This window comes from Tripterygium wilfordii, chromosome 13 (assembly GCF_013401445.1).
Source record: "Tripterygium wilfordii isolate XIE 37 chromosome 13, ASM1340144v1, whole genome shotgun sequence".
Lineage (NCBI taxonomy): Eukaryota > Viridiplantae > Streptophyta > Magnoliopsida > Celastrales > Celastraceae > Tripterygium > Tripterygium wilfordii.
The window spans coordinates 2,309,420-3,288,282 of record NC_052244.1 but is presented as its reverse complement, the minus strand read 5'-3'; the positions used below and the strand labels follow the sequence as shown (position 1 = coordinate 3,288,282).

Sequence of the window (978,863 nt, the reverse complement as noted above, 5' to 3'; positions counted from 1 at the left end):
TAAGGTTGAAAGGCAACGACGAGTCTCGATCTCTCTCTTCAGCCCAGGATCAGCATCTCAGCTCACATCCTTCCATTTAGATGTGTAGTATAGTTTGGGTTATTGAATTTGAGCTTTCTACTGCCTTGAGACTTGAATTCATGCCTGATAATGCTCAACATCTGTCTTGAATTCACAGCGGGAGTCTAGGCGATGGAGTATGCGACTCTGTAGTCTGTAATCTGCCGTGATGGAGGAGAATGAGAGAAGAACAACTTATCTGTAAAGAAACGTAATTGTTGTAAAAAGTATTTCTTCATTATGATGTAAACCGATGTTATATACAAGAGTGAGATCATTCTATGACATACGTTTTCCTATTCTAAATATTACAGTCAACCCATATGATTACAATCAATCAAGGTCTGGTCACTCCCCTTGATTAATGGAGGAATATTAGCATAAAGTTGCCAGCTAGCGGTTCTGTCCCGTTGATCCAGTCATCATAATCAGCTGCTTGATTAATGGAGGAATATTAGTATAAAATTGCCAGCTACGTTATAGGTAAGAGTCAAGCGACAACAGTAGGAGAATAATATTTAATACTCCCCTTCAAGTTGGAATAGATATTGATCATTCCTAACTTGCATAATAAATTTGAAAATTGCGGGAGACCCAAAGATTTGGTAAATATATCTGCTGGCTGCTTCAATGTGGATATGTGAAAGGTTTTAATTGTCCCAGCTTGTATCTTCTCTCTCACAAGATGACAATCTATCTCTATATGCTTAGTACGCTCATGAAACACAGGATTGGAGGCAATGTGAAGAGCCGCTTTATTGTCGCAATACAATCTGACCGCCTGTGGATGTCTTACTCCCAAATCATGTAGAACATATTTAAGCCAAGTTATTTCACAAGCAACTGATGCCATAGATCGATATTCTGCTTCCGCACTGGAGCGTGATACTGTGGTTTGCCTCTTAGTTTTCCATGAGACGAGTGAGTGACCGAGGAAGATACAAAAACCTGTTGTAGATCTTCGTGTGTCTCGGCATCGGGCCCAATCTGCATCACAATATGCATTCAACTGTAATGAACTATTTGCAGCAAGAAAAATTCCTTGTCCTGGCGTGTGTTTAAGATAGCGTAAGACTCGGTGGGCTGCTTCTAGATGTGGGACCCGAGGCTTGTTCATAAATTGGCTAAGGATGTGCACTGCATACACCAAATCTGGCCGTGTGATGGTTAAATATATTAGCCTCCCAACAAGTCGGCGATAAGAAGAAGGATCTTTAATGTACTCGCCTTCATCCTTGCTAAGTGATGGATTTTGTTCCATTGGTGAATTTGCAGGCTTGACTCCCAAGTATCCAGAATCATCTAATATTTCAAGTGCGTATTTTCGTTGAGAAAGAGCAATTCCTTTTGTGGATCGCGCTATTTCCAATCCCAAGAAATACTTCAGATCACCCAAATCTTTTAACTTGAAATGTTGCATGAGATGAGCCTTTGTGTCTTCGATATCTTGTAAATTATCGCCAGTTAAAATAATGTCATCCACGTATACAAGTAGGGCAGTGAGAGAATTCCCACGGGTTCGGACAAACAATGAGTGATCTGATCGGGAGGAATGAAAACCGGCATGTTTGAGAGCAGAGGACAGTTTGATAAACCATTGACGAGAAGCTTGCTTGAGGCCATATAGAGACTTGTGTAGCTTGCATACTCGTGTCTCCCCTTTTTGTCCGAAACCGGGATGAAGAGACATATAAACATCCTCGTCGAGATCACCATGAAGAAAGGCGTTGCTAACGTCGAGTTGGCGAAGAAACCAATTCTTGGTGGCAGCAATGGCAAGTAAAAGACGGACGGTGACCAACTTGGCAACCGGTGCAAAAGTTTCCCGATAGTCGAACCCTTCAATTTGACTATAACCCTTGGCAACCAAACGAGCTTTGTAGCGATCAATAGTGCCATCAGGAAGGAATTTGATTTTGTAAACCCATTTGCAGCCGACAGCTTTCTTGTTTGAAGGTAAGGATTGAAGAGACCAAGTACCATTTGCTGTGAGGGCATGAAGTTCGTCATCCATGGCAGCACGCCATTTGGGATCCTGAATTGCTTGGGCAAAGGAAGTGGGTTCCTTGACAGCTGAAATGGAAGCGGCAAAAACACGGTGTGTAGGAGAGAGTCTATCATAGGTAATACAGGTAGATAAAGGGTAAGAGATACCTTTGTGGTCAGTCGACACTGAGTTGGACGAAGGGAGAGACCGAGACGGTAAGGAAGCCTCTACGTGGTAATGCTGAAGATAGCTGGGTGCTTGAGTTGATCGACGCAACCGTGGTGCAGGAGAAAGAGAGACTAGAGGAGAGGGAGGCAATGTGGGAGGGGAGGCAATAGGTTGTGGAACGGCATAAGAAGAAAGATCAGAATCGGGGATGGGGGTTGGTGTGGGGACAAGAGTAGGAGGAGAGTCTGGTTCAGGTGGGGAAATGAGTGGGGCAGGTGTCCAATCTTCATAAGGAGGAGTGGATAGAAGTCGGGAGGGTGGATGTGTTTGGTGGGGAATTGGGGGATAGTGAGGGAAAATATGTTCATGGAAAATGACATCTCTTGAGAGAAAAATTTTTCTTGTATCTAATGCATATACCCGGTAACCTTTGGTGGCATAGGGATAACCAAGGAATAAACAGGGAACAGAGCGAGGCTCAAATTTGGCTGGACGGTGAGGGTAAGTAGAGGCAAAACAGAGACAACCAAAAACACGAAGGTGAGAGTAGGTTGGTGGTTTGTTAAAAAGAACTTCAAACGGAGTTCGGCCGTGAAGTACTGGCGTGGGTGTTCGATTAATGAGATATGTAGCAGTGAGGATTGCATCACCCCAAAAATGCTTGGGTAGATGGGCTTGAAAAAGGAGAGCTCGGGCAACATTGAGGAGGTGTCGATGTTTACGTTCAACCACTCCATTTTGTTGTGGAGTAGAGACACAACTGGTTTGATGGAGGATACCCTTGTCAGAAAAAAATTGGGGCATGGAAAACTCAGGGCCATTGTCACTGCGAACGATTTTTACTCGAGATGAAAATTGCGTTGCAACAAAATTAATGAATGTAATGAGAGAATCACGGGCATCGGATTTTCGAAGTAATAAATAGACCCATGTTCATCGCGAAAAATCATCAACAATGGTAAGAAAATACTTTGACCCAGTGAGTGTGGGTGTATGGTAACCCCCCCATATATCAACATGAATTAATTCAAAAACTGCATTTGTATTGATAGAACTCAAACTAAAAGGTTTGCGAGTCTGTTTAGCAAGGGGACAAATTGAACAACTATCAACAGAACAAAATGGAATAGTCTTGGTAAGTAAAGACAGAGCTTGCAAACTCTTATTGGAAGGATGACCAAGACGTTGATGCCAAAGATCAGGATTGGTGGAGACGGCTGCCGAAACAGAGAAGCACCCAGATGTTTTCGTGATATCCAAGTAGTAGAGGCCTTCTCGCTCAATGCCCGTCCCAATCGTCTTCCCCGAGTGTCGGTCCTGAATGAAACAAAGATGATTAGTGAAGGTAGCAGTACAGGAGGAAGTCTTGGTAAGATTTGCGACAGATATTAAATTTAAGCGAAAAGAGGGAACACAAAGCACATTATATAGGATAAAATTTTCGGAGAACCGTATTGTGCCTATGTGGGTGACACGAGCAAGAGCTTGGTTTGGCAAATGTACATGACGATTGGAAATGGGAGTGCTGGAGTACATAAACCTGGTTGAGCATACCATGTGATCGGTTGCTCCTGTATCAAAGAACCAATCAGTTTCGGAACTAAAAACATTGACACATGGCGTAGTACCTGAAAGGTTGCTTATTGTTGAGGCTGAGCTCACTTGATTTGCCATGGAAGTTGTCTTGGTCTGATCAATGAGAGCAAGTAAATTATGATATTGAAATTAGAGTTTATAATTTTTCTATCTAATGTATAATTTAATCATTTTATAAATTGATGTATAATTTAATCCTATCAAATATTTGAAAAGAATATGAAATTAGGCTTGTATAATATAATATTTGTAATAATATGTCTAGATTACCCCCAATTAAAATGAGAGTGAGAGTCTTTTTTGTCATTTGATATGTTATTTTTTATACTAAGTGTTTCATATAAAATAAAAACTAATCGAATGTGTTTTGATATTGTATGACTGACATCGTATAAGAATCACTTTTCTATAAAGTTATATTTTTTATTTTAAAAATCGTCTAAACACATGATAACTTCATGAGATGATAGTTTTATATTATACGGAGTCTTATCCGCCCATCTAAACAGAGTCTAATACGATGGAGTCGATAGCGTTGTGCCTCACTGCCATCGACATAAAGAGTGTGTGTTTGACAAAGCGGTTATGTTGATTTTCAACGCTAACTGAAAAAAACTAAACTTAAAGCTCTGAAATAAGCTTATGAGAACTTTGATAGAGTTTTTTTTTTTTTTTTTGAAGGGTCCACAGGCCACACACACGCTAAGCCATGCCCAAGGGGCATGAAGGCCACCATAACGGATGGAAAACTACCCAAATCCCAAACCCCCTGGTGAGCCCCTGGTAAGAATAGAACTCTGAACCTCAAGGTCCTGGACAAAGAACCTGACCAACCAGGCTATCTCTCATTCTTAGAATTTTGATAGAGTTGTTAACTGTTGTTAGCAGTTAAATTGTGTAAAATATATGTTATTTGTATTTTTTAAAATTTTATTTATTTCATTTGAATATAAATATTAATTATTATATTTATTTCATTTTATTAAATTAATCTATTTAATATAAATATTAATATATTTAATATTAATAATATACAATATTTAAATATATTTAATAAAAAGTCCTAAACCCACAAAAAAGAAATATAAAAAATATATCCATCATGATACAGAACCCACAGCAAAAAAAACTTTAAAAAAAAAAAACCCTTACCTTTTGGCGTGAGACCCACTCAAAAAGACATGGGACACATATCAAAAGAGGTACCGCCCAAAAAAAAAAAAAAAACTCGCTTTGGAAGGTTTTTTTGGGAGGGTCCGTGTTTGGGCTCCAGGGTCTTTCTGACATGTTACATCAATCAGCCTTATTTTCTTTTTCTTTTTAAATGGCAGTGTTCGAAAACATAATTTTTAAACCTGGATTGACCTATCGGTTCGATCGTGAAATTCGTGAACAGACGATGTCCACGATTTTTTACATGAAAAATATCGTTTTTACGTTGAACCATGAGGTACCGTGAATTAACTCGTAAAATCATAAAACTCATGAGCCGATGATTTTCACGAAAAATCGCTTGACAATAAAAATACTTAAAATTGCCCCAAGTCTTCTCTGCTTCTCTCGAGTCTTGATCTCTCTCCAACCTCCACTCAGTTCTCACGACGGCAACCAGTGACCACAATGGCACCCCCAACTCTAAGGTTGAAAGGCAACGACGAGTCTCGATCTCTCTCTTCAGCCCAGGATCAGCATCTCAGCTCACATCCTTCCATTTAGATGTGTAGTATAGTTTGGGTTATTGAATTTGAGCTTTCTACTGCCTTGAGACTTGAATTCATGCCTGATAATGCTCAACATCTGTCTTGAATTCACAGCGGGAGTCTAGGCGATGGAGTATGCGACTCTGTAGTCTGTAATCTGCCGTGATGGAGGAGAATGAGAGAAGAACAACTTATCTGTAAAGAAACGTAATTGTTGTAAAAAGTATTTCTTCATTATGATGTAAACCGATGTTATATACAAGAGTGAGATCATTCTATGACATACGTTTTCCTATTCTAAATATTACAGTCAACCCATATGATTACAATCAATCAAGGTCTGGTCACTCCCCTTGATTAATGGAGGAATATTAGCATAAAGTTGCCAGCTAGCGGTTCTGTCCCGTTGATCCAGTCATCATAATCAGCTGCTTGATTAATGGAGGAATATTAGTATAAAATTGCCAGCTACGTTATAGGTAAGAGTCAAGCGACAACAGTAGGAGAATAATATTTAATACTCCCCTTCAAGTTGGAATAGATATTGATCATTCCTAACTTGCATAATAAATTTGAAAATTGCGGGAGACCCAAAGATTTGGTAAATATATCTGCTGGCTGCTTCAATGTGGATATGTGAAAGGTTTTAATTGTCCCAGCTTGTATCTTCTCTCTCACAAGATGACAATCTATCTCTATATGCTTAGTACGCTCATGAAACACAGGATTGGAGGCAATGTGAAGAGCCGCTTTATTGTCGCAATACAATCTGACCGCCTGTGGATGTCTTACTCCCAAATCATGTAGAACATATTTAAGCCAAGTTATTTCACAAGCAACTGATGCCATAGATCGATATTCTGCTTCCGCACTGGAGCGTGATACTGTGGTTTGCCTCTTAGTTTTCCATGAGACGAGTGAGTGACCGAGGAAGATACAAAAACCTGTTGTAGATCTTCGTGTGTCTCGGCATCGGGCCCAATCTGCATCACAATATGCATTCAACTGTAATGAACTATTTGCAGCAAGAAAAATTCCTTGTCCTGGCGTGTGTTTAAGATAGCGTAAGACTCGGTGGGCTGCTTCTAGATGTGGGACCCGAGGCTTGTTCATAAATTGGCTAAGGATGTGCACTGCATACACCAAATCTGGCCGTGTGATGGTTAAATATATTAGCCTCCCAACAAGTCGGCGATAAGAAGAAGGATCTTTAATGTACTCGCCTTCATCCTTGCTAAGTGATGGATTTTGTTCCATTGGTGAATTTGCAGGCTTGACTCCCAAGTATCCAGAATCATCTAATATTTCAAGTGCGTATTTTCGTTGAGAAAGAGCAATTCCTTTTGTGGATCGCGCTATTTCCAATCCCAAGAAATACTTCAGATCACCCAAATCTTTTAACTTGAAATGTTGCATGAGATGAGCCTTTGTGTCTTCGATATCTTGTAAATTATCGCCAGTTAAAATAATGTCATCCACGTATACAAGTAGGGCAGTGAGAGAATTCCCACGGGTTCGGACAAACAATGAGTGATCTGATCGGGAGGAATGAAAACCGGCATGTTTGAGAGCAGAGGACAGTTTGATAAACCATTGACGAGAAGCTTGCTTGAGGCCATATAGAGACTTGTGTAGCTTGCATACTCGTGTCTCCCCTTTTTGTCCGAAACCGGGATGAAGAGACATATAAACATCCTCGTCGAGATCACCATGAAGAAAGGCGTTGCTAACGTCGAGTTGGCGAAGAAACCAATTCTTGGTGGCAGCAATGGCAAGTAAAAGACGGACGGTGACCAACTTGGCAACCGGTGCAAAAGTTTCCCGATAGTCGAACCCTTCAATTTGACTATAACCCTTGGCAACCAAACGAGCTTTGTAGCGATCAATAGTGCCATCAGGAAGGAATTTGATTTTGTAAACCCATTTGCAGCCGACAGCTTTCTTGTTTGAAGGTAAGGATTGAAGAGACCAAGTACCATTTGCTGTGAGGGCATGAAGTTCGTCATCCATGGCAGCACGCCATTTGGGATCCTGAATTGCTTGGGCAAAGGAAGTGGGTTCCTTGACAGCTGAAATGGAAGCGGCAAAAACACGGTGTGTAGGAGAGAGTCTATCATAGGTAATACAGGTAGATAAAGGGTAAGAGATACCTTTGTGGTCAGTCGACACTGAGTTGGACGAAGGGAGAGACCGAGACGGTAAGGAAGCCTCTACGTGGTAATGCTGAAGATAGCTGGGTGCTTGAGTTGATCGACGCAACCGTGGTGCAGGAGAAAGAGAGACTAGAGGAGAGGGAGGCAATGTGGGAGGGGAGGCAATAGGTTGTGGAACGGCATAAGAAGAAAGATCAGAATCGGGGATGGGGGTTGGTGTGGGGACAAGAGTAGGAGGAGAGTCTGGTTCAGGTGGGGAAATGAGTGGGGCAGGTGTCCAATCTTCATAAGGAGGAGTGGATAGAAGTCGGGAGGGTGGATGTGTTTGGTGGGGAATTGGGGGATAGTGAGGGAAAATATGTTCATGGAAAATGACATCTCTTGAGAGAAAAATTTTTCTTGTATCTAATGCATATACCCGGTAACCTTTGGTGGCATAGGGATAACCAAGGAATAAACAGGGAACAGAGCGAGGCTCAAATTTGGCTGGACGGTGAGGGTAAGTAGAGGCAAAACAGAGACAACCAAAAACACGAAGGTGAGAGTAGGTTGGTGGTTTGTTAAAAAGAACTTCAAACGGAGTTCGGCCGTGAAGTACTGGCGTGGGTGTTCGATTAATGAGATATGTAGCAGTGAGGATTGCATCACCCCAAAAATGCTTGGGTAGATGGGCTTGAAAAAGGAGAGCTCGGGCAACATTGAGGAGGTGTCGATGTTTACGTTCAACCACTCCATTTTGTTGTGGAGTAGAGACACAACTGGTTTGATGGAGGATACCCTTGTCAGAAAAAAATTGGGGCATGGAAAACTCAGGGCCATTGTCACTGCGAACGATTTTTACTCGAGATGAAAATTGCGTTGCAACAAAATTAATGAATGTAATGAGAGAATCACGGGCATCGGATTTTCGAAGTAATAAATAGACCCATGTTCATCGCGAAAAATCATCAACAATGGTAAGAAAATACTTTGACCCAGTGAGTGTGGGTGTATGGTAACCCCCCCATATATCAACATGAATTAATTCAAAAACTGCATTTGTATTGATAGAACTCAAACTAAAAGGTTTGCGAGTCTGTTTAGCAAGGGGACAAATTGAACAACTATCAACAGAACAAAATGGAATAGTCTTGGTAAGTAAAGACAGAGCTTGCAAACTCTTATTGGAAGGATGACCAAGACGTTGATGCCAAAGATCAGGATTGGTGGAGACGGCTGCCGAAACAGAGAAGCACCCAGATGTTTTCGTGATATCCAAGTAGTAGAGGCCTTCTCGCTCAATGCCCGTCCCAATCGTCTTCCCCGAGTGTCGGTCCTGAATGAAACAAAGATGATTAGTGAAGGTAGCAGTACAGGAGGAAGTCTTGGTAAGATTTGCGACAGATATTAAATTTAAGCGAAAAGAGGGAACACAAAGCACATTATATAGGATAAAATTTTCGGAGAACCGTATTGTGCCTATGTGGGTGACACGAGCAAGAGCTTGGTTTGGCAAATGTACATGACGATTGGAAATGGGAGTGCTGGAGTACATAAACCTGGTTGAGCATACCATGTGATCGGTTGCTCCTGTATCAAAGAACCAATCAGTTTCGGAACTAAAAACATTGACACATGGCGTAGTACCTGAAAGGTTGCTTATTGTTGAGGCTGAGCTCACTTGATTTGCCATGGAAGTTGTCTTGGTCTGATCAATGAGAGCAAGTAAATTATGATATTGAAATTAGAGTTTATAATTTTTCTATCTAATGTATAATTTAATCATTTTATAAATTGATGTATAATTTAATCCTATCAAATATTTGAAAAGAATATGAAATTAGGCTTGTATAATATAATATTTGTAATAATATGTCTAGATTACCCCCAATTAAAATGAGAGTGAGAGTCTTTTTTGTCATTTGATATGTTATTTTTTATACTAAGTGTTTCATATAAAATAAAAACTAATCGAATGTGTTTTGATATTGTATGACTGACATCGTATAAGAATCACTTTTCTATAAAGTTATATTTTTTATTTTAAAAATCGTCTAAACACATGATAACTTCATGAGATGATAGTTTTATATTATACGGAGTCTTATCCGCCCATCTAAACAGAGTCTAATACGATGGAGTCGATAGCGTTGTGCCTCACTGCCATCGACATAAAGAGTGTGTGTTTGACAAAGCGGTTATGTTGATTTTCAACGCTAACTGAAAAAAACTAAACTTAAAGCTCTGAAATAAGCTTATGAGAACTTTGATAGAGTTTTTTTTTTTTTTTTTTGAAGGGTCCACAGGCCACACACACGCTAAGCCATGCCCAAGGGGCATGAAGGCCACCATAACGGATGGAAAACTACCCAAATCCCAAACCCCCTGGTGAGCCCCTGGTAAGAATAGAACTCTGAACCTCAAGGTCCTGGACAAAGAACCTGACCAACCAGGCTATCTCTCATTCTTAGAATTTTGATAGAGTTGTTAACTGTTGTTAGCAGTTAAATTGTGTAAAATATATGTTATTTGTATTTTTTAAAATTTTATTTATTTCATTTGAATATAAATATTAATTATTATATTTATTTCATTTTATTAAATTAATCTATTTAATATAAATATTAATATATTTAATATTAATAATATACAATATTTAAATATATTTAATAAAAAGTCCTAAACCCACAAAAAAGAAATATAAAAAATATATCCATCATGATACAGAACCCACAGCAAAAAAAACTTTAAAAAAAAAAACCCTTACCTTTTGGCGTGAGACCCACTCAAAAAGACATGGGACACATATCAAAAGAGGTACCGCCCAAAAAAAAAAAAAAACTCGCTTTGGAAGGTTTTTTTTGGGAGGGTCCGTGTTTGGGCTCCAGGGTCTTTCTGACATGTTACATCAATCAGCCTTATTTTCTTTTTCTTTTTAAATGGCAGTGTTCGAAAACATAATTTTTAAACCTGGATTGACCTATCGGTTCGATCGTGAAATTCGTGAACAGACGATGTCCACGATTTTTTACATGAAAAATATCGTTTTTACGTTGAACCATGAGGTACCGTGAATTAACTCGTAAAATCATAAAACTCATGAGCCGATGATTTTCACGAAAAATCGCTTGACAATAAAAATACTTAAAATTGCCCCAAGTCTTCTCTGCTTCTCTCGAGTCTTGATCTCTCTCCAACCTCCACTCAGTTCTCACGACGGCAACCAGTGACCACAATGGCACCCCCAACTCTAAGGTTGAAAGGCAACGACGAGTCTCGATCTCTCTCTTCAGCCCAGGATCAGCATCTCAGCTCACATCCTTCCATTTAGATGTGTAGTATAGTTTGGGTTATTGAATTTGAGCTTTCTACTGCCTTGAGACTTGAATTCATGCCTGATAATGCTCAACATCTGTCTTGAATTCACAGCGGGAGTCTAGGCGATGGAGTATGCGACTCTGTAGTCTGTAATCTGCCGTGATGGAGGAGAATGAGAGAAGAACAACTTATCTGTAAAGAAACGTAATTGTTGTAAAAAGTATTTCTTCATTATGATGTAAACCGATGTTATATACAAGAGTGAGATCATTCTATGACATACGTTTTCCTATTCTAAATATTACAGTCAACCCATATGATTACAATCAATCAAGGTCTGGTCACTCCCCTTGATTAATGGAGGAATATTAGCATAAAGTTGCCAGCTAGCGGTTCTGTCCCGTTGATCCAGTCATCATAATCAGCTGCTTGATTAATGGAGGAATATTAGTATAAAATTGCCAGCTACGTTATAGGTAAGAGTCAAGCGACAACAGTAGGAGAATAATATTTAATACTCCCCTTCAAGTTGGAATAGATATTGATCATTCCTAACTTGCATAATAAATTTGAAAATTGCGGGAGACCCAAAGATTTGGTAAATATATCTGCTGGCTGCTTCAATGTGGATATGTGAAAGGTTTTAATTGTCCCAGCTTGTATCTTCTCTCTCACAAGATGACAATCTATCTCTATATGCTTAGTACGCTCATGAAACACAGGATTGGAGGCAATGTGAAGAGCCGCTTTATTGTCGCAATACAATCTGACCGCCTGTGGATGTCTTACTCCCAAATCATGTAGAACATATTTAAGCCAAGTTATTTCACAAGCAACTGATGCCATAGATCGATATTCTGCTTCCGCACTGGAGCGTGATACTGTGGTTTGCCTCTTAGTTTTCCATGAGACGAGTGAGTGACCGAGGAAGATACAAAAACCTGTTGTAGATCTTCGTGTGTCTCGGCATCGGGCCCAATCTGCATCACAATATGCATTCAACTGTAATGAACTATTTGCAGCAAGAAAAATTCCTTGTCCTGGCGTGTGTTTAAGATAGCGTAAGACTCGGTGGGCTGCTTCTAGATGTGGGACCCGAGGCTTGTTCATAAATTGGCTAAGGATGTGCACTGCATACACCAAATCTGGCCGTGTGATGGTTAAATATATTAGCCTCCCAACAAGTCGGCGATAAGAAGAAGGATCTTTAATGTACTCGCCTTCATCCTTGCTAAGTGATGGATTTTGTTCCATTGGTGAATTTGCAGGCTTGACTCCCAAGTATCCAGAATCATCTAATATTTCAAGTGCGTATTTTCGTTGAGAAAGAGCAATTCCTTTTGTGGATCGCGCTATTTCCAATCCCAAGAAATACTTCAGATCACCCAAATCTTTTAACTTGAAATGTTGCATGAGATGAGCCTTTGTGTCTTCGATATCTTGTAAATTATCGCCAGTTAAAATAATGTCATCCACGTATACAAGTAGGGCAGTGAGAGAATTCCCACGGGTTCGGACAAACAATGAGTGATCTGATCGGGAGGAATGAAAACCGGCATGTTTGAGAGCAGAGGACAGTTTGATAAACCATTGACGAGAAGCTTGCTTGAGGCCATATAGAGACTTGTGTAGCTTGCATACTCGTGTCTCCCCTTTTTGTCCGAAACCGGGATGAAGAGACATATAAACATCCTCGTCGAGATCACCATGAAGAAAGGCGTTGCTAACGTCGAGTTGGCGAAGAAACCAATTCTTGGTGGCAGCAATGGCAAGTAAAAGACGGACGGTGACCAACTTGGCAACCGGTGCAAAAGTTTCCCGATAGTCGAACCCTTCAATTTGACTATAACCCTTGGCAACCAAACGAGCTTTGTAGCGATCAATAGTGCCATCAGGAAGGAATTTGATTTTGTAAACCCATTTGCAGCCGACAGCTTTCTTGTTTGAAGGTAAGGATTGAAGAGACCAAGTACCATTTGCTGTGAGGGCATGAAGTTCGTCATCCATGGCAGCACGCCATTTGGGATCCTGAATTGCTTGGGCAAAGGAAGTGGGTTCCTTGACAGCTGAAATGGAAGCGGCAAAAACACGGTGTGTAGGAGAGAGTCTATCATAGGTAATACAGGTAGATAAAGGGTAAGAGATACCTTTGTGGTCAGTCGACACTGAGTTGGACGAAGGGAGAGACCGAGACGGTAAGGAAGCCTCTACGTGGTAATGCTGAAGATAGCTGGGTGCTTGAGTTGATCGACGCAACCGTGGTGCAGGAGAAAGAGAGACTAGAGGAGAGGGAGGCAATGTGGGAGGGGAGGCAATAGGTTGTGGAACGGCATAAGAAGAAAGATCAGAATCGGGGATGGGGGTTGGTGTGGGGACAAGAGTAGGAGGAGAGTCTGGTTCAGGTGGGGAAATGAGTGGGGCAGGTGTCCAATCTTCATAAGGAGGAGTGGATAGAAGTCGGGAGGGTGGATGTGTTTGGTGGGGAATTGGGGGATAGTGAGGGAAAATATGTTCATGGAAAATGACATCTCTTGAGAGAAAAATTTTTCTTGTATCTAATGCATATACCCGGTAACCTTTGGTGGCATAGGGATAACCAAGGAATAAACAGGGAACAGAGCGAGGCTCAAATTTGGCTGGACGGTGAGGGTAAGTAGAGGCAAAACAGAGACAACCAAAAACACGAAGGTGAGAGTAGGTTGGTGGTTTGTTAAAAAGAACTTCAAACGGAGTTCGGCCGTGAAGTACTGGCGTGGGTGTTCGATTAATGAGATATGTAGCAGTGAGGATTGCATCACCCCAAAAATGCTTGGGTAGATGGGCTTGAAAAAGGAGAGCTCGGGCAACATTGAGGAGGTGTCGATGTTTACGTTCAACCACTCCATTTTGTTGTGGAGTAGAGACACAACTGGTTTGATGGAGGATACCCTTGTCAGAAAAAAATTGGGGCATGGAAAACTCAGGGCCATTGTCACTGCGAACGATTTTTACTCGAGATGAAAATTGCGTTGCAACAAAATTAATGAATGTAATGAGAGAATCACGGGCATCGGATTTTCGAAGTAATAAATAGACCCATGTTCATCGCGAAAAATCATCAACAATGGTAAGAAAATACTTTGACCCAGTGAGTGTGGGTGTATGGTAACCCCCCCATATATCAACATGAATTAATTCAAAAACTGCATTTGTATTGATAGAACTCAAACTAAAAGGTTTGCGAGTCTGTTTAGCAAGGGGACAAATTGAACAACTATCAACAGAACAAAATGGAATAGTCTTGGTAAGTAAAGACAGAGCTTGCAAACTCTTATTGGAAGGATGACCAAGACGTTGATGCCAAAGATCAGGATTGGTGGAGACGGCTGCCGAAACAGAGAAGCACCCAGATGTTTTCGTGATATCCAAGTAGTAGAGGCCTTCTCGCTCAATGCCCGTCCCAATCGTCTTCCCCGAGTGTCGGTCCTGAATGAAACAAAGATGATTAGTGAAGGTAGCAGTACAGGAGGAAGTCTTGGTAAGATTTGCGACAGATATTAAATTTAAGCGAAAAGAGGGAACACAAAGCACATTATATAGGATAAAATTTTCGGAGAACCGTATTGTGCCTATGTGGGTGACACGAGCAAGAGCTTGGTTTGGCAAATGTACATGACGATTGGAAATGGGAGTGCTGGAGTACATAAACCTGGTTGAGCATACCATGTGATCGGTTGCTCCTGTATCAAAGAACCAATCAGTTTCGGAACTAAAAACATTGACACATGGCGTAGTACCTGAAAGGTTGCTTATTGTTGAGGCTGAGCTCACTTGATTTGCCATGGAAGTTGTCTTGGTCTGATCAATGAGAGCAAGTAAATTATGATATTGATCTGCAGTGAGGTGGTAAGATGGAGATTCTGATGTAGAATTGTCAGGCTTGTATTCAGCATAATGGGCTTTGGAAGAAAAACCCGAGTTCCCCTTTTTGTCTCCATGGAAGTTGGCTCGCTTCAATTTACGACATGCATCAACAGTATGGCCTTTAAAACCACAATAGTCACACTTTAGATGTGCTCGACAGTTATCAGTAGTGTGTCCCGTGATATTGCATCGGTCACATTTGAGATGGGCGTTCCTTGGGGCATATGATCTATTAGAATGGGATATTCCATTCTTGACAGCGAAGGCCACAGATTCTGGTGTCCTGCCCACAACCTGCGAAGAAATAGCCCGTTGTTTTTCATCCTGAGTAATGAGAGAGAATACCTTGTTGACCGATGGTAGAGGATCCATAAGTAGAAATTGTCCGCGAGCCGGGGCATAAACTTCATTAAGTCCCATGAGGAACTTTATGGTGCGCTGCGTTTGTTGATATTGGAATAGTGCCTTTGCTGTGTCACCAGTGCAAGGTGGAAGAGGGCTTAATGCATCTCGCTTATCCCATAGAGTTTTTAGCTTGGTGTAGTATTCACCAATATTTGTGCCACCTTGGACACAGTCATGAATTTCTTGTTCAATATGAAAGAGATCCACACTATTGTTTTGAGAGAATCACTCTTGAAGCTCGTTCCAAAGTGCTAAAGCAGTGTCATTGTACATGACACTTTCTGCAATGGCCGGGGAAATTGTGTTGAGAATCCATCCTTTGACGAGTAGATTACAACGAGTCCACTGTCGGACTGCTTCTGCTGTTCCAGAAAGAGGTTTTGTGATAACACCATTGACAAACCCGTCTTTGTTCTTGGTGGTGAGAGCCATGAGCATGGCATGGCTCCAGATAGGGTAATTGTTCTGAGTTAAGAGCTGTGTAACAAGGACCAATCCTGGTTGATCCGAGTGATGGAGGTACAAAGGATTGTTCGGATCATCGAACTTGTTGGCAGCGGAATTGTTGAGTGTCTCGGATTTCTCCGGTGTCTTCTCACCGTCGGTGGACATTGAAAATAGGATGACTGAAGAATGATGATGGTGTTTTAGGAGAAAGAGAAACCTAAAGGCTCCGATACCATATAAAGAAACGTAATTGTTGTAAAAAGTATATCTTCATTATGATGTAAACCGATGTTATATACAAGAGTGAGATCATTCTATGACATGCGTTTTCCTATTCTAAATATTACAGTCAACCCATATGATTACAATCAATCAAGGTCTGGTCACTCCCCTTGATTAATGGAGGAATATTAGCATAAAGTTGCCAGCTAGCGGTTCTGTCCCGTTGATCCAGTCATCATAATCAGCTGCTTGATTAATGGAGGAATATTAGTATAAAATTGCCAGCTACGTTATAGGTAAGAGTCAAGCAACAACAGTAGGAGAATAATATTTAATATTATCATTATGGATCTTGTGAAGTGTGTGGCAGATTGGAATGGTGTAAGAAGAGAGGAGATCATGATTCACGAGAGAGAGCCGGCGGAGAGTTCAAAGAGATGAAAAAGGGAGAGGAATTTAGGGTTTTGTATTTTAGTGCATTTGAGGATGAATTAAATCCATTTTTGCACTAGTGGGCATGTGGCCCGTGTGTGTGGGTGCCAAAATGAGATTTGAATTGGGCTAACAAAGGAGCCTTATTCAGGTTTGAGCCCATTTCTTGGATTATGTCAAGCTTTTAACTCAAAGCACAAGTTTGTCAAAAATTCAAGTAACATAAGATATATTAATTTATGGCATTGATCGATATATTTCATTTTTTATTTTTGAGTTATGTATAGTTAGTATATTTCTAAATATTATTATTTTATTATTTATTAAAAATTTACTATTCGATTTTAAAAATTATGTTGTGAGTCAACCATTCCCTCGAACATTTTCTCTTTCATTTGCTTTCCTGGATTTGCAGATCTGTCGATCCTTCGCTCTAGGGTTATCATTCTTATGGTTTCTACTACTGCGATTGCAGTTCCGATTTGAGAATCCGCACTTCGTTATGGACCCTTCAAAGTCTCAGGAGTTTTGTTTACCTTCATCTCCAATTTCTGAAGACGACATGGCTTTCGCGGATTACGTGTTGACCTTTCAGAAGCAGCAGCGGTCGTCCGAAGATGATAGCCCCGATAGTTCCGAGGGCACTGAGGTGGGACAGACTGCAGTGGAGCCCATAATTGAACCGAAAAAACGGCTCCGGCCTTCTCAAACTGAGTGGACGGTTGTTCTTCCTCTTCCTCTTGATGGCGGTAGTGTATTACCTGAAGATGGATTTACATGGAGGAAGTATGGGCAAAAAGATGTAATAGGCGAGATCGCTCCTAGAAGTTATTACAGGTGTACGCATAGACATAACTTAGGATGTTTCGCTACGAAGGTAGCGCAACCTAAAAAGGATACAGTAGAGGTGGTGTACAGGGGACAACATAATTGTCGAAATCTGCTTAAGAGGTCGAAGGTGGACGGCACCAATAGTTCACAAACATCTTCGCAGCGGTCGTCCAAAGATGATAGCCCCGATCGTTCTGAGGGCACTGAGGTGGGGCAGACAGCAGTGGAGCCCATAATTGAACTGAAAAAAGGACTCCGGCCTTCTGAAACTAAGTGGACGGTTGTTCATCCTCTTCCTCTTGATGGCAGTAGTGTATTACCTGAAGATGGATTTACATGGAGGAAATATGGGCAAAAAGATGTACTAGGCGAGATCGCTCCTAGAAGTTATTACAAGTGTACGCATGGACATACCTTAGGATGTTTCGCTAAGAAGGTAGCGCAACCTAAAAAGGATACAGTAGAGGTGGTGTACAGGGGACAACATAATTGTGGAAATCGGCTTAAGAGGTCGAAGGTGGACGACACCAATAGTTCACAAACATCTTCTGGTGGGATTCCCGTCGGTTGGAATTCAGTCGATTGTAGCTCTATGCCCTCCATTGTGAATCCGTACACCCCCGACAAGATGGAGTTCGTGTTCGGCCCAGAGCCTGCAGCAAGTGCAGCGGATGTCCTGCCTGATAATGAATTCTTGGTACATCTGGATCTGGATCGACGGTTTGATCATCTGGAATGGAATAATTTAAGCTTGCCTTTTGCTCCCAAAACTGTTAACCTCTCCGCTGGAAAAAGGGCTATCACAGCCGGTTTCCCGAGATCCAATGAGACCTATCAATCGAATGTGAGGCCTACGGACTGTGATCAATCAGCTAGTCTAGCAACTGATCTGAGGATTCCTTTACCTGAGGATTTGAAAGGGTATTTTTCTCTCTTCCCTTTAGATTACGAGTTTGATAAAGATTCATTGATTCAGTTATGGATAGCTGAAGGTTTTATCATGTATGAATCAACAACATTGAGAAAGGAAGACTTAGGCAGAAAGTATTTCGATCGTCTGTTAGGTGAGGGATTTATAGTAACTTCTGGATACTATCATAGTTGTGACAAGTTCAAGTACAAAGTGAATGAGGCTAAGATTGGGGAACGTTTGATGTTTGATGGTAACAAGCTGGATGATATCCCTGCAAGTTCACGTCGTTTGTCACTGCGCTGCATGGACATCAATCATAGGACATCTGTGGCTATCAAAAAATGTGAGCTTCTATCGTCGTTGCTTTTATTTCCACATCATGGCTCCTGCATCAAGCACATTCCTCGTGATATCTTTTTGAGCTTAAAGGGTTTGCTTGTCTTGAATTTGAGTCAGTTAGACATACTTGAAATTCCAAGCTCTATCGGGGGCATGATGTCTCTGCTTTACCTTGATGTCTCTGAGACTCCAATCAAATGGTTGCCCGAATCAGTTGGTTGCCTTCAAAAGTTGCAGACTCTAAAACTCAGATGTTGTTTCAACCTTCTTGGATTACCGAAAGCCACAAAAAAACTAATAAATCTGCGGCATCTTGATTTAGATGTGGTCCGCCAATTGAATTCAATGCCTGCAAGTTTGGGATACTTGATCAACCTTCAGACCTTGTCAGCATTTATTATTGGTGAATACGATGGGTGTCGAATTGGGGAACTGAAGAATATGAGTAACCTTAGTGGAGAGTTTTGCTTGGTAAGGCTGGAAAATGTGGTCAATTCGAAAGAGGCTATTGAAGCAGCATTGTGGGAGAAAAGGTACATTCAAAAGTTGGAGTTAAAATGGAGTGATTCGTGTTCTGAAACAATTAATGAACAAGAGGAAATTCTTGAACATCTTCGACCCCATAAAAATCTTCAGGAGTTGAAAATGAATTTCTATAGTGGTTCGAAGCTTCCAAGTTGGATCAGCAGTCCATCATATTTCAACCTTGTCAGTATCTCCTTCTACAAGTGCAGAAATTGTCAATTTCTCCCCTCTATTGGTACTTTACCTTCGCTCAAGTTTCTTCACATAAATGAAATGAACTGCGTGAAAGAGATCAGCCGACAGTTTTTCAAAAACAACAACCCAGGTCATGTGGATTGTGCATTTTCAAAACTAGAGAAACTGTCAATTGATGTAATGCTTGGTTTGGAAGAATGGAAGGAAATAGAGCTTGGTGATCTGCCATGCTTACTTAAACTGACCATGCAGTGCTGCCCGAAACTTGTTACTCTTCCTTCATTTTCAGGCCTGGACTCACTCAAGCATTTGGAAATAATTGACTGCCCGAAGCTTCCTTCCTTGCCTGAAGGACTACCAACATCACTTGAGTTTCTTCTTGTAAAAGATTGCCCTGTACTTAAGGAACGGTGTAGCTCTGAGAGTGGTGAAGATTGGCAGAAAGTATCTCATGTGCCCCATGTTTGGATTGATCTTGAGGAGATTTCCTCTCAAATATAGATCGTTACTCAAAGTGCTGATTGCCGGATAAGGAAAACAAAAAGAAGCTGCTACTCCAATAAGGCAATACTGTATTGTTAATGTTTATTATATTTGTAAATGTAACTTAAAATATGCTTTTGTACAGGTCGATTTGCCTGTTTGAATTTCAAATCTTAGAATGAATTGCAATAAGAACTGTATTGAAGAACTTTCAGGTCAAGGGAATGGATTTTATTTTGTTTTTCTTCAAATATTGTACAGGCTGATCTGTGTGATTGATGCATTCAAAAACTATCATCATTTGGTTCCAAGTTTGATCTTTTTCCCTCTCTGATTACAAATAATAAATCATAATGTGTTTTTGTGACCATGAAAAAATTGCTCTCTCGGTTTGCAGTATGAGTTTTGTATCTGCATCCTTCTTGTGATCATTATTCTTGACAACTTGAGACTGTGAGAGGATTGATTTCTCTGCTTACTTAAAACTTGTTCTTTTGAAACTTTCTGGTGTTTTCATGTTTTATCAACTTATTGAAGTTGATTTTTAAATTCTAGATTGTGTATAGATTTTCCATATCCAGGTCCAGAATTGATAGCTTCCTGTTTAGTTGGCTAAAAGCTGTTCCAACAAGAAGAAGATCTGGGTACCAAACGGTTGGAACCCGCCAGAACAAGGGTGGCTTAAGTTGAACACTGGTTTGTCTCTTGGGAAACCTGGAAGGCCATGTGGGGGTGGAGAATCACCAAGACCTCAGTCCCATTGAAATATATAGTTGTGTTTTTGTCCATGAGTGTAGAGAATTGAACATGGTAGCAGATGAGCAGAATATCGGACTTTATTGCATGGGTTTGACAGGCTAATTCCTCGTGTTTGGCTCCTTTATTTCTCTTTTCATGTCCTAGAATTGTTGTTTAATTGTTTTGCTGTTTCTTCCTTCTCTTCTTCTAGGTGTAACCATAATTTGCCTCCCTTATATTTGAGGGAGGGGATAATAGGAGTGACAAAATTTTATCCGATTCGAATGACTCAATTTGTCAGATTCGAATTAAATCAAGTTTGAACATCAGCTATATGTTCGAAATCCAGGTCCAAAAGCAAAATTTTTTGTCTTGTTTAAAATCGGGTTCTGGTCCTAACACAATAATCTTGTCCGATTTACTTGTTTGATCCTTAATCCGGATTAGGTTATTGTTCTATTTACTTGTCCAAATTTAAACCCCATCCGGGTTTGGTCAATTAAGTACGTCCGAAATCCAATTTGATTTAGAGTCAGAACATATAAATATTTCATAAATACGTGTTATTGTCCGACCACGAACCGTCCTGGAATCTTTTTTATTTTTTTTCTTCAGAGGTAACCACCCTCTTTTATAAAAATAAAAAATTACAGGCTTAAGTTTGTCTAAATCCGCTTATCAAAAAAAGCTTGTCTAAATCTGGTCCCGTGGGCCCATTACTCATCACCATTGATTGAAAGCCCACCAAATGCAATGGGCTTGGACTTTTAGAAGTACTGCTCAATACACATTATTCGTAAGCCCATGAACCAAACTCATATTAAGTTTCTGAAAACTCGAATTTGAATAGTACTCTTCACACAATAGTTTCTGTTTTTGGTAATAATTATGTTAAAACTCATTTCCATATATTTATAATAAAAGACTGTATTCAATAATGGTTATGACTTTGTCTTCTCAAAAAAAAAAAATAATGGTTATGACTTATAATGTCCCACATCACTTGGGTTTATAATATCACAAGTCAAGATGATTCGGATCAACACCTTCTTCTTACACCAAATATCTTATCATTTTCAAAAGAATTGGAGTCACATTGCTTGGATAACGCAAGGGATATGAGTTTATAAGAAATTCATGCCCCCTACTACTATAGTGAAGCCTTTTTTAGGCTCAAATACCATTAAGTTAAATGGCCTATGGAGAAACAAAATCATACAGAATCGATGTATCCACGGAATCGAATAACCCAAAAACATACAATATCTTTGAACGTGAGTAGGCTGAAATTTTCAACAACAATCTCTATACTTTTCAAAAATCGACCTTCAATCTCATAATTCACATAAAAAGAGAAGGAAGAAGAAAAAAGCCCTTTAACCTCATAAATACATCTAATTAATATCTATTTGTCGCCCTATTTATAGGTCCAATACTGAACATTTCTTTTGGCGATCCCGAGAAAGAACTTTAATTCTATAGAATTATGGATAGATACTTAAATTAATAACTTTAATTATTATCCTCTCAAGGTATTATTAGGGTTAGGTTGAACCAGCTAAAAAAGAAGCAAAGAATATTCCATTTCAAGATAAAATGAGAAAGAAAAATAAAGGTTAGAGAGCGACTTCGTGTGTGTGTGTATATATATGTATATATATATATATTCTTCCTTTTATCCGATTAGTTTTGCCTTTTCTCTTTATCTTTTTCTTGTGATGAACGGATACCGTCAGATAATCATGTTCACCTTTTTTAATTTAAAATCAAATTCACCTTTTTGTTATTTCATTGTTCAATCTTTAAAGAAATTAATAATAAAGAAAATAAAATAATAACCTAAAAACTTATCTTCCACTAGTTTCTAATGACCATACATGATAATGAGTTGACAAATTCTAACAACGTATTTCTTTCATTCTTTCTTGCTCTTTTTTGGAGATTTTTGCTTTTCTTTAATTTGGTTCATTATACATTGAGCCATAAAAAAAAATTTACATTATCAAATTGCTTGGAGTAGAGCAATTTGTAAATGAGGAACAAATATTACGAAGTTAACTAATAACTAACGTGTTATATATATAGGAATTCTCACATGCACACAAAGTATACGCACTTGAAATCCAATAGTTATAATAAACCACAACAAAAATGTGGGCTACATATTTGTTATGGGACTCGTTACATCTATGATTGAAAAATAAGTTCGTAAAGTTGATGCGCATGTGAAAATTCCTCTATCTATATATGTATATATAATGCTCAGAAACCAATATCAAACTCACATTAAAGATAGGACATTAATTAGCTATCTTATAAAATTACTAAATGTATGTGCCAAAAAAGTATAATAATATTGGCTATATATCTCTACATAATAACAAATTAGCATGCCCTAGCTAGCTAGATAATTTGTTAACCAAGGACACAAATTAAAACCAACTAGCTCCGACTTCAAACCTTCAAAGAAGCTAGCTACGTCAAGGTATTTTGTGGTTTTGTATTGCTCAACACAAGGAAGTTTCCAATAAAAGCAAGCAAAGCAATGAAGTTGCCATAACTTTTGATCCGCTTGGAGTTATGAGACCCAAATATCTTTTTAATGACTGAATTGAAATCTAGCTAGGGCAGTCCGGGTGAAACCCAGTTGAAGAGTTCAAATGAAGGCCGGAAAGTAACGTTTTCCCTATTTACGGGGGAGTTTTAGTCTCTTTTGAATTTCTTTATTTGTTTCCAAGTAGTATTCGATTTTCTATACTTATTAGGTTTCCTATTCATATATATATATCATTACGAGGGTTTTGTAGACATAATTTTTACTTTGCCTTTTTTCCAAAACTCTTTGAATTAACTTCCGGTTGCATGCGTCAGGAAATATGTATAAGAGGTCAAAGGTGGAGGGCACCAGTAGTTCACAAACATCTTCAGTTGGGATTCCCGTCAGTTGGGATTCAGTCGATTGTGGCTCAATATCCTCCATTGCGAATCCTTACACTCCCAACAAGATGGAGTTCGTGTCCGACCCAGAGCCTGCTGCAAGCGCAGTGGATGTCATGCCTGATAATGAATTTTTGGTACTTTTCGGGCAAAATCTACGGTTTGATAATCTGGAATTGGATAATTTAAGCTTACCTTTTGCTCACAAATCTGTTAACCTCTCCGCTGGAAAAAGTGCTATCAGAGCCGGTTTCCCGAGGAGATCCGATTCCGATGATACATATCAATCGAATGTGAGGACTACGGACTGTGATCAATCAGCTAGTCTAGCAACTGATCTGACGTTTCCTTTAGCTCAGGATTTGAAAAGTTATTTTTCTCTCTTTCCTTTAGATTACGAGTTTGATAAAGATTCATTGATTCAGTTATGGATAGCTGAAGGTTTTATCATGAATGAATCAACAACATTGAGAATGGAAGACTTAGGCAGTCTGTATTTCAGTCGTCTGTTAGATGAGGGATTTATAGTAACTTCTGGATACTATCATAGTTGTGACAAGTTCAAGTACAAAGTGGATGAGGCTAAGACTGGGGAACGTTTGATGTTTGATGGTAACAAGCTGGATGATATCCCTGCAAGTTCACGCCGTTTGTCACTGCGCTGCATGGACATCAATCATAGGACATCTGTGGCTATCAAAAAATGTGAGCTTCTATCGACATTGCTTTTATTTCCACATCATGGCTCATGCATCAAGCACATTCCTCGTGATATCTTTTTGAGCTTAAAGGGTTTGCTTGTCTTGAATTTGAGTCAGTTAGACATACTTGAAATTCCAAGCTCTATCGGGGGCATGACGTCTCTGCTTTACCTTGATGTCTCTGAGACTCCAATCAAATGGTTGCCCGAATCAGTTGGTTGCCTTCAAAAGTTGCAGACTCTAAAACTCAGATGTTGTTTCAACCTTCTTGGATTACCGAAAGCCACAAAAAAACTAATAAATCTGCGGCATCTTGATTTAGATGTGGTCAGCCAATTGAATTCGATGCCTGCAAGTTTGGGATGCTTGATCAACCTTCAGACCTTGTCGGCATTTATTATTGGTGAATACGATGGGTGCCGAATTGGGGAGCTGAAGAATATGAGTAACCTTAGTGGAGAGTTTTGCTTGGTAAGGCTGGAAAATGTGGTCAATTCGAAAGAGGCTATTGAAGCAGCATTGTGGGAGAAAAGGTACATTCAAAAGTTGGAGTTAAACTGGAGTGATTCATGTTCTGAAACAATTAATGAACAAGAGGAAATTCTTGAACATCTTCGACCCCATAAAGATCTTCAGGAGTTGAAAATAAATTTTTATAGTGGTTCGAAGCTTCCAAGTTGGATCAGCAGTCCATCATATTTCAACCTTGTCAGTATCTCCTTCTACAAGTGCATAAATTGTCAATTTCTCCCCTCTATTGGTACTTTACCTTCACTCAAGTTTCTTTACATAAATGAAATGAACTGCGTGAAAGAGATCAGCCAACAGTTTTTCAAAAACAACAACCAAGGTCAAGTGGTTTATGCATTTCCAAAACTAGAGAAACTGTCAATCGATGTCATGCTTGGTTTGGAAGAATGGAAGGAAATAGAGCTTGGTGATCTGCCATGCTTACTTAAACTGACCATGCAGTGCTGCCCGGAACTTGTTACTCTTCCTTCATTTGCAGGCCTGGACTCACTCAAGCATTTGGAAATAATTGACTGCCCGAAGCTTCCTTCCTTGCCTGAAGGACTACCAACATCACTTGAGTTTCTTCTTGTAAAAGATTGCCCTATACTTAAGGAACGGTGCAACTCTGAGAGTGGCGAAGATTGGCAGAAAGTGTCTCATGTGCCCCATATTTGGATTGATCTTGAGGAGATTTCCTCTGTTAACTCAAAGTGCTGATTGCTGGATGGGGAAAAAAGAAGCAGCCTACTCCAATACTGTAATATGCTTTTGTACAGGTAGGTTTGCATGTTTGAATTTGAAATCTTAGACTGAATTGCAATAATAACTGTATTGAAGAACTTTCAGTTCGGGTCAGGGGATGGATTTTATTTTGTTTCTTCAGATATGCTTTTGTACATGCTGATCTGTGTGATTGATGCATTCAAAAACTATCATCATTTGGTTCCACGTTTGATCTTTTTCTCTCTCTGATTACAAATGATACAAAAGAAAATTGCTCTTTCGGATTGTAGTATGTATGTGTTTTCTATCAGTTTCCTTCTTGTGATCATTATTCTTTGACTACTTGAGATTATACGAGGGATTGATTTATCTACTTACATAGAACTTGTTATTTTGAACTTCTCTAGTGTTTTCATGTTTTATCAACTTAATTAAAGTTGATTTTTAAATTCTAGACTGTGTATAGATTTTCCATATCCAGGTCCAGAATTGATAGCTTCCCGCTTGGTTGGCTAAAAGCGGTTCGAACAAGAAGAAGATCTGGGTACCAAATGGTTGGAACCCGCCAGAGCAAGGGTGGCTGAAGTTGAACACTGGTTTGTCTCTTGGGAAACCTGGGAGGGCATGTGGGGGTGGAGCATCACCAAGACCTCAATCCCATTGAAATATATATATAGTTGTGTTTTTGTCCATGAGTGTAGAGAATTGAACATGGGTGCAGATGAGCAAAATATCGGACTTTATTGCATGGGTTTGACAGGCTAAACCCTCGTGTTTGGCTCCATTATTTCTCTCTTTTCATGTCCTAGAATTGTTGTTTAATTGTTTTGCTATTTCTTCCTTCTCTTCTTCTAGGTGTAACCATAATTTTAATTTTCCTCCCTTACATTTGAGGGAGGGGTTAATAGGAGTGACAAAATTCTATCCGATTCAAATGATTCAATTTGTCGGATTCGAATTAAATCAAGTTTAAACATCAGTTATATGTTCGAAATCCAGGTTAAAAACAAAATTTTTGTCTTGTTTAAAATCGGGTTCTGATCCAAACACAATAATCTTGTCCGATTTACTTGTTTGAACCTTAATCCGGATTAGGTTATTGTTCGATTTACTTGTCCAAATTTAAATCCATCCGAGTTTCGTCAATTAAGTACATCCGAAATCCAATTTGATTTAGAGTCCGAACATGTAAATATTTTATAAATACGTGTTGTTGTCCGACCACGAACCGTCCTGGAATCTTTGAACACGATAGTTTCTGTTTTTGGTAATTTCTAATTCAAATATTTAAACATATATTTATAATAAAAGACTGTATTCAATAATGGTTATGACTTTGTCTTCTCAAAAAAAAAATAATGGTTATGACTTATAATGTCCCACATCACTTGGGTTTATAATATGACAAGTCAAGATGATTCGGATCAAAACCTTCTTCTTACGTCAAATATCTTATCATTTTCAAAAGAACTCGAGTCGCATTGCTTGGATAACGCAAGGGATATGAGTTTATAAGAAATTCATGCCCCTACTATATTGAAGCCTTTTTTAGGCTCAAATACCATTAAGTTAAATTGCCTTTGAAGAAACAAAATCATACAGAATCGATGTATTGACGGAACCGAATAACTCAAAGCATACAATATCTTCGATTCACGAAACCAAGTAACTCAAAGCATACAATATCTTTGAACGTGAGTAGGCTGAAATTTTCAACAACATCCTCTATGCTTTTCAAAAATCAACCTTCAATCTCATAATTCACATAAAAAGAAAAGGAAGAAGAAAAAGTCCTTTAATCTCATAAATACATCTAATTTGGCGATCCCGAGAAAGAACTTTAATTATATAGAATTATAGATAGATACTTAAATTAATAACTTTAATTATCATCTTCTCAAGGTATTATTAGGGTTAGGTTGAACCAGCTAAAAAAAGAAGCAAAGAATATTCCATTTCAAGATAAAATGAGAAAGAAAAATAAAGGTTAGAGAGCGACGTCGTGTGTGTGTGTATATATATGTATATATATATATTCTTCCTTTTATCCGATTAGTTTTGCTTTTTCTCTTTATACTTTTCTTGTGATGAACGGATACCGTAAGATAATCATTTCACCTTTTTTAATTTAAAATCAAATTCACCTTTTTGTTATTTCATAGTTCAATCTTTAAAGAAATTAATAATAAAGAAAATAAAATAATAACCTAAAAACATATCTTCGTTTCTGATGACCATACATGATAATGAGTTGACAAATTCTATTTTTCTAAATAGGACAACGTATTTCTTTCATTCTTTCTTGCTCTTTTTTGGAGATTTTTGCTTTTCTTTAATTTTGGTTCATTATACATTGAGCCATAAAAAAATTTACATTATCAATGTGCTTGGAGTAGAGCAATTTGTAAATGAGGAACAAATATTATGAAGTTAACTAATAACTAACGTGCTATATATATAGAGGAATTTTCACATGCACACATCAACTATACACACTCGAAATCCAATAAAATCACAACAAAAATGGGGGCTACAGATTTGTTGTGAGACCCGCCACGTCTATGATTGAAAAACAATTACGTAAAGTTGATGCACATATAAAAATTCCTCTATCTATATATGTATATATAATTCTCGGAAACGAATATCAAACTCACATTAAAGATAGGATATTAATTAGCTATATTATAAAATTACTAAATATATGTGCCAAAAAATATAATAATATTGGCTATATATCTCTACATAATAACTAATTAGCATGCCCTAGCTAGCTAGATAATTTGTTAACCAAGGACACAAATTAAAACCAACTAGCTCCGACTTCAAACCTTCAAAGAAGCTAGCTAGGTCAAGGTATTTTGTGGTATTGTATTGCTAAACACGAGGAAGTTTCCAATACAAGCAAGCAAAGCAATGAAGTTGATAAGGATATATACATACACACACACACATACATACATACATATATATATATATATATTGTGATTTGTGACCACTAAAATCCTCCCCAAGAACACGAAAACAAAATAGGCCCACAATATTTATATATTTGTTAAGGGAATCGTGATGTCATGATAATTAAAGCTAGAAGAAAAGGTCTTTCATGGATGGAAGCCACCCACCCACCCTACATGTTTCAATCAACCAAGACGACTTTGCAATCTCTGGTCATTTTGAAAGCTCGTGGAAGCTAGCTTGGGTTTTGAGTTTTGACTCAAAAAACTAGTCTTTCAGTACTGTGTCTCACTATAACTAACAACATAAATATAGTATTCATGCATAAACTAAATCTAGCTAGTTAGAATGATCAATAAATCATTAATTACTACTACTCAACATATATAGTAAAAGAAATTTATGGTTTTTCACGGTAAACTTTGTAAGATTTGAATAAGTGTAATAACAAGTGAGGTCTAATAACAACTTTAAATAGAAAAAATTATAATTTGAAGAAATTGAGAGGGGCGGTCGAGAAGTAAGATAAGGGAGATGAGAGAGAGGTTTAGCTCAATCCACCTGTAGATGGATTGTCTGCTTTGGGCCTAGCTAAGGCCAAAGTATAGCTAAGACCGATATGATTTTATTCTTAAAAAGACCGTTTACGTTTAATAGGAGTTGGACCCAAACTTATGAACTATATGGTTAGCTCTCATCAAGCGAAATTTTGTATTTCTAAAAGCAACTATTGCTTGCAAGTTATATAAGGATTGATTGATGTGTCGATACAAAATAAAATGGTTGGTGAAGTATGCATTGCCACCCCAAAATTAAAACAGGACAGCAAGAATTGATTGAGGGAATCACGTCCTAATCTAAACAAAGTTGACGGGGAATAAGACACACAAGCCATACGTGGCGTGTGTATCGGGATGGGACGATAAGATAACATGACAAAATAAAGTGTTATTTTAATTCCGTGTTTGGATGGGTTTACTTCTATATTTTTGGCTCTATTATCAAGTCAATGCAAAGATTTTGTTTTTATATAAGTGGGTTTTAATTTTTATCATAATATTCGGATTAATAATGCATTTACTTGGTTGTGAGATGCTACTTGGCATTTGAATTAACCTAAAAAAAGTGTTAACTTTAATAAATTATTCATAAAGTGATATTGTTTATTACTCACTTTTTTTTTAAATCATACAAGTTTGTCATTTGAACATCTAATATGGATCTAAACTCGCACAAAAATTTCTTATATAACAAAAGGGTAAATTGAGTAAAAGATCAATGCTTAACCCCAAAGATATTGTTCCTGGTGGGAATTGCACTCAAGACCTTTGAATCGAAAATATGTACATTTACACGGTTTTCAATTATTGGTCAAATTACGTACTCGATTAGAATCCAAATGTAATTGACTAAGGCTTATAAAATTTGCACCCAAATTATTTTTATGACGAAATAAGAACATATATTTTCTAGTGTCTGGATTGACCTACCCTCTTCAAATATTTTAGTAAGTATGAAGCTCAAGAGTTAAATTTAGGCTTTTTAATTAGAATAATTTACTTCAAACCAGTTCAACTATATGGGTGGTTATATATATATATATATAGTATATATATATAGTATATATATATATATATACTATATATATCTTCATTACTTGAAAGTTGAACTGTTCAACAGTTAAGCTATAACTAATTTTAACCCTTCCGGAAAATATGGTTTTTTTATATTTATAATAATACTACAGTATGCCGTTATCACTAATAAAGAGGCTTAAAGAGAAGCCGAGCCGAGCAGGAAAGGAATGGCTTGGCGTACTTGTGCAACGAATAGGATTATAGGAATATACAAACCGGAACATTTTTGAATCTCCGATTATTTTTTTAAAAACAAATTTCTTTTGCACGTCACTGTTTCGTCACCGCTGATGCGCTTTAGCCCTCTGATTTTATTTTGAAACCAGAGAGAGGTTTCCTTCTTTTCTTCTAGAAAGTAGTGTGTGCGCCCCACTTAACGACTCCTCTGGCCGTCCGATTAGATCTCTCCTCACCCTTGATTTCAAGAGTTATTATTAATGACACACATTATGCTCACTAATCAAGATTAAGTAACCCTATGTTAATTAATTAATTAATTGATTAAGGAAGGTGTGTATGTGTTAGGGGGACAGAACACACATGCATAATGCATTCCAATGTTACCTAACTTCACTTGTCATGTCCTTGCATTGTAATATGCCATTCCTTTCACAATTCACATGCTTCATCCCGTGTGGACCCTAATATAATTAAGGCTACTTAAAATTAAACATTATTGTTTATGTTTATTTAGGGTTTCACCAAGCACACTAGTTTTACATAATTAAACGTCTCATAAGGGTTATTATTACTCATCTCGGATAATTGACACAGCCTACTTGGTGAATTTTTATGGGATCAAACTATATGGATATGGGAGATCCTGAGTTCGATTCTCATCATGAGCAATATTTTTATGGTAACACACGAATGTTATACTTTTCATGAACTCATTTTTCAAGGATAACTTTTCAACGGAAAATCCAATTAGTAACTTATTTGACATGCAATTTGAAATATAAATTCATGAGAATTTAACAATTATATTCATAAGCTATTCATGTTCACCTTTAAATCTAATAATGAACATCTACGAATGTATTTGGTGATGGAATGCAACCTATATATTAGAGTAATTTTAATTGTCTTCAGACAAAATAATATGAGATATTGGGAGAAATTGTAGTGATTTGACTATTTTAATTCATTGTATTAATTGTAAGATGATCTCATGCATCATATATGAATAAAAGTATATTTTTTAAATATTGTTGAGAAATTTGTTTCTCATTGGAATTAAACATTGGGCACATACATGCCTAACCCAATCGATTACCAACTGAGTCACCTCTCATTGATGAATAAAAGTAATATTTGATAACGTGCCCATATCAAATGTTTATGCTAATCAAAGATATGTCGCAATGAAGGAGCATACCTTGATGATGCCCACATCTTAAAAACACTACTTAAACTAATTTTTGAGAAAGAACTACTAGATAGAAATTCATCTTCTTCTTTATTTGTGATTTAGGCAACTTTTCAAAATATGTATTAATCAGATTAATATCTGGTTTTCTCTAAAAAATTGTTAGCAACTTATTTTCTTTTATTCCATTCGCAAAAAAAAATTTAAATTATAAGTGCAAAGTAACGAATTAATACATATTTCGAATTATGCAAGTCTAAAATTAAAATAATATAGAAAATTTCATAAATCTATAAACTGGTAATGATAAATTATAATTACAAAATTTAAACAATCTGAACACAACTCCTCCATGGTTGACTAGATGTTGAGTGACCACGAGAGGATTTTTTGATTGTATAAAATAAATAGGAAAAAAAAAAAGATAAGATGAAAAAAGTTAATAATGATCAGATATGTATGGAGCCCACACGCTTTACAACATTGTGGCCCATACACTGTGGCCACGTGAACGGCACCTGCATGGATTACAGCAAAATTATACAACTAGAGATAAAAAAAAATATTGTATAGACCGACCATATTTCACTATTTATTTTAGATGATTAAAAGAATCAATAATGATCAGCCTATTCCTATCATATCATATGTGATTATATAAAAATGATTGATCTATATTAGTTTCAAATAAAGCCCCGCCAAATTTATTTTTTATAAACTAGATACTCGTGAAAATACCGTATAAATTTAAATTTTTATAAACTAAATACTCGTGAAAACACCGTATAAATTTAAATCAAAGCAAGTCGAGCGTTGTTTTCGATGAGCTAGAGAGAAGGAAAGGGGGCGCCTAGCTAAAGGGAGCTTGTCTCTCCCGGGAGGTGGGAAGCTGCTCAAAACCCGCACTATTTTGTCCTTAAAATGATACATTTGGTTGAGAATGATTGAACATTTATTTATAAGTCACATCATCGATAATTTACACCAAATCGATCTAGAATATAAATTTTAAAATATTTTAAAATTTAAATAAATTTCAAGGGCATGTTACCAATTAAAAATAATCAAATATTGGGACAAATATGCGTAGCTCACACGCCTACTATACTCATTTGCCATATCATTAAAAAAATTTTAAAAAGGAATAATCAAAATGTTGTTGTTTTCTTTCATTTAAAAAATAAAAAAAATAAATATTGGGGCAAGGGAGAACGCGTAAAAGTGCAGTCGACGCCGAACGACGCGGCTTGACTGTCAAAGCTGCACTAACGGCTACACTGTCGTACACTATTAGTAAACTCAAAACAGTCAAATACTACCAACAGGCAGCAGCAGCCCTAAACCATGGTTAGTTGTTGTGTAAAATACCTTAAACCTTTATACACCTCATGGTCCGTACAGTCTTAGCTGACGCGTGTCCCCCCAAACCACGCGGTTTCTTCTTCTCCATGCCCCCTACTTAACTTCATCTTCAACCTTCATTCTCTCTCCCAATCGCCTCCCTCTCTCCAATCCTTTCAAAAACAACCCACACAGTCCTCTTCTCTAAGACTCTTAACACTCTCTCTGGACTCTGTAAATGCATTAACTGAACAAATTCTCTCAAATCGTCTTCTTATTCTTCCTTCATTTATGTTATGGCGTCATCAGAGAACTTGGCGAGTATTGAACCATGGTTGTTCCGAACAAATTTTGCAGACTCTTGGTTTTCGGAGACGTATGCTCGCGATACCGAGACGCTGACTAAGGCGCTGCAGAAATCGATGTCTGACAATACGAATACGAGCAACAACTCTGGGACGCTCACTTCTGATTCCATATCCCAGTTTTTTGGGGGCGTGATGAAGCCGGAGGCCACACCTACTGCATCGAACGTGTCTGGTTCCGAGCAGGAAACTGCGCCGAAGTGGCAGAGGAGTGCGATCCCGGTGTCGCGCACTGGGACGAAGGCTACGAAGCGGAAATCGCGCGCTTCTTCGAAGAGGTCGCAGACGACGTTTATTACGGCGGATCCGGCGAATTTCAGGCAGATGGTGCAACAGGTGACGGGAGTGAAATTCGGTAGCTCACAGATGTCGATGGCGCCGGTACTGAAACCGGAGCCGCAGAGACCCAGTGGGCGGTTAGTAGGGGCGGGTGGGTTTCTGCCTACGCTTGACACGTCGGCGTTTTTGTTGGACCGACATCAGCAGCAGGGAGCAGTTGGGCCCACAGCTGGGATCGGGCCTGTCATTGGTTCCGGCCCACTGTCTTATGCGCCCACAATGGGATTAGCTGATGGAAGCGGTGCTACTGGTTTAGAATTCGACACTTTCCCGAGCTTTCCCACTCTAGAATCCTGGAAAGTCATGTGATATTTTGATTTTCTAGTCTTACCCTACTTTTTTTTTTTAATCTCCCTTTCTTTATTTTCAGTAATGTAGTGAGGTATGTTGTGGCTGATCTGTTTATATTCTTATTGGGAAGCCTTTGTATGGTTAATTAGTTCTTTTTGTTTAATATATATATCATCATTATAATCTCATTTGATGTTGTTTTTGGGATTTTCAAATCCAGCAAAGGTTCATGCATGCATATTGGGCATCAATGTGATATTGTTGTTAATAGTTTTGAATTTTTCGCTGTCACCATGAAAACAACATTTCGATTGTAATGAATTTTAGGTGAATGGTGACAAAGTCTAAGCTGTCAAAAATGTGGGAAATGCCTTCCTTGGTGATTAAGCACACCCAAATTCCAAACATGTATAGAGACAATAACATCCATTCATGACAAGCAATGTAATCTACTTACCATAAGTGAAATGGTCCCTTATTGGTGTATGAAGAAAAGTTTAACTAATGTTCAACAATGGGTTGTTAAGACTTTTTCATCCCACTCAGAATTGGTATAACTTAACCGAGCGATATATAAACAAATATGTTGTCCTTTCAACACAACCAATTCGTTTTTTGGGTCTAAGAACTAATGTCAAACGGTCAAATAAAAGCAAAACAATCCATTTGGACATAACTCTACTTGTTCAATTGTTTGGTGTATGATAACTCATCTCACAAGCGTGAGAGAGTGTTAAAAACTTAAGATTTTATTCAACTTCGGATTGATATATAACTCAATTGAGTGACATAAAAATAAAGGTTGAGTTCACCTCATTCGACAAACGCATTTTTTATATCTAAAAAATCAAAGGCGACCATTCAAGAAAAATAACTGGTGTAGCGTTTGGGCGTGATTTTTCTAAACAATATGGTAAATCTAGCACATTTGGCCGTACTAGGTTAAAGAGTCAAATAGCAAAAAGTTGTATACAGAAACCGAAATTTGTGAGTTCAAAGAAGGAGGCCACTTCAGTCAAAGCGACAGGACTCAGCCCACGTGAACACCTTTGTATCTTCTTCTTTTATTTGTCATGTTTTGCTTTTAAACTTTTAAGGTATAATGATTTATGTGAAGGATAATTATTACCAAGGACACTAAAGAGATTCAATTTGACCCAATTAATGAAGAATAAATTGAAATTTCTACACTAATTTCTTTTCATTTGTCAAATGCTACTTGATAACATTGATTTTTTTTAAAATACTGAAAAAAGGACGAGGGATGCTCGAACTCAATAACTCTATAAAATTATTAAGATACCATACACATGAGTATCATATGAGCTACTCGTGATTCTCAATAAGATTAAGTTAAAAGCATCTGTTCATTTATTTATATATATCACACTTTAGACGGAGTTTATATCATATTCTAGAAACTCTTAGTATAATAATAAGTAAGGAAGATTCCATTTAGTTTAAAGTAATCCGTGAGATGGAAACTCATATTGTGACTTGATTTTAATACATTTATCTTCATGAACAAGTAGAGATTAAACAATAATTAATATAGTGCTAGCTAGGTGATAACACAGGCTGACTTGGGTCATTTTGATTTTCTCTAAACTATATTTGTTTACTAACCCCAATAAATATAAAAAAAATCGAGAATATTAGTTGAAGAGGGTGCATGTGTTGACTTGCCCCCATTTAAAATAAAATATATAATAAAAAACAATAATTATAGTACTATTGTTTGTTCTAATTGAAAATGTCATGTTCCATAACCCAAATTGTTTGCTATTTAGCTTAATTAAAGAAAGTAGTTGAAAAGATCAAAAGTTGTTATAAATATTTATGGCTAAAAGAAGGAAAGCGTACATGGTTTAATCATCTAACCATATGGTCTTGCGAGATAGGTGGTATGGATTTGGCTTCTTTTTGGTGTCACAATCATCGTGACAATGATCCTTATAACACCTAATTATATTTTTATAGTACTTAATTGAGCAATTGTAATTTGAAAAGAAAAAAAAAAAGGTTTTTATATTATATACGATTAAATTTAGGCGGCCATGCTCATACAAGTTTTCTTAGCATATATATGAGTTGTTGCTAACATATTTTCGAATTCGAGACCTCCATGAGATATTACACATATGAGTGTCATATGAGATATTTCGGTACATAACTTGCATAAATAATTTAGAGAATAAATAAATAAATCTTTGTCAAAGAAGGAATCCAAGTATGTTGCAATAATTTGGGCCATAAGGGGGTTGGGTTTCTTGTGAAACATCGAACATGCACATAGAATTAATTAGGTCAACGTCAAAAAACAAATACTTTGATATTACAAAGAGTTGATTAGACAAAAGGTAACGTATGCTCTAACGTAAGCAATTTGATTTTATTTTCCTCTTGTGTTTTCTGAGTTGGCGAATCGACTTATGCATAATAAAATGTGAGATTTTTTCTAGAAAAAAAGCTTATCTTTTATTTTCTCCAATTCAATCCAATCCAATAAATAAATAAATTGCTTTTGTGCAAGTGCTTAGAATAATATGATTGATTACGATTATATAATTTATTTCTATATTTATTTAAAATAACGTCAACAATGATCATGAAAGAATATTTGCAAGGAGATCTATAAGAGATCTTTAGGGGATTCACTTTCAAAAATTTCCTTCGCAATCAACGATAATCGGTATTTCAAAATTCATATAAAATGAGCCTCCACTTAAGTAAATCTCTCACACTTTTCATTATTTACTACTAGCTAAAGATGAAGCTCTAAATATCGAGTTATCTCGCGAACCTTATTACTTGTAAAACTAACTTGAGTATCATATCGTATCCCCTGAGGTACATCTCGGGGACCTCAAAACTTACGTTTTCTATCTGTGTAGAGAGAACAACAGCCTCCTGATCCCTAATCTGATTAACTGAGACGTCTACAGAATCAAACAACCGGTTACCAAACTATTGGAAAGTCGATCCGATTTTGCACGTCATCAATATAGACTAGTATTATTTTTTTTCCAATTTTTGTTCATGTGTTTAGATGTAATTTCCCAATCAAAGAAACCATATGAAAGGGAATTGAAGTGTTAAATAAATAAGTGGAGAGAAGGGGCATATATGGCATTTTAGGAAGTCAAGAATGGTGGGGTACGTACTCGACTACTTTGCTTGCACAGTTGCACAGTCTTGTCCTTTTCTTCTTGACTGAATGTGACATGCCTCCTCTACAACCACCACACCATTCATGCAATTGCAATCGGAGACCATTGACTTTGAATCTTTGATGCACTTCTTCACCGTTGATTTTTTTATTATATCACAAATCCAACTCCCAATTATCTCCTGTTGACTTCTTGGACACCGGTAATTTCCAAGCTCATTAGGTCGGATTAGGCTCTGCGATTCGTTTAAAATTCATAATTTTAATACAATAATTTAGAAGGTGTGTCATAATATATTATTTTTTTTATTTTTTTATTTTTAAAATTTATTTGATTTTTTCTCCACTATTAGACTCAAACCTTAAATTCTAAAAAGTTATGGAAACCCCAAATCAGGTCAGGTCAATATATTTTTATGCACTCTCTCTTTGTGGTTCGTTTGTTGGTTAATGAATTTTTCCTTCGAAAAAATAATAATAATCAGTACGATTACTTAATAAATATTTGTTAAAAGAATATTTTCTCAATAAAGCTTTTTTTTTTTCACAAAATAGGTTTGTTTATAATATGATGACTTAATTTTAATGGATAAAGATTCTCATAGCAATGAATACTTCTATTGATGTTTTTTTTTACTGTTCAAGTCTTGTGAGGACATTTTGAAAGAATTTTTTGTTCCTATTATGGGATTCTTTAAAATAATTTGGTCTTCCCAAATTTTAAAAAATATTTAGCTAAAATAATCAAAATTAATCTCTTGATTAACCTAATCATGTGACGTAAAAAAATTTGAAATAAATATAAAGAACATAAACCTATGAGTGAATAGTTCAAGGCAGTCCTTGATAAATAATAAAAACTAGCTCCCAAACTAATAATTAGAAGAGAGTTTGTTCTCTTTCTATAACGGGATATGGAGCTCTAATTCCTAACTCTAATGTTGACTCCAATTCTATCTTAAAATTATGTTAAATTATTAATTAAAATATGTGATTGAATATTTTGATATTCATAATTAAAATATTATAGATTTTGAAAAAAAAAATTCTAAATCATAAACCATAAACCCTAAAAACTTAAAATGAAGACCTAAATCTTAAATTTTAAACTTTAATTTTTTTTTTGTAAGTCTCTAATATCATGATTAACATTATTTTTGAAGGAATTAAAGTTAAAATTGAAGCTAAGAATCGGAACCCCTCCCATTATTATAACATAGCATGGAGAGAGAATAGTGGGGGAGGTTGTTAACAAAAGACTACGAGGAGGAGGGGAGGTAGTTTCTAGGGAACGGCGAGGACCAGAAAGCTGACGTGTTCGACGACTGTTGTTAGTCATAGTCAAAGCTTTTCTTTCTCTTTATGTGACGGTGGGTTTTGTTGTTTTTTGTATTGGATTATCTTTTACGTCATGCTTACATTCACATCTAGTCATGATTGTCACAAGTTATGGAGCCGATCAAGCTCAACTAGAAGTCTAGAACCGTATTAGAAGCTAAGCTTATATGATTTTTTTTCCATGGAAATCAAGAAGCAGCTATTTCATTGACAAATTGAGCACATCTTTTCATATTCATAAACAATTCTGGGTTCATTTATATGGGCCAGACCAAATATTGAAACAGTGAAAGAGCAAAAAGAGAGAGATTCCTATATCGGATGTCCAAAATAGTGAATCTCTTCGGGACCAAACCCTACGAACTCTGGAGATCCTAAATTCGATTCTCATTGAGAACAATACTCTTGTGGCCACGTGTGCATGCAAGCTTGACGTCCTTGAGTTTAAGTTTATAATGGATGTTGCAAAGAAGAGCTTACTAACAAACTATTACGGATTTTGGTGGCTTTTGCTACTTATGATCAGTATTAACCAGAGCATCTGATAAAAATGGATATAACTACCTCACAAAACATAAAATCACTATGAAACACCGACATAACTTACATAAGACTAGAACCAAACTTCTCAGAAATTTGAACATAGATAAATTAGGGCATCAAGGCAAATTATATAGATAAATTAAGAAAAAACATTCAAGATTGGTATTATCAGACTTCAAACCTTCTTATGTCTCTTTGATGTCAAGAAGCCGGTATGGGGATGGTCCTCATGTAATTAATCTCAACTTTCAAAACTATACAACCATCAATGACACATATAGTGGCCTTAAAGAGCTCAAACACATTGTGCCAGTCAAACCTGAAATTGCTGTGGGACGAATAGGAAGTTCAGAAATTGGAATGGTATATATCCACAGCTTCCAATTTGCAATAACAGAAGATAACCACTCCTACACAACAACATTTCAGCATAAACAAGCGCATACCTAGAATAAAACAAACTATCTTCCCAATAAGATAACATATTCATAAAAAGCTAGGAGCAACAATCAACCCCAGAAAAAAAAATTTGTTCATGCCCCTGATAGTACCTGTTCAAGGCCTGGGTATGACTTCTGATGGCCTTCCCTCAAGTGTTACCAATGTGGATAAGAAAAACCCAATGAAGGGTGGAGAAAATAGATTTTGCAATTAAAATCATTGTATTTGAAGACCAATGCATCAATACCATGACCTGTATGGTTCATATTAGAGCCAAATGATTGAATGAAAGAAGTCATGAGTTCACCTGATCAAGCATGAGGCCCAAGAATGCTCCTGATGCTCCAGGCAGCGTCACCAATTTACTCAAAGACAAGTACCTAAGAGACACCAAGTTTTAAAAGGGAACAAAGACAGTGACAAACTGGCACTACATTACCAAGAGAGGAAGGACCAGATATTTACACCAGCACCACCATCACCATAGGCACCAGTTTTCCCCCGCCCCCCGAAGTGGCCAAAACTCGGAAAACGATCAAAACGTAGTTGCCAAATTCCTTTTTCGAATGAAAAAATCTTGAAACCAGCTCCATAACCAAAGTTAGGATATAAATAAGTCGAGAACTAAGAACTTAAACCCAGTTATCCGTATCCTTTTTGCCGGAATTCCAGTCGGTAGAACATAGCCCCAAACAGGTCTACAAGTTGAGCTCACGAAAGGGCTAAAGATTGGGGAATTGGGGGCAAGTGTTGCCACCATTCTTACCACGAACGAGTATAAGGAGTTCTTGAGACTAAAGGGAGAGGGGCTCATAGCAGTGAAGGAAGTCTCACTGTTGTAATTTATGATGGTTAAACGCACAGTCCCGCCATCAAAGGTTTCCAGTTTTCTTTTTTAAAATTTTCAGAAATATGATTATTAATTATTTCTAAAGTAGGAGAACCTAACATCAACAGTCGTTGTAGTATAGTGGTGAGTATTCCCGCCTGTCACGCGGGTGACCCGGGTTCGATCCCCGGCAACGGCGTTTTTTTGTCAAATCACTTTTTTAATTTCAATTTTTTTTTACCGTTTCTGACACAAAACCCCTGTTCTCGACACGTGTCGTTTAGTCATGGTTCTTAATTGCACATTGATTCGCAAACGGACAATGCCGCTACCGACTTGTCTCGGATCCCGATCGTTCATTTGATTAAGATCCTTATTGCATTCATGCCACCTACTGCGACTCTGCGACTTCCCCTTCTGGATTTCCGGGTCAACCTCTCACATTTTCTGGGAATTCTCCAATTATTCCTGTCTTTCATCTTCATTCTGAAGCTGCCATTTTGAGGTAATTCAATTTAATCGCCAATCTGTTGTTGCATAAAGTGAACATCTAGCATCACTAATATTTCACGATTACGTCTGTGAATGGTTTAGGTATTTCTCCTCACAAATTGTCTCTCGCAAGCTGCGCAATCGTAGATTAGAATTCTGGATTTACAGGTTAACCAGCAAATTAGTTCCATTGAAAATGGAATTCTGTGATGTGTTTTTTATGCGTAATTTATGATTGGCTTGATTATGTTGGGGTTTAGATTATCTAGATCACTTAAGAAATTTTATGTAAATTTAGAGGACGTGGTTTGAGCTTCAACTTTAGTTGAACTTTTTCCGTCCCTTTATGAGCCGTGTGATGTGTGATTGTTGATCTAATAATTAGGACCTGACATTGATTCTGTGGGGTTAGTTTACCACAAGCTTGGATGAATTCTTGTACAAGCTAGCTAGTTGGGCTAATGACCCGCCTAGGTCTTGAAGTGGTTTAGAGCTTAGGAGACTGTACAACTGAACTGGAGTGATGCAATGCAACTAACCCTATTGACCCCCCATCTAGCTCTAGCAGTGGTTTGCCCCTTATTTGGCAAATGATTGATGCAGATAACGTGATTGTCAAGGGAAAGCATGCTAAGACATTAATAATTAAGTATAAAGGATTGGTGAAGTCAATTTAACAAGTCCTACTATTATCTTCCTTTAGATAAGCAGGCTATTGCTTTTATAATTTGTATTTGAACTTTAAAAGTAGAGTATTTGGGAATTACAAGGTTTTGCTGGATATGAGGTGCCTAAAAAATGGGTAACCAACTTCTGGCGGGGTCAGGGAGAAACAAGTATACGCAGCCTTCCCCGTGCATAATATGGGGAAATGTTGTTTTTGGGTTTGAACTGTGACCTCAAAGTTGCACCTCTACCACTTAACTGGTGGGCCACATGTTCGCCTGTTGGATATGAGCTGCCTGTGGAGTTCAAATTATATATACTAGTGTATGTGCAGTGTACCATGGCCTGACACTTTCAAAGGCATAATTCTAACAAAGTTATTATCAATCAAAAGAAGCGCTTGCAATCATCAAAACCACAGAGTTGCCAGCTCAAATTAGCAGGCTGGCTGTACAGGGTTGGATGTCAATTAATTAAAATATATAATAAAGTAATCTTATGGAGGGAAATATTTAATGTGCCAAATCACTTTCTTTTCTATAAAGAAGCATTTTCATTTTGTTTAATGAAGAAGTTGTTTTCCATGTGACTAATAACATAAAATACTAATTGGTGTATGTGTTTTTATGCTTGAACCAACTTCTACCTATATGTAATGAGCAATCCTGGAAGGGAGAGTGTATGAGATATTGAGGCAAGGACATCGCAATACGCCTCTTTTTTCAGTGTATGCAGATTCCTTGCACATTGAGATATTTCATCTATCTGTTTTCTATCTCTCTCTTTGTATTTTTTTTTCATTCCTTAATCTTGATATTTGTTGACGCATAATGAGAACTTAATTTAATCAAACCATCTGAAAGGTTAACATACATTCAGTTCTCATCATTCTAAAACTAAAAGTTTTAATGTGTTTGAAAACTCTGTATTGTATTTTTTAGTTGCAATGGCATCTCCTGCTGAGTCTTGGACCCGAGAATTCAATGAAGCATCAAAACTTGCTGCTGATATCAATGGTATGATTTCTGGAAGGAGTTCGTTACCTCCATCAGGGCCAGAAACACAACGTCATTTGTCTGCAACTCGGAGAAAAATAACAATTCTAAGGACGAAAATTGATACTTTGCAGACACTTCTACATCAGCTTCCTGCCAAGCAGAAAATGTTAGTATTCTAATTGACCTTTAGTGTTATGGCAGGAAAGCAACCTGGCTCAGTGAGACAAATAAAACAACTGTGTTTCTTGAATTATCCGCTTTCAGTGAAATCATGCCGGGCATTCTTTTACTAAATATATCTTCAAGCGCTCCTTTTCATTCAACTGCATTTAAAAAAAAAAACTACTTTGTTGTGGTACCTGCAAAATGTTTCATACAATAATGCTAGCATTGGCTGTGTAAACAAGAAAGTTGCTGTTGTCATGCTGGATCTCAGCTGTCTTCTACAGAAAGGGGGGGGAATAAACCTTTTTAGTAACACCTTTAGCTGTACGAGAAGAAAATTATGCATTGCCTTTGTCGCTCTAGGAACCATCTTAACCTTAATAATTAGCTTGTAACAGATCAAAGGTAGGCCATTAGGGCAACCTATGTTAGATTTGAAGGGTTGTTTTGTACACGATCTCATTGCTCTTGAAGCTGGTTGATGTTTTTTTTTTTGTCCGAATGTTAGCATGTGTAGGGTAATAAATGAAAGAAGCACTATGATTAGGATTGTGCTACTACTTTCTTCTGCAATTCCTCCTTGATGACACACTGCCGTAATTTTAATGTGATATGAATTTAGATCACGCATGTTTTCCACATCTTAATTATTTAAACTTGTAAGCTAAGGTATATTGCACATATAAGATTGGTCACTTGTGCTGCAGTTTAAAGATGTTCCATTATTCTGATATTTTAAAAAAAGATGATCCATTATTTTGTAAGATTTGGAAGTCGTGTGCATATTCTTTTGTGGCTCTCTTCCTGAGTTCCATCATATTTCAAGATTTTGGAAACTGAAGCTTGAAGTTGTGGCATTATGAATAGGCTCTATCGGAGAGGTGCAAATTTGTTTTGCACCTTTTAAAGGAGCAGTGTATGCATTGGTTTCCAAATAAAATTTACACTGGAACCTATTGAATGAGACCTCTAAAGTTGGCACTTGGCAACCAGTTTGCTTTGTTTTAGTTGATGTTTGATGTTGTTTTTGTTTTACAGATCTGCAAAGGAAATAAATCGGCGCCAAGAAATGCTTAAAAATTTGACTTCTAAAGCCAACCAGATGGCTACAACTCTCAATATGTCTGGTTTTGGCAACCGAGATAGCTTACTTGGCCCTGATAGAAAGTCTGATGATCTCATTAGCAGAACAACTGGCTTGGACAACCAAGGTCTTGTTGGCTTTCAACGGCAAATTATGAGAGGTGTATGATTGTGATAAGGCATTTTTTTGGTTAGATATTTTGTTTAAAGAAAGCAGAGCTGTAACTTGATTTGCTTCTTATAACAGAACAAGATGATGGGCTTGAAAAATTGGAGGGGACAGTCACAAGCACAAAGCACATTGCATTGGCTATAAATGAGGAACTTAAACTACATACTGGGCTTCTGGTTGGTTCATCTGCTAATTGCTGTTTCCATTTTTTCATGACGTTCTTTCATGTTTCATATTTTTGGAAGACACGTGACTCAATTTTCCTCCCTCTACCACCAACACAGGATGACTTGGATGAGCATGTGGATGGAACAAACTCTCGTCTACAGGTAATACTGTAACCATCATACAACATTTCCTGTACCCCTGAAGACAGATTTCTTGAATTCGTAATCGTTTTTGAGTATCGCATTCAAATTTCTAATGTTCAGTTTTGCAAAATCAGGGTTTGGCCAGGCCAATGGTAAAGGCTAATTACTAAAATAGTGTTAGGGGTAACATCCTATATGAGGAAGACAGAGGCATAATCATACGTTTTTATTCAGACATAGCATTTGGTTCAGGCTTTTGTGGCATGCTTTAGCATTAGAAGAGAGTCAACATTATTTACATTGCAGAGAATGCAAGGTGCTACACTAGGGCTGATAAAAGGCTAGTTGTCGTGCCTATGGAATATCTATGTCTTAGAGAGAGAGAGATGCCACTTTCAATTTTTGATGTGAACTTAATCACTGAAATTACAATTTCCTCGGAAATCATACATTTTGGCTCATTACTTCTGTAATTATTTTGATGCAGCGAGTCCAAAGGAAGCTGGCCATACTAAATAGAAATACCAAAGGTGGTTGCTCTTGTTTGATTCTGTTGGTCATTGGTGTTGTCATTCTGATTGTTGTTATATGGGCAATGATTAAATATTTGTAAACTTTTATATATAAGTTCTTCTATTAGAGTTTATTTTTATCCAAATGTGGCCTTTGCTGGAGCAGCCTGCCCTTGCATTGCTGTATGGGTCTTCTGCGATAATGGTGTAAATTGCAATTGACCAGTTGTTACAGATATCAATTATAGATATGAACTTTCTTATTTCTACATGCCCCCAATATGTGATAAATACTGCAGATTAATGGTGCCTCATCTCTTTTTAAGTATGCTTGATGTAGTGCACTGCTCGGGTTTTTGAGGTGCCGAAAGAGTTGTTCTCCTGCTGAAGTAAGGGCACAAGATGAAGAACGAGGTGCAAAAGGAATAGGAAGCTATGAAGACAAATTCAAGTATGAACTTAAATTTTGCATTTTATATGATTATGCTTGTTTTTAAAAGAAATTTCTAAAATTTAGAAAGAAAAAAGGCATAACGTGCCCAATTCGTTGGATGCGAATTACGGACACCGGAAAAATTACGGAGCCCCAAGATCCAATAAACTTATCCGGAGACTCTTGTGTTATTTAAAATTAACAGTGCACCAGTTTGAGCCATTCATCACCATCAACTTCTTTGAACTATGAGTCATAGACCTAATCATTAGGTCCTTACAGGAAGCCTCCATGAGGTACCATTGCTCGTCCAAATACTTAATTTTAATCAATACCATAGCCTCCACCTTCAAGGAGAATGCATGAGCAGCCTCTACACTCCTCTCATTAGCCGCCTTCATTTTCTTCAAAGATAAGACTGAAGCCCTAGCCTTCATAGAGCCATTCTTCCCTGCATCTAGATGGTAAGAATCCGCGACCGTCAACCCGACACGTCTCTTCCCTTGATCAAGAACAGAAACCACAGTCATCTTGTAGCTAATGCTCGAAAACCGATTAGGGTTTCTTAGGAAGAAAGTAATGTCCCAGTTGGAGCTCATTTCACCAGAAGAGAGATTGACAGAGATGGAGTCAACACGAACCTTTGGGTCACTCAGTTGGGAAATGAAAAACAATTTAACACCCAAGAAGAAGATGAGGATAGTGAAGACTGGAATGAGAAAACACAGGAGGCCTTTAGTACATTTGATGAGAGTACTTCTGGGTTGGTTGCTGGAGGCATGAGAGGGAGATGGTGGAGGTTGATTTAGTTGATGAACATGGTAATAAGGGTAGCCAACGGCCACCATTTCTTCATCATCATAAGGATCCATGTTTAGATGAGATGAGAATATTGCTAGGGTTTTCTGCTTATATTGTTACTTGATCTGTAAATGGTGTGGAATTAAGTCAGTTTGAGATTACAAGAAAGGAAGTGGAAGATTTGTATGTGTATTTTTTGATAATGATTTGTGTTTGGTTAAGGAAAGTCAAGATTCTGAATGATACTTTTGTGTCAACTTAATGAACCAAAGCTTTGTCTAAGTTTTGCTTGCAATTTAAAATGGCTTTGTTTAAGGAGAGAAGATAGAATTTAAAAAGTTAATGTGTTTTTTTTTTTTTTAAATTATTTTTTTATGATTTGATCACATTCACAATCACTGTCCACTGATTGTGGAAGAGGACAACTTTGCCTATCCCATTTGTGTGGGCTTTATTTTGGTCCCTGTTAAATTTGGCTAGTAAGTGGTGTATATATACACTCTCTTTAAAAGGACATGTTAGCTATCTCCTTCCTTGTAGGTTTGACAATCCGAAAGCTTAACAAGTGTAACAAACATGCATATAATGTGATTCCAAGAAACGGGTGGAGGTAAGGTAGTCCAAGAACTCATTGTTAGGGTCTGCTCCGATAATATGTTAAATTTGGCTAATAAGTGGCTAATACGCTTTCTCTACAAAGATATATTGGATAGATGAGTGGGTACTACATATATGTAAATACTATTCAACCCATCAATGATGTGAAACATTTATCTCTTGGTAGTCCCAAATTGAAGTGATCAGAATTTTTGATAGTAAAATATCACATCTAGCATGTATATGGATTTGGGAAGTCTAGTGTTATCAGAATCGACTCGCACATCGACTCACGACAATAATTTTTGAAGGTTCAACCAGTTATTGGAAGTGTCAAGGGTTGAACCACACAATTTTTAAAACAATTTATTCATAAATAACAATACTAATAATAATAGTATAAAAAATTAAATCTTCCCTTACTTAATTAAAGGGAAAACAATAGTGCTATGTAGCCCATATAGTGGTAAATCATGGAGCCCAATATCTTAGACGAAATTTTAAAACGTTTTAACTATTAAAATACATGTTAGATTTTTTTAAAAATTTATATATACAGAATCAACGCATAAAACTCTTTCTAACAAGATCCATTATCGATGAGTTTTATCGGGTAAATCTTAATTCCATTGTTCTTTTCAATGAAATTTCAAAAACAAATGAATTTTAGAACTAAAACAATGAATTCTAGAGAGTGCTTTAAAAAACAATGGAATATATATTAAAATAATAAATTTTGGATAATGAATTATGGGATAAAAGGGTGGAATAAAATTATTCCATTGATTAAATCAATAAAATAAATTTGTTGGGCTCCCATGAACCATCAAACTAATGTGTTATATGTCATTTTCGAAGGCAAAATACTGACAAAAAAACACAGAATAAATAAATAAAATGAAGAAAATGACAGACAGGGTTATTTGCTATTTCTCATGACTAAATTTTAATCATTTGGCATTAAATTTTAAAATCCCAAATCCTTTTTTTGTACAAATAACACAACAATCGATAAAACCTATAAATAAATAAAACTACTCGGATTTTTTTTCTTCACACGCTTTAATCGCAGTATTTTGGAATATGAAAAATAAGTAGTAAATCATAAGAGATTTTATTACTGTTTCTAGTAAAAACTAAAAAGTTAAAAGCCCTTCCTTTTTTGGTTTTTCAGTACTTAACTTTTCTATCGTTTCCTTCCTTCGCTGGGATTCTTTCCTTATTTCTTCTCTCTGAAACCGGTCCCCTCAAAAACTCATCCAAACAGAGTCTGCATCACCCGCAAACACAGAGAGACTGATCGCCGCGTGTAAGGATCCAAATCTCTCCTTCGATTTCTTCGCTCATGGCTTTCGCTTTTACGCTTCTTTGTTAATCGTTTATGTCTTGCGAGTTTTCTTTGTTACGCTCAAGCTAAGAACACTTTCTGGCGATGTCTTTATTTGGTTGGATTTTGTTTTCTGATTCAATGCCCTGTATACCTTTGCTATTCGTTGTGTGATTTCTTGAATTGTTGAAGCATCATTAATTGGTGATGTTCGTGTTCCAGTTTGGTCAGGAAAGCCGGGTTGTAACTCATTCGTTATGGTCTTAATGTTATGTCCTTTACTATATGTTTTTTTAAAATAATCCGTTCGTGGAACTGTCATCTAGTTTCCGAGCACTACTTGGCCATGTAGGGTTCATAGAGTTCATTATGTTTGGTTGAATTCGTTGTTTTGATTTCATGAAGCATCATGCATCTGATTCTTGAGGTGTCCTTGTTTGATAACTTTGTTACTGTGTGTGAATTCATTGTTTATTATATTCTTATGGAATAGTCTTTGTTCATGTCCCTGTCGAATCTGATTTTACGTTTTTAGACCTGAGGTCAGTCCCTTGATTGGCAATGTAGTCTTCATTGGTTTGATTTTGTTCTTTGTTTTAATGCACGATATACACGTGTTACTCGTTGTTCCATTGTTCAGTATCTTGATTCTTGAAGCATCATTTCTTGCTAATTGTATTTGTCAGAGTTGATTCAATCACGAAGGCCTGAATAATTTGTCTTTTTTTTATATATTATTTTTAAAGAATTTGTTTATGTCACTGTTGGTATTCAATTTTTTTTATATTACCCTGAGCTCTGAGTTTGCGTAGTGATTTATGCATCATTTAGTTCAACCATTTTCTTTGTTTCAAAGCACACCATATGTAGGCCACTCATTGTTTCATTTTTGAAGCATCATTTCAAGGTAATTATGTTTTCACTTGACTGGAAATACCACTATGTAAATTGCCTGCAATGGTCTGTTTGGAGCATCATTATGCATATGCGTTGGTAGTGATGATGAATCATTGATGTTTTGGTTGCAATGAAGCCACTTGGTGCTAAGCTTCGTTCTTAGGTTGGTTACATGAATCTGTAATGGAAAATTTGGATTCCATTATGTGGATTCTCTTCATCAATTTAGTTTCAAGTTACAGTGTCGACTTTCTATCTTTTTCATATCCTTCTTTTTCATTCCATTTATGTCTTTTGCAAGCCATTTATTCTCTTTTTCTCATCTCAGACTTGAATTTTCTCCTTTTTTTGGCATTTGAGCGCTCACCTCTGTATAATGTACATGCACATGTCATCTTAGCCGATCCAGTGCGGTGTGTGCGTAGGGGATGGACCCATTGATATTTACTTTCAGTTTGAAGTAAATATTTACATAGGCTATTATTTGCTACAAGTCTTTTTCCTTTATTTGTGCCAGTTGCTGACTGTGTTACTAGGCAGAGTAAGCGCTTGCTGATTTAGGACATAGTTAAGAGGTTTCTTTGGTTGCTATAATTTCTTTTTATTCATTTAGTGACAGTTATATTTTTGTATATGTTGCAAATCGTAATCTAATAAGGTTGGTTTTATTGTTTATTGAGGCTTTTTTTATGCTAAGATGGTTTGCCCTATTCAATGTAGATATTTCGTGGGTTCTGGTGCAAAAAATTGAGATAATAGTAGTAAGGAATATTAAAAAGAATAGAGGGAGGCTAATGAAGACATATAATTATAGGAAAGGATATGAATGCTATTGAATTAGTAGAGAGTATTTTTATAGACCAAATTAAATAATGGCGAAGAAGAATCCTTTTAGTGGTCCAACCGCTTCTTCTTATGGATAATTGGATACACTAAGCTGACACCAAATTGTTTGGGGCAAAGGCTTTAATGATAATGATGAATGTTTTCCTAGTACTTGTGAGATTAGGTTTTGCAAGTCTACATGAAGGCATAAGTGGTTTTTTAATTAAGACAACTCAAATATTAATGTAGTTCTTCTTGAAGAGTTATTCCCCCCTATATGTTAGTGGACTCTAGAATTTATTTGCATGTGGGTTCGAAGATCCCATTGTTATTCAAGGGTTGCTTGCATGTTGCCATGTGTCACTCAAGCTGAGGCTTGTAAAATATGTACAAGTAATTTTCTTGAAAGGCAGGTATTGATTTGTACCACAATGGTAGCTTTTCTTACTGGACTATTACAATAATTTGCTTGGGATGGCCGAAAAAGGCGGAAAATGCAGAAGTTATTAACAAGCTATCCTTCTAAATATTATGTCTTGCTCATTGGTGTTTCAGCGAATCATTCCATAACCAAAGATTTACGTGTTTTGCCATTTGTAGACAGCAAATCTGCAAAAATTTGCGTGAAGTTTCTGATGGACAATTTAAGAAATCTTTTTTCGACATATTTGTGATGGTTGTTAATATGTTATTCTTCAATGAGTTTGAACCAAAGGGAAATGAAGGAAGCAAAGGTGCAAATGCATGCTTGTTATTTATTCAAATTTTACCGGAAGCTGCCTATGAGATATTATATGTTGTATGTTACAAATTTCTACGCTCATTTAATTAGATCTTTAAAATAAACTACCACTAAAACATGCAACACATGGTTTGATTTTCGTTAGTTATGTTTTGCTGTATTTTGCTTGGCATTTACCCATATGTTTATTCATTTTTTTTGTTATCTTATCTTCTGAATTATGTATTTTGTAACGTCTGTCAACTTATTAATTGTGAACTTGTTTTATTTGTGAGAAGTTGTTCATGGAATGCCTTCTATGTCATTGAATAGTATTAAGTGCAATTTTCGTGGCATTATGGACACTTATGGGTCATATACTCATATGCTTGAATACTTTCCTTTTGAGGAACACCAGATGGAGTCTTTTTGTTGGTTATATGGAATTAGGATATTTTAAAACAGCATACGAACGCCTTCTTCACACAGTTTTAGAATTTCGATATACAACTGTTTAATATTGACATTCAATTTCTTGTGTATCAGGTTTTTTCCGGCCAGTTTGTCCTGTACTAGTGCAGTAGTCGCTGTTGCGTTGCTGATGACTGCTTATTTGGCTCCCTCATCTTGAGTTGTCATTGTACTTTGGACTTCACTTGTAATTGCAAACATATTTTAGACTTAAATACAGTGTTCTGTACATACATTTGTAAACATTTATCCAAGTGTTACAGTTTCAAATTTAGCTCTTCAACTATAGTTGCAGTCATATTATTAACTGGAATCTTTCTATAAGAGTTATTTTCATTCCCCTCTAAATACATTCTCGTTTCGAGGCAAATTCTAGAAAGACATTTGACTTCTTTATGTTGGGTGCATGATCACTTAATTCTGGAAAACTCTTCTAAAGTTGTAGATTATGGAGAGCTTGGCCCAGTTGGAAGCAGCATGTGAAACACTTTACAATTCCCAGAATTCGGCTGAACGAGCTCAGGTTGAGAGCGCACTTAAATGCTTTTCTGAGAACACTGACTACATTATGCAATGCCAGTTGATTCTGGACAACGCATCAAGTTCTTATGCGCTAATGCTGGCTAGTTCGAGCTTATTGAAGCAAGTGACAGAGCATAGCCTTCCTTTGCAGCTTCGGCTTGATATTCGTAATATTCTTATTATTTGCTTGTGGATAATTTACCTTTGAATGTTATATGTGGAACTTTTATAAGAATGTGTTGCACTATGGCAAGTCTCATTTTTTCCCCTGGATAATCTGCCGTCTATGTTCTATGAGAAATTTAAGTGATTGTGTTCCACTGTTAATATCTTTTGAGGCACTGCTCAACAAGTGATCATTGTTGTGGTCATGTTGATATCTATTATCTATGGCTTTATCCGCGATAGTTGGATCAATCCAAGTCGCTAGGTGCTGTTGTTTCTTATTCTTTCCATCGTTTCATTTCTTTTGGCTTTATATATCTGGTTTGGGAGTGGGGCTTCGAAACTGCGTTTTTTGTTGTTGTTTTGTTTATTTTAATATGGTCCACAAATTTTTGCAATAAAGTTTAGATTTCTTCCTCGACAGCTTTGTTCTTATACCACACTTGTTAATTCTATTTCCATTAAGTTCTCTATTTGACTCTTTCAACTTGACCTATTGTACTTTGTCTGAAGGAAATTACATTATGAAGTATCTGGCCAATAGAGGGCCTGACTTGGAGCACTTTGTCGTTGTATCTATAATCCAACTATTTTGTCGAGTTACAAAGCTTGGGTGGCTCGATGATGAAAGATTTAGGGAAGTGGTTAATGGGGTTATGGACTTTCTGAGTCAGGTAAAATGATTTTTGACTTTTTTTTTTTTTGCTTCTTTGATCTTTCTATACTTAGATATCTGTTTCTTTGTTGACATTTTTTAAAAATATTTCATTTTAATTGTTACTTTATTTTATTCTGTTTTCTATACAAACTTGGAGGATAGTTATAATGTCAGATAAATTCCTGTTGTTGATGCTTATTTGGTATTTGATATCTTGTTTCTTTCATGATTAAGGATTCTTAGTTTTTTGTTTGGTGCTTTATGATGTCTATGAATCCCAATTTCATGCGAAAATGTGTTTATTAGACAGCGGTATGACGAACCCCAGGTCCCCAACACACCCTCTTTTTTTAAAAATTCTGCTCCAGCTGTTGAAACATGCATGGAATCAGTTCGAAGTATTTGATGGGAGGTCAACTATAATAGTTGTCCTGTCCTTGAGCAACAGGTTTGGCTTGAGGCTTTAGTACTCGAGGAAGACATATTCCTTGTCTGGTCCGTACTCCGGTAGTAGGACTTGCATAGAAGGTATTCTTGTCATGTAGGAATAGTGATTTGATTGCCTTACACTGACGAATTACATTGGACTTTATATATTTTTATCTAGTAACCTTCTCGAAATTATCTCTTCATCAGTCCAGCAGCCCCCATGGATCCTAGCTTTCATTCGCCGCCTCATTCATCATCCTTGTTTCTTCATTTTCTGTTGATTTATAAGTTTTTTATTTGGCATGATCCTGCTTTCTGTTTTGTTTGGAATTTATTGTAGAAGTTCTTTTTATGTTTCTTAAAACAATTGCTTTTTCTGCCTTCTTTCCTTTTCTTATGATTCTTCAATGCAGAGATAAGCTTCCTAAAAGTTATTATGTGCTTTTATCAGGCACCACGTCATTATGCCATTGGTTTGATGATATTGAATCAACTTGTCTCTGAGATGAATGAGGTTAGCCTGCTCGATCTATTTTACTTTGATGGAACGAATTAAATTTTAGTGTTACTGAGATTGTGTATCGTGGAGATCTATTTTACTTTCTCTATCTTGAAGCATTACTGGTCGGCATAACATTTTAATGATTACATGACAGAGCCATTTTATCTGTCTAATTACAGTTGATTGGAGATAATTGACTCCCCAAGAAGAGTCCTTTTAACCTTATTCTGTTTAGTATGTGAATATTTGTTTTTCTATTTTTGATTCCTTAATTAGGTGAAAAGCTGTCGAGCTGCAGGATTGATATTAATTGCGCATGCTTTTTTTTTTAATCGCTTCTGACTTATAAGTTACCGTTTCTTCATGATTGGATTACTAATAAGATTTGATATCTCAAAATTATGCAGTGCAAGACAGGATTGCCTGCTATTATGCAACGCAAAATATCCAGTGACTTCAGGGACAAGTCACTCTTCCAGATTTTCAAAATCTCTCTAACATCTCTGAATCAAGTTAAAAATGATGGTAATGCATATTCTTTTGTTTTTAGCTCGGCAGATTATTGTTTTTGATGTTTATATAATTATATTGATGGGTTTTCATTTGTCCTATTCATATTTTATCTTCACAATCTTGTGGGATTGAAAACAGTTGGAAGCAAGCTGCAGGAGCTTTCTCTGTCTCTTTCCCTTAAATGTTTGTCATTTGATTTTATGGGGTCATCTTATGATGAAAGTTCAGATGAGATTGGTAGCATCCAGGTATATTGAACACAATTGTGCTGTATATTTTGCCTTTGGTTTTACTCATTTGGAAATGTATCTCCTCTCTACAGCTTTTGCAATTTGGTATTCTTTAATTTACAATCTTCTTACCTCGGAGTTGACAGATCCCTATGTCCTGGAGACCAGTTATGGAGGACCCCTTGACTCTACAGATCTTTTTTGATTATTATGAGAACTATTTTTCAAAGGAGGTTTGTAAAAGTTATATTTCAAAATAGCGTTGGTGTTTGGTGCATTTGATTTCAGTATGCTTTGGAGTGTTAAATGGACTGGTTCTGAACTTTGAAGTCTGGGCTAGACCTACTTCTATTTTAATAGCCCTCTGGGATCTCTTAGTTGTTCTCTTGCCACCCAAATGCTTTGGAGTAAGATAATTGAAGATCTCATGTCTGTATGGCTGAAGCCGAACCTGTGTAAAGAAACAGAAAATTGACAGTTCAAAAGATTCTAGAGTTGCTCTTTATTTTTGAAGTTATAGATTCTTTCCTAGTTTCAGTAATTTATTTTACATTCAAAAAAAATGTTGGGTCACTTTGATTAAGTTTTCTTTACGGGTACGGCAATTCTCGCAATTTCTTAGTTTGATAGAATTTATGTATTAATTATAATGCGTATTAATATAAGTCTTTTATTATGGTATTCTATTAAGTCTAGTCCTACTCAAAATCACAGTCGGGTTAGTTTCTTTCCAGTTCCTCTTTTATTGAACAGCAGTTAAAGGTTTATTTTTAGGACTTGGGGGTTAAAGTATATTTTTGTAAAATAATTCTGATAGAATTCATATTATCAAGGAGTCTGCCAGCCTAATATGATATATGACTCTTTGCTAAGAGTTGTTTTACTAATGATTCAGAATTTTAGTGGTGTTAAATTTGAGAGTCTATTTGTCTGTTTCCTTCTTCAATTTTAGATGTTCAAGTCTCTTTTTTCTGCTTTTGTTGCTGCCATTCTCTTAGAACTTCATGACTGTACCCTAGTGGTAAAAGGTTGCTTAACCACAACCTAAGAGTCACAGTTTCTATTTTTGGAAACAAGCTTTCCACAAATGCGGAGGTTAAGGCCCCCGCCACTGGCAGCCGGCACCCTAGTAGCAAAGTTGTTTCACAGCCCCTTAAGGATCGCAAGTTCAAAATCCTGAAAATAGCCTCTCCTCATATTTCTGAGATCTTTTCCACAAGATTTGTTTAGCCTTATTATAAATACTGTTGAGGCTAGAAACTGGCGGCCTTTTAGGACGTGACAATTATTAGGCCTCCCAGCTTAGTGGCTAGGATATAAATGTAGAACTTTTCTGGCTAAATTTACAACTCTCTGCATAATGTGTGGGCCGAGGTTAGCAGATTTGATCCTGCCCATTGCTTGTGTGAATTTGCGTATGTAAAAGAAAACAGAAAATTTCTACTCGGGGACTGATCATCAATTTCTCAGTCTTTTACTTAATCATGTTGCTTATTAGACACTTGATCTAAAACTAGGTTCTTGCTTCTCTTTTATTTCTCCTTATCCATCATTAAGATCTTGAAGATCTTGATGGCATATAATAGTATATGCTAGATGATAAATAAAATATGTATAATATAAGAGTATAAGACCAACTTGGCTATCTTTGTAATGCTTCTAAATTAGTGATCCAATATTTTGGTATTGCTCCAAGTCTTATTTTTGTATTAATTGAAAGCCGGTGGCATTTTTCTTACTTTGATTTATATTTATTACATAATCAGATACAATCGCATGATTATCTCTCATCTTACTTTCCGTACCCTGATTTTAGTTTTTGTCCATCTCCTTCTTTTGATTTTTAGACCTCGCTTTACTAGCGTGCTGGTATTCCCACATGTTAGGTTTCGTATCTGCCATTTTGCCCACCCCCCCTTTTTCCGTGAATTTGATGTTTCATGGATCCATTTGTTTGGATTTGATATGGTATCTGTTAATTAGGATATTGAACGTTGCTATTTATTTATTGTATTTTATGACTTCTTTGCATGATATATAAAGTTTTCAGCATTGCAACTAAAGAAGATTTTAGTTATTTACTATTTTATTTGTACATGTATAATTCAGGCTTTAGAGTGCTTGGTGCGAATGGCTTCCATAAGACGATCCTTGATTACAGATGATTCGACTCGAAAGAAGTTTTTAGCCCAATTAATGGCCGGAACCAAAGAAATTCTACAGAGGGAGATAGGTTAGTAGAAATTCACATGCATCTTTTGTTTTTCTGTTTTATGTTATCCTCGACAATTATATGTTGTGTCGTATTTTCGATTGACTGATTTTGTGTTTCAATTAAAATGACATTTATTTCTCTCTACTAGGGATTATAAATCTATCAAGTATAGTACTTTAACTTAAAAACCCTTCGGGTTAACCATATTAGAAAATGTCTTTTTCTTTATTTCCTTTTGAAGTTGTCATTATGCTCGTGATTTCTTTCAAAAGGCATGCACTTGATTTTGAGTTGTTCCGATATACAGATACAAGACACAACAAGGTGCTTGTTATTAAAAAGTGGTTTAATATTGTTATAAAACTCATCCTTATCTTGGAATGACCCCTTTTAGTTTTTATTGTTGCACTGTCTTCGTGCTTGATAAAAATTCTTTGCGTCCAAAAAAAAAAAATGATGTGAGCAACAAGATGCCGAATAAGGAGACAAGCAAAAGGATGGTGATACTCATATTATCATTTTACTCCAGTAGTCCAGTACATGATAATTTGGCCTCTATCTTTCTACCATATATTTGGTTTAAGTTTTGTGTTTCGTTAGGTAAAGCTTAATTTTAAATTGAGGTTTCTACCCTAATATTCAAATTCTTGGTAATTTTGAAAGATAGTGGTCCATGAGTTCTATTTCAGGTTTCAATGGTCTTCTCTATGATCTTTCCTAGCACAAATGCTGTTTCATTACTTCCTAGAAGTGCAAATCCTTGTAACTAGGAATTACCACGAAATTTATCAATATGCATGAATTTTCATGTTTATGAATGAAGACTGATTTATAGAGGTTTTAGCAGTTATGAAGAACTTTTTCTGTCTAGGTATGATGTTGAAAGAATTTTGGATGTAACATCGTCAAAGTCTTAAATCCCAAACAATTCTGCGGAAATAACTTGGCATTCACTATGTGGATTTTCCTTCATTTTTTATTCTGATCTAAAGTTATATTCTTAACTAATCTTATTAAGTCGTCCGTATCTCTTCAATCTTCATGCATGTGGTTTTAGGTGTCCCTCTTATCTTTTAGTGTCTCGTAACCTAATTTTCTCAATTTGTCACTTGCTGCACCAAGATCTCTGAGCTATACATGGCCAAACCATTTTAGACTATTTTCACACATCTTATCTTCAATCGGTGCTTGTACCACCCTAGGTTGAATAGTGTTGTTTTTTACCCTAAAATTTTCCGTTGCACACGCAAAGCCACTTTCTCATTTCGTTTGCATTCATTTTTGAGCATGTTTGTCTCTAAACTGCCAAATAATCTTTCCTGTGTAATGTTGTGGGGCTTATAGCAAACCTCCTGAACTTATCTTTTAAATCTCACAGTATCCTATTGCTGCACATAATCTCATAAGGGACCTTTCCACTTCCTCGAACCAACTTTAATCTTGTTCAATATATCCTTCTAATATTTTTTTCGTTCTTCTTAAATATGGGCCAAGATTTTTAATCTCAAATTTTAAACTTCTTTTCCTTCTATTTTTAATCAGTCGCTCGATTTTAGCTTTTGTATAAAATGCAAACAGATACACACACACTCTCTAACATATATATGTGCACATGTGTTGAGCATATCTTTTTCTGTGTTTATCAATCACTGCATTATTTTCTTCAGCTATGTCGCCCATTACAAAAATAGTCAATTCCAATGCTTCGGACAAGTGCAAATATTCAGTTAGTAACTTCTTGGCACTTGGCTGATTCAACAACTGAGCACAAGTAGGATTATAATTGTGTTGACATATATAACATTGGGAATTATCATATAGATGATCATAACAAACACCGGGCAGGGAATTATCATTGTTTTCATGATCGTTGTGATACTGTTTGAAAGTTTAGGGTTTAGTCCTCATTCTATTAGTAACACGTCAATATATTGATTTAGTTTCATTTTATTAACATGTGTTTGTTCTTATACAAAATGTTGCTAAATGCTTTGGCCCCATGGTTTTGGTCGCGTAAGGTCTTGCTGATCATGATAACTATCACGTCTATTGTCGTCTTCTGGGACGGTTTAAGTTGAACTATCAGGTACACCTCTGTCTCTCTCTCTCACATTGACTTTGACACACCCCATACTCATTACATACATGCAGACGAGTTTATACCCATCTGGAGATATAGAAAGATTAAAGTTGATTATGTGCAATCTATATGTGCACGGATGCTTAATTATGCATATTTTTGTGTAACTAATTAAATGTTGCATATGCACATGTATGCTCATGTTGTGTTCCTTATCCTGCACTGCTATTTTTGGTTATCTAAACTTGATATGGTATATATAGTGCATACTAATGTCTGTATATGTCATGTTCACTTACTTCCATTTATAATAATTAGAAGATCCAATTTTACACGTCTCGAGTAATATCACGCAAATCTTACTTTTACCTGAAGAGTGTCCTCTTTGAAAAAGCTCAAAGTTTAAGGAGAAGAAATAATAGCATTTTTTCCCATTACATATAAAAGAAGAAGCAATTGTAGCTTTTATACCAGGCGTTTATTACTTAGTCACAGTATTGATACCAATGTGGCTTGGCGAGAAATGGAAATTTTTTGAAGTAACTATTGATACTTTCACTTTGTGTTGTGGCGCCAGTCATTTTGATAAATGTGAAAGGAAAGAAGGAACTCTATGTTGAATGAAATGAGTGTAAATGAATAGCAATTCTGTGCTCTCAAATAAATATTCTACCACGAACCAGTCATGTCCAAAAGGTCTATTTCTATATTTGACAGGATATATAGTTTATATGTGCAGTAGTTGATCTGTTAGGCAGATGTTGCAATTCCTAGCAGAAGTGGCCTCGTCAATAATGGGTGCATTCAAATATATACCATATGAAATTACTATGTAGAAAGATTCTTAGAAAGCTTCTAGGTAGTTTGGTCTTGTAAGTTCCATTATTGGTGCCAAAAGGATTTTAGTCCATGACTATTTAAAAATGGCAAAAACTATTACAATATAGTAAATAACACTTAGTAGTAGCTTGAAAAGCCTCTATAACTGCCCAAATAAGAGTAAATCCAGTTTACATCATGACTCAGTGGCAGCTTGAAAAGACAATGTTTCTGTTGTAATCTCTCTAATTCTTTGAGACAATCAGGCCCCGTTTGTAGCCCTGGATTAGGAGTACATGTATCCCCTTCTTGATGTTTGAGTCCCTAGGCAGTAGCATTGTCTCTGTAAGACTTTAATCCAATCCTAGGTTAATGAGACGAATATGGGAAGATAAAATAGTTAAGTTGTAAAGTGGAACTGCAGTTACAGTGGGAATAACCCAAAACTAGATACAAACTGTATTATTCCAGCCAAGTAACAAACCAAAAATTAGCAAGCAGATAACTCCCCCAACTCTTAATCTATCCACTACTAAGGACATCAAGCAATGATGAACTAGGGCAATGATCAAGGAGATGAAAAAGAAAATTGGTTAGGGGAGCACCATAACTTGAAGTTGAAATTGTAGAAAATCAATCACAGGATAAGCTGCAGTAAGGGAAGTTAAAATCAGGTTATGGTAATTATGACCAAGAAAGCCATGTTTCAGCATCAGAATCAGTGTGCAGAAAAAGAAATTTAACAGAAGAAGGCTAACAGCGTAGCAAGGAAAAAGCTAGAAATGAGTGAGAAAGAGGTTGAGACAGGTTCTGCAAACAACAACATCAAGGAGTCCCCCCTGGAAAAGGTTTCCATAGTCTCTCATCAGTTCTCCACCTTTTGGAAAAGTTAGCTGCAGTTTTACAAGTTGGCAAATAGTTAAATCCACGTTCTCTTTCTAGGTGTCTATTAGAATATGGTATACAAGATGTGAAGTGAAATGCCCCAACCCAATAAGTCAATTTAATTGGGTTGAATGTCAAAGTAAATGTCAGAATATGTATAAATGATGTGAAATGCCCTAACCCAACAAGTTAACTTATTAGGTTAAATAGCAAAGTAACTAATCTTAACATGGTATCCGAGCGGATGTCTTGGGTTCAAACCTTAGCTTCCGCTATTTAAACCCCCATTTGTTGTTGCCCTAAGTGAGGGCCTTGTGTGAGAGTAGTCATAGTGTTGGGCCTCGTATGTTGTGTATGTGTTGGGCCGTCGGATTGTCCAACCTACACTTGAGGGAGAGGGTTAGAAAATGTTAAATGATGACGCCCAACCCAACAAGTTAAATTATTGGGTTGAATGTTAAAGTATCTAATCTTAACAGTAACAAATTATAAGATGGTATCTGAGCAAGGTTTTGGGTTCAAACCTTAGCTTCCACAATTGATAAACTCCCATTTCTTTGAATTCCCCACATATTGGGTACCTAATGAGAAGTTGGGCCATATGTTTGGGCATTTGCTTGTAACAGGCTTTGAATTTTCACGTGTTGGGTCGTCAGATTGTTCAGCCCAAACGTGATGGGGAGTGTTAATTAGAATATGGTATAAATGGTGTGAAATGCCCAAACTCAGCAAGTTAACTTATTTGGGTTGAATGGCAAAGTAACAAATTATAAAATATATACCGGTTAATCATATGCGGCATACTATGTGAAACTTGTTGGTTTGGGGCATTTCACGTCATTTATACCATATTCTAACCGTGTCAAACTAGTTGCCAACCTAAAATCATATAAAAGGAAGATATGGGCACCCCCACATCATAGCTTATAATATAAACTCACAAAAGAGACACGAATTAGAAATCTAAATCCTAAACCACATTAACATTTCTCTTCATCTGATCCATTGTGTTGCAGTTGAGGTGTTTTTTATTCTGTACTCTTCTACTCCTGGTGCAACCCAACTATTTGTAACCTGTTGAGATCCATACGTGAATTATGAACACACGAATTTCATTTTAAATTATGAAGCAGCTTTAAGAGTGTGAAACACCAATTTATGGATGGTGGTCTTTTAGGGGCAGGATTATGCGCTTCCTGATTCCCGCATTGTGATGTGGTGTTTCTTTTAAATTTGTGTTCTTCAGTTGGAATTTACTTTATCTTTTCTCCATGATGATTCCCCCTCACCACCCCACCCCACCAAAAAAAAATGTTAAGATTTCATCTTCATCACATGATTTATTGGGTTTTTAATTTCATCACAACCGCAAAAAAGTGGATCAGGCAATTAATTTTGTAATTTGCTTAGAAGTAGAGCTATTTCCCTTTATATATGATCTTTATGCTAGAAAAATTGCAGAAGTTCCTGTTTTCTCTCCCCATTACTCACGTATTCTTCAAAAATTATACTTTACAGTGAAAACTCTTACATTTCTTGCCATCAGCACACATTTTGCCCCTATATGTGCATAAGTTGGCTACTAGTCCATATGTTTGTTTTGCCCACAATATCCCGTTATTAACCAATAAAATTGGAGTCGTAGGAATCTTTTTCCCCTGTGACAAGTATAATTTATACTAAAGGGAACACCAGTGGCAGGCAACCCTTGTTTATAAGAAAAGCATTTAAAAGAGTTTTAAAGTGGTTCAAAGTTAGCGAGGAAAATTATACTGTTGCTGTTATTGTTAATACACTTCTCAGCGAAAAATAATGTATGCCCATCGATTGTTTGATCCCGCCCAGAAAGAATATCTTTTTCTAAGAGGTTATTGCTGTCATCACTATTGAATGATGTTCCTGATTATGTGGAACGTTATTGACATGCACTTTCATACATCCCACGTGTCCAGCATTTGGTGTCTGCTAACGAGAAAACTATGTGTTGCAGTTACCAGAACTTATAAGCGATGAAAGCTTTAGTGATTGGATGCATTTAGTGGCGGAGTTCACATTGAAGTCTTTGCGGTCATGGCAGGTTCGTTTCTGCCTTTTTATTCCTGTTACTTTTCTGTTATAAATTATTTTGTATTATATTCTCTAATATGAAAGAATAATTTGTTGTCTGAAATTGATTTATTCGATTGTCTTTTGTTCCAGTGGGCCAGCACTAGTGTTTACTACCTCCTTGGGCTGTGGTCCAGATTGGTGTCATCTGTACAGTATTTGAAGACTGACTCACCAAACAATTTGCACGAATATGTGCCCAAAATAATAGAAGTTTTCATTTCTTCAAGATTTGATTCTTTTCTGGTTAGTTTGTGACTGTGTCTGAGCAAATGCATTTAGATTTACCTCAATCTCCTGTATGATTGACATTGCTATCTGTCTTACCATATATCCGCTGCAGTCCAAGGTTTCAGATGAACTTTCCGAGGATCCACTTGACAATCCTGAACTTCTTCAGGATCAGCTTGATTTCTTTCCTCACCTCTGCAGATTTCAGGTTATTACTCCTCTGTGTTTCTACTGGGATAAGTTTTGAGTCCCATTTGTTTGAGGTTTTATGTTATCAAGTGATTGAGAGAAGTAAGGCGATGGTATCTTGAAAGTTTTTATTTGGATTGGTACCTCTTTTCAATTTTGTTGATTGGTATGGTTCTCTGAGCTGCAGTATGAAAGCTGTGGTACGTATATAATCAAGATAATGGAGGCGCTAATGCATACATATATAGTATGTATTCTTTAATCATTTATCGGTTTGCTCATATACTAGTAAGCTTTGACTGATGGTTCTTTGGTTAATGATAAATTTGATTTGAGTAGGGGGCAGCAAGCCTTAAGACCCTTGCACATGGTAATGAACTATCTATTATTGAAGGAAAACTTTCTTGGATGGTGCATATAGTTGCTGCTATTCTCAGGACCAATTATAATGGCACTAGGTAAAGATTTTGCTAATGCTGGTTGCAGTAGTACTTAAACAGAAGACAGTGCTCTAATCTGACCTTGTTTTCCTTTTTCTTCCAGTGGGGAATCGCAGGAAATTTTTGATGCAGAACTTTCAGCTCGTGTTTTGCAGTTGATAAATGTCATGGACACAGGGCTACACAGTCAGGTACATTCTCAAGTGGAGATGGCATTGCATTTTCCTTTTTTTTATGAGGGAACATACCTGACCATGCTATGGTGTAAATATTTTACAATTTATTGAATGTTTTCTTCTTAAATTTTGTTTTGATGCACCTTTTGTAGTGAAAGCCTATATGCTTGAAGTTTTAATTAAAGATACTGGTAATGTTTAAAATTAAAATAAGTGACTCTGACAATTTGGTTTAGGGTGATGTAAACTAATTACAACTGTACACATGTGTTGCATTATTCTGAGTTTTCTTCCTTCTGAGAAGCATTTTTCCAGTGCTCCATTGGTAATATTCTGATTTATGGGAGGATCTGCGGCTGGAAGAGACCTTTTTGAACTTGACAAGATTTCTTTCTTAGCCTTTGCTGGGTACATCATACCAGAAGACGTCTTTCTGCAGAGGAGATTCTATTTCAATATCCCCCTCATAACTATTTATTTTTTGTCTGCATTTCTGTGAGTTCACAAGGATGAATATATCCATTGTCTGTTGAAACTTGAGTTTGCCTTTACGATGATATTGGTATCCATTGCTTGATATTGGCATTTATGGAAGATGGTTTGAACAATCTGTCACGGTTGTTGCCTTATTGTTTTGAACCTGTTATGGATGCTTGAATTCCATTTTTTAAGAACAAACGAAATTACCTTAGGCCCATATATGAAGACAGGAGTTATTAACTCTCAAATATGTGGACTTATGTGGCTATGTAATGTATATGAGATTGTGATATTGTCTTTCTCGTGGTTATTATTTCCCTATTTTTATTTCATATGATATAGTGTAGCATATTACTAGAAGCAAACAGCCCCTTGCATTTTTTGATATTTTGGTTGTCCTTACCGAATTTTTTGGGTCATGATTGTGCGATTCTTCAAAAATGTTTCTGTGGTAACTTTTTCTTGCTCATCAAACCAACTCTGTTTTTTCAAAACTTGAGGTTTATAGAGTGCTTCTGAAGATCAGCTTGATATTGACCACATCCTGAATGCAGGTGGCAGTCTTTGTTTGAAATTTGATTAATTTCTAACTCTGTAAATGATTTGTAGTCCTTGTGTTAATTTTACCTGTTAGGCTTGGACCATGCCCAAGCATAACTATTTTTGAGTTTTCGGAGCTCAGATATCCACAATTGTTGGTGTCATTCCCTATGCATTCTGATGATGAACCTCTAAACCCTATATCTGTATTAAATTAAAAGAATTTAATTGCTAGATTGATAAATTTGAGTAAAATTGATAGGCTTAAGTGGTTCCGTCTCCTCTCTCTAAAAGGTCCTTTTAGAGAGTGTAGGGGCCACTTATAAGCCAAATTTAACATGGTATCGGAGTGGCCCCCTAGCTATGTGTTCTTGGACGACTTTACCTCCACCCTTTCCTTGGGTCATGGTTTGCCCGTTTGTTGCACTTGTTGAGCTTTCGGATTGTCCAGCCCACAAGTGATGGGGAGTGTTAAGTGATAAATGTCTCACATTGTCTAGTTTGGGTGAATTGTATGTGCATATATGTGGTACCCTCTCCTCTCTCTAACATGTCCTCTTAGGGGATAAACCAAATTTAACAGTTTATAGTAAAATTCGCAAATCATGTTCTGCACTTTCCAGTAACTAGTTTGATAGAATGTCTCTTATAGAAAAGAATAGTTAATTGGGTCTTCTCTATTTTGAATCCAAAGAACATAGAAGAACATAAATTTAATATTTGAGATGCGCGGCATAAACTATTGGTATATGACGTGTTTCTGCCTATCATTAGGGAGTTCCTCCCATCCCTCTTATAAATCATTACTTGTATACTTTAGTTTGATTGTGTTTCTCTCCATTTACTTCTAATCCATTTAAAGTGATGAAATCTCCCTATTGCTTCTTCGGGCCCAAAGTGATTGCTATCAATTCCCTTTGCTCTCATTAGGCCAAAATCTAACAATCACTTTACATTGCTTAGTTGCTATGGAGATTTGGAGTAGCAGGTTGTGCCACATACAATTTCCAATATTATAGTGTTGGGAATGGTCTTGGTGAGGAGATGGATTATAGCCACCAGGCGAGCATGTGGTCTAGTGGTAGAGATGCAGGGGTGCAACATAGAGGTCACAAGTTCAATTCTTGGAAACAGTCTCTCCATATATTATGTGAGGGTAAGGTTTGCGTACATCCTGCATGTCCCCGATCCCACCCACTGTGGGAGCCTTGTGCACGAGAATGGTTTGTTTTTGCATTTATGGAACTCGTGGTGCAAAGGTTTATGGAGATTTTAAGGGGGTAAGAAAAGATTGAGGGGGGAGAAACGCTCTATATGACATTTGGAGGCATTTGACGACTGTCTTTAAAGTTTTGCTTATTATTATTTTTACGTTGTATATTCTATATTTTCCTCTAGTGCTGCTTGTTTTTTATATTGTTAGGGAATAATCTTTATTTTCCTTTAGTGCTTCTTCTCTATATAAGTTGTGTACTATATTGGTTAGGCCACAAAGGCTTTTAGTGACTTGTCGCTTATTATGAACATATTGTCATTGTTTCTGTTGGAATTTGCAGAGGTATTGTGAGTTAAGCAAACAAAGACTTGATCGTGCAATTCTGATATTCTTTCAACTTCTGAAGAAATCTTACATCGGAGATCAAGCTATGCATTCTTCCAAAGTAAATAAATTTGAATCTAGCTCACTTTTTTTTCTTCAGAGTTTTCAATAACCATTATGTCTCTTGATGCTTTCTTCATTTGGTGCAGCAGTTTTATGATCTACTTTCTAAGAGTCTTGGTATCCATGATCATCTTATGCTTTTGAATACTATTGCTGCAAAAATTGCTATAAACCTCCAGTCTTATGCAGAGGTAACAAATTAAAAATTCTATCTAATTTCTTGGGCTTGAATATGGTACTAAAAATCGTCCTTGTACGCAGAGTGAAGAGGTTATCAATGAAACCTTAAGTCTCTTTTTGGAATTGGCATCTGGGTTAGTTACATTTCTTACAGGATTCTTATTATTCGTGAATTGTTATATATTTCCTAGGTTCTTGTTCGACCTCCATTAAAAAAATTATATTTTATTTTGCAGATATATGACAGGAAAGCTCCTCCTGAAGTTGGACAGAATTGAATTCATAATCACACATCACAAAGTAAAGATGACTTTGAGCAATCTGTGTTATCTTTCAGATTCTATGTCCTTGATCAATGCATTTTCAGATGAATAAATGATCTTGAATTCTTTTTTTTATATCTTCAGGGAAAGCATTTCACTTTCTTAGAAGATTACAGACACTCCCGTAGCAGAACAACTTTCTATTACGCCATTGGTCTGTTGATATTCATGGAAGACAGCATCTTGAAATTTAAGTCTTCAATGGATAGTCTTTTGCAGGTACATATGTTCATACTTTTGCATGTTCAGGAGTAAAAATGCCTATGGGTTTGTCAATTCACATGGAGGATAGTATATTGGTATTTATTTCTTTCATGGATCCATCATGAATTGATGGAAAACCCTCTGGACAGAAGTTCAGTTGTAATGTTAGCGCTCAAACATTTCTTTGAATGGATGTTCTCATGATATGCTGATTTGCATTTGATTGACTTCTCTCTCTTTCTCTCTTCTTTTTTAGAAAGATACTTTTGCTGAACTGTTGGTTACACTTCCCAGGTATCTGTTCATTTGGAGTCGATTCCTGATGCTATTTTCCGCTCGGATACTGTAAAATATGCATTGATTGGTTTGATGCGAGATCTTAGAGGAATAGCAATGGCCACAAATAGGTATTTGAGCATTTATGTTCTTCGCACAATCATGTTTGCTTGTGGCAATGATTTATTAACTTTTTACCTTCCTGCTTTCCAGCCGCAGAACATATGGATTCTTTTTTGATTGGCTATATCCAGCACACATGCCACTTCTATTGAGAGGCATTGCACATTGGACCGATACCCCAGAGGTGAGGTCCAACTCACTATATTGATGACGATTCTCTTACTTAGATTACACTCCTGCTCAAAAGTGGCAAGTTTATTCTTTTTAAATGTGATTTAGCATTCATGAAAAGTATTGATAGGTACCTGCCCTGTTCTTGGTGCTCTAAAAGGTGCCTGTGTATTTGCAATACTTTTATTAAACATTGTATTCGTAGTCTCTTGAGGCAAAAACTTGAGCTTATTCTCTGGCTTACTATTTATTACTGTAGTCATTACATACCAAATGCCAAAGGTACTTGTATTTTTGTGTGGGAATAATCGTGAGAAGTGGATCCATTTTTTCCATTGATTTTCCTCGTCTCTCTTTTTTGTTCTGGCAACACACCCCTTTCTAGTTTTATCACTGCTGGAGTTTTTGTATCTTGAAATGTTCAAGTGAGAAATCTATGTTATAAGTAGATGAGAGATCTCAAATTTATTGCTTGGCATTCTAGATCCTTTAGGCAGTTGAACATTTGGCCCAGTTGCAGGGGTGCAACCTAGGTCCTTCTTTGATTTAGCATTGTAGGTTTGACTCCAGGCATTCCTTCTTGGTTTTAATTATTGTATTCAACTCTTCTGCCGTTGACTTTATATCAGGCCAAATTATTGAACATGCTCCTAAATTACTGCTTTAATGACTAAAATTTGAGCCCGTTTTGGCCAAGTAATATTGGTTACATACCTTCTTGGTGGCGTTGACGTAGTTTGAAGATAGTGTTGGCTTTGTTTTCCCAAGACAAATGTAATTGAATCTATTAAGATTAGTTACCACTCAACACCTCCATATTTTTCCAATGTGGGACTTCTTGTGTGGGTTCCAACAAATTAACAGAATCACTATCATGTGGTATATGATGCATGATTCCTATGGTAATGGTGATGGTTTCTGATCGGATGGCTGAATCTTTTTATTTTTAAACCATTGACTCTTAACACGATTTAGTAAATTTCTTCATCACTCGTTTTACTCTGAATTTAGCTTTGATTTCAAAATTTCAAAAACAGCCTCTTATTTGATGCAAGAATACTGCAGGTTACAACCCCGTTGTTGAAATTTATAGCTGAGCTGGTGCTGAACAAGTCACAAAGATTGACTTTCCATTCATCATCTGCTAATGGTATATTGCTTTTTCGAGAAGTCAGCAAAATAATTGTAGCTTATGGATCAAGGATTTTGTCTCTTTCGAACCAAGCAGATATGTATACCTTCAAATACAAGGGTACATGGATTTGCTTGACTATTCTTACTAGAGGTATGCATTTAAAAGTCTCCAACCTTCTACTAGTAATTTGTTCTCTTGATGGTGTGCTTAAACTTCATAATGTTGCTGGCAATCCATTCAAGGAAAATAAATTTATGATTAGTTTTTAAATTATTAGTTTTTTCAAAAGGGATTCCTTAAATTGGTTTCCGATACTTTTCTGGTGTTTTCTTAAAAAAAAAATCTAGTGCACTTACTACTACCTGCTGATTAACCATTGATAATACAATGAATAATTTGCAGGGAAAATGCAGTTAAACAACCGACCAGAAAGCTTGAATTCTAATTGTTCTGCTGTTCTACTCATGCACTGATTCAGTCTCTCTCACTTCCATCATGATGATTCACGATTATGCACTCCTTCTTGAACTTAGATGCAAAGTAAAATCAAATACATGCAATATAAACATGACGCAGAAGAGAAGTGTGGAATATACTAGATATTGTTTTAGCTGCATGAACCCTTGAATCCACTTGGAAAATATAATTCTAGAATCCTCTAGAATTAAGGGAACTCTGAAGGAGAAATTTTATTACTACATGAAGACTTCTCTATAACAAGATTACTCATGCCTTTAGCAAACCCTAATCCTACTAGATCTATGAAAGTAATTATAATGTCAGTAAATACAAACACTCCTTATTTGCCAAGAATTTCTATTCACAACCAAGAATAATAACAAAAGACAATGATTCATAGTAATTAAAGAAATGTACTAACTGTGTCCTACACCAAAACATTATAGTGTGTTACAAAGTTGGTTTCAGTTGAATTTCTTCCTCTTATTCTTTGAAGGTCATCTATAACAAGTTGGTTTCAGTTGAAACAACTTTTAATCCCTGGTTCTTTACTTGTTTCTGCTATTTGAGACTTTGTTTATGTCTAATTCTTTCTGCCATTTGAGGTTTCCCATATGTGCTTTTCATTCTGGGTGCCAGCTGCAGCTTATGGTTTGATTTTGTATGACAGCAATGGCTGGAAATTACGTCAACTTTGGTGTGTTTGAACTTTATGGCGACAGAGCACTTGTTGATGCACTTGATATTGCACTAAAGATGACATTATCCATTCCTTTGTCTGATATATTGGCATTTCAAAAGGTATGACTATTGCACATCAAATTTTTTATGCCAAGATTTTTGCTTAAGATTTTCACTCCCCCTACCACCACCCTTCTTTTTTGGTTGGATTGTGAGGAGGAGATTGTGGTGGAACTTTGCTTAACCAATCAATTCAGGTGAGATGGTGTAAGAAGTTGGCATTTACAACTGTTCTGCATAGCAGATCTCCTTGATTCATCTCAACTGTTCCTAATGTGGAATTTGTTATTTTAGAATTCAAATATCTCTAAGAGGCTGAGATGCATTCAGTATGCCTAGGGAGGTGGTTGATTCCACCTTGAGTCCACTAAATTCTTTCATGATCTGATTCTTTATTAACCATAATTGCCTAAAGATAGGATTGGGCAAATTATACAATTGTCACACTTTACTATATGAGCTTTCTTTCTCTCTGTTTTGGTGTTCATTGGATTTCTGATTAGTATTTTTTCTTTCTTCTTTTCATTTTATTGATGTATCTATTCTGTTCATAAACTGTACTAGACCTTGTAGACATTATTTTTCTTTACTATAGCGCATCAGAAATATATGTGAAATCTAAATACAGGTGTTCTTGAGGATTAATGGAGCATGAAGCATTATTTTTGACACTGATGATTAGCTAGTGATCTATTTATAGAATAAATACGTTAAAGAAACTCGAGGGTTATTTTTCTTAATATATTTGTTGACTAATTACTTTTTTACAGCTTATGGTGGCGTACTTTGCATTTTTGGAGGTCCTGTTGAGCAATCATTTGGGATTCATGTCTAATCTAGATACAAGCACTTTCACCTACTTTGTTGGATCGCTTGGTGGAGGCCTTAAAAGCTTGAATGCAAATATCTCTACACAGGTCTTTATAATGTTTGCAATTTATTTGACGTATATTCTCCTGTGATGGATCATTATTTCTTAATTTAAAGATTAAAAGGTCTTTTTGAGGTTAATATTCGGCTAGTGTTAAATTACAAAATCCTTATTGCATAAGACTGTGTTGGTTATATCATACTGTACTTTTTCTTTATAGATGTCTGATGTCATAATGTACTTGCTATGTGAGGTCATTACTTCATAATCATCTTTCAATGTTATTGCAGTGTGCTTCAGCCGTTGATAGCTTGGCTTCCTTTTATTTCATCCACATTACAATGGGGGAGTCACCCGCTTCAACCACTGCCCTTAATCTTGCTCGACATATTTCAGATTGTCCTGGTTTACTTCCAGAAGTAAGTACATCTTTGGCTAGCAACTGGATACCTTTTTTTTTTTAAAGGTGATAGCCCATTTTTTGTGATATTGATCATCATCCATGGTGGCAAAATATCATATATGTCACACCCCCAACACTTATTAATGTTTATTTTTTGGCTTGATTTAGGCTGAAAAGCTGAACTGTTTTTAAGTCTCTCTGTATAATTAAAATGTACAAATAGTGTATGAGTTGAAGTACAATGCCAGTTGATTATCTTATGCATTTCAAAATCCTCAAGTACTAAAGATCATACTGTTTTTTATTCAAAGCAGAAAAGACCTATTTTCTCCACTATAAAAAAACAGAAAAAACTTAAAAACCTATTGGCTCGTCTCTATAGTGGAGTTTCTCTCTCTAAAGCCAAACTAAAAGCCTCTCTCTTTGATTGGCCTTTGGGGAGTGGGAGAAGAGATCAGCCAGTCCTCCTCCTCCTCCCCTTACTTCGACCTTCTACTTACTGCATTCAAAATTCTGTTGTTCTGAAGCAGTTTTTAGCTTTTTGTATATTTTTATTGTTTGATAAGCAAATTTTGGTATTCTTATCTTCTGGTTTATGCTTGTGGTGTTCGTATTCTATATAGATTTTGAAGACTCTCTTTGAGATAATTTTATTTGAAGACCGTGGCAATCAGTGGAGTCTTAGCAGAGCAATGCTGAGCTTGATACTTATAAATGAAGAGGTGATAATTCAAATTCTCTTATATATTTAATTTAGTCTCTTATGCATTCTAACTTGTACTTGATTATTTTAAATATTATGGGGTAAATCTACAGTTAGTGTTAATCACCGAATCACATGGTGATGCAATACATACTGCTATGATACCTATACTCTAGTACGGGTGTCGGGTATGGGTATATATTCGAGTGTCAGATTCTTCAATTTAAAAATTGATGGGTACGTGGACACCGTCCAAAAACTAGGATACGGGTACGTGGGTACGTCATCTTAATGTGTTAGGATTATTATATAAAATTATTAATGTTATGTTACGTTCCATGCAATTTTGTAATGATTTTCTTATTTTTCATACATTTTTTTTATCAAATGAAGTTTAGTAGTCTTATCAAGTAATAATTTAAATAATTTTGTTATACAATTAATGAATATATACTAACTGCTATATATGGAAGAATTGGTTCAAAGGCATAATATGGTCTCTCTAATTGAGTTTTCACATTTAGAAAGTGGAATCATTAGAAAGGAAAAAAAGAAAAACGAAGTGTCCAAATTTTTTTGGAGGATCCAACACGGATCCCATACCCATATCATGTCGTATCGACACAGGTATGGCGGGTTATATTGAAGAGTCCAGATGTATATATGGTCTCTTTGCTATGGTACTTGGATGGTTGGTGCACTTATTTCATGTAGTCAATGCTTGTTTGTTGTCCAAACTTGGTTAAAAATTATTGGGAATCAATTTCAACAAGTGACCATGACAGAAAATTATTATGAGACCTGCTAGAGTTCTAAATGTGTATTGCTTGCAGTTGCGAAGATTATGGATTGCTATGTTGCATATTTTTGGCAGGGAGTTTGCATTTGGCTCAAAATATTGCCTCGCAATTAAGTTGTTACCTTCACGTTTTCATGATACCTGTTGATTTTGCTTCACTTCATGTATAGGATTATTTTATTCAAGATTTTAATTGGATGTTGCTCTCTCTTTTTCCCTGAGGTTTTGGATGAGCTAGGAATTTCAGTTCATATCTTAAGAGGGAAATTTTTTAGGTCGGGGGAAGTTTGTCTAATTTGCACACATAGGAAGTGCTAGTCAAGTCTCACTTAAAATTTAATTTCTGAAATATTTGGTGGCATTAATACACTGTTTCTCTTATTATTTAAACCGGCATGTTTATGTTTTCTTGCAGATGTTCACCAACGTGAAGGCCTCACTTTTAGCTTCACAAGTAAGTCAAGTTCTCGCCGCTAAATTTGTCTCCCCTTATTGTTGATTGTGTTTAAAAAGAGCTTGAATGAACAGTGGACATGTTTAGTGTGTTTAATTGGTTCAATTCCTCAAAGCATGTTTCAGATGTTTAGTGGATAAGATAGCAGCGCAAAACTGATAAAGTACTCTGTCTCTATAACTGGACTTCCGAGCTCTCCCATGCTGGGGTGGAAATCTTTTGTACTAAATCTCTCTGTCAATTCTAGGAAGCTTGACAAATCTGAAATGTGTCCTAGGCTCTTAGCGCTTAGGGTGGACCTTGGTGGTTACTGATTATTCACTTGTGGAAGTACAAGGGGAAAGGAATAAGTTGACTTGTCAAGTGTTTCACATCGACCACCCCGGTGTTTTTTTGTACTTTATCTAATTGCTCCAGGAATGTTACTAACCTTCAATTTATTACCATTGTTCATTTATATAAGACCGACTTGGTGATGGGTATATATTTAATCAAATGTTATTCGAGTCTTCTAATGATCTGATGGTTGATGGTTTCTGTTGCTTGGATTTAAAATGTTATTTGTGATCATTTCCTTTTCTTGTTTTCTTTATTTTTCAGCCAGCAGATCAGCAACAGAGGCTCTCCTTGGGCTTTGAGAAATTGATGGCTGACATAAGCCGGAGTGTAGATACGAAGAACAGGGAAAGATTTTCACAAAATCTGACCAAGTTCAAGAATGAATTCCGCTTCAAATAATTTGAAATGTACCGGTGTACATAAGGGCCAGAGATTCCACCGTAAGAAAAAATAAAGAAAACAAAAGGTTTTTTAAAAAAAGGTAGGAAAACGTGCAAAAGAAATCTGAGTGAACTACTGAAGTAGAAGAAAATTTTGAAAAGAGACATCCTCGCGTGCTGCTTGATGTCTTGTGTGAAAAATGTTATTATTTTCTTGTAGTATATTTTATCATAGTGTTAGAAAATATGGGATGGTTTAGTGGATATTTGTTTTGGTGGCGGATGTTGCGGTTGTCAGATGAAGCTGCCTCCTGTTACAATTTTTGTGTCAAAGATGCGCTTGAGAGTGTAAAAGTTACTTATATTCAAAGGTATTTTTGCTCTCATTTACTTCTGCAAAAGCTTATACAATAAAGATGATACGTTTTCATCTTGGTTTTATTGTCGAGGCTTAAGGTGATTTTGATTTAATTTGTTTAGTTTGTATACCCATGGAAGTTGGGTGCTTGGCCTATCAGGCTTATTTGGTATTTGCTGCCATGTAGAAAGATTGTGCGACCATTTGAAGGCCATTGTACATTGTAAAATCATTAGTGACTTGTTGGAACTGCCCTTGTCAACAGGCTAAGGGTTATAGTGATTACAAAAGAAAATGCTTGCCAAAAGTAAACGATTACAAAACATAAATAAATAAGAAGGCTAAGATGACACTCATGTGTATGGTCTCTTATAAAGGTATTGAGTTTCAGTCTTCCCATCGCCCGCCTTAAGGAGAAAAGAAAAAAGAAAAAAGAAAAAAGAAAAAGGAAAAGCTAAGCACCATGAAGATTGATATGCAACAAATGATGCATTGCTTTGAAAGAAAAGCTGTCAATATGGCAGATTAATGCCAAGTTTTCTGTTCCAAGCTCTTGTTGCACAGAAGTTCAAATTCATGAGCAGATGGTTCATTAACATCAATATTGTCATTTTGAGACCGAGACCGAGACCAGCGAAGCAGATTAGCAAGTTGTGCAAGTATCTGCAACTAGATCAGTAGTATCCTCATGATGGGCTCCAGAAGGCTTGCCTCATTTTTCGGCTAAATGCTCCTGTGAAGGCTTGACGATATATTCATTATGGGTACTTAGTTACTTACCGGTGGCGTTTGTATTGATGCCACAAAATGGATGAGATTCGTAGAGACTTCCCTGTAGAGCTTTGATATTCTGAGATCACAAGCAACTAGGGAGAGGTAATTACAGTTGCTGCGACTGATTCCAATAAAACTCATCACTGCAAATGGTGTATAGACCTGCAAAATGATGATGGAAAAATAAATTAAGTAAATCAAAAGGTTAAGAAAATTACAAAAACCTCAGAGCTCAACGGGGGGAAAGGAGAAAAAGAATGGTAGACCAAGGAAAAACCATGTATCATGTAGTGTAACCGACTCTCAATAACAGTCGAGTTCAACTATATTGGCCACAGCTTGGCAACAAAGTTTAGATCAGGATTCACATAATCCTTAGGATATCAAATTCCAATGGAACAAAATTATATTAATATTCGTGGCAGCATGGATTTAGTTATTTGCGAATATATTGAAGCATGACTTCTCTTCATGTAACAGGTAGATGGTATAGTTTTATGCAGAGGAAGCCACAAAAAATTCACAACATAAACAAATTATCTTAAAAATTGTTTCCCACCTTAAACAAACATTAAAGAAAAAAAAAACAAATACTTAAAGGGAAGAAGCAACTAACACTGTTGATATTCCAAATCCAAGGTGAGTTACTGTCTTGACACCTGAACAGTCTGCTGGAGAGTTGCCTTGTTATTCATAGGAACAACATCCAGAGTTATTAAAGAGAATACCATAGACTAACCATGTCACAGTTGATTTGCTTCTTCAGTATGCATCATTTCACCATATTCATCAAACTCTTCAGATAAGTCACTAGTCTCACCAACATTCTTCTGAGTTCCATTATAAGAACCCTCTAACAAAGGAATGACCCAATCTCCCTCCCTCGGGCCTCTTCCATCCACTTTACAACCTAAATTGTTTTTCCCCTCTTCTATTTTCTCTTCTGTTTTCTCTTCAGGTCGTGATTCTGTTGTATTTCGACACCCTAGCAACACAAGGTCTAACATTTTCCGACGAACAAGGTAAATTGGGTTTGGCTCAACCAAATGCCCTTTGCTATATGCTTCTCGGAGAAAAACAATCTGAGAGCTTCCCTTCGTAGAGATGTAAAAGATACCAGGATGCTTCAGAAGAACTTCACGCACATTGACTTCCATGCCAAAATCCTTCCTAAAATGAGTCAATCTTTCGGCCCTAACCATCTTCCCCACTGTCAAGCTCAACAACTCATGAATCATCCCAACAGCTCGCTTCTCATATCGCTCAATCCCTCCACAAGTACGCACCCGAACAACCTCCTTTCTCTCATAAGGTTTCATATAAGGAAGCCTGTGCCAATTCCTCAGCTTCTCCCTAAACCCAGCAACGATCCTAAAACCTGTAGGAAAATTAATAGGAAATGCATACCTGGTTTCAAACTCACTCAACCACTTCTCCCTGTACTCTTTCTCTCTCCATTTCTCAATTTCAGCCACCCCCAAATCCTCATCCCCATCCACTAATTCCACTATCTCCAAATCAATTAACCTAAAATCTTCTGTGTACTTCCCTAAAATTGCATCCCTGAAATCCTCGGGCAATCCCAATTCTCTCCTAATCAACCTCAAAGCCTGAACATGAAGCCTTCCTTGTTTTGACATCATTAACAATTTCTTCACTCTCCTTACAGCATCCAATTCACACTCTTTCATAACACTCTCCTCCTCACGAAGCAAATCCCTCATGTTCCTCGTAACCCTACAACACAAATTTCTCTTCACCCGGTGACTGAACACCTCAAAAACATGAGGGTATTTGTGAATGAACTCCCCAATACCAACATTCAATCCTAGAATATTTTTCCAGCGAGACATCAATTGCACAGATACAAAGCGTCCACGTTTGCGCGTGTCCATGAGATGCTTGATTTCGAGGATGGTTTCAAGCTTCTTGAGATGGGTCACAAGTTTATCTAGCTTAAGGTCTCTCGTTCTGTTCTCTAATCGAGTTTGGGCTGTATCTGCTGGCTTTTTCCATCTCTTTTGGATACAAGAATTAAACGGACCAAATTGAATTCTGGGTAAGTTCAAAAATCTCGAAGTGTACCTCATTGTTTCCAGTATCATATTGTTCTAATCATAACAAAACGTATACATAAATAAACAAGCGTAATACACAGTTGCAGAGAGGTTTCTGATTGACTTACTGATGACAGTGAAGATTGGCGACGTGAAACACTCAGTAATTGATGACTACACACTTACACAGGGGAGGAGAGAGTTGAAAATGGCAGGGGGCAGGGCAGAGACGAAAGAGTAGCGAATCCAACCCGATGACGCCATAACGGAGTCCGAAGAAATTAATGGGCCTCAGATAGGCCCACTTACATACGGGTTAAGCGGTTCAACCCAGCCCATGAAGCTAATTCCAAGTAAACTATATATATAATGACCAGTGTTCACTTCCTGTTAGCACTTACGCCGGCAACTTGCCTTTCCTTCTCATATTCTCGGGAAAATTCTCTCTGAAATCTGAGTTGTGGAAGAAAATTTTCGAGGAAAGCTCGAACAGTAATGGAAGCAAAAAGAAAGAGGATCCCGATGAACTCAGAAGGAAAGAAGAAGATGAAGATGAAGAGACGTCTCATTCAGCTAATAATCCGCCTGAAAAGAGAACGCTCTGTCGGTTATAATCCTCTCCTCTGCCTCCGAGCCTGCAAGGAATTATCGGAGAACAGAGATTGGCGAGGACTGACGTGACGGAGAACTACATATCTCCATTACGAAAGCAGACTTTGATGAGTTTATCAAGCCTTTCTTAAACGAAGATGATGAAGAGGATCTCAAGGAGGAGAATCGGATTCCGGTGACATTCTACCCTAATTCCCGAAATTGAATTACTGCAAATTAATGCATGTGAGAAGAAGGATCTGGTGACATTGACAATTTGACATGTATGTACCCAATGAAACAGAGTACTGGAAAGAATTTTGCAAAGAAGATTAATCTGTCATCAAATTTAATGAATTTGTCCAGATTTGATGTTTCGCCATGCCCGATAGCAGGATCTCTGCTCTATCATCACTTCAGGCCTCAGGGAGATGGGAATTAGGGTTTGATTAAGAAAACATGCAGATTCAAAAACTGAGGTGGTCTTACTTGGGTGACGAACATCATTACCGGCCCATTATTAAAGGATGTATTATGGGCCTTTCTGAAAGGTATCTATGGGCCTCGTGTAGGCCCAATCGTGTAAGCCTCTAACCCAGCCCAGCTTTCTTTTCAAAATATTGGATTGGCGCATTATAACTGTATATACAGACTGTTTACTTCCCTAAACTTCGATTGATCATTCCAAAAGATGGGAAGCAAGAAAGTTGCAGAGAAACGAAGAATGGGTGGAGAAGAAGAAGAAGCGGGAGATCAAAGAAGTCGTTATAAGTTTGAAGAAGAGAAGCCAAAAGGAAAACGCTCGAAGGGTGAACAATCTGCAGCTTCTTCATCACCACAAATGGAAGAAGCCAAATTTTCAGGGTCCAATAATCCGCCAGAAAATCAGAGCCAGAATAGAAAACACCAATCAAGAACTGGGTTTTCTTCTATTGGGTCCAAGCGTCGTCAGCCTTTTGATGTTTTTGGAGAAGAAGAAGTCCATTATTTAGAGCGAATAAGTATTGATAAGTATGAAAAAAAGGAGCCAAAAAGAGAATGCTCGAGGAATCAACCATCTGCAGCTTCTTCAAAACCAAAAATGGAAGAAAACCAGAGCCAGGAAAGAAAACACCAGTCAAGAATTCATGAAACCCAAGTTTCTGGTGCAGGGTCCAATAGAAGTCGAGGAGCCCATTTTGAGCAAAGAAGTGTTGATAAGTTGGAAATAGAGCCGAGGGTTCAACCATATGCACCAGCTTCATCATCACGAAAAATGGAAGAAACCAAGTCTCGAGGATCCAAAAACTCACCTGCAGAAAACCAGTGCCTGGAAAGAAAACACCAGTCAAGAATTCAAGAAACCCAAGTTTCTGGTGCAGGGTCCAATAGAAGTCGAGGAGCCCATTTTGAGCAAAGAAGTGTTGATAAGTTGGAAATAGAGAATCCAAAAATAAGAGACCCGAGGGTTCAACCATATGCACCAGCTTCATCATCACGAAAAATGGAAGAAATCAAGTCTCGAGGATCCAAAAACTCACCTGCAGAAAACCAGAGCCAGGAAAGAAAACACCAGTCAAGAATTCAAGAAACCCAAGCTTCTGGTGCAGGGTCCAATAGAAGTCGAGGAGCACAATTAGAGCAAAGTGGTGTTGATAAGTTGGAAATAGAGAATCAAAAAAGAAGAGACCCGAGGATTCAACCATCTGCACCAGCTTCATCATCACGAAAACTGGAAGAAACCGAGTCTCAAGGATCCAATAATTCAAGAACTCAAGAAACCCTGGTTCCTGCTGCAGGGTCCAAACCCAGAGTTAATGATCCTCGAAGGCAATTTGCTGGCCTTATTGAAGATTGCAGAGGACCTTTTGAGCATAGATTGACAAATGCTGACTTGAAGGAGCAGTGGCTCTCTATTACTAAACACAACTACAACAAATATTTCGAGCCTTTCTTTGGGGATAATGGTGGAGATGGGGCTAAGATGACATTGTACAATGGTGAAGATGAGATGGAGAGGAGTAGAGAATACGCCATGACTCTCAAGCTCAATGGATCCAAATATCTAATTGGTGGAGAGTGGAAAAGGTTCCGAGAAGAACAAAAATCTCTGATCAAAGTTAATAAAATTCTCAAGATATGGACATTTCGCCATCTCGAAAATCGGAGTATTTACTGTGCCATTGCTTCAGGGACAGGGAGTTCATTGGACAGGTTTGACCCACCTCGGACGAAATACAAGTATAAGAAGAAGTAGTGTGAATTCTCTGCGTTATGAGGTCTCAAATGCACACTCATTGACACGGTAATACTGTAAAATACAAAGTTTGCAGGTACTATACTGAGGTTGAAGAACTGATATTAGTAGAATTTGAATTGGGTGTTGGTCTAATTAGCCAAAAATGAACTGATATTAGTAGAAATATAGATTCTTGATTTCTAGTAGTGTATGTTAGTGACAGTATTGATTTTTAGCACTACTATATTGGTGTTGACTGTTGAATTGGTAGCAGTGATGCGTAGAATTCTTAGCAGAAATCAGTATGGGGGAAGAGACCCAGTTTTTTGTACAGCAAATCTGATATGTGAACAACATTCTTCCTGCATGAATGATCAGAATATGCTTTTCTTGTTAACCTCTGTTCTAGTGATGCTTGTTCATCATGAGACTTTTTTCAGCAAACAGCGGGGAAACAGGAGCACATAAGAAAACCATTCGAGAAGCCACATGATCACCCCTTTCATCTCTAACAATAATGATGCAAAAAAGTCTGGTTTTTTTTTTTTTTTATCTCTGTTATAATATTTGTTTGATCTATTTGATCATTTATGAAAGATCATAATTATCAATGTTTATCTATTATTATTCTTCAATTGGGTGTTTTCTTGAAATGGGTGTTTTTATATAATTGTTTTCCATTTCTCTGTTTATGTACAAGTTAGTGTTCTGATCTCTCTGGATTTCTGTTGAGATCAATACTTCTGGTTTTACATATCTGTAACATCATTTAATAGATTGTCACATTGACAGATGATTAAGAAAAAAATTTCCTAGAAATTGTTTTATATATATATTATAATTTTGGAAATTAATTAAATTATGCCTCTAGTTTTATTTTAGTCTCTAAATTATTATTATTTTTGATCTATTTTAATCCTCAACTATCCCAAAGTACCCCAATAAGCCCAATGTGGGCTTAGCCTAGGCTGGGTTTCATGCACTTAACTTTCTTACCAGTGGGACTCAACCATCTTAGATTTGGGTTAGAATAAGGTCTACGGGCTTAGTTTGGGCTGGGCTCCTCACTCAAAACAAACGGTTGAGTAGTTGACCCATCAACTATATTGTGTCATGGAAAACTTTAGTCACACCTCAGTTTTTATTAAAGACACCTCAATTTGAGTTGATCATCCCTTGTATAATGCTGTTAATGGGGTGTTTAGTAAAAAATGGGATGTGATTAAAATTTTCCTTGTGGCATTGTGCACAACGTCCATGGGCTTATTTTGGGCCGCGGACTCGCAATCTGCTTTTCCCTCTTCGTTATCCTTGACGTTTCAGTTTTCATCGAGAATTCAGAAGGTGAAGAAACAGAGGAGAGGAGGAGTTTGTTCGATAGGCTTATCCAATCCAAACCCAGAAGCCGCCAATGATTTGAACCGAGACTGGAGATAAGACTGCAAACAATATGTCTGTCCTTCACTGCTTCAATGCTACACCGTCCCTCTCTTCACAATCCTTTCTATCGTCTACTCTTGCCATCTCCGCTACCCCTAGTAAGCGCACGTCTACCATTTTTTTCAGTAATTTTGTGGATGAATGAGAGATTTAGTTGATGCTTGGTATTGGTGTTCTTTCTTTCGGAACCTTTTTGCATTCTCTGCTGATTTGGGCTATCTGAGTACTTGCGGTTTCTTGACTCTCCCTCCCATTCTTTTGTAGTATATTCATATGGTGGTTTGTGAGAGCCGAATAAAATCAATTGGGGCTATAAATTTTGTTCTAAAGACATTTTCTTGAATTGAAGCTATTTGGTTGCTCTGTATGCTGGGTTAGGCATTTTATCGAACATCTTGGACCTGTCCCCTCTTGTCTATGAGTCTATGTGGGTGGGGATATTGAACCCACAATATAGTAGGTCTTTGAAATGCATAAAATTCCCTCTTGGTCTGCGATTCATCCGTTCCTTTGGATTATATGATAATGTGTGGATTTTGGGTTGATGTTAAAACGCTTGCATAAACTAAACTGAACTAGAAGAACTTCCATTGTATAGGTGATTCCTCTTCACAGTCACATATCATAACACAAGAAGGATGCGATAGAGATTTCTCTTCATTGTTACATCCTGTTAATTGATCTTTGTATCTTCTTAATTATGGTTTTCTGCATTTCTTTTGCCTGTATTTCACATTGAACAGTTCATTTGGAATATTTGTTTCCAGTTTCTAGGTTGCCCTTGAGGCCCATCGGTCAGAACCCAACATCTTTCAATGGAATTCGATCTTTTGTGCCCCTTAATGTTAGAAAAAGTGGGGTAGTAATTGTCAGAGCTTCATCCGAGACTGATGAAACTGGTCCCAATGATGCTGTTGAACCTCCTTCAGATAACAAAGAAGTGTCTGTTCCTATTGACAAACTTCCCTTAGAGTCGAAGTTGCAAGAGAGGATGGAGCAAAAGATGAAGATGAAGATGGCAAAGAAGATAAGGCTCCGTAGAAAGCGGCTTGTTCGCAAGCGAAGGCTGAGGAAGAAGGGCCGGTGGCCTCCTTCAAAGATGAAGAAATTGAAAAATGTATAACCTTTGCCTCAGTCAGCAGGTGAAGTACTGAGCTTTGTATCTCCTGTCATTTTGATTTGTTTATCATAAGTTGCAAGATTGAATATACTGGCATTGGTAACCAGATGGAACAATGAGCTAGAAGTTATTTGGTGTTTTTGTCTGTTTCCCTGATCTTATTACACCATAGCCTGTTAGGGTTTAATATCTGAGGGTCTAAACTTTGAAAGCAGCTCAACTACTTGTTGACATCACCAATGAGAGGCAATTGAAAACACTAGATTTGAAAGGCTTCTATAACATGTTTGCCTTTCCTTGACCTTTCAGCTAAGCTTTTGGGGTTTTGGGGAAGGATTTAAACTCTTTTCCTCATTGAATAAATGGTGGGAGTTCAACTCTTAGTCCTTAGATTAGAAGATACCATATGATATCCTTCTGTATCAAGAAGAACCCCTAAAAATTTTCATGACAGTTTAGTGATAGGTTGTGTCAAGCCTGATCATGAGGCAGTTGGGTTCGGGGGTCGGTATTGTAGCATCTCTGTTGCCCTAAGGGTTATTAACTCTAAATTTTCTGAAATCTCATTCTTGACATAGTAAAAACTGCGACGATTCTGATGGACGTAACCTATGTAGGTTGAACCACGTAAAAATCCTGTGTTTATTTTCTATTAATCCAACGCCCTATTTATTCATTCCCCTATATTGTAAGTTTGTAACAGGCTAGCTGCTGTAGTCAAAGTTTATCAATATAGTGCAGCTCCCATATACTTGCAACAAAGCAATCCTTTGTCGGGATTTTAACATAAACAATGGCTACTAATGCAGCACAGCAATCCTTCTTAATACATTAGAGTTTTGCAACATCAATTTCCAGGAAAATTGATTGCTCTAATATCACATTAACAAACAATAATAACAGCAGCCAGAGAAAGATCTGCAGAAAAATCATTTACAAATTACTTGCTGCAGACATTTCTGGATGTCGCGGGAACATGCCAATTTTCATGCTTTCGAACTTCCAATTCAATCACAAAAAGGGTCAAAGGATGAGAGGTCAAGAGGGGTTTAGCTCCAATTTGAATGTTATTACTAAAACTCACATCTACAAGTTATTACTAAAACTCACATCTACAAAATATACAAAAATCAAGTTGAGAAAGAAACCAATTCTATTAACAAAAGAGAGTCAATGGGAAAATGCCAAAGCTTTTACAGATTCCAATCACGGAAAACTCCTCCCTTTTTTACCTTCCCTTTCATATACTTATACTACCAATAGTTGATCGGCAAGAAGAATGGCCGGCCAGGCTGCGCTGTTACTCTGAATCCCCCTCTAAAGAGTTATTGAGCCTGTGTGTGTCGAAGTCAAATTCTCAAATGAGGAGGAAAGTAGGTCAAACCAGTGTGTCACCCCTGCTAATGTTAAGTTTGCAGAGAGGGCAAATTGCATTTATCCGGAGCCATTTGCTGATGCATCCACAATGGAAATGGTGGTTGCAGGGAAGGGAATACAGCTCTGCTCCATCTATGTATCCGGAAAGGCAAATGCAGCACTTCTGGAAAGCCAACAAATTTCAAGTAAAATTATATACTCTTTTAGCAGGGGGGAAAAAGGATGGTGAGTAAGATCTCATATGTGCATCTGGTTTGTGGTGAAAAAGGTAGAAAAGGAAAAATAGAAGAAAACGGATAAATATAAATGATTTGATCATGAAAAGATAAGCCTTCAAGTTCAAGCAAAGAAAATGCACGGCACAGTACAAGCATAAAACAAAATCAATTTACATGTCATCTGGTTAGTTTAAAAACTATAGTCATCAATCGTGCAGACAGAAGTTGTAGTTGATGATGTGAACAGTATTTTTATCCCTGTGAAACTTAAAGGCATGATTGCGGGCTTCTAGAAACAGGATGCTCATTCTTCTTTCCTATACGGCAAGCCAAAATGAGGCTCAAAGATTTACGTGTCTGGGGGTCAAAGTATAATAATGCAGGAACATCTCTAAACTGCATGACCATTACGTTTAAAATAACTCCAGTGTTGTAAATTTATTATAGTTGACTTGCACTTGCAACTTCAGTGTATTCACATCATACAGTTAATACTTAATATTACTTAGTTGCATGGGTGCAACCGAGGTCACACTTGGAAACAGTGTCTACACATATTCTATGGGAGTAAAGTCTGTGTACATCTTGCATGTCCCCAATCTCGCCCACCGTGGGAGCGAGAGTTGTTTACATTTTTTTTATCTAGTGTCCTGTACTCCTGTGTCTTCCAACATTGGAATTTGGTGTCAATAATTCACCCACTAATGTCAAGAAGATAAGCAGAAAACAATGTGTTATATACTATACACTTGAGAAAATAAAAGAAAAGGCAAAATATCGCCCACATGCAGTTGCATACACTCACAAGAAGAAGTCCGGCACAAATAAAATCAAAAGGTGGGAAAGAAAAGAGGCAATATACTTACAGAATCATCTGGATGAAGAGAAAGTTCATTAGAAGAACTATCATTGCCCAACCCCAACCTTGCCCCAAAGGCTTCTTGCTTCTCATCAATGTCCAATGTTCTAAATTGACCATCTTGCCGGTATCTATACCTTGGTAGAGTCCTGATATCAGCTTCAGAAGCACCTCGTCGAGCTGCTACAGCATAGGCAATAGCTACAAGTGGAATGCAGCAAAAGATGGCAAAGAAAACAGCTAACGCCATTCCGATGCAAAAGATTATAAAGAACACGTCAAAGGATAGAAATACCACTGTTAACCTGCACTTCATGCACAAGAATCCATTATTTAAGTTACTACATGTATGTCAGCAAGTAACGCATAAAAGCACATCAAGATGTAAAACAGTTTCATGAATTCCAAAAGACTTTTCCAAGCTTCAAGAATCACAAGCCTGAGTGAACAAAATCCAAATTCTAGTTTTCAAATTTCATAGAACCATTCGCATATAGTCAGGAGAATGTGATGAACTAAAAGAGTTAAATTAGACGGGAAAGTAAGAAAATTGTTCTAAGTTAATGGAAAAAATATAGCTTCCCAACTTTCAGTTAGGGTGATTTGTAAATCATGACAGTTGGAACCCACAACGGATTTTAAAACCTGCAATTCTATGACAATACAGTTTTCGGATTTATGTTCTTCTGTTGCAAAAGCAAAGGAAGAGGGATAAATGATATGATTGAATAAACCTCCACCAGTTCATGTGTGCAGAATTGCATAGGATGATAGGTGCCTCTCAGGTGAACCTATAATGCAACTAACTCCCTACTTGACTGTTGGAAAACTAGTTTTTCTCAACTCAATAACTATTATTTATACACTCACGCGCAGTTTTTTAAGCATATATTTAGTGAGCATTATTTAAAGCATTATATGGCACCAAATGTTGCAGCAGTGGCAAAAGACTAAGTGGCTATAAAACAACAGGCAAAAATCTCAAACATGGCACTTACCAGTAGAGACGAGGAGAATCTTGTAGAAGGGGTTGGCCACCTGCTACTATCCAATAACATCCAATTACCCACCAGATGGATGATATCACAGTGTTAAGTGACTCCAATCATTTCACAATGCTGAAAAATAAGCAGAGAGATTGCATTATACATGATTCACTTACTAAGACAAGTTTCTAGATCCAACAGCATAATCCACGACGAGTGAGTATTTTCTAGCACGGCAAATTCACAAAAGGGTAGGAAGTGCATAAGTAGGAAAACATTTCAGTATCACAGTATCACCTTACTTGGAGAAATATAAGTAACGTGATAGCTAACAAAAGTCCACTCCCCCCACCCCACCCTTCATCTCTCTTTCTCTCTATGTCTTCATGCATCATCGGCTTTAACATAACACAACCCGACAGCAAAACACCCTATTATCCTCAAAGTAAAACTGCCAATCTCTTCCAACTTCCCTAAATCTAAAACAATGAGGTCACACATTTAAAAGATTGTATACTTCCAAGTTATAAATGCTCCATGAATCCAAGGTTCCACATGACCAGGTGTCTATCGGATCCTAAACAATCATTGCAACTAGATAACCTCCCAATAAGATTCTAACCAAATATATGTCCTTTATTAAAACTAAAAAGAAATAGAAAGTGGGTGCCCGTCTCTCTCTCAGAATACCCCTTCTCATCCACTTTTCATTTCTACAATGCAGGTTAGAAATTTTTTTATAGGTATATCTGGAACATCCAAACATCATAACCTCCTTGTATGAACTACACAATGTCTTAAGAAAATATGCACGCTTCACTTATAAAGACTCCAAAAGGTTTAACATGAAAAGCTGACAAGCATTGATTGAACAAAAATGTCAAAAATATCATAATTTTCTCAGTATCCAAACAAAATCTTGCAAAAACAGGAGAATTCAAAAAATGGAAAGGAAATGTGGTTCACAAAAAATTTACCTGCTTTGACGCTGCGAAGGCGACAGCTCCCCCAAACCAGCACGATCATCACCCCGATCATACCGACCCCGAAATTCAAAGTACACGAAACCCAAATGCAATAAGCACTGAACAGCATACCCACAAACCCAGACCCTCAACGGAGAAGAGGGTCTCTCTTTGACAGATGACAGGAGAACCACCAAGGACACCGCCACAAACGCGAGGTTCCATATTACGTCGAGCACTACGATCGGCCTCGAGTAGTAGTGATAATTGCAGCAATTTTCACCGTAGAATTCGTGATCGTCGTCCGATCGTGGAGTGATGAGACGGCTGAGAGGTAGGAAGAGCGTGGTAGTAATGGTGGGGTGCCGGAGCAGCGAATAACTGCAACTGTTACTGCCTCTTCGTACTTCCATTTCTTCTGCTTTTGGTGTTTAACACTGACACAGGTAGAGAGAGGTTTTAAAACAGAGTGGGTGTAGTTGTTTACTGGTGTAGTCCTTTCTGTAGATTAGTTGTTAGAAACTTGTTGAAACGCTGTCGTATTTGACCTTCAAATTGTTTCTCCATTTATTATTTTATATGTTGGTTGTGATGGGACCCATCGATGTTTGTTAGGTTTTTGGATAATTGGGTGGGTCAAGTCTAGTGGAACCATGCAATCCCACTTCAATAATATGTTTATTCATTATAATTAATTGGAACAAGACCTAAATAAATTAGATAAATTTTAAGTATCTAATCTAGATAATCAACCATGTTCAAAAATTAAAATCGTACAGACTTTGGGAGTTCTTGATTTCGATTCCCACCTAGAATAATACCCTTATGACCAGTGTTTTGTTACAACTTACACTGTCATCAGGTGAGAAACTTTTGTGCACGGGTTTTCGGTTAAAAAAATTCAAAAAGTGAAAAACTAACGTTTATTAATTATTACAGTTATTTTTTATCTGGAAAAGAATCCTTATGATTTATAGCCTTAATTGAATGAAATCAATGATGGGTTAACTAAACAGATATTAAATGATAGTTTTGGTGTCATTTGGTCCAGTAAGTCACTGTCTAGTCTAGATCATCAACAATATTATAATAAAAAAATGTCTAATACAGCCCCTTTTTTATTTGGCAATAAACACTTAAAATAAATTGAAAGTTCAGTTTAATGTTTTGTTTAAATTTATCTAAACACTTTTTAAATCACCTAATTAAACAGCTTTATTTAAATGCTTAAAATAGTATTTGCTCCTAATAATTCTTGTTCCAAACACGTTTTAATGGCCTATCAAGAAAAAACAGCAAAACATGACCAAGAAAACAAGAGAAATACTGGGAATAATTTACCGGCTTGGAATAGAAAATGATAACAATAATCCATTTTTAGGTATAATTTACAACTTCACACACCGGCCAAACCAAACTAATTACATAGTAGCAAGCAAAGAATCTTCTTCTTTTTCTTTTGAGATTGAGGCCCTAGAAGAAGAATCTGCCGTAGGAGAAGAATATGTTGCTTTGGTGAGGAGATGGTTTGATTCTGTCAAGAAATCGAATGAATTGATAGAATATGGAGAGAGCACAACATCCATGTCCTTGGTTACATCTTCAAACAATGTTTGAGTTCGCACCACCTGAAAAAATATAAGAGAAAGGAAACACAAACATTAAGATTTAAGGGAGTGTACCGCCTTAATCAACCTTACTTGGCCGCTAATTATCATTCGTAATATATTCGACTCTGGAAGTGGGTAGGCTCATAGAATCAGGAAAACCCAGGAAAAGACTAGGTTCGAATTCCCGACTTTAGCCGTCATTTGCCTTAAGACTAAAGATATAAGCCAACTGAGCTATTGCTCCGTGGTTGTAATATTCGACTCGATCAAGGCAATGAGACTATTTCTATCACATATTCTGAGGTGAGAACTGTTTTTTGGGTATGTATGAGCATTCATTACTCATACATAGAAGTGAAAAATGATTCAGATATATTTTACCTTCTTTGGTTCCTCGAATGAATTCTCGTCCATCAAATCAGCAGCTGTGTATACAGTCTGAGATGATCCCAACGAGTTCAACTTCAGCCCGTCCACGTCAATTCTGAGATTCACTGTGCTGCTTCCAAAGTTCACAATCTGCAAGCATTAGTTATCAAAGAAAAAAAAAATGATTAGCCAAAATGTTTCAACATGATCGATCGGAGGTGTCGACAGAAGATGCAAATGTGCGTAAAAGAAAACCGGGAACCTTTATTTTGAGGTAACTTTTCATGTCATCAGTTTGCCAAGCAATTGCAGATGCAATAAGCGAACTAGAGGAATCGCTTTGGAGAGTGGCATTCAGTAGAGTTGCTCCACTGGACTCTTTGAAGAGATGATGCACCCAGTAGCTAGGAGTTCCATAGAGCTGCCAAGAGTTGAAGACGATCGCATCGGGGTTCCATCTTTAGAAACAGAAAGGGATCAATCATCAGATGACAGATAGATAAAAATGATAGTGCAAGTCTGTAAAAGCCTCCAAAGGAAAGAGAGAAGAAGAGGTGAGAAAAGTACCGCCTGTCATTGGAATTTACAAAGAGAGGTGCGTAGCTTGCCATCTCAATGATATCACTGGAGTGGGAAAATAATTCTCATTAGCTTCCATAATCACGGACGTAGAGTTTTCCAATCAAGAATATCATGACCGAACCAGAGACATCATGAGAAGCATATCAGAAATTATCAAGATCTTAAAGCATCAGAGAGTTACATCGTCCCCAACAGAAAAAGGAAAAGTAAAACAGTCATCTCAACGTGTTTCAGTCTGAACATTAACATACATATTGGCAAATATAGAAAATCTAAGTTCTTGCAAACAAGTACAAACCTGTTCTTTTCCAGTCCAATAAGGAATCCAGCTTCAGCTAATGCTGCTAGAAAACTTCCTGTCTCGGCATCTTTTCCAGTCACAGCGTACTCACTGACAAAAGCCTGAAATCAATTGACGGCCTTACAGTCACAACTTTCTTTGACACTTTACAAACAAAACTATAGGTCATTAACGAGTACAGAAAAAATACCTTTGGACCCTTACGTGGAGCAAGATTAAATCTACTAGACTTCGAGAACAAGTCACTCGCAGATGTATAGATCTGTTGAAGGTGAGGAAAATGTTATTTAAGTGTTGCCCAACCAGTAATCCAGTACATTAAAGATATAATAAAAGAAGAAAGTTAGATACACTTAGTACTTAACCATAATTGATAAATATGTGCATCGAAAGAATTACATGATAGTCATAGATATCAGCAGGGTGGTCTAACGGTTGGGAAGATCCATCACAGTTCGAGATTATTTTGATGTCTGGATAGGCACGCTTTATGGCATCATAGAACCTAAGGTAATTTCCTGGACACATCAAAAATAAGTGGGTGGCAGTGAGTATTTCGATACCTTTATCATCCAGAATCTAGAAGCCATAATACAACTAGAAAATCTTCTAGGAAGGTTACTGCAAGCTTTGGAACCAAAGAAAAAGGCATGCAGACTTGTTTATTTTTGTAAAAGAGGTCTCGATTGGACTCTAAGTTACCTCGATAATTCTTTTTCCCACAGTCCTCATTCCCAATAGCCATATATCTCAAGTCAAAGGGTTCTGGGTGACCCATTGCAGCTCGGACAGAACCCCATTTCGAATTGGAATCACCTCTAGCAAACTCAATACTGTCAAGGGCTTCCTGCAGTCAAGACAAAAAAATTTATTAATTCAAGCAAGAAAAACTATTAATTTAAGCACTTACACGTGCACTAAGACCATGCAATAAAGTTCGCAAAACTGAAAATCAAATATTAGCAGACATACTTGTATAAAAGGTAGGACGTTGGAAGTGTCTACTTGATCTTGATGGCTGATTCCTGCAAAATTGACGTAACCCAGAAAACAAGGATACGGTCAACTTAATCAATCACAGGTTCCAATGAGAAACACAGGTTTACAAAATTAAGCACACAAAAGAGTACCATTGTTAATCACCCATACTGGCAATGCCCCAAGGTCTTCTGCTAGCTGCAAAGATGATTAAACGTTCAAACTGTTGGGTGCAAAAGAAACAAGAATTGAAGCCTTCTAAGAATTCTAAACAATCAATCGTCGAGAAAGAAACAAGATACCTACTTGAAGAAACTCAAGATACCCAAGTCCATCATCAGTCCAGTACATCCAAACATCACCGAAATGGCCAGGTCTCTCCTCCCAGGGCCCAATGGATTCTTTCCAGCGAAATGCATCTCTTAACCACTCACCTTCGACAAAGCAGCCACCTAGTAAACCATAATAACTTAGTGCAATCTCATGGAGAAAAGAAAGAGGATGAGACTTAAAGGCTATGCTAAACAATGCAGAGGATTAGCATTTATGATTGTTATTTATATTGACCCAAGGAAAAGGAGAACAAAAGGGAAAAGGATTAAAAGGAAATTCTTGAAATTTCTACAAAATTTCATGTGCTCTTAGTGAAAAACTTCTTACAGTGCAGACCTTCAATAATGTAAACAGAAGCCTAATGAAATATACCAAATGGAAGGTCATGGGTAAGAAACAATATTACTATAAATAAATATATGAAACAGGTGGAGGAAAAAAAATTCAATTACGGATCTCAAAAAATTCAGTTTCACTGAATTCAATCTTATATATCCCGTAATGGCATATGGCAACTCTTATAAAATAATCCAAGCTCTGCTAGAATCTACTTGCACACAAAATTGATACCTGGAAATCTGATGAATCGAGGCTTTATATCTGCCAGCATTTTAAAAAGATCATTTCGGAAACCATGACCCTGTTCCAAGATAAAGTTTGTAGTAAGAATTACTGATATATAGCATACAGATGGCATGGAACAACAAAGAATTGTTTCTGAATAAACTTTTCAGATGCGAGCATTTCATTCAATAACTTGTTTAACTTCTGGCACAACTTAAGTCAATCCTAAAGTTTCAAAAGCTACATGCAAACCTCCCAAATTTTGGTTTTGTTGGATCCTTATACAGCCAGAAAATATAAAAACAATTCTGGGGAAGTTACCAATTTAAACATCCCAAAGTCAAACATAACCCCATGCTTTTCTGTCCATGCATTCAACCATATCAAGAAGTAAAGATACCCCTGTTTGTTTCAACAAGAGTATTTCTCATGCAATAACACATAATTGAGTACTGGAAGGAAGAGAGTAAAGAGTGATACCTTGTAGGTGTCCAAAGGCATAGCTGATACTTGATCGAACCATATTACCCCTTTTTGGGATGTTGTCAACTGAAGTCTTGAACTATGATCTGTTCCTACAGCTTTCAACAGAACTTCTGCCTTAGTCCAGTTTGATACATCAGCAGCAGCAGCTCTGCAAGTTAAAGGAATTTAAATTTTCAGCATGAAAAACGAAAATTCACGAATTACAAGAATAGTCCAATTGTCCAAAGGTATTACGCCGACAGAACAAGAATAAATCATTCTACTCAGATGGTGCTCACATGATGTTTGCAGTAGCCAGAGTTTTCAAGCCATCCGAGCTAGTTAATGATACAGACACATTAATCGATTCTGATGAGCGAACATAAAGAATCACCTTGTAGGTCTTCCCTTGTTCAATATTCTGAAGTAAACATAAGGAAAGGAATTTCAATTACAAAAGAATCATCAGCTGAAAGTGGAGGAAGAACAAAGATTTCACACATTCGGAGATCTAATGATCCATAGAATACAATAACACCTTTATTTTCTCTGTAGGCAAATTCATGGTCTTAAGTTGAGGCACAATTAATAACTAAAATAGCGTACTGCTAAACATGTTCAGATATTAAAAAGTTCGGCAGAAAATATCATAATCCATAGACATGAATAGTTTGAAAATGGGAACGCACAAGATTCATTATAAGACAATAGGTCTCAAATTCTCATTTCTCACCATGCCCCAGAATCCAGGATTATATAGACCAACACCGCCAGATGGACAGATATTACTGCCCTGGCTATCACAAAGCACATCGATTCTTAGTGCAACCTTATTACGTTCAAAGCATGATGAGCGGTCTGTTGTTAAGATTACAGAAGACTCATCTCCAATTACAGACCACGGATCAATATTTGAGGGAGTATTAGGGCCCCCAGCTTCAAAACCTGTAACAAAAGTTGTATCACAAACTTCAGCTTCGAAACATTTGGAAGACATAACTTAAATTTTAAAAAAGAAAGAAAATTAATTGACTTAATTGCCACATAACAACTCCCAAATAAGCTGATTCCCCAACAAAATATTATAAATCAATTTAGTCTATGTTGTCATTGTTAACGATGTTCCTTACCAGGTCTAACACCTGAAAGTTTTAATTGAAAGTGATAATTCCAAAAATCTTAGTCCCATAAAGGAGCTAATTTGTTAGAAAGATCCAGATATTTCTTCCCAAATTGCTGTGTTTGTTGGGGACTTGGTAAGGCCTTATTGATCTAAAGATTTCATATTCCAGCCAAAACCAGATTTAGCTTTTTCGAGCAAGCAATTGCTGTTACTTGTGTCCCACATTTCACCACATGGTTCCAGATTTCAAACCTGCTTTGATTTTTCACAGTTTAATGACATTTGTGATTTGTGAAAGCACCTAGCAGGTCCAGCCAAGATAAACAACCAAACATCACAAACCATTATGAGAAATTTATTCTTTCTGTTTCCAACTTTTGGAAGTTAAAAGAATCAGGGATTGACCTCTGTTGCTGACAAGCTCCGCCCACAGCCCGCCAGCCCCGGCATGGTTTATCTCCTGAAGAAGAAAATACCAAATAAGCTCACTTCTCCCACCAAGGGGCAGAAAACGTTTCTTAAAAGCCACCAAATATATAAATTATATGGAAACTACAATTAAATCAATTCATTGATTGGATTTCTCCAAGTTCATATCTCAATGCCTGTGTGCGCATACATAAAAAACTTAGCATCTGACTGTTTGAAGTAACATTAAAAAAAACGAGCTAAAAAGAAAGTAGTTCAAGAACAATGAAGGCTACAAAAGAAGCATACATTTGTAATAGAGCTAAGACAGAAAGCAGCATGAGAACAATGAAAGAAACAAAAGATGCATCAGTGGCAAACAGCATATAAACTGCAGAAGCAATGGTAAACCAATGTAAACCAAAGGAGGATCCACCCTCACACGTTGAGAAACCAACCTCAAAGAATATTCCAAATAGTGTTTCAGGTATTGGCCGGCTTGCTGCTTCAGATGCATCTACAAGCAGCCGCGCAGTCAGGTTTGCATCAAGTCCAGCAGAACATTGATACACGGAACAACAACCAAAGATTAAGAAAACCAAAAGAAGACTCCAAGAAACCTTGCAAGAAGCCATTGTTTGTTCACCACATTCAAAATCTCGAAGGCCTGATATACCCACAAAGGTTTGGTCTGCTCCACAAGGGATCTCATATAGTTACAATCTGATCAGTTCACATAAAAAGGCATAACAAGCACTAATGCACTATAGACAGAAACTACATGACCCATTTTTTATCAGGATTTTGTATTTGGACTCAACCAAACAACAATGGTGCAAAAATAAACCTAAATTCGTTTATTGAATGCGCTATAATTGGAAACTCCAAGACCCACTATGAAGTATGAACAGCATTGTTCTGAACCAGATAGTATTGTTTAAGCTACATAGAAGTCAAACTGGTGCCAATTGTGCTGCGATTCACATAATGAATACAAAAGAGAAACAAAAACAGATAAAAACACTTGAACAAAACCCAAATTTTTCTATAAAAAAAAGAGCATTAATTGAGAATTCGAAACAGAACCCAGATAAAATTAGCTGCAAACATTATCAAACAACGCCATTAAAACAACATATTCCAAACCAACGTTCAGTTCTCTCATAAAGATCACAAATTTACCTGGAACAAAGACCAAACAATCTTGTGGGTGTTCCTCGGAGATATCAAACAGAGCGAGTGAGAGTTTGATGACTGAGGATATTTGGTTGTCGCGTGAGTTTTGACTCGGCTTTTGAAGGGTTTAAGAAGGAGATTGGCAATAAAACAGGCGCCGAGTGCTTCGCCCTTTTGGGTTTATTGGCAGAATGCCTTGCTTACACGTAACCAAATGGTCCATCGATGCGGATTAATTAAAGCTTTGAAGCAACTGCTACATCTTGATTAAGAATTTTTTTTTCCCTGTGGGTCACCAGACAAACATGATCCACCCTTCAGTTCTGTTCATGTCTTCATGATCTCTCACTTGCCAAAAAAAAGTTCTGTTCATGATCTCTTTATCTGGAAGAGGGTATGCTAGACTCCCTAATTTTTTTTTTAAATATCGCCGACAAATATGTTTTAAAATCGAACCTTCGATATACATATATCAACTATCCTCAGTACTCGACTCGCTATTTTATTTGCCATTTTGTTCAGTTTATACTTTATACATTTATTTATTTGTAATCATTTGTGTATTTATTACTAATGAGAAAACAACCCTCCTTAAAAAAGGATTAACAAAACTTTGATTTTTGTAACGTATAATCTAGAAATGATTGTATTTTTGACGTGCATAAGTGTCTAAGAAGAAAAATTGCGGAAAGAAACTGAAGGGAGACTTGTTTAGCAATTATAGAATAGAATAATAATAATAATAATGTCTAAGAAAGTAAATAAATCATAAGAGTAATTAATACTACGAATCCCTCAATTTTTGACCCTCAATTTATCTCAAATTGTATGTGACATGTTTTATAGTCATTTGATTATAAATACGCATGTAAAGCGCATTTAACATTCAACGCTCCTCCTGAATTAGAGATAAAGATCTCAATAATTTTTCATAAATAAATGGGCATTGTATTCTATAAATACCATGTTTTTTTTTTATAAACCCATAGAAAGAGAAATATAATGTGTTTGTTCATTGTTGAATTAATTAATCCCCATTCAATCCTATCACCTTATCTTGATTTTTGGATTTTTTTTTCCTTAGAAAATAATATTAAAAGTGATAGTGATTGGTACTTTGGTATCCAATTCAAGCAAAAAGGAATATTTGTCCAATGATAGTGTCCTTTCTCTCCCAAAGTTGGTAAATTTGATATGGTGGAGTGTTTTTTATTTGATGCCAAGCCTCCACTCCAACACATAACCACAAACAATTATCCTTCATCCAATAGAGCAGTCCTTTTGAATGAGCCAATTAAACTGTATTTCAAGTTTCAACAAATATGTTATTTGTTGAACTAGATGACCGAGTTAGTTGGAAATGAATTTTTACAATTGAACTAAGTTTGAAGCATTATGCAATCGTTATCACATCTGGGGGTTCGAGTTTTGCTTGATGGCTTGATTAGGTATACAAGTAATTTAGATTCACCATGTTGAAATATCATATTTTCCGTTGTCCGAAATTAGACTTTGATCATTCCTTTACTCAAATGTTTATCTTCCCATATTGAATAAAAAATCAAGCAATACTGGTTTCCACATCACCATTATTTTTTATTTCTTTTATATATATATTTTGACACCCAAATGGATTACACTGGCGGCCCAAGATTTTAGGAGATTCTCTTGCGGCCCATTCACGAAAAGCCCAAGTTAGAGGAGAAAAACATCAACAATTATTTATTTTTGCTTTAAAACACCAAATGGAAATCTTATTGTTGGAAATTTATTAATTTATTCTCAAACAATGCTATAAATGATTAAATGTTAAGCATGCCTAGGGTAATTAAGGATTTAAATTCTTAAACATAATATTTATTTTCAATAAACTCATATTAGTAAAAGAGCAACGCATATCATTATCATTATCATCTTGAGTTATTATCTCTAAAATTTGGGATCGACTACATGAGTATATGATAAAATTATCTAAAACCCAATACGTTAATTCTTCTTCACCATTCATTTGTATTTAGGATCATACTTTTAACAACTAGTATTAAACTCATATACTTTTGTACCACTTCAAGTCATGTCTTTTTAAGTCTTCATATTCACTTTTTACTCTCTTCTATACTAATTTTCTCGATTCTCCTCACCACCAATATATTATTTTTACAATCTTAAATAGTTTTCTCGCAACTTATCTTCAATTATTATTACTCATACCTTAAATATAATAATATAATTTCTTATACTGTATCTTTTTTTCCGTGTGCTCACACATCCAATAAAATATTCGCCTATGTGTTACATGTTGTTTTGTGAATATCTTGTCGAATACTTTTTTAAGGAATCAATAGTTTTCATCTATTTTTGGGACCCATTGGAGAAGCTCTAATGTGAGTCCAAAATGATGCTTGTTTTTCTATGATAACACGTGTGTAATAATTTGTCCCCCCATACGATGCCGTGTTAAGCAGCGTATTTCCTCACTATCACCAAGGTAAAAACAACAAATCGAGAGTTGGAATTTTAGAACTCAGTAAGAAAAACCCACACAGATCTTATGGGTTTTCGGTCTTGAAGTTGAAGATGTGGGTATCTACTTAAAACAGCTAATCTAAATCAGGTATATTTAGATTATCTATAGTTCCTGTTGTTTCCTCGATTTGTTTTCAAACAGATTGCATGCTCAAAGCAGATAGTTTCATTCAAAGTCTTCTATTTTTTGGGACTTTTATCACTTCACTTCTCTGTGTCAAAGGATTTTATTTAACCACTTCTTTTTTTGTTTCTCCGCGATCTGCTTGGCTGTTTCTCTCGATCTTGTTTTCCGTATTGCTGTGAATGCTTGGCTGTATGTTTTGTTTAATTTTTCTTGTGAATGCGTTTGATTTTTCCTATTATGAGTTCTGGGTCTGACATTTTACTGGTTTTCGTCTCGGTATTGCAGGAATTTCGTTTTCTGACACCGACCTAACCAAAAGTTCGGTTCTTTCAGAGGCTATTGGGTGTTGTCAGATTTGGGTATGGCTTGTATGTTACTGAGATGAATTTTGGGTTAAGAAATGTTGTTGTATTTGTTATCAGTAGATGTAAATTCAGCAATTTTTGTGAAAATTTTAGCTTTTTCTTCAGTGGAGATGTGTTAGAAGAGAAGTAAGACATGCATATAGATCTATAGTGCTGAAGGTTTTATTTGCTATATAAACTGTTGTATTTTTGTTTGGAAGATATTATAATGGAACAATTCCAAGGGCGAGACTCAACTCCACGGGCTGGGTCGATTGATAAATCCAGGGTTTTGGAGATAAAGCCATTGCGGTGTCTTGTTCCAATATTCCCCTCTCAACCAAATTTTACTTCATTCAATACACCTCAGGGTGCTGCCCCCTTTGTTTGTTCCAGCCCATCTGGTCCTTTCCCTCCTGGGGCTACATCTTTCTTTCCATTTTTTGGTGCACCGGGGTCTCAAGGGACCTCTGGACATAACCCGCAAACTACACCTGGTCAAACTCCACCTTTTCCCTTCAACACACCCGTGTCAGATGCAGTGCCCATCACTTCTTTTCGGGCATCGTCTCCTCCAAGAGCTGGAGCCACTTCTTATCATCATTCAAGAGCTGCAAATGGAGATACAACATCATCTGGGAGGGTCACCAGAAGAAGTGCTAAATCACAACTTCAAGATGGTGTTGCAGGGGAAGCTGGGAACGGTAATGCTGAGGGGGAAAGGACTAGGTTCCGGAAAAAGGGTTCTATGGATCCAGAAGTAGATGATATTCTCACATCTTTTAATATCATAGAATTCAATTCCGCTAGGCAAAATGATGGTGACAAGGACTCAGTTGAATATGTACTACTGATATTTGATTTACTACGAAGGAAGATTGCACAGATTGAAGACTCAAAGGTCTCCTCCCCTGGAGTAATCAAACGCCCTGACCTAAGAGCTGGTACATTCTTGATGACAAAAAATATACGAACAAATGCTACGAAGAGAATGGGATCTGTGCCTGGAGTTGAAGTTGGGGATATTTTCTTTTTCAGGTTTGAGCTTTGCTTGGTGGGATTGCATTCACCATCAATGGCTGGAATTGATTATCTTAGGGTGAATCTGCAAGAAGAGCCTGTAGCTGTCAGCGTTGTTTCATCTGGAGGATACGAGGATGATGTAGAGGACGGGAATGTATTAATATACAGTGGTCAAGGTGGGAATCTAAATATAGATCAGAAGCTTGAAAGGGGTAATCTTGCTTTGAAGAATGGCTTGGACAGGGGTAATGAAGTGAGAGTAATCCGGGGTGTGAAGGATCTAGCAAGTCTTGGGAAAGTTTATGTCTACGACGGTCTTTATAAAGTTGAGGAGTCATGGGTGGAAAAAGGAAGATCTGGTTGCAATGTGTTTAAGTTTAAATTAATTAGACTCCGTGGTCAGCCTGAAGCATTCACGACGTGGAAATTGATTCAGCAATGGAAAGATGGCATCTCTTCAAGAATTGGGGTTATCTTGCCTGATCTTACTTCTGGGGCTGAGAGTTTACCTGTTTCCCTGGTAAATGAGGTTGACAATGAGAAGGGCCCAGAATACTTCACGTATTTTTCCACTATCAAGTATTCAAAAGAAGCAAATTCAGCAGATTCTTCTAGTGGCTGTGCCTGTGCTGGTGGTTGTCTGCCTGGTAATCTGAACTGTTATTGCATTCAGAAAAATGGAGGCTATCTTCCATATGTTGCAAATGGGGTTGTTGCAAACGCAGGGCAATTAATTTATGAGTGTGGACCTTCCTGCCTGTGCCCTCCTAATTGCAAGAACCGAGTATCCCAAGGAGGCTTGAAAGTTCGCTTCGAAGTTTTTAAAACTAAGGATAAAGGTTGGGGTTTGCGATCCTGGGACCCCATTCGAGGCGGAGCTTATATATGTGAATATGCAGGGGAAGCCATTGATAATTCTAAGGTCGAGGCTCTACACAGTGACATGGATGATTACCTTTTTGATGCTACCCGCTCTTGTCCTCCGATCCTGCCCAGTGATTCCAATGAGGCTCCAAAGTTGCCATTTCCTTTAGCTATTAGTGCAAAGAATATTGGGAATGTAGCTCGTTTTATGAATCACAGTTGCTCTCCGAATGTAATCTGGCAGCCGGTTTTACGCACAAACAATAGGGAGTCGGATCTCCATGTTGCGTTTCATGCCGTTAGACACATCCCTCCAATGACTGAGTTAACATATGATTATGGGATGGTCCCGCCTGAAGAAATGGGCAGGCAGAAGAAACTTTGCTTATGTGGGTCTTCAAAGTGCAGAGGATTTTTCCATTGAAGCTATGCTTACTGGATAATTTCGATGTGGATTGTCCTTTGTAACTTGAGCCTCAGAGGGAAGGTTAGAGCTCTTAATTATCTAATTTAGAATCTTGCTTTGCCCGGGATAAAATGTTTACCGTTTATGCTGTCTTCTTTTTTCAATTTAAACATGTTTATGATGTTGGCTTTGAATTTTATTATATTGTCTAGTATTTGGTTCAATTATTTTTTTAGAAGTTTGTAGATTTTTTCTCTTCAAATTATAAATAATTACCACAATATCTCATAATTACTATTTTTTACAAAACGTTTTTTTTTTTTATAGGAAGTTTTATACAAAATGTTAAGCATGTTTAAGAAGTTTAACCTGTCCCAAGAAAATAACGTGGCTACAGCCTCTTCTTTTCTCCCTTTCCTTTTTCTGGTTATCAATAATGTTAGCCATCCAACGATGATAATGCGCGGCTGCTAATGGTGAAAGGAGTTTATATTGCATTTGCATGGTGAATGCTCTTGGCGGGACTAACCCTGTAAAAGTTACTTGTGGGTGCTGGCGTAGATCCCCTCTATCAAGATCATGTAGCAATCATTAACGCGCTGTGAATTTAGTGCTACTGAGCTTGTTACACATTTAGAGTAGCATTTTCCGCTGATGTACTGCTTCATTTATGTAATTTTCTCACCCTTCTCTATTGCTTGGTCCTTTCTCAGATGACTCCTAGCTGGCATGTAGAGAAAGAGCTTCAACTTAACTTGGTCAATTTTCTGAATATAATATCCTAGGAGGGGTTTTGTATTTAAGGCTTTGCAGAGCCGGTAACATCAAGTTCTCTTTCTGTAACTGTAGTCGGAAGGCGCTTGGAAGGTTTTGATCTTCCAGAGTTGTCATGTACTAAAGTCACGTTGTAATGTTAGCTGTATGGTCAACTTTCCATTTTCTCTTCTAAAATGAATGCAGATGTATCAAGATGGATAGTTAGCATGTTCAATGGTGCAAAGTTTGAACTCCTTTGATCTGTTTTGCTTCTGATGTCCCTATACTGTGGTGAGCCTGTTTCTTTGTCAAAAAATGATATCCCGATGGGAGAATTTGTTGGTTATGGTCTGATTCTTCTTCCTGGCTAAAATGGAATTTGTAGTTGTCCGGTTTGATGCGAGAAAAGCAGTTGGCATGAGTTGATGGCGCGATAGCTGATTGCAGGGGACTTATGGTTTTGGATCAAGTAGGATGCAAGTTTGTATTTGTACTGAAGATGAATGAAAAGGCTGTGTACAAAAATTCCTTATGGTCATGGATTCTATGGGGTTTGAGTCTCCCATTGGACATTGGACTGCCTTCAATTTTTTTTAGTCTACCATACAAGTTTGCTCTTTTCACCGACTTGATAAGTTGAGTTAAAGTCTTACTCGTGGTCATAATAATATTATTTTTTCATTCTGAATGGAACTCGTGGTTATAATGATGTTATTCTCAGTGTGAATCAATCTCTAAACTCTCTGAGTTCATACGGTTTGGTGGTATGTCTATGATATTGGCTATAAATCTGAGTATATGTGATTTTTTTTTCCTCTTAAACAATTATTGAATACATGATCCAACGGTCGGAAATTCTATGTATTTGCTATGTATTTATGTTGGATATGTACATTATACCGTTATGAGAAAAAATATAAAATAAAATATGGAGTGTTAATAAAGACTACCTTTTATCATATGTGATATTTTGCCCGCGGAAATCCCGCTGGATTTTAAATGGCACTGGATCAACGGCAATGTCCGTGATAGAGAGAGGGGATTGTTAAGGATCGCATTGATGATGTAATATGGGTAGCTGGAATTTGGATCCAAAATAGACACACAGAGAGAAAGAGAGAGAGGGGGGGAGAGGGAAAGGGAGAGAGGGAGGTGAGGAGGGAGAGAGACATGTACCAAAAAGGGAAAACACCCAGAAACAGTTTTTGATATCATTTCAAAACAACTAATTTGGGAGACCAATCTGGTTGATGTTGATTTTCATCTTGTTTTGATTTGATTATTCTATTTGGGTGTTTGCCTTTCATGGTGATGTTTTTGCTGCGACAACAAAATTAGAGACGGAAAGCAAAAATGGGAATAGACAAATCCCAGAATTGGAACTCTCCCTGCAGAGACTTGTCCATGGCCACTTCCAAATCCAAACCCAAGCGGCTCTACCAAGTTTGGAAGGGTAACAATGTAAGTCATATTTTTTTAAAAAAATATTTCTAGGGCTAGAAATGATCTCCTTGTTATGAAATTCATAGATTGAAATGACTGAAGTTTTTGGGGTATTTTTTTTTCTTCTTATTGATCTCCTTGTGACAATGCCAAATAAAGCTGTTCTGCTTAATTTGGGGGACAAATTCTGATTGATAAGTTTGTTTCTTTGATAATATACCCACATTTTAAATTTGATTTGGTTTCATTTAACAATCAGATCGTTCATTCCTTGGGATTTGATTATTTTTCTTGTAGAAGTTAAGTGATGGGTTTTCTTCCTTTTGGTCAAATTAGTGATAGGTTTAGCAGCAACGGTGGTAAAGGATCATTACATTATTCCTCTGGTATATAGAGATTTTGTTAGCTTGAAGTGTTTGTGCAGTTTAGTATAAATGCACTCAAACCAAATGTTAAGTTTTTTTCAAGGATTTTCATATCAAGATTGACTATCTAGTGTTGGTATTGCATATTATAGGTTCAGTTGCACTCAACGTTTCCGTTACAATCTTTTCTTTTTTCACTTTTGGGTGGTAAGAAACATGACAAATTATCTTATGTTTAAGCCTTTAAGGATTCTCTATTATTGTAAAAAACTTTGTTTTATGGCAGTCATACATGCTTATAGAATTGGAAGATTTTCTAGTATTGATAAGCTCTATGATGAAGCTTCTTTTTGATGTGACAGAAATTTCTCTGTGGCGGAAGACTGATCTTAGGTCCCGATGCAGCTTCACTATTCTTAACTGCATTTCTTATCGGAGGTCCTGCAATGGCATTTTGCGTAAAGATGCTGGTTATAGCGGGACAATATGATCAACTATTTGACTACACCGTTTTTATTGGGGGATTGGTCCTAACTGTTTTGGTTGGTAAAGTGAAGATTTTCCTTTGTGTAAATGGAATCTTGCTTTTGGCAAATGATCTTTGAACCTGACCTATTTCATGTTCCATGCAGGACCTCATGTTTCTCTCCTTGACGTCCAGCCGAGATCCAGGAATTATACCCAGGAACTCACAAGCACCTGATGCAGATGACTCCCTTGAATTCACCACTCCCTCTATGGAGTGGGTTAATAGTAAAACTCCCAACTTGAAGATACCACGGACAAAGGATGTAATGGTCAATAACCACACAGTTAAAGTGAAGTTTTGTGACACTTGTTTGCTATATCGTCCGCCACGTGCCTCTCATTGCTCTATCTGCAACAATTGTGTGCAGAAGTTTGATCACCACTGTCCATGGGTTGGTCAGTGCATCGGAGCAGTAAGTAATCCTCAATTGCACTGTACCTTCAAGGTTTACTAATTATTCTTAGCCAGTCGTACAATGATCACAAATGAGTGTATTGTGTTATACAAGTTGAATTAAGGAAATCTTTTATATATTTGTTTTTGCTTTCATGTTCAAAAGTATATACTATTTTCTCTTTCACTTTTTGTAAGGAAGATAAAATATCTGTACAAATGCTAATAAAACACTGCAACACACACAGGTTTTATCCCACGGTCAACCATCATTCCATATTTTTTTCCTGATAGAGACATATAATGGGGTTGGCATATGGTTTGGTTTCTAATAATCAGTTTTTGAGATGATTGTGAGATGAACTCTTACATCATGAGGACGTGACTCGGTTTCCTTGCTATATTTAAGTTATTTATTAGTAAATATCCTGGCATGCATAACATGCTGGAAATATTGCAAATTTATTGGTTCTTTTCTCATCCTTTATGGTTGCTTTCTTCAAAACCAATTTCCTGGTCACATCTTTCCCTATGTTTGGAATCAAACTTTTAAGGGCTTGCTTCATTTATTTGCATGCTTGCAAGATACTAACGACCTGCTTCCACGTTGACTCAATTGCAGCGCAACTACCCATTTTTCATATGTTTTATATCATCATCAACCCTATTGTGCCTATACGTCTTTGTGTTTTCGTGGATCAACATCCTTCGGCAAGAGGGAAATTTGTGGGGCATCATGTCACGCGATATTGTATCAGTCGTTCTCATTGTCTATTGCTTCATCGCTATCTGGTTTGTTGGTGGCCTCACAGTTTTCCACTTTTATCTTATTTTCTCAAACCAGGTGATGTTCTTGCTCTTTGTAATATTTATATCCTGTGCATATGTGGTACCATCTTTTGTAGAAATAGATGGACAAGAAATCTAGCTTTATTTTTTTGGTTGAAGACCATGTATACATATGATTTTTTCCCCTTTTCTGATATATAGATACACAGTATATGCAATATGAATGCTTTGGAACTCTTCAGATATCTTTTTCATGGTTTTGTCAATTTTCTCATTTGTAGAACAAGATCAAATTAGTTGTTATAGTTGGATTCTTAAGTTTCATCTTTTTTTTTATTTGCAGACAACATATGAGAATTTCCGTTACCGCTATGATAAGAAGGAAAACCCCTTTAGCAAAGGGTTGATAGGTAATCTTAAAGAAGTCTTCTGCTCAGGGATCCCTAGTGGGATGATAAATCTCCGAGCATGGGCACCGGAGGATTATGATCCAAGCATGGGATCAATTTCATCTGAACTAGGTGGAGGCTTCATTGGCTCAAAAGACAAATTTGACATAGAAATGGGGGGAAAGCTTGGCAAGGATGGTATCCTGAAAATGCCAAGTATCTTGCATAATCTGGATTATAGTGGTCACGACGACAATTTGAAGACGAAGAGTAGAGACATGAATGCTTCATTTGATCCATTTTTCTTTCCCACTGATCGTCAACTAAAAATGCAGCCGAAATCCACTTTCGGAGGTCATTCCATAGACGATAAAAGGATGCAATAGCTTACCTCATACCAGTCCGAGTCTCTGAACATGTAGGTATGCAATAAAATGCGAAATGCTTCTTCTCCCTTCAAAATAACCCTTGAATCTCTAATCAAAATCAGTATGAAAGCCATATAATTTACTTCCAAATACAGAGAACTTTATCCTAATTCGATGACAGGTCTTGTTTGTCCTGTTTAATAGAATTCTACAGCTTTAAGTCTAATAACTGGATATAACTTGATTGAAGCTCAACAGAAACTGATACCCAAATAACAGCATTTTGAGCTTCTTGATTTGCTCTTTATACCCATATGAAACTTAGTCTCCGTCTTTCTTGTTTTTGTTTAGCAGGTTTGGCTGGACAAGAAACTAATCAGTGGATAACTGTCAAAGACATCTGTTGATGGTTTGGGGTCGTATAATTTGTTAGAAGGTCAGTGATGTAAGTAAACTGAAACGAAACAATGTAGCGAATTATTAAACTCGTTTTATGTTCTTGTTCAGATATTTTGTTTAAACAAAAAAACAGAGAAAGAAATGAGAGAGAAATAGAGGAGAAGTTGTGACTTCATATTTGGCACTTTATGGTTGCAGAACAAAGTTTCTGTGTACTTTACATGGAAGTTTGGCAAGCATTGCAAGGAAGTTCAGAGGAAATATTTAATGTTCTGTTGTGCGATGTCATACATTGACGTGGTATACCATATCGTCAGTAGCATTATGATCTTTTATAAGAGGTTGATACTTGATATCAACTCATAATTGGTTGGGAATTATTTGAAATTTGAATTATAAACTAACTACTTTCATCCTCAACCACCCATGATTTGACATCACAATCCATGAATTGTCGTCATTCTATTGGTCATGTAACGACACATTATGACATGGGTCACATGGCATACCATGATTGAATATTTTCTCCATTAAGGGATCTTAATGTCACACGAAAAATGAGTTTTTAAATTTTTTTTTTTTATAAAATTAGTTTAAATGAGTTTTTTTTTAAATGCTGGCCTATTAAACGGTTCTCGTTAAAAAAAATTTAAAAGCAAGAATTTAAAGAATAAGTAAAATTCTCTATTTATTTAAATAATAAATTAATAAAGAAAAATTAATACTTCCCATTTAAATCATGTAAATAAAATATAATAGTAATAATTACTAATTAGTAAAGAAATTAAAAGTTAAAACAAGACACCCGCGTGAAAGCCGCGAGAAATTGAAACATCCGCCCGGACGTCATCCTTGCCAGCGTTTCTTGCATCAGAGGGACATAGATGGAGAATCTATGTCTTGGTATAATCTCCGTGATATACAGAAAAAGCTAAGTAAAGATAAAAGGGGAATAATTTTGGCGAGCAGAGAGAGGCTGCTGGTTTTTTATCCAAAAACCTCTCTACCTCTTCGTTCCTCTCTTCACTCCTCATTTGATACGCTTATACACAAGATTTATGGACTACCCAGATTGGAGAGTCAGAGTCTTGTTCTCTTTTTTTATATTGGTTCTTGGATTTCCTATATTCATAGTGTGAGGATAGAGAGAGAAATTTTGTGATTGGAAGAAGAGGATGAGGAGAGGTGAGTTGTTGTTGTTGTGATAAGGTATCCAAAATCATCAGCGAGAGGGGGGATGGCCCAGGATAAACCTGTGAGACTCTATCAAGCTGGGAAAGGAAGCAACGTAAGTCTCCGGCTCTATTTTCCAATTGGGTTTTCTTTTCTCGTTCATTTAATCCTACTGGTTGATCATGAATTGAATAGCGTGTTTGTTATTTCTTTTGTCTGAATATGACGATTAGATCTATCTGTTCTTTCACTTTCCTTAGATATGGGATCCTTTATTCTTTATTGGGTGCGAATTCGATTTTAAGCTTTTGTAGTTTTTGGATTCTGTTTGTAAAGTATGGTCTGGATCTATATACTAGGATCAACTCTGTGGGGGACTAAAGACAAGGGGACTGCTTTTTTTTTTTTACTGAATTTTGATTTTATCTATGCTTAGTTGATTTGTCAGGCTGTCTTATGGTTCTTTAAATTTTTTAGTGCAGTTCACTATATATGGCTTTTCTCAATTTTCAAGTGGCAACCTGGTTTCCCACTCTTTTTTTTCCCACTTCTGTAGTATTTCTGGTGATTTTTACTGATTATCAAAGGATTTTCTGTGGGGGAAGGTTGATCTTCGGTCCTGATGGCCCATCATTGTTTCTGACTGTACTCCTGATTGCTGGCCCTGCAGTCTTTTTTTGCGTAAATATCTATTCTAAGATCAATGACAAGCTCATCAGACATCCTGGGAGTTGGTATGCTGTATTATTTGTTGGCGCTGCTCTCACAGTTATGGTAGGTACACATTCACAGCCTGGCTACAATTTGTATTTTAGTATTTCTGTAACTATCCTTTACTGCAAAAAGGGTTGCAAAACCAGGTGACTTTCTTTCTTAAAAATATCGAAATTAAACTTACATACTTGATACGTTGCTGGATTACAGAAGCTTGTTTTATTATTATGCTTTGTTCTAGGAACACATAAAAAAAATATCACCTATTTGGAAAAATGTGCAGTTGTTAGTTTTCTTGTGTGCCTTAGTCTGTGCATACATGAATAATATATGTAGATACTAGTTAGATTTGCAGATTCCCTCACATCCCCAGAAGCAACAAAATGTATAATGTTTACCTGGTTTCTTTCTTTCGACCTTAGATTTGTCATTTTGATCCTTGTTTTTGCAGACTACATATGAGAACTTCCGATAAAAAACTCAATCCATATAATAAGGGACTGATGAGAAATATTGGTGAAACAATTTTCTCCAAGATCCCACCTTCAATGAATAACTTCCGGTCTTTTGTTGAGGAAGATGAGCATAAGGCTGTGGGATCCCCTAATTATGGAGAGGGTATTGTTAGCTCCAAGGAGAAAATTGACATTGAACTGGCAAATAACCTTGCAGACGATTGTTCTTATTCACTTCCTGAAATTCTACAAAATTTGGATTATAATGATGAGGATGACTCGAAAACAAAAGAGGACGGAAGAAAACCTGCTTTTGGCCCACTGTTCTGGACTGAGCAACATAAGCTAGAATCAGGGCAAGTCTGTATTATTGCAGATGAAGTAACTGAATCCATTCAAAGTACTACATCTGGAGGTGGAGGAAGAGAATCTGCACAAATCTTGAATTCTGAAGATGGAGCAAGAGCTTCTGTTCAAATTTCCACTTCCAGTGAGGAGATTACGCCTGTGGAAGAAACTAGTGATAATTGCAGCTCCCATCAAACTGCAACACCAGTTCTCCAAGCATAGAGGTAAATATCTCACATTCCTTTCATTGTTTGTTAGATAAGGTATATTATTCTTGGACGTCTAAAGTAGAGTAGTATCACTTTTAGATATGTAGTTTAGTTGTTCAGTTTTTATTTACTGATGGTGTAAAGAACAGTTATTTTCGAATGTATTCGAGTTGGTTGGGTTACTTACAGAACATACCCTGATAGTTAAAATAAGACAAAGTTTCAAAGAAGGTTTTCAATAAAAGAGAAAAAAATGCTATCAGCCAAGACTCTTGGATTATTTATGAATTAGCTTTCCCCGACAGATATGTTGTGACAGTATGCAACAAAGCACACTCAAACTGCTTTGCCTACTTGAATGCTCTGGATTGTAATACTTAGTATACGTATATCTTGCATGTCATCTGTGAATATGTTATTGTTGTTTAATGAAGCAAAAACTAGCGAGTAAAAACTTTGATAATTTGATTTCTTTTAATCCAAATGCCATACACATGTTTAAAAAGTAAGAAATATTTTATTGGAGTTTATTTTGTCTTTCGTACCATATCACATGCGAGGTCAATCTTATTGTCTCTGAAGTTTACCCCTAATACTTCGTCTCTTATGTCTGCTCGACAGTAGGTTCTTCCATCCTCTTCTATTATTGTGGAACCATTATTTTCAATATATCTACATCGTTCGATAATGTTTTCTTCAATGATCTTCTTCTTACGTCATTATATAATTACGTGACACGGCAAAGCTAAGCTTAACACAAGCTGGAGCTCCTTACAGCATATGGAACATAAATTTTATACCAAGGTCAAATTTATTTATTTTTTTGCAGGATTTAATATTTCTCTTGTTGACATCTGGTAGAGATCCTGGAATGGTCCCCAGAAATTTAAAGCCTCAAGAAGCAGATGAAGCATTGGAAGTAACAACACAATCAATGGAATGGGTTAATGGTAGAACCCCTCACATGAAATTACTTAAAGATGTGATTGTGAATGGCCACTCAGTAAAAGTGAAGTTTTGTGACACTTGTTTGCTCTATCGTTCTCCTCGTGCTTCCCACTGTTCAATATGCAACAACTGTGTTCAGATATTTGATCATCACTGTCCATGGGTTGGTCAATGCATTGGAAATTTGGAATAGTAAGTATATTCTTGCATTAGATTTTCAACATGAAACTGAATGTTTGCTATTAAATAGCAAATTGGAGTTTCTTGTCATTCCATGAGTTCCACCAAAATTTATTTTTGGAAAGTAAAGTTGGTAAAGCTGAGACTAAGCACTTCTTCTTTTTTTTTTTTCCCTTCTGGATGTGATTGGTATAAAACTGTTGATGCAATGATTGAGTAGGTTATTGTCTTACCAAATGACCTTAAAGAACTAGAAAATAACCTACTCTCTTGAGTACTTAATATGCTGCGCATATGCTAATTTCTGTTCCATCCATTATTAGAATGTCATCTAAATTGCTTCGCAGTTGTTAGAAACTGACATTGCTCTTCATATTGATTTGGTTGCAGCGCAACTATCGGTTGTTCATCATGTTTATATCAACAGCAACTATTTTGTGCTCTTATGTCTTTGTTTTTTCATGGATCAACATTCTTGAAAAAGAGAAGAATATCTGGAAGGCCACGTCACATGATGTACTGTCAGATTTGCTCATAGTCTACTGCTTTCTGGCTGTGTGGTTTGTTGGTGGCCTTCCATTTTTTCCATTTATATTTGATTTGCAAAAACCAGGTGACTTTCTTTCTTAAAAATATCCAAAATTAAACTTACATACTTGATACGTTGCTGGATTACAGAAGCTTGTTTTATTATTATGCTTTGTTCTAGGAACACATAAAAAAAATATCACCTATTTGGAAAAATGTGCAGTTGTTAGTTTTCTTGTGTGCCTTAGTCTGTGCATACATGAATAATATATGTAGATACTAGTTAGATTTGCAGATTCCCTCACATCCCCAGAAGCAACAAAATGTATAATGTTTACCTGGTTTCTTTCTTTGGACCTTAGATTTCTCATTTTGATCCTTGTTTTTGCAGACTACATATGAGAACTTCCGATAAAAAACTCAATCCATATAATAAGGGTCTGATGAGAAATATTGGTGAAACTTTTTTCTCCAAGATCCCACCTTCAATGAATAACTTCTGGTCTTTTGTTGAGGAAGATGAGCATAAGGCTGAGGGATCTTTTACCCCTAATTATGGAGAGGCCATTGTTAGCTCCAAGGAGAAAATTGACATTGAACTGGCAAATAACCTTGCAGACGATTGTTCTTATTCACTTCCTGAAATTCTACGAAATTTGGATTATAATGATGAGGATGACTCGAAAACAAAAGAGGACGGAAGAAAACCTGCTTTTGGCCCACTGTTCTGGACTGAGCAAGATAAGCTAGAATCAGGGCAAGTCTGTATTATTGCAGATGAAGTAACCGAATCTGTTCAAAGTACTACATCTGGAGGTGGAGGAAGAGAATCTGCACAAATCTTGAATTCTGAAGATGGAGCAAGAGCTTCTGTTCAAATTTCCACTTCCAGTGAGGAGATTACGCCTGTGGAAGAAACTAGTGATAATTGCAGCTCCCATCAAACTGCAACACCAGTTCTCCAAGCATAGAGGTTAATATCTCACATTCCTTTCATTGTTTGTTAGATAAGGTATATTATTCTTGGACGTCTAAAGTAGAAGTAGTATCACTTTTAGATATGTAGTTTAGTTGTTCAGTTTTTATTTACTGATAGCGTAAAGAACAGTTATTTTCGAATGTATTCGAGTTGGTTGGGTTTTTTATAGAACATACCCTGATGGTTAAAATAAGACAAAGTTGTAAAGAAAGTTTTCAATAAAAGAGAGAAAAAAAATGCTATCAGCCAAGACTCTTGGATTATTTATGAATTAGCATTCCCCAACAGATATGTTGTGACAGTATGCAACAAAGCACACTCAAACTGCCTTGCCTACTTGAATGCTCTGGATTGTAATACTTAGCACACGTATATCTTGCATGTCATCTGTGAATATGTTATTGTTGTTTAATGCAGCAAAAACTAGCGAGTAAAAACTTTGATAATTTGATTTCTTTTAATCCAAATGCCATACACATGTTTAAATTAGGAAGTCATTTCACAAAAGAAATAAGTTGAACTCTAATGCCAAGCGAGAACAAATAAAAATTTTTCCTTCTGATATTATTTCTATTGTGTCCAGATGTTCATATTTCTCAATGGATCATCTTTGATTTAGTCTCCATTCTCATCTAACCTTCAATTCAACTCTGGTATTTTCGGTTTTTTTCCCTTTCGTATCCTCTTGCTGGTATTGTTACATCTTGATGACAGGTTCTGCTGTGAAACATCTCTTCTTTGGCTCTAACATTTGGAAGGGGTTAAGTGCATATAGGTCACTGAAAGATACCCCAGTTTACAATTAGGTCACTCAAAGAAAAAAATTTCTAATTAGGTCACTCAATGTTCCAATTTTGAGCAATTAGGTCATCACGCTCTAATTCCGGCCAATTGATCGCCGGAACTTGCTGACATGTCCACTTTTGCATATGTGGACCAAATTGACGTGGAATTTTGTGATGACGTGGATTTTTTTAATAAAAAAAAATTGAATAAAGAGGAGAGATTTGATTTGATATACCGTATACATTTCCACCTTCCCACCATAACCCATCTTCTCGAAAACACTTCTAAACCCTATTTCTCTCTCTGCCCGATTTCTCTCTGCGTGGAACGCAGATTTCTTCAATCGTCTTCACCGGTTAACTCGTGTACCTTTCGTCTTGGGTTTACGGCCATCGGATAATCGCAGGAGTCGTAGGTCTCGCAAGCTTCAGTAGTTCCAGAAGTAAAAGGTATAACCTAAACCCATCTTTCTTCTGAGTTAGGTCGATTGGGTCAAGTCCTTCTGGGTTAGCTCATATATCTTTCGTCTAGGCTTATTGATTGTCTTGTGCCCATGATTGGTGCTTAGTTCTTGACCTGTTAGTGTTGTATTGTTTATGGTGGCATTTTTTTGTGCAAATGTAATATGTGTGACTTTGTCTATATGGGATTTGATGTAAATCATGCATGTACGAGATAGTATGATTGATATATTTTACTGGGTATTTTGCTTTTCACTTGTAGGTTAATGGACTCCATTTATTTTGACATGGTCTTACACCATGGGGGTAAACTAGCGAAAAATAATATATCACAAAAGATTGAATATGTTGGAGGGGATGTTTCATGTTGGGAGAATTGTAATTCAGATATGTTTAGTTTATTTGAAATATTGAAATGTTTGAGAGAGGTAGGGTATAACAGTTTGAAGAATTGTAGTTTCTTGCTGCCCAATAAGAGTTTTGAGGATGGTCTAAAACCCATAAGGAATGACCAGGATGTCCTTCACATGATAGAGTGTATCAAAGGGGAAGATCATGTAGATGTCTATGTTGAGCACCCTGTGGAGGTTCCTATATTTTATGATGGCCCAATACCTGATCCTAAAGCTGTTATTGATGTGGATATTGATGTTGAGGAATTGACTGATTCAGAGCACTATGTAGAGGTGGAGACTGATGAGGAGGAGAATGAGTCTTATGAGCAAGATGATGAGGGTGGGCAGCAAGATGATGAGGGTGGGCAGCAAGAGAATGATGATGGGCAGCAAGAGAATGAGGATGAGGTGGTTATGGAGGATGACTCAGATAGTGATTATGCTAAAGATTTATTGAATGAGTATGACTGTGACCATTTAGAGGATCTTGATTATCATTTGCCTATTGATTCTGATGACAGTGAGGTAGAACAGAGAAGTAAGAGGAGAGTGCCTAGGGGACCTGTACACAATCCAAATTTGCCTATGAAAGAAGTTAGATTAGAGCTAGGGATGCAGTTTAATAGTTTAAAAGAGTTCAAGATTGCTGTGAAAGACTATGCTATTGCTGGAGGATTTCAGCTTAAATATTATGTAAATAACAAGGACAGATGCCAGATGAAATGTGAGGGAAAGGTTGATTGTCCATGGAAGATTTGGTGTAGCCAAATCAAAGGAGAACAAACATTTCAAATCAAGACTCTGGTTGAGTCACATAGTTGTACTAGGTTGTTTGTCAACAAGCAAGCATCAACAAATTGGTTGGCATTCAGAATTGCTGATAAGATTAGACTAGAACCAGATATCAAACTGATTGACTTAATACCATGGGTTAGTGAGAATTTGCAGTTGGACATTACAATTTCACAGGCATATAGAGCCAAATTGAAGGCTAAGGAGATGATTGAGGGTACAGCCAAAGAACAATATGCCAGGTTGAGAGACTACTGTGCAGAGATAAGGAACAAAAATGTGGGGAGCACATGCATTGTGCATGTGAATAGGGTTACAGCTGACAGTCCACCTCAATTTAATAGGATATACATATGTTTAGATGCTTTGAAAAGGGGTTTTTTGGATGGTTGCAGACCACTGATTGGTTTGGATGGATGTTTTTTAAAAGGATGCTATAAAGGACAGCTTCTTACAGCAATTGGCCAAGATGGGGATGGACACATATATCCAATTGCATGGGCAGTTGTCTTGGTTGAAAATACTGAAAATTGGAGGTGGTTTTTGATGCATTTAATGGGTGATTTGGGGATGGATAGAGAGTGGACCTTCATTTCAGACCAACAAAAGGTACTAACCTCATTCATTCACAAAATTGGTTCATAATAATTCTTTGTTGTTCCCACATTCACTAACATCATGCATTGACAATATTTGTTTTGTAGGGATTGGAGAATGTATTCAACATAGTGCTAACTGGTTTTGAGCACAGAATATGTGCTAGACACCTGTATAATAATTTCAGCAAAGAACACAAGGGAGTGCAACTTAAAAGCCAGTTCTACAAGATTATTGCAAGGACTACAATTCCTGAATTTGAGCATGAGATGTGTGTAATGAAGACACTTTCTGAACCTGCATGGAAGTGGCTGGATGATAGGGCTGACAAGTTGTGGAGTAGAGCTAAGATTAGGACTACTTGTAAGAATGATATGTTGCTTAACAATATTTCAGAGAGCTATAATGGTAGCATTCTAAAACATAGAGGAAAACCTATTATTACATTTCTAGAAGAATTGAGGAAGGATGCAATGAAGAGAATTGTAAAGTTGAGAAAGGATATGTTGGATTCTAATTCCAACAGCCCACTGGTGCCAAATGTTGCAAAGAGGATTGTGAAACTAGTGGATCTTAGTGGGAGATGGGAAGTTATCTGGAGTGGGGATAATGCACATTCACTTTTTGAGGTAACCTGTAGACCAGAGAAGTATGTTGTGCACATAGTGGAAAGAACATGTAGTTGCAGGGTTTGGGATCTCACAGGGATACCTTGCTGCCATGCAATTGCAGCTCTCAGGTACATTGGACATCCTATTGTTGAATATGTAAGTCATTATTACACAAAAGAAACATACTTGAGAGGGTATAGCCACTTTGTTCATCCTCTTAATGATATGAATATGTATCCCAATACTCATGCTGAAGCTGTGCTTCCACCACCGCCAAGGAAAAAAATGGGTAGGCCGCAAGTAAAAAGGAGAAGGGAAGCTGGGGAGAGTCAAGATCCATCGAGGTTGAGGAGGGCTTATCCTGTGATTAAATGTGGCAAATGTGGACAACCAGGGCATAATAGGAGAGGTTGTAGATCTGATGGTGCAGCAGGGATGGTAGGAGGAAATCCTAATATGGTAATGGTTCATATAACTTTAGTTTTGTAATTGTCTGACATTTGTATTTGATGCAACTTGTTTTATATTTGTATGTTTACAGGCTGGTACCTCTACAGCTGCAAGTACAAGGCCTGTTAGAAGTGGTGTTAGAGGTGGCTCCTCAAGAGGAGGTGGTGTTAGAAGAGGTGGATCAAGAGGAGGTGGTGTGCCCAGAAGAGGTGGGATACGAAGGAGGGGTGTTGTGCCAATGAGAGTAGGATCCAACTTAACAAGTGATACTGTTGGTGCTGCAACATCATCAACTAGAGTTGCCTCAATCCTACAAGCATCTCAAGAATCTGTTTGCACAAATGGTGATAGAAATTAAGGAGCACTAAATATCTTTTTGGTCTCATTTTGTATGTATGTCTATTGGCAGTATTTTAAATGCTTTACATGTATATTTCTTATGTATTTTGGATTATGTGTAAGTTTATTATTTATGTCTTTTGGATGATGTTGATGGATTAGTACTTGGTGATAGAAATCAATGTTGTATTTGATTTTATCGGTTTACATATATGAAATACATAACAAGTATATTCTGTGACAATTTGGGTCATAAACATAAATTTAATGACTTATTTGCAAATAAACATTCTGTTAAAATATAAGGTTTTATATACTTTTTCATAATTTTTTTACAAGTTCATATTTCAGGGAAAAAATAAATTTTTTATTAAAAAAATCCACGTCATCACAAAATTCCACGTCAGTTTAGTCCACATATGCAAAAGTGGACATGTCAGCAAGTTCCGGCGATCGATTGGCCGGAATTAGAGCGTGATGACCTAATTGCTCAAAATTGGAACATTGAGTGACCTAATTAGAAATTTTTTTCTTTGAGTGACCTAATTGCAAACTGGGGTATCTTTCAGTGACCTATATGCACTTAACCCCATTTGGAAGTGGATGTTAAAGTTATCATTTTCTTGGAGCAGCTGTAACCCTGTTGGTATCCAAGTCTTGAGGTTGAATGCAGATTGTGTCGCTGGGAAATAAGAGGAATTTGATTATCTTCTTGCGTCAGTTTGTTCATCATAAAGTTCAGGCGCCTGTTTGTTTTAAGTTTGTAGATGTCACATTTGTCCAATAACGCAGAAAACCCGCAGGTGAAGGTATCTGTAAGGCTGTAAGGGTAAAAGGGTCTGTAGATACTGTTGTAGCTAAGCTACCACCCTGTTTTCTTTGTTTTTGTGTCCTTTCATATTTGAAGATTTTCTATGAATTTAATTAGACTTGTAGGACTGTCATGGAATTTTACTCAAATCACAGAAAATTTGTATTGAGTCTATTGACTCAATTTTGAATTGGTTCAGTTTGCTTTACCCTCTGTCTTTCTATCAGAGCATTAGTAATGGTTGTCATAATTTGAAGTTATATTCTTCCCTTTTAAGACCAATATATCTTGTATTTTAGATGTCAATGCTGGATCAAGCATATGATAAGTCGTAAGATGTCAGTCTAGTTTTGGGGGTCGATCATCCCTCTAACTTCGCAGGCCGACCCCCCAAAACTATTTGTTATATAGTTGTTGGGGGTATTTTAAATATTTCAAATAAAAAATTTGCCGTTACTTTGCCGTGCCCGAGACTGGTAGGGTCAGCTCGTCTCGGGCCCGATTCATGGGCTGGATTGAAAACATCAACCCAGACTGTGAAGGATAAATGGGCCAAGCCATTGCGGTTTCATGAATTCTAAACCCTAAACTCCGACCCGGTTCGCCAACTCTACCATACAAAAAAACCAACTATTTTGCAATCATATAAAAATCTCTCAGCGAGAATCTGCTGTAATGAAAATACCACCACTAGTTTTTGCCCAAATTCATTACAAAGTTGTCACACCCCACCAAAGAAGCAATCAAGACAGTCCTATAATTATGTGCCACGTGTCAAATATTCACATGATCTCATAGATTTCCTAGGATGAGATTCAGTCATGAGGATACCAATTATAAACTCCACCCTTATCCAACACTCTCTTTAGTCCCTCCTTCCCCAAAGAAGCTCAAAGCTTACAACTTTGCTCCCAAAAATGGCAGCAGAGATGGCGCTGGTGAAACCCATCTCCAAATTCAGTTCCACCACACCCAAATTTGGCAGCCCCAAAAGCAGACTCTCATACCCAAAGTTCACCACCATTAAAATGACAGCCACTTCACAGCCAACCACAGCAAAGCCAAGCAAGAAAGCTGCAAAAACTGCACCCAAGGAGACCCTTTTGGCACCAAGGTTCTACACCACAGATTTTGATGAGATGGAGACGCTCTTCAATACTGAGATTAACAAGAATCTCAACCAGGATGAGTTTGAGGCTCTGTTGCAGGAATTCAAGACTGATTATAACCAGACTCACTTTGTCAGGAACAAGGAGTTCAAGGAAGCTGCTGACAAAATGCAAGGGCCTCTCAGGCAGATTTTTGTGGAGTTCTTGGAGAGGTCTTGCACTGCTGAGTTCTCTGGATTCCTTCTCTACAAAGAGCTCGGCAGGAGGCTCAAGGTCTGGTTCTCATATAGTTCTTAAGCTTTTTGATAATATGCACAGCTGAAAATGCATCCCAATCTTTCCTCTCTTGCATTATATTGGGTTCTCTGAATGGCAAATGCTTCTTAAATTAACCATTTTTTCATTCCTTGCTTAACTTAAAAAGTGAATTTAGCTAAGACTTGAATACTGAGTTCTTTCCTGTTCACTGATTTTTGTGATTTAATTTTTACTCACATTACATTCTGAATATGGGTTAGAATTGAGCTCAAATTGACACCAACTCTTTTAATGGTCGATGTTCAGAAAACCAATCCAGTGGTAGCTGAGATTTTCTCTCTAATGTCCAGGGATGAAGCCAGGCATGCAGGGTATGCTAAATTAGATCTTCCTTTTTCTCTCATGGTCATCAATTCTTCTAACAACCATTAGTTCAGTATTACATAAATGACTGTATTTTTAACTGTTTTCAGGTTTTTGAACAAGGGTTTATCTGATTTTAACTTGGCATTGGATTTGGGTTTCCTGACGAAGGCTAGGAAATACACATTCTTCAAGCCCAAGTTCATTTTTTATGCTACCTATTTATCTGAGAAAATTGGGTACTGGAGATACATCACCATTTACAGGCATCTCAAGGCCAATCCTGAGTACCAATGCTATCCTATTTTCAAGTACTTTGAGAACTGGTGCCAGGATGAGAATCGCCATGGAGATTTCTTCTCTGCATTGATGAAGGCACAGCCCCAGTTTCTCAATGACTGGAAGGCCAAGCTTTGGGCTCGATTCTTCTGCCTTTCGGTAATCTTGTCATACCATATAAACTCAGATACTCTCATCCCACTTAAACATCAGATTGATCTTCTATCTATTAGTTTTTGCATCTTTTGACAATGTGATAAATATGTTTTGCTTGCAGGTCTACGTGACTATGTACCTAAATGACTGCCAGCGCACAGCTTTCTATGAAGGCATTGGACTTAACACTAAGGAATTTGACATGCATGTCATCATTGAGGTAAGACTATACTTATATCGCATTTTCATTTCTATGTGATGACACTAAGCTCATTACCATCTATATAAGTGCCTTTGGATGTCTTAAAACCGCCATTACCGTCTAACTCATAATGTTAATGAGCTTAACATTCACTTTGTTAGTGTTTCTGAGGAACCTAATGGTACTTCAAGAAAAGGAGTACTTTATATCCATATTGAATCCATTGTCAGTCAATAGTTTGTTCCCATGTCTCTCACAGATACGCACGAGTAACATTAGCTTTCTAAACTGGCCGAGCATACTTTGGACTACTGAACTTTTGTTCCTAATCAAGTTGTTTATCTGGAATTCTCTTTATGCAGACAAACCGTACAACGGCTAGGGTTTTCCCAGCTGTGCTCGATGTTGAGAACCCAGAATTCAAGAGGAAGTTGGATCGGATGGTCGAGATTAACGAGAAACTGATTGCAGTTGGACAGAGCGAGGAGAGTTCCTTGGTCAAGAACTTCAAGAGAATTCCCCTTGTTGCAGCATTGGTTTCTGAGCTCTTGGCAGCATATCTAATGCCACCAATAGAGTCTGGATCAGTCGATATCGCTGAGTTCGATCCACAGCTTGTGTATTGAATATTGATACTCCTTTTTTTCAACTTTCATCCCTTCTTTTCATGTTTAGCTTGAGTACTGCATCATAGTTACATTGCAGGGCTGGACCTATGAAACTGAGGAATCATACTTATGAAGAGCGCATATTTATTTCTTCTAATGATAGTGCACACATTTTCAGTTCCCCTTACTCTTGCCCATTCAAATTCAGTTGGTCATATATGGTTGCACTTAACCACAGAGCAATAGCACAATTAGTTATATCTCTGGGCTTAAGGCGAATGATGCTAAGGTCAGGAGTATTTGCCTGGGTTTTTTGGGTTCCGTGGGCAAAAAAAAAAAAGGAAGCAAGAATATTTAGAAGAGTTAGAACACAAACAGTGAAAAATTCAGGGTAAAGTGTGCGTCTTTCCTTATTTTAGAAACTGTTATTACATACTATTAAACAAAACTATATATGTCTATATGATATATAGTTTTTCAGTTTCTAAGGCCAAGAACAACACTTCATCACATGAAGACGCACACACATATATAGTAATTGCTTCTTAGACATTCTTAAAGGATGAGAACTCCCACATCCCCCAGTAGTAATGCGATCCTATCCAGAGTCTGAGTAACAAGGTCGAGAACACCTATGAGTATTCCACCAGTTGCAGGCAAGAGGTTGCAAGTGCGGATAGGGAGCTGAGCCTGCACAACACAATTAGTAGATGGAAGAGAGGGACGATTAACAAGTGGAATATTGGAGGCACTAAGATTGAAGAAGCCAGTGTTTGAGGTTATAGCAGTGGCAAGTGTAGTTCTCCCTCCATCGCATGTCAAGTTAACTCCAACACCAACCAAGCCTGGGTTGGCCGATCCAGATGTTATTAATCCAGTTCGAGAGCAAACCAGAAACCCCACAGCCTGGATATTCCCGACCCTTGCAACTATTGTAGCATTGGCAGCAAAAAGCAGAGAGAAGAGGAGGAGCATGGCCATGGATTGCTTGTGGTTACTCATCCTTTTTTTTTTTTTTTCCTTCTGTAAATCAAGTTGTAGAAAGAAACTCTGCTTTTGCTCTGCGTCTGTCGTATCACAAGTTTGAAACAAGGATACCCCTTATTTATAGGGTTTTTTTTTCAATGGAAGAACCTTTGTGTTATTGTGTACATTAAGGCGCACGTGGTTATTGAATCCGTTTGGTAAACCTTATAAGGTGTCAAAATAAACTAATTTATAAATTGTTAAAAATAAATTAGTTTATAAGCTATAAAATATGCGATCCAATGTTTTTCTGGTGAAAACTATATCTAACACTAATTTAAAAGATGTGGATAAATTTATTACATTTAGTTTAAAAGATAAAATAAAAATTACACAAAAATATATAAACCATTGTAGTTTATTATTTTATGATTTTTATTAGTAAATTTAATTTCAAGTTCAAACTCTTATAAACTACTGGGTACTTTTATATAAATTAAATTACGTTAATATTAAAAAGATCTATAATATTATCTTAATAGAATAAAAGATAAATTAAAAAAAAACAAATCCTCTTAAATAAGCTTCAACTTGATTTTTTTTAACGTTTTGTAGCTTATAATTTTAAGCTTGGTTAATCGTATAGAAATCATAACTGAAAATTTCGATTTTACTCATGATATTATATATCAAGCATGTAAGAATGTTCATATAAAATTTCATAACAGACGGAATACATATGATAACTCAAATAATAAATTTCATTATTCCCATAATAGTGAATTTTCATTGTTGTCTTTCTACAGTTTTCTGTCAATATCTCATTTTCTCACCAATAATATATCGATTTCATTGAATTTTCAATTCTCTACAGGACTCTCACAATTTCACTTTGATAGCCTTAGTGTCTTTAACAACCAGGATGAAACCCAACACAATTAGTCGACCAAGGCTAGCCCAGAAGAGCTGAACGAAAGGCTAACCCACCCAAACAAATAGATAAACCCGAAAAACTAGGAAAACTAAAATTGAAACACATAATACATCTACATATGACTTCTTTTTTCAAGAACAATATAAAATCTGCGAGACTCCCTGAATTGTCTCATTTTGAAACATTGGATAATGACATCATAACAAAATTTCTTTGGATGACTAAACTGTAATAATCCCCATCTTTCAATGCTATAAAGTGTAATTGACCCAACATTAAAGTGTTTATTTATTACACTAACTAAATTAAACCTTGACTTAAAGACCAATTCATGCCTTGCAAGTTGAGCTAGACCACACACTCTAGGGCCAACTAGCTAGACAACTAGTGGTGTCCCCATGGGTTGCATACCACCCATATATCTTACCCTATGACTTCTATACTATAAGGCTGTTGGGATTACCTACACATTATACCATTACTATTAGTATTATCAGTATGGAATGAGATTACCTATTTTTTCCATTTTTTCTCACAACTCTTAATCCCAAGATCGGTAATCACTACGTTTCATTACAACACCACTATAAAATTGGAGCCTAAAACATATTGTAGGCTACTCCAATCCAATTGTAGGCTCTTCCAATCCAAACCAAATCGACATAGTGTGAGAGTTTGGCTTGCATGAGAAGTTGGTGCCAAGTTGCAACCATGTACTAGAGATTTAATGGCGACCATGTCCTAGAGATCATGTGGTACCCCATGTCCTAGAGGTCTAGCGGGTGTCCATTAATGAATCATCTACCATGTCAAAGAGAGAGTGAGAGAAGGGAGAGAGATTTGTGAGAGAAGGGAGAGAGATTTGAGGTAGGAGATGATATAAAGTGTATTAGGGTTATGTTATATTTAAGGGCATTTTTTTTTTGATAAAAGATTCAAGGATGTATTGGTGTAATATGTCTGGCCTTAGATTTAATGGTGCATTGTTTTTAACTCGTGTAACTCTTATTAGTAAATTTTCATTAATTTTAAGTTTGAAATTATTATATGAAAAAAGCTTATAATATTATATATAAAATTATTGTTTAAAGGGAAAATTAGAGATAAGTCCCTCTCACTAAAATTTTTGTTCCATTAAGGACACTCAAATAAGTTTTGTTCGTTAAAGTTCATAAAGTTTAAAATAATATTCCATAGAGAACAAAAAATCATAACATTTATTTTATTGATAGAAATACTCTCATCTTCCCCATTTGACACCTAAATCAGAGCTTTCTCTTCTGACTACTATTCTAGGTAGCCAATGGATAGGAATGGTGCGCCTAGGTTTGGGTTACATTCCCGTGGTGGCGGCTTGTGGAGGTGTTATCTCCAGCGGTTGGATTGGGCAATTTTCTTCATAGATGACCGAAACTTCAAGGTCAAATTATGGTGGAATCAGCAATTGACGGCGGTGAATGATAGTTGGGGGTTGGTCGTGGTGCTCCAACGCTTCTATTTGATGGGTCAGTGGGCTAACGATGGTAGTCTACCATGCCCACAAACCTGCGTCATGTGTTATCTGTTTCATATGTTATTTATTTAATATGTTATCTGTTTTATTATATATGTTTTCTTATATCCGTTTTATTGTATCTATTTGAATACTGAAATACGAGAATTTCATTTGGTAATATCATCACAATAAAAGTTGAAACACAAAAATTTCGTTTAAACATATATAATATCATCAGATGCAAAACATATATAATATCAGCATATTTTAAACAAATAACATATAATCATATATAAAAATTAGAACAATTTTAACTCATTTTATCAGATCGAGTTCCAAATATAATGTGTCTTGGTCCATGGAGTAGATTGGTGGCTTTGATAGTCATCAGCGTTGGTTGTATTGACCGGATCGAGCTCTTTTTCAAACGTTGATCGTGATTTCGTAAAATTTTTCTGGAGACTCAAGTATAATCGACGTCGTTGATGACTGGGTTTTGGTCAGGCTATCATGGAGCTTCATTTCGGTGGTTCGTAAATCGAAAACGATGGTCAGATGACCAACTTCAGTCTGACGATGTCATGGAAGAAAAAGAAGAAAGAGAAAATGAGGAGGAAGAAGAAGCAACGTTTTTAATGTCATCATAGGCATTTTTTTAAGCTTTGTTCTTTTTTAAAGTTTTTTAAGTTTTCATTGTTGAAATATAATTTTTATCCTTATGTGAAATTTCCCTTTATGTAAAAAGTTATTATTTTTTGAAATTATTATTTTAACAAATGAAAATATACTATTATATATGATATAACCAAATAGGTAAAAAAAAAAAAGAAAAGAAAAGTGTAACAGCTCTCAAATAAGCTTTGAATTGAAGTTTATCATAAATTAGCATAACCACTAGCATATGCGAGGTGTTTGGTAGAATGGGGATCTTTATCAGTACCATTATCTTATAAGCTTTCATCCCCACTCTACCAAACACTGTTTGAGTCCCGTAAAGTGTGGACTTTGTTTAAAATTTCTTACAAGATGTCCTCAATAAGGCGCTTCTCTAAGAGTGTGTTTAAATTGAGGGATTTAGGGAGAAAGAAAGAGAAGAGAAATGCATTTTTCTTCTAATTCTCTTGTTTGGAAAGTTTATAAAAAAATTAAGAGAGAGATTTGACGGGATTTTGGAGGAAGATTTCATTAAATTTTTATCAAGATTCTTCCTCCAAAAATGGAGTCATTTGGAGGGAAGAGATGACTATTTAAGTTATTTATAAGTTAAAAATCTATTTTACCCCTTGTACATAACACTTTAACATAAAAATAATGATAAATTAGTAAATTAAACTAATTTTCTTCTCCTTCTTTTTATATCTATCCAAACATGGGAGAGGGAAAATCTTATTCTTTCCCTTTCTCTTCCCTTCCCCTCCCCCACATCCTTCAATCCAAACACACTCTAAAAACCAATTCATGCCATGCAAGTTGAGTTAGCACTGAATTAATTAGACATCAATTCAGTGCTATGTATGCATTAATGCATGCCACCACACACACACGCACATATATAATAATTCTCTCATGAAGTTCTAAAGTAAGATCCTAAAATGAGGTCCTAATTTTTAGGGATTAAAACATTTTTTTAAAAATTTGGAAAAAATATCCTATGCGCACTTAAAATAGGCACCTATGTTTTCACTATTGATTTGAAATATGTGGGACCCAAAAAAATGGGCCCCACTTGTCATTTCACTCATCCACACCCTTAAAAAATTGTGCGTATTTTAAGTACGCAATTTAGGTGCACATAGGAGAATTTATATATATATATATATATTTCTTACCCTATACCTTACAATATCCTCCTATACTATAAGGCTATCAGTGTGGAAAGAGTTTACCTTTTTTTCCCCCCTTTTTCTCGCTTAACTTCTTAACTCCAAGATTGTTAATCACTAAGTTTCATTACAACACCATTATAAAATTGGAGCCTAAAAGATATTGTAGGGTACTCCAACCCAATCAAATCGTCAAAATGTGAGAGTTTGGCTTGCATGACAAGTTCTTGCGAAGTTGCAACCATGTCCTAGAGATTTAAAGTGTGTTTGGATAGAGGAATTTGGGGGAAGGGAAAGTGAGTTTCTTTTCAAATCCCTTGTTTGGATAGTTTATAAAAAATTAAGGGGAAAGATTTGAGGGGAATTGAGAGAAAATTTTCATTAAACTTTGTCTTCCCCAAAATGGGGTCATTTGAAGGGAATGAATGACTAATTAAATTATTTATAGGTAAATCCCTATTTTACCAATGTACATAATACTTAAATATAAAAAGTAAGGATAAATTAGTAAATTAAAACAAATTTATTCTCTCTTTTTTTTTATCTATCCAAATATGAAAGAGGAAAATTTTTGTTTCACCAAAGATACTACATTTTAATTTTGATGATTGTATCATGTTACGCTATTTGATTAGATGTGCTATGTGATGATTTGACTGCAAATTGATTGAATTTGAAATTGAAAGTTAGCCAAAATCGATTTTTATTAGGATTCTTTATCGCTAATCCTAGAATCAAGCTCAATTCTTTCATATCATATCAATCCCGTTTGAGTTGAAATTTTACAGATACCTTATTTTCATCATTATGAACATATTTTTCGAGCAATGTACGAGAAATTTTGATATTTACCCACTGTGCCCTAATTTATGACCGAGCAATGACCATGTTTTGCGGCTCGATGTGATTTTTCTCAATTCTGCTATGTTTGATCGATCTGAAATTTGGCATGGATACTCTTACAAATGTCTATTAAAAGATTGTTAGGAGAACCTGTACGTAAAGTATTGTTCAATGTTCCCGGACTATTTGTACAGGCTATAGTCCAAAGACAAACACTTATCTAAAAACTTTCTGCCAAAGAAGATTGGATCACATTAGAGCTCATATTTTATAACCATGTCATATTACTTGAAAACTAATTAATTTCTTGGGATTGTGTTTCTTTTTAAACCCAAAAAAAAAGAAAAAAGAAAAAGAAAAAACAGGAAGCAAGAATATTTAGAAGAGTTAGAACACAAACAAACAGTGAAAATTTCAGGGTAAAGTGTGCATGCATCTTTCCTTATTTTAGAAACTGTTATTACATACTATTAAACAAAACTATATATGTCTATATGATATATAGTTTTTCAGTTTCTAAGGCCAAGAACAACACTTCATTACATTAAGACGCACACACATATATATAGTAATATTGCTTGTTAGAGATATTGCTTAAACGATAGCTGTCACAGTAGTCGCCAGTAGAAATGCGAAACCATTCACAGACCGAGTAACAAGGTTGAGAGCAGCTTGGAGTATTCCACCAGTTGCAGGCAAGAGGTTGCAACCGGCGATCGGGAGCTGAGTCTGCACAACACAACGAATAGGTGGAAGTAAAACATTAACAGCAGTCAGATTGAAGAAGCCAGTGATTGAGGTGTTAGCAGTGGCAAGTGTAGTTCTCCCTCCATCGCATGTCAAGTTAACTCTAACGCCAACCAAGGGTTGTCTGGCCAATCCAGGTGTTACTAATCCGGTTGGAGAGCAAGCAAGAAACCCCACAGCCTGGATATTAATGTTCCCTTCAACTATTGAAGCTGTCGTAGCAAAAAGCAGAGCGAAGAGGAGGAGAATGGCCATGGATTGCTGCTGGTTACTCATCATCCTTTTTCTTCTGTTAATGAAGTTATAGAAATAAACTATGCTTTTGCTCTGTGTCTGTCTCACAAATTTGAAGCGGGGGTACCCCTTATTTATAGGTTTTTTTCAATGGAAGAACCTTTCTGTACATTAAAGGCGTGTTTATTTACCATCACAGGTGGCGGGTGGCCGAGTCATTGAATCCATTCGTTTGGTAAAGTTTATATGATATTAAAATAGGTTAACTTATAAATTGTGAAAAATAAATTGGTTTATAAGTTGTGAAATAAGATTTTGCGTGTTTGGTGAAATGTATTTCTAATATTAAAATATTGAATAAAAATTACACAGAAATATATAAATCATTGTAGTTCATTATTTTTTGATAAATTCTGTTTATTTTATTATGAATAGTTCTTATTACATTTAATTTTAAGTTCAAACTCTTTATAAACTACAAGATATTTTTATATAAATAAAATTAAAAAATCCATAGTATTATCTTAATAAAATAAAAGAAAAAAAAAAGCAAATCTCTTAAATAAGCTTCAACTTCAAACTTATTTTTTTTGAACGTTTTGGAAATTATAGTTTTGTGCTTGGTTAATCGTATAGAAATCTTAATTAATTAAAATTTTCAATTTTACTCATGATATGATATATTAAGAATGTAAGAATGTTCATATGAAACTTCATAGCAAATGGAGTACATATGATCACTCAAGCAAGAAATTTCAATGTTCCCATAACAATGAATTTGCACTACTGTTTTTCTGCAGCCTCTATTTTTCTCCCATAATATATCAATTTCATGGGATTTTCAATTCTCTACAGGACTCTCATGGTCTCACCTTTAGGTGATAGCCTAAGTGTTTTTAACCCAAGAATATGACTTTTTTTTTCAATAATAATATGAAACCTGCCCGAGTCACTGAATTGTCTCATTTTGAAATATTGGATGATGACATCATAGTAAAATTTCTTTGGGTGACTAAAGTGTAACAACCATTATCTTTCGATACTGTAAAATATAATTAACCAGCATTAAAGTGTTTATTTATTACACTATCTAAATTAAACCTTGACTTAAAGACCAGTTCATGCCATGCAAGTTGAGCTAGACCACACACTCCAGGGCCAACTAGACGACTAGTGGTGTCCCCATGGGTTGCATACCACCCATATATCTTACCCTATGACTTCTATACTATAAGGCTGTTGGGATTACCTACACATGCATTATACTATTAATATTAGTATTATCAGTATGGAACGAGATTACCTATTTTTTCTATTTTTCTCACAACTCTTAATTCCAAGATTGGTAATCACTACGTTTCATTACAACACCACTATAAAATTGGAGCCTAAAACATATTGTAGGCTACTCCAATCCAATAGTAGGCTCTTCCAGTCCAAACCAAACCAAATCGACATAGTGTGAGAGTTTGTCTTGCATGAGAAGTTGGTGCCAAGTTGCAACCATGTACTAGAGATTTAGTGGCGACCATGTCCTAGAGATCATGTGGTACCCCATGTCCTAGAGATCTAGCGGGTGTCCATTAATGAATCATCTACCATGTCAAAGAGAGAGTGAGAGAAGGGAGAGAGATTTGAGGTAGGAGATGATATAAAGTGTACTAGGGTTATGTTATATTTAAGGGCATTTTTTTCAATAAAAGATTCAAGGACGTATAGGTGTAATATGTTTGGCCTTAGATTTAATGGTGTATTGTTTTTAACTCGTGTAACTCTTATTAGTAAATTTCCATTAATTTTAAGTTTGAAATTATTATATGAAAGAAGCTTATAATACTATATATAAAATTATTGTTTAAAGGGAAAATTAGAGATAATTCCCTCCACTAAAATTTTTGTTCCATTAAAGACACTCAAATAAGTTTTATTAGTTAAAATTCATAAACTTTAAAAATATTCCATAGAGAACAAAAAGTCATAAACATTTATTTTATTGATAGAAATATCCTCATCTTCCCCATTTGACACCTAAATCAAAACTTTCTCTTCTGACTACTATTCTAGGTAGTCAATGGATGAGAATGGTGCACCTAGGTTTGGGTTACACTCCCGTGGCGACGACTTGTGGAGGTGTTATCTCCAGCGGTTGGATTGGGCAACTTTCTTCACAGATGACCGAAACTTCTAGGTCAAATTCTGGTGGAATCAGCAACTGACGGCGGTGAATGATGGTCGGGGGTTGGTCGTGGTGCTCCAACGCTTCTATTTGATGAGTCTGTGGGCTGACAATGGTTGTCTACCATGCCCACAAACCTGCGTCATGTGTTATCTATTTCATATGTTATTTGTTTTATTATATATGTTTTCTTATATCCATTTTATTGTATCTATTTGAATACTGAAAGACGAGAATTTCATTTGGTCTCAATGAAAGTTGAAACACAAAAATTTTGTTTAAACAGATATAGTATCATCAGATGCAAAACATACATAATATCAGCATATCTGAAACAAATAATAAATAATCATATCTAAAAATTTGAACAATTTTAACTCATTTTATCATATCAAATTCCAAATATAATGTGTCTTGGTCCGTGGAGTATATTGGTGGTTTTGATAGTCATCAGCGTTAGTTGTATTGACTGGATCGAGCTCTTTTTCAAACGTTGGCCGTGATTTCGTAAAATATTTCTGGAGACTCAGGTATAATCGACGGTCGTTGTTGACTGGGTTTTGGTCAAGCTATCATGGAGCTTCATTTCGGTGGTTCATTAATCGAAAACGATGGTCAGATGACCAACTTCAGTCTGACGATGTCATGGAAGAAGAGAGAGAAAATGAGGAGGAAGAAGAATCAACGTTTTTAATGTCAGCATAGGCATTTTTTTAAGCTTTGTTATTTTTTTAAAAAAAAAAATGTTTTCTAAGTTTTCATTGTTGAAATATAATTTTAGTTTTTATCCTTGTGTGAAATTTCCCTTTATTTAAAAAGTTTTTTTTTAAATTAAAATTTTGAAATTATTATTTTAACAAATGAAAATATACTATCATATATGATATAACCAAATAGGTATAAAAAAAAGAAAAGAAATATGGAACAGCTCTCAAATAAGCTTCGAATTGAAGTTTATCATAAATTAGCAGATCGACTAGCATATATGCGAGGTGTTTAGTAGAATCGGGACCTTTATCGGCTTTCATCCCCACTCTACCAAACACTATTTGAGTCCCGTAAAGTGTGGACTTTTTAACAATTTCTTACAAGATGTCCTCAATAAGGCGCTTCTCTAAGAGTGTGTTTGGATTGAGGGATTTGAGGGAAGGAAAGAGAAATGAAATGTGTTTCCTTTCAATTCCTTTGTTTGGATAGTTTATAAAAAAATTAAGGGAGAGAGATTTGAGAGGATTTTGGAGGAAGATTTCATTAAATTTTTTGTCAAAAATCTTCCTCACAAAATGGAGTCATTTGGAGGGAAGGAAAGACTATTTAAGTTATTTATAAGTTAAAAATCTATTTTACCCATTGTACATAACACTTTAACATAAAAATAAGAATAAATTAGTAAATTAAACTAATTTTCTTCCCTTTCTTTTTATATCTATCCAAACATGGAGAGGGAAAGTATTATTCTTTCCCTTCTCTGCCCTCCTCTTCTCTTCTTTTCTCTTCCCTTTCCTTTCCCCAAATCCTTCAATCCAAACACACTCTAAAGACCAATTCATGCCATGCAAGTTGAGTTAGCACTGAATTAATTAGACACCAATTCAGTGCTATGTATGCATTAATGCATGCCAAAATTTATATATAATAATAATAATTCTCTCATGAGGTTCTAAAGTGAGATCTTAAAATGAGGTCTTAACTTTTAGGGATCAAAATATTTTTAAAAGAATTTGGAAAAAATATCCTATGCGCATTTAAAATAGGCACCTATGTTTTCACTATTAATTTGAAATATGTGGGACCTAAAATAACGGACTTCATTTGTCATTTCACTCATTAACACCCTTCAAAAGTTGTGCATATTTTAAGTACACAATTTAGATGCACATAGGAGAATTTTTTTAAAATACATACGTGTGTGTGTGTATATATATATATATATATATATATATCTTACCCTATACCTTACAATATGCTCCTATACTATAAGGCTATCAGTGTGGAAAGAGATTACCAATTTTTCCCCCTTTTTCTCGCTTAACTTCTTAACTCCAAGATTGTTAATCACTAAGTTTCATTACAACACCATTATAAAATTGGAGCCTAAAAGATATTGTAGGCTACTCCAACCCAATCAAATCGTCAAAATGTGAGGGTTTGGCTTGCATGACAAGTTCATGCGAAGTTGCAACCATGTCCTAGAGATTTAAGGTGTGTTTGGATTGAGGAATTTAGGGGAAATGAAAGGGAAGAGAAGGGAAAGGGAGTTTCTTTTCAAATTCTTTGTTTGGATAGTTTATAAAAAAATTAAGGGGAGAAATTTGAGAGGAAATGAGAAAAATTTCATTAAACTTTTGTCTTTCCCAAAATCCCAAAATGGGGTTATTTGGAGGGAATGAATGACTAATTAAATTATTTATAGGTAAATCTTTATTTTATCATTGGACATAATACTTAAATATAAAAAGTAAGGATAAATTAGTAAATTAAAACAAATTTCTTCCCTTTTTTTTATCTATCCAAATATGAAAAAGGAAAATTTTTGTTTCACCAAAGATACCACATTTTAATTTTGATAATTGTATCATGTTATGCTATTTGATTAGATGTGCTATGTGATGATTTGATTGCAAATTGATTGAATTTGAATTTGAAAGTTAGCCAAAATCGATTTTTATTAGGATTCTTTATCGCTAACCCTAGAATCAAACTCAATTCTTTCATATCATATCAATCCCGTTTGAGTTGACATTTTACAGATACCTTATTTTCATTATTATGAACATATTTTTCGAGCAATGTGCGAGACATTTTGATATTTACGCACTGTGCCCTAATTTATGACCGAGCAATGAGCATGTTTTGCGGCTCGATGTGATTTTTCTCAATTCTGCTATGTTTGATCGATCTGAAATTTGGCATGGGTACTCTTACAAATGTCTATTAGAAGATTCTTAGGAGAACCCGTACTTAAAGTTATGTTCAATATTCCCGGACAATTTGTACAGGCTATAGTCCAAAGACAAACACTTATCTAAAAACTTTCTGCCAAAACAGATTGGATCATATTAGAGCTCATATATATTTTATAACCATGCCATATTACTTGAAACTTAATTTCTTGGAATTGTGTTTCTTTTTAAACCCAAAAAAAAAGAAAAAAAGAAAAAGAAAGAACGGGATGCAAGAATATTTAGAAGAGTTAGAACACAAACAAACAGTGAAAATTTCAGGGTAAAGTCTGCATGTATCTTTCCTTATTTTAGAAACTGTTATTACATACTATTAAACAAAACTATATATGTCTATATGATATATATAGTTTTTCAGTTTCTAAGGCCAAGAACAACACTTCATTACATTAAGACGCACACACATACATATAGTAATATTGCTTGTTAGAGATATTGCTTAAACGATAGTTGTCACAGTAGTCGCCAGTAGAAATGCGAAACCATTCAGAGTCCGAGTAACAAGGTTGAGAGCAGCTTGGAGTATTCCACCAGTTGCAGGTAAGAGGTTGCAACCGGCAATCGGGAGCTGAGTCCGCACAACACAACGAATAGGTGGAAGTAAAACATTAACAGCAGTCAGATTGAAGAAGCCAGTGATTGAGGTGTTAGCAGTGGCAAGTGTAGTTCTCCCTCCATCGCATGTCAAGTTAACTCTAACACCAACCAAGGGTTGTCTGGCCAATCCAGGTGTTACTAATCCGGTTGGAGAGCAAGCCAGAAACCCCACAGCCTGGATATTAATGTTCCCTTCAACTATTGAAGCTGTGGTAGCAAAAAGCAGAGCGAAGAGGAGGAGCATTGCCATGGATTGCTGCTGGTTACTCATCATCCTTTTTCTTTTGTTAATCAAGTTATAGAAATAAACTCTGCTTTTGCTCTGTGTCTGTCTCACAAATTTGAAGCGGGGGTACCCCTTATTTATAGGGTTTTTTCAATGGAGGAACCTTTCTGTACATTAAACTATTAAAGGCGTGTTTGTTTACCATCACAGGTGGCGGGTGGCCGAGTCACTGAATCCGTTCGTTTGGTAAAGTTTATATGATGTGAAAATAAATTAACTTATAAATTGTGAAAAATAAAATGGTTTATAAATTGTGAAATAAGATTTTCGGTGTTTGGTGAAAGTATATCTAATATTAAAATATTGAATAGAAATTACACAAACATATATAAATCATTGTTGTTTATTATTTTTTGATAAATTTTGTTTATTTTATTATAAATAGTTATTATTAAATTTAATTTTTAGTTTAAACTCTTTATAAACTACAAGATATTTTTATATAAATAAAATTAAAAATCTATAATATTATATTAATAAAATAAAAAATAAAAAAAGGCAAATCTCTTAAATGAGCTTCAACTACAAATTAACTTATTTTTTTTGAACATTTTGGAGCTTATAGTTTTACGTTTGGTTAATTGTATAGAAATCCTAACTAAAAATTTCAATTTTACTCATGATATGATATATTAAGAATGTAAGAATGTTCATATGAAATTTTATAGCAAATGGAGGACATATGATCACTCAAGCATGAAATTTCAATGTTCCCTGAAGAATGAATTTGCACTATTATTTTTTCTGCAGCCTTTGTTTTTCGCCTATAATATATTGATTTCATGGGATTTTCAATTCTTTACAGGACTCTCACGATCTCACCTTTAGGTGATAGTCTCAATGTTTTTAACCCAAAATGTGACTTTTTTTTTCAAGAACAATATGATATCTGTCAGAGTCCCTGAATTGTCTCATTTTACAATATTGGATGATGATATCGTAACAAAATTTCTTTGGGTGATTAAAGTGTAACAAACCCCTGTCTTTCGATACTATAAAGTATAATTAAACCGCATTAAAGTGTTTATTTATTACACTATCTAAATTAAACATCGACTTAAAGACCAATTCATGCCATGCAAGTTGAGCTAGACCACACTCAAGCGCCAACTAGACAATTACCACTAGTGGTGTCCCCATGGGTTGCATACCACCCATATATCTTACCCTATGACTTCTGTTGGGATTACCTACACATTATACTATTAGTATTAGTTCTATCAGTATGGAATGAGTTCCCTTTTTTTTTTCTCACGACTATTGATTCCAAGATTGTTAATCTCTACGTTTCATTAAAACACCACTATAAAATTTTAGCCTAAAAAATATTGTAGGCTACTCCAATCCAAACCTAATTGTTTTAGTGTGAGAGTAGTTTAGCTTGCATGAGAAGTTGGTGCCAAGTTGCAACCATGTTCTAGAGATCTAGTGGTGTCCCCATGTCCTAGAGATCTAGCGGTGTCCATTAATGAATCATCTACCATGCCAAATCTTGTCCATGCCTACCTATATATTTTTGTATACTACAGCCCCAAAAATTACTGTCCATTTTATTCCTCAATCCATGTGGCATGTGGGTATCCGTTGATTATGAACACAGATGTAGGATCCCCTAAACATCCAACACTTATGAACGAGGTTTAAAATGGAGTTAAGCAAATTGGGGGGCGAAACATTTTTCATTTTCATTTTGTATATTATGATTGAGATGTTTGTATACTCCTCTACAATATTTTGTCCTCTGCAATTTCAATATTATTGGGTCTATTTGGACATGTGTTGTATTTTCACTTTCTACGGTAAGATGGGGTGACTTCTAAAATTGTGGTGATTTGAGGTGAGTTTTGTTGGAAAAAGGTGTTTGGAGTGTCTGATTAGATCCCACGTCGATAAATAAAGGAAGGAGCAGATAAGGAGTTTCCACAATCTAACACAATATGATCGGTTTTATGGGCCTAAGCGAGGAATTGGGCTTGGAGGAGCAAATCTGTGAGTGCTTCGGCCCAGAGCGGACAATAGCATACTATTTTTGGGCTTGTGGGGTACGTCAAATCTATCCAGATTCTAACCCAACTCGTCGGAAGGTATGAAAGTCTTCATCATTGGTGCTTTCATTGAGACTTGAGAGAACTCTACGAAGGTTGTGGGGTGTTAGTTGAGCTTGTGATGAGCAGACAGTGGGCCACTATTTCGCATGGGCATGCCTTAAAAAAGAAAAAGAAAAGCGAGAATCATAGTAGTTGGAGAATGGCAAGACTATGAACGAAGGGTATCTAACTACTACCCGATGACATGCAGACTCTTACTTAAGGGGGTGGAATGATAAGATTCCACATTGGTAATTAAAGGAAGGAGCGGCTAGTAGATAAGGAGTTCCCACAACCTAACACAGTATGATAGGTTTTCTGGGCCTGAGCAGGGACGTTAGGCTTGGAGGAGTAAATCGGTGAGGGCTTTAGCCCAGAGTGTACAATATCATACTGTTCTTGGACATGTCGGGTATGTCGAATCTATCTAGAGTCCAACCCAATTTGTAGGAAAGAATCACTAGAAAAACAATGAAATTACAAACAATGTAATAACAATATGTAATACTAAAAAAACAATGAAAATACATTCTTTTAAAATAATGGAATTTATTAAAACATTAAAATTAAATCTTAATAGGTGAAATTTAAACTAAATTCACATTCCATAGAAGTATAAATCACCTCACCACATCACACTACAATTTATTTAGTGACACACCCAAACACTTGTTCTCACTGAAAATTCTAGTCACCTCACCATAGTTTTAGAACTCACCTCGCCTCACCTTATTGTAGGAGGTGAAAAATAACTTATGTCCAAACGGATTGAATAATATTGAAATTTCAAAGGACAAAAAATTGTGTAGAGTATACATATATCTCAATCATCATATAAAAAATGAAAATGAAAATGAAAATGCTTCATCCCCAATTTTTATCTCCATTTTAAATTTCGTCTATAAGTGTTAGATGTTTAGGAGGCCTTAGATCCGTGTTGAATGGATACGATATGCCACATGGATTGAAGATTAAAATGGTGAACAATTTTTGGGATGTATTATTGCTCATACAACAAATATATATATATATATAGGTAGGCATGGACAAGATTTGGCATGGTTGATGAATCATTAATGGACAACCCTAGATCTCTAGGACATGGTTAATAATATTATTAGTATAAAGTGTAGATAATCCCAATAAACTTAATTATAGTATATAAAGGTATATATGGGTAGTATGCAATGCATATAAATATATTTTTTTTATTTTTTTTGATAAGCAATGCAATGCATATATAGCACTTACTTGATGTCTAATAAATAAACCCATGGGGAGACCACTAGTTGGGCCTTGAGTGTGGTCTAGCTAATTAACTTGCATGGCATGAATTGGTCACTAAGTCAAGGTTTAATTTAGATTGTGTTATAACAAATTTAATGTCTTACAGTTAGAGAAAGAGAAACCCCTTATTCAGGGGCATCTAGTTAGAACGTTTTGTGGTAAATTTTAAACAAAGTCCACTAGCTCTTTACGTGCCTTGAATACGGGTGTGTTTGGTAGAGTGGGCCTACAAATTTATAAACTAGTAGTATTGCTAATGACCCCCGCTCTAACAAACACCTCGCTTAAGTTGCTAGTTTATGATAAACTGATAAACTTCAATATGAAGCTCATATGAGAGCAATTACATTTTTTTTTCTTTTTTTTTGTGCTATTTAGTTATATTATATATTATATAGCGTTAAAAATGATAAAATTAATAAGCTCTACCAAATGGGCTCGTGGCTGTTAAGAAGGAAAGGATTTTAAGATTGTGTTCAGTAAAATTTATTTTGCAGCTTATAAGTTAGCAGGAGACGATGTACCAAACATCTCAAGCTTATAAGCTCTAAAATGTTCTACAAAATAAGTGAGTTTATTTAAGAGAGTTTGTCTTTTTTTATTATATTTTACTAAGATAATATTATAAAAAATATTGTAAATTTTTAAATATTATTTCAATTTTATTTATATAAAAATATCTTATATTTTATATTAATAATAAAAATAAACGAAATTTTTGGAAAAAATAAAAAATCATAAAATAACAAACCACAATGATTTATACATTTCTCATATTTTCGTATGATTTGTATTCTATCTTTTAAACTAAACATAATAGAATATTTTATTTTACATGTTTAAATTAGTTACGTTTCACCAAACACCTAACAATTTATTTTACACTTATAAATAAAAACTATTTTCTCTCACAGTTTATAAATTAACTTATTTTGACAATTTATAAACTTTACCAAATGGATAACTCGGCTACCACTTTTAGTGGTAAATAAACACCTTTAATGTACACAGATTATCTTTCACGTCACCACATATTGGAAAAACCCTATAAATAAGGGGTACCCTTGTTTCAAATTTGTGAGACAGACAGAGAGCAAAAGCAGAGTTTCTTTCTACAACTTGATTAACAGAACAGAAAGCAGAAAGGATGATGAGTAACCAGCAGCAATCCATGGCCATGCTCCTCCTCTTCTCTGTGGTTTTTGGTACCATAGCTTCAACAGTTGAAGGGAACACTAATATCCAGGCTGTGGGGTTTCTGGTTTGCTCTCCAACAGGATTAGCAACACCTGGAGTGCCCGGACGACCCTTGGTTGGTGTTGGAGTTAACTTGACATGCGATGGAGGGAGAACTACACTTGCCATTTCTACAACCTCAAACACTGGCTTCTTCAATCTTAGTGCCTCTAATGCTCCACTTGTTCTGAGTCCCTCTCTTCCATCTGTTAAATGTTCTGTGCAGGCTCAGCTCCCGATTCCCGGTTGCAACCTCTTGCCTGCAACTGCTGGAACACTCCGAGGTACTCTCACCATTGTTACTCAGACTCTGAATGATATCGCATTACTCCTGGAGACTGCGAGAGCTATCCTTTAAGCATCTCTAACAAGCAATATTACTATATATGTGTGCGTCTTAATGTAATAAATTAAAGTGGTGTTCTTGGCCGGAACGCCTGAGAAACTTCTTATAAACTATATATCATAAATAGACATATATAGTTTTGTTTAATAGTATGTAATAAAAGTTTCTTAAATAAGGAAAGATGCACGCTTTCCCCTGAATTTTTACTGTTTCTTTGTGTTCTTTCTAACCCTTCTAAATATTCTGGCTTCCTCTCCATTAAGAGGCATTTTCCTTGGGTTTAAGTACCAAAGTGTGATGGCCCCACAAGAACAAAGTCGTGCAGGCCTAATATATCCACGGCAAAATCAATATTTGGGCCGGACATTAATAGATAATGCTGATGGTAAATTGTCCAAGCTTCTTCCGAATATTTTTCTATCAGCTGGTCAGATATTTGTCATATTTTCATTCTGCTTTCTTTTGGGTATGCGTCATATTTTATCATCTCACTACATTGCTCTACAGCTTATGGACTAATGCCATAGCATAGCAAGGGTCTATGTCTCATCAGATGAGGTTTTTTATGTCCTTGTCCTAGTTCAGACAATGAAAACAAAGACTTACACACGGTGACAGGACGCTCATGCATTACGCTACCGTTTTGGTTCTAAAACCTTCCTACCTTACTAAGGCCAACCCTAGCCACTTTGGTGCCAAAACGTAAAATAGTGCCCAATGAGCTAACGCTGTAAGATAACTCACAAGCTCCACCAATGGGGCTAGCATTAGAAATAGAATATACGACATGAAATTCATAAACTCTATTACATCAAATAGAGTATAGAAATCATTTACAACAACAAAAAATGGCGGAATACAGGAAACCGTGGATTCCTATCATTGAGCTTACAAGCTAAACAATTACACAAGCTTCAGGATAATCTGAATGGTTCATAAATTTACAAAGGAAAGAGAGCAACTAATACAATATTTGACAAAAGAAAATTGGTCACAGCAGCAAAAGGAGAGAATCCCTGAAAGATCTTCTTTTTGGACGTGTAGACTTCATGAAAATATATCCAGAAAAATTTAGAAACTGGGCCAAGAACGCCCGATAACCAGATAACCAGAAGGTGTCGTAGAATTATATGTGCATAAATCAACGAGCTATCCATGTAAACTTCCAAGATGGAAAAAGATAGCCCATCCAACAGCTAGAAAGAATCATGATTAATCCGTTTCACGGGGTGCAATCAAACCATCTTCAAATTTGCCTGAGGATATATATTCCGGGTCCTCCATGGGGTTCAACAAATCAAGTACGAGTGTCAGAATCGGAGACTTCCCCAGTGTCTCATATTGCTCAAAACATTATGTGTTTTGATGATTCATGCTGATCCGGAAGGTACATGAAAATTTGACCAGAAGAAAAAAGGCTCAGCCTGATGTATCTACTTCCTTACCATGATCTTCCTCTTGAATATTTCTCCTCAACCTTCTCAGCCATATATCATAATCGATTGGATATGGAGTACCACAGAGACTATCTACATAATCAGCAAATGCTTTCAACACTGTCGAGACATCACCGAGCTTCTGCTGAATCAACCTCCTTGACCATGCTTAACACAAGCTGGAGCTCCTTACAGCATATGGAACATAAATTTTATACCAAGGTCAATTTTTTTTTTTTTTTGCAGGATTTAATATTTCTCTTGTTGACATCTGGTAGAGATCCTGGAATGGTCCCCAGAAATTTAAAGCCTCAAGAAGCAGATGAAGCATTGGAAGTAACAACACAATCAATGGAATGGGTTAATGGTAGAACCCCTCACATGAAATTACTTAAAGATGTGATTGTGAATGGCCACTCAGTAAAAGTGAAGTTTTGTGACACTTGTTTGCTCTATCGTTCTCCTCGTGCTTCCCACTGTTCAATATGCAGCAACTGTGTTCAGATATTTGATCATCACTGTCCATGGGTTGGTCAATGCATTGGAAATTTGAAATAGTAAGTATATTCTTGCATTAGATTTTCAACATGAAACTGAATGTTTGTTATTAAATAGAAAATTGGAGTTTCTTGTCATTCCATGAGTTCCACCAAAATTTATTTTTGGAAAGTAAAGTTGGTAAAGCTGAGACTAAGCACTTCTTCTTCTTCTTTTTTTCCCTTCTGGATGTGATTGGTATAAAACTGTTGATGCAATGATTGAGTAGGTTATTGTCTTACCAAATGACCTTAAAGAACTAGAAAATAACCTACTCTCTTGAGTACTTAATATGCTGCGCATATGCTAATTTCTGTTCCATCCATTATTACTTTATTAGAATGTGATACGGGACTACGAAGAGGATTCGCAATCTCGTATCTAAGATAGAAGAGAAATTACGAACAACTGGGTTGACAAGAAAAATAACTTGATTTTGTCGAATAAATCCTCCGGATACAGAACTCACCACCGAATGATTCGACACAAAGTCAAGGATCTAGTGACGAATGGATTCGATACAGAAACACCACGAGTCCACACTCACTATCTAGCCTGATCGTTGATACAGAAGCACCACAACGATAAAACTAGGGTTTTGGAAGTTTTTCACAACCAAGAAAGAGAAAACCTCTCAATTTGATTAAGCACCAGAATTCTAAATCCCATACAAACTAGGGCCTTTAAATAGTTGTGAAATAAATCCCCACAAATTAGGTTTAGGAAAACCTATTAAAAAAAACAACAAAAATACCAAAATTCATGCTAGCTAAAAAAAGGAAACAAACTCGAAATAAAATAGGACGCAACATAACAAAGTCAATCGTCGGCAAATTTGGCTCGAGCTACCAAAGTTTGCCTCGAGTTAAAACACGCAATTCTCACATGAACTGCTACTGATGCAAAACTTTGTTATGGATCCGACGTCCGCGTCAGAATGTCATCTAAATTGCTTCGCAGTTGATAGAAACTGACATTGCTCTTCATATTGATTTGGTTGCAGCGCAACTATCGGTTGTTCATCATGTTTATATCAACAGCAACTATTTTGTGCTCTTATGTCTTTGTTTTTTCATGGATCAACATTCTCGAAAAAGAGAAGAATATCTGGAAGGCCACGTCACATGATGTACTGTCAGATTTGCTCATAGTCTACTGCTTTCTGGCTGTGTGGTTTGTTGGTGGCCTTCCATTTTTTCCATTTATATTTGATTTGCAAAAACCAGGTGACTTTCTTTCTTAAAAATATCGAAATTAAACTTACATTCTTGATACGTTGCTGGATTACAGAAGCTTGTTTTATTATTATGCTTTGTTTTTCTACAACTTTCGATTTCGTTGAATTTTCAATTCTCTACAAGACTCACAATTTCACTTTCAGGTGATAGCCTTAGTGTCTTTAACAACCAGGATGAAACCCAACACAATTAGTCGACCAAGGCTAGCCCAGAAGAGCTGAACTAAGGGCTAACCCACCCAAACAAACAGATAAACCCGAAAATTAGGAAAACTAAAATTGAAACACATAATACATCTAGATATGATTTCTTTTCTCAAGAACAATATAAAATCCGTCAGACTCCCTGAATTGTCTCATTTTGAAACATTGGATAATGACATGATAACAAAATTTCTTTGGATGACTAAACTGTAATAATCCCTATCTTTCAATGTTATAAAGTGTAATTAACCCAACATTAAAGTGTTTATTTATTACACTAACTAAATTAAACCTTGACTAAAAGACCAATTCATGCCATGCAAGTTGAGCTAGACCACACACTCCATGGCCAACTAGCTAGACAACTAGTGGTGCCCCATGGGTTGCATACCACCCATATATCTTACCCTATGACTTCTATACTATAAGGCTGTTGGGATTACCTACACATTATACTATTAATATTAGTATCATCAGTATGGAATGAGATTACCCATTTTTTCCATTTTTTCTCACAACTCTTAATTCCAAGATCGGTAATCACTACGTTTCATTACAACACCATTATAAAATTGGAGCCTAAAACATATTGTAGGCTACTCCAATCCAATTGTAGGCTCTTCCAATCCAAACCAAATCGACATAGTGTGAGAGTTTGGCTTGCATGAGAAGTTGGTGCCAAGTTGCAACCATGTACTAGAGATTTAGTGGCGACCATGTCCTAGAGATCATGTGGTACCCCATGTCCTAGAGATCTAGCGGGTGTCCATTAATGAATCATCTACCATGTCAAAGAGAGAGTGAGAGAAGGGAGAGAGATTTGAGGTAGGAGATGATATAAAGTGTATTAGGGTTATGTTATATTTAAGGGCATTTTTCCAATAAAAGATTCAAAGATGTATTGGTGTAATATGTTTAGCCTTAGATTTAATAGTGCATTGTTTTTAACTCGTGTAACTCTTATTAGTAAATTTCCATTAATTTTAAGTTTGAAATTATTATATGAAAAAAGCTTATAATATTATATATAAAATTATTGTTTGAAGGTAGAGATAAGTCCCTCCACTAAAATTTTGTTCTATTAAGGACACTCAAATAAGTTTTGTTCGTTAAAGTTCATAAAGTTTAAAATAATATTCCATAGAGAACAAAAAATCATAACATTTATTTTATTGATAGAAATACCCTCATCTTCCCCATTTGACACCTAAATCAGAGCTTTCTTTTCTGACTACTATTCTAGGTAGCCAATGGGTGGGAATGGTGCTCCTAGGTCTAGGTTATATTCCCGTGGTGACGGCTTGTGGAGGTGTTATCTCCAGCGGTTGGATTGGGCAATTTTCTTCAGAGATAACCGAAACTTCAAGGTCAAATTCTGGTGGAATCAACAATTGACGACGGTGAATATAATGATTACTGGAGGTTGGTTGTGGTGCTCCGACGCTTCTATTTGATGGGTCCGTGGGCTGATGATGGTAGTCTACCATGCCCACAAACCTACGTCATGTGTTATATGTTTCATATGTTATTTATTTCATATGTTATCTATTTTATTATATATGTTTTCTTATATCCATTTTATTGTATCTCTTTGAATACTGAAAGACGAGAATTTCATTTGGTAATATCATCACAATGAAAGTTGAAACACAAAAATTTCGTTTAAACAGATATAATATCATCAGATGCAAAACATATATAATATCAGCATATCTGAAACAAATAACATATAATCATATCTAAAAATCAGAACAATTTTAACTCATTTTATCAGATCGAGTTCCAAATATAATGTGTCTTGGTCCATGGAGTAGATTGGTGGCTTTGATGGTCATCAGCGTTGGCTGTATTGACCAGATCGAGCTCTTTTTCAAACGTTGACGGTGATTTCGTAAAATTTTTTTGGAGACTCAAGTATAATCGACGGTCGTTGATGACTGGGTTTTGGTCAAGCTATCATGGAGCTTCATTTCGATGGTTCGTTAATCGAAAACGATGGCCAGATGATCAACTTCAGTCTGACGTTGTCATGGAAGAAGCAGAAGAGAGAGAAAATGAGGAGGAAGAAGAAGCAACGTTTTTAATGTCAGCATAGACATTTTTTTAAGCTTTGTTATTTTTTTTAAAAAAAATGTTTTTTAAGTTTTTATTGTTGAAATATAATTTTAGTTTTTATCCTTATGTGAAATTTCGCTTTATTTAAAAAGTTATTATTTTTTGAAATTAAAAAAATTTGAAATTATTATTTTAACAAATGAAAATATACTATTATATATGATATAACCAAATAGGTAAAAAAAAAAGAGAAGTGGAACATCTCTCAAATAAGCTTCGAATTGAAGTTTATCATAAATTAGTAGAACCACTAATGTATGCGAGGTGTTTGGTAGAATGGGGACCTTTATCGGTACCATTATCTTATAAGCTTTTGTCCCCACTCTACCAAACACTGTTTGAGTCTCGTAAAGTGTGGACTTTGTTTAAAATTTCTTACAAGATGTTCTCAATAAGGCGCTTCTCTAAGAGTGTGTTTCGATTGATTGAGGGATTTAGAGGAAAGGAAGAGAAGGAAAATACAGTTTCTTTCTAATTCCTTTGTTTAAATAGTTTACAAAAAATTAAGGGAGAGATTTGAGGGGATTTTGGATGAAGATTTCATTAAATTTTTGTCAAAATTCTTCCTCCCAAAATGGAGTCATTTGGAGGGAAGGAATGACTATTTAAGTTATTTATAAGTTAAAAATCTATTTTACCCATTGTACATAACACTTTAACATAAAAGTAAGGATAAATTAATAAATTAAACTAATTTTCTTCCCCTTCTTTTTATATCTATCCAAACATGACAGAGGGAAAGTATTATTCTTTCCCTTTCTCTTCCCCTCCTCTCCCCCAAATCTCTTAATCCAAACACACTCTAAAGACCAATTCATGTCATGCAAGTTGAGTTAGCGCTGAATTAATTAGACATCAATTCAGTGCTATGAATGCATTAATGCATGCCACCATATATATATGTATATCTAATAATTCTCTCATGAGATTTCTAAAGTGAGATCCTAAAATGAGATCTTAACTTTTAGGGATCAAAATATTTCTTTTAAAATTTGGAAAAAATATCCTATGCGCATTTAAAATAGGCACCTATGTTGTCACCATTAATTTGAAATATGTGAGACCCAAAATAATGGGTTTCACTTGTCATTTCACTTATCTACACTCTTAAAAAGTTGTGCGTATTTTAAGTACTCAATTTAGGTGCACATAGGAGAATTTTTTTTATATACATACATGCGTACATCTATATATAGATATAGATATATATATATATCTCTTACCCTATACCTTACAATATGCTCCTATACTATAAGGCTATCAGTGTGGAAAGAGATTACCTATTTTTCCCCCCTTTTTCTCGCTTAACTTCTTAACTTCAAGATTGTTAATCACTAAGTTTCATTACAACACCATTATAAAATTGGAGCCTAAAAGATATTGTAGGCTACTCCAACCCAATCAAATCATCAAATGTGAGAGTTTCGCTTGCATGACAAGTTCATGCGAAGTTGCAACCATGTCCTAGAGATATAAAGTGTGTTTGGATTAAGGAATTTGGGGGGAAGGGAAGAGAAGGAAAAGTGAGTTTCTTTTCAATTTTTTTGTTTGGATAGTTTATAAAAAATTAAGGGGAGAGATTTGGGGGGAATTGAGAGAAAATTTTCTTTAAACTTTTGTCTTCCCCAAAATGGGGTCATTTGGAGAGAAGGGATAACTAATTAAATTATTTATAGGTAAATCCTTATTTTATCATTGGACATAATACTAAAATATAAAAAGTAAGGATAAATTAGTAAATTAAAACAAATTTCTTCATTTTTTTTTATCTATCCAAATATGAAAGAGGAAAAATTTTGTTTCACCACAGATACTACATGTTAATTTTGGTGATTGTATCATGTTATGCTATTTGATTAGATGTGCTATGTGATAATTTCACTGCAAATTGATTGAATTTGAAATTGAAAGTCAGCCAAAATTGATTTTTATTAGGATTCTTTATCGCTAACCCTTATTATAATGCTGGGCCCCTTGGGTCTCCCTCCTAAAAGGCCTATTAAGAGGGTGAAGGGCTTGCTCCTATATGTTGCACTTCACATGGGTTTTTATCCGATGTGGGACATTTCGTCTTAACACCCCCTGTACTCTCCCTCCTAAAAGGCCTATTAAGAGGGAGAAGGGCTTGCTCTTATATATTGCACTTCACATGGGTTTTTACCCGATGTGGGACATTTCATCCTAACACCCCCCTGTACTCGTGGAGTGGGTATCAAAGCCCAAGACCCAACGAGTGGACTTCTTACCAGGGACAAGCGTACACCTGCTCCGATACCATAATATAATTCTGGACCCCTTGGGCCTCCCTCCTAAAAGGCCTATTAAGAGGGAGAAGGGCTTGCTCTTATATATTGCACTTCACATGGGTTTTTACCCGATGTGGGACATTTCATCCTAACAACCCTAGAATCAAGCTCAATTCTTTCATATCATATCAATCCCGTTTGAGTTGAAATTTTACAGATTCCTTATTTTCATCATTATGAACATATTTGGTCGAGCAATGTGCGAGACATTTTGATATTTACCCACTGAAAATCTCTGCCCTAATTTATGACCGAGCAATGACCATGTTTTGTGGCTCGATGTGATTTTTCTCAATTCTGCTATGTTTGATCGATCTGAAATTTGGCATGGGGACTCTTACAAATGTCTATTAAAAGATTGTTAGGAGAACCTGTACGTAAAGTATTGTTCAATATTCCCGGACTATTTGTACAGGCTATAGTCCAAAGACAAACAGTTATCTAAAAACTTTCTGCCAAGAAAGATTGGATCACATTAGAGCTCATATTTTATAACCATGTCATATTACTTGAAAACTAATTAATTTCTTGGGATTGTGTTTCTTTTTAAACCCAAAAAAAAAGAAAAAGAAAAAACAGGAAGCAAGAATATTTGGAAGAGTTAGAACACAAACAAACAGTGAAAAATCAGGGTAAAGTGTGCATGCATCTTTCCTTATTTTAGAAACTGTTATTACATACTATTAAACAAAACTATATATGTCTATATGATATATATAGTTTTTCAGTTTCTAAGGCCAAGAACAACACTTCATTACATTAAGACGCACACACATATATATAGTAATATTGCTTGTTAGAGATATTGCTTAAACGATAGCTGTCACAGTAGTCGCCAGTAGAAATGCGAAACCATTCAGAGTCCGAGTAACAAGGTTGAGAGCAGCTTGGAGTGTTCCAGCAGTTGCAGGCAAGAGGTTGCAACCGGCGATCGGGAGCTGAGTCCGCACAACACAACGAATAGGTGGAAGTAAAACATTAACAGCAGTCAGATTGAAGAAGCCAGTGATTGAGGTGTTAGCAGTGGCAAGTGTAGTTCTCCCTCCATCGCATGTCAAGTTAACTCTGACACCAACCAAGGGTTGTCTGGCCAATCTAGGTGTTACTAATCCGGTTGGAGAGCAAGCAAGAAACCCCACAGCCTGGATACTAATGTTCCCTTCAACTATTGAAGCCGTGGTAGCAAAAAGCAGAGCGAAAAGGAGGAGCATGGCCATGGATTGCTGCTGGTTACTCATCATCCTTTTTCTTTTGTTAATCAAGTTATAGAAATAAACTCTGCTTTTGCTCTGTGTCTGTCTCACAAATTTGAAGCGGGGTACCCCTTATTTATAGGTTTTTTTCAATGGAAGAACCTTTCTGTACATTAAAGGCGTGTTTGTTTACCATCATAGGTGGCGGGTGGCCGAGTCATTGAATCCGTTCGTTTGGTAAAGTTTATATGATGTGAAAATAAATTAACTTATAAATTGTGAAAATTAAAATGGTTTATAAATTGTGAAATAAAATTTTCGGTGTTTGGTGAAACGTATATCTAATATTAAAATATTGAATAAAAATTACACAAAAATATATAAATCATTGTAGTTCATTCTTTTTTGATAAATTTTGTTTATTTTATTATAAATAGTTATTATTAAATTTAATTTTAAGTTCAAACTCTTTATAAACATATTTTTATATAAATAAAATTAAAAAATCTATAGTATTATCTTAATAAAACAAAACAAAAAATAAGCAAATCTCTTAAATAAGCTTCAACTTCAAACTTTTTTTTTTTTAACGTTTTGGAGCTTATAGTTTTGCGCTTGGTTAATCATATAGAAATCCTAATTAAAAGTTTCAATTTTACTCATGAAATGATATATTAAGAATGTAAGAATGTTGATATGAAATTTCATAGCAAATGGAATACATATGATCACTCAAGCAAGAAATTTCAATGTTCCCTGAACAATGAATTTGTACTATTATTTTTCTGCAGCCTTTGTTTTTCGCCTATAATATATCGATTTCATGGGATTTTCAATTCTCTATGGGACTCTCACGATCTCACCTTTAGGTGATAGTCTCAATGTTTTTAACCCAAAATGTGACTTTTTTTTTCAAGAACATTATGAAATCTGCCAGAGTCCTTGAATTGTCTCATTTTGGAATATTGGATGATGATATCGTAACAAAATTTCTTTGGGTGACTAAATTGTAACAAACCTCTATCTTTCGATACTATAAAGTATAATTAAACCGCATTAAAGTGTTTATTTATTACACTATCTAAATTAAACATCGACTTAAAGACCAATTCATGCCATGCAAGTTGAGCTAGACCAGACACTCCAGGGCCAACTATACAACTAGTGGTGTCCCCATGGGTTGCATACCACCCATATATCTTACCCTATGAGCTCTGTTGGGATTACCTACACATTATACTATTAGTATTAGTTCTATCAGTATGGAATGAGTTCCCTTTTTTTTTCTCACGACTATTGATTCCAAGATTGTTAATCTCTACGTTTCATTACAACACCACTATAAAATTTTAGCCTAAAAAATATTGTAGGCTACTCCAATCCAAACCAAATTGTTTTAGTGTGAGAGTAGTTTGGCTTGCATGAGAAGTTGGTGCCAAGTTGCAAGCATGTCCTAGAGACCTAGTGGTGTCCCCATGTCCTAGAGATCTAGCAGTGTCCATTATAGTGTGTTTGGATTGAGAGATTAGGAAGGAATAGAAGGGAAGGGAAGGGAAGGGAAATAGAGGTTCCTTCCAATTCTCTTATTTGGATAGTTTATAAAAAAATTAAGAGGAAGAATTTGGAGGGAAGATTTCGTTAAATTTTTGTCAAAATTCTTCTTCCTCAAAATGGAGTCATTTAGATGGAAGAAATTACAAATTAAGTCATTTATAAGTTAAATATCTATTTTACCCTAGTACATAATATTTTAACATAAAAATAAGGATAAATAAGTAAATTAAACAGATTTTCTTTCCTTCGTTTTTTTATCTATCCAAACATGGGAGAGGGAAAAATATTCTCCCTTCCCTTCTCTGCCCCTCCCCTCCCTTCCTCCCAAATCCCTCAATCCAAACACACTCTTAATGAATCATCTACCATGCCAAATCTTGTCCATGCCTACCTATATATTCCTAGTGATTAACAATCTTGGAATTAAGAGTTAAGTGAGAAAAAATGAAAAAAAAAAAAAAATAGGTAATCTCATTCTGTACTGATAATAATAATATTATTAGTATAAAGTGTAGATAATCCCAATAACCTTAATTACAGTATATAAAGGTACAGGGTTAGATATATGGGTGGTATGTAATGTATATATAGCACTGACTTGATGTCTAATTAATAAACCCATGGGGAGACCACTAGTTTTAGGCCTTGAGTGTGGTCTAGCTTAACTTGCATGGCATGAATTGTGGTCATTAAGTCAAGGTTTAACTTAGATTGTGTTATAACAAATTTAATGTCGTACAGTTAGAGAAAGAGAAGCCCCCTTATTCAGGGCATCTAGTTAGAACTTTTGTAATAAGTTTTAAACAAAGTCCACTCTTTTCGTGCCTTGAATATGTGGGGTGTGTTTGGTAGAGCGGACCTCCAAGTTTATAAGCTAGTGGTATTGCTAACGGTCCCCGCTCTAACAAACACCTCGCACAAGCTGCTAGTTTATGGTAAACTTCAATCCGAAGTTTATATGAGAGCGGTTTCACTTTTTATCTTTTTCTTTTCGTGTTATTTAGTTATATTATATATTATATAGCATTAAAAATGATAAAATAAGCTCTACCAAATGGACTTATGGCTGTTAAGAAGGGAAAGGATTTTAAGGGTGTGTTTGGTAAATTTTATTTTGCAGCTTATAAGCTAGTAGGAGTCGTTGTACCAAACATCTCAATCTTATACATTTTTAAATATTATTTCAATTTTATTATATAAAAATATCTTGTATTTTATATTAATAATAAAATAAACAAAATTTATAGAAAAAATTAAAAAAAATCATAAAATAACAAACCACAATGACTTTTACAATTCTCATATTTTCGTATGATTTTTATTCTATCTTTTAAACTAAACGTAATAGAATATTTTATTTTACATGTTTAAATTAGTGTTAGATATACGTTTCATCAAACACTTAACAATTTATTTCACACTTATAAAATAAAATTGTTTTTTCTCACAGTTTATAAATTAACTTATTTTGACAATTTATAAACTTTATCAAATGGATTCATTCTAAACTATCTCGGCTACCACTTTTGGTGGTAAATAAACACCTTTAATGTACACAGATTCTCTGTCACGTCACCACATATTGGAAAAAACCTATAAATAAGGGGTGCCCTTGTTTCAAATTTGTGAGACAGACAAAGAGCAAAAGCAGAGTTTCTTTCTACAACTTGATTAACAGAACAGAAAGCAGAAAGGATGATGAGTAACCAGCAGCAATCCATGGCCATGCTCCTCCTCTTCTCTGTGGTTTTTGGTACCATAGCTTCAACAGTTGAAGGGAACACTAATATCCAGGCTGTGGGGTTTCTGGTTTGCTCTCCAACAGGATTGGCAACACCTGGAGTGCCCATACGACCCTTGGTTGGTGTTGGAGTTAACTTGACATGCGATGGAGGGAGAACTACACTTGCCATTGCTACAACCTCAAACACTGGCTTCTTCAATCTTAATGCCTCTAATGTTCCACTTGTTCTGAGTCCCTCTCTTCCATCTGTTAATTGTTCTGTGCAGGCTCAGCTCCCGATTCCCGGTTGCAACCTCTTGCCTGCAACTGCTGGAATACTCCGAGGTACTCTCACCCTTGTTACTGAGACTCTGAATGATATCGCATTACTCCTGGAGACTGTGAGAGCTATCCTTTAAGCATCTCTAACAAGCAATATTACTATATATGTGTGCGTCTTAATGTAATAAATTAAAGTGGTGTTCTTGGCCGGGACGCCTGAGAAACTTCTTATAAACTATATATCATATATAGACATATAGTTTTGTTTAATAGTATGAATAAAAGTTTCTTAAATAAGGAAAGATGCACACTTTCCCCTGAATTTTCACTGTTTGTTTGTGTTCTTTCTAACCCTTCTAAATATTCTTGCTTCCTCTCCAAGAGACATTTTCCTTGGGTTTAAGTACCAAAGTGTGATGGCCCCACAAGAACAAAGTCGTGCGAATCCAATATATCCACGGCAAATTCAATATTTGAGCCAGACTTTAATAGATAATTCTGATAGTTGTCATATTTTCATTCTGCTTTCTTTTGGGTATGCGTCATATTTTATCATCTCACTACATTGCTCTACAGCTTATGAACTAATGCCATAGCATAGCAAGGGTCTATGTCTCATCAGATGAGGTTGTTTATGTCCTTGTCCTAGTTCAGACAATGAAAACAAAGACTTACACACGGTGACAGGACGCTCATGCATTACGCTACCATTTTGGTTCTAAAACCTTCCTACCTTACTAAGGCCGACCCTAGCCACTTTGGTGCCAAAACGGCACCGTAAAATAGTGCCCAATGAGCTAACGCTGTAAGATAACTCACAAGCTCCACCAAGGGGGCTAGCATTAGAAATAGAATATACGGCATGAAATTCATAACTCTATTACATCAAATAGAGTATAGAAATCATTTACAACAACAAAAAATGGCAGAATACAGGAAACCGTGGATTCGTATCATTGAGCTTACAAGCTAAACAATTACACAAGCTTCAGGATAATCTGAATGGTTCATTACTTTACAAACGAAAGAGAGCAACTAATACAATATTTGACAAAAGAAAATTGGTCACAGCAGCAAAAGGAGAGAATCCCTGAAAGATCTTCTTTTTGGAACGTGTAGACTTCATGAAAATATATCCAGAAAAATTTAGAAACGGGGCCAAGAACGCCCGATAACCAGAAGGTGTCGTAGAATTATATGTGCATAAATCAACGAGCTATCCATGTAAACTTCCAAGATGGAAAAAGATAGCCCATCCAACAGCTAGAAAGAATCATGATTAATCTGTTTCACGGGGTGCAATCAAACCATCTTCAAATTTGCCTGAGGATATATATTCCGGGTCCTCCATGGGGTTCAACAAATCAAGTACGAGTGTCAGAATCGGAGACTTCCCCAGTGTCTCATATTGCTCAAAACATTATGTGTTTTGATGATTCATGCTGATCCGGAAGGTACATGAAAATTTGACCAGAAGAAAAAAGGCTCAGCCTGATGTATCTACTTCCTTACCATGATCTTCCTCTTGAATATTTCTCCTCAACCTTCTCAGCCATATATCATAATCGATTGGATATGGAGTACCACAGAGACTATCTACATAATCAGCAAATGCTTTCAACACTGTCGAGACATCACCGAGCTTCTGCTGAATCAACCTCCTTGACCATGCATTCTCTCTCCACTGTAATGCCCCCTCTACTGAATCCAAGTCAGGTAAAGACCCGCCACAGGAAAAATAAAGCATGTATACCAAGCTCTCTGCATCTGAAGTCGAGCACAACTTTCCCTCCTGCAGAGCATAAGTTGATGAAAAATGAAGATTCATAGCGGGACGGTCCCTATCTTCAAGAATGGCACGGCCCCATCCAACAAGGACAAAGTAAGGATGCCTCACACCAGATCTCACGCATACAATATTCTCCGGCCTGATGTCTCCATGCCGAATGCCGGCAGAAGAGGCAGTCGAAAGTGCAGTTAGGCAATTGTGGCAACACCTGATAGCCTCATCCAAGCCAAATCGCCCTTCACTGACCATATCAGTAACTGTTTCACCAACTGGGCTTGTAACGAGAATTGGGGTGCCACACCAAGGGTGGTCACAGTTTCCACCTGAAGAGGGTCTTCGACGCTGACCAGGGTGAATAATCTTTCCAGAAACACTCAACCGTGGGAGATACTTGCTGGACAGACCTTTCTGTTTCATAATAGTCAATATTTTAGTCTGCCTCTGAACTTGATACCACAAATTCATATCTTCCAACGCTGGCTCTATTTGAGTAGGATGAGAACCAACATATAGAAACATAGAGTTTCCCGGCTCTTCAGTAGGAGATGCAACATAATATGGAAGCTCACCATTACTTAGGACCTTATTTATCTGATAACCAGTTTGCCCATTTGGATCCTCCAACCATAAAACAGACCCTATTCCCAGCTTCATTGACTCTTTACTTTCACGTTTGATGAGTTCATCCAGAACTTCAACAATTTCAGGAGAAACACTGCGCTGTTGGAACCGGAATAGACCATTTCCATTAACTTTGGTATCCCCTAACTGCCTCTCTATTCTTCTTGCTTGGAGGCGAGAGCCATGGTCAGCAGCCAAATCTTCGATCGAGTGCTTGGGTAATCCAGCATATTGGATTATACTTTGGAAGGTTGCAAAAAGTAACTGTAGAGCGCCGATATCTCTCCAGTTGGCATTTCCAAGCTTGTTCCAGATCCTATCAATTGGAGAGACTGTGATTCTAGAATGTTTTTTAATCCACTCAGCAGCCCGCTCATAAACAGTATTCACGTCAAAGTCTAATTTATTCACATCTCCTTCAAGTTTTATAACACCACCATATTGAGAATCAACAAGAATAATAAAGACACAGTTTGGACTTTGCGAAAATTCCAATCTGCTAAAGTTTCTTGATAATAGAATGCGAAGACCATAGAATAGAGCCTCACCTAGAACAGATAAAGAAAGCCGCAAATCACTTTGCACAGCAAAGCTTCCGATATCAGGTCTAAGAAGAGCCATCTGGAGGATATGGTCCCATTTTCCATGTGGATGTCTAGGGTTTTTTAGCAATATTCCGGTGGCACAAAGGCCTTCAAGCTTTTGATTGGCTATTGCCTTCTCAGCCTGATAGAATTTTAAGTTGGCATTGTATAGACAAGCAATGGAAAAAGGCATCGGATCATCCAGCCCCCAAAATGCCTCCCACAAGCCCTTCACACTTGAATGTAGGAAATCTTCAATAGCAAGATAAGCAGTTGCTTCCACTGCATCTGAAGTTGAAGCATAGACAGCATTGGGCATCCGAATTAGTTGCCGAAATGAAACCCCTTCCAGTGCATAGTCAAATTTTTGAAGTTCTATCAACTCAAATGGGACATCAAAGGCAGGATTCTCTGGTCCTGACTCTTCTGACATTGACTCAATCCAGTCTCGAAGTTCCAAGGTTAGACGTTCACTGTCCATAAACCTATAAAGAAATTCCTTTTGATGACGAGCCCTGCTGCCTGATGAAACACTGGACCTTTTCGTCCCAGACCCTATTGAGTCCTGATCTGGGGATCCACCTGCTGTCACAACTGTTTGGTCAATTACAGATACTTACAAGCAATGACTACTTGATACAAGAAGACCAAAAACCAGTAAATAAATTCTAAAAGCTAGCAAAAAAGTCTGACCATTTTAGTGGTCAAATGCATAAAGAAAGGTCAAGTAACTAGGAAGGAAACTAAAGAGAAGTATGCTAGTTATTAATCACAATGGTTTCATTTGAAGGCTTTACATGGTTTTTAAAAGCAGAGCACATGCTCACAATTAGTTGACAACAATAGTTGGATAATAAAGGCTTCATAAGGATTTACTAAGCTGTTGGATTCCTATGTTAACTTTTAAGAAATTAAAAAGCTTTGGCAAGGCAGTTCATAAAGTTATAACCTCTTTCGGCCCTTTCATTGAAACATTTTTCTATAGTTCGGAGGAGAAAAGGAAAATGGCACAAAATTCGTGAATTTTTTTAGACCCAGGGGAAAAATGAAAGAGTTTTCTTCGTTTAGGAAATAAAGAAATGGAGATTGCCGAATCTGTTGTATACTATGGGAAACAGCTGACACCCATAAATACGACTTGAACAACACATGAACACACATACAATGGAAAAAGGCTAAGAAAAACGAGCTCTTGGCCTAGTGGTAGCCACCCCTCAAGAAAGTTGCCAACTACCAGATAGCCAAATTTCAGTTCCTCAACTCAGGTGGAAACAAATACAGATACCTTAATTAAATTCATCTAAACGCCATTCTCAATAAGTCTGCAGCACCACCGGAGAGTTATAACTGGGTCAGTTGTAAAGTTTGGGGAAAAAATGAAGCCAGTAAATATTAACTCCTCTTGGGCCGCACGAAGATCATAATCCAAAGTATCCTTGAGCAAATCTAAGTCTACCAATCTCTGTGATTCTGATGGCATCTCTAACAAAGATATGCCAAGTTCCAAAGCAACAAAATCAACGGAATTGATCCAACCATTAATTGGTGATTTATCCCCTCCCCAGATATTGCAAAAAATTATAAGACCAAACAGTCCTCAGAAATGAGTTGTCTGCATATTCATCTGCTTCAACCGCAATTACTATGCCAAACCAGTAACTTAATTATCTTATAGAAGTAACAATCTAAAAAAAAACACTTCCAGGAAACAAAAAACCATGACAAAGGAAAACAAGGAGAATAAATTTTTAAAAAATAAAAAACTAAAAAGAATGAAAAGAAAAAAGACATGCAAATGGTAAAGAAACAACACTGGAAACTGAACACACTCCTCAGCAATGAGTTCCCCATCATTCCACGAAGTCAGTAAATAATATTTTGACCATCTGCCCATGTCACCCTGTTTAACCTCCACTCTTTCTCTCTGTCTTTCAACTAATCACCAGTTTCTAAAAATTGTATTATCCATAGAACCCCCAGCATATAACAGGTGCGGCTATCTTTTCTTGTTTTCTTATAATTCTTCAGCAAAATTTTATTTTATGCTTGCATTAGTCAGCAAAATTAAGTGGAGGAAAAGAATCATGGGGACCTTAAATGGAACTCCGACTATGTAAAATGTAATCAAGAGATGTGCATAATTGTCAATACATACACAGGCATTAATTCACTTGTTGCATCTGCAGAAATACATAGTTCAAGAATCCTGATTAACCAAGTAAATGTCTTTGTTGCAGATAATCCAGTATCTATCCAAAGAACTCTCCGTCCAGTCTCGGTGGATTTTTTTAAAAAAAAAGAGAATAATTTTAAGGAAAACATAAAATTGTTTCATTGCAACCAAAAAGCAAAACAAACACAGACACAGTAGAATTGAATCAAAATCGAAGTAAAATTGAATCAAAGGAAATAGAATTTAGGGTTTAGAGAAACAGAATATACCTTCCATTACGGTTTCAGAGTATCGTCTTTCCAGAGCTTATTCAGATCTTCCTCGTCGTCTCGTCTGGTCTCCCACCCGATGTTTTTGTTTATCCTACTTTCTCTCTCTAAAAACTCACTCTTACTTTCTCTCTCTAAATACCAGACTTTGACTTCTTTGTTCCATCGTCCTTAGCTGCTCACGGTCCACTGAGAATGACTCGGGTTCTGTTATTTTTAATATTTTTTTAAGAGAGTGGTACTAAGAACATCTACATTGGACTCGACTCTTATGGACTCTTGTGCTCACATTACATGCATCTCAACTCTTCTACATCTATTGATTGATATCAAGTGTTACACTCTAATATACCCACATACCCACACCACATTGACTACTCGAGCTAGTACTCCAAATATTTAATTGGTTTAGTGGGTCTCATAAGAGTAATTGTAGTAGTGATAATTTGCTGGGTCAACAAAATTTTATATTGGGTTCCACTTCTATTACAGGAAAAAGTCAAGTCAAACACGTCTATCAATACAACCACATCAACAAAACAAATCTCTCAATATAACCACATCAACAAAACACTAATTTCTATACATTTTCCTTCCCATCCAACATGGTGGCCAACAAATTCTCATGCCCTCCATGTTATCCCCAATAAAATTACACCAAAACACAATCTTTCAATATAAAACACATCTCCCAATACAGCCACGTCAGTAAAACACAAAACCAATACAACCACATCAACAAAACACAAAACCTCATACATATTTGTTGGCCCAGACAAAATAACACCATTACAAGTGCTCTAAAAGATAGAAAAACAAAAGCAAAACAGAGGACAATGGTTGATGTGACATCAGTTAATTGGTTGAGTGGATCTCATAATAATTACTATTCATCAAATTAAAATCACTCCAAATACGGAATATGGATAAAAAATTTACATGTTTTCAAGTCTGAAATGTTGTCCACGGTAAAACAACTACTGGCACTTCGTCTATAATGTGGGAGCCATTTCAAGTGTCTATCATGTGGGAGCCATTTTCAAGTGCTTGAGGAGGCTCCCACACTGTGGATGCTATGAGATTAATATTTACTATTACCATTTGCAACTGGAACCACTCAAAATAGGGTGGTGGGAAGATGCTTTCTACGTCAGACACTCAAGAATTTCCTTCAGCAGGAAATAAATATTCTTTCTGGGAAGTCCTGTATATAATGCCAGCATTTTACAGTTTTTAGTTTCATTTCATATAGTATACATATATGTATGTATACGTTAATCGGTATGCAAGTTGTTAGTGTGTCTTGATATATACATTTTCACTTCAATTTCATACTAGTAAGTAGTATGGGAATGAAATTCTTGGTCCCACAACAATGTCTGCTATGATTTCAAACCAAATTAATAGGTATTGCAGTTTACCAGTGCTTCAACTAGTTGCAGAAAACAGGACTCCAAATGCTATAAATATAATAGACGACCATGGCCCAGTGGTTCAATTGGGCTGGCTCTTTGAGCCCATAAAAGATTCACGTTTCCTTTCTCAAAGAAAATAAAAATAGGCCGGTCAATTTTTGGGCCTAAGCCTAAGATAGCCCAACTCAGTTGGCCCAAAAAGGAAGCACAGATAGGGGATGTCAATCATATAAGAAAATACGCAGCAGGAGTACCGCTAACGGCTAGCTGGGAAGACGACCCTCCAACGGTCACCAGCCCAAAAGAAATTCAAATTATTTCTTCCAAAAAAACGAGGTGGGGCCCGCCATCCGACAAATGAAAGACTTTGAACGTCCCACCTATCCTTTAATTAATTAATATTATTATTTAAATGGAATGCTTTCGATTGCATGACTCAACTACCCATGCCCCTCCCCCTCAATTACGGCTTTTGCCATTATCGCTTTTCTTTTGAAATAGGGGAGGGGAGACTCGAACCCTGATAACCAAGGTGATACACACAATCTTCATCACTCTAATTAGTGGCTCAGATGTATTATCCCTTCTTCTTTGACTTCAATCAGCGTTGCGTTGATAGCAATTACCCTCCTCACCTCATAAATTTTCCCACTTATATAAAGCTAATGACATAGATGTAGATAATCTCATTTATTTTGGTCGAGAAATATATGATTGAATTGGGTTTGTCATGTTTTTTTTTAATATCATTGAGAAATTTGTTTCTCATTGAAATCGAACTTTGAGCACACATATGCTTAACTCAATCGATTACTAACCGAGTCACCTCTTGTTAGTCGGATTTGTCGTATTGGTATCTCACAAGTTATATTAAGTTGGAGAATGATTAAGCCAATTAAGCATTCGAAAATTCATGCACCATTAAAATCACATCCATATCTTGTTGGTCTTCTCTCTAATTCTTTATTGTAAAGAATTATTTTCCATTAAATTGTTTCGCTACTAAATTATAGTAAAATAATTTTATTCTAATACTATATTTCATGTACATTGATATCGGGTTGGTGCGCCTCTTGGGAGTCATACCTATAGGAACAATTGATGTTGTGACTATCTGTTGGGATTGTGGTGATGAATTTTGCCCTTTAAACAGTAAATATGTCATTCAAATTTTTAGAAGTAGAATTAACGACGTCATTTGAAAGAATGTTATTGTAAATAATACAAAGATTATTGTCGGTCATAAACAAGATTGAACTCAATATATTTAGAGTTGAATACATTTATATATTTCCTTAATAATATTTATTTGGGCTGTATTTTTTTTTCTCATAATGAAATACACCCTATTTTCGTAGTTTCTCTACATATGAGGGTATAGATTAGTCATTTCACTTTCTAACGTCAATAATTGGAATCACAAATCGTGTTGCTTCCACCAAATACATTTGTAGTAGCTAAGAAGAGTTAAACGGCAATACCACGCGCGTTTCCAGATTTAGAAATACAAACGTTATTCTTTCAGGGGTGGCAAAAAAGGGGTTACGGATCGGTTTCGGATGGACAACAACATATATTTACGAAATATCTATATGTTCGGACCCAAATTTGGATTGAATTTCTAACATACTTAATTGATCATACCCGGATCGGTTTAAATCTGGACAAATAAATCAGACAATAACCTAATTCGGGTTAAGGTCTGGACAAATAAATTGGATAAGATTTATATGTTTAGACTCGGACTAGATTTTAAATCGGAATTTCTTTTTTGTATTTGAGCTCAGATTTCGAACATATAATTTACTTTCAAACTTAATTTAATCATGTCAGACAAATTCAGTCATCGGAATTTGTCACCTCTCCTTCCAGCCCAACCTAGCCCTAAAGCGCGTGACGATACTCTCCCTGAAACCAAATATATAAAAACGAATCCAACGACTACACATCCTGAATATTTCGTCCTACCGACACGTCACTTCAAATTCATTCTTTGATTTAAGAATTATTAGATTTATTCTTTTTTCCTATATAAAATTAAAAAAAAAAACGCAGAAAGTAAAAAATAATTCTTTCTTCTCTCCTCAAAATCAACCATTCAATCATTCCAAGGAGAGATCGCTTCAGTCTCTCTGCAACATTCGCGACCCTGTGTAGAGAAGAACGAAGATAAGGTGATTTCTTATCTGGGTTTGTTGAACTTGTTTGGCTTTCTTCAATTTTCGGTTTGATCAATCCCTTTTGAAGTGTGAAATCGATTATATTTTTAATTAGTGTGAGTTGGATCGGTCGATTTGTTTGTGTCAGTGGGTATTCTGTGCTTGTTTGTTAGTTGATTCTTCACTTCTTTGTCGGTTCTTTTCTTGTTCAGTTTTTAATGGATGTTAAATTTTATTTTTTTTTGTTCAGTTTTTAATAGATGTTAAATTAAATGTTCTTTTCTTGTTCAGTTTTTTATGGATGTTAAATTAAATATTGCTTGTCAATGTGGTCTAATTGCTTTCTTGTAGGCATGGGTGAGAATCTAGGTTTACAAAGGGGTGTGAAAGAAGTTCTTCGTTTATTTTCAAATTCTTGTTTCCTCTATCTGCTGGGTTTTGGTTATCGATGACTAGTTGGTGAGTGCAGCGTTGGCTTTCTGATCAGTTTAGACATGAATTCTGGAGGTGAAATTTTGTGTTTTTGGACCTGTTGATTTGTTTCTGTGGTGAGTGACTGTTTGGTTGACGAGATTTACATCTCTTGGGAGGGTTTGGATGGATGTGTGCATTAGATTATATGTGGTTTTGGGTTATATTTTTTAGGTTTCCTTCGCATCCCTTGGAATTTAACCTTTCTTTCTGTCCGTTATGTGTGAGATTTTATGATATTTCTAAGTAGCTGAACTTTGAATGTTTTCTGTGAGTTGTCAGTTGGACATTTACCTGCGTTGTACTAAAATTTTTATTGTTTATTAGTTGTTTCATGTGCTTCGTTTTTATGTTCATTTCTTGAGATGCAGAATGATAAAATGGGAAAAGTGCATTTCTGTTTGAGTATCTATAATATGGAATCATATAAGTGTCAGATGAACCTATAAAGAACTTAGGTGAAAAGATTTTGAGAACTTGGCTGGTAAACAAAATGCTAGGGCAGGAGCTCTATGCATTACGGAATAGTTTATGGAAGGAGATCCAGATTACCTTAAGGATGAGAAGATAATCCTGGAATCAGGAGTATTGGAAACTTCATTCTATGATTTTATAGTAAGCTGTTGACTGTTCTTCCTATTTGGTAGATGTTGCTGTGTTATGGACAAATTACTGAAAGTGAAGTTTTTTCTCTGAATATTTTGATGTCTATTGTCATTTCAGTTTTTTTTCTTGGTTGACCTATCATCACTTTGGACAGCAAGGTTGGAGTAGATTTGGCACTTCTTTTGCTGAAGTACTGATTCCGTACTGTTGGAACTTGAAATTCACAAGCTTGGTGCAAGGATCCCATTTTATTTTGTGGCTATGGTAATTTATATCTTCTCCCATAACAGATTATCTTTGTTTTCTTTTGATTATCAATGCATCCATATATTGGTAAGAGTGTAAGACTAAAACTTTTCCTGATTAGACATACTAGGTAAGAAATGCATAGAAAGAGAAATGATATAATACGAAAAATGACCATACAATAATTTGAGGTTTTTGTGATGGAACTAAACTTCATATACGTTCGTAAAAATGCTGATTGGCCCATTGAATAAGTTTCAAAATGATATCAGATCTGGCAATGCCTCTAATTCTTAACGGATGTTGGAAATAGTGAAGCTATGTTTCACATGCTCTAGCTTTGTACACTGCCTAAGGAACTCATAGCTAAGTGTTCAATAGGGTGGAAATATAGTGGTTTGCACTTTGCAGGCAGTTTGCCTTGTAAGACCAAAAATTTTGTGTCCAGGAATGCTTGACTTTATCTTATTTTTTGTTGTTTTCTGTTGTAGGCAACTAATGAGAATCTTCCACCAAATGTAATAAAGCAACTTGCAAAGGAGTTGAAGAATCTTGATGAATCTCCACCAGAGGGCATTAAAGTTGGAGTAAATGATGACGATTTTTCAAACATATATGCTGATATCGAAGGCCCAGGCATGCGACCTTTTCTTTGAAATGCTATTTTCCTAATTCTGACGTAAGTTTCATGCTAGAGTAAGATTTTTTACCTTGCAGGTGGGACTCCATATGAGAATGGCGTTTTCCGAATGAAGTTGTTACTTTCTCACGACTTCCCACACTCACCTCCTAAAGGTGAGGAACTATTTATGAATTTGTATGGTTTCTAGAATAGAATGCAAGTTTATAAGGCAAATATTTTTTTCAAAAAGATAGGCGTTCACTTTTTATTTTCTGCCACCCTTTTCTGTGTAACCCAGATTTGTATTATATCTACCTACATGGGCTGTTGATTTTATATATTTTGGCCACCATTTTGCGTAATCCATGTTCTTTTCGATCATTTTTGTGAGCTATTTTTGTGGTTTTACTGAACGCTTGCAGGATATTTTTTAACTAAGATTTTCCATCCAAACATTGCTTCAAATGGTGAGATATGTGTCAATACATTGAAAAAGGATTGGAACCCAAGTCTTGGATTACGACATGTTCTCCTTGTAAGTTAACATGACATAATTGGTATTCTTTCTTTATGAACTTTCTATGTTTTACTGGTTATTTGATTAGAGCTGTTTCAAATGGACCGTTTTAGTTAAACTTTAATGTAGATTTTTGGGTTAGTTCTTAATATTATATATCCTCAAGTCAAGCATGGGCTGTATGATAACAGGTAGTCAGGTGTTTATTGATTGAACCATTTCCAGAGTCAGCCTTGAATGAACAGGCTGGCAAGATGCTGCTTGAAAACTATGAGGAGTATGCCAGACATGCCAGGTAAGCAAGTCCATCTACTTATTTTGCTTCCCGTCTTATTAACTGAAGACAGGGGAACCATACATGTGATGTTAGGCAGTTTTTGGTCTTAGGACTGCATTTGGCCCTGGAAATAAGCATGTGATGTAGGACCTTTGGTTTTTTGGAGGAGCACATTTGGAAACTTTCAAGTTTGTTTTGTTATGGAGGAACTTATTTCATCTCTGACTTATTTCGCTGTGCGTCCTTTAAAAATAGTTTTAATTGAGCTCATTATGCCCATTCAAGGTTAAGATGCGGTTTGGAATTCTGAGGCTCAAGCGAGTTGACTTGGTGGTGTTGAATTTTTTAAGATAGTTCTGGCAGATAATAGATTGTCATCATTGGTATACGCCTTGATGCATTTTTGCCAAGCTTAAGGAAGAGAGTTGTCCCATAAAGTATGCTTTTAGAAACTTAACCATGCTTTGATCTTTGAAAAGCTTTCGCAATTTAATCGAGGTTCCAATTTTTTTTCCTTTCAATGCTTTCACCAACACTTTCTCAAGCAAAAGAAAATTATGCATGAACCATTGATTTTGATGGCACTTGTCAACCATGTTCTGTCATTGTTATGGAACTAATTAGAAAAGGTTGGGTTATTCTTGTTTCCTTCCCTCAACTCATTTGCAGGCTTTATACTGGAATTCATGCTAAGCCAAAACCCAAGTTTAAATCAGGGGCAATTTCGGAGTCAACTACTGTACTGAATGTTGATCAAACCAATGCCTCCATCCTCAAAGTCGACCAGAAGACCAGTGCAAATGGTGCTGTATTGCCACCGCCATCACCATTGGCCCCTTCGACTACAGTCAGCAAAGTAGGAAATAACCATGATCAGCTAGCGACTGCAGTTCCAACGTCTGAGACAGGAATTAGTGGATCTGCTGCCGCCCTGGCCCCAATGACCACAATGCAGAAAAGGGATGGTGCGGTAACAAAACTGCCAGCGGACAAGAAGAAAATGGATGCAAGAAAGAAAAGCTTGAAGAGATTATAGTTTTCTTGAATATGATTTGAGCTTCCCTCATGGAACACTTTCTTTTCCTTTTTGTTGATGAAAGGGGGGGAAAGCATAATCATTGTAGTCGGGAGATAGTGGATACATTTTCCTTGCCTAAAGAAATGATGGATCTGATTCTCCTTACCCCATTAATAAAATTTGCATTGTCCCTGATTTGGTATGGATTTCTTGTGAAGAAATCTTGCATGCTTCTATGCAGTTCTACTTTTAAGTTCATGCTCTAGAGGAGGTATATTATGTACAGACTTCTTAAAAAAAACAAAAAAAAGAGTTCCGAAGAGATCGGATGCACGAAGAAATTATTCGAACCATCCATCAACAGATATGCAAATCTTCCAAGGTGAATAAAGATCCAAAAAAGGCCAGAAAAGACTAATATAAAACTGCAAAGACCTTTTAGTCACAAGACATTGCAGCAGGAGACGTTACACTAAACAAGTAAACATAAACACAAAGACCGCTACTTGAGACTTAATACTAAAGACATGGAATAAAAATTGACAAAAAGGGAAACAGGGAGTCACACCATAATAGCCAACAACCCTGTTCTCCTTTCCTGTTCTTTTTTTAAAAACGTTTTATGTTGAAATGGCCTATGATAATCACTTGGCCATCATAACCTTGACAAACTCCTCGTAGTTAATCTGGCCATCACCGTCAACATCTGCTTCCCTAATCATCTCATCAACCTCCTCATCAGTGAGCTTCTCACCAAGGTTTGTCATCACATGGCGGAGCTCAGCAGCAGAGATGAAACCATTCTGATCCTTGTCAAAAACTCTGAAGGCCTCTTTCAGCTCCTCCTCAGAGTCGGTATCCTTCATCTTCCTAGCCATCAGGTTCAGAAACTCCGGAAAGTCAATGGTCCCATTACCATCAGCGTCAACTTCATTAATCATGTCCTGGAGTTCAGCCTCAGTAGGGTTCTGGCCCAATGATCTCATAACGGTTCCAAGTTCCTTGGTGGTGATGCAACCTGGAAAATCAAATGACACAAGAATTCTTAGTAAAGGATGAACATCTTACTCAACAAGAAAGGAACATACAACTAGGGCATCAAAATGACAGGCGAATTTTGGTACGTAATTATATAAACTAATCTAACAAGCAAATGTAGGAGAAAATTTTGATCCAGAATCTATTGTTTCACATCTGAACAACGGTACAGTTGCTCCATCCAAGCTGTAAATATGGCCACTACACTTAAAGATCCCCCACAAATTCAATTTTTCTCACAGCACATGATAAACCGCTGAGAATATGAAGGCATACCAGATTTTATAGTGAAAAATGGAAACTATCACGGACAAAATACTTCCTTGATCTCCACAGATTATTACCCAATTAACACCAGTACGTTACAAACTAACATAATTAGGATCCTCGTCAATTCAAATACTAGTCCACAGAGTAATTAACGACAAAGTATAGCCATGGGCGCAACGGCGACAGTCCTTCAAATCACCAACAAATAAATTTTCACATTCTGGATTACATGTTCCATCCATACATACAGCTAATACTTCATGTCACATTCACACAGATATGATCTTAGGTTAACAACCTATAACTGAAACTTCCACAATCCAAAGGACTCCACGACCAAGTAAACTTGCATCCATCGAACAGTTCTATCTTGATTTGGTTAAACCAAAAGATAAAGAAGTTCAAATCTGTCATCAATTCATCATCACTAACATATAAAGACGAAAATCACATTCTCATCACGGATTCCATCACAGTCCTTCAAATTTCGCAACACAGAAAAGAAAATAAAAAGCGATCTGAAAACCAGAACAAATACAGAACCAGATCTAATAATCAAAAACAATAAAGCAAGTATGTATGAATAGAGAAAAAGAGAGGGATACGAACCATCGCCATCCTTATCAAACAAACTGAAGGCTTCCTTGAACTCAGAGATTTGGTCGTCGGAGAGTTGTTCCGCCATATCTGATTTACTGATTCAAACGTAAATGCTTTTCTTCTTCTGCTTTTTCAAAGAAATGCAGAGAGCAAGTAATAAGACCCAATCAAACACCCAGAGAGAAAGTTGCGATTGGCTGGCGAGAAAATGCTAGTGGCGCTTTTTATATGAACCTTGCCTTTTCTTTTCAATATATTCTCAGCATCCGGACGTAACTACTTTATCAATTCCGCCTCAATACGAAATACCCATTCTACCCTTCCTTTTGAATATAAGAGTGTCAAATGACCATTCTACCCCTATCATTCTTTACTCCATTTATTTTATCAAGGGTAAAATAGGAAACAAATGAGACGCGAACGAGCATATAAGAATCGCAAGGGACCGGGCATTGCTGAAAAGTACGCTGCAATTACTCATAACCTCCGGCATCTATGAGATGGTGCCACGTGTCCAATTCCGGTTTCTGTGTATGCATCCTACGGACCAAAACAAAGCTAACCCTACACGTGGTTCTCGCTGGTCCATTATATTTATTTTTTTCCCGTTATAGTAATTATTTATTTTTTTTTAAAAAAAATTAAATTTTGTAAATGATTAACGCGTATACGCGGTTTAAACGCGGCGTGTGAGGAGGTCCACATGTCTTAAGTTGACTTCGACGTCAATTTTGCGTCGCGCTCGCAGTATTCTCAGGCGGCCATATCGAATCCACCCAATTAGTTATTATCATGTAAAATTACTTAAATGCCCATTTCTTTCTTTAGCTTATTATTTCTTTGTCTTGTCTGATTTATTTTAATTCGAGGATAAGATTTATCAGTTCGAATATAATCAGAATATACGCTGTTTTCCAATTGTCTTATGTGCGGCGAAGATCTATACACCACTGGATAGGCCATATTTGTCGAGCTGCCGACCAAGGCACAGTCGAGGTGTCGAATAGAGCAAACGATATCCGAGGGCTCGTCTAACAGTGCACCCGAGTAGTGTAGCTGATACAAGCCTTCAGCCTTAACCTAATTGATGTATGAGGAAGAGAGAAAGCAGAGAGAATTCCAGAGAAAGAGAGTGAAAATGAGTGTGTATTATTATTCGCTTCAATAACTGCCTCTTAACAAACTAAACCATTCCCTCTTATACTACAAGTAACCGACATAAGCCAGGCTTAACGGACGCTAAGTACTTAATACAAAAGGTAACCACACTTAAGAGACTTATTAACAGTCTTAACAAACAGTGAAACTAAATGCATGGTTACGTAACAATGGCCGAGCTGAGAACATCTCAACTAAACGAGATGCCACCTCGGAAATCCTGGGTGAGTGGGTGACCGAACGTCATTGGGAACCATGAATTCTAAGGGAATCATACTCCTTTTAGGAAAGGAATCAAGACGATGATTCATGACCCTCTGGAAAATCCTTCTAAAAATTAGGGAGGAAGATATATTCTCCGACCTAAATTGGACTACCCAATACCATATTAAGGGGGCTTCCGTGCTAGGTAATTGTAACTCTGAGTATTCATTACTTTCAATTACAAGCAAAAGGAGAGCTCTGAGCTGAAGAGTACTCTCGACCTCCAATGACTATCGAGCTTACTTGAGTGTCAGAGAGGTCTCGTTCTGATACTCAGGTCCCCCATAGCTCACCTTACTTCCTTCGAAGATTACCGAAGCACAACCGAGATGTCATCTCCTGACAGCTAGTCCGACCACCTGATACATCAACACGACCGAACGAGTTTTTGATGTCATCATTATTAGTTCATATGCTATATTATCCGTAAATAAATTTAATCATGTTATATTGGTTTTCAGTAACTTGAAAAGAGAGTGAATTCCAATATTTTGTATTGCATATTGTAACTATCATAATATGGTAATAAAAGTCTATTAATATTACATGATCGATAATATTAGTGATGAGATAGATTGAAAGAATCAATGATCACACGGGATTAGAGTTGGGTGAGTATATCGTTGAAAAGAATAAAGAATAGAGACAGAAGATGGAATTTGCTTTCCATATATTAGTAGGGCTAAATGTTTAGCATGGTGTTCAATTCAACTTTTTTTATATGTTGCTACATACGGATGGTTGTCTTTCTCGTTGAGAATTGACATCAACAATAGAAAAAAACTAATATTAGACACCCAATCATCACCTCTATAAATCGAAAATGATGGATATGGTTGAGACACTAGTTAGAATCTTTTGATGTAGCTTTTTCTTAGAATAAGGATAAAATGTCCTCACCTAATGGGTCTACTTATTAGATACAAATGGCAAATCAATTTTCTTAAGACTTTCATGTCTTATAGATTTGGTATGAACAAATATGCTCAAGTCTTTTTTTGGCTATAACACGTTTTTCTTCAACATTTTGACGTGGAATGATGTAAGTTTGTAGCTCACCGTGTACTGGTTCATCGTCATATGAGTTTTTATCTCAAAAGTTTGGGGTCGACTTTATGAGAAAATCAATAGAAATCTACTATGTATATTCGTTTCCTCTGTTCACTTCTATCTAGGATTAGACTCTCATCAACTCCAATTGAATCTTATATTATCTTACCACTTCAAACCATATTTCTTTATATCTTTTTCTATGTTTTGTACTCCCATATATACATATTCTCTCGATTCTCCTCAATGTTGCACGTTATCTCTATGTTGTTTGCTCATATATACTATCTTAAACAATTTTCTCACAACTTATCTTCAGTTGGTGCAACTCCTAGCTTAGATTTAATAATATCATTTATTATTCTATATTTTCTTGTGTTACCATATATCCAATGAAATATTCGCATTCATGCTATATGCATTTTGTGAATATATTGTCACTTAATAATCTAATATTCGGAATCATAGATCATCGCAGATTAGCTGTCTTTGTTGTTGTTATCAGTCGATCTACCGTACAGATGAGTAATTGAGTATATCCATAAGTGTAGATATTTTCGATTTTAATCATAGAAATACCAAAAACCGAATTGAACTAATTTTAATTCTTTTGTATTCGAAATTTTTAATTATTCGAAGATTGTAGCAGAAATGCCCTTATAGCTCAGTGGTAGAGCGCCAGTCTTGTAAACTGGAGGTCCGTAGTTCGATCCTGCGTGAGGGCATTTAAATTTTTTTATACTAAGTCTTCTTAATTTTTATTTTAATGAACATTATTTATCAAAATATTCATTAGGATTTTAGGGGAGGCCATATTCAATCAAATTATAGGCCTAGCAGTGGACATGAGTCCCTTTTCTTTTCTTTTTTTAAATATCCGGGTCGACTTTAAATCCCAAACGAGTTTAACATTAGACCCAAACTCGGCCCCTTTATCTTATGGGCCGAGTCTAAATAGGGCCGTCCATGAGCGATCGGCCCATTTTCATCCCTAACAATACTTAATAAACCATTCACAAATTTTGTAAATTCTCCATGTCTTTTGTAGTTTTGTGGACGTTTACAGGTCCAAGAGTAAGCTTGTAATCTAGGTTTTTGGTAATTGGTTACTTGGCTTTGAAGAATAAGAATATTATTGTCAATAAAATGACAAATCTCAATCAAATACTTATGATAAATCTATGATACCTTCATCAAGCACAATACCATATTACCATTATTGCAACGGAAGAACATACATGGAAGGAAACACCCAGAAAACAAAACACACACACACACCTTTAAAAACAAGTTCATTTAGCTTCATTGCTTGGTCTTGTTCTCAGGCTGCTGGTGTAAGAAAGTAGCCTCAGCATTCTCATCACTGCAATATAGACAAGGGTGTTGCTCAAACCCTTGTTCCTTTAAGAGCTTCCTAGCCATCATCACAACCTGTTTATTGGTCAATGGACCTGAATGCTCTTTCAACACCAACTGCACTGCATTGCTAAATGCACCATAAGCTTTCCCTCCTTGTTCCGTTGGGCTCATGTCCGCGGATGTTTCATTTTCTTGACACCCACTAAGCAGAATTCCCTCATCAGGTTTCAGTGGTGGGAACGAGTCCAGTTCATACTTTGCCGATCGAAACTTGAGACTTGCATCGCCTCCAAAGGATTCTAACAAGTGGGTGCTAATGTCGGATGTGTTGATGCTGGTTTGGGAAGATAAGTGTTGGAGTACAGACTCGTAAGGGATGGTTTTGGGACGGATATGAGAGTTGATGGTAGAAGTGTTGGTGGTAGAATGAGGTCCAATCTGCTCTTTTTCTTTGTCTATTAGGCCTCCACTGTGGCATGAATCCGAGAAAATTATGAAGCTTGCTCCTTTCGGAACGCGGTTCACTATATGCCTGAAATCTACATCTGCATAATTCCATAAATGTCATCATCATCGTCGTCAAGTCTTAACCTCATATTAATCAGTACAGCATTAGTATGAACACACCAGTGATGAGATTGAAATCGCAGGGCACAATTGCTTCATCCTGCTTGGAGGGATGACCAGGCTTTGGAATTCTTGTTCCATGTCCACTATAGTGAAAAAACAGGACATCTCCATCCTTGGCTTGACCGGCCATCTTCTCCAGCGCCTTCTTGATGTTTGCACCGGTGGGCATGACGGGCGATCCAGCTGCATCTGTCAAGAGCTCAATGTTTGTGTGATCAAACCCAAATCGTTTGATCAGCACCTCTTTCATAGCAAGAACATCATTTATGCATCCATGCAATTCATTCCTAGTGTGTGCATAGTTGCACCCTACCAGAACTGCGAATCTCTTCATTCTTTTGGACAATAATACAAAATTCAAAAAGCTAAAGAATTTGCCTTTCAAGTTTCAATCCTCAATTGCTTGATTTCTCCTTCATTACCTGCTATGTATTTATAGTCTCAGCTTATGCATACTATATGAAACGTCACACGCATTTCCCTTGCAAGTTGGGTCAAGCAAAGTATTAAACTGACCTTTTAGTTGGCTTACAAGGGTAGGTATTAGTAGGGGTGACAAAACGCTGTCCGATCTGGATGACTGAATTTGTCCAACCCAGAATAAACCGAGTTTGGACATAAAATTATATGTCCGAAATCCGGGTCCAAAGACAAATTTTTTTTTTCTAGTTTGAAATAGGATTAGGCTCCAACACAGAAATCTTATCCGGACCCTAACTTGAATCAGATTATTGTCAAATTTAGTTGTCTGAATTTAAATCAATCTAGGTTTGGTTAATTAAGTACGTCCGTAATCCAATCCGGGTTAGGGTACGGATATATAAATATTTCGTAAACACATGCTCTTGTCTGACATAAATACGACCCGGAACCGAATTTTTGCTACCCTAGGTATTAATACCCTAATTGAAAAGGAATATTTAATGATATATATATATCATTATAGAGTCATAGCAGTAGCTTCCACGTTCTATTAAATAAGGAAAAGATTGGCTTTTGGGCAAAGAAAGAAAGGAGATTAACGATTAGGGAAATGGAAGCAACAACTAGCTTGCAAGATTCTACAAGAAAACCATCACATTCTGCAGTGTATAAACTACCTTAAATGAAACGAACATGTTTATGGCCACATCAACAGCTAACCACTTTTGAGTGATGTTTTAATCCCTACACTGTTGATGACCAAGGTCAATGAGCATGTCCATCTCTGTGCTCTACATCAATGACCATCAAGACTTTTCTTTTTTTGGGTAAGCGTAGGAATCATTCAACCCAATATGCACGTCGGACAATTGGATAACGTAGGAATCTCTCAACCTAATATGCATGTCGGACAACTGGGTGGGGATAAACCTTGAAAGAATAACCCTCACCACGGATTAGATTATTGTCCAATTTAGTTGTTTGAATTTAAAGCAATCCGGATTTGGTTAATTAAGTATGTCCGTAATCCAATCTGGGTTAGGGTACGGACATATAAATATTTCGTAAACACGTGCTCTTGTTGACATAAATACGATCCGGAACTGAATTTTTGCTAACCCTAAGTATTAATATCCTAATTGAAAAGGAATATTTAATGATATATATATCATTTTAGAGTCATAGCAGTAGCTTCCACGTTCTATTAAATGAGGAAAAAGATTGGCTTTTGGGCAAAGAAAGAAAGGAGATTAACGATTAAGGAAATGAAAGCAACAACTAGCTTGCAAGATTCTACAAGAAAACCATCACATTCTGTAGTGTATAAGTAAACTGCCTTAAATGAAACGAACATGTCTATGGCCACATCAACAGCTAACCACTTTTGAGTTTGACGTTTTATTCCCTACACTATTGATGACCAAGGTCAATGAGCATGTCCATCTCTGTTCTCTACATCAATGACCATCAAGACTTATCTTTTTTTGGTTAACATTCAACCCAATATGCACGTCGGACAACTGGGTAACAGAACAATGACCATCAAGACATTTCTATTTTTTTTGATAACGTAGGAATCACTCAACCCAATATGCACGTTGGACAACTAAGTAACATAGGAAGCTCTCAGCTTAATATGCACGTCGAACAACTGAGTGGGGATAAACCTCGAAAGAATAGCCCTCACCACACTGGCCCACCTCCAATTCTTTTTACCTAGGATTCTATCTTGAAGAATCATGGGTGTTGGTTTTGTCATAGAACCTTTTATTTTGAAGATAGAGAACACAACACACAGGTGCTAGCATATGATCTACCTGATCATCTTGTTTTTTTAGAAGGATTGGTGTTCACTGTCAAAGCTGCATTGACCGCTGAACACTTCTTGAAAATGTGAGAGTTCATACATAATAAAGCAGGAGCCTTTCCTTTGTCTATTCCTTATCTTCTATAGTCAAATAAATATCATCAAACAAATGCCCTCATCCAGTGCTGTATACATAATACTCAAAGCAGGTTACAGAAAAACGATCGCGGATAAATAAAAACAACGAAACTGCAACCGAGCCATACGTACAGATCTGCTAACTTGAACTGTGATGCCAAAATCACATTGGGAAAAAATAAACTTGGAAAGAAGCAGACATATACAAGAAGTAACATCTAGAGATCGTTCCATACGTTGAAATTGGTTGTTGAACTTGAACCATTATAGTTTATCAATTTGTCCTGGCACCCAATAAAATATGTCGTACGTACAGGATCAATATTCATCAAAGCATGAGCAGTTCCGCTTGGACTGGCTACGACAGCAACCTCCTCTGCATCAATTATCGCTTCAGCATAACCTTTACCTGCTATTTGATTGTTCTCCAGCTGTAATTATTAATTCATGAAGAAAATGAAAAAGTCACATTATTGCAATCACCGCTGAGGGATATCATGCATACACATACAGCAATTATCGATTGGACAGAAATTGTATTCCTATGCTGTGCTTCTGCCACATGGATAACATATTTCAAATACAAATCCAGGAAAAATTACCTTCCCTTAATGCCCACATAAAATTGAACCCAACACACAAACATTGCACATGTTTGTAAACGTAGTGAACACAAAGGCAAGTTATGATGCACAGAACATCACTAGACCTGCATCTTGTAAGCATCTTAGAACAATTTTCAGTACATACCCACCGAAGAAACCTATTCGAATAGTAATAACTGATTCATAAACTCAGTTCAGAAAGGGAACAGCTAAAAAATGTCGTCTTCCAAAATATTTAGCATATTATATCTTGATAAACAAGAACTTATCTACAACCTTTAAGTCATGGCATCTTAGAACCATTTTCAACATACACCCACCATTAGAACCTATTCAAATAGTAATCACTGATTCATAAACTTAATTCACAGTGGGAACAACTTAAAAACGACTTCTACAAAAAAAAATTAGCATATCATATCTCAACAAGAGAATGAACAAACGATTGAATTAGATGGAGAGAGGTAACAAAAAGTAAGATTTCTAAATGCTTAGCTCAATTTTCAAAGGTGACGGAGACATTAGTGAAGACGTAGCAAATATGATTAAAAACATGTGGATGAAGTAGAGAAGTCCATCCAGAGTTATACGACCAAAGAATCCCTTTAAGGTTAAAGGGAAAATTCAATAGGTAAGCTATGTGACACGTGATTTTCATGAAATAAACAGCAGGACAAAGTCATTATCCTTATCCTTCTACATAATATATAGAGCATACCCGAAATTTTGTCTTAGCGCCCCAAATGACAAACGTCTCATTACAATCATGGTGCCGGTGGTTCCCTCTCATAGCTCCAGGTTGCATCTCACCGATATGAACTGAAGCACATGACACCGCTCCACCTGCAAGAAACAACCTTCCTCTTCAGGAAAAAGGGACTTCAAGCAATCTTTACAATGTGTCAGAGAACCAGAAATTTTAATTTGGACAGCAAGTAAAAAAACACTCTCTAACAAAACAAGAGTGCCAGAAACCAAATAACTATTCATATAATGCAACAATGTCTGTCCTCCACTTAATCGCTAACCTAAAAAATGAAATAAGAGAACTCATTCTAATTCCAAACAAGAGTTGGCCACCATGTGATGACACTCAACTATTCAAGTACTAGGGCATCACAGTCACTAGCTACTATGCCTTTCTGTTTTACCTTTCTTTCATCATTGTTCACTAAAATGGTAATATGGTTTCTCTAGGTACATAATATATTACGTTTATATCAGAATTCAAAGTTAACATTCAGAAAAAAAAAATTGGAGAATTTGGGGCTCCCTATGTGATTATGATAAACTACAAAGGGAAAGATGATGCGTAAAGACGGAGGGAAAGACATGGTTTTTTAATTGTTCAAAGTCGTTCCCTTTCCTCTTTCCCTAAAATTTTCATAGAACCAAACAAATAACAACGAAACCAAAAGGAATAACAAAATCCAAAATCTCTACGAATCAACAGTATGTAAAAAACACACCAGAAACACCATAAGTGATTGACCAAATTTCATATCCGTAAGCAAGTGTACCTTTAATTCCAGAATCAAGGGCAAGAGAGACCGGGTTGAGCAACCAACCACGCTTATCTGTGGCGATGGGCGAAGGGAACCCAGATTTGAATCGGACCAGATTCACCTTCTCATCATCCTCTGCGCTCGATATCTCCTCCTTTCTCTGCTGGGCATTGTTTGGGAGTTGGTTATGGGACGAGCGTTGGAGATTGAGAGAAGCCCAGGTGAGGAAAACAAAGATTGAGAGCAGAAGAGGGATTGCTTGCGGTCTCTTCAGGAACTGCTCGAGAGAGGAGATGATCGAGTGGTTCTGATGGAATGGGTTCTCCGTGCTTTGGCCGCCTGAATAGGAATTTCTTCTGGGGTTCGGCATAGCTAGTCAGTCATATAGATTCTCTCATAGAGACAGTAATCTATATGTCTCTGTTTGTCCGTTCGGATTTTCATTAATATTCCCTTCTTGGTCTTATCAAATGAAATTATTGCTACTCTCGTACTTCTCGCAGCGCCTGGAGCCTGTTGGGATATACTAATCGAGTGAAGCCAAAACCTTACAGAAGCCCGGATGTTTGAGCCCATTTACAGCCCTAACACATTTCTCAGTCCATTAACAGAATAAGCGGTCCAGTTAGGGTTAGCAACTCAAGAAGCCCGAACTTGTTCCTCGATTGCCTGGCATCAATTTCATTTAAGGATAATGCTTGAATTCCAATCACATCCAATGGCAAAGAAAAAATGCAGTGCGCTCACTCCTTGTGAGACCGTCTAGGGTTTGCATTTTAAAATGAGAACTAGTTGCATGCTCGCGCTTTATGTGACACATAATTAAGTTAAAAAATACAGATTTTTGATAATTTTTCGATACTTTGTTTCCATGATGAACAACAGAGTTTGAATTATAGAAAATCAAGATAATTGTGAGATTAACAAATAACTACAATACATTTTTCTCAATATGTTAAGAAATAATTTTCTAAGAGGGAGCGAAAAATTTGATGCATAAGAAAAAAATATGCTAAGAGTTTAACAATTATTGTTTGCGTTGGTTTTTTGAACAAAGTTGTAAAATAACTAAAAAACATCTCATAAATTCTAAATTTTATAGAAAATATAACGCACCTCCTTTGTCTCCTAGTTTTTACATCTCATTTATTATTGCTCTTTATGTCAGCAAGCCACAATTTTTCATACTATGTCAATAAGCATATATAATATATAATTTGTTGTACTTTGTATTTCACATTTGATTAAATTCCTCATTTGTACGATCATCCACTAAGGGATTATCTTATACGGGATCATCCTCTATGAAATCTCCTAAGAATGCATCCTCATTGGATCTTTTTCATCATCAGAGTTTATTGAATTGTATAATTTGGTTGTTGTTTGACAACTAATATCATGATTTGTAGGGTCATATCGTTAGGAATTTTGTTGAAATTATTCATTTTTCCCATGAAGTTTTTGTGGGTCTTAAAATTATTCAATATATTTAACTTTTTCTTTTGTCAAGGCATCCACGTGACACCAAAGAGAAGTCTTTTAGAGGATCCTCAGTTATATATATAGATTGACATAGACATATAGATATAGATATAGATATATAGATATCGATATAGATTGATGATTGATAGATTGATGATGATTGATTGATGTGATCACAACCAATAACTAAGCTACAAAATCAAAAACAATAATGTAATGGCAAACTGATAACGTTCAAAACTATCTTCAATCTTAATGGTGTATCAGACAGTAAAACTATCTTCTTCGATGTTAGTACGTATCATCAATGTTAGTGATGTATAAGACAATGCAATAGGACTGGTGTCCTTGCTCGGTTGAGATGGACTGCACAATAGAAATAGAACACTGACCTCTCCAACGCTAATAGGTTACGGGAGAGTCCTTCGGTGCTCGATAATATGCCGAGGGGCTTCCAGTCTTTGTCGAGATGTTCTCTCATCGGTTAGCCCGTCTTTCGTGGACTCTTTTGTGACTTCTTTTTTGACGGGGCACCTCGGCTCTTGATTGTCAGTGGACGAGAGAGATGATATATACAAAGATTAGATCATGGCAGACAAAGGAATAATTTGATTGATTGGAAAAAGCGAAGCGAAATCCGTCTAAAAGGCCTCTGATTCGGCGATTAACCCTATCAAGCCGACTGGGTTTTTGATTCAAATCGGTTTGGCTGGTAGCAGGAGAGACGGCGAAAAGAATTAAGAACCCAAATTCTTAATAACCCATTGTCTACCCTTCAGGGCTGTAATCTTCCCATAACAAAGCACAATTCCACTTCAACGACCCAACAAACGGCGCCAGGCTTTCCCCGCTAACTTCTACACAGAGAGACGGCGTTGTCGACGACTTTCCCCCTCTCTCTCCCTCTGTTCCTCTCAAATCAGAATCCAAATTCCAGATTATCATTGTCAGAATTCAGAGCCAACTAATCCGAAACCGTAATTTCCAACGTCCCCTGGGTTTCACGGAAAGCGCTCGCGATTCCCCGCTTTTCCGACTGTCCACCTCTTCAATTAATAGTTGCCGTTTTGAGACCTCAATTCGATTCTCTTTGTGGGTTGTTAAACCGAAAGCATCTGATAGAACCCGGAAGCTCACTTGCTCGCGCTTGAGTCTGTAGAGGTAAATTCCGGTTTTAAGTCTTCTTTTTATCTCAATTTTCCATTTTTGGGTTGAATTTGCCTTTATGTCAACTGCTGCTGATAATTAATTCCGTATATGTTTCGTTTAAGATTCACAAAATTTTCGAATGGAGTTTTTAGGAATTTTCGATCATTAATTATAGCGTTTTTAAATGTTAAAATTGAACTTTGGTGGGTTCTTTGCTTGGTAATGCTTATGGCTGCTGAAGGATCAGCACTATACTGGAGTTTCATGGTCGCTGTTAATCTTTGATTTTATCTTGAATAAGAATTATTTTTATTTGTTATATGAAAAGTTGTTATGTACGATGTTGCTACGTGATAGGGTATTTCCTTATATATTTGCTTTATTAGTTGATTTTATTTCTACAATCCAACATATTTATATGATGTGTCCTCCCATTCGAGGAAATCAGAGCTGATTTCTATGATTTTCCTTATGGTGTATATGCTAAATTGTAGTCTGGGACACAAATATGTATCATGCGAACAAAGTTTCAACTGTGAGCTTAGTGCCGCGTAGAACTCAAGATGCTGAACAAGTTTCCAATGTTGAAAGCTTAGGTGGAGCTGGAGTAAAGACTATCACTCCTCTTGGAGGTGCTGGGAAACAGCGTTTGCGGTGGACTTCAGATCTTCATGACCGCTTTGTGGACGCAATCACACAACTAGGGGGACCAGACAGTGGGTATCTTGCTTTAGTTTCTGAACTTGTTGTACATTGTTTTCCCCTTTCTTTTATTAAATGGCTATTTCCTTATCTTCGTATTGCTAGCAAGCAAAGGGGACTGTATTCGGTTACTATGGTGGTCCATTGATCTTTCTGCAATTATGGATTGAGTGCTTTAACTTTAAGATATAGGATTGATATTTGTCACTGGTTTTGTAGTTTACATTAGGTATGTTCTAGGGAAATGATGCCTTATATGGTAACTTTGTTGATAAGCTTTTGTGGCTGCAATTCTTTTTTTAGCCCTGAAGTGGTGTGCTTCATTTGCAGCAAAGTTTGTTAGATCTGATTGCTTTCTTTTTGTTTTTTAAATGTCATCCTTTTCTCTGGTTTGCTACAATCTACTAGAATTGTCAAAAATTTTGATAGTTAATACGTTTTTCAACCTTATCTCGTTATGGTGGCTCCTAAGTTTCAAAATGATACAATCAAACTTTCCCTGCTTTTATATTTATTTTAAAAAAGCAATGGAAAGTTAGTAGCGTGTATAACTATTTTTAAGCATTATAAGATTAGGGCATTTTTGGTTTTGTACTGACAGATTGGTGTTATTCTTGTGCCATTTTCTAATGAATTATTTTCTAGTCTTCATTCATAATTAATAAATTAGTTTTGTTGCATTAAAAAATTAAAAAAGAAGCTCAGACATGTCGTCTTTAGGTTTTAACTACATTCATTTTTAGTGAGGAGGTGGTCTAGTTTCTGTGATATAAGGCTTCTCAATCTATGCTATCATTGTCTCAATGCCACTTCTGCATCAATTTTAAGCTTACATGCATGGAAAGCCTTTTCATTGATGTACATATTCTTTGATGTTTTGTTTTAGAGGCAACACCGAAAGGTGTCCTAAGCTTGATGTGTGTCCCTGGACTTACCATTTATCACGTGAAAAGCCATTTACAGGTATATAATGCGGCCTTAACATTTTCTTTGTCTACGTAGACATTGTGTTGGTGTTGATATTTCTGCCTGCATCGAAAGTAAATATAATTGTTTTTCATTATTGTTTTTACAGAAGTGTCGCCTTGCAAAATACCTGCCAGAGTCTTCAGCTTATGGTAAGAGTGCCTTATTTTCTCTTATATTTTTGTGCCAGTCATTCCTTCCTTGCTCTTCTTCCTCTCAACATTGAACAAAATGGATCTGAAGTTTGAAAGTTTCTCGATAAGTTTTAGGTTCCAAAGACGAGAAGAAAGGCTCTGCAGAAAGCCCCTCTGACATGGATTCTTCCTCGTGAGTACTTTGTCTTCTGCCAGAGTTGTTTTACATCTAAAATTCTATGACTCGTCTCTCATGTTCTCGACATGGAAGGATGCAACTGGGAAATGAAAATTACGAATTCCCTGGCTTTCCACGCTAACATAATCATAATTTCATTCAGGGGAGTTCAAATCAATGAAGCATTGAGATTGCAGATGGAGGTCCAGAAGCGTTTACATGAACAACTTGAGGTTCGTGTTTTATACTCGCTTTTAATGAAAGATGGTTTTTTCTGCAACCTTAAATCATGTATAGGGGGGTGGGGCAATGTCAGGTTTTGTTTGTCCAGGGAATTGGGGTTCTTGGGGTTCCGATTGCCTTATGTGGGTTGGGTTTTTTTCTCTTTGTTGTCTTCTCCATTTGGTGGGCTTGTTCTTCTTGTATTGGTGAGTCTCTCGAATTGTAACTTCTCCAAATAGTGAAACTGAATATTTACTGCCCATGGACGTAGGCTTTTTGCCGAACCACGTATATTGCTTGTGTTCTTTACTGCTTTGATGTATTGCTTCATTCTCTGCATTATTTTGCTTGGATGGTTTGATTCTGTCAATCGATGTGGTGCTTTGTCTAGGGGTTTGGTGATTTAGCACAACAATTAGACCCATCTCAAGTTTTTGAGAGTTCGTTTGGGTTGTGTTGCAGCCATCTTCTCATAGTCATAGGGTACCTGGAATCAAATTAATATTTTGTTCTCTAGCATGTTCTACATCCTGTAAAAATGTTGCTTGAATTATTCATTTCAAGCAAGCTTGTTCAGGAAGATAATACGATATTACGATATCTTGGAGAATGTCCTATGGTATGAGGAGCAACATTTTTACATAATCCTCTCTTTTTTCCAGGTGCAGAGGCAGTTACAAGTAAGGATAGAAGCCCAGGGTAAATACTTGCAGAAGATCGTTGAGGAGCAGCAGAAACTAGGTGGGGTGCTAAAAGATTCCAAGCCACTGGTCGAGGAGAACAAAACGGCCTCTCCAACTGAGATGCCTAGAACTGGCCCAACAGAAGCGTCTTCTCCCCGTAAGAAACCAAGGATGGATGATGGTTTGAGAGATGACAGCTGCTGTTCTCTATTTCCTGCAGAAACCCGACCAGAAGAAATATCTTAATTGGGACCAAAACTTGTGTCTTGGACATGGGATTGACTAGCTATCTGACACCCTACAGCTTGCATTGATGCTGAGAATGGACAGATCCAAGAACTCCACAAATCATAAGAGCAAAGATGAAATCAATGTTGCATTGGCGGGAAACTTGACTTGCCATACATGGTGAAAGCACTGTATATGGTCTCATTTAGTATGCTTTTCTAAGAGTGTAATAAGATGTAAAATCTATTCTATCAATTCTCAGTCACTATTTCGAACTCCTACTCTGAAACTCCTATTTATTAACGTTATTCCAAAGGACTTGCACAAAATAGCCTGTGCAGAAACGAAGTATTGGGGACTACGGTTCCTCAGCGATATCACTATCTACCACAATGAACAGTTATCATACATGCTTTATGGCAAAGATTGATGAAAGTCAGTTTTGTATGAGAAAAACTAGGAAATTCCCTTGTGCATCATGACTCCAATTTAAGCGATAAAATGTACATACAAGGAAATGGTTCACATTGGGGGGGCTTGGGGGCGAGTAAAGAGAATTATCAGCAGAACTAGAGACAAAAAAGCTCGAGAGGAGAGGCTCCAGTGGCAGTCACCTGAATAATGCATCTTTTAACCATTATGTAGTGACAAGAAAAATATCAGAAAGGGGCTGAACTCGTTCTCCGAAGCTGATGCTTAGGCTCAATGGGAGGAGCACTAGGCAAGACCTTATCCAATTCCTGAAAGAAGAATTTAATAGGAAAAACAAAATCAGAGAGTTAATTCTGATATTCAGTATGAAAAAACATATTATTTCTTTGTCCACTATCAAAAGAAAAAATAGGGCAAAGCACACGCATGCACTCAGGTTTTATGCCTGCACTGAGATATCAAAGCTAACAGAAACACTTCAAGAAACAATAATAGAAATTTTTTAAATGTCAACCTTACTATGTTGATCCCAAGTCCAGATAGATTTGCATGGAGTGCAGAAAAAATGGTGCAGCAAATATCATTAATGCAAATATCTTCGGCAAGAGAACATGGACACTGGGTAAACATGGATAAAGACTGAAACTCAGTAAGAAGTAGTATATTAGCGCAACTACCATCATGAGCAAATCTGAAACAGACTTCTGTATAATTACTCAAGTTTATTCGGACAAGTTGATTCATCAAGCAAATAGTGAAGAATGGGTAGCCCTACTTTCGTTACAACTGCAAATGCCACCATTAACTAAGTATGTATAGTAGAACTTACTTCTTATGTTATGGACTTATGGCTTTTTTCTAATCTATGGTCATAATAAGCAAACTACTGACCTTTCTGCAGCATTATGTAACATGTTCATGAGTAATTTTCCAACAGTACATGGCAGCTATTCATAGGAATGTTTTAAGCACAGAAAATAAGAATTGAAGAATGTTAAGAGAGAGAGAAAGAGCTTGCTACTGTTTGTCCCATTGTGGATAATTAAAGATGTATCAACCTACAAGTTTATTCTTACAGGCAATCTTGTAATCCACAAATGAACTCATGCACTTTGGACTATGTTGAAAGAAAGAGTTCAATATGTTTTTTACTTCAGCAGATACACAAAAGAAGGCTGCTGCTGCTGAACAAAGAACCAGGGGAAAAAATCTCAAATTTAGACAAATATTCCACTGGTTTTGACATGGATACTAATACCCTAACCTGCATAAGATGTAGCTACCAGTATCTTTTTGCGTATGGCACTTCCTTTGGCAGCATCTACTAATTCCGAACTTAATTTGAAAGCCATATTTCGACCCGGACGTTTTTGGGAAGAAAGGCTTCCACAATGAAGTTTCACTTCAACTCAATTTAAATTGGCCAGAGCAATTAGATTTTAACAAGTGAATTGCATGACTAAAAACATGTAATAACTTTCAACGGCTTTGATCTTTATCCTTCTAATGAACAATATATAATTTCAATTCTCTGTTCATTATCTTGAGGTCTTTATGGGGATAACTTCCCAACAGAACCACAAAAGGGAACTGAATTTATGCACTGCACTTACCACAACCACTCCGAGATCCATCAGAGTTAAAAACAACTTGTGTTGTTTATATTCAGTCATAAATCTACAGACCCACTCCCAGAAAAGAAGCCCTTTCACCCATATAAACCCACAAACACAAGCACCCTAAGATCCGTCAAAGCTAGCCCTTAAAACAACTTTTATTGTTTTATCCAGAATCTCCTGCATGTATTCTCTCATTCATCCTTTAACTAATCATCATCAAGCCTTGCCTTTTAAAACATTCACGAAAACTATTAATCAATAGCCCACAAGCCCCTAGTCAGATACTAACACTGATTCTCATCCAAAACCTTCATAACACATAACAACAGTAAACATATTTCCCAAATCTAACCTACAGCAGTGATTTCAGTAAAACTTACCTGTAGCCCTATGCTTAAATTATTATGTGGAAAGATAACTTGGCCATCAGAAATTTATATGTTTGTCACATATAGAGATAAAATACCCTGGCCATCAGATTTGGCACAGAACTGAAGTACAAAACGCCACCGAAGAAAAGGTTTTAGCTGGGTTAAAAAAACCTTACTCATAGGCCTCTCAAGAAATGTATCAAAGGTAGATGGTTGAACAGATTTTTGTTGTGGTAATAATATCAAGAAACAAATTCACAACAACTTATTCATAGGAGTCTCAAACCTCCATTTCAAAAAATTAAAATATGAAAGTAAGCAGCTTACTAAGACTCGAAGAGATTGAAGAATGTATCAACTGGGAAGACAAAACATGTCCTATCCAATAAAAAAGGTCACAAAAACCACATTGAAAACACCGAAATGATTGCTTAATCTATATTTCTAGATCGACAATGAGATCAATCTATCTATCCATGTAGAGATAATCTACAGATGGGTTAAACCATAATGCGGTGCAACAGATGAAGACTGTTATTTCAGCATTCAACAAACAATGAGTGGATTGTGAATTATTTATTGATTACATACTAGAATAATCCATCACAGAATAATGTCGATGACTACATAGTAGAGGACATGAACTAACAACCTGCATCCATTTCTTGAACTACAATGAATGAAAAATCAAGAGGCAAGGCATAATTAAACTACTAAGATACACATGAGTCAATACAACAAAATATATCCTAGTAATTACAAAAGCTTCAAGTAATATGAAAATAAAGCTTACACTTTGTCTTCTGAGTATTTTGTTTTCCTCTTCCAAATGCGAGATCTTGATCTCTAGCTCATGTGTATAAGCCTGTCCTTCAAAACATACACTCTCTTAAGTACATATACTAAGATTAATAATTATCAACAAACAAATTTGATCAAATCTTAACTTGTTTCCTGGCTCGTGACCGCGCCGCAGATTCCCTGTTCTTAATCATTCTCTTATGCCTCCTTTCAACAGTCTTCTCAACCACGTTTCCTCCAGGAGCAGCCCTTTTCCGCGTGGCTGCTGCCTGTGTATCTGAAAGAGTGCCCATCAAAGAAGAGGGTGACACGTTCACTTGAACATCAGCATAAGGGCCTTCCATCATACTCAAAGCCATAGGCTGTTGAATCGGATGGTTTGGCATAAAAACAGGCATCATATCATGTTGATGATGCTGTTGCTGAGGCTGCTGTACTGAAGGGAGCTGGAATTGCATCCATTGATTCTCTTGTTGTTGGGTATTTTGTTGCGGCATCAGAATTGAATCAGCAACAACGCCTGCTCTCGCCAAGAAATCTTCAAGGGTCATCTTCCCAAGAGTTGGATGTCTTTCTGCGTCATTATTCCATTGTTCTTCCTTGTCATTCTTCTTTAGTTGTATGTCTTTCCATAACTCATCGACAGTCTTCTTACTAAGATCTCTGGACAATGTGAGGCTCCCTTGCCGAGGCAAAGACGATCCTGAATGATTTTGGGGTGCACCACCATTGTCGATGCTTTTGAGAAGCTCATCGAGATTCATGCTCCCCAATGGTTTCCCCAAATTACCCAATTGGTTCTGGACCTCATCGAGGGTGAGACTGAACATTGAGCCTTGCCTTGCCAAAGATGGAAGATTTGGCTCTTGAACTGCTTCACCTTCAGAATCCATTGTCTCAATATATCATTTATTATATAAATAAATCTCCAGAGGCCTATATGAACCGTAGAACACTAAATACCTTCAATCTCAACCTCAGACTCGGATCAAAAAAACTATCTAAACGTATTAAATTAAAACCCAAATAAATATAAGAACACTTATGAATGGCTCAAAATTTCCGACAAAAAACAAACCTAGATGCCCATTAAAGCTTAAATGTCAAAAAAAAAAAAACCACTTAGGTGCATTAAGAGAGACTGAAAGATTCAGAACAGAAAAGCAGGGAAGTCGAAATGAAACCCAGATCAAATAAAAAAACTAGAGACTGCACACAGTAACGGCTGCAAAAACTAGATATCAGCCCCTCAGATAATAGGAACAAAATGAAAAATCTTCAAAAAGTCATCTTGCATGGACTAGGTTTCAACATTCTCCACAAAAGAACAAGAACCCAGATATCAAGCTGCAAATAACCAGAGCCAGAGCGGAATATAAATAGACTCTATTAAGAAAAACACCCACAAAAAAAAAAACTATACAAAAGAAAGAAAGAAGGGACCTACATTTTCTACTAGAAGCAAACAATGTATGAACTTTGCAGACGGGAAACGTGAAAAGGAAAGTGAAATTTCGAGGACAAAATGAGTGAAGAATCCACAGTTGTGACTGTGAATTAAAACAAAACACCCAAAAACAGAACAAAATCTCAGAGAGACTTCACTCACTTGTCGCAGGATCCGATCTGAATCTATAAAAGGAATTCTTTTTTTTTTTAAAAGTGCAAGAGTGGGGACGCTTTCCAAGCGAACCCACATTTCCATCTTAATTCCCATTTTTTCTTTTTTCTTTTTGAAGTTTTTATTTTTTATTTTTTCTATACTCTCTCCAACAAGTGACTTGTAAAACCGTCTCTATTATTTTTGTTATATTATTGATATCAGACATTTAACGAATCAATTTTTTTTAAATATCATAAAAATTACTTTTACAATTGAAATCGAACTTGGACAAACATATGTCAAATCCAGTCGATTGTCAACCGAACCAATTGGTAACGAATCAATTATAATTAATTAAATATAACAAATTCAGTTTATGGAAATACTCATAATATATAAATGATTTCTTTCCTTTTCCTTGTATTTTTTTCTTTTTAAATATTAAATAATTAAAATTAATATATAGATCATAATTAAATTGGAATAAAAAATTTAAAAATAAATTTCTACACTTAATAATTTTAATTTATGTTGATATTTTTCAAGTACTCATTTAATATTTTAAGTAGATATCATGTAAAAAAATATTAAAATTTAATATTTTAACACAATATATATATATATATATATATATATACACACACACATATATATACCCTTATTTTACACCCTTACATTAAACCTTTATGTGAGAATTCTTTAATATATATATATATATATATATATTAAAGGAGAAAAAGAATTTTATTAATTTTAAATAAAATTGTATTTAATAACTTTCCGATGTACATAAAAATACGTGAGAAAAATATTTATTTGATTATAAAACACTTGATGAGATGAAGAGGAACAAGAGGGGAACAACCCATGCAGCATAATACTACATTTCTATTAGATGCAAGGGTTTTTGGTAGGGGAAAAAAACAGGAAGTAAAATAGAAGAGTGCATGCTAGTGGGTTGAGCTACACACTCCAAGGTTTGAGGGGGAATATTCTTATAAAAACGCACGTGATAACAGGAACAAACTCTTAGCTTCAATACGTACATCTAGGTCCATAACCACTTATTTATTTGTCTCTCTATATATTAACTTTAATTTACTTTTAGTTCCTTTCAAAGAAGATTAATTAGTTGTTGACAAAAGCCAATGGGGGGTGTCAGGTCAGGTGGGGGGGGGGGGGGGAGGGGCAACCAAGCCCACTCTTGGTGGGCACACACATAAGACAGCTTGCTAGACAATACTGAAAATCTACTATTATTTTAATTAGCTTTCTCTTAATTAAGAGGTTATAATTAGCTTTCTCTATTTTTAATATTTAAAATACCATTTTACATCATGTTAAGAAAGTGCTTGAGTATACATAATTCACAACATGATGAGAAAGCAAGAGACAAGATAATGAAATTAACACTAACCTAGTACTCCACCAACCAATCACAACCTGGTACTCAACGAAATACATATATGTATGTATGTATGTATGTATATATATATATAAATATATTACACCAAAGCTGCAAATAAAATATGCACTTACATCTCCACCAAATACAATGATCATGTACTATAAACATCGCTGGCCTGAGCACTATCTTTACCAAGTTGGAAGGGAACTAGGGAAGGTGGCTTATGAAATGCATCCCACCAAATATGCAGTCCAATTGCAAATAAATAATCAAGGCCTCCACCATTTAAATCAACAAACACATCAACAAAATAATAAACGAGGAAAAAGAACAAGTCCAACAAACTCATATCATATCCCACAACTATGCACAGGTTATCTTGAAAAATCTACTTCTAATACAGGCACCATCGAAACGGTAGGCGAAGAGCTAAAAACAATATCAAACTCTCAACAAATTCAAGCAAACTAAAAGATTTAACTTTCAAGTCAAAACTCACTGACTGCGCATTCCAAGGATGTGCTAAGCTTGCACCATTTCCCCCTTTTACAATAGCTACAACATCTATAAAATAGACCAAACCCACCTCATCCCTGTCATTGAAAAATGAAAATTAAGACATAGGCTACTTGCACCATTTCCCCCTTGATTAGATTTCTAGTGCTAAGCCCAGGGAACCCAAAATAGTCGTGATACACAATACAAACAACTGAAACGCAAGGAAAAAGTAAGTTCTGACAAATATTCTTCTGAGATGAACTCTACCACCAAAGGACCAAAGAAAGTGGAGCCTAAGACAATGAAACACAAATGTTCCAAAATGTGTCTTACCGCTTTGTAACACTTGAAGCCTAAAAAACAAGACATATTTCAGTTGAAAACTTTCGAATGTAAGGCGACAGATTAAAGGCCAAAAGAGGCACATATAACCTCCAAGTACTAGAAATTAATGGGTTTTTTCTGCCCTAGATTTGCTATTTTGCTGATTTATCTAAGTAAGGCTAGTAAGCCCATTATATTATGCTCTACATAGTCCAGAGACAATGTGAGTTTCCCAATATTACTTACCAAAAAAAAAAAGTTTCCCAATATTAAATCTAACTCAACTGAAAATATTCAAGAAATTATTAATGTAAGTTCAATTTCTTACCTTCCACGCATGTCATCTAGTCTGCAGACACCAACACCAACAAGTGCATTCTTGAAAGTTGAGCAATGTAATGTTGGTTGTTTAGTGCATGAAGACAAGTTTAATCAAAACCTAAGCAAACAGTTAATTGTACTCAACTTATATCCATATTCTCCCATCTCTTAAAAATATGAGTGAACTTCAAGTTTTATAAGGCTAAAACAGGTAAATTTTTGGTCAATGCAAAACAATCTTCAAAAGTTATTTGAAAAGGTCCAATTGCAAAGACAGTACCAAGGTAAACAATAGTTGATGTTTACAAAAAATAACCAACACAAAGTTTGATGAAGATGTTAAACATTTGATTCAAGTAAGGCGACAAAGAAAACACTTGGAAACACCAAAAATAGTACTTCTAAAGCAGCTGCTCAATTTACGCACACAAAGTAATTTTAAAGCAGTATTTTATCCCAAGAAATAGGAAATGTTTCCTCAGTTCTATACTATACTCTATTTTTTTGCTTTAAAAAACCACATGACACGTTTTCCAAGGAAATGAACTCTGAAATCAATCTGAAGATCTCAGTTATCTTATTCAATCTAACATTCTAACCATATGAAAAAAATCATTAGTGCAAGTAAGCCATAATAATTACGGTTGCTCAACCTGCATCAAGGTCACCTGCAGTACAAAATGAGACATAAAATCTGAGCAAGATTCATTAGATAGACAAACACTGAGGCTCATATATCTTGAACACACCATGCATTAATGTCGCAAGTTATTCATAAATATTCACTTCTAAATTACAGCTGGATAAAACATTATTTGCAAAATCATAATTCATAAATAAGAACAATTAAAACTAAGGAATCAATGACAAACAACCGTCTTACATCAAAAAAGACAGGCACTTTGGAAATATAGAACAATACTTAAAAAAAGTGCATAAAATTAATTAATTCTAAAGAATAAATGTGCAAGCAGTATTTAATTAACAACCAAATAGATTTGTAGTTTGGTTCAACTTCACCGACTCCACATAGATACATAACGAAAAATACAAAGAATGTTCTCAAAGCTTTGAAATCAAATATCAAATACCCAAGTAGTACAACATTTTGGAACAGATTAAAGGTAAGTCAACAAAACAAATAGAGAAAACCAAAACTCCATTTAACAGTTTTAAGAGTTTGCTCTCTGTTGTAAGCAAAGAGTAACTTTTCAGCATAAAACAAAGACTTCATTTGCATCATCTCCTTAAAACTTCAGCAGATTCACCAGGGCAGTACTAAAAGACTGATGAACAAAAGGAATCTGCACAATGCATAAAAAGATTATTTCGTAAAAAAGATTTCAGAAACAAATCCATTAGAAATTAGCAAAAACTTTGATTAATGAAGGTCAAGATTAAAGCTCTGGAAAATAATCATTTCAGCATTTAACCATACCAACGAATGCTACTTTACTTTTGCAGTAAAACTATTTTAAAAACTTTAGAAAGGCTGAATAAAAACACGATACTTCAGAAAACGATCTGAAATCATTTGTTGAAGTACAATGTAAAGCACTGCTTAGCTCCATACAAAACGAAAACAAGTCAGGACTCAGAACCACAATGACAAGTATCAATTTGCTTCCATACCTTGTATTAGCAGATCAACTGGTAATACATTGTGCCTCAAATGAAGTCTAAATACATAATATCAAAAAAAAAAAAAATACTAACCAACAAAGTTTCATGATTCCATTTTAGCATCTAAGCACAAACCTATGGAAGCTAATATCACTTATTCATAACCAACAGGCCTGCAAATTAGCTGCCATAGCATTGATACTGACAAAACATATTCAGCATGTTAGGCTGAGATACCAGAATAAGGTAAGAAATATTCAGCATGTTAGCAAGCTACAAAAGCAATAACCATGCTACTTCCAAAGAAATTTGGCTAGTTCTTTGTAGATGCATATTTATTTAGTCTATATCCTACCAGAAAACAGCAAGGAACGCAAAGCAACAAAGAGGAGGAGTAAATCAGTCATACCTGAGGGACACCTAATGCCCCATATAAGGTCCAACACCACCAAATTGGCCAACACCATGCTGCCCCCTTCCAGACCCGCCCTGCCCTATCTGCTGATTTGGATAGGGTCCCTGCATCCCAGCCTGATTACCGTATCCTCCCACCACTCCAGGGCTTATATTTGTCTGGGTCCCATACACAGCCTGTAGTCCAGTAGCTGAACTTGGCACAGCCTGTAGTCCGGTAGCTGCAGAACCCAATGTCCCAAGCAGATTACTTAGTCCCAAGCCGGCACCCTGTGTTGCCAGCAATGCTGTCAGTGCCTGCCCAAGAGCTGCATTGAATGCCTGTGGTGCAGCGCCCCCTTGGTTGAATCCAATACCAGCAGCCGGTGCCATTAGATGCCCACCCCCCGCAGCAGCTCCACCCACAAATCCCTGATTATCATTCCTTTGAAATTGCGAATTGTGCTGTCCATGATGCTGCCGCGGATGACCTTTACCTGGTTTCCGCCCATCAATAGCCTTCTGGCAGTGCAAGATATGCCCCTCAAAGTTCTTGTGCGGCTCCTCTAGGGCCATTTTTGCGCTCTCAACTGTCTTATACACAAACAAGCAAAATCCTTTGGGCTTCCCAGTCATCTTATCGAGCCCCAATGGCCCTTCCTCAATCTCTCCAAACTTGGAAAAGAAGGCTAGTAACTTCTGTGGATCCAATTCAGCCCCAACATTGCTCACATATATCTTTCTCAGTGTATACTCGGACAACAGCTGCTGCTGAGGCTGAACGGCGGGGGCAGTGCCGGGTGCGGGGACTGGGCCAATAGATGCAAGCTGGCAAGCAGTCATCCTATTGCCAATTTTCTTCTGGGGCTGCTTCAAGGCCTCACGAGCTCCGCGTCTACTCTTGAAGAGGATGAAACCGTATCCCTTTGATTTCCCCGAAATCTTGTCACGGACGGCCTTGCAGTCCTCAATCTCCCCGTACTGCTTGAACTCGCTCCTAAGAATCTCGCCGTTAGTGTCCCTGCCAAGTCCGTGAACAAAGATCTTACGGTGCACATGGTCCTCATCGGCCACTACCAGAATTCGATCCGCGACATCGCGGTGAGAATCCGCGGCTTCGCATAGCAGCATAACAAGTTGTTCTTTACTGAACGGCTCCAGGAGCTTCGATATCGGTTCATCCTCATCATCGCCCTCTTCGACTGCTCCAAGATTCGACGTGGACGCATTCTGTAACGTCTGATTGCTGGCATTCTGATCTTCATGGTCGTTCTCTTCCTCCTCCTCCACTTCCTCTTCTTCTTCGATTTCTTCGTATTCCTCCTCGTACTCTTCTTCCACGGTTTGTTCGTTTTGAGTTGTGGGTTCTAGTTTCACAGCGACTGGTTCCAGATTCTGCTGCTGTTGTTTCTGCGGGGGGGTTTGTTCGTTCTGAGTTGTGGGTTCTAGTTTCACAGCGACTGGTTCCAGCTTCTGCTGCTGTTGTTTCTGCGGGGCGGTTTGTTCGTTTTGAGTTGTGGGTTCTCGTTTCACATAGACTGGTTCCCGCTGCTGCTGCTGTTGTTTCTGCGGGGGGGTTTGTTCGTTTTGAGTTGTGGGTTCTCGTTTCACAGCGACTGGTTCCAGCTTCTGCTGCTGTTGTTTCTGCGGGGGCGCGGTTGGGTCTATGGACTCGGAATCGTGCTTCCGCTTCTTTGCCATTTTGTAACGAGAAAGCGAGCGTTGCGTTGGTATTCAGAGACGATAATCGATTTGAAGGCTAGGGTTTTGGAGGGCTTATTATAATTTTTTCTTTTTTATTTTATTTTAATGTGAAAAATAGATTAAAGTCAATGATCGCCGAAATAGAAAATCGATTTTCTCAAATTGCTCTTGATTGAAATTCCACTTAAAAATAAACAAATAAATAATATTACTGGAATATTTACAATAATAATATAGGACTTTTCAAATGCTTAAAAATAAACCAAGCAATGTCTATTACATAACCAAACAAGCAAACCTAAGCACGCTTACTTAATAATGCAAATAAATTTTTTTAAAAAAATCTTCACTTGTTTTCTTCAGCTTCAGGCTTCGGATTGCCATGAATTTGAGTATTACAGTTTTGAAGGTTGTTCAAGGAAGTACGGTGGTGCATCCGACACCGAAACGATCCTTCATGCTTCGTCGGAGCGCACACACAGGTTCTTCCAATGGCACTGCTTGATAAAGAATCAGTTGACCATGATTTCCTCATTGTACCATCCTTGAGAGCATTTTCTTTGGTATTAACCTCCCTCTTTGTTTTCTCTTCTGACATTGTTTCCCTGCGAAGTTAATTCAATTAAAAAAAAAAGACATAGATGAGAAAGATGAACAATTGAGATAATATGTAAAACTTGGATGGATTCCCAAAATTAATTTTGAGTCATACAAAACAAAACTAGAATAAGGTTGTATTTGGTAGAGTCTGCCTAGCAATACCACTAACGGGATACGTTAAATCATGCTCTACAACAAAACATACAGGCAGAAAAACGGCAACATATAGCTGTCGTTTTCGCCTAAAAATACATGGTCACTAAGACATGAACATTGTCACATCCAGGCCGGTCATGAAGACAAGAGAAAAAGAAAAAAACATTGCTTGGATTTTGATTTGAAATGGGAAGTTATCAGGGATTGAAAATCCCCAATCACTATTGGAAAAATCTCTCCCAAAACTATAAAGCATGATGAGATCAGAGAAACAACAAACTATTTAGCAATCTAAAAGAAACACAAATAAATTGCACATGTTTGCATACCTTGTTGGTTTCACCAAAAAAATGAGAATTCAACAGAAACTGAAGAGATTTTGGCTTGGAATACAAAGAAATGGAGATGAGACTGACAAAGGAAGGAAGGGTTTAGAGGATGAGCCTTAGACGTGAATGCTACAGAAACACTTAATTATTCAATAATTCAAATCTTTGAAAAGTTATGGTCAACTAATATTGGCATCTTCTAGACTTGGATACCATTTTTATTTCCTATTCAAAATTGCTCAATTAAGAGGCCAAGTCAAATGCAGATGTTTCTCAATTATTGGAGAAAATTAAATTGGGTTTAAAGTCAAAATTATTTATATATTTAATTTAAATATATTAATATTTCTATATAATATATTAGCTTACTATTTTCCATCCCTCTGTCATACCCTGCGGCCTGCATTAGGTCCATTTGAATCCACAAATAATTTTAAAAAAAAAAGTCAATATATAATTTATGGAATATAGGTATATGTCATCATTATGTAATTTTTTTTAAGGCTAAAATTTTTAATTCATTGACAAAAAATAACAAGCCAAATAGGTATTTGATCCAACGATAAAAAAATGTTTCATATTTGTATCAATCTTTTATCAAGGACTTGAGGGTTTTTTTCCCCTAAAAAATACATTATGATTATTTATACCTCATATATTTTGTATTGATTATTCTTAAAAAACATTTGTGGATTCAAATGGACCCAATGTAGACCCTGCAGTAAGGCCCTAACCAACTAACCATTTTCATGGGTCCCTTTAATTGTACTAGCTTGGATCGTGCTCTATTTGTATTTATTTAAGTTTGTTGGGTTTTTGTTGTGTGTGTGAATTCGGTTTATCCCAAACCAAATCGAATATATATATACTTACAAGCTTAGTAGACATCGGGTTTCAGCATTGATTTATTATTATTATTATTCTCTTGATATAGTGTGATTTTTTTTAATTATAGGTGTTTTTTTAAAAAATTTTATTATTATTATCAACATGACAAAAAGAATATTGGAATTACAGCTACTGGAAATGAGAACCTGATGCTGATAATTAGAGTTACTCAACACAAAATATGCAAATTTAACTTGATATTTCAGAAAAACCACGAAAAATATGTTATAATCGAAACCAAAACTTCTAGTCACTCCCTCATAGACGATGCTACATAGATGGTGTAGCAAAATTACCTTTTTTGACGTGGAATCCATCCAATTGCCTATCGGACAATTGATTGGTAAATTTCGGGTTATATGAAAGACCATGCAACTCCCATGGACCATGTGGAAAAATAATGCATGATGTCATTCGCACAAGCTAGGTTGAGCAATGATCCATCTCGCAAATCGCTATAATGAAAACACTCATAAACTTGGAGTCACGACATTCCATTTGCGCTAAGCCATCCAAAAACAACCAAATGGCGTTTATTCGTACCAACCTTCACTCTCTACCGTAGTTAGGATGAAACAAGAGAGGAGAAGAAAAAGAAATCCCAACTAATCGGAACCACTATTACCCACCAACTTCTCCTTTACCTCCTCAACATCATCTGCCTCTACTTTCCCTCCCTTCTGCGACCCAGTCATCCTTGCTAACGCCACAAACGAAACCCCACCAAGGACATTATTCAAACACCTTAAGATCACTACAGACACTTTGAAGACCAGAGGCGGAACTCCTTTAGCCAACACGAACTCAATCCCATTCAATGTTTGGTACCTCAAGTTGCTGCTCAAACCCAGGTGAAGCGCCCAAGTGCCTGCATTCAGCAGAATTGGTGGTGGCTTGTTTGGGGTCTCAAATAACGGATCCATCTTCTTCCTCATCCCCATCAATCCGTTCGATAAGGCAGTACCCACCAGCCCAGCTGCGAAGCCAACTGCCGCGAATAGTACACCCTTGTACAGAAAAGCACCCAATCGGTCAAACACAGAGAATGCTCCCGGTTCAAACATCGAACGTAGACCTGAAGATGCAGAGGCGCCTGCAGTTGGTGCTAGAATGTACATAAGAACGAAATTCAAAATTGAATTAACTACGAGTGTGGAGAAAACGAAATCCAATTCGTTAAGGCCAAAGTTCGGGCGAGAGGCCATATCTCCTAGCACACAAGCAGTCACGCCTACTATTTCCTCCATCAGGACCTTGAATGGGAATTGCGGGTCTGCTTGAACCCTAGATCTCCATCCATTCAAAAACAGCCCCAATGGTCCAAAAGCGTCTTTCTTATTCTCCGAACTTTCGTCTCCGCCTTCAGAGCTCCACCTATCACCGCCGCCGGGACCCCCAGTGCCGCCACCGGATCCGATCCCGATACCTCCATCACCTGAGGCCAAAAGTTTGAAACTGGAAGGGCGATCGCGGGTCTTAAAATATAGAGGAGGGAGATGGGGATTGTTAGGAGAAATAGCAAGATTTGGAGAAGTTTGGATCGGGGATTGGCGATCTAAAGAGTAGCTACTGCAATGGGAGATCGGGGAGTGGAGGAGACGGATCATAGCGGCGGCCATGCTGCTCTGGCGGGTACCGAGGAGAGAAGCTGGTGGCTTTGGGTTTACTGGTTGGCTCTATTACTCTACTAGGGTGGTTGTGAACGTGAACTGTTTGTATAAATGACAAGAACTCACCAACCCACTAAATTGGATCTTGTGGTTGTATATACCTGTATGAGGACTCTTTCGTTGAAGTTAGTTGAAGGGGGAAGGACTATGAGTATTGACACTCGGAGTGAATTAGAGGCCAAAACTCACTCTTGGACACTAAAAAATTGAACCAAACAAAGGATGCTAATGACATGTAAATATTCGAGGTTTGTCTTTGAACATTCGATATAGACCTAAATTCATACCGTTAAACCTACATGCACAAAAAAACTCAGCTGATGACATACTAAGTTAGGCTCAAGGCTAGAGCATGGCTAAATTAATTTTTCATTCGGTATTGTGTGACCCATAACATAAACTTATACAACCTAAGGAAAATAGTAAAATACACAGGAAATGATCTTTCATAAGCTGAATTGGGCATCAACAGTTGCAAATCATTGGATCGCTCAACCAAAAGCTCTTCTACTTCCACGGTTCCACCAGGTGCGTATGTCTCCAACAAATTAAGGCCGGACGGTGTCAATAACACAAATCCTTATATCCTGCAAATCCATGGAGACATCAGGCTCGCTGTACTCGTCTCTTGTCGCACATTTGTCACCGAAACATGGTCTCCCGACAAAAGAAGAATGTTGATTTGTTGCAGAAGTAGGGTTTGAGATTTGAGCCCGAAAGAATTCAGATACGAGAAGAACCAGAGAAGCCATACCAATTAATGCGCTGAAGCTTTCTCTGCGCTGTGGTTTTCTTCAGTTTCGCAGTCTCTGTAGCTTAAATGAATTTCCAGAATTGGCGCGACGTCGATACAGAGAACCACGAACCTAAGACATCTGGTTGTTGTCGTTTAGTACATTTGGATGTTGTTTTACTTTGCATGGTTGCCAAGTGCAAGGCTTGATAAAAATACCCAAAACGACAATTGTTGTAAATAATACGACAAATAGCCGTTCGGCTCGAGATTCTTTGAACTGTGATCCATTTTGGACAAAACTCTGACTTCAATTAGCTAGCATGCGATTAAAAATTAAAACAAAAGAACAATACAATAGTGAGGCACGAAAATCATCAAAATATACTTTTTGTCGTACTAGGCTGACACCATGAGGCCCAAGCCCAGTGTAGTAGTCTGGCCCAGTTAGTGCCATCCAAGCCCACTAATAGCGCCCGAGAAAGATACGTATTGAGCTTTATCAGCTAAGTTGCAACAATAGTCGGTGTTGGCTAGGGCCGTGCAAAACGGCATATGACCCGACCCAATCCCACCGATCCGATCCGATTAACCCGATCGCTATCCATATAGTTGAGGATTGGATAAGAGTTTGTTCAAGGGTAACCCGACCTTATGCGAGTCGAATGAGGTATCTATCTTAACCCGACCCAATCTCATTTTATTATATAATGTTGTTTTATGCTTGTATAGACAATATCCATTAATATATTAACACCTATTAGGCTATTAGGCTATTAGTCTATCTATTAGTTTATTAATATGATGAGGCTTGAGTATTTAATGGGTCAAGTGCCCAACCCACTTAATATGAGGCTTGAGTATTTAATTACACTATAATGATTTAGGTAGAGAATTTTAGGAAAAATTTTAAACTTAGTGACAGGTACTGACTTGACTCAACCCAATCCATCGTTAAATGAGGTTGGTTAAGGGTTGAAGTAAACCTCACCCGACCTTATGTGGGTCGGGATAAGGTCGGGTGAGGTTTTTCCGTAAACCCGACCCATATTCAGCCCTAGACTGCTGGCCACCAAATTAACTTATGGTGGGCAATCTTGGAAACCCAAACCCAAACATATTAAGGATATTGTTTATTCTCAATCATGGGTCCGTAAAGATTTATTCTTAATTTGATATTGGTTTTTAGTTCTTAATGGACTGTCTTGGGCCCATACAACGCGCCCTTGTGTCAGATTTACCAGCCATTTATTTTGGACCTTAATTGAAGTTGACATAGAGGCATTAGTAATTTTTATTTTTTTTAGCTCACTAGGAAAAAGAAAGAAAAAAAGAAAATCACAAACATTATTGGTAATTAAGTTGTAAATGGTAATTACAAAAAAGGAGGGCAAAAACATTAAAATAGGCATGAATCAACAAATTTCTATGAATTATGCCTTCGATGAGAACTTCGGAAATTCTTCCGCATAAACACCAAACAATCTACGGCCAAACATGGTCTACACGAACTCTCCACTCCCGCGGATCTTCGGTCACAGTCTCTAACTGATCAGTTTTATTAGTCTCCGTCCTCCTCGAACTCATGGAAGCCACAGATGCAGCAGCAGAAGACGATGAAATTGCTGTTACAATACCCAGATTTGGATTTCTGGGTCGAACGAGAGCTGATAGAAGCAGCACTAGAGAAGCCATGAAAGTGGTTTTCTTTTCCTTTTTTCTGTTAATAATAACAAAACAGGGAAACGAATGGATTTATAGGTCAGAATGGCCCATTGGATTGATTTACTTTTCTTGTTTTTGACGGTTCATGGGTTGCTGTTTTATTAATGCCATGGATAGAGAAAAGTGGGTCAACGAGAGCCGTTGATCTGAATTCAACGGGTGATCCTAGTCGTAGTTTTGCTGCCAGTGGTTTTTGTTGTATCTTTATTAGCGGCGTTAATGACATTAGGTGGGTTTCTAGTGATGTATAACGCTACACCGACAAAACATTGTGCACTTTGTTTTTAAGATAATAATAATAATAATATAATATAATAAATTATCACATAAAGGTATAATGTAATAGTGTAAAATAAGGGTATATATTTACACCATTGATTTGAAACATGTTGGACCCAAAATAGTGAACCCCATTTATCATCTTATTCATCCAGACCATTAAAAAATAACTTTTATTTTACATTTTTACATTACACCCTTATGTGATAATTCATCATATATATATATATATATATATAATCAAATTGGAATCACCATCCCAATTTTGTTGGTATGACTAAGCTCAATTCATAAAATTTTATCAAATATATCATGTAATCTACAAACCTAGGATGGGTTCGGACAGTAACTTGGGGATGGTTTTCCCGAATCCTGGGTGGCTGTGTTTTTGTGTGCCCATAGCTTGTAGGGGTGCACAAAACCTGACTTTGACCCGACCCGACCTCATTGACCCGACCCACGTAAACCGACCCATACCCACATAGTTGAGGGTTGGTTAAGGGTTGGTTAGAGGGCAACCCGACCTTATACGGGTTGGATGAGACATGTACCCCAACCCGACCCTTATTAACCCGACCCGACCTCATATCAATGATACTATGTCTTTTTATCCTTTATATTGATATATAATTATAAGCCCATAGTCCATACTACTCTAATACTTGTTTTGTGTTTACTAATTAGTATTGTATGATGTATTTGCATATTTTAGAATTTAGAGTATGGACTATTGTTAAATTTTGTCAATTTGTGAACTGTCATTTGTTCGAACTGTTGGTATTTTTGGATTATTTTGGACTATTGCAAGTCTGCAATTTAATGAGCAGATTGGAGTGGATGAATGTGAAATGATGTTTCTAATTTCTATTATTCTGCAATCTGTATCAACCAAAGTAGGTTTTTAGACTATTTTTTGGAGTATTTTTCTATTAAGTATTAACATTGGCATATTATTCTATAACCCGACCCGACCTCATTGACCCGACCCAACCCGTTTGACCCAACTCGACCCAACCCGACATCAAAAGAGGGTCAGGTGAGGGTTGGTAAAACACTAACCCGACCCCATGCGGGTCAGGTGAGATATGTCCATAAACCCAACCCAACCCAACCCGACCCATGTGCACCCCTAATAGCTTGGTTGGGAACAAAAGCATGAGATAAGGGTATAAGGCAAATGTCATCCACATGTCACATTGACTGAATATACGAACTTTCATTATAGGACCTTAAATTACTTTTTTCCTTCATCAATGGAAAGGGTTGTCACGTGACTCACGTCTATCGACTTCCACATCTCCTCACACGAGCAACTCCAATGGGAGAAATTTGGAGTGCTCTAAATATTACTTTCTTCATATATCTAGCACTTTAATGTTCACAATGAATATGTTTTGACTCTTGAAAAGAGTAAAAAGATTGACACTCCATATTTGGAGTGTTTGTTAAATGATAAATAGTGAATAAAACGGGACTCATACATCCAATTAATGGACGTCACGTGTTGTTCACATCACCCCCATATATGAATCAAGAGATATAAAGAGGAGAGACCAACTTGGAGTGTTTGAAATGTTAACCATTGTAAGACAACACTTTAAAATTGAGAGTTTGCACAAGTATCAAGGAATTTGAAGTGGCGACTTCCACATGGCTTGCCAAACATCAAACAGGAGTTGGTACCGAGCATCCACAATGGGCAATTGGGCATTGTATCATGTGCTTGAAACTACATTTTATGGTGAAACTCAGTGATAAAGCTCTATAATGAGACAAAACCATACTTGAAAATATTTAGTAAATTAAGACAAACTCCATTTATGGAGTACACTCTAAAAATTTGAAAGTGCACATAAGCGGAATCCACATGTGGTAATTGATACTTTATACACAATTTCAAGTGCTTGATATTGTGTGTGTTAGCATGTCCAATGGACACTTGAAACATATTTTTCAAGTGTTCAAAAGTGAATTTTATGGAAAATTTAGAGTGCTAGAGTTCTACAATGGATGACAATGAATACTTGAAAACACACTTCCTTGATAATGACACTTGTTTTATAGGTTGTTGTGGAAAATGACACTTGAAATATGAAGTATGTATATAGTTGAGGAATAGTGAAGAGAGTTTTATAGGTTGTTGTGGAAAATGACACTTGAAATATGAAGTATGTATATAGTTGATAAATAGTGAAAAGAGATGATAAAAAAGAAGATAGAGGTGATAAAAGGAAGAGAGATGTGATGAAAAGTAAAAAAAAGATGATGAAAAGTAAGAGAGAGAAAATAGAGAAAATAAGTATGAAGTGTTGATGAATAGTGTATATTGTGAGACTCACTCACCCAATTAAATTATGCCACGTAGGAGAGATAATAAGAGAGATAATGGTTTTGGAGTGTTTGATATTGTATTTGTCATTGAAGTTGCTTACATATGAAGTATCCATCAAGTGTCCACCACTATGGATCTTAGGGTGCGAAGAAGCACATTGTCCCAACCGTACAATAAAAAAGGACAACCGTTGATCCTATAGTATTTCTAAACCAGTGGTCTTAAATCCACAAAAGAGGCGGAAAATTATAACGATCCCAACAGTTAATATCACATTCATATCAATTGTTAAGCGTACAATATACAAGTGAATTCGTGAGTTTTACATCTCCCAGAATATACACATGAAATTTCATGCATACAACTCATTAATCAGAATAACTAGCTCCTGTAATGTTTATCATAACTGCCACGTGTAACACGCTGTCGTTACATCCAGGAGCCCAGCCCAGCCCAGGGAGGTGAGTCAGGTGACATGCTATCGTTGGCTGTCAGATTTGTGGACTGAAAGGACTCGCAGGTAGCCATCACGTATCGCCGGTGGACCCTACATTCTTTTTTGGGTATTAACGATTAATCGTTCAAAAAAGTGAAAACAATTAATCGGCACCACACAAACGCGGAACGCTGCCCGCCAAGAAAACACAAACAGCTATTCACCTCTTCCACTGACACTCTTCGAGAATTTCGTACTAAAATTCTGCAATTGCAATTTGTATGGGTTTGATCGTGGATCCAGAGATAAATAGATAGATAGGTATGAACGTGAACGCATCATCGTCGTCGTCATCGGCAGCGGTCCACCCGAATCCTCCTCAATCGTCGGGCTCTGATGCGTCGGGCAAGAAGGTCCGGAAACCCTACACCATCACCAAATCACGCGAAAGCTGGACCGACGAGGAGCACGACAAGTTCCTTGAAGCTCTTCAACTGTATGCCCACTGTATTCGCCATTATCAGTAAAAGGCTAATTTAGTGTTCTTAATAATTTAGCGGTAGTATTTAGGTTCTTCATTCGGTATTTCATATGGGATTGCATATTTTATTAGGATTTTGAAGTTATTCAGTTTATTTGTTTGCTATGTTGTGAGGATGTAGATGGATTTTAAAGTCACTGATAATCTGTTTTTTTTTCCTTGGGAGTATGATATGGTATTATAGTTGATGAACTGATGGGTAACTATGCTAGTAATTCATGAAGCTAAAACATTACTTTTGGGTTACGTATGTTTAAATTGGATGTTTTAATTGCAGTGATATCCTCATGTAGGCGCGTTGAGCTGATTGTAGTTTGTGTTGACTGTTGAGTTATTATTGTATCTATGTTGTAAGTACTTGGGTCACTGATCATTATCAATTCGAGTCGCTTGAACATTGCATATGATGATGTCAATGTGGTTTGATCCTTTGTAGTGAAATTTTGGTTGACCATCCCATTTCATGTAAGTTTGAAGTTTGAACATTTTTTGTAGTACTCAATTTCTGAATTGTGTCCCCTCCACCCCACCCACCTTTCTGTTCCATCTCCAGATTTGACCGTGACTGGAAAAAAATTGAAGATTTTGTGGGTTCAAAGACAGTAATCCAGGTTTGAAAACTGATTTAGCTCTGTGCAATTTTTTTCTGGTTCCTTTTTCTTGTAGGTGCAACTGATGAAGGTTCGCGTTTGCAGATTCGGAGTCATGCACAAAAGTACTTCCTGAAGGTCCAAAAGAATGGGACACTAGCACATGTGCCTCCTCCTCGCCCTAAACGCAAAGCTACTCATCCATACCCACATAAGGCATCTAGAAATGGTCTGTCTACCACTCTACCCGAATGACAACAACTTTCTTTTTGAACTGTTTGAAATGCGACTTTGACATCATGTTTTTTACTGCAATTCTAGTGCCATTGCAAGCATATACGGCTTATCCTTCTTCAATGAATACCCTTGTACCCGGGTACGGTACATGGGATGACGCCTCTTTGCTGATAAACTGTGCAAGTAGCGAAGCCATGACATCCCAAGACGAATTTGCCAATCTTAGAACAGTTCCTGGTTCTAAGATACCTAAGCAAGGGAAACAAGCTCCAATGCTTCATGGTAATAATCTGGAAACGATTGGTATTCCTCATATTTTGCTATTCTTACACTTGGTGGAAAGGGTGGGCTCTTTTTCATTTTACTTCTGTTTACAGGTATACCAGACTTTGCTGAAGTGTATAGCTTCATTGGAAGTTTATTTGATCCAGACACTGAAGGTCATGTGCAAAAGCTCAAGGAAATGGATCCCATAAATTTTGAAACTGTAAGTTAAATTGAAATTATTTCGCTTTTTTGTGGTCTCATATTTTGTGGCGTATGTTTTTGGAAATTATATATATTTCATTTTTTTAATTGCAGTATATGCCTTGCATATTTGTTTACATTTTTCTCACTGACATGGTTTTATTACAGAAGCTAAGTAATTTTGAGATGTGAGTTAACCGTACTATTCTTCCACACGAATAATAAATTTGAATCCGGGGATTATGGAATTGCTTGGATCATCTGCAAACAGACTTTACAGTGTTACCTCCAGTGTCCTTTAGCCTTAGATAAGTGGCCCTCTAGCATGTTAGCTAATAATAAAGTGACTCACCAATTTAGTATAGATGTTTTGTCTCTTTAAAGTTCGCCGAGCTAGCTGATTGCCTACATTATTGTCACCTAAGTAACAGTCTCCTGCTTCATACTTGGGATAAGATACTGACAACCATGATTTATTTTGTGAATATCAAGATTTTTCTTTCAAGGGTCTATTTCTTTTTTTAATTGTGTTTGTGTTTGTGCGAGCAATGTTACGTAGTTCCGTCTAGACAAGGAACTGTGTTAATTCTTTCATTTGGTGCCATCTGCAGGTTTTGTTATTGATGAGGAACCTCACTGGTAACTTGTGTAGTCCCGATATTGAGCCGATTGTAAGCACTTGAATTTAGCGGCACTTGAATTTTCTTAAGATAAATTAATATTTTTTGCTATGCTATGCATTAAATTCTCCTGCTCGTCTTCCTAACCTGAATTAAATGAAGCAAAATAATTTACTTTTTTCTTTTCTTTTCGCTTGTTAGTTAATTCTCATATCCCCCCTGAAGGTTATATGTTTCTTCCAATTATGAAATTTCTATGATACCATAAAGGAATGCCAACGTGGTTACTTAGTTTTCCAATGCTAAGTTTGTTTAGTGTTGACTATTTACTTATGTATCTGCAAGTCCCAAGAGTAACTTAAAAATGACCAAGTCAATGTAGTTAACTTGCAAGACTAATTTCTTTCAGTTGTTTACTTTTGTGAGGAGCTCACATTACATCTGCTGTTATGAACAAACACCACAGATCTTTTTAACTCAATAATAGGGCAACAGTGAAGTTTTGATGTCAAGTTAACTACAAAGGAGTGAGTCTATTTGTTGGAATTTTCTGTTTGCAGTATTTTATGATTATTCATTGAGTCATAGGTTTTCTTAGGTTACTGGGCAGTATCAAAATATAATCATCATAAATCCTATTCAGAATCAAATTCAAGAGTTCCCTCACAACAATTAACATTCGCTTTGAAATAAAATCTAAAAGAAATATTGTTATTGATAGTGTGAAGCAGTGAAGGGAGAAAATGACTCATCTGACCTGTTTAAACATGCTTTCAACTTTATTTCAAATGCTTCCACCGTAACTATTCTATCTGATATTAGAATTGAACATCTTGGAGGATTGTATGAACATTGTGAATAAATGTGGAAATCAGAAGTGGAATACACCAATCATTGCTGCCTTTTGATGTGTATCTTCTTGGTATTGAAGACGAAGGAAAATTGATAAGAATTAAGAATTGCAATGTTTGACACTTGAAAGCCAGCTTTATAATCTTATGACTTTCCTATTCTTGAAAACGTTTACGTTCGTTTAAGAGATTGTCCTTTAACTTTGCTAGTTGGTCTCCTTGGTTGGCTCAGAGGAAGGTCCTTTCTTCGTATGACGTCTATACTGAAACCGTGGGAGCTGGTGTAGGTACTGTTGCAAAGAACCAATCCAATGATTTACCATATTGAACTTTTTGCCACGCCCAATTTGTCAACTAGTGGGTTTTTTTAGTCTTGCTCCTATACTTTTTTTAAATCTTTTAAGTTTCAAATAGACTTCCTAAAATGTCCTCTCAATAATTCTGTGAGATCTAAACCTTAGAATTATGCTTTATGGTTTCTTATGCAGGATTCTTAGATGTATGTTGGAGGCGGATTTTGCAGCAAAAATCATGGGAGTGTGCTAATGATGTCGAATGGGAGAAAATTCTCAACTGATTCTGGAGAAGTCTGAAGCTTGATTTCCAGAGAACACAGTAGGAATTCCATTCTACTGATTTTACTTTCTCCCTATAGTGTGTAAATGTAGTTAAATTTTCTGGATGGCTATTATGTAAATGTTGAAGATAATGCCATCTTAAATTTTGGGGTATGTCATATGTGTTACCTGAGGGTAACTAGAATAATCTCAAATGATGATAAGGGCCATGCTCCTTGTTTTTCACTTTCTGGAATTTTCTTCAATTGTCAATGACAATGTGTGTGATTTTTTCTTTACTCTTGCTCATCTTTTTTGCCTCTTCTTTTGGCCCCCTCCCCTAACCTTTGGGTGCTAGCAGAAGCTGTGGCAGAGGTCATTGATGCAGATGAAACTCTATTTCAGGAAGGAGAAACACCTCAGAATTGGGTGGAAGCTGTTGAATGGATTGAAACCTATGCACAAGGCATCTTTCACTGCATCTGCAAGGTATGAGGAGGATAAATGTACTTAGCTTTATTTTTGTGTGAAAAGTTCATGTAATCTGTGATATCAATGATGATATTTTTGTGAAGAGGAATTTTCAGGGTTAACTTTCCTAGTTGTTTTGTACCATCCATATTCTCTTGCGCAGGTGTGTCCAAGACTCCAAGCAATGGAAAAGATTTTCCCACTGTTGGTTAGGAAGCCCAATGTGTAGAGTTCAAAACCCAGAGTCAACTCATATTCCATCTCAAACTGCCTGAGTGAAGTTTTAGGGTCCATTTGGTATGATGAAAAACAAAAAAAACGTCTATTTTTTCGTTTTTGGTTTTCATTTTAACCACTTTTCTGTTTTTTTTTAATAATTTTTTAACCAAATATGTTTTTGAGTTATTTTTTGTTGTCCAAAAAATACGAAAAACAAGTATACCAAATTGATGTCGGAATTGAACCTAGGAACTCTTACTTTTATGGGTATTGATAATGTCTTGTGTGATGAACATTTTCTTGCTTAAATGCATATTTTTCATCCTTATTTAGTATTTTAAACCCTTATTATCATTTTTCATTTTTTAATTGGGAATTGATTTGTCAATAATGGAAGTAACTTGAAAATTTAAAATCTATTGGACTGCTTATTTCTCTCTTTAATTAATTATCTTGGGAAAAAAATATAAATAAAATTAATTTTTTTTTTAAAAATAAAAAAAAGCTAACTAGGGTAGTAGAGAGGAGAGAGGACCAAATTCCTTCCTCGCTCCGACGCACAAAACTTTCTAGGACTACTAATGGGATCATCAGAAACTGCCTTGCCTGAAGAAATCTAGGGTTTCTTTTCTGGATCACTGATTTTGTGTTCTGAAGGGTTTGTTCCAACAATGCTTCAACACCAAATTGTACAGTCACCGGCGAGGCTTGGCCTCTCCAACCCAACTTCACCGTCTCTGCAAAACCCTACCCCTACACCTCCCAAATTCCCCTCCTCCCAAACCCCGCCACCGTCTCAACACAACCAGAATCAATCCAACCTCTCAACCACCACATCTTCCGCCCTCCTCTCTCTTCTTCCTCCACTCCCTCGCGCACAGTCAATCCTCCTCCAGATGGCCTCTCTCGCCTCCAAACTCTTCGAGGTCTCCCCCAACCGTGCTCTCTGGCTCACCGCCTTCCGCGGTTCTATCCCCACCTTTCTCTCCTCCCAATCCCAACACTCCCCTCACGATTCCTCCTCCTCCTCCTCTCCTTCCTCTACCAAAGAAATTCTGATCCAATTCACTACCCTCCAGACCCAGCTCTTTGAGGCTGTTGCTGAATTACAAGAGATTCTAGACCTCCAAGATGCGAAGGTCAAACTCTCCCGTGAAATTCGTGCCAAGGATTCTGCCATTCTCGCCTTTGCCAACAAGCTGAAGGATGCCGAGCGCGTTCTTGATGTGCTCGTTGATGATTATTCCGATTATCGCCGACCCAAGAGAGGGAAAGTGGAGGATGGTGGTGCCGACGATGAAGATAATGGTGAGGACTCTTCTCGTATCACCACTGTTTCTACTCAGTTGAAGTTATCGGACATTTTATCTTATGCGCATAGGATAAGCTACACGACCTTTGCTCCACCGGAGTTTGGGGCTAACCAAGCTCCTCTCCGAGGGGCACTCCCGCCAGCACCACAAGACGAGCAACTGCGGGCTTCTCAGTTATATAGTTTTGCTGATCTCGATGTGGGATTGCCTAAGATTGTGGACACCAGGGAGAAGACGATTGAGCCAATGATAGAGCCTCCGCCACCTCCAGCAGATACAAATCCTCTTTCGAACCTACCAGGAATTCAGGGTCTTCTTCCTCCGAATATTACTGTCCCTTCTGGATGGAAACCTGGGATGCCTGTGGAGCTGCCAACCGATTTGGCGTCCATTGTACCACCTCCAGGATGGAAACCTGGGGATCCTGTGTCGTTGCCACCTTTGGATTCCCTTCCTTTGCCACCCAAAATGCTGGAGCAACCTTTGCGTCCCATTCCTCCTCAAGGATTGCAAAGGCAACCTGAGACAATTCAGGTTAGACATGTTCAGCTCGATATTCTGGATCAAGATGATGACAGTAGTGATTACACTAGCGATGAGGGAAGCTCGGATGATGATGAGTGAGACAAGCAAGCTCTTGGAGAAATACAGGTATTGTTCTTATGAATTTTTTTTTGAATAAAAGAAGACTATGGATTGTATTGTATTGTATATTAAAAGTAACATCCTTTTAGGTTAGGTATTATTAACATGCTCGGCGTTTTTTATCATCCTTTTCCTTTTCCTTTTCCTTTTCAATGTGCATTCTACTATTTGAGTTCAGCTAGAATTTTTTGGTTTTGCTAATGATTTATTGAACAAGAAACTAGATTTTCCTGTTTCCTTATTTCATGAGTTATGTTGTAATTAGCCCAAACTGTTGTTTGTGACTGGGGTTTGCATCACATTTTGGTCTCTCTTAAAGATATCATTCCATTTGTTAAGGCCATGGGAAAGGAAACTTGCTAGGAAACACAGTGTCTTTTGTCACTCAAGTGTGCTATTGATTACCATATGGTCGGTACCTTGATCTTCCCTAGGTGCAAACTTTGAAGATTTATTCCTTTGGGATTCTTTTATTGAAAAATTTGAAAGAATTCTCACTGAGAAAAAAAGGTTATCTTCAAAGAAGATGCTCAATCTGATTTAGACCGCCCTTGGTTGTTTACCCATGGTTATGGTAGCTCTCATTCTTTTCTGTGAAGCTTTATCATTCAAATTGCTTTGGAAATTACTAAGATTGTTTCCACCCTTGAAGTAATGTGGTGCTAGTGAAATATGACCTGGGACAATTTGGTTGGATTTCCAATTGGAGTAGAGATAACCCTATGGAGAGGGGGTTTGGGAAGTACTCAGGTGAGAATCCAATCCTTAGGACCCTTGTACGTTCTATAAAGTGGGTTACAGTTAGATGCTGGGAGGATGCTTGGGTTTGTAAAGTTCTTTTGAAGACTCAACCATCAGAGTTATTTGGAATTGCTGTTAGAGAAGTGGTGAAGGACCTGAGGAAGACTACCAATGGTAGATTATTTTGGGACATGGTTTCGAAGACGTGCTTTGGATTGGTTAATGGTTTGTTATAGTAATTTATGGAAGTTGGTAGATGAAATCTCCATGAATCTTGGGGAAAGGATAGTCATATTTGGAAGTTCTTTACAAATGGAAATGTTGACGTTAAGAGCTATTATAGATTGCTCAAGGAAAATGGTGGGAACATTGGTAAAGAAAATTCCCTTGGGAGACTTTGTGTCGATAACCAAAAGCTCCTCCCAAGGCTTTCTTTATTCTTTAGGGAAGTTTTCTAGGGGAGAATTTTAACTATAGACAATTTATTCTAGAAGAGGATCATGAGTATATGTTTCCTTCACAAAGAGAGAGGGAACAATTAATTGCATGTGGTTTTTTGGTGAACATATATTCTTTTTAATATATGTTAATTTAGCGTGTGTGAGGATTCGAACCTTCTACCTGTTCGAAATCCTAAGGAGTGGCTACCAAACTGCATGTTGTTTCCTTGATTTTGTTTGTTTGTGCCCTTTATTAACTAGTTGGAGTATTTGGATGGAGAACCAAAGGAGAGCTTTTGATGGTTCTCAATCTTCTTTGGGGGAAATTGTTGACTTACCCCAACATTTTAGATAGCAATAGAGTTGTGTAACCAATCATTTGTGCTTGGATGTGGCATATAGTTTTCCCTAAAAGAAAAAAACTTCTTAGATGATGATAGTCTTACCAGAGTTGGTAGTCTCTCTTGCCTGGCTTGAGTAATTGACTCTTTCCTGACGGAGCAAGTGGTCCAACTCCTCACCACTGATCCCAAGGGCACAGGTTCAAATCACCACCCCCGTTGAAAAATATATAAAAAATGTTATGGTGTTCTTTGATTGGATCCTTTAGGATGTTCAAAATTGACGTGAATCTCACTGGTTTTCAAAGTTGACCTTAGAATTCTGTGACATGTGGGATTGAGTCTTGACCATTATGATATGTTAACTTTTCTAGTTCATCTGCTAAACAAGCTTTAAGTGGCGTACTTGATGTCTAGTTATAGATTAGTTTGATATAGGCAAACTCTCCTCTGTGTATAGCTTGTGACTGAAGTTTCTGAAAGGCAAGGATATCATTTTTGTGCGTCTTTTCTTGCAATGTCATTCTGTTGGTCGTTTGGTTTTGGGTGAAGTTAATACTACTGTACAGCCTTATGATTTGTAGGTCAAACTTTTTTGAATTTGTTTCATGTTGAACTTTTATATGATCCTGTTTTTATGAAATTGTTGTTGTTCTTGATTTTCTTACTTGCACAAAACTGCAGTCCATTAGCCGAGAGAGTGACAGGACCGATTTGAGGTCTGAAGCTATAAAGTTGTGGCTCTGCTGAACACTTGAAGATTATCTGGGAATCAAAGCCACAGTTGAAGAAATTTGCAATTGAATTTTGAGAGTTATATATACAGGTTTATTGACCTGTAGAGTCCATGTTCAATAGTTGCTTGAAACAAATCAGGCGAGTTTTTCTTTGGTCCCCTGTTATAACAAACTCTGACATTCCTGGTTCTAGTTCACAGAGTGAATCCAGAGGACATATTATCTGTGTAAATTTAAATTATGGAGTTTGTCACACTGTTGCTCCTAAACGTTGATCTTGTTCATGACGATCAATAGCAGTCTATATATATCATTATATATTGACCAATTTGCTGCTCATTCATAGGGGAGCTCTTTCTCAATTGAGTTCGCCAGGTGTATTTGTTCTGCAAAAAAATATGCCAAATAGAAGGAAAGAATGATTAATGTGCGAATGTCATCCTACAACGGTTCATGTTTCAATTGGTCTATGGGATTGCAGGGTTTTCATGTGGCCCGGAGTTTATCGGTCTGGGTTTCAGGTTTTAAAAAAATGGAAGAACCTACCAAGTGCTATGGCTGAGATCATTGCCAGAGATGGAGAGGTGAAGAAATTGAAACAAAATGGAGAAGGGTGTTACTTGGCGCATCAGAAGTCCATATTAAAATAACTGGGGACCTGAACCAGCAATTACAAAGCAAGCAGATGCCGAGTCGTAATAACATTTTGGCCCATCACTTAATTTAAAAGGCCCAGTATTCCCCATTTGATAGGCCTAGCCCATACATCATGTCAAAGCCCACAAAAGAATAGCCCAGGTAGAGGGGGTTGGAATTTGGAACTTGGGTGGGCCTTATAAATTGTCACTGCAAAACCCTAGCTCTTCACTCGGTCTCACTTCCCTCATTTCCCAATCCCCCAACATTCCAATGGCAGCAGCTGCTGCGCGACCCCTCGTGACGGTGCAGTCCCTTGAGGGCGACATGGCCACCGATTCGGCGTCCACTGTAGCCCTCCCCGATGTCATGAAGTCGACGATTCGACCAGACATCGTCAACTTTGTCCACTCAAATATCTCGAAAAACAAGAGGCAGCCCTACGCCGTCTCCAAGCGTGCTGGCCACCAGACCTCAGCTGAGTCATGGGGAACAGGTAGAGCCGTTTCACGTATTCCTCGTGTTCCTGGTGGCGGTACACACCGAGCTGGACAGGGTGCCTTTGGTAACATGTGTCGTGGTGGTCGCATGTTCGCCCCTACCAAGATCTGGCGTAAATGGCATCGCAAGATCAATGTCAACCAGAAGCGCTATGCAGTGGTTTCGGCTATAGCTGCTTCTGCTGTTCCTGCTCTCGTCATGGCACGTGGCCACCGCATCGAACAAGTTCCCGAGATGCCACTCGTTATCAGCGATTCTGCTGAGACCGTGGAGAAGACTTCTGCTGCTATCAAGGTCCTTAAACATATCGGAGCCTATGCCGACGCAGAGAAATCCAAGGACAGCCACGCCATTCGTCCAGGTAAGGGGAAGATGAGGAATCGCCGTTACATCTCGCGGAAGGGTCCTCTGATTGTCTATGGTACTGAGGGATCTAAACTTGCTAAGGCGTTCAGAAACATCCCTGGAGTTGAGGTCTTGAACGTAGAAAGGCTCAACCTGCTAAAGCTTGCTCCCGGTGGTCACCTTGGCAGGTTCGTGATCTGGACCAAATCTGCTTTTGAAAAGCTGGACTCCATCTATGGTTCGTTTGAGAAGTCCTCTGAGAAGAAGACTGGGTATGTGCTGCCTCGTTCCAAGATGGTGAACGCTGACTTGGCCAGAATTATCAACTCCGACGAGGTGCAGTCAGTAGTGAAGCCCATTAAGAAGGAGGTGAAGAGGGCTCCACTCAAGAAGAATCCATTGAAGAATTTGAATATCATGCTCAAGCTTAACCCCTATGCCAAGACAGCAAAGAGAATGACACTTTTAGCTGAGGCTGAGCGTGTCAAGGCAAAGAAGGAAAAGCTGGAAAAGAAGAGGAAGCCCATTTCCAAGGTATATCGATTGCCTTTTTATCATATGTCGCAAAATAATTTTATGTTCTATTCAATTTCTTTTACCTTTACAATTAGAATTTGTCAAATATGAATTACATTCTCTTGGCCGATGATTTTTTTACTTGGTTATTAATGATTAAATGACGTAGTATTTTAGCTGGTTATAATGATCAAAAACAGTTTTAATTGTTCTCCTTAACCCCTCGTCTATATAAATCTTAATTTTGCTTCTATTGTGTGAATTTGATAGAGCTCATGTGCTTGTTTGTTATCTCAATTAATTGTCCTGTATGCCTTATCCAACATTGTTTCATGGTTTTTGTTGTATATTTTTCAGTGTCTCATTGCCGGTTTGGCCATTTGCTAGTTTACTTTTTTTGAAATGTTTGATTACTTTGAAATGTGAATGCTGGGGCCGTTTTATGATGCATTCATTGACATTAGATAAATCAGTTTAAGTTTTCTTTATAATTGGTGTTTAGTTTGTGATAGTTAACTGTTTGTTTCCCTTTGTTTTGATTTGCTTGTGAGTTCTTTTCTGTAGAAGTGGCTGATGTGACTCCTTTTTTTTCTTTTTTACACTTCAAAATCTTAAAACAACATTATTCTGTCTAATTTCTGTATATTTATTTGACTGTGCTATTAGTCATATGCTTTTGACCTTTTTTGGAGTTCTATACATTTTGAACAGATTATTCTCATGAATTTTTCAACAAATATATATTTACAAGACCTTGTTAAGCTTGATTAATTTTATAAATTGTATCTCAAATATTGGGGCTGTTTGCATGTTCGCTTGACAACTAAAATATTAAGGCAGGCTTAAAAATTGAAATCATGATTTAATCCTGTTACATATATTGTGCCATCAAAGCTTTTCAGTTGACTTTTTTTTCCCCTTCACCCAACCTTGCAGGAGGAGGCTGCTGCAATCAGGGCAGCAGGCAAGCAATGGTTCCAGACCATGATCTCAGACAGTGATTATACAGAGTTCGATAACTTCTCAAAGTGGCTCGGGGTCTCTCAGTAAACCAGTTTGCTACTTTTGAAATTTACTTAGAGCATATGTCATATTCATTTTTGCCATGGTGTTGACTTTCGATTTATTTTGTTATTTCTGCAACAAAGACAAGACTTTCTCGGCAGACAGTTTCTTTATGGATGTTTTTAAACATGGTTTTATTTTGTGCCTTTATGTCTTATGGATGACTTTTCTAAGGTAATTTGAATTAGTACGATTTAGCCCCGTGTGGTATTACACTTTCCTCTGCAGATTTTAATGGTGGTTTTGCGTAGATAAGGCCCTTGCAGATTGATAGTCCTTGCCATCCTCGTTTTCTGCCGAGTCCTAAGGCTAGTTTTCTTGCTTGTTTAGTTTCTATATTCAGGACGATTGTGGTACATTGCACATCATTGAGTATTAGGGTTACTCTATTATGCAGCATCTCCTGTAGTTTTAAACTATAAACTCTAGTCTGTATTTCTGGCTGGGAAAATAAGGTGCTATGAGATGTGTATCTAATATGTTGCAACTAGTGGATTAGGATTTTGATAATTTGGATTCCATCTATAAACCATCTAAAAGGTAGTGCCTGGCAATTGTTGGATATGAGATGGCGAATTGTTGAGGAAGATGATATGCAATTTGTAGTTCCTGTGTCGGTCTGAGTTGGCTTTGGAACAATTGTGTTATTGTTGATAGCCTTGCCCCTTTATGGAAGAGATCCAATGCCCCATACGTGTCGTATCCTAATTTCCTGATTCTAATATTCGGCTTATCCAGCGGGTCTTTCTTGTTCGGTTTAGATTCAGTTTATATTTTATAAACAAGTCGGTTTAGATGGTCTCTTGATTTGTTCAGTTAAAAAAAAAAACTAAAACAATCATATTTATGCACTTATGGAAAGTCGACAATTCTGCAATTCAGTCTCGCAGAAAACCACTGAGCAAATGGCGCAGCGCGCAATACAAGCATGATTTATGTGATCTCTAGAAAAACTTATGGGCAGTGTCCTTTCCTTTTGTTGCAGGATAAGGATCATACTCATAACCTATCCAAGTGAATTACGTCTACAGCACCAGAAAGTACTGGAATTCGGACAATTGTCACCGTGGGGAAAAAACAAAAAGGTCCTCACACCTGCTCATAATAATACAAAACAGTCTATTGAGGCAATGAACCTTGTTTTTCATGCTAGAGTTGGCCCGAAAAGCATTTCTTAAGCGCAGCAGGATGAAAAAGGCTCCAGTTGTTGACTTTGAAGGTAGAAACGGCAAGTTTGAATACCTCAGCCATTGATAAGAATCCAGACTGTGCTGCAGGAACAGCTAAACCAGGACCAACTGAACTAGCACTTTCACTTAAAGGGCTGCAACAACAACAGCATGAAAGCAAATCAAGCTCCTGACACAAAAGTAACACCACACAGGAAGGTGTAACCAACCACTTTGTGGTTATGACTCACGAGTTTATGAATTTCCTTTTCTTTCTCACTTGCCAGACTAGTGAAGCAGGCATGAACATAGGTGAGCAAAAGTATTAACAATATATAAACAGATGATAAGCAACTTAGGAGGAGTTCGGCATTGCTCATCTCTGCCTGCTTTTACTTATTTTAGTTACTTAGAAAGAAGCAGAAGCATTTACGGCAATCCTATTCTTCTGTATTGCTAATTCGCCAACTTTAAGAGACGATGATCAATTGTATATCGTACTTCTAACTGGCCTCGTAAAGCAAAAGGTAATCCAAATTTTCTACAATGCGTATTGATACTTACTTTATTAAGATAGGTTCATAAGCAGTTATTAGCACATCCGTCGCAACTTCCTTAAGTCGCAGATTTGCCAGATACAACTGCAGAAAATCATCACAAATTCTAGTTAACTAATCAAAAGCAACTAAGAGAAGGTAGAAAATGTGAGAGGAAAAAAGTACCCTGACAATATTCTGGGCATTCATTCGCTGTCGTCCCTTAGAAATCGCCTATTCACAAGTGGAAACACAAATTATTCCCAAGACTCTTCAGAAAATCAAAGGCAAAACAAGTATGCAAGTAATAGGCATGCTTGCCATGCACAATCAAATAATCAACTGAACACGTACCATTTGGCCAACTGCGGTGGTAACAACCGCGGGCATATTCCTGTAACACAATCCAGGGACCTCAACCACTCCTGAATGCTCTATCATCTGAGGCACACAGTACAGAGAATGTTATATTCTAGATCAACAAACAAAAAAAAAAAAACACATAGTTTTCATTGTTTTCAGGTTAAACATAGGATATTAATCCCTAATCATGGAGCTTACCGTGAAACCTTCGGCCTCCTGTTCATTTGCAAGGTCCTGGAGAAACCAGGCTGCACTTCCAACATCTCCAACTTCATGTTTGAAATCCAGTAGCTCGATTATCAAGCTTTCATCTCGAGCGGGGTCCACAAACACCTCCTTTTACAACCAAACAAAAAGCAGAAAATTAAAACCAAAGCATAAACACAGGAAAACAAATCTGAATTTTCCTTTGTAAGTAAAACAAATCTGGAGTTGTTAAAAGGCACATCAGAACCGCTAAGCCGACCTGATGATCAGGAACTTGACGAACGTTGCTCAGATCCTGCAAAATCAAACACTCCAGTAAATATACTTGCCCCGCCTGATCAAAAACCAAATCACGTCGATTGTAATTAACGGACTCACCTGAAACCTTATCGGCAATGTACTTGTAATCGCGCCTCCAAACAGATGGCGTTCCGTGCAAAAATCTTGTATCATTCTTGCGGCGGCAGGAGCAGTAAAATCAGGAAGAACGGTTGTCATATACAATACCTCAACAGAGAAGAGAAACCGACTTCAATTTGGTTTGAAGGAAGAAGAAGAGCAAAATATATAACCGCTAGAAATCGGAAGAACGCGCGTTATATATACGCAGAAGAGAGAGTCCATGGTACGCTATCCATAAAAAAAAATAATGGGCCGACTTTGGCAAAATGGGCTGCTGCGGACTCGGGTCCGATAGAGTTGCAAGTTTGTTTAAAGTGGGCTTGAACCTGCTGGGCATGACTTTGGGCTTAAGCCCCTTGGTTTGTTCTTCCTCTTTGTGCTTTAAAAATTTGTACGCTTATAGTGTTGGCCCAGTGGTTGTACGGGCTTTAAATCAGTATCAATGTCATCCTCAGCAAGTCAGCATAACATGTCCACGGCCTAGAAGACTTCATAGACCCACGGCTAAGAAAACCCCAATAGGCCCATGGCTTGGGTAGTCGATATTACAGGCCCACGACCTGCAAGAGCCCAATAGACCCATGGTCTAAGGCTCTAAGCAACCGCCATCAACACATGCCCACAGCCTAGGCAGCCACTCTATGAGCCGTGGCCCCTTCGAGAGGCCAACAGGCCCACGACCTCGGAAGTAGCCAACTCAACAGGTTTATGGCCTTAGCATATCAACAAGCTAGCCCAATTCTTAAAATACCAAGGTGATGACCGTGTCCAAGTGATGTTCACCATGGCCTTTAAAATACCGAGGTTCCCCACTTGAAGGGATCTCGAGTTCGGAGGTATTAATTGCTCTCACTCGCTCTAGAATTATGTCTCTCTAAATTACTCAGTCACGTTACCATTCGTCTAAAATCCCTTGGCTGGCATCGCAATGGCGTCAAGTTTTCGCACTACAACTCTTTCCTTGATTTTTGTAGATTGCTAGTGTCATAACCAGAGCCACGATGCATGTGCATACTCAAGCTGTCAAGCATGTCATCACAACCCATATGAGCACGTTTGAAGTCATCACCAATTGATTTTAAAGACGCAATTGGACGTCCAACAATCTAGGCTTGGTCTGCATATATATATCCGAGATTCATGAGTGTTCGAGGTCTGATTATGTGTGGAAAAGGTATCAATCACCCCACATCTATCCTAAATGGACATTTGCCACCTGAGATATAATGAGTTCCAAGTGTTGTCGTTGCTATAGAAAATAACGTATATATATATATATATATATATATATATATATATATATATATATTCACAATATAAATCATGCAAGAGAGATGGATTGGGAGTCGGTAGGACCAAATGTTCCACTCGGGGTCTATGCAACCATATGAAGACAGCACACGTGACCTATGAGTGGCGGCGTAAAACCTTTCTGTTGGGGGAATAATATGTCACAGTATGAGATACAGATGAGAATATGCATGATGTATAGTGAATGCACGAAACATGAGTGTGTGCCAAAAACGTGAGACACTGCCTATTCTCGATCGATGAATAGGAGACACGGATGGATGCAGGACGTGTGAGACACTACCTATTTCCTTATTGATGAAATAAGGGACGCGGATGTATGCGTGATGAATGAAATGCTGCCCGTTTCTTGACGGATTTCACATGAGTATTTCCACTGCCATTTTCATATGTAGGTTCCAATGACCATGTGGAAGCCTTGTGAATGATCATTTCGGAAAATACAGAAAATGGAATTAAGCGATTTTAGAGAAACACCTTACAAGGACCTCAAAAATGGAACTTTTGTGTTACTACGATGATTCTGAAAATGCATGATTATGAGATTTCATCCAACTCCCTCCTTCATGACAATGTTCGGTGATTGTCGGACTATTCCCCCTTTTTAATTCTGAATAAGGTTGCTTTCTTGTCAATTTCAAGGCATATACCTAAGTGTGGATCTCGCAGTTGCGACCTCGCGAATCTCGTCACCGGCTCCCTTGCTCTTTTTTTTCTTTTGTTTCTGGATCCCCTTCCAACAAGCCTCCTCATCTTTCTTTTTTTTCCTTAGAGAGGTCTCCCTCTATTTGACCTTTTAAGATTGTTCTCTATCTGTCTTTTCAGTCCGAACTGGTCTATCACATGGTCTAACTTCCTGTCAAGAATTTACGGGAAACTTTACTTAGCTCTGAAAGTATGAGAAGTAGTTGGGCCTATTTTTCATTGGGTCACATATGCATTTGATAGTTAGTGAGTCGGCCTTGAGGTTGGCTTAGTCAAAGGGTCACCAGAAGACTCCGTTTTTCCATGGAGAACCAGTGTCCCTCTGTGAGAGACGTCGTTGAAGAAACAAAAACTTCGACTGTATGATGTCCTTGAAGACTTTGATCTCCCTCTCGAGCGACACTTCAGTTCCTCTAATGTGCCGGACATGGGGGATTATTTTTAGGCACTTGGTGATAATATCTTAATTCATAAATGTATGCATTTGCCCGGTGTGCAATTTCTTGGTTTCCCTGACCAATCAAACTTGACTTCAGAGCAATCCCTTCTTCAGTAGCAAGTGTCAACTGTCAAGTGCCATTGCTGAAGGAAAGTTAGATCCAACAAACATGGAGGCCTTCGACTGTTCTTCAAGTGAACGTTGTCCATACGCTTGTCATTTAAACTCACTACGTTCAGAACACTAAAACTGCTGCTGCATCCATGATCCATGTGAGAGACTAGAACATTCTTCCCGTAAAACCCCAAAGGATCTTACAGGCAAGTATTCTACTCAATACGATGTGCAGTACTATTATCTATTTCAAATTGAATTGCCGAATTCAAGTCCTTTTCTGTCTGAATAGAGACACGATTAAGGAGCATATTCACGATGCATAGCTAGCAATATTTTATTAAAGACTCCAAACAACAATCCATTTAAGCAAAAGAAAGCTGATGTATATAAGTTAGAAGAGGAGCTCAGTTCCGCTGAAGACATCTCACTTGTGACCGCGAACGAGCCTCGGGAGATTCTGTGTAAACCATGACGGCAAAACACAGTTCTACAACAATTACCCATGGAACAACCGTAAGGAGAATTTCCTTATCATGCATAAACTCCTTATTCCAACTCTCTTTCTAATAATATTTGAAAATCACCCACTGTTTTGGTGATCAATCGCAGTGGCAAATGTAATATATAAGTAAATAAACTTTGCTCTTTTGCTTTGGCATCAATGAGAAGTATCCAGATGCACTAAGTTAGGATACATAAATTTGTATCTTCATAGAGGTAATACCACCATAAGATCATTCACCAATGATTTTTATTTCATCTGACAGTTCACTAAATACCGATGTACCAAAATTGGTTGTACATTCTAGCAGTGAATTCACCCGTTCCATAACTAACTTTGATAAGGCGGAACATCAATTCTGCTTTCACTTTGGCATCCACAAATTGACTTCATTGAACCACCAAATCAAGAAGTTGTGTAGAATATATAAACCTCCCACCCTCTTCCTTGGGGTTACAAAACGAAATTGCAGATTTTTGGTCAATCATAAAAAGCCAAGGTAACCCAAAAATATCAAAGTAACCTTCATTCCTTTCACCACTGCCAAAAATATCAAAGTAACCTTCATTCCTTTCACCACTGCGACTCTAAAAGCAAAACTACGAGCAGTCATCACATAGAAATGTTCAAATAATCTGAGTTCAACAATCAGTAGTTAACATTTTTCTTTTTAGATAGCTTTGGAAACTGTCCAAGGTTGAGCCACATTTGACCCATACCTGTAGGGTAGTAAACTCTGGATTCTAACAGTTACCCACAAATGACTAAAATCACTTTAAATCAAGGTGATCCAGGAGAGATTCAAACCATCTCCAAGTTTACCGATGGTACCAGATTCTCATTCTCAAACCACAGATTATGAAAAAAAAATTCTCATTAAAGATCCAGGAGGGGCGATTTAGAGACTAGATTGTGGTCGGAACAGGGAACCTTAATAATAAAATAGGTAAACAACTTTGCCACAATATTGTCTGCCAATTTTATGGTCACCTCCACGAATGTTTCTCACTTCTACCAACAAAAACAGACACTAAAAATGACCTCATCAAATAAACCAAAATTCAGGCATGCAATTAGGAGTGTAATCAAAACCATAAATATTAACTTCTAGAAGTCATACCAGACTTGTTTTTTCACCACATTGGCTTCGAACTTGAGGCACGATCCAAACCTAATAAGGAAACTTTTAGCATATGGAAACTACAAGACGACGTTAATAAACCCGAACAGACATTTCAGTAGCTTGATGCAACCAATAAGATATCTAATATCGAAACAAGGGTTTTCTCTTTCAGCGTTTAATCTTTTCAAATTTCAAAAGCTATATTTCAAGAGAGTAATTCAGAGTATGATTTCCGCATTATCCACACCATAAGGCGCGATTTGCATTCAATTCTCATTTGCCAAAAATATGTATGAATAGAAGGAACTGCCAAAAGGCAATCTACCAGCATCTCTCAGTTCTGTATTCGTACCAGCTTCTCAAGCCTGTTCAACAGAAACTACATTCGATATTGAATCTAGTTTATTAGGCCGCTTGAAAACAGTTAACCACCTTTTGCACTGTTTTCACCTTTTGCACCCTACCTGATAGTGGATCCCTTGGGCCCCTTTCTGTTTGCACCTTACCTGATGGTGGTTGTGATTTGTTGAGCGGAAGATCATAACTACGGCTTGATCTGAAACTTTTGGATGAATAAAAAATTATAGAAGCAACAAAACAGAACAGAATACAAAAATATGGAACCATGATGCTCACAAACACCGTATGAAAGAACTGAGCCAATGTGAGCCATGAAACAATACAATATGGGTTGCTTTACCAATAAAAATGTTTAGAACATTTAAAAACTGCATTCTACAGGGAGTGCTGGAAGAAAGTGTATGCAGATACCTAAATTTGCACTTGTCTTTGCGTAGGCATGTACAAAATGAATGTTCTTATTTCCATGAATCATTTAACAAAGATGTTCTCTTTATAAAATCCAAGTGCAAACATAATCAAAACTGCAGCCTTATCAAAGTGGAACCTCTTATTCCTGCTGCAGAGCAGTGATGACATAGCTAAGGGAGTTGCATGTTTAAACGGACATAAAGAGTTCTAGTACCATTAATTTAAAAGCAGTCTAATGGCCTTTTTCCTATATAGTAGATTAGTAAAGCACTAACATAAGCATTCTTTAATTGTCTGAATCTAACAAGTGTGCAAGTGCCTGTAGTCGACCATAAAGACAATCAGGTAATGACAAAGCCAGATACATCTTCCATGCAAAAAAAGACGAAATACAAGTACCATTTGAGGAATGACCATCATATGCACAGTTAGACTTGTTCTGTCCTCCATTGCGTTGGAAAAAAGACTTGGACAAGCTTCACTTCAGCACCATAAAAAATACTAATCCATAACATTGTTTTAGGGCATAGTTACTCCACGCATCAGCAATTATTCTCAAGTTGGCAGCTGGGTATTTATTAAATGCTCCCAGAACAACAATAAAGACTCCTTTCCTGTTTGCCTCATTATAGCCCATTCCAGGGAAAAAATAGTTCAATCATCAATGATCCCTCAGGCTTGAAAAAGACAGCATTTAAGAAATGACCATCCCAAGTGGAACCACAAGACAGGATTAAAGACAATAATCTTCTAATTTTGGCCTTGAGAAATAGGAATTCTCCTACCTTTTGTTTTATTCACATAGACTTTACCCTTATAATTTATATCAAAAAGTTATTACCCGTCACGGTTGTTTGCCTGTCCTACATATTTGGACACCAATATAAGGTTCATCAAATGCCAACCAAGAGAGCAAGATTTACCAGGTAGTTAATCACTTGGACACTGACATCATGTGCTCGAGGAATATAGGTTGTGAGAATTAAGTAGCTCGAAGCACCTTCTCCGCCAGATTGCTTTCTTGTAAATTTTCCTTTCTACAACTTTTCAATTTGAAAAACTATGATGTTAACTCTTCAAAAGAGCCAAATCAACAAAAAGGGATAAGGTCGAAAAATATGCGAAACTCCCAAAGGCATTGGCATATCAGCCTTCAGCCCCAACCCTAACACCGTGCCAAAAGAACACATGTATGACCACAAAATAGAAAAGAAATGGATAAGACCGGAAAATATGTGAACATCTACCACCGAGAGTATATCAACGCCTTTCCGAGCCTGCAACAATATTTGTACTCACTTTGATTAAGCTAAAGCATCTTTAATTAGTTCGGTGTCCTCAACATGAACAAACTCAGCACCATCAGGTATTGGTCCAGATATTTTTAAAAAGAAAATTCCAAAATGAGAGCAAAAAGAGGTCAAAGAAAGTCAAGAATAAACAGACCTCCACGAAAAATCCCTGAGACATTAAACTCTAACATTTGATACTACTTTGTAGGGAAGTTAACCTATATTTAGTAAAACTCTTGTCAACTTTTATAGACAAGGTGGAATGCATCAGATGGAATAATTCTTAGAGCTTCAACGCTTCCCCAATCACTAGGCCATGTTTTCCATTGTCATGAATTCTTTATTCTCAAAACCATAATTCAAGTATTCACTTATTTCCTGCTTCCCAAGAAGTCAGAACTATTGTTCTATTTTTAGAAGTTTCAACATACCTACTAATGCTTCCTCAACTTTGGGTAAATCAAAATACAATCTCTCGTATGGCTTAGTGGACTCAGTAAAATATTCCCTCTTCGCGTTCAGAGGCTCCTCTTGTCACAATATAGCCAACAAAATGGTTTCAAAGGCAACAAACTTAACTTCCAATACATTGCTGCTTTCAATGCATGCATATCTGACAATCTCTTATATAGTTTAACGGACTGGATAAATTGCCCCTTGCTTTTATAGGCTCCTCTTGTCACAATATAACCAATAAATTGGTTTCGATGGCAAAACATTTAACTTCCAACACATTGTTGCTTTCAATGCATGCATTTTGACAATCTCTTATATGGTTTAGTGGACTTGTTAAATATTTTGCCCTTTTGCTACGATAGGCTCATTCTTGTCACAATATAACAGATAAACTGGTTTCAATGGCAAAATATTTAACTTCCAACACATTGTTGCTTTCAATGCACGCATTCTGACAATTTCTTATATGGTTTAGTGGACTCGTTAAATATTTTGCCCTTTTGCTATGATAGGCTCCCTCTTGTCACAATATAACCGATAAACTATTTTCATTGGCAAAATATTTAACTTCCAATGCATTGCCGCTTTCAATGCATAGATTGTCTGATGTGGTTTAGAGGACTCGTTAAATATTTTGCCCTTTTGATTCTATAGGCTCCCATTGTCACGATATAACCAATCAATGGGTTGCAAGCGCAAAATATTTAACTTCCAATGCATTGCCGCTTTCAATGCATGCGTTCCGACAATCTCTTAAATGGTTTAGTGGACTCGTTAACCAATAAATTGATTTCAAGGGCAAAATATTTAACTTCCCATGCATTGCCGCTTTCAATGCATGGATTGTCTTATATGGTTTAGAGGACTCATTAAATATTTTGCCCGTTCGATTCTATAGGCTCCCATCTTGTCACGATATAACCAATAAATTGGTTTCAATGGCAAAATATTTAACTTCCACTGCATTGCCGCTTTCAATGCATGCGTTCCGACAATCTCTTAAATGGTTTAGTGGACTCGTTAACCAATAAATTGGTTTCCAGGGCAAAATATTTAACTTCCAATGCATTCCCGCTTTCAATGCATGCATTCCGACAATCTCTTAAACCCATTTAGTGGACTCGGTGACCAATAAATTGGATTCAAGGGCAAAATATTTAACTTCTAATGCATCGTTGCTTTCAATGTATGCATTCCGACAATCTCTTAAATCGTTTAGTGGACTCGATAAATATTTTGCCCTTTTGCTTTTGTAGGCTCCTCTTGTCACAATATAACCAATAATTTGGTTTCAAGGGCGAAAACTGTTTAATGTAACTGCAACTTCTAATGCATTGCTTTGAATGCATGCATTCTGATGCCAAAACCATACTGATTAAACAACCTGTCTAGATTGATAAAGGGTAATTGCAACTTTTCTCTGTTTTGAGATAAGAGGACCCAAACTGAAACATTTTCTCTCTGTTTTGCGATTTAAGGACAACTGCAACTTCTATTTTCAGTTTGCCTACGATCAGATTCCAATTATAAAATAATCATGGATTCACTTAACCTTCCACGAAATAGGGATGAAATAGATTGTAAAATCATGTGTACATCAACAGCACAATACCTTAACATTATGCATACAAGCACATTACCAGTTTGACCAGCATCCAGTGGTTACATATGCAACAGTCCAAGGAATGATAGTGACACCAAATCCATCATTCCAACTCTTGATTCAATAATCACATGATATTCACGGGGCCCATTGGAAGCAACGACCGCATAACCATCCTGTGTCACATAGATTTTTATTCTACCAATTCGATCTTCACTCCATCAGTGAGAACAATCACCAAGAAAAGGGAAATTATACTGAAATCATGGTGAAAAACGAAAAAAGAAAACGAGTTTCGCTTTTAGGGTTTACCTTGAATGACCACCACCTAATTCTTTCCTCGAACAATGACATGCATGTGAAGAAGATTTGCATATTGCCTACCTCCCAAATCCCAATGACACCAGAGAAGATCATTTCCTTTCTTCTGGCCATGATCCAGAAGAATCAAAGCTTCTATTAAAAAATACATATAATACATCATGTTTATAGGAATATCTACATATATAAAACACAAATTACATGGTAGCTACTCTAGAAATGGCAAATCCCGTACCTTCATTCTCACTGATGTTTGATAGTAACTTGATTATCCTCTCTACCAAAGAATAGGAAATAGCCAAGTTCATTTGGTTTAAGAAAATATTTTCAGTAGTTGATGAACTGTTTGAAAATTCAGGTTTCAAATAGGCACCTTCAGCAACACAACAACTTCAACTCTCGGAGACTATAAGACATGTAAGATGTAACCGATGACCTGAATAAGAATATGGCAACAAAATGCATTATGTGAACTAGCAATCAGAAATTTCTGGATAAAGCAACCATAATTATAACATGCACAATATACCTCTCGGCAGGAATTGCACATCAGCCCTCCCCCATAATAGGTATTGTAGATTCACCCAAAATAAGGGTATGAAGCTTTCAGCAGCTGTTGCACATTAAATGAAGGCCAAAAAAGGAACATCATATTGAAGAAAATCAAAACTTACTAAATGGAAAACTCAAGTTACCGAAGAGCTCCTTCATGTAATGAACAGGCACACATTTTTCATTGAGTTGTAAGAAACATAAAATCCAGCAGGAAACAAAGAGATATCTTACATGACCCCAACCCCGCGAAAGCTTTGTGCGTGAGTGTTGTTTACCTTTAAACATGTCAAAGAATACATAAAAGAAAAATAAAATAGGATCAGTGCATCTACCAACAAGATTTTGTAAAATGACCGCAAAACCAACGCGTATGTAAATTGTTCATTTCTTACTAGATGTTACGTGAAGTGTGCCAGTAAATGTTTCCTGAAAAGGGCAAGAAAGACAGATTCAGTACATCAAACTACATAAGAGCATATGAGAAATAAAAGTAGATACTAGTAGTACAACAAAGGATTTCATGATCTAAGTTCCCTCACCAGCCACCAAACAAAAAGGAAAGAAAATAAAGCCGAAGTGCATCCACCAAAGGAATAGGTTAAATTCAAGCAAATACACGCCAACCATATCGTGAAAGAAAAATCCAACGGTACAGCTATTTCTATTAGATGAGACATTCATACTTCACAGATAGGGAAAAAAAACGACATATTAATGGATGAAACCAACAAGATATAATGCTTTAATTAAGTTGAATTTCCTCAATTTACGGAAAGAGCACACGACAAAAAGTAAGAGTTAGAGGCGATCAAGAAACCAAACGCGTGGTAAACAGGGAAAAAAAACTGCAAAGCTACACGACAAGGAGTAAGAGAGTACCAGACACGAGAAGCGATCACGAAACCTTACAGAGTGCATAGTAAACCCTAACAACCGAAAACTACACAGCAAGGAGTAAGAGCGTACGAGTCATGCCTGTAAACCCTAAAGACAGAAACGCGGACTAAGACAGTAGCAGACATGAGAATGCGATCAAGAAACTAATTACCAACGGCATTGTAAACACTAATAACCAAAACAAACGAAAAGGAGTAAGAGAGTACCAGACATGAGAAGGGGATCAAGAAAACCAATTACCGACGCCATCATAATTCGTAAACCCTACAAACTGCAAGCAAACTACAAGAAGAAGTAAGAAAGTACCAGTCATGATAAGGCGATCCAGAAACCGACTACCAACGACATCGTAATTCGTAAACCTAGCGAAAGCAAGATCTGTTCCTTCACAAAACTTGGTCACCAGCTTTACGTTGCTCGTCTCTCTCCTTTCAACAGCTTCAAGGGCTGTGACAATTTCTGTCGCGAGTCCATTTCTGGAATTAGGATTTCGTGCGCAAGAGTTTCCTTTATTTGAACAACCAAGGGCAAATAAGGAAGAGTATAATATTTCCTAAATAGTTTCCTACAAAGGTCGGTTATACACTTATATTAACCCCATCCAACACTTTCCTTTATTTGAACAACCAAGCCCATGTTAGATGGGCTTAGGCTTCGGCCAACCACATGAAAAGCCTCAGCTGGAATTAGTACGATGTTTTGGCCCACTAAAGTGTACAGTTTAGTCCAAAAATAATGGACTTGGGCGTAAAATGGGCCTCCTATAAGATAATAAGTTAAAACCGGCTTAATTATTAACAAACCACTATCAGTCAACAAACCCGGAATGCCTTCCTAGCCACTGTACTCTACTGATAGAATTGAGCCTTATTTTATTGGTGGCTTTCGAGGGTCAATCACGTATTTTTCTTTAACATTCTAATTTGAAATTTGCAGAAGTCATACCTGGTTTGTCTTACACCTTGTGAGCTTGGAACTCGAGGATCGACCTTAACCTAATAAGGAAGCGCTATAAGCACTCGGACTCTCGGAGACCACACGGCAAGAAGAATCAAGATATAACTGAAACAAGGGTTTTCACTTCTCTTTCATCCTTCATTCTTTTCAAATTTCAAAAAACTGAATTTCAAGAGAGTAAATCACCGTCTGTATCTATATCTGATTCTGAACCAGCTTTAAGGGCCTTAAATTCTAAACCTCACCCCAAATGGGCCCATTCCCACAAATCCAACAAGAATAACCCAACAAGAACATCACAACCCGGGAGTTTATTTGACCTAAACTTTAAACACGTAGACGCAGCATACTCTCATGCCAGAAAAACATACATTTGTCTATTCCTGTTTGCTTCATTTTGTCAAATAGATTATTTTTGCTATGCAATCCGCCAATCCCTATACTTTCCCAGATTTTGAAATCAGACAACATCGAATTTGATGGCATACGGTTGCCCAGCTTGCAAGGCTTCTTCCGAAACCAGCTGTAAAGGTGGAATAGCAGCAGCCTGAGAAATTTGATTTTGTAGTCTTACTATGAGAACGACATCCAGAACTGGGCTGACTATATGGCTACCGCACAACGAATTTACATCGCAATGCTTTGTGGATTCTGTTCCTGGAACCGAAATTGCAAAGGCGCCTATTTTTTTATTTCACAGTACGGCAATCTAGACCATGCAAGTATATGCTTCATCTCGTGCAATTGTGGAGATTCCTCTTGTGAAGTGTACCAGTGATCATCTGCATTTAGGTAAACATGCATGCCCCTCCACATTTGTGTATGTACGATACTGAGACTAAGATGATAAAATACAAGACACCTCTCTCGCAACAGCTCCTGTACCCCTAGATGGGGAGCCCGATTTCTTCGGACCGAATCCTCCTTCCGTTATTCAATTTTATCTTTCAAACCCCACTGCATATTGTTCATTTAGATATCCAATATTTGTATCATTTGACATCATTCGATCAGGTAAGCTCTATCATCTATTCAAATTGATTTGCTGAACACAAATCCTTTTCTGTCTTTAATAGAGACGAGGTTAAGGAGCATATTCACGATGCCTAGCAATATTTCATTGAAGACTCCGAACAACAATCCATTCACGAAAAAGAAAGCTGATGTAAGTAAGTTGGAAGAGGAGCCTCAGTTCTGCGGAAGAGATCTCACTCGTATCACACACGATGAGATCACATCAAAAATTCATTTCAATCACTCACCAAAGGAAAAGGAAACACAGAAGGCCTACAACTGTCTGTGCATATTGCACATGATGAGATCCCATAAAGGATTCATTTCAATCACTCATCAAGGAAAACCAAACACAAAAGGCCTACAACTGTCTCTGGTTACTGAGGAAGAAAATTTCGGCAGGGCCACTCTACCACATTATACGAGAGCCACAGGCTCAATAGCCCAATGCCATTGACGCGCATGACCGATGATTCATGTCCAAAGTCAAAACTGAAGCAAACATGGACTACTATATTCAAGGCAAAATTACAATGCACACTAGCAATGACTGTAATATGTGGTCAGAAAGAGCAAGGACGATGCACAGCATTCAAAGACTATCTTAAAAGTCCTGGAGATGACTAGCTAAATGATTTAGCAAATACTGTAGCGAAGAGTGTAGTACTTCACTACTACTTCCCATGTTTCACTTTGGCGATGAAAAATCAACTTTTCTCTTTTGCTTTAGCATCAACCAAGTGACCTCTAAGAAACATCTAAGAAACAGTGATTCAAAGAGGAGTATCTAGATGCACCAAGTTAAGATCATTCACCAAGGATTTTTATTTCATCTTATAGTTCACTAAATACTGATGTACCAAAATTGGCTTTATATTCTAGCAGAGCAGTCACCTGTTCCGTATCCAACTTTGATAAGGGGGGACGTCAATTCGGCTTTCACTTTGGCATCCACAAAGTGACTTCAGCAAACCACCAAATCAAGAAGTTGTGTCAGAATGCTTTTAATATTGAGCATAAACCTCCCACCCTCTTCCATGGAGATACAGATCGAAAATGCAGATTTTCATCGGTCAATCATAAAAAGCCAAGGTACCTCAAAAATATCAAAGTATCCTCCATTCCTTTGACCACCGTGAATCTAAAGCAAAACTACAAGCAGTCATTAAACAGAAACATTCGAATAATCTGATTTGAGTGTATTTGACAATCAGTAATTAACATTTTCTTTTTGGACACCTTTGGAACCTGTCCAAGATTGAGCCACATTGAACCCATACATGTAGAGTAAACTCTGGATTTTAGTAGTCACCCACAAATGACTAGAAAGAATGGCTTTAAATCAAAGGTGCTCCAGGAGCGATTCGAACCAAGGATCTCCCAGTTTACCGATGGTACTAGAGTCTCATTCTTAAACCACAGATTATGTGATTTTTTCGCAGAAGAGGGGCGATTTAGAGACTAGGGGTAACTACCGCAGAAAATGTCCTTTCAACATCATAGAAAAATTCACTAATTTGGGCCAGCCAATACAACACTTTACTCCTTTTGTCTTACCCATCAACTCATTTAGGTGCACCATTGCACTCCTTCAAGAGACCAACCAACAACCCCCATACTCTAATTGCCTGCTCAGGGACCAAATTTACATCTCTTACACCCAGTCCACCCAAAAAATTGTTTCAAGGCCGACACACATGGATAGGGAACCTTAATAATTAAAAAAAAAATGTAAACTTTGCCACAATATCGTCGGTCAATTTTAAGAAAACCTCCAAGAATGTTTTTTTCTCACTTCTACTACCAACAAAAACAGACACTAACAATGACCACATCAAATAAATCAAAAATCAGGCATCCAATTAGAAATGTAATCAAAACATAAATATTAATACGTATAAGTCAAAGTCATACCAGGTTCGGTTTGATAGGGAACTCGAGGCAAGACCCAAGCCTCATAAGGAAGTTGTCCGCATTATCCACGCCATAAGGCGCAATTTGCACTTAATTCTCATTCGCCAATAATAAAAATGAATAGTGAAGCAACCGGCTTGAAAAACAATGAAGTCGTCACCAATTGATTTTTAGGGATGCAATTGGACATCCATTCTAGTCTGCGAGAAAAATGGGCAAGGGGGTCTATTGAGCATGGGGAAGGTGTTAGGCACCCCACAACTCCCGAAATTGGTTACCTTTAAATGTTTTCCTATTTGGCTCTAATTTGTTTTTGAAAATCCCATTTTGATGGGTCTTATTGGAATGTAAATGAAAAATCCACTTGGAGTGGTTTGGAGAACAAGGTGCACGGGATCATTGGGGCCATTCCCGGCTTGGCCAAGGATTGGAGAAAACACCACTTGGAGTGGGTTTGGGGGTTTTGAAAAAAGGGGTTGCACGGGATCATTGGGGCCATTCCCGGCTTGGCCAAAGGTTGGATAAGGTACCACTTGGAGTGGGTTTGGATATTTGGGGAAAAAGGATTTTTTTGGGGACTTGGTTGATGTACCAAAAGGGCCCACAATCAAGGAATAATGTTCAATTCAAGTCTTACTCACAATTATGTTCTTCATGAGAAAAGAAAGAATCCATTTATGGCTCATTGAATGGGTCAAATATCTTTAAACCCACCGTTGAGTCCGTAAATAAATTCTCCTAATCCCTAAAAACACATTTGCTTTCCGGATCCACGAAATCCAAATGTTTTCAATGAATGCCAATGGAACCCCAATATCTTGAAGGCTCTTTGGTATTTAATCAAAACATAAGGATTCCATAATTTAATCTTGATGTGTTTTATTAATGTGAGACGGCTTGGATTAATCCAATGACTAACGCGTTGCATTTATTTTCATGACATTCAAATAATCCTAGCATACGTCTAAGCATCATGGCATGGTGTGAAAAATCAAAATCCTAAGCATGCATTCTAATGCAATCGTCATTCACAAAATCATCTCCTAATGTCTATATGCTTCTAGCACCCTAAACATTTATGTATGCATTTCCACTATTTTCCACTATACTATTACAAAGATTTACATTTTACAAGGATACGTGACAAAAACGAAATTTATACAAATGTACAAAAACCCAATATTGCCCTTGAGACCCATTGCTCAAATCCGGCCCAAATCCTCTAAGTTGCCCTTCGGCCCATGCGGTCACAAGCCCGATCCAAGCCCAACAAACACAAACATAAACACAAGAATGGGTCAAATGGGATCCAACGTCATAAAAACTCAAATCAAATTAAGTCAATATACATTATAGATATGCATACATAAACACATATATACAAATATACAAACTAGAATATATACATATACGAACACATATACAATCTATATATATATACACACACGCCGTATGCACGCATGCGCACACTCACCATATAATACACATATACATGATCACAATATATATATACACAACACTGTATACATATATATATACATATATATATACACACGAACACACATGCTATATATATATATATATATATACACACCACACATATACATATACACGCACACTATACATAACATATATATATACACATCCCATATATATATACACGCACACTATACATAACATATATATATACACATCCCATATATATATACACGCGCACACACAGCCTATAATATATACACATCATATATATTTACATATATAATGTATGGACACAAACAAACTCATATATATATATATATATATATATATATATATATATATATATATATATATATATATATATATACAGGAATTCTCCTATGTGGACCAAAAAGTGTGGACCAAGTTTGTGGACCAAAATCCAATGGTTGTAATCAATCACAACATAAGTGGGGGCCACACATTTATTATGGGACTCACCACATCTATGGTTGAAAAACAAGTCCACAAACTTGGTCCACACTTTTGGTCCACATAGGAGAATTTCTGTATATATATATATATATATATATCCACCATATAAACATGTACATGACAGACCCATATCCATATGCAAACACATATACACTAGTGGCATATAATAGATATACAAATTGAGCATAAGCAAATGTTTGTACAGACTGGATCTTTATGCAATTCCTATATGCGCCTATAACCCACATACAGACATCAACCTTAATAATATGTTTAAACCGGACATCAACAACAAAGAACAAATAAACATCCTTCAAATCCAAAACGTATTATAGATCCTACACATTGGAATAGAACCAGGAAGAACATATCCGAAAGCTTTACAAAACCACAACCATGAAATCGAACCAATGATATTGAAACAGGATCCGGTATGACACGATTCACACTGGTATGGGTCAAAGAAATAAATCCGGCTTAAGCATGGGGGTAGGGAGCAACATATGGGTTTAGCAAATAGATATCCAAAAATTTGCAGAGATTGAAACACACACACAAAAAAAAAATCATAACTAAAGTTAAAAGTGTGTGTGAATCATCACCTTTTTCTTCTTCTTGCTGATTCTCTTGCCGTTCTGCCCAACACGCCTCTCCTCTCCTTCTACTTTTTTTTCTTTCCTTTGGCCTCCCGGTTTTCTTTTCTCTCTCCTCCCCTTCTTCCCCCTTTTCCCCTTCTTCTCTTCCGATCTCCTTCCCCTTTTCTCTCCTCCTCCTCCTTTTCTTCTTTTTTTCTTTTTTATTTACCCAATTTCCCCCTACTTTTTCTCTCTTTCTCCCCTACCTTTTCTCTCCTTTCTTCTCTCCCGATCTCCTTCCCCTTTTCTCTCCTCCTCCTCCTTTTCTTCTTTTTTTCTTTTTTATTTACCCAATTTCCCCCTACTTTTTCTCTCTTTCTCCCCTACCTTTTCTTTCCTTTCTTCTCCTTTTTCTTTTCCACTTTCGGCCACTTTTTCTTTTTTTATTTTTTTTGTTATTTTTTTGTTATTTTTTAATATATTTTATATATTTTTTATTTTTTTTATTTTTGTATTTTTTTTTTGGCCGGACGAAAACCGGTTACTACAGCTGCCCCCCTTTGTATGTCTTTTATGAAATAAAAGGCAGACAAAGGTGTAGTTAACCGAATTTCGTACGGAAAGGATAAGGAAAGATGCTCGGGATCACTGTAGCCATTCCCGGCTTGACTGAAAAAGTGCTCGGGATCATTGGGGCCATTCCCGGCTTGGCCGATGCTTGAATGAAATCCCACTTGGAGTGGGTTTTGTAAATTGAAAAAAACAGTGTGCACGGGATCATAGGGCCATCCCCGGCTTGGCCAATGCTTGAATGAAATCCCACTTGGAGTGGGTTTTGTAAATTGAAAAAGACAATGTGCACGGGATCATAGGGCCATCCCCGGCTTGGCCAATGCTTGAATGAAATCCCACTTGGAGTGGGTTTTGTAAATTGAAAAAACAGTGTGCTCGGGATCATTGGGGCCATTCCCGGCTTGGCCAATGCTTGAATGAAATCCCACTTGGAGTGGGTGTTGTAAATTGAAAAAGACAATGTGCACGGGATCATAGGGCCATCCCCGGCTTGGCCAATGCTTGAATGAAATCCCACTTGGAGTGGGTTTTGTAAATTGAAAAAACAGTGTGCACGGGATCATTGGGGCCATTCCCGGCTTGGCCAATGCTTGAATGAAATCCCACTTGGAGTGGGTTTTGTAAATTGAAAAAACAGTGTGCTCGGGATCATTGGGGCCATTCCCGGCTTGGCCAATGCTTGAATGAAATCCCACTTGGAGTGGGTTTTGTAAATTGAAAAAACAGTGTGCTCGGGATCATTGGGGCCATTCCCGGCTTGGCCAATGCTTGAATGAAATCCCACTTGAAGTGGGTGTTGTAAATTGAAAAAGACAATGTGCACGGGATCATAGGGCCATCCCCGGCTTGGCCAATGCTTGAATGAAATCCCACTTGGAGTGGGTTTTGTAATTTAAAAAACAGTGTGCTCGGGATCATTGGGGCCATTCCCGGCTTGGCCAATGCTTGAATGAAATCCCACTTGGAGTGGGTGTTGTAAATTGAAAAAGACAATGTGCACGGGATCATAGGGCCATCCCCGGCTTGGCCAATGCTTGAATGAAATCCCACTTGGAGTGGGTTTTGTAATTTAAAAAACAGTGTGCTCGGGATCATTGGGGCCATTCCCGGCTTGGCCAATGCTTGAATGAAATCCCACTTGGAGTGGGTTTTGTAATTTGAAAAACGGTGTGCTCGGGATCATTGGGGCCATTCCCGGCTTGGCCAATGCTTGAATGAAATCCCACTTGGAGTGGGTTTTGTAAATTGAAAAAACGATGTGCTCGGGATCATTGGGGCCATTCCCGGCTTGGCCAATGCTTGAATGAAATCCCACTTGGAGTGGGTTTTGTAATTTGAAAAAACGTGTGCTCGGGATCATTGGGGCCATTCCCGGCTTGGCCAAAAAAGTGCTTGGGATCACTGTAGCCATTCCCAGCTTGGCTGATGGTGCTCGGGATCATTGGGGCCATTCCCGGCTTGGCCAAATTTTTTTTTTTTTTTTTTTTTTTTTTTTTTTGAGAAAAGCTGCTCGGGAGCTTTTGTAATCTCACCTTGACAGAAAGATGTTTCGAGCAGATGATATGCTTTGATTTGAGGAGAATGACTACGTCCAAGCTGTATCTTTTGCATAAACCTGCCATAATACAAAAAGGACAAACCATATGCAACAATGATGCATGTAATGACCGATTTTGTTCAAATATGAATGTTTCATTAATGAGTGAATGTATGCTCTCTTAAGGCTGTGCCGTCCTCAGTCACGCGTACAGTTGCGAATTGCTAGAACAAATCTGCTTCTTTGTAGGGTTTGACCTTCTGATTATGGATTTTCGATGCATCTTCTCTATACTGATTAGCAAAAGCCTTCGCTCATTCCCAAACCCAACTCTTCAGCTATCTCTTTTCTTCTCTGCATGTGTGCCCACTTTTGAGCTCAAGGCTGCCAATTCATCTGGATTTATTTTCATTTCGTTGTGCGCGTCACATGATTATGATCTTCCCTTTCCTGCTAATGCTTACCTCGGCTTCAAGTCTTTTATTCAAATCCTTTCCAGCTTAGGATGCCAAAATCCAATCAAATTCCTAGCAAGAGTAATGTCCTAATGCATATTCCACATTTCCTGTCAAAACTTTATCAGTGATAAATTCAATAGTATAGCCATGCATGTCAATTAATGAATGCAGGTGATAAACTTTTTGGAACATGGATTGAGAATGGAGTTGGGGTATGGAAAACAGATGCCACAAGTGACAAAACTACAGAAATGAATTTCTTCACCATTTTTATTGAAAGGACGAGTGCCGATTGACAAAGGTATGTACAAGAATGTAGAGAAGTCAAAGGAAGAAGGGACAAACCCAACTTCTCCAAGATGAAATATGTAATAATTCAAAGATTCCACCAAAACTGCCCCAGTTTTGGTGTGCACCCAATTAACAATGATCAAATCTGACTCGTCTGAGACTGTCTCTGAGTCCTCCATTTCTGCTAACAAACTTCTCATTCTGTTTAACGAACAAACAAATGATAGTATAAAGAGCATCCTGAGAACTGCCCCAGTTTTGGATGTTTGCCCAAATAACTGTCCTCCAATCTGGCAACTATGAGGTCGATTCTGTACTCTGCCCGAATGTCAATGCAAGACAAGTTAACAACCAACAGACTCATGTCTCAACCTCCTTTCTTCAAACAATCTGCAACCGAAATTTGCAGCCATAATTAAAGTACCCGTGAGGGTTTTCACTTCAATAAAATTTCTTATTGTCCCTAATTTTGCCTAGAGCGCCCTTTCAGGTTTTCACTCTAACGGGATTTTTTTTTTGCCTAGAGCACCCTTTTCGGGTTTTCACTCTAGCGGGTTTTTTTTTTTTTTTTTTTTTTTTTTTTTAAGCATAATACTGCCTGAGAACATCGACATTTACTGGGTGAGGCAAATCATCTCCATCCATCCTTGTCAAAATTACTGCTCCACCAGAGAATGCTTTCTTCACCACATATGGTCCCTCGTAGGTAGGAGTCCATTTTCCACGGTGATCTTTTTGAGGTGGCTGAATCATCTTTAGCACTAAATCCCCTTCTCTGAAACAACGAGGACGCACCTTCTTGCGATGTGCTCTTATCATTCGTCTTTGATAAAGTTGTCCTCTACAAAGTGCCCCTAATCTTCTCTCCTCAATAAAATTTAGATGTTCATAACGGGCTCGGACCCACTCCGTCTCCTCCAAGTTGGCCTCCATCACTACTCTTAGCGAAGGGATTTCTACTTCAATGGGAAGGACCGCCTCTGTCCCATATACTAAAGCAAAAGGACTTTCACCAGTGGATGTACGCACCGAAGTTCGGTACCCATATAAAGCGAAAGGAAGCTTTTCATGCCAATCTTTGTAATTCTCTGTCATCTTCTGGATGATTTTCTTGATATTTTTGTTAGCCGCCTCAACAGCCCCGTTCATCTTGGGACGATAAGGAGATGAATTATGATGCTTGATCTTGAACTGCTCGCATAAATCATTTACTATCTTGCTGTTGAAATTCGTGCCATTGTCAGTAATGATCCTTTCGGGAACCCCATAGCGACATACAATATCTTTTCTCAAGAACCGGGCGATAACGTTACTTGTCACTTTAGCATAAGAATTTGCTTCCACCCACTTTGTAAAATAATCAATTGCAACCAGGATAAAGCGATGTCCATTGGAGGCTTTGGGCTCGATAGGACCAATAACATCAATACCCCACATCGAAAAAGGCCAAGGCGCTGCTAATACTCGTAGAGGGTTTACTGGCACATGAGTTTTATCAGCATAAATTTGGCACTTATGGCATCTGATCGCATAGTTAATACAATCTCTTTCCATGGTAAGCCAATAGTAGCCTGCTCGCAATATCTTCCTTGCCATTGAATACCCACCTGCATGAGTACCACATATTCCTTCATGAATATCTTCCATAATCTGTTTGGCTCCATCAGTATCCACGCATCGAAGAAGTACAAATCCCGAGCTTCTCTTATACAACACGTCTTTATCCAAGAAAAAGGAGCTTGAGAGCCTTCGGATGGTGCGTTTGTCATTATCTGAGGCCTCTGGAGGGTATTCTCCTTTCTCCAAATACTGCTTCACATCATAATACCAGGGTTTGCCATCAGGTTCTGCTACTATATTCAAACAGTGCGCCTGAATTTTACGCTTCTCAATCCTGATAACCTCTACTTCTCCTCGAGGGTCCAAATCAAACATAGCTGCCAGAGTGGCCAAAGCATCTGCCATCTGGTTTTCTTCTCTTGGAATATGATCAAATTCTACACAATCGAAAAACTTCATCAATTCCTTGATATGCTGATAATACGGGACTAACTTGGCATCCCTGGTTTCCCATTCGTCACACAATTGCCTGATCACCAATTGAGAGTCACCATAAACCTGAAGCTTTTTAATCCCAACATCAACAGCAGCTTGAATTCCCATGGCACAGGCCTCATACTCGGACACATTATTGGTACAGTTGAAATAAAGCTTAGCAGTAAACGGGGTAACTTTTCCTTCTGGAGAAATAAGCACAGCCCCAATCCCATTACCAACGATATTAGAAGCGCCATCAAACAACATAACCCATCTGTCAATATCTTTCCGACTCTCCATCTCTAAGGACAAGATTTCTCCATCTGGGAACCCTGGATTCATAGGCTGAGAGTCATCAATCGCCTGCTCTGCTAAGTAATCTACTATTGCACTTCCCTTCACTGCCTTCTGAGCAACATACAAAATATCGTATTCTGACAACAGCATCTGCCATTTTGCAATCCTCCCCGAAAGAGATGGTTTTTCAAAAATATACTTGATCGGATCCATCCTCGAGATCAACCAAGTAGTGTGATAAAGCATATATTGCCTGAGCCTATGCGCAGCCCATGCCAATGAACAACAAGTTTTCTCCAACATGGAGTAGTTTGCCTCACAACTGGTGAATTTCTTGCTCAAGTAGTAGATCGCATGCTCTATCCTCCCTGATGAATCGTGCTGCCCTAACATACACCCCATCGAATTGTCCGATATAGTCAGGTAGAGAATAAGTGGTTTCCCAACAACCGGAGGCATCAAGACCTGTGGATTTTGTAAATACTGTTTAATTCTCTCAAAGGCACTTTGACATTCATCATTCCATTCTGATGGGTTATTCTTCCGAAGTAACTTAAAAATTGGCTCACACGTAGTTGTCAACTGTGAAATGAATCTTGCAATGTAATTGAGTCTGCCCAAGAAACCTCTGACTTCTTTCTCGGTGCGAGGGGTCGGCATCTCTATAATCGCCTTCACTTTATCCGGGTCTACTTCAATACCTCTTCTACTGACAATAAAACCCAACAACTTCCCTGAGGTTGCCCCAAATGTGCATTTCGAGGGATTCAACTTCAATTGGTGCCTTCTCAACCTCTTGAACAACTTCTCCAGGTTAATCACGTGATCTTCATCCTCCTTTGACTTAGCAATCATGTCATCCACATACACCTCAATCTCTTTATGCATCATATCATGAAACAGAGTAACCATTGCTCGCTGATAAGTAGCTCCCGCATTTTTGAGACCAAATGGCATGACTTTGTAACAAAAGGTACCCCATAAAGTGATGAAAGTAGTTTTCTCCTGATCTTCCGGTGCCATCTTGATCTGGTTATATCCTGAGAATCCATCCATGAAGGAGAACGCAAAATGTTTAGCAGTGTTGTCTACTAGTATATCAATTTGGGGTAAAGGAAAGTCATCTTTCGGGCTCGCCCGATTAAGATCCCTGTAATCCACGCACATCCGAACCTTACCGTCTTTCTTTGGGACTGGTACGATATTCGCAACCCACTCGGGGTATTTTGCCACAGCGAAGAATCCTGCATCAAACTGCTTTTTCACTTCATCTCTAATCTTCAAAAGCATCTCCGGCTTCAATCTTCTCAACTTTTGCTTCACTGGCAGACAATTTGGTTTTAATGGCAATTTATGGACCACTATGTTTGTATCAAGTCCTGGCATATCCTGATATGGCCATGCAAAAACACCCTGATATTCATGTAGCAAACCTATCAATTTGTCTCTATCTTCTCCTTCCAAAGCTGCACCAATCCTAACCTCCTTTTTCTGATCTTCAGTTCCCAAGTTAACAACCTCAGTAATTTCTTGGTGTGGCTGAATTATCTTTTCTTCTTGATTAACTTGTCGCAACATTTCTGGCGATATCTCAAATTCATCTTCAGTGTCGGAATCAGATTCAACATTGTTAATGGGTGCCCCAAAATCTGGTTCATTCGGTTCATCTTTTTTATTATCATCAATTTCAGTCCTGTTAAAATGGAATGTGTGAGATTTGGATTTTTTAGAAGTGATGTGTGAAATGAAATGAATAGATGTGAGAATTATGAGCAACGATTTTTGTGTATGATAAGCATATCAGAATCATCAGAAACATGAGAACATGCAAAGGCCTTACTATGCGAATTCATCAAAAGATAAAGTAAAGACATGCTCATTACAAAAACCCAATCAGTGGCCATGAGCTGGGTCACAGATCATAGTGCACATGGATATTACTCTTGAAGGCTGTTGATAGAGACTGGCAATTCAAAACTGGTCCAGTTGTTGAGCTTAAAACCTGAAGGACATGGCAAGGCTTAACAGCAAAGTTTTGATCATTCCCCATAATAGCAACATAGAATTCCTCAAACTGCTCACATAACTCCCCAAAATTTCTGACTGTTGGATTGCTATGTTTTCACTTCCGTATCATATCCATGACTGCTACCAACATGTGCTCCAGCCTGTGCTGTCCATCTTCTAGTGTTTGTAGCCCCATCTCTAGCCGGGCTATCGCTGCACGCATGCGATCTGATTGTGGAGATGCTGCAATTACTGATGAGGAATCACCAGGTGGTGATGCTGAGGGACCCTCTTGGGTCTGCTTCTTTCCAGCAGAAGTTGTTTTCAAATGGTTGATGCTCTGAAGCCATGTCCTTCTTTCTAGCATGGTGACCTGATATCCCAAAGATGCTTGAGGCCGAGGAGGTCGAATGCTTTTGAACAAAAGCAACCTTGTGATAAGCCGTGGGAAAAATAACTTCCCCGCCTTTGTTGGCTTCGTCTCGACAAAATCCTTGGCTTTGAAGATAATGGCCAGATAGATCTTCCCAATATCAAACCACTGCCCTTTATACATAGAGTATAAGACTGACAAGAATGTTCCTCGTCGTTCTTGCTCATGGCTAATAGGGCACAGATTTTTCCTGACAGCATCATCCAGCAACCACATCTTTGAAGGCAAGTAAGCACGACGTGTAGCGTTGCTGTGCCTATTCTTTTTTCCTCCACACATATCATCAACAATTTTCTGCTTTGACGCACAGATCGGTTGTCGAGATCCAGTGGGCTTATCATCTACTGGTGGATATCCCAAGCAGCAACACAGATCTGCTGTCGTGAATTGAACTTTTATACCACCTAGAATGACCTGATAAACCAGTTGATTCCTAGTCCGCTCACTTCGTGGTAGCTCGATGAGAGTGTGATAGAAGGAGCGAACGATCTGAGGATACACCAGTAAGTCATTTTCTGGATCTGGGTCTACTAGAAACAGCAAGGAATGCTCCCTCAAGTAGCGCATCGCCCATTTGTTGAGTGCTTCTCGCTGTACCGTTTCGTCGATTCTACATTCAGGAATAATTTCAGCTTTGTTGAACAACGCAAGCCTGGACTGTAATCTTGAGGCGATGGTGCGCGAGCGTCTCGGCATAGCTCTTGATCTTTGTGAGAGAACACACTTTTGTCAGGAATGATTGAGATGAAGATGGAGATGGAGATGGTGATGAAGATAGCTCAGAGAGAAAACACACTTTTGCAATTGAGATGGAGATGAAGACGGAAATGGCTCTGCATATATGAAGACATTTGCGGTGCCTGTCACATCAGTACTTACTTTACTGTCACCATCCACTGTTATTTTCCCGCTTGAGGACAACTCTTTTCTTCCTTCTTTTTTTCAACTAGATGATAATAAAAAACAAAACTATCACACTCAACTATTCATTTCCCGCTTGAGGACAAACTTTTTTTTTTCTTTTTTTTTTTCTTCAAATAGATAATAATAAAAACAAAACTGTCACACTCAACTATTCATTTCCCGACAAACTTTTTCTTTCTTTCTTTTTTTTTTTTTTCAAATAGATAATAATAAAAACAAAACTGTCACACTCAACTATTCATTTCCCGACAAACTTTTTCTTTCTTTTTTTTTTTTTTCTCTTTTTTTTTTTTCAACTCAAATAAAAATAAAATAGAATAATAAAAAAAAACTTTCGCACTCCCCGAGAAATTATGAATATTTGCACAATGAGACAGGGTACATAACGGACGGTCAAGACCTAATCCAAGTGGGATCTTTTAAACCGTCTGATAGGAGATTCCAACAGTGGTAGAGAACACGGCTCTAATGGTGATGATGGTAGTGACGGAGAATCTGACCGCTATGGGGGCGGAGAGCTGAGAGTAGAAGATGACGGTGATGATGAACATAGATCACAAGTCTCTGGAAGCTCTCTCTTGTTGTTGATGCATCCCTCTTGGTTTCCGTCTTTGGCCATGTAATCTTTCAAGCGCTTCATATCTGACAACTTCACTGGCTTTACAATAGATTCCTCTGCTCCTCCTCCCAAGCATCTGTCAATTCGAGCCACTACGGTCTCAGATGACATGATTACTCTCAAATGACATGATTAACACCGGAATCTCTCTCAAGGCAAACGATCCCTTGATTTTCTTCAACAACTCATATCTTGTCATTCCAGGCATACAGTAGTTGGTGATGATCAGATCCACCTTCAAACTATCAAACCCAATAGAACAATTATTCTCCTCGTTTAAACCCAGAAACTGAAGTACTCTTATTCCACTATCCACCGCAGTCACTTTACAGGAAGTAATCTTGAGCAAACTATTCTATCAACAAGGCTGTCATCGATAGCCAAAACATGAATCTCTTCAGAATCAGACAAAGAATGATCCATTCCAACCCCATCAACAAGAAAATTAAGAGTCAATTTCCTCAAAAACTGCACCAGTATTTTTTGCTGTTCATTTTTCATTGTTTGAGCTATGCACAACTGTAATCTTGTGTAATAAGGATGGCAATGACATGAGTGAAATGGTTTCTTTTTTTTCTTTTTTTCTTTTTTTTTTTTTGTTTTTTTTTTTTTTGTTTTTTTTTTTTGTTTTTTTTTTTCATGCATGACTATGAACTTATTAGTTTGTCAAAATGCAAAAAATGTGTGTAGTGAATGCATGGTAGTATTAAAAGAACGAGCGTAAGATGTGTATAAACATGTATGAGTGATTAACAATCATGCAAGTATATATGGACATGTATGGATGATTAACAGATGTACAAGTACATATGGACAAGTATGGATAATTAGCAGATGTACAAGTATATATGGGCATATATGAGTATTCAAGTATATATGGACATGTATGGGCCATTATGCTTGTGCATGATCATAACCTAGGCTAACATATATGACAAATGTATATGGTTCAATGAATGTATATACACAGGTATGTATCAAGTACATATAAACATGTAAATGAGGAATAAAGGTACATGGTATTTAAATGTACAGGAAATAAATAGAGTTAAGGATAGGAGAATCCCCCATTGTTCCTAACAAAATCAGGTTCCTACCAATTTCTGAAGGTCTCGAACCGGATCTAGGGTTATGTAATGTGCATATGGGTGGCATATCTAACTATAACGCGGCTACGCGAGAGGCCACTGGATCAGGTTAGTTCACACCCCATATCTGGAAGTGGAACCCATCCCCCAATATCTTGAAGGGACGTCAATCCAGGAGGATGTTTTTCCTTGCTTACGTGAGGACAAAATCCATCAAAAGCAAAGATCAACCCTCACTAATCACTAGTAGGACCCGGTTTTTATGGGTCATTTGTGTGCATGTGAATAGTGATGTGTGTGCGGGGGAATCATACCATATCCTCAACAAACACTCAAATTTCATGAAACCAAAAACCTGTCATTTTATCTACAATCATGAACAAACACATTAGATTCTTCAAAAATGTTGAAACAAAAATGTACAACAAAATAAAAAAAATCAACCAAATAGGAAAACCACAAGACAACAAGGTCCGACCCCTTTGGTACAACAACCAGACATTCCCCAGTGAAGTCGCCAGCTGAAGCAACCGGCTTGAAAAACAATGAAGTCGCCACCAATTGATTTTTAGGGATGCAATTGGACATCCATTCTAGTCTGCGAGAAAAATGGGCAAGGGGGTCTATTGAGCATGGGGAAGGTGTTAGGCACCCCACAACTCCCGAAATTGGTTACCTTTAAATGTTTTCCTATTTGGCTCTAATTTGTTTTTGAAAATCCCATTTTGATGGGTCTTATTGGAATGTAAATGAAAAATCCACTTGGAGTGGTTTGGAGAACAAGGTGCACGGGATCATTGGGGCCATTCCCGGCTTGGCCAAGGATTGGAGAAAACACCACTTGGAGTGGGTTTGGGGGTTTTGAAAAAAGGGGTTGCACGGGATCATTGGGGCCATTCCCGGCTTGGCCAAAGGTTGGATAAGGTACCACTTGGAGTGGGTTTGGATATTTGGGGAAAAAGGATTTTTTTGGGGACTTGGTTGATGTACCAAAAGGGCCCACAATCAAGGAATAATGTTCAATTCAAGTCTTACTCACAATTATGTTCTTCATGAGAAAAGAAAGAATCCATTTATGGCTCATTGAATGGGTCAAATATCTTTAAACCCACCGTTGAGTCCGTAAATAAATTCTCCTAATCCCTAAAAACACATTTGCTTTCCGGATCCACGAAATCCAAATGTTTTCAATGAATGCCAATGGAACCCCAATATCTTGAAGGCTCTTTGGTATTTAATCAAAACATAAGGATTCCATAATTTAATCTTGATGTGTTTTATTAATGTGAGACGGCTTGGATTAATCCAATGACTAACGCGTTGCATTTATTTTCATGACATTCAAATAATCCTAGCATACGTCTAAGCATCATGGCATGGTGTGAAAAATCAAAATCCTAAGCATGCATTCTAATGCAATCGTCATTCACAAAATCATCTCCTAATGTCTATATGCTTCTAGCACCCTAAACATTTATGTATGCATTTCCACTATTTTCCACTATACTATTACAAAGATTTACATTTTACAAGGATACGTGACAAAAACGAAATTTATACAAATGTACAAAAACCCAATATTGCCCTTGAGACCCATTGCTCAAATCCGGCCCAAATCCTCTAAGTTGCCCTTCGGCCCATGCGGTCACAAGCCCGATCCAAGCCCAACAAACACAAACATAAACACAAGAATGGGTCAAATGGGATCCAACGTCATAAAAACTCAAATCAAATTAAGTCAATATACATTATAGATATGCATACATAAACACATATATACAAATATACAAACTAGAATATATACATATACGAACACATATACAATCTATATATATACACACACGCCGTATGCACGCATGCGCACACTCACCATATAATACACATATACATGATCACAATATATATATACACAACACTGTATACATATATATATACATATATATATACACACGAACACACATGCTATATATATATATATATATATACACACCACACATATACATATACACGCACACTATACATAACATATATATATACACATCCCATATATATATACACGCACACTATACATAACATATATATATACACATCCCATATATATATACACGCGCACACACAGCCTATAATATATACACATCATATATATTTACATATATAATGTATGGACACAAACAAACTCATATATATATATATATATATATATATATATATATATATATATATATATATATATATATATATATATATATATATATATATATATATATATATATATATACAGGAATTCTCCTATGTGGACCCAAAAGTGTGGACCAAGTTTGTGGACCAAAATCCAATGGTTGTAATCAATCACAACATAAGTGGGGGCCACACATTTATTATGGGACTCACCACATCTATGGTTGAAAAACAAGTCCACAAACTTGGTCCACACTTTTGGTCCACATAGGAGAATTTCTGTATATATATATATATATATATATCCACCATATAAACATGTACATGACAGACTCATATCCATATGCAAACACATATACACTAGTGGCATATAATAGATATACAAATTGAGCATAAGCAAATGTTTGTACAGACTGGATCTTTATGCAATTCCTATATGCGCCTATAACCCACATACAGACATCAACCTTAATAATATGTTTAAACCGGACATCAACAACAAAGAACAAATAAACATCCTTCAAATCCAAAACGTATTATAGATCCTACACATTGGAATAGAACCAGGAAGAACATATCCGAAAGCTTTACAAAACCACAACCATGAAATCGAACCAATGATATTGAAACAGGATCCGGTATGACACGATTCACACTGGTATGGGTCAAAGAAATAAATCCGGCTTAAGCATGGGGGTAGGGAGCAACATATGGGTTTAGCAAATAGATATCCAAAAATTTGCAGAGATTGAAACACACACACAAACAAAAATCATAACTAAAGTTAAAAGTGTGTGTGAATCATCACCTTTTTCTTCTTCTTGCTGATTCTCTTGCCGTTCTGCCCAACACGCCTCTCCTCTCCTTCTACTTTTTTTTCTTTCCTTTGGCCTCCCGGTTTTCTTTTCTCTCTCCTCCCCTTCTTCCCCCTTTTCCCCTTCTTCTCTTCCGATCTCCTTCCCCTTTTCTCTCCTCCTCCTCCTTTTCTTCTTTTTTTCTTTTTTATTTACCCAATTTCCCCCTACTTTTTCTCTCTTTCTCCCCTACCTTTTCTCTCCTTTCTTCTCTCCCGATCTCCTTCCCCTTTTCTCTCCTCCTCCTCCTTTTCTTCTTTTTTTCTTTTTTATTTACCCAATTTCCCCCTACTTTTTCTCTCTTTCTCCCCTACCTTTTCTTTCCTTTCTTCTCCTTTTTCTTTTCCACTTTCGGCCACTTTTTCTTTTTTTATTTTTTTTGTTATTTTTTTGTTATTTTTTAATATATTTTATATATTTTTTATTTTTTTTATTTTTGTATTTTTTTTTTGGCCGGACGAAAACCGGTTACTACAAATAGAAGGAACCGCCAAAAGGCAATCTACCTGTCCTTGTGAACAGGCCAGTCCTAACTGGACTTCTCCAATTCTCGGAGACCCCATATTATACCAGCATCTATTTTGGTTCTGTCCTCGTACCTGCTTCTCAAGTCTGTTCAATATAGACTAAATTTGATATTGAATCTAGTTTGTTAGGCAGCTTGAAAACAGTTAACCGACTTTTGCACCCTACCTGATGGCTGATCCCTTGGACCCCTTTCTGTTTGCACCCACCTGATGGTGGTTGTGATTCGTTGAGCGGAAGACCGTGACTATGGCTTGATCTGAACTTCCGGATGAATAAAAAATGATAGAAGCACAGAATACAAAAATCAGTACCCATGATCCTCACAAACACCATATGAAAGAACTGAGCCAATATGAGCCATGAAACAATACAACATGGGGTTACTCTACCAATAAATTTTTAAAAAAACTGCACCATAAAAATAACTAAAGGGCTCAAAACATTGTTATTAATGCATACTTACTCTATGCAGTAACAATTATTCTCAAGTTATCAGCTGGGTATTTATTAAATGCGACCAGAATAGCAATAAAGACTCCTCTCCTGTTTGCCTCATCGTACCTCATTCCAGGAAAAAAATTAGTTCAATCATCTGTGCTCCCTCAAGCTTGAGAAAGATAGCATTTAAGAAATGACCATCCCAGGTGGAACTACAAGACAGCATTAAAGACAATAATCTTCTAACTTTGGCCTCGAGAAATTGAAATTTTGAATTAAATCCGCCTTAAACTTATATTTAGTAAAACTCTTGTCAATTAAAGCAAAAACGTGAAGACTTTTGTAGACAAGATGGAATGCATCAGATGGAATAATTCTTGGAGCTTGCACTGCTTCCCCAATCACTAGGCCATGTTTTACAGTGTCATGAATTCTTTATTCTCAAAACCATAATTCAAGTACTCACTTATTTTGTGCTTCCCAAGAAGTCAGAACTATTGTTCTATTCTTAGAAGTTTCAACATAGCTACTAATGCTTCCTTAACTTTGGGTAAATCAAAATACAATCTCTCGTATGGCTTAGTGGACTTAGTAAAATATTTCACTTTTCGCGTCCATGGGCTCCTCTTGTCACAATATAACCAACAAATTGGTTTCAACGGCAAAATATTTAACTTCTAATACATTGCTGCTTTCAATGCATGCATTCTGACAATCACTTATATGGTTTAGTGGATTTGTTAAATATTTTGCCCTTTTGCTACGATAGGCTCCCTCTTGTCACAATATAATTTGACAATCTCTTATGGTTTAGAGGACTAGTTAAATATTTTGCCCCTTTGATACGATAGGCTCCCTCTTGTGACAATATAACCAATACACTGGTTTCAATGGCAAAATATTTAACTTCCAATGCATTGCCGCTTTCAATGCATGAATTTGACAATCTCTTATATGGTTAAGAGGACTCATTAAATATTTTGCCCTCTTGATTCTATAGGCTCCCCTCTTGTCACGATATAACCAATAAATTTGTTTCAAGGGCAAAATATTTAACTTCCTATGCATTGACGCTTTCAATGCATGTGTTCCGACAATCTCTTAAAACGTTTGGCGGACTCGTTAACCAATAAATTGGTTTCAATGGCAAAATATTTAACTTCCAATGCATTGCCGCTTTCAATGCATGAATTTGACAATCTCTTATATGGTTTAGAGGACTCATTAAATATTTTGCCCTTTTGATTCTATAGGCTCCCCTCTTGTCACGATATAACCAATAAATTGGTTTCAAGGGCAAAATATTTAACTTCCTATGCATTGCCGCTTTCAATGCATGCGTTTCGACAATCTCTTAAATGGTTTAGTGGACTCGTTAACCAATAAATTGGTTTCAAGGGCAAAATATTTAACTTCCAATGCATTGCCGCTTTCAATGCATGCATTTCAACAATCTCTTAAATGGTTTAGTGGACTCGTTAAATATTTTCGCATTAATAGGCACCTCTTGTCACAATATAACCAATAAATTGGTTTCAACAACAAAATATTTAAATTCCAATGCATTGCCACTTTCAATACGTGCATTCTGAAAATCTCTTATATGGTTTAATGGGCTCTTTAAATATTTTGTCATTTTGCTTTTATAGGCTCCTCTTGTCACAATATAACCAACAAAATGGTTTCAAAGGCAACAAACTAACTTCCAATGCATTGTTGCTTTCAATGCATGCATATCTAACATTCTCTTATAGGTTTAATGGACTAGATAAATATTTTGCCCTTCGCTTTTATAGGCTCCTCTTGTCACAATATAACTAATAAATTGGTTTCAACAGCAAAATATTTAACTTCCAATACATTACTGCTTTTAATGTATTCTGACAATCACTTATATGGTTTAGTGGACTAGTTAAATATTTTGCCCTTTTGCTACTATAGGCTCCCCCTTGTCACAATATAACCAATAAATTGGTTTCAATGACAAAATATTTAACTTTCAATGCATTGCCGCTTTCAATGCATGAATTTGACAATCTCCTATATGGTTTAGAGGACTAGTTAAATATTTTGCCCTTTCAATTCTATAGGCTCCCCTTGTCACGATATAACCAATAAATTGGTTTCAAGGGCAAAATATTTAACTTCCTATGCATTGCCGCTTTCAATGCATGCGTTCCGACAATCTCTTAAATGGTTTAGTGGACTCGTTAACCAATAAATTGGTTTCAAGAGCAAAATATTTAACTTCCAATGCATTGCCGCTTTCAATGCATGCATTCCGACAATCTTTTAAATGGTTTAGTGGACTTGTTAAATATTTTGCCCTTTTGCTTTTGTAGGCTCCTCTTGTCACAATATAACCAATAAATTGGTTTCAAGGGCAAAACCTGTTTAATGAAACTTCCAATGCATTGCTTGAATTTCAGATGCCAAAACCATATCCTGATTAAACAATATGTTAAGATTGATTGGAGATAAGTGGATCCAAACTGAAACAATTTCACTCTAATTTTTTATCAAGGGTAGCTCCAACTTCCATTTTCAGTTTGCCTACGATCAGACTCCAATTATAAATTAATCATGGATTCACTTAACCTTCCACGAAATAGGGATGAAATAGACTGTAAAACTGTGTGTACATCAACATCACCATACCTTAACATTATGCGTGCAAGCACATTACCAGTTTACAAACATGTCAAAGAACGCATAAAAGAAAATTAAAATAGGATTAGTGCATCATACCAACACGATTTTGTAAAATGGCCACAAAACCAACGCGCATGTAAATTGGTAATTTCTTACTAGCTGTTGCAAGAAGTGTGGCGGTAAATGTTTCCTGAAAAGGACAAGAAAGACAGATTTAGTATATTAAACTTCATAAGAGCATATGAGTAGTAAATGTAGATACTAGTAGACTAGTAGTACAACAAAGGATTTCACGATCTAAGTTCCCTCACCAGTTACCAAACAAAATGTAAAGAAAATAAAACCAAAGTGCATCCACCAAAGGAATAGATTGAGACTAAACATTCTTAGCAAATAGAAGTTAAGATATCTAGCGAGCCAAGCCTTTACATGACAAAGCTATCAACTAAATTTTTAGTGCCAAATCCAATAATAGAGTCAGTAAAAACTGTCCAAGAAATTTGAATTTTATTTGCGAGTCAACAACCTGAAACTTCGAGTTAAAAAATGAAACAAACTATAAACTTTTCAGATCCTAAGCCACAACGAAAACAGCTACATGTTTCCAAGACTAGCCGGCAGATAACATAAATACTTTGATTGTCACCATACAACCCTGATTATGTAGAGCAACAAACATTTAGAAATCACTTCATAAGTAGTAGTTGGAAGATCCTGAACTCGTGTTTTGAAGATACCAAAACAATAAGACAATATCATTCCGAATACTCCGAGAAGAACATAGAGAGGACGTGAAGCACTTCTAATTTAGGGCATTTTGCACCACAGCTAATTGTCTCACTATTGTAGCTGTCCACACCAAGAGGAAAAGGCAATGTAGGAGTAAAATATTAAGAGGGAAAAACACTGGAGTTGAGGAAACATTCAGGATATTTAAGTGTAGAAGGTAATATAATGTAAAAATACACACAATGATGAAAAACTCAAGCCACCGTCATTGACAACTCTGATTATAACTGACAACCGTTGCAAACTCTGGCCAAAGACAGCTCATTAAGAATAAATTAGACAAGTCTCACTGATTTACTTGACTGACTTAAGGAAACATTCAGGATATTTAACCCCCACCCATCATATCGTGAAAAAAAAAAATCCAACTAGTAGCACCGTACAGCAATATCCATTAGATGATTATATAATATTTCAATTTTGAATTCTTAAAAATGATAAATACTCTACAATCAGAAACAGCCAATGACACGGCTAGAAAACGACATCCAAAGACCGTAAAATATGCAAGGAGTATTACCAACAATCATGATGAGGCGATCAAGAAACCGAACGGCATGGAAAACCGTAAAAAAGGGGGCAAAGCTACACGACAAGGAGTAACAGAGTACCAGACATGACAAGCAATCGCGATCCCGATTACCGAGTGCATAGAAAACCCTAACAACCGCAAACTACACAGCAAGGAGTAAGAGCGTACGAGTCATGCCTGTAAACCCTAAAGATCGAAACGCGGACTAAGACAGTAGCAGACGTGAGAATACAATCAAGAAACTAATTACCAACGGCATCGTAAACCCTAAAAACCACAACTACACGAAAAGGAGTAAGAGAGTACCAGAAATCATAAGGAGTACTAATAGAGTACCAGACATGAGAAGGGGATCGAAAACCAATTACCGACACCATCGTAAACCCTACAAACTACAACACGGAGTAAGAGAGTACCAGTCATGAGAAGGCGATCAAGAAACCGATTACGAACGGCGTTGTGAACCCTGACGACGACCGCAAACTACGCGACGATCATTGAGAAAGCACAAAAGGCGATCAAGAAACCGACTACCAAAGACATAGTAAACCTAGCGAAAAGAGAAGCGATATCGGCTCTTTCACAAAGCGATGGCTGCGACGGCTTATGCCGCGAGTCCGTTTCTGGAATTAGGATTTCATGCTCAAGGTTTTAGTGAGGTTTCCTTTGTCTGAGATATGTCGTTACGGGTCTAAAATAGTCCAATAGTCCCCTTTATCAATGGCAAATAAGGAAAAGTATTAACTTTTTCCTAAATAGTTTCCTTCATTTCAAATTTTGAACCACCAAGATTTCCTTTGTCTGAACGACTAAGGGCAAATTAGGAAAAGTAACCTACAAAGGTCGGTTACAGTAGTCCAAAAGTTTATTTCCTTGGAACAACCAAGGGCAAATAAGGAAAGTTCTTAACTTTTTGTCCTAAATAAAAAAACAAAGCATAAAACACAGGAAAACAAATCTGAATTTTCTTTTTGCAAGTAAAACAAATCTGAAATTGTTAAAAGGCACATCAGAAACGCTTAGCCGACCTGATAATCAGGAACTTAACGAACGTTGCTCACATCCTATCAAAAACAGTTCAATCAACACATTGGAACCACCCGATCACAAACTAAATCACATCGATTGTAATTAATGGACTCACCTGAAATTTATCGGGAATGTACTTGTAATCGCGCAACCGAACAGAGAGCGTTCCCTGCAAAAATCTAGTATCATTCTTGCGTGCGGGAGTAGTAAAATCAGAACGAACGGTTGGCATATATAACACCTCACCGGAGAAGAGAAAGCGACTTCCATTTGGTTTGAAGGAAGAAGAAGAGCAAAATAGAACCGCTAAAAATCAGAAGAATGCGCGTTATATATATAGTTATATACGCAGACTAATTAATTAATTATAATGTCACTGATTTTCATTTTTATATTATGCTTATATTGTATGCTATAAATCAAAAGCAATGGGCTGACTCTTTGGCAAAATGGGCTACTGCGGGCCTCGGGTCCGATAGCGTTCCCAAGGTTTTCCTCCCTCAATTGCAAGTTTATTTAGATAGTGGGCTTGAACCCGCTGGACATGCCTTTGGGCTTAAGCCCCATTGGTTTGTTCTTCATCTTTGAGGTTTAAAAAACATGTACGCTTGTATATATCCAAAGGTAAACTTTAGTCACACCCTTAAATTTATTAAAAACACTCCAACTTAAATTGATCATCTCTCATAAAAATCAGTTGACCGGGTGTCTTTAGTAAAAGTATAGGTATGACCAAAGTTTACCATATCCAAACTTGCAATGGCCAATGACACTATTGGCCTAGTGGTTGTAGCGGTAGGGGCCAAAATCAGTATCAATACCATCTCCAGTAAATAGAGACCCACGGCTTAGTAGAGTCCAACAGTCATACGGTTTGGACATTCGACATTACTGACCCATGGCCTAAGCAGCCACTATACTAGCTCATGGCCCCCTCGAGAGCCCAATAGACCTAAGATCCAGGCACTGGCCGACTCAATAGGCCCATGGCCTTGGAATTTCGACAAGCCCACCCTTCAACATGCTCGTCCAACGCATTAAGCCCAGATGTGTGATGTCCGTGACCAAGTCACCTGCATCCATTGCCTATAAATACCAAGGTCCCCCACTTTGGAGGAATCATGGGTTTGGAGGTATTAATCACTCTCCCTTTTCCTTTAGAATTTTGTTTCTCTCACTAAAACATTCAATCACGTTATTAACTTGATCGTTAAAACTCCCCCACCAACACCACACCAATGTCACACTGTAACTCGATGATTCTCTCATAGTCACAATTAATCATGAAGGTCAAATCATATGACTAGACTAATCCTATTGAAACCAGTCTAAAAAGACTATTAAATTAACTTGTAAGTAACATTGTCGGTTTCCCAATCCTAATTGGATTGTGATACCTAATTCTAATCCTTTACAATTATTACTTATTTATAAAAACAGTAGAACCCAAACAGGACGATGTGAAATACAACTTTATATTATTTTTGATGTAAAAATAAAAAATGAGAGAAATACGATTTACAAATTTACATAATGTCGAAATACAATTTTCAATATACGAATATCAATAGATTAAAAAAATTATAATAATTACTTTAACAATTATATTTAAATAGAAAAATCATCATCTTAATTTTAAGAACACTTAATAATCAAAATATTTAATATTTCCCTGTGTATCGTCCCCAATTGGGAAAATTCATATAGGTCCATTCCCGAAAGAAAGCCACTTGAGAGAAGTGGAAGTAGAATTAGTGTTTCGATCACTAATGACAAGCCAAATTAATTGCTTAGAAAAAAGTATTGAAATTAATTATTAGAAAAGAAAAAAAAAACAAAAGTTGAGTAAAGTATAGATGGGTAGTTAAATAACATAAAATAATTGGGTTTCTTTTACTTTGGAAGCTGCCAAAAGTTGTTGGCGACGTGTACGGATATTGCCCGTTAGAACCTAAGACATTGTAGAAATATATTTTATTCAGCGAATCTAGGCTTCAAGATTTCTTGATTTCCTTTTCTTTTTTTTTTTGTCTCAAAGCAACCAACCATAGGCTTTATTATTATTTAAATGCACTCAATTAAAAATCTTCGACATGAACTATTGTGACGTTGCCTTATGCTAGTGAATTACTAGACATCCCGCATTAATTCATTTGGTGGATCTAATTTATTCAGTGTTGCAATTTGATCAAATTGCAGCGACAAATAAAGGTAGATTAAACTTTAGTGTAAATAGCGTGGACTCCACCCAGAATCACTTTGCAACAAAACTTTTGTAGTCACGTTCTGAGTTTTGATTACATAAGAATTATTATGGGCGAGTTGAGTTTTTACATGTTTAAGCTCAGTTTTGCACATTAGGGTTCAACTTTAACGTAGCTAGATTTGTGTCTTGTTATTTTTTTTTAATAAAGAAGAAAGTGATGGAGGATATTCGAGCTCGAGATTTTTATGAAATATCATACATATGAATGTCATCTGAATTAATTGTACTTCCTTTTGTATGCAACACGAGTCGCAATTGGCCGGCCCGGCGACAGGTTGGCCTTGTTTTAGAAATAATTCCTAATTAAAATATCCAAAATTTATTTGACATTGTAAAACCGGTCGGCGCCAATAAAAATAAGGTTGGTTTTGGTGATCCAAATTCCAAAATGGCCGATGGCTAAGGCCTACTTATTCTCTCACACGTCCCATCGCCATTTTTAGACTATCCTTGTCTCTCTTCCTCCTCTCCCTCTCGCTCTTTCTCTCTCTCTAAGCATCCCTTTGTACTTTGTGTCGTCGCCAAGAACCACCACCACCGGCAACATAAGCACACACTCGCTCTGGAAAATGACTTTCTAAGAGCTCTCACTTTTTACCAGTCATAGCCTAGTGGTACACTGATTGGTCGAATACAATTACGCAATGCTGGATCTCAATCTCAGTATGGTTTCAAGTACTGATCGGTCCAGCTCCACTTCAATCGATAAGAAGTTTCCGGAGCTTTTCAGCAACCAATTGGAAAGTTCTGGAAGCTTCAATTCCTCTCCAGTTGTCAACGCCGGCGACGAGGACGCCTCCTCCAACGCTGACGCGCTTGCCTACTCTTTCAGCATCTTGAACAACAACGGCGGAAGTGTTGCAGTTGTTGATCATGGTGACGATGACGACGACAGCGGTGACCGAACGATCCAGCTTTTCCCTGTGGATGGTGGCGCCTGCTGGGGACAGAGCATCGGGGAGGATATTCGCGGGAGAGAATGGTTGGATCTGAGAAGTAGGGCGGCGGAGTACGGAGGTCTTGCTGAGCAGAGGAGCGTTCCACCGGCTCAGCAACAGCGCCTGCAGCAGGTGAAGAAGAGCCGGCGTGGGCCTAGGTCACGGAGTTCTCAGTATCGTGGCGTTACGTTTTATAGAAGGACTGGTCGATGGGAATCTCATATTTGGTTAGCGTTATATTATCAGTCACTGTTGAGTATGCGAGATAGAGAGTAGTAATTTGCATTTTAGTCTCATATAATTATGTTGTATTTGGACTAATTTGCTGATCTTTCTTAATTTCGTTCTATCCAGGGATTGTGGCAAACAAGTGTACTTGGGTAAGGGGACTTTCTGATTAAAATATTTGTTTAATTTCTGATCGCAATTTACTACAATGTTTAACGGTGGCTAAAGTGGGGTTTGCTTTGTGGTTTTGGTTCACTGGTATCTTAATTTTACAGGTGGATTTGACACCGCTCATGCTGCAGCTAGGTAACAATGTTTCTGTTGTATAAATATCATAGCAAGCATCTTTGATTACTCGATTAGCTGTGGTCTGCTGTCATGTGGAGATGTACTGTGTTTTTTATAAATTTTCTTTTTCAGATTTTGTTGGTGTTTGTATTTTGTGTGTTAAATTTGTTGTATGATATGGCAGGGCATATGATCGAGCTGCGATCAAGTTTCGTGGAGTTGATGCTGATATCAATTTCACTGTCAGTGATTATGCTGAAGACATCAAGAAGGTAGAAATGGATTATAGGCGTTACTGGTGGATTTTGGTCTGATTTGTTTGCACTGTCATGTAATGAATATTTTTCAATCGTTCTACAGATGAGTAACTTTACGAAGGAGGAATTTGTCCATATCCTGCGTCGCCAAAGCACAGGTTTCTCTCGAGGAAGTTCAAAATATAGGGGAGTGACCCTTCACAAATGTGGGCGATGGGAGGCTCGTATGGGACAGCTTCTGGGCAAGAAGTGAGGAATACTTCCTTATTTGATGTTTTAAGCCGATTTTTTTTCTTATTTCTTGATTCAGCTGCTATCAGAAATAGCTTTCTCGCTATTCCCTGATTTCAAGTTGTGAAATCAACGAAGGAGTTACATTAGGTTCATGATAACAGTTTGAATTTGGTTTTTATGGAGAAGTATGCGTTGCTTGCCTTTGCAGGTATATATACCTTGGGCTATTCGATAGCGAGATAGAAGCTGCAAGGTCCTAATAAACATATATCTTTTCACCCTTCGTGTACTTGTCTTGATTTGGCTTCTCGAGCTTTACTTGCATTTTATGTATTACTCTCTGGCTATCAGGGCTTATGACAAGGCTGCTATAAAATGCAATGGTAGGGAAGCAGTCACTAACTTTGAGCCTGGCACATACGATGGGGAGATTATCTCTGAGGCTAATGATGGGGGTACTTCCAATTACAACTGTGTTAAAGAATTTTGAATTTTATTGTTGACCCTTGGTGTATCATATTTAGTGATATCACAATATAACCTTTTGTTACAGTTCACAGTCAAAATCTTGATCTGAACTTGGGAATTGCTCCCCCTCATGTGGAGGATGACGTAAATGGGGACAAAATTATGGGCGGCCCATGTTTCCAGCATGGCTTGGATGGAATCGACAAGGGAGAGAAGGTAACAGTGACATCATTTTTAGATTTCCTCTTATTTCTGTTTATCTCTGTTTTTGTGAATCTTGAAGAACTTGTTTGATTTCAAAGTACTACCTCATTTTGGAATTAGTGTGGCTTTTGTGATTAGTTCACTTTGGAAATCCTTTGTTTGTTGTTCTGTGACAGACTGGATTTTCTGGTTCTGCATCGGTGGGGGTTCTACCTCTCCTCGGCCCTTCTGTGGCATCTGAGCACTCTTCCATGTGGAATGGTGCCAATTTCAGTTTCTATCCCCTCTATAAGGTGATCCTTATTTTGTGTGATAATTGCAATCTACAAAATGCCTTGTTTTTCTTGTTTTCTTCTGAAATATTTAGTTAGTTTGAATAAGAAAGTGTGTTTTTAACACTATCTTGTCTGGTTTGCTTAGTTGGTTAGTGTCTAGGTATAACAGCAGGCACACACTCCTACACTTCTATCATTTAGCTCCTTGCTGGCGGCTTGTAACCTGCCTCTTAATCCTTGTACCAACACATTCATCTTTAACAGATTTCCCTTCTGACCAATTATGAAATGCAAGTAAAGTTGTTGAGGCTATAGCTGCCATTGAAGGGCCTAAGCTTAAATGGGGTATCTGATTCACTAATACGATGTTTTAAAGGTTCATGGGATTCAGTGGACCCAGACAAGCAATTCTTGTGGTTAATATGAATGACTATTAGTTTTAGAAATTGACATACTGGAAGTAGAGAGAAGGAAAGGGTGAGATACATAGTGTGCGTATTTATTTGTGGAGACATCTATTATGCGATAACTTATGTAATTATTTGTTATGTTGTTTGTAGGGAAGAGCAATAGAGAAGAGGATGGAAGTAGATCCTCCACTAAATCGGGCATGGCAAATCCAAACACCGTATAGTGAGGCTATTTCAGTGCCATTCTACTCTACTGCAGCATCATCAGGATTCGCTTTTTCAACAATTCACAATGCACCATCAGCTTCCTCTGCTCAATTTCACTTTCCAAATGCTGCTATGATCCACCATGATTTTTCTCCTTCATTCATCAACCCAAACATACCCAATTTCTATTGCAAGAGCTGAGAGGTAGATTGTATCGACTATCTTTACTGTTCCTTTATTGGAAGGAGGATGCAGGTAGGGAAACCAAAGAATGTACCTAGTGGTAGTCATTAACTACGTTTATATGTTCAATAGCACTCATGTATTAGGCTCTCCGCGTAACCATGTTACACGCATCTCGTTTTCTTAACTGAAAAGGTAACCATGTTACAAGGCCTATACTTTGAAGTTTCACAATTTTTCGATGAGGAACCAGCTTCTATTTCCTCTACTCAGCGAAGATGGTTTATCGGATATTATGATGTTGGTTATTAGGAGTGAACTTTATTCTTCGCATTGCAATTTACTAATATTGTTTTATCATTGGTTAACATGTAAGAAATTGGGGATTCAAAGCTCATGCTTTATGATCTGTTTAGGGTACATTGTTGCAGAATGTTATAACCTCGTTATTGATATATTAGTCTTCCTTTCAGGTTTTGGCAGTAGCACAAAATTTGTTGAACTTGAAATAGCATACAAAATGTTTCTTGAGATACTCCATCCCAGTGAATGAATGCTAACCTTAAAAAAAATGTTGAGAGTATCAGGTTTGCCAATGTTAGCCAGTCTACTAAAGTCAAACTCGTCCGATAAATTAGTTTAGTTGGGTTGAATCTTAACACAAATTACTTGAAAATAGTGACGCTAGCTTAGAATCGGATTCCAATAATCTTTATGCCCTAAAGTGGTTCAAATCACAAGATGTACACGAACAATTAGTACCCAATCATCCAGCAAAACTTGTGCCAAAGCAAGTCACTGAGGGGAAAAAAAAAAATACAAAATCAAACAAAGCATTGAACAAAAAAGACAATTTATGCATATGTAGCTTGATGTGTCTAATGTTTCTAATCTTCTTTACCAATGTAATTGAAAGCCACGTGTTAAAATTGCGAGAGGTAAGCTTCTTCTGGGTCGACCTTTTTTTCTCTTCGTTTAAAGCAATTCCGCATTCCTCGGCTTTGCTTTTGTGTAGTCGTACACCTGCAAAGAAAAGAGAGTTGAGACGAAAAGGAAAAGACCATCTGTCTGTGTCTGTCTGTATCATAAGCAAACATCAAAAGCTATTGCATGTTGTGGCCCTTGTGGGTACACTCTGTACTGTTCATATATGAACAGTATATATATATAAATGAGATGCTGATCATTCTAGGTTTTTAGAAAGACTGGCCCCTACCAATAATACATGTGTGATCATTCTAGGTTTTTACGTGCTTCATGCTTTGCTCCAATGGGAAACCACCTGTTTGATGATATGTCTAAGTGAGTTTTGGTAATTTAGCTGGCTGCTGCTGACCCCCCCCCCCCCCCACCTCCCCCAAGCTAGTTGTTCAAGGTTACTGTTTGTGGCCTTTGTAGGTAGCTATATATGTGTGTGTATAACTGTATATATATAGTTTGCAGTACCATAGGTTCACAACAAAAGCTAAGAAAGTCATCTTACACATTGTGTCTGAAGCAATGCTCTTGTAAAGTATCGTTTAATGTTCTATTGGATAATGAAACTCACTCCATTTTGTCTGGGATTTTTAAGGTGTATCATGGATAGATATTTGTTGTCAGCTCTGGCCTCTTCACTCTTCAGTCATCCATGCATGCTCCTCCTCTGCTCTACTGAGTAGTCACCTAACTAAACAAAAACAATACTGTTTTTTTTCAGTTTTTGGGTCTTAGAGAATTTTGCTGGAATGACACATGTACATAACTTGTAGTATATTGACAAAGAGGTCTGATTAGCTGGTCTATAGAGAGGCTCTATCTCCAATTAATATGATGGAACTGGAACCAGCTCACACATTGACCTATCCTACTGTATGATCATTGTTTTGGGATACCTTTGAATTGCATCAACAAATTAAGTTCCACAGTAACACTATGGGCAAGCAGTCTAGCTTTTGAAAAAATCATCAACGGTCTTTTTTTTTTTTCCTTTCTCAAATCTTGATTAGGATTTGGGTGGATCAATTGATTTGGTTGGTCCAACTATCTCTTTTCAATGTACATCTCTCTGTTATGTTCTGAGAAACACTGCATGAATGAATATGCCTATCTACCAAGCTAGCTAGCTCCTCTAATGTATACACAGTAGTGTCGGTGCAACTGTTTTACCATATGAACGAGCCAAGCATCACACTCATGATCCCCTGTATCGTTTAGGATCTAGCTGGTGTGTCAATGTATATATGTACATGCGTGCATCTTTCAGTAATGAGTCTGATCTGGTTTGAATGATCTAGCTACTTGCATTGTCCATGCAGTCAAATTTCATGCTATTTTTCAATGTACATCTCTCTGTATATAGTTAATTCTTCTACTTTTCTTCGTCAAATAAGGTTTTCAATTCATTAATAGAGACTCTGTAGTCTGTAGCTGAAAGAACAGGACCCTTTTTGTACGCTAGCTTCAACACAAGCACAGATAGGTGGACACATATGGTTCATGTGAAATTATGGACCCCACATGATCCATATGAAATCATGTCCATCTATTTCATCTCAGTATATGGGGTGAATGAGAAAAAAAAATGAACAACTCAGATTTCGGAATAAGCTCTCGGGTTGGTTGGGTTGGACTAGAACCTACCATTTGGGCTTGAAGTCATGGAACATAAGTGTCGCCAAATAACTTGAGCTCAATCTAAATCAAACAATCCAAATGCAAAAGTAGCCTGGTTAATTATACTTTACAGCAATGAAAGATAAGGGTTATTACATTTTAGTTATCCAAATAAATTTTGTTACGATGTTATCATCCAATGTTTCAAAAGAAAACATACGAACTAGACCCGATCATGGGCCTCGCCGGCATTCATCACGGGCTTGGGCAAAACTTTAAGACCGAAATTATTTTTGGACCGGATTTGTGTTTGAGACTCTTAGATTGGGCCCTTTAATTGTTTTGACTGTTTGAGACCCTAAGCTTTCAAACTTATCGTAAGTTGGGCTCCAAATCCGGGCCAATACCTAATACCTTTCCTACTCAACAGCCCGGCGCCAGCACAACTTTGATCAGGCCTTCCGGCATAGTGTGGGACTTCAGACTTCTCGGGACCCAAAGGCCCAAAATATATTTTGATGGGCCTAACATGAGGCCTAGTCTTCATTTCTTAATGGTGAGCTTTAATTACACCCCAGTTTTTACTAATTACATCTCAACTCTAGTCAATTTACCTTTGACCATATGTTTTTCTAAGTATAGGATTAACACACCCCACTCTAAACCTAACTTGCAACTTATCTCTGGTATCCAGTTCTTGATCTCCAGAATCCTCCCGACTCCTTCATTTGTCCTCATCGTTCTCAAAAGGCTCATGTGGATTCTCTCGGAAACAATAAATCGATGACTTCAACTTCTTTATCAGGGACAATGATGATATGCAGATTTTGGAGCTGTATTATGCAGATTTTGGGGTTGCTTTGGTTCAGATTTTGAAGCTATTTGTGCAGAATTTTGGAGTTGTTTTGTGCAAAATTTTGGAGTTAGTTTATGCATATTTTGCATTTTCTAGGATACAACTTTTATAGCTTCTTAGTTAACTTGGCCTACATGTTGTGGAAGTTTTATCTTTTCATTTGAAAATTTATTTTTCGGACTTTCTTGGGAAATGCCCTCGTGTATTGTACATCTTTTTTTATCAAAAAAATGAGATCATTGTTTGCTATGCTTTTTTGTCATTGGGGTGTGTTTAATAAATGTGTCAATTTTTTATTATTTGGGGTGTGATTAGTTATTTTTCAATTTTTATGGTGTGTAGATATATCGGGGTGTGATTGTTAAAAACTGAGGTGTAAATAAAGCTCACCTTTCTTAATTGGTACTACTAGTCTACTACCAAGTTAACTAAGTTTCTTGGCCCACAATCAAAAATAAATAAATAAGGTATTAGACAGAATCCTCAAAGTCTCGAACCCTATTTAAAACTAACCCCGTCGATTCTAGCTTCGTGAAGGCGGCCTAGATGATCACTAAAAATTGGAAGAGTTAAGGAGAAATAACTAAACACTTAATTAATCATGTTTTAGACTCATAACGAACAATATGTTTTGGGTTGAATAACCTCACATTGGACGAGTCCATTGCGTGAACAACTCAATAGTTAGTACTTTTCAACCTGCTCAAACTCATACTTCTTTCTTGTTTCCTTTGCTTTCCTTTTAGAATCTCCTTAGTAGTTCATATCCTTTTCATGGGTAGAAATACACCGTTGAATGTCCTGAAGAGGGGGAAAACAACGTCAAGCAACTTGTAAATTTTCCAAGCTTTTGTTTATTACTATGTTATTTTGATTGTATTATGTTATCTAGTTGAATACATGATCCGACGGTCAAAAAAAATCTTAGATGCTTTCTATTTATTAAGTTTTGAAAAATTCAATTTTTTTTAGAAGCATTCACTTAATGTCAAAAATTAATGTAAAACGACGTTGGATTTGTCGTAGAGGGTTGAAGCCCAGAAGGGTAAGAACCTGAACAACTGTCAACAGCATAAGGGCAGTAGGGCACGTGAAAAACGATTTCCATTAAAATAAAAACTACAAAAGAGAGGCGAAGAAAAACGGAACAAAAAAAAAAGAGAGGAAAGGAACGAACGGTGTTGATAAACCTTGTTCTCTCATCCCAGTCGTCTCCTATCTCCTATCCTCTCCAGCGTCCGATCCCTTCTCTTTCTCCTTCAATCCCAGACATCTCCTTCACTCGCGCCCATTTACAAATTCCCCGCTTCACAGGTGACTCCACTTTCACTAATTTCACACACAAAACACATCGCGCGATCTTCTCTCTAGGGTTTCTGGTTTGGTTGATCATGTCGATCGATTATGATGTTGATAATTGTTTTGTGGTGCTAGGGTTTATTTGTCGGCGAGGATGGCAGCGGCGGACCAACCAACGAGTCCTGGCGGGGGGAGCCACGAGAGCGGCGGCGACCAGAGCCCGCGATCTAATTCTAACGTGCGGGAGCAGGACAGGTATCTTCCGATCGCGAATATAAGCAGGATCATGAAGAAGGCGCTCCCTGCCAACGGCAAGATCGCGAAAGACGCCAAGGAGACCGTACAGGAATGTGTCTCCGAGTTCATCAGCTTCATCACCAGCGAGTAAGATAACTATTGTTTTTTTAGATTGGTGATTGTGGTTTTTGGATCTGTTTGTTATTCTGTTTTTTGTTTTGATTTTGGGGGTTTTGGTGGCTGGCGATTGATTATTGATTATTTGTTAGGGCAAGTGATAAGTGCCAGAGAGAGAAGAGGAAGACCGTTAATGGTGATGATTTGCTCTGGGCGATGGCCACATTAGGGTTTGAGGATTATATCGAACCCCTAAAGATTTACCTCGGTCGATACAGAGAGGTATATTCATTTTTTTTCCCTAAATTATATTGGGAATCATGGAATTGTACCTAGTTTCTCTTAAGCAGATTTTTGTTTTGATTTTCTCTAATTTATTTTGGATCATTGAGATTTAACTGACAGATTAATTTTCCTTGATTCTTTTCTGGATCCAACTGTTGTTTGCAGATGGAGGTTAGATAATATTCCCTGCTTTAATTACTTCAATTATGAAATTATTGTGATGTTTTTTTAGCAATAAGGTTTTTGAATTGCATTGTTTGGCAGGGTGACACCAAGGGGTCTGCAAAGGGTGGAGATGCATCTGGTAAGAAGGATGTTCAACCAAGTCCAAATTCCCAGGTAACATGAGGTGTTTCAAATGAACCAGTTTCTTTATGACTTTTGTACTAAAGCTTATGAGATGGAGCTTATTTGGACGCTTCTAATTTTTTAACTTTGCAGATTTCTCATCAAGGGTCTTTCACACAAGGTGTTAGCTATGCGAACTCTCAAGTAATCTCTCTCTCTCTCTCTCTCTCTCTCTCACACACACACACACACACACACACACACACAATAACTGTTATCAGTTTAAATAAATAAATTGAAGTATCCATCTGTGTTTACTGTTGGGCAATTGGAATGTACATGGTAATGGGATGTGGCATTCATGAATTAACTATTATTATAAATAAATTGAAGTATTTATCTGTGGTTGCTGTGGGGATGTTAGAATGTGCATGGCAATGACATGTATGCATGAATTAACTTTAATTTGTCTGTGCATGGGAATAAGAGCACAATAGACGGCAGTTTTATTTCACTTTGATTGTGGGCAGCAAAGTTCCTGCAACATTCAATTAAAAATGGAAGAAAAAATCTACCTAGCCGCATTCTTTTAGGTATTGTTAAATATCAATATTTGATACACATAATCTGGGTCATGCTAAGTCTGGAGTTTTGATCCATTAAATTAGTGTAAACATCTCTGATCTTCCCAGAATGTTTTAACTGACAGCACTACCACATGGAGCACATGGTACCAGACCAATCTTGACCTTACTTTTCTTGTTACCACTGCTACTACCACTCACATTAACTTACATGTAATTGTTTGGATGATGATGTTTAAATTTTGAGAATATATGACATCTTTGTATCCAATTTTTTCATGCATGTGCACATAGATGATTATATATGTATCTATTTAGGTTGGTACATATTTATGTTGATATGCATGAGTACGTTTTGTTTTAAGTGGTTATCGTTGTGTCTCCTAGATAACTTTGGCTAACAAAACAGTTGAGTTCTTTCTCTATTAGAGTTTGTTCCAAATTTTTGTGTGTAATACCATTTGTTGTATTCTTGGGATGTTTGTAGTCACAGGCACAGCATATGATGGTTCCAATGCAAGGCACCGAGTAGGGATACACTCCACTTCACTTCGACCTCTTAATTCGGATATCCCATTTCTGATCTGGTTTGGTGCCAACAAAAATATTGTGTGCAAAGATTGATCTGATTTGAGCACTGCTGTTTTCAATGGTTGTGCCCTTGTTGAATCCTGGGTTAATTAGTTTATGGCATGGTTGTATATTAAGGCGTTTTTCAGATTAGAAGAGACTGCCATAGGGGCATTAAATTATAAGTCCTGGGAGAATTCAGAATTGTTTCTTATGATTTGTAGAGCGCAGAAATGATGAATTTCTGTTATTGAGTCATCAGAAAACTATTTATGCTCTAACTGGTGCCAGTGTTCTTTTCTCCCCTTTTTTCCTGATGAATATCCTGTACACCATACAGGCGGATGCTAGTTTTTCTCCATTGCCAGCAAACTGATTTGGAAACTTACAGTGGGTATAAATAATTTTCTCATCAGATTTACCGAAGAAATTGAAGCATGAATAGACTTTTGAGGCTATTGGATTGACTGTTATTTGATATGGGTATGTTAAATGTGACAAGATGATTTATAGTTTGGTCATTTGAAGTGTTTTCTTTGTGCATATTGAACTTTTGGAATGGTTTCTATCACCCTGGGGCCTAGGCTTGGTAGAAAATTACCAAAATACATATAGGGTTTATAGGCTTTACTTTGGAATAAACCTAGTTGGAATAAACTAATATATATGCTGGAATATAATCTGTTCTATGGGGAAACTAAAAAGACATATAAAGATCATTTGATTAAGGAATATATAGACAAATGGCAATTTGACTAACATAGGAAACAATAAAGGCATTTGACATCTATTGCCTCTGGACCAACGAAGACAAATGCTTATTGATTCCTCAATGTCTCTTCTATACCCATGTTGCAAATTCTTTAGCTCATCAAAAGTCATGCCTATCTCCCTAAGATAAGGTATACTGCTATTGTTTATACAGAACATGATTTTGTGTTGCTTAACGTATCAAATTGGCCAAAAGAAAATACTATGTGATTTCCAGTGTAAATAAATTAGGATGAAATTCTACTTAAAAGAAAATACAAATTTTGTGAGAAGCCCATTAATCATAAAATAACTAGCGTGGGTCCCATGTCAGGACACCTCCTTACAGACGGTCCAAAATTGATTGTGATTAATCAACAAGTTTAGCAGGTTTGATACTCAAGGGACCAACATGAATGCTGGTGTACCGCACAAACAGAGGATGACCACCTGCCGGTGATAGAAGCTGAATTAACATCTTTCTCCTTTAATATATTTTTGTTGAGATATATATGGGGACTTATAAAAACACACAGTTCATCATCATCGTCACCTACACCTGTATACGGAGAGAACACGTACATATGTCTAAGGGAAAGAGCTTAAACGTGAAGGAATTGAAAACCCTAGATTGAAATTCTTCTCAGTCTTCGGCCGATTAACAGGCGTTAGAGCAAACAATTTAGGTACTTTTGTAGGGAGTATCAGAATTTCTGAATGTGATCATCGTTATTTTCTTTGGTAATCACTTGTTTTCCGTTTCACTTTCTCTTACTTTGTTTTCTGTTCTTTTTTTTTTTCCCCTTGTTTTCTTCTGGTTTGTTCTTATTGGGGGTGTTTCTCAGGGAGTGATTTTGTTGTTGATACTTTTTTTTTTGTGTGTGTGATGAATCCGTTGATGTTTGAACAAGTTCTGATTCTTGATGTTTAGGGGTTTTATGCATCCATTGCCCATGGTGGTTTGAGTTTTGATTTCGTCTTTAGTTGTTGACTGAACTAGCAATATGCATTGATTGTGATTTTGTGAAATGAAAGCTGTTTCCTTCTTTTCTTTGTGAAAGAGTTTTGACTTTGGGGATGTTGTGGTGTTAGATTCTTCTTAGGCTGTACAGATGTCTGCTGATGCTAGGGTTTGTGGCTGTTGATGGATGACATTGGCAATTTGTGTAGTGAGTTTCATCTATTAAGAATTTTTTAAAAACTTTTCAGGGTTTAATATTGCATAAGAATTAACTTTCGATAAGCCTAAGGAAATTGGCACTTAAATGGGAAGTCGTGGCCAAAAGCGTGCAGAAATGGTTGATGAATTACCTGCTGATAAGCGAGCTTGTAATTCGTTGGATTTTAGAGCTGGTTCGTCGAACTCATCAAATCACAGTCACTTGATCTCTCCTAATTCAGCATCTGAAAACCATGACAATGATATGGATACATCCTCATCTGCTTCGGGTTCCTCAGATGGAGAACCGGAGAGGGATTCTGCATATGGGTCCTGCGATTCTGATGATGTAAACTTGAGACAAGGCAGCCTCAAGGAGTACCAGAGGAGGAGATCCTCTAGTGATCTTGGAAAATTAAAGAGTATATTGGGGAGTTTGAGTGAAGAGACTGACTCCTCTAAGCAGTTAGTTATGCTGACAGAGCTATGCGAAGTGTTGTCGTTTTGTACAGAGAACTCTCTTTCCAGTATGATGGCAAACTTGTTGTCTCCTGTTCTTGTAAAGCTTGCTAAGGATGAGAACAATCCGGATATAATGCTGTTGGCTATAAGGGCTATAACTTATTTATGCGACGTGTTTCCTCGATCTTCGGGTTTCCTTGTTCGACACGATGCAATTTCTGCGCTTTGTCAAAGATTAATGGCTATCGAGTACTTGGATCTAGCTGAAGAGGTAAGTTTTTCGATATTTGTCCCTTTTTGCATGTAATTTGTCGTTTTATTTGCATTAGGAATTAGGAACAAACATAGCAATTCTATTATTAACTGCATATGTGTTGGTTCTAAATAGTGTCTTCAAGCGCTGGAGAAATTATCACGAGATCAACCACTTGCATGTTTAAATGCTGGGGCAATTATGGCTGTACTAACTTATATTGATTTCTTCTCGACCAGTGTACAGGTAAGCCAATATGCGGTCTGATATTTATTTCCATATCTATCTTGTTCTGTATTTCCATATATCTATATTAATCTTTATGACTTTATGTTGTAAACCTTGATTGTGAATAATTATGTCGGGATCCTCGTTTGGTAATATTAATCTTTTGCTTTTGCATAGAGAGTAGCGGTTTCTATTGTTGTGAACATATGCAAAAAACTTCCTTCAGAATGTGATGCACCTTTCATGGATGCTGTTCCGGTGTTGTCCAATCTTCTCCAATATGAGGATCTGCAGGTTGGAGTTATTGTAGATAGCCGCTGAATGACATATTTAGTCTAATCTTTTATTTAAAAAAAAAAAACTTTTCAGCTAATAATCGTATTTACATTTGTCAGCTTGTTGAAAATGTAGCTGTCTGCTTGATTAAAATAGTGGAGCGGATGAGTCATTCCTCAGAAATGCTTGATGAACTCTGTAAGCATGGGCTAATTCATCAAGCTACAAAACTCATAAGCATAAATGGCAGAAAAGCTCTGCCGCAGCCAATTTACAATGTATGCAAGCATTGGCTTTCCATGTTTTCCATTTAAAGTTTTTGATGATTCTTGTTTCTGAGCATGATTCCTTTCACCTTCATTGCAGAGTCTGATTGGACTACTTGTCAAACTCTGTTCTGGCTCAGTTTTAGCTTTCAAGACTTTACATGAGCTTAATATCAGTGGTATACTGAAGGATATATTATCTACTTATGACCTCTCACATGGAGTGTCTTCTCCATCTATGGTTGATGGGCATTGTAATCAGGTTTTTATTTTAAACCATATATTATTTTTTCTCTGTCTTATGTAGCAATATTGTTCCATTTCCAGTGGCTGGAAATAGATTGAGCATTAATCCTGAATATGCTTCTACCACACATTAAAGTCTTGTGAAAAATGAAAGATACTAACTGATAATATACACATACCACTACAATTATGAAATTTGGGTTGTCTTTAGTTGATATCATACCTTTTAACGAGAACCTTGGCGTAGAGGTAAAAGTTGGTGTCACTGGTTCAGACTTCAAACAGAAAATTCTGCGATAGATGGTAAGACTGTCCACATTTGACCTCTGGGTGCCCAATGCTATGCAAGAGCATGCACAGGGTGTTTTTCTTGTGCAAAAAACTCATGAGAACTGTGTTCCAAAACCAAAGAAAGTTGTTTTACCCAGTTTTATTGCTCCAAAAAACACCTGTTTTTGTTTGGAAAAAAAATGTGAACCTCGGGAAATAACCCGTAGCAGTAAATCCTTCAAAGACAGTATTTAACCGTTTTAGTATAGTCTTGAACAGACAGGCCAGTGTAATGTTAACATGATGAATTGTAATTGCAATTACGTCATATTCATGGCTCTGTTTTTTATGGTTAAATAATAATATCCAGATTATTAGTTAGTGGTGGGAGTGGTAATAGACTGCTGATAGTCCTGTCTGCAAATGATGATGATAATTTTATGGCTGGAGTGACAAATTGGTGGTGGTCTATGAACTTTGGGACTGTTAAATATATATAGGGTGCTTAGTTTTGGCCCATAAACTTCTTTTAATTATTCCCAATATACTAATTTATTTTGAAATTTTGACATTCAAAAATTAAAAAATTTAACTCAATTGCTTGACTTGGAAAAATCTTCTCCTCTTATCTTCCAATGTTGCACTAGACTTACTGTATGTAATTTTCCAAAAAATTTCCCTTTCAAACCTTGAAACATAGCTGTACTGGTTTTGTTAGATGGGTTCCTTTGTTGGTGGAACGATGAAAGATTTCCAGACATCAATGCAATGATCCTAAAAAGGAAGATTTCCAGACATCAATGCTATGATCCTAAAAAGGAAAAACCCAACATGTTAGCAGCTGCTCATATGGTTATCTTCATATGCAGAGAGCACTAACTTGTGATAGGCTTACCAAAAAAAAGGGACTCGTGATAGATTTTCCCACATTCCAGAGACTTCTTTATTGCTTGACATTCCCCAAAGAATCAGGGCGAGCATAGGTGGGAATTTCATAATTTGGACATACAGAGACATCTGAAGATCTATCATAAATTTTATGTTCCGTTCAGAGAGAGAGAGAGAGAGGGGGGGGGGGGGGAAGCCTTTTATGAGAAGCTCGAAGAACATTGGGTCCTATCGAGCTGTTTTGTATAGAATTTTAGTAATTTTTTTTACGTACATTATCGTTTCCAAGCCTTTAAAAGCTGAAATGTCTTTCTTTTCTTTTAGTTTACCTTGTATTTATGGCAAACTGCTAGCTTAATAAGACATTCCAGCAAATGCCCTCACTGTGAAAAAACCTGATGTGTTGTATAATTATAACTGGTTTGTTGAACACACTCCAACTCATTTTTAATTTCATATGCCCGACGTTGGTTGCAGAACTTCCAGAAATCTTAGCTGGTGATCAGTCATGTTCACGTTGCTCATTTTGGCAGTTTGATATGGTCATTGTGCTTTAAAGATGCTAGGAGAGCGATATCCTTTAATCTATGGTACTTCTAGGAGTGTTCCCTATATTTCAGTGTAAACGTTAAGTCTGGGGGCAAGGGGCAAGGGTGATGGCTGCCATGAATACTGGCATAGATAATTGAAGAGAACGTGAGGATTTAAAGTTTGCTTCGTCCCTAACTTTAATAAAATTACTGTTTCTATGTTATATATTGTTTCTGCATCAATACTATTAACGTTTTAATCTTACTAATGAATTGGAGTTATACTATTGATTGTAATATTTTCTGCTTCAGGTACATGAAGTTCTTAAGTTGCTGAATGAGCTTCTCCCTACTTCAGATAGAGATCAATGTGTCCAGCAGCTGTCTGATAAGGAATCATTCTTAGTCAATCACCCTGATCTTCTGCAGAAGTTTGGAGTAGACATATTTCCCATGCTGATTCAGGTATTTCCATCGATCTTCACCTTTATTGCTCTTCATGTTCCTGTAGATGACCTTGGTATTTTTTCTTCACCCCTACAGGTGGTTAATTCTGGTGCCAATATATATGTTTGCTACGGCTGCCTATCCGTGATCAACAAATATGTTTACTTGAGCAAATCTGACATACTCATTGAATTGCTTAAGAATGCGAATATTCCAAGGTGACTATGCGTCTTGTATTTGCATGATCAAATCTTAAAATGTCCATGACTAATGTAATAGTTGTCTCTGGATAATGTTGCAGTTTTCTAGCTGGGGTCTTTACTAGAAAGGATCAGCATGTGCTTATATTAGCCCTGCAGATTACTGAGATAATTCTGCAAAAGCATCCTGACTTGTTCTTGAGCTCATTTATAAAAGAAGGTGTTTTCTTTGCTATTGATGCTCTTCTATCACCTGAAAAATGTCAACACATGATCTTTCCTGTGTTCAATGGCATCCAGCTGCCTGTTGACTCTAGCCAAAAATCTGCAACGAGTGTGGTCCGCAGATGCTTATGTTATGCTTTTGATACTGTTCAGCATACTTCAGTGTCAGAAACAAAAACATGCAAGCTTGAAAAGGATAGGGTTCAAGATCTTGCAAAGCACATAAGAACCAGTTACTTCACTCTAGAAGTTTGTGATTCTGAGAAAGGGTTGACTGATATTCTTCAAAAGCTCAGAACTCTTTCTGCTGCTTTGAGTGATTTGATGAACGTGTCTGGGAATACCGAACCTGCCACTCAAGATGAAGAAAAGTTCTACTGTATATTGCATCAAATCGTGTTCAATCTAAGTGGAAGGGAATCTGTTTCCACATTTGAATTCATTGAAAGTGGTATTGTGAAATCAGTACTGAACTACATCTCAAACGGATTCTATTTGAAAGGAAACATAGAGGGTAATGTTTCATGTAGTTATTTCTATGTGATAGCAAAAAGGTTTGAGGTGTTTGCTAGGCTATTTTTGTCTTCTTCAGACACCCTTGGCGAGGGCCCACCTTCGTTAGTTTTAATACAGAAATTACAGAATGCCCTTTCTTCCTTGGAAAACTTTCCTGTCATTTTAACACATGCATCTAGGCTCAGGAATTCATTTGCTACTGTCCCAAATGAGCGTTCCAACAAGTATCCATCCCTAAGAATTCTTTTTGTGAGGGGAGACGGCGAGTCATGCCTCAGTGATTACTCTGGAGATGTTGTGACTGTTGACCCTTTCTCTTCATTGGATGCTATTGAAGGATATCTGTGGCCTAAAGTAGGCATAAAAAGAAATGAACAAAGAGAATCGACTCTTCAAGCTATGGAGCCAATTGACAGTGCACCATCAGGATTGGCACCAAATGCAAATTCCAGCCAAGGCAAATGTCCAGGTGATACAGAGCCTGACAGCATGTCCGCTGCTTTGCGTGAGATGCAGGTTGGTTGTTTTTTGTCCTACTGACAGACTTTTAGCTTGTCACTGGGGCCGCCAAAACAATTTTTCTTTTCTTTGACTTTAATTTTCCGTTGATTTTGTTTGTTTTGTTTTCCAGAAATAGTTTTTGTATTGACATTAAATTCAATTTAAACAATCTACAGGTAGAGGAGGCTAACTTATTACCATCCACATCCGAACAAGTTATTAATTCAAGAGAGAGAAATTCTGGTGAAATAACCTTAGATGAAACTCGTACTGTAAGTAGTTTTTCCCTTCAATCATAAGTGTTCGGGCTTGTAGGTTCAATCAAAATCAGCAGTGTTTCTATGGACATACTTTATTAATCTTGTCAAAATCTGGTTATGGGTACATTATAGGATGTTGTAAGATGTTCCTCTACCTGACTAAAATTTTGTCTGGCTCATTTAAAAAAAAAGTCCGGCTAGATCAGATGAATGAGTATTGGTTTTATAATGTTTTAATATCATGTTTTCTGACTCATCTTGTTTGGAATTATAAATATCAAAAAAATTCATGGTCTTCTGTCCAACTACCTGAACTTTTCTTGTTTGTACTGACATTGAAAGAAATGTGGTTGTATGTTATTTATTAGCGGAATAACCTGTTCATTGATTGTACTCAAATATCTTTTTTAATCTCCTTCAAGGCCTATCCGTTTCTTATAGAGAGAACTCTTTGTTTTCTCAGATTAAGATTTTTTTTTTGCCTTATGTTATCATTGATTTTGTTATGTGTCAGGCCTCTACAGGGCAGGAACTACAGTTTTCCTCTGAAGTAGTTACAAATGTGAAAAGTGAGAACCCTGAATCCTGTAGCATTACAGCTTCCTCTCCAAAACTGGTATTTTACCTGGAAGGAGAACAGCTGGACCGATCCTCGACAATATATCAAGCGATTCTCCAGCAACAAATACAATTAGGCGATGAAGTTATTGCTGGGGCAAAACTGTGGAGTCAAGTATACACAATAACTTATGGAATGGCTGTAAAATCTATCCAGGAAGACCATCAAATATCTCTTCATTCAGCTGAAAATTTCCCTGTGTCAAATAATTTTGACACACAACTGCAGAATAGCCCTTTCCTTTCTCGCATGTTTGCTTCTGGGGTTGCTTCTGACTTGGATAACTCAAACCCCACTTATGACATTTTATTTCTGCTTAAAATTTTGGAAGGATTAAATAGGTTTGCGTCTCATCTGATCTCCCACAAAAGAATATGTGATTTTGCAGAAGGGTTGATTGATGACATGGATAATTTAAGGTTGGTAGTTCCTTCTGTAGCACAGAATGAATTTATGTGCAGTAAATTAACAGAAAAATTAGAGCAGCAAATGCGGGATAGTTTAGCTGTGTCTGTTGGCGGTTTGCCTTTGTGGTGTAATCAGTTAATGGCTTCATGCCCATTTCTGTTCAGTTTTGAAGTAAAATGTAAGTACTTTCAACTGTCAGCCTTTGGTCGTCAGCAACTTCAAGCTCATGTACCTTCGCAAACTAATTTGGGTGGTTCAAGAGACAGGAGATCTAGTGGTGGCAGTTTACCTCGGAAGAAGTTCTTAGTTTTGCGGAACCAGATTCTGGAGTCTGCAACCAAAATGATGAACTTGCATGCTCATAATAAAGTTCTTCTTGAAGTGGAGTATGATGAAGAAGTTGGTACTGGCCTTGGTCCAACACTGGAATTCTATACCCTGGTTTGTCATGAGTTTCAGAAACCTGGCCTTGGAATGTGGAGAGAGGATCTTGGTTCGTTTACCACCAGGAAAATCTTGCAAACTGATGATTTGGGAGTTGTGATGTCTTCTCTTGGACTTTTTCCCTGCCCATGGCCCTCTATGGTAGTTACATCCGATGGGATGCAGTTTTCAGAAGTGAAAAAAAGATTTTACCTTTTGGGGCAAGTAGTGGCAAAGGCTCTTCAAGATGGAAGGGTTTTGGATCTGCCCTTCTCCAAGGCCTTCTATAAACTTATCCTTGGGCAGGTATCAAATATTAAAGAATATCAAATATTAAAGAATTGGGGAACTATTTGTGTAAATTTTTCCAATTTTAAGAATGCTTGTAATCTAATTTATTTATTATTTCTTGTACAGGATCTTAGTTTATATGATATACGGTCATTCGATCCTGAGCTTGGCAGGACACTGCTAGAGTTTCAGGCTCTTGTTAATAGGAAGAAACATTTGGCCTCCTGTGGCAACCAGTCGGCTTTAAAAGTTGAATCATGCTATCGTAACACCAGAATTGAGGATCTTTATCTTGACTTTACGCTCCCTGGTTATCCTTTTTATGTTCTTACTTCTGGACCGGATCATAAAATGGTAAGGCATACCTTGGAACAATTGATTGTATTTTTACTGAGATTCATTGATTATTCTGACTTTCTTCTCTTTTGATGTTGTATCGTTTCTGTATAGGTAAATATAGATAACTTGGGGGACTATATCATGCTTGTTGTGGATGCTACTGTGCATTCAGGAATATCAAGACAATTTGAAGCTTTCAAATCCGGATTTAACCAGGTTTGTTCCTGCAGATTTTGCACCTAGCCCCACATGTCCTCACCCTGAATTTCTTCCTCTATGTTTGAAAGATGTTGAGGGGTGTGTTTCACCTTTATCTTAAAATCTTCAGTTCTGTACTTTGGTCCCAAATATTTTAGCTTCAGCCAGGTCTATGCGTTACTTATGTAGCAGTCTATTTTATTTTTCAACTGTCTCTTTGGAACAAGCCATAAGAGAAGATGACATCCATCATAAGAAACAACGATAAAAAAATCTCGAGGTTGTGAACTGACATTGACCAAGATAGATATTTTAATGTTCTTGCTGCCCCCTCAGTTGATGCTTTGTTGCTTTCTGTGGTGAAAAATACCATTGCACCTAGTTGCAGACCTTCCAGTGCACATATTGAACTACATCTTTTTAATGGATAGGAGAATACCATTGAATAGGTGCACCTATTCAACTTCATGGGCACAAGTAATTTGCTATTGCATTTTTTACCAATTTCTGCTATACATAAAAGCGTCACTTTTTCCCAATTTAGGTGGAAATAAAGGAAATTTAGAAGCATTGTTGATGGTATTTTTTTTATAGATCTTTATACTAAGGTACTTGAAGCAGTCTTCTTGGTCCATTTTTTCCCCAGATGTCTTAGTTTGTTGCTTCATTACTTCCTTTCGGTTTTCCTTTGTGTTATCCCCAAATTTTCACATTGAGAGAATTTTTATTGCTTGAGTTGTTTTTCTGTCTTGATGCCGTCATTTTTATTTAACTTGTTATCTTCTTGATGATGATGAGCTGATCTGGTTGTTTAATTTTATTCCTATGACTCTTTTATTTTGTACTTTCAGCTTATATTTGCGTTGCTTCCAGGTTTTTCCAATTGAGCGGCTTCAAATTTTCACAGAGGAGGAACTTGAGCGTTTACTATGTGGAGAACATGACTTTTGGGCTGTATGGATACTCATATCTTGATTAGCAAGTTCTTAGATGTTCTTCAAACACTTTTTTCTTATAAACTCACAATTTCTTACCTATATTAAAACAGTTCAACGAGCTCTTGGATCATATCAAGTTTGACCATGGATACACCGCTAGCAGCCCACCGGTCATCAGTGTTAGTTCTCTCTCTCTCTCACCGCTTTCCTTTTCCCTTGTGTATTTTTTACCTCATTGATCTGAAAAATCCTCAATTACTGTTTGGAATGTCAGTTACTAGAAATTATACAGGAGTTCGATTATGAACAAAGAAGAGCGTTCTTACAATTTGTGACTGGAGCACCTCGGCTCCCTCCAGGAGGTTTGGCATCTCTTAATCCAAAACTGACAATTGTTCGAAAGGTATGTACCCAATGATTCTCTGATTCCTACATGAAACACCGCTCATTTTGTTTTGTTAGCATTTTATCAATTTACTATCTTGGTGCTTTCTACAGCATTGTAGCAGTTGTGCAGATGGAGACCTGCCGAGCGTGATGACATGTGCCAATTACTTGAAGTTGCCACCTTACAGTTCAAAAGTAAAATTTCTTGCCACTCTCTCTTGGTTTGTTATTTTTTGGAGTTTGATGGTGTATAATTTCTCATGATGATTTTTTGGCAGGAGAGGATGAAGGAGAAACTCTTGTATGCAATAACAGAAGGACAAGGTTCATTCCACCTTTCATAGCTTTCACAGGTACATAAATTGTGGTGGTGTAATTACTGGTTGTGTAGATGGTAGAATCATGGCGGATCAATAGAGGAGCTGATTGTTTGGAATAACAAGAGGATGCTCCTGTCATTGCTGCCCCATGCGTAAATTGGTGGAAAATGCAGGCAATTGGTTTACTTAAGTTGGATAGATGTACAAAAATAAATATTGGGGATTCTGGTTGCCATGCTGACATTTCAAGGTTACTTATGTACATAAATTTTTATCACCCAGATGAATTTTTTTGAAGGTGATGCAAATTGGTTTTCTAAACAGAAGATGTTTTTGAATTTGCTTGTTACTGAGCACTTCATGCTACAATCATGAGATGAATTCCATCTCCGCTGGAGTGAATTTCCGTTGGACTCCATTTTTAAACCACGCAAGTTTCATGATACCGAGTTCCCTACTCAGTGCCTCTGTTGGCAAGCAATCAGTCCAAATGTCTGCATAAATTGTGTTGGCTTGTTGAATGAAGTATCTCATGCGACTCATCATATTTCTGGCTTGTTAATGTTATGGTTATATAGTGGTTGAGTCCACTTATCTGACAAAATTCAACACACTCTTATTTGTTGCGACATGGAGCGCCCTAATAATGACAATAAATTCACAGAATAATGGCTCCACCGAGTCTGCTTTAATTTCAGTTATAGCATTACACTCCTTGAACAAAGCCCCTTATCGACATTCAATTTCAGTTGGCCACCCTCAAGTGGTGTCCATGCAACAGTACGAGTCATGTCTAAGGGTATTACATTCCTTGAGCAAAATCACATCAACATTCAATTTCAGTTGGCCACCCACTGGTGGTATCTATGCAACAAATGGAGACATATCTAACAACATTACACACCTTTGAACAAAGCCTCATTAGCATTCAATTTCAGTTGGCCACCTATGGTGTCTATGCAACAGACCGACACATATCTAACAACATAGGAGCATAGGAGACGATTGCATAGCCGAGCAAGTGATTGCATAGCTGAGCGAGTGACTGTCATTGCGTTGGATGAAAAATTATTTTCGTGCTTTGCAACAAATTGTAATTTGATAAATTATAAATATTTAGAAAATTAATTATCATATTATATTGATATTTTATAAAAGTAGAGAAGATATTTAGAAGAAAAAAAAAATTGGACGATTCCAAGTTTCCAACCATCTCATATTTCTCTACCCAAAATGCCCTTAGATTCATTGTAGACGGAACGCTGCAATAGATTTATTAAGATTTAAGCAGTATGAGAGAAACAAGAGGACAGAATAAAACAACGTAGTTCCATTTCCGCCCAAACCAACCTGAATCCTGAATCTCTATCCCCCCCGCTCCTTTCCTCTCCCTTTCTATCACTACAATTCAAACCTTTCTTGCTTCCTTTCATTACTCTTCCTCCTCCCAAACGGACCGCCACCAGCCATGACTTCAGCTCTACCATTATCTTCCCCATGCTCCTCCTCCTACACACTCCCAAACACTTTCCCTTCAACCAACACTTTCTCTCTTCACTGTAAACCCTCTAAACAAGCTCGCGCATCTGGTTCACTGAATTCAACCACCAACCAAACTAACCCCACAATAATTACAGCAAGCAATGATGAGGACTACAATGAAACACTTCTATTTCTCCTTCGCCAGAGGAGAACTGAAGAGGCCTGGATAAAGTACACGCAGTGCCCTGACCTGCCCAACCCTACTTGTCTTAGCCGATTAGTGTCTCAATTGTCATATCAGAATTCTCCCACCAGTCTCAATCGAGCTCAGGCTATACTCACGCGCCTCCGCAATGAGCAGCAGCTCCACCGCCTTGATGCTAATTCTCTGGGTCTCCTTGCCGTGGCTGCTTCCAAGGCCGGCAACACCCACTATGCCTCCTCTATTATCAAGTCTATGCTAAGGTCTGGTTACCTTCCTCACGTTAAGGCCTGGAGCGCTGTAGTCAGCCGACTTGCTGCCTCAGGTGATGATGGGCCTAATGAGGCTATTAAACTATTTGGGTCTGTGATTCGTCGGATTCAGAGCTTCACAGACCCTGAAATGGTTGTGGCCTCGAAGCCTGACACTGCTGCTTTTAATGCTGTGCTGAATGCTTGTGCCAATTTGGGTTATGCAAAGAAGTTCTTGCAGTTGTTTGATAAAATGCCTGACTACGGTGCTGAACCTGATGTCTTGACATATAATGTGATGATTAAGTTGTGTGCAAGAGTTGGACGGAAAGATTTGCTCGTCTTTGTGTTGGAAAGGATTCTGGAGACGAGAATTCGGTTTTGTATGACTACACTGCATTCCCTTGTTGCTGCCTATCTTGGGTTTGGAGATTTGGATACAGCACAGAGAATGGTTCAAGCGTTGAGGGAAGGTAGGAGAGACCTTTGCAAGATTCTTAGGGATTCAAATTCCGAAGATTTTAGTGAGAGCGAGGAGGATATGGTTGAGAATTTTAATTCAAGTTGCGAACACGAAGATATATTTCAGAAGCTGCTTCCTAATTCAACTGATGCAGGTGACGATGAACCACCGTTATTGCCAAAAGCTTATGCACCCGACACTAGAATTTACACGACATTGATGAAGGGTTATATGAAATCTGGTCGGGTCACTGACACAGTAAGAATGCTGGAGGCAATGCGCCATCAGGGTGATACTACAAGTCATCCTGATCATGTTACATATACAACTGTTGTTTCTGCTCTTGTTAAGGCAGGATCTATGGATCGTGCTCGTCAGGTCCTAGCTGAGATGACTAGAATTGGTGTGCAAGCCAATCGAGTTACCTATAATATTCTCCTGAAGGGTTACAGCCGGCTACTGCAGATAGGTAACGCAAAGGAACTGCTAAGGGAGATGGTCAATGCAGGTATTGAGCCAGATGTAGTATCATACAATACTCTGATTGATGGTTGTATCCTGGTTGATGACAGTGCAGGGGCTCTTGCATTCTTTAATGAAATGCGAGGAAAAGGAATTGCACCCACCAAGATCAGCTATACGACTTTGATGAAAGCATTTGCATCATCAGGTCAACCAAAGCTGGCTAACAAGGTTTTTGACGAGATGCTCAATGACCCTCGAGTGAAAGTTGATTTGATTGCTTGGAACATGTTAATCGAGGGTTATTGTCGGTTGGGATTGATAGAAATAGCAAAGAACATAGTTCAGAGGATGAAAGACAGTGGCTTATACCCTAATGTGTCTACTTATGGTAGTCTTGCAAATGGGATTGCATTGGCTAGAAAACCAGGGGAGGCTCTCTTGCTTTGGAAGGAAGTAAAAGAACGCTTTGAGATGATAAGGGGAGAGAATTCTGCATCAGAACCACCTTCTCCGCCACCATTAAAACCTGATGAAGGGTTGTTAGATACACTGGCTGATATATGTGTGAGGGCTGCTTTCTTCCAGAAGGCCTTAGAAATTGTGGCATGTATGGAAGAGAATCGAATACCGCCTAATAAGACCAAGTATAAAAGAATTTATGTGGAAATGCATTCCAGAATGTTTACAAGTAAGCATGCCTCACAAGCTAGACAGGACAGGAGGAGGGAGAGAAAGAGAGCAGCTGAGGCTTTCAAATTTTGGTTGGGTTTACCCAACGAATATTATGGGAGCGAGTGGCGATTAGACTCTATTGGAGATGATTATGCTTCCAGCTAAGTTTGATTACTTTGTAGTTTGTATATTACTCTATACTGTATAACTGGGATTTTTGTTCCCTCAAAAAACAAAAGTGGCTGGGTTCTGCATTTACAGAATCTAAATACAAGTTTCATATCTATGTACTGTGATTTTTTTTTTTCCCCTCAGGATGCAGGAGTTAAATCATGCACAGATGAGAATAACATGCGATGGGTTTCATAAGCTTTTTACCTAATTCTTGTACGATATAAACTTGAGAAGAAAAGGCAAAAAAGAAAAAAAAAAACAGGGCATGAAAGATGTGGATTGAAAATCAGTTTATGTTTGTATTAGTTTTATTCAAATGGATGATGCAGGATGCAGATATGTTACAACTATTGAGGTTGAGAAGCTTCTCAACTCATTGGCAATGAACCATGCATCATTTTTTACCTTTTTCTTCTTTTTTTGATGGCGATGATTTTTTTTGATAAAGCAGCAGTATATCCAAACCGAAAACAGGGAAAACAACAGGGCATCAGGGTGGATGGCTTGAAAGATGCATCAAGCAAGAGCAAAACAAGAAAAAACAAAGCGGAAGAAGAGAAACAAAACAAAGACGATAAAGCTACAGACATCAAAATGAATCATTTTTTACCATTAGCTGCTGAAGCAGGCATGCAATCAAGGGAAAAGGTAATTGGTCACACAAATGGTGATGGCAATGAACCATGCATCATCTTCATAGGAATGAGCCTTCAATGGAAAAGAATATGGTATGGTTTATGCATTAGCAGCTCTTTTTTGTTAACAATCATGGCGTTGACAAATACGTTTACTTGAAAGAAAATATATTTGACATTATTGCCTCTATTTTTGTTTCTGCTAGCAATCTTCCATATTTGTGTTGCTGATATTCATGACTTTCAAATTGGTTCTACAACTAGAAATATTGGGTTCTTTCATGCTCCACAAACTGCTTTGATTCTTTTGTGCACTGTGTCAACCTTCGGCTGTCATTCATATGCATATGATATAATTAATTATTCACTCATGTGAAATACAAGAGCAGAGCCTCTCTTTCGGAGTGGCAAGTTGCTAGCCTTGCAATCATTCATCAACTTCACGGCGAGTTCATCTTTTTAGCAAGAAATAAAGCCTCCAAAACGGTTCTAAATGGTCACAACTGGAGCAATTCCGGACATTCAAAATCTTGCACAAGTCTATTAATCAGACAGCTTCAACTACGGTATCTAAAGGGCCAAAGGGGCAGGGCGGGCTAAGGCACAGTAAGGTCGGTAAACTACTCAATTCTGCCCTCTCAAAGGTATGCATCTATAATTCACTAACACATCAAAGGCAAGGCATCTTGAAGCTCACTAAATAACAGAAACCAGGGTAAATCGAGGTCATTTAGCGAAGAGACAATATGTATGGACCAGAAAATAGCGTAGAGAATAAATGATAAACAATTCATAATGGTAAAACATATTATGAATCCCAGTAATACTCCAAATGTTAACCATATATGACAGAAAGGTTGACAGTTCAATAGGAGTCCGCAAAATTGGCAATCTAAGTAAGAAAATAACCCGAATATTCAATACATTAACTGGAAATAAAATCAACTCATCTGCAAACAAGTAGCATTCCACAACTTTTAAAAGTATCAGAACACTGCAGGAGAAAACTTCTCCGTTGTTAATTTAAGACCTTGGCTTCTCCTTCTTCTCCTTGAAGAGAGCAAGAAGTGATACTCCAGACACCTTCACAACCTTGAATCGTACACCGGGAATATCACCCACGGCATGCCCTTTACGTCCAAATCCAGCAATCAACACTTCATCCTACAGCCACATATTTTTACCTCACAATCAGTACAAACTCAAGAACAGAAAACCAAAAGAGTTAAATTTTATGACCAATTTTTATGCTGTTACTTACATTCTCTTCAATGTAGTTCAAGCAACCATCATTGGGAACAAATGCAGCAATCTTCTTTCCATTTTTGATCAGTTGAACTCTAGCACATTTTCTAATAGCAGAGTTTGGCTGCTTAGCCTCAATACCGCTGCATATTCAAAAACGTTTTAGCGAGAGTTAATATTAGATTTCAAAAAGTCATATTAAAATTAGAGCTAAAAAATTTGAAGCATGGAAAGAAACATCCACATGGTCTCACATCTTCTCAAGGACAATGCCTTTAGCATGGGAAGACCCAGCAAATGGCTTCTTCCATTCATTTCCAAGATTGGATTTCTTGTATGCCTTGTCAGCCCACCTTTGCCTTCTGCGGTGGGACTTGAGCTTGCGACCAGCTCCAATACCACGTGTCTTCCTGTCATATGAAGGCAATTCAATTGTAAACAAAATTAACCAGAGAAAGATTTAAGTGAAAAGGGGAAAAAAGCCTATCTTGTGGTTATAGGTCACACAAATGTGAGACGAATGTCAGTAACTAAGAACTCTTAAAGACAAAAAATAGACTGCGAGTCTTTCCCATAGATCTAAATACTTTACCGCAAACCAACTTGTAGCAAAAACTATACATTTCACCAGACATAGATTATACCAATTAACAAAGGACAAATTTTCATTGGCCAGGCATCATTAATTGATGCCTGGAAACACTTCCTAAGGGGAAAAAGAAGATGACTTCATATTTTAGTTATAAATAACACAGCACCAATACACAAAGATCAACCAGCGGATCAGACAATGCAACATTCACGGTCATCGAAACATCTACATCAAAATCTTAGCATCCTTCATAAAGAAACAATTTCAGCAACCATTGCAAACTTCATATTTAGATTAGAATCAAAATATCTTTGCACAAGCAATATTCTAAAATTCAGTCTCAGCAACAAATCTAGAGTCTAAGGCAAAGAATCCAGCAATTCATTTTCGTTGGCGAAAAATCGATCCATCTAGCATTTATCTGTGAATTCAAAATATCAAATGCTTTCTCGGATTAATCGACTATAACAATTGCTTGTCTTCCAGTTAAGATGAAAAAATATTCGGATCCTAAGAAAATGGCGATAAGCTGAATCCCAAAAAAAAAAAAAAAGCTTTGCAACACTAAAACCCTCCCGACCTAAGCTTAGTACAGCACTACAGCTAAATTAAAGTAAGATTTTCTCACTAAAACAAAAACACATAACGGTTTTCGTACAACAAACCCCAATCAAACAAGTCCACCAAATTAACACGAATCCAAGATTCCCAGACTTCCGAAACAGATCATCATATTCATACACAATACGAATAAACATACGCTTACATATGCCGAGATACATCTAGGAAAGGAATCATACCCCATGATTGCTGAAGTTCTTCGACTGCGACGAGGGTTCTAAGAGCTCCGGAATGCAGAGAAGTAGCCGCTGAAACGTAAAAACCCTAGCCATACAGAAACGTTTGCTCCGTTTATATAGAGATCTCGAAATAGTTTTGTTAATTAGCTGGGCTTGGGTTGAATTCGGATTGCATTATTGGGCCTTTAAAATGGACCACAGCGCCTTTTATATAAAAGCCCAGTCACTTCTCTTTAGCTTTGAAGAGAAAATAACCTGGGTTTGGGCTAGGCTAGGCAGACGTATTTGGGCCTACCATAAAGCCCGTATGCAATACTTTTTGGACCGGACTCAAAACTGGAAAGAAAGCCCAGATGCAGAATAATGTTCATCTGCATTGTTATTATTTATTAACATACTCAATTTTTTTTTGGTGACAAGATAACCCATCGAAAGCACAGTCAATCGGACTCTACCTTAATGATAAACTTACAAGCCACATATAATACCCGCAAACCACATGAATCGGTTAAATCTTGGGTTGAAATCCAGTGCGAAAATAACCCTAAATCGCGTCAGAATGGGTATTAATCTTGACTCTACCTTAATGGTAAACTTACATGCCACAGATAATACCCACAAACCACATGAGTCGGTTAAGTCTTGGGTCGAAATTCAATGCGAAAATAACCCTAAATCACATCAGAGTGGTTATTAATCTGTAACCCCACGCACATGCACTCAAAATTTCAAACAACTAACTTAATCATTCAACCAACCATTTTTTATTTTCCACTGAAAACCAAGTTTCACTATGAACAAGCTTTACTAGTAATTAAGAAGAAAAACCGATTCTGATCATTGAAACAATCTGTAGATACATGTGTTTGTCTTCTCATATCATATTTTCTACACAATAAAAGGGTTTCTTTCTAACCCCAAAAGCAAATTAAAATTCTCCTCACCAGTTCATTTTTTTCAATTACAGCAAAACTTACTGAAATCTACTCTCAGTTCTTCATCCTCGATACTATACTAGTCATTCTAGTTTCAGAATTACCAGATTGCAGTAGTTTCACTGCATCCCCTGCTTTTCCCCACGAAGTAATCCCATGGTGGAAATGATGGCAAAGCAGAGCTTCTGGTCTACTTTATTGCGAAACATCCATATGACAAATTCCTGATCTATGATCAGATTGTGCTCTCTGCAGAACTCAATCCATCCTTCAGTGAGCAAACGCGCCCCGGACGTCCCTTTGTGGAGATTCATTGAAAAATCCCTCCCATCTGCATCGTAGACTGTCACCGGAATGCTCTCTGATTCTTTTTCTCCCTCGTTCAACAAAGGCTCAAGATACGTAACAACATTATTTTTGCTAATGTGGAGAATTTTTTGTCTTTCACTCACATCACTCCTTGTCAACCTCTTCACAAAAGGTTTACTGCACTTCTCAATAAGGCTATTCAGGGATGACACCGGAGGGAATTCCGGTTTTTCTTCTTCTACCACTCTTCCTGAAGTGATGATAGAGCAAAGATTCTGGTTTTCTTTACCAAGAAAAATCCAGAGTGTAACAAATACATCAGCTTTGATCAGAGATTCATGTATTTGGCAGAATTCTTTCCACCCATCAGTGAGTACATGCCGCCGCTGGGTGGTTCCCCGGACCTTGAGTTTCATCAAGAACTCTTCCTTTCCATATGCAGTACTGTACATTGTCAACTGAACTCCCTTCTTGAGATCAACGTCAAGATTCTTCAACAAAGGCTCGATGAATTCTTCAGAGTGTTTTTTGTGAAAGATGAGCGCTGGCTTCTCCATCTTCACGTCACGATTTGTCAATTGCTTTGAAAAGGGTCGACTGCATTTTCCGATAATGTCAAGATACTGGCTTGGAGGCTTCTGGTTTTGTTGGATTATTGTCGCTGAAGTGATGGCAGAGCAAAGATTCCGGCCTCCGGCATGGCGAAACATCCAGATATTGATAAAAGCATTAACTTTGACCAGAATTTTGCAAGTGTCTTTCCAGGCCTGCGATCCAGTGAGTACATACTGCATTACGCCATGGGAATCTTCATATTTATGGTCTTTGACTTTGAGAATCATGTCCAACTCTTTCTCGACATCATGATAACAGTACATTGTCACCGGAATCCCATCCTTCTTGACATTTTCTTGGTCATCTTCAGTCAAGAAAGGCTTGATAAACTCATCAAAATCTGGTTTGGTGATGGTGATCGAGTACTCCTCCTCTTCAGTGTCTGTCAATTGGGTCGCAAAAGGACCTTTACATTCTTCTACAATAAATTCTCTCAGCCTCGGCGACGGATTAGCGTACTGCAGGGAAACAAGCGCTTGGGAAGCAATAGCTTCAGCTATTCTCACACTTTCGCTCTTCGGTGTGCCAGGATCACCATCTTCGTTGCTTCCAGTTGGGTTTTTCTCCATGGTTGTTCTCTATCTCTACTTTCTTTCTTCACAATTTTCAGAGAGAATTTTTTCTGTTTGTTCGAAAAGTATTGAATGTGTTCGAGAGGGAGTACATATATATATATATATATATCTAGAGAGAGAGAGAGAGAGAGAGAGAGAGAGAGTCTAATTGGTTTTGATTGGTGTACACTTTCTTGCTTTCTTGAAAAAAATGCGGAACCGTTGATCTGTTGAGAACAACGGTCGAGAGTCGAGACATGCGGTTGGGCCTATATCAAAGCCAGTAAATATAATTGGGCCAGAGTCAAGATACAACAAAAGCCCCGTATATTGGAATTAATGTTGAACAGAAAGTGGGTTCGGCTTGAAGGGTTTGTGTTATGGGGCCCATAAGAGCCCATGAATTCATTTTCGCAGGGTTGGACCGAACTCAAAGCGTGAAAGAAAGCCCAGTTCATTGGGTCTACATAAGGGCCCACAAATACATTCTATTATTGAATATAACGGAATTAAAATATGAAACTACTTCGATGGTTCAATCATTCTTAGTACAAGGTTCCAGAAAACCTATTCATATCTCTGGATAATACAAAATCTCATCACCGAAAGATAGACCCTGTTGCAATTTGACGGTCAACTTGTCACATAGATGGATTGATAGACAAAAACTCAGAAAGTACCAAATTTTACCCAAATTATCAATGTGTGTAAATTGGAACACGGTCTTTCTTTTGGTGAAGAAGATCTTGTATTAACTCATTCATATATTCTCTAACAAATTCATATGGTAGTTTTTGTATCCACATGCGGAGCAATAGGACTGTCCACGGTCATTTTTTTTTCTTTTAATTATTTTTTGACATAAATTAAACGATCTATTGGTCAGTTATTAATTTATTATCGGCACTGTTACATGCGGATCGGGGGCTCTACGCAATAGTTTGGCTAATTAGCTGGGCTCAGGTTGAATCCGATTTGCATTGTTGGGCCTTTAAAATGGACCACAACGCCTTTTACATAGAAGCCCAGTCAATTCTCTTTAGCTTGGAACTTGGAAGAGCCGAAGAGGAAATAACCTGGGTTTGGGTTACGCTAGGCAGCCTTTTTTGGGCCTACATAAAGCCCGTTAGCACCTTGTATTGTGCTCAATACTTTTACTGTTACTTGCGGATCTGGGAGCTCTGCGCAATTTGCTCCGGATATGGGGTTTAAAATTATAACGTCTATAATTTAAAACTAATGGTTTGCAAGATATATCAGATCGCACCACATTTTCATATAAACAATGGTTAATTATACTTTTCGTCACTAAAAGATCGGCTTCGTTCACATTTAGCACCTAAAGATTTTTTGTTACAAAGTGGTTATCCATTGTTCAAAAATGAGATAATTAGGGGATTCGGTCAGATTTGCTACAGTAATGGGCAGGTTTCCGCTGACGTGGCATCCACTCAACATATTTGGGTCAACATCTGCTTATGTGGCAACAAAAGGAAAATTAATAAAAATGACGTCATTAATTCTTTGCCTCTCTCATCTACCTCCCTTCCACCCTCTCATCTCTCTCTACTGGTTCAGCAATGCAATCACTAAGATCATGCTCAATTGGTAATTATTTGTCAGACATGGCTTCAATAAGCCTACTTGCAATATAACCCACTCTCTAGATAAAAAAAAAAAAAAAAAAAGATAAAAAGGCTCAAGGAATCAGATTTCTAGATCTAGGTTTCAATCCAAGCGTGGAATAGATGAGAGAGAGGCCAAGTAAGTATCGATTTCAGATGACCTGCTCAAAATCCACCTCTGTGTAGGAGGGAGAGACGATGACAGTGGAGTGAACTCCCTAAGACACTTGGATTCATGGAGATTATTCAAAAAAAAAAAATATCAAACTCAAAGAAACATAAATTGGTATCAACAGCAACTTCCCAATAATAGTTGAAGAACGACTGGGATTTTATTGAAGAATATTTTGCTTCTATGAGAGAGATGAGAGAAAGTTGCATAGAATTTTTTTGATGGAAAATTATTTTTTATTAATAATCTAATTGGAATTTCCATGTCATATGTCAAAGATAAGGTTTGTTGTCACATAAGCATTTTTTACCAATAATAGTTAAATAGATGTCACGTCAGCGAAAGCCCTGCCTGAAATTGTATCAATTCTGACCGAGTCCCCTAATTGTCTCATTTTGGAACAATAGATGACTATTTTGTAACAAAAAATCTTTCGGTGTTAAATGTGAACGAAGCCAATCTTTCAGTGACTAAAAGTATAATTAACCCTATAAACAAATTAATAGTTTTTAAAACATGTCTAATTTTTTCTCTACCATTAAATATGAATTGTAAACTATAGGAATTGCGCAGCGGCCAAATCCGCTATTCCCTCAAGGTGGATATCTATATTTTCATGAATATCCACTACTAAAAATCAAGTTTCACCATGAATGAACAAGCTTTACTAGTAATTAAGAGGAAAAACAGATTCTGATCATTGATAAAATGTGCAGATACATGTGTTCGTCTTCTTCATATCAAAATTTCTACACAACAAAAAGGGTTTTTTCTACCCCAAAAAAGCAAACCCAAAAGAATTATGTACCAATGACCATTATTGTCATGAACCTACATTAATGCTAAACAATTAAAATTCTACTCAGCAGTTCTACTATCAGTTCTTCATCCTCAATACTATACTAGTCATTCTGGTTTCAGAATTACCATGAGATTGCATTAGTTCCTCTGCAACCCCGGATTTCCCCCCTGAAGCAGTGCCAGTTCAGCCTCTGCAGTTGTATTCAATTCGCCGGTGGAAATGATGACGAAGCAGAGCTTCTTGTCTCCTGTATTTCGAAACATCCATATGACCAATTCTTGTTCTATGATCAGATTGTGCTCTCTGCAGAACTCAATCCATCCTTCAGTCAGCGAATGCGCCCCGGACGTTCCTTTGTTGAGAGTCATTGAAAAATTCTTCCCATCTGCATCGTAGACTGTCACCGGAATGGTCTCTGCTTCTTTTTCTCCCTCGTTCAACAAAGGCTCAAGATACGTCACAAAATTATTTTTGTGAATGAGGAGCATTTTTTTTGTTCCATTCACATCGCTCTTTGTCAACGTCTTCACAAAAGGTTTACTGCACTTCACAATAAGGTTGTTCAGGGATGCCACCGGAGGGAATGTGATGCAGCGGGCCCCACCCCACAGAGGTCCTCCCTCTCGAGGGCGTGGGCTGTCAACCCCGAGCCCGTCGAAACCCCTCCATGGGCCACGGGCCTAAGGGCCTAGCCCAACTACATCAGGCCTGCAGGCCGCACACTCCAACCCATCTGGATGCATTCCTGCAGCTCGATGGTTGATGCTAAGGCGTAACGCCTTAGTGTTAAAGGGTGCTGGGGTTCGACTCCCAGCACCAACAACCTTGGCTTGCAGAAATGCATCCAGATGGGTTGGGGTGTATGGTCTGCAGGCCTGATGTGGTTGGGCTAGGCCCTTAGGCCCGTGGCCCATGGAGGGGTTTCGACGGGCTCGGGGTTGACAGCCCACGCCCTCGAGAGGGAGGACCTCTGTGGGGTGGGGCCCACCTGCATCAGAATGCTGGTAGCTTGTATTTTTCTTCTTCTTCCACTCTCCCTGAAGTGATGATCGAGCAAAGTGTCGGGGTTTCTTCGTTATTTCTAATAAACATCCAGAGTGTAACAAATTCACCAACTTTGATCATAAATGGATGTTTTTGGCAGAATTCTTTCCACCCATCAGTGAGAACATACTGGTTGGATCCCCGGAGCTTAAGATTCATCAAGAACTCTTTCTTTACATTTGGAGTAGCAGTTCTGTACATTGTCACCTGAACCCCATTCTTGAGATCAATTTCATAATTCATCAATAACGGCTCGATAAATTCTTCGTAGTGTTTTCTTAGAAAGATGAGGGCTGGCTTATTCAGCTGCATGTCACTATTTCTCAATTGCTTTGAAAAGGGTCCACTCCATTTTCCAACAATGTCCTGATACGGGCTTGGAGGCAGTTGGTTTCTTTGGATTATTATTTTTGAGGATGGCAGTCCGAATCTCGCTAAAGTGATAGCAGAGCAAAGATTCCGGCCTCCGGCTCGGCGAAACATCCAAATATTCACAAACGCATCAACTTGGATCAGAATATCACACAAATCTTTCCAGTTCTGTGATCCAGTGAGTACATAGATGGCATCAGAATCTCCGGATTTATGCTCTTTGAGAATCATGGGCAGCTCCTTCTTGACATCTTGATAACAGTACATGGTCACCGGAATCCCATCATTCTTGACATTTTCTTGATCATTTTCAGTCAAGAAAGGCTTGATAAACTCGTCATACTCCGGTTTGGTAATGGTGATCAAGTACTCCTTCGCTACAGTCTCCGACTCCGTCAATTGTGTCTCCAAAGGCCCTTTACATTCTTCTCCAATAATCTCTGCCAGGGTTGGCGACTCCAGAACCAGCAGGTTTGCTTTAATCTGTAATTTATGGTAATTAATAGCCGTGAGTCTTTTCGTTATTTCTCGCGACTCATTAAGATCTTCCGATGTCGTCGGTGTGTTCTTCATATGAAGAAGGTTTAGAGCGGCCTCTCTCTTCAATCTGTCTTCTTCAGAATACACAGTTTCCTGCTGCGCAATAGCTCCATCTATTCTCACATTTTCGCTCTCCGGTGTGCCGGTATCACCATCTTCGTTGCTTCCAGTTGGGTTTTGCTCCATGGTTGTTCTCTACTTTCTTTCTTCACAATTTTCAGAGAGAATTTTTCCTGATCCGTTCGAAAAGTATTGAATGCGTTTGAGAGGGAGAGTGAATTTATTATATATATGTATGTATGTATGTATGTATATGCATATGTATAAGAGCAGAGTCTGATTGGTTTACACTTTCTTGCTTTTCTTGAAAAAAATGCGGAACCGTTAAATCTGTTGAGAACAACGGTCGAGGCATGCGGTTGGGCCTATATCAAAGCCCGTAGGCCGTAACTAACATTAGGCCAGTCAAAGATAAAACAAAAGCCTCGTGTATTTGAATTAACGTTGAAGAGAAAGTGAGTTCGGCTTGAAGGCTTTGTGTTATTGGGCCTACAAGAGCCCATGAATACATTTTAAATGTTTTGGACCGGACTCAAAAAGTGAAAAGAAAGCCCAGTTTTTTGGGTCTACCTAAGGGCCATAGATACATTTTATTATTGAATAATGGAATTAAAATATTAAACTATTCAAATAATAGAAGTTTTCAGAAACCTATTCACTTCCTGTAAGGATGACAAAATTTTGTCCGATCCAAATGATTGAATTTATTCGACTCGAACTAAACTAAGTTATATATTCAAAATTCAGATCCAAACACAAAATTTTGTCCGATTTAAAACTGGGTTCGGATTCAAACACAGAAATATGATCCGGATTTAAACCAATCCGAATTTGATCCATTAAATATGTCTTAAATTCAATCCGTGTTAAATTTTAGACATATAAATATTTCGTAAACAAGTGATGTCGGATCCCTAATCGATTTTTGTTTCCCCACCTCTAACTTTTTGTTTCCACTTATAATTAACCCACATTGAACACATGTCTCATACTTTTGTGTTTGTCATTTTTTACTAGCTTTTAGTGCTTTAGTGGAGAAATGAGGACCGAGCACCATCACTAGTGGCTTCTCTGTCCTCTCCATTATTGTAAACCCCCTCCCTCCTATAAAATGCTATCTCTACCAACTTTACTCTCAATATCATCAAATTGGTCTGTCTAATTGAATCCAATTTGGCAGGAAACAAACAATTAGCAAGTGATATAATTCTCTGATGCAAATGGCGAAGAAGATCAATTATGTGAATTCTTGGACTGAAGTTGCACCAGCTCTTGTCATTTCTTTCACAAAAGCTTCAAATTCTCCTGGTCTGGAGACCATAACAGAGGAAGAGCCTGAGGATTGCGATGATGAATCATAGGAGTTGTTGAATTTTTCTCTCAAGTTCCTATTTTTTTTAGTTCTCTGTTGCAATTGTTGACCTGATTGGAGAGTTTTCTAATCAAATCTTCATGGTTGATGCAGTAAATTGTGAATTCAAGATAACTCTGTTTCTGTATGTTCAATGGTTTTTTTTGCCAATATTCTTTGTTCATTTCAATCCCATGTTTAGTAGTAATGATGTTTGCTGGCTCACTGAATTTATTATTTTTTTTCTCACGGTAATTTCAAGCCAATTCAACCAATCTATCGATAGTAAATTGAACGATAAAAAGGGGGATTAAGTGTTCGAATTATTGAATTTCAAGGGGTTGCTTTTCTTACTAGCCAAGCGAAGTGATTTATACGAAAAGCTTATGTCCCTCTCATTTAACGAGGTTTTGGAAGAACAAAGACGTGTGGATTGAATATATATATTGGAATCGGTAAATTTAAAATAGATAATATTGTTGGTGTGAGTGAATTGAAATTTTTGATAAATTGGTCAAAATAAACTCTTATCAAATACGAAGGATACTGGGTTCTAACTCTTTTGATGGACCAACTTCTTTGGAGTCATCTTTATGGATCAAGGCTTATAATTGTCTGATGCGTAGGACACGAAGGGACTTGAGTAGAAGTTGCACCAGCTTCTCTTATTTCTTTCACAGAGATTTCAACTTCTCCTTGTTTGGAGGAACTTTTTCTGTTCGTCTCTGTTTCTTCTTCTATTTATTTACCATAATTCATCCGCATGTCTTCTTTGTAATCTAAGTAGTTTCATGGGAACAATTGGATTAAAAAAAAAAGTTTCACGGGTGTATTTTTGTTTTCTAGGCAAGGTTTCATGGGAACAAGCTCATTGGTGAATACTTGTCACACGGGATGAGGATCCAAGTCTAACATTACAAGTTTGGACTTAAAACTCTATCGAAAACCCAAGTTGACAGTAGAAAGTTTGACTTTCCTTATACCCTATACTCCAAATCCACCATCTTTCGATGTGAGATTCTCATCAATCCTCCCCCTTGGGAGCATGCACGTCCTCGTGCATGGCCCGGGCTAGACCATTTCGATGGTCAGCCCACTTGCCAATCCAGTGGATCAGGGTTTTCTCATTTACTTGAACGACATCTTCTTTCTTTTTACTCCAAATCCACCATTTTCCAATGTGGGATTCTCATCAATCCTCCCTCTTGGGAGCATGCACGTCCTCGTGCATGGTCCTAGCTGGACCATTTCGATGGTTGGCCCACTTGCCAATCCAGTATATCAGGGTTTTCCCAATTACTTGAACGACATTTTTTTCTTTTTTTTAACGCCGTTTTCTCTTTTCCAACCCGTCCACTATAAATATAACCCATTGTCTGCTAACTCAACTCAACAAGGGATGGGCCCGCCTATGATAGCATTAGTCCACGGGCCTGCATGCGGGTCAACGCATGCTCAATGAAAACACCAATGATGAATACCCGTAGGTCTCAAGTCTAGTATCACAAGTTTGGACTTAACTCTCTATTGAAAACCTAGGTTGACAATAGAAGAATTTGCCCTCCTTTATAATCTAGGCTATAAACTCACAATCTTTCAATGTGAGATTCTCATCACCCATCCCAAGCATATTTAGCTCTGAACATGGGAAAACCAGGTGCTCCATATTCTTCCAAGTTCCAACTTCCAATAGGCCATGATGAGGACGGGCCTGCCACTAGCGACCATCTATCCCAATAAATAAAATGGGCTCCACTATTCTCGATAACAGACAAATTTAGCACGATTGTTTTACTGGGAGATCAATAAGAAATTGGACTACAAGTTCTGTCGCTAATGTTAGTTGATCATACATAAGTTTCTTAAAAAAAGGTTCGGCAAGTAATCTTTTAGGGATTCTCAATCTCAGGTAATCTCTACGTTATTGGACTATTAGATATATATATATATACTAAACAAAATATAGACAAGCTTGATAATCAAATAAAAGATGTATTAAGGAAAAGATTTTATTGAATTCACTACAAGTTCACATTCTAGCCATATTTTTGTGGTTAGAAACTCAAGTGAAAACTGTGAAATTTATGAGAGGAAGAGTCAGAATGGTGGTAAATTATAAAAAAAGTTAAATAAGAGTTTAAATTTCGATTGATATTTTATTCTTTAAAAATATGTCTTAGTTAATCTAACTAAGGGAGGTAAGTTTAGTGAGGTGCAACCGAAAAATAGAAAAAACTGACCAAACTGACTAATCGATTAAATTTATGTCAAAAAATTGAGGAAAAAAAAATACCAAACGTGGATATCCCTAGTCTATAGTGATGATAATCTAGTTCTTATAAGACCAGAGAACAATATAAGAGGTATATTAGGATTATTTGTGGAAAATTCTAAAAACATGAAATTCTACCTTTAGCTAAGAAGATGGAAGTAAGAAAAAGAAAATATCGATTTTATTTGGGCATGTGATTTTATCTTGGCATGGATATTCGATGCACATTCAATTCCCACTTGAGCAACACAATCTAAGATGAGTTTCATGTGTTACTTCCCCTCAAAAACAGATCACATGCAAGCAGCAAGCTCAATCCCTTCCAAACATGTGGGTGGGTTCCCACTCCCCATTTCCCCTTTTTCATCAAAACGTGACAATTCCCCACCATTGGACTTCGGCTTTCATGCTAGATTTGAAGTTCTATCGGGACCCATAATTGCACTCGTTTTGTATCTTCTGGATAATTTCAGTGGGTGCCGACAAGATAAGGCATAAATCCCCTACAAAACCCTATGAAATGAAATGTGATTTTTGTAAGATGAGGACAAACCAGGCTTGACTTTGTTGACCAAAACGAAAAGGACAACGTAGTATATGGTGGGACGTCATGGTGAGTTGCTGACCGTATAAGGCCAAATAGATGACAATGCGACCACGTGATCCGATCGGCGGTTGCCAGATGACTCGGAATCCTTTGTCCAATGTGGAATATAAAACAAAAATAGACTAGTCTTTTACTTCATTAATCCATCCTATGTCTACTCAGATTTCTTTATCAAACAAAAAACATTGACGGTAAAATCCTAGGTAGATTCGGATCACAATCCAGTCATAGTTCAGTGTATTACGTGAACTGAAGTAACAGTGATGAGTTACTGAACTTGTCTACTTCCTTCTGGATAAAACTTGTTTAGTGAATCACAGCGGGCTCTGGATCCAAAATGACTAGAATGGCAATATATATGTAATTTCCATTAGCGGTAAATGTTGTGTTGTACCTTGGAAGTTCGGTCATTAGAACTGTAAAAATGGCGACACCCACGTTCTTTCATAGCCACCATCAGCATCATCACCAGCAACACAAACAACAATACCCAGCACTGCACCCCATGACACCCTCTAATCCAAGTTCACCACCACCTTCACTATCGACATCTCGACCCACGATCCAATATGCAATCTTCGCTCATTATTCCTCTACTGCTACTGCTTTTCTGCTCTGCTGCATCTGGGTTTGGCTCCATGGGCCCAATCGCAGCTGCTTTAGGTGATGACGGATTCTTCTGCGCCATTGATGCCGGCGGAACGCAGGAAGTCATCTGCTGGACCAAGAACAATAGCTCCCTCTCAGCACCCATGTCTGGGTCATCATCGTCAGCCGCATCTGCATTTTCTAGTAGTATTCCCCCGATGGCCGCCCTATCTGGAGGCGAAGGGTTTCTGTGCGGCATTGCGGCGAACACTTCACAAGCATTGTGTTGGAACTCCTTTTCTTCAGATCTTGTCCCTTCTACCTATCGAACCGTTGCTTATTGCCACATTGCTGCTGGCAAGAACCATGTGTGTGCTATCAGAGGTGCTTACTACTCCGATAACGATTCGGGTACCGTTGATTGCTGGGATATCGTGAGACATTCGAATAATAGTTTAAGAGCTAAAGAAAGTAGTCTGTTTTATAATCAATCTATAAGTAACCTTGTTTTGAAGAAGGTTGTGTCTGGTGATGGGTTTAGTTGTGGTGGAGTGAAAGGAGGGATTGTTTGTTGGGGACCAAATTTGACGAGTTTGGGAATGCCTGTGATGACAGAGAATTTTGCTGTTCTAGCTTCAGGGAGAGGTTCTCTTTGTGGGATCTTGGAAGGATCTCGTAAAGTTGAATGTGGGGGTGGTAATGCTGATTCGTTTCTAGGTCCTCCCGTTGGGATTGGGTTTGTGTCCTTATCAGCTGGTCCTAACCATTTTTGTGGTATAAGAGAAGATAATCATGCTGTTGAGTGTTGGGGAAGCTTCAATTTGTCATTGAATCCAAAGGGTGGTTCAGGATTCATGGCCATTGCTTCATCTGATTTTACTACATGTGGGATCAGGGAGGATGATCTGGTTCTTGATTGCTCGTTTGTTAATGCCTCCATGCTGCCAGAGTTTAATCCTCCATTAGAGTTGTGCAGTCCAGGTCTTTGTAGCCCTGGTTCTTGTGGTGAGGGAGAGTTTGCATTCAATGCAAGTCTGCTAAACGAGGCAGATTTGACAAGTTTATGCGTTAGAAAAGATTTAAAGATTTGTTCTCCTTGTGGGTCAAATTGTACTGAAGGGTTCTTCTTGTCTAGTCAATGTACTGCAAATGCTGACAGAGTATGCACCCCTTGCACTCTTTGCCAGAACAGTTCTTGTTGGGAGGTTTGTGGGCTAAAATCCACACCTGAGAAGCATTGGGATCACTGGCATAGATTAGCAATCATAATTGGGTCTTGTGCTTCTGTTTTCATTTTGATCTTGATGTGCTGGTGTCTTCTTCCTTATCTGATTGGGACTCGGAAAGAAGAAGGGGGTAAAAAGCATTTTAAATCTTGCATTGGAAAGCCAGAGTTGGAAACTGACAATATTGCCAATAACCTTTCTCCTTCTGTGGCTTCATGTCCTGGTATGGCTCAAGTTTTTCGACTTTCAGAGCTCAAAGATGCCACCAATGGATTCAAGGAGTTCAATGAACTTGGCCGGGGAAGTTATGGTTTTGTTTACAAAGCAATCTTGGCAGATGGGCACCAAGTTGCTGTGAAGAGGGCCAATGCTGCCACAATAATACATACCAGTAGCCGGGATTTTGAAATGGAGTTAGAAATCCTCTGCAAAATCCGCCATTGCAATATTGTAAACTTGCTGGGTTACTGCTCAGAGTTGGGAGAGAGACTGCTTGTTTACGAGTATATGCCCCGTGGAACTCTTTACGACCATCTTCATAGTGGGCTTTCTCCTCTGAATTGGAACCTCAGATTAAACATTTCAATGCAGGCTGCAAAGGGGCTACAGTACCTGCACAAGGAATTTGTGCCTCCGGTTGTCCATCGGGACATTAAGACCTCAAACATTCTTCTAGATTCCGATTGGGGAGCACGAATTGCAGATTTTGGCCTTCTTACATCAAATGAAAAGGATCTTAATGAAGAAATGAAGAATGATGTTTACAACTTTGGGATTGTACTGCTGGAGATTCTTAGTGGAAGAAAATCATATGATGTAGATTATACACCCCCAAGTATAGTTGAGTGGGCAATACCCTTAATCAAACTGGGTAAGGCAGCTGCCCTTATTGATCAGTATGTGGCTCTTCCGAGAAACGTCGAGCCTCTCCTTAAACTAGCTGATATAGCAGAGCTAGCAGTCAGGCAAAATCCTAGTGAGCGTCCTACAATGTCAGTGATAGCAACATGGCTGGAGCAAATTGTGAAGGAAGGACTTATCTTGTAGTCTTGAAGCTGAGTCCTCAGCTTGCACAAGATGCAACTGACGGCCAGCCAAAGAAAGTAGGCATTTCAGGAATTTTGGTGAGTACTGCTATTTTGGAATTGTACATTTGTATTCAAATCTTTCTGCAGCAATGCAATGCATCATTTGATAGTCATGATGTTGATCCTCTTTGTATGCGATGAGATTCTTTTCTAGGCTCTATATGTTCTCATAGTGTATGTCCAAGGGGAGGAAGTTGATTCTAAAGAGGATGTAAAAAGCCACTGTATTCTACCATGAGGATTTCCTCTCCACATATTATATTGGAGTAAGGTCTCTATACATCTTGCATGTTCCCGATATCACCCATTGTGAGAGCCTTCTGCATGAGAGTTTTGACAGAGAATTTCCAAATGGCTTAAACCAATTATATCTTTTTTCCAACATGCCCACTGGATAGCTAAGCCAACTCTAAACTTGGGCCGCCAACCCAGCCCACTTCACTCTGACGATAATTTAGACCGGGCCAAAACCGTGCGGGGAGAATCTCCCGACTCCCATGAGCCTTTGGCCCATGCAAGTAAATAACGCCGAAACTATTGAATGATGTCAACTTCACCATCCCAATATTTTCTTTTCTTGCTTATACGGTACTCGACGTACAAAACTATGTATATGATGTATCTGGCCCTGAAAGATAATTGGTGGCCTAAATTGTCATTTGTCAAGGAAAAGTTAACCTGCAAGACTTAGCAATTGAAGTCTTAGAAACAAGTGAGAAACTGTATCTGGTCACCTGTGATTATAGTTTGCTGGACATCGACTTCATAAAGACAAAAACTGAAATAATTGATACTCAGAGTATATGGTTGGCTTTGCACTTGCAGATAAAGTATAATGTGAAGTGACAGAGAATCTGTGCGGAAAAGGATCCCACAGGCCACAACACCAACAATAGGACTGGGAATATTTGGGGAGAATATATAAGTGAGTGAGGCTAAAGTTAGAAATGACAGAGAACTTGTTCTTTCAAAAAACGCAAGCTATGGAGATATATGGGAATCTATAGTGATCCAAGAACTCCAAGACAAATTGGTTTTGTAAGAGAGAAAAAAAAGAAAACAACTTTGCTTTATGATCCGGAAAATAAGCTTAAATTTTGGTTTTTACATCATCTCTATCTCTCTCACTCCATCCCCACAGCTTCTTCCTTACTCTATTAAGCTCACACACAATGCCCTTTTCGAAAAAGAAATAGACTTTCAGGTGGAGTTGGTTTCTTGAGCTGTATTTGCTATCATGCCAAGTTGCCAACTCAACCGCTAGTTGGCTGTTTCTGGGAAAAACGGTGGGGGAAAAAGGAGAAGTATAGGAAGAGGAATGCTTGCTTAGAAGCCAATATTTTGATGTCTATGGAGTGGCCTCATATATACACACACACAAATTAAATCTCCATTACCTCCTTGTATGCCATTTACAAACTATGCCTGGCTCCCTGTATGCCATTTGCAAAGCCCATCAAGATATTGGTGGCCTCAGCAGATGGCGTGCGAGGAGTCATGCATGCCAGTGGAACTACTGTACTGTGTTAATATTTCTTTCTTGGTAGCTTACACAGTTATTTATCCACACAGTTGCTTAGAGAGACTGCTGTTTAGACAATGTTGCATTCGAGCTACACTCTTCCAGCATAAAATGGCAAGAACTCAGTCTTTAAGCACAATTTGCAGAAAGGTTAGTCATTTCAAAATGTTGCCATGTCTCCATTAATTGTTTTTGAACAGGTAAGAACACTTTAGGCTGAGGAGACTGCTTTCTTCCCTTGTTTTTGTTGTGGGTTTTTCTTCTCTCTTTTTTTAAAAATTCTTAGACCAAGAAATCTAATGGGTTCTTTACTAGAGGTTGAAATTTAACTAAATATTAAAGGAAAATGACAAAGAGCCCAAAATTTGGTAACCCAAAAGAACCCAAATCTAGTTGGCATGTCTATATCAGCATCCTATGTGGATAAAATTTGAAATTTGAAAATTTCACACAAATATTCACTCTCTCCCCTCCCCCTCACACACACACACACTCACTCTCTCTCTCTCTCTCTCCCCTTTCTCTTCCTCTCACTGTCGGTGGCTGGGTCACAACATGGGTCAAGCACCTCCGGTGGTTGTTCCTACTGATAGATGGTTGGGCTAGGTGCTCCTCAATGCGGGGAGTCCAGTGGTGGTGCCCGTTTGCAAAGGCAGCGTCGGAGGCTGCCGAATCTGATGTTCGAAAGTCCGACTCCATGGCAAATTCCTTTGGATTTTCTGGTCAATCTTGCTACTAGATCCGGTTGATGAGGGTTGGATTGTGTTCATGATTATTGTCTAATCATTTTGGGACCAACACGAACACCAAACATTGCCGGACGTCAGAGTTGTCGTCGGCCAGTGGTGGAAGCGGGGAGAGAAGAAAGAAGGGGAAAGAGAGTTAGCTGTTGCTCACATGTGCCACAGCAAACTCTAAAGCAGAGATGAGTTCTTCCTAACTAATCCACTTGAATGGGTCAAGGGTATGGGTGAGAATCCATTGTGTGCTATATGTGGGTTTGGTTACAGGAGGATCTTTGTACGATGAAGGAGCCATACTAAATAAACAATTCTTTCTCATTCTATTTTTTTGAATTTATTTTGTTTTCCTCTAAATATTCAATTTGCTTCTCAGATAAAATCAATGGAATATCCCCATTCCATTGATTTTATCAATGGAATAGCCCAAATCCATTGATAAAATCAATGGAATAAGTTATTTTGTTGATATAAATCAGCAAAATTATTAATTTGATTGTTCTTAGTTCATATTGAAAAAAAAATCAGATTGGTGTGTTGACAGCCATGATCGGTGGTTGGATGATTGATTTTTGTTTTCACCGTGAAAATAAGAGAGATGGAATGAGAGAGAGAAAGTAGGGATCTCTCCGTCTCTACCATCTATGAGATAAGAGAATGAAAGTTTTTGAATTTTAATTTTCTCTCACTTGTACAATCATCAGCTGAGTCATACTGTCACCTAGATTTGGGCTATTTGGGCTACCATAATTTTGGGCCGACTAGCACCATTGATAACTTCTACGTCGTCTGAAGTCTCATGGCAGGAAGGATCATATGAAGGTTGGTTCTTGGATATAGAATTGCACACTGAAATTGACTCTATAGAATGCAACAAACTTCAACACTTTTACCTTCTATATCAGTATGATGAATATCAGAACACAATTTACATTAAAAAAATGCACCCAATATTTGAAAAAAAAAAAAGAGGTGCTCTCAAACTAGACCTAACTGGAAAGTTGTACAAATTTCTTTTGGTATGTAGAACAAGCTGTAATTGTCAAAACTCAAAAGTACGAAGTATTGGTCGCGGTGGTGATCGAGCTCTTGGAGGATGAAGTTTTACTGCCTAGTTTTATTTTCATTAGATCAGCAACGAGTCCGGGCTGGGAAATCTTAAAATCTCTGATGTCAATTTCATTAGTCATCATCTTGACAGCCGTTGACATCGATGGCCTGAGCCTCGCTGTTTCTTGCACGCAAAGTAGGCCTAACATTAGGAACCGAACGGCTTCTTCTTCTCCTTTTGATAAATTCAAACCCGGCATAGGATCTATTAGCCGTGCAAGATCGCTTGCCTGGTATGCTTCCCATGCCTGCACATTGTTAAAACACAGTGCGTCAGTTTTTTTCATATGATCATCGAAAACGTGACATTGTTTGTTGGTAATGTACCTACCAGCTGAACAAGGTACTTTTGTCCCTCTAGCAGATCAAAATTCACCACGGACTGACCACTAATAGTTTCCATTAACAGCACTCCAAAACTGTAGACATCTGATTTTCGTGTCAAATGTCCGGTAATGGCGTATTCTGGAGCAAGGTAGCCCCTTTTTAGCATAAGCAATTGCAGTAAAACCCAATTAGCTATGTTTTCTTGCAAGAAAAAGTATACCAGAAACAACATTACAGGACATGATTCCACTTACAATGTCCCTGCAACACGAGTACTAATGTATGAATGGTTGTCCCTAAGTAGCCTCGACAACCCGAAATCAGACACCTTTGGAGTAAAATCTCGATCAAGTAGTATATTGCTTGCTTTGATGTCTCGATGAACAATATGAGGCGTAACCTCTTCATGAAGATAAGCAAGTCCGCGAGCAACACCTATCAATATTTTTTGCCTTACTTGCCAGCTGAATTTCATCCTGTTTTGCTCTCCCCCTATTAATAAGAATACTAGGATTAAAGAGGCCGATGATAACGGAGGCTTAATCGAACAATGAAGAGAAAGAAAGTGATTACCAAGCAATGTGTGAGCCAGGCTATTGTTTTCCATGTAATCATACACAATTAATCTGTAAGTTTCCTCGACACAACATCCTTGTAATGTAATGAGATTTTCATGCTTAATATTGGAGAAAACAGCTAATTCTGATACGAATTCCCTTTCGCCTTGCATCGATTCAAGCTCAACGGATAGAACTTTTACAGCCACAACAGTACCATCTTGTAGGAATCCCTGGCAAAAGTTAAATCAAAGCATCAAACAAGAAACAGACAATCTGATAAGCCCTTAGATAAGCCAAATGTCCTATTCAGTCTTGAGTCTTGACTGGACCTTGTAGACAGAGCCAAAGCCTCCTTCTCCAATCTTGTTTGAGGCAGAGAAATTATCAGTGGCAATCTTGAGTTCATCATAGGAGAACAATCGCAAATTTTCATGGGTTTGTTGTCCTGGTTCAGATTCACCATAAAAGCATATGAATTCAAGAATACCATGATACCCAGACTCATAAAAACAATGTAAAACAAAAGGGAAAAGCAAAAGTGGGTTACCAAGACGACTTCCATTGGTGGGGGCGGCGGCCGAGGTAGAAGAAAAACAACAGAAAGGGAACTTCATTTCATTGATCCGTGTGTCTGCTTTTAACCAATTTGGGCTAATCCACAAGAATTGTTCTGTTGAGGGACATGTTAAGAAAAAGCAACAAACCAAACTTTCATAGAAGGAAAGGAATACAGATTGGAACAGCCATGCCTGTGGTTTTTGACTTCTTCGATGGCAGTTCTGAATTTTTTTTCCTATTTGGCATGATAGATTTGATGGGTTTATATATATTTATATATATATACACACACATTGCCAAACCTGAAACCCCTCTTGGCATTAGGTTTTGGTCTTTGTTCTTGTCTTATCCAATTATTCAGAGTTGGAGAATTGGGGCAATGATTTAAGACTTGCTGTATCTGTTACTCATTAATTAATACCCTCATTTAATTTATCAATAATGACTTGAGACAGGAAGACAAGAATTAGAACCATGATTTAACACTGGCTGCATAATTTATTTATTTTTAATCGAGGAACCACTCAATTCAACATTTATTTCAGATAGTTGAAAAGTCCGCACCCACATGTGATGACAAATAAGATTTGGTTGAAACCCATACGGGTAGGGGTAGGCGTTGTAAGTGGGACAAATCCACGAAACTGAAATTCCACACAGAAATATCCCAGTTGATTGGTTCTCAGGCACTGTGCATATTAATTAATACTCTCATTTAATTTATCAGTAATGACTTGAGAAAGGAATTAGGACAATGACTTAAGACTGGTTGTATAATTTTAATTTTTTTATCGAGAAACCACCCAACCCTACATGTTTTTCGGATAGTTAAAATGTCGGCGTCCACACATGATGATAGGTCAGATTGGGCCGAAACCCATACGAATAGGGGTCAAAAGTGAGACAAATCCACGAAACCAAAATTCCACAAAGAAAATTCCAATTGATTGGTTCAAACTTCCAACCTCGAGCACTGTACACCCTTAAGTCCATAAGAATAACCATTTAGATCATCGTCGAGTGATTAGACTGGCAGTATCTGTTAGACTGTTATTCATTAATAAGTTCTCTCATTTAATTTATCAATAATGTAGAACATGTTTCCTCCGCTATATTTGGTTTTGGTTTTTGTTTTAATTTCAATTAACAAAGATAATGATCTACCAAGATTACATCTTATTTTTTTGACCATCACTTAGCTTAATAATTCTACGCGGAATGTCTCTATGACCCTCTTGAATGAGTCAGTTTCAAATTTCAAATCAGGGTAAGATATTCTGGAAGTTTCTACTGAAGAAGTCAATAGAAACCTTGGACGGTGCCCTGTGAATTGTTCAAAGTGTTGGAAGACGTATCTTTGATCCATATTGATTTGATTTCTGCATGGAGAGGAAAACAGAAACTTCCAACCAAAGACCACCTGAAAACTTGGAAGCTGCGAGTGGAGGAGTAATCAACTTGGCTGGGCCCTCCCTCTATTACAGGGGCCCAACATGTAGGAGGCATTAGGTAAGAGCATCCACCACAATAACTCTTGTACATTGATCCTGTATCCTATTTTACAGGATGAAACATCACAAATTATAACAAAAGCAGCCACAATAGTCCCCCTATATTACAGGAGGGGCCCACTTTTTTCCCATGATGCTATAGTGCTCTGCTAAAGGTAGAGGAGCACTATAGCTCTTGTTAGCAATTTTTTAATATTAAATTCTTTGACAGACAATTTTTTAATATTAAACTATAGGAGTTTGCCAAACCGCATTCTATCTAATTTTTTTTGCTTTTATTTGACCTAAATTTATTTAATTATAGACAACATTTATTGTTTTATATTTGTATTTTCTATTTAACATAAACCTTAAAACAAATAAGTTTCTTTCTAAAAAAAATAATAAATTTATTGATAATTAAGTGTAAACAACATTGCATTTTCACAATTTTTTATATTAAAATAATAAGAGCATATGATATTGTGAAATATATATCTAATATTTTTAATATTTAGAAAATAAAATATCTTGTGAAATATATATCTAATATTTTTAATATTTAAAAAATAAAATATCTTGTGAGATATATATCTAATCTTTTTAATATTTTAAAAAATAAAATATCTTGAGAAATATATATCTAATATTTTTAATATTTAAAAAATAAAAATATCTTGTGAAATATATATCTAATATTTTTTATCTTTATTTTATATATTATTTTGTTAAAAAAATGATATTGTCAAAAATATATTTGTTATTATATAATGTAATTGATAAAAATTAAACATAAAAAATTTTAAAATTGATTGGAGAAATGAATATTGTAAGTGATAGATGATGGTTTAGAGAAGCTATTGTGGAGTGCTGTTGAATTATAATTCTGTAAAACTGTAAAATGACTCATTTTACTGTATTTTAGAAAATCTGTTAAGAGAAGCCAATGTGGGTGCTCTAAGAAACACAAAGCCTTCTAATATAACTAATAATTAATTCATGCGATGCACGAGATTGTATTAAATATTTAATTATCAAGTATTATTGAATTATTATTATACTTTTGTTACTTTATTTTCATTATTAAGGTAATTTACTATTATTTTTATTTCATTGAATTCGTATACTGACATCATATTGAACATTAGATATATTATGCAAATTTGTAAATCATATATTTATTTATTTGTTCCTCTCTTTGCCGTGTTCGAATGAGCCATTTTGTCGAACACTTGGTGTACACCAGCAAGTGGACTCTCTAATGTGAACAAACGAATTGATCGCGACGTGGCATCTTATACCAAACTAATAGTGCTCAATAACATTATATTTTAATGGATTTTGAGATGCTTAATCAACTTTCATTTTTTATGTTAATGTTTTTTTTAAAAAAACTTTCTTATAAAAAGAATTAACAATGGCCGAATAATTAATGACATAATTAACAACCTTAAACCTCCATATTTTGATGCCTAAAAAGGCTCGTCCCTAGTTGGGAGTTTTTTTATTTGGTTATGTATAGTTTTTTTGGAACATTGTGGGGCTAGTACCACAACTTGGGCTATTCTATATATATAATGAAGATCACATCAACTTTGCAGTATAAACTAACACCACAATTATATTATGATTGGACTTGGGCCGCAATTTCTTACTGTTTAGACCATGGGCCCGCTTGCCTAAGCTATGGGCATGTTAGGCTGATGATTTTAGATAATAACTTATTAAGATGTTGCTTAGGTCGTTGGTAGGACTCGACATTGGGCCGGACCAGGTCGGCCCCGAAATATGAGATCCGGGCCCGATTTTGATAATCGAGCTTTGGGTAGGGCTTGACTCTCAAAATGAGGCTCATGCCCTTAAGGCTTAGGCCTTTGGATCGGGTCGGGCCCGACATTTTGATTATATATGTATTTTTTTGAGGGAAATGTATTATATATGATGAACATTATTTACACCCTATTTTTTATTAAGTATACTCCAATCTAGTGTGTTTTTAAAGAGTTAATGGGGTGTACTTAGTAAAAAATGTGGTGCAAATAATGTTCATTATTATATATATGCATATGTGTAATATATATGTATTATGTGTATATATATACACATACATTGCAATAATATATATATATGTGTGTGTGTGTGTACACAGTGCATGCACTGTCTGTATATGTATATATATATAATGTATGTTATAGTCGGGTTTGAGTCGACCTCTGGCCGGACCTAACCCCAAAAATGGAGCCCAGGCCCGGTCTAATTTAAGGTTGGGCCAGGGTCGGGCTCTGACCTAGACCCGTAGGTCAAATGGTGACCCTTAGTCGTTGGCCTTTTAAGCTTGTGTTTGCTTGCACCATAAGTGCTGGGTCATCTGGACTGATGACCTTTGCCTGGGTTGTAGACCGTCTAAGCTGATATTTTTGCCTAGATCACCATCGTCTAGGTTGATTATGAGTATTTTAAATTTCTGATAGAATCTATTTACTTACATTTTTTTGATAAAAATAATTTAATTCTTAAATTTTAAATGAAGAACTACATCATAAATAATTTAATTGGTATAGTTTTATGAATTTCTTTGTAGAGCTAATGCATTTTTAACTGATTTCTCAAAAATATTTTATACTTTATCTTATTTATAACAACTTATTGAAAAGTGAAAACAACGCGATAGTATCCAAGAATGACCACAATTGATAAATGTTGAGTTCAATGCATGCTTTGTTTTATTGTGTAGATTTCACATTTTTCATGTCACTATTTTTTTTTTCAAAAGAGGGCCCGACTAAATTGTTCAAGAATAGTGGCATTAAGTTTATCAATCTTCCGTCTTAGAATGAGATAGTTCTATTTTTGGATGATTTTAAAAAAATCATTTAAAACCAAACAATCAATCAAATTGAATCAATGCATTCAATCTTCCCTATTGATTGTTTAATTCTTGAAAGGAAAGTTAAAGCAAACATTGTGCACTATACTTTTCAATTTCCCAAAAATAAAATTTGTGCATATGCAATGTATAGTGTATAAATACACCCGAATCACTAATCAAACCACTAATTGAAATCATAAAAATTATATGTATCATCCGTACACGTTGGTGATTAGGGTTCGAATCGCCAAATACCGTCTCGAAAAATAAAATGATGTGTATAACTGCATTATTGGTAATAAGGAAAGTTAATGCGGTAATAATTAATTAATTAAAATAATAAAAAAGAGGATAAAAAGAAAAAGGAGATCACATTCACTTTAGTCTTTTAGCATAATCTCTATCGCCCATCAATGGTGGTTTTGATGTTGGGTGGAGCTTCACGCAATCCCATTATACCTTCCACCCCCACTCCCCCCACCAATCCCAACCCCCATTATCGGAATCTTTCTTCTTCTCCCGTATTTTCTCTCTCGTTTTCACTACCAAATCTTCATTTCATTATCAGAGACCGACTAACTAAGCAGGGCAACAAGCCAAGTTAAGTTTCTCTTGCTATTTATAGCATTTCAGTTTCCCCTTTTATGTTGTTTTGCTACCCACTTCTGTGAAAGCAGAGAGAGAAAGAGGGAATGGGCAATACCAGCAGCAGCGGCGGGCACGGTCGCCGGAGACATGGTAGCAGGAGGAATCATCCACCGCTGCCTCCGGCCGTGCCTCCTCAGCCGGAAACCTCAGCGAATCGTTACGTATTCGCGGCGGCCACACCGTACCCGGCGCAGCACCCGAACCCTAACCCTCCACCGTACTACCAGTACCCGGGATACTACCCGCCTCCTCCGCCCTCCATGCCGATGTCGCTTCCGGCTCCGTACGATCACCATCACCGGATGGAACCGGGCCATTGGGGGAGATATCCGTGTGGGCCCATGATGCAGCCCCCGGCGCCTTACGTCGAGCACCAGAAGGCTGTGACAATACGCAATGATGTTAATCTCAAGAAGGAGACTTTGCGGCTCGAACCAGACGGTGAGAATCCTGGGAAGTTCCTTGTCTCTTTCACGTTCGATGCCACTGTCTCCGGGAGGTAATTTCGATTTTATTTTATATGGATCTGTGTTTTATCATTTTTTATGTGTTTTCATTATTAATGTTGATATTGTTTCTTCGATGAGTCCACACGTGTTGGAAAATTATGTGCAGTGTCGTTTCTCATTAGTTCAAGGAAGGTATCTGTTTGGTTGACGATTGGCCTCAAAGTTTTTGACTGCTGATGTTTGAACTGGACCTTTTCGAATGCTTGCTGTCTTTTGAATGATACAATTTCAATTTTCACAGCGATTTCTTCAAACTTGCCTGCATGTGGATAAACACGTGTTTAAACCTGGATCGGTAAAGTTTCAATTTTGAATGCTTTGTTGTTTGAAGATTATCTCCAATAGTAGTAAGGGTGCAGGCTTGGAAATTAAGAAGCCGGAATGTCAGGCTAAGGAAATTAAGTTTGCTGCGGGGAAGTAGCAGGGTTGAGGATGAGGTGAAAAGGATACGTAGTTGGAGATATTACAATTTTGTCTGCTTTTGCAGTTTCTGTAATGAAAGCAGACAATATGACTGAACAGGAGGTTAAAATGATAAATCACCTGTTTTAGATTTGGCTTGGTGTTAGGGTGAACAATGTGTCAGTTACCATGGGTTTCTTGCTAAATTATGTGACAAAACTCAACCAGAAAAAGAAGAAGGAAAAAAAAGATCAGCGTTGGGAGATCAAGGCTTTGTATGAGATAGTATTCCAAAGCAGCAAGTATATATGTCTCATTGATAAACATCTATTTTTGTGATGACAATCATGGATGTGTGTTAGTTTGCTTATATGTGGCCATTTGACTATACTATTTTGCTTTTCCGACATTTTTTTAAATCATAAAAAGTGCACACTTGTCTTCAAAGAATCTTCTTTGTCGTAGATATTGTTTCTTATAATTCAGGCTGCATGACATTCTTGGTACAAAGTGAAATATTGCCTGTTGTAAGATCTTCAACTGAATATAGTTTGTGTTTTGTTCTCTCTACAAACAGCATCACTATTATGTTTTTCGCAAAAGAAGGCGAAGATTGTAAACTGACACCTATGAAGGAACAGCTGCTTGCACCAGTGGTGGTAAACTTTCAAAAAGGTCTGGGCCAAAAGTTCAGACAGTCCTCTGGAACCGGAATTGACTTCTCAATGTTTGAGGAGACTCAGTTACTGAAAGAAGGTGATTCAGATGTCTATCCTTTAGCAGTGAAGGCAGATGCATCCCCCGCTGATCAAAGTGGCTCGGATGGAAACCAAACTTCTGGATCCCCAAATTCTCAGATTACTCAGGCAGTATTTGAGAAGGAGAAAGGCGAATATCAAGCGAGGGTAATGAAGCAGATTCTGTGGGTGAATGAGATGAGGTATGAGCTGCAGGAGATATATGGCATTGGGAACTCTGTTGAAGGTGACGTTGATGCAAATGATCCTGGAAAAGAATGTGTCATTTGTCTGTCAGAACTACGGGATACAACCGTTCTTCCCTGCCGACACATGGTATGCAAATAATTGCTAGTTTCTCTTTTTGGAGTGCATTTCTCAAATAAGGGAAAGGACTTGGTATACTAATCCGTGTCTGCTTTGCAATGTCATAATCTTCGCAAAACTTGTTCTTACATGGGGGAGTAGTTGCCATTAAAAAGAAAAAGAAGGAAAAAAATCAATGGGGAGTAGTTTCTTGTAGATGGTTTATAATTTCCACACCTGCCAATCACGGCTATCTGTTTCTGTGGGCGTTTTTGTTTTAGAAAATGCCTTGAATCACTTATCAGGTTTGTTGATATGCAGCAGCTGGCAGAATGAGATTCTTATAGCCAGCTCATACTTCTAATTAAAGCTGAAGTATATCATATGCTAATATGAACATGAGTACAGACTGTACAGTATGTTGATTTTTCCTTTCATGATACAAAATGTTGATGAGGTAGAGTTTGTTGATGAGAGATTACTGAATCCAGCATAAATGATGTTTTCTGTCATTGGAAACTGCAGCAATTTTATCAGCCAAACCTAAATACTAGTAATTTACTAACTGGTTGATATAACATTTTTGGTTGGTTTTTGACCTTCTGCTCTATGTTGCAGTGCATGTGTAGTGGATGTGCAAAGGTTTTACGGTTCCAGACAAATAGATGTCCAATCTGCAGACAACCAGTTGAGAGGCTTTTGGAGATTAAGGTCAATAATGGGCATGAGGAATAAGTAAGATAGAATATGTGCTGCTGCCGCTGCTTGTTGTATAGTATCATGTTGTTTTCTTTCTTTTTTGCTTCACTTGTAATTTTCATTCTACGTCTTTTCCCTTGCCTAATGCTCAAAATAGAAAAGTGTGACCAATATGCTGCATAACATGGAGAATGCTGGCATTACACAAAAATTTATGAGCCAATGCCTTCCTTTTGGACGTGTGAGTTTAGTGCCAATTCCTCTGAATACTTGCTATTGGATAAGAAATATATAGTATTATCGTATTATGTTTTGGTTTCTTTTGAATTGTTGAGCCTTCCTTTCCATGTCAGGATGTTCAATGACTCGACTCTCTTGGTTGAGTCATGAATATGTTGCTGTTTCTTGTTGCCAGTGCTTTTTGTTGAGTAACCAGCAGAAACCAACCTATTTTTTGTCATTATTTTCGAGAGGGAAAATGAAGGCTGTTAAATTAGGTCGTCTACTTATGGATTGATGGCCACATGCTTTTACAGGATGGTTGCTATATGTATGTTAAGGAGAATAGAGTTGCTGTGAGTGTTTTATCTATTACTTGGCGATAGTCTGATTGGTTATTTATCCGGACTTAGAGTGTATGATGTCGGAGGTCGAGAGTTCAAACCAATCAATTAAGATATTTTTTTGTAGAATCTTGGTTCTGTGAACTTGTTCCACTTCTGATCCCCTATCAGTATGGGCTCGGCTTAGTCTCACCTTTGATGCATACTGTTCTGGCGACATGAAGCTGGGCGACATTGGGCTGAGTGAATGATCGATGACCAAGGAAAAGGTTTTTGTAGTTGAAACTTGTAATTGTTATTGTTTCCCTTTGTGCGTCCTCTGCAAAACTCATCGACAGTCATAGAAGTGAGAGAAAAACTGATATTCCCCCTCTTCTAAAGTAACAGCAAAACTTGCAAAGTGAATGAATAACATGAGAGATTGAGTTACCCAGTTCATTTTGATGATATAGGTTCTATTTCGTAGAGCAATTGGATTGATTTTTAATGCTAATGGAAAAATTGTGGAAAAAAAAATTGAGTTTAAAATTGTATAAGTTTTACTCGGCGAATGATGTTAACATGAGAGATGTTGAGTTACCCAATTCATTTTGATGATAATAGGCTCCGTTTGTTAGAACGATAGTGAAAAAAATATGAATATTAAGACAAAATGTGGGGCCCACTGTTTTTGAAAAAGAAGATTAATGAAGTTACACTTTATCCCACATGAGATTTTGCAGCGGAGCTACAAAAACATGCGGGGACTGCTATTTTGTCATTAATTTCACATGACATGGTCTCATATTCAATCAAAGACGTTAGCTTGCAAATTCAATTTTCTATTTGCAATCCATCAGGTACCCATTACCAAATCTTAACAGATAATATTATAACGTACAGATATATTAACAGATCATATTATAAAGTACATCTGTTACATGTGAACACCTGAAAGAAAAGGAAAGTTTTTTCAAATATTTAACATGAACCAATTATTTATTGACCGTCAAGAGTAGTTGGCAAATAAATTAACTAAAGCAGTCACCGTGGGTCATAATCATATAAGCATGTTTCAAACTTAAACAAGACAAACCAAGCACACAACACACTTTTTATTCAACAAAACACAAAGCAAAATGGTTCCTTATTTAGCATAAGTGCCCAACCACAAAGCACTTGGATGTCTTCAACACATCCTACAGCAGAAACTTCAACAACAACAACAACAACAGACATAACACAATCAAAGAGAGTTCAAATGACACAGCATTCAAACTAGAGTTTACTGAACGACAGACTCTGTTCAGTCTCCCACCATTGATGGGCAAATACACCTCTGCTTCTGAGACCCTTGAAGAGGTCCAAGCATTGTCCCTCCACAGCACCCTTCCCATACACTTGGTCTGAGCAAACAAGGAACAGCTCGTCGACCATGCATATCGCACCACTTTTAAACAGTTCAGCCAGAAATTCAAGTTCCACCTTCCCTGCATTCATTTTTAGTACCATAAAATCTGCATGCTGCGCTGTTTCCTTGAACCAAGCAAGAAAATCAAAGCTGCCATATTCAACATACGGATCTAATTCTTCAATAGCATCTGGCATTGCTGTGGCCTTGTTTCCAGCAAGGTCTGGGTAATAAACAAATGTGATGCCGGGCTTTTTGACATAAGATAGCATAACTGAAGTGTTATGATCGACAAAATATGAACTGAAAGCTTTGCGATCCACAGGATATGATGGAAAGAACCAATTTTCATCACCGGACTTTAAGTGCTCCCCTGCGCCAATGTCGATATAGACCATATGCTTCTTAGAAGAAATATCCATGAGCTTTGGCAAGTAAGCAATTCTTTTTTCAAATTCCACTGGCTTTCCATCCACAAGAGGCTCTAAGTAGTCCATGAGAGGTTTGCTATCCATAACAGATTGGCAATCAGCTGGCAGTTCAAATTGCTCAAAATAACCAACATTTTCGTTTTTCTTCTTGAACACAACCAGAATCAACTCAGCAACATAACCAACATGCACAACCCTGGAATCTCTCAGTAATATAGAAACTGGGGTAGCGGCACCAATCAAGCCATTCGGGTTTAACGCCCAGCCACCCACAAGCACAGCCCCAATTCCACTGGGCTTAAGAACACGCTCAATCTCAAGCACCAGAATTGCAGGGACCAAAAACTTGTCCATCTCATTGAACAGTACAAAGTCATAAGAATTTCCTTCAAAGTCAAGCTGGTAAACAAGGTTCTTATGCTTAAGCAAGGAGAAGGGGCTCTTATTAACCCCACAAACATGAGAGAATCCCAAATCCCGCAATGCCATAACTGCGGAGGCTGATCCTTCCCCGAGACAGAGAGCTTTCGCACTATAATTCGTCAACATTTGCATTCTCATTAGCTCTCTGACCACATCAACGGTCAAATTAACATTTTCCATGTAGCGCACTGACCCAGATGAGCCCGGTATCAACAATCGATTCATCAGCCAATTCGTACCATAATCAAAGGCACACTCAGGAGTGGTCAATGGATCCAACAGTCCCAAATTTGACCCAGAGAGTATGTGCACCAGAGGCACAATGGACATAACCAAGGCAAGCAAGAAAGCGCGTAAAATCACACGCCTCGCTATAGACCCACCAAATACATGCATTTTTCAAGGACTCCAAATCCACAAATACGAAGATTGCAAATTCTAGAGAGTAATCGAGAACGTTTACAACAGACAAAGAGAGAGATTTAAGCCAAACGGAGAGAGGGGAAATAATTAGCGAGTGCAAAACCTGGAGGAGGTGTGATTTCCACCCACGAGGAGCACGATTGATTTTTGAATCCCTAACCACATCCTTCTTGGAATCATTGTTTTCGGGTCGAACCAATTCATCTTTGCAACTCTGAAACCAATCATTTCACTTCAGATCTTCTACATTACATTCTTCCTGGTCTTTGCTTCACCGTCAATACATTTGAAGAACGGATTCGCCCCAATAAACAAGAAGTTGAATTTGAAGAATGTAATGCAGGGCTCTGAGGAGGATGAGGAGGAGGAGGGCTTTACGAATGAGGGTTTCAGCGAAGTGTGAAGTTAGAGTCTTAAACAGATATGAGAGTAGCGACAATAGTACAGTGGTAGTGGTGGATGGTTGATTGATTTACGTGGCAGAAGATTAAAGCCTTGCTGAATTATTGTGTTGATAAAAACAAGATTCCGAGTCGGCATCTTCATTAAAGGTTGACAGAAGCGCGTAGGCCGTGGGGCCATATGGCTGATCGATCTATCTTTTATTATTTTTACTTTTTATTCTGTTTATCCTTTACAGTATTAATATTACAGTTTAAAAGATCCAACCATCCAATGGAGGGCATGATGACTTCGTTACTAGAGCGATTGTTGTGAGTTTTAATATTAAGTTGTGTAATAAAAATTTATATAAAAATTTGTGTAATAAGTTGTGAGATGTTTGATAGATTAAAAAATTATTTGTAGCTTATAAGCTATTGAATGTATTGGGTAATGTTTGATTAATCTAATTAATTAATTTGAATATCAAATACGTATTAATATAATTAGTATTCTATGTTATTTAATTTATAATTTAAAAATTTTACAAGGTTTATATTCAGTTTTAGAAAGAAAAAAAAAGAGCACAAACAAGTAATAAAACATCAAAGGTGATGTGTCTTGGTCCGTGAAATTGATTGGTGGTGTTGATGGTCATTGGCGTTGTCTATATTAGTCGGATCGAGTTATTTCTCAAACGATGACCATGATTTCACGAAACTTTTTCTGTGACTCAAGTGATAATCGATGGTCAGTGATGACTGGGCTTTGGTCGAACTGACCTAGAGCTTCATTTCGATGGTTCATTCGTTGAAAACGATGGTCGGACGATCAATTTCCAGTTGTGAGCGTGAAGAGAGAAGAAGAAAGAGGGGCATTTTGATAAGTTTACAAGTATTCCTTTTTTTCTAAAGTTTTTTTTGATTTGTGCTTGTTGAAATATTTTTTTAAAAAATATTTGTAGTTGTTATCGTTACGGATAAAAAATCCTTAAGTAAACTTAAAATGTTCAGTAATAATAAAAAATTAATCAAAAAATATTAAGTAACCAATTAATTTTTATGTAAAATATAAACTTATAAACACCAATCTTCCAGGTGAGCTCTACTGTTTTTAAAAGAAATATTAAAAAACTTACACACATTAGAATGATTAACATGGACCCCACGTGACTTTTTTTTTTTTTTTTCCCAAAAAAAGGAAAAAAAACCTGAACCGTTGAAAAGAAAGTCGACTTTAGACTTTAGAGTACCCAGCCATTTCGCTGGTGGATTGATCCAGTTTGGTGAAGCGTCACATGCTAACGAGCTGCACAACTTAAAAACTGTGACTAACGCCTCACCAAACAGGCATGATGTCATCTCATAATTGAGGCCCATTATTTACAGCGGTTTCATGTCCCATATTGGTTTGTGGGCTTCAATAGTTGATGTGGTTTTGCGACTTGGGCTGTCATGGTCATGGGGAGCAGGTCTATTCACTTGATAATCACCATTGGCTTGGCTGAATATTGAAGAAAGAATTCAATAAGAGCATCCACAATTATGGTATATTTAACATTGTTAACAACAGTTTTTGAATAAGTATAGTGCTATATCATCACAATAGATATAATGGAGTGTATTTGAAGTATTTGAAATGTTATTTTTTTGATAAATATAACGTTACATACACACAATGAGTGAAAAATGACACTTAAAAATTTAGTTATGAAAAAATGATACTTGAGAGTTTGAGTATGTATATAGTTGATGAATACTGAAGAGATAGATAATGAAAGGGAAGAGAGAGATGATGGAAAGAAATATAGTGAAGATGAAAAGGAAGAGAGATGTGATGGAAAGGAAGAGAGAAAAGATGAGTATAGAGTGTTAGAATGTATGGAGTGTTGATGAATAGTGTTCATTGTGGGATCCATCCACCCACCTAATTAAATTGTGTCACATAAGAGAGAGAAGAAGAGAGAATGATTTTGAAGTGTTGGATATTTATTTTATTACTGTGGATGCTTAATGCCATTAAGCTAATTGTTATTGAGAACCACACACTCATGTACTGTCACTTCTTCTCATCTCCTATGTTGCTGCTCCTCATATAGACATAGTGGAGAGGGGGGGCAGGGGGGTCCTTGTCAAATATGAAGCGATTGAAAGAGATGTTCAATCGTAGTCAGAAGAAGTGATTGGTGTCATGCTTTTCATGGTTGAGAGACTTTGTGGCGATTGGCAACTGAAGTTTCGGTGAATCAAAACTTTCCATTTGTGTGGTTTCAATCCAATTCTTCAATTGATTCAATATATGGATGTATGGAACTCGCAAAACTTTATTTTTCACCTATTGTCTCCTGGTACTTTAGTCCAAAAAATATGTTTTTAATGTGTGAAGAGTTAAGACTTTACTTATAAATCATTATGTTGAGTTATGACAGACCGATGTGAGATTTAAGTATTGACATTCCCCTGCATTTGTTGGACTGAGTTATGTCATGATTAGCAATGGAGTAGTGACCATGCCCAAATGGGTTGATCGCTCAATACCACATTGAAACTCTCAACACTTATGAGTTATGTTATGTTAGGTCCAACAAATAAAGTAGAGGTCATGTCCAACCGGACCAATTGCTCTGATATCATGTTGAATTCTTAGCTAAAACACATTGATAATATTGTACTATTTGGGTTAATCGGATCACTAATTCACTATGGATACATTGAGTCCGTAAAGATTTGTTCTTCACATGTTGTATCTTTTAATGGTACTTGAGCACAAAAAACACGTTGTTAATGTGTGTGTAAGTAGTCCGACTTAACTTATAAATCACTCGATTAGATTATACCTGATATGAGATTTAAGTCTTGAGAATAAATAAATAAAAAAAAAAGTAAACAACGCACGTCAACGTGGATTTCAAACTTTGAACCTGACGTTGATTGGGATATGCACGCATCTCTTTGTAAAAGTATGAATCACTCTCTTTTATCAAACATTCTGTAATCATCTATAGAAATCAAAATCTAAAAAAGAATTCTCAAATGCACATATGTAACGATCTGATCGTCTATGAAGAAAACAGGAGAGATCCCAACCAGAGAGTAAGTGAAGGATCAAGAAACCGAGTGACGAAAAACCCTAGCTCGAGTCGCAACGCACCTTTGCCTTTGTGTGAGGAGGAGACGAATGCGTTCCAACGTGTCACATAAACGGAAGTCATAGAACCAATCGGGTTTTCGACTTTTGCCAGCGGAGCCAGCTCGACTGGGCTGGGTCTAATAAATAACTTGGGCCTACTCTTAATTAATTACCAACGCCCACGAACCCACCTAACAGGTGTGCCATTTATATTGTGAAATTGGACAAAATTGTAATTAACCGTTGAATGAATGACACAACTTTGTTTATTTTTTTTCCCACTCAATTTGGGATTTGAGAATTAATGATTTTGACATCTTTAATTATTATTCTAATTTTTTGGTTCATCAACGTACCCAAATCTTTCCTTAGGAGATGACAAGAAAACAGATAAATCCATACTTCAATATAATTAAATAAAAATAATTTAATTAATTATGAAAGTCTTAATCACATATGTCAACTTCAACATAACAATTAGCCGCCATTGAGACTGGTTTTCCATAAATGAATAAATATATGTACCCATATGCTTTTTATGTAATCTACCAAAAAAAACCTCATAGTTTTGATACCTCAAGTACATGATACAATCACTTTTAATCACTCGAGAAGTCCTGATTTCGATTTATTCTAGAAACAATACCCTTGTAAATTATACGAAATCTAGATTGAGTAGATCCACTAGTGACGAGGCAAATCATAAATGAACGGATTACATAACATTAAAAAGAAAAAAGAGCGCTACCATGAAGGTTTTTTTTTTAATACAGGAGAGGGGATGGGAAGGCTCAAATTTAAGACTTCTATGAGATACCACACACATAAATGTCATTTCAACTATTTATGATTCTCGCCATTACTATGAAGGTTGAAATACTTTAACAGCAGCTTTCATCTCATATTACCACTATCAAATACTAACTCATACTCTCATGGGCGTTTGACAAGGATTAAGAAAGAGAAATGATAGAAATCATAAACCGGCCATACACAACATTTGATCTTCCCCAAAATTTTGTGGTTCAGATTCAGAAAAGTACTAAACCAATTCCAGTAGCAGGCAGGTTTACGACACCCAAAACAGAATGAAACGAGCCCTAATGCAGCCTCTAAGAAATACAAATGTCATAGAAGCAACTTCTTCACATTATTTGCGTCAATAATTAAATATATATATATCCTACCAACAGCCGTTTTGTACTTACAAAGGCGCTTCCTTCATTCTCCCAAACTGTAATACCATCATCGATCGAAACTTTAACCCAGAATATACAATGGAACTAGTTGCTTAATCTCACAACCATCAGGTCACATTCGACAGTCCCGATCCTGAGAACAACCAGCGGCTAAGAGATGAACGGCCACTCTATCAATAAGATTGCAACTCCATTGAAAGAAGCCAGTTTTGCAGATATCTTACTGACAATTTGGTCATTGCCTATAACTAGAGCCTCCAACCTTGCTGGATGGCAGCGTTTTCTCTTTCAAACTGGTACTTAGCACGTTCTCAGGGTTGCCTGCTTGGTTGTCCGCAACCCCAGGCCTCGTCCAGATCTTTATGTGCCCTTCTCGACAAACAGTAAGCACAGAATCTTGGGTAAATATTACACCAGAGAGGGGTTCAGTGTGAACTCGGTGCGTAACCATAGGAGAGAGCTTAGGAACATCTCGCATGCTTGGAGCAGGTTGGAGAGTCCCAACCGGGGAAACAGTGTCCCAATGAGATGACTGGCTTCCAGTACTGAAAGTAGGAGACCCACCGGTATATCGACGTAGTGGCACCACAATCTCATCCATTTCCAGGTCCCACAAAAGCAACTGTGTGTCCTAATCACAATCAAGTAAATTGTAGCCACAGTGAACAAATATTCCAAAAAATAATTGCACAATAATGTGAAAACAATAAAATACCGAAAATAATGATTATCAATGACCAAAAGGTCATCATTTCACTACTTGGAGCCTTGCTTACAATCCAACTCAAGTTGCTCAATGTAACAGTGGCCATTTTTATTAGTCTACTGTGCATCCCTCAACTATCACAGTTGAGTGTGCAACCCTTTTCGATTTTTAATATTCATTGCCGGAAATAAAATTTATAACAAATATAACAAATAAAAAGGCCAAAGAACCAGCACAGGGAAAGCTTACAAGGACCTAAAACTTTCTCGTCTTGGTCTGCCTTGACTCAACCATATATTCTATTTAATATAAGAACCTGTCCAGGTAACAGAAGTTGGGAGGACTACAAATGTAAAAGTACAAGGAAAGGCTAATCTTAGAGAGGAGTCAAAATGCCAAATAGAGGAAAGCTTCGCACATATAATGCTTGATATCTACACCTCTTTCAAACTACTTTCATACCTTTACTTCCCCCCAAAGATAAAGATAGCTATCAGCAGATCTGACAAAGCAGACTAAGAATGACAGTATCAGATGAACTGACACATTGATAATGCAGATTTAAGTATCAAAATGCATGGGACTTCCTGAAATGCCAAACTTAAGTGAGATGTCGACCTACATCAGTGCAATCAACAAATTCTTAAGCATTTTACAATGAATTTTAGATGTTAAATCACCATTATGCCAATAATAATAAAAGCTAAACAGCCATCAGTATCTCAAGATACCTGACCAACGGATCCAAATCGGTACATGACAGTCTCTCCAGAGCCATCTGAATTTGGTGATGTCCAATACGAATCAAAAGCGACTCCACTGACCTGCCACCATCATCAAGCACTTAGTGAGTTCATCATGCGTAATATAGAGATATTGAGAGCACATCAGTAACTGCATAGAAATCCTACCCATGAGTTATGCCCCTCACCCCACGCTACAACTTTCCTGTCCTCCATGCTCCAAACTTGAACTAAATCGTCTTCACCACCGGTCAAAATGTATTTTCCATCCATGCTGTTGAGCAGAAAATTGTCAGAAGTCATACTTCTCAATCTATTTAAAAAATAAATTATAACTGTAGTCACCTCCAAGCACAACATAGTAGAGCACCATAGTAGCTTTTGCCTCCACAGATAAGTTGTTCCTTTGTATAGTCAAAAACACGGAGATAACCTGCATTCAGCAAAAGACTAAATCTCAATCATATAATTGACAAATAAAACAAAAAGAGAAAGCATCACGAAGGTATCATGCACATAATACGTGGTCAGGACATAATACCATCTCTTCCAACAGTTGCTAAGTAGGCCCCATCAGATGAGAAAGCAATGTTATTGATAGAACCTTGGCAAATATGCCACCTTGCAATTGGATTACTCTGCATATGATCAATAAGAAGTCAACAAACAAAGTTATGCGGAAGTAAAACAGGAAAATTATCCAACAAAACAATAAGCATTGTTCTAGCATCCCTTGTAATGTAATTGTCAGCCAAACTATCATGTAAACATAAAATACACAGAGCTCAATTAAGTCATTGCAGGGAAATCCCAAGGTCCCAAACAACAAAGACCCTATAAAAGCCACTCTAGGTTATATATTTTGTGCTCATACATAAATGCATATATGAAGCATAACTACATAATTGACTATAACTCTTAGGTAAAAAGTATTCCCACACATACACACATACAGAGATTAAGAGTGTTACATGCAGCCTGCATATGCAGCGAATCAAATGAACAAGGATGTGCACTCACGCATTTGAAACTAAATCAAACATAAATTTCCTTTTAATTTTAGTGTGAAGGTGTGTAGCATTGAAAAAACTTTAAGCATGAAAAGATAAAAAGAAAGGGGGAGACCAACAAGGACATGGGTGAAAGCGATAAGAACACAGACTCTTAAGGGACTAGTCAAGAGTGTGGATTTGGATGGAAAAGAATTCTAAAGGAGGACTTAGGTGCGAATTCTCACTTATTTCTCATATGGATTCACATAGCTGACCGCAACATTGTTTTGTAAAGGCATTGATGACGATAAATTTTGTCTTAGGTTGTATAGTGGTGACATAATTTACACTACAGAGATAACAGCTACCAGAATTGCATTCTTTTTTCCATTTTTGGCTCATCATATTTTTGTTCAAGGTTGCTGATCTAAGGCCACACACCCTGGACTTAATCAACAATCATAGGCATAGACCAATAAATCCAATATAAGACAAATGCTAGAAGGTAGATATATTTGCATTAGTAAATTTGATGGTTTTGACAAATCCATCAAATACAATTAGATAGACAGACAGGAAAGATTAGTCTAGTTATTACACCATGAAGAAAATTCCTCCCAGAACCAATCATACGGACTATTATTTTCAGCACAACCCAGTCTTCTATAATAGCCATGAAAAGCAGGCTGATAGACAGACGAGTCAAAGTGACAAGCAAGAGGTAAAGCTAAGACAAATGAAATATGGCCAAATGGCCAAATCCCAAAGACGGAAGATTAATTATGCACTTAGTTATATCCAAAATGCAGGAAGGACTTGGATACCAAAAACTAACAGTAAAGTGTTTTGCGACCAAAAGGACATTCAATGCATTACCTTACTGTAACGTGCATGCGCAACAGAAAATTGAGTTGGGTCTTTGATGACAGGAAATGAAGAATCACCTGCCCCGTCCTTGCTCTAGAAAATTAAAATTATGAAGAGAAAGTATTCAAGTTAGTAAATAGGATGTCATTAACGCGAATGTAAACAGGTGCAATCCGCTCTTTTTAGTGGTTCGAGGCTTGCCTTTTCATACACGTACAAATTCCCATCTGCATGAGCAACAACAAAAGCGCCATCACCTCCAGGCAGCCATGCAATACTAGCACAACGGCTGTTACCAACAACTAGAATCAATCAAATCGGCCTACAAAAATGAATATCTTGTATGCAAAACTAAGTCAAGTAGAAGCCTCATAGCCACATAATGATATATTGCTAGTTATTTCAGAGTATAAGTGTCGTTTCTGTATGTAGTGTAGATACCTTGAAAGCTTCTTAATGCCATTTCAAGCAAAAGGTTCTACTTCTAACGGATATAAAATGTTCCTCCACAAATCTCAACTTTTACTCAAGCCAAAGCCTTGCACTTTAAAAGGATATACAAACTAAGTAATTCAATAACTAAAGGTATAGTACAAAGAGTGACTCATGAAGTCTCACCACATGAGATTCACACTGGGAAGAATACCAAAGCAGGTTGATAACTATTTACCAAACAACTCATGCTAACAGATAACAACCAATACGTAAGCAGCAAGGGAAAAAACAAACTATAGGAAAAAAAAACTAGTACCCGAGGACAAATAGGTAAAGCAAAAGAACTGGACACAGAGTATACTGTTTTTATGATCAAACCCTACCTTAGAGATTACATAATCCAATACAATGCTTATAATCATTTTCATGCATATAGTGGACATCATTCTAGTACCGAGCCTTATAGTTAGATTGTCTTATGTTTGAACAACACATATACTCAATATGGTCACTCTTCCATATAGTACCACCAAAATTAAATATTTCAATTAATTCTTGACATGAAAACCAAGCGTATATGACCTAACATTAATATTTAAGCGCTAAAATTACTACAAAACTATGCTTCATGGAACATGTCTTCCTAATTGTATGCCAATTTGAGAGGAATAATGTCTTTGTGAATGCCAGCATCTTTGCTTTCATCATAAATGACACAAGGCATGAAAAGGCTGTGACATTTGAAAGATAAAAAAGGTAGGCGACAGCATGCAAGTGAAGGAGTTCATCTGACAACCAAAGCATACTTCCCCTTCCGTACAACCTATCTTCAATCCTCATACTCTTTAAATCACCAATGACATAGTACAAAATAACTGTATGAAACATCATTCAAATTAATTGGCAGTTCAATGTGGGTGAGCATGGGCATACATAAGGGATATACTTGATAAGTTCGGTCAGCTTTGAGGACAATAAAATGTTTTTACATATCAGTAACATGTACAGTAAAAAAACCAAAAAAAAATAATAATAATGAGGGTATTGATAAGGCCTTGCCTAATATTAACAGAACCATCTTTGTTGTAATGCTGAGCCCCCACAAGCTTCTTTCCAACATCCTGTAATTGCTGTCTCAGTGATACTGAGTAGACTACAATACAATAAATTTATTGAGCTTAAATTTCAAGAGGATAAAAAAACAAAACTCTTTATGCAAAAATCTTACCGTCACCAGAATTCAATCCAATAAGCAAATCATGGCCATCCTTTGCGTCCTGATCAAAGGCGTGGCACACCGGGTTTGAATTACTAAAATGGATAGATTTAATTGGATCCTACATTCAACGAGAACCTTTTATAAACCAGCTGAAAACAACCACAACATGTAAGAAGCTCATAACCCAGTAAATAAATTACCTAATTACCTTATCTTGAGAATTCAGATCACTAATAAATATAGCATCACCGACATTGAAGATCAAGTAAGTGCCTTTCCCATCAAAATTTGTGGTATTGATTGAATTGCTTGAATTCAATGAACCCAATGACCCAGCCTTGCTGTTCCCACTAACACTTTTACTGCTACCATTACCTCCAACAAAGCTAAGAGCACGATTCCCATTACCAGCACCCAGCAGTCTAGCTGCTGCGGAACGTACTCCGATGCTAGCACTGAAGCTTGAAGATGAGGCGGTCGGGGTTGATGGGGCAGGCTTGTCCTTGAGATGTGCCAGGGTTACCTGATAATCATGTTTGACCAAATTTTCTCTTAAAAATAGATTCTGGCATAGGGCATTGACCAACCACAATCAGCCCAACGGGTATGCAAATTAATATTCTCGTGCAAAAAAAAAAAAAATTTTGAGGAAAAGCCCTAATATCTAACTAATCAACAATACTCCCAGAATTCAATTTCGAGCACCAGATAGCAACAAACCCGGTCCCAGAGTAATCCAAGAAAAGGGAAATAATTGAAACAATTCTTACAAATAGGATTAGATAACGTTAAAAATCTTTAAATGTAATAAAAGAAGATTCTAACCAGGTAGAAATCAATCAAAATCTCTAATGTAATTACGATAAGACAGCAAACAGCTTCAGAAACTGAACTAACGAATGTAATAAAAACGGCAGAAGGAAATACCTGAGTAGCGGTTTTTCCATGGGCGTAGTGGAGGAGGCCGGAAGGGTGAGTCTTCTCGTACTGAAGCTTGTAACGGCCCTCTGGGGTCTTGAAATAGGTTTTGAGCCCCGGAGATTGCGCGTTCACCGACGAAGACGATGCTGAAATCATGCCGTTTGATGTGTTGATCATTGTGCCGGTCTCTATAGACCCGAAAGCTTGTGATCATGAAGTCCGCCTTAACTTACACAATTTCGAGGGTTTTGTCTTCCACAAAGACGAAGTATGGGTTTTTCTCGGTCTATGCTCTGTGTTTCTTCAGTGCTCTCCTGGGTTCTCCAATGGAGATCACGACGAATGGATCCTGCGACTTGCGGCTTACGGGGAACTATCTCCAGTTCGTGTCTTCGTTTCCGAAAGGGGCTAATGTTTATTGGATTTGACTTTTGCGTAGAAATGTCAACGCAATGGACGGCAGAGATTAAAGCATCTCAATCTCTCTCTCTGACTTTCACGAGCCAGCGAATAACTCAAGGCGATGGTGTGAACTGTGAAGCAGGATGTGGGCCGTAACTTACGAAAATAAGAAGGATGTGGGCCTTACAGATGTCGATAAGATTGGGCTAGCCCAGAAAAGTAAAGGCCCTAAATCTTGGTTCCAAAACCAAAACAGATGCCCATTTAGAGAACAATATGGGTCAAAAGAAGTTCCGATATGTATCTATTGGGCCAGTCCAATTTCTCTTGCTTTAAGGCCCAATTGATGTTGGCCTTAATTCAATAATTCCCAAAGAAAGCCACTGTGAATTTGAAAATTGATAGTGAAAGAACTAATGATGGCGATCATGAGGAACCCACAATGGTCAATTCGATCAACCACTAGTCTTCTTTATTTTTAATCAAGAGTTAACATATAAGTTGTCATTTTGAACATTCAATATGCATTTAAACTCGAGCTATTAGACCCGTGCATAAAAATTTTCCACCTAACAACAAGGTAAGTCAAGGCAAGTCCAACGCATGACCATGAGAATATTATGACTCCTACTTCTAGTGAGAATTGAACTCAAAACTTCCTAAATCCATACGGTTTGGTTCCGTAGAAATTCATCAACTAGACTATCAGAACCCCTGACCCCCTTATAACAGAGCATCATGATCACAATCATTCCCAGTTTTAACAACTGCATCTATGACTAACTTGAAGTGTAAGGTTTCTCTATAAAGTTTGTTTGCCCATCTCTACAAGCAAAACTAACACACACTTCAGTTCCAACCCACACTCCACTCACACAATTGAAGAACAAAACCCAGTTGTCTTTCCTGTCTTGCAAAGCAAAATCCAATTATGTCAATACCTTACCAATAAAGCCTGGCACTGAAATTCTCTCCTCACCATAAACTTGCAAACCTTTCACCTAACTTCAAACCTCCATTGCCATCTCAAATCCTCAATGTATTATATATACCCCTCACATCCTAACACTTGCTCATCACTACTAGTAAAACTGTCAAATTTATTGCCTAAAGAAATGACAAAGCAAGTTGCCCTACCATTCTTTCTTCTGTCAATCTTTTTCTTCCTTTGCACCACAACTTTGGCTCAAACGCCAGCTCCGGCGCCTGCAGGTCCAACCAACATCACTGCAGTGCTTGAGAAGGCAGGGCAGTTCACAACCTTCACCCGGCTACTAAAAGCGACGCAAATGGCTGATCAAATCAATACCCAGCTCAACAACTCAAACCAGGGTCTTACCATATTTGCACCAACAGATAATGCATTTTCTAGTCTAAAATCAGGCACATTGAACTCACTCACTGATCAACAAAAGGTCCAGTTGGTGCAATTCCATGTCCTTCCTAATATCTACTCCACGTCGCAGTTTCAAACTGTAAGCAATCCATTGCGAACGCAGGCAGGTAACAGTGGCAATGGCGAGTTCCCACTGAATGTCACCACATCAGGGAATAATCAAGTGAACATATCAACAGGGGTTAATACTGCAACAGTGGCTAATACTATCTATACTGATAGTCAACTAGCTGTTTATCAGGTTGATCAGGTTCTTCTTCCATTGGACATTTTCGGGGTACAAGCACCTGCTCCTGCTCCAGTGACAGCAGATAAGGATCTTCCATCAAAAGCTCCATCAAAGTCCTCAGACACTACCAATGATGGTGATACTTCTGGTGCAATGAGTCTGAGTTACAATGTTGTTGCTGTTATATCCTTCAGTTTTGCGCTCATTGCGGCTACTTCTTTGCAGCTATGATTACTATTGTGTTTGATGATCATGAGATTGGGTGTTGCCTACTACTTCTGTTTTGTGATTTGTACCCAATTAGTCCATTCTTTGAATGCTGTAATTCCTTTTTGTTAAGTTTTCATGAACCCAATTTTGTTAATGTAGTGCCATGTATTTCTGTTCAGAACTCGTACCACACAAATAAATTTACAGTTAAATGTTCCAGAGCAGTCTTGGATTGAGAGATTGACTGTGATAACTCCTTTAAGTATGGAAGATCGCAAATTCAACTCTCATGTTCAACGCAGGTTCAACTCTCACGTTCAACAGTTTCACCGTTATTTCCTTGCATGGCCTAAAGGCCCATGAAAGGTTTTTCCCACACGGGTTTCAATCCGGTCTAAACTATAATCAACGTCGATCAGGCTGGGTTGACAGCCCAAGTGTAGAGCTGGCCGGTTGGCCCAACCATCCGATTGGCATGTGAGCTAAGGAATTCTTAGTTACAAAAAAAAATAAAAAAATTGCAGTGTTGGAAGTAGTATATGGCTAAATTCCGTCACATAGTCATATGAACCTGATCCAAAGAAAGGAGCACAAGGAAGGGGTAGCCAATTGTTGTCCTTGTCCATATTGCCCAAAAGACTGAAATACACTGGCTTGGCTACTTGGCTGGTATATAAATGACACAAATCACACTAATTACTAATACAAAAAGTAAGGTTGCCATTTGGGCTGTGTAAGACATCAATGGAGCAGGTTGCAAACCAAAATCACAAGCAAAGGTGCAAAAATAAAAGATTGATGGATAATAACATAACTGGGTTGAAGGCTTTCCTGAAATTAACTGATAGAAGTCCAGGATTAAAGCAAAACTTCTCAATGATACAAATTCATGTAACACTCCACTTGAAGGCCTTTACACTCCCCGATGTATTGGTCAGCATCAGTCGAGTTGATGTTAGGGGCTGAACTTGTATATCTACAGCTACGTATCAGGAATAAATAAATCCCATGCTTCACTACATCAAAATTGGAAATTAAATCCTCCTCCTCCTCCTCCAGGAAAGCCTCCATCAAATCCACCAAAGCCGCCAGGAAAGCCTCCTTCGAAATGGAATGAGTACTTTTGTCCGCCACCACCACCACCACCTCCACCCATTCCCATGTCTTCAATGTCTTCCCCTCTATCATATCTTGTACGCTTTTCTTCATCTCCGAGAACCTGTTGAGGACGAACGAATTGTAAGATTCATTTTTATGCGGTATCAAACAACTAAGTTCAATTTCTGCTTAGTGGAAGACTACAGACCGTCAATGAACAAATATTTTGCAGAAAGTTTCAACAGCCAGCACGATAGTGATTCATTAACATGTATGATTATGACTAACAACCAAAGTTACTTCACTGCAGGGAACAGGTTGTAGTTTAAAAAGATTATAAGAAAAATCAAAATCACTTCATCAAACCTCATAAGCAGCAGCGATCTCTCGGAATTTGGCCTCGGCTTCTTCTCTATTATCAACATTCTTATCTGGATGCCACTGAAGTGCAAGTTTTTTGTATGCCCGCTTGATCTCAGATACAGATGAAGTTTTTGAAACTCCAAGAATCTTGTACCAGTCCTTGCGTTTGCTCATCTTCAAAGCCTTCTCAGCCCTCATCAAAGCTTCCCTGATATTCATGTCCTGAAACTCAGTAAATTTACTTCAAACATTCAGACAATATGAAGATTAAAGGAATGTTCAAAACTAAACACAGACATAAACACTAGACAATGACCTGAAAACAGACAGCTGGTGGTGTATGAGTCAGTATAAAAAAGTACAGTCAATTAACACTTGGGACAGCAAATAGCAACTAAAGGGCGAAAAGCTGACAGGAATAAGGTAAGAGCGCAGAAGATGAAGGCTCAAAGATACTCTTATATCATATCTGCTCTACCAATTATCCTGTCGAACTCTAAACTCCAAGATTAGTCTGTGGAATAACCCCAGCATAAATATACAGACTAGTGGATATTCAACAAGAAAAAAGAGAAGCAATAAGCAGTAAGAGTCAATTAGGCCTTCTAACTTGGAAGCAATGTGATTGTCCAATTTCAACATTCTTATTAGTCCAGAAAGCTAGCCATAAAGTTATGACAGACTTATCAAAGCATAACTGAGGTTTAGGCTAGTCCTATGAAGACTATCAACAAAATATAAGAACTCGCCTAGGACCCTCAGGCTTCACCTTTCTATCCACGGGCAAGTCTCGTCTAAAAAAAGAAACATTGAGGTACCATATCAGTAAGACAGTAACTTTATGGTCTTCTGAAGCTTACTATACAGTTTGGACTAATATAGGATGATTATTCAAGGCAAGTCTCATGTGCAACAATTACTTCTTGAGGTAACATATCAGCATGATAGGATATTGTGAAGCCTACCATGTACAAAGGTAACACTATAGTTTAGCCTTACTATGTCCAACTGAAACCTAATATAGGATGACTATGACTGACCTGGGGTGAATTTTGGGCTGCTTCATGCAGATCTGCCACGGCTCCTTCCCAATCCTCTGTCAAAAGTTTAGCCTCACCCCTCTGAAAAGCAGAATAAGTCAACATCCAGTTAAAAACTCTACTTGTGGGATACGTTACAAAAGAACTGATCCTATCTGTTAGCTTTCATCGGTATGAAATTCCAAAGAAAGAAATAATAATTGAAATCAACTATAGCAGTACCTGAACTAAAGCTTCAAGAAGCTCTCCATCAATGTTAAGAGCCTCAGTGCAACTATCAAGTGCATCTTTTCCCCTGCCAAGCTTGACCAAGACCTTACACAAGCCAAGATGAAGATGTACATTATGTGCAAGATGATCAGGGTCCAATGCTAGAGCTCCTTTATACTCCTCAACTGCCAGGCGCAATTTCCCCTTATTTGCATTATCTTCTGCCTGTGTTGAACATAAACTTCAAAACACAGAATATTTGACCAAAATAAAAGGTTACAAGTTCACATGTAGAAACCATCCAAGTTCCCCCACAGCAGTAGAGAAATAAAAAGAAACGAGGGTTCATTAAACACAAGTTCACACGAAGAAACCATCCAAGCCTCGAGAGGCATAAGCATAAGCAGCAGATAACTTACACTTTTAGTCCTCTTTAGTAAATTCTTCAAACCAAAATATGCTTTCTTCAATTCACTATGCTCTGGATCTAGGCGGAGACCTTTCTGGAAATGTCTGAAGTGCACAGCAATCTATATAAAAATTTAATTTTGAACAAATTGACAAATTCCATCAACATTTAACTATTCCGACAATATCTTGTCAATTAACCTTATCGCAACATCATGATCTGCCAAGTAATAGTATGCCCTGCCACGAAGTAGTAATGCCTCTAGATTATTCTCATCTTCCTTGAGAATATATCCAGTTTCAGAGATGGCACTGGAATAGTCTTTAGTAGCTAACAGCAACTTCACTTTGAGGAATTTGGCCTGCGGAAAAAAAAAAGTGTAGATAGTTATAGGCAGCTGTTGGTTGCCACTATAGGCAATTAACTAAGGCTCTACTCGCAAACCACAATTGAAATGCATGGTACGAAAATCTTGAGAATACATAGAAGTAGGATCTACCTTTGAGCATGCCGGAGAGAAAACAAGCACTACTTTATCTATATATTCCAGGGATTTTGTATGATCGCCTGAGTCAAAGAGAGTAAAAGCCGTGTGAAGAGCATTCTGCGCCTGAACCAATTGAGAAAGTTCCTTTTCTGCGATTGAATCTCCGGGTTTCAGCTCAAGAAACATTTTGTAATTCCCCTCCGACTCCTGATATCTACATCAGCCAATACTCAATGAAGTTGTTGATTTTCCAAAAGAGATTTGGAAGAAAACAAATGCCTTCTTAACTAATTCATGGGATTTCCCTATACTTTTTTTTTTCTTTTTTCTTTTTCTACTTCGCAACAGATATTTATTGAGATAGAATGGCTTGTGGGAAGCATCATTATCCACATTCATAGTCCATTCAAAATCTCGCAGTTGATGAGAGGAATCATCAAGAAGCAATTGGATTAAAGGGAGAACAGTAATTTAAACAAATCGACAGTCCAGTTCAATAATTCTCAAGCAGGCATAGGTTGGAAGAGCCTCCACTCTTACTGATATGCTAGCACTAAAGCAGTTTTCAAAGCTCTAGGAAAAGCATATAAGATTGCATATCAAATCATGACCATTACAGGCATAATAGTATAATACACCATCAGATTCACAAAACAGAAGTTATCATGGCACAAGCAGGAATGGGCACTCAAAGGAAAAATGAAATGGTCAAGCTAGCAGTTAAAGAATCAGAAGATCAGAATCAATCAGACCCTTCCACTTTTTTCCCTTTTCTTTTCGATTAAGCCATTAAGGTTTATTTGAGGAAAAAAAATTTGCATAGTCCCAGTACAACATATGAGAATATATATATAAATGATGTGAAATGCCCCAACCCAACAAGTTACCTTATTGGGTTGAATGGCAAAACAACTAATCTTAACATAGTATCGGAGCGGAAGGTCTTGGGTTCAAACCTTAATTTTAAAAATTAAACTCCCATTTATTGTTACCCCAAGGGTGTGAGGGAGAGTATTAGAATATGTATAAATGATGTAAAATGCCAAAGTTCAACAAGTTAATTAATGGATTGAATGACAAAGTAACTAAACTTAACACAACAAAAGAAGATGAACAATGGTCATAGCATCCAATATTTAAGTTAAATCAAAAGTAGTGAGTAGTAAAACCCAATGATTCATCATTATATAATCTAGATAAAAAAGATAAAAGAATCTAGCGAAAAATATGTCATCTTGATAAATTTCCATAACCAAGGACAATCAGCAAATGCACCAAAATAAGTAATGAACCAATATGATTCCTCCTGATGTAATGAAAGTTTGGTAATGGAACTATGACCAGCTGGATGCAGCAGGATATGAAATCGATTTCATACCCTTAAGCATAAAAGAAAAGACAAAACAACGAAATTCTTTAGTATTAGAAAGTGCAAAAAGAATTAAAAATTGAAACAAACCTGCATAACTGACGGAGAATGGTTGCCCGACGGAAATATGCTTCTGAAAGAGTTGAATCTGCTTCAATAGCAGCATTAAGATCATCGAGCGCTTCACTATAACGCTTCACCTTTACACTTTTGGAAACCCTCTCAAACAACTCAGCAGCATTCCCCGGTTTGGCATCTGCATATCCAAGATTTACATGGGTAGGATGTGGTTAACACTTAACACTACAGTGCTGCTAAAATCAAAAATATAATAGAAGGAACATCTAAGAAGAAATGAATCGAGCAAAGATTGCAGGCAGTTAACAATCAATGATGTACCTTACTTCTAAAAAGCACCAAAATTTTAACAGCAGAAGATTCCATAGAATGCCAGACCAAATCAATAACCCAATATTGTATTTATCTTCAAGAGGACAGTTACACATTGTAATTCAAAATGAATCAATGGGTAATCTACACACCAACTACATGACACATTCAATCATGCCAAGGAAAGCCAAAATCCAATTACAACCCGAAAGTCATGCCATCGAGCATATAACAATGCAAATACAAATTGGGTAACTTTGATAATTTAATTCCATACTAAAATTACCACAGGATCCACAAACAGCAATAGATCCAGCAATCAAACGAACAACGACTACTCTCCCAGAAGGAAAAAAAACCCGACAAATCCAACAACACATAGTAGAAGTAAGAAAATTAACCTGAAGCGGAGACAAGAGGTTGCAGGAGGAGAAGCTGACAAGCGAACACAAAATGGAGTATAAATAACGTGTAACCCAATCCTCTCCATGCGACTCCATCCATTGCACGAGACAGGTTCACCAGATTCAACATCTCTCTCGCCTTTCATATGCAGTGTGGAGATTCGTAATATATATGTTTTATACGTATGGAAAATTGGCAATCAATATGATATGACCCAATTTGGAGTTTGAAACGGAGATGACCATAGACAACCTTCTGCAACTCAATAAACCTGTTTTCCAATTTGGGGGAAGAACGGCAAGTCATTCCACGTATCTATGACCTATCAGATTTCTCCACGTGGATTTTGTATGTTTGTCTTCTCAGATTGTTACGAACACCTGGCCAGATTAATCCAGTGAAGCTTCGCCACGTAACATCCCCTATCGGATCTACAATCGGACTCCAATTTACCGGTATCGGGTCTGGGCTTGATCTGGGCATGACACCAAGTGATTTATGTCCAATTGTCCAGGCCAATAAAGCCCAGCTCAAAAAAGATCACAGTGGGCCTCTAAATGGGTCAAACAAGCAAACACAAATTCGCTTTTATCTATTTATTTGGGCCTAAACCCAATTAAAAGCCCAAGAATTTACAGAGCTATCTCGACTATGCCAGTGCTCGGTTTACTATCAATATAAAGAATCAGCAAATGAGTCGTTGGTTGAGTGACAATGACTTTGTATGTCCCTGACTTCAGGTCGGGTTCGAGTATCACCTCCTCCGAATATTTATAAAGAGGTGTGTAGGCTTAATCTACCCCTACGTGAGGCCTGTTGACACACGTACTTTCATAGGCTTGATATGATGGTGTGTCGTATAATGTATTTCTACTTGTACTCAAAAAAATATAAAGAATCATACATTACCCGATGGTTAAATTCTTGTACCTCGCCAAATGCAATCACAAATATTAATAAATTAAATCATTATGCGACATTGGCTTCATCTGTGACGTCATTCAATCAAAATCTCAAATGGGTTTTTAGCACAGGAATTTTCAGCGACAGAGGCTTCTCTATTTGTTTTTCATTGCTATCTCTGGGTGTGTCGGTCTATTTGTGAGAACATAGGAATCTTCTGGTTTCTTGGAGAGATGGGTTGTCCTCCCTTGTGAGTGGGTTTGCGGGTTTCATGGTTAAAACTTAAAAAAGAAGAAATTTGATCCTCTTTGAAATGGTGGGATACAAGAAGAGTCAAAGGAACTGTAAATTGTAATGATTGAATGGAGTTTGAGAGACAAAGAAGAAAGAGTCTATATTTTTGCTTTCAATTCCAGATGAAGAGATTGGGTATGATGATAAGAGACTAAGAGAGAGTAAAGTTTTTAGAGAGAGAGGAGAGGAAGTTGCAGAGAATTTTTTTTTAATTTTAGTTTCAGAAAATCTAGCTGGATATTTCTAAATCAGGGTTTGCTGCCACATAAGCAATTGTTGACCAAAATATGTTTATTGATTGCCACATCAGCGAGGACTCTGACCGAAAATGAGTGAAATCTGACCGAATCCCTTAAATGTCTCATTTTGAAACAATGGATGACGATTTTGTAACAAAAAATCTTTTGGTGTTAAAAATGAACGACGCCTATCTTTCGGTGACTAAAAGTATAATTAACCCTTATTTAAAATATGTACAGTACAACCTTTTAAGTTTTAACCATTGGAGCCAATTCATGAACCTTTGAAATTCATCATCGTGGGTTGACACAGACCGGATCGGGTCTGATAACTATAATCTAACCTTCTCTCTCTCTTTTTTCATTTTTTGCGCAACATGAAGCAAACCTGACAGTATGCTTGGAAACTCATTGAAATAGCGGAGACAAAACACACGGTATCTGTTAGACCGCTGAATAAAAAATATTCAAATTTCAAAGATATGGTCGCGACCCAGCCCCAAAAGGCTGGTGACAATTCAAGTACCAATAAAAAGGTGTCACTCATTACAATAAAGTTTGTCACTTCTTTATATATTTTCTCCAAGAAAAAAAAAATGGGGAGACCTCTCTCTCCCCCTTCCTCTTCGTGCATTCCCAATCACTAATTCGTCCAAAGATTTTGTCTGGATGAAGACCCATTGGTTCTTAAAGAACCAAAAAAAAAGTTATAGTTTGTAAATTAATCTTCCAACTTTCTATATAATATCCCTACAAAATAGGGCTCTATGTCCTATCCATAAAGGGCATTGGAAAGTCAAAGCACTAGTGAACTAGGGATCACACAGTGCCCTACACTACCAGGTAGCTAGGAGGGATGCCCTATACCGAATCGCTGACAAAAGAAAACCATTGTTAATGTCTAGGTTTTCTTTTCTTTTTTTTTTGTGATAGATTATGAGAAATTGAGAACTACTACATATAATTGTATACTGTCTCATATGAAGATATTTGTTTGTTGAAAGATGTTGGAATTAAAGACACTTATTTTGGACATTTAGTCTCTGTTTTATAGTTTATACATCTTTTCCCTATAATTATGCATTGAAAGTATGAACTTGAAACCATAAGCATATATATACATATATTTTTACATCTTTAGACATCTATGGAAATTAGACAAAAAGGCTTAGCAACTAAGTTGAACTTGGCGACATGCACGTTAATATTTGGTCCAACTTAGTATGTCATTATGTGAAAAATTTATGTACGTGTCATCTTGATAATTCCCGAATTTAGTCATATATCGAATTATTAAAAGGTTAACTTGTATGGTGTAGAGAGGTGAATTTAGAAATTTCATGTTGGAAGTATTTTATTTCTAGCCAATTCAATCATGATCTCTAGGATAACTCTTAACCTGGAAATTTTAAGTACAATCAACAATTAGCTAAACCTAGATTCTTGCCTCGCTAGTCCAACAACCCTCAAATTAAGTACATGTAAAATTTAATCCTTTAGGGTTGAAATTTTCAAAATCTAACAACTAACCTAAAGAAATATATATATACATATGCATGCAGAGCTTAAACACGTTGAAGATAAAAATCATAGTCATAAATTCACAATAACAAGAACAATTTTTCAAAAACCTAGCAACTTTTCTGTGTTGTCTATAGAAACAGAAGTGATGAGGATATCAGTAAAAAGCATCTCAGTCATCTCAGTAGTGGATGTGTGACTCTCTGGTTCAATCATCAGGTTTTGTGGATCCCCTACATTTATATCAATCAATAAACAAGATCCACTACCGAGATTATTGAGATGCTTTTTATCGAGATCTCAAACATTTTTGTTATAAAAAATAAAAGACATTGTAATATTATTACCGACTTAGGGTAAAAAAGTGGAGTAAGAAAGAAACAAAAAGAAAACAACAAGAACAAGAAAACATGGATATGACTTGAAGTACAATCACTGCCTCATCCGTCTCGACACATGCAGATCGATATCTTGGATTCCCAAAATGATAAAATATCCCAGTAGTCTGAGACCTTAGTTATCCCAGTAGTTGGAAGCACATGATTCAAGTGAACTCTCAACATATCCCAGTAGTTGGAAGCACATGATTCAAGTGAACTCTCAACATATCGATCGCATCACACGATGCGCACAAAATTTTATGCGTATAATTCAACAATTGAGATAATTGAAATACCTACGGTAACAATTGAGATAATTGAAATACCTGCGGTTTGAGATCTCTATCATTACTGATTTACTGCTTTGGTTCCAGCTGTAACTCTAACTGGCTAAGATTTGAATGGTTGCCACTGAATAGGCTCAACCCCCATCGCCGAGCTCATGGAAGCGAACTTTGCAAGCTCTTGTGCTAAGAACGGACGACTAGAATCTCCACTCATGCCAAGAAAATCTCTAGTAAGACCATTCTCGAAAGAACTACGCATCTGATGATCAATCTGTACTTTCTGACTCTGAATCATCAGCTGATCCAGAGTAGCAGTACTAGTCGATGCACTTGTGAGCAATACTTCTTGATCAACTCTGTTTATTGGCTTAGCATTTTGAAAAACCCTCTGCAATTCACTCCTGGACGATGAAGAAGGAGAAGAAGAACACACTGCACCAAAAATGGAATTATTGTTGGTTCTGGTAGAACCCATTTGGGCTGCTTTTTGTAATAAAGCTGTGGCAGACATAGGAGCAGGAGGTGGTTTTGATTGCTTGAAGATCTGGGTATCAGAGTATAGGCAGCTCGAGCTTTCCTCCTTTAACCCATGAGACTGCAATGGCGGCATTGATGGGTTACTAATGTTGGTCAGATTAGCAGATCCCAATTGCACCATATCGGGCAAATTAGTACTCGCTGCTGCATAAAGATTGTTTGGAATATTGATATGTGAATTTGCAGCCTGGTTTAGCCACAATTGCAATCCATGTGACATGTTCACTGTGCCATTTCCACTGAAATTGAGATCTGTCGCTGCTGCTGCTGCTGCTGCTACTGGAGTAAGTTCTACTTCACTCTCTTTAGTTAATGCATCACAAAATGCTCTGTGTGTTATGAAGCTGTCTTTCCTGTTCAATTAATGCATTAAATTCAACCCAAAAAACCCAAGAATGTCTGTATAGGTGAGCATTTATTTCTTCTATTAATTAATAAAAAACACAAGATAAGAATTGCAATTCTAATAGGAATCCTAGCAGATTGAGTTGGACGTACAAGATTCAAGTGAATTCATGGTTCATCAACTGAGATAAATGGAATGTCAACTATTATTATTTTCATAAGAATTGAAATTAATTAATCTATATGTATATATGTATGTATATATACCTGGAAAATAAGGTTCCACAATCACATTTGTACTCTCTAGTCCCACAAGTCTTGGAGTGAGCTTTCCAGTCAGATTGAACAGCATATTTCTTCGAACACTTATCACACTTCCACTTCTTCTCTCCATGCTTTCTGCTAAAATGCTTCTTTATCCCAGTGAGGTCTCCAAGAGCTCTTGATGGGTCATGGTGAACACATGTCTTTTCAGGGCATATGTAGACCTTCTTCTTGATTTCTTTGTTTGTCCTTTGCTTTAGCTTCCATGGAAGATTGTGTCCTCTTCTATGGAGTTGTAGGTTCTGGTCTCTTTGGAATCCTTTGTTGCATACATCGCAAATGAACCGGTTTGTGGCCATGAGAGACTTGGGAGATAGAGCAATGACCTCTGCATCTGGGTCTGCAAGTAAATAAAAAAAGAATTAAAAACCCATCAACAGATTTTTGAAAAAATATTGAAATTCAGTTAAGAAGATAGATAATAAAGCTTAGCTTGCCTGGTGTTCCTGGTAGATTTCTCTTCTTCTTGGCTGCTGAATTAGATTTAGGGTTTGGGATTTGTGGGTCTTGAAGAACAAACCCTCCTAGTGGGGATGGTAATGAAAATGAATCACCAGACATCATTTGCATCTGAATTTCAACCTATGATCACGACATCTGACTATCAAAATTATTATGGGAAAGGACAAGAAAAAACACAAAACTCAAACTTGGGGAAGACAACACAAGTATTGGAAGAGAAAAATACACAACAGCTAGCTGACTGGTGTTCCGCTGTTGCAGGGATCTGGCCTTTACTGCCTCAAAACAAAAAAACACCAAAAAACCCTAATATCTATATATAGAGATATATGCATATATCTCTCTCTGTATGGTCTTCGTCTCTTTAAAGTATCTAACTGGTATATATCCTGAAAGTTTTGGACCTTTGGTCAGCCATAGATTTGAAAGTGGGCCACCACCTACTATTTTCACACGCATCCACATGTGTGGATGTAATAGAGAGAGAGTGACAGGGAGTAGTCAGCTGGTAAGCAGAATGTGTAGGGTTGTGTGTCGTTTTTTGAATCTCAAACTCCAATAATTATGTGCTTTAAAGAGATACTATGCAGAACACAAAACAAAGCACAAGATCCTACCATATATATATATACACATGTATATGTATGTGCATGGATGTAAAATGGCAAGTGATGTGATTGCCTAATAATAACGGATGATGGTGTTTCAAGTCAAAAAGAGAAGTGGGTTTTTGAAAAGTCACTTGCCTTTACAGCCCTTTATTTTGTACAGGAAAGATTAAATCATTGATTAAGTAAACACCCAATCCAGCATGCATGGATCCACCCACTCACTAGTCAGTAGCAATGGTGATAAAATTCTGTTCGGAACATATGACTAAATTTGTTTGATTTGGAGTAAATTAAGTTTGGACATAAATTATATGTTCGAAATTAGGGTCAAAACATATAAAATTTGTCCGATTTAAAACTGAATCATGGTCCAAACATAGAAATCTTATCTGATTTACTTGTTTGAACCCTAACTCGGATTATGTTATTCGATTTGCTTGTTTAAATTTAAACTAATTCAAGTTTGGTGAATTAAGTATATCCGAAATCCTATCCGAATTAAGGTTTGACATGTAAATATTTCATGAGCACGTGATCTTATCCGATTGAAAACCGATTCGGAACTGATTTTTTTACCACCCTAGTCAGTGGTGTGTATGTATAGAGAGAGAAGGGTGGATGGGTTACGACTTCCGAGGCAGTGAAAGGACAGTCCGTGATACCTGTATCACCGTGTGGGAGCCAAGCTAGCTAGCTTGGACTGTGAATTCTGACTGCTGGTGGTGCCGGAGCTGTACCTAAGGATTTATGACTTTCATAATAAGCTAGTTAGCTTGGACTGTCAAAAACTCCTGCAACTCCGAGCCTAATCACTAGTATTTATATATATCTACCACGCGTATGTATAGTTAAATGGCTAACATGATAAACTTATGGCTGTAATTATTATCGTAAGTGGGAAGTTATGATTTTAAGTTTCATAAGTGTTTTCGTTATTGCAATTTGTATGATGGGTCATTGCTCAACCTAACGTGTGCGAATATCATTTCACGTTATATTTCCACATTGCTCAAGTCTCAACTGATTCATAGGGACTGGTTATAGGGTTTTCTATCTAGCTCGAGATCTATCAATCAATTGTCCAGTAAACAATTGGGTGGATTTCATGTTTAAAAAAAAATAAAAAATGTGGGGTCGTAAAGTTTGATAGATCTTATCAACTATCAGGTGTATCGGACTAGATACCGACATTATTGACAAAAATGTGGCAATGCCATGCCAGTTGCACGTACTATGTTTACAAGACAAGACTAAATATGTGGATCTCCAAACAAGTTTTTTTTCTTAATTATTAGTTGGGTTTTCTTGATGATGATGTCGTTTTGAGTAGTCTCATCAACATTTATATCAATAATTACGTGATTGATGGTTAGCTTAGCTGGTCAATCTCTTTAGGAGTAAACCGTACAGATTCTAAAAGTCATAAACTCAAGTCTCATTGGGAGTCATGTTTTGAGCTTTGCCCCAATTTACATTTTCGTCATGTGAAATTTTTTTGTATAAGTTGGCCCGATACCCCAAATATAAGTTCATATTAAATGTTCAAATGATAAACTTGTACATTATCGTTCTCGGTAAAAAATATGTATTAATAACATTAATCTAAAGGAAAGTATATAGATAGATTATTACAAAGATAAATAATTAGATAATATATTCGACCACTTTTGGCTCCATGCTTTCGGAGCTTCTACCAATCAATTGATACTTCCTCATCCCTATAAGGTATCCAAAGCTCACTTCCTTTTTAAAATTAGGACAAACACATGCATACGTATATATATGTGTGTGTGTGAAAACACACCACTCCATCACTCCATGTGTTACTTTCATTTATTAATCAAAACCCTAATTCCTAGGCAAGGAAGAGAAATGAGATTCTATTCTATATCATACATATTTGTATTATTATTATTATTATTATTATTATTATTATTATTATATATATATATATATAGATATTGATATATAGATATTCCTGGATCCGACCAGATACGACATCTCCAACATTACCCAGTCTATTTCGTTGAAGAATAATGCCCATGCTCTTTCTTCATTCCTTTGAACCCTGTTTGGGGCTTGTTTGGTAATTTGAAAACGAAAATTCTTATATTAATTATGAGATTTGATTCATTGCTCGTGCACAAGAAGAGTAAAACACCGATAAAACGGAGAAAAAGCAGAAGAGGAAGAAGAAGTTGTAAATTACAATTAGAAGAAAATTAAATCACAAATTTTTATGAAGAATATATATAGCCATGTAGACATATGCACTTTACCATACTTTTTTTTTCATACATTGGATGGAGGAGGGGGATCAAATCCTAAACCTAATGTTTAGGTATCGGAATGCATTACCAACTAAACTCGAGGTCGTTCCCTGCACCTTGCCATACTTAGATATGCAAATCGGAATAATTAATTTAATTTAACTAATTAATTATAAGAAATTGAACTTGACAAATTTGGTTTGCACCTTACCATACTTAGATATGCAAATAGGATTAATTGATTGATTTAACTAATTAATTATAAGAAATTGAACTTGACAAATTTGGTTTGATTCAGTGAATTTGACTAATTGGGTCCAATCTATGGAGCATCACTTAATGGAGTTACCATAGGAGAATGATTGATAATGAAAATTAATTAATCATACTATATATATATATATATATATCAGTTGCTCACCAGACTATGAACATCACACTTTAAGAAAAACTGTACTCTCTGAGTTGCACAGAAACCTGCAGACATAAGCAGTATGGTTCCTAATATGTGTGTGTGTATATATATATATTTCTGCTTTGAGGGCATACAAAGTTTAACATTTTTTAGACCAATATCTTTGTAGATATATCTGTTTTTGAATAAGGTCAAGAAGTAGCAAACAGTGCAGTATATTCGTTTGAGCTCATCAAAGATTTTTACAAGTAACTTCTAGGCCCAAGAGGATCTAAGGTCCACAAAACCAAGCCCAAAAAGTTAAGAGAAGAAACCCAATAGGAGGCCCAAAACCCTGGTCAGCAAGAGATCCGTCGGAGTAACCAATGAAAACATTTGTTTATTTATAAAATATATAAAAAGATATCTGGCAACATGTATGTTTTGACATATCAAGCATTTGTTCAATGTGTGATATATGGGAGAAGAATATTAATGGAGCCTAAACAACAGGCGAATGTAACCAACCATTCTGCTTAGTTTGACGTATTTTCCTATATATGTATATGTATACTTATATAGTGACATTGAAAGAGAAACCTCGACTTGTTCAAGGCACAAATAATTAGAATGTTTTTTTCTTTTAGGCTCATATCGGGTATTCAAAAAGTAATTTTGTTTGGTGTTATTCTCGGTTAGAAAAAAATTAAATACGGGAGCATCCATATGTTCTTCCAAAACAATGATTCCTCTACGGCCATATATATCTATAGATTACTTAAAAGTAAAAACGTATAGAGTTTATACCTCCCATCAACTCAAGTGTGTTAACATTTCATCATCAATAGCTAAAACAAAGACATCATGCACCGATGTGGGATTATGTTCTTCACAATGCTTGTATATCTTCTTTTGAATTGGGTGAAATTTATATCTTCATGTTTTGACATTCACTTAATTAATGGCATGGGACACCGTTGGTCATGTTGGGAAGAACGAATTTCTTCTTTTAAGCACAGGACTGATAGCCACCTCGAAGATGCTATAGATATATATACATCGCCAATATCCCAATTACCCAAATAAATTATAAAGCTTTGAAAGTGATGACTAAAATAATGTGAATTGCATGTCACATTCATCACAGAATGTCTGGTAATCAATGATTCCAAGCTAGGACAAATGTGTTGCTTTCCATCGCATTTCTCTTACAACCCGAAATCAGCATATACAAGTTCTGTCTCATTTAACCTCACAATGTCCAAACCTATTCATTACAGAAACACCTTATGGCTTATATAACCTTTTGCACAGTGTTTCCAGCTAAAGAATACAGCCATACCAATCGATAAAACCTGTGGTTGATTTCTCCGTCTTCAAGACTACAGCCTAGCTCTTCCTGCATTCCTATGGAGACAACAAAATCCAGCTCAGATCATCTTCATCTTCATCTCCCTCCCGGTTTCCGATTTCACCCATCCGATGAAGAGCTCATAGTCCATTACTTGAAGAACAAAGTCACTTCAAGTCCACTTCCAGCTTCTATCATTGCAGATATTGATCTTTACAAGTACAATCCATGGGAGCTACCAAGTTTGTATCCCACACTAGTTATATATTTTCACTATTTTCTCTGTTTAACATACTAACAGACACCAGTTTTTTTTTCCTTTTGAGTAGCAAAAGCTTTGTATGGAGATGATGGATGGTACTTCTTCTCCCCAAGGGATAGGAAGTATCCCAATGGAGCAAGGCCTAATAGAGCAGCTGCTTCAGGTTACTGGAAGGCGACGGGGACAGATAAGCCGATACTCAGTTCATGTGGAAAGAAGAGCGTTGGAGTCAAGAAAGCTCTTGTCTTCTACAAGGGACGTCCCCCGAAAGGACTCAAGACTGACTGGATCATGCATGAGTATAGGCTGCTTGATTCCATGGCGCCTTGGACAGACAAGCGAAAAGGGTCTATGAGGGTATACTAATTAAGACTTAACTAGATACAAAAGATACAATATTGGATTGGATATTCAACAACTAATTCTTGCATCTTTTCATTTCCAGTTGGATGATTGGGTGCTGTGTCGAGTTAGGCAGAAGAGCAGCATCTCTTTAAGTACTTGGGAAGATCGAAACGATCAGAACAGTGCACCAGTAGCAGAATATATCTCAAAAGAAAGTGAACTACGTCCTATGAATATGAATCATAACATAAAGATTGTCCAAAATTGTCCGATGTTACCTTATATCTTCGCCTCTCAAGATCTCCCTTACATGGAAACAGCCTCAAGCATAAGCTTCCAGAACAGCAATAGGACTACCCCCGATGACATCTCTAATAAGAGCTTGCAGTTTTCAGTGTCTTCTCTTGAGAGCTTCTTTGACCCTCTTAAGAGAAGGTTCGTGGAGGAATATCAAGGGGAGATTTTTGTCCCGCCAAGCAAGAAGATCGCAAAGAGAGACACTGCAAAGGAGGAAGCTGTAATATCCATTAGCAGTGGTACTGCTGACATGAGCCTATTTGGGATTGGGCAGTCTGAGGATAAAGATTTCAGTCAAGAATGGAGTTCCATCATGCAATATCAAGAACCGAGTCAATTAGTTTTCACAGGAAGGGCTTAGATTCCTGGAGAACAGATGACTGCAAATAATAGTGATTTCTCCATGCAAATCTGCGTTGTAAATAAAGAAAAATGCGACCACCACCACCACTGAAAGTCTAAGACAGGAAATGTTAGCAGTTCGAACCAGTACGGGCTGTACAGATATGATGATTCATTTCATCATGATTAGTGTGCATTTTTAGTAGGGTTTGTTGAGGAGATTGAGCTACTCAATCCCATCTATGTATGTAATTTCATGTTATGTACGTATATACCAATGCACAAAACAACCAAACAAGTGAAGCAGTCTTATAAAAGTATAAAAAGTATAATACAAATGGTCTGCTATCAAGGGGTGCTTCATCTCCAGCCATATGATGTTAATTTGGAGTTTGAATTAAGTTAAAATTACCCAACCTCCTCAAGTGTTTCTCAGGTCTCCCATATTTTGGAGTTCAAATGGTAATATTTGTCATCCTCTTCCCTTACGTAATACAGTACATCCCAAAATTTTCATTGTTTCTGTATATGAGGTGTTTGCAATTTGGTCACTGACCACCTGACCGGAAAACTTTTTCAATCAGGTAATGTTCCAAATTTCAACAATTAGATCACTCCGGACCAATTTCAGTCAATTTTCCGGTATATATGATTATATTCTCACACTATTGCACTATAGTTGAGTAATTAAATTCCTCAATTCCTGAAAAAAGAAATCCATAATAAAGTATACAATCCTACTTCTTCCTCTTATAAAGCTACTTTAACAGGAGATCACAAGTTTTCAAAAATATATCCACTGGCTATCAACACAAGACCCCGCTTCTTCAATCTCTTTGAAAACAGAGATACTAAACGACATCCATTAAGTGTTGGCATCTCCACACATGGATAGCAACTCTTCCGATATGGTAACTTAAAACAATCAAGTGGGCAGAAGATATCAAGTAAAGCCAGGAAACTTAAGGGGAAATAAAGAGGAAAATAGCATATATTAATTTTGTACATGAAATAAGCAAACATTTTTTAAGCATGTCCAACAACATGGGATAAACAAATGAAAAAATAAACCAAGCACCAAGACAACTCCTCAATGAATAATGATGGAAGTAGAAATTCTAAAACCACACCAGAATGACAGGTGACGAAGCTCTTTGTATCGTTTCACTTCTTCAGCACACTGCAAAAGAAACAAAATATCAGAACTAGTCCCAGAGGGTAACCAAAAAGTACATTTAAAACTTGCTAATTCATCACCAACAGCTTCAACAAAGACCGAAGATGTCAAGGAATTAGACTCTAGAGGGAGGGTTAAGCAGGAAAAGACTGGCAGTGAAAATTGTCCAGGCTAATCTAATATTTTCTGCATATATTCACCCCCAAAGGCTGTAAAAACTTCTAGCTTAGCAACTAGACTTTCCAAACTTCTATTTTCAATGAGTTATCATTGATACCAATAAAATTTTCTGCATATATTCAGCCCTAAATGCTGTAAAAAGTTCTAGCTTAGCAACTAGACTTTCCAAACTTCTATTTTCAATGAGTTATCATTGATACCAATAAAATTTTTCCCATATTGTACTTAACTTACCACGAAACATGCAGTAGTGAGCATAACCTCACATTGATGAATTTTGCATCTACATTATCCATGTCAACACATGCATTGTACACGCTACTTAAGAAGGTTATGGAGACTTACTTGTATAAGTAGGCAGCAATTCCCAAAATTATACACAATAAAACAATATCAATACAGAAATTCCGGCTGGATCTCAGCTGGAACATAACCAAAACTTTAGTTAGAGCTGGAGGAAACCAACAATTGGTCATAGATGAAAACTGAAAGAAAAATAAGCATCAAAATTTGCAGAACAATCACCTGGTTAACAGTGTCTTTAAGTCTAACATTGGTGTTCTTAATGTCAGAAGTCGCCTTGTCGACCTACAAAAAAGTGTGTATTAAAATTAGTGAGACTTTTGTCCCTACCAAGAGGTTATTAAATAATAAACACCAATTCACCCAAGCAGCTTTGAAATAGTTAAGAGACAAAAAAAATGCCATTCACCTTGGTATCTATTTCATCCATCAACGGCACTTGTCTATCCAATTCCTGTACATATCACAACTTTCTTTATTTACTCGTGTGGATATTGCAACCATGCTACAACCAAAGTTTAAGACAACTAAACATATTCCTCGACAACCAATACAGCTTTAAAGATTGATCGGGGCTTGCTTACCTCATCCATATCTCGAGCCATGTTTTTCAGTGTATCCAAACCTTCTGAAATCATGTCCAGACCTTGATCCTAAAAAGTGTCAAAATAGATGAATGATAAAAACGTCTGGACATCAGATGCAGTGATCAAACAAATAGATACTTCTTTCTTTCAGAAAACCAGCCTCAGTGCAACTACAAGTAGATGGCTTGCCTACTTAATTTTCCGCATCTCATGCTCCTGCCTAAATTGACTTGATGACTCGGAATGTTGAAAGTACTCGTCATCAAAATGTCCATCTACAGCCAAACGGAAGACAACCGAATAAATAAATAAGCATATTTTTTATAAAAAAAAAACCACGAACTTTGAAACTTTCCCATCCCAACAAAGTTCATGGCCATGGCGAGTAGTATCCCCAATCTTGCAACTAATTGAGACTAATATTACTTCACTTCCCCAAATTTATTCCTTTATTCCATTTATTATTTATCTATTTCAGGTCAGCTAAACATGAAAAATAACTCCAAACATTATTACAATGCTAGTAGATATTCTCACACCGTATCTTTGAGGAACTCCTACCTAGTCTAGAGTCTAGACTTAACATAACAAATTGCTCCAAAAGCTAACCTAATCTCATCCACCAAGACAATATTATCTATGAACAACATGAAGGGAATCATTCTCAATGAATCTCATGCATATCAATCACTATGTAAAGGAAAAAGAAACGCCTGAAACAGATACTTATAAAGTAAATAAACAAGTCCTCTCCTGTTCGTCAAATCCAGATTCCAGAGGCGCATTTCAGCTCCTTGATAATTCTTTCAGAATCTCAATAAAAAAGACTTAATGTACTTCAAAGAAAAAACCCTATTCACTAGGAAGTTTCTCATAAAGCAAGCACGTCTACATATCATGTGAAGTTAAGGAGTGAAAAGGCAGTATCAGATCATGAAGCACAAGAAAGATGGCCAATAACTTTCGTAGGCATCAATGTTGAGGGTTTTGTCAGTTCCCAAAGACCAATAGCCCTTCCAACGGATTTGTGCACAATCAGTACCACTAGTTCTCACAGCCATCAAGATTTTGATTTATCATACTAAGTACGTGTAAAGTGTTAACTAACTAGAAACCTCCCAACCTACAAAAATGACAGAAATTGAAAATGATAACCAGCAACATGTATAACCTCAATAAAGATAATAATCACCTGAATCAAACTTTATTTCAGCACGAGGGGCAGAAGATGTCCAGCCCCCACATTTTTTGGGTGCAGCCGTAGTTCCATCTGGTATTGCTTGAATCCTATCTGGCAATGCAAGGACCAAATCATTACGAGCAGCAAACTCTTCTGAGGAAAGCCCCTTGACCTAACAATGTACCTACACAATTTTAGGACCAATGTGCTTTGGCATGAAAAAAGCATTTATAAAAAAAAGTACAATTACAAAATGTTGTACTTCTGCAGTTCTGCAATCAATAACACCAACAAAATTCACATTCTTAGCCACGTTAAACAATATTCCAAATACAATATTGTAACTTTTAGAATGATAATAAACTGTTTATATGTTGCCTCGGAGAGGGGGTGGCATTGTAGATGCAGATGAAGGCCAAACAGGCTATGAGCTACTGGGCCAGCCAATAGAGTGCTAGTACTCTTTTGCCATAACATCATTCTAGGTTTACTCATCTTATTTGAAGTATTAAAGTTATTAACTGTGGTAGTCTCCCAAGTACAATTGAGGACTAAATTATAGATCGTAAGTAAAACCAAGGACTAAATGCCGGTCTTCCCACTTGGTATTAGTGGTCCTTTTTGACTTGGTATTAGAGTCTTCTATTATTCTTTTAGCTGATCAAACATATGTACCAAAGTTGATATTCACCCTCTTTAAACCATGGCATGAGGTAAAACTGTAAGAGTAACAAGGGAAATTTGGAACAGTAAACAAAGATGGAAGAGATGCTACCTAAAAATGAATATTTGTCGTGAGCTTTACAAAAAATTTCAAAGGAAGGAAAGAATGAACGACGAAATTGTCATAAAGTGGCCTAGATCCTTTAGGTTGACTAACTAAATAGAAGAAAATCCCCTTCATGACACTACAACTACAGATCATGCAGCGGGCATATAGGAAGAACAATGAGTACATGTGCAACCTTTGAGCCGTGAAATCGAAAGGGAAAGCTAAGCATACAAAAGACTATCTGTCACTAGGTCATAACAACTTTTACGAGAAACTATAGGCGTGTTATCTTTTTATTAAGAAAATCCTGACAAAATCTTATTTGGAGCTTTCTATAGGCTCATATCAAGTTCATATACAACTTATAAAAAAAAAAAGTTCCTATCCAATTTTACGCAATTCTCTGCTGTTTTCAGTTGTTCCTTCTGCAGGAGGTATGTACTCTTACATCTGGATCCTAAATTCCATAGTAGGTAGCAACATTGTCAATGGTACTTTGTTAAACAAACCTATGCAACTACGCCTACTCAAAATTTTAAACAAACACAAATAAGCATTCCAAAGAAATCAACAGCATTCTCTGCCGTTTTACAGTTGTTCCTTCTGCAGGAGGTACGCAGTTTTACATCTGGATCCCAAATTCCATAGTAGGAAGTAACCTTGTCAATGGTACTTGGTTAAACAAACCTACGCCTACTCAAAATCATAAACAAACACAAATAAGCATTCCAAAGAAATCAATGCATATGACGGACGTACTTCGTTTCACTGTGATGTCTTACTCCAAACAACTTGATCACGAGAAAATTATGTAAAAGGAGTTAAACATGAGATCAAATACAAACCTTCTTCAGGGACAGCCGCTGCAACTTTGGAACCTCTTCTAGCAATCGAGCCTTGACCCTCCTAATCTCAGCATTCAGAGCAACCGCAGATGCTCTATTCTTCTCGTTTGAAGTAACTCTGCCTTCTGCAGACAAAATCGCTACAAGTTAAGTACAATTAGAATGAAGAAAAAGTAAAAACAGTAGTTCTCCTTTCAATTTTGATTTTCAGATGAAATGCAGGCACAAAAATCCAACTTCAAACGCAAATCTGCTATGCAACTGAAGCAAACAGCAAGTAGTACACTGAATTTGCGGATAAATTCCACTAGTTCCAACAAGATCTAATAAGTGAAAAAGAAAATGCGATACAGAAGGAGATCTGATCGGGACCTGCAGAACGGCTTCGATGTCGGCTTCGACGGCAGCGTAGAGACGAGCAAAGGCATCCTCGCCGGAAACATTAGAATCCTTCTGCTTTACGGTATCGTATTTGTCGTACTTCTTGCAGATAGTGTCTACTCTGGTTAAAATGTCGATCACGGTCATCTTCTGCTTCCTTTTGGATCCTTGAATTCAGAAATTGTGTGAAGAAGACTTCCAGGGATTCTCTAGCTCGATTTCTCTAATTCAGCTTGAATTGGCATTCACTTTAAATTACCAGTTTCAGCTTTCGACTTTCAAGAACCCATTTTATTTTGTTTTTTAAAATCTTTGAACCTTATTTCGCGGTTCATACTTAGCCATAAGCCAGGTAGTAAAAACTCACTAATTTGCTCTCTTGCTTTTCCCAGTTAATGAAAACAAAAAAATTATAGCTTAAGCATATAATTGACTGAGTTTAGAGTTTAAGGATAGAATGTAGAAAACAGAGATAATTTAAGAACATAAATAATATTTTTGTCATAAATAAAGTTTACCTACCTCTAATCTTTTACAGCTCCCAACTAAATATTTTCTCGTTTATTACGGACATACTTTATTGAAATACAGTTGAGAAAACCGTGATAGTTTTAAGGACATAGATAATATTTTTACCATAAATAAAGTTTACCTAACTCTAATATTATCGGTTTATTACGAACGTACTTTCTTGAAATACCGTTGAGAAAACGGTGATAGTTTAAGTATATAGATAATATTTTTACCATAAATAAAGTTTACCTACCTCTAATCTTATCCGTTTATTACGGACGTACTTTTAATAATATAGATAATATTTTTATTACAAATAAAGTTTACATACCTCTAATTTTATCCATTTATTACAGATGTACTTTATTGAAATACGCTCAAAAATATGATTTTAGTTGTAATCGAACCTTAAGTACACATATGCCTAATCTAATTGTAGAGAAAATGATGATAGTTTAAGGATATATATAATAATATTTTTATCATAAATAAAGTTTACCTACCTCTAATCTTATCCGTTTATTACGGACGTACTTTTATTAATATAGATAATATTTTTACGGAAGCACTACACATCCATGAAATAAACATTCATAAACTTACATAAACATGTGGTATGCCTATGTGACTTCTTTAATAAAGTTTGTTTTTTTTTAATCTATGTAAGTTTATGAATGAGAAAATTATGCACATATCATTTTGGATATTTTTACCATAAATAAAGTTTACCTACCTCTGATTTTATCCCTTTTTTCCGGACGCACTTTATTGAAATACGCTCAAAAATATGTTTATAGTTGTAATTGAATCTTAAACACACATATGTCTAACCTAATTGTATTAGTTCTTGAAATACCACTCAAAAAATATGTTTTTAATTGGAATCGAACCTTAATAACACATATGCCTAACCCAATTATCCAACCGAGCCACCTCGCGTTAGTATTATAGGAGTCCATGCTTGGAAAAGCTGTATATATGTTCATTATCTAGCCTAATTATGTTGATGTCGAAAGAAATAGTTTGATCAATTTTATTGGTTTTCTTTGATACGTTAAAACTATAATTAATACTGTCCACAGTCCACACAGTTTACTGCGAAATTGAATTAACAATCATAACAAACTAGACCACTAGTGTTCCAAACGAAATTAACCTTGCAAGTTTATTCATTACTGTACCTTGTATTGGTTGGCACTACACCTTTCGTATCTCGAAACGCCAGGCCAAGAATAATACCATTTCCTTTGCATGAAATCACCGCCTTCCCTCGTTAGAATTGCTTAGAGAATTATTATTTTTTTGATCAATCACTTTCTTATTACAATGATCAGGAACCAAACAAATTGGCAGAAACAACTATTTTTCTAATGACTTTAGAAAATTCCGTTCATAACATTGATGTTATTGTCCGTTCTGTGCTCGCAGAAATTTGTTTTTCTCGAACCGTCCCAAAATATTTAGACCCGAAAAATACATTGTTGGTGTTACAATTCATTGCAATAAATATCAATAAAAAATGACTCGGTCGATATAGTTAGGCATACGTGTGTTTCGATTAGTAGCGTATTCCTCTCAGCGGTGTTTAATAAAAATTTCATTACAATAGTGAATAGACAAAAATTATTATACGTAAACGGGATTTCCGCATTAATTATTTGGGGTCCATAAGCCCCAATATTTCCTCCTCATCTTTATTGTTCTCCTCATAAGTCATAAACACTGAACCCAAACCATCTCTGACGCGGAACAGGGCTCTGCCCTTTTTCTCTCTAAGATTGTCGCTCTGTAAACCCTTGCCTTAGACCCCCACCGATCTTCGTCAAATTTCAAGGTGCTTCTTACCATTTGATCGTCTATGTCGAGTTCATAGGTACAAGTATTTGGTGCAATTGATTGTGCATTTGTTCGATCGTTGTATTTTTCTATGCAAGTTTGTTAGTCTCTTCATTGGATTGTCTTTTTTTGAACTTGATTATTTGCGTTTTTATATTTATTTCAGAATTAATTTATTTTTCTTGAACTCTGCATTCAGTGGATTAGGTGAATGGTTCTTTTGCTTTTCATTTGTTCTCTAAATTCCGTTTATCTGTTTGGTTGATTACTTTTTAAGCTATATTTGGATTTCTTTAAAGAACACCTGGTCTGGATCGCTTTCTGTTGTTCGTTAGGTAGGAATTTTATGAAAATAATTATGCTTCTGACTAATCGCGAGGGGAATGTTTACTATCAGTTCTTTCTTTCTTTCTTTCTTTTTTTATTGGAATACTATCAGCATGTTCTTTTTTGAATACTTGATAGTCGTGCATAGGCAACAATTTTTGGTGTAGTATATTTGAATTCGTTTGTTTTTCATATTGGTTTAAAGATTGATTTGTTGTGTGATAGTATGATTGTATTTACTGTCTTTTCTACCTATTAGTGCAGACAGAATTTGACATGGTACTGTGGATACTTTGACACTAATTGGAATTGGTTATCATGTGTGTTTGAAACAAGTTCATGCGAAAGTTAAAACAATGTTCAAGTTGATTTATTATATGCTAACGTGTATTCTATTGTTAATTGTTTAGCAGTGCAGTTATATTCATGATCATGTTTGATTCAAATTCAAACCCCCTTCTTGAAAAGTATTTTTCACTGGGTCTTATCGTTCTTTTTCTTCTGCATTGCAAAATATTGGTAAACCATTATGCAAATCTCAGTATTATAGCAAATGTTCTTTTCTCGGGTCCATCTCAGATTTTGTTTTTTCGATTTCGTATCCTTGGAAGTGCCAATGGCTTGTCACCATGTTGAAAAATTAGACTTTTCTGTTGGCTGGTATGGAAGAGCTTTTGATGCATCATGCTGACTATATTTGTGAAAATGGACATAGATGGTCTAGAAGATTACCTTCAATTTTCTACACCCTTTGGTTTAGAAGAATGATTATTCATTATTTGATATGCATACATCGTAGTTTGTGGATATCTCTCATGTCTCCTTTACTCCAATGGCTGCATGTTGGATGGTGGCCAACTCAAAAACCTTAGTGATAGTTTTAATGTGATTATTATACAATCAACTAGGTTTAGATCTTGCTTGTAATGCATGTTTCTGGGGCTCTTGTGACTCTGAACTCGAGAGCAGTTATTCGTTGCTATGGAAGTTTTTGAATCTGTTTGCAGATGCAAGTGAGAAATTTTTTTAGCATCAATTATTTTTCTCTCTTTTATTTTATTATGTTTGTGGTGGGTAAGTGTCAGAGCCCTCAGTGTTTCATTTCTTCTCCAAACAGTTCTTTAGAATATTTTATGTTCACCATGGACAGTATGATGGCTCTGTACCTTTTGGCTATGTGCATAACTCTTAACTCAAGAACATTTGTTCATTATTATGAGTATTTGTGGAATTACTGCTTGTTGTAGCAGGTTAGGAGTTTTTATAGAATGAAGTTTTGTCTCTCTCTTGTTCTCTTCTTGCGTGGCGGGTGGGTGTCATTGTAGAGTTTTCTTTTCTCAGATAGTTATTTTGAATATTTTGCATTTTCTGTTTACTGTATGAGAGTTCTGTCACTCTTGCATTGAGTGCAATGGAATCATGTATTCATCATAGCTCTAGCATCCTTGTTTCTGTGGCATTTTTTCAGCAGAAGTTTTGTTTCAATTCAGGTCATGCGCTCGTCATAACTTTTTTTTCCTTGTTTTTTGTTTTTTCTGTACCATAAATTTGATTTATTCTACTCCCTTTTGGTAATTATAGTAGCTATGCCGCATGTTAGTTGTGGCATGATAGTGTTTTTATGCCCCTTTAGAGTTTAGACTGACCATACACATAGGGTAGTGTGTTTGTGGTATCTTAGTTTTGGCCTTTCTGTGTGCATTTTCTGAATCACCAATGGTGTTGCAGGCTCTTTTTGGTCGATTGGGCTGCTGAAGAACAGATTTGAATTAAACCCCTGTGTTCGCTTTATGATGTATTGACATGCTTAAGTGCCAGTTGCAAGTTAGATGCTGACCCCCACCTTGGGACTTGAGAGCAAAGTAGGTGGTACTAAAGATTCTTTTCCTAGCTTGTGGAAATTTATTAGATCTTGTTTGTATGGGTTTTCCTGTTTCAGTCAGGTTATTCTACTCCACTGTTTGGAGACTGTCTTGAAACAAAGAGAAGTAAGACTAGCAATAGTGCTGAGGGTCATGGCCTTTAATTTCGTGTATGAGATTGTGATTAGCGATGCATGCAAGATCTTTATGCATAGAGATGTGCAGTGAATTTAGGAATTAGGAGTGACAAGGATATCAGACCAAGTGGGATGATCAAATTTTGTATTTTGTTTTCTGATAAGTGCTGAGAAGATGGAGGTTGGTTATCCTATGACTCCAGAGTATCTTATATGGCTTCTGAAAGTCATATTACTCTGCTTTTTACCTGACCTTGTATGGTATCTGAAGTCTGTGGCGGAGATGTGAGGTCTGGGTGTGATGATTGGAGCGAAAAATCTCTCTTTTGTTAGCTGATGTCAGCTGGGCAGTGTACTAATTAGCTTTTGTGCCATTAACCTGTGCTGTTTCTGGGAGCTTGTCTGTGGAGCCTTATGCTCTTTGAACTTGTTTCTTCTGAGTTCTGATGATTGCAGTATGCTTGCTTGGATGGAGGCACATGCTGGTGTCCGGTATTTACTTACGGGCTAAATGACTTAACGCTTGGCCAAGCATTAAGTGATGTAGTTAACGCAGTGGTGACTAGGTGCCTATGAGTTAAGAGATGACATAAATAACAGCGTAAAGATGCTGTTGTTAATATGACCTGGCGTAGAGGGCTTATGCCTTGGTTGATTTATTCAGAACTGTTGAGTAGAGGAAGTTTTACTTCATATGTGGTCACCTCCTGATTCTGCCATGATTCTAAACTATGTAGCACGGACACTCTGTTTTGGTCAGAGTGTCGGTGTCCGACACGTGTCCGACACGGACACGTCCCGACACGCTCAAAATACGTCTGGGACACGTGAATTTGAGTATCCGATTTTTTTTTTTTTTTTTATAATATTGGACACGTTTTCGACACGTTGGGGACACGTTGGGACTGACTCGGTATTTCATTTAATTCACACGACAGAAGCCTAAAACTCAAGAATCGACCCTCTCCTTCTTCGTCGTGACTTCTCCGCGTGAGTCGTTACTCACTGCTACGACTGCTTCGCCTTCTCTGGATCTCCTTCTCTGGATCAGCTTCTCTGGGTCGACTACTGTGTAAGAAAGTCGAGAAGAAATCCATCTCTGCCTCTCTGGATCAGCTTCTCTGGGTCAGACTACCGTGTAAGAAAGTGGAGAAGAAAAAGTGAAGAGGAAACAGTTGTATCACACTATCAACTACATTATAAAATTTAATATATTATATTATATATAACATATAATATACTTGATGGGATGGGACTTGGGAGTATGGGACAGAAAAGGTTTGATAATATATGTTTTATATATTATATATAATATACTTAATGGACAGAAAGAGTTTGAGTGTTTGATTTTTTAATTTGTTATAAGATATTTGATTTTTTGAACTATCTTAATTGAATTATATTATGTTTTAATGTATTGTTGTTTTGGACCATATTGATTGAAATGAAATATATGTATATATATAAAAAATATAAAAAAATTAATCAACGTGTCCCCAACGTGTCCGTATCCTACTTTTTGGAAAAATCACGTGTCCGCGTGTCCGTGTCGTGTCGTGTCGCGTGTCCGTGTCCGTGTCCGTGCTACATAGATTCTAAATATCAGTGCTTGGAGATGTAGGACAAAAAACTGTTGAGTAGAGGAAGTTTTACTTCATATGTGGTCACCTCCTGATTCTGCTATGACTCTAAATATCAGTGCCTGGAGATGTAGGACAAATGAGTGCTTATTTCTCAATAAGTTGCTTGAAATTGTAGCTTTGGTGAATTCTGTGGCTTGCCATCAATTGCTAGAGTTTGGATTACGGGTAATCTAGGTGCTTGCTAGGGCATTGCCTTAATTACAAGCCCTTCTCCGAGAGTTTGTTTATGAGCACCTCATAATGCTTTGGTCTTATTCGGAGGTCTTGACATGCATGTCTTAGAATATGTGGATGTCCCATAGCCTGCTTTTGCAAAATTTAAGTTGCAAAAAGCTGCAATATTGAATTAGATAAGAAGCTGACTTCGACTTTTAGATAAACATTCCTTAAAACTGAGAGCCAATACTTGTAATTGTAGGAGCTTGTCATAAGTTATGATGATGCATATTAACATTTTCAATTGTATTAACCCAATTCTTGGACTTGACAGACGTGAACTGGGAGGGAAGAACTCTTGTATTGAGGAGCTTACAGCATATGATTCATTGTTTATAAAATAGGGCTGTTATATTCGGACAATTTTAGTAAGTATTTTGGCTATCTGCATATCATGAAGATAAAGGGTAATATAGTTTGTTTCTTCCATCAGAATACCTGTTCTTTTATTTTTTCTTTGCTTTGATGCATTGAAATGTGTTTTTTTTTCCTTGTTAAGAGTTAAATTCCCCCTCCCTTCAACACACTGCTAATCAAGTAATACTTTGCTTGTTTGCTGTATTGTAGGCCAGTAGTTGTTTGCTGATATTGTAGAGAGTTGTCCTTCAGGGATTTCTTTTGGAGTTATAAGTTGAGATAATTATTTCTCTCACAAGTCCACAAAATATGTATTTAGTATTCATTTAAACTTTGGCATTCGCAACGTGAGTTCAATTTTTTTAATGATAACAATGTTTTGTAAACTTTTAAAATTAATTATACTTCAGATGACGTGAAGAAGTGGTAAAAAAAGTAAACAACATCCGTGCACAAGGCTAGGAAGTAAAAACAATATGAATATATTCGTTTTTATCGGAGAAAATAAATTTCTTCTAGATTTTCTACTGAATAAATGAGATGTAATATATTGTGGCAGGATAGAGTGAGGGTTGTTTATTGAGAATTCAATGGAAACAGAATGGTGTGCTCCCTTAGCTCATTATATGTGTGTATATGTTTTAAAGAAACAAAAGCAAAATGATAGCAATGAGTTGTTTTGAAGTTTCAAGTCTGTTCGTTCTACTGAATTGCTTCTCTGTACCAGAATGGTACATCTTTGCCTTTATCGCTTTAGAAGATAATTTTTTTGATGGAAGTTGGATCTTGGTATTTTGACCAGCATCTTCCTTGCTTTATGTTTATGTTATGCTTTCAAATGTCAATTCCCTCTTTATTAATTGACCTTGTTGTTACTCTCTTTTTTTCTCATGAATTTGGTTTATTTTTCGGTTGAATAGCTATTCTTTAGAAATTGAAAGGAGACAAAAGGGGTCATGTTCCAGTGACGTGCTTGCTGCTCACAAGCTTCTTTGCCCTTTTCACGGTTGGTTGACTTCAAACGTCCTTGGAAAGAAGAAAATTTAGTTATGAGTGTTACATTGTTTCTCCCTTCACCTGTTGAGTTGCATCTCTAATCAAATGCATTCGTCCTTCAAACAAGTGTTCATGGTCCTGATTTTGCTCTTCGTAAACTGTTAAAGTTGTCTCTCCTATTGAAACATCTGAGGACTATGAAGTGTGTCAGCAGCCAGCACCAAACCGTAGAAGTTTTCAGTCAGTCCCTTGTTCTTGTTCTTGTCATGACTTCTTTTGAACCTCTTTCTTTTTCCTTAGAACATGAGAGTGCTTCCTCAATATGAGATGAGTGTAACTAATTATTCCTTGAGACGGTTGAATGCTAAGTGTGAGAGGAGGGCAGTATGTTTTTTGGTATGGTTGTCAATCCCGTTTCTGTAAAAGTGCTACATTCAAAAATATAATTTTCTGTACTAGTTTTACTTTTGGAAAAAAGTTCATCATCAATATTCAGGATCTAAACTCTAAACTCACATTAATACTATAGAGTTCCTGTCCTTCGTTGTCACTTTCATCCATGTGAGGTCTCCCTCAGTCCCTCTTCTCTTTATGATATCTCGTACTTGAAACCACTTCATTATCTCTATATTGTACATGCCAAAAAAACTAACTCAATTGACTTTCTTAGGTGCATCTCTTACCTACTGAAGCTCTCAGATTAAAAAAAGCAGTTTAAATTAAACATTTTTCAATCTTAAGAGACCATATAAGATTTTGTGTCTGCTCTTATAGTTTTTGAAGAATTTCCCATTGCTTGTGTGAGGCTTTTTCATTGAAAATCATGTGGATTTAGCAGGGAGTCTTATCTGCTAATCGGATCATGCCTGGGTTAAAAATATTATCCATAACTGCTGCTCAAAAAATATATGTAAAAATGAACATATATTTAATTTATAACTGTTCTAGTTGTCTTAGGTGAGCTCTGCCTACGTGATCTTCTTCCTCTCACTTGCTTCTGTAGTGCTGTCCTTGTTTTTGAAAGTGTGTTCAATTGTCTATTTCTGGTTTGCACAACAATTGATTTTAGTTGGCTCTGAGGACAGACCTGTGAAGAACATAGATGCTTTACTCCACCTGGTTTTTTGGTGCTGCATTTCAAGTCACACAGTAGTTCCTTTTTGGATGCAATTTAGAATATTATCTGGCTGATTGAGTGGGAGTTGGTCTTTCTCCTTACCCAAGAAGCTCATCCAACAAACATATTTTAGGTTGCCCTATGTATATTGGTTTTTCTTACTGTGATACTCATCTATTCCCCACATTTTCTTGCTGGTGTTTTGAGATTTCTGGCAGGTAGGTTCATTTATGCTCAGTGCTAACAAATAATTGAGGTTTACTGTTTGATAAATCTAAATTCAAATTTATACAAAGAAAGGTCTCAGTTGTCCTAGAATAGTATTGCATGGTTTGTCGCTATAAATGCACTCAATGTTGAGATAAAAGGTTTCAGTAAATGGTTAATGATTTTATAATTATGGCATTCCACTTTGTGAGTCAGTGGTCAAAATAAGAGGAATAATCAAATTATCTAATTTTCGGATAGCTTATTTTCAAATATAGAGAGATAGGTGGGTTACATAAAGGTGTCTATATTTTATTTAATCTCATTTTTGGGATTTTTTTTCCTCAGAATTTCATTTCAAGTTCGAGTGAGATGTGAAAGTTTTTTCCAATGGAAGAATACTTGTTGTATTAATGCTAAAGTGATTCTGCATTTTACTTCTGAGTGAATGGGTTGCTTTCTTCTGCATGCAGGCTGTGGTCTTCATCTCAATCTCATTCCCGAGTGTAATTATTCTGAGCTTTCAATTTATACTGGGTAATGGGGCATAGACATCCATTTACAGCTGCAGCTCAAATGTTTGAAGGTGAAGATGATCATACTTGGAACCATATGCATATGGAGCGACCTTATATGAATTTAGGTATTCCATTTATATAGCTTTTATTTTATTTTCTATTTTTTTTGGATATCAACAATGATTGAATGCACTATGCTAATACAATTGTCAGAAAATACCTCTTTATTGTGTTGGCAGGCTTGGTTTATGAGACAAAATGTGGTCCTACCTGTGGGAATATGCGTTAGTACAGTGTAGGGTTTAGTAATGCTGAGGTGTTTGCCCAATAAGGTATACTGGCTTTAGAACCAGAGTTGCGTTGACAGGGATGTTGACCTGTTTAGGAGTTAAGTTTTTGATTGGACAAGAAGTTTATTAAGTCTCTGGGGGTTTGCAATCTGAAGCTGAAGGATACCAAGAAAGCATCCAAAAAGTTATTACAGATTAAGAAACACTAAAGCTTAATACAGCTTAACAGAGCTCAACAAAACCATCAATAAAACATCAATAGAAGTTTCCTTGAAGTGAAAGATCCTACTGTTTTTCTCAATAGAGCCAATCACATGATACTCATGCAGACCAATTGAAAAAACATCCTAGACTTATCATTACAGATGAAGCTCTAAGCAAGAATCTCTTAGTAGACAGAGAAGCTAGACACCTAGTTAAACAGATTAAATTACCAATACCGGGGATTTCAAAGCTGATGTCATTCTTTCATTTGTGCAATGTACAAAACTTGACCAGGGACTGACCTTTAATTTTTTTTTCCCATTTGGATTTGTGCTACAGCACAGAATGGCTTCTTTAATCCCATAGAAAGTACGAATGTGGATGCAGTGCCGTTCTCTTCTCATTGGAATCCTGCTCTGATGTCAAATATGTATAATTCCTTGAGTCATAATGAAGTATCGCATCATCAACCAAACCCTCCAGGCTCATCTTACAATCCTTTTGTCCATCTGCCACCTGGTGGAGCCTTTTGTATGGTACCAGAGGACTATGTGCACCATGCATCATCTTCCAACGTTGACCAACAGACATTCCATGGAGCTGAGGGCAGTTTTGTTGATCTTACTATGGGAAATGGTAGAGTGCCACACAAGCGGAAAAGCCCTGGAATACCTGACACGCGTGAGAGAGGCAGTAGAAATGGATGTTATTCTGCGGGAAGCTCCTCTAACCACAACTTGTCCTCTGAATGGCAGTCATGGACACCAAATTTAGATTCTCAACAAATGCCTAGGGAACACATTTCCATGAACCCGAGTTATAGAGGCAATGGCCTATCTGTTAGGTCTGATTGTTCGATGAGGAATGTGAGAAGTCGTCCTGCCCTTGATTTGGAATCCAACCATGCTGGGACCTATTTGTCAAGCATTCCTCCCCCCAGCTCCTATCCCACAAACTGCCCCAATGATTATTCTTCTAGCTCATTGGATTTCTTTGGTGAGACATCTTCCACCTTGACACGGGATTTGAGCCAGGTGTCATCAGTTCATGGAAGGAATCTAGTTTCAGGTAAGACACTTGCAGATGCTCTTAATGCCATATGTTTGGATCTCATTATTTATAAAGAACTCCCTTTTGGTGATTGCAGATACTGGTGGCAATCATGAAACAAATCACTTCCATCTTGGAGACAGTGCTAGTAATCCATCTCCAGAAATTGGGGGATACCATCATGATTACGTTTTGGGCAGACATGCCATAAATAGTCAGAGTTTTAATGGTGCCTCAACTAATTCCGTGAGGGGTGTTCGTAGTAGCTATTCTCAAAGATCTGGCCCAGCTTTGCGGCCATCTTCTAGCGGTTTGCGGTTGGGACATGTTGCACCTTCAGATGAGGGATTGCAATTATTTGCTGAAAGGTATTCCGCTGGACATTCGAGACCATTGCCCTCCATTCCATGGCATGGCAGTGACAGGATTGGGAGGTCAAGGGCATCCAATGAGAGATATAGATTGCTATCTGATGAGACCAGTCTTCGTGATCAACTTTCATCTGAGGTGTGTGCTCTTTCTGAAAATACTGTAGCTTCTCGTGCTCAATTTGGGGGAGGTGTAGGGTTTTGGGTACAGAGATTACTATCTGGTTTAACCTCAGAAGTAATTTAGTTGAATGACATTCATTCTTCTCATTTTACAATAAATTACTGGGTACAGAGATCACCATGCATTGAATGCACGTCACGTGCTAGTACATTTGGACCTGCAGGTTCAAAACTTCAAGAACAAGCTTCACTCCTCAACGGACTGGTTGTTGTGCTCAATTTGATGAGTGAAGTGGGAATTCTAGGAAGATCATAATGTTGTAGCCATGGGGCCTTGAAAAAAGGGTAGTGAGTAGTAATTTGTAATTCGTAGTTGACAAGTTGTCAAATGAGGTTGATGTGGGGGTTGAAATACTGCCACTTGACAGAACTAGTAAAATTTTCAAGTGTCCCTGTGTTGAAAACCTCGCAGAGTTGTGGTTTTATTCGCTTAGTTATTTTCTTTATCAATTTTTCCACATATTTGCTGTGAAATTTTGATTGCTGTTCCCTTTTATTGACATCATCTGTTTCTGCTGTCATGCTGAATGGTGGATGGAGAAATTTGCAGGCGTTTATGATTGTGGAGCGATCAGCCTTGTACGGGTCCAGAAATGCATTTGACCACCGCAGGGACATGAGCCTAGATGTCGACAACATGAGCTATGAGGTATGAAGGTGCTGGATTTTACAACTACTCGCTTCTTGTTTCAGTTTGGTCTTATAAGTCTTTGTGATGCCCGAGCAGGAATTGCTTGCACTTGGGGAAAGGATCGGCACCGTTAGTACAGGGTTGTCTGAAGGCGCAGTAGTAAAGTGTTTAGCAGAGACAATACACTTTTCCTCTGGTCAATTCCAGAACAGAGGATCTTGTGCAATATGCCTGGTAACGATTTTACCCAGTCTAAAGAAGACACTTGATTTGGGCTGCTAGTACATTTAGTTAATATGGGAATTATGGGGCACTAGCCAATTGTTGCTATGTAGAACCCACGTACAGTGTCGCCATTTTATGGATTTTTTTATTGCATCTCTTTTGTGTTGATTCAGTATCCAAATTGCACTTGGCCCCATGGTTTTTTCCTCTTGTTGTGATTCTTGTTGTGATTTCGTGAAGTTTTTTGAATCATGTCACGTAAACACTGTTGAGTCTTTCTTGTAATACTTGTGAATTTGCTTTATGGCAGGAAGAGTACAAGGACATGGAAGATGTTGGGAGCCTGAAGAATTGTGGTCATGATTATCATGCAATCTGCATTAAAAAGTGGTTATCAATAAAAAATTTGTGTCCCATCTGCAAGGCTTCTGCTCTGGATGATGATTCCAAGGGAAAGTAACTTAAATTTATGCCCTGAGGTTTTAATCCTTCTATATAGATATCTATACATTTAGACTTGGAGACATTTCCCTCAAATGAAGAGAACAGGGGGAAAAATTTGTAAGGGAATGCCTTTTTAAACTCCCATTCGTTAATTAGTAACAGTTAATTAAAGAAAAAAAGCAGCATTAGTGGTACTACTTATGTGATAGCTGGGTATGCAATCAAAGTAGAATATGCGAGCGTCTGAGACTCGGGTGGTGAGTAGATAGATTTGCATTGCATTGTTGAAGTTGATGATGAATATATATGATAATGATTGCATCAGTTCTCTCTTTTATCTTTGATAATTTGTTTGTGTGGTGAAAGTCTTTGCTCATCTCTTCATCCTGATATTTGACGCCTGGTAATTATCAGAGACATGAAATCACTGGTAAACTCTGTTATCTGGTAATTACTGGTTTTAGCTATTGTGTTTCAAATTTATTGGTTGATGTTGGTAGAAAGTAGGGATGAGAACGTGCATGAAGTCTTTATGGTTACATGTTGTTACTCCAGTTCCATTGTACTGGATGCTGTATTGCTAGGCCATTGTTGTTGGATTCTTCAGTCCAAGAAGAAGTTACATTAGCATCTGTTTTCTTGACAACAATGTCTTTGTCGCTTCCGGAGGAGGACTTTGCTTACAGTTGATATTTCGTCCTAGCAGGAATTATCTTATGTAGACTTAAAGTGTGTGTCTCACTTTTTAAATGTGTGGATAAGTGAAAGGACACGTGAAGCTTACTGTTTTCTATCCTAAATGTTTCAAATCGACGATGAAATTGAGGTGCGTAGGATAATTTAATTTGCAGTGTCCGTAAGAGAAGCACTAAATAATTCTGGCTACTAACACCAGTACACCTGAACCACTAATTAAACAGCCGTTGGTCATGTGGAGCCCAAGTTATAAGATAAGTTGAGCCCAAGTTGGCCCAAACAATTCTGAAATCCAGCCCAACAAGATTCCCTTGCCGATCCGTGACCGTCCAAGTAAAAATTACGTAAGTCATAAATTATTCCAATATGCGAGCGGCTACAGCTGCCTGCTTCAAGAAAAATGAGTACAGAGGAAGAAATCAAAGAAATCGAAGAAACAAACACCGACCCGAATATGAGCGGGTCTCCATCGAACCCGAGCCCTAAGGCCAGGTCCGTGAGGACAAAAGTGCCGGAGGTGGAGATCCACCTGTACCGGCAGGGCAAGGGTCCAATCGACGTCTTCAAGTCGAGCTTGGGAGGCTGGGACCAGAACCAGCTGGAGGTACGAGACATCCTCGAAAAGTACGGATTCAAGTCGGTATATGCTTTCTCTCCTGGTTCGGGTCGCAGCGTCCCAATCAGATTTCACTCCAAGAATGGCAGGTCTATACTCGGCTACAAGGATGGATCCGTCATTCATGTTGATGGAGAACCTAAAGATTCGTTGATCAAACCTGTGACCAAGATCGTGGTTGGGGTAGCGGTAATTACTCTTTTGATAACATTGGTATCGAAGGAAACTCCGGCGTGGATGGAGAAATTGAACGTGTTTGGGGGCAGCTTCCCTCCTTGGATCCTTGCTTGCATGGTTATTGTTTTCACTCGCATGAGGAAGAGAACTAGGGATTTCTTGAAGAAGTACGGTTGGTGAATCAATTCAACAGTTGCTTAAGTTTTGATTACTTTGTGTACTGTTTTTTTCCTTGTCTACAGTATGGTTTTGTTGTTTGATGGTAATAGATAACCCTTGTCAAGAAGGTTTTCCTATTTCAATCAATATGTTATCTTTTGATTACTGAAATTCTCTGGAGTGTTGTGCCTTTAACTGAGAGCCTCTTTCGAGAAATAAGTTGATTTTGATTAGTCTTGTTGCATCCATTTCAGTTAAGGTCAAGTGATTAGCTAATGAATGTCTTTGATTCCTGCTTCTACATTTGTAACTTGGAATTCCACAAGTTTTCTATATACGTTTTTAGACCAAAAAGAGATTTTATAATAATATGACTGGTTCTCTGCAAACTTAATGTCCACATACTTCCTTGTCAGCGCATGTTGCAGGCCTTCATAAGCTACAAGAAATATGTGAGAAAGCATGGATATATGTAGTAAACACAAAATCACCTTGATGTAGAAAATGGTTCCTCTCCTAGTTTTGTCAATTTTTGTTTTCATGAGCATTGGATAAGGTTTGATTCTATGGGAAGCTCTGATTCTACAAATTTGTTAAGCACTTAGGCAAGCTCGTGAATGGCTGACCAGAATCTTTGTTGACCTTTCTAGTTGTATAAGAACTTTTTTCCCATCTAAGTGGGATATTGGTGTCAAAATGAGAAACTCGGAATTCTTTTATTAAATCACGAATAAAAGGTCCTGGCAAAGAAGCTCTGGCATCTCTTCTTGATCGCCCACATAACTATTTTATTCACCTGATAAAAAGAATACAAAGAACACCAGATAAATTGATCTTGGCAGCTGGAGACCCGTCTGTTTTCTCTCGTCTCTTGAACACAGGCCCACACGGGCTCTTGCCACTGTTTGCTTTGTTTTTATCATTCTTTCCATTATCCTGGAAAGATATATCCATCTCCTCACCAAGGTAAGTATTTTCAAGCCTTTGTCTTCCCAGTGAATGAATTTTATGTTGACAAAAGAAGAAAATGACACAGTAGCTCAAGAGACGTCGAAAAGCCGCGTTGAGTGATGCACTGGATAGACTGAAATCAGGTGCAATCATGTTTGATTTTTACATATTTTTGTTTTGCTTTTTAATGATATATTTTTAGAACTACCTTCACGTTACATTACTTTGTTTGGTTTTGTTGCAGAGTTGATGCTTTCGGGGTTCTTGTCACTGCTTTTGACAGTCAGTCGAGACCCTATATCTAATATCTGCATACCGCCCAAGGTGGCAGATACCTTGCTTCCTTGTCAAAAACAAGTGTAACACACATAGCCAGACTACAATCTTTTCGGTACTTAATTGCTAAAATAGAAGGAAATTTTGTCATCATTTAATGATCAATATGATGATAATCTTAGGCGACATTATCAGGCAACTTGCACATGATAACGGGCATACAGATTATGCCCATGCTGTCTCTGATTCTTGTAGTTCTGAAGTATGTATCAGCTGAGATAATCAGTCACTTCAGTTTTCATTTAAGGACACTTAAATGCTTGATTAGTGCAGCTAAATTATTTGCAGGGAAAGGCTGCTCGAGTAAAAAATGAAGGGATGCAGCAACTCCCCATTTCATTTTTGTGCTGGCAGTTATGCAGATTTTGCAGTGTTCTGACCATGACTTCAGGTAGAGCCAAGGTAGGTGTTGTACACTACTCCTTACTTTAAAACTTGGACAATGGAGTACCAAGTGGCTGATGGTAACGCAATTTTTTTCCGTCTCTTATATGTACATAAGCTTTAGGTGTTTGGCTATATTTGCATATCTGTAAGAAGTTTGTTGATTTTTCTTTAAGTTAATTCAATCTGTTTCATACTCAACTTTGAAAAAAGCAAGCCACACACAGGCAAGGCAGCAAGAAATTAATCCCAAGATAAAGGCCTTACTTGACAGTTTCTCGCTCGATGATGAATTGGGCCTAGAATGCAGGGACACTGATACACAGTTGAGATACAAAATATTTCAAGACTTCAATATCTATACTGGTACTTGCTTTTAAAGCAGAGTTTTCTATTATGACAATGAGAAGTTATATATGATTCTTTGCCTGCACCACATAAGGTTGGTTCTGGCCCCTAGTTTACTTGGATTATCCTAACTTCTCACCGAAAAAGATGTAAGAATCAAGTGATCTGAATTGTTCTTGAAGTAAAGAAGAAAAAGGTGTTGTGAAGTGAAGGCATTATGTTTTTTTGTCCTTACTTTATATGATGTACGATTGTGTGATGCATGGTAAAAGAAACAACTATGTGATGCAGTCATGTGGATTTGTTTTAATTTTTAATGGCAGGTGTTTGATAGTGTCATCCGTCATCCGCAGAAATCACAGAATAACTGTGCTGACAAAGTGGCAAGTTCAATCATTGATTTATCAACCTACTCAGGTAAAAACACTACATATATATTTGTGTCACTTAGTCTTTTAAGATACACATACAATAACTAATATCTTCTTTTGCCAGTAGTTGACTATAGTTTTATGGGATGTCCCCGAAGGGATAGTTGACAGCTGTTAATAGCATACGAATGTTGCTTTTAACTATAGGAATGAAATTTGCAGTATAAAAGTAAGAAGAAGTAATTCATGCAAAACGTGCTCAGGGAGTACACCAGCCAGTTAGTCATGGATTTGGCTTGTACTCACTGGGACCATTATTGGGGTCAACCTGGTCGCATATAGATTTTGATTTTGTACATTTTGCCTTGCACAGCACAAATTTACCATTTTGAGATGGGCATAATAGTCATTTACGTGTAAAGATATATGTGGAGTTAGATGAAACCAAATTCATGACCACATCCTCCATTGTCATATATTCCACAACTAGGTGTCCCAGGAGCATATTTGTTCATTTGCTTATTCTCTCTTCTTTTGTTGCACACCACAATATTCCAAAATAATAATAGCTTTTTTATTATAATAGCTGTTTATTGGCTTTTCATTCTCTGTCTCTGTGTGGTGGTTGTCCATGGCGGTGGATAACCATTCTCTATGTATTCTGGGAGCCATGGATCGTCTTTGGTTTCACCAAATTATTCTCTTCCCAGAACCATCTTCACCACTTGTGACCAAAACCGTTCCACAATCGCATTCCTTCACTTCAGGAGTCTCCTCATCATTCAGTACAAACGAGGGCATCCCATCATCGGTTTCAGCATCAGCATCATCATTTTCTGAAGAAGATGGGTCATTATTCCCATCTACAGCAACTCCTCGATCTTCAATGGTAAAATAGCAGTGTTTCACATGGTGTTAGAGCATGTATCTAGAGACGGATTGATGTTTTGTTTCTTATTTGTTTTTACTATGACTAGGTTGATTCCAACAATGAAGAAGAAGAAGATGATGATGAGGAAGATAAGGAAGTTAAGAAGAAAGAAAGACCAGGAAGGCTGAATCTTGTCGTGGACAAAACTCGGTCACATTCTTCATCACCATCAACCAAAAAACCTCGAAAAGGTCTTAGGCACTCAAGAAAACTGCTTAAATCAATGAGCTGCAAGAGCTTGTTGGAGCTAGAACTTGAAGAAGTAAAAGGTTTTATGGATCTTGGTTTCAAATTCAATGAACACTTGAGCCCAAGAATGATGAGCATAGTCCCTGGATTGCAAAGACTCGGATTACTCAGAGAAAGACATAGTAGTACTATTAGTGAACTGAATGGGATTGCTGAATCAGTGGCAAAAGATGAGAAATTTGAAGAGGAAGATGAAGAGGAGCGAAGAGTCATGAGACCATATTTATCAGAAGCTTGGCTTATAAAGAGACCCAATTCACCACTATTAAATCTGAAGGTGCCTAGAGTCTATGCTGCTGCAGACATGAAGAGACACTTGATATTCTGGGCTAGAATGGTTGCATCAGAAATCCAACAAGAAACTGAAATTGGGAACTAGAAGATAGAGCACTGTTGCATTCCAAGTAACACATATATAGTTTTTTCTGTATGTTTTTAACTTTGACTGTCTTAATTGTACAGTAGTGAGTGACTCTTTCAAGTGCTGTATAGATAAGACTTGGGGATTTGTATGCAAGGGGCCCTGCCAAATGAGAGTATTTTCACATTTTGAGAGAATAATAAAAATTTATGGGTTTTATATATTCATCAGTGTGATGGATGAATCGATGGGTATTTCTTTCTTCCTCAATTATTGAAGATAGAATAACAAACATAAGGGTTAAAATATTATATATGTCCTTAGACTATCACATTTTTCTCAATTATATCCTTAAACTATAAAATTTCTTCATTCTATCCTTTTAAATTATTGTTTTGCATATCATTTATGTCTTGAGTCAGCTTTCCGATGTTGATTCCGCTGAAAATGTTGACGTTGCATCCACGTGTATACAAAATAAAAATAAAGAATAACTTTTATTCATTAAGTTTACACTAGTCAAATAAAAAAAATTAGAAATCAACCTAAAATCATCTTGACTGCTTAGGCGGTGGGCATGGCCATCGATTCAACGCCGCCGACGAGCTCACTTGCCCAGTTGCCCTTCGTAGATTCTCTCGGAGCAGCTTTGGTCCTTTTAATTTGAACATGTCTCTCTAGAATTTGCTTAGATTTGATCCCTTTAACCAAAAACCCAACCTTGTTTATCCTAAAAAGCTTTGATTTGATGGATCTATAGATCTAAAGCGTTCAACCCACATGTATTGCTCTGTTGCCTTTATATCTCCATCATTTTCATTCGATTTTTGATTTAGTAGCTGACTGGTTCTTGCCAAGCCAGAGATGTGTTCGGTTATTGGGTAAAGCTTGGTGGGTTTAGGGGGTGTACCCACTTGCTTCGTCGGGCTCGGCTTCGGATGGAGAAAAGTGATGTTGTTATAAAAAGTCTGGTGGTTCTGGAGGTCAATTTGGGTCTGGATCTGATCGGCTTGCTTGAGCGCCATGATCTCGATTTGGGCAACAAGTTCCTTCGATTTCATGATTTTTTTTTTTTTAAATTTATGAGACTTTCCACCTCAATTATCTGCCTGTCATTATTTTTTTTTTTAAAAATACACATGGATTGCATGTCAGTTTTTTTATCAGAGTCAATAATTTGAGGATAGGATGATAAAAATAAAATAATTCAAGGACGAAATCAAAAAAAATATGATAGTTTAAGGACATACATAATATTTTAATCCAAACATAAGTATGGCTTTCTACTCATCCTACTGTGTGTCAAATCAGGACGAAGCTATTTCGTCCTTGTTAGGCATCAAATTGCATGATTTTGTCGTTTTGCCATCATCAAAGCTCTCCCTACATCATGTATAGCCGTCTTATCTTCAGAGGACAGTTTTTGTGGGGCCTAACATATCAAAATTACATGATTTTGTCGTTTTTCATATGTTGTGTGTTGTTCATGTAGTTGGACCTAGCATAAAATATGTTAAAACGTTTAACATGGGCCTTTATGGGTATTGATTGATTGATTGATTGAGGTTACATTCAATGGGCCAGACTTGCAACATCAAAGGAGAGGGAAAAGAAGTTAAAGAGGAAAAAAGGAAGAACAAACCAACCTACAATGTCATGTATTTAAATGGCAGGCCCAAAGGCCTTGTGGATTGAATTTTGGGCCTAGCCTTGCTAACAATCTTTTTCTAATGGACTTGGGCAAACAATTTGTATGATATGAAAAGCCCAAACTACAAATGGTTGATTGATGAGAATTAAGTGGTTTATACTTGCATTTTTTTTTAAAACGGGAGAAGGAGATTCAAATCTTGGTTATCAGAGTGATATACACACCATCCTTATCACTCAATTAGTGGTTCATAATTACATTATTGATAAATTTGTTCATAACTGCATCATTTTTTTTTAATACAGGGGAAGAGGATGGGGGAGACTTAAATTCGAGACCTCTATGAAATATCACACACATGATTACCGTTTCAGTTAGTCGTGGTTGTCTTCATAATTACATTATTATTAAGTTTCTTCATGTCTAGTCGCAATTTGATCCAATAACATTGGTTGCTTAGAGAGATTGGGCACTTATTACATGAATTGCACTCAAACAGCGAAACATAGGTGGCATGCCCATCTGGACCGTCCGATCATCGACTTAATCAAGATAAAATCGTAATGATTGCATCATGCCCACCCCTAACTCCCCCCACAATGACTTGTCTCTCTCAATCGAACGGTTCAGAAACGCAATCATTCGCAAGAGAAAGAAATCAAGCTTCGTGAATTGGAAGCCTCTCAATCCCACGTGACGCAATATTCTATACAATGACGTGGTCGTCGCTATTATTATTATTATTATTCTCACTTCCATATTTCCACGTGCTTACGTGTCCGTCCAACAAGCTGATGTGGATTGTGGAGTAACGTTTGTTGTTCATGTGCAATACTGCAATTATGCTTTGCCCTTTGATTTGACACAAGTTTTCAATCTCACCTCCAACAATTTGTTCATCGTTATTTCTTTGCATGAAAGATTTTATGAAATTAAACTCTCTTTATAATAGATTTCGACTTTATTCTCCCTGTACGAGTTTGGGTCAGATCTTATATAACATCCAGACGAGGGTATTTGCAGTGAAAAATTCCTGCAAATTTCATCAACATCTTCTAATATGAAGAGTGTGGGACCTATGTTACTTTTTGAATTTAAAAAACAGACCGGATGGTATGATGAAACTGAATACTGCAAGTACCCTTAACTCTCTATCATCAACATAAAAGAGATTGAGTAGACGATCCGAGTTTAGAACTGATAGAATACTAAACACAACTTATGGAAGGAATAGTGCCTGATATTATCAAAATACCCTTGTCAATAAGAAAAGGCCACGTGGCAACACAAGTGTCAGTTATAACCGAAGCACCCACTTTGGTTACTCCAAAAACTCCATACTGAAGTCAATGAATTTGACTTGGTCATACAATGAAGACTGAAGAGTCCATAGGAGATCAACTCTCAATAAAGTCCAACTCCCCTTTGGAGAGGGATATAGATGGAATTTACCATCTGAAAACCCCTCTGAACAACTAATGACAAAGAGTCTGACTTCTATTATAACTCAAACACTTCAAACTCATCATTTTTTACGTCCCCATGTCGAAAGGGGAACCTCTGCCATCAAGTAAACATTCTAACTTCTGTACTCTGAAATATTTACTCTGCCATCATGTAAACATTCTAACTCATCCACTATAAAATACTTACTGAGCAAAGAGGCAACGCTCGAAACAATAAGTCATCCTCCCAAGTTTAGTACTATATCGACTTGAGTGTACTCACTTGAGCGTCAGAGAGGTTTCCCGAGTACACCCTCGAGACCCTACCAAAACTTACGTTCGCTTCTTGTGCAGGAAGAAAGAAATCACTTACCAACACAGGAGAAATCAGTTATTCCAGTTTAGTCTGATTTGGCTGATTCGGCTCATACAACAAACTTACATCATCAGTGCCCATTCCAATAACAAGAGCGTGACATACACGCCTTCTGCAACCACGTGAGAGCATAAGACGTACAAAGTCTGAACTTGAAAGCAGATAAAAGAAAAAAAAAAGTTTTCTTTAGTCACCGAAAAATTACCGTTACGGATCGCCACGTGTCGGCATGCCCATCCACCTGTCTGCTTCAAGCTCCTTTGGATTCCATACCCCCAATTGTGTTCCTCTCTTTTTCCTTCGCTTGTTAAAAGGCAAAGAATACCACTTCTCTCCCTCTCTCTCTCTCTCTCTCTCTCTGAATTCCCGTGAATTCAATCTAGTATTTTTCTCTGAATTATCTATCATACCACACCACAACAACTCTGTAATGGCGTTTCACTGAAATCAAGCGATGTTGTCTCTTTCTTCACAATTTTCTGGCATTACTACTTGTTTGCTGCTCTGTTTCTTGAACAATCTAGTGATTGTTACTACTGCAACTACTGAATTCGATTTTGGAACCTTGACTTTGAGTAGTCTGAAGCTTGTTGGAGATGCCCATTTGAACAATGGGAGTGTCCGCCTCACTCGTGACCTCGCCGTCCCCAATTCCGGCGCCGGAAGGGTCCTGTACTCCAAACCCATCAGATTCCTGGAGACTGGAACACGCTCTCCGACAAGTTTCTCCACTTTCTTCTCCTTCTCCGTCAACAATTTGAACCCGTCCTCCATCGGTGGTGGACTTGCCTTTGTAATCTCGCCGGACGACGAGACAATCGGAGCTGCTGGAGGATTCCTGGGTCTTCTCGGTGACAATGGGGTCGGGTCGGGATTTGTGGCTGTTGAGTTTGACACTGTCATGGACGTTGAGTTCAAAGACATTAACAGCAACCATGTGGGTTTGGATCTTAACAGTATGGTCTCTCCGCAGGTAGGCGATTTGGGTTCTCTAGATATCGATCTCAAAAGCGGCGATCTTGTCAACGCCTGGATCGAGTACGATGGGTCAAGTCGCGTTTTCAGTATCTCGGTTTCCTACTCCAATCTGAAACCCAAAGTCCCAATTCTTTCGTTTCCTCTTGATCTTGATCAGTATGTTAACGACTTTATGTATGTTGGGTTTTCCGGTTCCACACAGGGGAGTACAGAGATTCATAGCATTGAATGGTGGAGCTTCAGCTCTTCTTTTGAGTCATCAAATTCGGGCTCTGGTTCGGGTCCGGGTTCAGTTCCGCCGCCCCCAACGACTAGTTTTATGAACCCAACGGCTAATTCGGTCAAGTCACCACCGCCTTCATTGGCTCCTACTGGGTCTGATTCGAGCACTAGTACTCAACAGAAGAGCAGCAAGTCGTCTTCTTGTCATAACCAGCTCTGCAAACAAGGTCCAGGGGCTGTTGCAGGAGTTGTGACTGCTAGTGCTTTCGGTTTAGCCATTTTTGCAGGCGTTCTCGTCTGGGTATTCTCCAAAAGATTCAAACAAGAAAAGAAATCAGAGTCATTTGCGTCGGAGATTATCAGAACGCCAAAGGAATTTAGTTATAAGGAGCTAAAATCGGCTACTAAATGCTTCAATGCAAACAGAGCTATTGGCCATGGTGCATTTGGCACAGTCTATAAGGGAGTACTACCAGAGACTGGTGACATTGTTGCCGTGAAGAGATGTAGTCATAACAGTCAAGGAAAGAATGAATTCTTATCCGAATTGTCGATAATTGGAACTCTTCGGCATAGAAATTTAGTTACGCTTCAAGGATGGTGCCATGAAAAGGGAGAAATTCTGTTAGTCTACGATTTAATGCCTAATGGGAGCCTCGATAAAGCCCTGTTTGAAGCAAGAACACCATTGCCATGGCCGCATAGACTAAAAATTCTACTAGGTGTCGCATCCGCATTGACATACTTGCATCAAGAATGTGAAAACCAGGTCATTCATAGAGACATTAAGACAAGCAATATAATGCTGGATGAAGGGTTCAATGCCCGATTAGGCGATTTTGGTTTAGCAAGGCAGACTGAGCACGATAAGTCACCGGACGCGACAGTAGCTGCCGGAACAATGGGGTACTTGGCACCTGAATATCTCTTAACAGGAAGAGCAACTGAGAAAACTGATGTGTTCAGCTATGGGGCTGTGGCTCTTGAGGCTGCTAGTGGAAGAAGACCCATTGAAAAGGAGGCTGCTCGTGAGGCTGGGAAAGTAGGAGTTAACAGCAATCTAGTGGATTGGGTGTGGAGTTTATACAGAGACGGAAGGCCATTAATGGCAGCAGATGCAAGACTTGGTGGAGAGTTTGATGAGGAAGAGATGAGGAAAGTGTTGTTGGTTGGGCTAGCTTGCTCTCACCCTGACCCATTGGCTAGACCCACAATGAGAGGTGTGGTTCAGATGCTGGTGGGTGAGGCTGAAGTCCCAATTGTTCCAAGAACCAAGCCTTCAATGAGCTTTAGCACTTCACATCTCTTGTTGAGCTTGCAAGACAGTGTGTCTGACCTTAATGGCATGATCACTATTTCCACTTCCTCATCTGAGAATAGCTACAATGGTATTGAAATAGTGTGACCCAGATGGACGGTTGAGATGATACTCCACACATTTTTTCCCTTATTTATTGACCATATATATATAATTATATACTGATTTGTTTATTCATGTTATGCAATAATGTAATCTAAGTAACCATGGTTTATAGGAACCTCTGGGGTTGCATTTTTGTTTTGCATTAGGGGTGGGTCATTTCTCAGTGCTTTGGTTGGAGGGTTTTTGTGGTTGCTTTCACAAGTAATCTTGTTGTCAAAAAAGGAAGATACAAAGCATTGGAGTAGAGGAAAGGTAAAGGCATAGGGATAAGTCCAAAAGAGTGTGTATAACTATATATATATATGTTCATCATTGACTTATTGTATGGTGATGGTGGCTCTGATTAAAGTAAATGGAGGAATTAATTTTTGTACTATTTTCTTTCCTTGAAAGTTGAAAGTATTCCATATGCTTTACATAATAATGCAACTTTTTGTTTATGCAATCCAATAATAATCTAACTTATCATAGTTCTTGAATGTGGCCTTCTTCCTTTTACCTTTAAAGGAAATTTTTTTACAAATGTTTCCATGTAAGTCCAAACACCACCACTCAATCTGACCAAAACGATCGTTAAACTCCGTTTAATAAAAGGATTTTAAGTAGCATATATGTTTGTTTTTTTTTTTGTCTGGAGTAGCATATATGTTACTTTGTAATTAAACGATCTACTTAGAAGTTCCATTTAAAATAACATAAAATAGCATTGTTTGAAATATTTCAAATATATACTCTAAATCCCATTCACAATTTTATTATTTTCACAACATATACCCACGACAGGACTTACCGAACAACTTTTTCAGCGAAAGAATAAAATAATTTATTTACCTTTTTTAAATGTAATAATTTATTTTTTAAACTTTTTAAGTGTTGAACATATTCGTAAATCTCTTGAAATGTAAAATAATTGGATGATTGATTGATTACTTATATTTTATGATGAATTATATATGTAATTTGTCATGGTATTTTGAACAATATAAATGTTATCAATGAGAATTGAAGCAAAACAATCACAATATTTTAAACAATATATATGCTAGTATTTAAAATTAACATATATATATCATATGTTGTTTTCAAATACTCTACAAAAAGGAGCTAGTCTCACAAATCGCGGCCTTAAGATTTCCTTACCGACAATTATTGGCCAATACAATACCTGTTGCTACTAGTGGCATTCTGTTCGGTTCGGATGACCGAAGTTGTCCGATTTAAATTAAACCAAGTTTGGACATAAGTTATATGTTTAAAATCTAAGTACAAATATAAAATTTTTGTTTGGTTTAAAATTAAGTTCGGGTTCAAATACAAAAATCTTTATCTGGACCCTAACATGATTAGATTATCGTCCGATTTACTTGTCTTAATTTAAACCAATTCGAGTTTTGTGAATTAAGTGCATCCAATATTCCTGTTGGATCGAATCAATTACAAAATGCACAATGTTCACAAAAATAGTAAGAGTGCCTGTAGCCGACAAAATATCCTAGATTAACCAAGAACCTTGTCTTGAATTGAAGCTCAAGTAATTTAAGAACACATGCTTATCAAACAAATAATAATAATAATTTAAGAACACAAACCGACAAAAGAATAATCCCATTTTAGAATCTTTTAGGTGCAGAAAGTGATAATGTTGTATAAAGAATAATCTGTTGAAACTTCAAAGGAGTAGGGTTAAGGTTAGGTAATCGAGTATTCCTAACAGCTTTGATTATGATTTTATTTAGGAAATTAGGAGGTTAGTGAGAGAGTGACAGTACAAGGCATAATCAATTCCATTTCTTCATTTGTGGGTCATTAATCCTTTCATTTGAAGGAAGCCATTTGCTCTATTGTTGTGAAACATAATAGATTATACAAAAATATAGAGAAACAATCGAAAGGGAGAGAAGAGAAAAACACAAAAATTACGAGGTTCGACAATTTGCCTACGTCCTCGGGGTTAATACATTCGACTAGGGTTTGCAACCCTTATATACCAGTTACCTAGGTACACGAAAATATAATTATTCTCCCATACAAAAAATAATCCAACCCACATCAGTAATACAAACCATATTGCAGGGACTCCGCTCATGCACTCCCGGCCCATACTAACATTAATGAACCACTAGTGACCTCCTCAGAGCTTATAGGTACTAGATAATACTTCTAATATGAGTAATTATTTAACATCCATTCATCCGAGTTACTAGTTTGAATGGTAAGAATGGTGTGTATCACCTATGGTCTCAAAAAATATTGTTATCCATTCCATATATACGGGCCTTGCACATGACTCAAGTGACTGGACTGCCAGGCCTTCGACTCCTGGGTGCAGGCTCCAGTCCAATGGGCTTAACAAAGATTCCGGAGCCCACTTTACATGGGCTTAATATTAGGCCCAATTCATTATTAATTTCCTCCAAATCACAATCAAAAAATCGAGGGTGATAGTAAATTACGTTTTCTATCGTTTATCGTTGTACGGGATAGATTTTCTCTCTCTGGAAGCTTCTGTGAAGACTGGCCTGAATTGATCTCTCCGAGTCGCAGCTATGAGCGACGATTTCGCGTTTTCTGATAAGGTTCGTCCTTCATTCGAGCGGATGGTGCCTCGTTGTCTTTACAATTAATTCTGATCTCTCTCTCTTTTTCCGGTTGTTTTTTGGAGATCTCTGTCAATCCGAATCGGATTTAGGTTTTCTATGCTAAGATCTGGTGTTCAACGATCTCTGTCTGCTATTCTAGTGATAAATCGTATTCATTTCTGCTGTGATTTAAGAATTAAGTATTTGAATGTGTTATTCTGTCATTTTTGTATTGAAACGTGATGACTGTGGATCGTTTGTTCATATATCATGTATGGATGAGATTGTATTTTGGTTATCTTTTTGTGGAATGTGACGATTAGCTTCTGTTTGGTTTCTGAGAGAATGTTTTCCAGACAATCATATTTCTCAGCTTAGAGAATTGTTTGGAATGTGGACTTTTTTTTTCATCAATGACATGTTAGTCAAATACATTGTCGTTGTTGATATGGTAGGGATGGTTTTTTTGGCATGACATGCAAATGAAAATTTAAGGTTGTGTTTGGTATCACTTCCAAAAATTTTGAAAACAAAAACATAAAACATAAAATATAAAATTGAAACTTGTTTGGTTGAACACTTAAAACTGAAAACAAAAATTGAAAACAAAAACTGAAAGCATAAAACTGAAAAAAAATGTGTGTTTATGCTTTTATTTTCATAATAATAGAATATATCCACACCACTATATTTTTTATAACTGCAGCATTTGTCGTGTTTCACCATTGAAAACATCAGCAGAAAGAAAAAAAGATAAGAAATAAAACAATAATCCAAAGTATATTTGATCGTTGTCTTCATATCTCTATGCAATTTACAATCTGAAATCTTAAAGAAAGTGCAATCTATAATAAGTGTAACTAGTTCTGTTTCCAAAACTTTTAAAAACCTTTTTTTCTTGTTTTCAAAAATGTTTTCAAAAATTTTGAAAACCTGTTTTTGGTTTTCATAAAAACCAAAACAGAAAATACAAACAAACAATATTTTTTGTTTTTATTTTCTATTTTTTGAAAACTAAAACAAAAAACAAGAAACAAAAGTGATACCAAACAGACCCTAAGCGTTTCTAGTTCCTATAGAAACCTTTTTTTGCTGTGAGAAAGTGGGTCTCGAATTGTTTCTAGGTTATTCCACAGTTGGCTAGACTTCACTTTCCCATCGTAACTGGATTACCTTTTGTAATCTTATGATGTTAGATTATAGGAATAGATGTGGGGATGTTTGACTTGCTCCATTGATGAATGTTAAGTTCTGAACTGTGTAGTAAAACCAAAATTCTTAGATATCAGCCTATACACTATATGTTGTTAATTTAGGCGTGTAACACAACGTTTTTCTGGATTGATGAGATCGTATCTTTACCATATTATGATGGAAATATCAATAGTCTTACCACAATTTTCTGGCCAAGTTTTCCACTTGAGTTTGGGTAGGTATTCAGCATTGGATTGGACATGTTACTATGTTAGTTTCATGTTGTGCCTTAGGTTTTGTTATAGTAAGAAAAATGTTAGTGCAGAGTGAGTTAAAAAAGGTCTAATCGTGTAAGCATGTGGATACAATTTTTGGCCACTGCTTTGAATGTTTATGAAGTTAAATGCATCAATTGTTATGTCTCTTTCTTTTTTGGGTAATGTCATTGTTCCAAGGTAGTCATATAGATTGAGCCATTCACTTGGTAGAATACACGTTCTGTGAATGCGTGGTAATTTATTTTGTTTGATTGGATCATCAACTCTTGTAAGATAAAATGACTTACCCGTCACTCTTGGCAAGATGATAAATGACTTGACATGTTTGTTTAAATCAATTGAAGCCAATCTTTCAGCCGGTGTCCTTTCTGTCTATTTGTATTCTGTGCCATGCGTATCGTTCTGCCTTGTCAGGGGTGATTCCTTTTATAGCTGCTCGATGGTTGTATAATAAGATCAGTTACCTTATCCTGTTATTATTTTGTTACATAGATGTTATACTTAGTGGACACGCCTTGTACTGAATGTCTGTGGCTGGAATCTTGCACTTTAAAAGGGACTAATAGTCATCTTGTTTTGTCAAATGTGGAAATGTCATCCAGACTGCTGAAACCAAAGGCTTCAACCCAGGATTGATTGTGCTGCTGGTTGTTGTGGGGCTTCTACTTGCATTCTTTGTGGGGAATTACATCCTGTACTTGCAAGCGCAGAAGACCCTACCTCCAAGAAAGAAGAAGCCAATCTCTAAGAAGAAGATGAAGAAGGAGAAACTGAAGCAAGGTGTATCAGCACCAGGGGAGTAGGAATACAGGCCTTGTTTTCACTGTTTCTTCACTGTTAAACTTTTCTGTCAAAAATTTGTGTCCATGTTTGAACTCGACAGAGTCGACTTTGTTGTCTCTCTCATGTTCAGTTTGTACTGGCTAGGACAAAAGTCTCATAAGTAGAATTGACATCCCATACTAAGCCATAAGGTACAATAGAGTTTGTTTCTCAACATTGCATGTTGTTGGCTCATCTTTAAGAATGCTGCCTCATTTGATTGCTTCCCGAGTTTCCTAAACATCTAATAGCTTTTTGAAAATTCAAATAGAAGGGAAGCAACCAAATGTATCGATTTTTTTTTTCTACTGCTTGGTGATTTAGTTACACGGAAGATGTCAGCAGATGATAACATGGTCTGCGGAAGAATAAATATATTGGCATGGTTGTTACATTGCAGGTTGTGCATCTCTTAGCACAAAAGGGATTTGGGACAATGTTCCGTGAGTTTTCTTTGTTGGATATGCGGTAGCTGCCCAACCTAGATCAGCATGGCATAACTGTTTTTCCCAGAATCATGGAGGCCTATTCAATCCGACTGTTGATGTTAATATATGACCTCAAGTCGCGTTGCTGAGCTATAGTCTATATTCTTAGGAGCAACAGAGTCAGCAATGGATTCCATTCGGATAAGAATGAGACAAAGAACTAAGATTCTCATTTTTCCAGAATTCGAAACTCCTTGCTAGTCATAAAAACAATAAAGAAACAGCAGCTATCAAGAAAGTAAAAAGGCACATTAACATAAATAACAGGTGTATTCCAGAACCAGAAAAACACAGAAAAGTGAGAAAACCCGGGGCAAAAACCAAGTAAACTATAAAAAGTGCATAGATACTATTAATACCTGGTTGACAGAACCAACCATTAGTTTTTCAATCAGTTGATCACAAAATTATTTCAATCACAGTTCAGGAAAAACAAAACCCACAAGGGTTCCACAAGGGTTCCACAAGTATTGGTATATATATAAATATATTTATGATGCAAATATAGGCAGTATAGCTCTTTAATGCTGAGCAAGAATATCCTCAAGCTCCACGGCCCATGGACTGCTCTCCGGGAGGGATCATGACTAGTACTGGTTGGGCACTGAACCCAGGATGAGGCAACCTACGACGGATCTCACGACCTTCCTGGCAAAGGGCACATGGGTGGCAGCATATATGAGTCGTCAAATCACATGTAGACTCAAAGAGTTCACGCTGCAACTCATCTTCCACGCAGCTACCACAGCATCCACATGACCTATTCAGTGCTTCGCAGCTACCCTGTTTTTTAATCACCAACAATGCCAAAAATAATGACAACCATTAGTAACTCTTTTTTATGCTTTCTTAATGTGACGTATATTCAAATAACACAAAGCCTGGATATCTGTAGCATATCGCCATTATTCTAAGGCAGAGTGTTTCTTATGGACATTCAGATCACAAAGAAGATTATAAGACTGACAAGAAACTATGATCTTTTTTCGGGTTAAAATACCCCTCCAGTGCCAAGAATATAACAGTATTTAGTGACTTTTTCTTTATATACACACGAAAGACTGACGATAAACTGAATGCAAATGCCACAAGACAATTACCACATAGTTACTATTTATGATGGATCATTTTATTTTGACATCCAGCATTAATTTATTTGAGTTCACCAATTGGAACCGAACACAAACATTCATTGACAACCTAAAAATGCTCAATGAACAAAGAACTGGACTTCTATAATTTTACATTGCACTTCAAATAACTCTATTTCCTAATAAAAAAACACTTTCATCACTAAAGCTGCCATCACAATGATTTTCTTTTTCATGGAATTTTTTTTCTGCAAATATACCAAATTCACAAAGCAAGAACAAACTATCAGAATTCACTAGTCAACAAGTACGATTAACAGAAAAGATAATTTTTTTCATCAAAAACTGCCAACAGAATCTTATGTAAAACTAACTAATAACAACCAAAAATTAGTTTTGCAATATGAAATAAAAAAACTGAGTCAGTGAGTCATTAGCCACTTAAGACACAGCTAGGAAAAAGCTACCTTTTTTTAAGAAATGGAGGGATAAGCCACAAGCTAATGTGCCAAATAACTTGGTCAAGACTCCACACATTTCACCAAAGACATGCAACCTTTTACAACAAAGTTTGGCTTTCGGCAGAGGGGCTCCAGTTAGAAAGAATAAGGGTAACTACATCGAGAAAACTTATACAATCTAGTAACCTTGAAGTCATAAAAAAAAATTTTAAAAAAAAAACTTTAATCAACCAACTCTTAAGCCATACATGAATAGGTTTTTGGTTAGGGAGGCTTGCCGGTAAAGAATTTTCAATATGGACATGTACATACAAGGGATTTGTTTTGGCAAATGAGAGAGAGAAGAGACAACTAGAAACATTCCTCTATATTTTATTTGAATGTGATTCATTCCTCTATATTTAAGCCAGTTCACACATTTAAAAAATCGATGGTTGCAAAATGCAAACACTACTTTTATCATTTAATAAAATAAAGACAAAGAAATAACTTGCCTCTAGGTTAAACTTCCGGCGAATAGCTGTACGAGTAGGATACGAAAATAGTGGTGCAAGGCAGTTCCACCCAAAAAAGCTATTACCAATCAGGTACAGACCAGTGTAAGGAAAGCAATGATTTGAAAATGTCCCAGGGACAGATCCAAGTCGCTCGACATTGCTTCCATACAGAACACATGGTGCCACACTTCCAAGAAGACCTGGCCAATATTGTAATCAATAGTAAGTTTAAAAACCGTATAGCATTTCCTATCTTGGTAAAGATTCTCTATGAAAAAAAAAAAGGATCACAAAATAAACTCTCAAGCAGAACAAAGTGCCAAAGGCAGATAAAAATTGTTAACAAGGTACGGCTTCAGACCTACAGTTCATCAAAACAACGAAAAACTATACCTTTAACTTGTTCCAAGCAAATCATAGGGAAAAAAAAACCGCTTGTATCTATAAAAATTCTTTTGCGATTATGATGGTTCATAGAACCCCCCTGCATTTTCCGCGACAATGAAGAAAATAACTTTCTAACAAGCAATTTTGTGTACAAAAAATCAATGTTCTAATATCAAATCAAGAACAACAAGCTATATATAATTTAGGCATCTCAAAAAAAAAAATAATCCTGACTTGCAATATTTCAGACGAAATTAATCAAATGATAAAAGTAATCCCACAGAAAATTCCATAACATCTTGGAATGACACGAAAATCGAACCCCAGGAAGAGCAATTGTCCAATCCAAAATTGCACGACAAATAATTATAATTTTAAAAACTCCGATTCATCGTATTGAGCTAAATAAAAAGGTACAAATTATCTAATTTCCATTCAAACCAAACAAGAACGAAGAAGGACAAGAAGGAACTCACAAACTTCAAGATCGCTGCTACAGAAGTCATCGTTGCGGCCGAGGCAAGCACAGAGGCTGGAATCCCAATGGGCCCGGCCCATAGGCTCGCCCATCACGCTTCCGTCCCCTAAAGGCATCCCATTAGCGGTCCAACCGTATTCCGGAACACCCGATTCCGGAGCCACCGCCTTCTTGGCCGTCTTGGTGTCGTCAGCCTTAGCGGTTTTGTCTGATTTGGTGCCATTCACTTCCAGATGTTCGTCGAGAAGAGGGTTTGATTCCTCCTGATTGTTAACTTTGCTGTTGTTAGCCATTTGGGTTGATCAAAAACCTCAGAATTGTCGAACTGGATCTGATCGAGAGCCTCCGATGGCAAATTTTAGGTTTTCCGTTGTTATCAGCTTTGGCTTTCGTGCTTTTGACGCCCTGTTCTTGGGAAAATCCAAATGCAATGAAAGGGGGGTTTTGATCGTGTAAGGGAGGTACCACCAGAGATGAAATCAAGGAAGCGTTTGGTTTGGTAAGATCTCTTGACAGTTATTATCGTCTGCAGAAGGATCACGATAAAATGAAGGCCGCGTTTGGTTTCTTTCTCTTTGAATAGTTTACTTGCTCAAAATTACTCAATTTTATAATTTCATCAAATTTAAATTTTAGTAAAAACAAAAAATTTGTGATTATTTTGCACTATAAAATTAATTTACAAAAATTATATATATAAAAAATTGAGTGCAAAATAATTAAATGATTTCATTTTGTTAAATCTCATCAATGTGATTTGGCAAAAAAAAATAAAAAAAAATCATTATTATATCCAATGGGTTCCATGGATTTCTACGGTCTCTTTTACAAAAGGATATTGGAATTTTGTTGTCAATTTAAGGAATTAAAATTGGTCGAGGTCCTTCTCGTAGCAATCTATTACTTATTTTCTAAACTTGGAAGGATCGGGGTCAGTTAACTAGCTAGCTGCCTGCAACTAATGAGAGGGAGGGTCCACTCACTTTATTGCTCAATACATGTGAATTGAATTGTCATAACCTTGGACCTGGACTGGCATGTCCTGGCATTGAAAGAGATCCCAGAAGTGATAGGGATCCCATTTATAGTGATTAATATAACGTCCTCTGATTTAATCATTAAAGTTTTGTGTGCCGCCTACACTACATAAATAAAAGAATAAGATGAATTACTTGAATGACTAAGATCATAACATTTTTGATACGATCCTGATATACTAACCATATATAGCTGAGAAGATACTATACATACTAACTCGAGTTAATGCGTGCTATCGCCAAAAGATTGACCTATGTTTTATTTGAATGTTCAAATGTTCTAAGTCGTTGTCATCATCATCTGAGTTACGGGGCCCTGCAATAGATGTTCTACTGCAGGGCATGCATTAAGGCCATTAGAGGCCTTACTAATTTTTAAAAAATTATAAATGTAAAGTTTTTAGTGTATGGATTAAGAGTACGTTTTTTTTTTCAAGGAAAAAAACTAAATTCATTGAAAAATGATAACAAATAAAATAAGTGTTTGATCCAACAGTAGAAAATGTTTCACATTTGTATAAATCTTTTGTCAACCAATTTAATTTTTTTTCCCCTCAAGACTTACATCATGATGATCTAAACAATAAAAACATTACATTTATTATTTTTAAATATTTTTTAAAAAACAATTGATGACTCAAATGAGCCTACTGCAGGGACCCCATTTGTAATTTTTATCCCAAAAAATTTGGGGTCGACTATATGAGAGTGTGAAAACATCAACAGAAATCCATCAACGAAAATCCACTATGTAGATTCGTTCACTTCATTCATTTCTCAATAATATAAAATTGAATTTATTTCATTTAGAAAACACGAGCATGTTTTTCTATTTTTGGACAATGGACCCTCTTAAGTTAGATTGATCGTGTTTTCCGTCACTGAATATTTAAACATTTCAAATCAATGAGCTAAAATTGAAATTTATTTTATTTTGATAACTCGAAAATATTTTCCTACTTTAGGACAATGAAACCTCATCGAATTTTCTATGGAATTCAAAACGGTTGGCTCGGAGTAAAAGTAGAAACAAAAAATAATACTCACCAAAAGTATCATGAAATCCAAGCATTTAAAATAAAATTTTTTTAAGTTTAATAAATACAGCTTGTTAATAGAGATTATCTACTACAGTTTCAGATGCGTGTGTGTAGATTTTAATTATTTTAATGACACAAATTATTAATTATAATTATTCTATAATTCAACCAAGTTGTCAAAAAATTGAAATGTAAAAAAAAAGGAAAAAAATAAATCAGAGTCACGTCGAAGCCAACCTTCTTTTCTTCCAGAAGCTCAACTCCGGATCAGGATCCAGCGTCGCTGCGATTCTCGCCGGTTCTGACTTACACCGTGTGAGTTTCCAAGGCCTTGCATTCTCCACCTCCTCCGTTGATTTCACTTCTTCAATTCTCGCATCACTAGAAAATCTCTCTCTGACGGATTCTGATTCTGCACCATCGATATCTGTGAATTTTAAGATGTTATTTGGGTCCATTTCCGGATCCCTTCTTGAATTTGGACCCGAATCTTCGCCTATGGACTCTGTATTTGATGTGGGATTCTCATCTTCTCTGCTCTCATCCTGCTCTGTCTGCTCCTCTTCTTCTTCTTGTTTTTGCTGTTCCGTTTCTTCATTAGCTAAAGGTGAGCCCCAAAATCTACTCGCTAACGATGAGGACCTGTACGGCGCAGATCGGCTTCTAGTCAACAACAACGCGTTCTTCGGCGGTGAAGAAATTGACGAAGATGCGTATACTCTACTAGCTTTTTCCTCTATATCTTCTCGGTCGTCGTCTTGTTCTAGATCTTCACTCTTATTCCCAAATCTCGATTCAATTTTCGGAGAATCTTCTCTCGTTTTGCTTCTTCTTCTTCCCTTGAAATCCACATGAAAGAAGAGCACCCATTTGCGCCAAACGGTTTTTAACGACTTGGGCTTCTTGAATTTCTTGTTGACAAAGTAGCAAGACAGTGAGTTCCGGATCCATTTGCAGCGGCGTCGACCCGAGGTGTTGGTCCGGCTAGCTCGAGTACGAGTAGAGGAGTTGGTTCCGGATTGTTTGGACCGCCTGACCCGGACTTGACCCATGCAAGTGACCTTCGGAGATGATGGCTCTTGAGCCTCAATGACGGTGCTCTTCTTCCGAAGAACAAACATTGGGCTTGAACGTGACCTCCCTCTGCTTTTGCTCCCAACATTGGTTCTCAAGAATCTCATCAACGGCGGCGGGAACTTCTCGGTCCTACCCGGACTCGATATGGGCTTTGTCGCCAGCCTCATATTTTCTTCTCTTCAATCTCTATTTTGGTTTAGTGAGAAGGAAGAGAAGTAGTGAGAAGGAAGAGAAGTGGGTGAGCTGTACGATTGGGGGGGGGGGGTGGTGTTGTTTGTTGGGCAGAGAAATGGGAGAAGAAGATGTGGTGGTCACTTTGAGGATGTTGCTGCTGTCTGTTTGCTTGTCTACGTTTGTTTGTTTTTGTTTGTATTTGGGTTTGCTGTGTTTTCTGCTACTTATTTGATCCTCGCACGGATAGCTGAATCCGACTCGAAGATTTTTCTATTTCGAGGCTGTAGGGTTGTGTTTGCGCTCCCTACTATTTTAATCAAGTCTTGTAAATGGTTATATTAGGGGCCGTCTTGCGGCAGATCCCAGTGTTTTTTATCACGACGTACACAATTTTATATGGATTATCTCGTGTGCGTTCATCTCAATATTTGGAATAATTGATAGGAAACACTGGATCCTTATAAACTGGATTTGATACCGTTGGATCTTGGTAGGTTTTGCTATTAATGTTAAGTTACTCAATTATCCATGATTGGGTAGTGACTGCAGATTGGTTCATGATCTAAATTGGGCGCAGATTGGTTCATGAATGGGCATCATATCAGTACCTAACTACTTATTCTGTTAATCTGATAGGAGTAGTTTTTGGTTCATATGTCATTTCTATTTCTTCTAGCTTTCTTCAATGATAAGTAATCTCACAAGTACAATCAATAAGCATAATTGCTTACACTTATAACCTGACCAAATGGTATGCTGCTCTATCCTTGGTCCTTATGAGCTGGTAGTTCAATTAAGTAACAACACAATGTGGGTTGAGTTGTAAGGACCCATACTTGATACTTCCATTCAAAATATGGTAGCTAAAGCATCGCATACTGGGCGTCATTTGTTCTCTAAACCAAGAACTTACACTTTACAAACTTGCTCTTTGGATTTCTCATATGAGTCTAAACTCAGGCCGTTAGACCCGCATACACAGAAAATTCTCGTAAGTTCAACCAAAGGTCAAGGCGTGGTCACAAAAATATTACTCTTAATGAAAATCGAACTCACGACCTCCTGAATCGATATGACTTTGCCCCATAGAAATTCATTAGAGAATACTTCACCCATCTCAGATTCTCAATCGCATCATATAAAAAGAATTTCTTGAACCATGTCCCTTTCATGCCCTGGTTTGGTGAGTCTCTCAAACTCCTGGGACTTGTTGACCTCGGCACTCCGCGAGCTATTTTGGTGCCCCTCCATATCCCACTTTTCATAAAGATGGAGCCCTCTTTATCAGTGGGAACAAATAAACAAAGCAACTGCACAGGTAAAAGATTATGTAATAATATAAGTCAATTGACAAACATCAAAAGATGATGAAAGGCTATCCCGAAAAACACCAGCAGGGCTCCACAAACCTCTAATCTGTCTCTGCACAGGCAACCACCAAAGCACTATGAATTTCTTTACCATTGCTTTTTCACAATAATATCCTCCAGTATTCATTTAAAGCAGAAAAGTTTACAGGGGTTATTCAGTATTTTTACCAAAAGAGTGGACCAATAACTAATGATTTCCCCAACAATAGTATAGAAAGTCAACTGAGCTTTCAGGCCTTTTCTGGCACTCAATATATTAGCTTGACTAAGTCTTAAGTCTCAGGAATCACTTGTTGAAAAGAATGGTATTCAGCGCTCAACACTAGGCAGTCTAGGCATATATAATATATCAGAAATAATAATAGAATATACAATTCAGAATACAAAAAAAAAGGCTGAGTTCTGAATTCTGACACTATTTATTATTATTATTTTTTGGGTTTAGGGTTTATATGGTACATGTTATTCCACCGATTAACAGTCAATTGCTCTTTTCATCCCAACCATTGATCTTCTCAGCTTGCATCCTGCCGTAACATTATCATCACATACAGCATATTGCTCTTTTTCCTCCTGTGCTTCTGTTTCATCTTCTGAAAAACAACGATGAAAATTAGAACTATGATATTTCACACCATATGATCATATTCTAGTGTCTCTATGAAATATAGGCTGTCCGGCATCAAATAAGTTTTTAGAGCTGCTTCAATCATAGAACAAAAATAAATTAATAAACAGGGAAAGAAAGAAAAGCCCTAGCATAAAATAGAGGTAAGAAAAAAACCTACCTGAAACATTTGAAAGAGATAATTGGATCAGATGTTTAACACAGTCCTTTAGAGCTTGGAGTTCAGCTTCCTTTTGCTGGAGTTTGGATTGGGCTCAATGCAGTTCTGGTTCCAGCTCTACAATTTGGTTTCATGTTGTCCAATTTGCAGATGGCACAGTTTCTGATTTAGTTCAGATGGCAGAACTCCACCAAACCGGTAGGAAACTGAAATCTGCCCATCTGGTTCATGAAACCCTTCAGCCAAAACCCTCAGTCTCTGAAACATATCCCTGTCAGACGGAAGACAGTTTTGGAAAACTAAGAAAGACCCTCATTCGTGTCTGTTTTGGGGGGGGGGGGGGGGGGGGGGTGGGATGGTCAATGTCTGTTGGGTTGGGGGGCGGGGGGAATAATTGAGAAACCTCACCTTGCCGACCTTTGGCCTTAATCCCTCATGGCCAATATCATATGATATGCCAGCAAGAAGCCGGGTCAAGAAGAATCTGTTGTGCACCAAGGAAGCATTTGCAGTTCAAACTTAAGCTCTGTTTTTTTCTTCTTCCAAAAACTACTCATACATACTGAAAATCTTGACATGGTATATAGTTAAACCGTACGCCACTAATTGACCATAACCCTGCACTCAATTAGGAGACAGGAGAAGAGATGAGAGGTTGGTGAAGCCTTTTTTTAATAGAGGGGGAAAGAGTAGGAAAAAAAACCAAGTTCCGTCCATAATGCATTTGCTCATCCAATCAGAAAAGATTTCCGAGTAATATTACCTTTCCAAACTAGCAAATAAGCCCTTAAGAATGCTACTCAACTCCAAAAGGTATGAAGGCAAAACAAATGACAACTAGCTTTTATGCTTCATTTCACGCTCCTGCCAAATGAAAATGTTTCTTAAAGCCAAATTATCACCATTCTCTCTCAGTTTACTCTCTCCTCCGTCTCTATAATCCCATATGCAATATAAGACAAATATAATGTTAGACACACAAGAATAAAATTACAATTATTATCAAAAAGAGGCAGGACTTTAGACTTTACGTGCATGAACCTTTCGTATCTTGAAAACGAATGTGCACCTAGTATTAGTGACAGGAAGAGTTTCAACAGAGACAAACAGCAAGAGTAAATTTTAACATCAACAATGTTGATGCCCTCCAAAGAAAAATGGATGAAAACAATTAAGTTTTCTTCCAATTGCCTTTGGATTACTGTCTCACAAAACCTACCAACTTCACCCAACTCTCTCAGCAGGATCCTTCAGCACAAGGCATGGTAGTTATATTATGCTATATTTTTATCATAACTACAGAAAAAATCATAACCATCAGTCAAAATGACAAACTCCTACTTCAAAGTCAATGCTAACCCAAAGAAAAATTAAATTTTGAGTCCAAAGTAGATTAGAGGATATCAGCCCCGAAGGCTTTAGCATGTTTCCAGCACAATAGATAATTACCATATTACTATACTGTCACCCTAGATATATTTTTCTTGTGTCTAGATTAAAGCCTCCAAAAATTATATATTATACTCAATGTTCCAAGTTTCAACCCATATTAAGTCAGCTAGGCCGCTCCAACTCCACAACAACTGGTCAGCTGCACTTAGAAGCTACTAAATTTGCATCAAATATCAACGATCTTTTGACCCAAATTGCACATTAAGAAGTAAAAGCATACGTTATCCACTTCAATATCATCCAAATTAAGGCACACAAGGCTCGATTCCAATATTCAGCAGCAAATTTAGACAATCAATGAGTCAAAACAGATCAAGAAAACTACAATCCCTTACATACCCTTAGGAATGATTATTTTGGAGATGATTTTACTATCGATCAATTGCACTTAGAAGCCATATTCTTCCTGGCAGCCCTCGCATTATCATATTCGACCTGAAACACATTAGGTATAGGAGCGGGCAGGTCACCGGACGGGCTTGCTGCAGGGATGTCTTGATGAATTCGTTGACGAACTGGGAGACGATGAGCCCGAGAGCGAAAAACATTCCTTGCAGCTCGCGACGAAACATGAAATATTGAAATGAGAGACGAATCCGCCTAAAGAGATGAATACCGGCACCAATGAGACCCAGGCGAGGAAGTGAAGTTTCTTTTGTTCACAATCATAAACATGCTCATTTATAAATATTGAAACTTCTGGGAAAACACTTAAAATAAAGAAAATAAAGGGACTTCTTTCAAATTTTTGGGAAATTAGGACAAAATAATAGAAGGCGGTGAATTTTCGCGCTTGGGAGCGTGGAGATCTGGAGGAGAAAGACATTCGGGTATTTGGGGTTTCCCATCCATCTGCTCACATTCGAAATCAAGGGTCCGTTTGATAGAAACGAACAGCCTCGGATAGCTTACTCGACGATGGCCGACGACGGCGTGGTTTCTCACAAAAGAGACCCCATTAAATCCTCAGGTTCGTTTTCTTCGATGTTAGGTTTCCATTCCCTGTTTGGACGTTAGGACTATTGAGCTAGGAAATAAGGTAAGGAAATTGAAATCGAAGGTTTTCGTTTGGTTTTCTTTGTTGTTTAGAACATGTCTGCTAAGTTACGATGCTTCAACTGCGCTCGCTCGACTTAAGTGAGCTACTCTTTCTGGCTCACTATTAATGAAAACCTAGAGGGTATTAAGGAAATCAGCGATATAGGAATTAAACAATGAAGAGTTGATTAATTGTAGTACTTTTGGATTTAGATTATAGCCTAGCATATGCATGTGTTTGCGGGTTTAGAGATCTGTAATCTTTCTTGTAAGTTGGTCTGAAAGTTCTTTTATCTGCCTTTTAAAAATTAATTATTTTTTGTGAGGTTAGTTGGCAATGTTGCGGGGCATAGGAGACGGCAACATGCAGTTACCGTGGGGAAAGAAAGAAGAGAATCGCTGGTGCGAGCGAAGCGCCTGTGCAGAGATGGGACTAGCAGTGACGTTGATGTTCCTTTTGATAATGATATGATAATTGAGGAAGAGCAATCAATTTTGGATGCTCAAACTTCTTCAGCAGTGGAAGAATTGAAATCTGCTGTTGCTTTCCAGTATGTACTATGTAGATTCCCATATCTTTCTGTGCAGTTTGAATGAAGATTTTTTCGTCTCTCCATTGGATTATGATGATAATCTTGTTAAATATTATGGGAATTTGTTATTATTCATGGTTCGGCATCCAGAATTTCAAGCTTCATTGTTATGTAATTTGGTATAGAGGATAATAATTAATAGTCCCACTGGTAGCTTTACTGCTCAAAACAATTTATAAATGGCTTTGACATGTTCGGAGGAGATGATAGATGATTACGGTGTAATGTTAGCACACTGAACTTCAAGCTTCCTTATAATCTAGTGCATCTACATTGCATTTTATATTCGTACTGGTTGATGCTTTTTCTGCCTTGGAGTTTATCCTGATATTTGTTTGGAATTGACCTTTACCATCTTCGATCTAGGGGAAAGGGTGCTATGCAGAAGAGGGTTAGTGCCCTTCAGGAATTAAGGCGCTTACTGTCAAGATCTGAATGCCCTCCAATTGAAGCTGCTCTAGAAGCCGGAGCAATGTCCCCATTGGTGCAGTGTCTTACATTTGGTTCGCCAGATGAGCAGGTCTGTTTTTTTTTTTTTTAGGTTACTGCTTCACTGTTCGGAAAATATTCTTATTATCTCTTAATTGCCAATTTATTTACCTAAAAAAATTTGAATATGAAATCTCTGAATTCTGCTCACAATTAGGTTCTCACTAGTTGAGTTAGTCAAATTCCAACATATGCTGTACTTAGTTGTTGCCCGAGTTATAGTCCCACCCTTAGAGTTTGTGATGGATATTATGAATACTAATTTATCTGATGGGTAGTTGGCCAGCTCTCTGAAGTTAAACTGCGTTAAAGAATATGCTGTACTTTCCATTTCATTTGTAATGTTGCAGTTGCTCGAAGCAGCTTGGTGCCTTACAAACATAGCTGCTGGAAAACCTGAGGAAACAAAAGCTCTGTTGCCTGCATTACCATTGCTTATTGCTCATCTTGGAGGTTGGTTATTGCTAGTAATTCTTTTGTACCATTAAGGAATATCCTTTGGTGGTTCTTTTTCTGGATACTTCATTTCGCAAAAAATTGTTTGCTTTCTGCTTTTTGATTCTAGGATTGTTGAGAAATTGAACAAGGGTAGAAAACCCAAACGCATAAAAGGAATTTCATTGATAGAAAACACAAGGAGGTAAACTCCTTACATAAAACAGAGTCTCGAAGACTCTCTAACACACAGGGCAGTAGCCCAAATATGGAGTTTGAAGCTCCCTGAAAATGGAGTCTATGACTCCTCTTTTGTTTTGGGGTGCTAACCCACTTTTACAACTAAACACGTCATATATATAAAGACACACCTAAACCGACTTAAACACTAGAAAGTAGAAAATAGCCACACACATGGCTCTTCATAAACCGAACACATGGTTCACTTGACACCACACACATATACACCAGGTGTTACACACACGCATGAAGCACTTGGCTCCAACACTCCTCCCTGCTTCATGTGCGTTCACAGAAAGGTAGTAAAACCTGCATAAATACCCGGTCAACAAATCTGCAAGATAGGACTAGAAAACGTCAAAAAAGTTGTCAAATTCCTTTCTGCCATCTCTTGCTTCAACCATCTAAAACACAGTAGCTTGGGTGCAATCCTTATGATTACAACTCCTTCTGCCACCCCATGGAACTCCTCCTTGTGCCCAAATCATCTCCACAGGCCTTCAAGAAGACAGCTCCGATACCATGTTCAGAAATTGAACAAGGGTAGAAAACCCAAACGCATAAAAGGAATTTCATTGATAGAAAACACAAGGAGGTAAACTCCTTACATAAAACAGAGTCTTGAAGACTCTCTAACACACAGGGCAGTAGCCCAAATATGGAGTTTGAAGCTCCCTGAAAATGGAGTCTATGACTCCTCTTTTGTTTTGGGGTGCTAACCCACTTTTACAACTAAACACGTCATATATATAAAGACACACCTAAACCGACTTAAACACTAGAAAGTAGAAAATAGCCACACACATGGCTCTTCATAAACCGAACACATGGTTCACTTGACACTACACACATATACACCAGGTGTTACACACACGCATGAAGCACTTGGCTCCAACAAGGATCCATAGTAGAGGATGATTTAGTGGCTACGAAGTAGCATTTAAGTTTGCAAATGTTGGAAGCTTGACACAAAAATGTTACTGTGGTTATTCGTTCGTGATAAAAAGGTTCATGTGAAGTTTTGGGGATTGTGCTTCTTTTCCCTGAGAACTGATTACTGCAGCCTGCAGGAAATAAGCATGAGCATTCCTTTATTTTGCACTGTTGATTTGCTAGAACATTATTAAAAATGATTTGTTTGTTGCTTCGCCTTGTTATATTAGGTTCCTGTCATATAGGTAGATGTAAGAATATATAACCCAGATGCAGTTATCAGACAGAGAGTCGCTTATACTCTAATATATTTAGGGTGCCTATGGTCTTGTACTCACAATTGCACTTACTACGCAGAAAAGAGTTCCTTGCCCGTGGCTGAGCAGTGTGCCTGGGCACTGGGAAACGTTGCTGGCGAAGGTGAGGAGTTGAGAAATGTTTTGCTGTCCCAAGGAGTATTACCACCTCTTGCAAGAATGATGCTACCAAACAAGGGCTCAACTGTGAGAACAGCTGCTTGGGCATTGTCAAACTTAATCAAGGTCTTTCACCTTTCTGAATTCAGGAAAACTTGAGCATTTTATAATTCTGGCTCACCAGCTTGGTTGACCTCTTTTTACAAATTCAGAATTATGACAATCTGTTCAATGAAGCATGTGCTGCATTTTGTTTCACTTTCTCTCTGAATTGTATCGTGATACTAAATGAATATTATTGCTCTTTGCTTCGGCTGCATTATGGAATTCCAAAATGTGTGTGCTATCCTGAAGTTTCTTTACAAAATTAACTTCAGTGTGCCGAAGTTTCTTTACAACATTAACTTCAGTGTGCTTGAATGTAGGGACCAGATCCTAAAGCTGCTACAGAACTCATTAGAGTTGATGGAGTGCTGGATGCAATTCTTCGGCACTTGAAAAAAGCGTAAGCTTAAGTTTGTCACTCTTACGTTAATTATATGAATTTTGGTCATTAAAGCTGAAACTGTAAAAGATTTTTGGATGTTTCCCTTGCCACGCGATGTGTACAGGAGAGAGCTCTGAGAGTTTGTTTAGTGGAGCATATTGTGTGTCAGCTAAATTCCATTTGTTATTGTATGGTTTTCATCTATGTAGGAATTACACCCTAATAATCTGTTTCAATAAGATTTTTTGAAAGGAATTTTTTTTTGAAGGAGATCCTCTAGTCATTGGAAAGAAATCAATTTAGTCGATAGATCTCACAAAGAGAATAGATTTTGTAAGCAATTTTCCATGCAATGTAAAAGCTATGAGAACCTTAGCACAAATGCATCAATTTTATCAAGGAGAGCAGCCCCCATCATACTAACATTCGGAATGCATCTTGAACACCTCTTCTTAGACCCCACTAGCAGCACTGGTCATTACCTTTATCAGAATAATTACAACCACTGCCACGGGTTCACACAAACGGCTACTAATGGATGTTGAGAGCCTTGCTTAGGTTAGACCGGTGCTGGTTAATTGGCCTTCTAATATAATGAATGGATAGTAGAAAGGCTGTAGTTTTCAAAACAGGCAATGTTTAATGTTTATTATTGTCTTGTAATTGATCAATCTCAAAATACATTGACAAATTATATGTGCTAGGGCTTCTTGGTCGCTGTTTTTGACTTTTAATTGCGTTTTTTTTACATTGTTCTGTTGTTCTTTCTTATTTTTACTAAGTTTATCTGCAAACTTCAATCCTGTGGAGGAATCCATTAATTATTGTGTCGTGCCTAGTTTTTGAAAACAGTTTCTGACGGGGCCCAAATGCTTTTTACAATTGTTATTCCTGGTACTTTGCTGCAGCTACAATGATGTTTCGAAGGTGTCTTTTGTTGAAAAACAATAATGTAAGATTATGCAAAGAATATAACTACCTTTTCCACTGGATTGACCAATAATGACTAAATATAATTTGCTTGTATTGCTTAAATTTTCAGACTATGTTTTGATTAGTCTTTTTCCATGAAGAAAAATGTATGCCCGAATTTTGTGTATAATCCAATAATTTTCCATGTATAGGGATGAGGAGTTGGCTACCGAAGTAGCATGGGTAGTTGTGTATCTCTCAGCCCTTTCAAATGTTGCTACCAGTATGCTGGTGAAGAATGATGTTCTTCAACTACTTGTGCAAAGGTTGGCAACATCAAATAGTTTGCAATTGCTCATACCGGTAATGATAAAATCATTTCAAAGAATCTTACTGATTTCCTTTTTCGTTGAAGTATAAACGATGCAATTTTTATGCTGTAATCATAGTCAAAGCCCCTTTGTCCAAAATTGTTTGGGGATGCAATTATTAAATGCTTGTACATTTTATTTAAAGCTTGAGCTCACCAATCTGTTTATGTTTATTATATGAAGGCTAAGATGGTTGGTACATGCTTACTGTTTTTATGATGTTCTGTTCCCATGGTCTAATGTTTTAATCATGTCCGTATCATGATGTAGCTGACTCAAGTGTTCTAGTTTGGACCTTCTAAGCTATATCTACTATCTAGTTGCTTGGTTCCACTTCCATATTAGGCAAGATTTGTAAATGAGACTGAGTTACCTAAAGCTATAGTGGACCTTATAGGCCATTGCTTTCTAGTGATTACATTCCCATTTTCCATACCATCAAAATGACAAGATCATAATTGAATATATGTATTGTTTTGTAATTCAAAATTTTGACCCTGGGCATTTCCTCACAATTTTTTTTCTCTACTTTGGAGTTCTTAAATTGACAACTATGGATGCCCTTGGTTCTGTTGTTTGTTCGATTAGCGTATATGTTTGTCACGGACGCACGGTAACAGTACATGCACCTAAATGGCAATTGATTTTCCATCTAGGTGCTAAGAAGTCTAGGAAATCTTGTAGCTGGTGATTCGTACATAACTTCCGCTGTTCTTGTCCCTGGACGTGATATTACAGGTAAGTGACTTACTTTCTTTTACTAGATGGGAATCTATGATGGTCACTCACGTCTTATGTAAAAAAAATTACAGTTGAATTCGCTTTCAGGTAATGTCATTGAAGTCCTTGTTAAATGTTTGAAGAGTGAGCACAGAGTTTTAAAGAAGGTGGGTTTTCTTGTCTTCATTGTTTTTTGTGTTTATCCTTAAACCTGTGCTCACTGGAAGTATTTCCATTTATGCAGGAAGCAGCTTGGGTGCTTTCTAACATTGCTGCTGGTTCTGTTGAACACAAGCAATTTATTTATGCCAGTGAGGCGGCATCTTTATTACTGCGCCTTCTTTCAACTGCACCATTTGATGTTAGAAAGGAAGTTGCTTATGTCTTGGGCAACCTATGTGTTGCCCCAGCAGAAGCTGATGGAAAGCCATACTTAATCTTGGACCACTTGGTTTCACTTGTTGGTAGAGGATGCCTCCCTGGTTTTATTGATTTAGTAAGGTCTGCTGATACTGAGGCTGCAAGACTAGGACTTCAATTCATGGAGCTGGTAAGCAAATCTAATTGTTCATCTCTCTCCCCCTCTATCCCATCCTTTTGTTACTTTTTTTTTTTTGGTTCTTTTATAATTAAAGGAGTACTTCTATACAGTGGATATATTCTTGTGGTACTCATTCTTGTCTGCTCAGTTGTAGTATTTTGTTACTACAGCACCAGAGTATGTTCATTTGGGCTCGGCTAATTTGTTATTCTTTAGTTGCAATCCCTTTGCATGAATATTTCATGCGATACAGCAGCAAAGAATATTTCGTGTGAATGTTGGATTGTTTTGTCTTGCAACAGAGTGAAAATTAGTCGCTCAGGATTCAGTTTTTGTGTATGCAGGTTCTAAGGGGTATGCCAAATGGTGAGGGGCCAAAGCTTGTTGAGCGAGAGGATGGGATTGATGCAATGGAAAGATTTCAATTCCATGAAAATGAAGATCTTAGAAATATGGCAAATGGTCTTGTAGACAGATACTTTGGGAAGGACTACGGACTTGATGATTAATCATTAGGTTCGTTACTTGTATTTTCGTGCTCCCAGCTTTTGTCGTATGCTACACTGGTGATTTTCCTTGCAATCTAGTCCTGAAAATATTATTTGGCCACTATGAACTACCTTCAAATTGTCGTTGGCGTTTGCAGCATGTTCCCTTTCATTGCTGTGTTATTGTTGACTATATTTTTCCTTGACATCTGCAGAACTGTCTTGTCTTTTTTCTTTACAAAATATGGTTGGTGGAGCATGAACATATATAGGAACTAGCATCAACAGTAGCAGAAAAAGATAGTGATGACTGCATTAACTTGTTTTTTTCCCTCGCACAAGGCACCCAGCTGCGCTGGAGCCAAAATCCTCGCTATTTTCTATCGATAGACTGCTTCCAAGGATGAGGAACAAGCCAAGTTGGAGGAGCTTTCGTCTTTTCCATCTTATACTCATCAGGTACATTCACACTTTTGTCTTCCAAGCTAAACATCCCCATATCATGCCCTCCACCCGAAAAATTAGATTCAATGTCTTCCCAATTATCATCTGTGAAGTAAATCGAATCTCGATTGAACATCTTGAAATCTCTTGCACAAACAGACATTGATTCATTTGAACCCAGAAACAGTGCACGATCACCTATCGATCCTACCTTAATCCACAGTTGCTGCTCAATATGCAACTTGAACACCTCAAAATGTGAGGTTTTGTATGAAGGAACCGAATTCTTGTCCACTCTGGTAAGAAAGTTCCCAATATACCTTACCACAAGCAGTAAATCCCCTGCAGATTTCACAAGATAAGATACTGTCACAAAAAAACAAAAATCTGCTCCAGAAGACCCTAATGTATCGTCTCTGTTGATCAAATCAGGCTTGATCTCTATCTTCTTTACAGGACCAGAACATTGAAGTATATCCCACACTTGAAGAAAAGCATCCACATCCAATACATAAAGCAAATTTTCATGGCAGATGATATCTTCATAGCTTTCAGAGATTTCTTGCTTACTATCAAGTGCAGTCCATGAGTCCTCACCTTTTCTATAGAATGCCAACTTTGAAGATTGTCCGTAGATTAATGCCACATAATAGTCCTCATTAGACGGATAGGATGATGATAGTACAGCTTTGCTAACAATTTTTCTTCTAGACCCTCCTATCCTTTGAATCCCCAAAGAAGACCCAATTTGGGGAAGTTGAATTTGATCACAATTGAAAGGATTAAAGAGAGAAGGAAAAAAGTCTTGGTCTAGACATACTAACCATCCATGGGAAGACCCAATCACACAGCAAAAGCTCTCACCACTACTCATCTCCTTAGCTGCTGATCCATTGTTGAATGTATAAAACCTTTTTTCTTCAAGCTTCATGAATTGAGTGAACATGCTTGTTTTCTCAGATTCTTCTTCTTCATGTTCTTTTGGGGGAAAGACAAGCCAAGGTGCTTCCTTGGACAATGATGTTTTTCGTGCTGAATGTCTCTGCTGTCTTGTTCCACCATGAACAAACTGCTTTGGCGCGATAGATGTCGATAAAGGACAAGTGTTTGAAGATTGATTCAAGAAGAAATTCATTGTGACTAGCCCAGTCGCATGATGAAGGCCTTGTGTGTATCAGTGTCTCCATTAATATAGAGAATGCAGAGAGAGAGCTCTCTTGACTTGATTTCTTGTGAAACAAACTCAGAATAAAGATAACCTATATATACATACACAGGAGGCCATATCCTCCTACTCGGAATGTAGCTGATGGTTAGGTGTCCTGCAAGAACATCGTGTGTTTGTTTTCTTATCAAATAACAAAAACGAAAATAATATAGATATCAGCTAGTTATACCAACTCTTGACTTATACTAACGAAAATGAAATGATAAAAATTATCTTAGTTATCTCAACTGTTGAGTTGGACATACATGATCTAAAGTGAATTTATGGCTCGAAGCTCACATAAAATACAAACTAGTATTTAAAAACAGGTTGGCTTTTTAAAAGAAAATGTAATTTTTTTATAATATATTAGCGTTATTGAAATAATAATCGTAAAACCCTAAACAAAGGTTTAACATCGAAGGGAAGAAATAGCAGTGACAATCCCTTGAGACTCTTGCTCATCTTGAAATCTCTAGTCCTAGCTATCTAGGTTACTTTTTTAGGCTTGTAGCCCATTTTTACCCACACTGATATGTTTGGCCCAGTCCAGCCCACTAACCCAGCCCAACCTTACCTTTCCCTCTTTCTTTTATATGAGTTTAGTGTTATTTTCAGTTATTAATTATTGTTTTTATATGATTTTAGTGTTATTTTTCGTACTTTAATCAATAACTAAAAAAATAAAAAAAGTCTTATTTGGGTTCCTTATTTGGCCATTATGAACCGCCCATTCAAACTGTTGTTGGCGTTTGCATGTTGTTCCCTTGCATTGCTGTGTAATTGTTATTGTTGACTATATTTTTACTTGTCTTTTTTTTTCTTTGCAAAATATGGTTGAATTTCGAGTCTTGATTGGGAAACAAAATCCTCGCTATTTTCTATACACTGACTGCTTCCAAGGATGAGGAGCAATCCAAGTTGGAGGTGGAGCTTTGGTCTTTTTCATCTCACCCTCATCAGGTAAATTCACACTTTTGTCTTCCAAGCTAAACATCCCCCCATATCATGTCCTCCACCCAGACAACTTTCTTCAATGTCTTCCCAATTATCATCCACTGATCCTACCTTAATCCACAGTTTCTGTTCAATATCCAACTTGAAAACCTTAAAATGTAAGGTTTTGTATGGACAAACCGAATTCTGTTCATCCCACTGCTGTAAGAAAACTCCCAACATATATACCTTACGACAGGCAATAAATCCTCTGCAGATTGAACGAGATAAAGTTTAGTTATAATACAACAATCTGCTCTAGAAAACCCGTATGTATCGTCTCGGCCTTACAAACCAGGCTTGATGTTCATCTTCTTTGCAGAAGGACCAGAACTCTCAAGTATAATATCCCACACTTCCAGCGAACCGTCCATAGCCAATGCATGAAGCAGGTTTTCATGGCATATGATATCATCAAAGGGTTGTTGCTAACTTTGAATTTAGTCCGTAGATTAATGCCACATAATGGTCCTCATTAGACGGATGGGATGATAGTACAGCTTTGGTAACAAATTTCTTCTAGAACCTCTTGTATAAGATTGCCAGAGTAAATACTCACCACCTCCTATCTTTTGAATATTTGTTATCCCCGAAGAAGACCCATTCCCGAAGAAGACCCAATTCTGGGAAGTTGAATTTGATCACAGTTGAAAGGATTCAAGAGAGAGGAAGAAAGTCTTGGTCTAGACATACTAACCATCCATGTGAAGACCCAATCACACAGCTGCTGCAGCAACTGCTCATCTCCTTAGCTGCTGCTCCATTGTTGAATGTGTAAAACTTTCTCTCTTCAAGATTCATGAATTGACTGGACATGGACAACCTTGTTTTCTCAGATGATTCTTCATGTTCTTGTGGAGGATATAGACAACCTTGTTTTCTCAGATGATTTTCATGTTCTTGTGGAGGATATAGACAAGCCAAGGTGGTTCCTTGGACGATGTTTTTGGTGCTGAATGTTGTATGAATGTCTCTGCTGTCTTGTTCCACCATGAACAAACTGCTTTGCTGCGATAGATGTCAACAAAAGACAAATTTTTGAAGACTGAGAACAAACTGCTTTGCTGCGATAGATGTCAACAAAAGACAAATTTTTGAAGATTGAGAACAAACTGCTTTGCTGCGATAGATGTCAACAAAAGACAAGTTTTTGAAGACTGAGACAAGAAGAAACTCATCGGGACTAGCCCAATCGCTGGAAGGCCTTGCTCTTCCTTTCTTTCTTGACACAAGGAGTTTGTATCGGTTTTGTCCATAAGACTCAAGGTAGAACTACAACCCAAAAAACCGGCTTACCAGGTGAGGGTGCCTTGGATCCCTTATAAACCAGAGTTGGTAGCCTTATTTTTTAGATGTGGGATACTCATCATCCTACAATAACATCTTGTTTTTTTCTCCTTATCAAATAAAATCTTTATTTATATTCAAAAAATAAAATATTGCCAACTATTTTTAAAAAAGGTTGCATCCTACGAGATACTAAGGGCATCTCATTTTCTCGCCAAAAGCCAAATCTTATAACACTCCGTTTGTCCCTACACTTTTCAACCTAACACCTTCTTCAACTCCACATTCTTCATCCTCCAACCTTCTTCACATACTTCGTTCATCATCGTCTATGAAAACCCACCAAATCAACATTAATGCACCATTGTGACTGTTTGAACGATCGATCCTGGCCTTCTCCGTTCCCTTTCGAGCTTTGCCTTCTCCGTTTACTCTCTTTCTTCTCCCATGTCAACAACCCCAACTCCTCATCCTTCTTCTCTTTCAGAATAAAATCTCCACCACCATCGATTTCAACGGAGGGTTGCAAAAGGCTCCCCTTATCCCCTTATCAAGATTGTGAGAAAAGGGTCAACCAAGATGCCATGATTGTTTGAGAGGTGATTGGACGAGGAAGATATAGATATTTTTTGCCGCAGTGGAAGTGGTGGGTAGGTGGGTTATTCTAGGCTTCATATGGATCTTGTTGTTCAAGTAGATTGTGGTGATAGTAGTAATGCCATGGCAGCCATGGCTGAGTAGTTACAGATTTAGGGATTGAGGTTGGGGTGCAGATAATATTTTTTTTTTGAAAAAACTGAAAATGGAGTGTACCATAAAATGTTATATTTTTAACTAGGGTGTAGTAAAAATGGGATGTACTTAGTCATTTTTGGGTGCAAATAATGTTAATCAAATCTAAAAGAATATGTATTTTTATAATATATTATCATTATTGAAATAATAGTACAATGAAATATTAGTTCTTAGAGCTATAAAATTAGTTTTTTTAGGTTCTTAATGATATTCATTATCTATTATGGACTCATTTGATGTTTTTTTTTTCTTGGTTGGTTGCTAAAATATTTATTTAAATTAAGAAATAAAATATTTTTAACTATTTAAAAACAGGTTGCCCGTTTAAAAGAAAATATTTTATTATTATTATATATTATAATAATCGTGAAACCCTAAATAGGTTTAACATTGAAGGGAAGGAAATCAGGAAGAGAAGCGGCAATCCCCGTCGCCGCCGCTCCGCGCCCGTTATTATAAATATAACAGTACGCAAAAACCAGGACTCCGGAAACTAGGGTTTTTAAAGAATCACTAGATGGAGAAGAGCGCCTCTTTTTTGTTCGCTGGGGCCAATTTCAATAAGAAGAAGTTCGCCAGCGATTTCGACAGGTTCAAGGTACAGTAGCAATGATACATTGACGTTTTTCCAAGCGCTTATGTAACAAAATTGTTTATCTATGCCATTAACTGAACCCTAATTATTGTTCGTAATTGTGTTTGAACTTTTATGAAGGAGAAGAAAGAGGCAGGTAATTTAGCTGATGATCGTGAACCAGAGGAAGTGTTGGTGTCTGCCAAGAAGAGGAAGCGGAAGGCAAGGGGTTCAGGTAGTATTTTGGTTCTGGTATTGTTGTTAGCTGTTTTATTAAATGCAATTGGATGAAATTAAAGCTGAATTTTTTTTTAAAATTTGATGGAAATAAGACATGATTGGGAGATTGAGGTCCAAAAAAGCTAGAAAGGGTCTGCATATTGTCAAGGATAATGATGAGTCATCCAAAAGGAAGAAGGAACTAAATAGGCAAATTGAGGTTTATCTTTCTCTACTTCTACTTCTACTGACTATTCTTTGAATAAGGCTTATTTCGTGTTGTTGAGACTTCAATTTTGTTGTCCTGTTCTTCTTGAGGTTAGCGGGATGCGGTCTTCCGGAAGAAGCATAAGATTCATGTGTCTGGGAATGATGTGGCATCCCCTCTTAAAAATTTTGCAGAGCTAAGCTCAAGGTGCCTCGCTTTCTTTCTATCTTATCAGCATGGCTACACTACGCATGTACTGATGTTGAGTAAAGCTATCACAGATGGAAGTATCCTTAGCGAGAGTGTGCTGTTCTTCTTTGATTTTATTTTTGCTATGATTCCTTATAGGAGTAACTTATGCATGCATTGTAAAATAATATGATTTTTTCTTTTATCTTTTTGATTCTCCCCTCTCCCTTTATTCTTTTCCTTTCATGTTGTATGTGTGTTTGTTCCTTCATGTTGTTATATGAGTAGTTGTCCAATTTTTCTTGTGGAAGGCAGATGTTTTATTTGTGGTTCTTTACTTCCTTGCATAGTTGCATTTGGCTTATCTATTTTTTATTTTCAAATTGGTTGATACATTTTTCAATGTCTGAATTGAGAAGGTTCTTGTGCTTTTTTTTTTTACAGATATGGATGTGAATCATATTTATTACAGAATATAGCGGACCTTGGATTTAAAGAACCAACACCAATTCAAAGGCAGGCTATTCCAGTCCTCCTCTCTGTATGTTACTCTCTTGCAGCAATCTTCTGTTGTGTCCAGTCTCCTTTCTTTCCTTTTTCAAATTTAGGTCTTTGTTTTTCCTTCCTTCTCTTTGGGCTTCATAACCAAGTAGAAGATACAGAATTGTCTCTGCTAGCTTTAGCTTCATTGAGGCTATTTGTTGAAGTTCTTTTGACTATTATTTTTTTTACTGATATTTGGATGGTCTTCATCATTCATCAGGGCCAGGAATGCTTTGCTTGTGCTCCAACTGGATCAGGAAAGACCTTGGCCTTTGTGTGTCCCATGCTTATGAAACTCAAGGTACTATTTGCATCTTTTAACCACTACTGCAACCAAGTTCTTGAGCTTCTCTGATGAAACTTTTTGCGGCTCAGCACCCCTCAGCAGATGGCGTTAGAGCAGTTATCCTATGCCCCACAAGAGAACTAGCTACTCAGACAACCAGAGAATGCAAAAGGGTTGCTAAAGGAAAGAAATTTCGTATCACTTTAATGACCAGAGAGCTTTTAAGAAAGGCTGATTTTTCAAAACTTCCATGTGATATAATCATTTCTACACCACAACGGTTGCGGTTGGCTATTCGGAAAAAGAAGATTGATCTAAGCAGGTAGTTGGTTTTGATGAGCCATTCAATTTCTCATTTGATGTAAGCTCTTCCAAGCTGGTAAATGTAATTCATAATGTTGATTATGGGTTCTGGTGTTGCAAAGTTCATCAAGGATTATCCTATTGTGTAATCTATTAGCTGAAGGTTTCCTCTGAAAGCTAACCATGACCCAGGAATGTATGTCACGAAGTAATCTGTCAATGCTGCTTTCGTTTCTTTTGGGGAAGGGGAGAGAAGGTTGGAATCTAAAAAATAAAGCCCCGTCTTTGTTTATAAGTTAGTAAAAAGAGTCAACCAGTTTAATTTCTGGTTTGGATTTCGTGATGGCATGACATAATTCTTTTAAGGTTTCTCTTGGTATAGAAATTGAAAAAAGAAGGCAAAATAGTGGCCCCATATATATCCCTTAAATTTTTCTGAGACCCTCTGGTATCAGGTGACTAATATTGATATGCATTATCAATCTTTTCAAAACCCCTTTGATTGAAGGTTGCCTTACTATAGGAATATGCCCTTTATATGTAGAATATACTCGGAAGGTTTTAGGCTGTATTCTGCTATTAATTATATGAAAATAAGCTTCACATGACCACTTTATAAATTGAAAATTTTATTTACTGACAATGGGCTTTGTCTTTTGTGCAGGGTCGAGTATCTTGTTCTGGATGAGTCGGACAAGCTATTTGAAATTGACATGTTAAAAAAGATTGATTCTATTGTTAAAGCATGCACTAACCCTTCAATAGTACGCTCTTTGTTCAGTGCTACTTTACCAGATTTTGTTGAGGAGCTTGCTCGAACTATTATGCATGATGCTGTTCGAGTTATTATTGGACGAAAGTGAGTGAGAATAACATATCTTTTCTGGAGCACAGAACAATCTGCATGACATGAATCTTATATTTGACTATTTGAGCAGGAACGCTGCTTCTGACACGATCAAGCAGCGGTTAATTTTTGCTGGAAGTGAAGAAGGGAAACTTATTTCTCTTCGCCAAAGCTTTGCTGAGGTATGCCATGCTGCCAATGTGGATGTCCAAAAACTTGTAGTTGTTGAAATTTCTGACGCCAATTTCAAACTTCAGCTAATATATTTACCTTTTCTAGTTCTGTTCATTATAGAAGCTGATTTGGGATACTTTCAGGCGGGGTTTTAAATTTCAAATTATTTGGAAGCTGAATTTTAAATCTTTGTGGGACAGTATTATATGCTGAAATGGCTACACCTGCTTGTGTGTCAACTTCTGCAGACTAATAGCTATATGACAACCAATTCAGCATGTGAACAAAATGATGATCTTTTTGAGCAGTCCTAGGTTTTTGTGTGTATTTGTCTTAGTAACTTATACAACAACAAGCATATATCTGTTGAAAGAGCTATTTTTATTGTCTATAGTCCATGTGATAGTAAGATTTTTCAATGATTGGTTAGTTATGACATGATGACTGAATCTTGTGCAACTGTGTCATGGATAATTTCTACTTCTTGACCGCCTCTTCCTTATTGTTATATCTGTTGCTTGGCAATAGAGTTTGAATCCACCAGTGCTAATTTTTCTTCAAAACAAAGTGCGGGCGAAAGAACTGTATGAGGAGCTAAAATTTGACGACATTAGAGTTGATGTCATCCATTCTGATTTGTCCCAAGCACAGGTAATCTTGTGCCCGTCTTTTGTCAGTTGTATTAAACTATGCTATGAGTTGCTTACCATTCACAAAGAATGCAATAATAGTGGAGGAAATTAAGAGTATTGTCATTTGTTGCAAGCATTGTCTTCAAGGAGTGCAGTTTTGATTCTATATTTGTGGCCTCTGCTGCCAAGTCTCCTGACTGTATATCCTGTTGAATGAAAAAAAATAATTAATTTCTCATGATTTATTTTGTTGTGTTTGTTTGCTACAGCGAGAAGATTCTGTTGACAACTTTAGAGCTGGAAAAACATGGGTTTTGATTGCGACAGATGTTATTGCTCGTGGTATGGATTTCAAAGGTGTCAATTGTGTGATCAACTATGATTTTCCAGATTCTTCCTTGACTTACATTCACAGAATTGGTATGTAACTAAACCTCGATTTGCTTCTCGTATGTCCTCTTAGATGTGGGGTTATTAGATAACAATCAATAACAAGAGAATTTCTTATGAGAAATTTATTAAAAAAATGTAGTTTTTTTGGGGTTCTCTCTTGTATTCTTCTCCTTCCCTGGGAATGGACACATTTTCTTGCTAGATTTGTTTTTCCTGTTTCATATACTTAAAAAATGTAAGCCGTTGCCTTCTACTGTTGTTGACTGCGGTATTGATTTGGTTCAAGATTCACCTCATAGTTCCTAGTTTATGGCTGATTGATTAATGTTGTGTAGGCGGCTGATTAATCCATGTTATTATGTGTTATTTCCAATTTTATCTTCTTTTTTTCTAGACCTTATTTATCTTTTCTGAATATCAGGATATCACTATCATGCCAATGCCTTGCCCCAATGTCACTGCTTGCAAATGTTTATACTAATTTTCTAGTTATATTGGTTTAAGTCATATGTACATGAGTTTGTTTTTGGGTTCAAACTCAATTTGGTGGTTATCTGAATAGGCCGGACTGGCAGAGCAGGAAGGGGTGGAGAGGCCATCACATTCTACACAAAAAAAGATATCCCCCTTTTGCGTAACATAGCTAATGTCATGGTAGCTTCAGGCTGTGAGGTTCCATCGTGGATCCTGGTGTTGCGCAAACAGAAGTGGAAGAAGCACCTGCCACGAAGAGATTCAATTTCAATCAGGCCACAAGATGAGGAATGAATAGAAGTTTTAGATTGCAATCCTTAACTTTTTGTAAGTGGATAATTCTAGAAATAGTGTCTGCATTTCTGTCAGAAATTGATTTCCTGTAACAGGGAAAAATAGTCATGGTTTATATTTATTCAAGAGTTCAAAGAACATATTGGGATGATGTTCTAGTAATGAACTTCACTAGTGTTGCAAAATTAATTTTGACTAGTGTTGTATTTTCCCAGCGTCCTTACTAAGCCAAGTATGTGTTAATGCCACCTTGCGTCGCCATTGGGTTGCGAGATCTTTCATGTGTCCGGTGGGTGGATCCCATGTTACCAAACCACCGGACAATTGATTGGGTTCCATGTTAAAAAAAAATTCAGCATGTTTATGTTTGAGTTGTGATCGTGATATGATTCCTTTCAAAAATAAAAAAAAACATTTACTACAAACCTTTGCACAATGGTAAAAGTTATTTCAATCCAACCTAGCCCTAGGCATCAAAATACCAAGCCATGGAAACATGTTCCAAGCTCATCTGTCATTGCTAAACAATCACTGTGATGGAACATAGCCATCATCCTGCATTTGCAGCCACAAGTCATCAAGCATATTGTAAATGTTCTCTCTTTGGGGGTGCAAACTATCTTCTGCAAAAAAGACATGGATCCGGTCCTTAACTTCAATCCAGCTTTGACCTGGAACTTTCTTGACACCCTTTTCTTTCATCAAGCTCCTCAACCTGGAAACATCTGCCCAATTCCCAGAAGAAGCATGAATATTGCAGAGTAAAACAAGAGCAGAAGAATTGGTTGGATCAATTTTCAGAATGTTTTCTGCAGCACGTTTTCCAATATCGACATTTCCACGCGTTTTACAAGCTGCGAGCAAAGTTTTCCACACCACAATGTCAGGATCACATGCCATTTCATTGATTAAACTTTCTGCTTCATATAAAAGTCCAGCACGAGCAAGCAAATCCACCATACAAGAGCAGTGCTCTCTTGTAGGCACAATCCCATATTCAGCTTCCATGGTCTTGTACAACCGCCAACCATCTTCGACCAGTCCAACATGACTGCAAGCAGTTAGGACTCCTAGCAATGTTACTTCATTTGGCTTAAAACCTGAACTTCTCATCATCCCAAAAAGATTAAGAGCTGCTTCTCCATATCCAAATAGAGCATACCCGACGATTAAACTACTCCACGAGACAACATCAGGATTCACTACAGAATCAAAAAGCTTTTGAGCACTTACAAGGGATCCACACTTTGCGTACATGTCAATCAATCCATTCACAACAGGAGCTTGAAGTATTAAACCACTTTTCATGGTGTAGCAATGAATTTGATTCCCCATTTCTAGAGATGCTATTTCTGCACAGGCCCCCAATATATTATTTATTGTAATATGGTCAGGCTTGATCTCAGAACCAAGCATTAGCTTTGATAATCTTAAAACCTCTCCAGGTTGCTTGTGCAGCAGACATGATGTAAGAACTGCATTCCAAGAAACTGAATCTGCAGTGTTTCTCATCTCTTCAAACACACTGAATGCATTGTGAAGATTTGAACACTTTGCATACATGGTGAGTAAAGCGTTACATACTGACACATAAAAATCAAAACCCAGTTTAATAATGTAGGAATGGACCTGCATGCCATGATAGAGTGACAAAGGGTTCGTGCAACTGCAGAGTAAGGAGCGAAATGTTATGTCATCTGGGATCAACCCCAAATGTCTCATCCGAGCAAACTGTGATAAGGCTTCATTGGCATCACTGCCACTTGCTATCCCAGCAATAATTGCATTCCATGATGCTAAATCAGGTCTTTCTATCTGCCTAAACACTATTCTGGCAGAACCTAGAAAACCACACCTTGCATACATGTCACAGAGGGAGCATCCAGCAAAATTATTTCCACCAAACCCAAATTTTAAGCACAAGCTATGTATCTGCCTTCCATACTCTGGTTTTAGGAGGCTGCTGCATGAACGAAAAGCACTGCCAAATAGATACTCATTTGGCACATATGTACCTTGGCAGACCATTCCTCTAAAATAGTGCAGAGACTCGCACTCATAACCAAGTTGAGAAAACCCTGCAATCATAGAACTCCAAGAAATTAAATCTTTCTCTCTAATACGAAAAAAAACATCCCATGCATCAGCAATCTTATCAAACTTAGAGTACATTGCAATGAGAGCATTCTGTGCAATCAGGTGAGAGCCGAATTCTGATTTTATGACTTGGGCATGTATTTGCCTCCCTAACCCAACATTACCCAGACCTGAGCACGCTTTTAAAATACTTCCAAAGGTGAAGTGATCTGGCAACACACCTGATTGGAGCATTTCAAGATACAACAAAATGGCATCCACCTCTTTGCCATTCTGTGAGTACCCAGCAATCACTGAAGTCCATGAGACCAAATTCCGCTGGACCATCCCATCGAAAAACTTTCTAGCTTCTTTCAACGACCCACATTTTCCATACAAGTTAAGAATATGATTTTGAAGAATTATGTCTGGTTGACAGTTGGAAGTCAAAATGTGATTGTGGACTTTCCTGCCATGTTCTAAAGATCTCAAAGCAGAACAGGCGCATATGAGACGCGCATAAGTGCTGAGCTCTATGTTGAACGCTGTATTCTTTCGTATGAAGTCAAATGCATCAAGGGCTTCTCTGTAAAGCCTTTGCTTGCACAGGGATTGAATGTAATCATTCGTAAGATGTTCATTAGTAAACTGTTCTGTCCTCAAGCTTGGCAACCCAGTTGGTTTCACAGCAGCAAAATCATTGTAACTTAAAGCTATACGCGGTGAGTATCTTAAGTTTCTGATCATTGGTTACTGGGACCAAATTGAGGAAGATCCAACATTCAACTCTTTTGTTACTCTGCGCCTCATCTGCACCAAAATGACATGAAATCTTGCATCTCTTCACCAACTTCCTTGCAAAAACAAACCACAACCCAATGCAAGATAATCATTCTTTCATCACAGGAAGCTGTTATTGCCCACAAAAATCTCAAGTATTGCATCAAAACTCTGGAATTTCTACAACACCCATCACCTATCACATTAACGTGAAGGTGAGTAACGACCAGCTATGCAATGCAATGTAATGGAAATGTTATGTACAAATGACAACGCAGATAGAATGAGAATCGTAGCTCTTACAGGCAAACCATCGAACACTTCGAGAGCAAAGTGGCATGTACGAGACTTGAGAGTTCAGACAACAAGGGAACGCATTGGTGCTGTTATAATGTCAGGCCATAACAATACCCGCTAGAGCAAAACAGAGCATGCATCTGTGAATAATATTTCCAGCAAGAATAAATCAATCGTTGCCTAAAATAAAAGATAATTACATAATAAGTCTTTAAATTTCTTTTGATTATTTGTTAAATTATTTACACAGAGCATTATGGAGGTTTTTAAAGTGGATAAATGGGCCGTATTGGTCTAATGGGCTGGTTGTATTGGAAATATATGGGCCTTGAACCACCTTGAGAGTTGAGCGAGCTGGGCCAGCTGGCCCTTTGTTACTGGTACTCACAGGATAATTAGCCATGTCATCAGTCCATGCCAGCTGGGATCTGTTCTGCTGGATCTGCATGTGCCGAGCGGAGTACAGAGTCGGCCGCTTCCGCTTGCGTTTCACGCTTTCTTTATCGCTACAAGGGAGCCCTCTTTGATCTTCGAAGGTTCGATTGTTGCATCCCTCTTTGCACAACACGATTGAGTGTATGTATATATCTTGGCATTAGCAATATGAATTGGAGTTGTGATGTTTTCCTGTTTATATGGTTGAAGAGCTGCTTCTTGCTTGGATTTTGGTTTGTAGTGTTGTGCTTTTGATCCGATTCTTGTTGACGTTTTCTTTTGGACCCGATTTTGAAATCTGGTGATCATTGCTTGTTCACAATGTCTTAATGTGTTGTTAGACGTGATTTGTGTTTGTTATGGTATCTGCGACGGGCAAGAAGTGCTCTTTTAAAAGAAAGGATATGGTGATCTTTTTGTCGGAAGATTTTGTTTTTGTGAATGTTATTTTTGGGTAAAGAGCTGCTTCCTATGTTCAATTTCTCGCTCGGAGAAATCTGGGGTCTGAATTCCAGAAGTGACTATGATTAAGGCTTTGTTTCTTTGTTATTATCAGGGGGAAATATGTTATTTATGTTGTTTGTATCATATACAAACAAATCCAATCTATGTGGATTTATATGAGATATGAGGTATTACTGTTTTTGTTCTTGTTTTTTGTGAAATTCTTCACTTTCAAGTCAAAGGTGGCTTGCGGTATTTCAGTTTTCCTCTTTTTTTTTGTGAAAGGAATGCTGATGATGCTATCTTTGATTATATTCTCTCTCAAGTTTCCATACTGGAATTTAGCGCCTGATATGCCGTGATTATTTTCTTTCCATGTCATGTTAAAAAGGAAAGCAAAGCTTTGTTGTCATGTTGTGGAATCATATTGAGTATTTTAAAATGCTTTTTATTGTTTTTCTTGGGGTTAATTTCCAGCTTTTCTTCTGCAAATTATTTTAGATGGGTACGGAGAAGGTTCGCATCAACATTGTGGTCATTGGCCATGTCAACTCTGGCAAGTCAACAGTGGTCACTTGATCTATAAGCTTGGAGGTACAAGTGTGTTACTGAGAGGTTTGAAAAGGAGGGCTGAGATGGACAAAAGTTCATTCAAGTATGCCTGGGTCCTGGACAAGCTCAAGGCTGAGCATGAGCATGAGCATGGTATTACCATTGATATTGCCATGTGGAAGTTCGAGACTACCAGATGTTACTGCACTGTCATTGATGCTCCTGGACACCGTGACTTTATCAAGAACACGATTACTGGTACCTCTCAGGCTGACTGTGCAGTTCTTATTATTGACTCCACTAGTGTATGTTTTGGAAGCTGTTATATCTAAGGATGGACAGACCTGTGAGCATGCTTTTCTTTCCTTCACCCTTGGTGTCAAGCAAATGATCTGGTGTTGCAACAAGGTAATGAGTTTTTGATCATTTTGTAGATATTGATTACAAATTTACAATTCAAATAAAATTTCATTGGTTGTGTGGTTTGATAAAGATTTTTGAAACCTGTGAAGTTAGTGGCATGTCATTGCAAATCTATGTGCATGAGTTGAAGTACAATTATTTGCATTATAATGTTCAACCCATTTTCTAGTCAACATCAACAGACAAAAATTATGTGCTCATTATGTGATGAAAGCAAGTTTATATGAACTGACTATTATGGCCAGAACAAGTTTACATGAACATCAATGGAATATTTGCCATAGTACTTTGTTATTTACTTGCAATGTGGAAAAACAGTTCGAAATTTTAATAGAGATTTTAAATATCAAATTCGAAGCAAGCATCATGCATGTTTTGTCATGTTCTTTTAAATATCCAATTCATTGAAGTACATGACAAATGAGATCCTTCAAATGATGGAAAAGCATGGCAAAAAATTAGTAGATGTGGAATCATACATATTGGAGCCTTAGAGATGTTTATAATCATGATTTTGCTTGTCCAATTCTCCATTGATGCTGAACTGATTATTAGTCCCTTTTTTTTCTGTCTCAGTCCCAGTTTCCCTTTCAGTTGGTGCAAGTATAACTGTCTATTACTTTTAAATTTCTACTTCTACTGCTCTTTTGACATGGTAATTAGATGTCAATTTGACCGTGGTTGATGTTAATAAATAGATAAAATGTTAACATTGCAGTAGAAAGGCTCTGTGACTGGCGTGTAACAGAGGTCATCAGAAGATCCAGAGAAATAACACACTATTAATACAGCTCTTCCAAACAACATAATAGAAATAAAACCATTAATACCAAAATAGCAACATTATGGATCTCAATGTTTTTTGTCCCAACTATCCCAAATATTGAGATGGACGCACACAATTTCATATGGATCATGTGGGGTATGTGGGTCTCATGATTTCACATGGATCATGTGTGACCATCTCAACATTTGGAATAGCTGGAACAAAAAAACACTGGAATCCTGAGCATTTTTTTATACCAAAAACCTAATAGAAAACCGTAGTCAACTTGCTATGGCAACAACTAATACTTGAATCAGCACTGCAGTATATGTCAACAACATGCCCCTGATATGATATAAATGAACATGTGTGTTGAGTTTCACATTGACAATTCACCAAAGATGTAGATATTTGAGTCATTGTTGGCCATTTGTCTTCTCGTGATGATGATTCTGTAGTCAACACATGGTGATTGGTTTATAAATTACTATTATTTAGGTGCTAGGTTTCCATCCCAACAACTATTTGGTGTAGAGACAGCAACTCAATCTCTTCATGAAGGTTTCTTTTACTTCAAGAGACAACCAAATGAAGCAACCAATGAAATCATTCCAAACAAAGACAAATACACCTTGAGTTTTCCTGTATCAACCATGTACTCACTAACTCACAAACACTGAACAACTTAGCGATGGCCTAGTGGGTTAATATCTCTTCAGCCACCAGTGTGTTGCCGGCTGTTCTCGCGTCTTACAAAAAAAAAAAAAAAACTCCCACACACTGTTTATTCTAATATTTTAAGTAATAAAAAAATGATCTTGTCACTTTTCTTTGGTTAAAAATGCTACCTTATATATTTCTGTAATCTTCTCTGTCCCTGACTCTCTAAACCAATCTTTTTCACCTTTTTTTTTCTGGACCTCTCTTGATGGGGTCTATGGAGAGATCAAAGAAGAAAGTTCTGTTATGGAAGAAAGCTATTGTTCATTTCTCTCTATGTTTTGTTATGGGATTCTTCACAGGCTTTGCTCCAACTAGTCAGTCGTCAGTTTTCTCTAATCAAGCCATTCAATCCAACAAAACAGCACAATACTCACCACAGACCGTCAAAGCGTTAAACCAAGCAGCAATGCCAAATCCTACCTTTTTTGACAGAAGTTTGATCGATAAAACTCCATCAATGACTGAAGAACAAGAAGAAAACAAGTTGTCACCAAGAAGGCTTATAATTATTGTGACTCCATTGAGCACCAGAGATAGGTTTGGAGGTGTGTTTTTGAGGAAATTAGCTTGTTCTATAAGATTAGTTCCTCTACCATTGTTGTGGATTGTTGTTGAAAAGCAATCTGGTTCGGACGAAGCATCGGAAATACTTAGAAAAACAGGAATTATGTACAGGCATTTGGTGTTCAAGGAGAACTTTACAGACCCAGAAGCAGACTTGATCATCAGAGGAACATTGCTCTTAAGCAAATTGAGCAGCATAGGCTAAGTGGGATTGTTCATTTTGCTGGCATCTACAATGTCTATGATCTCGGCTTCTTCGACGAGCTTCAAGGAATTGAGTAAGTACTTTTACACTTCTTTTGATATCAATCAATAGAATCTGTACCATTCCTTCTCTATATGCAGTGAGCATTGATTTTCTTTTTCAATCAAACACAATATGTGTTGCAGGGGGTTTGGGACATGGCCTACAGCATTGGTATCAGCAAACAAGAAGAAAGTGATAATCAAAGGACCAGTTTGTGATTCCTCCCAAGTTATAGGATGGCATATAGGGAAAATCAACAATGAAACAGGCAGAAAGCCTCCGATTCATGTTTCAAGCTTTGGATTCAATAGTTCCATCCTCTGGGACCCTGAAAGATGGGGTCGCCCTTCTTCTTCTCAACAAACTTCACAGGTACTTTACTTCACTTGCTCAAATATTCATCTCCTTAAGGTACTTCAGGGTTCAGTGACATTGGAATAATTAGACTTGTTTGTTAATTTCTACTGGAAAATCTTGCAGTTGAAGCATTTTGATTCCATTAACAAGACTCCAAAAGAAAGAGGTTTTTTAAAATAGGGATATGGACCAATGATGGGTGTATATATGAAGTTATATCATGGCTTCATTGATGCAGCTGGGGTCTATCTATCATACCAACTGCTAAATATGCTTAATTTACACTAATTATTATGGTTTAGTCGACATTTGGCCAACCTCCAACCATTTTAAAATGAGTGGACAATTAGGTAATGAAATGATACTTTTGTCATTTTTCGTCCTACTTGTTTCTTCTCATCTGTCTCAAATTCTTCAGATAGACCACCATTGTTGCACAAACTAGTAGCTTGAATCTCAAACAATTTCTCGTTTAAGTTATTAAAAAGATCTGAATATTGTATATTCTTATATGTATCTGTTTGTGTGTTAATTTGTTACAGAATTCGATCAAATTTGTGAAAGAAGTAGCAGTTGAAGATGAGACAAAGTTGAAGGGGATGCCACAAGAGGACTGCTCCAGAATCATGCTTTGGCGTTTTCATTTTCCCATTTTAACATCACCAATTACTACTACTACTACTCATCCTCTGACTTCTGGGAGATGAAGATACATAGTAAATGTGTTAGACAAATTTTAAATTTGCAGGAGCAATTGATTGTACTAGGTAGATTAGAAGTTTTTCATTTTCTCTGCAAGTGTTTCTGCAATTTTTTTTTTATCAAGCAGCAGAAGATTGCTTCCTCATCACATTATCTAATTTACCAAGTGAATCTTGTTTATCATTAGAGTTTATCAAATCATAAGATTCCTTAAACTGTTATTTTACCACTGAATCAAAGCATTTACAATAAGAAACTAAACTCACAAGGATTGAAGCTTAAAATAAAATGTATCAGAATGGCAAAAACTGTGAAATTCCACTCTGCAGCACTAGATAAATAAATCCATGCCTACCAAAGTTGTAAAACAAAAGATTGACCAAATGCCATATTTTACAATTTAGAGAAAATACTCTTAGGAATGTCAATTGCTCAATATAATTGAAATAACAAAAACAGTAACATATATGTTAGAGCGAGTCTCATATGCAAACACCCACATACGGACTTCACTATTTCATACAAACCAATGGTAGTAACATAGAAATTAGGTACCAGACCCCGTTGTGAGACTCCCTGTGTTTCAGCCCTTGGATGTGGACATATATATATATATATATATTCTTTTCTTTTCTTTTCTTACAAGCTAGTCGCCTAGTCAATTATTATTTAGACAATTGAATTTTGGAGAGGAGACAATTCCTCAGGTGCAAAGCTGTTGGGTTCTCAACAAACCTATGGTCCTACAAAAGGGTCATAATACATGTATTACGTCCAGGTCCAGCTCTTAACCCACCACAATAATTGGAATATTAGTTGCTAATTCTGGCATTGAGTCCAATGCCAATGATTGTGGTTGGATAATTATTCCTTATAATTATGACACTGTGTAATGTAAAATTCACTTCAACCACTTCATACAAATAGACAGTTGATAGTCGAGAAATTCCGAACACTGGGTCTTCTTCATTCATACCCTCTCCTCATCATTGATTTCTTCTTTGATGGCTGAGATCTGTTTCTATACCTGGACCTGTTGATCTCTTTTGTTTTGCTTTTGTGAAGATAAAGACATTCCATGGATTACACAAACAACATATAGCTCTCTCTCACTCTCTGGAGATCTAGCCACTTTGCTTTGGTTCCACTGGTACTTCTATTCTCTCCCATTTCAACTTTCTTGTGCCCCAGGTTTTGTTCTGCGTTGTCGGCAGAGCTCAATTATTTTGATTTTTGTGTTTTTTTTTTATCATCTATGCTTCCGTTTGGTCTCTGAGAAAATTTAGCTATATTTGGCATGATTTGCAAGTTTTAACCTTTATTTCTTCAATTTTGCAATGATTGTGTAGATTCCGTAAAATGTATTGCCGCTGCATTTTGTTGAGGTTCTTTTATTACATTCATTTGAGTGTTTTAATACAGTTCTTTTGATTTCTGTCCAAAAAGGGATCAAGTTGGGGAATAACAAGTAGAGATGGGGAGGAAAGGAAATTGGTTTAGCTCTGTAAAGAAAGCTATCAGCCCGGATTCCAAGGAGAAGAAAAACCAGGTCTTTTGGGAAAACCCCATTTCTGAGATTCAATTTTTTGGAATTCTGGTATTTGGGTGTATTATGTTTTGACTCAATATTTTCACAGGAATCAAATAAGTCCAAGAAGAAATGGTTTGGCAAGCAAAAACATTTAAATACTGATTCATCATTGTTAGAATCAATAACTGCACCTGCTCCTCCTCCTCCTCCTCCTCCAACACTATCTCCTCCTCGTCCTTCTCCCCAGATAGTAGAGATAGCATCAAATGACGTTGCTGATTTCACCACCGCTACTGCTGTTGCTCCCCTGGCCACAGCAGAGGTTGTTAAAGTCGCTGCAGTAGCTCGATTTGCAGGCAAATCAAGGGAAGAAGTGGCTTGTATCAAGATTCAAACAGCATTTCGAGGATACCTGGTATGACCGTATGAGTTTGACCATATTATTCTTCTCTTATTTGATGGTTATGGCTAAATCTGTTTTTTAATTTTTTATAAACCCTATATTCACAAGTTGGATTAATTTCAACTATTTGCAAACAACAAGTAACTTGATTGCATACGAAGTAACGATTAAATTTGGTAGATTGTCCCATCTTCTATAGTTTTTTGGCACAGTGTTGAAGCCTTGAAGGTATTCCATACAATAGAAACACAGGCTCCTTCTCCACTTATATTGCATATTATAAAAGGGAAAATAACTATAGCTACTTTTTGAAATCATGTGTCCTGTTCAAAATTAGGCTGCTGGATGAATTTTGAATTCCAGGAGGTCAAAGACAAACATGGTACTGAATAAGCAATGCCTGTTTAAACTTAAGTCTTCTGTTTCCCAACGATAGATTTGTGATTGGTGATGTTAGTATTTGTCACTCGCTGCTCAAGATTAAAAGAAAAGTAGTTCTTTTGGCCATCTTTGGTAAAAGGTAACAACTCCTGCAGTGGATGGGGTCGGAGACAAGCAGAATGTACACAGACCTTACCCCACATAATATGTAGAGAGATTGTTTCTAGGAATTGAACTTGTGACTTCTAGGTTGCACCCTTGTAGCTCTACCACCGGACCACATGCTCACCTATGAAAAATTAGACACCTCTTGTGCACAAGGCTCTTCCAGTGGGCAGGGTTGGGGGACATGCAAAATGTAATTTGACTCATTTTTATATATAAATATATGGTAGTAATTTGAGTAACTTGTGCTTACGTCAAGTTGAGCTTGCTCTGGCTTTTATTTAATTGTCAGGCTAGAAGGGCAATACGGGCACTAAGAGGGTTGTTCAGGCTCAAATCATTGATGGAGGGGCCTGCTGTTAAACGACAAGCCATAACTTCCCTCCGATGCATGCAGACTCTGGCTCGTGTGCAGTCTCAGATTCGTTCGAGGAGAATCAGAATGTCAGAAGAGAACCAGGCTCTCCAGAGACAACTCCTACAGAAACATGCGAAAGAGTTTGAGAATTTGCGGGTCTCTATTCTCTCCTTCTATTATGATATTTCTACCTTTAGGATAATTTGCGGGTCTCTATTCTTACATGCAAGTGATGCAGATGTGTCTTTAGGAGTTCATTGATTTTAGTGTGTTGCAAAACTTTCTTAAATAGCCCTCAGTGTCAGGGGCTTTGGAGTCCGGAAACCTCCAAGATTATATTTTGTTTATATCTTTGAAAATACACTTTGAACTGATGCATCAAAATCTTTCTCCAAACATGAATGCAATGTATGCATGAAAGGAAGGAGGTTTAGAATACTAAATTTCAGTATGACGGACTGTTTTGTGTCTATATTGTTAGGACACATGCTATTCATCTTGAGAAACGTCATCTGGATGCCTTAAGTAATCTACTATCACAGTTTTTCTACACTAATTTTTCTTGCAGGCATGACTTATTTAAATCTTATTGCAGATGGGAGAGGAATGGGATGACAGCTTACAATCAAAGGAACAAATTGAAGCTAGCTTACTGAGTAAGTATGAAGCAGCTATGCGAAGAGAAAGAGCAATGGCTTATGCTTTCTCCCACCAGGTGACCTTTCCTGTAATATTGCTCTATCCATTGCATAGTTGAGAAGTTTGCAATTGCATCCAACCAAGTAGTTTAGGATGTAAAATGATTAAGCAGTAAGCAGTTGAAAATTTTGCATTATTCAGTTATCTTATTGGTCATCTTAGGTGGATATCAGTTACTTTTATCTCTCTTAAAACAAATTTCAAAAAACAATCCTTGGTTTTGCTCCTAAAATTAAGATAAATTTGAAACTTTTGCATGTTAGAGTTCCAACCATTGTGCTTGGAAAAGGTTCTAAAGGCCCAATGTCCGGTTACCAAAACTCCGAAATCAGTTTCTTCACTAAACTCTGACAGCTTATTGCTCTTCCTTTTTTGTCCTTCTAAATTTCTAAAAATATGTACCAATAGATAGGTAATAAAATAATTTCAGAATACTGTTCTTATTTGAAAATCAGACATTATATGGTACAAGTTCATTCTTTGTCTATACCATATTGTTTTCTGGTCCGGAGATATCTAGCTTTCAGGTTTAAGTGCCTTAATCCAACTTTGAATGAAATCTTCTTACAGAAAACATTGAAGAATTCCTCAAGACCTACAACTCTGATGTTTATGGATCCAAGAAATCCCACATGGGGTTGGAGCTGGTTGGAAAGGTTCATGGCAGCCCGACCTTGGGAGGCCCGTAGCGTGTCTGAGAAAGAACTCAATAATGACCACTCATCCATAAAGAGTGCAAGCCGCAGCATGGTTGGAGGAGAAATATGCAAATCTTATGCAAGCTACCAACTCAACTCTGAGATGCCTTCCCCCACAGCCAGCCAACAACCAAGCCAGACTATAAACCGTCAGTCCCCCTCAACTCCTTCAAAGCCAGCTGCTCCCTTCGTTGCTCGAAAATTGAAGCCACCAAGCCCACGGGGCAGTGCTTGTGCTCCAGATGACGACTCTAAAAGCATGTCCAGTCTACAGTCAAATCGACACAGGAGGCACAGCATTGCAGCTTCATCAGTGCGTGATGATGAGAGTTTGGCAAACTCTCCTTCAGTCCCGAGTTACATGGTATTTACTCAGTCTGCAAAAGCCAAGTCTAGGTTGCAGAGCCCCCTAGGAGCAGAGAAGAATGGGACACCAGGAAAAGAAAATGAATCCTGGGGGTCTGCAAAGAAACGTCTTTCTTATCCACCCTCACCGGCTAGGCCCAGACGGCTTTCTGCTCCCCCAAAGATGGTAAATCTCTCCAATAATGGCAGTTGATAATACGATTCTAATGGAATGAACTTGAAGCTTTGAGTATTTCAAGAAGAACCGAGCGTTCTGCCATGTGAAATTCTGAATCTTCTTCTGGTTTGAATGCTCAGAAAGTGCCGGTTGGGTTGAGATTGGTTCCTCCTTTTGTCCTAAACAGCATTGCTTACAGTTTCTTCTTATTTATACATTACATACTCTCTTATGTTTCTTCCTTTTGTTTTGGAGAAAATAACGTTCACTTTACTGTAATTCTTGATTCGTTTGGTAAATTTATACCAACATTTGATTCATTATACTGTGTTTCATTGGTGTTCATGATTGTAATATGTAATTTCCTCTCCTTAATAATGGAATTTATTGGTTGGATGTTCAGTTCATCCTCTGATCATGGTTGTCGCATAATTGTGTTATGAAATTCTATTGGATAGTACTCTAAACGGGTTGAGATCAACGGGTTATGAAATTCTATTGGATAGGAATCTAAACGGTGCCGTTCTGCGACTATTCCCTTGAGCACCCACCGGTCTCGATCGTCCGTGCAATTAGTGCATGACAGAATCTCTCGTCGGCGACGTAGGCGTGGCCGCAGCCGTTGGTGAGGCGAAGCTAAGCTCTTGTACTTCCTTCTCTTGATGTATTTTTCGTTCTATTTTTGAGGAAGCAGGTTCTTCTTAGTTCAGAAATTAGATAGAGTAATGTGACAATTAGGGTAAATTTTATTGTTAAAGGTGTGAAACACTGATTTTGATAGCAAATTTTGAGTCATAAGGCACCAAATATGGCGTTCGAAACCCTAGGTCTCCACTATCTGCCCATTGGAGAGCAATGATCGCATCTACTGATTTCGTATTTTGTAAATAAATTTGGTCTTTTTAAAAAATTATGATATTGTTATTGTGATTGAGGGCAAAAATTGACTCTGTGCTAAAGATTTCCGATTGTGACATGGGCGTTACTGGTTCAAAGTTCAAACCATAACCCTGCAATGGTGGGGCTGTTGTTATTTTCTGTTTTCACAGTCGTAATTGTATGCCTGGCATTGGTAGTCAAAGGCTCAATACCAATCTGTTTTAAATCTTGTACTATGTGCGAGGTTCAATTCACCTCCCTCAAAAAAATTAAGAATATAACCCCGTAACTTATGGAAAACAAGAAGATTTTATGTATTATTTCCTACTTTCTCAATATATGTATTCCCATGTTTTTACAGATACCCTCACCGTGCTCATAATGTGTGAAGGTTGTTAAGTTTTTCTTGCTGCAATGGCTGCTGATACATCTTCTCAAGATCAAAGGAAACGCACTTTGGAGGCCTTGGAACGGAGTTTGCTGTTGCAGAAGCTACGTTTCTCCAACAACAAAAGAAGAACCGGAGCAAATCAATTGGAGAAGATGCAAAAGTGAATAATAGCGTGAACCGCTCTCCTATGGTTCCTTCTACGCGTTCAACAGATAGGCAAGTGACTACCTCAGCCAACAAAGGTTTTCCTCTTCAATACTTAGATATATTGTCTCTCCTTTTGACATTAGAAACTTGTTAATCAATTTCTGCTTTATTGTGGCTAATTTGCAGGGCGTTCTTTAGGTCGCACTGGGTCGCAAGGTATCACTTTTTTTTTTCTTCTTTCTGCAAATTCTCTCGTCAAATTCTGTTCATGGATATGCTAGAGAGTGGATCTATATTATTTGGCTAGAAATATCTACTCTTAGCTTTTGTGAACAGATGTGGAAGAAAATGATCCTGCATATTTCCAACTTTCCCATCCTGTACATGAGAACCTACGGACAACCAATGTGGAGGTTCTTTTTTCTTTTCCGAACTACTTTTTATATGCTTAGCTTCATATCTCTGAGGTCTTATATTGTTAATTCTTTTGCACAATCCCCTGGCATCCTGCAGTATCGTGGTACAAGAGGAAGTTTTGTTCATGAGTTTGTGCGTGAGCTTCTTCAAAAAGGTGATTCAGCTCAGAAGTTCATGCAAGGGTCCCGAAGTATAAAAATTGATAATTGGATGCTTCTTGATAATTATGTGCATGGACGTGGCAGCTCTACTGGCTATCGTATGAGAGCCTTGCAAAGCCATTCAAAGCGCTCCAAAGGGCACATGTCCTTGAAGCAGCATAAAAAATATGGATCATTTGATTTGCCTCAGCATCTCCAAAAGTGAGTTTGATGCTTGTTCTTGTGGATATAGCTGATTTGTATACTTTTTTTTCATCCATCCTTGCATTTATAAACTTCCATTGACTCACTGTGTATTCACGTCAACTAAGTGCAAATTGTAGTGATAAACAATGTAAAAATAGGAAAATGATAGGAAATATTTCCCCGAAGGGACAGGGAATTTATGGACAGTATGTTTAATTTCATGCTTTGTAGAAACTGAGTTGTGACCACAAATTAAACATTGCAAGCCTAACGTTTGGACAAGCTGATTGTTGATTCTATTGGGATAAACTTTTTGGAGGCATTGTAGGAATCAAACTGTTGCAGTTTGGTAGGTTCTAATTTAGGGATTTTTAAGTGCTCAAAATCTTCTGTTCCTTACTTTTTTTCCTCATCCTGATGTTCAGTATGATTGTGAAAGAAAGAAGTAGACATTCATAATGACCATGGGTGTTTGAAGTTATCTTTTTGAAGATGCATTAGATAAACCTTCTAGACATCTGGAATGAATTTACTTTTCATATTATTTAGCAAAAGTTCCTTATCATTGGATTGTGTTTAACTTACAGATATGATCCTTTTAAGTCGATGAATGAGATGTGGAAAGACTACATGATGCAACTTGTCAAAACTTCTGGGTGGGATTTTTTTCATTCTAATCTCACCACTATCACAATCATGCACTTTTGATTGCTATGGTGCATTTTTCTTCAAATGTTTGGATTCAGTTCCTTTAACCATACTTTAATGTCGTCTTGCAGGAAGAATCAGTTAGCTCAATGTCTTCTCAATGCAGATCTACATGGTGCTTATATTCTAGGTCATACTCGTTTCTCGAGCACTACTCTTTATTAATGGAGGCCCTTAGAAACATTCAAAGCTCTTTCTTTAAAGGAATGTAAAACTGATGTTTATCTGGAATTATGTCGTTTATCATCTGTTAATTGAGGAATTTAGCTGGATGATATCTGCCATCCTTGAATCCTTGCTAAAATTTTCCAACTTTATTGTAAGGTAGCCTACTTACATGTTTATTCATTGAGGAACCAATATATTCCCCGCGCCCCCACCCCCGCCCCCCCCCCCCCCCCCCCCCCCCAACACACACACACACACCCAGTGTATAAGCAATGTTACGTCTTTTTTTAGTCAAGTTATTTATTGTCCTTTCTCTTCCAGTTGCCGAGTCAAAGATAACTGCTTTCACTGGAGTCAGTGGCATTATAGTTCGTGAAACTGCACAAGCTTTTGCAATTATCACACAAGAGAACAAATTTCGAGGTAATTCATATAATGTTTTAATTCACCGAGAATTTGTTCTTAGGTGATTCACATTATTATGTTATGCAATTTGCACGTGTGCTACCATTGCAAATGTCTGCCACTTCTGTGCACAACAAAAAGTATTTTAAGGTTCGTGGTTTTGTTTTTTATTTGGAACTTAATGGTCTGTATCTATTGAGTCGCTTAATATTTAGCAGACTGGATAATTAATTGCCTGTGGTCACTGTGTATCTTTTTGTATACAATTTTTTGAGTTGCTTTTTCCCTTTTTGCAGTTGTACCCAAAAAAGCCTGTGTCTTTATATGCCTGGTTGATTGCTTGAAAATTACATTGCTCGGCGACAAACTTACTTCAAGAAAATTGGGCTTTTAACTGTCATATTGTTATTCCATATCAGGTGATAGATATTTTCTTCTTTTTTTTGCTGATTTATTGTGGATTGAGACTATATGACGTCAAGTACTTCAGTATATCCAATTCCACTAGGAGATGTTTGCCATGTGGGCCAGTGATAAATTTCTATCCATTGACAGGCCAATGAGAGAATTCCAATGACTGACTGCATATTGATCAGACAGGAAGGAAGGAGTAAATGCAGTTTGCAAACTATTTACATCCTGCCTCATAGTTTAGAAGTGTTCTCTGGTGTCGTCATTTTACATAACCGCATAACTTTAAGCATGATCGTTTATATTTTTTGTTTTGACAAAAGGATTTTTACCGTTTTGGATACCGGATCTTTGAGGGTGAATGTCTATAAATGCTAGGTGTTCATTAGTATTTTTGTATGCCATAATATAATTCCACAATGTTTCCTGGATCTCCTTGTGTAGTTATTCGCTAATCATGTTGACACCGTATTTGAGTAAATAACTGCATTCTATTGATCCTGATCTAAAGGTTAAAATGCATCTATAAATGTGGTTATATCACTGGTTCACGAAAATTTAGTTTTATATGAGAAACAGAGCTCATGAGAACAAGTCAAAGAGAATAGCTCCTTGGTAATCTCATCTTGTGATCAATACGTATATACAATATATCTGCATACATGCATAAGAATTGATGTTACTAGCTCCTACCAGAGTTTGCTTCAGCAAATCTTGCTCGCTGCATTTTCTTATTACATTGCATAACAATTTCCATGACAAATCTGCAGCTACGAAACTGTTGAAATGCTTCAGAGCTAGAGGATGAGAGACATTGAAACACGGTAAGATCTATGTTTTTTAATATTTAAGTGAATTAGGACAAGAATTGCGTGAATTCACTGTCTGATTTGCAGAATATAATAAACTTTCATTGCATCAGCACTTTTTGTGATATCCAGAACAAGAGCCTCTGCCTAAGGCAGTTTGTGGACATTGTATATCACCACAAAGCATGGAAGGACGGCCTTTGGATCTAAAACTATCAGCTCCTCTGAGTCTGAGTCACTTGTTTGATGACCAATGACCATAGAATCAAAGTGAACCTCTTCTGCATCTACAAATCTATGTATCTGACGACTGGCAATGCGACCAGCAATCACCCTACAGATCACCATTGCCTTCCTTGCGGATGACCCTTTCAGAGCACATTCAGTAGTAACCTTCTCATGTGCTCCCCAACTGCTGCTATGAAAAGACATCGATCCTCTTCTCGAAGCAATCGTTCTGCAAACCCTGCAACACTTCCTGTTGCAGATGCACAAACATCCATTTCTCCCAAGCGAACAAGTGATACTGGCACCATGGAACTGCAGGACCTCGTTCCCATCCGCCACCAGTCTCGGCTTTCTCTTACGAAGGTTTGCATACTTTGATTTAACTCTCTCCCTATGCTCTTCAAACCTGTCAAGTGCATCTACACTATGTTTCACCTTCAACACCTTCTCAATTGTAAGACTTACCTCGTACGACCACCCCGATCGGAAAATGGTTTCCACAATACCCATCGAGGGATCTCCATCGACCAGTTCCGATACGATACTGAAAGGATCACCAGTTTGTGGTATAGTTGGAGGAGATGGTACTTTTTGCTTGGATTTTGATGGCAGTTTATGGACTGGTTTTTCTTTGTGTGGGGAGGTGGAGGGGGCTGGTTTGGGTTTGAAACACTTGATGGTTGAGCTAGGATGGCATACCAAAGCTGCTAAAGAAGCTGCAATTAGGCATTTTTCAGCCATTGTTTGTGGTTCTCTCAATCAAAAGATTGGAGGTTTCTGATTTCCATTAGAGCTTTTAATGGAAGAAATCCCATGTATTGAAGCCAGACATAAATGGTAAAGGCCTTAATTGGAGGGAATTTGACTTAACGTTAACAAATCACGCGTGATTCAAATCTCTCTGATTTTATGATCGCGTGTCAAAGTTAAACCTCGTTTGGGCCCAAGAGGAAAGAACATGTAGCCCATTTTAAAATGGTAAGGCCCATGGGCCTTTTTAATTCATATGTTATCTGTGCAGAGTTTTGTAGCAATATATAAGTATATAACCAATATTTATAAGCATTGAATAATTAGCGTGAAGGATAATTATGGATGAATCGAGCAACTCAAGTAAAGATGGCCAAACCAAGTGATGTTATTTAAGAACCAATAAGGGGTGGCCGAGTTGAGTTGATTGAGAATGAATCTTTTTAATTGAAGGAACCAAGTTTAATTCTCCATATAAACACCATGCAACTTATTAGATACTTAGAGAGAGTGTGGAGAATCACAAGTTCAACTCCTATACTCAATTGTTCGGCATTATTTTCTTACATGGGTCATAGCCCCATGGGAGGCTTTGTGGAGTTTTATCTTTTGTAGGCTTTGGCGTTGTTCTCTTTGCACGAGTTTTGACCCAATCTTACCTATCGATAATGTGAAGCGGACTGAGTGGATGGTCCGAGTTTAGAAGTCGCCCAACTACCATCCTTATAAATACTTATCACATGGTATATTAACTTTAATGGTACTCACACTCATACAGATCCCTTAGACGAAATACCCAACATGCAATACATGCCCACTTCTTTATTCCAATTTTCACATGCTACAAATTGAATTTATAGAGTCAAAAATTGGAAGTAATTGTTTTTGATTAAATATTAACCCTGCGAATATGAATATAACGAAATTGCCACCACTATCCTACGCCGTTGGATGCGGGTGCGATTGACCTTGACCTTAATAAATATTGAAAGACGGTTAAAACGACAAAAAAACAGTGACATTCCTCGCGTTTCATACCGAAATCGCCCATTTCTTCCACGCGGTCCCGATCGAACGAGGAGTGCATGAAAAGCGTGTGAGGGCGTCCGTTTTGAATTAAATTTGAAGTCTGGACTCTATGTAAGGTCTGAATGCGTAAATACATAGCCAACCAGAGCCAGCGAGGAGGAGGAGAAGAAGGAAAAAAAAAAAAAAAAGACAAACAGAGACCGGAGACGGAGAACATTTTCTTCAAAGCTTGCATTTCAATGGCCTCAAGGAGACTCTTCAATTCAAAATCCAGTAACATCTACCTAAGCCCAGAGAGCTTCGATTCGCTCACAACGGGCTCTCATGTCGAGTTCGACGAGGCCGATCTTTACAATTTCAACGAATCCTTACAATTGGAGACCAAGAAATCAACACCCACTTCCCGTTCGAAGAAAAGCCTGAGAAAGATTGATAGGCCAGAACGAGACAATACGGTGACTTCCGCTTCATTGCCGGTGAACGTACCGGACTGGTCGAAGATTCTGAAAGAAGATCCTCCTGGTAATAGTCAAAACATAGGAAGCTACGACGACAACAGCGATCAGGACGATAGGATCCCTCCTCATGAGTACTTGGCCAGAGTCAGAGGTGCTTCATTTTCCGTTCATGAAGGGTTTGGGAGAACGCTCAAAGGGAGAGACCTTCGTTGCGTGCGAAATGCGATTTGGCAGAAAACTGGGTTCGAAGATTAGCCAGCCAAGAATAAGAATTGCAGATTTGGATAGAAATAAATAACTGGGTAGTCGACATATTGATCAACCACTATTACTGTGTTGCTCTACTGATCAACTCCTTCATGGTTTTTGTACTGTAATTTAATTATTTACAAACTGTTTTGAATCATGGTTAGTTAGTTCTCTGGTTCTGGTTTTTCTTTCTTATAATCAGAGGATGAGTTCTTTCACATGTAATGAATCAATCCAAGAGACTTGTTCTTTCTGAGAAAGCAATCTGCCAGCTTTTTTCACTCTGCTTCTTTCAACTGGAGTGGAGGAGATGAGGCTGGTGACGTGGGTAGTGGTTGGCATGAAAACTCCAGAGTAGCTAAAACAATCCTTGAAGTAAAATCCATGTTTGGATTTCAACTTCAACAACCAATCCGAAGCCTTCTTGATAGTTTTTAATATATAATGTCAAATGGATAAGAAGAGATAGAGGATAATTGAGCTTTTTGTTGGAAATCATGATCTTAATGATTATCCATAACAACTCCCACGTCCAACAAATTTCTTTAGAGACTCACGTGTTTCTCTTGTAGGACAGGGTCTAATGTGATCGTGTCTTGGACGAGAATATCCATAACTTACCTGTGTCAATAATTGATGGAAACCTGAATATGGAAATATTTCATACCAAAACTCAGTTGAATAATGTGTGTGAGAGACAAGAATGATTGGAAATACAAGGACGTAACTAGTTTTCTAAATAAGAAACATTGTATATACTATATATATAGTCGCCCATGGTAAATAATTACATTAATAAACAAACAGCAGGCGCACCTTGATTTGATTACAAATTCTTCCTTCTTTTTTTTTGATAAAGTGATTACAGATTCTTCCTTTGTTTATTTATGTGCTAAAACTACAAATCTTGTCCATTAAGCTTCGAATTCGGATTGGGGTACGCTGCTATTCCATCTCTTTTCTTAAATTTAGTCCGTCCGTCAATTCCAACATTTCTTTAACCATGCTCTATTAAGGGGAAAGCAAAATAGGCATCAATTACGTCTCATTTTATAAAGTAGAATTGATTGGATTTAATCAAGCCAACTTTTTTTGACAGTTCAGTCAAAATGTACATAGCTTAGAATATTATCATCACATGCATATTAGTTTGTTACTTGAGCCAATAGTTTTGACCTAGCACTTAAGGTAATGGATGATGCTCATGTTAGGCAGATTCTCGTGATGAACAATGCTTTTTCACTTTATTATATGTATGGTTTAAACGTGCACACAAACCTTTTCAAAAAAAATTAATAATAATAAAAAATAAGACGACATGAAGGTATATTGACACCCGAGTCATTAGTTTGAGTGATAAAAATGGTGTGTAAGGGCAAATGTAATGTTAAAGTGTTATTGGGTCAACAAAGATATTGTCTTTTGCTGATGTGGCTGTATTGTAAAATGTGTTTTGCTTATGTGACTGTATTGGGATAAGTGTTTTGCTGATGTGGATGTATCGATATTTGATGTTTTGGTGTAGTTTTGTTGTGGATAATATGGAGGAATGAAATATTGTTGGCATCCATGTTGGGTGGGAAGACAAATTGTATAGAAATTTATGTTTTGTTGATGTGGTTGTATTAGAAGATGTGTTTTGCTGATGTGACTGTATTAAAATACGTGTTTGACTTGACTTTTTGTGTAATAGAGGTGGGACTGTGCCAACATTTTTGTTGGCCCAGCAAATAAAAAACATTGCATTTGTCCTAATACCATGATGATCAGAGTTCGAATCTCCTCTCTTCGTTTAAAAAAAAATAAAATATTCAAGTGCATTATAGAATTTCTATAATACATATTATTATTATTACGAGAAAAGAAGCACTAAATTGGGCTGCAGAAAGCCAATGGGCTGGCCCGCATACCCAATTCAGTATCTTAAGTCCATGAGCCCATCGATGTATTTTTCTTGTTTTGGATTTTGGTAATAAAAAAATAAATGTTCTTGCAGCGATGTGATGGACTGCAAGAAGCAGCAAACAACAGCAACCGCACGGGACGCAGACCTGAACCGTAGAAGAGGTTTCGTCGGAGAAAAAGGGACTAAAAGATTTGCTGCGGAGGGAGAGAGAATGGGAAGAGAGAGTCGGAGGATGCTGGTGGGTTTTGTGGTGGCGATGGCGTTGGGGACTGCTGTCTACTTAAGGCTTTGGGCCATCGATTACGCTATCTCCGCTGATGATACTGAATTGCTAAGGTTTCTTTCCCCGATCTATCTGTTTAGGGTTTTAGATTTCTCCTCTCCAGTTCTCTAATTAATCCATGGAAATGAGAACTCCATTCCTGTTCGTTCGAATTAGACTGTATATGTGCGACTTTATTTACTGTATGTGATGTATTCGATTTTTTCATCTCCGTTTGCTTTTCAATTTGATTTGTTGTTCTACTATGTGCGGCTTGTGTGTTTCGCAGGAGACAGTTTGATCTTGCCAACAGGGAAGCAATGGATGAGTCTGCCGAGTGGAGGATGCGCTACGATGTGGAGGCAGAGAGGGCTACCGACTGTGATAAGCAACTGATTGAGGTAGTCATTCTCCCTCTTGATCCACTCTTTCGTCCTTGTTTTCCCAATAGGATTTTTTGTTGTTAACGTGCATTGCTCTTTCTATTTTACCAAAATCATTTGCCTTTTTCTTTGAGATTTTTAAATTTGTTATACTGCAATCCGGACTAATTGGAAACTCATGCTTGTATGGGTTTGACAAGGTTTCACATATGCTTAGTGTGAATATAGTCTTTGAACTTCCTCATTCATGATATATTGATATGTTTTGTGATGGATTATCATCTCACTGTCTCAGTAGCTTACTAGCTTATGTGTAATGGCCAGAAAAAGGGTCTCTGTTTCATGACGTGCATATGGGTTTTAGTTGGATCTTTTGTTGATAATAGTTATTGGAGCATCAATCAAGCTTTATGCTTGTGTCCAAGGAAGTGAGGAGTTATGCATTCTAACTACAAGATAACTAGGTAAATACCGCTGCTGAAAAGATGAAAGCATACATATTGAGGCTCTTATCAAACCGGATCGTGGTCGTTTATGCTTATTATGGTTAACATAGAGACGCACTAAGGAACTGATAAGACTGTAAAATGTTGCTAAGATCTCCAGCCCCCCAAGTCCCAACCAATACAATGTATTCCAATAAGTTCCCCTCCCTCATCCCTCCCCCACCGCCACAAAAATTCATAAGGCAAGAAACAAAAACATCTCTCATCTCTCTTTCTTTTTTCTTTTTTGTGTCTTGAACAGCCATTGCATGTCTCTAAGTGGGACCAATCTTTGATTGCCTGAAAGATTATTCTAGAAAAGCAAATTGCTTAATTATAGTATTATTCGTGTAAATGTTTTAAAATATATTGCGTTTCCAGCACTGTGATTGGCAGGGGACTGTTCTACTTATAGGAAATGTTCCTGAAAATGTCTTAAAATATACTAGATTTCCAACATTGCAGAGGACTACTTTACTTGTATGGCTTATATCTACATATTTAATATGTGCATGTGTAACTAGTTTATTTCTTGATTTAATTCATAATCTTCAAAATTTATTGACTTTAGCATTTCCTTTTCTTTTTTTTTTTTACCCCTTTACAATATCATGTTTATTTGATAGAATAACAAGTCCCATAAGAAGAATGTGGAGGATGTTACTAGAATGAGGCAAAAGGTGGCAATGCTGCAACAGGTGACTATTAGACACCCTCTCACAGTTCAATTGCCACATGCTTTCCTCCTATCTGGTTTACACATTTTCGTGCTCTCACCTGCTCTGATTAAATGGTTATATACAATAGTGCTGAAGATTAGCTTGACTGTCATATTAGATACTAAGTTCTGGATGAAATTGCTTAACACCAACTTTTCTTCTCACCATCTATAATTTTAGTTAAGAGAATATTCATAGCATTCGTTCCGTTCAAACGAATTTATTCACCTTTTATTTTGTTGTCGAGGAAAGCAACAAAGTTCCATGTTTGTGTAGGTTCGTCAGAAATCATTTTTTATGTTTGGAACTTTGGATATTGTTGATTTCTAACGACATCCAACTTTACCAGGAAAACTTAGTCTTGGTTAAACAAGTTGAAGCTTTAAAAAAAGAAGTGGAATCTGCAAAGTTGCAATGCCGCTCATGATGGAGCATGCCCATGGAGCATCTGGACAACCATGATCAAGGAGCTTGCAGCTTCCATGGAGTTGTTAAACCAAGATACAGGTATTTGTGAAAGAGATACACTTGATCACACAACCGGGGACTGATCAGATATGTAAAATCGCTTAACATGAATTTGTGGGCTTGATAATTGCAGAATGAGAAAGAAAACAGCTCGTCACTGGTGCCGATCCCAAAGTTCATAGCAAATTGAGCAAATCGGTTACATTAGTCAGATGATATGGGTATAATAGGCTAAAGTCCAAATTTTTTTAGAGGTTGTGTTATTGTGTAACAGTTGATACGAGTATGGAAGAGAACTATTTATCATCTCCGTTGCTTGTGGAGCAATCAGGATCATCTGTTGCAGAGTTAGCTCTCAGTTCACGCAGAAGCCTTGATATGGTCTGCACAAATACTTCATTGTTGTCAGGTTGACTCGAGGAGACGGGAGCACAAGAACTGCCGCTCCCTCTAGAACAACTCTATAAAACATAAATAGAATAAAAATAAATATAGTTTTCACGGGAAAATCAAACATAACTGAAACATTTGAAAAAGCTATTCATTGATAGATGACTAAGATTTTTTTTTAACTGAGGAATCACCCAACACAACATGCCTTTCGAACAATTAAGTGGGCGTCAGAAAAGCCTGCATTATGTTGATGACAGGTAAAATTGGGTTGAAGCTCATGCGGGTGAAATAGGGTTCCTAACCTCTCCTCGTAGGTGGGCCCTAAAACTCACAAGACTAGGAAAACCATAGGAAAAAACTCTCGGTTGGTTTGAACTCCGGACTTTAATGGCATGTCGAAGCAACTGGTAAACCCATAAATATAATCAATGGAGCTATCACTCAATGATTTTGAAGGCTAGTTTGTTGTGGAGATGGTTTTGAAAGTATGATAAGGTGTTAATAGCATGTCAGATGAACCCCTAGTATTCATTCCCAACCAGCTCGATCACTTTTAGGAACAAATATATATACCATGTTTTGCCTAGAAATGCTTTAGGACTAATGATGTCAAAGATCGATGTAGCAGCCTTACAGAGGATAGCACTCGTCGTCGTTTTGGTGGTCTGGTTCTGTTGTCCAGTATCTCGATCAACTCATCAAACTGACAAAAACACCAACACCAACACCAACCACACCCCCTAATCAAATATATGCATTGCATGGGTTTTTCATGAATTTATTAGAACATGCACAGTACATATATATATATATATATATAAATAATACCTGTTTTACAATTCTTTCATACTTCCTTGCGCACTGATAGAGCCTCCTAACTTCTGCTTCCTCTTCATTAGACATTATTTACAAACTCCCTATATCTATCTGCAATACAATCTTTTTCAGGTTCGAGCAGTTAACACTTCACATACATATATATATATACACACACACATATAGCAATGTATATATATATATATATAGTATGTCATCAACATGAGATGGAAGAGGCCGGTTGCGTTGAAAAGTCAGATATGGGCGTTACCAACTGCCATATATATATCTAAGCACCGAAAGGGACCCAGAAAGCAGAAAACCGTTATTGTTGCTGCCATATCTTATCTCTTACGCATTATTGGGGGGCACTATTCTTGTGATAATTAATGATATTTACGTCAAAGTTTTCTTCTCTCCCAGCAGTTGCAGCAGATACACAGAGAGAGCGACTTTACACGAAATAGTTATGTAATAATTCAATCTGTCAATGAGTTGAGAATAAAACTGTTACTAAACTAACTACTTCTCACACCTACCACGCGTTGAAAGGTCAACAAAAGTTAACAGAGGTAAAAAAAAAATAGAAGCAAGAATGATATACCATGAAAATTTTGCATTCTTGGCGTTGTAGTTTTCAACTGCATCTTACTCTCTTTTTTAAACCCAAAAAAACACAATACTAGTTTGCTTTGTGGACATCCGATATGGGTTTATACTAAGGCCGTCAGACTCATGCATACCGAAGTTTTTCATCTGACGATATGATAACTGGAGTCAAAACATAACGTTTACTCTTTGGACATCCAATATGGATCTAAACTCGGGCTGTCAGGGCCGTGTGCACAGAAGTTTCTTACCTGACAATATCGTAAGTGGAATCAAAACAGAACGCTTGCTCTTTAGACATCCAAGCCCGAGTGCACAGAAGTTTCTCACCTGAGATATCATAAGTTGGATCAAAAACACAATGATTGCTCTTTGAACATCCGATATGGGTCTAAACTCAAGTCGTTAGGCCCGTACATGACGATATGATAAGTCGAGTCAAAATACAGCGCATGACCACAATTTTGCAACTCACGCTCCTCTTAATAGACTCCCAAACTAGTCCTTGGTGAGATCTACACTGATTGAAACTAAAAATAAAAATAAAAAAAAATTTGCTTCTCAATTGTCATTAGGGGTTAAAAGCCTATAAAATTCAAGCACAACTTGAGATAAGAAAGCCATAATTATACACACATATTGTAGCCAATGTAGACAATGTGTTTGTCATTGCACACTAACTTTCATTTTTTTTGGTATCTCTGTCATATGTCATATAGTAATCATTGAACGATAACTCTGATGAAAAGATTAGCACAACCAAAGCAAGTGACGCTTGTTACACTTTCCCGCTTTCGTTCCAAGGACATATGAGTGTGTTTTGATCACCTTTGGCAGCAGAAACCACCTAGCCACTCATAGAATTGATCACACGGAAGGAAATTTACTACTGGACTTCCCATAAAAACGAGTGTTGTTTCAATTATCTTCAGGAAATCAACAAGGAAATAGGCTGGAAGGATGGAAAAGATTCAGATCCTTATATTACTTGGAAGAAAAAAAAAGAATTACTACATGTGATGTGAAAACTGTGCCTGTTCCAACATTTTCTAGCAAAATTTTTATGTATGTACATGCCAGACTTTAGCAGTGGAATATCATAGGAGCAAGGAAGTAGTTACAAAACCAGAGTCGTTCAGTAACCACTTATTTATTAACCATGATCTTACTGAGAAGCCAATGACCAGAAGTTCAAAAGGAAGGAGGGCAACGACACCATCCAGCTGAGAAAAGCCATAGCTGTAGCACTCTCAAAGCTAGCACAGTGGTTTCCAGCACATTTATTAAGATCATTGGCAACGAGGACCGTGATGCCAGCAGATGCACTAGCAGTAGCAAAGGTAAGGGTGGATGTAATCTGTACCCAGAAGAGAAACCATTTCAATAAGCCATAATAAAGTCATGGATACAGCATCATGCTAATGCTTTCACACATCCTACACCCAGCCACTTAAAAGTAAGTTCTACACAATAACACAGATGAAGGCAATTGCATTTTTTTAACTTACTCAAAACGCGACAGAGAAACTATTTAAAAAGAAGTAGATAGTATTCCAAAAAATATATTCACCACTTAAATCTCTGAGTCCATAATTTCTCTGGTATAGTTCTTTTTTTTCTTTCGGAAAAAAGGCTCCGCAGGTTGATAACTGTGTCTGTGTGCAATAGCATAAGTGCCCCTGTTAAACATATAAAATAACTGTCTCATTGAATAAGAGCAGTGACTAACATTGGAAATTCATTTCAATTTCGCCAAAACAATCTACTCAGGGTTACTTCATTCAATAATGGTGAAAATTGTACTTGATTTCCTTCCCAAGTTAACACATTCCATAACAGAATTCAGTAGAGAAATAAAATAGAACAGACTATTGCGTTCATGAACTGCAATATCCTTCACGAAGCACATAGAGTGTCGCCAAGTGCCAACTAACGTAATTCGACATGCAAGTCATGCCTACATATATTCATCACAATGGTGGATGCAGGACGCTGGTCCAACAGGTGTAAAGCATATGGTGGGTATTGAAAAATGAGGGAAGTCTTGTTAAGGGAATATTTCTGTAAAATTAGATAGCAAAATGTAAAGGATATTTTCTTTATCCCAGAGGTCGGGAGATTTTTGTTTAACTTTTTTTTGCAATTAGTCAATGGAACAGTTCTAGTCTAAACAGCTAATTTTAAAGCTAAAAGTAGTATAACGTCAGTCTCTAAGTATGATAGCTTCAATCAGTTCATGCTTTCTCTAAACCACAGATACCAGGGTATGTACATTACCAAAAGCACACTGATCTTCCAATAGACTATATGTTTATATCAACTTCAGTACTCAAAGATTTACATTATGGAACCTTAATTCACAACACACCATGCAATAAGCTCCTGAGGTATGAAAGCACAGGGAATTCATAAACACTCTTGAAAATCATCCATCAGCATAAACGAAGGGGATAAAGGGATTGGTAGCGACTATATTCATAAGACATAACAACTATAATTCAAGCTTCAAGAGTAGACTACAGAAAGGTTTCTTACCCCATCACCAATGGCAAAGACACGAGTGATCAAATAATTGCGCAGGCTCCGTCTCACTAAAAGGGCATAAATATCAAGAATTGCTAAGAACAAGCTCCACACATTTTGCAAGCTAACAGCAACCACCAGGTGACTGAAGCAGTAACGAAAAACACAGAAAATCAAACAGCAAAACGTTCACGGCATGCGTAAAACTTCAATGTAAGCATCTCGGAAAAGAAACCGATGTACAAGGGAAAATTCGTACTTAAAAGCCGTCACGGAGTTGAAATCAGGGGTGGATACCATAACGCAGAGCGATACCAGAGAAAAGACGAATTGAGAGAGACGGAGACCGAGGCCACCGACAGTCCCTGGCATCCCTTGAGTGTCCTTCATCCTCATCCTTGGCGGTTCATTATTCATTGCCCCCTCCCTCAACGGCGGCGCCTCCACTGGGTGCACCGCGGGCTGGCTCGCATTCATTTCTTGCTACCAATTCTACAACTTTCAGGTTTCAATTACAAAGACTAAAAAAAAAACCCACAAAAAAGAAAACCCAACTTGAATTCAAACGGTATCTAAAACCCTAAAGCCCTAATCTTTCAATCATGTTGAGGATTGAAACAGTGAAGTCATTCCCGTTCTCCAGAGAACCATTAAATGATCGGGTTGAAGAGAATCTTTGGGGGAGTGAGGTGAGGTGGTATGATGTCAGGCACCTGTGCGTTGCCACGTCAATCGTCAGCTGTAACAGTCAAAGAGCGGCTATCAAACGCTGGGCCGTTTGCATCTAAACTGGTTTTATGTCCTAATGGATCATAAAAAGCCCAAAACATATGGACCGAGAAGAATGAGAGTGATAGGCCCAGTTTCTCCACCGTCTCCATCAAATATTAAACAGCGTAAAACGGAAGAGTGGAAGTCACGGAAGAGTGGAAGACCAATATACCCTGGGAAATCGTTTATATATATCTAATCCCGAAGACCGCGAGAAAGAGAGAGAGGCATCAGGCACGTTGACTGGTGAAATTGGGGATTCGGTTTTTCTTTCGAGCGAGCGAAGATGATCGAGGTGGTGCTGAACGATCGGCTTGGGAAGAAGGTGAGGGTGAAGTGCAACGAAGATGACACGATCGGCGATCTCAAGAAGTTGGTGGCTGCGCAGACCGGAACCAGAGCTGACAAGATAAGGATCCAGAAGTGGTACAATATCTACAAGGATCATATCACTCTCAGGGACTACGAGATCCATGATGGCATGGGCCTCGAGCTCTACTATAGCTAAATAAGGTTAGTCGGTAGGGTTTTTAATCTAGTCATACTTCTCTGTTTTTTATGGTTTTATTAGGGTTTTTGAATCTTAATTAATAAGAATCTGGGTACGTGCTCTGCGTTGCTTTTGGTGGAATCGAAATAGTGCGTATAATTTTCTCTGCTTATTTTGGTTTTGCAGTATGATTAACTGAGATGTATGCCAATTATGTTTTGTTTGGAGTGCTCTGTTTGCAAACTTACAAGTTCGTTGTATGTCTCTATATACGTGCTAAGAGCCTGTTCACAGTGGGGTTTTCTTTTGAACTAAAGTAGCTTATGGTTGGTAGAATCTATATTTGCTTGTTAATGCCTTATCTGTAAACCATGTGTTTATGGTCTGGTATGTCCTTAACAATTGTACATGCTTCAGTATTTGTGTGCTCATGTAACTGGATGTCATGTTTTCTGGCTGTTCTGCAGATTATGAGCATAGTTCAAACACACTCTGTCGAGTAAATTGGATAGTCCTAAGATTGATTCTGCTTTGTGTCGCATTAGAAATCGAAGAGTTCTTTTGAAACTTTATTGGGATCTCAGGATGCCCTGTTGTTGTTTTTATGCGCACCTGTCTTTGGCAGATATGAGATATGTAGATAAATAAGATGGGGCTCTTGGTGCCTAGTTTTCTGTGTTAATAATATCTACACTTGGTGGTTTATCTTCTATGAATTGCATAGCATGGCTATATTGGGCCATTGGATTTAGACTTTATGGTTACATATGCAGGCGTTCTGGTTTTGCTCATATAAATTTTATGGTCATAATTATTCTTTTCTAAGTTGAAATTTAATGGCGACACATCCTGTCTGTGCACTCATATACTGTTTCTTGTTAGAGGTAATTTTGTTTAGTCTTCTCAAATTGATTTGAGATTCAAGATTGAAATCGAAGTTGAACAGGTTTTTGGTTACACCAGTTTCTGAGTAGGGCAATCTTGCAAAAGTACGATAGTTTTCTGAATCTATAATATTTTCACTCCTTCATCATGTACACTATTTGAAGTAATTTGATTCCCCCGCTTATTTTCTCGAGTTCCCTTGTCTCTCTTTATCATGCTCTCTGCCCCTGCACCTGCCCCTGCCCCTGCCCTTGCCCCTATCTCTGTTCCTTTACGGCCACCCATTTAAAAATCAGATGAAATCTTTTCCTTGAGATTTCCAGTGGTTAAACAGAGTACATTGTTGCTTGATTTCCTGGGTCAAACTTTCTTTAACTGCTGTGATATGCAACCCGGATATGGTAAGAATCTTTATGTGATACTGGTTATAAAGTACAATATTTAATCCTCAATTTTTGATAAGTATATTGATACATGTATCCTGTGTTCTACAGTATTGATAACTATGGAATTGACTTATATGGTATATTCTTTAAGAACTTTTTGATGAGCACGAGGAAATATGAGCTGATGTATGTGCTAGAAAAAAATGTGGTGTTAAGGTATTTGAGCTGTGGCATTTTGCGCACAAATTTTAGGAGAGGTCGAACCAATCTACGTTAGATTAACTTGCAGAAATGGGGTTTTTATAATGTCCAGTGTTGTCACTAGGCGCTCGCCAGGCGAGGTGAGGTGCAGCCTAGGTGCCTCGCCTGGCTTCAGCCAGGCACAAGGCTGGTGGGGCACATCTAGGAGAAATGGGTTTGTTTTTTAAGTTTTTCTTTTTTAATATTATTTTAAAGAGACTTCTAGACCTTGATGGATGCTTTTTTAATATCATTTTAAAGAGACTTCTAGACCTAGATCGATGCTTTCATAAGTCTCTCCTCTCGTAAGTCTCTCCTCTCTCTCTCGCACCTCTCTGATCTTTATCTACTGTGAGGTATTTGTTCTTCAACTGGTATGCATATCGGTTGATCTTCATCCATGTGTCCCTTTGCATATATATGTATGTGTTCCGTATTCTCTTTGCTTGATAATCTGAATTGAGATCCTGATTTCTTATATCTATTTGTGGTTTTGGTATATTAAAGGTATACTTTTATATTCATATATATGTCTGATTGGATAACCGTGCCTTATATATGTATTGATATAAATATGTGTGTATGATTTGGAGAAATTGCACCTAGCTTCACTCGGGTGTGCGTCTAGGCTTGCGCCTCGGGCTTGTTTGTGTTTCTTTCGGTTTCATTGATAGCAGAAGAGCCTTACTCTATAGGGGCGCTAGCGCTTTACTAATAGAATCTCAAGTAAAGGGGCCTGACGTAATGTAATAGGCTTCTACTCTAGGCTCGCTTCGCTTCTCTTCAAGCTCCGCCCCTTATTGAAAACTAAAGCGCTAACGCGCCTTATTTAGTAAAGCAACCTTTCGCGCTAGGCGCTCACGTTTTTTGTCTGGGTGGAAGCTGGCGGCAGGGTTTGCTTAACCGGACTGGTCGTGCGCCTTGCGCCTTTGACAACACTGATAATGTCAATAGGCGTTTCCGTTTATGCTCTGCAGGGTTAATCCCTAATCTACTGATCATCTGCTGCTGCATTGTCCTTGGTTCAATATTTTTTGTGTTGGATCATCTGCATGGGAAAGAATTAGGAGAACCTTTGGCAATAATGAATCTGATGTAGTTACTCACACTTGATGATATTTTGGTCTACTTTAAAGCTTTGGTGCTCTTAAGTAATCGGTAACAATCTTCTATTGCTATTGCCTTTGTAGCCTTTCGTGCACCTCATATTTTCGAGTATTTTAGTTTGAAGACGGATTTTCAACATATAAGCTTTAGGGTTAACTAGAGTACTTCTACAAAATGAGGAAATTTTCAAATTTTTATATGCTGAAACAAAGGAAGTGTATAGCTGCAGTGCACCCTTCATCGGTAATCATTCATATTGCAATTTGTTGAAGCAACTGACTAGTTAGTGGTAAGTGATTTGTCTTTTGTATTCATGGGTGCTGAATAACCTCCCCCAATGACACCTTGTCAATATATTAGCTTCTCACTGGTTTGGCTGAATCTGATATGCTTCTGCATCTCCATCTTTGTGATTAGTATTGGGACTCGGAAGCAAATTTGTTGGGATATGCTGATCAAAACTAAATGGATATGCTTATGCATCTATATCTAACAGTGGCATTATCCAGCCTTTTTTAAATAGATGTACTTAATAGTGCTCTCTTTTTTTTGTTCTGCAGGTGTCATGCCATATGCCAAATAAGAAAGACATAACGAGAACAGGATCACTGCTGGATTTCTGTAAAGGAAAGCTTATGTTGCCATTCTTGTATGTATTAAACTGTCCTATTGATGATCCAAAAGCACAATATGCCCACTAGTGTTATTTTTAATTGTATGTTATATACATTGCATATATGAATCCTTTCCTTCCATCCGTCTTAATAGTGAGCTCAAGGCAGTGTTCAGTATTAATCGTGGTTATGCTTTATTGCTCACTTTTTTGGGGTGAACATTTTTGTGCATGTGGCTTTATCAACCAATCTTTTGATATTGGGGCCAACTGGCCGAGTTCCACCAGCCAAAAGAATCGACAGGATAATAAGTTCTTATGGATTTATAATTGTGGAAAAAGGGGGGAGGTAGGATCAGGGATGCTCTTATAGTCTGCATTTGGTGCCCTAGTTTTTTTTTTTTTTCCCCATAAAGATTCCACCCTTGTAGCGATTATCTCAAAGGGCATCTAAATTGTAGTTTTGTCGACTCGAGTTGTAATGACAAAGTTTACCTTACCATGAAGCAGTTAAGAGTAATTAAGGTATTGTCTGGCACACAGATGGGGCTTCTGTGATTTAGATAAGCACACGTATTATCAAGTGTGTGATTGAATCATGCTGTTGAGGTGAGTTGATGTCCATGCTTGTTGCGTTTTAGTAATTGTGAACTGTAATTTAAGGTGGCTGGGCTGGGGATTGTGTGATTAGTTGAGCATCGACAGTACTATTATTGGATTGATGCGGTTGAGGTGAGTTGGTCGTACCTTTCTATTTGGTGCAGAGCGTGTTAGCTTCAGAGTGGTCCATTTGCCTTTTTGAGTAAAGACAAAGAGGGATCAGAGGTAGCTGGTCCACTCTCTTTCTCTCTCTCTCTTATTATAACTTTTTGGTCTAGAGGTTATCATCTTTCGCACCCAATAGGCCAGAAAAACACACAAAAAATGGACATTACGTTAGTCAAAGTCCTGTGGACTATACACCTATGGGTGACCTATATGAGTCGAAAGAAGGCGAATGTCGTTGTACCCGAATTAGATTTGCCTAAGGACCCCCCTCTTTAGTTGCTTAAATCTGCTGCTTCATTGTTAACCCTGTTGTCTCTTTTGTCCATTAATATTTTACTTTACATAAATGATAAATAGCACCTTAACAGCCTTGAGGAGCTACTGGTTTCTTATATATGGGGGCTACCGGGCTATGGGGGGAGGGGACCTATGACCTATCTTATCTTGTAAGCCTGAGTTGGGGGCCCATTCCATAATCCATATTGGACCCTACAAAACACTGCGACTGGGAGTTTTTAACTTTTCTTAAAGAGAAAAGGTTGTTCCCAAGATAACACGAAAACACAGTCAATAGTCACAATCAACAGTGGGACGTGTCGGTATTGCCATACACACATTATCAACGGCTCAGTCTTTTTGGCAGGCTTTCGCGAATCTCTGTCCTTCATTTGTTGAGGGAACTGAACGTCCTCTTTTTGGGTAAAATCTAGGACCCCTTCGATTAAAAGGAGAAAGAAACACCACATGTCAGTAACAGTAAAGACTCACTGTTCACTTGCATGCTTTGCATGCATGTTGGCCCTGGCACCTACCATCCACGTTCACGATAGAAAAGATCGAACTGAAAATGATTTTGAAACTATCGAGCATAGGAATTAAACTTACGATCTCCTATATTTACAATAAGTTATTACAGTAAACATCACAATCCCAACCAATTTTTTTTTTAAATTACTTGTCACGATGGGTACTCAAATCCCAAGCAAATAGGTGATTGAATGTGGAGGACGTACTTGGTTGTCTCCATAGACAGTGCCATATTTCCCGTGACTTGGATCTTTCAAAACAACCAACCCACTTTTTTCCAAATAAACTTTTCTTTCTTTATTTCGTGACTACCAGTTGCTTCTTGACATAACTCTAATTAAGCCACACTGATTAACTAATTAATCGTATAAAATTACAACCACGTATGAAGCAGCAAAGACCACCTTGGTACACAAAGCTGGACTGGGTACTGAAAACAAAGTGATCACCATTCAATTTAGCCCTCAAAACGACACTTCGGGAATGGTTTTGTCCCCCCAACCCAACCCTAGTTGGCTTCTCTCTCTTTCTGTGATTTTGACTCGGTTTTTAACTAGACAAAATTTGTATGTTTGGACTCGGATTTCGAACATATAACTTAATATCCAAACTTAATTTAAATTAGATCTGACAAATTCGATCATCTGAATCGGACAGAACTTTGGCACAACTAGTATATATAAATGGGTGGTTGTTGTTATAATTTAACATCTTTAATTAAACAACGAAGAGACAGCTGATAGATATCGTGGATCAAACGTTATCAGTAACATCACAAGATCTGGTCTCCGATGATGCTTGTGCTTTGGGATTGTCTTGTTTGTCGGTGATCATGAATTCTACGTACCTTTTCCAGCAAGAACCACATTAATTAATATCACTAATTAACTCATTAATTAAGAGGAATTAATGCATTCATTCATGCACACAACAATATTGCTCATCGTACCAGTACCGGCTACTAAAAATTTAATTAAAATTTTGCTTTACATAAACCCCATTCGATTAGCACACTAAGTACAAGGGGGACAAAAAATCATGTTAAAACCCGGTCGTATGGACCCAAACGGCAGGGAAGATGAAGGATGCTAACAATGTTGAGTATTGATAAAAAATAATAATAATAATGTCTATTTTCGAGTTTGATTAGAATTATCAATTCGAGTTTCACTGGAATTAAGTTTTATACAATCTTATAAATATGTAAGGTATAGAACAAATATCACAAAGAGAAAGTAAAGTAGAGAAAATTTGATGAGAAATCTCTTTGGTGTAATTGAATTTTCGAGTAAGAGAAAATTTAACGAGTGTTTAGTTGTAATAATTTTTCATATAATGAATTTTTTTGGTCGTCTCTGACAACAATCTTGATTTATTTTTATTATTTTTTTTCTATTTTAGAGTTTTTTTTACGTATTGTTAAGATTTTCATAATTTTTATTTTAATTTTTCTATCATTAATGTGATATTTCTATTAAAGAGGATCGGGGTCAAATTTTCCAACAAACAAAAACAGCTCGCACATCGAAACGCCGCAGTCCATGCATGGCTCCTCCTGCTTACGTTAGCCACACGTGAATCGCTTCGTCCCCATGGGGCCATGTGGGGGTCCTTTAAACACCCTCACGTGTGGATTGATTATGATTGATAGGCGGAACCATGTGTTTGTTTTCTTTTTTTACTCTTGTTTCTTCACAAAACTAAAACATTGACTTTGTGTCCCAAAATTATGTTGTTTTGGGATCCCAATGTCTTTTGATTTTAATAGAATAGTTAACAAAGTCTATTATCAATATTAATTAACAAATCCCTTTCTTGCGCCATCAAGGATGGCACATTTTATTAATTATTTTTAGCATAGTTAAGAAACAAAAAAATGAGACTCTTACATTCGAGTCATTAGTTTAAGTGATAAGGATAATATTTTTATCATCTTGGTGATCAGATTTCGAATCCACATCCTCCGTTTCAAAAAAAAACGAGACATTTAACGGTAAAGATAGTGTGTCTTCCATTGTTAACCATGGTTTGAATCTCATTTGCAACAACAATACCTTATCTAAGGGGGAAAAAAAGAAGAAAAAAAGTGGGTAGTTGTTGTGATTGGGATACTAATGCCAACCACTTCGTAATAGCGTAATTGGTTATTTCTCCAGACTAAGATGTAAAAAACTCCCACTTGAGGTCGGGAGTTTAAGTTTAAGTTGACGCCTAGCTTGTCAGACGAGTTTACGCATGTCTAGCTTAGCCCAAATTTAGACTTAGTAGATTGTCCAAAGGCCTGAGTTTTTCTGGGTTATAAAAAAGAAGAGACTATAGTTCTTTGCCACATAGATGGCAGCATTTTATTAGCTGGGAATCATTTTTTGATGATCTCTAAGGATCTTTGTGTGTCGTGTGAAACATGTGATTAAAATATGATATTCCTTGACAGACCTAGCTTAGAGGAAGAGGATTGGGTCAAGTCAGCTTAGTTATGCTTTGCAAGCTGTGATTAGACCTTCAACCACCATTTGCAAACCTTTTTAATTCATGCACGCAACAAGTGTCTTCTTTTTTCTTGGATTATACTTATATAATATGATCATTTGGGAAGAAATTTTTTGGTTTCTTCTTCTAATTCTTGATTATATTAGAGAATAATTCAAAATTTTCAACTAGAAAATTGTATAGATCCTACTCCATATGATCATAAGGTTGAGTCCACCCCTGATAATGGTCAAAGATGGACGTATAGATGAGCGCATTGTAGCGCAATACGTGTAACCCTGAAAACTTAAGCATCACAAGTTGTAATTTCTAAACACACGATCATGTTGAAACACCCAGCCAAAACATATTGAAGATATTTTCCGCTCAAGACCACGGGTTCGCACAAAATTATTCTTCATGGCCATACACGTCTATAATGTGAGAGGAGCTGAACTTTATTTATAAATCACTCTATTAGATTATGCTAAACGTATGTGAGATTTTTAGACTTAGACAAAAAGTTTTCTTTCTTTGCAATGGAACAAAAAACAAATTACAAAATTCAAGTAGATATAAATTAAATATAATCAAAAATTTGGAAGAGTTCCTTCCTTCCACAGGATCAAAGGAAGAAAAGATGTCAGCACTTGAACACATGAAAACGATCAAGAGCTTCTGCTGTACATCTGAAAGCAGGGGGCTTATTATTCCTCTCTCTACATTCCTACATTGTCGCTGCTTGAATCGATAAGAATCGTCAACCTTTTGGCTGATTTCATGAACTCACTGCAAAATTAATAAGAATTTAATTAACAAGAGACCAACAAAGGATGAATTATACAAATTTTTCTTTCACAAAGTCATTGAAAGGATGCAGACCTGAAGGGTTCATCTCCAATGTGCTTGACTGCACCAGCAACGTCGCGGTAAAGGACGTTGCCTAGTGTTTCAGAGTTTTCTACGCTGAACATGTCTGCGAGCTTTCTGTACAATTCTTCGTAAGACCCAACTGATGAAAGATCGAGGGTACGCCCAATGTTGTCCGGTTCCAAGAAAACTTTACAGTGACCAATCTTTAAATTGGATTCAGATTCTTGACATTTATCTTTAAACCATTGGAATCCTTCACATGGAGAAGGCTCTTGTTGGCTCCGCTGATGAAGAGCAGACCCGGAACAATCTGAAATATTCGCCATCTTATCTAAATTCCCTTCAGATGAACTATTTCCAGAGCTGTTGGAGATTTGTTGCTCAGTAAGTATTGGTTGACCAAAGAGGATGAGTTGGGGTGTCTTCACGCCATCAGATTTCTTTGAAGTCTGAATGGAATTTGACATGGTTAGCAAGCAAGAAACATCCTCACTCATACCAGGCTTTTGAACAATGGGGCTAGTGGAGACTCTAGGCGGTGTTGTACCAGAGTGATCAATTGGCAGGAAACCGGCCTGAAATAGACCCGAGTGTAGTTTATTGAGATGGATATCTGATAGAGATAAACCATAATGAGCATGCCTGGCTCCCTGCATGCCAGCAAGAGAGTTGTTGGGTAGACAACCGAAGGGGTTGTTAGGCCCAACGAGGTTTCCGGTAAATGTTGGGAAAGGGAGTTGGCTGTCGAGTGAGAAATCTGGATGTTGAGGCAGTCTCAACTTCTTTCTCGGTGGAGAAAATGGGGAGAGATGGATGGCCGGCGTGTTTGATACCAATTCCACCAGCCAAGGGCTAACGCGCTTCACATTTTGAAGCAAATCTGGCTCATCCCACGTAACCTGCAACGTATGTGATATACTGCTAATTAGGATACAACGTAGAGAGACAAAAATTTATCTGGGCAAGGAATCAATGAAAACAAGACGAAGAACATTGAAATAGCATCATCATTCTGCAAGAATTATAATAGTAAATGCATTAGAATGCCTAAAGCACTTCAAGCAGCAGTGTACGACGAACTGTTTGATAACAAATTGATGCAGCTGATCTTATAGACGAGACAGTTATGCCGATGTGCCTACATTCAACAATTCAAATTCCATAATCCGAGCTAGTATGACATACGTCTGATGAAAAGAAGTGGCCAAAACCTCATCCACAATAAAACTAAAAAGAAGCTGAGCTTGTTGTACCTATAATCTAGAGAATTAAAGATTCTCCAGCACTGCAAGCACCCAATAGTACATGCTAATACACTATGAACTGTTGTTCAGTAAATCGGAATCAGTAAATACTTACACAACTTAGTCCATAAGATAAGTTGAAGACGATGAAAGTACCTGGAGAAGCCTCCAAGGCGAATCAGGCCAGCGAAGGGGATCAGCGACTTGAACAGAAGATATAGTTCCCATGAACCAACTGATTCTTGAAGAATCCTCGGTCTCAAAAGGCATCTTAAACCTCATCCCCGAACACCATCTGATCTGCATTGCTGCCTTCACCAGCGATGCTTTCACGCAGAACTCAGGTGTACTTGCTCGCGGATAGTAAACAACCTCAAAAGGTTGTCCACTGGCCGCAAGTGTTGCAGCCTCAATAACTGATTCAGGCGTCACTTTCCCTTTCCCTCCCATTCCCAAATTCGAGCTCGAACCATTCCCATTTCTCATCATCTTATTCTCATCTTCCCTCAAGAAGGCCGAGAACCCTCCGTAAGGGACAACACAGTTCCCATTCCACCCGGATGAACCCGATTCAGGGCCACCCCCAATTCCCCTCTTAGCCCTTCTAATCCCAACACAAAGATCACCATTTTCAGCTCTCAAAAACACAATTGAATCACCAGCTACAAGCTTCTTATCGTTCACAAAAGTACTCCAACCTGTAGTCAACAAATGCCTCCGAGGAGTCCCCCTATAAATATGCCTAAACTTCCAAGTCTCTCCATGGACATCCTTGGCCAGAATGGTCTGCACTGGTGGATCCGCCGAGTAATCCAGCCGGGGGAAAATTGTCTCCGCACAGTACCGCGGCACAGAGAATCCACCACCATTATTTGCATCAGATTGAGTCAATGTTTTAGCAAATGAAGCCAGCTTATCATGTCCTTCAGACCCACTAATCCTTTCTATCGCTTCATCATCAAAATTGGGTTCATTGCCATTAATGGGTATCAGCCTAATCTTGGCATAGACCTCGTCGGTATCTGGATCCGCCATGAATTTGAGGGCGGAGACTCTGCAGAGAATGTAAGGAGGGACTCTGGGGCAGGCCCTGAAATCGATGGACCCAAAGGAGTGCTCTGCGTGACCTTGAGGGAAGTAGAAGACCTTGGCGTTCACCGCCGGCATTTGGACCATGCCGCCGGCGCAGGCGTGCCATAGCTGAGAATCCAAGCACTTGTCCACATCTTTCACTTTCTCTTTTGAATCCATGAAAGTAATCATTTTATTTTTTAGTAACAGAGAAAAGTTTCTTCTTTTATCTCTTCTTCTTCTTGAGCATCTGGCCAACCATATAAATCTCCAAAATTAACAAAATCTAATCAATGAATTTGAAATTGAAGGATTAAAACAAGTCATAAATGAACTGCTTACCTGTTCACAGAAGTAAATTAGGAACCTTTAGAATCCAAAATCCCCATAGCAGATTGCCGTTTGAAACAGAAACCAAAGCCAGACTCTGTAATTCCACAGAATCTCAACATTTATTCATCCTCGCAATTCAATTGTCTCAATCTCTTCTTCATTCACCAAAACCAAAACCAGAACCAGACTCTGTTACTTCTTCAAGAGCTTTGAATCCCAAACCCACGTATTCTCAAAACCAAGAACCAATCCTTAAGAGGGTCCAAAACTCCCTGTGAGTTCACAAAAACTTGATTCTCTAAAACCCACAAACAAATCTTTATCTCCACCATGAAACATCAAAGATCTACACGAACACAATCTGTTTTCTCTAACACTAACACCCCTGTTCAATCCCAACACTGTAAAAATATCACCAACAAACCCCGCAAATCTCTCTCTAAATCCTCCGCCAAAACAGAAGAAAGAAAAGAACTGGGGAATCTTATTTGTGGGTTTTCAAAGATTCAATCAAAAACCAACAGAAAAAGAATCGATGGCCGACAGTGAAGAAGATGGAAAGGCCATAAACTTCAACACAGAGATAATAAAAAAGAACAAAACAGCAACCTTTTGGATCATGCAAGAGGCCAAAAAGCACACGCACGCTTAATAAAGGACCCTGAAAACAAAGAAATCCATAAATATATTACTAATACAATTACAAATACAATACAAACACTCTGATTATGGAGAAAACTTATTAAGAAGTATTTGGTAGTGGCAGGAGTAGTAATTGTAGACTTTGGAGTGGCATTAGTGTTTCTTGTCTCTCTTTTTTTTATGGGTTTTGATTATTTTAATGAGATTTCTTACCTGTTTCTTCGGATCTGAAGAAAACTGTCTTCAAAAACCAGCAAAACAACAAAGATCTTTATTAAGGAACCTATCCAACTTCCACTCTTTTATTAATATTTTTCTTCTCTCTTTGAAATAAAATATGTATTCATTAATTCCTTTGCTGATTAGTTTTGGATTTCTTTTTCTTGTTTTTAATTGAGTGTTTCTTTGATTGCTGAGTCTCTGACTTGACCAGACAAGTTAACCAATGAGAGGGTTTGTGGTTTTGTACTTGCACAAATGGTTGGAGTCAAACCAGGGTAATCGAAGGATCAGTTCTTTTGGTTAAACTAGGAGTCTAATGTCGTGTAATAACAGAGAAGATAGATAAATGTGTCTTTTTTTTTTGACCCAACACTCTGTTTTGGCCCAATAAGTAGTAACCCAATTGGCAATAGTTGTTTCTTTTAAAAAAAGGTTGTGGGTTCAAGGTTTACCATGTACAAGATTTGTTCATATTTCCTCTGTATGGATCGGGGAACATTTTATAGCGGATGAACACTACTATAATCACGCCAATAGGGTTTGTTATGCTAATAAACGTGACTGAAGACATGTTATTGAATCATTAGCCGACTAATTAGCCCTTGACGCACATAAGATATTTATCAGTTAGTGCATAGAATTGTCACTATGGGACTCATCATATACTTTGTAGACGAATCTATGAATCTTCTACAATTATGCAATGGTGAATTATTCATTTTTGTATGTATACTTCATTTTTTAATGAGGAAAGTGGGAAACTATGCAAAGACACGGTTACATCGGACTCCATCCTACATGATAAATTGCGGGTACGTGAGTCTCTCCGTCTCATACATACCAGGCAATTACAAGATTTTAGACTCATGGGGTGGTTCCAAAGAAGTTTAGTGGAGATGTAAGTTTCGACCCATGTGAGTTGTGATGACAATGTAAATGTTATTTTTGCCAATAGAGTCACTCTGCTTTCTGTCACTTGTGCCTTGACTCAGAAGTAAAACCCTAATTCTTGCCCCCTTTATATTTTCCTCTTCAATATTTTATTCATTTCCTTCTCTGCCCTTTTTTCTCTCAGGAACAAATTATTTTACTGTTATTACTACTTACAACATATTCAGAGTAAATAATTAACTGAGATTCTGTTAATAAATGCTGCAACACTCATACATTCTATATATAAAGAAGCACTCTCTCTTTTTATCAGAAAATGGTAATTAGGTCAGAAAGCAAACTGTGCCTTGTTACCTCCAAAAAAGTGAAGCAAATTAATAGTGAATTGAGAGTAAGTCTACACGTGCTTATAAAAAAAAAAGCAAAGAAATTTCCGAACGGGATCAAGAACATGCAAGATGTACTCAAATTTTATCTGTCACATATAATATGTGAAGAGCATGTTTTCAATAATTGAATATATGACTCGTGGATTGTAGTCTACACTTCGACTATCGGATCACATGTTCGCTCGTGAAATTAACATATAAAGTCAACATGTAAAGTTAATAATTGAGTCTTTAAGATATGGTTCGGTGAGGAACACAGAATTTGCAGAGTCAAGTCCAACCTTTGAATTGAATACATGATCCTTGTCAATCTTAAAACATTTTTGATGTCCAAAGGTTATAACTCTTGAAACTTTTAGCTGAAGCATCTTGAACAAGTTCATAGTATTTGACATACAACAAACATGTTCCTCTCCTGATTACAACATCGTTGTTTCTTAACCACCCTACATATATTACACATATATAACCCTAATGTTAATGACTATATATATATATATATATATATATATATATATATATATTCTCAATACCCAAATGAATACAAGTCCAATTTGTTGATGCAGATAAACCACATGCACCCAAAATTTGAATTCAAAACTTTTTGTAAACAATATTTAATTTATTGGGGTTGGAGCACCATATCAACAAATGACGTGGTCACGTTGGGTATTAGAAATTGGCACGGTGTTTCAGTATCACTGAAATATTTTCTCTTAATATTATTAAGTGATAATAATAAGGCCGTTAAGTGTTAGGTAACAATAAAAAGAGACCCATAGAAATGTTATTGTTACCAAGGACGACATAGAAAGAGACCCATCAACCATAAAAAATGGGCTCCCAAGCCAAGGAAGAAGGGACCAAATGTACAGGAGATGATCATATAATAGTGTGGTTGGAGCTAGTACAAACAACACTACCAACACATGACTTGCTTATCCCCCACCACCCCCTCTCCAACATCATATCATGCATTACATTACAACACAAAAACATGTATCAACTAATTCTATCACTAGCTCCACTTCTTTTATATATATATATATATATATATATATATATATATATATATATATATATATATATATATATATATATATTTGAAAGGCTTTGATGTGTCAATTATGTTGCTAAATTATAAGAAACATAATTATTTTGATTGATTTGGACCAATCATCAAAGAATAAATAGTCAAAATTTAACTGTCTTTTCCTTGCACTAACCCAACTACTTCAAATATTCACAATAGTAAATCAACGTCTCCTCAACCAACAACCAATAATAATACACATAAACAAACAAACAATGATAGGATAGCGAAGTTGACTCTGGTAACTCTTTGTTAATACAGGAGGGCATAAATTCGACTCCTACATCCAATAATTTTGACGTTATTTCTTTGCATGGGTCAAAAGCCTACGAGAGGTTCTATCCACACGAATTTTAACTAGATATAAATTGTCACCAACGTGGAGCGAGTTGAATTAACGGCTCGAGTTTAGATCTGGTCCAACCGTCTTGTGAACATGTTGGATTGTGAATTCTCGGTTATTAAAATATATATATATATATATAGATATATATATATAATATGTTGCAAAATATCAAATATTATTATTTTCTATTAATTCTAATCAAATTATCATCACAAGCCCAATATCAAATATTATATTAAAAATTCATTTTATTCATGCGGTGGATTATGGGGCCTTTGAGAGCCTAATGACGTGGCTTACTACTATTGGGTGAAACATGAGGGGAGTGAAGGTTGGGGGAGCCGTGAATATTGCAACTGCTCACACGCTAACTTGACAGCTATGAGACAACAAGACTAGAGCAGACAGAAAATGTGGTCGTAGAAGTTGACACTGATCTGATCGTCTGACACAACGAACCTTCCACGTGTAGGAATCATGATGTATCGTTTTCTGTCTCATCAGTCACAGTTGGGTGAATTTATATATTTAGAACAACCTGAATCCTCTGCTCGCTCTACTATGGGTGCCGGGGAGTTACTAATTTATCACATCATAGCAGTTGAATTGAATAATTAGAATTATATATATATATATATATATATCTTACAAAATAAAGAGACACAAAATTAGAGGTTCAATGGATGAATTAATAGCGATTTAATACACCTTTAAATGATAGTCCCACTAGTAAACTTAAGTCTTAATTAGTTCAAAGTTCAAAGTTCAAAGTTCATGCATTCAATTGACAATTGACTCCTTTTCCTCTTGTTTATAAGCGGTGGGCTTGAACCTGGGCTTGCTTGGACAGTTAAAAGCCCAAGTTGGACCAAGCCCGAAACCTCACCATATGGGCTTGTGGTTCAAGACAATAAGATACACTGAGAGCATGGTCCCTAAAGAATATGGTCTTAATTCACATGGCAGAAAAAACGGGGGACGATAAATTGATAATGAAGAAACATCGGGCAAGTAGGGAGAGAGAGGAGGAGATCACAGTCAAGTGCAGCTCCTGGAGTGGACACTGCAAGCCGATTTCTTCTCTCCTTTCGCTTCTTGCTTTAGACTCGCTACTTCTCTGTCTCTCTCTCTCTTAACTACTACCATGAGAAGCATATTCTCCCTTATTCATTTCTTACATATGTCGGAGGCATTTGTCTTTTCATCATCTTTGGTGATTTAATCTTATCTGTTTCTTTTCTTGTTGTGTGGCAGCTCTTAATCTAAATGGTTGCTAACCCACAATCACAAATGGCGTGCATGACGTTGGGCTCTAAGTCTGAAGCATTTCATCGTGAAGGAAAAACTTGGTACGTGAGTTCAATCTTTTGCGCAATTTGCAAATATAGGGCATTTACATGTTTTTGGATGATAAATTTTACGTGGGTTCTTCGTAAATAAGATAAACCGCGTCGCGTTTCTCTGTTGAAATTGAATGTTTATGATTAGTTACCATTGGAGTGGGGTGATGAATTTGCTTCTGATGCAGTAATTTGGCGGTCATGTATGTATTCTATGTGTTTGTGTTAATGTGAACGAGAATGTGGAGTTAGCCATTGAGAAATATTACTTTGCTTGCAGTTGCAAATATGCTTTGCGAGCCTTAAAACCGGGCAAATTGTCCTTGGCCATATTAGCTCCTGTAATTTGTCTCTCTTGCGATATAACACCACTTAGAAAAGAATCAAAGAAAATTGCAAAAACACTCTTAGAAAATTAAGGGTATGGAATAGGATCATAATTCATAGAAAGAAGATTGAGAGGCTCATTGGCTGGTGTGGAATAGAAGATAAAATGAAAGAATTGTGTCCCAGAACTTTACAGTGCTATGCTATATATGCATATGTTTTTAAGTTGTTTCCTTTTGTTATCATGTACCTTTTTAAGAAGGAATTTGAGTAGTATCTTTGATCTTATTTATATTTTCCAGGCTTTGCACAGCTGGGCTTCCAAGTGATGTTATGATTGAGATTGGAGAAATGTCATTCAATGTCCACAAGGTGCAATACATTTCTTTTTCCATTTTCAACCTATAAAGTACTTGTTTGAGTTTTCGCTTCCTGTGTATTTGTAATCGCAAAGACATCTTCCTCAAATTTTGGCATCTGCTGCAGTTTCCATTGCTTTCAAGAAGTGGGCTTCTGGAGAAGCTTATTGAAGAGTTTTCTACTGAGGATGGATCGGGTTCTGTCTTGAAACTTCAAGATTTACCTGGTGGAGCTAAGGCATTTGAAATTATTGCAAAATTTTGCTATGGCATCAAAATAGAGCTCACGCCTTCAAACATAGTCTGCCTAAGATGTGCGGCAGAGTACCTCCGAATGACTGAAGATTATGGAGAAGGAAATCTCATTGCACACACAGAGGCTTTCCTTAATGAAGTTTTTAGCAATTGGACAGACTGTATAAAAGCTCTTGAGACATGTGAAGTTCTTCAATATGCAGAAGAACTTCACATTGTCGCAAGGTGCATTGAATCATTGGCAAGTAAGGCTTGTACAGACCCAAACCTGTTTAATTGTTCTGTATCAGAATGCAATGACACACAGATGGCATCAGCTCCTGCATCAGCCCCTGCTTTATGGAATGGACTGTCTGCTGCAACTAAGCCACCATCTACAACCGATCATTGGTGGTTTGAGGATGTTTCATTCCTCAGATTGGCTTTCTATAAGCGATTGATTTTAGCCATTGAATCAAGAGGCATGGAGCCTGAGACTATTGCTGCTTCCCTTCTATACTATGCTAAGAGGTACCTCCCCTTGATGAATATGCAGGCTACCTATGACATAAACCCTGTCAACCCAGGGACTACCAAATCCACCCCTTCTGAGGCTGATCAAAAGGTTCTTCTCGAAGAGATTGTTGGATTATTACCAATTAAGAAAGGAGCCACATCCACCAAATTTCTGCTTAGGCTGCTCCGAGCTGCAATGGTGTTACATGCAAGTCCATCATGCAGGGAAAACTTGGAAAAAAGGGTTGGAGCACAATTGGACCAAGCTGTTCTTGTGGATCTTCTAATACCAAATATGGGTTACTCAGTAGATACCCTTTATGATATAGAGTGTGTTCATAGAATTCTCGATCATTTTATGTCAGTGGAAAAGGGAGGAGATATATCATCTTCCCCTTGCATAGTTGAAGACCAGTTGGCCAGTGGAACTGATCCACTTACGCCTATAACAATGGTTGCCAATCTGATAGACGGATATCTTGCTGAGGTTGCTCCAGACGTTAATTTGAAGCCTCCGAAATTTGAAGCACTTGCTGCTGTTGTCCCTGATTATGCTAGGCGTCTTGATGATGGCATTTATCATGCAGTTGATGTATACCTGAAGGTATCCATTCTGATCAATATTAGCAGTCTAATGTTTGCCAATTTTTCTTTTTAGAATGGTAGAGTTGCAATGGTGCAACCTAGAGATCATAGGTTCAATTCCCGGAAACAGTCTCTCCACATATTATGTGGTGTAAGGTTTGCGTACATCTTGCGTGTCCCCAATCCCGACGACTACGGGAGCCAGGAGCATTGTGCACGAGAGTTGTTTACTTTTAAACACTAAACAGTCCTTTAACATTTTGTGATTTCAGGCACATCCTTGGCTTACAGATATGGAGAGAGAGCAACTTTGCCGGCTCATGAACTGCCAGAAGCTATCATTAGAAGCCAGCAGCCATGCAGCCCAGAATGAGAGGCTACCTCTTCGAGTGATTGTCCAAGTTCTCTTCTTCGAACAACTGCGACTTCGAACATCAATCTCTGGCTGGTTTTTTGTGTCTGAGAACCTTGACAACGCACAGAATCCTAATGGAAGCAAAGAGCTCCCAAGGAATGATGAGGCCAATAAAATGGAGCATGCACAAGACTATGCTGTGGCTTTCAACATCACTGAGCGTGTTTCTGATCTTGAAAAGGAGTGTTTAAGCATGAACCAGGAGCTCCGGAAGTTGGCGAAATCAAAGAGAAGCTGGAGGATATTCTCCAAGAAGTTGGGTTTCGGACAGAAATCTCGCCATTGCAATGCCAAGGAATCAAAATCCTGTGATATGAAGAATCCGGCATCATCCCTGAATGGAAAACAAGACCATCAAAATGCTGAGGTACTTTGTTAAAACTTGTGAAATCCAAACCAGCTTGGATAAATGTAATTCTACTATTGTTTCCTGTGTGAAACATAGAGGTGCTTAATTGCTCTATGGTTTAGAAATGTAATTCTCCTATTGTTTCCTGTCATAGCAGTGAAAATCTATGATTCTTTGAGATTATTTGCTAACATACTGAAATTTGTATCACTGTCAATACAAAATGGATAGATAAAGTCTCAAGGCTTTTCTGTTCTGGTATAAGGGCCAGCCCTCAAGCCTAAACAGTAAACATGAAGTATTTATGTCATGGGCCAGTAGAAGGCCCATTGGGCTCCTTTGCACCAAAAATTGTACGTTTGTACTCGGCCTCAAAATGTAAGAAAACAATCAAACATTGTCTATGTTTGAAACTTTGAATCTTACAATTGTGTAGTCAAGACACGTTGGCTTGTTGCTTGTCTATAAAGGATCCAAAAACGATGAAATAGTGAAACTTAATTATATGAATGATTAATCTAAAAAGAAGCAAAGAACCATTGAACATTCAAACAATACCATTTGTAGACATTTTGTGAAACCTCTCACTCAATAATGTCATTGGAAGTCTTTCCTTTAAAGAATCACTTGACGATAGCCTAACTAGTTAGTCTGGTTATATCTCCGGATTTAGGGTATAAAGAATTTCGTTTGAGGTCGGGAGTTTGATTATAAGCTGATGAAGCTATTTTTAAATGGTTTGCTCCGAGTCTCGGCCTAACTAATCTGTAGGGCGAATTTACACGTGTCGAGCCCAACTCGAATTTTAGCTTCATCGGTTATCCAAAGGACACGCATGCTGAGTTGTTTTTAACTAGGCTAAAAAATCTTTCCACAAAGATGATCTGCCTTGTTCTTTCCCCATTCCACACTCTCAACATCTTCAATTCAAACAAAAAACCAACGATTTTGAAAACTCGAAAGAGGGGGGTTTTGAATGATCCGACATGGATTGTTACATATCAAAGAGAATACTATTTTTCAACATTTCTTGCACACAAAAAAAGCTTGCAAAATTAAAACCAATCCAAAACCCCCATAACCCACAAGCCTCCAAATTGGACTTCCCACCACCATTATGTGTCATCAAACCACAAACAATTGCTCAAACAAACTGGGACAGAGTTTTAAGATATCATGTTCTTGTCCTAAAATTGTCCATGGCAGCAAACACTACTAACTGGTCCTTCTCTTCCAACATAGACACATGTCATTGTCTCATTTGGTGGGTGGCTGTGGGGCCCCCCAAGAGATGCTCAAAACTTAACAAAGGAGGCCCATTAGAGGGTCATGCCAATGAAGACCACCTGGCCCCTCTTTCCGTTACTGGTGGTTGGTGTGAGTTGGGCCTTTGTCTGTTGTCCTGCTCTTAACAGCAAACAAGTACTTGAAAACAGATTGGAAACATGTTTACACTGTTGTCCCTCCCCCCCCTCCATTGATGTTTACTTAGATGACACTTAGCAGTTATCCCCTGTTTATTTGGCAATTATTGGTGCTGTTTGATTCACAACGTCATTCAGCTTTGCATTTTGTTCTTGAGCAAAATAGTGTCAAGTTAGTAGTCCTCCATAAAAACAGTTCACGCAATGATGTACGCAAACTTTATTCCTACATAAAGCAACTTAAAACAACGGACGAGGGTTCTTGCAGTAGAAGTCACTGCAGTTTTATTCACAGATGTCTAGTCTGTTTTGCCAAATATTAAAAATTGTATGGACTCCACACTAGTAAACAAACTAGATTGGGATTCTGTGATTAAAATTGCAGTAGTGACTACAACTATAGGGACCCTTAACCCCCCCTTAAACAGGATTGGTGCTTTTGTGTGACTAACATTTCATTTACATTACTTTATTCCTGCATAAAGCAACTTAAACAGCGGACGAGGGTCCCTGCAGTAGAAGTCACTGTAGTTTTAATCACAGATGTCTAGTCTGTTTTACCAAATATAAAAATTGTATGGACTCCACACTGGTAAACAGACTGGATTAGGCTTCTGTGTAACTGACATTATATTCACATTACTTTATTCTTGCATAAAACAACTTAAATAGCAGACGAAGGGTCCATGCAATAGAAATCACTGCAGTTTTCCTGTAGTTTTTTAATCACAGATGTCTAGTATGTTTACCAAATATTAAAAATTATATTGGCCTAAGGGGTGTTTGAAATTTCTACAAAATTGAATGAAACCAAAAATTCAACAACATAATGAAGAAAGAAAGCAAAGGGCAGCTAAAACAACTAGTAGTCAGTAAACATATAATTAGTCAACAGTTGAAAGGGGAATTGTTCATAATCCTCTAGTACATTAGTACTTACAACTTCAAAAGTAAACCAAAATACCACTAAAAAGAAATCTTGAAAGCTTCATATATCAAGATCAATTGCACTGATTTACAAAAGAATTCCCACTCTGTGGAAATCTCTCTGAGTATTTTTTTAAATTAGCTTCTTCTAAATGCAACTTCAATCTACCTCCCCTTCCATGCAGTGTTCCTCACAATCACCTAGAGATATCATATGTTTGATGAGAGTATCCAAGTTGCTCAATATCCCAGCTCAACTGTGAAGCAACTCTTTCATGGCAGGGGACATACTCCTAACAAATCGCCAAATGATAAAACGAAAATCAGAAACAAATTTATAATCATTTTTAGACCAAGACAGAGTGAAGGAATGGAAAAAAGGAATGAAATTCTTGAGATTACCTCCAGTTTTTTCACCAACTCTTTTGCTGTTGGTGCGGACACAATGATTTGGCGCGCACTTGGGCTAACAAATCCCTCTTCCACAGAATTGTCAATGAATGAGAGCAAGGAATTATAATATCCATCAACATTCAGCAATCCCACCTTCAAAACATGGAGCATATCATTTTCGTTTCTAAAATCCGTAACGATTTTATCATAATCTAGATATAGAATTGTAGTTATATTGGATTGCAATACAGGAATATAGCATAACACTATAACAGTAATTTAGAGGCGTGTATTACCGGCTTATCATGAATTCCAAGTTGTGCCCAGGTAATCACCTCAAGTAGTTCCTCTAAAGTTCCATAACCACCTACAAGAGAACCCACATAATTATTTTTAATACATCCACATTGTATTTGTAGCAGCAAACCATAGCATGAAAGACCAGTCTTTTTACAAACATAGATAATAATAATGTTTTCACTAGCATGCAGCATCTCATGTCATGATCAATCACTTACTTTATTACTACAAATTGACAAAGAGCCTTGATATCTGTCTGTCATAATTTAATTTGACTAAAAAGTTACAGTCAACTAGTCAAGTTCCACCACTTGGTGTTGATGGGCAAGGTTTTATACTTTTATTGCTATCATCATAAGGGTCTTTATCATCAGTTAACCATTATATCTAAACATGGTCTTCATTGCTGCCAACCTTTGTGAGAACAGAGACATGATCTTCTGGCAACCTGTCCAGGTCATAATGGGCTCTCATCTTATCATGCTTCTGAGTCCCCCAATGGAGAGGGAAATGACTGTTGTGCCCATGCCTGCCCTACATCTTTCTATGTTTTCAAAGCTATAGCTAATTACTAATCTTTGACAGTGGTGAACATGATTGCCTGTTAGGTGCAGGTTCCAGTTGGCAAAAACTATTTGATTGCAAAAAATGGATCTGTGTGTCTTTACCCATTTATGTGCTAGGAAAATTTTGGTACAGTAAAAAAACTACAGCTTGAGGGGCTAGTTAAGAAGGGAAAAGAATAAAGTATATTGATTATTGACAAACAAGCAGAGTTCTTCTGCTCTATTTTCAGTGTAAAATGTTGATGAGTCAAGTAGGGTTGAAGGGTTGCTCTCTCACCATGATCTAGGGGTTTGTGAGGGACAGTTCAAAAAGTTATGCTTCTTTAGACTTCACACAGTTGTTTTCAAAGAAATAAAAATTACTATAAATGGTACAAAACATAGACAGCCACAACAGTTTGATTTTGCTGACACTTTGTCATAATCTCATGAAAATTCCTTTCTTCTAAGTCCAATGAAGAACATGAGTATGTCAACAAAACCAGATGTAACATGGAGGTTGTTAACTCGCATTTAATCAGCAACTTAAAAAGAATCAAAACATGAGATATGCTAGTACACCTTACATGCTAAAACTAGTAAAAGTAAAGCAGCTGTGGTGTAAATTATATCTTGAGTTGCCTTAGAATTTCTCTGCAAGTGAGAGGTCTAAAGGGCTTATAGTAAAACCTGGTAAGGCAATAAAGGCATCAGAATGCTTAGCCATCTCAGCCTTCCTTTGGTGCATGCCTGCTACTGCCTTCACTTCCCCTACTGTTTCACCAGTTAACTGCAGAAAAAGTATCATAAGCGCAGAAAAGGTCAAAGAGGCTGCAAATTTGAGGAGAGTGTTGTGTAGTGCAGCAATGACGAGTCTTGTAGGAATGATGGACAAAAAATTGCAATGATTTAATTCTACCCAGTAAAGTTTTCAGCTAAAAATTATTGATGAAAAAAATAAAATTTCCTTGAACGAATGAAAATTTGAAAATATAATAGGAAAAAGAGTTGGTACTAGCATGGAGACAAAGAATGCAGGAACAGAAAGCTTGAAAACTTGCATATGGATAAGGCTATCAAGTACTCGTCAGAGAACCATAAATCTTGAGAAACAAACAGAAAATACCAAAAAGACTGTTAAAAACCAAAAGAAAGAACAACTGGTCAAGATATTGAAAAGATGGCAAACAAAATTAAAAAAAGGGGCTAAAAGCAAAGAAACAAATCCAAGATTTGAAAGGAAATAAAGAAAGAAAGTGAGGTACAAAAGTTAAAAACAAATATCAGGACTAAATCTATGATTCGAAAAGAAAAACAAAACCGAGTTGAAATAAAATATGATTTCTCCTTTAAAAAAATGTGTAAATGAAGAAGAAGAAAAGTGTAAAAACTTTTTCTGGCTATAGCAAGCAGACATACCTCTCGAGGCATGAGCGTCTTGGGAATAACTCTGCAGGAAGACAATAACATAACAGAACTTAGTTGTAATGAACAACAAAACCATGATTAACACATTCCTAGCTCACATAATTGTGTTTCTCACTCTTTCCTTTACATGTTTTGTTTTGAATAAGACATTTGAGGACAAAAGTGAAGGTAGAATGGTATTACCCAATAACATGACGACCGCCATCATGAACAGCTTGTGAAACCAATCCCATCAAACCGATGCTGCCCCCTCCATAGACCAAATCAATGTTCCTTGACACCTGCAAAACACCATCACACCCAAATCACATGATGAACCCATTTCGACATAACAGCAGTTCTCACATAAAGCTGCCATGGCAGCAGAATGATCACTACATGGAGTTACGGCATGTGTTTTCCAATCAGAACATGAACATGCTTGTAATGAGAACAACACACATTTACTCATAATGCTAGACCAACAAAAGGGATGTTTCACTCTGACAAAAGAAACTCATAATCTTAAAACTAAACCGCTCACAAACCAACTAACAAACAAGTAGTAAACATAATTGAGTCTACCCAAAAAACCAGTGAGCAATACACATACTGAAATCAAGTCGAATAAAATTTTCTGTAAATTTCAAGCAAGACCCATTTTCATATACATATTCAGGGAACAAATAACCATCAAAGCTTCTAACTTTACAAAATAGTGAAAACAATCACCTCCGTCAAACCCAGAAGATGAAACAAAGAATTTCAAATGCCAACGTAAAGGAAATCAAAGAGAAGTCAATATTAGTCACAATACCAATTCATTGCCAAGCTCAATAGCAGCATCTTGATAGCTAGTCTTCTTGCCTTGACTACTCCCACAGAACACACAAATCCTCCTAAACCTTGACTCTTGCATTTCACTCGCCATCTCAACAATCTCTCTCCTTTCTTTGATTTTTGTAGTAAATCAGTTAGGGCTACTATACTAGCTTGACAACTCTAAGATTGGTAGCATTTACATGTGTCGAAGGAGGATAGAAGCAAAATCCACAAACTAGTTAAGCTTACACTCTTTTGCCAGACCACTATTGCTAGTCTGCTACTAGTACAGTAGTACTCTGCCTCTCCTTTGAGTGCCTTCACTTCATGCCTATATATAAACCTCTACACCACGCTCGCACCACATCTCGCACGCACACAGCTAATATTGGCACGCGTGGACCACTTATAATTTAATGGGTTTTCTCCCCTGTTTTTCCTAACTAAGTAATTCACTAATTAAATTTAATGCATTAGGTTGATTATTAAATAAATAATTATATAGTTTCTTTTTTTTTTTCCTCAGTCCATTTGAATTTATGTTAGAATTAATTTGTAATTGTCACATACAATGGCCTCTTCCCTCCTAAAAGCATATTGTTGTTCGGGGTCGTACTGGAAGGTGTGGTTAGATCACCTCTTTTTCAAGGAAGGGTAATGCTTGTAGGGTTATTTTGGTTTGACAATGCTTTACATCCAAAAAGAAACGAACTGCATATGAGTTAAACTTGTATACGGCCTCTCAACCCTATGGATAGTTCAATGTGCTTTTGAATTAATTAAATTTAATCTCCATATCTTCTTATTTTATACATTTTATTGCTTCAAATTTTAGGGTCAATACTAAGTACTTGGTTTTCTTTTTTTGTTATCTTAGGATTCTTTACAAGTCAAGGCTCTTTGGACTCACGTTAGCGAAGTAAACTTCTGGACCCGTGCACGACACCCTTGATACAACGATGGTTAATTACTAGAAACTTAAACCTCATTAGGCTTGAAGAAACCTAATGGGGCTTAAGTTTATTGAAATCTCAAGTCTGATGATAGCTGGTTGACCACTCTTAGTTGATTAGTGAACATAAAACCCATCAAAATCTAGTTTCTAGAATTAGAAAGTGAATTAGACTGTGAAGTTACAGAATTTCTCATATATGTAGTATCATTCAAGAATCAAAAATGCATGTTCTCTGTTGGATCATCAACCAGCCAAATGTGACAGAAAAAGTTACTGTCAAATTCACAACTTTTACCATAAAGTCATTAACCTTTTAGAAGAAAAAAAAATTTATATATATATAACATTATTATATGAGAGATAACTATAATTCTTTCTTTAATCCTCTTGTGCAGATATCTCATATGGGCTAAGTATGGGTAAAATGTATGTATATATTAAAACAATGTGCAGAGATGATTGAATATAAAACAGAGACTGAGTAAGACATATCAGCTTGTGCCCTAATTGACCTTCCTTACTCGACACAGTTGTTGTATTCATAGGAAACATTGTATTCTCAGTTGTTTCGTTTTTTATATTTCACGCGCCCCTTCTCTTCTCTATAAACGCATGCATTATGCATACACTCCCTATAAGCATTTACATATATATATATATGCTGTTTCAGACCCATAACATATGTTCACTAATCACATTTCTCTCTTCCAAAAACCCACATCATAAAAATAATTATAAAAAATACCTACATCTTAAAATTAATATTTTTGAATAACCCACTAGTTAATTTTTTAGTTATATGAAAATTTTAAGTTTATTCTTGGTACCAGGATTGTTGGTACCAGGATTGTTGGAATAATGGAAGTTATTCTATTAAACTAATTGTGGTTGTGTTACTATATATATGTATATATTAATTAATTAAGATTAATGTCAATCCCTATAATTGGCCTTTCTAGCTGTTGTTTCTGACCAAAGTTTAGAGATTATAAACTCATGATCACTGTTTACTAAATAGGGAATTGAGCTGCTTGTTGGCTAGCTAGGTTTTGTAAATTAATTGAGTGCTTAGTTTGCATGCGCATATGTGGTTGTGGTGGTATATATGATGCTCTTGTTTTTGTCTGTTTTTGCTTCTAAGTGTCGCGTTTACACATGTTTGCGCCACTCACTTTGATTTTTGTATCTATGCTTTGGTTTTCATTAATTTTATAATATCTGGTTAGTTTCCTTCTAAACAAAATTCTTAAATTTCATGAAAATTTGAAAATTTTCGAAATAAAATTGTGTTGGCAGGCATGCCTGCCCTGCTAGTTGAGCTGGTTCTGAAACGCTTAGCAGTATTTATGTAATTAAAATCCATAATGTAAATTAATGAAACGGGTTCGGGTTATGGATAAATCCGCAGGTTTTTCGATTGCTTGGATCTTCATTCTTCAATCTATTTCACTTGTTCGATTGATCAGGCTACAATACGATAATTAGAACTAGAATAATGCTTCACAGCTGTTAAGAATCCCACATTAGTTAGATGTGGGAGTTCCATTCACTAGGGTTAAATTATAACTAAGAGCATCAAAAACCTTATGATTCCATAGAATCAAGTTGCTAGAGAGAATCCGTTTTATTCATGTTCCTATGTTATGTCCGGACACACAATGAGAGTGAGAGAACCAAAAGTTCCTTTTTTTGGGTACATAAGTAGCTTAATATATGGGTATACTACTAAATCAATGGCACACCCAAAGAAATTAATTTTTCTATGAAATTTAAATATCCATGCACTCTTTTATGTGCAAACCATAAAGCTTTTTATTTTTTGAAATGGGGGGATTCGAACCCTTATCGTCAGGGTGATACATACCATCCTTATCACTTCAATTAGTGACTCAGGTGTAACTATAAAGTTATTAACTTTGATGCTTTCGGAAAGTGACAATTATCGAAATCATTAACAATTATTTAACCAACAAACAAACAAAAAAAAGTTTACTGCTTTGTTGCAAGTTTTAATTTGAAAATAATAATAAATTGAAGTAGCTAATCACGTAGAACAAGTAGCATGTAATTTAGTTTGTCGCCATTTTTATCAGAACAAGAAGTGATGTGTATGTGTCACATAACCGACCTCTTTCTTCTTCTTCTTCAATTTCTGAACCCCTAGCTTTTGTTAGCTTGAATGGTCGATGAAAGCTCGAACACAAAGCAATTAAAAGCTATATTTGTCTCTTGAAAACCTAACACAAAATCCATCTCTCATTGAATAAAATAAAAAGGGTTTTGTAATCTGTATTTTGACCACCGTAATTACGTACTATTGAATCTTTTGAACTAAAAAAAGTTGAAAAAGAATAATCTCAAAAGCCCCTTTTATTTGAAGGTCACCATATATATATAACCAACTTCATTCAAAAAGAAAATGATGATCACTGTTGACTAAACTTTGATTTTGACCGTAATCATTAATCATTAGATCCAAATCATCAAAAGTGCTGTTAGTCTTGGTGAATATGATAAACCTAACAAGTTGGGTGATAGTCTAGTTGATGAATTTCTATGGGACATATCATATGGACTCGAGAGGTTCTGAGTTCGATTCTCACTAGAAGCAATACCTTTGTAGCCAAGAGCATGCTTTGCCCAACTTAATATGTTCTCAAGTGGAAATTTTCTGTGCGCAGGCCTAACTACCAGAGTTTAGACTTGTATCGATAAATTATATGTTGTTGTTTAGGTTATCATGTGAAAAATTTCTATGCGTGCAGACCGAACTACTATGCGTGCAGGCCTAACTACATGAGTTTAGACTCATATCGACAAATTATATGTTGTTGTTTAGGTTATTAGGTGGAAATTTTCTATGCGTGCAAGCCTAACTACCTGAGTATAGACTCATATTGACAAATTATATGTTGTTGTTTAGGTTATCAGGTGTAAATTTTCTGTGCGCGTAGGCCTAACTACCTGAGTTTAAACTCATTTCGAATGTATAAAGGATAAATGATATCTTGTCGTTCTAGGTTATAAAAAAAGAGTACGATAAAGCTTCCTAGTATTGCGGTGACGAATAAGTAACTACCTCATACGATAATGTAAGAATTTAATTAATAAGAATAGAGTAGTAAACAACCATATATATATATACAGGAATTCTCCTATGTGGACCAAAAGTGTGGACCAAGTTTGTGGACCAAAATCCAATGGTTGTAATCAATCAAAACATAAGTGGGGGTCACACATTTATTATGGGGCCCACCACATCTATGGTTGAAAAACAAGTCCACAAACTTGATCCACACTTTTGGTCCACATAGGAGAATTTCTGTATATATATATATATATATATATGCACCATTAAATCATTATTGGAATTGTTTCATGTACGTAACATGTCCCTGGATAATATCATGCATGGCATCAATTTCACCTTCTCTTACAAGTACGTACCACATTTATTTCCCTTGAAACTTGATGCATGGTACGATTTCATGCAAAGTTTTCTGATCATTCTATTATTCGATCGATCCATCTCCTGTAGTCATGTGATCGGCTTGGCTTTCAATAACAAAGCAGAAATTTCGCCGAAAGTGCATATATATATATATATAGCGTCATTCATATATTTTCATCCATTAGTCAAATATATATATATATATATATATATATATATATATATGTTTCTGTAAAAATCTTCTTAGGTGGTGGTCTTTTTTCAGAGAAGATTTTGAGTTAAAAGCGTTGTCACGCTTTGTCCCCCAACCCTTGGAAAACGTCGACGCATTAAGATCTTGACCAGCCTGCATTTTCTTTCTCTAGCTTTTTTGAAATTTTGGCACCAATTGTCACTTAACGTATCTTTCGCTAACATTAGTGACAATTTTAAAAAATAATAAATTCCCTTTATTATATTCTCAAAATTAATTAGTATTGCACTACTTTTTAACGAAATCCAAGCGTCAATTACGACCACCTAGACTTTTTATTGTATACTGACTTGACATTTAACTCTCTCTCTATAGGACAAGAAAACACTATATGAATGAGAATCACATGATATTCATGTATTTGGTATCTCATACAGTCTCGAGTTCGAGTCTCCCTCATCCCTATCCCCTTCCCCTGTATTCAAAAAAAAAAAAGCAGTATGGATCACCCATATATAGAAAATTTAAAGAGTATTGTTAATAACCTAATTAACACTATATTTGTTGCTGTTATATTATTATTATTATATATAGATTATATCAAGAATTCTATGATGCGTATAGTGCGAATTTAAAATGCAAACCTATATTTTCATCATATGTGTGCTGAAAAATTGAGAGAGATGCAAGTGAAACATTAGTTGAATGACAATCATGTTGCATGTAAAGGATCATCCACCAAATGGCGGATCCAGGAATTAAAATCACCAAGGACACAAAATTGGTGCGGGGGTTCGGGGACAGCATCCCCAATTTTTTTTTTGGATTCTTTATGTAATGAATTTACGAATATAGATTGCAAATATAAAAATATATTAATAGTTCAAAAAATAAGAAAATACATTGTAATTTATCACAATTGTTTTCTAACAATTTTTCCTATTTTGAAAACACAATATTACAATAATATTAGTAATAGTTCCAAACAACTACTTTTTCATATAAGATACAAAACAATCATTCAAAATTTGATCACTCATTCGGGTGCGCAAATCTATCTTGACAATATTCATTCCTAAAAAATATCATTCAACACTTGTTGTTGTTATAGTCAAAACTAATGCTAACTTCATAAGTCGATACACCAAAGGATACAAAAAATACTTTCTTGTACACACTAACAAGGTAAAGGGCACACAATAGAGTTGAGTTAGGGCATAAGAGTTAAGAGGTTGGGTCAAAATTACTTAGTGGACTGGGGGCCTTATCTTTTTTGACTGGGGCCTAAGCATAAAATTACCAAGAACATATACTGCACTTAGTGAAAAATTTTGTATGTCAATGGGAGCCCGTGCTCCTAGTGCAATAACAGTAGATCCGTCACATCCACTCATTAAGTCATGGGTTCGAATTCTATCCTACTCAAATTCCTTTAAAAAAAGATAAATTGAGAGAGATAGAAAGAGAGAATCTTCAAATTTATTTTGTCAAGGAGCGGTTGGAATCATGGACAATAAGAGGATATTCTTTTTGATGAGCTAGCATAAGATGACAGAAACCCCTATCCCTATGTGCTCTGTGTGATTTTCAATTACTTCATATGTACACACAGCTCTTTCCGCGTAAGAAGATGATAGACATACCAAACACCCCCCAGCCAGCATTCACCCTTTCAACAGGGTAATTACAAGTGGCAATCAATGCTTGCTTCGTAGTGCACAAATAATTCTTTCGTTTTACATGTTTATAACATGGCATTGGCTTCACGTTTCGATCTTCCTATCCTTCTCATGATAAATCACAAAATGTTAATGCATGTGCCACGTGGTAGAGTTACATGGATACAATTTAAAGATTGTTGATTCAATTTTAACAAACAATCTCTCTACATATTATGTGGAAGTTAAAGTTTGCGTATATCTTGTATATCTCAACCTCATTCACTATGAAAGCGTTACGAACGAGAATTTTTTATCTTTACAAAATGTCAATGTGAGGAGTGTGGAGTGAGGACTGAAAGTCAAACTTTAATCCAATGAATATATATATAATTTTTTTTTTATCTGATATATATATATATATATATATAGGTTTTACTTTCTTTTTTCTTTTTCTTTTGAAAAACAGAGAAACAAAGCCTAATTTTTCGGGGTTTGACCACATGGATTGCCGGATCAATAAAAATAGGTTTTCCCCAGTATGATTTTTATCTTTTTATTTGGTATGTTTGAACTAATACATATAATTCTTTGAGACTTTGACTACACTCTTTCATGTTTGAGCATGCAATTTAATATCTATAAATTTATAATCAACGGACCAATGTTGTAAGAACTAATTTGATGATTTGGGAGTTTTTATTCTAATCGAATCTCTTATAAATTCACTTTCTTTGACTACACTTTTTTTCATGTTTGAACATGCAAATGCATGTATATAGATTTATAATCAACTGACCAATGTTGTGAGTGTTAACATATTTAGAAAAATCGAGCTCCTTATCATCAACAACACGTTTTCCTGGAGGAAAACATCCCGTGATAACTCCGCAGTTAAGCGTGTTTCTGCGAGAGCACAATTGAGATGGAAAAACATCTTATGGTAACTCTGCAGTTAAGCGTGCTTCTGCGAGAGCAATATTTGAATGAGTAACCTTCTAGGAAGGCAAAGCCGTATAGGTCCGATGTATCCACAAGAACCAGACAACGCAAAGCCAACAATATTGTTGCTAATATTTACATGCAAGAGAGTTGGACAATTTCGATTTTAATATAACAAAATCTCATAATTCTTCGTTATAAAAGAAACTTATAACAAGTTAGCTAATTAATCTCAATTACATGTTTTGGTTGGCATGGCTTGGTCAAGTAAGTCAACCGAATGAAGATAAGGGGCGCAAGATGGTATTCAATGACCCCACATTGTTAATTTGACACCGACGTACCGTTAATGAGACGTATTCGGCAGTTAATACAGTTGCTTAATTAGTCAAAGCAGACAGTATCTCCCTAACTATAACTTCAAAGTTCAAATCATCGGAGAGGCCCAGAAGACAAATTACATTTCTTACATCTTTAATTAAACCAATTGTCCAAATGTGAGACACCAATAATTATGAGGGAAAAAACCATAATAAGGTGAAAAGAAAGGAATCGATATATATACATAGAAATTTTCACATAAGGTTCTAATGTAATAGTGTAAAATAAGGGTTAATATTTACATCATTGATTTGAAATTTATAAGACCCAAAGCAGTGGACTCCACTTGTTATCTCATTTTTCCAAACCCTTATTGATGAATGAAATATGTAAGGGTGTAAATATAGACCTTTATTTTACACCGTTACAATACTAGACTCTTATGTAATAATTCTTATATTGGATTAGATACTCCTGGAATCAGTCTGTCAATAATTGATGAAAAGATGCCCAAAACATTCAATTATAATATTGTCTACTTGTGCTGGTACACATTCATCATCTGAAAGGACTCTACCCACCGTTTTTGTTTTCTTCTTCTAGGCATGATGTTCACATTTTTATAGCTTCACTTTGCTTGTAGTTTGCATATATTATATTGTTACAAAATTCATTCCGAACACTACAAATCAATATTGTCCATTTTGGGTATGAGTTCGAAAGACTTTGTACTTTTGTGCCGTCGTTTATGATACTTAAACCTAGAAAAGATCTTAATTGTGTGAGAGTGAATGAATCTTTACTTATAAACCACTCGATTCAGCTATACTAATCCGATACGAAATTTGTAGTGTTTTGAGGTATATTTTCATAACAAGTTAACGTACACAAGCAATACTATACTCCACAAAAGCTTTTATGAATAATGGCATAATGCACTATACCCTGTTCCACTACCAGCTAGGACCACTACCAGACAATAAGCTTCACTTGTTCATGACTACTACAAAATCAATATATATATATATATATATATATAGAGAGAGAGAGAGAGAGAGAGTGTTCCATCATTCCTCTCATGAAACTATGAAAGAGTGCATTAGTTTTGTGGATTAAGTGGTGGCTTTTGAGTTTGTTTGGTTTGCAAGAAAGATAGTAGTAATCCACAAAAGCACACTTATCTCCAGATGTATGCATTTGCAGACACTAATCAGGATAATGGTCATATATCCCACTCTCCAATATGACGGCAATGGCGGTGGTCCCATTCACTTCATCCATGCCTAGCTTCTCTTATTATATTACTATCATCTTTGTATGTGCGGATGTTTATATTTATATATATATCATGCATGCCTGCTTTGAACAAACCTCACCCACCCAATCATGATCTTTGGATCCCTTGCTTAGAAGTTAGAAAGTGAAGTTTAATTAAACACTTCTAAAGCCTATTATTTAATTTATTATATAAGAGATTAATAGTCTAATTAAACTTTTAACGGTTGCAAATATGTGTGTATATATATATATATATAATTATATATATAGATATAGATATAGTAATTATATATATAAATAAATAAATATATATATATATATATATATATATATATAGGTTTAGGGATTCCGACCATTTATTGCTTTTAAACAACTCAATACTCAATTGCTTTATGCGACCAGCAACAAGTGTTAATGGCTTCCCACACACCTTTCCCCTTGATGCTTCATTAATTATATTTTTTGTCCTAACATTATTTTTAATTTTGATAAATTATATTATTTAGAGTGAGGGAAATTCGAAAACAAAGAAGTTTTGGTTGGCAAGGTAAAATTGATTGTCATAACTTTAACTCCTTACAAATGCAGAAAGTCGCAAGTTCAACTCTAATTCGTGCCTAGTAGGTTGACGTTATTTCTAAAAATACCTATTAATTTATCAAATCAAAGTGGAATCATAGAAGCAGAGGAGAAGTATGGGCCATTGGCCAAAGTGGGCCAATCTCTACTTAATTGTTTGCAAACCCAGGAAAAAAAGTTTCTAGTATGAGTAGGACGGTGTGCCTATGTCTAATTAAATAATTTGCATACTAAAAAAGGAAATTAAAAAAAAAAAACATAGAAATATGGAGGTGTATGACTCTGGCTAGGATTTTGGAGGCAATATGTTTTTAATTTCTCTCTTTTCTTTTTCAATCACATGATCTTGTCCAACTTTTTTATGGCACAATCTCCTCTATTTGTCTACAATTTGTCTCCAAAAATTAATTTTAAATAAAAATTTTCATTTTTGTTAATTAATTTTATTATTATGATCAAAACAAGATAATCTCATGTGGATATATATATATATAACTCCATAGCATGCTTAAATAAAGGACACATTAATAATCATCATATACTGCTAAGTTTGCATTTGAGCCAATTATATATGCCCCACTCACCCTAACTCACATCATTATACCTTTCTAGTTTTCCACATTTAAAAGAGGAAAAAAAGAAACTTAATTACTTGTTATTACTTATTAAAATATTGACATTCAATTAAGATAATTATCCAAAAAATTAATTGTTTATTGATCCACTAGCATGGAAAAAGGCTTTTATTTTTTGGAATAAAGAAATATCAGTAAAGACAAGAAATATATTATGTCCAGAAACTATGATTTTCATCATATTGACAATTAATAAGCTCTAAACTCTGTTTCAAAATTAAAATAATATATGAAATCATTCAACGGTCGTCCAACGATGTCCGATATAATACAGTGTCGTCAAGGAGTGTTTGGCGATAATCATCTTTGTATTTGTGCTTTTCATTTTTTTAGTCTTCTTGGTTGTACTCCATCTTTATGGTGATTCGAGTGCCTACGGACCTCAGTCACTTTAATATAATAAGGTATATGTCTTTGTTTAAAAAAATAATTAATATAATATATATGACTTCTCTTAGACTTGACGTCAAAGATTAGGAGCTTCAAAAGTTCAAGGAAAATCATTCACTACGCTCACTAATTTCTTTTTTGACTCGACTTCACAGATTCAACTAAACTTTTCTAAAAGCCTGAAACTAGCGCATGCAGATTCACCTCACAAGCCAGCTTTCTTTTTATAGTACATATAAATATGGATACCTAGAATATGTTTGGTAATTGGTACGAGTATTTTCTATATATTTTTTGTTTTTATTTTTCAGAAAACCCCCCACGTTAAAAAGGGTAGCTCTAAAATATTAAAAAAGACAAACTCGAGAAATAGAAAAAACAGAAAATAAACCAAACGGATGCTTAGTTTTTGGCATGAAATCAGAGGTCAATGTTGTTGGGCCTGATCCATGGTTCTTGGGCCCAGTTCCAAATCAACTTCGGGTGAGCCCAAAAATAGAAACAGGCCTACACTAGTAAGCCCAAGTGAAGAACTTGGAAGAAAGCAGTGAGCCCATAAAATTGGCTGTCAATCCATCACAGAAGCATTTCTCTGAGCAATTACGTTGCAATATGCAATCACAAAACAAAAATGCTAAAGATACCCGTGTTTTTTGTTCAACTTTCCCAAATGTTGAGATTGACGCACATGATCATGTAAAATCGTTGGCCCCATCCGCCCCACATGATTCATATGAAGTTGTATACGTCCATCTCATCATTTGAGATTGTTGAGACAAAAAAATCCGTACACTGCTGATCAAAAAATGTGAAATACATTCAGCTACATATTGCCAATAGCATTAAGTAGTAAGAACATTAAGCAACGACAGCTATACACCTCTACAAATTATATATATGCAGAATGCAGTAAATTTTCAACTATGTTCAGCTGTGAAATCTGGTTCAGATGGCTTTTGTAATGCCCCTAGAATTTCATAGTCAGCTCCGCAGCGAATGCTTCCGCCTCTTCTAGTGCTTGCTGCTAGTATTGCTGCATACGTGGCTAGGCTCGACCGCGTTGTGCTCAAGGAGGCAACAGTTTTTTGTTCCTTGGTTGGTTCAGGCATTGAGGCTATGCTCTCCATTTTCTTGAGCTCAGCTGCCTCTTTTCGTCTCTTGTACCGAAACCAAGATGCTTGTATGAAGCATGCTGCCCAAGCCCTCCACTGGTGGGAGTGAAACCGGAACGTATGCCTGAGTTTTTTGCTATGTAGCCTGCGAAACTGTGATGCTACAAACTTCAAGTCCTCAGCAATAAGAGCAAAGGCTTCAACTTCAGTAATGGCTTTAACTGTGCGTGTGGACGAGGGTAGGACTACACTTGGATGAGGGTCCAGGGCCCAGGTCAACAATTCCTCTCCACAGAAGTCTCCAGGAACAATCCGACATGAATTGAAGAATCCTGCTCGCCCACCATCGGTGGTGCAAGAGTCTAAATGCCCTCGGACAATGAAAAACATCTCGTTGACAGGATCACCCTCGCGAACTAGGCAGGTGCTTCGCGTACACAGACAGGTTTTTAGCCTTTCACATATCACATCTAGCATCTGATCATCCAATGAATCAAATAAGGGTACCTATTTTCCATGCATCATTGCATCAGACAGTCATTTCTATAATTCCAGAGCATTGCTTGGTAATTGCATCAATGTTTACTATGGAATTTGGACAGAATATCGCTAGAAAGCTGTGCGTGTCTGTTTTGAGTAGTTGGAAAGTTTAAAAAATATCAGCATAAAGAGAGAGAATTAGAGGAACCTTATAAAGCTTACCTTACGAATTAGATCGAGGCAGAGGTGACGTTTGATGTCACGTCTAAGATCCATTGGCAGACACTTCAGAATGGACTCCTCATCTACTCCGTGAGTTGCAGTCCATCTGTATTGATCATACTTCCGTACACTCAGCCTCAATTCACGAGGCAGCTGCCTGTGGTGCATCCATTGTTCTGTATCTGTCCTCTTGATCCTCCACTCTTCAAGCCGCCTAGTGGTGGATTGGAGGTAGGTCTGCGAATAGAAAATAAAACAAAAAGATCTTCAGAATCTTAGTTTTATGAGAGAACAGTACGGGGCATGATTCAAAGCCCTGCCATAGGGCAGGATGGCGAGGAGCTTGACTAGAAAAATTCAACTTACTTGCATATTCCCAATAAGCAGGGCAAAGAACACCAATCCAAGAATTGCAATGAAGATGGAAAAACAGATTTCTCCAACATAAGTGCTCGTTAATAGGTTCTGCCCGAGAGAGCTGCCAAATTTCGTATGTAATCGATCAGCTAATAGTAAACCAGAGTGACTTGCCCTTATGAATACAAAAGGAGTGCTGAATATTAATAACCATTCGAAAACGAATACAGTATTTCAGCCACTCTCAGTTACCTCAGACTCCTCAAGCCCCACCAAAGAGAGTAAAAGTACTTGTTAAGGAAACTTGTTCCTGTTATGTTGAATGTCAAAGCATCAGCATAAATGCCAAACTGATAGAAATCGCTGGTGGGTACGCATAGACTAGAGATATTGCTTAATTTCAACCAGGCAGCTCTACTAGAATCTCCAACAACATGACATGCCGTAGACCAAGATCTGCAACCTATGTCTTGATGTGTACAAACTTTTCTCCAGCACCCCTCCTGCCGTTCAACTGCAAAGAGGTACCAACAGGATCCCACAACCTTTCATGAAAAAAAAAAGTAAGCGGAATTAGAAGCATGTTTCACTCACAAGTTACAAAATCACAGATGACATCAAATCATAGGGATGACTTACATGGCTTGCCAACATATAAAGCATCAGATTATACGCTGCTCCAGCCCACGCTGTTTCCATCACAACCCCAGTATCCTTGACGATTTTAGATGAAAGCGGAAAAATAAGATACAGCCTTATGAGATACTGAAGCAAGGCTGACAACCGAAGGACATTTCTTGCTTGGATACAAGAATCCAGTAAAGATGGGATAACTGCCCAAACCAACACCTGAGACATGCAAAAACCAATAAGCTTTGAAATATCCATGATCTTGAACTAGAATGTCACGACTGAGATTTATAGATATTCTGAGCTTACAGAATACAGTTACACATGAACCAACAAAATACAGAATCTGATTGCTCGAGCGTGAAAAAATTGAAGAACCGAAAAATCAATGATGTGTTAGATTGCACTTAAAGTTCTTATCCTTTTCCTACAATATTGATAATTTATGTTTAACACAGGCAAGAATGAAACAGAAAATAAAAACTGGGTATTGTGGCATTATGAGCAGAGAAAAAAGTTCTAAGGCTCTGAAAAGCAAAATGACTTGTTAGTAAGTTTAGAGGTCAAATGAGTATATGTTGGCTGCCTAAAGAAGACATACCTGTGGAAGGGGTTGTGCAGCCACCATGTCTAGCCAAAACTCTCTTTGAATATACCGGGAAGCAATCTTTGATGGGTCCACAACTAGCTCTCCTCTTCCGAATACACGAGACGAAGAGGCAACATAAGCTGTTCGAAATCGAACAAAGATCTGAATGAAGTAAAATAAATCTACTAATGACCGGATGATGGTGAGGACGATTCTGAATCGTATAGATACTTCAAGGCACATGTCCTCTTTAGCACTTGGCAGAAAAAAGAACAAAGGGTCCACGAAAAGAGAGACTAAGCATGCTACCAAAAAGATTCTATTCCATCTGCGTATGATATGTCCTCGAGGATCCAAAACCGTCTTATCAACTTTTTCATAATCCTCGGAGAAGACTCGGCTAAGCACCTTTCGATGCACAATCTTACCAATCAGAAATCTCTCAATCTTCTCAAGTATTGGTGCACCAATGAATTTATTGGCGAATTTCCACACGTTAGCTGGTTTTGTAGGCATGCATTTTGCCACTTCAAGATCTTCTTGAGATCTGAAATTAGATAACAAGATTTCAGTAGGAAACTTGGATGAAAACATGCCAACTCCCAGTGATATCGTTAACAAGAGCTCAATGTTCTAGCTTTGAAATCCATAAAAAAACTAGGTACAGTACAAACCTTACAGATTTTGATATACCAGAAGTCATCATGTTCTCAAGAGTTGTAGCTGCTTGGCTTCAATAGGGGTATTTAATCTGCCATAGAATAGAACAACAGCAGAGCATGCATGACGTCAAGGCAATGGTCACCAGAAAACGATGAGATCCCAAAGCATACACCATGAAAAGAAAACAACTATTTAGTGCCTAGGTTGCTCGAATCATGTGAATGAATTGTGAAAGTATTAACTCCTTTCTAAGAGGTTTCTTGTGTAAGAAATGCAAGTGAAAACCATGAATCCCAAATCATATAACTGACAAATATTTAGTATTTCTATATCTTTCAAGGGCTTGAAGAACCTCATCATACTGTGCTGAGGAGTATAAACCAAGATCTATTAAAAAGGAGTACAAAGAAAAGCTACCTTCATACTCTGCTGCAGAGTTTGTCTCCAATCCTATCTTCCACTCACCTGATAGCTTTATGTACAAGAAGGTCCAAGCCTCCAATGCTTAGGCCTTACGCTATTAAGACTTGAGTTAAAACAAAGAGTAGTACTTGGGCTTAAAAACCAGTCTTGCAGTCAATATCCTAGTCTACAGTTCATTTGGTAGAAACCCTTCCATTGTTTTTATCAACTCAACCAAATTTTCTTTTGAGAATTTTCCATTCAAGAGGACCATGTGAAAAGGACACACCCTTCATCGCTAAGCTGACGGGGTTATTACAAAAAGAGCCAAGTCAAAGTTCCAAAGCAACTTCTTAATACCAAACAAAAGTCAGAATATATATCTGTTCAAATATACTTGACCAGTTGACCACAAATATTTCTATATTCCAGGTAAGAGACAACCGAGGAGCGTAGAAGTAAAAACTACGAAGTGCTTGTTAGTTTTATTGCAATGGCTTCCATGCACCGACCCCACATGGATTCTCAACATGGTTAAGCCCATATAATGGTTCTTACAAGTCTTTCGATCGGTCCGAGTTAATCGGTTAGTATGTTCAGAAGAAAATTTCTACTCCTAGGTTCCATATACTTGATTTTCTTCTCATCAAAATGATTTGATTTTGAACAAATGGCCATTTCCACTGCCAGGCTAGAATCTAGAATCCACATATTCCACTTACAGGTCAAGACAACGCAAACAATGCCATAGACTTCATCGATATACAAGCCAAACAAACAGACAAGTGCCGAAGAACAGAGCAGCACAAAATCAAAACTTCCTTTGCTTCAGAGTTTTTCCACAAACAATGCAGATGATAATGCTGCCCCCTTTTTGAACAAATTTATCAAGATTCAAAAGAACAGTTAAAAGGGCCTAACAAGCTTTCTCTGCACATGCACACAAATTTTTTTATTTTATATTTGCACCTCACATTTGTCACTATTTAAGGATGCTTGCCTACAGCACTACAGAATATAAAACACACATTCGTTTCCTAATTCAATGGACAACAAATCAACAAATACACTCCACTGTTGATATTGGTATTAGCTCACTCGAACATGCTTCTGCTGTTTTCTCTGGCAAAAAGAGTGAAATCTAATAAAAATAAACAGAATCAAGGGAAGGATAGGCAACCGCTGCAACCCTAAACTCAACGTTCTGAATGCTGTATCTTATCCCACTAGGTAAGAATCACAAGGGATGAAGTAGAATGGCCTTCGCTGCAAAATGGTATCTCCCCCACAGGGCTCAATAATTTTTACATTTTGTTCATACCTTGTTCAGCTACGGCAAGGAGAGAAATTTGAAGGTTAGGGGCGGTTGCTAGGCCAATCAAAGCCTAACAGGAGTGATGGCTACTCTTTTCGGCCAACTTAGGGAAAAACATGCTGTTATGTCGACTGCTGGGCCAATCAAATATTTGATCCGGCTTGCTTTAAGGAAACTTATTCAATAGTCAGAAATCTATCATTCTACGCCAGCAAATATAATAAACATGCACATCCAAGATTTCCATTTGAACATAATCATTTAAAAAGCACAATTACTCTATCACAACAAATATCAAAAGCCAATTCAGTCATTTATAATTCGAATTTAGACAATGGATATAACTGTTAACTGGAATCTGGTATTCAGAATCAACATCAAGATAGGTAAAACACAAACTATCAGCTCTCGTTGATCGAAAGGCAAACGCATGATTAGAGACACCATCGGCCCCTAAGCCCAAGATGCAGCTACCATAAAAAAGAAAGGGGCATGTTCTACAAATCTTCCTTGAGCAGCAAAATTAATCGTAGCTGCATCTCCCAGCTCCCTGTTACAGAAATTGGCACAGTTTGATGTCATATTGAGGAGAGAGAACCGGACAGAACCTATTGTCTGCTATGACTAACAAAAAAAATCAAACACGGTAATAAAATTGAGGAACAGCACGCAGGCAATTAGGCTCATAATATCAATCAGTTAATGTACATATGTGAAATGTATTTCCATATCTGCTTCTACAACCTCGGCAGACCCAAATCCTAGAAGTAGAGAACTATAAAGAAGGATAGGTGTTTGCAGAGGGTTTGAATACAATGCAAGCAAACAGACAGGCATTCTTACAAAATATGTAAAAGCATTAGCCAGACCCCTAAATGCAACTGAGTGGGTTTAGAATACTACCATAGTTCTCTTAGGGGATGCTATCAGAAATCCATCAGTCAAAATTGACGTCTAGGTTTAGATTCCGCCACAGAGACTCTAATTGATCTGCCTGAGAACTCCTGCACCCGACGAAACAATTTAATCAGCAAATAACACACACTCTATCAACATAACTGAAAAGAGGGTTTTGGACATAATGTTATGACATATGTGTACAATTACATAACATAATTGTATGTCATTAAAATATGACATGTAAAATAAATTTCCACAGCGATGGTACATTTTAGAGATATCAAACCTTAAGAGGTAGGTAAGGTCAAGAAAACTTACAGCGCCATCCAAGGACTCAATGGCATTGTTAACCTCTTCAGAAGAAGAATAGGTAACAAATCCAAAACCCCGAGATCTACCACTATCCCTATCATACACAACCTTGGCTTCCACAACCTTTCCCTGCTCACTGAATAGGTTCTGAAGAGCTGAATCATCAAAATTCCAGGGAAGGTTACCAACATAGAGACGATTGCCTGCACCAGAAGATGCACCACCTCCACCATAAGATCCACCACCTCCACCATAAGATGCACCACCTCCACCAAATCTGGACCCTCTGAAAGAAGAAGATTCCTTTGGTGGAGGAGGTCCAGCATTCACTCTCAATGCCCTCCCCTCCAATTCCTTCAATATTAGATAAAGACAAACATTAGCCCCATAAACCATGCCGGTGAAACATAGAGTTGTCAATAAACTCACACTTTATTGGGGATAAAATATATTGACTCACTGAACGTTCAAGAACCTAAACGCAGACTACCAAGCAATATACAGAAAGACTTTTATGCAAGCATGTGCATACAATCAAGTTCAGTTCAACCAACTTTCTAAGTTTAAAGTTGGAAAAGATGTATAATATCAAGGGTTCTTTATATTTTTTTACAAGATATACCAGTTGCAGGGTTGTCAAAGGTCATAGGTCCAATCTCTAGAAACAACACCTCCACATATTATGTCATATTATGTGGGAGTAAGTTCCGCGTACACATTGCGTATCCCCGACCCCGATGGGTGCCTTGTGCACGGGTTTGTTTACCATGTGCATGGGCTTGTTTACCTTTTTTTATTAAAAGATATACCCACCTTGCACAATAAGCAGAACTACAAAATGCTCAGCAGATCACTAACAGAAGCAAAAAAATAAAAAGAAAAAAGAAACGCTTACATAGCCATTGAACTGCTGAGCGGCTGCCTCAGCCTCTTCAGGACTTGACATAGTGACAAAACCAAATCCCCTGCTTCTCCCAGTATTCTTGTCATAAATCACCTGCCAAAAGTAATAACTTCAGCACATAAATTTTATTCTTTAACAGAAAAACTTCCACAACAAAATTAAAAATTGCCATCACAATGAAGCTTGAAGGTCATATTAACCAGTCCCGACACAAATGGGGCTTCAAGTTCTTAGGAAGAGCCGTACGAGACAGCTCTCTAGACGGCTCTAACTTCTAATAAACAAGGAAAAGAAGTTATAAATAATAGTATAATACCTCGACCATCTCAACAGTTCCAGCGTTCCCGAACAGATCCGCGAGGTCGGAGCTTTGAACATTAAAAGGAAGGTTACCCACAAAAAGTTTAAGGTCAGGAGCAAAGCTAGCCCTATCTTCTTCCTCCCCGTAGGTATCTTCCTCCCCAAGCTCCGAAGAAATGGCAACCTTAGCCACAAAACGAGATGACAGAGGTTGACAGGCAAACGGAGTCAAGGAGCAAGAAAAAGAAGCAGAAGCCGAGATTGGCTTAAATGAAGAATGATAGAATAAGGAAATAGAAGTGAATTTAGAATTCCCAGAAGATATCGCATTAGGGTTTAGAGATGGAAGAACCAGAGAAGTAGCAACAGTAGAAGCCATAGCCGATTTGTTATGACTTCTTTCGCTTCAACTGAATTGAAGATAAGGTTTTGTAGGCGAAGCAGATGAGGGAGATATTTTAAGTGGTGGAAGTAAAGATATTTATGGGCAAATGTCACGGATATGCCCCCATCCGATTTGATTCCTAGGGTTTTTATTGAAACAAATTGCGAAACACACTCTACTAAACCTTCGCTTTGGCCATCAAAACCCTAATAGAAATGCAGATAAAGATGATATTTTTAATGCTATAAAGTCCGAAGAAGTAGATGACAAAGATATCTACTGACAAATAGATAAACCCTTTTCTCTGGACCGTTCACTGATGGATGAGACGGATTATCTCCTCCCCTCCATTATTGATTATTGGAGGCGCCGTTCTGCCAGGGAGGAAAGGAGAGACTCTGTGTGTCCATTGGGCTGGTTTAAAGGGCTTGGAAGTTGGATCTTTAGTGGGCTCGTAGTGATTCCAATTGAGATTGCGAGCCCAATAGCCTACTGCAGGCCTCAAAGCGAAAGTTCGTCGTCGCCGAGTCCATCGGGGTCATAAAGACCGTCAAGGGAACTTACGTGGACAGACAGTAAGCGGCGTATTTTTTGTTATATTTTTGGACAAAATCTTATAATTATTTAATGTTGACCACCTGTCCTAACTGGGCAGTGGGCACACTGTCGGAGCAGCGGACTTGAAATACAAAATATGTTACGGTGACAACTTTTGCCAGTGTAGAAAAATAAAAACCATTTGGATTCCGTCGAATAATAAATAAATAAATAAAAAAAGAGACCAAATCCATCTCTCCTCCCTCTATACCCTCCGTTTCGTGTCGCTTTTTGGCGGTTTTGATCCTTTTGGTTTCGAACATTCGCCCGAATTTCTCTGACATCGCACTCTCTCTCTCTCTGTTTCTCTCCCCTTCAGGTCAGATCTTTTATCTCTCCCTGCTCTCGGCCTCTTCGTCTCTCTATCGACTTGCATGTTGCAATAGATCTTGTGTTTTTTTTCCTGATTTTTTTCATGTTTCTCTGTAGATTTTTCGAGCTTGAGGTTTTGTAGATCGAAGAGTTCAACGGAGCTGCGGGTTCTTCACTGATGACTAAGGTCTGTTTTATCGGATCATTTTTTTTATCCTATTTTTTTGGTCGCTTTTGCCGTTCACTTAATTTGTGTTTGGTTCCCGAGAACGCGTGAAAAAGAAAGAGAGAGCGAGTAAATTTTTTTTTTTCCCATAAATGGATAAGGTGAAATCGATCGAGCTAGATAGTTATTTTATTTTAAGTAAAATTGATCGTCGTTGTCGGTCTCGTATATTCTTTTTCTCTGCATTGGATATGTTATTGTTTCATTTAAATGAGAATCTAATCAGTTTACAAATTGCGGCTTAAGTGAGACATCATTACTTCAGCAGTCCAGTCTAGCATTTATTTAGAGAGATCTTTGATCTTTGATGTTAGAATTATGTTATTTAATGTTTGCATGTTCACAATAGTTGTATCTTCCCATTCAAAAAATTTTTTTCCATCCAAAATAGTTGTATCTTTGGAGTTTGATCTTTATTTATGTGCATTGGTCACATTGTTGTTCGTCCCTCTAATTTAGGGGACTGTTATTATTTTATTCCTCTCATTAACACCACTGATTTGCCTAGCAGTGTACTGTGCTCGTTTTTATTGCTCGTCTTTGGTTTAGGGTTTAAGTGATAATTTGGGTTCTTGTAATTGCATTAGTTGATCGTACACAAGCAAGTTTTGTTAGATATGTTGCATGGCCTATTCTTAATATTATACAATTTAAACTGGTGGACTATAGCATTAAGGATTGGGGCACTTTATGGCTTAGAATGATGGTGAAATTTAAACATGATTCCATTTGGTGAATTGAATCCAAAATTTTATTCTTAACTTTTGATTCGGTTTATTGGTGTCCACTGCATATTGAGCTCGCATTTGTAGCAATGCAGTTATAAATTATGAGGCAATGGTAAATATGAAGCCATGAGAATTTTCAGGAAATTTTGATCATTGGTGGAGTAATTAAAATTGTTATGACGTCAGTGATGTGCTTATTCAACAGAGAAAAAGAATGTTGATTAGACTTCTCGGCATATTATTTACAGGTGAATCGTACAAAGTATAAAAGCATGGCAAATAAACGGGAAAGTGAGAAATAATTGGTGAAAGGGTGAGACTTTCATGCTCATCTACGTACAAGATTAATTAGATTCTTAATGTACTCTGAACTAAAAATACTAAAATGTTATGAATAGCTGACTTGAAGAGTAGGGGGTGGTTTGAACTTTGAAGAAGCTGTAGATTTGTAATATAAGAACGGCAAATGAGAGCAAGGTCTCAGGGATGGGTTCAATTATTCAGAGGAACAAAAAAAAAGAAGAAAAAAGATACTCGTATTTTAAAGTTGTGGATAAGGAGATGTGACACTTACTCTCAAAGTCTTGAAGGATGAAATGTTATGTGCAGAATAAGTACTGGATGGACATGGGTCGCTGTTAATGTCTCACCAAGTTGTTGAATTATTAAATGTTTGAATAGGTTTATGGCTGTTCAGTGATACCTTTAGTCTATTTGGAGATACTGTTTCAAGGGATTGAACATGTGACCTCTAGGTTGCACTCCCGCAACTCCATGATGTGGTTGGATTAGTAATTATGATTTATCTTTGGCAAAAGATATTTATGGGGCATCTAGACAAGCAACTTTTGATGCCGAAAGGTTATTATTTGTATCTCCTTTCTTTTAAGAAAGGACAAATGCTTTTATACTTGTGTGGAGATGTGATTTAGGGCTGATGAGCATAATATGAAATGGAATCGAAGAAACTGCTTGATCTTACAATTTCCATATCCTCTCTTTTATTTAACATCCAATGTTCTTGCGGGATGATATGCAGTTTTGTACAACTTTTTTTATCGTACGTGATTACCCTTAATTAAGCTCTGTAGTTTGTGACACTCCCCCCCCCTGCTATTTCTTTAGACAAAGGTGGATGAATCTGTGGTTCCTGCAATAAAAAATGAAGCCGTTGAAGTTGAGAATGTACATGCAGAACCTAAACGTGATCCTGATTCATTGCACGGTATTTTAAGCTCGGCAAAATGCTTGCAAATGGGGGAATATCCGTTTGGATATGATTTTGACCCAAAATCGTATCATGGTAATATACTTTTAGACTTGTTACTGCCTGCCTTATGAGAATTCATCCATATTATTTAGACTTATTATTGCCTGCCTTATGAGAATTCATCTCCAGTAACTCTTTCTCCGTTACCAGACATTACATATTAATCAAGTGCCGATGGGATTTTGATGGTGATGCATGCTATATAAGTGGATGCGAACTTGTGTATGAATCAGTCAATCAGAATACATTTCTTGCATCTGTGCCTGATATCCATACTGTCTGGGTTTTGTGGTCTTTTTTTTGTTTGGGGGGGGGGGGGGTGTAAACTGAATTGGTATGGAAGGAAGTGAAAGCAGGAGCAACTAAGTAGCTAACTGTGCTAAATCTGAAACATAGAGCTCTGGTTTGATTTTGTTAATTCACTTATTCCACTTCTGTATTCACTGCAATCAATGTACATACATATGCTTCATCATGAATGATTTAGTATGAGATGTCTTATATGCAAATTGTGTGATACATATGTACATCTGTAATATTATATTTAGGTAAATCACCTACTCGTTATTAATCCTTAACTTGATTATTTTTCTAACTTCAAGCTTCCATGGGTACTGTAGTATCTTAATATTGCCCATTTCTTGAATATCTCTTAATCTCTGTAGACATTTGCTCTAACAGTTATGATATATTTCTTGTGAATGTAATGTTAGTTTTGTAAAGTGAGATGCACACATGGGATGTGAATTGAGTCATATATGATATATATAATAATTGAGCAGTTTCATTGAGATTGGGTTCATCTGTTAACTGAAGTGATTTACGGCAAAGGTTTACTTAACTTTCCATTTAATGAATGAACAGTTGATGTTGTTGTTTGCATGTGCTTTTTTTTTTTTTTTGGCCCCATTTGGCTTTTACTTTATCATTTTGTTAAAAAATAATGGCAGATTTTTTTCATTTTGACAAGGTGCCCTGGATTCTGGTGAAACTAGAGCAGGAGAACATGATTTAAAGCTTGAAGTATGTACCTCTTTTTACTATTTTATATCACGAGGCTTTTGCCAAAAGTTGTGACATTATGTGCCCTCTAGTCTTTGCGAACTTATTTTCTGCTGCTTCTTTGTTGAGTTGAAATTTCGATCCACTTTTCAGACTATTTTTGGCTGTGGTTAAATCTAAGAGGTATTTTAATTAGGTTCTTGATGGATTGCTGGATGAAGTTGATGAAGTTGATGATATTCATGCAGCATATGATCTCTCTACTGCATGTGCAGATTTTCTCTGGGGTAAACCTTCATGGTTGTCTGTGCAGTTCTACTTTGATACCCAATATAGTTACCCTTTCTTTCCCAAGTGAAATAAAACTTAATGTCTATTATTTTTGTTTCAATTGCAGATATTGAATTTGTGGACAAAGTTTCTGATTTCAGTCGTCCTCCCCATGAAGGTTTACGATTTCGGAATCCACATTCAGAAAGTAATTCTCCGGGCTGTAGTGGAAGTAGTAATGGCACAAATGGAGCATCAGATACATCAACCGCAACTATTCTAGAATCTGGGTGCAAGAGTGATTTGCTTGATAATGTGGCCATTTGTGAGTTACATGTTGTCTCTGGAAGTGAATGTGGGTGCCATCGACCATTTGAGGAGCAAATCTGCCTTACTTCACCTGATATGGGAAATCTTGATGACTTAGATAATGACAAACCCTGTATTATGGTAAATGGGATGTCATCTGATGAGGTAGGAAAAAGCTCTGTTATGGTGACAAAAGTTGGTGCATCTATTAGACAGAAAAGATTGCGTAAACCAACTCGGAGGTTCGTTGACGAATTCTCAAAACCGAAATTGACAGACATAATGGAAATACAGAACATTCCTACTGGTACTTCGAAGGACAAATACCTCAAGGTTGAATCCTGCAAAGGACATCAGGTTCAAGAGGCAGTGGCATATGATCAAGGGGAGGGACCATTAAGTGGAACCAGTACTCTTGCATTGCATGAAACTCGGCCACGCAGAGGACGTCCAAAGAAACTTACACCTGTATTGGTATGGAAGGTTTCATCCTTTAAATTTATACTTCAATCTTAATTATATGTTTGTAAAGATAACCCTCTTGCTCTGCTCTTTCATAGTTAATAAGCATGTTGCTTAACAAGCATTTTACCATAGATTAGCAGACTTGATTAATTACATAGGTGGTCTTCCAGGTAGACTGTTATTGTGATGAGGATAAAATGGGACAACAAACGTGAGATCCTGGTCTCTGCTCGCTTCAGTTCGTTGTCTATATTCCTCCTGCAATCATACCACCACAGTGTTTCCCTTGGTCTAATTTATTGGTAGTTGTTCATGGCGGACAAATGAGTCTATCCTTTTACACGAAGTCAAGAGCTACAAGCAGTTGTATAAAAATAAATAATTGAATAATTACATTGGAAAGATTGAGATGATTTTAGTGAAATTTTTGAAAATGACTTCCTAATGGTTCACCCCCTAGAAATATGTACATGTCCCCTTCAGAGCTTGTCTTTCATTTGATCCTTATTTTTAAAAAAAAATTAATCCTGAAAACTACTTTTCTTATTTTAGATTATTAAATTATATTTTCTGCTTCTGTGTAGGAGCACCAATCTGAGGATGAAGTTTCTGACTTTGATGAAGAACCTGTGAATTTGGGTAGAAGATCTAAAACTGTTGCTGACCGGAGGAAGCACCAGAGGATGTGGACCCTTTCTGAGGTAATGAAGTTGGTGGATGGCATTTCTCAGTATGGAGTTGGAAGGTGGACTGATATAAAGAGGCTCCTTTTTGCATCGTCAGCTTATCGCACGCCCGTGGATCTGAGGGTACTTCTCTCATTGTTTTATAAAGTTAAACAGCTCATATTTGTGGACAGAAAATCAATTTGTTATTGCTTACCTCTCTAGGACAAATGGAGAAATCTTCTGAAGGCCTGCAGTGCAGAGAAACAAAAGCAGAAAAATGGCCAAAAAGAGGTTGGTGTTTTAACCGTTGCTTTCTTTCACTATTAAAAAGTTGCTTCATCTAATGCCTTTCTGGGACTTGTTGCAAAATGGAAAAGAAATTTGTTGTAGATTAGACTTGGTACTCTTCTAGTGGAAAGAAACTGTCACTGTTGGGAAATAATTTTAATCTTCAATGTAGATTGGGGACAAGCTGAAGCATGCAGTTCGTCCCTTACCAAAGTCTGTGTTTCGACGGATCCGTGACCTGGCAAATGTTCATCCATATCCAAGGGACCGCAATATGAAGCTTTCACGCAGTAGCCATGTTTCCCCACCAGCGGTTCCTGCAGCTGAAGTTGATTTGGCTAGTCCTGGTGCAAGAAATGTCCGTCGGAAGAAGTCTAGTTGAACAATATTTTGCGGGTCAGCAGTTAACCATAATCAGGAACCTTACTTAATTTAGCTGTAAAAGCCCGTCCTTTCTGTCGTAGCCCAGTACCCCTAGCTATCATATGCAAGTACGCATGATCTTAAACCTGTAGAAATCTTCTCATAACAATGAATGTGATAAATGTAGATCCAAAATTCAGTTGTCAATTGTCCGAATTATGGCAAACTGGTGTATTCTAAAGCAATGCTCTCGTTCTTAAGTTTTTTCTATTCCGGTCTTCCCGAAGTGCAAGTGTTTTGTGTCAACTTGCTCTGTAGAATCTTGTATGGCAAGACCACATATTAGGGACAAGAAAATTGTTGGCCACGTGCTGGTTTTCAGGTTAGAATTTGTGTGCGTGGGTTTAACGGTTTGAGTTGTGTGCGGTCTAATGACCTGAGTTCTGAGTTTAGGCTCATATATTGGGCATGTTTGTATGATGTCGTTTTCCATTTAGGCTCATATTGGGCATGTTTGTATGGTGTCGTTTTCCATTATCATGTATGTCTGGTTCTGCTTATTGGGTGGGCCAGGCTGTGAAGATAGACGGATTGGCTTGTCCGGCCCACCCAAGTGCCCTAGCCAGCGACGATGGATGTACGGGCCGGCCCAGCCTACCAGAGGCAGCGGACCAACCCGGACACGTTACACTTCCATAAACAAAGACTGGTTTAAGAACTACAGGTTTTTGTTTCAGAGGCCAATTCCGGGCATTGGCCTGTGAATTTTGGACCAACCATTCATCTGAACCCTAGCATCAAAAGACGACAGAACGTAATTTGAAACCTAAATAAAATTTAACACGAAGACATTTTATCCTTAGCACATAAGACATTCAGGAAAGCAATTCTTAGTAGACGGGTCAAATCAATGATATGGTTCACTTGTGGTTGTGGCATGAACGAAGAGCACAAAAAATGCACCACCTCAACTTACTTCATGAACATCCATAGAATTATCCGTGCACAACTGGAAGGGGGTTCTTCATATCCATTAAAAAACGAAGCAGTCTTATTCACCATCAACAATATCTGAAAGGAGGTTTTAACCATGGAACCGACAGGATGCCTGTCAATGAACAATTTGTTTTCTACTCAAAATTTCAAAATTTAAATCTTCCACAGAGAGTCTTCACAGATGACCACAAATTGCTTTTGTAAAATCAGTTGTCGATGCAGAGCCGCCAAGGTCACCGGTTCGGTACTTCCCCTCTGCAATAGTTTTGAGAATAGCGTTTTGGATCCGATCTGCCTTATCATGTAGCTCCAAGTGCCGCAACATTGAAACAGCGCTCAGCAGCAAAGCAGTTGGATTTGCCATGTTCTAAGTAAAAATTGACCAAATGAAAAGAGGACTTAGTAGCTACCAGTGCATTGGAAACCACTTAAAAGGCTAAAATATATAAATAGACTAATGAATAACCATTTCCACACAATTAAAAACCATACAGTAAGGACAAGAAGATGGAAGAGAGATTCACGTTTCCTCCATTTGGGTTTGAATCTGAACTGCCAACCAAGCATCCAAGAGCATAATAAATTCTACCTCAAATTAGAAACATGGTCAAATAATTTAGCTAGTATATGTCCAAGATGATTTAGTCCATCCCCAAGATCATTAGTCTAGTCAAGAGAAGTTATTAGAAGCACTCAACAAACACTTTGAAGCCTCTGCAATAACAGAAACTAATACACGGCACTGTCCTCATTGTCTCAGTTGAGGAGTTGGTGTTCATCCAAAAGATAGGAAGGAAATCCCAAAGCAAGAACACTTTCACTGATTTCCTGACCGAACAAACTAAAAACAAACCAGACATAAGGCAACCATAGAACTTGAGAACTTTAATTAGTTCTCTCCCAATAGAGTACTGACTGACTTCCCTATGAAGATTATAGCATTTCTTTGCGACCTAATACCCAAACAACTTCTACATAGCTTCAGCTTGTTCGCCAATAATACTCACCATGTTGCTCAAGAGTGAGAATGAGCTTCAACATACCACCATGAACCAACTTCTTGCATACGGACACCGTAGAGGATGTAGGAAACTTCCTACTAATGACTAATGAGAGTGACTATAACTAATTTAATACCAATAAAGTCCCAGGAAGTAAACTTCTACATAACAAAGAGTAGAAAAGCACACGAAGCCAATTACGCAAGTGCATAAGGATTTTTCTAAATGAATTAGTAAGAAACCAAAGATAAATGCAATATGGGGGAAAAACCACTAGGTAAATGCTAACCTTTCCAGCAATATCAGGTGCTGAACCATGTACAGCTTCAGCAAGGGCAATACCTCCCTCGCCAATATTCAAGCTGCAAAGAAAATCAAATGCTACCAGATGTTATAGATGCACTATATTCGAGAATGAAAGAAACTATGTATATACCTTGGTGTTAAGCCCAAACCACCAATCAAACCAGCACAAAGGTCACTGATAATATCTCCATAAAGGTTAGGCATCACTAACACATCAAAAAGTGCAGGATTCTTCACAAGCTGTGCACAGAAACACAAGTGACAAGCATTATAGTTCAATTTCCATGTATGAAAAAGAAACATTCTCCAATCTTTTCCTCAAAAGATACAAACTTGCCAATAAAGGAATTCATAACCATAGTTATGAAGATGTATGCAATGCATATTAAAAACATAATATTACTTTAAAAAATTGACATACCATCATACAGCAATTGTCAATGACCACTTCCTCGTATACAATCTCAGGGTACTTCTCTGCTACCTCACGACAACACTGCAATTAAAAACTAAACCAAAGTCAATATGTGCAATAGCATCAACAATTATGTAGTCTGCAGTTTAAGTATCAATTACAGATATACCTTAAGAAACAAACCATCTGTTTTCTGCATAATATTGGCTTTGTGAATTGCAGATACTCTTTCTCTTCCGTGGGCCTTGGCATAGTGAAAGGCATATTCTGCCACCCTCAAACTTGCTTGACGAGTGATGATTTTAAGACTTTCAACCACGCCTCTTACTACCTAGAACAAGAATTAAGATCTCTATTAAGTTTGACATTGTTGTATGCTTTGAAAGCAAGCAAATTCAAATTGCTGAAACAAGCTTACTTGATGTTCAAGTCCACTGTACTCTCCTTCTGTGTTTTCACGGATGGTTATAAGGTTTACATCGTCATACCGAGTTTTATAGCCAGGTAGACTGTAGCAAGGCCTGACATTGGCAAACAAATTCAGTTCTTTCCTAAGGGTGAGGTTCAAAGAACGATGACCTTTTCCAATTGGTGTGGCCATTGGCCCTTTCAAGCCTACACCATTTCGCCTTACTGATTCTAAACTTTCCCAAGTTAGGAAACTCTGGGTTCTAGGATCTATTTGGTCCCCAACATAGTGCTCTTCCCATTCGATAGGCACTTCAGCTAATTGAAAAACCTGATGCAGCAGAACAAATTTAATGGCTGCATCTATACATGTGTTTAATTAAAGTGTAACCACAGTTACAGAAAACTCAAGAAAAATCTCAAATATACTAACAATGACAAGGAAAGTAAATGCAGAATTGCAAAGAAATGGCAATGCAATCGTCTGAAGAAAAGTAGAAGATCAAGTTCTCCAAGCCTCATTTTAGCTATTTTTCAAAAAAAAAAATAAAGACAACCGAAAGAACAAGAACAATAGCAAAATTATTTTAATAATCTATTTGAAATCAGGTCTTTCAATTACTATAATAAACAACCATAAATAATTAACTATTGAGCCAAATTCTGCGCACCCTCTGATTACATGTTCTGAGAAAATTCAATTTTATCACCGGTTGATTAGATTTTCCGGCCATGTATTTCATAGTTCGTTTTGGTCAGAGCATATCAGGTCAAATTTACATATCACAAGCTTCAACAGCACATTGAATCAAGAACGCAACTCTCCAGATACATTTACATATCATAAAAGCAAGACGGATCCTTTCATTGTCACATAAAATCACCGATAATTAGCTCAACATACTATTCAATTCAGCGAGGAGAAACTCAAAGAAGAGAAATTCGTGGAAGACAAACAAAAAGCATAATTAAATCAGAATACATACTTTCATGCCCAAAAAAAAAGTACCGAGTTCATTTGTATACACAAAGTGATGTACAGAGAGGTTGACCTGCTTGACGGACTCGGCAATCTCCGGTCCGATTCCATCGCCAGGGAAGAGAGTGGCACGGATCGGAGTAGAAGGAGAAGAGAAAGCCCTGACTAGCGTAGACGATTCAGATAGAAAGGTAGGGCTAGGGTTTCCGGAGAGAATCTGCCTGGATCGGCTTCCAAGAACGCGTTTCAATATCTGAGAAGCCATTGATTGATGCTGCTGATCCCCTTCGTCGGCTTTGCTTTGACAATCGAATGGAGAATACAATTTCTTTTTTATCAAATAATTATAAAATATAAGCGGTAGCAGAAATAGAATATATGACAATTAGAGTAATTTTGTTAAAATATACTAATTTCTTTTGGCGGGGTCAAAGAAAGAAAGATCTTTTGGGTCCGTTTCTCCAATCAAACAGCTCCACGTATACAGATTTCACGGACTTATAAAAGCAGGCCCAATTAACTACACTCAAAAATTTCTCAGCCTGGCCCAGCCCGGTATGATGATCAAGCACCATCCTAAATCTATCCTCTCACCAAGTGGTCGCAGAATGTTGACGTGGAGAGTTGTATTTGAGTCCTCCTTCAACTAGATTGATTCATTTGATTTGATAGGTTGTGTGGAGTCTCATTATGGTCAGTTGGGCCTGCAGGCAACTGGCCACAGAGGGAACAAGGTAACACTGTCTAGTTCTCTAAACACTATGGAGGGGTAATTTCAGTATTGTGACATGCACCTATTATCCTAAGGGTTATTACTTTGAAAGACCTGAAAAACTCATTGTATCTTATTGTTCCCAATAGTGAAAAAGTGGCGACTCATCTGTTGAACAAAGAAACTTTGGTTGGAATGGTGACGTTGATTGTGGTATCTCTTTGCAAATACGGGAGACTTTAACGGAGTATGAGAATGTGAGGTAAAAATAAGGTTTAGCTAGTTGAAGTGCAACTAATTAAGTACTATCTTTTGACAAAAAAAAAACCAAATCTATAGTCTGTTTATAAACTTGATGATGATTTAAGGCTTAACCAAGACAAGAAAACCATGTTACATACACAATCTGAATTACTTAACAAATTGGAAGAGGAGCACCATCCCAGCTCTTGAGGCAATCCAGCATTGGATCAACAATCTGTCCCAAGCAAATGGCTGTGAATACCTTGTCAAACTCCTCGCCCGGCGAGGTGACCTTCTCGCCGGTCAGAAATGCAGTCCCCAACTCCTCCCTCACAAACTTGTACAACGGGTATGATCGGCATTCCTTGATCCTATTTGGGATTGTGGGATTTCCACTCTCAATCACACCCCTAGCATTCTCAACTTCCTTAGGCAGGACAGCCTTCAGTTCCTCCTCAAATGCTCCAATTTTCTGGAAGACTGAAGTGCTCACATTCTTCTCATTGTCACCATTAGCCAACGCGTGGTCGACGAGGACTTGCCTGAGCTTTTGCATCAATGGATAGGTAGCACTGCAAGGGTCATCAATGTAGGCGAAAACATACTCGCGATCGACAACTTTGAGCAAGTCTTTCTCGCAGAACCTTGATGGGTGAAGCTCACCATTAGCACCAGTAGTAAGAACTCTCTTAGCCACTTGGTTCACAGTGTTCTTCATTGTGTTCTTCAAATTCTCCTCCAAATGCCGCAAATCAATAGCTTGGCAAAGTGCAACCAAGTAGGTTGCAGACATGAGCTTCAAGATATCGACAGCTTCGGCTGTCTTTCTTGATGAAATTAGTCCCAAAGAGTTCACATCTTGGTTGTGCTGCTCAGCACTCTGGACATGGCTAGTGACAGGATTTGCTAGGTATTGGAGCTCAGAGCAATAAGAAGCCATGGCGATCTCAGCACCCTTGAAACCATAATCCAGACTTGGGTTCCTCCCACCGGAGAGATTGGATGGCAAACCATTGTTGTAGAAATCATTGACAAGCTCAGAAAATTGGGCAAACATGAGTTTCCCAATCGAAGCAATCGCCAACCGAGTATTATCCATGGACACACCAATTGGAGTCCCCTGAAAGTTGCCACCATGTAAGGCCTTGTTCCTCGAAACGTCGATCAGAGGGTTGTCGTTCACTGAATTGATCTCTCTTTCAATCGACTTGGTGGCGTACCGAATCACTTCAATCTGAGGACCAAGCCATTGCGGCGAAGTCCTCAAAGCATAGCGATCCTGTTTCGGCTTCTGCAAAGGATCCATTTCATGTAACTTCTTAGCTTCCTTTACATAAGAACTACCATCCAAAATATGTTCCATTATCGCTGCAGCCTCTATCTGTCCCGGATGGTGCTTCAATTTGTGTGTCAAATGGTCAGTAAATTCAGGCTTCCCCTGCATAACTTCTGCGAAAATCGCTGACAAAATCTCGGACAAAACAGCAAGAACATTTGCATCAAACAGAACCATTGCGGCTAGACCAGAACCAACAGCAGTTCCATTCACAAGAGCAAGTCCCTCTTTGGGCTGCAACTCAAAGAACCCGGAAATGATTCCGGCTTTGCGAAAAGCTTCCTGGGCATTAAGGGATTCACCATTAGGTCCAACAGCTTTGGCATTAGGCCTGCCGGTAAGTAATCCGGCAATGTAGGACAACGGAACAAGATCACCGGAAGCCGTGATTGTGCCACGCAGAGGCAAGCATGGAGTGATGTTGTGATTGATGAGCTTTGTGATTGCTTCTAGGATTTCAAATCTGATGCCAGAGTACCCCTGGAGGAGTGTGTTGATTCTGACTAGCATTGCAGCTCTTGTGGCTGAGTTAGGCAGTGTGTGACATGACTCTGTTCCATTGCCAAAGACTCCAGCATTTAAGAATCTAGACAAGAAAAAAAACCATTAAAAAAATGTCACAAAATTAGTTGATAAACAAACAAATATAAATTTTTGTGGCGGCTGTGAATGAAAATTAACCACTTCTCAATAGTCAAACACAAAAGTACAACAGTTAAAAACTAAATTTTGTCCATTTTGGGCAAGTATGGTCCACCTGCATTCCCAAGAATATGGGGATTATGCAATGCAATTTTATGAGGTCCAACTCGCCACCAAATTTCAAACTTACCAATTTAAGAATTTAAAATTGAAAATTGTTCCAATATATACATTCAGACAAATTTTCAACTATTCAAACAGTAAAAATATTGATGGAGCCGGGATCAATATCAGGAATCCACCTGAACAATAAGAAATCTGTTGTCCGAGGGTGCATAGTGGAATAATTTTTAATTTTGGGTTTCGGAGTTGGAACGCATGAATATTTTGTGACTGAGTTGGGAGTTGACAACTCTTTCAATGACCAAAAATTGCATTATCCCATAATACGAAAGAATGGAGGACCAAAACAACACAGCGTGACAAATTGACAAATGCGCCAGATCAACTACCTACCTACATGCCTGGCTGGTCATTCCTCACCTCAGCTCGGACGAGTCAACTCGAAGCAACAACCCACTGTGCGGAGTCAACTCGTCCGAGTCAGAAGCCGATTTTGGCGCATAATCAATGAAGAAGAATATAAGACTGTTTTTGAGCTTACCTAATGAGCTCTCTCTGAAGAGCCGCGCCTTGTTTGGTCCGTCTATGAGAGGTGGCGCCGAAGCCAGTCGTGACGCCATAACTGTCGGTGCCTTTATCCATGCTGTCCATAACCCAGTCACTGCTGGCTTTAACACCGGCTCGAGCAGACTCAGACAGCTGCACCTCAACAGTACCGGACTCAAGTGCCGCAATCGCCGCCACTTGAGAGATAGTCAAGGTCTCCCCGCCAAGCCTCACCACCGGCTTCCGGAACTCAGCCACCATGCGCTTCACTTCATCGACGTGGCTCCCTTTCATAGACTCCGCCGCCAAGCCCCAGTTCAAGGGATCATCATTTTTCACGCACAAACTATCAAACGCACCGTTTTGGTGACCATTCACAATAACTGCCTCTGTACCCATTTGTGTGTGTGTGTATGTAATGTAAATTAAAACTAAAAAACACCCAGAAAGAGAAAAACAAAACACAATGGCTTGGATTGGATTTCCAGAGAGAGAGAGAGGAAATCTAGTGGGTGTGTATGGATTTCCTGAGAAGAGATTGGTGTGGTTGTGGGAGTTTAAATAGAGAGGGAGAGGTTTGTAGCAGATACAGAGCCGTGTTAGGTAAGCATAAGGGGTGGCAGAAAGACAAAAAGAAAAGTGAGTGGGTTGGTTGGTTGGTTGAGAGTAGATCACAGCCGTTGATATGACTAAATCAGTAGATCTAAGGGTCCAGATTAGGTGAGAGTGGACTTAGTATACATCACTGCTAGAGAGAAGGGTAAATTACGTATAATTAAGGAGAGGAGGTGGTAGTGATACACCCAGTGTTTAGGTCAGTTGACTAATCATTCGTTATTTCTGTTTACAATGCGGGGTTCGAATTTCTACCACAACATATTTATGTGTGAGTGTGTGTTGCATGTGTGTGAATTATACGTGCCATAAAAAAAAGAGTGTTATAGTTAAAGAAAGAATCATGAATTTAGATTTAAATAGGTACACCATGATGCTGATTAAAGAAAGGCTGTAAATGGTAACGAAATCTCAAATCTGACGATAAATGCTTAAAGTTAGAGTTAATACAAAGCAACTTTAGATTTTACTTTTAACAATCTTTTTTTTCTCTTACCACAACTCATACTATTAAATTCAAATATTCAATGATGGAAAGTCTATGACTAGTTGAATCATTTAAGGTGGCCGAATTGACTGGCAATGAATCCTTCTAATTAATAAACTAAATTTCAATTATTCACATTAATACCCTGTGACTTATTATATATACTTAAGGGAGAGTGAAGCAATCTAAATATACAGGATTTACATGGACTAAATACTCATGGTTGCTCCTCATCAAAAATACATCATTTGTTGAATAACAAGTCCATCCTCAATAGACCAAAAGGTTGCTATTGATTTGTTGGATGGATAAAACTATTGTAATTAAAAAAATTTATTTAATTTTCTCCAAAACATAATTTAGCCTGCAATATTTTTTTCTTTCTATCCTTTCTGTTTTTATAGAAAATTACATATATATGGCATCAGAAATTGGTGAATATAAGAATAGCATGCTTGTAAATCACTAGCTATGCGAGTGTTAGACCCACAAAGTTGCCCAAAAAGCTTTGCACCTGTAAAAGTTTCTGTTGGTCCTCAAAAAGAAGAAGAAGAAGAAACTTTTAGGGTCCCATCATGCATTTATTTTGTCTAATGCTTGTGGTTTGGTCAAATGAGACCCACTATTGTTTTGTTCTGGATATATGTGTACATATATATATATTCTTTGTATTTGTTAATGATGTTGTGGTCAGCTGGTCAATGGAAACTAACTTTCTTGAAGGAAAAAAGTTAGAAAGCCGGTGGAAGAAGAACCAGCAATTTCCCATGGAATATTTATTGGTGTTGGTAGTGGGCCAGTGGCCATAGTTGTTGAAACAGGGTCAAATGTCTCCAAATTCAATGATACTTCCTAAAAATAGATTCTAGTTGCACTCACACTTGAATTCTTACAAAATAGATATTTCTTCACATTAAACAGAAAGTGATACTTATAGCGAATTTGATTTGATAGCAATTGATACTAACCTTCATTAACAACGCATCATTGGCTGAGATGATCAACTTGTTAGCACAAACGGGAAGTCATGAGTTCAAATTTCACAGGTATTTTCATTATCACAATTTACAAGATAAACTTTTACTCAGCCCAACGTGCATGTAAACGTCACCTTGTAGGGTGATAGGTTCCACGTTAAGAAAAAAATACTGGTCTTCGTTATCGAAAATCAAGTAAGCCAAATGCCTGCATAGGTGGCCATGTCCTCTGGCCTCTTCTTTTACCTAAAAAACAAACTAGTTGTTGTTGAGGAGGGTAGGTGAGGTAAGAGGAAGGTTTTGAGAGGCAAAGAGATTCGCAATTAATTGTTGAATGTCTTGGATGGTAGCTTTCACATGTGAATTGTCCAAACCCACTATGTATATGTATATGTATATGTATATGTATATGCATGTGCATTGTTTGATTTTTGTCTAAATAAAGATGAGAAGCAAAATCATAAGAAGAGAGACTGAGGTCCAGGGGAAACCAGCAAATTGGTTCCACACCAGACATCCCACCTAACCAAACCACAACTCCATGTTGCAATACAATGTGATTCATGCATTGGTGTCCTGTCCTGTTCTGTTCTGTCCCATACACTCTGACTTGTTCCCAATTGTTGAATACTTGACTTTCGTCTAGTTTCCAACCCATTATCCATCATGAAAAGAATAATGAGACTGAAGTTTCCCTTTTATGTTATGAAATTTTAAAGAAATTAAACACAGAGACAAAACAGATATTGTTATGGGGATGGGGAAGGGTAGGTTTGAGGGTGGCATGGAGCATGTCACATTTTTGAGCTGCTAGTTAGTTTATACTGGAAAACAAACAAATTAATCACATGGCAGTGATGGTGACCAATGCAGTCTCTACAACCAGTCAGTCAGGACTCAGTAGTAAAAATAGATTTCTCTGTTTCTTTACTTTTAAATGTGGTTGGGTGTAACATTCATCTCTTTGTTTCTGTCTCTGTTAGTTTTGACACTGTTATGACTTATAATGTCCCACATCTCTTGGCTAACTCAAGTGGTGTGAGTTTATAAGAAAAGGGATAAGTATTGAACCGGCATAAATTTTCGTGAATGGATCAATTTATCTATTACAATTTTCATCTATTTAGCTAATATGGCAGCAAACCATAAAATCACATGGCATGTTAGTAACGGAAAACAACTGCCACATTAACAAAAATAGATGGGATATGTGCATAGGAGCAAGCGGTATAGGAAAGTAGAAGTTCAGGGGACAAATTGATTCTAAATGAAGTTCAGAGGATAAATTGACCCATTTAAGTACCGTTAAGTGAGACGTCTCACGAAAAAACAAAATCATGAGGGTACGATGTATTCACGGGAATTGATGAACCCAAAACGGACAATAATGTTAGAAGAACAAGATCGTGTAGACTCAATGTACTCACAAGACACAAAGCGGACAACATTGTTAAATTGAGCGGGTCAAATTGTTATGTACAGATGATATTTTTATTATGAAGGAATTGAGAGGGATGAGGAGAAGTAAGTAACTAGAGAGATGAGAGAGAGATTTGACCAATAACTGAAATCATTTTGCCGAACAAGAATTGCAAACCAAATTTGCCAACTTCTAACCATTTTCTTTAATTTTGCTGCAATTACATATCCACTGATTCTTATCCTCTATGTATACATAACATACAAGGTCATAGAATTTGCAGCAGGGAAATTTGGTAAACATGAAGAAGAAGCAGGGGATGAGGGGAAGAAACTGTAAAGAAGAGGAGAGTATGTGAATCCAACCTAGCAAACTCCATGAGCTGCTTTCCAAAATCTAACAGCTCAAACAGTGATGAACGATATTGGGGTCGGGACTGTGGGCAAACGTCTATGAACCATAGGTAGTACCGGGTGTCGAAACTCTGCGTGAACCACTCCCTTCATGAGACACTGCAGGCTTGTTGGCCAATCGTCTCTTGTAGCGTTTCAGTACAGAAGCCAGATTCTCCTTTCCCTTGGGGTAAGCAACGTCACCAGCAGCAGTGCCTGACCGACCCTTCCGGCAAGATATTGATATCTCTACATCCTTGACTGTCTCTAAAACCATACACGCAGTTGTGCATTTCCCCCTGCCTGGTTTGGCAGCTGGGGGCAACATGCCATTAGCAACAGGTGGACTAGATCTCTGCTGATGCGACGCAGGTATCTGAAGGCAGAAACATGGAGACACGGGACTACGGGGCTTTGAGAATGCTGGGTCTATAATTCCCTGTCAATGAGATATATAACAATCAAACATGGTCAAAATCCATTAAGGAAAAAAAACCAAAAATTTTTGAAAAGAAAAACGACACTCTCAGGAAGAATTAAACTTGAACCTATGAATATATTATTTAACCATGCCCACCAGATATCTGAACAAAATTTACCTGTAAACGATTCAGGACATAAGTATATTTTCCCCACAGCTCTGGTCGGCTTTCCATTAAAGATAGGTCAAGGATTCGATGAATGCACCACACTCCAAAGCTTATCACCAGATCTGGTTTCCAAATACAACCCTCGCCACAATGAGGAACTGAAGAGATCAGAAAACCTGCCTCATCATTCTTTAAAGCAGAACCAGACATCCTATCAGAAGGCAAATAATGAGGTTCACCCATGTGGTCCACCTGGTTCTCAACTTCATACAAGAACCTCTCTCTTGCAGCCACCCGATCAATCAGGTCTTCATCAGCTCCATCATTTTGTGTAAACAGCCAATCAGAACCTTCCAATTTAAGTAACTTAACGACACATAGTCTAAGAGACTGAAGAAGTTTGCCCTCAGAACGCCCAACAGAACTAGTTTCTTGAGCAACTGAATTAGATCTACTTCCCATTCCATCACTCACAGTAGCACGATTTTTATCAGCCACACCGAACTGCTCAAAAGGCTGTTTGGACCAGAGAGATCCAGAGCTGGAGCTAGAACTCAATTGGAAGGACAATGGGTCTCTGTATGCTTTTGACGGAGAGAGCACATCAAAAGCCAAGGGGGCTCCAGCCTTGGATCCAGCATTTGCATACAAGGATTGGTCATAGCTTGTTCTACTTACTGATGTTCCATACTTTAAGGAGTTGTTCCATTGCACACTCTTATCAGACATGGGTAAGTCCCGATAAGGAACAGAGAGTCCTGAAATGTCTGGTAGGCTATGATACTTCTTCGTATTGGCGGACGTACCAGTATTATCAGCAGGTCCTGAAGAGGATACACCATAATATGGTCTCTCTGATTGTAATGGACTGATTCTGGATACTGCATGGCTCTGAAATCCAGGTGCTGGTGTGGCACTCATCCCGTTTTGCAATTTTTGCCCCAAAGCAAAAGCAAGGGAGTCTCTATAGTTTGCAGGCCCCAAGGTTGGGGAACTCTGGACTGATGACTCCATTTGAGGATGCAGGCATTCAGCAGTTCCCTCCTTAAGACGATTGAGATGAGATGCAATTTGATAACCATGTACTGTTGCTGGCTGATAATCCCAGCCATCAGAAGAAGGGAGACTGCGCAAACTAGAGTAACGCCTCTCACTGGAATCATAAACATTGGGGCTAGAATTCTGAAAGGAGGCATCTAGCAACTGCATGTGATTGGACCACAAGGTGGAAGACCCCCTTTGAACGCCATATGATGAGTCAATGCCATGTTGCACCCTCTGCTGTTTGGGAGAGTCATATAAACTAGGATTAATCAGAGAATCACATCCACTTCCTCCTAAAGAAGGGAAATATCCACTGAATTCTTTCCCAGAACTCTCAACTTTAAGTGATGCTGGGGCAGCCTTTGAATCAACTCCTAGCATCACATCCATTTTCTTGGCCTTTGCTTCCTGCGTTACTTGTCCATGGGAATCATACAACTGTCTCCAAAACTCATCAAGAATAGTAGCTAATTGACGCCTCGCAGCACGTCCCAATCCTGCTAATCTGGACAGACTTCCAGCACCATTACCACCTTCATCACTTTTTCCACTGAGACTCCTAAATGAACTAGGGCCATCAGAAGCCAACGATGAGATGCTGCCAGGAACCTCTTTGGATGATTCTTCAGGCTCCCAAGAGTCTCCCTCCACCACATCGTCATCTTTTTCAGCTCGTAGGTCTCCCTCTACACCCATTGTCTTCTCAACTGGCTCTGTAATTTCAATTTCAGTGGTTATGGGGCCAGACAAATCCCTAACAGTAACTTCGCTAGCTGCCACAAGTACAGGTTCTGCCTCAGCAGTGGATAATGATTCCCCTTGACCACATACTGGTGGGTTGGGTAAAATAAAACTAGAGTTGTTTTCCTCAATGGTAGTCAAATGGAGTTCCTGATCAAACTTATTTCTTTTCTCAGGTAAATCACAGTCAAAATTTTCAACAGGCACGTCTGACTGACTCTCCACTAACCTTCCTGGTGTCGGTAACTGTTCCTCCGGAACAATTTCCTCCCCATAATATCTAGTATCACTTAAATCATTTTCCTCCCTCTGTATGGAGGCTTCAGGTACCACTTTCTGTACATCCCAGCTCCACATTGACTTATCAAATTGGACACTTGCACATTTTAATGGGGTTGCCGCAAGCCAAAGCATCAAACCGAAAGATAAACATGCAGTGATGAGGAGGCTGACGTAAGGGACAGAAGAGCTATTCCCCATATTACACCTCAAATTACTCACCCAGTCACTATTTCCAAATATCATCTCCGTAATGAATATAATCTCGAGACCTAGGATTCCCACGAATACAATCAGTATTAAGAACTCCACAAACTGGGAAATTTTGTAGATGCCCATTATTGGCCGTGAGGAGGCAATGCGGAAAAGGGGAATCACAGAAGATGGAAGCAGCAGCGCTACCATAACCTGTGTAAACATAAGTAATTGATAAACCCCCTCAGCTCCTGAAGTGCACACACAATAAAGGGCTGGAACAGCAGCGATAATTCTGATTGTCGCCCGATGAAGCCAACCAGGTATCTCCAGCCGGAGAAAGTCATGTATGACTGCTTGTCCACCAATATTCCAAGTTAATGCTGTGATTTGATTGGAACAAAAAAGCACTAGAGAGAAAGCTAAAGGCGCCACTGGGCTTCTAAAAACCTGGAATATTCATGCTTCATATCAATAGAGGTTGTATATTGGATAACAGGCGATCAAGCATGACTAGGAAAAATGCCAAAATAAAAATCCTATTCAGAAAAGAATTGGACCTGTTCCATTAGTGACAATGCATCAGGAAAAGTCAGCAATACAAGCCCAGTACTGTTGAATACGGTGGCTGCAGAATTCATAAGCACATAATTCACCAAGTAAATTCCACTGAAGATACAGATGATGGCCAAAAAATGGTCATGACAGAAGGCACTTTTTGTGATATCTGGTGGTACCCTATGCTGCTGCAAGAATATCAAAAAAAAAAGAAAAAGAAACAAGGATTAAAAAAACTGAATCAGAATATGATTGGTGCACATCAATTAGCTCATCAGACAACCACTTAGAGGACCGTCATAACTCTGAACGCAGTTATGTAAAGGGGTACAAGTCCAAGTTCCTCTCTCTTTTCAATCTTGAGTTTAAAACATTATTTAGGAATTAGGATTTACATGGGAATCGAACAAACCTATGCCAGCCACAGGACCAAAAAAAATGGGGATTTTGCAAACAGATATGAGAACAACACCACTAATGATAAAGTCTCACACACCTAAATATTCACCAGTAGAAGTTAATATATGACATAAAAATGATTAAAGACCTCAAAAAGTTTTTATAGTGTGATACAGAGTCATAGATGCACACATCAACAAAGTAGACAAGTTAGAAAAAGTAAATAGTGTCAACAAAAGAACATTTCATTCCAGAATTATGACAAACATAATACAGATTAAGCCCCAGAAAGAAAAGGGTCGGTTTTTTCAAACTATGGCATCACTTTATATTAATGTTGAAGTGTTGAACAACTGCCCTCTCCACCACCATTAAACATTAAGTTACCTCCATCTATGGGTTATAAAGTCCAACATGAACCAAAAAATCACAAAGAAAAAATTAAAATGAAGAACCAAGTATGCCTGGTACTTTACACCTGTGTCCTACCCACCCGTTAACATGGGTAAGTAACTAAATTAAAAAGCTATATTTCGACACCCTATGTCTCGTTTATTACCATATCTGTTCTTGACTATTTGTGTTAATGCACATCAACACAAACATTCTCAGCTCTACGATACTCATTCTTTGAGCATATTGCCTATTGACCCAACATTCCGTAATATGCATCATTGCAAGGCATATATTAGGCCTATGGAATTTTCCCTTTTGCTTCAAGGGTACCCTTCAATCGCACTAGACACCAATGCACTCTTCCATTTCATCCACCTAGTTTCAATCCTATTAGCAACATCCACATCAAGTATGGATTAACTAAGTGTGCAAACATGGGCATAGATAAACAGGCAAGAAGGATAAGACAGAGACGATCACCTGAACAAGAGAAGAATGGAGGTAAAAATTATGAGGCATAATACTTGCTCCAAGAAGACTCATCACTGTGAATGCACTCTCCCCGCTTAGCTTTGTCAGCATCCCACTCATAGAAAGAGGGAATTCTGGTTGACTTATAAGCACTCCAATAACATAACAAAGCATAATAGAACCAGCAATAAATACGCACAATCGATTTGCCTTGCGATTCTCCTAGAATATCAGAGAGAAAGTAAATCATGGATGAGATTACCAAAGTGAATCTATAACATAGTGCATGTGGTTAGACTTACCAGAAAAGAGGCAAAAAGTGGAAATAAAGCAGCATCAATTGCGGTTAAAAAAACACAAGTAGACAAGTCCACCCCGAAGATAAGATTTAGGCCGTGTGCCACTCCCAGCATCTAGTATAATCCGAAAATGTCAGTAATAAAACAATGAATATACCAAAAGATCACTAATCACTGGCCAATTTGACTGAGAATAAGGAACCTACCATAGTAAGGTCCAATGCAATCACTGAAAACCCCACTTGAACTCCTAGAAACATGCATGTCCACTTGTCATACTCATTGCTGCAAATCTATACCATCACCAAGGAAGGGGTGAAAATAGGATCATTAAAACCAAAAATAAAAAACATTAACATATGCAGAACCCTGAAGAAACAAAAAAAGTGTACCTGAGCAAGATCTCTTCCAGTGACTATACCTATACGAGCTGACAAGCACTGGCACAAAATTGAAACAATATTGAAAATCAGCATTAGTGCTACCAGATCAAACCCATATTGCGCACCTCCTTCAATAATTGCCACCCACTTTCCAGGGTCCACATATCCAATTGAAATCAGAAGCACAGGAACAACAGCGGGAAGTACTCGATGAAGGACACCTGACTGATGTTTAGAATTCACCATCCAAGCTTCCATTATGTTGATCGGTAGTGTGAACAAAATGCTAGTACAACTTCAGTAAGATGCTTAAAAAACACCCTCCACGTCAACCTTGCAATAAAAACCAAGCTGAGTAAACCGTATCATTTGAAGGAGGATTCCACACTTCAGATGATTCAACTGAACGCTAGCAACTTCCTAAAAAAATTTCTTCAGGGTAAAGCCAAACTTGAATCCACCATCTCCAAAGCATATAATTAGGAATGTAAGATATATCAAAAGACAGCCCAACAGTGCGAGACTTCGAGTACTAGTAAATGCACTTCCTCATACCAAACCCAATTTCCTCCACACATAACACAATGAGTAGCATGCTGACTGCTAGCGTGATAGAACTGTAAATCTGGCAGGTATCATCAGACCGAACTAATGTTTGAATCATATCAAATGCATTCTAGGTCGTGACACTGTTAACCTTGTATTCATCTCTTGATCATGACTACTGAAATGTATACCATAAAGAATACACAGCCATTCAAGGAAGGCTATGGGAAGAAAGTAATTCCTCCCTGGGGCTAGACCTTCCGCATTTCAATTCTGATTCAAAAGAAAGTTCCAATTGATCATTTATATATGACAATATAAATTTTTAAAGATAAAATACTAATTGTCTAGAGACAATAAAACAGATAAAAATACTAATTGTCTGCAACAAAATGAGGATATGATTTTGAAACATCATAAGCTAGAAACTAGAAAGAATATAATTTCCAGGCATACGTGGGGTTTAAATAGGTATTAACCAGCAAAAATACTTGTACGAAATTCGGACTTAACTCGTGTGCAGATTATAACGGACTAATAAGGTAAAATACAGCGAAGCAAACCCGTTAAGAAATTCCGCATATGGAATTGCAATTACCCATCGTATCCGATTAACTTTCGTCACTAATTCATATGTTTAGCCCATTATAGAAGCAACTCAAGTTAACTAACATAGAGACATCACAACCTGAAAGTGCTAACGCAAATTAATTGACCCCCGAAAGTACACCAAGCTTAAACCACTACAGCAAGAACATGTTCAAAACCATCAATACAACAAAAACTACAAGCATCTAACACAGACCATCAAAATCAAACCCCTTGAAAGCAAACAAATACTTAAACCTTGTACGAAAATCCATTTCAGATATCCCAAAATCATCATAAAACATCAAAAAACGTATTAGTTACAAAATCACAACAAGAATCAATAATAAAGTCCAAACCCCTCAAAACCCTAAATTTTAGCTGACACGACGACCCACACACCCAATAGCCCTTCCATGGATCCGATTCAACCAAAGAATCCTCATTTCCATAAACCCCGAGGTCGACTGCCTGAACTGGGATAACAATAATCCAGTATGCAGCCAGCCACCAGTTAAAGGGTGTCAAGTAGAAAACAAGTAGTTACCTTTCTCTGTGCTTTAAGCCCTTTCTGTCTGCAATCTGCCAATATCTATCTGTTTATGTACCAAGCAGTAGTAGATCTCAGAGAGCCATATGAGAGAGAGTTATATGTATATGTATATATTTATATATAACAGTTCAGATGGAGGGAGAGAGAGAGAGAGAGAGCAGTCTCTCAGTTCCCTGAGAGTCTAGAAAGGAAAAAGGTTTTTAAAAAGGGAAAATATAATGGAAATGGAAATGGGTTTTTTAAGAGACATCCATCTCCAACGCAGAGGAAAGCCAAACTGCCAAACGTGTAGTTTAAAAGCCACTTAACTTTAACGTTTCTCTTTCACTTCTTGTTTCCGCGGTAAGAAAATTTTTTATTTAATTTTAATAAATAAATTATATATAATAATTAATAAAAATATATATTTCTTTAAGATGTGAGGCAGCTCAGTCTGGGGCGTTGGTGACTTTTTTTAATTATTGGAAAATGATAAAGGTTTGGACGATTGGTATCTAAGTTATTCCAACGATTGAAATGGTGCTAAGGGTAATTTAAATGAAATTATATAGATAGTCGCATTATATGATTATTAAATTTTATATATTTCTTATTAGTTTAATTGTAATAGCTTCACTCTTTTTTTATGTACGTTCCATAAAAGGGCAAACCCGAATATCCAACGCCCTAGATAATTCTCCACCCCTCATCAGAATAGAACTCAAAACCTCAAGGTTCTAGGCGGATTGCTCTACCACTGGGTAACTCATGATTCAACAAAAATATCATTGTGAAATAAATACCAAGAAATGTTCGCAGATCGATGGTGTGGAATGGTAAGAAATGTAACGTAACAGGAAATTACATGGTGGGTTGCATTACTGATCATCAAATGTTGTATCTTTACTATAAAGCTCCGATTGATTACTCCTTATGATAATTGTATTAACATTACATGACAATGTTTTGTTTAATTTTAATTTTTTTATTTTTTAGTGATCACAATACCAATACCAAACATATATTACAAAATTTATAATCACAATTATGATTACGCTTAATATGATTCCTATTACGATTGCACTACATTGAAACAAAACGGGACCTGGTATTAGATTCACTTAACAAATTTGTGTAGTAGTTAAATAAGTAGAGCGATTGTTTGAAGATGAATGGTGTGAATTTGTGCAAAATGTAACTTATAACAAATTATACAGTTTTTTTAATCTAGAAACTGAAAGTAATAATAACTCATATAATATTATTGCTCTTTTTTAAAAAAATACAGTTTTCAAGTGAGTTTCATGATATATTAAGTGGGTAAGAAATGACCTGGCTTATCATGTAAATAATTTTGAAAATGAAAAATGAAAAAACAAATTATAACGAATGAGAACTTGTTTGAGAGAAAATAAGATATATATAGAGAGAGAGGAATTCTCCTATGCGTACTTAATTTACGCACTTAAAATATGCATCAATGTTTTCACTATTGATTTGAAACATATGAGACCCAAAATAATGGGTCCCATTTGTCATTTCATTTATCCACACGCTTAAAAAATTGTGCGTATTTTTAGTGCGTAAGAAAAAAAAGTTATGAATGTTGAGATTTTTTTTTCCAATTATGTTTTGAGGTTCAAAACCAGAAACTCTTGTTGTGTTTTCTTGCAACTCATTAATGACTTGTCTTATATATTTTGTCAAATCCAAAATTAATCCTAATTAGTATGTAAGAACCAATTTCCTAAACTTGTTTTGTGCCTTCTTAATTGAAATTTGATAATAAATTGATACCAACAAATATCCAACTTTGTGCAAACGTAAAATATTTTTTAAAAAAAGGAATTAAGATAAGATAACCCAAGGTGTACATCATAATCACATATACAAATATATTTACTGTTTAGGTTAACAAACAATAAATTTTATATATATATATATATAGATTTCTATATATATACACACACATAGTAGTTATTCTATGCGAATTTCCATAACTTAATAACTTGCGCACCCAATTATTTTTTGAACAAGTGAGTCAAAACCAGCCTAAATAGACCCACGATTTAGGCAACTGCCAATTTAATAGGTACACGGCCTAAGCTCAGCTTCAAAGGCCTATGGCCCAAATCCAGCTCAATGACTCTCATAACCACTCTTATCACGGAGAGGGTGAGTTCATACACTCACTTTGAGAAGCTCAAAGCTTTCTCTCTCACTCCTCAATCTTCATTCTCACTCTAGGTCCACCACATAACTATCCCCAACCAAAATGGAGACGCTGTACTCTAGTGTCTACTATCACGATTGTCACTTTCCCTCTAGTTTTTATAGGTTGTTGGTGGTCATGATGAGATTTCACATTGATTAAGAAATGAAGGAGTGGCTAGTAGATAAGAAGTTCTCACAACCTAACATAGTATGACCAATTTTTCAGGCCTAAGCAAGCACGTTGAGCCTGGAAGAACAAATCCGTGAGGGTTTCGACCCAGAGCGAACAATATCATAATGTTGTTAGGCTTGTGAGTTACGTCAAATCTATCCAAAATCCAACCTAATTTGTCGGAAGATATAAAGACCTTCATCAGCCCATTCTAGCACATCATCTATTGTAGAATTGACCATCTATAAGTGATATATTGAAATTCAATTCGTATTGTAATAACACTCACGATGGACGTACCTAATATCATGTGTGATGCTACTTACTCCCATGGCCTTAATGATTTACTTATTCCCAACTTCCTATTCAACAACAAGAAGAACCAGACGTATTGAGAGAATAAAAAGTAATTATTACATCAATTATTTCAATTTATTTTGTGCTAAACTAATCATCAATCTATATATATATAATGGAGGATCCAAAGGCTTCTCCTTGGTGCCACGTGGATGCCTCTAAAAAAACCTACACAAAAAACAAAAGAAAAAATTAAATATATTAAATAACTTTAAGACCACAAGCACATACAATTAATAATATACAAATAATTTTAAAATGATATTTAATAATACAACAAATAGTCATATCAATTATCACCTATTAATTGCATATAAAAACAAAAAGATAAAAGCTTAAATGAAACATATTCACAATATAAGTATAAAATAACACACAAAAACATATAATATCACAATAAATTCTAAGACGTACTACAAAAACTTCATGGGAAAAATGAACAATTTCAACAAAATTCCTAACGATATGTCCCTACAAATCATGGAATTAGTTGTCAAACAACAACCAATGATGATGGAAAAGATCCAGTTTAGGATGCATTCTTAGGAGATTTCATAGAGGATGATCCCAATAATCCCGTATAAGATAATCCCTTAGTGGATGATCATACAAATGAAGAATTTAATCAAATGTGAGATACATAGTATAACAAATTATATATTATATATGCTTATTGACATAGTATGAAAAATTATGGCTTGCTGACATAAGAAGCAATAATAAATGAGATGTAAAAATTAGGAGATAAAGAAGGTGCGCTATATTTTCTATAGAATTTATAATTTATGAGATGTTTTTTAGTTATTTTACAACTTTGTTCAAAAAACCAACGCAAAAAATAATTGTTAAACTCTGAGCATATTTTTTCTTTATGCATCAAATTTTTCGCTCATTCTTAGAAAATTATTTATTAACATATTGAGAAAAATGTATTGTAGTTATTTGTTCATCTCATAATTATTTTCATTTTCTATAATTCAAGCTCTGTTATTCATTATGGTAATAAAGTATCGAAAAATAATCAAAAATATTTATTTTTTAAATTAATTATGTGTCGCGCGAAGCGCGAGCATGCAACTAGTTAATTATTATTATCAAAGTTGCTTATCCACCAAAACGTGGGGAGCCAATGATAATATTAATAATTAAAATTAAGCAAACTGATTGATCTAGTCACTGCCAATTCAATGCATCCAACTACATTTCCCTTTGATATTATTTGTATTTTATTTAGCTTGAACACGTTCATTGAACATTAACGAGAAAATTAAAAAATAAATCACTTATTATTCCAGAAAATATTTATTTATTTATATTAATAAATAAATAACTACCTATATAGTTACATATATATTGATATATATGATCAGTCACTTGGACAGTTAAAGTGACCGTTATAGGGGACAAATCTCCATAAAGCAAACATGGTCCTAATCACTACACAGCAAAGAATCTAATCTTTCTAGATTTGTCACTAAATTGAGATTTTTGGGGTTCTATCATGTTTAGATTATATTAGGGAAGTTGATTAGTCCCAAGATTTGGGTTCATTGTATCTCAACTATGTAGCCAATTTTAATACATATGAATTGCATTAATCCTCGTACACAAATACCTAATTAGTAGCAAAACATGCTTAATTAGCTTTTTTTATTCTTCTTTCATGCATGGAAAAGAGTTGTGCATACGTTGAATGTGGCTGTTGATTAATCTATTATTCCTATTAAGCCTTTTTAACTCTATTGAGTGTCTCTAAATGGTCTCCAAAGGACCATATCAAGCTTTCTTACATGCACATGCATAAGATGCACAACATTTGAAACAACCAAAATACATGTATAGATTGGCAGAAAATACGTTTGATGACGTTTAAAAAAACTGTCTTTGGTCTTGCTGACGTATCAGGCGATAGGGCTTACATCAGATGTTGTCCTCGACATTGATGATGATGACATGCACATGAGAACACATAAGTTTATCAATTAAGGGACTTGAATCTCTCTGTTGTAGTAAGTGCAGTGAAGGAGTTCAGAATTCGGATCGTTTACCTATAACAGAGGGTTATTTTTATATGAGTTGGATGAGTTTCCATTTTGGTAGGAGTTGATCTCCTCTCACTTATCTTAAATGAATTTATATGAAGGTGTACTACCTTGATTCCTTTTCTAGGGGGAGTAGGTATCCCTTTGGACTCTTGATTTTCGTGTGGTGTTTGGTCACCAAAGGTTATCGAGGAGTGGTATTATGTCAATGGGGCGCATCAGTCCTGTCGAGATGCTCTCTCATCGGTCACCATACCCTATATATATAAACTCTTCAGGTGCCTTCTCCTCAGTTCAACTTTACCTTGGTCTGTTGTCGTCGTCGAGGAGACTCCTCGACTGATGCGTCCGCTCATTTTTACATGTCACGTGGCAAGATATGAGTGGATGTTATTTTGATAATATCATACGTATTTCTTATTTTATTTCAAGATATATATATATATATGCCACGTAAACTTTGAGGTATTTGGCTTATCCGAACATTATCACACATTAATAGTGATAGGTTGCACAAAGACTCAATGTAGGGAATAAATATTGAGATTTCCAGAACAAGTCTTCAGTCATCTTCAATGGCTAACCACAACACGTGTCAAATTAATTGTGCATCTTCCACGCGAAGATTTGATTGCTTGTAAGTTTGGGAATCAAAGTCTAATGGCAAGGGCAAAACCGTAATAACGACGAAGCTGGCTCCGTTTCGACACGTGGACTTAACGAACGAAACTCTGTTTTGTCAGTTTCTTTGCGCGCCCCGTCCGTTCCAGCTTCCGATGTCGTTTTCCTTACCGTTCAATTTTCTGTTATTTGAACATATCGAACAATCAATGCCTATTTAGTTTTTTTTTTTTAATTAATTATCTTTTATATACAAAATCCATGCCTAGCTATCAAATACTCTTGCAGGCTAATCAAAGATCATCATGGGGTTTGTGGGTAGTTTATTAGGAATTATTGGATTTGGGATTGGAATTCCAATCGGCCTTGTTCTGGGTTTCTTCATATTTATCTACTTCGAGCCTACAGATGTTAAGGTAATATATTTCAATCCATCAGAATTTGTATCTTGGCTTTTGTTTGATTTTTGGGATTCCTGTGTAATGAGCTAATCGACTTCATTCCATATGCACCATCTTCTCTGTGTTAAAGTGCTTTCGGATTATGTTTTTGACCTGCGAAGAAGACGATTATATATGATTATGATTCAATGCATATGACCTGGTATGATTGACTATGTTTTCAGGATCCAATAATCAAGCCGTTTAATGTTTTGGATGCAAGTTATCTGCTTGATCTTTTGTCTGAGATACCTCCGTGGGTTAAGCAACCGGATTACGACCAGGTAAGTTTCTTACAAGCTCATTTCTAATTACATTCTAATGTTCTTTCGTTGTACGTTTGGTTTTAGTCGATGTGATTGTTAATCTATTCGTATAATTTTGCAGATTGACTGGCTGAACAAGATTATGTCCGATATGTGGCCTTACCTTGATAAGGTAATACAATGTCTACAAGTGAAGCATTTCTTCATTCATGCACAACTATCATTTTAGTTCAAGTTATACAATCTAATTTATTTATGGTCTAGCTACGGTTTAAGTTTGATGTCATTGCAGGCAATATGTGGTATCATAAGGAGTACTGCAAATCCGATATTCGCTGAGTATATTGGCAAGTATCAGATAAAATCAATAGATTTTAAGAGCCTAAGTCTTGGAATTCTACCTCCTACAGTTAATGGTTAGTACAGCTTGTGTAGATTGACATTCTATCGACTCAATAGTATCGATCAAGAATCTTGTCTCTTCTCTGTTCAATATTCGAGTAGCTAGTCAATTGGTACATAAGCATGAGAAGGAAACTGATGAAGCGTATTATAGAGGGATATATCGATTTAGGATTCAATTCCTTCTGCTTGTTTTATGGTGGCATCTTCTTGATCAAACTGACAGGTATCAAAGTGCATGAAACTAACGAGAAGGAACTAGTATTCGAGACTGCGCTTAGATGGGCTGGAAATCCAAACATAACTCTGGAGTTGAAATTATTCCATAAACCAATCACAGTACAGGTTTGAAGAACTCAAGCTACATCTTAACAGTTTGCTCTGACTTTACAAAAAATTATGATGCAGAGTTTATTCTTTTCCTCAGCTGTTGGATGTACAGATATTTGCTTCACCACGGATAGTTCTGAAACCTCTCGTGCCAACATTTCCTTGTTTTGCCAGTATAGCAGTGTCCTTGATGGAGAAGGTAAGTGGTGATTTAACAACAATTGTTTCCTCGTATTAAGTAACGAATTCTAATAAGTGATAAAGTTTCAAATATATGCAGCCCCATGTAGACTTTGGACTGAAGTTGTTAGGCCTTGATATCATGGCGATACCGGGATTTTATGGATTTGTTCAGGTACTCTCTATTGAGTTGTTTGAGTGGTGGCAAAGCGACTAATCTTATTATAGGCATGCCGTGAATTTTATCTACTTGTGCTACCTGAATTTTCTGATAAATCTTCTGGTTTCGCAGGAAAGGATAAGAAAAAAAGTTGCTAATCTCTATCACTGGCCTCGAACTCTTGAAATACCGATTCTTGATGGTTCGGTGTAAGTTGGACAAAGTCCAATTCTGTTCTCATTCACTCTGTCATGAAAGATTGTGCTTCCTTTCTTACTCTTTTTTTTTTTTCCCTGCAGAGGGGCTATGAAGAAGCCTGTAGGAATATTACATGTGAAGGTTATACGAGCGCACAAACTCTTGAAGATGGACTTTCTTGGAACCTCTGATCCGTATGTTAAACTCTGCTTGAGTGGCGAAAGACTTCCCTCGAAAAAAACTTCTATTAAGATGAAGAACCTAAACCCTGAGTGGAATGAGGATTTCAAACTTACTGTCAAGGATCCTCAGTCACAAGTCCTCCAATTACATGTCTATGATTGGGAAAAGGTTCAATTCTTGTCATATGATGCAAACTCTTACATAATTTGGTGGAAATGAGTTGCGAGCTTTTGTTTTTTCTTTCGTTAGGTTGGGACGCACGATAAGTTGGGAATGCAAGTAGTTCCGCTGAGTTTACTTGAACCGCAAGAAACTAAACAATTTACTCTCGATCTGGTGAAGAACACAAACCCAAGTGATCCTCAAAACAAGAAGAATAGAGGGAAACTTGTGGTTGAAATGAAATTTAATCCTTTCAAAGAAGATAGGGAACTATTCACTGGACCTTTAGAAAGATTTTCAGGGAAGGAAAGCAAGGCATGTGAAGAAACATCGTTGTACGGAGGTGGTTTACTTATGGTCATAGTTCGAGGAGCAGAGGACGTTGAGGGGAAGCGCCATAACAACCCCTACGCTTTGATCATATTTAGAGGAGAAGAGAAGAAAACCAAGGCGAGTATATGTCATAGCGCGATGCCATTTCACTCTTTCGAGCCATACATCCTAATGTACTTATTGCTTGACTGATTTTATGCAGATGATCAAGAAAACCAGAGATCCGTGTTGGAATGAAGAATTTCAATTTGTGCTAGAAGAGTCGCCTCTTGATGAGAAGATTCATATAGAAGTCATGAGCAAGCGGACCGGCTTTGGTTTTAGACAAAAGGTAGCAACATTGTCCATTTTCTATGTTGTATATGATTTGGGTGTATGAGTTTATCATATAGTTACTGTTTTGACTCTATTTTCTCAGGAATCTTTGGGGCATGTGGATATAAATCTTGCGGATGTGGTATACAATGGACGAATGAATGAAAAACGTTATCTAATCAACTCGAAAAATGGGGTTTTACATGTCGATATACGTTGGAAGATGACCTAACAAGTACTAAGAGCAATATCTTTGTGATCAGGTGTTAGGCTTTGCCCAACTTAGCATGTCGTCAAGTGAAAAACTTCAGTGTGCACGGGTTTTTACGATTCGAGTTTAGGCTTATATCAGATGTCGTGATTCTCGGTTACCAAAAAAAAAAGAGTGTAGAGTAAATTTGATGATGGGTTTGTATAGGAATATCCATTTTCATTGTAAAGGAAAGCAGAAACTTTATACGAAAAGGGAAAATGAATTTGATTATTTCTTTTCACAACATTATAAAATGATGTTTATAATACTATGAATTGGGCCGAAGGAAGCGAGCGGTGGTTTGAGGCCCACCTATGAAGAAAACCCTATTATAGGCCCAAAAGGTGGCCCATTTGTTTCCTGAAAAAACTATCGACAGAGGCACGGCCCAGTTGTCTTGAGAGAAAAAGGAAAAAGAAAAAACAGAGTGGAAGATGGAAAACCAAACGCTGCCTTGACGCTTAAACCCTTAAGGCTAAAACCGAGCTCCTTCACTCGGAGCTCTCTTCTTCTACCATTTCAACTCGAGCAGATCCTAAATCGCCTATCAATGGCTCATATCCTTCTGTCTAAATACTTTCAATGGAAACCCAGGGTTTGTTCCAACATTACACGGGTCTCCTCCCAGTTCTCTGTCGATCCCCTCCTTTTCTGTACCTCTACTGAAGATCCTAACCTGAATGCAGAACCAGAGGCGGTCATTTCTACCCCGCAATCCGAACCGGCAAAACCAAATGCCGAAACTGAACCAGTGACGCAAGCCCAAATCCGGAGAACCCCACGAGGTAAGCGTCCTGAGCCAGAAAAACTAGAGGATATTATATATAGAATGATGGCTAATCGGGCCTGGACGACCCGTTTACAGAATTCGATCCGGAATCTTGTGTCGGAATTTGATCACTCACTTGTCTATAATGTATTGCATGGTGCCAAGAAAACTGAGCATGCGCTCCAGTTTTTCAGGTGGGTGGAACGGGCAGGGTTGTTCCAACACAACCGCGAAACACATTTGAAAATGATTGAGATTCTGGGTCGAGTCTCAAAGCTCAATCACGCCCGATGTATACTGTTAGATATGCCCGAAAAGGGTGTTGAATGGGATGAGGATATGTTTGTTATTTTGATTGATAGCTATGGCAAAGCTGGGATTGTGCAAGAGTCTGTTAAGATTTTCCAGAAGATGAAGGAATTGGGTGTGGAGAGAACAGTGAAGTCTTATGATGCTTTATTTAAGGTGATTCTCAGGCGGGGTCGGTATATGATGGCGAAAAGGTACTTCAATAAAATGTTGAGTGAAGGTATAGAACCCACTTGCCATACTTTCAATATTTTGATTTGGGGGTTCTTTTTGTCGTTGAGGTTGGAGACAGCAAACCGGTTCTATGAGGATATGAGAAGTAGAGGAATATCACCTAATGTTGTCACATATAATACAATGATTAATGGGTACTGCCGGTTCAAAAAGATGGAGGAGGCTGAGAAGCTGTTTGTGGAGATGAAGGGAAAAAATATAGCTCCCACTGTTATTAGTTATACCACTATGATAAAAGGGTATGTTGCCACAGAGAAAATTGATGATGGATTGAGGTTATTGGAGGAGATGAGGTCTTTTGGTATTAAGCCCAATGATGTCACATTTTCTACTTTGTTGCCAGGGTTGTGTGATACTGGGAAAATGTCTGAAGCTCAAAGCATTTTGAAGGAGATGGTGGGAAAATACATTGTTCCTAAGGACAATTCAATCTTCATGAGGCTATTATCTTGCCAATGTAAGGCAGGGGACTTGAATGCAGCTATGGATGTGCTCAAGGCTATGATTAGGTTGAGCATTCCAACAGAAGCTGGACATTATGGCATTTTAATAGAGAACTTTTGCAGGGCTAAGGAGTATGATCAAGCAGTTAAGCTGTTGGATAAACTGATTGAGAAGGAAATTATCTTGAGGCCACAAAGTACATTGGAAATAGAGTCCAGTGCTTATAACCCAATGATTGAGTACCTCTGCAGCCATAGACAGACAGCAAAAGCAGAAATATTTTTGCGGCAGTTGATGAAAATGGGTGTTCAAGATGAAGAGGCCTTAAATAATTTGATTCGTGGACATGCCAAGGAAGGTTCTTCTGATTCTGCTTTTGAAATTTTAAAAATCATGCGCAGGAGAGGGGTCCCTCGAGATGCAGAAGCGTACAGATTGCTCATCGAAAGTTACTTGCGTAGAGGTGAGCCAGCTGATGCTAAAACAGCCCTCGATAGTATGACTGAAGATGGCCATATTCCATCTCCATCACTTTTCAGGGCAGTCATGGAGAGTTTGCTTGATGATGGGAGAGTTCAAACTGCTAGTCGGGTCATGAAGACTATGCTGGAGAAGGGGGTTAAAGAGAACCTAGATTTGGTTGCCAAAATCTTGGAAGTTCTTCTTACGAGGGGTCATGTTGAGGAAGCCCTAGGAAGAATTGAAATATTGATGCAAATGAGTCATACTCCTAACTTTGATAGTATTCTATCTGTTCTCTGTGAGAAAGGAAAGACAATTGCGGCTCTTAAGTTGTTAGATTTTGCATTGGAGAGGAACTGTAGCATAGATTTTGCAAGCTACGATAAGGTGTTGGATGCTCTCTTAGCAGCGGGAAAGACACTAAATGCATATTCAATCTTGTGTAAAATTATGGAGAAAGGAGGGGCTACCGATTGGAGTAGCTGTGATGATTTGATTAAAACCCTTAATCAAGAGGGAAACACGAAGCAGGCTGATATTCTTTCTAGAATGATCAGGGGAGAGGGGGAAACCCGTAAGAGCAAGAGAGGGAAGAAAGAAGCTTCTGTTGCAAGCTGATGTGCTTTCCCTTCATATGTAGTTTAAAATCAGATTTTATTCTTTGATTTCATTTTGAGAATCACTACTGGAGTTTCATTCAAAGCACAGTAAGTTCTGAGAGATGGAATGTAGTCCGTCCTGTCCTTCGAATCCTGGGGGTAATTCCTTTAAGATCTTGTTTCCTTTCCATATGAATTTTGATGAGTCAAAGAGTTAAATAATTGCAATAGAATAGATGGGAAGAACAGAAGATCATCTTGATGATGTTTTTGAATTGGAAACAGCATTTTGTTTGTTAAGCCATTTTGGCCAGTATTGGTCTAGCTTTTGTACCACAAGATCTTTCTACCATTGAGCTTGGAACAGTTAAGAGTTGCGTCAATCTGAACTGATAAACAGTATTTCACTTTCCATTGTTTTCTTGTAAAACTTTCCATGGATTGCACCCAAAAGCAATCTTCTTAATAAGTGCTGGTTTATTAACATCATGACAGCAGTTTGAAGAATTATTTTTTCAATAGTCATGACTCAAGAAGCCCCATTGTCAAAACAGGCTTCTTATTATTACTTTGAATAGCTGAATGATAACAGTCTTACAATGTTACAAAGGTATCAAAACTGAATATTTATAATCTGTACATCAGAAAGGGAGCAAGAACAGAATTCTCAAATTCACTTCTTTTGGGAGCTCACCAAGCACATGAAAGCTACTATACGACTGATTATGCCCATAATAATAAGAAATAATACACTAGGAAACCAATCATCAAGATCATATCCGTTTGACATCAATGAGCCACAGCGGGTTATCAGCCATACTCCGGAGTACCTGAGAAATGAAACTGAAAACAGTTTATACAACATTTCTGGGTTGTCTTAACAAAGCTAGTAGGAAAGTCCCAACAATTTCAGTAGCTATAACGCGTTGGATGCATAAATAATATCAGTTCAAATTTGCTGTGCATTAATTAAACAGAAGGAGATGCATGGTCATGGACACTGGAATCTGTTCCTACCAGTTCCATCAAGAGTCTATCAATGCTTCTCAAAATATATTCACGCATATGATCTTTAAGTCAGATAATTTCATGAAATGAAAAGTGATATGATCCCAATAACTTCTGTGCAAAATGGCTCAATAGCAGTCCCTTTGTTTTATGCAAGAAGAAGCGACATATACACATAAGGTATTCAAATAAACGCATATCCTATGTATATGAGTGTGTATGAACATAAATGACAAACCTTTCAGCATTTGCAATCATGAAAGCTTCCAAAGCCCACTTTGGGTAGCAGAAGTTTCCAAAATACTTCATAATTTTACTCTCTTTGTCCTGGTTTGCAACGAGAGTCAAAACAACAGGAAGAAGCACTGACCACTGCATGAAGAACGAAAGAAGGAAGAGTTAGATCAACTAAAGAAGCCGAGAAAAATATATATTGATTGCAATGCGTTGTTAAATAAAGTTGTCTAATACGTACAAGTTGGGCGGGACTAGGTGCAAAGTAGATGGCGAATACATATGCTATGCCAGTCACGCAGTATACCAGGCAAACCAAAACAAGATAATTGTCTTGGAAGGAAGATCTAGGATTGTTGAAGAAATAGAACATGGATAAATACACCAGTGGCTTGATGACTGTATTGAAATGGTCAACTGTATCTTTGGACAGGAAATAAGCCAGACTGCTGATCCCAGCAGCACTCTCTCTCCAGTAGTGTAATTTGTCCAAGGAAAATGTTCTTAAAGCAGTGATCTTGCACAGTAACGCTGTAAATCAGCGATTGAGATTATGTAACATAATGAGCAAGATAGAAGAACCAGAATTGAAGAGTGCCGAAACATCTCTTAGCTTCCAGAGTAGTTAGTTTCAACTTACAAACTGCAATCACGGTGAAAGTATAGCCAAGCGAACCAAATGACTCATCGTTCACTTTGGCAAGAGTCCCTAAGCAAGCGCCAGCAAGCAACAAAATAAGATAATCAACTGCTTGCATTCTGACTTCTCTTAGTCGCTGCTTACCAACCCTGAAAAGGAAATACTCTGATAGTAAAACATTGAAAAACAAACCCTGAAGTTCTGGAATAGTAGATCTAAAAAAGAACATCCAATTCTTCCGTTCAAAATTCAAAGCGACATTTTAAGTCCAGCCGCTTATGTATAGTTTAATTGAAGAATAAGATGTCATGCTAAGATTAGTGTATCACTATCTTAACCTGTCTATAAAGCTGGTGATCAATAACCAGTGCCCCTTTATCAAAAAGGGTTGTCCAAAATGATCAATAGAATTGACCAACTGCTTGTGTCAGGAAATGATTGCAAAAGAAAAAAGATCAAACTTCGGTATTTTAATTCATGATTTTTCCAGAGAAAACTAGCTCAGCAGTTAGGCTTCCCCAAAAGTCCAAAAAACTTAGGAAATGGAAGTTCTTTGCCTCCAATGATGTTTCAAGTAAACAGAGTTCTTTCATTCATATAGCAGTGATAAAGGCCTTTATACCTTCCAATGAAATATCTGTATTGATGGCCTAATCCAGGAGTTCTTCGGTCAGAAAAGTCCTTAGACTTTAAGAAGTTGTGCTTTATATAATCTCCCTTCACCTCAACACTACTCTTTACATCCTCCCACAAATCTCCAGCAAAAGATTGTTCTGTACCTCCAATACTAGAATCTCTTCCAAGATTTCCGCCGGTGCTTGTTGAGGATGTAGCAAGGGCATCCGCATCTTTCAGCATATCAGGGGGGATTGGGTAACTATTGTGTATCATCCATCTGAGAGGAAGCTGTTCACGGGTTATGTTTGCTGGTTTTTCTATGCCCTCCAGAATGTCAATGAAGTGATCTGGAGGAGTAACACGCTCAGGCACACTGATGCCCAGGCCATTAAAGTATTCTTCAACTTTCTTTACAGATCCATGATACACGGTAAAACCTCCTTTGGCTAGAAGTATCAAGTCGTCAAACATCTTGAACAGGGCAAAGCTGGATCGGAAGCACAAACGCTATATTAGACAAGATAAGGCATGCATTTAAATAGCAAAACCGGCAGCTGCATACCAGCTTACAGGCAGAGTTGGATTGATTGTGCTGTTTCTAAACAATATTGACTTCATTATCTATTTAGCCTTTGTAATGAGGAGATATGATGATAGTTAAAACTGTAAACAGGAAATCGCCAGCTACATAAAATTAATTTTATCATGATTAACTTGTTCCCTTGTTTGCACTTAAACTAATTACTCGGCTGGGTCTATTTTACTGAGAATATCAAACCTTTTAAAGAAATATCAAATATTTAAATTTTGTTACGACGAGAAAGAAAGAAAGATTACCTAGGCTGGTGGAGAACCATGCACACATTTACCCCTTCAAGAGCTTCACGTCGAAGTGCTTTAAGAAGTAACTGTGAAGATGCACTGTCTAAACCAGTTGTCGGCTCATCTAAAATCAACAGGGAAGGTTCGATGACCATTTCTAGCCCAACATTTACACGTTTCCTCTGACCTCCAGAAATTCCTCGCTTCTCCACAGTTCCGACCAAAGAATCCCTGATTGCCTGTAGCCCCAAAGATTCAATAACTCTTTCAACAACCAGAACTTTGTCTGCCTTAGGCAAGTCAGCGGATAGTCTGGTGGAATCCAACAATATAAAACGCAAAGGAAAAGGCAAAAACAAATGTCAGAAATAAAGAAAATTTGAAAAAGAAGCACATTTAAAATGGATGAACAGACGAAATGAGAATTGATTTTAAGCAATCATTTAGAATGTGTTTGGATTGAGGGATTTGGAGGGAAGGGAAGAGAAGGGAAATGTAGTTTCCTTCCAATTTCCTTGTTTGGATAGTTTATTAAAAATTAAGGAGAGGGATTTGAGGGGATTTGGGAGGAAGATTTCATTAAATTTTTGTCAAAATTCTTCCTCCCAAAAATGGAGTCATTTGGAGGGAAGGGATAACTAATTAAGTTATTTATAAGTTAAATACCTATTTTACCCTTGTTTATAATACTTAAACATGAAAAGTAAGGATAAATTAGTAAACTAAACAATTTTTCATTCCTTTCTTCTTTTATCTATCCAAATATGAGAGATGGAAATGTATTATCCCTTCCATTCTCTTCCCTTCTCTTCCTTCCCTTTCCCTTCCCTTACCTTCCCTCCCCTCCAAATCCCTCAATCCAAACACACTCTTAAAGAAGTTCTCACAAGTCAGATTTTTAGTAAGAAAGAAAATACCAGTATTTATGCCTACTTCCACAACAGGTTGACGCCACTGAAAAGAGAAAGGTTGGGATATGTTTTAGAATGATGAATTCCCCACCTGGTTTTTAATCTGTCAAAGGTGTGGATGTATTTGGAAGGACAGAGAGTGCCCGTTTATGGATATATTGTACTAAGGCCAGCAATTAGATTTATAGGGACAAATCTACACATACCATGAAAGTGCAGATGACCACTCCCAAGAACCACTTGTTGAAGTGTAGGGTGATCTGTACTTGAGCTCCATTCATGTTCTTATAGGCTATAGCTATTTGTGACCTCCGAGATAACCATCAAGAAGATCTAAACATCAATGTCTTTAGGCATAATTTCCAGAATTGCACTGATTTTATTGACATATCCCATCTCACATTTACTTTAGGTACAAGAGACGAAGGCTCCAATGTTGAAACTTGTTAGCATAGTTTGAAGCTCGCAATATTCTACTTGTTTCCCATCATTCACATACAACCGGATTATGATAATTGGAATATTTATGACTACTAGGTCTGTTGACATCTTTACTAGGAGAAGGAGGCAACAACCTGGGCTTTCAAATACACCAAGTTATCCCAGGAGGAGGAGGAGGAGGAATGCAATCACTAAGGTATAGGAAGGTAGTTATGAGTAGTAGGGAAGATAGGAAAAAGGAAAAGCCTACTAACATGTTGCGCACGTGTGCCATGTCAGAGTTGCCTAGCCCACACATGAGGGGAGGGTTCGAATATATATATATATAGGGTGAAAAGCCCCAACCCAACAAGTTAACTTATTGGGTTGAATGGCAAAGTAACTAATCTTAACACTTTCCCTCGGGAAGACTTAAGTGAAGTCAATTCCTCAAAGAACAATTCCTTGAAGACAAACCAAGTGATTCCAGTTGAAAGCACTATAAGTATATAACCAAGTGTCCCGTCCATAATCAGGAAAGATACAAAATGACATGAAGTGAGATAATCTATGAATCGGTAACCAATATTTCTCATATACAAGAAAGACATGCGACATGAAATGTTCCAGACAATGAAATTAGTAAGAATGGAAGCAAATGTCAGGGAAAACAATTTTACATCTAACTCACCTGCACCTTGCGTTGAATCGGAGATTCTCCTCCACAGTCAAGTTTCCATGTACAATATCATCTTGTGGTACAAAACCAATTATCTTTTTATATGAGAGGATGGATTCAGATTTCCCATTTACGAGAATTAGTCCCTGCATAGTGCATCCTGTTGCTTTTCCTGCCAAAGCAGAAAGAAACGTTGTTTTGCCAGCTCCCGATGGACCCATAACAGCAGAAACTCGACCAGGCATGATTTTTCCAGTGACGCACCTCAGGAGATGCTTCTTTTTTCCTTTCAAGGTTAGGGTTAGATCCTTAAAAGCAACCTCAATCACAGGCCTGGTCTTAATATCAACATCCGTAGCCATAGAAATCACTCCCGAAAAGGTCAAATTTTTGTTGTCCTGAGCTTTCTCCTTCTCAAGTTGACCATATGCATACTTAAAGATTTGGCTGTGAGTATGTAATTGTTTACCTTTTGGCATTTGTTGTCTTTTGATGTTTTTATCTCCAATCTCCAAATTAAAGCCATCATGACTGTTGGGATCATCCTCAAGGGAATGAATCATCTTTGTGAGGCTGCTTGGTTCTTTTTTATTTGTTTTTGCAGCAGCAGAGGATGGCTCAGATGTGCTTGAAGAACCTGAAGGCATGGGTGGTAACATAGATTGCCTCGTGGATTTTTTGCAAGAAAACGTCCGGGAAAATTGTTGTTGCAACCCAACTGCACCTTTCTTGGCAACATTTTTTGCTGATTTCCACCGTTCCCGCACTTGTGTGGTTTCTCGTGCTTGTCTTGCTGCAGCTTCCCTGCGCTTAGCTTGTCTCCTTTCCCGGGTGGAGAGGACTTGGTCAGAACAGTTATAAATGATGATCAACAGAGTACTCAATGACGCCTACAAAAGCGAGCCATGTTGAATTCAGTTGGCTGGAGCGAAAAATGAAGAATATTCTGCCAGATGTAAAAAATTCGTATCCTTTGTACAAGCAAACAAATGAAATGATGAATAAGAGCTTGGGTATTCCATTAGAGAAGCCATACAATTCATTTTTTCTAGGGAAATAAATATATTTGGTCACAGACTTCAGAGAAATTATTAGATAAGTTAAGTCTTAATACCTAATATTTGGGTCATCTGTATGGATTCTTAATCAAAGCTAATTGAATCCACCATTTGAATTCCATTTTGGCACTATTCTAGTTACTCTCCGATAATTCTTGCCACACATCCTTCCTTATTACTTCCACCTGTGTCTTTTTCAGCTTTCCTCTGTTCATTAATACCGAATAAACCGAAACCAAAGACCCTCATAAGTCTTCTGGAGAGACCCTTCAAAAACACACAAAAGTTTTGACGAACTTTCTAAAAGAGTATCATATAAGTTGAAAAAACACGATTGAGAGAAATTCCCCCATCTTGCAAAATTTTCAGGAAACAACTACAAAACAATAGCCAATTTTTTTTTTTTTTATCTACGTCTAAATAGGCAAGCACTTACAATGAGGATGACCCCATACGCACGGATATTCTGGTTTGCAGTATTAGGGTCACAGGTAGCCAGCTGGAAGCACACTGCAAAATGGTCAAAATTCGTATTATAATCTATTTGTTGACAACAGCCTGCAAGTAATAAGCTACTTTTCTGGACTCGAATCAATTAGAAAACTGAGATACGGATAAATACTCAGATCACATGCACTTTACTAGCGGACGATGTGCTGCTCCTAAATTTTATTCAAATAGAACCTATGTCTCATCTATCATGAGGGTGAACCTTTATGTAGTGATTAAGTTGCTTCACTACAATGTAGCAGTTACATGGTTCAAACCAGGCAAACGCTCTCTCCACATGATGGAAAGGAAAACTCACTTGTTGTTTAGTTGCAGAAGTTCCTCTGTTGTTAGACTATGCGTATAGACCTATACACTATTTCAGACTGGATTAAACGCTAATGGAATGGGCCTGCTGCTAGATCAGAAATTCCATAATACTTTGGTCCACACAAAACTATTTGCTGATAAAGTTGATTTAGTAAAGCAGATTCCATCAAGAAATGGAATCTCAGTTAGCAATACATGGCAGGTTACTGCAATCACTGGCATAAAACTGTGTGGTTTCCAAAAGCCATGGCAAAACACAGCTTCTCTGCACAGCTAGCAGAAAGATAGGCCCGGTACCAGGGGAAGGCAGGCTAAACAAGATTATACAGGAGGCACACATTTTTTCATGCACTGATGCTGAGGAACAAGGAAACACTTATACTCCTAGTTTAGCTAATCTGAAATGAAACGGCAGAATTCATCCTGCTTCTATTGCATAAGAGCCATTTTGCATTGTTTCTTGAATAATATTTTCTTTCCAAGAGACTTTAAAGAAAAAGAAACAATAGGGCTACATGGATCGGCGCTGAATATCGGAGCTTTCTCCTGCAATAAATTGTAACTGAGATGAACTGTTGGGTGCTGAACGCAAAAGTGCTCCGCTGGGAAATATTGTAATGGGTGAAGTTGAAAGCTTCAACATGGGAGATTTACATTGGGGAATAAGCTTTATAGTATTTGGAATGTAAGTCTTATTGTTGTTTGATCAATTTGTCTGTTGACTATAGCTTTGCTGATGTTCGCAAAGGGAACATGGCATTTTTTTACTGTCTTTGTAGGTGAAGTTTAACGAAGGAAATTTGAGCTTTGTTCAGTTGTCTTTAGTTATGCAGCCATTAACTTATTATCACTGGGCTCATTTTATCTCTTTCATCAGGAAATAAGATACTCTTGCCAACAGCCGATAGATTTAAACTGAGGATCATTCCCCCCTTTCTTCGAAATCCTTCCTTCCAAGATTTTCTAATAAGTCATTAAAATTGGCTAGTGTGTCAGATTAACATCCATAAACATATAAAATAGGTAAGAACTTACATTTTTGAGAAGTAGAACCCATCCTGCAGTAATGCCTGGAATGTCATAAAAATTTATGATTAGCAAACACATTGCTAAGTGTCAAATAGTTACAAGAGTAGATGAATTGAGTTTCCTATTTGACTTGGACTTCAAGTTCTTGAATATATTGCAAAATATTGCGTTGTAAGAAATGAGAAGTTCTGTGACTTTTGGGATAGAAATCAATACCCACTACTACATGGAACCTTGTTTGTGGTAGTTGGGCAGTAAGATCCTGGAGAACAAAAGATGTCACCACTACTATCAGCATCAGCCCAGATATCTGCACTGCCACAAGTATGATTTGGTTGTCCTGAAGGAATTTGGTAACTGTATCTGCACGCATTTTCTACCATTAAGTCATATTGTGGAGTATATGCAACAATAAACTTGGTACATAAATAAAAAGGAAATTAAAACTAATGCATGAACTTACGGGTCACACATTCCAGTTGTTTGATTAAGTTTTGCCAGGGGACAATAAGCACCTAATGGGCAAGCTTTATTTGCAACAATAATAAAAATAAAAAAATTCATTAGATGTCTTATCACTTCATAAACAGAATCTATTACATCATCTTCCAGAAAATGAAAGATTCCAATGATAATCCATATTCTCAGAAGTGTATTCAGATAGAACTGTGAGTACGGATATAAAACTGGAGGACGACGAAATAGTATCATGACCTCAAGGTGTTCACCATCTCTATACAAAAGCAAATATACACACGTGTTTTCTGCCACACTAATACACATGCATTTATGAAAGTGTAAGTATAGTTCAACAAAATTAGGATCAGCATGTAAATTGGAACACTGCAACAGTACTTGTAGGCTTCCAATTGTGAAACATAAAAGAAAGGGCTAACCAATGGTTTAATTAACAATAAAATCTCTGAACATTACCTAATCTAATTAATCAGCTGCAAGAAAATGTTGAAAGTAAAATGAAAGAAGCAATCATTGCATTCATGTAACAACTCACTCATAAAATTCACATGTGGCTTCAAAAACACGAGAAAGCAAATTCAAGGAGGACAGAAAAAAGGGAAATAAATGTGAAGTCTCCTAATGGACCCCTTGGGAATGAAATCCTCTCTCTATGAAGTATTCAACCAAGATGGAAGTTCCTCATCTTTAATTTGATTTTTTTCTTGAAGCCTTTCTTATCAACATCATGGACATGGATAAACACAGGTAGTGAAGCAAAGACTGAGTCAATCTACCCATGTGCCTTTCCTGCAGCCCTCGCCCTTGTCATCACTGCACCGTCAACTAAAATACATTGATCTTGCGCTTAGGTTTCAGTTCTTGATCTTCATGCAATCAAAAAAAGTAGTTTTTCGTGTCATAGGCAATCAGTGTCAGAAATAGGGACATTAGTTAATCTTATATATAAATCTGTTTTCAAATTTTGAATATATATTATCATTCTACTTATTTAAGGTAGTTCAATATAAAATTCAAGTCACTCAACATATATAATAAAATATCGTATTGTCCTATTCACATTTTGTGCTACAAGTAAGAGTTTGTACTAGTAAAATTGTTAGAGAAATGGAGCTTGATTTGCAACAGAATCAATAAGTAACCAATATATGCAACAAAGTAATTCAAGTAAAAACAAAGAGAAAACAGTTCAGTCAGATCAAGTCAGAGAAAGGGGACCAGAAACTGCTTAAGATGATATTAAAGAAGTAAAATGAAATGCCAACAATAAGAATTGTTTACATACGTATCATGCAAGTGAGCCCCTGAGGGCAGAAGAAGCCTTCACAGCAAGGTTGACAGTCACGAGTCCGGAGAGGAATGTCCCGTGAATTCTTGAGTTCAATATTCTGAATTTCGTTAGCACTACATCCCCATCCAGGTTCACATCCAGAAACCCACGAAGTCAAATTGCAGTTCCTATTCGGTTTCATGTAATTGGTTTCTTTAGTCTCTTTGTCAAATAAGCTATTGAAATAGAATTTGATTTCAGCTGCTGTACATAGTCGTTGTGTGACATCTCCTGTTAATTAAACACACATCATCAGAAGATGTTACGTACATTATCAACATACAGAGAAATTCACCAGAATATGAATCTGAAAAAGTTGTGAATAATCAATCCTATATATCTAGTGGCCAAAAAACTAAATATGCTCTATTGTTTTTGACTTTTCTCTTTTAGGATAAACAAAATATGAATCAAACAGTTCGTGAGGGCAAGACCTCTCTGGTTTCCATGGATATCGCTTTTAAGTAAAATAAATTTTAACTATGGATTGGCTAAAAGCTCGTACCTTTTGCTTTTTTGATACAGTTGGTCAAAAATTCCAAATTTCCAGAAAAATTGAACGCCCCATTCCAATCAGCATTTCTGGACAACAGGCTCCAGTTAGACCCAAAAAACAAAAGATGAAACATAAATCCCTTGGTACAGAAACTTGAAAATGCTCACACATTCTTTACGCAAAAGCCCAAGTTATGAACGATATCATCGGTTAATGTTGTTGTGAGATTTGAAAGCCGGCTGTAGATGAGCTTTGTGACTGCAGGCAGCAAAGCCGCGTTACCTGTTTGACTGTAATCATCCCCATCCATGCACCATGCATATGGCAAAAGACTTGTTAGAATTACTGATAGTAGGAGAACATGTAGTTCCCAACAAACTTTAATGCTCTCCCTAGTCATTTCGAAAACCTGAGGCTCTTCCAATGACAAACTCAAGGAACACCATCCAGGAAACCTAAAATAACTATCCTTAGCATCTCTCTCATTCGACGGGCCTCTGAATTATCGCAGTGCCAACAGTGATTAACATGGCATCATTTCCAATTGCACATGTAAATAGGATCACAATGCATTCTTAGAAACAATGATCCTTTCCATACTTCAATAACATAGAACTGAGTGAATGATGACGTCTGAATGAATATGCAAGAAAACCTTTCGATAACAAAAGAGGAGGTCAAAGGAGGCAGACAGTGGCGAGTGTAGGAGGAGAGATTGAAGAGAGAGAAGAAATTGGGTCAATGCAAAAACTAGCGAATTTGGTGGCTCTGAAAGGAGGTCCTTTGCTAAGAAATGGAGGAGAGCAATGTGAGGCTACATTGAAGGAGGAAAGACAAATAACTTCATCACTGTGTTGTGCATGCCATGTCACATAACAGCATGTCCAATGTGGGTGTTTTCCCTCGTATATGGATGGTTCAGGAATTTTATCGAACGGCTTGTGAGCAACTAAACAAATCACAGAACAAAAATTGCGCCACTGACATGGCTTCACCCTCCGCTTGAACAATTCGTCCGTCAAATTTGGTCGTGCCTAGACAACGGGATTATGCCATCTTAATCATGATGGGAGAGCTCGTTTAATTCTGGATTCCCAAGTTTGAGTAAAATCTAACCCTAAAAAAACCCACTATTGCTCTAATTTCTTTGACCATCCCCGAATCCGGGGGGTGGCAGGGGTCTGCTGTAGTAAAAACTACAGCAGATCCCGCTGTAGGTAATTTGGGTCGTAAAAAATTTTTATTTTATTTTGAAAAAATTATAGATGTGTAGTTTATGATCTAACGAATCCAACGATATATTTTTTGTTCAAAACAAAAATCATATGCTATATGAAAAATGCTTAACAATTTTAGACCGTCGGATATAAACACAAAACATTCGGTGTCTGGATCAAGATGAATTTGATTTTTGTTTCGAACAAAAAATATATCGTTGGATTCGTTAGATCATAAACTACACATCTATAATTTTTTCAAAATAAAATAAAATTTTTTTTCATCACAAATTGTTACTACAACGGGGCCTGCTGTAATTTTTTTACAGCAGAGCCCCGACACCCGAATCCGGGATAGAGTTTTTTGAACTCTTCTAACTTTTTGCACGTACTTTTTCGCAAAGTAATACTGTACTAGAGTCCTCCAAAATCTTATATTGAACATCCAAAGACAGCGGGTCCAGACATATTGACAAAAATGCTTATTTATGACCGAAATTCGACTGATCAATAATTTTTTTACAAGAAATTAATCGAAATTTGACTAGAGTGATTTATTTATTTAAATTTTAAATATTGAATGACCTAATTTAAAACATTTTTTCTATTAATAATTCAATTATAAATACTCTATTTTTTTTTAATTATAGGAGAAGAGGATGAGAAGATTCGAATTCGAGATATTTATAAGATATTACACACACGAGTATTATATTACTTATTAGTGGTTCTCAAGTCTCAACTATACCTACTTGGCTACTTTACCCGATTAGTTAATAAGAATTTTAGATTAAGAGCGTATTTTGTTAACTAAATAAAAAGAATCTGTTGGGCAATAAATAATAATTATTTTATATCGACTCGTGTCAACATTTGACTGTTATTTTAATATATTTAATCGAGCAAATAATAATTCCCTGATTATTTGCATGTTAATTAATAATATTCTCTAACTTAATCAACACGAGCAAATGAAGATAAGACCCGGTAATGGCTCCAAAAGTCTTCCCCGCGACCCTCTTGACTTTGATGATTTCATGTAATGACGCTTCTTCTTTGAAATTTCTCTTTCACACCAAAACCCAGTAATGGCTGCCTGGTTCCGACAACCAGAACGTTGATTTGTCATTATTTCTGCTTTTACTTATACGATACGACTGTGCGTGTTTTCTTTGTCTTAACTTTTTTTTTTTTGGCTGGTAAAGCTGACTTCCTGGCTCAGCTGCAGTGCTTTGAAATCGTGGAATTGGAAGTCTTTCTCTGTAGTTGGGGACTTGGGGGTATTTTGAGGGCAATAGGACTTGTGGGTTCTCTTCAAATTCCTCTCGTTCGAGTTGGGGAATCTTTTGAAGCTTGAAGATTCAGATTTTCTTCGCAAGTCCGACTGGGTTCATTGAAGGTGAGTTTCGCTAGCCAAAAAACGCAAGTCCGACTGTTGATGTGATTTTCACTTCCATTTCCATTTCTTGATGATTTTGTGGACAATTTGTTCAAATTTGTTGGCATAATTTTTTTGACTAGTGTTTAAGAAAAGCAGTATTTGGGAATTGGTGTGCTCAGAGAAAGAATTATAAAAGAAACAGAAAGAATGTAAAACATTTTGATCTGATGATGATTGATGAATGGAGAACTTCTCTTTCTTCTTCGTATTCCTTACATGGATTATGAATTCACCTTTTTGGTTAGCCAACTAAAACTGTTGAGCACATGAATCGAGTCATCATGGGTGAATTTCAGGTCATCTTGAGTGAATTTCAGGTCATCGTGATGAACCTGTACAAAATCCTGAATCATACTCAGATTCGCTGCATTGTGGCTTTCTTATTTTTTTATTTTGTATATGGAACTGCAGGAGGTTCTTTTAATTTCTTTATAGCTATGAAGTGTTTCTCATTTTACAATGGAGAAAAGAAGGATGGACAAAAGACCACAAAGTCAGTCTCCCAGAATTCAACATCCACTTTTGGAGAAATGGGGAGATATGAGTCTGATCTAAACTTTCAAAATGTCTCTGCTGAAGGAACAGAATCCATAGGGCGCCCGTCTTTTCCTAGTATGTCTCACAGACCCAGCAATCTCAAAGATTTCACAGTTTCAGAGCTGAAGTCAGCAACTAAGAACTTCAGCCGCTCTGCTATGATAGGCGAAGGTGGGTTTGGTTGTGTCTTTAGGGGCTTAATCAAGAGTCCTGAGGAACCAACCGGAAAGCTTGAGGTTGCTGTAAAACAGCTTAGTAAAAGGGGATTGCAGGTAAGGCTTTGTATGTGCGTTGATATCCAAGTATTTCTGTTGCAATCACTTAGGTGCAATTATTTATGTGCTGGGAACTTTCAAACTAGTACAAATATATAATTATCAAAGGAGAAAACTTTAGTAAAATTATGTTTCCAATACTCAAGGGATGTTCTTGCATACAATGGAACTAGTTCACATCCAACTTCCCCGGCTTTGGATGCAGTGTTAACTCATACCACTCCCTTACAGGCATTTGAAGGTTTGACGGCCAATGCTAATTTAATATAAATTTAAACCCACACAATGTCATTGTTGTAATTTGATATTTAAGCATATGGATGGAATCCATCTCGTAGTTCTCACAGCTTTTCTATTAGATATCAATTTTTACTGGACTTGTGGTCCTATTACGCTGAGGTCTCCATGTGATGATATGCATTTAGATATCCATTTCTGGAACCAGCTTAGAGAGCTTCAAAAAGTGGTTGCTTTGAGTACCTGCGCATCATGTGGATTAACTTTGTTGACGAATATGATGCTCCATCTAGCTGGCTATGTAGCGATCCCCCCCTCCCCCACCCTCCCCCATGTTTTGCATCCTAACTCTATGTTGGCAGGGTCACAAAGAATGGATCACAGAGGTAAATGTCCTTGGGGTTGTTGAGCATCCTAACCTTGTCAAGTTAATAGGCTACTGTGCTGATGATGATGAAAGAGGAATTCAGCGGCTTTTAATATATGAATACATGCCAAATGGAAGTGTGGAGCACCATTTATCCTCTCGGTCGGAGACTCTTCTTCCATGGGCCACGAGATTGAGAATAGCCCAAGATGCTGCTCGTGGCTTGACATACCTACATGAAGGAATGGACTTTCAGGTATTTTTCATGGCTTATCATCGATTTCTTTCTAGTTTGGCTGTCATGTCCCCTAACCCTTTATTCTTAATACATGAAAGTGAATTCGTTCGTTTTACGTTCTTTATATTCGTTTGCAGATCATTTTCAGAGACTTCAAGTCTTCAAACATTCTTCTGGATGAGCAGTGGAATGCAAAACTATCAGATTTTGGACTGGCAAGGTTGGGCCCATCTGATGGATTATCCCATGTCTCAACAGCGGTATGCCATACTGAATTTTCTGTTTTATTTTATTCCTTTAATCATTGCCTATTATACGCACGCAAATGACAAACAAGACTAACACTAATCTAACCCATGTACAAATCCTTAAGTAAGTATCCCTTATCCACACATTAGTTGCTGCTATCCTGGTGTGCTTAAAAGAGTTGCATTTATGGGATGCTTAATGTCATATTGTCATTAGTTGTTCTAATGTTGTCCGTTTATTGATTTTCGGACCTATCAATCTTGCTTATGATCGTCTCCATGCCACACAAGGATACATGAAATCAGGTGCTTGTTGATGATGCAATTATTTTTTTGTTTGTTGTGAATTTGCCTGTGATTCTTTCGCTGAAATCAGTAGATGAAAGAAAAAAATGAAATAGGGTGTTTATAGATGTCAGGGAACTATATTGTTGATACTCTATCCCTAAGCTTGTCATTCGAAATGCGCAGCAAGTTTAGGCCTATTAGTCTTTATCAGTTTATTGGCTGTGCTATTAGGCATCACTTTCTTGGTCATGGGACACAACTATGGGGTATATGATATACCTTGTTGTGTCTCACATTGGAACAGCATCATATGCAAAACCTCCATCTTCACCATCTCAACAGGAGTACATAAATGTTAATCAAAATTATTATTCCCCTTTGCTTCAGCTTAACCTTTATCGTATGTGTATAAAATGGCTAGTCTTAAAACTTTGTTTAACCTATACCGTTATACTTCGCTGCTGTGGCAGGTTCGAGGACTGTACAACTGCACCAGATAATTGTACTTGGGAATATGAAAACTTGAATTCTGATATATGTTTCAATGATTGGAATAATTCTTATATGACTTGATCAACATAATGAATTATTCATTTCAAACGCCATTTGGGTTCAGGCGCATTGCACGTTTCACCCATGTTTCGACAGGTTAAAACATATTAGGTTTGAAAGAAATGGAGTCACCACCGATCCTGATATTAGGAAGTGATTGGTCACCACATTTAAAAAGTTTGGTCTACAAAAACCGAAGTTGGTTTTGGGAGCTCAAATGTCCAAATTTCAAATACCAGCCTGGAAATTTTGACGATCTATTTATTAATTTTTAATCATATAATTGTAATTCTCAGGTTGTAGGAACTGCGGGATATGCAGCTCCTGAATACATGCAAACTGGACGACTGACATACAGTAGTGATGTTTGGAGCTATGGAGTCTTTCTTTACGAACTCATCACTGGTAGACGCCCTGTTGATCGAAACCGTCCTAAGAGTGAGCAGAAACTGTTGGAATGGATAAAGCCCTATCTATCGGATGTGAAGCAATTCAGGCATATAGTGGACCCAAGGCTTCAAGGTAAATACCCCCTCAAGTCAGCTCAAAGGCTTGCAACTATAGCCAACCGATGCTTAGTGAAAAACCGGAAGGCACGCCCAAAGATGAGTGAGGTGTTGCAAATGGTGGATAGGATTGTGGAGCGATCAACAGAAATAGGGAGCCGTGAATCACCTTTGAAGAGTTTGGATTCATTGAACAGTTCCAAGGAAACAACAAGAGAAAATAAGAGAAGGATTATGGATTTGAAAACTGGAGAAAACAGTTGGTGGCCTTGGATGTGGACACCAAAGTTGCTGAGGACACGCTGACTGCTATAATTTTGTGCAAAGTTCGGCGCAATATGTTTCTTGGTGATTGGATAAAACAGTCTTGAAAGACTTCCATAAAACTGACTGTTGCCGCGTCTGAATTCTTACTAAATAGTTGCTGTATGAATGACCCCCCAACACCTTATGTTTTTTCATCTACTGCCACCCTTTTTTTATGTCATCTACTGCTACTTCCATCTATTTTATGCTGTGAAAAAGTATACAGGAGACACTGAAAAGTCTGCGTTGGGAGAGATTATGTAATTCGTGAAAAGTGTTCAGTCTTGAAGATCATAGCAGAGTGGCTAGTTGCATCTTAAACTGAAGATAGTTGAATGTGTTGTTGTAGAAGCCCAGGTGGAAGTACTTACAAGTTGTTAGCAGAATCATCTGTATTTTAGCTCTGTATGTTAAAAAAGTGTGTTGTAAACATCTTTACCCAATGAAAAGACTGTTCTTGAGCAGCACTTGCTGTTGAAGCTCTTAGATCAAAATTTGATGATTATCAGAACACACACATTTGTACTTCCTTTCATTATCTGTTGTCTACTGATGAACTGCGTGTATGTATCATGACTACAAACACACACACATATTGGCCTATGCATGTTTTTCTTCTAGAAAACAAAGAACTTCTAGTGGCACTGATTGTTGTGACTACCTTGTAGGTTTTAAATTATCATTGTCCTTCCTATAACATTCTCTTAGTACTAATTGCTGTTTAACATCTTCATTTCGCTACCATGTTTCTTTTACCTTTGAAGTACATGATATTTCGACTCACCAAATACATCTTTTGTTTTTTGTGTGATACAAGTAGTCATCGCTCCCTATGTGGTATTTGTTTCCCCAACTAAACCTCGATTTACATTCTTAAGTAAGATTAAATAGCGACAAGAATCAAGCCAAGATCTTAGTCATCGGAACGCACCCAAAGAGATGAATTCTTACTAAGAATAATGCTTTAGAGTTGAGACCCCCAAACCTCAATTTTACCCCAATCAATGAGAAGTTTTAGATGTTTAGTGGATCTTATATATGTGTTTATAATCAATGATAAAATGTGAGGGATCTTTAGTAGTGGCAAACTATATCCAAATGATTGAATTTGTCTGACCCGGTTACTTTTCTTCCTAAATAGTTGCTGACTTGCTGTAACACAGAAAGTTCGGCCCACATAATATGGGCCAGGGCCTTCTTGAGGACATCCACGAACGCTGATCCTTACTAAGCCCAACCTGATCCTTTTGAAACAAACGGGTTGCAATTTTGAGGCTTGAAATCGCCTCCGCTCTAAAGCTGTGCTTAGATTTTTCTTCTCTGCTTCTTTATCTGCACAAATGCATGAATCTATCAGTAGATTGAACTGTCCCGAAGCAGGATCATTATTTCCTTTCCCTAACGAGTGTACCGAGTGACAAACTATATTTACCATTGTGACTTACAATTCCATCAATGGAAGTCGGCAGGAACTTGCTCTCTTCGCCTCCGTCATTCCCTGCGAAAGCCCACCTCAAAAATTCTCTATCCTCTTCTTCCTCAGGTATGGTTGAACTTATGTTGACAATCGAACTTCTGTTTGCATTCATTGTCTTTTAGTTGTATGAAGTAAATATTTTCATCAGTGAAAGTTTCTTCACTATGAATCGTGCACGGTAGGTGTTTGATGTTTTTCCGTTGATTGTAAGTGCCGTAGCTTTGTGTGGTTGAGGTGGTATGAAATTTGCTAAATGGGTATGTAACCAAGAGGTATCTTATATAAGCACTTGGTTTTGTGACTATTTCTAATTAATTCAGGCTCTAGAATGAAAATCTGGTTCATTGTTTCATTTTTAATCGGAAATTTCGATTCTTTTTTATAAAACTAATTGAATACACGTTGTTGCTCATTTCTTGGCAGTTTTGATGCTTCATGATCAAGCAGCTCCTGCTATTACTTCAATTGTTCGACATTTGCCTACCTCAGTTCTAGTACAAGAGCAACGGGATGACTATAAGCCTCCGTTGAACATGTTTAAGGATGAAAAAATCGTCCAGGTTAGACTTCTATTGTAGATAAGACACTGCACAAAGGGCTTTTAGTGTACTAATAAAATAGTTAACTTACAATCTACCCATCAATTTAAGCATTTGGAATAGCAGATGATTCCGTAACGTTTGTCCTGAGTTTTGAAAGTCAACAACATCATTTAAAAATTATGGTCAGGTGTTGGGAGGTGTTAGATTCTAAACTATGGAATAGATAATGTTTATACATGTGTTGAAGCTGTTAAAGGAAGGTCCAGGGTTTGAAACTATGACACCCCAACCAAAATAAATTGTTGTGTACTTTAAAATTAAATTATGCGCTGTTGTGCTTCCAAAGTCAAGCGTAAGAATGATCACCATCTAATCAACTTAAGCTTTTAAGAAATTTATGGTGTTTGTAAATGGTAAGTGAAGGATGTTTTCCTTTTATGTATTGGACAACATTTTCAGCTTGATGTTTCTTTGTTAGCTCTATTTCTTCCAAATTATTCTTCACACTGCAATTACCTTGTATGGGCCACCATTGTCCGTTACTCTTGTCCACGAACAAGCAGGTCTTCATGCGTCTCACCTTTTTTTTTTTCATGTAGTACTAGTCCTTTCTTTTCTTTCTTTATCTGGATTTTTTTAATTTAGTTTATAATCCATCTTTTGTCCACGATGTCCATGTCATTCTATTATCATAGGCAACCTTGGACGGGAGGCAGATAGAGACCAGGGCATCAATCAATGAAGAGAAAAACACAGACAACTTGGATCAATTGGTGCAGGACTTTGAACGCCAGTTGCTTCATTGGCCTGCTTTGTGGAGCTTGTGAGATCAATCGAACTCTTTTTCTGGTTGCTAAACTTGATTTCTAGCTGCTAGCATTCTTCTTCTGAAATGTAGACTTACATGCAATTTAACTTTCTGGTGAAGATTGACACCTTCGCGAATAGGGGAATGCTCATCATCATCCTTGACTAAGCAGCTAATTACAACTGATACCGACAAGCTTATGCATGTTGAACCACATGATGTTGTTTCTCTTGCTAAGGAAGCCTTGTCAGCCTCAATGGAAGCAGCCTTGTTAGCTAGCAACCCCACCGATCTTGGCAACTCACTTTCTACTTGGTTTGCTTCTGTGTTAGCTGTCCTCCCTCCTTGCTATTTGGTGTCTAATTTACTGTTTATATGTTTTGAGGGCCAACATGTGGCCCAGTGGTAGAGTTGCAAGGGTGCATCCTAGAGGTCACAAGTTCAAATGAACCTGTAAAACCTCCCCACATATTATGTGGGGGTAAGATATGCGTACATCATGTCTATCCCCGATCCCGTCCACTACGGGAGCCTTGCCTTGTGCATGGAAGTTGTTTACCTTTACCTATGTTTTGAGGGCTGATATTTAAAACTTTTGCAGCTTGGAGTATGAATGTTTGCCGGACATGTCACCTGAGAAAGAGAAAACTGTGAGGTCAACAAGACGCTTAGAGAGGCAAAATAAGAGGAGACGGGTGCGAAAACCAACAGATATTGCTTATGAGACTTACAGTAGTAGAAATGTTGAGGTAAAAAGAAAGACAAGAGATGGATTTTCTCAGGATCCCCTTCGGTTCTTCTTGTGGAATCCTGAGACAAAGCAACTGTTGACCGCTGAACAGGAGTCTGATTTGGTTGGTAAAGTACAGGTGTGTTCAAGAATCCTGTCTGTTCAAAATGTAGAGGATAAAGTGCAGGATATGCTTAGTTTGTGAAGGGTCTTATTCTTTCTTCACTTGATAAAATGTAACAGGATTTATTGATATTAGAGGGCGTGAAGAGTAGGCTTCGGAATCAGTTTGACCGTGAACCAACTTTGGTTGAATGGGCTGAAGCTGTTGGGATTAGTTGTTCGGACTTGCAGTCACAACTTCGCTCTGGCAATAAAAGCAAGGATAAGCTTATTTATGCAAATTTACGTCTGGTGGTTCACATTGCCAAACAATATCAGGGCCGTGGTCTCAGCCTACAGGACTTACTGCAGGTATATCTCTGGCTTAATGATCAACAACCTCTCCACATATTATGTGGCAACATGCTCTCAACCCCGCCCACTGCAGGAGCCTTGTGCACGGGAATTGTTTACCTTTTTTAAAGTACCCGACAGCTTGAAAAAATGTGAAAATTGCTTCGTTAAGAATGCTTAAGATGTTATTTTCTGTATTTTTTTCCCCATGCTGTGCTAAATGGATTGTGGCCATCTAGCTGTGTCTTCTGCGTGGGGGTTATCCTATGAGCTTCAGATCTTGTTGTCTTGTTGATTAAACGAGATTATATGCTTTCAATCTTTAATGCCTAAACTAAACTAAAGTACATTGATGGTAGTATAACGGTCAATATGCGTAAGAAGATAAATGAAAGCTCAGATTATTGTTTGGATATTGAATTAAAAGGACGTTGTTTGTTCAATTCTGCGGCATTTACGTAGACTATTATTTCTAGAATTATGGCTGGATGAGGGTGACTAATTGTAGTCATTTTAATGCCTATATATTTTCCAATTTTGGAACTGTATTGTTGCAGGAAGGAAGTATGGGTCTTATGAAGAGTGTAGAGAAATTCAAACCCCTAGGTGGGTGCCGTTTTTCCAGTTATGCCTACTGGTGGATAAGACAGACAACTAAAAAGGCTATTTATCAGCATTCCAGGACAATTCGCTTACCAGTAATGACAATCATCTTCTTCTAATTTCTTGTTTCAATTCATACTGTATGCTTATGGCTTCTTCTTGTCCTGGTGGACAACTTTTTCTCTTGCTATTTTATACCACCATGGGAAGATCATATCTGTATAAGATGACTCTGAATACTCTTATTATGGACTCAAATCAAGTAGACTTATTTAATGGAAAACTCTTTGTATCCCTAACAATTTCTTCGCCATAACGGTATTACGTTATCTAATTATATTAAATTGCGTTATTACATTGTGTAATTACATTATTACATTGTCTAGTTACTTTGACTTTCGTTATTACATTCTCTAATTATATGTTATGGCTGATTATGGCTGAATTTATTAGGGATACGTAGCGTTGCCGTTATTTAATTTATCATATTATATACAGGAGAGCATATATGCCCTCCTGGGCAAGGTAATGGAAGCAAAGAGATCATATGCTAGAGAAGGAAATTATGGCCCAAGCAAAGAAGAAATTGCGCGGCATGTTGGAATCACAGTAGATAAGTTGGACAAGTTGTTAGTTAGCACACGGAAGCCAATGTCGTTGCAAAAACCTATATGGGCAGACCAAGATACTACTTTTCAGGTAATTTCTTTTTATCTTGATTTCCATGATTCCATCTTCATTAAAGTCGTTGGGGAGAGAGAGAAGGGAAGTGAAACCCATCCCATTGTCTAACTGCTGACCTATGAGTGTCATGAACTGTACTACTAATGTGTTCTCAAAGTGGGAGTTGGATGGCTTGAATCAACTATCAAGGCATTTGATTACCTTGCTGCAGAGAAGATGCAGAATTAAATTTAATTTTTTTTTGGTGTGTTCTGCATAATGTTTTTATTGCTGGAAGCTATGGCTATGGTTTCATTGCAGGACTAGTTTGAAACAACTGATAATAAACATAGCAAATTCTTGTCTTTTGCCTTACCTGATTAATAAAACTGATTGACATAATCTATCTCTGCTGCTGCTGCCAGCAAATTGCAATACTACTGTTGAACAACTCACATAACATAGCTATAAACCTATACTTCTAATGATAAATATGTATGGACTCAAATAAGCCTCATTGTCATACAACTAGTTGGGCAAAACGTCAAAGCAGTGGTTAGACGAAATCAATCTGTTCTGTGCTGTCTTGGCAGGAGATAGTCAAATTAGTGTTATATTGTTTGCTATTGATATTTTTAATTCTTCACCTGGATCCAAGTTAAGAGAGTTTTTTCTGGGTGTCCGTTATATCATGGAATCGTTGTGATTGTAATTACTGATTCAGCTGATTAACTACGTTTCGTGTTGTTAGAATTCAAATTTGGAATAGGGTATGCTTTGCTGGATCCTTATACGTATTATCTACCATATAGGTTCATTGCTGTAATTTAACTGCTTTTCCTCTAATATAATTTTGTAGCATTGACTGTTACTTTTATGCTTGCAGGAGGTCACTGCTGACATGTCTATTGAAACACCAGAAACAAGTGTGGCAAAGAAGCTCATGAGACAGCATGTGCGCCACCTACTACGCGTTCTCAACCCAAGAGAGAGACGAATCATCAGGCTAAGATTTGGTATCGATGAGGGGGAGCGGAAAACTTTGTCCGAAATAGGTACCATGTATGGACTATGTAAGGAGAGGGTTCGTCAGGTGGAGAGCAGAGCATTGTCCAAGCTCAAGAAGTGTCTTAGTAGTGAAGGACTTGAGGCTTATGTAGATTTACTTGCACAGATGTAAAGAAACGCCATTCTGCTGTTTGTTTAACTGCTGCTTTAGGGTATCTATGGTCCTTCCAACAGAATATGCAGTCGCTTTTCCGCGACAGTTTACGTATCTGTATGTATTGATAAGCTGAATCTTAAGTACTTTTGCTAGGTGTAATTACATTCTAAATATGTCAAATTGTTCAATTTGTTCAATGTGAATGGTGTATAGAAACAATGAATACAACAAACATGTCAACAGCAATCTGATTCTCAAAAGAGTACTTCCCTAGTGGCGCCAGATTACACTGTTTTTGTTTTTGCTCTTTTTGTACGAGCGAATCCACCAAAAGCATAGTCTCGTGCACGGATTTCAGTCCATTGGTACAACCACAGGCCACGGATCATATGCATGTGTACGGAGAGGTTCAAACAATTAACTTAATCATATGAATCAAAAGGATAAGATATATAATCATCCTTAAGTCAAAATATTTAAAATAAAATAAAATGACTAATAAATTAATAAGACAATCGTAATTAGTGAAGCAAATAATACATTCCCTCGAAGATTAATAGAAAGACGGGAATAGCCCTGCAGGACAAGCCTGCCAACGTGTAGGATCGTTAGATCACGAAACAACACGTGTACGGGTAGGACTTAACGTCTGGTTTGAAATTAAATCGATGGAAGACGACCATTACGTCGTCCTCGCAGAATCTAGGTATAAATCGGAGCCAGAGAATATCGAATCGCCGATGAGGTTGACTCTATCGTTGTATTTCACACTCTTGGTATTGTCGTTGGTATCAATTCACATGGCGGAGGCAGCATCATTACCTGAATCGAAAGTCCACATCGTTTACACTGAGCAGCCCAAGGATGAGGAGTCTGAGGCCTACCACATCCGAACCCTCTCCTCCGTCGTCGGAAGGTGCGTCTCTTTCTCTGTGTTCTTATTTTTAGGGTTTGATCATGCGTAGTTTGTGTTGATATGGTTGAATTTGGTGTGTTCAGCGAGGAGGCTGCGAAGGAGGCTCTGGTGTACAGTTACAAGACTGCTGTCAGCGGCTTCTCAGCCAAGCTCACCCCGGAACAGGTTACTGAGATGCAAAGTAAGTATCATTTTCAATTTCAGTTTTCTTCATTTTATTTTGGGGTTTGTGTTTCAATTGAGGTATCTCCTGAAGCGCATGGGATGGCAATTTTAGTGTATTTTCATTTTCAATTTTGAAATCTAGATACATGATTTGTTGCTGCAAAAATTCGATGGACTAGAAGCTTAGTGGTATGATCTGCTTTGGACTAGTTTAATGCTGGCTGAATAATGAGCGAATTGACCTGTTACAGTTTGTTTGATTACTTGATTGCCTCAGTTGTTGCGGCCTCCTTTTGGTTTTTCACACCCTTGTGGGCTTCCTGGTTGAAATTGATGGCTTTAATTTTAGGAATTGGTAGTTTGTTAACATTCATAGGAGTTTGAAGTGAGTCTTTATGTGTAATGCTAATGAATGTCACAAATTCTGTTCAATGTGGGGGCTTTTATCATTATGGTGGTGCTCCTCTCCTTGGTACGTTTGATAGAAACTGCAGTGCCCTGTATTTATTTTCGACATCCTTGTTTGAAAATTTTGAGTGGGTTTTGTTTGTAAAGAACTTTCAGCATGAAGAGCAATGCTTTTTTGTGCTGAACCATCTTATGGTCTATTGTCCCCTATCAGGACGTTGCTGATTTTTTTACCTATGCTGATTTTTTATTTTTTTCTCTCTTTTGAATTGTGGGTTTTTGAATGCTGTATGACAGTATGACACACTGAAAGAGAATGATGGGAGTTAGGAACTTAGGATGGCATAACTGGTGCTGAAATTTACAATAGATACTCACGAGAAGATCCAATGCCATAGTATAGAATCTATAGACTGCTTTTAGTTCCAGCCTTTGTGTTCTCTGAAGTTCTGTGATATGGGAAAGCATGTTCCTTTCAAAAGGGGCAACTTTTTAGAAGTTAAAAAGAATGTTCTTAGGTCATTTATTTAGCTCTTCTTTTGGAGTATGACACATTTTTGGTTTTCTAACTCTACTCTGGATCTAGTCTTTTCTAAAGCTATTCGTGATCATGGCATATGGTTCTCGTTTGAAATTTAGAATTTGTGGGTTTTCTAGTGATATTATGGAACAACATGATGTTGGTATTAGTTTGCTGTTTGTACTCTTGAGATTTTTGCTTTCTGGCTGAGCTCACTGTCTATTTAATTTCTATGGCAGAACAACCGGGTGTTCTTCAGGTTGTCCAAAGCAGGTCTCTGCACCTGCATTCTGGACCTGGGATGCGTTCTGGACCTGCAATTCGACACTGATGCTGTTACCTATTGTAAGTATTAGTCTATAGAAAGACAACTCTTTATCAAGTTGGTTGTTGTGCCCTTCTCTATAAAACAGTTTGGCTTGTGTAATGGAGGCCCCAGTGTGTATGTGCTCTAATAATGTTTCATATTCGTAGTACATAGGAAGACTGTTTATGAGTTGTCAGCTGTGTTTAAACAAATTGTGAATTCTGGATATGTGGGTTGTTACAAGTGAAATGACGGTAGAAAAACCCTAAGGTCTTATTTGGTATTACATCCAAAAATTATGAGAAAAAAAAAAACAAAAACAGTAAATATAAAACAAAAAATGAAAACATAAATTTGACAATTTGTTTGGTTGCGTACTTAAAACAGAAATGAAAACATAAATTTGATTCAAGATGAAAATGTTATGCGAGATATGAAGTTCTGCTCTTAGATTCAAAGAAATAGGAGGTGCTCTTGATTCAAATATGAGTAGGGGTCACCAAATGGTCCGCGGGTCGAGGCCCAGCCTGAGCTCATGGGCAAAGGCCTGGCTCAAGCCAAAAAAGACTTCAAGCCTAGGTAGTCTGAAAATGCTTATGGGTGGGTCAAACGAACCCGAAGCCCGACTGCAAACCCGAAGCCCAAACAATGACCTAGGCCTGAAACTTAGCCCAGGCTAGACCTGGGCCCGAAGCTTGGACCAGGCTTGACCCCGGCCCATGTTCTGGCTTGGCCCAAGGTCATGCTCGAACCAACCCAGGCTCGAACCAAAGCCTGACTTGGCCCAGGTCCGAAGCCCATCTCATAAACCCAATTTATCTTAGCCCAAGCAGCGCTTGGGATGTCATTTTTGTCCCAGGCCTGGCTCGAAGCCCGAATAGTCAATCCGGGCTTGGGCCCTAAATCTCTTGTCGACCCAATGTCGAGGCGTAGATATGAGGCCTAGAATGGGAAAAATGAGAGAAAATGGTCAGCATGCATTTGTTGCAAGAGAGAAAGAGAGTCGTCATGCGGTGTTTTGAAAACTTTTTTGTTCCTATTTTTAAAATTTTGGAAAACATGTTTTGTAGGTTTTCATAAAACCAAAACAAACACAAATTTTTTTATTTTTTTAAAACCAAAACTAAAAAACTAAAAACAACATTGACACCAAACAAGGCCCTCTCATGGCTCTCGTTCACTTGCTTCATCTGTACTTTCTTGGCTGCCCCATTTGTGCCAATCATCCGCGACGATCTCAACCTAACAAAGCGCTACATAGGCAATGCAGGCATGACTTCACCCGTCATAAACTCAGCCCGCCATTGTCATTTGACTTACTTTGTTAGTTTGTTGTATTTGAGACTTGAGTATTGAGAGTCGAGAGATAGAGAAAGGTACAGAGCAATTGAGCAAAGTTAAATAGGTTTGCGTCTTTGGTTTTTATAGATTTTGCAGAAATGTTAAAATGGGTTTTAAAGGTAAGTAAACTTATGGATTTAAAATAAAAGAAATCTAATGGGATGGAATTGAAAAACATTTTTTTTTTTTTTATTAAAGGGGAAGATTGAAAATTAATAGATAGTATGTACGATATTTTTAAAAAATTAAGAGGAGGGCAAACTAAAAAATATTGATAGTACAAAGGTATTTTCAAAACAAACAAAGGGGTTATCATACATGTACGGTGTACCACCGCCGTCCGGAAGCATATTCTTGAGGCTAGTCATGGAGCTGTGTGCGACATATTGGGTCCACGTTATGGTTGTGCCTTCTTGATCATGCTTTCGGCGCCAACTGTGTTTTGTTTCGTCCGCTGAATCAGTAGGAGGAGGAGGAGGAGGAGAAGGTGGTGAAGGAGAGAGGGCTTAGCCCAAACATCAAATCGGGAAATTATTAGTTGACATAAGTGTCTGCTAATAAATATGTCTGTCTTGGGCCCTAGGATTCTGCTGGACTGCAACTTTGGGCAGTCAGCCCAATACGATTTGAATTTTGAATCATTCAACATGTGATGAGAACAACTGAGTGGCGAGTACTAACCCAAAAAAATCCAAAAAAAAAAAAAAATCAAATTACCTAATTGAGTTTTTTTTTAATAAATAATCGAGAAAAGTATCATATAAATTTGTCATTTGACATGGGTATAAATTCGAACGGTTAAGTCCATGCGAACAAAAATTTCTCACTTAACGACAGTGTAAATTGGGTCAAAGTTCAACATGTGATCGCAAGGGTTGAGGTCTCTCTCACTAAACCTTAAAAACTCCAAAAAAGGATGAAGAAAGATACACTGCATCTACCATGCTAGTAACATCATATATATAGTTTTTTTGTTCTTATCTTTTGTTGGGAGTGCACAATGCATTATATATGATATGAAGTTGAAAATCAGTGGAGATGGAGACCCATCAATTGAAAAGTTTTCCTAAGACCCAAAAAAACTTTTACTAACACTGAAACTCTTGAGCACATGGCAGGCCCCATCCACAGGATCTCCGACTCTCCCCCTTTTTTCTTTTTTCAGATTTTGACTCATTCCTTCCCCTCTCCTCTTTTGTGCTCTCTCTATTTCCCCCCCTTCTTTTTTTTTATTGACTATATACAACATGAGAGAACATCATACATATAACATAGACTAGTAATATGTTTGTTAACTATAATGAAATCCCACAACAAATCACCCAATGCTCATGATGACGTGAAAAGTCGGACCGACTCTTCGACTGTTTGGTTATCTGGTTGTTCGGTTTTGCCAACATATTAGGTGGTCAAAACAGGAGATCACAATGTAGTTGTTTTGTATTTGCACATGAGAAAATGTGAGTTTTGGGGTCCATGAGTTGCTCGGGGTATGTTTCGACGCTCAAGTCAACTCTGTGAGTAGTAAGGCTGTTGAGATCGCTCGGTGCTTTGAGCTCTCTTTTTAACTAGTAAACAATTGAAAATTGTGAGAGAGATTTACTTGGGTGGAGATCCCTTTTTATATAAATTTGGAATAACTTATTGCCCTTAATTGTGGGCAGGATATTTGGGGGTGAATCCCCTATTGATTCCCTTCATGTTTGGTAACGAGTCATTCTCAATACCTGAGGTGTTTTGGTCACCTAGGGTTCTCATATTTATACATGTTAGGCTGTACCAAAGAGTCGTAGCCGAGGTGAAATCTTGGCATGCTGAGATGTTCCTCAGCCCGATCAGCTTCTCTTCTGTCAGTTGGTTGACACGTGTTAGTATCTCATTGGAGGGCTAATTTGATATTATCAGCTCACATGAATCAACTCATCACCTAAAGTTTTGACGAGATTGATTATATATGCAATGATTATTAAGTATTAAATGTTAAGAGCCACATCGTTTAGACGTGAGATTCTCATCCAACTTATAAGTAGTGTCCAACTCTCTAACATTTGAGGGTCCTTTTAGAGACAAAACTCATATGGATCGTTGGATCAATGTGGAACAATATCTCAAGTGTTGTTGGGCCCAACATTTCTCCTCTACTCATTCTTCAAATTATCATTATACATGTTAGGTTGTGTCGAAGAGTCGTAGCCGAGATGACATCTCGGCAATCCTCCTTAACTCGATCAGCTTCTCTTCCATCAGTTGGTTGACACGTGTTAGTATAATATCGTAGGGCTAATTTGATATTATCAGCTCACATAATCAACTCATCACCTAAAGTTTTGATAAGATTGATTATATATGCAATGATTATTAGGTACTAGATCACTTCTCATGTCCAAATCGTTTGTTTAACCATGACTATTTCAATCTAGCCATATTTGGTACAAATGCAAGGATTTTTGTATCATAATAATGTACTGTCACTTCCACGTAAGAAAATTTCCAGCCACACTAATTATAAATAGAAAGAAGAAAGAAAAGGGACAAGATTTGTACAATGATGGAGCCTGCTTCCACATTAATGGTAGCTACTACTTTTGTACCCTCAAATACTTTCTTTTCTTAAATAGTGCTCCCAGTTGTAGCGGTAGATTCTAGGAAATTATGAGCCACTTTGAGGTTGGGACAAGACAGGCACTTGCTATAATTAATATCAAGAAATTATGTACTATATTTGCACCACATTCATGCAATGAGAGTATGAGACCCCCCCACCCTCACTGTCTGGTGTATGTTACAATCAGTAGAGTCCTAGTTTAGTATTTATACCAAAATGAGATCCAGGACCAGGAGACACTTACTTGGACGATAGTTTAGCCATATGAACTTGGAATGTCCTGCTGTTAGGAGTAATACTCTTGTGGTCACGGATTAGATATTGATCCAACTTATCATGTTTTCAAGTGAAAGTTTTGGGTATGCGAGTATGATGATAGTCTGAATTGAGGCCCATATTGAGGAGAGCCCAACCCATGAATCGCAACCCAATAACCAGGAGAGACGCTCTCTCTCTCTCTCTATATAAACAAACGAAAACTCCCACTTCTTCCATCTACACATACTTATTACGAGTAGTTGCAGTAATAGTACTAACACTGCTGCAGGCATTCATTCATGGCAGGAAAAGAAAACAACAACAGTAACAACACAAGCTTCGTTCATAATCAGCAAGCCTGTAAATCATTTGGGAAGAAGTGCAATCATTTCGTGAAGAAGCAGAGGGCCAAATTCTACATTCTCCGCCGCTGCATAGTAATGCTCGTCTGTTGGCATGAGCGCGACCGCGGCGACTCTTGATTGGTTTTGGTTAGTTCTTGAAATTTTAGAGCTATATATATGTGTGTGTGTGTACAATTTTATATATATATATATAGGACTTATAGTGTAATTTTGAGAATAGGAATTCATGGTACAAAACAATTTGTAGCTATTTTGATATTTTAGTTTCTGATAAATAATTGTTCATCCATCAATTGGGTGCTCAAATGGGTTCTTATAAAGATCACCTTTCAAGGGTTTCAAAATTTCCCAGGGTGAAGAGTTCTTGTGATTTCCTCCTTGTCTTCTCAAAATAAGGTTTTCTTGGGCTACTCTGTCTTCTTCCCAAATCCTTCTATCTCATTAATTTATCATGTACACATTGCATTTTCTGGAAAAATAAATAAATCAACATATGGGTTTTGATGCAATTCTTGGTTCTTGTAGAGATTCAATTGAACCACCATATATTGGTTACATATTATAAGAATTTTCGGCCCACTACACATTAACAATATTATCCGTTTTGGGTTTTCCGGTTTCCATAGATATATCGGGTCCACAAGGTTTTGTCTTCTCAGGAGGTCACACATCTCAATAGAACTCACGAACACGCTTAACTGTGGAGGACTATGATATGTTTTCCTACAAGAAAACGCGTTGGTGATGGTAAATAATTGGATTTATCTATATATGTTTTTTTAAACGAGAGAGAAATTGATGAAATTTATAACTCAAAATATAACCCCATTTATTCCCAATTAATGTGAAATTTTGCATGTTAAGTAAACCCTACATGTATATTTATAATTAAAGGTTATTTCAAATGTCACATAGAGATGGGATAAAATAAGGGTCATATTTTGCGATCTATAACATTACTCAAATAACTATTCAAATGATTTTGTATGAAACAATGATTATATGAAGGATTAGTGTCACCTCAAAGAACTACAAATGATTTCCCAATCATATATGTAAAGGATTAAAGTCTGTTTCATAACAATTAAGTAGGAGAATATTCAGTTCATATAGAAAAATGATACAAATCCAAAACTCAGAGGGTGCACGGACATGTGCATGAGAATTGATGAAGAGAATTAGCGGACTAAAACTAATTACTCTCATGATTAGCATACTCCGGTAATCGACTCTAAACTTTTTGCGAACTTGCTACCTTTTCATGTTTAATTAACCGGATCAATATTCATGGAAAGTTTCTTAATTAATTTCAGAACATATATGATGAAATTTTATATCAATTTTTTTTTTTTGCAAAATAAAATTAATTATACAATTCAAAGGGGAAAAGGAGAAATTTCTAAAGGAGCTATCTTTGTCAATTAATTAAATGGATATGAAACTTTTTTTTGGGTGAAACAAATGGTTGTAATTGGGACATGCATCCGAGCAACTATTCTTCAAACGAGACTTAATTATGAGTAAATTGTACAAAAAAAAAACGTGAGTTGTTTGCTTATATCTTCCCCACACAACCTTTAAAAAAAAATTTAACTTGTAGATGATATTTCAATTCAGACAATCTAATCACAAGGACTTCTTGCTATGGGAACAAGAGACAATAGCAATTCTAATTTCCGACCTATGTGTCTTGTTTTGGGCCATTATTCATTTATTTATCTTGTTTATTTTATGGTAATGTGTTTCTTCATTTCCAACAAAAACCCAATTGTTTGTACGACAATGTAAATCCCATATTTTGTGACCCCCAAATTTATGTGACATTAAAATAGTCATTGATTAAAAACACACATGTATGATCCACTTCACAATCAATATTCCACATTAAATGAGAATTTTTTAGAGTTTGAAGCATTATATATGTGTCTGGGGGGTCATTATACCAATAATATTTTGTCGGCTATGGGAAAGAGGAAAAGTCAATTGATTGACGCCCCAATTGGATACTTTTTTATTTTTTGTGGGAGTAATAGGATTATGTTATTAATGTTAATTTGGAAAACGAAAAATATAAACATCCCAATAATCTTAGTTGCTGAGATGTATGGATAAAAATTAAAATGCATGTGATGGGTTGCATATACACTTTAAATGTTATCTATGAACCTCAACAACTGAGATCGCTGGAATTCTAGTTGCTGAGGTGTATAGATGAAACTTAAAATGCATGTGATGGGCTCCACATACACTTTAAATATTATTCATGCACCTCAATAACTGAGATCGTTGAAATTCTAGTTATTGGGATGTCTAACACTGCCTTGTTTGAGAAATATGCCAAATATCATTACACCGTAAGAACTTATTATGTCACAAAAGTGCATTGATTGATTCATATACAGGGGGTGAAGTTTTGAAGCTAATTTTTTCTGCATAAGAATGTATATACGGGTCAACTTAGCAGCCTTGAATTGAAAATCAGGGGGGGGGGGGGAATGAAAACACTTTAGTGATGTGACAAACTTTACCCAATAATTGTGTGTCTACCCTTTGCGTTCACCATATAGAGAGAGTTAATTATTGTATTGTTGATGTTTATATATATATATTTTTAAAAAAATTATGTATATTTTGTATAAGGGTTGAAGGGTAGGGGCATTTGATTTCTTAAAATTTTATTTCAAATCACAAATCGCATTAAAAGAGAGCAACTTAGTTCGTGATTCATCCCATTGATCTCAAATTTGTGGTTCAATTTTAATTATTTGCAGAACTTGAGATAATATTCAACTGATTTTGTATGACTGCTTCAACATATCTATATGGTAGATGAAATATGTATATATATGGGGCCTTAGTTATGGTGGTGAAGACTGAAGAAGAGGGTGTGTGGAGATATTGTTAGCCGACAACGAGAATCCCATAATCGGAGAGATGGAGAGGACGTAATGCATCTAAAAGCCTCTCCCTGCATCTTCTCCTTTTTACACTCGTGCGGCCCTCTTTTATGTCTTCACAATACTAGGACTTATAGTAGTATACCCAATTCACATATAAATGAGAAGCCCGAGGGACGGACGGAGGAGGTAGGTTAGTCGAAAAATGGTTATCTGTTCAAAGACGTAAAATGTCTCTACTTTTTTTTGGATGAGTAGAGGTAGAGAAAATATCTCGAGCCAACACTTTAGTACCAAGCATAGTGATACTAAACTAACCCATGTCATATTTTTAAAAAAGCTCGAACGACCTTCAACAAAGGGTATCCAGATGAAATAACCTATGTCATATTTTCAGAAAAGCATTACGACACTGAAGTAACCCATGCCATATTTTCAAAAAAGTTTGAACGACCTTCAACAAAGGGTATCCAGATGAAATAACCCATGCCATATTTTCAAAAAGACATTGAAGTAACCCATGTCATATTTTCAAAAAAGCTCGAACGACCTTCAACAAAAGATATCCAGATGAAATAACCCATATCATATTTTCAGAAAAGCATTATAATACTGAAATAACCCATATCATATTTTTTAGAAAATCTCAAACGACCGTCAACAAATGATATCCAAATGAAATAACCCATGTCATATTTCTAGAAAAGCATTATGATACTGAAGTAACACATGTCATAATTTTCGAAAAGTTCGAAGGACCTTCAACAAAGGGTATCAAAACCCACTTGACCAGCTTATCGAAGTTAGTTTGTAGTCAAATTATTATGGAGAAAAGTCAAATGTACATTGGTGTGGGACCCAGATGAAATGCAAACACGTGGAGTCCTGACAACAATGAAATGTTAGAATTGTAGATATTTTGACATTTGAGGCAACGCACGTGCGGGTGCATCATAAGTATTCTATACTTTACTGCTCTTTTATCTCATTTTAAGTTATCTTCTCCAACCACTTGTCAGTTGTCAGCTCCTACATAACTTGGAATCTTCACCTTCAAACGCTACCGTTTTAGGGATCAAATATGTCCTTTCCTGTGGTTCTTGTTCCCTCAGCCGTCCATCAAAATAATTTAAAATTCTAAAGTGACTGTGGGCCCCGCCTGTGTGTGGGGGCCAACATTAGTTTTACTAGCTAAATAATGAGAAGAAAAAAGAGTAAATGTGGTGGGGTATAAGGACGGTAGGGTATGCCCCACAACATGATTGATATTATCCACGTGTATGGTCTGATTGATATGATATCTTTGTATAGCCTCTTTATTATTTTTTGGAAATTAAATTAATGTTTGGATTGATTTGATATGTAATAATTCCTAGAACAAAAAAAAAAAATTTACAACATGGTTTTTCACAACTCAAAAATACAAGGCAGCGTTCGGTTTAAATAAAAAAAGGTTATTCGTTCTTTTGTCATTTATTAAGAAACCTCTTTCTTCCTCTTCCTTTCTTCTTTATTAATAAACGAAGATAATGATGATAGAGGAGCGAATGTGACGATAGAGACGGCCAATAGCGATGGTAGAGATGGAGCGGATTGTGACAACAGTGAAGATGGAGGGTAGGTCACTTAGATCTAAGTATTTCTTATATCAATGCCTATCGAAGAAAAAGAGGAAAACATGAGATCATGTTATTTTTAATTTTTAAAAGAGACACTTACATGAAAAAGAGAATTTTAGTTAGACTTATGTGTTTAACATTTGTCAAGAGAATACTTATATGACATTTTTTTTTTCAAATAAGAGGGTATTAAGTGTCTTTTCCCCAAATTTCAAGGGAGCAAAGTGTATTTTTACCCTATTTATTTTGATAATAATACTTATAAATCAATGAATGGCGTCTATGTGAAAACATCCAAACACACAATCCCCCACTAGTCCCTCCCCTGATAATTAATATTTTGGATTTTGGGTTGGGATTGTCAATCAACATGGTATTGCAAAATCAAAAGATTAAAATAAAGGTAGATCACAAGGCAAAAAAAAAAAAACAGAAGTGAGATTTAATCTTTAGTTTTGCACGTGAAGTTGTCTCCTATAAAGTGACTTAGATTAGTCAAGTAGTGTCCCTCATCAATTACATAAACCTACTAAAAGCATGTCCAATTGCGTTGCATCCTCCCTTCCATCCGTACCATCTTATGTTCTGCCTTTATTTTTAGGAACATTATGTTATATGACTCCTTAATCTCCTGCACTTCAAACCCTCTACAATTAGCTAGCTATGTGGGTTTGCACCGACCCTAATTTTTCTCCACAGCAACACTGTATCAATAGATTAATCAACTCCAATGCAAACTATAAAAGTTTTGAAATTTAACATTAATTTGCATTCAAAAGTTTAATCTACTGATATATATATATATATATATATATATATATATATATATATATATATAGAGAGAGAGAGAGAGAGAGAGACTATGCAAATCAAAACCTCAATCAAGAAACCAAGGTCCAACAATGATAAAATTAGCTTAAGAACTTGTGGAGTGAAAGTCACCCACTCTAGTACAAATAGCAAATTGTGTTCTTTTAAATTAGAAGGCACCCACAGCCAGTAATCTTCAGCTGGCCAACGAAAAGGTATCTTTGGATTCAATAGTTGTCCAAGGAAAGGCTTTTACAACATCATATGCAGAATAAACAAGTACCGCATAAATGTATAGGCATAAACAGCATATGCAAATATGAAAAGATAATTACTAACTGTAAAGGTCATCTTCATCAGCACCACCAGCAGAGGCAGCGAAAGGGTCGGATGCTGCAGCTCCACCACTGCTTGCATCAGCAAACCTGAATTCAGTTCCAAAACCTCTGGACTGCTGCAATGTCTGAGCAAATGCCTGGTATTTACGAATATCAGCATCGCTCACACTCCTGCGAGCATACTTCATTGATTCCTCAAAATGTGCTGCCTTGATTTCTGCAACTTCGTCCTCTACATCCTCCTCCATAGCCTCTGGGTTATCACTTCTCCTCCTCTCCCTCTCAATATCCTGAAAATACAAATTATTTGTTTAATTAGATTATTAGATGCTAGGTGGGGTGAGTTCATTCCTGCATTCTTAGCAGTTAGCAGAAGAAATACAATTCAAAGAACCACACCTTCTCAATGTTCTCTCTAATAGCATATTTGCAAGCACGCTGACATATCTCGGTGAGATCAGCACCACTGAATCCATTAGTGTACTTGGCAAGTGCTCTGAGGTCAACATCTTTGGATACTGGGGACTTCCTCAGGCAAGATTTGAAGATTTGAAGACGAGATTCCTCATCAGGTAGAGGGATATAGATCAACTGATCAAGACGTCCAGGACGAAGAAGTGCAGGATCTATAATGTCTGGTCTATTGGTTGCACCGATGATGAAAACAGTTTTTTTTGCAGACATGCCATCCATCTCAGTCAGAAGCTGGTTCAAAACCCTGTCAGCAGCACCCCCAGCATCTCCTACACTGCTCCCTCTCTGAAAGTTGACATGTCAAAAAGGAAAATATGTAAGCCAAGAGCAAGATGTCAACTGCATTGCCACAGTACTAAATCTGTACAAACAACTTAGAAATCAAAGATGCACCATCCTCCAGTAACAACTATTGTATTGCTACTTGTCTATCTTATAACAATACAAAACTAAGAAATAATACAATGGGAAATGGAATAATGTCTCAATATTTTCCAAATCCATATCTGTCACAACAATAGTCACCATAAAACAAAACTAGGTACTTCTAGTACGAATAAACAAATAAAACGAACCTGAGTAGCAATAGAGTCAAGTTCATCAAAAAATAGGACGCAAGGGGCAGACTGGCGAGCCTTGTCAAAAATTTCTCGCACATTTGCCTCACTCTCTCCAAACCACATGGTAAGCAATTCCGGACCCTTGACGCTAATGAAGTTTGCCTGACATTCATTTGCAATAGCTTTTGCCAGAAGAGTTTTACCGCAACCAGGAGGGCCATAGAACAGAACTCCCTTAGAGGGAGACATTCCAAACTTCTCAAATTTCTCAGGATGCTCCACAGGATATTGAACGGTCTGTTTCACAAAGTAAAACAGGAATCAAAATTTTGAGTGGTTAACAATTAGATAAGAAACAAAAATAACTGGTAAAGGATATGTGAAACCATATAACAAATTACCTCTTGAAGCTCCCTTTTAACATTCTCAAGACCACCAATGTCCTCCCAACTGACATTTGGCACCTCAACAACCTGATCCAAAATTGTTGATTAGAGACACAGCTATATAAAAGTGATTCTAAGGATCAGTAACTCCAATAACTCCAGGTAAAAAAAAAGGGACTACACTTACTGTTTCACGCAAAGCAGAAGGATTGCTTGTTCCAAGAGCAGTCTGGAAGTGTTCATTGCTTACGGCCATGGAGTTCAGTATCTCAGCATCAATTGTTTCATCTTCCAAGTCAATTACATCCATCTTTTCCCTGATGCATTGGAGTGCAGCCTCGGTACACAGAGCCGCCAGATCAGCACCCACATAACCATGGGTATCCTTCGAAATTCTTTCCAAGTCAACCTGTAAAATACAAAGCTTTAAAATTGGATAAATTTGACAGATTCCCTCAGAATTGTGAACATGAAAAAAATAGGGTGATCCATGGGAACAAAACGCTATCAGATCTTACATCCTCAGCAAGCTTCATGTTCTTTGTATGAATACGAAGAACCTCAAGGCGCCCAACTTCATCCGGTACACCAATATCAATTTCCCTGTCAAATCTTCCAAACCTTCTCAAAGCTGGGTCAATGCTGTTGGGACGATTTGTAGCCCCCATAACAATGACATGAGCACGTGATTTAAGCCCGTCCATGAGCGTCAAGAGCTGGGAGACAATCCTCCTCTCAACTTCTCCATGTGTCTTCTCTCGCTTGGGTGCAATTGAGTCAATCTCATCAATGAATATAATTGACGGGGCATTCTTCTCTGCTTCCTCGAATGCCTTCCTGAGATTGCTTTCACTCTCCCCTGCCAACTTTGACATTATCTCTGGTCCATTTATACAGAAAAAGAAAGCACCAGTCTCATTAGCAACAGCCCGGGCAATTAGAGTCTTTCCAGAGCCAGGAGGCCCATACAGAAGGATTCCTTTAGGTGGCTTTACACCAATTGATTTAAATAGTTGTGGATGCCTCAATGGAAGTTCCACTAACTCTCGAATCTGAGCCATCTGTTTTCTAACACCACCAACATCATCATAACCAACCTCATCCAATCTGTTCTCATCCTCCCTTCTCACAGGTTCTCCTTCACAGAAAATTTCCGTGTCAGGGGCAACCACACAGTATTCTGGAGGGTCAGTCTCAATAACCTTGAACTCCACACTTCTCATTCCCCCTCTCACGAGAAAAAGATCACCCTTCCTCACTGGACGGTATGCCTCAAGGAAATACGCTGCAGGTAAAAGCATGCAAAGCAAAAGGGAAATTAACAAAGAAAATAATTAACCCACACAAGGCAAAGTTTTGTATCGCAGTGCCAGAAAATGTTTCTTCATCTGAGGAAGAACACCACAAAACTATAACAATACATGTAATGCGTCCTACGAGTCTCGAAGAAATCTTAAAGACTCTGGTACCCATAAAGTATAATGAGCTCGGTGAGTGTACACTAATAACCAAGTTAATGAAATTACTGTGTATCATAATTTGGTGATCAAACCAATATCTTAAAACAAGAATACATACATGATTGCAAGCATAAAAGACACATAAACGGGAATGTAATATTCAACAGAAATCTTTAAAATCAATTTTTTAACACCCTCAAAAAGCCCTGGTATAAGGGGGAGGGGGCATTGTTCCTGTCATGGCCTCCCATGAGTATTAGATAGAATAAAAAGGATAAAATCAACTCACGTTTCAAATATGCATCAAATAGATTTCCAGTCACCCCTTCTATTGTGTCATCCACTGGTAGAATATGGACACGCTTCCCATACTTAACATCAGGACACTGGTGCACAGAAACAACATCCCCAAGCCTAACCCTGAGGTTAGACCTCACAACCTTGTTCATCCTGATTTTAGGTTCATCGCATGTATCATCAGCAAGGGCAATGCAGATTGTATCTTTCCTTTTTTTACCCTGAATATCCAAAAAAATAGAACCCAAACATGCAAATCCCATCAATACAAAATCCACAAAACAGTTAAAACACAAAAAAAATTCTGTTTCGTTGACATGAATATGTGTTGGCCACATTACAGATTCCAATTTTCATATGCAGATTATCAGCATAAGCCCTATATTTTATCCAATCAAACAAACTCAGAACTCCATTCGCAACAATCACAAAGAAAGCTACTGAGAAAAAGCTATCTACTCTTCTTCAATAGATTTTTGTATGACAGGCAAAACCAATCAAAATACGCCGCAAGACTCAAAAGCCCCATTCCAATTTCTCTACTAAAAAAAAGCAGGGCAGAAGTCAAGCTTTACAACGTTAAAATCCCACTCCTCCAATGCAATAAAACACAGCCCTAAATTCATCGTTGAGAACTTGAGATGACCAAACCAGAGGACACGAATAAAGCCCAAAACTCCAGTCAAAAAGACGAAATATCTCCCCCACAAAAAACCCTAATTCCCCAACATCGGCAATAAACATAGCTTCAAATCTCAACGAACCATAAAGTACAGTGATAACAGGTAACTAAGTTGAAAAAACAAACCTTGATCAAGATCGTGTCTCCGCGAAAGAGTTGGAGCTTCTCCATGGTATCCGGGTGGAGTGCGACGACGGAATTGTCATCGTTGACAGCCTCATCCACGACCAGGCGATTCGCCGCCTTCTTCCGCTCGAGAATGGCGGTACTAAAGTCTCTCTTCGTTCCCTTACTATTAATCAAACCCACAACACATAAAATCAAAAAAATAATTCACAATCCAAACTAAAATCTACATTCATTAATAAAACCAAAGACGAATTTCACATCGGAGAACAGTTAACAGAGAGAGAGGAAGTGCTTGTGAGAATAGATCTGGAGACTTACGAGTCAGAGGATTCAGCTTGGTTCGCCATGGTTGGTCGCAAGAATTAAAGCGAGGTAGCGTATCTGAAGGATACTTTCTTATAGAGAGAAGCAGGAGATCTGAACACTTCTTATTGGGTTCATATAGGAGTCTTTGCTCAATTTCTTGTTTGGAAAGAAAGCTTTTTATTTTATTTTTAATATCGGAAACAAAAGAAAAAGAAAAAGGATACAAAAGAAAAAAGGAAAAGACAATACTGTAATATTGGAGAAGAAAATGGGCTATCCAGGCCCAAGCTACCTTTTAATGGGCTTGACCAAGACTTGGCCCAAAAAGTTTAATTTATCTTGTTAGTTGTTATGAGAGAAGACTGGGCCCAGCAAGCAACCGACACAGTCGGTTGCCAATCATTACCCGCCCATAAAGTCGGACCATATTTTCTAATATCGATTGGTCGGGTGAATCGGTTGTTTGGCAGATAATCAACCAATCCAACCCATGCCCAACCCTAGCTGCGTGCCAGTTTCACAGGCAAACCAATATCAAAACAATGAAACAATAGTAAAAGAGAAATATAATTTTTCTATTGTGATTACACAGTACATCACAACTTCTTTGGAAAACAATGTACAGAAGCAACTACTGAAAAAAAAGTTGGATGAAAACAGAAAACTGTGCAATGTTTACACTCTTGATATTTGTACAAACAGGGGTGATGACTATGATGGAGCATTCTTCACATCGCCAAGTTCTCTTCTTGGCTTGTATCAGCCCCATGAGCACACACCTTTTGTCTGCAGAACTGGAAAGTAATTAGTCTCTATATTCAGAAAACTCCTTTAACTCTCTCTAACCATGTTATCACTTATCACTGAGGATCAATTCACTACAATTTCAAGCCCCACTGTCAACTTTAAAATTGATGAAGGAGGCAGTTTCATGAGTTTCGACTGTCGATGGTGGTTCTTTCTTGTCCAAACCGAAAAATGAGCAATTCTGAACTGTGTCCAAACTGCTGGCTATCAGACGATTCAAACCACCTAGGCTGTCACTTAAAATCAGGTCTTCATTATGATATTTTGAGGGTGGAATGTCCAGATCTAATGGTCCTAAGGATTCAGGCTGCAGCATTCAGAACATGAAACCATGTCAATTATCTAATAAGTCGAGCCAAAAAAGGTCCGAATACAAGAATTCACATCCCGTATCACTGATGATTGGATATTATCATTTACTCTCAGATAAATTTTAGGTAAACTGACCGCACCTGAAGAGGAAATGGGGCCAAAGTAAAATATGAAAATAAACTGGGAAGAAAAAGTACATACCCAATAAATATCTGTTAGCCCAGTGAAATCTTTTGCTGGATTGTAAACATCATGTGCATCATGTGTACATTCCTCCATAGGGTCACAAGGACAGTCCATAGGCTGCTCAGCTTCAGATAACTCCTCCAGAGATTGAGACTGAGATTTGAATTGAGCATGCTTCACAAGAACCTATATCCTTTCCAGGCAATAAAAATTCATAATACATAAACAAATATAATACCTCAACCAAGTCGCCAGAAGCCGCTGAGCTTGTTGTCTTGACCTGTTTGCAGAGCCCTGATGAAGATAGATCTGTTGTTTTAGGAAGATCCTGACAAAGAACGTGATTCTTTTGAAATGAGAAGGCATCACATGTTTGTTCAGCATCCCAAATCGATGATGCATGGGATGCTGCCATGGATGCAAAGCCCGTCTTGTTCTGATATCTGGACATATGAGCAGCAATAGCAGCATCAAACGAATCACAGCTGAACGGGATTTGCTGAAAGCATTGACCAGCGGGTGGTTCAATACATTCAGTATCCATGTCCTGAGGCAATTCTGAAAGTAGATCTCCAACACTTATGTTAGTAAGACTATCTGCCCACTCTCCAGCTGACTGACCCATGCCATTGTTCAACGCCAGATCATACTAAGCATGAAAATATACAAGTTCATTACCACACAGTTAAAGACAAATTCTTCTTAAAATTTTTAATTTCAACAGGTCATGTTACATCCTGAAATTAAAATCTAAGTTGTCTTGCTTCAGGATGAAATTAGCTTTATGAAAAGAAATTTGCCCTTCTCATTCCATGAGACATGGATGTGCAGTCTACATATCTATTGGTTTAACACAAATGTCTGACTTTCAAAACTTCAGTGGCGCGCAACTCAAAAATCTGCAATCATGCTTACATCCCAAACCATATTAAAAGTGTTAAAGCCATGAGTATAAGAGAAATATTTACCGCATCTTCCAATTGTCTCGGGTTAGTCCTGTCACCAATGTCCTTTCTATGCAATGATATATTCGCTGAAGAATCAAAGGACACCACAAGATTCTTTCTGGAACCTGTATTCAGGTACCTATGCATTACATGGACATCATCTGTTGAAGGCAGTGTACAATCATGATTATCATTTTTTGTCACTCGTTGATCCCTGAATGGATCCACGAGTTTCTCAGACTGATCATTGTTTGATGGCCCAGCTGTGGGAACTGAATCCTCAGTTTGCCCCTCCACATTTTCAACATCAATATGATGCCTGCAAGGTATGCACCAGGTTCCTAACAGTGGTTTTGGCGTTGCAGACCCAAGTTGAGATTTCGAAAACCAACCATACCTTCAATTGGAAAATTGAATAGTCAGTTATCATACAAGGACATCATTTTAAACTGTTGAATTTGATTCTAGAACAAAAGAAGAAACCTCAAGCGAAAAACAGGAGGACTTCCTATCATTGCATATACATCAGCTGCACTGACAGTGGAATCCTGAGTCCATCTCTGACAATCCACCAGATTTTCCCTCTGAGCACTGTAAGGGAAAAGCATTACGTCTCCAGATGCTGCACTTGAATTGCCCCATTTGCGGTTCATGTGTTCCAATACCGATGATATCTTTTTCCGGGTACTAAGAGTGAGCTCCAGGTGTGGATTATGTTTATCCTGCCAAAAGAAGAAGACCCAATAATTTCTTACAATGTTCCGCACAATGCACAGCTGTTAAAACCTCACCATACGTAAAAGTTGTCATCTTGATTTTCTTTTGTGCTCACCATTTCCAAGGCTCTTCGAACACCATCATCAATGGGAAACAACTGAAGCTTAAGTTTCATAGAATTGAGAGAATTGCCCTCAACTAAAGGATTTTGTGAAACAGTTACCATGTATGGTACTTCTCCCGGTGGATCAAGACCATTTTCAACTGGAAATTATGAGAAATAATTGCCGTGTTAAAGATCCATGCATTTCTTTACAATTAAAAACATTTTAGGGTAATGATGTTCAGCAGCACCTGGCATACACTGCTCATGTTCCACCTCTTTATCCATCCTTGTTCGCTCCAAATGCTCAGAAACATATAAACGAAGATTTTCAGTTGCATCTGGCATGCACTGCACATCTTCCACCTCCTTATCCGTCACTGTCCTCTCCAAATGCTCTGCAGCATCAGCAACCAAAGAAACTCCAGCAATTGCAGCCTTTTCCCATTTTTTATATGCCGCAGATGAGACAACACGTCCTAAGAATCAACCAACAAACAAGCCTATGGTTAACATGAAGCAAGAACAGTTTAGAACATTGGCTAATAAAGATAGATGAAGATGATGATGCAAGATAGTATATGATCATCACAGGAGAGCATTAAACCACAATGCCTGTATAACTAAGTATAAACACATATCCACCTCATAAAACTATATTCCTGACAAGAAAAGATGAATGCCAGATGGATCCTAAATTAATTGTCTATCCTTAAACTATATTCCTGACAAGAAAATATGAATGCCAGATGGATCCTAAATTAATTTTCAATCCATAAACTATATTCCTGACAAGAAAATATGAATGCCAGATAGATCCGAAATTAGTTTCCAATCCTAAACAAACTATATTCCTCTCCAATAGCAATATACCAAAACCAGACAATATAAAAGACCCTACTACTAAAATGAGAAAGACATCAATGCCTACTGAAACTATAAGAACCATTCTGCATCCTACCTGATCATGAATTTCCCCCCATAACTGTTAGTTATTAAAATGCAGAAGAAAAAAAGACCTCGCTTTCTTTCCAAAAAGAGAGGGAGTGAAAGATAGCAAAGGAGAGATTTACCTTGTTTCCGTCTTTGACTGTTAGGTTTTGTAGCAGTAGTGTCTCCTTTGTTGCCACAACGATTACCACCTGAATTAGCATTGCGCTTCACTAATCCCTTTCCAGGTCCTAATTTTTCAATGTTTTGACTGTCCACAAGAACCAGTTTACAAGTGCGGCTATCCTGTGCTGATGTTCTACTCTGGCTTGTGACAGCTGTTGAAGCAATAGAAGAACAGTTTTCCTCGAGGGGACGACGTTTTCGCACATTTTTCTTTTGGTCTTTCAAGAGTTGGTGCTCCTTCATGTGAATGCACGTATTGGTCAGTTAACGCATGCTCATTAAACAACTTCCATAAAATAGGAGGGCCACAGATACTATATTGACTAACCAAGGCTTCTATAAATATCTTAAAACGCCGGGGCTTCAGGTGAAGTTTCGAGGCCTTGCAGTTATACTTTTCCAATAAAGACCACCTAGAAAAGAATTTGCGTTTGCAAGGAAAAAATCAATATCAAAGAATATCAGAGAAGTTTATGGCCAAAACATAGAAAGCGATTGTAATAATCTTTTCCTAATGCTAAATACCATCATTAATGTATTTAATCTTGATGGCATCACAGATAAAGTAAGTGAGAATTTTCCTTTGGAATACATTTTTAGAAAATAATTGAATTGCAATAAATGAATAGCAACTTCCCAATCTGAAGATTCGCTGATAACAAATATGAGCTTTTATGACACATGGATTAATAAGGAATCAACAATTACAAAAGAATCCAAGATAAACAATCATGTCTATAGAAACAAATCTACAAGCATATTACCATCGAAGCATTGCAGCATTTGTATCCTTTGAGTTTTTGGCATCCAAACACAACCCTGGACCCAGAAGCTTGTTCATACGCCTCACAAGACGATAGTAGTAATGTCTGACCTGAAAATCAACAAAAAAACAACAAGAAGAATATGATAAATATACAAATATGATAAAAAGAGCTCTCATGGTCTAGTGGTGAGTTGTTCTTTATCAATTGCACAAGGTGCAGGCTCGATTCCCCTTCATCTCGAAAAAATATATATAACGGCTGTAACCTATGACCTTATATTATAACTCATCAAAAAAAGGGAACCTGGTTAGCAAACACGATGAATAAAACGACAAAAATTACTTAGCTGTCACGGAACAATACCTGATCTTTGTTCTTACTTTGGACACGACAAGTGATCTTCTCGAAATTCTGCAACCAAGCCATGAAAATGTGAGTATACATCTAGCACTGAAAAAGGTTTTAATGGCAGAGTACATTCCAAACGACGATATACCTTGCCAACTTGCCGGAGTGCAGTGAAGAAACTTTCCTCCTCTTGATGTGTCCAAGCAGCCCATTGCCGAGTTGGTTTTTTGGCTGCATTGTGGATTTCCAAAACAGTTAATGTTCACCAAAGCACTAAACACATGATGGACCAAGCATCTACATTGCCGAAAACAAAGAAAAAATCATTGTAGTACCAGGTGGCTGCTGCTGTGGTGCAACATTATTTGTGGCTGATTGTGTCACACCAGGATCTCCATCCGGAACCATAGAAATGTTATCTTGCTGAGGTTGTACCTCAGATGCCAAGGACACCTCTGACTCAATCAGCATCTTCTATACCTCACAGAAACCCTAATTCTCATGCTCTTTAGCTCCCGAAGCTTCAACTATTCCGCTCAAAGTCCAACGCAGCAACTAACAACAGACGTGCTTCATGTCAGAGAAGAAGAAAATAATTACAAAAATACAATCCAAATTCGAAGCTCGGAATCATGAAATAATCAATAACGGTTCATGTTTTGGGTGAAAAATGTCGGTTTCGTCGGATATGAAGACAGAAGAAAACATAACCGACCTAGAAAATCATAAATTTACTTCTAATGAATCGGAAACAAGATTGCTAAGAAGAAACAGCAATTAAAACAAGCAAAATCATGGTTAAATTAAGATCTGATAGATCATGGATTCTAGAAAATAAAAATAAAAAATTAACAAAAAAAATCAAAGGGGGAAATCACGCACCATCTATGAGGACACAATCTGGGTAGACGAGATCCGGAAAATAGATCGAATCGATTCAATCAGACCCAGAAAATTGACTAGGGTTCTTGTGTGTTTCACTTTGAAGTTGCTTTATTTTTTATTTTATTTTATTTTATTTTTCTTTTGATCTTAGCAAGTTAAGATTTTGAATTTGGATAATGGAATAAGGATAGTGGCGTGTCAAATTCAAGCGAATTATAAAAAGAGGCCTAGTATCAATAATAATAATAAAAAAAAACCATTTCTTTTACAGACTTTCTAAACTCTTAAAGTAAAATGTAATTTTTCGTGACTCAATTATATATATAGTTTCATTTTCGTTATTAAATTTTTTTCCTCAAATTCGTATTTCAACTACAAAAAAGAATTTTGTTCGTCTCTCGAAAAAATTCGATAACAGAAAAATTGTGACATTTGAGTTGGCTTAAATTGTACATGATAGAATGATATATAAAAATTCATGTGACATATTGTTTCATCTCCGACAACAAATAATTAAAGTTTAGTAACTTCTAATTATTAATATGTAAACTTTATACTAACTATATTAGAAAAATGTAACTATTTACTTTTAGCTCCTTACAAATATTTAGACCATTCCACTCTCTTCTAATACTTTTTACTAGTTATTTATTTTTTTTACAAAAAGGAGGACGGTTGTATCATCAAACACCTTTTGTCTTGTTAGTAATATAGGTAATTAAGTTTCATTCTCATAGCTAGCAAATCTCTCTGGAGCTAACTCCATATGCCAAAGGTGGTCTAGGGGTAATGCTCGTGAAAATTTGTTTAGGGATTATTTATATGGCATGAAAATAATCACTAATAATAGTTTAAAAAATAAAACATTACATCTTTTTTTTATTCTCTAAAAATTTTCATATTTTGAAACCGTCATATTGCAAACATGATTAGTTATAATTCAAATAACTCTTTTTTTATGAAATATACAAGACAATTCATTTCTGAAAAATATCTTCCACAATTACATTTTTATAGGCAAAACGAATGTTAATTTGAAAAACCGATACACAAGCAAAAGATAGATGCTCCATTATTTACACTAGCAATCTAGAAATATCACCAAACTCCTTCATCTGTTCATACATCTGCAATATATGTCTCTAATTGATATTCAAGAGTTATGCACATTACTTCAATGATAGATAGTGTTGTCTACCATGTGTATGTTCCTTTAAGCTGGAGTAGTGGAGATCAAGGTTGAGAACCTGAGCTATTGGGCTAGAAAGGTTGAATGGGTTAAAATAAAGGAGATTTTCAAGGTTTCATATAAATTGGACTTGGACATTGGATGCCCCAATGTATAACCATTGAGGGCCCATTTTATTTTTTACCCATTTTATTAACTAATTTTTTTCATTGGGGTCTGTGGCCCAATCATTTCTAAGTGGCTCCGCTACTGGGCGTGTATGAGACGTAGAGATTCGTGTACTCAGGATTAATCATATAAGATAAAAATTAATGTGGTCGTGTCTTAAATGAGTTTGACGTTAAAAAAAGTTACTTTCTTTAAATGGGATGCTTTTTTTTTTATACATGAGGAAAAACCATAAAAGAAAATAAGGGGAAGCATTGATTGTGATTGATAATAGAAAGAGGACTCGGCTCAAATTTCCATTCAAGCTTACAATTTTTGTTTACCTTACAAGCAAAAATCTAAAACTAGTCTGGTTGTTGCACAGGTACATGTATCGACAAAGCCAATGTAACTGATAAAAGTTTTGTTTTACAGACAAAACCAGCGTAACCGTCATCAGAAATTGCAACAGCCTTCTCTTGTGTTCCTCTCCTTTCCAAATACCATTAGGCAATCACTCTGTTATAAGCATAGGCTGCATAGCAACACTAGTTACATAAAAGTCTAGCAAGTCACTGCTAGATAACCTTTATATAAGGTAATATGAGGAGGAGAAACAAACACTCACCTCCGAGTAGATTGAACCGTTGTAAATACCAAGAAAGGATGAAATCTGAGCCTGCCCAATCTAAATTATGCTGTAGCCACGTAAGTACCGGTGCCAGCTTTCGCATGTATAATCTGCCATAAACTCACTCAAGCATTGTTGGACTTGGAAAGCATTAATCTGTACATCGGTGCCCCGCGATCAATGACATGTTGTTCCCAGTCTGACCTAACTTCAAAAGGGTTCTCTTCCAGCCATATTCTTCTATTTATTTTGGCATCATGGTAGTCACATACAACACTGAGTTTACCCTTCCCATACTTCAGGAACTGTTCTTTCATTCTCAGTGCCACTGTTTCTATGTCAGATTGCAGGAAAACCTTAAAGAAATGCAAGAATAGTTAACAATAAGATCAAGTCAGTCTCATGCCTCTCTGTCTTATAAACTGATCAGGGTTCTTTTTGTTGATGGGTAATAGATATAAATTCCACAACAGGCAAAAGCATGGAACTGGCATTACCTTCCCGTCATGTGTAAGGAGATCAGCAACTGCTTCGACCAGAGATTGTTGCAGCATTCTCCGCCTATGTTCTGGTTTGTTGAAATCAGGGTTTGGACACTGAAGAGGAAGAATCTTGATGTAGCAAAAAAATGAAATGAAAAGGATTCATTGCCATTTAATTCGCATTATAATGATATTGAGCAACTTCAAATGACATCTTCAACTGAAAGACCATGCTTGGAAGCAATAAAAAATAAACCTTTCCGCCTCGAGATGTCCATTCCCAACTTACATGACAAGGAAGTAAAATCAAAAGAAAAATAGTAATAAAAAGAAAGGACGAGCCCTTTATTTTCCATGATTGCTTTCCTTCTGAATTCCACAAAAAGGGAGAAAATGAATTAAATGCCTTAGAAAGAGTACATAGACAGCTACTGGATATTAATCACGAGTTGGGCCTCTAATTACATAACTTATCATGAATCACAACAACATTTGGCAACAGTTAAAGAACAACTCCATCAAAAGGAAGTAACCTACCATGAATTACCTAAGATCGTAATCCACCAAATTTGATGGACATTTTGAACAGCAAATAAGAAAAGTTATATGACAAAAATGGTAGAACTGTTTTACGAGACAAATATAATGTTGCGTAAAGAGAAAATGTGGTGATGGCAGTGGTTGCAAATTTGCAATGGTTCCACTGGTTACAGTTATAATAGACAGCAATCATGCTGAATGGTATTAAATGCTTAATAGAAGAAATAAATAATGAGTGAGAATAGATAAGAAGGATGAAGATTTACGCTCTGCACCTGTATTGAGACAAGGACCAACTCTCCCGGGTAACTAGAAACTATAGAACGAAATGTTGATGTTGCATTTGTTGCAATGAAATGCCTATAAACCAATGAGAAAAAAAAATTGTCACACATATAAGGCAAATTATAATTCAGTGAATAAAATAATAAATCTATATTTTTCAACCAAATTGTCCAGTCTTCCATTTTATTCACAATTTTTAATTCTTATTCGAACTCGGAAAGAAAAAGAACCTTAGAAAAGATTATATGTTCCTTGGGTTCCATCCTGGTTAATCCTGAGTAATCATGAATATGCCACATGATAAGGAACTGATATGAATATATAGTTCTATATCAATAGACATGATATGAATCTATAGTTCTATATATTCTTAAAATTTCCACTTTCCTTAAATATCAATCAGGCAAATATGCCACATCAAAATCATGATATGAAACTAGACAAAATGGAAAATCCAAATAGGCAATTGTTAAAGGTTACATCTCTAAGCCTTTGCCCCTCTCAAGAAAAAAATCCAAACAAGATATGCTCAGGTAAATAAGAATGAAACAAACTTAGCCTAAACGGAATAATACCTAACCTAATTGCACAAGTGGTTCATAAAGAATGCTTGGTGGGATCCAAGGTGTAAACTTTATATAGGAGCTCAATCAAGTTTAAGAATTTGATTTGTCTCAAAAGGAATCCATGCAAAGTAAAATTCCCATACCCATTCTGAATTGCAGATTGATTAACAGACTCTAGACAACGCCTAACAAGCTGAAAAAGAAAGATCCAAAAATTAATTAGAAATTAGATGGAAAACTAAAGCAAATCGAAAGGAACAAAATTGAGACATAGAGAAGAAAACCTTTTCATTAATCTCTAGACCAAGAAAGTTCAAATGTTTCCTCTTTCTAGCCATTCCTAGAATAAACAGTCCATTTCCTGTCAATTTTTAATCCAAGCGTCAGAACTGGAAAGTCAATTTAAGGGGAAAATATAATGCAAGTCAGAAAATAAGTCATCCAGTTGTGATGCTAACCAAAAAAGGGTCTAGAATTTGGATGGGCTCCTGTTGATGATTTTAAAATAAATTTATGCATCATTTTTCTTTTTCCTTAAGATGCCAACACGTTTGCAACGGATTTATTAATAACTAGAGGAAAGGAACAAGGAAAATGATACCGCTTCCTATATCAACTACCAGAGGCTGTGCAGGATCACGAAATGCACTTCTCCAGTCATTCAGAAATGGATATGCCTGCACAAACATAATGCAAGCAATTTAAAGGAGGTTCCAGGAAAAAATAATCCAAAACAGGAAATTAGCATTGTTATTTTAGGGTACTTCCCGAAGACATGTGAAGATCCTAAGACTATCTAATTTACATACTCACAAAGAACAAATACTGTTTAGCACTTAATAGAATGCGGTCATTAGACTAAGGAAATTTAATAATATATTTTAAACATAGAAATCCGCCACTTGGAAATGGATTCAATGCTTAATGCCAGCATTGGATTCGCACAAAAGAATGGAAAAGAAAAAATTTGCAAAATTACATAGCAGTGTTTGCTCCAATCTGTGAGATGGCACTTAAACAAACATAAAATAACTCCACTTCAGGCTGAGACAGATCTGTAAAGATTTTAACTCAATGTTAAAGAATCAACAATAGATTTTGAACATGACATATATTACAATTATGCAGACACGGCCAGATTACTCTCCTCACCTAATTAAGATAGCACCCTGGACAATGATTTAGATAAGCACAAAACAAAGTTACAGTATCGAAGATCATCTCCCAAGACAAGTCCCGCAAAATCATGGTAGGAGGAAAAACCAAGCATGATGCATGACAGAAATGCATGAAGTGCAAAATCGATATCTCTGTTTTACAATCTACCACCATGACATTACAGTATTGTTTTGCAGCAATTAAAGTAAATATAGGTAAGAAAATGGAAGACAGTAAACCTAGAAAGATTACACAAAACGTACTCTATCTAAGGCCATGACTCCTGGAAGCTTTCTTCCTTTGAGAAAATCCCATACAACAGAAGCATTATCAATTAGGTTAAGAACTGAGGCAGAAGTTGATTCAACCCTCATCTCCTTGCAGGCCATGTTGCCTATGATAGTCACATCACAATGTCTTTGGCATTGTTTATAAAGCATTTGAGACAATTTGATGGCCCCATTTGTCTGTCTACTCGAGGATTTGAATTTCACAAGGCCAATCCACATAATTTTCTGTTGTATACACAAAGTCATCAGAGTTGTTAGAACATGAAAACCAGTAACGAAAAATAATATCAGTATAAATAGGACATCATCATTTGATGACAAAGTACCTAAAATACACCAGGCAAGAAGAATAATTTGAGCATATCATGCAAGAACTTCGATAGAAATATCAAGTCATGCCTAGTCTACCTTTACCTTATATTACTTTTTCATACTTTATTTACCTGGCACTTTGCAAGTAGAGACTCTATTTCTTCTAATGAACTAGGGCCGAGATCAACTGGTAGCCAACCTAAAAAAAATCACCATCTCAATAAATAAATAAACACATAAATGAAAGAGCAATCGTCATTTAAGGAACTCATGCATTTTCCCCCATCATAAACTAAGCCTATTCTCAAGCAAAATATGCTCATAAACAAAAGTCAATGAAGTAGAAGTGTAGAATAACAAAAAGGAAAAAAAGAACGAACAAAAGAAGAAGTATGCAGATGGTAAAGAATTAATAATCTCCAACTTGTAGAGCATTCTTATATGTGTAACTATCATTAACTTGAAGCAAGTTCTGGAAACAGCTACGTCAAATGTCAACAATCACAAGGGACCAGAATACCTTTGAGATATAGTTAAAAATTCATCAAGCAATGTGAAGAATTGCCAGGCTGCAAACCAACAACTACCAAGCATGTCCAGTTCCAGGTTAGAATCTCACCATTCAAAACACCATGAGCCGGAAATAGTTTCAACTGGTTTTCAAAATGATTATTTGTGCACCAAAAATCTTTGGGGTACATAATAGATATGTTCCTATTATGCGCAAGCTGGATTATATCTAAAGCTGCTTCATGTGCCCCAGGTTCCACCAAATTGGGAAGAACAGGAAGTCCTAAAGCATGCATTATTTGAAATGACATCATTCCGACAAACACCAATACATCACTTCTGGAAGCTAAAAAATGGATTGCAGCTGCCTTGTCATAGAGATTTCCACCTCCAACCTGCAAACACATTAAAACATAGGAAATAATTAGGAAGTGATGAACAAACACAATAAACAAAATGGCCCAAGATTTACATGACAGGAAGAAGACTATAGAAGAGAAGCAACCTTAAAATGTGTGTATTCAGAAATATAGACATACTATTGCGACATGAGGCCCTTGGTTCCTTTTCACAGCCATCTTTAGTTGACACAGGCTCTCTTCAAAGTGATAACCAGCCATACAGGCTGAGCAAAAGCGTGTAACGCCAACCGTAGATGCAAGCATTTTGTGAGACTCAGAAAAGGCTTCATTAATATAAATATCAACTCCTGCTGATAACAATTCAGCAAACTTGGGACAGTTTGAAACTTCTTCTTTAAACTCAGAGAGATTATCAAGAAGAATAACGTCTGATTTCTGGAGTTCTTCCATCTTCAGCGACATATCACAATCAATACATTGCACTACAGCAACATTGTGTTGGAGAAGTGACGACAAAGTACCTAAAATATTTATTTATTGCGAAAGGTTAAGAAGAAGTGCCTTTGAATAATGAAACTCTCACCATTTTCTATGTTAAGAAATAAGATAAATCACTATGGTGCAAATATGATTTACTTTTAATACTAGTGTTTTTCCTCATGGGCTTGCTAGTCACAAGGGGAAAAAACAGCAAGATCCTAAAAGCAGAAATCGCATGCACTTACAACCATCAAGAATGTTGAAATACTAGCAATATAGTACCAAATGTAATACCTGCAAAAGACTCTACACTCAGATATTCTTGATGAATCTTCTTAGTCCAGCTAGTCACAAGAATTACTCTGGCCTTAGCGTCAAGCAGATACTTAATAGTAAAAAGTGCATTGGAAACTGACCGAGCACTCTGATCCACTACAGCTTGAAGTAAGAATCTAGAATCAAATCTGACCAAAACAACTTTGGCATCAAGCTTCTCCTTAGGAAATTGTCTAAGAGTTTGAATGTCTGGAAAATCCTCTGATTGCACTTCATCATAAACAATGTCTGGGAAGGCGTCTGACTCTACTTCTTCACAAGAACAAGCCTAAGAAAATATTTAATCGGGAAGAGCAGAAATATCAGACATAACCAACAAACAAGAGTCAGGGGAAAAAAAAAGAGGCGCGGGGGATTTGAAGAGAGAAGATGTAAAAAGTTATCAAATTAGTGTCCTATGATAACTTTTTCCAGACTAAACCCAGTCAAGGGACCTCTCCCTCTCCTCCATGCATTAGTAGCACAAATGCGAAGGAGAGAAAACAGAGGAGAAGAAAGAAAATCCCAACCTTATATTCAATTGAATTTCTGATACGATCAATTCCATGTGAACCACCTAAACATAATTCAAAATATCAAAAAGAGCAGTGTGAAACAAAAAATAATAAGGAACTGATGGAGTTTTCGTTTTACAACAATGAAAAACCTTGATTGGATGAATGGACAGCATAGCATTTCATATATGTCAATGTGCTCGTACGGGAAGGATAGAAACTCGATTTGTTTAAGAATAGAAGTCCTGGGGGCGCATTCAAGAGTTGACTCATCTCCTTTTACCTCTCTTTTACCCGCGGATAGCGACTATAAATCATCCACCATCAACAAAATATTAGAATATAGAGAGAGAACGAAGTATAATCAAATTCCAAATAAAAAAGAAAAAAAGGAGAAGTTACTATAGTACCTCTATTTTCCTTCACTTTCTCGGCAAACAAACACGCAATAATGGTGACCGGAGGAAAGGAAAAAAGAGTCTTTGAACAGGCAGAGATAAGCGTAAGAGAGAAAGCGGAAACGATGCTTTTTTCACGCGCCACGTGGCTTTAATGGTCAAGATATGCGGAGACGTAACAGACGGTCCGGTTCATATAGACATTGATCAATCCGGGTCTAGATTGTAGTCGGAACTCTCTCTGGAAATTTTAAAACGACCAACAGAGGGAGCTCCGCCGAGATTCTTCGTTCCAAGTCTTGCTTGGTTTTTCCGTCAAAAGAGTCGAGCACCTCTACCGTCGTTAAACCCGGATCCATCTTTGGGAAGCTGTGCTTGTTCAAAATGGGTATAGGGTTTGTGGTTGGCGGGTTGGGGGTTCAAAATGGTTAAACCCGGGATCCACGTGGCTCAAGTCATTTAGAAGGCTTTTCTTTATTTGTTTTGGTTGGAATCTTTTCCCTTGGCAGATCATTAACCAGCTTTGCTTTGCCATGGAATGAATGTTAGTCCATCTTTTCATCTTTTTATAATCAATTGCAAATTTTAGTTTTCTAAACATAATCAATGAATTGCTTTTGTTATTAAGTACGGATTTGGTTATGCAATTTTTTAAAAAATAAAATTCAAATCGATAACAAGTTGACTAAAAAACTACGAAAAAATATAAATAATTATACGAAATTGCAACAGATAATACGGGAGAAAATCAACAATTTAACTTCTACATGAAATTAGCTCAAAATAACACAATTCAATCAAAATCTCAATAATTTAATTTAATCCCCAAAATAAGGAGAAAACACCCACATTGAAAAGCCGCAACAACAGAAACATAAAACACAAAATAATAACAAAAAAGTCAAAAGCCATAAGCAAATATAAATAATTATCCAATCAAAAATCAAATTATGAATAATCACCCAAATAAATTTTTTTAAAAAGAAACGAAATGGGCCGGGGAAGGAAAAGCCCACAAGCCATATGGAGGACATGAATCATGAACATATATACACAGAGAGTAGCAGTGGGCTGTGGGCATGAAATATTATCCATTGACATATACGCAGAGAGAATGACATATACGATCTCAATAGAAACTGAAGAAAGTAGACATGATAATCTAAGCAGATCAAGCGAATGTATTCAAGCAAATACGACCTACATGTAGTATCAATTCAAATAAACACACACACATATTACTATCCTTTGATGTTTGTAAATTTACAGTGGATTTAGTTAAGCACGTATCATTATCCTCATTTAGTTATTTACCAAATACAATATGCATGTAGTATCAATTCAAATAAATAAACACATATTATTATCCTTACTACGCCGCAGAATCGACAGATAGCATGGCGTCATAGGATTGAAGGCAAGCATCAAAAGGTAGAAATAGACAACACTGACTCAACAACGCAGACGCTAGAGCTTGTGAGAAACCCTATATTTTATAATTAGGCAAGCATCAAAAGAAGGTAGAAACATATAACTTCGAGTCAAAAACACATAAATGAGAACTTACGAGAGACCCGATATGTTTTAGAACCAGGTGGAACGTAGAAACAATTGAAAGAGGAGGCACAAAGTAGGAACTAGGTAAGTAAATCTACGACGAGAAGAAAAAACACACCTCAATCTTCTCTGCTTGGATTTCATGTCTATCAGACAACCAAACCTATCATCTCCCACAAAATTTTGTTCTGAACATGTACAACAATTTAGTAAAGGCATGTGGCACATAGTAGTTACTCACTGGCTCATACAAACCAGCATTTCAAAAAAAAATTATGAGAATTCTAAATCAAAAGCAAATGGTGCATAATGAGGGAAAGATAATTTCCAAAACACCTTCTTGTTGAAAAAACTCCAATGTAGACAACTAATTAGAAGAATTTTTTTTCCTTCTTCTTTACTCTGTGAGTTATATTTATAATAAGACCACCTCACATGATTCCAAGGTCTACCAATATTAAATGTGAAATGGCCAAGTTTTTATCATTGAAATTGAAAACTAACATTCTTAGGGCATCAAAACCATAACTTAATTGATTGAAAAAGAAAGATATAAGAACTACCAAAAAGTCACAAGTCCTCCGGATCATTTATCTAAAGTGGCCACAAATTAAGTGATAGAATTAGAAAACACGCTACGAAAAATAGGGTGGTGTTGTTTAAGATGACCATACACACTCTTCTTTTTCACCAAGACAAAGAAGTTAAAAAGAAAAAGATTCCATGCATTGCAATCTGATTATAAGTATCAAATTTCAAAAAAGAACGACCATGTAAAGTAGTAGTAGAAGAAATGATTATGTCCATATGCATATTTTCAAGTTATAGCGCTATTTGAAATAAAGAAATCATAGAATGGTTAGAATGTGAAAATGGAAGAAAAGGCATCAGTTTAAGTAGCATACCTATCGCAACTACACCTTGAGCTGCACTATGGCATGAACTCGAGAGATTTGAAAACAAGTATTGACAATCACCGCCTGAACAACATATATCCATCTTCAATAATATCAAAATCAAGGCATGGAGACTTAACAAAATTCTGCTTCATTTTTGTAGGTACTTTTCAGTCTGGTTTTTGCTAGGTAGATATATTCGGGATAATGTTTGGGCTGCAAATAAATTGGAGCACACAATAAGTCATAAATTGAGGAAAGGCGGTTTACCTGATATAAAATTTGATATGGAGAAGAAAGCCAATGACTTGCTTGAATGGCACTCGAACATTGTTGAAGTCACGGAGGCAATGGGATTAATAAGAAAATGTTTTCATCCTAATATATGAATGTATTATTTTGTGTTGATCAACGACTCTCCAAAAGGACATATCAAGCCTACTACTTGGTTGAGATAGAGAGATGCCCTTTCTTCTTTTTTTCCCCATTAAGTGTATAGAGGTGTGTTCAGGCTTTATTGAGAGCAAAAGCTCAAGGTTGTATCTACAAGGTCATAATCAACAGAGCTAATGAGATTATATCTCATCCATTCCAATTGTGTGTGGTTTGTCACATGGTCAAACAATTATAGAGGATTGTAGTGAATCCTTTAGTAGTCAGAGATAGATAGTCTAAGAAGAAAAAAGAGGGCTTCAGGGTATGGACTGCTAATATTGAAAAATCTGCATTATGTTGGGAACTACCCTGAGTTAAACATAATGCAATCATAAAGATCTATTTCCAGAGTTAATATTCTCCAAAGGTTTGGTCGTTTGAAACTTGAAAGTTGTTCTTTCCTCTCCTGTACATTTGAAGATGTGGCCAAAGTAAACGACTGTGTAACATCATGTCAACTCAAAACGTACCGTTGCACAAACCATATTCAGTCTCATAGTTACAAACGTGCACACTGATCTTAAGGAACTAGGTAAGTATAACACAGATGACAGTGAAAAAACACGCATGTGACTACTCCCCTCTGGAAAAAATGATAGTATCATGTAACCAAACCTGTCCTCTTCCAAAAAAATAGCTTGGAATCCATGCAACAGTTCAAAAGCAAGTGACATGTAGACACTTCTAATATAATAATACCATTTTACTGCAATAATTTGAACAATATAATCGGTATCCTAAGTTTTAGTCCAATGCAAAAGTTACAAATGAAAGAAAGAGGCTTTTAGTCTCACTATAGAGAAAACCACAAAATTGGAAGATCAAAGAACGGAGCATTTAGAAAGCTATGCATGTAGGAAAACTTGAATAATTGACAGAAATATATGTCAGTCGATATGGGAGCATAATTAGCAGAAACACATGTATATATGCATGAGAGTTCATAACATCATATAGAATTTGATAAAAATCAACAATCAGACTACTAAAAGGAGTTCATAATGTTGTAAACAAATCACATGACAGTCGTACCATGGCATAAAGTTCTTCCATGTGGACCAAGAAAGCTCAAGGACTTTCACGATCTGAAGCCATACCCCTCCCTTTGTCAGGCGTTGGAATACACTTTACTTTCTTTTGGCATGTTTTATCAGTTGCAATTGATGAATACCAACTCAATATTTCAGAAATTCAATAATCAGTATCCACATTACAGACTAACCGTGCCAAAAATCTTAATTAAATAATGTATCTTTAGAGTTAAGCATACATATCTGACACTGAAACTGCATGAAATTGTCTGAGTCAACAAAGGCTTTGGATGCAATTACAAACAAAATAAATTCTGAGTAAGAAAACTTAGAGAAGAGTTTGGGAAAAAATACAGTTATACTTCTGTAACAAATGCTTTCCAAGAAATCAATGCAACTACATAAACTATTATACTGAAGATAAGTTAGCAAAATATGTAATCATAAGAGATTGAGCACTACTGATAAAAAAGGACAGCACCAATCAGGGGCAGAAATCATATCTAGAAAATAAATCGCATTTAATGTTATACTAAAGAATCAGAGTTTGACACGTCCCACTCTATTGAGGAAGTTCTACGCACCTTATCTAACTTAAACAACGACAAGAAAGTTCCTATCACAAACCACAAATGGCAACAAGGATCAATTTTTCGTGAAGAACACAATATAACAAAATGCAAAATATCTTACCCAGAAATTCAAGTAGTTGTTATGTGGAACCGTTTATTGTTGATTTTCGAACATTTTTTAACAATTTCTTTCCATTCACTTCCCATATGTCTTTTTCCCCCAAAATAAGTCATCTGCATGTTTAGCAATGTTCAAGTCATTTATGCCATCTTTATAGTTTCCCAAAGAAACATTAGCCTTACTTCTCCTATATAAAGAAATTTTTTTATGACTAAAATTTGATTGAGAAAACCATCAAAACAAATAACTGGGAAAGAAACGCAAAAAATCAGAAAAGAAGAGAATGAAGCATCATATAGTTAAAGAATAAGAAGTAGGAGGCATCAAAATACACATACAAAGAGAGAGAGAGAGAGAGACAGAGAGAGAGAAGGAGGACAAATAATGATATTTATAATAGGCCAAGTCAACCCAAGATAAAGATTGGCCTCCAATAATTGAGAGGTAGAGTTGGTATGAATTTACCAATTTGTTATCAAGAATCGTATGTTCTGGTGGGTTGTTTCTGTATGCTTTAGTACCCTTGATCTTCAATAAAAATCTTGCCTTACACAAAAATAAAAAAAATTAGCCCTTAACAGGTGAAGTAAGGGGATTGCAGAGAAACTTGGTGACAGAAAACTAAAGAGTGTCTATTGACTCTATTTGACATTAGAATTTCCCTACTCTGAATGGGTGATTCTGTCCACACAACACAAGAAAGAGACTGAACAGATTCAGAACGATCATTGCATATGTTGATCATTACAACCATACTTCTTGTGATCACCTGTAGATATTTTTCCACCCCTAATAACATCTAATAAGCTTGCATCTGCTGTGGATCCGCTCCTTTTTCTTAAAAGGGGTTAACACGATATTAAAAGCTGCTTTAGATTTTAGCAAAACTTTCATCAATTCAATGGCCACACATAATGATTTTTAGGTTTGAGCCATATACAGGAATAGCATTGGATAGAGTTCAAAAAACTCAATTATCTGATGAATCACAGGAATCAAAACACAATCAATTTCTACTATAATACAAATTCCTACGTGGCTATCAAAATTAAGCAACATAAGATACCGTAGTTATCTTTGCATAACTTCAATAAATTTGAAGAGGCCGACAACAATCTCGTAGAAACCACAGTGACAGAATGAACACAAGCAATCAATTATTCAATTAGATAAGTGAGGTACCGAACAGCAAAAATCCACTTTTTGGACATATATGCACTTTAAAACAAATAAGTAGATTTTTTGGGAAAAAATTACACAACTCACATGAAACAAAGAAGCTGACTCCTGTACAAAGCTTCAACCAGATTTCTCCCATTGTCATCAACAAATATTGGAGTAAGGCTCAGTGCCAATTACCATGACGTGGACAAATTGAGAAAATCATCTGTCATGTTTTGCCTGTAAGAAAGACCCTAAAATGGTATCCTCAAGCAAGTGTTCATAATACCTGGGAGTAACAACTCAGAGCTTTGGTGTAATCTCCACCGCGATAACGTTGGTTGCTCATTTGCTTTGATGCCAAAGCAACATCTTTATTCTTTGCACAGAGAGTACTCTTCAAATCTGACAAGTCTCTAATCATCTAAGTCAAAAAAATTTGTAAAATAAACAAGTGAAGGGAATAAGACATTCATCAAAAGCAACACAAATAAATGAAAAAATTGAGATTTTAAAAATTGACACACTTGGTATAATTGGGGCAAATGAGTAAAGAAATCAAGAAGGGAAGATAAAAAGGGAACGGAGATCAGTATGACCGCTAGCCGCTACCATCAGCTTCAGACGGTCTGAAACAGCAGATTTCAACTTCTCCACTCAGATTGACACTAAGAATGAGGCACCAACTGAAATCAAATTGTCCAACCTTCATTTAGTTTAGGAAATGATATCAAACAGAATTGAATGTATTTGCTGACATCTATCAAACTATAAAAGCACAACCTAATATGAAATTTATAAAACCATGGGTAGGGTAAATTACCAGGAACAAGGATCCATTTAAATCATTCCAAAAAGTCCTCCTTTTGCTCCAAATTTTCTTCCTCTAATCCCCACCCAATCAAGAATGGTTGCTCCCTCAACAGTCTTTAACCAGTATTGGTATTTGTTAACAATATTTCCTTTGTTTCATTTAATATATGTAGTCAAGTTGAACTAATGGCAGTTACAAAGTATAAAGAGTTATCCTAATTCCAATACTATTAACTATCAAATGCCACCATAAATCAAATAACATACAGACATATGTTTTTGCCATAATGAAATTCTCAGTGTTACTCAGGTATGGAATCTTAGTTTAAACCAAGCTGAGCACACAAAAAGCTTAACCTAAACCCAATTATCAAAATACCAAAAAAGAAAAGAAGAGAAAACAAAAAAAAGCAAACAGCTTTATCGATTTCATGACAATGGCGTTGGATGATTTTTTTTGATATGGAATTCTCAGTTTTATTCATGCAAGGAATCACCCTTGTCTAAACTAAAGCAAGTCATTCTCAGTTTTATTCATGCAAGGAATCATCCTTGCCTAAACCAAGCCAAGCCACACCTAACCAAACTAAGCGATGTTGAGCCAATCTTAAAACAGAAAAAAGAAAATTCAACTTTGCAACTTAACTACTTTCAATATCATAAACTGCTGTTTAAAAGAAAACTAAGACTCAAAAAAAAACACAGAACCTAATAATTAATTTTCCAATAATTAAAATTTCAAAAGCAAAAAAAGAGCACAAAAATCTAAAAGTTTTATTGGTTGGCGGAACAAAACTCTCAGTTTTATTGGTTGACGGAATGAAAATCTAAATCTAAGCAATCTAGGTCAAGGAATTCTTTTGAAGCAAATCTGACCTTCATAAGAGAAGTGGTGAAGTTTGGGCCATCCTTAATATCCAATTGCATTTCAAAAACGAGAACAGAGAACACTCAAGTGTAAACAAAAAGGACTACTGGTCTGAAAATTTTGAAGCTGATGCGATATGAACTCTTCAGTAAAGCAAAAGACACTATGATTGCCATTATTATATGAGATGACAAACAAAAAGTAAGAGAACATACCATTGAATTGACCGAGCAACATCTCACTTGCATGAAAAAAAAACACAAGGACAAGAAAGTTCATATCACAAACTACAAATGGCAAGAAGGATCAATTTTTCGTGAATAACACAATATAACTAAATGCCAAATAACTATCTTACCCAGAAATGCCAAGTTGTTATGTGGAACTGTTTATTGCTAATTTGCAGACATTTGGTAACAATTTCTTTTAGTTAACTCTCTACATGTCTTATTCCCTCAAATGAGACCTCTACATCCTTAGCAATGTTCAAGTCATTGATGCCATCTTTATAGTTCCCCAAAGAAACATTAGCCTTACCTCTTCCGTACCAAGCCTGTAAAAAGAAACTTTTTATGACTACAAATTTGATTGAGAGAACCATCAAAACAAATAACTGGGAAAGAAACACAGAAAAGAAGAGAATGAAGCATCATGTAGTTAAAGAATAAGAATGAGGCATCAAAACACAGAGAGAGAGAGAGAGAGAGAGAGAGAGAGAGAGAGAGAGAGATAGAGAAGAGGAATAGATAATGATATTTATAATAGGCCAAGTCAACCCAAGACAATTGGCCTCCAGTAATTGGGAGGTAGAGTTAGTCTGGATTTACCAATTTTAATCAAGAATCGATGTTCTGGTGGGTTGTCTCTGTGTATTTTTTAGTATCTTTATCTTCAATAAAAATCTTGCCTTACGAGTTATGAGAAAAAAGGGCTTCCAATAGGTGAAGTAAGAGGATTTACAGAGAAACTTCGTGACAGGATCCTAAAGAAAGTCTATTTGACATCAGAATTCCATACTCTGCACGTTATTAAAAGTTGGTTTAGATTTTAGATAAACTTTTACCAACTCAATGGCTACACATAATGAGTTTTAGGTTTGAGCCATATACAAGAATAGCTTGGATAGAGTTTCAAAAAACTTAATTATCTGATGAATCACAGAAATCAATCAAGACACAAAATCAATATCTACTAGTGACTGAACGAACATAAGCAATCGATTTTTCAATTAGATAAATGACGTACTGAACAACAAAAATCGACATCTTGGACATCTTATGTCACATTTTAAAACAAATAAGTAGTTTTTTGAAGAACAAAAAAAGATTACACAATTTCCCTGAAATAAAGAATCCATAAAAGTCGCAACCAGATTTCTCCCATTGTTATCGACATCTATTGGAGCAAGGCTCAGTGCCATTACCATGATGTGGACGAATGGAGAAAATCATCTGTTGTGCTTCACCTATGAGAAAGACCCTAAAATGGTGTCCTTAAGCGAATATTCATAATACCTAGGGGCTAGGAGTAACAACTCAGAGTTGTGGTGTAATCTCCACAGCGATAGCATTGGTTGCCCATTTGCTTTGAATTTTTTTCGGTAAGTACCATTTGCTTTGATGCCAAAGCAGCATCTTTATTCTTTGCAAAGAATGTACTCTTCAAATCCGACAAGAATCTAATCATCTAAAGTCACAAAAGTTTGAAAAATAAACTAGTGAAGGGAATAAGGCATTCATAAAAAGCAACACAAATAAATGAAAAAATAGAGATTTTAAAAAATGATACACTAGGTGGAATTAGGGCAAATGACTAAAAGGGAAGATGAAAAGGGAATGCAGACCATTAGGACTACTAGCTGCCACCATCAGCTTCAGACTAACTGCAACTACATATTTCAACTTCTACATTCAGATTGACAATGAAAATGAGATACCCACATCAAAATGGTGTCCTTAAGCGATTGTTTATAATACCTGGGAGTAACAACTCAGGCATTTAGTGTAATCTCCACAACGATAGCATTAGTTGCCCATTGCTTTGATGCCACAACAACATCATTATTCTTTGCAAAGAGAGTACTCTTTAAGTCTGACAAGTCTTTAATCATCTAAAGTCACAATTTTAAAAAATAAAAGTGAAGGGAATAAGAAATTCATCAAAAGCGACACAATTAAATGAAAAAAATGGAGATTTTAAAAAATGATACATTTGGTGGAATTGGGGCAAATGACTAGAGAAATCAAGAAATGATGATAAAAAGGGCATGGAGATCAGTAGGACTGCTACCTACCACCATCAGCATCAGACTGTCTGCAACTACAGATTTCAACTTCTCCATTCAGATCGACACTGAGAATGAGATACCCACTGCGATCGAATTGTCCAACCTTCATTCACTTAGCAAAATAATATCAAACAGAATTATAGGTATCTGCTAACATCCATAAGACTATAAAAGCACAATCTAACAGGAAATTTTTAAAACCATGGGTAGGGCAACTTACAAAGAACTGGGATTCATTTAAATCACTCTAAAATGTCCTCCTTTTGCTCCAAATTTTCTTCCTCTAACCCCCAACCAATCAAGATGGTTGCTCCCTCGACAGTCTTTAACCAGTATTGGTATTTGTTAACAGTGTTTTCTTTGTTTAATTTAATATATATAATCAATTTCAACTATTTGGCAATTACGAAGTATAAAAAGTCATCATAATTCCAATACTATTCACTCTCAAGTGCCACAATAAATCAAAATAACATACAAGCAATCAGTCACACAGCACACGCATGTATTTTTGGCATAATGAAATTCTCAGTGTTACTCAGGTAAGAAAGCCTGGTCTAAAGTCTAAACTAAGCCAAGCATACCATGCCACTCCATACAAAGTTTAACCAAAACCCAATTATCAAAATTCAAAAAAGAAAGAGAGAAAACAAAAAAACACAAACAACTTTATTGATTTCGAGACAATGGCGTTGTATGATTTTTTCAGAATGGAATTCTCGGTTTTGTTCATGCAAGGAATCACCCTTGTCTAAACTAAGATAGGTCATTCTCAGTTTTATTTATTCAAAACCAAGTCAAGCCATTCTCAGGTTCATTCACATAAGGAATCACCCTTGCTTGAACCAAGTCAAGCCATGCCACACCACACCAAACCAAACCAAACCAAACCAAGCAAAGCCGAGCCTATCTCAAAACAAAATCTTCAACTTAACTACTTTCAAGTTTCAAAATCATAAATAGATTTTCAAGTCAAAAATTTTAAAGATAAAAAAGAAACCTCAAACTCGCAAAATATAAAAAAGTCAAACCCAATTATCAAAATTCCAAAAGAAAAGGAAAAAAAAACTCAAAAACCCAAACAACTTTACTGGTTGGCAGAATGAAACTCAGTTTTATTCATGCAAGGAACCACCATTGTCTAAACCAAGTCAAGCCATTCTCAGTCTTATTTACGCAAGGTACCACCCTTGTCTAAACAAAGCCAAGCCATTCTTAGTTTTATTGCAAGGAACCACCCCTGTCTAAACTAAGGCAAGCCATTCTCAGTTTTATTCATGCAAGGAACCACCCTTGTCTAAACCAAGTCAAGTCATTCTCAGTTTTATTCACGCAAGGAACCACCCTTGTCTAAACCAAGTCAAGTCATTCTCAGTTTTATTCACGCAAGGAACCACCCTTGTCTAAACCAAGCCAAGCCATTCTCAGTTTTATTGCAAGGAACCACCCTTGTCTAAACCAAGCCACAGCGAACCAAACCAGGTGAAGTTGAACCAATTTTAAAACAAAAAAAAATCTAACTTTACAATATAAACTTTCAATATCCTAAACTGACAGTCAAGATTAAAAAAATCAAAAATAAAAGAGAGAATAAAAATAAAAAAGACACCTAAAGCCAAATCCTATTAAACCCAATTATCAAAATTCAAAACCAAAAATAAACACAAGAACTCAAACAGTTTTATGGTTGGCAGAATGAAACACTCAGTTTTGTTCATGCAAGGAACCACCCTTGCCTAAACTAAACCAAGGCACATCAAACCAACCCAAACAAAAGTTATCAATAAAGATTATAAACCAAAATAAATCATCAAATCAAGAATAACGGTCAAAATCAAATCCACAATTATGAAAAAATCCCCAAGAAAATTCCACACACCCAAAACAAAAACAAAATAACACAAGTCCTTCCAGGAAAAAAAATCACCAAAACATAAAAATATAAATTAATAAAACAAACCATCAAACCCGAAGAGGAATATTTGGTCAAAGTAAAAACACAAAAGAAAAGCCATGAGGAAAAGATTGCAAATCAAAATAAATGATCAAATCAAACCCTAATCATGAAAATTTCCAAAATCAGAACAAGAAAACCCCAAAAACAAAAAACAAAAGAAACCAAATCATTCTCAGATAAAAAAAATAACATCAGAACATGAATACATAAATTAATAAAACAAAAGGTCAAAACCCAAGAACAAAATTATCTGAAAATAAGTTGTGCAAAGAAATATTCAATTAACTATAAAAAGAGCTATATTTCCAGACAATACCATCCATCCCCATAATCGAATGGACAATTCGAAACCACTTGGGTGTCATCACAATGGACAACACTAATTATTAACATACACACAGAGAGAGTGATAATGAACATGGCAAACTATGGTTATCATTACTCAACTAAACAACATTATAATTTCTAACTTAGATGAATTCAGATTTTGGATTCAACTGTTGATAGTGAAACATGCATAAGTATCAATTCAGGAAGATAAACATATATACCCATCAAATTTCATATGAAAAACAGATAGTATCCTCTCAAAAGAAATTGAAGGTAAGCAATACAATCTACACGTAGTATCAAATCAAAGCAATTAACATGTATTACAATCCTAATTGCAAATACAAACACATAGCATTCACTGAGAGTATTGAAGGCAAGCATCAAAAGAAGGTAGAAGAAGACAAGAAAAACCCTAGCTTTTTCTTTGAAGAACGAACGCAGAGAGAACTTGAGAGAGAAATTCTCTGAGAGAGAGAATAGGATTAGAGAGAGCCGTTAGAATTGTTGTACAAATAGAACCCTTAAATATGAAAGAAGTGACACAGAGTAGGATTTAGAGAAATTAATTTTCGAGAGAGCCACTAAAATATTTTTAGGAAAACAAAATAAGACCGTTGAATTTGAAATAGGAACCACTGTTTATATTATTTTTTAAACATTGAGCCGTTAGAGAAATAAAAAGTGAAATTGTGGATTTTTATATTTATGAAGAAAAAAAAATTCGGTCAGGGTAGGGGAACAACAGTGGTTGAACAAAATTTAAAAATCGGTAGAAGCAAAGAAGAACGTTATGCAATACAACTCCAAGAAAATCATGAAAAAAAATCGATCAGGGGAGGGGAACAACAGTGGTTGTTTAGGGTTTAGGGGAATTTTTTTTGAAAATCGGTAGAAACAGAGCAAGAACCTTACGCAATACAACTCCAAGAAATCACGACCTGAATGAACGAACTCCACGAATCTTCCAATCTTCGATCTCTCTACGTCATCTTCTTTAGAGAACAGGAACTGATAAATCAAGAAATTGAAGATAACCGTAGCAAAGAATCATCAACTCCACAGCAATATCGGCACTCCGCGATCATCAACTCGATAGCAGTATTGGCACCGCGATCGCGAACACACACATCGATCTGCAATTTCAAAGAGTTTCGAATCCCAATTCCCAACCCTGGAGTGTCCAAGTTGTCGATTTAAGCAAGTGGAAATGGGCCTGCTCAAAAATAGGTTGACAGGTCCAATGGACCCACTGTGGAAAAACAATCATAGGCCCAGAGTGAATTCCCTGTTAACATTAATTAAATAAACAAAATATTACAAAAAATGATATTTCTAGAAATAAAAATCTTACAAAAAGGTTCAATACGTCGTCGTTTACTTCTTCCCTTTTATGCTTCTGTACGATGTCGTTTTTATTTGCAAATGTTCGAATCGGGGGAAAGAATGGATAGCTCTTCCCCTGAAAACGTGAAAAGTTTTTACAAATCAATGGGCTTCACATACCATGGGCTTTCTAGAAGTTGGGCCGAGGATCATAATGGGCCTGCCTTGTCCAATGAGTGGATAAAACTCGAGAAGCGTCTGCGCAGGTGGAGGAAGCGAGAAATGGAGAAGTACTTCGGAAACGCGTACAGAGGAGACCCGGGAGTGCCCCACGCCGACGCTGACCGTTTCGTGAACATATGGGTCGGTTCAGCTCTCTTCTGTGCTTTCACCTGGAACAGTCCTTACATGTGGCAGCTCACTAATCAATTCAAGTATTCTCTTGCGATTCTTCCCTCTTGTTACTCTCTCTGCTTTTACTCTAATGTTGCAAATTTTGGCCTTTTGTTTCCTTATGGATTAGGGTTTTTACGTTTCAGTTCAGCTTAGGCAATAATCCTATACTGCTTTAACCATTGCTTTTGGAATTTCGGAGTGTTATCTGGTACTTAACAGCTGTGGTGTAGATTATGGATTTCATGTGTTCCAAGTAATTAAACAATGTGGATTATTAGAATTTGTTCGATTAATTACTCACCCATTCCCATTGCCTAAGCTGTTGGGATGGTTGTTTAACAGGGTCTAATATGTTCAATTTTTTTAGATTTAGTGTATGGATTTAGTAGGTAGTTAACATGGTCTTGTATGGATCTAGTAGCTAGTTAAGATTGTCGACCAAACTGTTTTGTTTGAATTCTCCTCTGTAAGTTCAACTTCACTTTATTCAATAAACTACCATAGCAACTAAATCGAGCTGATGAAGTTGAATTTCATTCGGGTATCTTCTGTTGTTTGATCGGTCGCTTTGCTGGGAAACTTCGAAGGTATTAAATGTCCAAGACACACTAACAACAACACAAATTAACTTCTTCTTTTTTTATTGGACCAACACAAATTAACAACATATAGTTCTACAAGTGGTGGGGTTTTTTTTTAATTTCAAAGATGTAGCCTTAGAAGTTTCCTGGACTAAAGCATTAAACCCTATCAAATTATACTTATTGAGTAGCTATACAAAAAAAAAAATACTTATTGAATATGCAATAGTGAACATGAAAGGAATGTTTCTTTTAGACTTTAGAGTGTGTTTGGATTGAGGGAAGGGAAGGGAAGGGAAGGGAAGGGAAGGGAAGGGGAGAGATGAGAAAGGGAGGGAAGGCCGAAGGGAAGAGAATGGAAGGAATAATAGTTTTCCCTCTCTCATGTTTGGATAGATAAAAAAAGAATGAAAAGAAAATTAGTTTAATTTACTAATTTGTCCTTATTTTTTATGTTAGAGCCTTATTTACAAGGGTAAAATAGGTTTTTAACATATTTATAACTTAATAAGTCATCTCTTCCCTCCAAATGACTCTATTTTAGGGAGGAAGAATTTTGGCAAAAATTTAATGAAATCTTCCTTCCAAATCCCTCATCTTAATTTTTTCTAAACTATCCAAACAAGGGAATTGAAAGGAATGTCACTTCCCCTTCTCTTCCATTCCCTCCAAATCCCTCAATCCAAACACACTCTTAATATAGTAACAGATATATTATTAATTCTGTTATTGTGTGTATCTGCCTACATATTTTAAGAAATGTGAAACAGGTCTTGTTTTCTTTGACAGACTTTTCCAACCAACAGTTCTCTCTCTCTCTCTCTCTCTCTCTCTCTCTCTCTCTCTCTTGTTTGTTATTTGTGACTCTGGTGTGGTGCTTACATTTTGAATGTTTTATTTCAACTTTCAAGCCAATATGATTGTTGTTTCGACCACTAGTGGTATAACTGTACTTTTTTTTAAAAAAGATAATTGTACTTACTCTTGTTTACATTGGAAACTCCGGATATGTGATACTGAATACAAGAACAGATGATTATTTGGGATTGTTAATTTTGTACTTAAGCTGGAACTAAGAATAACTTAAGTCTTAAAAGGAAGATACAAAGTGTTTGTTGGCTTAACCGTTGTGTTCTGCAGTGGGATATATTAACTAAAATGGTCATTAATTTTACAAAAATGAAGAAACCATCTTGCTTTTCTATTTTACAGATAAAGTTAAGAAACTATCTTGCATTTCTATTAAATGATGCTTATACAGTTTGTTTTCCCTTGAGAAAATTTTTTCTTACATGTTCAAATCCTTCATTTGTAGCTGGCACGATAGAGCTTTTCTGTTTGAGCAGTATCACTGGAAGAAAGCAAAGGAGAAAAACCAGCCATACAAATTCCAGGTGATGCCAATTGCTGCTTTTTTTCCCCACTTTAAGAAGTACTGCTTATGTTTGTTTATTTATGCTTCTACCATGTGCCCGTGCAGAACTTCTGTGCTCACATGATGTCTTAATTTTCTTGCAGTGGAATAAGATGGACAAAGAGATCCGAGACTCCTATTATTTCAACTGGCCTGTCTTCTTTCCTTAAGCTGTCTTTTCCATCAAGGACATATTTTCAGACAAACTTTCTGAACAATGTTTTGTTAGCTAAGCAAAACATAAAACATATGCCCCCCTTCCCCTGTTTTTCACCATTACTTTTCGGTCGATTTACAAATTTTATCTTTAATTATTACCTGGATTAATGCTTGTTACTGATAATGTGGTGTCATTTATCTTCTTGTGTGCGCATTTCTGTTGCAAGACTTTCAACTTATGATTATATTTCATGATTCTGTACTATGTAATTGATTGTAGAGTCTAACATATGCTCAGCTGATTTTTACTGATTCGATATTGACTGGTAATAAAAATTGTGTGGGTTTATTCATGGATGGACCATTCTTTCTGTATTGACAGAGCAGTAAAATTTCACACTGGAAAATAGAAACTACTGTGCGAACAAAAGAGGAGGTGCTTGTAAACTAGTTGGCATTAGGGCACCTTCTTCCCTACCAAATAAGGCATCTTATTGAAGAATTCAGATAAAATGTTTATAAGGTGCATAAATATCAGATTCTCCTTATCTATACCTGGCTACAAGAAGGCAACACATGTATGCATGTTCCAAAACGAAAATAATAAAGATCATAATAGTTGATATCTCAATTAATCAAGCCATATCTCAGTTAACCAAGCCGTTGAGTTAGACACACGGGATACTAGTGAATTTGTCAGTTCCACATTATGCACATGAAATCTTGTGTATATAAGTCAGCAGCTGAGATATCTGTTATTGGGATCCCTATCATAATTAGTTCCAAAAAGGTTCCTTTCAAACAAAGCTGGACAGCAAACCAATGAATTGCAAATGCCAAAGTGAGACTTGATGATTGATGAAGATTTCTATGACCTGACAAGTGAAGGAATAGATATCTGTTGTTGGGATCCCATCATAATTAGTTCCAAAAAGGTTCCTTTCAAACAAAGCTGGACAGCAAACCAATGAATTGCAAATGCCAAAGTGAGACTTGATGATTGATGAAGATTTCTATGACCCGACAAGTGAAGGAATAGATAGCAGACTCTTGTGCTTAATAGAAATCAAACCCAATATTTCATAGACAGTGATGCTGTTCAGGTTATGTTCTCTACAAATGGTTCTTGAACAACCGAAAAGGAAAGTTTAAGTCCTCTCTCCTTGGTCTAAAAGAAAACACCACCTCTCCTAAGAGAGGTAGAGGTCATGTTCAAAAAGATGCAAGATGTAAACTTCTTGAGACCAAACTCTACTTTGTTAACAATGTCTGAGACAAGTCTTGGGCTACTGTTTTAACAGTGTTAAATGGACCTTACCATTCTTCTCTTTTGCTTCAGAATCCGCTGTAGTTCCTCAGGTTGGCAAGGGAGTGCAAGGACTCCTGTTTGACAAAATCCATATTCCTCTCTAGCCTGCTCCAGTAACCGCAGAAATTGTGGATTACTCAGGTTCCCCAACTCAACCACAAACCTTTTAGGCTCTCCACCATTAACTGCAACAACTGCAAAATGTCCCTCCTTAACATCTTCAGGGATCATTATTCTAGCATCCATTTCTTCATCAAGATCATGTTCTCTCGACGCCAAATGCACGAGAACCCGCTGCAGCTTTCTTATGAAAAGCTTAAGCATCACCAAGCTTCTAATGCTTTCTTCCCTGTTTTTCATTTTGGTACTATTGACACTTCTAACAATCTTTGCTCCTCTCTTTGCCCACTGAATTAGAAAAAACATGCAAAAATATATACAGGATGATGCAGGGAATGGGAAACATAACTCAAATTTCTAAGAGACAACATGGGGCCATATGATATGCATGCAACCATATATATGTACCATTTAATTAATGCAGCATCTGATAGCTCATACACCGTGTTTTTCTGCAACCGGTGGGGTCCTGAAGACACGGAAACCATTGTAGTTTACTTTTTAAAGGATCTTTTTCTCTTTTCTTTAAAATAATGAAACACTATTTGTAAAACCAAGACAACGTATTAGATAAGAGTTTATAGAGTCTTTATGCTTCTCTTTCTACAGGAAGATATCATGGCAGCAACTGTATATAAGCAAAGGTGGTACTGCACTACTGCTTTATTGAAAGACAGACTTGCTAACACTACTTTGACATCGAAAAGAAGCTGTTCTTGTAAATTTCCTACAGGCTTTGCTACACAAGTATTCACATTTCCAAGGTAATATTTACCATAATATTCTCATATCAATTGCAATACTAACAATCCAAATAACATGGCATGAAAAATTGAAAATTGACAAGTCATTTATGAATTGATGATGAAAACAGGTACTTAAATGTGTTATTGTTTATACGGCTGTACCCTCTGATAGAAACAGTTGTAACTAAATTATCATTTACTTTTCCAACCACCAGATTCACATACCAAAATCTAAAAACGTGGCAACACAAGAAGCTCAAACTCCACATGAATTTCTTGTACCTAACAAAAATGGGGCAATAACTTGAGAGAATTAACTGTCCAGGCTTAATACTTTGTTGGTTATTCACAGTAGTGGTACATTAGTACATAGACGAAGGCTTTGTTTCACGTATAGAAACAAAGTTTGATCTTCCTGCGTTGACAGTTTCTTATAAATGCCACAACACGTAAGATTTACAAAACAAGGAGATGATATCAAATATTCAAAGACCAAATCGAAGAAGTTTCTGTGTATAAAGTATTTTGTTTGAATTCGACTAATCTGAAGAAAAAAAATGTGATTGTGGTCCTGGGAATGAACCTTTTTTTTTTTTCGAGAGGGAAATTTTTATTAACATCACCAAGTGGGTGCAACCCAAAGCAATCCAGAACTGCTTGGATTACATGAATTGAATAAAGTCGAACAAATTAGAACATGTTCCATTCAAGTATTCAACCATAACTTAAAGAACAGAAAGCCATCCATCCAAGAACACCCCAATCGAGCTCTCCTTATCGTCGAAGATTCCTCTCCTTCCAAATTAGCCATCAGGTACTTGAAATATCAGAAGCAGAAAACAGGTGCTGGGAATGATCAAATATGCAAATGGAAGAATTGAGGGACAAGGTGATCAAGCTGTTGGGGTAGGGATGACCCCATTGCTGGATGGTAGACAGGGAAAGAATGCTCTAAAAGAAATTCTGTAAGCAATGATATAACTAGTCAAAAATGACAAATTTATTCTCTCTGGTCAGCCAATGGAACTAATCATATTATGAAAATGATAAGTCAGTTTGACAGAACAACCCCATGCAATATATATACGGATGTTTACTCCCACATTGACCTATCCTCCAACTTCAAAGTAAATGAAAATCACAATAAAATGAACACAATCACATAAAAACTGCATATTCAGCGGGTTACCGTATCAAGCAGGACTATATCATTCATTATACAACCTAGCCATACAAGATAGATAGATAGATAATATGTCTTAAGGATTTGAAAATCACCAACTCATATGGAGCAAAATCTATCTAGAAAACTGAAAACTAGAAACTAATTCATATCCGTAACAAGAAACTGTACATAGGAACATAATGAGATGGTTAAAATAAACCTCTTGATATAGAATAGAATGAGCAAAATTCAAACAGTTGGTCTGCGCTCAAATCCAGTGCCAGGATCTTCGTTGCAAGGGGATACGTCGAACCCAGTAACCAGAGCATCGGGAGGGCCCCGCCTGCACCGCTGCTCCATCTCCTGAACCTTATCAGGATCCCCTGAGAAGAGAGCTTCCACAGAACCATTCCTCCTGTTGCGAACCCAACCCTTCAAGCCCAATTGCGTGGCATTCTCTATTGTCCAGTTCCGATAAAAGACACCCTGGACTCTTCCCTTAATCAAAATCCTCACCTGCACGCACCCAAAACCCCATTCCATACATATTCTATTATCAATCAACATTCAATCTGCGTCGAAATAACTACTTGCAAACCCATCATCAATAAATTCCCATGAAAAATGGACAAAGGAGAGAACGAATACGCACCGTTTTGGTGGGGGGCGATGGAGAGGGATCGGTGGCCGATTGGGTGGTCATGGGGTGGATCAGAGGAGATCGAAGAGGACGGCGACGAGGTTGGAGCAGAGAGCGAAGAGGAGTATGAGGTAGACGAACACCAGAGCGAAGCGAAAGAGGACGATGAAGAGGAGGAGGCAAAGGATGATCGAGAATGGCGAATCAACGAGTAACACAATCATTCTTCAGGCAACATTTGTCCATCACTAGAAGGTTCTCTGCGCTCCAAAATTTGAGGAACCTGGTTCTTCATACGTGTTGGCTGATTAGTGGTTGTGGCATCGCTGACAAACACCGAGACATGGAGAGCGGGATAAAGAACCCAATTCTGATGGCTTTCTTTAGATTTGGTTATGGGCTACTTATTCCGGCCCAATAAAACTAGGATTGGGAATTCCCTCTTTGGCCCAGTGCTGGTGCATGCCCTCAATACTCCATTACTCCATGGTGGAGAAAAGTTTTGAGACCCAAGATCCAAGAATAGTGAGTAATTTCCTTTGAAAAATGGAAATAAAGTGAAAGTTGGTTGAAAGCCACCAATCCATGTTAAAAATGGAAGATTTTACTTTACGTCTTGGACTCTTGGAGTTGGACCAGATGATCAGAATCAGAAACTCGTGATGGTGAATTATCAAATTAGTCAATAGCTTGCAAATTCAAACTTCAAACTATATGTATACATGACGACGTATACTGGGCCCACGAAGTAATTTTCATGCACGTCCATCACTCACTCCATTGCACAAGTCAATTTTGGGCACTCACCATTACTCAAAAACACCAAAATAATAATAATAATAATATTATAATGGGAGGGATTACGATTGTCCCAAAATCATCTCCAAATCATGTTTTTTTTTAAATCACATATTAGTTTTTAGAGTTAGGATTTATTGTTTAGTGTTTATGAATTACAATTTGGCGCCAACGATCACTCAGCTTAATTGGTTAATGCATATACTCGAATTGAGTGATACCCAAATTTGAGTCTCAACGCCTACACCTATTTATTGGAAATTACTAAGGTCCACTCTTATGAAAAGAGTGGACCATCCACCTCTTCTAAATAACTCTTTAAAGGTTATTACAGTCTTTACTCAGGTGAGCATCTCGAGGATATTTTTTAGATCCAATGGTGTTTGATGAAGGTGGACAAAAGGGTGGATGAAAATAGGGTGGACCTAAGAAGGTCCCCCTATTTATTATAAAAAAAAAATTAGGGTTTAGTATTTTTTTTTTTTTCAAAATCAACTATGTTATAACATTATGAAGATCAAAATACTCGATCAAAAAAAGAAATATATATATATATAATTTAACATAATTTTAAGGAGATTTACACATGGCCTTCATTCATCGTCATATCATGGATCACACAAGACATGCATGACATGTGTCAACCATACATGTCATGTCATGCACATGCATACGCGTGGGGCAGTAATACCATTATATATTTTGGATGCTGACAAATGACAAATAATCCCATTCTCTACGAAATAAAAACAATCATTATCTTTTGTTTGTAATTACCGTTATTGACAAATCAGGTTTGTATTATGTCATTGTGCCTTAGCAACCTACTCTTGAACAATATTTTGTCATTACTTGATGATCATTCATGGTACCTAACAATTTATGTTCTTAATTACTATTTACTATATATATATTAATTGTCTCTATGTTAATGGAGTATGTATTGATATGCTTACTATAATCTGACCATCAATTACTAAAATTCAAAACCGAAAATCGTGAAAAAGATTCAAAGAGCACATTACATATATATATATATCGCTTGTCAAAGGAGTAAGATATAGTGATTATTGACCAGTTAATCACCATGACTATGAGCAAATATATTTATAGTAATATATATTGCTTGTCACACATCATGGTCTTTAATTGGTGCAGGTCCAACTGTGTGTGTGTGTATATATATATATATATCCCGACAAATACTAATGCATGATGATGCATGCAAATACGTGTTGCAGATGGATTTCTTATCCTCTAAATGATTGGCTACGTAATTATTCATTGTCTGTTTTCAACAAATTTTTTGATAACATTTATGACAAGAACAATCAATTAATTCAGTATGAACGTAATACGTAATCCGGGTGTCACTATGCACTTTCCATAGTGTGTGTTCGTCTTCTGTCAAACCATGGAGCCTACTTTTAAATACTTTTTTTCATAAATACTTTTAAATACTTATTAGGAAGGAAATAAATATCAGTTTTAATAAGGAAATCCAGAATGCTCCAATGGAACAATATTCACATTTTCTTACAATAATTATATATATTATACTTAGAAACGAGTCTTCATAGTTCATACATATTTTTTGAGTTTTTCTTACATGTATGATTCATGGTTATTGGATTGATTTATTCAGTATATGATCAAACATAATGTAACAACCCGCCATTTCGTAATAGTAATATTTTGTCCGTTTTGATACATCTCTTACTAGCCCGCACATATTTGTCTTCCTAGGCCCAGCACTAACTCATACCACTTCACATCTTCTATTGGACGATGTGGGACAAAAGACTTAGTCTATTTGTCACTAATAACTTACCAAACACCACCAAATTTGATACTACAAAAACTTGTGACGTCCCCCAGTTGAGTGACTGCTACACACAATGACTACGAATCTCCACTGAAAAAAAAGTTTCATTTATGGGTTGTGTGCTTGTAATGTAAGGATAAGGATCGATAATGATTATTGCTTTATGAATCTATCTCAATATGAGAAGAATCCTAATTATATACGATTCATTGCTGTATTTGCGTCTGCAAGATGCATGCCTTGATGATCACTAATATAAATATATACATCATCTTAATAGTAGATACATACAAAGCTAGAACAAGAGACTTGCACGCTTGTAGAATATTTAGAAATTAAAATTAATTAATTATTTATTTATTTTGTTAGTTGGGAGATCATGGTTCGAGGATTCCAGCTTAGGGAAACATCTCATAGTTGAGATGATGTTACAACGTTCACAAAGGATCATTGGTTGGGTTGGTAAACTTAATTACGTTAATTTTAGGATAAATAGTAAGTTGTAAACACAAGTCTTATGAGTATGGATATTTATCGTAATTTACGAGATGAGCTCTTGCTCAATTCATAATGTGCGAATGTTCCTTGCATTATATTCTTACATTGGGCATCAGCTTAAATCTTAACTAGTTCATTAAAGTTGTGAGATTTTTCTTGTGACTCAGAAATTTAACAGTTAATTATTGGATGGACAATCATGTGGTTTCCACGCTAAAATAATATCATTAAAGGTTAAAAAGCCTTAGACATAGTATTCATTTGTTATGAAAAGTCAAGGCATGCAATATATAATTATTAAATACTGGCTGCCTATAGCCTTCACTGTCACCAAAAGTCGCAACCTCTTTTTTTGTTACTTTCTGATTCGTTCACCTTGTTCTCTATATTAATCTATAAAAGAGTTCTTTGTTTTTCCTCCCCCAAAGTCCTTCCAAAAAGTGTCAAAATCTTTTTTTAACCAAGAATGGATTATACAAATGTATCATATTTAAACATTCATTGTGAACTTAAATTTGAGTTACGACACCCGCATGTACATAAATTTATCACTTAATGAGATGATAAGTTGAACAAAAGTTCAACTCATGTCATGAGTATATTATTCATAATGAGAATCGAATTCATGATTTTTTGAATCCATACAATTTAGGTATAGAGATATTCACTAAAAGTAATTATCATATAAGTGGTTCCAAAATATTGAACACCCTTTGGCCTTCGGCAAAACTTATTTCAGAACGGTTGTGTTGATTTTCAACGCTAGCTGTTAAGCTATGAAAAAAAAAAACTAAGTTTAAAGCTCTGAAATAAGTTTTGAGGTGTTTGATAAAGCTATTAATTGTTGTTAGCGGTTAAGTTGTGCAAAATATATTTTGTTTGTATAAATATTAATTTATAAGTATAATTTATCATGTAAAAATTATAATTACTTTAATTTAATATTTAAATATTCATTTAATAAGTATAATTATCAACTTATAAGTATAATTATCAACGTATAAGTATAATTACTAATGTATAAATGTAATTACTAATTTGTCAATATTTAATATCAAGTTTTGGGACCCACAAAACATAAAAATTGAAGGAAAAAAAGAGTCCATTTTAAGGGGTGGGACCCATACCTTTTTGGCATGAATCCCACCCAAAATCAAAACTGCTCGACAAAAAGCTCCTAATTGGAGCTTTTTGTTTGAGGGCGGTATCACCCCATTTTGTGGATGATACCGCCCTCAAATTTGTGGTGTTTGGTGAGGTGATCCCGTAAAGTGGGACCGCTAGCGATATCGCTCTGCGAATTGCCTCACCAAACACAGCCATATGACATAGGCGGCGATATTTTCTCAAAACTAGTAAATAAATGTTGTATGTGGCCTAACTTTATTTGTACCGTCCAATGTATGTACGTGTAAATCCTACGCACCGTGTGTACTAATATTCTTGCGTCAGACAGATCAACCATACCACTTACTAAAAATTGATAAATTGATAGAGAAATTACCAAGTGCACCACCACCTGGACAAGTCTTACACCTCTAACTCAAACATCATCCTCCATTTGTAACCTTATCAGAAAATGATATTGATAATTTCATAGTAAACTATAACCAATACAAAACCTTTTTAAATGATTATTTTAGTAATACATTATTTACATTTTCAGGTAACAATACATTCTCCACGGTTGATTTCTCTCACATGACGGAACACGCATTTGGATTCTCGTCGCTGAACATCTGTGGAGGCTGCGAGTGGTACTCCATCATAGGCATATATGATCCTTGCTGATACCCTGGGTGCTCGTAAACATGACTCTGAGGAGGAACGTAACCCTGTGCTATGTACCCTTGGTGATAACTATCTGCTACGTAGTTCTGACCGTACACATGTCCATCGAACCAGTACGACGGACCTGGTTGCGAGTATCCGAAATGCTCCATCTTGCTCACCTCCACTTTAGCCACACCACCTTCCTTCTTCCCGTCGTCTCCGCCTTTCTCCTTCTCTTTCTTCTCGTCACCGACAACTTCTTTAACCTTCTTCTCGTCGCCGACAACTTCTTTAACCTTCTTGTCCCCACCAGCAGCTTCTTTGTCTTTCTTCTCTGCAGCGCCGTCGTCCTTTTTGGCGGGAACCACCTCGACTGGCCGCTTGAGCTTCTCCTTAAGATACGACACTAGAGCATTCACATCCATTGTGCCCTTAACCGTCACCAGATCCTTGGAATTATCTACGGATACGCTATCAACTCCTGTCGATTAAACGCAAGTCAGAATGCCGTAATTCGAAACAATATTTACTAATTTTGCACACCAATAATTGTGTTAAATATTGTCGAAATTCTTAGTCTAAACACACCAATAACATTTTGCATTTTATGTTTACCAGTTCACTTTAGATACATCGGGCTCACAAGATGTTCTTTATTCTGAACCATCCCACATAACAGTACTTTGAGAAGTTAGATTTTGCGTATAAAATAATCGACCGAGTTATTACAGATTTATGTGAGATTTAAGTATAGATAAACATTAAACTAAAACGGAATTGCTTATTAGGAGCAGTTGTATGTTATCATTAATCATGAAATTAATTTAGTTTTAAGTTCAAACAATAGTTTATTAATTGCTAACCTTGGATCTTCACGATTGTCTTCTTGATCTTCTTGATGCAACCATCGCAATGCAACCTGATCTTCAGGACGACAGTGCTCTGTCCGATAAAAAAGCAGTTCAACTCTCAGTTAGTACTTAGTACAACCAAAACAATTTTAAAAAAATTAAATTTAGTTGGGCAGTTACGTAAATAAATCCCGTTTAACTAACCAAGACTTCGATATGAACAACACGTTAATCACAGACTACGCTTCTCCATGTGACTAGCATGAGCCGAAGGAAACGGCACACTCAGCATAAAGAAGGAGACAGTCGTACCTCTTTAGGCGGTTTTTTCTCTTCGGCCTTTTTCTCCGCTGGTTTACTTTCCGATTTCTCGGCCGGCTTTGGGGCGGCGTCTTTTTTCGGCTGAGGAGAGATGATGTCGACCTTCTTCTTTGTCTTTTCTTCAAGCCTCTCTTTGATTTTGGTAGGGTCCACCTTTCCTGTCACAGTCAGTTTGTTGGCCCCAGTGTCTGCCTTCACATCTTCCACACCTACAATGATGAAGGAAGAAGAAGAGTAGCATCAGCCACGGTTACATTCTAAATTACGCTAGGTATTCAGATTTCATCATACAAAACCTGTTGATCCCCAATCTTATCCAAGAGACAGCAAATCGTGGTAAGTCTAAACAAAATTTCAACCAATTCAATTTTTCGAAAACGAATTCAGGACTCTAATTTTCTCGAAAGGTAAATTCACAGTAGAACCAAACACAGGGAATCTCGTTGCTTATCCATAGATTAATGACACTAATTAGTGAATAATTACCATCCATGTGTTTGACTGCTCTCTTGATTTTCCTAGCACAGCCTTCGCAATGCATATCGATCTTCAAAACGACCTTGTCGTCGTCCTTCTTCTCAGCGGGAGCGGGAGCGGGAGCGGCAGCGGCAGGCTTCTTCTCGCCTTCATTCTTCGCACCTTCCTTCATTCTTCGCACAAATTTCGATTGAAAAAGCTAAACGAAACAATTATAGAAACTCATCAATTTGAATTAGGAAGGAAAAGGAATGTGAAATTTGATCGCTATGTGAGTAACTAACCTCGCCCATTAGTTGCTTGTTTGTGTTAGCTAAGGTAGGTTTTCACTAGTAGAATGTGATTTTCCTGTGACTGCTGCTGGTATTGTTTGAAGGGAAGAATTGGAGGAGAGACGGGAATATATAGGGGACGGATTGAAGGAAGCTCTGTGTGTGTTAGTTGGGGTTTGTATGTATCATGTATGTGTATATTTTAATGATGATGATGAGGAATGGATGGTGGATGATGGGGTTATATGGTGATGAGGTCAGCCGGGGTGTGCCTGAACATTGCCGCCAGGTTGGACAAATTACAAATCACCAGTTTTCGACTTGACCCTGACCGATATTACTTAAATTACTACTCTATCCTCTTGAACATTCTTATAAAAACGGCTTTCTTGAGGTAATTCAGTAATTTTAATTTTTTTTAACCAGTTTTTGGTGCAGTTTGAATAATTAATTAATTAATCTTCCACTAACATGCATCACCAATTAATATTATTTTTCCACCTTGGTCTGATTATTTTTCTGTTTGTTTCTTCTTTGGAATTCCCATGTCATAGAATTCCATTCTTGAGCTTGACCAGTTTTAGTATTAGGGTTACTCAATTTGGCTTTGCATGCTTGATTTAGTTTGGGTAATTTCAATTTAATTTTCAAATTCCAGACTCAGCAACATACATTCAGTAGTGTCCAAATACAGTTCTGCAATTAACCTGTTATGCTAATTTGGCCTTTGTGTACTTTTGGCTAATTTGAATTGAAATGCATATTCAAGTGCAGATTTGTTAGCGAAGTAAGCCAGTAACTATTATCGCTCTGACATAACTCAGTCGAGTGATTTATAAACAAAGTCCAACTCTTCTCATATTGCATACGCATCTTTATGGGCTTAAGTACCTATTATGACGATCGATGACACATGACAAATAAATCCGTACGAACCCATCGCCTAGAACAGACAATATCTTCAAATGTATTTTGGTCGACAATTTAAACCTCTTTGTGGGTTCAGTTAATTAGAGAAGCTTTTGCTAGAAACAAAATGAAACAAGTTAGGATTGTTTCACTGTCGGTCCAATTTCAAGCCGGCCTGGTAGTGTTACAATTCGTCACCTCTCTTCATAATTGTGTTGCTTTGGCTTTATTTATGTTGGGACCATATACATATACATATACAATAGCTAAGTCAAATATTTTGTTGCATTATTGGACATATCAACATTAGCAACAATATTCATCCCTTTGTGGCAGTCACAAATTATTATTATGTCATCCCATTGTTGTGGATGCAGACGAATTAAAAGAAGGAGACGAAATTGAGTGCGAAGATAAATATGCTTACATTATCAGTGATGTAAATAATTAATGTACCCCCAGCTCAAAACTCAATTGCCCCACCACAAAAAATGGCTTCCAAGGTCAATGAGGGGCTTTGATTGAAGAGTAAGAAAACTATGGGAGGGGGAGATGTTGGACCATTAATTTGGAATGTGACTGAAACTGGCCTATTTGGCTCTCTCTCTCTCTCTCTATCTCTCTAATTGTTTAATTTTAAATTTTTGGGACCCTACGTGAAGGACTGAAAATTAAGGCATATATAGCTAGAAGAAGCTTCGTGGCCCGTGGGGAAGAAGGGGACCTCCATTTAGAATGTGACTAGAACAATTTTGTCTTGAGTTTTAATTTAGAGAAAATCTAGATCCCACCACGAACTTTATAATTGCGGAACTGTTTATATTGTTTGAGGGTTCGCTTACTCGCCTTTTTTAGTCTTAAGAATTACAAATTAAAATAATCAAAAAAATCCGTGACAGATACTTTTTTTTTTTTTTTTTTTTAATACCACACAAAATTATGCTTGTGTTTGGAATCGAATATTAGACACACATATGCCTAACCTAGTCGATTGTCAACCAAGTTAACTCTCGTTGGCTCCATGACAGATACTTAACAATACTTCCTTACCACATTTAACAATACTTCCTTACCACATTAGCGCACCGTTTTAACAAAAATATGACTATGGAGATCGATATGCAAATTAGAAATGCTTGTTTAGTCTGAAATTTTGTACAAAAATACTTTAATTTGAACTTTCTTGTAAAAGTAAATGGGCTTTTTCCAAAACTTATCCCAAAGCTCTGTTTGACAGAGTTTATTTGTTGTTAAAATAAGTTAGATGGGAAAAATAAATTAGCTTATAAGTTGCAAAATAAACTCTTTGGTGTTTGAGGAAATTTAAAACATAAGCTAGTTTATAAATTCTAAAAAAGTCTATTTAAGTTTAATTTAAATGATAAAATAAATATTTTATAATATTATATATAATATTATCTTAATAAAAAAGAAGAAAAAAAAAACAAGCATAAGCTCTAAAATAAGCTTCAATTTAAAACTTTTTTTTTTTAGCTTATTAAAGCTTATAAATTAACTTATACGTTAGCTTATGTGAGATGTTTGACAAAGCTTATTTTGAAACTCATAAGCTAGTTTATAAGCTTAAAAATAAGCTTTACCAAATAGGTTACAAACAAAAATGCACGCCATAACCTTCCCCATGTGAGACAAAAATTAAATCTTAGTATACAATGTACATGCAATTTGGGTGTTGAACTTCTTTTCTTCAATTGATTTTTATTCAATGATGAAACAAAAAGATTCTTTGTATCTTATTTTGGCATTTAAAAAATAAACAATGTGTGTGTGGCGTGGTTTTAAAAGATTCTAATTGACTAATCTCTATCAACCTCTTTGATTAATATTCTCTAATCACACGTGAACTAAGTTGAGAGAAGGATAAATCAATTTATAACATAATTGTACTTGTAGTGGGGTGGCTCCAACCAGACCTATTTTACTTTCTCTTCCTCCTACCCATTAATTAAAAGTCATTTAACTTTTAATACACAATTGATGGTCTATTATTAAGAAGTCAAAGAAGTTTATGTTATGAGTTCGATTCTCTCATATCTTTGTGATCATGCGTATGGTTTTAGTCCAATTTATCATATCGTTATGTGAGAAACTTATGTATGTGCGGACTTGATGGCCAAGTTTACGTTCCTATTGAATGAGGTAAACTTGTATGATGTAGCTTTTACGGTTACTGAAAAGAAAAAAAGTCAAGAAGTTTATGCTACATTTATCAATTGTCCTTCAAATGCATATTCGTATACAGGGCCCATTAGGCCTCGATTTTATATCACCAAAACTACTTTGTTAATGAAAACTTTAGTTACACCCCACTTTTTACTAAAGACACCCCTTCAACTCAGTTTTACAAGGGATGGTCAACTCAAATTGGGGTGTCTTTAGTAAAAGGTGGGGTGTGACTAAAGTTTTCCCTTTGTTTAACGTAATTTAGGCCCATTGGGCTTCTTGGTCCAATCAATAACATGTTACTGGAAACGAACATGGGCCCAATTCAGTACTGGTCGTTGTAGCCCAGAACTATTGAAACTCTTCTATCTACTCCACTCCAGGTATGCGGAGCAGCCGCTCTTCCCATGAAAGCTTGAACAATGCCTCCTATCGCTTCTTCGCGTCACATTCTCCAGCCATGCCTCAAGCCGTTGTTTATCTCTTTCACTCACTTCACTAAATCATCTCTCTCACCGCGCAAATTCCCCATTCCCAGGCGATTTTTCGTATTAAATCCTAGAAAATTCTCTTGCTCGGCTAATGCACAGTCTGCAGTTGATAATGGAGGAGGCGGACGTTCTGGTGCGATGTCTTCGCCGTCAGTTCTTGAATCCGTGGAGAAAATTGACGTAAATCCCCCAAAAGGGACCCGGGATTTCCCTCCAGAAGACATGCGCCTCCGCAATTGGCTTTTTCACCATTTCAAAGAGGTTAGGGATTTATATGCGCCAACACATACCTGTATACATACAAAATTTCTAATGTTTGGGTGCATATGTTTTCTAATTATATTTTGAAACTTTTAAAGGTTTCACGATTGTATGGCTTTGAGGAGGTTGATTTTCCGGTACTCGAGTCAGAGGCGTTGTATATTAGGAAAGCAGGGGAGGAGATTCGAGACCAGGTTAGTTTTTGCTCGATCAAGTTATAGTCTTTTATTATTATTATTCTTGAATTTTTCGACAGAACTTGGCCGCTACTAATTTAGTAAGCGAGGTCATTTCAGAAATAGCGGCTTACTGTTATCCTATTTGATCAATCTCCATTGCTTCAACTTGAGCACAATAGCAGCTTATTGTTCCATACGCATATGCGGGGGATTTTAGGCAAATCTAATGCTCTGCTTCAAAATGAAGTTCTTACACAATATTACAGTTCGTTTGTTAAATTAAGAATATAATGGATTGGGGCATCGGAAGGCTTGGACTAGCTGCCAAGTGCCGAAACCTATCATGATTCGTTGTTTGAATGTAATTGTGAAGAACTAAAAAAGGTCTTGCATTCTTTGTAGTGTATTAACTTTTCAACTTTATTTGAAGGTGGACCTATGTGATCATCTCTGCCACAACAACAGATAAAAGATTATGCAAATCTGTCAAATTTTGAGCAAGTGTCTACACTTTCTTATTCTGTAGTCGTGTGGATTTATATTATTTTGTTAGTGTTGACTATTTTCTTCTTTTCTCTTGGTTTTTCTTTTTCCCTGGAAAAATTTGTGCATGACTATTTTTATTTTTTATATTAACAATTCAAGAACAAAACTAAGAACTCTGGATTCAGTGATTATTTTAATATATTAACAATTCAAGAACAAAACTAAAACTAATGTTTGTTCTCGTGTTTATGCAGTTATATTGTTTTGAAGACCGGGGAAATCGTCGTGTTGCCTTGAGGCCTGAACTTACTCCTTCTTTGGCAAGGCTAGTGATGCAGAAAGGGTACTCAAAATTATACTTTCCTGCTAGTGATTTTGAAATTTCGCCAAAAGTCATAAGTCAACCCAATGTCATTACAGTAGAAGTTACTGCATCAGATTTACAATTTCAGTGGAAAACCTTTTGCAAATCGTGTATTAATTTGCTCATATTTTTGTATCCAGGTATGGATGCCAGAATTTGATCCGTATGTTTTTTTTGGTCTAGAAAATCAGTGCCCCTCCCACTGAAATGGTTTGCTGTCGGACAATGCTGGCGATATGAGAGAATGACAAGGGGACGGCGACGTGAACACTACCAATGGAATATGGATATTATTGGTGTGCCCGAAGTTACTGTAAGTGCTGCTTACTTCCCATGCTTTCATTGAGCCGACCACGTTACATTTCAAGCTGGCATGGTTATGTGCTGGTTATTTGTTCTAATGAAAGTTTTTAAATTCTTGGCATCACAATAGTTGTGGTCTAGTCATGTTGCATTCGACGTATTGCTTTCCCTCTTTGTTCTCTTTGATTTTGTTAAATGGCTTGGGATATGCAGAAACATGTACATGCATGTAATCCTACCTTCTGTTTATGTGGTGTTTTAGAGGCACAGATTCGTGAAATTACCTTGATTGTTGCTCCTTAACAATCTAGTTAAAGGCATAGTAGCATTTTTTGTAATGCTTCACATTTATTCCAACTTCAGCAATGCTGTGTCCTTCATTTTATAAGACTGTGTCCTTTATTTAAGTTTGTGGAAAATATAGTTTTTATTATTTTTTTTTAATCTCCAGCCTACTTTTTGTTGTTTCTGTTGTAGGCTGAAGCAGAGATTATTTCTTCTATTGTCACATTTTTCAAGCGAATTGGGATCACATCTTCCGATGTTGGATTCAAGGTTTCAAGCCGAAAGGTATTAGCACGTCTTCCTTGCTTGAACACATGCCAATTGAGGTTCTTCTGCAGTCTTGTTTCTACAACTTTCTCTTTCTGTTTGTTGTTTAGTTTGCAAAGGCTTGATATCATGGGATAGTTTTCATAGGTATTTACTGTTGTGATTTATGCTAGTCCAAATTGCTCCTACCAGTGTCACTTTTAAGTGAGTTCTGAAATAAAGTTTAAAGTAGTTAGTTTATTTAATTTGATTAATTGAGCTATGTCTTGTGCCATTTTCAATAGCGATTGAGGGGAATATAGGTAAATCACCTGTTTTATATTTGATCTTGACTTACAATAAATTTCTTTTTCAATGGGAGTTACAATAAATTTTAACAAAGAGTACAATTATTATTGTTACAGACTACAGAATAAAATAAATATTTGTATGTGATATGTTCTAGTACTGTAGCCAGTGTCACACGTGCACTCATAGTTTAGACAGTTTGTCAAGGCGCTCGCCTAGGTGCAAAGGCCAGGCGCCACATGTGGCTTGGTGCCTTTTCACCTCCTAGCCGAGCGCCTTTGGGGATTGGGTGAGCGCCTTCATGGGCCTTTTTAATTTTGTTTGATTGGCCTTGTTTGTTGGGTTTGCACTTTGGACATGTTTGTTTGGGCCTTTAGTTGTTGGGCTACGGTTCAAGAAGGCTTTATAAGGCCTTATCTCTTAAAAAGAAAAGAAGCCCTAGAAACTACAAGAGTGAAGAAGAGATCGAGGAGGATCAGGAGTGAGGAGGCTTACACTTTGAATGATGGGTTCTAGAGCTCGGGTGGTAATGATGGTGACTGATGATGAGGATTGAGGAATATGGTGGTCAAATGTCAATGCTAAAGATTAAGTAACTTTGTCACTTTGAGTTTCATTTTATGCTTGTAGTACCTTAATTCTATGACTTTGTTTGTTTTTATCATTTGTGTGCTATTGACTATCTAACGTGTGACTTGAATTGTGTTATGGAACTTATTTTTACATGTGACTTGAATTTTTTTTTTTTAATTTTGCGCCTTGCGCAAAAAGGCCCTCACCTCAATTGCGCTTTGTGCCTAAGTCTTTAAGAGTGTCTTTACACCTTGAGTGCGCCTGTGAAAACAATGATTTTAGACGTTTCCAGGTTTTGCAAGAGTTGTTAAGGCGCTACCCTATACCTGAAGATTTATTCAGCAAAGTTTGCATCATCATAGACAAGGTTAGTTATAAGGTTATGAGTTTAGGAGCCTATTTAATTTTTCCACTCTCTCTCTATATCTCTACTCAGGAGCTTATGCTTGCATGCAAGTGCATTTAATATCGGCAACCATATGCATTTTTGGTTGGTATTTTTTGTCTTGGGATAGATCCAATTCAGACTATACCACGACTGATGAATTGATATATATTTTTTTTAATAATGACAGGTGGAGTTTTTTGAATGCTGATGTATTTTTTTTGCTGGGTGTTGGTGTTGTGTAATTTTGGACACAGATTGAGAAGATTCCAATAGACGACATTAAGAAGGAACTAAAGTCTACCGGGATACCAGAAGAGGCTGTTGAGGAGTTATTGGAACTCCTTTCCATAAAATCTTTGACAAAATTGGAAGGTTGGTACGACCGTACGTGCGTTTTTTTACAGACAGTTCAGTGTTTTCTGCTTTTCTGATATGAAATTTATTTCTATGAAGTCAACTTATTTTGTTGGCATCCCTAACCTCCAATATCTTGAGGACTATAGTCAAACCTATTTGTTATTATTCGGTTCAGCTAGAATGCGACTTCTTTTTGTGTTTACATGCAATGCAAAGAGGATTCTGATGCATGTTCTAAAAACTCCAACATCTGGAGGACTTGAACAATTTTACAAGATGAATTTGTTTCTTATATGAAGGTTGCCTTGAAAAGCTTCTCTGAACAATTTTTTTGAGAGATTAATGAACCATTTAGACCAAGGGTGCTTCATGAAATCTTCTCTAGGATATGTGAAAAAGAACTTTTGAGTTGTATGAGCTTTTAGTTCATGTAGAATGACCTACTTGCACAGCTATACCTCACGAATTACGTTCTAGTTGATAGAAACTTCTTCCTTCATGTATATAGTTTCCTATGCCGCTTCCTAAAAGAAAAGGTATATAATTACATATAGTTGACCACTGTATGACATTACTCCTAAACACTCTTACCTTACTCCTTTATAATCTTCATGATGTATGTACACGTGGAGTAGATTGTTCATATTACATAAGAACCAGTGGTGCATTAAAAAACTTTTAAGTTAGATATCCACAACTAAGTTTCCACCCAGTAGATTTCTCAAATTTTTTTTATAGATTTGTAAGAATATGTATAAATGACGTGAAATGCTCCAAGCCTCCAACCCAACAAGTAACCAATTGGATTGAATGGCAAAACAACTAATCTTAACATGGTATCGGAGCAAGAGGTCTTGGGTTCAAGCCTTAACTTCTGCAATATATACCTCATTTGTTGTTGCCCCAAAGTGTGGGCCTTTATGTATGTTGTTGCCCTAAAGTGAGGGCCTTGTGTGTGAGTAGCCCTATTGTAGAGCCTCGTTTGTTGTGTACATGTTGGGCAATCGGATTGCCCAACCCACACGTGAGGGAGAGTGTTAAAATATGTATAAATAATGTGAAATGCTCCAACTCAACAAGTTAACTTATTGGGTTGAATGACTAAGTAACTACTCTTAACAAAATAACTAATCTTAACAAGATCAAACATGTTCAGTTATAACAGGAATTGGAGATACTATTGTGTACATTCTAATTGAATGTGGCATACTTTTGTGAATGCAGAGAAACTTGGAGGTTCAGTGGAAGCAATTTCTGATCTGAAACAACTATTCTTGCTTGCTGAAAACTTTGGGTATTCTGACTGGATCCAGTTTGATGCTTCTGTTGTTCGTGGCCTTGCCTACTACACTGGTATTGTTTTCGAGGTTAGAATGGTCTTATTGTTCTTAATATTGAAAATACATAATCAATGAAAGTTCGCGGATGCATTTGCATAGATAATATTCTTTGCCCTTAATATTGAAAATACATAAAAAAAATAATTTTTCCTTGATTTCCAACTTGTTAAGCAGCTTGCTACATGCTTTGCAAGCCTTTACTATAATCTGCTTAGCTTCACTCTTTGGTAGTTTATATTTCTCGTAGCTTTTCTTATGCCTAACATTGTGCAACTCTCTATAAAGCTTCCTTTTTGTCCTAAAAAGTTTTTTTAACATTTTCATTCCACTGGCATTTTTCTCTGTCTTTGGGTCCTTGACCTTTGGAATCATTGAGTAAGTGAGTATCACACTATCACCTAGTTTCCGGGAGCAATTTTTCATTAAGGGTTGTACTTTTACCTCTTTTGAGACTCATTAAGCACTGTACTTCTTTACCATTTTCTAATATGCATATCTACTGCCACCACCAGCCTATTTGTGGGAGACTGCAACTTTAGATCTCTTTCCAGTCCCTACAAAATTATGATGACTCAACATAAGGAAAAAGTCTATTTGTATTGTGATGTAGTGTGACTTTGTTCTATTGAAACAAGTCGATCGTAATACTCTGTTCGAAAAATAGACATAAATCATAAGGCTATGTACATATAATGAATATTCAAGAATTTCCACTTTTTAATCTTCATATGCGGATATTGTATGTTATTCATTTTCATTTATTAGTATCCAATTTCTTTCACAGGGGTTTGATAGAGAAGGAAAGTTGAGAGCCATTTGTGGTGGTGGCCGATATGATAAGTTACTCTCTACTTTTGGCGGTGATGATGTTCCAGCTTGTGGCTTTGGATTTGGTGATGCTGTTATCGTAGAAGTATGTTGAAGTCCTGCTGTTAATATGTCATGATTTCTGGTGAATTGAGCAAATGTAGTGGATTGTAGGATGCATTTATTCAACATGTCACAAATTAGGATATTTGAATTTTCATTTTTGGGCTAACTGAAGAGGAGTCCCCTGGTAACAAAAGTTAGATTTTAACTAGGTCATTAGTAGGTGGATGGCAAAAGAAAATCTGACACCCAATGTTTTTGAAAAATAAAAAAAATTCCCCCACATTTTTTTAATACATTCTCTTTGTTTATATATATTTTATTTTTTATTTTGGGCGCTGATAATTTGCAGCTGCTCAAAGAGAAGGGTCTCCTACCAGAACTCAGCCTTCAAGTAGAGAACATAGTCTGTGCCCTTGATCGCGATCTTCAAGGAGCAGCGGCTACAGTAGCAACTGTACTCCGAGAGAAAGGTCAAACTGTCGACTTAATTTTGGAAAGCAAACCTCTTAAATGGTATTCCAATCTAGACTTGTCTTTGATAGATATCATCTTTGAACTATTTTCATTTTCATTATTAAGCCTGCTTATTCCGTTTCAGGGTATTCAAACGAGCAGCCCGAGTAAATGCACAAAGGCTGATCTTGGTTGGGAATACAGAGTGGCAGAAGGGTATGGTTGGTGTGAAAATTCTGTCGTCTGGCGAACAATTTGAAATTAAACTGGATGAGCTAGAATAGTAAGTAATGAATTGAACTTCTATGGTTTGCATTGTACTCATGCTTGTAATTTTGGAGATAGGTTAGAACTTAAATTAATCCAACGTCCTTTATAGCAGTAGGGTTATGCAACTCAAGTGGCTTGACAGATTGTTAAAATTCTCTCTTATTTTTGACTCTTGAGATCTGAAAGTATGGTTTTCCATATTTGTGTACTGGTCAAACTAAGGAAATCGGAAAATGATCTCCATTTTTGTAATTGGGTCGTTGCGATGATGATATTATCTTATACCTGAACTGGTGACTCATTTTATCAGTTGTTCATGGTTATAAAAAAAATAAATATTGATTAGAAAATATCATATTTTTCCATGGCTGTGAACTGTACATATATGATCCGATCTGGAGAGCAAAAGAAGGGAATAATTTCTCTATGTGATGCCAGTCCTCTTATCTCTCACATGAAAATAAGTGAAAAATTAAAGGCATCCCAAGTTGACTTTACTTTTCCTAATCTATCACACTCATATGGGACAAAAGATCTTTTGTAATCTCAATGCTTTTCGTGACGCCGAAGCTTCCTTCCTTCCTAGTCCCGATCGGACTCTTAATTATAAACATATTTACAAGTACCGTATAGTCTGTATTTTCACTAATTGAATTACTGACAAAAGTAAAAAAAAATTTTTAAAAATCTCTTTTTTTTTTTTTGGTCTTCCTTTGCTAAATTGGACGGCAATTGCGAGTACAAATCATAAACACATGAATCTAGATCTCCTAGAGCTGTTGTGGTCTTCTTAATCATCTTGTCTTTAGATGTGGTCTAACGACACAAATCCATGGTTTAAAGTGATGACGTTCTTAGATCCGATGAAAATCGATATTTTCTACATCAAATCTCTATGAAGTGGAAGCCAATACATTTGATCCAAATCATTTGTGATTTTTGTTTCTATTTATCGGTTTTTTATTATGTTTATTTGTTTAGTTCATCCTAAGACGATATTTTGTTTATTGGTTTGGTCTGTCTGGTTTCATCCCATAACAGTATTATCACACCGGTGTTTTTTACAAATTGTTTGGTTTTTTTTGTTGTTTCTTAACAGGGGTGCCTCCTTGGGTGAAATTTGGCTATCATAGAATAAATTCTTGGGGTCTATACCTTTTTTAAAAATAAAAAATCATAAAACATGATTAATCATCAGCGATTCAATTCTCTTATAAAAGGGAAAATCATTAGTGATTAAATAAAAAAAAAAAAAAAAAGACTAAAACGGCAGGCCGACTTACCGAAGTCTCAAATTTCCCTCTTTCAGCCAAACCCAAACCCAAACCCAAACCCAAACCCTCCTCAGTCCTCACCCACCCAACACGTTCCCTTCTTAAAACCCACAAACCATCTCCGTCACGGCCCCCTCCGCCGCCGCCGATAACTACCCCAAACACACCCTACACACACACACAGCGTGGTCTCTAATTTAGTCTCGGAGCGAAGTAAAGAATCAACTCAAGCACGCAGAAAAACGCGCGCACATCTGTAACTGATCGTCGATCCTTTTTACAGTACTGCATCACACTCTTTCAAAACCCTAATTATTCCCCCAATTCTGTTGGTTTTGTGTCAGATTTTGAGCCCTCCAATCTTTGGGGGTTTGTATTTGCTATTATGGTTACTGGAGGGGCCCGCCAGGAAGAAGGGGACAAGAACCCAGCAGCTATCTCAAGAGGAGGGGCGACCAGGTCCTGGGGCACCACCGTATCTGGCCAATCTGTATCCACCAGTGGCAGTGTGGGCTCCCCGTCGAGCCGTAGCGAACAGGCCATGGCCACACCCGCCAGCGACACTACTGTCCTTAGGTTAAACAACCTCGACATCCACGGGGACGATGCGGGATCACAAGGTGCTGGTGGGTGAGTGAAACCCCTGGTTTTTGTTTTCTGTTTACAGTGTTTTGAGGGTAATACAATGCTGAATTTGATTGCCCTATTTGGAGGTTTTGATGTCTTCTTGGGTTCAAGAAGTGGATCCTGTGGAAAATTTAGCTTATTTTGGTTTCAGTGATTTAATTTCGTGACATCCCACCAATCACAGATCGTGGTTTGGTTTATTTCCAGACAGGAATTCTTTTGTTTTTTCGTATTGTTTGCATAAATTATTGAAAGGGGCGATGTCCTCTTCCTGAAGCTTGTCCTTCCTGGAGCTTGACGATCAATATCCTTGAGAGACTTATTACTGTTAACGTGATAATAGTTGTTAACTAATAAGCTTTGCATTTCTTTGTACTATTGTTTTAATTTATACGATTACCTTGTGCAATCATAAAATAAACTGCTGTAACTTTAGTTAACTAAGTTTGAAGTTATCATGCTATATGAACAGTAACAAGAAGAAGAAGAGAGGTCAACGTGCCGTTGGGGGAGATAAGAGTGGTAGAGGACTCCGGCAGTTTAGCATGAAAGGTAATTGATTCATGTCCATCTAATTTTCTTCCTTTTTCAGTTTTTCTCTTATCCACAAACCCTTAGTTTCTTGGAGAAAGAGATCGTACCGACGAGTATAAAAGCTGTTCAGACTTCAGAACCATATTAAAAATGCCTATTATTCGGTGCTGTTCCAAGATGGGCCTTTTCATAGATTTCAACTTTACTGACAGATTGTTTTAACTGTATTTGCTTGTGTCCAGTGTGCGAAAAAGTTGAAAGCAAAGGAAGAACCACATACAATGAGGTGAATTGGTTTCTTGAAGTTATTCTTTAATTTTATATTTTTATCTCTTTCATTCCAATAGAGAAACCAATTCTTTCTCTCATTTGATTGCTTAAATTTCATTGCATCACCTCTTGCTTTTGCATAAAAATGATTTATCATCGACCTGATTTAGCCGGATGTTTATGTTTGCCTCTGAATTACTTTTATGATCTGATTGGTTCACAGCATTCTAATTCAAGGTGTGCAATGTTTATTTTCAATTTTTCATCTCAATTTAGGAATTAGGAAAATTGAAATTAATGATAAGATAAGATCACTCATACTGATGTCTTGTAAGCTAAAGATTGTAATTCAAAACACTTTCCTTACATTCTTGCCTGAGTATCAAAGGACATGGTTCGTGGATGCTCTTATCTACAAGATTTCTGTAATGGAATTTTTGAAAGTTTTGAGCACTAAGGATTATATAAATATTCTCCCCCCCCCCCAGCTGCTAACTTCATAGTTTGCAATTATCGAATTTTGACTTGTTTCGAGTATTGGCATCTCTTTTACCTAATACCCCGAATCCCTGATTACCATTTTTTGAGAGCTAAAGTATTTTTGCAGGTCGCAGATGAGCTTGTGGCCGAATTTGCTGACCCCAGCAACGGTGTTACAACCCCAGATCAGGTTTATCTTCTTTCTTTTTTCTGTCCCCATAAATAAGGTTTATTTGTTCATGTAATCACTTACGTATGTGGTCTTTAAGGGAATTGAAACTAAATCATAAATATCTTTAATATTTGTTATATTTGATATCAGCAACAATATGATGAGAAAAACATACGCCGAAGGGTATATGATGCTCTGAATGTACTCATGGCAATGGATATCATATCCAAAGATAAGAAAGAAATTCAGTGGAAGGGTCTGCCTCGTACAAGCCTTAATGATATTGAAGAATTAAAGGTCTGAATACAGCTTGTATTTTTGTTTGTGGAGAGTACTCATTGGTTATTGTTCTGTATCTGATTTGAGCTTATCCAACTCCTTCAATTACATTAATGCAGGCTGAGCGTCTTGGACTGAGAAATAGGATTGAAAAGAAAGCCACATACCTACAAGAACTGGAAGAACAAGTACGAATAACCAATCTGTCTTTTCTATTTAGTTCATCATCTTGTTTTAAACATTTAAGTTATTTTTTGCTGACTTTTTTTCTTCCTCCCTGTCCTTCCATGAAGTATATAGGTCTCCAGAACCTGATACAGCGCAATGAGCAATTGTATAGCTCAGGAAACTCTCCTAGTGGGGGTGTTTCATTACCTTTCATTTTGGTGCAGGTAGATCTTCTCTCAATATTTTGTCTCACAATGTTGGTATTAGAAGAACTGTTACTTGTAGACATCCTAGCGAGATAAATATCATGAAACTTTTTCCTGCATGAATTTATCATACTGCCATTGTGATTCCTATCTTTGAGATATATGATTCCATCTCTCTCCATTGTCCTTTTCCTCATTTCAACTAAAAAAATTAAGATGTGTCTAGCAAGAGAAAAACTTATATATTCCCTTGACATTTGGACATCATGCCTTATACTGTATGTATATATTGCCATCTCTATAACTCTTGGTTCCATACTTCCATACTCTTTCTTTTATCACCACGCCGTTTCATGAGAAGCTTTTTATCTGCTTTGCTTCACATGTTTTGAGTTACAGTAACTACTTCATATCTATTAATCACCTTCTCGGCACTGCTAACATTTGATTGATATTTGTTTCACCATTGCTCTTTTAGTTGTCTACAATTTTGGTTGTTCTGTTTATGATTATTGGATTTTTGAAACACTTTCTCTGCAATGTTCTGTATTCCTGGTTGGATTAAAAAATCCTAAACTATGGGATTGTGTTGTCCTCTTTTGCATCTTCTGTGCATTTTGCATCTGCTTTTGCATATTCTACAAATAGGATAGTTAATGGATAAGGCGATGTGCTGAATCTTTAATACAAGTTGAAGGCATTAAAAAAAAACTGGAATAAGACGCAGATGAATTGATCTAGATATATTAAAAACTTGTATTTGAACTAAAAATATGTACTTGATGAACTGAGTGGAGCAAACTTTGTGTATTTTCATCATGTTGTTGAGCTCCAGCTATGGAGCTGTTCTGGTTTTATTTTAACCTTGGTACTCTGCAAGATATCAGACTTGCAGTTAGCTCTCATTCAATTTATAGTTACTCAACCTTTCCTTTTCTACTTCCTGTTTTGCCCTACTGCTGTTTTTATACACGATTACACAGACACATACGTACCCTATCCTAGTCTCTTCACTGTAATGCTTCAATGGTATTTTTCAACCTCAACTAACGATGATGATGAGAAATTTGGAGTGTATAGGAAAGATCTGTGAAGTTCATTGACTAAGGCTCTTATTAAGTTTCAGAAATTAGAACCATATTTATAATTTACATTCGCTTAATTTAATTACAAATAAATAATTAGATAAGAATGTCATAGTTAAGGTCCCTGCACCCGCATCCCGTGTCGCCGTATCCGAGTCGGTGCTGCCTAGGTGGTATGTTAATATGTCCTCTTTCTGTCTAATTTTTGTTCCATCTGGAAACTGCAGACCCGTCCTCATGCTACAGTGGAAGTGGAAATATCTGAAGATATGCAACTAGTGCATTTTGACTTTAATAGGTAAGTGAGCTTTTAACAATGTCAATTTCTATGTTTGCAACTGTAGAGTAAATTTTGTTTCCAATAGTGTAAATATTATTTTGTTGCTCCAATGTCTAATGACTAATGCCAATGTCAACTTCTATGTTTGCACCAGTAGAGTAAATTTTGTTTCCAGTAGTGTAAATATTATTTTGTTGCTCCAATGTGTAATGCCATTGTGTGGACAGTTCTTTTATTGGAAATTTTGATAATAGAAGTAATTTGGTCAAACCTGTGTGTTTTGTATGTCGTAGTGGAAGGTTGTGAGGATGTTTATATCCATGTCGTATTCTGCTTCAGTTAGTTCCTGGAACTTATGCTTTTTCGAATTTATATTTATGAAGTTCCATTAATGATTTGATTTCATCTGTTTCATTCATGCAGCACCCCTTTCGAGCTTCATGATGATAATTACGTTCTCAAGGCAATGAAATTTTGTGAGAGACCACAGAGTGATGATATGACTCCTAATTATGCTGCAGACGGAGGTGAAGGGTCTAGCATGTCTAACATGCATCAACCACAAACCATTCCTCCCCCCACGACAAGCACACCGAGTAGACCTCCCACCTCACCACCTATTCCTGGAATATTAAAGGCGCGTGTCAAGCATGAACATTAGTAAGCAAGTTTCAAGGTTAACTATTGCACCAGCACTTGTGTAAATTGTTGTAAAGTAGTTTTGCTGCTAGTGGGGCATGCTTATCCTCACTCTTTAATCTTTTATTCCAAGGAGATTAGGGAGACAAGAAGATTATATTTCCTTGCAATCAAGACTTCTAGGGAAAGTTGGTCTGAGCTTTGCATAAAAAAAAGGTAAACATCTCCCATAGTGGGTGGTGTCGGGGAAAGACATTATTTGTGGCGAGACTGTTTCCTGGTTTGGCTTCTAGGTACGTTGCACTATTGCAACTCTACGGTTGAGCCACAAATCCTTAATTTAGTATTGTAATTGCCTTTTCTTATTTCTTTCACAAGTTCTTTTTGATACATCATAGTGAAGTTGTATTAGACTGTAGTTGATCTGTCAGTTTCTCACATAATGATCAAATTAGATCAATAGTTCAACATCTCCTGTATCCCTTGTTGAATTTGTATCCTCGGCCTATATTGCCATCATTGTTGTGCAATCTCAGAATTTGAGAGGAGTTAGGGAGTGATCCTAGTTTCAATCCTCAGCTGCCGGTTGGAAAGGAGAAATTCTTCCTAGTATTATTTGAAGACTAATTATCATCTGGATGACTTCCCAGTTATTGCCTAGGTGTCTACATTTATTTGCATTTGCACCTGCACCTGCACCTGCACCTCCCAGTTATCAGAGGAGTTTTTTCTTTTCTTTAAGCATTGCACAAAATTCTGGATGATAATATGGAGGGAGGTGCAGGTGCCTTCGCAGACGAATGCCACTTTGGTTTGATATCTTGTCTTGGAATGCTGTAGAATCAACATTTGTGCTGTGATTCTCTTGCACCATTTGTTTCCTCAGTGGTTCGTTCATGTTGTCAAGGGAAGGAAATAATGAAATATGGTGAAGAAAAGGTTATTACATTGGTTTCCTCAGTGGATCATGTTGCTTGTAATACTTGGTTCTACCTCTTCTGAAGTTTCAGCATATTTTTTTTGTTGCAATCATTAAGTCTGTAGTTTTTAGCTCTTGTTCTGAGTGCGTGTTACCTTTTTCTTTTTGTTTGATGGAGGTTCTTTTTGTTCGACTCCTTTGTCTTTCTAACCCACCCACCTTAAGGCTGACGATTTCTGCCTGCTAAACTCCACTGTCATTTTAGAAACCAAAACAAAACAAACGAGTCAAAAACAAGTTCCACTTACATAGATATCTACCCATTAGTGTGTGTGTGTGTGGTGATCAAAACACCATTATCTTCTCCTTGTCTCTTACCATTTCCACCTGACTTTCTTCTCACGCTTGTCTGCATTTGCAACTACCATTATGAATTTGGTTAATCATTTTGTTCCCCCCAACTCCTATCATGAACAGCGACAATTCAGATCATGATTGGAAGATTCATCTATTGGCTTCAACGATTGAATATTTGACGTCTGGAATCTGGATAACTCAAGCTGGTATAGGTATCCTTCAATGGCTGCATATTCTGAGTTCAAAACTTACACAATAGGCCTGGGGATGCTTCTATCAGTTTATCTAATTAACTATTACATACATCCTTTTGATTCTACCAAGTATTCTTCAATAACATATATATAGTAATAAAAGAAGAAGAAGATAACATACCATACTATATCAAAACATGGACAGAACCCAAGAACAAAAATTTGAAGGGATATTATACTGCTTTTGTCACCAATTTCTGTAAAACCTTACTAACTTCTCTTCATCATCCTTGTGTCTGGTTGTGGAACTTGAACCTGTGGTCATTCCAATGACTTGGCTGTGAACCTTTGTAACTGTATCATACGGGCGTAACATCCATCTGGGTAGTTTTTCATTAGATGTGAGTGGGATCCTTGCTCTACTACTTTCCCATCATCAATCACTGCAATGACACTAGCATTTCTAATCGTTGATAACCTGTGTGAAACTACAATCGTCGTCTTTTCAGAGAATGCGCGATCTAAAGCTTCCTGTACCAATCTCTCAGACTCAACATCAAGTGCACTTGTGGCCTCATCTAGCAGCATGATCTCTGCCTTCCTTACTAAAGCACGAGCAATCGCAATCCTTTGCTTTTGTCCTCCAGATAACTGAACTCCCCTCTCCCCAACATATGTTTTGTACCCTTCTGGCAATGCTGATATGAACTTGTGGGCATTGGCCAAAGTTGCAGCTTCAATGATTTCAGCCTCAGTTGCAGCTTCATTCCCGTATGCGATGTTCTCATAAATGGTAGAAGCAAAGAGGCATGGCTCCTGGGGAACCACTGCCATGTGTTTTCTCAAAGATTTGAGATTGTATTTTCGAATGTCTTTACCATCAATCATGACTCGTCCCGATGATGGCTCGTAGAAGCGCTGTATAAGTGAAATTACTGAGCTCTTACCACAACCACTAGGACCTACAAGGGCAAGAATTTTTCCAGCTCGAGCACGAATGCTAAGGTCGCGGAAAACTGGGACATCAGGACGAGAGGGATAAGAAAAGTCTACATGCTTTAATTCAACCTCCCCACGAAAAAGGTCAGGAACAGAGGTGACATCTGAATCATCGGGATCAATTTCAGTTTTGCGGTCAAGAAGTTCGAAGACTGATTGCATGGCTCGACCACCCTTGACGAAGTCAGGAGCAAGAGTTAATGTTTCAGCAGCGCCATTGGCAGAGACCATAAGGACCACAAAAACTCGGATTGTCTTTGAGAAGTCTGAGATCCCATGTTTTACAAGCCAAGAAGCATACCAAAGACCAAGGGCATAGGAGGCATAAAGTAAAAATTGAGCTATGCCAAATCCAATTCCAGCAATCTGGCCTTTCCAAAAGGAGCGTCGTAGAGGAGTTTGGAGGCTGGTGGAGAAAAGACCAACAATTTTTCTCTCTGAATTAAAGGCAGCAACAGTCCTCACATTGGCTATGGCTTCACCTGCAAGTTGTGTAGCCTTGGCATGAGCAGCTTCTAGGTCTCCTGAGAATCCATTCAAGAATATTTTCTGTTGACATCCCAAGCAAAAACAGCACAATAAGTTTCGTCAGTGATGAATGGCATTGAATTTGCTTTCCATATAATGTAAATCAATAATTTATCCATCAACAACACCATAGTTTTCGGATTATCAATAAAATTGATCATAAATGGTCAAAGGTTGCCTTCACGAATTATATCTAAAACCATTTCATATCCCTGACCGAATCATCGAGCAAGCTATGAATCATTTTAGAAAACAAACCTGCAAGACGGTTGCTCCAACGACCAAAGGGAAGATGGCTATGAGGACTAGGGCAAGACGCCACTGCAGAACAAACCCTGCAGTGCAAGCAAATAGCAAGAGTCCTGTGTTCTGTACAATCACTGAAATACGGTCTCCAATTGCTGATCTGACATTGTTGGCATCAAGTGCCAGCCTTGCCGCAATCCTAGCGCTCTCATTTTCTTCCTGATCAAACCATGCCATTTCATTTTTCAGCACTGCTCCAAACATTTTCTCCCGTACTCGTTTAGTCAGATTTTCACCTACAATATTCCAGAAGAAATGCTGTTCCGTATTGAATATAAGTGTAGCTGATGAAAGTCCAATCAAGAGATAGCAATACTTTTCAATTTCCCGGATCATGTAAGCATGGTTCGGATTGTAGTACACGCTGAGGACGGCACTTAGAACATATGCAAAGAAAGAACTGAGGCAGCCACAAATGATAGAGCCTATAGAACCAAATAATGCATAGACCAATTCAGGAGAATTCATCTTTGCAAGGCGCCAGAAGGAACTGGCTTGTTCCTTAAAGGCAAGTTTTTCAAGGCGGTAATTGAGGTGTGAGGCATCAAAGGACAAACTAAAATCAGAAGTTGAGAAATCAGATAGCCGTCGGGAATATGGTGATCGCCCATAGGAGGAATTTCGAACAATTATTGGTGAACTTACTGAATTTCTTGCACTAGAAGGCCTGCAGATGAGCACCATCTTAGCTAACACATTTAACTTGGCATATGAAATTAGACAGACATACTGATGTAAGCTACCTTGCGCTACTCTTTCTGGCATTATTCATTGCAGTTTCGTGGGCCATTTCCTGCATCTGGATGAGCTTGGCATAAGCACCATTTTCTCCTTTGGCAATGAGCTCATCGTGGGTTCCAATTTCAGAAACACTCCCCTGCTGGATCACAGAAACAAGGTCAGCCTTACAGATGGTTGAGAGGCGATGGGCGATGACAAGAGTAGTCCTCCCAATCATGAAACGATCTAGGGCTTCTTGCACTAGCTTTTCTGATTCAGAGTCCAATGCACTAGTTGCCTCATCTAAAAGCAGTATTGCTGGGTTTTTCAGCATTGCCCTTGCTATTGCTATTCGTTGTTTCTGTCCTCCCGAGAGTTGCAAACCTCGTTCCCCTACCTGCCACAGTCCACAACTTCTAAATTTTCACATGAACATCCGCTAATTTCTATATTCAGAACTTGGAGTCATATGAGAAGTAGGTTCCCTCTTTGCCCCCCTATCCTTCATGTAGACTAGCATAAATTGTTTAAGCATATGATTCACACATAACTGAAATAGAATAGAGAACAAAATTTCAAGTAAGCAGTTCGTATTGTTATTGTCCTCACGATTCCGTTTCAGGTTCAATTTCATTACTATTGTAGGGCAATTCCTCTGCTCTGAAACAAATTAGCAGCTCAAGTACTCAAATAAAGGTTAATTATCTTTAACTCCTAAGCTTCCCCGTTTATTACAGAGATCGTATTGGTTACTTTATATAGCTTTCTGATTTCTACCAGTCATCTTCAACTTAGTAATTCTTTATTTTGCTGGGTTTGAAGAAATATTATAATAACCCTCCATGCTCCTCCTTCAACATTGTTCTAGTCAATTCCTCGGTATCTTGTATTATAGTTTTTAATCCTAATTTATTAGTCTCCTTATTCCTGCAAAGTTGTGGACCTGATTCCTGTACATGTATTGTTGACTGAAGCATGTTACCTTCTTCCAAATACAAGCCTCATCAAACCACATCCTCAGTGTTGACTTTCTAAAAAAGAAAATAAAGTAAGGTTCAGTTTGTTGACCAAGAAAATTATCAAATCCTTAATGCAATATCAGGTGGTGATTATAGAACCCAAAAGAATGCTAACTAACAATGAGACCACTTGGACAGGATCCATAATTAATTAGATTTCACCTTCCACTTCCACATACCAAGTTTAACCACCTCCTCCAAATGCCTTAAAAAAACAATAACACATCTGAAAGCTAAAACATGTGCTGTGATTATTACTGCTAAATATCAAAGAAAGAGCCCATTCGTATTGTTTCATGAATTTCTAGCCCTAAATTTATGGGACATTTGCCAGAACAAATTTAGCTGGCTTTCTCTAGGAAACAATCTCATAACAATTAAAATTGCTCAGGTCGAACTCAGTAACTGACTAGCAACATTAGCATCTTACGTTAGCTTACTCACCAAAAAAAATCTCACGTTAGCTTACCTGAGTATCAAAGCCTTCCGGTAGCTTGATAATGAAGGAATGAGCGTTGGTGACTCTGGCAGCCTCTTCGATCTCAACTTGGTCTGCATCGGGTCGTCCAAGGAGTATGTTTTCTTTGATGGTCGTGGCGAAAAGTGCAGGCTCTTGGCTGACAAGTCCGATTTGTTGCCTCAACCACCTTAACTTGAGGTTCTTTATGTCATGACCATCTAGCAAAACTTCTCCTGTAATGAATTAGCATAACAGTCAGTTTCTCAAAAAATATACATACCTATACTTTAATTTGAAGCTAGTATCCAAATGTACTAATTGCCAATGAATTCATACCTATCTTTGATCAATAAATATAAAATTATAGTAAGTACGATACCTGAAGTGGGATCATAGAATCTCTCAATTAGCGACACCACAGTGCTTTTTCCAGAGCCACTGCTTCCCACCAAAGCTATAGTCTTCCCAGCTGCTACAGTTAGGTTAAAATTGTTAAGGATCCGAACCTCTGGCCTTGATGGATATGAGAAATCTACATTTTTAAGCTCTACCAGCCCTGTAACAGATTCTAATTCTAGCCCCGATTTGCTGTTCCGGTCTACCCTTGGTTTGTGATCAATTATACGGAAGATTTTGGCTGCTGCAACTTTCGCCTTCGCAAATGCAGCAATGCTTGGGGCAGATGCAGCCAAACCCCTGCCATTTATGGAATTTTTACGATGAGAACCGGTTAGATAAATGCACAAATAAACAGATAAGTTTAAAAGAACACTCACAGTCCTCCAAGCATAACAGCGAACATTGTAGCTATGGCAAGTCCTCCATTGGTGAGGTGATGCCTAACAAGGTAACCTCCATACCAGAGAAGAAGTGCATAGCAACAGAAAACAACAAAGTAAGTAGCACCCAGTCCCATCCCCTTAACGAGTCCGCTCTTGTAACCACTTCTCTGGGAGACCTTCAATGCTGACGAGTATGCATGTAGTGCCCTTGATTCACCGACGAAAGCAAAAACCACGCGAATTTGGACAATGGTCTGCATTTTGGCTTAAAATTAACAATACCCATGTACAGAAAGTGATCAATTACGCATTAAACAATCCAAAATCAATGGCACCATCGATTGGGAACTTGTTTCTCATACCTGTTCGACAACGTTTCCAGCCCTTGAAAGGGCTTCTTGGCTCCTGCCGGAAAATTTGCCTAATGTGATACCATGGACGGCTCCAATTAATCCTATAAAAGGAACTACAGCTAGAGTGATAAGAGCTAATTGCCAGACAGCAGTGAAACCCACCAAAAATCCAGACACAAATGTCGCCATGTAATGAAGGAAAGTACCAAGCTGCACAGATGAACAAAACCCAAAAACTCCCAAATTAGATTGCGACTCAAGGGCAAAGAAACCAAGAAGACGATAAAATTTCAAAGACCTTCTCGCTAATGGCGTCCTGAACCATCACTGCGTCAGAGTTAATGGCGAAAATTACATCGGAAGTTCGGACCTCCGTGTCAAAGTACTGAATGTCCTGGTTCAAAGCGGATTCTAGATATTTGATCCTCATCTTGGTCGATTGCCTCTCTCCGGTCCACATCCAACACGATATCTCTGGAAACCAGTCTCTCTATTCATTAACAAAACAAAAATGTTTAAACAACCGAAAATCAACAACCAGTGAGAAAACTAACCTGCCCATGAAGATGCCCAGACTGCAGCACCCACAACAAGGAAGTAGAACACATACTGCAATTTCACCAACAGATAGAATACTTCTTAGTTATCAATGGAGTTTTGACTACTAATTGGAGCATAATGTCTGAATTTTGTGGTGGTTTTTATTTACCTTGAGAACTTCCTGCATCATCTTGTCAATGTCGTTGGCATTGGACCCAAAAGAGTTAACAAGATCGGCGAAGAAGCGTAGAAACACAGGCATAGAAGAGCCATGAATAATGGCACCAATTGACCCAATTATCATCAACACACAATCCAACCCATCTGCGAATCTGAATAACTCTAGAAACCCAACTGTGGGAACATCCGCAGGCTTTTCTCCACTGCTCCCAGCACCACCCCCAACTCCACCGCCACTAGTTCCATCTTTGTTGGGTTCAGAAATGGAGCTCTCCATTTCTCCTCTCTCTCGCACAGTCTCTAAAGCAGCAACTGGTAGTAGTTGTTGTTGTTGTAATCTTGGGTCACTAGTAGCGAGTATTAAATGGGTTGGAGTCGTTGGGGTTCGAGATGGGTTGCTGGTCTTAAATGGGTCAGAGACGGGAGAGGCAGAGCCAACTTCAAGGCCTTCCATTTCGGACCATCTCCATTGCTCAATCGTCTTTATCTCCTGAGAATCTTGTGACATTTGCAAAATTCCTTTGCGTGGTTAGCTTAACCTCCCCCTTCTTTAGCTCATGTTTTTCCAATCACTTCTGTCGCGCTCCCTTTCCCCCCTTCCCTCTTTCATTGATTTCTTGATAAAGCCTTTCACTTTTAGTAATGAACATTCACAGAATGTCTAGCCAGCTGATGGGTTATTGCGGTCAGTGGGTTTTGTTCCACCATTGCTTATTGTGTAAAAAACATAGGACTAGTGACGAGATGAGATGAGACAAAAAGCATTTTCCACCCGACAAACACCACTGTGTGAACTTGAAGACGAGTTTTTGTATTTGACTAAAACAGGGCATTGTGAACCAATAAAATTTTCTAGTTTTTTATTAAAAGGAAAAACCTTTGATTCCCAATTCTCGAACTTTGGCTTCTTGTGCAAGTTAAAAAGATTTGTGAAAAAAGATTGTGGAAGAAAGTACGTTTTACCCCTTTCCCCTGAAACTCATTCACTTCTCTGTTTGTCTCCTCCAAGTAATGTTGTCATGCGATCAAGTGATAGGGTTGTAAGAGATTGCTAGGCGCCTAAGTTCAATTTCTGAAAAACATCTTTCTCCATATAATGGTAAGATCTATGTATATTCTGATGTCTAAGATACCGCTCACTCTAGAAGCGTTGTGCAAATAAATTGTTTATCATTTTATTCACCAAATTGATTATGGGTTTGTTTGGTAGAGCGGAAATATTGATTTTCAATGTTAACGTAAAAGTTGTGCAAAAAAAACTGAACTTAAAGTTATGGAATTTGTTGTGAGGTGTTTGACGAACTAAAATCTGACGTTAACGGAAAAATTGTTGAATTAAAATACTATAATATGAATAATTATGATTTTATATTAAAATTAATTTTAGGTATAAAATATTAAATATTTTTACATAAAAATTAAAATGATTATTTTAAATATTAATAATCATATAAATTATTTTTTCATTAAAAGACGTTAAGTAGAATAATAATATACATTAAATAAATAAAACTATTAAAAATACTAAAATAAATAATAAAAAATATTAAAGCAAATTTGTGAGACAAAATCAAAACGTGGTCCCATCAGATTGTACACTTTATCAGCTTTAAGTGGGATCACGTCAATTTTTTTAAAAAAATGAAATGGGAAATGCCATCATTCGGAGCTTCTGGAATGTCAACGAATCCACTGGCATGATCACCTTGTTTGGTGTAGTGGAAGTCGGAAGCGGCTCCGCTAGCTTCCGCTTCTGTTGTGCCAAACTATATGAAACAGTCAGTAAATCATGGAAAAATATTGGGAATCTGGGATTCCATTAAACTTGTGGATTCTACAAAGAAAATGACAGCAATTTAGTACTTTCTTTTAGTTTCTGGCAAAACAACTACTTCCCTAAATATATGTAAGGAAAGGGTATTCTCACCCCCCAATATTTTAAATGTGAATCAAAGATAGGTGGTAACTTAAGAAAGCCAATCAGACCCAACACTAGTTTTTTGGTTATGGAGTTATAGTTGCTCAGTTGGATGTCATATGTACTGACTGTAGCAGGACCTGCATTTACAGATTTGCTTGCTCCTTCGCTACTTGATAGATCATTCAATAAAACTATCAATGTCATGAATAAAAACATTATTCTTTAAAGAAATAACAAAAGCATTGTTACCTTAATTTTAATGGAATAATAATAAGTTTTTTTTTGTTTGTAACATACCGTACAAATCAATCTGTGGAAGATGCTCTCACAATGAAGGGTGGTTGTCTGTCTTGATGGACAGAATCACCCAAATACATTTTGCTAACACAAGTAGAAAGTAAGAAACCTTATCTGTGATCTTGGCCCAAGGAGTTTGGGCTTGGGCCTTTTAACACTATGTTAATTGAACAGGCCCACATCAAGGGCTGGATGGAGGGAATTCAAAGGCCCAAACTGTTCAATCGGATGAGTGGACCCAGATGATGGGCCTTTGGTGCTCATTTTTTTTAAACTTTTATTTTATTTATTTATTGTAAAATTTTAAAAAATGGTAAGTCGGTCGAGACCAGGGAGCAACCGTTTCAAACTAGGCGTCTAGGCTTCGTACCGTACAGAGGAGAAAACGAGATGGCGTCCACGTGGATGAGTTTCAGATGTGGCGTCAAAACTTTTTCCTTTCCCTTTCGATCTTCTCTTTCTTTCTTTCTTTCCCTCCTATTCTCCCGGATTCCGTCTCTCCCTCCCTTTCTCTACTATTTTCTCTCCCTGGATTTGTAATGGCGGAGACCTCTACCCTCTCTTTCTCTACCTTTTCCACCATTCCTTCCATTTCTCGATCCAGAGAATACAATTTCTCTCCCTCCTCTTCTTTTTCGAGATTCTCCATCTCGCGTTCTCGTAACCCTCGTTTGCTTCGATTCACCGTCAAAGCATCCGATTCTGGTAGCTTCTTCGGCGAAGATTCTCTCGGTTTCTTTCCCTGGTCCGATGGCGACAACGGTATATCTCTCAATTCTCCAATTTTTGGGGTTGTTTCAATTGTCTGTTATGATTTTTGAATTTCATGTGTGGGAAAATCCCTTGTTGATGATGGAACTTCTGCTCAATCCTTGGAACTGGATTTCTCTTCTTTCTCCTTTTTTTTCCCCCCAAATTCATGAAATTGATTGTGGGCGCGTTTGGCAGCTATCGAATGGGTTCAGGAGGAAAGAGTTACATTGTTCATGGCTGATGGGCTCATCCAGATTGGAGGCTCCATGGTTCCTCGACGTGTAATTTCTGCTGTATGCCTGCTCAACTATTGTTGAACATCCAGATACAAATTACTTTGATCTGATTGACCCTGATACTGTCACTCATTCGATTTTTTTTTTTTTTGTGTTACGGTCGTTTCCTTTGGTGACTGTTGTTGTAGAACCATTTTTAGCTCATTCTTTCGTGTTTGCATGTGTTAGAACCAAACTACGCCTCCGCTTCCATTTTTATATCTTGAATGAAGGAAAGAAGAAATGTAGTACCGCTTTACAAAAGTGGCCAGTACAGTACTGGCCACTTTTGTAAATTGCATTACTCCACTTTCACTTGTCTTACTTTGGTCATCTTACTATATATTCTCTCTTCGGCAGAAGAAGCAAGGGATTACCAAAAACATTCAAAAAACTCAACGTTTTCAGGAGAGTGATTACATGGATCCAAAGCAGGAACTATGCCTGGGTGCACTTTTTGATATTGCAGCCACCAATGTAAGCAACGCGTATGATGTCTTTTATGCCTGATCATTCCTTGTCTCATGAGTAACGATGTGGTTATTGCAGGGGTTAGATTTGGGCAGAAAGCTTTGCATCTTTGGATTTTGCCGTTCAATTGAGATGCTAAGCGATGTTGTTGAAGACACAGTCTTGGAGCATGGTGGAGAGGTATTTCTTATATTTTTTGTCATTTCAATGCTATGACTTGTTTACTGCGAAGGGACTAGAATTAAAATTCTAGTTCTGCCCTATTACTTGTCTCTTTTGGTAGGTGTGGTATCGAATTAGAGAGAACAGAAAAACGAGTTTTCCTAGAATCCAATGCATTTTTCTATAGTTTTTGGTTCGCTGTTTTCTGATTTTGTCAGTAGAAATTATGGACGAGTGTTTCCCCATGGTTTTACCTTTGATGGTGAACTAAGGTTTTGTCCTTTTCCCATGGTTTTTATACCAGATTCGTTTGTAGAATGTTGCATGTTAGTAGAAAATATGGGATTGGATGCACCTCTTGTAGAAAATATGTTGTAGAATGTTGAAGTTTTACTTGTTAATCAGACCTTGACTGGTTATTTAATGACTTCTTGATCTGGTCTCAAATACTTTATCTTGCCACTGTTATATCAACTTATTTGTTAAATACTTGAATGTTTATTTCTGGAAGTGGACCAATAAGGGTATAATGTAATGTCCACCTCGTGACAGGGCATTTTTTTTCAAGTATACTAGTTTTGGGAAAAAGAGTTCTATGGGCATAAGGTTGAATATCTGAAAATTTGAAAGTGAACAATTTTGTGTTTACTAGACCACTTTATATTGGGTATTTTTTAAACTTGTTTCAAGAATCAATGAAAAAGAAAGCAAAAACGTTCAACATGTGGCGTATACGCAGTTAAAACTGGTTTTGGGTTCCTTAAAAAAAAAGTTTTGGGTTTCCTCCAAACTCCTTGCAACATGTGGCATGCTGTTGTCTACGACTACAAATAGCTGATAGAAAACTATTTTTGGAATCGTTGTTCATTGTCCCTTTTTCTTGGAAACATTGGTTCAAGCTGATGCTTGCACGTTTTTGATGTTTGAAGTGGATGTAGCTACACCACAGAGTTTCCTCAGCAATCAGCATGATTAAAGTTTATTCCTCTCTGACTCTCAAATTTGGGTTTGTGTGAGTTAGCCATAAGCTTAAATCATACTGTAGCTTTCTTGTTTAGGTGGTTGCTGCTGAGAAGGCAAGCAAAGGTGGTTTGCATGAAAGGCTAACCATGACTGTAGCTGTGCCATACCTTTGGGGGGTTCCTCCTGTTTCTGAAACACTTCACCTCGCTGTTCGCAGTGGCGGAGGGATTGTGGAGAAGGTTTATTGGCAATGGGAGTTCTTGTAGATTTGACTTAAATCCTTCTAACATTGTTCACGCATGTTGTACATAAATATGTTGTTTTCCTCTGTACAAAATTATAATGATTGCTGTGTACATGTCCTGTATGAGTTGATGTCAATATCAATTGATTATTTTCAGTTGTCTTTTGGTTCATTCCTAATTTGCTCAAGTCTAGTGTAGAATTGTGAAGATGCTTACTTTTAAAGCGGCTCATCATTTTTGTTCTTTTGAAACAATTATTTGCTCCTTGTAACAGCGTTGAATTCGTTTCCAGGATCGTGGTAAGCACAAGTTTCTGTTATAGAATGATAGTTGCTGCTGAGTCTTTCGAATTATTGAACTTTCTCTGAATTCAAAAGAAAGTCGTGGCTTCTGATGTGAGTCCAAGCTAATGGTTAGCCTAAGCTGTTTATCTTTTTTATTGTTCAGTTTTTTTAGCTGCATTTGACATGTTGTCTTTACTCAAAACTCACATTTTTCCTAGAAAGTTTAAAATTTAGCATCTAGGTCGTCATCTGAATTTCCTCTTCCATGGTCATCTCAAAGCCAGATTGTTATGAATGAAGAAGATATCCAGGAGGTCTGAACCAGTGACACTATTTTCTGGATTAAGATTTGTCTATTTGGTTTACAATTTTGGTATTTAATAGCATATATGCTACTCAACCACCAAACACAAATTTTGGACCGCCATTTCAAGAACAATTTTAGTAGCATTCCAAAATGTTACTTCAGACGACAATCTCAACAAAATTCTATTTTTTAGACCAAACTGTCCTCTCTTTCTTATTGAATTGTCCAAATTAACCCGACTTCATCCTAGGCTGTTCTGACTTCTTGTGAGACAGATAGCACGAAAAGAGTTCCAGATGGTTCGTGAGCTTGTTGAGACCACGTGGAAACTTCAGTATCAAGTATTGGCAGTCTCAATCCTGCGTCCTGCCCCTCTCCCACACTCTCTCTTTCCCCTCTTAACCTCTGAAGAACAGCATCGTTCTTCCTGTATAACCCAAATCAGAGAGCTAACGAGACAAGCTTTACCAACCCTAACCTTCTTACTACTAGTTTTAATTTCACAAAAAAATGGCTGTGGTTGCTGCTTCTTCCGCTCTCTGTTTCAAGTCTTCTCCTTCTATTACACCTTCCTCTAAATACCTTAATTACCCGGGCAACTTCTTTCGAGTCACCGTCGAGTCCCGTCCTTGTGTTTTGACGGCTGCAACAGGAAGAAGAGGTCTATTGGGTTCATCTCGTGCAATGAAGAATGAGTTTAGTGAAGTGGGTGATGGAGCTGAAGAAGTTGAACAAACTGTGGAGCCCAAGGAGGCACTGCTCTACTCCTTTACTCCATTGCTGTTTGTGGCAGCCCTTCCTGGAGGTATCTTACCTAATCATACTTACTACATTATATACATTTCTGCTTTTTCATGAAAAGACTGTTAGATTTCAATGGAGGCATCATCAGTTTGACAGTTTCAACAAATGAATATCTTACATTCCTTCTCAAATATCATCTGAAGCTTGTAGATTTCCATTGAACTTTCCATGTTCTCTTTATGTTATTGAAAGCAAGCTGCTTTTAAGGTCCTCAATGCAGGATTGAAACACAGTTTTCCCTAACTTGATGACCTTAATTATTGTCAATCTGATTTAATAGTTTTCAGAGAGGGATTTGGCCCCATTTTCCGTACTTAATTAGAATTCCTCAAGGACTTTTGACATCCCCCCCCCCATCAAATGTTTCATCTCCTGCAATCTTAATTTCCGTCCCGTTGTTTACTTCGAGCCACCTTACCTGAAATTGTTAGTTTACTTTGTCATTGCAGAATGCTTCTATGCTTGCAAACCACATTGCCTGTTGTCATGTTGCATATCTTCAATCTACTTGCATTCCATTCATGGGCTGAATTATCTCCATTCTTTTGTTTTCCATTAATTGACGTTCACCAAGTGTTTTGAATATCCGCATAACAGCTGCAACTGTGAGGTCTCTTTTTGGGCCTTTTGTTGAGCTTGTGAAGTCATTGAATCTCCCTGACTGGCTTGTGCATTGGGGGCATCCTGGCAACATGGTATGACTTTCTGCTTCCATTCTCATTTTTACATACAAATTCAGCTTCCTTGGTTATAAGTTTATGACCATCTCAGGCGTCAATTTACCTATAATGCTGTTGTGCTACTTTCAGGCTGTAGTGCTCTTCGCCATGGGCGGGTATGGAACATATCTTGGATTTCGTATACGCTACTCTGATGATGTGGTAAGAAATTAATCACTTCTATTGTGGATTATGATTAAACAGACGCTCGATTTTTCACGACTACCTGTACAATAGCCTTGATTATCATTTGGTCATTTCAGGAGGAGAAGGCCAAGGCCAAAGACTTGCACCCAAAGCTTTTAGGTGGGATGTTCTTCTTCTTTGCACTTGGAGCAACAGGTGGAATAACATCGCTTCTCACTTCAGACAAACCCATTTTCGAGAGGTAATAATTCTTCAAAGAGTTCATATATGCAGCAAAAGATCAGAGTAACATTTGGAAATCTGAGTAGAGTCTTTTGTGTGTTGGTTTGCAGTCCTCATGCTGTTACAGGTTTCATTGGGCTTGCCCTGTTGACAATGCAAACCATCTTGCCAGCATTGTTTGAGGTACCAAAGGATGTTTTTGCTCCTGAAATCAAACACAGTATCGAATGATCTTGTATAGTGTTCTTCTGGTTTCTTGACTCAATTTAATTCATATTATGCAGGGTAATCCAGGATTAAGAAATGTTCATGGGATCTTGGGTAGTGGGATCATGACATTGTTTCTGATTCATGCTGCCCTTGGACTTCAACTTGGCCTCAGCTACTAATCATAGCTGCTTCTTTTTTTCAAAATTAGTAGTGTAGTTGATTTGAAATTAGTTGACATCTTTATGGATTCCCCACCCCCCCAATGAATTTTCTTGATAAGATACAAGACCCAATATTCCCAACACAGTTAATTAAGTTTCTATAAGATGAAAAAGCTTATTAAGGTATAGACTCAGCTAATTAAGTTCTTACCAAATCAGAGTGAGACTTGACAATTTGTCAAACCCAATAAATTTGTGTTGGTTTGAGAATGTGGTTTGTTTCGCTCTTTTTCAATGCTCCAGGATTGTGAAAGATGTTCCACTAGAGATATTCTTGTTATTGCTTTGACTCATATTCCCAAAAATGTGGATCCCGGTCTAATAGCCCCGAATAAATTAAATACAAGCATTAAGACACAAATGCTTCTTATTTCACAACAACGAAAGCACTTTCTCACTCTTTCCTATACTCGGGAATTTCACTTGGAAAAGAAAATGTTCCATATTAATGGATTCGATCCATAACTATGGGTTCAATGTATGAGATCTTCTAGCACCAAGAATCGTTCATGAATTTACAATCACATAGTTAATGGTCTCGATTTGTCATGACTTTTTGTTTTTTTTTTGTTACTCAAAAACCACATTTTATTTCTCAACTCAATCTATAAAGAAGATGGGAGGCGTTTTTAGCTATTTTGTATCGTCTTGGTGGCATGGCCGAGTGATAAGGCAGGGGACTACAAATCCTTTAACAAATCCGGGTGTCACTTGATCAAAAAAAGCTTCAAAGTACCCCCCTATTGTTTTGCTGATTTAACTTGCCAAATTTGCCCTCAACGCAATCCCAACGGGAAAAAAAAAGGATTCTTAATACTTGTTTGATTCTAAACATCTTAAAGTTCTATCCTCTAAAGTGCTATAAATCCTCTCATCTCGGATTCAAGGCAAGTTTCTAGAAGTGGGAAATTTATAAATCTTAATCTGATAGCCCTTACACTATTAATGCAATGTCTATTGATTGGATCTTAAGGTAGAGTGTATATTCAAGAGGAAATTAATTAGTAATTGCAGAAATGGCATAAGGTAACTCTGAGTACTTGGGCATTCAATCAATAGTGGTGAGGTGATGTGAGTTGTGACGACAAAAAATGTTTGACTTGTCATTAAAAATATTGTGGTGGAATGGGAGTGAAGATGGATATTTTTTTTATTTCAATTAATTTTCTATGCAAGTTCTTTTGTAAAAATATAAATATAATACTGCAGGTAAAATTGAAAAAAAAAAAAAACTCATGTTTTGATGTCAAAAATAGGTCAATTGCATTGCGTTGGGAGTGAAAACAGCTCCGTGTAACTTGAGCTCTGAAATCACCATTGTGATACGTTGACATACTTTTCGGCCAAACAATTTTACTTTTTTTTTTAAACAGGAATTTAAGAAGGAGATAGAATTCGAACTTACGACCTAATTAATAAGTGATCCCTTACATATAACGTGATAGCCGTTCAACTAATGACTCACTTGCGCCAAACAGTTTTACTCAGAAGCGCGTTTGGCAGGCGATGGATTTGTGATTCTATGGAGTATAAACATTAATTAATGTTCCACTTCCAACCATGTGGAGAGCCTCATAAACCCCACTTGTCAAGATCCGATTTGAATGGAAGTGGAGCTCCACCGTCAGGACTTGAGATCCACCTCGCAATTTAGGTGTGAATGGGCCCCATCCATCACCCACCATAGTAGTTGGTAGTTGCCTAAGATTTTACCCTCATCACCTTTTCAACAACCTCAACTGATCTGAACCGTCCCTTAGATTGACTTTCATGTGGTCCCTAAAATACAAGCGGCTGAGATGAGGAACCTTGTTGTGGCTGATCGCAGGCGATATTGGTCTCTAAGCCTATAAAAAACTGGAGCGTAAAAGAGATGGACGAGCAAAGAAGAGCGAGCGAGTCATACGGAAGTGCGTGGCGGACTCTATATAAGGATCTCTCCTTCTCTCGCGCTCTTTCATTTCCTCTTCTCCTCTTCTTCACAGATCTACAGCAATTCAAGGTAGCGTCTCTAGATCTCTTCTTTATTTCTATCGTATTGTATTTGCAATCTCCGTTTCTAGCATTTGTTATGGTGGTAGATTTGTTATTTCATTTGAATCTCGCATTTTTCGGTTTGGTTTTTGTTTTTACTCCATTGTCTGTTTAAATTTTCTCGATAAAGCTGTTTGTAAATGGCAATCGAATTGGGTGAGGATCAGATTTCCTGATGGAATTGGTTTTGGCAGTCTGGTTTTGCTTGCGACTCTGGGTTTCATTTCTTGTTTATTTGTTTTGCTGATAGATCTATAAAATTAAGATATGTGAATGTGCATATAAATGTCTGCTGTGCAAAAACAATCTATTTGGATGTTTATGTGTGTGTATATATACATGGCCGGCCTGATCTGAAGATGGGAATCATGGGATGATCCTAATAAGGCTTAGTTGACTATTATTATGGAATGATAGTTGGTAATATTACTGTTAATGATATACAATTATTACAATGTTGCTTAAAGGGCTTGCATTTGTATCTTTAAACCTTTTGGCGTTGTGCGTCCTTTGTGTTTTTTCTTCTTAACTTTAAGATCTGGAGATTTAGAGAGTGATGTTTGTCATAGTGGTAAAACTGATTCATTGCATCCAAGGCAGTTTTATCTGCCCTCCTCATCCATGATGATGGTAGGAGGACCCTTATGCATTGGGTTGATCTTCTCTACATTTGTTCAAATTCTTAAGCGCTTTTTTTAGAAAATAAATCTATAAATGGAAGTTAATTGAAAGCTGTTCTGTTATTTTGGTCCAGCCAACAAATGGATACCTTCCTCTTCACTTCAGAGTCTGTCAATGAAGGCCACCCTGACAAGCTCTGTGACCAAGTCTCAGATGCCATCCTGGATGCCTGCCTTGAGCAAGATCAAGAAAGCAAAGTTGCATGTGAGACCTGTACCAAGACTAACATGGTCATGGTCTTTGGTGAGATCACAACTAAGGCGAATGTAAACTATGAGAAAATTGTTCGAGACACTTGCAGAGGCATTGGGTTCATATCACCTGATGTTGGCCTTGATGCTGACAACTGCAAGGTCCTTGTCAACATTGAGCAACAGAGTCCTGACATTGCCCAAGGAGTTCATGGCCATCTCACCAAGAAACCTGAGGAAATTGGCGCCGGTGACCAAGGCCACATGTTTGGGTATGCCACTGATGAGACCCCTGAACTCATGCCACTAACTCACGTCCTTGCAACAAAGCTTGGTGCTAAGCTTACTGAGGTGAGGAAGAACAAGACATGCCCATGGTTGAGGCCTGATGGTAAGACCCAAGTGACTGTTGAGTACCGGAATGAGGCTGGAGCTATGGTGCCTATTCGTGTTCACACAGTTCTCATTTCAACCCAACACGATGAGACTGTTACCAATGAGCAGATAGCAGCAGACTTGAAAGAGAATGTCATCAAGCCTGTTATACCGGCTAAATATCTAGATGACAATACCATCTTCCACCTCAACCCTTCGGGTCGGTTTGTCATTGGAGGACCCCATGGTGACGCAGGACTTACTGGCAGGAAAATCATCATTGATACATATGGTGGCTGGGGAGCTCATGGTGGAGGTGCCTTCTCTGGGAAAGATCCCACGAAGGTGGACAGAAGTGGTGCATATATTGTTAGGCAAGCAGCCAAGAGTGTGGTGGCTTCGGGGCTTGCTCGTCGTTGCATCGTGCAGGTTTCTTATGCAATTGGTGTGCCAGAACCATTGTCTGTTTTTGTGGACACTTATAAGACGGGGAAGATTCCTGACAAGGACATTTTGGCTCTGATTAAGGAAAGTTTTGACTTTAGGCCGGGAATGATTTCCATCAACCTGGACTTGAAGAGAGGAGGCAACTTCAGGTTCCAGAAGACTGCTGCTTATGGTCATTTTGGCCGTGACGACCCAGATTTCACTTGGGAGAATGTTAAGATTCTCAAGCCCAAAGCTTGAGTTGTTGGAATTGACTTGATAGAGATTCTGCAAGTGGTTATTCTTGTAACCATTATTTTGCCCACGGGGCATAGCCATTATTTTGCTCACAAGGGAAGAATAAATAAGTCAAGTGAGGGAGGAATTGGGATGTGGGTGCCAAGTTGATGAATTGGCGGATTTGCTCATGGTCTCTCCCTTGTATTTCTTTTTCTTTTCTTTTCTTTTCGGGTTTTGTTTTTGAGGCAAACTGTTTCTGTTTTGAGTTAATGGGTAGTAACCCATTTCTTGTGGTCATTTAGTAATTGACATTTATTAAATTCAATGGAATTGATTGTTTCCATCTTCTCAGGGTTTTGTTTCAACTTCTTGTGGGAAGTTTGTTTTATCTTTGATGGGTATTAAATCTTCCTGTCCTTACATTGCATAGATTAGGGATAGCTGCTGTTGCTGCTTCAGTCATCCAATCAGTGTGTATGAATGGGAATTCAATGATGTAAATGCATAGACTTCATTAAAGCAAAGCCAGTTTACACACACTTAGCCAATACAACAGCTACACTTAGCCAATACAACAGCTATATATCAAATTGTAGTCTATTATAACATTGCTGGACGCAATTCATAAAAGGTGATCCAAAAATGTATGTATTCTAAGAATGTAGCCACAGCCGATCATGCAGCCGTTCTTCTCCGGCACCGAACATCTCATCTACCTTGTCACCGTCGCGATAAAAATGAAATGTTGGTGTGTATCGAATGTGCTGAGTTGTTTCTGGACATTCGTCTATATCTGCAAATATGAATGAATGCTTGGGGAACTTGTTACTCATATGGCAGAATGCAGGAAGAATTTGGCTACAGACTCGACACCTGAAAAGAACAGCAAATTTTAACATACGAGGATTCTCTTCTGCCAAGTAATCAGTGGATAAGAAAACCAGAAATCCAAGTGAGCGTTTTAACACAAGTCCAAGACGGATGAAATCATTTACAAATCTTCAATCTAGGCACATTTTTGTTTTTGACATGTCTCACAGGTCCAACGTCGAACACCTTGTGTTCACCTAGAGACATCTCATGCTCAAACCCTTAATCGTCTAATTCATTTCAAAGAAGAAAAAGAAACATACCACGATGCACCGTAATTAATAACTGCCTGCAAGCAAAGATTCCAGTTTTGTCAGTTAAACCCAGATGCAAGCAAACGCAAAAAAGTAATATGGAGGAAGAGAACAATCAATTATTACTTACAGGGGCTTTCGAAGACTTGACATGCTGGAGTATTTCGGTGTGATTTTGGTCGCTGGAGGCGCTTTTCAAGTTGCCATGGCGATTAGCTGGAAGTTCCAGACCTGTGCCCGCTAACCCCTTCTTTGCTGCCTTGTCTTCCATCTACTTTTGTCTTCACTCACTCTGGATTTGGTGTTTTATCTTACGACTTCGCAAGATCGACGGCTCAAAACCATACCCTAACCCCTTTCTTGGAATCGGGGACTTCAACACCTTATCCTTGAATGAAAGCTAAGCATTACTATCTATCTTCTCTTTCTTTGGATTTTTCCTTAACAAATTAGGGCTTCTAGCTTTTTCTAAAAAATTTTTTTACATCATTAGGGTTTCTGGTTGAGGGAAGGTATCGATGTCATAATGCCTATCAGAGAATTTTCATATTTCTAGAAAAAATTTCCGATGACAAGTTAGTGTCACCGACCCAGTTGATTGATAGGCAGGTTTGACTCGGGCCTCACCTGATAGGCTTGGGCCTAGTGTAGTGGGATGGATTGGTTTTTAGAGTCATGCCTAATTGAGTCTATGAAGAGGAAGTACAAAAACAGTGTAGACAAACTACATAGGAATTATCGAAGAACAAGAAGAAATTGGTTCTCTTGGAGACAGCCGATCTCAAATCCGACAAAAGGAGACCGTCAATCTCGAATCCGACAACTATACGACTTAGTTGTATAACAGTTAGCACCTCCTAGGACTAAATGTATGAAGTGGGAAGATTACACGCGCATTTGATGAGCCGAGATTAAACCCATATCACATTAAATGTTCAAAATAAATTTTGTATGATGATATTCTTGATTAAAAAAAAAAATTGTGTTCGACTGTGAAACCAAACACCTTTCATGGCCTATACACAGTTGTGTGTTTGATTCAACAATCGACCGTGAAGATTAATAGACAACTGAAGTCAAGATTTTAGAAGAATTTCAGCCAACTCGTCTACCCTTAAAGTTTAGGACATTTAAGCATCAACGAAACAAAACATCCTTGAAGGATAGTCTAATGCAGATAACTCACATGGTTGAACTTGCTGAGAAGTCACAACCGCTCTCTGGGTATTTTGCAACTACAACATCTTCACAGCTAGCTCCAGTGAATCACTGCCCGGAAAGTTTGAATACCTCTTGATCATTGCCAGCCATTAACGACCCATTAGATCGCCTTAAATTGACCACCTTCCAAACATTGCCAGGAATTCACAGTGATAGTACCTGCTGGAAGAACGGACGCCTCGTCCCCCTCAACATTGGCAACTCTGCGCCATTGGAACACATAAGAGTGCAGTTTCATTAATTCAATTCTATATTCCTTCAAATGCCTCATTTAACTGAAAGGATACAGTTCAGTTCACTGCTATAATCATAAGCGGTAAACAGAACGTATAATTCCTCAAAAATTTAGCAAATCAACGTAATTCCCAGTCACTTCCCATCCAGTGCAAACCAAAAAAGTTTAGAACTTTAAACTACCTGAATAATAAGCCTTATTTCAAAAGATTTTGTCAAGTACAGACTTGTTTCGTTTACATAACCAATGTATTTCACAACGTTTTCAACTTAAAATGTGGACACATGCACCAACTTTTTGCTGGAAATACTCTTATTCAAAAAACCAGGAACAAGAGAACCAGCAACCAATTTTTCATCTATGGATTTGACTTCATCTCCATTGATCTGCAAAACTAATAATAATGTGCAACCACTACAACAAATTTCCCAGTCATCTAGTCATAGAGGCCTTCTTCATGCCATGTGTCAACTAAAAAATCCACCATCTCCTGCATATTAACCAAATAGAATTCCACACATCAACTTGATGCAACAATGAGAGAACAAAAAACAAGTGCATTCAAGAAAACTTACAGCTAATGGTATTTGCTGGTGGAAAGGTTCATTAGAACAAAGCAGTTCTTCATAAGTTGTCGTCCAGCTGCATCAGAAGATTCCTTGGTTATTTTTGTTTTAGAAACCACAGGGGACTAATAGGTTACACACTGATGATAACTGATAAGTATGCATGCCAAAATACTACCTGATGAACTCATTATCACCCGAGAGGGATCATGAAGGACTTACATACACATGCATATGCAGTCTCTCTATATGCAAATGTGTGCATATAGTTCCGTCTAAGAGTGTATCTAAATAAATGAAAACAAATGGAACATATATATCTGTCTGTATGTGAGCATTCACAATAAAAGGTTAAAAAGGATGGAAATAGCAATCCTTCGCATGTTAGATTATCAATATAATCCTATAGCATATTTGAATATTTTGTCTCTATATTTAGGTGCACTAAATTGTTGATAAATAGACCATGACGTGTTGGGTAAACAAACAGCTAAGACTCCCACCAATTAAATAGTTCTTTATAAATAAAAAAAATGACAGATTAACATGCCGATAAAAATTTAAAAATTTATCCAGAAGCATGTACCTCATAATTGGCTCGCTAGGGGCTTTCCGTGATTTCTTAGACTCATCTCCAACCCAATGTTTTCTTCTCTCATGCCAAGAAATTTCAGCTGCGTCACGATATCATCAACGTTATTTGAAAGAACAATCTTCTACTTCAAAACAGTCTTCTCATGCATCAACATGCAACAGAAGATTTTGTTATGATAAGTGAGGACTAATAGATGAGTGATACTGGCATGAAATGAAAACTTAATGAGTTATATCATTTATGACATGGAAAAGTTCCCTTAAGATTATTCTTTAGTCGCAAAGGAAACGTACGATGGTTAACAAAGATACTTTTCTCAGCAGAGTTATCTTTGATGTCATTATTTGATCCTCCCGAAGGATTATTTTCATCAGAATGAGGTTTGCTATCGTTAATCTCCATTGTCTGCAGACTGAACAACCATCGCCTTATGAAGTACTCTGAAATAAAATCTATAGCACCAGTGAGTGTGGGGACTGGGGAACAAGAACTACGTTTTACATGCTTACATTCAATTTCATAGCAATGAGCAAATCCAGAGGAAAAAAGCATCAGATGCAACACGGAGACAAAGTCCTTACTAGTTTAGTAACTACGAAAGCAAGCACTTTTTAAACCCAGGAAACAACAACTGATGATCTCAAGCCTAGCTGTTCGTTCTTTTGGTTAATAATCTTATATGTTTACGCTTCTGAAACCACTTCTTCCAGATTGAAAGTACTCTCGTAAACAAACAAGAATGAGAATGTCCTACTCTTCTACTGTTTGTTTCACAAATTTTCTTACAAATGTTGAGTGCACTGTTAGAATGTAAAACAAATTTGATCAAAGAACACAAGCTACTATATCAGCGAGACGAAGGTCATCAAATTAGACTCCTCCCTTCCTGGGGATTCATCAATCACTAATCTTCAGATCAAATGACAATACCATTAATCATTGGAAATCACAAATCTAAAGAAATAATGGAAACCTTTACTCTACTCTCGTATGTCACTAGGGCACCAGGGAAATTCTTCTTCTTCTTCTACATTTTTTCCCCTGTATTGGTTGTCAAACAAATAACTCAATCTCCACAGAAAATCATCACTAAATCTCCAAGCTTAATTGAGAAAATTAAAATCTCAGAAAACTAATCAAACGGCGATTGGCAGTGCAGTATTTTCTTGGAGACGATCACTCGTATTCACCCACACACAGACACACTGAAACCTTCACATAAACAGTGAGAACACACAATGCTCACAGAACATCAAATTATCAAACACACTACATCAATTAACATTCCATCATAAACGAAAATAAGCCAAAACTCAGAATCAATTCAGACATCACAACAAATCAAAATTCAAGTTAACAACCGAAAGTCAAAACCATAAATAGGAATCAAATTTCAAAAACCTACCGAAAACATTTGACAGATTTTGAAAAGCAAGAAAAAGAAAGACGAACACGAAACCCTACCTTTGTTTCCCTATGAAATACGTCAACTGCTAAGCAAGGGTTTGGCACACGATGAACTTGCGGTTTCTTGTTTTTCCCTCCGACCCTTGCTTTTTTAGTTTTTCGCTCCGTCAGAGTCCGCGCGTGAACGAGTGTGGGCGCGACGCGGTGTGGTAATATTTTTCTTCGAATTTTCATTTTCTTGCAAAAATAAAAAAAAAAAAAAAATCAAGCGATATTCGAGAATTTAAAATCCAACTATATAGAATTGATGCTAGTGTTATCTGAATCGAACCGAACCGACTTGTGCATCGACTTATGAATGAATTTTAAAGGTTCAACATATTTGTCCCATTAAATGTTGAAACTAGGGCTGTTATGATATCGATAAAATATTCAACTTGAAAGTTGAAACACATTTTTTAAAATAATTTAATTATTTATTAATAATATAAAAATAAAATAATATGAATTATATCGGTCGACATTGTAATATTTTTCCTTATCCCCGTTTGGGACTTTGAAGCCCATTTTCTCACTTTTTGGGCCCAAGACTAATTGTTTACGAACTTAAAATGGAGCCCAGCATGAGCAGGAGGTCCAGGCCCATTACACGGGCTATTCTCTTTCTCCAAAATGTGTTCAAACTTCAAATAGATTGAGAAAAACCATTCTAAATCTTGATTATCTTTATATTCACTATATATTACTTAATTTAAATCAATATGATACTACCAATTAAATAATATATTTTTTTTTAAACGAAGAGGGGAGATTCGAATACTGAATATCAGGTGATACACACCATGTTATTTGAGTATGCCTTTGAAATTCAAATTCAAATTTGGGTATTTTAGCATCATGTTATTGGTTTTGGAATCAACCTTTAATTTGTTAATCATTTCATTGAATTTTTTTAAAATACAAATATTATAGGAATATGAATGTCAATGAAATAATACAATTAACAAAAAAACAACAAATAAAATCCATCTTTAGTTGGCCTTTCTTTTTCTTCCTCCCTTTTTTTATTTATTTATTTTTTGTCTAATATTGATTTTGATTGACTCTACTACGTTTATAATATAATTGAGTACATGAAATGAAAGGCCTCTAATCAAGCACATCACTTGATATTAGGTATTAGAGGACACCATCATAAGGATAAGCACTAATAATTCTATTATCTATATATAACATAATTTGATTCCTCAATGAGCTAGTTTTGGCCATTATTTGCAATTATATTATGATGACTATTCTTGACCATGAAATCTTGTCTCGGCCTTTTTAGATTCTCATTGCATGAAAAGAGTAATAACAATACCCCGAAAATGATGCATCATGCATGATATATATATATATATAACAACTCCTATTTTCAAAGTTAATACAGCCAAATTAACATTATTTTTCTTCTTCATATATATGAATACCCCATATATACGAAAAATTTTAACATCAATTGAAAATAATATTAGGATTCAATAATTGTTTTTCATTATCGATCAAATTTAGACCAAACAGTAATGCAATGGCTATTTTCTTTGGCTCCTGCTATAACAGTCTTCCTTCGCACTACTAATACTTTGTTCACTTTGGGCCAGTTCATAGTTTATACTGGCCTATATGACTTTGTCTTCCCAATCCTTGCACCAACTCATACTAGTTTGAGAGCCAAGGAAAAACGCTTGTTATTTGTTTGGAAGTTTGACATATCATATTTTGTACTTCACATGCATCTTCCCTTGAGCGGTGTATGACAATAGACTTAACTCCATTGCCACTCGATAACTCACCCAACACCATCAAATTTGACACTGTAGAAACTTGTGACCCGTCCACTTGAGCTAGGTGCTACACATGCCTTGGAAAAGAACGTTCTATTACATGTGAAACAAATATTGTAACCACAATCATAAGCAGTTGAGAGAGAGATGTGAGGAGTTGTAATTCTCCATTGAGGAGTTACAAACCCTTGTATGGGCATCTCTCAATTGAAGCAAATTCACACAAAAAAAAAAAGAAAGTAAAAGTGAAATCAATCTAGGAAAGCTCTCTCCCTCTCAACTTAGTCAAGTTGCATTTAATTAGCGAACACCATGGTACAATAGTACCCCATTATGTGATGTATCTTAGACCAATTATAATGTGATATTGGACGTATTGTGAAATCTAGATTATGTTCATATTTGGTGCATAATATTTCCATACATTATATATTGAGAGTAATACTACGTTTGATAGGAGGGTTCGAAAGAGTTGGGAAATAGTTAAGCTATTAGCACAAGAGTAAAACTATACGTATTGGAAAGTAGTTAAGAATATGAGCGTTGAGGATGAGTTTGGGATTCTATTTGTCTCTCCGGCAAATCTCTTTCTAAGACTTAAGAATAATACAAATACTAATGATACCAACGAAATGAGGTTCGGTTGACAATCGATTGAATTAGACATATGTCTATCCCAGAGTCGATTTCAATGAGAAGTAAAATTCTAGTAATGGTAAGAGGCAGCCATGCATGTCAATGTTTTCCACACAAAAGCATCCTAAGAGAACAGTCGAGATTGTCGGCAATCATCTCCTCTCACCGACAGAATAATGCCCCCAAATATGTCCTTTTTATATGTGTATATGATGTTGGATTTATTATATTTTTGGTCCAAAATTGAGGCTTTTTTTGGTGTACATTTAATTTTAAGAGACATGAAAGCACATTAAGCATACGTTCCAGTTCACACGTGAAGAGAGTAGCTAATACTAGTAGTTGCATGTAAATGATTTGTCTAGGGTTAGCATGAGGACCAATTCAAGTATATAGTTGCTATTTTTTGTGGCACTAACAAATGAATAATTTGTAAGAAGATACAAGCCAAACAACTGGTAGAGCTCTCATTTCTCCGCACTTGTGAGTTCGATTACGCAAAACCCAATAAGTGGTAGAGTTCTCATTTCTCCGCACTTGTGAGTTTGATTACGTAAAACCCAATAAGTGGTATTATACGTGTTAGGATCTTTGTGGTATCTCTTACCTTATGGGTGATTTATCCATAAGAATATCCAAAAAAGACCTAATATATGACCAAACGGGATAGGTAAGTGAATTTGACATCGTAATTGGGTCTGGCTCTGATATCATGTAAGAAAATACAATCTAAACAACTTGTAGAGGTATTGTCCACTCTGGATCTCAAGACGCACGATTTTATCCTTAAAAGATTCTTCTACAATTAAGAGGTTTTGAATCTTGACTTAAAAAATAATTTGTTTTCTCTCAATTTTTCGACGTAACGGTGCATGATATTTTATTTTAAACATAATTAAAGACAAAAACCGAGTGGGTGAAGTTTTTTAGTGGCAACATGTTGCTATGACAACATTTTGGCTGTGAAGTGGCAATAAATTCTCAAACTCGGCCCCACTCAATAATACTATGACATGGTAGGTAAGTAATGTTTTATGCAAAAAGAATAGTTTCCATTCATTATGTACCGAAAGAATAGTTTCCATTCATAATTAAGTAGTAGTCCCATGATCATTATAATTTGCATGAAATAAATGAATTGATTGCAAAGTTGATTAAGACTTTTTGGGTTTATCATTGGACATTTTCCCACAAAGTAATTATATTATTATTTTTTTAAAAAAAAATAATTTATGGGCCAATATAAGGAAATCCCATTTGGACCCATTTTGAGATCTCATGACCCACACCATTAATGAAATTCAGAGGATGGAAGAAATTCACCATGAAAGAAAACTTGACCATGTCAGAATTTGAAGGACAATTCATCCTCCATTGTCTGGGGGCACTTGTCAATAAATAATAAATATTATGAGAGGAAATTGATTAATTATGGATTGGTAAAAAAAAAGTACACATTGAGGATAATCCAATAGTGTTGTGTTGTTGCTTTCAAGTCTTTTTTTTTTTTTTACATAGAAAATGGAATTCAGCTTTCACCAATACTTTTTCTCAAAGAATCACCCACTTATGTATAACATATTGACAAAGATGGCCATTCATTAGATACCCATCTACCTCTATTTCATCACATCTACTTCTTTCTCTAGCCTTTTCAAACCATCACATCTACCCTTTTTTTTTAATTTTTGAAAATAAAATATTTTTTAAAAAAAAATCATAGCTTGCAATATGAAAATAGAAGAAAATATTTATCCAATTTACATCCAATGGTTTAAAATGGTACATAAACCTTGATGAATTCGATTTTTGATCAAGTTAAAAAAAAAGACACAAGTAGATTCAAAATATTGCAAACTTTTCATTTATGATTCTTCTTGAAAAAAATTGGAAAAAACCTTATCTGGTCAATATTTGTGTACACCATAGTTTTGGTCATGACTCTATAATGAATGAATGAAAAAACAAACACACCATTCTCTTGTATTTATATCAACTGTACTGCCATACTTTTTTCCACACTGGCCTTCTTCTCTGTCTCTCTCTCTCTCTCTGTTTCTGTCTCTCTGCATTTACACACTCACTGACTCACATACAATCATTCTACTCTCTCTACACAGTTTTTTTCTTCTTCTCTATTCATGGGTTTCTTTCTGCCATTTCTCCTAGTTCTAATGCTCCAATCAAGCAATGGTGAGTGGCCTCCTTCACCAGGTTACTGGCCAAGTAGTAGGTTCAAGTCAATGAGCTTCTATGCAGGGTATAGAAATTTATGGGGTTCTTCACATCAAAGTGTGGACCAAAATGCCTTAACAATCTGGCTTGATAGAACCTCAGGTAAGGCCTTATTCATTAATATTAATCTAAGTATTCCTTCCCAAATGTCTAATCTTGATTGATTAGTACTTCATTTTTTTTGTTTCCAGGAAGTGGGTTTAAGTCAGTGAAGCCATTCAGATCAGGGTACTTTGGTTCCTCCATTAAGCTCCATCCTGGTTACACTGCTGGAGTCATAACAGCCTTTTATGTGAGAACTTATACATACATACATACATATATAGATAGATAGATACATAGATAGATATATAGATATACTCAATCTGGGTTTGATTGGTTTTGTTTTGTGGCAGCTGTCAAACAGTGAAGTTCATCCAGGGTACCATGATGAAGTGGACATAGAGTTTCTTGGAACAACATTTGGGAAGCCATACACATTACAGACCAATGTGTACATAAGAGGAAGTGGAGATGGCAAAATCATTGGCAGAGAAATGAAGTTCCATTTGTGGTTTGATCCAACCAAAGATTTCCATCACTATGCCATCCTTTGGAGCCCCAGAGAGATCATGTGAGTTATTTACTCTGTCCGTGAGGAAATAGTCCTCCTAAGATACTGTACACTTTGGGCTTGGGCTTGGGCTTGGGCTTGGGCTTGGCACCCTTTGTGACCGGCACGTATTTATTTCAGGACAATGCTCGCCTACTCCACTCAAACCCATGACCTCTTGGAAGTGGAAGAGTAGTGAGTACCCAAGTTACCCGCTCAAAATGCACAGTATCTTAGCAAGACTATGTCCTCACAATTACCATTATTACTTAATAAAATCATCACATAATTATTAATTTGTTTTGGATTGAATTTTTTCAGATTTCTTGTTGATGATGTGCCCATAAGAAGGTACCCAAGAAAGAGTGATGCAACATTTCCATTAAGGCCCATGTCGGTTTATGGTTCAATATGGGATGCCTCATCTTGGGCTACAGAAGATGGAAAATACAAAGCTGACTACAACTACCAACCATTTGTTGCAAGATATAATAACTTCAAAGCCGGTGGTTGCTCAGCCTACTCGCCATCCTGGTGCCGCCCTGTCTCCGCCTCTCCGTTCCGGTCGGGCGGGCTGAGCAGACAACAATACAGAGCAATGAGATGGGTACAAACCCACAATTTGGTCTATAACTATTGTAGAGACCCCAAGAGAGACCATTCCAAAACACCTGAATGTTGGGGCTAATAAAAGTGAAACTTGAAGAAGAGTGGATTCCAATACTTTTCTTTTCTTTTCTCTTTTTGTTTACTTGTCAAGCAATTTTTGTTTTCTTTTTTCTTTTGGGTGGTCTCTTTGAAGGTGTGTGTTGAGAAGGATCCTACCTACCAACAATGTTGTGCAAATGTAGCTGACAAAGAAGAAAAATTGGAAATTGTGCAATTTCAATTTTAGGTATGGCTTGCTAATTTATTAGTGTTTTGAGAAAAGGAAGGGAGATGGGGATGGTTATGGAACCAACATGATGGAGTCAATGGGTTGATTGGTCTAATTGTGTGTTTTCATTATCATGTCTAAATAATACCAAAAAAACCCTTATTATCTTTTTCTATTTCTTTTTTGGGAGAGAATGTTAGGGAATCCACCCTAAATAGTGGACAAGTAGAAATCACGTCCTCATATATCATGTTAGAAAATTCACTCCAAACACTATAAAATCAATATTGTCTATCATGAACTAGCATGACTTTGCTTTTCTGAGTCGTCGCTTATGGTACTTAAGCCCAATAAAGGTTTAGGTTATGTGAGAGGGAGTGAATCTTTACTTAGAAACTACTCGATTGAGTTATGTCAATCCGATATGTGATTTTTAGTCTTCACAGAGAATGTCAATATTTCCACGATAAAGGGAAAAATAATAAATAAAAATTTAAACAAATTATCTTATAGTAATAGACGTTTAGTATATTGTATATATATTAATATTAATGTGTGTGTGTGTGTGTGTGAAGGCTAAAACAGGCAACCTCATGTTGATGGACCGACAATATGCTAATCTAAAGTGACCTATCGAGCAACAAAACAGCCAGGCATGTGAAGAAAACAAAACAAAACATATGTATGTTGACATGACATATATATATATATGAATTCCTATATATATATGAAATGATATGCATGATGAAGGTGATGTATTTTTGTGATTTGACATTGGATATGATTAATTAGAGATGCTTTTGCACCAATAATGCCTCTAAATAATAACAACACTTGTTAGAACTTTAAAATGGGACCCAATATCAGCAAAGCCAAAAGAGGAGAATCCAAAACCATTTTTTCTTCTTCTTTTGGCATTTTGTTCACTACTATTTACATATCCTATGCTAGCAGTTCAAACTTCAAACTACAAACTTCGCAGAGAATCTTCATGGGCGTCCACATCCATCACTCTCCATTTTACTTCTCTTCTGGGTGTTTCTCTATACAATCCTACTTACTATTGACATATATTGGGCCATACATGCATTTGCCTATTTTACAAAGGGCATGAACAGTTGATTATTGAATCCACTGATCTGATCTCCATATGATGATAAGAGGAATTAAAGACATGCACAATGCATGAAAACTTGGGTGAGGTCCATAAAAGCTAAGAAGAAGAAGAAGAAAAAGTGCAATGAGTTTATGGTTTAAAGTAACCCAGTAAGAATTAAGGTCTCGTTTTTCATTATCTTCAATTTCTTTTTCATGTTTTCCTAATTCATTTTTCATTCATGTTTAAACCAAAACTGGCCAAATAAGCTCCCAAACACCTTGAAACTTTCTATTGAAGTATTGATTTTCTATTCTAACATGGCCACAAAGCTCGTGTTCTTGGCACACAATTCCTTTGTTATGTGTTTACAGTACGTAACAGCTTTTTAGATGAACACATCAAAACCGACCTTAGCTCAGTTGGTAGAGCGGAGGACTGTAGTAGTAGCAGATTAATCCTTAGGTCGCTGGTTCGACTCCGGCAGGTCGGATACTGTTCTTTCTTTTTTTTAACAAAAGGGGCCCTAACAAACTCCCAATCCAAAAATCATCTTCAGCGCAATATGGGCTTTGGTATCAGCAGGTCGGATACTTTTCTTTTTCTTTTTAACCAAAGGGGCCCTAATAAACTCCCAATCCAAAAGTTATCTTCAGCACAATATGGGCTTTGGTATCTGGGAGAGACTGATTGGAAACCCAATAGCTGCGGCCCAATTTGTAAACATAGCGGCCTAAAACGAGTCGCTTTGTTGAACTTTGGAATTTGAAACGTACGGATCACCTTTAAAACACTCCGTATCGTCCCTTAAGATGATCAATCAGCATAATAATTTACATTCAAAAGGACTGCTACACATGACAACATGCTGCAGCTCAAGTATAATATTAGCAGCTACCTTTGCCTTTGATATGTGAGAGAGCAACTGAAGCTTACAAGTGCTCCTCTGTCTTGCCTATTAACACGCCAACTAACCAGCAAAAACATGTCCCCAAACTATACAGCACCTGCCAAAAAGAGGGGCAAAGGATCAACTGCAAGTTAAAAGCAATTTTATCAACAACACTGGGTAGAAGATATCAAAACGCGGAACCTACAGAACAAAGCAATAATTTTGAACTCCTTACAATTTTGATGTGTCATCATTTAAAAATAGCTGGCCATTTTTCTAAGAAATAATAGAGCTGCTTTAAAGGTAGAAACAAATCTGCATTTGAAGATTGAAAGCGGCAAGACAATGTGAATTTCAATAGCTCAATGAACAGTTACTGCAAAATGATAACAATCCATCTTCGGAGTTGGGAATAAATCCTAAACTCAATAGCTTCTGAAAATTCCATAATGAAACCCTTAGCACTATTTCCACAGTTACTATTTGATCAAACATGTCAAAAATGCTAAACATAGACGTTATTTAATGACTTACTCAAGTTTGCTTGATAACCTCATCTGGTGCACACTCCAAACAATAATACTCAATCCAGTAATTGAAATTTTCCCAAGTAGTAAGCCAGACTAGCCAGTAAATAGAAAGCCATATATTCTGTACAGGTATGATAAAGGCACTTCAAAATAAATTCTAGGGCACTAGGTAACACAAGCCTAACTCCATACAAACAGACATAGGTTTGGATGCAGAAAAGCAACATTAGGCACTTCTAAGAGCTGTGTGTTTGATAGTGAACTACAGAATACAATTCTTTTTACATGTGACCAGAAGTCAATTAATATAGTGGCCTAACACGTTCACAAGATTCCAAAGATGGTTAAACCCATCACGCATGGGAAATTTGTTCCAATATGATAACAAACTGAGTGTTCAACATAACAGGAGTGAAGGAAAAAGAAAAAAAAGAAACAAAAGGTGAAACAGTGGAATATAAACATAACTGTTAAAGTGATTCCATGTGATGCATTAACTCACCTCATGACATATCAATATCTGAAAAGTTGCAATGTGTCCTCGCTTATGCAGCCCAGTAAACCTTGGTTGAGCACTTGCGTGTACTTCACATCATGAATAGGATGCTTGGGTAGTTTAAAGCGCTGAAAAACTGTAAAAGATGGCAACTCTTGCAAGATTAATTCCCCAGTAACATCATCCTCAGATGCTAACAAAGAATTTGTTTTCTCCATGCCTATGATTGTAGATTTGGGCAGTCGAATATTATTTACATTGGCACACGCAATACCCAATTTGTGATAACAGTTACGACCAGCTCTCTTCAAATGAACATGAGAACCTGGTATACCTTGCCCACTAGTAAGAGGTGTGAGTAAAGGTTGAGAAACAGTCATCTCATCAGACAGTTCAATTCTTGGACGATATGAAGCAACAATGTCGCTGCTGCTGGGAGAACAGGCAAGAGAGATGCAAATTCCTTGACTGTTCAAATCAGGAACCAGAAATGGCCTACGAAAAAGCCGATCAAAATTTTGTTACTACATCAAATGTTGGTCATGATAACAAGTTAACAACTACTATAGAATATCCAAACGATCTCAACACAAAATATGCATGACCAGGGCATGTACACACACAAAGTCACAAACTATCACTACTAACAAAGATTAGTATACCGAAATCACCAGCAGAAAATTCGGAACAAATAAGAAAAACTTACACATAAAGCACTAACTCTCCTGATCATGCCAATCACCTATCACCCACTTTTTCCCAAGATAAACATTAAGCTTCTCAGAGAGAAAATTTGCGTGAAAGCCCATATGAAAGATCACTTTACCATTTCCCAAATAGTCATGGTATTTCAGATCATGGCATTCACAGTACAGAGTTAGTCCACACTTTCACAACAACAAATTAATGAATCCGTTCGATAATAAATTGAAATAACCCCCCTACAACAGATGGCAGTCTACTCAAGAAATGCTACAAAATATTACAAGGAAACAATAATTTCTATGCTGCCCTTTTATATAACCATAATTCATATGATACCAAACAACTTATAGCAAAATATTTTTTCCCAAGACAGCCATAGCTGACCAAACTAAATTTGGTATGCTGTTTCCAATAAGAAGTATATCATATAATTGAAAAAAGACAAAAGAACCATGCGATAGTCGAAGACTTAAAGAGGTTATTTAAAGATATCAGGGATATCCTTTAAAAAAAAAGGAAGACATCAGGGACATGCCCGTGATTGTGTTAACACTAAAAACACCTGTCATCAACACCATCAAAGTCCCACTGGCACACGCCAACGGATGAAGCAGATAACACAGTTCTGATGCCATCACTACAAGCTTCTTCTGAATTATTCATAAGAGAATGTATGGTATGGATGGGGTTGGAAGAAAGACCGCTTCTGGATTCTACAGGCCTTGCTGTTTGGCGCATATCAAACACCAAAAGCATGCCATTCTGCAAGAAATAGAAGAAAAACTAAAGTTCAGTGCACATTACCTAGAATAGCCATGATAAACAATACACACTTAGACCGGTCAAACCTGTAGTCCAGCATACATATAATGTGAACTGTTGAGATCCCATGAACATGACCAAGCAGCAGCCTGCAAAATATACATTGATGAGATACAACATACCTGACTAAAAGTAAATATCGTTAGAAACCTATAATATTTTGAATAGAAATTTTGTCACGTGATTAAATTACTAAACCTTGTTAAGAGTAAATACAGTATCTGTTTAAATTATTTGCACAAAGACTTGGACATGCACATTCACACTCAATAAACACAAGAATTTTCAAATCCAAGAGTTGCCAGGCAACACAAAAGCTTGAGCCTTAAACACGAACATCTCTCAGAAATAACCATGTAATTCATCATTTTAACGCAAAACCACAGCCCTATCCAACATTAATATAAGGACACAAAACAACTGTTGTTCCTGAAACAGCGTAAGGTAAGAAGCAAAATGAGTTTACCACTTTACCTAATACAAAGCCATTCAATAAGTAAAAGTATGGTTAATAGATTGTATTTACCGGCAGATCATAGGCAAGAGCAACGTTGTTGCTTTCGAGGCTGTAGCAAAAGGAACAAATTAGTCAAAAGATGGAAAAAAAAAAAGGATATTACCAAATGATTCGTCAATATCATAGTGCCACCTGAGAACAGATAATTTCTTCCCCAACGAAGCATAAAGTGCGAGCCCGTTTCTAGAAGGAGAAAGCCTCAGGTCCTTAATGGTTTTTGTACAAGAAGGAAGTACAATATCTTCACTTTCATGGGGAGGTATTAAGCTCATCTGCAAAATCAAATTTACAATGTCCATAAGAGCCATTCTTAAGCAAATATGTAATAGAGACACATTACATGATAAGAGTGCATAAATTTTACTTTGGTAAGTACATATGTTCCACCAACCCCAGTCTGCCTCCGCGCAATTAATAATATTTGTCTCAAAGGATCTATATCAACCAAACGAGCACCATCAACCCGCAACTCTCTCTACAAAGATTTAATTAACAATATTCACATAAGTGGGTAAAGAAAGTAGACATTTATTCCATTTAAATCCCCTTTCTCATGGCAGCCAAATAAAAACAATATATTTTGGAACTGCAATTCAAAACAACATTCTACAAGGGGAAGAAAAACCAAATATATTTAAATAAGGAGATGGAGAAGATAAACCAGAGCCGATTTAATAAAGCTATCTGAATACGCAAGATAAATGGATCATTAAACATGAATATCAGCAGCGACTAAACAATGCTGGCAGCCCATTTTCATTAATGTTTTCCAATGTTTCAATGAAAGGAACTGTCAACTAGAAATAGTCTTGCAAACAAAAGATGCAGATGGATAACATAGTTTAAAAAAAAATTAGCTCTGCAAAAATGTGTTGATGTGCAAACAAATGAAAGAAATGACAAAAAAGTTAATGCTCAGAAATTGCGTGACGAATATGCACAAGATATTTAAGGATGAGTTCTTATAATAAAATGCAGCACCTACTTTCAAATGTACCCATAACATAGTGGTACAACTACACATGCTCTTATAAGCCAAAGGAAGCTTGTAAGAACTTCTACCGGCATACTCCTAGCTGCTATTGCAGTTACAAACACTTGAACCACTTTTCTTTCTTTGGGGGGTTGGGGGTGGGGGCGAGGGATCAAAGTGGGGTTGACATAATTCCATGCCACATCTACATTAAATCTCAAATGCTGAATTCAATATGATGAATTAAGGTTTTCGATATTAATGTAAGTTTGAATCATAAAGTTCAAATCTCCCTAAAACTGATTCCTCGGCCTAAATAAGCCTCGTTTTCCTGCAGCCACATATTTCAATAATGTTCACACACTTCTTGTATCTCTATTTGTAGAATTATGAGCTTTTAAGCTTTAATGCATTGCATTTAATCATCGGAACTTTTGAAAAATTATGAATTTGATTGCTGTAAGGGTGGATAGGGTTTCGTCAATGGTATTCAGCCTACCATTCTCATCTTATTCATTATATAGATAAAAAGTGACATATACAGGCTCACATCTCTGACTTCTAATGCTCATATAGTTCATAAGCTCAACTCCCTGTGAGTTTTGAGGAGAAGAGGATAAGAAGAGTTCCATAGAAAACAAAGCTCACCACACCTGTAACAGAAATCTAGAAGAATATCCTTGTTGGCCGAACTTTGAGCCTCCTACAAGACATGGAAGCATAAAATTTAGGTGCATGAAAAGAGGGGAAAAAGATAGATCCTCGACAATATTATTTTAATTAATCATGAAAACAAGTATATCAACATACCACCACGATTATAAAAGCATTTCTCAAGTGCAAACAAAAATTTAAAAGCAAATAAAAATACCAGATACATATGGTCCTTGACAGCCACCATTAGCAGCTACTAGTCCAGATTGCCTGCTCTGCGCATCTCGTGAAAAATGCTCCAAAGAAGTCGCTCTCTGCGAAGCGAAAAGTTCAAAAATTACTTGTGACTTTTTTACTGCAAGGTTAGAGAGTTAATTATTCACAACATCTTTCCTTATAGTAATGCATTAAAGCCTATTTTAATTCCTATGACCACACAAACATAAATAAAAGGAACTGGCATAAGAAGTCGTGCACAAAGAAATGTAAGAAAAGCAAAATTCATACAATGCAGTCATCAAAGTAGGCAATAACTCAAAGACACACATTATTAATCCAAAGAAAAACACAGAGGATAGTTCAAGGCACTAAGCAGCTAAAGTTAACGTGATACTGGGATATATTTCAAAGGCACAAGGATGATTACGGAATGACTCTATACAAGAAACACCAATAAGAGAAAGCTAAAACCAGTAACAGTGGATAAGTTTAGAAGAGATTGAAATGTCAAAAATAACAGGTTTTTTACGATTATTTTGAAATTTCAATCACTACACACGTATATAATTTGTGACTGTATAGTTGTGTACCTCTCTCAACTGGTTAACTTTCAGCTGCAATTCAGCTTCTTTCTTTTGCCATTCAGCTTCTTTCTTAAGCCAATCAGCACCCTACGATAAAAATAAAATAACTTGCACCCCAGAATAATCAATAGTAGCGTCTTTATCTTTAGAAAATTAAATTTTTACAAGCTAACATTTCTCAAATCGGAGGTCAGGCGAGGATATAATAGATGTTCTCAAAATCTGGAAGAGATGTAATAATTCAACTCTTATCATCCAAGAAAAAAGAAAGACGAAAAACTGCATGTCAACCAATCATCTTTGCCGGTATATGCCCCTACCTTCTTTTCAAGAGAAGCACATTTTGCCTCCAGAAATTTTATTCTCTGCAGAACAAGAAAACTCCATCACTAAATTAAATTCCTCATCAGTTTCTTCAAACTAAAAGCTGCATGAGATATAGTGTAACCTTTTGTGACTCTTCATCAACAACAGCAATCCGTGGTGCATAAAGCTTTCTAACATCATTCAATGTACATTTCCTATTGCATTGAGGGCACTAAAAATATGGGGGACTATAATGATTAGAACACAGCAGTAAAGAGAAAGTGCCACTCTTTCGAGGAAAAGTGGAAAACATGACATAATAAAATAACCAGCAGTACCTTCCTTGAGATTCGACTTTGTTGTAACCATTTTTTGATGCACGATAAACCATAAAGGTGCCCACAGGGAAGACAACTGCAATCCTTGCGCAAAAGAACTTGATTTAGATGACCGATAAGCAAACGATTGATCTCCACCATGGAACAATATGTTGAGATTTTTCTCATAGAACACAAAATTCAAAACAATAAAAGCAGGGGTATCAACATACACATGAACTCATATACACAAGGCTCCCACATAGCAAAGAAGTTGTTTCCAAGAATTGAACTCATGACCTCTAGATTTTAAGGAAACAACTCTACTACTAGGTCAATGGTTCGCTTGTTAGAAAGGAACTTAAAACATGCTGAAATTCAATTGTTGATGATCAAATAACATAACCAGATACAGGTGACGGGAAATAAGTCAATAACATAACCAGATGGTTGTATCCAAGAATTGAACTCATGACCTCTGGATTTTAAGGAAACAACTCTAGTACTCTACTATTAGGTAAGGGTTCGCTTGTTAGAAAGGAAATTAAAACATGCTGAAATTCAATTGTTGATGATCAACTAACATAACCAGATACAGGTGAAGGGAAATAAGTCAATACATAACCAAGATTTCACCAACGCAATTGCACAACTCCTATTGATCTAAAAGAAAACCAAGATTTCACCGACGCAACTATTGATGCGATTCCCAACAATCTCTAAGGAAATCGAGATTTTGCCAACCCACTTAACAGAAAAGAATCCATTAGTTGCAGTGCAATTTTGAACGGGAAACTGTTACAAGCAATAACAACATCAACATCAACAACCGTTAAACACACGAGAGAAAATTTAGAAAAAGTTACATATTTAGGGTTTATCAAAATTGAAACCCTAGCACTAGAATTGAAAAGAGACACTTAAGATAAGAGAACAAAGCTAGAAAAGATGATGAAAATCAAAACGATGTACGCACCAAATGTGATGGTCACCTTCACTGGTCCAAGCTTCCATGCAAATCGGGCAAAACAACCCTTCAATTTCGGTTCGATTCCACTCTTGAGAAGAGCACTCCCCGCCCTCGGCTCTATTGGACAAACACGTATCTCCTCCTCCATCTAATCTTCTCCGCTTCTCTCGTGATTCCTCGCTCAAATTACTCACCGGATGGTCTGGGTGCAAAACCCTAGCTGAGTTTTCAACCGGAACGTACTCTACCACTTCTTCTTCTTCTTCGTCCTCCTCCTCCTCCCCTTCTTCCTCTTCTGATTCGGACTCGGAACCAGAACTGCTTGGCTCTTGCTCCGCTAGGTACTGTTCTAACGCGATTTCCATATTTTCGTCATAAAAATACTCGTCAATGTGTGCGAAACCATTACCGTTACGGCGCGGCATTATTATTGAACATAGAGCGTGAAGGAAAATCGAGAAGAAATTCTGGACTTGTTTCTGCTTCGACTCCAAAGAAGCAAACACTAGCCTCTCTGCTCTCGCGTATGCGTAGTCTTGAAGGGCCAAAAAACTAGCCGTTGGAAGGAATTTCGCAGAAAACCTATGACGGTTTCCTCTCTCTATCTCTGCAAGGAACGAAAACAAATATGGCGGTACGGATCCACCGGATCATAACGCTTCACAAATTAACAACAATAATACCATCGGTATTCGGTACTAATTGCCAATTGGGCTGAAGCCCAACTTGGATGGGCCCATATCATAAGAATAGACAGGCCCATAAATAAAACCATGAATGGCCAGTGCTCTTCATATGTATTATAATATTAACCGGTTCAGCCCATTCTCCTTCCAGTTCCGGACGAGGACTTTTCTTGCCTAATATTAGTTTACATGGATGGAAGGATAAACTCAGACCAAGAACTCCAATGGCCTACAATTGTGCCTTTACTCTTTAAGTAGTACCTTCATGTGCTGTTTGCCTTCTCCATGCCTTTTTTCTATTAGTTGTTCCTTAACAATACTTTTTTGGTTGCCAGGAGTTGAAGGCATTTGATTCCCTATTAAGAGAATCCAAAATCCAACACCTTAAAGTCCTTAATCCTAGGAATACAAATGCATCACTCAGGAATTTGATCCAAGAATCCATGAAGCCAAGTGTTGTGATAGGCTGCTAGCAAAGAGGTGCAATTGTGTGGCAAAGTTTGTTCTTTTTATAGAATCCCCAAAGAGCTTGGCTAGACAAATTTGTTATGACTCAAGTGTCCCACGTCCCCTGGGACAAGGACTGCCATATCGTTTATATGGGCAAAACTCGCCCATAATATGAAAGATAGTTACTAATGAGACATGGTCCAATTCGTTAGGTTTGGGAAAAATCCTTGTTGCATGCTGGGAGGCTTCTAGTAGAACTGTTTGTCATCCCACAAAAATGATTGAACGAATCAGTGGAAGGGGAGTTTCGGCAATTCATAATCAGTGGAAGGGGAGTTTCGGCGCTTGTGAATTGTTTAGCCAACGTAGTGGCACTGTGGTAAAGAAAGGGTTAAAATTTAATGACCGCCGTCTGTGGGAATCGAACCCACGACCACGTGGTTAAAAGCCACGCGCTCTACCAGCTGAGCTAAGACGGCTCAGTTGGTAACAGTGTTAATGCTTTTTTTTAGTACTAATACAACATGAAGTCACAATTACCAAAATTTTTTTAAAAAAATGGATAAATTATATCGCCGTCTGTGGGAATCGAACCCACGACCACGTGGTTAAAAGCCACGCGCTCTACCAGCTGAGCTAAGACGGCACGGTTGGTTACACGGGCGGAAGTAAACGTAACTAAATATTAGATTACTTACTTTGTTATGCGTCATTTTCATTACGCAATCTCTCCAACTCTATCGAATCGCCCTGAAACAGATTCCCTCAAACCGATCGTAGCTGTTCGTTGTTCGTGGATAAGCGACTTGGATCGGAAGACACAAGAAAACGATCTGACGATGGTAATTCCCAAATTCTGTAATCTGAAGTTAGATCAGTTGAATTTCTTGTGTGTGGACACCGATCGGATACTTTTTCTTGTGTTAGGTTTGTTTGGCATGCCTGTTACCCCTCTTCCTCGTCCCGATCGTCAACCTTCTCCCTTTACTCTTCTATTATATTATGGTAAGAATTTCCGATTCACGATTTATGTTGAGTGATTTCTGGATTGATATCAATTTTCTTAACTGTCGAGTTTGAATATGGATTTTGTTCAAAATTATGAAAGGGAAAAGTCTATGCGCTTTTCGGATGGGAGTATAGGAAGCCGGAGAGGGCTCCTCCGGCGTGTCCATATAAACCTGCTGCCAAGCATGACACCCCCAGCAAAGTGAGTATCTGCCTTTGTACTTTATTAGTGTATTACTCCTATGTAATAATATCATCCGAAATTGTTAATGACTTTGTAACCTATCCTAGAAAGATAAATTCAACGCATTATTTGAAGCATATGTATTTTTTTATAGACGTAAGCATAGATATCCTACCCTAGATTGAAGAATTCTAATATCATACTAAAACCACTGCAATCACCTCTTGTCTAGAGAATTTTTTTATTTTTTCTATTCAATTCGTTGGACACTTGATTGCAACGTAACTTGTAACAAAAAGAAATCTACCCATTTACTGGCTGAAGCTAGTTTTTGATTTAGGACTCTAGTAAATGCTATGCCATAGTGGAATTGGATACGAAGTGCGACTTTGGGATTCTGGGAAACTGGGCACGATCTTACTTATGAGCATGGTTTTCAGTATTAGCCATAGCTGGATTTCAAGAGTTTATTTTTTGGGGTTCTATGGTGAATTGTATAAGGTGGTGGATAAAATTAAGTTTTAATTACGGAGAGAAGACTAAATGAAGCCACTGGATTAAAACCTTATTCCAGGTCTAGCACAATGATAAAGTGCAGAAGGTTTAAATATATAAACTCATTGCTGTTCCTGTATGGGTAAGCTAACATAAACAGTTGTGGATACTGTATCTCCTATAGTTTTATCATTCATCGTACATAGACATGGATGAAAAATAGAAGGTTCTATTCTTATCCTACAAACCTTTTCATGTACCTTACACATTATATGATACCTGTTATTGTTCTGTCCTTCATCCGGTTAACTGTGGTATTCTTTATCAGTCCCCTGGGTGTCCCTTCAGTTCTTTTCCTTTTTTGTCTACTAATGAGAACTAACAATTTCTGGGCCTGTACTGTTCCCTCTTACGGAAGGCTATTACTTGGATAAATTCCTACGAGTGGTAAGAGAGGAGTTGATTGAGGCGTGCGTATCTAAACTCAAAGTTGTTTGATTAGGTATCACTTGATTTACTCATTAGGTTAAGAAAGAATAGTTGTCTTGATGCCTACGGAATAATGCTTCCAACAATGTACCTGTTCACGAAACAAGCCCCCACCCCCTTTCTCTCTGTGTGGGCAGATAAGAGTTACCCAGTTGTTTGTTCAATCATATTCTATGATAGGGGAATTGAATTGGTTGGTCTGTGGTTCATGGATGCTTGATGGAAAGTTTGGTGCATGGGTGACATAAATTTTGTGAGAGACAAAGTTTTTCTTGCAAAAGGTGATTGACTGAGTTGCCTCTCCCCTGATTATCATTTCTGCTTTGATTTGTTGGATCAGCCACTCTACATGGGCAGACAAGTATTGGGCAGTGGTTGGTTCACTCCTTCACCCATATTCTATAGTCTATACTTGGTGCCGAAGTGGTTTCTTCTGATGATGTTTCCTTCAGTGATTATTTTCTGTGTAAATTTTGCAAGTTGGGTTTCACTGATTGCTCTCATGCTGGGTATGTCGATGACGGGGGATGACGTGTAGCACGCATTCGGGCTGGGGCATGTGTTGTGTGTGCAAAAATGTGTGTTTGATTGTTTCTATGGGGTTTTGTGCCTTACCTATGCATTGAATACCTAATGAAACTGAACTCTCATATTTTGCAGTTGGTGATGGAACCTTTACATGGTGAAGCAGCAGCGTATGTTCCAAAACCAGTAGAAGTAATCGATGGCAAGCAGGATTGAAGTCAGGCGACTTTCTCATACGTGAAGTTGGCTCTCAAGGTCATAGATTTTAGCTCCAGTGATCATGAGTTGGAATTGAAACCCATGCCTTGAGGTGTGCTGTAATATATCCATTTAAATCCTTTGAAACTCGATTTGTATGAATTATTTTTGATGAAGTGTATCTTGCCAAACTGAAAATGGTGAGAAACTGTGAATATGAATTCTAAAGCTTCTAACAGTGGGCTTAGTCCTAATTCTCTTTATCATTAAACTTAACTATTTTGCAGTTACTTTCAGATATCATTTGCTAGATCCTGCTTCAAGCCCAGTTGGGTCTTATATTTTCAATGTCAAACTGGCTAGTAAGCTTTTATGACAGATGGTCAGAGAGGCTTTTAAGCAAATGATAGATTCAGGACTTGCTAGAAATGCTAGGCAACCAGGGAAGGCCTTGAATTCTTGTGGAGTTCAGTGTTTACATAATGGGTTTTGTTATACTTTAGTTTTGCAACATTATTTGGGTTTCTGCTTTCGCTAATTTTGGTGATTCAAACAAGGAAATTCTACAATGGAGACATCTACAAGAGGTTCAGAGAAGATTACTGAAAAAAAAAAATTAATTCCTGTAGGAAGTGTAGAAGCCTCGACAATTGTAGATGTTAAACACCAGCAATAGCCAATAGCTAGTTTGGGATTTTTGATAAATGACTTTTAAGACTTCAATGTTTGTGGGCTTGTATGGTTCTTGGGCTACCATAAAGGCATGAAGAGACTAAGGCCCAATTGAGTTTAGGCCTTAAAAAGTTTTCTAAACAGAGCCCAAGCTACCAAACTAAAAACTACGCTAAGTGGACGAGGAGAGCCCTTGCAGTAAACTTACTGCAGTGGTCGTTACAGACCTTCAGTCAATTTGTCAAATTCAACAAAGTATGTGGACTCCACACTATCTTAATGCATGTATTTAATTTATTCTGAGCTATTAAAGCAATCCATTTTTTTGGGAATATGAGTTGAAGCAGTAACAAGAATATCTATAGTGGAATCTCTTTCACAATCCCTTAAGAGATAGTTCACTAATAGACCGAGGGATAAGTAATTCGACTCTTGGTTATTATAGATGCTCAATCTATTTGTCAAATTCACCAAATCAAGTAGACCCTACATTGATAAAGACAAAACGTTTGTGATTAAAATTACAGTTTACCAAATATAAAAAAATTGTATGGATCCCACGCTAATAAATAGAAAAATTATGTGAATCCCAAACACTGGTAGAGAAACTGCAGTCTCTTGCAGGGACCTTAACCCTGCGCAAAGTTGTTGCCATTTGTGCAAGTGGAGACATTGACTGCTCCACTGGAGGCCATAAATCTTAGTATGTATTTGGTCAAAGCTGTTACATTTATAGTATCTGTCATTTAGTAGTTATTTAGTATAAAGATATTTCGTGCATATACATACAACTACATTAATTAATATAAATATCTGAGCACACGAATACTTCTTGGAATTCTCAAGATAATACGACAAGGCAACATCACTTTGCTGTGCTCAATATGAAAAGAAAAACAAAAAAGAATCACATGGGGTTTTTGGCTACCATATGCATGCATTTTCCCTTCTTATCCATGAATTTAATAAGGTTGATAGTGTCGATATAGATTGCGCGTATATATATATATGTGTGATTATATGATAGCATAAGGTCAAAATCACAAAATAAAGATCAGATTCCGGTATAAAACGAGTTTGGTCTAAAATCAATAGGTGATTCTCTACAATTTACTTGTGTTATGTGTCTTGAGGTCTTAAAATAGAATATGATCACTTGCTACTAACAACATTGCCAGTCAAAGTGTTCCCAATATTGTGTCTTTGAGCATGTGTTTTTTTTTTTTCAACGAAAACGGCAGCGTATAATATATATGCTGTCGTTTTCGGCCCATTTGATTTCAGGGTGTGGTTGAGCGTATTCTGTTAGCTGTGCCGTTAGGTACATGCTCAACCAAACGCAACCTTAAATTGACTTAAACATGCAAAACTTTATGTATATGCTACCCTTTTCGGCCCGTTTGATTGTAGGGCGTGGTTGAGCGTATTATGCTAGTTGTGCCATTAGATACACGCTCAACCATATGCAACCTTAAATTGACTTAAACATACAAAACTTTATGTATATGTTGTCGTTATCGACTCGTTTGATTGCAGGGCATGATTGAGCGTATTCGGCTAATTGTGCCATTAGGTACACGCCCAATCAAACGCAACCTTAAATTGACTTAAACATGCAAAACTTGATGGTTAGCACTAATTACGCTACTTGGTGAGAGTTCACACACAAGAACATTAATTGGATCGTATAGTTGCATAATTTGCTAGCACATTGATATCACAGATAGATCCCTTCCTTGTCCTTAGCTACACCATTGTTTATGTGAAACTACCTAATTTAAGCTTTTTTAGGGATCGCCGGATCGGGTCGGGTATCACGAACCGATTTACACCTCTAGTTAAAGGAACACTATATGTGACTATGAATGCCCTTCGTAGTTCATATATGATGAGTTCCACAATTTATTGCTTTTGCCGGTGACCCCACCGTCCCTTCCAAGAACACTGAGAGTATACGCTAGTATAAGGCCAAAAATAAAGATAAGATTTCGGCTATTCATGCGTGATGAGTTCCACTTCCACCAGCCATTAGGCGATAACTTAACTGATTATCTCTTCGAACTTAAGGTGTAAAGAATCTCGTCTGCCGTCGGAGTTCGATTATAAGTTGGCGTAGTTATTTTCATATTGTTAGTGCTGAGCCTTGACCCAACTAATTTTTCAGACGAATTTACGAGTGCCTAGTTGGGCCTGAATTTGGGTTATTGGACTGTCCAACGAGCACGCCTAATGAATTATTCCATGTTTTAAAAAAGAGTTCTACCAATATAAAAAGTTGCATTTAAAACGAGTTTGGTCCAAAATCATTAAGTGATTCTCTAAGTTAACTTGGGATATGTGTTTTGAGTTCTTAAAATAGAATATGATAACTCGCTACTACCAACATTGCCAGTCAAAATGTTGCCAATATAAACATGCAAACCTTTATGGTTGGCACTAATGACGCTACTTGCTGTGCTCACACACAATGACATTAATTGGATCACATAGTTGCATAATGGGATCAGATCCCTTCCTTGTCCTTATTGGCTATACCATTATTTATATGAATGAAACTACCTAATTTAAGCTTTTTTCCTTCCTTGTCATTCTTGGCTACCCATTGTTTATATGAAACTACCTAATTTAAGCTTTTTTAGGGATGAGAGAGTTGAAATTTCCTACCCAAATACATCAATAATATTATTCATTTTGGGTCTTGGTCCACACGAGTTTGTTTATCTAGGACGTCTCATTTAGTGATACTTAGTCACAAAAAATGCATTGTTGAAGTGAGAATATATGAACTTTACTTATAAACAATTCGATTAGTTTATGTCAGATCGATGTAGGATTATAGTCTTAGCTCTTAACACGGTCCGAATCAGCGAGTGGAGCTGTGTTAAGAGTTAAAAGAACACTTTGTGACTGCGAATACTGAATGCCCTCCGTAGTTCTTGGAGGTAAAACTAATATTATTGTCGCACAATTTATTGCTTTTGGTGACCCCACCGTCCCTTCCAAGTTCTCAGAACTCTGCGAGTCAACGTGAAACTCCCAATACTTTCACATGCTATTTTAGGACCAAAACCTCCACTATATCTATATGTGCATTGCTCCAATTTCCTTCTCATATTGAGCTACTCCAATCTCTCACTGAAACTAGTGATCCAATCCAAAACCCAAAACCAGAAAATGGTTGTGGCTGGTTCTAGCTGTGGTGGTGGTGGGTGGAGACAGATGGGAAGCTTCAGCTTACACGTCATCACCGGCCGGTGGTTCATGGTCTTTGCTTCACTGTTGATCATGTCTGTAGCTGGTGCTACTTACATGTTTGGTTTATACTCAAATGATGTGAAAACATCATTAGGCTATGACCAATCCACACTGAACCTTCTAAGTTTCTGCAAGGACTTGGGAGGCAATGTTGGGATTCTCTCAGGCCTAATCAATGAAGTCACACCACCATGGGTGGTTCTCTCAATTGGGTCAGTCATGAACCTATTTGGGTACTTAATGATCTGGCTCGCCGTCACCGGACACATCGCCAAACCAAAAGTTTGGCAGATGTGTTTGTATATATGTATTGGTGCTAATTCACAGTCTTTTGCTAATACTGGTGCTCTTGTCACTTGTGTCAAGAATTTCCCAGAAAGCAGAGGCTCTGTTTTGGGATTATTGAAGGGGTTTGTGGGTCTAAGTGGTGCTATCATGACTCAATTGTACCATGCTATCTATGGAGACGATTCAAAATCCCTGATTCTGTTGATTGCTTGGCTTCCTGCTGTGGTTTCCTTCGTTTTTCTTCCCACGATTCGGATAATCAAGATCGTTCGCCAGGCGAATGAGCTTAAAGTTTTCTATAATTTCCTTTATATCTCACTTGGGCTTGCTGGGTTTCTGATGGCTCTGATTATTGTACAGAACAGATTCAGCTTTGCCAGAAGTGAATACATTGGAGGTGCATTTGTTGTTGTTCTGCTTCTTTTCCTCCCACTTGGGATTGTTTTCAAAGAAGAGATTGGTATCTGGAGAACCAAGAATCAGCCATTGAAACCCACTTCAGAACTCAAAGTTATCACTGAAAATCCACCTCAAGTAGTCCAAGCTCATTCAGAGAATCAAGAAACTTCTTGTCTGCAAAACATATTCAAACCCCCAAACAGAGGTGAAGACTACACAATTCTACAAGCTCTCTTCAGCATAGACATGCTAATTCTCTTCATTTCTACTACCTGTGGTGTTGGTGGCACATTGACTGCAATAGACAATCTGGGTCAGATTGGGATTTCACTTGGTTATCCATCTCACAGCATCACCACATTTGTGTCACTGGTAAGTATATGGAATTACCTTGGAAGAGCAGTGGCAGGTTTTGCCTCAGAAGTCTTATTGACAAAGTACAAGATTCCTCGTCCACTGCTCTTCACATTTGTGCTTCTATTCTCTTGTGTTGGCCATCTTTTGATAGCGTTTGGTGTCCCGAATTCTCTCTACGTTTCATCGGTGATCATCGGGTTCTGCTTCGGGGCACAATGGCCATTGTTGTTTGCTATCATTAGTGAGATTTTCGGCCTCAAGTACTACTCAACATTGTACAATTTTGGTGCCATGGCAAGCCCAGTTGGTTCTTATCTTCTCAGTGTGAAAGTTGCTGGTAATTTGTATGATAAAGAGGCTTTGAAGCAGATGAAAGCTTTGGGTCTTGTGAGAAAAGCAGGGGAGGACTTGACATGCAGAGGAGTGAATTGTTACAAAACTGCTTTTCTTATCATCACTGCAGCGACTGTGTTTGGGTGTCTGATTTCTTTTATCTTGGTGTTGAGGACTAAGAAGTTTTATAAAGGTGATATCTATAAGAAATTCAGAGAAGCAGCAATGGAGGCCGAGACGAATATGGGTTCAAGAGAAGGAGATGGTGTTGTTGCAGCCATGGAAATTGATTCCAGAGCTAATGCCAACACAATTGCCACTGCCAAGCCTGCCAATAACTAAGCGTAGATTAGGTTAGAAAATTAGTATTTGAGTACTTACAGTGTTAAACGTTTGGGTATAAATGATTTTACATGAATTGAAAATTTATTGTGCACTTTTTTTTAGTTAGAGATCTCAGTAAATGGAATCTCAATCATCCCAACAATTCATCTTGTTCGATTGATGTAAGTGCAGGGCCTGCAAAACCTGATGATTAAACCAAAGAATACATAGATGATTGGTCACTTCTGTTTTTTTCTTTTTTCCTCAGTGCAATGGTGGTTCAATTTTAGTTGAACTTGAACTAGAACTAATGTCATCCTCACAAAAATACATAATAATGTATGTGGACTTGGTTAAAAGCCAATTATTGCTAACTTCATATTCTCTTTAATGTAGTTGTGCATCTGAATGAGTTGGAGGTTTGGTAATGTCTTTGAATAAATGACGAGGGAGTTTCACGCGTAAGCAAAGCGTACCTCCTCTCGTATTGTGAACGTGTTTTTTGAGTGTTAGAACCAATGATGAAGTACCATGAAGAACAAATCCGTAGGGGGTCTGGACCTAGAGAGGACAATATATTCAATGTATTTGGGCTGAGAATTTCGAATGGTATCGGAGCAATGTCTCGGTCATGTTGGACGAGTGATTTATAAGTTAAACTCGGCTCCTTTCACATTATAGACATGTTTTCTTAGCCTAACAACCAATGACGACGATCCATAAAAAAAATCCATACCGACCTCTCGCTCACAACAGACAATATCTTCGACGTGTTTTGATTGAGAATTTCAACAAACAGTCTGTTCCCGTGTTGAATCCAACGTAAATGGTGTGACCACCAGACACTCACTGTCAAGTCTTGAATGGTCCACCATTAGAGAAATCAAGTCCAAAGGGATTTGGTATCGTCTTTTTCCAACTGAGGAAATCGCATTCGCATGTGTGTGTCATGGGATGGTTTGCGTGGTCACTAACCATGTTCATTCATCATAGGTGCTTTGAAACTGACCCCAGAAAAGCAAGAAATATCACTTGGCTTTCCTTTTTCTTCTGTGAAAGACAACAAAAATGTTCACACCAAAATGGTCCCCTCAATACCTTCCGTGTGCACCGCCCCAATTTCTCTTTTTATTCTTGACCCATTCAACAGCTCTCTCTTGACTATAGATTAGATTGCCTTTGCAATATCTACCGTTAGGAGAAAGAAACCGGGTTAATAGAACTTTTGATCACTAAGAGATTTCCAAGATTTCATTTTGATCGTTCATGTTCCGAATTATTTTGATGAAAATGGTTGGTTTATGATTTAATAAATTTCAAATCATTCCCAACAACTCATGATCTGACATCACAACTCATGAAATGAAATATCACAACGTGTTGATCGTGTAACAATCACATCAGCATGTGACATGTCATGAATATTTTCTCGTGTATTGGGGGCAAGTGAATGGATTCTATACTTTTCAATAATTTGACTTGGGCCTTGGCTTTAACTTAGCCAAGGCCCAAAACTTGTCATGGGGACGGGCCGGACAGCTTGCTTGTGACTGTGAGTCTGAACCTTATTATGAGTGTGCGTGGCCCATCTATTACTCCGCGCTGAACTCGATTTTGTGTAACGTGGGCTGGGCTTTTTTTTTTATGAAATGATAGGTCCAATGGATCCATATAGTATGTGGGAGGATTTCAAAATAAATTCTTAGACTCGTTTATGTGTTGATTTTAATCGAATTCCCATGATTTAATTCAAATTCTCGGTCAGTCTAAGTATTTGCAATCACGTCATTTTTTTTTTTTATAACCGATAACGATATCATATAAATTTATTTTTGAATATTCAATATAAATTTAAACTCGAACTATACTTGCTCCAAAACACTTACAACTAATAATAATGTAATTTGAGCATAAAAAATATAATATTGTGAAATCATAAATGTCTCACTATGCTATTTTCCCCGTTTATCCTCTTTAGATAAAGATCCACGTGTACAATAAAAATCTATGATTTTATTTTTTTTTTCGGAATTTTTTAATAAAAAGCAAATATAAATTAAAATCAATACATTTCGTTTTGTTCCCTTTAAGCTTTTTTATTTGCATTAATTATCCTCCACTATCGTCACTCCCGATCCTCCTCTCTCTCCCGCTCCTGCTAATCGGATTTATCGCCGACGTCCTATCAGGTATCTGCCTATCCGGCGATTCGATTTCGATGACTCGCAATTTTTATCCACCGAGGTTGCGATTCCTCTCGAACTCAATTCACAATTCAGTACAATTTCTCCCCGATCCATGTTTCAGATCCGTTTTAATGTAATTTTTTTAAAGAAATTTAGTGGTTTAGAACATTGTAGGGGTGTTATTCCATGCGTTCGGATCCAACGGAACTCACGGTCAGTGCCCAATCAAAAGCGGATCCTGTTTCAATTGCTGTTAGCGTATTAGGCTGCAACCTAGGGTTAGGGTTTGTTGTTTGCATTGGTGAGAAATGTTTAAGAAGATCATAAAGGGGACTGGGCATCGCAAGCCCTCCAAATCGGACGGGAACGATTCGTACGGGTTTGGGCCGCCCGGTACCCGTAATTCTGGGTCCAATGTGGTGGTGAACCACGCATCCCGAGGGGCCCCGCTCACGTCCGGCCCAAATTCGGGAAATATAGCGCCAACTGCGACGGCAACACCACCCATGGTCTCCGTGGAGCCCCTTCCCCAGTTTCGCGATGTGCCAGTCTCGGAGCGACAAATTCTTTTCCTGCGAAAGCTGCAGGTTTGTTGTTTCCAATTTGATTTTTCTGATACATTGAAATCGGTGCGTGAGAAGGAGATTAAGAGGCAGAGTCTACTGGAATTGGTGGACTTCATTCAATCTGGGTCGGGTAAAATCACAGAGACGTGTCAAGAAGAGATGATAAGGATGGTCTCAGTGAATGTTTTCCGGTGCTTGCCTCCTGCGTCCCATGAAAACACCGGGCAAGAGAACATTGATCCCGAAGAGGATGAGCCTTATTTGGAGCCGTCGTGGCCCCATTTGCAGCTTGTTTACGAGTTACTTCTAAGATATGTTGTGTCAGCTGATACAGATACGAAGATTGCTAAGCGGTACATTGATCACTCCTTCGTGTTGAAACTGCTTGATTTGTTTGATTCTGAGGATCCTCGTGAGAGGGAGTATTTGAAAACAATTCTGCATCGGATTTATGGTAAGTTTATGGTGCACCGCCCATTTATTAGGAAAGCAATTAACAATATATTCTACAGATTTATATATGAGACTGAGAGGCACAGTGGAATTGGGGAGCTTTTGGAGATCCTTGGGAGTATTATTAATGGTTTTGCGCTGCCCATGAAAGAGGAGCATAAATTGTTTCTTGTTAGGGCATTGATACCACTCCATAAACCAAAACCGGTCTCTATGTATCATCATCAGCTGTCTTACTGCATTACACAGTTTGTTGAAAAAGATTATAAGCTGGCAGATATGGTTATAAGGGGACTGTTGAAGTACTGGCCTGTGACCAACTGTCAGAAGGAAATTCTCTTCTTGGGAGAACTTGAAGAAGTGCTTGAGGCTACACAGTCTGCAGAGTTCCAATGCTGCATGGTTCCTCTTTTCCGACAGATTGCTCGCTGCCTTAATAGCTCCCATTTTCAGGTTTGTGAGTACTTTGGAAATTTTGGGCTTCCTTATACTACATGATTACAATATTTTCAGGTTTGTGCTTACACTAAGTAATTTTTTCCACTGCAGTTTCCCCCATTAAATCTTTGTTTGTTTTACGAATATTTTTTATTGATAATTCGTTCATTGTTCTTTATAGAGGCAAGTACGTTAATGTGCGTTTGCAATAAACAAAATTTAATGGGACAAAATTCCTGCCACTGTAGGATTGTAGTTTAAGATATTTGCAGCTACCCACATTAGGGTTTAGATGTATGCAGCCTTACTCTGTGTGACTTTTCTTTTTTTCCTGGTAAGAACTAGGAATGCATGATGCCAATTTTTCTGTTCAACATCTTTAGCATTGAGATAGTGCTTGTCCTCACTTTACATGCGTCACCGGCGTCGGTCTTCTAACTGTGGGTAAATTTTTTGAATTTGTTGACAGATATACACTCTCTGACTGAGTAAATGATCAATAATTTTGCATTCATCGAAAGTAAATTATCACTAGTTTTTGTCGATGACGTTAACAAGTAACACTGCCTGTTCTTGAAAGGTCACTCCTTTAGCTGGTGTCAGCCTGATTTAGTACTTTTTGAAGGTTAATTTTGTTTTCCTTTCAACTTTTCGATCAATGGAAGGAACTGCTATAGATGGCTTGTGATTTTTCACAGAGGGAAACGTGCAATAATATATGCTTGATTTATATAATGTTGTTTGTCTTGTTAATTGTTCTTTTCATTGCCAGTAAATCTGATTGTGTTTCCTCTTTTGTTGTCCTTATAGTCAGTGGAACAATATGGCACATTTCAAACATCTGTATCCAAATTGTAATTCTTAATTGATGACTTTCTGGACATTTGTGAGTTAGTATAGATACTAACAGTACGATTACATATTTGTGATTAGATTTAATAGTCCAACATGATGCAGTCGAAGTGCCTCCCATTTAAGTTGGAATTTGTGTGCCTTATAAGCTCTACGATTTGAAAAGTATTGGCATAATATATGGGTAATGGATTATTTTTGATTTATAAATCATCGTCTAAATTGAATTTCTCTTATTATCATCTAAATTGAATCCCAAAGAAATGCATATCGATATTGTTTCTAAGTTTTTATTTCAAGAAGTAATGTTTTTGAAACAGATATTTGAAAGGCTTATGCATGCATGGTGTTCTTTTATCCACCAGAACTAACTTGACTAAGATAATTAAAGTTGTATTTGTAAGTCCTTTCTTTCCCATTCACGACTTTACTAAATGATGGCCTCTATGTTGGAGGCGTCATTTTTAATTAATTTTCAATTTTCCTTTTTTTGATCGTCATCTTCTTCTATTACTTATCAGCATTAATTTGGATCGATTGGTTTTATCATATGTTCTGGCACATTTGGGCTTCATGGGTTTATTTTTCAAGATTGAGTGCAAGTCTTTTTATGTAATGTGGAATCCATTCACAACTTGATAAATATGAGATTGGGGTTGCACGATCTGCTCTGCCCTCTAGACCCTCCTCCATTCCCGGCACCATAACCACCACTTACTCTCATATATCCTCTGCGCAATTGAAACTCTTCATTGCAACCTTGATACAGTGATCTTGATAATGGTTTTCTATGTAAGGGAGAACCTTGATATAGTGATCTAGTTGCTTCATTGCAACCTAAGCGTCATGGTCGTAGAAGCATCACAGTTGTAGACCTCCTAAGTAACCTTTTCTGTGATAATGGTTTGAGACTGCATACATCTGCCTGTTCTGGACCCCACGACCTCTATCAGCCTTATGAATGAGGTGTTATTTCCTTTTCTTTTATCTTGTCAAAAGAAATTGACCAACACACCTTAGTAGCGGAAGGTCCAATTAATGGGTGAAAAATAGAAGTAAAATTGCAATTATTATGGTTTCAAGGAATCATGTGTTGGCTTCAATTTTATAATATTTAGTTCTCATTCAAAAGGTGGCAAGTTAGGGGCTTGTCCAAATATGTTTTTCTGTATTTGCTACAGGACTATTAGTGGGAAAAATACTCGCGCCACCAATATAATCTCTTGTGATCTGTTGCCACCATTTACGTCAAACTGGGTTTCTGTATTATTGGGGCCTTTCTTTTCGAGTTTATGTGGGCTCGCATGTCAAACTGGGTTTGATATTATTCCATTCAAATGGTTTCTATCCCTTTCTTACCTTATGTTTGGATACTCTTGGTGTAGGTTTTGGCAAGGACCCCCTACTCTTATTTAGAATTTAAGACCAGAAAAAAGAGAGAAGAAATATCACTTTCATATGACGAGGATAACATAACAATGTTACCCATTCAAGAAGAATTCAAAGGAGCAAACAAGGAAGACATTGAAGTCTCTTTGTCTCAAAAGGAAAAAATGAGGGATTTGCTCACCATCAAAATTGGAAATCGCAGATATTTTTTTTGTTGTTGTGATTATCATGAGAAAGAGAATAGTCAAGACATGGATAGGGTAATTGAATTTTTCCTTGGAGATTGGTTATTGCTAACATGTTAAAAAAACTTGGTCACTTCACCATATTATATAGCTTAACTAATGCAATTGTGATCCCATTTGATCGGGTTATGTCAACTTGTGGGCATGAAGAGATATAAAATGGAACATGGACATTAGTCTCAGTGCATAAGGCTCTTGCCATGGTAGCAGGATTTGGAAGGGCAATTTACGTAGCTATCCCATTGCACTGCAGAGAGGTTAATTTTGTGGTTTGAACCTGTGAGAGTAACAAAGCAACTCTACCACTAAGCTTCGATTCAACGTGAATAGTAGTTCTATTTATGATTGGGTGACGGTTGAGTGGTAGAGGTTGAGTTAAAAAGTTTAGAGTCTTCAATGGCAAAGCAAGAGATTGAGAAAGGCGTAATCATATATTCCTTTGCTCATTGGTGGTTCATTTGGAAATAAAGGAGCAGAAAATCCTGTTACGGTGTCAAATAATCTTCAATACATGTTGTGAAGAATTGGATCTTTTCTATGCATTGTCATCAAAGCCTTTATCCCAACTATTTAGTGTCGGCTAAATGACACATCTAATTAACTTTGCTTCCTTTTTTGGTACTCCTCATGTTTCATGCAGCGCTTCATTAGTAAGTTATATCTAGACGATATTCTTTTTCGATTTCGGGTTCATATAGTTTGGTAAAATTTTAATCTAGCCACCAACCTACGACAATCTTTCTCTTTTATTTTGGCTTGGGACTGGTACTTAGGTGAAGATAAGAATTGAATAATTTTTTTTTTCCTTTTGGCCAGACTGGTAGTGATAGTGATGTAAAATGAACACATGGTCTAGGGATGTTTTTGACTGTCTTTTTCTTGTTTGTTTATGACTTATTTGGTGCTTTTCAACTTTCCTCGGTAAGGTTCCAGTTGCATTAAGCATTCAATAAAGGAAATAACTTTTGTTTTCTATTTAAGAGGGGAAAAAGTGAGAAATGAGTACCATGATATTATTGCTTATGCCTTTTTTGGAAAATATTCTGTTTTAAAACTTTTTTTTTGGCGAGTCAACCGGCGGGTCAGTGGCATAAGTGTAAATGAATTAGGCCGGCCATCTGCTATCAAACTATTTGTTAAGAGCTTAGCTTGAGTTCGTTTCATTTCAATTGATTTATTATTTGAGTTATAATACTATTCTATACGTGTCTCCTTCTTGGTGCTCTTGTACTTTTCTTTGATGCACTGTATGTACCTTCGTTGTGCGAACATGTATCATATGATGCTTTGGTTATTAGAGTAGTAGTATTTAATGGATGCCAAAGTGCGCAACTTATTTATAATTTTTGGGAGTATATCCCATCTAATGGCGTTCTCGACACACACAGGTAATGAGTTTACTGCCCACCCCCAATTCATCATGATCAGGGTGCAGATAAGTTGGGGGATGACTTGTGGGGTTGAAATTCCAGTTTGGTTGGGTTGCATAGGATAAAATGCCTGAATCTGCCCTATTTCCTAATTAAAAATAGTTAGATGTTACTTTGGCGGATTCATGGCGTATTCTGTTCCGAAAACGAGTAGTGTGGTTTAGTTCCAAACTTCCAATTACTTTTTGAGGTTCAGCGGAGCATGCTTCTTGGTTTTAAGTGTTTATGTGGAGACACTTGTGGAGGCACTTGTGGAGGCACTTTATGGAGGCACTTGATGGACCCTTTTCCATTGTTAAAATGGGGTCTTGGTACGAGTTTAAGGAACATATCTATGCTGTTGAGTTGCTGTATTCATGAGTCCTTGTTTATATGTCCATGCACATTCACAAAACCATTTATGAACTCCATTTTGTGATTGCACCTAGCAGTCCGGCATGTGTTCCAGCATCTTAAGCATTAGGGGGACCTACGACCTTAACAATGACTTTCGCAGTTTTGCCTTCTGACTTATTACTTATTTTACCTTGAATTTTCATTGCCATCTTTCCTCCACGGGCTGATAATACTGTCAGGCAGTTTCCTGGCACTCTGTTAATAGGCTTAAATTACTTCTGCACCTTGATTACTCCTGTGTGATGGTTTTTGGTGGAAGTTTGTTTTGGGAACAATTTTTTTTTGATATACACCATCCATTTTCGGTGGTTAGTTAATTAGTTTATTATTAGAAGTTGGTAGAGTTATTTTGCTCCTTGATTGAGCTCTGAATGTACTATTCAGTTGGTTAATAGTTTAGGCTGGATTTTATTTTTGAACTGCATGTTAGGAGTATACTAGTGAAATTAACTTTCTGGGGGCTTCTTGTAACTATTGAAGGAAGAATGATCAATAAGATTGTGAATGGTTTTCACGTCATGCATGATTTTGTGCCTATAAGAAAATCTTATCTAGGAATGGCTTGAAGTATTTGTTTGCTTAAACAATGTGATATGTTGTGATGTATATCAGTATTTTCTTGTCGTTTGTATTTATTTTTCATGTTGTGATTGCAAAATACTAGTGCTTGAGCATTTGGTTTAATGCAAATCTTGTAGAAACTCTGTGTATTGAATTTCTTAATAAATATTCCTTATTTTTGATAAATTTTCTGGCATTGCTTGATATAATGATGAACGGAATCTTCTCCCAAACATTTTGCTGAGCAAATTTGTGTCGCAGGTTGCTGAACGAGCCCTCTTTTTGTGGAATAATGAACATATAGTGAGCTTGATTGCGCAAAACCGGAATGTCATATTGCCAATTATTTTCGAGGCATTGGAGAAGAATATCAAGAGCCACTGGAACCAGGCAGTTCATGGGCTGACTGTCAATGTTCGGAAAATGTTTTTGGAAATGGATACTGAATTGTTTGAGGAGTGTCAGAACCATTATATTGAGAAAGAATCCAGGGCCAGTGAGGTGGAAGAACAGCGGCAGTTGAATTGGAAGAGACTTGCGGATGTGGCAGCACAGAGAGATGGAGTGGATATGGTTTCAGTTTAACTGATTATTCAGAGGATCAAACGGTCCACTGACATGTAGGAAGGATTAAGGGAAAATGAGGCTGGTGCCGCTCCCTCATTTTGATGCTATTCATTTTTTTATTTTTCCCCTTTCATTTTTTTTTTTGATCCAATCATTTTAGATTTGAGAAGCAGTTGCAGTGATAAATGTAATCTATATGTATGCAATCTGTTAAAAGCAGGCTGCAGATTGAGGATGATTATGAATTATCTCCTTGTAATTTTTGGTCTCTTTTATCTTGTCGACCCATGATAAGGAAAGGAATGAATTTCCTCATTCAACTTGGTTGAAATTAGACTTTCATCTGTTCCTTAGATGACCTGGGCATAGATTAATTTGTCTAAGTCAAGGTGTTGGGCTGGTATAGGTTCTTCGGTTGTATGAGATTGAAGGGTTAAAGGCCTAAGAATTGTGAATGTCTCTCTCCTCCCTAGAGTTGAAGGTGCTTGCATATGGCCCCCTCTTATTGTGAAAAATCTATAAGACTGCAAAACTGGATGGAGCTTGTTGGTTGGAACTTGCGACCTCGAGTTCCCTAAGTCTAATGAGTGGTTACTAATAAGCTATAAAAAAAAGAGGGTGAGATTGGCAAAATCAGTTTCATGCGACAAAACAGGCAGCAAGAACAAAAGAGTAGAAAATAGCAGAAGCTTCTGTGTATTTATAGACCATACATCCTGTGCCATGAAAGCCTAAAAAATAAAGAAAAGGAAACCTAATGTTTATATCCGCAGAGGATAACATTGGCGGCTTCTTTTTTAATAAAGGGATAACCTTAGCGTCTCGCTTTCACCTTCCAACACAAAATTCTAACTAATTCTCGCCGCGATCAGTTTCTTCCGTAATCCATTCGGCGATAACACTAAGTCTGCAACAGGAAAGGAGGAGCTGAGCTGCAAAAGGATGCGCCATGGCGGGTTTCAACCGGAAAACCCGTCCCCAAGATTCACCACTCCCCTGTTCTTCGGATATCCCAAACTCCCTATTCCAGTTACGCCCTCTCCGTGATGAAGGTCACTCTTTTTCTCTCCTTCCTTCCTCCAATGCGGATGCGAGTGTGTAAGTGGTGTGTTAATTCTCGGATTGATTATTGGTTGCGTTTTTGTGGGTAATTTTGCAGCACCCGAACCCTATAGGAGATGGGTTAGCAACGGAAGCAGTCGTGGAGTCTGCAGGACCTGATTGCATCGTACCAGGCCAGATAACGCCCATTAAATTACTTGGAGTCAAGGTGCCTCTTGTGGTTTTAATTTAATCGATTCTCATCTTAGTCTTTTCGAATTGGAATGGATACTCTGTCTTATTTACCTTTTCGATCTTTATCTCTTTTCTTCTCATAATTAGTGTGTTGTTCCTTTTATGAAAATAACTTTTTTTCTTTGTTTGAGAGGAGAAATCTTATTTGATAACTTCTGTTCTTTGTCTCTCATGGTGAGCAAGTGACTGTTTATCCTATAACAAAAATGGTGCATGTTCACTGTTTTCTGGTTACATAATTTTTTTTACAGCTGAGAAGAAAAAACCATTGATTCTTACTTCTTAGCTTATTCGTTGATGAAATATAGTATAAATTGCACTATTAACTGTTATCTTCCAAAAATAATTCTTCTGTCCTTTAGCTAATGAATTATTGTGCCAGCTTTAGTTGGTGAACTTCATTGTAGCTTCGCTGGTATTCTAAATTTGATATTTGACTTTCATCTTCTTGTTGGCGAACATCATGTCATGTTTTGTCTTTACTGCAATCTGTATAATCTAAGAAACACCGATACAGATACGAGATACGAATACGATACGATACAGATACGGGGATACGTCATTTTTCAAAAAAATAGGATACGGAAACGTTTAGGATACGTTTGATTTTTTTTTTGTAATTGCTCAAACTTCCATGTAACAAAAGAAATGCAATTACAATGACTAATGTAACCAAAAGAAATGCAATTACAATGACATTACAATGACTAATGTAACCAAAAGAAATGCAATTACAATGACAAATTAACACTCTCAAGCCTCAGCTAGTTATGTTTGTTTTTTTTAATTGCTCAAACTTCCTTTGTTTCATGACTTTCACCCAATATACCCTCATCACCATCATCAGCAAAGACTACACACTCGAAGTCTGGCTCATCAAGAGAGAGTTGTGCAACCTCTAGTTCCCCAACATCCTCAAATGTGCCAAACTTGTCACCTGCAATGTCCCACATCTTGCTCTCTCCTTTACTATAATCTGGTTGTCTTCTGGATAAGAGACGAAGGTTGCTATGAATGAAAACCAAGTCTTCAGCACGTTTTGGTGCCATCTGATTTCTCCTCACTGAATGCACAAACGAGTAAGTGCTCCAATTCCTCTCAGCACATGATGAAGACGAAGGTTGCACAAGTATCTTCAAAGCTAGATTTTGCAACAAAGGTGCACTTGCACCAAATGTAACCCACCAACTCTTAGGATCCATATCATTACGATGGTGAATAGAATCAGAATCTGCAAAATCTCCCGACATGCTAGAAAAGTTTACAAACTCCATTGTTACCATCATCCTCTCTTCGGAGTTAGAGAAGTACTTCTTCAAGCATTTCATTCTCTCCCTAGCAACTTCAACATCTTTGTGTGGAGGAACCCGAGTAGGATCTTCATTAAGCCATTTCTCACTATAATACCTTAAATAGGAGGAAAAAAAATAGGAGCAAACGTTTAGATTTAAAAAGTTATAGAGGAAAAAAAATCAAGTTTAAAGATGATTTCAAAGATAAATTATTGATTGTTACCTTGGATTGAGTGAATGAGCTAAGCAATGGAGGGGAGTATTGTTCTTGTTCCAACGACTAACTAGAATTCCATGCACCACATCGTAAAACTTTGAAGACTCCTCAACTCGCTTTCCTTCTTTCCTATATATTGCAAGTCTCACTTTTTCAATCATAGAATCCCACATGTCATAGACTAAGTGAAGACAAGGCTTGTCCGTATCACAAGCCCTAAGCATATCATATATAGGAGCTGTGAATTTGAGTATATAATCAATGGAGTCCCACCAAACATCATCTAGCACCTTCTCCTTCACAAATTTAGCCTTCCCCGCATCATCCTCCCGATAAGAATTCCACTGCTCACTAATCACCATACTCATTAGACTTCTCTTTATAAGCATGAATCGCTTCAACATCACAAGTACAGAAGCAAATCGAGTAGTAGCAATCGATAGCAACTTCAAAGGCACAAACTCATTGAAAATGGCTAACCTCATGGAATGGTTCATGATAAAATTCTTGATGATAGTAACATCACCTGAAACAATTGTAATCCAAGAACACTCATCATATACTACTTGATTGTTTTCCAAATTCTTCGCCGCACAAATATTCTGCAAAGCAAGATTGAGTGTGTGAACCACACATGGTGTCCAAACAATGTTAGGATACAATCCTTCAACAAGAAGTCCTGCACCTGCACAATTCTTCGCATTATCTGTAATCACTTGAACCACATTCTGAGGACCAACTTCTTCAATCACTTCTTTCATCAAGTTAAAGATAAAGAATTTGTCTTTGGTCTCACCAGAACAATCAACTGCCTTTAGAAACATAGGCCCACTTTCAGACACCGCCATAAAATTGATCAAAGGCCTTCTTTGTGAGTCACTCCATCCATCACTCACAATGCTTACTCCTTTCTCTCGCCATGTGCTTTTGATTGGCTGCAACAATCGCTCCACATTTGCCTTTTCTTGTTGGAGCAAAGTTGTTCTCAACAAGTTATACCCTGGAGGCAAATAACCTGCCAAATTATGGCTACATGCAAATAAAAACATACTCACATAGTATGGACTCCTTGCCAAGTGAAATGGCAAGCCTGATGCATAGAAAAATCTTGCAATCAGAGCATGTAATTGATTTCGAGCTTGCAAATTAAAAGACTTCTCAAGAGGAGAAGGCGGATTAGAACTTCCAACCTCCTTTCTTTTCTTTGATTCAAAACCAATTGCATACATTCCACCCGAAAACATAGAAGAAGGTGGTAGTGGTACTTTCTTTGGCGCACTTGCCATTTCTCTATTCTTAGCTTCCTCCTCCAATCTTTGCATCTCCGCAATATCTTTACTAGTAACATTTTTACAACCGGAAATCCCTAACCTAGGCACCTTCAACAAATGTGCTCTCACCCTAGTGTAAGAAGTAGTTTTTTGCATGTGGCAAAAATTACAATCCCATGAGACATTTCCTCCACCACCACCATCCTTTTCTTGTCTTTTCACATATCTCCATAGAGGTTTGCCGGAATCCTCAACACCACCACTCGAGGCAGATGGAGTAGAAGCTGAACCAGTGGCTGAACCACTGGTGTTAAGAGAGCCAACACCTGACATAGCCTAACCAGGCAGCATTATAAGACAAATCATCAAAGACAAGCAACAAGAGACTCAAATCAGCAAAGCCAAGAGACTCAAATCGGCAAATTTAGTGAACACAAGCAAGATTGAGCTACTGAAGCACATGTAAATCAACAACAGAAGCAAATTAAAATCAACAACAGAAGCAATAGACTCAAATCGAAGAAAACACAAGTAAATTGAAGTCAAAATCAACAATACAACAACTGAAGCAAATTGAAACCGAAAGGAACAACTCAAATCAAGGACTTACCAGAGGAAGTCAATGTCAAATTCGTGGCAGGAAGTCGAAGTCGACGTCGACTTCGAAGCAGGGAGGCGATGTCGACTTCTTTGCAGGGAGGCGATGCCGACTTCTTTGCAGGGAGGCGATGCCGACTTCGAAGCAAGGAGGCGATGTCGACTTCTTTGCAGGGAGGCGATGCCGACTTCGAAGCAAGGAGGCGATGTCGAAGTTGCAGTAGGGAGTCAGGGTCGAAGTCGCAGCTGGGAGTCAGGGTCGATGTCGACTTCGAAGCAAGGAGTCGATGTCGAAGTGGAGGTCGATGTCGACTTCGAAGCAAGGAGTCGATGTCGAAGTGGAGGTCGAAGTCGCAGCAGACGTTGGCCAAGGCAGTCAATGTCCAAGGAAGTCCGTGCTGTGAAACGTCGCTGAAGACGTCTCAAAAAGGTATCGTATTCGTATCTGAAATTTTTTTTTTTTTTAAAAATTGTGAATAGAAAAATACGTCTTACAGACGTCTTTTTGCCGTTTTTTGCCGTATCAGTATCCAATATGTATCAGATACATATACTGCATTATGACAGACGTATCCATGCTTTCTAGTGTATAATAATTGAGTTGTAAGCTATGCTTAGTTGTGAGTGGCCTTCTTTTGCCAATTGGGTGTGAACTTCGTTTCTTGAGAAAATTGTTTTATGACAGTTAAATGGTCTGACTTTTGTATATTGGGAAGAGCCATCTAATATCCCGACTTAAAATGACCGACTATGATATCATACCATGAATGACTAAACATTTGATCTCTTAACATCCATGTGAAGTAATCATTGAAGGGAACATTTAATTGTTATCTCCTACCTTTAAGAAATGTAATTTGTTATAAACCCCCACCCTGTAAGGTAGTTCACTCTTAGTCTCTTACAACTCTCTTCACTGACAATAGCACAAGTCTTCACTGACAATAGCACAAGTCTTTGCTGACCAGAATTTTTTTATTCATGTTCTCTTTCCGGACAGGTATGGCCTATCAGTGTTGATCTGAAATTTTTGGAACCAGTTGGACGAGAACTTAAGTTGTTGGGAAAGGTATGCTTGGTATCTCAGTATCGTATTCGGAATAATTGCAGTCTATCTATCAGATATGGGAGAGCGGGAGAGAGGGAGGGGGAGGGGAAGAGAGAGGGATCTTGGATCCTAAAGGTGCTTGGGTGAGAGTAAATACTTAGATAAGTGATCTCGTAAGAAGTACTAATGTTGCACCCTCAAAAGAAGAATGTCATATTGCCATCTTGTTTGAAATATCAGCACTTCTCACATTAATTAATAAACTGTTATGCATCTACTTTCACATGGTTGATACTGTTGTTCCTCTCTATGCAGTTCATGGACGATGCAGTCACTCTCATGAACAAATCATTCATTGACCGGTAGTGGCACGAAGCTGCTGATTCGGGATTGCAAATTTTCATCCATTGTGGCAATGAGTAGAACCGAGCCTAGCAGAGTGAGTCGTGACTGTAAATGAGATTCAAATAGCCCTTTTTTGCTCCTTTTTCTCTTATGGTAAACAAATCTCCAGGTCAGAAAACTAGAAAAGCTTTATTGTTGTTATATGGTCAGTGTGAAGATGACACTTTTTTCATTGTCTTTTGGGGCTCTAAAGAGTATTTTGGGGAAGTGAACTCACGTATTGCAGGATGCATTTTATTATATCTCGTTTCATCAAATTTTGATAAATGTCTCTACATTCGGAATTTCTTTACTTTTGTTGCTTTCGATCCTTTGCTTTTATAACTGTACCAGTTGATATAGTTAGACGTTTGTTGGGTAGGGAGTTTGTAAACTAAATTATCTTTGATTGTTTCCGTCTCTTTTGACAAATCTGTTTGTGCACTTCTACTGCCTACTGGTAATGAAGCCCCGATGCCTCCAAATAAAAAACACCAAATGATTGGTACATCACTTTGTTCTATACTTCTATGGACGTGCTGTCTTGATCTTCAGTTCTCTGGAAAAATTCCTTCTCCTTTTGTAAAGTGTTTTTTTTTTTTTTTTTGGAAATGGGGTATCTGCGGGTAGGGATTGAACCCTGTTCCGTATAGATGATCCTTGCTTATGAAAAAAGAAGAAGAAGAGAGATATGATTATCTTTTTGTCAGCCTAGAAATTAAACCGGTTTATTTAGCATATCAGCATATGTAGGTAATCATATGGTATGATCTGGTCAAGCTCACATTGAAGTAGGACCCTAGTCTTTGCTTGAAGTAGTACCCTATTTGCTACAAACATCAAAAGCCGATCTCTTACCCCATCTTTTGTTTGGATCTTTTACTTAATATCAGGTTAGTTCTAGTGTTCCTGGCACTTGCCACTTCTGTAGTAAAGGCAAGGGCCAAATATACATAGCATAACTACTAGTTGTTAGAGCAGTCTTTTTTTTTTTTTTCCCTTCAAGTTGTCATAGCAGTCTTAGCAGAGTAGCTGAAGACACTTGGGATATAATGGCAAAAATGGTGAGGCAAAGGCAGATAACATCCAATCCATATCAATGAAATGATAATGAAAACATTCCTTGGATGACCTAATTAAACCCCTATTAGCATGACTTCATCTGAGAGCCATGGTGGAGTTCCCACAAACTAGCATTTTACTCCATCTCCAACGGTGCGGAGTAAGGATCTTTCAGGTTTCTCTCTGTTTTTGCTTACTACAGGAATACTTGATCCTTCCTTAGTTTGTCCTGATAGAAATGGCTTACCACACAGCCATGCATGGAGAGAAAGTTGAGCGCTTAATGAGATATGTGATGCTCCTAGCCTCCTAGGGGAACGATGATGGGACTCTTGATCACATAATCTCAGACCTCCTCCTATGAGTCGCATTAACACTTGAGGCTTCCCTCTGCTCTCCTGATCTCTCAGTAGAGTCTTTCTTGACTCTCTCTAGACCTCCCTCGCTCATGCTGATATGGACTGAGGCTCCTAGGCTGCTCCTGGCGTTTGACCTGGCTTGCACGCCTCCTAAAGTGGGCCGGGCCGGCCCTGCCACAGTTAGGTTATCAGGCCGGCCCAACCTGTTACAAACTATTGGACCGGGCTTAACACGGATCATTGACCTTGGTCAACGGGCCATGCCAGTATATATACACCCTTGCTCCGCATCTTTTGTAGAGGTAGCTCGTAGACTTTTATTTAAATGGATAGACTTTAAGCAGGTGGAGGAGGAGTAGTGGAGGAGTTGAGTTGAGGAAAGCAATTAGATTTAAAGAAGAAAAGAACAAGAAGCTATGCACTCAACGTACGTTAACCAACCAAATCCATGTAAACTAATATTCGATTTGATGCTTTGCTTTGAGTCCACTAACTATAGCTACCCTGTAATAGCTTTGGCCTGCTACGTGCCTCTCTCTCACAAACCTTACATGCCAATACCAATAATTCTCTACGCCAAGAATCTCCACCGCCACAAATACACTCCTCCTTATTCTCTCAAAATACTCATTATTTATTTTATTTGTTTGTCTTAGTTGGTTGGTTGATCTCCCTTTCACGTTTTCATGACTAGCCTTTGCTGTATGTACCCTCTGCTGCACTGCACTGCTCTCTTATTTTACTGCAGAGATTAAGGCAGAGTAGATGTGTGAACAAGCATTAGATTTGGGATTAATTAGAAGATTCTATGCAATGTAGATTTGGGTTTACAAAATGGGGAGCCAAGCTGTCAACAATTTGATACCTTGATACCAACTCTAATGATTGGATAAAGCCTAAGAGATAATTGACCAAATAATTGGGTCATGTATATTTTAGTACTTCCCGGCGTGATTATTGGGTTTGCTCTGTTTCCATGAAGGAGTGATTAGTGTATGAATTATGCTGTGGGTGGGTCAACTCTCTGAATGTATAATCAATTTGTTAAGACTTATTAAAAAGTCACACATCGATTTGGTATAAGCCGATGATGTGGTTTATAAGTGTGAGTCCAACTTTAAACATTCATAAATATCTCCGCATTTCCGATGACACCCCCTTCTTGCAAGAGGATTCGTAGCATGTCAAGCCTTGGTAAGTTTCTTCGCTTTGCAACGAATTAAACCAAATACTCTACCGCTTGGGTGAGCCACCATCGATTCCTTTGAGTTTCGTTCTTGCAAATGTACTCCCTAGGTGGGATATTAAGGCGTTAGCTATCACACTCCACAGGTTGATACGCGCAACGCCTAGTATCCATTGCTTGCAGCTAAGACTACAAGGAAGGAAAGTCCATGGACTGATCCCGTAGGAACTATGAGATCTCACCCCAAGAAATCCTTCGAACATCCAGTTGAGGCGCGCGCTCAAAATATGGACAATACCTCAAGTGGATTAACTCTAACCTCTCTCACATCTTTCTTCTACTTCTCGATAATTACTGGCCATGCCTTAATCTCAATTCATTAGAATAATCTCCCTACCTAGACCAATCAATATCTACAACAACATTAAACAGAACATATAGTTTGCCTAAATTAATAAAAACCAAGCTTAATTAATTAACCCATAAAAGGGGGGAAAAAAGGGTAGGGAGGACGCAAAATCTGTGGTTCCAGGCTTGCAAACCAATCATGCCATGAAAAAGGAATCGTTGAGAAAAAGTAATGGGTTTGCTTCAAAGCCAACCGAATCTCACTCTTCTTCTACTTGCCCCTATAAATACACAGAAAAGCAAGACTCGCATACCCAATTTACGCTTACTGTTGCTTCTTGACTCTCCCAACACACTTGTATATGGAAATGATGATGGCAGCTCAAGATCAGGAACTCAATCAGATCATTCGAGGCAAGCGGACTAAGCGATTGAGGTCTCCGCTCGCGTTGGCAATTACTTGTAGCTCGTCAAGCGGCAGTGGGGATCAAATTGAAGGTGAAAGTTCAGGATTCACAGACAATAATAATACAGAGGAAGAAGAGGACATGGCCAGTTGTTTGATTCTTCTTGCACAAGGATCTCATGATCATAACCGTAAATCATCGCCTCAAATTGCAACAACAACAACTAGCGATGTCAAATTCCGTTTCGGTTTAGAAGCTTATCAGTGCAAGACGTGTGATCGGTGCTTTTCTTCGTTTCAAGCGCTGGGAGGACACAGAGCCAGTCACAAGAAACACAAGGCAGAAGACAAGAAAGTTTGCGCGGAAAATCAATTTAACAACAAGAAGATGAACATGAGAACGAGTCTTTCGCTCCAAACATGGAAGTCTAATGGTAAGGTTCATGAGTGTTCGGTGTGTGGTGCGGAGTTTTCGTCTGGACAGGCGTTAGGGGGTCACATGAGGCGTCACAGGACGATTGTGAATGGCGGCGGCGGCGATGGTGGTGGTTCAGGGCCGTCTACTACATTGAGTTTGGATTCAAGTAGTCACGAGATGGAGTCTCGAGAATTAGCAAAGAAACCAAGAAAAACTAGTATCACTAATCTTCAATTGGATCTTAATCTTCCTGCTGCTGCGGCGGAAGATATTGATCCTGATGATTTCCGATTCGGATCGGAAGAACAAGTTATTGTGTTCTCTGCATCTCCTTTGGTTGATTGTCATTACTGAAATTGATTCATTTAGTTTACACTAATTGTGAATTATTGTTCATATTCTTTGAATTCTTTTTTTATTTGTTTAATATTAATGATCAAGTTATTTAAAATTCTTTCTATACCTTTTTGAGTGAGAGAAGCATCGAAATTGAAGGGGCAAACTTGGCGTGAGCTTTGTCACCACCGCCAATAATGTTAGAAATCCACATCTCATACAACTAATTATATTGTCCGTTTTGGAGTTTCGGTTGATGTGGAGACATCGGATTACCCACAAGAGTTTATTTCTCCCAAACCTAATAAATGGAGTTAAGCCCAACTCACAAAGCTAGAGAAAATGACTAATTGATTGTAAAGGGCGTGTTTGTCCTTGTAAGAAAGAATAAACCACACATCTTTTTCGACGTGAGATAACAAATACCACAACGAAAATGTTAAGGATCACATTATTTTTTATCCGACCTATCCTAATGCATACTAAGATGCATGCACATGATTCATGTGAAATCGTAAGTTCATTATGATCCTATGAAATTGTGTATGTTCATCTTAGTATTTGGGATAGTTGAGGCAAAAAACGTTGGAAACGTAAAACTTATGATACTACAAAGAGAAAGTTGGGTGGATTAGGCATGCAGTTAGGCTCTCTCTTTGTTTCATTTGCAAGAAAGCGGCCTATATTATAATGCGCAACATCTGTATCACTACTTTGACAACACACAAATAAAGGGATGGCAAACAAGCAAAGCCATTGCTTAACTGCCCCTTCATTATGGGTCCAGCCACCATTACATTTACTAAATAATTACAAAACAACCTAATTACATAGTTAGAGACTGTTTCTCTACTTTCATTTGGTCCAAAAATGGGCTTAATTTTTCATAAATTTAATAATTAGCTAGCTAGGGCCTTGTCTAATCATGTCAGCCAATTGTCACAACCAAACTAATTCCTAACAATTCCTCTAAATACTATATGACAAAGTGTCATCTGAGGTGTGCTAGACCAGCTAAAAGCTCTAGCTACCTCATTATATTAATCATTATATATATATATATATATATATATGAAAGTGTAAAATTCGGATCACTTTTGTCATTGATTTAAGTAAACTCACAAGTGAATTCCACTGCTTTGACTCACATATGTTTTAAATAAATGGAAAAAAAAGTAGTCCGCATTTTACACTCTTACGTGAAAAAACCTCATATATATATATATAGTGTGTGTGTTAAGGTTATTGCCGCTAAAACAAGATATGTTAAGATGCGAAAAAATAAAAAAGAAAGATAGGTTAAGATGAATGAAGAGATCCGGAAATGAGGAGGTTGTAAAGTGGATTAGCTTTTGCCACACATGTGACGTGCTTTTCTGTTGAAGTGCCAGATTCCAAAAGTTGTACATCATTAATTTCCTCAACTTAATCAAATATATTAGTTATGATTATTATTATTAATTAATGTAATGGTCGTATAGACTATAGTGGGTGTTAGACAGACAAAGCTGCTTCCATTTACGTGATAGATGGGGCAGTTGACATGTGGAGGCTTTTATCATCTTAACCCCAATCAAATTCCAATTGTTTATGCTTCTCACAAAAGGACTCAAGGTGTTTATTGGTTTGGAGTTTGGCTATGGCCTAAACAATAATGCATGATCATGATGGGAGGAGCTAGTGCCTAGTTGTGATATTAATTAATATTATACAAAGTACAATTAATCATTCAAGCTGTCAAGATGTGTAGTACCGGATCATATTGAGATATACAACTGACTGATATATAAATGAAGATCCAATTATTCTCGCACAAGTAAAACATTTTCTGGGTCTAGTTACTTAGGAGACAGCTTAAGAGAACAAATCCGTATGAGTCTTTGGCCTAGGACATATAATATTACTTTGATGTGTTTGGACTGTATTTTCTAACATTGGGGGCTCAAAAGTTTGATTCGGAGAAATAAGATGATTGTGAGCTTTATTTGCACCCCACTATTTTCAAATCACACCCCACTATACCTACACCCCATACTTGTAATGAAAGTAAGAGTTGTGTCATTGTTCGCCTCAGTTTGAGATGATCATCTTTTGCATATGCTTGAACTGATTCGTCAACCCACAATGATGCAATTGAGAAACCCCTAAACGCTAAACTAATTCAACTTTAGTAAATCGAGAATTTGATCGCCTCTAAACTAATGCAAATCCACATATTCAAAAACAAATAAACCCTAAAAACTCATCATTGTGATAGGGCGAGGATGACGTGCTCAACGACAATGTAGGGCGGGGAGGTTATGTTCGGCGGTGGTGTGCTTGCAAATCTCTCTTCCTGCTCACAAGTCTCTCATTGAAGGTTTGGGGGTAGGGTGTGATAATCATAAACAGAGAGTCAAAGCTAAGTTAATCAAAATTGGGGCGTAGTTGAAAAATAATGGAGTGTAAATAAACCTCATAAATATTTGCGCCTGTAAAAAGAAACAACCCGGTTATTTAGGGCTGCAGAGACCGCTGAGCACATGTATGTGGTTGAAGGAAAGCCCATTCATGTGGCCCATGGAAACGTCTTCTACAAGCCAGGTTGTATTGTAGCCCAAGGCCCAGCCCCTGAATAATTTAAAGAACAAAAAATCCCCACATGACCAGACCAACACTTGTCGCTAACACCGTTACACGCCTATTGAGAAGTGGAAGGAGAATTCAAGAAACGAAAATCTCATCGGGAAAAATGGCAGTACCCGGGAGGAGGAACGGTCTAATGGACGACGAAGAAGACGAAGGTCTTTTCGAAGAAGATGGAATAATGGACGACCTTGAATCCGACACGCCACCTCACCTCCGTGACCTCGCGGCCGCAGTGGAGCTCGGCGACATCGATGCCCTCCGGAACGCCCTAGGTTTTCCATTTTCCATCTATTTTTTCTTATGTCTAATAGTATCGAGGATTGGATGGTTTAGCCGTTATTGTTGATTTACGCTTGCAAGCTTAAACCCTAGGATTTTTGTTCTTCATTATATAATGTGTATGTAGGATCATGTAACATGTGGATTCGCACTTAGTTTTGTATTTTTTTATTACCTAGTAGTTGGCATGCTTTGCTGCTTGCGATTTGTCGTTGGAAATCTAAAGATAAACTACTCTTACTGGAGATAACTTGGTTATGAATTTTAAGTTGGTGTCTATGTTCTAATTGTAATTGATGAGTGGAGAATTTTCGTGTTCCAGCACTAGAGTCTAGACTATCAACTAGGTGAGACTGATACCGCTTTTCAAGTGTGTGAGTTCATTGGCGAGTCATCTTTTCCCTGTTTTAAAGCTATAGTATTTTTTTTTGCATTGGATAGTGTATGACTCGAGCTTTTCATCTGTTACTATTTTCTGAAAATCATTTCAAATATGCACATGCTGTGTAATTTGGGTTGAGATCAAAGGTTATAGAAGAAGTAAAATATTCTGAGAGGGCCGTCTCATGTATGCTGTACTGAGCTATTGTAGGTGGTAATATCAACATAGAAATTAATCTTCTAATACTGAGCTATTGGACCTAGAACATTCTGCCATTGATTTCAACAATGATGGAGCTTGCCCGTGGTCTGCAGTTGTTTGTTAGTCGTGAAAATAAATCTAGTGCATGGGTTACGGAGGTAATGGAAATCCTTGGGCTTGGTTAGATGAAATTGATGAATATTGCGATTGGATATCTTTGGCTGGTCTTATATGTTATCCTCTTATACTATTCTTTTCTCTGTTGTATTCTTTTCTATAGTATGCTGTGGTTTTATTTCTTTTTTGATGAAGCATTTCATGGATCTTGTGATGTCCCAAGAAAGAAATTATTATGATCTTTTCATGGGTTCGTTTTGTCTTTTCCACCTAGCATTTTTTTTTATGAATTTATTCAGTTATACTTGTACATTATTTGTAGTTGTTCATTACTTATAGCAGCAACATCATTTGCATTTTTTCTTTTGCATTTTCTGATGCTATAGATGTCCAATAGCTTCATGTCAATGGGAAAATTTACATGGCCCTAGTGATTATATGGGTCACCCTCTTTCCTTTTTCCGCCTTTTGATTTTTAATATGAATGTGATTTGCTTTTTAGTAAACTACTGCTTATCATGCCCAACTTCCTGTTTGTTGTGACTTGTGAGTGGTGCAGATAATTTGAATGGTAGCATTGATGAACCTGTTGAAGATGGTGACACTGCTCTTCATTTGACCTGTTTATATGGTCATTTGCCTTGTGTACAGGTGAATTGCATACCATTTTCTTTCTTTCTTTTCTATTTTTTCGGTCACAGGCAGAAAAAACTAAGAATTATGTTACCCAACCCACCTTGTTATAGCTACTCTTGGAAAGGGGTGCAAACTTGGAGGCTCGGGATGAAGATGGGGGAATTCCTTTGCATGATGCTTGTGCAGGAGGTAGGCCTTTTTGGCGTATTACCTTACTTGAAGGAGTAGTAATATTTTATTAAATTATGGAAATTAATACGAGTGTGGTACATCCTTCAAAGGCTAGAAGGATATCCAAAAGCTATTAGTAGAGTCTTGATTGCAACCAAGGCATCATAGGTTCAAACTATAGAAAGAGCCTCCTCAAACGGCGCTGCTAGGACTTAGTATGTGTGACTGTGATGTTTTTGGACACTGACGCTATTATGGGCGCGTTTGCATTGTTTGTTGTTTCAATTTTTGTTGTTGTTTATTTCCCCCCTGTGGTGGTTGTAGGATTTGCTGAGATAGTTCAACATCTAATTACTAGGGCTAACAGTCCAGAGCGTGTGACAAGGATGCTTGAATCAGTTGATGCGGAGGGTGATACAGTGAGTACAATTGAGACTATGTTTAGTTAAATAGAGTTTTGTTTCCTGACTATCACTCTGTTTGTGTGTGGGATTTCATTTTTGGGTTGAAGGGTTTTCCTTTGAGGGAAGGGGTTGCTTGTTTGGTTTTTACTGAAGACGATATATCAACAAGTGTCTCATTTAGTTTCTTATTGCTGGCAAATCATCGTTATGGTCTTATTGAAACTTCTTTTTTAGCCTCTTCATCATGCTGCAAGAGGTGAACATGTGGGTGTTATAAGGTTGTTACTGGCAGCTGGCTCTTCACCAACGAGAGCGAATATATCTGGAAAGGTATGCCATGTGAAAAAGATTTTATTTTGTTACTTTTGTGTTTTCCCTTATATCATTCGCCTTTCATCAACATTATATTCCTGTCTGATTTACATTGCCAGATCCCAAGTGAGCTTGCCGATCCAGATTCAGAGGCAAGGAGAGTTTTGGAAGCTGCCGCTGGAGCAATGCCAAGCCAGTAGCTATTACATTTCTCCCCAACATTAATTTTGATAGAGTAGGCTTGACTTATTTTAGTTGAACTACTTTTGGCATGGTTGTGCCAGTATTTTTATTGGCCTCTCCCCCGCACGGTTAAGCCGTCACAAAGTTTCAAGAACCATATCCATATTCACAGTAGTTCTACTGTTGTTTTTAGACGGAGAAAAAAATGATGTTGATCTATAGTGGTTTTTATATGATCAAAGAATGCATGTCTGAAACAGAACTATAGTGAACTATACTCTTTTCAAGTCTTTAATACGTTTTTTGGTTTGGTTAAATGGGATTTTTGCCGCCAGTCACAATTAAATTTGGCTTGGGATAACTTTTGATTTGGCCTTATCTTGTTGGTTTTATTTGTTGATCTAATTTAATCTTTCAAGTTTCGATTTTAAGTTATTTATGGTTTTATTTTTAATTAATAGCTGTAAATATCGAAATAATTTTCAAGTATTTGGATCCTATCAAAAATTAAGTGCCATATAGTTTTACACTTTTGCTTTCAATAATTAATTATATAAATTAAAATTAACTTTTTTTATAAGAAATTAAAAAGCACAATTTTTTCATGACAAATTGCTAACATAGGCAAAGCCGCAGCCGATCCAAATAGATATTTTATTTTATTTTTATTTTAAAAAAAAACTCTGGTTCTTTTATAAATCTTGTTTGGTTAAAGCCTGCATTAGAGAATAGAGAGAGAAGGGGAGTTTAGAGATACACAGAGTCACAGCTGGGCATCAGTGGAGCCAAGCCTTCTCGGACGCTGTGAGAAGCTGTCGATCCGATTCGAAGGCAGGCACGCCCGCTGCGTGTGAGAGGTATTCGAAGAATTTCAGAACGGATTGGAGATGGCGGCTACGCAGACTAGAGCTCGTGCCGATTATGATCACCTTATCAAGCTTCTTCTCATCGGCGATAGCGGCAAGTTTTTCTTCTCCTGGATAGTCCTTATCGGGTTTCCACTTCGTCTCTTCGTTGTAGAATATAAATTAGGGCTTACTTGTTACTTGTTAGGTTCATTTTCAATGACTTTTCTATCCTCTGGGGGAGCTAGTACTGGATTAATTTAATAATTTCTGTGGATATGCTATTGATTGCTTTGTCAATTGACGAAGCTCAGACTATGAAGAGTTGATGACACAAAACAGGTCTTACTCTTCATCGGTTGAGCGAAAGAAATTCCCTGAAAGATAAGGGACCCACGTCATAATGATCAAGTATTAGACTATTAGACCATCAATTCATGATTATCATATTGGTTAAAGGTTTTGGTTATGATTGTAGCTTTCTGATTTTTTTGCATCTATGGTGTATGTATGTGTGTATATATATTGACGTTTTCACCAGTTGTGGTCTCTTGTGAGGGGTTGATGTGATTGTGAATAAACTTTATAATGTCCGATTTTCTCATTTTGCTGAAGCAGACTACTATTAACTGTATATGCAGGGGTAGGAAAAAGCTGTCTGCTATTACGCTTCTCAGATGATTCTTTCACAACAAGTTTCATTACTACCATTGGGTGTGGAATCAACATTGATTTTAATGTGTTAATCATTCCATAGTTCCACAAAGTTTACTGAATTCTGAACGCATATATTAGGATTGATTTCAAGATTAGGACAGTTGAGCTTGATGGGAAGCGCATCAAGCTGCAAATATGGGATACTGCTGGCCAAGAGCGTTTTCGGACAATTACTACTGGTAAACGTTGATTTAACTATTGACAGTGCTAACTGCTTAGTAAGGCTTGTGTTGATGTACTAATTATATATTATTTTTCATTAGCTGGAGTGTTGTTCAATAGTCTGGAATGCTGAATTAGTAAAAACTGTAGTCTTTTCCTTCTAGCCTGGAATGTTGCTCGATAAGCCGGACTTTGTTATTTTGTAGACTAACCCAGTGACTGAATATGTGTACCAAACTAGGCAGTGTGATAGACTTACAGCTGCAATGAAATGTATGAACTATAGAATTCTATTTTGGACTATGTCATGAAATCACCCAGTCCCCACAATGGGCCACGCGTTTATGTAAGATTGCAGCATCTATGCAATTGATTTACGCACTTTATTCCTCTTTTAAAATCTCTTGGACTAAGTTGAGCTTATAGGTTAATATTTATCAGTTGTCATTGTTTGGTTGAGCTCACAATGGTTCTTGGAGGTGTTTCTTTTTTGTTTCCCATCATTCAATTGGTTCATCTTTGTTTGATATATACGTGTTGGGATCTGTCAGTTTTAAACTAAATTCATCTGTCTAATTTAATACTTCTGATTCTTTCTTGTGTAGCTTATTACAGGGGAGCAATGGGCATATTGCTAGTCTATGACGTAACGGACGAGGCATCCTTCAATAGTATGCTGTGCTCTTTTACGCTTCTCTGTCATGTTTCATTATCTTACTTGAATGGTATCAGCGAGCAGGATGAGATGAAAAATGGCAAATTGAAGCTGTTCATACTCATGATTGTTGCTGTAATATTTATGTAGACATCAGGAACTGGATCAGGAATATCGAGCAGCATGCATCTGATAATGTCAATAAGATATTGGTCGGTAACAAAGCTGACATGGATGAAAGCAGGAGGGTAATGAATCTACTTTTCTATAAACAAAGTTTGAGTTTATTACACACGTACACAGATACACATATATCTCTACATATAATTGAACGGAATGATCACCGACGTTGATCTATTCTTATAGGCTGTCCCAACATCAAGAGGCCAGGCATTAGCTGATGAATATGGTATCAAATTTTTTGAAACTGTAAGTGTACCTTGCATTGATGATTGATTTGCTTCATTGATGGGGAAGCTAGCTTGTTCATTTGTGGATTTCATGTTGGCTGTATGAGCTGATAGTGATAAGCTGGCATCTAAATAGTCTGTCTATTGCTTCTTCCCCAGATATATTGTCATTTTTCAACGTTACGTTGGATTTAAATATCACTTTTTTACTTCTGACATTGTTCAACATAGAGCAGAGTGCAAAAACAAATTTCAATGTGGAGCAGGTTTTCTTCACCATCGCTAGAGACATAAAGCAGAGACTTGTTGAGACCGATTCTAAGGCAGAGGTACACACTTGCTCCCGTAAATTTCTGATGGAATCAAGGATTTATGCAATTCCATAAGCTCTGCTGCCTATAACTGCCTACATCATTCTTTTATGCAGCCTCAAACTATCAAGATTAGCAAACCAGATGTTGCCCAAGGCGCTGCTGCTGCTCCAGCAAAGTCAGCATGTTGTTCTTGAGGTTTATTATATGACATGGTGGTCAATACAGCATGCTATCCAATATCTTCCCTAATCTTCTGTTCCTTTATTTTGCGAATAACTAGTTGTACCATCTCCCATAAGTTGTGTAGGACAAAATGGTTCATCTATGTAAGACTTGGTATATCCATCCTTATTATACTTATGGCAATTTTATTTAGGTTTTTAACTGGTATATTCTGATCTAGTCTGGGGTCCTGTCAGATAAATATAACTTGATTGACCATGCTATTTCGAAATTCATACTGGGCCTTTCCTGCTTATGTTCATATGCTGTATACAGGTTTTATATTTGTCGCAGGGGGAGTGCATACATTGCGATGATTCAAGTGTCCTCCCATTGACCCTGTTTCGAGTATGATGGCCAAATTTCTGTCAATAACTAATCTTTCTGACATGATCTAAACACACCTGAATCACCTTAAGCTTGTGCAGTATGTTCTCATACTAGCGGGGTGGAGCAGGGTTCTCCTTTTGAATCCTTTCCCTGCAATTCATTAGATTACATGGGTTTGGAAATTCAGGCATTTAACTATGATCATATACAGCTAGAATGCCTAAAATCAATGTCAACTGCACGGCAACACTGAAACCCGAGACGTCAAATTTCCAACGTGTTAAAACCGATCAAACGTAGCCCTTCAATAACATAGGTGAAACAAAAAACAGAAAGCCAACCAATTTACAAAAGCTAACGGGGGTGCTGGCTGGTTACTAGGGCAAACAACAACAAACAGGGGTAAAAGGTAGTGAAGATATCAGTATATACATAAATCTGATCATAAATTCTCAAAGGGAACATGGTATATGTACCATCTGCGGTGTCACTTTGGTTCATTTTCACATCCTCGATGTTACAGCGTATCAAGAGCAACATCCGCCGCCCCCAACACCGGTAGGTGTCTGGTTTTCTGGTTTCTGCTTTAAAATGTTTCTTTTCCCAGAAGTAGATCCTTCTTCCAAAAGACTAGGAACCTCCATCATCTGCAATGTACAATTAGATTTAAGCTACTCAAAAGTGCGTCTCATTTATAGATTACTAGAAATTTGTTAAACTGGCTAAAGAAGAGACTGTACCTTCAGGGCGAGCTCTTCAAAGCATTGCTCCACATTTTCTCTGGTTTTTGCACTGCATTCAAGAAATAAACATCCAAGCTCTTTCGCCAAAGCCATTCCCTCTTCTCTGCTTACAGCCTTCTCAGAGTCCTAGAATAATTTACATCATCATTGTTAAATTTGGCTCATACACTCTCCCTAGACGGACCTATTAGATAGAGGAGAGAGTACCACATTTATGCACATGCAATTCACCCAAACTAAAGTAGGACATTTATCTAACACTCCCCTCACTTGTGGGCTGAACAATACGAAGGTCGAAGGCCTAACAAGTCAACAAACGGGCAAACCATGGCCCAAGAACCAGGTGGAGGTAAGGCCATCCAAGAACACATCGTAGGGGCCCACTTTGATAACATGTTAAATTTTGCTCATAAGTGGTCCATACATTCTCTCTAAAAGGACTTGTTAGAGAAAGAAGAGCGTACCACATATATGCACATACAATCCACCCAAACTAAACAATGTGAAACATTTTTCTCAGGTTTCAAAGAAAATAAAATATTGGAACTTATTTTCTTTTCAAGTAGGTGTTGTACATCAGCAGTCAGAAGTGCATTTTCAAGTTGAGTTATAGATGAACACTTCAAAAAGAAATATGTTCATTACTGAATAGTGAATAGCTTCATGTTCAAGAAATGAGGCAAACAATTGAATTTTCTCATTAGATGAGTGAAAGTGAAAATTTGATTGAAGTAGCAGTTCGACTTAACAAAGAATGGAACGGTCAGGCATATTACTGAAATGGTCTTGCATATTAACCTAATCAACCAATAACCCGCAGGAATGAGATGATGTATATCTTACTTTATCAATTTTATTTCCAACAAGCATCTTGACACAGTCCTGATTCGTAGAGTTGAGGTCCACTTCTTTAGCCCACACGTCGAACAAATTTGTAAAGGTTTCTCTTCGATTCACGTCATAAACTATTATGCAACAGGGAAATAAGTTACAAGTTGAGTAGTCAAAACTGTAGTAATGACAAGAAAAAATGGTATGAAATATAATCAACAACAATGGGAAGAAATCTGTTGGAGTTGCAATGAATAGCATTTGATGGCGATGACTGTTTGAAGCTACTGAAACTTTGCACTAATCAACAACTCCATAAAAATGCATTCAGATTGTCAAGTCAGATGCTTCAGCCATGGATTTGCATCTACAAAAGTTTTCCTATCTCATTGATTGTGGGACACAAATTATGAACCAGCTTCTGTAATTAATGAGCAAATCATAACCATTGACAAAAACACAAAATTTATACCATGTTCCAGTGATTAGAGAAACCAACGCACCAAAAACTTCAAAAATTTTGTTGAGAAATGGCCTCCATCTGATTAGCTGATCTGTTTCCGTAAATCAACTTATGAACTGTAATATCTCCTACAGAAGGAAAGGCTAGAAGAAATGGACAAGCTCCATCTTAATCCATAACAATGTCATCCATTAGAGCAGTTTTTTCCCCTCCGTTTATGTTCCTGTCCCTCAATATTCCCAAATCCCAACTGTCAAGCTCATTTGGGGAAGTTGAATTCACACTTCACACAATTTACAGAAACATACGGGAAGATTTTGAGCCTAATAAGTTATTATGTTTTTGTATAGATATCAACCTGACTTGAGAACAAGCCTATGCTATTAAGACTTAAGAGGAAGTAGCAGCAACTATAGACCACCCATATTTGCCAGTTGCAACTAGCAAACAATGCAGTATCAAGGAAGTAGAGTCTCTCATATGTGTTCTCGGAAAATGATATGAAGAGACAAGTATTTTAACTGTTAGTGGCATACCAAGAATAATTCCTTGGGCACCTCGGTAATAAGAGCTCGTCAATGTTCTGAACCGCTCCTGTCCAGCTGCAAGAACATTATGCTCAGCAAATCACATACGATTCCCGTGCTTGATGTCTTAGTAAGAGACAAAGAGAACATGCAATTGACAAACTGGCCAGTACCGTAAAAACGAACCCATATTTTCAAATCATGGCAATAGTTGAACTTATTTAAGCAAGTTGATTTGCTATTGAATTCAAATTAGCGTGGTGAGATAATGCTAAAGTATGAGAGAAATTCAGAGAATTGTATATGTAAGAAATTAGAAAATCATAAATTTTATGCATCCAATGAGTCACTTCCGAACCTTAGTGACTGAATAATGACTTATTTTCAGCTTTAGTGAATGTTACTGAAATGTGATTTCATTATCGCTTCATCCTTCAGATTAAATATTTGGGGGTTGGGTGCACGATTCCATAATTGGAAAAAAAAAAAAAAAAAAAGAGATTCAGATCATGGTCTTAGACATTGACAAAGTTTTATGCCACATCTAAACATACCACAACCCTCCAGCGGGAACAGCTTTTCAAAAGATGAATACTACCTAAACATAGAGCAGAAATTAATGTTGAATAATATCATTGAGTATCACAGTTCATAACATGTCGATGTGGTTGGCGTGAATAGAGTAAGAATTAGTCATCACAAACCTGTATCCCATATTGTCAACTTCAATTTCTTCTCACGGACTGTCAGCAACTTAATTTTGAAATCCACGCCTGAAATAGTGGTGAATAAAATAGGATGAAAAACTCAAGGGAATGTCTCGGTTCAGAAAAGTTGGCTCATGGAACGCAAAGCTATTATTGCATCACCAATGTAAACATCACAAAGAGTAATTAGTAATTAAGAAAGAAATCACATATTTGGCAACCATGCAATCAGGTTACACAAGCATCGAAGAATTCACTTGCTGCTTAAAACTCACAAAAGAATCCCCAATATCCAATATCTTATGACTCCATTAATAAATAATAGTTGTACTTATAGGCAATCAATGAGAATGGCATAATTGATTAATCAATGTTGCCTTTACAGAACCTAATCAAAGATCCAAAACCATGAGACTACATCAATTAAGACGCCAAAAACAATCAAATCCGAAATATCTCATGATCCAAGTCACAATGAAATTCAAGAGAGGACCAACAACATTCTTCTCAGGTGAGTAGGTAGCATTTATGGGTGTTTCTTCTAAGCTTACATTAGCTGATAAAATCCAAAAAAAAAAAAAGAGCTGAAATTCATATTTAGGAATAAATAGGATTAGAATACCAATGGTGGGTGCGAGATCCTCAACAGAACTGGAAATGAAGCTGACAAGAAGACTACTTTTGCCCACACCAGAATCCCCAATCAACAAGATCTTGAAGGAGAGATCGTAGCCACTGCTTTGCCCTGAAGAAGAACCCATTATTTCTTCTTCTCTGTATTGGTTACTGTAATAAGAATTCAAAAACTTCAAATTTGTGTTTTCAAATCTCACTCTGTTCCTAATTTCCTATGTGTGTTTTCTCTCTAATGATGATCCCGGCTAAAGGGTTGTTCTTTCTATCTCTAAAGAAGTACAGCGAAAAAGAAACGCTCATAAAGAGAGACAATGAGAGAGAGAAAGGAAGTTGGTGGTGCCATCTACATGCTTTAGAGAGAGGGGGGAGCAAGTTAAAGGAAAAACGGCTAACTGGAACTCCCGACACTGACGTTATTCTTTTCTTCTGATATCACACGATAAAGATTCTTTCTCCAATGCGGTGCCGTTTCATGGCCATTTGTCACTGGTCTTACGGGCCCTAATCCGTGAGCAAATCAGAGTTCAATCTAATGGGCCACTAAAGTGAGGATTTTATGGGCCTCGAGTTCATCTAGGCCCAAATCATCTACATAAGGAGGAGTAACCGCCCATGACCCATGTAATCGGGTATTTGTCTACAAAACCAGCAAACTTTAGAAGTTGATGGGAACCTGCACTGCACCCGCCTAAAAATGTGCTAATTAGAAGGTAGCCTGCGTCCAGGTCCCGGGTTTGAACTTGGACCTGTAAATGCTTAGGAAGTTTACTCGGATATTTCTTCCTGTTTATTCATATTACACAACACAAAGTAGCAGATTCTCTGATAAAAGAACCCATGAAATCAAAATGAAACAGCCAGCGTTTGGACTACATAGTACACAATAAGATATAACAGGAAGTGATCTCAAAAGAGCCTTGAGTTCTGCTTTCCATGGAGAAAAATGATGGCTTAATAGCGATGTATGAGTCGCTTGTAAGCGTCCTTGTTGTTTGAGTAGTAGTCAATCTCAGCCTGTAAAAAAAGACATTCTCTGCCTCATTATTTGCAATAGGATGAACAAATAATAAACAATAACTAAGCTGAAGAGCATTTTCTTTTTATTGATCTTGATATTATTAAGTGAATTCAAAGCCTCCTACAGCAGATAAAGAAACACGCAGCCAACATTAATATTGGTGTTTATAGTTGAAGGCACTTGCTCTTCAGAAACTACAGAAGGAGAGCAACGTTTAATGCATTTTCTTTCAGTAGGAGGAAAACATATTTTTTAAGATACTGGAGCATAATGATGGCACATACCTTGCGAACTGCTTTTACAGCAACAACAAGATTTTCTCCAATTAGATTCTCCAAGACATTGTCTTTCTGAAGAGCTGCTAAAGATTCTGAGAGTGATGTTGGTAATCTTTCGAGTTTCACATTATGGGCATCTGGGTTTTGATCTGTTATAGAAATTAAAAACATTTAGGTACTAATAGCTTTCTGCATTCTAAAATATATTTCACCACCGATAAATAAAATTTGAACTCCAAATATATGCAGCACAACAACTCTAAGCCACTAGAAAACCATCAAATCAGAAAGGAGAAAGAATAAAACAACACTTATAAAAAAGAGAGAAGTTTGTGGTGCCTTCAATTTGACAACAAAGTATATTGTATAATCATTATTATTGTTCACCTGATATAGGCTTTCCTCATTATTAAGGGCTGAAAATTTTGTATTTTATCATTTTCCAGATGGCAGAGTGGTAGAATTGCAAGGGTGCAAACTAGAGGTTACAATTTCAAGAAACAACCTCTCCACATATTATGTGGGGTAAGATTTGCGTATATCCTAGTATCCTACCAGTCCCCGACCGCTCACTATGGGAGCCTTGTGCATCGGAGTTGTTTAACTTATCATTTTCCATATACAGCCTTTTCACATTACCATCGTGGTTTAGAGAACTAGCAGCAGATATAAGAATATGTGTTCCCACTTCCCAGACGTCAAATAACTTAAAATTAAACTCATAGACATGCTGGGTATTATCAGGGATGACAATCTTACTAATGGGTTCAGGAAGTTGAAGATGCCTTCGCAGTCCATCAACGCCAGAAGCTACAATAGCAGCCAAGCCCAGATGTGGATTTGCACACCCATCAAAAGATTTAATCTCAAAGTTGCTAACAAAACCTTCTGAAATTCCAGGAGGGCAAGCGGCTCTTAATGGAGCTTCTCTGTTTTCATGTCCCCAACAGCGATATGCTCCCGACCATGTGTTGGGTTGTATACGCTCGTAACTGCAGATCAGTGAAAGACAATCAGAAATATTAGAAACAATGCTTATAAAGAAATTTCTTTGTTATCTCTGTTATGGTTACACACAAAGTTATTCACAGATTAAAATAGGAAGATAGAACAGCAACCTATTTGGTATTGGTGCTATGAATGCCAAAATTGAAGGGAGATGATCTAGAACTCCTGCCATGAAAGCCTCCCCTGTTGTAGATATTCCATACCGAGAGGACTTGTCAGATGCCATGAAAACATTCTCCCCATTTTGCCACAAACTGAGGTGTACATGGCATCCGGAACCGATGTCATCTAATGCATACCTATGCACATTGAAGAACATTGGGTTAATATTAGAAATTCTTAAGTTCACAAAAACTTTGACTACAAATCGTTTTCCCAAAAAGATTTCACGAATTTGACGAGGCCTCTGAGAAAAGAATAAAGTAGCCTGCTGAACAAAATGGCAAGAAAGAGAATGAAGCATCATCATCATCCGAGCCTTTATCCCAAGAGTTTGAGGTCAGCTAGATGAGTCTATGAGAAAATTAACAGGAATCAACTAAGTGTATTTGTTTCCGCCATTCATTTCTATTTAGGATATGACTTTCATCAACGTTTATTGAATCAATATCCTCCCTTACCACTTGAAGTCATGTCTTTTTAGGTGTACCCTTTGCTTCCTACTCACTCCTAAACAAATTCTCTCGATTCTCACCACTACACGACTATCTCTACGTTGTACATCCACATACCATGTTAAATGGTTTGCTTGGAACTTATCATAAATTGGTGTCACTCCTACTTTAGATCTAATAATTTCTTTTCTTATCCTATCTTATCTCGTGTTGCCACAAATCCAACGAAACATTTGCATTTTGCTACAAAATGAAATAGATTTTTCAGGTGCAATTAGTATGATATGCCATGAAATAAAACAAAATTTTAATCAAAAACATAAATTACAATCGCCCTCTTCTCGCCTTTTTTCTTCTACAAAATGTATCTGTAGATACTTACTTGGGCACAAAAGTTGCCAACAATCCATGTTTTCTTGCAAGACCCCTGATGGTTTCTCTGGCAAAAATTAAGTTGTCAGCAGCAGAAGTGCAAACTGTGTGCCCCAGGGCAATTTCAAACTGACCTTTCCCTGATTCTGCGTGTAACTACAGGAGAGAAAAAGGGTTAAAAACTTAAAAGTTTAAGAAAAACATGCAATACCCAACTCACAATCGACCAAAACAGGGCTGTGGCTTCCCCTAATAGAAAGAGCATAATGAGTAGGAACTTGGCATCACTCTTTGTGTACAAAAATGACAACCAAAACTAGCAATGAACTTATTATGAGGATATCTAGATTGCATAATTTGATATAGTAGTTAAGGAAGTTCATCTACTTTTTTACCTGTTCCACTGTAATATTTAAGGAATGAAGAGCATCGACAATCTCATGAAATAAAGGGGAGACAGCATCAAATCCTGATGCAGAGCTGTAGGGAGTTGCATCAATTGGAACCCATTCTTCTTTCGCTTCCCTACACAAATTTGTTTCTGAAACATTTAAACAATTACGAAATTCATGGTGCCTTTAGGATTCGCAATAAAGGGCTGGGAGATCATCACGTGCCTTACAACATTCTTCAAGAGAAAAAATTCCATCTCGAATCCTGCATTCAATACCTATAGAACAAAGCATAAGTGTGCAAAACATAAACGCACTAGACTCTAAAGCTGCAAGACAAAATCCCTTGCATACCAAGTTAAATTCATCTTTCAAAACTTTCAAAACCCTTCGCAAGGCATCCCTGGGGCAATATTCCCAAGCTTCACCAGGTTTGAGATGCATGTCAGCCAGAACTATTTCCTCTTGTTTTGCCCTAAGGTGGACAAAACTTTAATAATACAGACAAACAAGCTTATAAACACACACCAATAAGATAAAGCATGGAGGTGCCATCCTTCTTAAAAAAATATCTTAGAAACATCAACCAGGAGCTATATCATACGAATCGCAGCCATGATGTGACAACATATTTAACTTTTGATTGAAACTACAATAACTCAGGAGAAAAACCATGGAGGGTAGCCATGCATGTTAATTAGAAGTTCGGTAGCACTAATTCATATCATAACTTTCGAATCAAATGCCATTAAATTTCCTGTATGATTGGCTCTCTTATCACTACATTAGATACAAGCATGCAAAACATGGGGCATCAAAGAACAAAATGTTACCAATGTTGCATATGGGCAAGAAAGATATATCTGTCTTGCCACTCTTTTTTGGTAATACAAGTATCACCTGAGATTTCACATATGGTTTCTGATGCCTACTTATCAAGAGAGGTATTGTAGGTCAATAGAACACGATAAGAGACTTGTTTAACTTTCAGACAGACCTAGATTTCGGATACAAGGATCTGTATCATATTTGAGTAGGAGCTCAATCACTTCCATAACTAAGAAAGTGAGAACATTCATTAAGGAAGTTCTACATGTCACAGTTACATACAAATATTAGAAAAATGTGACGAGCAGGAAGAAGTACATGACAGTGTAGAAGTCTGTGGTATGCTCTTAAAGGATAAAGTACCATGGAATTCTCCGTTTAGTTGATAAATCAGGCATCAGCCGGATCTCACCCGCTGCACCTAGTTTTGACTCCAAAGCAGAAGCATCATAAGACGAAGTCATCGCCACACATGCAAAGGCCATACCAGTACCATTCTTTCTAACAACATCATTAAAGCGCTTAGCTGGAACAACCTGAATATATATGTAACAAAAATAAAGACAATCAAACTAACTATTCCTTATTGACCCACATGTTTCAATCAGTCATATGCAAGTTAATTAAGCAAGTGGAATTTATGATATTTAAAAAAATTCAATTGCTAATTATATTGTCACTCAAAAATAGCTACTTAAGTTGTGCAAGAGTATATTAAGTGATGATAGTTCCATGCCAGCTTATAATTATAATCCCAAAACACTCTCTCAAAAACATAAATATACTCTATTAAATTTGACACCAACCTAGAGCAATATATTAGGTTTGGGTGTTTGGGGCGAAATGAAAAAAAAAAGGAATAGTTATTGTCTCTCACAACAAGATATTCTACTAAAAGGAGCGGGTAGGAGATATAAATATATGCCCCTCGTTTAATTGGATAGGGAAAGAAATGAGAAGGAAAGAATATAAGGATAAATTGTACATAATATGCAAGTATATAATTCATTATCTAGGATGAAAAAATACAAGTGATCATGTCGCCCAGTGGTAGAGTTACAAAGGTGCAACCTAGAGATTACACGTTCAATTCCTGAAAACAGTCTCCCCACATATTATGTGGGGGTAAGGTTTGTATACATCCTGCATGTCCCCAACCCAAGATAAGGATACATTTGGAAGTTTTTCAGAACCTCGAAAATCCTCTCCCCTCCTAATACTAAAAATTTCAAACAAGTGAATGAGAACTTCCGCATCTCATCTAGTCTTCTACCCTTCTGCCTTAGTCCATCGAAAACATATTGTCGAAGATTGAGACAAGAAAAAAACGAAACAAAAGATGTTAACATGTATTTCCCTATATGTGGGTTATCCTCCAAATATAAAAGTTACCACTTTTTATTATAGATAGAGAGATCTAAAAACAAACAAATAAATAAACATAAGAGGGAGAGAAGAAAAATCCACAATTATCTCAAGATAAAACAAATTCTTCCAACTACCTGAGATTATCAGGTCTCATATGGATCATGACATAAAAGGTGAAAGAACTTTTGTGACCAAAGACGAAAGTAGTTTTTTATAAGGACAGAAAAATCAATAAAGCCTCCACCCAGTAGGCATTATTTCTTTAAACAAAAAATAAGATCAGGCAGAAACATCATACCGGTACACTGGGATGAACCATCTATTACTAGATAATATTAGTATTGCATGCCATATGTGACAAACACATGCTGGCCATTATCCAGGAAGTGGCACCCAAAAAAGCCACTTCCCCTTGATGTGCACTAAGGATCTTCACGTGAAAGGTGAAATGTTAAGTGTTCTCGGCTGTGCAAGTCCACAGGAGCAAGAACAATTAATACTTTCCACATAATCAACATTATAGAGAGCCTTGAAATTTCTTTCCCAGTTACAAATAAACCTCTATATTCAGATAAAAATGAGTAAATGACAATGAAAACATGTTAAGAGTAAAGACAACCAAAAACAAAACTTACTCTCACTCTGTGTTGCCCAGAAATATCAACCCACATGAGACGGACAAGTGAAATACCACTTTCTGGGGAACTCCTTTCAATCTTCACAGAGCTGGAGGATACAGTCCCCTTCGAAATTGTACCCCTGGTAATCCTGTAAAACTGAATTGCATTTTCTGAAAAGATGTCTTTGGCAGCTTCAATAGCTTCGGCAACACAGAGATCATCATCGATGCATGCATCACGTAGAACTGAATAAATAACTTCACGTGCTTTCTTTGAACCTGTAGAAACAAAAAAAATTCTTAAAGTGATTAATAAGTTGCTCATTTGTAAATAAATGATATATTAATAAATCGGAAAATACAAAAAACTTGAGTAGAACAAAGCAACGATATTTTGATCTTCATTTCTTAGTTCACAAAAATTAGTCCTATAAACACAGGTTGCTTCCACGTGTTTCTAGGCTTTAATAAGTTGTTCATTTATCTAAGTAATCAATTTAACAATAATGACAAAATGCAACGTGGATAGCAACAGTTTGGCCATCTGCCCTTAGGACTATTCTCCCACAGGAATGAAAGATTGAGCAAATATAGGTCATTTCAAGGATAACAGAAAACTTCCTTGAGGTAATCTCTTATTTTTCCTTACGAGTGACAAGTAACACACTAATAATCCACATGCTGGACCATTGTAAAGATGCAATTCATAAAATATTGATTATCAAAGAAAAAAGGAATGTGATATATAGTAAAATATACTGCAGCACAAAATATATGGTCTACTGAAGAAGTTCAGAAAATTACATCTCTATTTTTATATTATGGAAAGAATAATCATTTCCACTTTGTCCCCCCAAGCATACATGTGGTTACGTTGTGTTATATAATTTAGGGCACATTTTAGTAGTAACCACATCATTTTTCATTTCAGTAGTCTAAAGATTCTTCAACCCTCATCAGAGATTGGACGAAGACAGCGAGTCATGATATCATGGCAGATTAGAGAATAATAGCATCATTTTAAATGATATTAGACCTACTTTGCAGGCATGCTTAAAGGGCTTCATAACTTAAAAAGCGGATATAAAGTGCAGCAGAACTAGCACTCCATGGGAGACAGGATATGGAGCCAACTGATCAAAATATAAACAAACCTAAGAAGTATGTCTCAGGAAATGCATAGCCATCAGTGCTGAACATGACCTACAAGATTATAGACGTTTAAGATCGATAATAAGTACTGGAGAAAACATTTATGTAGAGTACAATTGCAAGCTTGTTTTATAGTAGCATTCCAAAATAAGAACAATTGTGAGCACCTTCTTTATTGGAGCTAGCTCTAAAAGTTCCTTCACAGAAGATATCATCCCGTGGACACTAAGTTTTGGAACTGCCAACCCAAAGTCAAGGTACACCTGAGAGTAAACAAATTGCAGCTTTATCAGAATGCAAACTGAACAGTGTGTGTGAGTGCTACCTATATATCTATAGTTATATGAATATATATTAAAGCGAAGTAATGCATTGGAGACTAACACTTCACCTGGGGATAAACAGAGGCTAGATATGATGCTTCCTTTGAAAATGGGTATGATGCATGCAAAAGAACAAAACGACACTTCGAAAATCTTTTGTCCTCAAGAAGCACTCGCAGATGAAGGGGATTTGAAAGCCGCAAGTCCAAATCTTTGTCTCCAAAGCTAATGTTGGGAAAAAGGAAAAAAAATGTAGTTATGCTGATCAAAATAGGAATAGCATACTAATAACTAATTGAATTAGTGGTCCATGGGATAGCTTATTACAGGGGACATAAATTTTAACATTAGTATATCTCGAATGTATGATATTTGGACCAGGACAACAGGTCCACTTCCTTAGGTGGACACCAACTTTAAGTTGACTTCAAATGCAGAACCATCAGCCAATTTATCCTCACGTGAAATAATTCCCCAGCAAAAAATCGAAGCAGTCATCTAAATTGATGCAGCACAAAACCATGGGCAGTTATATACCAGCACCAAAAAGACAGGTGGGATATGGTTCTAGACATTATATCTATAATTGCAGCTACTTCCCTTTCATCGACCGTACGGAAAATGTCAATCCTTCCTTCTGCTGCACCATTATGAATGATTGAACTAATAATACATTAGTTGTTTACATAAGACACACCAATTGACAGTTTTCGTGTCCCTTTCCTATACTTTCAAGCCATCAACCAGATTATGAGACCATTCAACTAAGACAGAAGTTTCTCTTACCCTGTGTGTATCTGAATTGGAAAGTCGAAGCATAGAGCAACCTCCAAACTACAGGTGAAGAGATAGTCGATGAAGTTTTTATTTGTTATGCGGACAGGCCTTCCAGCTGCAATGAGAAATTGATCAACACTTCCAGTATTTATGACATAAATTTTCCAATCAGCAAGCCACACTAACCATGTAAAACTTCAACAAGACCATCCTCAGCATCTTGTTTGGTTACATGTGTATTAATCTCAAGACCACTTCGGTATGCAGCAATGCTTTTTAAACCAACTACTTTATCCGCAACCGTATAAAGTGTTAAGGAAATCAAATACATCAGTGAAGCTCTTCTTATGCCAATCTAAAAAGGGGGGGGGGGAATAGGGGAAAGGGAGAAGAAACTGCCCATAACTAATTTAAAGGATATGACTTCAGGTTTTGAACAAAAATTTCAGTGAATTTATCCAAAGTCCAAATAGATCCCTCCTGTAGCCCCTGCAAAAATCAAAGAATGAAAAAGGAAAAAGGAGCACCTTTGACGAAAATCAAGTAAGATAACTCGCAATTGAATCAAAGGCTCATGATTTTGAACATGGCAATGAAACTTCAAAGTGAGAAAAGTATATGACCTTTTCAAGAATTTCCTCAGCCAAGCTCTCAATTCTCAATATTCGACCAACAAACGGAGCATATCCTTTATGCCAGTCCAAATTCTGCTTTTGGTCCAACTTTAATCCATCATCAATGAATATAGCAGAGATTCCAGCAGCATCAAAGCATTTCTGGGTAATGGACTGTAGTCCAGAAGATTTTCGATACTCTTCAACAGCTTGCAAGGATTTCTCACAGCCATAGAGTTCAGCAAGTTCTCTCAAACTTCTCTGTCACAATCAAACTTAACGAGTTTTAGTTTGAGATCAGATCTGTTGAGATGTTAAAGAGCAAGAATAATTAAAGAGAACGAACACACAGATTTTAAGTGGGTAACTAATATGGTTACACCCCTGCCTTTTGTAATAGTAACTTATATTATGTATGAGCCACAAGAAGATCCAACGTACTAGCATAGTGTGAAATTTAGAGGATACTAATATGTTTTAACTAAAGGTATAAAAACAGGAGGAATCAAGACTAGTTTGCTTGAATTAGTCCATAGTTGGCTATACAAGTTATGGTAGAACCACATATAGACCTACAATTTAAGCAAAAGAAGTTGAACACAAAGTTTCCTCTTAAAAACTAATAAATATTCAAAGTATCGGTCCCCATTGTGTACAACTTTTAAATATAGTTTCATGTAGTTGGCTATGAAACAAAAAGAAAAAGTCTCTTTCAAGAACCCAAAACAAACACAGTTTTGGCAATACAAAGAGGACCCCATTAAATTGAACCTGTTAGTGGGTATGTATATTAAGCACCAAAGATCAAACCACGGCACAGGTCATAATACATTAAGTCACTAACAAATGGATTAAACAAGTCAATGGAAGATACCCAAGTATGCATTGGTCATTCCATGGACTGACAATCAGTGGTTGATTCAAATTGACAAAAACCAATTACAGAATCACGCATATAAGACGATCAACATATGCAGTTAACTAACAAACACACAGAGCATATACATACGCATACAAGTTACTGAAAATTGGTGGATAAGAGTACCTTGAAGGATAGAGAGTGAGGAGAGTCGGCCAAAGCGTCACCCTCAGCTTCTGTGAAGCAGCGGATGAAAGGGAAGGAGGAATCGAGTGAGACGATGTTGTGGGCATGACCGTCGACTACCTGCAGCTTCTCTATTACTTCTCTTAGCTCGGTGAACTCCATTGCGAAATCTCTGGTCTGTTCCCAGTCCAAGAGGGAAATACATAAAAGAAGAGACTATTGACTTTTGGTGGTGTTTGGTTACAGGGCCTTTATCACTCTCGCATACAACTGTATTCCTTATTACTTTCCAACGTCATCTTCAACGTCCATATTTTAAAATGCGCCTGGGACTTTCCTTCTCCCGATGGGATTAGGAAAGAGACTTTAAAAATTGTTAAATATATTTTGTTATCCCATCATTGTAGTTTAACCTTTTTTTTTTTTTTTATTACAGAGAAAGGGAATGGGAATTGATCGATTGAAGGAGTAGGCTTAAACTCGAGATTTTTATGGAATACCACATACATGAGTACATATATGAGTTTTTCGTGATTCCCAATTATACAACTTGTCTCTTATTCATTTTTAAACTATTTTTTTTCCCAATTTTCGTCTCTTAATTATCAAAAAATCCACAGTTCATTTTTTAATTAATTCTGACGATAAAAAAATCTTCTTAACATCCCACTTGACGTAATTTATACAAATTACACGTTAGAATACACATGAATAAAAGTTCATAACAAAAGGCACTGTAATCTATGAAATCTTAAAATCCTCCATTTTAAGGCAAGTGAAACCCAAACTGAAGTTCGATTGAAGGGTTGTTGGCGACGATTCAACAAATCTTCTCTGGTATAAAAATCCGCAAAATCATCGAACATATGAAGAAGCTTGTGTTAATTGCACGTCTACTTCTTGGTCTTCTAATCCAGTCTCCCACAATTCCCAATTCTCTTTTGTTTGTTTGTATAATTTTAGGGACAAAATAATTATTTAATTTTAGTCAAGGGAGGAAAAAGGACATAACGTTCATTTTTGTCAAGGTTTGGTGCATATGAATTTTTTTTCGATGTCACATAGATATCACATTCAATTTTCCCGCCCTCTTGCCCATATGAGTAAGGATGGCAACGGGTCAGGTACAATTCCAATTAAGGAATAGTAAAACCATTCCAAAAACATTTAAATTTCAAAATTAGAACTATTTCATAACCGTTTATCATTGGTTAACCGGTTACCATTTAACTTTGGATTTTTGTATTAATGGTCGGATAATCGTTTTCAAACTCGCAAATTCGAAGCCTAACCATCCCCAAACTCAAATTCCAAATCCAAATCATGCATTAAAAGCATAATAACATAATATAATCAATAATTAAGTAAATTCTATTAATAGTAAGTATGATTTATCTTACAATGTTATATTATTAGTACAATTCAAATTAGTATAATTTATAGTATCATTAGTACAATTCTATAAGTGTATAATTCAATTATCTTTTTAATATAATCTTATTTATCATGTCATCATAGTATGAATGTATGATCTAGCATCCTATTATGTTATTTTAGTTAACATGATTCGTCATGTTATAATTTAACATCCTAGCAGTATATCTTTGTATAGATAATTTATAATGTTATTACTATAATTCACTTTTATCACTAAACGGTTAAGATACCCCAAACATGTCATCAAAACCAAACGCCAAACCCTATAGCATTGATTTTCGAGTTTTAAATGGATCAAGTATTCTATGAATAGTGTCCGGATCGATTTTTCTGTCATCCCCATGTGAAGGGCAAAAAAACATTTCCTGATAGTTAAGGGACAAAATTGGGAAGAAAACATATACTTAACGCTTTAGAAATTATGAACTTTTTGGGCTTGTCTGGTTAGAGGCACTTATAGGGAAAAAAGGCTTTAAAAGATTTAGGGGAGGTTCACTGTTAAAAAATGTTGAACCCAACTGGGGGCACCAATTTTTAAAAAAAAAAAAATCATAAATGTGTGGTATTTAGCATGACGAATTTAACGGTTTATTTTTTAAAACAAAAATAAAATTTATCGCAATAGATAATCGAATGTTTTAAATTTATATCCAACGGTCTAGAATTGTCACGTATTTTTTCAAGTTAAATTTAATTTTTGTTTTGAAAAAAATATCATTAGATTTGTCATTCTAAATACTATATATTTATGATTTGTCCAACTTTTTTTCAAAAAAATTTGAACACTGGACCTCCCTAGAGCCTAAAATTTAACTATTGAGTAGTATTGACTTTTTGTATCGTTTGGTTACAGTCATAAGTTTTAATAGAGTGTGTGTTTGACAGAGCGGTTATGTTGATTTTCAATGTTAGCTGTTAAGCTGTGAAAAAAAAATTGAGTTTAAATCTGTAAAATAAGCTGTGAGGTGTTTGGTAGAGCTGTTAGTTGTGGTAAGCGGTTAAGTTGTGTAAAATATATTTTATTTGTATTTTTAAAATTTTAAATATTTTTAAAATTAAATTTTATTTATTAAAAATTACAAGTAAACAATTTATAATTTGATAAATTAAAATAATTAAGCTTAAGCATAACTTTTATTAAAAAAGTATATAATATTTACATAAAATATTTATATATAAATAATATTAATCTATAAAATAATTAATGTAGACAATTATGGCTTTACAAAATAATATTAAAGGTGAAAGACGTAGGATCACATTAAAATAAATTTTATTTTATTGTATTAAAAGGGGACAAACGTGGGTCCCACACAGAAATAAATTTTAAAAAAAAAGAGTAACAACTTTTTGGCACGGGCTCCACGTCAAAAAGCTGCAAAACGTCTTTACCGCTCTCACAATAAACTCCAATATGGAGCTTATTGTTTTGGGGCGTTACCTCTCCGTTTTGTGGGCAATAACGCCCCACTTTTTCAGGTGTTTGGTGGGGCGGTCTGGGAAAGCGGAACCGCCCCACCAAACATAGCCTCTGATTCTCTTCGTTGTCATGCATGTCACTATCTCCATATATTTTATCACTATTTCAAGATTATACCCGTATACCAAACAGTTTGACCAACCGAACCAACAAAAAAATCTGACCGTGGGATGACTTAGTAAAATTAGTGACCAATTTACAACATTTAACAAACATGGCCAATTTATAAGTGGCAAAAAATAATAGTTAATCCTCTTCAGTTTAATATGCGCCAGACAGAATATTTGTGACTCTTATTTTCCTTTTAGGATTTGTATGGTGCTCGTGATTAAGTGACAAGAACAAAGAATAAATGGAATATATTTGCAAGTCCATGAACTTGGATTGTACTGATTAGAACTTCCATATGACACAATATGTATTTCAGTATTTGTGGATGATCACGTATTATTAATTAAGTTGTACGCAATGAATTCATTCGAATATAACACAATAAATAAATCAACGAGAGGTGGTTCAGTTAATAATCAGCTAGGTTAGACATATGTGTGTTAAAGATTCGATTTCAATGAGAAACATATTTTTCAACGGTATTTCAAAAAAAAATGTGCGTACAATATATATACACACACATGCATGCACATACACAACTCAAATAATTGTAAGTTCAGAATTCAGTCATTAAATTATACATCAAAAATTAAAACAAAATATATGAGATATCAAAAAAAAAAAAGATTTAAGTTGTGGTAGACGATATTTCATTGAGTATAAATCATCGATTATCGATCATCTTCATCATGTATGATTGTATATCAATTAAAAAATATAATTTCTACATTAATCATTCATATTATATAGTTATTATAAAAATATAAGTATTCTTGGCAACATATACATTATATATATAGTATGTAAAGATAAATTTTAAAAAATTTAAGGGAGAGACATACATGTATTTTTAGAAAGATCAAAGATGCATAGTTTTATATTATATTATAAATTATATATATGTATTAAAAAAAATTCAAAAGCTTAGGGTGGGTTTGAACCGGTGTGGCGGCTACGCCATGCACTGATGAACGATATGATCGATCAATTCATTAATTAACGAATAACGAGTATCTTTCAATTGCTTCTTGTTTGTGTTCACACTGAAAAAAATCCTAAAAAATACAACACCAAAATTCTCTGCATTTTAAATGTGCACATATACGCATGCATGATAATCACCTAATTAATTAAAAGGCTATTAATTAATTCTTTAGATTAGAGTATCGTGTCTATTGATCATAAATAAATTTTGAATTCTGAATTCATCTACCGTAATTATTGTATCCCTTATTCGTCTCTGTCTATATATACTTCTAAACTTCCTATATGTATATATATATAAACACCCACAACATGTCAAGTAATTAACTAGAAGAAGATCAACAAGAGCCGTCGGAGAGTTGTACACTGATGATGATCACCGATGATGATCATGAGAGCTGTCTTACTTTTTGGCCTCACGTTGGCGTTCTTCTTTAATGGTAAACAATAACAACCCTAATTTCTTTCTATTTTATCACTGTTATGGGTCGATCAGTTTGGTACAGAGTATTTCTTATGGAGAATATTGCTAATTGTGCAGGGGTTCAGTCTGCGACATTTACCATAAAAAACAACTGCAATGACCCAATTTGACCAGGGATTCTAACCGGCACTGGCGGGCCAGCGCCCACAACAGGGTTCGAGCTATCGGCCAAAACATCACAATCCGTAACAATCCCGGCACCATGGTCTGGTCGCATGTGGGCTCGAACCCAATGCACCAAAGACACAACAACCAACAAACTCACTTGCGCCACTGCTGATTGTGTGGCTCCAACCAGGTCGAGTGTAACGGTGCGGGTGCCATCCCACCAGCCTCACTAGTCGAGTTCACGTTAGCACCCGACAATGGTAAAGATTTCTTCGATCTCAGCCTCGTCGACGGCTTCAATCTGCCTCTCACAATCACACCACAAGGAGGGTCCGGTCCAAATTGCACCACCACCAGGTGCCAAGGCGACGTGAACTCCGTTTGTCCATCAGAATTGGCCATCAAAGGGTCCGGCGGGGATGTGATCGCTTGCAAGAGCGCGTGTTTGGCGTTGAATGAGCCGCAGTACTGCTGTACGGGGTCGTTTGGATCGCCTGATACGTGCAAGCCAAGTAATTCTTCGAATATTTTCAAGGGAATGTGTCCACAGGCTTATAGTTATGCTTATGAGGATCGTACTAGCACGTTTACGTGTAGTGGTGGAGCTAATTACGATATAGTGTTCTGTGAATGATGAGAGGAAGAATCCGATCCATGAAATTCTTAAGTATTCGAAGAAGCCCTGTCAAATAAAGATTTTTTTTTTCCTTTTGATCATTTGTCGATCTATTGTTAATACGATACATAAAGACTGCTACTACAAATAATTAGACTACACCATCGATCGTGAAATATTGATTGCATGTTGAATCAACCCTTGTGAATCGCGTGAAAGTAGGATACTCAAAATTCGATGATAGTGTTGTTGAAATATGAATAATAAAGGTAGGTGTCGATTTGCATTATGTGATATGAGATACACAATATTGTATGTTGTTGTATATATCGATGACAAAAATAACTAATGTTTGGCGTTCATTCGAAGTAATTCGATTTGGGTATAAACTAGATGCTTGCAAGCATGAGCATTAATATTGGAATAAATTAGAAAGCTAATTAAATAGCTTCCAAGTCGGTTGGTTTTAAAATGATGCTAGCTAGTACTACTATTGGTGTTAGAGTGAACAAGAAAGTAAAGAGTTCAATGGGTTGCTCGATCTGGCTCATGTGAAACGAGAGAGACAGAGAGGGCGACAACAACAAGAGGCGAGTAGTTGTTGTGATTTTACTCAATTTACACTATCGTCATGTGAGAAACTTTTGCGTACTACTGATTTGATGCCTTGTTGGGCAGCTCTCCGACTTTCTCCTTTTTAACTCATTTCTTAATGGTATAGAAATCTCATAAGTTGAGATCAATTTTGCTCATAATAACATAAAATTATTCTTCTTATGTAAGGATAGTGAATAGCTAGCTAATTCCTTGGTTATTTTACATTTTTACACGTGATTTTTTTGTTATTGTATGTTAACTTGTCTCTATTACCTATTTTGACATAATCATCGGGATAGAACAGTGTTGGAGCCTCTCTTCTCCTTGACCACTACTACCCTATGTATCTGTCAACTACAGACATTCTATTTGTATATGAAGGCCAATGGAAAAGTATTGGATGATAAAAGTGATAAGAGATCATTCTGGCTGATATTCTGGTATTGAAGATCAATCTCATGACGCAGTTATTGCCATGATTATGGTTCTTGATTATAATTATCCCATAATTATTCTTTGTAATTATCTAATTTATTTCCTTGATTTAGTCTCTCTCTACAATAGAAAAACTGCATATATGTACGCATGTATATATTCTCAGCTTTGTGTTAATAATACAAATACAATACAACTAACGAGAGGTGACTCGGTTGACAATCGATTGGATTAAACATATGTGTGTCCAAGGTTCAATTCCAATGAGAAACATTTTCTCAGTAGTATTTCAAAAGAAATAAATACAAAAACGATACTTTCACACAATCTCAAGAAGGCCTTGGTAACCCCTAGTGACTCTCCTTTTAATCTGATTTTAGAAATAACTTTGCGTATGGGCCGTGGGCTTATTCGCTTTTGTAATGCAGGCTGGGCTTAACCGAAGGGTGTGGGCCAAGCTCAGCCCACCTTAGATTCCTGTGCGCGGTAAATAGACTGAATTCTCATTTTCGCATCGAAACTTGAACCACGTCTCCCGCTAAATTGTAAACGTAGATCTAACCGTCCGTTTGTCTTTTCCAAAACGAACGGCATCGACCCCTCGATCCACGTCCTTCAAATTTGACCAATCACGTTAAAGTGATGTATATCTATATAATCCAAACCCCAACCACGATTTCTTCATCTCATTCCCAACACAAAGCCCTTCGCCTCTTCGATTCGATCTCTCACGTCTCTTGAATTCCTTGCTTCGCAAATATGGCTCCCAAAAAAGCTGAGAAGAAGCCCGCGGAGAAGAAGCCAGCCGCCGAGAAATCCCCTGCCGCCGCTGAGAAGAAGCCGAGAGCAGAGAAGAAGCTGCCGAAGGATGCATCGTCCGCCGGTGACAAGAAGAAGAAGCGGACCAAGAAGAGCGTAGAGACTTACAAGATCTACATATTCAAAGTCCTGAAGCAGGTTCATCCTGACATCGGGATCTCGAGCAAGGCCATGGGTATCATGAACAGCTTCATCAACGATATTTTCGAGAAATTGGCCCAGGAGTCATCTCGTCTGGCGAGATACAACAAGAAGCCGACGATTACTTCGAGGGAGATCCAGACGGCGGTGAGGTTGGTCTTGCCTGGTGAGCTCGCCAAGCACGCTGTGTCCGAGGGTACCAAGGCTGTTACTAAGTTTACAAGTACTTAATGCTCTTCTTTCCCCCTTTCTCTGTTAATTGTCGTCAGATCATCGTAATTGTTCTGGTTTATGTTTGTAATGTCTAATACTTGGTAACTCATCGTCCTTGTTCTGGGTTTTTAAATTTGATGCGGCACTGCTTTGTTTCCTCTGTGTTTTCCACATGCCGTATTTAGATCGAGATCTCAAATTTAGGGCTTAGGGTTAAATACCAATCTGTTCATTGTCTAATTTATGGATGCGAGCCAAAAGAAAAGCTAGTTTAGTCACTGGGGGATTCTCTCCTCCATCAGCGTCATAATACTGCCCTATTTTCCACCAGAAGATTGGCGTGTCTTTTGCTTTGTTTATGCTGAATTGCTGAGTTTCCAGCAGTGTGTTTGCTATAACGACTTACGAGAGCTTATTGAAGCAAAGTTTTCTGGTGGAGCAGGCTTGAATCTGACAAAATACTCCTAATTTATATGCTTGAATCTGATTGATGCTTGATGGGTCTCTTCACCACTCCAAATTAGTCCCTAGGGCTTCCAAACCCAATCAACATCACTGCGTCTTGTTTCCATTCATGGTTGCTCAGGGCTATATACATTGCTGAACTCTTCGCAGAGCAGAGAGTCACGACACCAGTAAATGCAGCCTGGTTTACGCCGATTGTTGATTGCACCATCCGATTGGGGCTGCTAATCCAATTACCGCTACGATGCGCAACTGCAGGATTAAATTATGGATGTGAGAGCATGGACATGCTTCCTTTACCAGATTTGGGTCCAAATATTTTTGAGGGAACAGACATGCTACTCTGGTTAGCAGAGAAATCGTTTGAAGGATTAGAACCTAAGCCAAGCTGCGTTATATTTCAAGTGCTTCTGCCTTATTTTGTCATACGAATCTCATTCAGTGGATTGTTTTTGTTGCTTTTATGCGTTGTGCTTACATAGCTTGCATGTTTCTAACGTTCTTGAGTGCATTAGCTCTGAAGATGAATGCTTTGTCTAGCCATTTGTCTGATTGCATTGAAATCTCCAAAGCCCAACTACTTCCCAAACACAACATATTTGCAAAAGCAGAGATGTTCGTAAACGAAATCCTCATGGCAGAGGGGTGGTCTTATCACTTATGATTTGATCATTAATACATTCGAAGAGCTGGACCAAGAATACGGGAAAGAGTACAAAAAGGCAAGAGAAAATATGTGTTGGCCTTGTTTCACGGTAACAAAGACAAGTGGGGGCGTTGATAGATTAAGTTTTTTACAAAATTAATGGGGTGTACTTAGGAAAATGAAGGGTGCAAATAATGTTCATCAAGTTGATACTATCACACTTGATAGAGCTTGCATTGGGTCTAGAAGAATATGACAATCCATTCATTTGGGCCATAAGGGGAGAAGATGAAACAAAAGAATTTGAGAATTGGGATTCAGAGAATGGATATGAAGAAAGGACCAAGGGAAGAGGCCTTCTGATTCGAGGTTGGGATCCGCAAATCTGGAACAAACAAGACATTAGGGAACGGATACTCATTGAACAAAAGAATTTGAGAATTGGACGGACTCATTCATAATGGAATCACGCAAATGTGAACTAACTAATTATAAATATTTTTCATTGTTTTTGCTAAACAGAATTAAGATGACTATTTTCCAGAAAATATTTAGGTAAGCGCTAAGCGGTGGGTTAATTTTACCTTTGCTTCAGAGCTCATCCAAAGTTTTATGCAAGTGTCGAGAAGAGCACTGTCCTATCTGAGCATGATCACCGCTGTTCTTGTCACCTTGCTGAATGTTATATATCTGCACTTTTGGAAGTTCCTGCATTCGTGTCTGGCCAAGAAAACTTATCAGGCTGGAATCAAAGATATAGACAACTGAGCTGCATTTGTGTCCAGCCAAGAAAACTTATCAGGCTTGAACCAAAGATATAGACAAATGTTGTCCACAAAAATCATGGGAACAAATCAGAAAAGCCAATTTTTCATGTTGATGTAAGCTCTTACATCATCTGCGATGAACGCTAGTGGTGTAGGCTTAAATCTCACTAATCTATAAGACACAATGCAGAATACTCCTACTGATTGGTCTCTTCAACACTCCAAAGTAGTGCCATGGTTTCCAAATCCAATCCACTCCACTTTGTCTTGTTTCCTTTCATGGCTCAGGGACACATAACCCCCATGGTAGACATTGCTAGACTCTTTGCAGAGCGTGGAGTCTTGATCACCATAGTAACGACGCCAGTAAATGCGGCCCGGATCAAACCGATTATTGATCGTGCCATTGAATCTGGACTCCCAATCAAGGTACTAGAAATTCAGTTTCCATGTTCAGAAGCAGGATTACCAGATGGATGCGAAAGCATGGACATGCTGCCTTCATCAGGCTTAGGCCTAAAATTCTTTGAAGCGACAGAGATGCTACTAGAGCCAGTAGAGAAGAAGTTGGAAAGGTTAGCACCAAAGCCAAGCTGCATCATATCTGACATATGCTTGCCATACACAAGCCACATTGCTAAGAAGTATCGCGTCCCACGAATTTCATTCAGTGGATTTTGTTGTTTTTCTATGTTGTGCATGCATAACTTGCAGGTTTTTAAGGTTCTGGAGAACATTACGTCTGAAGATGAATACTTCATTGTCCCAGGTTTGTCTGATTGCATTGAAATAACTAAAGCACAACTACCTGCATACAACACTATTAAGTCAGACAAGTTCATAAACCAATTAGTCTCGGCAGAGGGGTCCTCATATGGTTTTATCATTAATACATTTGAAAATCGGGAGCCAGAATATGTGAAAGATTACAAAAAAGCTAGAGAAAATAAATTGTGGTGTATTGGTCCTGTTTCACCTGCAACAAAAACAAGTTTGATAAGGTTCATAGGGGTGACAAGACCTCAATTGAAGAATATGAATGTACAAAGTGGCTTGAATCATGGCAACCCGGTTCGATACTCTATGTCTGTCTTGGAAGCCTATGTAATTTGATATCATCACAATTGATAGAGATTGCATTGGGTCTAGAAGAATCTGACAAGCCATTTATTTGGGCAATAAGGGGAGGAGACAAAACAAAAGTATTTGAGAATTGGATTTCAGAGAATGGATATGAAGAAAGGATCAAAGGAAGAGGCCTTCTGATTCGAGGTTGGGCTCCGCAAATACTAATCCTGTCACATCCTGCAATTGGAGGGTTCTTAACACATTGTGGTTGGAATTCAACACTCGAAGCAATATGTGCTGGTGTGCCAATGATCACATTGCCTCTTTTTGGAGATCAATTTCTTAATGAGAAGTTAGTTGTGCAAGTTTTAAGAATTGGTGTGAGGGTTGGGGTTGATGTTCCTTTACTATGGGGAAAGGAAGAGACAATAGGGTTGTTGGTGAAGAAGGAAGATGTAAAGAATGCCATAGACAAGTTGATGGGTCAAGGAGAAGAAAGGGAACAGATAGAACAAAGAGCAAAAGCACTTGGGCAGATGTCAAAGAGAGCATTAGAGACAGGTGGATCTTCTCATCTCGATATTACATTGATAATAGAAGAAATCAAGCAACAAACTTGCCATGAAGAACCAATCTAGTGCCTTATGTCATACATCGTCAAAGCCTGAATCCTAAACAATCTAGTGCCTCACAAGCTGAAGAAAATCAGTCTGGCTATTGCAAACTGATAGATTATTATGCATTAGTCCATTCATCCCAAATCCTACAAATTGGTTGTTTGACTATCTTCCTCTTGATATTTCTTGCCTAATCTTATTCTTCCCCTCTCTCACTCTCTCCATAATCCATAACAGAAGCAGGAAAAAATTTCTAGTATTATTCGGATAAGCAATTTCAAGACTGTTCCCTATTGTATCAAAGAAAACTCAAAAGGAATGAAAAGTGGCGTTCTACTACCCAAATCCTAATTGTTGCCCATGTAGAGGGGAAGTTTGATTATATTGCAGGGCTATAGACTAAAGGATATAGAGTCGCCAACTTCTGGAATTGATAGATTAATTAATCACCACATGTTCTATTAGTAGTAAAGAAATCATTAATCTAGCAATAAAACAAAAAGGAAAAAGGAATGGTGATAAGAAGAAGAGATTTGTAAATCATGCCTCCACCGATGTTGACATGAGTATGAAGAGAATGAGGATATACTGGAAGAGGTTTTACCCTACGTTTTTTCAATTTACATATGAAACTTCGTGACGGCATTTCAACGAACACTTGATATGCACAGTAAATTTCTACCACAACTGACCTTCTCAACCAGTAAGCCATGGTAAATAAGATCAATTCAACTAACACAAGAGCAAGATCAAGTAAACAACTTCTCCAAATGATATTCATTCCACAAGACAACAGTACATGGAAAATTAATCCTTAAAAACATCGGCTCTCAAAGATTATCCTACTAACATACAATGCCTAGTGTGTAACTTCAAAATCCATAAAAAAAATTGAACTGCAATAGAACGAATTTAGAGCATACCGAATTAGAGCTCGCTAGAACGAGTGAATTTCGGTCCTTGAAGTCGTCGGACCAGCAATTGTTGAATCCCAGCAACAGAGAAGAACAACACAAGATTGATCCTTACAAAGCAAAGCTCGAGACGAATAAGTAATAATAACCGATGACAAAGGCGGGCGGTACTCCTGCGATTTTGCTTCAACAGTGGCCGATTGGGCCTTGGGCCCGAGGGTTATCGTGGGCTGAACCCGTTCCAGTTTTGAAAATGTCATGGTAAAAATATAATTATAAAAGTTTAAAATCTTAATTTTTATTAAGATTTAAAACCTTACCAAAATGATGGAAAATTACTTGGCTAATACCCTTCCCACTTCTTTTTTTAATTTTTTTTAAAGAAAGATTCATTGAACGGCACAAAGGACTACAATGTCAATGTCCGAAGGTGCTCCCTCCTAACAAAGGGAGGGACTTTCGATGGATAGCTAGTCAACCAAATAGACTTCCCACTAACAAGCTTAGTCATTCACACAAGTGAATGAGCTACAACATTATTAGAGCGAGAAACTTGTTGACATTGTATGACACCAAGCCGAAGCATAATATACTTAGCCTCTCTTACAAAGTGTAGAGTCTAAATAATCATCCGCTTCCAAAGTTCAAACCACATTATTAGAGTCCACCTCAAGAACAAAACCCCGATATCCCCCAACCATAAGAATACGTCACGAACAAGTCACCACTAATAGTTCAGTAAATGTTGGATCTATTCGGCCAATCCCTCAAAATTGCATCAACCCCAACCGCATCCAACTTAGCGAATACTGCCCCACTAACGTTTAACTAGAGCCTACCAACATTCGGAGCCAGCCAACTCACATCTTGTGCAACTGATGATGCTGATTGTGGTGCTAAAATACCCTTATCACTTTATTTCATGCTTCTATGGTCATCCCTTCTCACTTTATTTCATGCTTAAGTCTATGATCCTATAAAAGAATTGTTTATCTATAGATAAGCTATTCATTTTCTCATGAAGTTCAACATAATCTTTCATTTTGGTAAAACTTCTTTTGTCAAAATATTATATAAAAAGCAATAAACACCATCAATTTTAGGGAAAATTTCAAATAAATCCCTTAATGAAACATGATATTCCAATAAGGACACTCTCCTATTTAGCATAGTTTTTTAAACCCAATCCATGCATCGAATCGTCAAAGCTGAAGATTCAAGAGTTTTGAGGTTTAACCGTTAATAACTAATAAAATAATTCATATTTATAGTTATATAGTATCACATGCACATTAAATCTTGTGCATACACTTCAACAACTGAAATAATTGAGAGGAATCTTTATCTTCTTTTTTTTTTTTGTAAAAAAACAGAAGTGCTAGGGATCACAAATGGCTAAACGGAACAAAAAAATTATTTTCAAAAAATATACATGTAAGCGGTAGCTTAATTTTGAATTATGAGAATTTGTTTGAATTTACCTTTCAAACTGATATGTTATCCGGACTGTTCAATTGACTCTGTCGTACTAGTGTTGACACGACACAACCCTGGTGTTGGTATGAGATATGTGTCCGATTTGGTAAATTTCTTCTGGACACAATTGGTCAAATTCATGCTCTTTTACGGAATGAATTGATGGGTTTAAAGACAGTAATAGTAAACTAGAAATCTCAATACACGATAAGTTTTCCTGTCAATCTAGCACAGTAGATCTAGGATTCTTCATTCATTCTTTCAAAAGCTTTGTTCATCATCAATTACGGCTGCACTACAACAACCAACATAAAACCTAAGTTCAGACAATATAATAGGAAGACTAAAATTTCCCTGGACCAAAGGACAAAATAGTAACAACACATAAACATAATTAAACATGTTAAATAACTTCAACGATAAATGCAAGTCAAGTAACGCGAATGACTTGTGACACATATTCATTTTGAGGTGTATTTCGTTGTTGAAACGAGGAGGTTGGCCAGTCCTTGGATACGATATTCACGAGTCGAGATTCATTTAAGTTGGGGTGGGACTGCGATGGCTTGGACGGGAAAGAGAAGTTTATCGTTGTTTTGTCCCGTCCAACGAATGGGCCAAAGATTATAGCTGGGCCCATTAAATATATTTTATGCAAGTGGGCTTTGTTTTTAATGGGAAATGTTGGTGCGACTGCGGGGAATTAAAAAGGGTCTGTTTGGTGAACAATTTTAACAGTAACATATATTGTAGATAATATATTCTAGTAGAAAATGGTAGCATATATGATTCCTGAAATGTTGATAGGTGTTTGATTGTATTTTTACTGGTAACATAAACGGTGATAAAATTGTTGTGTAAATTACGTGTAGGGGTATTTATGCATTAAAGTTGAAACAAACTAAAATAAATAACAAACCATTTATTTAATAATTTAATAAAAATAAAATAAAACCATTTATTAACAAAGAATTCTATTACTCGATTGTGCTTCTTTCCTTCTTGAGCTCTCCCATTCTCTTCCACCGACTATCCACTTCCCCAATTAAACACCTAATCATCCCTCAAATTACCAGCTCCGTCAGATCCAACGAGCAACAATGGAGGTGACAATTTGTTCATCTACCAGTCCATTCGATCCAAGGTCTTCCTTAGCTTAGGTGACAACAAAGAGGTTGAGTTCCAGATCGAGATAGAGGGGAAGGAGTTGGCGATGAGTCAAGGTAGGTCTAGTGATGTGTTATCCACCGTCGGGTAGTGCAAGGAGGAAGAAAGAATGGTAGAGAGAAGCTGAGGGTAGTTTTGTAAAAAAATCAAATGGCAAGAAATTGTCTCAAAATTGTCCACTTCTCAACAATATGAGAATAACCATTTATTGTCTTCAGATTGTATCCATTTTTGAGCAGCAAAATGACCGTTTGTTTGAGCGGAACCATTTATTGTAGTTGAAAAACGTTAACCAAAAGGACAATTCGTCAGTTTGTCTCATCTCTTTGTTATTTACTCATTTGCTTTTTAAAAGGTGGTGCCCATATTTGACTTTAGTAAGCTGTAGCTTTTTATTTGTGTCAATTATTTGACGGAAATATTACATATTCATAAAATAAATATTTATAAATTTACATAAATATATAATATGTTTATGTGATTTATTTAATAAAGTTTTTTTTTTAATCTACAAAACCATTACATGTCCATAATTTTTATATTCATAATTATTCATAATCTAAGAGGCATGAGGAGAAGTATGAGAACCATATATTAAATGGCCCCCCACACTTCTCCTCATGCTATCTAGATTATGAACATCAAAATTACTGACACGTATCATTTTGATTTGATCTATGTGACATACCTATTTGACTTGTCATCTAGATTATGTAAATTTATAGATAAAAAAATTATAAACATATATCATTTTGAATTATTTGATACCACTACTTTAGCTAGTTGTAGACATATTATATAAGATTATTGAACTTTCAAAAAGTAAATAAACCTAAACTCATATTAAGATGATGTATCCTGGACGGTGTCCCCATACTCGTGTGGACAAAAAACTTTATATAGACGACTGTTGTCCACAAAACATTCCTGTTGATGATGTAAGCTCTTACATCATCTGCAATGAACTCCAGTGGCGCAGGCTTAAATCTCGCTAATCTATAAGACATACAGAAGAATACTCCTATTGATTGGTATCTTGAACACTCCAAAGTAGTGCCATGGCTTCCAAACCCAATCCACTTCACTTTGTCTTGTTTCCTTTCATGGCTCAGGGACACATAACCCCCATGATAGACATTGCAAGACTCTTCGCAGAGCGTGGAGTCTTGATCACCATAGTCACGACGCCAGTAAATGCGGCCCGGATCAAACCGATTCTTGATCGTGCCATTGAATCTGGACTCCCAATCAAGCTGGTAGAAGTTCAGTTTCCATGTTCAGAAGCAGGATTACCAGATGGATGCGAAAGCATTGACATGCTGCCTTCACCAGGCTTAGGCCTAAGATTCTTCGAAGCAACAGACATGCTGCTAGAGCCAGTAGAGAAAAAGTTGGAAGGGATAGCACCAAAGCCAAGCTGCATCATATCTGACATATGCTTGCCATACACAAGCCACATTGCAAAGAAGTATCGCGTGCCAAGAATTTCATTTAATGGATATTGTTGTTTTTCTATGTTGTGCTGGCATAACTTGCAGGTTTTTAAGGTTCTGAAGAACATTACGTCTGAAGATGAATACTTCATTGTCCCAGGTTTATCAGATCGCATTGAAATGACTAAAGCACAACTACCTTGGTACAACCTTACTTCAACAGACAAGTTCATAAACCAAGTAGTCTCGGCAGAGGGGTCCTCATATGGTTTTATCATTAATACATTTGAAAATCTGGAGCCAGAATATGTGAAAGATTACAAAAGAGCTAAAGAAAATAAAGTGTGGTGTGTTGGTCCTGTTTCGCTGTGCAACAAAGACAAGTTTGATAAGGTTCATAGGGGTAACAAGACCTCAATTGAAGAATATGAATGCACAAAGTGGCTTGAATCATGGCAACCCGGTTCGATACTCTATGTCTGTCTTGGAACTCTTTGTAATTTGATACCATCACAATTGATAGAGCTTGCATTGGGTCTAGAAGAATCTGACAAGCCATTCATTTGGGCAATAAGGGGAGGAGACAAAACAAAAGAATTTGAGAATTGGATTTCAGAGAATGGATATGAAGAAAGGATCAAAGGAAGAGGCCTTCTGATTCGAGGTTGGGCTCCACAAATACTAATCCTATCACACCCTGCAATTGGAGGGTTCTTAACACATTGTGGTTGGAATTCAACACTTGAAGCAATATGTGCCGGTGTGCCAATGATCACATTGCCTCTTTTAGGAGATCAATTTCTTAATGAGAAGTTAGTTGTGCAAGTTTTAAGAATCGGTGTGAGGGTTGGGGTGGATGCTCCTTTACTATGGGGAGAGGAAGAGACTTCAGGGTGGTTGGTGAAGAAGGAAGATGTAAAGAATGCCATAGACAAGCTGATGGGTCAAGGAGAAGAAAAGGAACGGATAGGACAAAGAGCAAAAGCGCTTGGGCAGATGTCAAAGAGAGCATTAGAGAAAGGTGGATCTTCTCATATTGACATTACATCGTTAATAGAAGAAATCAAGCAACAAACTTGCCATGAAGAACCAATCTAGTGCCTTAGTCATCATCGTCACTCATCATCATCAAAGCCTGAATCCCAAACAATCTAGTGCCTCACAAGCCGGAGGAAATTAGTCTGTTTATTGCAAACTGCTAAATTGTAATGCATAAGTCCATTTGTCCTAAATCCTACAAATTGCTTGTTTGACTATCTTCCTCTTGATATTTCTTCCCTAATCTTCCCCCCTCTCTCTATCTCCATAATCCATAACAGAAGCAGAAAAAAATTCTAGTAGTACTCAGATAAGCAATTTCAAGAGTGTTCCTTATACTATCAAAGAAAACTCAAAGGACTGAAAAGTCCCGAATAACATTCTGTTAACCAAATCCTAATTATTGCCCATGTAGAGGAGTGGTTTGATTATATTTCAGGGACATAGAGTATAGAGTCGCCAATTTCTAGAATTGACTGATTATCATATCTCCATTAATTACCACCACATGTCCTATAAGTGGTGAAGCATTCATTAATCTAACAAGAAAACAAAACAGAAAAAGGAACGGTGATAAGAAAAAGAGATTTGTAAATTATGCCTCGACAGATGTTGACAAGAGTATGAAGAGAAGGAGGATACATTGGAAGAGGTTTTATATATGAAAGGTCGTGACGGCATTTCATCGAACGCTTGATATACACATAAAATTAAAAAGAAAAAGGAATGGTGATAAGAAGAAGAGATTTGTAAATTATGCCTTGACAGATGTTGACAAGAGTATGAAGAGAAGGACCACAACTGAACTACTCGACCCAACTGAACTCCTCAACCAAGTAAGCCACGGTAAATAAGATTAATTCAACCCAACACAAGAACAAGATCAAACAAAACTCCTCCAAATGATATCCATTCCAAAAGAAAACAGTAACATAGAAAATACTCCTTAAAAACATCTGCTCTCAAAGATTATCCAGCTAACATACACTGCCTAGTGTGCAGCTTCAAAATCCATAAAAAATTGAACTGCGATAGAGGGAATTTAAAGCATACCGATTTAGAGCTCGCCCGATTGAGGACGAACGAGTGAATTTCGGTCCTTACCGTTACCGGACCAGCAATTGTTGAATCCCAGCAACAGACAAGAAGAACAGAAGAATGATCCTTACAAAGCAAAGCTCAAGAAGAATAACCAATGAAAAAGGCGCGCGATACTCTTCCGATTTTGCTTCCAACAGTGGTGGATTGGGCCTTGGGCCCGAGGGTTATTTGTGGGCTGAACCCGGTCCAGTTCAAAATGAGATGGTAATAATATAAAAAGTTTTAAATCTTAATTTTAAAATCATCTCAAAATGATGGAAAATTAGTTGGCAATACCCTTCGCACTTAGAGTGTGTTTGGATTGAGAGATTTGGAGGGAAGTGAATAGAAGAGAAATTGGAGTTTCCTTCTAATTATCTTGTTTGGATAGTTTATGAAAAATAGATAGTTTATAAAAAAATTAAGGGGAGGGATTTGAGAGAAATATTTCATTAAATTTCTATCAAAATTATTCCTCTTCAAAATGAAGTTATTTGAAGGGAAATGATGACTAATTAAGTTATTTATAAATCAAAAACATATTTTACCTTTTTACATAATATTTTAACATAAAAATAAAAATAAAATAGTTAATTAAACTAATTTTCTTTTTTTTCTTTTTTATCTATTCAAACATAAAAGAGGGAAAATTTTTGACCCCCATTTACACGTTTTTCTTGAATTTTGGAATATTTACTGGGTTGACTTGACCAGCTAACTCATTTTCTAATTTTGCATAAATATTACAGTAATTTGCAACTATAAATATGAAATTAATTTAATTTAATACTTATATTTTCATCAAAAAAGGGAGTGTGTGTATAATAGATGGGTACTATGTGACATCAAAATAGTGGGGCCCACGTCGAAGATTTATAATTTATAAGTTTAAAATTAATTGGTTATTATTATTGTACTTAACATTTTTTATTAATTATACATAAAAATAATTTTGAAAATATTTATAATTTATACTTAAATTAATAAAAAATTATATTTATAAGAATAAATTTTGATAAAAATTATAAAATCATAAAATATAATATTATAAAGTTTAAGATAACATTTTATAAATTAACGTCAGCTTTTAATTCACCAAACACCTCAGAGCTTATTACGCGACGTTTATTATTGTTTTTTTTTTTTCCACAGTTTTTAAATTAGCGTTGAAAATCAATCTAACCGCTCTACCAAACGGAGCCTAAATCAACACAGTGAAAGTCCAATTTCCTTGCAGTGCAAATAAATTGTTTTAGCTTGGTTTAGGCTAACAAGCATCAAAATGTTCTTTCATTTGGATATTCAAAAACAGATATTTCTCGACAGGAGTAGAGAATTGGTATGAAGAAGACAAATTTGAATAGAGAATCAAAGGGGGGGACCACAATAGATGATACTGTTTCATTCTGCAATTGGAGGGTTCTTGACACATTTTTTGTGGAATTAAAGTATTCAACTATAGTAGCGTGTGCGGCTTGTCAATTCGGTCATTTAGGCCGAACATAATTTCGTCATCCCTACTTATAAGCCATTAGAATCTAACAAACAATAATGCTAGCTAAATCACAGAAAGACTGAAAAATTCATAAAACTAGTATTATGAATTGACTTCAATTTTTTTATTGACCGAGAACTGACACCTTACAAATTTGTTAGGTCTAAACTCGGACAGTCAAGTCTGTGAGCATAGAAATTTCTTGACGATGTGTAAATTAAACCAAGCTCAACACTTTCACTCCAATCCAAAACCCAAGTTGGGTGCGCACAAAAATTTCTTGGAGGACGTGTAAATTGAACCGAGCTCAGCACATACACTCCAACTGAAAACCCAAGTTGGGTATAGACGTATAGATGAAGTACAAAGTCAAGCGCTACCGTATCAGAGTTAGGTATCATACTCGCTATATTAAAAGCCATTTATTTGCATGAAATTTAAAACATCTACCAATCACCAAACCAGTCGCCATATTTTTTTGCATGAGCAATGGCCTCAATTTCAGGCCAATTACACTTCGTCTTGATCCCACTCATGGCTCAAGGCCACATGATTCCAATGATTGACATGGCGAGACTAATTGCAGAAAGAGGTGTTCTTGTCACCTTGGTCACCACCCCTCAAAATGCATCAAGATTCGAGACGATCATCGATCGAGCGGAAAGATCAGGGCTCCCGATTAGGCTGTTTCAGATTCCATTTCCATGCCAAGAAGTGGGGCTGCCAGTAGGTTGCGAGAATCTCGACAGTTTGCCTTCAAGAAACCTGCTAAGAAAATTCTACAATGCACTTGCCATGCTACAAGAACCTTTGGAGCAGTTTCTTCAACAGCATGAGAACCCTCCAAGCTGCATAATCTCGGACAAGTGCATCTCCTGGACATCATGTACTGCTAAAAGATTCAACGTTCCGCGGATTGTTTTCCATGGAATGTCATGTTTTTCATTGTTGAGTTCTCATAATATCAAGCTTCATAATGCTCACCTTTCGGTATCTTCGGATTCGGAACCTTTTGTGATACCAGGATTGCCACAGAAGGTTGAGGTCACAATGGCTCAGCTTCCAGGAACTTTTGTGAGCCTACCCGATCTGGACGATATTCGGGACAAGATGAGAGAGGCCGAATCAACAGCTTTTGGAGTTGTGGTTAACAGTTTTGATGAATTAGAGCATGGTTGTGCTGACTTCTACCAGAAGGCCATAAAGAAAAAAGTATGGTGCATAGGGCCAGTTTCTTTAACTAACAAGGAAACTCTGGACAAGTTTGAGAGAGGAAACAAGGCATCAATTGATGAGAAACAATGCCTTGATTGGCTCGATTCAATCAAACCAAGGTCGGTTATTTACGCTTGTCTTGGTAGCTTGTGTCGTCTAGTTACATCTCAACTGATAGAACTAGGATTGGCATTGGAGGAAACAAAACAACCATTTATCTGGGTTGTTCCCAAAACAGGGGAAAAATCTTATCTTGAGCTAGAGAAGTGGTTGATGGAGGAAAGATTTGAAGAAAGGACCAAAGGAAGAGGACTGGTGATCAAAGGTTGGGCTCCACAAGTTCTACTACTGTCACACCCAGCAATAGGAGGGTTCTTGACACATTGTGGTTGGAACTCTACCATAGAAGGTGTATACTCTGGCGTGCCGATGATAACATGGCCTCAATTCTCTGAGCAATTCTTTAACGAAAAGCTAGTCGTTGCGATTTTGAGGACTGGAGTTCGAGTAGGCGTGGAGATTCCGGTTAGATGGGGACAAGAAGAAGAGCTTGGTGTGTTGGTCACGAAAAACCATATTGTTAAGGCCATAGAAATGTTAATGGACAAGGGAGAAGAAGGTGAAGAGAGGAGAAACAGAGCAAGAGAACTTGGAAAAATAGCAAAAAAGGTAATGGAAGAAGGTGGATCTTCTTACTTCAACATGTCACTCTTAATTCAAGATGTAATGAATCAAGTGATCACTCAAAACAAGAGCTAAGTAGTTTTCTCAATTGTTCAAGGTTCTTTCTTTTAGGAATAATTCATCTTCAAGATGTGGTTCTCATACATATTTAATTACATAGTCATGATTGTAAAAACACGAAACTAGTCACGTCATTCTCAATGGCGTGGAATATTATATGGGTAATAAAGTTGAGTTTAATATTATATGGATATGTATTTATGTCACCACTGTTATATTGGTAAAAAAGAAACTCTTAAAAATTGCCTAATTTTTTCCTACCATTTATGTGAATGGTAAACTCTAGAGAATTGTGTAGAACTCCGAATCCATTTTAATTCGGTTGTTCAAGACTCTACACCACATACGCTATGGGAACCAAGGGCGGAGATAGAAGGGTAGAGTGGGGTCAAGTAACCCCACTCAATTTTTTTTTAAAAAAATTAATATATGTAATACTGTGTTGTTTTGATATATTAGAGTCGATGGTTCAAGCTTTGAACATAAGACTGGAGCTGTTGTCTTATTAGAGGTAATGCAATCCTTTGACTTTGTTTTCACTCTTCATTTAATGATGAAAATGTTGGGACTTACAAATGAACTCTCACAAGCATTACAAAGAAAAGATCAAGACATTGAGAATGCAATGGATTTGGTGAAAGCATCTAAGATACGCTTGAGAAGTATGAGAACTAGTGGTTGGGATAGTTTGTTAGAGGAAGTTTCATGCTTTTGTGACAAGCATGACATTGATGTTCCAAACATGAAAGATTTATATAAAGTTCGTGGCCGTCCAAGAAGGAATGCTCCAAAAATCACCAACTTGTTTCATTTTGAAGTTGAATTGTTTAACACTCTCATAGATAGACAAGTTCAAGAGCTTGATAATCGGTTCACTGAGACAACAAAATTACTTCGTTGTATAGCATGCTTGAATAGTGACTCATTTTCTCCTTTCAATAAAGAAATGTTGGTTTGTCTTGCTGAATTCTATCCAGAAGAATTTTCTATGGTGGATCCTATGATGCTTAGTAATCAACTTGAGACTTATATTATTGATGTGCGTAACAATGAAAATTTTCAGGTATCAAAGGTATTGTGGGTCTTGCTCAAAAGATGGTAGAGACAAAGAAGAATGTAGTGTTTTCGTTCGTGTATACGCTTATCACGTTGACATTGATCTTATCGGTTGCAACTGCAACCGTGGAGAGGGTATTTTCTGCTATGAATATTGTGAAGAGTCGATTGCGTAACCGAATGGGAGACAAATGGATGAATGATAGCTTGGTTGTCTATATTGAGAAAGAAATTTTTAGTAGTATTGATAATGAGACTATTATGAAGCGATTTCAGAATATGAAGACTCGTAAGAAAAAACTGTAATTTCTTTGTTATTTGTCAAATTGTAATATGTTTATTTTTATGACTATAACTATGACTATTTGAGTTACTTTAACTAATATTATTTTATCCGCTTAGTATGTTATTTTAGTATGTAATTGTTTATCATTATAGAAAGTGTAACCGCGGTAACAATGCATCCCAACTCCACCACTGATTGGAACTTATACTGTTGTACAAGATTACAACAACAGGGCAATGTTACTAGAACTCATCGCCCGGTCTCAATCCACTCGTAGATCCCCAAGAAAAAACAATAAACAGTAATCGTCTAAAATTAGAGGAGAATAAAACATTGTTCGATGAAATCAAAGCCTGTTTGGTACAGTTTATTGTAGAACTAGCCCGGGAGACGCTATAACAAACATAAAAAAATAATGAATGTTTGCATCTACGTCTCTTACTGAGACACGTAAACAAAGCAAAAGGGTTGGATTTTAATCTACACCATTAAAAGAGGCAAAAGTGTTGGTTTGAACATGGAACCAAACTGGTTATTGCCGGTTTCAACATTCACACTCAATTCCTACAATGAAAAGACAGAAACTTTGCTCCCATGCAGTACAAGTTGTTCTTGTTGAAGCAAATGCCAAGGTTGGTATGACATAAAACGACAACTGCACAACAATGACCAACCAGCTAACATCGCTAAAATCAACCATTTTGGCTGTTTAACTAAGCAAGAACGAACACAGAGGTTTTAGAAAGAAGAAGAATAAGAAGAAGAAGAAGAAGAGAAGAAATGTTAAGGTTGCAGAAGTCTAAGCCTGCCAAATCAGGAGAGAAGATTGATTTCAAACTCTCTCATTTCAAGGCTCTCCAGGTTATTAAAACAATCCCACATCGGTTAAAAATAAAGAAGTATAAAATACCAGAATTGTTTATATATATGTATAAGTATATATATGTGGGTGTGTGACTGTGTGTGTGAATTGTGTGATTGGCTGTGTGTTTGCAGGTCCCGAAGGGGTGGGAGAGGTTGTATGTGAGTATAATTGCGGTGGAGACGGGGAAAACGATTGCGAAATTGAGTAAGGCGTTGGTGCGAAATGGGAACTGTCGATGGACGGAGACTCTGTTGGAGTCTATTTGGGTTTCAGGGGAAGATTCTTCAAAGGAGCTTGAAGAAGAGTGCCTTTTCAAGCTTGTTGTTGCCATGGTAGGCCAAAAATTATGATGTTCTTGTTCTTTTTCTTCTTACAGAATAATTGTGATTTTATAGTATTTGAATGTTGTGTGATTTAGGGATCAGCCAGATCTGGCATTCTTGGAGAGGCAACAGTGAATATGGCAAGCTATGTGGGTTCAAGTGATCCTGTTCCTCTTCAATTTCCATTGAAGAAGAACAATCATGGAACTGTTTTACAAGTAAGTTTCAGGAATTGTGCTCTCAATTACATACCATTGTTAGCCTAATGGATTGAAATTCATCATGGTAGTAGCCATTGATTATTGCTTCTAGTGCAAGGAATGGAGCAATGAGAACCCAGGGTTTTTTTTTTTCCTTTCCTTAAAGAAAAATTCAATGACTTGTATGGTGGACAAAATTAGGCAATCAATAGACAATATCTGCCAAAGATTTTAGGACGAGAGTCTAAAGTAGCAATTATTCCTGTAACCCACTAATTGTGACATTAGGGGAGGATGGCGTAATGGCCAAGATGGTTCAATTGATTTTCTTTCTGCACTAGTGAATAGGTTTTTGTCAATATATGATTCCCTTGAGAGTTCTTGCCCTAGTAGTCTAATGTTTTGTTTTCAATCTGGTTTCCAGCTCAAAATCCACTGCTTGACACCAAGAACAGAAATCAGGGAAACTACACCCAAAAAGTCCAATTCAAATGAGGATGATTTGAATCCCGACTCTCCGAATGTGGATGTCAAATCAGAAGCATCTCACAGTGCATCTACGAGGAGTTCAAGCTCCTACTCCCATAAAGAGCTTGACATAGAACCTGGGAGTATGGTATGGCTACATCTTACATTGGACTACATCTGTCTTTTGCTCAAACCAGAAATGTATATTGCTCTTTGCTGATAAATGCAATTTTTGTTCAGTTAGTCTCATGCTTGATCATTCCTGTAAGGTGATAGTGAAACCAATGATGGAATACGTTAAATTCTCGCATGAAACATTCTGCTTCAGACCATCATTAAGTGATACTTCTTGTTAGTGTGCATTGCACATTGTGGATCAATTAAATAATTTAAGTCCTAGAGCGAAAAATTGGGCATGGGCGATTGTGCTACTTGATGTTAGCCATTTTTCATCCCTGAAACTAAGATAATGTTCTTTTTATTGTAGGAAGAAATTTTCTATACTGCTTCAGGTTCACATCACGGGTATGACTCAGCTGCAAATTCCATGGAGGAAAGGCTCTCTTCTGGTAGCAACTTAAATGGCAATGACCATAATCGGATTGGTGGACAAGAACTAACCAGCGGCTTCCAGAATAGTGCTCCACCAACAAATTCTCATGCTGGCAATCATTGTCAATCAAATTACTCATCCTTTAATTCACAGCATATGGACTCAGAATACCAGTTTCAGGAAAATCAAAAAGATTTGAGAACATTTGGTTCTTCCAGAAACCTTTTTGAAGCTGCAGAAGATACAATCGAAGAGCTTCGCAAGGAAGCTAAGACGTGGGAGAGGAATGCGCGGAAGCACATGCTTGATTTGGAGATAATGAAGAAAGAATACTCGGATCAATACAAAAAACAGTCGAATCTGAGCATGGAGCTTTCAGCAGCTTGTGCAGAACGTGATGGTTTGCAAAAGGAAGTTGCACAACTGAAGCTACAGTTAGAGAAGTCAATGATAAATCCATCTTCATCAGAGGATTCACTATTTCAAGATGAAGGGGTAACCCATGTACAAAAGGAACTGCAAGATGAAATTAAATTTCAAAAGGAATCCAATAATGACTTGGCTCTGCAGTTGATGAGGAGTCAAGAATCAAATCTTGAGCTTGTGAGTGTGCTTCAAGAGCTGGAAGAGACCATTGAAAAGCAGAAACTTGAGATGGAGAACGTCTCAACGCTACCATTAAAACTCACTGAAATGGATAGCTCTATCCAAGAAAGACAACCTGCAACAATGGATTCCATTATTGCAGAGAATGCAGATCTGATCGGAGAAATCAAAGCCCTGAAAGAGAAGTTGCAGATGCTTGAAAGGGACTGTACTGAACTGACGGATGAAAAGTTTCAGCTCTTGAGCAAACTAAAAGAGATAAATGACAATGCAATGGCGGAAAGCACATCTCGGCCATCCAATAAGCTTTTAACCAATGGTTTTTCCATATCTGGGTCCGAAGTGAGTTATCAAGAATACGAAATGCATAGTCTCAAAGAGAAGCTGAAGAAGGAAGTACTTGATGAGATAGGAAACGACTATAACTTGTCCATCAAAGAACTTGAGAGGTTGAATATCGAACTGGAAGTAAAAATTGAAGAACTTGGGGAGGAATTGGCTGAAAAAAGTTTGAAATTACAGACACTTGAGGTTAATCTGCTATCGAAAGAAGAGGAGATTAGCAAGCTTCTGCAGAGTCAAAGTGCATTAGAGTCTAAGTTTTCAGATCTTCAAGATGACAAAGCGGAGCTAGAGGATAACATGGAAGTTTTCCTTAAAGAAAGTGAGATTGCTACAAAATGCTTGACTGATTTGCAAAATGATTTAATAGTGCTTAGCAGTAGTGTTGATTCTCAAACTTCTGTAAATAAATATTTGGAAAGAAAATCCTCAGAACTGGAAAGTGGGAAGCACGAACTGGAGATCCGTATATCAGATTTAGAGCAAGAAAATATGCAGCTGTCGGCTCACATATCCGACTTGGATGTTCAACTGAGGTCTTTGACGGTTGAGACGGATGCAAGTGAACTGGAGCTAGAAAAATCAAAACATCTTGTCCTGACGCTGCAAGATGAGATCACAAAATTGAGAACTGATATGGAGACTCAAAAGATGGATCTGAAGCACAATCTAGAGGACAGAAATAATCAATTGTCTGCAGCTAAAGAAGAATGTAAATGTTTGAGAAAAGAAAATACCAAGCTACAAGCAGCCAATGAGAGTCTGATTGATGAGTGTAATTTACTTAAAAAAACTAATGGAGATTTAAAGAATAAGAACTTGGAATTGCATGAGCTTCATTCCCACCTGGAGACAAAGTTGAAGGAGTCGCATGCAAGTTTTGCTGATAGCTCTAAGAAAATAGAACTTCTGGAAGCAAAACTTTCTTCAGTGCTGGAAGATAGTGCTTCAAGAGAGAAGATTTTAACTGCAGAATTAGATACACTTCTTGATGAAAACAGAAGACACAAAGAGAAACTTGATCAAGGTGAAATGTTGCTCAATCAGATATATATGGAACACAAAGCTGAAGTTGAGAATTTACAACAAGAGGTAAAACATCTCACCAGGAAACTTTCTGCAGCTCATGAAGAAAGGGATAGAATAACCTCTGAATGTGAGCATGAAGTATCTCACTTACAAGCCAAACTGGAAAGTGACCTCAATAATATGAAAATAGAATCTGAGGAGAAGGTACAAGGCTTGGTGGCTGAGCTTGCGACCTTCAAACAGAACATGGAAAAGCTGAAGACTGATAATGATAGACTGTTGAAGTCGCTACAGAAATACAAACATGGGGATGAAAAGTTCAAGACTGATGTTAATGATCTTGAGCTAAAGCTTACAGTTTGTGAATATGAACGACAACAGCTAATGGAAGAATCTTCAAATCTGAAGACGCAGTTGCTAAAAGTAGCACATCATCAAGATAAGGTTTTGACATTAACGAAGAAGCTCAATGCGTCAAAGTCTGAGAAAGAGAAACTCGAGGCATCATTAAACCAAATATCTGGAGAATGTGAAGAATTGAAGTTAGAGAAAAATTCATTAGTGGAGAAGATTTCTACCTTGCAGGAAGCTGTGGCTGAATTAGAGGACTGTAAAAAGAGCAGAATCACCTTGGAAGAAAAGCTTTTGGAGATGGCAGATGATCTAGTGGAAAAAGAGACATTCTGTGCACAGGATGATGAGCTTAAATTTGAGCTCAGCCGGATAAAGAGGGAAAACGAGAAATTTCAGCAGAAGATCCAACTACTCGAGGAAGAGAAATATGAGAGTATGACTAAAGCTCAAGCACTTGAAGAAGCACTAAAATTGACGCAGGAAGAAGCAAATAATCACAAAGCATCTAACATAACTTCTTACAAGAATCGGCATCAAAAAGAGGTACAATGACCATTTCCTTTTCGCTTCTGCATTTTTACAGCCATTGTGAAATTTTTAAAATTTCTTTTTATATATACAACCTCTGAATCTTTGATTTCCAGTGGTGGATATTAATCTAAGTGGTTTTTTATTTTTTTGTAATCGTATTGTCTAACTCCTTCAGGCTTCCTTTTCATTTTATTTTTCCAATACAGAGTGAAGATGGATATGAAATTTCTGATGAAATTCCTCATCCTGCTGGAGACCCTCTCTTGAAGATTCAATCACTAGAGGAAGAACTTACCAAGGCTAAAGAAGCAAATAAAATGTATCATGTTCAGCTTAAAAGGTGAATGCCAGCAGAACCCAATATGACACATAATTGATCATAACCATATCCCCAAGAGAGCTGGATATTCTTTGGTGCGACGTTATTTTCATTACATCAGATATTTGACTCTTAATAACTTGCACGCAGATTAACATCTGAAGGTAGGAAGAATCGATTCGAATCTCCTAGAAAATTGATGACTGGAGATGAGGTTACACCAAAAGACAGAAATGAGCAAACAAACTCACCAATGGAATCAGAATTAAGAGACCTTCGTGAGCGCTACCTGAACATGAGCCTCAAATATGCTGAAGTAGAAGCTCAGCGCGAAGAGCTTGTGATGAAAATCAAATCAGCAAAAGAAGGAAAGCGGTTGTTCTCATTTACTTCATGATCTTCCCATGTAAGCCCTTCTTCCAACAACTTCAGACTCTTTTTTCCCTTATATATCCTGTCATACAACCAGTTTTGATCTTCAAAGCTGTTCTTGAGGGTGAATAACTGTTGAGGAGAGTAACTAAATAATGGCCAGAATTCGTATATATTGGGCAAGTGCTGTGCCCAACTGTTCCTTCCCCTTTTCACTGTCAAACATGTTATGGATCGCTGGATTTTTCATCTTTCTGTAGTTGCTAGTAGCAGGAGCTGCATAAGAGTTTGTTTTTAAGATGTTCAAGGTTAAAGGGATTCTGCCAATCTCAATGTAGTAAAACATACCATAAGAAATCAAATTATTCATACCCCCTCCACCTGCCCAATGTAAAGGAAGAAGTATCATGAGTTTCCAGCTATATCTCATTAATCATGGTTCTTCTTTGATCCGTGCAGTGGTCTGCAGTGCAGAAGGTAGTGGAACCTGAAAGGCAAGTACTCAATAGAGCACATGGATTTAATGTTCATTGTGGAATAAAATAATATTCTCCAAAAATTTCCAATGTGCCCTTCCATCCAATCAACCTCAGCCATCTCCTTTTCTGATTTTTCTTGGCTATAATCAGAATTCTTGACTCTAGCATAGTTTCCTGGCTACATGAATCTCAAATCTTCTTGTATGCTCTTTTTCTCGCTTTTTAGGAAAAAAAAAAAAAGTTTTTGCACGCTATGGTATTACAGAGAGCCTGTTTGACAAAACCACTATATTAAGTCTTCCTTCACAATTCAATTCACAGCCATTGTCTGAATACAATACAACATGACTCATCAAAGCGCAAAACCTGCTTTAAAGCGATTACGTAAACAAAATAAGATAATCAAACTTCTTGTTCAATGAAATCAAAGAATGATCCTGCTGGTGTCATTTAAAAATATGAAATCTTACTCAGACAGACATAAGGCTAAAGAACAAAGAATAAATAAATAAAAAGTGCTTGGTGACCCTTGGTGAAGCTCAAAACATCTATACTGAGGCCTAATGTGTAAAAGTAGAATCAAGTTGATTGAACGGCTAAAAATATAGAAAGATCAATTGCAAGAGAATATCAACCCTTAGATGAATATATAATATTGGTGTATGTTTCTTGTTAAGATTAGTTACTTTACCTAACTTATTGGGTTGAATGGTAAAATAACTAATCTTAATAAGATATCAAAGCAGGAAGACTTGGGTTCAAAGTTGAAACATTAACTTCTGAAATTTAAAACCCCAATTTGTTGTCACCCCAAGTGAGTAACTAATACTAACACCATTCAACCCAAAAAGTTTACTTGTTAGGTTGGGTCATTTTACATAATTTATACATATTCTAACACTCTGAAAGAAAAAAATGGATGAAAGATGAGAAAATGAAAAGGATAAGTGTTGTGATCAGATGTGGAGGAAAGGAGGTGGAATTGACAATGGTATATCCTATGGAAGATGCTAAAACATGCTCCCTCCACTCCCTAACTTTTCTTTATTTGTAGTCTGCTTTAACATAAAGTGACAACACTTCTCCTACTTAAGTCATCTCTGCCTTTTATTGCCCTCAAGACCAAGAAAACAAAACCCTATAACAACCAACACATTCTTCATATCCAAACCCTCTTAGTACTTCACCATCATCCCATCATGTGAAGCTACAGCTTTTTCACTCCCTCCATGACCACCACCCCCCCATGTCAATGGCTCTTATCAAAGTGGTGGTGGGGGGTGGTCAGGTCATTTCTTGTTTGTTTTCTAATTTCATTTTCAATGTCCCTTCACGGCGATTCTGGAGACGTGGTGGTGATCAAATATGGAACTGAATCGCCTTGTTAAGGGGACTGTGTCTCTCTGCATAGGGCAACTTCGATCCTTTGGCATTCTACTACTTCCAGCTCGGTGTCTCTCTTCGTTCAAGTGATCTGAGCTTGATCGAGGAAACAATCGTAAGGGTGACCTAGATTGTGTTGGTTTTTCATTTCATGGAATAAAATTGACGCATTATGTGTCATGAATGTGCTTTTATGGTGTTTTGCTTCTCATATCTATGTAGTAGTCCTCAGGCCACCTGGGTTTGTAATTGCAGTACTATATAATATATATATATAGCTTGTGTGAGTTTTGTGTTTAAACACATTGCTTGAGTTATTGAGCAATAGATTCCCCAAATGTCTCCATCTATGTTTTAGTTTCAATACTGCACCTGTCTCCAGCATGAATTATTATAGCATCTCTGTCTTTACTAGTTTCACTGCAACAATTTCTTTTTTTACTGGTAATGTTGTCTGTTTTACTTGAATAGTTGGAAATTCACACTGATATGACCCAATTACATATTTTTAATGCTTTCATCCTACAAATAACATACCTTGTTCTGGTTTTCTTTATTTTTTATTGTGTGTTTGGATTGAGGGATTTGGGGGAAGAGAAATGGAGTGTCCGTCTATTTCATTTGTTTGAATTGTTTAGAAAATAAGAAGAGATATTTGAAGAGGATTGGGGTAAAGATTTCATTAAGAGGATGAATTTGGAGAGAATTAGGGGGAAGATTTCATTCTCTTCCCCCAAATTCCTCAATTCAAAGTCCAAACACACTCTTAAAGTAACATGGCGTTGAGAAAAAAAAATTGTATAAAAGTACGAGACGCATGCCCCAAGATGAATGAAATCCCACAAAAAAAAAAGGGAAATGCCACCCAAACAAAACAATTTGTTTTTTCACTGCAACAATTTCTTTTTTTACTGGTAATGTTGTCTGTTTTACTTGACTAGTTGGAAATTCACATTGATATGACCCAATTACATATTTTCAATGCTTTGATCCTACAAATAACATACCTTGTTCTGGTTTTTTTTTTTATAGTGTGTTTGGATTGAGGGATTTGGGGGAAGGGAAGAGAAGGGAAGGGAAGAGAAGGGAAGGGAAATGGAGTGTCCTTCTAATTCATTTGTTTAGATAGTTTAGAAAAATTAAGGAGAGATATTTAAAGAGCATTGTGGTAAAGATTTCATTAAGATGATGGATTTAAAGAGAATTACGGGGAGATTTCCTTCCCTTCCCTTCCCTCAAATTCCTCAATCCAAAATCCAAACACACTCTTAAAGTAACATTGCATTGAGAAAAAAAAATTTGTATAAAAGTACGAGACGCAGACCCCAAGATGAATGAAATCCCAAAAAAAAAAAAAGGATATGCCACCCAAACGAAACAAATCAAGAAAACACTGCCCACAGCCCAAGAAACAAGGCCCAGGGCCCAAGAAGTGCTTTAGCTGGGGCCAACCCATAATCCAAAAGCAAAACACCCCAGCTAAGGCACGGCCCAAACTCCACTCACAGCCCAATACTCTCCAGCTCAAACTATATAGAGAATAAAACTATATCGTGGCAGTCAGTATTTCAAAGAATGCTTGATCCAAGGCTCCATCGATTTCATTTTTGGAAAAGCTAGCTAGATCACTCTTTGAGGTACTTAGTCATCTCTAAGAATCTTCAATCAATGTCCTGTAGCTTCTCAGTCAAGCATTGTTATTTGTCTTCAATTGCGCAGTTTAAGATATTTTGTTCAATATGACTAGTAGTCATTGAGACTAATTCAGTATATGGCAGGGTTGCACCATCAACTCCGTAGCGAAAACATACTATACATGTCTGATGTCAGTGTCTCCATATGGATGGAATGATTGGAGAGACCTCTCTAGAGACCAGTCTCTTGTTGATCCTAATTGCTATTACCTCTTCTCCCCTTAAACTAACTTAATATTGTCTCTATCTCAATCAGAGTATTAAACCACTGGTTTAGAATTGTTAATGTCACACATGCTATGTATCAACAATGGGTCACTCTTATCACAAGCGGAAGGTCACGAGTTCAAGTCTCATTGGTGTTTCTATTATCGCAATTTGCGAAATGAACCATTACTCAGCACAGCTTGTGCAAATGTCACCCTACATTATCTTCCTGCATAGGACTTCGACCCAAGTTTTAAGTTTTAACGGGTCCATGGGAGTTGCGGAGTATTCTATGTGACCCGGGATTTACCAATCAATTGTCCTGTGAGCAGTGCTACTGACCCGGAGCAGACTATTCCTCAAGAGCCTCATTTGGGAGGCAACTAAAGCAGTATGAAGCAGAACCCTACATGGACATTTCATATATGGATGATGGAGACCAATGGCCGTATCCTGAAAATGCTATAACAGTTCCCTATCAGAGTAAATGCATGTCATAGAAGAATACAGAGATTAGAGAGGTTAACAGTAGTATTATAAATAAATCATTCAGATGCTTATAGAATAACTTAATATGGAAGATTAATTGATCAGAGTTTTTCCTCTAGCCCAATAACATTTTATTAAAGTTTCTCTCCTTGATCATGATATAATGATTCATTTTTGAAACTCCAACACAGTGTAGAAGTAATCAACAGAGAATGATTTGAAACTGCGGAAACCAGCAGAGAGACCAATCTGTGTGAATTCTTCTTCAGTCCTATGCTTACCTTTAGCCCTGTAAATTGTCATGACAAAGATGTCTCCTTCGAGCAGAGCGCGGGTCCTCGGACTGTTGTCAGTTTGAACCGGCAGCACTGGCTCACAAGCGATCAGCTTCCCCCCAACAGGTAGTGCATTGTAACAATTTTTCATGATCAGCTTGCATTCATCATCTGTCCATGTAGTCAAGATCCACTGCATATCCAATACATCACAAAGACATAGCTCTGTTAGTCTTGAGCTAAAAAAAATCTCTATTTATTTCCTTTTTCTGTGTAAAAAACATTTCAGCTGGAGAACCCAACTTTGATTTACCGCATTAACAATCTGCAACTTATCAGTTAAACTGTATACATAGACAATTCCCAACAACCCTGGTCTTGTTTTTCTTGTTAAGAAATGAGTGCCATGACCTTTTTTCGGTGACCGGGAAGACCCCAGCCCAATGACCACTTTGTGACCTTTGATCCAGTTTTAAATCCAAAATGACCACCATGTACGCACAGTGTGCCATCAATTTAGTTCTGAGCCGAAACTCAATGCACAAATAAGACTATAAGTAACGAAGCCAAGAATATGGTTATTAACTCCTCCAAGGAAGCATGAATGTGCTATTAGCTCTCGGCTCATGGAACTCAGGAAACCCCAAGGAATTACGTCCCATCGATTCGAACGTCCACCTTGAAGAATCTTTCACGTCTAAACCCGAGGATATACCAACTATACTAATGTGAAGTTGTTAAAAGTGTCACTGACTGACTATTTCCACCAATCTGAAAGCATCAAAGTCACTCATATTGAATAAATTACACCCTAAAAAAGAAGATAACGTAAGGCAAAAGGACATGCAAAGCATCTTCCTTTGTCTTGAGATAAGAACAAAAGAATGATTCAAACCAAGGCATAGTCCCAGGAAGAAATTAATACTTTAATGACTCTCAGTTTATGGCGATATTCTATTGCTCTCCACTTTTACTTTGCTGACTGACAATGACAAACATCCCCAATCACAAATATTGTGGTCGCTAGTTAACCCCTCCCCACCATCACAAGTCATGCGCAGACGATATTCACAAAAAACACAAATCTAAACAGAGGAAAAAGAGGCTGTGATGTGCCAACAAGGAGGACTCTTAACGGTTGGGGAAAAAAACAAATCTAAAAAATTTAGAAAAATCAAATGGTATATTTTCTATTCGAAATAAAAATTAAAATCGACATGAAAAAGACATGATAATTTTAGATTATGTAATATAAACTCAAAACATTTTATTTTCGTTCCCGATGAATTTGATTAAGAATAATATTTGAAACCTCCAAAATCTGACATCCATTAAACCACCAATTAACGTGGAGTGTTGAATGTTAAATGGGTTATACAAGTATGTTTATAATCAATAGTTAATTCACGCGTCATGTAAATTTGGAGATAAAATGGGGTTTGAATTTTGATTTTTGTTTCGGGAAAAAATATAGCATTGGATTCGTCTCGTTAAACTAGATATTTATGATTTTTCCAAAACAGTGCACCGTTGTATCCCCAATCCTTCATAACAACAATAATTCACAGGAGCAAGAGACCTGTACCTTCATGAAAATGGCATCCCCTGAAGGAATCGACTTGAACATATCACCACCAACATGACTCACACCTGCAACAATCCATAAACAACAAAAAGACGCAAATTATTTTCACTTTTCAGTACAAATCTCTGAAACAGATTTCATAGTTGCATTTGAAATACAGACTGATTTGATCTGATCATATATTTATAATTAATTACCTGGAACTTTTGGTGCTTTGGCTATGACTTCTGGCAAATCGAAGTTGATCCCTTCACGCACAGTTGGGTGTTTCTGCAAGATCATTCGCAGGCAATCCCCTGCACTCCCACCAACATCTACCAATCGTTCCACTCCGTTAAACCCATCGTAGCCGTCCAAAACTGCTTTCATGAACGGCACGGATAGTCCGGACATGGCCTTCTGCATCAGTACATTCATTTCAGGCTTCTTTCCATAGTACGAGTATGCAGGCTCGCCGTTCGCCTTCGTGAACGGCTCAGACGTGGGGTCCACCACTGCCTCGTGCACCAGAGGCCACGCTCTCATGAGCGCGTCTTGGTGATGTTGCAGGACGTAAGGCGCGCAGGAGAGACCCTCGGAGTCGGTTACGAGGGTTCGGCCAATCTCAGTGAGGGAATATTTCCTCTCCGAACCGTCAGTGTTCGAATGCTCCGCGAACACACCGTAGCTGGTGAGCATACGGAGTAAGCGCTGAAGATTCTCCGGATCACCGCGGTGTGATGATGGGAGGGCGAGCGAGAGGATCTGGGAGGCAGTGAGTGGTGTGTTGGCCCCACCTTGCCAGATTGCGTCGGCCACGTTGAGTCGTACGACGGCGTTTAGCGACATCGGAATGCTAATCATGTTGGCCAGCTCATATATGGCCAACCTCGCACTGTTGCCGGCCTCCGTGGCGCTCTGGTTTTCCATAACTACTCTTTCAATCTCTTCTTGTTTTCACTTTCACATATTATGACTTGTGAATTTGTGAGCTGAGAGTGCATTTTTTGTCGTTTTCTCGAAAATATATCTGTGGCCCATTTTACTATTGTAAGTCTGTCCATGCTTCGTTTTTTTTACATAAATTTAAACGGTGGCCGGTTGGTTACCGGTCGGATTTTTATACATAAATTTTTAATTGATTAATCGATCAGTTATTTATTGAATTTTTTAGTTTTTGGTTATCGATAGGTTTTTTCGATCATTCTTTGAAGAAATATGTAATTTTTTGGGGAAATAATGGAATTTTCGATTGAGTTATCGGTTGTTTTGATTATGATCGATAATTTTGAATATTCCTACGAACATATAAAAATTGTAAATTACTAAAAAAATAGCTTGAAAAAGAAAAAACGAGAAAGACATTTTTTTGAAAATTTTCAAAAAACACAAAAACAGGAAATAAACCAAACCGTTCCTAAAGTGGTGTGATCTATAAAGGTCGAGGTATTGGTTATGAGGATGCGATTATGTAAACTTTTTTATATATATAATTGATGTATTGCTTGATATGGCCTACAACCAAATATATTGCTTGAAATTAAGGAATAATGCAAACGTTTTAATTAAGATAACTAACCAAAAGTGTTTTTGTTGTCAACCCGATAAGAAAGAAGTGTAATTTATTATGAGATTACGTGCTTCTTAAAAATTGTCAAGGTGTGTGTGGCGGCCAAGCAGGTCCTGTGACTTCAACCTCATCTCACTTTTTCACTTTTTGAAAAGTAGAGTTGACAATTAGGTGAAATTAATAGATTGGGGCAGGCTACAGATTGGATTCAGTTGAGGTTCCAATCAATTTCTAACCAAAAAGCACGAATTGCAGTCTTCTTAGTTTTCGTTTTATACAGTCACGTAATTGAGTTTTCGAGATCTTGGACGCACTTTAAAAAAATGGTCATCTTTAAAAAATAATTAAATATCATATGTTACTTAAATGAGATTGGGCCAACTATAACACAAATAGTTTTTTTTTAAAAAAATAAAATGGGCCCCATGGATTGGGGGCCTGGGCGACTATCCATGTTGCATGTCCCTAGGGACGCCTCTAGTTTTGTACTTTTGATCTGGAATCACTAATCAAGAGGGAAATATAGTTGGTTCTTTTTATGACCACAAATTGTGGATATGGTTGCGGATTTGGTTGCTGGATTTGGTCATCTCAAAGATGTGATTAGCCAAGTGATGACTTCATCAAGGGCTCTGAAATAGATTTGCAAGTATAATAAATTGATAATGTCACTGACAAGTAAAGAGGTACTAAACGTTAGGGGTCACCATTTGACTCGCGGTCTAGGCCCAACCTGACCCAAAATTATATCGGATTTAGGCAACGCAGCCCGATGTCTCCGGGGGGTTTGGACTCCATTTATGGGGTGGGGCAAGACTTGAAATCCGACACCTCAGGTCAATTTTGACCGACCCTAAGCCCGATTAGGCATTATACATACATACATACATATATATATATATATTTTTTGTGCACTGTTTATGTGTGTGTATATATGTGCAATGTCTATGTGCATTGAAATATAGGTGTAAACTTATAATATTAATTTAAGTGGTGTAAACTTAATATTTTAGTGATGTGCAAAAAAAATTTCCCAAAAATATTATATAGTCAAAAGTCGACCTGGACCCAAAGGCCCAAGTAGGGCCTGAGCCTCATTTTAAGGGCTAAGCACGACCCGATGCCGGCCCTTACTACTAAACTTCACACTTTATCATGACTCACGAGGTCCACAATGGAGGCATTATAAGGCCCAAGGACCGACAAACCTCGTCTAGTCCACATTGGAGGCATTGGGCTTTGGTTTGGAGAAGTCAATTAGATCAAACACTACAACATCATCAAAATTGGGGCATGTAACCGGGATATTAATGGTTAACATGGCTACAAAAGAAAGCCTATTCGGATGCTCGAGAGAAATATAAGGCATCAAATTCCAAACAACGCCCGCCATTAGTAAGGAAGACAAAACCTCATTCACAAGTGCAAACACTCAAAAATCATGTTCGCTAGACTGGTACAATAAGGTAACTTCTTCCTTCAAGCTCTCTTAACAGTATCACATAGATTACAGCACCGCAGTAAATCAGCAGAGCCTTCCTAATCACACTATTCCGGTAGCCTTGAGAGCACCCCATTAAGTCCTCATCATGTGGATCTTACAGTAAACCAGCAGTCTTAAGAGCAACCTTGAAGTCCTCGACATTATTCCAGGATGGAACCTGTTTCGCACAGTAAACGTAGCTAAGCATCATAGTACATTAAAAAGCATAAACCTCTGTGAAGGTAAAACAATTCGAATATTTTAATTTTAATCTCCATTAAAGATCATATCGACAGTATCTGGAAAGAACTTTTAAGTACAGCATCCTCCCAAAGGTAACGACAGCCACATCAATCATAACATACCAAGTGATTCTTAACCATCCTCCCCCCTCCCTAGTTGAGTTAAATAGGTATTCATCAACCGACCATATCCCACATTATTTGCTTGCAAAATTTTCACACAGTCTCTCTCGTGACTTAAATCGATCGAAATGTGATTTTCTTTGAAGTTCTTAATCACATAATTAGACAACTTATGGTACCTTAATGACTTGGAATCCCAAAAAATACACACCATGCATATAGCACACATGCATGCAGTCACGCACGCGCAAATATATACACACAAACTATCATGTGTAACCTCAAAGCCAATTCTGCTTCTCTTGTAGGAGAACCATATACACACACACTCAAACTATCAGAGTTCTGTTTGATTGTTGTTGTCCCCTATTTGGCTATTTCATCCTTCTGAAAGGTAGATGTAAAGAAAAACGAAAAAGAAGCCTTAAAATTACCTCCATAACGTGGCTCCCAAAATGCTTCTCAATTTTTTCCATTAAAGCTGTCTCATCCGCCATAAGCAAATTGAAGACAGCTCCTGGAGAGACATACAATTGCGGTGAATAATAAATATCACATTTTTTAAACAACTATATATAGTATTAAAGGCAGCAAATCTAAGTAAAGTAATCAGTGGTTTAAGCAGTTATGTCAGGACCAATCAAATATAAACTTTTAGCCATATCACAAACATATATCAACGCCATCCAAGATTCACAAGAAATGTGACACCACTGCACATGAAGGATATAAATATTACAAAAATGCATACAAAAAAAATATTGGAATGTTGGAAATCATGGTCTTGCCTATTGAAAAAGAAGAATTGTAATCATTCCCATTGCTGTCATTAGAAAATAAGCATAATTTCATATCCTAATAACTGTATTCAAGAGAAGTGTTGAACATAAAAGAGACATAAGCAAGAAGCAAAATTTTAAAATCAAAAACTTACCTTTGCGACCAAATCGCCCTGCTCTACCAACCCTATGCAAATACACCTCATAATCAGGCTCTGAGCACATACCAAACTTCTTGGGAAGATCATAATTGATAACCAAATTAACCTGCATGTGGCTAACAGGTCAGAATGAGAACAATTTATTCACCATTCAACATCAATAAATGGAGTTTAGGAACAACAAGTTCACCTGCTGCTGGTCAAAACCACGGGCAAGAACATCAGTTGATATAAGAACTTGAGTTAAGCCATCCTTAAACTCTTTGACTATTTTGTCACGCACACCCAGGTCAAGACCACCTTGGATCGTACTAACATCATAGCCAAGCTCAACAAGTGCCTTATGCAAGTCACTGGCACCACGTTTTGTACTCACGAATATGATTGTCTGCCCCATTTTTTCTCCTAGTTCAAATATCCGATCTCTAACCACCATAACCTTCGCTAATTCATCAGGGCAGTATACCTTATACTGCTTTACCGAATCTAATGATAGTTCTTCTTTCTTCACCAAGAGTTTATTGTAATCTTCAACTATCCTTGTTACAAAGTTCCTGACAGTGTCATTGAATGTGGCAGAAAACAGAAGAACCTGGAACAAGAAGAGAGTATATCAATCACTGCAATGTAAATTTCAAGGGGAAACCATGATCAAAATAACCCTCTGACCAACTAATTATTTTATAAGGGTATACCACTTTACTAGTTTCAGCTTTTAAGAAGTATGCTATTTATTGAACAGTGCCAATAAAATATTCCAGAGTTGGAATTTACTTTGGTTGTGTGATCCAATCAATGCTTAGATATGACATGAAGTGAATCGAACAGTAATGCCTAGGTATCTATATTCTTCCTTTTTCTCTAATCCATCAACAATTCCACGTCTAATTGTAATGATCGAGAATTACGAAACATGAACAGCAAGCAATTAGCTTCGGTTGTGCAGAAAATCAATGATCAAGTGTGATGCCTAGGTATCTATCTTCAGTCTTCCTTTTCTTCTAATGCTCAACAATTTTAAATCTAATTTCTGCTCATTCAAGTCTTAAATTCCATGTTCTCAAAAGGACCAACCATCCCACAATGTTATATCTATCCTTAGTCTTCCCTTTCTTCTAATGCTTCAACAATTTTAAACCTAATTTCTGCTTATTTTCAAGTCATAAATTTCATTTTCTCAAAAGCACCAACCATTCCACAACGTAACTTACACCATAAGAGGCTAAGAGTCTCTGAAATGCCAAGAAATTCTTGTTCACAGGTCATGGATCACAACCAATGCAAATTGCTGATATCTCCGACTTTCTCTTATTCTATCTACAGAAACTGTAACTGTTAATTCTAACCTCATTTGTCATTAGAAGTTGTAAGAACAAGGAAATGTCCTACATCACAAACCTTAAGAAGAAATATAAAAGTAAACATCATTTAATTTTGAAGGAACTACTGTAAACGCTGCACACAGGGAGAGAAGGCAGTGATAAAGAATCCGCGTAAGTCGTACCAATTTAAGTTGTGGCTTATGAACAGACAACATTTACCAGGATACCAAACACAATGCACGAACTGCAACTATTACCTGATTATACGATATATTTACACAGTAGTAAACTAGTAATTGTCAGCAATTATAAACTTTATTGCGATATCATCTCTAACATTCCACTGAGAAAATGCTTAGCAATTATGAACTTTTTTTGCAATATTATCCGTAACATTCCATTAATTCGAGGCAGATGAGATAGAGCAACTATTACCTGACAAAATGACCTCAAGATCCTCAAGCTTTACAAGAACTTACAACATTCATCTCCTATATTATTCCGTGTTGACAAAATATATTGAACCATCGCAATTTTGCAGGTGCTTACATATCACATTAGGGAAGCATAAGTATAGAAGGATTTCTTATCTCTCTTTGTACTTGGAAAAAAATCGTTGAAGAGTTCTCTAGTAACTTGACATAAGGTCAATGAAGGCAAGACTTGTAAGAACTAAGAAGAGCTAACACCAACAAAAGCACTAATGCTTTCACTAATCCTTAAGAAAAGAGTAGATTAGCCACAAAATTATTTCAACAAACCTGGCAGTGAGCACTGCTTTTTCTGATGTCCCTCATTATTCTCAAGGAATAATCTCTAAAACCATCCTGCACCAAACATATCTAAATAAGCAATCAATTTAAAAAAAAAAAGTGCGCAAACCATATAAATAAATGCAAACCTGACACCAAATAAGTAACCAGTATAGCTAAAATGTTCGATGCTTGCAAGAGAAAAGCCACCACCTGGATCAGAATGAAGACCAGGGACTTGTGGAGGCCTCATATAATAGGAGTCCCCACTTAAAAAGACAATGTAAAAGCTCAATTTCTTGCCCTCTTTTTCGTGTTTGCACATTGAGATGCTTTTTTACTTTGTTCTTTGCACCTTTTTCTACTTCTGTTCTTTTAATCAATTAGATGGACCCATATTGATCGTTGTGTTTTACATATCAAATATCTCTTAGATGTATTTCAATCCCAAACCAAGTATTTTCACATCATGGAAAGCCCAGGGGCACATTTATATATGTCTTAGAACATTTTAATAAATACAAAGATCTCACTTAAATTCTTGTCTTCACCCCAAGCTAATTTGATCCGCCACTGACTAACTGAAAAATGAAATATGTTTATCGTGCAACAGAGTTCCAACCCACATAAACTTCTAATACAGTTCAACGATAAATCGTTAAAACAAGAATGATGATGACACACCGCATTCAGTGGAGTGGGGGGAAACTAAGAAGTATCAACATAGACTTAATTCATAAACTAAGATTAAAATAATAAGTACAAGTAATTAATATAATAAGAAATACAACAAGTTACCTCATCCAGCATGTGATCAGCCTCATCAAAAACCAGAATGTTCATAAACCTTAAGCTCAGTTTCCCAATTGTCATCCATTTCCTGATTGTACCAGGTGTACCAATAACGATTTGAGTCATCACAGCAATTTTTGAAGGTGGAAACTCTTCAGGCACAGCACATTCTGAGCTTATCCCAGTGTACTTCGCCATTTTCGAGACAACTTGCAAATTCTGCACCATTCATTTGAAACAATTAAGCCGATCAACGTTAACCAACGCTTAACAGCATAAAAGAGTTAAAAGAATAGAACTGCATCCTTTGAAATGCCGCATTGTATGTATTTCTATAAGTACAATCCTACACTACATGAGGCCCAATTGACTTTTATGCCTGAGATTTTCAAAATTTTCTCTGATAACACATTTAGCTGAGAGTTCCTTCCAAGAAAACAATTGGCCAAGTGAGTGAGACTGTAAGAGACTGAGAGTCACCTTTAAAAGGTAAAATCTCCAAAAATTTGGAAACTATTTAAAAAATCAACTTTCAAAACCTAAAATTTAGAAGAACGCTTCTGAAGAGTTCCTCCAAAATAAATTTTAAAACAAAAAGGTGCATCATAAGTTCCAAAATCATGTGTGTTATCTACATCTTAAATTGTGTTATATCGACGACACAACATAAGTAGGGATGTTAAGAGCTTTATATGGTATCTTAAAATGTGCACACATATCATGTAAAAATAACATATATAACCTGAATAGCCAATTCTCTGGTAGGACAAATGCAGAGTGCCTGAGGAGCCTTCAGTTTTGGATCAACACGACTCAACATTCCTAGTGCAAAACAGGTAGTTTTACCGGAGCCATTATGTGCCTGAGCGATCAAATTTTTGTATGGAGGAGTCAATATCATTGGCAAGCTGATAGCTTGTATCTTACTAGGCTTCTGAAACTTCATCTCTACATAAATACCCTTCAGCAGCTCTGGGGACAAATTCAAATCTTCAAATGTCTTTGCTGATGTATATGGTGTTTTATCAGATGTAACCTGCATACAATTAGAACCCCCGTAGGAAAAATTATATCCAAAACAACTGCCAGCTAATCTTCACATGTCAAATATAGCTACCAAGCAATCAGAAAAAGTATATTAAAAAATAAATCAATCAATCTTGTGGAAACCACATAGGATTTTTGGTTGAAGACATATTTCTGCCTTTTCAATTAGAAATCACAAAAACAAAATTTTCAAAATTGGGTCCAAACCCCGCTCATTCAGCAACTCAAACTTCCCCAACGAGTTCCACTTTTCATATTCTCTAGCACAACTCCTTACATGATTCTTTCTCAGTAAACAAAAGATTACATTACGACTACAATTCCATTGGAATATTGTTTCCAGCTACTAAGTAAACAAAAAGAAGCCGAGAGACTTGAGCATGCATCTTAAATTCACAATAATAACCACTCATAAACCTTCAATGCTTCCAGCACAACAATTCTAAATCCTCCTGATGCGGTATAAAAGAAATCCGCGTCGAATTATTCACGCAAAAAACTCACTAAAACCCTATGATACAAGATGGAGAGAGAGAGCGGGTGAGAACGTACTGCTGTGACGTTAGAGTCTTCTGGCTCATCGAGAAATGTATTGATCTTCTCCTCTTCTTCAATCGTTAATCCCTCGACGTTGAGCTCTGAGACGACTTTTTCTTCGGACGCCGTTGAGGCGCTTGGCTCCTCATCAGGGGCATTGTCTACTTCGTCACCCCATGAACGCTTCGGCTCGGCCTCCTGCGACTGCTTGGTCTTAAACGTCGCCTCTGGGGCCTCTACAGCGTTGGTGGTCTCAGACGTCGCCTCTGTAGCAGAATCTGTTGCGTCGGCCATCGTAGAATATGCAAAAATTTGTAAGATGGAAGGTGGTATTCAAGAGTGATGCAACCTATTAGCGTGCTAAGCAATCACAAAATATATATGAGGATTAACCGACTCTGTTTCTCCGAGTTAAATTAATTAGCTTAATATTGACGCCGTGAATTTACTCAAATATTTAGGCATTTAGCTTGAAAAATACGCAGGTTATGTGCTTTCTTATTTACGTAACTGCCCCTGAAGTTAAAAGTGGATTGACGGACCATAACGCTCCGTCAAGGTTAGGAAAAAGAAGGCCCAAAGCAGTGGGCTTGGGCCTTGGAAGGTCACAAGTCAGTGAAGCCGTTTTCTTCCCCATGTTGATATTTGCTGAAAATATGGCTATGAGGCTGAGGTGTAGCTGCTCCTCTCCTCTGACATAGTTACGTGGGTAGGAGATTGAAAAGGTAACCATTGCTGAATTAGATCTGGTAAGGGCCGTCGCCTGCGGTGTCACAAAAGCTGCAACCCTTGCCATGTCATTAAAACTATCCCCCGCTGCCAGCGAAGTAACCAGCCAACCGTCCATAGCCCGGTCGCGGGGTGTCCGTAAAACAGGGGGTGTCCTTTGTTAAGGTCGCTAGAAAGGATGCCGATACACTGTTGAAGAAGAAGCAGTCTTTTAGGCCACCACCGGGGCCGGCCTTTGGGCCTTTCACCTCCTTCGCAATCTCTCTTCTGTAGCACACACGTGTGTTCATTCTGTACGCGCCAAACCATCTCACGTACCAAACCCGTGCTTCCCCCTCTGGATTACCGGTTACCGGTTTTAACCTTAATTTGCTGTTTCTGGAGACTGATGTGAAGCCATTGTTCACGTAGTCATGGTTCAGTAACAAAATTCGGTTGAAATAATGGCACGTGACCAATAATACAAATGTTGATACTATTCATATGTATTAAACGCGGTTTAAATAAAATAATAAAATCTTCAAAGTAATTAATATAAATTTAATACTGGCACGTGACCAATAAATTGAGTTCATAAACACCACTATTTACCTCAAAATTACCTGGCCATGTAGACTGTAATATTATTTTGTAAATATTAAACTTATGAGTGTGAATTTGAGTAATCCTTTTTTCATTTTTCATTTTTCTTATTTCTGTATTTGCTAATATATGTTGAAATTCCCCGTCACAAACACATCAATAATGTTGTCATCTTTGGGTTTCGATTCCTATGAATACATCGATTTACCCCGTGTGTTTCAATGACTTGTTGTTTTTATGTTTTGTTATTAATGGGTCGTCGCTAATGATAGTTAGAGTTAGAAAACATGTTATTAATGTGAGATGGTATGTGATTTGCTTATAAGTCATTCAAGTGCGTTATGCCATACCAATATGAGATTATAGTTTTGAGATTCCCCCGCACTTATAGATTGGATTATGCCAGACCCAACTAATGAAAAGTATATAAGTCATGTCTAAAGAAGCTCCGACGATCAAATTAATCATGTTTTTTCTCGTTAGTGTTGAATAAATCGGGTTTTTTCCTCCCCTTAATGATTTGGGAGACCTCGTTTTTATAGTGGGATATCCGATCTTTTCGTTAAAGATATTGATCTTGGAATTGACTAAGTCCAAAATATTTGCATTAGGCATGAGTCATAAGTAATTCTTGGAATCCACCATTTGTAAGGAACAAGTTTAACGCTAAGATTTTACTGCCATTAATGATATGAGTGCGCATCTCGAAGTAAATATACAGTGATTGACGGGGACAGAAACATCAATGGATATTTGTATGAAGGATTACATCAAGCGTAGGTCCTGAAGTGATATTGAGGTTGGGATAGAAGTGATTGGAGAATTAAAATTGAGAAGATATGAATATAATTCCAAGGACCCATATTTAATGCCGTCAACATGAGAAATCGATGTCGACGACATAGGGTCTTCTCGTTTACAATAGGGTAAATTGATGTCGAAAGAAAAGAAGTTGGGGTAGCATCAAAGGAAGTGGTCGGAAGTAATTATGACAAAGAAGACAATATATTTATAGTTATATGATCAAATCTCTCGTTGATTCGTAGACTTTGTTGAGTTAGGGGGACGACCATTTTTGGTCATTACACAATCTTTTTAAAGCAGGAAACGAATTCTCAAAAAAGAAATAGAATGACTTCATAATAATTTCTATATGATACAACTGACATGAATAAACTACCATTTATACATATATTCAAAATTGGGCAAAAAGAGGTAAATAACTCATTTTAGCATATTCCACAGGAAGGTGCTCACAACGCGCCTGAAGCGCGTTTCACACTGGCTACGGATCCCTTGTAGTGAACGGCCTAACCTCCTAGCGTCCATGCAAAATCCACACACCCCTTCTCTCTCTCTCTCTCTTCATCTCTCCGAAAAGGCAATCTTCGTTTCTCATGCTTTTTTCTTTCTTTCTTTCTAATCAAAACAAAACCGAAATGGAAACGTCACACACACTCTCTCTAATGTTCGTCAAAACTGCTAAACGATAAACGCAACCGGTGTCATTGCCCTTCCTCTTCTGAGTTTCTTCTGTGCTTGTTCAATTGTTCTTGTGTTTTCAATCGAAACCGATTCCAATGGCGCTTCCACCGGCGGTTGTGGCGCAATCGACATCGTCGATTTACGTCGGCGACCTTCACCCCGACGTTACGGATGGCCAGCTCGCTGATATTTTCGCCGAGTTTAATAGCATAACTTCCGTACGCCTCTGTCGCGACTCCACCACCGGTCGCTCCCTCTGTTACGGTTACGTCAACTTCGCGTCTCAGGAGGAAGGTATAATCTAATATAACGCAATGCCTGTCTTCGTTCAACGCTTATTGATTTCTTATAATATTTGAGTTTTTTTTTTAAAAATTTTTTTTATATCGGAGGGAAGCTATTGGAGATTTGGAGTCTTTTGATTTTCTTTTTCCCTAATTGTTTGAGGCTCTGTTTGGCCACTGCGAAAAATGTCGGGAATCACAAACAATTAAAGTTTTGGATTCTGATTTCTTTTCTTGATAGGAATTGTTGAAGATTGTGCGTTTTATTTTGATTTGATTATTTTGGGGATTATTACGATTTTTTATGTTCGTTTGATAATTATAAAATAATTTACCTTGATAGGAATGCTATTATTAGTGAATTTCACGATAGAAAGTACTTTGTGTTCGCTAACTTGGTTGATTGTTTTATCATGTTTTTGCTGTCACGAAATAGTAGAAAGTGACAAGAAAGTGAAGTGATTGTGGTTTTGACTTGGTTATTTTTCTTCCTTGGTCGAAATTCGGTTCTTGGAACTGCGAATAAGGAGAATGTAGAGTTCTAAATCTACATATATGTTCAAGACTCCAGGGTTCTGTTTGAGTCATGAGGGTTTTTTCAAAGGAAAATTTCGTAGAAAAACTTATATATCATGATAAATCCTTGGTCTTTACAGTATGCTGTTTGTGACGTGGTTTAAGTTTACCAATGCCTAGAATACATAAATATGTAAGAATTTTTTACTCTCTTTTCAAGAATAAGTTCTCTATTGTTATCTTTGGTTACAACTTACAAGATAAAATATACAAGTAGTTTATTATCTATATGCAAGATGCGTTCCAATGATGAAACCTTTATTGGAATTTGATGGTCAGGATGGAGAAGTTTTTGGATCTTATGTAATGATTTTCTGTCTCTTTTTTTTTTGGACCCGTTGTTGTTTGAGGCTTCATATGAATTGACCTCCCTGTTTTATGATTGGAGCAGCTGTTCATGCAATTGAGACAAAAAACCATATGGTGCTGAATGGGAAAGCAATAAGAGTTATGTGGTCTCAGCGTGATCCCGACACAAGAAAAATGGGAGTTGGGAATATTTATGTTAAGGTATCTCCTTTTCTTTTAAACAAATAAAAAAGCATCCAAACAATGGCTTTCAGGATCAATTCATCATAGATTCTGATTCTATTGTGGATATTCTTGCAGAACTTGGTCGACTCGATTGATAACGCGGGGTTACAGGATCTATTTCAGAAATTTGGGAATATAATCTCATGCAAAGTTGCCATTTCTGAGGAGGGAATGAGTAAAGGGTATGGTTTTGTTCAATTTGAGTCTGAAGAATCTGCAAAAGCTGCTATTGAGAAGCTGAATGGCTCCACTGTTGGCGGGAAGCAGATGTAAGTTGATTCTTGTTTTTTCTTTGTGGCGAAATAGGTGGAGTTGTTTATTATTATTTTTCAATCTGGTAGGACTTTCAATTATATTTAGATGTTTTAGTCCTGGAATTCTGCCTAGGTCCTTGTCCCGGGTTTTATTATATACAAATTATGGTGCAGATTTGTCGGGAAGTTTATAAGAAAGAGTGATCGGATTTTGACTGGTCTTGATGCAAAATATACAAATTTGTATGTGAAGAACTTGGATTCAGATGTGACAGAAGAGCTTCTGCAAAACAAATTTTCAAAGTTTGGAAAAATTGTGAGCCTGGCGATTGCAAAAGATGACAATGGTGCCTCCAAAGGTTTTGCCTTTGTTAACTTTGAAAACCCAGATGATGCCAGACAGGCACTGGAAGCAATGAACGGATTGGACCTCGGTACCATTTTGTGTTTCTTTACCTCGATTGATAATACAAATCAATCACCTAATTATAAACTGTTCTGTTTTACCTTGTGTTGGGTAGGCTCAAGGATTTTGTATGTGGCAAGGGCACAGAAAAAAGCAGAGCGTGAGCAAATTTTACGTCATCAATATGAGGAGAAACGTAAAGAAAAAATCTTGAAATACCAGGTATTTCGACACTCGTTGTCCTTTAATCTAAATATACTGTTTATGCTCATATTATTCTGTATATTTGTTTAAATTGTAGGGTTCAAATGTGTATGTGAAGAACATTGACGATGAGGTCACTGAAGAAGAGTTGAGAGAACACTTCAGTCAATGTGGTGCAATTACTTCAGCAAAACTTATGCGAGATGACAAAGGAATAAGTAGGGGGTTTGGCTTTGTGTGTTTCTCCAACTCTGAGGAGGCAGCTAAAGCTGTGAATACTCTTCATGGTAATTTATTTAACATGGATGAAAGCCTACAATCAATTAACTTTTAACCTTGATTTGGCGAATGCAAGAACTTCTTAATTTTCCTCCTTGGCTTTCAGCAACCAAGCCATTTGAGCCTCACTTATTTGCACCAAACAAATGAGATTCTTTTTCTTCTCTTGGTTGGTTAATTGAATCACAAATACACCATTGGTGTATGTACCAGACACTTGGAGGGTCAGCATTCAAGGAATGCTCTTAGGCATTAGAATGTTTGTACATCTTAGACATATTTTTTTGAGTGGCATAAGAAGCATCAAGGTCTTGTTTACACTTTGTTTTTTGCTTTGTATGCTTGATTGCTTATTGATATTTGCTTTCTGTCTCTATGCTCATTATTCGTTCTTTTCTGATGCTCCTAATCCTCTCATCATTCAACCTTTTTTAGGATACATGTTCCATAGGAAACCATTATATGTGGCTATTGCACAAAGGAAAGAGGAGAGACAAGCTCAACTGCAGCTTCAGTTTGCACAGCATATGGCTGGTCTAACTGGTCCTTCCGCTGCTTTTATCCCTGCTGCTTATCCTCGTCTTTATTACACAGCTCCTGGTGTTGTTTCACAAGTTCCTCCTCATCCTGGGTTGACATACCCGCCTATGGGAATGAGGCCTGGGTGGAGGAGTAATGGCTTTGCACCTCCAACAAGACCAGGATTTCAGACGTCGTCATTTCCAGCTGTAAGTTTTGCTTCCTGTGAATTCTAAGTTTGTTGACTATTTCAGGCCCTAAGTAAGTTGAACTCTTCATTGACACATTAAGCATTCTAAACGTGTCATTTAATTATGGTTTGCATTTGTAGACTGAAATGGCTTAGCGTAGTTGAACTTGTTGGAAACTCCTGTAGGTTCTTCATGGTTCCAGACATCAGAGACAAAACAGGGGTAGGGTTAATGGGCAATCACATAGACAAGTTGGTGCTTACTCTGTTGCGTATATGCCACATCTGCAACAGCCTACTCCATCAGTGACTTCTTCAGAAGACTTGAACAATCAGCAGGTTCGTTTCCTTTTTCAAAGGAGAAATCATACTTATCATTCATATTTCAAATTCAGAAGTTTATGGTTGATATTTTTTTCCTGTACTTGACTCTATCAAAGCAGGTTCTTCCTTTGTTTTCTTTAAACCAAATATCTCTGTATTCTGCTGGATCTGCAAGATATGATTTTGTATAAAATACTTGTGGTTGTGTTCAGTTCTGGATAACAGGGAAAGTTTTCAAGGTGTTATTTAGATGAAAGACATTTGAGTTACTTTTTTTCTTCGAGGTAAGCTTGCATAATGAACAAGAAATATGGACAGAAATTTTCTAAATAATATCACTATGAGGACAATGTGATGGCCATCTTCTACCATGTCAAAAGTGTAAGTTAAGAAATATTGTTAACATTAATGGGTTAGGTTTTATGCCAGTTCATGTGTATTTTAGAACTATTCTACTAGGTATCTGCATCTGTGTATGTAGCACATATTTGCTTCTTCTCCTTTTCTTTTGATTAGTCAGCAGGTACTTTTATATCATCAGGACATGTCTTATTTTAAGTATTTGATCCATTTGAGCCATAAACTGCTGTGCGGATAGGTTAAGTATGTACCAAATGGTCATGCTCGTGAAGTGAATATTGGATCTGGCGTCCTGCCTGCTGTAACCCATTCAGTTGGAACTGTATCTCAAGAATTAGAAAGTCTGAGCAGCATGCTTGCAGCTGCTTCTCCTGATCAGCAGAAACAGTTAATTGGCGAACGTCTTTACCCACTTGTCCAGAAACACAAGGTAATTATTTTATGATGTCAAATATTTTTTTATGAATATAAGTGAGTGTATTTTGCGAATTATAATTGCCATTATTTTATGTGTTCTAATTTTGAGAAATCTTGATCATGCATTTTCTGGAGTTAGAGGAGTCACTAAGGAGGTTGAAACTTGAAATAGGAGTCCAAGTCTCAATTTGTTATAATAATCTATGGTTTAGACCAGGTTGTCTCTAGGAATGAAATAAGAAGGCCTTCAGAAACATAGCTTTTGTGTTGATAGTGCATTGTTTGAGGAGAATCCCTTCAAAAGAATGATTAACTTATTATCAAGAATTAACAATGTTCTCTTAATACCTGCAGCCTGATCTAGTTGCAAAAATTACGGGAATGCTTCTGGAGATGGACAATTCAGAATTGCTTTTGTTGTTGGAGTCCCCCGAGTCTTTGGCAGCCAAAGTGAAGGAAGCAGTGCAGGTGCTCAAGCTCTCAAAGACAAAAGCATCCGGCCAAGACTCCCTTCACCCAAGTTACCTGTCTGCTGAGGTTGCGGTTAACTAAATCTTACGGTTGTTTCATAGTAATACTTTTTGGAAGCAAGGGAATGTGGTTTGCAGCTTGAGGCTAGGATAGCAAAATTTTTGCACTTAATATCTGGTGGATTTTTTTTTTCTCTCTCTGACTTTAAAATGCTCTTTAGCGGGTATTTGCACTACAGGATATTTCTCCTCATCTTGAGACATTCTTTCTATGTTGCGATCAGACTACAAATTCTAAACCTGTTGAAGAGGTTGAAAATTTTCTTCTAGTTGTAGTGTTTGCCTTATAAGGATTTTTATTGGATATGCTGTTTTAACATATCTTAAATTTAGGATTAAAATCGTATTTGAATTAAAATTGGCAGGGTGTTTCCATAGATGAAGTTAGAAAATAAAGAGACAAACTATCGTTTTATGCTTAGACAAGATATTAGTCTCTCTTTTGCTTTCTTCTTTTTTTTTTTTTTTTAATGCCGTTGAAAAATATGTTTATATTGGAATCGAATATTGGATATACATATGTCTAGCCAAAGAGATGTATTGGCCCATTGACAAACCAAAGATGATGTTGGGCTTATGAGTTGTTGTGGACTTGTGGCGATGGAGTTCTAAGTTCTAAGTTCTAATTCTAACTGAGGAAAGTTGGGCTTCAGAAAATGGGCCTGAAATAGCGGCCCAATTTCATCTTTCTAGTCCAACAAACCAGGTTCAATACCATATCCGAACCCGAAACCCACCCCAGAGTCCGAGACCCAATCAACGATCAACGCCAAATCGGTATCTATTTGTTCACGGCCTCCTGTCCTCCCCATTAACACCATGGCTAGTCACGGTAAGAGCAGCAAGAGTAGGCGCGAAGCCACGTCGGTCTCAAAGAGAACTGGTCGAAGTCGCCGAGAAAGAGATGATTCCGCCTCCGAGTCATATACGGATTCTGATGATTCGGACAGCCGCAATTCCTCTCCTCCTAGAAGCTCAAGCAAGCGCAGGGAAGGTAGTAGCAGAAGCGGTCGCCGAAGCCGGCGGATAAGTTCCTCGCGTGATCGGGACTCTGATGATTCCAGTGATAGCGATGACGGCCGCAAGAAGAAAACTAGGTCCTCGAGGAACGTCACTGAAGAAGAAATTACTGACTATTTAGCCAAGAAAGCTCAGCGAAAGGTTTGTATATATATAGTTGTGTCTATTTGTTTATTTTTTTGGGGGAGGCAATAACGATTCCCCGTTGGGATTATGATTGTTTAGGCGATGAAAGTGGCCAAAAAGTTGAAAGGCGTTTCTGGTTATTCCAATGATTCAAACCCGTTTGGTGATTCCAATCTTAACGAGAAGTAAGTTTTTTGCTCACTTGTCAGAATTTCACTGTGTATATCCTTTTTGTTCGTTTATTGGACGAATTAGGATTACAATCTGTTTGGTCAAGCTGTGAAATAGTTGTAATTCTGTGTACAAATTGATATTGTGAGGTGAATTTGGAGGGAAGTCTGGATTGCTTAAAGATTAGGGTGGCTCCTGTCACTGCTGGTTCGAGGAAGTCAGTGCACAAGGTCTGCTTGTTATGATTTAGGAAACTAATTATGCATGTTGGTAATTGTTATGGTTTGGAACTGGGAAGTGGCCTTGGAATAATTGTGTGCAATGAAAATTGAAGACACTCTTCAGCTAATGGAAAGTGTTCATTTTTCAGTTGATTGTCGTTGTCCTGACCTTAACCTCTCTTAACTATCAACTGTTGAGGAAATGTCTTCTATTTTTCTCCGGATTTTGGTTTACTTTCTAAAGTCTGGGAAAGTCGGATGAGATGTATATACAAAATAAGAGAACTGTCTAGCAGCGTCAATTGCAATAAACGGGTGTAAGGATAATTGGGGATTAGTCATGATTGGAGACGATCTATCTGAGAGAACAATTTGCTAAGAGGTAGCAAGAGCTTAGCCTCTTTTTGAGCGGCACCTGAATAAAAGATATAATTTACTTTATTTCTAGTATTCTTGTGCACTGTACTAATTGCTTTATGTTGCATGAGTTACAGATTTGTGTGGCGAAAAAAGATTGAGCTCGATGTTGTCCGAGGAGTACCTCTTGATGATTTCTCATTCAAAGCTGAGAAAAAGCGACAGAGGGAAAGGATGGTATATTTTGTGGATTATGACTGTTCTGCAAATATTTTTATTATTCAATTTGATGTCTATTTTTTCCCCTTCTGCATTTCCATGTTTGTTTATTAGCTTTGTCCACTATAATTTGTTAATTGAAAGTCGTCAATGTGCTCAGTTTACATAATTGTTGCTCACTGTTTATAATGAGATAGAAAATTGATGCTTCTTTGGCTGTGTGGAAAAAGAATTGGCATTTATTTGTTTATCACAGATTTTGATTGAATTTGAATTTGATATAAAATTGATGTTTCAGGCTGAGGTAGAAAAGGTGAAAAAGAGAAGAGAAGAAAGGGCTCTTGAAAAAGCAAGGCATGAGGAAGAAATGGTATTTTTCTTTCTCTAATAACAATTTGAGATTTTGTTGTTGAAAAATTTTGGCGAGAATGGCAACTATTGGGAAGTTATCCTATTACTTAAAAAGTTGACATTCAGTTATGCTTTGGTTTATAACTGTACATCTTCTGCAGGCGATGCTAGCTAGAGAACGTGCTCGGGCAGAATTTCAGGATTGGGAGAAGAAAGAAGAGGAGGTATTGCATTTATATTTCATCAGAATTAGGTTATATTAACCTTCCTTTTATGCATTAAACTTTTATTTCTCGTTGTCATACTGTTGTTTTTCCTCTTATTGCCACTACTGTCCATTTAATCGGCTCAGTTTTATCTTATTTTTCAGTTCCATTTTGATCAAAGCAAAGTCAGGTCAGAGATTAGATTGCGTGAAGGCCGTACTAAGCCTATCGATGTTCTGTCCAAGCAGCTTAATGGCTCAGATGATTTTGATATAGAAATTAATGAACCATACATGGTTTTCAAGGTAAACATCCCTTTATGTTCTAAAATGTGATGTTGGTATTGTAATTATATCAATTTCTTTTTCTTTTTCTTTTTAATTTTGAGTGCCATTTCTTAGTTCCTGATATACCGTTATTTAATAGGAAGCACTGATTTCAATTTTTCTGATGAAATTTTAGTGGTTGGATGTAGTTATTTAACACCAGCATTTTTTATCTTTGTTTTCTTTTGCCTGGTATCTGAAGTTTACTAACAAGGATCTGAAATCTCATTGTATTTGTTTTGTTCAGTTATGAATTTGGAATCTGATTCATATATGTATAATATTTAACAATCAAGGGCCTGTGATTTTTCCTATAGTCGCTCATGTGGACATCATTGTTGTGCCTGATGATAAAAGAAATGGAAAGCTTTAAAAAGCGTCAAATTAATACCGATATGTAGACAGCCATCCTCTCACATATATATACATACGGTATATGTTGGGGGATGGGTCCTCATTGACGCCAACGGCAAAATTTTTACTATTGTTTTAATATATTCTCCAACGAGCAGTTCTGGGATTTCCTTTTCTGCTGTTAAGGGACAATTTTCTGAGATATCTTTGTATTTTCTCATTCTGCTTATAACTAGTGCTGTATTTGATTTACATATCTAGTGCTTGACAATGAAGGCCATTGGATATTTCCTGCAACTACTGATTTTGATGTTGGTGCAGGGCTTGACTGTAAAAGAGATGGAAGAGCTTCGGGATGACATCAAAATGCATCTAGATTTAGACAGGGCAACACCAACACATATAGAATATTGGGAGGTAGGATCCTTTATTTTCATGCTTTAAGTGGCTTTCTCGCCATTCTTAAGGCTATATCTTCAGGGTGGCATGTACCATATGAAGAGGAAGATGCTCTTTAAGAAATTTTTATATTTTTGTGGTTCTTGGGCCATTTTATATTGATTTCCTTTAATAGTTCATACCTTCTTTGAATCGAAAGTTGGCTTCTGATTTAGTAATGATAAAATAAAATGTGCTGAGTTGCTGTCTCCTTCAGAATTTCTTACTTTCTTGATTGCCTGTGATTCTCTCTCTCTCTCTCTCTCTCTCTCTCCCCAATTATCTGTTTCTCCTTCAGAATTTCTTACTTTCTTGATTGCCTGTGATTCTCTCTCTCTCTCTCTCTCTCTCTCTCTCCCCAATTATCTGTTTATTTTCCAATCATCTTCTAAAATAAGGCCTGATATCTCAAGATATGTAGAACTCTGTTAAACTTGTTTCATGAATATAAGTAGTTGTTGAGTTTTATGGTTTACTGGAAATGGTTGATCTTCCTTTCCATATAGAATATTGCGCCTACTGAACAATGCATTGTTATGCTTAATCGACAGGCATTGATGGTGGTTTGTGATTGGGAACTTGCTGAAGCTCGTAAAAAGGATGCACTGGATCGAGCTAGGATACGTGGAGAGGCACCTCCTGCTGAGTTGCTTGCCGAAGAAAGGGGTCTTCACTCTAGCATTGAAGCAGATGTCAGGAATCTCTTGCAAGGGAAGAGTCATAGTGAATTGGAGGCCTTACAAGTGCAAATTGAATCCCAGATGCGTTCTGGAACAGCAAAAGTAGTAGAGTACTGGGAGGTTGTTCTTAAACGCCTCCACATATACAAGTCAAAGGTACTTGTCACTCGAAGTTGTTAGCAAATTTATCTTCATTTAAATAACTTATGTGTTGTGGAGCACTTATTTGCTCAAGCTCACTTTGGGTGCTGCAATTACAGGCTTGCTTGAAGGAGATTCATGCTAAAATGTTGCGTAAATATTTGCAATGTCTTGAGCATCCTTTGGAGGCTGGAGAGAAATTAACAACTGATAATGTTTTAAGCCCAATAGCAGAGGAGAGTGATCATGATGTGGAAGGTATAATTCCTTTTCCATTTTTTCGTGTGCTGCTGGTTTCCTTCTCAGAGCATTGCTCCATAATTGTTGACCAATATTGTTTGATTTGTAGATACTGAAACATACTCTCCAGAAGCTATGTTGATAGAAGAGACCGAGGAGGAAGAAAGAGAGGCTGGATCATTTTCACCAGAACTTTTGCATGGTGATGAAAGTGAAGAAGCAATCGACCCAGAAGAGGACAGAGCTATACTGGTAAGCAATGCAGGACAAACTAGTTAGGATTCCTTTAATTGTTAGGAAGGTTCAGTTTTAATTATTTCCTTTTCTTTTTGGTAGTATCCTTTCCTTTCTTAAGGTTACTAGAAACTGTAGTCCAATTGTGGAAGTTTCAATTTTCCTCTTTAGAGAATTTTCTCTCTTTCTCTGATGGATTCCTAGATCTTAAGGGTTTTGTGTGCGTCCGTAACTCACGAGACATACTATCTTCTGGTTGCTGTTAGTTGAAAGTCAAAAATAATTTGTTGGCTTAACTGAGTAATTGTACATTTATAGGAATTTAAACGTAAGGCTGTGATAGAAGAACAACAAAGACGGATTAAAGAAGCATCAGAAGATAATCTTGAACTGAAGGCAATGAAAGCCATGGGAGCCATGGAAGAAGGTGATGCAATGTTTGGATCTGGTGCTGAGGTGAACCTGGACTCACAGGTAGCAGTCCTCGCCCTTTGTGTGTTATCTATTAGCGTTCAAATTATGAAAGGAAGTATAGGTAGTCAGTCATGTTCAATAAATACTTTGAAGTCATTACAATCTTTTTTATCAACTGATGTGTATGAAGGTATATTGGTGGCATGACAAGTACCGACCAAGGAAGCCAAAGTACTTCAACCGTGTTCACACCGGATATGAATGGAATAAATACAATCAGACACATTATGACCATGACAATCCCCCTCCAAAAGTTGTGCAAGGATATAAATTTAATATCTTCTATCCTGACCTTGTTGATAAGTCAAAAGCTCCAACTTATACCATTGAGAAGGATGGGAACAGCGCTGAGACTTGTGTTATAAGGTTTCATGCTGGACCTCCTTATGAGGACATAGTAAGTTCGTCTTATCCAATCAAAAATTTTCTTACTGATTGTTTTGAGTGTTTATTAATCCAATCACTCGTAATTGTATTGCAGGCATTTCGGTTTGTAAACAAAGAATGGGAATACTCCCATAAGAAGGGGTTCAAGTGCACATTTGAGCGTGGCATTTTACACGTTTACTTCAATTTCAAACGTTATCGCTACCGCCGTTGAGAGAATGAGAGGTGTGGTTTTATGTTTCTTGGCCTTCTGTTTGGCTGTAGTTTATTCTTACATTGTAGTAGCGGTGGGGAAACAAGCGAACAATGTGTCCCAGTGGTAGAGTTGCAGTGGTGCAACTTAGAGATCACAAGTTCAATTCCTGCAAACAATCTCGTCACATATGATGGGGGGTAAGGTCTGTATACGCGGGTGTTGTTTATCTATTCTATGGTGCCGTTCAGATATGTATTGAAATTTTCCAAGGATTGACGACTTACTTTTGGTATAAATTACAGTTGAATCATTTGGGAGGACCAGAGCAACGCTGATGGAAAACGTTTCAATTCTGCTCCCGTCCTCCGTGCACCATGTGTTAGGTTTGGAGTCTGGATTTACTTTGTGTATGACTATCAGCTTGGATCTGGGACTGCTAAGACTTTTCTCAATAGTTGTTACATGTTTAAGTATTGTGTTGCGAACTCTACATAATGTCAAACAAGTCATCGGTCGTACTGAATTTTGTGGATCAGATGTTACTGTGTCAAGGGTCTGTGATGAGAATTCCATTTCGGAAGATGATGGATTTAGAGTCTAGTTTATAAGGGAGAATAAACCTCTCATTGTCAATTTGTGTTTTCAATAGAAAGTTATACCCAAACTTGTGATGTTAGACTTGGGTCCTCATCTCGTGTGGCGGGTATTCATCGGTCTTCACCAGCTGTGCATTTTGTTGAGGTTGTGATGATTAACTCACCCTAAGAACAATAACTAAGACTCTGTGTGACTTAAACATGACATTCTAGCGTGTATTTTGTTGAGGTTGTGATGGTGAACTCGCCCTAAGAACAATAACTAAGAGTCTGTGTGACTTAAACATGACATTCTAGTGTGCATTTTGTTGAGGTTGTGATGATGAACTCACCTTAAGAACAATAACTAAGAGTATGTGACTTAAACATGACATTCTATAGCATAACTAAGACTCTGACTTAAAACATGACATTCTATAGCATAACTAAGACTCTGACTTAAAACATAACATTCTACAGCAGATGAAGATTTGCTATGCTGGTTGGCCGCTGTCCCTTTTCCAAATAAAGAAAAACGTGATGAAAAATTGGTTCCTTTGTTCATTATTAATTTATTATTATTTGTTTTTTCAATGACATAAGGATAGTGAATTATTGATGGGCCTATCTGAAAATAAATAGGGAATCGGGACAAACACAAGATGACTTCCTTTTCTCATTAATCATTATTGTCCACAAATAATTGGATCAACGTAATGTAACAAGTTACTAGTTTCAGACCTGTGATGGAAACCCACACGTGCCCACAGCACGAATCAACCCCCCTTGCCAACCAAAGCCCAACCGACGCCCTTACGGGCCGGCTGTAACCAAGGCCCATGGGCTGAATCCCATGAAAACCTTGGCTTGTAGGTTGAGAAGACCTACCGCTTATAAGCTAGGATCGGTACTCCTATTTTAACGATGTGGGATTCCCATCAGACCACCCCCCTTGGGCGGCCGACGTCCACGGCTACGCTCGCCTGGCGGCTGCACTCGCCCGACAGACGGTAGCCCTTTCCAGGACGGCAGCCCTCTCCGAGGACGCACGACCTCTCAATGAAAGCACCAATGATGGAAACCCACACGTGCCCACAGCACGAATCAACCCCCCTTGCCAACCAAAGCCCAACCGACGCCCTTACGGGCCGGCTGTAACCAAGGCCCATGGGCTGAATCCCATGAAAACCTTGGCTTGTAGGTTGAGAAGACCTACCGCTTATAAGCTAGGATCGGTACTCCTATTTTAACGATGTGGGATTCCCATCAACCTGCTAAGACACTTGATTCCTTCCTTCCTCCCTCCTTGCCTAATCTTTCTCAAAAGAATGTGTAGGGCCCATAAGATTGCAAATAGCCCAAAAGTATTAAAGCAGCAGCCCAATGATGAATCTTCAGCATGATTCTTGTCAGTCAAATTTACGCGCATACAAGAACGAAGTAACAAACCCACGTGCAATTCCACATAACAACAGTGATCTTGACCTGCTACCAACTCCCCGGCCCGGCCCAGACCACGTGTCAACTTATACAGGCCCAAAAGATTTGCACCCGAATCACGATCAGAGAAGGACAAACTACGTCAAATGAGCGTCCCCCGCCCTCTCTCTTCTTCGTAGCTGCAATCGACGCCTCTTTCCTTCTTTGCGTTTGCAATTGCAGATTCGCTTTCTCAATCGACAGAGATTATGGAGGCCCTCCGTTTCACAGCGACGCAGTTGCCTCTTGTGGGCCCAACACACTCCAAATCTGACCCGCCTTTGTTTTTTGGGTCTGTGAACGATGGCCGCGGCCGCCATCCCGTCAAACCGTTTGTCAAGGCCACGCTGTCAAAATCTGCGGCTGATGTTTCTGCCAAGCAGTCATCCGCTGTTGCTCCCAGGGAGAATCCGTTACCGGCCCCTCCTTCTCCCCCGGTGACTACTCTCAAGAGAGTCTCTCCCAATTCCCTGCAGTACCCCGCCGGCTACCTTGGTTCCGTCCCGGAGCGATGTCTGGATGAGAGTGACGATATCATTGATGCTATGGGTTATTTGACGAATATATTGTCATCGAAGGTATACGATGTCGCCATAGAAACTCCGTTACAGTTCGCACCAAAGCTGTCTGAGAGATTGGGGGTTAAGATTTGGCTCAAGAGAGAGGATTTGCAACCTGTGAGTTATAATTTATACGTATATATTTTCTTTTATCAGTATGGTTTTGGTTAATTATATATGAATTGTGATTTCATCTAGCATTGTTGTTCTTCACCACTGTAGCTTTTGATTTTGCGTCGGAATAGACGGTCTTTTCACTTTGTTGCTTTCTCTTTCAATTTAGACTGAGAAGATAAGCAAGGACGAAGATCTACTTTCGAATTTTAGTTGTTTTTGGCCATAATTTGCCTAAGTAGTGCCATATCTTGAATGATTGGTCGAATCCTTGGTGAAATCTATCTGCTTGGCGTAAATATGAATGCCTTTTAGTTCTTCGCCATATGAAAACTACCCTGTTCAGCTATCAAAATCAGTTACTTCTACTTTTCTTATCAAAGGGTGAAAGAAATCACTTTCTTGCTGAGTATTCATACTTTTGATGTTTGGACGGGATGCATGGTTAAGTCAGTCTTATGAATTTGTCGAATTGGGTGGCAGGTTTTCTCTTTCAAACTCCGTGGAGCATATAATATGATGGCAAAGATTCCAAGGGAACAGTTGGAGAGAGGGGTTATTTGTTCTTCAGCCGGAAATCATGCTCAAGGGGTTGCTTTAGCTGCCAAGAAACTGGGTTGCGATGCTGTGATTGCCATGCCTGTTACTACGCCAGAAATCAAAGTACGTTTTGTTCAATGTTTCCCTTTATGATTATGCCATGACGATGAGATTTCTTAATTTCATTTATTGAAAACACCAGGAAATATATTCTAATTTCATCACTAATTTCTTATCCCGCAGTGGCAATCTGTTGAGAGGTTAGGTGCAACGGTTGTTCTTGTGGGTGATTCTTATGATGAGGCACAGACATATGCTAAAAGACGGGCCAAAGAGGAGGGTCGTACATTTATACCTCCTTTTGATCATCCAGACATTATCATGGGGCAGGGGACAGTTGGAACGGAAATTGTGCGTCAAATGCAAGAGCCATTGCATGCAATCTTCGTCCCTGTTGGAGGTGGTGGACTAATAGCCGGTATTGCGGCTTATGTGAAGAGGGTTAATCCAGAGGTATACCCTAAACATCTGTTTACTGTGTTAGTGCTAGACTATTCTTAGACTGTTCTGGTATATATTCAAGTTGTCTTACAATTTTCTGGGTAAATCTAAAGTGTTTGCCTTTTTTTTTTGTTGGGGGCGAGGGTGCAGTATTGTGGAAGGGGATATCTAATGTTTCTGGAGTTTGAAATCTTCCCGTTGATGGACAAAATTAATATCCCAATGTATGATCTTCGGTTAAAATAATGAAGGATAATTCGCCTAGTGGATTCATGTAGCAAACCCCAAATGTTGGATCTTAGGATGACGACGGCATCATTTTTGGGTTTCTTTTTCTGTTACCTGTCAAAAATTGATGTGTATACAGGTTAAAATATTTATTGTTTCTGATTTTTTAGTCACGTCATTCCAAATCTCCTGGTATCCATGTTGGTACACAAGCTACTTTAAGAGCTTCTTTTAATCCCTTGTGGCCTGTTTGACAATTGAAAATTTTACTGTTACAGCTTCCAAGAGTAGTATTAGTTGTCCAAGCTTGTTCTGAAATATTAGTTAGTGTTCTTTAGAATTTCTTGCAACTCACTGCATACAGTTTTGTTTGTCTAATACAGGTAAAGATTATTGGGGTGGAACCCTCTGATGCAAATGCCATGGCTTTGTCACTGCATCATGGTGAGCGAGTGATGTTGGACCAGGTTGGAGGTTTTGCTGATGGTGTGGCTGTTAAAGAAGTTGGTGAAGAAACATTTCGCTTATGCAAGGAATTGATAGATGGTGTTGTTCTTGTTAGTCGTGATGCTATCTGTGCCTCAATAAAGGTGAGGCTTCATTTACGCTAATAAGTTTTCAATTACTTTTATAGCCAGAAAAATGCTCTGGATGATAATTGCATTTCCAATGTAAGTGCAGTAGGTTAATTAGCGCTACAATGCTTCTAAATAAACACAAAACAATCATATAATTTGGACTTATCTGATTTTATCATCCCTAATGTTTTCCCTTTTCTCGTATGATACGATGTCAACCTTAATGCAGGATTAGAAGTAAATCAAAAGTGGTTCTGAGTTTGAATGTTTGTATCAGTGTTCTGGGCACTGGAAGTTAATTGAACGGCGGAAGGAATATTTTCATTTCCAATATGGTGTTTAATTTGGGGATAAAGATGTTCGATTTGATGGACCAACATTCCATTGTCAATTTTCACTGCTCGCAATATATTTTAAAGAGAGGGAAGAGAGAGAGAGAGAGATAGAAACAAGCCATCATCATCATCAACAAAGCCTTTACCCCAAATTTGTGTATTTGTAACCTTAAATGACCTAAGTATCCTCATATGCATACTGTAAATACTTATGTTGGACTAGTCTGTCTTATTATTTTTTTGTAATGTCAAGTTTAAAGTAGGTTCTCTTCTGGTTGCTTGAGTCTGCTAAAGTGCCTGTTATGACTACTTTTGATCATCATTTGGATAGGACAATGAAGTAGGTGTAGTCCACCACGCTGCATTTTCCCACCTTTTGGGGTTGTAGCGCGGGCCTGTTTATGCAAGTATGATGATTGTAGCTGTTTGCACTTTTTCAATTTTTTTTCAACAAAGCCTCTTTCCCATGCCAGTTTATATTCATGTTCACAAATCACAATATGACGAGTATAAAGGGCTGGCTGCCCTGAACCAAGCATCATGTACGGTTCTTGCTTTTATTCAACTGCGGTACTCCCCCTCTTTCTTTTTTATTCCAGGTCCGTGTCAATCCAATTACATGTTTTTATGGCCTTTTCTCTAGTTGTGTTTATTTGAACCTATAGTTAAGAAAATTACCTTGCTATGGCTGTTCAAATGCTTTGAACTTACCATTGCAAGTTTCTGTGTTGCAGGACATGTTTGAGGAAAAGAGAAGCATTTTAGAACCAGCTGGGGCTCTGGCCATTGCTGGAGCTGAAGCATACTGCAAGTATTACGGCCTTGAGGGAGAAAATATTGTCGCTTTAGCAAGTGGGGCAAACATGAATTTCGATAAACTAAGGGTGGTTACAGAACTGGCCAATGTCGGTAGGAGACAAGAGGCTCTGCTTGCAACTATTTTGCCAGAGGAGCCTGGGAGCTTCAAACAATTTTGTGAACTGGTGCGTTGCTACTGCATTAGTCAATTTTTTGCTGGGGAACTTTTTTTTTTTCCTTCATCTATAGGTATAACTGGAGATCCTTTGATATTGCAGGTTGGCCCTATGAATATCTCTGAGTTCAAGTACAGATATAACTCTGATGAGATGGCTGTCGTTCTTTATAGGTTTGTGCTTTTTCTGCCTTTACTAATGATAGCAAATGTGATCACTAAGGATGATCTTAGTTGAGTGATTTGGCAAAGAATTTAGGGTTAATCATTAAACATAGTTCTATGAATTCGATTGACTTTGGTCCTGACAACTCTTGTGATTGGCCAGGGAATTCTAAGCATTTAATGTTCCCAAAGTTGAAAAATCAAAGAAAGTAAAACACTTTAAAGATGGATAAACTTTAAAAAACAACTGGAGCATTGAAATTTTGTGAAAATGCCCGTAGAGAGCTGGTGGTTCCCGCCATATTCGTCAAGGTTCCTACCAAGCCATTCTGATTACAAACTCTTAAAAATCAATAAAGAACTGTTAAACTATTCTGATTGAGTTTCTAAGACTGCAGGTTACAAAATTTGACATAAAAAAAACTCTTTGAATAGGCTTTGCAATCCCAACACAAACAGGACTTTTGGTAGAAAGTTTCCCATATCTTGCATGCTACATTGACCATTCCTTGATCTTGTAACATTGGAACTAGGAAATCCTTGTCATACTCAAATTTGTTCACCTTATGATAGCTTGTGTGATAATCAAATTTCGATTCCATTGAACATCTGAGTGGAGGAAGTTACATGGAAAGTGACTATATGTGCTCGAGCAATCTTCTTATCCAGTAAGCGTTGTTCCCTTGTCTGATTTTGGTTTGTTTTCTCCCAGAACCTGGATTTGCCTGGACTTTTATGAGATTAAATTTTAGGATTATTTGGCTTTCATGTGGAACAATTTCTGTTAATATTTTTCCATTGTAGTCCCTACCAAAGCTTGGCTCTTATTGTTGTTTTCCTTCCCCATAAGTGAAGGTTTGAATACAAGTCAGGAGTGCCTCTTTTCTTTTTCTTTTTCTTTTTATTTTTATTCTCTCAAAAAAATATAAGAATATGACTTGGTTAACATCTATTTAGTGGGATATGTTTCTATATGATTTAATGGTCAATAAACAGGCATTATCCCTTGTAGGGTTTGAATGTGCAATTTTACTTTTGTAGTTTTTATAAATTTATTTGATGATTTTCTACATTAAGAAGGAACACATTTGTTACTTCTTTTCATGTTATATGCAGTGTTGGTGTTCATACTGATTCAGAGCTTGAAGCTATGCAGCAGCGGATGGAATCTTCTCAACTGAAAACTTGCAATCTCACATCAAGTGACTTGGTGAAAGATCACCTGCGATATTTGGTAATGACATTCTTTGAATAAAATTCCCTGTTTACTCGTGTTTTTTTAAACCGGACTGATTTAACACTGGGTGCTAGTTGACTTTTAGGTTGAGTGGAATATATATTTATCATGGCATAAATTGGTACTTGTTGTATTGGATATTTCTCAAAGGTCGTATTCTTTTGCATTGTTCTGTTAGTCATGTAGATGCCCGACGAGTGTTGTCTGAGATGCTATGCTTTCTTAGTAAAAAGAAGCCTGAATCTTATGACATTCTCGGTGTTCCCATTCGGAATGTAGACAAATAGTACTCATAAACCATAAAACGTATAAGAAAGTCTTCAGGTTCTTGAAATGACAATCGACAAATTCAATTGAACAAAGTGGGCAATTGTATCTTGTTCACATTGAAATTGCTGTATTTTCTTGGATATCCATAATACTTGACTTAGATAATATTGTGTGTGTAACTTTGTTGTGAATTTATTTCAGATGGGAGGCAAATTAAATGTTCCAAATGAGGTTCTATGCCGCTTTATATTCCCAGAGAGGCCTGGTACTCTGATGAAGTTCTTGCACACTTTCAGCCCTCGCTGGAACATCAGTTTATTCCACTATCGTGGACAGGTTAGCTCTTGTAGTATTTTGTTCTGTAGATGCTTATGTTACTATGGTTGCATTAGATTGAGAAATTTCACCCTTCACAATTCCTGAAACCGTGATTGCTGCCTTTTGCCTCCATCAGGGTGAAACTGGTGCAAACGTATTAGTTGGCATTCAGGTTGCCAGCTCTGAAATGGATGAGTTCCACAGTCGTGCCAGCGGTCTTGGATACGACTATGTTGTAGTAACAGATGATGATGATTTCCTGCTTTTGATGCATTGACCTGAACCACCCCCCTGTGATTTAGACATGGATTGACTCAAGAAGGCTAGATGGTACATTTATAGTATTGAGCGCTATAGAGAGAAAACCAAGATCTCTGGACTCATCAGCAGAGCGAGATGATGCGTTCTATGCAAATGTCCACCACTTCTTGTATGTTGCCGTTTTTTTTCTAATAATTATCCTTGTTACTATGTATAACTGACTTTGGTTCACTGTGAGGAGAGTGTTTCCTCTTGTATATTAGTTACTAGTACCGCAGTAGAGGAAAACAGTTGCTTAGAAGGATCTTTGTGGTTTCATTTATATGTGCTAGGGATGCAATTTGATGAGTTCAAGTTATAAGCATTGTGTATGCCTTTTTTTCCCCTGAAGTTGTTGAACAGTAGTACAAATATGGTCTTATTTACTCCTATGTGTCTTGCCATAATGGTTTTTGCATTATTTTTGACTATTCAATGCGCACATATTTTGGTGAATCTTGCTTTTGTAATCATTCAATGACATGCCATGATCAGCAGGAGAATCATTGCACCATCTAGTAGTGAAAGTTGCACAGTAGCTTGATGATGGTCATAAAGCAGACACAGACTAATAATTTGCGCATGGAGTCTATAGAATGAAAGCTAGCAAGATGAAGCCGGAAATGATAATTTTAGGCCCTTGGATATTAATTTAAAATATTCTTTTATGATATGTTTGATCACGATGAATTTGATTTTTGTTTTAGTGCTTTTGCATATTACATGTCTGTTCTGCATTCTTTTGCTTTCCAGGTTTGGTTGAAATTGCTCTCTGTTGTAAGAACAATTTGTCAAGGGCACGTTACTTAGGTCCCAGATAAGCTGAGAAAAATGTGTTTTGCTATTGAAAAAGCATCTACTTTTCCCTGAAATTCTCCAAAAGTGATTAGAATCTCTTAACTAAAACAAATATCACCTCCTCCAAATTTGCTCAACAAAGTGAATACACTTTCAGTTAGCCTAATACAGATAGGATAACAAAAGAAACAAGACAAAATGCTTGAGCTTTGTGAGGTGCTTAACATGCCTCATTCCTAGCAAATGAACAGCTTTATGGGAACTGCAATCTTCAAGACAGCTATGCCACTTTGACTATATTCACTACCTACTTGACCTTTTTAAGTTCCCACCACCTGCATCAATCTCCATATCCCTCCTCTTCTCTGTGTAGTTTTTGAAGTTGAAACAGAAGAAAATGGTGAAAGTTTCAAATGAGCTTCTGGGTTATCTTGCCCTTCTTGTGTTTGTCTTCTCTATGGCCAATGGACAGCCTCTTGTTCCAGCGCTATGCATATTTGGGGATTCTGTTGTTGATGTGGGGAACAACAACAACCTCACTACCTTAATTAAGGCCAATTTCCCTCCTTACGGAAGAGACTTTGTCACACACAGACCAACTGGAAGATTCTGCAATGGAAAACTGGCCACAGACTTCACTGGTACAATTCTTAGAACCCAATCACTTCTTCATTACTTCTTGTTTATCTGTCAAGAGCTAATATTTGCTTTGTTTTCTTCATTCACAGCTGAATATCTTGGGTTCAACTCATACCCCCCAGCTTACCTTAGCCCGGAAGCAAAAGGGAGAAACCTCTTGACTGGAGCTAACTTTGCTTCAGCTGGTTCTGGTCTCTATGACAGCACTGCCCAGTTATATGTAAACATTTACATCCAAAACTAACCCAACTCTTTGTCTCTCTTTCTCAGTCTACATTCACAGTTATAAACACACATACACAATAATAATTTAACTTGAGGACATGAATTCTGTTCTTTTGGTTGTAGAGCTCCATCACATTGACACAACAGTTGAATAACTACAAGGAGTATCAGAAGAAAGTTGAGAATATGGTGGGAAGAGACAGAGCCAATAACATATTCTCTGGAGGAATCCATCTTTTGAGTGCAGGAAGCAGTGATTTTATCCAGAATTACTACATCAATCCCATACTCAACAGAATTTACTCACCGGATCGGTTCTCTGACCTTCTCATGTCATCCTACTCTAATTTCATCCAGGTATTATTACTCTAAGTTCAGTTCAGTATGGTTAATCAAGACCGTGCTTCATGATTTAGTGTTTTCATAAGATAAAAGTTACCTAACATGTACTGCAACATTCTTGCAGAATCTGTATAATCTTGGGGTGAGAAGGATTGGAGTGACAACCTTACCACCAACTGGATGCTTGCCTGCAGCCATCACTTTATTTGGGGGAGGAAGTAACAACTGTGTCGAAAGGTTGAACCGCGACGCTATTTCTTTCAACAACAAACTGAATAGCACATCTCAAAGCCTGTTGAGTAGACTTCCTGGTCTCAAACTTGTGGTCTTTGATATCTACCAACCTCTGTTGGATATGATCACAAGACCAACTGACAATGGTAATGTGCCTGTTCTGCAAAAAAAAAAAGTGATGAAAAATAATTCCAATTGAATTTTTGAAATACAGTTGGAAAGTTGCATGTTTGTCATGCAATTTCCAGCTCACATATATAAAGATCAAACCATTACATGCAGGATTGTCACAACTGAACATAAAGACTTACGTATTTTTCAGGTTTTTTCGAGTCAAGAAGGGCTTGCTGTGGAACGGGGACAATAGAAACCGCGGTGCTATGTAATGCAAGGTCTCCGGGGACATGCTCCAATGCCACAGCTTATGTGTTCTGGGATGGATTCCATCCCTCTGAAGCTGCTAATGAAGTCTTGGCTGGCGATCTACTCGAACAGGGAATCACCCTCATCTCCTGAACTTATCATGTACGCATGTTACAGCAACTTAATTTGCTTAATAAGATAGTTACTGTTTGCATAATGAATACTTCTGTAAAAATCTGATAACAATCGAAATAATTGTTGAAAAATATAGGCATGCAGTAGAGAATAGAGATGGCAAGAGTGTTGTGCAACAAAAGAAAGTTATAACAATGAGACTCTTATACTGAAAACTCAAGAACTTTCATTGAATATATAAGTACTGAAAACAAACCTACTGGACTAATTCCTAAACTAACATCATAAAGGGAGAAAAACATAGAACTAGCACATCTACCCTAGGCTAATATCAATAACTCTAACAAACGGCTTCGACAGCGAGCCTATACTGCCCACATTTGCAACCAGTTGGGCCAAAAGTGTCTTCAGTGACATTAACAGCACAGCTTCCCTTGCCAACACACAGATTTCTGAGCACAGACAAAGTGTTAGGAGACTCGCAACTGCCTTTCACAAATTCACCACAACTGCCTTTTGGTTCACCAAAGCTTGCAAACTTTATGTCTGATATAACTCTCTCACCTTGGCAAGATAGTTCCAAATTCACACCTTCATTAGCATTTGCACAAATCCTTCCCACGGTAACAGTCTGGAAGTTGACAAGAAGAGGAGTTCCTCCCATTTCTTCGAACAAAACCAACTCATTCTTGTCTTCGTTCAGAAACTCTCTTGGAATATGGTACCATCGCTGAGAAGATTTCCCACAGTTGGTGACACACTTATCAGCCCCGTAAGCTCCGCGATAATCGCACTTGTGAACATCATCACAGCCATTTTCACCAGCAAGATAGCTTGGCCAGTATCTCCCAATGCTTCTGCCATTCACCCATGCATGTCCTTTGCCCAAACCCAACAAGTCCACCACAACTGGATCAGTGCCCAATGGAGCCTTGAAGCTTGTCTGAAAGAGAACAATTATATTTTCATATCAGCAAACTGCTTATGAAACATAAGACAAAACATATATAAGACAGCAAAAAACAAAATATAAGACAGCAAATACATTACCTTGTACCAGACAAGCATCCTGTTCGATGGCAAATTTTCTGATTGCCAAGGGTGTTTTGGATTAGTACCAGGTAGGTATAACTCCATCTTTTCACCATGTAAGCCGATGTGATAAACCCATTTACTGTTATCTAACACCATCTTTATCACCTCATTGTTCTTAGTAGCAAACAATCTAACTGGTCCATGAATTCCTGTCCTGATCTCTTCAAATTTGGCACCGTAGTTCTACAAAACCATGTCAAAAATTTGTTAAATATATAACAAGATGATACTCAAAAGACTAAAAGAGAATGCAATTGTACTTACAGGCAATCCAGCAGTGACACTAAGCAAAACTATTTCATTGGTTCCGAGCTTTAATTTTGCATTTGTTTCAAATATGAAATGATTATGACCATCTGGACTATATTTTGATCCTGAAATCCCAATTAACATTCTGTTAGTTAACCCCCCAACAGACAAAACTGGATTCAGATAAACAACAAAACTGCGTTTCTTACCAATGTGCTTTCCATTTAGAAAAGCATGAACTATGTGGCCATCGGTGTGTACATGAAGCGTTGTGTCAAGACCCCAAAGAGGATCACTTTCTTGCATTTCAACACTATCAGAAAACAATAGACTCAAAATAAGTAAAACAAAAACAAAATGTAGATTAAAGCATAGATATGGATGAACTGATTAGGAATGGAAGGGAATGTGCATTATATTACCTAGTCAAGTACCACAAGTAGTCAGAAGTGTCATTGAAGAATTTTTGGTCCAATAGTTCAGTTGTAGCCAATGCATTTCCCTGAGCAAGAACAGTGTCAAGGTTCATTAAGTTCTCAGGCCTCCATGTCCATTTCAATGAATAGGGTTCCTCTTCATCATCAGCTTCATTTCCTTTCTTCACCATGACTGATGTTTGGGTGTTAACCTTGGCAGTATTATAAACTTCTTTGAAGCAATCAGGGAGAATGCTAACAGACCAACCAGGAACATTGTATTCAGTGTTTTCAAAGGTGAGTTTTTGATCTTCATTAGCAGCATTTGCAAAGAAACAACTTTGTTTTCCTTCATATCTGTAAACAGTTGACTGCAAGTGAAACCATATATATAGTCACTAGTCAGTCACACACACACACACACATATATATATATAATCACCTATAAGTTTTTTTTAAGTGGATTTAAATCATTTTAAAACTTACATATAACTGATTTCCATAATCAATATCTTCCCTTGCACCATAAGTAAGGGTCTTCTCCATGGCGTAAAGGAGTTCATGAAGCTTCTTAAGATGACCCCACTTAGGTTGATTCAAATTACCTATATACATCAAAAAAATTCACAATACAAATCAAATAAATTTCCAAATATTATGCAAAATTAAAATATAACATTGATAATAATATTATTACCATATTCATCAAGTGGGGCATTATAGTCATATGTTGTGGAAATGTATGGTCCACCAGCAACCCTTCCAAAATTTGTCCCACCATGGTACTAAGAAGAACAAGAACCATTAATGTTAGAACTCTAATTAATTACTATTTTGATTACAGTTTTAAAGTAATTTGAAGTATAATTAATTTACTAAGTACACTAACCATGTAGTAATTTTGAAGTGTACCACCAAGTTGGTAGAATCTAGCAACTGCAAAGGCAACATCTTCTGCTGTCCTGTATGGATCTTTCATGCCCCAACTCTTAAACCTATAGATTTGATTTTTACATAAAATCATTAATATATATATACATATATGATAATATTTTTTTATAGCTAAAGAGTTTGAAATACAATTTAAATACTCCTTGAGCCAAACCCGAAGAGCACCCTAGTTTTTGGAATTCATAGCCATAAGAAGAAAACAAGAAGAGTAAACAAACCATCCAGTCCAGTTCTCTGTCCACATCTTGGGGACCTTTCTGTTGGGTTGAAATTGATCACAGTAATAACCATTACATGTATTAATCTACATGTCAAGAATGAAATCCAATTAGTAACCAAATAAATAAATATACATTTTGTTTTTGAAAATATATATTTTTACATAATTAAAGACAAAGAATATATATACCATTGGCTCTGGAGCATCATTTTGTTGGCACATGATCCATGGCACCCCAACATTGTAGCTTTCAGCCAAATTAGCACACCAATCTATATATTTCTTTCCATCTTCTCCAAAAGACCATTCAATATTTCCATATTCGTTTTCGATCTTTTTTAATTCAAAATTAGAAAAATATATTATTAGAATAAAGTAATTAATACCTAAAACATTGAATTTTTTGCAAAAAGAAATTAAAGTCACAAATTAACCTGAGCTAATATAATAGGTCCTCCTTGTGTGGCAAAGAGCTTCTCATGTTTCAACTTGTCCACAATCAGTGTGGTGAAATTTTGCATTTCATTCTGATTTTTGAAAATCAAAACAAAACCCAAAAGAAAAAGGGTCAACAACAATATATATATTCTATAAAATAAAATCTCAATAAAATAAATAAAATTGGTGTGAAATAATTACCTTAAATGCATCATTGTTTGTCCTTAGATGCATGTCTGGAATGTTAGTTAACCAAACAGGCAATCCTCTACGAAACAAAATAACATTTTCACATAAATATTAATATTAATTAATTTCCATACAAATTCATTAACAATAATAATAAAACGTATATTTTGAATTACCCGAAATTCCATTCAGCACAAACATATGGTCCAATTCGAAGAATTGCATACAAGCCAGCGTCATGGACAGTCTTAATGAATCTAACCAGATTCAGATTTCCTGAAAAATCATACTAAACACACACACAAAATAATAATTAGTATGACATTTTTAGAAAATCAGTATTAATTAATAAGTAATATAAAGAACCTGACGACGTAGAGGCTCGTGTGCATTCCAGAACACGTAAGTCTCAATTGCGTTGAGACCACCCTCTTTGGCTTTCTTAATCAAGTCTGGCCACATCTGTATATAATTGCAAAATCAAGCAAGCACAATTAATTAGTTAATTAATAATATGTTAACATATTCGTTAAACAAAAAGAAAGAAAGTGCATGGACTTAATTACCTCAGCAGTGCTACGAGGGTAGTGAATGGAGCCTGATACAATAAGCTTCCTTTCTCCATTGATCGTTAATGCTCGATCATCGTATGATAAATCAATGGCATATGAAGCAGCAGCCAACAAAGCAAACACAAAGAGACTACAGAGAGACAGATTAACTCCAATTCTCGCCATTTTCATTTGCAATGGAGAGATGAAGAGGAAATGTGTGATTTATGAAGCCAAGTAGTGTATCTGTGGGGGGTATTTATAGTGAAGGAAATGGAGAAATGATAATGTTCAACGTTTTAGAGAGATAATTATTGATATTAACATTCAATCTATCTTTGATAAAACTTTTATCAATCAATGAATTTGTACGTAAAGTCAGTCTGCTGTCACCTTTGAATATTTGATAAGTGAATTGCTCATTTTAATCTTAAGTTATGATAATGATTAGCCATGCATGAAGCTAGGGAGTGAGTGAAAGCCAAAATGATAATCATACTTGATCAATTCATCTAAGTTATAATTATCGTGTGATAATGATAGATTAGTGGATCGGAAGATGCAGATGTAGTAGAGCTTTATTCCAAGTGTACAACATTCTAATAGACAAAGACAAAGAATTGAAGGAGGAATGGAATTCTGCTTCTTAGTTTAGACTGGGTTTAATTATCACTAAGAGAAGCCTAATATACGATTAAAAATGAAAAGATAGATTCAGCAGCTGAATTAAGAAATTGGGCCTAATCATATGTTAACAGGCGTAAAAGGACTAGAATTGGGCTATTAGTTGGGCCTAATCATGATTCAGGTACCAGTTCGATACCAGAACTGGGCCGAGTTGGGCATTAACAAAGCCTTAAGAAATCATACTATAGCCTGAGCAATCTGTCCCTACATTCCACATGGACATCCACGTGGAGCATTGCCGTACCTTACTTCCTGGTATCAGTCACCGACGGGCGACAACTTCCCTTCCCCGTCGTCTTACATCGCCTCGGCTTAAAACGTGATTTGACGTGTCGTCCAACGCTGGCATGCAAACCACGTGTCGTGTCCGACGAACACGTCACCACGTGGCGGCTACAGACAGCAGAAACCATCCGCGTGTTAATCACTTGCAGAGATCAAGACATATGTTTGTGTGAGAGAGAAGATAAAATACTCAAGTAAATATATGAATTTTGTAATCATAAAGAAATTGCCTTTGAAGCAACAAACAAAAGAGATTTGTCAAATTGCATAAAGAAAGAAGGGAATTGGTAGCATCAATCGATGAGCAAACTGAAATCCAGCAACTTTGCTAGTGGTTCTGATTATTCTTAAAAAAATCCAGTAACTTTGATATATGTAAGAAATTGAAGAATAGGGAGATGGAAGATATCAGACCATCCATTTCAACGAGGGGATTGGAGACCTTGATCTTATCAAACTCGATTACCATTTTCGTCTGCTTCAACTGCTCCGCTGCCTGTATGAGTTTTGATGGAATGACTTTAGCGGCATCAGGCAATATTTGTAAAAACTATAGAAGGCTTCACAAGTGAAAGGGTTTCTCCCGATTTCTAATCAGGTCCTTGTAATGATCAAGCTTGAAGAAGCCCAAGTATCAGCATAGTGAGAAACTGACAAGAAGTGTGAACAAGTAGTACTCTAGGGAGAGTAGTTGGTCTTTGAATGAAAAGTCTAGCTTGTTATACAGTTTTTATTACAGAAACTCTCAAGTCCTGTCACTGATGATAGGCATGCATGCAGTAGAGATGGCAAATGTGTTGGGAAACAAAATAAATGTATAAAAATGAGACTTAATATATTGAAATTTCAAGAACTTTTCATTGAACATATAAGTACTGAAAACAAACCTACTGGAGTACTAATTCCTAAACTAATATCCTAACGGGAGAAAAACATAGAACTAGCACATCTTCTACCCTAACTTAATATCAATCTCTCTAACAAATGGCTTCGACAGCGAGCCTATACTGCCCACATTTGCAACCAGTTGCGCCAAGAGTGTCTTCAGTCACATTAACAGCACAGCTACCCTTGCCAACACACAGATTTCTGAGCACAGACAAGGTGTTAGGAGACTCACAACTGCCTTTCACAAATTCACCACAACTGCCTTTTGGTTCACCAAAGCTTGCAAACTTTATGTCTGATATAACTCTCTCACCTTGGCAAGATAGTTCCAAATTCACACCTTCGTTAGCATTTGCACAAATTCTTCCCACAGTAACTGTCTGGAAGTTGACAAGAAGAGGAGTTCCTCCCATTTCTTCGAACAAAACCAACTCGTTCTTGTCTTCGTTCAGAAACTCTCTTGGAATATGGTACCATTGCTGAGAAGATTTCCCGCAGTTGGTGACGCACTTATCAGCCCCGTAAGCTCCTCGATAATCGCACTTGTGAATATCATCACAACCATTTTCACTAGCAAGGTAGCTTGGCCAGTATCTCCCAATGCTTCTGCCATTCACCCATGCATGTCCTTTGCCCAAACCCAACAAGTCCACCACAACTGGATCAGTACCCAATGGAGCCTTGAAGGTTGTCTGAAACAGAACAATTAGATTTTTTCCATATCAGCAAATGCTTTTGAAACATAAGACAAAACATATATAAGACAGCAAAATACATTATTACCTTGTACCAAACAAACATCCTGTTTGATGGCAGATTTTCAGATTGCCAAGGGTGTTTTGGATTAGTACCAGGTAGGTATAACTCCATCTTTTCACCATGTAAGCCGATGTGATAAACCCATTTACTGTTATCTAACACCTTCTTTATCACCTCATTGTTCTTAGTAGCAAACAATCTAACCGGTCCATGAATTCCCGTCCTGATCTCTTCGAATTTGGCACCGTAGTTCTACAAAACCAGGTCAAAATTTGTTATATATATATATATATGTTTAAGTTGAAGATAATACTCAAAAGACAGAGAATGCAATTCTACTTACAGGCAATCCAGCAGTGACACTAAGCAAAACTATTTCATTGGTTCCGAGCTTTAGTTTTGCGTTTGTTTCAAATATGAAATGATTATGACCATCTGGACTATATTTTGATCCTGAAATCCCATTAACATTCATTCTGTTAGTTAACCCCCAACAGACAAAACTGGATTCAGATATACAACAAAACTGCATTTCTTACCAATGTGCTTTCCATTTAGAAAAGCATGAACTATGTGGCCATCGGTGTGTACATGAAGCGTTGTGTCAAGACCCCAAAGAGGATCACTTTCTTGAATTTCAACACTAAGAAGAAGAACAAAATCAGTAAAACAAAAGCAAAATGTAGATTAAAGCATATATATATATTGATGAACTGATTAGGAATGGAAGGGAATGTGGATTATCTTACCTAGTCAAGTACCACAAGTAGTCAGAAGTGTCATTGAAGAATTTTTGGTCCAACAGTTCAGTTGTAGCTAATGCATCTCCTTGAGCAAGAACAGTGTCAAGGTTCATTAAGTTCTCAGGCCTCCATGTCCATTTCAATGAATAGGGTTCCTCTTCATCATCAGCTTCATTGCCTCTCTTCACCATTACTGATGTTTGGGTGTTAACCTGCCATTTTTATATTTTAAAAAAAAAAAAAAAACATGCTCATAACATCAGTCACAGAATCATGATCACTTCATGCACACACATACGCAGTCGTGAAACTAATTATATATATTACCTTCGCAGTGTTATAAACTTCTTTGAAGCAATCAGGGAGAATGCTAACAGACCAACCAGGAACATTGTATTCAGTGTTTTCAAAGGTGAGTTTTTGATCTTCATTAGCAGCATTTGCAAAGAAACAACTTTGTTTTCCTTCATAAATGTAAACAGTTGACTGCAAGTGAAACCATATAGATAGTCAGTCACATATTATATATATATACATAATCAGGTATAAGTTAGATTTAAATCATTTTAAAACTTACATATAACTGATTTCCATAATCTGTATCTTTCCTTTCACCATAAGTAAGGGTCTTCTCCATGGCATAAAGGAGTTCATGAAGCTTCTTAAGATGCCCCCACTTAGGTTGATTCAAATTACCTATATACAACAAAATTCACAATTACTACAAATCAAATAAATTTCCAAATATTATGCAATTCACAATTACTACAAATCAAATAAATTTCCAAATATTATGCAAAATTAAAATATGACATTGATATTATTACCATATTCATCAAGTGGGGCATCATAGTCATAGGTTGTGGAAATGTATGGACCACCAGCAACCCTTCCAAAATTAGTCCCACCATGGTACTAAAAACAAGAACCATTAAATGTTAATTAGAATTCTAATTAATTACCATTTTTTATTATAGTTTTAAAGTAATTTGAAGTATTTTTTATTTACTAGGTAAACTAACCATGTAGTAGTTTTGAAGGGTGCCACCAAGTTGGAAGAATCTAGCAACTGCAAATGCAACATCCTCTGCTGTCCTGTGTGGATCTTTCATGCCCCAATTCTTAAACCTATAGTTTGATTTTTACACAAAGTCATTAAAATATATATATGATATATTATTTTTGATATATGAGAACAATCCTCAAGCTACTTCTTGAGCCAAGAAAACAAAAAGAGTAAACAAACCAGCCAGTCCAGTTCTCTGTCCACATCTTCGGGACATTTTTTTTGGGTTGAAATTGATCACAATAATAACCATTACATGTGTTAATCTGCATGTCAAGGATTAGATCCAATTAGATACCAAATAAATAAATACATTTATTTTTGAAGATATATTTTTACATAATTAAACACAAAGAATTTATACCATTGGCTCTGGAGCATCATTTTGTTGACACATGATCCATGGCACCCCAACCTTGTAGCTTTCAGCCAAATTAGCACACCAGCCTATATATTTCTTTCCATCATCTCCATAAGACCATTCAATATTTCCATATTCATTTTCGATCTTTTTTTAATTCAAAATTAGAAAAATATATTATTGTTAGAGTCATAAATAATTAATAAAAGTAATTAATACCTAAAACAATAAAATTATTAATGTAACAAAGAAATTAAAGTCACAAACTTGAGCTACAATAATAGGTCCTCCTTGCGTGGCAAGCAGCTTCTTATGTTTCATCATGTCCACAATCAGTGTGGTGAAATTTTGCATTTCATTCTGATTTTTGAAATCAAAACAAAACCCAAAAAGAAAAATATCAGAAAAGTAATTAAACAATAATATATATATTGTTGAAAATATCAATAAAAATAATTAAAATTGGTGTACCTTGAATGCATCATTGTTTGTCCTCATATGCATGTTTGGAATGTTTGTTAACCAAACAGGCAATCCTCTACAAAACAAAAGGAAAATTCACATCAATGTTGAAATTAATTTTCATATAAATTCATTAAAAATTTAATAAAATGCAAAAAAAAGAAGGAAATTTTGAATTACCCAAAATTCCATTCAGCACAAACATATGGTCCAATTCGAAGAATAGCATACAAGCCAGCTTCATGGATAGTCTTAATGAATCTAACTAGATCCAGATTTCCTGAGAAATCATACTAAACAAAACACAGAAAAATAAATAAATTAGTATCACATTTTTTGCAAATCCAATACTAATTAGTAAGTAATATATAAAGAACCTGACGACGTAGTGGCTCGTGTGCATTCCAGAACACATAAGTCTCAATTGTGTTGAGACCACCCTCCTTGGCTTTCCTAATCAAGTCTGGCCACATCTGTATATAATTTCAAAATTAATCAAACATAATTAGTTACTTAGTTAATTAATAATATGTTAAACAAAAAAAATGAAAGTGGGCTGAATTACTTCAGCAGTACTACGAGGGTAGTGAATGGAGCCTGATACAATAAGCCTCCTTTCTCCATTGATCGTTAATGCTCGATCATCGTATGACACGTCATTGGCACATGAAGCAGCAGCAACGAACAAAGCAAACACAAAGAGACTACAGAGAGACAGATTAACTCCAATTCTCGCCATTTTCACTTGCAATGAAGAGATCGATGAAGAGGAAATGTACGTGTGATTTGTGAAGCTAAGTAGTGTATCTGTGGGGGTATTTATAGTGAAGGAAATGGTGAAATGATAATGTTCAACGTTTTAGAGAGATAATTATTAATATTAACATTCAATCTATCTTTGGTAAAACTTTTATCAATCAATTATTTGTACGTACGTGAGGTCTGCTATATATCACCTTTGAATATTTGATAAATGAAGTTCATTTTAATCTTGAGTTATGATAATGATTAGCCATGGAGTGAGCGAGCGAGTGAGTGATAAATGTTGTCTTTGGTTTTGGTAATTAATGAAAGCCAAAATGATAATCATACTTAATTAATTCATCTAAGTTAGAATTATCATGTGATAATATTAATTATTCTCTATGATAGATAGATAATTAGTTGATCGGATCTAGATGTAGTAGATCTTTATTCCAAGTATACAACATTCTAATGGAAGAGGAGAAAGAATTAGAGGAGGAATGGAATTCTGGTTCTCAGTATTAGTTATTCACTTAAGACTGTGTTTAATTATCACTAGGAGAAGCATAATGTACGATTAGGGCCTAATCATTTGTTAACAGGAGCATAAAGAGACTAGAATTGGGCCATTAGTTGGGCCTAATTATGATTCGGGTACCAGTTCGAATCCAGAACCCATTTCCTGGGCCGAGTTGGGCCTTAATCCAAGCATTAAGAAATCATACTATGGACTTCGACATTGCTCAGGCTGTCCCTACATTCCAAGTGGACATCCACGTGGAGCAGTACCGTACCCTACTTACAACCGACAGGCAACAGCTTCGCCTTCGGGAGTCGGGACATGAAAGGTTGGCTTATATCGCCTCAGTTTAAAATATGTCTTGACGTGTCGCCCACCGCTGGCATGTAAACCACGTGTCATCTCCGACGAAGATAACACCACGTGGCAGCTACAGACAGCAGAAACCATCTACGTGTTAATCACTTGCAGAGATAAAGACCCTCGAGCGACGATATATAGAGCATGCTGCTTAGCCTAAGTTAAACACACGCGAGAATCCAATATTTTCCAGTGTTTAATGGCGTCTAGGCAGGAAAAAGAAGAAAGAGCAGAGGCAGCTGCGGCAATTGCTGCCACCGATTTGAGAGATGCTAACAGATTAAGTGAGGACGAAGAAGGAGAGAACAGAAAGAGAGATGATCAGCCTGACCAGGAGAGACCAGGCGTTATTGGGTCTGTTTTGAGGGTGGTTCAAGAAAAATACGAGCACGCCAAAGAGGTGGTTGTTGGCAAGAGTGAAGAAACTGCGGAGTCGACAAAGGAGAAAGCAAATGCAGCGGCAGAGAAAATGAAGGAGGAGAAAGATTACGTCACCGAGAAGGCAAGAGAAACCACAGATAGCGCTGCACAGAAGGCTACAGAGTACAAAGATCAAACCAAGGAGAAGGCAGAGGAGAAAACAGAGGAGATGAAAGAGAAGACGAATGAGACAAAGGAGGCTGCGAAGGGAAAGACAGAGGAGATGAAAGAGAAGACCAAGGAAAAGGCTGGTGAGTATAAGGATTATGCAGCCGAGAAGGCGAATGAGACAAAGGAGGCTGCGAAGGGGAAGACAGATGAGATGAAAGGGAAGACGAATGAGACAAAGGAGGCTGCGAAGGGAAAGACAGAGGAGATGAAAGAGAAGACCAAGGAAAAGGCTGGTGAGTATAAGGATTATGCAGCCGAGAAGGCGAATGAGACAAAGGAGGCTGCGAAGGGGAAGACAGAGGAGATGAAAGAGAAGGCCAAGGACACGGCAGAGAAGACCAACGAAAAGGCTGGCGAGTATAAGGATTCCGAGAGCGAGAAGGCGAGGGAGACGAAGGATTATACGGCTGAGAAAGGGTTTGAGGGGAAGGAAGCGGCTGTTGGGAAGCTTGGTGAGTTAAAGGAAAGTGCTGCTGAGGCTGTATGGAAGGCTATGGATCTTATTTCTGGTAAAAAAGAAGAAACCAAACAGAAAACAGAAGAAACTAAAGAGGCAACCAAGGTTAATTAATTAGCCTATCATTTCTATTTTTATTTCATTATATATTCATTAGGTGAACTATTCTAATGAAGAGCTGGTTCCATTGCTAATAGGAAAAACTGAGCGACACCGAGGAGGCAGCAAGACAGAAGATGGAAGAACTGAAGCTTGCAGGGGGGGAATATAAAGAAGACGATGATGACCGAGAAGCTAGAGACAAGAAAGCCGGAAAGTGAGACCATTTTAGTTTTTTCTTTCAATTTTCTTTTGAGTTTTTGAGTAAATTAATGTACTTTTATATTTGTTTTGGGAAATATAATTTGTTAGGGGGAATGAAGCAAGAAGTACTATTTTTAGCTCAATTGGGAGCATGACAGAGGCAATCAAGTCAAAGCTGACACAACCGTCGGACATGGAGAAGAAAGGGGAGGAGCAGCTCGACCGCGGAGAAGTGGAGAGCGGAAGTGGTGAGAAGATGATCACACTGGAAGAACCTCCTCCTGGAGCTGTGGCTGCTACTCTCAAAGAGTCTGATCAGATGGCCGGTCAGACTTTCAATGATGTTGGAGGGTTGGATGATGAGGGCGTCATTCACCTGGAAATCAAGAGGCGTCCTGCCGATGATAAGTAATCAATCATGGTAGTCATGCGACGTCGTTTGGTTTGTTTTTTAAACTTATGAGCCTGTCGCTTTGTAGTATTTGTTCTTCTTTCCCCCCTGTTTTGTGTCATTGTGTGTACAATAAAGACTTGATCTTTGGCTTATTATGGAACAAAGTAGTTGGTCTTTAAGATTTTATTTTGAATTAGTATGTGTTAGAATGATGATGGGACTAAAATAAAGATTGCAAATTGAGAGCAGATTTGTGGAGATATGGATGGTTTTGCGACTTGCGAGGTTTCTCAATCTAGCGGGTTTCTCTCTTAACGGCTTTTTTAGAGAGCCAATCGAGAAGGATGTGCTTAGTTACTCCTTTTTTGTTCTTTTTTTAAATGTGGGCTTTTGGCTTATAGAACGACTGCACGTAAGAGCCCATGGGCTGGTTAACCAAATCCTAACGAGCTTCTCAAACCTATTTGACTTGTTAAAAGCCCAAAGGCGAAATGATGGGTTCCATAGCCTAGTCGGAACAACCACAGTTTTTGTTCTGTTGGGACAACAAAATATATTCGTTTTTGTTCTGTTGGGGCAACGAAATATATTGAGAGCAATCATAATAGTATAATTGTGGTATAAATTTGTTTTGTTGGGGTAACGAAATATATTGAGAGCAATTGTATATAAATTTGTTGAGGTCAATAAAATGTATTGGTGGTTGTGTTTGGATATTAATCACAATAGTATAATTGTGGTATAAATTTGTTTTGTTGGGGTAACAAAATGTATTGAGAGCAATTACATGTAAATTTGTTGAGGTCAACAAAATGTATTGGTGGATGTGTTTTGTTGATGTGTTTGGATATTTTGTTTATCTGGCGGTGTCAATAAAATATATTGGTACAAATGTAAATTTGGTGGTTTGGTTTTTAAGTGTAGTTAAGGTGGGATGTATTTTTCCCTTTTTGGTGTACTTGTGAGTATGGTGAAAGTGGGGCCCATCAAGTAAGCAAACATAGGGCATGTCAAATTTGACGACTCCCTAATTCATTCATTTAGAATTGTAAAGTCTATAATTTGAATCCAAAATTTTTATTTTTTTTATTTTTAAAATTTGTGTGATTTTTTTTCTCATTTTATAAACTTTAGAAAATTGTAGAGCCTAAAAATCGGGCAAGTCATTGTTCATACCATACATGTTCTCAACAAATTTAGGACTATAATTGCATTATTGTAAAGTTTTTTAATCCATACTCTATTATATGAGACAATATACCATCATGTCCAAACAAAATGTAACCATTGTGGTAACTGTCAACGACCATAATTTAGTGGGCCAAAATTGTAGTCTCAACTCTATTTAACTTGTGAAAAGCCCAAGGGCCGAATGATGGGTCCAATAGCCTAGTCAGTGTCTCACCGACAGTGAGACCCGAATTGTAAACAAATTATCGTCATTGTCGGGGCAGGTGTTGACATGTCGGATTCCAATGCAAATCTCAATACATTACAGGTGCTAAATCTATTCTATTACCCTGCCCATGAGCGCAGAGATTCAATTCGTATCATCCCAAAATCTATTGTATTTACTCAACAAGAAATAAATGTGATTCTGGTATATCAATAAGTAGTTTCTGTATCCAACAGCAATGAAGGATAGAAAACACGTACGTAAATGGAACAAACAATAAATGCTTAAATAGTTTGTAAATAAGGGTCTCATTCCACCAGTTTTATATTGGTGGGATGTGTATACAACCAATATTTGTGTGCGGTTGTGATTCCTGTCAAACCTAACCAGCAGCATTACCATATCTTAGACATCCAATCCCATTCACATCCACAAAATAAGCATTGAATCCAAATCGTCAGGGGGGAAAAATCATGCTTTGAAAGAATCTCAGACTCTCAGCTGTCGCAGGAAAACATCGAATATAGAGTTGCTTAAAGTCATGTAGGCTGATGTCCAACCTCAATGAACTACTTGGAGAATTTACTACTGGAAGGGTGATCTTTGACTGTCTTACAATCTGCATTGATAGCAATATTCCCCATTCCAACCTCCATTGCCTCCCTCTCATCCTTGTCACTTTTCTTTTTCTCCGAGTCCAAAGTCTGGTCTTCTTTAGAAGGCATAGATGGCTCTAAAAGGCGAGGGCCTGCATTGATCCATGGATGAAGAAGGCAATGAGCTGCTGTTGGCCGCTTCTCTGGGACAAAGTCAAGAATGGGAACAAGGAAGTCCATCATGTCATTTGCATCCTTTTCACTGAATTCATACTTCTCTGTGAGAACCTTATTCAAGGGCCAGAAACGCAACCGACGGATATGTCTCAAGTCACCATATCGGTTAAAAAGTTCACGGGAGTAGCGACCACCTAAAGCAATCTGAGAATGAGTTCAGATAAATTGTACGTTAGATGCAAGTTTCTTATGAGGTGAATTTCTCTTAAGGGGGAGAGCTATTTATCTCACCTTACGTGGCATCATTCCAAGAAGCTCCATCATCAATGCTAAGTGATCCTGATACAAATTGAGAAGAATGTTTAATTTGTTAAGCATGCTTGAAGCATGAAAAAAAAGGGAACATCTCAGAAGTTTATTGCTCACAAGGCCAAATCAACCAGTTGCAAAAAAAAATATACAGCTCAAGCAAATATAACAAAGAAAATCCATCTCACAGGGTAACAACAAAATGTATCACAGCTTAATAAGCATAATCAGCCTTTCCTCAAAAACATCCACATCTTATATTTTAAAATGAGGGGAAAACAGTCAAACACTCAACGAAAAGCTAAACACATGGAAGTTTTCTGCCGCGGAAAGATATCCACAAATTAGATGCTTTAATAAGAATAACTAGGCATAGGATCCAATTAGCAGCCCATCCATCAGATAGATTAGATCCTCGATGACAACATCATCATATACTTAGTACACTATTTGCATCAATTTTTTTTTTTTTTGCATCAACTTCTGACTAAGCACAATGATGTGTTATACAATAAACATTATTTCTAACCAGAAGGCAGTGTACGCTTTGCAAAGCAGGCACTAATAGAATTTTAGCCTGCTTTGCAAATTTCACTAAAATGGAGCTATTATTCTTGTCTAGTGAACCTCATCATCATTATCACAGCAAAATAGAAATGCCACTTCCATTCATTAGGCAACTTACATGAAAATACTATATTATCAGCAACCTTGCCATTAGTCCATTTCTTGTTCAACAATTCCTATGAAAATCACCATCTTATAACTATTTTAATAACTATTTTAACAAGAAGGAATTAAATAACACAAATTGAGAGGGACACAGATGCATCAAGAGAAACCAAACTTTTGGTTCCTCTGTGTCTCTGAATAACCACTTGGTTTAGTTTACCCTGCTACCATTTCCTTCTACCATGTGGCAGTACAAAACTAAACGATTGCATACTTATTATATTGGCCTTCAAAATCATATAAGTTCTTCGTTGTTTGAGCATGGTAGTGTTGACACAGAAATAGAGAACATGCAGTATAGAAGAAGAACACGACCAAAAATAGCAAATCCTAGTGAATTACTTACCTCATCCCTATCAAAGTTGTCACCGCTATGTGGATCAAAGAGAACATCACCAGTTGCAAGCTCAAAACAAAGACAGGCGAAGGACCACATGTCAGCTGATGTCGAGTATTTTGATCCAAGTATCACCTCTGGACATCTGTATTGTCTCGTCTGAATATCATTCGTGAACTGCTTGTACGTCCAGCATGCATTCCCAAAGTCAACCAGTTTGCACTTAAGATCAACTGATGCTAAAAGCTTCTTCCTTCTCGAGCGACTACCCTTGCTGCGATCTGGTTCAGTATCCTTTGTTCCATCAGCATGAGATTTTCTATTTTTATTCACAGAGCTAGAGGGCTCATCTTTAACAGAGGCTACATTTAGTTTCACATTCAGAGCCGAACCTGCAGCAGAAGATGATTCAGGATCTTCCTCAGCTTCCACACAAACATCTTTCTCCACACATCCCTGAGCTGCCTGTTTTGCCTTTCTTCGAATATTTTTCTTGTGGTTCCGAGTCAAATCCCCATTCAGTGTCTTTGACTCCAACAGCGTCATATCCTTGCTATTTGGAAGAATGAGAGGAATGCCTGACTTTTTGGGATCCTTAGACGGGTCTATCGTAGACAATAATAATATATTCTCTGGCTTCAGATCTGTGTGTATGATAGAAAGCTGTCTGTGCAAATAATCTAAACCCACCAAGATGTGAACGCAAATCTCCTTAACCAGATGAAGAGGCATTCCCCGGTAATCAGTAAACTTGACAAGTGTCAAAAGATTATCCCCCAAGTACTCAAAAACCATACAAACATGCTGTCCATTGGGACCTGAATGCTTAAAATGATCTAGAAGCTTCACTACACATTTCTTATCATCTGGGTCTCCCTCTGCAATCTGTTGCAAGATCGTTATCTCATCCATGGCTGCCTCGGTATAGTGCTGAGCACTTTTTTGCACTTTTAGAGCTACATATAGCTGCAAAATCCACAAATTATATGGGAAAAGGAGGGGGGGTGGGGTGAGCAAATAAGGAAGAAAATATAAGAATTTAAAATTGATATTTCCACCTGAAATTTTCTACTCTTAGGGCTTGCTAGCAAAGAAAGTGTAGAGGAGGTGTTGGGAATGAGATGAGATAACCTTGCTTGGGAGACAAATGGAAGACAAAATGACGGTTTGGGGAAACTCCCAATAAGTGTTTTCTCCAACCCTCATCTGTAGGGTTTAGAAGGCATGGATATAAGGTTCTTAAAAAGCCACTTCTCATCTTTTGCGTAGCTCAGGCTCAACTATGGAGGAAACCAAGCAAGCCAAGTAGGCATATATGAGGCTACTTGACTATGGATGTTCTAATATGATGATCCCAAAAGCCAATTATAGAAAAGTTCAAATGAATACTTTAGTTTCAGGCTTTCCCTAAAGTCTCAGCAGCAAGATTTAGCAGAGTCTAAACACACACATATAGATCGGTTATATCACAGAAATCACACACTACGGAACAAGTTTTGTAAAGGGCAGGATCAACATAGAAAAGCAAATAAATTAAATATCTGCAGCCAACCATGTGGAAGACGAAACAAAAGCGAGGTAGTTCAGGACCTAAATGCAGAGTAACTAGGTAGAAATTAGAAACAACGGTTCAATAATTGAAAATTAACTCAACAGCCTGGATCAAAAGACAATGACTTCATTCAGTAAGCCAAAAGGTTAAGAAAATAATGAAAAATGTATACGACAGAACGAAATTCATATATTTCGTTCTCTTCCTCCATTATCTCAGGAACCAAATGGAAAAGCGAACTAGAGACACATAAGACGACGATTAACAAAAGATTTCCTCAACTAAAGCTACAATGAATCATGAGATCAACAAAATGAGAGTATGTATGGAAAGTAAGAAAACAATAAAGATGCGTACGGAATGAACTGTGTCCCAGGCGAGCCAGACAGTGGAAAAGTGACCCCAACCGAGCTTGCTTTGAACGACGTAGCGGCCATTCTTGAAGGAATCGCCGATGCGGACAGCGTGGTAACCTCCCCGCCTGTAATCCTCCGTCCCCTCATCTTCCGAAGTGTAGTCACCGCCACTATCGGTGCTCCCATCTTCCTCATGCTCCTCCTCCCGCTTCTTCCTATCCTCCTCCACTGACCGATTCATTGGAGCAATCGAGACTCTCGATCCAGTTCAGGCTTAGCAATATATTATATTCCTGTTTGTTCAAAAATTAGGGCTCCGGTGGAGTATGGATCTCGCTTTGCTCAATCGTGAAAGGAATTTCTGGTTTACTGATATTTTTGTTTTTTCTTTTTGTGATCGGAGAAGGGCCTTCCACTTTGAACTGTGTTCCTCTCTGCATGTAAAACGGGTTCGGAGCCTTACCCAGTTACCCGTTTAAAATGGTTCAGTAAGTGCCGCTGTCACGTCATCAACAAATGGCCCAACATTTTGGGCCGCCATGGGTTCTAATTGGGCAGACTACAAGCCCATAAAATTTCTACCGCTTTTTACAGATCCAAAGCCCAATACCTTGAAAGTTTGGTCCGCTATGGCTTTTTCCTAACCTGAAAACACACGGGGGTATTAAAAGAATAGACATTTTCTTCTAGGGTTTTTTTTTACTGCGAGGAAGGAGCTACACAGCGGCACAACAGAAGAAGCAGTCATGGTTCTCAAGTACGGTTTCTCTTCTCCCCCTTTATGCGCATACTTGCTAATTAATTGCAGAAATATCAATTTTTTCCTGATTTGCTTTTGTTACTTCGAAAACTATTCACTTTCAATCGAGTGGCTTTAGGAGATTTCTGTCCGCATATAGATATGATAACCTGTTATTTGTATCTATAGATGCCTGATGGATCAGTTCCGTTTATTTTACACGCTTGTTGATGGTTCTATGATGATAGAAACTATTTCTATGAACTGCTTATTTTCTTGTGATTTTATTGATGTATGTGCCCTTATTTGTGAGTGGGCATAACTTTGGTCTGATAAATTTCATCTCTTACACGAAAGTTAGATAGGATACTTACTAAGGATTGTTAAGTGATTCCGGGGGAGTCTAACCACACAACATATAATGATAATAGTGGATATATGCTTTAAGAAATTGCCTAGAAGAAATAGAGTAGCACGGGATTAGAAAATTAGGTGGTGGAATATAAAAGGGATAAATATATGATTGAAACTGCGCACTGTTAGATCAATGAATTATAATGTAAAGCATTAAATTGAGTCTTTGATTTATTTCAGTGATTTGGAGAAAATGAGGATAATTTCTTGCGTTGGTACAAAATTGTGGACGAGCATTAAATTAGGCTCAGGAGCATTATAATTTTGCATGCCTCCTGTCATGGCTGACCAAACTAGCTCTTGAATTTAGATGGCTTAGATGTTATTATAGAATATTTGTGAGCAACGATGGAGATAGATTGCTTTCCATTGTTCTATGTTGAACAATTGTTCCTGTGATGTGATTTTCCTTCCAGCCTCTTAATTGGCTACAATAGATCTGTATTTTTAACTCATGATTGAAACATACAGAACCCGCATAAAGAAGTAAAATTTTCAATGTGAAATTTATGTTTAAATTTTGAACTTCAGGACTGAACTCTGTCGCTTCAGTGGAGCCAAGATATACCCAGGGAGAGGCATTAGATTTATCCGTTCTGATTCACAGGTAAAATTTATGTGTATCTAATTGAAATAGCCTTACAGGCACTTGTTTGCGGACAATTTTTTGATTACCCTTTTCATTTCTCTGTTGCACCTCAATATTAAGTTTCTATTTAGTGTTCTGATTATTTGGATGTGCTTTCTTGATTCATATAGGTGTTCCTGTTTGCCAACTCAAAGTGCAAGAGGTACTTTCACAATCGGTTGAAGCCTTCGAAGCTTACATGGACAGCCATGTACAGGAAGCAACATAAGAAGGTGAGTTTACTTTTACTTTGCATGTTATTTAAATGAATTGTAGATTGAAACCATGTGAAGATTCTCTGTCTCATTGTCAATTTTACATCTAAAAACCAAGACTGCCTGGGAGTTTTTTTGACATCATTAGTTTACTTTTTCAGTACATTTTCTCTTAAATTGTACCTAAAATATATTACTTTTCACTGACTGTTGATTTCATACATCTTTGTTTATTAGTTTCAAACATCCCAAATGTCAGATTGTTCTAGACCATTTTATTTTTAACTTCCTGTACAGTTGGGTGGTTTAGTATTAGTGACTAATTGAGCCTTTTATATTGACAAGCACAGGATATTGCCCAAGAGGCTGTAAAGAAGAGGAGACGTGCCACCAAGAAGCCTTACTCTAGGTCCATTGTAGGAGCTACCTTGGAAGTTATCCAAAAGAAAAGAGCAGAAAAGCCTGAAGTTCGTGATGCTGCGAGGGAAGCTGCTCTCCGGTGTGTTTTTCTTCTGTAGCAAGTTATTGTTTGCCTGCTTTTGTTAGTATCTTTTTATCCGCTATGTATCGTAATATAGTATTTGCAGATGTGTAGTATGTTATGGAACTACTATCCAATCTTTCTTGCAACGTTGATCTAATTACATGCATTAGGAGTTGTCTCTTTCTGGAACTTTTTATTGCGACTTGGCTTGCAATATATGGGATGTTTGGAAGTTCGGCTCATTAGTGCCTGTGTTTTGCAGTGAAATCAAGGAGAGGATCAAGAAAACTAAAGATGAGAAGAAGGCTAAGAAGGCAGAGGTAATGTCCAAGTCACAGAAGACAGGCAAGGGTAACGTTCCCAAAGGTGCTGCCCCAAAGGGTCCTAAGCTTGGTGGTGGAGGTGGAAAGCGCTGAGCTGCAATTTTGCCCTTTCCTTCCCAAGTTTGGTAATAGATAGAAATGGTTGTTCAATTTGCGGATTTTGTAAGGATTTATTGGAGGCGGCGTTATGTATGGAGTGATTGGCCTTACTGGCCAAGTTGTTTTCTGAATCTTTTGTTCATTTTATGTCTTGTTAGTTATCCTATGGATAGACGCAAAATCAACGTTACAGATTAGGGGTTCTACAATGGATGACATCTATCCGTCTCTTAAATTTTTCATTTTTTTACTTGTGGCCTCATGTTTTAGTTCACTGCTATTCGCTGAGTTTGTTGGTAGGAAGAATTGAGGTGGTACATTTCTGTTTTCGTATAGGTAAACCTTGGCCTTGGTGAAGGGGTTGAACCCAGCAACCCAAGTCAGAGGTAGTAATGCGATAGTGAGGAAAGTCAAGACAACTAATCTAGGAGATGGCAAAAAGATGAGAGAGACCTAAAAGACATGGATCAAAGTCATAAAGAAATATATGAATTCAATAGGCATTGTTGAAAGTATGACCTTGATAGGGATGATTGGAGGAAAAGAATCCTTATTGTTGATTCGCATTGATTGCTCAAATGAATTCATGTAGTCGATCTCAAACTATTTGGAATAAGGCTCGGATGATGACGCAAGATAACTTTAATCTACCCTAATATTGTCCTATCTAGTCCATTTCAATCAAATCTTTTCCAATTCATTCCAGTCCAATGTTATCTAATCCGGCATACCAAACAAAACCTTAAGTGCTTATAATTAATTCACCCAACTTGTGCTTTAAAAAGTAAAAACTATGCTTCATGGTCGTTTTCACTTTCCCTACTTACACAGTAAGGTAAAATCAATTAATTGCTAGTGACTTTTCCTTAAAGAGGACAGGGAAAAATGTGGTCTTGTTACTAAAAATATCTAAAAAAAGAAGAAGAAAGAAGAGTTAGAGCAGCTCATGAGTAACCAACAGCAATTCCAAACTTTTACTGAAATACAAGATTACCAATCTTACTAAGCTAATTAAAAAGCTGATCTAATCTTCTTAAGATATACTACACTGGAGCTGATAACCTAGATTGATATTACTACATAATCCTTCTATGGATAAGATGGGAGCTGGACTGGCTGGACAGTAGTAGAATTCCATGGTGTAACTGGGCTGTAATCATCCGCATTGAAAATATAGTTGTACTCTGCAATATTCTGCTGGTTACTTGTGCTGCTGCGAGGCTTGCTTGAGCTGCGAATGGCCACAGATGTGCTCTCTACTGTCTCTTCCCCGGATATATCCGTCGTTGACACTTGCTTCCTGTTGCCTCCTTGCACTTGCTCTCTCACTATAGCTTTCAGTTTCACAACCTACAAACAAATGTTGATCTTCTCAAGTTCCGCACAACAAAATAACAATTCCTACCATAAGTTAACATTTACGGTGATGATAGTTTAGAGCTGGCTTAGCTGTTCTGTGGACATGTTGGGTTGGAGAATTCTTAATTATAAAAAAAAGATTTGTTCGCAACAAACCTCCTGTTGAAGTTTCTGTTTCTCTCTAGAAATGACATCAAATTCTTGTTTGAGGGTGTCGTATAGTTGCTCGAGCTGCTTTGCCTTCCACCTAGCGCGCCTGTTCTGAAACCAGACAGCAATTTGTCGAGGCTGGAGTCCGAGCTCGCGAGAAAGCTTCATCTTTCTATCAGGGTCTAACTTAGTTTCCTCTTGAAAACAGCTCTCCAGTGACTCCAATTGTTCACTTGTCAATCTCTTCTTCTTTTCTTGATTTCCATAGTTATTAATGCTGTTCTTGTCCAGTACTCCAGGCACCAAACCATATTGTGACATCTCTGCCATTCCTGGATGAACAACATTCACTTTCATCCCTGAAAAATAAAGTATATATATTGCATGACAACTAATATTGAATGTATATATATATACATACACACGCATTTGAAGAATCAGTACTCTACCTGCAAATTGGTCATAGTTGTGGTTGTAAAGGAAGTTGAAGGAAGACTCTGGTCGAGGAACAAAAGCTCTTAAGTTGGTATTCCAGTCCATATATGTGAATCTGTCTCTTCTCAAATCAAATCACAAATTTGTTTTTATTAGATGTGATTGGGATAGAAGGATCTAGTACTTGAGTGTGGGAGAGACAGATGATGGGTCTGAGAGTAACAGGCTTGAGAGAGGCGTGGCATGCATGTCAGCTTCTATAAGTGGAAAAAAAAAATACTAGTTGAGAGACTGTGAGGACGTGAAATAAAACAAGAAGGAAACTGTGATTGTGAGGATTGTCGATACTGCACTTTTGGGGCACAACAAAGTATAAATATAGAGGAGGTGTTGTCGGTTGCAAGAATGGAGACATAAATGGAAGAGGAAAAAAAAAGAAAAAAAAGAAGAAGACTGGAATCAAAGGTCTCTATCTGGTCCCAAAAATGTCTGCTTCAGAGCCTGCAAAGTTCAATCTCTCTCTCTCTGGCGAGGACAAAAAAAAAAGGACGAAGAAAGAGGAAGAGAAGGTAGAAAAAAGTGTGTGTGTACGTACAGTTTTGAATTCACCCACCATAATTAACATTCAGTGAAGCAGAGACTTGAAAGCTGAAGTGTTTGTGTTAAAAATGGTGAGTTGTATTGAAAATCTCAACCAAAACACGCCAATAATATTGTTCTCTTTGGGTTTATCGGTTCACTATGAATTCATCGGCTCGCAAGGTTTTGCTCTTCATGGGCGTTACGAATGTTATTTAGGTCTAGAAAACACGTTGTTGAAGTGAGAGAGTCTAGGCGCTTTGTTTACAAGCCACTCGGATATCAGACCGATGTGGGATTATAGTCTTGACACTCCCTCGCACTTGCGGGCTAAATTATGTCAGACCTAACAAGTGGAGTGGAGGTCACATCCAACTTGACCGAGACTTTGCTCTGATATCATGTTGAAATTCTCATCCTAAACACACCAACAATACCGTTTCACTATTCACAATGAATATATTGAGCCCGCTAGGTTTTGTTCTTCATGACCGTCACCAAAGGTACTTACGCTCTAAAGATCCATTGTTGAAGTAAGAGGGTTTGAGAGCTTTACTTATAACACATTCGGTTGGGTTATGCTAGACAGATATGAGATTATAGTCTTGACAGGGTTTTGATGAATTGCCATTAATTAGGTGTGTGTGTATTGTATAGGGTGGTCAGGTCTATGGACTGTAAAAGAAGGGTATCTTTTTGTTGCAACCCAAAAGAGACGTACAAAGTGAGATTAGATTTTTTTTTTCACATGTATGAGGGTGCATTGAGCCCAAAAGAGTGAAAGAGATGAGACAGATAGAGAGAGTGAGAGGTTACTGCTTCAATGACTTAATCTTTGATTCTTGATCTGCATTGATTAACAACTGGTTGCACAACAGCCATAACAAGGTTAGAGTTTCAGAGATGTGTAAGTCATTGACATATGCAGTGTGTACTGTACATGGAAATTATGTCAGTTCAGAGTCTTCTGCTTAATTTCCTTTAAATGGCAATAAAGGGATCATTTATCTATGTGAGAAAGAGCAAGAATCCTAGAGAATTGGAAGCCATTTTTATTTTACATTCAAGTTGTTGACCAAACCTTCCTTTTGCTAAAATTGTCAAAGACTATAATCTCACATCCATCTTACATAACCCAGCTAAATGGCATATAAAAAAAACCGACTCCCTCTCACATTTACAACGTATTTTTTGGACCTAAATACCATAGGCGACGACCCATGAAGAACAACATCTTGCAAGCCCGACGTATCCTTATTGAATTGATAACCCTAAAGAGAATAATATTGTTGGTGTATTTGGGATGGAAATTAATAGAAATCAAAAGTGCATTCATTGCTGAAACCTAGCAAACTGATTATACATATTTTGTTTTAGTGAAAACAATCATTAAGTATCTGAATCATGGGATGATTAGTGTTGATTAGCATGAATTTGATAGGTCTTAATTTGGAAATCTAACAATCAATTCACTCTCATAAATATGAGTGTGTTCTGATCTGTTGGGGTTCAGTTTGTAGTCGTAGTGATGTCAACTAAGTAATTTTGAAGTTGAGAGTCGAGGTGGAAAGAAATTTTCAGTAAGAGATGTAAAGGCAAACATTAGACGTGGACCATCTACAGGTTCCAATTTAGAGAGCAAGTTTGGACCATCTGCAAACTCTAGAGCCACAGCTGCTTGTTTCAATAGTTGTAACAACAGTCCTATGAATTGTGACGAGGTGTATATATATATATGGATGTCTCATCTTAGCGGTTGGATATGACCAATGACCGGGATGAAAGTTGAAAAAAATAAAAAAAAAATAAATTATTTCACAGAAATCACTACCGGCTTCCTAACAAGAAAGATCATCATTCAGCCGACATACTGAAACGAAGCTCTCGATTGCCATAAACTTTTTTTTTACGAACTACAAATTGAATCACGATGGAAATTGGACATAAATTAAGCTTGAAGCAGCAATCGCCATCTCTTCCCATCGTCAACTCCAATGTTCCTCTTGACCAACAACCATATCATTCGACTCGTCTGGACGATGTGCATCTTCCCCAATAAGTTTTTGGTCAGAATCCGGCGATTCATGTATGACCCGAACTGGTCAAACTCGGTCATCACAATTTTTTTATATATATATTTTTTTCGATAGCTGAAATGAGACACCCGGACAACCTATAAGAGAATTCTCGTGTATATATATATATATATATATAGTATGTATGTAGACCCAACCCAGCATACAAACTGTGTGTTGATCGCCAAAATTGAAGAGTCATTGGACCAGCAAACAAGTGAACATTTCAGTGCCAAACATGACCAATAGACGGTGAAGGACAGCTCTTCAAGATGAGGTCACTATAAACAACTATTTAGTCGTCATAACATAGATTGGGGTGGCCAGGATGCAGGTCACTGAATTTACAATTACTTGTATGGTGGCCCAACATAGAAGTAGGCAGACGGCGAGCCCTTTGAATCTTCATGTGTCTTGTTATCATGACCAAATTTATGATTGTGTAGAGTGCGGCGCCGACCATGGGCCACTGCCTAGTTTTTGAAGCCATTGAATCCAAGTTCTAGTACTAGAGAGTTGTTCAATGTAGACTGACGCCCACTCTTGTCTCTTGATATACTACATTGTCTAAAACAACGGAGAATCAGAGAAGCATGGAACAAGTCAAAACTGATAGTACCAAGAAGCACTTCAATTCAATGTGACGGGTGCCTTTAATATACTAATCAAAACCTGTCTCTCATTCTGGGAAAAGTATCTACTAGCCTAGGAAGCATAGACACCTCCAAAATGATGATGAGACACCGTTCGGATACCGACACGACCCGAATACGTCCGAGTCGTGTCTCATGTCTGTGCTTCCTGGCTACTACCAGAGGATCGGCTTACCAACTATAAGAAAACATGAAATCAGCAATCAAAGCTTGAAAACGAATTATAAACGTCTGATCACATTGACTGACAATATGTTATATGTAACAGAAATGTTACTGTAATATGGATAAATGCAAGGGACGAAAATATATCTAGTCTCTGCCAAACTAACAAAAATGATGACAGAGAAACTGAATCAAATACACAGCATGGAAAATTACAACCATTCGAGACGTGCCTACTCAACCAGACTAGTACAAAGTATAAAATATGAAATGCCTTCAGTAGTCAGTTGTATAATAAACCCCAACTACGAACTTCAGGGATCACTAATCGCTATTAAATACCATATACCATCCCCATCGTGCTCCTGGCTACTTCCAAAATCCTTTTTTTTCTATGCTCTTTGCTCTTTTAGGTTACTAGGTATGATAAATACAGAATCTACACATAGCCCACCTTTGGAATGAGTGCAATCAATCTGTTTCATGGAAAAACTCACTTCAGTTGCAGCTTCTGAGTCAGTGACAATGAACTCACCTACCTTGTACTCAATCCAGCATCCACGTTTATGGCCTCCAATCACAACATCCTCTCCCATGTCATCCAAGCGGCACTCACATAATGCTTGCTGACCATCGGAAGTAGACAACTCAAATCGTACTGGCTTTATATCCCAACCATGGGCATGCTCATAGTTGCACACACGCCGTCCCAGTCTTTTGGAAAACCTTCCAAGGTGAAGCCTGAATGACAATGTATAGATATCAGCAGGAAGACGAAATCTAACAACCCCATCCACTTCAAACCACCATATTTGCTGCAAATAGGCTACTTCATGAAATCTGCAAAGTAACACGAGAAGTGCATTATCAGAATTTGAAATGCCATTACACAACAATAGAGAAGAAGAGCAGAGCAGCTTAACAGCACAGAGAGATTCCTAGCAATTGATGATTCCACAAGCTAAAGCCTTAACACTTTATCTTTTCCTTTTCTTTTGCATTTAACAGATAAAACCCAACCCTTTATCAAACTAACTTAAGTTAAGCAGGGAGAAAATATTAAGACTTAGAATCCATATCTTTTGGAAAAACCATTGCAGAAAATTTTGATCAAATCCTCTCAAGGAACATTTCAATACCAAAATTACAGTGTCTTTGATATAATTAACAAAATCATCAGCAGAAAACTGAGCATGAACTACAGCCAATGTAAGCAGAAAGAGTTGACAGAGATGAATCCTTGGATGCACATCCTTCTCAAACCTATGCTTGTTCCATTCCATTTTTGTCTAGCTAGATTTGACACGAGATTATGGACCATGAAGATGACAAAAAGGACAACAAATTTTGTGATGTTACATTACTGAACAAAATACTTGCATTTGCAGCCTCCAATAAATAGATTAGTTCATGGCATGCGCACACACATAACTAGAATGAACATTTTCCACTCAGAACACAAATCTTCACAAGGAAAATCAAGAAGCAGAAAAATATATAACCTATATTTGATTAAAATTAAGCGAGGGGTATCAAATTGACTATTCAGCAACAAAAAGAAAATGTTACTCAACTATAAGGTTGCTCTAAAACTAATTCAATAGTTTTTCCTCCCTAAATTAACTACAAAGTAGCAGTTTTTTTTTTAGAAAAAAGAAAAGGCTACAATTATGATGAAAAAGGTTGAAGCTTGCTTGCCATGATGACATAGTAATTCCTGAATACACAGGAAAAATGGTTGGTCATCATCAACCCCCATACCCAGTTGGTTTTTTCATTAAAAAAATCAAAGAAGAAAAGAAAAGGGAAAAAAAAAAGAAGGTATGCACATAAAAGAGCAAACCAACAAAAAGAAGGCCTAATGTTGAAGCATAGGCGATAGATACACAAGTAAAAAAGGTGTAAAACAAGCAAGCTGCAATGAAGGCTCATCGCTAAAGTATAATCGGTTAAAAGGACATTGTACATTCAGAAAGTTATTCGTTTACATAAATGACAGCTTTCCTTTCAAGTAATATGGGTCAAATCAGTCCAGAACAAAGCTCAACTCCATTTCAAATAACAAAGTAAAATGAGTTCTTTCTTGATTCATTTTACGCCTACCTAAAAGATAGGGAAAAAAAGATATTTTACGAAACGATCTTTAGTTCAAGTGAGTATGAGTTTGAAACAGATTGAATAGGCGTAACGTCATGTCAAAAGATAGCTTAGACATTAGGTGTAACATTATTTTAAGTCTGGAATTGAATACTTGTACATAGATTAAAATTGCTATCTTAGCGCAACAATTTACTCAGGCCTCTGGAGCAAACATGATATGAGAAAGGAAAAAAAAAAAAAAAATCTTATTCTCTGCTCCCTCTTGCTCTCCCTTTCCCTCTCAAGAATATTTGACGAAGTGAAAAACACACTGGATTTAGAGCATGATTCTTTCCTGTTATAAGTCTAGTTCGCAGGCTAAGCATCCCAAAAACACGTCAGTCCAATTCAAAATTTTTGTGTAGGAAAGAAAACTTAAGAGAACTAAATTGTGCTAACTGGAGGTATTTGTTGCGAGAGAGTTGTTGGCTTTGAAGAGCTTGTATATTTCACACACTTTTTCGTACAATCTTGCATACAAACCTAAATACAGCCTAGTGCATGTACAATGACTAAACTACCCTTATACATTCTAACACTCCCCCTCAAGTTGGAGCATAGATGTCAATCATGCCCAACTTGCTACAAATATCAGTTATTCGACTCCCTGGTAGAGCTTTAGTAAATACATCGGCTATTTGATCTTCCGTTCTAACATGGTTAAGTCGAACCATGCCTTGTTGGAGTTTCTCTCGAATGAAATGACAATCAACCTCAATATGTTTTGTACGCTCATGAAATACTGAGTTAGAAGCAATATGAATAGCTGCTTGATTATCACACCACAATTGCATAGGAGTTGAGTCCTTCATACCAATTTCCTCAAGTAAGTGACGAACCCACATAAGTTCACAAATAGACTGAGCCATGGCTCTATATTCAGATTCAGCACTTGACTTTGCAACCACACTTTGTTTCTTACTTTTCCATGATATCAAATTCCCTCCAACAAAGACACAATAACCTGTAGTAGACCTTCTGTCTATAGGACATCCCGCCCAATCAGCATCAGAGAATCCTTCCACCCCAAGGTTATTACGACCCTTACAAAGAACGCCACGACCTGCTCCTTCCACTCTATTGTGACCATGATCTTTATAAACAATACCGCGGCCTGGAGCACCCTTAAGATACTTCAAGATGTGAATAACTGCATCCCAGTGAGATGTCCGAGGAGACGACATAAACTGACTAACCACACTTACCGGGAAGGCAATATCTGGACGTGTCACTGTAAGATAATTAAGTTTCCCAACTAAACGCCGATATTGTTCTGGGTCACCAAGTGGAACACCATCTTCAGCCGAGAGTTTCACATTAGACACCATAGGTGCCTCACACGGTTTAACATCAGTCAAACCTGTCTCATTAAGTATATCAAGTACATATTTCCTCTGTGAAAGAAAGATACCTCGCTTACTCCGTGACACCTCAATGCCCAAGAAATACCTGAGAGATCCAAGATCCTTTGTTTGAAATTTGGTGTGAAGAAAAGACTTGAGCGCGGTAATACCTATACTATCACTCCCAGTAATCACAATATCATCAACATATACCACCAGAAGAATACAACCTAACTCAGATTGTTTGTAGAAAACAGAATGGTCAAGAGCACTCCGACACATCCCAAACTCAACAACCACTTCACTGAATCTACCAAACCAAGCACGAGGAGACTGTTTCAACCCATATAATGATTTCCGAAGAAAACATACTTTCCCAGACTCCCCCTGAGCAACAAACCCAGGTGGTTGCTCCATGTAGACTTCTTCAACCAAATCACCATGCAAGAAAGCATTTGTAACATCTAACTGATGTAAGGGCCAGTGATAGATAGCAGCAAGAGAGATAAATAGGCGAATAGAAGTGATCTTGGCAACTGGAGAAAATGTCTCTAAATAATCAACACCATAAGTCTGAGCATAGCCTTTCGCCACTAACCGAGCCTTCAAACGGGCCACAGAACCATCAGGATTCACTTTAACAGTGAAAACCCACTTACAACCAATAGAACGTTTACCTTGGGGAAGAGAAACAAGATCCCAAGTACCATTCTTCTGAAGAGCAAACATCTCAACCGCCATTGCTTGGCGCCACCCAGGATGAGAAAAGGCCTCTGAAACAGACTTAGGAACAGAAACAGAGTCGAGAGAAGAAATAGTAGATCGGGAGACAAGAGAAAGATGATTATAAGACACAAAGGAAGATATAGGATAGGTACAAGAACGTTTACCTTTACGAAGAGCAATAGGTAAATCAAGACTATCATCAGGAGCAGGAGGACTCGGATCTGGTGAGGAAGATGCAGGCGAAAGTTGAGTGTCATGGTCTGTCATAGATGCTACTGGAGAATTCACTGGCGGTGATGCAGCAGAATGGTGCCAGGTATGTCGAGAATACGTTTGAGTGATGGGAGGTCGGGAGGACTCAATATGAAGATCATGTCCAAATACTCTGTAGACAAGGAACTCATCCTCAGGAGCAAAGGAGGACGTAGAAGAATCATTAACATAAGGAGTAGATTCAAAAAATGTAACATCAGCGGAAACTAAGTAGCGACCAATATCAGGAGAGAAACAACGATACCCCTTTTGATGACGAGAGTATCCCAAGAAAACACATTTCAGAGAACGCGGATCAAGTTTAGTAACTTTAGGTCGGACATCCTGCACAAAACACACACAACCAAATATACGCGGCGGAAGACAGAAGAGAGGCTGAGAGGGAAACAAAACAGAAAAAGGTATACCTCCATCCAGAATCGACGAGGGCATACGATTGATTAGATAACAGGCAGTATGAACCGCATCAGCCCAAAAAATCTTGGAAACTTTCATATGGAACAACAGAGCCCTGGCAACTTCCATCAAATGACGATTTTTTCGTTCGGCCACCCCATTTTGTTGTGGGGTGACAACACAGGATGACTGATGAACAATACCATTATGAACAAGATAAGAAGAAAGAGAGTCAGAAAAATACTCCTTGGCATTGTCACTACGGAAAATTCGAATAGAAGCATTATGTTGAGTTTTGACTTCAGCATGAAATGCACAAAATATAGAATATAACTCGGAACGCTTTTTCATTAAATATAACCAAGTCACTCGGGTAAAGTCATCAACAAAAGTAACAAAGTAACGAAATCCAGATTGAGACACAATTGGACAAGGACCCCAAATATCTGAATGAATCAACTCAAAGGGGGACGCAGCCCGTTTATTGACTCGAGGAACATAAGAGACTCGATGATGCTTAGCAAACTGACATGCCTCACACTCTAATTGGGACACTGAACCTAAAGACGGACAAAGAAGCTTTAATACGCTTAATGACGGATGACCAAACTGACAATGCAACTGGTAGATAGAGGTAGTACTAATAGAAGCAACTGGCCGTGGCACCGATGAAATGTCAGCAGCAAGAACGTACAGACCATTAGACACACGACCTCTACCAATAATCTTCTTCGTCACCAGATCCTGAAACACACAATGATCAGGAAAGAAATGAACAGAACAATGTAAAGCATGAGTAATTCTACTCACAGATAATAAGTTAAAAGGAAAGTGAGGCAAGCATAAGACGGAAGAGAGAGATAAAGTGGATGTAGGTAAGGCTGTACCACTCCCAAGTACAGGAACATTAGAGCCATCGGCTAGAGTGACATTTGGTAGAGTGGGAGATGACTGAAATGAAGAAAGGATACCTGGATTGCTAGTCATATGATCGGTGGCTCCAGAGTCAATGACCCAATTACCGGAGGATGAGGAAAGGCAGGCAGTTGCATTACCTGACTGAACCAGATTGACAGTCGATTGGGTAGCCTGAAATTGAGCAAACCGAGCATACTCATCAGCCGAGATCATAATATGACTATCAGACCGGGATGCTATGGAAGAAGACACAGCTCCAGTAGGAGTAGGCAATAGACCCTCCTGGGTAGCAACATTGGCGAACCGCGGAGGTGCAGATGGTTTACCATTCAATTTCCAACAATAGTTCTTCAAATGACCCTGCTCCCCACAGTGATAACATATCCTAGGACCTCCACGCCCTCCATTATCATGGCCACCCCCACGCACTCCTCGACCACTACTACGACCACCTCTATTACCACCTCTATTACCACCAGCTGGTGGTGTCCAACCCAATAGAGCAGAAGTATCGCCAGAGAACGTAGATACTCCAGAGGATTCTTTACCATCCTTACAAACTTTGCGCAACCGAGAAAACACCTCAGCAAGTGAAGGAAGAGTAGACCCTGTAAGAATTTGAGATCGAGCCACTTCATACTCGGATTCTAATCCTGCAAGAAAACACTGAACCATGATCTCCTCTTCCTGTTCCTGCATTTTCTTCACATCAGCTAATATAGGATACAAGGTCTTCTTCTCCTCAAACATCCGCTTAAAATCAGTATAATACTCAACTAAAGTGCGTCCCTTCTGATCAGCTCGATACAAACCAGATAATAGATCATGAACATGAGATAAGTTCTGCTTACTGGAATACAAGGACTCCAAATATTCCCACAACTCTCGGACAGTATCACAATGACCAACCATGTCATCAACAGTGTGCTCCATAGTATGTTGAATCATAGTGAACAATTTATCATCTTCTTTCTGCCATTGAGCCCTTGCTGCAGGCTCTATTGGTGGATGATCAGTTAAGTGCTTCTCCATATCAATACCTGACAAGTACCGTCTAATGACCCGTTTCCATTGACTATAATTAGTACCATTCAGTTTCCTATCTGTAATGCGATGCCCAGTTGTTACAATATCAGTGAATGCCTTAGGTTCACTAGGACCAGCCATTGTAATCAGCTCAAAGAAATCAACAGAAAGCAACTTTTTTTTTTTTTTTTTTTTTTTTTTTTTTTTTTTTTTTTTTTACTCTGACAGCAACTCTCTCACGGATCTACTCACGGGAACCAGCAGAATGTTTTCCCAGTAATGACAGAAATACTACTCCAGCAATTCATACTTCCATTTTATGAATTCTTGCATCCCAGAATACCAAAAAAAATAGACTTACGGGAACCAAAAAAAAACTTACAGACCAAAGCCACACGCTGCCCAGGCCAGACCAATCGCACCAGCTGCCCAGACCAGACCAGTCGCACCAGCTGCCCAGACCAGAACCACACGCTGCCCAGGCCAGACCAGTCGCACCAGCTGCCCAGACCCGACCAGTCACACCAAGCACCGATCTGGAATCGACTCCCACTCTGAATATAGAGCCTAGATTCACAAAACAAAACAAGATAACGACTCGATTTCACCTCTGAAACTGGAACCAGACCTTGATTTCACTGCACCAGGTAGCAGAACTAGAACCAGACTCTGAGAGCAGCTCATCGCTCATCGCACCAGGCAGCAGGATCAGAACTAGGACTGCTGAGATCGACATAGGCTCGCGACTACCATCAGCTTCGATACCATGTTGCGAGAGAGTTGTTGGCTTTGAAGAGCTTGTATATTTCACACACTTTTTCGTACAATCTTGCATACAAACCTAAATACAGCCTAGTGCATGTACAATGACTAAACTACCCTTATACATTCTAACAGTATTGTAAAGCATATTCCAAGCTAAGCAAAGAAAAGATAAGTTTGAATATCAATAACATGCAAGAAAATATGAACTTCATGATGAAGATGCTTTTACAAAACAGATGAACGTTAAAGCATTTATATATGAAACTCAAGAGCGTAGAGACCCAGGAAAATACACTAAAAGTATAGTCAGAGACATGTGAATTATGTGTAATGCCTCAAGCCTCCGTATGGCGCCTAAACACACATCCAAAAATTGGCATATTTCATAGCAAGATGCATTAATAAACCCTCTGCGCTCAAAAGGAGCTACAATATTCAAACAAGTTACTCAAGTTCCTCTTCGTCATCCACCATCACATGTGTAGCGGTTCCATTACAGTGCCCGAGACAACTTGGTGCTTCATTGGTTGATCAAATTACTTAACCACACATAACCACCAAGTAGATATTAAAGGAACAAACAATTGATGCCATTTGCGGGAACTTGAGGATTTAGAACAATAATGCTGAATACACATTATTGAGTTCTTTAATAAGCTTATGTCACAGCCAAAAAAAATAAGACAGGAATGTCAACAGTGAAAGACAAATAACCAACCTAGATTCTTCTGTAGGAACCCAACTCCAATATCTTCGATCTTCAATCCCAGTTATTTCCATTGCCTTGGCAGATATTGCCATGCATACCCTCCCTGTCACTCTGTCCAGCCACACCTCCTGGCAGAACAACACCACTATATCAACTCCCCAATAAAACCAGAGTGAGGAAACAACCACCAGATTCCAAACAGACGTCCAAAACCCTAGCCCCCAAATTTCCACAAACATAACCCAAAATCCTAATTTCATATATGAAATATTACAAACACCCATACATAATAACTCGAACTGATATAGAGGCAAATACCTTATTGCCATCGTCGAACGGAACTGGGCGAGAGAGGATGGAATATATGTCCTTCTTGGAGAGGTTGAGGTACCGCTCAGGGGGCAGCAAATCGAGCAGATCCTGGTAATTAGCAGGCAACTTCATCTCCCATACAGAATCTGAAGATGCAGCACCGCGAAACGCACGATTCAATCGAGCCAAATTGCAAATCTCCGGCGGCGTCAAGTAGGTGAAAACGCAGGCAACGCAGCTCTCTGGTATGTCCCCTAAACCAGGACCCGTAGCCGAACCGTTCGAACCCTCCGTCAAGTTGGAAAGCGAGGCGCCCATCGCCTCCCAAAAGGCAATCCAAACACTAGTATAAAATAATAATATTCAAGTGAAATACAAAACAAACAATGTCTGTGTATATCAAGATCATCTTCGTCGTGGCGATATTAAGCCAAGAAAGAGATGACTGAAACTTTAGTCAAGGTGGGTGGGGATGCGCTTTCATTCTCCAGCACTGGTTTAGTGGGTTTCCTTTCCTGGGAAAGTTTTAATGGGAGTGGAAAGTGGAGGAAAATGTCTAGATGAGAAGAGAATTGGTGGGGGTCTTTTCCAAGGAAGGACGAAGGAGAGAGCAATGCGAAACGTATGGGTATCAACTATCAACTATGAATGAATAACCGTAAACTTAAAGTAATTACATATTTATTCTTTTTCCATAATTATGTCTTCTTAGACTTTGCTTTTTCCTTTTTTTTTTTTTTTTTTTGTCCATGCGGCGAATTATTATGGTCAAAAAGTTTTTCTTTTTTTTTAAATATATATATATATATACAAAATTTAAAGTATTAGAAATGCAAGGTACAACCACAAGAGAAGATATTATAATAAAGTCAAATGTGATTACTTTGACAGAAACAACATTATTATGGGATGATTTCCATGCACTACAACTAATGGGTGGCCATGGTCGATTTCCATAGATTTTTTTTTTCAGTTTTTGACATAAATTTAATCGACCAATCGGTCGGTTATTGACGCCTAAATCACTTTTTTCGATTATTCGATCGATCCTTATTAATATATGTTTAACAATAATCCATCATATTAAGTACAATTATATATTTTACTGTCGTTATAGTTAATATTCTTGAAAAGATGATAGACATGATTGTATTAAGTTACCCAATAAATTAAGTAATTAAGACCCGTAGACACTCGTATCACCATAAAAAATAGTACAATCAAGAGTACTAAAAAATAATAAAAATAGAAAAACATAAAGACGGCCATGTTCGGACGATATCATGTTTGGGTTTGGCAAAATCAAAATGATATGGTGATTTTTACCTATTTTTTAAAGGAAAAAAAAAAGAGAGAGATCTTTGGCATTATATATGAGATGCATATCCATCTTTAGGCCACAAAAAGCTTATAATAAAGAAGTTCAAGCTTATCGGATTAAGCTCATCTAATACTGGATTTGTGATAAGTTTTTAAATGCATAAATTGATTCATATGTTCATCACTCCAATTCCTATTATAAATTTTTAATATCCTATTTCAAGAAATTATTTTATAATGGTTGGACATTTATAATGTGTTTGGATTGAGAGATTTGGGGGAATGGAAGGGAATCTACCCCCTAATTCTTTTCAAATCCCTCCATTTAATAAAATTTTTATCCCAATACTCTTCAAATCTCTCAGCTTAATTTTTTATAAACTATCCAAACAAAAAATTAAAAAGAAACTTTATTTCTCTCTCTTTCCTTCCCCCCAAATCCCTCAATCCAAACACACCATTAAAGAGACTGCTGGACCAGTGATGGGCTTGATTGCGCTCAATTTGGTCCTGGGCCCTTCGAGGTATCCCAATATTTGGGCTTTGTAAGTTATAGTGTGGAGTCCGAGTGTCTTTTTGTTAATCGGCCTTCAGTACGATTGGGCTCTATTTTAATAGGAATGAAGCCCAAGTGATATGTGCTTGTCAGGCGTCAGCTTTCATTCCTTTGTAAGTTCTGAGCTGGGCCTAGATGTTGGAGTGAAAGCTTGACCAGGCCCATGTAAACGAAATTACAAGGTATATTTTAATATATATATTTTTAGGGCTAAAGTATCATTTATATCCTTGAACTATTCATATTTTTTCGATTCTATCCTTAAACTATGAACTCAGCTATTTATATCCTTAAACTTTCAATCTTTTTTCCGTTTCTGTCCTGAGTCATACTTCCGATGAGAATCCCGTCGGACTTTGTTGATGTGGCAGTCAAACTCTGTCAAATTGTACATGTGGCTTGATGATAAGTAAAAAAAAATATTTTTTATTATCTTTAATCAACTTTTTACACGTGAAATGAAATTAAAAAAAAACCTCCAATTTTTTTAAACAGTTTTTATTTTTTTTTTGAATTTGTTTTCAAGTAAATTTGATTTTTATGACACATCATCATGTCCATATGTACAATTTCTCGGAGTTTGAAGCCACATCAGCAAAATCCGGTGAAAATCTCACCGGAAGTGTGCCGCAGGACAGAAATGGAAAAAGATTGAAAGTTCGAGGATAGAAATAACTGAGTTCAAAGTTTAAGGATAGAATCGAGAAAACATGAATGATTCGAGAACATAAATGATAGTTTAGCCTATATTTTTAGTACAGGAAAGGAAATTGGAGAGACTAATATACCAGACATGAGTTGGCCGTGGTTTTCAATTTTAATAATCGGCTGATTGCAGCACACGACTCGACCCAAAAAGGCAGGTTGATGGTAAATGGAAGTACAGAGTGGACAAAAGGGGACGGGTTCGCGGTTTTGCGAAACCAAACCTGTGGCCGCAGGTTTGTTAGGTTTGGGGGGCAAGGCAAAGTGAAGCCCCGGGACAATACAAAACCATCAACCCAGGACCTCTGATCTGCAAATTCTTCGAAAGTTTTCTGGGTCTCGAAGCAATTCCAGGAAAAAGCTCTTACCTGGTGGGATTTTTACTACGATGGGAACAGAAATGTTAGGACTTGAAATGCAATCACAACACCAACCACCTGCACAAAACCCTCCCCATGTGAACCAACCCCAAATGGTGGCTTTTGCCCAACAATCTGTAGAACAAGGCTACCCATATGCCGCCGCCGCCTCCACCACTGTTGCCTCAGAACTCAAACAACCATCCCCTCTCAGTGATGATGATGACCATGGTTTCATTGCTGATGATGCCACTGGGGATGGTAAGAGAAAAACCTCTCTATGGCAAAGAATGAAGTGGACTGATAATATCGTTAGGATCCTTTTACTGGCGGTCTATTCCATTGTTGATGAAGTTGGATCCGAAGGGAATGATCCCACAAGCAAGAAGAAGGCGGGGGCATTGTTGCAGAAGAGGGGGAAATGGAAATCAGTGTCAAGGGCAATGATGGAGAAGGGGTTTTATGTGTCTCCACAACAATGCGAGGACAAATTCAATGACTTGAATAAGAGGTATAAGAGGATTAATGATATACTTGGTAAGGAAGCTGCTTGCGGGGTTGTTGAGAATCAAAGCTTGCTTGATTCAATGGATTTGTCCCCAAAAATGAAGAAAGAAGTTCGAAAATTGCTGAATTCTAAGCACTTGTTCTTTAAAGAAATGTGTGCTTATCATGATAGTTGTGGGCATAACTCAACTGCTGCTGCTGCTGCTGCTGCTTCTGGTACTAATCATTCACCAGAGGGGGCTGTGGAGAAATCTCATACTCAACATCAGCAGCATTCTCTGCATTCAACTGATGATTCCCAAATTATGGCCAATTCGGGCGGAGCTGGAACAGAAATATCAACGATGGGGGAAAGGGTGACGGGTGAAGAGGGAGAAGAGGAGGACGAAGATGAGAGCGATGAGGATGAGGATGAGGATGAGGATGAAGATGGTGATGATGATGATGATGATGAAGAGGAGACAGATGAAGGCAATGCAATAACCCAAAATGGGCATGGACATGAAGAAGTTGATGAGCATGCGGTTAAAAGGCCAAGAAGGGAAGGGCACTCTGCTTCCATTCAACAATTGAATGGTGAAATTATGAGTGTGATGCAAGACAGAGGAAAGACACCATGGGAGAAGGCACAATGGCTCAAGTTGAGGCTTCTGCAGTTGGAGGAGAAGCAAATGAACCATCAATTTCAAGCCTTTGAGATTGAGAAGCAAAGACTGAAGTGGTTGGAGTTTAGCAGCAAGAAAGAGAGGGAAATGGAGAGAGCGAAGCTGGAGAACGAAGGAAGGCGGCTTGAGAATGAGAGACTGATGCTTCTTGTGCGCGAGAAGGAGATGGAGTTGCTCGAAGTTCTGCGTCACCATCCACAGCATCATTCCGCCAACAAGAGAAATGACCCATCTTCAGTTATGGATAGACAGGGGATTAATAATATGACCATGTTCAATTCGGTCATCCATTTTTCAAACATTTCAAATTGAGTATCGAAATTTCAAAATTATTTCAGTTTGTTCATGCAGATGCAGCTTTCTGCCTTTTGGGTCAATAATCCTACATTTCAAAATAAAGTCAAAATCAACTGATTTATTCAGATGTATCAGTGGCTTGACAATTGTTGCTGTGGATTTTCATAATAAAATTATTTTTGTGAGAATATACGAAGATGAAATCGTGACCTTATAGTTTTCCTCTTATTTCTTTTTTATTTTCTTAAAAATAGAATATCTTCAACATTGTGTCTCAAGAACATTGCCGGGTGCTGGAGTTGAACACCGTCGCCCATCTACTGCACGTGTTAATCTCGTTCTTCAGAATCCCGATAAATCTCTTCGTGAGCTAATTAATGTCTTGTAAATGAAGTTAAAAATGAATCGGAATGCACGACAGGAACAGTAGCGCAAACATTACATTCGAGGGCTCATCAAAAAGCTCCACAAAGTAGAGATCCCAAAGTGGCGCAAAATGGAGAGGAGTGGTGGTTAAGAACAAATATGCTAACTTCTCGAATAGTCTCCGAGTCCGGTCAACCCAGGATGCAATCTGGAGGATTTGCTCATCATCTTCTTTGGGTAGCGACCGAAAACCCTTTGGTTTAATTTTGATTTTGACCATAATTTTTGGATTGTTGGCGGTTCGTTTTAGTTTTGGTACTTGAATTTCATGGGTGTCTGGAAATGACATTCGTGACTGTGAAGACAATGGCTAAAGACGAACAGGGGAGTAAAACACAAAAAAGAGTGGAGTTCGCGACAGCATTAAGCCACATATACTATTTATTTATTTTTTAATGTCACGTAGGTCATATAATTGTCCGAACTCTCTAAAATCTGTCCGTGTAACTAGTTTGAAACAATTATAATATCATTTTGGACACAATACTAGAGCTATTGCAAGTGTATGTTCTTAATACATTCAACCCAAATGCAGGCACCAAAACGTGAGAGAACCTCACCAGCGCCAGAAACACAACATACCGCTCCTAATAACATTAGGAATATTGCAATAAAATGAGGAAGAAAACACCACAAAAAAATTTGGTTGGCCAAGATGTCCTAATCTTCAAGCTCAATAATCTTAACGACAGATGCATCTCCAACTTTCTGGCAAACGACAACTCGGTCATGTGACTTTATAAATCCAGAGGCCTTTCCGTGATCAAGTGCAACCTTCAAAACTGACTCATTTGTTGCACTCGTGTACTCCGCCTGCAACGTAGAGTAATTTCAAATTAACAAAGAGTAAGATAGATAGGAAAATAATCTGCCTAATCAATGTCACAGTTTGCCTGATGAGCATCAGCATATGATTACTTCAGACATTAGGAGAACCACTCGTTAGGTTGTAGGCTCCTAATCACCCTGCCCACCCCTCATCCCCATTGAACAATCAAGAAAAGACATGAACGACTATATCTATTAAACCACAACAGCCAAAAGTGCGCCAAGCTATAGGCCCAGACGCCAAGGTTACATCAAAATATCAAATTCCAGACTAGTCTACGTGTCTGTTCAACATTAAGAACCAAGCCCAGCACCAAAGGTGGCATTCAAGAAGGAATAAAGAACTTAATATAGCATCTTCACACCAAGACCTAAAAGATAGTATTCAGAATGCTACAGAGGTGGCTTAACGTACAAAGGCCCAGCATTGATTCACACAAGTCAAACCTAAAACTATTTTGGTGGTTGACAATCCAGCCAAGTTATCACAATTATTCCAACCTGCTCTTAGATGACTAAAATGTGCAAACAACCCATCTAGTTTCTCTTTTAACAGTAATTATGTGGCCAAGTGATCATTTGTAACCCAGCACAAGCCAGTTGTTTAACAAATCAACAAGCCAACCCTAAGGAACTAACCACAGTTGACAGAAAGAGGTGAATCAATGCCTGATATTTCATCGTCAAGTAAGGCAACCAAAAGTGTATGTTTTCATCCTCCAAATAAAGTACCGACAATGCATGAAGAATGAAGTATAAAACTTACAGGATGCCGTGGATCAGCAAGCATGGGGAACAGACCTCTGACGATGAGGGATTGCCTTGCCTGAACATTGAACATAATTAGTTCCATCTGCTATAATATCTCAAGGGATTGTGCAAAGCAGAAGAAACAATGTCTAATTTAGTTTCAGAAAAATAAAAACCAAGAGAAAAATACTCTTTTTAACGGTAAAATTAAAATTGATAAAATAAGAGTCATTAATAATAAGCTACTAATGAATAACGTGCCAAGAAATCCCAACTTAAATACAGTTTATCCAAGAAGAGAGAGGTTCATCCTTCAGAAGAACATACAAATAGCCTTCTTTTCAAATTCGATAGCATAGACATTAGGAAATAAGATCATAACCAGTTCTAGGGTTTTGTAAGATCTCAATGACTTATACAGTTCAATCTATATTCAAAAATTCTTTGCAAAAGGACAAGATATTATAAGGGTTTTGCTCTTACTGTTCAATCTTTATTCAAAAATTCTTTCCGAAAGGACAAGATATTACAAGGATTTTGCTCTTACCGTCGCTGGATGACGAGAGAAAATACAATATAGACCAGGAAATGAGAACCTGGCCCAAACAAATATGGGTTTTTTTTCATATAAATGAATGCTGCAGGCTCTAAAATTTGAATTTCTCAGTCCTCGCAATGGTTATACACAATTCCAGATCTGGTCCTTTTTCCTGAATATGGCAACATATAGATTGTTTCTAAACAGATCATCCTGGAAAGTGTTATTCTTGCTTGAACAGGTGAATCGATGATAATAAGTACCAAATCCGGTTAAAGAGTATTCATTCGACAGAGGGAATGGAGTATCAAATCAATAAAACGTTATCCAATGTGTGAATGTACACTGTTCAGATTAACAAAATGTACCTCAAACGCGCCACTAAAGCTCCATTTTAGTTGATTTGTCTTAAGGCGAGGAATGACAACGGATAAAACTGGCATCGTTGGCCTATACTTTGCAATCAACCTGAATGTATATGGATGATAGAAGAGCATTGGAGAAAGATGACAATGAAAAAGATACCCAAGAGAATAAAAATCATTTAAAGAATAAGGCACATGACTCCCCTAAGCACACCGGGCTAAGGGAACACATCAAAAATACACATACCTTGCAGCCCTTCCAGACGAAGTGAAGCATATAATGACAGATGCCTTCACCTTAATGGCAGCTCGTACCTAGAAAAAAAGAGATATCAGCCTATATGACATTTCCTTCAAAAAAAATAGGCAACATTTTAAAATTAAACCAGTACCAAGCAAAACTACAGTGACAAAATATGTAGCAGAAACATAAAAATTAAAACATCAAAATAAGTACCGCAGATGAAGCAATAGATTCCAAGTGGGTCATTGGCTCTCCAACATATTTGACAGTCTTCTTGAAATACAAGTCCTGATTGAAAACCTTCTCTGCCTACATGGTTTCATGAGTGAAATAAAATGAGAGAGATCTTGCACATAACATACAGAAGCTTACCAAATAATCATGTATGAGAATGATAATTTAAATACATACATTTACTAGATGAATTCAAATAATCTTGCATGCACACTTTCAACAACTACTTGCTTCTCGCAAAACAAAATAATTGGAAAAATAATTTTCACCTAGCCTAATATTCTGGAAGAATAAAGGAATCCCAATCAAGTACCTTGAACAAATTCCAATAAAAGCATGATCAAATTTATGTGATATTTCCAATAAAAGTACGATCAATTTGAGTGTTTATCAAAATGAAGACTTCGTAAAGAGCAAGGGCCATAAAGAGTCAGGCAGTCACAGTCCGAGTCCCATCCTGAAGCAACAAACTGGAAGCATAAACACAAAAAAATGCACAAGTACAACACAAGAAAAAAATACGCCCAATGTAACAAGATGTGACTCTTTGGAGCTTCAATTGTTGTGCTTAATTGGAAAATGATAAGGGACCGAATAAGGGTAAAAATAGTAGAAGAAAGTTAAACACAAACATACTCCAACGAAAAGAATTATGACAGTGAGAGATTAAAAAAAACCCCCCAATAATGACCCCAATCTTTGGATTCAGAAAAAGGAGAGTCGGCTGACAAGAGCTCCATCAGTATTAGCACTTGCTTAAATTCAAGATAACATCTAAAACCATTAGGGTCCTGCTAGTTAAATCATTGGGCTTCTGTTTTGTACTTAATTATTGCGCATGAGTGGATATCAACTTTTTTTTCTTGAACCAAGTCCAATAACAAGGTCAACAGTTAGCCAAGTCAAAGTTTGTCAAACAGAAAAGTTACGTAATCATTGAGAAACCTAGACACCACCGAGTACATTTTCAGTTCCAAAACCACGAGGTCAGGGAAGCCTTGCAGACCTTAGGTTGAGCTATCTACGTGAGGCACAACAAATTCAGAGTTTTTCATGTAGCAAGCTTAAGTCAAATACAAAGTTGCTTAGTCATTGGGTGCATTGCTTTCAAAATAAAGCTTTACCTCGGCACAAATTTTTCCAACCGTAGAAATGGTTTCAACAGGATACAATCCGCGTAGAGTCTCAGCCCCAAGAAGGATTGCATCACTTCCTGCACACAGCAAATAACGAGATACCGAATAAGATCTCGGCTACGCATGCATGATCTCACAAATACAGACAAAAAAAGATAAATATGCAATAAAAATGTTAAAAAGACCTAACCAAGCACGCATGTGCACACACAAAAATAAAAAAATCCCCTAACCCCAGCAACAATATATAAGATATAAACTAGAGACACACCATCCAGAACAGCATTAGCAACATCAGTGGCTTCTGCACGAGTTGGCCTTAAGTTGTCAGTCATGCTGTCCACAACACGAGTAACTACAGCAGGCTTTCCAGCCATATTACATTTGTAAAGGGCAGCTTTTTGAAATAAAAACACCTGCATAATACACAAGACAAATAAGTAGCCGGCTCTATCCACAGCCTTCCATGGCAATACAATGTTGCAGTGACAAAATGAAAATCGAATAAGCATGCAGAAAATATTTCCCATTGATCTACAAACATGTTTTAAGTTATCTTATTATAATTTAGGATAACAATTTACAAAAAATTTCTGCTTTTATACTATAAAGAAATAAATAACTTCTTCTTTAAAAATTACATCCACCAATCAATTCAACTATTCTCTACATAAATGGAAATTAATCATGATTCACTTATTCAATATAAAATAACATTTTATGACACGATATTGAACACAAGTTTACAGCCTTGCAGCTTGAATCTGTAATTGGAAACTAGTGCAACTCCACCTAACTTCTTCAGTGAACTATAGCATTAGAGAGGCGCGTAGATGAGGTAAATATGAGTTAGCATACATGAAACCTTACCTTTTCAGGTGGAAGATCTATGCCCAAATTCCCTCGAGAAAGGATAATCCCATCTGCCTCTTGTAATATCTCATCAAAATGGGTTAATCCCTTAAAAAAACAAAAACAAATATAATTCATGAGGCAAGGCCACAAAGAAAATATTAAAAATGCTTAAAAAACCCATTCAAAAAAATGTTTAAACAAACCAAGTTGCTTTGAAAATGGATTAATATACTTAAAGTACCTCTACATTCTCAATCTTTGCAAAAATTTGTGTTTGGCTGAGGTCACCAAGCTTAGACAGCAAAGCACGAGTCTGCATTAAATTTTGGAGACAATTATTACTGGCATTTATCATAAAATATATGCATACAACAGGAAGATTATCAGTTCAAGAAAGACGCATTGATATAAGGTAAATGTATCACGATGATTACCTGGCGAACATCTTCAGCATGCCGTGTATATGACAACGAGAGGAAGTCAATTTTGTTTTGAACTCCCCAAGTACTTATGACCTGCGAGGATTTTAAAAACATCACAAAAGCAAACTAATAGAAAAATTAAGAAAGACAATTAGTCAAACATTAAGGCGTATGCGGGAACAGCAGGACGACCTCCTTATCCTTATCAGTGAGGGTGGGCAGATCGATATGAACTTGAGAGACATGCAAGGTGAACAATGATCCAGCTAGTGTTGCAGAGTTCTTTATCACACAAACCACATCATCCCCTTTCACCTCAGAAACCTGATCAAGTCCAAGGAAAATAGATTCTAGGTCATGCAAGTAAACAATTAGCTTACACAGCATGCTCACAACATAAAATGCTGATACAAAAGTTGACAATGCAACAAATCTCAACTTGGCAACTAAGTCCTCAGAGTCTCAAACTCCATTATTCTTAAGCCAACATAAAGGCTTTCAACATAACCACATGGGAAGATATAATATTAGAAAACAACCGACCAAAGGCAGAATGTTTCCCCCCTTCTTTTAAAGGTTTAATAGATATATAGGACATAACCCATACTTAAGTGACCCCTTGACTATCAAACACCTCAGCTGTTTAATATTACCAAGCTAACAGGCATAACCAAACCCTGTCAGCCTTTCTTTTTCTTCAAATGGGAGAAACCAGTATTGATCCCAAAAACGAAAAGAAAGAGACTTTCTAATGGGTGCCAGTCTCATGCTCATCCTTAGTGGCATAAACCATCTCTAAGTTCCCCATATGGAAAGTGTTGTTTTAGCTGGGAAGAATCTTTCTACCAATTTCTGAAATTTCTCATTTAGTTGCCTTGTTTAAGTTTATCTGGCTGATTGTTGCCAATGACTTGTCGTCTCCGTACATTTCTGCCTTATTTCTCGCCTAGTTAGTTTCAATGTTTTTGTTCAGGCTTCTTTAATTGATTTGCTAATCTATCTGGATTTAATTTAATAGTCATCCATGATTTGATAATGACCAATTCAAAAAGGGTATGGTTAGAAAGCGAATTATTTATATGACTATAGCCTCTGGCTCATCTTCATCCTACCTCCAGCCACACGGAAGTCGTTTCACTGCCAGTGAACAGATATTGACCCATAAAGATGGTATCTCCTGGCTTGACCGCCTGCAAAACCATGTGCAAAGTTTCAATTTCATGACATGCATCAAGAAAAAGAAATATGGATGCATGCAGCAATCAATAGAAGGGCACAACAATATAAATTTTCAATGCCTGCCGTTCTTAAATCAGTTTTACTGTACAAGTTACAGTTACAAACTAGAAGTATATAACTATACCAACATGAAATGGGAGTTCAATAAGTGGGATTGTCTTATTCTAGTTGTTAGACATTCCTTCCCTAGAAAGAGACATTGAATAGAATTTCAATCATACACATCCAAAATTTGATTCACAGTGGCACCCTTATCACTAGGAGTTTCAATTGGTAGTATAATGTTATTTAAAGTCCTCTGATGTATAATAAATCAAACATAGGAAAAATAAATGACTAAAAGCTTCAAAGTAAAGTGAATAACCTTCGATAGTCCATCAAAATTGATGGGTAAAACTTCTGAAGAAGCTTCCTGTTCTTGGTTTGGTGTCAGAACAACAAAACCATCAGCCAGTAGTGAAATGGAACTTTCACTCTTGTTGACAACCTGCAACTCAGGGCCCACTGTGTCCAGCATAACCTGAAAGACCAAGTAGTAAAGCACTTTGTAACCCTTATCCTACATTTATCAACAGCAACAGGAATGGCATGGAACAATCAATAGCAAAGAACCGTTCCACACCAGTTAAGCCAACAGAAAGAAGTATGTACTCTAGCAAAAGAAGCACTCTATAGCCTCATTCACTTCTACTATAGTCATCCCAGAATTAATTTTCAACAACATAAGGGTATTTGTAACCGAGAACTTAAGTTTTGGCTGAAAAGTGAATGTATTGGCATAAAAACTGTCAGCATGGCAAAAGAATTTAGCATAAAAAATCAAATATTATTTCACTCTGCTCTCTTTCCTTAACAACCAAAAAAAACAAAACCTATTAATAGAACTTCGCCAGTATCAACAATCATCAAGAGAACCCTAAGTAACTTACAGCACAAAGCTTCTTGGTGCTCTTAACAGCAGCCTTCAAGTTCTCTAAAGTCTCCTGGTGGTATTCCGGGTCACCCAATGAAAAATCAAACCGAGCCACTGCGAAAAAAAAAAAAAAATTCAAACTCATCAGATTCAGCCGCCTTGATAGCTGCACAACAAACCCTAGTCAGTGTACTGTTTCGACACAACTAATTTTAAACCCTACACACCCACATTCAATTTAAAACTCAAACACACGAAACAACAAATTAAATAAATTTTCGAAAAGAAAAAAATACATATTGAAGTTAAGCGTTGCACCTGACATTCCGGCCTTGAGGCAGCCGGAAATAACCTCAACAGATCGAGATTTTGGACCCAAAGTACCAACAATCTTCGTCATTGCAGGAAAAAAATTCTGCGGATCAATCACATAACAGCAAATCAAAATTCTACACAGCATGCCAAACCACTTTAAAAGTTTCTACAATACTGCAACAATTTCATGAAATTTCTACAGCAGATCGAACGCGCCACAAACACAACAGACTAATACTTACAGCCTTTGACGGTTCCAGGATCGAAACCATCCTGATCGGCTCCTCGAGAAGCAAGTGATTCGAATGCATCTTCGCTGATAAATAAAAATCTAAATCGCAAAATAAGAAATGGAACCGATCAAAGATTACAGACAACGAGAGCGAAAAGATAAATAATAGAAATTTCTTAGCGTGAGGCGACGGAAGAGCAGTGTTTTAGAAAGATATGTTGAAGACTTTAACCTTAGAATATGCCCTTCTCTTCAGTCTCGTATTTTATTTTTAAATTATTTTTAAATTTCCTTTTTCTACCTAAACACCTGGTGGCTGGTTCCACACTTCCACTAGCTACTGTTCTCAAATCTAAAAGTACGCTGAATCGCTACCCGTTTCAATTTGAGGACTGTCCGATTGACCTTCGTTGGCAGTGATCGAAGGATCCATATGGCGTTTCATGTACCGCCGAAGTAGGGTTAAACAAGCGAGTATTTCGTGGAGCAGGGGAAACTTCAAGCTCACGCTGAAGTGGGTCACGTGGGTAGCGGGACTGGTTTTGATTGGCCACTTAACTGCGCGTAGATTTCAAGCAGTTGAGACGAGCGTCAATTTTTTGCGGTGGGCATGAGGACGTTGAACAGGGTGCACGTGCTGGTGCGTCGAGCACGTTTTAAAGGTCAAATTCTATGGGCTGTCGTATCGATATGGCCATAGGTTTCTTGAATAAAGTGAATAACTGGGTTGGTAGAAATTTGGGTTTGCGCATCGGATACTCAGATCACGTGTAACGGTGCAAGCCTACCCATTTTTTATCAGTACAGGCATTTCAGTTGGTTCGGCCTGTGAGTCCCATGTAAAATAGACGTGGACCAAGTTTAGTGACCATTAACTTGGTTGGGTAGCAAGATGTTTTAGGTTCACCTCTTACTCTAGTAAATTTCTTTTGGAGCCAGCCTCATCGGTCAAGATCTTGTAATTGTCTGGTGTGTTAGACGAAGAGACTCACATACCCAGAGTTTATTGTATGAGATGGTGTCTAATATAATCGTGTTTTAGAAGAGTTTTTTTTTTAAATAATAAATAAATAAAGTTTAGTCAGCAATCGAGTGAAACAATCCAGTTAATCCGAGATTTTATTGGTCAAAAGTTTTCCTGCTACATCATGGGGGGTGGAGTCCAAACATATATTAGAGAGAACAATTTGGGGAGTTTTAGTTACACTCTGGTTTTTATTAAGTATACCTCAATTTTATTGACTTTGTCTTTTTGAAGACATATGTTCTTTACACCCCACTCTCTCATCATATCTTTCTTATTCCTTACGAACATCCACAACCAACCATGGTGTCGTCGCCGTCTAAGCACCAGTATGGTAATCACTACCATCAAATTGAAACTCAAGCCACCACAAACTAAACCCGATCAATCTTGATGAATTTCATCCACCGTAACCGCCGAAATCACGTTTGAAAGTATATGGCCACCGCAAGAAAAGTTGTCCGATCCAGACAATTTGACCGTTGTTAGAGGAAACAGACACCATCTTTGGACTCCTTGTGGCAAAACGCTTCCATTCCACCAATTTTCCAGTCAAGACGCTGTCGAAAATTGACAACCTGAGTTTGATTCCAAACAAGGTATTTTTGGATGATTTTGGTTTCGAATACCGACTATGGGATAACTACAAGTCGGAATTTCACATTTCCGACAAGCTTCAACTCGAGAATAACCCTAATAGACGACAATATGACCGGCAATAACATATATGATTAAGGTGTGTGTTTGTAAAATGTCTCAAATTTATGTGGTTTGGATGTATTTATAAAAGTTTAGAGTTTTCATGGATTACTATTAATAATGAGTATATTTAGTAAAAACTGGAGTGTGACTTCCCTAACAATTCTAAGGGCATTCAGGCCGTGGGCCTGAAAGTTTTCCTTGGTATAGTGCAGTCCATTACGACTAAAACTACGAGGCCCACTGAATTCTCCAGGCCCAACAGAAAAATAAAACGCCCAATCATTTTCGATTCTTTCTGTTTTCAACTCAGAAATTAATTGCGCTCCGTTGAGTTGAATCAGATTAACCCATGACACTGGTAACATTACTTAACGGGACCGTCACAGTCCGTCACGGTCTGATCCTCCATAACTCACGCACTTCGCCTTCCGTTAAGATATCCGCGTCTCCTTTCCCACAACCGTCCCATCCTCCTCCTCTAACGCCGTCGTCGTTCCCCCAACTGCTATCCCTAACCGTAACGTCCCTTCCCTTCCATGGCCTCTTGTGACGATGATTTCTCTCTCCTCGGTGAAGACCAAACAAGTCCTACCCCCCAGCATCACTCACATCTCCTCCATCAATCGTACGCGCCGCCCCATCCATTTGCGCCCAAATCGACTCCGATTCATGCGCCGCCACCTCAACCCCCCTATTCATCAGTTCATAGTCCCAAGAACATCGGATCCGGCGACGAAGAGAAAGATGAAGACGAAAACGGGGTCGATCCAGCCTTTCATGACGTGAATCCTTTCGCTCCAGATCGTAATACCTTTAATAACAACGAATCGAACAGGATTGTCGATGTGAGAAATGATAATCGAAGAGACAGAGATGAACGCAGCGATGGGGCTGAGGCCACCACAGAGGCCGTCTATACTCCGTACAAGAAGCCGAGGCCGTCTCCCAGTCCCTGCACTGGCAGCGCGGAGTACCGGAAGGATCGGGAGGAGTGGAGCGACGAGGCGATTGCTTGCTTGCTGGATGCGTACATGGACAAGTTTACGCAGCTGAACAGGGGAAATTTGAGAGGTAGGGACTGGGAGGAGGTGGCAGTTACGGTGAGCGAGCGGAGCGAGAAGCAGAGCAAGAGTGTGGAGCAGTGTAAGAATAAGGTCGATAATCTCAAAAAGCGGTATAAGCTGGAGCGCCACAGAATGCAAAATAGCGGCATTTCAGCGAGCCACTGGCCTTGGTTCAAGAAGATGGAGGAGATCGTCGGGAATTCCCTTCCCACGAAGACGGCCGCCGATGATGATAAGAGCGTCGGTTCTTCTTCTATGAGTGCAGCAAGGCAATCCAAGAGGTAGACTGTTTGAATATTGGTTGAATATTTGGGGATAGAAACAATATTCTATGCTTTTTACTGTTCCATAAAAGTGTGTGATTTTGATATTGTTTGGAGGTCCCAACGCAGACACTTCCTTATTTATCCATTGACTTGATGATGAAGAGAGAACAATTCGTCTACCTTACCAGTTCTGTTGGTAGATTATTAGGATTATCTACTGAGTCGGTATGCTCTTTTATTTTGTTGTTGCCGTAACTTTGATAGTAATGGTACTGAATGTTGGCAGGTATGCAACAGCAACATCAAGTCCTGTGGGTCAGATAAGTAACATGAAGTCCAAACCAACATCAAATCTTAGATGGAGGAGAGTTGTCTTGAAAATCAGTGGTGTTGCTCTTGCTGGTTCTGGTCCTAACAGCATTGATCCAAAGGTACACTATGATCATTTTTATGTCTTGTTAGCGCAGCAAGTGACAGATTCAGTCCAATCATGAAGTGTACTAGGGTTTAGCATTACTTGAATTGGTTCTTTTCATTGTCAGGTGGCAATGCTGATTGCTAGAGAAGTTTCAGTGGTTTGCCGCCTTGGTGTACAGGTATTAATTTGCTCTTACTAGTTGCATTATTTGAGTTTTCTGCTGTGGATTTTGATTTGATATGTGGTGACTCCCTTGTTCTAATGAGATGTACAGGTTGCGATCGTTGTTGGAGGTCGTAATTTCTTCTGTGGAGACTCTTGGGTAACAGCAACAGGTTTAGAAAGAAGCACTGCATACCAAATTGGGTAATTTTTTAGCTTAGGCTTGAGATGTTGCATGCTTATTTTCCTCTGGAAACATTTAATTTGGGCATGCCAAAAGTTGAGAATGTAAATGATGCTTCATGCTTAGGCCTATTCATTTTCTATTGCTGCGATGTTTGTCTCTGTATCACATATTCTATTTCTGTGAATTTTTGACTTGTCACTGATCCTCGATATGCTATGGAATCTCAGTGGAGCTTATTGAAAGTTTATGCACTTAGCTTTGTTGGATTTGATGCCCACTTGCTGTTGCCTTTCATTTTATGGATCTAGACCAATACTAAACACTGTGATGACTAACATGACATCTGTCTTTGTACACCATCTTTGGTTCACTTGGTTGTCAGAATGTGCCGCAAAAGTCAATAGTCCTTACGCTATACTTCCCATCCTAAGCATTTCTTGTGAGCAAAAAGGTAATAAAAAGTGTTGTTTTGAAGTGTTAAGTGCTGAAGTTCTTGGTTAGATTATGTTAATCTAGGTGTCCCCTTTTGTTTTTCTTTCCTTTTTCTCTTCCCTGTTTTTTTGAGATGGGCCTTTGAGTGGTCAATGCTTAGAGAGATTGCTACATGCCAGGGTTTAAGTTGATTTCATTGCATTTGGATTTTAAGGCCATAGCCTTCTATGGTAGTTTTGATGTAACTTGAAACTGATATGTGTCTTTTTTATTGATATTGTTGATTGGTTATTAAGTAAATTTTTGCCATCCAACTTCTGTTTAAGCTTGATACGTTACTTATTATTGATTCTCCATGAGCTGAACAAACTATCATTTTATCTAGGATGATGGCAAGTGTGATGAACTCTGTATTGCTACAGTCAGCAATAGAGAAGATGGGTATTCAGGCACGTGTGCAAACTGCTTTTGCAATCCAGGAGGTTGCGGAGCTATACAGTAGGCAGCGTGCAATTCGGCATCTCGAAAAAGGCAGAGTAGTAATATTTGGTGGTGTTGGCGCTGGCACTGGAAATCCACTCTTTTCCACTGATACAGCCGCCGCTCTTCGAGCTTCAGAGAGTATATTTCTTCCCCCTTAACGCTTCTTGCATGACGATATCTTATATTTGTGTCTTTTTTTCTTCCTCCCGCTTTTTGCCATTGCTAGATTCTTTCTTCCTCTCACTCATCAGCTCACACTTTTGGGATCTCTCTCTCTCTCTCTCACACACACACACACACACACACACACCCCCACTCACACTCACTCTTGCTCGAACACTCAAAGAAACATCTTTGATTTTGAATGCAACTTGACATTATTTTTCTGTCAGTTCATGCTGAGGCAGTCCTCAAGGGTTCAAATGTTGATGGTGTCTATGACTGCCACTCTCGAGACAACAATGTTACCTTTGAGCACATATCTTTCAGGGACTTGGTGTCTAGAGGTGCTACAACAATGGACATGATGGCACTGACCTTCTGTGAAGAGAATGGGATACCTGGTTCGTATTTTTCCCATGCATTTCCTCCTATCAATAGTGCGTGTTAATATAAATACCGCACATTGTTCATTTGGTCATGTATAATTTGTATTGCATCGAGTGTTATGCTTTTACTTTCTGTTTGAATAGCGACTTGGTCTGACCACATGGCCTTTTAGCATGACGTCATCTTTCCTCCCACATAAAATGGTGTGGAGGTTGAGGTTTTGCATTTGATTTTATTGCAGGCTGCATCTATGGGGGAAAAAAGAAGATTGAAATGTCAATATTTTTGGTGGCGGGACAGATTGTTCCTGTTTCTCGATGTCAAGCAATTATAAAAAATATGACTTGTCTCCTAAATTATAGTTTTTGTACTTATTGAATCCTTTGATTCTTGTGCAGTTGTTGTATTTAATCTTCTTCAACCTGGGAACATCTCAAAAGCCTTATGTGGAGAACAAGTTGGTACACTGATTGATCAAAATGGCAGGATTAGCTGAGATATTGAGGATCATTAACAGGTATTGTATTTTAAGATACAGTTTGTAGTAACTTATGTACACTCACCAAGAACCCGATTAATTTACTTCGCTCAAGCTATGCTGTTTGACGTCTCTGATGACATTTGTATGGGTTCATTGATGTATACATGCGAAGGCAAGAATCCCACGTTGACATTTGCTTTCCTAATGCTAGTAACTGATCATTTGAAGTTAAATTGCTTCTTTGATGATCTGTCTTGCCATTGCTTCTTCGTGTTGTTTTCAGTTACTGCTTCACAAGTTTGGTTAATTCTGTCAACTAAATATCTGTTATGGATACAACTGAGTCAAGTTTTGGCAATTCTTTCCACAAAATATCCGTCATGTATATAACTGAGTACCATACGCGGTAGGGTTAATTTTGCGGGTTTATGCTGGAACCAAGTTTATTTTTCTGTCTTGGACTTGAGATACCGTCTACCATGCTTGTTTAATCAAATAGCCAATGACATAAACTACTTTGGTTAAAACTTTGAAGACATGAACTGAGGTATAGAGGGTTTGTTTAAAGAACTTAGCACGCCTAAATTGCAATATATTTTAATGGAGTTAATTAGGTCAAATATTTCATCTTGGTGGACTGTTCTCTTACAATTGTGTAGTCTCAACTCTCAAGTCCCGTCTCATCTCTTCTTGTTCTCTTTTGATCAAATTACCGATACACATGTACATTTCTTTTCCTTATTTGTTTGCTTATATGCATTCCATCATACTTTAGACAGAGACAGAAATGCATGCAAATGCCACGTGGGCAGCAGGCCCCTACATTCCAGTCCAGGCTGATGACCTAGGAATGCGTTTCAGGGAGGGGGGGGGGGTTGGAATAGTTCTGCCATAGGCAATGATGCATTGTTTGCTTTGTAAGTATGATGCTCATGTACCCACAAAAGTTCATAAAAAAGAGAAAAAAGAGAGTGAAGGTTCATGTATCAAACTGTCACGAGGGTTAAGCTATCCGTAGTTATCTCGTTATCTCAACCGAACCGAATCATACTTTTTTTTTGATAGAAGAACCGAAGCATACTTGGTCCAGTGAAACACGAAAAAATGTATATGTGACGGGTTTCGATGACTAACCTAATGCACATAAACATAAATTCCGCCTAAATCATGTTCAACAAAAACATAAGCACCATACTCAACCTAGATCATGTTCATGTGACCGACATGAAAGACAAAAAGTTACAAAATAGGGTTAATTATACTTTTAGTCACCGAAAGATTGGCTTCGTTCACATTTAACACCGAAAGATTTTTTGTTACAAAGTGATCACTCAATGTTTCAAAATGAGACAATTAGGGGATTCGGTCAGAATTGGTACAATTTTGGGCAGAACTTTTGTTGACATGGCATTTATTATAATTTTATTGGTAAACATATGCTTATGTGGCAAAAAAAATCCAACGGTCCAGATCTCACTTTCCCCAACCCCTCATTCTCTCTCCTCTCTCCTCTCTCATACTCTGCTACTGCCATGGCGAGCCTCACTGCCAGATCTTCTCTGCAACTTTCTCTCATAGAATCATACTAGTAACCTTCCTTTGAATCAAACCCATATGGCTCCTACAAAACCCATAAAGCTAGAAGGAATTCGAGATTTGAATCAGATCCATTTGGCAGGCCAAACTTAAGGATTTGAATCAAACCCATTCATTGACTATGTCTAGGTAGATCTGGTAAGAGAAAAACATACTCAATAGGTAGATTGGACATAGGAGATGAGCATCTTGGGTTTACTGGCACCTTCCGATCCAAGGCCAGCATCGCTGCCCGTGCACTCACCACCACCGCTCCTACTGCCGCCTTCTTCATCACTACCACCACCACCAATGGGAGAGATGAAGGTAGAGTAACATATTAAGTTTTTTTTTTTAGTAACATGTATTTTTTATTAATTTTTTATTTTGATGGAATTTACAAGTCGTATGTCAAATTTCCACATAATTATTTTTTGATCAAAATTTGTTGAATAAATGCCACATCAGTCAAAAGCCTGACCGAACTGTTCAAAATCTACCCGAATCCTTGAATTGTCTCATTTTGAAACAATGAGTGATCACTTTGTAACAAAAAATTTTTTGATGCTAAATATGAACAAAGCCAATCTTCCGATGACTAAAAATATAATTAACCCCAAAATATTTTAAAAGCAAGCAGAGAGACAAGTGACAATAGTTTAAGAAAGCTTTTGTACTACATGAACCTATATGGTCCTAATAAACCACCAAAGAGTTAAAAGTTCAACAACATAATACATTTAGAAGGGCATGCATGCATTCATTCATTCGTGTCCATTGCATGTCTGTGCAAATGTCTAATCCTGTAATTTTCATGTTCTTTATTTTCTCTGTAAACAAAGTTGCCCAACTGTGGTCTTGATTAGCCAGAGACCTAATCCTTGTTCATCACTCCCCATCAAAAACCCACGATAGCAATGTCTTCATGTTTTAATAATACATCCTTCACTGAATGTCCAATGTAAACTGACTCCCTTCCATTTTAATAAATAGAATCTTCTACAAAAGCATCAGCCAAGGCACTTGCTATGGGGCTTAATTTATAGCATATATAGTTTAGATACCTTTACTTTCAATGTTCTTATTGCTTTTCACAAGGAATGAAGACACAAACATGTGCATAACCACACCCCTAAGCAAACAAATTCCATCATCAAGAAGGTAATCCAAAATATGAGTACTGTGTTTTTTTTTTTTTTTCAATTTCAATTCCAGCACTGCTGCTGAGGTGTAGATTAATCGACCAAGGGATTCGTGGAATCATCTGTTGAGGATTTGAGAATTATTTCCATAGCAAGTGATACACATATATTCAATCAATGCACCTACCCAACAGAGTCATGGCAGTTCCAGTTTCTATCAGAGCATCAGCAGTTTATGGTACAAACTAAATAACACCAGAGAAATTACCATTCAAAATATACCGCTAAAGGCTGCTTGTCACAAATTTCAAACTCAGCAATGCATTCCACATGTGAGCATGTGTCAAATCCTAGAAGACAGAGCAATACAATGTTAGACCACGTGAAGAGAAGACGATGCATTTCCAAACATAAATAAGATGGCTGGCTATTTCTTCACCATGCACCTCCAAGTGTTGGGAACTATTTTATCCAAGCACAGAAAACGCTGCCAAACTAACAACCTATCAGCATAAGACCCAAGTAAATTGGCAAGCACATTATTCACACGGTTACATTCTGAAAGAGGCAACGTAACTTGTAACAACTAACAACAAGTGATTTTCATTTTTATTTGTCACTAACTAATTAAAATGCCAAAGCATTAGTAGGTCATAGGGATATAAATGCACAAGTTTGGAATGGAAGTAACAGGAGAGGATTACCTTGATCATAAATTCCAACCCAAATCCGCTCCAAGTCTTCAATACTCAAACCCTTGACATTAGTATCTGAAATCTCACTTCATGGCTGACCAGATAGAGCATTCCACATGCAACATAGGAAAGAGTTTGAAGCAGAAAATAGTCAACGTATCGCACAAGCTATGTGGAGGTGAGAAGAAATTGCATCCTGATGTCCCTCCCAGGAACTTAGCGTTATTGTAGGGGATACTGGGAAAGGGTTTGTGTAAGAGCATATTACTTGAACCACCCGATTTTTCACAAAGGGTGAAAGATTTCATTTTAACAGACTGTCACACCATACTGCACCACATTCACATGCACACATGCATGACACATAGCCACACAGTGATGGTTGGAAATAAACAAGTTGTGCAGATGTTGAACTTGGGCAAATAGAAATCACTTCATTAAAGCTCTGAGGTATTGACTGCCCCTCTAACAATAAAACGTACAAACTAATAACTGGCAAACTACTACAAACAAAGCAACAAGCTAAAACATTCTCGCATTATCCATGATTATACATCAATAGGACTCAGAGTAATCCGGGGAACCCGAAACCAGCATATCAGGGAGGATCTGCCAGGATCTACTAATAAAAGAGTTAGACGATTCCATAATCACATGTAACATAAGTAATGTCTAAAATGGGTTAGAGTGTCAAGACCATGTATAATAGGTTGGATCTTCTTACCTCCTGCAACATCCATACTCTCCCACTTAAGTGATGTTTGAGTCCCTCAAGCTTCACATTCTGAAGTAAAAGGCAACTGAAATTGAACCAGTCTGAAGATTTATGGACTGCAATCCAGTGGAGCAACTCAGAGGTTTGTGCTTACAAAATATCACCAAATGAAATTCGAAAGCTAAGAACAAGAAAAACACAAACATTTCTTGAATTTGTAAATTCTTACATTAAACTCAAAGTGAGCGAAAACTACAAAGGATGCTACGTATACAACATGGTAACAAACGTGGGTTTGAAAGTGACCTGGTATAATTCTTCATCTACTTGTGACATTGATGCAGAGCTAATATGAAAACTTGTTTGGTCAGATTGTCCCGTTATTGAGTGAAAGCAATTTTGTCTGCCCACTAATTTCTGCAGGCAAAAGTGATTTTTACATCAAACATAGTTGAACAGGAGAGCAACCAGTCAATAGTGGCCTTGGCAAACGGTAATGCATGGCGCTGATTTCTTAAGCAAACAGCTTTAGCTACAATTACTTTGAAACATGAATCTAATTTGCATGGACTCATAAGTCATAACAAATGCCATTTTTGTTTACCCTAATTCTGAAGGCAATTGCATGTCTAATTCTCACCCTTTTTTTAGATGCCAGACTTCACAGGACAAAGCCTTCTGAAAACATGGACATTTAATAAATTCCACATAGTAGCAATGACATGGCACTGGTTTCTTAAGCAAACAGCTTGAGCTACAATTACTTCGGAACAGTATTCTAATTTGCTCGTTTACCTCAATTCTGAAGGCAATTGCATGTCTCATTCTCACTCTTTTTAAATGCCAGCATTTACTTCACAGGACAAGGCCTTTCTGAAAACATGGACATTTAATAAATTCCACATATTGGCAATGACACCATTTGATAGAGAATGAACTGCTTCTTTTGCTGCTTTACGACGTGCTTCCAGAACTTCAGCATCAGCGAAGAGCTCCAGCATGGCTTCTTCAAGTTCGGATTTTCCTGATACCTGAGAGTGAAGCGAGAATTGGGGCCAGTCCCCAAAAGGGAGAAATTAGCCTACGTTCAGCAGATTTAGTAAATAGGCTAAGCTGCTAAGGTAACTGAGTAGGGTGGGATAAAGTTATTCACTGAGCAAACTATCTACATGGCAGGTATTTGGAGGGTTTTGAGTAAACAGGTGAGCAGAATAGGGATTTGGTGCACTTTGTTTCCCTTTCCAATGTTAAGGCATCTTTTTTGTCCTTTAATTTATAATGGGATGTTCAAACCAAATTCAACCATTACTCAGTGAAAAAGTATTATCCATCCACTAGACAGAAAAGTGCTAACTCAGTTGCACCAGAGTAGGTCCTCACCTGAGATCCAAGAGTTGAAAGTACTTACAGCACAATGTGTTTAGCACTTCTTCTTACTCAATCTACCCTAGGCTGATTACCTGTAGTGGAACTATGTTACTTAATTTTCTTTATTTAATAATTTAATTTGGTAGAAAGACCAACAACATAGAAACCTTTGACATAATCTAATCTGAATTTCATCTGCAACATCACAGCTTCATGTAAATGTTCCCATGTGGCAAATAAAACTGACAAAAACAAGAAGTACCACCCCCCAAAAGGCAATGCATATTTCCAGAAACCATAAATTAATACATATGTAAAGTGATTCCCCTAACCTGCAGAACTGACAAAGGATTCAATCGTTGCATTTCCTGCAACATATGTGAGAAATGCCCCACATGATAACCTGAAAGGTGCCAATTTAAAATCCTCAACATCAGTACATTAAAAACTTTTTTGAAGCAGATCATAGTAGAGCAGATAATAACCAGTCAAAACAGCACAGCCCGCTGCAGCAGCTTCTGATATGTTGTGACCAGCTGATCCAGCATAGAAAGAACCTCCAATCACAGCTATTGGTGTTAACTTATACAGGTCTCTCAATTCACCTGCAAAATAAGTGCTGGAGATATAATAATATACCAATATTTCCAAAAAAGTCGTATGAGGGCCCATTGGTGTAAGATCCGATGTTCAACCTACTTGAACGATTAAGTTCAATGAACATTTATTTGACTTTTATGAAAATTTCAGTCTCAGCAGGGCTTCAAAATTTCGGAATTCAACATATTCATTATCGTGCATTGCAACACTGGAATTTAGAAAGCAAACACTTGGGATGGAAAATTTTGACATAGGACCCACCAGGCCATATAAAATTGATTCTTTATTCAAGTAGAGCCTTGCTATGCATATATTTGACCAACAAGAAAATTCAATATCTGACAAACCTTCCTATACTTTTAATCATGCTTTTATTCCTTAACCTTCCTATATGTTTTGAATATATGTAAGCGTTTTTCAATATATGCAAGTGTTTTTTTTAACAACGGCAACCTGGCTGATTGCAAATATGAGTTGGACGAAACAACACTCAGTGTACAACAGTACAAGGCTCCCATAGTAGTGCCAAGGTCCAGGAAGAGCAGATGTATTTAGCTTTACACCTGAAATGCAGATGTTTCTGTCAGTGTGAACCTGTGACATCTAAGCATGGTAAAGCAACATTACCACTATCCCAAGATTTGCTCCAGATTGCAGATACGAGAAGATCAACAAAATGTTGTCACTTGAATTCTCGATTGATAGCTTCTATAAATGTTGCCACTAGCAAAGTTGTTAGCACCCCGTCTTTGGAGGATCAAAAGCACGAGTTCTTTCCTTCTTCATTGTGAAAAACAAAAAGATATATGATTCAACTAGCTGATATATTTTGAAATTTGAATTGTGCCTTAGGTTTTTCGGAGAAAAAGACTTCATTCCATATTTCCATGCCACCACCTTTATAAACAGGATAGGAAAAGGGCACCAAATTGCTCCAACGCTAATTGTCTTACTCTCTGAAAAGGTTGTACAATTGGCAAGATCCATATTGGTCAATGGAAATTAAGTATTAAGGAAAATTTCTACCTTTTCCCAGGAAGTTACTTCAAAACAGGCTACGTGATTGTCAAGATAAACACCATCCAAACACAATTAAGTGCAAGAGAAAACAATCAGCCTTTACCTATGACCAAATTTATGCAGCTAAGATAAAGCAAGGAGCAAACATTCTGGACCAACCCACTGGTAACTGGTAAGATGCAAAAAAAAATTTTTAAAATACAGAATCCTAATATGGAATGAGAAGTATAGGCCAGCTAGCATCCAAAGAGAAAGGGAAAATTGATCTTCAACTCTCGAGGGGTGGCCTCCTGGCCCTCCTCACGCTTGAAAAGCGCATGATAGAAAATTGTGCTCTACAAAACCATCCATTTGGGCGAGAACGAACGACAGTCAAGCTAACTAAACCTTTGGGCTTTTGGTAGACTGTTAGGATCACACAAAGTTTTCTAGTTCATTTGCAAGCTGTATGAACTCACAATGGCTGAAAGATTATAGAAACGATTCCATTTTTTTCTCATTTTAGAAGCATTTTAAGTTAAATACATGATTCCTAATAACATGAACAGGATATGCTCATCTCTAATCTTGGTTCACAATCAGGTGAACCCAACTTCTCACAAGTGTTTTCTAATAGACCTACTCTTGTCTCGTCACTTATCGTATCAACATCTAGTTTCAACCATCCAATATCACCCACCGCAAGTAATATTTCTTTTAAATCCAGTTTATAGATCTTTCACATCTTTATCTACAATACAAATATGATCATGCACCTTAGTAGAACTTCATTAAGTTTTCTCACTTTTCTGTAAATATAAGGGCAAAAAAAGTCCACATCAACCATGGATAAGAGCTAAACAATTGAGAAGTAATGCACACTCATAGCTGATAAAAAAATTGCCGGTTGCAGGATGTAAAATGATGTAGAACAAGGACAGTGTTAGCAAACCTAAAGTGTCGACCACATATATATTTGTTCCTGATACAATCATATCATGTTGAGATCTCAATGCTACTTTCTGCCCTTCCTCCCGCCATTTCTGCATGATGGGTAAGCCCACTATCAAACCATTGAACAAGGATGAAATTACACAATACAGAATAAACGCATTTTTATCAATACAGAATACAGCATTTTATCACAAGAAAAAAAAAAGATAAATAAAAAAATCCTAATACTGGAAAAATTCCCAAATTAGTCATATTGAGTTTTATCACTTATTATCCCGCCAGATTCCTAAATATTATTTTACTAACAAAAAAAAAAGCACATTGACAAAGTGACAGGCAGATTTTATCCCCATGGCAGCAGGGCATTTTAACAAAACGCAAGTTATGAGCCAATAGCTTGTAAAAGGGTAGTCTTTCATTTCACAGAACAGATCTAAAAACTGACATAACTGAGAAATACTAAGAGTAAGAAACGAGTAACAGCAGGGCCAGATGTCCACTTCATGTAGGTTTCGCTAGCTCATCCTAAAAAAAGTTCCTAATTGAAAACTTCATTTTTCAACTCACAGCAACCACATGATGGCTGTTAAGTATGGTAAAATACCAAGACAACATTTGAGTAACACTCTAACTTAACTGAGGGTTGGATATACCAGTAACATATTTATAGTTTGATATTTCATTAAAAAAATTTATTTAGAAAAAGATGGCCATCCATCTGCACAATGACAAGCAAAGAGAAGTAACTCGTCAATTAGGAAAATCAAAGTTCATGAGCATTTGGGGTGAGAATATTATGAATGCTTTCATACAGAAGCCTCATACAATGAAATAACTAAATAAATGAGAATAAAAAAATTATTTATAACTGACTATTAGTATTCTCGGTCACTGGCTGGCTTCAGACACAACCGAAGGCATGAAAACCAAGTGTTTCACCAGGCTTATACATGCCACCTTTGAATTTAAAAGATGATTCCTGAAAATTCAGTGGTGGGTAGAAACTATCCACCGAAGCTATAAAAATGTACATTCATATGCGCACAACAATCATAACCAGGTCTGAAACTACAATTATTAGTTTAGTTAGTGAAAAGAACTGCATCAGAATAATAGTATCATACTTGAGCAATCTCTTGTCCATGCTGCGGGTGTCGAGGAACGATAATGGTGAGAAGATCATGGTGCAATTGCATGAGCATTTTGTGGATTTCTAGCATTACTACAGATGGTATTTGTGAACAAAGTCAGACTAGATGGATACGAACAAAACTAAAATAATAATTACAAAAACTATAAAAAGGAAGAAGACGAATAGCCTACTGACAGCCTACATTAAAATGAAGGCTAGAATAGCCTAAAGCATCACCCATCCCCTTATTTTTACTTAATGAATTACTCAAGCATCCATAAATTTGAAAGGACATAGTTGTGAGAGAACCTTAGCAGAAGAACTAACGCTTGATGCACTTACATATGGATTGAGGAGCATAGAAGAGGACACCACAAAGATGTGAAAAATCTAAGACCAAAGAACTTGGAAAGGGGTTAAGAGCCAGCAGTTCAGTAAAACAGGAAAACCAGAAGAAAAAGACTCCTCTGGTCAGCTCCTGTAATTCAAGAACCGATCTCTATCTAGGGGCCAGAAATTCACATAGATTTTCGATGCATGAAAGACCCCCCAAATTCGAATTACAATGTTGTAACAGAGGCAGAATACGAAGGGTGTCACCTTGTTCTTCACCCTTGTGGATAGAAGCAGCCATCCAAACCCTCTTGTTGGCAAGTTGTGCCTTCAGACTATCAACGCCTCGCATCCCTGGCTCGGCAGCTCCATATTCTCTTATAGCTGAAGGAAAATTTGGTAACTTCAGGTTAAAACGTATCCTTATGTTACCTCCTCAATAGACAATTAAAAATAAGAAGATAAATGAATAATAAAAACTTGCATATTTATCTTTAAATAATGAACTGCAGATGGTAAATTTGTTTTCAAAGCTATTTCAAAAAATTATGCCACTGAAATTTACCTAACACAAGTTAATATGTGCTATGGGTATATTATTCGTGTATTCATCAAAAACTACTTTTTTAGGTCAACAGGTTTCTAACACATTGGGGATGTACGAATTTCCTGCAAAGAATTAACCCATACCATACTTCAAGTCACCAGAAAAATTAATGATGAACGGTGAGGCTTGCAGCACCTGAAAATGGATTGCCTGCACATTGCTCTGTGCAAAGAAACAAATTGGTGATAACAAAATGGTAAACAAATTAATTTACTGAATAAATAAAGAAGTACATACCAACGGCACTATCAAAGAAAATTTTGATAGCATTAACGAAATCAGTGGAAGAAGAACTGGCCCTGACCATTTCCTGAAGGACCTCTCAGACACTCGGGCATTTAACAATGCCAACGCAATCTGAAAAGTATTAATGGTTATGAATAAGAGAAGCTAAACATAACAAAACAACAGATAAAAATAAAACCACAAAGACAGCCCCAAATAGAGAGCAAGTAGAACTTTATAAATGGTTTAAAAGTGCCTGTGCATATACAATTACAACCTACTGTGGTACTGAGGAAAGTCCCTATTAAGAATATGCCACAGCACCAGTCCAAAACCATTACATTACCACACATGGGATCTATATTCTCAATTGAAATGTTAATGTAACAATTACTCAAAAAAAGGTATGCAGGCACGTATTCAAATAGCCATGGGGTCACTGCAGATTGCATAATGAAAATAATCGTTAGAAAGTCCAAATAAATTTACACTTACACCCATTCCTGAAGCGCTAAGAATAAGATTTGGCCACAGCTCACTCTCCACTAATATGACTGCACTTGGCTTCCAATACGCAAGGAAAGCATCCATGGCAGTGGGGGTGTCCAGTGGCGCAAACTGGTCCAATAAACAATACAATTATTTCAATGAGAATGTTACATGTATGTTGTCATTTAAATAAATGTGACATAAGCAATGGCCAAGCTCTACTTCAATCGATAACAAAATCTTTAACTGCTAATGAAAAAGGCATATATATCAGACCACAAATATCATTGTGGGAGATATCTAGTCCTGCAGGATATGAAAAACAGTGAATCCAACCTGTTGAGCCAACAAGACCATGTCTGTACTAATCTTAGACAACAAAATCTTTCTATATATATTGACGATCTGAACGAATTGGAAATCAAAATTCACAAAACCGTCAAACATTCAGCCACAAACTGAACCAATCCCACAAGGAACCCAAAAGAACTACCTGGTATATGACAGTACTTGGAAGCCGATTCTTTATGACTTCACTGCACAAAGAAAATTAGGCTTTCTCAAATCGTTTTGCAAAAAATCTACAGAGTTATAATAGTGTGCAAATTATTTTTGAACAATAAAAGCCAAATTAAATGACATATTAATGGTGTGTTTTATTCTAGAATGTTCAATGTGTGTTTCAAGTTTCAACCACTACCCTTCCTTCTTTCTCTTTCCCTTCTTTAATCAATAAACCTGTAAACCTCCTAATTTCACAACGGATACCATAGAATACAAAATAAAAATAAGGAAAACCAAACAGAATGGAGCATAGCCTTACAATGCAGATGCCGTGGTGGTTGTCATCAATATGTTCAAATCAGGCCTCCATTCAACGCACTTTCTGATAACAGGAATCGCAGCCAAACCCTCGCCTACATAAAATATGAAAAACCAGCCGTGTGTGTATATATAAATCAACTAAACGGAGAGAGAAATTATAATACAGTAACAAAATAGAGAGGAAACCTAGAGAGACAGCATGGAACCATATGAGGGGACCGTCCGGGCGAGAGAGAGACGGGCGAGCGAGGCGCTCAGGCCAGCGGGTGGGGTGTTCGAGGCCGCGGAGCTTGCGCCACTGTAGATGAATGTGCAACAGCGGTGATAGACCGTAGGTCACTGCCCTGTATATGTTGTACACTACCATTCCCTTCGTTAGACTCGCGACAGCCATTCTCGTCCTTTAGGGTTTTTCCCGCTAATGTCTACTTACGATTTCGCTGTTTCGATATATTTATCGCTGAAAAGTGTTATTTAGCCGTTACAGTAGGGCGGTGGAAATAAATAATAAGGAAGTTTCGCTTTGGGTCCCATATTTTGATTTAGTGGACCTGGGCCCCCTGTACGAAACTTGTTGGATCGTAATATCGTATGTTGAGTTGGGCCCATGATTCCCTTGTTTTTCAGGAAGAATTTAAGCCTGGGTAGTTAAGGGCCCACGATTTGGAAGTTTCGCGACCCAATCTTTCCTCGGGTATTTTTTGTAGGGCCCACAGGATAATGATAATAGGACAAGAGTTTCTTTGTTTTGAATTTTGATAGGCATCAAGACAAGAGTTTAGTTCTCCTCTTGCAGGGTTTATATACTTTAGCCGGTCTAAATAGAATTTATGCGAAATCCGGTTTAATCGAATTTTTGCTAAAATAAGTTGTCATATGCTTGATGAAATTTATAGACCTTATAGCCTTGGAAAGTTTATTTTGTTTGTAATTTTAAATTTTTATAAATACTTAAATTATAAATTTATAAGTTATTGTAGGTATAAAGTATAAATTATTTCTAAATTTAATTTGAAGTTTGAAATTATTACTTAAAAAAATTTATAATATTATAAACAACATTATCTAAAAAAGTTTTAAATTATTATTAAAAAAAAAAGAAGAGGAAACGTTCAGCTCAGCTACAATCCTACAATGACTTCATTATGCTTCACTGTTTCCATCTCTCTACATAGAATATCTGTTTCAATGCAAATCCACAACTTTCATGACAGAACAAGGTAGAAACCACCACCATCAATAATCGGCAAATTATTAACAATCATTTGCCTTCCATTAGCACAGAGTGAGCTTCACATTAACATACAAAGTATGCTTTGCAAGTTGAAAGGCCATGGAACCCCCCGATTCACTATCTAACCAATAAAAGAATATGCGACCCCAGACAAACAAAAAAAACCTCTTTGTTTTTGAGTATCAAGCTGTAGCTTCATGTAAGCACCATACGACCATCCTGATTGGAGCAACATTTCATAAAATTGATAACATTTAGCCCAATAAGCCTGTTGAGAGAGGTGTCAACACTCAACAATGTTCTTTCTTTGCACCACGTTCAGGAGCTTCGCTAACAGCAGTTTCTACTCTGTCATTAAGCTCTCTTCTGATCCTGTAAATGTAATTCAAACCCAACAAAAGTTCTGTGATTGTGGCCTCAGTTTTTGCTTGATTTGCATAGTGGAGGGTCTGCACCAAAAGCACATTTGTCCGAGAAGCTGCATGCTCCTTCTCAAAATTTCGTTCAGAATGCCACTTTATCGTGTTGTGAGCCAGTGGAACAAGCCACTCTAATATCTGCGCAAGTGCCAAACTCCATTCTGCTGCAAGGGATGAATCATATGAAGAAGAAGAAGCTAATGATTTGGCATATGACTTTAGCCTAGAACGCAAGGAAGTTCTGATGGAAGTGGGCAACATATTGTACAGATCATCCCGAGCGTCAAGGCCAATCATGTGAGATGATGAGGTTAGCTTCTCAATCAATATAATCACATTTGCATAGTGGAGAGCTAAAGCAGCATCACCGAGAGTAGATGGAGGTGCACTTGACAACACACGCTTGGAACTGAAAAGCAGTAATTTTAAATGCACTTTGTCACTGCAAGAAAGGGCTTCCCCATTCAGCTTTCCATATTTGCTAACATTTTTTAGGTGAACATGAGTGAACCTCATCGAACCACCACCTGTTGGCTTGCAGCTCTGCAAGATAGGAGAATCACTTCCAGCTGTCATGCAACCCTTGAATGGTCCAGCATTCGGGAAATTTTTTGTTTTCAAATGCTGATACTTCCCATTTAGATCATGCTGAGCCCGGCTCTGCTTGTAGTTCACTGTATTCCCATCAGTAGTTTGTTCCAGCTTGGAAGTTTTCCTCCCCACGTGTCCTGGTGCCAACCCACATAGACTAATTTCTGAAGAATACACTTGTGTATGAGCAGAAGAGGAATAGCTTCGAGATAAATGAATGGTATTTAAATGTTTGGAGTCATTGTTTCTCTCTATAGCTGCCACCTTGTCAGCTTCAAAGACATGTTTTATTCTCTCAAGTATCGTGAATAATGATCTTGCCAGAAGTCGCACAATATAATCATGTGTTCTACCCCAAAGGGACATCTCTTGTAGATACTTAACTTCTTGACGCTGCCACATTACCTTCTTCTGAAACTCCAGTAACTTTACCCGTTCTATTGCAGAATCAGCCTCCATTCTTCTAAAAGTTTGCTCAAGCTCTACCAGCACTTCTAGCTCTTGAGACAATTGGAATGTCATCGTGACAAATCTCTTCATCTTTTTCACTTTTTTCTCCATTTTCTTTAATCTATACTCCCAACCTAACCATTCAGAACCTTTGCGGATTGGGTCAGAGATGAAATGTTCAAAACGATGATATATAGGATCAGTACACTTACTGGCAATCCTGGCCACGGACTGTGCTACAATTCCAAAATTCTCAATTATCTCATCCAACACAAGATCCATAAGATACTCATTATCATTAGCTACTAGCCTTTGAATCCCAATTGAGTTCAGAATCTCTTCCCTCATCATCCTATCAAACTCCTTATCATTCAAATAATGCCATAAATTGACCAACTTAGACATCAAGCTTGCAACTTCAAAAGCTAAAATCCCAATCCCCGCACTGTCAGTCACCGAAGCACCTTTCCGTTGAATCAATGGCATATTATTAAGCCAGGAATCACTCACATCTCATGCCCCAACGATAATTGCCAACCAAAATCTATCCAGATATCTCAATCGACCTTGTGATCCCTGTACCAGAAGACATAACATAAAATAAGAACCCGGATGTGCTACAGCTCAAACGGATAAACAAACTTTGATCCAATCCAATTGATCTCAAAGCGCCCAAATTTAGGAGTCAAAAAACACTAAAACGTTACAAGCCATTACCAAAAGATGAAGGGGATCCGCAAGCGGGACCTTCACTGGTGCAAAACAATATCTTGAACGAGAAAAACTGAGAAAATCATTAATAAAGGTTGCCGCTAATTATGGATGCCCTAGCTCAAGACTCTAAGCTAACACACTCTTTAGTCTAGGAAAAATTCACAATATTCCTCATAAAATAAAAAAACTAAAGAAATTTCACGATTTATAGTTTCAATTCTACTTCTATCCTCGCACTTTCTAGGCAACACCCGAATCAGAAACATATCATATGCAAAATTTTCACAGAGCAGCAATCGCTTCAGAATCAATATTGATCAACAAAAGCGTTAACCCAAAGTACAGCAATTAAAATCAAGCTACAATGGAAAGGAAATGAGGGAAAAACACATACACCGACAATAAGTTCGCGAATCGAATCAGCTAAGCCATACATAGCCGAATTGGGCTCAGTTTGAGTTAATTTCGGCACAAAAACAAGAATGCAGCAAATCCGACATATTCGTTCAGCTACTCACGAGTTAAAACGTAGAGAAAGCGCAAGAGCAACAATCGTGCATAGAACGAAGTGGGACGATAACAAGAACAAATTCTTGGACAAGAAACAGAGAGGAAGACGAAATTCGACCGTACAAAGTTTGGGGAGTGACTTTGACACGAAGGAGTTTGAAGCTCGTTTTAAATCAGGTGGATGGTTGAATTGATTCTGTCGACAGTCGAGGCTAGGATTAATGGAGTGGTTGGCCTACATGTGAAACGGCGACGTTTGACATAGTAGAACGCTAGAATCTGTGGTGGTGTGACCGAATTTTAAGAGGCATATGCGCATCACGTGATGCCAGTAAATGCCGCAACTGTCCCTTGCACCGTATGGCTACTATGCATTATGCAATGTACAACTGTCACTTGCAGTTTAGAAGGCTACCATGCAACGTACGGATTGTTGCGTGCGAACCAAAAAAATACTACATTGGTTAAAACAAGACAAATGATTTGAGTATATAAAATACGAATTATCTCTATTGGAATAATGCCTTTTGGGGAGAGCCAAAGAATAAATATGTGCGGACTTAGTCCAAAACGGACAATATTATTCAAATATGGAGATGTGTGTCTTTCATAGTCCTAAAACGGATTAACAGACTAGTCCTCCTCATCGGCAAACAATTCAAAGGGTGAGATCATGAATATTAATATTCAAAATCTTCGTATTTTTTATCCCAACTATCACAGATGTCGAGAGATACTCACATAATTTCATATGAATCATGTGGGGCAGCATTGATGGTTGAGATAAAAAAAAATCATAATTTCATATGAATCATATAAAACATCAAGGATAGTTGAGACAAAAGAAAATACCGAAAACATAATTTCAAATTTGAAATGATAGTCAGAGAAGAAAAAAGAAGAGAGTGAGAAGAGGACCCACCCATTTGAAGTAGTGTGGGAGCTCCGGAGGGATCTTCTAGAGATCTTCATTGACAGGCTTGGGAGGTCTAACACTCTATATTGGACGATTAATCACTTCAACACTACTGTTGTTCTTACTAACGATTTTATGGTGTTGATGGCTGTTTTATTGGCAGTTCAATTCGCATTACACACCTTCTCTTGCTTTCCCTGTTCCTTAACATTCATCTCTCCCGAAAATCACGAGTAGCTCATATATCATTCACATATATGATATCTCATAGAGGTTTCGAATGTGAATCTCCCCAACCCCTCTCCTTGTATTAGAAAGAACATTCCTCTCTCCCCTTAGTCTTCAACATTCACAATCACAAACAAGCGAAACTTGATTCATCGTGTTAATGGTATGTGTGGAGGCAAAGCATAGGCAATCGAATACGTGCAGATGCATATAAGAGGGTGGTTTCTTGAAGAGAATTTCATATGGCGTTTTACCTTGAAGGACAGCAGTGGGTGTCCGATTGATAAGGTAAGCAGCTGTAAGAATGGAATCCCCCCAAAATGTTTTGGGAAGTTGGGCTTGAAACAAGAGTGCACGGGCAACATTTAGAAGGTGGCGATGCTTGCGCTCGGCGACTCCATTTTGTTGTGGAATGGAAACGCAACTGGTTTGATATAAAATTCCCTTGTTAGAAAAAAAATCTTGCATTGAAAATTCTGGGCCATTGTCACTACGGATAATTTTGATGCAAGATGAGAATTGTGTTTCAACAAAATTGATGAATGAAACAAGGAATTTCCGTGCATCTGATTTGGCATGCAAAAGGTAAACTCATGTGTAGCGAGAAAAATCGTCAACAATGGTAAGGAAATATTTGTCTCCATTGAATGTTGGAATGTGATAGCCCCCCCAAATATCAACATGGATTAACTCGAATGGTATTTTTGTAGTAATAGAACTTAAATGAAAAGGTTTACGAGTTTGTTTGGCAAGGGGACAAATAACACAATCATCAATAGAGCAAAAATCAATATTCTTGGTAGACAAGGAAATAGCGTGTAGGCTTTTATTGGACAAATGACCTAAACGTTGATGCCAGATATTGGAGGAAGTTGAGGCTGCTGTGGAGACATAGTGACACCCAGATATCTTCGAAACGTCCAAATAGTAAAGCCCATTGCGCTCAGTTCCCATCCCAATCATCTTCCCCGATCGTTGGTCCTAAACAAAACAAGATGTATCAGAAAACGTTGCACAACATAAGGAGGTCTTAGCAAGTTTGGCTACGGAAATTAAATTCAGTTTGAATGAAGGAACACAGAGTACATTATAGAGAACGAATGTATCTGAAATGAGGATGGTCCCGATGTGTGTTACAAGAGCAAGTACATGGTTGGGTAGATGTACATGTTGGTTAAGGACTGGTGTCTTGGTGGTCAGAAACGTCGGTGAACATACCATGTGATCGGTGGCCTCTGTGTCAAAAATCCATTGGGTATCTGGAATAAAATTGTTTGCACAAACTTTGTTACCTGACATGTTGCTCATGGTGGTGGCTGCACTCACTTGACTTGCCATGTTTCCAATTTTGTTTTGATTTATGAGGGCAATGAGATCATGATATTGTTCTGATTGGGAATCAACATGATGTGCCTTTGAGCGGAAATTGGAATTGACATTGGATTGGTTGTTCCTATCACCGTGATTATTGACTCGCTTCAACTTTCGACAAATATCAACAGTGTGTCCTTTGTGACCACAGTATTCACACTTGAGGTGTGCACGACAGTATTCAGAAGTGTGCCCCATGAGATTGCAGCGGTGGCAACGCACATTGTTGTTTTGCTTCGAGAATCTCTTTTCAGCCGAACTGAAACTATTCCTGGCAGCAAAGGCTGCTGCTTCCGGTGTCTTTCCCAAGACTTGGGATGATACGACTCGCTGTTTCTCATCCTGGTTAATGACGGAAAACACTTTGTTGACTGGAGGTAAAGGTTCCATGAGTAAAATATGTCCACGTGCGGCTGCGTAGACCTCATTGAGTCCCATGAGGAACTTGATGGAACGTTGTGTTTGTTGGTACTGCAGCAGCGTCTTGGCGATATCTCCACTGCAAGATGGCATAGGACATAGAGCATCTCGCTTATCCCATAAACTTTTCAATTTAGTATAGTACTCACCAATGGTCATGTTACCTTGTAGGCAATCATGAATTTGTTGTTCAATTTGAAATAAGTATACACTGTTGGAAAGGCCAAGTCGATCCTTCAACTCATTCCAAAGATCATGCGCGTCTTCATTATACATGACGCTTTGTCCAATGTCAGGTGATATTGTGTTGAGGATCCATCCTTTGACAAGAAGGTTGCATCGAATCCATTGTTTCATCTCCACTACGGACTCTGCAGGTGGTTTAGTCACAGTCCCATCAATGAAACCATCCTTGTTCTTTGCAATGAGAGCCATGAGCATCGCATGACTCCAAAGAGAGTAGTTGTCTTGATTTAGTGTTTGATTCACTAGGACAAGACCAAGTTGATCCGAGTGATGAAGATAGAGAGGATTGCTTGGGTCGTCATATTTGTGTGATTGAACTTTGGTCATCTCAGATTTTTCTGAAGTGCCGTCGTTGTTCTTGGCCATTGGTGCTGTTGGTAGTGATGGAAGAAGATGGTTTGTTGCTGGTTTTGTTTATGTGGTGTGTTCTTGATCCTGCTCCGATACCATGTGAAAACAGGGACAAACACACGATTTTTGGTGTTATTATTTTCTTCTTCGTCTATGTGTTGGTACATATACAAGTAAGGTCATGATGACCTACACATGTAGACATTTCCTAGTCTAAAATGACGGCCATGATGGCCTACACATGTGGACATTTCCTAGTCTAAAATGACGGCTTGATGTGGACATTTCCTAATCTAAAATGACGGCCATGATGACCTACACATGTAGACATTTCCTAGTCTAAAATGACGGTCATGATGGCCTACACATGTGGATATTTCCTAGTCTAAAAAGACGACTTAATGTAGACAAATCAACGTCATGACAAACATATCTTCAGTCAACTTTGTGTGTCCCGATTATTCTCCTTGACATCCTGAATATCTGCTCTAACATCCTTGACATCTGTTTCAACAATATTTTCTAAAATTTGCTATGAGTTTGAATTTTTAAAAATGTAAACTACTTATTTGTAGGGATGACAACTGGTCATGTACCCGTCCAATTAGTAAATATCAAACCATTTCAATTTAAGGTACATAATACCCAAATTGTTCTAAAACCCTTTAAAAAACATTTAATTTCCAAACCGAAATCATTCCATAACCATTTATCATCGGGTATCCATTTATCATTCATTTTTTATTTTTGTATAAATGTATAATTCAATTTTAGAAAAAATGATATGACTTATCATGTTGTTATAGTTTGAATGTGTAATCTATAATTATATTATTTTATTTTATTTAATGTGCTTGATCATGTTAAAATTTAACATCCTAATAATATACCTTGATATAAATGATTTATAATGTTATTACTATAATTCACTTTTTAATTAAACATTTCGGATATCCTAAATTTGATATCAAAAATCAAACCCAACCCTAAACTGTAATGGATTTGAAAATTAAAATCAAAACCAAAACCGTTTTCAAACCTTATAAAATTAATTTTTGAATTTTAAATCAATCGTGTATCCTATAGATAATATTCGGATCATATTTTTTGCCATCACTACTTATTTGATTTTGTTATTAGAATATAGAGAGCGTGTTAATGAGAATCGATTGAGATAATGATTACATAAATGAAATGAAATAACAGCCGTACGCGTGGCGGCCTGGGGATATACCATACCAAAATTAATCAAACGTACATGGAGAAAAGTCCAAAAAGTGATTAATTTTCCTCACCTTAATTATAACTTGGCAGCTTTACTTACATGTTTATTTAATTATTTTATTTTTAAAACTTAAAAAAACTTAATTAATAACCTAATACATAGGCTGGTCCCCCCCACATCTAAATGCCATTTTTATATAAATGTCAGAAAAATAAGATTTTTTTTTCTTCTTGTTATAGTTGTCGAGACTATTCTAGACCTTCTATCAAGGTTTATTTCTCCATTGAAGGACAAAAAGAAATTAAATTTTAAAGAGCCTTGAAGTTGAAACTCCTGCTTCTTTCACATGGCCATCATAATTTCCCTAACTACTTTGTCTCTGTTTTTAATTATATATACTATTTTAAATTACTCGATAAAGTAAATCGTTCCATTCAAAAGAAAAAGAGAAAGTGTGTTTACATATATATATATATATATATATATATATTTATGTGTGTGTGTGTGTCTATGTATATATAAACAACAAATATAACATTATCATGATGACACCTTGAATTTCAATTCACTTCTCCGTCTCTCTTTTTTGCTGAAATTGTTTAACTAGTTGCGTGCATTGTTTTACAAGAACAACAATCTTCCATGCCAAATAACAGTTATCTGAGCAGCTCAGCATTTGATATCTTAATTATCCCAAGCGATGTGTTGTGCACACAAAATTTTATGTGCATCATGTGAGACATATGTACCCCACGACTATACTTAAATCTTTGACATTCAACTCAGCAACTGGTAAGATTTTTATTATCTTCGGTCAAGTAAAGAGCCTGTAAATTGAACAAAAAATGACGTTTGAGGTATATGAAGTGAAGAATTTAAGAGATACTAATGCTAATGTTTATGGTAATAATGGACATTAGAGAGAATACCATGTCATCACTTGTTTCCTAAATTGTTCAAATCGATCATGAATATGACGAACTTTTCATGATCTCTAGTCCGTTGGATGAGCGGTCCAGATCATGTAACCTGGGTGACGGAGTAATTGCACGATGAAGTAGAGAATCATAATCATACTTCTTAGAGTATCCACAATGGGATGATTTTTGAGTACTTGAGATGATACTTTATTAATAAGTTAAGTGCTCTATGTTCATAATAGGTATAATGCAGAGTATTTCAAGTACTTGAAATGTTACTTTTTTGATAAGTATAACGCTACATGCATACAATGAATGAAACATGACACTTCAAAATTTAGTTGTGGAAAAATGATACTTGAGAGTTGGAGTATATATATAGTTGATGAATAATGAAGAGAGAGATGATGAAAAGGAAGAGAGAGAAAATAGAGAAAATGAGTATAGAGTATTGGAATGTATACAGTGTTGATGAATAGTATTCATTGTGGGATCCACTCATCCAATTAAATTGTATCATATAAGAGAGAGGAGAAGAGAGATAATAATTTTAGAGTGTTGGATTATATTATCCCCATTGTGAATGTTCTTATCGGTTAAAACTTTAAAAATATTGCTCATTTTAATTAAAAAAATAAAATACTGCGTGTTGGGTCCAAGCCGTCAACGGTCTGACAAACCGCTTTTATGTCCAATGTTCGCTTTTTCAGAGGTTAGCATTGGATTTTTAATTTTTATAATCTCTTTTATTACTTTTTTAAAAGAAAAAATTTATTGTCATTTTTCAGGCCAAAAGTGATTTTGTCTCCTTTATTTATTTTCATTGACTTTTTTTTGTCTTGCTGTCTTGCACGGTCTTATTTGTGGAGAAAAATGCAAGAGCAATAAATGTAATTCCTCAAAAATAAATAACAACAATTTTTGTGGTAAAAAATCACAACAAATTATAAAATATATTAAGGGGCCACAATTTGAATACAAAAGTACTAGATTGCACAAGAAGTACGTTCCAGGAAAAAGGTTAGTCACGCGCCCCACATTTTGAATGTCTTTTTAAAAAATAAAAGTAAAAGTAATGTAAACAAATTTATTTTTTAAAATTTATCTCTACAAGATTTTCTTTTAAAAATGATGAGTAACATGAAATTTATCCATGTAAATTACTGATACTTGGATCAATTTACTATTTCCAAGTACTTGATAAGATCAAAATGTTGATTTGGAGAATTGAATTTGGCTCTCCTAGTTGGAATGATTCATCCTCGACTAATTTGACCACTCATGTTCTTGATTAAATGTATAATTTTTCAGAAAAAAATTAACTTGTAGACTAAAGAGTTTTTGAACTGACTAAGCAAATGTATGATTGAGTAGTAGAGTTGCAAGATACAACCAAATTTTTTTTACGTAAATCAGGTCGGTTAAGAATTAAGATCTACGTACATTTTGCATGTCACAGATTTTGTCCATTATAGAAGGCAACTTTATTTCTCAAAAACAAACGAACATGTTGTCCGATAATAGAATCATACGGGTTCAACGTAAATGTCACATATTCATTTTCTAAAAGCTGCAATGTATTATATAGAAATAAATCTGTATACATCTTGCCTGTTTTAGATCCCGTACAGTCCAAAAACTTGTGCAGCAAAGTTGGAAGGAAATTTCAATTGGTCAATATGGACAGGCGGTGTGTCCAAATTGAGAGAGTACATTTTAAGGAAATAATAATAAATGGAAAATGGAAGCAAATTTAAAGTTGGATTCCAATTATGTTGAGAGAAAAGGAAACGTAAGATGGGGATTTGAACCTTTTCTTTTGGTACTAAATAAAATAATTAAAAAAATGGATTATTTTATGGCCGGTTTATAGCTTTAACAGCGAGGCAACAGTTTGACTGGATTTCTAATCCAAACAAGTTTTGTTTTTTGCGACTTGTAAAATTTAATCCATTCTATTCCTATATTGCCCTTTTCAACTTTATCCAATGTATTTGTCAATTTTAGATTTTATTTAGTATATGTTCTTTATTTTTCATGTCCTAGTTTTTATTTTTTTTTTCTCTCAATACCATGAATAATCATCTATGTTATTATGGCAGGCTCATAAAAAAGATGATTTATCTAAAAAAATAATATTGAAATCATATATTGTTTTAAAAATTCAATCTCCACCAAACCCCTATTTTTTTTAATACCACATAGAATTATACTTACGATTGGAATCGAATATTGAGCACATATATTTTTAACCAAGTCGATTACTGACAAAGCCAACTCTCTTTGATTAAGGAAAAGCTATTAGTATAGAAATAATGCATATTTTTTTTCTTCTTATTTTTGATATTTTCCTAATATAAATATCAACAACCCAAAATCAAAATCAAGTAAAATTAAAGATTTATTTGACACTTGTTTACTAAAATTCTTAGTCTAAAATAGACAAAAAGTAGGAAAAAAAAAAAAAACTATAGTGCAAGGGTGTTTTGGACATCTACAACATGCTGGTATAACGGTAATTTTACTCTTGTGAATTTGGAGTACAAGAGAGAAAACGACTAAGTTCTCTGTGCTCAATTTTTTTTCTAAACACCATTAATGGAGGGAAGTTTGTAAAAGTCCCTCCCCCCTCTCTCTGTTGTCAGACAAAGTTAAGAAAGCTACGTATCACAGTTTCTACTTCTGGCGCCATTTGCACTCGATCCTCTCAGTTCAAAACTTATTCTAGAAACAAGATAGTAGAGTGGATTCGTCGCTTTGCCTTGCTGAGCTGAACATGGAGGAGAAGGAAAGCACGGTTTCTTTGTCGCCGGAGAACTCGGAGTCGGAGTCACCACCGCCCGTGAGAAGCTTCGTAGTTCCACCGCCACACATGAACTTGGACATGAACATGAATATGAGCATGGAGAGAGGCCTTGGCGGTGCAACAACCACCCCCACCACCACAACACCACCGCTGCTTTATCCGCCGCAGTTGACCACCACCACCACCACAGCAGCGTCGGAAGGAGGGGTTTTGCAAGGGAGTGGTACCGGCAGTGTTGATTTGTTTGGGAAGAAGAAGAGAGGGAGGCCGAGAAAGTATGACGCGGATGGGAACCTCAGAGTGCCGTACAAGGCGGCGGTGCCACCAGTTTCGCCGCCATCGGGATTTTCTTTGTCTCCGTCTTCAGCTCCGGAGTTAGCTTCCAAGCGAGGGAGGCCCCCTGGCTCGGGTAACTGGCAGGTTTTAGCGTCTTTAGGTGAGTTAGGGAGGAATTACCCACTCAAAATAGAAATAGAGTACAGTAATGGGCGATTACTTTTAGAGCTTTTTTTGGTTCACTGTTTTTTTGGTGAGAAAATTATAGGGAAAGCAGTCTCGGTCTTTAGTTATAATCATGGATTGAATTCACCCAACTAACTATTAAAAGTGAATCTGTAGTTATATTTGTTCAGCTAAAAATTTATTTAATTGTACGAACCGTAAGAGGATTCACTTCCTTCCTCCGTAGTTTTCTCACCAACAAGACAGCTAACATCTATGATCTAGAGACTAGACCCGACCTAGAAAATAGCATGATAATTTAAAGTCATAGGATGAAATGATTGTTAATATTGATATTTATAATCCTAGATAGAAATGAATAATGGAAATGAATACAGGTATTGTTGTATTGGATCTCCGTTGATTTTCTCATATACTCATGAAGCCGACTCTAAATTTTTGATAAAGTCTCGGATGGTGATGATGATTGATATCTGCGTTTTTATTTGATATGAAAATTTTTGGTATTGTTTTATGTATGTTATGATTTTGTTAGATATGAACTTTTTGTTTGTGAAGGAGAATTGTTTGCCAGTACTGCGGGAGGGGACTTCATGCCGCATGTGGTGACTGTGTGTACTGGGGAGGTAATTTATACAATAATATCTTCTCATTCTGCTTTAGCAATCACAGCACTTGAGAAATTGATGATAAGCTATATGCGCTGAAACCTTATTCTGAATGGATTGTTTGTGTCTGAAAAGTGCTTGATGGGGTTGCTTGCAGGATGTTGCTGGGAATATCCTATCATTTGCTCAGAGAGGTCCTCGAGGAGTTTGTGTTCTCTCTGCCAATGGAACTGTTTCCAATGTTACTATTCGCCAACCTGGTTCTTCAGGCGGTATCTTGACATATGAGGCACGTTCGTATTTTGTTTAGTTTGATTTCTCGTCATTTCCTGTTTACATTTCGTTATTTTTTGGAGTTCATGGTGCTTGAATTTCTCCCTTGATTTTTCAATAACTTGCCTGCATATGTAATGTACCAAGTCTGCTAGGGTGGTTGTGTACGAGTAGATTCAGCAGACACCATAGTGGTTGGATGTACTGTTGGTACTCTTTTATGTGGTGGTAATCGCTGTCTTCCAATCATTGGGACACTTCTTCAGAGAAGAATTAACCCCCGATCCACCATACAGGCTGCACATCAAACCAAGAATGAGGCATAAATTTCAAATTTGTCCTCTTGGACACCATGATCTCTCCTGCCATTGTGACTCGGGTGTTAGTTTCCTTCCTTTCATTTATGATTATCATGGAGATACACTGGTTAAACATTTCTTTTAGCTGTAAATGCTAAAATCAGAGCCTAGGTTATCCAATTGCATCCTAAAATAGCCCTGTAACGCAGCATGTACATGCTGTATGAAGTTTTTGCTTATGGTGATCTTAGACTTGTAGCAGTGTTGATGATACCGCACAAAGACATTGTTTATTTTCGTGGGAATGGTCTTGAATATGAATTCGAACTCTCTTTGCAGGGGCGCTTTGAGATTTTGTCCTTATCAGGGTCATACACAATCACTGATTCCAGTGGTGTGAAAAGTAGGACTGGTGGATTGAGTGTTTCATTGGCTGGTCCTGATGGCCGCGTGGTTGGAGGTGGTATTGCTGGTTCACTGATCGCTGCTAGCCCTATCCAAGTAAGTTCTCTCATTTTATTTTGTCCATTTAAGTTACTGGCGAATTTGATTACAGATTTGTCTGTAGTGATACTGTTAACAATAAAGCTTGAGCAATTTCTGTTCTAACATGGTGACTTAATTTCAAATCTATAACATCTAATTTTACCTCAAAAGACACTGATGGAACATGATAAGACTCATCAAATCAGGATTGATTATACTCCGTTTAAAAGGGAAGCAAACCGATCTCAAGAATATTAGCCACTTCTCTTGTGTGTCATATGTTCATTTTACGTCATTTGCTAGGTTGTGCTTGGAAGCTTCATGCCAAATGGATACAAGGCTCATAAGAGGAGGCACCATCGTGAGAATACAATGGCTACAACCATTCCCCCAGGAGATACAGCAACTGCAGCAACTGCAGCAACACCAATCTCACAAGCAAAACCAGATTACGCGTCCCTTATAAACCCTACATCTCTATTACCAGAACGAAGACATGTTGAAGCAGATGACAAAGCTAGTGATAAGCTTATACCCAATATGCCAACTTCCTATAGTTCTGGTTGGAATGGAGTAGAGCCCTTGCCAAGCCACAGGCCATCTCCTGACATCAACGTATCTTTGCCCAGCGATTAGAGCTTTAGGATGTACAAGGTATGCCCTACTTGACTCTTATATTTGTTTCTGGTTGGAGAAAAAATTATTTGCATAAAATGTATCTCAATAATAGTTCAATTTTCATTTCAGGTTACTTTAAAGCTGACAGTGCTACTGAACAACATTATTTTACTGCATTGTTGTTGTAGCCTTTTGAATTTATTAAGATAATCTTAGTAGTTCTGCATGATAATTAGAGGCTGGCTGTTAGGCCTGTCAGATTCTTTTTACCATGTAACATCTGACATTGGTCGTTCTTAAGCCAAGGCACTGATCTGTGTGATTGCCCTAAATATTTATGGATAAGACAGTTTTATTGGTCCATGTTTACTACCTATCCTGAGCATACTGTTCTAATGATGAGTACACTGTAAAAAAAAAGAGACAATTTTATTTATCATTCTTGTTAACCACACAAGAATACAAGACAAGAGACCTGTATCTAGGTCTGTTACACAGGCTCTGCATACCATATTCAACTACCAGAACCAGAAACTGGTTCTTTTCCGAGGGAATGGATAATGTTGGAATAGAAATCCCAATCTCCATGTGAAGCAGAGATCGGTGGCTGCCCGAATGAGTGTTCCTTCACATATGATGGCACATCATCTGCATTCGCCAGTCCGTCCAAGTAAACCCTCAAAGCACCGTCAGTACCTAATATTATACACATATCAAACCAACAAAAAGGTGAAATACTGGAGTTCCAAAGTTATCATTAGATGATTGATCATGATTTTCTCACCTAAAGCATCATCACCAACATGGTTCACCTTGTATTCAGTTGGAAAGATTGCAGTATGAAGCTGTATATCAAAAATCAAAATAATCAATCACCTTGTGTAAGAAAAAAAAGCCTCAATCGTTTAATGAAAAATCTGTGTATTACCGGATTCAGCAGAGCTTTGTATGGATTGGTGTCGATCAACAGAGTGTTTGATGCAGAGAATTTCCCGTCAGATAAGACTCTTCTTTTCCCATATTTTGCCCAATTCCTTCAAGAATATTGGCTTACGCTTGTTCTCTATGGTAGAGAACCCAGTATTAGTGCAATAATCTTGGTCCTAGAATAATCAACAAATAGAAAGTATAAGCGTATATGAAAAAAAATTACTTAAAATAAGAAAAGAAAAATTAAAATTACCCACCCAAGCAAATACTAACTTGCTCCTCAACCCAGACATTATGCAATTCAAAGCATCATCCAAATACCATCTGAATCCTCACAAAATTTACAATACAGGTTAATGAATCAGGAGAAGCACATTTTGTAGGTCAAATGAGTGTTTTTGTATGCACTTACTCCCTTGCAGAAGACCATATTCCTACTTCAAAATTCTCGAGGCAGAATTTCATGAAATCTTCAACATGAGGCCTTTTATACACTGGATTAATTGTTTTGTTTAAGTATCAAAATTAACCAATTATTTCCATGAACCATATACATATATATATAATTAATAAAAAAAGAAATAAAAAGGGTTAAATAAAAAACATTAAAATAACAATTAACCTAACATGCTTCCAAATGAAGCATCAGGGCGGCTGTTTCTTGGAATCATCCACGTGTCCCTGCGACAGACCCTCTCGCAGAGCACACCACCAAGGGAAAGAACAATAAGCTTCTTTCTTGGACCAAGACTCCGCATCTCCAGTGGGAGTTCCAATTCTTTTTCTTCACCATGATTATCATGACCTCCTTCCCTATTGCTGTTCTCACCAGGGTACACTCTCTCTCTTTACTTGCCATGTTTTTGTGATATGACAAGGGTCTTGTGGTTCATTTATATATGCGAGTGTCTCTATCTTTCGAGAGAGACGCATGCATAGAATTAGATAATTTTATTAAAAAAAATGATCGTTTTTGTCCTTATAATTATTTTTTTATTGTCTTTATTGAAACAAAACTTCCCAATTGTGGATGTTGTGGTTGTTGTCCCTAAATTAAAAACTTTTGTCTTTTTTTTTTTCTTTTTCTAGGATTCTAAACACTTTTAGTGCTCATTGGATATTAATTTCCAAAGTGAAAAATCGAAACAACTTCCCGAGTAAGTTGTTAAATATGTTTTATAACATGAGTAACCATATGGTCTCCTCAATATCTCTTTAAGGGGACAAAGATTATAAAGAGAGAGATTACTTCCAAAGTAAGCTATTACATTTTTTTTATCCACATTATTCTTCTTTTCTCAAGACACAACTAGGTCCAACATAGATATTGTGTAATTTATTTTCTTTAATCACACTGGGTGATTGTCTAATGCTAAATTTCTCTCGAGTTAAATTATATGAATTGAAAAATCCTAAGTTCAATTCCCATTACCTATCGTAGGTTAAAATTTTTTATGCACACGAGTTTGACGATCCCAATTTAGACACATATCGAATTTCCAAATGACAAGCTTATATAATAAAAACAGAGTGTAATTTATTTTGAACTTTAGTTTTTCTTTATTTTCACAAGTTATGTTGAATTTTGTTAGATTATTAATTTTTGGTAGACAGAAAAATTAAAATGTGCACTTATGAACGTAATGGGGAGCAAATCAACACTAAACCACATCAGTGCCTCCATCTCTCTTTGAACCTAGCAATCTTTTAGGTGGCGATAATAGGACAAAAAATGCCGTGGACCCAAATTCACGAAGTGAGGTCCACAAGCATGTTGGCCATGGACCCAAACCCAATACAGTCTTCCAGAGCTCCAAATGCCAGGCCCGTATGTATTCCATCATATGGGTTGTAGCCCATATTTCGCTATTCTATATGTACCGTTTGAATTTCCCCTATTTGAAGGCCGAGGAATCAAGCTAAAGTCCAACTAAAACAAAATGGGCTCACAGTCATGTGATATCGGCCCACACATAGCAAATGTCGGTGTAGAAAAATGTAGAAACTCGACTCGTGAATTTGTGTCCCAACATGACTTGAAAGTCAAATTCCCTTACCATCTGCACAAACACATGTTGTCCTTGAAACATTGTCCCATATTCTAAAAAAAAAATAAAATTGTGCCAAATAAATCACTGAAAGTTTAATTTGTGTAAATTTAATCACCCGGTTATATATATTGTAAATTCACATCTCTATACACACCAACAATAGTGCGCTACAATGTTTGATGCGTAATAGTAGAGCATCATAACATTACCAAGGAAAACTCGTACCAATTATAAATCTTAAAAAAATATCTCGTCAAATTGCATGAGATCTTTTCCAAAAGATCTCAATGGTTAAGACAACAAAGCCATGTAGTTTGTCTATATTTGTATTGCCAAGTAGGCAAGAATTTCAACCTAAGATGTCCCCACTTTTTTATATTCTCTAGTATATACCTACCATGTATTGTTTTTGACATGGACGACAAAATTTTTTTTTGATCATAAATCTAACAAACATATCATCAAAGAAAGGAAATATCTCAATGCAGATATAGAAATTCAAAAAACCTCCCCTTCAAGGTACCCAAATAATCGGGTTAATTACAATATGCTCATCGAAAGATAGGGGTGTTTTCATTTCACTCACCCAAAGATATTCGCTTACAATTCACTCATGGAAAGATTCAAATGTTTGCGATTTCCTCACTTCATCAACGGAACCGTTAGTTAATTGACGGTCAACGCTGACCTGGCTGTTAAATGTATATATGGATTATTATTTGTTGACGTGGCACTTCTTTTTAAATTATATACGTATTTGATATTATTTATATTAAAATATTATATTATATTATATTATAAAATCTAAAACCCTAAAAAAACTTCTAAGACTAAAAGAGGAAGACGGCATGTGCGATTACCCTAGCCTTCATTATCCCTTTCACTAGGCACTGCTACACCAAATTGATAACCAAATCTCACTAGCCTGTTTTATCCTTCGATTTTGGTCGATCCATCCAAATTTGTTGTTCAGACTTTGTGATTCAATACTTGGAGATGTCATGTCCTCAAGACCAACCTACTGGTGTTGGGTGAGTTTGTTTATCGATATGTGATTTTCAATCGAACTGGTTGTGTTGTGTTAATGGTCGGCATGTGATTCTATAAAGAGTTGTTTATTCCTTTTATTTACATGTTTCAGAGTCTTTTATAGGCGTAAACCAGATTATTGACATATTTATGGGTTGAACTTGTGTCGATGTTTCTGTTCTCAACGCAAATTTCTGTTTGTTGATTGTACTACATGGAAATCAAGAATTGTTAGAATAAAATACGAAACTAGGCTCTATTTCAACCTGTAAAACATTGACAGAGGTCCTACTTTATTGGGATATTTGTGAGTTGTTTATTCTTTTTTTTCTTCTTTATTTGAACATGTCGTGAATTAATTTCAACCTGTTGAATATAATATGAAACTAGGTCCTACTTCAACTTGTCATGACTTTATTGGTATGTTTGTCTTTATTATAGGTCAATGAGTAATCATGCTGCTCCTGATCCTAATGTTGATGAGCCAGAATTTAGTGACAGTGAAGTTGAGGCAGAGAATGCTGCAGGGGGTGTAATTGGTGATGATGATAGTAGTGATAGTGAAGTTTCAGAGATAGAGTTGGGTGAAATTGGGGTGGATGATGCTGATAATGTTGAAATCCATGAACATTATCAGGAAGATGATATAGCAGACTTGCATAGACCAGATTATGGTGAAGATGATGACTATGAAGAAAATGGAAGGAATAGGTCAAGGGTACATAGAGGGCCTACATATAATCCTAAAATCTCAATGAAAGATGTGAAATTACAGGTTGGAATGCAATTTTGTAGTATTAAACAGTTTAAAAGAGCAGTGAGGGATTATGCTGTTTATGGAGGTTATCAATTGCAATTCAAGGTGCATGATAGGATGAGGTGTCATGTGATATGCATTGGGAAAAACCAGATTGGACAGTGCAAGTGGAAGTGTTGGTGCTCGAAGATTTGTGGAGAAATGACATTTCAAATAAAGACATTAGAAGCTAAGCATGAATGTGGAAGAGACTTCCACAATTGCCTAGCCACTGCAAAGTGGTTATCTAAAAAAATTGAAAACAAGATCAGAGAAGATATGGAGATTAAGGTTACTGATCTTATTCCCTGGATAAGGGAGCATGTTGTGCTAGATATTCCTTATATGCGTGCATATAGGGCAAAGAAGTTAGCAATGGAAAGGATTAATGGAAATGCAAAGGTTCAATATGCAAGATTGAGGGAGTACTTGGCAGAAGTTAGGAAGACAAATGTTGGCAGTACATGTCAGGTGCAGGTAAATAGGGATGCTAATGATAAGCCTGTTTTTTGGAGGTTGTATATATGTTTGGATGCATTAAAGAGAGGATTTTTGGAGGGTTGCAGGCCATTTATTGGGTTGGATGGCTGTTTTTTAAAGGGTGTTTATGGGGGCCAGCTTCTTACAGCTGTGGCCCATAATGGTAACCAGGGAATATTTCCAATTGCATGGGCAGTAGTGAATGTAGAGAATACAGAAAATTGGGACTGGTTTTTGTTTAGGTTGCTTCAAGATATTGGAGTTGGTCCTTGGACCTTTATATCAGATCAGCAGAAGGTAAGATATAAATATATTCATATCTCTTAGTATTATTATATAAATATATATCTGTTTATAACCCCAAGTTTTGTTTTTCAATTGTAGGGTTTGGTACATGTGTTTGAGCACGATCTGAGTGAATATGAGCATAGGTTATGTTCAAGACACTTGTATGCAAATTTCAGTAAAAAATTCAAGGGTGTTCAGCTTGAGCAACAATTCTACAAGATTGTTAAGGCCACTACAGTGCAAGAATTTCAAGGAGAGATGTTGAATATGAAAACTTTGGATACAGGTGGCTGGAAGTGGTTAGATGAGCGGGCAGACAAGAAATGGAGCAAGGCCAAATTCAACACGTTGTCAAAGAATGATTGTGCATTAAATAATCTCTGTGAGAGCTACAACTCTAAGATACTAAGACACAGGGCTAAGCCAATCATCACTCTATTGGAAGAACTTCGAACAGAGTCGATGAAAAGGCTTGTGAAATGTAGATTGGAAATGGATATGAAACAAGGATTTCTTGTGCCTATTGTGAGAGACAAGTTGGAGAAAGAAAGGGAAGAATGTAGAATGTGGAATGCTACATGGGCCGGAGATGATAATCATTCCCTTTTTGAAGTTTCCAAACAACCAGACAAGTTCATTGTCAACTTGAAGGAGGGAAGTTGTTCATGCAGAGTTTGGGATCTCACAGGAATTCCTTGTGTCCATGCACTGGCATCAATAAACTGGAATGGTTTACCAGTGGAGTCATTTGTTAGTCCTTACTACCAGAGAGAGAGATATCTTAGGGCATATGCACAGATTATACATCCAATCAATGGTCCAAAGCTGTGGGTCAACACTGGGGCTGAAGCAATATTGCCACCTCCTCCAAGGAAAACTAGGGGGAGACCTAAGCAAAAAAGAAGAAGGGAAGAAAATGAGCCTCCCACAAATGGTAAAATTAAAAGAACATACCCTATTGTAAAGTGCAGCAAATGCAAACAAGTTGGGCATAATGCTAGGACTTGTGAGAGGCATCAATCTGTGGTAACTATTCACATCCTTTTTTATTTTTGATATAGTGTTCAATCTGGGAATCTTTCAAGCATGTAATGATGTTGTTCTAATTTATTTTTTTTAGGCTCAAGCCAATGCTGCTAGAAACAGAGGCACTATCAACAACAGAGGAAGGGTAAGAGGAAGGGGAAGTGGTCGGGGAAGAGGGAGAGGAAGGTCAAGGTCTTCTTCCATAGTTTCAGACACAAGAGTCTGTTAATTGTTAAAGAGATGTTTGATGGTTGTCATGGGTGATATGTTTTTCGGGCTACGCTATTTTAGTTTCTAAGTCTATTTTAGTCATGGGTTTGGTGGTTGTATCAAACTTCTTAATTTTCTAATCATTTAATGACGAATCTGTCTAAGTGTATTTTTTATGTGTATTTATTAGGTTTAATACAATATGCTTGAAATTTTTTAATGACGAATAATGTTACCATGTGTGATAAAATATGCTAGAAATCTTGGATATGGTTGATTTGTAGTGTTAAAGTGATTAATGAAATAGAAATTCCACATCAGTTTTTAAAATTTCTTTGCAAAGAAGTGCCACGTCAGCAAATAATAGTCCATATAAACATTTAACTGCCATGTCAGCGTTGACTGTCAATTGACTAACTGTTCCGTCGACGGAGTGAGGAAATTGTAAACATTTGAATCTTTGCATGAGTAAATTGTAAGCGAATATCTTTGGGTGAGTGAAATGAAAACACCCCTATCTTTCGATGAGCATATTGTAATTAACCCCCAAATAATCCCAAAAAAGTATGACAATGTTATATCACAAACACATGCATAACCATCAACAATTCACCAGAAACGTGGAAACAATAATATTTGTTAAGGCATGCACAATTCAGCAAGTAAAGAAGAAACAATGTCATCATTAGCTATATGTACAATGTCCAAATAACCTGTGACAATTTGAGATAAGGAGATGTAAAAGACTTGCACTTAACAGATATTTTATGTACTACCATTGGTTGTATTTCTATATCCTCATCAATCATATCTTAATTTAGGAGCAACCCAAAAATTCTTAGCTTTAGTTTCACAATAACTAAATATGACAGAGTAGTAAACACCTGGCCTTTAGTTGTATATATGGTTTCACCAGAGGAATTATAGTTTCTACAGCAAAAATAGTAGCCAACACAAGAGAGAGACGTATGCATACCCTACTACATGCCGAGTCTGATCCCCATTAAAAATCAGAAACAAGCCTTTGCTTTTTTTCGTGCAGTGGAATGAATCATTATGCCTATTTGTATTTCCAATAGATACTTCTTACCGTCATCCTCTGCAACAGTGAAAATGACAAAGCCATTTGATGACTCCTCCCTGCTATAGTACATACATATAGAAAAATGGGGTCTCCCTCGCGCATAAAAGCTGCCACAGATTTAAGTAATAAAACAGGTGCAGAGAAGACACAGAAACAAGTTAATGAACTCTTAGTAGCATTTGCAAGTGGCACATAATCCAACATTCCATAGAACATTTCCAGTTAACCAAACCATCTATCACTAAATAGTAACAATATAAAGAAGACAAGAAAGAAAGGATAAATTATTAATGTATTTGGTAACAAAGTGCAGATTATCATACATGTTGTCTTGTATACTTGGTCATTCATCAACCTAATTTGCTGTCATCAGAAAATGGTAAGGTCCAGATAGGTAGGTCGAATAATAATATATTTTAGAAAGCACCAAGATATAAACCCTAAAAGAAGACGATGCAAATCCACATAATAAGACACAAAAACAGAGGAAGAGATGGGACTTAAAGAATAAGACCTTAACCGGCAATTGTTCAGGAGACTGTGAGAATAAATCAACCTTCTACTGCAAGAGGTTGCTAGCTTCTCTCTTAAGTGATTGCAGGTATGGGAATATTATGTCTGCATGTAAGCCATAATACAGCGAAAATATGTCACTCAGCCGGTTTATACTATCCAGGGACAAGGGTAGAATAATGATCCACTGAAAGCTGAATGCACACCAGCTTCACGGGTTCATATCCAATGACAATGTGATGAGCACCATACAACCTTTGGAAATACAAGCTCAAAATTTACGTAAAAATAGATTATTTCACGTAACTATATTTGAATATTTTAAAAAATCTAAGTCGAAACAAATGTTTGCACATAGAATATTGTGTATATATACCACAAAAATTTCCACCCGAATAGACAAGTAACATTGAAGGTCTGTATTGCGCTATTACATTGGAAGTTGGAACTACAAACAAGTTCCAGTTATCATGCAAGTTCCAGGATCCTATAATTTTCATGCAAACATATACCTTACAATGCTCATTCACAATTGTAACTCGCCTAGCAAACAAAAACTTTCACAAGTACGTCATCTGCCTGGAAGATTACATCATACACAGCCATGAAAGTCTATAAGAGTTACAGATATTCCCTGATAAACTAGTATACCTATAGTATTTCTCTGCCTGGCAATGAAAAGCACCTCAAAATATTCTAACAGAAATGCACGGACCATTCAAAACCGAAACTGTCTAGTCATGGATGGAGTTATTTTTTGGAAGAGAACAAAAAGATGAAGAAGTTGAAACTCACTTCTGCAATGCCCTTTGTTATATGCATGCAATATTGATCTCAACAAGAGAATTTATGGCATCAGCAAGTGTAGCGCACGTAATTTCAATCCAACAGTACAACGAAAGTGTATTATTATGCAGCCATTAACATGCCTACATGAATGAATTACATTTTGAGAAACAGATTTCCAAAATGGAAGTGAAGATACAGCTCAGTTCTATAGTCTATAGATGAAAATCACACGTAAATTGACATGATTTACTTTTATTTTTAAGTTATTATATGATAGACCTGTTCGTGCTAGATGCACTAATCGCAAATGCAAAGATGGAAAAAACTTGAACTTCTGACCTTCTAATGTATTTCCAAGCTTTGTTTGATGCTGCACATGAAGTCTCAAAATAACAATGAGAACTGCACTTTGAGCAATATCTAGGATCCATAAAAAGGAAGTTATTGCTTACGGTGGCACTCCATTGATATCAAAATCTTTGGATCCACCAACCTGCAAAACAAGAAGCGAGGGGAGGGAAGTTAAAAGTGGAACTTACACTAAGCACCGTAACAGTTTAGACATAATGCCATTAGGTGTTCCATTCGACCCAAGATAAGTGAATGGTTAACCATCGACCCAAGAAAAAAAAAATTCAATTGAAAAAAAATAAATTCTTGCAACTTTGGGTGTAAAGTAAATTTTCAGTCACCTCATGCATACTGATACCTACAAATGCGCATCTGAGCATCTTTCACTGTCAACTTTCCGAAAGTTCTTCAGTTTCTGTTTCTCGCAGTTGAAAGTGCAGGTGATTGCCAAATGCAGTATTTCCACCAGATGGTCATGGGGTCCTGCATCCCATAAACCCACAGTGAACACTTTCTTAGCCTAACCGTGTTGCAACAGCATGCAGGCCCAAGAAACAATATTGAAACCATTTTCATGCGAGGAAAAAGAAGGGTCCAAGGCCTTCTTATCAGATATCAGTTCAAGTAGCACCACACCATAGCTGTAAACATCAGCCTTCTCAGACACACGACATGTTAATGCATACTCCGGTGCTACATACCCAAAAGTTCCTGCTACACCAGTTGTAGCATGGGTTTCAGAAGTTCCTAATAGCCTAGATCCAAAATCAGACAAATAAACAATAAGGAAAATAAGGAAAAAAGAAAGATGAATGAGAAGTCTAAAGGGAAAACATTTTGGATATTACGAAGAAAAACCTGTTCCAACAAGCTAGTTAAAGAACCTAAATTAGATGGATGTCTTCTAAGTTCACCCGCCAGACCATAACTATCCACAGATTTCATGCGAACAACTGCCACAGAATTCACTCTGATTTGAGAAATAATTATGATAACCTGCAACATATAAAATAAGGAATAATGATAAAATATCTACAATGAGACAATATCAAATTTTCGAAAGATACATAACTAGAAAGAATGGGATTATATCAGGCAGGATATTAATATACCAATTTGAGTAATGCATAACATGAAGAGATCGTGAATGGAATATCAAAACAAATTTTATCATAATATTTGATCTCCTACATGCGGATATCAAAGTTAAATTTTCCAATTAAAGAATAACTTCATAATTAAGACAGAACAACATAAGTGCAACCCTAGCTGATTTACATACGCTACCCAAGAATCGAGATACAAGGGCTCCAAGGTCTGCCGCTCAAGTTTTAAGATAGCTTGAAAGACCTATGTAGCATGCTTATTATGTATGTGTGCCTCAATTCATGCAAGACTGCACATGCATGCATGCATATAGCAAATAACAGCCCTAACACCCCCCAACACACGCACACAGAGAGAAGAGAGAATCTGTGATATGGAGAGTCAAGACCCCATTAATCGGAAAATATTAGATTAATAATGAGATACAAAGAACTTCCAAGAGATTACAGACCTCAACATAACCTTCTCCTTGCAATGTAGACTTCACCAGTACATGAGCAGCCAAAAATATATCAGATGGCAACACCGTAGGCCTGTTCACTCCTCTACATTCATGTTTATGCTCAGGAAAGCACTCCACATATGGGTCTGAATCACTGCATAAAGTGATCTCTAATATAGTCTCCAATCCCTTCAAAATCATTTGAATCACTTTTGCATCTGCCAAGGTCCTTCGTTAGCTTGTTCTTAGCAACGCTGAGAGCAGCATAATGCAATTGAACACACGATGCACAAGGCACTATATCTCCAAGTAGCCCATTGAGGCAGTAATGGAAATGAGTTTCTTATAACCCTTGGGATAATATATGAAATTTACAAAGCCCAAGTTAAATCATATTTCCTTATCTGCAAACATATGGGGACAGTAATATTATCTGAAATTTTTTGTGCAAGTTGGAGCTTAGCTACTACAGAATGTTATATATGTATATAAACAAAGAATAAGAGACCTCTCTGAAATTATAACACTTAAAAGCAAAAGATTGAGCTTCTTACCCCAAAACATTATGCAAACCATGTACGAACATCAAAAAAGCTTCAAGCAACTGAATAAATAAAGATATAAGATAACTACAATTCACAAAAAATGCACGAAGGAGAGGCAAGTATAAAATCTTAGCTGAAGAGAACTAGAGAAGAATACTCGAAGCAAGAACCAGCAACAAAGAAAGACAAATTGTCAGCAAGTTACTTGATCATAAACCACAGATATAAAAATATTGTAGAATATGCAAAAAAGCTTAAAGGTGCACAAGAATCATACCAAATTGACACCCAAAGGATTGACATACTACACAGGTGCTTCATATGTTGACTCTGTCAATGAAATTCCCATGTTTAATCAGCAAAAAAATGCGGCCCAAAAAATTTCATGTAAGAAGATTGATATCAGAGAGAAAGAGGTTTCTGACTCATCTTGTCCACTGGAAGCTGGCAGATAAATACAAAAATCAGTTTTGAGACTGTTAGGAAATAAAATATTATTGGAAGAAAGAAAAAAAAATATCCCCAAAAAGAGAACATTTTGAAACCGTGCACAGGAACTCCGAGGAATTAACAAAAATATATTTAAACTCCTTATAAGAGTAATTAGCAATAACGCATATGGCCTACTTGGACTGATAACATGGTGATTGAAACCAAAAATGTAATGCAAACTAGGACTGAAGTCAGATCACTATGAGAGTTTATAAACGTCATAGAAAACTTGATGCAAATTGACAATCAGACTAGCAAAGGAGTTCAAATGTTGTAAGAAAGTTCATGACAGTTCATACCATGGCATATGGTTGTCCCTTATGGACCGCACCCCCTTTATCAAGGGTTGCAACACACTTTACTTTCATTTGGCATGCTTCATCTGTCGTATATGATGAGTACCAACACAATATTCGAGAAATTCAATAATCAGTCTCCACCTGATAAATTTATATCCCATGAAATCCTAATTAAATAAAATAAAACCAGAGGGAGTTGCAAGTTGCAACAGTGGACTAAAAATGTCAGAGGTTACTCTTTAAACCATTTAGCATAGCTTGACCATGGAAAGACCATAATCCAGTTCAAGGCATTCTTTTGAAGAAATTTTACCTTTATAAGAGAAGTGGTGAAGTTGGTTCGTCCCCAATATCCAATTGCAATTTGAAAACAAGAACACAGAGCACTCAAGTGTACAGAGAGAACTATTGCTCTGATTCTTCTGAAAGTTTTGAAGCCAAAAAGATGTGAAGTTTTGAACTCTTCAAAAAACAAAGGAGAACTATGATTGTCCATCATTATAAAAGATGACCAGTAAAAAGTAACCTAAAGAGGATACATTAACAAATTGACTAAGCAGCATTTCCCTATCTTGATTAAAAAACTCAGAGACAGGAAAAGTTCACATCATAAACCCAAATGCAACAAAAAAAGGATCATTTTATCGAATAGAACTAAATGCTAAAAACTCTCTTACCAGGAAATATCAAGTTGTCATCATGTACAAATGTTTTATTACTCATTTTTGGGCATTTGTGAACTGCATTCTTGCAGTCACTTTCTATGTCTTTATCCACCTGGTGAGACCACTGTCCTTAACAATGTTCAAGTCATGTAAAAACACGAATATCAGAATTCAGAAAACAAAGAGTACACAAAAACCCAAAGAGTTTGACTAGAGTGAAACTCACAGTTTTATGAAAGCAAGGTACCACCCTTGACTAAACCATGCCAAGAGCCAAGCCACACCAAGCCAAACTCTAAAAAAACTCTATTATAAAAAATTCCAAAAACAGAAAGAAAACAAGAAAACACAAAAGAGTTCGATAAGAACAAAATTTTCAATTTTATTCAAGCAATGAACCACTCTTGCCTAAACCAAGCCAAGCCATGCCTAACCAAACCATAAAAAAAAAACCAAATAACAAAATTGGAAAAACAAAGAGAGGAACACAAGAACCCTAAAGAGTTTGACTAGATACGAATTCTCAGTTTCATTCAAGCAAGGAACCAACATTGGCTAAACCAAACCAAACCAAGCCAAGCCAAGCCACACCTAACAAAACTCTAAAGAAAAATCAAGATTTGAAGAAACGAAGAGTCTCAGCAAGAACCCAAAGAGTTTGACTAAAGCTAAATTCTTGGTTTCATTAAAGAAAGGAACCACCCTTATCTAAATTAAGCCACGCCACGCTAAACCAAACCCTAAGAAAACATGATTATCAAAATTCCAAACAACAATGGAATAAAAAATAAAAAATGATTGGTTTAGCTTATTCGTGCAAGGAATCACCCTTGCCAAAACCAAGCCAATTCATGCCGAACAAAACCCTAAGAAAACCCAATTATTAAATTCCAAAAAATAAAGAGAGACACAAAAACCCAAAGAGTTTGATTTGAATGAAATTCTCAGTTTTATTCAAGCAAGGAACCACCCTTACTTAAACCAAACCAAGCCTGGCCACACCAAACCAAACCCCAGAAAAACACTTTTCAAAATTCTAAAATCACAGAGTACACATCAAAGCAGAGAGTATGACTGGGGTGAAGCTCACAGTTTTATTAAAACAAGGTATCACCCTTGACTAAACCATGCCAAGCCAAGCCACTCCAAATCAAACTCTAAAAAACTCGATTATAAAAAATTCAGAGAAGAAAAAGAAAAAGAACACAAAAACCAAAAGAGTTTGACTAGAGTAAAAATATCAGTTTTATTCAAGCTATGAACCACCATTGCCTAAACCAAACCAAGACATACCTAACCAAACCATAAAAAAAACCTAAATATCAAAATCCGAAACACAAAGAGAGGAACACAAGAACCCCAAAGAGTTTGACTAGAGTGGAATTCTCAATTTCATTAAGGCAAGGAATCACCCATGCCTAAACAAAGCCAAGCCACGCCACGCCTAACCAAACCCCAAGAAAACATGAGTATCAAAATTTCAAACACAAAAGGAACAAAAAAAACCTCAAGCAACTTGATTGGTTTAGCTAATTCATGCGAGGAATCACCCTTGGCTAAACCAAGCAAAGTCACACCGAACAAAACTCTACAAAAACAAGATTATTAGAATTCTAGAAAACAAGAGTGAAAAAACAAAAACCCAAAGAGTTTGAATAGAATGAAATTGACAATGTCATTTTATGCGAGGAATCACCCTTGCCTAAACCAAGCCAAGCCAAGCCATAACTAACCAAAACCCTAAAAAATACGAATATCAATATTCAAAAACAAAGAGTACAAAAACCCAAATAGTTTAACCAAGTAAAACTCAAAGTTTTGTTAAAATGAAATTCTTAGTTTTATTCATGTAAGGAATCACCCTTACCAAAACAAAGCCAAGTCACACCTAACAAAACCCTTAAAAACACGAATATCAAAACTGTAAAAGCAAATATTGCACAAAAACCCAAAAGAGTATTACTGTGAAACTCACCCTTCTATTAATGCAAGGTACCACCCCTGCATGAACCATGCCAAGTGAAGTCACACCGAACCAAACCCTAAAAAAACCAATTAAAAAAAGTTCAAAAAACAAAGAGAGAACACAAAAACCCAAAGAGTTTTTACTAGAGTGAAATTCTCAGTTTAATTCGAGCAATGAATACCCTTGACTAAACCAAGTCAGGCCACACTGAATCAAACTTCAAACCCTAAGAAAACACGATTATCAAAATTCGAAAAACAAATGAAAAAAAAGAGAGCCTAAACAGCTTGATTGGTTTGGAACAAAGACTTACTCATGCAAGGAATCACCCTTGCCTAAACTAAGCCAAGCCAAACCAAGCAAAGTCAATCCAATCTTAAAACTAAAACTCCAATATAGATATGGAACAGTGAGGAAATATTCAAATATAAATTTTTTAAAACAAAAAAAATCAAAATTGAGATCAATCAGCTTGCTAAACGTGGAAAGAAAATGGAGCAAAGATTTGTTACCTAAACCAATAAATACAGGAAAAAAAAGACGACTACCGAATCGGCAACAAAATTTGAGATGAAACCCTTACGAAAATCCAAAACAGAGACCATAGGTTCGAAAAAACGAAACCGTCATTGGGACATGCACGACCAAAATTGAAATTTGAAACCATTGATTTTCCAAATCGAAACTAAAATTAAAACAAAACCCTCGTTGAGACTAGCGGAACCCAAATCAAAACTTAAGCAATTCATATTTGTAAAAGAACGCGAAGGAAGTTGCTGGGATACCTTTATTCAAGCCAGAGCAAGAAAAAAAAGTCGTATTTGTCTCTTCTCTTCTCTCGTTCTGACCAAACCCCAAAAAAACTATTACAATTCGAAAATAACATAAAAACCCCAAGGGTTTGCCCGTTTAGGGTGTTGGGAGGCGTTGGGTTGGGAGGTGTTGGGGTGTGTTGGGTTGGGAGGTGTTGGGAAGTGTTTGTATCAACGGTCCCGAACGCCTCAAACAGTCAAGGGTTGGGAGGTGTTCGGGACGAACCCAACCCTCCCCAACACCTCCCAACACCCTAAACGGGCAAGCCCCAAAAGAGTTTGACTAGAGCGAAGGTCTCGGGTATATTCAAACAAGGAATCACCCTTACCTGAACCTAGCCAAGGCACAACGAACCAAATCCTCATAATACCCGATTATCAAAATTTCAAAACAAATGGAAAAAACAAAAAAAAACACCTAAAAGCTTGTTCATTGGTTTGAAAACAACGGCTAATTCATGCAAGGAATCACTCTTGCCTAAACCAAGCCAATCCAACAAAACCTCCGATACAAATATGGAACAATGAGAAAATATTCAAAAAGAAATATTAAAAAATCACCAATATTGAGATCAATCGGGTTGTTGAAGTGGAGAGAAAATTGAGCAAAGATTTGTATACAGAAACCAAAATTTAGACCAAAAAAAAGACAACATCTGGTTCGTCGAACCAAAACAAAATTTGAGATGATACCCTATTGCAACGAAAACCAAAAACGGAGACCACAGATTCGAAAAAACGAAACCTTAATTGGGACTTGCGACACCTAAATCAAAACTAATATTAAAACGAAACCCTTGTTGAGACTTGAAAAACCCTAATCTAAACTCAGACAATTCATGTTTGTGATGAACAAAAAAAGCGTGAAGGGAGTCGCTGGAACAGTGAAACAAGCAAAGCGAAGCCAAAGTAGCCAACCCAATCTACGAGTTTTCCTAATCCCACTTACGACTCACTGATTTTTTGTGTTGGTGGAAGTGTCATCGGTGCCGCTTCATAAATAGGGAATGTTTTTGTCGGTTCGAAGCATACCCTTTCAAAAATCAAAATAGAAGTGAGGAAGTGACTGAGGCGGTTGTAATTTCTAGCCGTTTGCAGACTTTTTTTTTATTTCCTTTCTTCATACAGTATGTAAGTTTTACGCGGACTCTAAAATCTTCGAAAAATATTTATAAAACAACAATAATTTTTTAAAAAAATATGACATATTGAGGAAAAAAATTCAAACAAGAAACCATAAAATTGACCTTTATTATTTTCACCTTTTATTTGACTAAATTTTGATTTGTTTCGTTATTTTTTCCATTTTATATCACAAAATAAAAGACATGCCAACAATATTGTCCGAACCTCAAATTTTTTATCCACATCATAATTCTTTTCTCAAGACACAACTAGGTCCAATATATATATTGTGCAATTTATATCTTTAATCACCTTGATAGTCTAATGATAAATATCTTTAGGGTTAAACTGTATAAACTTGAAAAGTCATTAGTTTAATTCTCATTATGAATAATACCCTTGTGGTCAGGTTAAAATTTTTTATGTACGCGAGTTTGACGGTGCGAATTTAGACACATCATATATCTAAATAACGAACTTATATAGTAAAAACAGAGTGTAATTTACTTTGAACTACAACTTTTCTTTATTTTCACAAGTTATGTTGAATATTTTTACATTATTAATTTTTGGTAGACTGAAAAATTAAACTGTGCACTTATGAACGTAATGGCCTAATGGGGAGCAAATCAACAGTAAACCACATCAGTTCCTCCATCTCTCTTTGAACCTAGCAATCTTTTTGGTGGCGATAATAGGACAAAAATGCCATGGACCCAAATTCACGAAGTAAAGTCCAAAACCTGTGGGCCATGGGCCCAAACTCGATACAGTCTTCCTGAGTTACGTATGCCATGCCCGTATGTATTCCGTCAAATGGGCTGTAGCCCATATTTTGCCATTCTAGATGTACAACGATCAAAGATTGTTCTGAGTTCCTAAAATCGAATTTGGAGGTTCCGTAATTTCTTAGAATTTATAATTCATATATAATGGTGGAGAGAAAAATTCAGATAAATTTTAAAAATTGAAAAACAAAAACGTGGTGTGATGTTGCACATCTCCCGAATTATTGAATTAAAATTATGAACTCTATAATTTTAAACGAATTGCGCAGCCTTCAAATCTCCTAAAATTGCTTTTGACACTTCACAAAACTTTTCGATCAACTTTCTAATACCTATCCAGACATCAACGTCTCTTTGCCCCAGTGATTAGGGATTAGGATGTACAAGGTATGTGTGCTACATTGCTCTTTGTTTCAGGTTGGAGAAAATTTATTTACATACAATAATGTACCTTGTTTGAAAGCTGACAGGAAGACTACTGATCAACATTATTTCATTGCATTGTTGTTGTAGCCTTCAGAATTTATTAAGATAACCTGAGTAGCTCTGCATGATAATTTGACCACTGTTAGACATGTTTGGTGAGGCGTTGGACTGGGCGGTTTCCCTGGAGTCCAACGCCCCGCCAAACACCACAGCAGCATGTCAGCTGTTCCGCTGTAAAAACAGAAGAAGCTTGGATAACATTTGACATTGGTAATTCTTAAGCCAAGGCACTGATCTGGATGAGTATACTGGTCTCTATTATTGGTCTATATTGCTTTCTATCCTGAGTATACTGTTCTAATTAACGAGAAATTCATTGTAAAAAAAAGACATTTTTATTTATTTCTTGTATTCGACACAAGAATACAAGAGAAGAGACCATTATCTAGGTCTGTTAAACAGTCTTTGCGTTAGCATATTCAACTCCCGGAACCGGAAACAGTTTCTTTTCCGAGGGAACGGATAATTTTGGAATAATAAACCCAATCACGATGAGTAGCAGAGACTGGAGGCTGCCCGAAAGGGTGTTCCTTCACATACGATGGCACATTATCTGCATTCGCCAGTCCATCCAAGTAAACCCTCAAAGCACCATTCCTACCTGTTATATTTATATCAACAAAAAAAAAAAAAAACCATTGGTAAACTAATAATAACAAGGGAGTTTCATTTGAAGATTGATCATGGTTTTCTCACCTAAAGCATCATCACCAGCTTGGTTCACCTTGTATTCAGATGGAAAGATTGTAGTATGAGGCTGTATCACAGATCAAAATAATATAATGAACTGGTGAAAGAAAAAAAAGCCTAAATCATTTAATGAAAAATCTTTGAATTACCGGATTCAGCAGAGCTCTGTATGGATTGACATCGATCAACAAAGTGTTTGACGAAGAGAACTTCCCTTTACACAGACTCTTCTTTTCCCATATTTTGTTCAATTCCTTCAGGAATATTGGCTTATTCTTGTTTTCTAAGGTAGAGAACCCGGTATTGTTGCTGTAAGTTTGGTCCTAGAATGATCAAGAAATAGAAAATTTAAACGTCTATAGAGAAATTGTTTACATTTTAGAATATGAAAAGGAAAAAATAAAAAAAAAACCCACCCAAGCAAATAATAACTTGCTCCTCAACCCAGACATTATGCAATTCAAAGCATCATCCAAATACCATCTGAATCCTCACAAAAAAGTTACAATGTAGGTTAATGAACCAGTAGAAGCACATTTTGTAGGTCACATAAGTGTTTTTGTTCACTTACTCCCTTGCAGAAGACCATATTCCTACTTCAAACTTTTCAAGGCAGAATTTAATGAAATCTTCAACATAAGGCCTCTTGTACACTGGAATTATTTTGTTCAAGTGTCAATGACTATATACATATAGACACATATATAATTAATGAAAATGAAACAAAAAAGGGATCAAATTAAGAATATTAAAAAACAAATAACCTAACATGCTTCCATAGGAAGCATCAGGACTGCGATTTCTTGGAATCTTCGACGTGTCCCTGCGACAGACCCTCTCGCAGAGCACACCACCAAGGGAAAGAACAATAAGCTTCTTTTTTGGACCCAGACTCAGCTTTTCCAGTGGGAGTTCCAATTCCTCTTCTTCACCATGATTATGATCATCTCCTTCACTGTCTCTGTTCTCACCATGGTAAACTATCTTCTCTTTACCTGCCATGTTTTCGTGATCATAACAAGGGTCTTCTGGTTGGTTTATGTATGCGAGTGTCTCCTCCTTTTGGAACTTCCGTTATTTAATAAAGTATGACTGATGGGTTTTCAAGGTACAGGATAACATGACTAAATTAGTGGCATTAAAAATTAGCTTTGTCTTTTTTCTTTTTCTAGGATTCCAAACACTTTTACTGCCCATTGGACGGCAATCTTCAGAGTCAAAAGTCCAGACTACTTCCTCAGTAAGCTGTTGAATATGCTTAATCATCCACTAGAAAATGCTCATGATAAACATTCCAACAGTACCCGGATAAATATTTCAACAGTTAATATCCTAGTTATCCAGTTTGAGTTTAGACACAGCTATTGAATTGGATGCAGAGGAGCAAGTGAATTCGTGGGTATGTGCGTCCAACACAATAACTGAAAGTCTGTAATAACATTTGTTGAGATTTGTACTGGGACATGGGCCTAAATTCACGAAGTGAAGTCCAAAGCTTGTGGGCCATGGACCCAAACTCAATATAGTCTTCCAGAGTTCCATATGCCAAGCCCTTATCCATTCCATCGAATGGGCTGTAGCCCATATTTTGCAATTCTAGATGTCCTCCTTGAATTTCCCCCAATTGAAGGCCGAGAAATCAAGCTAAAGTGGGCCCATACACTGAACGACGATCAAAGATTGTTCCAGTTCCTAAAATTGCTTCTGATACTTACCAGAACTTTTCGATGAACTTTCTAGTACCGAATTCTTCTAGTGACAGTGGCCGCACTATATAACACCCACCCGCAACCCGAATTCTTCAGAGTTGTTAATCGACGATCGAGAGAAAATGAAGCCAATCGACAGCTCCAAGGACGCGGTGACGATCCGGGCGGTGAGCCGGGACGAGGAAGGCAAGAAGAAGGTAGAGAAGCTGGAGCTACGCACTCACAACATCGACACAATCAAATACGTGGAGAAGAAACTATTGGGCAAGGGCGTGCAGCGAATGGAGCGACATCCGGTGGACGGCAAGGGCGGAATCGGGAGGCCGCCGCCGAAGTCAGGCCACGGAGGGAAGTACACCTGGGAAGGGCCCGATGATGAGGTGGAGAACGAGCTGTCACCGGTGCCTCCTGCGATTGATGAGCGTGACCCTAACTATGTGGATGAATAAGAGGAAAAGAGGATTGTGAAAGGAGAGAAGAGTGAGGCGGCAGGGGTGGTGGTTGGTGAGGTTGAGGTTGCCAAGGTTGCTGAAGAGAGAGAGGGAGTGGCTAGGGTTGAGATTGATCCTCGCTTCAAGTTCGATTGAAATCGGGAAACTTCTTTGGGTTTACTTTGTTTGTTTTCGTATTTTCCTTTAATTTGGTTCTTTTTTTTTTTTTGACATAGCAAATGCCAGTGTAGAAAAATGTAGAAACTCACGACTTTGTTAACAGGTTCTCGTAAATTTGTGTCCCAAGATGACTTGTGCTTCCAACATTTGATATGAGAGACTAAGGGTGGACAGAAAAATTTCATTTGATAAGGTAAATTGAGTCAAAATTCTAACGGGTTACGAAACAAAAATATTATGTGGAAAATTTGGAACAAAGTCAAATCCCTTATACCATCTGCACAAAATATAACTTCAATTTATTTTGAGTACTTTATTCCCTCAATTCATTACAAATCCAAGACTGCTGAGAACAATTTTATTGACGCTGTCTGATAGCAGCAACATTGGGTATTGATGGTTTGCATCCACTACTCTTATATGGTTAACATTATTAAAGAAATAAGCCAAGCGTGCAAGGTTAACAACGAGCATCAGAAGCTCCCTTGAAACTGCATTTAGCCTCCTATCTGTTCTTCATTTATATTCTTCCGTGCATTCCAAATCACTTGTCGGATATATTTGATTGCTTCTTCCTCGGAGACGCCATATTCATTCCTATAGCACTCTACGCTCGACGCACATTGTCCTCTCTGTTGCTCCTCCTATGAATATTGCAACAAAAAAAGATCTTACTATTATGTAATAATAGGGATCTGAGCAACTGGTATCCCAGTTATCTCATTTGTTGAGTTGAATGCACATGATTTTCATGTAAGATAAAGCTCACGGTTTTCACTTGAATCATGTGTACGTGTCTAACTCAGTAACTTGGATAACTGTGATATCAATCGCTGAGATTTTTATCATATTCGCTTGTGAGGCATTAAGAATCTTACTGTTTTTCAGCCATTCAAATGCATTAGTCCCTGCACTTCCAATACCCAGAAAAGAAGATGCCATCAATGAACCATACGCGCTTGAGATTGATCCTTTTCCACATATTGCGTCGAATGGAGAAACATGACATTTATGGAACCACTCAGCTTCGAGATCCGCTGCTTTCACCGATTCTTTCGTCTAATAAGGGAGCAAGTAGTGAAGATAGATTATATAATAGCAAAACAAGTAGAAAATTACGCATGCATGTATGTAGAGTTGCTTCTGTCAATACTCTCAGTTCTTCACTTGTACTATATATATATATAACCTGATCGAATCTATATGAAATCTGGCCAGGATTATTTTGTCTTATTTTAAAACATTGGATGGCAGCGCTAGAACGAATGAAGTGATCATTTATAACATACTCTATCTTTCTGTGGCCCCGTTTAGATCAACATTTTTAGTAGCATTTATATTATTGCTAGTATAAATGTTACTTTCAATCCAAACGGGTTTTTTTGGCACGTAATCCGAGACATTTTTATTTAGTGTTTTATGTTATTTTTGACATGCTACTTGTATGAAGCATTTTAATAGCATTTCACTGTCAAAAGTCAATATTGTCCCCATTAATTTTTTTATTCCATTTATACCCTCACTTCATGTGTTATTATAAATTAATTAATAAATAAATAAATTTATTGATATTATAAAATATTTATCATTTAATATATGCTACTCAGCAAAAATGTTATCAGCAAAAGTTCAACCAAACACCACACAACATTCGAGCAGCATTTCTACTATTAAAATTTTCCAACATTTCTGCTACTACCATTTCTGCTAGCATATATGTTATTTTCAAAATACCTTACCAAACTAGGCATGTGTTGATAAGTATAATTAACCATGATTCCAAGCCCATTTGATCGAATTGAACTTTATCTTGATTTCTAGATAAATTTCTTGGCCTTCAATTGAAACAGTAAATCTAGAATGGCAAAAGATGGGCTACATCCCATTCGAGACAATGGAAAAGGGCCTGGCATATGCAACTCTGGAAGATTGTAGTGAGTTTGGGTCCTTGGCCCACAAGCTATGGCCTTCGCTTCATAGCATTTACAATGGAGGCCTTTTTAGGAGGCGTGGATTGTTTTGTTCGTCCCATTTGTTGGGTATGGAGAAAAATGGTTCACAATGGGGCCAATTTGGTGGCTTCATATTGCTTGGACCATGCCTCAATGTTTGCTCTCCATGTGGGTCCCCCACTAAAACAGTCACATTGTTAAACAAAAATCAATATCGTGTCATCTTTCTATTACACAAAAAATAAAACCAATAAATTTACATCATTATACCAATATATTTTGTTGGCCCATCCATATCAACAAAACACTATTCACAATACATTTTGTTGTCCCTGTCAGAAAATCACAATTGTGGTTGCTATTTATTTGGTTCCATGGCGATCACACAATATCTATATTTTAGACCCTAACTAGTTGCTTCTCTTGAGAAGAAAAGAATAATAATGTGGATAAAAAAAGCAATAACTTACTCGACAAGTAATCTATATTTTATTCACTCTTTACCACCAATAAAAATACTAGGATAAAAAGAAAGATTGAAGAGGTATTGAGGAACCCATGAATCTGATGTTAGCCTTCTACCTTCCCATTTACAAGTTGTTTCTAGTGGATAATTAAAGATATTCAACAGCTTACTCGGGAAGTTGTCTCTACTTTTGACTCTTAAAATTGCCATCAAATGGGCACTCAAAGTAGAGAAATTAAAGAGAGACAAAATTTAATGTGTCATGTTTCAATAGATCTATTGAATAAAAAGGTTATAATTACAGCGATTTCAAAATTACCAAGAAGCTTATGTTTGTCTAAAATATTATTTTCTCTAGAGCCCCATTGGCTAAGTTCATTGGATTCCTCGTCTGAAAGAGAGGGATCGAAGCTAATTTAGAGAAAATAGAAATCCTCATTGGCATGCAAGCCTCTCATAGTAAATGAGAAGTACAACAGCTGACTGATCGAGCAGCAACCCTAAAAACAATCACAATGATAATTTTTTAATGGGCCAAGAAAAATTCACTTTTTGCCTTCTATGCCCAAACAAATGCACACCATTGTGCTCTAAAAAGGACAAAAAAAAACATAAAACTAACCAGATAAACATCAACTAATAAATTGCAACACATAAATATCAAACCAAATAGACAAAAAGACAAAACAACAATACATCATTAAAAAGCAAATTAAACAAGTCAGAAGATTTCAAAATACAGAACAAATCAAACAACTGACTCTAGTTTTGCGCTCTCACAATCGAAGCAGAATCGCAAAATAAATAAGAAAATCTTATAAAAACACATTTCCTCTATGAAAACCACGACCTGAACTGAATCAAATATTTGATCGAAAGAACATGTTTGCAAATCGTGGACAATCTGTTTCAAACCTTAAATAAATCGCAAATTGAGTGTAATTTAGTCAAATAAAAATAATATTTAAAACTTTCTATCCTTATAAGAATATCATTTAAAAATCCCTATGGATCTTTTGATAAAAGAAAAAAAATTCTGATGAACTTATTTATTGCAAATAAAATTTAAATTGAGGGACCTAATGCTAATTCTCTCCAAAAAGTAAATGGAATCCTAGAAAAAGAAAAAAGAAAAAGACAAAGCTTAATGTATAATGCCACCAATTAGCTAGTCATGCCCATCCGTCATAGTGTCTTAAATACTACAAAGTTCAAAAAGTAGAGACACTCGCATATATAAACCAACCACAACACCCTTGTTATGAACACAAAAACATGGCAGGCAAAGAGAAGATAGTGTACCATGGTGAGAACAGTGACAGTGAAGGAGATGATCATAATCATGGTAAAGAAGAGGAATTGGACCTCCCACTGGAGAAGCTGAATCTGGGTCCTAAAAAGAAGCTTATTGTTCTTTCACTTGGTGGTGTGCTCTGCGAGAGGGTCTGTCGCAGGGAAAAGCGGAAGATTCCAAGAAATCGCCGTGCTGATGCTTCCTATGGAAGCATGTTAGGTTAATTATTATTTTAACATTCTTAATTTGATTCCTTTTTGTTTCATTTTCATTGATTATATATATATATATATTGACACAAGGAAAACAATTAATCCAGTGTACAAAAGGCCTCATGTTGAAGAATTCATGAAATTCTGCCTTGAAAAGTTTGAAGTAGGAATATGGTCTTCTGCAAGGGAGTAAGTGATAACAAAAACACTCACGTGACATGTGGATGTGATTTTTACGTTAAGGTATTGTTGGCTGTATATGGGGTACCTCTATGGGTATTATACCCTCCCCTAGCTCATCGATTTATTTCAGGAAATTATCCCGCCTTCATCGAATGGGGGAGGTAGGATATTTTCCTGAAATAGATTCATGAGAAGAGGGTAGGAATTAAAGATACCTAAGAGCGGACAATTCTTTGAATGCAAAAATCGTATCCACATTACTTGCAAATTGTGCTTCTCCTGATTTATTAACCTGCCTTGTAAATTTTGTGACGATTCAGATGGTATATGGGTGACGCTTTGAATTGCATAATGTCTGGGTTGAGGGGGCAATTAGTATTTGCTTGGGTGGGTAATTTAATTAGTATTATTTCTTTCATATTTTAAGTACACATTTTTTTTCCCATGTACCTTTAAATTTGCTATTTCTTGATCATTCTATAGGACCAAGATTACTGCAATAATACCGGGTTCTCTACCATAGAGAACGATCGTAAGCCAATATTCTTGAAGGAATTGGACAAAATATGGGAAAAGAAGAGTCTATCTGAAGGGAAATTCTCTGCATCAAACACTCTGTTGATCGACACCAATCCATACAAAGCTCTTCTGAATCCGGTAATACACAGATTTTTCATTAAACAATTGAGGCTTTTTTTTTTTTTTTTACACCAAGTCATTGTATTATTTTGATTTGTGAAACAGCCTCATACTGCAATCTTTCCAACTGAATACAAGGTGCAACAAGTTGGTGATGATGATTTAGGTGAGAAAATCATGATCAATCATCAAATGAATATTCTTGAATCCCGTTATTATTGTTATTTAACTTCAGACAACCGGAACAATCCGCACCATGCTGACGATAGGTCAGACTGGGCTGAACTGATTCGAACTCCCGATCTTAGCGACATCTACTTTAAGATATAACCAACTGAGCAATCGCATGATGAAAATTTGGAACTTGAATTTACTTATTTGACCAATTGGTTGGTTTTATATGTATTATATTAGGTGATAACGGTGCTTTGAGGGTTTACTTGGATGGACTGGCGAATGCGGATGATGTGCCGTCTTATGTGAAGGAACACTCGTTCGGGCAGCCGCCGATCTCTGCTACTCATCGCGATTGGGATTTTTATTCCAAAATTATCCGTTCCCTTGGAAAAGAAACTGTTTCTGTTTCTGGTTCTGGTTCTGGGAGTTGAATATGCTATAGCTTTGTAAAGCCTGTATAATAGACCTAGATACTGGTCTCTTCTCTTGTATTCTTGTGTCGAATACAAGAATTAAATAAAAATGTTGTGTCTTTCTTTTTCTTTTCTTTTTTTATAATAATTAACTCATCTTTAGAACAGTATAATCAGGACAGTAAGTATAATTAGGACAGTAAGTATATAGAAACTATCCATATATATATATATATATATATTTAGGACAATCATCCAGATCAGTGTCTGTGCATTGGATTAAGAATGACAAATGCCGCAAATTACAGTGAATACTTTTCTCAAAATTTATTTCAATAATCAACTAAAACGCCTCTCCGTTGTGAGGTTACAATCATTAAATAGAGATGATAAAACCTACTCATACTAGAAAACAAACATTTAGGAAAAAATAAAACTATTCTTAAAAAAAAAATTGAATCGTAAAAAAAATATTACTCATTTAATAACAATAGACTTCTTAAAATACACATCCGAACTACTAGTTGGAGTGATAATGATAATGTGTATCATCTTGGTGATCAGGGTTCGAATCATTCTCTCCCGTTTCAAAAATAGACTTCTTAAAATACCATTATAAAATATTAATAAATAATTAATTCGAATTACTAACTATCCTGATTTTCTGGCTCTAAAACTTATATAAGAAATTATATACTCAAATAAATGATAAATACGCGTAAACATTAAACCTAATTAGAAAATAGTTTATAAACTTTAGATTGTCTCGTAACTCTAAATAACTCCCTGCATTGATTTTTCTTCTTTCCATTCACATCATTCTCCCATTGTGTGAGAAAATTTGAGCTCGAATTTTGAAGAATTGTGATAAGAAATCTCTTAATTTTTTGATCACCATCATCACAATAAATGAACAATATCTCTAACCAATGTCACTGTAAACACTTTATTATAATTAATAAATACATCAAAATAAAATCATCTTCATATATGACAAGTAAACCGTTGGTTGAACAACAATCACCTTGCATGTAAGGGACCGATTCATCCATTAGGATGTAGGTTCGAGTCATGCCCCCTCTCAAACCCTTGATTTCAAAAATAAAATAAAATAAAATAAAAAAACTGTCTGAAGACTGAAATGACAAAATCAATAAAACTCGTACAAATCAACCAAGTTGAGTTTGGGCCAGTGGACTTAATTTCACATGACCCATCGTGTTTTTTTCTTCAATAGCAGTTTTGATTTTTGAACCTTATAGGCTGAACTTTTTGACTGGAGGTGGTCCTGCACGGCCCAAGTTGAGCCTTAAAAGAAAAAAGTTACGACCCATTATCAGCCTCATATGGGCCGACTATGATGTTGGGCTTTTTTGTGCTAGTGGACCGGAACAACTTAAATGACCCACCGTAATTTTTCTTGAAAAGTAGTCTTGGATCCAACTTGGCTGAAGCAGAAGATTTGGATTGAAATCTGTTGGGGATCTTAAGTGAGGTTGGTGGAGCAGGTTGAGGAACTTGAATTGCAACGACTAGTTGACTGTTGACGGCTAATAGATGTGACACGTTGTGTTGTTGATCTCTCACCACATGTGCGCCATCATACATGCTTGTTATTGAAGAGTGGATGACAGCATAGATCTACCCACCAATGATAATGCCGTGTTGAGTTAAGCTCCCTCGATTAGAAGTCGAAGTCGTTGTCGTTTCTCTTTAGGCTGCACTTCTAATCACACACGTTCAGTCTGTTTATAAATATGTAATCCACACAACTTTTTTGATAAAACTATTGGACTTCTGTGATGGCCACTGCGTTGACTTCTATTTAGTGGTGACAAAAAATCGATTCTGACTCTGTTTCGGGTCAGACAAAACAACACATTTGTAAATAGATTGGACTTTTGTGATGGCAACTGGAGTAACTTCTATTTAGAGGTGACAAAAAAATTAGTTCTAGGTCAGACAACAACACATATTTACCAAACATTTAAATGTTCGGACCCTAACCCGGATTGAATTTCAGATGTACTTAATTTACAAAACTCATATTGGTTTAAATCCAGATAAGTAAATCAGACAAGATTTATGTGTTTGAACCACCATCCGATTTTAATATGGATAAATATTTTGTGTTTGGACTCATATTTCGGACATATAACTAATGTTCAAATTTAGTTTAATCCGAGTCGGACAAACATAATTTTACTACTACTTTTATGCAGCAGCCCTCGCACAGCTTCTATTATATGGACTACTTGATTTGGTTACAACCAAACACTGATTTCTCAATTTATTAGAAGTCAACATCGATCTCTGGCTTAGGATTATGACCACCGACAAACACAAACACACAGTTTTAGAAACAAATTAACGTTAATGATACTTAAGATTGACATATAATTAACGGCTACTGAGACTTTTTGCCCTTCCAAGAAGATTTACGTAGCCACTGATTGAATACGGTAATGGATGGTGGAGATGCAATTAGCAAGGTATGATGTCCAGTTCGAAACCGACATATATGCATTGATCTCACTTGGCATGTTTAGGGGTTCAAAGCTTCAGAATCAGATAGGAAGGCATATTCCGTGGTAGGCGCAGTAGGTTTTAGGAGACCGCGTTAGATGGTGTATCAAATCCATTTGCGACATCCCAATGGTCCTTGGACTCCACCAACCAAACTTTTTCTTTTTTATTTTTTTTAAACGGTGATAGGATATTCGAACCCTAATCATTAGGATAATATACACCATCATTATCATTCTAATTAGTGGCTCGAGTGTGTACGAACCAAACTTCTTAATTTCATGCCTAGCTTCAATTTTTCTAGCCCATTGAAATATAATATTCGAATATTGTATACAATATAAGATTTGATTCTATAACGGACATAATGTTTGGAAGGAGATACGATCCTTAATTTGAAATGTAATTAGTTTAAAATAAGTAAAACAATGATGATGTTGCCGATGAATAGGTAATTTGACATTGATTTGTATTAGGTGGTGATTTATTTTTTATGGGTAAGAACTTATTGTTATAAGGCCATGGGAGAGAGAATTATAACAATACTGAGAGTCGAACTCTGGTTACTAAGGGAATACACATGTGACAGGACTATCATACTTGGATGGATTTTGCTCAGTCTTATATGCCGCCAACGTGGTGCGTGTTGTTCTGGCGATCCGAGATTTACGTCTAATTAACTGTCTGAATGATATATTGGACTGAGTGATTACATCGGTTTTAAAAAAAATATATTATGTGATGATTAAGAAAGATAAGAAATCAACTAACCACTTCAAAATGCTTATCCCCTTGTTAGACCATTCAAAAAGTATACTTTTTGTGCAAATGAGCCATTGGTTGAGTGGCAATGACTTTGCATGTCCCTGACTGAGGTCATGGGTTCTAGTCTCACCTCCTCCGAATATTTATAAGGAGGTGTGTGGGCTTAGTCTGCCCCTGCGTGGGGCCTGTTGACACCTGTACTTTCATAGGCTTGATCTGATGATGTGTCGTATATTGTATTTGTACTTGTACTCAAAAAAAAAAAAAAAAAAAAGTATACTTTTTGTGCAATCAAGTTAGATCATTACCTAGCCATACGTTTTAGGAATAAATCAAATCTGCCATATATATATATAAATCACCATTTTGTCCAAATAGGTCAAGCGGCTAGTTTGTGATGAGAGAGTTAATTATTACGTACGTATTTCATCTTATAAAGTAGGCAGGGAAAGACAAATCTTTCGTGTTACAGATTGTTTTGTGACAACAGACTATATAGGCATGGGAACTATAATGTGATGCATATAAACGTACAAAATATGCCATGAGAGTAGTGCATGTGGCATGTGCATGGGATCTAAAAATATTTGTTAATTTACGGATTCGAGGGTTTTGTAATTCTCTAAACTTTACAATCCACATCTAATGGTGGTGAAAAAATTGAAGAAATTTGAAAAATGGAAAAAAAAATGTAGTGTGATGTGACACACATCCCAAATCATTATATTCAGATTATAGACTCTAAAATTTTAAACGAATTACGGAGCTTCTGAATCCTTAATTCATATAGAATAAAAACTATAGAAATTAAATTCGTTACAATGAAATGATAACGGTAGCTAGAGTGAGGTATTCGTATCTCGTTCTCTTCAAAGAGATTCGAACGTTATGCAATTCTTCTTTCTCTCTCTTTTCTCACTTCCTTGAGCCTATGGGTTGAGTCTAGGGGTGTCCATTCGGTTTTCGGTTCGGTTTTTAACCATAACTGAAATGTCCGAAGTGATTCGGTTATGATATTTTAGAGTCCATAACCGAACCATTATGTTCGGATAACCATAACCGAAATAACCATATTTTTCAGTTTGGATTGGATCGGTTTTCGGTTTTTGAAGAAATGAAAAAGTATGAATAAATCTCAAATAGAGTGAGAAAATAGCCATGAAAATGTCTCCCTACTTTCACTTTAGCAATAATCAATCTTAATTTATATGAATTTTAAAATGATAAGCCCACCATGAGTTTCAACTAATCAATCTTAATTTATAATTTGTGTAATGATTAGGTTAATTGGTATCTAAATTTATAATTTGTTATGAAGATATAATCAGAGTTTTACAAATACTACTTTACCTCCCATAGTCTCATCTCATATTCCAATATGTAACTTGTATATATATTCTAATTTAATATATATTTATATAATATATATTAATATTATTCGATTTTTTCGGTTATAACCATAATCATAACCGAAAAAACCATAACCGTAAAAATATCCAAACATTTACTAAAATCATAACCATATCCGAAACCATAACCGAAAAACCATATCCGAAAATCGAATAACCACGGTTAAGGATCGGTTTCTCGGTTGCGGATCGGTTGTGGACACCCCTAATTGAGTCCATATCTAAACACATCAAAGTAGGTGTTTCTTCTTCTTAAGTGATGTGCATCTGGTCTCATATTCAATGTCATTAAATTTGAGAAAACATACTTAATAGTTAATAGGCTAATTAAGCTAATAAATCAAATACTTAATTATACTAATATATATATATATATATATATATTATTTCCTATTTAATTTTAAAAATAGACCAACAATAGTTTTTTTTTTTTGATAGTTAATATGTTTCATGAGAGACCTACGAGCTGCATGTGCCAACATGTCTTCTAGTCAGAATATATATATATCTTATTATACTCGTTGCTTCGTTCTTCTCCTTCTTTTTTGTCCAAGCATAATTGACAATTAGTAATTGTGAACTGGCAGTCTGGCACAAAATATCAAGTCAATTTATGCCAACTAATCCAGGGGGAAAAATATTATTTGTGAAAAGTATTCATGTGAAAAGTATCTTATCTACGTAACAAATGTGGTATCAATCACCTTCTATGTTTACGTTACATTTAATATTGTTTGGTTAGCTTAGATAAAGATAAATCAAATCTAAAACTCACATAAATTAACGACGTCGTTTCACTTCCCTCCAATTAGCACCTTTTTGCATTTTTGAGTGAAATTCACTAATGGTTTCATCTTCTACTTGTGAAAATTCATCCAAAAATGTTAGGAATCCCAATCATTCCAGTAACCATATTATCCATTAATTGATATAAGTATAGGGGGTCACAAAAATCGGTGATTGAATCAGAAAGTGACATGTCAGTCACTGGGATGACAAGGTTTCGAGTAAGATCTCATTTACTGAGATCCCTATCACTTCTGAAATTCACGAGTATTTGTATCTCTTTAACTTCTCAATTCAAAGAAACAAGTTTTTTTTTTTTTTGCATGCTTGTCAAAAGCTAATATTTTGCACCCACGTGTCCTATAATAATTTGGCATTTCTCATATATAGGATCTATATATACATACATATATAAGATATATAAGTGGTGTGCATTGTTGCAGAAATTGAATCATTTTGTTACCTTTTGTAGTTACACTTCTTTTATATGAGCCGCAGGATTATGGTTGGAACAGTTGGGGGTCATAAGGCTTCAAAAATAATGATAATTAAATTTTTTTTTTAAAAAAAACAGAGCTCACAGCAAAAGGAGCTTATTTAAGGCATTACTCTCTCGTTTTCTTCTCCATTGCACTTCCTTCTATTTTTTTCCCCTTATGTGTTTTTCTGCTTCTATGTTCCTTTGATTATAGAAGCAGAAAGATTTCTCAGTTTTCTGTTTTTTCTGTTGAAAAGAATTTCTGTTCCAATCAAAAGTTTTCTGGTTGTGTAATGTGTATGAGTTTGTAGATTGAGAGATCTCTTACAGGCTTCTTCCTCCGCCTTTTTTGTGTATTGGGTCTCTGAAATTTTGTCCAGTTTGGGACCTCTGGCACTGACATTCCAGGCTCTGCCTCCATTGTTTTGCGTACACCAGAAGCAAAATCACAAAGCAGACAAAAACAAAAGGGAAATATTCTATTCTCTCTGTTTTTTGTCAATCAACCTCCTTTAAATCGACGTAGATCTAGTGGGTTTTGTACAATACTAGTACACAACATCCCATTTGTGTCTCCTCTGTTTTCTTGCTCTGTTTCTGTTTTCTTGCTCTGTTTCTGTCACATTTGAAGAAGAACCCACAAAATGGAGAGGCTATCTTCAACAAATCTTCTTCCCGAAACATTTCAGGGAGCCAGAGACGACTTATCAATGCAATTATCAATCATTTGGGGTCAGATCAAAGCCCCATTGATTGTGCCTCTCCTGAGGGTTGCAGTTGTAATATGTCTCGCGATGTCTTTGATGCTCTTCGTTGAGAGAGTTTATATGGGCATTGTCATTGTTTTGATCAAGATTTTTGGTCGAAAACCAGAGAAGAAATACAAGTGGGAGCCCGTAAAAGATGACATTGAGATTGGTAACTCTGCTTACCCGATGGTTCTGGTTCAAATTCCAATGTACAATGAACGAGAGGTTCCCACTCTCTCCCTCTCCATGTTCTAACATTTTGGTTTTTACTGTTTTGGCATTGAATCTGTGTTCTTACCCTGTTTGTGTTCTTGGTACAGGTTTATCAGCTTTCAATTGGAGCGGCATGTGGTCTGTCCTGGCCTTCCGACAGAATCATAATTCAAGTCCTTGATGATTCAACAGACCCAACTATCAAGGTTATCTCATTTGACTCTGTTATTTGATATTCAAGCAAATTTATCAGTAATGCACACCCCAAATTATCAATTATATTGTCCGTATTAGAGTCTTACTTCCCGTGGATAAATCAAATTACACTCGCGAGTTTTTTCTTCGTGAGCGAACAACTGAGTTATGCCCAAGTCACTAAACCCTGAAAAAGGCTTCGTTGTTAGTTTGAAAATGAGCTTTGTCATATATGCTGCTCGACAAATCTGTGTCTGTAACAAAATTTTATTAATTTTTTGTTAATTGTGTAGGATCTGGTGGAGCTGGAGTGTCAAAGATGGGCAAGCAAAGGAATTAACATAAAGTACGAAGTGAGAGATAACAGGAATGGCTACAAAGCAGGGGCTTTGAAGGAAGGGATGAAGCGGAGCTACGTTAAAAACTGCGATTTTGTTGCCATTCTTGACGCAGATTTCCAACCTGAGCCTGATTTTCTGTGGCGCACCATTCCTTTCCTTGTTCACAACCCTCAATTGGGTCTGGTTCAGGCTCGCTGGAAGTTCGGTATTTTCTCTCGCTTAATCACTCTTTATTTTTGCTAACAACCTTAATTTAGATTATTTTTCAATGACAAAAATATTAAAAAAAAATACGTAATTGTCTTTGTGAAAGAAAATTCTGAAAATAAAGTTAAAAAAAAAAAAAAAACCTGTCGGTGGAGGAGTGGTGGGTCCTACCTGACGATCTATCACGTTCCGCGCCATGGTTGCCGCTCTATTTTTTGCCACGTGCACGTGATTTATCGTCAATGGACAAGTCTTAGTGTCTTACTGTCCAGTTCAAAGTATCTTGTCAGACTTGTTGGAAGTAGAGAAAGGGCATCTATTAATAGCCCCATTAAATTAGGTGTCAAAGCTAATAATAAATTAGGATACTCGCATGCATAGAAATTTTCTATATGAGGACATAATAAATTGAGTCAAAATCAATTATAAAAATATCGTTGTTAGTGAAATTAAACTCATGAGTTTTCGAGTTTATAAGATTTGACTCCATAGATATTCATCATGACTCACGAGACCATCACCTACGTACATCAAACCATATAGTGAAATTAGTAAAATTAGTTTTGCTTTCTTTTTGTGGCTTGATTATAGATTGGACGACAGCCATGGGTGGTCCTTATCAACCACTCAAATTGAATTGTAGTGCAACAAAGGCCATACACTTTTTTGCTACAAAAGCTGTCATGCAAATCCCTCCAGTTTACTTGGTAAGGTGGTAGGGTTAGATTTTGCTTTTGACATTCAACTCAATAAATGATGAAAGGTAGGACATGTATGACCATAACCCAATATCATGAGGGGTACATTTGTCTTACAATAAGAAACAATTACCCGATTTATTCCCAGGCATATGCATGTGCAATATTAATGGTGGACCAGACAGACCTCATGCGCTAGTCTCTGTCAATCGCTACTAACCGACACTTACGTGAAAATCGTAGATAATAAAGAAAGAAGTAATAAATTCTCTCATTTTTATTATTGTTTTTGTGTTTTGCAGTGAATTCGGATGAGTGCTTGATGACAAGAATGCAAGAGATGTCACTTGATTACCATTTTACTGTGGAACAAGAAGTAGGGTCCTCCACACATGCCTTCTTCGGCTTCAATGGTAGTAGAACAGAACCACCTAGCTAGCTTGTTCATACATAGCCATGTGTCGATGTTCATACTAAATTCAGGATTATAATGGAATTGGTAATTGCAGGGACAGCCGGTGTATGGAGAATATCTGCACTCAATGAGGCTGGAGGATGGAAGGACCGGACCACTGTGGAGGATATGGATCTTGCGGTCCGAGCCAGTCTCAAAGGATGGAAATTTCTCTACCTTGGCGCTCTCAAGGTAATATATACATTGATTTGGGCTGGGTCAGTCTCGGCCTGGCCCAGACATCACTCATGGGCTGGGCCACTGGCAATGTCGTTTACTCTTCTTCGTCTTGGTAAGGAAGTAGGAAGTTGGAACTAGGAACCACCCGTCATTTTAAGTCCGTCCATAAAGGATTTTGGGGTCTATAATTTCCCTTGAATTGTTCAGTCTGAAATTAATTGTTTGATCGTGAATTTACAAATAAACTTTAAAAAAAGAAAAGTCAAAAGACTAAGTTTGGGTACTGCAAATGTCTGAAATATTCCATGTGCTTTACATCAAGCGTCTGACACACTTGGGTACTGATTGTTGGATGAAATTTTAGAGCCTTTCCCATAAATTGACAAAACTTCTGGTCCTGTCATTTTAACAAACTGTTTTGCATGTTTACAGGTGAAAAATGAGCTGCCAAGTACATTCAAGGCATACCGATATCAGCAGCACAGATGGTCTTGTGGTCCTGCTAATCTCTTCAGAAAAATGGTTATGGAGATTATACTAAACAAGGTACTTCTATTCCCATTCTCAATCAAAATAATTAAGAGGAAACAAAAGACAAACCTGAGGACTGAAAGTCTGAAACTGACCACCTTTTGTTTCTACTTGGCTAATTCACTGCAGAAAGTGACATTGTGGAAGAAGATTCATGTTATTTACAGCTTCTTCTTGGTCAGGAAGATCATAGCCCACCTGGTCACATTCTTCTTCTATTGCGTTGTGTTACCGGCGACTGTTTTAGTTCCAGAAGTAGAGGTTCCAAAGTGGGGATCTGTTTACATTCCTTCCATCATTACCATTCTCAATGCAGTTGGTACTCCAAGGTCTGCTTCTCTAATAACTAATTCTGTTTCTTCTTCTGAAAAGTTTTAATTTCCCTTGGTTCCAACGATTTTTCGGTGGAATTTTATGTTGCAGGTCATTGCATCTTATGGTTTTCTGGATCCTTTTTGAGAATGTAATGTCTCTGCACCGGAGTAAGGCAACTCTGGTTGGCTTGCTAGAGGCTGCTAGAGTGAATGAATGGATTGTCACTGAAAAGCTAGGAGATGCTCTCAAGTCCAAGGCAGCCACAAAAGCACCCAAGAAACCTCGCTTCAGGTTTGGAGAAAGGTAAACTCTGTTTATACCATCTTACACTGAAGCCACTTCGCAATAGCCTAGTTGATTTATCTATTCGGACTTGGTGCATACGGCATGAAGACACTTTGCAATAACCTAGTTGATTATCTATCCGGATTTAGTGCATACGGCACCCGAGGTTAAGAATTCGAACTAACCAGCTGAGATATTTCATTGTGGAATCTTCGTTCTATGGGTTTGCTCACTTCCAGACTCCCACCCACTTGGGTTTTGACCCATTCTTATATGTTGTCAACGTGGTGTAGACTGTTATGGAGACCCAAAATTCACGCCCACTCAACTGTCCGAAAGACATGTTGAGCTGGGTGGTTTCGTACTTAAAAACTTGAAACTTTTGACTTCTCATCAAAAAATTTATTTTACTTGTCTGAACATTGACAGGCTGCATATGTTGGAGCTTGGAGTTGGAGCTTACCTCTTTTTTATCGGCTGCTATGATGTTGTCTTCGGGAAAAACCATTATTACTTTTATCTTTATGTTCAAGCCTTTGCCTTCTTCATCATGGGATTCGGATATGTTGGCACCTTCGTCCCCAACTCTCACTAATGCCGGGCGGGTTTTGTGCTCTTCAGCAGCATAAGCTTGTGTAAAGAGACCGAAAAAAGGGTGTAATTCTTTTAGGTCAATCGTAAGAATTCGAGTGAGATTTTCGAAATATGTAGTAATTTTTTGTGTGAATATTCAAGAAACTTGAGAAATTTAAGAGCAATTCCTTACACAAAAGTAGATAAAGCAATGCAATATATACAACTCTCCAAAATTGAGTGCATTCCAGGTAGGAACTATGAGTCAAAAGCTTTCATCACCAGAAGAGTGAAATCAGAACCAGAATGGATGGGAATTACTGTCCCAGTTAGGATCTATCAGGATTCAATGCATACTTCTTGGAGTTGCGTCCAATGAATCGAACAGGTAGATTGCAGAAAAAGGCTAATGAATCATTGGATTTGGTGGAAACACCCTACCAAGATTGAAGAATCAGGACTCTACCATTTCATCTATTTTCTAATGTGTGATGGACAATGGTTAATTGTTATTGCTACCATTACTATTTTTATCTAATTGAGAGCAAATAAAGTAAGAGACACCCTAATATGTTGCAGCAAAACTATTCTGCTTCTGTGAATCACACAAAACGTGGATCATATCTCTTGAAAGTGGATCAAATTCAATTTCCGTTGATAGAAACAGATACCCTCCCACCCAGTGAACTAATGGTGCATACTCTAGACTCAGAGGACTAAGAGTACAAGAGTTTTATCATTTGCGGTTCCTCTAAGATTTGAAAGCCTTCTTCTAGTAGTAGCACAAAATATATGTAACGATCCATATTCATCAAACATTACAAATACACCTACAGATGACCAAGAAAAGAGCTCATTGTGGGTGTGGTCACAGTTCAGTAATCGCTGTGACACATTCTGAGTGAAATTACTCCATCTAATGGCAATATTGATCGATGATGAGCTCCGAAAATTTCCCACTACAATAAGTTTTGACTGTTCAGGTCACAAATTTCCCCTATTGTAATATCAAACTAACATCTTCACACCAATAAAGAACCAGGTACTACGACTAGCAGCCTTCCACCCAAACACTCCCACACCAATTATAATCCGAAGAATACTTCATTTTTTAAAGCAGGTGAGGTGAATCTATAATATGCCATGTACTTGACTATCCAGCTCTACCATGTCTAACTAAAAGCTTGATGTCGATAACTTACGAGATAACTCTCTCCCAGTGCCACAAATGGCATGTTGTTTTGAGCTTCTAATCGTCTCTGCTCATGATCGTACCAATTTCTGGGGGGACAGGAGCGTGGGGAAAGTTTCTCTGGCCAGAATAGACTATAGAGGGTTGGACAAAACATGTCTAAAATGTCAGCACAACTTATTAGCCAATTACTTGGGACTCTAAGGCTATTTCTTCCATTCTCTACTTATCCCGCTATTTCTTCCATTCTCTACTTATCCCCATTTCCCCTCATTTTTCATCTACATAAGTTTCCTTGCTAGCCTTTCTTCCACAAAGATTCAACAAACTATAACGAATCCCTGGCAACCCGCACATCAGCTATTTGGATAAGCCCAAAGATAAACAATCAGCACCTTCAAGGCATCATTATTCATTGGAATAGTTACCAATATTGAATGGTATTCCATTATCATCCAAGCAATAGAATTACAACCAGAATTTCTAAGACCCGGCAAATGAGATAGCAGAAAATGGTCTTTGGATTTACCGGTTTTCACAAGCCAATCAGACACATAATTCAAACTTAATTGCACCATCTTTACCTTATTATGTACTCACTCTATTGAGAACAAGGACAAATCAACAAAACAGAGATTTTATATTATCATCAAGTCAACAACAAAATCCTACAACACGGATTCCATCCGTTTTATTACCAACACGGAAGAGTAAAAACCTAAACAACAAAATGCTAGAAAAGCCTCACCAGAATCACAGCACTTTGAGCAAATCCTCGGCGCTACTGAAAGTGAAAGCACCTCCCTCCTCCAAATTCAGCACCTTGATGACTCCATCTTCTGCTAAGAGTGCATATCTCCTGGACCTCACACCTAGTCCAATAGGCTTATCGCTCAAATCGAGCTCACATCCAATGGCCTTGGTGAAATCCCCGTTCCCATCAGACAACAAAAGAACCTCGTCATTGATTCCAAGGTTTTCCTTCCAGGCTTTCATGACGAAAGCGTCATTGACAGATATACAAACGATGGTGTCCACGCCTTTGGACTTGAGCTCCGCGGATTTCTCCACGAATCCCGGAAGATGCTTCTGGGAGCAGGTCGGGGTGAAAGCTCCCGGGACTGCAAAAAGAATGGCCTTCTTGCCATGAGTGAGTGACGAGATTGTGGTGGTCTGGAGCTCTCCGGCGGAATCGAAGTAGGAGAGGGTGGCTTCAGGGAGTTTGTCGCCGACGGAGATAGCGGCGGTGATGGTGGAGGTAGTTTTGGTGGAGAATTTGATGGGTTTGAGACGGGGAAGGGGTTTGAAGGAGAGAGACGATTTTGAAGAAAGTGGTTTATGGTAGGGGAGGAGAGAGGCGGCGGACCTGGCGGAGGAAATAGGGAGACGGGCGGTAGTGGAGAGGAGTCTTGAGACCGAGAGAGAGGCAGAGGCAGCCATTGAGATTGAGAGGATAGAGAGATTCAACTGTGTGAAGTGAGTGAATGGCGATTCGGTTTGGGCGGAGAGAGCAATTAAACGGGCGAAATCAGAGAACTGAGAAAGGGCTGATTTGGCTCTTTGTTTATTTTTATTTTAGTTAATTTTAATAAATTTTGATTTTTCTCTTTGTCCGGCGGTCAAGACATGACACCTGTCATATATGTGCCCATTAGTTTTTTTTTAAAATATAAAGGGCCCATTTAGTTCTTGAATAGCCCAGGGGCCAGGACACTTTGGGAATAATAAAAGGTATATCATATATGCCTTCTCCTTTAGGGATGACAAAAAAATCGATTTCGAGGTTCGACAACTTCACACGTTTAAGAAATATTCACATGTCGTACCCTAATTCGGATTGAATTTTGGAGGTATCTAATTGACTAAATTTTGATTAATTTAAATCCAGACAAGTAAATCGAACAATAATATGATCCGGGTTAGGGTCCAAACTAATAAATCGGACAAGATTTATGTGTTTGGATCCAAACCCAATTTTAAACCGGATAATTTCTTTTTATTTGCACCCAAATTTTAAACATACAACTTAATTTATTTTGAATCGGATAAATTTGATTATCTAGACTGAATAAGGTTTTGCCACCCGTACTCTTCTTCATTTTTATGCATTTATTTATAATCGACTCTCGTTTGATACTGTGACTGATCTTTGTCAACCCCCGAAACACCAACCAAATACATCATGATGGACCAGAGCCTGTAAAGCCCATTTAGAAAACCCAGATGCTAATTTAGTGGACTGCTATGGCCCAGTGTAAAATGTCATGGGCAAGTCCATTTATTGATTGGTGGGCTTGTTGAAAGGCAGACTCACAACACAGCTGATTGTGATAAATAAATAAGAGATTGTTAACTGACAAACAATTAAGAAATAAAAAGTTGCAGGTCTTGCACTCATGGGAGTCAACCCTTTTAGAACCATTGACATGCCTCAACACAGACATTCATCTATACTATACTATAGATGACCCAAACTGCATGCGCGTATGGTGACACAAGATCCTTCAAGGCTGATATATAAAATTGGCTCTTCCCCATATTTTAAAATGTTGGTATCCATCCACAAGTCAGCTCAACTCAAAGACCTACATTATTGCATGTTAAACTCTTAATACAATATATCCGTTTCAGAATTGTTCGCAATAAACTCCACTTCAAACATGGTTTGGCAGTGGATTCAATAGGTTCTAGGGGTGGTTTGATGTTACTATGGAAGGAAGAGGTGGATATTTCAGTGCTTTCTTATTCTACTCGGCACATTCATGTTGAAATTAAGGAAGGGTCTGATGTTTTTTCGTGGAATTTAACCTGCTTTTATGGTCATCCTGAGGCGTCACAGAGGAAATTTTCATGGGATTTGTTACATTTTCTTTCTGGTTCGATACAATCTCCTTGGTTATGTGTAGGAGATTTTAATGCCATTTCAAATGGTGGAGAGAAAGTGGGGGGTAGGGTCAGATGTGGTTCATTAATGGATGATTTTAATAATGCCTTAGTAGATTGTAACTTGTTAGACTTGGGGTTCAGGGGAAATAAATATACATGGAGTAATAGGCGAGGGTGCCCTGAGTCTTTTATTAAGGAACGATTGGATCGTTCTTTGGCTACTGTGGATTGGTTAGTGAAGTGGGGTAGCTACCAAGTTGAGTACATTAATACTATATCATCTGATCACAGCTGTCAATATGTATGTTGGGATGATCGAGTATTACGAAGAGGTGCCCATACTAAGCGATTCCGTTACGAGCCGAACTTAGGAGCCAAGGAAATGTGCAAGCAACTGGTGAGACAACAATGGGTACGTAGACCTAGTAGGGAGGGTGGTCATATGGCTTTGAAAAGTCTGCAGAATAACCTTCAACAATGTGGCCCAAAAATTCAGCAATGGATGGTCAAGGAGAGACAAAAATATAGCAACACAGAAAAAGTCCTGAAGAGAAGATTGGATTCCCTAGTTGCTAATGAAGATGCTGGTAAACAAGAGGAGATATCAGTAGTAAGACAGCAGTTAAATGAATTGCGGGAGCAAGAAGAAGAGGTGCTCAAAAATCAGAGTAAGCAACATTGGTTGCAAGCTGGCGATCAAAATACCAGTTTTTTCCGTACTAGTATGAAAATAAGACAGAATTTGAAGCGAATTGATCAGATAGTTGACGAGGATGGGGGTTTGAGGAGTACAGAGGTGGGTATCGCTGAAGCATTTCATGAATATTTTTCCAATTTGTTCTCGGCAGGTAATGAAGTGCAGGATTACTCTTTTCTGGATCCAGTAACAAAGGTGGTTGATACGGAGATGAATGAAGATTTATGTAGAATGGTTACTAGAGAGGATGTGTGGGATGCTGTACGTAGTATAAGTAATCAAAAAGCTCCAGGCCCGGATGGTTTTTCTGCTGGATTTTATCATAGCCATTGGGATACAGTGGGTGAATGTGTGGTAGAAGCTGTGCTTGAATTTTTTGCTTCTGGAGTTATGGAGTCTGATGTCAACCTTACTCATATTGCTTTGATTCCCAAAACAAAAGAAGCACTCAAGGTATCTGAATTTCGCCCCATCAGTTTATGTAATGTATCATACAAAATTATCTCAAAAATCTTGGCAAACAGATTGGGACTTATATTACATAAATGTGTACGAGGTAATCAGTCTGCTTTTATCAGAGACAGACTAATTACAGATAACATCATTGTGGCCTATGAGGCGTTGCATTCCATGAGTTTATTAGCCCGGAGTAGAACAAGCTATATGGCGGTGAAACTCGATATGAGTAAAGCTTATGACAGGGTGGAATGGCATTTTGTACAAGAGATTATGGTTCGTTTAGGCTTTTCTGATGAATGGCAAAAGTGGATTATGCAATGTATCAGTTCGGTGACATACAGAGTCCTTGTCAATGGTTCTTCTACGGACTTGATTATCCCAACAAGAGGTATTAGGCAGGGTGATCCACTCTCTCCTCTTCTTTTTGTCTTATGCACGGAAGCCTTGAGTAGTAATTTAAATGCTGCGCATGCTGCTCATACTTTTCGTGGATTCCCATTTGGTAGAGGCAGGCTACGAGTTTCTCACCTGCTTTTTGCCGATGATAGCCTTATTTTTTGCCGTGTCAAAGACGAGGATTGGGAGTGTATTTTCAGTATTCTAACTGAGTATGGAAGAGTCTCGGGTCAAATGATCAACTACAGCAAGACCAGTATTTTTTTCAGCCGATTTGCTTCTCCTCTACAGAAAGTACGGATGATTTCTATGATTGGGGCTGTGGAGGCAAAAAATTATGATAGATATTTGGGGTTGCCGGCAATCGTTGGAAGATCACGAAAGTCGGCCTTTCTTTATATCTTAGATAAAATGAGGAAGAAGGTCATGGGTTGGTCACATAGAAACTTATCCAAGGCAGGTAAAGAAGTTTTTATTAAATCTGTGTTACAAGCTATACCCACGTATGCAATGCAATTATTTCAATTTCCTAAGAGTCTTTGTACTGAGGTGGATCAAATCCTGCGTAAGGTGTGGTGGGGTGATAAATCTAAAAGTACTTATAAAGCTTGGCTTTCTTGGTCTAAACTTTGTGAATCAAAGAAAAATGGAGGGATGAGTTTTAGAAATATTGAGGCGTTCAATGAAGCACTACTGGCGAAACAGTGTTGGAGAATCATTATAAACCCAACCTCGTTATCCAGTCGTGTATTGAAAGCCAAATATTTTCCGAACTCTGATTTCTTTAAGGTGGAGAAGAAGAGAAATGCTTCTTACTTGTGGACAAGCTTCTTGAATGTACGATATCTGATAGAAGATGGATTGAGGTGGAGGATAGGGAATGGAGCAACAGTACATATTTGGGGGAATAATTGGTTGCCGAAACCAATTATATATAATGCTAATATAGAAGAGTTAGGCATTCCCAGGACAGCTATGGTGGATACTCTTATAGATTGGTCAATTGGGTGGTGGAATGTTAGACTATTAGAGGAATTGTTTGATGTGGAAACAGCAAGTATGATATTGAAACAACCAATTGGGTCTCCTTATGTTAGTGATTCAGTATATTGGAATGGGACATCCAATGGTTCATACACAGTTAGAAGTGGATATTACCGTGCGATTGAAATAAGAGAAAGACCATCTGCTTCTTGTTCGGAGCCAATAGCAAATCCTTGTACTACGGTTTGGACTCATATATGGTCCTTGAATGTCCCTCCTTCCACGAGGGTTTTTCTTTGGAGTGCAGTCCATGAAATATTGCCTACTAATTCTTTGTTACATCATAGGTATATTCTTGATAACCCGGTTTGTCCATTGTGTAGGCAGAATAATGAAACAACACTCCATGCACTTTGGGAATGCCCTTCGGCAAGAGATGTATTTTGTGTTAGTCTCCGAAAATTACAAAAGCTGAATTCGTACTTCAATGGGTCCTTTGGGCAGTTTTGGAATGATATAAGGTGTGTTCTTTCTACTCAAGAAGTATCTACTTTGGCAATCACAATGCGGATGATCTGGTTAAGGAGAAATAAGTTTGTACATGAAGGGAATTTTATGCATCCTACACAGATAGCCTTGAGAGGCATTCATACAGCTGATGATTTTATTAAAGCTAAACAAAGCTTGGAAGTCCCTCAACCTGGTGGTATTTCGGAGAATAATCAACGGATACTAGAGTTCTGGCGAGGTCCTCCTAGGAATGTCGTTAAATCTAATTGGGATGCTGCTATACATACTCAAACTAATCGTACAGGTATGGGTATTGTATTTAGAGATGAATATGGAGACATTTTGGCCAGTTGTGCATTGGTGAGATCTACTATACTAGAACCGACCTTGGCTGAAGCTTTGGCTTGTTTACAAGCAGTGAAATTGTCTGCTGAGTTGGGCTTTACTGAGTTGATATTTGAAGGTGATTCTGCTGTCATTGTTAATGCAATTAATGGGAGTGTTCCAACCCGTGCTGTATGGAGTAAAGTGATAGAGGAAATCAAGAGATTGCTAGGCTATTTCATGAGTTGGAAGGTTGTCTTTGTGCGACGTACAGCAAATTTGGCTGCTCATTCCATGGCCAAACATGCGCTCCTCGTCCAAGACGCTCAGGTCTGGATTGAGGAAGTTCCTAGCTCGGTTGTGAATATTGTTTATGCAGAGAAGCTAGCTTGGGAAAGAGATATGCAAGGCCTAGGAGGAGAATCAGTATAAGGTGTCTTATAAGCTGATTTATGTCTTATTATTATATGTTTTGTCCAACTTTTTTATTTTGGTTGTATTCCACCATTATGGTGGCCCGAGTACCTTTGATGGTCTCCATTTCTTTTACTCACGTGGTGAGTTCTGAAATATATATTGGGTCTTTTGACCTTTTCAAAAAAAAATATATCCGTTTCATATCGATAATACCAAAATTCACCCTTCAATCATATGTTGACACGTGACACTAGAGTACAATACGTGCATAACATTGTCAGGGTGGCGAGCGTTGTCCTGTTGAGATGCCGATCAAGGCACAACTGAGGTGCCAAGCCGAGCAATAGTACTTGAGGAGCCATTTGATGGTGCACTCACAACCAGGTGATCAAGATAAGAGCATATCGGTAAGATCGAGATCCTGAGTGACCGAAGACCAAGGGCAAAGGGAACTTAGAGTCCTAAAGGAGATTGACTTCACTTGAGAAATAAATCACAATTAGATTCATCCTCTTTAAAATTCACCTAAGAATCATGGAAGAAAATATGTATTTGTAGGTGCCAAAAATGGTATGGCCCCACCTGGTCCCACATCGACAAGATGAGCTGGATTGTCTAGGCCCCCCAGGTTAACTATCGCAGTTAGGCCCGAAACTAAAAGCCAATCTTTGGGTCCATATACAATCTTTACATTACTTGCTACGTAATGTAAACAGTATTCTGACACCACAACTGTCATATTCTCTGATACTTATCTACAGGATCTTTATAGCTTTATAGACTGGTCACTTTATTATGATCCTTCCTTAGCATGATGGAACTAGGTGTCAAAGCATCCGCAGGTGTTGGCGACCCAGTACAGTCGCCAGAACATAGTAATGGCGACACCATCTATAAGCGCCATTACTCGGACTACATCACTCATAAAGCAGTTCTTGTCAGTCTAATCTACAGCCGATATTTACAGGTGTGACTGGCTCACATCCTTAGGTATGGCTTTCCTTCATATACGTATCTATTCATTAAATACCGCCTACAAAACTTCCATACTATCATCGACACCTGTCTTAACTATGACATATTGTTACTTTACCGCTTACCCTGACACAACCGGGATAGTGGACTTCTTGTACACTTCCTTCGTACAATTTGGTCCAATAGTATTCCTGGAATGGACACACAATTCCCGAGGTCGATCCTCGTTCTCTATAAAGACCCCTCTATTGTCATATGAGAAAAAAACATTTTTCTAAACAAACTAGACAACACAACAGAAACACTTTCTACCAATTCCAGAGAAAACCTATTCAGACAAAACACCTAAGACTATAGCTGGTCTTCCATCTCCGACAAGTACTAACTTGATCGTCGGAGCCTCCACGACCGGCACCCCCCAAGCCGGTTAAGGAGCTTTCACGGTTTGCCTTGTTGTGAAGCTTGCAGGATCCAAGGCTGCAAACGGACCCCACAGGAAGAAAGATTGACCTTTCAACTATTGTAGAAATCGGCTCCTACAATTTGGCGCGCCAGATAGGGGGATTTTTGCAAGTATTTGGCCGAAAAGATTTCACGGCAACTTCCCGTTATGGCTGATACCAGTGAGGTCACTAACAGCCAGCTGTTGCAACTCATGCAAGCCATGAGAGAAGACATGTCGAAGAACAAACAGCAAACGGATGCGCGGTTAGAATCAATGTCGGTCGATAACGCAGCACTCCGCGAAGAGGTTTCGCAGCTGAGAAGCCAAACTACTTCCCAAGGCCATGATCCCACTTCAGTCCGAATTCCACCTTTTCCTCGCCTTGAACAAACACCACCTCCTAGAGACCCTTTGCCTTATCCTTTGAGTGCCCAGTTTGTTCCCGGGAGTACCCCCGGGGGATATGATACTTCTACTTCACGGGGTAAGGGACCTGCGACAGAAGAAATTCAGCAAAATGTTGACAGGGATGCCCCTGTAGATTTGACCGGTTCTCCAAGAAGTAGACTCCCACAGCCACCACGTTTTCCTGCTGCACCTTTCGCGGGACCCACTATCGCTTCAGTCGCCCAAGCTGCGATGGCCAAGCAGATCATCGAACTGCGGGGAGATATAGATAAATTGACTAAAGCACCTCCTGCTTTGGCCAAAATTAATGCCAATTGCTATACGGGATCACCGTTTGTGGACAGTATATACCAAACGGATCTGCCGCACAGGTTCAGCGTCCCGAGCATGAAGTTATATAACGGGACTGATGACCCCGAGGATCACGTGGCTCACTACAAGTTAAAGATGGGCGCTATCGCCATACCGTACGGCATGCACGAGACGTGCATGTGTAAAGGTTTCGGATCGACTCTTACCGGTCCGGCTCTGCGTTGGTACATCAACTTACCCAACGGCAGTATTGCTTCTTTCGAGAAGCTAATCGAGACGTTCATGGTGCAATTCTCGAGCAGTCGGAAGATTCATAAGTGCTCTGATGATTTATACCGACTGCCCCAACGTGTGGGAGAATCTCTCCGTGACTTCCTGTCAAGATTCAACACGGAGAAAGTATCTATACCCTATTGTGACCCAGGAACAACTATTCAAGCGCTCCGGAGTTGTTTACTCCCAGATGGGGAGTTTTATGAAGAACTCACGAAATGTGATGTTAGGAGTTATGAAGAAGCGTCTGGAGAAAGCTAAAGGTGCTTGGGCTGATGAATTACCTGGAGTGTTGTGGTCTTACAGGACAACTTCACGAACGCCTACGGGGGAAACTCCTTTCTCTCTTGCATTTGGGTCTGAGGCCGTTATACCAGTTGAAGCTGGACTCCCATCTGCTAGGTTTCAGTGGTCTAATGAACAAAGGAATTGGCAGGAGTTGAATGATCAGCTGGATACTATTGATGAACTCAGAGATCAGGCGCTAACAAGAACAGCTGCGTACCATGACAAAGTCTCAAAGTACTTCAACCAAAATGTTCGAACTCGAGCATTTCGAGAGGGAGATTATGTGCTCAGGAGAGTCTTTGAGAATACCAGAGAGCTAAACGCTGGGAAGCTGGGTCCGAACTGGGAAGGCCCATATTTGATCGACAGGGTACTAGGAAACGGCGCCTACAGACTACACAGGGAAAATGGAGAAGCGATCTTGCATCCTTGGAACGCCGTTCATCTAAAGTTGTACCATTTCTAAACACGCATGATTTTTTGTCTTTATATCGCTATAATTGTAGTTTAAATATTTCCTTTAGTATCTTTGTATATTTAAATTTCTGTAGTTCATTATATGTGTTATTATGTGAACTAATTTAAGCTTCGGAGTGTCGATGGGAGTCCCATCGACTACCTTTGATCGTTCTTTTGAGCGCAGGGATTGTAAGGCCCGAAAAACTAAGGACAGTCGTTTGTTCGAATGCCACGGCATGGGGACGCCATCGTACCAGATAAGTTTTCATGCTTTCTTAAATTTTACTGTTTGTACAAGTTTTACTGTTTTTACGAGTTTTACTACTTCAAGTTTTGCAGCGTACTATATTTGCAAAATATTTGAGGCATTAGAGAAAGAAATACTGATTTTATATATAAAAAAAAAGAGAAAAAAGAAAAACATACATATAAAACATATGGTCTTTACGACCAAATGTTTAAGCTTTCGTTCATTTTATTTCTCGCTTCCTTAATCAAAACAGAAAGGTTAAGGAGCGAGTCTTGGAGCTTGGCTATGTTCTGCTCCATAGCTTGCGATTCCGCAAGCTCTTCCAGTTGGAGCATGGCACAGCCAACGGTTTGCAGAGCTTTGGTAAGATCTGTGATCTGCTCCTCTTGGTCCTCCATCTCTATTCTCATCTCTTTCATGCCCTTCTCCATCTCGTTCATCGCCTCCTTTAGGTCGACGATATACTGTGCAGGGTTTCGGCAATCAGGAGGAAGGAACGAACTTACGTCCCTATTGTCGTCAGAGTCAGAAGGAGAGTTTACAGAGCTCTGAGAAGCAGCCATTTTTTGTAAAGACTGGGTGTAGTTATCTGGTCTGTAGGATAATTCCATTGCCAAAAGAGAATTAGCTTTTATATAGTTGCGAACCTTACCTTTTCATCTTCTTGAGAACACCCGAAATTAATTCTGCAATTAATTCTTTGTGGTAGCCCAAGAGTCAAGATAAACTTCACAACCGCAAAAATCTACACGAACATTTAAGATAGGAAAAGAAGTCTAAACGTATTTAAAATTCTAAAATCTCTAAATTCAGTTAATCTTAAAAAAAAAAAAAAAAACCATAAGAGGTACTTAAAACTGTATTTGTTATAGTCAAAAAGGTATTAAATGACCACCTAGATTATCCCAATCAGCGCATGTCATAAAAACGCATTTATTACTGGGGGACAAAGGTTCATTCAGTATTAACAATGTAGAAACATTGACTACGTATAAATTACCGACGCCAAGACGTAACGTCGCCAAAGCAGCACCAAGACTTTCTGCGTTTCCTGACCAGAACAATGATACAAGGCACGGCTGATCAGACTCACCGTCAGTACTAGGCAACCCATATGAGCTTAGCCGAAACTGACAGTGTAGCCTGATCATCGGTACCAATATCACCAACTCATCTTCAACCTTTGCTCATCGAGTTGTTCTATCCTCCTTATATAGAACGCAATATTCTCACGGATTGAATTCTCTATCAAGTCCACCAATGGCGTTCTGAGACACGTGTTGATTTTTGTAAATTTTTGCCTGCCACTTGGCATACCTATTCAGTTCTTGGAGTTTGTTCAGTCAAGATTTTGTTACTCTGTTCGGAGATTCACCCTGCCATATTCTCTCCAGATGGAAATAATTGAGGCCACGCGTCCCACCTGGTTAGTTCTAGTTTCTTTACACGTCATTATTCGCAGTTTCAATTGAACTTTTAGAGTTACGTTCTAACAGTCCAACTTAAACTGGGGGACAGAGTAAGGCTATCGACTCTAAATTGCTACCAAGAGTAAGGTTATTTATTGTAGATTGCTATGATAGGGCATTTAAACTAAAAGGAAATTGGAAATACTAAAAAAAAAAAAAAAAAAAAAAACCAAAATTCAAAACCAAACAAGTTCAAATAGTCTCTGTTGTCGCTTCAATCTCAATGGCCTCCGACGTAATGGGAGGATTCGCACGTGGGATATCCTCATCTGCATTTTCAGGCTCAGAAGTTGAAGTTTCAATCCTAGGAGTCGGAGGAACTTCAGATGGAGCATCTTCTGTGACAGTGCCAGGTATTGGCGATTCACGGGCCTCAATGGGCAGTTGTTCAACAGTGGGGATATCACTCTCTGGAGGCGCCAGGTCTTTTTCGATGTTAGGTTCTCCAATTGCTTCTTCATTCACAACCCATCTTTTATTAGGCTGGTAGTTTTCAAGTACTACCACAGCCTTCTTGAGCATCAAGTCCACATCCCATTTCGGATGCTCATTCTTTTTGTACTGTGTTAGCAATCTGAACCTCTCTGCAGCTTGACCGACACCTCCCATGGCCCCTATCTTGATAAGGTAGTTTTCCTCCATTTTCTTGGCCATTTCAACCTTTTCTGCTGTCTTCATTGTCTGCGCCGCCAACGCTTTGTTTAACAGGTCTTTCTCTCTGGAAACATCACCAAGTTGGTCAGCCAGGTGGTGTACCTGGAATTCCAGTGTGTTCACTTTGGCCTCGGCACTCTCCAGTTGTTTGGTGACTCCTTCCCAGCAATCCTTGAAGTACTGAGCATCTCTGATTGCTTGGTCGATCCTTGACTCGAATTGAGTGGCTTTATATGCATCGTCATGTATTTTCTTTTCCAATGCACTCAATGATTCAGTTGATTGCAGGAGCTGCTCATCTGCTTCTTTCAATTTCTCTTCCAATCTTGAGATTTGAGCAGACATTTGAGTATTCTTGTTCTTCTCCCCAATCAGTTGATGCTCTAAATCTTTTTGTGCAGACGTGACATTGGCCAAGTTGTCTTCCAGCCCCTTTACCATGCCTTCTAGTCTCTCCTTTTCAGTCCTCTCTTTGCTCAAACTGCCAATGGCATTCTCTCCAGACCTGAGTACTCCTTGGAGTGCCTGTTAAGAACACAACAAAGGTGGTATTAGTCGTGTAAACTAATGACGATATACTGATATGCTCCTGAAACACTTACAGTAAAGCAATGAGCCACTGAGTAGTTGAACTGACTAGGAAGAGGCATAGCATCCAATTTTTTGGCGTCCTCAGGGAAGACCATTTTCCTAATCCCAACGGGCGGAAGTACGGGAGCAGAAGAGACGGTCAAAGATTTGGGAATCCATATTGATATTTCTTCCATTTCACTTCCCGTGACGTTCAACCTTAGCCTAGGCTGAATATTCTCCCCACCTTGGGCAGTGTCCTCCACTTCTTGGTTACCCGCTGTCGCCAACTCAGTCCTAGATCCGCTTGCCATAGCTTCACTCCTGGCAACTTCTGATACCGCGTTTGCATCAACGTAGCTGTCAGTTGTGGGGTCAAATTCTCCACGATTCTCGGTAGCTCGTGTCTCCACTGGTTCAGCAGTCTCTACCCTGGCTGTCCTAATGCTTGGTAACCTCCTAGTTAAAGGCATCGTGTCCCTTTCACTGTTGTCTGAATCATCATCCAGAACAATGGCAGCCGACGCACTCGCAGTGGTACTGATAAGACCACCTCCCCTGCCTCTGGGTCCCGAGGCAATGGCGTCGTGAAGGAGTTTTCTGGGCATTTCCGTCCCATCGCTGACGTTAGCAGTCGCCTTTTCAGTTGCTTTCTTCCCGCTGCCCCCAGTGCTTTTCGATTTTCCTTTACCAGGAGGATCTTCTCTCTGTTTCATCCTTCTTTCAGGTATTTCCTCGGTTGATTTTCGTTTCTCTCCCGCTTTCTTGGCTTTGGACGTTTCTGCAGCACGCATAGCTGCCTCGAAACCTCCACCCACCGTTTCCTGGCTCTGCTGATTTCTTTCGGCATCCTGCATCAGAGCTTCATATAGGTCGTCTGCATCAGTTATATCAGCAAACACGTTCTCAAACATTTCGTCACCTGCACATATGATAAAGTAAGACGAATATCTTGAGCATGTTTGTTTGTTCGTTTGGACAGTTGAAATGTACTTACTTATGTATCTCCAAAGAGATGTTTTCTCCAATTTACGTGCTGTTAGAATGTTTTTTCTGGATCTTTTACGTGCCCCAAGGTTGTAAAACTCTTCCACTCTTTGAAGCACTTCGGGGCCGCTTTTCCACTTGCTTAGCAAATTCTTTGATGCTGCAAAGAAACGGTGCATAAGATTCAGTAACAAGCATCAACAGATAAAGAAGGAACGGAACTTACTATTTCCTTCAACCCAGTTTAAAGGCAGATCCCTATGAAGCCCATATACCAAGGCGCCCCTAGCAAAGATATATCTATCTTTCCAGTCAACAATATGGTCGTTGGAGACGGTGTCAAGAATTAGTTCCTCCCTGTTTCTCCGACGAACCAGGCAATACCTTCCTGGACCACTTTCTTTGGCGTAATAAACCACCGCCAATTCGTTGATCCCGAATTCGAGGTTTTCTAGTTCAGCCAAGCACTGAATGCTCAACAAAATTCTGAGGCTGTTAGGCATCCATTGACTTGGGCATATTTGCCAAATCCTACAAGCATCGGCAAGCAACCTTGGTATGGGGAATCTCAATCCTATGCTGAAGGACAATAGGTAAAACGGCGTCCATCCAGGAACTTGAAAATCGACTCCCTCTGTGTCAGCTCCAGGTCTTATCTCAATGGATGAATGGATTCTATATTTCTTTCGGTAGAAGTCCATATCACTTGCTGCCAAAGTCGATTTAGGGTTTAACCCTTTCGGTATTAACGGCCCTTCAATGTGGCCATTCCTCTCTGATCTTTCTCCTTCATTAACTGGTGCGCTGGTTCCGGCTCTATCGCCACCAGGTCCCTGACTCCCCGACCCAGACCATGAGTAGTTTACACTGGTTTCTTGTTCATCTCTGTTTTGGTCGGTGGGAGTTCTACCGCTGCCGGATACTCTTTCATCCTCCGATTCTTGATCATGAGGTCGCATCATTCTATTAAATACAAACTCAAGGCACGAGAGTGAGAATTACCTTCAATTAGTACGGTACGAGCGTCAATTGATGCCTTCCTTTCTTCCGTCTTCAGCAAATCTGAGCAATTTCTGTAAATTTCGGTTGAAAGTTTTTCTGAAAAACTAAGAGCACGATCTTTGAGTTTTAGTTTTGTACGATTGTCCATAATACCCTTGTGTTCATCATGGTGCACGCTTACCGAAACGTGCTCTCCAAGGAACGATGGCGGTAGCAATTCAAAATTTCAATGTGCACGTCAGACGCATTAAATGCTTATCGCGTTACGATTGACACGTGTCACGACCTCTATCTGCAATATTTTGATCTTAGCATAATGGCATTCATACAGTATTACTGTCACTATAAATACTGTTCATATATCTGATATCCTTTGGGTTTATTGCAAATGGCAGTCGCAGAATAATAGTTTCAGTCTTTTCACTTTCCGTTTACATAGGCTCTTGTACTACACTGAGTAAAACTCATACTTACAAAGTCGCCATCAAGTGTTCTTTTTACAGGTGTTAGTCATCGCTTCTGAACACAAATCGGTTACATCGAATGGCTAGCATGCTAGCGCCAATTCAGGCCACAGCAATAGCTTCACCTCAGTCATCATGCTAGCGCCAATGCAGGCCACAGCTATGACTCCAAATTAGCTTCTACGCTAACGCCCACGCTGGCTATGTACAATCTCAAACAAACGAGGTTGTATACCTTGACACCCTCAAACAAACGAGGGTGTCCCCTATACAGCTTCGAACAAAGAAGTTGTATTTCACCAGCATCAGTGAATAACATTATACTGGGTTACACACGCCTTTTCACGACATACTCCATCAGGATCTTCATAGAAACCAGCATCTTGGGTCGCCTTTGCTATACATTTCATCTTCAGTTATACTCATCCCTCTGTTTCTTGTTCATTGCAGGAAATTCATTACGCAAACTCTCCAAGATGAATTTGTTTTCATGCTTAGAGAGTGGGGGACAATTGTAGGTGCCAAAAATGGTATGGCCCCACCTGGTCCCACATCGACAAGATGAGCTGGATTGTCTAGGCCCCCCAGGTTAACTATCGCAGTTAGGCCCGAAACTAAAAGCCAATCTTTGGGTCCATATACAATCTTTACATTACTTGCTACGTAATGTAAACAGTATTCTGACACCACAACTGTCATATTCTCTGATACTTATCTACAGGATCTTTATAGCTTTATAGACTGGTCACTTTATTATGATCCTTCCTTAGCATGATGGAACTAGGTGTCAAAGCATCCGCAGGTGTTGGCGACCCAGTACAGTCGCCAGAACATAGTAATGGCGACACCATCTATAAGCGCCATTACTCGGACTACATCACTCATAAAGCAGTTCTTGTCAGTCTAATCTACAGCCGATATTTACAGGTGTGACTGGCTCACATCCTTAGGTATGGCTTTCCTTCATATACGTATCTATTCATTAAATACCGCCTACAAAACTTCCATACTATCATCGACACCTGTCTTAACTATGACATATTGTTACTTTACCGCTTACCCTGACACAACCGGGATAGTGGACTTCTTGTACACTTCCTTCGTACAATTTGGTCCAATAGTATTCCTGGAATGGACACACAATTCCCGAGGTCGATCCTCGTTCTCTATAAAGACCCCTCTATTGTCATATGAGAAAAAAACATTTTTCTAAACAAACTAGACAACACAACAGAAACACTTTCTACCAATTCCAGAGAAAACCTATTCAGACAAAACACCTAAGACTATAGCTGGTCTTCCATCTCCGACAAGTACTAACTTGATCGTCGGAGCCTCCACGACCGGCACCCCCCAAGCCGGTTAAGGAGCTTTCACGGTTTGCCTTGTTGTGAAGCTTGCAGGATCCAAGGCTGCAAACGGACCCCACAGGAAGAAAGATTGACCTTTCAACTATTGTAGAAATCGGCTCCTACAGTATTCCTGCCAAAATTTAACCTCTACAATTCAAGTAAAAGGAGACCTTCCGATCTAGGTAAACATTCGAACTTCTTGATTCCACGCCCTACACTCATAATTGCTACTCGTGAGAGCTCCAAACATTCTCCTACTAATAGGATCCCGAATTGACTTTAACGTTAGGTGTCCTCGTGAGATTACTCTTCTGTGCAGGTCGGCTCAACATATATGAGAAGACACTTCTTAACGAAAATCCTCTACCACTTTAGAACAACAATGCCAAAGGTTTTCGTTTGACAGGTCCGAAGTCACGCACTCACCTAACAAAACCACGGGAGCTGGAGAGTCGGTGAAAGCAATAATACCCTGCGTGTAATTTTGCAAAGTACGCATGCGTTGTGAGCACATTGGTCGATCGTGGAATATGCTTTAGATGTGCTTTAATCGTACGGTTATGATTAACACAAGCTCCTCTACATAAAGTCATAAACCTCGAACTTTCCTCCCAGCCCCTGCAACTAATCTCACCTACTTTCCCTAAAAACCTCAATTTCCTCTTCTCCAAATCCAGATCTAAGCGTTCCAGCTACCCATGGCAACCATCGTAGCAGTAAAGGGAAGACAGATCTTCGACAGCCGTGGAAATCCAACCGTAGAGGTTTGAATCTAGACTGATTTCTCTCTGATTTTAATTTCTCGACACTTTCGAGCTCACTATCTGTGTGTAGTATCAGCGGAAATGGTGCTTTCTATTTTCGCCTTTAAATCTCGATTGTGAACATTATATTTGCCTGTTAGAGTTTGGGGTTTATAGGTTCTTGTTGCCTTTGCTCTCGCTTTCTTTCAGATTGACAGCTTGCCGAGCTGAATCAAGCTCGGCGAGATATCAATCGTCGAGTTATCAAGGTAGATAGTGTAACAGAGCGTGTAACTCTCTTAACTACTAATCGTTGATACCGATCATCTCCTATAAATCAATTTTTAACTAATATGTATTTTCGATTCGTATGGATACTCTTTTACTTGTTTTCTTTCGCACTAGTATGTTAGACCAAGTGGTATTTTGAGTGCTTCAGTGTTGATTTACGTCAATTAATGTGGTATATTATAGGTTGAAGTGACAGTCTCAGATGGTTACGTCGCTAGAGCTGCAGTTCCAAGTGGTGCATCCACTGGTATGTTCTTGAATCACGCTTTGAATACTATTTATACATTTTCTTTTCTTTTCGAATTATCTATTCCGCATGAGATGCTTGCTGCGCCTGCAAAGAGGATTTGTAGGGGAAGTTTCATTTGTACTTATCTATTTGCTTGCTCTTTAAGGCATCTATGAGGCCCTTGAGCTTAGGGATGGAGGCTCAGACTACCTTGGCAAAGGTGTCTCAAAGGTAGGTTTTGTTTTCCCTTCCATCCCATCTATCATGAATTTGATGATTTTACCTTGTCTCGATCTCGCCATACTCATAATGCTGTTATAATGCTGTTTCTATCTACGTATGTATGTAGGCTGTTGGGAATGTCAACAACATTATTGGCCCAGCATTGATTGGGAAGGTAGGTTCTACGTCCATCCAAAAGATTGTTATTATAACAGAGTTTTATTCTCAAGTAGAATGTTTTCTGAATGCTAATTATAGCCAATAATAATTAATTGATCCATGAATTCAGTGGAGTTCATAAATTGATATAATAGATATGTGGTTTTGAAAAATTGATAATGTTCCCTGCATCTTAACAACGGTATTTGTTTCGCTTTCTGCAGGACCCAGTGGAGCAGGCTGCTATTGACAATTTCATGGTTCAACAACTTGATGGAACCGTGAATGAGTGGGGTTGGTGCAAACAAAAGGTACCTTACCTGATTGACCCTTTTTCACGTTCATTAATTTAATATGATACATGTTAACTGGAGCATCAATTTTTTTTTCCAGCTTGGAGCAAATGCTATTCTGGCTGTATCTCTTGCTGTCTGCAAAGCTGGGGCTCATGTCAAGAAAGTTCCTCTGTACAAGGTATGTTATACTTAATTGATGCATGCATGTTGCAATTAATTTTTGTGTTCTTCTCCATTTGTGAATTTGTTGGTCTTTACAGTGACAGAGTTGTCATTACCAGTTTGTTAGTTGATTTATCACATGTTTACTTGGGATCTTAATTTGTACTTCTGCCTGCACAGGCCATCATACTGAGCCCAATTGTTTAGTGGCATACTGGCATCTTTATAGTTCCTAATGAAGAGATAGATAGTCTGTGCCTTTTCTAAATTTTTGTGGTTTCTTGGGAGGTCTGATCATACCTCAATCTTCTTGATGCAGCACATTGCCAACCTTGCTGGAAACAAGAAGTTGGTTCTACCGGTTCCTGCCTTTAATGTCATCAATGGTGGATCCCATGCAGGAAACAAACTTGCCATGCAGGCATGCCTCCCAATTGTTTCTATGTCTATTTTCAAGCATATTCCTCTCTGTTGAGCTTCTGATTCTCTTATGCATGCAGGAGTTCATGATTCTTCCTGTAGGAGCTTCCTCTTTCAAAGAGGCCATGAAGATGGGTGTAGAAGTATACCACCATTTGAAAGTGAGTTTACAACTGTTACTTTTTCGTAAGTTTGATTTCTAATGGTCCTAACAGATATTTTGCAATTTAACAAATCATTTTATACTGGTGATATACCAGATCAAGTGCATGGCAAAATAAATGTTTTCATTTAGGAATTTATGTATTAGCTTTGTTTCTGTAGATATTATAATTTGCCTCTATAAGTTACTATGGGATTGATTTCAGCCTTTACATTGTATCGTATTTGGGTTATCTACTTGGTAATATGTATGTTATTTAATTAATTTATATGGATTTCATTTATGTATTCTCAATTTCCTTGTCTCTATTATCCTTAATAAATTTCTTAGCTACAGTGTTTATTGATAATCTGCTAACTGCACTGCCTTTTTGGGGGGCTTACCTGGACTTGATGTTACAGGCCGTTATTAAAAAGAAGTATGGTCAAGATGCAACAAACGTCGGTGATGAAGGTGGCTTTGCTCCTAATATTCAGGTTGGCCTTAGCTTTATCAACCATCTGGCACCTTTTGCTTTATTTCCTCCGATTTTTCCAGTTCAGTTGTTACTAACATCTTTATGATGTCATTTTTATGCTATTCCAGGAGAACAAGGAAGGACTTGAATTGCTCAAGACAGCTATTGCTAAAGCGGGTTACAGTAAACAAGTGAGTGTGCCCTTCGTATTCATTATGAAGTTTTGTGTTTTGATACTTCACCAGCATAGGCACCAGAGACTGATAATTGGTCCATTTTGTTAGGTTGTTATCGGAATGGATGTTGCTGCATCTGAATTTTATGGATCAGATAAAACATACGACCTGAACTTCAAGGAAGAGGTGAGTTATCCTTTAAATGGTAACTTTGATGAATTGCAGTTTTCTGAATTGGTTTGAAGGCCTTCTAATAATAATGAGTACAATAAGACTGGAGCTGGTTTTAAATGCATGTATTTGTAGTATTGAAAACGCGCTATCGCATTTGAAGTTGTTGAGAATTTGGATTCTAAATAGGTTTAGAAGGCAAAAGTTGTGAAAAGATGGAATGAGAACTTGAAAATTAACTGAAACTGGCACTCAGGTCATGTTAATTTAGACTTTGGTGAAGCTTCTAGAAAGAGTAGAAAAATAATGACAGATTAGGGACAAATATCCGAGGTTCTATATTCATCAATTACTTCCCCCCTGTTTTCACCTCTAATTTTTTGTGTTTTTTTTGGGAGCAGAACAATGATGGTTCGCAAAAGATTTCCGGAGATGCTCTCAAGGATTTGTACAAGTCTTTTGTCTCTGAGTACCCTATTGTTTCTATTGAGGATCCTTTCGACCAAGATGATTGGGAGCACTATGCCAAGCTAACTGCTGAAATTGGTGAAAAAGTACAAATTGTGGGAGATGATCTTTTAGTCACCAACCCCAAGGTTAGCATTGTGTGCGTGTGTGTGTGTATAGGGTTTTAATGGTGTTCATATTCTCAATTTTCAATTTGAATGGTTGGCTTTATAGATTTCTAAAGTGATAGAAGTGAGAGCCAGTGATTATTATTATTTTATTTTCTCTGTTCATCTCTCTTTATAGATTTCTTAAGTGATAAAAGTGAAAGCCAGTGATTATTATTTTTTTATTCTCTGTTTCAACTAACATATCTCTATGTATTCGATTTTTGTTCAGAGGGTTGAGAAGGCCATCAATGAGAAAACTTGCAATGCCCTTCTCCTCAAGGTTCGGTGGGGTTATTTTCTTCGATGGGTTCTTTAAACTTTTGTACTCATGTTTATTTCCCTTGACAATTTGCAACTTACTGGCCTATGTTGCGAACAGGTTAATCAAATTGGATCCGTAACTGAGAGTATTGAGGCCGTAAAAATGTCCAAGAAGGCAGGGTGGGGTGTCATGGCCAGTCATCGCAGGTTTGAAAGTTGATTTCAAAGTGCATTACACTGTAGTGAAAGTAATATATTTGTCATTGTAATGTAAAGTTGTTGTCACTAATTTCATGTTTTATGGTTGCAGTGGTGAGACCGAGGATACTTTCATTGCTGATCTCTCAGTGGGTTTGGCCACGGTATTAGATGCTCTGGAATATGGACTGAACCTTAATAAATTGTTAAGCCATTTTTTTATGTAGTATTTAATTGTGCTCACATACATACATTTGTTTTTCTTTCACCAGGGTCAAATTAAAACTGGAGCACCATGCAGGTCAGAGCGTCTTGCAAAATATAATCAGGTTATCATCGTAACTTTCTGCGCTAGCTTTAATCCTTTTCTAAAGTGAATAAGGATCTAATGAATAAGTTACCAACAAGGCAGCAATCCTTGTGGTTGTGCCTAGAAGACATTTTGGGGTTGATTTATATAAATAACCGTACTTTTCTTGCATGTAGCTCCTTCGAATTGAGGAAGAGCTTGGAGCAGAAGCAGTTTATGCTGGAGCAAGCTTCCGCAAGCCTGTTGAGCCCTACTAGAATTTTGAGAGTTGGATGATGGTGTTCTGATTCGGGATCCGTACGTTTGCCTACTTGAAATAAGTTATGTAAATTGGGTTCTTACCCAATTCAACATTTCAATAATAAATTTTGTTCCGAGAATTAGAATAGCATTGTAATGAGAATTTCCTAGAACAATGAAATGGGGTTTTCTTGGCTTTTGATGCAGTTCTGCCATTAGTGAGAATTTTAAGTTACTTGCATGACTCTGCATTTTGATCTGCATTAGTTTATCTATGAGAGCAAGAAGAGACAAGGGGTGTGGAAAATTGATTGTCTCAATAAATTAAAAGCAACAACCAAGATTCGTATTGTTAGGTTGCCGAAGGAAATAAAAGTAGACCACAAGGTCATTTCTTTGGAGAAGGGAAACGCACAAGGAATTGAAAGAAGTGGAAGAGTTGGCAGGACTAGGGAATAGAGAAGTTGGAGCGATGATGCCATGATAGTGGTAGCCGAATTTTATTTTAATGGCAGCTTTGAATGTTCATTGCTAGAAAAAAGAGTACGACAGGTATACCAGAATAACCCATACAAGAGAAAGTAGTCCCCATGGTGGTAGTCGGACTTGTTCATTGCCATGGGACATATTACATGAACATGTTGTCACATGAATTTGAAGTTGAGAACTTAATTGAAGAAGATCACTAATATGTCACCAATAATGGCATTGCCCCCAATTATACTATGGGTTTCTTTTGTTTTCCGTGAATCAGGGCCCGGCCCAAAATTAATCCAATTAGCCAAAAAAATTGTGACTTGCATGCAGGCTGTGGGGTTCGAACCCACGCGTACATATGTACAGAAGATCTTAAGTCTTCCCCCTTAACCTCTCGGGCAAACCTGCTTTTCTGACTCTCTGACAAAATTATATAAGGTAATGTCAACAGACAGGTTACAGCCTTGTTAAACGACATTGGTCGTACACTTCGATACGGGGAAACGCTTGGCATCCATATTCCATGCAGAGGAGGACAGAGTGAACCGCCATTTCTACTTCAAGTTTGTGGCCTGCTGGCATGGCGACCGCTGCTCACGGCTTCACACGACGAAACCTACCATCTGCCCCACCCTTCTCCTCTCCAACATGTGTCGGCGTCCCGACATGCTCGCCTCTGGTACAATCGATCCCCGGGCACAGAGCAACCTCGATCCCCGCAAGATCCAGGATCACTTCGTGGTCCTTATCCTCGATCTTAACACTCATACGTGTTTGTTCTTTCTTTCCGATTTTATTAAACTTTTGTGGAATCCTTATCGTATGGCTGCCATTGAGATGGCAAAGTACATGCATGGCCAAAAAATCCTCGACTGCCAAGCTTGATCAAGGAAGCCGTCATTTCATCACCAGGTTAAACTTCGAGAGGCACTCCACTTTTGACCCTAGCACCTGCATAATCAAACCCAATAAGAATACTAGATCCTACTGTGAGGAAGACTATCAGATGCTTCTGGACATTCCCTCTCGATTTCTCATACAAGTAAATGACACCAACTATTCAAAAAATAAAACAACCAAAGAAAGTGCAGAGAAACATAAGTTGAATATATTTCCATTTTCAATTGCTTTCTTACATTTTCTTGGAAACCAAACAAGAAAAACAACACCAGACAAAAAAAAAAAGAAGCTAGTAAAACAACATAAAAGGTAACTGAAAAGGCATTACGAACAAGTGAATGAAAACAAAAAATTCAAAATGCAGAACATCCGGGCAGCCGAGAAGATAGAGATAGAGAGCTCCGATTTTGTGGAAGAAATCTTTTCGACTTGCGAAGGAAGTTTTGACGAGCAAATTTGTACAGAAGAGTAGTGATGTGACGCTCTCTCTGTTGCACGTACCATGAATTAATGGGTATATATACGTAATGGGTTGAAGACTTGAAGCCCGACAAATAAAATGAGCAGGCCCACTGGGCCCAAACCCAAACCCAAACACCCAACCCATATTTTAATAAATAATTGTCCAATCGATTCAGACGGCGTCGTTTTCCGACCTGTCTCAAATAGGATCCTAATGAGCAGAGAGCTTAGACAGTCAAGACTGTGTAGTGAAGAGTCAAGAACAAATAGGGACGGGGATCCGCTTCTCCATTCGAATGGATTTGGAGTTTCTTCTACACTCCCTGATTCCTTCATGGACTTCCGTGAGTTTTCTTTCTTTCTATCAAATCAATCGCGCCTGCCATTTTTTTTTGGTGTGGAATGGCTTGTCAATCTCAGTTTTTTTGGGCATTATTAGGCTACTATACTGGTGGTATTTTTCACTTACTTGGCGATTGCTGGATCCATTCTACCTGGTAAAGTTGTTCCCGGGGTAATCTTACAGGATGGAACTCGACTTCATTATCGCTGCAATGGTGCTGCTTTCTTCTGTTGTTTATTTTCACAGTATTTCGTTTAATTCAATATTTTGGCTTTAATATGATTTTTTTTTGCTTATATGTACTATTTGATTTGTTTCTCCTTGCCCCCGATAGGGATGTTATTGCTTCTTTTGCTGGTTGCGCTACTTGAGGTTGGTGCTAAGATGAATCTCATATCACTCACGGTATGTATCAATTTTATTTACCTTTTCTTACTCGTAAAGGTTCTTTAAGTTCTGACTCTACTTATCTCTGCATATTGAACGTTCTTGTTTGCAAATATTGATAATTTTACTGTTTCACGTGAAGCTTCCTTGGTATGTAGCATACATACCAAAGAATGCAACTGGCTGATTATCTATGCTGAAAAGGCTAAATTCCTAACATGTAAGCTGTTGAGCTAGCATAACATAAAATCTGAAGGTGGACAGAGAGCTGTCTGAAATGTGTAAGAAGAGAAATGCAGGCTTCCATCAAAACCCATTTAGATTGCACCTCAGGCCAAAATCCATTCTGGAAATTAATGGTGGCACCATGGTCCATGGAGAATAAGTGGAGGTGTAGCACTTTGTAGTGTGACTGTCTAGTTGATATGAAGCGAGCGGTAGATTTTAAGTATTTTTGTATTTCCTTTCCCAGGCCCCTCTAGCATTGCAGACATATGATATAACCACAATGGATCATCTTAAGATGTATTTAAATATTTAAACTAGTTCTATCCACTTTTGTATGTTGTTTGCACATGTGGATGTGTGTATAGAGGGGCAAGCTTATAAGTATTGTTATTTCAATAATGTCTGCAGGTCATATCGGACAGAGGACTTGAGCTACTTTCAGCAACTTTTATGTTCAGTTTTCTAGTAAGTTGAAATTGAATTCCTTCTTAATTGATAACTTTTTCATGCAAGAACTTGGTTAATTAAATAGTATGAGTAGAACGAGTGCATCTTTATAACAAGTGTCTCGTCATTGCAACCCTCATTGTCTAAAGTTTCTGATGTGTTTTCTTTTCTTCCCAACCTCCTGGTTTTTTCATGGTTACTATTTCTCCCACTTAATTCTCGTAAAGACCTTAATGTTGAGGCTGTATATCACGCATGATCTGACCCATCAAGATCCATACTTCATGAATGCAAATGAATACATTAAACAGGGTACTGAATTGATATCATTTTGAAAATAATCGCTTCAATTTAAAGAAATACTGTGTGAGCGTACAAGTGTAGCAATAATGAGAGCAGGCACTCCTGGCCATTTTTGAAGTGGCTCCCAGTAGGAAGAAAAAGAATTGGCAGGATAAATGGAAAGTTTAGGTGGTGGACCTGGTGGAGGATGCAGCTTCCCTTGGCGTTTATCTAGTTCAATGTTGAAAACATCTTGCTTATTTGGTGCTTGATCATTGAGATGGAAAAGGAATCTATTATTTTTCTTATCGATTTTGCATGTTGTGCAATGTTCTGGCAGTTTGTCATTGTACTTGGTGTCTTTTCATTGTTATGTTTTCATATTTTGGCCTGAAACATATTTTCTTATCAGTTCATTTAGCTATTATGTTTCTTTTCCTCTGATTTGGCAGCCTGCCTTTTTATGTTTGTTATATCTTCTTTCCAGGTGACATTATATCTCTATGCTGCTGGTTGCAAATCAAGCAGTCAGAGTTCCTCCCTAAAGGCTCATGTAACAGGAAACCTAATCAGCGACTGGTAATATCATCAAATATCCCTAACATACCCCTCTCTGGTGCCTCATTTGGTTAAATTTTGTCATAGCATGAAAATTTACTATATAGTTTTAACTGCTGTTTGTGCAAGTTATTATAATTTATAAAAGTATGTTCCTGCTTCGTGCTTCCTGCCCATTTGTTTCAAATGTGCACATCCATAAATGATTGGTCTTTCAGTTTAGTACTCAATGGGCATGCAATAATTTTTAGAGACATGTATGCTAGCCCCTAAGGACTTAAACTGCCGCACTTTACCAAACTCTAATATTTTTAAGCATAATTTAAACATAATTCCTTGTAGATTCATGTGTAAGCTCCCTAGTTTTTTGAATTGAAATAAAATATTGGCTTCATTTTGGCCATTATTGAGGGAAATCTGAACTGCATCTTTGAGATAGATAGAATTGATTGGCTAGGTTTGGCCAAACCCTAGTGTTTTTTATTTTCTTCGAGGAACATAGATAGGTGATGGCTGGAAAAGAAAAATTTAGCCTTGGCTTCTCTGCTGCACCACAAACAATGACTATTCAATGTATGTCTGGCGACATATGACTATCTAAGAATACATGTTGCACCGTTGTTGTCAATGAAAACAAAATGCTCATAGCTTATGTTGTCTGCTTAATTTTCTTGCTGAATGTGTTTCTTCTAGTCTTCTAGATACTGTTTGATGTGGTTACCTCGTTTGTCCCACAAATAGGTGGTTTGGAGTACAACTGAATCCTCAGTTTGCCGGCATTGACCTCAAGTAAGTAATACTGTCTGCAATTATTTGGCATGCTTCTAAAGAAGCCAGTGGATATTGTTTTAACCAGTGCAATTGAGCTATGATTATGAAACTTCCTTCCATGAATATGGCTTGTTATGGTGTGTATAAAGAGTCTGGAATTCTCTTCAATAGGTTCTTCTTCGTTAGAGCTGGAATGATGGGATGGCTAATTATCAATCTATCAATCCTAGCAAAAAGCTTTCAAGATGGCATACTGAGTTGTTCAATGATCCTCTACCAGCTGTTCTGCACTGTAATCTGTGGATGCTGACTGATACATTTTTGAGTTTTGTTATTTTCTTGTTTCGTACAAAACTGATGAATATTATTTCTGTCTTATCTTTGTTCCAGTTATACATCCTGGACTACTTTTACCATGAGGAATATATGACTTCCACGTAAGTGCATTTCTTGCATATCCCAGCAGGACTATTTTACAGTCTTCCACTGTGACCATTGTTTTAATATTGTATCATAAGCTTGCTAGTTGCATGGAGATCAGCTGTAAACTGGTTTTCCTTGGGGGGTATTGTTTGATATGGGAAGCACAAATAGGTAGCAACTTTGAAAACAAAAAATGTCTGATTCACCAGTATTGGCAGGATGTAATGCTAGTTAAACTGATATGGTTTATTGAATAGTTCATATGTTTGAAAAACTTGTACATAACTTAGGGGTCATGCATATCTTTGAATGATTGGCCAGGCTCTCCTGATTTTGGTTCTCCACTCTAGCTTTGCCTAATTCTTGTAGAGGCCAAGAATCTTTCACCAAAATTTCAAGTTATGGCTTAGCTTTGAAATGGCACAATGTTCACAGCTAATCTTAATTGATGTTAATAGCCAATCAGAACTCTCACTTGTCTTGGATGGTTAATTGTTTGTTCAGCCACTTCAACCATATCCCTAACATCTGCAGTTAAATGTTCATTGCCTTAAAGGTATTATCTGTGGTGGTTTTTTCAATCATCATTCCTTCAAACGTCTCAAATTTTTAAGCTCAATTTCAAATCACACTTGAAAAATCTTGGTTGAGTAATTCACATATATGTCCTGCATTCTCTTACAGATGGGACATAATAGCAGAGAGATTAGGCTTCATGTTGGTATTTGGAGATCTAGTCTGGATCCCTTTCACTTTCAGTATCCAGGTGAGTAATCATGAATTGAAGCTTTAAAGAGATAGCAAAAGAATCTCTGTTCTGTCGCACATTGCACAAGAAATTGCACCATTTGTTGAAATTGTCTTTCTTATATGCAATTATAACGTGCAGTGTTCTTAAATCTTAAATGAGAACACCCACACACCAAGAGCTCTTGAGTTTCAATCAGTGTAGATTTTGGATTGTTCCACTGATGCTTGATGACCAGAAGTTGAAATGTAAACTTAGGGGACCTTGGATGGCTGCATATTTGGTTTTATAGAAAATATGATTTTCTATCATTATCATTGTTCTGCTTTGTCACAACTATCACTCATACTCATAAGTAGTATTATTTCTTTCTTTGTGCTTCTAATTGTTGGTTCAATTTTGCTGAGGAACTTGAAAATGGAAGTAAAATGTGTGGTCTAAGCACACCAACACTTACATGCACTACGAATATTTTGTTAAACGCTCCGCTACCTTTACAGAATACGTTCTGTTTCGTCATTTATGCTGATTGATAATTGTAAACTTTTTTTAGGGCTGGTGGCTCTTGGTTAACAATGTGGAGATAACAACAGCTGCTGCTATAGCAAATTGCTTTGTTTTTCTGATTGGGTAATTTTGTGGCTAATTTATTGGCGTTACTGCCATCGATACTAGTACGACTTCTTTATAGGCAGCAACTAAAATCAAAAGTTGTATAAATAAAACTGGGCAGGTACATGGTATTTCGAGGAGCTAATAAGCAGAAGCATATCTTCAAAAAAAATCCTAAAGCACACATATGGGGTAGGCCACCGAAGGTTATTGGTGGAAAGCTGCTTGTTTCTGGTTATTGGTAAGATTTACATTGATCATATTCTTCATTTCTTTGTGCTGTTGATTTCTGATCTTGACATCATTATTCGTAGTTCTCTAGTGATATTACCTCTTGCATGTAGGAAATTCATGAGAACAGCTAAACAGTTGCCAAACAAAATGTGAAAAGGTCAACAACATCTGTGCAAAAGGCTCCCGCAATGGGCGGGGTCGGGGACATGCAAGATATACGCATACCTTACCTCCCACATAATATGTGGAGAGGTTGTTTCTACAAATAGAACTTGTAACCTCTAGGTTGCACTGTTGCAACTCTACCTCTGGGCCACATGTTCGTAAGTCCGATCAAAATGAAAATGAATAGGAAATGGAGATGTATGTGAAGAAGATGAATTCCAAAAGCCTGATTTGAATATGACAATCATTTAGAACTAACTTGAATGCCAATAGCATTTTCTGAGGTTAAGCGCCTAAGTAACTAAGAACTCTTACATGGTTTTGTTTTTGAGCATCAGCCGAAAGGGTCTAGGTATGAATTGACGGCTGCACTGTCTAAACAGGCCCATGTTCCTTTCACTATTTGCAGTGACTGTCACTCTCCTTTCATACCTTTTGTTATTGACTTGGAGCTATTTTGGTATGAGCTGGTTGTGAGGAGTAATCTTCCTTTCGAGATATTAGCCTGGAAGTTACTGTGTAAAGAAAAAGAAAATGGGAGATCTTGCTGGCCATTCCTTTTATCACTTGTTCATTTAGTAAGGGAAAAACAAGAGAATCTTCACAGAAGAGGATGAAGACTTACAATTCCTGTGGGAGATGCTAAAAGGAGAAGAGGACCCGAAGAGAGAGAGAGATGGAAGTAATAAGAAAGTATATAAACTTTATAGGATTAGTCAGAATATAGCCTCGGATAAGATTGAGTAATGAAGAAGAGTTCTGTGATGATTGTCACTAGTTTCTCACGTGGATTCATGGAGCTAGCGCCAACATCGTTGGGGACAAAGGGATTGATGATGATGATAATACTGCTGTCTCGGTTGGCTCATTGAGGAAGTCACACTGGATTAACTTGTGTCGATTGCAATCTGGACAAATTATGTATAGTTTGGCACTTGCAATTTTCATGATACTCCATCTCTTACTAGTGGTAACTTTGTTGCAGGGGAATAGCGAGGCACTGTAATTATCTTGGGGACTTGCTACTGGCACTTTCCTTTAGTCTACCTTGTGGTATAAGGTGATTTTCCAATTCTCTCTGTTCTATATATTGTTCCTATTCATTCATAAATACGTAACGCTCATTTTGATGGCTCATGCTGCAGTTCTCCTATTCCATATTTCTACCCCATTTATCTTCTTATTCTGCTAATATGGAGAGAAAGAAGAGACGAAGCTCGTTGCGCCCAGAAGTACAAAGAAATATGGGCAGAATACTGCAGAGTTGTTCCATGGAGAATAGTACCATACTTATATTAGCACCAGATCTTCTGGAATAGCCCCTGCAGACTTTTTTTAGAAGGAACTTTGTCATGTATCTTGTTTCTGGTAGGTCTGAAATTCATTTCAGACAAGACATTCTTGAATTCTTTCAAATCCAGAACTAATTTAAGGCCCTTAAAAGCTTTATAATTTGTATTGTCTTGGTAGCCTGAACAGCAAGTGATTTGTGCAAGATACAGAGTTATGTTATGTAATCTGCTTGAGTCCCTCTTCCATTCCCATAAACATCCAAATTTCAAAAGTAGCTGTTCTCTGACAGGACCAATAACTCAACCCAATTGGGCCTTATGATATAATACTCTTTGGCAAGTTGTTTCTGGACCTTCTAGTCAACTTTTTTCTTAAAATCCATTTGAAATCATTTAATCTCTTGATTTTCCATGATCCAGATTCAGTCCAAAATGGATAAGGGTATGAGATGAGACGAGAAGGTTAATCAAATATTATTTGCAGTTTCAAGGCAGTGTTTTCTAGTCAAATGGGTTGTGTGTATTAAACTAAGATTCACCCTTATAGATGTAAATTTCACTTTGGAGTTATGATGGTTTTATCCTTACCAACTCATTAATTAATGTAGTTGTTAGCTGAAATCCAAGCACTCTCTACCAATTGTTTTTTTTTTTATAGTTGTGGTGGGTTAGAAAACCTCTAAATTAGTGCATTGTTTTGCCCAGCTAGTCAAATGGACCCCGACACAATGAGGAAAAAGCAGAGGAGATGGTGGTTCTTGTGCTCTGTTTCGTCTCTCTTATTAATGCTTTTTCTTGTCTTTTATCTCTCAACCTCTTTTTCTGGCCTGCATTATAATGCTTTCCTTTGCACTATATATATAGACGTGTACGCATTGGAGATAGAGAGAGACTGAGAGAGAGAGATAGAGAGAGGGAATAAGGCATCTAGCAGGCTTTGGTAGTTGGTCATTTTTCAATCAATGTATTGAGTGAGTGGTCCCATTCACTTTGGATTGAATGGTTGTGGAGTCATCGATTGTGGCGTGCAACTTGGTCCTTCTCCAAATAATTACTCACATTGCCCAAACTATATTGAAGTTTTACATACAAAATGAAGATGATTTAAGAGGAAATGGTAGAATGGGGAAATTGATATCATCTTTAAGGGCATTTTAGTTGCTGGAAAACCGACTAGGCGATTAGCGTAGCGCCAAACTATGGACATTCAACCATCGGGAACGGCTTCCACCCAAAAGGTTAAGCCTACTCAATGGAAAATAGTATCGGGTTTGTTTTTATCGGGTTGACGATTTTTTTTTCAAAACAAAAATCAAATTAATTTGTATTAGAGATTCATTAGAAATTTTTTAATTTATATTAAATAGTTTAGAATTGTTATGTCTTTTTCATATTGAATTTCATTTTTGTTCCAGACAAAAAAATATGATTGGATTCGTAAAAATGATCAAAATATTAAATTTTTTTTTTTTAAAATAAAATAAATATTTAATCGTACACTAAAACTACAACGTGAGTTGTTACGGTTTTTTTACAGCAGCCTCCTATCATCCCACATGAGGGTCAAAATCTTGTGATGAGAATGGAGGCCCACCAATATCTAGCATTTAGACCAAAAAGACGGCCCAATATGAAGTGTTATGAGATTCTGATGAGAATCTCACATCAGAAGATGGTGGATTCGGAGTCTAGTTTATAAGAGATGACAAATCTCCTATTGTCAATATGAGTTTTCAATAGAGGTTAGACCTAAACTTGTGATGCTAGACTTGGGTCTCCATCTAGTGTGACGGGTATTCATCATTAGTGCTTTCATTGAGAGTGCACACGGCTGAGTGCAGGCCCGTGGGCTGGCACTATTTGTAGGTGGGCCTGCCCCAAAGCCCATTCCTTTGTGGAGTTGGGTTAGCAGACAGTGGGCCGTATCTATTGTGGATGGGTTAGAAAAGAGAAAAAAAAAATGTAGTAAAAAAGGGAGAGAAAAAAATGTCGTTCAAAAGTAACTGGGAAAACCCTAGATCCACTGGACTTGGCAAGGCTATGTGACATTGGCTCGCAAGGTTGGGCGGTAAGTGGGCTGTATACCGAAATGGTACAGTCGAGGTCGTGCATGCTTCCAAGGGGGGAGGATTGATGAGAATCTCACATCGGAAGATGATGGATTTGGAGTCTAACTTATAAGGGAGGATAAACCTCCTGTCGTCAACTTGAGTTTTCAATAGAGAGTTAGGTCCAAACTTGTGATACTAGTCTTGTGCCCTTATCCCGTGTGACAGGTATTCATCAAATAGGTCCGCCTATTGTATCAGCCCACGGGCCTGCCCGCAGGCAAGTGCACTCTCAATGAAAGCACTAATGATGAATACCCGCCACACGGGATGAGGGCTTAAGTTTAACATCACAAGTTTGGGTCTAACTCTTTATTGAAAACCCAGATTGACAATAGGAGGTTTGTCCTCCCTAATAAGCTAGACTTCAAATCCACCATCTTCCGATGTGGAATTCTCATAAGATACACAGAACATACGTATTGATGGGTTGAGTACATATCCAAAGTGTCAAATCCACCATCTTTCGATGTGGAATTCTCATCAGATACATAGAACATACGTATTGTTGGACTGAGTACATATCCAAAGTGTCAGTCTATTAAGTAAAGTTGCCATCAAAGCATGTGAGCCCAAGGGGCACTCAACAAACAAGTGTTATGCCCACGCCACCACTCCCCGAGCCCAGCCTAAATGAATTTGAAGAATCAACTCCTAACCTAACATTTATGAGAGTTTTTTTTTTTTCTCTTTGAGATTGTGAGCTCGATCTTTACCAAACCCATTTTTATATTCTTGTTTAATACATTTGATTTGTAGACTATTACACGAGCCTATAGATTTATCAGATCTGGGGGCAATGGTAGAGTCTATAATTTGAACCAATAGTTTGGGAGGTGTGCCACATTTTTGTTTTTAAAACTTGTCTAACTTTTTTTTTTTTACCATTAAATATGAATTGTAAATTTTAAGAAATTGCGAAATCTCCAAATCTAGATTTATTAAGTGGACGTCCAAAGGATAGTAACTGAGAATTCTCATGTGCTATTGCCAATGCACATCTGAAAAAATATTTATTTAAAAAAGTGAATTGGAGAACGAGAATGGAGAACGTAAACCTATCAAGTCCAGCCCATTAAATTCAAGGGTGGAAAGATGGGTATAGAATGAGCAATTTAAACCTCTTCTTTTTGCCCTTGTTTACTAAGTCCAAATGAACTCAAACCTCTTATATAACTTCTTTGTGAAAGCATCCAACAACAAATGTTGATGTAATTACATTTACCATTTAAAGACAAATATTGTCACTTCAAATTATTTTGAAGCACAACCTTGTCATGATTTCCCCCCAGTTTTCGATCTAATTTTGTTCCTCAATCATCACCTGGTATCCCGTTTGTCCTTAAATTAATTTCATCGATGAAAAAATCTTGCGTGACATCTTACATGACATAATAGAGAAATCCAATGTGACAATCTTTGATAGAATTGAATGTTTCTTGATAAGCCTTGTAGGTGCCATATTGAAATTTTATATATAATATCAGGACCATCTTAAGGATGAAAATGATACCATATGATAGTTGAGGGACAAAATTAGCCTAAAAAAATACTCCTTCCGTCCCATTTTCTTACCTCTTCTTTCTATTTTGGGATGGTCCAAAACTAGTGTCACTTTTCTTCATTAATTAACAATTTTGTTGTTATATTTTAAAATTACCCTTCTAACTTAATTATCATTGTTTTAAGAAAAAAAGTACTACCATAAATAATGGTAAATTTGGAATAACATGATTTTTTTGTGTAATTGAATTGCATTAAATGATATCTCCTTAAAAAGTTGGATTTTCAAAGGATGACAAATAAATTGGGATAGAGGAAGTAGTTTAAACACGAAAATATAATTTAGGGACGAAAAGTATTGTTTCGCCAATCTAGGCCTACGATAAAATATCTATTTAAAGTTAGGGCGAGCTAATATTTAATACAATACACGTCCCAAAAGTATGGTGCTACCCTAAGGTTCAATACTGTATAGGTTCTTTTAGGAAAAAAATTTGTTGTCCCTAACCAAGGGGCATAAGAAGGTGGTGTTGGACTCTCGATTTTGTTTTATGTCACCATAAACACAAAAACACATTAATAATATTTCAAAAAAAATATATACATAGTGGATTGGGTGGGCTTTGTTGGGTCATGAAAGAGTTGGGTTTAGAAGGACCGAGTCAAAGTGGGTGTGTGGGTCACTTAGTGGGTTGGGTGGGCTTTTTATTTCCTATCTTAGTGGAGTGGGTCAAAGTGAAGTGTGTGGATCATTCAGAGGGCAAAGTGAACTTTTTTGATTATCTTAGTGTTCAGGGAGTCTTTGTTTGCTAGAGACCTATACATCAACTCATGTAAGAGCTAATAGAAATTTTGTCGAGTCACTGGGGCACATAGAGTGTGTCCGCTTCTTCTGAGGATGAGACTAGTCCATATTTATATAATACTTAAAAACGGAAACATTTAGAATTTATAAGTCACACCATGTGAAGGTGGCCGATGATAAAATATTTTTAACAAAATATAAGTATGAATGCATATATGAAAATAATTACATTTACGAGTACGAGGTATCATACCCGCCTGAACCCTATCCATTGACATCCCTATATCCAACTATTTGGGTATTTCTGGTCCCACCATTTCATCGAATTATGGTACTATGATCATCTCTCACACAAACACACATGTACTCGTCCCATCGACGATGCAAGCATTGCTAGCACCGATCTCACGTGATTGACTATCACAAAATATTACTCTTTTTTTTTAACAACGAGCCATGCACTCAATAAAAAAATAAAATAAATGGAAATAACTTCAATAAACGTTGAATTTTATTTAATTTTAAATTTTGCACTAACTTTTTAGACCGTTAATTTATTGAGTTTTAAAAGCATAATTCATATATATTAAACATTCATTCACTTTTTTTAAAATAAATATTTGATTTATTAAAATTTATTTACACATGCATTAATTTGATTTATTAAAGCAATGTCTATTATTAAAAATGTGACAAAGGCCACGTTAACCCCAATGTCATTATAGACAAACCGCATTGCATATTTACCATTACATATTAAAGACTTTTGTTGCCCTTGCTTATGTAAGACTTAAAATCTAAAAAGAAAAAACTTTAGTTGGATTCCTATAGAACATATATGCTTATTTAAAAGGTTGTCTAGAAATAATGGGTGGAAGATAAAGAGACCAAAATTCAATATATATATATATTAATGCTCATGTGCAGACGTCCATAACTTATAAAGATACCAATTAGTTAAACAAGTGAGGTCCAAACTATTTAATCCCATTTGTTATGTCCCTCTGAGAACAACTCAAAAGGCGACGTCATCCGTACGTCTATATAGTAGTCATTGTGTACCACATCATGCTATTTTTTTGAAGTCACAAATTGTCGACCTTAAGTGTTTTTTATTAGTTTTTAATTATTGTTTAAAATAAAGACTATGATGATAATGAAGACTCTGATGATAATGATGAAAACGATGTTGATTCAATGCAAAACAAAATATCAATTTTTTTACACAAGTAAACAATATTGTGATGATTGTCATTGTCATATCATTACCCTACGGAAAATATTAGACCTCATTTCAGCAAGTGTAAAATTGCCAAATGGATACCTATAAAAATTTTGGAAGCATCAATCGCATAACCTCGTACCATTACAAACTTCGAGGTTTACGGCAGACCTTTCTGTAATTTATTTTAAGTCCTCAATAGTTTATTTATTTTAAAAAAAAAAAAATCATGAATGTGATTTGATCGTGTTTACGAATCAACCATTATTTTTGTTTTACTTGGCACCCTTATCACGAACGAGCAGTAATTTTGGTTTTCCTTCACCAATAACCGAAGACTACTTCTACATGGCATGAGTATATGACAAATACAACACTAGAAATACCAATAAAATTAACCCAAAAGTGCATCGTTCTCCTTTATACCACAAAAGTCATAGAATATGTTAGATGGCTCAACAAAGTCGACAGTTGGACAAATGCCAACCCGTGCAGTACATGCAACACGTGTCTCAACCTAGATTCTGTAGTATAGAAAAACAAATTATGCAGTTAGTGAGTGTATCAAACTCCTAGAATAGAACAACTGCAAAAGCGCCAAAAGAGGTTAGCTGAGATTCCCTTTCGGGGGTCGAGAGTCACGAGGTGCGAAAGGGACACACAGATTTGTACGGTCAAACTGTTTAAAGATAAGAGGTTAACGAGCGGTGCGTTTTAGGTGCGATTACGCTTCTCTTTTTACGTAAGATCCGCTCATGGGCTGTCGTAGGCTTGTAGCTTAGCTTGTGAGTCACAACTACCAGACCTAGATTCTGGTTTAATAACCCAAAAAAGCCCCATAAACACAATCCTAAATAAATTAAAACCCAAATCATAAAAAATATATATATATAGAAATATACAACAAAGTGCTTATTTTATAGAGCTTATAAATTACATATATTTTCTTTTGATGTGAGATCTAGTATACTTGAGTATTGGAATTTCTATTTATATAATTTTTCTAAAAAATATGACCAAACATCTTTTTTTATCATAATTAGACTATCCTTTTATACGTTGAAATACATACGGATATGAACTCAAAACAAAAAAGAAACTTAATCCATAAAATCTCAAAATTCTCAATTCTCTTGACACCCATAACACTTGAAACCCTAATAGGAGTCAATTGAAAGTTATAGTCTACAATTCAACGGTCCGACATTCTTCTCTTAAAATATGTCATATTGAATTTTTGTAGTCTCTTGACTTTGTTATGGATGAAAATAATTTATTGTAATAGTTTAGTGAATGAAGCTAAAAAAAAAACAATAGTTTAAAGATGAAAATGAAACTAATAATATAATTGACAATCATGTCAACTATGTTTCCCGCGTTCTTAAAATTTAAAAGAGGGAAATTTGGGAACGAGAGAGGTGGGGCCGTGTAGGGCTCACCTCACCGACCCCTATTACTATGAATTTAGACCATCCAATTGGGAAATCGGATGCCGCCATAGGGATATAATAGTCAAACTGTAAAGATTTTCCAATCAGTTCATTCTTCATTCCATCACCACACCATCAGAAAACACAAATCCAGTGATCTCATTCAATAAGCAAATACAAACAAGCGTAAAAAATGAGGGCAGTGATGAGGGCTAACCCTAATCTTGACTTTTGATACGCTCACCCGTGCCAAGTGTCGCCACATAAGCTCATTCGTTTTTTTAGTTTGGTCACGTGTTTTGGTCCTGCCTAGACGCTTCACACGCCGTGGTAATTGGTCATCTCCAGAAGACAAGAATGCCCCTACCAGTAATATCGAACCAAAAAAACACAAAGGAAAAACATTAAAATAAAATAAAAATATGAAAGCAAGGTGATTTACGGTTTACCGGGTAAAAAGTAAAAAACAGTTATCAATTAGAAGAGCTGCAGAAAATAGAGAAGCTCTGGTTTATTATTTGGTTTCTTTCTCTGCTCTCTCTCTCATCTGAGCAAGACTGACTTTGCTATCCTCTCCTTGACTCTCAAGAATCAGATCTCCGGCATTGACTTGGTCATCAGGTGACTATGGTGTTTATTTATAATGTATTTAATATTATCTCACTTTTCTTATATGATCATATTCTGTCTCCACTGACTTTGATGAGAGATGAGAGGATTCCCATGAGAGATCTGCAATTTGCAGCAAGATTTCATCTCTTGTTCTAGCTTGAAGTGGATTTTCTTGCTTTTCTCTCTTATTTGCTTTTTCTTTCGCTTGTTCTTGTAATAAATAGTTTTTTGGCAGGATGGTTCCATGGGTCCTTGTGAAAGTTCAGCACCACAACTGACACAAAATGCTTCTTTGAATGGGAAGATTATACTTTGCTATGAAACCTGGGAAATTTTTGCAGGCCTGGAAAGAAGGGTGTACAATCTTGGCAAGTTTCTGAAGCTAAGCTATGGATGTTGATAGACCAGAAGAAGAACAGTATAAAAATCAGAGTTCGTGGACACCGGCAACTCCTTTAAGGCCTATCCTACCAAAATCACCACTGATCTTTCCAGGCAGCCAAGCAAATCCAATAGTCCAAAGGAATTGGTTGGGATCGGGGCGGTTCTCACAAGATCAATGTTTTGATGCTTCCAGTCAAGCAGAAATAAATGTAGGTTTTAACCTTAGAGAGGCAGTTTTACCTGCGGAATCCTGCATTGGTAGTGAAACACCAGGAGAGAGTTTGGGTGATGGAGTAGTCAGACTGAATGAATTTTCTTGTATGGATCTTCTGGCTCTTGCAGATGCAGCGTCTGCAACATCAGCATGTGTGGCGGCACAAGGAAAATACAATGCGACAAATTCATTTTCCATTCCAAATTCTCCTTTTGTCGGAAATGAGGAAGACTGCAACCCAACAAATAACTTGGTCTCAAACAAAATTGGATCGAACTCATCAACAAATCGCAATAGCATGGAGAAAGGAATTCAGAGTAAGCATATCATCAAAATTTTGCTTTTGAAATTCTGTTTTTTGACCCTAGGCGGTGTTCTCATTTCTACTGTTTTTTTTTATTGTAATGAAAGATAACAAAAGGTAAGGTTGATCAGTAGAAAATTAATTGTCTCTAGGAGTGGAAACTGGAAACATGTAATGGATATCTGGGATACTGCAGAAACAGTGATTAAGATGATACATTAGCCTCCAAGTCAGTAATATCTAGTGTGTATACCTTAGCATACCATATACCTGTTTGATTTGGCAGCATTTTGTGATACTTTTAAATTTTCGCCAGCAGTTTTGTAGGCAGTCTAGAAAATAACTATATGCGCACAAATAAAATTTTTCTTATAACCAGTGATACACTTTTACCTATGAACGTGATTTTTGAGTGGCTGATAATCTGAGTATGCTTGTGTAGATAAACTACCCTCTTCTCAGCAGCACGGCTTTGATCTTTATTTTGCTCCCGCTGCTAGAATGGAGGATGCTTTCTTTAGCATTAGCACGTCACAATTTGCTCCTGAAACACCAGAGAAGGGCATTAGAGTAGAAAGAAAGAATTTTGCAGAAGCACAAAATTTATGCACAAGGGAAACGACAAATAAGGAAGTCGATGAGGAGAATGCCAAGTCAATTGCTGGATGGGGAAATAATGAAGTCCAATGTGACAAACAAACCCCAAATAGTGTTACAGATTCGTCAATTGCTGCTGTTTCCACACCATTGAAGGAGAATTACAGCCCTGACAAGGGAGGCAGCAATGGTATTGACCTGAATGAAACACTGCAGCAGAAACCAACAAGAAAAAAGCACAGGCCCAGGGTAATCACAGAAGGCAAACCTAGGGCTAGAAGATCAGTGATCCCAAAGCCGGATATCACTAAAGATAGTCCAACAGGTAAGAGGAAATATGTGCGAAGGACGTCACTGAACAAAGCCTCAGAAGAGAAGTGCAAAGAGCCTATTGATGCAAAAGATATGGAGTCTACCAAGAAGTCATGCCGAAGAGCATTAGATTTTGACATAGAAGGACAACCTCAATGCAAACGCCCCACATGCGAGTCAACTTTTAATCTAGAATCGGAAACACGGACACAAGGCGTTTCTACTGAAGGAAATCAACCAAAATCGACAGTACACCTTGGCCAAGGCATTGAAATATTTCTTGGAACCGCAGAAACAGGCATCGCTTACGATCCCACCTGCTCTGTGAATCAAACGCTGAAAACGCTGAAAGATTACATATCATTGCCAGAAAAGCAAGTACCTAGCACACCACTTCCTGCAAAGATGAAAACCCCATGGAGAGAAACAAATGTCAGGACTCAAGAGGCAATTAATAATGATAGAGAAGGTCAAGTTGCTGCCAACAAGGGACCAAAAAATATCATCGACACCATGTTGCTAACACAAGCTCACTTACCACCAGGAACTTCAAATGTCTCCTTCTGCAGCACCAGGACAACTTGTAATGGAGAAGGAAATGCAGGGGCCTCAAAAAGAAAGTACTCTAAAGCAACCGAACCAGCAGAATCCAGTAGCACAAATCTAGAAGGTATTCACAGTAATTCAGTACAAGCATACCAGACGAAGTTTTCGGTTCATTTTCCCAACATCCACAAGAAAAAAAGGAGTGAGAAGGTGCAAAATTCTACCACATCCAGCACATCATCTTCCATGACTATGGAAAAACAGGCTGTGAGTGAACGAACAAGATCAGAAAATGATGCCAAAGGTACGCCTACTGCATCAGAAGCCAACAATTGGATATTTTCCCATCAAGAAGTTTCAGGTGAAGGTAAAGACGCAGGAGCTCTACCAAATAAACTGCACACTCTTGAACAAATCATGACTTCAAGTCATGTGGAGAGAAAAACAAAGAGGAGATCAAGAGGTCCCACTCGAGTCCGGGACTTTGCTTCACTTACCAAAATTATGGAGTTCAAGATGCATCCAACTTCCTCTGCCAGACAAGAAACAATGGTTCATGATCGGCCTCAAGTGAACTCACACAGACATCATACATGTATAGAAGACCTAATTGCGGAGATGCATGCAACTTTGGCAAGAAAGAAGCGAACTACAAAGAGAAACAGACTTCTGAATTCAGCATTTTCCATTACACATGAACTGCGACCATACCAGAAGATCGCCTTATATAATCAGCATCGATCATTAGGTAAGAAATATTAATTTTGACTTGCTGATTACCTTCAGATGTTTAAAGAATCAACTTATGCTTCAAGCATATAATTTTTTAAAACCTCCTTATGCAGGTGCTCCGATACTATGGCGAGAAATGCTTTCTATTGATGCAATTGTTGAGCGATTGAAGCATCTAGACATCAACAGGGAAGGCAGCTGTGCTGAGCATCAAGAGCAGAATGCACTCGTCCCCTATGGCCGCAGAAATCAAGAACATAATGCACTTGTACTCTATAGAAGAGATGGAACTATTGTACCCTTTGAGGGTTCGTTTGATCCCATCAAGAAACGACGGCCACGGCCTAAAGTCGACCTGGATGAAGAAACTAACAGAGTATGGAAGCTTCTGTTGCAAGATATTAATAGTGAAGGCATTGATGGTACAGACGAGGATAAGGAAAAATGGTGGGAGGAAGAAAGGAGAGTGTTCCGGGGACGTGCAGACTCATTTATTGCACGAATGCATCTTGTACAAGGTACAATACAATTTTCCAAAATTTGGCACTTGGTTCCTCTTGTTTCTGAAATGCACAGAGATTATTTTGTTGCATAAATACATAGGTTATAAATTATGGTATACTGTTATGAATATAAATAGAAATGTTGTAGGCACTAGATAGCGAACTAAAAGATGTTTGTAGAGATAAAAAGAAAAGGTGATAGGATCTTTAATGGCTAAATTGGTGTTAGTGAAGGAAATAATAAATGTTGTATGTGCTTACAACCTGCAAGTAGAATTAGATGAAAATATCAAGTAAAAATAATTTTGGGAGGACCTCGATAAGATTGCTCAAGGCATTCCAGGTAGGGAGAAAATATATTTAGGAGGATAGCTAAATGGACAAGTAGGGAGAGAGTTGAAACAGAGAATCACGTTTAATTATTTTTATTTTTTTTTAGGAATGAGCATAACTCTAGGCATATAAATTTATTCTTATGCAAAAGATAGAAGACTGTAAGGACTGTAAATTGATTTCGTGGGAGAGTTTAACCACACAACATAAAATGATTGTAGTGGACATATGCTTTATGAAACGATCTAGAAGAAGTAGGGTAGCACGAGAGTCGGGTTTAATTTGTGTATCATTGCACTGTAGGCCTTAGAGGACTTCAACTGGATATTTATAGCCCATTAAGTTCTCTATTTTTTTACTCATTAAATGTGGCCACAATGTAGAATTGAAACCACAAAATGTAATTTCAACAGGGGATAGACGGTTTTCTCAATGGAAGGGATCAGTTATGGACTCAGTGATTGGAGTGTTTCTTACTCAGAATGTCTCTGACCATCTGTCCAGGTAAACTAGAGTTTCCATGACATTTATCGGAGTAGCTATACATAAAGGGCACAGATTAATGCTCTTAATCTGCCTGGTAAATCTTTGATGCAGCTCTGCATTTATGTCAATGGCTTCCCGTTTCCCCAAAAAGTCCAAAGACAACTACAAATCATGCCATGAAGAAGGGACAAGCTCGGCAATTGAGGAACCATCACTATGCATACTGGGTCCTAAAGAACCTATACAGTGGAATGAGATATCAAACCAACCAATTTCTGATCAGCATTCCATGACACACCATGAGAGTGAGTGTAACGAAGAAAAGGAGGCCGCAAACAGCAATGAGTTCTTGGGAAGCAGCTGCAATGTTGTTTGTTTAACAAATGAACCAAATGGCAAGAATTTCGATTCCACAAAAAGTTGTCAAGAGGTCGCCTATGACTCAGAAACGAACAGAATCACCACTGAGATTATGAGACCAGGGACAACGCCTCACGAAGGACCAGATGGAACTGCACCAAACGACATACATTCATCTCAAGATTCTACAGTTTCGTTCTGTAACTCTGGAGATTATCTAGTCGCTCAAAATTCAGAAAGAAAAGAGTTGTTCTCAGAAATCAGCACAGGAGCAGAAAACATGACTGGCAAGTCTTTGAATGGGTCTACGTCTTTTGTGGAGCTTTTACAGATGGCTGGCTCTAAAACACTACATGAAACTTATTGTCATCAAATATCTAATGAGAATTCAAAGGAATGTATACAACCCAAAACTGCAGAGAATGATGACCAAAGACAAAAGATGGAGAATCTAGACGGCCCTAGAAGCTCTTTAAGAATGCCGATGACCCCATCCAGCAGTTACAGTTTGCATCCCACCCCAAACTCAGGAGTGTTGGAGGTTGATTGCTTTGAATTGTTCAGAGAAGGAACATTGTCTTCTGATCTTTCCGAGAAGGATGAACATGACAACACAAATAAGAGTGCATTGACAGCAGAATCAGCAAGTCAAACTGTAAATCAGACTATCCCGACAGCTTATGTTCCAGAAGCACCACAATATGCCGGCAAACATGATCAATCATGCAACAACATTCAAAAACACAACAAGATGATTATTGAGCCTCAAAGTGAGATAATCAATGAAGCTAGAATGTTTGTAGAGGTGCTGGCACAAGCACAAAACTATGAGACTCAAAGTAGGCTTGCTTTACCAAACATTTCAGAGGCCCTGGATGTCACAGAAAGCACTGCTACCTTTGATGACCGGAGAAATACACAGCAAATAACAACAGAGCCAGACATGAATAAGTGGGGTGATTCAACAAATAAAGAGCTTGATAAGAAGAATGCTGCAAATATGAAGGCAAAAAGTAGACGGGTTGGAAATGAAATAAAGAATGATGTCAAGTGGGAGGATTTGAGAAAACTGGCAGAAGCCAGTGGAAAGAAAAGAGAGAGAACAGCAGACACAATGGACTCTGTGGATTGGGAAGCAGTTAGGCATGCAGATGTGAGTGAGATCGCCCAAACTATCAAAGAACGAGGCATGAATAACATGCTTGCAGAACGAATAAAGGTAGAAAATATAGCACTCTGCAAACGTAAGTTTCGTATCTACAATTGTATTCATCAGATAAAAAGTTCTTAATATCATTTGGCTGTTTGTTGGGAAATTTGTGCAGGCCTTCCTTCACCGAGTGGTTAGGGAACATGGTAACATTGATCTAGAATGGTTGAGGGATGTTCCGCCAGACAAAGCAAAGTGAGACAAGAAGTCCAGTTCTTTGCATTTAAAATAGAGGCTGAATATTTGTTTAAAACATTGCAGCACATACAAACACACCACACCTTTGTTGCTTCATAATAAAACACGCTAAATGAGAAAGTCTTGAGTTTCTCATATGAAGAATGAAATGAAGTATACTTACGGACAATTAATTCTTGTAGAGAGTATCTGCTGAGCGTAAGGGGATTGGGGCTGAAAAGTGTGGAGTGTGTCCGACTTCTGACACTTCATCATCTTGCATTTCCAGTAAGTCCAAAATTATTTCTGCACATCATTAGAGAAAGAATGTCACTCAGCTTCTGTAATGATAATAGGTTGACACAAATGTTGGACGAATAGCTGTTAGACTAGGATGGGTCCCCCTACAACCACTGCCTGAGTCACTTCAATTGCATCTTCTAGAACTGTGAGTTTTTAATGTACTAAAAGATGGCTGTTCTAAGACATTTGGGCTTTACTATGGCATTGCTAATGAAGTTGTCACTACATAGGTACCCAGTGCAAGAATCCATTCAAAAGTATCTGTGGCCTCGCTTGTGCAAGCTTGATCAACGAACGCTGTGAGATCAAATCCCATCGTCTAAGCAGCTGACTTATGAAACCATTTTCTTAATCATTTAATTATTATTTTTTATTTTTAGCTTATTACTTTCCTTTAAAATTACATTAAACAATTTCAATTTTCACTAACAGGTATGAACTACATTACCAAATGATAACCTTCGGAAAGGTGTGTTCGTATTTATTCTCAAGCAAACTCCAGTGTTTGCTTAGCTTAATAATCATGATGAACGAAGCAGAGATAGAGAAATCTTACCGAGAATTATGCAGGTCTTTTGTACAAAAAACAAACCTAATTGCAATGCCTGCCCTATGAGAGGAGAATGCAGACATTTTGCGAGTGCCTTTGCAAGGTTTGTATTTTTTTTGGTCAATTAATTTCTTAACTAAGATTTAACTTAATTAATGACACTTGAAGTTGCAAAGTTATGCGCAAGATTTGATGAGCTAACTTACTGACAATATTTGAAATACAGTGCAAGGCTTGCGCTGCCTGGACCTGACGAGAAAAGTATTGTAAGCAGAACAGACTATCGAACCCCCAGAGCGGTCGCCAATCAGGAAATGCTGCGTCTAGCCCAAACAACCGAAAAACAGCTATTGGGAGCAGTAACTGGAGTTAACAACTGTGAGCCTATTATTGAAGAACCTGCAACACCAGAACCAGAGTGCACACAAGATCCAGAAAATGATATCGAGGATACTCCTTGTCAAGATCCTGATGAAATTCCAACCATCAAACTTAACATTGAAGAGTTCACTCAAAATTTGCAGAACTATATGCAACAGAATATGGAACTTCAAGAAGGAGATATATCAAAAGCCTTGGTTGCTCTAACTGCAGAGGTTGCTTCCATTCCTACACCTAAGCTTAAGAACGTGAATCAGCTACGAACAGAGCACCAAGTGTAAGTAGGCATTTCCGTTATCTACAAAGCTCAAAGAGTCGAGAAATCTTTCAAACCTTTTTAGAAAGAAAAAAAAGAGTTTGTAACACAATATTTGCTAACTTTATAGCCCTTCAGAAATCAAGTAGTTTCTTCTAGGCTTCAAAACCACAGACACACACATAAAGCCTTGAAAGAATATGGAGTTCCAGGAATTTCATGTTGATAATACTAGTAAGCAAAATGCTTGGGCTGTTTACTAACTTCTTTTTTTACTGTTATGCAGCTACGAACTTCCAGATTCGCACCCTCTTTTGGAAGGGGTGAGTTATTTTGGCTAGTTAATTTCTTGCCCTCGTATTTCCCAATTTCTTCTCTAATTATTTATACCGCTTATATCGCAGTTAGAAAAACGACAACCTGATGATCCATGTTCATACCTTCTTGCCATATGGACACCAGGTAATAGGACAACATGAAAATATACCTTTTCCAATAGCTTAAGATGACATGACTGTGGATATCTGAGACTGCAGCATCCCTTACAACATGTCAAAAATGTAATAAGCTGATACATGTTGGCCTAGTTATTCATTCTTTTGGACAGTGCAATTTCATTATTAACAAGTTTTCCACCAAATGCATGGATGCTTACCGCAGGTGAAACAGCAGATTCCTTTCAACCTCCTGAAAGTAAGTGCAGTTCACATGAATATGGCCAATTGTGTCATGATAGTACATGTTTCTCATGCAACAGCACAAAAGAAGCCAATGCGCAAATTGTTCGAGGAACACTTTTGGTGAGAACATGCATATCATAGTTATAAGTTATAACCTATAATGTCTAACAAGATAACACCTCAAGGCTCAAATTATGGCTGACATGACTAATTATAAGCAGATACCATGTCGAACAGCAATGAGAGGCAGTTTTCCCCTCAACGGTACATACTTTCAAGTTAATGAGGTAAATTCTTAACTGGAACTCATTCCATCATCTTTCTTTCCACAAGATAAAGCCAAATCCTTTTTTGGTTCCATCAGTACTAATGAATACCTCATGCAGGTATTTGCTGACCATGATTCTAGTTTGAACCCAATTGATGTTCCAAGAGCTTGGATATGGAACCTACCAAGGCGGACTGTTTACTTTGGAACCTCCATACCAACAATATTTAAAGGTGATATATTGTCATTGAGGATGTTTATAATAGATAACATCACATGCAACAGTACATTCATCGTGCTTTCTGTATGTTAGGTTTAACAACAGAAGGAATTCAACACTGCTTTTGGAGAGGTAAATGAAACTTCAATTACTGTTTTATGTCATCCTTATTGCTTTAATATGTCACCTTTTAGTACCATCTCCCTAGTCCATACTTTAGCTACACACACATAAATCGAAATCTCAAGCCCTACCCCGTCCATCTCCAGTTTCCAGACATTGCTAAACTAGAAAATTTTCAGAATCAGTTCATCTTTACCTTGGTGCTTAGCATTTCATAGATTCATGATAAATGTGCATTTATACAAACAGAAAAAGGACATTACAGTTGCTACCTACATGGGATCAGCATATATCTTTTCTGTATGTCAATGGAGCCACACTTAGTCCATGACACTAAGCAATTGTACCCTGGAAATTGATTCCGGTGCCTAGAAAATCTTAGACCCCCAGCCTTCTTATGTGCATCATACTCAACTAGAACTAATAAAAACCTTTCCTAACTCCAAAATGGCTTCGCAGCCACTAAATATGGACCTCAAGAGCTTTTTGCCCCCCAAAAACATGCCATGTATAACCTACTTCTAGTCTAGAATCCATTCCAAAATGGCTTCGCAGCCACTAAAATTTGTGCATCATACTCTCTGTCCATGAAACTAAGCAATTGTACCCTGGAAATCGATTCCAGCACCTAGAAAATCTTAGATCCCCAACCTTCTTATGTGCATCATACTACATGGTTTGATCTTTTGCTAAAGCAAATACATTGGGCAACATAACCATTGCGCCTGGCTAAATTGCATGTGACTATATTACAAGAGTTTATTGTAAATAATTTCCTCCCTACTCACAAATCCGCTGAAAATGATTTACAGGATATGTTTGTGTAAGAGGATTCGACCAGAAAACACGAGCACCTCGTCCTCTGATGGCCAGACTGCATTTTCCGGCCAGCAAGTTGAGGACTAAAGGTAAAGCAGATGTGGATGATAGGTAGATCACAACACATTGGTAATAATCAACACCCTGTCTTAGTCTCTTAGATGTCTTCAGAAATCCACCACCAGTGGCATAGCATCATAAAATCAAGAAAAGAGTTGGATATAGCTCAGAGCGAGGAAACTGAGAGATCCTTGTATGAGCCCACAATACATGGGCATCAATGATTATGTGCCTATGTGGTTAACAAGGTTATAACCATTTAATGCATGCTAAAATTGTGTCGTTTTCCTAACTCAGTATTGTGTCAGCTTGATGTCATATGCTACAAGGTGGTCTAGTTTTTCAGACATAAACAAGGTACCAGGAGCAAAATGGTCAGAGATGAGACTAGAAGAGTCAGAACAGCAATTCTGAGACCGTTAGGCTTAGAGAATCTCCAAATCATGAGGCAACATACATGATACATGGACAATGCAAATGTGTTACACAAGTAATTTAAGTTCCCTTCTTTGGCCAAAATTCTTCCAAAAAAATGTCTTTATTTTGCATAAAATTACCTTTTATGAATATATATTTCTGTGAGAAATAATCAAATTTCAAATGTTCAATTGAAAGAGAGAATAATATTTCCGTCGCATTTATGGTAACACGGTAATGCAAAACTGAACTCCATGTGCACGAGGCCATTTAGCGAATCATCCATACAAAAAAAATAAAAACCCAAACATAAGTGAAAAAAGAGGGAGTGGCCTATTTGCGGGAGATTGTTTGAAACTGGTATCTGAAGTAGGGCATGTGGAGGGTAATTAAAGAGTGAAACAAACAGAGCGTGAGTCTGTGACTGTTGTGTGCGTGAGTCTGTGACTGTTGTGTGTATAAATGTTAAAACAATGGCGACAACAATGAACCTGACCAACTGTGAATGATCAGGACAACACACAGTAATATCATCAATGTCCATTTTGCAATTAAATACGTAAGCCAGATTGCACAGTGATATGAAAAAACAAGTACCTTGTTTGTGAGTAATCCAATTTCAACAGCTTAAGGCCGCATTAGCAAAACTATATCAAGAGCCTAGCCTGCAAAGACAAAGATAAAAGCAACCAGAATAAGAGTAGATAGATGGAAGATGCATTCCTAGGTCCTAACTTTCTATCATTCGAAGAAAATAATCAAAATCTGATACTCATAAACGGATATTAGCTATAACAACTAAATTTTTTTGCCATATATACTAGATAATCCAATTAGCTAAAAAGACGTCAGTCCAAATCTAATATCAGAATAAATGACCTAAATTCTGAATGAGATGCCTCAATCTCTCTTTCTAATCTAGCAATTCAAAAAGCTGTGTCTCCAATTTCATTTTGCAAAACTGAAACAGCTCAGAAGTCAGATAATGGAACAATCATGCAGAAAATAAGCAGCAATGTTTCTACATTCTGGGTTGACGACTTAAGAAATAACAACGTTTCCCTCACAATAGTTCAAGTTTCAAAATACTCTAGATCAGTGCCTGGTATAAGAAGACATAACATAAACAGATTGCAATGACATACACACAGATCTTTATCCTGGTAATTGGTTTTGCCCAAAGCATCATCTCCGTAAGCAATTGCCCCCCGAGCAGGTGAGAGATATTCCCATTTGCAACAGCAGATCTGCAATAAGCGAATTGGCGTTATTGTTGGCAAAAACAACTTCTAAAGTAAGAGGAACTCTGTCATTGTAATGTATGAAAAAATGAAGACCCAAACAAGATGGCTAGGGCAACCTGGAAAACACACGCGTGCATAAGCATATGTAAGTGTGTGTGCTTTCCAGGTTGCCCTAGCCATCTTGTTTGGGAATACTCCAGATCCATAGCAATGATTTCAAATATTCCACATCCATCCTTGCGCAGGAGATTTATATGACAAACATGCAGGAACATGCCATTCAAAGTTCTATAAGAAAAGAGATCCATAAATTATTTACTGGTTGCTGCTTAAAAAGTTAAATACATCCCCAAATACTTCCAATGGAGTTCTGTTAAAATAGTAAGATTTCGTTCCAATGCAATACACTTCGATCTCGAAATCAACGGAGCTAAGAACTCGCGCCATGAAAGAAAACACGAATTGGCCACTTACGCAACCAAAGTCCGACGGGCAATGCTCATCGTAATAGACGTATTGGATATATTCTAAACCACAACAGCACATATGAACTCCGAAAGACATGGAGCAATCTGCAAATCATCGATAGAATTCATCGAATATCGATGCGAAATTAAAGCGGACATTTGAAACAGAGAACGCACCTTTCAATTCGTTCGGCGGCCATGCTGAGAGAGTGTGACGAGCAGACAGGAGGGAAGAGAAGGGAAGTGAGTGAGTTTTTCGCTTTTGCCGCCTTTGAGCCAATATATCTTCTTTCCCTCCAATTTGAGTCATGCTTTCAGCCTTTCATACTTTTTGTTACCACGCGCCACCCGCGGCGATTACTGTACTCGCCAGTGGATCTGGTCATACATGCGTTTTAGTTAAGTTTATAATTCACATTATCTTATAATTACGATTAGGAATAAAATTATCACTATAATATTTTACTCCTGAGTCCTGATTAATTTATTAATTTTCATTATCGTTTATGGTAAAAGTTGACAAGCATATACACTCGGAAAACAAAGCCCTTCTTGCAAAATAAAGGGTGGAGGTTAAAGACAAATTATGACTCTCTTCTCTAGGATTTATCATATCCCATAGTTTCCAAATGGCAATTTCATGACTGTTTCATTAGGACCCAATCCTTCTTACGCCTAGCATAGTATTTGATAATTCAAGCATGTATTAGCTCGCGGCCTCAGATGGAGAGTGGGAATGGAAAACCATATAAGATGTGGAATGGACCTTGACTACCAAAACCAATTTTCTTTAAGCCCATCCTTGCGCAAATAAACAAAGCAGCAGCTCTAGTATCGTCCCTTATTGATGTTGATACTCACTACTGGCAATAATATAAGGTTGGGACCTATCCTCTCTCAGGTAACGGTGAGTTGATATTATTAATACCTCTCACAAAACCCGCCAGGTTTCTGGTTGCTTGGTGTAACATTGCTCCCAATGGTCATTTCTCGTTAAAATTTGTGTATTATCAAACTAAAAAGCTGAAGGATGAGTTAAACTCAAGGGGTTTATCCTCTGGACAGTCTTCGTATCTTCCATGAAAACGTATGTGGGCCCTTCGAATTCCACCCAATTACTTGAGACACTCTGTTTGGCGAGCATTCATATTGTCATCCCTTGCTTTGCAAATCTACCCAAAAGTTATACACCTTGGTGTTTATTCTCTTTGAGAAAAATGTGTCTCACGCTCTCTTGTCATGTTCATGGACCCTTCCCAAAGCTATTGTTCATGAATTTGCATCTCTGGGATTGAAGTTTCAATTTCAAGATTACTTAGCACATATTGAGATTGGTGGTAATATCATGATATGTTTATTTATCTGTCTCGGTTGGGCCATTTTATAGTCAGGTTGTGCTTTTACTAGGAAATATACACGAGTCAATAGGCTCGGCTTGATAATTCAGACGACAATATTTTAACAGGCACAGTCCGAACCCATCATTTGACCAACTCTTGTTATTCCCACTAAAAAACCAAAAATACATTTCGAAATGGCTGTCAGTGCCATGTAGGCCCCGTTTAGTAAAGCTTAATTTTTTAACATTGAACGTTTAAGTGGTGAAATAAACGATAAGGTGTTTAAAATTTATATAATGTAATATAAAATATTATCTTAATAAATATAACAAAAAAAAGAAACGAAAAGAAAGAGAGTAGAGGAAACGATGTGCCATGAGTTTCAAACCAAAGCTTATGTAAATCATGTTACATAATCTTGCGGTTTGGTGCATCATCTCTTCCTAATGGGGATGGTGTGAATACACTACACCAAACAGGACGGTAATATTTGACTCTTATCACTCTCGGTGGCCACTGGACACATAGTGTTTGTTTGGCAGTGTTGTGTCTTAACCTTATGCGATGATGTGAGTGAGTTTTGAAACTAGAATGAGGTGAAATTAGTTGTAGTGATAAAAAATGTTTGACGTGTCATTAAAAAATATTGTGACTAGTTGAAGGTAAAATTAAATATTTTTCATTAATATAAATTAAATTTTGATGAATTTTTAAAAAAAAATATAAATGACATAATAAAATTCATTGAGAACAAAAAATATATGGTGCTACGTTGAAAATATAATCAATCACGTTGCGTCAGCGAGTGAAAGTAGCACCTCTAACTTCATCTCCGGACAATGACTTTGCATGTTCATGACTTTAGGTCATGAGTTCTAGTCTCACCTCCTCCGGAATATTTATAAAGAGGTGTGTTGGCTTAGTCTATCCCTGCATGTCCATGACTTTAAGTCGTGAGTTCTAGTCTCACCTTCTCCTGAATATTTACAAAGAGGTGTGTTGGCTCATGGGTTTGTACCTCATGCGTGGGGCCTGTTGACACCTATACTTTTATAAGCTTGATTTGGTGGTGTCTCGTATATTGTATTTGTACTTCTACTTAAAAAAAAAAACACAACTTGGTCTCCGGACACATGCCAAATGCACCCAGAAGCGCGTGGAGTCACGTATCAAGCACAGTAAATTTGACTTTTTACAGTACCGAGGGTTCAGGCAGAATATATGGAGTCCATGTCCAATTGTCCATCCATCGCACCAAACTACAATAGCCGTCTCCGTGTGAAAAGAAATATCGTGGTTCCGGCACTCAAACGAAAAGTTGCCGGCCCAAATTAATTTAAAGAATTAAACGCAGAATATTACGATTACGCCATCGAATAAAACCGCACCGGTTTCCCATTCTTTCCCTTTCTCTCTCCGGCAATCGAAGAATTTTTGGGAGAGAGAAAAAAAATTAAAACCCAAAATTCTGTGTAAAGGTTTTCGATACAGGAAATTCACTTCTTCACAATGATAATTCTTTAGGGTTTTTGAGGTCTCAGTTCTGTTAATTCTCCATGGAAATGCCCGGTAGAAGATCCAACTATACTCTCCTCAGTCAATATCCTGAAGATCAATTTTCCGGCGGCGGCGGAACGCCGGCTCCGTATTCTGAGTCGCTTTCCGGAGAGTCCAAAAACAATAAACCGAAGGTTGAGAGAGGATTCGATTGGGACTCCAGTGGCGATCATCGAGTGAATCAGCAGGGGAATCGGAACCTCTACTCATCGATCGGGTTGCAGAGGCAATCAAGTGGAAGCAGCTTTGGGGAAAGTTCGCTCTCAGGAGATTACTACGTCCCGACCACACTGTCTACTTCAGCGACTAATGAGATCGATGGGTACGGTTACATGCATGAAGACGCGTTCAGGGTTGGAGCCGTCGGGGACTTGAGGGTGAAATCTTTGCCAGAGGCGGTTGCGGGGACGGGAGGATCATCCTCAGGGAAAAGCTGGGCTCAGCAGACGGAGGAGAGTTACCAGCTACAGTTGGCGTTGGCGTTGAGGCTCTCTTCAGATGCCACCTGCGCCGATGATCCTAATTTTTTGGATCCTGTGGCTGATGAGTCCGCCTTGCGATCCTTGTCTTTGAGCTCAGCCGAAGCTGTCTCTCATCGGTTTTGGGTAGGGTTTCAGTTAAATTCTTGCTCAGTTGATTTTTCTTGTGGCATGCTAGTTTTTAGGCTGCTAACTTGTAAACGGTTCAAGCTGGCTGCTTAGATAGGCTATTGAATAATTTTAGAATATTAGCATTGAGCATATTTTGATCATGGTAATGCACAGTATTCCAACTATAAACATATGAGATGTCTCTATTGTGTCAATGGGGTTCAAGAAAAGAGTTATCTGATTGGAACTTGGAAGTTTCTTATCACAGTAGTGAGCTGCTGTTAGATGGGACTCGATAGATTCTTCTGCATTTATACTCTGTTCATTTTAACTCCAAAGAAGGATTGGATTGGAGTTGAAGAATAATGGATTTACCTCTGAGGATGTAGAAATAGCAATTTGGGAAGAACAAGTGTAGCACCTGTGAGAGTACTGTTATTTTGCTTGTGGGTTGGATGACAGTGATGAGAAATGCCTAAGATGATATCAGTGATCCAGTAGATGGTTCTAGGAAGAACTGGATACTAAAAGATCATTCCTGGACTCCTCCACGCAATTGGGATACAAAGCTATGGTGGATATTTAATGTGAGTCGGTGAGTGAAGAATGGATCAGGGGTGCACTGGACCAACAACCAGTGCACCTAGTAATAATTTTTTAATAAAATCGCAATAACTAGAAGATACTCAAGGTATGGAATTCAATTATGTCTTTTTTTTTTCCTTGGTACAGCAATCAAATTCAGCAAAGAAACAAGTTCGTAAAAAATGTGTGCTGTTGGATGGCAAATCCTCTTTCTTTTTTTCTTTTTTTTTTCCAGATCCAATGGACGAACTTAAGATTCAAAAGTCAAAGTTACTATATTTTCTAATTATTGTTTTTATTCAAAATATTATTATTTGGTGCACTGGCTATTGACGAGGTGTATTGCTGGCAAAAACCATGTTTTCTGATGGTGCATGCCTGAGAGTTGTGAATTGTTTTTTGGGAAAAAAGTGATTCCTAACATATCATTTTTTAATTAATGAAGTCGTATCCTTTTCTCTGCTGTATAATATCGAACAAGGCGGTCAAAGGTGACTTGCTTTTGAGTTTTGAGGGTTGCTATGTTCGGTTCTATTTGTGTATTATATTGGCTGGAAATAATAGAGTTAGGAGATGCAGACGACTAGGTGTTATGATAATGTTTGGGGAAGTCTATGTAAAAAAGAGCTATCCATACTTCTCAGTCCTTTCATTTTAGTACTACACAGATATTTCTTAAAATGGATTTTCTCCTTTTACCATTTGTTCTTTTTAATGTCTGTTTCTTCATGTGGGTGGCATGGTTTGGTGGTTATTTATTGCTCACTCCCAACTGATTGGTTAAATGAATATCCTTAGTGCTGTGGATATCAGTTATGAGTTATTTGGATAATAATATTTAGGGGCTCTTGACAATAAATGGAGAAAGTAAAGCTGTAAAGGAGGGTAAGGGGCGTTGTAATGACTGTTGCTTAAAGGATACCTTGGCCAGAGCCTCCTTAGTTGGCTCTGGTTAATTATTCGTTAGGAGATATGCCAGTTGCCAAATATATTGGCATAGGAATTGTTTTTAACTCAAGAATTGGTCTTAATGCACGGACTCACCGCCAGGTGTATAGTTTCAGTTTGAATCCAGCTATCTGACATGCCACCTCGTTGCCATCTTTTGTAAATGAACAATGCTTTTGTTGTGTTGCCTTTGTGTGTTTCCCAAAGTAGGTGAGGTCATTTGAAATGGTTGATTTGTCATTCTGATTCAGTTGCTCTTGCAGAGGAAGGGGGTTGGCATACAAATTAGCTTACATCTATCACACATTTCTTATGATTGGAAGCTCAGTGGTAACATAGAGTTTGTTTTAATTAGAAAAGATTCTAGGTCTCATCATTTTGTTTTGGTGATTTATGAAATTCTAAAGGAGTGGGATCTTCTGCTGGAAAATAATCACACACACACACACATATGCATATATGTGTTGTCTGTATCAATTTGTTTTACTCTTTTGTCTGTAGAATTGAAATCACACTTTTTTCTGACCCTATGCATCAGGTGAATGGTTGTTTGTCATACTTTGATAAAATTCCTGATGGATTTTACCTTATACATGGGATGGATCCATATGTGTGGACTGTTTGTACTGACTTGCAAGAGAATGGTCGTATTCCATCACTTGAATCACTAAAGTCTGTTGATCCTAGAATGGATCCTTCAATTGAGGTGGTTTTGATTGATCGCCATACAGACTCAAGCTTGAAGGAACTCGAAACTAGGGTCCTTAGCATTTCTTGTAACTGCGTAACCACCCAAGAGGTTGCTGATCAACTGGCAAAACTTGTCTGCAACCGTATGGGGTGAGTTCTCAATTCAATTTCCACACAGAAGAATAACTATCTGTTTGTTTCCTATTAGCTAATTGAACTTTGTTACTGTTACTAGGGGTTCAGCTACCACAGGAGAAGATGACTTCAATTCCATCTGGAGAGAGAGCAGTGATGATATAAAAGATTGCCTAGGATCAGTTGTTCTTCCTTTAGGTAGCCTGTCTGTTGGGCTCTGCAGGCATCGAGCTTTATTATTTAAAGTAAGGTTGCAGTCTTTCATGGTGTCTTTTTTCCAATTTAGTCAATAAGTTTTTGTTTATACATTAACATGACTTTTTGCATTTTAATTATTTGATTCATTGTGATTATTTTTGTTACTTACGTCAAATAATCTTATTTTATCGGTTACCACAACTTCTAGGCATTCTTGATGACAATTTGGTTTTAATACTTAAGCTTAACTACTTACTCATTAGAGGATGTCTTTTTTTAGTTTATATGTTTATTGAAAGGTCATTCACTCATACTTTATGATATGTTATAGGTCCTTGCTGATACAATTGACTTGCCATGTCGAATTGCGAAGGGCTGCAAATATTGTAAACGCGATCATGCTTCCTCTTGTCTTGTTCGGTTTGGGCTTGACAGGTATGTTTTACTGGTTTTTCTATCCAAGAAAGAAAGGCAGCCATCTTTTACTGGTGATTTGGTTATTGTGTCATCTTCTGGTGTTGTACTTATTATGCAATTGCACTCAGCAGTGTTTCAGTAGATGTTATGGTATATAATGTACTCTAGGAGAATATTAGGTATATCTTTCTTATCAGTGGCGATTGAGTAAACAATATAAGACATCATTGGCAAGTTTATTTTCAAGTCAGAAAATAACTACCATTGTAAAGCTAGAATTCAAAAATACTGGCATTGTTATGGAGAATTCTACTGGAGCTTCTATTCAAACAGATAAGTCTTATTGCAGCGAGAGAGTTGCTTCATTGTAACGTAGACATTATCGGTTCAAACCACAGTGACAACCTCTCCGCAATGCAGGATATCGTTCTGTGCATTTGCCTTTCCAATCCCTGCAGTGACGCAAGTCTTGTGCATTGGGTCGACACTAAAATATTTGGCCTGGACTTGAATGTTTTATGATCTGGTGTAATACTAAAAACTTTGAGAATTAGTTTTAAAATTATGGTCTGGAATAGTTTATTCCAATTGTAACAAATACTGCGTTGGATTTTCTTCTACTGCTTTTATTGAGTGAGAGTGAATAACTGTTTTAAAACTAGATCTTGCTAAATTGCTTGCATAATTAATTGGTGTTGCAGTTTATGTTTCTCTCTTCTTCAGTCTCTGAACTGGTTTAAAACTAGATCCTGCTAAGTTGCTTGCTTTATCCCGAGTTATTTGAATAGAAATAAAGTCTTCACTATGTCTCTAGTTTTTTGATGCTTACAAGCCTTACACAAGTAATGTGTCAAAAAACTTAATGAGTATAAATTTTTTTGGCAAGTACGATGCATTGAAATGAAATTCTGTACAAATACGAGGGGCATTCCCCAAGGGTAAAAATGCCAAAGCCACAAGGGCTACAAGCCCGGAAACCCAAGAAGAAAATCAAGCAACTCATGAGTATAATTCTAACATTTCAGGGAGTATCTTGTTGATTTAATAGGAAAGCCAGGTCACTTGTGGGAGCCTGATTCCTTGCTCAATGGTCCATCTTCCATCTCAATCTCTTCGCCATTGCGCTTTCCACGACCCAAATCCGCTGAACCTACCATTGATTTCAGACTACTGGCCAGAACATATTTCTCAGATTGCCAGTCACTTAACCTTGTATTTGATGAAGCATCAGCAGCAGCAGGTTATATTTTCTATCAAGTCATCATACAAAAATATATATGGTTATTTTTTTGTATAACTTTCAGATGTATATTATATCTCTTCATTTTGCTATTGATGACTATCCTATCTGTTAGTTTATATTAATTAATATGATATCTAGCGTGCTATGTCTGTCTAGCAATTTTTTGCTGACTCTATGCATTTCCCCAGAAACATTTTGGTTCTCTAATATATCTTCATAATCAAGTCAATAGCAAACATTTAAGATGAAGAATGCAATTTAACTTGGTTGATATTTATCTTTTGATTATTTGTCTTACTGGATACCTGTGAGAGAAAGCTTCATTTTCTTGTGTGTGGGAGTTGATTTCTCTAGTGCATGGGAGTTGTTTTTATTTACTATGTCGTATATTTCTCTTATAAGACTCCCCCATTTATCAGAGTTGTTATTTATTGAGCTTAAAGGTTCAAATTCAAAAGTTCTTGATGGCTGTTGTTGCAGGTACTGTTCTAAATCAAGAAGATCCTGGATTCTCTTTGTATCCTAAGCAGTATGATAAGATGGGAAGAGACCGAAATAACAATGTTCAAATCCCAAGCAACAGCGATGAAATTCCCAGGTTACCCCCACAGGTGAGAGTTGGTCTGCCAGGTGACCAAGTTGGAGATTCCCGACTCTTGAACTCGAAGGACATGATTAAAGATTTCCCTTTAAACCCTATCCATGGTCCACCAATTTTAACATCATCTGATCAGAGAGTAGATGCTGCTAAAGATTTCAGGTTTTCTGAAGAAATTTCCCTTGATGTGGAAGATTTGGATATCCCTTGGAGTGATCTTGTTGTGAAAGAGAGAATTGGAGCAGGTGCTCTATCCACTCGTGTTCTAAGATTTTTATGTGGGGCATGATTATGTGCGTAGAGGAACAGTAAATATTCCTGTTTGTGAGGATCTCTCTGGTGATGGTTCTAACATACTTAAATTTTGGTTCTGTGTTTTCAGGTTCTTTTGGAACTGTTCATCGTGCCGATTGGCATGGCTCGGTAAGCTATTGGATTTTTTTCTTTATGGTTAGGTTGTTATAAACAGAGTTAAGATCACATCCAGCGCTGTAATTGCTGATTTATGTTTGATTTTGAACGCGAGAGTTGTAAAATCTTATTGACAACCTGCAATGGCAACTTAGATAGGCTAATCAGACAGGTTAAGTAACATTTAACTATTTGCAATTTTACCTGCCATGGTGCTCAATTTTACATGTGAAAGACTCATGCACCTTAGCTAGAATAATTCAGCAATATATAGTCTAGACTCCAGACGCCAACTCTTTCAGACCATGATGTATTCCTCGGACACAGCTTTTGCTTGGGAAAACTCGGATATGTGGTTGATCATTTAGTTTTCAAGCATTTCATCTTCTGGGGGGGTTTTTTTTTAATGGCAATCATTTCTTTGATTCTATTTTGGTTTGCCTTTTGGCCCTTCTGGCAGTATCTCTTGTTCAGCCTATAACGTAATCGCGATGCATATTTTGTGGTCACAACAATTGAGATATGCAGTTGTTCTTCTAGTTTTTTTCCCCCAGTTCATATCCTGGGGGGCCTATTTCAATTTGCAACCTTGTATTTTGATTTTATTTTTGTTTGAAAGTGAATCTTTGAACTTACCATATCTTGCATTGCCCACTTTTGATCACTGTTATTTTCTTGAATTGGGTGGTTGACATACCTATTACCTATGAACATTAACCGGCCCCAAAGCCTTTGGGACAAAGGCTCAGATGATGATAATGGGTGGTTGTGCAATTGTTCTCAGTTACAAATGAGTGTGCTCAAACTCAAAGTCTTTTCTGACTTGAGCAACTCTGGTTCCAAGTTGAATCGTACATTCTGGATATGGTGTCATCACTCTGTCATCCTAATGATATATATACTTACAGGAAGTTGCTGTGAAAATTCTCATGGAACAAGACTTACATGCGGAACGCTTCAAGGAATTCTTAAGGGAGGTAGGATCAATTTTTTTGCTTTAAATTGTGCTGTGCTGCAATCTCAAGAAAATATCTGAATGTTTTTGTGGTTTTGATCTGCCTTTTCATTCTGTTGGTTAGGTTGCAATTATGAAACGCCTAAGGCATCCAAATATTGTTCTCTTTATGGGTGCGGTTACTCAGCCTCCAAACTTATCAATTGTGACAGAATATTTATCAAGGTTTTTATGCTGTCTTACTTCTCACATTCCACCTTCCTTTCCCCTGGCAGGAAGCAAAAACCTCTCTGAAAATTGCACAGTAGAAAGAATGGAAGTACTTTTTTCTTCTTCTAATATTTAATGATTGGTTTGGCAATGCAGAGGTAGCTTGTATCGGCTCTTGCACAAATCTGGTGCAAGAGAGGTGTTAGATGAAAGACGTAGGTTGAGCATGGCCTATGATGTGGTATGCATTGATAATTGAGTTACCTTGCAATTTGTTTTTCTCTTCTATTTTTATTTTGTTGGATGATCTCCATGAGGGGTTCTGTACATTGTCTTAATATGCTTGGCCTGAGTAACTTTTTTCCTTGAACAGGCAAAAGGCCTGAATTATCTTCACAGACGCAATCCCCCCATTGTTCATAGAGATTTGAAATCTCCGAATCTTTTGGTCGACAAAAAATATACAGTGAAGGTAAAACTGCGCTTTTCTTGAATGTGTCACTGGGAAACTGTGCTTCCTTCCATTGACTGTTATTTTCTTCACTCTTTCAAACATAGGCCTGTACAGACTGGTAGTTCTGCATTTTCAAACTGAAAACTGTATTTTGATGACCGTAAACCATTTTATTACTGCTTTATTCTTTCACAGATATTGCTATTCATTGTTTTCTGTTAAAGTTTATGCACAAACATTGTTTCCTTCGTTGAAAATCCAATCCATCCATCTTGATGTAGTATTCCCCTTTGGTCAGTGGCAATTGTTGGGTCGGGTGATGTGGTTGTCACATGCTGCTTTGTGAACATTGAAAGAAAAATAGCAAAGACTGAATTTTGTACATCTTGGTATTGTTGGGCTTCGTTGTGAATGTCATCACATATATGCTGCTGTGTTGCCATGATAATTACTGCAGGATGTGGCTGTTGTTTCTAAGATTAGCATTTAGGGAAGCAAATTTATGAATTACTGAGAAAATTTTATGAGGAGCCTGTTATTGAATCTTTTTAACTTTAAGTGTGTGCTGGGTGCTTTGTTTTCTGCTTTGAACTTTTATTCGCTAGCTTTGTAATTTTCCTATTTTAGTTTTGGTTCCTATGCCGATTGTTGTGCAAAGCTTGCTCACATTGCTCAGTACATTCAGGTTTGCGATTTTGGTCTTTCTCGCTTGAAGGCAAACACATTTCTTTCGTCTAAGTCAGCGGCAGGGACTGTGAGTTCCCTTAAACTTAGAGAATTGACTCCAGCTTGTAATTTAGAGTGGTTGGAGACCCTTTGCATTTGACCATTAATGATATTTCCATTTTGTCAATTCATTAGCCTGAGTGGATGGCACCAGAAGTTCTCCGTGATGAACCATCTAATGAAAAGTCAGATGTATACAGCTTTGGTGTGATATTGTGGGAGCTTGCAACACTGCAACAACCCTGGGCTAATTTAAATCCAGCGCAGGTTGGTTACCTATCTTGTATGTTACATTCAAAATGAGCATGATGCTATTGATGAGCATCTCTAGTTGAGGGTAAAGGTACTTGAAAATTGACTGGGATGCAGCAAAATTTTGGCACAACCGATGTTTTTGCAAAATTGTGATCAGCTCATCGCGTTAGCAAAAAGTAGACTCAAGTAATAAAAGGATGCTGACATTTGGACCTTGTTGAAAGAGAAATATATTTTCATCATGATGATAAAAATTGACATGAAGAGACATCCGCTTGAAAATTGAAATATCAAAGATAGAATTGTTACTTGGCTTTGAAAGGCTTATTGCTATAATTAGTTGCAATCTACTTTTGTAGCAAACAGTGGTTAACTATTATTTATTCGAATGTATTCATGTACATGTAATAGACTCTGCCTAATGCCTATACCTCACAAGTATTTAAGTATGATGCCTAGCATATTCAGCTGCTTTCTTATAGAATTTAATGCATTTATTTGTACACCTTTGGTTTGGGGATAACTTTAAGCTGGATTTTCTGATTGTTTCAGGGTTTTTGCTGTTCTCTTTTCTTTTGTGTCATAACCTCCATGAAGACAGATGTACTGGCTCTATAATCTGCTGAGATGTATTATGATGATTTTGCAGGTTGTAGCAGCAGTTGGTTTCAAGGGAAAGAGACCTGAGATTCCGCGCAATTTGAACCCTCAAGTCACTGCCATTATTGAGGCCTGCTGGGCTAAGTTAGTTTTAAATTTCAACTTATATGACAACTAAATTTCTGAAGCAATGATCTTGGTTCAGTACTTTATTAATTAATAAACTAATTAAATGCAGTGAGCCATGGAAACGTCCTTCCTTTGCCAGTATCATGGAATCTTTAAGACCATTAATTAAACCTCCTACGCCTCAGCCAGGTCGTGCGGACATGCCTTTGCTTGCTTGAAGGGTTGGAACGACATAGGAGTCTTCTTTATGCACATAATACAACATTCTTTTGAGACTGGATATCTGGAAGTGATATTCACTGTCTCAATAATCTCAGGTGCATTCTTCTTACGTTTTTAGCTCTGTTTACTGAGGCATGAATCTCATTTTGATAAGAAATTTCCATCAGAAAATTCTAATCCACGTTATAATCTGACTTATTGCAGAATCGTTGTTGTACATTTCTGTCCTCGTTTCCAGTTGAGAGTTTTGTTTTTCTTTTGTCAGAACAAACCAAGGAACTGCTTTCATATTTGCATTGCTTTGCCTGCTTCCCACGAAATATTGCACCCAGGTAATCTTTCAAATGTCATTATGGGAATGCTGTATAAAATTCTTCTTCCATAGTCTTATAAGTAAAATTTTTAACAACATAGATTAATGAGAAGTAGCTTCCCCGGCTGTTCACAACTTAGCTTGGTTTTGTAACCAATTTACAGCATTGTATTAATTGTGATAGCTAATCATTAGTGAAAAGCTTCTGAATTCACCCCCAGGCCCCAAGCATTCCATAATCACTACTCACTAGAGATTTCTTGCAGTGGATTGTTGAGTTCCTTAAATTTTCACAGCTTGCAATTTTTTGCTCCGAAATATCGAATATTCAGCGTAAACATTTCTTCAAAGCTGTATGATTCTAATCTACTCGATACTCATCTTTCTTACTAAATCAGTGGCTATATGTGCGGATGAGCATTTCATATTAGCATGGCTTTTGTGTTGCTATATGACAATGCGGGTGTTTGTGATCTCTCGATATACAAGGTCCAATTTTGCCATATAACTGACTATGCTCGCTCTACAAAAGTTAAGGTGAAATAACACTATTTTTCACGTCCAAGTATGACCTCTTGGTTTCTTCTTTTTTGAATACTCGTATGATTGGAACTGGAAAGAGGACATTTGAGGAAGGCGTAACTGGACAAAATGGTTCTTTTTCGCTTTTAACATATTGTGGGTATGCTGTAGGCAATGAGCAATGGAGGCTATGATAAAGATAGAAGCGAAAAATACTACGACCAGAGCCTATGATGGGTTTTTTTTTGGTCCAAGTCAGGAGTTCATCTCAATTTTTTTGTTCATAAGAAAAAAAACCAAATTCTCTGATAGAGCTACAGTAGATCCAATGTTGTTAAAACTGATCGGGCAGTGACTATTTGACCCGGGCAAAGGATTGGCTCACTGATTCAATCAGTGGGTCAACGATTTAATCGTAGGTTTAATTAATAAATAAAAAATATAATAATTAAATTTAATGTTAAAAATTAAAAATAAATATCAAAATAATGATATGATCATCAAAAAGGCCATGGTTTACATTCTGAGCAAGTTACTATAAAAAGGCCATGGTTTTTATCATTCTGTGACTCTGACATTGACTGTGACCATCGTTTACATTCTGAGCAAGTTGCTAAAAAGGCCCACCACTGGTCAGGAGTGATTATCTGGTAGCAAATCCAAATACGATATCTCGAAAATCTCCCAAATCTCAAATCAAGCCTTCTTATTGGACAATGACTTGCCTTAACCACCAAGAATTTTGACCGGCCCACCCTCATTAATAAGCTTGTCAAAGTAAGAGACTCAGAACAGTAACTCAAACCCAGAGGCCCAAATGCCCAAATGCCCAAATGCCCAATAATAAGGGATTGTTTGAACTGATGTTTTTGAAAGTGAAGTGAAGGAGGGTTAAGCAGGATGAAGAACTCTATCTACTTAGATTGTAAAAGAGAGAAAGTTAAGTGGGGGAAACTTTTTCCCTCATTTAAATGTCTAACTCTATATTTTATAATTTCTCAATTTGAGGGTTTGTGAGATGTGAGAAAATTTTGTTTATAATTTTCAAAATCATACATAACTTTTTTTTATTCATTTCAACTTAACTCTCTTAACTCTACCGGCTATCCATGCCAGGGTGAGTTAAGATAATCCTCTCCCATTATCCCCTTACTTAACTCTCTTTCAATTAACTCTACTCTACTCTACTCTTCATTTTAGGATCCAAACAAGACCTAAAAGATATATTCTATAACTGGTTCCAGAGAGATTCCAACTGACAAAAATATCTGGCGCGAAATCCGGCCCCACCTGATCCTCATCCTTGTTAGCGAGAACCACAAAGCAAATACAGTCGTCCAATTACCAGGAAACGTCCTAAATTCTTAACTAAAATCAGTTTTTCTTTACATTCAATCTGCAGCGAGTCCTCGTTGAATCCTCTGGCTCGAATGGCTCGAACCATGACGCGTTGTTGCCGCGGCCGTAGAAGACGAAGACAGAACCCACCGCCTCTGTGTCTGCAGATATTTTTCCAACAGTTAGTCGGCGAAACTACCAGACCCGCTTATATAAACCCCAATACCGCTCCCTCCCCGATAATTTCATACTCTTTTAGTTACCGAACAAAACCCAAAACCCCATTTCGATTGTTGTAACATTTCTATCGGAATGAATCCCGGAGACAAAGAGTGCAGTAGATCTCCGCCTAAACCGGACCCTGACATCGTTGAATTTACTTCGACCCAACCGGTGACGACGCCGTTTTCTTCACCGCCATTGAAGGATTCTCTGTTTATTGACTCTACATTGATGGAATTCGAGGCGTTCACGACGAGCCCATCGGGCGGCGAGCGGGCTCGGGTAACTATTGGTGGGTCGGAGGAGAACATCGGGGTGCCGCAGCCGCTTGAATGCTTGCAGGGGAACCCGATACCGCCTTTTCTGTCTAAGACTCTCGATTTGGTGGAGGATCGATCCTTGGACCCGATAATCTCCTGGGGACCTACGGGGGAGAGCTTCGTGGTCTGGGACCCTGTGGAGTTCGCGAGGCTTGTACTGCCAAGGAATTTCAAGCACAACAATTTTTCCAGTTTTGTGCGCCAGCTTAATACTTATGTGGGTAGATACTGTTCGTTCTATTTTCATTTGTATTTTGTAATTTTTTTGCTTCTGTTTTGCTTTTAGTGTATTGGAGGATTGCATGTAATTGATTTATCGACCCCGTAGCTGTAGATGAGGCAACTTTTGAGAACATGGGCATGTAAATGAATTTTTTTTTTCAAATGTCTGTATCATCTGGAATGGAAGTGCCATCAGATTTTTGTCTCACTTTGGATTGATTTACAGGTTATAAATTTAATTGGCTGCTGTTGATGTTTAATCTTCTGTATTGAATTATTGATTATCAGTTGTTGGATGTAATGAGTTCATTTTGTACTGGATTGATCACTGGAATGGTCATGTTGGGGGCACAAGCCACAAAGAGGTATTTGAATTAAGCTTGTCTGAAATTTTTTGTGTAATCTAATACTGTTCAATTTAAGAGAAAGGAAAGCTTCTTCGTTCGCCTGCGGATATCTAAAAATGTGGCTTCTGTTCTTCATGCAGCCAATGAAAGAGCATCCTTCCCCTCTGGTTATGTAGTGGAGAGGGGGAGATGCATGTCCAGCAGGTAGAATTTCAGGTTCCAGTAAAACATAAAAATTAATTAGTTGCTCTATCTAGTTCACATGTCATCTGAGCTTTTCTCTTTATGATTTCAAAAGTCAGCTATGTGAGATACAGATTATCTAGATGGTGAATTGCTCCTCCTGTGCATGAAAATTGAGCTTCGAGTTTGCCTTGTGTGACGAGAACATTATTGTGCTAATGGTCAACTTTGTCTTTTTATAGTGGATAATTTATTTCTTCAGCATTCATTTTGAATTATTTTGGCTTCTGTAATCAGGGGTTCCGCAAGACTGATCCTGAGAGATGGGAGTTTGCCAATGAAGCATTTCAACGTGGCAAGAGGCATCTGCTGAAGAACATACAAAGGCGCAAGTCACCTCAATCCCAGCAGGTGGGGAGCTATCTTGGGCATTTTTCAGAGACAGAGAAGCTTGGATTGGAAGGGGATGTAGAGAGACTGAGAAAGGAGAGGAGTACGATGATGCAGGAGGTTATAGAACTGCAACAGCAAAACCAAGGGACAGTCCAACATGTGAAAGTAGTAAATCAGAGGCTTCAGGCAGCAGAGCAGAGACAGAAGCAGATGCTTTCATTCTTGGCAAAGTTGTTTCAGAACCCAGATTTCTTGGCCTGCCTTTGCCAAAAGAAAGAACAGGGAAGTCTTGGTTCTCCTAGGATGAGGAGGAAGTTTGTTAAACACCAGAAACATGGACCAGGCCAATCAGATGCATTCTTGGAAGGGCAGGTTGTGAAGTACAGTCCCGAGGGGCGAAACCTTCCCATGTCTCCTATGCTCCCAGATTTCAATCCATTTGCTGTCAAAGAATCACCTGAAGTTTACTTACAAGGTACAGACAGGATGGGTTCTGGCGCAGAAAGCAATCCGTATCAAATTGAGAATGTTGCATCAGATGAACTAGCCATGCAAGGGGAGTTACAGGTACAGCAGGGATATATGCAAACCCAAGAACCCTTTAAAGAAGGAACGCCAAGTTTTGGAAATGAAGATCCAAATTTTGAAGGAAACAATGTGATGAGCTCAGAACAAGAATTTAGTCCCGAGTATTTTGTCAATTTTCCGGAGGAATTGGCAAAAGAGAAACATTTTCCTGAATTCTCATCTCCTGGAACTGAAAGCATCATCAAACAAGAGGATGTATGGAGCATGGGTTTTGACACCGGTGCTGGTATGTCTAATTCCAGCACTGAGTTATGGGATAATCTTGTTAGCTACGATATGCTTGAGTTGGGGCTGACCAGCGGGCTAACAGATATCTGGAATTTAAGTCCCATACAAGCAGCAGGAGGTGCAGACATTGACAAATGGCCAGCTGTTGAAAACCCCTTCAATGAACAGTGAGAGCCATTCTGGCCAGCAAAAAAGATGCTATATCCAAGACTACAGATCCATAGGGCAGCATTAGCTTTGGCACTTGCTACCCGTTTGAATTTCAGTTATTCTAGGTTAATGGGATCAATCCACTGAACGTTTGTTATAATATATGGTTGATTCTTCTCTGATTAAAGAATTTCAGTTGTTGAGCGAACCGTGCTATCTTATAAGGTGCAAATTGAATGAGTATCGCAGTGTTTTGTTGCTAACAAATACTTCTCAACCTGTGACCCTTGCAGGTGTACCCAATCAGACAAAGGATTATACTACTCGGGTTTGGACGCGTTGGGTGCTCAGTGATAAAAATTAGCTATGGGATATTACAATCTGCTCGATGGTAAGAGCTTCTGGTAAGATATTACAATTGATTAATCTTGTTTTGTGTTTGTTAGGGTTAGTATGCATTACCTTATTATTGGGCCTCTGATTCCATGTGGCTTTTATGTAAATGCATCTGCAAATTTATCCCCCCAGATTTATGCAGTCCTTTCTAAATGAGAGTAACAGTGTAGTGTGTTATTGTTGCTCCTTGGGGGCAAAATATTTTGTAGCCTTTTCTAAGGAAACCAGAGGTCACGTATGGATCGTAATCAGGTCAATGCGTCTCTCTGAGTTGGTTGGAGAGGAACCATTAGAAGCACAAATCATATTTGAATAGTTTGTTAAGTAGGAGGACCTCACATCAGTAAAGAAAACCCAATAGACATTGTGGTCATTGAAGAAAGCAAGGTTGTAGTCAGCAAGATCAGATGAAATCTTATTTATATTTGAAAATTACCCAGGAATTCACATCTTTGCATGCTCTTGTGCAAATCCATGTAAAAGTCTGCTTTGCTGGCTGGATTGCCGCATATATACTTTTCTTTTCCCTGAAAATTTGCAGATGCATTTACATAAAAGCCACATGGAATCAAAGGCCCAATAATAAGGTAATGCATACTAACCCTAATAAACACAAAACAAGATTAATCAATTGTAATATCTTACCAGGAGCTCTTACCATCGAGCAGATTGTAGGCCTTATCCATCTCTGAATTAGGATGGTGACACCGTGACTGACAGTCGCTATCCATTTGTGTCGAACGATGTCTTAGTTTATTAGAGTAGGGATCATGAGGTTGTTCTATCCCTGTACAAATAGAAAACATCAGCTTTAGGGTCTCCGAAGTGTACTTTAATGGGTCGTTCCGACACTCAAATTCGATCGGTATACAATAAGGTTAGTGAGATAGTTCGATATCTAGAGCTATGTCTTTAGTTGATAGAGAAAAGTGAAAAAGTAAGATAAATTTACCTGGGTGGAAGTGACCTTTTATATGAATATCTAAGATAAATTGTCCTTATTATAAACTTAAAAGGGAGATAAAACCCACCAATGTGAATTAACATAAAGTTATATAGGTCGGTGACTTATATGTACACAATTCAATAAGGAACCAAGAAGACATGGATTAGGAACAAGAACTAGGAGTGTGCATCACAAGTGACTCACATATGTCCAACACATTGACCTTTCAGACCCGTATTACGTATATGATGCGTCCACCCTGAGCCCCTATATCTTGGTAATTGCTCATCTGTAGATCTTTATTCTCATCAACTTTGGCTGAATTGTCCAAAATTAAAGTCAATACACATCTTGCTCCGATTCACTTTTAATTTCTACCAAATCCACCAACTGGGATTTGTTATCCCTTCTTTGCCAGTTAGATCCTGATGCTCCTACACTGGGTCCAGATAACTTCAGCAATAATAATATATTAATATCCTCCTGGTTGCTTCTAGAAATAATAGTAAACTAGATTACTCCTATTCTTCTAGAAGGTCCTAGAACAGAGTTGACAGGAGGAAAGTGACAAGCTACGATTATACATTATTCATTGAAATTTTAATATTTTTTCCGCTTCTTCGTCTTAATCTAGTAATAAAATAAAATAAAATTTTGAAGAAGCTTCCAAACTGACCTTTCATTAATTATTTTTTGTTAAAATATATTATTGCTCTCTCCAAATTTACAGCCATTCACTCTCACTCTACCCATAAATATCTATCCTTATCATAAACATTAATGGAAAAAATAAGTTTGAAAAAAAAAAACAATTAATTGATGCGTAAGATGAAATAACTTCCAAGACTCGGGGAGAAATAAATGCATGGCTAGCTAGGTATAACCAGAAGGACAGAGCAGCTTGAAGAAGTTGCTGAAATTTTAATGTCAAGTCAACGTACTCGATTTTCCATCAATGGAAGAGGAATAGTGAAAAGAAAGGAAGGCAACGCTTTTGCTTAAATTATACAATTCCAAAGTCTCAGTTATTCACGAACTCATTCAATACCCACAACTTAACTGGAATATATATTTTAAGTTTAAATAACTAAGTGAGAGAGTATTGTTTTATCACGTATATTGTGATGAATCATTAACCATTATTCTTAGAATACTCGTTGATTATACCCTTTATTAATTTGTTCACAGGAGGCAGATCGAAGGGACTCGTGACTGTTCCTCTTAATTAATTAATTCAAGAGAAGGAGCTGAAGAATTGCTTGCATGCTAGCTCCAAGTCTTGTAACATCTTATAACTGATTAGCTTCTAAACATTCAAAGAAGTTGATGAAAACAATAAATTGTAAAACAGTGTGACCTGTTCTTGCCATAACCATCCATATATGTAATGAAAGAGGGTAGTTGGGAGAAAAGTGTAATAAAGATCTTGTGGCTTTTCTTGCCAGAGTTTTGACTTTTGTTTTTGCGGCTGGTAGACATATATAGATGGATATACTGATATATATACATACATACCATCTACTCTTTCTGACGGTCTGACCACCACCTCATGACATAAGAGCCGCTAGCCTAATCCCAACCAACATTTCTACAATCTCTCAACTATTTTTGAAAATTTTGCTCTTCATATGGTCAACCCCTTTATTATTTCATTCTTTGATGAATTTATTCATTTGCATGTATTAATCATATTTTGATTAATAATATTGTTGTTGGGTTGCAAGATATAGACATAATTTCATAAAATTCGCTAATTGTCATGTAAACCAAACGAGTGCCTTCGGTTTTACTTCTACGCTGGACCCTAAACCAACAACCAAACAATGTACGCTTTAGAGCGTTAAAATAATATAAGATTGAATAAAATAAAAGCTAGATTTGCGTTGATATTATAGGTAGAGTAAAACATGTGACTCCGTAGTTGTAGAGTTAGAGGTGGTGTTCACTATGTTATATTTTTATTTTTGTCTAGATTTCGTTTGATATGTAGTGGCAAGTGGCAAGTGGCAACCAGAGGCAGATCCACAACTTTTCACTGGGGTCCCCAACGAAAAAAAATATTAGGGCCCATAAGAAATATATCGGGCTAGTCAAAATAAAAAACTGTACCAGGCCACACTCCATAGGCCTATAAAAAATGTACCAGGCATGGCTCTAGAGCATCAACTAGAGATATACATAATAGATATAAGAATAAATGACAGATTTAGTTAGTTGAAGAAGATTGGTGATATTTCTATATTGTTAGTGCAAATAAAGAAGAATCTCTCTTTTCATTTGGTGTATTGGCTTCTAAAATTAGCATTGCAGTCGCATGTTCATCCACTTCCATCTTAAATCAATCGCTCTCCTATGCCCCTAATTCATCAGACGATGGATTACTGAAGGCTGCCAAATGTATCTCGCTGTCGTCGTTGTCAAAGTCGCAGCCTATAGCACCGTCAAAGTCGAAGACTCGAATCGTAGTTGCCTCCCTCAGGCGGTCAGGTGAAGGTGAAGGTGAAGGCGTGAAACCATTGTGAAGCCCAGAGGTCTGTACTCTACAGTAATTTACAAAACCTGCAAGTTTTATTGTAAATCGACGGTTCTCAATTGATACAAAATATCGCGGTTTAATCTCAAGTCGTACAATTTGATTACATCTACGATGTGATAGTAACAAAAAAAATATGAGTATCGCCGATTCACAATTTTTTCTATTGAACCGATTGTACAAAAGGGTTTTGAAAACTATGCCCTCAAGTGATTTCAAATCTTGGATCCGTCACGCAACTAACAAGAGCCCTTAGAGCAGAGTTGTTGTTTTGATGTAATTATTAGTTACTTTCGGTGGTGGATCACATGCCCTATTAATTTAATATTATGCGTAGGGCAGAGCATGGTCTTAATCAATTTTGTTTCATAAATTTAAAACCATTATGTCGTGGTTTTATTATCTTGCCTGATAGTGCTGTACACAGCATAAATATTAAAAGTGCATGATATGTTCTACCATGAAATGGCCTCCAATGCCGGCTTCAACCATTAATATTGGAACCTCACTCACTCAATCTGCATATCATTTATTCCTTCTCTGAAAATGGTGACTCGCTCATCTGCGACTCAGTTTCTGATCCTCGCTTTCTTCGTTCTCTACGGTGCGTCCACATGTACTCACACTGCAGCCCAAGAACTTCTCAAGGGCTTCAGAGCTACGCCAAATCCTTCCGTCTCGTCATTCCAATCTCTCCTCAACGATTCCACCGGAAATTTCTCTCTCGGGTTCCTCCGAATCAACCGCACCCAACTTGCGCTTGCAATCCTCCACGTCAAGTCATCTGAACCACTCTGGCTTGCCAACCAAGCCACCTTGGCTCGATGGCATGACCGGACCCAACTCATCTTCAATGGGAGTCTTGTAGTTTCTGATCCGGATGAAGGGGTATTTTGGTCCACCGGAACACAGGGAGACCGGGTTGTCCTCCTCAACACCTCCAATCTGCAAATCCGAAAGTTGGACAATCCACTCTCTGTACTCTGGCAGAGTTTTGATTTCCCTTCAAATACAATCGTCGAGAACCAGAATTTCACTGCTAACATGTCGCTTGTTTCGTCGAACGGGATGTACTCGATGCGATTAGGTGATAACTTCATGGGTTTATACGCAAAGTTCAATGAAGGTACGGATCAAATTTATTTGAAACACAGAGCTTTACAAGCAAAACAGACTATTATTGAAGGAATACCGATTTACGCCCGAGTCAACCCGGACGGGTTCCTGGGTATGTACCAAACAGGAAACACGCCCGTAGACATCGAACCTTTCATGAGTTTCAACAGTTTTCAGAGTTCCGATAACGGATTCCTTATGGTCCGATTGGAACCGGACGGGAATTTGAAAGGGTACAATTGGGACGGATCAGACTGGGACTTGAATTACCAGGCGATTCGCGATCAGTGCGAGTTGCCGAATCCGTGCGGTTCGTACGGTCTGTGTTTGCCAGGGGAAGGTTGCACCTGTTTGGATAACCGGACGGACTTTCATTCCGGTGAGTGCTTCGCTCCTCAGTCCGGCAACTTTTGCGAGGAAGGAGAAGCGAAGAACGATTTCTGGATACTGAGGCGGAACGGAGTCGCATTACCGTTCTCAGAGTGGATGATTTATGAAACGGTGTCGTCTTTGGACCAATGCGAGACCATTTGTGACGGAAACTGCAGCTGTTGGGGGGCGGTCTACAACAACGCATCCGGGTTTTGTTATCTGGTGCACTACCCGATCCAGAGTTTGGTGGGTGTGGGTGATTTGAGTAAGGTCGGGTATTTTAAAGTAAGGACTATTGCAGAAAAAAAGAGGGAGGTGGGTTCTGGAGTCGGGTTTGGAATTTTGGGATTGGCCATTTTGGGTATGATTGGTGCAATCGGGTTCGGAAGCTATCGGGTTTGGAGTAGAAGGAGAAGGGATAGCCGGATCCTAGAAGAGGAGGGTGGGTTATCACCCGGCCCATACAAAGATCTGGGGTCCGCTAGCTTTAGGTCTATAGAGATGAGTAATAGATAATGACGTAAGGGATGACGATTTGTCTATATACAAAGTAGTGGGGATTTGACTGACATAATTGTGGATCATGGCTAAACTCCCCACTCCCTCCGGGTTATTATAAAAAAAGACTTCCGAACGTTTTGTCATTTTGCGTGCTGGTGGGCCCTTTGGCGATGGTGATATGGAGGTGGAGCCCAGAGCCCCAATGGGTAAGGCTAACACACAGTGAGCTTTCTATATGTTTGTGGCCCACATGAGACGTGCCCGTGGAGGTTTTTTTTGTCTGTATTATGTTACAAATCCTTTGGTTTTTGTCATTTTTTATTGTTCAAACAGTCCAACATGTGGAAAAGAAAATTCTAATGGTTAAGTGATGTTGAAAGTCACTTCATTTTGTCAATAAAGCATAGGACCTAGAATTGGATCGGATTGATTGGCGTCGCTTAAGTTTTGGGTTAGCCTTTTAGCCATTTGGATTGGGCTAAGCCCACCTCAATCAGGCCTTTATGGTGTGATGGGCCTTGATATTGATGTGTATCGATTGGGCACATACATATGATGGATTCTCATATTTGATCAATGAATATTCATAATGTCAATTGAAAACATTAAAAAGATGATGTAAGAAGTCCCACATCATTAAATGAAGTATGGACAATCCCTTTAATAAGGGCTAAGCCCACCCTTTAATAACATCTAGATATTTTCTCCAATTAAGTGAGTTGGGCTTTGACTGACTTATTTACTAGTTAATGAGAAATAAAACCGTGAATGCCCGATGTATCAACGGGAAACGGACAACTAAAAACGGACAATATAGTTGATTATATATGGGTGTTGGATTTACAACAAATGGTGCAAGACCTATGCTTCCAAAAGTTGTGAATGTTTTTTAGGCGTATCCTTGCATGGGAGGAACCCTAATTGTTAATGTAAAGAAGGAAAGAATTATTGGTTACGTGGAAGAGAATAGCAGTCTGTACGTAAAGAATATTAGATGATTCCTTGGCTTCTGTTTTTGCCATATCCTTTGCACGCAATGTATATATGTATAATTGATTCATGACATGTCTTAGCTTAATTTTCTTTTCCTTAACAAGTCATAACTCTAGTGGTAGCCACATTAACCCATAAGATCAAGTAAAGCAAGTATTTGGGGACCAATTTTTGTCATAAACTTATATACCTAAGTGGTGGTCCAAGAAAAATGTCAAATCGTGTATTGGCTAAAATCCCTTTGCAGTCTTTTCGTGTCTGATTTTTAAAATCTTTTGTGTCTGATCGATATATATGTCTGAACCCTGTTCCCTGACGTTACCCATTGAATATATGACACTTTTGTTTCTTGTTGGAAACAAAAAGGTTTGGGAGATGAAATTGGCTAAATTCACAGACAACAAATTAAATGTTAATCTCGATTTGAGGATGAGATGTTGTCTGTGTTATTAGTGCTGATTGCAACTTCTGCTGTAATTCAGAACAAGATAATTGAAAATAGCAAGAAGTAATTTCTTTTATTTTATTTTGTGCATTTCTATCCTAAATATTAATGTAATGATGCTTAACAAAAATTTGATTTTTGAAATATAAAACCAAACCAAAAAACCAACAACTTTTTGTCTTTTGTTAACAAACCTCGTGCACGTACAACTGCTGCATACTGTTATACAAGGAATCACCCTTTCATGAAAAGAATTCATATTGATTACAATTAAATTAAATGGATGTGACTATGAAAGGCAAAATGTAATTAACCAGTCCCGTACACAAAATTTTTGTATTGGACGAGGTCGGGAACATACATGATGTACATATATCTATGTCTTTAGAGTATTCATATCAGATTACCTAAACATATACCTGTATATAAAATAGGAAACGATTATAAAGAACTTGTCAAAATATAGCTTTATATTAGATTACCTAGAGGTTCCATATTTTAGAGGACATGAAGAGTTGTTACCTACATCTAAAGAACCACTATTCACTTCCCTAAACATAAAATAATATTTTTTATTACTTTACTCTCTCTCTCCTCACTTTTTCTCTCCATTCTCTCTCCTCTCTCTCTCTCTCTCTCTCAGGCAACATCTCTTATTCCCTAGATCATGAAATCAAGCCCAATAAATAGTTAAATTTCTCCAATTTTTAATAACATTAATTTATTACTTTAAATAACATTAATTGATTAATATTAAATATAATTAATCTATTGTTAAAATATAATTAATTTATTATTTTAAATAGAAGTAATTTATATTATAGAATAAACAAAGGAAATAGAGAGAATTATTATTTTAATGTAGTAGAGAATATTATAGGTAATCTGATGCAGAGTTGATTGAATATGAAATCTGTAAAATAGGGGAAAGTAGCATTTTATCCGTATTTTAAGGGATCTATTAAGGGAAACTGATGTAGGTGATCTTTCATAATTTGTGAACTGTGACTTCTATAAATTGAACTTACTGCTTAGGGTGGTATGTGCAATGTTCATGATGAATTGTTAGTCTTGACTGTCCAACTGCATTATTCCTGAGAACCATGAATAATTCAGATGACACTCATATGTGTGATATCTCATAGAGGTCTCGAGTTCAATCCTCTCCATCCCATCCCCTATATTTAAAAAAAAAAAAAACTGCATAATATATGTCTGAAATTGGTTTATTAGTCGCTTTCGCTTTTCTCCATAATCAAGTGAATCCCGGGACGTAAAAGGAAATTTGAAAGACATGCATGCAACCAACTAATTAAACCAATACCAACTGTTACTTCAAACACCTTTATCCATGCAAAGTACTCTTATCGGAATCACACACAACTCATTCCCTTTACCATCTCCCCCTCGTGTGCCTACTTTAAACATAGCTTGCGTTGAATATATTTCTTTTACTTATTGTTTTAACTTGATTAAAATAAAAAATTTATGTATTTGTCTTGGGACTTAATTGTGAACCGAAAAGTTCATATTAATGAAACTCTTGTAGTAAATATAATTTATATCAAAGCGTAAATTAGGGAGTTTTTTTTTTATAGTTTATTAGCAAAATAATGCTCATCCAAAGTCTTAGCAAATAACATTCCACGCTATTCCGAGTAGGCGAGTAGCATCATTAGTACATGAATTTTACAATGATGCTACTCCCGCAATTGGGAGTAGCGTAATTATTTTTTTTAAGCGACTTTGTTCGATGACGCTACTATCAATAGCATATTATTAGTGTCAACGCTAGGGAAAGCATAGTTATTAAAACGTTGATATCAATGATGCTGTTGTGATCAACGTCATTAATTAGTTTATAAGGGTTGTGAACAACGCCATTAACATAAACACACTTGCTCACTCAACAAATATCTCAAGTCTTAAATTAGGGGATTGAGTCTCATATATATTTGGGTATTTCCGTCATATATTTGTGTGTTTGGGGTTGGAGTGGGTGGGTACGATCAAGATCATCTTAAATTCACTGGGACCAACCGATCACCATCATCGATCATCACCACCAGCTCTCCAACTCCATCATATCTTATTGCATTCAATTTTTCAACGTTTCGAATTACCCACTGATACATTCTTTAAGCTTTTTCCCTAGTTGTTAAAAGAAAAATTGAAGGATCCAACTAATTAATTAACCAAAAATCTCACTTGCTCTTCCTGTATTAATTTTTTTTTTTGTCTTCTTATGCATATTTGATTAATGAATGGAATATTAGGAAATAAAACAGGGCAGGTCAACCTTAAATTAAAAAAATAAAATAAAAAAATCTTAGTTGTGTTGTACTTTAATATTCTTTATAAAGAAGTTTCAGTCTTCTCTTTTTATTAGCTTCATAAAGGAGGAGTTCTAAGGTTAGGGCAAATGCAATGGTGAAGTGGTATTGGGCCAACAAAGATGTTGTCTTTTGCTGATGTGGCTGTATTGTAAAATGTGTTTTGCTTATGTGGCTGTATTGGGATAAGTGTTTTGCTGATGTGGATGTATTGATATTTAATGTTTTGGTGTAGTTTTGTTGTGGATAATATGGAGGAATGGAATGTTGTTGGGTTGGGTGGAAAGAGAAAGTGTGTGGGAAGAAAAAGTGTATAGAAATTTGTGTTTTGCTGATGTGGCTGTATTAGAATACGTGTTTGACTTGACTTTTTGTGTAATAGAGGTGGGACCGGGCCAACAAAAATGTTGGCCCAGTAAATTGTTTCTTATTGCATTTGCCCTTAAGGGAATCTTATTTAATGTTAGATGGGATTGGCCAGAAAAACAATAAAGAAATTGTTTTATAATTTTTAATTTTCTTATTCAATACAATTTATAATTTATACTTGAAAATTGAAAGGACCCTTCACATGTGGAAACAGGGGAAGGAGAGTACGCTTCTTTTGTCACATTCAATCTCTCCATTTTTCTTCTATTGCAGGTGAGGAAGAAGGCTACTAAGAACTAACCCACCCGTCTGTCTTTCTTTATTTCTTCTTCAAATTTCTTGGTGGGATTTGATTTTTCTGAGATGAGGAGCATAGCAACTTGTTACAGTGAACACGCCATTAAAGTGTCGGATTCGTATTGTTCAGGCCCTTCAAGTCAGGCGATTCAAACACCAAGCCTAATCCCTTCTGTCGCAGATTCAGTTATATGTATATACAAGGCCAAACTCGCCGAATCAAAAGATCTTCTGATCACAGTCACTTGGTGCAGCAACTTCATAGGCCAAGGCCTGATTGTTAAGATTGGAGATGCCAATTCACACCAACTACGAATCAAAAAGGGCACACAAGCATTCCAATATCTCAATTTCAATGTTCAAGTGTTTTGGGATCTGTCTGCAGCATGTTATGATCCAGGACCGGAGCCAATTAACGGGTTTTACGTGGTTGTTTTGGTGGATTCAGAGCTTGTTCTGTTTCTTGGAGACATGGAGAAAGAAGTTGTGAAGATTTGGAAGAAAGAGTTACCAGTACGTAAATTGGTGTCTCGAAGTGAGCATTTTTCAGGTAACACTGTATATTCAACGAGGGCGCAATTCTGTGACACAGGAACAGCTCATGATATATTGATCAAGTGCATTGGAGAAGATGACAGATCAAAGAACCCTGTACTCGCTGTGTCAATTGATGACAAGAAGATTTTTCAAGTAAAGAAATTGAGATGGAATTTCAGAGGGAATCGGACAATTTTTCTTGATGGGTTATTGGTAGATATGATGTGGGATGTTCATGACTGGTTTTTCAAGCAAGAATCAGGGTTCGCTGTTTTCATGTTCAGAACCAGAAGTGGGTTCGATAGCAGGCTCTGGTTGGAGGAGAAGAATTCGGAGAAGAAGGAGCAAGAGAAACCTGAGTTCTCCTTGTTGATATGTGCTTGTAAGAATCCAGACTGATTTACTATTTTTGGGATAATTCTGATTACAGGAAAATTATACTTCCGGGAATGGGTTTTAATTTCTGGAATCTAAATGAATTGTACATGTCAATATTAATGGATCTATTTTGTTTTCTATCATTTACGTTTACGTGTAGAGAGGCAGATGCCAATCCTCTGTTTTTAACTTGTTTGATCTGGTTCTGATTGGTGTGTATTCCTTAATTTGGATATGTGTATTAATTGGCAGTTGGAATATCGCTGGTGTTCTAAAAGAGGTAACGTACAGTGAGCTGAGTAACATTTATGAATTCTGGCTTCGATTTATTGAGAATGCTTGATCTTATGGTAAAATGCAGATGAGAGTTTTCAGTTTTGTTCTTGAATCCAAAGGAGCAGGCAGCAGCTCCTGCGGAAAATGAAGCTGCTGTTTCTGGCATTCTGGAATTAGTAAAAAAGGTCAAATTGACCAATTCTGGGTCCCATCCATGGGGGAGGGCAGAGGCCTAAGGTTTTGTTCACGTCAAGAAAGGCTTGGTCACATGCACTCTTTTTAGGAATCACAGTTTGGAACAAAAGCCAAAGAAGCAGAGCCGTGTCGTTCAAACCAGCTTTTAAAACACAACAACAACACAGATATCAGATATGCTTGTCCTAGGGATGACAGTCTTTATGAGGACAGAAAAAGCCAAAGAAGCAGAGCCGTGTCTTGCTTCCAGTAGTCGGAGGCCTGCTTCAACCAGCCCGGAGACTAGAGAATATATGGTTTATTCCGGAGCCCATTCGGTTATGTGACACTGATCCATTTAATTCTGGGACCCTGTTTGTCTGTTGAGTAATCCAACAGAACTTCAAAATATAACCTTCATTTTACACCAAATCCATGTGACCCGTAAAATAATTATTGATTATAAATATGCTATAAGACTTACTTGACATTCAATACTTCACATTGATTGGGGTGAAATAGGGTCATATTTTGTGCGTCATGTGAAATGTGGATTGATGCTTCCCTGGACAATAGACATGACATTGGCTAAGGCCCAGTTCTACCAGGGCGGACAGAGAGGCCCGGTTTGTTACCAACTAGTTGGGTATGTTGGACTCTACAGTTCTAGACTTCTAGTACAAGATCCATTAGATCTGTTGCGAGAATAACGGATCCAAATACTAGATGTCTGCCCACTGATAAGTAGAAAGAAACAGATTAATATGTGCTCCTAACAAAAGCTAATAATCTTCAATATTGCAAACTGAACAACATAAGAGGTAATTTTGAGAATTAGTGATAGCCCAGTGGTAATGTACATTTAAAAACCATGACCTAATCGGCTGGTGTCGGTGTCGCTCTCGGGTTTTACTCTCCACCCCGCATTCACATGAAGATTTGTTTGATATTTCTTTTTCACGAAGTTTATTGACAATTTGACCCTTCCTCCCCACGTTTTCACGGTAGATGGTTTTGACTTTTGAAAGGTTTTTGGGATAAATATTACAAAGGCCCTTTAAATTACGAAAAATGCTCAATTCAACCCTCTTATCTTTTTTTCATGTCAAATGAGTCTTTCAACGTCTAACTAATGGGTCAATTAAGCCCTTGAGTCATTATTTTGTTAAAACATTGCTGACGTGTTATTCTGTTAAAACATTGCTGATATGGTTGTTAAGTGCTAACGTGAATTCTTTATTTTTAAATCAATTTCCACGTATACAAAAAACAAAAATCATTTATACAAAAAACCCTAATTTTTATCAGATCTAAAAGACTCCATCGACGACCTCACTCCGGTGATCAAATCGATCAAGCTAGTGGAAATCGAGATCCAACCGAATGACTTATCAACGCTGGTAGTCTCCAGTACGACCCAAAGCAGCGCATCTGGAAAGAGCCCGACGAGATGCGACCCAATTTTTCTGACTTGAATCCCCAATTTCATTCTTTAATTAATCCATACAGATGCATATGAACACCCAGTATAATAATGAACGTAATCTACAGCATGCACCAATTAAACACAAACCTTTTTGGTCTTCCACCATTGATCTCTGCAACTTCGGCCCTCCATAAGCGGACATGGCCGGCTCGCGTCCAGTCGAGCCCACGACTTCCCTTTCCCATTCCAATGTAACACTCACCGGACCTGGATACAAATCCCTGCACAAACCCCTAAACATTGAAGAAGAATGGGTTTGTTGTTGGTGGTGATGTGGTGACGACGACTGGGTGTTGAAGAAGATTGGTTTTGTTTTGTTTTGTTTTTTTTTTAATTTCTAAAATTCCATATCAGCTAATACACGTAATTTGTAATTTTTAATACACGTCAGAAAATTAAGTCCACATCAATTATTTTTAACAGCAAATTGACGAAAGGGCAAACGTGGACCGTTTATGGAAGTAGAAGGGTTGATTTGGCACGAATAAAACACGAGGGCTCAATTGACCCTTTTTTATAAGTTCAATGACTTCTGTGATACTTATCCCAAGGTTTTTAGAGTGTGTATAGAGTGAGGGATTCGGGAAACGGAAGCAAATGAGAGAGAAAAAGTAAGAGAAAATGAGTAATAGTACTTTTTCTATTTCATGTTAAAATATTATATACAAAGTTAAAATATTTTTTAATTCATAAATAGTTTAATTAGTTCTTCATTTCCTTCAAAATAACTCTATTTTGTGAGGAAGATTTAATGAAATCTTTCAAATCCCCTCAAATATTTCCTCTTAATTTTTTATAAACTATCAAAATGAAAGAATTAGAAGGAAAATTTTCATTTCTTTTCTCTTCCATTCAAGGGTAAAATAGGTTTTTTACCATATTTTCTTGGAAATTGTTGGGCCCAATGGGCCGTTAACGAAGAGCCGGGAAAACCAGTTCGACACTTGGACAGAAAAGGTGAAAGGAGTTGAAAAAATCCAGAAAGAAACGTGAAGTTCGACGTTACGTGCAGAAAAAGCCTAAGTGTGAAGCGACAATCGCGAACTGCCCTTTCTTGTAATACCCACCCCCACAATATAAAGTTATAAACCCTTGGGTTCTCATCTCTCTCAAACCCGTCTGTATTCGTCTCTTTCACTTTACTTCGAAATCTATATCTACTCTGCTCTCGCTCTATTTAATCAGTCAATCATGTCTTCCTTCAAGGGCAAATACGCCGGTAATCTACTTTTGTTGACGTCTTTTATTGTATTGATTTGGATTTGTATAAGTTTGATTTAGCATTTCTTCTTCTGTGTTGGATTGGATCGAATCATTGGAACCTTGTTTTGGTACTAGATCAGTGAAATTTTAGGGGTTTTTTCGTTCAAATAGATGTTACTTTATGAGATCTGTAATCTACGGGCAACGACCGTTGTATTCTACTTACATATGTCTTCTTGTCCCTTTAGATTTATTGATCTTGTAAATCGTTGAAGGTATCAGGGAATGTGCTGCGATTTTGTTTATTTTGTTATCTTCAGTGATGTAATATCTGATATCAGATTTTTTTTGTCTCTATCGATCAAACCAGATCCGTCTATCTGCACAGATAGCGTGTTTGCTTAGATCTATTTACCGGTAGCTTAGGTTCTTTAATTGAATGAATTTTAGCTGGCTTTGCTGTAAAATAAATGTTTTGGCTTTTCCTGTGCATAAATGAATTAATTTTAAAGAGTTTTAGTGGTATTGTGATTTTAATATTTGGAATGAATCCATGCGAGACATTTATTTGTATTACAGACTCTGGAATTAGTCTACTTCATATGGGTTACCTCAAGGAGAAAGCAAAATGTCTGGAGATTATTTGATACTGTGTGTTTTTTTTTCATACTGTATTGAACTACTTGTCTAATTGACTTTTCTTTTTATCGTATTTATTCCGTGCACGTGTTTATAAATAAACCGAGATATTCTCTTATTTTATATTCAATCCAAGTTACTTTGTCTATGTTGGATGATCTAATTTCTCATATTGTCTATGGTCTTTATTTAATCATTTTAGTTCTGGTAGATTTGATTCATAATGAAATACTGTATTTTGATATTATACTTAGCTGAATTAATGTGGAATGTTGAGTAGCTGTTAATTTTTTTAATGTAGATCTTTTATATAGAGATAGGTTGCTAAGATCTTTTTCTTTTATGTTAGTTTTTTCCTTGCGTGCTTTCTAGCTTGCATTTTAGGTCTTTCAAGTTTCCCATGGTTGTATTTCTCCTGATTTTCTAGGTGTTTTGTTAGCTGTCATCTCTTTTATTTTTTTATTTCTGATATTGTGAATGCTGCTTAGCATAAGGAAAAATTGAATAGATTTTTGTATTTGTTTATGGGTTCTGTTTTTCCCCCTATTAATCGAATGTATTTTTCTTTTTCTTTAGATGAGCTCATTGCCAATGCTGCCTACATTGGCACTCCTGGTAAGGGAATTCTTGCTGCTGATGAATCAACTGGGACAATCGGAAAGCGTCTGGCAAGCATCAACGTTGAGAATGTTGAAACAAACAGGCGTGCTCTTCGTGAGCTCCTATTCACCGCCCCTGGTGCTCTCCCATGCCTCAGTGGTGTCATCCTCTTCGAGGAAACCCTGTACCAGAAGACTGCAGCAGGTATTTTGATAGGATGCATATTGTATTTTTCATACTTTTTTTTAATTATCCCATTATTTGTGGATGGTAGAGGCTTACCTGATGTTTTATTGGCTATAGAGATTTTTTTGGCCTTTTATTCCCCCTAAATAATTCAAAGCAAGTTTGATAAAATCTTGATTATACTGTGTAGGCAAGCCCTTTGTTGATGTGTTGAAGGAAAGTGGAGTGCTACCTGGTATTAAGGTTGACAAGGGCACTGTTGAGCTTGCTGGAACCAACGGTGAGACAACAACTCAAGGTCTTGATGGCCTTGCTCAGCGTTGCCAGAAGTACTATGAAGCTGGTGCTCGGTTTGCCAAGTGGCGTGCTGTGTTGAAGATTGCTCCAACTGAGCCATCTCAGCTGGCTATCAATGAGAATGCCAACGGGTTGGCTAGATATGCTATCATCTGCCAGGAGAATGGTCTTGTTCCAATTGTTGAGCCTGAGATCCTGGTTGATGGTCCCCATAGCATTGAGAAGTGTGCTGATGTAACCGAGCGTGTGCTCGCTGCATGTTATAAGGCTTTGAATGATCACCATGTCCTGCTTGAGGGTACTCTGTTGAAGCCCAACATGGTTACCCCTGGATCAGAGGCCCATAAGGTTGCACCTGAGGTGATTGCTGAGCACACAGTGCGGGCTTTACAGCGCACTGTCCCTGCTGCAGTTCCCGCCATTGTTTTCTTGTCTGGTGGGCAGAGCGAGGAAGAGGCTACCATCAACCTCAATGCCATGAACAAGCTTAAGGGGAAGAAGCCATGGAGTCTTTCCTTCTCATTTGGACGTGCCCTTCAGCAGAGTACTCTCAAGGCTTGGGCTGGCAAGGAAGAGAATGTGAAGGCGGCTCAAGCTGCACTCCTTGCCAGGTGCAAAGCCAACTCTGAGGCAACCCTTGGCACCTACAAGGGTGATGCTCAGCTTGGTGAGGGTGCCTCTGAAAGCCTCCATGTCAAGGACTACAAATACTAGAAAGTGCCAGCTTTTTGGTCAGTTTTTGTTTATGTTTTGCGGAGAAAATTATGTTGTCTTACTCTCAGGCATAGTTTTAGATTATATTCTTTATCTTTCCTAGCGGAATTTATGATGGAGAGAGGAATAAAGCTTGAGGTGTTTGAACTTTGAACTGGTTTTGGTCAATGCTTTGTATGTTTGTCCTCGTTCCTCCTAGTTGAGATTCAGGACTTCCTTTTGGATTATGTTTTCTCGTCTTTCCTTGGATAAGTTTTTATTCCACTGCACTTTTGCAACCTCAGTCCACTGCCTCAATTCTCCTTTTAATTCATTTCCTGATTTTTTGTCATAATTAGTTTTCCTTCTGCTTTTAAGGTTTGTTTTCTTTCAAATTCTCCCCCATTGAAATTGATCTTTCTGGGTGTGCAATGAAGTTTGAAAATCTCTATGGTAAAGGAAATCGGGTGTTGTTTCTCTTGGATGAACGTGGATGATAATTGGCAGAGGAAGAGGAGGTAGAAGACCTCTTTATTCCTGGGAATTGGTCACTCTGCCAAATGGAGGATGTTATTAATACCATTGATCCGATGGTGAATAGAAAGGAGGATTTAATTTGGAAATACTCTCGTACTGGGAAATGTACTGTGAAGTCTTATTATTGTGAGAAAGATGTTGAATCAAACGGACCCTAAGACTACTAAGACAACACAGTGCGGCCGGCCTCAAAATGGCAACACGCCAACACACTTACATGGCATTCCATAGCTTCCCAAGCGATGAATTCTCGTACGATTTATGAAGGCTAATTTGGGTGCTTAAAAAAACTTTACAGCTAAGTTCCTCCAAATATAAAGTGAAGTGTTTGGGATTTTTGTTTTGGGTCCGCCGATGTTCTTTCATAATTAGGCAGTTATCATTCCTTTTTAGATATCGTGGGGACAGCACAAAGCCCACAAACAAAACAAATACATACAAGACAGAGATTTTATGCTCACTGTTTTATTGCAACACCAACCCCACATCTAATCCAAACATTATCGCCCACTATCATCACTCACTTCACTCATGTCTCGTGGGTTGTCTTTTGTACGGAATTTCTCTCGTTAGAATTGCTTCCTATTTCTGGTCAAACTACCTATACATATAGTTGTGGAATTTTGTAATTTCTAATTGCATAGAGTTTGCCACAACACACATTTGCTTGCTCACTATTAAACTTCTGTTGGATATGACAAATAAAGAGCGACTTGTAGTGGATTACTACTGGGTAGAACACATCAGGCAGTTTATAGTTTGGCTGCGTAGAACGCCGTCCAACCCAGATATCCAACATAAGAGCTGGCTTACACCCCAAATATGTGAAGAACGCAATTCATCAAACAGCTGGTCTGCAATCTTTCAGTACTCCGAATCCAAATCCCTCCCTCGAAAATCCTCTCCCCATAAATGGCTTCTCTTCTCTCCCACTCCAATCCCATCACCAATCTTCCAGCCATTCTTTTGATTTCACACAAAAGTAACATTAATTTTTCCAAAACATTATGCAATCCTCAAAAAGTATTAGTTCTAGCAGCGGCAGCAATGTCTCTGTCACTTCTGGTGGCCCTGCTCGGGCTTCAGGGCGCCACTCGATTTATCGGGGAGTCAGGCGTAGAAGTGGAAAATGGGTGTCGGAAATCCGGGAACCCAGAAAGCCTACTAGAATCTGGTTAGGAACATTTCCTACCCCTGAAATGGCGGCAGTTGCCTACGATGTGGCGGCACTGGCACTCAAAGGGCCGGAAGCTGAGCTTAATCTGCCAGATGTGGCGGCTTCTTTGCCCGTACCTGCCTCCACGTCTCCCCACGATATACAAGCGGCTGCTGCCTATGCTGCAGCGGCTTTTGGGGCGGCGAATGATGCTTTGGGGATTCAGAGTAATCAAATGGAAGGAAATGAAACAGTAGTGCTGCAACCTGATCAAATGCCAAGAAATGTGGATAATATGTTTGTTGATGAGGATCTGATATTTGATATGCCTAATGTTCTTGTGAACATGGCAGAAGGGATGCTTCTTAGCCCGCCTCGATTGGGGAGTTTTGATTACGATGATGATTATGCTGCTGGTAGTGGCGGTGCTGGAAGCGGCGGAGATCATAATCTCTGGAAATTCCCATGATATCCAACTAAATCAAAAATAAATCAATAAATGATAACATTCATGTAAAAAATCGAAACCCAATAAATATATAATCTACCTAATACCTATAATCTATGGCATCAGAAATAAAAATTTGTATGATATTGTCTTGCATTGAAGGCCCAAATGCAAGAGTTCCATTGGATGCCCACTCTTTTTTTTTTTCTTTTTTTTTTTCAATATTGTACAGAGGACCCTTTGGCTTTCATATGCAATTTGGTGTTTACTTGTTGAGACTTTAATCTTTTGGGGTGAAAATATTTCTGAGCTTCAATATCTTGAATCTAAGTTAAATCATTGTGTATAGCTCCACATTGGATTGATATACTGAGTGGTATATAAACAAATGTTCGGTTCCTCTCTTAAGATGCGTTTTCTAGACATAAATATTTCAAAGACAGTCTAAGAGAACAAATTCGTGAGGAATTTTGTCCATAGCGGAAAATATCACTTTGATCCGTCATTGTTGCTAATTGAATTAAGCACTGAACAATGACCAAACAAATTGCATATGATGCTGCTTAATGGGCACAGTCAATGAAAGTGATAATTAAAGGTGATTTTAAGAGCCAACGAAAAATAAAAGGCTTAAAAGCACAATAATAATTACCTAGATTGACTGTGCTTAATTGAGATGAGTTATGGCTGATACTATTCATGACTATATATGACATCGGCTCTCAAATTTATTAATGCCCTTTATCCATCTCAAGGATGTATAATCAACAATCAAACAACCAAAACCCAATTGTCCCACCTGTGATTTTTTTTTTCATAATGAGGAGCAGAATTTGAATCCTGATCATCAGGATGATAAACATCATTATTACTACTTCAACTAGTGGTTGGGTGTACCTATGACATTCTGTTAAATTTATAGTAGTTGATTAACACACACATACATACATATATATATTGTGGTCTTATGACTCGTTTGTTTCATGGATTACTCTCTTTTTGGGAGCAAAGGAGGATTCCTCATTCGGGGGAATCCAACTTTCCTTTGAATTCTATATTATAAGGATTTCATCTACCAAACATATAAATTTTGAATAAATAGTAAAAGGTAAATTATTATTTCTGAAAAAGCGGAATTCCGCAAACCAAATGAGACATGATAATCCAATCTTATTGTCGCAATGATTATATTTCTTTTAACCTAGTCCCCATCCCTCTTGATACGTTAATTAAGTTCAGACCCTAAAAAAAGCTACAGTAGCACAAAATTAACTAAATAATCAAGTTTATTCTCCCTCTACTCCTGTACAAATTTGGGCATTAAAAACAAAATTGCGCCGGATATTGCTACTTTATTTGCTGGCCCAGCCCAAATTAAAAACAAAGGGCCAGATTTACGGACTCCACAACATTGGGCCACCCGGTTGATTGTATGGGCTAGATGGGCCGCGGTAGCAGAAAGACCGGAAAAACATTGGGCCATGTTTTAACGGGCCAGCAAGGGTCATCATTGTAATTTGAATTACCAGACTAGCCAATATTGAGCCAGCCAGCCTGTTGATTGGGTGGGCTGGACGGACCACCGCAACAAAAAGAAATGGACAAGACATTTTTGCCTTGCCGTTTTCACAGGGCCAGCCCATTTTGGCGCGTGTAGTTCTACAAAGTGGGCTCAGCCCTAGCCAACCATTCAACAACCAACATTCGTTCACATCAAGATAACGAGGACTGTAGTGCTGTGGGTTTATCTATCTTATCTACCTTTGTCATTCCATTTTTTACGAATGGGCAAAAAATAAATATGCTGCCTGTGCCTGGGACGTGATGTCCAGTAACCATGGTTAGAGTTGAGGGATATTTCAATAGATTTGGGTAATTAGTTAAATATATCCATTTTGATGTATATCTGCAAACATCAAAGCTCTTAACGACACTTCATTTTCAATTGTCATTCTTGTCAATTCGTAATAACTTTGCCATTAATTATTTTCAAAGGCAACTTAGCTAGAAATCACTGGAATGCTTGCATGTTAATTAAATAGAATATGACATATTGTCGGGTAGATGGGATAGATTAAGACTTTGCTATCAGTATTAACTCTGATTGAGAGTTTTAATCAATACAATAATAATATTAAATAAAGTTTTGGGTCCGAAAAGAAAACATTTTGGATTGCTTTTTACTGCTAGAGATCCTGACTCTTTCCGATTCAAGTATGGTTTGAATAAAGCCATGCAGCCGCCAAACAGTCTCAGAATGTAAGGTTTGAATTTCAGTTGGCATGCACGCATGGATGGTTGCATTTCAGTTGGACGACAAGTATATATGTGAGGAGATTGGAATGGTAGGAAATACCAATTCTTTCACAGCAATATGTTTTCGATTGGTTGATTACCAAGAGTTCATGACTTCATGGGATTGGAACCAATAGTTGGGCTGCCAAATTAGGGGAAAGTCTTAATGTCTTATCCTAATACACACAGAGGAATTGAATGTTAGGTATATATCTAAGCGTGATTGGCACGCCCTAGATTTCAGAATTGCTGGTAAGTGGTAAACGTACGTTCAATTAGGCCTTAAACCATTTGCCATAAATAATATTCATGACATTGAAACGAACGATATTTATTTAAAGAACCAGCAATTACAAAGAGTACTGGCATCAATCACAATAATGTTTACAAGGAAAAAAAAATTGAGGTTTAAATCTCATCAATCATGTATTGAACATAATTAAGTGGAAGAATTTGAAAACTCAGATTTACAGTTTAGGGTTCAATCAGCTAGGGTTTGTTAAATGTTAATGCTCTACTCCAGATCATTTACATTAATGTTAAGGTTTTGGTCATTTTTTTACTACGACAACCACCTCTCTTATGTCAATCGTCCGAACTTTAAACCGCTGTAGCTTAAGAGATAACTCCATTGCAGATCTGCAATTGCTAAGGCCGTGCACTAAACTTGAATCAACCATAGAACCCATATACACCAGTATTGCTTCAAAAATTGAATGCGGGCGAATTCGTCAAATAATTATTGTCTGAAAATCTGTCTTCAAATGTCTGATTAACACAAATTGATCCTTCTGAATTGGGCAAACGATGGAATTAAGATGGAACGAGAGAGCGATATATAGAGTTATGAATTTGTGAGTCTTCAGGAGGCATTGGAGTCAGCATATATATAGGTAAGGATTAGGAACTAAGTAGGAACCAACCGCATTTCAATCATTTTGATGCGGTCGTGGTCTTCTGGCGCGGAAGCTTGAATTAATCAATAATCAGCACTATCACTTGTTGACATTCTGTGAACAAGTCAAATTATAAAAATGGATTAGTACGATGAATTATTGTTTATGTTAAGGAGATATGAGCAGGGAGTTTATATGCATACAATTACACGCACAACTGTGAGCTTACGTGATTAACATACATATTTGTAACTCATATGGACCCAAAAGTTTAGACTATATGGTAGATTCTGGGTTCATTCAAATATATTGACCACTTAATTTTCTTATACATATATGTAACTTGAATGATCACATGTGAATTCCCAACAATTTATACATAGATATTCTTGCTCAAGTTGCGATGGTATTCCTCTCCAAGTAGGATTCAAAGTTTTCTATTTTCATTTGATCAATACAGCTAAGATTTAATTAATTGTTCAGATGCTTAAGGTTCGACTTTCAAAGGAAACAAGTTGCTCATAAATTATATGA

General features: G+C 37.5%; 145 protein-coding genes, 10 long non-coding RNA genes, 6 other non-coding genes and 8 pseudogenes across 294 annotated transcripts; 90 read left to right on the top strand and 79 right to left on the bottom strand.

Moving 5' to 3' along the window:
- Positions 1 to 3,229: 3,229 nt before the first annotated feature.
- On the bottom strand, positions 3,230 to 3,939 carry LOC120013870. Its single transcript, XR_005471489.1, has 2 exons — positions 3,844 to 3,939; positions 3,230 to 3,532 (listed from the first exon to the last, which is right to left on the bottom strand). It is a non-coding gene; the product is annotated as an uncharacterized LOC120013870 (long non-coding RNA).
- A 4,737-nt stretch (positions 3,940 to 8,676) lies between these two features.
- Positions 8,677 to 9,386, bottom strand: LOC120013380. Its single transcript, XR_005471408.1, has 2 exons — positions 9,291 to 9,386; positions 8,677 to 8,979 (listed from the first exon to the last, which is right to left on the bottom strand). It is a non-coding gene; the product is annotated as an uncharacterized LOC120013380 (long non-coding RNA).
- Positions 9,387 to 14,123: 4,737 nt separating this feature from the next.
- On the bottom strand, positions 14,124 to 16,000 carry LOC120013379. Its single transcript, XM_038865168.1, has 2 exons — positions 14,738 to 16,000; positions 14,124 to 14,426 (listed from the first exon to the last, which is right to left on the bottom strand). The coding sequence occupies exons 1-2, from the start codon at positions 15,282 to 15,284 to the stop codon at positions 14,389 to 14,391; spliced, it is 585 nt and encodes a 194-aa protein (XP_038721096.1). The 5' UTR covers positions 15,285 to 16,000; the 3' UTR covers positions 14,124 to 14,388.
- A 764-nt stretch (positions 16,001 to 16,764) lies between these two features.
- On the top strand, positions 16,765 to 19,907 carry LOC120013378 (putative disease resistance RPP13-like protein 1). Its single transcript, XM_038865167.1, has one exon. The coding sequence runs from the start codon at positions 16,873 to 16,875 to the stop codon at positions 19,672 to 19,674; it is 2,802 nt and encodes a 933-aa protein (XP_038721095.1). The 5' UTR covers positions 16,765 to 16,872; the 3' UTR covers positions 19,675 to 19,907.
- Positions 19,908 to 23,270: 3,363 nt separating this feature from the next.
- On the top strand, positions 23,271 to 25,262 carry LOC120012432 (putative disease resistance protein At3g14460). Its single transcript, XM_038863855.1, has one exon. The coding sequence runs from the start codon at positions 23,271 to 23,273 to the stop codon at positions 25,260 to 25,262; it is 1,992 nt and encodes a 663-aa protein (XP_038719783.1).
- A 7,439-nt stretch (positions 25,263 to 32,701) lies between these two features.
- LOC120011686 (calmodulin-binding protein 25-like) lies at positions 32,702 to 33,777 on the top strand. The gene has a single exon (XM_038862780.1). The coding sequence runs from the start codon at positions 32,870 to 32,872 to the stop codon at positions 33,584 to 33,586; it is 717 nt and encodes a 238-aa protein (XP_038718708.1). The 5' UTR covers positions 32,702 to 32,869; the 3' UTR covers positions 33,587 to 33,777.
- A 6,238-nt stretch (positions 33,778 to 40,015) lies between these two features.
- On the top strand, positions 40,016 to 40,087 carry TRNAD-GUC. Its single transcript has one exon. It is a non-coding gene; the product is annotated as a tRNA-Asp (tRNA).
- Positions 40,088 to 40,218: 131 nt separating this feature from the next.
- Positions 40,219 to 44,552, top strand: LOC120011778 (syntaxin-51-like). Of its 5 annotated transcripts, XM_038862901.1 has the most exons (7): positions 40,219 to 40,393; positions 40,483 to 40,548; positions 41,988 to 42,210; positions 43,248 to 43,453; positions 43,540 to 43,640; positions 43,749 to 43,793; positions 44,263 to 44,388. In XM_038862901.1, the coding sequence occupies exons 3-7, from the start codon at positions 41,993 to 41,995 to the stop codon at positions 44,386 to 44,388; spliced, it is 696 nt and encodes a 231-aa protein (XP_038718829.1). In that variant the 5' UTR covers positions 40,219 to 40,393; positions 40,483 to 40,548; positions 41,988 to 41,992. The 5 variants fall into 5 exon arrangements, with proteins under 5 accessions (XP_038718829.1, XP_038718824.1, XP_038718827.1 ...); XM_038862896.1 differs by lacking the exon at positions 40,483 to 40,548; XM_038862899.1 differs by lacking the exons at positions 40,219 to 40,393; positions 40,483 to 40,548 and adding an exon at positions 40,558 to 41,773.
- Positions 44,553 to 44,908: 356 nt separating this feature from the next.
- LOC120012431 lies at positions 44,909 to 45,592 on the bottom strand. The gene has a single exon (XM_038863854.1). It carries the CDS (start codon positions 45,590 to 45,592, stop codon positions 44,909 to 44,911), a length of 684 nt encoding a protein of 227 aa, XP_038719782.1.
- Positions 45,593 to 47,274: 1,682 nt separating this feature from the next.
- LOC120011992 (exportin-7-like) lies at positions 47,275 to 73,204 on the top strand. 5 transcript variants are annotated; one of them, XM_038863210.1, is made up of 30 exons: positions 47,275 to 47,427; positions 50,435 to 50,546; positions 50,799 to 51,048; positions 51,560 to 51,720; positions 52,585 to 52,647; positions 53,043 to 53,160; positions 53,287 to 53,396; positions 53,525 to 53,611; positions 55,488 to 55,611; positions 57,612 to 57,679; positions 61,368 to 61,454; positions 61,577 to 61,729; positions 61,827 to 61,922; positions 62,091 to 62,150; positions 62,243 to 62,361; positions 62,447 to 62,534; positions 65,096 to 65,200; positions 65,292 to 65,393; positions 65,464 to 65,516; positions 65,619 to 65,682; positions 65,790 to 65,924; positions 66,204 to 66,316; positions 66,399 to 66,492; positions 67,545 to 67,764; positions 68,744 to 68,874; positions 69,585 to 69,731; positions 69,976 to 70,104; positions 70,712 to 70,810; positions 72,006 to 72,044; positions 72,645 to 73,204. In XM_038863210.1, the coding sequence occupies exons 3-30, from the start codon at positions 50,808 to 50,810 to the stop codon at positions 72,780 to 72,782; spliced, it is 3,144 nt and encodes a 1,047-aa protein (XP_038719138.1). In that variant the 5' UTR covers positions 47,275 to 47,427; positions 50,435 to 50,546; positions 50,799 to 50,807; the 3' UTR covers positions 72,783 to 73,204. The 5 variants fall into 5 exon arrangements, with proteins under 5 accessions (XP_038719138.1, XP_038719134.1, XP_038719137.1 ...); XM_038863206.1 differs by having other exon boundaries at positions 65,289 to 65,393; XM_038863209.1 differs by having other exon boundaries at positions 50,435 to 50,528; positions 50,805 to 51,048; positions 65,289 to 65,393; positions 72,645 to 72,782.
- A 140-nt stretch (positions 73,205 to 73,344) lies between these two features.
- On the bottom strand, positions 73,345 to 76,234 carry LOC120011993 (protein ROOT PRIMORDIUM DEFECTIVE 1). The gene is made up of 2 exons (XM_038863211.1): positions 74,512 to 76,234; positions 73,345 to 74,057 (listed from the first exon to the last, which is right to left on the bottom strand). The coding sequence occupies exon 1, from the start codon at positions 75,998 to 76,000 to the stop codon at positions 74,639 to 74,641; it is 1,362 nt and encodes a 453-aa protein (XP_038719139.1). The 5' UTR covers positions 76,001 to 76,234; the 3' UTR covers positions 73,345 to 74,057; positions 74,512 to 74,638.
- Positions 76,235 to 80,075: 3,841 nt separating this feature from the next.
- On the top strand, positions 80,076 to 81,470 carry LOC120012304 (50S ribosomal protein 5 alpha, chloroplastic-like). The gene is made up of 2 exons (XM_038863661.1): positions 80,076 to 80,299; positions 80,969 to 81,470. Exons 1-2 carry the CDS (start codon positions 80,212 to 80,214, stop codon positions 81,322 to 81,324), a joined length of 444 nt encoding a protein of 147 aa, XP_038719589.1. The 5' UTR covers positions 80,076 to 80,211; the 3' UTR covers positions 81,325 to 81,470.
- Positions 81,471 to 82,439: 969 nt separating this feature from the next.
- On the bottom strand, positions 82,440 to 86,139 carry LOC120012430 (annotated as a pseudogene).
- Positions 86,140 to 87,039: 900 nt separating this feature from the next.
- LOC120013846 (alpha-L-arabinofuranosidase 1-like) lies at positions 87,040 to 93,991 on the bottom strand. Its single transcript, XM_038865804.1, has 18 exons — positions 93,642 to 93,991; positions 92,918 to 93,150; positions 92,457 to 92,511; positions 91,662 to 91,873; positions 91,228 to 91,349; positions 90,944 to 91,097; positions 90,470 to 90,539; positions 89,873 to 90,018; positions 89,719 to 89,764; positions 89,561 to 89,613; positions 89,291 to 89,435; positions 88,988 to 89,106; positions 88,779 to 88,850; positions 88,586 to 88,689; positions 88,273 to 88,329; positions 87,968 to 88,163; positions 87,718 to 87,855; positions 87,040 to 87,354 (listed from the first exon to the last, which is right to left on the bottom strand). Exons 2-18 carry the CDS (start codon positions 93,092 to 93,094, stop codon positions 87,148 to 87,150), a joined length of 2,073 nt encoding a protein of 690 aa, XP_038721732.1. The 5' UTR covers positions 93,095 to 93,150; positions 93,642 to 93,991; the 3' UTR covers positions 87,040 to 87,147.
- Positions 93,992 to 96,091: 2,100 nt separating this feature from the next.
- Positions 96,092 to 100,213, top strand: LOC120012928 (histone-lysine N-methyltransferase, H3 lysine-9 specific SUVH1-like). Of its 4 annotated transcripts, none has more exons than XM_038864495.1 (4): positions 96,092 to 96,249; positions 96,574 to 99,006; positions 99,886 to 99,972; positions 100,067 to 100,213. In XM_038864495.1, exon 2 carries the CDS (start codon positions 96,862 to 96,864, stop codon positions 98,941 to 98,943), a length of 2,082 nt encoding a protein of 693 aa, XP_038720423.1. In that variant the 5' UTR covers positions 96,092 to 96,249; positions 96,574 to 96,861; the 3' UTR covers positions 98,944 to 99,006; positions 99,886 to 99,972; positions 100,067 to 100,213. The 4 variants fall into 4 exon arrangements, with proteins under 4 accessions (XP_038720423.1, XP_038720420.1, XP_038720421.1 ...); XM_038864492.1 differs by lacking the exons at positions 99,886 to 99,972; positions 100,067 to 100,213 and adding an exon at positions 99,639 to 99,879 and having other exon boundaries at positions 96,574 to 96,647; positions 96,854 to 99,006; XM_038864494.1 differs by lacking the exons at positions 96,092 to 96,249; positions 99,886 to 99,972; positions 100,067 to 100,213 and adding exons at positions 96,332 to 96,477; positions 99,639 to 99,879 and having other exon boundaries at positions 96,574 to 96,647; positions 96,854 to 99,006.
- Positions 100,214 to 100,815: 602 nt separating this feature from the next.
- LOC120013450 (probable protein S-acyltransferase 1) lies at positions 100,816 to 104,534 on the top strand. 3 transcript variants are annotated; one of them, XM_038865257.1, is made up of 6 exons: positions 100,816 to 101,142; positions 101,852 to 102,031; positions 102,122 to 102,430; positions 103,034 to 103,255; positions 103,544 to 104,007; positions 104,312 to 104,534. In XM_038865257.1, exons 1-5 carry the CDS (start codon positions 101,035 to 101,037, stop codon positions 103,973 to 103,975), a joined length of 1,251 nt encoding a protein of 416 aa, XP_038721185.1. In that variant the 5' UTR covers positions 100,816 to 101,034; the 3' UTR covers positions 103,976 to 104,007; positions 104,312 to 104,534. The 3 variants fall into 3 exon arrangements, with proteins under 3 accessions (XP_038721185.1, XP_038721184.1, XP_038721183.1); XM_038865256.1 differs by having other exon boundaries at positions 103,544 to 104,011; XM_038865255.1 differs by having other exon boundaries at positions 103,544 to 104,011; positions 104,309 to 104,534.
- Positions 104,535 to 105,182: 648 nt separating this feature from the next.
- LOC120012429 lies at positions 105,183 to 115,345 on the top strand (annotated as a pseudogene).
- On the top strand, positions 110,738 to 114,400 carry LOC120013448. Its single transcript, XM_038865253.1, has 3 exons — positions 110,738 to 112,933; positions 113,029 to 113,991; positions 114,074 to 114,400. Exons 1-3 carry the CDS (start codon positions 111,404 to 111,406, stop codon positions 114,338 to 114,340), a joined length of 2,760 nt encoding a protein of 919 aa, XP_038721181.1. The 5' UTR covers positions 110,738 to 111,403; the 3' UTR covers positions 114,341 to 114,400.
- A 643-nt stretch (positions 115,346 to 115,988) lies between the features above and the next one.
- On the top strand, positions 115,989 to 118,284 carry LOC120013452 (magnesium-protoporphyrin IX monomethyl ester [oxidative] cyclase, chloroplastic-like). The gene is made up of 5 exons (XM_038865258.1): positions 115,989 to 116,514; positions 116,806 to 116,870; positions 116,973 to 117,300; positions 117,419 to 117,517; positions 117,862 to 118,284. Exons 1-5 carry the CDS (start codon positions 116,050 to 116,052, stop codon positions 118,123 to 118,125), a joined length of 1,221 nt encoding a protein of 406 aa, XP_038721186.1. The 5' UTR covers positions 115,989 to 116,049; the 3' UTR covers positions 118,126 to 118,284.
- Positions 118,285 to 118,662: 378 nt separating this feature from the next.
- On the bottom strand, positions 118,663 to 119,088 carry LOC120012428. The gene has a single exon (XM_038863853.1). It carries the CDS (start codon positions 119,086 to 119,088, stop codon positions 118,663 to 118,665), a length of 426 nt encoding a protein of 141 aa, XP_038719781.1.
- Positions 119,089 to 137,841: 18,753 nt separating this feature from the next.
- On the top strand, positions 137,842 to 139,339 carry LOC120013453 (probable protein S-acyltransferase 4). Its single transcript, XM_038865260.1, has 2 exons — positions 137,842 to 138,120; positions 139,104 to 139,339. The coding sequence occupies exons 1-2, from the start codon at positions 137,852 to 137,854 to the stop codon at positions 139,249 to 139,251; spliced, it is 417 nt and encodes a 138-aa protein (XP_038721188.1). The 5' UTR covers positions 137,842 to 137,851; the 3' UTR covers positions 139,252 to 139,339.
- A 10,306-nt stretch (positions 139,340 to 149,645) lies between these two features.
- On the bottom strand, positions 149,646 to 154,351 carry LOC120013449. The gene is made up of 2 exons (XM_038865254.1): positions 154,151 to 154,351; positions 149,646 to 152,290 (listed from the first exon to the last, which is right to left on the bottom strand). Exons 1-2 carry the CDS (start codon positions 154,155 to 154,157, stop codon positions 150,201 to 150,203), a joined length of 2,097 nt encoding a protein of 698 aa, XP_038721182.1. The 5' UTR covers positions 154,158 to 154,351; the 3' UTR covers positions 149,646 to 150,200.
- Positions 154,352 to 157,588: 3,237 nt separating this feature from the next.
- On the top strand, positions 157,589 to 161,676 carry LOC120012433 (ubiquitin-conjugating enzyme E2 22-like). Of its 7 annotated transcripts, none has more exons than XM_038863860.1 (8): positions 157,607 to 157,739; positions 158,076 to 158,183; positions 158,956 to 159,065; positions 159,539 to 159,683; positions 159,765 to 159,842; positions 160,092 to 160,204; positions 160,378 to 160,481; positions 161,133 to 161,676. In XM_038863860.1, exons 3-8 carry the CDS (start codon positions 159,063 to 159,065, stop codon positions 161,497 to 161,499), a joined length of 810 nt encoding a protein of 269 aa, XP_038719788.1. In that variant the 5' UTR covers positions 157,607 to 157,739; positions 158,076 to 158,183; positions 158,956 to 159,062; the 3' UTR covers positions 161,500 to 161,676. The 7 variants fall into 7 exon arrangements, with proteins under 7 accessions (XP_038719784.1, XP_038719787.1, XP_038719788.1 ...); XM_038863857.1 differs by having other exon boundaries at positions 158,919 to 159,065; XM_038863858.1 differs by lacking the exon at positions 158,076 to 158,183 and adding an exon at positions 158,471 to 158,472 and having other exon boundaries at positions 157,718 to 157,739; positions 158,919 to 159,065.
- Positions 161,677 to 161,870: 194 nt separating this feature from the next.
- LOC120012435 (calmodulin-7) lies at positions 161,871 to 163,626 on the bottom strand. The gene is made up of 2 exons (XM_038863864.1): positions 163,399 to 163,626; positions 161,871 to 162,499 (listed from the first exon to the last, which is right to left on the bottom strand). The coding sequence occupies exons 1-2, from the start codon at positions 163,472 to 163,474 to the stop codon at positions 162,126 to 162,128; spliced, it is 450 nt and encodes a 149-aa protein (XP_038719792.1). The 5' UTR covers positions 163,475 to 163,626; the 3' UTR covers positions 161,871 to 162,125.
- A 2,888-nt stretch (positions 163,627 to 166,514) lies between these two features.
- TRNAT-UGU lies at positions 166,515 to 166,586 on the top strand. The gene has a single exon. It is a non-coding gene; the product is annotated as a tRNA-Thr (tRNA).
- Positions 166,587 to 166,993: 407 nt separating this feature from the next.
- Positions 166,994 to 168,259, bottom strand: LOC120013356 (metacaspase-9). The gene is made up of 2 exons (XM_038865137.1): positions 167,848 to 168,259; positions 166,994 to 167,765 (listed from the first exon to the last, which is right to left on the bottom strand). Exons 1-2 carry the CDS (start codon positions 168,182 to 168,184, stop codon positions 167,164 to 167,166), a joined length of 939 nt encoding a protein of 312 aa, XP_038721065.1. The 5' UTR covers positions 168,185 to 168,259; the 3' UTR covers positions 166,994 to 167,163.
- Positions 168,260 to 170,181: 1,922 nt separating this feature from the next.
- LOC120012134 lies at positions 170,182 to 172,802 on the bottom strand. The gene is made up of 3 exons (XM_038863418.1): positions 172,344 to 172,802; positions 171,542 to 171,666; positions 170,182 to 170,649 (listed from the first exon to the last, which is right to left on the bottom strand). Exons 1-3 carry the CDS (start codon positions 172,696 to 172,698, stop codon positions 170,437 to 170,439), a joined length of 693 nt encoding a protein of 230 aa, XP_038719346.1. The 5' UTR covers positions 172,699 to 172,802; the 3' UTR covers positions 170,182 to 170,436.
- Positions 172,803 to 174,072: 1,270 nt separating this feature from the next.
- Positions 174,073 to 178,353, top strand: LOC120013251 (myb family transcription factor PHL7-like). Of its 2 annotated transcripts, none has more exons than XM_038865000.1 (7): positions 174,073 to 174,971; positions 175,454 to 175,675; positions 176,548 to 176,624; positions 176,737 to 176,779; positions 176,891 to 176,954; positions 177,103 to 177,172; positions 177,824 to 178,353. In XM_038865000.1, exons 2-7 carry the CDS (start codon positions 175,468 to 175,470, stop codon positions 178,088 to 178,090), a joined length of 729 nt encoding a protein of 242 aa, XP_038720928.1. In that variant the 5' UTR covers positions 174,073 to 174,971; positions 175,454 to 175,467; the 3' UTR covers positions 178,091 to 178,353. The 2 variants fall into 2 exon arrangements, with proteins under 2 accessions (XP_038720928.1, XP_038720929.1); XM_038865001.1 differs by having other exon boundaries at positions 174,074 to 174,971; positions 176,897 to 176,954.
- Positions 177,646 to 185,591, bottom strand: LOC120013250 (ABSCISIC ACID-INSENSITIVE 5-like protein 3). The gene is made up of 5 exons (XM_038864999.1): positions 185,457 to 185,591; positions 181,442 to 182,175; positions 181,288 to 181,359; positions 178,687 to 178,812; positions 177,646 to 178,058 (listed from the first exon to the last, which is right to left on the bottom strand). Exons 1-4 carry the CDS (start codon positions 185,470 to 185,472, stop codon positions 178,732 to 178,734), a joined length of 903 nt encoding a protein of 300 aa, XP_038720927.1. The 5' UTR covers positions 185,473 to 185,591; the 3' UTR covers positions 177,646 to 178,058; positions 178,687 to 178,731.
- A 170-nt stretch (positions 185,592 to 185,761) lies between these two features.
- LOC120013249 (UBP1-associated protein 2B-like) lies at positions 185,762 to 189,222 on the bottom strand. 2 transcript variants are annotated; one of them, XM_038864998.1, is made up of 2 exons: positions 187,482 to 189,222; positions 185,762 to 186,117 (listed from the first exon to the last, which is right to left on the bottom strand). In XM_038864998.1, the coding sequence occupies exon 1, from the start codon at positions 189,164 to 189,166 to the stop codon at positions 187,493 to 187,495; it is 1,674 nt and encodes a 557-aa protein (XP_038720926.1). In that variant the 5' UTR covers positions 189,167 to 189,222; the 3' UTR covers positions 185,762 to 186,117; positions 187,482 to 187,492. The 2 variants fall into 2 exon arrangements, with proteins under 2 accessions (XP_038720926.1, XP_038720925.1); XM_038864997.1 differs by lacking the exon at positions 185,762 to 186,117 and adding an exon at positions 186,399 to 186,753 and having other exon boundaries at positions 187,482 to 189,221.
- A 131-nt stretch (positions 189,223 to 189,353) lies between these two features.
- LOC120013731 lies at positions 189,354 to 190,394 on the bottom strand. The gene is made up of 2 exons (XR_005471477.1): positions 190,255 to 190,394; positions 189,354 to 189,774 (listed from the first exon to the last, which is right to left on the bottom strand). It is a non-coding gene; the product is annotated as an uncharacterized LOC120013731 (long non-coding RNA).
- Positions 190,395 to 191,311: 917 nt separating this feature from the next.
- LOC120013952 (protein RETICULATA-RELATED 3, chloroplastic-like) lies at positions 191,312 to 192,959 on the bottom strand. The gene has a single exon (XM_038865940.1). It carries the CDS (start codon positions 192,759 to 192,761, stop codon positions 191,748 to 191,750), a length of 1,014 nt encoding a protein of 337 aa, XP_038721868.1. The 5' UTR covers positions 192,762 to 192,959; the 3' UTR covers positions 191,312 to 191,747.
- Positions 192,960 to 198,488: 5,529 nt separating this feature from the next.
- Positions 198,489 to 203,239, top strand: LOC120013301 (protein REVEILLE 8-like). 6 transcript variants are annotated; one of them, XR_005471394.1, is made up of 9 exons: positions 198,489 to 198,813; positions 199,412 to 199,469; positions 199,554 to 199,677; positions 199,764 to 199,967; positions 200,063 to 200,172; positions 200,765 to 200,824; positions 202,113 to 202,239; positions 202,543 to 202,670; positions 202,816 to 203,239. XR_005471394.1 is itself a non-coding variant. In XM_038865059.1 (8 exons), the coding sequence occupies exons 1-7, from the start codon at positions 198,641 to 198,643 to the stop codon at positions 201,877 to 201,879; spliced, it is 774 nt and encodes a 257-aa protein (XP_038720987.1). In that variant the 5' UTR covers positions 198,489 to 198,640; the 3' UTR covers positions 201,880 to 201,911; positions 202,113 to 202,480. The 6 variants fall into 6 exon arrangements, 3 of the variants coding, with proteins under 3 accessions (XP_038720987.1, XP_038720990.1, XP_038720988.1); XR_005471393.1 differs by lacking the exon at positions 202,816 to 203,239 and adding an exon at positions 201,835 to 201,911 and having other exon boundaries at positions 202,543 to 202,785; XR_005471392.1 differs by lacking the exon at positions 202,816 to 203,239 and adding an exon at positions 201,835 to 201,911 and having other exon boundaries at positions 202,587 to 202,784.
- Positions 203,240 to 203,383: 144 nt separating this feature from the next.
- Positions 203,384 to 207,425, top strand: LOC120013298 (mediator of RNA polymerase II transcription subunit 4). Its single transcript, XM_038865057.1, has 2 exons — positions 203,384 to 204,835; positions 207,036 to 207,425. Exon 1 carries the CDS (start codon positions 203,543 to 203,545, stop codon positions 204,806 to 204,808), a length of 1,266 nt encoding a protein of 421 aa, XP_038720985.1. The 5' UTR covers positions 203,384 to 203,542; the 3' UTR covers positions 204,809 to 204,835; positions 207,036 to 207,425.
- A 513-nt stretch (positions 207,426 to 207,938) lies between these two features.
- LOC120013300 (60S ribosomal protein L4-like) lies at positions 207,939 to 210,312 on the top strand. Its single transcript, XM_038865058.1, has 2 exons — positions 207,939 to 209,104; positions 210,023 to 210,312. Exons 1-2 carry the CDS (start codon positions 207,998 to 208,000, stop codon positions 210,134 to 210,136), a joined length of 1,221 nt encoding a protein of 406 aa, XP_038720986.1. The 5' UTR covers positions 207,939 to 207,997; the 3' UTR covers positions 210,137 to 210,312.
- A 669-nt stretch (positions 210,313 to 210,981) lies between these two features.
- LOC120013302 (ran guanine nucleotide release factor-like) lies at positions 210,982 to 213,841 on the bottom strand. The gene is made up of 7 exons (XM_038865063.1): positions 212,805 to 213,841; positions 212,686 to 212,721; positions 212,418 to 212,555; positions 212,211 to 212,297; positions 212,043 to 212,090; positions 211,885 to 211,961; positions 210,982 to 211,475 (listed from the first exon to the last, which is right to left on the bottom strand). The coding sequence occupies exons 1-7, from the start codon at positions 212,922 to 212,924 to the stop codon at positions 211,301 to 211,303; spliced, it is 681 nt and encodes a 226-aa protein (XP_038720991.1). The 5' UTR covers positions 212,925 to 213,841; the 3' UTR covers positions 210,982 to 211,300.
- A 2,288-nt stretch (positions 213,842 to 216,129) lies between these two features.
- LOC120012842 lies at positions 216,130 to 226,940 on the bottom strand. Of its 3 annotated transcripts, none has more exons than XR_005471282.1 (8): positions 226,806 to 226,940; positions 222,903 to 226,032; positions 222,416 to 222,449; positions 222,255 to 222,298; positions 221,998 to 222,081; positions 221,704 to 221,904; positions 216,465 to 221,603; positions 216,130 to 216,425 (listed from the first exon to the last, which is right to left on the bottom strand). It is a non-coding gene; the product is annotated as an uncharacterized LOC120012842 (long non-coding RNA). The 3 variants fall into 3 exon arrangements; XR_005471283.1 differs by having other exon boundaries at positions 222,903 to 225,853; positions 225,988 to 226,923; XR_005471281.1 differs by having other exon boundaries at positions 222,903 to 226,923.
- Positions 226,941 to 238,171: 11,231 nt separating this feature from the next.
- Positions 238,172 to 238,932, bottom strand: LOC120012840 (annotated as a pseudogene).
- Positions 238,933 to 243,105: 4,173 nt separating this feature from the next.
- Positions 243,106 to 248,261, bottom strand: LOC120012841. Of its 3 annotated transcripts, XM_038864377.1 has the most exons (5): positions 247,985 to 248,258; positions 247,004 to 247,096; positions 246,344 to 246,437; positions 243,323 to 243,499; positions 243,109 to 243,241 (listed from the first exon to the last, which is right to left on the bottom strand). In XM_038864377.1, the coding sequence occupies exons 2-5, from the start codon at positions 247,027 to 247,029 to the stop codon at positions 243,236 to 243,238; spliced, it is 303 nt and encodes a 100-aa protein (XP_038720305.1). In that variant the 5' UTR covers positions 247,030 to 247,096; positions 247,985 to 248,258; the 3' UTR covers positions 243,109 to 243,235. The 3 variants fall into 3 exon arrangements, 2 of the variants coding, with proteins under 2 accessions (XP_038720305.1, XP_038720304.1); XM_038864376.1 differs by having other exon boundaries at positions 243,109 to 243,499; positions 247,985 to 248,259; XR_005471280.1 differs by lacking the exon at positions 247,004 to 247,096 and having other exon boundaries at positions 243,106 to 243,228; positions 243,323 to 246,437; positions 247,985 to 248,261.
- A 2,993-nt stretch (positions 248,262 to 251,254) lies between these two features.
- On the top strand, positions 251,255 to 255,025 carry LOC120012088 (APETALA2-like protein 3). Of its 2 annotated transcripts, XM_038863345.1 has the most exons (10): positions 251,260 to 252,028; positions 252,156 to 252,181; positions 252,305 to 252,335; positions 252,502 to 252,589; positions 252,678 to 252,823; positions 253,017 to 253,061; positions 253,160 to 253,263; positions 253,362 to 253,492; positions 253,657 to 253,773; positions 254,316 to 255,025. In XM_038863345.1, the coding sequence occupies exons 1-10, from the start codon at positions 251,508 to 251,510 to the stop codon at positions 254,571 to 254,573; spliced, it is 1,467 nt and encodes a 488-aa protein (XP_038719273.1). In that variant the 5' UTR covers positions 251,260 to 251,507; the 3' UTR covers positions 254,574 to 255,025. The 2 variants fall into 2 exon arrangements, with proteins under 2 accessions (XP_038719274.1, XP_038719273.1); XM_038863346.1 differs by lacking the exon at positions 253,657 to 253,773 and having other exon boundaries at positions 251,255 to 252,028.
- Positions 255,026 to 259,158: 4,133 nt separating this feature from the next.
- On the top strand, positions 259,159 to 261,739 carry LOC120011729 (nuclear transcription factor Y subunit B-8-like). Its single transcript, XM_038862835.1, has 7 exons — positions 259,159 to 259,320; positions 259,441 to 259,689; positions 259,812 to 259,941; positions 260,110 to 260,115; positions 260,209 to 260,283; positions 260,386 to 260,436; positions 261,304 to 261,739. The coding sequence occupies exons 2-7, from the start codon at positions 259,460 to 259,462 to the stop codon at positions 261,346 to 261,348; spliced, it is 537 nt and encodes a 178-aa protein (XP_038718763.1). The 5' UTR covers positions 259,159 to 259,320; positions 259,441 to 259,459; the 3' UTR covers positions 261,349 to 261,739.
- An 849-nt stretch (positions 261,740 to 262,588) lies between these two features.
- On the top strand, positions 262,589 to 273,199 carry LOC120011728 (E3 ubiquitin-protein ligase UPL4). Of its 3 annotated transcripts, none has more exons than XM_038862833.1 (18): positions 262,591 to 262,877; positions 263,346 to 264,028; positions 264,146 to 264,256; positions 264,416 to 264,532; positions 264,634 to 264,792; positions 264,881 to 265,042; positions 267,027 to 267,179; positions 267,258 to 267,379; positions 267,463 to 268,618; positions 268,780 to 268,875; positions 269,378 to 270,619; positions 270,731 to 270,958; positions 271,055 to 271,159; positions 272,015 to 272,095; positions 272,190 to 272,258; positions 272,354 to 272,482; positions 272,578 to 272,661; positions 272,745 to 273,199. In XM_038862833.1, exons 2-18 carry the CDS (start codon positions 263,402 to 263,404, stop codon positions 272,808 to 272,810), a joined length of 4,707 nt encoding a protein of 1,568 aa, XP_038718761.1. In that variant the 5' UTR covers positions 262,591 to 262,877; positions 263,346 to 263,401; the 3' UTR covers positions 272,811 to 273,199. The 3 variants fall into 3 exon arrangements, with proteins under 3 accessions (XP_038718762.1, XP_038718761.1, XP_038718760.1); XM_038862832.1 differs by having other exon boundaries at positions 262,592 to 262,822; XM_038862834.1 differs by lacking the exon at positions 268,780 to 268,875 and having other exon boundaries at positions 262,589 to 262,822.
- A 793-nt stretch (positions 273,200 to 273,992) lies between these two features.
- On the top strand, positions 273,993 to 276,595 carry LOC120012244 (pentatricopeptide repeat-containing protein At3g09650, chloroplastic). The gene has a single exon (XM_038863581.1). It carries the CDS (start codon positions 274,255 to 274,257, stop codon positions 276,484 to 276,486), a length of 2,232 nt encoding a protein of 743 aa, XP_038719509.1. The 5' UTR covers positions 273,993 to 274,254; the 3' UTR covers positions 276,487 to 276,595.
- Positions 276,596 to 277,898: 1,303 nt separating this feature from the next.
- On the bottom strand, positions 277,899 to 279,878 carry LOC120012190 (40S ribosomal protein S23-like). Its single transcript, XM_038863499.1, has 4 exons — positions 279,768 to 279,878; positions 278,630 to 278,785; positions 278,392 to 278,518; positions 277,899 to 278,294 (listed from the first exon to the last, which is right to left on the bottom strand). Exons 1-4 carry the CDS (start codon positions 279,770 to 279,772, stop codon positions 278,154 to 278,156), a joined length of 429 nt encoding a protein of 142 aa, XP_038719427.1. The 5' UTR covers positions 279,773 to 279,878; the 3' UTR covers positions 277,899 to 278,153.
- Positions 279,879 to 291,251: 11,373 nt separating this feature from the next.
- LOC120011882 (serine/threonine-protein kinase-like protein CCR1) lies at positions 291,252 to 294,207 on the top strand. The gene has a single exon (XM_038863038.1). The coding sequence runs from the start codon at positions 291,595 to 291,597 to the stop codon at positions 293,884 to 293,886; it is 2,292 nt and encodes a 763-aa protein (XP_038718966.1). The 5' UTR covers positions 291,252 to 291,594; the 3' UTR covers positions 293,887 to 294,207.
- Positions 294,208 to 297,055: 2,848 nt separating this feature from the next.
- LOC120013911 (putative serine/threonine-protein kinase) lies at positions 297,056 to 299,067 on the bottom strand. Its single transcript, XM_038865893.1, has 7 exons — positions 298,936 to 299,067; positions 298,734 to 298,856; positions 298,516 to 298,631; positions 298,200 to 298,416; positions 297,881 to 298,118; positions 297,631 to 297,781; positions 297,056 to 297,547 (listed from the first exon to the last, which is right to left on the bottom strand). The coding sequence occupies exons 1-7, from the start codon at positions 299,063 to 299,065 to the stop codon at positions 297,239 to 297,241; spliced, it is 1,284 nt and encodes a 427-aa protein (XP_038721821.1). The 5' UTR covers positions 299,066 to 299,067; the 3' UTR covers positions 297,056 to 297,238.
- Positions 299,068 to 303,542: 4,475 nt separating this feature from the next.
- Positions 303,543 to 306,712, top strand: LOC120013656 (probable E3 ubiquitin-protein ligase LOG2). The gene is made up of 3 exons (XM_038865541.1): positions 303,543 to 304,250; positions 305,240 to 305,735; positions 306,324 to 306,712. The coding sequence occupies exons 1-3, from the start codon at positions 303,796 to 303,798 to the stop codon at positions 306,438 to 306,440; spliced, it is 1,068 nt and encodes a 355-aa protein (XP_038721469.1). The 5' UTR covers positions 303,543 to 303,795; the 3' UTR covers positions 306,441 to 306,712.
- Positions 306,713 to 308,035: 1,323 nt separating this feature from the next.
- LOC120013587 lies at positions 308,036 to 309,815 on the bottom strand. The gene has a single exon (XM_038865440.1). The coding sequence runs from the start codon at positions 309,605 to 309,607 to the stop codon at positions 308,225 to 308,227; it is 1,383 nt and encodes a 460-aa protein (XP_038721368.1). The 5' UTR covers positions 309,608 to 309,815; the 3' UTR covers positions 308,036 to 308,224.
- A 4,301-nt stretch (positions 309,816 to 314,116) lies between these two features.
- Positions 314,117 to 320,628, bottom strand: LOC120013283 (WD repeat-containing protein 20-like). The gene is made up of 11 exons (XM_038865037.1): positions 320,233 to 320,628; positions 319,514 to 319,828; positions 319,315 to 319,423; positions 319,146 to 319,239; positions 317,853 to 317,940; positions 317,661 to 317,744; positions 316,334 to 316,430; positions 316,138 to 316,225; positions 315,961 to 316,066; positions 315,781 to 315,873; positions 314,117 to 314,974 (listed from the first exon to the last, which is right to left on the bottom strand). The coding sequence occupies exons 1-11, from the start codon at positions 320,401 to 320,403 to the stop codon at positions 314,579 to 314,581; spliced, it is 1,641 nt and encodes a 546-aa protein (XP_038720965.1). The 5' UTR covers positions 320,404 to 320,628; the 3' UTR covers positions 314,117 to 314,578.
- A 1,066-nt stretch (positions 320,629 to 321,694) lies between these two features.
- On the top strand, positions 321,695 to 322,687 carry LOC120013498 (fasciclin-like arabinogalactan protein 11). The gene has a single exon (XM_038865332.1). It carries the CDS (start codon positions 321,744 to 321,746, stop codon positions 322,482 to 322,484), a length of 741 nt encoding a protein of 246 aa, XP_038721260.1. The 5' UTR covers positions 321,695 to 321,743; the 3' UTR covers positions 322,485 to 322,687.
- Positions 322,688 to 323,063: 376 nt separating this feature from the next.
- Positions 323,064 to 328,508, bottom strand: LOC120011848 (dnaJ protein P58IPK homolog). Its single transcript, XM_038862988.1, has 9 exons — positions 328,231 to 328,508; positions 327,530 to 327,695; positions 326,083 to 326,284; positions 325,784 to 325,944; positions 325,594 to 325,687; positions 325,187 to 325,399; positions 324,965 to 325,045; positions 323,928 to 324,146; positions 323,064 to 323,682 (listed from the first exon to the last, which is right to left on the bottom strand). Exons 1-9 carry the CDS (start codon positions 328,361 to 328,363, stop codon positions 323,485 to 323,487), a joined length of 1,467 nt encoding a protein of 488 aa, XP_038718916.1. The 5' UTR covers positions 328,364 to 328,508; the 3' UTR covers positions 323,064 to 323,484.
- Positions 328,509 to 331,767: 3,259 nt separating this feature from the next.
- On the bottom strand, positions 331,768 to 333,900 carry LOC120011952 (zinc finger protein JACKDAW-like). Its single transcript, XM_038863155.1, has 4 exons — positions 333,753 to 333,900; positions 333,502 to 333,646; positions 333,008 to 333,404; positions 331,768 to 332,748 (listed from the first exon to the last, which is right to left on the bottom strand). The coding sequence occupies exons 2-4, from the start codon at positions 333,632 to 333,634 to the stop codon at positions 331,962 to 331,964; spliced, it is 1,317 nt and encodes a 438-aa protein (XP_038719083.1). The 5' UTR covers positions 333,635 to 333,646; positions 333,753 to 333,900; the 3' UTR covers positions 331,768 to 331,961.
- A 4,310-nt stretch (positions 333,901 to 338,210) lies between these two features.
- On the top strand, positions 338,211 to 340,246 carry LOC120012427 (NAC domain-containing protein 2-like). The gene is made up of 3 exons (XM_038863852.1): positions 338,211 to 338,394; positions 338,482 to 338,761; positions 338,805 to 340,246. The coding sequence occupies exons 1-3, from the start codon at positions 338,211 to 338,213 to the stop codon at positions 339,415 to 339,417; spliced, it is 1,077 nt and encodes a 358-aa protein (XP_038719780.1). The 3' UTR covers positions 339,418 to 340,246.
- A 125-nt stretch (positions 340,247 to 340,371) lies between these two features.
- On the bottom strand, positions 340,372 to 345,213 carry LOC120011998 (annotated as a pseudogene).
- A 1,825-nt stretch (positions 345,214 to 347,038) lies between these two features.
- Positions 347,039 to 358,281, top strand: LOC120013145 (probable E3 ubiquitin-protein ligase ZFP1). Of its 13 annotated transcripts, none has more exons than XM_038864841.1 (10): positions 347,043 to 347,209; positions 349,228 to 349,361; positions 351,632 to 351,725; positions 352,635 to 352,720; positions 354,508 to 354,677; positions 355,386 to 356,114; positions 356,194 to 356,603; positions 357,198 to 357,296; positions 357,375 to 357,512; positions 357,814 to 358,281. In XM_038864841.1, exons 5-10 carry the CDS (start codon positions 354,575 to 354,577, stop codon positions 357,961 to 357,963), a joined length of 1,629 nt encoding a protein of 542 aa, XP_038720769.1. In that variant the 5' UTR covers positions 347,043 to 347,209; positions 349,228 to 349,361; positions 351,632 to 351,725; positions 352,635 to 352,720; positions 354,508 to 354,574; the 3' UTR covers positions 357,964 to 358,281. The 13 variants fall into 13 exon arrangements, with proteins under 13 accessions (XP_038720782.1, XP_038720769.1, XP_038720771.1 ...); XM_038864843.1 differs by having other exon boundaries at positions 349,228 to 349,365; XM_038864851.1 differs by having other exon boundaries at positions 347,064 to 347,170.
- A 723-nt stretch (positions 358,282 to 359,004) lies between these two features.
- On the top strand, positions 359,005 to 359,788 carry LOC120013147. The gene has a single exon (XM_038864860.1). It carries the CDS (start codon positions 359,044 to 359,046, stop codon positions 359,614 to 359,616), a length of 573 nt encoding a protein of 190 aa, XP_038720788.1. The 5' UTR covers positions 359,005 to 359,043; the 3' UTR covers positions 359,617 to 359,788.
- Positions 359,789 to 360,033: 245 nt separating this feature from the next.
- On the top strand, positions 360,034 to 363,750 carry LOC120013146. 3 transcript variants are annotated; one of them, XM_038864855.1, is made up of 3 exons: positions 360,034 to 360,689; positions 360,791 to 362,874; positions 362,963 to 363,750. In XM_038864855.1, exons 2-3 carry the CDS (start codon positions 362,617 to 362,619, stop codon positions 363,542 to 363,544), a joined length of 840 nt encoding a protein of 279 aa, XP_038720783.1. In that variant the 5' UTR covers positions 360,034 to 360,689; positions 360,791 to 362,616; the 3' UTR covers positions 363,545 to 363,750. The 3 variants fall into 3 exon arrangements, with proteins under 3 accessions (XP_038720783.1, XP_038720786.1, XP_038720787.1); XM_038864858.1 differs by having other exon boundaries at positions 360,034 to 361,084; positions 361,171 to 362,874; XM_038864859.1 differs by having other exon boundaries at positions 360,034 to 361,284; positions 361,938 to 362,874.
- A 3,558-nt stretch (positions 363,751 to 367,308) lies between these two features.
- LOC120013708 (L-type lectin-domain containing receptor kinase VIII.1-like) lies at positions 367,309 to 369,997 on the top strand. The gene has a single exon (XM_038865602.1). It carries the CDS (start codon positions 367,453 to 367,455, stop codon positions 369,601 to 369,603), a length of 2,151 nt encoding a protein of 716 aa, XP_038721530.1. The 5' UTR covers positions 367,309 to 367,452; the 3' UTR covers positions 369,604 to 369,997.
- Positions 369,998 to 372,039: 2,042 nt separating this feature from the next.
- Positions 372,040 to 374,719, top strand: LOC120011943 (DNA-binding protein S1FA-like). Its single transcript, XM_038863126.1, has 2 exons — positions 372,040 to 372,197; positions 374,275 to 374,719. The coding sequence occupies exons 1-2, from the start codon at positions 372,168 to 372,170 to the stop codon at positions 374,473 to 374,475; spliced, it is 231 nt and encodes a 76-aa protein (XP_038719054.1). The 5' UTR covers positions 372,040 to 372,167; the 3' UTR covers positions 374,476 to 374,719.
- Positions 374,720 to 375,299: 580 nt separating this feature from the next.
- Positions 375,300 to 378,331, bottom strand: LOC120013522 (cell number regulator 8-like). Its single transcript, XM_038865355.1, has 3 exons — positions 377,895 to 378,331; positions 377,029 to 377,231; positions 375,300 to 375,765 (listed from the first exon to the last, which is right to left on the bottom strand). Exons 1-3 carry the CDS (start codon positions 378,187 to 378,189, stop codon positions 375,526 to 375,528), a joined length of 738 nt encoding a protein of 245 aa, XP_038721283.1. The 5' UTR covers positions 378,190 to 378,331; the 3' UTR covers positions 375,300 to 375,525.
- On the bottom strand, positions 378,294 to 381,713 carry LOC120013521 (transcriptional regulator ATRX). The gene is made up of 2 exons (XM_038865354.1): positions 380,211 to 381,713; positions 378,294 to 378,422 (listed from the first exon to the last, which is right to left on the bottom strand). Exons 1-2 carry the CDS (start codon positions 381,215 to 381,217, stop codon positions 378,416 to 378,418), a joined length of 1,014 nt encoding a protein of 337 aa, XP_038721282.1. The 5' UTR covers positions 381,218 to 381,713; the 3' UTR covers positions 378,294 to 378,415.
- A 1,277-nt stretch (positions 381,714 to 382,990) lies between these two features.
- LOC120013535 lies at positions 382,991 to 385,413 on the bottom strand. Of its 5 annotated transcripts, none has more exons than XR_005471425.1 (5): positions 385,174 to 385,413; positions 384,146 to 384,316; positions 383,791 to 384,000; positions 383,383 to 383,653; positions 382,991 to 383,294 (listed from the first exon to the last, which is right to left on the bottom strand). It is a non-coding gene; the product is annotated as an uncharacterized LOC120013535 (long non-coding RNA). The 5 variants fall into 5 exon arrangements; XR_005471428.1 differs by having other exon boundaries at positions 384,146 to 384,246; XR_005471424.1 differs by having other exon boundaries at positions 383,791 to 384,316.
- Positions 385,414 to 385,618: 205 nt separating this feature from the next.
- Positions 385,619 to 394,341, top strand: LOC120013534 (importin subunit alpha-9). 4 transcript variants are annotated; one of them, XR_005471423.1, is made up of 13 exons: positions 385,619 to 385,804; positions 386,204 to 386,423; positions 386,832 to 386,985; positions 387,305 to 387,407; positions 388,920 to 389,104; positions 389,404 to 389,483; positions 390,590 to 390,740; positions 391,405 to 391,486; positions 391,577 to 391,635; positions 391,713 to 392,018; positions 392,354 to 392,525; positions 392,840 to 392,956; positions 393,902 to 394,341. XR_005471423.1 is itself a non-coding variant. In XM_038865368.1 (12 exons), the coding sequence occupies exons 1-11, from the start codon at positions 385,753 to 385,755 to the stop codon at positions 392,516 to 392,518; spliced, it is 1,557 nt and encodes a 518-aa protein (XP_038721296.1). In that variant the 5' UTR covers positions 385,619 to 385,752; the 3' UTR covers positions 392,519 to 392,525; positions 392,713 to 392,852. The 4 variants fall into 4 exon arrangements, 2 of the variants coding, with proteins under 2 accessions (XP_038721296.1, XP_038721294.1); XR_005471422.1 differs by having other exon boundaries at positions 393,398 to 394,341; XM_038865368.1 differs by lacking the exon at positions 393,902 to 394,341 and having other exon boundaries at positions 392,713 to 392,852.
- LOC120012426 (putative F-box protein At5g55150) lies at positions 392,871 to 394,076 on the bottom strand. The gene has a single exon (XM_038863851.1). It carries the CDS (start codon positions 394,074 to 394,076, stop codon positions 392,871 to 392,873), a length of 1,206 nt encoding a protein of 401 aa, XP_038719779.1.
- Positions 394,342 to 397,608: 3,267 nt separating the features above from the next.
- Positions 397,609 to 402,524, top strand: LOC120013122 (DEAD-box ATP-dependent RNA helicase 57-like). The gene is made up of 12 exons (XM_038864800.1): positions 397,609 to 397,824; positions 397,942 to 398,035; positions 398,133 to 398,239; positions 398,343 to 398,434; positions 398,861 to 398,957; positions 399,180 to 399,260; positions 399,335 to 399,567; positions 400,213 to 400,407; positions 400,487 to 400,577; positions 401,098 to 401,220; positions 401,471 to 401,621; positions 402,157 to 402,524. The coding sequence occupies exons 1-12, from the start codon at positions 397,744 to 397,746 to the stop codon at positions 402,360 to 402,362; spliced, it is 1,551 nt and encodes a 516-aa protein (XP_038720728.1). The 5' UTR covers positions 397,609 to 397,743; the 3' UTR covers positions 402,363 to 402,524.
- Positions 402,525 to 402,713: 189 nt separating this feature from the next.
- On the bottom strand, positions 402,714 to 405,729 carry LOC120013121 (pentatricopeptide repeat-containing protein At3g53360, mitochondrial). 3 transcript variants are annotated; one of them, XM_038864799.1, is made up of 3 exons: positions 405,522 to 405,729; positions 404,681 to 405,414; positions 402,714 to 404,440 (listed from the first exon to the last, which is right to left on the bottom strand). In XM_038864799.1, exons 2-3 carry the CDS (start codon positions 405,183 to 405,185, stop codon positions 402,891 to 402,893), a joined length of 2,055 nt encoding a protein of 684 aa, XP_038720727.1. In that variant the 5' UTR covers positions 405,186 to 405,414; positions 405,522 to 405,729; the 3' UTR covers positions 402,714 to 402,890. The 3 variants fall into 3 exon arrangements, with proteins under 3 accessions (XP_038720727.1, XP_038720724.1, XP_038720726.1); XM_038864796.1 differs by having other exon boundaries at positions 402,714 to 405,414; XM_038864798.1 differs by having other exon boundaries at positions 402,714 to 405,292.
- A 1,166-nt stretch (positions 405,730 to 406,895) lies between these two features.
- LOC120012424 lies at positions 406,896 to 408,815 on the top strand (annotated as a pseudogene).
- LOC120012022 lies at positions 407,366 to 410,909 on the top strand (annotated as a pseudogene).
- A 722-nt stretch (positions 410,910 to 411,631) lies between these two features.
- LOC120013824 (protein IQ-DOMAIN 1-like) lies at positions 411,632 to 415,806 on the top strand. Its single transcript, XM_038865774.1, has 6 exons — positions 411,632 to 411,878; positions 412,175 to 412,277; positions 412,366 to 412,674; positions 413,501 to 413,722; positions 414,162 to 414,281; positions 414,836 to 415,806. The coding sequence occupies exons 2-6, from the start codon at positions 412,203 to 412,205 to the stop codon at positions 415,520 to 415,522; spliced, it is 1,413 nt and encodes a 470-aa protein (XP_038721702.1). The 5' UTR covers positions 411,632 to 411,878; positions 412,175 to 412,202; the 3' UTR covers positions 415,523 to 415,806.
- A 178-nt stretch (positions 415,807 to 415,984) lies between these two features.
- LOC120013825 lies at positions 415,985 to 419,855 on the top strand. 5 transcript variants are annotated; one of them, XR_005471484.1, is made up of 10 exons: positions 415,985 to 416,111; positions 416,727 to 416,998; positions 417,090 to 417,119; positions 417,240 to 417,316; positions 417,417 to 417,682; positions 418,255 to 418,323; positions 418,447 to 418,505; positions 419,010 to 419,098; positions 419,245 to 419,367; positions 419,504 to 419,855. XR_005471484.1 is itself a non-coding variant. In XM_038865776.1 (9 exons), exons 2-8 carry the CDS (start codon positions 416,944 to 416,946, stop codon positions 419,340 to 419,342), a joined length of 654 nt encoding a protein of 217 aa, XP_038721704.1. In that variant the 5' UTR covers positions 415,985 to 416,111; positions 416,727 to 416,943; the 3' UTR covers positions 419,343 to 419,367; positions 419,504 to 419,855. The 5 variants fall into 5 exon arrangements, 3 of the variants coding, with proteins under 3 accessions (XP_038721704.1, XP_038721703.1, XP_038721706.1); XR_005471485.1 differs by lacking the exon at positions 418,255 to 418,323; XM_038865776.1 differs by lacking the exon at positions 419,010 to 419,098.
- Positions 419,856 to 420,315: 460 nt separating this feature from the next.
- Positions 420,316 to 421,137, bottom strand: LOC120012423. The gene has a single exon (XM_038863849.1). It carries the CDS (start codon positions 421,135 to 421,137, stop codon positions 420,316 to 420,318), a length of 822 nt encoding a protein of 273 aa, XP_038719777.1.
- Positions 421,138 to 422,282: 1,145 nt separating this feature from the next.
- LOC120013280 lies at positions 422,283 to 423,142 on the top strand. Its single transcript, XM_038865034.1, has one exon. The coding sequence runs from the start codon at positions 422,298 to 422,300 to the stop codon at positions 422,886 to 422,888; it is 591 nt and encodes a 196-aa protein (XP_038720962.1). The 5' UTR covers positions 422,283 to 422,297; the 3' UTR covers positions 422,889 to 423,142.
- Positions 423,143 to 424,860: 1,718 nt separating this feature from the next.
- LOC120012198 lies at positions 424,861 to 427,411 on the top strand. 2 transcript variants are annotated; one of them, XR_005471224.1, is made up of 5 exons: positions 424,861 to 425,124; positions 425,340 to 425,451; positions 426,545 to 426,616; positions 426,987 to 427,144; positions 427,239 to 427,411. XR_005471224.1 is itself a non-coding variant. In XM_038863505.1 (4 exons), the coding sequence occupies exons 1-4, from the start codon at positions 424,886 to 424,888 to the stop codon at positions 427,062 to 427,064; spliced, it is 501 nt and encodes a 166-aa protein (XP_038719433.1). In that variant the 5' UTR covers positions 424,861 to 424,885; the 3' UTR covers positions 427,065 to 427,411. The 2 variants fall into 2 exon arrangements, 1 of the variants encoding a protein (XP_038719433.1); XM_038863505.1 differs by having other exon boundaries at positions 426,987 to 427,411.
- On the bottom strand, positions 427,362 to 428,466 carry LOC120012199. 2 transcript variants are annotated; one of them, XM_038863507.1, is made up of 3 exons: positions 428,327 to 428,466; positions 428,133 to 428,201; positions 427,362 to 427,488 (listed from the first exon to the last, which is right to left on the bottom strand). In XM_038863507.1, exons 1-3 carry the CDS (start codon positions 428,399 to 428,401, stop codon positions 427,402 to 427,404), a joined length of 231 nt encoding a protein of 76 aa, XP_038719435.1. In that variant the 5' UTR covers positions 428,402 to 428,466; the 3' UTR covers positions 427,362 to 427,401. The 2 variants fall into 2 exon arrangements, with proteins under 2 accessions (XP_038719435.1, XP_038719434.1); XM_038863506.1 differs by having other exon boundaries at positions 427,374 to 427,566.
- Positions 428,467 to 429,882: 1,416 nt separating this feature from the next.
- On the bottom strand, positions 429,883 to 432,119 carry LOC120012195 (CASP-like protein 5A2). Its single transcript, XM_038863503.1, has 3 exons — positions 431,706 to 432,119; positions 431,459 to 431,591; positions 429,883 to 430,280 (listed from the first exon to the last, which is right to left on the bottom strand). Exons 1-3 carry the CDS (start codon positions 431,921 to 431,923, stop codon positions 430,089 to 430,091), a joined length of 543 nt encoding a protein of 180 aa, XP_038719431.1. The 5' UTR covers positions 431,924 to 432,119; the 3' UTR covers positions 429,883 to 430,088.
- Positions 432,120 to 432,444: 325 nt separating this feature from the next.
- Positions 432,445 to 436,120, top strand: LOC120013804 (ubiquitin-like protein 5). The gene is made up of 2 exons (XM_038865738.1): positions 432,445 to 432,730; positions 435,886 to 436,120. The coding sequence occupies exon 1, from the start codon at positions 432,504 to 432,506 to the stop codon at positions 432,723 to 432,725; it is 222 nt and encodes a 73-aa protein (XP_038721666.1). The 5' UTR covers positions 432,445 to 432,503; the 3' UTR covers positions 432,726 to 432,730; positions 435,886 to 436,120.
- Positions 436,121 to 440,494: 4,374 nt separating this feature from the next.
- LOC120013192 (auxin response factor 18-like) lies at positions 440,495 to 444,373 on the bottom strand. Its single transcript, XM_038864925.1, has 5 exons — positions 444,359 to 444,373; positions 443,513 to 444,164; positions 442,256 to 443,420; positions 440,865 to 441,754; positions 440,495 to 440,771 (listed from the first exon to the last, which is right to left on the bottom strand). The coding sequence occupies exons 3-5, from the start codon at positions 443,360 to 443,362 to the stop codon at positions 440,702 to 440,704; spliced, it is 2,067 nt and encodes a 688-aa protein (XP_038720853.1). The 5' UTR covers positions 443,363 to 443,420; positions 443,513 to 444,164; positions 444,359 to 444,373; the 3' UTR covers positions 440,495 to 440,701.
- A 3,667-nt stretch (positions 444,374 to 448,040) lies between these two features.
- LOC120012077 (BTB/POZ domain-containing protein At5g03250-like) lies at positions 448,041 to 451,402 on the top strand. The gene is made up of 5 exons (XM_038863328.1): positions 448,041 to 448,205; positions 448,341 to 448,435; positions 449,056 to 449,125; positions 449,240 to 450,466; positions 450,720 to 451,402. The coding sequence occupies exons 2-5, from the start codon at positions 448,353 to 448,355 to the stop codon at positions 451,239 to 451,241; spliced, it is 1,902 nt and encodes a 633-aa protein (XP_038719256.1). The 5' UTR covers positions 448,041 to 448,205; positions 448,341 to 448,352; the 3' UTR covers positions 451,242 to 451,402.
- Positions 451,403 to 453,489: 2,087 nt separating this feature from the next.
- On the bottom strand, positions 453,490 to 457,346 carry LOC120012218 (cytokinin riboside 5'-monophosphate phosphoribohydrolase LOG3-like). Its single transcript, XM_038863542.1, has 7 exons — positions 457,025 to 457,346; positions 456,412 to 456,509; positions 456,220 to 456,250; positions 455,491 to 455,590; positions 454,252 to 454,322; positions 453,965 to 454,108; positions 453,490 to 453,855 (listed from the first exon to the last, which is right to left on the bottom strand). The coding sequence occupies exons 1-7, from the start codon at positions 457,136 to 457,138 to the stop codon at positions 453,760 to 453,762; spliced, it is 654 nt and encodes a 217-aa protein (XP_038719470.1). The 5' UTR covers positions 457,139 to 457,346; the 3' UTR covers positions 453,490 to 453,759.
- Positions 457,347 to 468,088: 10,742 nt separating this feature from the next.
- LOC120013431 (protein CNGC15b-like) lies at positions 468,089 to 473,301 on the bottom strand. Its single transcript, XM_038865235.1, has 8 exons — positions 471,902 to 473,301; positions 471,496 to 471,572; positions 470,834 to 471,368; positions 470,242 to 470,451; positions 469,855 to 470,147; positions 469,612 to 469,723; positions 469,246 to 469,482; positions 468,089 to 469,050 (listed from the first exon to the last, which is right to left on the bottom strand). Exons 2-8 carry the CDS (start codon positions 471,525 to 471,527, stop codon positions 468,349 to 468,351), a joined length of 2,121 nt encoding a protein of 706 aa, XP_038721163.1. The 5' UTR covers positions 471,528 to 471,572; positions 471,902 to 473,301; the 3' UTR covers positions 468,089 to 468,348.
- Positions 473,302 to 473,481: 180 nt separating this feature from the next.
- Positions 473,482 to 476,342, bottom strand: LOC120013432 (RNA-binding protein CP29B, chloroplastic-like). The gene is made up of 5 exons (XM_038865236.1): positions 475,634 to 476,342; positions 475,309 to 475,410; positions 474,420 to 474,767; positions 474,105 to 474,205; positions 473,482 to 473,751 (listed from the first exon to the last, which is right to left on the bottom strand). Exons 1-4 carry the CDS (start codon positions 475,994 to 475,996, stop codon positions 474,143 to 474,145), a joined length of 876 nt encoding a protein of 291 aa, XP_038721164.1. The 5' UTR covers positions 475,997 to 476,342; the 3' UTR covers positions 473,482 to 473,751; positions 474,105 to 474,142.
- Positions 476,343 to 476,760: 418 nt separating this feature from the next.
- Positions 476,761 to 482,786, top strand: LOC120013185. Its single transcript, XM_038864914.1, has 9 exons — positions 476,761 to 476,918; positions 477,029 to 477,098; positions 478,991 to 479,168; positions 480,106 to 480,158; positions 480,334 to 480,424; positions 480,535 to 481,190; positions 481,766 to 481,990; positions 482,072 to 482,140; positions 482,310 to 482,786. The coding sequence occupies exons 2-9, from the start codon at positions 477,090 to 477,092 to the stop codon at positions 482,517 to 482,519; spliced, it is 1,491 nt and encodes a 496-aa protein (XP_038720842.1). The 5' UTR covers positions 476,761 to 476,918; positions 477,029 to 477,089; the 3' UTR covers positions 482,520 to 482,786.
- Positions 482,787 to 483,396: 610 nt separating this feature from the next.
- Positions 483,397 to 486,957, bottom strand: LOC120013843 (isocitrate dehydrogenase [NAD] catalytic subunit 5, mitochondrial-like). Its single transcript, XM_038865800.1, has 7 exons — positions 486,679 to 486,957; positions 485,637 to 485,957; positions 485,388 to 485,549; positions 485,225 to 485,299; positions 484,934 to 485,043; positions 484,787 to 484,859; positions 483,397 to 483,863 (listed from the first exon to the last, which is right to left on the bottom strand). Exons 1-7 carry the CDS (start codon positions 486,868 to 486,870, stop codon positions 483,672 to 483,674), a joined length of 1,125 nt encoding a protein of 374 aa, XP_038721728.1. The 5' UTR covers positions 486,871 to 486,957; the 3' UTR covers positions 483,397 to 483,671.
- Positions 486,958 to 487,600: 643 nt separating this feature from the next.
- LOC120013902 (phenylalanine ammonia-lyase) lies at positions 487,601 to 490,724 on the bottom strand. Its single transcript, XM_038865876.1, has 2 exons — positions 490,203 to 490,724; positions 487,601 to 489,482 (listed from the first exon to the last, which is right to left on the bottom strand). The coding sequence occupies exons 1-2, from the start codon at positions 490,604 to 490,606 to the stop codon at positions 487,733 to 487,735; spliced, it is 2,154 nt and encodes a 717-aa protein (XP_038721804.1). The 5' UTR covers positions 490,607 to 490,724; the 3' UTR covers positions 487,601 to 487,732.
- A 3,104-nt stretch (positions 490,725 to 493,828) lies between these two features.
- On the bottom strand, positions 493,829 to 501,368 carry LOC120012018 (ethylene-insensitive protein 2-like). Of its 2 annotated transcripts, none has more exons than XM_038863241.1 (8): positions 501,135 to 501,368; positions 499,463 to 500,272; positions 499,277 to 499,363; positions 499,074 to 499,184; positions 498,781 to 498,993; positions 497,508 to 497,690; positions 494,698 to 497,397; positions 493,829 to 494,537 (listed from the first exon to the last, which is right to left on the bottom strand). In XM_038863241.1, the coding sequence occupies exons 2-8, from the start codon at positions 499,709 to 499,711 to the stop codon at positions 494,157 to 494,159; spliced, it is 3,924 nt and encodes a 1,307-aa protein (XP_038719169.1). In that variant the 5' UTR covers positions 499,712 to 500,272; positions 501,135 to 501,368; the 3' UTR covers positions 493,829 to 494,156. The 2 variants fall into 2 exon arrangements, with proteins under 2 accessions (XP_038719169.1, XP_038719168.1); XM_038863240.1 differs by having other exon boundaries at positions 497,508 to 497,693; positions 501,135 to 501,367.
- Positions 501,369 to 506,669: 5,301 nt separating this feature from the next.
- Positions 506,670 to 509,977, top strand: LOC120013683 (synaptotagmin-3-like). Its single transcript, XM_038865574.1, has 12 exons — positions 506,670 to 506,941; positions 507,151 to 507,249; positions 507,353 to 507,403; positions 507,524 to 507,647; positions 507,860 to 507,978; positions 508,061 to 508,162; positions 508,244 to 508,318; positions 508,436 to 508,512; positions 508,603 to 508,852; positions 508,934 to 509,296; positions 509,382 to 509,510; positions 509,598 to 509,977. The coding sequence occupies exons 1-12, from the start codon at positions 506,831 to 506,833 to the stop codon at positions 509,724 to 509,726; spliced, it is 1,629 nt and encodes a 542-aa protein (XP_038721502.1). The 5' UTR covers positions 506,670 to 506,830; the 3' UTR covers positions 509,727 to 509,977.
- Positions 509,978 to 510,137: 160 nt separating this feature from the next.
- LOC120013126 (pentatricopeptide repeat-containing protein At2g37230-like) lies at positions 510,138 to 512,914 on the top strand. Its single transcript, XM_038864806.1, has one exon. The coding sequence runs from the start codon at positions 510,298 to 510,300 to the stop codon at positions 512,581 to 512,583; it is 2,286 nt and encodes a 761-aa protein (XP_038720734.1). The 5' UTR covers positions 510,138 to 510,297; the 3' UTR covers positions 512,584 to 512,914.
- Positions 512,915 to 513,089: 175 nt separating this feature from the next.
- On the bottom strand, positions 513,090 to 524,266 carry LOC120013124 (putative white-brown complex homolog protein 30). Of its 5 annotated transcripts, none has more exons than XM_038864802.1 (14): positions 523,273 to 524,266; positions 523,115 to 523,191; positions 522,565 to 522,840; positions 521,266 to 521,329; positions 521,019 to 521,165; positions 520,809 to 520,843; positions 519,391 to 519,464; positions 517,909 to 518,786; positions 515,902 to 516,198; positions 515,069 to 515,551; positions 514,447 to 514,595; positions 514,048 to 514,337; positions 513,811 to 513,944; positions 513,090 to 513,394 (listed from the first exon to the last, which is right to left on the bottom strand). In XM_038864802.1, exons 1-14 carry the CDS (start codon positions 523,503 to 523,505, stop codon positions 513,238 to 513,240), a joined length of 3,294 nt encoding a protein of 1,097 aa, XP_038720730.1. In that variant the 5' UTR covers positions 523,506 to 524,266; the 3' UTR covers positions 513,090 to 513,237. The 5 variants fall into 5 exon arrangements, 4 of the variants coding, with proteins under 4 accessions (XP_038720730.1, XP_038720731.1, XP_038720732.1 ...); XM_038864803.1 differs by having other exon boundaries at positions 521,019 to 521,159; XR_005471362.1 differs by having other exon boundaries at positions 513,258 to 513,394; positions 513,811 to 513,937.
- A 1,117-nt stretch (positions 524,267 to 525,383) lies between these two features.
- LOC120013000 (serine/threonine-protein kinase PCRK1-like) lies at positions 525,384 to 529,828 on the top strand. Its single transcript, XM_038864593.1, has 5 exons — positions 525,384 to 525,721; positions 526,175 to 526,572; positions 527,175 to 527,435; positions 527,555 to 527,677; positions 528,802 to 529,828. Exons 2-5 carry the CDS (start codon positions 526,201 to 526,203, stop codon positions 529,315 to 529,317), a joined length of 1,272 nt encoding a protein of 423 aa, XP_038720521.1. The 5' UTR covers positions 525,384 to 525,721; positions 526,175 to 526,200; the 3' UTR covers positions 529,318 to 529,828.
- A 743-nt stretch (positions 529,829 to 530,571) lies between these two features.
- LOC120012093 (RNA polymerase sigma factor sigF, chloroplastic) lies at positions 530,572 to 535,984 on the top strand. 2 transcript variants are annotated; one of them, XM_038863350.1, is made up of 9 exons: positions 530,572 to 530,860; positions 531,218 to 531,354; positions 532,032 to 532,159; positions 532,265 to 532,471; positions 532,746 to 533,013; positions 533,118 to 533,348; positions 533,888 to 534,028; positions 534,432 to 534,632; positions 535,483 to 535,984. In XM_038863350.1, the coding sequence occupies exons 1-9, from the start codon at positions 530,773 to 530,775 to the stop codon at positions 535,774 to 535,776; spliced, it is 1,695 nt and encodes a 564-aa protein (XP_038719278.1). In that variant the 5' UTR covers positions 530,572 to 530,772; the 3' UTR covers positions 535,777 to 535,984. The 2 variants fall into 2 exon arrangements, with proteins under 2 accessions (XP_038719278.1, XP_038719280.1); XM_038863352.1 differs by having other exon boundaries at positions 530,573 to 530,860; positions 532,265 to 532,459.
- Positions 535,985 to 536,414: 430 nt separating this feature from the next.
- LOC120012295 (subtilisin-like protease SBT3.17) lies at positions 536,415 to 538,334 on the top strand. The gene is made up of 3 exons (XM_038863645.1): positions 536,415 to 536,677; positions 536,761 to 536,858; positions 538,010 to 538,334. The coding sequence occupies exons 1-3, from the start codon at positions 536,430 to 536,432 to the stop codon at positions 538,099 to 538,101; spliced, it is 438 nt and encodes a 145-aa protein (XP_038719573.1). The 5' UTR covers positions 536,415 to 536,429; the 3' UTR covers positions 538,102 to 538,334.
- A 9,689-nt stretch (positions 538,335 to 548,023) lies between these two features.
- LOC120012973 (cell division control protein 48 homolog D) lies at positions 548,024 to 552,775 on the bottom strand. Its single transcript, XM_038864553.1, has 9 exons — positions 552,617 to 552,775; positions 552,296 to 552,461; positions 551,480 to 551,708; positions 550,249 to 551,015; positions 549,918 to 550,139; positions 549,746 to 549,817; positions 549,360 to 549,641; positions 548,710 to 549,069; positions 548,024 to 548,600 (listed from the first exon to the last, which is right to left on the bottom strand). The coding sequence occupies exons 1-9, from the start codon at positions 552,643 to 552,645 to the stop codon at positions 548,307 to 548,309; spliced, it is 2,421 nt and encodes an 806-aa protein (XP_038720481.1). The 5' UTR covers positions 552,646 to 552,775; the 3' UTR covers positions 548,024 to 548,306.
- A 380-nt stretch (positions 552,776 to 553,155) lies between these two features.
- Positions 553,156 to 558,963, bottom strand: LOC120013909 (TSL-kinase interacting protein 1-like). 2 transcript variants are annotated; one of them, XM_038865888.1, is made up of 14 exons: positions 558,790 to 558,963; positions 558,243 to 558,477; positions 558,056 to 558,138; positions 557,923 to 557,970; positions 557,557 to 557,666; positions 557,121 to 557,205; positions 556,750 to 557,029; positions 555,928 to 556,155; positions 555,689 to 555,837; positions 555,340 to 555,578; positions 554,878 to 555,253; positions 554,148 to 554,558; positions 553,925 to 554,047; positions 553,156 to 553,718 (listed from the first exon to the last, which is right to left on the bottom strand). In XM_038865888.1, the coding sequence occupies exons 2-14, from the start codon at positions 558,376 to 558,378 to the stop codon at positions 553,491 to 553,493; spliced, it is 2,496 nt and encodes an 831-aa protein (XP_038721816.1). In that variant the 5' UTR covers positions 558,379 to 558,477; positions 558,790 to 558,963; the 3' UTR covers positions 553,156 to 553,490. The 2 variants fall into 2 exon arrangements, with proteins under 2 accessions (XP_038721816.1, XP_038721815.1); XM_038865887.1 differs by having other exon boundaries at positions 558,243 to 558,462.
- A 1,429-nt stretch (positions 558,964 to 560,392) lies between these two features.
- On the bottom strand, positions 560,393 to 571,003 carry LOC120013538 (phosphoglycerate kinase-like). 5 transcript variants are annotated; one of them, XR_005471430.1, is made up of 16 exons: positions 570,893 to 570,996; positions 566,985 to 569,641; positions 566,727 to 566,881; positions 566,590 to 566,636; positions 566,039 to 566,348; positions 565,442 to 565,785; positions 565,012 to 565,297; positions 564,524 to 564,591; positions 564,054 to 564,305; positions 563,234 to 563,309; positions 562,917 to 562,993; positions 562,776 to 562,825; positions 562,057 to 562,141; positions 561,257 to 561,355; positions 560,757 to 561,115; positions 560,393 to 560,676 (listed from the first exon to the last, which is right to left on the bottom strand). XR_005471430.1 is itself a non-coding variant. In XM_038865371.1 (15 exons), the coding sequence occupies exons 3-15, from the start codon at positions 566,845 to 566,847 to the stop codon at positions 560,885 to 560,887; spliced, it is 2,046 nt and encodes a 681-aa protein (XP_038721299.1). In that variant the 5' UTR covers positions 566,848 to 566,881; positions 566,985 to 569,641; positions 570,893 to 570,996; the 3' UTR covers positions 560,393 to 560,884. The 5 variants fall into 5 exon arrangements, 1 of the variants encoding a protein (XP_038721299.1); XR_005471429.1 differs by having other exon boundaries at positions 560,393 to 560,663; XR_005471431.1 differs by having other exon boundaries at positions 560,393 to 560,647.
- Positions 571,004 to 571,589: 586 nt separating this feature from the next.
- LOC120013540 lies at positions 571,590 to 573,165 on the bottom strand. Of its 2 annotated transcripts, none has more exons than XR_005471433.1 (3): positions 573,035 to 573,165; positions 572,851 to 572,971; positions 571,590 to 572,130 (listed from the first exon to the last, which is right to left on the bottom strand). It is a non-coding gene; the product is annotated as an uncharacterized LOC120013540 (long non-coding RNA). The 2 variants fall into 2 exon arrangements; XR_005471434.1 differs by having other exon boundaries at positions 571,590 to 572,125.
- A 125-nt stretch (positions 573,166 to 573,290) lies between these two features.
- On the bottom strand, positions 573,291 to 577,041 carry LOC120011742. Of its 3 annotated transcripts, none has more exons than XR_005471107.1 (4): positions 576,934 to 577,041; positions 576,720 to 576,825; positions 576,403 to 576,536; positions 573,291 to 573,431 (listed from the first exon to the last, which is right to left on the bottom strand). It is a non-coding gene; the product is annotated as an uncharacterized LOC120011742 (long non-coding RNA). The 3 variants fall into 3 exon arrangements; XR_005471108.1 differs by having other exon boundaries at positions 576,716 to 576,816; XR_005471106.1 differs by having other exon boundaries at positions 576,720 to 576,816.
- Positions 577,042 to 580,593: 3,552 nt separating this feature from the next.
- On the top strand, positions 580,594 to 583,141 carry LOC120013838. The gene is made up of 3 exons (XM_038865794.1): positions 580,594 to 580,760; positions 582,619 to 582,697; positions 582,822 to 583,141. The coding sequence occupies exons 1-3, from the start codon at positions 580,609 to 580,611 to the stop codon at positions 582,885 to 582,887; spliced, it is 297 nt and encodes a 98-aa protein (XP_038721722.1). The 5' UTR covers positions 580,594 to 580,608; the 3' UTR covers positions 582,888 to 583,141.
- Positions 583,142 to 583,996: 855 nt separating this feature from the next.
- On the bottom strand, positions 583,997 to 586,065 carry LOC120013836 (auxin-responsive protein SAUR71-like). Its single transcript, XM_038865791.1, has one exon. The coding sequence runs from the start codon at positions 584,609 to 584,611 to the stop codon at positions 584,180 to 584,182; it is 432 nt and encodes a 143-aa protein (XP_038721719.1). The 5' UTR covers positions 584,612 to 586,065; the 3' UTR covers positions 583,997 to 584,179.
- Positions 586,066 to 586,236: 171 nt separating this feature from the next.
- LOC120013837 (acylphosphatase-like) lies at positions 586,237 to 587,336 on the bottom strand. The gene is made up of 2 exons (XM_038865793.1): positions 586,869 to 587,336; positions 586,237 to 586,732 (listed from the first exon to the last, which is right to left on the bottom strand). The coding sequence occupies exons 1-2, from the start codon at positions 586,917 to 586,919 to the stop codon at positions 586,466 to 586,468; spliced, it is 318 nt and encodes a 105-aa protein (XP_038721721.1). The 5' UTR covers positions 586,920 to 587,336; the 3' UTR covers positions 586,237 to 586,465.
- Positions 587,337 to 591,527: 4,191 nt separating this feature from the next.
- Positions 591,528 to 593,842, bottom strand: LOC120011713 (heavy metal-associated isoprenylated plant protein 5). The gene is made up of 5 exons (XM_038862816.1): positions 593,684 to 593,842; positions 593,409 to 593,598; positions 592,914 to 593,131; positions 592,614 to 592,692; positions 591,528 to 592,231 (listed from the first exon to the last, which is right to left on the bottom strand). The coding sequence occupies exons 1-5, from the start codon at positions 593,690 to 593,692 to the stop codon at positions 591,675 to 591,677; spliced, it is 1,053 nt and encodes a 350-aa protein (XP_038718744.1). The 5' UTR covers positions 593,693 to 593,842; the 3' UTR covers positions 591,528 to 591,674.
- Positions 593,843 to 597,137: 3,295 nt separating this feature from the next.
- On the top strand, positions 597,138 to 604,232 carry LOC120011924 (histidine--tRNA ligase, chloroplastic/mitochondrial-like). Its single transcript, XM_038863097.1, has 11 exons — positions 597,138 to 597,516; positions 597,615 to 597,710; positions 598,436 to 598,524; positions 598,729 to 598,858; positions 599,326 to 599,418; positions 600,554 to 600,628; positions 600,904 to 601,021; positions 602,231 to 602,373; positions 603,131 to 603,259; positions 603,569 to 603,732; positions 603,818 to 604,232. Exons 1-11 carry the CDS (start codon positions 597,187 to 597,189, stop codon positions 603,954 to 603,956), a joined length of 1,506 nt encoding a protein of 501 aa, XP_038719025.1. The 5' UTR covers positions 597,138 to 597,186; the 3' UTR covers positions 603,957 to 604,232.
- A 1,043-nt stretch (positions 604,233 to 605,275) lies between these two features.
- LOC120013632 (transcription factor-like protein DPB) lies at positions 605,276 to 610,453 on the top strand. 2 transcript variants are annotated; one of them, XM_038865511.1, is made up of 10 exons: positions 605,276 to 605,472; positions 605,561 to 605,846; positions 606,316 to 606,395; positions 606,620 to 606,663; positions 607,255 to 607,317; positions 607,450 to 607,596; positions 607,698 to 607,766; positions 607,872 to 607,970; positions 609,265 to 609,335; positions 609,741 to 610,453. In XM_038865511.1, the coding sequence occupies exons 2-10, from the start codon at positions 605,602 to 605,604 to the stop codon at positions 609,976 to 609,978; spliced, it is 1,056 nt and encodes a 351-aa protein (XP_038721439.1). In that variant the 5' UTR covers positions 605,276 to 605,472; positions 605,561 to 605,601; the 3' UTR covers positions 609,979 to 610,453. The 2 variants fall into 2 exon arrangements, with proteins under 2 accessions (XP_038721439.1, XP_038721438.1); XM_038865510.1 differs by having other exon boundaries at positions 605,276 to 605,846.
- Positions 610,454 to 611,426: 973 nt separating this feature from the next.
- Positions 611,427 to 618,031, bottom strand: LOC120013279 (ABC transporter B family member 1). The gene is given in 11 exon segments (XM_038865033.1): positions 611,427 to 611,765; positions 611,768 to 612,974; positions 613,212 to 613,926; positions 614,003 to 614,376; positions 615,468 to 615,691; positions 615,838 to 616,154; positions 616,235 to 616,494; positions 616,603 to 616,803; positions 616,892 to 617,067; positions 617,148 to 617,202; positions 617,303 to 618,031. Coding segments are annotated over 11 exon segments (4,140 nt in total). The 5' UTR covers positions 617,822 to 618,031; the 3' UTR covers positions 611,427 to 611,673.
- A 1,890-nt stretch (positions 618,032 to 619,921) lies between these two features.
- Positions 619,922 to 622,654, top strand: LOC120012080. Of its 3 annotated transcripts, none has more exons than XM_038863334.1 (5): positions 619,922 to 620,293; positions 620,480 to 620,565; positions 620,920 to 621,036; positions 621,109 to 621,210; positions 622,251 to 622,654. In XM_038863334.1, exons 1-5 carry the CDS (start codon positions 619,948 to 619,950, stop codon positions 622,419 to 622,421), a joined length of 822 nt encoding a protein of 273 aa, XP_038719262.1. In that variant the 5' UTR covers positions 619,922 to 619,947; the 3' UTR covers positions 622,422 to 622,654. The 3 variants fall into 3 exon arrangements, with proteins under 3 accessions (XP_038719262.1, XP_038719261.1, XP_038719260.1); XM_038863333.1 differs by having other exon boundaries at positions 620,480 to 620,577; positions 620,923 to 621,036; XM_038863332.1 differs by having other exon boundaries at positions 619,926 to 620,293; positions 620,480 to 620,577.
- A 604-nt stretch (positions 622,655 to 623,258) lies between these two features.
- On the top strand, positions 623,259 to 625,524 carry LOC120012082. Its single transcript, XM_038863335.1, has 6 exons — positions 623,259 to 623,796; positions 624,393 to 624,490; positions 624,605 to 624,676; positions 624,778 to 624,902; positions 624,994 to 625,066; positions 625,168 to 625,524. Exons 1-6 carry the CDS (start codon positions 623,502 to 623,504, stop codon positions 625,270 to 625,272), a joined length of 768 nt encoding a protein of 255 aa, XP_038719263.1. The 5' UTR covers positions 623,259 to 623,501; the 3' UTR covers positions 625,273 to 625,524.
- A 1,641-nt stretch (positions 625,525 to 627,165) lies between these two features.
- Positions 627,166 to 629,609, top strand: LOC120012711 (S-adenosylmethionine synthase 3-like). Its single transcript, XM_038864153.1, has 2 exons — positions 627,166 to 627,316; positions 628,103 to 629,609. Exon 2 carries the CDS (start codon positions 628,110 to 628,112, stop codon positions 629,280 to 629,282), a length of 1,173 nt encoding a protein of 390 aa, XP_038720081.1. The 5' UTR covers positions 627,166 to 627,316; positions 628,103 to 628,109; the 3' UTR covers positions 629,283 to 629,609.
- Positions 629,491 to 630,959, bottom strand: LOC120012712 (thioredoxin-like 3-3). Its single transcript, XM_038864154.1, has 3 exons — positions 630,516 to 630,959; positions 630,395 to 630,420; positions 629,491 to 630,134 (listed from the first exon to the last, which is right to left on the bottom strand). Exons 1-3 carry the CDS (start codon positions 630,654 to 630,656, stop codon positions 629,915 to 629,917), a joined length of 387 nt encoding a protein of 128 aa, XP_038720082.1. The 5' UTR covers positions 630,657 to 630,959; the 3' UTR covers positions 629,491 to 629,914.
- Positions 630,960 to 631,950: 991 nt separating this feature from the next.
- On the bottom strand, positions 631,951 to 634,624 carry LOC120012714. 4 transcript variants are annotated; one of them, XM_038864155.1, is made up of 5 exons: positions 634,467 to 634,624; positions 633,296 to 633,454; positions 632,994 to 633,081; positions 632,417 to 632,483; positions 631,951 to 632,331 (listed from the first exon to the last, which is right to left on the bottom strand). In XM_038864155.1, the coding sequence occupies exons 2-5, from the start codon at positions 633,402 to 633,404 to the stop codon at positions 632,278 to 632,280; spliced, it is 318 nt and encodes a 105-aa protein (XP_038720083.1). In that variant the 5' UTR covers positions 633,405 to 633,454; positions 634,467 to 634,624; the 3' UTR covers positions 631,951 to 632,277. The 4 variants fall into 4 exon arrangements, with proteins under 4 accessions (XP_038720083.1, XP_038720085.1, XP_038720084.1 ...); XM_038864157.1 differs by having other exon boundaries at positions 633,296 to 633,442; positions 634,467 to 634,619; XM_038864156.1 differs by lacking the exon at positions 634,467 to 634,624 and adding an exon at positions 633,976 to 634,043.
- A 4,251-nt stretch (positions 634,625 to 638,875) lies between these two features.
- LOC120013444 (probable xyloglucan endotransglucosylase/hydrolase protein 32) lies at positions 638,876 to 640,590 on the top strand. The gene is made up of 4 exons (XM_038865249.1): positions 638,876 to 639,208; positions 639,298 to 639,398; positions 639,502 to 639,719; positions 640,020 to 640,590. The coding sequence occupies exons 1-4, from the start codon at positions 639,013 to 639,015 to the stop codon at positions 640,384 to 640,386; spliced, it is 882 nt and encodes a 293-aa protein (XP_038721177.1). The 5' UTR covers positions 638,876 to 639,012; the 3' UTR covers positions 640,387 to 640,590.
- A 1,488-nt stretch (positions 640,591 to 642,078) lies between these two features.
- On the top strand, positions 642,079 to 642,164 carry TRNAY-GUA. The gene is given in 2 exon segments: positions 642,079 to 642,115; positions 642,129 to 642,164. It is a non-coding gene; the product is annotated as a tRNA-Tyr (tRNA).
- A 271-nt stretch (positions 642,165 to 642,435) lies between these two features.
- Positions 642,436 to 650,297, bottom strand: LOC120011747 (E3 ubiquitin-protein ligase RFWD3). Of its 7 annotated transcripts, none has more exons than XR_005471112.1 (16): positions 649,663 to 650,297; positions 648,708 to 648,783; positions 648,512 to 648,601; positions 648,384 to 648,428; positions 648,070 to 648,150; positions 647,478 to 647,574; positions 647,260 to 647,309; positions 645,998 to 646,108; positions 645,766 to 645,905; positions 645,643 to 645,682; positions 645,143 to 645,205; positions 644,857 to 645,056; positions 643,596 to 644,084; positions 643,098 to 643,214; positions 642,799 to 642,878; positions 642,436 to 642,705 (listed from the first exon to the last, which is right to left on the bottom strand). XR_005471112.1 is itself a non-coding variant. In XM_038862857.1 (14 exons), the coding sequence occupies exons 1-13, from the start codon at positions 650,079 to 650,081 to the stop codon at positions 643,607 to 643,609; spliced, it is 1,890 nt and encodes a 629-aa protein (XP_038718785.1). In that variant the 5' UTR covers positions 650,082 to 650,297; the 3' UTR covers positions 642,436 to 642,705; positions 643,596 to 643,606. The 7 variants fall into 7 exon arrangements, 2 of the variants coding, with proteins under 2 accessions (XP_038718785.1, XP_038718784.1); XR_005471113.1 differs by having other exon boundaries at positions 642,436 to 642,678; XR_005471110.1 differs by lacking the exon at positions 642,799 to 642,878 and having other exon boundaries at positions 642,436 to 642,678.
- Positions 650,298 to 651,198: 901 nt separating this feature from the next.
- TRNAK-UUU lies at positions 651,199 to 651,271 on the bottom strand. The gene has a single exon. It is a non-coding gene; the product is annotated as a tRNA-Lys (tRNA).
- A 94-nt stretch (positions 651,272 to 651,365) lies between these two features.
- On the bottom strand, positions 651,366 to 651,438 carry TRNAK-UUU. The gene has a single exon. It is a non-coding gene; the product is annotated as a tRNA-Lys (tRNA).
- Positions 651,439 to 651,474: 36 nt separating this feature from the next.
- Positions 651,475 to 653,981, top strand: LOC120012152. Its single transcript, XM_038863446.1, has 4 exons — positions 651,475 to 651,634; positions 651,720 to 651,797; positions 651,901 to 652,002; positions 653,629 to 653,981. The coding sequence occupies exons 1-4, from the start codon at positions 651,497 to 651,499 to the stop codon at positions 653,707 to 653,709; spliced, it is 399 nt and encodes a 132-aa protein (XP_038719374.1). The 5' UTR covers positions 651,475 to 651,496; the 3' UTR covers positions 653,710 to 653,981.
- A 3,345-nt stretch (positions 653,982 to 657,326) lies between these two features.
- LOC120013347 lies at positions 657,327 to 674,820 on the top strand. Its single transcript, XM_038865127.1, has 6 exons — positions 657,327 to 659,260; positions 668,787 to 668,791; positions 669,319 to 669,454; positions 669,562 to 669,672; positions 674,076 to 674,144; positions 674,439 to 674,820. The coding sequence occupies exons 1-3, from the start codon at positions 657,538 to 657,540 to the stop codon at positions 669,331 to 669,333; spliced, it is 1,743 nt and encodes a 580-aa protein (XP_038721055.1). The 5' UTR covers positions 657,327 to 657,537; the 3' UTR covers positions 669,334 to 669,454; positions 669,562 to 669,672; positions 674,076 to 674,144; positions 674,439 to 674,820.
- On the top strand, positions 661,412 to 668,722 carry LOC120013348 (serine/threonine protein phosphatase 2A 57 kDa regulatory subunit B' beta isoform-like). The gene is made up of 2 exons (XM_038865128.1): positions 661,412 to 662,977; positions 668,097 to 668,722. The coding sequence occupies exons 1-2, from the start codon at positions 661,814 to 661,816 to the stop codon at positions 668,418 to 668,420; spliced, it is 1,488 nt and encodes a 495-aa protein (XP_038721056.1). The 5' UTR covers positions 661,412 to 661,813; the 3' UTR covers positions 668,421 to 668,722.
- Positions 670,197 to 673,348, bottom strand: LOC120013346. Of its 4 annotated transcripts, none has more exons than XR_005471407.1 (3): positions 671,214 to 673,348; positions 670,411 to 671,105; positions 670,197 to 670,366 (listed from the first exon to the last, which is right to left on the bottom strand). XR_005471407.1 is itself a non-coding variant. In XM_038865126.1 (3 exons), exons 1-3 carry the CDS (start codon positions 672,809 to 672,811, stop codon positions 670,490 to 670,492), a joined length of 1,890 nt encoding a protein of 629 aa, XP_038721054.1. In that variant the 5' UTR covers positions 672,812 to 673,348; the 3' UTR covers positions 670,296 to 670,489. The 4 variants fall into 4 exon arrangements, 3 of the variants coding, with proteins under 3 accessions (XP_038721054.1, XP_038721053.1, XP_038721052.1); XM_038865126.1 differs by having other exon boundaries at positions 670,296 to 671,105; positions 671,214 to 672,166; positions 672,491 to 673,348; XM_038865125.1 differs by having other exon boundaries at positions 670,296 to 671,105; positions 671,214 to 672,814; positions 673,089 to 673,348.
- A 2,768-nt stretch (positions 674,821 to 677,588) lies between the features above and the next one.
- Positions 677,589 to 678,680, top strand: LOC120012997 (zinc finger protein ZAT5-like). Its single transcript, XM_038864587.1, has one exon. The coding sequence runs from the start codon at positions 677,825 to 677,827 to the stop codon at positions 678,638 to 678,640; it is 816 nt and encodes a 271-aa protein (XP_038720515.1). The 5' UTR covers positions 677,589 to 677,824; the 3' UTR covers positions 678,641 to 678,680.
- Positions 678,681 to 681,263: 2,583 nt separating this feature from the next.
- On the top strand, positions 681,264 to 684,281 carry LOC120012998 (poly [ADP-ribose] polymerase tankyrase-2). The gene is made up of 6 exons (XM_038864588.1): positions 681,264 to 681,522; positions 682,789 to 682,880; positions 682,976 to 683,054; positions 683,361 to 683,455; positions 683,675 to 683,770; positions 683,872 to 684,281. The coding sequence occupies exons 1-6, from the start codon at positions 681,264 to 681,266 to the stop codon at positions 683,950 to 683,952; spliced, it is 702 nt and encodes a 233-aa protein (XP_038720516.1). The 3' UTR covers positions 683,953 to 684,281.
- A 324-nt stretch (positions 684,282 to 684,605) lies between these two features.
- LOC120012999 (ras-related protein RABE1c-like) lies at positions 684,606 to 687,440 on the top strand. Of its 3 annotated transcripts, XM_038864591.1 has the most exons (9): positions 684,606 to 684,746; positions 684,779 to 684,895; positions 685,422 to 685,494; positions 685,576 to 685,676; positions 686,265 to 686,330; positions 686,465 to 686,562; positions 686,681 to 686,743; positions 686,961 to 687,053; positions 687,152 to 687,440. In XM_038864591.1, the coding sequence occupies exons 2-9, from the start codon at positions 684,823 to 684,825 to the stop codon at positions 687,230 to 687,232; spliced, it is 648 nt and encodes a 215-aa protein (XP_038720519.1). In that variant the 5' UTR covers positions 684,606 to 684,746; positions 684,779 to 684,822; the 3' UTR covers positions 687,233 to 687,440. The 3 variants fall into 3 exon arrangements, with proteins under 3 accessions (XP_038720519.1, XP_038720520.1, XP_038720517.1); XM_038864592.1 differs by having other exon boundaries at positions 684,649 to 684,895; positions 686,956 to 687,053; XM_038864589.1 differs by having other exon boundaries at positions 684,651 to 684,895.
- A 400-nt stretch (positions 687,441 to 687,840) lies between these two features.
- On the bottom strand, positions 687,841 to 692,115 carry LOC120012995 (ras-related protein RABC2a-like). Its single transcript, XM_038864586.1, has 6 exons — positions 691,484 to 692,115; positions 690,859 to 690,927; positions 690,164 to 690,229; positions 689,177 to 689,298; positions 688,331 to 688,459; positions 687,841 to 688,237 (listed from the first exon to the last, which is right to left on the bottom strand). Exons 1-6 carry the CDS (start codon positions 691,620 to 691,622, stop codon positions 688,118 to 688,120), a joined length of 645 nt encoding a protein of 214 aa, XP_038720514.1. The 5' UTR covers positions 691,623 to 692,115; the 3' UTR covers positions 687,841 to 688,117.
- A 135-nt stretch (positions 692,116 to 692,250) lies between these two features.
- Positions 692,251 to 702,138, bottom strand: LOC120012994 (protein fluG). Its single transcript, XM_038864585.1, has 18 exons — positions 701,906 to 702,138; positions 700,870 to 701,121; positions 700,668 to 700,735; positions 700,433 to 700,548; positions 700,256 to 700,361; positions 699,538 to 699,694; positions 699,314 to 699,409; positions 699,149 to 699,197; positions 698,011 to 698,273; positions 696,371 to 696,543; positions 695,534 to 695,654; positions 695,405 to 695,457; positions 695,183 to 695,312; positions 694,798 to 694,943; positions 693,912 to 694,100; positions 693,553 to 693,785; positions 692,800 to 692,942; positions 692,251 to 692,511 (listed from the first exon to the last, which is right to left on the bottom strand). Exons 1-18 carry the CDS (start codon positions 702,065 to 702,067, stop codon positions 692,449 to 692,451), a joined length of 2,520 nt encoding a protein of 839 aa, XP_038720513.1. The 5' UTR covers positions 702,068 to 702,138; the 3' UTR covers positions 692,251 to 692,448.
- Positions 702,139 to 706,299: 4,161 nt separating this feature from the next.
- On the top strand, positions 706,300 to 707,143 carry LOC120012422 (thaumatin-like protein 1). The gene is made up of 3 exons (XM_038863848.1): positions 706,300 to 706,357; positions 706,516 to 706,586; positions 706,700 to 707,143. Exons 1-3 carry the CDS (start codon positions 706,300 to 706,302, stop codon positions 707,141 to 707,143), a joined length of 573 nt encoding a protein of 190 aa, XP_038719776.1.
- A 1,688-nt stretch (positions 707,144 to 708,831) lies between these two features.
- Positions 708,832 to 709,516, top strand: LOC120013647 (histone H2B.3-like). Its single transcript, XM_038865526.1, has one exon. The coding sequence runs from the start codon at positions 708,917 to 708,919 to the stop codon at positions 709,346 to 709,348; it is 432 nt and encodes a 143-aa protein (XP_038721454.1). The 5' UTR covers positions 708,832 to 708,916; the 3' UTR covers positions 709,349 to 709,516.
- Positions 709,517 to 709,669: 153 nt separating this feature from the next.
- LOC120013646 lies at positions 709,670 to 713,152 on the top strand (annotated as a pseudogene).
- Positions 713,153 to 717,452: 4,300 nt separating this feature from the next.
- Positions 717,453 to 719,279, top strand: LOC120012376 (UDP-glycosyltransferase 73C1-like). The gene has a single exon (XM_038863777.1). The coding sequence runs from the start codon at positions 717,509 to 717,511 to the stop codon at positions 718,979 to 718,981; it is 1,473 nt and encodes a 490-aa protein (XP_038719705.1). The 5' UTR covers positions 717,453 to 717,508; the 3' UTR covers positions 718,982 to 719,279.
- Positions 719,280 to 721,985: 2,706 nt separating this feature from the next.
- On the top strand, positions 721,986 to 732,967 carry LOC120011826 (UDP-glycosyltransferase 73D1-like). Of its 2 annotated transcripts, XM_038862953.1 has the most exons (8): positions 725,552 to 725,658; positions 725,794 to 725,994; positions 726,081 to 726,203; positions 726,610 to 726,801; positions 727,141 to 730,080; positions 730,275 to 730,408; positions 730,538 to 730,793; positions 731,219 to 732,967. In XM_038862953.1, exons 1-7 carry the CDS (start codon positions 725,578 to 725,580, stop codon positions 730,782 to 730,784), a joined length of 3,918 nt encoding a protein of 1,305 aa, XP_038718881.1. In that variant the 5' UTR covers positions 725,552 to 725,577; the 3' UTR covers positions 730,785 to 730,793; positions 731,219 to 732,967. The 2 variants fall into 2 exon arrangements, with proteins under 2 accessions (XP_038718882.1, XP_038718881.1); XM_038862954.1 differs by lacking the exons at positions 725,552 to 725,658; positions 725,794 to 725,994; positions 726,081 to 726,203; ... (2 more) ...; positions 730,275 to 730,408; positions 731,219 to 732,967 and adding an exon at positions 721,986 to 723,434 and having other exon boundaries at positions 730,725 to 731,209.
- Positions 732,968 to 735,035: 2,068 nt separating this feature from the next.
- LOC120013831 (nicotinate N-methyltransferase 1) lies at positions 735,036 to 737,851 on the bottom strand. The gene is made up of 3 exons (XM_038865782.1): positions 737,069 to 737,851; positions 736,872 to 736,936; positions 735,036 to 735,479 (listed from the first exon to the last, which is right to left on the bottom strand). The coding sequence occupies exons 1-3, from the start codon at positions 737,778 to 737,780 to the stop codon at positions 735,180 to 735,182; spliced, it is 1,077 nt and encodes a 358-aa protein (XP_038721710.1). The 5' UTR covers positions 737,781 to 737,851; the 3' UTR covers positions 735,036 to 735,179.
- A 1,893-nt stretch (positions 737,852 to 739,744) lies between these two features.
- On the bottom strand, positions 739,745 to 746,059 carry LOC120013776 (DEAD-box ATP-dependent RNA helicase 38-like). The gene is made up of 8 exons (XM_038865708.1): positions 745,674 to 746,059; positions 744,817 to 745,110; positions 744,081 to 744,293; positions 743,292 to 743,357; positions 741,399 to 741,800; positions 741,203 to 741,314; positions 740,703 to 740,785; positions 739,745 to 740,081 (listed from the first exon to the last, which is right to left on the bottom strand). Exons 1-8 carry the CDS (start codon positions 745,950 to 745,952, stop codon positions 740,019 to 740,021), a joined length of 1,512 nt encoding a protein of 503 aa, XP_038721636.1. The 5' UTR covers positions 745,953 to 746,059; the 3' UTR covers positions 739,745 to 740,018.
- A 2,267-nt stretch (positions 746,060 to 748,326) lies between these two features.
- LOC120012393 (polyadenylate-binding protein 7-like) lies at positions 748,327 to 753,606 on the top strand. Its single transcript, XM_038863806.1, has 10 exons — positions 748,327 to 748,748; positions 749,706 to 749,824; positions 749,924 to 750,117; positions 750,277 to 750,536; positions 750,624 to 750,730; positions 750,810 to 750,999; positions 751,427 to 751,719; positions 751,887 to 752,039; positions 752,623 to 752,814; positions 753,156 to 753,606. The coding sequence occupies exons 1-10, from the start codon at positions 748,550 to 748,552 to the stop codon at positions 753,351 to 753,353; spliced, it is 1,905 nt and encodes a 634-aa protein (XP_038719734.1). The 5' UTR covers positions 748,327 to 748,549; the 3' UTR covers positions 753,354 to 753,606.
- A 529-nt stretch (positions 753,607 to 754,135) lies between these two features.
- On the top strand, positions 754,136 to 760,146 carry LOC120013543 (cactin-like). 3 transcript variants are annotated; one of them, XR_005471436.1, is made up of 14 exons: positions 754,136 to 754,492; positions 754,577 to 754,662; positions 755,364 to 755,463; positions 755,744 to 755,815; positions 755,958 to 756,020; positions 756,167 to 756,307; positions 757,004 to 757,099; positions 757,672 to 757,956; positions 758,061 to 758,199; positions 758,291 to 758,433; positions 758,734 to 758,889; positions 759,020 to 759,286; positions 759,371 to 759,669; positions 759,775 to 760,146. XR_005471436.1 is itself a non-coding variant. In XM_038865376.1 (13 exons), exons 1-13 carry the CDS (start codon positions 754,151 to 754,153, stop codon positions 759,488 to 759,490), a joined length of 2,010 nt encoding a protein of 669 aa, XP_038721304.1. In that variant the 5' UTR covers positions 754,136 to 754,150; the 3' UTR covers positions 759,491 to 760,146. The 3 variants fall into 3 exon arrangements, 1 of the variants encoding a protein (XP_038721304.1); XR_005471435.1 differs by having other exon boundaries at positions 759,371 to 759,674; XM_038865376.1 differs by having other exon boundaries at positions 759,371 to 760,146.
- A 1,503-nt stretch (positions 760,147 to 761,649) lies between these two features.
- On the top strand, positions 761,650 to 768,037 carry LOC120012895 (threonine dehydratase biosynthetic, chloroplastic-like). The gene is made up of 9 exons (XM_038864447.1): positions 761,650 to 762,203; positions 762,684 to 762,863; positions 762,984 to 763,253; positions 763,853 to 764,059; positions 765,117 to 765,365; positions 765,459 to 765,529; positions 766,637 to 766,754; positions 767,229 to 767,363; positions 767,482 to 768,037. Exons 1-9 carry the CDS (start codon positions 761,736 to 761,738, stop codon positions 767,620 to 767,622), a joined length of 1,839 nt encoding a protein of 612 aa, XP_038720375.1. The 5' UTR covers positions 761,650 to 761,735; the 3' UTR covers positions 767,623 to 768,037.
- Positions 768,038 to 768,352: 315 nt separating this feature from the next.
- Positions 768,353 to 770,512, top strand: LOC120012896 (GDSL esterase/lipase At5g03820). Its single transcript, XM_038864448.1, has 5 exons — positions 768,353 to 769,084; positions 769,172 to 769,302; positions 769,431 to 769,664; positions 769,774 to 770,029; positions 770,206 to 770,512. The coding sequence occupies exons 1-5, from the start codon at positions 768,841 to 768,843 to the stop codon at positions 770,397 to 770,399; spliced, it is 1,059 nt and encodes a 352-aa protein (XP_038720376.1). The 5' UTR covers positions 768,353 to 768,840; the 3' UTR covers positions 770,400 to 770,512.
- A 209-nt stretch (positions 770,513 to 770,721) lies between these two features.
- LOC120013628 (beta-galactosidase 15-like) lies at positions 770,722 to 774,676 on the bottom strand. Its single transcript, XM_038865505.1, has 15 exons — positions 774,506 to 774,676; positions 774,306 to 774,401; positions 774,116 to 774,228; positions 773,952 to 774,018; positions 773,747 to 773,839; positions 773,502 to 773,645; positions 773,311 to 773,396; positions 773,031 to 773,136; positions 772,839 to 772,926; positions 772,628 to 772,746; positions 772,148 to 772,512; positions 771,935 to 772,038; positions 771,741 to 771,850; positions 771,432 to 771,659; positions 770,722 to 771,324 (listed from the first exon to the last, which is right to left on the bottom strand). Exons 1-15 carry the CDS (start codon positions 774,674 to 774,676, stop codon positions 770,722 to 770,724), a joined length of 2,493 nt encoding a protein of 830 aa, XP_038721433.1.
- Positions 774,677 to 776,439: 1,763 nt separating this feature from the next.
- On the bottom strand, positions 776,440 to 780,456 carry LOC120013133 (beta-galactosidase-like). Its single transcript, XM_038864814.1, has 16 exons — positions 780,307 to 780,456; positions 780,119 to 780,214; positions 779,922 to 780,034; positions 779,751 to 779,817; positions 779,547 to 779,639; positions 779,283 to 779,426; positions 779,099 to 779,184; positions 778,875 to 778,980; positions 778,680 to 778,767; positions 778,430 to 778,548; positions 778,180 to 778,338; positions 777,859 to 778,064; positions 777,649 to 777,752; positions 777,453 to 777,562; positions 777,134 to 777,361; positions 776,440 to 777,042 (listed from the first exon to the last, which is right to left on the bottom strand). Exons 2-16 carry the CDS (start codon positions 780,212 to 780,214, stop codon positions 776,440 to 776,442), a joined length of 2,322 nt encoding a protein of 773 aa, XP_038720742.1. The 5' UTR covers positions 780,307 to 780,456.
- A 1,108-nt stretch (positions 780,457 to 781,564) lies between these two features.
- Positions 781,565 to 783,207, top strand: LOC120013134 (late embryogenesis abundant protein ECP63-like). The gene is made up of 3 exons (XM_038864815.1): positions 781,565 to 782,518; positions 782,611 to 782,729; positions 782,825 to 783,207. The coding sequence occupies exons 1-3, from the start codon at positions 781,565 to 781,567 to the stop codon at positions 783,126 to 783,128; spliced, it is 1,377 nt and encodes a 458-aa protein (XP_038720743.1). The 3' UTR covers positions 783,129 to 783,207.
- Positions 783,208 to 784,691: 1,484 nt separating this feature from the next.
- LOC120013132 (serine/threonine-protein kinase SRPK-like) lies at positions 784,692 to 788,806 on the bottom strand. The gene is made up of 4 exons (XM_038864813.1): positions 788,567 to 788,806; positions 786,667 to 787,623; positions 785,571 to 785,618; positions 784,692 to 785,483 (listed from the first exon to the last, which is right to left on the bottom strand). The coding sequence occupies exons 1-4, from the start codon at positions 788,804 to 788,806 to the stop codon at positions 785,076 to 785,078; spliced, it is 1,653 nt and encodes a 550-aa protein (XP_038720741.1). The 3' UTR covers positions 784,692 to 785,075.
- A 431-nt stretch (positions 788,807 to 789,237) lies between these two features.
- Positions 789,238 to 791,717, top strand: LOC120012240 (60S ribosomal protein L24-like). The gene is made up of 5 exons (XM_038863568.1): positions 789,238 to 789,322; positions 790,250 to 790,325; positions 790,478 to 790,579; positions 790,912 to 791,060; positions 791,308 to 791,717. The coding sequence occupies exons 1-5, from the start codon at positions 789,312 to 789,314 to the stop codon at positions 791,459 to 791,461; spliced, it is 492 nt and encodes a 163-aa protein (XP_038719496.1). The 5' UTR covers positions 789,238 to 789,311; the 3' UTR covers positions 791,462 to 791,717.
- An 811-nt stretch (positions 791,718 to 792,528) lies between these two features.
- On the bottom strand, positions 792,529 to 793,759 carry LOC120011700 (putative homeobox-leucine zipper protein ATHB-51). Its single transcript, XM_038862798.1, has 3 exons — positions 793,426 to 793,759; positions 792,983 to 793,335; positions 792,529 to 792,817 (listed from the first exon to the last, which is right to left on the bottom strand). The coding sequence occupies exons 1-3, from the start codon at positions 793,514 to 793,516 to the stop codon at positions 792,557 to 792,559; spliced, it is 705 nt and encodes a 234-aa protein (XP_038718726.1). The 5' UTR covers positions 793,517 to 793,759; the 3' UTR covers positions 792,529 to 792,556.
- A 3,178-nt stretch (positions 793,760 to 796,937) lies between these two features.
- On the bottom strand, positions 796,938 to 806,124 carry LOC120012823 (F-box protein PP2-A15-like). The gene is made up of 3 exons (XM_038864355.1): positions 805,497 to 806,124; positions 805,188 to 805,306; positions 796,938 to 797,723 (listed from the first exon to the last, which is right to left on the bottom strand). Exons 1-3 carry the CDS (start codon positions 805,806 to 805,808, stop codon positions 797,276 to 797,278), a joined length of 879 nt encoding a protein of 292 aa, XP_038720283.1. The 5' UTR covers positions 805,809 to 806,124; the 3' UTR covers positions 796,938 to 797,275.
- A 2,124-nt stretch (positions 806,125 to 808,248) lies between these two features.
- Positions 808,249 to 810,115, top strand: LOC120012037 (nonsense-mediated mRNA decay protein 2-like). The gene has a single exon (XM_038863273.1). It carries the CDS (start codon positions 808,460 to 808,462, stop codon positions 809,912 to 809,914), a length of 1,455 nt encoding a protein of 484 aa, XP_038719201.1. The 5' UTR covers positions 808,249 to 808,459; the 3' UTR covers positions 809,915 to 810,115.
- A 658-nt stretch (positions 810,116 to 810,773) lies between these two features.
- Positions 810,774 to 818,630, bottom strand: LOC120013162 (pyruvate kinase 1, cytosolic-like). The gene is made up of 16 exons (XM_038864884.1): positions 818,407 to 818,630; positions 818,168 to 818,264; positions 817,866 to 817,963; positions 817,301 to 817,456; positions 816,810 to 816,887; positions 815,890 to 816,021; positions 815,710 to 815,790; positions 815,517 to 815,588; positions 815,291 to 815,380; positions 814,692 to 814,836; positions 814,409 to 814,497; positions 813,264 to 813,359; positions 813,054 to 813,121; positions 812,810 to 812,909; positions 811,920 to 811,979; positions 810,774 to 811,138 (listed from the first exon to the last, which is right to left on the bottom strand). Exons 1-16 carry the CDS (start codon positions 818,473 to 818,475, stop codon positions 810,986 to 810,988), a joined length of 1,584 nt encoding a protein of 527 aa, XP_038720812.1. The 5' UTR covers positions 818,476 to 818,630; the 3' UTR covers positions 810,774 to 810,985.
- Positions 818,631 to 820,463: 1,833 nt separating this feature from the next.
- Positions 820,464 to 824,426, top strand: LOC120013606. 4 transcript variants are annotated; one of them, XM_038865477.1, is made up of 7 exons: positions 820,464 to 821,467; positions 821,739 to 821,883; positions 821,995 to 822,048; positions 822,145 to 822,236; positions 823,037 to 823,272; positions 823,624 to 823,697; positions 823,925 to 824,053. In XM_038865477.1, exons 1-6 carry the CDS (start codon positions 820,659 to 820,661, stop codon positions 823,659 to 823,661), a joined length of 1,374 nt encoding a protein of 457 aa, XP_038721405.1. In that variant the 5' UTR covers positions 820,464 to 820,658; the 3' UTR covers positions 823,662 to 823,697; positions 823,925 to 824,053. The 4 variants fall into 4 exon arrangements, with proteins under 4 accessions (XP_038721405.1, XP_038721404.1, XP_038721401.1 ...); XM_038865476.1 differs by lacking the exon at positions 823,925 to 824,053 and adding an exon at positions 824,082 to 824,426 and having other exon boundaries at positions 820,465 to 821,467; XM_038865473.1 differs by having other exon boundaries at positions 820,465 to 821,467; positions 823,527 to 823,697; positions 823,925 to 824,075.
- A 2,494-nt stretch (positions 824,427 to 826,920) lies between these two features.
- On the bottom strand, positions 826,921 to 836,267 carry LOC120012798 (probable 3-deoxy-D-manno-octulosonic acid transferase, mitochondrial). Of its 24 annotated transcripts, none has more exons than XM_038864305.1 (16): positions 836,010 to 836,267; positions 835,822 to 835,915; positions 835,492 to 835,534; positions 835,005 to 835,127; positions 834,522 to 834,641; positions 834,368 to 834,446; positions 833,945 to 834,061; positions 833,337 to 833,434; positions 832,211 to 832,301; positions 830,145 to 830,264; positions 829,992 to 830,062; positions 829,087 to 829,322; positions 828,598 to 828,708; positions 828,301 to 828,472; positions 827,586 to 827,670; positions 826,921 to 827,231 (listed from the first exon to the last, which is right to left on the bottom strand). In XM_038864305.1, the coding sequence occupies exons 1-12, from the start codon at positions 836,215 to 836,217 to the stop codon at positions 829,128 to 829,130; spliced, it is 1,359 nt and encodes a 452-aa protein (XP_038720233.1). In that variant the 5' UTR covers positions 836,218 to 836,267; the 3' UTR covers positions 826,921 to 827,231; positions 827,586 to 827,670; positions 828,301 to 828,472; positions 828,598 to 828,708; positions 829,087 to 829,127. The 24 variants fall into 24 exon arrangements, with proteins under 24 accessions (XP_038720233.1, XP_038720230.1, XP_038720232.1 ...); XM_038864302.1 differs by having other exon boundaries at positions 826,921 to 827,384; positions 827,586 to 828,195; positions 828,301 to 828,407; XM_038864304.1 differs by having other exon boundaries at positions 826,921 to 827,368; positions 827,586 to 828,195; positions 828,301 to 828,407.
- A 764-nt stretch (positions 836,268 to 837,031) lies between these two features.
- On the bottom strand, positions 837,032 to 839,955 carry LOC120012797. Of its 3 annotated transcripts, none has more exons than XM_038864296.1 (2): positions 839,626 to 839,955; positions 837,032 to 839,093 (listed from the first exon to the last, which is right to left on the bottom strand). In XM_038864296.1, exon 2 carries the CDS (start codon positions 839,001 to 839,003, stop codon positions 837,348 to 837,350), a length of 1,656 nt encoding a protein of 551 aa, XP_038720224.1. In that variant the 5' UTR covers positions 839,004 to 839,093; positions 839,626 to 839,955; the 3' UTR covers positions 837,032 to 837,347. The 3 variants fall into 3 exon arrangements, with proteins under 3 accessions (XP_038720224.1, XP_038720223.1, XP_038720225.1); XM_038864295.1 differs by having other exon boundaries at positions 839,750 to 839,954; XM_038864297.1 differs by having other exon boundaries at positions 839,790 to 839,954.
- An 8,033-nt stretch (positions 839,956 to 847,988) lies between these two features.
- LOC120011933 (AT-hook motif nuclear-localized protein 7-like) lies at positions 847,989 to 851,344 on the top strand. The gene is made up of 6 exons (XM_038863110.1): positions 847,989 to 848,660; positions 849,245 to 849,312; positions 849,452 to 849,583; positions 850,206 to 850,367; positions 850,656 to 851,006; positions 851,100 to 851,344. The coding sequence occupies exons 1-5, from the start codon at positions 848,195 to 848,197 to the stop codon at positions 850,986 to 850,988; spliced, it is 1,161 nt and encodes a 386-aa protein (XP_038719038.1). The 5' UTR covers positions 847,989 to 848,194; the 3' UTR covers positions 850,989 to 851,006; positions 851,100 to 851,344.
- Positions 851,345 to 851,724: 380 nt separating this feature from the next.
- LOC120013340 lies at positions 851,725 to 852,789 on the bottom strand (annotated as a pseudogene).
- Positions 852,790 to 855,425: 2,636 nt separating this feature from the next.
- LOC120012421 lies at positions 855,426 to 857,895 on the top strand. The gene is made up of 3 exons (XM_038863847.1): positions 855,426 to 856,553; positions 856,641 to 857,570; positions 857,665 to 857,895. Exons 1-3 carry the CDS (start codon positions 855,426 to 855,428, stop codon positions 857,797 to 857,799), a joined length of 2,193 nt encoding a protein of 730 aa, XP_038719775.1. The 3' UTR covers positions 857,800 to 857,895.
- Positions 857,896 to 858,952: 1,057 nt separating this feature from the next.
- LOC120013341 lies at positions 858,953 to 863,122 on the bottom strand. 7 transcript variants are annotated; one of them, XR_005471403.1, is made up of 7 exons: positions 862,621 to 863,122; positions 862,076 to 862,470; positions 861,376 to 861,513; positions 860,859 to 861,272; positions 860,506 to 860,659; positions 859,421 to 859,482; positions 858,953 to 858,971 (listed from the first exon to the last, which is right to left on the bottom strand). XR_005471403.1 is itself a non-coding variant. In XM_038865120.1 (4 exons), the coding sequence occupies exons 2-4, from the start codon at positions 862,265 to 862,267 to the stop codon at positions 861,255 to 861,257; spliced, it is 348 nt and encodes a 115-aa protein (XP_038721048.1). In that variant the 5' UTR covers positions 862,268 to 862,470; positions 862,621 to 863,122; the 3' UTR covers positions 860,688 to 861,254. The 7 variants fall into 7 exon arrangements, 1 of the variants encoding a protein (XP_038721048.1); XR_005471399.1 differs by lacking the exons at positions 858,953 to 858,971; positions 859,421 to 859,482 and having other exon boundaries at positions 859,844 to 860,659; XR_005471402.1 differs by lacking the exons at positions 858,953 to 858,971; positions 859,421 to 859,482 and having other exon boundaries at positions 859,844 to 860,659; positions 860,876 to 861,272.
- Positions 863,123 to 863,128: 6 nt separating this feature from the next.
- On the bottom strand, positions 863,129 to 865,210 carry LOC120013345. The gene is made up of 4 exons (XR_005471406.1): positions 865,158 to 865,210; positions 864,080 to 864,191; positions 863,716 to 863,864; positions 863,129 to 863,543 (listed from the first exon to the last, which is right to left on the bottom strand). It is a non-coding gene; the product is annotated as an uncharacterized LOC120013345 (long non-coding RNA).
- Positions 865,211 to 869,560: 4,350 nt separating this feature from the next.
- On the bottom strand, positions 869,561 to 871,160 carry LOC120013339. Its single transcript, XM_038865119.1, has 6 exons — positions 870,699 to 871,160; positions 870,506 to 870,587; positions 870,351 to 870,417; positions 870,084 to 870,257; positions 869,941 to 870,001; positions 869,561 to 869,845 (listed from the first exon to the last, which is right to left on the bottom strand). The coding sequence occupies exons 1-6, from the start codon at positions 870,934 to 870,936 to the stop codon at positions 869,664 to 869,666; spliced, it is 804 nt and encodes a 267-aa protein (XP_038721047.1). The 5' UTR covers positions 870,937 to 871,160; the 3' UTR covers positions 869,561 to 869,663.
- A 459-nt stretch (positions 871,161 to 871,619) lies between these two features.
- On the top strand, positions 871,620 to 872,338 carry LOC120013343. Its single transcript, XM_038865121.1, has one exon. The coding sequence runs from the start codon at positions 871,766 to 871,768 to the stop codon at positions 872,090 to 872,092; it is 327 nt and encodes a 108-aa protein (XP_038721049.1). The 5' UTR covers positions 871,620 to 871,765; the 3' UTR covers positions 872,093 to 872,338.
- LOC120013344 (5-epiaristolochene synthase-like) lies at positions 872,291 to 876,109 on the bottom strand. 2 transcript variants are annotated; one of them, XM_038865123.1, is made up of 2 exons: positions 875,975 to 876,079; positions 872,291 to 873,313 (listed from the first exon to the last, which is right to left on the bottom strand). In XM_038865123.1, the coding sequence occupies exons 1-2, from the start codon at positions 876,014 to 876,016 to the stop codon at positions 873,038 to 873,040; spliced, it is 318 nt and encodes a 105-aa protein (XP_038721051.1). In that variant the 5' UTR covers positions 876,017 to 876,079; the 3' UTR covers positions 872,291 to 873,037. The 2 variants fall into 2 exon arrangements, 1 of the variants encoding a protein (XP_038721051.1); XR_005471405.1 differs by lacking the exon at positions 872,291 to 873,313 and adding an exon at positions 874,835 to 875,172 and having other exon boundaries at positions 875,975 to 876,109.
- On the top strand, positions 875,879 to 877,719 carry LOC120013338. Its single transcript, XM_038865118.1, has 6 exons — positions 875,879 to 876,185; positions 876,286 to 876,367; positions 876,682 to 876,748; positions 876,845 to 877,018; positions 877,106 to 877,166; positions 877,415 to 877,719. The coding sequence occupies exons 1-6, from the start codon at positions 875,948 to 875,950 to the stop codon at positions 877,606 to 877,608; spliced, it is 816 nt and encodes a 271-aa protein (XP_038721046.1). The 5' UTR covers positions 875,879 to 875,947; the 3' UTR covers positions 877,609 to 877,719.
- Positions 877,720 to 883,648: 5,929 nt separating this feature from the next.
- On the top strand, positions 883,649 to 888,494 carry LOC120013097 (glucomannan 4-beta-mannosyltransferase 9). Its single transcript, XM_038864754.1, has 9 exons — positions 883,649 to 884,528; positions 884,624 to 884,722; positions 885,005 to 885,257; positions 886,260 to 886,370; positions 886,467 to 886,603; positions 887,024 to 887,137; positions 887,252 to 887,451; positions 887,546 to 887,740; positions 888,152 to 888,494. Exons 1-9 carry the CDS (start codon positions 884,199 to 884,201, stop codon positions 888,315 to 888,317), a joined length of 1,605 nt encoding a protein of 534 aa, XP_038720682.1. The 5' UTR covers positions 883,649 to 884,198; the 3' UTR covers positions 888,318 to 888,494.
- Positions 888,495 to 890,106: 1,612 nt separating this feature from the next.
- Positions 890,107 to 891,031, bottom strand: LOC120013098 (peroxiredoxin-2E, chloroplastic). Its single transcript, XM_038864755.1, has one exon. The coding sequence runs from the start codon at positions 890,925 to 890,927 to the stop codon at positions 890,241 to 890,243; it is 687 nt and encodes a 228-aa protein (XP_038720683.1). The 5' UTR covers positions 890,928 to 891,031; the 3' UTR covers positions 890,107 to 890,240.
- Positions 891,032 to 891,973: 942 nt separating this feature from the next.
- LOC120012420 lies at positions 891,974 to 896,175 on the top strand. Its single transcript, XM_038863846.1, has 2 exons — positions 891,974 to 892,035; positions 892,119 to 896,175. Exons 1-2 carry the CDS (start codon positions 891,974 to 891,976, stop codon positions 896,173 to 896,175), a joined length of 4,119 nt encoding a protein of 1,372 aa, XP_038719774.1.
- Positions 896,176 to 906,393: 10,218 nt separating this feature from the next.
- LOC120013421 (enolase-like) lies at positions 906,394 to 911,389 on the top strand. The gene is made up of 17 exons (XM_038865224.1): positions 906,394 to 906,832; positions 907,286 to 907,349; positions 907,498 to 907,562; positions 907,681 to 907,728; positions 907,937 to 908,023; positions 908,106 to 908,186; positions 908,490 to 908,591; positions 908,671 to 908,751; positions 909,155 to 909,229; positions 909,339 to 909,401; positions 909,495 to 909,572; positions 909,959 to 910,153; positions 910,404 to 910,454; positions 910,554 to 910,642; positions 910,746 to 910,797; positions 910,906 to 910,962; positions 911,120 to 911,389. The coding sequence occupies exons 1-17, from the start codon at positions 906,767 to 906,769 to the stop codon at positions 911,198 to 911,200; spliced, it is 1,335 nt and encodes a 444-aa protein (XP_038721152.1). The 5' UTR covers positions 906,394 to 906,766; the 3' UTR covers positions 911,201 to 911,389.
- Positions 911,390 to 911,985: 596 nt separating this feature from the next.
- Positions 911,986 to 912,068, bottom strand: TRNAL-UAA. Its single transcript has one exon. It is a non-coding gene; the product is annotated as a tRNA-Leu (tRNA).
- A 1,149-nt stretch (positions 912,069 to 913,217) lies between these two features.
- Positions 913,218 to 919,762, top strand: LOC120011675 (delta(14)-sterol reductase-like). The gene is made up of 13 exons (XM_038862770.1): positions 913,218 to 913,366; positions 913,462 to 913,579; positions 913,700 to 913,770; positions 914,389 to 914,445; positions 915,197 to 915,288; positions 916,009 to 916,056; positions 916,210 to 916,330; positions 916,429 to 916,475; positions 917,146 to 917,227; positions 917,763 to 917,839; positions 917,943 to 918,062; positions 919,206 to 919,280; positions 919,366 to 919,762. Exons 1-13 carry the CDS (start codon positions 913,319 to 913,321, stop codon positions 919,517 to 919,519), a joined length of 1,110 nt encoding a protein of 369 aa, XP_038718698.1. The 5' UTR covers positions 913,218 to 913,318; the 3' UTR covers positions 919,520 to 919,762.
- A 6,743-nt stretch (positions 919,763 to 926,505) lies between these two features.
- On the bottom strand, positions 926,506 to 939,404 carry LOC120011711. Of its 2 annotated transcripts, none has more exons than XR_005471100.1 (8): positions 939,146 to 939,234; positions 938,573 to 938,674; positions 938,025 to 938,092; positions 934,410 to 934,602; positions 933,535 to 933,656; positions 928,488 to 928,638; positions 927,817 to 928,021; positions 926,506 to 926,943 (listed from the first exon to the last, which is right to left on the bottom strand). It is a non-coding gene; the product is annotated as an uncharacterized LOC120011711 (long non-coding RNA). The 2 variants fall into 2 exon arrangements; XR_005471099.1 differs by lacking the exon at positions 939,146 to 939,234 and adding an exon at positions 939,316 to 939,404 and having other exon boundaries at positions 926,507 to 926,943.
- LOC120011710 (transcriptional activator DEMETER-like) lies at positions 926,999 to 937,302 on the top strand. 2 transcript variants are annotated; one of them, XM_038862813.1, is made up of 20 exons: positions 926,999 to 927,201; positions 927,428 to 928,107; positions 928,537 to 930,297; positions 930,395 to 930,799; positions 931,531 to 931,621; positions 931,715 to 933,182; positions 933,289 to 933,368; positions 933,554 to 933,638; positions 933,707 to 933,798; positions 933,884 to 933,952; positions 934,086 to 934,122; positions 934,224 to 934,306; positions 934,430 to 934,861; positions 935,127 to 935,163; positions 935,245 to 935,302; positions 935,501 to 935,640; positions 935,742 to 935,807; positions 935,907 to 936,021; positions 936,102 to 936,140; positions 936,944 to 937,302. In XM_038862813.1, exons 2-20 carry the CDS (start codon positions 927,582 to 927,584, stop codon positions 937,063 to 937,065), a joined length of 5,706 nt encoding a protein of 1,901 aa, XP_038718741.1. In that variant the 5' UTR covers positions 926,999 to 927,201; positions 927,428 to 927,581; the 3' UTR covers positions 937,066 to 937,302. The 2 variants fall into 2 exon arrangements, with proteins under 2 accessions (XP_038718741.1, XP_038718742.1); XM_038862814.1 differs by lacking the exon at positions 926,999 to 927,201 and having other exon boundaries at positions 927,232 to 928,107.
- A 2,445-nt stretch (positions 939,405 to 941,849) lies between the features above and the next one.
- On the top strand, positions 941,850 to 951,979 carry LOC120012739 (serine/threonine-protein kinase CTR1). Its single transcript, XM_038864203.1, has 16 exons — positions 941,850 to 942,640; positions 944,697 to 944,998; positions 945,084 to 945,228; positions 945,513 to 945,616; positions 946,624 to 946,838; positions 947,322 to 947,684; positions 947,822 to 947,862; positions 948,759 to 948,827; positions 948,930 to 949,030; positions 949,172 to 949,256; positions 949,389 to 949,487; positions 950,155 to 950,223; positions 950,331 to 950,462; positions 951,100 to 951,194; positions 951,289 to 951,496; positions 951,606 to 951,979. Exons 1-15 carry the CDS (start codon positions 942,035 to 942,037, stop codon positions 951,395 to 951,397), a joined length of 2,535 nt encoding a protein of 844 aa, XP_038720131.1. The 5' UTR covers positions 941,850 to 942,034; the 3' UTR covers positions 951,398 to 951,496; positions 951,606 to 951,979.
- A 1,471-nt stretch (positions 951,980 to 953,450) lies between these two features.
- LOC120013686 (heat stress transcription factor A-2b-like) lies at positions 953,451 to 956,454 on the top strand. The gene is made up of 2 exons (XM_038865576.1): positions 953,451 to 954,333; positions 955,166 to 956,454. The coding sequence occupies exons 1-2, from the start codon at positions 953,887 to 953,889 to the stop codon at positions 956,246 to 956,248; spliced, it is 1,530 nt and encodes a 509-aa protein (XP_038721504.1). The 5' UTR covers positions 953,451 to 953,886; the 3' UTR covers positions 956,249 to 956,454.
- A 558-nt stretch (positions 956,455 to 957,012) lies between these two features.
- Positions 957,013 to 957,348, bottom strand: LOC120012047. The gene is made up of 2 exons (XR_005471208.1): positions 957,282 to 957,348; positions 957,013 to 957,150 (listed from the first exon to the last, which is right to left on the bottom strand). It is a non-coding gene; the product is annotated as an uncharacterized LOC120012047 (long non-coding RNA).
- Positions 957,349 to 960,490: 3,142 nt separating this feature from the next.
- Positions 960,491 to 962,517, top strand: LOC120011717 (PAN domain-containing protein At5g03700). Its single transcript, XM_038862820.1, has one exon. The coding sequence runs from the start codon at positions 960,649 to 960,651 to the stop codon at positions 962,104 to 962,106; it is 1,458 nt and encodes a 485-aa protein (XP_038718748.1). The 5' UTR covers positions 960,491 to 960,648; the 3' UTR covers positions 962,107 to 962,517.
- A 3,917-nt stretch (positions 962,518 to 966,434) lies between these two features.
- On the top strand, positions 966,435 to 967,738 carry LOC120013597. The gene has a single exon (XM_038865462.1). The coding sequence runs from the start codon at positions 966,595 to 966,597 to the stop codon at positions 967,462 to 967,464; it is 870 nt and encodes a 289-aa protein (XP_038721390.1). The 5' UTR covers positions 966,435 to 966,594; the 3' UTR covers positions 967,465 to 967,738.
- A 2,648-nt stretch (positions 967,739 to 970,386) lies between these two features.
- LOC120013352 (fructose-bisphosphate aldolase 6, cytosolic) lies at positions 970,387 to 973,301 on the top strand. The gene is made up of 3 exons (XM_038865131.1): positions 970,387 to 970,598; positions 971,798 to 972,025; positions 972,198 to 973,301. Exons 1-3 carry the CDS (start codon positions 970,571 to 970,573, stop codon positions 973,016 to 973,018), a joined length of 1,077 nt encoding a protein of 358 aa, XP_038721059.1. The 5' UTR covers positions 970,387 to 970,570; the 3' UTR covers positions 973,019 to 973,301.
- A 709-nt stretch (positions 973,302 to 974,010) lies between these two features.
- On the top strand, positions 974,011 to 975,325 carry LOC120013353 (ethylene-responsive transcription factor ERF024-like). Its single transcript, XM_038865133.1, has one exon. The coding sequence runs from the start codon at positions 974,542 to 974,544 to the stop codon at positions 975,157 to 975,159; it is 618 nt and encodes a 205-aa protein (XP_038721061.1). The 5' UTR covers positions 974,011 to 974,541; the 3' UTR covers positions 975,160 to 975,325.
- The last annotated feature ends 3,538 nt before the right edge of the window (positions 975,326 to 978,863 follow it).

Bases quoted from the DNA above. Each gene is read 5' to 3' on its own strand.
- LOC120013379 (XM_038865168.1), bottom strand. From the start codon at position 15,284: ATGGGACTTAATGAAGTTTATGCCCCGGCTCGCGGACAATTTCTACTT. The intron at 14,427-14,737 runs GTACTACGCCAT...TGTTTCATTCAG, and splicing joins AACAATAAGCAACCTTTCAG to GACCGACACTCGGGGAAGAC.
- LOC120013378 (XM_038865167.1), top strand. From the start codon at position 16,873: ATGGACCCTTCAAAGTCTCAGGAGTTTTGTTTACCTTCATCTCCAATT.
- LOC120012432 (XM_038863855.1), top strand. From the start codon at position 23,271: ATGTATAAGAGGTCAAAGGTGGAGGGCACCAGTAGTTCACAAACATCT.
- LOC120011686 (XM_038862780.1), top strand. From the start codon at position 32,870: ATGGCGTCATCAGAGAACTTGGCGAGTATTGAACCATGGTTGTTCCGA.
- LOC120011778 (XM_038862897.1), top strand. From the start codon at position 41,993: ATGGCATCTCCTGCTGAGTCTTGGACCCGAGAATTCAATGAAGCATCA. The intron at 42,211-43,247 runs GTTAGTATTCTA...TTTGTTTTACAG, and splicing joins CTTCCTGCCAAGCAGAAAAT to ATCTGCAAAGGAAATAAATC. The intron at 43,794-44,262 runs GTAATACTGTAA...ATTTTGATGCAG, and splicing joins GAACAAACTCTCGTCTACAG to CGAGTCCAAAGGAAGCTGGC.
- LOC120012431 (XM_038863854.1), bottom strand. From the start codon at position 45,592: ATGGATCCTTATGATGATGAAGAAATGGTGGCCGTTGGCTACCCTTAT.
- LOC120011992 (XM_038863206.1), top strand. From the start codon at position 50,808: ATGGAGAGCTTGGCCCAGTTGGAAGCAGCATGTGAAACACTTTACAAT. The intron at 62,535-65,095 runs GTACATTCTCAA...TGGAATTTGCAG, and splicing joins ACACAGGGCTACACAGTCAG to AGGTATTGTGAGTTAAGCAA. The intron at 70,105-70,711 runs GTAAGTACATCT...TATTCTATATAG, and splicing joins GTCCTGGTTTACTTCCAGAA to ATTTTGAAGACTCTCTTTGA.
- LOC120011993 (XM_038863211.1), bottom strand. From the start codon at position 76,000: ATGATACTGGAAACAATGAGGTACACTTCGAGATTTTTGAACTTACCC.
- LOC120012304 (XM_038863661.1), top strand. From the start codon at position 80,212: ATGTCTGTCCTTCACTGCTTCAATGCTACACCGTCCCTCTCTTCACAA. The intron at 80,300-80,968 runs GTAAGCGCACGT...ATTTGTTTCCAG, and splicing joins TGCCATCTCCGCTACCCCTA to TTTCTAGGTTGCCCTTGAGG.
- LOC120013846 (XM_038865804.1), bottom strand. From the start codon at position 93,094: ATGGCTTCTTGCAAGGTTTCTTGGAGTCTTCTTTTGGTTTTCTTAATC. The intron at 91,098-91,227 runs GTGAGCACCATC...TTTAACTTGCAG, and splicing joins CTGGCTACTGCAAACATCAT to AGCTGCTGCTGCTGATGTAT. The intron at 87,856-87,967 runs GTTCCCGGTTTT...TAATGCTTGCAG, and splicing joins AAAGTTACCTCAAAATAAAG to ATTGTGAACTTTGGAAGCAG.
- LOC120012928 (XM_038864495.1), top strand. From the start codon at position 96,862: ATGGAACAATTCCAAGGGCGAGACTCAACTCCACGGGCTGGGTCGATT.
- LOC120013450 (XM_038865257.1), top strand. From the start codon at position 101,035: ATGGGAATAGACAAATCCCAGAATTGGAACTCTCCCTGCAGAGACTTG. The intron at 101,143-101,851 runs GTAAGTCATATT...TTGATGTGACAG, and splicing joins AAGTTTGGAAGGGTAACAAT to AAATTTCTCTGTGGCGGAAG. The intron at 102,431-103,033 runs GTAAGTAATCCT...ACTCAATTGCAG, and splicing joins TTGGTCAGTGCATCGGAGCA to CGCAACTACCCATTTTTCAT.
- LOC120013448 (XM_038865253.1), top strand. From the start codon at position 111,404: ATGGACTCCATTTATTTTGACATGGTCTTACACCATGGGGGTAAACTA. The intron at 112,934-113,028 runs GTACTAACCTCA...TTTGTTTTGTAG, and splicing joins TCATTTCAGACCAACAAAAG to GGATTGGAGAATGTATTCAA. The intron at 113,992-114,073 runs GTAATGGTTCAT...GTATGTTTACAG, and splicing joins TAGGAGGAAATCCTAATATG to GCTGGTACCTCTACAGCTGC.
- LOC120013452 (XM_038865258.1), top strand. From the start codon at position 116,050: ATGGCAGCAGAGATGGCGCTGGTGAAACCCATCTCCAAATTCAGTTCC. The intron at 116,515-116,805 runs GTCTGGTTCTCA...GTCGATGTTCAG, and splicing joins AGCTCGGCAGGAGGCTCAAG to AAAACCAATCCAGTGGTAGC. The intron at 116,871-116,972 runs GTATGCTAAATT...AACTGTTTTCAG, and splicing joins GATGAAGCCAGGCATGCAGG to GTTTTTGAACAAGGGTTTAT.
- LOC120012428 (XM_038863853.1), bottom strand. From the start codon at position 119,088: ATGGCCATGCTCCTCCTCTTCTCTCTGCTTTTTGCTGCCAATGCTACA.
- LOC120013453 (XM_038865260.1), top strand. From the start codon at position 137,852: ATGGTCCCCAGAAATTTAAAGCCTCAAGAAGCAGATGAAGCATTGGAA. The intron at 138,121-139,103 runs GTAAGTATATTC...ATTTGGTTGCAG, and splicing joins TGCATTGGAAATTTGAAATA to CGCAACTATCGGTTGTTCAT.
- LOC120012433 (XM_038863856.1), top strand. The intron at 159,684-159,764 runs GCATGCGACCTT...TTTACCTTGCAG, and splicing joins TGCTGATATCGAAGGCCCAG to GTGGGACTCCATATGAGAAT. The intron at 160,205-160,377 runs GTAAGTTAACAT...GTATGATAACAG, and splicing joins GATTACGACATGTTCTCCTT to GTAGTCAGGTGTTTATTGAT.
- LOC120012435 (XM_038863864.1), bottom strand. From the start codon at position 163,474: ATGGCGGAACAACTCTCCGACGACCAAATCTCTGAGTTCAAGGAAGCC. The intron at 162,500-163,398 runs GTTCGTATCCCT...TTGATTTTCCAG, and splicing joins GTTTGATAAGGATGGCGATG to GTTGCATCACCACCAAGGAA.
- LOC120013356 (XM_038865137.1), bottom strand. From the start codon at position 168,184: ATGAAGAGATTCGCAGTTCTGGTAGGGTGCAACTATGCACACACTAGG. The intron at 167,766-167,847 runs GTGTGTTCATAC...GGAATTATGCAG, and splicing joins CGATTTCAATCTCATCACTG to ATGTAGATTTCAGGCATATA.
- LOC120012134 (XM_038863418.1), bottom strand. From the start codon at position 172,698: ATGCCGAACCCCAGAAGAAATTCCTATTCAGGCGGCCAAAGCACGGAG. The intron at 171,667-172,343 runs GTACACTTGCTT...TGTTTCTTGCAG, and splicing joins CCTTGATTCTGGAATTAAAG to GTGGAGCGGTGTCATGTGCT. The intron at 170,650-171,541 runs GTATGCTCTATA...TAATAATTACAG, and splicing joins GCGCTAAGACAAAATTTCGG to CTGGAGAACAATCAAATAGC.
- LOC120013251 (XM_038865000.1), top strand. From the start codon at position 175,468: ATGTATCATGCGAACAAAGTTTCAACTGTGAGCTTAGTGCCGCGTAGA. The intron at 176,625-176,736 runs GTATATAATGCG...TTGTTTTTACAG, and splicing joins ACGTGAAAAGCCATTTACAG to AAGTGTCGCCTTGCAAAATA. The intron at 176,955-177,102 runs GTGAGTACTTTG...AATTTCATTCAG, and splicing joins TCTGACATGGATTCTTCCTC to GGGAGTTCAAATCAATGAAG.
- LOC120013250 (XM_038864999.1), bottom strand. The intron at 181,360-181,441 runs GTTAAGATTTGA...TTTGAAGGACAG, and splicing joins GGTCACGAGCCAGGAAACAA to GCTTATACACATGAGCTAGA. The intron at 178,813-181,287 runs GTAAGCTTTATT...TTCTTCTTTCAG, and splicing joins AAATACTCAGAAGACAAAGT to GAATTGGATAAGGTCTTGCC.
- LOC120013249 (XM_038864998.1), bottom strand. From the start codon at position 189,166: ATGGCAAAGAAGCGGAAGCACGATTCCGAGTCCATAGACCCAACCGCG.
- LOC120013952 (XM_038865940.1), bottom strand. From the start codon at position 192,761: ATGGCCGCCGCTATGATCCGTCTCCTCCACTCCCCGATCTCCCATTGC.
- LOC120013301 (XM_038865059.1), top strand. From the start codon at position 198,641: ATGAACGTGAACGCATCATCGTCGTCGTCATCGGCAGCGGTCCACCCG. The intron at 198,814-199,411 runs GTATGCCCACTG...TTCCATCTCCAG, and splicing joins TTCCTTGAAGCTCTTCAACT to ATTTGACCGTGACTGGAAAA. The intron at 200,825-201,834 runs GTAAGCACTTGA...TAACTTTGCTAG, and splicing joins GTCCCGATATTGAGCCGATT to TTGGTCTCCTTGGTTGGCTC.
- LOC120013298 (XM_038865057.1), top strand. From the start codon at position 203,543: ATGCTTCAACACCAAATTGTACAGTCACCGGCGAGGCTTGGCCTCTCC.
- LOC120013300 (XM_038865058.1), top strand. From the start codon at position 207,998: ATGGCAGCAGCTGCTGCGCGACCCCTCGTGACGGTGCAGTCCCTTGAG. The intron at 209,105-210,022 runs GTATATCGATTG...CCAACCTTGCAG, and splicing joins AGAGGAAGCCCATTTCCAAG to GAGGAGGCTGCTGCAATCAG.
- LOC120013302 (XM_038865063.1), bottom strand. From the start codon at position 212,924: ATGACAACCGTTCTTCCTGATTTTACTGCTCCTGCCGCCGCAAGAATG. The intron at 212,722-212,804 runs GTGAGTCCGTTA...TTGATTTTGCAG, and splicing joins CATTGCCGATAAGGTTTCAG to GATCTGAGCAACGTTCGTCA. The intron at 212,556-212,685 runs GTCGGCTTAGCG...TGGTTGTAAAAG, and splicing joins GTCAAGTTCCTGATCATCAG to GAGGTGTTTGTGGACCCCGC.
- LOC120012841 (XM_038864376.1), bottom strand. From the start codon at position 247,029: ATGTTCTTCTCGGAGTATTCGGAATG. The intron at 246,438-247,003 runs ATATTGTCTTAT...TGTCCTTTTCAG, and splicing joins TTCTCGGAGTATTCGGAATG to GAAACATTTACCGCCACACT. The intron at 243,500-246,343 runs GTATGATGCACT...ATATTGGCTCAG, and splicing joins CATTTTACAAAATCGTGTTG to TTCTTTCATATGGTGTTTGT.
- LOC120012088 (XM_038863345.1), top strand. From the start codon at position 251,508: ATGCTGGATCTCAATCTCAGTATGGTTTCAAGTACTGATCGGTCCAGC. The intron at 253,493-253,656 runs GTAACAGTGACA...GTTCTGTGACAG, and splicing joins GAATCGACAAGGGAGAGAAG to ACTGGATTTTCTGGTTCTGC. The intron at 253,774-254,315 runs GTGATCCTTATT...TGTTGTTTGTAG, and splicing joins GTTTCTATCCCCTCTATAAG to GGAAGAGCAATAGAGAAGAG.
- LOC120011729 (XM_038862835.1), top strand. From the start codon at position 259,460: ATGGCAGCGGCGGACCAACCAACGAGTCCTGGCGGGGGGAGCCACGAG. The intron at 259,690-259,811 runs GTAAGATAACTA...ATTATTTGTTAG, and splicing joins ATCAGCTTCATCACCAGCGA to GGCAAGTGATAAGTGCCAGA. The intron at 260,284-260,385 runs GTAACATGAGGT...TTAACTTTGCAG, and splicing joins AACCAAGTCCAAATTCCCAG to ATTTCTCATCAAGGGTCTTT.
- LOC120011728 (XM_038862833.1), top strand. From the start codon at position 263,402: ATGGGAAGTCGTGGCCAAAAGCGTGCAGAAATGGTTGATGAATTACCT. The intron at 264,793-264,880 runs GTATGCAAGCAT...CCTTCATTGCAG, and splicing joins TGCCGCAGCCAATTTACAAT to AGTCTGATTGGACTACTTGT. The intron at 272,662-272,744 runs GTAAAATTTCTT...ATTTTTTGGCAG, and splicing joins TGCCACCTTACAGTTCAAAA to GAGAGGATGAAGGAGAAACT.
- LOC120012244 (XM_038863581.1), top strand. From the start codon at position 274,255: ATGACTTCAGCTCTACCATTATCTTCCCCATGCTCCTCCTCCTACACA.
- LOC120012190 (XM_038863499.1), bottom strand. The intron at 278,519-278,629 runs GTGAGACCATGT...TTGAATATGCAG, and splicing joins GGCATTGTCCTTGAGAAGAT to CGGTATTGAGGCTAAGCAGC. The intron at 278,295-278,391 runs GTAAGTAACAGC...ATGTGGCTGTAG, and splicing joins TGAACTACATTGAAGAGAAT to GATGAAGTGTTGATTGCTGG.
- LOC120011882 (XM_038863038.1), top strand. From the start codon at position 291,595: ATGCAATCTTCGCTCATTATTCCTCTACTGCTACTGCTTTTCTGCTCT.
- LOC120013911 (XM_038865893.1), bottom strand. From the start codon at position 299,065: ATGCCAAGAGGGGTTTCAGGTTTGGCAATGTGTGTGTATATATATATA. The intron at 298,119-298,199 runs GTAATCACTTTC...TCTTATTAATAG, and splicing joins CCTGGCTCACACATTGCTTG to GGGGAGAGCAAAACAGGATG. The intron at 297,548-297,630 runs GTAGGTACATTA...AACAATGTGCAG, and splicing joins AAAAGTACCTTGTTCAGCTG to GCATGGGAAGCATACCAGGC.
- LOC120013656 (XM_038865541.1), top strand. From the start codon at position 303,796: ATGGGCAATACCAGCAGCAGCGGCGGGCACGGTCGCCGGAGACATGGT. The intron at 304,251-305,239 runs GTAATTTCGATT...CTCTACAAACAG, and splicing joins GATGCCACTGTCTCCGGGAG to CATCACTATTATGTTTTTCG. The intron at 305,736-306,323 runs GTATGCAAATAA...TCTATGTTGCAG, and splicing joins TTCTTCCCTGCCGACACATG to TGCATGTGTAGTGGATGTGC.
- LOC120013587 (XM_038865440.1), bottom strand. From the start codon at position 309,607: ATGCATGTATTTGGTGGGTCTATAGCGAGGCGTGTGATTTTACGCGCT.
- LOC120013283 (XM_038865037.1), bottom strand. From the start codon at position 320,403: ATGATCAACACATCAAACGGCATGATTTCAGCATCGTCTTCGTCGGTG. The intron at 317,745-317,852 runs GCAAGCCTCGAA...TTAATTTTCTAG, and splicing joins ATTTGTACGTGTATGAAAAG to AGCAAGGACGGGGCAGGTGA. The intron at 315,874-315,960 runs GTAGGATTTCTA...TGATGGTGGCAG, and splicing joins GTGAGGGGCATAACTCATGG to GTCAGTGGAGTCGCTTTTGA.
- LOC120013498 (XM_038865332.1), top strand. From the start codon at position 321,744: ATGACAAAGCAAGTTGCCCTACCATTCTTTCTTCTGTCAATCTTTTTC.
- LOC120011848 (XM_038862988.1), bottom strand. From the start codon at position 328,363: ATGTTGAATCTGGTGAACCTGTCTCGTGCAATGGATGGAGTCGCATGG. The intron at 326,285-327,529 runs GTTTGTTTCAAT...TGGCTGATGTAG, and splicing joins ATTCTCCGTCAGTTATGCAG to ATATCAGGAGTCGGAGGGGA. The intron at 324,147-324,964 runs GTCAGTCATAGT...ACTGAGTTTCAG, and splicing joins CAGCCCAAAATTCACCCCAG to GACATGAATATCAGGGAAGC.
- LOC120011952 (XM_038863155.1), bottom strand. From the start codon at position 333,634: ATGCAAATGATGTCTGGTGATTCATTTTCATTACCATCCCCACTAGGA. The intron at 333,405-333,501 runs GCAAGCTAAGCT...ATTTACTTGCAG, and splicing joins AAATCTACCAGGAACACCAG to ACCCAGATGCAGAGGTCATT. The intron at 332,749-333,007 runs GTATATATACAT...TTAATTGAACAG, and splicing joins TGTGGAACCTTATTTTCCAG to GAAAGACAGCTTCATAACAC.
- LOC120012427 (XM_038863852.1), top strand. From the start codon at position 338,211: ATGGAGACAACAAAATCCAGCTCAGATCATCTTCATCTTCATCTCCCT. The intron at 338,395-338,481 runs GTTTGTATCCCA...CCTTTTGAGTAG, and splicing joins CAATCCATGGGAGCTACCAA to CAAAAGCTTTGTATGGAGAT. The intron at 338,762-338,804 runs GTCTATGAGGGT...TAGATACAAAAG, and splicing joins TGGACAGACAAGCGAAAAGG to ATACAATATTGGATTGGATA.
- LOC120013145 (XM_038864848.1), top strand. From the start codon at position 354,575: ATGGGGCATAGACATCCATTTACAGCTGCAGCTCAAATGTTTGAAGGT. The intron at 354,678-355,385 runs GTATTCCATTTA...TTTGTGCTACAG, and splicing joins GCGACCTTATATGAATTTAG to CACAGAATGGCTTCTTTAAT. The intron at 357,513-357,813 runs GTAACGATTTTA...GCTTTATGGCAG, and splicing joins GATCTTGTGCAATATGCCTG to GAAGAGTACAAGGACATGGA.
- LOC120013147 (XM_038864860.1), top strand. From the start codon at position 359,044: ATGAGTACAGAGGAAGAAATCAAAGAAATCGAAGAAACAAACACCGAC.
- LOC120013146 (XM_038864855.1), top strand. From the start codon at position 362,617: ATGGCGGTGGATAACCATTCTCTATGTATTCTGGGAGCCATGGATCGT. The intron at 362,875-362,962 runs GTAAAATAGCAG...TACTATGACTAG, and splicing joins CAACTCCTCGATCTTCAATG to GTTGATTCCAACAATGAAGA.
- LOC120013708 (XM_038865602.1), top strand. From the start codon at position 367,453: ATGTTGTCTCTTTCTTCACAATTTTCTGGCATTACTACTTGTTTGCTG.
- LOC120011943 (XM_038863126.1), top strand. From the start codon at position 372,168: ATGAGCGACGATTTCGCGTTTTCTGATAAG. The intron at 372,198-374,274 runs GTTCGTCCTTCA...AATGTCATCCAG, and splicing joins ATTTCGCGTTTTCTGATAAG to ACTGCTGAAACCAAAGGCTT.
- LOC120013522 (XM_038865355.1), bottom strand. From the start codon at position 378,189: ATGGCTAACAACAGCAAAGTTAACAATCAGGAGGAATCAAACCCTCTT. The intron at 377,232-377,894 runs GTGAGTTCCTTC...AATATTGGCCAG, and splicing joins TAGCAGCGATCTTGAAGTTT to GTCTTCTTGGAAGTGTGGCA. The intron at 375,766-377,028 runs GCAAGTTATTTC...ATTAAAAAACAG, and splicing joins GCCGGAAGTTTAACCTAGAG to GGTAGCTGCGAAGCACTGAA.
- LOC120013521 (XM_038865354.1), bottom strand. From the start codon at position 381,217: ATGAGGCTGGCGACAAAGCCCATATCGAGTCCGGGTAGGACCGAGAAG.
- LOC120013534 (XM_038865368.1), top strand. From the start codon at position 385,753: ATGGCCGACGACGGCGTGGTTTCTCACAAAAGAGACCCCATTAAATCC. The intron at 387,408-388,919 runs GTTGGTTATTGC...CTTACTACGCAG, and splicing joins GCTTATTGCTCATCTTGGAG to AAAAGAGTTCCTTGCCCGTG. The intron at 389,105-389,403 runs GTCTTTCACCTT...GCTTGAATGTAG, and splicing joins CATTGTCAAACTTAATCAAG to GGACCAGATCCTAAAGCTGC.
- LOC120012426 (XM_038863851.1), bottom strand. From the start codon at position 394,076: ATGAATTTCTTCTTGAATCAATCTTCAAACACTTGTCCTTTATCGACA.
- LOC120013122 (XM_038864800.1), top strand. From the start codon at position 397,744: ATGGAGAAGAGCGCCTCTTTTTTGTTCGCTGGGGCCAATTTCAATAAG. The intron at 398,036-398,132 runs GTAGTATTTTGG...GATGGAAATAAG, and splicing joins GCGGAAGGCAAGGGGTTCAG to ACATGATTGGGAGATTGAGG. The intron at 401,221-401,470 runs GTAATCTTGTGC...TGTTTGCTACAG, and splicing joins CTGATTTGTCCCAAGCACAG to CGAGAAGATTCTGTTGACAA.
- LOC120013121 (XM_038864796.1), bottom strand. From the start codon at position 405,185: ATGATCAGAAACTTAAGATACTCACCGCGTATAGCTTTAAGTTACAAT.
- LOC120013824 (XM_038865774.1), top strand. From the start codon at position 412,203: ATGGGGAGGAAAGGAAATTGGTTTAGCTCTGTAAAGAAAGCTATCAGC. The intron at 412,278-412,365 runs GTCTTTTGGGAA...ATATTTTCACAG, and splicing joins CCAAGGAGAAGAAAAACCAG to GAATCAAATAAGTCCAAGAA. The intron at 413,723-414,161 runs GTCTCTATTCTC...ATCTTATTGCAG, and splicing joins AAGAGTTTGAGAATTTGCGG to ATGGGAGAGGAATGGGATGA.
- LOC120013825 (XM_038865775.1), top strand. From the start codon at position 416,944: ATGGTTCCTTCTACGCGTTCAACAGATAGGCAAGTGACTACCTCAGCC. The intron at 417,120-417,239 runs GTATCACTTTTT...TTTTGTGAACAG, and splicing joins AGGTCGCACTGGGTCGCAAG to ATGTGGAAGAAAATGATCCT. The intron at 418,324-418,446 runs GTGGGATTTTTT...GTCGTCTTGCAG, and splicing joins CAACTTGTCAAAACTTCTGG to GAAGAATCAGTTAGCTCAAT.
- LOC120012423 (XM_038863849.1), bottom strand. From the start codon at position 421,137: ATGGCTGAAAAATGCCTAATTGCAGCTTCTTTAGCAGCTTTGGTATGC.
- LOC120013280 (XM_038865034.1), top strand. From the start codon at position 422,298: ATGCGTAAATACATAGCCAACCAGAGCCAGCGAGGAGGAGGAGAAGAA.
- LOC120012198 (XM_038863505.1), top strand. From the start codon at position 424,886: ATGGACTGCAAGAAGCAGCAAACAACAGCAACCGCACGGGACGCAGAC. The intron at 425,125-425,339 runs GTTTCTTTCCCC...TGTGTTTCGCAG, and splicing joins GATGATACTGAATTGCTAAG to GAGACAGTTTGATCTTGCCA. The intron at 426,617-426,986 runs GTGACTATTAGA...CAACTTTACCAG, and splicing joins AGGTGGCAATGCTGCAACAG to GAAAACTTAGTCTTGGTTAA.
- LOC120012199 (XM_038863506.1), bottom strand. From the start codon at position 428,401: ATGTCTAATGAAGAGGAAGCAGAAGTTAGGAGGCTCTATCAGTGCGCA. The intron at 428,202-428,326 runs GTATTATTTATA...TGTTTTTGTCAG, and splicing joins ATGAAAGAATTGTAAAACAG to TTTGATGAGTTGATCGAGAT. The intron at 427,567-428,132 runs GTAAGGCTGCTA...TATGTTTTATAG, and splicing joins GACGACGAGTGCTATCCTCT to AGTTGTTCTAGAGGGAGCGG.
- LOC120012195 (XM_038863503.1), bottom strand. From the start codon at position 431,923: ATGAATGCGAGCCAGCCCGCGGTGCACCCAGTGGAGGCGCCGCCGTTG. The intron at 431,592-431,705 runs GTACGAATTTTC...TTACTGCTTCAG, and splicing joins AACTCCGTGACGGCTTTTAA to TCACCTGGTGGTTGCTGTTA. The intron at 430,281-431,458 runs GTAAGAAACCTT...TTCTGGGTACAG, and splicing joins TCTTTGCCATTGGTGATGGG to ATTACATCCACCCTTACCTT.
- LOC120013804 (XM_038865738.1), top strand. From the start codon at position 432,504: ATGATCGAGGTGGTGCTGAACGATCGGCTTGGGAAGAAGGTGAGGGTG.
- LOC120013192 (XM_038864925.1), bottom strand. From the start codon at position 443,362: ATGATTACTTTCATGGATTCAAAAGAGAAAGTGAAAGATGTGGACAAG. The intron at 441,755-442,255 runs GTACTTTCATCG...CATACGTTGCAG, and splicing joins CGCCTTGGAGGCTTCTCCAG to GTTACGTGGGATGAGCCAGA. The intron at 440,772-440,864 runs GTCTGCATCCTT...TTAATTTTGCAG, and splicing joins ATTGGAGATGAACCCTTCAG to TGAGTTCATGAAATCAGCCA.
- LOC120012077 (XM_038863328.1), top strand. From the start codon at position 448,353: ATGGTTGCTAACCCACAATCACAAATGGCGTGCATGACGTTGGGCTCT. The intron at 448,436-449,055 runs GTACGTGAGTTC...TATATTTTCCAG, and splicing joins CATCGTGAAGGAAAAACTTG to GCTTTGCACAGCTGGGCTTC. The intron at 450,467-450,719 runs GTATCCATTCTG...TTGTGATTTCAG, and splicing joins CAGTTGATGTATACCTGAAG to GCACATCCTTGGCTTACAGA.
- LOC120012218 (XM_038863542.1), bottom strand. From the start codon at position 457,138: ATGGCGAGTGAAATGCAAGAGTCAAGGTTTAGGAGGATTTGTGTGTTC. The intron at 456,510-457,024 runs GTATTGTGACTA...GGTGTTTTGCAG, and splicing joins TTGAGCTTGGCAATGAATTG to GTGTCAAGGAACATTGATTT. The intron at 454,323-455,490 runs GTTTTACTATAA...GTTCTCTTGTAG, and splicing joins TGCCTTTATTGCCTTACCAG to GTGGTTATGGAACTTTAGAG.
- LOC120013431 (XM_038865235.1), bottom strand. From the start codon at position 471,527: ATGATGACTTCTGGTATATCAAAATCTGTAAG. The intron at 470,452-470,833 runs GTATGTCTTCTT...TGCATGTCTCAG, and splicing joins CTGCACAACCCCTTCCACAG to GTGTTGGTTTGGGCAGTTAT. The intron at 469,051-469,245 runs GTAAGCTTTATA...CATGGAAAATAG, and splicing joins GCCTCGATCTAATTCGTAAG to GTACCCTTATTTGATTCATT.
- LOC120013432 (XM_038865236.1), bottom strand. From the start codon at position 475,996: ATGGCTTCTACTGTTGCTACTTCTCTGGTTCTTCCATCTCTAAACCCT. The intron at 475,411-475,633 runs GTATTATACTAT...TACTTTTGGCAG, and splicing joins GAACTGTTGAGATGGTCGAG to GTGATTTATGACAAGAATAC. The intron at 474,206-474,419 runs GTAAGTTTTCTT...CGTCGGGTGCAG, and splicing joins TTGAGTCCTTGGATGGCGCT to GAGTTCTCAGGCAGATCAAT.
- LOC120013185 (XM_038864914.1), top strand. The intron at 480,159-480,333 runs GTATGTACCTCT...TATTTTAATTAG, and splicing joins AACATGATTTAAAGCTTGAA to GTTCTTGATGGATTGCTGGA. The intron at 481,191-481,765 runs GTATGGAAGGTT...GCTTCTGTGTAG, and splicing joins AGAAACTTACACCTGTATTG to GAGCACCAATCTGAGGATGA.
- LOC120013843 (XM_038865800.1), bottom strand. From the start codon at position 486,870: ATGGCTTCTCAGATATTGAAACGCGTTCTTGGAAGCCGATCCAGGCAG. The intron at 485,044-485,224 runs GTATGTCAATTT...TTCTGTGCACAG, and splicing joins TTGACAATTGCTGTATGATG to CTTGTGAAGAATCCTGCACT. The intron at 484,860-484,933 runs GTATATACATAG...TTTTCTTTGCAG, and splicing joins GGTTTGGGCTTAACACCAAG to CTTGAATATTGGCGAGGGAG.
- LOC120013902 (XM_038865876.1), bottom strand. From the start codon at position 490,606: ATGGGTACAGAGGCAGTTATTGTGAATGGTCACCAAAACGGTGCGTTT. The intron at 489,483-490,202 runs GTAAGCTCAAAA...TTTCTTGTCTAG, and splicing joins CTTCAGAGAGAGCTCATTAG to ATTCTTAAATGCTGGAGTCT.
- LOC120012018 (XM_038863240.1), bottom strand. From the start codon at position 499,711: ATGGAAGCTTGGATGGTGAATTCTAAACATCAGTCAGGTGTCCTTCAT. The intron at 497,694-498,780 runs GTGATCGTCTCT...ATATTCTTGCAG, and splicing joins TCCATTCTTCTCTTGTTCAG to CAGCATAGGGTACCACCAGA. The intron at 494,538-494,697 runs GTAAATTTTGTT...TCTCATTGACAG, and splicing joins ATGTCCTGAATCGTTTACAG to GGAATTATAGACCCAGCATT.
- LOC120013683 (XM_038865574.1), top strand. From the start codon at position 506,831: ATGGGGTTTGTGGGTAGTTTATTAGGAATTATTGGATTTGGGATTGGA. The intron at 507,250-507,352 runs GTAAGTTTCTTA...ATAATTTTGCAG, and splicing joins AGCAACCGGATTACGACCAG to ATTGACTGGCTGAACAAGAT. The intron at 507,648-507,859 runs GTTAGTACAGCT...TCAAACTGACAG, and splicing joins TCTACCTCCTACAGTTAATG to GTATCAAAGTGCATGAAACT.
- LOC120013126 (XM_038864806.1), top strand. From the start codon at position 510,298: ATGGCTCATATCCTTCTGTCTAAATACTTTCAATGGAAACCCAGGGTT.
- LOC120013124 (XM_038864802.1), bottom strand. From the start codon at position 523,505: ATGACTAGGGAGAGCATTAAAGTTTGTTGGGAACTACATGTTCTCCTA. The intron at 514,596-515,068 runs GTATAAAGGCCT...TTTCCTTTTCAG, and splicing joins TACAGATATTTCATTGGAAG to GGTTGGTAAGCAGCGACTAA. The intron at 514,338-514,446 runs GTAAGTTGAAAC...GCTGATTTACAG, and splicing joins TTTCACCGTGATTGCAGTTT to CGTTACTGTGCAAGATCACT.
- LOC120013000 (XM_038864593.1), top strand. From the start codon at position 526,201: ATGAAGTGTTTCTCATTTTACAATGGAGAAAAGAAGGATGGACAAAAG. The intron at 526,573-527,174 runs GTAAGGCTTTGT...CTATGTTGGCAG, and splicing joins TTAGTAAAAGGGGATTGCAG to GGTCACAAAGAATGGATCAC. The intron at 527,678-528,801 runs GTATGCCATACT...TGTAATTCTCAG, and splicing joins TATCCCATGTCTCAACAGCG to GTTGTAGGAACTGCGGGATA.
- LOC120012093 (XM_038863350.1), top strand. From the start codon at position 530,773: ATGGAAGTCGGCAGGAACTTGCTCTCTTCGCCTCCGTCATTCCCTGCG. The intron at 532,472-532,745 runs GTTAGCTGTCCT...AAACTTTTGCAG, and splicing joins TCTACTTGGTTTGCTTCTGT to CTTGGAGTATGAATGTTTGC. The intron at 534,633-535,482 runs GTAATTTCTTTT...TTATGCTTGCAG, and splicing joins ACCAAGATACTACTTTTCAG to GAGGTCACTGCTGACATGTC.
- LOC120012295 (XM_038863645.1), top strand. From the start codon at position 536,430: ATGGAAGACGACCATTACGTCGTCCTCGCAGAATCTAGGTATAAATCG. The intron at 536,678-536,760 runs GTGCGTCTCTTT...TGGTGTGTTCAG, and splicing joins CTCTCCTCCGTCGTCGGAAG to CGAGGAGGCTGCGAAGGAGG. The intron at 536,859-538,009 runs GTAAGTATCATT...TTTCTATGGCAG, and splicing joins ACAGGTTACTGAGATGCAAA to AACAACCGGGTGTTCTTCAG.
- LOC120012973 (XM_038864553.1), bottom strand. From the start codon at position 552,645: ATGGCGAACCAAGCTGAATCCTCTGACTC. The intron at 552,462-552,616 runs GTAAGTCTCCAG...TTTGATTAATAG, and splicing joins CAAGCTGAATCCTCTGACTC to TAAGGGAACGAAGAGAGACT. The intron at 549,818-549,917 runs GTAAGTGTAGTC...ATTTTGGATCAG, and splicing joins CTTCTGCTTTGCGTGAAACA to GTTGTTGAGGTGCCAAATGT.
- LOC120013909 (XM_038865888.1), bottom strand. From the start codon at position 558,378: ATGCTGATTGAGTCAGAGGTGTCCTTGGCATCTGAGGTACAACCTCAG. The intron at 557,971-558,055 runs GTATATCGTCGT...GCTTGGTTGCAG, and splicing joins CACTCCGGCAAGTTGGCAAG to AATTTCGAGAAGATCACTTG. The intron at 557,206-557,556 runs GTAATATGCTTG...ATTCTTTTCTAG, and splicing joins AATGCTGCAATGCTTCGATG to GTGGTCTTTATTGGAAAAGT.
- LOC120013538 (XM_038865371.1), bottom strand. From the start codon at position 566,847: ATGAGTCAACTCTTGAATGCGCCCCCAGGACTTCTATTCTTAAACAAA. The intron at 565,298-565,441 runs GTATGTCTATAT...ATGTGTTTGCAG, and splicing joins AAGGGCCTCATGTCGCAATA to GTTGGAGGTGGAAATCTCTA. The intron at 561,116-561,256 runs GTAATGCCAGTT...CATTTCTTTAAG, and splicing joins TCCTTACACATGACGGGAAG to GTTTTCCTGCAATCTGACAT.
- LOC120013838 (XM_038865794.1), top strand. From the start codon at position 580,609: ATGGAGAAGTACTTCGGAAACGCGTACAGAGGAGACCCGGGAGTGCCC. The intron at 580,761-582,618 runs GTATTCTCTTGC...CTTCATTTGTAG, and splicing joins CAGCTCACTAATCAATTCAA to CTGGCACGATAGAGCTTTTC. The intron at 582,698-582,821 runs GTGATGCCAATT...ATTTTCTTGCAG, and splicing joins ACCAGCCATACAAATTCCAG to TGGAATAAGATGGACAAAGA.
- LOC120013836 (XM_038865791.1), bottom strand. From the start codon at position 584,611: ATGTTTTTTCTAATTCAGTGGGCAAAGAGAGGAGCAAAGATTGTTAGA.
- LOC120013837 (XM_038865793.1), bottom strand. From the start codon at position 586,919: ATGACCACCCAATCGGCCACCGATCCCTCTCCATCGCCCCCCACCAAA. The intron at 586,733-586,868 runs GTGCGTATTCGT...GGGTGCGTGCAG, and splicing joins CATCGCCCCCCACCAAAACG to GTGAGGATTTTGATTAAGGG.
- LOC120011713 (XM_038862816.1), bottom strand. The intron at 593,132-593,408 runs GTAATTATTCAC...TCATCATTGTAG, and splicing joins AGCAGTCAAACACATGGATG to GTGTGGAAGATGTGAAGGCA. The intron at 592,232-592,613 runs GTTAGCAATTAA...TTTAATCGACAG, and splicing joins GACAATCGTGAAGATCCAAG to GAGTTGATAGCGTATCCGTA.
- LOC120011924 (XM_038863097.1), top strand. From the start codon at position 597,187: ATGCCTCCTATCGCTTCTTCGCGTCACATTCTCCAGCCATGCCTCAAG. The intron at 602,374-603,130 runs GTTAGAATGGTC...TTTCTTTCACAG, and splicing joins ACACTGGTATTGTTTTCGAG to GGGTTTGATAGAGAAGGAAA. The intron at 603,260-603,568 runs GTATGTTGAAGT...GATAATTTGCAG, and splicing joins GTGATGCTGTTATCGTAGAA to CTGCTCAAAGAGAAGGGTCT.
- LOC120013632 (XM_038865511.1), top strand. From the start codon at position 605,602: ATGGTTACTGGAGGGGCCCGCCAGGAAGAAGGGGACAAGAACCCAGCA. The intron at 606,396-606,619 runs GTAATTGATTCA...GCTTGTGTCCAG, and splicing joins CCGGCAGTTTAGCATGAAAG to TGTGCGAAAAAGTTGAAAGC. The intron at 607,318-607,449 runs GTTTATCTTCTT...ATTTGATATCAG, and splicing joins GTGTTACAACCCCAGATCAG to CAACAATATGATGAGAAAAA.
- LOC120012080 (XM_038863332.1), top strand. From the start codon at position 619,948: ATGTGGCGTCAAAACTTTTTCCTTTCCCTTTCGATCTTCTCTTTCTTT. The intron at 621,037-621,108 runs GTAAGCAACGCG...TGGTTATTGCAG, and splicing joins TTGATATTGCAGCCACCAAT to GGGTTAGATTTGGGCAGAAA. The intron at 621,211-622,250 runs GTATTTCTTATA...TTTCTTGTTTAG, and splicing joins TCTTGGAGCATGGTGGAGAG to GTGGTTGCTGCTGAGAAGGC.
- LOC120012082 (XM_038863335.1), top strand. From the start codon at position 623,502: ATGGCTGTGGTTGCTGCTTCTTCCGCTCTCTGTTTCAAGTCTTCTCCT. The intron at 623,797-624,392 runs GTATCTTACCTA...TCCGCATAACAG, and splicing joins TGTGGCAGCCCTTCCTGGAG to CTGCAACTGTGAGGTCTCTT. The intron at 625,067-625,167 runs GTACCAAAGGAT...CATATTATGCAG, and splicing joins TCTTGCCAGCATTGTTTGAG to GGTAATCCAGGATTAAGAAA.
- LOC120012711 (XM_038864153.1), top strand. From the start codon at position 628,110: ATGGATACCTTCCTCTTCACTTCAGAGTCTGTCAATGAAGGCCACCCT.
- LOC120012712 (XM_038864154.1), bottom strand. From the start codon at position 630,656: ATGGAAGACAAGGCAGCAAAGAAGGGGTTAGCGGGCACAGGTCTGGAA. The intron at 630,421-630,515 runs GTAAGTAATAAT...CTTTGCTTGCAG, and splicing joins TCAAGTCTTCGAAAGCCCCT to GCAGTTATTAATTACGGTGC. The intron at 630,135-630,394 runs GTATGTTTCTTT...TGTTCTTTTCAG, and splicing joins ATTAATTACGGTGCATCGTG to GTGTCGAGTCTGTAGCCAAA.
- LOC120012714 (XM_038864155.1), bottom strand. From the start codon at position 633,404: ATGGAGATTAACGATAGCAAACCTCATTCTGATGAAAATAATCCTTCG. The intron at 632,484-632,993 runs GTACATGCTTCT...CTTCTGATGCAG, and splicing joins CCTAGCGAGCCAATTATGAG to CTGGACGACAACTTATGAAG. The intron at 632,332-632,416 runs GTAAGTTTTCTT...GTTAATATGCAG, and splicing joins ACCAGCAAATACCATTAGCT to GAGATGGTGGATTTTTTAGT.
- LOC120013444 (XM_038865249.1), top strand. From the start codon at position 639,013: ATGGGTTTCTTTCTGCCATTTCTCCTAGTTCTAATGCTCCAATCAAGC. The intron at 639,209-639,297 runs GTAAGGCCTTAT...TTTTGTTTCCAG, and splicing joins CTGGCTTGATAGAACCTCAG to GAAGTGGGTTTAAGTCAGTG. The intron at 639,720-640,019 runs GTGAGTTATTTA...GAATTTTTTCAG, and splicing joins TGGAGCCCCAGAGAGATCAT to ATTTCTTGTTGATGATGTGC.
- LOC120011747 (XM_038862857.1), bottom strand. From the start codon at position 650,081: ATGCCGCGCCGTAACGGTAATGGTTTCGCACACATTGACGAGTATTTT. The intron at 647,575-648,069 runs GTACACAACTAT...TTCGCTTCGCAG, and splicing joins AAGTTAACCAGTTGAGAGAG to AGAGCGACTTCTTTGGAGCA. The intron at 647,310-647,477 runs GTATTTTTATTT...CATGTCTTGTAG, and splicing joins TCAAGGACCATATGTATCTG to GAGGCTCAAAGTTCGGCCAA.
- LOC120012152 (XM_038863446.1), top strand. From the start codon at position 651,497: ATGCGTCATTTTCATTACGCAATCTCTCCAACTCTATCGAATCGCCCT. The intron at 651,798-651,900 runs GTAAGAATTTCC...AAATTATGAAAG, and splicing joins TACTCTTCTATTATATTATG to GGAAAAGTCTATGCGCTTTT. The intron at 652,003-653,628 runs GTGAGTATCTGC...CATATTTTGCAG, and splicing joins AGCATGACACCCCCAGCAAA to TTGGTGATGGAACCTTTACA.
- LOC120013347 (XM_038865127.1), top strand. From the start codon at position 657,538: ATGGTTGTGGCTGGTTCTAGCTGTGGTGGTGGTGGGTGGAGACAGATG.
- LOC120013348 (XM_038865128.1), top strand. From the start codon at position 661,814: ATGTTTAAGAAGATCATAAAGGGGACTGGGCATCGCAAGCCCTCCAAA. The intron at 662,978-668,096 runs GTTTGTGAGTAC...TTTGTGTCGCAG, and splicing joins TTAATAGCTCCCATTTTCAG to GTTGCTGAACGAGCCCTCTT.
- LOC120013346 (XM_038865124.1), bottom strand. From the start codon at position 672,811: ATGTCAGGTGTTGGCTCTCTTAACACCAGTGGTTCAGCCACTGGTTCA. The intron at 671,106-671,213 runs GTAACAATCAAT...CTCCTATTTAAG, and splicing joins GCTCATTCACTCAATCCAAG to GTATTATAGTGAGAAATGGC.
- LOC120012997 (XM_038864587.1), top strand. From the start codon at position 677,825: ATGGAAATGATGATGGCAGCTCAAGATCAGGAACTCAATCAGATCATT.
- LOC120012998 (XM_038864588.1), top strand. From the start codon at position 681,264: ATGACCAGACCAACACTTGTCGCTAACACCGTTACACGCCTATTGAGA. The intron at 681,523-682,788 runs GTTTTCCATTTT...TGAGTGGTGCAG, and splicing joins TGCCCTCCGGAACGCCCTAG to ATAATTTGAATGGTAGCATT. The intron at 683,055-683,360 runs GTAGGCCTTTTT...TGGTGGTTGTAG, and splicing joins GCATGATGCTTGTGCAGGAG to GATTTGCTGAGATAGTTCAA.
- LOC120012999 (XM_038864591.1), top strand. From the start codon at position 684,823: ATGGCGGCTACGCAGACTAGAGCTCGTGCCGATTATGATCACCTTATC. The intron at 685,495-685,575 runs GTGTGGAATCAA...CGCATATATTAG, and splicing joins AGTTTCATTACTACCATTGG to GATTGATTTCAAGATTAGGA. The intron at 686,744-686,960 runs GTAAGTGTACCT...AACATAGAGCAG, and splicing joins GTATCAAATTTTTTGAAACT to AGTGCAAAAACAAATTTCAA.
- LOC120012995 (XM_038864586.1), bottom strand. From the start codon at position 691,622: ATGGGTTCTTCTTCAGGGCAAAGCAGTGGCTACGATCTCTCCTTCAAG. The intron at 689,299-690,163 runs GTATGCCACTAA...GTTGCATAATAG, and splicing joins TGCCCAAGGAATTATTCTTG to TTTATGACGTGAATCGAAGA. The intron at 688,238-688,330 runs GTACAGTCTCTT...TGTACATTGCAG, and splicing joins TTGAAGAGCTCGCCCTGAAG to ATGATGGAGGTTCCTAGTCT.
- LOC120012994 (XM_038864585.1), bottom strand. From the start codon at position 702,067: ATGGAGTTCACCGAGCTAAGAGAAGTAATAGAGAAGCTGCAGGTAGTC. The intron at 701,122-701,905 runs GTACTCTTATCC...TGATTGTGACAG, and splicing joins CTCACTCTCTATCCTTCAAG to AGAAGTTTGAGAGAACTTGC. The intron at 695,313-695,404 runs GCACGTGATGAT...AAATTTGTGTAG, and splicing joins CTCTTGAAGAATGTTGTAAG to GGAAGCGAAAGAAGAATGGG.
- LOC120012422 (XM_038863848.1), top strand. From the start codon at position 706,300: ATGATGATCATGAGAGCTGTCTTACTTTTTGGCCTCACGTTGGCGTTC. The intron at 706,358-706,515 runs GTAAACAATAAC...CAATTTGACCAG, and splicing joins GTTGGCGTTCTTCTTTAATG to GGATTCTAACCGGCACTGGC. The intron at 706,587-706,699 runs GTAACAATCCCG...GGCTCCAACCAG, and splicing joins CGGCCAAAACATCACAATCC to GTCGAGTGTAACGGTGCGGG.
- LOC120013647 (XM_038865526.1), top strand. From the start codon at position 708,917: ATGGCTCCCAAAAAAGCTGAGAAGAAGCCCGCGGAGAAGAAGCCAGCC.
- LOC120012376 (XM_038863777.1), top strand. From the start codon at position 717,509: ATGGCTTCCAAACCCAATCCACTTCACTTTGTCTTGTTTCCTTTCATG.
- LOC120011826 (XM_038862953.1), top strand. From the start codon at position 725,578: ATGTTAAGGTTGCAGAAGTCTAAGCCTGCCAAATCAGGAGAGAAGATT. The intron at 725,995-726,080 runs GTAGGCCAAAAA...TGTGTGATTTAG, and splicing joins TCAAGCTTGTTGTTGCCATG to GGATCAGCCAGATCTGGCAT. The intron at 726,204-726,609 runs GTAAGTTTCAGG...TCTGGTTTCCAG, and splicing joins ATCATGGAACTGTTTTACAA to CTCAAAATCCACTGCTTGAC.
- LOC120013831 (XM_038865782.1), bottom strand. From the start codon at position 737,780: ATGGAAAACCAGAGCGCCACGGAGGCCGGCAACAGTGCGAGGTTGGCC. The intron at 736,937-737,068 runs GTAATTAATTAT...GGATTGTTGCAG, and splicing joins CAAAGCACCAAAAGTTCCAG to GTGTGAGTCATGTTGGTGGT. The intron at 735,480-736,871 runs GTACAGGTCTCT...TTGGATATGCAG, and splicing joins GGGATGCCATTTTCATGAAG to TGGATCTTGACTACATGGAC.
- LOC120013776 (XM_038865708.1), bottom strand. From the start codon at position 745,952: ATGGCCGACGCAACAGATTCTGCTACAGAGGCGACGTCTGAGACCACC. The intron at 741,315-741,398 runs GTGAACTTGTTG...AGCCACATGCAG, and splicing joins GTGGTTTTGACCAGCAGCAG to GTTAATTTGGTTATCAATTA. The intron at 740,786-741,202 runs GTAAGTTTTTGA...ATGTCTCTCCAG, and splicing joins AGGGCGATTTGGTCGCAAAG to GAGCTGTCTTCAATTTGCTT.
- LOC120012393 (XM_038863806.1), top strand. From the start codon at position 748,550: ATGGCGCTTCCACCGGCGGTTGTGGCGCAATCGACATCGTCGATTTAC. The intron at 748,749-749,705 runs GTATAATCTAAT...TGATTGGAGCAG, and splicing joins CTTCGCGTCTCAGGAGGAAG to CTGTTCATGCAATTGAGACA. The intron at 749,825-749,923 runs GTATCTCCTTTT...ATATTCTTGCAG, and splicing joins TTGGGAATATTTATGTTAAG to AACTTGGTCGACTCGATTGA.
- LOC120013543 (XM_038865376.1), top strand. From the start codon at position 754,151: ATGGCTAGTCACGGTAAGAGCAGCAAGAGTAGGCGCGAAGCCACGTCG. The intron at 756,021-756,166 runs GTATTGCATTTA...CTTATTTTTCAG, and splicing joins GGGAGAAGAAAGAAGAGGAG to TTCCATTTTGATCAAAGCAA. The intron at 756,308-757,003 runs GTAAACATCCCT...ATGTTGGTGCAG, and splicing joins AACCATACATGGTTTTCAAG to GGCTTGACTGTAAAAGAGAT.
- LOC120012895 (XM_038864447.1), top strand. From the start codon at position 761,736: ATGGAGGCCCTCCGTTTCACAGCGACGCAGTTGCCTCTTGTGGGCCCA. The intron at 762,204-762,683 runs GTGAGTTATAAT...ATTGGGTGGCAG, and splicing joins AGAGAGAGGATTTGCAACCT to GTTTTCTCTTTCAAACTCCG. The intron at 763,254-763,852 runs GTATACCCTAAA...TGTCTAATACAG, and splicing joins TGAAGAGGGTTAATCCAGAG to GTAAAGATTATTGGGGTGGA.
- LOC120012896 (XM_038864448.1), top strand. From the start codon at position 768,841: ATGGTGAAAGTTTCAAATGAGCTTCTGGGTTATCTTGCCCTTCTTGTG. The intron at 769,303-769,430 runs GTAAACATTTAC...TTTTGGTTGTAG, and splicing joins ACAGCACTGCCCAGTTATAT to AGCTCCATCACATTGACACA. The intron at 770,030-770,205 runs GTAATGTGCCTG...CGTATTTTTCAG, and splicing joins CACAAGACCAACTGACAATG to GTTTTTTCGAGTCAAGAAGG.
- LOC120013628 (XM_038865505.1), bottom strand. From the start codon at position 774,676: ATGGCGAGAATTGGAGTTAATCTGTCTCTCTGTAGTCTCTTTGTGTTT. The intron at 773,397-773,501 runs GTATATATATTC...CTTGACATGTAG, and splicing joins ATGATGCTCCAGAGCCAATG to ATTAATACATGTAATGGTTA. The intron at 772,747-772,838 runs GTAATAATATTA...TGATGTATATAG, and splicing joins TGCCCCACTTGATGAATATG to GTAATTTGAATCAACCTAAG.
- LOC120013133 (XM_038864814.1), bottom strand. From the start codon at position 780,214: ATGTGGCCAGACTTGATTAGGAAAGCCAAGGAGGGTGGTCTCAACACA. The intron at 778,768-778,874 runs GTTAGTTTACCT...TCTTGTTTTTAG, and splicing joins CCCTTCAAAACTACTACATG to TACCATGGTGGGACTAATTT. The intron at 777,043-777,133 runs GTAATAATGTAT...GTTCTGTTTCAG, and splicing joins GGATGTTTGTTTGGTACAAG to ACAACCTTCAAGGCTCCATT.
- LOC120013134 (XM_038864815.1), top strand. From the start codon at position 781,565: ATGGCGTCTAGGCAGGAAAAAGAAGAAAGAGCAGAGGCAGCTGCGGCA. The intron at 782,519-782,610 runs GTTAATTAATTA...CATTGCTAATAG, and splicing joins AAACTAAAGAGGCAACCAAG to GAAAAACTGAGCGACACCGA. The intron at 782,730-782,824 runs GTGAGACCATTT...ATAATTTGTTAG, and splicing joins AGAGACAAGAAAGCCGGAAA to GGGGAATGAAGCAAGAAGTA.
- LOC120013132 (XM_038864813.1), bottom strand. From the start codon at position 788,806: ATGAATCGGTCAGTGGAGGAGGATAGGAAGAAGCGGGAGGAGGAGCAT. The intron at 785,619-786,666 runs GTAAGTAATTCA...AATTTGTATCAG, and splicing joins ACAACTTTGATAGGGATGAG to GATCACTTAGCATTGATGAT. The intron at 785,484-785,570 runs GTGAGATAAATA...ACTCATTCTCAG, and splicing joins TTGGAATGATGCCACGTAAG to ATTGCTTTAGGTGGTCGCTA.
- LOC120012240 (XM_038863568.1), top strand. The intron at 790,326-790,477 runs GTAAAATTTATG...TGATTCATATAG, and splicing joins TTATCCGTTCTGATTCACAG to GTGTTCCTGTTTGCCAACTC. The intron at 791,061-791,307 runs GTGTGTTTTTCT...TGTGTTTTGCAG, and splicing joins GCGAGGGAAGCTGCTCTCCG to TGAAATCAAGGAGAGGATCA.
- LOC120011700 (XM_038862798.1), bottom strand. From the start codon at position 793,516: ATGGACTGGAATACCAACTTAAGAGCTTTTGTTCCTCGACCAGAGTCT. The intron at 793,336-793,425 runs GTAGAGTACTGA...TTTATTTTTCAG, and splicing joins CAACTATGACCAATTTGCAG to GGATGAAAGTGAATGTTGTT. The intron at 792,818-792,982 runs GTTTGTTGCGAA...ATTTGTTTGTAG, and splicing joins AACAGAAACTTCAACAGGAG to GTTGTGAAACTGAAAGCTAT.
- LOC120012823 (XM_038864355.1), bottom strand. From the start codon at position 805,808: ATGGGCGCCTCGCTTTCCAACTTGACGGAGGGTTCGAACGGTTCGGCT. The intron at 805,307-805,496 runs GTATTTGCCTCT...TTGTTCTGCCAG, and splicing joins CGTTCGACGATGGCAATAAG to GAGGTGTGGCTGGACAGAGT. The intron at 797,724-805,187 runs GTTGGTTATTTG...GTTACTTTGCAG, and splicing joins GTTCCTACAGAAGAATCTAG to ATTTCATGAAGTAGCCTATT.
- LOC120012037 (XM_038863273.1), top strand. From the start codon at position 808,460: ATGGGAACAGAAATGTTAGGACTTGAAATGCAATCACAACACCAACCA.
- LOC120013162 (XM_038864884.1), bottom strand. From the start codon at position 818,475: ATGCATTCGAATCACTTGCTTCTCGAGGAGCCGATCAGGATGGTTTCG. The intron at 815,381-815,516 runs GTACTTTAAGTA...TGTTTTTTTAAG, and splicing joins CAAAGATTGAGAATGTAGAG to GGATTAACCCATTTTGATGA. The intron at 814,498-814,691 runs GTGTGTCTCTAG...TGCTGTGTGCAG, and splicing joins TGCTAATGCTGTTCTGGATG to GAAGTGATGCAATCCTTCTT.
- LOC120013606 (XM_038865473.1), top strand. From the start codon at position 820,659: ATGGCCTCTTGTGACGATGATTTCTCTCTCCTCGGTGAAGACCAAACA. The intron at 822,237-823,036 runs GTAATTTTTTAG...CATTTTATCTAG, and splicing joins AGCACTGCATACCAAATTGG to GATGATGGCAAGTGTGATGA. The intron at 823,273-823,526 runs GTATATTTCTTC...TTTTTCTGTCAG, and splicing joins CGCTCTTCGAGCTTCAGAGA to TTCATGCTGAGGCAGTCCTC.
- LOC120012798 (XM_038864305.1), bottom strand. From the start codon at position 836,217: ATGGCTGTCGCGAGTCTAACGAAGGGAATGGTAGTGTACAACATATAC. The intron at 833,435-833,944 runs GTGACACCCTTC...TACCATCTGTAG, and splicing joins CCACAAGGGTGAAGAACAAG to TAATGCTAGAAATCCACAAA. The intron at 829,323-829,991 runs GTTAGGGGAATC...CTTCACTCTCAG, and splicing joins ATCCTTTGTCAGTTCTGCAG to GTATCAGGAAAATCCGAACT.
- LOC120012797 (XM_038864296.1), bottom strand. From the start codon at position 839,003: ATGCCATTGATTCAACGGAAAGGTGCTTCGGTGACTGACAGTGCGGGG.
- LOC120011933 (XM_038863110.1), top strand. From the start codon at position 848,195: ATGGAGGAGAAGGAAAGCACGGTTTCTTTGTCGCCGGAGAACTCGGAG. The intron at 848,661-849,244 runs GTGAGTTAGGGA...TTGTTTGTGAAG, and splicing joins GCAGGTTTTAGCGTCTTTAG to GAGAATTGTTTGCCAGTACT. The intron at 849,313-849,451 runs GTAATTTATACA...GGTTGCTTGCAG, and splicing joins TGACTGTGTGTACTGGGGAG to GATGTTGCTGGGAATATCCT.
- LOC120012421 (XM_038863847.1), top strand. From the start codon at position 855,426: ATGAGTAATCATGCTGCTCCTGATCCTAATGTTGATGAGCCAGAATTT. The intron at 856,554-856,640 runs GTAAGATATAAA...TTTCAATTGTAG, and splicing joins TTATATCAGATCAGCAGAAG to GGTTTGGTACATGTGTTTGA. The intron at 857,571-857,664 runs GTAACTATTCAC...TATTTTTTTTAG, and splicing joins GTGAGAGGCATCAATCTGTG to GCTCAAGCCAATGCTGCTAG.
- LOC120013341 (XM_038865120.1), bottom strand. From the start codon at position 862,267: ATGATTTTGAAGGGATTGGAGACTATATTAGAGATCACTTTATGCAGT. The intron at 861,514-862,075 runs GTCTGTAATCTC...TATATGTTGCAG, and splicing joins AAGGAGAAGGTTATGTTGAG to GTTATCATAATTATTTCTCA.
- LOC120013339 (XM_038865119.1), bottom strand. From the start codon at position 870,936: ATGGCAGGTAAAGAGAAGATAGTTTACCATGGTGAGAACAGAGACAGT. The intron at 870,588-870,698 runs GTTATTTGTTTT...AAATAATTCCAG, and splicing joins TTCCTATGGAAGCATGTTAG to TGTACAAGAGGCCTTATGTT. The intron at 870,002-870,083 runs GTAATTCAAAGA...TCTGTGATACAG, and splicing joins ACAGAGCTCTGCTGAATCCG to CCTCATACTACAATCTTTCC.
- LOC120013343 (XM_038865121.1), top strand. From the start codon at position 871,766: ATGAAGCCAATCGACAGCTCCAAGGACGCGGTGACGATCCGGGCGGTG.
- LOC120013338 (XM_038865118.1), top strand. From the start codon at position 875,948: ATGGCAGGCAAAGAGAAGATAGTGTACCATGGTGAGAACAGTGACAGT. The intron at 876,749-876,844 runs GTGGGTAATTTA...ATCATTCTATAG, and splicing joins GGCAATTAGTATTTGCTTGG to GACCAAGATTACTGCAATAA. The intron at 877,167-877,414 runs GTGAGAAAATCA...GTATTATATTAG, and splicing joins AGTTGGTGATGATGATTTAG to GTGATAACGGTGCTTTGAGG.
- LOC120013344 (XM_038865123.1), bottom strand. From the start codon at position 876,016: ATGATTATGATCATCTCCTTCACTGTCACTGTTCTCACCATG. The intron at 873,314-875,974 runs GTACACTATCTT...CTCCCTTATTAG, and splicing joins CTGTCACTGTTCTCACCATG to ACGAAAGAATCGGTGAAAGC.
- LOC120013097 (XM_038864754.1), top strand. From the start codon at position 884,199: ATGGAGAGGCTATCTTCAACAAATCTTCTTCCCGAAACATTTCAGGGA. The intron at 886,604-887,023 runs GTAATATATACA...GCATGTTTACAG, and splicing joins TCTACCTTGGCGCTCTCAAG to GTGAAAAATGAGCTGCCAAG. The intron at 887,452-887,545 runs GTCTGCTTCTCT...TTTATGTTGCAG, and splicing joins AATGCAGTTGGTACTCCAAG to GTCATTGCATCTTATGGTTT.
- LOC120013098 (XM_038864755.1), bottom strand. From the start codon at position 890,927: ATGGCTGCCTCTGCCTCTCTCTCGGTCTCAAGACTCCTCTCCACTACC.
- LOC120012420 (XM_038863846.1), top strand. From the start codon at position 891,974: ATGGTGACACAAGATCCTTCAAGGCTGATATATAAAATTGGCTCTTCC. The intron at 892,036-892,118 runs GTTGGTATCCAT...TATCCGTTTCAG, and splicing joins TCTTCCCCATATTTTAAAAT to AATTGTTCGCAATAAACTCC.
- LOC120013421 (XM_038865224.1), top strand. From the start codon at position 906,767: ATGGCAACCATCGTAGCAGTAAAGGGAAGACAGATCTTCGACAGCCGT. The intron at 910,643-910,745 runs GTTTGAAAGTTG...TTATGGTTGCAG, and splicing joins GTCATGGCCAGTCATCGCAG to TGGTGAGACCGAGGATACTT. The intron at 910,798-910,905 runs GTATTAGATGCT...TTCTTTCACCAG, and splicing joins TCTCAGTGGGTTTGGCCACG to GGTCAAATTAAAACTGGAGC.
- LOC120011675 (XM_038862770.1), top strand. From the start codon at position 913,319: ATGGATTTGGAGTTTCTTCTACACTCCCTGATTCCTTCATGGACTTCC. The intron at 915,289-916,008 runs GTAATATCATCA...TCCCACAAATAG, and splicing joins GGAAACCTAATCAGCGACTG to GTGGTTTGGAGTACAACTGA. The intron at 916,057-916,209 runs GTAAGTAATACT...TCTCTTCAATAG, and splicing joins TTTGCCGGCATTGACCTCAA to GTTCTTCTTCGTTAGAGCTG.
- LOC120011710 (XM_038862813.1), top strand. From the start codon at position 927,582: ATGGATGTTGATAGACCAGAAGAAGAACAGTATAAAAATCAGAGTTCG. The intron at 930,298-930,394 runs GTAAGAAATATT...CTCCTTATGCAG, and splicing joins TAATCAGCATCGATCATTAG to GTGCTCCGATACTATGGCGA. The intron at 930,800-931,530 runs GTACAATACAAT...TAATTTCAACAG, and splicing joins ACGAATGCATCTTGTACAAG to GGGATAGACGGTTTTCTCAA.
- LOC120012739 (XM_038864203.1), top strand. From the start codon at position 942,035: ATGGAAATGCCCGGTAGAAGATCCAACTATACTCTCCTCAGTCAATAT. The intron at 942,641-944,696 runs GTAGGGTTTCAG...CCTATGCATCAG, and splicing joins CTGTCTCTCATCGGTTTTGG to GTGAATGGTTGTTTGTCATA. The intron at 947,863-948,758 runs GTAAGCTATTGG...ATATACTTACAG, and splicing joins GTGCCGATTGGCATGGCTCG to GAAGTTGCTGTGAAAATTCT.
- LOC120013686 (XM_038865576.1), top strand. From the start codon at position 953,887: ATGAATCCCGGAGACAAAGAGTGCAGTAGATCTCCGCCTAAACCGGAC. The intron at 954,334-955,165 runs GTGGGTAGATAC...TTCTGTAATCAG, and splicing joins TGCGCCAGCTTAATACTTAT to GGGTTCCGCAAGACTGATCC.
- LOC120011717 (XM_038862820.1), top strand. From the start codon at position 960,649: ATGGTGACTCGCTCATCTGCGACTCAGTTTCTGATCCTCGCTTTCTTC.
- LOC120013597 (XM_038865462.1), top strand. From the start codon at position 966,595: ATGAGGAGCATAGCAACTTGTTACAGTGAACACGCCATTAAAGTGTCG.
- LOC120013352 (XM_038865131.1), top strand. From the start codon at position 970,571: ATGTCTTCCTTCAAGGGCAAATACGCCG. The intron at 970,599-971,797 runs GTAATCTACTTT...CTTTTTCTTTAG, and splicing joins CTTCAAGGGCAAATACGCCG to ATGAGCTCATTGCCAATGCT. The intron at 972,026-972,197 runs GTATTTTGATAG...TATACTGTGTAG, and splicing joins GTACCAGAAGACTGCAGCAG to GCAAGCCCTTTGTTGATGTG.
- LOC120013353 (XM_038865133.1), top strand. From the start codon at position 974,542: ATGCAATCCTCAAAAAGTATTAGTTCTAGCAGCGGCAGCAATGTCTCT.